This window comes from Mirounga angustirostris, unplaced genomic scaffold (assembly GCF_029215605.1).
Source record: "Mirounga angustirostris isolate CCGP_5_RB_7025 unplaced genomic scaffold, mMirAng1.0.hap1 SCAF_14, whole genome shotgun sequence".
Classification (NCBI taxonomy): Eukaryota; Metazoa; Chordata; class Mammalia; order Carnivora; family Phocidae; genus Mirounga; species Mirounga angustirostris.
This window is the reverse complement of record NW_026991722.1, coordinates 87,580,303-88,702,914: the sequence shown is the minus strand read 5'-3', so window position 1 is coordinate 88,702,914 and position 1,122,612 is coordinate 87,580,303. Positions and strand designations below refer to the sequence as shown.

Below are 1,122,612 nucleotides of genomic sequence, written 5' to 3'. Positions count from 1 at the left end.
GGGGAGGGGCAGAGGGAGAGGAAGAGAAAGAACCTTAAGCAGGCTCCACACCCACGCCTGAGCCCAAAGCAGGGCTCGATCCCACAACTGGGAGATCATGACCTGAGTCAAAATCAAGAATCCGATGTTTAACCGACTGAGGCACCTGGCGCCCAAGTAGGGCTCTTTCTCAAACACTTGGGTATAAATATTACAGTTGCTCATCACTGTTTAAGAAAGGATGCTCATAAGAACATACAGTTTGGGAATGGATACTTACACAGCAAGGCATTTAAAAAAAATATGTAGGTACAGCCTTCCTTACTGGTCATGAACGGTTAAGAATTTCCAATTTTGGGGCGCCTGGGTGGCTCAGCTGGTTAAGCAACTGCCTTCGGCTCAGGTCATGATCCTGGAGTTCCGGGATTGAGTCCCACATCGGGCTCCCTGCTCAGTGGGGAGTCTGCTTCTCCCTCTGATCCTCCCCCTCTCATGCTCTCTGTCTCCCATTCTCTCTCTCAGATAAATAAATAAAATCTTTTTTTTTTTAGATTTTATTTATTTCTTTGACAGAGAGAGACACAGAGAGAGAGGGAACGCAAGCAGGGGGAGTGGGAGAGGGAGAAGCAAGCTTCCCGCGGAGCAGGGAGCCCGATGTGGGGCTCAATCCCAGGACCCTGGGACCATGACCTGAGCCGAAGGCAGACGCTTAACGACTGAGCCAACCAGGTGCCCCAAGGGAGAGAATTTTAATGCCTCTTCTTAGCTGCTTTTTCCTCCATGCTCCTAAGCAGCTCTGTCTTGGAGCTGAGATCTTTACAGCTTCCCACAGGTCTGCGGCTGTCTGCTAACTCGGCCTCTGTCTCCGAGAGTCAGTTCTTAGAAGAAACCATAAAGGAGCAAGAAAGCCTTTTTGGCTGCACCCTTCTTAAGAATTGCTGAGTTTTATAAAATCATTCTTTTTCATCAGGAAACCCTCAAAGGCTTCTTAGAATCTTTTTTAGTGGTAAAACATTATAACGACAATATCGTATCATTAACATTTCTTAAAAGAAAATAAGTCACTTGTAATCCATCCACCTTGATATAATGATTCCCCAGGTTTTTGTTGGGATTTGGCCTCCTTTGTTTTTAAGGCCTTTTTTCTTTTTCCCCAAAGAGAGGTTTTAGCCCCCTGAAAAGCTGTCTTTAGACAGCTGAAAATCCTCCATTCTCCTAGCTGTTTGTCCTTTGAAGTCAAATCTGGTTTCATTTCTCCTCTGTACTGAATGGCTCTTTATGGATAGTCACAGGAGGGATCAGGCGGAGGCAGATATAGGCTGTCTTCTGCACGGGCCGGGAGTTGTCAGTTTCTACACACACGGCGGCCTGTTCAGGCACAACGTGAGTAAACACGAGCAAAGAGGGCGTCTGCAGGGCTGGACACCAGATATCTTTGTTTGTGGGGATTATGGGCTGTGTCTATATTTTCTTGTTTCTAATTGGTCATTTGGGTGATCCCTAATGTATCATGTTTGCAATTTAAAATAGAAGTTATTTTTAGGGGCGCCTGGGTGGATCTGTCAGTTAAGAGTCCACCTTCTGCTCAGGTCATGATCCCAGGGTCCTGGGTTGGTTGTGGAGCCTGCTTAAAAAAAAGAAAAAAGGAAAAAAACCCACATTCACCACTCCTAGGTATATACTCAAGAGAAGTGAAAACATACAACCACACAAAAACTTGCATGCAGCCTTGTTCATAATCCAAAAGTGGAAACAACCCAGTGCCCATCACTGGTGAATGGGTAAACATTTATGGTTTATCCATGCAATGGAATATTAGTCAGACAATAAAAAAGAATGAGGTCTTGATACATGCTACAATGTGGATGAGCCTCAAAAACAGGACGCTAAATGAAATAAACCAGTCACAAAAGACCACAGATTGTCGGATTCCATTGCCATGTAATGTCCAGAATAGGGAAATCTATAGAGGGTTAGTGATTGCCAAGGGCTGGGGAGAAGGAGCAGTTGGAGGGAAATGAGGAGTGACTGCTAATATGTATAGGATTTCTTTTGGGGACAATGAAAATATTCTAAATTTGATTGCAGTGATGGTTGCACAACTCTGAATATACTAAAGACCATCGACGTACGCTTTAAGATTTTATGTATTTATTTGACAGAAAGAGACACAGCGAGAGAGGGAACACAAGCAGGGGGAGTGGGAGAGAGAGAGAAGCAGGTTTCCTGCTGAGCAGGGGACTTGTACACTTTAAATAGCCCAATTGTATGATATGTAAATTATATTGCAATAAAGCTGCAATAAAACACACATTCAAACGGAACTTAAGATTTTAAAGGTGAAAAAAAAGTGTTCCTCAAGACTCTGAGGAAGGAAGATGGGCAGGGGTGGGAGGTGGAGGGAAAGGTCCAGCCACGGCTGACCTTCATGCCCCCCAGGAACACCATAGGACACCAGCTGGATGGTGGCTGGCAACCATCTGCAGTGAGCGAGATGGGTGTGGGCGACATGGGCCTTCTCTGGCCGAGCTCCCCGCGCAGAGAGTGAAGACTAGTGAGCCCACACTATAACCCACCGCCATAACTCATGACAGCGGTGGCCCAGGGGCTGTGGGAGCTCAGAGGAGGCCCCTAACTCAGCCGAGGCTGGCAAGGGAGGGGCATCTGAACTGAGGTTTGGCTGATGAGCGATGAGTGAGTCATCCAGGTGGACCATCTACATCACTGCAGATGGTCGCCAGCCACCAACCAGGGCAGTCCCAGGTTGTGGAAACACGGAGGAGGCCTGAGGGCAAGAGCAGGCTTAGACCCCCCCGTGGGAACCAAGGGCAGGGCAGTGTGGTGGGAACGGGGTTGGGGGAGGGCAGCAGAGGGACGGATGCCTGAGGGTCCCCAGGGCCAAGTGCTGGGTCCAGGCTGCTTGCCGAGGCCCAGTGAGCTGCTGTGAGAGTTAATTCGGGAGGGATATGGGGCTGGCCTCTGGTTTTGTAAGACCCCTCTGGCTGCACGGGCTGGAGGCTGGGAGACAGGTTGTTGCAGTGGCCTGGCTTGGATGATGGTGTCTGGAGCTGTGCACAGGGGCTGAAGGGTGATCCCCAGGTCCTAGAACCTGTGAATGTGAACTTTGGGGGACAAAGGGTCTTTGCAGATATAATTAAGGATTGTGAAATCAGCTCATCCTACATTACCTGGGTGGGCCCTAAATCCAATGACAAATATCCTAATAAGAGACACCCAGAGGAGAGACAGAGAAGAGGAGAAGGCCTCGGGAAGACAGAGGGATGCAGCCACAGGGTAACGAATGCCTGGAGCCCACCAGAGGCTGCAAGAGGCAAGGAGGTATCACCCCACCCCCCTCCCACCCCCTACCCCCCCAACCCCACCCAGAGCCTTGGGAGGGAGGGAGGCGCTGCCGACATCTTGACTTCAGACTTCTGGCTTCTAGAACTGTGAGAGAATACATTTCTGATGTCTTAAGTCACCCACTTTTTTTTTTTTAAACATTTTTTTTTTAAAGATTTTATTTATTTATTTGACAGAGAGACACAGAGAGAGAGGGAACACAAGCAGGGGGAGTGGGAGAGGGAGAAGCAGGCTTCCCATGGAGCAGGGAGCCCAATGCGGGGCTCGATCCCAGGACCCTGGGATCATGACCTGAGCCGAAGGCAGACGCTCAACGACTGAGCCACCCAGGCGCCCCTTAAGTCACCCACTTTGAGGTAATTTGTTACAGCAGGTCCTGGACCCCGATACAGGAGGTCACAATGGGGGATGGAGGGAAGTCACCAGAATCTAGAGATATTTTTAGGAGGTTGAAATAACCTTTCACACACCTCCTCTCCTGAATCCCCCAGCATAGCCTTTTACTCCAATGAGGCAATAATTTGGGCCTCATTCCTCCAACTGAGAGCTACGTCACTCACCTGTAAAAGGAGGTAGTTGGTGAGAGCCGCCCAGCCGCTGAGGCTCCGGGAGTGCGTAGGCCTGGCGCCTGCCACACCACAAGCATTCAGTGTGTGACCAGGTTAGAAAGTCCTGAAACCTTAGAGAGTATGTGAAATAGTATTTGGCTTTGCCAGTTTTCCCCGAGCCTCAGAACCTTCCCCTCTGGCCTCCTAGGCACTGAGTGGAGTAATGGCGTCACGGACGGAGTTATGGGTTGAATTGTGTCCCCCCAAAAGATGTTGTAGTCCAATTCCACGGAACCTGTGGATGGGACCTGATGCAGAAGTAGTCTTTGCAGAAGACCAAGTTAAGATGAGGTCACTAGGGTGGCCCTAATCCAACATGACCATGGCCTTATCAAAGGGGGAGTTCGGACACAGACAGGCATGCATAGCGGGGAGATGACGTGAAGACACAGGGAGGCCATCTTCGGGCCGGGGAACGCCTGAGGCCACCCGACGCCAGGAGAGAGCATGGAACCGATTCTCCCCCACGGCCCTCAGAAGGAACCAACCCTGCTGACACCTCAGTTTCAGTCTTCCGGCCTCCAGACTTGTGACACAATTAATTACGTTGTTTAAACGCCCAATTTGTGGTACTTTGTCCTGGCCGCCCCAGGGCACTGATGCCAGTGGGAATAAGAGGAGTCTCACTGTCAGGGGGAACCAGGCATTCCAGGGCCTGTGGGAATACCTGGGGGCCAGTGCCAACCCCCCAGCCCCCGACAGTCACCGACAAGGCCTGCGGCCAGGCTTGGCTGCCTCTCTGCTCCCCACCACCCCAGCAGGAGGGCACCAGACACTTCCAGGACAGAAGTCTGGGATGCATCTGGAAACCCTGGCAGAGGGGTTTCGAGTTCGGCCCCATTCCGGTCAGCGGGGGATCTGCCATCTGGATCCTGTTTGCTGTCCCCTGGCAGGGGAATGTGAGCAGAACTATGGAACGTGGTCAGGGAGGGGGTGGCTCCCTTTGTGGCCAGGGCTCCGGGTGGGGAGACAGCAGGCCTTGTAGTCGGGCCCTGGGCCCTGCCACTTACTTGCTGGTTCACCTCAGGCCACTCGCGGCACCTCCCCAGTCTTGGTTTTCTCGCCTGTAAAATAAGGACAATAGCAGAATTTACCTCCAGAGGTTGCTTCCAGGATTCAATGGGATAACGCGAATAGCAAGATGCTTGATGAAGGGAAACTTGAGATTTTTTTTTTATTATTCTTTAACAAAAATTGGGGTAAATATACAGAATATAAAATTTACCATTGTAACCATTTGTAAGTGGTTCAGGGGCTTTAACTATGCTCCCACTGTTGTGTTACCATGCCATGTGTCTCTAGAACTCTTTTGGTCTTGCAAGATTGAAACTGTGTCACCATTAAACGCTAACTCCTCATTCCCCCTTGCCACCCCCCAGCCCCCGGCCCCCATCATTCTTCTTTCTGTCTATGGATTTGACCATTCTAGGTATCAGTGGAAACATTGAGTATACAGTAAACATACAATCCTTTTTTTTTTTTTTAAAGATTTTATTTATTTATTTGACAGAGAGAGACACAGCGAGAGAGGGAACACAAGCAGGGGGAGTGGGAGAGGGAGAAGCAGGCTTCCTGCTGAAGGTCAGGACCCTGGGATCATGACCTGAGTGAAGGCAGACGCTTAACGACTGAGCCACCCAGGCGCCCCAAACATACAATCCTTTTGTGACTAACTTCACTTAGAATGTCCTCAAGGTTCACCCATGTTGTAGCATGTGTCAGCATTTCCGTTTGGCTTTTGGTTTTTCTTTTTTAATGAGAAAAATATTAGTGCTTTGTGCTGTGGCGGGCTCCTGGCCACCTTGGGTGGAGGCGCTGAGCAGCCCCTCTGCTTATATGGCTGAGGGACAAGCGGGTACTCTGATTCTGGAAGAAGCTTGCTTCCTCGACAGTGTTTGCTCTTGGGGCCGCCTGCACCCCTAACTCTCGTTTGGGGAGCTGGAAGGGGGCATTTTCTTAGGGATGCTGGAGCTCCTGACCTGTTTCCTTTTGAGTTTCTAAAGTTTCTAAAAGGAGGTCCTAGGGGGGTGCCTGGGTGGCTCAGTCAGCTAAGCATCTGCCTTCAGCTCAGGTCGTGATCTCAAGCCCCACATCGGGCTCCCTCCTCAGCAGGGAGTCTGCTTCTCCCTCTGCCTCTCCCCGCACTCATTCTCAATCTCTCACTCTCTCTCTCAAATAAATAAATAAAATCTTTAAAAAAAACAAAAAGGAGGTCCTAGGGTTCTGGGAAGCCACATGGGGCTGGAGCAGGGGTGGGGTGGGGTGATAACATGGCTGTGTGCTCGTGAAGCCTACGTGTATAAATTTGTGGAAACTAATAAGGGGGAGTGGCTAAAATGCTAGGGGGACCCAGTCTAATTTGGGGTGTCTCAGCCAGCATCTGAGAGGGGTCCTAGAAATCTTCCCTTCTGGGTTGCCTCTGAGTTCAAGTTCTGCCATAAATGCAGGCAGGCTGAACCCTGCCTGAGAGAACCCCCAAATTCCCAGACATAGGATGGAGCCCCTGGCCCCTGGGTCACTCTCAGCCTCACACATGGCCAGGCTTGCATTGCTTCCTCTGACGTCCAGCTCCCAGTGCCCAGCAGAGCCTTCCTCCCAGCACACAAGTGAGATGGAGTGGTTCTTGGAAGGGTGGTATACTCAAAAGGCCTTGGGGTCATCCTTCTGCACAGTGATCTTCAGCGTCTAGGGAGAAGGGGATGCAGTGGAAGATGGGGCTGAGCATGGGGCCTGGAGGTCAAACAGACCTGGGCCCCTCACAGGCCTGAGCGGGGCATCCGACCCACCTTCATCAGCTGTAGTCTCCTTACCTATAAACTGGAGATTGTATTAACCTGGCCTCCTGACAGGGCGGGCGAGGATTCAGTGGGATGAGGTACAACTGTGCCGGGAGCGTTAAGAGTAAACGGCCCTGTTACCATTAGGAGGGAAGACAGCTGCCCAGACTGAATGTGCATCGGGACACCCCCTGGAATGGTTTGGTTTTTTTTTTTTTTTTGGATGTGTCAGTTCACTTACTGGCCACTGGCCTCTTCTAGAAGTTGCACACAGATAAAAGGTCCCAGTTAATGAGGATTCTGGTTAAAGTTTTAAAATTCACAGCAAGCCCACTCCGCATAATAATGTATCAGCAACACAACAATCCTTTAATCTCGAAGGAATTAATTGCTGGGCCCAGAAATTCAGGGCACGCTGACAGAATCCTTAATTTCTTGAGCTGATGGTTTAAAAAAGCGACTGATTTTAGACTGGCTTCTCTCTACGCATCCGCGCAACTCCCACAGTTCTGACAAAGGGCGAGATTGTCTTGATGTCTTACTCAGTAAGAATCATGTATGTGGGGTCTGAATTAATGTCAGCTCTGATATTTGCCTGCTGGGTGGAACGTGGCGGACTGAATCCCTGGGAGAATCAATGCGGGCTCTGTGGCCCCGGGCATACCGGGCGCTGTGTGGGGAATGTCCTCACTCGCCCCACACACGTTTGCTGAGTGCCCACTCGGAGCCCAAGCTCAGGTTTGGTGTCGGCCATGCAGGAGCAAGCACGACCAGCCCAGAACACAGACCAGAGGCAAACCCATAGTCAGATAACCCTAACTGTACATCACGATAAGGAAAGAATGGCAGGGAGTGAGGCAGGGTATGTGTAGCAAGTAATAAAGACCTAATTTAGATGGCAGGGCTTAGGGGTGGGGGTGCAGGTCAGAGGAAAATCTTTGTAAGTTGACAGCTGAAGGATAAGGGGAATTAACTGGTGGAGAGGGAAGAGACTGCTGCCACTGGGCGAGGAGACACCCTGTGCAAAGGCCCTGAGGTAGGAATACTGTTCCGGGAGCTAGGAGCTATTTTCAAGGGGGCTTACAGGGACTGAGGAACATGGGACAAGAAAAGCAAAATCATGATCATCACCATCATCATCATCATCACAGATGAAAGTGAAATATCATAAATGCTTCATATGGGCTCATGTGCTCTGGGTGCTGTGCTATTCAGAGGAATCTGGATTCCATTTTGGCCCCCAAAAGACCATCCTTGGTGAATATCAAGAGGCAGGAGACAGTGAAGGGCACAGGCTTTGGGTCAGATGATGCGACTTTACCTCCTGATGCCCCTTTTAAGAGAGAAGAGAAGGCCTCCAACCCTCAGCACAGAAGCTGCTTTATTTAAAAAATGTATTATATCATATATCATATGACATTATTTTAAGCAGTGTTAATGAGGGTAAAATTGACTACAATAAACTGTACACACTTAGAGTGTACAATTTGATCAGATGTGACATATGTCTAAATCTGGAAAACCTTCCTCACAATCAAGATAATGAACCTATCCACCCCCCACATGCCCCCCGTGCCCCCCAAAGCTTCCTAGTGCTCTTTGTATTCCCTTCCTTCCCCCACCCTTCCCTGAACCCCAGGCAACCACTGATCTGCTTTCTGTCACTATAGATTATTTTGCATTTTCTAGGATTTTGTATAAATGGAATCATACTGTTTGTACTCTATTTTTTTTTTGGTCCAGCGTCTTTCACTCTACACAATTATTATAGGGTTCCTCCATTGAAATGTCCATCAAGAGTTCATTCCCGGGGCGCCTGCGTGGCTCAGTCGGTTAAGCGGCTGCCTTCGGCTCAGGTCATGATCCCAGGGTCCTGGGATCGAGTCCTGCATTGGGCTCCTTGCTCAGCAGAGAGCCTGCTTCTCCCTCTGCCTGCCTGCCACTCCCCCTGCTTATGCTCTCTCACTCTGTGTTAAATAAATAAAATCTTCAAAAAAAAAAAAAGAGTTCATTCCCTCTTGTTGCTAAAGCTATTCCGCAGCTTGCTTATCCATTCACCTGTTGATGATACAGATGGGGGTTTCCAGTTTGAGGCTCTCATGAATAAACCTGCTCTGAGCATTTACATACAAGTGTTTGTGTGGACATGACTTTTCATTTCCCTTGGGCAGAGAGACCCAGGAGTGGAATTGCTGGGTCATAGAGAAGGAGTATGTGAACTTGTAAAGAACCTGCCGAACTGTTTTCCAGAGCAGTTATAAAACAGTCTATACGAGAGTTACAGTTGCTCCTCATCCTCACCAACTGCTGGTATTGTCAGTCATTAATTTTAGCCATTCTAGGGGCATCTGGCTGGCTCAGTTGGTGGAGCATGTGACTCTTGATCTTGAGGTTGTGGGTTCAAGCCCCATGTTGGGTGCAGAGATTCTTTAAAAATAAAAATAAAAAATCTTGGGTGCTTCGGTGGCTCAGTCGGTTAAGCGTCTGCCTTCAGCTCAGGTCATGATCCCAGGGTGCTGGGATCGAGTCCCGCATTGGGCTCCCTGCTCCGTGGGAAGCCTGCTTCTCCCTCTCCCACTCCCCCTGCTTGTGTTCCCTCTCTCGCTGTCTCTCTCTCTGTCAAATAAATAAATAAAATCTTAAATAAATAAAAAATAAAAATAAAAAATCTTTAGGGGTGCCTGGGTGGCTTGGTCGGTTGAGTATCTGCCTTCTACTCAGGTCATGATCTCAGGGCCCTGGGATCGAGCCCTGCATCGGGCTCCCTGCTCAGTGGGGAGCCTGCTTCTCCCTCGGCCCTTCCCTTTGCCCCCCCACTTGTGCTCTCTCTCACTCTAATAAATAAATAAAATCTTTATAAATAAATAAATAAATAAATAAATAAATAAATAAATAAATAAATAAATAAATATCTTTAGGGGCGCCTGGGTGGCTCAGTCGTTAAGCGTCTGCCTTCGGCTCAGGTCATGATCCCAGGGTCCTGGGATCGAGCCCCACATCAGGCTCCCTGCTTGGCGGAGAACCTGCTTCTCCCTCTCCCACTCCCCCTGCTTGTGTTCCCTCTCTTGCTGTGTCTCTCTGTCAAATAAATAAAAAATCTTTAAAAATAAATAAATAAATAGATATCTTTAAATAAAAGTTAAAAAATTTTTTAGCTCATTCTGTGTGTAGTGGACTCATGTGGTTTTAATTTGCATTTTCCTAATGACTGATGATATTGAGGTCCTTTTCATGAGCTTATTTGCCATTAATAAATGGATGGGGTTTTTTTTGTTTTTTTATTTGTAAAACATTTTTTTTTTTAAGATTTTAAATTATTTATTTGAGACAGAGAGAATGAGAGACAGAGAGCATGAGAGGGAGGAGGGTCAGAGGGAGAAGCAGACTCCCTGCCGAGCAGGGAGCCCGATGCGGGACTCGATCCCGGGACTTCAGGATCATGACCTGAGACGAAGGCAGTCGCTTAACCAACTGAGCCACCCAGGCGCCCTATTTGTAAAACATTTGTTTACATTTTTTTGTCCCCCCCGACACACACACACTTTTTAACTGAGTTGTTTATTTCTGTGTTGTAGTGTTTTGAGAGTTTTTTATATGTTCTGGATACAAGTCTTTTATAAGATCTGTGATTTTCAAATATTTTCTTTTATTCTGTGACTTGTCTTTTCATTCTCTCAACATTGTCTTTCAAGAAGCAGATGTTCCCAATGTTGGTGAAGTTCAGTTTATTGAGATTTGATTGGTGGATTGTGTTTTTGGTGTCATATCTCAAAAATCTTTGCCTAACCCAAAGTTGCAAAGATTTTTTTCTCCGATGTTTTCTTCTAGAAGTTTTATAGTTTTAGGTTTTACATCTAGGTTTATGATCTATGTTTGAGTTAATTTTCATAGATAGTGCATGGTGTGGATCAAATTCTTTTAAAAATTGCATATGGATGTCTGTATTCATTTCCCAAGGATGCCAAGACAAATTACCACATACTTGGTGGCTTAAAACAGTAGAAATTTATTGTGTAACAGTTCTGAAGGTTAGAAGTCTGAAATCAAGGTGGTGCCAGAGCCATGCTTCTTCTGGGAACTCTATAGGAAAATCCATTCATCATGTCTTCTAGCCGCTGGTGGCTGCTCGGCATTCATTGGCTTGTGGCCACATCACTCCCAACTGTGCCTCTGAGTTCACACCATCTTCCCCTCGTGTGCCTGTCCTCTGTGTGTCCCTTATAAAAATACTTGTCATCGGGGCGCCTGGATGGCTCAGTTGGTTAAGCATCTGCCTTCGGCTCGGGTCATGATCCTGGAGTCCCAGAATCAAGTCTCGCATTGGGCTCCCTGCTCAGCGGGGAGTCTGCTTCTCCCTCTGCTCTTCACCCCACTCTCTCTTGCTCTCTCTCTCAAATAAATAAATAAAATCTTAAAAAAAAAATACTTGTCATCAGATGTAGGGCCCATGCGGATAATCCAGGATAATCTTCTCATTTCAAGACCCTTAACTTAATTTCATTTGCAAAGACCATTTTTCCCCCCAAATAAGTTAATATTCACAGGTTCCAGGAATTAGGATGCAGACATATCTTCCGAAAAGGGGTACCATTCAGCATACTATAATTGTTTCAGCACCATTTGTTGAAAGTATTACCCTTTCTCTACAAAAATGCCTTTGTACCTTTTAAAAAATCAATTGACCATATGCATATATGGGTCTTTTTCTGGACTCTTTGTTCTGTTCCATTAAGCTGCTTGTCTATTTTTATACCAATGCTACACTGTCTTAATTGCTATAGCTTTAAAATAAGTCTTACGACCAGGGATTTGAATCCTCCAACTTTGTTCTTTTTTTAAAAAAAAAAGTTATTTTGACTATTCTAAGGCATTTGCATTTCCATATAAATTTTATTTTATTTATTTTTTTTTTTTTTAAAGATTTTATTTATTTACTTGACACAGCAAGAGAGCACAAGCAGCGGGAGTGGCAGGCAGAGGCAGAGGGAGAAGCAGGCTCCCGGCTGAGCAGGGAGCCCGATGCAGGGCTCGATCCCAGGCCCCCGGGATAATGACCTGAGCTGAAGGCAGTTACTTAACCAACTGAGCCACCCAGGCGCCCCTCCATATTAATTTTAGAATCAGCTTGTTGATCTCTACAAAAAAGCATGTTGGGATTTTGACTAGGTTTATATTGAAATATATAGACTGATTTAGGGGGAACTGACATCTTGACAATATGGAGTCTTTCTTTTTTTTTTTTAATATTTTGTTTATTTGAGAGAGAGAATGAGATAGAGAGAGAGCATGAGAGGGGGGAGGGTCAGAGGGAGAAGCAGGCTCCCTGCCGAGCAGGGAGCCCGATGCGGGACTCGATCCCGGGACTCCAGGATCATGACCTGAGCCGAAGGCAGTCGCTCAACCAACTGAGCCACCCAGGCGCCCAATATGGAGTCTTTCAACCCATGGACATGGTATACCTCTCCACTTATTTAGACTTTTAAAATTTCTCACAAGAATATTCTGTACAATGTTTAACATTTTGATTTTTTTATCCCTAAATATTTCATATTTTATGCTATTGTAAATAGTATTTAAAATATTTTTAAAAGATTTTATTTATTTATTTTAGAAAGAGAGAGAGCACATGAACTCGAGTTGGGGGAGAGGCAGAAGGTGAGGGAGAGAATCTCAAGTAGATTCCCTGTGGAGTGTGGAGCCTGACATGAGGGCATTCAATCTCATGACCCTGAGATCATGACCTGAGCCAAAACCAAGAGTGGACGCTTAACTGACTGAGGCACCCAGGTGCCTCAATAGTATTTAAAAATTTTAAATTTCTGGGTGCCTGGGTGGCTCAGTTGGTTAAGCGACTGCCTTCAGCTCAGGTCATGATCCTGGAGTCCTGGGATCGAGTCCTGCATCGGGCTCCCTGCTTGGCGGGGAGTCTGCTTCTCCCTCTGACCCTCCCCCCTCTCATGTGCTCTCTCTCATTCTCTCTCTCTCAAATAAATAAAGTCTTAAAAAAAATTTTTTTTTAATTTCCAATTGTTTGTTGCTAGTAATACTATTATTTTTTATATGTTGATTTTGTATCTTGCATCCTTATAATATTCACTAGTTCCAGTAGCTTTTTTGTAAATTTCATCAGATCTTCAACATAAATATACACGTTATTTGTAAATAAAAGCAGTTTTTCTTCTTTCTCTCAAATACGGATGCCTTTTATTTCTTTTTCCTGCCTGATTATATTGGTTAGAACCTCCAGTACAGTGCTGAATAGAAGATGAGAGTAGATAGGCCTGTCTTGTTCATGATCTTAAGGGGAAAGTGTTCAGTGTTTTCCCATTAAAGATGATGCTGGCTGTGTGTTTTTTGTTTGTTTTGGTTTTGGTTTTTGCAGGTATCTTTTATTAGGTAAGAAAGTTCACTTCTATTCCTGGTTTGCTTAAAGTTTTTATCAGGAATAAATGTTTTTCAGCATTTATTGAAATGATCTTATAGTGTTTATTTTTAAGTCTGTTAATACGATAAATTACACTGACTGATTTTCCAATGTTAAAGCAACTTTGCATTCTTCAGAGAAATCCACATGGTTGTGATGTATTACTCTTTTTATAGATTATATATATTGATTATATATTCAGAGATGGCTTCTGGAATAGTGGTGTGAGGAGCTCTGTGGCCCCTCTCTCCAGAGAAACAACTATAATTGGTAAAATTTATTTGAAAAAAACCAACCATTTAAAATCTCTGAAAATGCCCCTAAGGGCATATAGCAAACAAAGAAACATTTATTCAAGAAAATCTACTAAATCTCAGAAGAGCAAGAGTCTGTAGCATTTGAGCAATGGCTCATTCCCTCCCTCCCCTACCCACCTCAACTCAGAAAGAATCGGCAAACTTTTGGATAGACAGATGGAGATTATGCAATCTGACGAACACAGAGAGAAAAGAATGCAGAGAGGTGCATAATGGGAGCCCCAGAGGAGAGGAGACAGGTAAAGGAGAAGAAAAACTATTTAGAGAAATAATGGCTGAAAACGTCCCCAGATTTGATGAAACATTAATTCACATATCCAAAAAGCTTAATGGACTCTAAGCAGGAAAAATGTGAATAGATCCACACCAAACACATCAGAGTAAAAATGTTCCAAGACAGAGAAATTCTTGACAGCAGAAAGAAAAATGAGTCATGATCTACAAGAGAGCCTCAATAAGACTAGCAGCTGACTTCTCATCAGAAACAATGCTAGAGGAGTGCCTTGGTGGCTCAGTCAGTTGAACGTCTGACTCTTGATTTCGGCTTGGGTCATGACCCTGGGGTCCTGGAATTGAGCCCAGCATCAGGTTCCAGGCTTGGTGGGGAGTCTGCTTGGGATTCTCTCTCTCCCTCTCCCTCTGCCTCTCCCCCATTCTCTTTCTTCCTCTCTCTGTCTCTAAAATAAATAAATAAATCTTCAAAAAAAAAAAGAAAGAAACAATACTTGAAGGCAAAGCAATGAAAGGAAAAATAAGTCAACCAAGAATCTTATATCCAGCAAAAACTATCTTTCAAAACTGAAGGTAGAATAAAGACATTCCCAGAAAAACAAGAACTGAGAGAATTTGCTACATATTAGTGGATTCAACTTGCCAAAACTGTGTTAAGTGTTTTTGTTTTGCTGTTCATGAGTGATATTGGACTACAATTTTTCTATTCTTATAATACCCTTGTCCAGTTTGGTATCAGGGAAATAATGGCCTCAGAATGAATTGGGAAATATGTCTTCTTATTCAGTTTTCTGGGAGTTTGTATAGAATTGGTATTATTTTTTCCTTAAATATTTGGTAGAATCCCAGGCCCAGAAGCCATTTAGACTTAAAGTTTTGTTTGTAGGAAGACTTTAACTACATATTCCAAGTCTTTAACAGATAGAGAGGTATTCTGGTTACTCTCAGTTCTTGAATCAACTTTGATAAATCATGTCTTTCAAGGAACTTGTCCATTTCATCTAAATTGCCAAGTCCATAAAGTTGTTCAAAATACTCCCTTTTTGTCTTTTAAATATCTGCAAAATCTATAATGATGTCACTTCTTTTTTTTTACTGGTCAATCTGGCTAGAGGCTAATCAATTTATTCTAATTCTCCAAGAACCAGATTTGGTTCAGTGATTTTCTCTACTGTTTTTCTGTTTTCCATTTATTTGATTTCCACTTTGATTTTTATGCCTTTTTTCTACTTACTTTGGGTCTCACTAATCTCACTAATCTCCTCCTCCTCCTTCTTCCTCTAGTTTCTTAAGGTGGAAGTTCTCTTCAGTTTTGTTTTGTTTTTTAATTCACTGAGATTTGTTTCATGGCCCAGAATATGGTCTGTCTTGGTAAATGTTCCATGTGCACTTGCAGAGATGTGTGTTCTGTGGCTGTTGGGTAGGGAGTTGTATAAAGGTCAATTAGGTTGAATGTGGAGAAACCCTGAGCCAGTCCAAGCAATGAAGAGAAGGTCAAGGGTTGTTACAGAGATTGCAGGAGTATTTCTCAGTCATGGTGAAGGTTCAGGCTGTGCAGGGATGGCCTGTCCAGGGCCTGTGGGCAAACACCTGCCTATGGCAAGGAGAGGTCCAGGAGGGAGGTGCAGGTTCAATGTCACCTTGGCCTTGGGCCTGACTACATTTTGGCTCCCATGGCTGCCTCCCTGATTGCCCCTGTCACAGGTCCTCTTACTGGGCTGGGCTGGTGCCCAAGTTTCAATTTCCACCCTCCTGAGGGCCCAGAGCCTTGACATGGTGACTGGGCTACTAATGAACCTCTGGCCACATAGTCACACTGGATTCTGTGCCCACTTGGGTGGGGTACAGGCACTGTATGTTTGTGTCCTGGCTTCTCTATTTCCAGAAGGGTGTCTGTCACACAGTCACAGTTCTATGACACAGCCACAGGAATATAGCTAAGGGGACACAACCCTGAGGAGGCCACATCTAGGGACACATCCACAGGGTCGGGGTGGGTTCTTGTAGCCAATCTCATGTCCTCCCTTCTGGACTTAGCAAAATACTCTCTGGGGTCCCAGGTGTCCTCAGAAGGTTCTCCTTGGATAATTGGATGTGCCTGTCACATGCATGTGTGTTTCTCAAGCTCCTGCTGCCCGGACCTCTGAGATTTCTGCACATCCCTATGTCTACTCCTTCTCCCTCACTTCTCACCACCTCTCCTCTGGGAAGGGCCTCCTCTTCTGGCCTGTTCCTGTCCATACTTGCCAGACAACCCCTTCTCCTCCCCCAGCTCAGCCAGCCCGCCCTAAAACCCACCTTGAGTCTCCCCCATTGGCTTGAGGAGTCCAGGGTGCAGAGTAGTGGGGCATCTCAGGAGGGCTGGCCCCCACCACAGGCATTACACACCATGCCCTGTGCAAGGACCCAGGGTGGGCCTGCTCATGATTCCTGAGGTCTCTGTGTGGACTCATTCGTGCCCTCAACCAGTACCAGGGGGCCTCTAATGTGTAGCTAGCGCTGGGACAGGCATGGGAATCCAGGGACCCTGCTCTCCTGGGGAGTCAAGCCAGCAACGCTCTCCATCTAGTGGCTCAGCCAGGAGACCTTGGCAGCATAGATAGGACACTGGTATCAGTCAGGGCCAGACTCTCAAAGGGCTAACTGCACAGGACTTAATGCAAGGCTATTACCAAAGTGTGGCAGGGACCCTTGGGCAGATGTCATGGGTGTGTGACCTGCATAGTCACACAGGACCCCAAGCTCAGAAGGGCCCTGCACTTGGTTTAATGTTCTGCTATCACTGTTTTGAAATTCTTCATGATTTTTGAATAAGGGCCCCTTATTTTAATGTCATACTGAGCCCTGCAGATTATGTAGCTGGTCCTGGGGCTCCAATGGGGATAGACAGATGCCCAGGGATGGCCTTATGGGGGACTGAGGGAGGGATGGCCTTAGTCTGCCAAAGAGGAGGTGGAGGAGTGGTCAGGTCAGAGGGAAGAGTGTGTCTGAGGGCCAGAGGAGAAAGAGTGTGGGCTGTACAAGGATTGAAGCTGGGCATAAGCTAGGGATGCTGGAGACCCCATCCTTGTAGCTATTGAGAAGATGAAGTGAGTCAGTGCTTTCAGGACATTTAACAGTGCCTGGAGCTTGATAGGTGCTGAGTAAGTGTTGACAATCATCATCATCATCATCATATCATTATTATTATTATTATTATTATTATTATTATTATTATTATTATTACTGAGGTTGGAGAGGCCAGTTGAGGCCAGTTCATGAAAGCCCTGGAAGCCCTGCTATCCCGGGAGCACTGGGAAGCCATGGAAGGCTTTAGGCAGGAAAGAGCTGGTCGGCCCTATGTTCAGGAAGGACCCCCCTGTGGGGGAGGGTGGAGAATAGGTGGGAGGAGGAAGACCACTGAGGATGCTGTTATGGCCACCCAGCAAGGGATGATTACAGCTTCACTTCATTGGTGGCAGAGGGATAAAAGGTAATAGAGGGGACTGGGAGACTGGTCAGGACAAGGCCCCTATTTCTGGGCCAACAGGAGTCCAAGGGCTGGACAGACATGAGTTCCACCTGTCGAATGCAGGCCCAGCTGCCTGGAGGGGTATGAGCTTCCTCCTGCAGGAAGGTGCAAGCAGAGGTAGAGGGCCACTTGCCCAGGATGCTACAGGGGTGCCTGCCCTGGGACAGATGGGCAGAATTTCTGGATTGTTATTTTAAATTACTTGGCCCTAGCATTTATACCTGGAACCAGAGGTAACTTAGGTAGGTCTGGTCTATAGATGGGGTGGTCCCAGGGTGCTATCTGAGGATCCCAAGGCTCTCTCACAAGCACTTACAGACGCACCCACCAAATGCACACTCCACCTGGCATCGTCCACCAACCTTGCTTTCTGCTTCTGCTGGGTGCTCCTGCTGCCCATAGTCCTGTGGCTGAAGTCGTCATGGGATTATAGTTCTCAGAGCTGGTGTCTGGCTAGGAGCTCCAGGAATGCTCAAATCCGCTTCCAGGGAGGTCCCCAGTTAGTGAAATGCACAAAGACATTGACAAAAAGGAAATCAATAGGAACTTGGTTCTGGGACACTCTCAGAAAAGCCTGCATTGCACTTTGATGTCACCGGGTGACAAGCCTTCTTTGGGATTAAACAACTGTGACCACTGATGCTGAGAAAGCCACACAAGAGTTTATGTGGCCTTCCAGATGATAAAACATATTGCAACCAGGGCTGAATTCCTGTGGGAACTTCCTCCTCCTGCCCCAGCATCTGTGGCTTGCTGTGCGCTGTTCTGATGAGAGAGCAAAGGGAGACTCACCTCTGGGGGTCCCACATGAGCTGAGAAAGTTGTGACCTGCCTCAAGTGAGTCAGAGGGTTCTGCTGAGCCCACTCTTTCTGTCTGAGGAGGGGTCATGAAGATGTCCCCTCTGTCCTTTGAAGTCACCACGAGCTGTGCCCACAGAGCTAGGCAATGCTGAGTTTCACCACTGTAGAGTCCTGTATTGCCTGGGTAAAGAAATCCCACCACCAGCAGAAGGCAGGAAGCAGAAACGAGTCATATCTACAAGCTGCTTAGCACAGTCTTGGGCAGAGAAGGAAAGAACGGTAAAAACCCTTTGACCTTGGTCTCCTGATTTCTGGAAAGTTCCATCTCACTGTGACTCAAAGAGTCAAGAAGGGATGGGCATCTGTAACTTTGGCAGGTTCTACAATGCATGTTATCATTAACTAAGCTAATGGTCAATTCCATAATGTGGACCTCTGGCAAACTGGGCAGAGTCCAAGACTCAGGCTCTAGGTCTAGGGGGCCTCCCCCATGCCTGTGGCCAACGCTGAATGGAAGGGGTGAGTGAGGGCAGCAGATGTGATAGGAGGAGCAGGGACACCCGGAAGGCCACTCAGGGTGCATGATCATAGGCTTCATAAAAGTCAAGTGCAGTTTCAGGTTCACAGCAAAACTGAAAGGAAGGTACAGAGATTTCCCATATACCCCCTGCCCCATCATCAACATGTATAGCCTTCCCCATAGTTACTATCCTGCAGAGTGGGACATTTGTTACAATCGATGAACCTATATTGACACATCATTATTCTCCAAAGTCCATAGTTCACATTAGGGTTCACTCTGGATGTGGTACATTCTGTGGTTTTGGGCAAATGTATAATGACATGTATTCACCATCATAATGTCATACAGAGTATTTTTACTGTCCTCTTTTCTCCGCCTATTCATTCCTCCTTCCCCCTAAACTCCTGGCAACCACTGATTTTTGCCGTCTCCATAGTTTTGCCTTGTTGAGAATGTCATAGAGTTGGAATCATACAGTATGTAGCCTTTTCAAATTGGCTCCTTTCACTTAGTAATATGCATTTAAGTTACCTCCACATCTTTTCATGGCTTGATAGCTTATTTCCTTTTTAGTGCTGAATAATATTCCACTGTCTGGGTACACCACAGTTTATCTATCCATTCACCTACTGAAGGATATCTTGGTTGTGTCCAAATTTTGACAATTATGAATAAAGCTGCTATAAATATCCATGTTCAGGGGTTTGTGTGGACATACGTTTTCAACTCCTTTTGGTAAATACCAAGGATAATGATTGCTAGATCATTCAGTAAGAGTATGTTTAATTTTGTAAGAAACCACCAAACTGTCTTCCAAAGTGGTTGTACCATTTTGCGTTCCCACCAGCAATGAATGAAAATTCCTATTGCTCCACATCCTCACCAGCATTTGGTGTTGTCAGTGTTCTGGATTTGGGTCATTCTAATAGGTGTGTAGTGCTATTTCACGGTTGTTTTAATTTGCATTTCTCTGAGGACCTAGAACGCGGAGCATTTTTTCAAATGCTCATTTGCAATTTGCATATCTTCTTTGGTGAGGTATATGTTAAGATCTTTGGGCCATTTTTTTTAAAAGATTTTATTTATTTATTTGACAGAGAGAGAGAGACAGCGAGAGCAGGAACACAAGCAGGGGGAGTGGGAGAGGGAGAAGCAGGCCTCCTGCCGAGCAGGGAGCCCGATGTGGGACTCGATCCCAGGACTCTGGGATCATGACCTGAGCCGAAGGCAGACGCTTAACAACTGAGCCACCCAGGTGCCCTCTTTGGGCCACTTTTTAAGCTTATTGTTGTTTTAAGAGTTCTTTGTATATTTTTGATAACAGTCCTTTATCAAATGTGTCTTTTGCAAATATTTTCCCCAGTCTGTAGCTTATCTTCTCATTCCCTTGATATTGTCTTTGCAGAGCAGAAGTTTTTAGTTGTTTTTTTTTTTTAAAGATTTTATTTATTTATTTGAGAGAGAGAGAATGAGAGAGAGAAAGCACATGAGAGGGGGGAGGGTCAGAGGGAGAAGCAGACTCCCCGCCGAGCAGGGAGCCCGATGTGGGACTCAATCCCAGGACTCCAGGATCATGACCTGAGCCGAAGGCAGTCGCTTAACCAACTGAGCCACCCAGGCGCCCAGAAGTTTTTAGTTTTAATGAAGCCTAGCCTATCAGTGACTTCTCTCATTCTGTCTTTGTTGTTGTTGTATCAAAAACAATCATCTCCATACATGGCCATGTAGATTTTCTCCTAAGTTATAGGAGTTTTATAGGTTTTTTTTAGTATGGTTTTTCATTTTACATTTAGATCTGTGACCCATTTTGACTTAATTTTTGTGAAGGGTATAAGATCTGTGTCTAGATTTTCTTAAAATGTGAATGTCCAGTTGTTCCAGCACCATTTGTTGAAAAGATTCTTTGCTCCATTGAGCCTTCACTCCTTTATCAAAGACCAGTTGATTATATTTATGGGAGTCTATTTCTGGGCCCTCTATTCTGTTCCGTTGATCTATTTGTCTACTCTTTCACCAATGCCACACTGTCTTGATTACTGTGGTTTTATAGTAAATATTGAGATTGGATAATGTCCGTTCTCCACTTTATTCTTCTTTTTCAATATTGTGTTGGCTATTCTGGGTCTTCTGCCTCTCCGTATAAACTTAAGAGTCAGTTTGTCCATATCCATAGAATAACTTGCTAAGATTTTGGTTGGGATTGCATTGGATCTATAGGTCAAGTTGGAAAGAACTGACATATTGACAATACTGAGTCTTCCTGTCCATGAACATTTATTTAGTTCTTCTTTGATATTGCTCATCAGAGTTTTGTGATTTTCTTCATGCAGATCTTATACATATTTTTTTAGACATATCTAAGTATTTCATTTTGGGGGTTGCTAATATAAATGGTATATATTTTTTAAATTTCAAATTCCACTGTCTATTTTTGGTATATAGGAAAAGGATTAACTTTTGCATATTAATCTTGTCCTGCAACATTCTTATAATCATTATTACTCCTGGGAGGTTTTTTTATTCATAGATAATCATCAGTAAACAAAGACAGTTTGATTTCTTCCCTCCCACTCTGAATACTTTTTATTTCCTTTTTTTTTTTTTTTTTTTAGATTTTATTTACTTATTTGAGAGAGAGCACAAATGGGGAGGAGGGGCAGAGAGAGAGGGAGAAGCAGGAAGCCTGATGCAGGGCTTGATCCCAGGACCCTGGGATCATGACCTGAGCCGAAGGCAGACACTTAACCAACTGAGCCACCCAGGCGCCCCACTTCCTTTTCTTGTCTTAATGCATTAGCTAGGAGAGACCATGTCTATTTTTAAAGCCACTGTATCCCTTGCACCCAGCACCATGCCAGGCATACAGTAGATGCTCAATAAATATTTATGGGAAAAAAATGAATCATTTGGTCACTCAGGGGCAGAAAGCCTAGGAGGAGAGTGTGTGCTGTGTGTGATTGCATGTATGTGCATGTATGTGTATATCACACATGCACTGTGTGGTATGTGTGTGTATGACAGTGTATGTGGGTGCACATGCTTACACATGCATGTGGGGTGTGTGTGTGAAGATAGAGAGAGTAGTGTGTGTGTGTATGAAAGATCTTCTAAGAGCGACCCTGACCACTAGTAAACTCAACCCAGTCATTGTTCTGGAATCAGACTAATTTGGAGAAGCAGCCCTTCCTCTTGGAGAGAAATGAAGAGGGACTGGAGCAAGGCAGCACCTTTCTCTGCCTCCTACTTTTTGTCCTCCCAAGACCAAAGCTCCTCATGACCTGGGAGGCGGTTGGGGAGAAGATGCTTCTTTCCCTCAGGACTCTCCAGAGGAGAGAAACACATCTTGCTACTTGGAGTCCAGTGTCTACCAGGGTTTTGTGGACATTTCTGTTGGTCCTTTCTTACATCACTGCTACTCAGCACAGAGTTCAGACATATCCAAGGGACAGCTGGGTTCAAATCCCAACTCTGTTATTTATTAGTTGTTTGATATTAAATAAACTTTTTTCCTCTGAGTAGGGGAAAGTGTTATTATGAACTCTGTTGTGATGATTAAATGAGATAAAGCAAGTAACCTGCTGTGGTACCCAGCATGATCCTCCCCTCCTGGCCACTAATGATCCCCACTTCCTGGTATTTATGCCCTCATGTGGTTGCCTCCCACACTGAATACAGCTGACCTCTGTGTCAAGGGGATATTGTGGAAATGATGGAGTGTGATTTCTGAGGCTACTTCATCTGTCTTAGAAAGATGGAAACTTCCATCTTCCTCTCTCTTGCATCACTAGCCAGCTACCATGTGTTGAGGAGCCCCACAGAGAGGTTCAAGTGGTGAGGAACTGAGGCCTCAGCAGTCAGCACCAACTTGCCAGCTACATGAGTGAGCCATCTTGGACATGGATCATCCAGCATCAGTCAAGCCTTCGGATGTGTGCCTCCCTACTTGACACCTTGATTATAACTTCATGGGAGACCCTAAGTCAGAACCACTTAGCTAAACTCTTCCTGAATCTTGACCCAGAGAAATGACAGATAAGAAATTGTCATTGTTTTAAGCCATTAAATTCTGGGACAATTTGTTACACAGCAGGGATAACCAATATGTACGTGGCACAGTGCCCGGCACAGTATGTGCTGAACAAATGATAGCAAGGTGTTATTACTAATCACTCCTCTTCTTTGTAACGAGGTTGAGCTCACTGTGCCAATTTCCTTCTCCCCTTAGGTGTGGCCTATTCTAGCTAATGCAATGGAGGGCTGCTCCCATCAGCTTGCCAGCAGTGCCGGAATCCTTCTTTGACTTCAAGAGGATCCCCACCACCACCATCCATAGCCATTTCCATTTTATTTCCTGCTCTTGTAATGTCTCCAACATCAGGACTATTTAAAAGAATGTACAGGCCTCCTTGAATGTCTGTATATGAAATAAAGACTTCTAAGATTTGGAGGAACCTCATGTCTCCCCCTCCCTCTCACTTTAATCTGATTTTTCCCTTACGGGCTCCTGGACTTCATTTACTCATCTGCCAGCCTCAACATTACACCTTTTTCAGAGCTCATCATTCTGTTTTTGAAAAATCTCTTACCAGCAAGCACCGGTTCCTCCCAATCTGGCTCCCTGAGCAAGTGGAATCTGAAACCAGTCCCTTCTGAATGTTTATCCCTGGGAACATTAAGGAGCAAGACACTCTGGAGCTGACCACCCCCACCTATCTTACCTCAGTTCCAGTTCCTGTTGCCTTGCTGTCCCATCAGGCTGGAGAGCAACCCATGCCTTGGGGGCAGAGTCATCTAGAACCATTGCTGCTATTTCTGGACATAGGGTTGGCTATATAATTTATGGTGACCAGTGCAAAATGAAAAGGTGGGGCTCCTTCTTTGAAAATTGTTAAGAATTTCAAGATGGCACCACAATGAGCTATCACCTCACACCTGTCACGGCCAAGATCAAAACCACAAGAAACAACAAATGTTGGTGAGGATGTAGAGAAAAAGGAACCCTTAGGCACTGTTGGTGGGAATGCAAGCTGATGCAGCCACCGTGGATCACAGTATGGAGGTTCCTCAAAAAATTAAAGATAGAATTACCATATGATCCAGCAATTACACTACTCAGTATTTACCCAAAGAATGAAAACACTAATTTGAAAAGATATATGCACCCCCATGTTTATTGCAGCATTATTCACAATAGCCAAATTATGGAAGTAATTTGAAGTGTATTGAAGTGTCCATCAATAGATGAATGAATAAAGAAGATGTGGTGTGTATGTGTGTATATGGAATATTATGTGTGTGTGTATATATATTATATATATATATGGAATATTATTCATCCGTAAAAAAGAATGAAATTTTGTCATTTGCAGCAACATGGATGGGGATTTAGAATGTATAATGCTAAGTGAAATAAGTCAGTCATAGAAAGACAAATACCATATTTCACTCATATGTGGAATTTAAGAAACAAAACAAACAAAATAAAAAAGAGACAAACCAAAAACCAGACCCTTAACTATAGAGAACACAGTGATGGCCACCAGAGGGGAGGTGGGTGGGGGGATGGGTGAAATAGGTGACGGGGAGTAAGAGTACGCTCACCAGGACAAGCACTGAGTAATGTATAGAATTGTTGAATCACTATACTGTATGCCTGAAACTAATATAACACTGAGTGTTAACTATATTGGAATCAAAATTTAAACAAATGAATGGGGGAAAAAATAAACTTGAGATTGTTCTGGGAAAAAAAAGAGAGAGAGAGAATTTCAAGATGGTGACAGCAGAGTCAAGCGTGGGCCCCTTCTGAACACAGGGCTCTCTGTGACTGCAGAAGTAGCACACCTGTGAAGCAGGCCCGGCTGGCACCACTCCCTGCGTCTTCGAATGCCCCAGTGCCCCTGTTTGCTTCCCTTCTCTCTTCTTTATTTGCACTTCCCAGTTTACATCCTCTTCTTTTCTGGAGAGCTGGTAAGGACTCCTGGCTTGGCCTCCTGATGTTTTCAGGGATATTGGGTTTCCGTCGACACTCATCTGGAAGATTCTGCGTCTTGCTCTGGCATAATCTTGTCCTTCTCCTGCCATGGCTGGACTGATATCAGGGACTTGAGCAATATGGGCTCAAATGCTTGACTGCAAATCAGGACCCTCTTCCCCTTCCATCTTTTCACTAGTGTTTCTCACACTGGGCCAGCCAACATCTCCAGCCTCACCCTTTGTTGCTCTTCCCATATGCTGAACAACACACACACTGGACTTTCCTCTGATCTGGAGATATTTCAGGCCCTGACATAACTATAAACTTTTTTTTTTTAAAGTAGGCTCCAGGCCCAAGGTGGGAGTTGAACTCATGACCTTGAGATCAAGAGTCACATGCTCTACCAACTGAGCCAGCCAGGCGCCCCATGACTATGAATGTTTGAATAGTGTGTCAGAGACAATGTCATAGATTTACCTACCAGCTTCATTTCCCATACCCCTCACCCACAGAAAGACTACATTTCCCAGAGGCCCTTGCATCCAGGTGAGCCCATGTGACTGGATATGGCCAATGGGATGTGGGAGGAAGTGAAGTACAGTGAAAGAGTACACTCCTAGGCCTCACCTGTAAAATTTCTTGGAGACCTTCTACCCCCCACTCCATTCCCTCACTTGTCTGTCATACAAGGGTGACCTGAATCCACAAGATGGTGGAGCTAAAGATGGAAGCAGTCCATGGATGACTTTGCACAAGCAAAAAACACCCTTAGATACTGCACCCTGCCCTCCTTTCAGACTGAGGGCCTAGGAAACATACCAGGAAGATCAGCTTTCTATCCATATTCGCAGTCCGGTTCTTGCCTCGGGCTCAATTTTTTCCAGGAAGCTCCATGCTGACTGTGGAGGCAAAGTCACAGTGTCATCTTGGGCATGAATTCCCCTGTGGGCCACAGTTCCCTCACTGGAAAGATGGAGGGGGCTGATCCTCTCAGTTCCCCTAGCCTCTCATGATGGGAATCTGACAACTGTGCCTCTCACTTTCTGTCTATACCCAAGGGGAGCCCTGACCATAATCTTTGTACCAAGCTGCCGCAGGTTAGCTCCTTAGCTCCTTTGAGCTGGGCACTGCTTCTGGAAGTCTGAAAAGTGGTCATTGTCATTTGTGTTTGTGAACACAAATGGACAAGGATGGGCGGATGTGACTTCGAAGTTGTAAAGCCCGGGGTTTCCGTCCCAGCTTTGCCTCCACACACAAGCTTGATGACTGTGGGCAAAGGACACATTTTATACGAAGAGAGTCTATTCAGTTAGGATTAAATGATGTCACTGACAGACTTTGTTTCTCTGAGACTCAATTTTCTCATCTGTAAAATGCGAATATGACCATACCCACCCCACGGGGTTGTTGGGAAGATCACATGAAATAATATGCTGTGTGTAAAGGTTAGCAGGGAGCCTGATCCTTAGGCATTTAATAAATGTCCACCACTGAGGTGACTTCAGCAAATGTTAGCCCCGTGGTGGGCCTCCCTCCTCCAGGCTCTGTGTGCACATCCACCACCAGGGGTCTCACCCAGTGTGGTTGGAATGCTGTGGATGCTCACTACCCTTCACCTAGAGCAGGTGCCAGGGGCTTTCTGGGGGTGGGTCCCTAGTGCCTAATTCAGAGTTTTAAAGATGTAGCCAGTCCTTTCCAGAGAGCATTTCAAGGCTTCAAACGCCCATCAAACACAAAGTTATAGCAGAAGCCCACATCAGCCACCCCTTCCCAACCTGCTGCAGCCCCTTTGGCAGAAGATCAGACACCCCAATTGCTGAGGATTAATTACTGCCTTGGCGCCCATCTGCTCAGGGAGAACTTGCAAGCATCTTTTTTCTCTTTCCAAAGGCATAAACATTTGTACTGCGAGTAGCCCAGGGGGGCTGGGGATGTTTATTTTGTACTTAACAAAGAGAAGGACCTTTTGGCTTGGGGGCCGAGCGTCCTGCTGAGCCTGGGGAGAAGGCTTTGGGAGGCCCCCTGCACCAGCAGGTGTCTCTGGGCTCACTCCCGCCTGATATAATTAGTTCCTTTTATAAGTGGGGAAAAAAAAGAGGATGCTCTTAAATAAAGATCTTCCTGTTGTGGGTTCTGTGGGGTCAAGGCCCAGAGGACTCACCTGCTGGCACAGTTAACAAATCGCAGATCTTCTAAGTGTCGCGGTGAGAGTGATTCCGAAGTTAATGACCAGGAGGGTGGCGTGGAAGCGGCGATTCAGGGCCGACCTTCTTCGGCAGCTCTCCGGTCTTACCACTGGGCGGCGCTGGCGAGCAAGGCTGCGCGGGGCACGCTCCCGCCGGGAAAGCGCGGCCGCGAAATGCAGGGTCTGGGGGCTGTGCAGAGGGGCGTCTCACTGGCACGCAGCCCTCCTGCGCCTTCCTCCCTGCGAGCTGGCCCCGGGGGATCAGCCTGACTGTTTGCCCACCTGGGGCCATGAGGGAAATAGGAGTACATCCAAATTCAGTATTTGTTCCTGACCTGAAGCAACAGATAAGGAAATCCACTCCAGGCATGAAGCCAGCCAGGGTATTTTCACCCCCACGGATAAGTCCCTGAGAAGGTGAAGGTCAGATACTTTTATAAAATAGGGCCACCTACTGAATGGATTGGGGAAAAACTAGCTCCTTAAAACAAGTCAGGAATTATTTTCTGAAGGGAAAACTGGCTTACATGGGCATTGTGTGTTTGGAGTTTGATAAATGGGGTTCTCAACCCCAAAGGCAGGGTGCACCTGAAGTGCTCTTGGTGGTCTCAGTGAGATCTGCTTTGAGAACCATGTGATTTAGCTTCCATTTGCAGGGTCAGGCCCACCGGCCAGGCCCTTGACATGTCGACTCCTTTGCCAGACCTTTGTTGGTAGGAGGATCATCACCCTAGTGTACTGATAAAAATCATTAGCATACCGGTGGCAGAGCTAAACATCTGACCTTTATTATTTTATGAAAGCTTCACAAAACCCTATGAAAAACCACTGTCATACCTATTTTACAGATGAGTAAACCGAGGTTGGAAAAGTAAAGTAACTTACATGAGATGTGGGAACTTGTGCCTGCAGGGCCCAAACTGAACCCAGGTCCCCATGAGTCTGGAGCTCATGGTTTTAATGTTCCTCCAATGAGGAATCGAGCCTTCCAAAGTGAAGCCAGGTCACTTGGTCAAGGTTACCTACACAGAGTATGACATCAAGCTCATGTCCTTTTCCCACCCTTGTGCTGCCACCCTCCTCAGCCCCAGCCTCAGGTGCCTGTCACCCCCACACACCCCGGCGTGTGTTTCTGGAGCAGAGAGTTCCAAAGCCGTGGGCCCAGGTTGCACATAACTGAGGCTGGAATGGAGAAATGGTGAAGAGCACCAGGGAAGGAAGTCAGTCTCCCTGAGCCTGATGGTCGGCTGGGAAGGCAGGGAGACTTAGAAAGTTAAACAAATTCTGTCTTCCCCTTTGCTAAGAGATTTGGATGGTAAATCCCAGCCAAGCAAGGCGGCATGCAAAACGGCCAGGCTTGCCCACCTCACAGGACGGAGAAGAAAGGCAATCCTGTAAGAGACTAGGGCTCCCTACGTGGGAAGGGGAAGTGATTTTAGCCAAGCATTTGGCTGTGAGTCCGGCTGATGGTTCCAATTCAACTTAGCAAAGGAGAAGAAGGAATTGCTGAGGGTGGCAAATTGGTTATAATTAAGAGAACCTGGGAGGCGCAAAACAATGTGAGGGCCACCAGCTGCCCTGGGTCTGAGGCCTCCATCCCCAGAGGAGCAGCTCAGGAAACCAGCCGTCCTCCCCTGCAGCGCAGAGCATTCGAGCAAAGATGAGGGAGGAAGGAGCCCCTCTGGGGCTCTCCCTTAGACTCCCAGGGCCCAGAGTGCTGCTATGCACAAGGGTCCCCCTTTCTGCTCCACCAGCCACTTTCCCTTCCCTTTCTCCACCATTTAAACTCAGCTGTCTCCAGCAAGCAAGTAGTTTTGGGGGTGGGTTCAAGTCCCAACTCCTGTGCTTCTTCAAGGAGGTATTTAGCCTCCCTGAGCCTCAGTGGCTTCATGTGACAAAGGTGGGCAATAACAGTGCCTAATCCGTACAGTTGTGAGCATGAAATCAGATGCGTGAAAAGCGCTCAGCATAGTGCAGGGGGCAGCAAATTACGGCCTGTGGGCTCACCACCTGTTTTGTAGGGCCCCCGAGCTAAGACTAGCTTTTATGTTTTTTAATTTTGGGGGGGAAATGAAAAGAAGAATATTTGGTGACATGTGAAAGTTATATACAATTCAAGTTTTGTGTCCATAAATTAGGTTTTATCAGAACACAAGGCTGCTTACTCGTGGGCCTCGGTGACCCTTCCCCACCCTCCCACCGATTCCCCACCCCTCTCACAACTGTGTGGACGGCTCCAGGCTGGGCCTTGATGGGATCCTTGAGGATCCCAGCGGATGGGCGGTGCTTCTGGCAAGCAGAGGCCTCCTAACCAGTGCAGGCAGAGTTGAGTAGTCAGAGTCCAGAGCCCCTGTGGCCTGCAAAGCCTAAAGTAGTGATTATTTAGCAGAAAAAGTTGCTGGACACTTAGTAAGTGATCAGGAAAGCGTACCCATGGTTATATTATTACTCTTGTTGTCTGTTCTCTTTTGGTCTAATTTTAACTTTTAGGTAACCTTGCTTATGGCTTAATGGAGAAATTCTAAACCTGAAGTCCACGGAAGGGTTTCTCGATGCGGTGGTGTTGGTGGGGGCATCCCTGGAATCTCCAGAATTTCTATGCAGATTTTTTGTAGGTGTGGGTCTTTGGGGGTGAAAGGGGGCTTGATAACATTCATCTGATTCTCAAAGGGGTCTGTGTCCTCAAATAGGTAAAGAAGTGTAGGTCTGATGCCTTCCCCACTACAGACAAACTGATCTGTACTGTCCTTGGGCTGTCTGGAGGTGACACTCACGATGGGGAGATACTTGGGGGCCACGGGGCCTCCCTCAGAGCCCATGCCCCTGCCTGGGTGGAAGAGGTGTGCAGTGCCACCAGGAGTAAGGTGCCCTGGCTTCAGAGCCAGCAGACGTGGGCTGAGTCCTGGCTCTGCCGTCCACTGGGTTGAGCCGCTTCTGGTTCACAGGCTGGGTTGTCCCAAAGATGAATTCCGTCTTGTCTGCCGAGTGCTAGGCACAGTGTCTGGCTATTATTATTATGATCATCACCATCATCATTATTCTTATCCTTGCACCCTGAAAAGCGCTTTCCCTGGCTCACCCCAGACCCATCAAAAAGCTGCCCCATATTGGGCCAAATAGGAGGATGGAATACCCCTTGAGTGCTCTTGATCTGACTTTATGTTTGGTGCTGGCAGCTAAGGCATGTTCATTGGACGGATTCACGCCACCAGTGTGCAAAGTAGCAGGCCCCTGTTAAGTGTTTAAAAGTTCGGTGGCCTCATTTGAACGGGGAAAATGGTCAACATTCCTAAGAGTGAAATTCGTGAAATCTGAAGCTCCTCAGTTGCAAAAGCCTTGGCTGTTTCAGTCCTTTCTGATTTTCCCCTGAGGAGTTACTCTGGACATGAAGCTTGCATCTGCTTTCCCCCTAAAATGCTTCTCTGTGGAGCCCCTCCCCGGCCCAGGCTTCCGCCGCTAGCAGGTTGATTCCGGAACCTGGTGACCGCCTTCGGGAGGAGGGCCACTGGTGTCCTTGCTGCCTGCCGGGCTGTCCTGGAGACGGGCCTCCTGGACGCGGGCCTCCTGGACACCGGCTGGTCCCCAGCCAGCCCAGTCCGGTGCCGCCTGCCCCCCGTTGCCAGGCAGAGTTCCATTCTACTGGGGCCTAGTGGCTCCAGACAACAGCTGGAGACCAGAAATGAGGACTTCCAGCTACAAGCAAATGTTGCTGCTTCTTGAGGTTGAAATATTCTATCCCCAAAGTGTCCCTTTCAGCCAAGCACAAACAATCCCCCATGGGGACCCGACCCCGCCACGGAGGAACAAAAGCTTCCCAGTTCTGAGTCCCAGAGACTGTCTGCAGTTTCAGGCACACACAGCCCAGTGGGGAGAGGAGACGATCATGTGACTTCCAAGCTGGGAGACAAGGTCACTCTTGTCCAGCCCATTTCATCTCCGCAGGAAGAAGGGCCTTTGATTGCCTGACAAAGGAGGAGGCTGATGCCGCCCTGGTGCTGGCTCCCGGTGGGCGGGTCGTCCAGTGTCCGCGTCTCTCAGGTTCGGAAGAACGACGGGATGAGGGCCCGGTCGCTCGTCCCCAAAGCCCCCTCGGATGGTCCTGCTCTAGGCAGGACAGTTGCACACTCCGGCTGCCTCCATTTTTCTGGTGCAGGCTGATCCGTCTCTAAGAAATTCACCAGCAAGGCCACTCCATTTGTTTGCCACCCGCCATCAAAAATATTGTCCTTCAGGAAAGAGCTTCCAGGAACAGAGAGAAGATCAACACTCAAGTGAAGCTGGCCTCTCTGGAGCCCTCGGACTGTGACAGCCGCGGTGCAGGCCCACGCCAGCAAGGGGCGGGGGGCGGACGGCAGGAAAGGAGGGCTCGGGCTCCGTGTCGGGGTAATGTGCCTTCTGGAGAAGGATCTGGAATACCTGCTGGGCTGCGCCTTGTATCCCCTGCCCCTCTCTGTCCTGAGCGATAGACTTTGCACTTGAATAACCAATACGCTGCCTGTGGCAAAGGAGGCAGCCAGCGGAACTTGCACAACTGTCTGCGTGTGGGCAGTTCGCTTCCCAAAGAGGAGGTGACTACTGACCCAGCTTCTCAGATTAAAATGGCTGTCAAACTTCAGTGAGCACTGGCATCATTCAGGAAGCTTCCCAGGGATTCTGACTCGGCAGGTCTCGGGTGGGACCCAGTGTCTGTGTCTCTCCAAATTTTGAACAAGCACATCAGGGATTCCAAGGCAAGTGATCCAGGCACGTTTTGAGAGACACGTCTGTGTGATGTTGTTGTGTTGGACTGGCTGGGGCAGGGGCCTTACCTGGCAAATCACCTCCTGAGCATTTGGAACTGGGGCTCCTAGAACCAGCAGCATGAGTGGGTGCCTGCACCAGTCGGGTCAGAAGCCTGGCATCTGGGGCTGCCACCGACCCCAGGACCGGCCCACGCTCCTCCTCACCTGCCTGAGTGTGTCCTCAGCAGCCTTCTGGAATGGCCTCACACACACCCCAGGATGTTGTCCGTGCCCACGTTTCCATGGACTGTGTCTCCCTGGGCCTGACCCTCCGTGGGTCTCAGGCTGCCTCCGTGTCCCAGAGGGCCCTCACTCGACAGACAGAACTCAGCATGTTTTCTCTCCCAACTAGTGCCATCCACAATCTTTACCTCAAAAACTGAACCTTCTCTCCTCCCCTCAGCCCCCAGTCAGAATCCTTGGGCATCATCTTTGTTCTTAACCACCCCCCCACCCCACCCCCGCCCCTTCATTCTAGAACAAGGAACAGCTGCCGTTTTCTGAAAACATACTACAGGTACCTCATCCCAATTCTATGAGGTACATACAGTAATTGTCCCCGGCTGACAGATGAGAAAGTAGGCACACAGGACTGGGTCACTCGCCCAAGGTCATGTGGTAAGTGGTGGGGCTGGGGTGTGAGCCGAAGGCCCTGGTCAATGGGTGTGGTGTGCTCTCCCCCGGGGCCTCCCCTCCCTCCACAGCCAGGCCCTCTGCATCTCTCGCTGGACCTGGGTATCTCCCGGCTCCTGATTCGCCTCCTCCCCCTCGGCCTTACCCCACTCCAACTGTTTTTCCTAACTCAAGTAGGAAATCGTTCTAAACTGGGAATCTGATGTCACTCCTCTGCCAAAACCCTTCAAAGGCTGCCTGTTTTACACTCCCTGGCCTCGGCGAATGAATAGTGGGAGCTGAGTCCCAGCAGGCCAGCTCCAGGTCTGTGCTCCCAACTACTACTCCCGGCTCCCCTCTGAGCCTGTCTCCTCATCGGCGAGACAGAGGTGACGGTACCCACCAGATGGTTGTTAGGGTGTGTGCGGCGCCTGGCAGGAGCCTGAAGCTCATAGGTGGAGCTGCTACCAGTGCTGTTAACAAGAAGGGGGTGGGGAAGAACGGGTTGCCCTGAATGGCAAGAAGAAATCCACATGGGATAATAATGACGCAAGCCCTTCAGATACATTTCTCACCTAATCCTCATAACCTTTTGAGGCATAGACACAAGGAGGGGAAGCTGAGGCTGAGAAGTGGGCTGATCCACTCAAGCTCAACTCAAACCTAGGTCTTTCTGAGCACAAAGCCCTTTCCTTTTCCCATGACCGGCCCCAGGTTCTGAGGTATTCACTTGGAATTCCAAGGGCTCAGATCTGACCTGCTGCTAAAGATCCACCGTGGGTCAAAGCTATGAGGAGACCTGAGGAAAGCTGGGGGCACTAACAGGAAAAACTGAGCAAACAGTGAGGCCTGGCATTTGCACGGACTTCAGAAGAGCGCACAGTCTGCCAGCATGCGACACCCCCCTCGTTGCAAGCGCCCCTATAAAAACGACATGCTGGGGCCCGTCGCTGTTTCTACAACAGTGAGAATATTTATTTTCTCCAGACAGTAAAAATAACATTTTTCTCTCTTTTGTAAAGTTAAGTACCATTACATTCCATTTTCTTAAATAACAAAATCCTAAAAATATATATTAAATTGTATACAGTGCGTCACACTTCATCTTATATTTTAAAATACATGATGTTTCTATTTTATTCTCAAAGTTGCATATTAAGAGCATATTTACAGATAAAGCCTTGTCATCCAAAGTCAAGATCCCTGTGGGAAGGTGAGTCTGGATGTGGGCAGGTCTTGATGCTGCGTGCACCCCAAGACGGCAGCTCCCTGTGCAGGAAAGGAAGGGCCCCCCACTATGTGCTCCTGAAGACACATCTTTTCTGAAGCAGATTTACCTCCGACTTTCCTCCACACCCCACTTCTGCCTTGTTGAGTATGTTTGACTTGGCAACACAGAAGCCTGTGTGATGGGCTCCCCTGGGGTCTGCATGCAGTGGGCTGAGGCTCCATCATCACCCCTGAGCTGTCCCACCTGAGGGGGGAGGCAGCTGCAGCTGGAAGCTTTGAGAAATACCCCATGCCAGGGCAGCTAGGCTGAGAGACCTGGCCAGGAGGTAGAACAGTGAGGAAGGTAAACAAAGACACCAGAGGAAACAATCAAAAAGTTAAAAGTTCCCAAGGTAGTAACAAAAGCAGACCTCAAACATCAAACAGGAGATCCAAAACCCAAGAGGGTGGCAGCTGACTGGGCTAGGGGATGGGGAGCGGGCCGGGCTCTGTGGGAGACGCGGGATGGCCTCATCAGACAAGGGAGACAGGATCTCGGAGGCCGTCCACTGCTAAGTGCTCGTGGAGATTAAGTGCCCAGGACGCATGGGGCTTGGTGATGGCCTATGTGCCCCGCTGGTGTCAGGCCACTCCTGGGCTGACAATGGGGCGAGTGGGTGCGGCTGCGTGGCTTTGCCCTGAGGGCCAGAACAGCTGTCCTTGCTAGTGCTTTGATCTTTGTGGGTTTCTGGCTGATTGCAGTCTTGAGCCAGAGCCCACACTTCAGAAGTTACAGCAGCCTGGTTACCTCGCTCACCCCCAGAGAGGCCTCAACCCTGTTCTGACAAGGGAGGGCGATGTGGAGGACACCTGGGCTTCAGGCCTACACCTCCTCTGTTCTGCAAGTGATTGGGCACTCGGGGAGGAACATGGGGCGCCACGTGCTTCCAGAGGGGCCAAGGACACTGTGAAACGCAGCTAAGACCACGTTCCCAGCTGGCTGCAGGCATTTACCTGGAGGCAACAAGATCAGCTGCCCGCAGCCCTCCCTTCCCTGGCGGCCTAGTGCTGAGAAGGCAGGGCCTGGATCCTGCAGAGAAGGAGTGAGGAGGGCACTCAGGCCCAGAAGCACCACCCACAGCCTCAGTTCCCTCTCTCACCTCCGGGCAAAGGCTTTGGGCAGGATATTTTCAAAGTGGCAGGCCACAGTGGCCCCCAAAGTCCCTCCCCTTCTTCTTTCCTAACCTGCTATGTGATCCGTGACGTCCTTTCTTGGGGGCATGCTTTCCAGCACCTTCAATCCTCACTTCTCTCTCAAGTGGTTTCTTAAAAGACCAAGTGCGGGCCTCCTACGGTGCTCCTGGGAGCACACCTCACCTCCTCTGGGACAATTATTCCTCAGGTGTTTACTTAGCCACAGGGGACCCTCTGTGGGGTGCTGCTGACAGGTTCCTACCGGAGCCGAGGTGTTTATGGAGGGTGGGCCTGGGACAATTTATGGCCTCTCCCCCAGCACTGTCCTGAGGCTGGTTTGGGTCTCCTGGGGCTGCTCCCTGGCCAGTAAGTTGATCCTGGTGGCAGTGGCTGTGCGAGGGCCAGCAGGAGGGAGGGCACTGGGGCGTCACCAGCACTTCCTGGGTCTCAGAACGGGCTGCTCCAGCTGCAGACGCAGACAACACCCTGGCTGTGTGAGGTGGGCAGGGTGGATGGGTGGACCCACGGGATGCCCCAAAGGCCAATGGCCGCAGGAAGCCCTAGGTGGCTGAACAACTGCCCCTCGGCCAGGCGACCCCCTCCCGGGGCTAAATTCCGCATTCCCTATGTGCTGTGAGTGGATCTATTCAGGGCACAGGGCCCTTTGTGACTGCACACACCTGACACTTGGTTCAGAGGAGATTCCACAACAGCCAGGAATAGCTTCGAGGGGAGACAGCACATGTCAGTGTATTTCCAGTCGTGTGGGACAGGCCTGTGTCTCCAGACCCAGGGGCCTGTGGACAGCTGCTCTGGGGTAATCAGCCTTTCCAGATCAAAGCGTGAAGGCAGCACCGAGCGGCTCTGTGCCCGCAGCAGGCCTCAGCCGGTAGCTGGGGCAGCGCCCCTGCCCTCCCGTGGACACACTGCCCCATTTCCCCCGTCCTGTGCCCCTGTGCCCCTCTGCTGGCCACCTCGCTGCATCTCCCCTGGATGCCGGGTGTCACCCCTCCCTGCTGGCCCCACACGGTCCTCTGCGTTTCTGGGAGCAGCCAGGCACACACAGGTTGCCGGCATGGCAGGACCCCAGGAAAGGCCGCAGCAGGCGGTCGCTGCGGGATTTCGGGAAGGTAGGCAAAGTGCTCCAAAGAGGGAACCTGTGAGGCCAGAGGCCCGAGGCCTGAGGCCCGGGTGCCTCTGGGAGAGTCGTGCCCTGACAAAGGCCCAGGACTGGCCTTCGGAGGCCCAGGCTGCTCTTCTCAGCTGCTGTTGACAAAGCCTACTTCCGGATGGCGGGGACTTCTAAGCTGGAGTCGGCTCTTCCTCCCGACCAGCAACCACGGGAGCTGCACCTCTCCATCTTGGGAGGCCTGTCGTCGAGGGTCTCCAGGTCCCAAAGCCCCCCTCTCAGTCCTCATGCCACTCTCCGCGACTCTCTTCCCGTCTGAAGGGCGGGGCAGTGTGGGGCTAGGGACCAGGGCCCTCTGAGCCATTCCAGACGGCACTCTGTCCCCATAACGAAGGAGCAGAGGGGACCGCAGAGCACACAGGCCACGGGGTGGTTTTTCATCTTTTAAAAATGAGCTCCGCCTGCAGGAGGGACTGCTGGTGCCCGTGTCTTACCTAAAGCTGCCTAAAGGCTAAGCCACAACATTTATACTCCCTGTTCTGAACAGAGAGTCAGAGAACCACGGGGGCCCGGCTCAGGTTCCACAGGACCACAGGCTGCACGGGGGCAAGGCCAGGCGATCCCACACAACGAGGAGTCACTGAGCACCTATAAAAGCTTTCTGGAAAGTCTGTTGTGTGAACAAATGAATGGATGTTTTATACGACCACTGCGGGCTTGCTCTGCGATCACCGAGCTATGGAAAGAAGCTATAGAAAGAAGCCCGTGTGTGGCAGGGGGCAGGCTTGATGTGATGGGGGACCAATTCCCAGGTTCTCCCGGGTTGGAGGAGGCCCACCTTCATCTAGCACCCAGGGAGCAAAGCCCCAGAGTCAGCACAGAGCAGGGGCCCTCTTTATGCTTTGGGGTGCTAATGCCCAGGAATACAGGACCAGGCCAACCCCCAAGAGAACCTCAGAAGCATCCCTGTTTAAAACCATAAAGAATGGGAGAAAGTGATCTGTGTGGACAAAACAGAAAATACGCAAGCAAGACTCAGCATATACTACACCTACCCACCACCCTACAGTGATCTAGAAGGTACCTGAGCCCAGTGCCAGACACGACCATCTCTGCCATCTCAGCCCCTCTGTCCTGACACCCCCATTCTAGATGAGAGAGAGAGAGAGAGAAGCAAAGGGAGGGCCCAGACCCTGGGACTTTGGGTCTCTCTCCTAAGTGCAGCGATGAAGCAGGGGGAGTCCAGGCTAGGCCTGCCCCCGCAGCAGGACGTCCCTTTCCAGCCCGTAGGACGGCGCTCCTGCAGAGACTGCCAGAGAGGCCGAGGGAGAGGCAGGGAGAGTCGGTCAGAGGAAGCCACGGGTCCCCAGTGGCCTTGAGCTCGGAGGGACCTCGTGTCCTGGGCTCGGAGGGGGCAGCTTTTAGTCACTCACAAGAGGATTACGGTCATCTGGTTGACTCTGACCCTTGAACTTCTTCTTAAAGATGGAAATTGAAGTAGAGGGCTTATAAAAAATGCTCCAGATTTCCCCCGACGTCCCGGGTTGATGACAATCCCTAAGGTCCCCTGAAGCAGGAACGCGATGGGATCTGTCGAGCAAAAACAACTTAATATATCAAGTCGGGTGCAACAAAGATCCCAAAACAACCTTCCGTCTCCTGAGATACCTGTACCTATGAACTGGGGCACTCAGTGAGGCGAGGCCTTGGGGAAGGCCTAACAGCTGCCTCTGGAGGTCTGAAGGGCTATTGTGGGAATGAAATGTGTCCGTGGGATGGGAACACGGTGGCATGGCTTCCAGCTCAGTATAACAAAGAACTTTCTAACTGGAAGAGTTATTCAAATCTGCAAGGGGCTGGCCTGAGAGATGAAGAGTTTTCAAATTCTTTTTTTTTTTTTTAGAGAAGAATTCTTTCTTTAAATGATATTTACCTGGAAGCCCCCCTGATTAAAACAAGATAAAGCCAAAGTCTCTCCTGTCTTACTGCCAACATGTGCCCCTGTCCCCCCATGGCAGGCCCCCCACCCCGGGGCTGCTTGGCAGGGAAGCTGCCGAGGGACCCCAATGTCACAGGGGAGTCAGACATGCGCTGTGGGGCCCTGGTATGCGGTGAGGTGCTGGGCCCTGCAGAAAGCGTCCAGCTCTCTTGCTGCATCTAAGAGGCTTTCCCAGGCCGTGTGAATCGTGACTTCAACATGTAGGTATATACACTGAAGCGCAAGGATGAGCTTGGTAAACACTAAAAAAAGACTGTTTCCACTGAAAAATGTAAAGTGCAGTGTAGACAGGCCTGTAAGGACAGCCTTCACAAAGCAGTGGCGGAGCCAGCATTTCACGTATGAAAAATTCTGCAGCAGAGGGCAAGTGAGAAGGTCCGGAAAATGGTGGATTTATAAGACACCAATGTTCAGGAAAGGCCTTGAAATACAGTGAGGCTGTCTATCAATTATAACTCTCCCTGCTCTTGGGACCCTGGGTGGCTCAGTTGGTTGGGCGACTGCCTTCGGCTCAGGTCATGATCCTGGAGTCCCGGGATCGAGTCCCATGTCGGGCTCCTTGCTCAGCAGGGGGTCTGCTTCTCCCTCTGATCCTCCCCCCTCTCATGTGCTCTCTCTCTCTCTCATTCTCTCTCTCAAATAAATAAATAAAATCTTAAAAAAAAAAAAAATAACTCTCTCTGCTCTCAAAGGAGCAGAGAGAGCCTGGACTGGGAGCCACAGGAAAGACAGAGTAGGGGTCCCGAAAAGATCAGAGCTTTTCTCCGGAAGTACACAAACAACAGGAGCATAAATAACTGCCTCTTTTCCTGGAAGACGGAACTGTGAAACCCGAGTAGCAAAGTAAGGGAAGGAAATATCGTTTTTCCATATCAGTCAGAATTGAAGGATGAAGCTTCTTAATTGTTTTTAAATAATTATTAAGCAATAGCTAATAAAATGTTAGGAACCTCTTCCTAAGAATGTTTCCCAATTTCTAGAAGGCATTAGTAATAAATAGGAATGGTAGTGTCTTAGAAATCTTTGCTCTAACGTGAAGATCTCTTTAAGGGGCCAGCACAAATCAAAAATTGGAAATGGTTGTTTTTTATGCCCAGACTGTTTCAATCCTCCTTGAAATCATATCCTGTGAGCCAGAAGCAAACACAATCCCTCAAACCTTGGTGAGATTTGTCCAGTTGTACATTTCACTCTACAGAGAATGAGGAATGCGTACTGCCTTATGTTGCCTAGGACTAAGGGCTTTGGCATCATGTTCTGATACGACAATTGTATCCAGAAAAATGAAGCACAGTAGAAAAGGAGTTCTGAGCCTTCCCCTCGTGGGATTGGGCAGCTTTCATACTCACTTGAATGTGACATGCAGAAGTATCTTTGCTACAATGGCTGTGACTGTAAGGATGAGGAGAGTTGCCAGGCCATACACTGTCCATCCTGCAAGTACAAAAGATAGGGTTTCTTGGACCTGTTGGAGCTCCGTTTTTAGGAGGTCTGTTGGAAGCCCCGAGTGACCACTGGCAGCTCAGAGACACAGGTCTGGCTGAGGAGCCCCCTGCAGGTGGGGGCAGCCACCAGACGCAGCTGAGAGCTGGGCGGGCAAGGAGCCCCAGGCCTTCTGACCACCTCGCCTTGCTCTAGAGCTCCCTCTTGGAGAGAAGCAGGCAGGGTGGTCCAAAGTGCATTCCACTTGGGAGGTGAAAGGAGTGGTATATATGATGTCTTTACCACTGGAATCACTGTGCAATCACAGATGAGTTACATAAACTCTTTGGGCCTCAGTTTCCCTATCCAAGGAATGAGACGTGTGACCCGTGAAATCCTACCAGGATATAAAAACAAGCAACGCAGAGCACGCAGTGGAAGGACTCTCCTTGCTGACCTAGGGTGGGCCCTGCAGGGTAAGACCCCTAGGCTAGATCTTCCCAGGCAGAAAAGAGAATATGGAAGCATGCAGCCAAGTTAGCCAGCTTCAACCACAGACCATTACCTCCTCTCTATCCCTCTCCCGCATGACTTTTCTTCTAGCCCGTCACTATCTGATCTGTTATTTTGCTTCTTGTCTTTCTCTTCCCACTTACAAGCCACAGGAGGGTAGGGATACTATTTGTTTGGTACCTTCTATAGTCCAGTGCCTACAATAGTACTTGGCACCCCTGAAGCACCGACATGTCTTCTGAATGAATGAATGCATGAATGAATGGAGCTCTTGTATATGCCAGTGAACTTAGGGAGATGCAACTTGGGAACTCTAGAAAGATATCCTCGAAGTGGGAAAACACTGGCTTGGCTGATTAATCACAACTTGCAAAAGGCACACGTGCTGGATCTTTGGAGGTGAGCACTTTCTCCTAAGGACTAAGGAATCAAGCTAATGAGAAAATGTCCCTCAAAGGCCAGGACAGTCACAGAGCCAGTACCCACAACCTGCCTGGGAAGACAGTTCCTTCTCTAACTGCCAAGAACACTGCCCTCAAGCCCCGTGGCTTCCACCCCCTTTTCTGGTGTCTGGAAACTGCTACCTGGGACGGTCTGGGGCGGGTGGCTGGGGCTGGTGGTGATGACGTAGAGGACTTTAGAGGACCGGGCTGCGCTGATGCTGAGGTTGGCCTGCTCTGTGATCACCTCGGCCAGCGTCTGGTTGGCAGCGGACCTCTCCTGCGGCGGCTCTTCCTTGACGGCTGGAAGATCAAAGAAATTAAGATGGGGGAGAGCTGATGGAGACAACAGAGAACTCTGGAGGAGGATGCACTGGCTAGGAAGAGAGGGCGTTTTTTGGATTCATTTCTGCGTGCAGTTCTTTCCACTGACCCCAAAGCAGAACCTGTCAGGCTCTGGCCCAGAAAGTGCCAGAAGAAGGGGCTGTCAACTTCTAACCATTTGACTAGTCTCTTTGAGGACACCTGAGCCTGCTTGCTTGCTCTCCTTGTGCCTTTTCAGTTATGGCGCCCTCTGCCCAGAATGCCTCCTTACTTCCTATCTATTGACCCAAATCCCACCTGTTCTCAAGACTGTCCCTCCCACCTACGGGAAGGCCTCCTCTCTCTGACTTCCTATAGCACATGCTGACTGAACTCTTCCCGAGGCCCTCGGCATCCGGGACAAAGACCAGGTCTCAGATGCCCCTGCTTCTCATGTGCTGGTGGAGAGATGTGCCTGGCACATGTGTGTGCACATCACAGGGACAGAGAGTGGGGCTTCATCTTAGGACAGTTGGGTTTTTTGAAGGTATATTGGGGTTTTTTTGTTGTTGTTATTTGTTTTCTTCTTTAAAGTTTCTTTTTTTAATGTAAGCTCTACACCTAACGTGCAGCTCTAACTCATGGCCCCGAGATGAAGAGTCACATGCTCTTCCAACCGAGCCAGCCAGGTGTCCCTTAGGAGGGTTCAAAGAAAGATGAGAAACTAGTCTTTTGGGATTGGTGGGGATATCAAGAGGCAGGAGAATGGACCAAATGACCTTTTTAAAGCCTTCTAATTCTATCAGTCTCAGCTCCTTCTTTCAGTTCTTCTTTCAGCCCTGCCATGACAACTGTCATCAGAACAACTAAAGTAGTGAAACTGACAGGTGTTGCCTCTTTTCTGTAAATATATGAAATGGGAGGTGGGAAAATCCGCAAGTTGAGTCAGTAGCTCCTGCCTTGCAGCCCCATCAAGACCCGCCCGAGGCCCGCAGGTCACCAGTGTGCCAGCGAAGCCCGAGGCGCAGCCTGGAGGGCCCCCCAGGAGGCTGCAAAGGGTTACCTTGGTATAAGACAGCAAATCCCTGGGCCTGATTGATGCGATCGGAGAAGAAGTACAAAATGACAAAATCCAGAGAGACGTTAAAGGACAGAGGCGGGCGGTTCCTCCCATTGAAACGGACCAGGACGCGGTGGGTATAGCCGTCCAGCAGCTCCACCATATCTGCAGAGTCCCTGATGTCAAACAAGGTGAAGCTGAAGCGGATGTGGGAGGCTCCTGGAACCCGGATGGTCCAGTAGCAGACCCTCCCTGTGGCGTAGGTGTCGGGAAAGTCAGGGGAATACACCACGGAGGTCATAGCCGAGTAGTTCCCTCCGCAGGCACCAACGAGAGCTGTGGAAGACAAAAGGACACTGGCCCTCAGCCTGGGGCTCGCTTTCAAACCGGTTACAAACAAAACTCTTCCTAACCAACATGATCCAGTTTGGGATATTGTTTTTCGTCTACAAAACCAGACTGTCTTATGTTTCAGGATCAAATCACAGAATGAATAGCTTAAACCCCGAACAAATGACTGTGGAAGCTTTTTTTTTTTTTGCCCAGGAGACCTTAGAATTAGCACGCAGGACGGTGGCTCAGCCTACATGGGGGTCAGGCTGGAGTCAGAGAGTCTGGGTTCGGGACCAGCTGGGCTATGTGATCCCAGGGGCTGCACTTCACTTCCAGAACTCCTGTCTCTCTTGGTTTGGAGGACGGAGAGGCCACCACCTGTTCCTGTATCACACAAATGCGTGAGGACAGATGAGATGAAGCACATGAAAACAGGGGCCTCTTTGCAGGGAGACACTTGCTGAGGTAAAGCCGTAAAAAGAGAAGGGCTTTACAGCTGCTCGGACATCCCTGGTACCTTAGGGGTGCAATGCTCACATGAGGGTCCCCACACACTCATCGAGCAGGAAACCCTGGCACAAGTGACTCTCTGCACAGGGGGAAACACTTGGTACTGATCACTCTGCACGAAGCACATTTGGTTTCTTTGGACTCCCCTTTTCCATTGGTGGGTTCTAGGAAGGGGATACAACCACTTCACTGTATCCTAATCAGTGAGGTGTAAACAAGATCCTGGAAATGAAAGTCCTTGAGAGGGACTGGGATTTAAAAGCTTCCCTTCGGTTTGCAGAAAGCAGTGAGAGAATGCTGCTTCTATCCGAACAACGAGAAGCAGCTCAAAACTCTTCTTGAACCCTTCAGAAGGCTGAAGTGTCAAGACAACCAAGAGGATTTAACTCTAAAAAGTAAGAAGCCCCTCTGAGGAGAGTCAGGCCGCACAAAGCGTTTCATCTTTAATAGAGCATGAGAGGAAGAGGTGGGCACCAAAAAAGCAAGTAAGAAGAAAGGAGCTAAGAGGCTGAGTGTGGGCTAGCCTCGCAGTCTAGAATGAGCAGGGGCCCCAGACACAGCAGGAATCTACACTCTCCTGCAAGCAGTTCTGTGCAGACCTCCACCCAGGGCCTGCAAGAATGACTGGGCTAGGGAAGGAGACCAAAGAGTACCCCTGGGGGGGGGGTGTATAGCTCAGTGGTAGAGCAGTTGACTGCAAAGAGTCCCCCTGGGTGGCACTCATACAGGACGGCCCCCCGGCTGTTGGGGGACAGGTGTGAAACACTGACTGCTTCCTGGACCTTCCTCTCAAAAGAGGTGAAAGCCTCAAGTGGCTGTGGGAGGAGCAGCAAACCCTCTTGCTCCCAGAGCCACTGGAGGGGTAGAAGCAAAATCTGTTTGCCTCTGTGGAGGGAGCAGGAGACTCTCTCCTTCCTGCCAAAGTAACCAGGCAGATCCACTGCTTCCAAGGGAAAAGCAGAGGCAAAAGCCATCAGCCCCTGATTGCCTTGAGCCCCCAGATCCTGCACCAATGCAAAGCAGAAGTCTGCTGCCCCCGAGGGAGGGGCAGGAAATTCTCTCCTTCTTGAGGACCACCACAGATATAAGGCAGGGTTTGACTGCTGGCGAGGGAGGGGGTGTGTGGGAATGCTGAAAAGGCCCCACCTCTGGGGCCCAGTAATGTCCTGTTTAAGACTGAGGATGAGGCAGGAGGCCCAAGAACCCCCCTCAGCTCACCAGGAGCACAGCACCAAGTAACAAGCAATAGTAGTCTACCATTGAGGTAGGGGAAAGAGTGCAAAGATCCCTTCTTTGGCAAAGGCACGTAGGAACTACTCAAAGCTGAGGGTGGAATAGAAACACTGGAAAAAAACAAAAAACCCCACTGGTATCCCAGGCTCCACACCAAGCACAAGGTAACAGCAGCCTATTGCTGGAAGAATTTGAAGCCTGATGTGCACCAATGGTAAAGACAGAGACAATATCCAAACCCAGCTCATCTGATAGAATGCCTCAGTCCCCACACTAAACAGTCCTGCCCATTTCCAGGTGTAAATTCTATTTACTCAGTCTGTACTGTTCTTCTACACACAGTGTATGGCAGCCAACAAAACATTATAACACACACATAAAACATGCAAGCAAGGAAGGAAAGAAGCAGCAAAAGAAAAAAAAAAGGACTCGTCATCAAGCGATAAGACAATCTGTAGGATCAGACTCAATAATGATGCAGATGTTAGAGCTATTAGACAAGGGCCACATGATTAATACAGTAAAGATCTACTGGAAAAGATGGACAACATGCCTGAACAGATTAGAAATTCCAACAGAGACATGTAAAGTTAAAAGAGTCAAATGTAAATGTTAGAAATAAAACAATATCAGAGGTGAAGAATTTCTTTGATGGGCTTATAGACAGACTACACACAGCTGAGGAAAGAGTCAATAAATTTGAAAATAGGTCAACAGAAATCATCTAAAATGAAGCAAAGAGAAAAAAAAAAAGAAGCGGGGAAAAAAAAAACTAAAAACAGAACAGATCATCCAGTAGCTGTGGGACAATATCAAATGATCTAACAACTGGAGTTCCAGAAAGAGAAGAAAAAGAGTAGGGGGCAGAAGAAATATTGGAAGAGATAATAGCTAAGAATGCTCCCAAGTCAATGAAAGGTGATCTAAGAATCTCGGCAAATAGTAAGCAAATAAATTTAAAAACAAAAATTAAAAAGCAAATAAAACAAAAAACATACCTAGACACATCATAGTCAAATGCTGAAAACCAACAATAAACATGAAATCCTGAAAGCAGGCAGAAGGGAAAAGATGATATACAGGGAACAAAGAGCAGACATCTCTAGAAACTGTGCAAGCCATAAGACAAAGGAGCATTTCTGAGATACTGAGAGAAAAAAAAACTTTCGGCATAGAATTCAATATCTGGCAAAAACATTCTTCTACAATGAAGGTGAAATAAGGCTTTCTCAAACAAAAACTGAGAGAAGATGGCAAATAAGAACATGAAAAGATGTTCAACATCACTGGTAATTATGGAAATGCAAATTAAAACCACAATGAGTTAGCACCATGCACCTGCTAGAATGGCTAACACTAAAAAGACACTCTACAAAGGGCAGGAGAGGATGCAGAGCAACTGGAAGTCTCACGTATTGTCTGTCAGAATGCAAAATGGGGTGGCCACTTTGGAAAACAGTTGACAGTGCCTTATGATGCCAAATACACACTTAGTGTATGACCCTGAAATCCTACTCCTAGGTATTTACTCAGGAGAAATGAAAGCACACATTCACACAAACACCTGTGCATACAGGTTAAGGGCAGCTTCGGAGCATCTTTATCATAGACAGACCAATGTTTATCAATGGATAAATGGATGAATAAATTGTGATATATTTGACAAAGACATGCTTCTTAGCACTAAAAAGGAGCTGTGGAAACAATCATGGGTGAATCTCAAAAGCATTACACGAACTGAAAGGAGCCAGAAACAAATTGTTAAGTACTATATGATTCCATTTATATGACATTCTTCAAAAGACAAAACTATACAGATGGAATACAGATTAGTGGTTGCTAAGGGCTGGGGGCCGAGAGAGGATTGACCACAGAGGGGACAAGAGATCTTTTTGAGGTAATGAAAATGTTCTGTATCTTGACTGTGTATGCATTTGTCAAATCTTGTTGGAGTGTTCAACTAGAAGGGTGATTTTTTATTTTATCTAAATTAGACCTCGATAAACCTAAATTTTTCAAAAAGGAAAGCTATAGAGAAAGATTCCCTAGGTAATCATCCTGACTTTCCCACATCCTAACTGTGAATTTGAACAAGATAATTTCAGTATACTTCAGTTTCCTCATCCATAAAATGAAAATAATAATAGTTTCTCCCTTATGGGATTTTACAAGAATTAAAAGAAGTTAATCTATGTAAACTGTTTAGGATAGGATCTGGCACGTAGTGTAAGCTCAGTAAGTATTAGCTATACTATTCTTTTTTTTAAGATTATTTATTTATTTATTTGACAGAGAGAGAGAGACAGCGAGAGAGGGAACACAAGCAGGGGGAGTGGGAGAGGGAGAAGCAGGCTTTCCAAGGAGCAGGGAACCCGATGCAAGGCTCAATCCCAGAACCTTGGGATCATGACCTGAGCCGAAGGCAGATGCTTAATGACTAAGGCCCTGCTATACTATTCTTATTATTTGTAAAGAATCAAGTGTCCAGGTTAAACTGATTATTTCAACAGCAAAGGCAGACCTTCAACTTAGAACTTTGAATTTCCAGATGCGTGCCATGCAGACAGAAGATTCAGTTCGGCAAGTCTGAGAGCAAACACATGACATCTATGATAGATTGTTAAAATTCAGTGATAATTCAACAGGAAACTTGAAATTTAGGAATATATGCAAGATCTTATTTTTGAAGGGGAGGTTAGCTTGCCACATACAACCTGGGCAGGTGGGGACTCTGAAGTAGCCCTGGGTAAAACCTCCGGTGGCAGAAAGCCAGTGTCCTGCCTTCTTTGATTTAGTACCTCTGTCCCGCCTCAATATTAGCTAAGTCAGTTTCTTCAGGAACAGACATCAGGCATCAGCAGGAACAGCCAGCCTCCCCCAGATGCAGCTGAGTGCTCTGCTTCTAGATGTGAACGATACTGGCATGTCTCAGGAAACAAACCTTAACCAAATGGGTCCCAGCCATGAATCAGATTCCACTGGACTGGCACCCAGAAAAGGAGAAGAGTATTACCGTATTTCATCAGTTTTAAGGGAAACATTTTAATCTTTCTGACTGCAATGTGTCTGTCCATCAATGCATGTTATTATTTAGTTGGAAGTATTTTTTTCCTCAGTGATACATACAATGATGTTGCCTCTCATGACTGATAGCATGTGGGTGTCTATGAAGTATAATTACTAATGCAATCCTAGAGGTCAGATTCTATTGGACTTTCAGCCCTCAATATTTTTTACCATTAATCTCTTCTTTTCCCACTAAAATATAAGTCCCATGAGGGAAGGATCTCCATCTGTGGGGCCTTGGGCAAGTTACCGAATTTTTATGAGCCTCTGTTTTCTCCTCAAATAAGGATAACAGTACCTGCTTCGCGGTATTATAATTAAGGGAAGGAATGCATGGAAAGTAAATAGCACAATGTCCTAAAAAATATATCTGCTCAACTAATGTTACAGAGTAAGGACCAATCCACACAACTCACTTCTTTCAGTGCCTAGACGCTGAAAGGGGCCCAAGAGGCCAGCCTGGGCAGTCTCTGTAACCTACTATTGGCTCCAGTCTCTCTGATCTTTTATTTGGTTCCGTTAATTCAATAAATTAAATTCTGGGGCAGCAGATGCTCTGAAGCTTCTGTCAGTGCTGCATTTATACACAGTACACAGCCTACTTCATATCCTCCTGGAGCTCACAAGAGCTTGCTGGAAAATGAGCCATATGGCCTATGACAAATTACTTGATGTGGCAATGATGACTGAGCAGACGGCTGCCTCCATAATCTCTCTGTGGAGGTGCAAATGCAGCCTGAGAGCCACTCGAGCTGAGGAGCCTGAGGCACCGTTCTGCAACAAGGAGCAGAGAACAGGAGGAACTCACTGACATCCTGACTGGGACCCAAGTTCCAGCCACACTGGTAGCAGAGCCTGATATTCTGGGGAACCATCACCTGGTCCCTTTCTCACCAACTAACTTTTCCAGTCTCTTCAAAGAGACATCTTTGTCCTCCCAAATTATGGGACAGTCTGTAGTCACCATCTGCAAGATGCTCGGCTTTATCCAATGGATCGTTAAGACTTCCATGAAGCAGTACTTACGCTATTTAGATGATTTTCCCCTCTGGCAGGGAAACCTCACAGATGATTTCTATAGGGCTGTACTTTGTACCTTTCTTTGCAGAGCTGAGGGGTGGGGGTTACTGGAGCAGGCTACCATCAGGGGCCTCTGCCAGTCAACACACACCAGGGCCTCTGGATACTGGAGCTTCTCCAAATGCCAACCTCCTCAGTTCCTGAAGGAAAGGAAGCCAGAAATTTCGGACAGCTTCTGGACGGCTGCAGAAGGGGCCAGTCTGATAATAATCAGAGCCACTGGGCCCACCCTGTTCACATGCTTTTAGAGCGTTAAACTGGACCCTTTATCATGACCTGTCTTATTATTCTTTTTTTTTTTTTTAAAGATTTTATTTATTTATTTGAGAGAGAGAGAATGAGAGAGAGTACATGAGAGGGGGGAGGGTCAGAGGGCGAAGCAGACTCCCTGCTGAGCAGGGAGCCCGATGCGGGACTCGATCCCGGGACTCCAGGATCATGACCTGAGCCGAAGGCAGTCGCTTAACCAACTGAGCCACCCAGGCGCCCGACCTGTCTTATTATTCTTAATAAAAGGGATTCTGGCTGCTGAAAACAGAAAAATAAAAATTGTGGCAAACCTGGGTTTGAGTTCTGTATTTGGCTCTTATTCACTTGGGCAAATTATTTTCTCTTCTGATCCACACACAGTTTTCTTATGCACAGGGCTGTTGCGAGTATTAAACAGCATAAAATAAACAAAAGCACCCGGCATCCAGGCTATAGCACAAAGCAAGCGGTCAACGGACGCAGTTATTTTCACTATAATTAATTCACCTCACTGCACCTTTGTGTGAGGCTGGTACTCTCTCCTAGATCTATTTCCAGTACCAAAGATGATGCTTGCTACAGGACTGACTTTAAAGCAAATTATTTCCATCTAACACCTCCGGCGTAGGCACTGCACTAAATAAAACATCATTTTATCTGCCACACAGCAGACACTCAATAAAAATGTGCTAAATGAATGATTAATATTTATTTTTTAACTGATATAAAATCCACCATTTTAACAATTTTAAAGGGTACAGTTCAGTGGTGTGTGTTATATTCTAATGCGTTCTAACCACTGACATCTGATTCCGGCACATTTTTATCACCCCAACAAGAAAACCCGTACCCTCCCCTTTCCTCAGCCCTTGGCGACCATTAATCTGTTACTTCCGTCTCTATGGATTTGCTTATTCTGGACATTTCCTATACATGGAATCATAAAATACATGGCCTGACGTGTCTGGTTCCTATCACTTAGCATCATGTTTTCAAGGTTCATCCATGTTGTAGCATGCATCAGTATTTCGTTCCTTTTTATGGCTGAATAATACTCCATTGTATGGCTATAACACATTTTGCCGATCCGTTCTTCGGTTGATGGACATTTGGGTTGGTGCCACTTTTGGGGCTATTGTGAACAGTGTTGCTGTGAATGTTCCTGTACAAGTTTTTGTGTGAACATATGTTTTCAACTCTCCTGGGTATATATCTAGGAGTGGAATTGCCAGGTCATAAGGTAATTCTGCTTCACATTGGAGAAACTGCCAGACTGTTTTCCAGAGCAGCTGTACCATTTAACATTTCTACTAGCAATGCATGAGGGATCCAGTTTCTCCATATGTTCACCAATATCTATTTTCTAGTAAAAAAAATTAACACTATGTTCTGTTTAAAGTAGAAAAACAGGTAGCGAACCCACACACCCTGCTTTTTTTTTTTCTTTACTGTCTAATCCCATTGTTTGTTGGCCGTGTGAGCCCTGGCAAGATATTTATCATGTGCTAGGACTCTCTTCTGTAAAATGAGAGTGATGATAATATAATTTGTATAGATTGATATTTTACATAAAAGCTTTAATACACACTAGGTACTCAATTGTTATTTCCTTTCTTTTCTTCACTTAGGAGTACACCAGGCAACTTGTAAGCTCCGTAAACATACTCTCCTGGGCTAGGATGTCAAGGCAGAGGATCTTTTAATAATGGACTTCGGAAGTGAAAACTTAAATAGAAGTGCAGGGTGTATTATTTGCCAACCATTCTTAAATGTTAGGCAAGTTTCAGGCTTTAGCTTTAACAGAGGTACTCACCTGAGTATTTGTCTTGACATAACGGGACGTATAGGGACCCACTGGTAGTCTCCGGTGGGCACACTCAATTAAAAAGACCAACAGTTGACCACCTGAGTTCTGCTTGCCAATCCTTCCCCTGTCCTCTGCCCAAACACACACTTCTGACGACGTCTAAGCCATAACCTGCGAAAGGCTCAGCTATAAACCTGGGATGACTTTACAGTCACCCTATATAGTAGCTGAATTGTGTCCTCCAAAGAAGACATGTTCCATGCCTGGTAGCTGTGAATGTGACCTTATTTGGAAATAGGGTCTTTACAGATGTAATCAAGTTAAATGAGGCCATACTAGATGAGAGTGGGCTCTAAATCCAATGACTAGTGTCCTTATAAGGAGATACAGAGAGACACAGAGGCACAGATGGACCGAGGGACAATGGCCATGTGAAGGAGGCCGAGATTGCAGTGATGCAGCTACAAGCCAAGGAATGCCAAGGACTGCCAGCAATGGCCAGAAGCTCGGAAGAGGCAAAGGGTTCTTCTCTGGAGCCTTCAGAAGGAGCATGGCCCTGACAACACCTCGATTCTGAACTTCCAGCCTCCCAAACTACGACAGAATAAATTTCTGTTGTTTTAATGCTCCCGGGTTGTGATCATTTGTTATGGCAGCCCTAGGAAACTAACACAGCATATGACATTTCTGCTCGAAACTGAGCCACTCGGTCAGGTTGAGATGTCAGGAGTAAATCTACTCTACCCCAATGACTAACAAAGACCTATGGAGTCTGTAGTATATTTTAGTAACCTCAAGTCTTTCCTTTTGTCTGTCTCACTTGTAACAATCTACTTTCTACCATTTCTACCAAAATCGGGTGCTACATTGGTAGTACGGCTCTCACAAAGTCTTACTACCACTGAGGGGATGTGGGGGGGGGGGTGGTTGTGAGGAGGGATCAGGTGGGCCAGTGGTTAGAACAAGGTGCGGGAGAGGTCCCGGCCCCAGATCCACAACGCAGAGTACTAACCACTATACGATCACAGCCCGGCCCAGATCCATACCCCATCCATAGCGCACCCTGCCCTAGCCAGCATCTCACAGATGTGCGGGGTCAGAGAGGAGGCTGGTGCGGGCACACTCAGTATCAGGCCTGGAAAGACAACTTGAAGCATATGGTCTCTTCCCAGCTGCAACACTGCTGCAACACCAAATGCCAAGGAAAACATTAAAGGGCTTGGAAATCAAACAATTAAAACAAGAGGACCTTAAGGCTAATACTGAACAGCCATATCGGTGTCTGTATTAAGTTGCAAAGGTCATCTTTTTTAGGTTGCCTAAGTGTCCTGTGACAGGCCTCATCTCTTCAGAGCACATGGCACAACTGTAATTAATTACTTGTTAAATGCCCGTCCTTCCTTCTAGAGGACAGGGGCTGAGTCGTCTTGGTCAGTGTTGTATCCCCAGGATCTGGTCAGGGCCTGGCCTGCCGGAGGTGCTTAATAAGTATGCCACATGAATGAATGAGTGAATGAATGAATGAAAGAGAGGAAGGCTGGTCAGGTTGTTTCTCTGCCACAGCGCTCCTGTGTCTTGGGCAGTAACGGGCACAGGGCATACTCACTGTCAAAGAGGATGATCCTGCCGTCGCCACCACAGGGCTGGGTGTGATCCCCGAAGCAGACACTGTTGCACTCGGTGCTGGCTGCCTCCCCGTACTTCCAGTAATCAGGATTGTTTCCACAGAAGCAAGCATAGCCCGACTCCATCCCAGCAAACTGTCACAGTAGAGCAACAGCACTTGGTAAGTGTCAGTCTGGGGTGCCAGCTGGCCTGAAGGAGCTTGGCAGGTCCCTCTTCCTGGGGTCTCTCCCTCGCTCCACTCCCTCGGCGCTCATTACACACTATCAGTAACTACGCTTCCCCTCCGTCGAGCATCCCTTTTACTGCCTGCGTCTCTACTGTAATTCAGTGAGTTTTAAGGCAGGTGTTGGGGGGAATCCACTAACTTGAAACATTAATAATAGCAGCTCAACATTTTATTGAATGTTTACTGTGTACCAGGTGGTAGGTGCTTTATGGCTAGTCCTCATCACAACCCCATTACAGGCCCCGTTAAAACTTTTCATTTTATTTATTACCATACGGTATGTAACTATTTGTACGGTGTATAGTTGTATACATTTCAACCCATGTGTAGATCTGTGCAACCACCACTACAATCAGGATACAGCACAGGCACATCGCCCCAATAACCGTCCTGTCCTGAACCTACTGCTTTAGAGTTCACCCTCCCATAAACAAACCTTGGCAACTACCTAACAGTTTGCTGTTACTATAGTTTTGTTTTTTCAAGAATATCACATGCTAGGGCGCCTGGGTGGCTCAGTCGGTTGGGCGACTGCCTTCGGCTCAGGTCATGATCCCAGGGTCCTGGGATTGAGTCCCACATCGGGCTCCCGGCTCGGTGGGGAGCCTGCTTCTCCCTCTGACCCTCTCCTCTCTCATGCTGTTTCTCTCTCGCTCGCTCTCCAATAAATAAATAAATAAAATCTTTAAAAAAAAAAAAGAATATCACATGCTATAAGACTGAATGTTTATGTTCCCCCAAAAGTCGTATGTTGAAATCTTAACTCCCAGTGAGATGGTATGTGGACGTGGAGCCTTTGGTAGGTGATTAGGGCAGGAGAGCAGAGCCCTCGTGAATGGGATTAGTGCTCTTATAGAAGAGACCCCAGAGAGCTCCCTAGGCCCTCTGTCACATTGAGGACACAGCAAGACGGTGATCTATGAACCAAGAGACAAGCTCTCACCAAACACCAAATCTGCCAACAACTTTGATCTTATACTTCTAGCCTCCAGAACTGTGAGAAATAAACGTTTATTGACCCAATCTATGGTAATTTTGTTACTGCAGCCAGAAAGGACGAAGACATCATATAAATGGAATCATATAGTATGTAACCTTTTGAGACTGGCTTTCCACTCAGTGCAATGTCTTAGAGATTCATCCAAAGTGGTGCATCACTCCTTTTTATGGCTGAGTAGTAAGACCACTGCATAGATATACCACTGTTTGTTAATCCTTTGGGTTGTTTCTAGTTATTCATGATTATGGATAGAGTTGATATAAACATTTGTGTGTAGTTTTATGTGAGCATAGCTTTCATTTCTCCAGAGTAAATACCTGGGAATGGGGATGCTGGGTTATATGGTAAGTTTATGGTTATAAGAAACCGCTTCTAGAGTGACTGTACCATTTTACATTTGCAACAATGTATGAGTCCCGGTTGCCCTATATCCTTGTCAACACATGTTATTGTCAGTATATTTTATTTTAGCCATTCTAAGAGGTGTGTAGTGGTATCTCATTGTGGGCTTCATTTGCATTACCCTAGTGGTTAATGACACTGAATGTCTTTTCATGTGCTTATTTGCCATCTGTATAGCCTCTTTGGTGAAGTATCAAGTAATTTGCCCATTTAAAAAAATTTTTTTAACTACTGAGTTTTTAGAGTTTTTGTATGCATTCTGCATATAAGTCCTTTGCTGCATAGGTGATTTGCAAATATTTTCTTCCAGGCTATGGCTTGTCTTTTCATCCTTTAAAAAATGTCTTTTACCAAGTAAAAGTTTTCAATTTTGGAGAAGTTCATTTACCAATTTTTTCTTTTATGGATCATGTTTTTGGTGTTACACCTAAGAACTTTCTGCCTAAACCCAGGTAAACCCCAGTCATGAAGATTTTCTCCCCTCTTCCTCTAAGAGTTTTATAGTTTTACATTTTAGTTAGACCTAAGATCCTTTTTGAGTTGAGCATGTAGTCTTTTGTATTTGACTTCTTTCAATTAGCATAATGTTTTGGTGATTCATCCATGTTGTTATGTGCATCAGTATGTCTTATTATATCTTCTTTCTGTTGCTGAGTAGTATTCAAAAGTATGGATATAGCACAATGTATTTATCTGTTCATCAGTTAATAGACACTGAGTTATTTACAGGTTGGGACTATTCTGAATAATGCCACTATGAACGCTTATGTACAAGTTTTTGTGTGAACATACGTTTTTAACTCTCTTAGGTGTATACATAGGAGCGGAATTGCTGGTTTATACGGTTATGTTTAACTTTTTGAGAAACTGCCAAACTGTTTTCCATAGCAGCTGCACTATTTTATATTTCCACCAGCAAAGTAGGAGGGTTCCATCTCCACATTTTCACCGATACTTGTTTTGCCTTTAAAAAAATTATTTTAGGGGTGCCCGGGTGGCTCAGTTGGTTAAGCGTCTGCCTTTGGCTCAGGTCATGATCCCAGGGTCCTGTGATCGAGCCCCATGTCGGGCTACCTGCTCAGCAGGAAGTCTGCTTCTCCCTCGCCTTCTGCCCCTCCCCCTGCTTGTGCTCTCTCTCTGTCAAATAAATAAGTAGAATCTTCAAAAAAAATTTTTTTAAACTATAGCCATTGGTTATTTATTGTGTGAGGTGATATCTCATTATGGTTTTGATTTGCATTTCCCTAAAGACTAATAATATGAGCATATTTCCATGTGCTTATTGGCCATTTGTATGCCTTCTATAGAGAAATGTCTATTCAACTCATTTGCCCATTTTTCAATTGAGTTGTCCTTTTATTGTCAAGTGTTAAGAGATCTTTATATATTCTGGACATTAAATCTTTTTACAGATGATTCACAAATATTTTCTCCTATTCTGAGAGTTGTTTTTTCATTTTCTTAATAGTGTCCCTAAATTTTGATGAAGTCCAATTTATTTTTTCTTTGGTTGTCTGTGCTTTTGTTATCATAACTAAAAAACCATTGCCTAATACCAAGGTCATGCGTATTTATACCTATGTTTCCTTCTAAGAGTTCCTTCTAATAGCTAAAACTAATTACATTTAGGTCTTTGGTTCATTTTTAGTTAATTTTTACATATAAAATGAGGTAGGAGTCCAAATTCATTCTTTTCTATGTGGATATCCAATTGTTCCAACACCATTTGTTGAAAAGACTCTTCTTTCCCCATTGAATGATTTTGGTACCCTTGTCAAAATCAACTGACCATAAATAAATGTATGGGCTTATTTCTGGACTCTAAATTTGATTTCATTGGCCTGTATATCCATCCTTATGCCAGTATCATAGCACTTTTTTCAGTAGTATAACTGAAAGTTAATTTTGGCTCATAGTGTGATGTAAGGACAGAGGTTCATTTTTCTTCACAAAGAGCTCCCATTTTTCTCCAGAACTATTTGTTGAAAGACCATCCTTTATCTCTGTTGAAAATCAACTGTCCATGTAAGTGCAGGTCTATTTCTGGACTCTCTATGGTTTCATTGATATCTATAGCAGGAGTTGAAAACCTTTTTCTTGGGCACCTGGGTGGCTCAGTCAGTTAAGCGACTGCCTTCGGCTCAGGTCATGATCCTGGAGTCCCGGGATCGAGTCCCGCATCGGGCTCCCTGCTCAGCGCGGGGTCTGCTTCTCCCTCTGACCCTCCCCCCTCTCATGCTCACTCTCTCTCTCATTCTCTCTCTCTCAAATAAATAAATAAATAAATCTTTAAAAAAGAAAAAGAAAAAGAAAACCTTTTTCTTTCTTAAAAAATCAGATAGTAAATATTTTTGGCTTTGAGGTTCATACCGTTTCTTGTCAACTACTCAACTTTGCTGTTGCAGCATGAAAAGCATAGACAATATGTAGGTGAATGCGTGTGGCTATGTTTCAGTAAAACTTTATTCGCTGAGTAGATGGGTAGAAAGATTTGGCCCACGTACCACTGTTTGCTAACTCCTGATCTATGCGACTATTCTTATGCCAATACCACTCTCTTGATTACTATAGCTTTAGAGAAAGTCTTGATGAGTCCTCCAAAGTTGATCTTTTTCAAAATTATTTCGGTTATTCTAGGTTCTCTGCCTTCCGTGTAAATTTTAGGATCAGCTTAATTATTAAAAAAAAAACTATCATTTTAATTTGGATTGAATTGAATTTATAAATCAATCTGGGGAAAACTGACAATTTTAACAACATTAAGTCTTCCAATCCATGAATAATGTCTGTATTTTTTTTTAAAGATTTATTTATTTTAGAGAGAAAGAGAAAGTGGTGGGGAGGGGCAGAAAGAGAGAGGGAGAGAGAATCTCCAGCAGACTCCCTGCTGAGTGAGGAGCCCAATGCAGGGCTCAATCCCCACGACCCTGAGATCATGACCTGAACCAAAGTCAAGAGTCAGACTCTTAACCAACTGAGCCACCCAGGTGCCCCACAATGTCAGTATTTCTATTTATTTAGATTTTCTTTAATTTTCTCTTGCAATGTTATGTAGTATTCGGTATATAGGTCTTTAATATCCTTTGTTAATTTTGAGATTTTTTTATGCTATTGTAAATGGAATTTAAAAATTTTATTTTCCATGGAACACTACATCAAAAACTAATGATGATTAAGATAACAATAAAAAAATTTTTTTTTAAATTATTTTCAAAAAAATTTTTTTTATTTTCCAATCGTTCACTGCTAGTACGTAGAAATGCAACTGATTTTTGTATATGACCTTATAACATGCAACCAAAGTGATGTTATGCTCTTGACAGGTTAGGTGGGATACAATGTCTAGTTTTCCTATGACTAGTGATACTAACTTTGATCACTTGAGTAAGGTAGTGTATGCTAGTTTTCTCCACTGTAGAATTCCCTTTATTGTATTTTGTGGGGCGATCTTTGAGGCTATATAAATATCCTGTTCCTCATGCAACTTTCACCCACTAGTAGAGGAGGTCATGGGATATTTACATATCTTGATATTTGTTCTCCAAATCAATTATCACTGATAGTTGCCAAATGGAGAATTTTCTAATTCCAACATTTCTTTTACATTTGTTAGTTGGCATTCTCCTATAAGAAAATGCCTTTCTTCTCCTCATTTATTTGTTCACTTATTTATTTATATCAGTGTGGATTTGTAGATTCTTATTTTATTCAATGGGGCATATTTATTGTTATCATTTTTTTATTTTTTATTTTTATTTTTATTTTTTTTAAAGATTTTATTTATTTATCTGACAGAGAGAGAGAGAGCACAAGCAGGGGGAGCAGCAGAGGGAGAGGGAGAAGCAGGCTTCCCGCTGAGCAGAGAACCTGATGTGGGGCTCGATCCTAGTACCCTGGGATCATGACCTGAGCCGAAGGCAGACACTTAACTATCTGAACCACCCAGGTGCCCCTATTGTTACCATTTTTTTGTTTTGAAGCTCAAATTATGTTAGAGTTGGCCAATGGAGCCCCTTCCAGTTGGTTCCTGTGTCCTTCTGACAAGCCCTCACCATTCCTTACTTTATTGTACAACATGCTTCAGGCTCCTCTTGCACTTTCTCAGGACCAGCTCTAGAATTGGCAATTTTCTCCAAGGAGCCCTAATTCTTATTTAATGAAGAACAGTATCTGGAAACCAAGATCTGAGCACTAAGTGTGCTCTGTGCAACCAGTGTGTCACTGTTCCCAGGTCCTCTCAGTGGACAGAGATAAGAAATACATATGTATATACAAACACACACACGGACCTACAAACATGTTTATATTTATTTCCGTATCTGTCTCTCTATATAGCAAAACCATACACTATACAAATAGCTTCAATGCCTGTCTGACACTATAGGTTTCATTTTGGTTTTCTCTGGCTCCCTTCTCCAACAGTGAGAAATCTGGCTCCCATTATCCTCAGTATATTTACTTATATGCTTTGCAAGCAACCAATTACTCCATCGTGTTGGGCCACCTGCCTCACAAAGCCCCTGACCTTGCCAGGCTACTCTCCTTGCTTGGGCCTGATTAATGGCTTTTTCACTGAATTATTAAGGAAGGACAAAAGAAAGGAAGGAAAAAGGAAGGAAGGAAGGATATAGCAAACAATAGCATTATTGAACCTTAACAGCCAAGGAGTGAACTGCAAATAGAGGAAAGGACAGAAAGAAAAGAAAGTATTTTGTCCAGGCTAGGGCCCCTAATGTAGCAAGGAAATAACCACGACCTTGGCCTATTCCCACATCCCCTGTGAAGCCAGAGATGTCCCTGCTTATAACATTCAAGGGCACAAGGAAATACATAATTCTGTCAGAGGTCAAAGAGGGATACAGATATTGGGCATTTTCCTCTTTTCTCTCCCCATCTTTAGACAAAAATGCTGTCTCACACTCCTGAATGCCAAGCCACACTCCTCCTTCAGTTCCTCCTTGGCAGAAAAATAGTTACATGGTTTGATAGGTTTAAAAAAAAAGTATATATATTTTTAAGTTATCTCGGCAGATTGCATTTACATCTTCATGGGGTGCCTGGGTGGCTCAGATTGTTAAGCATCTGCCTTTGGCTCAGGTCATGATCCCAGGGTCCTGGGATCGAGCCCCACGTCTGGCTCCTGGCTCCTGGCTCCTGGTTCGGCGGGGAGCCTGCTTCTTCCTTGCCCTCTGCCTCTCCCCTGCTCATGCTCTCTCTCTCTGTATCTCTCTGTATCTCTCTGTATCTCTCTTTCTCAAATGAATAAATAAAATCTTAAAAAAAAAAAATAGGGGTGCCTGGGTGGCTCAGTCATTAAGCGTCTGCCTTCGGCTCAGGTCATGATCCTAGGGTCCTGGGATCGAACCCCGCATAAGGCTCCCTGCTCAGCGGGAAGCCTGCTTCTCCTTTCCCACTCCCCCTGCTTGTGTTCCCTCTCTCGCTGTGTCCCTCTCTGTCAAGTAAATAAATAAAATCTTTAAAAAAAAAAACAAAACATCTTCATGCTTTTCTATAGATATTTGGCCATAGAATCATTACCTTGAACCTCTGACTCCGACAAAAACTGATGCAGGTTTGTATGGTAAGTTTGTTAGACGTTTTACTGGCGCCAGTTAGAGGAGGTGGGTTTCCATGATCCTTGTAGCAGCCAAGGTTTCCAGGCACTGGAGGAAAAAGAAAAACAAAAGAATTTCACAACATCTGGCTGTGAAACACCAAGAAGGAACAGCGATATGTGCCAGGTACTTTCATCTCAGCTACTATTTCTACTCCTAAGGTACACATAAATAACAAGCAACAAGCTTTAAAAATGGAAGTCTTAGTATCCTCTGGCAAATGCTGTGTTTCTGTTTTCTTCTGAAGAGTATGTGAGGCCCAAGGTCCACCTTTAACTAATCTGTTCAATATTGATAGAATTGAGCATTGAAGAGAACTAGGAATAATTTCCTCAAAATAGAGAAGCTGCAATATGTAAATTATGTTTCAGAGTCATTGGAGGGCAGGAAAAGCCCTTGGAAGCCCTTCATCCTATGCCTTGTGCCTCCCCTTGTTCTTCTTTTTTTTTAAGATTTATTTATTTTAGAGAGAGAGAGAGGGAGGGAGAAAGAGCGTGCGAGTGGAGAGGGAGAGGAAGAAGCAGACTCCCGCTGTGCACAGAGCCCGACGTGGGGCTTGATCCCACGACCCATGAGATCATGATCAGAGCTGAAACTAAGAGTTGGACCCTTAACCAACGGAGCCACCCAGGCACCCCTCCCCTTGTTCTTTAAAAAACTCCATTAGTGGGTTCTCCCAAGTGCTTTCAGGGAGTGTATTAGTTTCCTATAACTGCTGTAACAGATCACTACAAACCTAGTGGCTTAACATAGCGTAAATTCATTATCTTACAGTTCAGGAGTTCAGAAGTACTAAATGGATCATATGGGACTGAAATCAAGGGGTCAGCGGGGACTTGTTCCTTTTGGAGGCCTGGCAGGGGGTGGGGGGTGTTCCTTGCCTTTTCCATCTACTGGAAGGTGCCCCTGTTCCTCAGCTTGTGACCATACCATTCCAGCCTCTGTCTCCATCACGTCTCCTTCCCTCCCTCTGCTTCTAGCACCACATCACCTTCTCTGACTCTGATATTGGTTATAAGGTTATAAGGACCTGTGTGATGATATTGGGCCTGCCTGGATAATTCAGGATAATCAACCCATCTCAAAATCCTTAACTTGATCACATCTGCAAATCCCTTATGCTACTTAAGATAACATATTAAAAGATTCCAGGGATTACAACATAGACATTTCGGGAGGCCATTATTCAGCCTACCACGGTGAACATACTAGTGTTCCACAACCACACAATTGGATGGTTTGGTCTAGTAAAAAAAGCTGTATTTGAGAATAAAGAAACCTGAATAGATGTATTAACTGTGGTAGATAGCTTTCAAAGACGGCACTCAATGATCCCCACCTCCCGGTGTTCATGTCATGCCATTGTGGAATCCCCTCCTCTTGAGTGTAGATTGGATTAGTGACTTGCTTTTGACCAAGAGAATGTGACAAAGCTGATGGCATGTCACGTCTCTGATTAGGTCAGGAGACTATGACTTCTGTCTTGCTAGCAGACTCTCTACTGTCTTCTTGGCCTATGGACTTTGATAGAACAATACACTATGTCAGAGAGGCCATGTGGCAAGGAACTGAAGGTGCCCTTTGACCAATGTCTAGCAAGAAACCAAGACTTTCAGTTTTTGCAAAGACTTAATCCTACCAACAACTAAGTATATTTATATTCTTCCCCAGTGGAGCCTTCAGATGGGACCCCAGTCCTGGCAGACACTGCTATTGCAGGCTTGTAAAAAACCTGGAAGAGGACCCAGCTAAGCCATGTCCAGATTTCCTGACCCATAGAAACTAAAACAGTAAGTGTGTGTCATTTTTAGTAACTAAGGTCCAGGGTCATTTGTTGTACAGTAATGAATAGTTAATACATCTACATAATACATACTAAATACATGTTGAATGAAGGAATGAATTGATTGTAGGCCATGGACAAATCAAACTTTCTGGACCTGAGTTTTCCATCTGTGTTATTAATTTATGAATTACTCCACTATCAGATGAAGCCCTTTCCCCTACTTTCTCTGTTTGGCTTCTCAGTTTATGTAACTGAAGACATAATAAGACATGTATGAGGCTTGGTCCTAGAAGCACTTCTAGGACAGTTAAGAGTTATATGTTATCCAATTCCAAAGTGAGCCATACAAACTCTCAGAAAGCATTTTTTCTTTCTGTTTAAGACTAGAAAACTGAGCCTGCATGGCTCAGTCGTTAGGTGTCTGCCTTCGGCTCAGGTCATGATCTCAGGGTCCTGGGATCGAGCCCCACACCGGGCTCCCTGCTCGGCGGGAAGCCTGCTTCTCCCTCTCCCACTCCCCCTGCTTGTGTTCCCTCTCTCGCTGTGTCTCTCTCTGTCAAATAAATAAATAAAATCTTAAAAAAAAAAAAAAAAAGACTAGAAAACAGAGGGGCACTGGGTGGCTCAGTTGGTTAAGTGTCTGCCTTCAGCTTGGGTCATGATCCCAGGGTTCTGGGATCAAGCCCCACTTCAGCTTCCCTGCTCAGTGGGGAATCTGCTTCTCCCTCTCCGCTGCCTCTCCCCCAGCTTGTGGTCTCTCTCTCTCTCATTTGCTCACTCTAATAAATAAATAAAATCTTAAAAAAAAAAAAAAAAGACTAGGAAACAGGGGTGCCTGGCTGGCTCATTCAGTGGAACGTGTGACTCTTGATTTCGGGGTTGTGGGTTTGAGCCCCACGTTGGGTGTAGAGATTACTTAAAAATAGAATCTTAAAAAGGAAGACTAGAAAACAGCATGGTCCAGAGTTCAACAAACTTTATATCCACATTAGCCTGTTGGCATATAAAAATATATGTGTGTATCTGTGTGTATGTACACACTTTTAAATTTCTGCCACCATCTAATATCTAACCAGTTCCTGTTAAATTGGCAGGAAGTACCACTGCTAACCCAAAAAGTCACCCTTCCCCCTCCAGCCAAGTGGTTACCCTTCTCTCTTGCGTCACACATGGTTCAAATATAACAAATGTGGCTCACCACACAAATGTTAAAATGCATCTTTTGGAAACAAACCAAATCTCTATAGTGGCGAATGTAAACAGAAAAGCTCTAGGCAGTAGGAGGCTGGTGTTCAGTGGGAGCCTGGCTTGGGAATGGCTGGGTTTTAGAGTTTAAACAAATGCAGTGAGTTAAGCATCTCTAGTCAGGGGCATATCCTATAAGCCCAGTTTGTTAAACGGACCTTGCATATGGAAACCCTAGCCATGCATTCAATGGCTCTTAATAAGAACTACTTGATCGTCATCATCCTGGTCATTTACTCTGATTTTTGTCTCATTTATCCTATTATGATCAGAAGTAAGCATGTTATTATGTATTAGTTTATAGAGAGCCCAAGGCACATAATCATAAATGTTAAGATTAGACATAAACAAGGCTATGGGTTGCATTAATGCAGCTGGAACTTATAAGCTTTATTCACAATTTGGTGAGCAAATCCAGGCAGCTCATGTTCCAGTGGGATAGTGAGGGAGACCCCTGGAAGTCAGACCATACCATGCAGCAGCTCCATCTATCTGATTTCAATGGCCTGAGGTATCATGCCTGTCGTGCCCAAGTCAATCACTTGCCAGACACCAGTGAGTCTACCTCCCAAGAGACTGCAGACGTTTGTCCATGTCTCTGTCTCCACACTGCCACCTCCCCCGGTTAGGCCACCGTCTCCTCCCACTTAGACTACTGCATTGACCTATTCCATCTCCCTGTTTCTAGGTGCACCCTACTCTAATCTAATTAGTACACTGCAACCAGAATAATCTTTACTGTATATTCCAGGCAGAAGGAAGGGCAAGGGCAAAGGCCTAAGGCAAAAACAATGTTGGCCTTTGCAGGAACAAAAAGGAGTGAGGATGGGGCGCCTGGGTGGCTCAGTCGGTTAAGCATCTGCCTTCAGCTCAGGTCATGATCCCAGGGTCCTGGGATGGAGCCCCACGTCTGGCTCCCTGCTCAGCGGGGAGCCTGCTTTTCCCTCTCCCACTCCCCCTACTTGTGTTCCCTCTCTCGCTGTGTCTCTCTCTCTCAAATAAATAAATAAAATCTTAAAAAAAAAAAAAAAGAGTGAGGATGACCAATGAGAGAGAGAGGGAAAAATAATAGGAGCTGGAGGGGTAGGCAGGGGCCCTGCCTAAAAACCTTCAAAGCTCCTCAGGATGAAGTCCAGACTCTCTCACATGGTACACAAGGCCCTGCCTGATCTGTGCTGCTTGCTCCCCTCCCCCTTCAGCATGACTCCTCTCTCTATCCCTCAGCTCATGTTCTAGATGAAAGCCAAATTAAATTATAGTGTATTTGTGAGTTTCCCCATGGCACGTTGCTCTCTGGACTTTTACACATACTCTTTCCTTTGCCTGGAATTCCCTCTCCTGCTTAACACTGTAGCTTGAGCACTATTTCCCTGGGGAAGCACCCCCTGCCCCCCAAATAAGGTTATATGCCCCTGCTGTGTGGTCCTGTAGCAGCCTACGGTGCACTTGATTCTAAACACCTAGGGGCGCCTGGGTGGCTCAGTCGTTGGGCATCCGCCTTCGTCTCAGGTTATGATCCCAGGGTCGTGGGATCGAGCCCCGCATCGGGCTCCCTGCTCAGCGGGAAGCCTGCTTCTCCCTCTCCCACTCCCTCTGCTTGTGTTCCCTCTCTCGCCATCTCTCTCTCTGTGTCAAATAAATAAATAAAGTCTTTAAAAAAATAAATAAATAAACACCTGTTCTTATGTCTCTCTCCCCAATGAACCACGAATGACTTAAGGGTAGGACTGTATCTTCCACACACTATTGTATTCCCAGGGCCTGGTAAGCTCCCAGTTACAGAGCTGGTGCTCTAAAACTACACTCCAGATGCACAGGCATGTTCTGCACCACCAGCAGGAATCACGGAGGGAGTGGGTAAAGGTACCTCTTAGGCAGCAGTAGAGGGACAGAGCAGGGTGGAAGTAAAAGGCAGAGCCGACCTGCTAACAACAACCACTTAAAGCTAGTGACCGCTGGTTCTGACTCCTGCCTGCACACGGTCCTCTCTGGCTATTAGAGACACCATTCAAGGTAACTGAGTTTTCCAGAAAGGTTAACTTGGAAACTTAAAGTTTTATCCTCATCATTTTGGACAGAACCTTTCTAAAATGCATTAGCTATTTCTTTAAAAAAACAAAACACTTAACTCAATTTAACCTACTTTATTTTTTAATTTTTTAAAAAGATTTATTTATTTGAGAGAGAGCACAAGTGGGCAGAGGGGCAGAGAGAAAGGGGGAAGCAGGCTTCCTACTGAGCAGGGAGCCCAATGTAGGATTCGATCCCAGGACCCTGGGATCATGACCTGAGCCGAAGGCAGACGCTTAACCGACTGAGCCACCCAGGCGCCCCTCAGTTTCACCTACTTTAAATTTCTCTTGGTGGCCTGAGGTGATCAAATGTGCATCACCAAACGGCCCCAGCCTGGTGTGCTTTCTTACGTGCTTGTGTCTGACTTCATTAGTTAAGTCTGTCCCCTCGGTTATCGCCAAGGCTGCCGAACCCTCAGAACATCGGAACTAGAAGGAGTCTCAGGGAACATCTACTTCGTGCTACTTCTCTGTGTACCCTCTTCTTAATTTGCCACTACTTAGGTTTACAACAATACTGTTGCGCTTGTTAGAATTGTGTGAAAGACAGGAACAGATAGTTTCTAAAGGGGGGGGCCTCTAGGCTCCCCACTTTCCGGCATCCATGCTGAAGCTCAGGAGTTGTTTTTGCATGCTCCTCCCATCCCAGGACGCGGCAATACTCGTTCAGGAGCAGTGAGCATTCCTCAGCAATCCCAAACGTGAGCTCCTGTGTAGGACAGACCCCAGGGTGAATTCTGGCCCCGGCTTCATCAACAGTGGAATGAGGAGCAATAGGGTCTCAAAGGGTTCTTCAGAGAATTGAAATGAGATAATGTAAATAAAGTAAACACCACGAGGCCTGGCAGGATGATACGTGCCGAATAAACAGTGTTTATTCTCGTTACAGTTGACCCCTGAACAACGCGGGTTTGAACTGCACGTGTCTATAAATAATGTGGATTTTTTAGGATTGTACATGTATTTGGATAGGACTGTACAAGTATTTTCTCTTCCTTATGATTTTTCTTAATAACACTGTCTTTTCTCTAGCTTACTCTATTGTAAGAATGCAGTATATAATATGTGTAACATACAAAGTCTGCGTTAATTGACTGCTCATGTTACCGGTAAGGGTTCTGGTCAACAGCAGCCTATTAGTAGTTAAGTTTTTGGAAAGTCACAAGTTATGTGCAGATGTCTGATTGGGCAGGGGGTCAGTGTCCCTAACCCCTGTGTTGTTCAAGGGCCAACTGTATATATAAATAGGGCTTTCATCATTCACCACACAAACAGAAACAACTTGCAGTAATAGAAAACTAAAATAGCATTGAGTTAAAAGGCAGAATCAAAGGCAGCCACCTCAAAAAACTGGGTTTAATTCCAGATATTAAAACATTGATCTCTTACATCTGGTCAGCACACAGTACACTTTCACATAAGCATCTCACGTGGAAATCAAAGCCCTTTGAGGGAGGCGGGTTGGATGGGTTATTCTATGTGACAGGGAAGAAATCACGGTCTGGCGAGGTTAAGGGCCTTCCACGGGGGCAGAGAAGACGGAACCAGAGAGCACGAGCAAGCTCTGGGGGTGGCAGATTCTCACTTTGTGGTTTTGTTCCCTTTGCTCACAGGGCCGGTCTGGCGAACTGAATGGAAGTCAGATTAAAGACTGACTTCTCAAACACATCAGTCCCTCCACACTGTGTGTGCCACGAGGCCAGCCTCTGAGACAGTGGCCAGCCTCTGGGGGTGCCACTGCCCTCTGACTCGCGCTGGAAAGTGTGGCTCGAAGTCTCGCTGGAGAAGACACGTCATGTAGTCTTCAAAAGCATTACTGGCCAACTGAGTGCATTTCCAGACCGTGTCCCACCCTTTGCTCTTCCCAGAAGCAGGGAGGAAAAGTCAATTTGAAAAAGGATATTTGTTCTCAAATTCCTTTTTACTTTCAAGACCACTTTAAAGTCCTGTGGCTTGGTCATGCATTTTTCCTCTTACCAAAGAGGCTTCATCACTTTCAATTTTTAAAAAATCCTCTTAAAATACAAACAGGCCCCTTGTTTATCACAGTTGGTGCTTTAAAACACATGACAGTTAATTAGCAACATTCTCGTCAGATGTTCAGTGGTCTTGCCAGAGATAAAAGTTTTAGAGGTGGCTGAGGGGAGATGGTCCTCTATTCAGATTAATCCAGGAACTACTGTTCTTTTACCAACACAAGGAACATCTGGGAAGCACCCAGGCAGGCTGACTAGCCACCCTTTACATTTGGGTAGAACTGTGGCTTCACTGTGAAGGTGCTATGTATACCTCCATGGGGGTCTCTGTGGCCAACAACCCCTTTCTAGGGTCGCTTATTGCCCGTGGCACCTTCTCAGAGGATCAGCTGCTGGTTGGGAACAAGCCAAAGGACTTCATCCTCTGACTAACTTTTTTTTTTTTAAGATTTTATTTATTTATTTGACAGAGAGACACACAGCGAGAGAGGGAACACAAGCAGGGAGAGTGGGAGAGGGAGAAGCAGGCTTCCTGTGGAGCAGGGAGCCCGATGCGGGGCTCGATCCCAGGACCCCATGACCTGAGCTGAAGGCAGACGCTTAACAACTGAGCCACCCAGGCGCCCCCTCTGACTGACTTCTGTGAGCCCTCGAGATTCTCTCCCAGGAAGCTGGAATTGGGATTTCAGGTAATGAATTGAGAGTGCTAGACTTACAAGGTTCTGTCAAGTGGGGATTAAGGCAACCAGCCATATTTGGGCTACCTGAATTGAGGAGTGAGCTAATTCTTCTGGTCCACAAAGAGGAAGAAGCATGGATGTCATCCTGAGAGAGAGGCAGAGGTGGGAGACCATGTGGCCCCAGAGAGAGATGGCAAGAGTGGGTACTTTCTTCCCAAGTTCTTGGGACACAGGAATGGGGGTTCTGCAATATACTCCCAATGCCCTTCCAGTAAATTCTTTTCATTCAAGTTAACTTGAGTGAGTTCCATTCCTGGCAATCAAACAACTCCTGACAGGGACAGAAAGCATGCCCATTATGGCAAAAGCTCAATTTGAATACAAATCTTCAGATTGCAATTTATATAAGAAGTCCTGATTGTTACTATGTTTTCTATTCCAGTGCTCTGACCAGATCTGGGATATTTGTTTAAGAAACCAAAAGCAAAGTTCTTATCTTGCATTTTGGAAAACTTCCCTGGCTCTGCAGAACTCCTTTTATTTGTCTCATAAGTAAAATCTGCTTCTTCAGAAATGAAGAAATGAAATGCTGTGACTCTGCTTATTTTAAGTCATTTAACCTTGTGTTGAGACCATCTGTCGCCCATGAGACCTCATGCTGGTGTCTCAGTAGCTGATTTCTTCCCTCCATGGGAGCAAGAACTAAGCTCACATGAGATGATGCCACTGGTGTCCTATCAGAGGACCAATCCTTTCAAATACTTCCTTCAGAGAATCGATGGGTTAAGTGTAGACTCATCCATTCTCTCAGCCACGAGCCATGACCACAAGCACACTGCCCTCTGTCCTGTCCATCTGCAACTTCCATTCCAGATCTGGCAGCTGCCATCTTGGTCCAAGTCCTATCCCAATATGGCCCCACCATACTTCTTTAACTTTATTTCTAAACATCAGCTCTCCTTCGTCAGTCACACTGATTCTGCAAGCGGCACTACTCATGTCTGAGTCTCCTATGAGCTCGCCTATATAAATAAGTAAACACAGACTTTTCTTCCCCTGTGAAATTTTATCTTTAGGGGAAGGTAGTAAGAGTTCCTAAGGATCCTGACCCCCACATGGCCCTGACGTATCAGTGGTAGTTCTCTTTTGGTGGGAGTTCCTTCTCCGAAACTTTATTTCTGTTGATGTAATGTGGTAGACAGTCTCCAAAGGAGGCTCTAATAATCTTGCCCCTCCCCCTACATGTGGTTGCCACCTACTTTAAGAGTTGGCATAAATTTCCTTTGCCCTTGAATCTGGGCTGGCCTTGTGACTTGCTTTGATCAACAGAATGTGGTGGACTTCTGAGTTCATGCCTTAAGAGGACTGGCAGCTTCTGCTTCCTCTCTCTTGGAAGCCAGCCAGCCATCATATGAGTGGCCTGAGTACACTGTTGGAAAGAGCGGTCACCCAGGTAGAGGCCTGAAGTTGTCTTGGATGTCCTAGCCCCAGCAGAGCCCCCAGGGGAATGCAGCCACCTGACTGAGCCCAGATGAGAGTAGCAGAAGAACCGCTGAGCTGAAACTCGGCCAACCCACAGGAGCAAGAGAAATGATAAGCTGTTGTTGCCTTAGGCCACAAGGGTTTGGGGTGGCTTGTTATGCAGCAACAGACAACCGAAACACCTTACTCGACAAAAGGTCAGTCCAAGTTCAGGAGGAATGATACAGCTGTGTCTCTGGGAAGAAGAGCTCAGTTTGTTGACTTGAACTTTTGTTTTTCAGGGACACCACAAATATCCCAGGCAAGGAACCACAGAGTCATCTTTGACTCTTCCTGCTGTTTCATCTCTTATATATTCTACTTGTCATCAAGTTCTGTTTTCTTCCTAAATGTATCTTGGATTTAACCCTTCCTGTCTTATCTCACTGCTGCCATCACAGCTCAGACCCTGATCCCCTGGATTTAGAAATCTGCACCCATCCTCTCCTCTCCAGACTTCCTTCCTTGGATCCATCCTGTAAGTGGACCCTGGGCTCATCTTCTTAAACTAAGGCTTTCATTGTGTCAGTCCCCATCTAGCCAACTCTGGCTTTCGAGGTTTCGAGGCCTCACCTGGTCCCTCCCTGTCCACTTCTCTATGTGGGCAATGTGATCCCCAGCCCACACGCACAACAACCCCAGGCCCTTCTTCCAAGTCCCTGTCAGGCTGTTCCCTGACCTGGTATGTCCTGATCCATCCAGCCCCATCTGCCTTTCTCTGTAACGATGCCTCCAACCTCCACAACCTTACGGAGAGCCCTCTCATCTGCAAAAACTCACAGCACTCCACCTCCTAATTCAATCGTATTGAATGTATGTAACTGGTGGGCTGGTCTCCAATTTCCTCCCATGTTTATAAATCAGATTCCTAATTACATCATAAGATTGACGGTAGGGACTCTTTCTTACGTTTATGTATATTCCTTACTGACAAGCGCTAGTGTAAAGGTGTTCAGTGAAATCATCCTTGTTGATCTGAATGATTATACATTTTTAAGTTATTAGTATGACTTGCCCAACCGTGCTTTAGAAAATTTTGGAAATACAGTATATATCTGTCATTGAGGAAAATGGCCATTTGGTTCAGAAAGTCTTTTTTTTTCCTCATGGAAAATTAAATAATATCTACTGCCAAAAACAAAGAACAATCGAGTATCCGCCAGATCTGAGACCATAAAACTGCACTGTGAGAACGAATGCAGCGCCATACCAGGCCCCAGGGGAGCGGCCCCACAGCAGCTGAGGCACGCTACTGAGCCCTGTGGCTAGTCAGATAAAAAAGGAATGGACAGAAATAACACACAGGTTAGGAATAACCTATTCAGGAATTGCATGGCGGGAACATGCCAACAGCAGTCCATTCCCTGGGGAAAGCACAGGCCACCATAACACCTGCTAGAACTTTCATGCCCACCGTGTGCTGGACCCTGGACTTGGGGTTGTGTGTACTTTACCCATTGGATCTTCAAAAGAACCCTAGAAGGCACAAATGAGGAGACCACGGCTCAGAGGAGAATCATTTTGCTGAAAGCCACTAAACGATTAAGATTCAAACCTAAGGCAGTGTGACTCTAACGTCCACATTCCTTCCAGTAATTTGTGTTGTCTTCCTTACTGAAAGAGACATGATATCACATCATCAGGAGTATTTAATGAGCACCATTATCGCCTCCCCTGTGCTAGGTGTTGTGGGAGATTGTTACAACAGATGCCCTGGGGGGAGGGGAAGTCCCCCTAGATTCCATCAGTACCCTCCACAAATAAACATACCACCCATGTAAAAAGAGAGCAACTGCTCAGCAAATGCAGCCTCAAGAGGAATCCCCCTCTCCACCTTAAGTCCCTCCTTCACAGAAATTCCAGAGGCTACCCCTGCTCCTGTCTTTGAACAGCTTAGTCTGGTTGGGAAAACAAAACTACTCACATAAAGCCAGAATTAACAGTATGAAGCAGGATTCTGACATATGCTAATTTAAAGCTAATCTAAAAGGACTCGATGCAACAAAAACATTAAGTAATTGTAATGACCAGAGAGAAGAGGGGCAAAAAACAAGCCTGCATAATTTATATTATTAATGTTCATTTCAATAGTGCTTTGGCTATCAGCTGAAGTTTCGGGTTTCGTTTTAGCTGTGAAGTGTGAATGATGCACCCAGATGTGTCTTTTTTGAGGTGAACTTCAGCCCATTCAATGAAGACTCCATGTTCAGAGAGACCCCCCAGGCCTGGACAAGGCTGCTGATGCAGTGTTTCACACCAAGGGTTCAAGTCCGGGGAGCCCCTTCCCAGCTGAGAACAGCTGGGCTGGGAACACCCGCGGGGATGGCCCAACATCCTACAGAGCTGTTCTGCTGTGCAGCGAATGCTTCCTGGATACCATCGCAGCCTGCTGTCCTCCTGGGGCTCGGGATTTCCCAAATTCAAAGAAGACAAGAAAATGACTTAGAGCTAACAGCTTGAACTGCAGACCCTCTGTCGCCACTGACTTAATCCTTTGGTTTCCACAATGTCAATAAAGCACTCTTAATAATTCGGCATAGTATCGGAATTTCAAACTCTAATTCCCAAACAATCCACCAAGAAAATTCTCAAGAATGACCTCAGCAGTAGCCTGGATCCATCCCAGGGCCCCCGTTTTAAAGGAAATAAAGGAAATGGAGCTGTTCTCAAGAACTGGAGGGAGAGGGCACCGGTCTTGCCATGAAGAGCCCTAGATTCAAATCTGATTTGGCTCAGGGTGTAATCCTCATTGGATCACCTCACTACTCGAGCCTCATTGTCTCATCTAAACAATGGTGGGTGGGGAGTAGACACACCACCTGCTTCACAGCACTGCTGGAAAGGTTAAATGAGGTCACGTGAATGAATATAAGTGTTTTATACATGTCAGTACTCAATGATAGTTGAAATAAAAGCTAAAATATACTAAACATCAGGGCTGACATTAAAGTGCAGAAAGTGTTAACAGAGACAAAACATTTTCTGTAATTGAGAGACCGCCAAAGTGCCCTTGGCTTTTTACTCAAGCTCTGAACACAGCTTTAAAAACTCTTATTAGGGGTCACGATTGGAACCATATTTGTAAGGAACAACAAATCTGTTTTAACAAGGCCAGGGTGTCATTCAATTAAAAGGAACGTGAGCCAGTGAAGGCACCAAAAGCCCCATTCTGCAGGGGTGCCACGGCTGACATCCCCTTAGGACTCCTCTGTGTGAATCATGCAATCTCTGGAGAACTTCTCATGGGTTGAGAGGGAGAAACTTCACCCTAAATCCCTAACACGGAAGCCTGAGAAGCTATGAAGAAACATCTTCTGACACTCCACACTCTGCAGGCTCATCACCATCTGCCCAGGTCAAGTCCAAGCTCCATACCCAGACCACAAGACTGTTTCCCATTATCTGGTCCCACCTAATTCTTCTCAGACCTCACCTCTTGCCCTTTCTTCTTAAATTTCTATCTCGGCAACACTGATTTTGCCTGAGAATTCACGTGTGTGTGTGTGTGTGTGTGTGCGCGCGCGCGTGTGCACACTGTTCCTCCTACCCCCACTGCCTTCCCTACTCTACCCAACTCTAACATCTAGAACCTGGCTACCTCAAGTGTGGTCGTACAACTCCACGTCCCAGGGACTGGCTAGAACTGCAGTTTCTAGCCTACCCCAGAACTACTGAATCAGAATCTGCATTTTATTAAGATTCCTGTGATTATACCACTACTACATTTTCATAAGGAAACTTAAAGTTGGAGAAGCCCTGTTGCCAAGATCCCACCTCTTCCAGGAGCCCTCCTTGATAACCAGTAGCCCTGGCCTCCCACCATGCCAGGGCAGATGCCCCTCCTTCAGTGCTCCTAAACTTTTGCTCATCTCATTTATTACAGAGTATCTTGCATATGCTTATCATCTATGTGTCTGTCTTTGGCTCTAGTCTAGGGGCTCCCCAAGGCTGCAGACCACACCATTCTTGTGTCCCCTGTGCTGTACATGGTATGGTATATGATTGGAGCTTAAAAAATGTCATTTGTTCAGATCTGTACCTCTGAAACAAATAATGCAATATATGTTAAGAAAAAAAAAAGAAGAAGAAGAAGAAGAAGGTAGCAGGAGGGGAAGAATGAAGCGGGGGAAATCGGAGGGGTAGACGAACCATGAGAGACGATGGACTCTGAAAAACAAACTGAGGGTTCTGGGGGGGCGGGGGGTGGGAGGATGGGTTGGACTGGTGGTGGGTATTGAGGAGGGCACGTTCTGCATGGAGCACTGGGTGTTATGCACAAACAATGAATCATGGAACACTACATCTAAAACTAATGATGTAATGTATGGGGATTGACATAAGAATTAAAAAAAATGTCATTTGTCACAGCCAGTAATAAACTCCTTGTGATTTTCAACTTTAAATAACTTTTATAATTAGCTTTAACTTTAATAATTAATTTAAATAAGTTTTAATAACTTTAATTTAGACGTTAGTTTAATAACTAAAACTTTAATCACCAACTTTATTTATTTTTTTAGAGAGGGAGGGGAAGAGGGGCAGAGAGAGAGGGAGCGAGAGAATCCCAAGCAGGCTCCACACCCAGCACATAGCCTGACACGAGGCTCAATATCATGCCCCTGAGATCATGACCTGAGCCAAAATCAAGAGTCGGACACTTAAGTGACTGAACCACCCAGGTGCCCCTAATCACTAACTGTAATAACTAACTCAGATACCTGGGAGCTATGTGTAAATTATCTCAATTTAGGTTAATCAGGTTAATCATGTTATACATCTGAACCCAGATACTTCGAATGTTGTATTTACATATTTATTTTGAAATATTTAAAATATTATACAATTTTAAGATATCATAGAATTTATTTTTTATAATGGAAACTTTCAAATGTATACAAAAGCAGGAAGGAATAATGAGCCCGTTGTCATGCAGTAACAACAAATACCCACTTTTTTTTTTTTTTAAACCATTCTAGTTTCATCTATTTCCCTCATCTGACCCATTCACTCTTTGGAAGACTAGGTCATTTTAAAATAAATCCCAGACATATTATCATTTCAACCACGAATATTTCAGTATGTAAGTATAATTTCAAATGACTTAAAAAATTATTTGTATATATATCTCCACTGTGCCATTATTGTACCTAATAAAATTAACAGTGATTGCTTAATATAATCTAATAGTCTGTGTTCAAACTTCCCTATTTCAAAGATGAATTTGTATAGTTGAGTTTGTAGAAATCAGGTGAATGTTTTATAGCAAACAAAAAATAGCTCTCAGCAACGAGAAAGTAAATTTCTCATGCCCGTGGTTTCAGGCCCACATCGGCTATGTGAAGGAAATTATATTTGCCTTTAAATGCCATTTGCAGGTTCCCCTCCACCTCACAACTAGATTACTTAAGTTTTACAAAACTGCACCAAACTTTTATAAAGAATCTAGGTAAAACAGAACAAATCAAAAGCCATGCTGGGATGCCTGGGTGGCTCAGTCGGTTAAGAGGCTGCCTTCGGCCCAGGTCATGATCCCAGGGTCCTGGGATCGAGTCCCACATCAGGCTCCTTGCTCAGCAGGAAACCTGCTTCTCCCTCTCTCCCTCTGCTTGTGCTCTCTCTGTCAAATAAATAAAATCTTTAAAAAAAAAAAAGCCATGCTAAGGTCCATTCAAGCACATCCTTTGAAAGCAATGAAATAAATGGGAATTAGAATGGAGAGGATGATTATTTAACAAGAAAGAGATATGCAAAGAACAGCTATTAAGCCAAATAGTTTCCCCCTCAATAGGCAAACCAACAGGACTCAGAGTTGTAGAGGATGGGATCTAGAGGGATGATAACCTTGATGACTTTGAAATTTGCTTTTAATGATCTGTATTTCTCCTGTCCACAATAGGAACTTGGGGTTTCTGAGAAACATACTGGCCCATGTGGTTTGAAGACCAAATCCAATTACCTCAGAGTTATTCTCTTTTTAACGGTAAAGTTCTGATCCATGCTCCACAGGTCAAGAGCACAGTTCAAGTTTCTCTTTGCCCCCTGTTTGAATCATACTTCATTGTTGCCTCCCTGCTTGTCTTAGCTCTGTCCAAAACATGCCGATGGGCAGAGATTCCGGTCTCCACACAATGGCCCGCCATTCAACCACATTCTGCTTTGTCCCTAAACATCAACTCCCCCGGTTCCTGCTGGGTCTGTTATATTCAGATATGAACTTTCCAGGAATCTGATCATGTCACAGGCCTTTTCCTGTATGACAAGTTCAATGCTAATTATGAATAGTGGGCTTCACACAGAGGGTTAGTATTATTCATGAAAATTATGACTCCACATCCAGAAATACGACAAAATTGGCCTAAAATAGGCTGGCTGTATCTCCATCGAGTCCACTAGGCAATTACCAAGGCCTCTTGCTTCAAACAGTATAGGAGTTTTTCTTGACTACATTAATCAGACACACTAGGAGCACAATGTTCTGCCAGACTCTCAAGGTCTGAGGCTCAGCTAGATGGGGAGCCCTGCCCTGGTGCCCACAGGGTGAGCAGAAGGGTTTTCCAAAGAACCAAAGCCAGACTCTGTTCCTTCCCCTACACCCCCCAAACCAGGTACTCCCCAGTTCTCATTCCCAACCTCTGTATGTCTCCCTGCCCAGACCATTTCAATGCCAACTTCAGAAGCTTTGAGAAGCCTACTAAGGGGCCATAAGAAAAGGAAATGATATTTAATTTTCCTTTTTTGGAACAGTGAGGCACATCCTGCAAATATTAGGAATTAGAGGAGTACTAGATGGGTTGTACCATTTTCCAGTAATTCTCTCTTCTGGAACTTAGTTTCAGTGACCACATGAGTTGGCTCCCATTGGCCCAAATTATATTTTATGAATGCAAGTTGAGGATTATCTTTCCAAATAAAAGCGGCCAGATTGAAATCCCCTCTTTGCCATTCCTGAGAGAATGACATAGGCTAGTACTAAAAGACGATCTTTGTGTAGAACAAATGGACCGAGCAAAATCTGCTTTCCTCTCCCCCTGCCCCCTTTCTTCTTTACATAACTAGAGCCAAATGAGATGTTTTTCATTTTAAAAATTTGATTAAGCAGACTGAGCAAAAGCCCATTCTGCTGGTCTTTACTGTTTTCTCAATTTTGGGACTAAATCAAGGAATACTCGGGTTGGAAGGGGAGTGAAGCCAGGGCCTCACTACCAGGCCATGGTCTCATTTGGGAGTTTAACTTTCGGAACGTGAGCGGTGGGGCCTGCAGCACCCCTTCCCCATGAGGCAGCAGAATTCAGACTGCTGTGGCAGGCGTGAGTGAGAGGTCCCAGGTCCCCCACAAACCTCCATATCACACTACATACACAGCCTCTAGGGCTGAGGAGAGAGGAAGGTGGCAGGGCAAGGAGTGAGGGGAAATAATATGGTAAAAAACAATCCAGACAGAATTATTATGAATGAGCTGTCCTTTTCCTCAGCCTAGTAACTGAGAAAAAACCTGCTCCCTTGGCATATTTAAAAAGATATTACAGGGCGCCTGGGTGGCTGTTGGTTAAGTGTCCAATTCTTGATTTTGGCTCAGGTCATGATCTCAGGGTGGTTAGATCGAGCCTGCTTAAGTTTCTCTACCACTGCCTCTCCCACTCCTCTCTCTCAAAAAAGAAAGAAAAAGGGGCGCCTGGGCGGATCAGTCATTCAGCATCTGCCTTCAGCTCAGGTCATGATCCCAGGGTCCTGGGATCGAGCCCCACATCGGGCTCCTTGCTCCGTGGGAAGCCTGCTTCTCCCTCTCCCACTTCCCATGCTTGTGTTCCCGCTCTCGCTATCTCTCTGTCAAAAAAGAAATAAAATCTTTAAAAAAAAAAAAAGAAAGAAAGAAAGATCCTACGAACACTACATAAGTAAACCCCTTCCAGTACCATTCCAGTTTTGGTTTCTGTACTTTAAACCTTCCTACACTATTTTCTACCTTGTTTTCAAGTGTCTTCCTAAGAGTCCCTGCCACATTGCATATTCCCTGAGGGTCAGGGTACACTTCTGCCTTTGTACCTTGCACATAATAAACACTGAATATAGAAATGAATGAAGGAAACAGCTAGAAAACAGGCCTTGGAGTAAAAAGCTGAAGAAACTGGGCTTTTTAGTAGTAGAGAGGGATGAGGTACGAGTTATCACACAAAACAAGAGAACATCTTTATGCTGATATGAGGAAAAGGACTATCACATTGGCTTTGGAGGGGATCAATTAGATTTTTCCTGAATACCATTTTTCAGGGGAGATAGCGCATCAAATGCAAATAATAAGTAATGTCATAGTTTAGTTTTACTGTCTACAAAGGGATTCATCATTCACTCTAGACAATTCTCTCCCAAAAGCGTGAGGTAGTATTTTTTTTAAGATTTTATTTATTTATTTGACAGAGAGAGAGAGAGCACAAGCAGGGGCAGCAGCAGGTAGAGGGAGAGGGAGAAGCAGGCTCACCGAGCAGGGAAGCCCAATACGGGGCTTGATCACAGAACCCTGGGATCATGACCTGAGCCGAAGGCAGACGCTTAACGACTGAGCCACACAGGCGCCCCATGAGTGAGGTAGTTTTGTTTCCCTGGCCTGCTACTGAGCTCTTGCCATCTCTCTATCCATGAATGAATCAGCATGAGGAAATTAAGTAGAAGTAGAAATTCTGGGTGGGCTTATCCATCAAGGGAATGCAGGTCCTGAGGGAACCAGGCCCCCTATTTCTAAAAAGCCTCAACAAGAGAAGGGAAAATCCTCAGCCCAGGATTGCTTCTCCTTTCACCTGCTTCATGAAATCCACCTGCCTGAACAACCTGCCTTCCGGCAGTGGCCTTCCACTCTGTACCCTCGGTGCTCAGTGTCCTGAGACCTTTCAGGTGGCGCATTAGAGCCTTACTCTGACAAGCAGGAATCTCGCAGTACTTCCAGTAGACACCGTCCTCATGCTCCGCCACGTAGCACCAGGGGCTCACATCTCCATCTGGATTTCTGTCGGGGAAAGGACACACAAGTACCATTTCTGTCATGTTAAGTCAACTGGTTCATTGCTTTTCAGGTTTACCAAAAAGCATCAGCTTCTGTGTTATTTCTAATAATTGGTATGTATCTCAGTGCTGCCTCTTATGAAAAGAAAAATGAGGGGCGTCTGGCTGGCTCAGTCTGAAGAGCATGTGGCTCTGGACCTCAGTGTCCTAAGTTTAAGCCCTACGTCGGGTGTAGAGATTACTTTAAAAAAAAAAAAAAAAAATGGAGAAAAAAAATGGTAACACTACAAGAACAAACTCATGCACTCTGACATACACTTCAGAGTTTGGGGGCGGGGGCTCTGTGTGGTGAACAAAGCTGATATAATTTCACAAAGATTCATGACAGTCTAACCAGGACAATTAACCACAGAACAAATCATGCCAAGCAGCACTAGCACTTAAGTGTTGTCACACCCATGGCTGAGAGCACAGGTGCTCGCAATACTGTGGATAAGAATGTGAACGGGCCCAGGGGCGCCTGGGTGGCTCAGTCGGTCAAGCGTCTGACTTCAGCTCAGGTCATGATCCCCTGACCTCAGGGCATCGGAGCCTCAGCTGGCTCTGTGCTCAGTGGGGAGTCTGCTTCTCCCTCTCTCTCTCCCCCTCCCCCTGCCTGTGCTCTCTCTCTCTCTCTCTCATATAAATTAAAAAAAAAAAAAAATCTTTACATAAAAAAAAAGAATGCGAATGGATACACATGGTCAGGATGGCAATTTGGCAATTAGAGCCAAAGGCCCAAAACATATGCAAAACCCCTTTACCAGGCAATTTCTCCTTTAGTACTTTATTTTAAGCCAATCTCCGCTTACAAAGATGTTCACCACAGCATTTTTATAATACAAAAAAGTTATAAACAACACTTAAGGATTGGTTAAGTAAATATGTTATATCCATATAAGGGAATGATAAGCGGCTAGTAAAAATGCGGTGTAGAGACACATTAATTAATATAAAAAGATAACCACATGTCTTGTTAGGTTTTTTTTTTTTTTAAAGGTAGTTCAAAAACACGATGGGTGACACAATCCTATCATTTGAAAAGATGTATTCAGGCGAGGATACACATCAAACCCTTGAAAGTATCTCTGGAGAATGGGACTATCAGTAATTTATTTTTTCTTTTCTGCTTCTCTTTATTTTCCTACTTCTTCTACAATGAACACTGATTGTGTAATTTTTAAACAATAAAATAAAATTCACATAATACAGACTCCACTGACAAGCTTTCACCAGCATCAGGCTAGTTGGCACATGCTTGACAGAAATGGGTCCTATTCCTCCCTCAAAATACTAACTTCTCAGGGGCGCCTGGGTGGCTCAGTTGGTTAAGCGACTGCCTTCGGCTCAGGTCATGATCCTGGAGTCCCGGGATCGAGTCCCGCATCGGGCTCCCTGCTCGGCGGGGAGCCCGCTTCTCCCTCTGACCCTCCCCCATCTCGTGCTCTCTCTCTCTGTCTCATTCTCTCTCTCAAATAAATAAATAAAATCTTTAAAAAAAAAAAAACTAACTTCTCAGGAAATTCTGAAGAAAGCTAAGCCAAAGAGTTTCAGTCAGAACATGCAATCCTGTGATCCTGGTACCAACTTCTGATGCGGCAGTAATATTTTTTAAAGGTTTACTTCACATTTCTAAAATGCCCTCGAAGGTCTTTTCAAGTCAAGGGGCCGTCCTGCTGAAACAGACCCCAAAATGGCCAGGGCTACCACACACACAGAAAAGCCTTGCCTCCAAGCTCCCTTTCTTTCGACTCAAGACACTGGAAACCTGACACTCCAGTTGGGCCGGAAATGGGCATAAAGACCCTGCAGCGGGAGCTTTGGACCCACCCCTATGGGGCACGAGAGGGATAAGCCTATTGTGTGGCCCAGAAGATAAGCTCCCTGAAGCACAAAGGGTCCTTTCATTTTTCTGTGCCCAAAGGCAGGTGCCAGGCCAACTCTGTTCTTCCCTGTCCCTCTGCCTTCCCCTCCCATCCAGATCCCTCGAGCCTGGAGGAGTGCATTCCCGTCACTCGCCATCTCCCAGACATCTCCACTGCGATGGGTCTGGCACCCGAGCACAAGACAAACACGGTATCGGGTGTCAGCTGAGAAATCAAAGCAGGAGAACTTGTACAAAGCCCTTCTTTAAACAGCATTTCACTGTCATCTTCCTCCCTCTATTCAGCGTCCAGCTTTGATGTAGTATTTGGTAAAGACGTTAGGAAACAACTGTTTATTATCAGTGTCAAAACCATTCTGAAAGGCATGAGAATAGCTTAATAAAGAAGAAGCAAATGCATCTTGGATTTCGCAGCAGTGCTTAAAAAAAAAAAAAGCCTGGACTCGCTGATGTGATAATAATCAACATTTCGGCCTCCCTTTTTTCTGAAGCAGAAACTGGTAGTTCAGGTCTGGTACATTCCATCAAGTCAAAGGAGAGGCTGCTGCTGGCCAGGGCTGAGGAGGAAGGTGCCCCCCCCCCCCGCCACCGCCCCCAGCTCTCCCAGTGGAGAACCACCTGCATTTCTGGGAGCCTGGGTAGGGCTGGGTGCTAATCAATGAGAAAAGACTTTTTCATATAAATTAAAACTCTCTGGAAATTTAAAATTCACCTTAAAGTCAGACTTAAACCTAGGAGTTCTTCTGAGAAGTCGTGCTTGATAGAAAGCAACAGAATAATAGCACAAACTAGTAGCCCACACTCAAGAGACACTTTGGAATGAGAATATAAGTAACTATTGTAAAAACAAACAAAAAAACCTTCCAAACACTGGTTCTCTTCCTAAATATTCTTCCCAACCCAACCCAACTCTTTCTATGAGTAGCAAAAGGGAAGGAAATAAACCAGAAATGGAGTGGGGTTAATTTCCTTAATTATGCAAAAAAGGTTTTAAAATGAGTATGTGTAACTCTGAAAATAAAATGTAAAAGAATGACTTAACGAGCATGTGTAACTTTAACAATAAAATGCAAGAGACAGCAAAATGTGAAGTAACACAAATTGTTACCTCTGGGAAATGGGGCTTGCTGAGGATTTTAGGGGAAAAGATGTCAAAAGATGACCTTATTTAAGCAATATTTATCTGTAGTTTTTGAGAATTTTTTTTGGAAAAGCTTTTAACATTTTTATAATAACAACTAAAAAATAATCCAACAGCCACTGTGGGGGAATGGCCAGTTGGAACAAATTAGAACAGAGGTGATGGAAAGAGCTGTAGGCACAGGGATAACCTGGATGACAGGCATCCACAAGGGTCCTGGAGTGTTAGTAAAGGTACACAGGGAGAGCAGAAGGTGAACAGCGTGGCCCATGCAATGCAGGTATGAATATGTTGGCTCAGCAGGGTCGAGAGTGCCACAGCTGAGATTCCAACATACTGGTAGAACCAGGGACATAGCATGTGACTCAAAGTGTAGCTCAGTCAACACTTCTCCCTGTCCTGATGGCTCAAGAGGCTGCCTTTGCATCTGTCCTAATAATAACTAAATTCGACACAGTGCTGATCCATGAGTCACATTATCAGGATCTTGAGAAGAAATAGCTTAAATGTAGCTATAACCAAAAGTGCTTAGAATCTTTCTTTGCTCTTGTCCCTATAGACCAGTGATTCTTAACTTGTTTTGGATCACCTATAACTTTGAGAATCTGATCAAAGCCATGGATCATCTCTGTGGAAAATCTCTCTCTCTCTCTCTCATATAAATTAAAAAAAAAAATCTTTACATAAAAAAAAAGAATGCGAATGGATACACATGGTCAGGATGGCAATTTGGCAATTAGAGCCAAAGGACCTGAAACACCTTGGATCTCAGGTGAAGAGCCCCTGTCAGGGTCAGACAGGAGGTTAAGACCAAAGAAACACCTTATTCTATGGAGAGGAAGGACACAGCACAAATCTGATGGTTACAGCTGCTCTCAGAGCAAGGCTATCCTGGGCTGGCGGGAGGTGGGATAATGTAGGACAGCTTCCTTTGCTCAGAAGCAGAGGGCGGTTTGGGCCACAGATGGTGCTCTGCTTGACCACCACATTCACAGGAGCTTAAAAAGCTTTGCTATCTATCTAGTGTCCACTGGTGGCAGGGCCAACTAAGAAAGCCCTTCCCAAGAAACATGTAAGTGATCAGACAGGAAAGCAGAGCTCTGAAAACTTGTACCAAAGCAACCGGAGTTGAAAAGAGTGGAAGATTGTGTATGTGTATGTGTGTGGCAAGGTGTGGGAGGAAGATTTTTAAAATAGTAACAAGAAAGGCCTTCTGAGTTGGCTAAAAGAAGACAAAGAAGCTTCCTGTAGTTGTGAGCAAGGCTGGATGGGACTGGAAAAGAAGGCCAAAGATTTTTTTTTCTAAAACACTGTGTGGCCCCATCTTACCTGCAATAGTTATGCTCGCCTAGGCCCCCCTCCCCGTTGGGGTATTTCAGAGTGTTGTATGGATGCTGGAAAGTCTCGTTCCAGAACAGGCATGGCTTCCCTCCTTGTAGTGCTGTCCAGTTCTGCGTTCCCCTATAATCTGCACCATTGGCTGTGAAACATTCTAGGAGAAAGAAAAGACAGAGCAAGCTGATTTTCTGGCAACATCCACAGTCTCCTCCCTCTCTGGTTGATGTTTTGTTTGTTTCGTTTGGACCCAGCTGGAAATGGAGAGTGTCTTGCTAGATCCTGGACGCCAAGAAGTTAACATTGCTAGGGCTGAGTCAATCTGAAACGCAGTCCCCTTCAAATGCTAGGCTAGTCTTGGCACTAGCTTGTCTACAGGCACTTTCCAGACATTTTCCCCCTAAAGTGTATAGATCTCAACTCGGATATAAACAGGGAGCCAAAATGTACTGAAGCCCACGAAGGGAACCAGGAAACCCCCAAATCTGGGAATAGTTGGTAACAACCATCACAAGGAATTCTGGGTGCTCGGAGGGGGTCCCTGGTCTCGCCAGTGTCTCTGTGTGGTAACTAGAAGCAGGTCACCAGCTGTAAGTGAGCTCTCCCCTACAGTCTGAAAGGCTGCACTGACACTTGGATTTAATAAGACCATCGGATACAGCAACGCTTTGGAATCCCAATCACACAAGTCTGGGAATGACTCACATTCCCTGGTAATGAAGAACAGTCCTCCCCATGCCGTTTGAGATAGAGATGCAATGGAACAGACAGTCAAGAGGAGGGAGCAGGGGCCAAGTTGGCATTTTCTCTCACCTCTTTCCGAAATTCCTCCCTACAAGACACACTGAACATCGTCTCAGGTCCGTTTAATAAAATGACAAAATCCTTGCAGGTGCAACAATGTGCTTCTAAAATCTGCTTCTCAGACTCTGGGGGGATGGGAAATGAGGCTGATAGGATTTCCCCCCCACATATTGCATGCATTAAATTCACAGAGGTTCATGAGAAAGGCACAGTACAAAGAGTAATTTTTAAAAATTAGCTTACTTGAAACTGACAGAAATACTTCAAACACTTCTTGAAGATGTATCACTAGGAACCTGACGATCTGGGGGAGTAACACTGACATTCTCAGCTTGCTTGCTTTCCTTCCCCTGGCATGCACTGACCTCTAACTTCCGGTATGAAGGACTCTTAGCACTGTCTCCTGTTGCAGGGCATGTGCCTGCTCCAGCCTAAGCATGTGAACAACATGAATGCATCTACATTCTAGGAGCTACTTCTTTTAATATTTAAAATCTATCCACAGACCATCTCTCTTCCTGTACTCCCTTCCTCCCACTATCTGGGCCTTTTTTTAATCTGGAATAGCACGGTTCATGGTTTTATGGACAGCCAAAATAACCTGGAATTCCAGGCTGTACAGAACATCATAGCAATTTATCATGTTTGGTGTGACATTCATGTTTACAGTCAGTGCAACGACCAAACACTCTGCCTAGAGTGTGCATAAATACAAAAGGTCAAAGGTAATTCAAGGAGGCAGCTCAGTGTAGCATAAAATACACTGAACTGAGAAGCTAAGCTTTGGTTTCTTTTTTTTTTTTTCTTAAGATTTTATTTATTTATTTGACAGAGAGAGACAGCGAGAGAGGGAACACAAACAGGGGGAGCAGGAGAGGGAGAAGCAGGCTTCCTGCCGAGCAGGGAGCCCGATGTGGGGCTCAGTCCCAGGACCCTGGGATCATGACCTGAGCCAAAGGCAGACGCTTAACTGACTGAGCCACCCAGGTGCCCCTAAGCTTTGGTTTCTTGTGCTGGACCTACCGCTGGCTGTGCGACTGTGCAACCTTGGACGAATCACTCATCCACGGCACCACTAACGCTTACATGGTGTTTCACCATGTGCCAAGCTCTGCTCTAAATGCTTTACAAATATCAACTCCCCACCAACCTGGTGGGGAGGTCCCTCAATATCCCATTTTACAGATGGGGCAACTGGGGCACTCAACCACCCTCTCCAGTGCCTCTAATAGGACCTCTTCAGGTCATCCTTGCTTTCCCTGTCCTCTCCCTCACCACACTTTCCACTCATCAGCAAGTCCTGTTGACTTTCTTAAAATATATACCCTGAAACTGCCCTCTCCTCTTCATCTTGGGTGCCACTTTAGTCCCGTTCACCATCAGAGGACAGTATAGCCTCGTTCAGGACTCACAGCCTCCATTTCTGCGCTCAAAGTTCCCAGGAAAATGTGAGCGCTGGGAACAAAACCCACACCCTTCATCCTTGCCTGCTAAGCCCCAGGCCTTCCCTCTCACCGCACCCTGAGCTCTTCTCCTAGTCACTTGCCATGCTCCTGCCACACTGGTCTGCTTCTAATTCCATAAACACACCATGCTATTTCCTGCCCAAAATGTTCTTCCCCTAATATCTCCCAGTGCAGACTACATGTTACCACCTCAGAAAACCTATCCTTACCATCTCCACTCCTAGTTTTCTGCCTTTTGCCTGTTTGCTTCATAGCATTTATTATCACTAGAAATATATATGATCTGCTAGACAGGAAGAGTGTGTGTGTGTGTGTGTGTGTGTGTGTGTGTGTGTGTACCAAACCCTATCCTGACTCCAGGGATAGAGTGGGACCTGGAAACCTGTATTTCTAAAAATCTGCCTAGGTTAAGTAATTTGGCTTGGGAACCACTAGACTAGATGATTCTAAGAGCATCAAGCCAATCTTCTGCCAATTGCTAGAATTTTAATTGCTATGTGCTGATACATCTTTTTCTCCTACCACAAGTGGTTGAGGACTGGCCCAGGAGCCAGAAATGCCGGCCAACCAATGGAAGGCCTTAGCCATAGACAGCAATTTGCAGGACAGTGGGGTCAGTGTTCCCAGAGGCTCAGATGACTTGATTTGTAACACAAAAGAATGTGGTGGCCATCCACACCTGTCAGTCCTCGTGAATGGGGATGAGGAGGCATCTGAGAGAGGGAATGGCAAAATGCAGGCCTGTTTGCTTCAGTCTGCTTCTCCTGGACCCAAATCTTATTCTCAGTTGCATTAGGGAAACTGAGGCAGTGTACCACATTTTATGATTATTTTTTTAATGGATTTGCCCAGTGCATATCAATTGTGGAGAAAAACAAGAAAAACAAACTTGAACATTCTGGATCAAAGTGACGTGGGCATCTTGATTTCATCAGAATATCAGGGCAGGTAATGAGGCCCCCTCCTGCCTTTCTGTCTACTGCTATAAAACTGACATAAGCTCTGACTAGATAAACAAGAAATGGCTTAAACCAAGAAGAAATAAAATACCACACGGCCAGCTGTAGATTTAGGCATTCAGTGAAAGGGAACGAGCAAAGATGATCGATCTCATGTCTAGCACATCGTTAATTAATCCATTCAACAAATATGTATTCAGTACATACTATGTGTCTGGCACTGTTCACAGCACTGGGGCTACACTGGTGAACCCCGCAGTCACGGAGCTCCTAACAAACCGATCAAATTCTCATCAGGTAGTGAGGAACGCTGTACGGAAAAACGGACTAAGGGGATGGAGACTGAATGGTGGGGGTTCTTTTTTAGGGAGGGTGGGCCAGAAAAGGCCTGGAGAGGAGGAGGCATTTGAGCAGAGATGTGGTCAAAAGGAGGAAACAAAACCATGTAAACCACGTGGGGAGAGCGGTACTGGCAATGGGCACAGCAAATAGAAGACCCGTGTGGGGGGCGCCTGGGTGGCTCAGTTGGTTGGGCGACTGCCTTCGGCTCAGGTCATGATCCTGGGGTCCTGCTTCTCCCTCTCCTTCCCACTTGTGCTCTCTTGCTGTCTCTCTCTCAAATAAATAAATAAAATCTTAAAAAAAAAAAAAAAAAAGAAGACGACCCGTGTGGGCCCCAGTGTGCTTGGCAGGTTTGGGAACTAAAAGGCAGCTCCTCTAACCGGGATTAGGGTGAGTGGGTGGGAAGTGAAGAGGAGGGGGAGGAGAGAGGCAAGGCCAGGACATACAAGGTCTAGAGTATTATATAAATCAGATTTTGGCTTTTGTTCTAAGTGTGAGGGGAAGCCAGTGGAGGGTTCTGAGCAGAGAAATGACATGATCTGACTTATCTTTTAGAAAAACTGTCTAGCTGCTGGGTGGAGGAAGAACTCTGGAGGGGAGGAACTCCTCGGGGAGATTAGTCAGGTGGTTACAGCAGAAAGATGGGCTAGAAAGGGTGCCCTGGGCCAGGCTGGAGGCCAAAAGGTGGTGAGAAGTAACCACATTCTGGATGTGCTTTGAAGGCAGATCCAAAAGTATCTGCTGAGAGCAAGAGGAGTCGAGTATAGTACATGGGCCCGAGTGGAGACACCATTTACTACAGGGGGGAGGACACAAGAGGGACAGAGTACCTTGGGTGGAACCAGGGCTTGGCTGTGGATCGGTTAAGTCTGAGACACCTTTCAGAACACTGGGTGGAGATATACAGGAAGCAGATGGCTTGTTGAGCCTGGAGCTGAGGAAAGAGGCCGAGCGAGGCTGGAGCTAGAAATGTGCAGTAACGGCACAGATGCGTGGGGAGAACAGGAGTACTGCAGGTGGAGAGAGAAGACATCTGGGGCTGAGTCTGGGGGCCCTGCAACACTTCAGGCATAGAAGAGGAGGGCCTGGCACTGATGAGTGAGAAAGTGCGCCCTGGGAGGTGGGAGAAAAGCTACGAAAGTGTGTGCGTCTCAGAAGTCAAGGGAGAAGGTGTCCTGAGCAGGAAGGAAGAATAAACTGTGAACACCGAGGAAACTTCATTTCCTCATTTTCTCTGGCCAGATCCCAATTATCTCACAGAATTCATCTGTTTGACCCTCTCCATCAGAAAGCTCCGAATGTTTTGTTGTGGGGATTGAATGAAAACAGCCCTTACGTTAAACATAAGCCTGACAGAAATTTAGTAATTTCTTCGATGAGGCTGGCATCAAAGCACCCAGAGTACTAATTCCACCCTTCTAAGTTGGTAATTCCTTATCTTTCCCCCCATCACTAAAATCCTCCAAAGTATGGCATATGACATTTTTTTTTTTTTTAAGATTTTATTTATTTATTTGACAGAGAGAGAGACACAGCAAGAGAGGGAACACAAGCGGGGGGAGTGGGAGAGGGAGAAGCAGGCTCCCCGCAGAGCAGGGAGCCCGATGCGGGACTCGATCCCAGGACCCTGGGATCATGACCTGAGCCGAAGGCAGATGCTTAACCATCTGAGCCACCCTGGCGCCCCTATGACATTTATTTTTAAAACTGGAGATGCTAATTTTATTGAAATTCCCTTGCCGATAAGTGGAATCACATCAGGGTAATCAAATCCCTGGTTGAGAATCTTGAGCAAATGGTTTTGTGCCAACCAACATTTTCTGTAGGACCTGCTACCGTAAGAAGGCCTGGAGGTTAATTTCCATGGTAGTAAGATCTGTAGGTAAAGACTCCGCGTTTGGGTGAAAGCTCAATACTCCTTCACTGCTAATAAAAGCTAGCTGGAGCTTTCTCTCATAAGGCTATTATTGTTCGTTATGGTTAGAATTTCGAAGGGTTGGATATAAAGAAAAGACCTGATGCCATATATATTCTAAACTTTCATATTTATACCTTAAAATCCATAGGATCTCACATGTTCACAGGCTGTATGTAGAAGTATTTGAAGATTTCGATAATTTAGAGGCATGAGCTGTAGAAGACCTAGAAATACTTCCAAAAAATATTTTCTACATTACAATTCTCAAAGTCAGTTCACCTCTTGGACAATTGCTTGAAAAATAGGGACCCGCTCCCCAGACAAATACTACACAACATTTACAATTTCAGAAGTGCTCATGGAACCCCTTAAGCCCTTCTATGTAGCCCCAAGATCCATTAAGTCTAAGGACCCCCTAAATAAGTGATATCTACAGAATACACAGACACACACACATACACACAAAGAAATTTATAGGACTGAATATTTAATTTCAAGGGTTATGAAATAGTTTAAATCAAATACTTAAATAGTTAAATACTGTTCTGCACGAAAAGCTTTTAGCAGCAATGTGGTAGAGCATGGAAAGTGTAGTTAGGGGCTGGGCCCAGAGTTGGCCTGTGGTTTACAAGCTACAGGCACTCAGCTAACCTCTTTGAGCCTCAGTTTCCTCACTTGTAACATGGGGGATTAGGTTAACTACAGTTCAGGGCAACGGGAAGATTTGGAGGATGTGCAAGTAAAATGCCTAGCACACAGCAGGTGCCCAATAAATTATTACTATGTAATTATAATGTTTTTTAAATAGTCAAATTTATTATAAATCTGAGATCATCATGATCATATATTTCATTCTGGTCCATAAAAATAGTTATCTATAAAAGGCAATTATAACATGAACAGATAGGCATATCATCCTGTTTTAATTTTTTTTTTTTTAAGATTTTATTTATTTATTTGTCAGAGAGATAGAGAACGGCAGGCAGAAGCAGACTCCATGCTGAGCAGGGAGCGTGACATGGACTTGATCCCAGGACCCTGGGATCACGACCTAAGCTGAAGGCAGATGCTTAACCAACTGAGCCACCCAGGCGTCCCTACAATTCTGTTTAAAGTTATCAGGCCACCATCAGGATAGAAAATATATATGGTGTAAGCTCTGTGATGAATCCAAGCATTCAGTGAAAAAGGGGTGAGGAAAAAAAAAGGTTTAATGGAGCAAATAGATTTTTCTTAATCAAAATTTCAACTGTGTGATGAAACATCTTTGTTTATATGTTCTAATGAATCATAGAATCAATATCTGTACTTGGGGCATCCGACTCCTGGTTTGGCTCAGGTCATGATCTCAGGGTCATGAGATCGAGCCCCCAGTTGGCTCCAGGGAGTCTGCTGGAGATTCTCTCTCCCTCTACCCCACCCCCTGCTCGCACATGCAAGCACTCTCTCTCAAAGTAAATAAATAAATCTTTAAAAAGAAATGTTTGTATTTATTTTAAGTGAGGAAAATGCCAAGTTAATAGAATCCCAGGCAATTAACTCTGCCAGCTTGTACACGCACAGCATTTTTAAAGTTCACGTTTAAAACTTTTAATGAGATGTTCTCTTAAAATAATTAAAACAACATATATGAGACAGTGGTAGGAAAGCAGCAGTTAATCGAAAAGCCATTCTATTTCTTGACAAGATTTAATAAAGTTGAAGAATATGTTCTCAATGAGGCTCTGTAACTAGGTCATTCCTAATTACACTATTTGTCTGAAACCATACTATTGAGAAACAGAAAAATGTTCTCATACTGAGTCTAGAATATTCCTAGTTTTCTGGTGGAATTACTAGTTGGATCTCTAGCCACGATGTCTGTGACAGTCACTGTTTTTAATCAATCAAAGTTAAGTGTCCTATGTAGGACCACTCAGCATCTCTTGTGATTCTATGTTGGATGAATTCACTTGGTTTTGATCCAGTTTGGAATCAACGTGAATCAGTAAACACTAAATTCAATTATGGCATCTTAAAATAAGACAACAGAAAACATTTTCCAATGGGAATATCTTCTGTTCCTTTAAATATGTCTCTAAAATTTGGTAAGTGGGTAGAATTATAGAAATACAAGGCTTAGGTGGAAAAGGCTCCTTTTAATATCTAGAGGACAACACAATAGTGTTGTTAAATGTCTGCTCAGCACACCTCCTACTCTGCTGGGTTTCTGGTACAGATTGGTGTCCAGTGGGAACTTGTGGGTACATCTTCAAAGCTCCTGCTCCTGGGAAAAATGCCTTTTGCACACAGACACTCAAAAGCACAACAGGAATGCTTATTTCAGTTATGCGCAACCCTGAAGTAAAGAGTAAAGAGACACATGACTGTGGGAAGGCAGTTCCCAACATGGCTGAGGTAAGAGCAGTGATTCCCACAATCATTTAGACTTAGGTTATCGGATCTAGACTAGAGAGAGGATAATTTGGAGAAGGGGGTCCTCAGTATATATAGTATGTACAAGAAATCACTGGAATAAAGAGGAAAGGACATCAGATGTGGTTTGAGCAAATCACCTGGACACTTGGGGTCTGTTTCTTCACCTGTGAAACAATGGGGTTTGAGACAGATGGTCTCAGTGTCCCCTTACTCTAAACTCAAATTTCAAGATTATATCAAAATGGAACTGAAGTTCAAAAGTCCATGTGACTGGAGAGTACTGATGGCTCAAAATCTCTTCCAAGCTTAAAATTCTCTAATTTTGGGGTGCCTGGCTGGCTCGGTTGGTAGAGCATGTGACTCTGGATCTTGCAGTTGTGAGTTCAAGCCCCACGATGGGTGTAGAAATTACTTAAAAATAAAATCTTATAAATATACAATAAAATTCTCTAATTCTACATGTTTCTCTAATGGAAGTGACAATTCTATGGTAAAAAAAAAAAAAAAAAAACCTCACCTCCGATGTGGGCCCTGAATCCATCAAAGAGGTACTTAAGCACTCTTTTTGCTTAGAAAAGAAACCAAACAAACACATCTTCAACAAATAAATTACAAAGAAAAAAGAAAAAGAGGGGAATCTTATAGGTTAATAGAGACTCTTGTCACATCCCCTAAATATACCTTGCTTAAATCCCGAGTTAAACTGTAAAACAACCACTGAGACAACTGGGAGAATTTGAACACTGATTACTGACTGGATATTTAATAACATTAAGGAATTATTGTTAGTTTTTCTAAGCGTGATGATGGTAATGGTACTGTTACTATGTTTTTGAAAAGAGTTCTTATCATTTCGAAAGACATACTAAGATACTTATAGATGAGAAGATATATCTGAGATCTATTACAAAATAATCTAGTTGGGGAGATGAAGCGGTACAAATGAAATAATATTGGCCATCGTTGATCATCATGGAAGCTGGGAGATGGATACACGGGACTTCCTTACATTCTTCTATTTTTGCATGTAAATTTCCCATAATAAAAATTTGTTAAAGGATATCTTGAAAACATGCTGTTTTATAATTAATTTACCTTAGTTTCTTTTCAAAAACTATAAACAAACTCAATCAGCTGAAATTCAGTCATCTAAATTCAAGATAGACATTCACATATCATGTTCTTGGGCTATGTATTAACAGTTGAAATGACCACAGAACAAGCTGTACTTTTGCCCAAAGTAGAATTACCATAAAAAGAATCACTCTAATTTTTTTTAAAGGTATCAGTTTTTTCATTAAAAAATCTTTTAGGTCTTTCTTCTCATTCAAGGAAATAGTGTCCTTAAGAACAGTAATGGAAGAAAAGAAATATGCCTCTCAAAGTTACTTTACCTGAAGAATTTATATTTTTGGAAGGAGGTTTTGAGGTCTTCTATTTGAATCTCCAGTTTATTTATCTCTAGTAATAGATGAAATATTTAATTACTTAAAAGACTATTCCAAGAAAACTGAACGTACTGTAAGCATAAGACCAGAGGTTTAAGTTCAGAAGACCCATGAAAACATTTCAGAGAGGACTCCTTATTGTTATATAAAAATTTGAAAAACAACCCAGAATGCAGTGCTGTTTGGGTCCCAACCACTCTTTTCCCATCTGGCTCTCATCGTAAATATGCTCCACTCCTACCCAGGCGGACCCACTGGAAAACATGTCACGGTTGCCACTGTGAAGGACATGTGTTTCTGCCAGGAACAGTCACCATGAATACGCAGTAGTGCTTGAGGAATTTAAAGCAAGTATGCAGTGGTGCTTTAGGATATTAAAAAAAAAAACATACCATCATCAAATTGAAGACCAAAAGATAGCTTCTGAGAAAGAACCTAGCTCTATCACATATACAAAGATGAGGCCAAGCCTCGGTGAAAGAACGAACGGACACACTCAGACAGAGGTCGCCAGCTCAGAAGAACTTTAGTTTCATGAATTAACCATGGATTTTACTGCCAATGCCACCAGAACAGATTCTACTGCACTTTGGTGATGGCACCTTTCTTGATATAATATTTGAATACAAATGGGTCTACTTCAATCTTGAAATGAAATTTCACACCAGACATAGTTTTCACATGAGGCAACAGGAAGCTTCTGATGTTTTAAAGCTCAAAATCCAGTTCTCTGATGGCAGGAACTTAGTGCCTTACGAATCAACTCTAAAGGAAACAAAAACAAGACAAAAAGATGGAACACTATTTGAAAGGTGTCTAGAAGAGACAGCACTGCTGCAGAAACTGGGGGCTCTAAAACAAGTCCCACGGTACAGGCTGCCACAGCCTGGTCAGACTTGATCACCTTGAACTGTAACTGCTCAAGAAGCACCTGTCCCTGCTTCCACTAGCCCACGAGTTTCTCGAGCATCTCACTCATCTTTATATCTGCAGTAAGTACGGACCACTCAGAACGTGACTGGCAAATGTTAGCTGAATGAGGGAAGCAGGTATATGGGAGAACTGGTGTGAAAATGCATTACAGACATATTGAGTGCCCTGGTTCCCTCACCAACGGATGCCTCTAGGCTAGCAATCATGACTTACCTAGGAATGACCTGTGAGAATATGAGAAGTTCCAGAAAAGCAGGTAAATCACGTACTTGAAAATCAAATACTTGCTATTTAAACCAGAGGAATCTGCTATTAAAAGGAAATCTATGGTGAAGCCATTTGTAATAGGGAATAATCAACCCCCATTATAATGAAAATATACATTTTTTTATTCTGAGTTTGCTTTAAGCAAGAGGCACCTGGCACAAATCCACACACTGCCTCACCATCTCTTGACCAACCCTATTTCACGCTGTCTGAACCTCTCAATCAGTATAAAAGGAGATAAAACAAACTGATATAATCCAGCTTCTAGACAAGTTTCATCAGTATTGCCTGTGCCCTATTGTTAATTTCAGATAGCAAGAAAGTTCCCATATAATAGAGCCCTGGAGGGCAGCCAACACTCCACGGAAGCCAGGCTGTGGGCTATTTAGCTTCCCTTGGTTGATACGGGATGGCCAAATAATACAAGAATTCTTGAGTTGGGAACTGATTAGCAGGTCGACAGCATATCCCTAAAGTACATCTTTAAAGTAAAACCTAAAGCAACAAAGTTGTAGTCTTTTATGAATTGGCACAGGGATGAGTCCTAGTCAGAGATGCTGGGCATACAGTAGGCATATGATAGGCACTTGTTAGTTGGTCCCAAGATAAAAACATGATTCAAGTGACAAGTTTCAGACGTTCTGGCCAGGGAGACAGTTTTGGGCGGAAGGAAAGATTCAGTGTAGCACTAACTTATAAACAAAAACAAGCAAAAGCTGTCATGTCTAGCCAGCCAGAGCAATAAGGGTAGATGGTGACCACAGATTGATTTCATAGTCAAAGGTATAAAGTTTCACAGATCTAGAGTAGAGTTGCCAGATTTAGCAAATGAAAATATAGGATGTCAGTTAAATTTGAATGTCAGATAAACGACAAAAGCTCTTTTAAGCTAAGTATGCGTAAATACTCCATGAGACAGACTTAATACACACAAAAATTATTCATTATCTGACATTTGAATTTAACTGAATGTCCGGTATTTAATCTGGCAATCATACTCCAGGGAGGTAGAAACACGTTGACTCTCAAATGTCCTTATTCCACTTAGGTTTCCAAATCGCTGTCCACAGAAATGCTTACTTGGGAACTCAGATATGGATAATGAAGAATCTACATTCTTAAGAGTGAAACAAGATGTTGATCAGAGATGCCTTCTCCTAGGTCACGGCGATAGGAAGGAAAAAAGAATAATACAATTAGGATGGGGTTTCTCAACCGCGGCACTATTAACATTTGGAGCCAAACAGTTCATTGGTGGGGGGGAGCTGTCCTGTGCATTGAAAGATGTTCAGCAGTATCCCTGGCCCCTACCCGCTAGATGCCAGTAGAATATCCTACCCCCAACCGCACCCCACCCTGAGTTGTGACAATCAAAAATGTTTCCAGATAATAAGAGGCACCTGGGTGGCTCAGTTGGTTAAGTATCCCACTCATGATTTTGGCTCAGGCTCTGCACTCAGTGGGGAGTCTGCTTGGGATTCTCTCTCTCTCCCTTTCCCCCTCCCCCCCCTCACGATTTCTCCCTCACACTCTCTCTCTCTCAAATAAAATAAATAAAACTTTAGGGGAGCCTGGGTGGCTCAGTAAGTTAAGCACTTGACTCTTGATTTCAGCTCAGGTCAAGATCTCAGAATCGTTGAGACTGAGCCCGGAGTGGGGGCCCAGCGTGGAGCCTGCTCAAGATTCTCTCTCTCCCTCTGGCTCTTCCCTGCTCTCATTCTCTATTAAAAAAAAAAAAAAAAAGGTTTCCAGATATTGCCAAATGTCCCCTGGGGGCAAGATCTCCTCCAGATGAAACCACTGAATGAAATGAAATGGTCAAATAAACAGAAAGTGTCCTATCCATTAACAAGTGGTCACATAACAAAAGATTCTTCTCAAGGGAGAAATTCTCAGCTCACCCTGGGCCCCCTTAAGCCCGTAATAAGGATGAGAGGCCTACTCATTTCAGCTAAGACAATCAAAAACCCTTCATCTGCCACAAGCGCTAGAGAAGAATCTTTGGTGAGCCAAGCCAATGAAGCTCTGCATGGTTACGCACACATCATAGCAAGCAGGGCGTCGTACCCAGCCTTTGAAGACGGTCCTTTTAAGTTAACCTCCCTTCCAACTAAACTTTTTCCAAATCTCTTCCTGCCATTTGGAAGTTGAGTGATTCTCAGCTGAAAAGGCCTGTATATACGAGGTGCAGATGGCGGCAGTTACGGCCCTCACCAGATGCTGCAGTCTCTAATTTGATTGAAAGGATATAATTAGACAACAGAAACACTTTAATGAAAGAGCAAAACATGGAGGGAGGGAAGGATTGAAGGCCCTTAACTGATGCCAAAACACCCACCAGTAATAGAGGCTTTGAGTCTAGGGCAAGGAAAGGGGAAAGCCCCTTAAAAGGACTGTCCCCATCCTGTTTATTTCCCCATAGACATAGGAATAGGGATTTTATTATTGTAGATTTCCACTGTATTTTATGTGGGAACAATCTGATTAAAACCAGAAGAGTCTTCGGAAGAACATCAAAGAAAAACAAATATGGCTTCTGTGGTCATTATTAAAAATATTTTTACCAGCCCAATAATCTTCTTTGAAGATGAATTTTTATAGATTGAACAGCAGCAAGTAATTTACATACTATGATGGCATTGGTTAATGATCGCTACCACTGTAGAAGAGGACCACTTGGTCGCCATGTTTTCATGCAACTTTAGGCCACCGAGGAACATGGACAGCCATTTAACATACCTGTTTCGAAGGCATAAAGAAACCACGTAGAACTAGTCCTACATGCTGATGCTGCAACCATTTTGAATCATCTTTAAAAGTTGCTTATGCTGTTTTTACCATTTCCTAGCTTTCAGACTTTGAGTGTGAGTATACTGTTCTGGTTCTAACCAAGAATCTAACCAAACTGAAAGAAATCCAGCCCTCAAAGTCTAAAGTTGCTAATGTGGTGTGACACTCGGGTTTGGAAGCGGCTGCAGCCTCCTCAGCCCACCAGAAGCATGGCGTGCCCTTGTGGTAAATTGAACAATAAAAGTTTAATGCTTTGGCGACTTGCCAAGGATTAAATCAGTGGCAAGAGAAACTAGAAGCTGGGCCTAGCAGAGGGGCAGCCCCTAGAGGGTCCTGTTATAATTGGGAGGAATAACGGCAACCTTGCATGTTCGGTGGCCTAAAATCTTTTGTCTGCCAGGTATTTCGTAGCACCTAAGTTCATTTCTCTTCAAACTGTTGCAAGTCTGGGGTGCTTGGCTGGCTCAGTAGGTAGAGCATGCGACTCTTGATCTTGGGGTTGTAAGTTCAAGCTCCACGCTGGATGCAGAGGTTACTTAAAAATAAAATCATAAAAAATAAAATAAACTGTTGCAAGTCCAGGTTAGGGAGGTGTTTCCCTAGAAAGAAGACTAAAAGGGGGTGGGGTGGGGTGGGGGGTCAGGAAGCAGGGAATTTCCTTAGAGGAAAAGGCAAATTTCTGTAAGAGTGGTTATTTTTGAGAAGTATGGACACCCTTCTGACATTTCCACAATGGCCTCTTTACTATCTCTGTTCAGTCTGAATCCAGGATATCGTCTCAGAGGTGAGGTATGGGGAAGAAGCCACTGCAATCTTAAGAAGAAGCCACTGAAGACAACAGAGAGGGGAAAAACAGAGTGAACTAGGGCTGCTCCTCCTGGTCAAATACTTCCGGGTTCCAGCTGGACTCTCCAGGTCAAACTGCGTATGGAAGGAATGCCAGTCATTGTTCTGCCCCATTCGCGGGCTGCGCAGGGAGCCAGCCAGAAGCTAACCTGCCAAGTGGCATCAGGGGGCTTGAGATCTCATCTTAAAAACTCCACAGGGGCGCCTGGGTGGCTCACTTGGTTAAGCGACTGCCTTCGGCTCAGGTCATGATCCTGGAGTCCCGGGATCGAGTCCCGCATCGGGCTCCCTGCTCGGCAGGGAGTCTGCTTCTCCCTCTGACCCTCCTCCCTCTCATGCTCTCTGTCTCTCATTCTCTCTGTCTCAAATAAATAAATAAAATCTTTAAAAAAAAAAACTCCACAGGTACGGGGGCCTGGGTGGCCGAGCCGTTAAGCGCCTGTCTTCGGCTCAGGTCATGATCCCAGGGTCCTGGGATGGAGCCCCACATCGGGCTCCTTGCTCAGATGGAAGGCTGCTTCTCCCTCTCCCACTCCCCCTGCTTGTGTTCCCTCTCTCGCTGTGTCTCTCTGTCAAATAAATAAAATCTTTAAAAAAAAAAAAAAAAAAACTCCACAGGTAGTTTTCTAAGGGACACATTCATATCTTCCTCTGTTGTCCTTCTTCAGGAGGCAAAAACTCAGGCAAAGGCTACAGATCCAAACTTCCGGCCTCTCTCAAGTGTTTTGCATTAACTGTTCCACAGTACAAACACAATCAACTTGGTATGTTTGAATGCTTCATTTTGTTTTTTCAAAAATGTTTTAATTAAAACAAAATAATCAGCCATGCTAAGCACATTGTTGTTTTTTAAAGGCCACTTTAAAAATGACGACAGTACCATGGAAATAAAATTCAATTGTTTAGGAAAATGACAGAAGTTTGTTTTCTTCTTCTTCTTCTTTTTTATTTTTTTTTCCTGGCTGTTTTTCTGTGTCTCAGGCTGGTGCCACCTGCTGCCTGGGCTTCCCTCTGAGAAACGGATCTCTCAACCGTTTGCTCCAAGCAACATCTGCATAGTTGAACAAACCATGGGCCGGTTCCAAGGAAGACACTATTTTCTGTATGTTGCACACACTGAACCATACCGAATTTCTTTTTAAGGCATTTTTTAAAAGTATTATTAAAGATCCGGGGTGCCTGGGTGGCTCAGTTGGTTGAGCGACTGCCTTCGGCTCAGGTCATGATCCTGGAGTCCCGGGATCGAGTCCCGCATCGGGCTCCCTGCTCGGCGGGGAGCCTGCTTCTCCCTCTAACCCTCCCCCCTCTCATGTACTCTTTCTCTCTTTCTCACTCTCTCAAATAAATAAATAAATCTTTTTTAAAAAAAAAAGTATTATTAAAGATCCAAATGTACGTGCATGAACTTCCCCTCATGTATCTTTTTTAAGTAAAATATACATAAAATACACCATTTTAACCATTTTTCCTGTATGTCTCTTAAAAATAGTAAACAGCAAAATGTAAAGGGTTCATTTATTCACCAAAACCAGGTCTCCTTTTCACCTTTCCAGACCAGTGAACACTGGAAAAAAAATCAATACATATGGACCTAAAGCACACCTTGGCAAAGTATACCTCGGGCCCAATCTGACCTACTCCCTGGTTTTGTACAGCCCATGAGCTAAGAGTGGTTTTTTAAATTTTAAATGATTGAAAATAATCAAAAGAATAATATTTTGTGACATATGAAAATTATATGAAATTTTCAAATTTCAGTGTCCATAAAGTTTTATTAGAACATAGCCATGCTCATTCATTTATATTTGTCTCTGGTGCTTTTGCCTTACAAAGTCAGAGTAGAATAACTGCAACAGAGACAGTACAGAGCCTACAAAGCCCAAATTATTTACTGTCTGGCCTTTAAAAACATGTCTGTCGACACGTGACCTAGAGCCTCATTATAGGACCCCAAATTCTAAACTAAAGATGTTATATTGCCCATCACCAAAAATACCTAATCTGTATATTGTGAAGTTATTTCAAGCAATACATTTTATCTTCATCATTTATTGCTGTTGCTTCAACTATGCTAAATAGTGATATTATCAATAATATCTATATTAAGTACACCAACTTGCTGTTTATTAGTAGTGAGCCTAAATGGAACTTCTTTTTTGCTTTCAGATTTATAAAAGGTTTCACTGCATATCTCAAACATTTAAATAGATTTGTCTAGAGGCCAAAACAAATTTTCATAAAAACATCAGAGTTCTTTGATATCAGGTCAGTTTTGACAGTTTTTGTTTCTTAAAATACTCAAAGCATAAAAATAATGGGTCGACATAAAAGTATGAAAGCATGTCAGCTCACTTTACTCCTATCAGCCCCTGTGTTGCATTCAGGTAAACTAACATTAATGATGTCCCTAAGAGGGATAGGGCTCTCTACAGTAGGAAGCTCTCACTGTTCACCGAACTCGTGGGTTTTATGGCAAGACATACTGCTGGCTAACAGGATGAATGCTAGAGGAGGATTTAGAGGAGAATGAGCATCATAAAAGGTGTTCACAGCAAATGTAACCTGAGTTGAGAAGCTCTGTTGGGGCACACCTGACAGCACCCAAATGAAGTGAAAACCCAAGCAGGTAGCTTGCCTTAGGTGGAAAACTCAAATAGCACAATTCTACCCAGACTTCTCTGCTTTTCCTACCTCTAGGCTCTCCCCTACAGGTCAGTAAATTCCAGACGGGAGCCCACTTCAGAGAGCCCATCAGCCCTATGGCCCTGGCTGCCTTCCTCCTTGAAAAGGGAGTCTAGATTCCACTATCAACCTCTGCCTTCCTCCTTATCAGTTGTGAAGAAAGGGAGAGAATCTCAGGAAGAATGGAGAGGAGAAGGGAGATCATTTGGGGTTGGTTATACACTGTAATTAGAACTAGCATTGATGGGGAATGAGCTAACTGTTTTTATAAAGTCAGCATTCAAAAATGCAAACCACCAGTAATTTAAATATTACAAAATTGTGCAGACTATAAGTATTGAAATACTTTTTTCCATCCACAAAATTTTAGAGAAAATTACAGTATCAAAAAATGTAAAATGGTAAGTTTGGCATATCCACAAGGATTTAAAAAACTAGTAGACAGCCTTGGGACAGGATGTGATGCTTTAGACCATGTGGTATCTCCCTAAAACTGCTTCTGGAACTAAAAAGGAAAAGTCACTAAAGCCCTGGTGTACCTGGATGGTAGGAAAAATTGCTGGTGAGGCTTACTGAGGCAGGAACTTGGGCCACTTATCATAAATCATCTCACAATGGTTATTTATTTGTCCCTAACTCGGACTCCTAAATAAAAGTGCACCAAGGTTTGAAGTTCAAACTGCCTAAGAGCTGCTATATTTGACCCCTCCTAGCAAAGCAAAGGTGCCTGAGGAGAGGATGCCACCTTCTAACAAACATAAGCAGAGCTGGCTCACTTAACACTTTTTAACAAACACAAGCAGAGCTGGCTCACTTAACTACTACTCTGCCCTTTCCAGAAGGGGAACCAGTTGATTTCCACCCATACCTCTCTCTCCGTGGAGGACATTAAATCCTGACCACACAGATGGCAAAGTGGAGCTGAGGGGTTACTAGGTTACAGCTATGTTGACATATCCTGGCTCTCAGAAAGTTCCTCCTTCATTCCTCACATACAGCAAATAGCAGAAGTGATCAAACTTCTGTAGCAGTTTTTGTAGTAGTCCCCTTGAAAGCTGCCGATCACTCAGAAACCACTTCTTGAGCCTAAGGTTTACAGTACTTGGAGACCCCCTTCTACTGATCTAAAGCCAAGGTTTGCCTTTTACAGGGCTTAATCAGACTGGAAGCTCATAGCAATCTCAGGGCAAATGAGGTGTCTAGCACTTGGTGAACTGTGAAGCACTATAAAAAGTATTATTAAAATATGTTTATTGGCTGCCTTCTATATGTGGGTGTTACCTGCAGTATATCATTTTATCTTCACAACACCAGGTAAAGGGAGTTCTCGCTATCCCTCCTTTACCGATGAGGAAACTGAGGCTTAGAGAGCTGAGTCATGGCCCAAAATCACATAGTAAGTGACAACACCCAGTCCTATCATTTTCACTCATCCAAGCTGGTAAGTAAACAAAGCAACTCTTGAGTTTTCCTTCGGCAACAAAATCCTGTCTTTCCAACATCACAGTCTGCGACTTTGGGTGGAGAACCCTCAGCCGGTTTTCCTACTCCGGCAAACGGGTAATGAACCCTTCCCGTCCCTTTCACGAATGCCCAATTCTCAACACCCAAACAACCTGCAGAGAAATGTAACTGGGCCAGACAACGCCCTCGTGCCTGCTCTTCAACTTGGAAAAAGTTCTGCTGCAAAGAAGGGTGTGTATGGAAGCTAAGCAAAGTCCCAGCTTCCATCCTAGTCCAGGGCCCCACCTCAGGGAGACATGTCCTTGGCCTTGGCCTGGGGAGTGAGTGACCCTGTTTAAAGTGTAGGATTACCTGGGAAATGGGGCTCTGCATTGCGCTTTCGGGATAAGCACCCTAAGATCTGTAGGGGAGGCTTCCCATCACCCCTTCTTTTCCTCTCTCCAAGCAAGGCCCGCACCTGAGTTTTGGGAGGCTCAAAGCGGCCCGGGAGGTAAAGAGGAGTCCCGGCTGGATACAGCGGGTCGTCCGGCGACCCGGACCTGCCTCTTGCAGGGCGGGCAAGTCAACTCGACTCCTCGCAAGGCAGAAAGTAGTGTCGGGCAAGCGGACGCAGCCGGGAACGGGGCAGAGAGGCTGGTTGTCCGCTGCGCTCGCCTCCGCACCAGCTCCTGAGCCGGGAGGCGCGGGGCGCCGGGGCGTCGCCGTGGGGCTTGCGGAGGGGATCCTGGCCCCGGGGGAGTCCCTGAGGGGCTTGGGGAGGGGGTGTAGCGTCTCGAGGCGGGGTGCGTCGCTGAGAGACAGGGCAGGATCCCGGGAGGTGCTGGGGCAGAGGGGGCATCCCGGCCCGGGGGGAGTCGCTGAGAAACTTGGGCAGGGGGTCCTGGGTCCTCAGGCTGAGGAGACGACCCAGCCCAGGAGGCCTAGCTGAGGAGTTTGGCTAAGGGATCCCGGGAGTAGGTCCTGAGGCCAAGAGGGCGCCCGGCCCCGGGGGGCGTCACTGAGGGACTGAGGGGGAAGCCCCGGGTTCCGAGGCGGGGGACCGCCCCGGCCGGGGGGCGTCGCTGAGAGGCTGGGAGAAGGAGTCCCGGGAAGTAGGAGCTAGGTGGTTGGGCCCCCCAAGGCGGGCCGGCCCGCGTCGCCCCTCAGGCGAGCTCCGCGCAGGGCGGGCGCCGGGGCTCGCTCACTCACCGGGTCCGGGGCCGAGGCCGGGGCTGGGCGCGGGCCGGGCCGCCAGCGTGAGCGCGGCGGCAGAGAGCAGGGCGAGGCGGGCGGCGGGCGGCGCCATGGGCCGTCAGTGCGGGGCCCCGGGGCGCGGCCCGGGGGAGAGGGGGCAGCGCGGGGAGCCGGGGGCGGCCATGGGAGCGAGACGCGGGGCTCGGGCGTGGCCCCGCCCCGGCCCGCCCTCCCCAGCGCCGCCACCGCCCCGGCCGTGCGGGGCCCGCCCGGCTCAGCCCCGAGACCCGAGGGGCGGAGCCGACTGCGCACACCCTCCCCTCCCGGAGCGCGCGCCGCGCCTGCCACTCACGCTCCAGGCTCCGCCCACACGCCCTTCCACACCTGGGCCCGCCCCCACGGGGCACGTTATTGGTCCGACCGAGGGGCGGGACCAGCAGGTGAGGGGCGGGGTCCGGGGCTCCGCCTCCCAGTGCCCACGCGGAGCTTTGGCTAGGTTGGAGCAGGCCGGGCGCCCAGTGACCCTTGCTCCACCCTCGCTCAGGTCGTGACCCACAGCGCGGGCTCAACCGCAGCGGTAATAATCAGAACAGCAGTTTGCAAACCGCTTTTCCCTGCTTGGCTCAACGTAGTAGTTTAAAAAAGAGCGCTCTGGGGGCCCCTGGGTGGCTCAGTAGGTTAAGAGGCTGCCTTCAGCTCAGGTCATGATCCCAGGGTCCTGGGATCGAGCCCCGCATCAGGCTCCCTGCTCTGCGGGAAGCCTGCTTCTCCCTCTCACGCTCCCCGTGCTTGTATTCCCTCTCTCGCTGTCTCTCTCTCTATCAAATAAATAAATAAAATCTTTAGGAAAAAAAAAAAGTTCTTAAAAAAGAGCGCTCTGGAATCACTCTGTCCGGGTTCACATTCCACGCGGTCACCTGTAAGACCTTGAGTAGGTTTAAGAAAAAATAGCTCTCTTACCTCAGTTTCTTCATCTGTTAAATGGGGGCGTTGATAGCATACTCCCAAAGCAGTTGTACTAAATGAGGCAATGCATAGGAACTTTCACACGCGCACAGCAGGAGCTTAGTAAACGGTGAGTTCCTTCTACCATCCCAGTTCTTGCAGCCACAAAGGAGGCAGCATACTGAACCCTGGTTCCGAATCGTATCGCACATCCTTTGTCAACTGGGGCAAGTTTCCTGCTCTGTCTGAGCTTCCGTCGTCTGCAAAATGGGAATAATACAAGGCCGTCACAAGATTCGATGAGATAGAAGAAAGTAAAGCGCCCAGCATAGAGTCCGGAAGTGGACGGGGCAATGAAGCTTTCTTACAGACTGGGGTACTGAGGCCCAGAGAGCGCGTGACTGAAACTCTCGGGCCCCCGCCCCCAAGGTCTTCCCCGGCTGCACTCTGGGTCTGTCCCGGGCCTCCCTCCTCCCCCGCACTCCCCCAGGCAGAGGGGGTTTTCCTTCTGCTCCCGCCTAAAGCACCGCGGCGACGCCCCTCGGGGCAGGTCTGGGCGGCGCGCCGGCCGCTTTCAAGTCCCTGGTCCCGGGCTTGCAAGTGCGGGCCTGTGCCCTGCGCGGCGGCGGGAGCTTCTGCCCTCCTGTGCAGACTCGCCGCACCCAGAGCGGGGCTGGGGCGGTCCCTGCCCCGCGGGCTCCGCGGCCCGCCTTAGGTACGCGGACGTTGCGCCCCCTCGCCCACTCCCAGGGTCTGCTTCCCCACAACCTGCTCCCCAGCTGTTTCCAGGACCGGGCCCCAAAGGTGCAGATACCTCCCACGAGGCCTCTCAATCTTGGTCCCTCTCCACCCACAGGACCCAGAGCCACGGCAAGAAGAATCTTGTTCACTCATTGTTTTCACTGTCTCTTTCCTGAGCTCAGGGATCCTCTTGGGCTCCTTATTGGCTCAAGGGGACACCCCTCACCCAGTGCCCAGCCCCCCCCCCCATCCTCCACATCTCACCTGGTGTCTCCAACTCACCCTCTCCTCTCCACCATCTTGAACCCTTTCCACCTCCAAAACCACCTTCCTCCAGCAGGACCTGAGAACTCTTCACCTGTAACATGCGTCCTTGAAGGTGCAGGCAGGAGGAGCACCTTGAAGGAGAATGAAATGAGAACAGCAGGTGAAAACATCAGCCCAAAGCAGACACTCAATAAAGGCGAACCTTCCTCCATTCAACAACTATTCAGTGAGGAACATACCCAGAGCACCAATAAGACAAGCTGGTCCCTTCCTCCTAGAAATAATGTGAATTTCAGAGAGCAAAAAGTTCTACAGAGACAAGCAAATGATGTTGTTGGTGAATGGTCTGTGAATTGTTTTAAACAGAGTGCAGGGAAACATAGTAGCAAAGCAGGACACAGCTCTCTACAGTTTACAAGGTTCTTTGGCATCTCATCCTGGTATCTGAGGAGGAAATAGGAAGGCGCAGACAAGAGGTTCAAAATAGGGTTGATGTGGCCAAGTCTGGGGATTTATGCCTCCTGAGAGTAGCTTCAGCCTGTCCTGCCCCCCCGCAGGAAAACACTCCTGCTGAGTGGGTACCAGCCCCTCCCTTCGGTTGGTTCTCTTGGCCTTGTGTCCAACCAGAATCCAGAATGGGCTATGTAATTTGCAGGGCTGGGTGAGAAATTAAACTGGGGCCCCTTGTTCAAAATGATTAAGAATTTTAAGATGCCTATGACGGAGCGTTAAACCAAGTGTGGGGCCCTTTGGACTTGGGGGACGTGACGCAGGTTGCCCACCCCGCGAAGCTGGCTTGTACAACAGAACTCAGATACAGTGTTCAAGCCCCTCTCCCGCTGGCTGCTCTAAGGAACATCCCTCTGACCTTCCCTAGGCCTCCCTCCCCTCTCTGCTAGCTTAAAGCCCAGCACAGGAAACAGTGCACAGAGGCTAAAAATATAGCCTAGTGGGTCTAGGTCAGGGCACTTAACAGCTCAAGGTCTTTGCTCAGTTACGTGGTCCCGGCCCCTGGCAAGAAGAAGCCTAAGATATTCATTTCAATGCTTCACATGCCTCAGCCGCTTAGCGGATTTATTTCATGGAGAGAGTGAGGACATTGACTGCAGCCCCTGGGCCTCCAGGAAAATGTTGGTGTCTGTCTGTTTGCCTACTTATGCTCTGCCGTCAAGCCCTTCAATTCCTCCGAGGGCAGCAGGATTTGCCAAGAAGCTGGGAGAGCTCAGCTGGTGGAGTTTAGGGGATCCTGGTATCTTTGAAACTCCCGTTGGAATAATTTCTGCTCAAAAGGCACCATGTTGTGGAGAGAGCCCTGGGTAAGGAGCCCAATTCTAATAACAACGAGAGCAAACATTTACCGAGGACGTTGCTAAACTCTAGGCAGGGTATGGTGCTTGCCGTCACACTTCACACAATGCTTCCAGTAGCCCTAGAAGAAAGGCACCCTCACCACCTCCCTCATACGGAGAGGTTGAATGGCTTGCCCAAAGGTCACATAGTGGCGGAGCTGGGCTTTGAACCCAGGCGGTGGGACTCCAGGACTAGATTCCTACATTGGTGAATTGCCTACTTGTCCTTCTGGGGTTCTGGCAACAAATACTTACCGAGTGGTCCAGGGGCACGATTAGGGTGAGGCAAGTGAGGCATTCACGTCGGGCACACAACTTTAAGGGGCCCAAAAAACTCAGTAATCAAGATAAATAAATAAATATTATTTAATAAGTTGTAAAAATATACTAAATGTATTTCATAAACATTATTTCAATGCAATATCTTTAAGAAGATAAATTAGTGCCCTCCCGAAATTCATGCTGCACGAAATATCAAGAATCTTTAGCCTCTGGCTCGGCTCAGCACTATACTGTTACCGATCCTGTCTCAGATTTCTGAGTCAGAAAGCTAGTGATGGGAAACTCAAGAGAAGTAGTGGTTTGCTTGTTCTGATGGGGATAAGGGTAACGAAGGAATTTTGTTTTGAACGTAATCGATCAGAGGCATCCAGATGGCCCCGTCAGAGAACTGAGTCCGGTGGGAAGGGGTGCCAGGGTGAGCAGGGCACCCTTATTTCACATACTTGGCCCATGATAGGTGCACGTTCAGCACATGTGGTTTAAATCACTGGTCCTCTGAGTTTGCATCATGGTTCAGGAATCTTCTCTAATTCTCTCATCCAAAGTTTTTCTCTTCTTTCCTAAACCTTCTACATCACAAACCTCAGATACGTTCCCACATGGGTGTGGAAGTTTACTGCTTGGGTATTAAAATAAAAACATCTTCCAAGGAAATTAGAAACAACTAAATTCCACTAGAATTTGGGGATGGGGCATGAAGGGGGAAGACGAGAATAATTATGAATTGGCTCGATTTCCTCGTTATCAACGGACCTTCCAGAAGGAGAGTGGGAGCAAAGAGGAATCAAAGAGAAGAAAGGTAGTAGTCAAGGAAAGAAAGAAGAAGAAAGATTATAGGAGCTAAAAATATGGTGAGGAAAGCTTGGCCAGGCATCAAAGAAGGGCAGATGTGTTTCCAAATAGAAGTGGTGGTTTAGATATGTCAGGAAGTACAGCTCCAAACAATCGGTGGAAAATAAAGGCTATCTAGACTGAGCTCAGCGGAATAAAAAGGTTCATTGGAGAATCAAACTGAGGAATAGTCCTTTCAACTACACCGAAGCCCTGCTGCCTCAACCCCAGGTTCTCTGGACCAAGTGTTGGCACCAATGGTGGAAACTCTTGCCCCATAGTCTCGGGACCCTGGACCAAATAGAGTCTTTCTATCTTGACTTTATAATTCTGAACAATCTCTGTTAAAGACCAGTCACTTTCCTTAGTATATCCTCAGGTACCCTCTCTCCTTGCCATCTCAGGAAGCACGAGATATTCCGGGCAACTCCCACAACCAGAGGGAAATGTAGCTCCTGTAAATATAGCACTTCTGTGAGGTTGAGGTATCTGACAAATGTTTAGTGAAGGTGGATCCTGGGAAGAGAAATGTCATGCTACCCAAGTCAGATCAGAATCATTCCCCACTTCAAGAGGCTCATTGCTTGGCCTCATGAAGGACCCGAGATGAGGTTCATATCAAATGTTGAGTTATGTCACTCATACCGCGGGCAACAGGGGCTCAAGAAAGGGTCAGCTGAGCGAATGGGCCACAGTAATAATATTAATAAGAAAATTATTTATTGAGGCTTCCTGTGTGCCAGGAGCCATACCGAGGGCCTCCCATGCTTTGTCCCATTTCATCCTCACAGTGATCCTGGGGTTCGCACTGTTACTATCCCCATTTCACAGATGAGGAGAGTAAGGTTCAGAGATGTGAATTCACTTGCCCATCGAGAGATGGATCTGGGATGTCAACTCGGGCAGACCACCTCGTGAGCCCAGAGAAGATCTCATGTCAAGGATAGGACTAGAACTGGGCCCAGGGGTGGTATGTGGATGGGCTGACCAGATGAGAGGCAAAGCATCACAGTGATAGCTCTGAGTGGTGAAGAGCAAGGGTGGTGTAGACCTTGGTTGAGACCAGCCTTTGTTGGTTACTAGGCTTTGGGATCTGGGGCATGGTTCTCGAGCAACCTGTGCCTCAGTTTCTTCATCTGTAAAGTAGGGCTGGTGACAGTGCCCAAACTCATAAGACTGTTGGTGGCATTTCATGAGATGATGCTTGGGAAGTGCCTGGAACAGTGCCTGGCTTATGGCAAGCTTTTGATAAATTCAGATTTTACTGATGTAGGAGGAATAATAGCACAAGCCACGTTACCCTGGGTTAGTTCTAAGGAGCATGGGGGTTACCTACTGGGAGTGAGTTACACTGCAGGGGGAGGAGGCAGATTTTGATTGAAGTTAAGAGTGTGAACAGCTCTGTGCCGGAAGAGGGAGATTCAGCACGTTCCTCAGAGTCTGAGTGGTGTCACCTGGCCAGGCATTGAGTAAAGAAGGCCTAGGAAAGTAAATACAACAGATGAGTATCTGGAAAGAGGAGGTGTGGGAAGGCCAGCCTCGAGAGGAGAAACAGAAGAGCTACTCCCAGAATTCCTTTCTTGCCCGGGAGTTCCCTTCTGTCCCTGCCCACACAGGGCAAAGGCAGACAGTGGCCCAAGAGCCTGGTGCCACCCCTCCAGGATTCACCAGCTTTGAAAGGATGCTTGCCTGCCCAATCTCCAGACATGCGCAAGGCCTTCCCAGAGACAAACCCTTTTCCAGCACCCTGCTCTAAAACTGACCCACCTCTTGGGAGGTGAGGCCAGGGCTCCCCACTGAATGGGCCCCATTGTCTTCCCAAGCGTCTGTGGGTCCAGATGCCTTTGGCCTGGGGGTGGTTCCACCGTGGCCTGCGGTGCGGTCTGCCTGCAGACTTTGATTCACTCCTGGGACAACACTCAGAAAAATCAAACAGGCAACACATACGATTCCAGGAGCTCCTGCCAGCCTCATACTCTGTTTTTCCATCCCTTCCCTCTCCTCCCCCTCAGGAGGGAGCCTCCTTTGGCATTTTGTGTATAAAAACTCAAAACCACCAACAGGACGAGCACCTGATAAGGAGCGAGGCATTGCCCAAGAGTTACCAGGAAGAAGCGTCTTTGTTCCCGTTTCAAGCCCTTGACATTGCTAACAGCTCTAATTACTGAATTTGCCAGGGGATGTAAAATAAAACCGCATCCCAGAAACCATGTAGTCTCCCAGGGAGAGACATGTAGGGAGAGGTGCCCAGGGCGGCAGGAACGTGTTCTTTCATTTCTGGTCCCTAACCTTGGCAGCTATTCTGAGAATGTAACAGTACCTTCTTTATGTGCACGGACCCGAGAAGGCCACTTTTGCACATGTAAGGATCTATCTCACTACCTGCATCCACAACCACAGTCTGCATCTTTGACTCCCATTGTGTGCAAAGCAATGCTTCTTAAGAACGTTAGGACCTTCCTAATTCACCCAAGCCCTTCTGGAGGGAAATGAGCGCTTTGCCAGCTCCTGAGGCTGCAAGCACAACAAAATAGAACTTCTTCCAGCCTAATTTAACTATAAAATCTGATGATGTAACACCCACCCACCCCCACATCACAAACCAAAGTGACATCACAAATACTAGAGATCATGGTTCAAAACTGCCTGCGTGTGAGCCAAAAATCTAAACAAACTGCAATTTGCTCATACATGACTGAGGCAGAGAAAGACAGGTGACTAGAAATATTAAAACAAACCAAAGCAAAACAACAGCAACAATCAAAAAAAGCAAAAGAGAAAAAGGGAAAAGAAAATACATATTTCTTCCCCCTACTAAGCTAGCTAAAATAAAATTTAAGGCAACCGAAATAATGGTAAGGTGATTTTATTTTTTTTTATAGATGACATTTCTTAGAAGGCCAGGTCTCTTTAAGTGTGTGATTCTAATTCTATCCAAATTGTTCTCTTGTTCTTGGCTGGTCCCAGGAAACGGAGGTCTGCGTCACTTACGTTGAGCTTTTGCCTTTATGGGCCCCAGTATTTCCCTGTTGAGCAGCCTTTCTTGGCTCATGGTGGTCTGATTAGAAAGTGTGTTCAGGGTTTGGCAGAACTTTACGTGGTGTCATTTCTGTCTTGCAGCCTGGTCGAAGGGTGACTACAGCTCCAATAGGAATCACAAGTGATCCCATCCCCATTCCTTTCCTGCCACAGGTCCCTAAGCCTTGCAGCAGACAGGAATTGTCTTTGATTCCTTGTAAATGCTCCCTAAACCTCTGCTTCCAGCCCAAGCATGGCTATGTTCTTTGAGAGCCTGAATATCATCGTGACCTTGTTTCCTTACTTGGTACAAGATGCTCTGGTGAGCAGGAGAGCAGATGGATAGATTTCTGAGAGCTGCATAGAAGGAATGATGTGTAAAACATTGTTTGTATTAGGCCTTCTAGTCTCTGCTTGAGAACTGATCTCTCTTTTTTTTATTCCTTTTTCTCCCCTTGTAATTCTAGCATCCCATCTATGTGAGACGGGATCCCAGCCTCCCCACCTATGGGCTCCGTCAGTCTATCTTGCTGAACACCAGGCTTCAGGACTGCTATGTGGACTCACGGACCCTCACCAACATCTGGACGGCCAGGATGTGTGCAAAGCAGAACATCAATACCCCAGCACCCAGGACCACCTCTTCTTGGGAAGTTGTAAAGGATCCCTTAGTCGCCAGTTCGTTCTCCCTGATTAAGCTGGTGCTCAGGCGACAACTGAAGGATGAATGTTGCCCAGGACCAAGCAGGTTTGGAGAAGCAAAGCCCTCGAAGAGATTAAAGTCCAAGGACAATTTGGCAATAAGAGCCACGCCGCGGGGCAGGATAAGAAACTCCACTGGTTCCAAGGGCAGACGGCCAGTGGGGCAGCGCCCCGGCTCACCGAGGCTCAGGAAGCCGGCAGGAGGCATCAAGGTACCGGGGGTGGAGAAAACTTGATGGAGTGGGGACAGGGCAATGTAAGTGCGGGAACACTTAATGCTTAAGAGATTTATACAGGGGGAAGGAAACCCTAAAGTTAAAGACAGGATTGTGGAGGTGGGGCTGGGGGCAGCGGCACGATGTAATGGAGAGAGTACCCGATCTGGGCTCGTGCCGTCTACCCTCTGCCTAGTTCTCCAGGAGGATGGAGTGGCTTTCATAAACACTTGACGTGAAGGGAAAATAAGGGTGGGAAAGGCCCGGAGATGGGCGGTGCCCTTAGGCACACACACCCAAACACCGGAGGTGAGCCTCAGATCTTGCCATGAACTTCCACCTGGGGAACCTGACGTCTGGAGAGGTCCAGCACTCCACGGGGCCCGCAGAGCTCAGAGTGCCCCCTGGAGCTAGGCTGTCCCGCTCCAAGTCCCGGCTCTCACTGTAATTGAGGACACCCGGGGGCTTAGCCTCTTCGCTCTCTGTCATCTACAAAATGGGGAAAACGGCCTCACCCCCATAGGGTTGCATGAGGGTTGAGTTAATACAATGCACAAGGTTTTTTAACAGAACCTGGCGCAGAGGAAATGCCTAAGATCCTTCGTGGCATTCAGTAGAGGACACTGTGGTTAAGAACCTTCTCACTGTGCCGACTTGGGCCAAACAAATCCAGTTCCCTTGCCTTTAAACCGGTCTCCTGCTGGGGCACCTGGGTGGCTCAGTTGGTTAAGCGACTGCCTTCGGCTCAGGTCATGATCCTGGAGTCCCGGGATCGAGTCCCGCGTCGGGCTCCCTGCTCGGCAGGGAGTCTGCTTCTCCCTCTGACCCTCCCCCCACATGTACTCTCTCATTCTCGCTCTCTCAAATAAATAAATAAATAAATAAATCTTTAAAAAAATCCCAAAACAAAAAAATGGTCTCCTGCTGACCTTACAGGGTTATGGGGAATATATGAAGGAATTCAGGGAACCAGAACACGCTAGACAAATGGCGGTGGTGGCTGGAACCAAGACACTGGAACATAAATCCCAGATAATTATTCGGAGCTCCCTTCTCAAGTTTTAGCTTTGACTTCTCTGCTTTCTTCCTGGCTAGAGTAAAGAAAGTTCAAAGGAGAAAAAAGTAACCGTCCGCCAAGATCTTGAGAGCAGATATGCTGAACATGTGGCTGCCACCCAAGCCCGACCCGGGGACACTGGGACAGTGGCCTGGAAGGGCCAAGCGTTGCTTCCCGAAACCAGAAAGAGACAGCACTTGTCGGAGGACAAGCTAACCATCCACGGCCTCCCCGCAGAGGGTTACAGGGCTCTGTACCACTCGGTGGTTGAGCCAATGCTGTGGAATCCTTCCGGGTCCCCCAAGAGGTACAGCTTGGAGCTGGGCAAGGCCATCAAACAAAAGCTCTGGGAGGCTCTGTACAGCCGGGCTGCCACTCCTCAAGGGGCCCAGGACCCACTGCCTGGCCGGAAGCAGCTGGGGGTCCACGAGGAGCCTGTGCCCAAGAAATGGCCCAAATTAAAGAGTGAGAAATAGGAACGGGAGCTCACGGGGTTAGGATATTCTCTGCTAGATGTCTGAAAAATAAACACCACTTTGCACCTTCCACATAATCTCGGAGTGCTTTACAAATTAGTAACTGCCTCCCTGGGAAGTAAGACAAATGGGTACGAGATTCATTTCATACTGGTGGCCCTTCTCCACTCTCATGATTAGGTCATGTCGAGGGCTAAATGCTTGGGGGTCTTTTCCCTACGAGCCCCTTTCCTTAATAGGGGTTTGAGGGCCTCTCGGTCTTCCAAGGCAGGAAAAAGCCAGGCAGACGAAGTCAACGGCCCACGTTCCTCATTTTTAAAAAAGCGGACTATTGTTTCCCTCACAGCCTCCACATAGGGCTGAGCAGAAAAGCCACTACCGTCTCAAGGACATAATCCCACCCGCTCTCTGTAGCAGACGCTCTCTCAGGATAGCACCCCAGGCCCCAACAACACGAACTCTACTCTACCAGGGGAGGACATCCTCCAGACGCTTACGCGAACAAGGCGGAAGAGTTAAAGGCACTGCGTCGTGCAAACCTCTCCTTGGTGGGATCTGTAGACCTTTACCAAACAGAGCAATGACAACATGTAACACATACTTGATAAAATTGTATTTTTTTTTTTTTACAGTCATTTGTACAATTTGTTACAAAACCATAGAAGACTACAACTTGTTTGAAATCATTTTTGGTCGGCAAATATGTAAAATCTGTGTGCAATTATCATGTATTTACAGGGCCTCATGTTAGTCATTTTCAATGATTATTCCAACAATGTCACACTCTCAACATAAGACATGGCTTAAGATAAATATATTAGTAAATAAATATTCTGAGAACATATTTCCATAAATGAAATGTGCTGCTATACACATACAGAATATACATAAGTTGTTTTCTAGCCTTTAAAACATTTTAAAAAAATGGTAATGTTGGAGAAGGAGCCCTTAGACCATTTTATTACAAAATCTTTACAGCAAAGTCTTTACAAAATATCTTTTAAGTGCTATGGGAGAAATTAAAAAAAAAAACAACATTTCAAAATAGTGTCTTGTTAGACCAACACAATAGTTTATATAAAGAATAGAAAAAGGCAGGTCTGTTTAAAAAATAATACTCTGATTAGTAATTATTTTTTAGACCTCATTTTAAAAGCATTAGTCCTGCATGAGCTTTGAGTAGAAACTAGCAGCACATAAGGGGGGGGTCTGAGTGGTGGGACAGCAGATCGGGCTTTATAAAATGGCTTGGGTTTCAAGAGAGGTGGGAGAGATTGAGAGTCAGAGCCAGCATAAAGAGGTACCTTGTTGATCAGAACTCCCAAACCCCCATTTTTTAGCTGGTTCCAGTACTCTTCAGTTTACATGGCCATCCCATACCCAGGGCTGGGCCATGGGACCGGGCCTAACAGTCACAGTCCGGCTTGGGGGGTGGGGTGGGGTGGTGATTCTCAATGGAAAATGTGATGCTCCCAGTTTCCAAGGCTATAAGACCCCAACAGACCACTGACAGGCCCCTGACAAAGATACTGGTCCTCATTACCGGAGTCTTACAGCTTCAAAGAAGACATTTCTTTTGATTTGAACGGCGAGGCAAGAATATAGCTGGTTACTATATTCTGGTGACCTCCCTGTCTGGTGGGCCAACAGAAATTTAAGACAATGGCTGATATTTAAAGTTTTAACATTTTCATTTTTCTGCTTCTACTGCCCTGTAAACTACAAAAATGTGTTTCTTTTGCCATCTGTAATTATTGCTCTTTCAAATGAAAATTGGACACATTTATTTTAATAAGCCCCGTGGAAGCCACATTATCTACTCATCTATTTATTGCTTAAGGCCGTTGAGTAGTTTCCCAGACCAGGCTAAAGAAAGCCACTTTGGGGGGTATGGTTTCAGGCAAAGGAGAGAGAATACGCACTCAAAGGCATTAAAAACAAAGCAAAACAAACAAACAAAAAACACAAAACCACAAACAACAAAAATCTCAACATAAACTGCTTTTTTGCAGTTTATGTTAGAAGCCACCCCCCCCCCTCCCCGCACCCCTTCCCTAAAACCACGTAATGCAAGCTGTTGTCCTCAGCAGCTGCTACTCCTGGCCCGAGAAATAAAGGCGGCCCGGATCACATGTCGACAGCTTAGACGCTTCTCACACCCTCGCCAACAGGTGTGCTGGGCATAGACCCGGGGGGAGCAGCCCCCAGGGACTGCACCTCAGAGGCTGGAGGACAAATCTCACCGCACTGAGTTCCTAAATGGCAAATGGCTCGATCATTTGATGCTGGAATTTCTTTCAAAGCCTGGCTAGAAGTAGGTAAATTTCCTCAGCATAGACTGGGTTAAAAAAAAAAAAAAAAAAAGCAAAAAGGATTGGGATACAGTGCGATTCTCAGTCAAAAATATTCTCGTGTGGACCCTGGCCTGACTGGAGAGGGGTCATCACGTCTTTGATGGCAACCCTGGGTGGTCTCTATTTCCCCACTATGGGGGGGGGGGGCAAGGTGGTGAGGTTCCTGTTCTGCAAATGAGCATTTCAGATGACACTAAATGAGTAAGATGAGTAAAAGTGACCAGAGGAGTTAGTCAACACAAGGGCTAATGGGTTTATTTTCTTCTTAAAAAAACAAAAACAAAAACAGAACTTTCTTAAGAACAAGAAGTACATTGGACAAAAAGGATGACAATCCCTGATCTGAAATAGCTTTAAATAGATTCTCCCTTTTACAATGGAAACATCTTTTTAAAAAATGGTTTGGGTTTTAAAACTCTCCCTCCCTCTTGGAAACAAGAACAGCAAAAGGCTGGAAAAATATACAAAAGCCTACCCTTTGGGGCTAAACTATCTGATAGTCTCTTTCTCTGTCTCATGGAGAATCAATACGTAATAGTGCATTAGGTAGAAAGGATAGTAGACATTTGCAGGCGAGATGAGCAACTTCAGCCATGAGGCAGAGGGCTGAATAACCCTGAAGCGGTGCTTCCAGAGGGAAATGGGATGGGAAATGTATCATTCAGACGGAGCTCGGTGCTGACCCTGTGGGGTCCCCAGGAAGGCAGCCCAAGGACACCGGCTGCGCCCACACGGACCCATGGGCACAGACGCGCTCTAGCGCCCTCTGTCCCTTCTCTGGGTTACTGAGAGCACTTTCCACCCCCCAGACACTAAGGCCGCAAAACTACATTCCTCCTGGGTGTCTGTCCCCACACACCCCTTCAAACCACTTCTTCAGCCAGTGGTAGGAAGCCCGACTTCAGGATTGTGAACTCTGTCCTTTTACCCAAGACGATGACCCGAAGGAACAGACTGAGGAACACTGGGCTGAATCGTCCCTGTCACCCTGGGGCTTGCGTAGCGATGGCTTGTCCCAGCTCCTCAGAGCTGCAGACCTTCCGCCCTATCCCTAGCTGTTCCCGTCAGCTGCCCACACGGGTGGGCTGGAGAGGTACGGCTTCTGAGAAGACCCGAAACTTTGTACGTTGGGATTTGCCACAAGAAAGAAAGAGGCAGCATTGCATTGTTCCTCAGAGTTTGTACCCATATCAACTAGCTTTACTTCAAGTTTCTGGTTCATTTTCTAAGGCAGGTGTAGCCCTGAGCTTTTCAAAGGCCTGAGCTCCCTCCAGGGAGACAACAGTATCTACACATGATGTGGTTCAATTAATGCAGCAGTGATTTCTTTTTTTTTTTTTTTTTCAGCAAAAGTTGGCGGCTAGGGTTCTTTAAAATATATATTTAAATAACTTTTTACATTTACATATAATATCTTAAAAAACAAAGCACAGAACTCAATCCCACACACCTCAGAACCCCAAGCACACACACTTTACAAAACAGAATATACCATGTTATCAAAAGAGGCAAAAGACTCAGAGAATTTTGTCTGTTGGTTTGTTAATGGAGGGGTGGGGGCAGTTTGCCACAGGCGGCTCACATTTTGGGTTGAGAAGGAGGGCTCGCTTTATTACCACTTTTGTGTGTTTGTCAAAGCTAAAAAAAAAAAAAAATCTTTTTTTTTTTTTTTTTTTCTGAAGGAAGTCAGAGCTTGGGAGTCTCCATACAGTCCCCATTTCCACGGAAGATTCCTTCTGAGCTCAGGCTCCCGTGCCGCCGTCTGCTGGGGGAGATCTCTGTCCTAGAGAGAGAGACAAATCATCAAGGGGACAGAACTGGCACAACACACAGGGTCCAGGCAGGGGACTTGGGTGCCCATCCCCGGTGTTACAGGCTCTCAGGGAGTGACAGCTCACACCACCAGACGGACCGTGTATAGGGCAAAGGGCTGAAGCAAAGCTCCTTTGCTGAGAGATCCTCATGCTGTGCTGGGGGCGCGAGTGCCTCCCAGCCAGGCAGCCTCCCTCATCTGGAGGCACAGAGACTTCTGGAAGCCCTTAGGTAGCAGGAAAACACAACATCTGAAGATGAGCATCAGGTACTGCTGTAGACACTGGGAAGAACAGAGAAGAAGATCCCTTCCCAGAGCCCACAGACCTCAGAACCAAGTAGCCTCAGCCTGCCATAGCCTGGGAAGGGAAGAGAGGCTGTGATAGTGACCTGGGGCAGGGCTGGAGGGCGGGATTTCAGCGGAGAGCTGGAGAAGCGGCAGAGAAGTCTGGAAGCTGGGAAGAACTTGGCTTGTTGGGGGAACAGGGCAGAGGCCACAGAAGGCTCAAGTGGCAAGGAGGTGAGTGAAGCAGGAGGTGGTCCGAGGGGAAGGCAGGGGGCCGATCATACAGAATGGGGTGAGGGGTTTATATTTTTAAAATTTAGAGGTAATGGCAAGTCACTGAAGGGTTTTCCAGTGTAAAGACATAGATTTCAAAAAAGCCCCTCGTGGCTCCTGTGCAGACCAGAAGGCCACTGCCTTGGCCGCGGAGAGAGGAAACGGGCCTGCCTGAGGAGACAGCAGGTGGGGATGCAGGGGAGATAAATTAGGGATATACTCTGGAAGTGGAATGTGTCAAAGGTGCTGGAGTGTTTATTACTGACACAAAATGTTTGGAAACTTTAGAGCAACTTGATGAGGTTTGCTGAATGGAATGAAAATTCTGGACTTGGATTCTGCACGTCCTTTGCTAAGTTTCACTTTTCTGGGGATTCGATTTTCTGGACGAGGGGCAAAAAACAAGCCCACGTGGTCCTCACAGGCAGGATGAGAAGCCCAGGAGACTGGAGTATGGAGGGCGCGGCGGGCTCCAGGAGAGTGCCGGGTTTGAGCCCGAGCACCTGGGTGGGGAGCCTGGAGGAAGGTGGGGGGGACGGCACGCAGAAGGAGGAATCTGAGAGCGCTGCAGTGGAACGCAGAGCAGGGCCGGGGTGGGGACTAATGCTTTGGAAGTCATCAGGTGCAGATGGCATTTTTAAAGTCAGGGGCACAGAGGAAGTCACTGAGAAAACCACCTGCAGAAAGAGGAGGACCCCGACTCTGGCCTACTGTGCTCTCCTGCTCTCACCTGCAGCCTCGGTGGCGGGGGCGCTGGACTCCTGAGTGTCCTGGGGGGCCCCGGGAAAGCTGGCCCCGGAGGCCTCTGCACCCTCCGGAGGGCAGCCGGGCGGGAGCGGAGCCCTGGCCTGGCAGCAAAGAACCGGCTCTTCTTCCTGGCTGGCTCCCAGGCCTCGGTGGGGCCGCAGGGCATCCGGGCCCAGTGTCCCACCCCAGGGCCCGAGGCCATGGGTCCCTTGGCAGTCCGAGGGCAGGCCCAAGTCACAGTCCACATCCTCCGGAATGATGGGGATGCGCCGGCTCAGGTCCCGGGTCCCCGGGAGGCAGCCGGGCGGGGGCTCCTGGGCGAGCGTGTACTGCACGCTCACCGAGCAGTCCTCGGCGTAGCAGCCACTGCCCCCTCCGCTGGCACGGGCCACCTGCTTCTCTTCATAGAAGCAGCAGGGCAGGCCCTCGCGCTTCACCCCTTCTGTCCTGGGCAAACGGTCTGGGTGAAGGCCGTGCAGGCCCTGGGCGCTCCCCGGCTGCGCCTCCCCGCCCGTGGGGCCCAGGAACGACGTGCTGCCCCCCGCCACTGCGACGCTGGGCTCCAGTGTGGAGGGCTGGGGCTCGCAGCAGCAGGCACACGACAGCCCCTCGCGGGCCCCCTTCCAGGTCCTCCTGAGGTCTGGGGCAGCCCCGGGAGAAGCCTCGAGCCCCACTTCTGAGGTAGAGCTAGCGGGCCCCCTGTGCTCCAGGGAGGAGCTGCTGCTGTAGTTCATGTCCAGGCTGCAGGTGGACAGCTGGTCCCCCGAGGGCGAGGCAGGCGCGGGCCAGGGCTCTCCCCGCCCAGCACCTTGGCTGTGGGCCGCCGGGAGCTCCTCGGGCGGCCCCCGGGCCGAGCCGCCCGCGCCCCCCACCTCGCCGGCGCGACAGGGGCTCCGGCTGCGGTAGATGAAGGGGTCGTAGTCGCTGCTGAGGGAGCTGCGGAAGGTGGAGCAGCTCCCGTACACGCCCTGGTTGCTGACCTCGGTGCAGTCCAGCACGGAGTCGCTGGAGGAGCAGTGGCACTGGCCGGAGCTGCTGCTGCTGTCGCTGCCCGGGCAGTCGGCCAGGTAGCCGCTGCACGCCGAGCGGTGGCCGTGGTAGCAGCTGAAGCTCGACGCGCTGCCGCTCTCCAGGCGGGACGGCGGGGCCACGTGCACCACGGTGGGGAAGAGCAGGCCCCCGCCGCCGCCGCCGCCGCCCCCGCCCCCGCCGCCGCCGCCGCCGCTCGCGGGAAAGGCACGCGCCGGGCCCCTGGGAGCGAGGCTGGCCGGGGCCTGGCCCTCGGGCTCCGGGTAGCTGAGGCCCCGGAAGTAGTAGTGCTGGTACATGGTCTCGTACTGGGAGAAGCAAGCTGCCTTGGAGAAGCTGCGGCCGCTGAACTTGGGCCTGCGGAAGGGGTGGGCTGGGGAGTAGGCCCGGTGCTCCAGGCCGCAGCGGTGAGGGGCCAGGGCGGGGTCCAGGTGGAGGGGCGGGTAGCCGCGGATGTAGCTGGGGGTCTGCGGCGAATAGAGGCCCTGCTCCCCGTGCCGGTCCACGGTCAGCAGGGTGACGGGGTTCCCGTGGGAGTCCATGCTCGTGCGGGTGGGGTAGGCCGGGACGGCGTTGGTCCTGTGCACGCGGCCGGGGTAGTGCACCGGCAAGATCACCCTCTGCTGCCGGCTGCGCGCGAGGCTGCTGGTCTCCACGCACACGGCGCTCGGGTTTCCCTTTTGCTCTGGGGAGAGGCGGGGCGACAAAGTGAGCGGGGCTGGGGACGCTAGTGCTGCGGGCCGGAGGGGTAACCGAGGGCAGAGAGCGAAGCGGCGGGCTCGGTCACGGCCCACGTGCCCCGTCTCAGGACGCGGGCCCTTGCTGGGCCCTCACCAGACCTGGCCACCCCGCAGAGGCTGAGCCACCCCTCCGGCTGCGGGGCAGCCACACCTGAAAGGGCCCGTGTCCCGCCTCCCCTGGGCTCGGCCTGCCAAAGACGCCAAGGGAGCCTGCAGCCAGCAACAAGGACACCAAGATGAAAGGCACTTTCGCTCCCGGGAAAACAGCTCTCCGGAGTGCGGCCTGCAGCCCGGCCCCCTCATCCGGTAGGACCGGGACGCCGGACGACAACACAGCCCCGCCACCTGGCGCTCGTCTCTTGGGGCGCGGGAACGACCCTGCGGTGCTGGGCACCGGAGCGTCATCACGCTCGTTCCTGCCGAAGCGCCGGTGGGCCTCAGGCCTGCAGAGGCCGGCTGCCTTGCTCACGGTCAGGACGCCGGTTCTTGGGAGAGCCAGAATGTGACCTCGGGGCGACTCTGCGGGCCAGGCTCTCCTGAGGGTTTGGAGGCCGGGTGAACTCCAAAACCCAGGGCCCCCCACACCTCCAGGTCTGGAGGGCAACGCTCGCTCACCAGTCTGTAGCCTGTCCCCCACACCCGCTAGGCACTCGGCAGGGACAGCGACCCTGCCGCAACAACGGATGCAGGGGACAATTACCTATGATGTTGTGGCGACAGTGGGGGCAGGTGTGGTGCTGCAGCAGCCAGGGGTCCACGCACTTCCTGTGAAAGCGGTGAGTACAGGGGATAACCCGCAGCTCCTGGGAAGGGAGAGATGACACGCAGCCTGAAGGCGGGGCCCAGGCGGAGAGCAGTCCTGCCTCCAGCCCCGGATGCGCTTCTTCCTGAGGAGCCCAGCATGGCCGAGAAACCCTGTTCATCATGCCCGTACCAGCGGCTTCCTCCTCACCTGCCTCCCGGTCTCTAGCCACAGGTGGACACAATTCCCTGAGTCAGCACCCACGTGTGGCTTCTAGGGAGAAGCCCCAACCACAGTCCTCGGCGTCCAGGAAGGAAGCACACAGAAGCTGGCTCCTTTCTTGTTGCCAGAGGAAGGCATTCACACTCATGCCACACACAAGGGAAGACCAAAGCCGAGAGCTTCCGCAGCCCCGGGCGTGCGCAGACGAGGCTAGGTACCCCCCAAGACCTTATGTATCTCTGGGATGGTGGCTCCCTCCAGGCCTTGCAACTGGGGATGAGTAGAAAGGAAGATGCCCGGGACTTGGAAGAAAAAGCTCTCCTGTCCTCTCCTTTGCTTGATCGTGAATACTCACCTGAGGGAACATCGTTTATAACACAGCAGCCTATGTAGAGAGGAGGTGATGGAGTTTTCTGAGGCACAACCACCTCTGGAGTTCCTGAGCCAAAGCGCCCTCCCTCCCCCGACCAAGTGTGCTAGTGTTACTCTGTTTTTCCATTCTCTGACCAGCTCAATACAGTAATGCTCAGACTAATACCTAACGTTGTTCCTGACCGTCGGACAGTTCTACCTGTGTTTTCTTGTGTAACCTTCGTGATCACCTGAAGCGCATGTCAGTCTTGGGCCCATGTCCCAAGCGTAGGCACAGAGAATGAAGTCACTTGCCCGAGATCACAAAGCTAGAACCTGCCTGGGCCAGGACTGGAATACAGGCAGTCTGCACCTAAAGACCATTCAAGACTCTCTTAATTTAAAGGCCTCTGCAAAAACTCATTTTCACCCCATAGTCTACACGGGAGTGGAACGCTTTCATTAAAGGGGCATCGAATGCCTGCAACTGATTCTTGAGTGGTTTGCTCCCCACTCCCCAAAACGTGTGTGTATGCACGCCTCTGTCTGCGAGGAGACTGCGCAAACGCGGCACGATGTTAGCAAAGGGTGATGTGCGGGTGAATGACATGTCATTCACTGTATGACTGCTCCAGCTTTCCTGAAGGTCTGACATTTTCAGGATAAAAAGCTAGAAGAAAAAGGGGGGCCATCACATCCCCTGTCTCCTAAGGAAAAACACCCGCGTGCCACGCGGCTTTGCAGGAGAGGTTTGCTTCGAGTCAAGCGTCCGTTTTCAGAAGAGTGATTCTAAAGTTAAGTCAGTAAGTGTCAATGTTCTCAACACCAGACCTTTTCTGGCCTACCATATACTCCTGATCAACTTCTGAAATGACGTGGGTAGAGGTGGGCCCCCTGGAGAGAGTGTCTCCATGTTGAGGCCACTACTTCTCAGGGCGAGCAGCAGTTAGGATGTCCCCGGCCACCCCCGTGAGACCTGGGGCCCTGTCCTTCCAGGTCGTGGGCACCTCCGCTGACCTGTCCACCTCCTCCCCAGCCAGGACGGGCCCTGCGTCTGTCCGTACCTCCCCGTCGATGTACTTCTCCAGGCAGATGGCGCAGTCGGACGTGGAGCTGCTGCTGAGCGTGTCCAGCGCCCCACAACTCCCCTCCCGGCGCCCCTTGCTCTTGGAGTTGAACTTCCTGGTTTCCATCTTCTGTAGAGCTTGGATAGCCAGCCTGTTCATGGAATTCTGTGTGGCGGAACGTGGTCCAGGTTAGGGCCCGGGACGTACTAACTGGGAGTCACCCCTAGAGCCACGGGGACGGCCATAGCGCTCGTCCTCTATCGGACCAGAACAGGCTTCTGAGAGCACTGGACACTCAGACTGCCGCGGCACAGGTTTTCCAGACTCCTGAGGGTCATCAGTCTGGACCCAGGCTTCTCCCAAGTGGCAGTCCCAGCAGAGGTCGCCTTCAATTAGTTGGTCGGACTCTGCAAGACCCTGAGTTACTGGCCTGCTCGATGCCTCGGGTTCCTCTTTTTTTTTTTTTTTTTAAGATTTTATTTATTTATTTGACAGAGAAAGACACAGCGAGAGAGGGAACACAAACGGGGAGAGGGAGAAGCAGACTCCCTGCCGAGCAGGGAGCCCGATGCGGGACTCGATCCCGGGACTCCAGGATCATGACCTGAGCCGAAGGCAGTCGCTTAACCAACTGAGCCACCCAGGCGCCCTCGGGTTCCTCCTCTTTACCCTGAAGAAAGTTCCGAGGGCAAATGAGACAACGCGCCCGGGTGCCGGCCAAACGCAGCCACTGCTCTGTTGGGCTGGTGATGGTCACTCACTTGGCGAGCAGTGGGCGATCCTCTCGACAGATTGCCTATCGGCGTCCACTGTGTCTCCTGAGAGGTCACGCTACACGGGGCACGTCTAGATTCCCACCTACCCCCGCCATCAACTTCTGCCCCCAAACCTGCCCTCCTACGAGCACGGTGATGTGCCACTGGGGCACGAAAGGGGCTACTCTGTTTACTGGGAATCGTCCAGACAGCTTGGAAGATGCAGCTTCCGGCTCAGCAGGTCTGGGGTATGGCTTGAGGGTCTGCATTTCTACCAAGCTCCCAGGGGATACTGCCGGTGCCCGGGTCATATCTGAGGAGCAAGGCTCTAGGGCTCCGTGTGAACGCTGAGACATTTTGTGAGAAAACCCCCTAGCTGGAAGCCCTCCCAGTGCTCGGCCTTTGTGGTTCTGGCCCTTTTGGAACAGAGAAGACATAGGGTGATGAGCTTTGCTCTCATTTTCCTCCATCTCCGCCACGCCCAGGTCACCAGGACCAGGCTGTGGAGCTCGGGCCCCCACCCTGGTTTCCACGAGGGACAGGCGGCGGGGCACCTGCGCTGGTGGGCAGCTCCGAGGTATTACCTGACTGCGTCGCTGCTTCAGCTTGATTTTGACAAGGAGGATGAGGCAGACCAAGGAGACGACGACGAAGAACGCCAGGAAAATCCCCATGTCGAAGTACTCAGTGGGTTGCTGGAACAGAACACAGACACGATGAGTCACAGGTCTCTTCAGCCTGGGGATCGGCACACGGGTTGGGATAAGGTTGGGGCAACTCGGGTGTGTCCCTCCCCTCGTCTGCAGGCAACACCTGGGCTTCTGCTAACCTGCACACGTGCTGTGCTCTCCGGGCCCAGGCAGCCCCCCACGGTGTGGCTAGGGGGAGGCCTGCTGCAGTCTCGGCCGGGCCTCCTCTCGGCCAAGAGCCCACGCGTCAGAACGCCTAGCTCCCCATGGAAGAGCGCAAAGTTCGCTGTAACCGGCATGAGAGGCCCATCCAAATAAACACAAATATCATATTTATGGGACAAAGGAGTGAGTGTCATGTTTTGAGGGAACAGTGATTACTAACCATATAATTAATGGTGTACAACAACTCAGAAAATTGTATGCTGCTTCCACAAAGATCAGCTTCCACTACAATGAGTCACATTTACCAAAGCGCGCTTTTTTCCTTTAAAAAGAAGCCAGCGAAGGCGGTTCTTCTGCACATCCCTTCTACTCTGAGTTCTTATCTTTTCCTCGGGACACACTGCCTCCGAAAATCTTGAAGCCGTTTCATCTAGGACATGCGGGTAGCCAAGAGGAATAGAGTTTTGCTAATAGAATGCTGCGGGTATCTAGATATTTTGTGCGTGCAAAAGAATCATCCCATATGTGAATATTTGTGATATGGAAATAAACCACACATATATATAAAACCTGCCCCAGGTTCCCAGAACCTTCAGCCTGAGGTTTGGGCAGAAGATGCCAGTTAAGAGTCAATGGCCAGCAGTGTCCCTTTGACATGCTCAAGAGAAGCCTTCATCAACCACCTGCAAGGCATAAACTTCAATCCTAGTTGAAAGCTAAGTGTTCCAGATTCAAATATAAGTTAGGGGTTTTCAGTATGTGGGCTGCCGAAGCGAGCACTAAGTTAGGGGTTTTCAATAATGCAATTTACCCTCCGGGAAAAAGAAAGTACAGGCCTCTTTCTCTAGTCTGGGACAAATGGAAGGAGGGGGACACAGGAAGCCGGGTACTCCTTCCTTCAATCCTCCTCAGCCTTTCAGAGGGAGGCAGGACAGAAGAGAAAGAAGGACAGGAGGCTACCAAGAGGGAATGCCGGGTGGAAGAGACTAGAGACGCTTTAGCACAAAATCATCTATTTCTGGAAGGTCTTTTCGAATCCTCTCTAAAGGAACATGGGTGGGGGTTGCCTGGCTGGCTCAGTCAAACGTCTGGCTCTTGATTTTGGCTCAGGTCATGATCTCAGGATAGTGAGATCGAGCTCCGCATCAGGCTCTGCGCTCAGTGTGGAGTCTGCTTGAGACTCTCTCTCTCCCTCTGAGCCCCACCCCCCCATTCGTGCACACTCTCTGTCTCTCTCAAATCTTTAAAAAATAAAGAGACATGGGTAACATTTCTCCTTCGCCTCCAGCCTTACGTTTGATCTAAACTGTAGGAACCTAGGCTGTATCAGCATTTGACACAGAAAGAAGACAGGAACAAAAGCCCAAAGCCCAAAGGGAATAAAGGCACAGGGAGCAGCAGAGAGGGTGCCCGGCGAGGCTCACTCGAGGGGGCCGGTGCTGAATCCTCGCTCGAGCTACTTTCTGCTTGTTGACAATGTTCATCAGCTTGATGGCATCTGCACCCTTCACGTACACCACTGGCCTCTTGAGCGGGTCTTCTGAGCCCTGGTTTAGCTGAGGAAGAAAAGACGGTTCTGGTTAAAAGACACTCTTGCTTTAAGAAGCAAGAGAGACGGAGAGAGGCTGAAGGAAAAGAACAGCAAATGCCATTTGAAAATCCTCAAAGTCCTCAAGCGTTATAGCCTTGGAGCTTCTGAAGGACAAGGCGGAGAATGATGCTTGTTTTAGGACGGACTGGGCAGGCTGAAGGCCCAGAAGGGTCTTTGAAGATGCCCCCCAACCACCAACTTCCTGGCTCTTCATGCCTACTCAATACCCTTGCCTCGGAGTAGGAATGATGTCTAAACATGGGTTTCTAGCGTCAGCAGACAAGTGCCGAGCCCCGAGGCGAGGGGGATGCCCCTGTGACGAGCCCAGCTAACTAACAGTGCTTCTGTCGGGGGGATGGCCACGCCGCGTGCCCCACGCGGTTTACCTGGTCAATAGCTTCTGGGTTTTCCGACACATCAAAGATGACCGCAGTAGCTCCCCGCTGCACCGCCCGCTTGGCCTGGCAGAGTTAAAAAGAACAGGTTGGCACTCTTGGTCCTCTTACCTTGCCAAAGCTGGCCTTGGAAATCAGACCTGTATTCGAATGCAGAATCTGACAGTCACCAACTTCCAGGACTCTGGGCAAGTTACTAACTTCCCGAAGCCTCAACTTTCCCATCTGTAAGAAAAGGGACAATGCCGCCTACATTGTACGGCTAATCTGAGAACCAGACGAGTCAGAATAGGTGAAAATTAGGAACTGGGTACTCGATTAACCTCTGTCTCCCTGTCCGGCCAAACATTAAAAACACATCAACGACCTGCCCAGTCAGCACGAAGGTATTGGTTTCAGTATTTTCTGCTGTGAACACAGAGCCCCTGGCAACCCAAGTAAATGCCTTTGGTCCTTCTCTTGTGGTCCTTCTTCCTTCCCATGTCAGCCAGGACTGCAGTTAGAACAGCACACCAAATATTTCCAAAGGAATCTCAAAATGGTCAATTTTAATAACTGACATAAGCTGAAAACCTTTGGAGATGCTGTCAGCTATGAAAAAAAAATTGTAAATGGGGATTTAGAGCAGTTGGCTGACAAACCTGGCTACACATCAAAAACCACTTGGGAAGTTTGTAAAGCAGATTTCCTGGCTCAAACCACAGAGACTGATTCAGCAGGGCTGGAGGAAGGCCCAGGAAACGGAGTTCTGGAAGTTTTCTGAGGGATTCAGATGATTCAACCACTTGGGGAACTCTGGATCAGAGAGCTGAGATGAGGATGTTTTAGGAACAAATGTAAAGTGGTGGGATTCTGTTTTGAGGGAGGATTCTTTTCTATCCCAGCGAACCTTCTAATTTCATGTCCAGCTAAGCAGACAACAGGATGAAAGCTGTGGAAGCACAAGACATAAGACATAACCCTTGCTTTTAGGAACGTGAATTTTATTAGAGAAGTAAGATACCTCTAAGGTGGGGGATAAACAACAACAACAAAATAAAATGCCAAACCTCCTACAAGATGGGCAAATAATGGCTGGTGTTCAGAGATCAACTCTATGAGCCAGAATGCGTGACAAAGAATAAAATTTGAATTGAAGGCATTCCTACTGAGGAAATAATCACTACGGGGATACAGCATAAGAAGGCAACACTGAACCTAAGGAGATGTGAAAGCAGCTGGACCAATGGCTTCACAAGCCCACTAGAGGGCAGTCTTATCCCACAGCTTTTACCAGACCAGTCCCTGCACCGTGTACCAAAGACGCAGGACTGTGAAATCCTCCGGATACTGCAAAGTCCCCAGCAACTTAATGAGCCCGGGGAGCCCTGTGTGCTATGCTGCAGAAGCTGTCCTTCTTCCCCTGGGACTCTTTCTTGTTGAACTGAGACTCAATTTCAAGTCCCTTCTACCGCTTGTCCATCCCACCCCACTGCCTCACCAGCAAGCTGCAGTCGGGACTGACAAGTTGCCAACGGTAGGCAAGTCACTGAATCTGAGTCCCAGTCTCAGTTTCCCCACCTGTAAGAGGAGGAGGAAGCCAGTTATTACCACTAGGGTCCCTTCCAGTTCCCAATCTTGGCCACTCAATGGAGAGGCAGGGGACTGTCCAGAGCAATGAAGAAAGAGCCACAGTGGCCCTATCACCCACCTCCAGCAGGAGAGGACATGATGGCCCAGTGAGAAAGTTTGAGGCCAGGGGGTGTCACCTTGCTCCAAAAGGCTCTTAGGGGCACAGACCCCCTTGCCTGAAGCCAACAGTCCGTGGGCCCCAGAGTTAATAGGAAATAGGCGCTGTGTCTTCTACTCAGGTGAAACCGTAGTCTTCACAAATTTTCCCTAGATATAGAAGGGCCCCAAGGAACAGCACTGAAAACAGGTAATCAACAGGATCTCTTGTTCCTTTATTTGGCTTTCATTCCACCATCAAGCATATCAACCAGCACCTGAGGGAACTGTGCATTCAGATCCCTCCCAATCAGGAGCACTGAACACCTCCGGCTTTGATGCTGGTGCTCCTGGAGAGCCTGATGGCCCCCGATGAAAGGCAGGACCTGGGGTAGTGTGGTCTTCAGCCATGGGGCTGGTCACACTTCCAGGCTTCCCATGTCCAAAGGAACGTGGAGGTCTCAAGGATCTGGAGGTGACGCGTGACCCATCCGGGACAGGCACTTTTTAAAAGGCATTTTAAACAAAATCTAGGATGGTTGAAGGGTCTCTCCTGGTTTCTATAGTAAAAACAGCAGGCCAAGAATAAGGTGCTTAAAACCCATTTACCATCCCCATTTAACAGACTCATACACAACCAGACTAATACACAGGATCCAAGTACAAAAATTTTGTTTGAGAAAATGAGAATTCTCACAGTTGACTTACTTTAAAAATTAATGGAAGCTTCTATTAAAATAAGGTTGTTTTTCCTGTCCATACCAGGACTAGACAGGAGGGGAGTCAACCCAGGGTCCTGTTGAGAACTGGCCTGTCAGGAGCCAACCCAGGATTTAAAATAGGCCATGAAGAATCCAGATTTAGGAAATGACAAATTTATTATACTATTCCCAAAGCAAATTAAAAAACACAGAACACTACTTGGTCACACTTTCCCCCTCACCTCACATTTTCAGTTTAAAAATAGACGAGGCATATTCCTGAACCAATCTCCACATCTGAGATCATTTCATCATTTTACCTAGTCAAGCCTGGGCCCAAATCTTGTTTCTTTTTTTTTTTTTTTTCTTAAGTAGGCTCCACGCCCAGCGTGGAGCCCAACAAAGCGCTTGAACTCACAACTCTGAGATCAAGACCTGAGCTGAGATCAAGAGTCCAACGCTTAACCAACTGAGGCACCCAGGCGCCCTCCCCCCCCCACCCCTAAATACCGATTCAAAACAAATCTAAACCATAGATTGGGAGATTACATAGTTGGGAATTAGTGGTCTTGTGATCATCAGAAACCCTATCTTTACAAAGTCACAAAAGTCTCAAGATAAGGCTGTTTCAAAGAAAGAATGGAGGCCACCTGGGTGGCTCAGTTGGTTAAGCGACTGCCTTCGGCTCAGGTCGTGATCCTGGAGTCCCGGGATCGAGTCCCGCATCGGGCTCCCTGCTCGGCGGGGAGTCTGCTTCTCCCTCGGACCCTTTCACTTCTCATTCTCTCTCTCAAATAAATAAATAAAATCTTTTAAAAAATAAAAAATAAAAAAAAATAAAAAGAAAGAATGGAAAAAGACGCGGGCTGGGGGGGCGGGGGGGATGAGGCTAGATGAAGGTCACTGGTAAATTGGGCCACAGTCACGGAGGGCAGTTACCCTTGAACTGTGCACAGACTGGTGTAGAAAGAAGGGCATGAGAAGGGTGTGAAGAGCAGAAAACAGGTACGAAGTCTTGGGAAGGCCTCCTCAAAGCAGCCCAAGGCCCTGCCTGCCTTTCCTGCCCTCTGCATGCCCGCCCCCCAGCCTTCATCACCTCTGCTGCCTCAGTCAGGCAGGGGCAGGTGGGCAGGTCAACACCAGCCAGCAGGTGACTGGAAGCCCAGCAGTAGACTATGGAACAAAAGGTTGTCATGGTCCTTTATTCACCTTTCCAGGGCTGCAGGATCCAAGGCTAGCCAATGTCCATAGCCCGGACACGACTATCAAAAGTGCAAACATCTGCACACTTAGATTTCCCAAAGTAGAGAATTTCAAGCCCCAGGAGACAGGGTCCTACTGTGGTTGGCACTTACTTCAATGCAAGTCTCCTATGGTTATTCCATAAACGTTTATTCTATGGTCTGCGTGGGACCATACTCGTGGGTTGCTGCTCCCTGAACGTGGATGTGGTTTTCCCAGGAGGAAAGAGCTTCTATCCATATGTTTGAGTCTCGAATTTCCGGATGGGAATGAGGCATTCTGATGAGAATAGTCCCACCACCACCTTGTGGGTGGGAGAAGTCAAAACCTCCCGTTTGCTTTAGTTTCAATTAAATTCTGGAATTCCAATCAGGAACGGATCTGGGCTCTCCCCAGAGTGTGCAAGTTACACCCAGACTTGGTAACTCCCAGCAGCCCCCGGGGAATAGACTCCTTTTTCACCCTTGTTTATCTGTTGGTCTAGCGCTGCATGTGGTGGCCCCAGTGCCTAATATTTATTGCAGGAAATCTTTGACAGAATACCATCTTAATCGGAGATAACCCAAAAGATGACTAAAAGTCTCCTTTGTCCCCAACTCCTGACCATATGATAACCAAGGAAGTTGGATTGTTAGTGCTGATACGGGACCTGTGTCTTCAACCTCTTCTAGGAAGTTTTGACATATGGAGGCTCCAGACTTTTTTTTTTTTTCATTTTTGTTTTGTTTTTACACTTATCATAAGCTTCCAACAAGTCATTAAAAATTTCTTATAGACACCTTTAAGGCTGTGAAATATCCATTCACATACTCTATTCACTCATGTATTTTTGTTATTTGAACTATTCCAGTTTTTTATTATAATAATTAAGGCTACACTGAACAAATTGTGGCTTACCTTCCAATTTCCTTAGAAGGGAGGCCCAGGGCCAAAAAATATGAAGATAATCGTAAGAGTCATAATAAAATCCACTTAATGCCCCTCCTTATAAACCCACTCAACTCTTACCTGTAATGACAAAATAGGATGGCGCAGATATTACAAGACAAATTTGTCGACACATTTAACTTCTGGGTAAAGTGACCTGTGGTGAGCTGGCTAGGAGAAGGAAGTCCGTTTGAGAGTAACTCTTTGCATATGCTTCATATGCAGAAAGATACTCCAGTGTGAACTACCATGTGTTGATCATACCTACTGATTCTTCAAGGTCAAATTCATGTGCCTCCCCTCCCATAAGATTGACAAGTTCTTCTCTATAGCCTAAAGCAGCTCTTATCCCTCTCTGGGCCCGAGTATTTCTAAGGATTTCTCTTCCGCTGCTTACCACTTTCTATGATGCATTTTCCCCTCAACACCATCTTTCATGTTTTTGCTATTCATAAAAGGAAAATGTGCTTAATGTGAATACTTTTAAATAATTTAGAAATTGAAAGCAAAAATGAACTCACCTATTACCCCCTATAGCCTAGGCTTTATAACATTAACAGTGTGGTTTATATCTTTCCATGTTGTTTTTTTTAAATCCATATATTAGCAGGAATAAAATGCACATATACACTCACGTATCAAAATACACTTAAAAAACCACAAATAAATTGTGTGTATATACTATTCTGTACCTCCCTCACCTTAACTCAACAATTTACTCAACAATATTATATGCATTTATATTAAAAAAAAAAGTCATTCTTCTTACCAGCTACATATATCATTCCATTATATGGTTGTACCTGAGTTTAAGACTGTCTCCCTGACAGGCATTTAGCGGATTTCTACATTTTCTCTATTATAAACAGTACCATATTTATATTCTCATACTCACATCCTGGTGGCATCTATTATTAAATAAACAGCTCCAAGTGGTCCTGCCTAGTCCGAGGGCACAGACATTGTACATGTAAATGGCTGGCCTGGGTGCTGGGCTAACCTGCCCTCAGGGTCTCAAGGTACCAGGAGGTAGATCTTACTGACCAGTCTGTGGGCCCCATGAAGGCTAACAAAGCAGACTGCCTTGGGCATGGTCCATACTCAACAAATTAACATAGTAGGTGGGAACTGAGTTTAATTCTATCGGTAGTGCCATTTATTCACTTATTTGTTAACAGTAGTAATTCACCAGTTCCTGTGTGTGCAGGAGGCAGCAAGTGGTAGATCCCTGTCCTCATGGAGCACACATTCTGCAAGCAGTGCAGGCACAGCCCTCTCTGAAGAGGGCAGGGGAGTCACAAGGAATAGTCTGTGTGTTCCAAGGGCAAATGGCTAAGAAATGATGAATATGGGCTCAGTTATCTCACGTCTCTACTGCCGCTTTTCCCAAAGTATGCATCACAGGATGAGATTTTCTGGGTCAGCATCCTTGGAGAAATGCTGCATATTCTACAGTGACCTCTGACATCCGCAATGGTATGCTAGAGGCTCTTCTCTACCCAGGATCCCCCATTTTGGGGGATGCAAAATCCCTTTGCAACAACTCCTGTCAACGCCCTCCCTTCTCTGGAAGATGTTTTGGAACCCACTGATCCACGGTGTGTGGTATGCCAACGAGAGAGGACTATCAGCCCTTATTCATTGCCCTGCTCTAAGGTGCAAGTAGAAGGCTGAGGGATATGACAGAGATCTACATTTTGAGCTGGAAAACAAGTAGAGAAAACATGCACTGCAATCTACATGAGATGGCTATTGGTATGAAAACATTCAAATACATAGTTCAATTTGACAACTACTCAAGAGGTCCAACTGTGCCAGACATTCCAAGAAAGATACAATCGGGGACCTTCCAGAAGTGCCTGTCATGACACACTTACTACTGTCCTGGCAAAAGCGATCTTGCTTAGAAAGGAGCAGGATGAGGGCGTGGAGATCTCTTTTTACCCAAGAGAGTATTCACCTGCAGCTCTCCTTTGATACACTTACAGAGCAGTGTGACCTAAAGGGAACCACTACTGCGGAGAATCCAAAATGGCATCAGAGTCCCAGGGCTTGGTTCCTCTGACTTGGTGTCAGCGTTCTGCTTCAACTTGGATCCCCAAGTTCCTTCTGGGGCTATTTCCAAAGCAGAGCACACTGTCCTGGGGCCTCTGTGGGTCATTTCTTGCTCAGGCTGATATGGATGCATGGGGTCTTGCCGTGGGCCTACCCTTCATCCAGTCCTCACCCTCCTATAACCTAGGCTCACAGGGGCCAAGCCAAACCTTTGCCCTCACCCCTACACTCAACTGCTTACCAAGACTTGCTGATTTCATCTTCCAAATCCATCCATTGTTTTTCCACCCCCACTGCTGCCCCCCTGTCCAGGACACCCGACTTCTCACATGAGTCACAACAACATTTTCCCTTGGGGGTTCCCTAGCCCATCCCAGCAGCCCCCCAGGGTGGTGTCTACCCTGCAGCAGAGGGACCTTTCTAAATCACAGCTCTGACCTGCACCACTCTCCTCGAATAACGGTGCTGCTCCTAGAGTAAGCCGTGCCCTCCCCACTGCTTATGGCAAACTCCACACTCCCACCCCTGAGTCTAACGGGGCTGACCTTCTACTCGTTCTCTGATGGCCTGCATCCTTGCTGCGGAGCCACACACTACCTCCCCCACGCCCACTAGCCTTTCCCTCTTCTAACTCTGGTCGACTTAGGTGTTCCTCCCTCCACACTGGTACTGCCCGTGGCCTGCCCGTGCCCCACCATTGCAGCTCTTACGACCTCACACTGTCATTGTTTACTCAAAAGTGCCTCCTCACTAGAGGGCGGCCAGTGTGTCAGACTTCTTTCCTGCCGAATTCCCAGAATCCAGCAAAGGGCCTGGCACAGGGTAAATGGCCAAGAAATGTTTGTTGATTAACCCAAAAAGATCAGCTTTTGCCCTCGGGGTTAGCATCAAACACTTGCCCCCCCCCCCCCCCCCCCTACTCCAAGCACAGACTGTAGCTCGCTCCTGGCCACCTGATCGCCAGTTTCCTTTGACTTTTAAATTGAGGAAGGTCTGGTCTCTACCAGATCTTCTTGGAACTCAAGATTCTGCGCATTTGAGACTTTCAGGATTTGGCTTACGCAGGCACGGCGTCTGCTGCGGCCTTTGCGGATGGGCCTCCTATTGGTGGTTAGTTCTAATGCCGCCATTGTGGTCTCTGGGCAACCTCGACCCCAGCCACTACAAGTGGCTCTGCCTCCTCGTGGATCTTTATCAGGCCCCAGGCCTCCGTGTGAGCACATCTCTGATGTCAAAGCTCTTAGAAAACAAGCCCGTGCACCTGCAATGTTTGCTCCTTCCACTCTGCGGAGGAATGCAAGCTCCTTTTAGAACTCTGACCCAAGGCAAACTCTCACCAAATGACTACCCTTGGGCAAATCCACAGGAACAGATGGCACGAGATGCAGATTTTTACAGTTTCCTCCCATTATCACTCAGGGGACCTTGGGCTTTTCTTCAGCCTAAAAAGACGGGTGGAGCCTACGGAACACCTTGAAACCTGTGGAGACCATGGGGGCCTGTCTCGGGAAAGTGAGCGGATACCAGTCTGCCTTCCCCAGCTGGTGTGAAGACCAGAAGCTTGGCTTTCTGGGGGAACTGGTGGCAGAGTCCAAACTCCCGGCCTGAGAGCACATCCGCCTAAGGCTGGAGCCTCGGGCATATCATTGCCAGGAATGCAGGGTGCCAGGAACAAGCTCTGCGTCTGTCGCCACTGCCGCAGGGCCTGCTCTGTGGTCGGGGAGGGACAGGGACTGTGAGCGCGGATGGAGACCAACCAGCCAGTCCCCGAGACTGGCCACGCCTGACACCCACCCGTCTCTCTTGGCTGGGCCTGCTGTAGTCCAAACAGGCGCCACTCACTGGGTCCCTTTATGCTCTGCCCTCTGGAGGCCGCTGAGTGGATTCTAAACCCTCCCTCCTCACTTTTTCCTTTCCTCCTCCCCCGTGTTCTTCACTTAGTAGTGACCACCCAGGCACCAAGCTCTTGATCATTCTGATCAGCTGCCGTTCCCTGAAGCATGAGTCACTGCTCCGACAGGGGATACTCCTGCCAGGCAAGGGGGCTTGCAAGGCCGGTCTCACCAGCGCCCGGTTTTCCTACAGAAACCTTTCATTCCATAGGAAATGAGGTCACACACCAGAGCACATGGGTAACCGGTGAGAAAATGCTGGTGCCAAGAAGGGGGCGGGTGTCAGAAGTATTGAGGGAAACGACCCTAACACCCGCAAAACCACCAGACCAATCACCTGCTGCTCTGGGACAGGGTAGAGAGGAAGGGGTGCACCTAGCTTAAAAAATAACCTGCTTTCTTTAAAGCATATGCAACGTGAATGATTCTACCAAACCAAACCTGTAGAGCGTTGAGCTAATTTACTTTCATGATTTGGAGTCCCTGATTCACGGCCTGAAGATCGGCGCACAAAACGGCCCCACAGGGGCAAAGAGGGGCAGGGACGGGGGCGCCTGGGCAGCCACGCAGGCCCACTTTCCGGGAGTGGAAGAGGAGGGGGGCGGGGGGGCGGCGCAGCTCTGCCCGCTCCACCCGGCTCCTCGCTCCAGGGCTTGGCTGCAGCCCGGCCTGACCTTCCAGGTTTCGCTGGCAGGAGATCAAAGTGCCGAAACCACAAACACAGCTCAGAACTCCGAGGCCCCCGCGGCCTCCCCCCAGGGTCCCTCCTCCCTTTCCACCCTCCAGCTTCAACCCCGCCCCTCCCCTAGCCCTGCTTCTCCACGCCCTCCTTCAGGGTCCCTCCCTCTCCGCTTCCCCACGCACCCCCCGCTCCCGGTCCCTCTCCCCACCCAGTGGGGCCGGCCTCTGGGGGCGGGCTCCCATCCGGCCTTCGCTGACCCTACCCGGCCGGCCGCGCCCCTCCCCATCGGGTGAAGGTATTGCTCGCCATAATTAAAGTCATTAAGCCAAGGCTCCTGTCGGCTGCTGGTTCTGAGCTCCAGAACGAAGATGATGCATTTTAAGTCCTAGTTAAGATTATGCTGATCTATTTAGGAGGCATGTAGCAGCGAGAATTCAGCGGTTAAGTTAGTGGTTAAGGCTGCCTAAGTTTAAATAGTGTTATTTATTCTCAAAATATGTAGCAGCCCCACTTAATTTCTCCTAATTAAAGGAACCGACAGAAAAAGCTGGAGTCCGTGTCATGGCGCCATTGCACAGATTGGTACCCTTTTCACAATCAGAAAATACTGGGTTCAAACGGAAATGCATTTCCCCAGATCTTAATCTTAAACACAGACATTTAGACCAGTTCCAAGAAACACAATGATCCTCTTTGTTTTTAACACCTGACAAGGAGCACCCAAAACCCAGGAAGCCTGTCCACACCCTCCTTCCCATGGCCACTGCTGGGTGAAGGGATGTCATGGAAAAACGTCTGCAGTTGGGTTGTTTCGTGAGACGTCTCTGGCTGGCGGAGAAACTTTTGGAAGAACTTCTTAGCTGCTATCTTGGGTTGAGTTTTCAGAAGTCCCAATTCAGGGCCAAAGTCAGCAACTAGGAACTTTAAAAGGGACCACCCCCTTCTCTGCATAGGACAGGTTAACACTTGTTTAATAATTGAAACAAGTGTTAATTAGGTGGCATACTTGGGCTGCACAAGGAACAACAGTGTCTACAAAGTCTGAAGACCCTACAGCCTCCCTTCCGCCGTGAGAGGTGGAGGACAGACTCTCTGAGGGTTAGGGCTGAGCTCCAGGCCACTTCAGCCATCAGGCAGGGGAGACTCGGTTCTCACCCCTGGCCCCAAGGAGGAGGCAACCTGGGAGATTGAAAAAATACCCATGCCTGGGCCCCGCCCCTAGAGATGATGACTTCATCTCTGTGGAATGGAACCCTGGCAGCAATATTTTTCTAAAAGTTTCCCAGTTAGTCTTAAAATCCAGGTAGGGCTGAGAACCACTGAGCCCAAGCTGCAGGGAGCCTCTGGGATGACTTTTAGATGCACATCCTGGGACCTCTCCTGATTTGGTTGGACTGGTGAAGGTCCAGAAGCTTTCTCACCGGCACGGGGTCATGCTCACGGTGGGGCAAAGGAAAACTGTTTGACAATTCCTGCTTAGGTGGTAAACTGTTTGAAAAACCAAGATTATTCTGATTATATGCTTTTCTTATTTGTATTAGGAGGAAGAGAATCTGGATGAAAGAATTCTTGCATGTCTGAGGCAGGCTTGCTCCTAACATTTGTGGGGCTTGGAACAAGAGCCAACAAACCATGAAATAAATTATATGCTACCCTTCTATCTTTATGTACACCTCCATAAAGACTTGAAAGATCACGTTCAACTGAGATTTCTCTAACTCCCTCTGATGAGTGTTCCTCATCAGAATGTGTCATTGTGGGGAAAGCTGACTCCTGACCCACACGGCATTTTGAAGGGGCCTGTACACATGTGAGTAAACGCCCCGGCCTCGTGGCCAAGGTCTGTCTACTCTCCTTGGGGATAGGGATGTGCTCCCAGGGCAGTCTGCCCCCAGGAGGATGGTCCTGGAGAAGAGGTCTGGAAGCCAGCATTGGCTCATGCGGGGGGAATTCAGGATCCCGAGAATGGTTCAAAAGGGGGCTTCCCCTTGGACTCCTCACCTGGTGGCCAGAAGCTTCAGAAGCAGGGCCTTTCTGGCCTGGTCTCGGGGCAGTACTGGCCCAAAGCATCACACTCCAAGAAGGGAAAGGAAGCAAAGTACCTATTATGTACCGGGCAAGGCAGTAAGTGCTTTCAAATGGCCCACTGATTCTACAAAGCAACTCTGCAGTCAAGGGGCTGTTGACTCCCATTTTATAGCTGGAGGCTCAGAGGTTACCTCCCAAAGTCACGAAATAGCTGACATGTGACCTCATCTCTCATGTGACCTCATCTCTCTCGGTAATCCCAGGCTACTGAAATACTCTGGTTATGCTAGGAGTTTCCATAATCAAGTGTGATGGAGAAGTGGTGCACATATATCAACAGGAATGCTGAAACTCTGAGTATCCCATTAATAGCTTATGTATTGTACTTCCCAATCCCACAAGGAATTCCAGATAGCTCATATCCTAATCCATTTGGACTCCCTCATCTTTGAAACTCCAGTTACAAAATGTCATGCAGCTCCTATAGTCAACATAAAGAGTGGTGGCAGGGTGGAAAATTCTACCTTTACAGTTTCTTGCTTGAAAGCTCATGTTTGTTTTTGTCAGAGGGGCTATTTCATTCAAGGGAGTTACATCTACTGCCATTTTAGCCAATGCAAGTCCACAAACAATACAACTTTCACTCCGTATACTTCTTAAGGATCTACCAAGGTGGTTTCAGAATGGTCCCCCATGTGCCCTGTTGTGTCGTGTCCTTGAATCTGTGACTTTGTATTAGAATTTCAGAATGATACAGTTTCACTATCTCTTAACTTCATAGCACAATCATTTGTAATAGCAAGAGAACCAAATCTCTCCCTCTCTCAAGGGGCAGAGTCCCAAGGGCCCCCCCACCCTGCTCCCTCCTCAGTCATACTAGTCTTATCTGGGTGCAGTTTGATGATGCCCCCAGCCAAGGTGGCCTTGAGGACAAACACAGCCTGAAGGGGACCTGTGAATGGATGGGCCAACCCAGGTTCTTTTTAGCACTGCCAAGGGGCAAGGGGAGGGGGAGGCGCTGTCCCTTCATACAGCTTGGGCTGAAATCCTGGCTCACCTTGCAGGTGAGCAGACTTGACAGCCTTTCTGTGCTTCCATCTGTTCGATGGGGACAATGCTAATAGGTCGTATTCTCACAGTTGTTGAGAGATGTTAGAAGACTGGATGAGACCATGACTGGCACATGGTGAGTGCTTAGGCTCCATCTGCCTCCTTGGACAGGACACATCCGCTCTGTGTGTCTCTTCTGGGCACCTGGCCCGTCCCTTGACTGCTTACAAACAGGATTCTTCTCCTCTCCTGGGTGCCCTGCCTGGTCCTCCTGCAGGCCCAGTTCCCACACAGAGCAGCAGGCACTCAAGAGTCACGGTGACTCCGCCTTCTGAAGGGTTCTGGAAGCTGATGTGACTCTGCTGCATATCATACACACACAGGAACATCACAGTTCAGGGCAAGAAATGATGCCATGGCACGAAACAGCAGAAGGTGGTCAGTGGCTGTCAGCCCAGCCTGGAATGTCCTGGGGAGCTTTTCAAAATTACAGGGGCAGACCCCTCCCTAGAGACTGAGGGGCACTGGGCTGGAGGTGGACCTGGCCTGTAGGTTTGAAAGCTCTCTGGGTTGATTCTTAGGCACAGCCAAGATGGATAACCACAGAGACCAAGGCCCTAAGGAGGTCAGAGGAGAGGGTGGCAGACAGGGGGCTTCTTAACCCCAACTCATCATTCCCTGTTCCTCCCCACCCAGAACTGCCAGATTCCTTTCTCAGTTTCACTATTTGGTTTCTAGAAACCCACTTAGGCTATTTTAACTCCGACTTAAGGGAAGTCCTCGTTAAGAAGAAGACTGCACTTCAAGGCAATCCACAATTGAGCTTTTCGTGATTTCTGGCTGTGAGAATGATACCTCCCTCCCCCAAAGCAGAAGCCTGGGTCCTTCACAATCAAAGATCTTGGGGGCAGTGACTATCACAAGCATCCTTAGTCACCGGCCCCTAGATTGGCACCTGGAACCCAGAAGGCAGAAAATGCTGTGGGACACAGATGCTGGGGCGGGGGCTGTGGGCACAAGAGCAATTCTCTATCCTGTTGGGGGGGGCAAGCTTTTGGGGTTCACAGTAGAGGTCATCCTCCTGGCTCCCTGGGTCCAGGCCTTTGGCTTCTACTACACACGGGCCCTGGGGCCTCAGACAGGGGCCTCTACCCCCTGGCAGGACAGAGCAACAGAACGTAAGTTCCAAAAGTGTCTTCTGCGATAACAGAATGATACAAGTTCTGAAAGACGTGAATCCCAAGGACACCATTTTCAAGTTTAAGTCCCATTTTTCTTCACAAAACACATGCTTTCTTGAACTAAGCCCTCAAACACACTCTGAACAGAGTTAACCAAGTCACAGAACTTGGATGCCAATTGCCAACTAACATCCCCTTCTCTGCCAAGAAGTCCTGACAGCTTTTGCCATTAGGAATAATTCTAGTGACAGGGCCTGGGGGTGTGGTGGAGAAGACACACCAGATGTAGCAGTTGAGGTCATGGGTTCGGCTATAAAACATAACATGAGTTAAACCCAGAAAGGCCTCGTTTTAATGTCTAAATAAAAGACCGAGTCCTATAATCCTATGTCTATAGGCCAACAAGCTGAAGGCCATGTTAAAACTCCCATTTCTTCCAAATGCATTCCAGTATGATGCTCAACAGTCATCATGACGGAAGGGGCCGGAGAAAAGCTGACTAGGCACCAAGCTGGCCTTCCTCAGGCCAAGAAAGGACAAGAGATGAAGGGGAAAAATGCTCTTGGGCATCCCCACCAGGGGCTGCAGCTACTTCCTGCCCGTGGTTCGCAGTCCCATTCATGTCCCTCTGTTTGGGCTGCAGAGCAATATGGGGTGTGTGTGGGGGTGGAGGGGTGCGTCCTTGCCTGCGCAGAGCTTGCACTCTACTGACTTAGAGAAATGGAGCTAGACCATTTCCAGCAAGGGAAACAAATGAATCCAGAGCTCAACTGTGTGGATGCTCGAATCCAGTCTGGAACAGATGAGCTTGTCTTTGGCCATACCACCCTGAACGCGCCCGATCTCGTCTGGAGCTTGGGCGGGGGTTTTGTATGCTATGGTCAGGAAGGGCTTCATGGAGACTAAGCTGGCCAAATGAGGAAGAAGGGAAAGCTGGCCAGAAACTGGGCACATGAGGTGCTGGCTGAGGCTGAAGACCCTGCAGATGTGCTAAGCACCACGAAGGGAAGAGGTTCGCAAAAGGCGATGCTTGGTTCCATGGAGACTATGCATTACAGTCCACTCACAAGGCCACAGTATAAACACTGACCATCGTTTATTAACCAGTCTTTCTCTTGGTGGCAGTCAGCATTACCACAGGTTAGTTTCTGGGACACAACACAGCATTCACGCAAATCACTGACCAAAATTTCATCTTCTCTGGAAGGGGTTCCCTGACCTCTGCAAATAAGGTTCATTCAGGTGGCTATGTATTTCCAGGCAAAACAACTAATGTGACTGTCTTTCCTAGGGTTTATTAATGTAACACATATTTGTTGAACACCTATCATGATGGTACAATCATATGCTGAAAAGACCCATCCTAAAAGATCTAGTCCTTCTTCTCTAAAAGATCTAGTCCTTCTTCTCAAGGAGCAGGGGACCTGCATGCACAGCAAGAAATACTCCTTGAATGAAGGAAAAGAAAGAAGGAGGAAAAAGGGGCCTGCTGACAGGGTCCTCGTGTCTCCACTTTATGTCAGACCTCACTCATCACCCTGCATGCTGCCTCAGAACGCTCACTCAGCAAATGCTAGAACATCTACTCCATACGGATGCTCATATCCAACTACAAACATATGGGCAATTATTGTTTCAAGAAGGCAGATTAATTTTAAAGTATAGTTTGATAACCTTTAACAGTGCAGAAAATTGAAAAACCCAGTTAATGACTTTAAAAGGCCTTAAGATGAAAGAGACCAGAGGGACCAGGAGCCACAGAAGGTGGAGTTGGGCTGGATCACTTCCTTTGGTCAATAACAGGTCTATGACTGTGTCATTAAGAAAAGGACTTCTTGCAAAGGAACAGCTTAATCCCAGGAAAAGGAAAGAGTAAAAAGGTTACATTAAGGGAATCAGGGATAATCTCTATCAATTACCCAGAGCCTTTCCTGTTGGGGAAGTCTCAAAAGAAGAACAGGAAAAGAGCTGGGTCATGATCCAGGTGCTTACGCTTTGTTTTATGATCCAGGAGTTTGGCAGTCTGGTTTGTGGGTAAGTGGAGAGAGCTAAAACAGCAAGTGCTATGTAAACCACCCCCCACCTTGCCCCAAACAAGCAGATAGTTGGAGAACGTGCCAACATTCGCTCCACAGGCACCCAACCATGGCAGACACGGGGGACTGGCTGGCATCGTTCTGAGGCTAACCAAGTCCAACTGCGTACCCTCCGGGTGCCTGGGACATTTGAAAGGGCCAGTGAACCAAATCCAGAGACAGACTGAGCCTGCTTCCTGGCCCCAGAAGCCGATGAGGCCCATCTGAAGAGTCACTGCAGTCCTCATGCAGAGGGACAGAGGGGTCCTGTTAGGCAACAGTGACCTCGACTATGGTCCAGCTGAATCGATTAAGTGCCTCTCAGTCCTGGAACGGGATTAAAGAGCACCTAGTCCTACATCCTAGATTTGCAAAGGATATAGTGACTTCCCGAGGTCAGAGAATGCTGGCAGCAGGGGAGGGCGTTCTGCTCTGAGCCGACTGCATCCTGTCAACCCTGCCCCATACTTTTTTAGAGTCCATTAGGTTTTGTCATGTCCAAGCTTTTCTTTTGGGGAAAAATCAAAATTGAGGGGAATCCAATGGTAGTTTTCCAAAAATAACGGGAAGATATATTTAACTAGCACCCATTACTAAGAACATAAATATTTTGTGTATTATTTTAAGCAGTTGTTACTAGAACATTCCCGTACTGGGAGATCTGACGCCCAGTGCTTAAGGAGAGAATTGTTAAAACAACCGACCTGTGAAAGGAAGGAGGCTAACTATAATGGACTTGCTAGCAGACAGGTGTACATTAGTTTAAAAAGGAGGTGGAGTCTTGGAAAGAAGTGTACATTAAGATAATTTCAAATGTACCGACTGAGTTCACTATGAAAGTGAGTCCTTCTGCATGGTAACAGAAGGCCCCCAATGTTCCCTGCATATGTTGGGATTAGGACATTTGCATAACTCAAACTTCTTAAACATAGAGTTGCATGGAGTGCCCAGCCCCTGCCATCGTGCTGCTCACACCATCACGTACATAGCCCCCCACTGTTGTGATGGCATGAAGACAGGCTACATTAAGGTCTGATGATGGGCAGGGCCCAACCAAGACTCAGAAATACGGGGCTCCCTGAGCCCCCAACCCCACTTGGGTTCTAGCCTGGAGAGAAAGTGTGGCCAGGATCAGGGCCTGACAGTCAAGAGGACGTTAGGTTTGGGGGTCATGTTAACAGCTAACAGATGAAGTTACAGATTAACTCATCAACTAGCATTGGTTGGTTAATGTACAATTTGGTAGGTAACTTCAATAGTCCTGGCCCAAGTTCAGAGAAAAAAAAAAAAAGCAGTGTTCCCTTTTCTTATTTAAAATTTAGAAAGTGATAAAAAGGAATAAACTGCTACACGCAACCAACACAGGTAAATCTCAAAGCAATTATGCTGAGTGAATGAAGTGAGGTTAAGGAGTACATATCTGTATGATTTCATTCATATAAAACTACAAAATTCAAACAGATTAATCTCTAGTAGGTGAAAGCCAATAATGGTCATCTGGGGATTGGTGAGGAACAGAGGGGAGGGTTGGGAGGGGCTTCAAAGGGACATGAGGGAACTTTTTGGAATGACAGAAGGTTCATTGATTATGGTGATAGTTTCATGAGGGGTGTGGGTGTGGGTGTGTGTGAAAACATAAGTTATTCCTCTAATTTTTCTTTTTCTTTTTTTAAAGATTTTATTTATTTATTTGACAGAGAGACACACAGTGAGAGAGGGAACACAAGCAGGGAGAGTACGAGAGGGTGAAGCAGGTTTCCCGCGGAGCAGGGAGCCCGATGTGGGGCTCGATCCCAGGACCCGGGGATCATGACCTGAGCCGAAGGCAGACGCTTAACGACTGAGCCACCCAGGCGCTCCTCCTCTAATTTTTCTTAAAAGCAAAATTTGACACAAAGAACTCTTTATCATGTGATGCTGGAAATTTTAGCTAATATAGGTAAATTCTAAAGCCAGGCTAAAGAAAATCATCCAGGAGCGTCTGGGTGGCTCAGTGGGTTAAGCATCTGCCTTCCGCTCAGGTCATGATCCCAGGGTCCTGGGATTGAGCCCTGTGTGGGGCTCCCTGCTCAGTGGGAAGTCTGCTTTTCCCTCTCTCTCTGCCACTCCCCTTGTGTGCTCTCTCTCTCAAATAAATAAAATCTTAAAAAAAAATTATCCAGACTGAGCCAGATAATACCTCCTGGATCTGATGCTCTAAAACTGTCTTCAATATCCTAAAACAAATCCATTCTCGAAGCATCTGGGTGAATGGCGAAGGGAGAACAGTAGTACAGTGCCCACGTGGACTCTGGGAAGCAGGCAGATCCCAGGTCAGTACCCATGAGAGAATATTACCTCAACATAAAGATGATCGGGACTGTGTGGGGACTGGGCGGGGGGTGGGGGGTGCACGTGGGTGTCCCTGCACTTGCTACTGCTGCTCACAGTCGGGGAGCCAGTGGCCTGATGGTTTTGTTTTGTTTTTTTAATTCCTGGTTCCCTTACTAAACTGATGCCCTTAGGCAAGTCACTTCATCTCTGGTCCTCAGTTTCCTCATCTGTAGAACTGGGACAGTACTAGGACTTTGTCAGATTGTTGAAGGGATCAAATAGTTCATGGGTGTAAAGTGCTTGGCATAGTTTGGGCACAAGGTAGGCACCCATTATTGGCAGCCATGATGACTATTCATTGATCTAGACCTAGATGAGTAATGGCATGAAGAGGTGTTGATTGTTGCAAATCAGACAAAGCTGCTCTGAGGGAGGGAACTCACATCTGAGTTTTGAACTGGGCTATCAATGTCTTTACTAATTGCTTTAGCTTGATGTCATGAATATGAGTGTCACTGTTGTCCCCTGCACTTGGGCTCTCATTTGGAGCAGAACTGAAACAATTTCCTCTACAATTAGATAGGTCATCAGAGCTATGGCTCAGGGGAGAGTTACACGATTGAGCCCTAGTATCAAATAGCTCCTCCTGCCAAGCATTACAAGAAATTCATACCTGTCAGGGTAGACTGAAAAAATGGCCACAATACTTCTATTCAAGGGCTTATTTCGATGGCTCTTGAATCTGGGTTTGGTCATGTGATCTGCTTTGGCCACTGGTTCATTAGCAAACACACCATGCAGAGGCTTGGTAGGTGCCTCACGTGGGGCTGGCCCTCTTTTGCTGCTACAAACTCTTAGACTACCAGGTGAAGAAGCCCGGGCTAGCCTCTTGGGTGAGGAGAGACTACATGTCAAGAGGGCACAAATGTTCCAAGTGAGGCCCCAAGGAACCACCAGCAGATCAGAGATCAACCATGCTGGGTCAGCCCAGAAGAACCGCTCAGCTGATCCACAGAATCAAGAACAAATGAAAATGATTGCTGCTTTTAAGATACTAAGTTTCAGGGCAGTTTGTTATGCGGCAAAACCCAAACAATACACCTGTGCTAAATGAAAGCACCACAAGATCACACCACCTCACCTGGGCTGTCCTCTGTGCTGTTCCATGACCCTGTTGACATCGCTTTGTGCTCATGAGCCTGCTTCTCTTCTCTATATATTCAGGTTTGCTGACTCTTACAAGGTCTCTGCTTGCCTCTGGAAATTTCCAGACACTAATATCCTGTTTATATATATACCTCTCTCCTCAACTCCTCCTCAGTCTCTTGTATTGACTTTTCCCCTCTCCTCATCCCTTATTCCAAGTTTTCCTTGAAGTCATGTGCTGGCCCCTTTTCTCTTCCTAGTCCACACTCTCTTCCTAAACAAGCCCTTCCAGACTCTTGGTTTGAACCCACACTCCCACCTAATGGCTTCCCCCAAACTTCATCTCCAGCCCTGACCCTTTTCTTGAATTCCAGGGCTCCAACTCAGCACAACCAAAACCAGTCACCAAGTTTCTCTCAAACCCATGCCATTTGCCTCAGATTAATGGAGCTGCCATGGTGGGAGCCCCGACCCATCTTCTTCCCCTCTCCACACCCAGGTTGCTCAGTTCCATCTCCACAGTGGATCACTCTCAAGTAGGCCCTCTCCTTTCACCTCCCTGTCTCCACCCTTTCTTCCCATCCATCCTATACATAATCCCAAGAGTTATCTTCTTGCTCTTTTCCGAGTCAAGTCCCAACTCCTTACAATTGATGTTCGAGGCTCAACTTAGTTTGGACTAGGTCTACCTGGCCTACCTCCTCTCCCACTGTCTGCCTCCAAGCACCGTATGCTCAGGCACACAGTTGCGCATTTCTGAACAATTAAGACACACAAATAACCTCTTGCTTTAGGTTATGCCTTTTACCTTTATTGCTCTCCTGGACCCTTCTTTACCTCTCAAAGCCCTTCTCAAGCTCAAGGACCGGCCTAAAAGCCTCCTTTCTCTGCAAACACTTGCCCAATTTTTCCAGAACCATCTCTATACCACTGTAGCCTCCATGTGAGCCCCTCTTATGAACCTTCACTTCACTCACCCTGGTTGGTGGAATATAAGCATCCTGTTTTCATGTCCCTTAGGCCTAGATGGCTATATGTCCTGCCCCTAGCATGGCCAGGACAGCCCCGCTCTACACTTGTTTTCCCACCATAATGAATAATTATGGCATCCCCCCTTCCATTCTCAAACATGTCCTAGCTTGAATGACAAATAATATAGTTACCCTACATTGGTCTTACAGTGCTTGACACAAATCAGAGCCTTAAAAGTCTACTAATCCAACCCATCTTGGACCATTCTTCATAGTTATTGACTGTCAGAAAACACTGATCTGTGTTCACACTTGATTCATTCAACCTTCTACAGACAACCCTGATGGTATTCCCCTAAGCAGTTTAAGATCATACAACTGAGATCACAAACTGCCCACAGGGGCCGGGTATGAGACTGATGGCAATGGATATGCTGCCACAGTGTGAGGAAAACAGCAGAGTGGTGGGGTCTGTGGTAGATGAGATAGCGCACGCCTGTCTGATGGAAGCTTCCATACAACTCAGGCTACCTTCCCCAGAGGAGTGGGGCATCAGTATTGCCAGATCTTCTTTTTTTTTTCCCCCCCAAGATTTTATTTATTTATTTGAGAGAGAGAGAATGAGAGAGAGCAAGCACATGAGAGGGGGGAGGGTCAGAGGGAGAAGCAGACTCCCCGCCGAGCAGGGAGCCCGATGCGGGACTCGATCCCGGGACTCCAGGATCACGACCTGAGCCGAAGGCAGTCGCTTAACTAACTGAGCCACCCAGGCGCCCCTATTGCTAGATCTTCTGATTTTCTAAGAGAAGGTAGACATGTGGATTTTTAGATCTTCCAACTCAAGTGTTGGCAACGGATTTATACTTACAACACCGAGCAGGTGTACCCCGACTGGCCAATGGCTCACATCTTTGGCCTTCAGCAAACCCACAGATCTCTGCCTGGAAAACATCCCACCTTCAGGAATGGAAATAAAGGAGTGGGCTCCAGAGGTAGGCTAAGCCTGTCTCTGCCACTCATCAGCTTGGCCACAAAGATCATTTGTGGGGGCAAGTACCACTGTCTGGGTTTATTTAGAATACAGGGGTCAGACAACCTTTCTTTCTAGGTGTTAGTTTTCTTTCCCATTTCAAATCTCTTAAAGGAAAACGTGTGGCAGAGATGGCTTTACTGCCCCCCACTGGGCACAACCCCTAAGACGCTCTGGGGAGCTTCACATGGGAAGGAAGTTTCTCCAGCTAAAGTCAAGATGCTCTGATACAGCAGCTCACCCCAACCTAAGCCAGCACTCACTCAGCTGGGGCAAGTTCTTTAAATCAGAATATGTAAACATCTCATTTGAAACTCCCTGGTTAATCAGTAATCACTCTTAAATACTAAGAGGTCACTCTCATATTAAGGAACAAATACACTTCTGTTTCTATCACCTCTAACAGGTAATTTGCAAAAATCCCTAAATTCAAGCTCTATCTCAAGTCTCATTAAATTAACTCTTAAATTTAAGTCCCTTAAATTAACCTTCATTGAACAAGTGAAGGATGGCCTCATTCAGGCTTTTCCTACTGTTAATTATTCAGTGTTACCAAGACTTTACTTTGTAGAACAAACAAAGGAAGTAGGTTCTGGTATAACCTTTTATTTGCTAGAGCTCCCACCCCTTGCCCTAGCAAACCCTTGTTTTCTCATTCACTTTTTTCTAAAGAGAAAGTTCTCTAACGCATTACAACCTGTCTCCACATGTTTATCTTCCTTAGGTGGCCAAATACCAATTCACGGGCCCAAATGCACCTGTCATAGGCTGGGAGGACACTTCGTTGGTTTAGTCTCTGGATTTTCATGCAAACATGAGGTCAATGCACTGGGAAGCTCTGCATGAACTGTGACAATGACCTCTGCCAGTACAGAAACATCATTTAGTAATGATCAGTTGACCTCTTGCAACATTATTTAGTTCGGAGTATAAGATAGAACCCTTACCAGCCAAGCCAGTTTTAGTTTTAATCAGTTTTTTCCCCCTTTCCTTCCTTCCATTCTTAAAGCAACTGGAAGAGGGAAAAAATTCTGAAAGGAAGGATATCAACGAAAAGCAATACATCAAAATCTGATTGTGGGGGCGCCTGGGTGGCTCAGTCGTTGGGCGTCTGCCTTCGGCTCAGGTCATGATCCCGGAGTCCTGGGATCGAGCCCCACATCGGGCTCCGTGCTCAGCAGGAAGCCTGCTTCTCCCTCTCCCACTCCCCCTGCTTGTGTTCCCTCTCTCGCCGTGTCTCTCTCTGTCAAATAAATAAAATCTTAAAAAGAAAAAAAATCTGTGGTTACACTTTGGTCTTTCTTTCTTTCTCTTTTTCTTTTTTTTCTTCCAATTACACTTTGGATTTCTTAGGCTACAACTAAGCATTAAAAAAAACCACCAAATGGTAAATTTTAGGCAATTATTAGAATAAAGGTTTTGCATATACATCTTTTTACATCACACAGCAAACTACATAACTTTCAGAGGGTTTAAAAACATCTGTCACAAAATAGTCAAGTAGATAATATTTAACAAGACACCTAAAATAAGCACTTAACTTTCTGTAAGACTTGAGTGCCCCCACTTTATTACTTAACAGATAGGACTTATACGGTAGCAAAGTGCTGTCTGATGGTTGGAAAATGACAGGCAGAACAGGAAATGAGACAGCACACCTCATGCAGTAGATGTGCTGAAGACCAGACGATGAAGTCGGTAGATGCATGGAGGTAGGCACGTTCCAATGTGGTGAGGGGTGTGGGAATGTCTCCCCTCTTTTCTCCTAGGAACCTGGACTCTGGGCAGCCCACACAGAGAAAACGAGAGACTCCCCAACTCAGCCTCTTACTTGTGTTTATTGGTCTCAAGATGCACATCACAATCTGCAGCTAGCCTGGTGTGTGTGTGTGTGTGTGTGTGTGTGTGTGTCTACACCCTTGCTGGTTGCCTCTGCATCCCCTCTACTGACTGTGAGCCCCACAAGGCCACGTACCTGTCAGTGTCACCACTGTATCAACAGCATTTAGCACATGGGCCGGGATACAGGAGGTATATAATGAACATATTAGTGAATTCCAAAGATGTATTCTCTGTTCTTCTACACTGAGCTACAAAAGGGGGCCGCTTAGAGTCAAGCTCGTTGTATCCTTTCAGCATAGCTGGGAGCCTGGGGCATCTCTGCTTCTTGTCCAATGAGAGGGGTGCAGTAAGATGGTCTGGGAGCTCTCATCCCCAACCTGGGCAGTTCTGGGCAGCGCTGCTGAACTGCCCTTGGCTCAGGCATCCCAGATACATCAGCAATCACATCATCCCAGCCTGCCTTACAGCTCAAGCAGGCCAGGGGCTACTGCTCCTGGGGGAAATGGCTGAGGGCATGCAGAGCAGTAGCAAGTGACTTCAGATAACTGAGTAGCATCAAAGATGCTACTACTAGGGCGCCTGGGTGGCTCAGTTGGTTGAGCGACTGCCTTCGGCTCAGGTCATGATCCTGGAGTCCCGGGATCGAGTCCCACATCGGGCTCCCTGCTCGGCAGGGAGTCTGCTTCTCCCTCTGACCCTCCTCCCTCTCATGCTCTCTGTCTCTCATTCTCTCTGTCTCAAATAAATAAATAAAATCTTAAAAAAAAAAAAAAAGATGCTACTACTATTAATTGCCTTGTTCAAAAAAACAAAAACGGAGGATTTTTTTTTTTAAGATTTTATTTATTTATTTGAGAGAGAGAATGAGACAGAGAGAGAGAGCATGAGAGAGGGGAGGATCAGAGGGAGAAGCAGACTCCCCGCCGAGCAGGGAGTCCGATGCGGGACTCGATCCCGGGACTCCAGGATCATGACCTGAGCTGAAGGCAGTCGCTTAACCAACTGAGCCACCCAGGCGCCCCAAAAATGAAGGATATTAAAAAGACGGGGGGGCAGAATCCAAAAGCAAGAAAAAACTGGTAATAGAGTGACATTTCTCAGCTCTTCCTAGGGGCAAGATTTGGGCTAGGATCCTCACTGTTGTCACGGCACCACTTGGGGTGTCTGTATGACTTTACGGCAACATGAAAATGACCACAGAAGGAAAAATACACAGGAAAGATGTTTAGGGAACAAAAAATTAAGACTTTTGCACTGTCGGGCGCCTGGGTGGCTCAGTTGGTTAAGCGACTGCCTTCGGCTCAGGTCATGATCCTGGAGTCCCGCGTCGGGCTCCCTGCTCGGCAGGGAGTCTGCTTCTCCCTCTGACCCTCCCGACCCTCCCCCCTCTCATGTGCTCGCTCTCTCTCAAATAAATAAATAAAAAATCTTTAAAAAAAAAAAAAGACTTTTGCACTGTCTTTTTCAGAGCATGGAGAAATTCTTAGCATTATTAACAATGCTAGGCTGTCCTGGTAAAGACTACCACCAATATTCCACTATGCCCGTGGTTGCTTATGGAAGAGAATGGTGTGTGCTCTACCCCAGGCCCTCCAGGCCCAACACCACCCCCACATCCTCATGCTAATGTAGTAAAGAAGTATTGCCATACATCTAGTATTATTCAGTTTACTCTGTATCATCATGCTTATGGCCTACACAAGCAATCTAATAATCTGCAACAAATTTCAGTTCTTGACATCTGAGTCCCTCTTCAAACCCATGGTCATTACAAGTTCAGCAGGTTAATTGTTCTTTAGGTACAACTGCAAGGTGACACAGAAATATCAGCTCTCCCCCGCCCCCCTGCCCTTTCAGTTTGATACAGCTTTAAATTAGGTGTGAGTATAATGTGGCAAAGATTTTCCATAATGACAAGGGTAGAGTTGCTACCACATTCTGCCATTTAAGCACCATGCTTCCCAAAGAGCAACAGAATAAATCAAGGACATAATGGTAAGGTTTTCTTTTGTCTTATCTTTATAGAAGGACCGATGTGGCATCTAAAAACTCAGTTTTCTTTTTATTTCTCAGTCTACCTGTTTCCCAAGGACTGTAAGTAGTTTCTACAAACACCACTGAAAATTAAACCAAGAGGGAGAAGCTGGAACAGGGACAGTTACGAGCACTGAGGTCACAGCACTTCACGGCCCTTGTTTTGCCAGGCAGCAAACAGATCGGGCCATTTTTCTCCCAAGAGCTGCAGTGGCCTAACCACAAGCATAAAGCTGAAAAAGAAACATCTTGGGATTCCCTGAAACCTAACTTTAGACAGTAAGAGCAAGCTGAGGACTTCTGGGAAATAAATGCAGTGGACACATCCGTCCAGCACATGCCAACCAGGAATGGGTGGCTCTTCGGCAGCACCGGGCTCCCCACCAATGGGGGGGTGGCGGCGGCGGGTGGAGACTATTGGTTAGGAATCTGTCAGTCTGTCCTTATACCTACGCAGAAGCGGCACAACCCCCATCTGTAGGCTCAACTTCTATGTTCAAAGGACAGAACTGATGTGCACAGAAAAAATGAGGTGGCCCAGAGCGCGCTGGTCTGAAGTTAACTTGGGGCCCGGATGGAGTATGTGGGGTGGGCTGCGGCCACGTCTCTTCCCCTGAGACTCGGTGCATTCATCTTAGAGTATTGACCAGCTCACAGACTTGTGACTAGGAAAGAAGGCTCTTTGTGGACAAGCCCAGCCCGGGGCTCAGCATGGAGCAGCTGCTCAGGAGAAGCATCCTTCCTATATGTGACTCAAACATGTGTAATTTCCCCTCACAAATTTTTGAAGTCACTTGGGCACAAGCATCCTGTAACCAGAAGCGAACTTAACGACAAAGAAGCTAACAGCCCTCTGGTAATGCATAAAATACACGGGCACACAAAATTCTCACACACCTTTCCCACACTTACCAATGTGAAGGATGATGGGTCAAGGAACAACCATCCTGAAAGGCTGAAAAGGCCCTTCAGTCGTACTCATTTTTTTACCCAGAATTGTCTAAAACTGGTTCTATAATTTACTGACAGCCTGATACTCTGGACCCAGAGAATACTGTTCATTTGCCTTTGTAGGACCATTAAAAAGAGCGAGACCATCCGTTCTAAGCTGTTGAGGGGACTTGGGTGAGTCAATGACAGACCCGCAACAGAGCGAAACTAAACAGAACGGGTGCGTGCAGCTTCTCCAGATATGTGATACCTGTGCATATCTGGGGAACTAGCAGGTGATCGATTTGAAAAAAAGCACAGCCCCTCCACTTCACTGCCTAGATCAAACAGGCAAAGAATCATGTGGAAGGCTGAAGAGGTTAAGAAGGACCCGCCACCCATTTCAAATCTGACCTTGGCCTTGTGCCTCAGAGCTGCAGTTCTCCCTTAACTGCTTTACATTTTGTTCACACTTCTGTTCTCCTTTGGGACTTTAAGAAATTTCATGTGCAGTCTAAGCATGGATTTAAGTGTCTCACAGGGTTGGGGGTGGGGGCAGTATAAGATCCAACTTGGCCAAGAACTTCAAACGACCGGCCAATCCAGGTGACCCAGCCTCTCGGGCCCAGACCAAGCTCTTTGTTTTGGGTTGAGCTGGTGGCAGGGTCCCCCGGCTGTGGTGGGCCCACATTGTCGGCTTGTTGCTTCTTTCCCAAAAGAGGATCTTGTTACAAAGAGAAGCTGGAAATTTCTTTGCACACAAGCAGAGACAGGGCGGCCCTGCAAAGGCCCCAGGGTAAGGATTAAAGAAAAACAAAATAGAAACCCTTCCATCTCTAATTAGGGTCTTCATTTGCCAAAGTGCCATTCCCCAGCAGGAGGATTTACATTCAGGCCGTTGCTTGGAGTTACTTGGAAAACCTCTCCCAGCAGGTTGGTTCCTCGGTTCAGGCTCCTTTGAGCCAACAGTTTCTGGTTACTTGGAGTAGAGCTGCCTGCATATTGTTTTAACTGGCCTGGCTTCTGCAGCCAGCTTAGCTGTGTGAACAATCTCCCATTCAGAATCCAAAGATAAAAGCACAGTTTGGTTGAAAAATCTTTTTTCTTTTTTCCTTTTTTTTTTTTTTAACTTGGGAATTATAGGTTTTGGAGCTAGCATTATTTCTCTCATACACAAGAGTGTTTTTCCCCCCTCTGCCTTGGTTCTCCGCCAGCAAAGGCTGCATCCTGGAGTCCAGCCAGCCGCCAGCCCCCACTTCCTTGCCATTCACACCATGGGGCTGGTGGCGGCTGGCCATGGAGGCGGACAGGAGATCCCCATTTGCAAGAGGTTCATCACAGAAGAGTGTAGCCAGCTTGCTGGACCCCTGTGGCCAGCCTAGGGCACCTTCTGTGCAGTTCCTATCATTCTCTGTATCCACAACAGCACATCTTCTGACATATCAAGAGCCTGGCCCAAGAAGCAAGATTTCTCTTTCTTTCTGCAATTCTCAGGACAAGAGTAAATCACAAACCAATGGTGAGTAGTAAGATAGGTTTGTATAACCTTCTATGTGTAAAAAAAAAAAGGTTATGTGAAGATGAAGGAGCAAGCACAACAAAGAGAGGCACCAAAAGCAAAGGCAACAAAAGAAGAAGAAAAAAAACATAGAAAAAAGTGGATTTCATCAAGATTAAAAACTTTTGTTTTAATCAAAGGATACTATCAACAGAGTGAAAAGGGACACAAGAAATTCCAGGAGAAAGTGGTGTCTAAGCCCAGACCTGAAGGAGTGCCTCCCAGTTCTCTCCCCATGATGGCCTTGTCATGACTAAAATATCTACAAATCATATACTGGAGAAGGGGCTAACATCTAGAATATATAAAGAACCCCTATAACTCAACAACAACAAAAACAACTTGATTTAAAAAATGGGCAAAGGGCTTAAATGGTCCTCTGAAGATATATAAATACCCAATAAGCACATGAAAAGATGCTCAACATCATTAGTCATTAGGAATATGCAAATCAAACTGCAATGAGAAACCACCTCATACCCCTCTGAAGATGGCTATTAGTCCCATGTATGAGTCCCAGTTCACTAAAAATCCCCTTAAAAGAAAAAAAAAAAGATGGCTATTATTAAAACCAAAAATAAAACCAAAAAACAACCCTATCAGACAACAACAAGTGCTGACAGGATGGGGAGAAACTGAAATCCTTGTATATTGCCGGTGAGAATGTGAAATGGTGCAACTATTGTGGAAAATGGTATGGTGATTCCTCAAAGAATTAAGCATGGAATACCATAAGATCCAGCAATTCCATTTCTGGGTATATATCCAAAGGAACTGAAATTCTTGGGGTGCCTGGGTAACTCTTGGTTTCGGCTCAAATCATGATCTCATGGGTCATGGGACTGAGCCCAGTGTTGGCTCCAAGCTCAGCAGGGAGTCTGCTTGAGGACTCTCTCCCTCTGCCCTGCCCCTAACTCGTGCCCTCCCTCTAAAATAAATCTTAAAAAAAAGAGAGAGAGAGAAGAAAGTAGAGTCTTAAAGAGACATTTGTATGCCTGTGTCCATAATCACAACAGCCAACAGCTAAATGTCCACTGACAAATGAACACATAAACAAATGTGGTATATACATACAATGGATTATTATTCAACCACAAAAAGGAAGGAAATTCTGATACATGTTATAACCTAGATGAATCTTGAAGACATCATGCTAAATGGAAAGCTTAAAAAAGGACAAATTTTATATGATTCCAACTTATATGAGATACTTAGAGTAGTCAAATTCATAGAGACAGAAAGGAGAATGGTGGGTGTCGGGGCTGGGGGAGGGGGAATGGGGAGTATGCGTTTAATGACAGTTTTAGGTGGAGAAGATGAAAAGATTCAGGCGATGGATGGTGGCAATGGTTGCACAACAATGTGAATGTACTTAATGCCATAGATTTGTACACTTAAGGATGGTTCAAGCGGTAACTTTTGGTTATCTATACTGAACGGCAATTTAGAGTGGGGGGGTTGGATTCAGGATGAAAAGAATTCGCACACAGAGAAGGAAAACTGGAGTCCTGTTTATGTTTTATGTTGACTGGGCAAGTTCCACCAAGTACCACTTTAGCTCATTCCTGTAAAAATTCTCTTGGATTTTACATTTTAAGGTCCCTAATACACTAAGTTTTATCCCTCTCTTTTACTTAAATTGCCATAGAACAGCAATCTAGGACAACATCACAGAAATGTCCAAACTGGCAATCTATTTCTAGACCTAAGCACGTCCTGTTCCCTCCGCTGGGAACATGCTTCCCTCCCCTCCGCTGCACGCTCCTATTTTGCACACCTCTTGAAAGAGTCTCTGGAAATGCCTTCTCTGCCAAGGGGATCTTCTGCCTGATAAAACCAAGAGGCCCCATCAAGTCACTCTTTCTGACTGGCCCTGGGATACACCATGCATTACTTCTGCTCCTGCTGGCCCTGCTCCTCTAATTTCCCCCTCCATCCCTTCCTTATCCCAAGCCCATCCATTCTTGAAAGGTCAGTTTCATCTCTTTGGCGAAGGCTTCCTTGCAAACGCACTACTGGTCCAGACAGAATTCCAGGAGAAAGTGGTGTCTAAGCCCAGACCTGAAGGAGTGCCTCCCAGTTCTCTCCCCATGATGGCCTTGTCACGACTAAAAGGGTGGTTGGAGCACTGCAGACACTCCAGAGCTGCTTGCTGAACCTCAAGGGACCAGGGCAACCAGGGCAAAGAAGTGTTTGGTGGCTATAGTTTCGAAATATCAGGTAAATTCAACATCCCGTACCCATTTATACCTTAAACTACACACCCTAGCCCAAAAGCTGAATAAACCTTTTTGGTTAACAAAACAGATTAACTGGCCACCTATATTATCACTGCCACAGAACTCAACTGGAGGATCAATTGCGAGTGGTGAGAGACATCCAACTTCTTAATCCTTCTAGTAAAGCAGCCAACAAGAATAGTGGTTGGCATGACTGATGAAAAACCAATAACCTTCTTCTGAAGGTTACATTCAAGCCAAGGGTCATCACCAATGCACTCTTCACCTGCATGGGTCTCAGTGGTACCCAGTCCATCCCATGCCCCTCCCCCATTTAGCTCTGTCCTGAGGACACACAGAAAGAGAAAGGTACTCATTCTTTAAGCCTTGAAGAGCCACGTCCAAGTTAGACAGGCTTGACAATGGAGAGAAAGGGAACACAAAATACCCAAAAGGTTCAAGTGAATCTGGACCCCCAACCCCTCTTTCCTAGTTTCTTCAAGACACGTGCCTGACACCTAGAAGAGCCGAAGTAAATCATACCACTGTTAACTTCTTCATGTCAAGTCAGGGAAAGAATCTGGAGGAGTTAGCTCAGAACACGGAGTGAGGGAAGTCATCACCTCCACGGAGAGCACACATGATCAGCAACTCCAGACTCCACAGCCAGGCTCTGAATAGTCAAGGATCTTCAACTCCCACTAGTAAGAATACGATCTGGAGCATGGACTTTGCCCACCAAACGGGACATGGTGGTGATGACATTTTTTAATATAGAGAAATTGTGTCATCCTCATAGGCCCTTCCTCATTGAGCATAGACATGAGACAGGTACAATTTCAGATAGTTTTGTAAAAAAGGAAAGAAATAGGGTTTTTGTAGAAGGGCAAAATGAGCAAAAGAAAAAGAAGAGATATGACTAAAATATTACAAAAGGTAAATATTGGGGGGTACCTGGGGGGGCTCAGTCGGTTAAGCATCTGCCTTTGGCTCAGGTCATGATCCCAGGGTTCTGGGACCAAGTCCCACATCAGGCTCCCTGCTCGGGGTGGGGAGTGGGGGAGGCCTGCTTCTCCCTCTCCATCTGCTTGGCACTCTGCCTACTTGTGCTCTATCTGTCAAATAAATAAAATCTTAAAAAAAAAATTATAAAAAGGGTAAAGACTGATAGGAAACTTACAGTTCAAGAAACCTCTGATTTCCCACACATGCTCTCTGTAGTTCAGTAAGCCCAAGGCAGAAATGAACACCCTAAGCTCCAAGCAAGGGGGGCTGGCTTGGCATCTAAAATATAAGCTCTTCATGGGACACTGACCTTCTAATTCCAGCATCATCATGTAGCAGCCCCCCATGATCATGAAACCGCTGATCCTCTCCAATCAGATGTGAGAGGCTTCATTCCTCTGCACTATTCAATAAACCAGCAAAAACCAACTTCAAACCTGGTGGGCCACTGCTCAGGTATCTGTGGCCCAGGGGGAGTGAGCACAGACCCTGACTCCATTCTCTGCTGGCCCCAAAGACGCCGGGCTAGCTGAGAAAGTTCCACATGGTGTCCAGGTCCACCACCTGTCCCAATCCAAATCTTCCTCTTCTTTCCCTTCTCCCGTCCACAAAGAGGCTGCCTCTTCTCCTCTCGGAGGCTTAGGCTTTGCTCTTTTCTTTAATTTCAGAAAGAATCCCAAAACTCTTACCAACCTATAATCTCCGCATCCCATCAAAACCTCCAAGGGTGCATGTGAGACCCATGGGCCATGGTGCGTGCACATGCACACGCTCTGCTGAGGGGGATTTCTGTGAGGTAACACGGCCTCAGTCGGCAAAGGCAAGGTTTTCCTCCTGGCACGCAAGGGTCAGAGGCCTGGCTCGGAGGAGCCGCTCATTGTGTGGCCGCCTGGGGCAGGCAGCAGCAAGCGCTGGGAGGGGAAAGGTTCCCTTTTAAGCACATGGCGCTAAGAGCTTCCCAGTGACCATGGAAACAGGCGCAGTGGGTTCCCAGCCTGAGAACCAGGGAGAGCAGCCGTGATTCAAACACAAAACACACCCAGGGTCTGAAAAGCAGAGACAGGAGGGGCCGGGGTGAGGGGCGGGCAGCCCAGGCTGGCAGGAACTGAGCGGCTCCCTGGTAGGAAAATCTGGCCAATGAAGCTGAGCAGGTTCACGGGGTTTCCTTTTCATTCGAGGCTTTCTTCTCGCTCCCGTCACTGCCCCTCGGGTCCTATTCAGCACCTCATCAGATCAGTAGAGCCAGGCCTTTGGCTGGCCTGCTGGCGGCAGGGCCTGGAACCGGGAGGGAGGTGATCAAAGGAGCCGCCAATGCAGCCGCCACCCCCCTCCCTCCTCCCTGCCCGCCTGCTCGCCCTCCTCCTCGGATGAGGCCCTGCCAAGGTGATCCGGTGGAAGCCACTGGGGGACGGCAAGGGAGAGAGGCAGCTTTGCTGTCTGCCCTTCTGTTAGAAGAGACACAAAGCACAGCTTGACGGAGACACGCCACTAGCAGGTCAGAGCTCCCTCCTTCTGGGATGTCTCTGTTCTTAAACCAGGCAACGGGGAAGCCACCTAGACTGGCAGGCTCGGGCCGTACTTGGATGCCCAGATCCTGAAGCCAAAAGACTAGCGGCCCTGAGACATGCTGTGTCCGGCCCTCTTTCCACAGCTGCGGGCCTCCCAGGCCCAGAGGTGGATGAAGTTACACTGCGGCGGGTTTCTGAGATTCTGTGCCCCGTTTCTTCAGGGTTCCGATTTAAAAGGGGAGAAAAAGCTATCTGGGAATTTCTTCCGCCAGGAAGAGGAAGCGTTGTGATTTAGAATCTGTGGAGGAGGACAGATCTCCCACTTACTGATGAATATCTTTTCTCTCGGGTGGGACTGGATCAAAGTCCAAGTGTCCCATCTGGCACAGGGCCAGCCAGGACCAGCGACAGAAGTGAGCCCGCAAGGCGGCCTCCGGCCCTGACCAGTGTCTCTGGAGGAAGGCAGTGTTTGGACAGGCCTGTAATTTGAGAAGCCCATTAGGTGTGTTCTCCCTTTCTTACCTTTGTTGGGCTGCCAAAATATTTACTTGACTTCTTAACTCTAAATCTCTGAAACACACCTGCATTGCCTAAAACAGGCAATTTTCTTATTTTCTCTTATGCACGGAAGAGAGTCCAACCTAAGCGCAGACGGCAAGCGCGCAGAGGGATGAAGAGGGTGGGGGCCTGGTCAGAGATGCAGCTTTAAACAACACGACTGCTTCTGAACAGATGGGTGTATAGTGCATTTGTCTTTTGGGGTGGGGGGCAGCGGGTAGGGTGGAGTTTGTGGGGAAGCATGAACAGTTGAAAGCAATTCCACAGGTAATCCTTTTGCAAAACAAACTGATTCTATTTTGACCTTTAGGGAAGAGTCCATTTCCATGCCAAGGAAAAATTCTGTATGGTAGCCAACTACACTTATTTATTTATTTTTTTTATCGCACTCATGTTATAAAAGCCAACAGCACTGTACTACCAGCAGAAGGACTGAAGACCGTATGACAGGAAACATGCCGTGCTCAAACAACAAAGAGTATTTCAGATGATATGAATGACTCAGAATAACTGCGATTTTTTTTTTTTTTTTTTTTTGCCTTTTCTTGGTGCTTCTGGCATCATGAGAAAGAATTTAGGAAACCAGTCTCAGTTCCAGTAAGTGTGAAGCCACTGCATGACCATCTCCCCTTGCCACGTGCACCTGTCTATCAGCTCCCGGTCCTGCCAGGCACTCTCCGAAGCATGCACTTGCCAAGGCTGAGTGGCCTGAAGTCAGACCTTCCAGACGGGCTGTGGTTTCTGGGCAGAGCTCAAGAAAAGGTTGAGTTGCACTGCCCGTGGGTGCTGTTTTTGGGAGCACAGAATCCTGGTCGATGACCCTCCAAGGCACCTATGCCCCCTTCTGAGAACAAGAGCCCAGCCATTAGTTAGAGGAATGATTTTCAGTCTGGTGCTCATCAGCAGACCTGGGGGAGAAAAATTCTTTTGGAAACACTTGCTAGATATTGAACATTCTAAAACGGGCCCTTTGAGCTGTTATCTTTCCAAAGACACCAAAAAGTACAGCGGGGGTGGGAGTCTTACTGACAGCTATCACTCGCCTATATCCTTTCTGTCGCATTTCAAAAATGGCACCTCTCTTACCTTTATTTTGACAGACTGTCTTGTCTTCCCTACTTAGACCTGATGGCATATAATCTTAAAGCCATAAGAAATCAGGTCCCTAGGGCTGGTCAGCAGGAGCATTTGCATTCATGGGCACTTGCTAGGACTCTTCGGAAATGGCAGCCCAGTGTCTTCCAGAACCATTATTAGCTTTAAAAAAAAAAAAAAAAAGGGAAGGAGGCTGGGGGGCAGTAGCTCTGCTGTCTTTCCGTATTTTCAACCCAGCCATTCAGCTACTAAGCTGGAACTGAAGTTCTGACCACTGATATGCCTAGCGGTCTCTCATCCTCCTGCCATAGGATATGTGGAGACTGTTGTGGCTCAGATGTCCCAGGTGAAATCAAAGTATCCAGGAAAGCAGGACCACAACAGAGAGAGACCAATGCTTCCTGGCCCTCTGCTAACTTTAAGCTTCCATAGGGAAAGACAGAATAAATTCTTTATTACAAATCCTAGAAGGCCCTTAAGTATATGACCACATAGAACACCACAGTAAGGACATCTATGAGGTCTCAGTGAGACAAGGAGCCTTCCAATGGTATCTTAGATATTATACCAAAAGCACAAGAATCCAAAGAAAAAATGGATCAACTGGACTTCCATCAGAATTTAAAATTTGTGCACAGTAAAGACCACCATCAAGAAAGTAAAAAGAAAACTCAAGAGAATGGGAGAAAATATTTACAAATCATGTATCTGATAAGGGATGTGTATCTAGGATATATAAGGAACTCTTACAACTTAGTAGTAGATAAATCACCAATTTTTAAAAAATGGACAAAGGATCTGAATAGACACTTCTCCAGAGAAGATATACAAACTTTCAATAAGCACATGGTAAGACGCTCAACATCATTCCCCATCAGGGAAATTCAAGTCAAAACCACAATGAGATACTGCTTCATACCCACTAAGATGACTGTAATCAAAAAGACAGATAATAACAAGGCTTGGCTAGGATGTGGAGAAATCATACATTATATACATACAACGGTAATGTAGAATGTGTGGCCACTTTGGGAAACAGTCTGGCAGTTTCTCAAAAGGTTAAACATGGTTACCATATGACCCAGCAATTCCACTCTTAGTCATTTACCCTGAAGAAATGAAAACCTATGTCTACACAAACTCTGGCAAACAAATGGTCAGAAGAGTATTATTCTTAATAACCAAAATGTTAAAACAATCTAAATGTCCATTCACTGAAAAATAAGCAAGCAATAAACAACATACAATGGAATATTATTTGGCAATTTAAAAAATGATGTACTACGGGCACCTGGGTGGCTTAGTCAGTTGAGTGTCTGCCTTCGGCTTGGGTCATGATCCAAGGGTCCTGGGATCGCCCCGCTTGGGGCTCCCTGCTTAGCAGGGAGTCTGCTTCTCCCTCTCCCAATGCCCCTCCCCCCGCTTATATGCGCACTCTCTCTCAAATAAATAAATAAAGTCTTTTTTTAAAAAAATGACATACTGATGCATGCTGCAGCATGGAGGAACCCTGACAACAGAATGCTGAGTGAAAGACACTAGACACCAAAGACCACATATTGAATGGTTCCACTGGTAAGAAATGTCCAGAAGGAAAGGGAAATGACTGCAAAAGGGTAAGGGGTTTCTTTTGGGGATGATGAAAATCATATATTTGATAACAGACTTGTATCTATGATATACAAAGAATATGAAAATACTAAAATTGATGGCAGTGATGGTTGTGCAATTCTATGAATATACTAAAAACTGTACACTTAAAAAAAATGAATAAGCTTTCATGTGAGAACATGTGAGTAAAAACTATACACTTAAAAAAAATGAATAAGCTTTCACGTGAGATCATCATTTCTGTTCTGTTTCTGTATAGAGTCCATCTGAACGCGTATTTCCAGAACAGAACTGGAGAGAAAAGTTTTGGTGGTGAAACAATCTTGGGCAACCTGAAGTTGAAATAGGTTATGTATGTAGTTGGTTTTAACCACAGTGTACATTTCCTAATTAAAAATTCTGTGTGCACTGGGATGCCTGGCTGGCTCAGTCTGTAGAGCATGCAACTCCTGATCTCGGGATCCTGAGTCAAGCCCTGCGTTGGGTGTGGAGCTTACTTTAAAAAAAAAAAAAATTTTGTGTGAATGCTGGAATGGAGTGAAACATGGTTATGCCAATCATGACAATGAACACAAATTCTGAAAGCAACTCCCCAGGCTGATAGAGTTGGGGCAGGGATATGACGCACTGGGTAGGAGAGGATGAGAATTAATTAGGATTCCCTGGTCTGAAGAATAGCACAAACAGGCATCTGCTTTGTTGATTTACCAATGAATTCTTTCCAATGAGTTCACACAAGCATATTTCACATAGCTCTGGAAATAAGTTTTAAAACAACAAAAATGAAAACAGTATGGTACTGACCCAAAAAGGGATACAGAATTTATTCGACAGTAGATAATGCAGAATATGACCCTACTCTAGAATTCAGTAGCACAGAGTATATTACTTTTTTCAAGAAGGAAGATACATAAAATGAAGGAAATGACTTAAAAGGGGTTGGAAGAACTTTGAGAGACTCAGACACTTCCTGATATTAAACATCAAAATAAATTTTGAGTGATTTAAAGATCTAACCTTAAAAGGAAAATTGATCATAGAAAAAGTAGAAAAGGCAAAAATGACTCTAAGTTTGCAAGAGAGGAACAGAATAATTAAGTTTAGCAGCAAGAGAAGAAATCATTAAGGAATCACGATCATGTCAAATTTTTAAACTCCTGCATGCCAAGAAAGCTAAGCAAATAAAGATAAGAAAATAAAAGGGACAGTTAAGAAATACTCCAAATGACAAGGAATGAATATATCGCTATTAAAAAAAAAAAAAAATCGGGGTGGCTGGGTGGCTTGTCGGTTAAGTGTCTGCCTTCTGCTAGGGTCCTGATCCCAGGTCCTGGGATTGAGTCCCATATCGGGCTTCCTGCTCAACGGGGAGCCTGCTTCTTCCTCTTCCTCTCCCCCGCAGCCCCCTCATGCTCTCTCTCTCTCAAATAAATAAAATCTTACCAAAAAAAATCTACATTAATATTCATCCTTACAAATGAGCAAGGGACCAGAATAGAAAATTCACAAGACAGAAAAAAGAAAAAAAAAAAAAAAGAATTTTCACAAGACAGGAAATTTAATTAGTAGATGGGAAAAAAGCTTACTTAGAGTTTAATATTTGCCAATAATCAAGGACATGGCAATAAAAACAATAAAGTACTATTTTGATCTTTCAAATTACTAAAAAAATGTATTAATGATAATGGTCAATGTTATTAGCGTTGCTTATGTAAAAAATGATTCACTCTTTTTTTTGGTAGGGTAAACTGAGGAACTTTCCAGGAAAGCAATTTGTAACTGTTTGCATCAAGAGTCATAAAAAAATGTTCATATCCCTTGATCTGTAATCTCCTCCTCGAATATTACCATAAGGGAATAATTCAAAGAGATGGGGGAAAAAAAAAGCCAATCCTACATAAAGAAAGGTTTCAGTGTGGCTTATTTGTAAGGATTAAAAATAAAACAGAAGTGATTTAAATATTGAAGCCTGGGGGCACCTGGGTGGCTCAGCCGTTAAGCGTCTGCCTTTGGCTCAGGTCATGATCCCAGGGTCCTGGGATCGAGCACCACATTGGGCTCCCTCCTCCGTTGGAAGCCTGCTTCTCCCTCTCCCACTCCCCCTGCTTGTGTTCCTGCTCTCACTAACTCTCTCTTTGTCAAATAAATAAATAAATAAATAAATAAATAAATAAATAAATAAATAAATAAATAAATATTGAACCCTGGGGTAAATGGTCAAATAAATCATGGTATATTCTACTGTCACAGTAAGCAGCCATTAAAATGATAGGTTATGAAAATAATAGCAAATTGGTAAAATGACTGTTATTAAGTTCGAAAGGCCAAACAGTTGTGTGTACCTTCATAATAATTACATTAGAGGGGTGCCTGGATGGCTCAGTTGTTAAGCGTCTGCCTTCGGCTCCGGTCATGATCCCAGAGTCCTGGGATCGAGCCCCGCATCGGGCTCCCCGCTCTGCGGAAAGTCTGCTTCTCCCTCTCCCACTCCCCCTGCTTGTGTTCCCTCTCTTGCTGTGTCTCTCTCTGTCAAATAAATAAAATCTTTAAAACAATAACAATAGTAATAATAATTACATTAAAAATCAGGCTCAGAGAAGAACACTGGAAGGGCATAAACTAAAAGTGAGTACTTGTGTTAAAGGAGACAAAGTTTTTTTCCCCCCTTTTATTTTCAAATTCCCCATAATTAATTGTTTCATGCAACAAACATTTACTGACTGCCTACTCTATGTGCTTGGCACTAGTAATATAAAAATGGTGGTCAAAATTATTATACTGCTTACATACTTAAAAAAAAAAAGACAAAGGGACCAGAAAATTCTGTTAGTTTCAAAAATAGTAAAATAAATTAATGCTATAATTTTGGGTATACTTTTAAAATTAGGGGTTTATTGGGTATAATTCTTAAATTAGCTGTTAAGATTCTATCAATTGAAACTCTAAAAAAAAGGAAAAACGCTAAGAAAATAACTCACTTTTAAAAACCAAACTACTATGTTTTATAAAGAGATGAAAAAGAAAGCTTTTCAAGCTAAAGACTTTAAAATTGGGTTTCTGAAAATCAAGCCAAGGTAACAAAAGTTCCTTGCATATTTCACATTCTTTTCTCTGAGGTTCATTTAAGAGTTGATACATTTGTGAAAATCCATCAGCATTAGGTTAATGTGTAATAGTGAAGTCCCAGGGCCTTTATACATCCCAACAAACAGCCCCAGTTCTTCAGACTAACCAGATTTTTATTTTATCCCACAGTGCTTAGGACAGCTGGAATGTGTTGAAACTCTTATTATTTTTATAACTAGCAAAAATGATGCAGAATTTAAAGTATTTCAGTATCCCAAAGGAATTGTTTAGACTGCCTCCAACTTCAAACCGAACACAAGAAGCGTTAAGTCAGAACACACAACCCAATGTCTGATTTGGAAAACAAGAGCACCAGAAGAGAAATGGTACCTTTCATCAAATAAAACATAGTGCTTTTTGGAAAGAAAACAAACATAAAAGACAGATTAAGGAAAAGAAATTGCATTTGTCTGCAGCCTACAATGGTCTTGTCACCAAGATTAGCAGCCGGGATCTTGTCAACGTCCCCATTCCTCCTGCTTCTGCACCCAGTGGGGCATTCTCCTGCACAGGTGTGACGTAAGTGCTCTAAAATGTGCAATGGTCCAACCTGGTGTGCAGGTTTTCCAAGGGCTTGGTAGACAGAAAACCAGTTACATGCAACCACTATTGAGACAGCCCCCAAAATGTGAAATGCCCATGGCCATGGCCAGAAAACACTTTCAAGTGACTGACAGCCCACTGTTGCTTATTTGGGCTAACTTACACACGTGACCAGGCACGTGCAAGACCCCTCTGAGAACAGAGAGCAGATGGGACCTGGGGGCTTATCTCCAGGTATGAGAGATTCGGGTCACCCGACATGGGACTGGTATCAGACATATTACAATGACTTATTATGTTGGGTTCTAACTTTTTTATACTTCAAAATGGCCTCTCAAAGGTTGACAAGAACATTAGCTATTTTTGATGGGCTTTTCTGCTGGCCGGTAACACCACCTAGTTTCCTAGGACAGCCTCATTTGTGAGAGCCTGGTTCAACTGGAGGGGACAAGGGCCAGAAGGAGTGTCCACGAGCCAGGCTTCCCCCGGTCTGGGGAGGTGGGAAGCCTGTACTCCTCGGATTGGCAGACACATTATTTGTTCTATTCACTCAGTCTATCTTCAAAATTCCCTTAAGCCTCTCAGTGGATTTCAAATAATGGTTTTGTTAGCCTTTTATAGCTGAAAATGTCATGGATCTACTTAAAAAAAAAAAAAAAGGTATTGTGCTTAATATAGCCTTTTAACTAAGAGGTGCCTGGAAGATTTAGGTAGAGAAGAAAAGCATCAAAATAAGAGTTTGATTTTTACATCAGACATGTGACCTTAGAATAAAAGTTGGTATTCCCTGAGTTTTTCCTTTTTCCATTCATATCATGCCAATCTTTTCCTCCTGATCTGATTTCTTTTACTAAGTTCCTTTCCTGCTTTCCTTTTTAACCAAATATGGGAGGTATTTACCCAAGTGTTCCCTAAAATAAATCCGAAGAGCCTTCCAAACTTCCTCTCCAACAACAAACCCACCTCAGCTCACCTTAGAAAAAGGGCTTTCATCCGCTTGGTAGGAGCAAGTTTAGAGAAGGAAGGAAACTGATACTTGTGGGGAATTCACACATTCCAAAAACTTGACATACATCATTTTTTTAATCATCACAATGATCTTGACAGAGGGGGATATGAAGAAATGGAGGCAAAGAGAGATTTAACTGGCCCAAAGTTACCCAGCTACAACTGGAGTGGAAGAAGCACCATTTACACCTAGGCCATACAGCTTCAAGATCCGGGCTCTCTGCATTCCTCACGTGGAAGCCAAACATGCTCGAACACTGAACACGCATTTCACCAGAACATACCACAAAGGCTACCATGAACCTGTCATTATACTGGAAGGCAGTGGGGCAGGGAAGGAAAGGAAGGAGAAGTGGAATTTAAGGCCTTCGTAGGGAGAGAAAACCTGTCCGTCATAAGACAGGGTGTCTCATCTGGGACACTACTGACATTTGGGGCCAGATCATCTTTGTGGAGGGGGGGCTGTCCTGGGCATTGTAGGATGTTGAGCAGCATCCTTGGCTTCTACCACTAGATGCCAGTAGCACCCCCAACCCCTACCCAATCCCTCCTGGGAGGGCACATCTCCAGGTGAGAACCACTGCAATAAGAGGACTCAGATAACATGCTCTGAGAAGGTCTGACACAGGTTAAGTGTCCCCAAGCACAGGGTGCTCCCCAGGGATACCCTGGCAATGTGCTGTGGTCACAGTGCCCCATGCGCTTCCCTAACTGGAGGAGGCCAACGCCTGTAACCGGCCGCCTTCTCCCCTTTCCCACAGTGAGTCAGACCCCAGTCCCACCATCCCGCTGGAGACGGGAACCTCACACTCAAGAGTGCTAAGTGGGGCTTGGCCTATGGACCAGGGCACTCAGGTACCCAAGGAAATGCACGTCTGTGACCAAAAACCCCAACGAGAAAGGCAGGCTGAAGGATAAGACCCGCCCCCCAAGACACACACACACACACCCCTACAGGCTAAAATCCCAATGAGAAGGGCAGGCTGAAGGATAAGACGCCCCCCTGCCCCCGCAGTCTGATCCAAGTTCCCACACAGGCTGAAGGATAAGACCCCCCCAAGACAGACAGACAGACAGACAGACAGACAGACACACACACACACACACACACACACCCTTACAGGCTCTTAACTCTGCAGTCTGATCCAAGTTCCCACACGTTTTTGCCTTAAGCAAAGGCCCATCTAGTTAAGCCCTGTTATTGAAGGTCAAGGCGGAAGGTTATATCCCAATGCAAGTCTCAAAATAGTAAGATCTTTTTTACTTAAGTTCTTTAAATTCATTGTTCAGTTATTTTTTATTAAATATGGAAATCAGCAACCATCAGTTTTATTCAAATTATTTAAACTTCAGAACCAACACTCTTTTGACTCGCGTACTACAGAACATAATAATTTCATGACAACACGTTCACCTCTGTTCCTGCATCATCCTCAGTTTCTGCTCAGAGGGAAAGGAGAGGGAGAATTTCAAACAGGCTCCACACCAAACGCGGAGTCTAATGCGAGTCTGAATCCCACGACCCTGAGATCAAGCGCCCCTCTGCTAACCTTATAACAGGGCTTTTCCCTCAGCCAAGCTCTAGATGATATTACAATGGGGATGTCATGCTAGGTCAGTGCACTCAAATCTCTGATCTCCTCTTAGATTCTTAAAAATTAAGAACCCCAAAGAACTTCTGTTTCTGTGGGTTATATCTACTGATATTTACCGTATTAAGAATTAAAACCGAGAAATATTTATTTATTTTTAAGTAAACTTTACACCCAATGTGGGGCTCAAACTTACCACCCTGAGACCAAGAGTCACATGTTCTACCAACTAAGTCAGCCAGGTGCCCCAAAACTGAGAAATCCTTAAAACACAGAATATATGAGCACACGTTCCCTTAGCTGACAGAGCAATGAAGTCACCACATAAAACGATGCCTCTGGAGAATCTGTGATTCGGCAAGTGACATCTCAGTGTTATTATGAAAACAGCTCTGGTCTTGTGGGACCATCTGTGGGAATCCCTAAGGGTCCCCTGACCACATGGTGAGAACTGCCATGCTAGATCAACACCCATACCATGATTTTATCAGCTTTTTACCAAAGAACCCAGAGAAACAATGCCCAGAAAAGAAAAGCCCCCATGCAGAAAGGCTGGCCATTCATCATCATGGGGTGACGGTCCCCTTTCTGGCTTATTCCTCGTCCATTAAGCACCAACTACTGCCTATCACTGAATTATACATCAGGTTCTGCTTAATATTTGGTGAAGAAACTCAAACATCTTCGGATTGCAGTTAGTGTTATTTTCCTGCTTTCTGCTACGGCATGAAAAGAGAATACAAAGAAATCTGTTTTCTCCCGAATTCTCTATTGAGGGAGTCGCTCTTTGGAAGAAATCTTCCTGGGGGTAGCCTGATGTCCAAAGGGGGGGATCTAGTCTCCGTCCTCATTGCTCCTGAATCCTCTATAACCTGTCTTACAGGACGCGGGGTTTGCTTTCCCCCAGGACCCAGCAGAAGCGATCATCACTCACGGTGGGATTATGCGCCATCACTTCAGGAACCAAATGCTTCCTTTTTCTATACCCACTGCCATCAAACTTCATATATTGTAAAAAGCTTCAAGTAATACCACTTCTTCTTTACCATGGGAAAATATACATAACACAAAACTTACCATTTTAATTCTTCTTAAGGGTACAGTTCAGTGGCATTAAGTGCATTCACAGATTTGTGCAACCATCACCACTGTCCACCTCCAGAACTTTCTCATCTTCTTCCCGAAACTCTGTCCCCGGCGAACCCCCCATCCTCCCCTCTCAGCAGCCCCTGGCAACCATTGTTGACTATTTAAGTAACAGCAAAAGAAATGGGAGGGAGAGGATGGGTCACGAGGGCTTGTATTTTATTTAGTGTTTCCAGTCCTACCATGACCAGCACTTGACACGCACGGTCTCCTTTAGGGGCTGTTCCCACCGAGGACGTGGAAATGTGCCGAGGGGCCTAGGGACTGTTCCAGGTCACAAGGGTTAAAGGGTTGGAACTGGAGCTTCAATTCAAGTTAGTCTGATGTCTAAACCCAAGTCTTAACCATTAGAGGCTCCTTCTCCTCCCAACCACCCTGAGAAAATTAAGTCCCTTTGACTCTGCTTTCTAACTTTCCAGTCATTTTGGCTTCTAGGGTCTTTATTCATTCTTTGCGAAGCAGTTACCAAGACACTCTGGGGGCTGGATGTGGGTTGGCGGAGCGAACGTCAGGGTTCAATCCTCTGCCAACCTCTCCTTCTGTATCCTGCTGCCTACTGGGAGAGCCGGGATTATAGACCAGAGCAGTTTTCCACCCTGACACACACCATCGGCCACACTGCCTCTACATGTCACATTTGCCTAAACGCGACAACAGAAAAAGAGCAGATGAACAGACTGGGGAAATACGAAGGCAAACACGAGGTGTCCTCAGCAATGCCACTGGCTTGAATGTCACCAGACCACTGAAGAAAAGTGACGTCTGGGCACCACTCACTTCCCAGAAACACCCAACAGCGAAGAGTAACCTGATCCTTCCCTCTCCAACCAGCCTAGGGAATGAAGACTACACTCCTCAACCTGAAAGCCTCTTTCTTCCCCAACAACTTTCAATGCCCCTTGAAGAACTTCTTGCTTCCTTTCTTTCTGCCCTATTCCTGGAGCTTATTCCCCCATCTCTCCCAGACTCAGACAGCCCCTCTCTGTAAAACTCACCTGACCCCTCCACCCCAGAGATTCACCTCTCCTCACAATTAGTGTCTGTACCAGGGATCGGGCCTCAGCTCAGGGCAAGGAGAGGAACGAACTCTTCATAGTACACATGCGCCAGAGAAGTCCCCTCCCACTGGGGCCTCTCGGACTGACTCAGGATAAACTGAGGACATCACCCACCAGCTAATGATCCCATCTATGACTTGGTAACTACAACGGGGTAGCCCAGCACTGCCCCCCACCAGCTTTCTTCTGGAGAGCCTTCTTCCTCCCACTCCCCACACATGGCTGGGCAGGAAGCTAAGTTCTGTGTGTTCCCAGCCCTAGATCACAGCTGAAAGTGACCACCGGATCCAAGAGGGGCCAACAAATCCCTTTACTGGAATCCTTCAGGCTCGAAACCAAGAGAGTGTCAGGCCCAGATATAGGGGGGGGAGCTATGTATCCTACCAAGCAGGTGGAGAGAGAGGAAATAAAAGCAGATATACAGAAGACTCGGGGAGGGGCCACTGGCACTGAGCCCCAGAGTCGGGTGTTCTAGAACAGCAGCAGCACCTCTCATGGGTTCCCTGATGCCAGCCAGGAGTCTCAAGAGCAAATCCCCTTTTGGCTCAACACAGTTCAAGCTGGGTCTCTGTTAAGTGCAACCAACAGTCCTAACCAAGCCAGTGGCTACTAAAAAGCACCCGATTTTTATCTACAAACTAGTGAAGACAAAAGGGGGCAAGGGGAAGAAACTAACACAGATGAGGCAGGAGAACCGTCTTTATCTCAGATCTCAGGTCGGCTACTTGGCAGCTGTTTGATCTTAGGTTACACAGACAATGTCTCTGGGACTTGATTTCCTCGTTGTAAAATGGGAATCTGGACACGATCCCAGAGTCAGTCTGACAATGAGAGATGCTGCCTGGAAAGCTTCTAGTGCTCAGCGAGCACCCAACACATGACGGCTGCTTTTACGTTCCCGTCAGGCGTTTACCACGAGCCAGACTCTGTGGTAAGTTCTCCGCAAACATCTTGCGGGACTCCTGACGTGATGACAAGGGCAGCACCAGCCCCAAGGAGGGGCACAGGGGCCCCCGAACTGATGGGATTTTTCGGAGGTCACTCTGCCAGAGCTGGGTCTCAGTGACCTGAAATCCCCTGCCTTTCTTGTCTTTTCATGCATTTCCTCACACTGTCCTCCTAAGCACCAGAAAGAGCCAGTCCGCGCCTGTTGACCGGCCTTTCAAAACCCTCCCTAGGGCTCCACTCCAATGTGGGATGAGGGGGAGAAGAGGTTTATTCTGCCTCCATTTATGGAATCTGGGCCAGGCGGGCTTTGTTAGAAACTCCAGCACATCCTGTGTGTTCCTGCCATGAGACCCTCCATTACGTGGACGGGTCATAGGAACTGAAGCTAGTAAAGCCAACCTTCAAACTTCTTTCCTGTCCCGTAAGATGCTTAATAAACACTGTTTGAATTGAAGGGTTAAAATGCCCAGGACATAAACATAGATTCCTGCACTTTGGGGATGGTTTAAGACTCTTACTTTCAGTTAGCAAGCTCCTCAGAAATGTCAATTTTATTCTATTTTAATTTCTTAGCACTTAAACTGTCACAGGTAACCCAGTCTGCCTTTCAATGCTGCAAAGAGAATCTCCCCAAACTAGAATCTCAAGGGAAGATTTTAAATGACACAGAAGCTGAAAATATTGGAAGAGTAAAGAGGCCATAACAGCATCTTAACACGAAGTGAAAAAGAGAGGCCCAGAAAGCCAAGAGATTTGTTCCGCACTTCGTGTGATGCAGGGCCTGGCCTGGTGCCCTGGCTGGCTGTATCCCTGTGGGGGGCTCCCTCTCACCCCAACTCTGCCTCCCTAGCTGATCCTACTGTCTGCCCTGCCTCCTGCAGGATTGAAAAGATTATAAGGAGGGGGATCATAAATCATTTTTCTCTCATGAGTTATAGTGTTCCCTTCTGAGGAGTTCAAAAGCATTCAGTAATAAACCAAGGTGATGAGTTTATGTCTTTTGCTTTTAAAATGAAACTTTATTTGAACTCCTGGAGAGGCATTTACAGTTTTTTTAATTTAGGACATTCCTCTCTTGTTTCAACATTTTGCCCCATGGCATTTTCTGTGGGCGGGTAGGTGATGGGGGGGTAGGGGGCGGAGGAGGGAGAGGGGGTCTGTGTCTGGCCCAACACCCCCCCCCCCCGCCCCGCCGTTCTCCCACAGGCTTTTCCGAATGTCTGACAGAGTCCTCCCTTAGATGGTTTTCAGCAAGTCTCAACATCTATATGGAGGAGTCCCTCCTCCCACCCCCACACTGACTTGGCTACAGTTTCTTGCTTTTGTGCTTCTCTCCACTGCCCATCGTCTTCTCGCCATAGCCACCGAGAGCAAAGAAATGAGAGAAAAGCATGCTATCTGCAGGAGACAGAGCTGCCCACAAGGCTCACTTTGCGTTTCTTTATCCTAGTCTCTTGCTAGGGGCTCAAAAAAAAGGAAAGTGCAGTTAGCAAAGTTAATAAAATCAAAGCTGAAAACAATTACACTTTAAAATCAGAAAGGAAAAGAAAGAGGAAGGAAGGAAGGGAGAAAGAAAAAAGAAAGGGGGGAGAGAGAGATGCATGAGTCATCACACCTCTTGTACAGACCCAGGCTCTAAACAAACGTGGAACTGTCTTGCTTTGTCTGGCCCAAGGTTTTTGCTAATGATTTTATTCAGGTGTTAAGCCAAATTTCAGTAACTAACCACGTGTAACTAACCACTGCCTGGCCACCACAGAGCCTTTCCAAACAGAAACGTGGTGGGGGGAGAGGGCTGTTGCTTGCAAGCAGGTAGAACCACACGCTTAGCTTCTGCATTCAATAAATATTTGATGAATGAATAAACCCAAGAAGTACTTAATGATTTCAATATATGTCTAGGGTTTTTATTCCCCCTGGCTTTGCAAGCCAGCAGGCCAAACCATACAAAATTCTTCAAGTAAAACCACTACACGGTTGTTCCAGGTGGAGGAAGAAACAATTGGGTCCCTGGGAGCCCTGTTCCAACCCACTTATAGACACAACAGATGCAAAGGTGGAACTCCACTGGATGGGGGCAAAGCAAATTAGGCCAAGTTGCTGAGCCCTGCATAGCAGCAGCTTAAGTATAGGAGAAAATATTACTTGAGGAGTGTACTACCTACAAGGAAGGCAGTGTTCCTAACCTTTAGATGTAGCTGGCATTTCTCCTAGGTAAACACTAAAGTATTCTCAAAGGGGTCGCTGCTCTCCTAGCATCATTAAGCAGCTCTGGCCAACTATTTAAACGATGAAGTATCAGGGCCTGGGTCACCTAAAACACCTTGATTTGACTTCATAAACTGTAAACCAAACAGGTAATAATTCCTGGGTTGGTTCCCCCCCCCCCCCCCATAAAAGAGCAGGAGAACTTGACAAGCGCTCAGAAGCTTCAGAAGACAAGTGGGACATGAAAATCATAGATTAGACCCTTAACAGTCTCCTGGACCCAAAGTCTTTCAGGAGACTGGCTGGGACATCTTCAAGTCTGAGAAAGGCTCCCCGTCAAGCACCCTGCATCAAAACCACCTCTTCTCTTGCCTGGATCCCCAAGAGGTCAGGAACCAGGACTGTTTTTTCCCCAGCTGTCTGCCCATAGCTTCTGAGATTATTAAAAATAAATAAATAAATAAATAAATAATCCAGGCAATAACACTATCCTTAAGAGATACCGCCTTTTCTCCAACTAAAATTCTCATAGCTTTCTCCAAACCTTTCTCTTTAACAAATGATCCAGTTTAAAACAGATTGCCATCTGTCATATTTTAAGATCATTGATGGATAGTTTCCCAAAATAAATTTATTTCTATCTTAACACTGCAGCCAGAGATAATGCTGACCCCTCTTGGCTCACGAGTCTTTTTTAGTCCAAATGGGATGACAGCAACCAATGGCAGCAAACATTTTTTGAGAGCTTACTCTGCTGGCTGTTCGCATCTCATCTCACCTCCTAACCATCCTATGAGGTAAGTTCTAATATAGGACCATAATTGCTGTCTGCCATTCTGAAACCAAAAAAGCTCTAAAACCCAGAAGTTTTTCCATAACTTACTTGGCAGCAAAACTTAATGGACCTGAGCTCATTGAGAGGCAAAGCTACCCTGAACTAACATGAGGTGAGGCTGTTTAGATTTTAGTTATCCCACTTAATGTGAATATCTGTATAGTCTGCTACACAAATAGGAGTGTGTTTAATTACTGAGAATGGTCCCAGGCCTCCTGGGGGGGTCCCTTAATATAAAATATGCACAGCCTTAATACCTTTCTAAACTCCCCAAATCTCAGATTTCTGAAAGCTCTGTCCCCAAGGGCAGAAGGTATTGTGAATCTCTATTATAAGACACAGAGACTCCTTGAGGGGAAGTGACTTGCCTAGAGTCACAGAGTGACTCGAGATGGAGCCGACTCTGAGGCTGGCAGGCTCCATCAGAGTCCGAGCTCGGAGGCACCGTAGTGGGGCCTCCACAAGACATGGCTTAGTCCTCATCCTGCCCCATTCAGCTGGGAAAGAGTGCTGGGCCTGCATGGCTCTTCTCTGTAACCAACTGGGTGAGCCACTGATGAAATGGGAAAGCAGAGAATGCCAGTAAGAAGCGAAGCGATTCAGAGGGCCTGGCGCTTGCTTACCTTGCCCAGGACAGTGAGGCATGGTTTCGGGTCCAACTCTGGCTGTTCCAGCTTCACCACACCTACCCAGCCGTATTCATACAAGTCCTCTTCATCGTTGTTATTACACAAGCCCAGTGGGTGCATCTAGGAGACAAAGCAGGAAGAAAGCTTCAATATATAGGCCGCAGGTGTGCTTGACCCACACTGTAAGTGTCTCAGACTCAACAGTGAAAAGTCATCTCAAAACTTAAAATTAGGGATGCCCGGGTGGCTCCGTCAGTTAAGCGGCTGCCTTTGGCTCAGGTCATGATCCCAGGGTCCTGGGATCGAGGTCCGCAGCGGGCTCCTTGCTCAGCAAAAAGCCTGCTTCTCCCTCTCCCTCTGCCAACCCCCCGCCCCCCCCCCCCCACCGTGCTCGCTCTCTCTGTCAAATAAATAAAAGCTTAAAAAAAAAAAAATCTTAAAATTAAATGGGGGGGTAGATTTTACAGATGTTTTCTCACTGCCCTTTTTTTTTTAAGTTTATTTACTTATTTAAGTAATCTCTATATCGAATGTGGGGCACAAAACCCATGACCCCGAGATCAAGAGACGCATCCTCCTCTGAGCTGGCGGGGCACCCCACTTTCTCACTGCTTTCTAAGTGGTGCTCACCCGAGGTGGACACCAGCTGATGGGATGAAGGGCAAGAAAAATCACATAACTCCCATATAAATGCCTATCTAAATTCCTGTGAAATACCATGATATTTAGTAGCAATTACAGATGAAATTAGCTAGGTTAGTTATCCTAGACTATTTGGCTTCTAATCCTTAAAGACATATCTGTGGCAAGTTATGCAAGAGGACCTGGAAACACATTCAGGAATTTATGGAAAGACCAACGGACATACGGCAGAATCACCAGTATAATTAACAAGCTGTTTAAAAGGCCACCCCTGGCTACTGGGGAACAGGTGAAATTCTTTGAGGATTTTTTCAAAACGGGCAAAGCAGGAAATCAAAAATAGGAAGAAGAGCATCATCAAATTTTTGCTAGTAAAAGTGCAGTCAGTGGAAATGTAACAACAATCCTAAAGTCTGCACTCACAGCTCTATCACTGAGTCTTATCAGGCCCTTGAACCCCCAGTAACAATCTGGGAAGAGGAAATCCTCATAGATAAACTAACTGGTCAAGAAATTAACGAGTCTGGGCGCCTGGGTGGCTCAGTTGGTTAAGCGACTGCCTTCGGCTCAGGTCATGATCCTGGAGTCCCGGGATCGAGTCCCGCATCGGGCTCCCTGCTCGGCAGGGAGTCTGCTTCTCCCTCTGACCCTCCGCCTCTCATGCTCTCTCTATCTCATTCTCTCTCTCAAATAAATAAATAAAATCTTTAAAAAAAAAAAAAAAGAAATTAACGAGTCTAGCACAGTGCTAAACTCTTTACATAACTGGAAGAAATGTGTACAGACACAAGAGACCTAAGAACCCACTGTGGTTGACAGAATGATATCCTCCAAGGCTGGCCTCTAAAAGCTGGAAAAGACAAGAAACAGACTCTCCCTAGAGCCTCCAGGAGGAATGTCACCTACAGATCCATTTTCGACTTCTGACCTCCAATGCTAAGAGAATAAATTTGTGCCGCTTTAAGCCACTAAGTTCATGGTAACTTCTTAGAGCAGCAAATAGGAAACTGTTAAAACACTCTCTTTGTCCCCCACTCATTTTATAGATGAGAACAGAAGTTCAAGAGAAGTAGCTTTTCCAAGACAACAGAGCCAGCGAGTGGCCGCTCCCACAGGTGACCTGGCCCCCAGATTCACAGTCTGGCGCCTTCCCACTCCACTTGCTTAACTTTACCATTGTCCCTTCCTCCAAGAGCTAGTCATCTGACTGGGAGGGAAAGACCAAGTGATTAAATCTTTGGGAAAAAACGTTGCCAGCTCTAAATTCTGTGGTACTAGAGTTGCAACACAAATGTAGAGGGGGCAGCAAGAGTGGCTGGAATGTTCAGGGAAGCCCTGTGCAAGTGCTGAGCTGTGAGCTGAGCTTCAAGGAAGAGTCACATTGGTCAAGGAAAAGGAGAGAGAGCAGGCAGTGGTTCCAAGCCTGGGGAGGAGCAGCTAGAGGCTGGAGGGGGCAGAGGAGCAAGACCAGTCTGGTAAGTATGAAGGACCACAGTCTACATCGAGAAGGAGAGAGACAGGCTAAGACTAGAAAGGTGTTTCGACACCAAGACAATTACCACAGTTTCTTGGGTGGAAGAGTGCACAGTGGTGTGCCCAGCCTCGAGAGGCATCAAGAGTGGACGAGTGAAGGATGCAGCCCAAAGACGAGACAATCTTGGCAATTCAAAGGACCAACAGGAGGGGGTTGCACAAGCCCATGAGGCAGGTGGGCACAGGGTGCTACAAGGGGGTGGCCAGCAGCTCTCTCTAGGGGGTGAGGAATAATCCATCCCCTGTGAATTCCAATGCATGAGCCAGAGAGCCCCGGGATATCCAATTTTTGCCTGAGTCCTCAGGCTTGATGACCGTGCCCAAAGGACAAATGAAGATTCCGCCCCTGAAGAACCCAGGCCACTCTAACATGTTTGGTAGTTTATTAGATGATGAGATGAGCAGCCTGACATGCAGACCTCTGACTGGAGAGGAAATGGGTGAGAGTGATAAGCCAATTGTACCAGCAGCCTGTTATCTCCACCACCAGGAAGGGGCTCCCTGCCCAGCTCAAGTCGGCTCCCTGAAATCCCAGGCCCAATCATGGCAATGGCAAACACACTGCTGACCCTCTTCTGCAGTATTCCATGGGTATTTTTAACCCGGCCACATGACTTGAAGGTTTCCAGGTGGAGAGTTGCTTTTTGTTACTTACACACGAATGAGGTTTGGCCCATGAAAGAGAGCTACACTGGGGGAGCTGAGGTATGGTGCAGGTCTGAGACCTGGTATCTACGGTTCCACTGATAGGAGATTGTCCAGAATAGGCAAATTCATAGGAACAGAAAGCAGATTTGTGGTTGCTGGGGAGTGACTGCTTATTGGGTCCAGGGTTTCCTTTTGGGGTAACGAAAATGTTCTGGAATCAGAGGACGGTGAGGGATGCACATTGTGAATATACCAAATTCCTCTGAATTGTATACCTTAAAATGATTTAAATGGTGAATTTTATAGAAATTTCTCCAACAATAAAAAAGTTTTAAAAAAATGTCCCAAGAGTTTACTCAGATATGACTGCACTCAGCTAACGTGGGGATCCACAGGGGAGGCCAATGGGGTTGCCACCCTTCCAGAGCCTAAGCCAATTACAGCAGCCCTTCTGGAAACCATGTCTTGCAGGACACTGTCCCTGAGAGATTAAAAACAGGTTCTTGTAAAAGTGACTAACAGTGAAGAACACTCCATAAGGGATTCAGGATTTGCTTTTGGAAATTAAAGCTCTGCAGAGGCCTAAGGGTTTTCAACCTTTGCAAACACCAGGATTTCCAACCCTTTGATTATAGGCCTATTTGTGTATACTACAATCGTGCTACTTCATGGGGACACATTTAGAGAAATCCTAAGTTAGTTAGAACGCATATAATACGTGGATGAGAGAATAAACCTAAAGTCAATGAGATTCAGGAAAAGCTAAATGCCCTTAAATGCTGAACATCCACAACGCAAAGACTAAGGGGTATGGTGGAAAGAATGGAGGGATGGTCATAGGCAGCTAGAGAGAAGAGGTGGCCTGGGAGGGCCGGTGGGATGTGGGGAGAGGAAGAAAAGGAGGCTCAGGAACGGGAACCGAGAACAGCAGAAGCAGGAGATGCCCAAGCCTGGCCCTTTGCAGCCCTGGTGGAGAGGAAGCGGCCGTGACCAGACCGGAGGCTTATGCTGTGAAGGGGCCACATGCCAGGAGAGGCATGTCAAGAGTGCGTCCGCAGGCATGCAGAAATCTGAACTATGTAAGCCTCAAACACACCCGCTGGTCCGGGTCCCCTCGAGGCTGTCAGGCCTTGCGCCCTGGGCCATACGTCGTGCCAGGCGCTCTCTCCCTCCTCTGCGGTCACACCCTCCCGTTCTCTAAGACACCCCAATCAAATCTTTCACTGACACTGCGGGGACTGTTAGCTCCAAATGGCAACCCTGTCAAGGGTGTTGACTTCTGAACATGGATCAAAGACTTAAAAACTAAAAGGAATTTTTCGAAAGCGCCAGTGGGTGCAATCCGTTGGCGTGGGTTGTTTATTTCTTCGTGGAGGGTAAAGAGCCCACCAAAATCACATCTCAGAGGATTGAAAACCTACCTCGCTATCTCTGCCGCCTTCCCAACTCCACCCTCAGTGCTTTCTTTCCTGAGTTCTTTATTCCAGTTTACATTTTCAGGTGCCCAACTACTGGTCCTATGAATTCAACCTCAGCAATGTCTAAATATTGCATGATTGGGGTCTAAATACTGTACGACTGGGGTCTCTGTCAGCTCACCCCTGATGACAGTATCAGCTTCTGGAAATGCCTGCCACCCCAGGCCTCCAACCATTTATACCCTAGGGTTCTCTTTTCCCAAGGGCTCCAACTTACGAGCTCAGCAGCATGTTTTATAGGGAAGTACAAGTAGCCATAACATGAAAATGCTCATCTGTGAACTGACCTGTCTCAAAGGATGGAATATTCTAGGCAAAGGCATGAAACACAAACAAATATGCCACATCTGAGGGTTTTCTCATAATTAAGTATTTACTATGCTATCATGTTTATGTATTTTATTTACTCCTTATGGCAACCCCTTGCTAACTGTTGGAATAACAATTGTGACTAGACATTTTAAGTAAGTTGCAAACTAGAAGTGCAAATCAGCAGCTGATGCAGAATATAATGGAGCCCATAAAAGCCATATTAGTCAATAATAGGATTCCACTCAAAGCCAATCACAAACAATCTAGTGAAAGATTAAAGAAGAAATCCACAAGAGAGATGAACCACAGAGAATGATCAAAGAATTAAGATGGAACTTTGGAAAAAGTAAGGGAGTCCTCTAATATTTTGGAAAAATTACTTTTTTTTTAAATTAATTTATTTTTTTATAAGATTTTATTTATTTGCGAGAGAGAGAATGAGAGACAGAGAGCATGAGAGGGAGGAGGGTCAGAGGGAGAAGCAGACTCCCCGCTGAGCAGGGAGCCCGATGCGGGACTCGATCCCAGGACTCCAGGATCATGACCTGAGCCGAAGGCAGTCGCTTAACCAACTGAGCCACCCAGGCGCCCGAAAAATTACTTTTGATAATCCTGTTGCTGAAGTCAAACATAAGAGAAAGATGCTACATCCATACTCTCATACAGTTTTGCTGAAAATATCCCAACACTGCCCACATGGGATTCACTCTGCCTATAGCCAGAAATCAATACATAGCTGCAATTATAATTTAACTTGTTAAGTTAAAAAATAAACTACTATTTTCCATTTCATTTTTCAAGATGAAGCCCCAAACAATTTCTTTCCACTATTTACTAAGAAATACCAGATCCTGATTTAAAAAGATCCCAAAGTCCTGTGTCGGGTAACAATCATATATAGAGAATGCGGGAGTCCTACATATGAAATGCACATATTCTCCTGAAAATTCAGACAGACACTGCTTCCACACTCTCCCTCCAGACAGCCGTCACATAAAAACCAGGCTTGTTAATTCTTATGTGTTGACGCCAGCCAGTGACATATAGGTAGTGACTACATATAAAACCTGTGTCCCCTTCTGAATGCTAATCATTCAAGATTAATCTTAGATATACTTCAGTGAATGATGTCTGAGCATGTTAACTTTGAGCCTAATGTGGCACACGAGCATTTAAAAATTATAGGCATTTCTGAGTTTATTTTCTTTTTTAAAAAATGTATTTATTTTTAGAGAGGGGGGAGTGGCAGAGGGAGAGGGAGAGAGAATAAATCTCAAGCAGATGCCCCTGCTGAGTGCAGAGCCCGGACGTGGGGCTTGATCTCGAAACCCTGAGATCATGACAAGAGTCGGACACTTAACTGACTGAGACACCCAGGCGCCCCTCTGAGTTTATTTTCTTAAAATGTTTGGATGTGTGGGGTTTACCTGATCAGGTGCTTGAAATGTGGTAAGTTTTTGCCTTGATATTTTTAAGAAGGTTAAAAATGGCTGACTTGTGTGTAAGAACTCAGGGTCGTTACAAAGAACTGCTAATGAAAACATAAAGAAACAATCGAAAAGACTAGGAAACCCAGAGTGGAACTTGACCGAGACCCCACTGGGCGGAGAATACTGTAGAAAGGGAAGGATGGCCTGGAATGAAAAGACAAGCAAAATTCCTGGGACGGATCCACGGAAGAACAGTGCAAATAACCAACCAGCTACAATTAAAGCGTGAGACTATAAAAGAAAATGTGTCCTGTGTTATAAGTTTGGCCTCGTGCTATCAGAACAATAACTTTGGGATGCTCGATGTTCTTGCTTAAGTCAGATGAAGGAAAATGCCCAGTTAATCCTTTACACGAGGTCTGACATTATCACAAACATTGCATTATTATGGCTCTTGCTCTCTTACTCTTGGATCTTGTTCCAAGAGGTGTTTTGGGATGGAAAGAATGAGAGCTTCGGAATCAGGCAACCCTGTGTTTAAATCTCACTCCTGCCTCTTAGGAGGCACATCAACTTGGGCAGATGACTCAATTTCTATAAACCTCGATTTCCTCATCTGTAAAATGGGAACAATATCGTCTGCCTTAATAGGGTGCTAAAAGGATTAAAGGAGATAAAACATATAACCACAGTAACATAGGAGATACTCTGTCAGTAGAAAAGCCCTCACCTTCTTCACTTCCTCTAGACTTGTCATGTTTGCTCGAGCTTTATGTCTTTGCCTAGAATACTGTCCTTCGAGAGACCAGCTTCACTGCTACTCCTTCCATGCAGCTTTCTTGAATGCACCAATACAGATGGCTGCTTCCACCACCACGTCCCTAAATGCTTGGTTTGGTGCTTGCCACAGTTCTTTCAGCCTCCCCTCTAAGACAGGCACCTGCTTCTAGAAGGAGAGTCTTACAGGGTCCCCTTTAACCCCAACCAGAGCATTGTGCTCAACAGGTGCTCAATAAGTGACTGCTATAGGGGCACCTGGGTGGCTCAGTTGGTTAAGCATCCACCTTCGGCTCAGGTCATGATCCCAGGGTCCTGGGATCGAGACCCGCATCAGCCTCCTTGCTCAGCAGGCAGCCTGCTGCTCCCCCTGCTTGTACTCTCTTTGCTGTCTCTCTGACAAATAAATAAAATCTTAAAAAAAAAAAAAATAGGGCGCCTGGGTGGCTCAGTTGGTTGAGCAACTGCCTTTGGCTCAGGTCGTGATCCTGGAGTCCCGGGATCGAGTCCCGCATTGGGCTCCCTGCTCAGCGGGGAGTCTGCTTCTGCCTCTGACCCTCCCCCCTCTCATGTGCTCTCTCTCTCTCATTCTCTCTGTCTCAAATAAATAAATAAAAATCTTAAAAAAAAAAATAAACAACAGCTGGCAGAACAGCCTTTGGCTCGAGGTCGGCCTGATGCCATGCCTCATGCTTTGTTTTTGGTAAGCCACTTGGGTCTGTGCTCAACTAAGTGAGGGACTAGGGCAAACAGGTCAGGATTTAATCAAATGCTGCATGAACTTTAAACAACCTGGCTCTTTACAGTCACTGATTATGAGGTGACCAAAGACATCCTCAGGACAAAAAAGATTTATGGGCAATGGACAGGAGCAAAGCCTGTTCCTTCTTGGTTCTGCTGTGAGACCACAGCAGCTGAGCATGGCTAAGGCTTCCTACATACAGAGAACACACTTCTGCCCTTCACTCAGGCAGGCTCATTACAGCGCTTTATAAGGGCAGTGGAGGGGGAAGAAGAATAGAGGATGTGCCCCCTCCCCCCCAAAAAAGCAAAACCTCAAATTTTTCCAACCACATCTGATCTCAGAAGCCACTGTCAGCTCTAACAAAACGAGAATAAACCAAGCTCCAGCCAGGCATGGGCTCCAGGGCACGGGGAATCCAACAGAGAAGAGAAATGAAGAATGATGTCCCAGGATGACGGCCGTAACCAGTCTGCTGGGTGAGCAGTCCAGAGGGGAAGAGCTGCAGGAGAGCCTCCTCCCCGCAAAACGAAAATGAACAACAACCGGAGTCAGTACCCAATGGGCTTGACAGTACTGACAAGAGCTTTACAGTTCTGCATAAGAGAATGAAAAGTGATAATCATATAGCAAACTAAAGTAATGGTACACAGTGGGACAATTATTAACTCCAGAAAAAAATGTAAAAGTTACACCAGAACTATAAACCATAAACAGGGTATGGCCTGCATGGCCTGGATGAAAAGAGTGACGGCCATAATAATATAAACCCCGATCTAAACCATAATTGTGATGCAGCTCCATTGGAAAAATGTAGAGATGGGATGTGGGGGAAGGGGACAGGGGAAGGGAAGGGAAGGGAGGAGGGGACATAAGACAAAATCTTCACTTTCCATAGTAGGATGTAAAAAAAATTTTGTTTGTTTGTTTAATGGACTCAAACTATGAGGTACCAGTTATAAGCACATTATTTAGAAATAATTCACAGAATTTTAGAAATATTCACAGAGACAAATAGAAGAAACCACTAAATAATTGAAAATAGTTGCCCCTGGGAATAGCAATCAGGGATGCCAAAGGGTAGAACAGGGGAATGCTTTTTTTTTTTTTAAGATTTTTTATTTATTTATTTGACAGAGAGAGACACAGCGAGAGAGGGAATATAAGCAGGGGGAGTGGGAGAGGGAGAAACAGGCTTCCCGCTGAGCAGGGAGCCCGATGCGGGGCTCAATCCCAGGACCTGGAATCATGACCTGAGCCGAAGGCAGACTCTTAACGACTGAGCCACCCAGGTGCCCCGAGGAATGCTCTTTTTTATAGTAAGTCATGAAGTAGTCTTTGCCTTTTTATAAGCATATACATGCTTTATTTTGATTAAAACCTTTATGCATTGCTGGACAGAAGACCCTTCCTCCACGTGTCCCAGCAGATTCTATGGGTCCTGTGGGGAAGCATTCCATCAGACCAAAGAGGGACCCCAGATGCATCCTGCAGAGGACAGAGGGTCCTCGGAGGGAGACTCTGACTGGGACGGCTGCTCTGAGAGCCATCCAGGGCCTGGGCTGAGGATGGCTGGCAACAAAGCACAGGGATGACTCGGGGAGACATGGTGCAGAAAGAACCAGAAGGCTTCACCACCCCCACAACCAAAAATAACTCCCAGGGGGCACCACAGTGTGACGTGGATTTGGGTGTTATAGAGATGGCAGACACGATAACCAGGGTTATTGTTCTGAGAAGCCCCAATCTTCCCCCAGACACACAAAGATCCTATAACCTCTAGAAGAGGCGATGAATATCCTACTTGTGTTTCCAAATAAGGAGCTGTTAAAGCAAAAGGACTATCAACAAACAATGCCTATACCTGACTGTCATGGCTGCCGGATATCAAACATCTGGTTTTATGCTGAAATACGAAGATGGACCTTCTTCAAACTTCTCAGAGCCCGATGAGGTTGACTATCATGGTTTCCCTGTTTTGTTAATAGACAAACAATCTATGGGAACTTCAAAGCCAAAAGACCATGCCAGACAAGGTTAAATATCTGGAGGAAGAGAACTATGTTCCCTTGAGTACGAGACACCAAGCCAAGCTTTGAAACCAAGACCAGCTCTTTAAGAAGCTTTCAGTACAAAATCCTTGAGATATACTGGTGCACTTTCCACACGTCTGAAAGGACAAAACTGAAACCCGGGCTAGGGGTGCTCTTATCCAGGGTTACAATATCTCTCTACTCCCTCAAGTTTAAAATAACTTCAAAAGGGCTGCCTGCTTCTAAGTGGGTTACTGTTACACAGGAGCCAAATACTGAACTAAGAGCAGGAGAGACATTTCACTCTGTAATATTATCTCATCAAAAAAAATCCCTGGGGATTTAAAAGGGAAACTTCCTTCCTTTTGTCCTTTTGCCACTGCCAGCCAGGGTAGGGTGTCACTGTGGGACAGAGGTTTACCTGGAACAACAGCCCCTGGACCTTTTCTTAAAAGGTGTGGTGGCTAGAATCAAGACAGAATGTATGTGAGGGAATGGAAAAGGAGAGCCCCACCTGTTTTTCTCTTGAATCACAGGGATGATTTTTTTCTGTTCTCTGTGCAAAGAAAAAGAGAACTCTCTTTGCTTTTTGAACAAACCCAGTTTAAACCTTTTTTCTGGATCTAGGATCTAGAAGTACTTGAATATGGTAGCCACCCACCGCCGCCCCCCCCCCCCATGCCCATGTGGTCATAGCAATGGGGACAGAAACCTGTCCAGACACAGAAAGGAGCTGGCTATTGCTGTTTGCTGGAACTTTCCAACTGGGAACTGCCTGAGGATTAAACCAGCACTTCTCCGCTGAGGGCTCTGGCTTTTAGAACACTAAGCTGGAATCTCCTGCGGTGGGTGTCACTTTGTAGAGAAAAACCAAGAACAGCCTCTATTCTATCAGGTTCTCCTGTGCCAAAAGAACCACCAAGAAGTTGCTTGTAAGAAGCCGGGTGAGGCAACAAGTATTTCGAGTCCACCTTCTCACTTGAATATCCTGCATCCCCCTGGAACTTCCCTCTGTCAGAGAATTACGTTGAAACTTGGGTGTGGCTGTGTGTGTGTATCTCATGTCTGACTTTACCAACCTCCACTTAGAACTTCCATTTCCAATCTCAAATAGGTAAAGAGATGTTTCATAAGTTAAATTTTTTAAAAAGTATCCAAGAGACTACAGGAAAGCATTGAAAACATTAAGCAAAAGTTAATTCTACATCCATTCTTTCTGTTTGGTTTTAATGTTTTGGTTTTTTTTCCATTTTTTTTAAAAAAGATTTTATTTATTTATCTGACATAGACACAGTGAGAGAGGGAACGCAAGCAGGGGCAGAGGGAAAGGGAGAAGCAAGCTTCCCACGGAGCAGGGAGCCCAATGCGGGGCTCGATCCCAGGACCCTGAGATCATGACCTGAGCCGAAGACAGATGCTTAACTCACTGAGCCACCTAGGCGCCCCTCATTTTTTTTTTTTAAAGATTTTATTTATTTATTTGAGAGAGAATGAGAGAGAGCACATGAGAGGGGGGAGGGTCAGAGGGAGAAGCAGACTCCCTGCCGAGCAGGGAGCCCGATGCGGGACTCGATCCAGGGACTCCAGGATCATGACCTGAGCCGAAGGCAGTCGCTTAACCAACTGAGCCACCCAGGCGCCCCCCTCATTTTTTTTTTAAAGTAATCTGCACACCCAACATGGGGCTCGAACTCATGGCCCCAAGATCAGGAGTCACATGTTCTACTGACTGAGCCAGACAGGTACCCTCTATATCCATTCTTAAAGTAACTTGAAGTAACTCATCATATGGCTACCAGATGACAAGTTTTAATCTCTACCCAGAAATTCACTGACATAGTTTTACTTCAAATTGCAAGGCAATGTAATAAAGGACACTTGATTGGATTTTTTAAAGATTTATTTATTTGAGAGAGAGAGAGAACGGGGTGAGGAACAGGGAGGGACAGAGGGAGAGTCTTAAGCAAACTTCATGCTGAGTGTGGAGCCCGACGCAGGGCTTGATCTCACGACCCTGAGATCACAACCTGAGCAGAAACCAAGAGTTGGACACCCAACCAAATACACCCCCCAGGCGCCCCTTGTTCTTCTTTTTTTTTTTTTTTAAGATTTTATTTTTAAGTAATCTCTATACCCAACACAGGACTCAAATTCACAACCCCAAGATCAAGAGTCTCACACTCTACTGACTGAGCCAGCCAGGTGCCCCCCTGATTATTCTTATTATAAAAAGGTAAGGATTAGGTGCTTACACACAACAGAGTTACCGAATCAAGAGGAAAGATGGAGAGGAAGGAGTGAAAGTGTAATTCTCATTCTTCCAGATTGAAAAAGAATGCTAGAGGGGTGCCTGGCTGGCTCAGTTGGTAGAACGTGCAACTCTTGATCTCAGGGTCATCAGTTCAAGCCCCACGTTGGGCGTGGAACCTACTTAAATAAATAAATAGAATAGAATACTAGAAACAACAAATCATTAAGACTACATGACGTTGGTCTGAAACCAGAAGAATAAGACAAGTGGAAAAGAAATTCCAAAAACACATTTAAATTTTTCATAAGATCTTAATATGACACAAACCAGGAGTAACATCCGGCTCTATAAAGGAATCATTTAATAAATTCTGTTGGGCAGGTAGGTAGCAAGGTAGAGAAAAGTTCAATCTGACTATCATAAATTATTCTGAGAAATGATGAGGCAGCAGGAGTTGGGGCAATTCCTTTAGGACAATTAACAAGCTAGATGAGCAACAAAGTGGACAGAAAGAACAATGTATTCTTAAAACATCCCCATATGATCAGCAACAGAATAAAGATAAAACAGGAATGAAATGACAGAAGTTAAGGGATATACATAGTTCATAGTAAAGAAAAGAAAAACCACCAATCTCATTGCTGATTAATGCACAGCAAAATTAAAGTAAATCAATGCTAAACCCCACTGAGGGAGGGCTGTAGGGAAAGACACATGTAACCACGCCTGGCCACACTGTGGATTGGCTCAATCTGGGGGGTGGGAGGGGGGCAGCATCAGTCTAGTAATATGCAACAAAGCCCAAGCTCCTTAGGTCCTTTTCTCCCAGAATCCCCTTTTTAGAACAGATCCTGAGGATGTAATCTAAAACAAAGAAGAAACTTTACACAATGAAGTCTTAAAGCAGTCCTCTTCCAAACTGTGAAAACTTTGGAAAAAAACTGCACCCTTACGGACCATACTATATAATCAAGCAAAACAATGTGCATAATTTATGGGCAATTATGTAATCACAAGAAGATAACGATGAACAGAACATGGTATAAAAAGCACCATGTGTGAAATTTTAAGAAAAGTTTGTGTGTACAATGAAGCCTATTGAAAATACCACCTGCCCATGGGCAGACACTGAAAGCAAACAAAGAGTTTAAAAAGTTGGTGGGTTATTAGAGAGTAAGGACAGTGGGAGGTTTTCCTTGTTTGGATTCCGGTACAGTATTCATTTAAACCAACATCTGCTGAGCACTGCCCCTGTGTTGGGACACTGGGCAGGAAAAGGCAATTAAGATCTGGGCACTCCCTTGCTGTATTGTTGTTTGATCAGCAGTTTGAAAAAAAATTCTAAAATGTATATATTTACACGGACATAACAGGTGACTGAAATCCGAAGCTCACCAGGGCTTTTTCCTATACATCAGCTCTATGTGTAACACAGTTCCAGAGTAACACATGGCAGGGCTAGGTGGTAATGCATCCTCAAACAGATGTGCTGCTTTTCCATGACAACATGCCTCCAGTGGGCTGGCCCAGCACGACTGAGTGCGCTCTGGAAAAAGCTCTCTGTATGAGCTGGGAAGCCAGGCAGTGGGAGTGCGCACCAGCTACCAAGACAAGTACAGGCTGCCTACAAGTGCTCAGCAAGAGAACACAAGAGAAAGGTATTGTAAACCAGCTCGTAGGGTGAAATCAACAAGAAACACTGTTGTAGTCCGTCTACAAGTAGCAGTTTAGCTCTGATTGTCCTAGTACTTAGAGCTTGCTCAAGAGAACAGCTGATCACAGAAAAACTTCACGAAGTCACACCATAATAATCCCTTTCCTTTCTTCAACGCACACAAAACAGGTGGACAAAAACACTCAAAACAAAACCAAGGCTAAAAATCCTTTCACCACATGCCCAAAAATACACATCCCCAAATATTACAATAAAGTGCCAGTCGGGGGTGGGGGTGGGGTGGGGTGGGTTCTAAATAAAGACAGTAACTCCTGAGATTTGAGGAATTTCTTACAAGGAACCAGTGGACAGAATAAGCCCAGCTTGCTGTAATCTTGAGTAGTTTTCTGAATGCAAAGAAAGGCAGGTCTTTGAGAGGCAGGTTCATTACTTCCCAATCAAGATTCTAAGCTCAGTTTTATTCAGAAAGTCTCTTTAATTGGAAAAACATAGGAAGTAAAGTGGGAGGAATAATTCAACACTTGCCAAGCAACTGTTCTGAGAAGATTCTTTTTTTTTTTTTTAAAGATTTTATTTATTTATTCATGAGAGACAGAGAGAGAGAGAGGCAGAGGGAGAAGCAGGCTCCCAAGGAGCAGAGAGCCCGATGCGGGACTCGATCCCAGGACCCTGGGATCATGACCTGAGCCGAAGGCAGACACTTAACAACTGAGCCACCCAGGCGCCCTGTTCTGAGAAGATTCTTAACCCAGTTTTTGAGAGCAGGCAGGCCCTTCGGTGTCTAGCCTGGAGTGGAGCCTGTCATTCTATGCTGATGCCACCATGGAAGTGGAGTGTGGTGTTGGACACGGGCTTTAAGCCACTGGCCACGGTGGATCCCAGCGCTGCCACTTAACTTCTGTGTGGCCCTGGAAGAGTCACGTAACCTCTGAGCCTTGTTTCCCCATCTGAAGGCCAGTGTTGACCATGCCCACCATGTGTGTATACCTGAATACTAGATACAGGCCTGTGTGCCTGGCAAGTGGGAACTGGACCGAAAGACATGACATCAAAAGCACAAACAAGCAATCAAAGAGAGAGATCAACTGGACTTTCAACAAAATTAATACTATTTATACTGCAAAAGACACCATCAAGAACATAAGAAGACAACTCACAGGATGGAAGAAAACAAGTGCAGATCACATGTCTGAGAAGGGACTAGAACATAGAACTCTTACAACTCAAGAATAAAAAGACAAGTTATCCAATTAAAAAAAATGGGCAAGGATCTGAATAGATACTTCTCTCAAAAAGGAGATGCAAATGCCAAAAAGCACGTGAAAAGCTGCTCCACATCATTGGCCATCAAGGCAATGCAAATCAAAACCACAACGAGACACAACGTATCCACTAGGATGGCCGTAATAAGAAAGACAGATAAGAAAGACAGACAATAACAAGTGATGTCTAGGATGTGGAAAAATTAGAACTTTCCTACACTGCTGGGGAGAGGGTAAAATGGTAAAGCTGCTTTTGAAACAGTCTGGCAGTTCCTCAAACGATTACACATAGAGTTACCACCTAACCCCGCAATTCCACTCCTCGCTATATACCCACAAGAGATGAAAACCTAAGCCCACACAAAAACTTGCACATGAGTGTTTATAGTCACACTGTTTATAAGAGCCTAAAGGTGGAAATAACCCAAATGTCCATCAACAGATGAATGGGTAGGGGCGCCTGGGTGGCTCAGTTGTTAAGTGTCTGCCTTCGACTCAGGTCAGGATCCCAGGGTCCTGGGATCGAGCCCCGAATCGGGCTCCCTGCTCAGCGGGAAGCCTGCTTCTCTCTTATCCACTCCCCCTGCTTGTGCTCCCTCTTTCGCTGTCAAATAAATAAATAAAATATTAAAAAAAAAAAAAGATGAATGGGTAAACAAAATGTGGAGGAACCTTGAACACATCCTGCTGGGTGAGAGAAACCAGTCACAAAAGTCCACACCTTCTATTACTCTATTCATATGAAAAGTCCAGAATAGGGAAATCTGTAGAGACAGAAAATAGATTAGCTGCTGCTTAAGGCTTGAGGGTAAGGGGATGGGAGGACAGGGAGGCAGAAGCTAAAAAGTACAGGGTTTCTTTTGGAGATGATGGAAATGTTCTCAAACGGATTGTGGTGATGGTGTACAACAGTGCAAATATACTGAAAACCACTGAAATGTACACTTTCCACAGGTGAATTGTATGGTGTATGAATTCTATTTCAATAAAAGCTGTTATTAGGGGCGCCTGGGTGGCTCAGTTGGTTAAGCGACTGCCTTCGGCTCAGGTCATGATCCCAGGGTCCTGGGATCGAGCCCCGCATCTGGCTCCTTGCTCCACAGGAAGCCTGCTTCTCCCTCTCCCACTCCCCCTGCTTGTGTTCCCTCTCTCGCTGTCTCTCTCTTGCTCTCAAAAAATAAATAAAAATCTTAAAAAAAAAAAAAGCTGTTATTAAAGAATTATGCAAATAAAGGACAAGTCAAAAAAGGAAAAAAACGGTAGGGCAAGACTAATTATCATCAGTGGCACGGTGTGATGAGACCACAGCCCCAAGGCTCAGTTTCCTCATCCATAAAACAGGGGTGGAGCCTGCATCACCTGAGCAAGATGGAATGAGCCAACATATTTAATAAATCAGGATTCCAAGGTTGAGGGGTAAATTAGGGCATACTACCCAAGAAGAAAGGGCCCTAGCCAAGGGCCCAATGCCACCATGAACAGAGTAAAAACAGGAGGATCCCTGAAGGGCAGTGGGTGGAAAATGGAACCACCTCCATTCAACATCCCCAAGGCCATGTAATGAAGCAAGAAGCCCATCAAAGGAATGCATGAAAGCAGGACACCAGTGACAAATCCAGAGTGGGCAAGAACCCCCAGGGAGGGGAAGGGTGCCTTGGGTTCCCCGAGGACTCCCCAGCAAGACCCATAGGCTACAGAGTCACATCCCTGCTGCTCTGTAATTGCCCTGGTGAGTTTCCAAGCCAGGAAGAGCCACTTGATGAAAATCACCTGATTAAAATACTCCTGTGTAGTCTGTTAATAGCAGGGGAGGTGGGGATAGGGAGCATAGGAAACCACAGGCTCATGAGTTAAAAGCAATAAATTATATGCTGGGCTTTGCCACCCTGTATGACCTTGGGCAAGTCGCATAAGAGCCCCATTCTCTCTGATCCTGAGAGCAAGAGGAATGCCTGCCACTAGCCTTACCCCATGGGGGTTTGGGGAGGATTAATGAGATAATGTCTAAGCTGTGCTTCAGGCTCCTTGGAGACAGCCGCTATAGATCAGGCATTATTAGCACAAGCTAGGACAGTTTCTTGCCCATTCCTCACCTCATTAAGCTACCTATGCTTTTTTACATCTGCTATAAAAGTTCTTGCTCAAGGAAGAGTGGACTAGGAAGGTCATAACTCAGGCTGGTCTGCCCTTAGCCGATCTTGTTAAAGCACTCCCTAAACCCACACTCAGGGCACCTTGAAAGTTTAGCGAAGTGCTGGGCATTTGATACCAGAGATGGATGATTAAAAGGGCCCTCTGGACTTTTTGTTTCTAATCGAGATCCTTTGCTTTGTGTTACTACCTCCCAACCCCCAACATTCTAGGACACTAGGGGAATGACTGCCAGGTTAGCAAGGGGGGGCAGAGGGGACAGGCTCCTGGAGTCTTCCACTACTCAGTGCTTAGGTGTCTGACTGATGGACAGATTTTTGCAGTGTCTGATTTCAAGGCTACCAACTAAAGAAACCAGGTGGCTCTTCATTCACAATAAAGAAACCGATATTTATGGTATTTCTAAGTGAGGGCAAGGCTACGTTGCATGAGTGCCTATAATAGATACAAAAAAAAACTATACTTGATGTGGGTCTCCATCTTCAAGAGTCTTTATCCAGTTAGGTGAACTTGACATTTATTCCTAGAAAGTTCACTAGCCTTGGTATGTGACAGGAGAGAAGGCAAAGGGGACCCAGGTGCTTCAGGTCAAAGGAGGAGAGACTGTGCGCCTGTGGGCCAGACGGGAGAGGGGAACAGCTCAGTCATGCCTCTCTTGCCACATGGACCACAAAGGCCTGAACGCCTGCTATTCTTGATGAACAAGAGAGGACATGGGGAGTGGGGGGATGTGAGGTGCACTTCAAGGCCATCTCCCCTCACCTCCTGTCTCCCCTGGGAGGCTGTCATGAGACAGTGTCTCATCACCTCCTGGGTTCTGATGTGGATGAGATTCTTGCCCTGCCCCCCTCAGAAGAGCGATCATCGGCTCCTTCTGTTTCACTGTAGTACTTCTGTGGTGTGGGACAAAGACCACGGGGAACTGGCACCCTTGGCTACTTCCCTTTTGCTGTCTATGTAAGTGATATGTTGCTTGAATTTAAAAGTGGCTCGTTGTAAAAAAATTAATTAATTAAATTAAATAAAAGTGGCGCATTGTACCTTTACCCAATGAATCAGTCAGGCCTTGACCTTGTCTTGTGTGCTTGACAAGAGGGTGCACCTGACTCTCACTTTGCACCAGAGCTTTAGGTCAAGAGGACAGGGCTGCTTCCCAGGACTTGTCAAGAGAAGGCAGCAGGGTCCAGGGCAATAAAGCAAAGGCTGAGCCCCACACAGACCGAGGCCTCCCGAGTGAACTTCTTATCATGGATGAAATTCTTTCCACCTCCGTTTGTCATCCAGCATTAAGGATACCAATACTGACATTTTAAGTTTGTTGTGAAGATTAGAGAAAACATACATTAAACTTCCAGAGCAGTGGTCATAACATTGGCCGCTAACACGTGTCGTGTGCTTGCCATGTTCTGGGTTAGGCATGGTATACCAGTTGCATGGGTGTGAACTCATTTGATCCCAACAACCTCTGAGGCAGGTATTCTTAGTATTCTTGTTTTATAGATGAGGAACTCGTGTGTGGCTCCGTGCTCAACCGGGAGTCTGCTTGAAGCTTCTCTCCCTCTGCCCCTCCCCCTGATGGCTCTCTCTCTCTAGAATAGATAAATCTTTAAAAAAAAAAAAAGAAAGAAAAGAAAAAGAAAATACCAAATTCAGGGTGGTGGTCACTTTTCACAGGAAAGGAAAGGAAAATAGCTATTCTTAGGCGAATTTGCAAATGCCCAAGTATCAGATATATTACTGCTCTATCTGCCAATCCCTTGATTTCACAAGAAAGCTTGATGACTTTATTACATATCAATCCACCCACAGCATCCCCACAGTCTACCCACCCCATAAATCAGTGATCCTTCTAATATGTCTCCTCTCTACTTTTGGGTATTTTCCCACAGCATGGTTCCTACCTTTTCTAACTGAAGGGAAAAGATATAAAAAAGTAAATGTTTGAAATTCAACAGGGTTCCAAAAGGCAATCTGGCAGGTAGAAAACTACCAATCTCTATGGATTTTCCTAACCTGAAGAAAAAATGAATACATAAACACCAAGTTGTAAGTGCACGAACTTGGTCTAGCAACATGTTAATAGCAAAGAAATAGGTCACTTAAAACACACACACACACACACACACACACAACTGGAAGGTGGCCAAAGAATTAGGGAATATAACCAGGTATTCAGTCTGTTTGTCCGTACAGGGGAACAACCATACAATCTCTCCATCTCCGTCAGGATGCAGTTGACCCATAGCCAGAAGCTAGGGGACCACTCACAGCCCTGGCAAAAAAGATCATCCACCACAACAGAAGCCCCAGCAAGAGAGCCTTAACTTACACCTTAGCTTAAAGAACTAACTCCCGGTCCCTCGGAATCAGCTGAGCTGACTTAGCATCCTGAGGAGAGATGGACAGAGCACAGGCTCTGGGTCACAGCCTGACCTCGGTCTCTCTCAGCTGTGACCTTGAGCATGTCATTTAGCCCCTCTGAACCTCAAGGTTCTTCATCTATAAAACACAGGAAGAAACAGCCCAACTCGTAAATTTCTGATACTGTGTGTTACAGAGGGTGGCCGTTCAAACTCTGGTCCCTTCACCACTTGGTGAGACTAAATTTGGGATGTGTAAGAGCAAACCTTTTATTTATTTATTTTAAAGATTTTATTTATTTATTTGAGAGAGAGAAAGAGAGAGTGCACGCACATGAGCCCAAGTGGGGGTGGGGGCAGAGGGGGAGGGAGAAGCAGGCTCCCCGCTGAGAGGTGAGCCTGACCCGGGGCTCGATCCTAGGACCCCAGGATCAAGACCTGAGCTGAAGGCAGACGCTTAATCAACTGAGCCACCCAGGCACCCCAAGAGCAACCTTTTGACTGGGGCATAAACAATAACCCATTGCCTCAGTATTTAGAATTAAGGCTTGTGATGAAGTAAAGTAGAGCATTAGAACAAAGACTACCTTGGGCGCCTGGGTGGCTCAGTTGGTTAAGCGACTGCCTTCGGCTCAGGTCATGATCCTGGAGTCCTGGGATCGAGTTCCGCATCGGGCTCCCGGCTCGTCGGGGAGCCTGCTTTTCCCTCTGACCCTATCCTCTCTCATGCTGTTTCTCTCTCTCTCTCTCAAATAAATAAATAAATAAAATCTTAAAAAAAAAAAAAAAGGAACAAAGACTACCTTAAAATTGTTATTCCCTCATAGGTTATCTGTATTCTCTTTTTGGGTTGTTTTGGAGATTTCTGCTTTATCCCTGTTTGGCTATTTTGCGACGTGTGTGGGGGGCGATTTGTGGATTTATTTTAGTTCATCTTGTTAAGCAAAGCACTTTTCTGTGTGTTTTCAATCTGAAAACTCATGATTATTTTGCTTCTGTAAAGTTCTCAGGCTACATCTCTCTGAGTTCTTGTCTGCCATTGCCCCTACTCTCCTCCTCTAGAACACCTATCAGATCTGGGTTAGAGGTTCAGGGTCACCCAACTACTCTGTCAAAATATTTTTCGTCTTCCTCTACTGCATTCTGGGTAAAATCCTCAGCATATCTTCCATTCATTAATCCTATCTGCATCTTTGTGCAGTTTGGAGTTTCACTTATTAAGATTTACATTTCAATGCCCATTTTTCATTTCCAGCATTTGTACATTATTCTCTTTCTATCCACCTATTAATATTTCTTTTCTCCCAGTTGTGTTTCATATTTTCTTATAGCTGGAATTCCTTCTTTCATCTCTGGTAATTCAAAACATGCATTTTAAGGTCGTCGTCAGACTGCTCTATTTTCATTTAATCCTGAACAGATTAATCTCTCACTGTTGATCTTGTTGGCTATCTTTAGCAGAGTTCGTTTTCCTTAGATGTTTTGGAATTTTGGTTTGCAACCCATACAGCAGTCCATTGGATGGCGTGGGGTATGGTGGGAGTGAGGGGGTCTTCTCAGTACCACCCTCTCCCAAGGTTTTGTGGTTGGGGGAAGTTAGGGATCTCCCAGGAACCCTAAGCCTGGAAGAGGTCTTACATTGACAGACCAGGACCCCCAGGATATAATGATACTAGTAAGCTTCAGTCATCAGGCCTCCAGATGACCTTGGCCCAGGAGTAGGCTCAAGGTTGTATCTGTTTCGTCCCACCGCCCCAGGCTTCATCCTGAGCAGTAATTGTCTTGGATATTTTTAGCCTCCTTTCAAGCGGGAGCAGCCCAGCCCAGACCTTGGTTTTAAGAAGTGAGTCTGGCTCTGGTCCCCTCCCCACATGGGCTACTTTTAGTTCCTACTGTCCCACCAGAGTGGAATTCCTCACATCACCGCCTACTACCAGACTCACAGTGAGCAGGACTGAGGCTTCGGCATCAATCTTTGCTTTGTATTTCTGTTCTATTTCTTTTCATAGATATGTTTATCTTGTTTCTGAGCATAATTACATCTTTAATTTTCTTTTTATAGTTAGTGTTTGGAGCGATGGGGGTAAAGGGAAGGGATCCAAAATTAAATTTATACACTGCACAGAAGGCGATATTTAAAAGAAAGACTGAAAGAGGTAAAGGGGAGAGTCACGCCTGGGGGCAGGAAATTATCCCCGACAGAGGGAAAAGCAAGTGCAAAAAACCCGAGGCATGCCTGGCGTACCTGAAGAATAGCAAGGAGGCTAGTGTGGCTGGAACAGAGTGAGCTAAGGTGAATGGCAAGAGGTAGGAGAAGAGGGGAGAGGTTGCAGCAGGCTAAACCACAAAGGACTCCACAGGCCTTCACAAGTCAATGGTAAATTCTGAACAGAGCAGCAACATGGTCTGACTTATGCTTTAATAGGACTGTTGTACCTGCTACATTTGGGAAAAGATGGGATGGGGACTGTGGCAGGAAGTGGAAGGGTGGGTGAAAGGTGGTTAGGAGGCTCTCACAATGATCTGGAAGTTAAATGATGTTGGGCTGAAACAGGGCAGAAGTATGAGGGATAGAAAATGGCTGGCTTCTGAATATAATTTGAAGGCAGAGACAGTAGAACTGGTTGGTGAATTGGATGCAGGTCGGGGGGAGAAAGAGAGGCGTCAAGGATGACTCCAAGGAATAGAACAGCCATGACCTGAGATGAGGAAGAATGACAGAATAGGACTGTTTTGGAGGGAGTTCAGTTTTAACCACTAATATGAAGATTAAGCCCTCTTTCCTGACTACAAAGATAGAGAAATTACCATACAGCTCAAAAAAGACTGATGACTAGTATCCAGAATATATAAGGAACTCTTGGAACACAACAATTAAAAATGGGTAAAAGATTTGAATAGAGACTTCACAAAGAAGAAAGAGGGATGGCGAATAAGTCCATGAAAAGATGTTCACCACCACCAGTCATTAGAGAAATGCAAAATAAAACCACATTTACTGGTACACACCCACTAGAATGGCTAAAATTACAACACTAATAATACTGTGTTGGCAAGGATGTCAAGCAGTGGGCACTCTCATACACTGCTTTTGGGAATGCAAAGTGGCACGTCACTCTGGAAAACAGTTTGGCAGTTTCTTATATAGTAAAACACAGACCTACCAGCTGACCCAGCCATTCTACTAGATATTTACACACAAGAGAAACGGAAACATTTGTCCATGCACATCTTGTACTCAAATAGTCACAGCAACTTTATTTGTAATCGCCAAAAAATGGAAACAACCCGATGTCCATCAACAAGTAAATGAATAAATAAAATGGGGTGCATCCAAAGAATGGAATACTACTTGGCAACAAAAGCCCTGACACATGCTGCAAGATGGATGAACCTCCAAATCATCACGCTGAATAAAATAACCTAGAATTCCTCCCCTTCCCTCCCAAAAAGCTACATAATACATGTTTCCATTCATAATGGAATTCCAGAAAATGTAAACCCATCTACAGTGACAGAAAAGCAGGTCAGTGACTGTCTGGGGCTAACGTGGAAGAAGGGATGGAAAGCAGGGACAAGATACATAAAAACTCCCTGTATCTTTAAATGGTGAGTATTGTATGTAAATACATACAACAGCCTCAGTTAGTTGAAAGACCATCTTTTAATGCATAAATACATGATGACCTAGTGGACAGAGAAGGGACCTCTCTTTTGCTGATTCAAGTCTAGCTCAGAACTGGGCCATGAAAACCCAGTAAGAGACAACGCCTTTTCTTGACAGCTAGTAGGAAAGCGGTTCTTTTCCATGCTTTGTACACCCTAATCTTGGCAGAATAAAGACTAAACCCTGGAGCAGAGCCCTTTGGGTATCTTGCCTTCCAGTCAGAGTAGTGTACACACTCAGATATTCAAGAACCTTCTTTGGCTCACCCCTCCAAAGGATACTGTATAAGCCACTGCACATAAAACACCTTACCTCAATGCATCTCCCCGAAGAGCAGTACCTTACCTGTAACTCCACATTCAGGGTTTTATTCTTGCAAACTCACAGAACGCATACACCCAATTCCAGTCAGAGACCAGCAGCCGCAACAGAGAACATTCTTAAGGGCAGAGGCATCAACGCGGCAGCTCATTCCCTGTATGAGATCTTTGCTGCTGCTGTCCTCCACTTTGGGGCCTCCCCAAACACAGGCATATATCTCCATGCTGAAAATTCGTGGATTACCACTTGAGACCGGTGTTGTACGAAAGAACCTTCTACAGTGATGGCAATGTTCTATTTCCGCACTGACGATGTATGAGCCACGAGCCGCACGTGACCACTGAGCAGCTGAAACGTGTCTAGTGCAAACGGGGAACTGAATTTTAAGTTTTATTTAATTTTAATTTTAATTTAATCTGGCTAGTGATTACTCTCTTTAGACTCTGAAATCTAATACTCCCGTACAATCTCAAGAAAGAAAAAGAAAACAAAAGTTCAAACATCCTCTTACCCTGTCCTCCTCAAGTTATCTTAAAAGTATCTAGGACCAGCTTGAATCTAGAAGATAAAGAAACATGTTTGATGCTACCAGTTATAGGGAAAATGTTGTTTTATAAAGATTTTGTTTAAGTAGCACCATGCAGTGCAGAACAAAACAAAACACAGCAGGGAACCAGCAATGAAGGTGTTCTGGGGTCAGAGACCAGTGGGTGGCCAGGTGACACCGGGAATTTGAGATTGCACGGGTCAGAAACTCAGGCTGCCACTAATCTTGCTGTGTACTCTTGAGCAAATCACTTTTTCTCTCTGGACCTCAGTTTTTCAACAGTAAGCTGGATTGAACCACCTGCCCCATCTAATACACAGAGTTTTTAGAAAGGAAAAGAAAAGGCAAAGAATGCTAAAGAGTATCAAATGCTACTTAAAATAAAAGCAAGATGTCATCATCAACTCCCCTAAGTCCTGTGGAGGTCCTTATGCCCCTTTCCTGGCCCCACCCATTCTTCACGGTCCAGCTCTAGCCCTACTGCCTCCTTACATTCTCTTCAGAATCTGTCAGCTCACTACCACTGTCCCCACCTCTGAACACCGACCTGTGAATGCCTACTCCATTCAGACTCTTCTAAGCTGAACTGTTGCATTGTGTGTTCTCTCCCCAGTGGAGGCGGAGGGTCAATCACTGGCTCTGGATCAAATGAGTTCACGCATGTCAAAGGACAGACCTTTACGTTACGAAAAATAAATGGCAACATCATAAAGGGAGACAATGTGCTCACGTGAGCCACCAGGCAGAAGCCAAGGATGGAGCAGTCACCCACACTTAGAATGACTCTAACAGCCACAGAAGAATGAGCAGTTGGGAAATCCTAACCAAGGAACTGCAGGGGACCCCTCCAAGAGGGGGGGCAGAGCAAGCAAGAGCCTGGCAGGCAATGGCCTCTGCTACAGTCTGAATGTTTGTGTCCCTCCAGAATTCTTATGTTGTATTCCTAACCTCCAGAGATGACAGCATTAGTAGTAGGGCTTTTGGGGGTGCTTGGGTCATAAGAGTAGAACCCTCATGAACAGGATTAATGCCTTATGAAAGAGGCTCCACAGAGCTTCCTAGCCTCTTCTACCATGTGAGGACACAACCAGAAGTCCGCAACCCTGAAGACGCTCACCAGACGATGGTGGCACCCTGATCTTAAGACATCCAGTTCCAGAACTGTGAGAAATTGATTTCTGTTGTTTATAAGCTACCCAGGCTGTATTTTGTTATGCAGTATCCTAGCCAAGTCACCAAATTGTCTCTCTCTCTTTTTAAAGATTTTATTTATTTATTTGAGAGAAAGTGAGCAAGGGAAAGAGAGGAGCAAGGGGAGGGGCAGAGGGAGAGGGAGAAACAGACTCCCTGCTGGGCAGGGAGCCCGATGCAGAGCTCGATCCCAGGACCCTGGGATCCTGGGATTATGACCTAAGCCAAAGGCAGACACTTAACCGACTGAGCCACCCAGGTGCCCCCCAAATTGTCTCTTTTAAAAATATAGTCCCCACTGGAGCACCTGGGTGGCTCAGTCGCGGAGCGCCTGCCTTCAGCTCAGGTCATGGTCCCAGGGTCCTAGGATCGAGCCCCACATCGGGCGCCCTGCTCCATGGGAAGCCTGCTTCTCCCTCTCCCACTCCCCCTGCTTGTGTTCCTGCTCTCGCTATCTATCAAATAAATAAATAAAATCTTAAAAATAAAAATAAAAATATAGTCCCCATGGGGTGCTTGGGTGACTCAGACAGTTAAGCATCCAAATCTTGAACTCGGCTCAGTTCAAGCCCCACACGGGGCTCCATGCTGGGCATGGAGCCTACTTATAAATAAATAAATAAATAAATAAATAAATAAATAAATAAATAAATAAATAAATAAATAATAACCCCTATCAGTATGATCCAAGAGCTACAGAATTCAATAACCTTGAATTCAGGATAGCAACCCCAATCCCCAGCCCTTTTTAAGGTCAAAGTTCCAAGCTGTACTGTTGTTCATTAATTAATAGTGGCTCTCTGGCTTCAGCTTATTAGAAGCCCTGGAGCAGTGTTAAAAATGCAATCTAGGGCCCCCTAGGTGGCTCAGTCGGTCAAGTGTCTGCCTTCAACTTAGGTCATGATTTCAGGGTCCTGGGATCGAGCCCCACATCGGGCTCCCTCTTTGGTGGGGAGTCTTCTCTCTTTCTCTCTCTCTCCCTCTGCCCCTCCCCACTGCTCATTTTCTCTCTCAAATAAATAAATAAAATCTTTTAAAAAGTGCAGTCTAGTGGAGATCGACTTTGAAGGGACACGATGGAACTTTCTGGGGGTGATGGTTATGTTGTTTTTCATTTTCACAAAAAAGATAAGGTTGGATTATACAAGGGGACGCATTTATCAAAACCCATAGGATAATATACTTAAGATTTACATTTCACTCCATGTAAATTTTACCTCAAAGAGAAAATGCATAGTCCAATCACACACACAACCCCAATCAGAATATCTGGGACTGGGACACAGACTCTGGTTTTTTAACACGTTTTCCAGGTGATTCTGATGAAGGCGAACCTCTGAGAACACTATGAAAATTATTTGCCTAGACCAAAAATAAAAACAGATACAGACAAGGAATATACTCAAATTAGGATTCCCACTTTCTATCTACAATTGATTATATGACAGAAATCATAACTCTCAAGAAATGCTGGGAAGAACAGTATGAAATGGCCACTATTTGCCTATTTTTATTTACAGAAATGGCATTTGCCTACGGTTCTAATATTACTATGGTAATAAGATGCCATTATTTCTAGGTCTAAGCATGCCCCTTGGTGAATGGGTAACTTCTTAGCCATAGAAGAGCATAATCCTTTTGGAAAGAGGTCTACGCAGGCCAGAGATTTATCTCCATCCTGAACTGCACTGCTGCTCTTCCAAGAGAGGGAAAGGGGGCAGCAGCTAAGGGGTGCGGCCGTCAGGAGGCAAAGTGTTCATTCACCTGCCTGGTTCCACTTCCCATGTGGGGAGCCACGAGCTGCTGGACCAGAGGCTCATGTTAACTGAGCTTCCTTCTTCCTCCAAAAAGACCAGCCTGTATTTTCTTGTTTCTGGGCTCTAGTTTTGTTTTTTTTTTTTTCAACCAAACCAGAACTCTCATCCCAGTGGTTACAAGAGAAATTTGAGAAGCAACTCAGCCTTCCCTTGGGAAGGATGGTAGAGTGAGTACCAGAAGGTAATTTTCACAAGCGCCTGTGATCAGCGCGATACTGTGGACCAGAAAGCGGCACTCTCCCCAAGGGCTTCGCCTTCCCACGCGACTACGTTCTTGTCTGGTGATGAAGCCCGTGCTCACTTTGCCAAGCTCCCAGAGTACCATTTAGTCCTTGCTATAAGATCCAAGGACAGAATGTACCAGATACAATCCATCCAGTTTTGAACACAGTAACTTGTTTACCTTGAACTAAGAGAGAAGCCAAACTGGGAAATATGCCAAACGAAGGAAACTGGGTGAATCAATACCCAAGGAGGGTAGGAGAAGCAAATGGGCCAGTCACAAGCCTAAGGCTCCTCGTGTCCTTGCAAGCCCCCGTGGGCCACTTTTACATCCTCTGCCCAGTCAGTGGCGACCACTTCAGGGGGTACAGTCCTTACAACTTATCACACAGTCCCATCTGCTTCCCTGCTGTGAAGTGGGCAGGACAGAGATTACTGCCCCCACGCAGTGAGGAGGAGCCTGGGCTCAGGGGGTGACATACCCTAAGGAACACCGTGTCCGCTGGACCCACATTCAAACAAGCCACTCTGACTCCCCTCCTCCCACCACACCCCCCGACTTGTCAGTCTTAACCCACTGTGTCATATACCTTCCCCAAGAAGAAAAATAAATGACTTTTGGGCGCCTGGGTGGCTCAGTTGGTTGAGCGACTGCCTTCGGCTCAGGTCATGATCCTGGAGTCCCGGGACTGAGTCCCGCATCGGGCTCCCTGCTCGGCGGGGAGTCTGCTTCTCCCTCTGACCCTCCTCCCTCTCATGCTCTCTGTCTCTCATTCTCTCTCTCAAATAAATAAATAAAATCTTTAAAAAAAAAAAAAAAAAGAAAGAAAAATAAATGACTTTTTCCTCATTCTCTGGATTTCAGGGAGATAAAAGTAAAACCAACTGTTTTATCCATCTCCAAACGTATCAATCACTGGTTTATTGCCTGCCTTGGAGGCACTCAAACAGTTGCGGACAGGTCAACTGGTTATTACGTTTCATCGATGACAAAATTCACTGCAATGAATTGTAACCTCAGCTCTAATTAACAACTGGAGAGAAGAGCCATTTGCTTCTTAAGGCATCCTTCTTGACTGCCCCTCCTGCCACCAAAGTTCTCCATACTCCTAAACCGAGTATGACAAACTTGTTTGTTTCCCACCCCTAAACGTGACACAGTCTCAGGGGATGTGGTGTACAATCTCACTGATGCAGTGTGATGAATGGACAAGGTCTCAGAAAGAGTGAGCATTATTATCTAACCAGCCAGCCACTTCTAAGTTTCTAAACCTGTTTAATAAATTTACTGAGCACCCTCTGAGCGACATGCGCTGTGACCAGGGCTGTGAGTGACACAGTAAGGAGTCAGACCAAGGATCCCACCGTGGAATGGCTCTAGATGATAATCCTCAGCTTGGAATTTTGTAACTGTGAGTCTTATCTTGTAACCAGTGCTACGAAAGCACAATCTCAAAACTGCAGAGCCCCTCAACAAAGACAGAATTTGGAAAGCACTGTTCTGGCTCCAAAACAAAGCCTAGGGTTGTAATAAACCCAACGATGCTCCATGTTAATCTACGCTGCTCTAAAATTCTACTTCAAAATGCAGACAGCTTTAGACAAAAAGCCCTGTGGTCTGCACAATATGCACATTCCCTCCTCTAGACCTAATTCAAATCTACCTTCACAACAAATCAAGATGTGCTAGGAGGTGGGAAGTGGCCAGTCAAGGCTTCTGGTGCTCTAGGACCCCTGTGGCTAAAGACATTTTAGGGTGGAAAAAGGCCATGGCTATTGGGCCCTATTTTCCCTCCAGAACTGACCTAGCTTGATTCCCATGTCCCCTAAGACTACTTACACCCAAGGCCTAAAGCAACGGAGCCCCCACAGGATGCCATGCAATGCCCAAAGAGGTTCAAGAAGCAGGAACACCTTGCTTAGTTCCCAGCTCTCTCGCAGATAAAATTTAAGCGGGAATACGTGAAGTACTCCACACTAACCTCACATATTGCTTTGGGCAATTCAGTGGTTTTTTGCTCAGCTCAAGGTTCAAGAAGCTAGCAGGAAACTGTCAGACCAGGTGACTGAGGGAGGGATGCCTGCGTGGCTCAATGGCTAAGCGTTTGGCTCAGGTCATGGTCCCAGGGTCCTGGGACACCTCAAGGGGCTCCCTGATCAGTGGGAGCTTGCTTCTCCTTCTCCCTCTGCTCTGCCCCCCCCATGCTCCTTCTCTCTCAAATAAATAATATATAATAATAAATAAATAACATCTTTAAGAAAATTTAAAAACAATAAAGGACTGAGAGACAAGCTTCATAGACAAGCCTCTCTTCCTATAGGAGGAAAGGCATAACTAGTTTCCCCAAATTCTCCATTCTGCACTCTTGCTTACATAGAAAATACCAGCCCTGGAGGCGCCTGGGTGGCTCAGTCAGTTGAGCACCTGCCTTCAGCTCAGGTGATGATCCTGGGTATCAAGCCCCATATCGGGCTCCCTGCTCAGCGGGGAGCCTGCTTCTCCCTCCCCCTCTTCCCTCTGCTCATGCTCTAATAAATAAATCTTAAAAAAAAAAAAAAGAAAGAGGAAGGAAGGAAGGAAGGAAGAAAGAAAGAAAGAAAGAAAGAAAGAGAGAGAGAAAGAAAACACCAGCCCTGGAAAAGGGAAGGGAAGAAGAGTCCAGAGATGGCTTTGTTTCTAGGAAGTTGTGGTTTCATCCCATGCTAGAAGCTGCTGCTTAAAAAAAAGAAAAAAGAAAAAGAAATCAAGGAAATGGAAATAAAAGGCTGCTCAGAAAATATAAAAAGTGCCATCAGACACTTCCATCTACTAGGACAATCTATGATCCATAGGAATTAGCAAGAACTATCTACCACTCCTCCCCTTCTCTGTACCACATTCCAGTCCCGTCCCTTCTATGTCCGGGTAGGCCTCACACGTCAGTCTGCCAGCTCACTTCCATCCCAGAGAGCAGCCTGCAAAACACACACTTCCTCCCTGAAGGTGATGTTTGGCAGCCAGACATCCCTGTCTCCAGCCATCTCTGTGGTACTCAATACCAGCTCTAGCAGTGGACAGAGCTGCCTCCCGTCGGCCAGGTGGACCAATGTGCTCTTCCTCTCCTAGGGATGGAGAGAATCCTTTGTACCCCCATCCTGTCCAGCCTGTGGAACCTCGGCAGACTGTGCACAAGGCAAATGGAAGGAAGGCTTACTGCTGGGTTTTAAACCATGTTCAGTAACGGAAGCCTTTCTAAAAACCAACCCATAAGCAAAACTCCAATTTCTGAGATGGGCAAAAGCAGGGCCATGCTGGGTGAGGAGAATCTGAAGCTATTCCTTGTGGCTCTTTGCTCCTGGCAGGAGCCTCCAAGCTGTTCCACAGAACATGAGCTGAAAACCACGCTCATGACATTCATTCACGGCACTTGGTGCTGCCCAAAGCACAGGCCATGAGCCACTGCTGATCCACAGAAGATTCTGGGTGGCAGACAGGTGGACTTTTAAAAGCAACAGACATCTATTCATGTTATCATGAATTAGAGAAGATTACCAGCACAAACTCTTGCTACAGTTTCCTTTAAAAAATACCTTTCTCACCAAATCTAAGACACCATCAATCGTAATATCTTCTAGTGAACAAGAAAAAAATTAATCCAGGACATACCATGGATTTTAAGACATTCCAATTTCAGAGACGATATGATACCAAAAAAAGAAAGAAAATCCAAGGATCACCAAAATAAGTCACTTTCATTGGTTTTCAGAATTGTCACTTTAAAATATATATAACATAAATGACAAAATAGGTGGCACACGGACGTGGCAGAGATTGTAAACGTGTTAAAAGAAGGACTACATTATATAACATGAGCACACAGAGCACCAGGCCCTGTTCTAGGTCCTTTATATTACTGAACATATTTAATCTTTAAAACAACCCTGCTGCGTGGTCCCACATCATCCCATTTTCAAAGCAGTAAACTGCAGCATGATAAGGGTGGGTGACCTGCCCAATGTCACACGCCAGTAAGTGCCAAGGCAAGAATCCCAGCACAAGGCATGCGGATCCCAGCTCCCGGCTCTTAAGCCTCTCCAGGTAGGACGATGGGAAATAGCCAATATTCAACCACTTCTGACTTACAAAAATGGCAAGTTCACAGGATTCCAGACGTAGGTGCCATGTGTCAAATGTCTGATTATGGGAGGACACGTGACTAGCTGCAGAGAAATATCCTTTCCAGATAGAGTGGAACTTCGGTCACTGGTGGCACATCACTAACCTCAATCCCAAGTCCTGAAACTTGTGAAATATTTTAGAATGTTTATCTCAAGCCCCCCTCATCTTCTGCACTCAGATGCCAGCCTCCAGAATCAACGGAAGGACATGAATACTTGTAGGAGAAAGGTATAAAACAGAGAAATATAAGTACACTCTTCTAAACTTGAGGGCTGGCCCTCCAGCAAGTTTAAGGCAACCTTAAGAGACAACTAATAATTCTCCAGATTGATCTTTCACAGGCTGTGGCCTCGGCCCTGTCAAGCTGTGGCTGAGCTAGTGGCCGGAGAGCAAAGCCATAACCCAGAGTTGGCCAAATCCTCCTTCAGATGAATGACTGGGTTTAAGGACACAGAATATCAGGGGTTATGGCTGGGGTCCATTTCTAAAAACAATTTTGTATTAACTGACCCGAGAAGCAGGGACCTCCACCCACCAGGCCTTTCCTGCCGGCGGCACCAGTGTGCGGGTCCGCATACAGCCCCGCTCCAGCCGGCACCCTTCACACCCTGGGCTAATCCACGCACTCTTCAGATGAATGGGGCCCCTAAAGTTGTGCAACATGCTGGTCCTTCCTGCATGTATGCAGAGAAGCATCTCAGGTTTCTAATAACACTGGGCAAATGCCCAAAGAAGATCTGAAGTGAAGCAGAAACCAGATACATAGACCTGTGATCATCACAGAAGAAGGCAAGGAAAAAACCTGGATCTTATTTTAGGAAAATGCTACCTTATTCTGAAACTTAACTCAAAATGCCTACTCGTCAAGGACTCTGAGTGGGTTAACACTCCTGGTTCTGAGACCCAGCAGACTCGGACATAGGAACCTCGTTTCTGTTTATTTCTTGATAACTTCCAAATCTCATTCTTAGTACTAATTTATCCCCATGAACACCTAATCCCAAAGAAGTATGAAATACATACATTCTCAAACATGTCTTTTTTTTTTTTAAATGTCAAAGCTCAGCACCAGAAAAAGTTAACACAAGCCAGAGAAGATTATCTTCATAAACATTATGTTCTTAATAGAAGTAAACTGCTCTTTTCCCTTAAGCAAAATAGCACATAACTATGCACGCCTTTTGTTCTCAGTTTTCAAAATGTGAATGGGGACACTTTTCCGAAGTTGCGAGTATACAAAAGAACCAAACAAGATCGCAAAAAAATGTGGAAATGAAAAACTTCTCTCTGCTGAAAGGAACTGTTCTTTGTTGATAAAAGGGAGGTTCAAACATATTTTAAATATTTTTAAACAAAGGCCTAGCTGATGTCCCTTAATCCATCCATCCAGCTCAACTTTCTGTACAGGCAGCTGCTGCAGTCAAGCGCCCATCCAGAAGGGAGGGCCAGAGGCATTTCCTCAGCGTCCCACATTCCTGGGGGACACGGGACTTAGCAGAGTTAATAGCAATTTTCAACCTCCAATGCAAGTACAACAACATCTTCATAAAAGTTTTACAAGGACATCCTGGCAAGCACCAAACTACCACGAAGGGCAATGTTTTGGGGCCCCGAGCATTCCAGCAGCTCGCTTTTCTTGGCCACCTTTCCCAGCTGTGTGGTGCAAAGAGGCGGTCAGCTGGGAACCCACAGGAGGGTCCCATGGAGAAAGCACTTGGGAGAAAACAAAGCCAAACGTACCCGTGCTGGCTCAAGGCTCCTTGCGCCACAGGACAGGGGAGCAAGGGGAGGCCAGTTAGATTTCAACATCTCTAACCAATGCCGGGCAACAGGAATGAGCAGAAGCGATGGAAGCGGAGTCCGACACCATCGCCATCCATCCTTCTAGAAGACTCCACCCTCAACCTTGCGTTCCTCATTCATGGGAGCCTAAGGGAGCCTTGCTCTGAGCAGGCAGGGGCACAGGTACCTCGGGGAGAATATCCGTGGTACGACCTGAAGAACAAAGGTCCAAGGTGCATAACAGAACCACGGGGCCTTGAGAGAAGGCAGTCAGCCTTGGGGCCAATGTCAGTCTCCTAGCGCTGCCCTAACAAAGTACCACAGACTGGGTGGCTTAAACAACAGAAATTGACGGTCTCATGGTTCAGGAAGGCTAGAAGTTGGGGATCAAGGTGTCTGAGGGCTGAGGGAAAACCTGTTCCATGCCTCTCCACTGGCCTCTGGTGGGTTGTTGGCATCTTTGGCCTTCCTTGGTCTGTAGAATCTTCACCAGTATCACTGCCTCCCATCTGCACATGGCATCCTCCCTGTGTATGTGTCTGTGTCCAGATTTCCCCATTTTGTAAGGACACTGGTCATACCGGATCAGGACCCACATTAATCTCATTTTAACTTGATTACCTCTATAAAGACCTTATCGCCAAATAAGATCACATCCCCACCCCCCAGGTGCCAGGCGTTAGGACTTCCCATATAGGAATTTTGGAGGTGACACAATTCGACCTCTAAAAGGGCCCTTAGGAGAACTCCTGGTAGTTGAGAAAGGAAGGGCCCGACAAGGAGATATGAGCATTTTCATTCTTCAGCATCTCTTTCACAATAAATAACCACGGAAGCCGGAAGTCCATATCACAATGCAGGAGTAAGTTAAATGAGTAATTTTTTTTTTAAGTGGGTGGAAAGAGGTGGGAGAGAAACACAGGCAAGGCGCCATCACAGAGGGAAACAAAGAAAAATGATACATTCATAGAACATTTTGGCAGAGGCCTGCTGCCAATAGCTATATGGTAGACTCTCAGAGTCTGGCAAGGTATAAAAGAGGACGAGGCCCAAAATACATTAATGGCCCGGCTATGGCTTTAGATCGAGTCATAACTGGCTGGGAAATGGGGCTCACCTCACAATTCTGTGAACCGCTACGTTTGAGTCTCATGCCACTCGGTGAGGATTTACATGGCAAAGATCAGGTCATTGCCTGCCACTGGCCTGGGCCTGAACCAGACACCAGGCCAGGGTTTTCAGAGTGAGGAGCGTCCTGAGAAACAAACACATAGAGAAGGGCCCTCATGAGTCACTGGCTTTTCAAACTCAAAGCATGAAATAAGGAACACCACATTTGGCAAAGGTGGGTGATGAAGGGCAAAAAAAGAAAGGGAAGAAGAAAATGGGGGAAGCATTTTATTTTCAAAGGAGCTTCAACGGTAATGGCTTAGTGATTCTGAATATTGTTGAAGGCTGGGGGGGACATGATGCAATCACAGGTGTATAATACTCAAAATATATATATTGCCGCCATCACAATGCAGGTCTATGCTAACGTTCTCAGATAATAGAGAGGCAAGCGCCTGTAAAACTATTTCATCCCAATTTCCATTAAATGCCATCGAGGCCAGGGGTACTCAAAGTCCAGTCTGCAAGCCCCTGGGGAGATCTTTAAACCTTTTCAGAGACCTTATGAGGAGCAAAACTATTTTTGTAATAATACTAAGACACTGGGGCACCTGGGTGGCACAGTAGGTTAAGCATCCAACTCTTGATTTTGGCTCAGGTCATGATTTCAGGGTCGGGAGATCAAGCCCTGTGTCGGACTCCACGCTCAGTGGAGAGTTTGCTTGAGATTCTCTCTCCCTCTCCCTCTGCCCGCTTACACGCTCTCTAAAATAAATAAATACATCTTAAAAAAAAAGATACTAGGACATTATCTGCCTTTTAAAGTTGTGCCGACATTTGCCCTGATGGTGTGAAAGCCATGTGGGAAGAGCTGTTGCATGAATCAAAGCGGTGGTACCAAAACGCACTCTTGATTATTGTATACTTGTAATTAAAAAAAAAAAAAAGTTTCCTTACAAATGTTGAAGAACACTGATGAATTAATTAATAATTATTAATTTTTATTAGCTCTCAACTCCTAAGTACATGCTTTTTAATATTCTGGTGCAAAATGGGAAACAGGCATAAAGCACTTCTGCTGTATAGCAAAGTTAACAATGGCTGTCTCAAGAAAAATTACTCCTGTGATCGTGAGTTGCAAGCTAAACTAGCCATTTTTTATTAGAACAGCACTTTTACTTAAAAGACAACTGAAAAAGTATGGTTATATAGATGAGTACAGGGCAGACATTTTCTCAAAAATGAGTAAGTCTGTCGTTTCAAGGAAAACAACTCGTAGTATTTGCTGATAATAATAAAATTTGAACTTTCAAGCAAAATTAGGATTTTGAGAAATTTGTATCTATCACCATGAGCTTGAAAGAATTCCAATACTTAAAGACTCCCTAGCGAGATAGGTGAGATATTAGCAAATGCAATTTTTTAATACTGCATAATGAAATATGTCAGCATATGGAAGAGCTACAGGACTCAGTGAATCAGTATCTCCCAAATGACCAATGACCAATAATACAAAATCACTTCATTAGTAAAGTCCATTTAAAGTGCAAGAGAGGAGGGGCACCTGGGTGGCTCAGTCGTTAAGCGTCTGCCTTCGGCTCAGGTCATGATTCCAGGGTCCTGGGATCGAGTCCCACATCGGGCTCCCTGCTCGGCGGGAAGCCTGCTTCTCCCTCTCCCAGTCCCCCTGCTTGTGTTCCCTCTCTCGCTGTCTCTCTCTCTCTGTCAAATAAATAAGTAAAATCTTTAAAGTCCAAGAGAGGGGCGCCTGGGTGGCTCAGTCGGTTAAGCGTCTGTCTTCGGCCCAGGTCATGATCCCAGGGTCCTAGGATTGTGTCCCACATCGGGCTCCTTGCTCAGTGGGGAGCCTGCTTCTCCCTTTCCCTCTGACTGCCTGTCTGCCTGCCTACTTGTGATCTTTCTCTCTCTGTCAAATAGATAAATAAAATCTTAAAAAAAAAAAAGTTCAAGAGGGACCAGTCGATTTCAATGTAAAAGAATAAGAAGAGTTCACTGATACAGTTTCAGGTTCCACACTGACTAACTTTTAAGAAAGTTAGCTTCTGTTGGTTTGCTATGTTGAAATCACTAGTTTGAGTGTTGGACCCTATCTTTATTTGGAAATGTTCATGATTTGGGAAGAATGAGAAGAGTTAGAAGATGATGATGGTTCTATGAGCAGGTTGTCTTAAGGGTATCAGAGTGGTGGGAAAGGACTAACCTTTAAGGTTACTAACCTTAAAGAACTAAGGTAACTTAGTTCTTTAAGCAACTAACCTTTAAGAAAGTACCTCCTGTCAAGTTTTGATATAGTATCAAAGAATATCCAAAATTATCTTAAGAAGTTAATAAAATACTCCTCCCTTTTTTAACTACATATCTGTGCAAGGACAGATTTTCTTCATATACTTCAACCAAAGCATATCACAACAGACTGGGTGCAGAAGTAGATCTGAGAATCCAACTGTCTTCTATTAAGTCCGACATTAAAGAGATTTATAAAATTATAAAGTGAGGCCACTCTTTTCAACATACCACCCAAAACAGGACTGTTGTGCATACACATCTTAATTAATATGTAATACATTTATTCTTTTTAAAAATTAATTCAAAAGTTGGGGCACCTAGGTGGCTTGGTCAGTTAAGCATCTGACTCCTGGTTTTAGCTCAGGTCATGATCTCACGGGTCATGAGATCCAGCCCTGGGTCAGGCTTGGTGCTCAGCGGGGAGTCCGCTTGAGGACTCTCTCCCTCTGCCACTCCCCCCACTCTCATGCTTTCAAGCTCTTTCTCTCAAAAGTAAATAAATCTTTCCAAAAATCATAAAAATTAATTTAAAAATTAAATATCTTTAAAGATTTATTTACTTGTTTTAGAGAGAGAGAGGGAGAAAACACGAGTGGGGGAGGGGCAGAGGGAGCGAGAGAATCCACAAGCAGACTCTCCACAGAGTGCAGAGCCCAACATAATGCTAGATCCCAGGACCCCGAGATCACGACCTGAGCTGAAACCAAGAGTCATCCACTCAACCGACTGAGTCACCTAGGCACCCCATAAAAAGTATTTTTGAAGTTTTTGTTATCATTTCATGGCAAATATCAATAGATATAACCCACATAAAGAAAATCTCTTTGTGGTCCTGGGCGCCTAGGTGGCTCAGTTGGTTAAGCATCTGCCTTCGGCCCAGGTCGTGATCTCCCAGTCCTGGGATCGAGTCCTGCATCAGGCTCCCTACTCATCGAGGAGCCTGCTTCTTCTCCCTCTGGCCTTCAGCGCCCTGCTTGTGCTCTCTCTCTCGCCCTCTCTCAAATAAATAAATAAAACCTTTAACAAACCTTTAAAAAAAATCTCTTTGTGGTCCTTAATACTTTAAGAGCGTGAGGATTCTTACAATTCAACAATAAAAAGATGAACAATTCAATCTAAATGGATAAAGAATCTAAGTAGACATTTCTCCAAAGATATACGAATGCCCAATAAGCACATGGAAAGGTGTTCAACATCATTAGCCATCAGGGAAATGTAAATCAAAAACACAATAAGATACCACTTCACACCTACTAGGATGGCTATAATCACAAAGATAATAACAAGTATTGAAGAGAATGTGGAGAAACTGGAGCCTTCATACACTGCTGGTGAAAATGTAAAATGGTGCAGCTACTTTGGAAAACAGTCTGGCAGGCCCTCAACATGTGAAACATAGAGTTACCATATGACCCAACAATTCCCCAAAAGAAATGAAAACATGTCCACAAAAAGACTTGCACATGAATGTTAACAGCAGCATTATTCATAATAACCAGAGCAGAAACAACCCAAATGTCCATCAACTGATGAATGGATAAATAAAATGTATTATCCATATAATGTAATATTATTCAGTAATATACGGTTGATAACGGAGGACCAGCTGAAAGAAAATTCTATCTAGTTACCAGTGGATTCCCATACGTGCCTATTTAAAGGATTCAAAATAGAAAAGTGTTAAAAAAAAAAAAACCGAGCCCTCTGAAGGCAGCCAACCCTAATTTCACTATTCCCTCCCACAGGATGAGCCCAACAGAAGCTAGTTTTACCCACATTCCAGCATTGTGGAATGGCTTCTCAAAGCCTTCCCAGGAAATGACCACTGTATTTATCTTCCGCCCAGCCTATAGGTTTCCCAAGTAATTGGTGATAGTGAGCGCTGAGGAAGCAAAAGGCTTGTCAGCCCATGATTTCATTGCTACTTATCCACTAACTCAATCAATCTCCATGGTTCACATTCACCTCAGCAGACAGTACAGACAGTACAGACCTTTCTACCCTCAGCAGCCATCACTCTCTCCTGCCAAACACAAATGAAACCCACCCCTCAGTCCCCAAAATCCTCTCCCACCACTCTGATACCCTTAGACAACCTGCTCATAGAACCATCATCTTCTAACTCTTCTCATTCTTCCCAAATCATGAACATTTCCAAATAAAGATAGGGTCCAACACTCAAACTAGTGATTTCAACAGAGCAAACAGAAGGGTTCCCAAAGCGTACTGCCATTCATCCACCTCTGGCGAATGGGAGAGTGCCCTGATCCAAATACCAATGGCCATATATATAAGTCCTTTTGAGGTCAGGCATCATCATATCAAAAAGATGATACACTGTTTTATTGAGTTCCTGCTAAGGGATATAACTTCCTTTTGGATAAAACTGCAACTTCTTAAAGCCACAAAGCAATTTCTCCTACCCAAAGAGTGATGGTAGCATTAAACACACACATACAGGAGCGCCTGGGTGGCTCAGTCAGTTAAGCATCTGCCTTCAGCTCAGGTCATGATCCCGGGGTCCTGGGATCAAGGCCCACACGAGGCTCCTTGCTCAGCGGGGAGCCTGCTTCTTCCTCTGCCTGCCGCTCCCCCTGCTTGTGCTCTCTCTCTCTCTGACAACTAAATAAAATCTTTAAAAAAGAAAAGTTAACATACCCCAAAATCTCATTACTAGAGAAAAAATGGGGGGGGGTGTAGATTTCATTATAGTCTTTTTTCAATGCATGTCATACAACTTTTCGTAATTTTTCTATTTAAACAAAATTAGGATATGATATATTACATTATATTCTGCTTCTTTCACTTATGAGCATTTTTCCTTGACATTAAATACTCTCAAACAATTTTAATGTCTGCATAGTACTCAAGTATATGAACAAAAGTACTGTTGCTCAGTCAGCCTTTGATTGTTAAATATTCTCATTGTTGACAATTTTCTATCATAAATAACTTGTTAGTGAACATGCTCACACATAAATCTTGATATGCACCTCCAATTATTTTTTTAGGATAAATTCCTAGAAGAAAAACTGTTGAGTCAAGGAGTATAAATATTTTAAGGCTCTGGGGTGCCTGGGTGGCACAGTTGGTTGAGCGTCCGACTCTTGGTTTTGACTCAGGTCATGATCTTGGGGTCGTGGGAATGAGCCCTGTGTCAGGCTCTGCACTCAGCACAGAGTTTGCTTGAGATTCTCTCTCCCTCTCCCTCTGCCCCTCCTGCTTATGCTCTGTCTCTAAAACAAATAAAATCTTGAAAAAAAAATTTTTTAAACAAATATTTTAAGGCTCTTGATACATGTATGACTACAAATAACCCTTCCACCAGCAGTACATAAAAGTGTCTATTTTCTTGTACCTTTTTACTAAAAAGGTTGCTGATATTATTTTAGCCTTTGCCACTTGGGATAGGTTAAAAAAAAATGGCTGGTTTTTGTTTCGATCAAGGGTTCTTTCAGAATCCTTGCTGTCCCACAGCGTTGTCATTCCATCCTTATCCCCACCTCATCCAAGGCAAGTGCAGTGAGCGAAACAGAAATCCACACGCTAGCTATGCACAACACATCAGGAGCTGTCCATGCTGGATAGGGGCCACACATTGTGGGGGGATTTTGCTACTTTAAAGAAATAGAAAACTTGATGTTTTGGGGGGAAATAGTGGTGTGCAAATGTGTGGAGATTTAGGTAATCTGGCAATTCCCAGATCTTAGATTACGTCAGGAAGCAAGTTTAATGCCAACACACAAACGCTTGGGGGGCACACAGAAGAACAAATGGTCCTTCTCCCCTCCTGTGTGTGTTAATCACATTAGAATAAAAAGGAGAAATAAATCAAATAGCTTCAATAAGGAATCACTTCAGCATGTATTTCCAAATTATCCCACAACTAGCACCATCCTACAAACTTAAAACTGTTTTGATTCAGCACAAGTATCCCCTTCACATACAAACCACCCCCCCCAACCTCATATCCTGGAAAGGGAAAACATAGGCTGAGGGATGCTGGGAACCCTAAAAGAAATGTGCTAACAGCAGGCCCCTACCCCCAGCCTGGTAAATCTCTCATCTATAATCCAACATGAGAGACAACAGGCAAACAGCAAGAGGTCATCTTCAAAGAACCGGTTGCTACGGGAAGCAAGTGTAGAGGCAGCAAGCATGTCCCCATCAAAGTCCGGCAGCTGCAGAAGAACCACAAAGGTACAGCTCCCCTCCGAGCGGAGCAAGAATGGCAGGGAGGGGGGCCTCCGGGAGAGGGGGGACAGGAGGAGGAGGAAGGGAAGAGAAAAACATCAGACCGGCAGCAGCTGCCCAGTGGAACAGAAAACCTGGTAGTTTTCTGTTGTTCAACAAGGGGAAAAACAGGAGGGAAAAGGAATACAGAAAATAGCATTTCCTAAACTTGCCTTTTTAAGCGCTGGTCAAATCTTTTGGCACACCTGAGAGATGGTCAGATAAAGCCCACAGCTATGGAAAGAGAAACCCAGCCGTTAGTAATAAAATGGCAAGGACCAGCTTTCAGCACCATCTCAGTACAAATATGATCATCTTCTGGTAGAAAAATCTCCAAATATTTAGTCTACCATGCCTCCTTCCCAATAGGGCAACACCAACCATACAGAAGAGGGAACCTACCACTTGTCCATGGAATCTAAATAGGAGAATCCAAGGGGACCCCTTAATTTGAGTAGAAGCTGCCCTCATTTTTCCAGGTGAAAGACACAAGAGCTAATAGACTTCACAGCCCCTAATGGACATCTCAAATAGTCCCTTTTGCATTTGTGATCTCCAACCCCACGTGTAGCACCGGCCCTGGGAATCATACAGGACTCAAGGGAAAGAGACCGCTAGAGAATCAAGGCCCATTCCCTTACTCTGAAGACAGACCTTGGGACATTAAGAGACTTGCCCCAGGTCACCTAGCTTATCTAGAGCCCTGTCTCCCGCCTGTCCTAGCTTATCTAGAGCCCTGTCTCCCAACTCACAGGCCGAGGCTCCTTCCTCTGCTGGGCGACAACCATAAAGGCCTAGGGACAGGAAGTAGAGGGGCTAACAGCTTGGTCTTCATTCCTCACCAAGGCTCGGGCTGCTACCAGATGGCTTGGCACGCTCCATCAAAGCGCTGGGTCTCTCTTCTCTTCCAAAGAAGAGCCATCTGTCTGTCGGTTTCTGTGGGTCTTCACAGGAGTCAGGCCCCCAAGCAGGTGGACACACCTGTATTTCCTCCCTGGCTCACTCTCTCTGTATCACATAGCTCTGGTGAGAAAGTGCTCAGGCCCTCAAAGAAGGTACGGTTCGCTCAAAATGATTTCCTGAAACAGGTGAGAGGTTCTGTGGGGCTTGATGTGCACACACAAAAGGCTCAGGCACGAAGCTGTGTTGCAGAACCGTATCTCATGGGAGAGGCAAAGCTGAAACGGGACTTGCGCAATCTGTTTTTCTCAATGGATCTGTCTTCACCGTATTTTGCAGCTAGAAAATGTGCAGATGAAAACCAAAAATCAAACAAGATTTAAATGGCACTCTCGATAAGCCAAGACTTTCTCTGCACGTGTCCGCAGCCAAGGGGAAAGAGTAAACATGAAATTAAAAAAATAAAAATTAAAAACCCTCCTGAATTCAAATCAATAAAATATAAACTTGCACTCCTCCACACGTTATTGCCCCACAGCTAACAGACGAGTGAGTACACCGAAGCCGCCTGCTGGGCTCTCCTCATCCCACCGCCACCACCTCAAACTAAGCTTTTTTGCAGTGACAAGATTTCTGAGAACCCTACTTCTCCTTGTTCTGTTAGTGTCAGAGAAAAACAGAAGCGCGAGGACAGATGTACGCACTTATTTACTTGAAGACAGACTTCCTAAGGCCCTTCCGCTTCTATCACTAAAACACGTGAGAGAATTGAAGACAAAAAAAAAAAAGGAGGTAAAAAAAATTCATGAGGGTGATTCAACTGCCCAGAAAGGAACAACTGTCCATAAAATGAACAACCTCCGTGAAATAAATTTCTGTTGTATACCATCTTTATAATTTTTTTTTTCGGCTGAAACCATTAGAAGCTTCTGGCTGCAATGGTAAATTACGGAGGAGTGAAGTCACTGCTGGACGGTCTCCTTTCCAGTTCACAACTAGAGATTAAGTTTAAGAGACCCAACCCAACCCCCTTTCCATTGAATCAGACTTGCTCCTGCCCTCTGAGCCCTCAGAATCTGAAGGCCGAAGGCCAAGAGGAAGGCCTCCATGGCCCCAGGTCAGGGGCTGGCAGCCTCTGAAGGGGAGGGCAAGGGCTTCTGAATGACCAGATTAAGTCTGAATGGAAGAAGAACCTATGATTAAGTTTTCTGAATAGTTGGCTCTCTTAGGGGGAGCAAACTAAAGAAAGAAAGAGAGAGGGAGAAGAAAGGAAGGAAGGAAAGAGAAAGAAAAGAAAAAAGGAAAGGAAGGAAGGAAGGAAAGAAATAGAGAAAAAGACAAGAAAGAAAAAAAGGAAAGGAAAGGAGAAAGGCAGGCAGAGACCTAGTGTGGCTGTTACTGCCCCTCAGAAATGGGAACCCTACTCTTTGGATCTAAGAGAGTGGTATTTCACATACTCGATAGGTCAAGCCTACTTTCTGACCAATGTGTGGCATTCAGCTGATTTTCCAGGGAAAGGAAGAAAAAAAAGTAACATTGCCCTACGTCTTCTCCAGATTACTATTTAGACAGTTCAGGTTGACGTGGAACATGCTTTAACTACCAATCCCCCAGGACAAACGTAGAAACTTCTCCAAGTCATTACACAGCAGAGAAACGGGTCTTCCCTTTAACTCAGTCTCATCTTCAACCAAAACTTCTTTACGATATCATTCCAGCTTCACTGGCCCAGAATCCTTGCCAGAATGCTCTCCACCCCCAAGCATAAGTAGGGAAGGAAAAGAGCAAATAGCATTTTATCCAACCTGTGGCAGCCTGGTCAGAATTGTTCTGGCTACACAAGATGCAGGCCTGCTGAGGTTTTGTTCTGCTTTTCTAAGTGGGGGGAAAATATCAACATAAATCTTTCCTCCCAGTGAAAGAGCAGAAGATTTAAGTTAATTCATAACGCAGACTACTCATATATCACGATACAACTCATTAAAAATCTTGTTGAACAAAATGTTCAGTGACCCTTCTCTGTTAAAAACGCAAGTTTGGGTGTAAAAGGCTAATGTTTTAAAAATGCTGGGGGCGGGGGGGATGGTTGGGAGAGGCGAAAAGCTCTTCCAAAACCATAATGTTCAAGCTCGGCCCGTCTTGGCAAGTAGGACGCGAGTCCCTTCTCTAGCATCTGGTTCTGCAACTCATATTTAATGTGTTTCCATTAAACCGCAGGGGACACAAGGATGAAAAGCACAGATTCTGCCCTCCAGAGAGACTGTAGCTACACAGAGGACAGAAGGTGTGAACAGAATTAAATGTAGACGGTAGGGAGGGTTAAGTGCCAAGAGTGAAGCCCATCAAGAGAATGCTCTGAGTGAGAGGCAAAGATGGGGGCCTGAGGGGCTCCAGGAGGACTTCAGGATTTGGTCTTCAAAGATAAAAGATAAAGAAGACTGTGAGCTTTGGTTCCTTCCTCATTTCTACCTGGAACTGTCCAAGGATTTTGAAAGGCAAGCTTCCACCCAGCAACCCATGGGGCGGGCATGACCACATTTGTATTTATCAAGCTCATTAAATATGTAAAATACTTCATATATATTTATGCATTTGTGAAGCATACAAATAGCAGTTCTTAATGTATACTTGTTTAATCTTAACAACAGCCATAAAAAGGATTTTTTTAAGATACTCATAACGAAAACTCAGAGAGGTTAGAGGGTCACTCGGCTAACACGTAAGACACAGAATGTGAACTCAGGTCCGATTGCCAAGTCTGATGTTCTATTTCCATCTGCACTGCAAGAGTTCCAGGCACACATCCCCTCCTCCAGTGCATTTTTTTTTTTTAAGGCATCAAAAACCCACCAGTAACTTAAAACCTCCAGTGTAATACTTACCATATACTTATTTGTTTAAATGCATGTCTCCCCATCCAGACTGAGTTCCTTAAGGGCATCCTTCACCTTCATATTCTAGCACTGGGTATGGCACCTAGGAGAGCTGAACAAACAAGCAATGTTCACACTGAGCTGCGTGTCTCATGGCACCCAGAACCGCAGAGAGCCTGCTTCAGCTAGGAAGTCATCAAAGGGGTTTTGCTCGCTTAACCTAGCTGACCCTCAGCTTCCACAACTGTTAACAGGGATAATAAGAATACCTGTTTCATAAGGTTGTTTTGATAACTGTGTCAGATAATAAGTGCTAAATGCACGCCAGCGCCTGGAACATGCTCAGTCCTCCACAAAGGCGGGCAAATCATCTCTAACCTCAAACGGAAGATAAAAGGGAGGTATGCCAGACTTCACCTTTAATCTACTAGATTTAAAATCTGGAAACTGGTAAGATACTATTAAATTTTAAAAGGGTACAAAACCATGTGTGCTATCCATTAAAACACAGTGGGGCAGATCTAAATACACTGATATAGGAAAACTTTCAAGACATCATTTTTAAATGAAAAAGCATGTCCTGGAATAAGATATGTGCATGTATGCATATGTATGTGTGTGTAATTACATGCATACAAGCATCTAGAAAAATACTCTGAAATACAGAAGGAGTGGGGCAGGAGGGGAAGAGGTCTTTCACTTCTGTCACTGTGCAGTTCTGATATTTGAACCTTCTTACGAAAATACACATTTTCATTAAAAGTAGTAATAGTGTACAGTTTCATTCATATAATATACCAGTGTGGGTTCCTGAGTTGTGACAAATGTACCTTAATAAGTAAGATATTAACAATTAGAGAAAGTGGGTGCAGGATATATGGAAACTCTCTGTTCTACTGTTGCAACTTGTCTGTAAATCTAAAACTCTTCTAAAATAAAAAGGTTATTTTTTAAAGCAATGTGTAGCCCAGAACGATCTTTGCTCTTAAGAATATATCCATTTGGGGGTGCCTGGGTGGCTCAGTTGGTTGAGCAACTGACTCTTGATCTTGGCTCAGGTCTTGATCTCCCAGTTGGGAGTTCAAGCACCGTGTTGGGCTCCAGGCTGGGCGTGGAGCCTACTTAAGAAAAAAAAAGAAAGAAAGAAAGAAAGAAAAGAAAAGAGTATGTCCATATACATAATTATACATTCCTTACACTCTAGAGGGTTAACAATGGCTCCCACTGGTAGTACTGAAGATGATGCTCATTTCCTTATACCTTCTAGATCAGTGGTTCTCCAAGGGTGGTTACCAGATCAGCAGCAGCAGCATCTGGCAACTTGCTGGAAATGCAAATTCTCAGGCCCCACCCCAGAGCCTCTGAATCAGACACTGCAGAGGTGGGGTCAGAGGATGCTGATGCACACACAAGTTTGAGAGTGCTGTTCTAGATCATAGAAACTGGTTTTGTAACAGGTGACACTTTTATAGTCAAAACAACGGGACAATGAAACTTGGAAAGGGGGTCAGTGTGCTGATGGACGAAAAAGGATTTTCAGACCGGACACATGCCCTCATGTGGTACGTGCACTGGGATGCAGGCACAGGCCAGTCCCAACCCAAGCTGACCTATTCTGTCCATCCTCTGGCTCCCCAAGCCAGCTTCCGTGGGGGACTCTGGGATACCTTCAGAGACAAATCTCAGACAAACGAATCTGACATGGAGAGTCTTCTTTTTTAAAAAAAAAAACATTTTATTGGAAGGGAAAAGTTTGTTGGCGGCAGTTTATCATCTTCATCTTCAAATTTATGGCCTCCAGTCTCAATTTTACATTAATAGCACCAGCCAGGGCATGACAACTAATAGTTTAAGAGGTAAAGACTCATCTTCACAATGAAGAAAAAAAAAACTTAAACCTGTACGTAGTAGCAGTTCAGACGAATAAGGTGCCATGCTAGGTTACAAGTCCTGCCTTTGGAATGGCCCCTCATGTCCTTCCTTGATCCTCTTCCTTGGTCCAGGAGGATTTATAATCCCCAGCTGGCTTCCTCCCCTCTAAGTGCAGGACTTTGACCTTGTGTAGAAGACCCATGAGGTCTGCATTTCAGCTCTACTTTCAGAAGCACTCAAGGGGCCGCCTGTCTGCTGAATGAGCTCTATGAACACCACGGTAAAGAAGAGCTCAGAGAGCCAAGTCACCTTAAAAATTACTACCTCCTAGAGCCAAGGGGAGGAGGGGTAGGAGAGGAGCAAAACTAAACCAATCAGAAGTCCGCCACCCATGACCAAGGGGCTACTCTGGGCACCTTCCCGGGCCCAGGGAGTGGGGGTCACATTCCCAGTTGCCAAGCCCGCTACTCTGCCAGGGTGGCCAGAGTGGACCTCAGGATCCCAAGAGAGGGGCCAAGGCATCAGGGCCCACCGCTGACGTAGCCCCGGGCTGGGGGACAGCGTGTCATCAAGGCAGAAACTGCACAGGTAGGTGGGCATGACAGCCACAGAACCCAGGTGGGACAGTTAGAAACAAGAGATGGACCCTGCTAGAAAGACCACTGGGGGTCTCAGTCTGAGTCATGGCTTCGTCCGGTCAAGACTTGCAGCCAGAGGACAAGGAGAATGAAACTGGAGTGCAGACAGGAGACCGTTCTCCCAGATCGGGGACCCATGGCTCAAAGACTTTCACGTGACTTGGGAGCAGCAATGAGCAGGGACTGGCAATAAAGGCGCCACGGTGAATGAAAGCAGGGCTTTGGAATGACTGACGCACAGACACTTGTGCGGAAGAGAACAGAGTCTGGCTTCCTCAATTACCTCCGTGCCTTTGGTCTGCCCCCCCACACCCACCAAACTCCCGTCATACCAAGGGGTTCAGTGCACAGGAAATGGTGAAGGACAAAAAGTATAAGCAGTGCTTTAAAAAAAAATTTTTTTTAAGATTTTATTTGTTTATTTGTGAGAGAGCGTGAGTGCACACATGTGAGCACAAGTTGGGGGGGTACAGAGGGAGAGGAAGAGAAGCAGTCTCCCCGCTGAGTGGGGAGCCCACCTGCAGGGCCTGATCCCAGGACCCTGAGATCATGACCTGAGCCGAAATCAAGAGTCGGACACCTAACCAACTGGGCCGCCCAAGCGCCTATAAGCCGTGCTTCTTGAAGCAAAAAGATCAAATGGCCCCTTCCCTCCAAACCCATGGTGAGGTGGCTGGGAATTCAGGCAGGGTGGCCTCTTTGGAGACCCTAAGAGAATACTCTGCTTCTGGTGGAAGTAACCCTATATCAAGTTTAGGAAAATGGATTCTATCATAAGTCATAGCACTGGAACGAGAGAAAATCATTTTCTGTAGCCGAAGATTGGAATCCAACAAACCTTGGAGGAGATGGGAGGAAGGAGCAGGCTGACCTGGGGCACCCCTGTGTCAGGGGTGTTAGTGTGGGCACCTCAGCCATACTGGGGTTCAACAGGACCAGCCTCCAACGGTATGAAGACAGCACTTCTTTTTTTTTTTTAAAGATTTTATTTATTTGACAGAGAGAGACACAGCGAGAGAGGGAACACAAGCAGGGGGAGTGGGAGAGGGAGAAGCAGGCTTCCCGCTGAGCAGGGAGCCCGATGCGGGGCTCAATCCCAGGACCCTGGGATCATGACCTGAGCTGAAGGCAGACGCTTAACGACTGAGCCACCCAGGCGCCCCTGAAGACAGCAGTCTTATCCTCAAGAAGTGGTGCCAGGTGAGTATACTTCAAGGGAAGAACTCAGAATGAACAGAGATGAACCAAGGACACAGGCAGAGCACCCAAAACCCAAAGCCCCAGAAGAGCAAAACTAAGATCGAAGCAGAGTAATTGGAAACGGAAGTGACAGGGCTTTATTACATGGGATGCCGCAGACGTGAGCATCCTCCGTGCAGCCAGAGCAGATCATGTGAGTAGGGCTCTCACAGTGGCACCTTTAGGGATAAGGTCTGCACGCTCATGTCCGAGGTTGAAGGAATTGAGAGATTCCAAAATTCCATTCTAGAAGAGCCCAATTAGAACAACACAGGAAGAATCAAGAATCGTGACAGCCATATCCAGAAAGTGGGGCAATGCCTGAAGTTTATAGAAGGCCTGAAACCCAGGGGCTTAAGATAAGCACCACAAATGCCTAATCACATGCAGGAGTGTGTCCTGTTTCACCTAATCTGAATCATAAACCATAATGAGGTTTGGCTATGGTGCACCTAGTGTATCCTGCTCTATTCCGAGAAGCCCTGGATCAGCCAGTCTAGAAACAGGGTGCACAGATAAATGCACAGAAAAGACAAACCAGACACCTCGCTGGTCACAGGGGAATCTACAGGAAGAAGAGTACAGTGGGAGGACTTTTTTTTCATCTATATACTTTTTCACTGGTCAGACTTTAACGTGAAGGTCTTCTTGCATTATAGGAGTAATTCCTGGAAACAAATTCTTTTTTTAAACAACACTTAAGGCCAACAGTACAGAACGGGTGAGTGATAGCTATCAATGAATGGCTTTTGATGCCAAGTCTCAATGCACCTCATCAGCTCTTTTTCCAAAGGGTATTTGAGAGTAAGTAAGAGGCAGAGAGAAATGGCCACTCCAAAGCACTCTATATAGAAACAGGCTAAAATTTTATGGGGCCCTCTAGGCTGAGAAGCTATTAGATGCCACAGCTCCCAAGCAGCTAGGTAGCAAAGAAAGCACTCCAGGGAAGCTATTCAAGAGCCTCCAAGATCTTCCCATTTGTAAGTCTGAAAGTACTTTTGTTCTTCTCGGGGTTTAAGTTTCTGGGTCACCCAGCCTTTTGTTAATAACCAAATGAACACATCTGCAGTAGAGCAGTACCCTCCTTATTTGTCCCCCCAAATATGAGTGACCTGGAGAGCATTAATACCTCTGCTTTCTTAAGCAGAAAGCACTCGACTGTGTTTAATTGCACCTCGCCATCACTCCATCTCCACAAAGCGACTTCAGTGAATATCCCAAATAGGAGAAGAGGTACCATTCATTGTTACACAATAAAATAATTACTATTGCTTGCTCCCCCAATCCAGGTAACTGTGTGTGTGTATACGCGCACGCATGCACGTGCATGTGTGTTGGGGGGGTGGAAAGTGCTGACAGGAGGTTACCTAATATTATTTAGAAGGCAAACCCTATGTGCCCACAAGGCCAGTGTTTCTTTGGACATAATCAAAAATCTTCCTTTGTTGAGGCCTAATGTCTATTCTCATCCTGTCCCAGCATCTCCTCAGAGGAAAAACAAAGCTCAACTGCCAGAAAATGTTCCAAGTAATTGTTGATAACAGACAAGGGCAGAGGAAGCCCTCTGGTTAATATTTAAACATGGCAGGGGTAACATTAACTCCTTCATAGTTATGATGCCCATCAGATGACTCGGACATTTGCTCAATGGGCCCCCAGCTCGTCAGGAACACTGACTGCCTCACTCAGGCTCAGGAATGCTCTTTTTGAATTAACAGAATAACGCCTAAAACTCCTTTTACTTATCGTACTGCTTGAACTTGAATGGATTCATTTTTTAACAACTAGAATGTACAATTCCCCAATTTTTAGTAAATAGATTCCAATAATTTCTACAGAGATTAAGAGGAAGAAAGGAAAGATCAGGGTAGATTTAGGGTATAATTGAGAAGAATGCATTAATTGGGGGGGGTTAGATCATATTTTTTAAACTGCAAGCTATTAGAATACAGCTTTGCCGTGAGAAGAAAGTCTATATTCTAAACTGTCAGATGATGTACTTTGGAAGATTCAGCCACCATCACAGGGGGAAAACACACCCACAACACTTCATTCTAATAAACCTCGGCAATCTTTGTCTCCATATAGTTAAAAGTTTTCCTCTTTTATAAGGCAGAGGGAGGGACAGGAAGGAGGTTGGGGAAGAGAGGAGTGAAGGAACAGTGTATCTCAGAGAGGACACATATTGCAGATGCAGGCTGCAGAGCTCCTGATGAGCGGACAGATATTCGGCGACTTTCTTCCATGAGGGTTCCTTAAGGGGAACAAATCACAGCCAGTGACACCCAAGACAAGGATCTAAGGAAACACAGGGTCAGCCCTGCCTAGGCTTTAGGGGTTCCAGCTGCAAAAACCCCCTTTCTCTGTTCAGTCTTGCCTCTCAGCTGGTGTGACTGCAGGGCAGAGAAGCCTGGAGACAGATTACGAGTATGCTCACACGACGACCTGGTGTCACAAAGTGGCTACTACCCTTCAACCGGCCTGAGATTCTGTGCATGCCAATGGCGACCGGATCATCTGCAACACAGACATTCTGCATTCACTCCAAAGGCAGCAGGAATCAGGAAAAGCCAGGTCTCGGTGTGTCCCCTTCACACCTCCTGCCTTCTCTGACCACAGGAGTCTCACCTGTATTTTGCCATTTGACCAAAGCATAGCTGATTCCTCAACCACACATTCTCTTTCCATGTCTAGCTCTGTAGAACTGGGCCCCAAAAGTCCCCACGATTCCAGAATGACAATGTGCTGGGAGCTAGGTTCCCCAGTACAGTGTGGGCTCCGTGAGGGCAGGAATTTTTTACTTTTCCACTGCAGTATCCCTAGTGCCTAAGAGAGTGTCGGGCATGGATCGATTGATGGGGTTCCCTAACAACGCAGCAGCCTCCTTGATTATTTCCCTCTGTCAATTCCCACGCCAAAACACTAATGCTGGCCTAAGAGCAGAATGTGTGCAGTAATCCCAGGGTTTCCCTGATGCAAACTGCTACTCCATTTCAGTCTTCTTCAGGTCACACAAGAACTCACAAAGTAACACCTTCATCTACTGGGCCAATTCTGGCTTCCTTGGGGGGCGGCGAGGGAATAAGGGAAAAAAGCAACTGGATCAGCTCCATGTTACACAGGCCCAGTTTCTCTGGGCGGTCCACAACAAAGGGTCCTTCAAGGTAAGAACATCAGCGCCAGATATATCTAACCACTCAATGGCACAAGACTCTGGCAGACACCGGTCAACCTGCAGATGAAAGAATGCAAGCAGCATCCTGGCAAAAATAAAGAAAATGTCTTACTTTCCAGAAGACACTAAAATGTGCCACATTACTTCTCTCCCTCTAGGGTGGTGCAGTCCACAAATCACTTACTTTGCATACACACTGAAGCCGGGGTAAAGGCATGGTGCTGAGAACCCAGGCTGCCTCTTACACTTCAGCCAAGCCCCTGGTCCTCCCACCCTCTGCCCGGCCTGCTCTCTGGGTTCATCACTGAGAAGCCAGCAATCTCCATTCAAGTAAGACCTATGACAAGATCCAGCCATACCATATGCCTTCCCCATCAGCAGAATCCCAAAGCTGTTTCCACAGGAATGGGTATAAATTTGCACTAAGCAGAATACACTCCTCCATTTCCTGATCTGACCAAAAGCTCTCACAGTGAGGTTTAAGTGCTCTATGATCAAAGAGCAAGAGACAGCCAACACATCCTCAGAAGAGCAGATCCATTCTGGGGCTCAGCAATAGCTGGCTCATTAATAACATACCAGTGTCCCATGGAACATTTACATAGGCATGTCCTGTTATGTGAATGGGTGTGACCTGCAGGATAACCTGCCCAGTAGTTAAGATAAGCACTACTATCATTTCCACTTGACAAATGAGCAACCTGAGGTTTGGGGCCACTAAGAAGTCTGCCCCCGGATCCTCCAACTCCTAAAGCAACACACACTTAGAAAGCATACCACCTTCCTTTGGGAGCTTCTGCATGCACCTCAGAATAAAGTAGGGGTTATTAACAGACCTGCCCAATTAACCACTAACTGATGCCTGCTTCCACTGCAGACTCCTAGCCAGGAAACCACTGTCTAGGACATCCACACACCCCTGCTCCGACCAGCTAAGCTATATGTGTTTCTAGATCTGTTTCCGCCGACTCTATCTGCTCTAAGCATGTGACCAAACTAAATCTTAAATGATGTAAAGAAAAAAAATAGAGTTTTATCCTAGGAAAACTAAGTCAAATACTTTGGAAAAAAAGAGTAAATGAAGGCAAACGACTTTAAAAATGGCTAAGAACTAAATGCAACTTTTGAAGACTAGATGGGGGGGGAAAGAAGCAAAATTCTAGAACTCTCCTAATAGCTTTACAAGTTTTACACATCACTTAAAAAAAAAAAAAAACCTGTAAATTTTAAGTGATAGATCAAGGGTATGGCTACAGTAAGATTCTAAGGAGCACAAATGAGTGGTCCCATTCACAAAAGCCTGGGCTTGAATGTCCGCTTACAGGCTATAATTAAAACATAATTTTAAACTATCTTTCCTTTTTAATCATTCCCTGCTTCAACTTAACTGACCTTTTTCAATTACCCAAACATCTGCAGGTCCCAAAGTATCAGATAACAAGGTTCCCACTAAAATGTGAAAATCATGAAAGGCACACATTCAATTGTCATCCGCCAACTGATCTCAATCCCTTGGCCAATAACATCTAGAAATTTCTGAGCTCTCAAACTGGGACAGGGCTTACAATAATTTAACTGTCATTATAATAGGAAACCTCCCTCCAGAGGAACTAATCAGAAGCACAATCAACCTCAACTCAATAATTAACCCTAAAGAGTTTCTAGAGCAATGGTTCTTAACTAAGGGCAATTTGGGACTTCCCCTGCCTCATTCAACCAACGGACATTTGACAATGTTTGGAGACATTTGTAGTTGTCATAACTGAGAGGGAAATTTGCTACTGTCATCTGGTGGGCAGGGGCTTAGGCTGCTTGCTTAACATCCAAAAACGCACAGGCCAGCCCTCCACAACCAAGAATTACCCAGCTGCAAACGTCAACAGTGCCAAGATGGAGAAACCACCTAGGAAAAAGGAGTCCCAAGACCTACAGATGCTGTTCCATCTTCAAAAAAGTCGGCCTTTGAACAAACAAAAGGAAGAGCTGATTTCTTCCCTCTTGATTCAAACATTACTCAAAGGCCACTGGCTTCCTGGTATTCTTAATAATACTCCAAATCTCTCAGTAAGAATTTTCAAAGACCACAATTTTTGCTTATGTGGTAAAACAGCACAACAGTCTTGGTCATTTTTTTTTTCTTTCACATTCCATGATACCTCCAATTACCTCATGGATGGTTCTAAAAATGAACTAAAAAATCTGTCCAAAGCTTCATTTTTAAAGAACACCAGAAGGGATGGAAGAGTGACACTGGTCTGCTGTGGAAGTAGGATTGTGAGAGAAGCCTTTCCTTTCTGTTGCTTCTGGTTAAGCATCACACTATGTGCACCTACACAACATAACTATTTTAAAAGTTAAATACTATATTGGGGCACCTGGGTGGCTCAGTCAGTTAAGTGTCCAACTCTCGGATCGTGCGATTGAGCCCCAATTTGGGCTCCACGCTCAGTGGGGAACCTGCTTGAGATTCTCTGCCTCTCCCTCTCCTTCTGCCCCTCCCCCCTACTCGCGTGCATGCATTCCCTCTCTAAAATAAATAAATTAAATCTTTTTTTAAAAAAAAGTTAAATACGGGGCGCCTGGGTGGCTCAGTCGTTAAGCGTCTGCCTTCGGCTCAGGTCATGATCCCAGGGTCCTGGGATCGAGCCCCACATCGGGCTCCCTGCTCGGCAGGAAGCCTGCTTCTCCCTCTCCCACTCCCCCTGCTTGTGTTCCTGCTCTCACCGTCTCTCTCTCTCTGTCAAATAAATAAATAAAATCTTTAAAAAATAAAAAAATAAAAATAAATAAAAATTTTAAAAAGTTAAATACTATATAAGAATCTTGAATAGATCCTGGATTTTTAAAAGCCAGCTATTAAAGACATTTCTGAGACAATTACAATGTGAAATTTAAATGTGTCAAGTTGATAGATGTGATGATAGTACAGTGGTCAGGAGCATGTCCTCAGTCTTAGCAGATGTATGCTGGTGCACTGAGGGATAAAATGTCATGATACTGGCAATTTTATTTTATTTTTTTATTTTTTTTAAAGATTTTATTTTATTTATTTGACAGAGAGAGAGAGAGAGACAGCTAGAGAGGGAACACAAGCAGGGGGAGTGGGAGAGGGAGAAGCAGGTTTCCCGTGGAGCAGGGAGCCCGATGTGGGGCTCAATCCCAGGACCCTGGGATCATGACCCGAGCCAAAGGCAGACGCTTAACGACTGAGCCACCTAGGCATCCCGATACTGGCAATTTTAAAATGGTCAGCCAGGGCGCCTGGGTGGCTCAGTTGGTTAAGCGACTGCCTTCGGCTCAGGTCATGATCCTGGAGTCCCGGGATCGAGTCCCGCATCAGGCTCCCTGCTCAGTGGGGGGTCTGCTTCTCCCTCTAACCTTCCTCCCTCTCATGCTATCTCTCATTCTCGCTCTCAAATAAATAAAATCTTAAAAAAAAAAAAATATTAAAATGGTCAGCCAAAACAGAGAAATACATACACCCACACACACACACACACACACACAATGTGTGAGAGAGTACAAATTGAGCAATTGTTAACATATTGCCACACACTGACCTATTCATTCAACTTTTCTATGGGCTTAAAGACTTCAAAATAAAAGAGCTGTAGAAACAAAATACAGACCAAGATAAGGGGGTAGGGAGACAGGAATCAACTCACAATTGTCATCTGGTCATGAAGGTAGACTACACACACACACACACAAAAGGTCTCTAAACAGAATCAAACTGGAGATGGTGGTCTTAGCTTCATTGTTAACTGTGTCACTGCCTTCTACAGTGACAGCAAAATAGAACAGGCAGGACAGCCGCGTCAAAAGCACAGTCAGCCAATAGGCCCACGACACAACTCACATCACAGACCTCCTGGCACCCTGGAGACCATGGGAGTACTGCGAAGACAGGTTATTCTTCCAAACATACACACACCCACACACACACACAGAAACCTGTCTGAGCCCAAACTCCTTAAGCAGGGAAGGAACTAAAATATGATTGCCACTCAAGGAAGGAAGAGCTCACCTATTCTATGAAGAGAAAGAATCAGGTAAGAATCAGTTAAGTTTGGAGGCCTTGTCCATTTCCTGTTTACAACAATGAAGAAAATGCTTCTACTCCAAAAAGTTTTTATACACGGGACACCTGCCTGGCTCAGCAGGTAGAGCATGTGACTCGATCTCAGGGTTGTTGTGGAGTATACATACATATATACCTAATTAAAAACAAAAAGACTTTACACACATGAACTTAACAAGGGGATAAAAAGCAAAGCAAAAGAAGAGTCCATGGGAAGTGGGTTTAAGCGCAACAATTTGTGGTTCATCTCAACTTTGCAAAACCTATTTGTTTTACATAGAAGTCAATATAGGCTTCTGGGAATCCCTTGAGCAGATGTGCAAGTGAGAGCTAAAGCCAGTCTATGAAACGGTCAGAGTATCTATAAGCTAATTTTGCCAAATCCAGTGAAATTTCCCCCAAATCACAAGTTCATACTGGTATTTCAAGAAATATGACTTGTTGGGACGCCTGGGTAGCTCAGTCAGTTAAGCGTCCGACTCTTGGGGCGCCTGGGTGTCTCAGTTGGTTAAGTGGCTGCCTTCGGCTCGGGTCGTGATCCCAGGGTCCTCGGATCGAGCCCCGCATCGGGCTCCCTGCTCGGCGGGGAGCCTGCTTCTCCCTCTCCCTCTGCCTGCCTCTCTGCCTACTTGTTCTCTCTATCTCTCTGTCAAATAAATAAATAAAATCTTTAAAAAAAAAAAAAAAAGCGTCCGACTCTTGATTTTAGCTCAGGTCATGATCGCAGGGTTGGGGGATCAAGTCTGTGTCCGGCTCAGTGCTGAGCACAGAGTCTACTTGAGATCTGTCTCTCCCTCTCCCTCTGCTCCTATCCACCCCCACCCAGCTCCTGCTCTCTCTCTTTCTAAAATAAATAAATAAAATCTTAAAAAAAAAAAAAAGAAATATGACTTGTTTTATTGAGTTGGGAAAAAAGAAAAAACCCAAAACATAATACTGTTCAAACTACAGATTTTCCAAACCGGCTTGTTTAAAACATACCAGCAGTTTCACTTTACCAGCTACCTGCATACTCTACAGTGGCCCCCTTACTATACAAAATCCTACAGTCTCTGAACAAAATGGGCCATGTTCACTGCAGCCAGGTCACACTGCCAGAAGGCAAAGGAGGGACAAGATGAAGGAAGGGCAATGGGCTCTGCTCCAGGAAATAAGAGGGAGGAAGTCATTCAAACACAACAGGGTCTCTAAAGCAAACTCTGTACCCCAGGTGGTCCACTAGCCATGCAATCTCCTGAGTCCTCCCTTGAGTGCCTGATTAAGAAGCAAGATCCCAAGAGCTGTTCCCAACAGAGCGAAAGAGCCAGTGAGTGAGCTGGATCTAAATGTGATAGAAACAGAATAAAAAGGGAATCTCAAAAAACTGTCACATCCATCAAAACATCCTGAGTGCCTACCATGTGTAGGAAATACATGTGCTCGGGTTTCAAATATTAAAGACACATCAGCCACATGTACAGAGGACAGATACATGATACAGCAAGTATAGTAAAATATTAATGGTAGAATACAGGTGCTCAAAAAAAAAAAAAAGGAGTTTAGGTGTTCACTGTAAAATCCCTTCACTTTTCCTGTATGTCTGAAAATTTTCTTAATAAAATATAGGGGGGAGCATTTTTATAGAAAATGGGGGGAATCGAATATGTAATTTTTTTTAAAAAGGGGAAAATCTCCCAGTCTTGCCCTCAAGGAGCTTGCAGACAATTCAACATGCATGGACAGAGGCATCATGGGGCCAGCCAGGCCAGATAGTTTAGAATGACACCAGGTAATTTTTTTTTTTTTAAGATTTTATTTATTTATTTATTTGCAAGAGAGAATGAGAGACAGAGAGCACGAGACGGAGGAGGGTCAGAGGGAGAAGCAGACTCCCCGCCGAGCAGGGAGCCCGATGCGGGACTCGATCCCGGGACTCCAGGATCATGACCTGAGCCGAAGGCAGTCGCTTAACCGACTGAGCCACCCAGGCGCCCCACTGAGCCACCCAGGTGCCCCGACACCAGGTAATTTTTAGCTTGAGTAACAGACAAGAACCCAAGAGAAACAGATTTGGGGAGAAAAAAAAGAAACCTGGTTTTACACCTGTTGGGTTTGGTTGGGATGGCTGTAAGATGCCAAAGTAAACTTTAGTTACCATGACTTAGTCTGGTTAAGTGCCTCAGACCCCACTGATCCTGAACTCTGGTGCGGGGCTAACAAGCTGGCTCAGACTGGAGGGCTGTTCTGTCTGTGGCTGTTTGTCTGTAGTTCTTACTAAGTAAGAAAATGGAATATGGCTATGATCTTACTCAGGGAGGTATATATGGCACAGGGTTTCACCAGCGTGTATACGAAAAACTACTAAAGGAAGGGGCACCAGCTTAAGTTGGCTGATTTTCTGAATGTTCCCATGTCTGTGATTTTTTTTTTTTTTTAAGTAATCTCTACCCCCAACATGGGGCTCGAACTTACAACCCTGAGATCAAGAGCTGCATGCTCTACTGACTGAGCCAACCAGGTGCCCCATGCATATGTAATTTTTACAAAAGCTGGAGAATCTTCAGGTGAGGCATAACATTCAGCCATATTCTTGGGGAGCCCCCAGTCGGATGGCCCTACTCTCCAGTCTCACGCAAGCCCCTCACACCCACTGCACAAGGGATAGATGAGCTTCCTTCCTAGAGTCAGAGACAGGAATGACAAAAGGTAAGCCTACATACAGACAGACCCCTTGCCTACTTTTCGGTTGGTCTCCTCACCTGCTTCACCCAGGTGTGCTCTAAAGCCTGACTCCCCACCAGAGGATGCCGCTTTCGAAATCTTCGGAGGCTCACTTGGGAACAGACCCCACCACCCTAAGAAAATCGGCTGCTCTGAACAGAAGCAGTCTGCCTTTCACGGGAAACTCTGCAAGGCCATCTAGGAAAACACCAGCCACTTGCAGCATTCCTGCCCTACCGAGACCCATCAGCCCGGAGTGGAACCCTCCAGACGCCGCGTGCCCTCCGCAGCGCAGCGTACGCTTCACCTCTCCAAACAAACAGGGGTGTCTTTGTTTAAATTAAAAAAAAAAAAAAAAAAAGAACCTGTCTCACAAGCTACGATTACATCAGCAGAGCGCTCTCATTCTCTGCAGCAATCCGGGCGTCTGGGGCGCTTTGAAGCGCCGAGTGCGCGGCGCCCTTTGATCCTGCGATTCCCGCCCCGGGCAAAGCCGAACCCAGCGCGGCACCCACGCGGGGATCCACCGTCCACGACCGGATCGCCCGGCCGGAGCCCGCTCAGTCCCCCCACCAGCTCCAGGTCGACCAGTACCCAACCCCCAGACCAGGCTGCCCGTGCTGGGGCGCTCAAGTACACAATCACTTAGGTTGGGGAGGGGGGGAAGGGGGGCTGTCCCTTTGGAGGGGACACCCTTAACTTCACATTAACCTCTTGTGGGAGGAGCACTGGAATTACGTTTTTAAAGAAAAATCTATCTTTTAGAGTTACTGAAATCTTCATAGGAAAAAAAAATGATAGGGGCGCCTTTGCTTCAAAATACCAAGGGGGGGGGCGGTGAGGATGCAGATCAAAAGAGAGGGGCCAGGAGTTGACAACTTTCAAAGTGAGTGATGGTGACTGGGTGACAGGGACTGCAGAGGTACACCGCAGACGTGGTTCCCTCTACTTGTGAACACATGTAACATTTTCTATAATAAGAACTGAAAAAGAGGGGCCTGGGTGGCTCAGGTGGTTGGGCGTCTGCCTGCCACTCGGGTCATGATTTCCTGGCTCCCTGTTTAGCGGGGAGTCCGCTTCTCCCTGCTGCTCGTGCTCTCTCTCTCTTAAATGAATAAATAAAATCTTAAAAAAAAAAAAAAAAAGAATTGAAAAAGAAAGGAACTCTTTGCTATTTTTAAAGGTTTTACTCCTCACAGACTTTTAATTTATGAAGGAAAAAAAGCAGTTTGGCACTGGATGGGGTGAAGGAAGGGCACACTCCCTTTCCTACCGTGCCCCCCAGGCAGTACTGGACCTACCCAGACAGCCTGTGGCCCACAGAGCCACCTTCTCCAGTGCAATCTCTGCAGGGGCATCAAGTGTTACCCCAAGCTGGGGCTTCTTCATCATCTGGGGACCTCAAACCGGTTTAAGAGATACATGAATATTAGAGAGCCCATCTGTCCAGAAAAATACACACCCAGCTGAACCTGGAGGAAATATCAAACCCACCCAAAATCTGTTCCTCTCCGATTAGATAGGGCTGCTAGAGTAAGCATTCCAGGTTGCTTCATTTGGACAACTTCCCTCAGAGCTAGAGTCACTTGACCAGCCACTAGACTCCCAATGCCACCATGCGGGGCCATCATGGGGCATGCCACATCCCTGGGCTGCCTCACAAGGCCAATTTTGCTCCATACCGGCCCGGTGGCCTTGGGTAAGTCGCCTGTCCCCATATCTTAAAAACAGAGAGCTACTAACGGCAACCTTGTGATATCACCACCTCTTCTGCCACACATTTAACAGGGAAGTAAGAAATGGAAAAAAAAAAAAAGCCAAGCAGGATATGGTATGTGGGGACACAAACATGATTCCATCCACAGAGGCAGCTGAACAAGCCACATACAGATTGGGCACAAAAGAGTTAACTGGGAAAGAGACATGGTCCAGGACTGCTAGGTGTGTTCAAGGCCAGAAGGCAGAGGAAAGGATAGGGAGAGGGTACAGAGGGGAAAATAAATCCTTCCTGTGCAGGTGGATCCACCTTGGGGTGGGGGTCTTCCAGTGAAGACCAACAACCCACCTAAACCCTGCAGAGTTGAGGGCACGACCACAAAACCATAAAAGGGGTCAAGGAAACAAAATATATTATCATAACAGCTCAAAAGATTGGAGATGTTTTTAAGAGAAGAGCACAGTTGTAACAATGTGAGTAGAGATTCAAGAAATGAGTTGGGAGTTTTAAAAATACTGAAATAAAAACTTGAAAATAAAGGGCAGCTCACTAGGTAACAAAATATCAACAACAGCAGGTTTAAAATCCATGCATTTGTTAGCTTTCGTCTTGAAGGGGATCTAGGTCAGAAATCCCCACTATAGACTATTTCCCTGTAAGATCACACATAATTAGAAAAAATGTACACAAACTTCCAAATTCATTCAATTCCTGATTTAAAAGTACATTAATTCTGGCATAGCAACAGACCCTAACAAATCTGTTAAATCATTTCATTTTGGAAACTCATTTATCAAGTCTTTCGTTCCTATTCACAGAAAAATGGTAGGATTTCAGTCCCAGATCCTTTACATAGCATCCGACTTAGGCCCTATGAAGTACTGGTGGGCTACAAAGCAGTTCAGAAGGCATGCCTCTGACTTCAGTAGGCTCACAACCTAGTGAGGAGACAGACACACCTACAAATTAAACAACAACAACAAAAAACATATTATGAGAGCCAAATGAGTGACCAGACCAGGTTGTTTCAAGTTCAGAGGCAGCAGAGATAACTATGCGCTGCAACAGTCCAGGAGAGCTTCCTGAAGGCGGCAGCCTTGAAAGGTGGGCAGAATATAGGCAAAGACACAAATAAAGGCCAAAGCCTGTTTGAAGGAAGTGAGGGGTTCTACAGCAGGATACCAAATTGCAAAGATGTACTGGGAGCAAAATGCCAAGGGTTGTAGAATATTAGGGTAAACAGGGTTTAAATACATACATGCATACATACATGCAGGGCTTAGGCTCCATCCTATAAAGAATTAAAAAAAAAAAAAAAGGCTCTTAAGGATTTGTGAAGAGGAGTGTGACATCTGGCAGCCGAGCAGCAAAATGGGAGAGAGGGTGTGGGGCCCTAAGTGAAAAAGATCGCTGGGGGGTGGTGGGGGGCTTCCTGCTAAAAGAGAAATGAGGGGCGCCTGGGTGGCTCAGTCGTTAAGCGTCTGCCTTCGGCTCAGGTCATGATCCCGGGTCCTGGGATCGAGCCCCGCATCGGGCTCCCTGCTCTGTGGGAAGCCTGCTTCTCCCTCTCCCACTCCCTCTGCTTGTGTTCCCTCTCTCCCCTCTCTCCCTGTGTCTCTCTCTGTCAAATAAATAAATAAAATCTTAAAAAAAAAAAAATTACAAAAAAAAATAAAAGAGAAATGAGTGCCCCTTGATGAACTAGAGCAAACCATGTGCTCAGGCTACCGGTTGTGGTTTTTTGGGGGTGTGTGTGTGTGTGTGTGTGTGTGTGTGTGTGTGTGTGTTAACAAAGGGATGAAGATCAAAAGAAAACTATTTGCAAATGAGAACCCTCCTACTCCTCTGACTTGTCATTTCTATCCCTTTCATCTACCCTCCTGTTTGAAATTCAGGTGAAAAGGGGAGGCATGTGGCCAGTGGACTGCCACTCTGGCCCAGGGTCTGGCCCATGTGCAACTGGGGGCAAATCACTCAGGCTCTCCCAACTTGCTCCCTCCCTCCCCCCACTGGCTGAGGAAGGTCAAGGATGGGATGTTAAGTCCCTTGAAGTAAGTGCCAAGTCTGGATCCAGGCTGGGGAAAGACAAGCCTACAACTAAGGATTCCTAGAGGTGCCGGCTACCCATTGATCAACAACATACAGATCTTCAACTATAAGAAAGCCACCATCACAGAGCTCTTCAACCATCTTCCCTCCTTCCAGATGAGAGGGGAAAAAAGCATTTATATTATAAAGGCAACACAGAGAGCTCAAAATTATAAAAGTTCCTGGTCAGAAACCACAAGGCAAAAAGCATTTATGTTTATTTAAATATAACCAATCAGCCAAGAGTCAACTCATGAACATACTGTCACAATGAACAGCATTCCGTGTTCTGCTTCCTTCCCTGAAAACAGTTTCTCACCAGGTTTGAGGCACAGAAGTAAATATCATCTTCCATCACTTACTGTAACGTACAGCTCTTAAGGGTAAGAGGTCTATAATCAGCCTGATGGGGTCTGTGTGTCCATACCTGTATCAGCAAGTAGTGAGACCCTGGGTATGTCATTTCCCGTCTTCAAGCCTCCATTCCCTCATCTATAAAAGGGGGGCCACGGCACATCACAGCATAGGGCTGTTATGAGGAATAAAGGAGATCATTCATGTTGGGTTCTTCACATAATGCCTGGCACAAGTCAGCAATAAATGTTAACCATGGGATCTTTTAAATCTGTGGCCCTCACCCCTGGTCGAAGAGAGCTAGGGAGCAGTGGAACAGGATGTAAGAAATCCATATGATAAGGGCATTTCCAAGCGAAGAGGGACTGCAAACCTCAGTTCAGAAAGAACTTGTGTGGCCCCCTGTGTGGGGAGAACAGGTTGGCATTCTTCTGCAGAATATAACAGCTGCCTCTCCTCCCATCTCACCCCGACCCCTTCTCGGCTGCAAATACTCAAGGATTAAGAAGACATTCAAGCTTTGTTCCGTCTCATTTCTGCTCTGGCATTCTTCTCTTTGGCCCCTTTATCCCAAATGCCATTTCTGCTCAACAGCAAGCCCTACATTAGAGAAGTGTCTTGCACTTTCTCAAGGTGCCCCCAACCCTTTATTTCCACTGATCCTTACAACAAATTTATGGCACGAACAGCCCACCCCACTTTCCCAGGGAATCGAGGTTAAGAGAAGTCAGAGCATCATGCTGGGTCTCGGGAAGTCCCAAGTGTCAGAACTCAGAACGTCCCGCTGGAAAGCCCAGTGGTCCTCTGGGCTTGCTATGCTCTGATCTGGAATCAGCGGTGGGATCAAGGACAGCTTTCCTAGGCCAGCAGGGGGCAAGGAGCAGGGCTGGCCGCCTTAGGACCAAGTGGAAACACTGCAGCTTCACACATGGGGCGGGGGGGCGGGGGGGGTAACCACCCCCACCAGAGCAGCCCCAGGGAGCAGTGTGGTCAGAGGGATTCCTGCTGCCAAGCTGGGCCACAGCATTCGAACTCTCTCTCTTGTTGAGAAATACTCCTTTGGTGGAGACTTGAAACACAAACACACACATCCACAGAGAAAGCCAGCAGCGACCCAGGCTGGAAGCTGTGAGATCTGTGAGGAGAACCAACCAGCCCAGTGGGTTACAGAGAAGGCCAGTGGGGGGGTGGGGGTGGGGGTCAGGCCCACAGCAAGCTCCCTGGAAGAGAAGTGCATTCAAGCCCCACTCCAGGTTTCCTTCTTCACCAGGTTTTACCCTTCACCGCTTCTCCCAACACTTCAAAGGAAGTATTTTTGTACAGCCCAGGGAGGAGTGTAAACTGCCCGCCTGCTTCCAAAGCAGAGACATTAACCCTGAAAGGGCCGCTGGCCTCACAGGGGAAGGGGGAGGAGAACAAGGTCGTGGGGAGCTGAGCATGAGTCCCCACACTCAGCCAGGCCTGCCCTTTCAGCCCACACCAAGGGCAAGGCACTTAAACCACACTACAGAAAGGCAGGGCCTCAGTTCCTCTAAGCACGCAAACAGCTAGTTATAAATACCCTCCCAGGCTGGAGGTTCAAAGGATCCAGCAGTTAGCACTTCAATGGAAACTCCAGCTAACAGAACAGGCCTCTTTCTCGCTGTCCCTCCCTGAACCAAGCAAGGAACCGAAGGGCCCAAAGGCTAACACAACAAAACCTGCCACCCAAAAGTCTATCTCCTTCAGGCTTAGCAGCCCGGGGGCAGGGGTGGGAGTGGGGGTGGGGATGGGGGGCATTCTAGCCACTGAGCCCTTTCTAAACAGCTCCCTGAGGAGGGGGCTCCCCTTCCTATGTACCCTTCGTGGCAGACAAGGAAGTCTTCCCCAAGGGGCGGCGAAGGGAAGAATGAAGACCCCAGACTCTATCAGGACTTTTTATGAGCTTCTCCATACTCCTAGAATTCTTCACTCGACAGAGATTAATTGTATCCCAAATTCAGATTCAACATTCTTCGGTTACCTTGTTGAAATGTGAGGGATCCTTCCAGGTAAGAGTAAACGGACATTGCACAGGACACTCCCCTGCTCACCAGTGATCTAACTCAACAAATGTCCTTGCACAGACCACTGAAAACATAGCCACCTGGGGAGCTGGCAGTTAGAGCAGCATCTCTCAAGACCACACATACCTTGGTATCTTTGGGTTTTGTTTTTTTTTTTTTTAATCCTGAGCCACGCCACCTCAAAGGACTCTACTGGAGTCCTCCATGGACTCTACTGGAAACCCTGCGGCATGCCAGCAGGCCTCCGCCGGGTGAGGCCCCAGAAACACTCAGGTGGGGCTCAGCTCCTACCACCTGGCTGCAAGCTTCTGGGCAATGAGAGTGCGGCAGGCAGGTGGGTGTCTGCCCCGTCCCACTGGCAAGAGCATCCTGTAATTTACGGACACTGAAAAGTATGCTATAAATAGTTGGTGTTTTTAACGTTGTTGGGCCTCCAGAGCAGAGGGGCCTAACAGCTGTGTGGGGCCAGGGCTCTGGCCATCTCAGGCCTACAATTTGGAAATCCTGGGTGGTGTGGTCAAAGCATCTTCAGAGGGACTCCCGAGAGTGTCACCCGCTCTCTGGAGAGGAGAAAGTCTGTCCAAACTATCAGTCGGGATTTACACACCACAGTTTGGCAGAAAAGTGAACAGCGCTGAGGGGTCTCTTCATGGGAAGCTCCATAACTCAGCAGCAAAAGGGAAAACAGCCAGAGTCACCCCAAACCCCAAGTTGCCGTTTCTGCCACATTTAGGCCTCTGAGACACAACAGGACCCTCCTGATTAAGCAGGAAATGACCTGGAGGATTTGTTTACTCATTTGACAAACTTTTTTTTTTTAAACTTTGCTCTCCTAAGTGCTGAAAATACAGAGAACAAAACAGATAAGCCTTTTCGTCAATTTCTAGCACAGGAGATGGACAATAAAAAGGAAAACAATTTCCAAAAGTGAAGGGGGTGCCTTATAATTTTAAATCTAATTACACTACAGCATGACATAAGAGTGTATACCTAAAAGGAATTATATTCAAGTGACTGAGTTACTTCTAGGCTCTCCAGACAGTAATTACACTTCAAAAGAATAAATACATCTCTACATTCATTTGTTCTTTTGAAATAACTATCCCTGCTGGCTTTCCTAAAACTTGGGAAGTATGAGGAAGGGCAAAGAGTGGTAAATAAATTTAGACCCTGGGCACTTAACTCTAAACCGAAATGCCTGAGTCAGAAAAGACTTATGGTTAGCACCTCTTTCATGGGGGGGGGGGGGGGGGGGGCGCGGTTTGCACGTGGGTATTCATGTTTGTGTACACACGCACGTGTCAATGGTCACAATTAAAGACGAATTTATTAAAGTTGCAACTAAAACTTTACAGGCCTATTATTTAGCCTCTTAAAATTTTTCAGAAAATCATCAAAACCATTTGCTGGGGGAGATACTAGAATGAATTCTATCTGGGAATACTGGAAGCAGTTCAGATACTCTACTTTGTCTCTCCTGAACTGAAGCAAGTCCAGAAGACTCCAAGATGACAAGGGACCCCAAAACCATCTCATATGATGAACAGAAAGAACTACGGGTACTCAGCAAGGAGAAAACACATTTTATTGGTTTTGCTGGTAGATAGAGGGTGACAGAGGATAACCAGCTTCAAAGATGGGAAGGGCCATCATGTCTGAGGTGGCTCTATGTTATGGACTGAGATGTGTCACCCCAAAATTCATATGTTGAAGTCCTAGCCCCCAGGACCTCAAGAGTATGGCTATTTGGAGATAGGGTCTTTAAAGAGTGATTAAGGTAACAATGGAATACTACTCAGCCATCAAAAAAAAAAAAATGTAATCTCACCATTTGCAAAGACGTGGATGGAACTAGGGGGTATTATGCGAATCGAAATAAATCAGGAAAGACAATTACCATATGATCTCACTCATATGTGGAATTTAAGAAACAAAACAGAGGCTCATAGGGGAAAAGAGGAAAAAGTAAAACAAGACGAAATCAGAGGAGGAGACAAACCGTAAGAGACTCAATCATAGGACACAAACTGAGGGTTGCTGGGGAGGAGGAGGTAGAGGGATGGGGTAACTGAGGGATAGGCATTAAGGAGGGCACATGATGTAATGAGCACTGGGTGTTATATAAGACTGATGAATCAGATCTCTACCTCTGAAACTAATAATACATTATATGGTAATTTAAAAAGAAAGAAAAAAAAAATAGAGGTGATTAAGTTAAACAAGGTCATCAGGATGGGCCCTAATCTGACATGTGTCCTTATAAGAAGAGACAATTTGAACACAGACAGTTACAAAGGAAAGACCACATGAAGACACAGGGAGAAGACAGCCATCTATAAGCCTAAAAGGGAGGCCTCAGAAGAAACCAACCCTGCTGACACCTTGCCCTCGGACTTCTAACCTCCAGAACTGTGAAAAAATAAATTTCTGTTGTTTAAGCCAGCCAGTCTGTGGTACTTTGTTCTGGCAGCCCTAGGACACTAATAGGCTCTAGAAGGCAGAACTGGAAGCAAGGAGCATTAAGTCTACCTCAGCGAAGGAAGAATTTTCTGACAACAGCACCGTGCAAGAAAAGGATGGCTCCTTCAGGGGGCTGTGGATTGGGCTGAGAAGAGGTTGAGCCCCACCCTTAATTCAGCAGCAGAGCCTAGGATCTCATCAAAAGCTACTAAGCCAAAACACTGGATATTCTAGGCTAGGGAGATCTTAGCTGCTGACGATATCCATCAGGTAGGTTAACCCCAATTTAAAAAGTATGAAAGGAAAGAAAAGAAAGAAGAAAGAAAGAAAAGAAAGAAGGAAGGAAGGAAGGAAGGAAGGAAGGAAGGAAGGAAGAAAGAAAGAAAGAAAGAAAGAAAGAAAGGAAGGAAGGAAGAAAGGAAGAAAGAGAAAGGAAGGAAGGAAGGAAGAAAGAAAGAAAGAAAGAGAAAGAAGAGAAAGAAGAGAAAGAAAAGAAAGAAAAGAAAGAAAAGAAAGAAAGAAAGAAAAAGAAAAAAAAGCCCTAGGGGCGCCTGGGTGGCTCAGTCAGTTAAGCGACTGCCTTCGGCTCAGGTCATGATCTCAGGGTCCTGGGATGGAGCCCCACATCAGGCTCCTTGCTCAGCGGGGAGTCTGCTTCTCCCTCTGCCTGCAGCTTCCCCTGCTTGTGCTCTCAATTTCTCTGTCAAATAAATAAATAAAATCTTTAAAAAAAGGAAAAAAAAAAAACCCTAAGTCAACACTCCATGAAATATGACACATAGTTGGAAAAAAATTTAAATTCATCTCGGAGTCTCCCCTTAGCACCTCACAGTGGTACTATCTCAGTCCTGCTCACGTCACATTCTTCTTACAGGCAACTAGAGCCTCAAGAGCATATTCCATCTTTTGTGCATTAACCAAGGCAGAAAAACCTGAAAGATGCACATCCATTCAACTCAGCCTGACACCTGCAAGGCAGCAGGCATCCCAAACCTGACAGCCAAACTCACAGCCCCCGAGTCAGAGCTGGGGAGGACAGCCATCCCCAAACCCAGGATTTTAATACTGGCAGATCAGCCAGAGAGAGTTCTTCCAGAGGCTTAAACACACATTTCATCCAACTCTGGGGGGAGTTGAAGAGATTGTTACCTGTGAACATGTGTTAAAAACAGGGGCAAGCCTAATGAAAAGTCATTTAAGACTTCCCGATTGCCAGGGCATGCCTCTATCTTATCTTCCCACTGCTCATCAGGTCCCCATAGCTTGCTAAACGGCAACAGAGGCGCCCCCGCCCCCGCTGCCCCTCCACAAATGCCCAGAGGACAGGCTGCTTGGGGCTGGTGTTGGGCTTGCAAGGTATTTCTGCTTAACTCCATGAATCTCCTAACCCAGTAGCAACTGAATTCCTAAAAAAAAAAAAAAAAAAAAAAAGGCACTGTTACCAGGTGCCTGGGTGGCTCAGCTGGTTAAGCATCTGCCTTCAGCACAGGTCATGATCTCAGGGTCCTGGGATGGAGCCCCACCTCGGGCTCCCTGCTCAGCGGAGTGTCTGCTTCTCCTTCTCCCTCTGCCCCCAACCTCGTGCTCTCTCTTGCTGTCAAATAAATAAATAAAACCTTAAAAAAAAAAAAAAGCGACTGTTTCTTGGTTCTTTTATACTATTTTTTTTTTTAAAGATTTTATTTATTTATTTGACAGAGAGAACAAGTACACAGAGAGGCAGGCAGAGGGAGAGGGAGAAGCAGGCTCCCCGCTGAGCAGGGAGCCCAATGTGGGGCTCGATTCCAGGACCCTGGGATCATGACCCGAGCCGAAGGCAGCCGCTTAACCGACTGAGCCACCCAGGCGCCCCGTTTCTTTTATACTATTATACAACTCCCTACCCCTTCACCCAAATAGAGAGAGGACTACAAACCTGCTGAGCTAAAATGGAAAAAACAGTCCTGTCACAGGTAAAAGGCATATTGGCCATGGTGATGATGACAATATCCCAGGGCCCTGTGGGAAGTCGTAAATTAACATACTCTTAGCCTTCCATGCTCATCATCCAACGGGACACCAACTGGACCAGCACAGACCCTAACCAACCTAATACCAGCTGGCTGGAGTGGAATTTCCCCACCTCAAAGGTATTTGAGAAAAGGAGTCCTATGATCAAGTATATTTGAGAAATGCCAGATTGAATAGAGTTCATTTGGATTCCTTTTCAGCAGGATTTCTCAGAGCCATTAATTCACTACTGGGCCATCTAAATCTCCAAGAGGGAATAAACAGCATTCTCAAAGTCAGCTCACCACAGAACCCTTTCTAAAGCATTCTGTAGGGCTAGAGTTCTTCAGAAGACACCTTGAGAAAAGCTCATCATCTTGAGGCAAAAATCCAGAGAAATCTGCACTTGGTCTTAGAAATTGTATCTCTATTCTAATACAAGTGTGCCTGAGGTCCTAAAAATTCACAACTTTCCCAAGCCAAAATAAATCAAGCCACCCAGTAAAGGCTCAAATCAGCAAGAGCTGGAAAACTGTGTCTCTGAGCCTAGATAGTCTTTGTCAATCCCCAAAAGAACTGTCTTACTCGAACAACAACAAAGGCTAGGCAGCCTCAGCCTCCCTCCCCTGGAGTGTTTGCTCTGCACCTGACATCTTTCCTAGAGACAGAGAAGCAGTAATTGAGTGCTTTGGTTAAGAGGAGGGCTCCTTGATCCCCAGATGTAATCCAGCACAGCTAAGAGATAAGGATCAAGCCTTAAAAAAAAAAAAAAAAAAGTTACTTAAGCAGAAAGGAATAAAGGTCACAAGGGGCTGGAACTAGGAGAGGCAGGGAAGATGAAAACAGAAAATTGAACATTCTAAAGAAAATTCTGCCTGGCCCAGTTCATTTTGCACCTCTTGACCTAAATAAAAAAGCTGACGCGTGCTTTGGTCCTGGCTAGAGTAAGCAACGTTTCTGGAACAACTTCACCTTGGTTACATATTTCTACATTAAACATTCCAAAGTTGCTAAAGGCCTCCCAGGAGCATCTGCTCCTGTTTCTCCGGAGGGAGTCAGTTCCTGTGGAAAATGTTTGTTTAGTTTGATTACAACTTTGAAGAGGGGTAAGGATTCTGGCCCAGAAGAATTTAATGGCCGAGCCTTTCTCTTACATAATTTGTAAACAAACAGAGTTTATCCCAGTGTGGCTCATTTGGCTCAATGGCTGGATTTAGAAAAATATATTCCTCATTCATCTGGGAGAAGCCACAGTAAGGCCTGTCAATAACCAGAAAATTGCCCAAACCGGCCAGTCACTCTATTGCCTAATCCTAACAGACCTCGAAATCTCTCTTCTGAAACCGAGGACTGTCAACAGACAGAGCCCCAACTGAAGGGTTATGGGCAGAACCTGAAAAGCGGCTGAGGAATCACTCCCCAGAAGTTTCTGCACACTCGTGGTATATAATAAAATCCCTCGGGGAGCAGTAGGGGGAGGGGAAGGCCACAACAAGCAAATTTCCCCAAGGTGTCATGAATGGTTGAGTGTATGGGTGGAGAGCAATTTGTTACTAATAACAGTGAAAGGCCAAAGTTGGCATGTAATTTATTTATCTTTAATAAAGTGAATTCAAGGTTGTCACCGGAACGTTACTTACTCCCTTACATTCCAGGCTGCTCTAGGGATGGGAGAGCACAGCCTCGACGGAGCCCCCAGGCTGCTGTGATTATAAACCATGCTGCTGGAGAACACAGGGCCAAGCAGGTCCTGTCATCAAAAATCCGGTCGTACACATGGACATCATCTACCACGAGTGGCTGGAAGACCCCCTGGTCTCCATAATGAAAGGCAAACACCTTTGGCTGGCTTGCAGGGCCCCTCCCCCAGTCCATCCCCTACTGGCCTCTGAGGTTCCTTTCCCTCCCTGATTCTCCAGTTTGAGTGATTCCCCCCTTCCTGTTCCTGCCCCGCAGGAAGCCCCCAGGCATGCTGACCCTCCCCGCTGCCTCCAGGAATCTCACCCAGCCCCCACATCCAGTTTACAGATGTGGGGCTGAGACTCAGAGAAGCTGGCTCCTGATGGTCCCACTTAAGTGGCAGATCAGGGAGCCGGTCAGGTCTTCTGTCTCCCAGCCATGGCCTCACTCCTCACACTGCCACAAGCGCATTCCACACCAGGCCGCCTCCAGATCTACTAGAGAAAGCCCCATCGGATGCCACCGCAGCCTGGGTCTCAGCAAGGAATGCTTTCCCCCTCCCAGCAACTGCAGGCAGGGGTGAATCCAAGCCCAGCCCTCTTCAAATCCAGATGGAGGCCCAGCCCCAGGACGCTGCTGCTCAACATTTTTAGGGGCTTTCCCTCAACCCCCTGCACGTGGTACTCAGCCCATGTGCATTATAATGCCACCATCTCAGGGACACATTCCATCTCTCCCACCTGCCCATGAGCCCACCCCTACAGGAAGAAGCCAGCAGTGATTCTGTGGACACTATCCAGAAATTGTCATGCCCCACATCCATCAAAACGGAAAGAGGGCATTAAGCTTGGTCAAACACACCTTTAAATAACCAAAGCCTACTGCAGACTTCCTCGCCTTGATACCAAGAATACAGGAACATGACGGACCACAAAGAAGAGACTGGGATGGCTCAAATCCACAAGGGAGGAGAAAGCACAAAGTTATTTCATTTTGTTCCCTCAGTACCTTTCTGATCCAAAGTCTAATGGAGAAACTGAGGCTCCCAGATACAAACCAGATTTCACCAAATTCACTGTGTAAATGAGGAAAGTACATGGGGCAAAAAGAAGGTGACTTCTCCTTTTTACTAAACTACATTTCTAGGAACCTAAGCACATAGACCTGATTTGCATAATCATTCTATACCAGCAAGAGCATATTTTAGTTTGTCTTCTGAGAAAATTAGTACAGTGAAAACCATCCTGGTCTGAAGGCAGAGCCGGCGGTAGGGTTAGTTAGCAAACCCAACAGGAAGCCCCCAGGACAGGCCGATACTTAAAGGCAGTTGGCTCCTGGTCGCTGTCCATTCCCAGAGGGCAAGTTTCCACAAAGCGTTAAGATCAGGGAGAGCTTCAGAGCTTTGGAAAGGGATTCAAAAATCAAAAAGCATTCTTCAGACAAGTGTGCCTAAAAAGCCCAACGGAGCCACTTGGCCCTCGACTGGGAACCAGTGATCTCCACTAGACCATTAACTTCATCTCTGCTCCCTGCCCAGACAGATCTAATCACCAATTTTAAAAACCCAAACTGCAGTCACGGGTCCTATCACCGTATTATCAATGCAGGCTTTCCCTTTCTCGAGCAAAACAAATTGCATCCGACTGACCGCGCACCTAGCAATCCAGCTAAGCCTGGGGAAGGAGTGCAAAAGCAGAATGGATTTGCTCCCAATCCTACTTCTGATCGGGGGCGGGGCAGACACATCCCATAGAACATGGGGCAAACGGATGCTCCGTAAGCATTGTTGGAAAATGCAAACATCACCCCATACAGGCCCCAAGCGTACTAATTCAGCTGTCTCGGACTTACTTCTGCCCAAATTTCACTAGCTAGTGACAGCCCACTTACCCTCTCCAAAGCAGACTTGCACACTACCCAACACTACTTCAACATGTGCTCCCAGGTAGTACTAGCTCATCCAGAGAAAGGCCCGCCTGCACCATGGACCAGGGGACACAAGGATGCCACCAAGATGCCCCAAGGAAGGCAAGTAAACATAAGAAGCTTGTCCGGGGTTCTTAGGAAAGAAATCTGGCCTTCGATTAACTCTCAGTTAACTCTATGGAGCTGACCTGCAGCCAACGGCAATGGCATGCTGCCTTCTCTCTCTCTCTCTCTCTCTCTCTCTCTCTCTCTCGTTTACCCTTCTTCTGAACTATCCTTTCCATCAGTTATTGTTTTAGCTGACTATAAGCTACTTTTAATGTGAAGTTAAACATGCTACTTAAAAAAAGCATGGGTACCAAAGCCGAATATAAATGACCCACTCTAGTGGTGCTCGCAGAGCCAAATAAAAAATTAACATTATTTTCACGGTCCAAAAGTAGGTAAGGTAACATCTTAGCTTCCAATCAACAGTGTATTTAAAAAATACCCACTTCCCACCAAAAACTCACTAACTCAACAAGAAACACAAAAGTGACCTGAGATCTACCTTAGAAAAAGGCTTACCTGGGTTCCTAAGTATACAACCACAATAGCCAATGGGCTTTCATTGTATCTTTTGTTCATATGTAATTTTTGTTAAAATAACATATTTTGTAAAATATCTTATCAACCAATTCAACAAGTGCAAGTATGCTAACGTCCACTCTGGACCATGCACTAGGGACAGTTAAAAAGTTCTCCCACAAATCATCCCCACAGCTTGCAAAGGGGGGGGGGGATGGAGAATGGGGCTTAGGTTTCAAGACAGCCAATGATGGAGCAATGAAACTCTGCAGAGAAAAAACCTAGAGTGTCCGTAACCAAATCTGAACGTGGCACTGGGTTGGAAAACCAAATCAAAGCAAAATCTTATCAACAAATCCCCATGGAACCAGAGCACAGGAAGGCACGGACACCATCTGGGCACCGTGGGGAACAAAAGATCACCACCTGCTCCCACAGCAAGTCGCTCGCACATTCTCAGACCGTCATGTTCTCATGTACAAGAGACCAGAGAGATTGGGGGGAAATTAGGTAAGACTAAAATAATAGTTGAAGGCTAGCACAAAACCATGCCAGATAAACTGTCAAATCGAGTGTGGCTGTGCCATTTGGCATCTGGGGGTTTTATGTGAAAATGACTTCGGGAAATCTTTCTCCAGGTGGCAATTAACATTTTAGCTCAAATTCCCCCAAGGGAGAGGGAACTTTGGGGAGGGGGGTAGGGGAAGCAATCGGGTGTGACCCAAAGACTGCCGAGCACAGAGGAAGCCCTCGGTCCGGGTCTGCTGAATGAAAGAATGTAAAAACCCAAGCCGGAGCTGCCAAGTTTACCTAGCTTACCTGACCATCTCAGAGCTGGTTCCCCGGACTATCTTTCCTACAGGACTGTGAGGTCCTCGAGGGCGGCGATTCTACAGCAGCGACAGCGTCCAGCGCCAGCCCGTATGAAGCATTTACTGCGTACTCACATCTATTACCTCACTTAATCCTCACGCCCCTTTGGAGGTAGAGGTACAAGCTATACTGTCCCGTGTTAGAGATGAGGATACAGAGGTTCAGGGGGGTTGGGTGACCTGGCCAAGATCAAAGGCAGTAGGCCTGTCTAGCTCCGGGGCTGTGCTCTCCACCTGTGTCCCTTGAGTGGCAAGAGCCCGGTCAGCTCTGAACTCTCAGAACGCGACACACTGTAGATTTTAGCCTCAAGAGGTTTTCTTAGCTGTAAGGGGTTCATCGGATTCGCCAGCCTTACACTACCTTACAGTGAGGTTATAAACACACTCCTGAGCTCCAGGCCAGCTCTCCATTTGCTAGCTGGGCTAAGACCTCTCTGCACCTTGGTGTCCTCATTTCAAAGAAGAGGGGTGAAACCTCGTATTACTCAGAATCTTCCCAAGGATCGAGTGAGACACACGGCGCAAAGCCCCAAGGGCAGCATCTAACATGGCATTCGTTCGTTCTAATGTTTCACCAACCACCTATGTGACCGTCAGCCCTAAAAGCCTTCCATGTAGTAGGAGGCAGAGCTAGCCATGATGGCCGCGGTCATGGAAAGTTCCAGGCTCCTGTCTGACAGGCCCAGGTAAGTAACAGCAGCCGAGAGTTCAATAACTTGGATTGTTTCACAAGCAGAATGTTTACCCAGAGCCCAGGCGGGAGAATCCACCGTCCTCTGTTCTGTAATTTGTTTTGATTGGTACAAAGTTTTCTTTTCCTTTTTCTTAATGGTTTAACAAATCTGCATCGCAACTCTGTTTTTCCCATCCCTGAGACTGAAGTCTATGATTCTCTATTACTTTCAGCCAACAAGTCTAGCAGAGCCAAATGGAGCAAGCCTGCAAAGATCAGGAGAGAGTTCTGTCTCTCTGTACTCCCTGCCCCAGCTACGGCAGTATCTGCTGAAGTTACATTATAAATCATAACTTGCTGAGGCCCGGTCAACACGTGCAGACAGGGCAGGACATCACAGCCGGGTCATCCATTAAGAGACACCTCCACACACATTGCCCGGGTCTCCACACTGATCTGAAAGCTTTCACGGCAGCCAGAGAGCAGATTCCTGAGCCAAATCCGAAAAAAAACTCAGCCTCTAGAAAGTCAAGGGACGAACAGGAGTGCCTCAAGCAATCTCAAGCAGGCAGGATGATACGGAGAGGTGGCCTTTACCAAAGAAGCTGAAGGGTCAACCTTGTGTGAATGCAGCCCAAGAGCCTCGCCAAAGCTGCAAAGGAAACAAAAATAAACCAACAGGATAAAAGGAAGGCTGTTGCATGAGGAAGAACTTTTGCTCCAGTTTAAAAAAAAAGAGAGAGAGAGAGAAGAAAAGAAAAGAAAAAGAAAGCACACACTGAAATGATCTAAAGCTGCCTATAAATATCTGGGAACATCAAAGGCGGTCCTGTTAAATTAAAAATGCTGTCACACAGATAGGAACTGGCCTCTAGCACTGCCAGCTTCAACATGTGAGCCTGTGATCTGAGGAGTGAGGGCTCAGCTCCTCAAGAGATCTGATTCACTAAAGAAAAAAGTGAGTGAGCAGTTGAGTTTTAATAAGGGCATTAAATACCTGAGGAATGAGCTAATTAGGGTTTAACTCTTTCAAGATTGTCCGGGCTCTTAAGAACGGTGTAAAGTAAGCTCCCTCCAGAATCTAGTTAAATCGGCCTCAAAACCTGCAATGTAAAAGAAAAGTATTAAAATAGCACCTTAGGACTTCAAAGCTGATAAATCCCACCAGGTCCCCTCAGATCGCTGGCAGAGGCCAAGTGGAGAGAAAAGAGGAGGCTAACCCGGAACTGTTTTTCTGAGATGAGGTTAGGTTGCTTGTTTATATAGAGGCTTTTTTTTTTCTACTTGGACTAGGTAAGAGCAGGCTCACTTTCTAATACGAGATTCATCCTACCCTATGAGTGTGCCCTTTACCCGAGACACTCTGAGGGTGTTGAGTGGGAAGTCCTTCATCTACCGACTGTGCTCATTCGCTCGCGTGCCACACAAGACATTATGGCTGAGCCTCCCGAGACACGCTCAAGGTCACTCCAGGAAGTCACCCAATGTTCCCTGCACGCATTCTGGATCAGAATCCTCAGGAAACCAGGAAGAGTCCCCAGTTAGGAAAGTTCCATCAGGACAGCAGATCCTTTCAGGAGCAAGATTCTTGGGTCTTGACGTAAAAAGAATTGGAACCTCAGAGACAGCCGGAAGAAAAGCTCACCTGCACAAAAGGAGAAGGGGCATCTTTCCATCACCCAGTCTCAGGAATGTGAGAGAAGGGGGCAGACAGAGATGGAAACTACCTTCTCCATTCAAGGAGAGGAATGCACAGCCCAGTCTTGGCAGAGGGTGGTGGGGGAAGTTTAAAACACACACACACACACACACACAACCCCCACAATGCACTCCTATCATTCCCATTTTTAGAAAAAGTCAATGTGTCTAATTTGAGGGTTAAGATTAATAAAGTATTTGCTTTGGCATAATTGCACACTGATCAAACCAAGTGCTGAAGTCACTTGTGCTTGCCACAGGCCCCACATAATTAGGCCCCCAGAGCACAGCCTGAGCATATCACAACATTCCACGTGCCCTGGCCGGATCCAGAGGAGCACTCAACCACCCTGCTTTCCTTTAGAGCAGTCGTGCCCGTATGCAGGCCATGTGGCCTCAGCAACAACAGGCAGGCCGGCCTAGAAATCCAGCCTCCAATATAGAGGACTTGCAGCTCCCATGCATGCGTGTGTGCCCACATGCCCAAAACCGACAGAGCTCAGGGTCGGGCCAACGATCTGGCTGTAGGGCGCAGGGGTGAGCAGATGAAGCTACAGCAATGCGCACCTCCCAGGAAACAGAGGTCAAAGAGGGAAGTGGGGACCAGGGAGGAACGAGCCTCCTGAGCCTCTTGCACAATGCTTAAGGGCCCCCACCTGGGGAGAAGGGATACCATCTAAGTGGTAAGACACTGAGCATCTTAAGAAAAGATACCCGTGCTATGACTTCTTCTCAATGAGGAGCACTTCCGGATTTTTTAACCTTGATAAACTACCACTTTAGAATAAAAATGTTCAACCACAGGTAAGGAACATCATGAAACAACGTATATCATTTTCTTCATCATCATCCTCACCCTCACTAAACACCAACTGTGGGGCGCCTGGGTGGCTCAGTCGTTAAGCGTCTGCCTTCGGCTCAGGTCATGATCTCGGGGTCCTGGGATCGAGCCCCACATCGGGCTCCCTGCTCCGCGGGAAGCCTGCTTCTCCCTCTCCCACTCCCCCTGCTTGTGTTCCCTCTCTCGCTGTATCTCTCTCTGTCAAATAAATAAAATCTTAAAAAATAAAATAAAAAATAAAAAAATAAACACCAACTGTATGCTTTGAGTAGCTCATTTAATCCTCACAACTCTAGGAAAAATTTCTCTCCAATTTACAGATGAAGAAACTGAGATCCAGAGAGGTAAAGTTATGTTTCCACGGCAGATAACCGGGTTCAAACCCAAGGCAGTCTTTCCTACCAGCAAAGGAAATCCAGGGCCACTCCTTCTGCAAAATTTGTAACTTGCTTTAAGGAACCTGGCGAACCCTGCATGTTTACGTAGCAAAGCTAAAAACTGCTGCTCCTAACACCCCTGTCAATGGTCGATGACACGGAAGTGTTCTCCCAACTCCTCCCAAATGCAGCTGGCTCAAGGATGTCCCTGTAACACAGAACTAAGGAGAACTTATACCCAAAGCAGGTTACAGTCCAAAAATTAACTTGTAAGTTGGTTCTTAGGAATACATGTGTTATCTTCTCCCATAAAATGGTGGTGTCATTTCTGCTCCACAAAAAGCCTACCCATGCAATTACTGATGTACCCAAGGTTTGAGGACCCCACTCGAGTCAGCTCACCTCTTAAGAGCTAATGCAAAGCAGAAAAGCAGCCAGAGCAGAGGTCAAGGATCTGCATACTAAACTCCTTATGTCCCCTTGGTATCTTGTTGCATAATGTTACACACAATTCTAACAAACACGGTTCCCTGGTTTTCTAGGAACGAACGACAGAAATCAGAAGCAGCATCTAAGAATTACTGAGAGAGAAGCGAAGAAGAGGGAACAACTTCTACAAAGGTGCCACATCAGCTCCCAGGAAGACGGCCTCATGCACTGAACAACTCCAGGGGGTGCCCTTCATATCTGTGGTCACCCTGGATCCACCTGAGGGCCAATTTACAGCAAGTAGAAGTCACATATCTTGAGGAAGGAAAGCTCTTCCTAACTCACACAACGAGACCCCTCAGGCTGGAGTGGGGGAAACGTCACAAGATTGAGACACCAGCCCCGCCCTGAAGGAGGATCCAATCTAATGGAGAATCACACAGCTGACCCCAAGTCAGCAAGCAAAGACTAAATGTGTGGTCAGCCTCCCCTTCTAAAATAGTAAGTTTCCATTCAAAGGGGTGGGGGGGTTGCTTTTTCTGTTTTGAGCCTTGAAGGCAAGCCCCCCACAACATAAGACTGCTTGAGCTGATAAGCCTGTGAAGGTCCCAGCCTCCAGTAGCTCGGCACTCCTTCTGTCAAGAAATGCTAGGACAGCGGATGGTGCCGTGAGTCCCATCCTGCTCTGCCAGTCGGGGCCCCCATCTGGCTTACTAGACCTGATCAATTCCCTTCCTGACATTTCACTGCGTAACACCAAGCACCGCAGAATTAGTCATGCAGGGCACCATCTGCAAAGGGGCAAACAGCGTTCTAGTGTGGGGTACCAGCCTCGTCCTGTCCTAACTCAGCCTGCCAAAGCTTGAGACCTAGGCATCTGAAGGTCCCACCCCTGGGTGATGGCACCCACAACCTGGGTCTTTACTGAATATAGGAGAATAAGTAGGGGAGAGGATAGGCCTTCTCGGGATGGGGAGAAGAGGGGAATGAAGATAAAGAGCTGGGGGAGGGAGAGTCCCCCAACCATCCTCCCCCCCTCATTCTTCTTTTCCTCCCTCTCCTCTAATCAGCTATCATTAGGTTAGAGTTATCTGAGGGCAGGGGATGTTGGTGGTGCATGAGAGGAGGGGGTTGGTAATATTAGGAGATAGGAGGTTCCCTATTCACCCTGCAGCAAGTAGGAAAGACATCTGTACATGAGATATATAGAGATATAGATACAGATATATAACATATGACATATATGGCCTATAACATCCACAAGTTCGCAAGAGGAGGATGAAAACAGCCTTGCAAAAGTAAATTAAGAAAATTAATTAACGTTATCTAAGCATGTAGTAAGAATTCTAGAGTCTTCTACAGTATCTTCCTGCAGGGACACCTATGGGGAGTCATTTTACTTAGAACATTCAAAACCATTCTGCCCCCATCCCACTGCTGTTTCAGAGCCTCCCCCTTCCAAAAACAAGGTTGGCATGGCAACCCAAGCACCAGTCACCGTGGTCCCTAACCACATCCGGCAGGGCTTGGCATGCTGAGACGTGTGCCAACCCTGTTGTCTGTAGGGCACTCCTGGCCACAGTACACAGCAAGCTATAATCAGGGCAGAAACCAGCGCATTCGTATAGAACTTGACTCAACATAAATATTCATTAAATGGGAAAACCTATGGTGATGCAATGTTGAGATGGCAAATTTAAACACAAGGGTCAGGAAACGCAAAAAATTACCACTGCCACTGGAACTTGAAATCACCCACACACACATTTAATGCCACAAGCGAGTTTCTATGTGTCCCAGAGATTTAAACCTAATAACACCAAAAGTTCAAAACTACACATTAGCTGTTTGTTTAATTCCCTGGGATGGCATTTACTGATAGTCACGGGAACATTTCCAGAGCAGACATGCCATGAAGAGGCATGGAAGGAAACCCTCTAGTATAAGTGAAATAAAACACATTATGGACCCTAGAATCTTCCTGAAGGTCCCAGTGCCCAGATGATAGCCACTATTCCACAAAAACAGCAACGATAACCAAAAAATAATCTCAACATGCCAACATGTTTATAACCAAGCAATAATTGAATAATTCCCAGATGTTTATAGTAGGCCCCATAAAGAGTAGAAAATCAAATGTTTATGAAATTGAAATTTCTTCCACACGAAGCCTGCTGGCCTCTTTAGAACTACTACTGTAGTCCTTTAAAACTCTGCTTCCCACCCAGCACTTAAAACACAGGATTAAAGGGGCGCCAGGGTGGCTCAGTCGTTAGGCGTCTGCCTTTGGCTCAGGTCGTGATCCCAGGGTCCTGGGATCAAGCCCCGCATCGGGCTCCCCGCTCCGCGGGAGGTCTGCTTCTCCCTCTTCCACTCTCCCTGCTTGTGTTCCCTCTCTCGCTGTGTCTCTGTCAGGTGAGTGAATAAAATCTTTGAAAAAAACAAAACAAAACACAGGATTAAGGCCCATGCCAGAGCTTCCAAAGGCGGGCAGAAATGAGGTTAACAATATGGTACAAATTTAAGTAAAGACCCACATACAGTTGCTTCCGATGGGTCATACTGGAGCTACATAGAAGTTTTACTGTTCCTCAAAAGTACCTGTTTCCTAAGCATCACCAAAATATTAACCAAACTTAAATAAAACACACTCCCTAAAAGTCTATAGTCAGGCTGAGACAGTCTCTTCTCCAGCATGCTTTGGACACTGTACCCAGGCAGTCACACACCGGGCTGGAAGGAATTAGAGAGGACATCATCCCCTGGCCCACACCTCCTTTTCCAGACCTGGAGAGCAAGGGCAAGGTGAAATTACTGTGAGAGTCTGGTCCATCCCAAGTATTTGGAATAGCCCTAGGACACACCCATGTCTCCAAGTGGCTTGTGAATTGTTACAATCATAGAAAGTTCTCTCAAAAAAGCCCAGTCTTTTTCTGGCCACACTGATATCCCCATCACTAAGTATTATGATCTAGAAGAAGGATTTCAATTTGGTAAATATTTGACAGTTGTATTGCAAGGGATGAGTAAGACACAGTCCCTATCTACTGGGAGTTGTGATCTCGTGGGGAAAAGAAAACATGAACAAGGGAATAACTACAATGAGGAATTTAAGACCAGCTGCCAAGTGAAGGACAGAGCACTTTGGTTCAAAGGAACACACTGGTGGAATAGGAAACGCATGGTGGGAAGGACTGGACATGTGACCCCAGTGCAGGTGAGAGCCCTAGGAGAGAGAAAGGCGGGGTCGGGAATGTGGGGGCATAGAAACGTATTACAGTAGAAGAGCACCTGGAACGAGAGGCACAAAGGAAGGCCCAGGACCCACTCAGGGAACAAGGGTGGAACGCAAAGGACCCAGGTCTGCAGCCCAGAGGCTGGAATGCAAAGGACCCAGGTCTGCAGCCCAGAGGCAACAATGAGAGGGAGACTTCAGGCCCAGGTCCCCTGTGTGCTCAGCTAGGTAGTCAACAGTGGGACAGTACTGAAAGATTTTGATCAAGGTTGTGACGAGATCCAAGGTTACCAACCGCAAAATGAATCTGGTGGGGAGAGGAAGAACTGACTTGAAAAGCGAGAATTTGAGGCATGAAGAGGGAAGGTCGCGAAGGTCAGCAAGGAAAGAGGAAATCCAGCATCCTCTTGAGTGCACCATTTCCCTTTTGACTTGGCCACAGGCTACCTTGATTTCCATTTTGAAAAGGCTTTGCAAGTCAAGATTGCAACATCCTTTACATGCCATTGGCTATCTTACCACTGACTCCGGAATACTGAGGCACTTTCTGAAAAGATGAGAAACCTCTGGGTACCCTGTGTCATTTCTAAAAATTGCATAAAGGCGCCGAACACACGTGTCACATGCATTTAAGTAAAAGTGTACAGTTAGGTACAAAGAAAAGCAGTCTATGTCAAGTATGGGACAAACCTTGGCAACCAGGACAACCTGAACGGCAGTTGGCCTGCGGCAAAATCCAGGGAAGGCCAGTCCCAGCTGAGAGAAGAAATAAGATAATAATACAGGTGAAAGTACACTGGGGACCCTAACCCACCAGGCACATGGAAGATTTTCTGGAATTCAACCAGCGGAGTGGGATGCTGTCCAAGAAAGACGAGCACTGGGGAGCCCCAAGACCACACTTCTAATCACAGCTTCTCTTGTGACCAAAGGCTGGAGGCCCTTGCCCACAGTCCCCTCACTGTAAAAGGACAGCTGAGCCACAGCATTTTCAGGGCGCCCTCCAGCTCCAACAGGAACTCTAGAGGTCAAAAGAAACCAAGGAGCAAAAAGAGAAGAGGGGCAAAGATCTTCAAGAAGGCACAGCCTTGACATCACCCTTCGAGAAGAACACGAGAAAATGGAAGCCCCTGTACCAAAGCAAAAGGAGCACTCTGGTCCCACGGCCATTCAACCTTCCCCAGCAGTGTAATTAGAGGCTCATGGGGTCCACTGAGGCATCACCATCCTGCCACAGATGGGCATCAGACACGCTGCATGGTTGAGGAAAAGAAAGGAGGCTCACGGAGCACCACATAAATGCTTTCAGCTTTGGGGCGCCTGGGTGGCTCAGTCCGTTAAGCGTCTGCCTTTGGCTCAGGTCATGATCCCTGGATCCTGGGATCGAGCCCCGCATCAGGCTCCCAGCTCAGCAGGGAATCTGCTTCTCCCTCCGCTCCTCCCCCTGCTCGTGGTTCCCCCCCCCCCCCGTCAAATAAATAAAATCTTTAAAAAGAAAAAAACAAAACAGAACGCTTTCAGCTTCAGAACTTTCAGAGGAAGGATGGCAGACTCCAGTGCCCACAGGGGCCAGACGTGGGTAAATGTAATTCCCAGTGAGTGAAGTAAACCAAAGCAACGCAATAGAGGCTGGTGAACTGGAGGGCCCACGTCCCATCTGAAGGGCACAGTTGCCACTCCACGGGGGCAGGTGAGGCTGCGCAGAAAAGTGGACCCAATGTTGCCGGATCTTTTACTTTTGCAAGAAGAGCCACAGCCCTAGATTTTTATGTAAAATGTCTGGGTTTTTAGCAGGGATCAAAGAAAATACCACGAAGCGGTTTTCAGCCCTTGGTCCTGCTGTCTGAACAGCAGCCCTGGTGCTCTGGTGCTTGGCTCTACTTGATCTCCGCCCACCGCAAACTGACAGCACGGCTCCGAATGAGAGGACAGATGCATAGGGCCTTTCTGGACCCAGCCTGCCCGTACGCAGAGCGCCTGCTCTCTGCGAAAGCGGCACGGCACAGAACCGTGGCTGCAGAAGCAGCACCCAACTGGGCCACAATCTGCTGCCACAGGGTGTGCCGACAGCACAGTGGTGGCTTCCGTGAGCTCTTCTCTAGGCCCCTGAGCACAGCCATCTGCCTGGACAGCCGCCCTCTCCCTGCCCAGAACACACGGGCGGCCTGTTGCTCCGGAAGCGTGCTCAGATGCACCTACAAGGGAGGACCCACATACCACGTCGGGCACCTTCCCTTGGATGGAGACATCAGTCATAACTCAGACCCTCACGGGAGAGGAAAAAAGCCAGTATGTTACTACTCACTAGTAGAAATGCACTGACCTGCACATGGATGAAGTCGCCTTCCGGAGTTTTTTGTTAGAAACAGATACTAGCTGTTATGAGCAGGAATAGGTGGAAACTTGTATGCCAACCTGGTGGGGGGGTATAAACTAAAACCACTCTTCTGCAGAGCAATCGGACAACACAGAGCAGGAGCATTCAAAATGTTTATACTGCTTGACCCCATGGTTCTAATTCTAGAACTTTATCCTATGAAAATAATCAAGAAATGGAGAACAGCCATTCCTTAGAATAATGGAAAACAAGAGTATGTTACGCAGACACTAAAAAGGTTTCAGAGCGGTTAGCAACAGGAAAATACTCAAGGTGGACGAAGGGTTATAAGCACCAAGTAATACTTTCTCACATTTTCCTTTAGAATACCTCCAAGACGGGGCGCCTGGGTGGCTCAGTCATTGGGCGTCTGCCTTCGGCTCAGGTCATGATCCCGGGGTCCTGGGATCAAGTCCCACATCGGGCTCCCTGCTCCGCGGGAAGCCTGCTTCTCCCTCTCCCACTCCCCTCTGCTTGTGTTCCCTCTCTCGCTGTGTCTCTCTCTGTCAAATAAATAAATTAAATTAAATCTTTAAAAAAAAGTCTATAAAAAAAAAAGAATACCTCCAAGACTACAGGAAAATGAAAGGAAAGCTACACCAGAACACAAAAGGTTAACAGAGGTTCTCTTTAGGTCGTGGGATTCATTTTTTCATTCATACTTTTCTGTATCTCCCAAGTATTCTACAATAAACGTGTACTATTTTTACAATTAAAAAATAAGTTACAGGGGTGCCTGGCTGGCTCAGTCAGTACAGCAAGTGACTCTTGACCTCGGAGTTGTGAATTCGAGCCCCACACTGGGTGCAGAGATTACTTAAAAATAAAATCTTAAAAAAATAATAAGTTACAGATGATTTTTTTTTTTAAAGGAAGATTTTGGCCCTAACTAGAAGCAATGAAAAATGAATCTATCCTAACATTTTTGCCTTCTCTACCAAAATACATCAAGTCCTCAGGCAAGCAGGTCAGTGAGCTTTGGCTTTAGGTGACCCCTCAAGATGCTTACTTCAACTCTCAGCCTCAGTTTCCTCTGGGGCAAATTTCAACTGCCCAAATTTGTATGGGAGAAATCTCAGAAATAACATCTGAAAAGCACATGCTATATCATGGGTGCCGAAAAGGCTATATTTTTCTCTACACTGTATCCACAGGACAAACTCAATAAATGTCTGCTGACAAGTTACCATACTCAAATTCAAGTAAAAAATCAAATTTTAATCAAATTCTTACAGCACTGGGTAAGACCTTACACACACCCAACTGAGCATGACCTTTACTTACTTACTTACTTATTTATTTGGCTCCATGTCCAGCATGGAGCCCAAGGCAGGGCTTGAACTCACAACCCTGAGAGCAAGACCTGAGCTGAGATCAAGAGTCGGACACGTAACTGACTGAGCCACCCAGGCATCCCATTTTATTTATTCGTTTATTTATTTATAGAAAGTGGGGAGGAGCAGAGGGGGAGGGAGACAGAATCTTAAGCAGGCTCCATGCCCATGGGGCTTGATCTCACAACCTTGAGATGATGACCTGAGCTAAAATCAAGATGCAGACGCTCAACTGAATGAGCCACCCAGGAGCCCCCCACCCTTACATTTTTAAAATGCAGCAGCTTCACCACAGAAATCCCCATTCCCACATACATTTTTAAATCAAACTGTAGGATCCTCAAAGTCTATTTTCACCAAATCAAGTCTACACATTGAGTTTCTGAACAAACATATCACACTGGCTGCTGGAGAGAGAAGGGGGGATTAATACCAAGCCTTTTTTTTTTTAAATACCAAGTCTTAAAACACATCTTAAGGGTAATAAAAATAAAATGCTCTCCCTTGAACCACAAGAGGCCAGCTGACCTCATTCTCTTCACACTATCATGAGTCAACAGAGCTGCTAAAAGTCAAGACTTTAAAACATCTCATTCAGGCTACAAATGGAACAAAGAACCTCTACCCTTTACCTCCTCCCTATCCTGTTTGACAGGTATAAAAAGGCACGTCTCCACAAAGGGGTTATCAGCTTTAACCTCAAAGGTAGGTAAAAACTAGTCAGAAAAGGCCAGAAGGCTCAAATCCACATACTATGTCCTTACATACATGTTTCTTCAGAATGGGTTGCCCAGACCTAAACTTTGCACCCTGCAGCAGCTGGTCCCTCAGTCTCCTGTAGATGTGCCCTACTGTGGAAGACTTGTGGTCTGCATGCTGTCTGCTCCCTGTGGGCGGGGAGAGGGTCCTACTCATCCCCCACCTGCTACCTCACCTCACCTGGGGTCTGGTGGACAGAAGCTGTATTCTTCAGCACCTGCAGTGGGTTTTTACAGCCAGGAGGATGGAATGAGCAGGGAGAATCCACAGCTTTAGGTTCTTGCAATCTTTTAAATCAAACAGGGAACATGCAGTCTGTGCAAAGTCAGAAAGGTACTGAACCTAGGCTATGGTCTCTTTGGAGAAAGTGATGCAGACTTCGAAATGGCTCTAAAGTCAGCCACAGGAAGGAGGGACTTTCCCAAGAGCCAAAAAACAAGGGACGTGCCATTGAGTGACAGCTGTATACTTCAAGTCATTGGTCCCTCTTCCCAAACTTGGCAGATTGGCCCTTCGTGGGAAAAACAAGTTAGAATGAGAGAAGGACGGAAGGAAATAAATCTCTGTAAGCGTAGAGCGTCTTCTCAGTTGAAGTTACAGCCTCACTTCTTGGTCAGTGATCCTGGGTTATACCTGACTCCAAATTGCACCATCAATTCCCATCATCTCATCCCAAGCAGAAGCAAGCGCCAAGTGAAGCAGTCTTGTAAAAACAGAAATGGCTTAGAATCACACAGCCCTGGTTTTGAATCTTAGCCCTACCCCAGACGTGCTCAGTGATGTCGAAAGTAACTTCACTCTCGGAGCTTAGTCTCCTCATCTGAAAACCTGGGGCATGCTGTCTAGCTTGCCCATTAAATGTGAGCACAGCACCGTGCCCAGAGCCTGGCACACAGAAGCAGACCGGCACAGATATAGCAGCAGCTATCTTATAAAGCTCTGACAGAGGGAAAGACTGAGCAAGTCACAAAATCAAAATCAGAGGAGAAAAGCAACCATTTAGGGGTGCCTGGGTAGCCCAGTCGGTTAAGCATCTGCCTTCGGTTCGGGTCATGATTCCACGGTCCTTGGATGGAGCCCCGTGTTGGGCTCCCTGCTCAGCGGGAGTCTCTTGGTCCCTCTCCCTCTGCCCTTCCCCTCCCCCGAATTGTGTGCGCTCTCTCTCAAATAAATAATAAAAATTAAAAAAAAAAAAAGGAAAGAAAAGCAACCATTTAAACCCAAAGTACTACTTAAAAAGGCCTGGCTTTCCCCAATGATACACCTGATGCTGAAGCGTGCTTCTGCAGCTGCGCTCCCTGGCATGCTCAGCTGAAGCGCAGCCGAAAAGGACAGAAAGGCTCCAAGCCTGGGAGTCTGGAGACCCAAACAGTTATCAGGGTCATCTCTACTCACCACATGCCCTGAGCAAGGCACTTCACTTCTCTGGATCTCCTTATCTCACACATTAAAGGACTGAATCTGTTCTTCCGATTATCAAGATTGATTTAAATGTCATTTTTGTCATGAACTGTAAATCCACATTCTCCAGACTTGGGAAATGCCAACAGGAAGTAAAGTTTTCACATGGCACATACTTAGATTAATGAGGATTCTGAATACCAAACTTTGACTCATTTCTACGGACACCGGGGTTGGGCTGTAAACTATTCTTCGTGGGTTTCTGTCCATCCGTAATGGCTGTCCACATTAGAACTTTCTCAATACTCCGTGTTTTATCAAGTAAAGAACACCTACAGACCCTTACATTGCCAGGTATCCTGCCCCTTAACATGCACACACACAGGTTACTCTCATGCAATCTGCAGTTACAATACCAGTGGGTCCACCAGAACCAGAGAGAGGTCCATTCTTTCCATCTAATCAGGCAACTTTCTGGAAATATCAACCAAAAAGGAAAGATAATCCCAGAATATATTAGCCACGTCAAAGGAAGTTACTCAAGTCCCTTAAGACCCACTGCCTGTTTGATGTCCATTCTAAATCCATCATTCATGCACCAATTAAGTGTCTGATAAGTGGCAGACACAGGGGACCAGGGGATGGATCCAGGGATGAGTAAAAACAAACAGACCAATGCCCATGGGGCCACGGGCCACAAGAGAAGGTGTGAGGAGTTATTTTTAAGGCATTTCAACGTCGAAAGATGCTCCATTTCATTTTCCAGGAAATGATGAAAAGGAACACATTTACAGTCTACTCTCCCACATGCTGCATTCAGATTGCCACCTTTTTGCGCTAAATGCAAAAATTCTTTGAGGGACTATTTTCTCACTTCACCCAAGGATAATGCATTTAACTAGTACCAGATGGATGCCCAGGAGAGAAGTTAATTCATTATAGACAATGGATGTCTTGGGAACTAAGGGCTCAATTCCATGGGGAAACCCACTTGGGAAGGATTTTCATTTATCCATACACATGTCTGTCTCTATAGAGACTGTGGACTCCAAAAACCAGCAATACAGTGTCTGAAAATAGGGTTTTAATAAACCAGATGAACATGCCCAATGGAGACACAAAGACCTGTAGACTTCTCTACAACTCTTGCCAGCTGAGCCCCACATCACTCCAAATTCTTAGTAATGGACTCTTTGATGATGAGTATTAGATCAGTGCTTCTCTTTTTCCTCCTGGGGAGAAGGGGCAGGACAGAACCCCAAAAGAGGCAAAATTGTATCTTCTCAGGAAAACATAAGAGTACATCCACAAGTGCATTGTGTATATAACTGTGTATATAATTTCAAGGGTTCACAGGCCCTCCCTGGAAGTCTATGACCTTCAGGTTAAGAACCCCTATACTAGATTGCTAGAAATTAGACTCAAATTAATGCCCAAATCTAACCAGCCAAGTTCTACGTATTTGGCAAAAACAGAAGCAAAGGGGCCAGACAGACCTGGGTTTCGATCCAGGTTTTATCATCTGCTAGCTGGGTGAGGTTGGGGTAAATCAAATCGCCTTTCTCAGCCTCAGTTTCCTCATCTGTAAAATGGGTTAACAGTAGTTGCTAATTCCATGTTAAAGTCAGGAGGCGATGAGTAAAGACATAATGTGCTTGGCAGAGTGCCCTGTACACAATAAATGGAGGCCATCACCACCTTCCCTCTGGTCTGCAGATTCCACGCTTAAACCTCCCACTCCCATCTGCATCTCCATTCGGCGCTGCATTAACAGCTCCCATGGGATCTTAGAGAATAAGGCAGAAAATAAGGGCCCCTAAGAATTCATAAGGTCACAAAACACAGCCTTAATGTTTTCCCCCAAATCAAATGCTTGGTTTTAACCTATGAAGGCCCTTTGACAAGACAGTCAGCAATCTCTTTCTGTGTAAATCCAGATCAGCTGCCAACACACAATTGTTCTATGAGGCCAAGTCAATTTTTAGAGGCAGGCCTCTTAACTTAAAATGGAGATGAAAAGAAAAGGGTTTGATCAAATACCGAACTGCAGAAACACACTGACAGGGCAACAAGGCAGAAGAATTAGTTTCCTAAAATTATTCTCTGTGATGCCCTTAGTTAATATTGGATATTTAAGGATGTCACTCAGTCCTTCTAACCCACTACCCAGCTTCCCCCGACCCCTCATAGCTAAAGGCGCTGGCTTAGTTCTTAAATATTCTCAACTTTCCTCTGCTTTCAAGACCATTCAACACTTAACCGAGGATACAGAAAGGCCAATTTTAGAGCTACACAAAACCTATCATTCAGAGTCCTACAAATGAATTTCTCAAGCGTTTCTAAATATTTGACTTCAAGGGGGGGGGAATGCTTTTCCACTTTAAAACAATCTTTCATCTCTAGCAATGCAAATTTTCTTTGTTTGTTTAACCAATCCACATACCACTAGCCAGTGCTTAATCAGGCCTTTATTTAACATCACTAACCATGTGAGTTGTGCAGCCAAGTCTGAAAGTTTCAGATAATGATCTCATAATAGCAACAAATTGGTTCAAAGATGAAATATGTATCAATATGTCTAAGAACGCTTGAAAGTTCCACACTTCAGAATGACAGAACTGTAATTCCTCCAGCATTCACACTGTATGCCTGACACTCTTATGAGCAAATGGACTTCAGTGCTGCATGAATAAATAAGATAATATAATTAATTAATAGCATTTCATATCCACACAGTTTTCACTATTTCCACAGATGAAGATGTCAAAAAAGAAAAAAAAAATCTCTCTTCTTAACAGAGCACACTGGTGACCTTGGGGAAGTTATTTAAGCCTAAAATGCACAAGAAGAGAACCAAGAATCCTGGTGACTAATCCCAAGGTTTGAATTACTATCTCTCTCTGACACTCACACACACACACATACACACACACTCTCTCTCTCTCTGTCTTAACCAGGCCCCCCCTTCCCCTAATCCATGCAAATGACAAACAGGTACCCTAATTAGAAGTATCTGGGGCAAACCAGACTATGATAAGGTATCTCCCATCATTGTATATAATAGGGAGCGAGGAAAAACAGTAATACAAACCAATTTCCTATCTTAGAACTCTTAAAGAGACTCCCGAACAGGTCTTTTTCTCCCCTTAACCACGAACAACAGCACTATCGAACCCCACTGAAAATAAACAATGCTTCAGTGCCACTGTTTAGGTTTAGTTACAGGAAAATGAACTGCTCTGAAGACCATAAAATACTAAATAGCAAATCACACACGGTTATTTTAGGATAGTAAATAAAAGGAGGTTTGAAAAGTTCAACAAGGCACTTAGAAAACATGATTAATCTGAAGCTGAACACCAATTTGTTTCTTCTACCTTCTCATTTTTCATACAAAACGTTACATTCCCTCTCAGCGGTCCTGAGACACCAGCTTCCCTTACAAAAACATTTTTCAGGGCTGACAGGGGCCACACCAGTTACTGCAATCAGGCAGTACTGGAAGAACTAATAAAAGCATGCCAGCCTCTGTACACAGCCCTGAGAGCCACGCTGAGCTCGTCTCTGCACTTGAGAGGTTCAGCAAGTAGGCCCCCACAACAAAGTTATTAAATATATGGAGTGAGAACACCAAGAAATGACTATTCAGGCAGCTCAGATAAACTCACCAACACACTGTGCAGTTATAAAGGAATTAAGGACACCTATTAGTGATTGCTTAACAAGTCAACTTATTAAATACCATTTAAGTCATTTTTCTTTACTTAGCAACTGTTGACTTAATTGGGGGGGCACTAGGCTAATGGACTACAAAAGTTAGATAAGCACTTCAAAAAGATTCAGAAGAGAATAGATTCCTTCTGCCAAATTCATACATTCTCGCTCTACTTACAAGGATAAAATGGCTACAAATGGTGTGCTTAAACTGCTAATTTTGTATTAAATGGTGAACCCAAGATTATCTCCAAAGCCCAGCACTACCCATAATGGATAGCCCACCAGACAAACTACCGTGGACAAAGAGTCCAAGTTTAAAACACTGCAGATAAAAATCGCAAATTTCAAAAGTCTCCTTCAAAAAGTGAAGTGCCACGTTAAAACATCCTTTCTCTTAGAAGGCTGTAAGTCAAACATTTCTAAAGCCACCAGGGCACAGTGAAAGCCTCAAAGAGAAACAAGGAGTCACAAGGAGCAAGCTTTAAGATTCAAACTGTTCCTGAAAGCTGCCACTAAAATGTGTAGGAATCTTCAGCAGACCATCTTCTCTAAAGCTTACAAATTAAAGACCGTAATTATAACATGAGCAAGGAAAAAAGTCCAAAAGCCTTTAAATATGCAGTCACAGGACTCAAACATGTGTTACCCCTTCTATTCACCCTGCAGAAGTTTAAGATGGGGATAAGAGTCCTGTGAGGCAATGCTGCTGATTAATCGCCTGGCAGGGGTGCCTCCCCCAGCTTTGTAAGGACACACCTCTAAGGAGCCAAGCTGCACAGCTCCCTGTCCTATCCACGCAGGGCTTTGAGCACGCACCACGGGAGGGGAAAGGAAGAGGCTGCTATGCAATCATCCATACAGTTTCCTTCTCTTCATTCATAACTCATCCAAAGTAAAGCACACAAGGCCCCAAGCTTAGAGCCCTGCAGCCATCCCATCACCTCCAAAACGGCTCCAAATCAAGCCAACCATTTCATCGCCCGCATCCGAGGCATGCATATTAACCGCCGTAAGTGCGCTGGCAGTCTACTAACAAGTTGATAAAATCATAGCCAAGGAAGCGGGAAGGCATCTACCCAGCTCAGCAACCGCAGAGACTTCAGCTCAGTCCCTCCTCCAAAGTGCAGGCACGGCTTAAAAGCTCCCCTTCGCCAGCTCCCTTTGGAATGCAGACCTCTCTCATTGGGAGCAAGGTGGGGAGGCCCTGTCAGTGAGCGACCCTGTCTCCCGATTTCCAGAATTTCCAGGCCCTCCGCAGAAGTCCTTGGCCCAGGAGCGGGCAGGCAGTCTCCCTCCCACCCTCTGTAATCTGAGGCACGCAGCGAAGGCTGCCTTCTACGGCCACTCCAGGGCACTCGCGATCCCCACTCCTCGGCCAGCTCCCCCTGCTTCCTTGCCTGCTGCTGCTTGTCCAGAGCCCTGCAGGGGGGTCAGCGCCCAGGTGAAGCTGGCGGCAGGTTCCAGGAAAGAACCTAATGTTGTACAGCCGCAGACAAACCTGGCTAATCTCAAAAAGAACATGCAGGGATGGAAAGCAAAGCCTGTGACCTGAAACAAGCCACCCCATCCTTCATCACTCATCTTTCCAAAGTTGGCATTCAACAGGTAGTTCCAGGACTTCCACCTGAGGCAAACCGAAATGCCCAACCGGCCCAAGGGGGCCGGCCCAACGTGGGTATCCGGACCCGGGGTCCCCCTCCCGCCCCCCGGACCCACAGGAGGCCGAGCCCCCACGTGCACTCGCCCCCCGCTGCGGCGCGCTAGAGGCCACGTCCCGCCTGCCGGCCGGGGAGGGATGCCGCCGGCCTCCACGCCGCCCCTCCCGCCCGCCCGCCCGCCCGCCAGCCCGCGGCGGGGTCGGCGGGCGCAGCCCCCGGAGCCATCTTGTGGCGGCGGCGGCGCGGGGCCCGGGCGGCGGGCAGCTACCTGCACGATCTCGCCCTCCGCGCTGAGCGTGGCCCCGGCCCGCGAGAAGCGGCCCGTGAGGCCGGTGGTGTAGGTGGTGTAGTCGCCGCTCGGGCTCGACTCGAAGAGCACCACCTCCACAAACGCCGTCTCCTTGGCCCGCGCCGCGCCGGGCCCCGCGGCCGCCAGCAGCAGCCCGAGCAGCAGCGGCAGCGGCGGCGGCGGCGGCAGGCGGCGGCCGCGGGGGCCGCGGGGGCCGCGGGGGCGGCGGCGGAGGCGGCGGCGGCGGCGGCCCGGGGCCCCTGGGCGCCCGCCCGAGCGCGGCCTCATGGTCCTGCGGCGGGAGGGCGCGGAGGGCGGGCGCGGCCGGGCATAGTCGCGGGCCGGCGGAGGACCGAGCGCGGGCGGACGCCTCACAGCCCCATCGCGGCGGCGGCGGCGGCGGCTTTGTGGGTCGCAGGCTCGGCTCGGCTCCCCCGGCCGTCGCGCCGCGGCCCTTTCATCTGCTCCACGTGAGGGGTTATCCCCGCCCCGGCAACGTCGTGACCCGCTCTCCCCTCCCTCCCCGCACTCGACCGCCGCGGCTGCCGGGGGGGAGCGGGAAGGCGGGGCGGGCGCGGTGGGGGGCGGCCCGACGGCCGGGCACGCCCCCGATCTCGCCCCGCCCCTTCGTCCCAGTCCCGCCCCTCGCCCGCCACCGCCTGCGCTCCACCCCATTGTTCTCGCTCCGCCCACCGCCTACCTCTTGCTCCGCCCCATCGCCCTCGCTCCGCCCCCTCATCCTCGCTCCGCCCCCACGCTCTAGCTCCACCCCTTCATCCGCGCTCCGCCCCCGGCGGCAGACATTTCTCCTTACCGTTGCCAGAGTTCGGCGGGAACCCTGACAGCATCCTGCTGCCAGGCGACTGCGTTCTCTCTGGAGGCCCCACGCCTCCTGGTCCGGTGCGGTAGTTAGGGCCTTGTCCTTCCCGGCTCTGCGGCCCCAATCCATAGTTCCCAGGAGCCCGCACCAGGCTCTCCACCCTCACCCCCACCTCTAGGATCGAATGGAAAAAGCCCCCGCGGGTCAGAGCCGTTTGCAGCTCAGCCGTGCCGGGACGCGTTTGGTTCTTGCCCCGGTGTCGCTAAGATAGTTACTCAACTGGGGGGCGGAGTTGGGGGCCATTTAGCCATGGAATTCTGATGGAGTCCATCTTTCTGCAGCCCAAAGACTGTAACTCAAACACCCTCCAAGAGGGGTTCTGAAACTTTGAGTCTCTCCGTGTGCAGAAGGCCAGAGTATTCCAACACCATCAGTCTTTATGCACAGAATGATGGCTGCCAAATTAATGTACCAAATACGTGCTCCAGGGCCTAGGGGTCCCCAATCGTCCAGGAGATAAACTTTTCAAGTCCCCACCCCTCTTTGGAACATGCCTTTTCTGTCCTCGTCTAGTCCTATGAGAATCGAACCCTTCCTTCAAAATTGAGATTCAATTTCCACTTCCTCAGTGGACTTTTCCTTCTCTCAGCAAAATGGCTTTGTTCAGATATTCGCAAATATTTGGTTAGGATGATCTGCTTCTACTTGCTACCACACCCAAAATATTAAAAAGACAAAAAGAAAACTCAATGAGTATTGTCTTGGGTAAACAACTTACCAAGGTTACATTTTAGAATAGAAAAAATATTTTCAAAATGTGGAATAGAAAATACACTTGCAAAAATCCACGGATCTGCATTGCCACATTTGGACCACCCAGAGTTTCTGCTTAGGAGGGAGGCACCTGGGAAAGCAGAGCTCAGAGTACAGCTGCTTTGTAAGTTCCCTCAGAACCAAGCTGAACCAGTGCTGGCTGGGTCTGGGCAACATCAGTCCTGATATCTCCCCCTAGGTGGCACAGTCCAGTCATTAAGGGGGAAGTCAATTACTACAGCCCACCAATTGACACTTTGCAATATTTAAAATTCAAGGTCACCATCAACTGATGAACAAGTCAATAAAAACAATATATCCATACAATGGAATGAAGTACTGATACAGAGCTACAACATGAATGAACCTTGAGAACATTACCGTAGGTGAAAGAAGCCAGTCACAAAGGACCACATAGCATATGATTCCATTTATATGAAATGTCCAGAATAGGCAAATCTACAGAGACAGAAAGTAAATTAGTGGTTGCCAGAAGCTGGAGGGAGGCAGGAATGGGTAGTGACTGCTAATGGGTTTCTTTTGGGGGTAATGAAAATGTTCTGGAATTAGATAATGCTGATGGTTGCACAACTCTGTAAATATACTAAAACCTGATGAATTATACACTGTAAAATGATGAATTTAATGGTATGTCAATTATATCTCAATACAGTTGTTAAAAAATTTCAAAGCCATTAGTGGTATTTTCATGAAAACACACACACATATACCTACACACAGGATACTGTGTAAGGCTATTCTCTGCTCTTTTGAAGGCTTAGTTCAAATCTCACACCCTCGGAACCCAGGCTGCTCTATTTAAAATGTCAGTGTACCCCCTCTCCCCAAATCCCAATCTCCCTTGGCCTGCCCCCAGCTCTCCACCCCTGTGGCATTTATCACCTTCTAACATACTAAATGATTTGCTTACTTATTTCTGTCTCTCTTCCACACCCCACATACACACATGCCAGATAACAAACTCTATATTGGCAAGGATCTTGTCTTGATCACTGACTTAGGCCAAGGCTGCCTGGCCCAGAGTAGGCACTCGAGACATATTTGTTGCATGAATTAATGACTAAATGAATGAGTGATAAGCTCATCGTTTTGTATCCCTCCCATTTTTCAGACATTTGGGGCAGCTTGTTAACTAACAGCTGCTTAGGAGCACTGGACTTCATGGGACCAAAATAAATTCCGAATGTGGAGAAGAGCAACAGTCCTTCCCCTCAAGGACTGCAACAAAAACCTAGACAAGGGTCAAAAAAGAAACTGACTTCAATTTTTAAAGCTCTGTTTAAAGAAATACATGGTTAATAAAACACAGGTCTGCAACACAAAGGTAACACAATTCATCTCTCACCAGTTGTAAAACTGTTTAGAAACGGAGATACTTACTGAGTAATGTAATTTCACCAAAATCTGATGGGCAGTGAGGGGAGATAGGAAATAACTTCAAATAAGAGATAAGACCCATTGGCTAGGAGCAAGGACTGGATCGAGTGATAGGAATGAAGAGAAGTCAAACCCATTCATTATTTTTCATGGCACATCCCTAGTTAGGACATCCTGAGCGTAACTTATCTTGTTCTTTTCTCTACTGATCAGACGCAGCTCAGATGAAAATAACCAAGAACAGGTGCATCAGCATCAGTTAAAGCTGCCAGACCTTTGGCAAATCTCACTGACTTAGGCCAAAAACCGCACAAAGCTTTGGGAAATGTTCCACCATCAATGTTCTATTTATATGACCAAAGAGGGAAGTATAGGGATTTCAAATCTATAAACATATTCTTTAGTACCTAAAGAGACTATATCTGTGCTAAGTAAAAACAGACATGGATCTTCACCGCAGCGTTGTTTCTAATAGTAAAAGACAAGAAACAACCTACATGTCCATCAATAGGGAATTAGTTAAATAATGGTATACCCACTTAATATATAATAGGACTCGTATTCAATAGCCATTTAAAAAATAAACAAGCACTCTATGACCTTCTATGTGATGATCTTCGATATATACTGCTAAGTGAAAAAAATGTTCATATGGTATGTTACAGTGGAGGGGAGTGGGTAAGATTCATGAGGGTTTGCAAACATTAACTATGTGTGGAAGGAGACATAAGAAATGGATAAACAGTTGCCTCTGGAAAGGCATCTGGGTGACTGGGAAGCAGGGAAAGGAGGGAGACCTTTTTTCCCTGTCTACCCATTGTACCTATTGAATTAGCTCCATGTGCATATACTACCTAGTCAAAGGTAATAAAATAAAGAGACTAGCCAGCTAAATCCGTAGCTGATAACATTCATTTTCTATATGCAAACGAATTCATTCAATAAACTTTATTGAGCACCTAATATGTGGAATAAGAATAAGGGATTGGCCGAGAGTTATGGAAGATGCTAGCATTAGGGAAATCTAACACGGGACCTCTCCGTACTACTTTTGCAGCTTCTTCTTCTAATTATTTACAAATAAAAACTAAATTAAAAAAAAAGAAACTGGACGAGCCAATCCCTGTGGTCAAGGAGTTCCTTCCTTTCTTCTCTCCTTCCCTCCTTCCGCAAACATTTATTACTATACAGGACACAGAAATCATAAAGGGTGACAATAAAGTACTCTTTATTTTACAAAGAAATTCTAAGAGTTTGAATCTCGTCTTGCGTCTTTAAGGTGATTCAAATTTAAGACTTGCTAGCATTCTTCCCAAGTATTTATATCTATTTCTGGAAACTTTCATTTATTGTATTTAAACATCATATAATTCTCTTGAAAGGTACAATAGACGTTATACAGGCAAGTAGCGGCAGTTCTTTCAAAACTCTTAGAAGTGTCTCTTCTGCCTTTGAAGTTGTACCATCAATCTATGTCTACTTTGAGCCTTGAGGCAGAAGGCCAATCTGGGCCCCGATTCATCAGTGGTTTAAACCCTGCTTCAACCTGTCCCTGATTTGCAATGGCCACCCAACCAGGAGTCACAAACTCAAACAATGCTCCAGGGGCCATGCAGGGAATGTGACTGAGTGAGGTGGGCCAGGTGCAAGCAAAAATAACCAGCAATGAGATGGTAAATGGCAAAGGGGCCTCGGGCAGGAACACACTTGGGAGTGGTGGCCTAGGAACACATAGCCCGTCCAGAGGGCTATTACCACACATTGTTGCTCTGGGGAATGTGGGCCCAGGATTCACAGATCTTGTGATTTGTCCAAAGGAAGCAAAAAAAAAAAAAAAGATATATTTTTAGTGTCTCCTGGTTTTTAAAAGCTTTTTAAAAAATTGTATTGCTGTGTGGGGCCAAATAAACACATCTATAGGCCATTTTTTGGTCAAAAAGACACATAAGAGGAGTCTGACAAAGCAGATGCTGATTAGACCAGGTCATAAAACTATCATTTGTAGATTGTGAAGGCGGAGGAAGAGGAAAAAAATTCCCAGATCTGAGAAGTATAAATACTGCACTATATAAAGGAGACAGTTGTGTGTGTGGGCAGAACCTTAGGCCACAAGAGGCACCTGTCTTCAGGATGCAATATTTAACTGAAGTGGAAATGTAATCACATGCCTACTTGACCAAGGAAGTCTGTTAGTGGATGAGGGGTCATTGGAGCTTTGAAAGATAAGAAGGGTTGCATTGATTATACCTCTATTTGAAAATAAAGAAAAAAGGATTGAGAGAAAACACTAGAAGAAAATAATGACCAGTCACTTGCTTTTGTCCAACTGTATAGGACAGGGTGGCTTAGCACAGAGGTGAGTTAGCAGGAGAGAAGAGAGAGTTTGGGTGAGAATATAGAAAGGTACACTCCATTCACACTAGGTGGAAAGTAACACCCATTTGCAGGGAGATGGTATTGCACAAGAACATCTCTTCCTATGGGTAATCACCTCTTTCTGGCTCACCTCATCTCTCCCCGGCTGTCAATCACAGAGCTCAGCTCCCCGGCATATGTGGGCGTGTGACCCTGAGTAGCCAATCAAAGTACTCCATGCCCCTACCTACACTGATTGGCTCAGAAGTAGGCATGTGACCAAAGCCGGGCCAATCAGAGTCTTCCCTGAAGTTTGATCCATTGGAAAATGGGCGAGAGAAGGTCTGTCTTCTCCCGTGGGATCTCAAACCCCAAGGATTAGATAAATTTAAGCTGTTTGTGGCTGGTTTCCCCGACTACATAGGAAGTGCTGCTGCTGTAGAAGAGAAGTGGAGACAAGCCAAGAGGAGACAAATAAGAAGAGGGAGGACACTGGCTTCATCCTTTGAGCCCCTGGATCCACCCTTATAACAAAAGACTCCTGACAAATATAATAGTAAAGCTGACTAGTTCAATGACAGCTTCAGCGACAATAAGGAGTAGACACACACACCATAAAACCAAAGAAACTCTGAAATCGAAGCAGGTGAAGAAACCCAAATTTTGCTTAAAGCAATTGAGTCAAACATAGTTTTATCTTGAGATCTTCAGATCTTCCCCTGTTCCGACACACACACACACACACACAAAATTTTGCTAATCAAGAAAAAGGAGAAAGAGTCCTAAAACACAAGATCTCAAATAGAGACATGTTCAATATATTAAGTGAATGGATGGATGAATGAATGAATAAATACTCAGACTAGAGTTCCTTATCATTTCAATATGAGAATACTTAGGAGAAATAACTCTTTTTAAAATTCTTTTAAGAGATTTTATTTATTTACTTGAGAGAGAGAGATTGAGAGACAGAGAGAGAGCACAAGCAGGGGGAGGGGGAGAGGGAGAAGCAGACTGCCCGCTGATCAGGTAGCCCAACTCGGGGCTGGATCCCAGGACCCTGGGATCATGACCTGAGCTGAAGGCAGACCCTTAACCAACTAAGCCACCCAAGCACCCCAGGAGAAATAACTTTTATGGAGAAAACAACAAAACTGTTATCTCTAAATATGATGTCAAATTAGTAGAGGCCTTGCATTTTAACCGCCCCCCCAAAAAAAAAACAAAAAGTGGATGAAGTCCAAATTCTTTTTTTTTTTTTAAGATTTTATTTATTTATTTGACAGAGAGCTAGAGAGAGAGCACAAGTAGGCAGAGCGGCAGACAGAGGGGGAGGGAGAAGCAGGCTCTCTGCTGAGCAGGGAGCCCGACATGGGGCTCGATCCCAGGACCCTGGGATCATGACCTGAGCTGAAGGCAGCCGCTTAACCGACTGAGCCACCCAGGTGTCCTGAAGTCCAAATTCTGATCGATTTTGCCCAACTGTCTTCTGAAGGAGATGCCCCAGTTCCCACTCTGTATCATCAGTTCTTTGGCATCTTTCAAACTTCATTCTCGTTATAGTGTCATTTTGGGTTATTGCTGGAAGATAACTTAGAGATTATATAACATAGTTGTTGTTTGTATGACAGATGAGAAAATCAAGACCCAGAACCCTTGATCAATAAGAATTATACAGCACAAGATTCTCTAGCTGCCAATAGCTTCTCATTTATAAGCAGGTGCTGTCTAGGACAATAAACACTGGGCACAGATGCGATGTGGAAGAAAAGATAAGCTTTGGAAGCCACAGCCATGTCCCAAGGAGCTGACAATCCCTCCCCAAGAACAGCCATGAGAGTGGCCCTTCCACTCTTACATCTTTTCCTTGTTCTGGGCAGCTTCCCTGTTTCCATCTAAGATAAAAAAGAAAAATCAAGAAACAGGAACCAAAATGTGTGAAGGGGAGTAGGAGGTACAAGCTTCTAGTTATGAAATGTGTAAGTCACAGGGATGAAAGGTACAGCATAGGGAATATAGGTGATGGTATTTAAGATTTTATTTATTTTTTTGAGACAGGGAGAGAGACAGAGCATGAGTAGTGGGGAGGGTCAGAGGGAGAGGGAGAAGCAGACTCCCTGCTGAGCAAGGAGCCCAACGTGGGGCTCGATCCCAGGACCCTGAGATCATGACCTAAGCCAAAGGCAGACGTTTAACGACTGAGCCACCCAGACACCCTTAGCTGATGGTATTGTAATGGCCTTGTATGGTGACAGATGGTAGATACCCTTGTGAGCCTGACATAAGACAGAGAGTTGTTGAATCACTATGTGGTACACCCAAAACTAATGTAACACTGTGTGTCAACTATACTTCAATAAAAGAAAGAATAACCCAAAATGACACTATAACGAGAATGAAGTTTGAAAGATGCCAAAGAACTGATGATACAGAGTGGGAACTGGGGCATCTCCTTCAGAAGACAGTTGGGCAAAATCGATCAGAATTTGGACTTCAGGACACCTGGGTGGCTCAGTCGTTAAGCGTCTGCCTTCGGCTCAGGTCACCATCCCAGGGTCCTGGGATCGAGCCCCGCATCGGACTCCCTGCTCAGCGGGAAGCCTGCTTCTCCCTCTCCCACTCCCCCTGCTTGTGTTCCCTCTCTCGCTGTCTCTCTCTCTCTGTCAAATAAATAAATAAAATCTTTAAAAAAAAAAAAAAGAATTTGGACTTCAGGAGACCTGGGTGGCTCAGTCGGTTAAGTGGCTGCCTTCAGCTCAGGTCATGATCCCAGGGTCCTGGGATCGAGCCCCATGTCAGGCTCCCTGCTTGGCGGAGAGCCTGCTTCTCCCTCTCCCTCTGTCTGCCGCTCTGCCTACTTGTGCTCTCTCTCTAGCTCTCTGTCAAATAAATAAATAAAATCTTAAAAAAAAAAAGAATTTGGACTTCATCCACTTTTTGTTTTTTTTGGGGGGGGTTAAATTTGTTTTCTTATTTTTTCATCTGCTCTTTTGATCAAACAAGTTCACTCATATAAACTTATTCTTCAGTTATTGTTATGCCTGCATGCAAAGATTTTTTTTTTTTTTGGTTTTATTTATTTTTTTGAGAGAGAGCGAGTGAGAGAGAGAGAACATGAGCTGAGGTGGGGGACAGAGAGAGAAGCAGACTCCCCATTGAGCAGGGAGCTGGATGCAGGGCTCAATCCTGGCACTCCAGGATCATGACCTGAGCTGAAGTCAGATGCTTAACCAACTGAGCTCCCAGGTGCCCCCAAAGATTTATTTATAAGGGACCTTCATTTTAGCACTCTTCATAGAAGCCAAAGAATGGAAACAGCCTGCAACCACCAACAGAGCACAAGTTATATACAAGTCATATCATAGCCTAAATTTGCTTTAAAATATACACTGGGGGAGGGAGTGTGGGTGTGTGTAAAGATGAAACAAGATTAGCCAAATGTTGATAATTACTGAAGCTGGCTGTCAGAGACATAGAACTCCATTATACTGTTCTCTCTTTTGTATATGTTTGAAATTTTCCACGATAAAATGTTTAAGCATTTAAATTATGATATGGGGGTGCCTGGGTGGCTCAGTCAGTTAAGCATTTGACTCTTGATTTCAGTCAGGTCAAGATCTCAGGGTCATGAGACCAAGCCCCACACTGGGCCCCACACTGGGCGTGGAGCCTGCTTGGGATTCTCTCTCTCCCTCTCCCTCTGCCCCTCACCTGCTCACTAGTGCTCTCTCTTGAGGAAAAAGAATGAACTTCAAAGACTCACAACAATATGGAATGTACAGAAAACACTGTTATCAGAATTATGTGAGAAAAGAAAACTGGAAGTCTGGGATAGGAGAAAGACTAACGCTTTTCTCTCATGATAACAGAAATTCAACTCAAACTGCCTTAAGCAAAAAAGGGAATTCAATGATTCATACAACTGCAAGGTCCAGGGATAATTTTAGTTCCAGACATAGCTGGGTCCAAGCGCTCAACAGATGTTATCAGTTGTCTTCTCTCTCCAGCTCTTCACTTTGCTTTCCTCTGAGATGTCATTTTTCTTGTTTTCTGCACCTTGGCCCCTCTCTTCCAGGCTCATATTATCCATGAGGCCAACACTCCCAGGGAAGAGAGAGCTTCTTTCCTCTTGGCTGCAACCCAAGTCATGCGTTGGCTCTCATTGGCCAGAGTTGGTAGACACACCTCACTTAACCAATCACAATATCCAGGGGGATGGAATATGCTGATCGACTAGACCTTGCCCCTCTGCCCTTCTCTGGAGCGGGGAACGTGATCAGCCCTTTTTAACCACATGGACAGAGATTGGCTGATGACTGGTTTCCCTTATGAAGGGCTGAATGGATGCTGGGCAGGCAGAACCCACGAAAGAAAAACAGATGCAGTAGTTGCTTTCTCCTTGTCTGGCTCCCCGCCCCTGGGCGGACAGATGCTTCTCCCCCACCCCCCGCCCCGTTCCTGTCATACCTTAAGCAGATCTCTTAGAATTTGGGTCATGTTGCCCAACATTCATCCATTTCTGTGTCTGTTCACTCTTACAAACCATTCAACTCCTCGAGAACAAGGACCATGCCTTTCACTTAGGTAGGAAATCCCTGGCAAAATGCCTTCCATACAGTTGGAGCACGATAAATATTTGCTAAATGAATGAATGGCTCTTGAGCCTGTGCCAAAATAAAGTCCTGACGTTCAAGGCTTTTCCTGATGGGGCCCCAAACCATCCTTCCTGCCCCTTCTGTCCTTTCCATGGCCTGTAGGTGAGCAGCCACCTCGAACACGCCAGGCCTTTTCCCACCTTTAAGCCTTCATCTTGCTGTTCCCTTAGCCTGACCACCCTTCCCCAATGCCCCACGGGTTCATGAGGGGGGCGGGGGGATCTGGAAAGCTGGCCAATTAATTTTCTGATCACAAGACCTTGCAGTGGAGAATTCTGTAACAGAAACCCTTTAACTAGTCTGCACAGTTTCTTGACGCCATTTTGCTTAAAACTAGCCCCCACACACCCAAGACTACTCTAACAAAAGGACCCTGCCACTCTCCCTTGCTGTGCTTCGTTCTCTGGCTGAAAAAGTCAGAGCCAGGGTCCTAGTAAGTTGACAGGTGGTGCTAAAGCCGAGAGGACTGGGGAGGCTGTTTCCTACCATGTGAAATGATCGCAGCGACTCCTGTATTGAGCATTTATTATGCACCGGGCACTGTGCCTAGGGCTTTGTGCCTGTTTCCTCCTTTGATCCCCACATGGGGACAACAGTATCCCCATTTTATACGTGGGGAAGTGGAGAGGAAGTGGCTTGCCTGAGGTCACAGAAGTAATACATAATGAGGCCAGGATTGGACCCAGCTCTGATGCCAGAACCCTTGCTCTTATCCCCCAAACAGACGGAAGAATAAAATAAGTGTCCAGTAACAAGTAGAACTGGGAGACTCTGCAGTCCCAGAAAGAGAGAGACAAGGGGACAGTGGCTGCCTTCCCCGTGATGGCTTTGCTGGTCCTGCCCCCTGTTTTCTCGGAGGCCCAGCTCTGCTTACTGTCCTTAGGTTCCTAAACACACCCTGAATCCCAACAATTCATTCTCCTTTTTGCTCCATTTGTTTTCGTCCACTGCTGACAAGCTGTGTGGCTGAGCAGTTTCTCTCCCTCTCTGTGCTTGGGTTGCCCAGGTCTGGGAAATGTAGGCAATCCTCGCACTACTCAGAGGGTCAGCATGAGGATGAGGATGACGTGAAACGATCTGTGGGCCGTGGAGGGCACAGTGACAGGCCGGTGGACGCTCGTGATGGCTGTGAACTCTGGTTCCCCCCGCTCTGAGCCGAGGGCAGGTTCTGACTGTCTTTTACATCTGTGCTTACAGCGCCTGGCATTGGGACTCGCTCGCTCAGGAAATACTTGCATTGGCCTCGGGGAACCACTCCTGATAAGCGGGCCTTCTTACCTTCCATGAGGCTCCTGGTGCTGGAGATAGGGCCTACACTCCTGTTTGTTTCTTCAGTGAGTTAATAATTTACCTCCAGTGTTTAATTTTGTTTAAACAGACATGACCCCATTGGTGCTCCAGGCTCTGTTCCTGCCAAAGTGGCCCAGGGATCAAAGAAGCCCAAAGACACAGAGAGTCCTCCCACTGCCCTGTCCCAGAACTGTCCTTTAGCCTGCTGGCACCTACCCCTGCCTCGTTGCTCCCTTGACCTTATCCCTCCCCCCCCCCCCCCCCCCCCCCCGCTTTTAGTCATGCTCTGGTTAGCTTCTCTCTGCGGTTATTCTACCTGTCTTTGGTCCACTGCCATGGCTGACGTGTTGGCTCTCTCAGTGCCCAGTGCTCCTTGGGCCTCGCCAGGGTCCCTACTGCCTCTCTCCTCTGTAAGTGAGGTATCTCAAGGTGTCTGGAGTGGATTCATTCATTCTATTGAGGACTGGGAGCCAAGGGTCCTTCCAGTGTGGCCCTGTCGTTTACATTTATGGCTTCCATCTCCCTTCCTAGACCTAGGGGAATGGACTGGCCTCTTGGCCGAATGGGGACAGGCTTCATCCCACCAGCCACCTCATCTTCTCTGGCCCTCCGATCTAGGCTCCCCGTCCATCAGCTTTTCAGGCTCCGTTCTCCAGCTCTCTGCTTGTATTAATGTCCTAGGGCTGCCATCACAGACCGCTGCAAATTTGGTGGCTTCCAGTGGCAGCAGTATATTCTCTCACAGTTCCAGGAACCAGAAATCTGAAATCAGGGGGTCACCAGGACCATGCGCCCTCCAAAGACTCCAGGGGAGGATGCTTCCTTGACTCTCCTAGCTTCTGGTGGCTTCCAGAGTTCCCTGGCTTGCAGCTGCATCCCTCCAGTCTCTGCCTCCATCTTCACCCAGCCTTTTCTTCTCTCTGTATGTCTTTTCATCCTTGGTCTCTTATAAGGACACTTGTCATTGGATTTAGGGTCGCCCCAGGTAACTCAGGATGATCTCATCTTGAGATCCTTATCTTAGTTACCTTTGCAAAGACCCTTTTCCCAAATAAGGTCACATTTATAAAAATCCCAGGAGAGGGGCGCCTGGGTGGCTCAGTCATTAAGCGTCTGCCTTTGGCTCGGGTCATGATCCCAGGGTCCTGGGATCAAGCCCCACATCGGGCTCCCTGCTCGGCGGGAAGCCTGCTTCTCCCTCTCCTGCTCCCCCTGCTTGTGTTCCCTCTCCCGCTGTCTCTCTCTCTCTGTCAAATAAATAAATAAAATCTTAAAAAAAAAAAAATCCCAGGAGAGAGCACAGACAATCATTTCTCTGACATCAGCTGTAACGACATTTTTCTAGATATGTCTCCTGACACAAGGGAAACAAAAGCAAAAACAAACTATTGGAATTATATCAAAATTAAAATCTTCTGTACAGCAAAGGAACAATCAGCAAAACTAAAAGACAACCTACCAAATGGGAGAAGATATTTGCAAATGACATAACTGATAAAGTATTAGTATCCAAAATATATAAGGAACTTATACAACTCAATACCAAAAAAACCCAAATAATCTGATTAAAATGGGCAGAAGACATGAATAAACATTTCTCCAAAGATGTCTAAATGGCCAACAGACACATGAAAAGATGCTCAACATCACTCATCATCAAGAAAAGGCAAATCAAAACTACAATGAGACATCACCTCATACCTGTCAGAATGGCTAAAATAAAAAATGCAAGAAACAACAAATGTTGGCAAAGATATGGAAAAAAAGGAACCCTCATGCAGTGTTGGTGGGAATGCAAACTGGTGCAGTCACTTCAGAAAACAGTGTGGAGGTTCCTCAAAAAGTTAAAAATAGAGCTACCCTATGACCCAGTAATCACACTACTGGGTATTTACCCAAAGAATATGAAAACACTAATTCAAAAGGATATATGCACCCCTACATTTATTGCAGCATTATCTACAATAGCCAAATTATGGAAGTAACCCAAGTGTTCATCAATAAACAACGGATAAAGAAGATGTGGAATATAGATACAATGGGATATTACTCAGCCATTAAAAAGAATGAAGTCTTGGGCGCCTGGGTGGCTCAGTTGGTTAAGTGACTGCCTTCGGCTCAGGTCATGATCCTGAGTCCCGGGATCGAGTCCCCCATCGGGCTCCCTGCTCAGTGGGGGGGTCTGCTTCTCCCTCTGCCCTCTTCCCTCTCGTGCTCTCTGTCTCTCATTCTCTCTCTCTCAAATAAATAAATAAAATCTTTAAAAAAAAAAAAAGAATGAAGTCTTGCCATTTGCAACAATGTGGATGGATCTAGAGAGTATAAAGCTAAGTGAAATAAGTCAGTCAGAGAAAGACAAATACTATATGATTGCACTCATGTGGAATTTAAGAAACAAAAACAAATGAACAAAGGAAAAAAAAAGAGACAAACCAAAACACAAACTCCTAACTATCAAGAATAAACAGATGGTTACCAAAAGGGAGGAGGATAGGGGGATGGGTGAAACAGGTGAAGGGGAGTTAAGAGCACACTTAACTTTTTTTTTTTTTTTTTTTTTTTAAGAGTACATTTATCTTGGGACGCCTGGGTGGCTCAGTCGGTTAAGCAACTGCCTTCGGCTCAGGTCATGATCTTGGGGTCCTGGGATCAAGTCCCACATCAGGCTCCTTGCTCAGAGGAGAGCCTGTTTCTCCCTCTGCCTGCTCTGTCTGCTACCCCCCTGCTTGTGCTCTCTCTCTCTCTCTGACAAATAAATGAAAAAAATCTTAAAAAAAAAAAAAGTACACTTACCTTGATAAGCACTGACTAATGTATGGAATTGCTCAATCACTATATTGTCCACCTGAAACTAATATAACAGTGTATGTTAATTATGCTGGAATTAAAATAAAATTTTAAAAAATAAGATCACGTTTATAGATTCCAGGTGGATAGATCTTTGGAGGAGCTACTATTCAACCCAACACAACTAGGACTAACTGAGACCAGAAGACTACAGACATGCCAGGTAGGAAGAACAAAACCAGTAGAGGCTGGAGGTCATAGAGCCTGGCGGGTGTGGTCAGCACGCAGGAGAATGATGGGAGGGAGTTCGTACAATACTCAGTAGACTGAGGCAAGAAGACTGGAGCTTCTCCTTGTGGCCCTGGAAAGCCATGGGAGAGTTTTAAGGAGGGGGATGACATTAGTCAGTTGTCACTGGTTGCTGAACATCTGGTGAACAGACCACTTGTTATCCAAATAGGGGAAAGAGGGAGATCCCTGCATCACCACATACCCACAAATCAATTCCAACGATGTCAAATTCCTCACCCTGAAAAGCAAAACTTCAAAAGGTTTTGAAGAAAATAAAAGCAAATATTGTTTTGACTTCGGAGTAGGAAAAGATTTCTTTTTTTTTTTAAGATTATTTATTTATTTATTTGAGACAGAGAGAATGAGAGAGACAGAGAGCACATGAGACGGGGGAGGGTTAGAGGGAGAAGCAGACTCCCCGCCGAGCAGGGAGCCCGATGCGGGACTCGATCCCGGGACTCCAGGATCATGACCTGAGCCGAAGGCAGCCGCCCAACCAACTGAGCCACCCAGGCGCCCTAGGAAAAGATTTCTTAAACAAGTCACACCATAAAGGGAAAAAAAGACAAATCAAACTTTAAATCTTCTGTTACAAAAAAGGGGGGCGGTGCCTAGGTGGCTCAGTCGGTTAAGCATCCAACTCTTGATTTCAGCTCAGCTCATGATCTTGGGGTCGTGGGATCAAGCCCAGTGTCAGACTCCATGTTCGATGGGGAGTCTGCTTGAGATTCTCCCTCCCTCTCCTTCTCCCTCTGCCCCACCCCCACTCACACGTGTGCATGCGCGTGCTCGTTTTAAAAATAAATAAATCTTAAAAAAAAAAAGATACCAGGGGTACCTGACTGGCTCAGTCAGTAGAGCATGTGACTCTTGATCTCAGGGTTGTAAGTTTGAGCCCCACACTGGGTGTAGGGATTACTTAAAAATAAAATCTTCAAAAAAAGAAAAAGACACCATTTTAAGAAGGGAACATGAGCCACAGATGGGAAGAAGATTCTTGCAATGTGGAATCAACAAAAGATCAGTAGCAGGAATGCATAAAGAGCATCTATAAATAAATAGGATAAAGATAAACCTGATAGAAAAGTGGGTGAAACATAAGTTGGTAAGCCATAGAACAGGCGACCTGAACAATCAATAAATGTGTGGAGAAACTCACAAACAGGGAGGAGGGAGTTAAAACCACAGTGAGATGTGGCACCTGGGTGGCTCAGTAGGTTGTCATGGTCCCAATGTCCTGGGATCGAGCCCCACATCAGGCTTCCTGCTCAGTGGGGAGTCTGCTTCTCCCTCTCCCTTTGCCCCACCTCCCCTACTCATGCTCGCTCTCTCTCAAATGAATATTTTTTAAAATCTTAAAAAAAAAAAGACACTACAGCAAAGTGGCACACTTCTGAATCTAAGCTAGTTATCTCCAGTATTTGCTTAATAAATATTTTAATTTAAAAGCTTAACTCTTTTTTTTCTTAAGATTTTTAAAGTTATCTCTACACCCAATGTGGAGCTTGAAATTACAACCCCATGTCCAAGAGTTGCATGCTCCACCAACTGAACCAGTCAGGTGCCCCTAAAAAATTAATCCTTGAAAGTAAAGTTTCTGGGTCCTTGTCATGCCCATTATTTAGTAAACTTTTTATTGAAGGTTAATATACTTGCCAAGAAGTGCAAAAATCCTGAACGCACAGCTTGATTTCAAGTTTTACAAAATGAACACATCTGTGTAACCTGAGGCTAAATCAAGAAATAGAACATTATCCTGCCCCCGCCCCAGCAGCCCCCTTAATACCTATGCCCTACCTTACCTTCCCCCAGGAGTAACCAGCATTCTGCCTTTGCCACCCCAAATGACTTCTGTCTGCTTTTCAACTTAATACAAAAGGAATTAGATGGTATATAGTCTTTGAGGTGGCATTTTTTTAAGTAATCTCTACACCCGACGTGGGGCTCAAACTCATGACCCTGAGATCAAGAGTCACATGCTCTACCAACTGAGCCAGCCAGGCACCCAAGATGGAGCTTTTTTTTTTTTTTTTTTTTAAGATTTTACTTATTTACTTGAGAGAAGGGGGAGAGAGAGAGAGAGAGCAAGCATGAGTGGGGAGGGGACAATGGGAGAGTGGGAGAGACAGGCAGACTCCCCACCATGCAGGGAGCCTGATCCTAGGACCCTGAGATCATGACCTGAGCTGAAGGCGGAGGCTTAACTGACTGAGCCACCCAGGCGCCCCTGAGATGGCACTTTTAATTCAACATTATGGGAACGTCTGGTTGGCTCAGTCAATAAAGCATGTGACTCTTGATGTCTGGGTTGTAAGTTCGAGCCCCATGCATGTTTTTTGTTTTTTGTTTTTTTAATTTTTTTATTCTTATGTTAATCTCCATACATTACATCATTAGTTTTAGATGTAGTGTTCCATGATTCATTGTTTGTGCATAACACCCAGTGCTCCATGCAGAATGTGCCCTCCTCAAAACCCATCACCAGGCTAACCCATCCTCCCACCCCCCATGCATGTTTTTAAGGATTTTGATTCATATTGCCTCCGGGAAGTTGCTCTAATGTGTACATTCCTGCTAGCAATGCATAAGAGCTCCAAAATCTTGTGTTCCTTAACTGAGTGCAAGATGATAAAAATGTCCCCAGATGGTCCCTATAAAATTCCATATCATGTATCTTACATTGCCCTTTGCAATGTACTTTTAGCTATATGATCTCATTTGACCTTCCTAACCTTAGATAGGTAGATCAGGTATAATTACCCCATTTTACAAGTGGGAGGACTGAGGTTCTGTGATGTTTAGTAACTCAGCTTGTAAGGGTGAGGCCAAGAACAGAACCCAAGTCTGACTTCTAGTCCAGTAAAATGGTGAAGAGGATAGACACATTTTCTTGCACCTATTTTTTTTTAAGATTTTATTTATTTATTTATTTATTTATTTATTTATTTATTTATTTGAGAGAAAGAGAAAGAGTGGTGAGGGAGGGGCAGAGGGAGAGAGAGAGAGAAGCAGACTCCCTCCTGAGCAAGGAGCCAGATGCCGGACTCTATTCCAGGACCTGGAAATCATTACCTGAGCCGAAGGCAGACGCTTAACCATCTGAGCCACCCAGGCGCCCCATCTTGCACCCATTTTTAAGTGGATATGGCTCCATCATAGAATGGAGACATCTTCCAGGAATGAAGCCCAAATTAGTTCCAAATTTACTTGGAAGAACCAGATCTTTGTGCCTAAATGTAACACATTCTGCACCTGGATTTGAAAATTCCAAGCAAAGTTCTGAAGGTCAAGGGCAAAGCAATGATGAATACATGCTCTCCTACCTCTTTTTTTTTTTCCCTACCTCTTAATTGCTTTGGAACATGCCAACCAACCTCTCTACATAAGTAAAGGCTTTTTGCTAAGTCAGTGGGCTAAAGCATCACATTCTTCAACCCTTGCAAAGCATTATAATCACGTAAAGCAAAAAACTCTCGTGTCTCCACCCAGCGTACAAAGTCATTGAAATTTTGACCCAACCAACCCAGAACCAGCCTAAGTTGGTCAATGAAGAGAAGTCTGTGCTATTAAAACCCCATTATCATAAAATGCTGGCACTGGAAGGACCTTTAGAAATAATTTAAGGTCAACAGAGAGGGTAAAAACATTTCACCTCACAGGCCAACTCCTACCGGATATAGTATTGAAAAAAAATTCTGGGGGCGCCTGGGTGGCTCAGTTGGTTAAGCGACTGCCTTCGGCTCAGGTCATGATCCTGGAGTCCCAGGATCGAGTCCTGCATCGGGCTCCCTGATCGGCAGGGAGTCTGCTTCTCCCTCTGACCCTCCTCCCTCTCATGCTCTCTGTCTCTCATTCTCTCTCTCTCAAATAAATAAATAAAATCTTAAAAAAAAAAAAAAAAGAAAGAAAGAAAAAAAATTCTGAAGGGGCGCCTGGGTGGCTCAGTGAGTTAAGCATCTGCCTTCGGCTTGGGTCATGATCCCTGGGTCCTGGGATTGAGCCCCATACCTGCCAGACACAGGAGGTGGTGGGAAGGCATACGGGAAATGCATTTTCTATGTATAGGTCTCTTCTTCTCCTTTAACACGTAGAAACTGACAGGAGGGGAAGCCACCTGCCCAAGGTCACACCATGTGTCACTGGACGAGCTGGGACTTCGCTACAGGTGTCCTAGCGTTCAGACTCTATGCAGTAGAATTTCCCACCACATGGGGGGTTCTCGTCCAAACATCATAGCAAGACAGTATTACTCAACCATTCTCTTTTCCAAGGAAAATCTCTATCTATATCTCAGTTTTCCTCCTTCTGGGTGTCTATTTGCCATTCACAGACAATTTATTACTTAAATGCCATCTCTCCAACACATTCATGATCCATGACAGATAGAAAAGTGATGGATCCAAGATTTCATGGGTGATCCAGCTCTGTTCCCTTTGATGGAAGACCGAGTCTCTGACCAGCCATAGAAGGCTTAGATTTGCGGGCTTAGGGTTTCAGAAGAGGTCAGGGAACCAAAGAAGAGAGGAATCAATTTTCCGCATCAACCCCTTTATCAAATAGCAGGAACTGTAATAGCAGAATGCGTGCCAATGCTCTGGTTGGATTGCCCCCTGGTGGCAGAGACAAAAACAGCACACTAGGGGACTTGTGACATTTTCCAGCTGCAAAGTGATCTCAGAGATCTTAATTCAATCAAAACCCTTTATTTCAAGTTCTTATAAGGACACTAATCCTAACCGATTAGTAAGGAAGTTGAGGAAGGAAAGGGAATTGCCAGAACATATGGCAATGTAGTGGTGACGTCAAAACTAGAACCAAGTCCTAAATTTTATCTCCTGTATGCAGACCACTTAGAATGATAAATTAAGAAATAATTTTCTTAAAAGAAGTAATGACCCCGGGGTGCCTGAGTGACTCGGTCGGTTAAGCGTCTGCCTTTGGCTCAAGTCATGATCTCAGGGTCCTGGGATTAAGCCCCACATCAGGCTCCCTCCTCAGTGGAGAGCCTGCTTCTCCCTCTCCCTCTGCTGCTCCCCCAGCTTGTGCTCTCGCTCTCTCTCTCTGTGTCAAATAAATAAATAAATCTTTTTTTAAAAAAAGAAATAATGACCCAACATAGTACATGCTATAAAATACACAGCAAGGGGCACCTGGGTGGCTCAGTCGGTTAAGCATCTGCCTTCGGCTCAGGTCATGGTCCCAGGGTCCTGGGATTGAGCCCCGCATCAGGCTCCCTGCTCCGTGGGAAGCCTGCTTCTCCCTCTCCCACTTCCCTTGCTTGTGTTCCCTCTCTTGCTGTGTCTCTCTCTGTCAAATAAATAAAATCTTAAAAACACACACACACACACACACAGCAAAAGGCACATAACAAGTCTTCTAGAATGTAAATTATTTGAAGGCAGAAACTTTGGCTGATATGCTGAGTACCCGGAGGCTTAAGAAGGCATAATGACCATGGTGTCCCTTATCACTTATATTCCCATGTGCCAGACCCTGGGCTTAGTAGCACTTGGCAGTTCTGACCACAAGCCCATCCTCCTTCTTGCATTCATTCAACAAACACTCATGGAGCTCCTCCTCCTTGCTGGACACTGTTATTGGTGCTGGGGATGCCAAAGTAGCCAAAACAGAATCTCTACCCTCAGGGAGACTAGATTCCAAATGAGGGGAGATGAATGTTAAACAAGTCAATAACCAAATATGTTGGTGTCATGGACTGAGTGTTTGCGTCCCCCGCCCCATCCCACCCCAAATCCATACGTTGAAGCCCAAAGCCCCAGTGTGAGGTGCTTGGAGATAGCGCTTATAAGGGATTAATTAAGGTTAAATGAGGTCATAAAGGTGGGGCCCTAATCTGATAGGATTAGTATCCTTATAAGAAGAGACACCATCGAGCACTCACTTGCACTCTCTGTCCCCAAGTGCACAAAGAGTGAGTCTGTGTGAGTCCACAGTCAGAGAGAGCTCTCACCAGAAATCACATCAGCCAGAACCTTGATCTTGGACTTCCCAGTCTTCAGAACTGTGAGAAAGTAGCTCTCTCTTGTGTAAGCCTCTTCGTGTATGGCATTGTGCATGGCAACCCGAGCTAACAAGACAACTGAGTAGTCATAATTACTATGAAGAGAAATAAGGCAGGACTGGGGCATCAGGATAGTGGGAGGGGATACGGTATTTCCACTAAAGTGTTGCAGAAAATGTGCCAGGTTACAGCTCGAGGAATTTTACTTATATCATACTCAGGTAACATCCATTCAGATCAAGATCTGAAACATTTCCAGCATGCTCCTTCGTGCCCTGCCCCCCCATCAGTTCTCACCTAAGGGTAGCCATTATTCTGACTTCCATCAGTACAGATGAATTTGATCTGTTTCTGAGCTTTATAGTAGTGGAATCTGATAACATGTTGATGGACATTTGGGCTGTTTCCAGTTTGAGGCTATTATGAAGAAAGCTGCAGAGAACATTCTTGAACATGTCCTTTGGTAGACATAACATTCACTTCTGTTGGGTATATGCCCAGGAGTGGAATTGCTGGGTCACAGAGTATACATATATTTAGATTTAGTAACTACTGCCAAATATGTTTCCTAAGTGGTGGTATCGATATAATAAGAGAATTCTGGTTGTTCCTCATCAACGCTTTGTAAGTCAGTCTTTTGAGTTTTGGCCATTCTGGTTGAGTATGTCATGGTATCATATCTATCTATCTATTTATTTATTTATTTAAGATTTTTATTTTATTTTATTTTGACAGAGAGAGACACAGCGAGAGAGGGAACACAAGCAGGGGGAGTGGGAGAGGGAGAAGTAGGCTTCCCGTGGAGCAGGGAGCCCGATGCGGGGCTCAATCCCAGGACCCTGGGATCATGACCTGAGCCAAAGGCAGATGCTTAACGACTGAGCCACCCAGGCGCCCCAGAATCACTTTTGTTATGAATCTGGTGACCATCAACATGGGGGTCTGGATCCTGTGTTCCATGTGTTGGTATGTTTGCCCACCTTACCCCAGTACCACATTGTCTAATTTGCTGTAGCTTTTCAGAAAGTCTCAAAATCTGGCAGTGTCTGTCTTAGAGCTTTGTTCTTCTTTGATATTACATTGGCTATTCTGGGTCTTTTGCATCTCCACATAAATTTTAGGATCAGTTTGCCAATTCACACACACACACACACCCCACCCTGCTGGGATTTTGATTGGGATTATGTTGACCCTATAGATCAATTCGGGGAGAACTGGCAGAGAGGCAAGAGGCCATCTGCAATCTTTCTTTCAGGGAAGCAGGGAAAGACCCTGCTCCGTCAGGTTCAAGTTCCTCCCCACGTGCCCCTTTCCGTTTTCCTTCATCTGTAAGATTCCATTAATGCTACCTTTTCCCAGAAATACTGGTTTCCTCCTCTGAACTCCCACAGAAAGCTCTCCACATCGTATTACTATATCTCGTTATACCTGGTGGTCTGGAAGCCTCTAGAGAACAGGGAACCATATCACTCCTTTGAAAGTGGGTAGGGGAAGCAGCATAATAAAATGGGAAAGGTGTAGACTACCATATTCCAGTAGAACTTCTGTGATGATGGAAATGGGCTATATTTGCACTGTCCAATACTGTGGCCAGTAGCCAGGGATGGCCACTGAGTGCTTGAAATGTGGCCCGTGTGACTGAAGAACTGAATTTTTAATTTTCTTTAATTGTAATTAATTAAATTTCAATAGCCACGTATGGTTGGTGGCTACCCCCCTGGACAGCACGGGAATAGATTTTGGAGGAAGGCAATTGGCTCCCAGCTCTGCCCCTCATAAGCTGTCCCCAAGCCCTATCTATTCTACTTCCCAAAGGTGTGTCAGATCCATTGCCCCCTCCCCATCCCACTGCCACTCTTGCCTAGATCACTCAAGGCCCCAGCCTGGCTCAGAGGGTTCTTCAGCTGCCAAGATTTTTGAATCAAAAATCTGATGCTGTCCCTTCTCTACTGAAAATGCTTTAGTGCCCCCCACGGGCTAGAACTGCTTCTCAAACCTGGAGCTAATGACATATTTTGGGGGGGAGGGTTCCCTGAGTTCTCTCTATTTTTTTTTTTTTAATTTCAAACCACAGAGAAGTGGAAAGAACAGTATATATAGTTTTCACTTAGCACTGCAAATTATTGGGGCACCTGGGTGGGTCAGTCGGTTAAGCGTCTGCCTTTGGCTCAAGTCATGATCCCAGGGTCCTGGAATCAAGCCCCGCATTGGGCTCCCTGCTCAGCAGGGAGTCTGCTTCTCCCTCTCCCTCTACCTGCCTGTCTGCCTACTTGTGATCTCTCTATCTCTCTGTCAAATAAATAAATAAAATCTTAAAAAAAAAAAAAAGAACAGGAGATCATTAAAAAAATAATTGGAAATTATTAACCTTTTGCCCTATCTCTCTCTCTCTCTCTTTTTTAATTTAAATTTGAGTTAGTTAACATAGAGTGTATTATTAGTTTTCAGGGTTGTCCTATCTTTCTGTTTCACTTTTGCTGAGCCATTTAAAAGTAAGTGGCCAATATGAAAACATTTTACTCCCGTTTACTTAAAAATACATCTCTTAGGAAAAAGGATGTTTTCTTACATAACTACAATACCATGTCTAAGAGCATTTTAAGCATGTTTAAGAGTTTTGTTTTAATAATGTAAACAACTTAATGTAAACACATTCTGGATCATCCAAATGATATATATATTATCTATATATTACAGTATCACCACTCAAAGTTGGTGCCTGAATTAGTCAGGATAGGCTAGATTATGCCTCAGTAACAAACAGCTCCCAAACTCAGTGTCTTGTAACGATCAAAGTTTACCGCTATCTCATGCTATCTTTTATATGTTGGCTGATGCTTTGCTCCATGTCATTTGCCTCCAAATGCCAGGATGGTACCAAAGTAGCCCCTATTTGTTTTTTTGTTTTTTGGTTTTTTTTTATTTCTTTATTTGACAGAAAGAGAGCACAAGCAGGGGGAGAGGCAGAGGCAGAGGCAGAGGGAGAAGCAGACTCCCAGCTGAGCAGGGAGGCTGACATGGGGCTCGATCCCAGGACCCTGGAATCATGACCCGAGCCAAAGGCAGCCGCTTAACCGACTGAGCCACCCAGGCGCCCCCAAAGTAGCCCCTATTTGGAATACTGACTACCATGACAGAGGGAAATAGTTCTAAAAGATCTCACACCAGCCCTTAAATGCTCTGGCCCAGCTCACAACTCTGAGCCCATGGGTGCTCAGAAGTCAGAGAGGCAGAAATTTTAATAAGCATCACAATGCCCAAGTTTTTGTTGGTGTTTGTGATCATCATGGAGAGGAGATAGCACTACTTTAATTGTCACGCGCTAATTACAAAAGAATAAAGTTGGACTTGATGTTTAACATTTATATTTGCATCAAGTGAAGTCTGGTGCCATCCCCGCATGGTGTATAGTGGAGCGTTCCAGAGACTCCCTTCCCCTCCTCTCTCTCTCTTTCCCTTCTAGCACTGATACTACCGTGAATACAAGCACATCGTGCTCAGCATTTTACACAGATTATTTCATTTCTGTCTCCCTTTGAGATAGGTATTATCACCACCATTTTACTCTTGAGAAACTGTGGTTCATTCATCTAAAACTAATGATGTAATGTATGGGGATTAACATAAGAATAAAAAAAATTAATTAAAAAATTAAAAAAAAAAAAAGAAACTGTGGTTCAGAGATGTGAAGTTATTTGCCCAAAGTACACAGCTGGTAAGTGGTAGACCCTGTGGTCTACCACAGCAGGTGACTCCAGAGCCCACACTACTAAGACCAGATGTTGTAAATATTCACATGGAGAAAAGTTGTGGGCAAACAGAGCCAGCCTGACCCAAGTCCTATAAGTAAGGCAAACTCAAAGAACTGGGCCATTGCATTCAGTATCCTCTCCTTGTTTTGAGTGGTAATTAGTTTCAGCAAAACAACATCACCTGTCACATTAAATTGTGGACAACTGCAATTTTTATTTGTAAATACGGTTTTATGGTTCTGTAAGGAGTTTGTATCTAGTGTTATGCTTCCACATTACAATAAAAGTACTTTCAGTGAATACTGTGGTGGAGAGAGGGTCAGGGAGAAGGTTTTTTTTTTTTTTTTCCTCCTTTAGAAAGGTCCACTTGCACATTATTCAGGTTCAAGGAAAAGCCTCTGGGATAAAGCCCAAGTTCCTAAGCAAGGCTTCACAGAGTCTTTGTGATCTCGCCCCTGTACACATCTCCAGTCTCATCACCTCTATATTTCCTTCTCTCCAGTCTTCTAAACCACTTGTAGCTCCCCACCTTTCTTTCTCAAGCCGTGTAAAAGTCAGGAATCAGCTTGGCTCCATATAACAGAAAACCTAGCTTACAATGGCTTAACCAAATAGGGGTCTTATTCCTCTCATGTAATAAGAAGTCCAGAGGTGGGCAGCCTAGCCCTTGTAATGGTGGGTTCTTGATGCCAGCAGAGACCCCCCACTCCATCTATTATTCCTCATCCCCAGTGTGTGGGCTGTCAGCCTCAGGCTCATCCCCTCATGGTGCTCCATCTCCAGCACCTCCTCTACATTCCAGGCAAGGGCAAGGGCAAAGAGCAAAAGACATGCCAGCCAAGTCTACCCTCTTTTTAAAAAAATGTATCCAGGGGCGCCTAGGTGGCTCAGTTGTTAAGTGTCTGCCTTCGGCTCAGGTCATGATCCCAGGGTCCTGGGATCGAGCCCCACATCAGGCTCCCTGCTCCGCGGGAAGCCTGCTTCTCCCTCTCCCACTCCCCCTGCTTGTGTTCCTTCCCTCGCTGTGTCTCTGTCAAATGAATAACTAAAATTTAAAAAATAAAATAAAATAAAAATTAAAAAATGTATCCAAAACCCCTCTTAGCATCATCTGTTCACATCTCATTGGCAATATCTCTGTGATCTCTATCCCATGGCCCCTAAAAGTTCACTTACCTGCTGGTGGTGACCAGACATTTCTCTGGTGAAGCTGAGTGAATTAATAGGATTGCCACATCCTGGACAATGTCTGCTTCCACCACAAAAACTTCTGAAAATACAAATGTATCAGCTCATCTTCTCCAAGAACGAGACACCAGGATGGGATTAGATGGGCAAGAGATTTATGGGAGAAACACCTGTAGACAGTAAAGGGCCAGGACAAGAGAAGGCAGGGAGAGCCTTTAGACCTTGATATAGGTCTCACACCTGCGAAAGGAGGGTAAGGAAGGAGGATTGGATAAGAAGAGTCTCAGATGACTATCCAGTTTGGGTAAAGTTTCAGCCAGGCCAATGAGGAGTCCTTGAGCCAAAGTTGTGTGTTGTAAGGATCCCACGTCTCCTAGGAATGGGCAGCAGTACCCACACTCTGCTCGGTCATCAGCTGAGAAGCCTTGGTGCAAAAGCAAATGCAGGGTGATTCAGAGGGGCAGCACCTGGGTCTGCCAGTCAACCAGGCTCCCCCAGCAGAGGATCTAAGCGATGCACTTTCATGACCCCCATACAACATATTAGATTTTTGGATAAAAGGACCTCTAAAAAGCCACCCCTCACAATACCAACAGAAATAGGTCTGAAGTTCAAACACACATCCTGAATGTCCCGTGCTCTTCTCCCCCTCCACCTATTCCCCAGGATGGAAGAGGGAGTCACAATCATTGAGGGTCAAGTATCTGTCGGGATTGTTTTGTGTGCTTTTTGATCCCCATGTAGTCATTGAAGCAGGTATTGCCTCACTTACAGTAGGGTGGCCAAGCCTAGATGCCTAGGGGCAAGAATAAGCCAGTATCTGGGGTTTAGAGTTTCTGGGGTGGGAAGTGGGTTCTTCCAAGACTTACATAGTAAGGAATTGCATACGCACAGAAACGGGGGTGGTCCATATGCTGGGCAGGGGGAAAAAGGAAAGAAAGAGAAATGTCCCTTCTACTTTTTCTGATCTGGACCCTTCTGATCTGGGCAGTGCTGCAACTCTCTCCTTATGCCCCCCAAGAGAACTGGTCCATGTCCTTATTGTGGCCTCAGTCTTATCAGTGACGATTGCTTAGATTTATCTTCCTCTGTTTTAACTCCTCAGTTATGTGCATAGGGTCCTTGTCATTTCTCATTCTTTTGGCTCGGTGAGCACTGGAGATTCTGTGGTAAAGGAGATGGATACTATCCCTGCCCTACCTGAGCTTCTGGTCTGGTGGGGAAGACGACAGTGAGACAGGAAATGGGAAGTAGAGCGTCCCATGGGAGGGCACAGCAGGGGAATAAAACTGGGGCTGGGGGTAGAGGAATTATTTTAAAGCCCATGCTAGCTTTATAGCTATTGTAGCCGATGATAGCTATTGTTTTGAATGCCTGGCATGCTCTCCCCTGTCAGCTTGCCCTTTCCCACCTCCTGTGGTCCAGGCAAAGCTCTCATTCACAATGCTCTGTCCCTCTGCCACCACCATCCAGCTGAGCACTGAGCATGTGGATCTAGGCTGGCCCATCAGAACACCCATCCCCATAGCCACAGGGATTGGTTTAGGCCTGGGTACGGGAACCCAAGAGGGCCAGAGTCTTCCCTGAGCTGGGAGACAGGGACTTCTCTTCCTCTAAGATCATAAGTCATAAGGACAATATGGACTGGATCTGCTTGCCATTTTCCCAGACCACAGGGAAAAAGCCCTCTATGAATAGGCAAGAACGAGGCCAATGCACATAGAGAAGTAAATAAGGATGGGGTCAGCCATGGTGATATCTTTCAAGGGCCTGGAACCATTCCTGCCTGAAGTCCATGTCTAGAGTTTTAGTTAATGTGCATCATTAATGTTTTTTTTCCTTGTCTGTTTTTGTTTGTTTGTTTGTCTAAGCTAGCTTACGTAGAGTTCTGTCACTTGTTAACAGAATCATCCAGACTGATACGTTGAGCCTTTCATCCTGAATTTTTGCTGCTTAGCCCAAAGTAAGGGATCCATAAATACTTGTTAGATGGATAGAGGTTGTAGGTAGAGGTTGATATTTTTCTTCCTCCATCCTGTTTTTCACCTTTTGAAGCCTAGTAATTGAAATGCTCTGTGAAGGGGCACCTGGGTGGCTCAGTCAGTTAAGTGTCTGCCTTCGGCTCGGGTCATGATCTGGGGGTCCTGGGATCAAGCCCTACATTGGGCTCCTCACTCAGCAGGGAGTCTGCTCAAGGATTCTGTCTCTCCCTCTCCCTCTGCCCCTCACTGCTTATGCTCTCTCTCTCTCAAATAAATAAAATCTTAAAAAAAAAAAAAAAAAGAGGGGCACCCGGGTGGCTCAGTTGGTTAAGCGTCTGCCTTCAGCTCAGGTCATGATTCTAGGGTCCTGAGATCAAGTCCCACATCAGGCTCCTTGCTCAGGGGGAGTCTGCTTCTCCTTCTGCTTGCCGCTCCCCCCCTGCTTCTGCTCTCTCTCTGACAAATAAATAAATAAAATCTTTAAGAATAAATAAATAAATATTTAAAAAAGAAATGCTCTGTGGATAATTCCTGAATTCACTTTATTTTTTAAAAACACTTTATTACTTCTTTACTTTTGTTTCTAGCTTTACTGAGATATAACTGACATACAACATTGTGTAAGTTTAAGGTGTACATGTTGATTTGATACATACTTCATTTTTGATGTCTGAAAAAAACAACTATGGCTTTGTGGCAGCTTACAAGGGCATTTTCGTTAGGCACAGAGGGATCACCTTTAGTAACAAGTGAATTGGCTTTGCCCTAAAAAAAAAATTAAAAGATCCAAAATGTAGCCCCAAGATCTCTAACAATAAAGAGTACCATGACTGAGCACCTTTTGAGTCCAGATCTTGGTTTCTAATACCATTTTCCCAGAAGGAACCAGAGCCCCTTGGAGAAGGAACTGATTCTAGGACTGGAACAGGAAATATACAAATGAACCTGGAGCATCTTGTAGTGAGAGGGTAAGGAAGGGCCCAGCAACAATCGTACATTGATGGAGCTTTGTCAAAGGGACCCAGATCAAAATGATCAGAGCTGGAACGATTTGAACAATAAAATAAAGTAGTACTGTTAGATTATAGCCCAAAGTATAATGTAAATACCAATGACTCGATACTAATATGGTGATTGAATAAAGAAACAAGACAAATCTCCCATGCAGTAGAATTCCAAATAATATGTAGCTACCCTATCCTCAAGGAAGGTGTAACTCCTTCCTCCTTAGGTGTGGGCTGTGCATGGTGACGTCCTTCCAAAGAGTACAGTATGGAAAGGCAGGCAAAAAGAGAGTCTTAACAGTGGAGAAAGCTGACACGCACCACCTCAGCCAGGGAATCAAGGTCACCATCAACAGTGACATTAAGATGAGTCAAATCGGTGGTGCGTATCCTTGTTAGATTGTGATGAAAATGGCACTTTAGGGGTGCCTGGGTGGCTCAGTTGGTTAAGTGTCCGACTCTTGATTTCGGCTCAAGTCATGATCTTGGGGACGTGAGATCAAGCCCCACGTCAGGGGTCCGTGCTCAGCGGGGAGTCCGCTTGAGATTCTCTCTCTCCTTCTGCCCCTCCCCCTGCTCACATGCACACACTCTCTCTAAAATAAAATAAAATAAAATAAAATAAAATAAAATAAATAAAATCTTTAAAAAAAAAAAAGAAAGAAAATGGCACTTTACCTCTGTGGTCTTCCTCCTAAAAATTCATAACTCTGGTCTAATCATTAGAAAAAAATACCTGATCAGTACTCTTCAGAACAGTCAAAGTCTTCAAAAACAAAGAAAGTCTGAGAAACTGTCCCTGCCAAGAGGAGCCCAAGGAGACCCGACAACTAACTGTAATACAGTACCCCATATAGAATCCTAGAGCAGAAAAAGAACATTAGGGGGGGTGACTGGGTGGCTCAGTCGTTAAGCGTCTGCCTTCGGCTCAGGTCATGATCCCAGGGTCCTGGGATTAAGCCCCATATCGGGCTCTCTGCTTGGTGGGGAGCCAGCTTCTCCCTCTGCATCTGCCTCTCCCCCTGTTCATGCTCTCCCTCTGTATCTCTGTGTCTCAAATGAATAAATAAAAAATCTTCAAAAAAAAAATTAGGTAAAAACTAAGGAAATCTGAACAAAGTATGGACTTTGGTTATGGATAGTGGTTCATTAATGGCCAATGACTGACTAAGAGGGTGGGGTATAAAGCCCAGCTCCCTGGCCTCAGGGCAGGACAAACTCCACAGTGTAATAAATACCCCAGAGCTCCATTAATTGTAACAAAGTTACCATACTAATATAAGATGTTAATAAAGAGGAAAACTGGGTGTGGGCCGGGTGGGAACCATCTGTACTATATTTGCAATTTTTCTTTGTATATCTAAAATGTTCTAAAAAATTAAGCTTATTTTTTTTTAGTGTATCGTGATCAGAGTTAGCAACAAACACGAATAGAGTGCTGTGAAGCTCTCAGTCGTCACTGGCCTTAAGACCTCACCTTCCTTTCTTGAAGGCTAGTCGATTTGAAAAGGGGACCCACAAAAAGCAGAGAGCATGGGCTGACTGCTCAGGTGTTCTGTGAATAGGGGTAAGGGCCCAAAACAACCCCAGAGAAACGCAGACTAAAGAGAGTTCAACAGCTTCCTTTTATTCGAATGGAGGAGTTGAGTTCATTTAGAAAATACCTATCTTCTGTGGTAGCCCAGGCCAGCCGCGCTGCATGGAAACCTCTCGGGCAGTGAGAAGTAAGACACAGAAGTAACAGGGAACTGTGGCATAGCAAGGAGTTTTGAATTTATGTCAGACAGGCTCACCTCATGGCGGTTGACATACTCCCTCTTCCAGAATAAAAAGCTACAAATGACCTCCCCCTCCCCCCCAGCGTTCTAGATCCCTCTGCTGGGGCACATTCCTCATTCTCCTAGGAAAGCTGAGGACACGGGACTTCAGGTGTACCTCTCAGCACCAGGGCCAAGGGTACCTTCCATGTCAGGTATCCCTTTCACCACAGCTCTTTGGCAGGTTCTGTAGAAAAGCAAAAAGAAAGTAACTTCAACTGGGTCCAGGCCAGCTGCCTCACCAGTTCCCATACCTGTCCCAGCCTTTGGGGGCCTGGCCTAGCTCACGGTCTTGCCCATTATGGGTGGTCACACAAAACGGATGAGGGTAAGGGTGGCAAATGGTTTCAAGGGTGAGACACCCCTCCCGGCAGGAGCCCTGTGAGTGAGAACCACACAGTAAGTTGGAATCTGCCATCTGACACTATAAAGCCTTTTGCTTTTCATTTTATGATGCCATCTGTCACACAGATACTTTTAATCTTGATACAGTCGTATTAAGTTTTTTCCTCAAAGGCTTGCAGTTTTTGCATCTTATTTAAGAGATCCTTTCTACCCTGATGTGTTTTTTTTTTAAGATTTATTTATTGGGCGCCTGGGTGGCTCAGATGGTTAAGCGTCTGCCTTCGGCTCAGGTCATGATCCCAGGGTCCTGGGATCGAGTCCCACATCGGGCTCCCTGCTCCTTGGGAGCCTGCTTCTCCCTCTGCCTCTCTCTCTCTGTCTCTCATGAATAAATAAATAAAATCTTTAAAAAAAAAAAAGATTTATTTATTTATTTGAGAGAGAGAGTGCACGAGTGGGGATGGGGCAGAGGGAGAGGGAGAGAGAGAATCAGAGTATCTCAAGCAGACCCCCTTGCCAAGCGAGGATTCCCTATGCAGGGGCGGATCCCACGACCCCAAGATCACGACCAGAGCCGAAACCAAGAGTCAGATGCTTAACCAACTGAGCCACCCAGGCGCCCCCCATTTTTTCCCATTTAGACAGCTTTGATACATCTGAAATTCATTTATGGTCTTGTGTGACATAGGGATCCAATTCTTTTTTCCATCTGAATAATCTGCTGTCCCAGTGCCACCCCTTCACCACGGACCTGCTGATCTGGGCTGAGTCAGAGGGAGCCGGTCAGACTCGGCGGAAGCCTGTCCGAGCTGCTGCCCGCCTGGGTGCTAAATATTGGTCCTGCAGCACCTTAGAAGCTGCGTCGATGAAGGAAGATACCTCTTACAGCTTTTTTTTTTTTTTTTTTACTCTTTTGGATGTTTATTTACTTTAAGTCATCTCTATACCTGATGTGGGGCTCAAACTCACAATCCTGAGATCAAGAGTTGCATGCTCCCCCTATGAAGCACCAGCCAGGCACCCACCCCCCCACACACACCCTTACGGCTTTTAGAAAAGTTGCAACTTAAAACTGTAGGAACTTTGGGTGGGAGGGCGGGTTAGCCCGGTGATTGGGTATTAAAGAGGGCACGTTCTGCACGGAGCACCGGGTATTATGCGCAAACAGTGAATCATGGAACACTACATCTAAAACTAATGATGTAATGTATAGGGATTAACATAACAATAAAAAACCCTGTAGGAACTTTGGGGCGCCTGGGTAGCTCAGTCGTTAAGCGTCTGCCTTCGGCTCAGGTCATGATCCCAGGGTCCTGGGATCGAGCCCTGCATCGGGCTCCCTGCTCAGCGGGAAGCCTGCTTCTCCCTCTCCCACTCCCCCTGCTTGTGTTCCCTCTCTCCCTGTGTCTCTCTCTGTCAAATAAATAAATAAAATCTTTAAAAAAACAAAACAAAAACTGTAGGAACTTTCTAGGCAGCACGAAGAGTGGCACGCTGTCATTGCTCCAAATCCAGGCTTTAAAGTCGGACAGACAGCCTCAGATGCCACATTCCCTCCCAGCCATGTTCCTTCCTAGTGCTCTGTGACCGCTCCTTGGGAGCCCCTGCTCCAACCACATCCTCCCCTGCAGCTCTTCCCTGGCTGCCTCCCTCTGTGTCCCCTCCCCAAATCACCAAGGGGACAGGTGGGCCCTGGACAAAGGGAGCCCACTCTTGGGGACTTAAATTTCAGCTCCCCAGAAGCAAAGAGTGAGGCAGACGGGATTCTCCTGCAAGGGCTTGACGGAGGAAGGGCTCCAGGGGAGAAACCTGTAAAGAATCGAGGGAAGCTGGACAGAGCCGGAGAAGGAGCCAAGCAAATTGGAGCTTTCAGGAGAGGTCTAGCCGCAGCCTGATCCCCTGGGAGCTCTGGGGTATTTATTACACTGCAGAGTTTGTCCTGCCCTGAGGCCAGGGAGCTGGGCTTTATACCCCACCCTGTTAGTCAGTCATTGGCCGTGGGCCGAACTGGCGGTGTGTGTCACCTCCCAGGCATCTCCTGGCAGGGCAGCTCCCATTAGCTAAGAGAATCCTCCAAAGAAGGATGGAGCCATGAGCTTTTAGCAGCCAACACCCAGGGAAGCTGGAACATAGGTGCACTGGCCTATGAAGAGGACTGGGCAGGGCACCAAGAGCATCCACCACAGAGACCAAATCTCAGTATATGCTGCAATTCAGTGTGAATTATGAAGAAATAGTCTCAGCAGTGACTGAGGACGTGATGATGAGAAAAAATTAGTGAAAAATATGCACTTGGACAGATCATCACAAAGCTGTATCTGGGATTCATCTATTTTACTATGTGCTGCTCGTTACCTTTTACTGGATTAATTGAATTGTCCTTCGACTTTCTTTTTACTGATGACAAAAGAAATCTACGTTCACTGTAAATTATTCAGATGCTAAAGTAATTTATCTCTTAGAAAGTAACACTTCCGGGGCGCCTGGGTGGCTCAGTTGGTTAAGCATCTGCCTTTGGCTAAGGTCATGATCCCAGGGTCCTGGGATCGAGCCCCGCATCAGGCTCTCTGCTCAGAGGAGAGCCTGCTTCTCCCTCTCCCTCTCCTTCTGCCTGCTCCTCTACCTACTTGTGACCGCTCTCTCTGTCAAATAAATGAAATCTTTAAAAAAGAAAGAAAGAAAGTAAAACTTCCCTGTAATGTCATACAACCTCTCCCCATACCCTCATCCTGATAAAACCCCTGTGGTTTTTTTTTTAAGATTTTATTTATTTTTTATTTTTTTAAGAGAGGGAGAGAGAGGTAGGTGAGAGAGAATCTCAAGCAGACTCCACACCCAGCACAGAGCCCCACACAGGGCTTGATTTCACAACCCTGAGATCATGACCTGAGCCGAAATCAAGAGTCAAACACTTAGCTGAGAGGCACCCAGGTGCCCCTAAGATTCTACTTTTTTAAGTAATCTCTGCACCCAATGTGGGGCTTGAACTTACAATTCTGAGATCAAGAGTCACATGCTCTACTGACCGAGCCAGCCAGGCACCCCCTGATAACCACTGTTAAGAGTTGGAAATATATTACCTCCAGTATTAGCTATAGAAATCATTGTTTTGAAAGGTCTAGAAAGCAGAGGAGATCTCATTAAATATGATCCACTAAAAACCCTTAGCAAACATAGTTAATGGTAAGTTTGAAAGCTCGCTTTCTGAGATGGAGACAGAGATGCCTGCTTGCCTCACAAATATTCATCAACATCCTAAAGGCCCTAGGCCATGCAAGATGGCAATCATTAAGAAAAGTTTGGACAGAAAGAAGTAAAACTGCCATTATTCAATAGTGACATGATTGTGCAGAGAAAGCCAGATGAATCTAAAAATAAAGTATCAGAATAAATAAGTTACTCTAGCAAGTTTGTAGACACAGTCAAGATAAAAACACACTGTTACACACAGCACCGGGTATAAAATGAAATGTAAAAAAGCGCTTGTATGATGGCATCAAAAATTAAAATATCTAGGGCGCCTGGGTGGCTCAGTTGGTTAAGCGACTGCCTTCGGCTCAGGTCATGATCCTGGAGTCCCCGGATCGAGTCCCGCATCGGGTTCCCTGCTCAGCGGGGAGTCTGCTTCTCCCTCTGACCCTCTCCCCTCTCATGTACTCGCTCGCTCTCATTCTCTCTCTCTCTCAAATAAATAAATAAAATCTTAAAAAAAAAATTAAAATATCTAGAAATCAGTATAAAAAAATTTGTGCATGGGGGCGCCTGGCTGGCTCAGTGGTTGAGCATGCGACTCTTGATCTCAGGGTTGTGAGTTCAAGCCCCACATTGGGGGTAGAGACCACTTAAACATAAAATCTTAAAAAAAGGGCACCTGGGTGGCTCAGTTGGTTAAGCGACTGCCTTCGGCTCAGGTCATGATCCTGGAGTCCCGGGATCGAGTCCCGCATCGGGCTCCCTGCTCGGCGGGGAGTCTGCTTCTCCCTCTGACCCTCCTCCCTCTCATGCTCTCTGTCTCTCATTGTCTCTCTCCCAAATAAATAAAATCTTTAAAAAAAAAAAAAAAAAAAAAACTTAAAAAAAAAGAAAACTGTGCATGATCTCTATACAAAAACCCCCAACAAACCTTTAAAACATTATTGAGAAAAAGTGAAGGATTTTTGAGACACTGCTCAGGAATCTCATATTAAGCCTTTTTTTTTTTTTTAAAGATTTTATTTATTTTATTTGAGACAGAGAGAATGAGAGACAGAGAGCATGAGAGGGAGGAGGGTCAGAGGGAGAAGCAGACTCCCTGCCGGGCAGGGAGCCCGATGCGGGAATCGATCCAGGGACTCCAGGATCATGACCTGAGCCGAAGGCAGTCGCTCAACCAACTGAGCCACCCAGGTGCCCTCATATTAAGCCTTTTATGTAGGCCTATTTGGGTGGGTGAGTTTCTGTCCCTTCCCTAAGCTACCATCTTTCCATAAGCATTGAACAAATCAATAGCAATATTTACATGTCAGGAACAGCCAAAAATACATGACATGCACGCTTCCCTTTATCTTCAGAACAAGCCTGCCCATGGTTACTATCTCCATTGTAGAAGAGGAAACTGAGGGTCAGAGAGTTTAAATAACTTGCCCAAAGTCACCCAGACAGCAAATTCTAATCCAGGCCTATCTGACTCAGGAAACACTGCTCAGAATCACCATTCAATGGCTGGAAACTCAGTCTTCAGATTTACGGCGAGGCAATCCTTTGAAGTCGAAGGCTGTAGGAACATTTATAAAATTAATTTCAAAAATTCCATAAAGGAGCAAGGGTTGATCCTTATGCCAAAAACTCTAGGTGTGAGTTCACCATCTGGGGGGGGGGGGGGGGGGGCTATTGGCAAGACTGCCATCACTTGCGTGTGCAATGTGGGCATCTCGGCCACTAGGTGGCCCTGCAGCTCTTTGCGGCGCCATTCCACCCGCCGTAGCTGGTTTGCTCCTAGTGGCCAAACCACAAGAAAGCAGAGAAATGAGAAAAATAAGCACAATGTAGAGCATTTTTTGAGAAAAGATTAATGTACTAAATTTAAAAGGTCATTCTACATTCTGAGTGTTTCCTTCCTACTCTTTTGGGTGGTAATGGACGATTGTTCCTATCGTGAGGACCCACCCCACCCACCACCTTAAAAAAAAATCTTACTGAACTGTGAATTCTGAAAGTCTGGAATCAGTAAAGTACCAGCTTCCCATGAAAAACAGATCCAAGTCAAATATCTTGATGTGGTTGAAAGATTCCCAGCCCTCTGAGCAGCGTTTCTGGAAATAAACAAGCTAAAGTGCCTGCAAAAGTTAAATACAGTCATGCACATTGTATTTAGAAGCTCTTTTTTAAAAATTGATAGTGAAATGAAAAGATGTTGATAAAAGAGTCATGAAATCGAGGAAGCTCAGAGTCAGTAGGAATTTCCCCAGGGAAATACTGACATCAATTCTTAAATAGTTGGACGTCAGGAGGGTACAAACATATGGGAAGTCGGTTCTAGAGAAAGTAAAGCAAAAAGTCTTGCAGCCCATTGAAGGTCAAGGCACAATTTGAAGGGTTCAGGAAAAAGCTTAGACCTGCCACAGGGGACTGAAGATGTTTTGAAATGGAAGGGAGAGCAAGGCAGAGGAGGAATCCTGGGTGAATATAGTCTTTTGTTTTGCACCTAAAGCTGGTGAGTGTCCGGGGGTGCCTGGGTGGCTCAGTCGTTAAGCATCTGCCTTCGGCTCAGGTCATGATCCCGGGGTCCTGGGATCGAGCCCCGCATCGGGCTCCCTGCTTGGCGGGAAGCCTGCTTCTCCCTCTCCCACTCCCCCTGCTTGTGTTCCCTCTCGCTGTCTCTCTCTCTGTGTCAAATAAATTAAAAAAAAAAAAAAAAAAAAAAGATGGTGAGTGTCCGTGTCCCTGGCTGTGGCCAAAAGCGTCAGGGCCCCAGGGATGGGCGTAGAAGACCATCCAGTTATAGACACAGCCCTTTTTTGTTTTGTTGTGTTTTTTTTTTTCCTTCAGAACTGTTGAAATCTAAAACTCTCTGCTTGGTTTTTGCTTCCAGAAATCTTCACTCACTCCTGCTGCCCTCATCCGCCGTCCACTGCTGTTTCTTGGCATTGCTCGAAATTCTACCTCGGTGTTTCTTTGCCTAAGAATCTCAAGCCTACTCTGGACCAGTCACGGTTCTTACTGCTAGACATCTTGAATCTTCACAATAGGAATAATTTCTCCCACGTCACCAGTGAGGAGCCTGAGACAACAGACACATGTGGCAATTCTCTCAGCATGACATTTCCTCTCGGTTGTGTAGGTGGATCCTGGGTTCTGCCCAGGCCAGAGCTCCAGGGGTTGGGCTGAGGGTGGGATGGCCTGTAGCTGTGGGGAGTGGAGTGTCAGAAGAATTAGAACCTGAGCCTGGGTGAGGAAAATCAGGGAAGTCCCAAGTGTCAAGTTCTGGAAAGTAAGTGTTGGGCAAGAATCTAATGGGAAGCCAAAGCTGGGCATCTGAGAGCAAGCAAGTTGGGCCAACAAGTTTGGGAAGCAGTGATGTAAAGATTCCCAGAAATAGGGGCGCCTGGGTAGCTCAGTCATTAAGCATCTGCCTTCGGCTCAGGTCATGATCCCGGGGTCCTGGGATCGAGTCCCACATCGGGCTCCCCCCTCGGGGGGAAGCCTGCTTCTCCCTCTCCCACTCCCACGGCTTGTGTTCCTGCTCTCGCTAGCTCTGTCTCTGTCAAATGAATAAATAAAAAAATCTAAAAAAAATAAAGATTCCCAGAAATAAAGGGGTTGGAGAACAAGTGTTCTGGGGGTTGCCACTGGAATCCATAACCGCAGATGGTGAAGGGGTGGCAAGAAAAGAGGCCCCAGGCATTAGACACAGCTGGGAAGGTAGAGGAGAATGTCCTCTGCTAGGACAACTCTCTTCCAATTCTCCCATTTGTCTCCTCCCTCTAGGTGCTCTGAGCTCTAAAATTAACCCCGTGTTTCCTGAATAGCAAATGGGCATGTAAAAGAGTTCAATAGGTTCCAGGGTTCCATTTTTTAAAATACATTTAAGGGGCACCAGGCTGGCTCCCTAGAGCACACGACTCTTGATCTTGGGGTTGTGAGTTGGAGTCCCACGTTGGATGTAGAGATTAGTTCAAATATATTTAAAAACATGTGCATATAGCTTGTTTGTTTTTAGTCAAGGCAGATTTAAATGGCTTACAACAGGGGCACCTTGGTGGCTCAGTCAGTTAGGCGACCGACTCTTGATTTCAGTTCAGTTTATGATCTCAGGGTTGTGAGATTGAGCCCTGAGTTGAGCCCCACGTCAGGCACCATGCTCAGCCTGGAGTCCGCTTGGGATACTCTCTCCCTCTCCTTCCGCCCCTCCTCCCGCTGACACATGCACGCACTCTCTCTCTTTCTTAAATAAATAAATAAAATCATTAAAAGGCTTACAACAAAATCCAGGTTGCCTATCCTCTCCCTCCCCTCTCCCCAATTTTACCCCTCAGAGACAACTTCTTTGCTATTACTTCCTGTTATGTCACCTCCATTTTTCTTCTTTTTTTTTTTAAGATTTTATTTTTAAATAATCTCTACCCAATCTGAGGCTTGAACTCACAACCTCAAGATCAAGCATCTCATGCTTCACCACCGACTGAGCCACCCAGACGTCCCTAAAATAGAATCTTTAAAAAGAAAAACAGAAAAAAATTTATGTACAAGTTTTTGTGCAGACATGTTTTCGTTTCTCTTGGGTATATACCTAGGAGTGGAACTGCTGGGTCATATAGTAACTCTATGCCTCTTGGTTTGAGAAACTGTCAGGCTGTTTTCCAAAGCAGCTGCACCATTTTATTTTTTTTTTTTTTTTTTTTTTTTTTTTTTTTTTTTTTTTTTTTTTTTTTTTTTTTTTTTTTTTTTTTTTTTTTTTTTTTTTTTTAAAGATTTTATTTATTTATTTGAGAGAGAGAGAATGAGAAAGAGAGAACACATGAGAGGGGGGAGGGTCAGAGGGAGAAGCAGACCCCCTGCTGAGCAAGGAGCCCGATATGGGACTCGATCCCGGGACTCCAGGATCATGACCTGAGCCGAAGGCAGTCGCTTAACCAACTGAGCCACCCAGGCGCCCCAAGCTGCACCATTTTAAACACTGCACCTATTAGCAGTGTTGTGAGGGTTGGTTCCAATTTCTATCCTCATCAACACTTGTGATTATGTCTTTTTTATTCTAGCCTAGTGGGTGTGAAGTGGTTTCTCATTGTGCTTTTGATTTGCATTTCCCTAATGACTAATGATGCTGAGCATCTTTTCATGTGCTTTTTGGCCACTTGTATGTCCTCTTTGGAGAAACATTTACTCTTTACCTATTTTTAATTGGGTTATTTGTCTTTTTATTATTGAATTGTAATCATTTAGATAGTCTAAATACAAGTCCCTTATCAGATACAGATTTGCAAATGTTTTCTCCCATTCTGTGGGTTTGCAAGATACATTTTTTGAGTCCTCGAATTGTTGAAGAAATTCTTTACTCCGGGGTGCCTGGGTGGCTCAGTCGTTAAGCGTCTGCCCTCGGCTCAGGTCATGATCCCAGGGTCCTGGGATAGAGCCCTGCATTGGGCTCCCTGCTTGGCAGGAAGCCTGCTTCTCCCTATTCCACTCCCCCTGCTTGTGTTCCTGCTCTCACTATCTCTCTGTCCAAAATAATAATAATAATAATAATCTTAAAAAAAAAAATTCTTTATTCCATCCTGGCACTTGATTAGTGGGTTTGGCTGGTTCTCAAAGGTCTGGAGGCTGGAAAGTCCAAGGTCAAGGTTCTAGCCAATTCAGTTTCTGATGAGGGCTCTCCTCCTGGTTTGCACATACCTACTTTCTCATTGTGTGTTCTTATGACCTCTTTGTGCGTGGTGTCGGGGGCACAGAGGGAACAGTGAGTACTCTCTGGTGTCTGTTCTTATGAAGACACTAATTCTATTGGATCAGGGCCTCACCCTTAGGTCTCATTTCACCTTAATTACTTCCTCCAAATACAGTCACACTGAGGGTTAGGGCTTCAACATATGAATTTGGGGGGTGCACGGGGGACAAGCATTCAATTCATAACCGTCGTATACTAAAAATTATTTGTTGTTTGTTTGAAATTCAAATGTAACTGGACACCCTGCCTCTTACCGGGCAAACCCACTCACCCAGCCATGCTCTCTCTGCCCTTTTTTGTGCTAGGCCCCTGACATTGGCTCAGTCGGCCCTCACAACAGCATTGCTAGGGGATGTCATCCCTGCTTTTACCCCAGGAGGAAGTCATGCCTTGAGAGGTTAAGCAATTTGCCCAAAGTCACACAACTACCAAGCGGCCAAGGCAGATAGATGAGGCAAGAGTCTAACCAGGTAGGAAGCAAATCCAGAGCATCTGACTGCCAAACCAAGGCATGACAACACATTGTCATGGCTTGAGACCAGGCTCCTTTAGCCCAAAGTACATGAAGTTATCAGAAATAAAATTATGTAAAACAACAAACAAACAATGAAGTACCAGAAGATAGTTCTTCATAGTAATACATTTAAAAATGGGGAACCCCTGGGTGGCTTAGTAGGTTAAGCATCTGCCTTCAGCTCAGGTCATGATCCCGGGGTCTTGGGATCGAGTCCCACATTGGGCTCCTTGCTCAATGGGGAGCCTGCTTCTCCCTCTGCCTGCCGCTCTCCCTGCTTGTGCTCTATCTCTCTGACAAATAAATAAATAATAAAAATAATTAATTAATTAATTAAAAATAAAATAAAAAATAAAAATGGATGAATCAGCTCCAGGGAAACTTGACTCAGATACTGCCAGATCCTTTGCCTTTTTTTCCTCCTAGGATATTCACCTTTCCTTTTCTTTCTTTTTTTTTTTTTTTAATATTTTATTTATTTATTTGAGAGAGAGGAAGAGTGAGAGGGAGAAGCAGACTCCCTGCTGAGCAGACAGCCTGATGTGGGACTCGATCCCAGGACTCTGGGATCATGACCTGAGCCAAAGGCAGATGCTTAACCGACTGAGCCACCCAGGCACCCTCCTTTTCTTTTTCCACTTAAAATTTTTTTTCCATTTTTATTTTTTAAATGAGGTAAAATTAAATCAATAAAATGCACAGATCTTGGGGCACCGGGGTGGATCAGTCTGTTAAGCATCCGACTCTTGCTTTCAGCTCAGGTTATGATCTCAGAGTCACGAGATTGAGCCCAGTGTCAGGCTCCACGCTCAGTGGGGAATCTGCTTGAGATTCTCTCTCCCTCCTCCTCTGCCCCTCCCCCTGCTCTCTCACTCTCTAAATAAATAAATAAATAAAATCTTTTAAAAAATGCACAGATCTTAACTTACAATTTGACACTATGGGACAATTGTATATAGTCTGTAACCACTGCCCAAAACAAGATGGAGAATATTTTCCTCACCCCAGAAAGTTCCCTTGGGCTTCTTTCCTCCCCACCCCCATGGCAACCATTTTTCTGATTTCTATCACCATAGATTAGTTTAGCCTGTTCTTGATTTCATGTAAACAGATTCATACAGATTATACTCTTTTGTATCTGGCTCCTTTCACTTAACATAATGTTTTGTTTTTTATTTAGGTGAAATTCACATAGCCTAAAGTCTACAATTCGGTGGCATTCAGTACATTCACAATGTTGTGAAACAACCACCTCTATCTGGTTCCAAAACATTTTCATCGCTCCCCCAAGAGAAGACCCCATCGCCTTTCAGTAGTCACTCTGGTTTTTCCCCACCCCCAGCACTTGGCAACCACTAATCGGCTTTCTGTCTAACCTTTACTATCTATGGCTCATCAGTTCTCAACCGTCTGGTAAAATCCCACAAGTAGAGAGGAATTACAAAAAAAGGTCTCCAAAAACAGGGAGGAAGACAAAAACAACACTAGGTAAAGTAAAATTAAGCCTGATGATTAAGCCAAGAAGGACAACATTTCTCACGCCATGAAGATGAAGCCTACTCGTCATCTTGAGCAGAAGGTCCCAGCTAAAATCAGCCTTGAAGGTTTCTGCAGTGCTATCTACGCAAGCGGTGTTTATTTTCCTATGGACAAAGCACAATTCAGTGGCAATGTTGAAAGAGAAAAGCCCCACAGCTGGCTCCTTCTGCAAATGGCATTGACATAAAGACCAAAGTAAATGTTAGCAACCTGCGAACAGCAGCAGGTGTTTTAAATACAAGAATAGCAGCCACTGGGGAGAACTGTGACCACCTGCTAAGTAGCATCTACTCAGAATTCATTTGACAGTCAATAGGGATGATTTCTGACTTATGGGTGCACTTTACTATTGGTTTTTTGTGGAGTTTTTTGGGTAGTCTTTTCTTGCATTGCAGGGGATTTTTAGATAATTTCTGATGTTTTATAACTGGGTCCTTGCTCACCACCATATCCTTAGCACCTAATACCTAGGGTTATTCTTGGCACACAGTAGGTGAACAGTAAGACATTTTGGAATAAAGGAATGGTTAAATGAGTGAATTATCTGTCCTACCAACTATAAAAGTGGAATCATAAAATTACTGCATTTTAGACTCAGAGGAGAACTAGAGAGAAGGAAAACAAATAAATGACCTCCCACAAGGGACCATGCAAAGGGGTTTCTATACATTACCTTACTTAATCCTCAGAAATACCTTAAAAGGTATGATGCCAACTTTATAGATGACGATAACTGATGTTCACAGAAGCACCCTGCTATGTCCCAGAACAATGAGTCCAAGGTTTTCAGCTGGTCATTGAGGACACTCAGAGCCAAAGCAGTCAAGGGTCTTGGTCCACGTGACAGAGCTAGCCTTGTTAAGTGGCCTGCCTAGAATGTTCCTATGTCTGTCCTTAGCTGAAGGCCCGATATAATGATCCTTGGAGCAAAATGCCCACTTGTTGTTTAAGGCACAGAAAGTTTCGAAAGGCAGAGTTTTTGCTTGTTAAAAAATAGGGTGGGGGTGGGGGGAAGCGCAGCTTCTTGGGCAGATTTTAGGCAAATAAGCCCTTACTGGTTACACAAGGTGGATTCCTATCTCAGGAATCTCAGAGGATGGTTCTGGATGGGCAGCTGCAGGCAGGACACTGGGGAGGCCAACAGGCTTGGGGCTGGAGCATCAGGGATTTGCCAGTGGGTCCTGGCCAAGTCGCTGTTAGCCTTTCTGTGCCTCAGATAAGCAGCTGATTAGGGAGTGCCTCCCAAGTACTCCGCCAGAAAGGGCAAATTTGATCGATAATATTTACTCAGTGTAACCAAGTGGCTCAGGGGCACAAAAGTGCATATGATCTGGTCCCTGCTTCCTTCTCTGATAGGACAATCAACTATCCTGGTTTGCTGTGACTATCAATATATCCCACTAAACGTCCTGAGTTCTGGGAAACCGCTCAGTCCTGGACACACCAGGGCAATTGGCCACCTATGAGAGGTCTTGACAGGCAGAGGAAACCACACGAACAGTTATAATGAACACCATGGGTAGCATGTGATGCCGTGTCTAATGCAGAGATGCCACGAGACACGGGCAACCGTACCGTGCCAACCACGTCAGCACCTACAGCAAAAGGAAAAACCAACAGTAATGATCCTTCTTTATTTAAAAATACGATAGTTTGTGGGACGCTTGGCTGGCTCAGTTGGTAGAGCATGTGACTCTTAATCTCAGGGTCATGAGTTCAAGCCCCACGTTGGGCATGGAGCTTACTTTAAAAAAAAAAGGAAGGGCGCCTGCGTGGCTCAGTTGGTTAAGCGACTGCCTTCGGCTCAGGTCATGATCCCAGGGTCCTGGGATCGAGCCCCACATTGGGCTCCCTGCTCAGCGGGGAGCCTGCTTCTCCCTCTGACCCTCTCCGCTCTCATGCTGTTTCTCTCTCCCTCTCTATCTCGAATAAATAAATAAAATCTTTAAAAAAATTAAAATTAAAAATTAAAAAAAGAAAAATGTGAGGGAGCCTGGGTGGCTCAGTCGGTTAAGGGTCTGCCTTTCGGCTCAGGTCATGATCCCAGAGTCCTGGGATGGAGCCCCGTGTCAGGCTCCCTGCTAAGCTGGGAGTCTGCTTCTCCCTCTCCCTCTGCTGCTCCCCACTGCTCGTGCTCTCTCTCTCTCTCAAATAAATAAATCTTTAAAAAAAAGCTTTAAAAAATGTGATACTTTGTGTATCATAGATTATTTTGCATTTTTAGATTTTTAAAAATATTGCATCAAAATATTTGTCATCTTGATTACTGACTTTTGGGACACCTCCTTAAATTTTATACCCTAGGCAAATGCCTCTCTTGCCTCACTCTATGCCAACCTGCCAGGCAGCCCTAAATGTTAGCCCCATGCCTCCAATATCGTCTTTGAGACCTGGGACAAATGGCTTGGCTTCTCCATCTGAAGATCTTCACCTACACACAGAGGAGGGTGAACTACACAGCCCCTAGGGGCCCTTCCAGCTCCAAGTTCTGTGCCTTCATGATGAGGTGCTGGGGAACTGAGAGGAGCAGGGGACATTATCTAATGCTGGAGACAGTCAAGGAAGGGAAAGGGAAGTAACATTTCTGCTTGCCTACTATCAGAGAAACAGAATCAGTAGGACATTTTTACATATATCATAGATATGTGATATAAAGATATATATATCATATAGCATGTGTATATCTATGACATAATCACATATCATATATACCCACTACACATATGATATATGATCTACATATATGTGATTTATCTCAGGGAATTGGCTTGTATGATTGTGGGGCTGGCACGTTTGAAATTTTTGGCACAGACTGGCGGGCTGGAAACTTGGGGCAGGAGTCAACGCCACAATCCATAGGTGAAAGGTCTTCTACTTCAGAGATACCTTAGTTTTGCTTAAGGCTTTCCACTGATTGGATGAGGCCCACTCAGACGATCTCCTTTCGTAGATGTTAACTGTGTCTACAAAATACCTCCACAGCAACACCTGGATTACTGTTTAATAGAATACCTGGGTATTATAGTTTAGCTAAGTTGACTCAAAATTAATCATCACAAGAGGAGGAAATCACTCAGAAAAGTGATGTCAATTGTCCAAGATCATCCAGCAGATTGGTGTCAAGGTTGGGACTGAAAATATGCTATACGTGGACCCCAAAGTCCACATTCTCCCAGGAGTCTTGCTCTGTCTGGGCCTCCGGAGAATTTCCTGAAGCATCAGAGCAGATTCCTAATCCCTGCATGACACTGGTACTTCTCTGCCATAGTCATTTTTGTGTGTCTCCTCCTGGACTGGGGGTTCTTTGGGAAAAGGTCCATGTGTAAATATCTTTTTATGATCCACAGAACAAGTGAAAAGCCCCACCTCTGCCAAGCATTCAGTGAATATTTGCAGAATTAGAGGATCACTAATAATTCCCAACATGTTGTTTCCTATGCAGGAGCACGGAACTAAGCTTTAACTGTAAGATGTTAGCTATAACTTTTTTTTTTTTTTAAAGATTTTATTTATTTATTTGAGAGAGAGAGAATGAGAGACAGAGAGCATGAGAGGGAAGAGGGCAGAGGGAGAAGCAGACTCCTGCTGAGCAGGGAGCCCGATGTGGGACTCGATCCCGGGACTCCAGGATCATGACCTGAGCCGAAGGCAGTCGCCTAACCAACTGAGCCACCCAGGCGCCCCAAGATGTTAGCTATAACTTTCAAGAGTTTTTTAAAAATCTATTTGAGAGAGGGACACCTGGGTGGTTTAGTCGGTTAAGCATCTGCCTTTGGCTCAGGTCATGATCCCAGGGTCCTGGGATCGAGTCCAGCATCCGGCTCCTTGCTCAGCGGGAGGCCTGCTTCTCCCTCTGCCTGCCACTCCCCCTGCTTGTGTTCTCTCTCTCTCTGACAGATAAATAAAATCTTTAAAAAAAATTTTTATTTGGGAGAGAGAGAGAGCATGAGCAGGGGGGAGGAGCAGAGGGAGGGGGAGAAGCAGACTCCCCACTGAGCAGGGAGCCCAACAAAGGGCTCAATTCCAGGGCCCCTACATAACTATAACTTCTAACTTCTTCTTCTCCTCCTTCTCCTCCCCTTCTACCTCCACCTCCTCTTCCTCCTCCTTCTTCTAATTTGTTAACTTTTGCTTTAACTGAATTTCAATTTCTCCACCAAAACAAAATCAAAAGAAAGGACCCTTGTGGCCATGACACTATATTCTAGAATTCTGCTGAGCATTCTAACTTAAATGTCTTGACAACCCTATGGGGTGGGTTCTACTATGATTCTTAGATGCATAATAGGAAAATAGAGTCTCTGTAAAGTTAAGGACTTGTCTAGAGTCACAGAGTTTGTAACTGGATTCTACCCTCCCCCTGCCCGACTGCTGGGCTGCACTGCCCCGGTCAGATCCCTACAGCCAGACTGGACCTGACCTCATCAAGCTGAGTTTTTCTACCTCAAGCAGAGAAACAGAGAAGCACATGTGTGAATAATGGCAGCACCATGGGGCTCCTGGGTGGCTCAGTCGGTTAAGCATCTGCCTTCGGTTCAGGTCATGATCCCAGGGCTCTGGGATAGAGCCCCACATCAGGCTCCCTGCTCAGTGGGGAGTCTGCTTCTCCCTCTCCCTCTGCCTGCCACTCCCCCTGCTTGTGCTCTCTGACAAATAAATAAATAAAATCTTGGGGCGCCTGGGTGGCTCAGTTGGTTAAGCAACTGCCTTCGGCTCAGGTCATGATCCCAGGGTCCTGGGATCGAGTCCCACATCGGGCTCCCGGCTCAGTGGGGAGCCTGCTTCTCCCTCTGACCCTCTCCTCTCTCATGCCTGTTTCTCTCTCGCTTGCTCTCCAATAAAAAAATAAATAAAATCTTTAATAAATAAATAAATAAATAAATAAATAAATAAATAAATAAATAAATAAAATCTTAAAAAAAAAAAGAAAGTAATAATGGCAGCCCCAGGACCAGGGCTCTGGGCTCCCGGCTTCTGGCCCCTGGGCACATTCTCCTTGTTGTCTCTCCATGCAAGGCCTCACCGGGGCCCTGGCATGCCCTGCCTGGGCCTCCTGGGGCTATTTACCCCACTAGGCGTGGGTTCTGCCTGGCTTCCAGGCTATTGTTTGCACAGTAAATGTTAACCTTGGCCCCACCAGTCTACTCCCCAACCAAGGAATGGCAACAGAGACAGAAAGGAACGTTCTTTTGCTGGTTTCAGACACCTTGACTTCAGTTTTCAGTTTCTATCTAATAAAATGCACATCACCGAAAGTGGGGGTCACCTCGGAAGCCTCACGGCCTCCAAGCAGTGACCCAGGCCTGTGCAACCTCCAGGAATCGGGCAGTATCTGAAGTCACAGGGATCTTGGTTCAAATCCCAGTTCTCCCACCGAAAAATGGCATGACCTTGGGCCTCACCTCTCACCCTTCCTCCTCTGAGAAATGGAGCCAGTTCCTGCCCCGCAGGAATGAAAGACAGAAGGGATGCCAGTGCCTGGCACAGAACCCCATGCTCATCAGCCATCCGTCCTACTGTTGGCTTATTCCTCACGTCCTTGAGCTTGTTTCCTTGACAATAAAAGGAGCTTTTGCGTAAGGAGGACACAAACAAGGCTTGATGTCCGTAGCGACTCTGGTTTCCTATCACCTGGCTTCTTCCTGGAAAAAGGTTCTAAGAACTTCTAGAAGTAGAAAGTGAACAAACAAGGGAGATTTTAATCAGTAAAAACAGGTTCTTTCTCAGGGAGGCGGCTACCTACAGCTCCAAGCAAATCCACTCAATCAGTAACATTACCTCCCCTGATCGATTTCCAACAAGAGGTTCCTGTTCTGGAACCCGGATACGCAAACAAGGGCACTTTCGGGAAGGGAGGAAGAAGGCGGGGGGAAGGGTGTCCTCCAGATTGCGGATTTCATCAGCTGCCCACTCTCCCAGGAGAGCCCGCGGGACCTGTCCAGCCAGTGGCCGAGGCCAGAAGGCAAGCTGAACGTTTCAAAGTCCACGGGGCCTCACCCTCTTGATCTTTTCATTTAAGCGGGCCACATTTAAGAAATGCCAAGGAGGAAACAGTGGTGATTTATGGTTGCCAAGCCAAGTGGGGCACAGAGAAAAAAGCGGGATAAAATAGAAAAGGTCAGCTACCTCGCTGTGCAAAGCCAGGAGGCAGGCTATAGTCCCAGGAGACCTGAGCTCCCATGCCAACTCCTGACCCCAAGAGTTAGCCTCTCTCTAGGACTCAAAGGGAGAGTGATGAAAGTCACCCCCAAGTCCCTTCTGGCTGCTTTAGAGGAAGAGGCAGAGCAGGGACCAGGAGAGGGAGTGACTATAAAATTTAAAGCCCAAAAAGGGTAGGATGGGGATGGGGTGGTGAGAAACGCTCCCCCACATTCTCTCTCTCATATTCCTGCCTCCAGTTTTTTGGAGTTTTTTGTTTTGTTTTTAGGTTTTCAAATATACATATTTTAACACCCTGGGGGTAGGATGTCATTCACACCCACTGCAGAAGTAGAATAAGAAATTCAGGGAAGGGAAAAAAAGAAAGAAAGAAAGAAATCATGTATAAAGTATTTCCTTCCAATAAAGATGGCCCTCAATCAAAAAAAGAAAAAAAAGACATTCATGGAAGGAGAGGAAATTCTGACTAGCAGTTTCCTTTTTTTTAATTAATTAATTTTTTTAAAGATTTTTTAAAATTTATTTATTCATAAGAGAGAGAGAGAGAGGCAGAGGGAGAAGCAGGCTCCCCGCTGAGCAGGGAGCCTGATGCAGGACTCGATCCCAGGATCCTGGGATCATGACCTGAGCTGAAGGCAGACACTTAACCATCTGAGCCACCCAGGTGCCCCAGCAGTTTCCTTTTTGATCCTTTTGGCAAGTGTCATAGCTGAAGTCAGAGCTCAGAGACCTGGAATTGTGGACCACGAGGGAGAGCTAGCTGGGAGGCTGGAACGTTACTATGACCCTATGACCTGCCTCCAGTTTGAAAGAAGAGTTGTTGGTTAAATGAGAAATATTAAGGACATCTTCAAGAGTGCTGAGGATAAGGGGAGGGGAGAAGCAAGGGATGTCCCGGGAGAGTTAAAATAAGTACACGGAAATTCAGAAGGATCTTCTCATACACTTAGTTTTGAGCATATTAGCAGATTTTGTGTTAGTTTCAGATCTTTTTTAGCACCAGATGAACTACTACTGCTTTTCTCTCTCAGGGGTCAGGTGGCATCTAGCTTCTCTAGCAGGGAGAAGGGCCCAGGGTAAAAAAAAAAAAAAGCTAAATCTTGGGCAAACTCCTACTCATCCTTCAAAGCCCATGGAAACATCTCCTTTACGAAGCTCTTCCTTATGGCCCTTGCTCCTCAGTCCCACCACAGGGCTGATTGCAGTTATACTGCATTGGAATTACCTACTTACCTCTTTGCTCTCCCAGGTTCTGCTCCCTTGAGAGCAAGGTAAAGGTAACCCAGAGTCCCCGGGTTTCCAGGCAGTGGATCTGATCATGATGTTGCAAATAACAGTTTATTGTGTGTGGACACCCAGCTCCCAGAAACCAAGTAAAAATCATTGAATGCAAATGGTTGAACACAGGTATAGGGTGGAGATTTTCAGGAGAACCCCAAGTTGTTACAAAGGCAAATTGTTCTCTTCTTGCTGGAAACTGGGAGGAGGGGGAATACTTGGTTGATCAAGATGAGGGAGTCCCTTTAGAAAACTGTTGTCAATTTTTTCCCCCAAAATTTCAAGTAAAACTTAGAATCAGACAATCCACTTCCTGCAAGCCTGAACAATCCTGATTTTTCAAGACTGTGATGAAACACTTCAGTTGAGAAATCCAGAGCTGTACCCAGGACAGCTATCTTCTTTACTCCTTTATCTGTTCCAGAAGGTAAGAAAAAGTCAGACTCACAGACCCTTTGAGCTGTAAAGTCATCTGGTCCCCTGGAAGGTGAATCTAAAAGACCCCCTCGGGGCGCCTGGGTGGCTTAGTCAGTTGGGCATCTGCCTTCCGCTCGCTCAGGTCGTGGTCTCGGGGTCCTGGGATTGAGCCCTACCTTGGGCTCCCTGCTTGGTGGTGAGCCTGTTTCTCCCTCTCCCTCTGCCATTCCCCGGCTTGTGCTCTCTCGCTCTCGCTTTCAAATAAATAAAAACTTAAAATAATAATAATAATAATAAATAAAAGACCCCCTACCCCCTAGTATATATCTGTGGGGATCGGAGTTCATTCCTTCAGCCGCTGCACCTATCTCTGTACAGAGCTGCCCCCTGGGTGGGCTCAGAGACTGAATCTGTGTGCTCTGGTCACCTCCACAGCCTTCCCCGTGTGCCAAGGAGGGAGAGCTCACGAACAGGGGTTTGTTCCAGTTGCTACCACCTTCCTTTAGATATCAAGGCAGAGCTTCCTCAAGTGAAGTCAGAGGAGCTCAGTTTGGATGGGCTGCATTTGCTAAATGAAACAAGCTCCTTCCGGTGTTCTAGGCACTCCACTAGGTTGCTTTCATGCCCGTTCCTGCCTCTTCTAGTAAAAACAAACAACAACAACGGGGCGCCTGGGTAGCTCAGATGGTTAAGCGTCTGCCTTCGGCTTAGGTCATGATCCCAGGGTCCTGGGATCGAGCCCCGCATTGGGCTCCCTGCTCCGCAGGAAGCCTGCTTCTCCCTCCTCCACTCCCCCTGCTTGTGTTCCCTCTCTCGCTGTGTCTCTCTCTGTCATATAAAAACAAACAAACAAACAACAACAACAACAACAAAAGGAAGCTTTTGAAGAGCTTCCTGGCTTATTCCGGGTCATCCAGCAGAGCCAAGCGCTAACCGCCAGTGTATCCAGTTCTCTGGTGCAGGGCTGGGTCCCCCAGCACTCAGCTCCCCAAGAGGTTGCAGATTGCCACAGGTATAGACAATAAGAAGTATTTTTGGAAAAACATTGTAGGTCTTAAGGACTATAATAAACTCTATAATTCTGGAACTGTATGCTGGAAAATACGAGTCATTTGCAAACAGAAAATGTGTCTTGTACAAAACAATGGGGTCCCATTTTAACTAATGATTGTGTTTTGTACAAAACAATGGGGTCCCAGTTTAAACTTCCTCTTCGGGGCACCTGGGTGGCTCAGTCGGTTAAGCTTTGGCTCAGGTCATGATCTCTGGGTCCTAGGATCGAGCCCCCTGTTGGGCTCCTTGCTCAGTGGGGAGTCTGCTTCTCCCTCTCCCCTGCTCCTCCCCATGCTCTCTCTCTCAAAAAAATGAAAAAAAAATTTTTTAAAGATTTTGTTTATTTAACAGACAGCGAGAACAAGCAGGGGGAGCAGCAGGCTGAGGGAGAGGGAGAAGCAGGGCTCAATCCCAGGACCCTGGGATCATGACCTGATCCAAAGGTCCATGCTCAACCGACTGAGCCACTCAGGCACCCCAATAAAAATCTTAAAAAACAAAAACAAAAAAACTTCCTCTTCCCCAGACCACACAGCCTCGCCCCCCTGTTCTGTGCAGAACAGCCCCCACAGCCACCAACCCCCAGTTATGGCGTAAGCCAAACTCAACCCCAACCTCACCATGGGTCACGGGTCTGTGTGCTCAGCAAATGTTTGCAGCCCTCTGCTGGGAATGTTATCCCAGGTCACACTAACAGAGCAGATCATTGGCAGCCTGTCCTGGTCTGGTCCACCCAGGGGTCAAGTGGGCATTTTGTTCTCAGGGTGGGGGAGGGAGTAACTGGGGAAAACTCACCTGGTGTTCCTTGCTGGGATGTTTTTTCTGCTTTGTGGACTCTGTCCCTGCTTATGACCAGTGACCAAATTTTATACTTCAACATATATTTTAAAGACTTGGACGCTCATTTATTCTGCTTAGCCTTCTGGGACCTGTCAAATTTCTTGGCTACCAAATGCCAAAAGATGGAAGGAAGGATGAGATTAATAGTAGACTAGAGGGAATATGGGAATGCCAGGTGGGATTGGGGTGGATGGCCCGTGGTAACCATAACACTTCACACACATATAACATGCTTTCTCTGTGTCATGCACTGTGCTCAATACATTATCTTTTTCAATACTTGATTCTCGTTTTACTGACAAGGATACTGAGGCCCAGAGGGGTTAAGTAACTTGTCCAAGGTTATCTAATGAGTATGTGTTAGAGCTGAAAACATACCCTATGTCCATCCATTTCATATGCCAAGGTCCCCATTCCCCCCTCTGTCCCCCAGGCTGTAATGACCATTCTTATAGGGTCTAGAAATGGAAGATGGATGGCCTCTGTCCCGATGTTCTCTGAAGCAAACACAATTCTATTTCTTCTTCCTCTCTTAAAGCTTTTCTTTTCTCATATCCCCTTTATTCACCAAACCAGAGTTTCATCTATATTTTACCCAACTGGCTCCTGGAACCACATAAATCTTGGCTGTTTTCATGAAAGAAAAAAAAAAAAAAAGTTTATAAGAAAACAGAAATGGTACAGTTTGCTGTCTTTTCCCACATGAACATTAAATATATAAAGTCAGCTATAAATAAAAAAGAGGAATTGAAGGCTGAATCCAAAGACAACTTAAAGAACCTAACGTTTGAAATAAAGTACTTAAAGATCCTGGGGGTGGGGGGAAAGAGGGGCCTGAACTCACGACCCTGAGATCAAGACCTGAGCTGAGACCAAGTGTCAGACACTTAACCAACTGAGCCACCCAGGCAGGTTCCCCTTTATTCTTTTCTTTTCTTTTCTTTCTTTTTTTTTTTTTTTTTTTTTTTTTTTTTTTAATGTTGAGAACCCCTAGGGCATTCTCAGGAAATCCAGTCTCCTATGAGCCAGGTCATGTAAAAGCTCACAGCATTACCTAACAGACACCAAAGGGAGAGGGATTCCGTCGCTATTACTTTGGAGTCAAAGCCTCAGGATAAGTATGTGTATGGGAAGGTTGAACTTGAGTCAATTCAGTTCCTCAGATAAATGTCATTTGCTGAAATTAGTCATGAAACATTTTGCAAAAATAGGTTTACCACAGAGAAGCTAAGGAATAAAAAACAAGGCAGGATCCTGAAACAAGAAATGGACATTAAGGGAAAAACCGTTGAAATCCAAATAAAGTCTAGAGTTTAGTTAATGGCAAGGTGTCAGTGTTGGTTTCTTAGCTTTGAGAAATGTGCTATTGGTAATGGAAGCTGAAAACGTTAGGGGAACTGGCACCTGGGGGTGTATGGCGATTCTCTATACTGTCTTTGCATCTTTCCTATAAATTTAAAATTATGCCAAAACAAAAAGTTTATTTAAAAAAAAAAAAGATTTTTATTTATTTATTTGAGAGAGAGCACAAGGGGTATGGGGAAGGGGGGGCAGAAGGAGAGGGAGAAGCAGGCTGATGTGGGGCTCGATCTCAGGACCCTGGGATCATGACCTCAGCTGAAGGCAGATGCTTAACCCACTGAGCCACCCAGGTGTCCCCAAAAAGTTTATTTAAATTTTTTTTGAAACTAATGAATTGATATTTATTCTCCTAGTACTAATGAAGGGGGCCTGCAGCACTTAAACTCCTTTCAAGTCAGATAAAATTTGCTTCTCTTGCCGCCTTTGAACCTTGGTGTCAATAAAGGTACCGACAATGACAACGGAGCGTTTGGGCTTTCTTTAAAGAGACAAAACCAAATGCAGAGCCATTTACTGCTCTGGGTCAATGCCAAGTGAAAAAAAGAGGCATGTGATATCTTTGCACTTTTCAAATGAATCTTTTCCTTTTGTTGTCGTGTCCTTTAGCCCCTGTTGAATTTACTGGGCAAATGAACTGTAGCGTTTTGCAGAAGCCAAAGGAGTATTGAATTTCTTAGAACCTTAATACACAAAACGAAAGTCAGGAAGTGTTGCAGCTCTTCTCCAGAAAGGGTTGGGCAGCCACAGGATTGAAGGAAACATTCGTCAGCATGACCAGGAGGATTTCCTGTCCACATGCTCGGTGTCTCAACATTACTTAAACGGTTCGTAAATGTCCTGCTTTAAAAACATATTCATAGGGGCACCTGGGTGGCTCAGATGGTTAAGCGTCTGCCTTCAGCTCAGGTCATGATCCCAGGGTCCTGGGATGGAGCCCCACATCAGGTTCCTGGCTCAGCGGGGAGCCTGCTTCTCCCTCTCCATCTCCTTCTCTGTCTGCCCCTCCCCCTGCTCATGCTCTCTCTTTCTGTCTGTACTGTGTCTCAAATGAATAAATAAAATCTTAAAAAAAAAAACAAACATGTTCATAAAATTAAAAGTGCTAGGATCACCAGTCCTGGCAAACCAAAGGGCTTCATTTCTAGAGGGTAGGGAAGCCAGCCCTGTGTGTCCAGGATTGGTTTCTTAGTTGTAACAGATGCACCTTGATCGTGTAAAATGACAACGGGAGAGGAAACTGGAATTGGGGGAGGGGTGTACATAGCTCTCTCTGCAAGACTGAGATACAACTTTGATTTCATTAGGGAAACAAAAATACTATATAGAATTTTGCTCTTCACTCTTTCCCATATCATTAAGAGTCTTTTTTTTTCCCTTGTGAGAATAAAAAAAGTTGTCTTAGGACATTTGCTTTCCTTTCCCACTGTAGCTGGTGTTAGAACAAGAGTAATTAGTACTTTTCTGCTAGAATCTGCTTCTTGACTACAGCGTGGGAGTCTATAAAATATGATGCCAAGCAAAGCAAGGGGATACATGAGTCTTTAACAATGAGCATCAAAATCAAGGCATCAGAAAGCCAGATTTCCTGAATTCTATTCTAATTCTTCTCCTGAACCATTTTAAATCCATTTAGTCAATAAACAGGGGATTATAAAGATTAGCCAGATGCAGTCCTTGCCTTCAAGGAGCTTATGGTCTAACATGGAGATCCAGGCAGGTAAATTTCAACTGCCAAGTGTCACAAGTGTTTTGCTGGGAGGACTGCCCGCATGGGAACAAAGCAGGTGCAGAGTGGGGCTGTTTGGCACGAGTTTAGAGCAGTGGTGCTCAATGGGTGGGGAATAGATCCTGGCTCTCAGCAGGCATTGGTAATATCTGGAGACAATTTCAGTTGTCCTAACTGGGTGTGGCGGGGTGGGGGGGTTTGCTGCTGGCATCTAGTGGGTAGAAGCCTGAGATGCTGCTAAAATCCTACAATGCCCAAGACAGCTCCCCACAGCAAAAAACCTGTTCGGCCCCAAATGTCAATAATGCCAAGGTTGAGAAACTATGGATTAAACAAAGAGAGAAACATGCATTTCATTAGCACACTCAGGGGGAAAGCACATTCCAGGAAAAATTGTAGGCCTGGAGTGTGGGATGGACAGATAAATTGGGAAAGTAATCTACAGCCTTACGCTGATTATTTTGTCCTTTTGGACCTCAAATTTCCTGGCCACAAAATAGTGATGCTATAATGGTAAATGACTTATCTCCTTTCATGGTATCAGAAGAAAGTGCCACTGATAAAAATTATGTCCCTGGGACCCACCTACATCCAGCTGCCCTGCTCAAGCATACTTATTCCTCAGCTGGGCTAGTAACATATTCACAAGAAAAACAAGGACAGGGAGCCTGGGTGGCTCAGTCGGTTAAGCATCTGCCTCTGGCTCAGGTCATGATCCCTGGGATCGAGTTTGGCATCGGGCTCCCTGTTCAGTGGGGAGTCTGCTTCTCCCTCTATCCTTTCCCCCCCGTTCTTGATCTCTCTCTCTCTCTTTCTCAAATAAATAAATAAAATCTTAAAAAGAAAGAGAAACAAGGACAGTGTTTGGGAAATGTCACTTAGGGCAATATGGTGGGTAAAGTACCTGGATTGTGTTGTGTGGTGTGTAACAAGAACCTAGTCACCATGGTATTTCTATTTCTCACATAACTTGGGATTGGGAAGTAGGTAATCTAGAGCTAGGTTGGGGTTTAAGGGCCACTCCATGATGCCATCAGGAACCCAGACTCCTTCTGTCTTTCCTCTGATATCCTTAGCATGTGGCTTCCTTCCTCATGTTGCAAAATGACTGCTGCCTTCTCCATCTTTTGCCCTTTATCAGCATCCTGGGCAAGAGGAAGGGGTTAGGAGGAAAAGGGCAACACCCAAAATGCAGAAGGCATCCCAGTTGAGTCTCCCATTTAATAAATTTGCCTGGAGTCTTCTCTGCCTAGAACTGCCACTTATCCATTAGGCAGAATTGCATTACGTGGCTATCCATAGCTTCAAGGGAACTTGGAAGCTGAGTGTTTTCAGCCGGGCACCTTGAACACATCTTTTTTTTTTTTTAAAAAAAAGATTTTATTTATTCATTTGACACAGAGAGAGAGAGCAAGCAAGCAGAAGGAGCGGCAGGGGCAGAGGGAGAGGGAGAAGCAGGCTCCCCGCTGAGCAGGGAACCTGACCCAGGGCTAGATCCCCTCACCCCAAGATCATGACATGAGCCTAAGGCAGACACTTAACCGACTGAGCCACCCAGGCACCCCACATTTTTTTTTCTTAATAAGGAAGATTAAGTAGAATAGATGCTGTGTAGGTAACTAGAAGTATTGCCCTAGTGTCTTGAAATGAGCACATTCCAGGCTTTTGTAACGAGTCCAATATAGACCAACCTTATGTTGAATTCTGCTTTTAAAAAAATGGTATTATGGGGGCGCCTGGATGGCTCAGTCGGTTAAGCATCTGCCTTCAACTCAGGTCATGATCTTGGGGTCCTGGGATCGAGCCCTGAGTCGGGCTCCATCTCCCTCTGCCCCACCCCTCCCACTCATGCTCTCTCTCTGTCTCTCAAACAAATAAATAAAATCTTAAAAAAAAATAAAGCATATTGCAGACAACCTAACAGTTGAATAATCATTCAAAAAATATTTATTGAATGCTAGTACGTGCTCAGGACTATATTAAACACAGACAACCAAAGGAGATTAACATATGGCTTCTGCTTCCAATGAGCATGTTGAAATCCAGTTGGAAAAAACATACAACATAAACAAATGAAAAGTTGGGTAACAATAAAGAGTTAAATAACTATCTGAAATAGCAACATAAGAAAAACAGTAATTACTAATGCGGATGTAAAATGGTAAAACCAGTGTGGAAAACTGGCAGTCTCTCAAAAAGTTAAACATACACCTCCCACATGATCTCACAATTCTACTCCTAGGTATTTAGCCAAGAGAACTGAAAATACAAAGATTGCTTTCACACAAAGATCTGTGCACAAATGTTCACAGCAGCTTTATTCACGAAAGTCAAAACTTGGAAACAATTCCATTTCTAAACTTGCAACACAAGGAGTAAAATGGGATCAGTCATGGGGATGAAAGGTACAGCCTAGGGAATTGTAATAGTGCTGTATGGTGACAGGTGGGAGCTACACTTATGGGGAGCACAGCAGAACGTAGAGAATTGTCAATCACTATGTTGTACACCTAAAACTAATATAACATCGGGTGTCAACTGCACTTTAATTAAAAAAAAAAGTAAAATGGGATCAAAATCTAAAACATGTTCTTAGGGCACCTGGGTGGCTCAGTTGGTTAAGGGTCTGCCTTCGGAAAAAAAAAAAAAAAAGGGTCTGCCTTCGGCTCAGGTCATGATCCCAGGGTCCTGGGATCGAGCCCCGCGTTGGGCTCCCTGCTCCGCGGGAAGCCTACTTCTCCCTCTCCCACTCGCCTTGCTTGTGTTCCCTCTCTCACTGTCTCTCTCTGTTAGATAAATAAAATCTTTAAAAATAAATAAATAAATAAATAAATAAATAAAATCTTTAAAAAGGGGGTGGCTTTCATTGGCCAAGTCTGAGACAGTTTGAGAATCAAAATAAAAAATGTAGTAATAGATTTTTTTAACTTTTAATGATTTTTAAAGTAAAACAGGACTTTATGAGTTGATAATTACATGAATAAATAAATAGAAGGGAAAATTCCACTTCACAGTAGAATTCCAAGTAATAAATGCAAAAGTAATGATGGAATTAGGAAATCACTATTTGCTAATCATTATAGTAACAATTAATTTAGGCAAGAATCACCAATGGATCCTAAAACTGGTAGGTGAAAGTCTAATGAGAAACAGGATAGGTAGATATTTTAAAATATCTTTTTACAAAATACTTATTATTAATAAGTATAATACTTAATAATTAACTTCATAGTGGAGAAACTTAGCAGACACCATTTAAACCAATTGATAAAAGCTAATTATCACTAGTTACGGTACAAACTGACATCATGTGCCTCCTGATATGATGCGCTAAGAAGAACATAGCAACGTACTGTGGTATTGCTGTCCCAAATGCATAAATCATAAGGTAACATCAGACGAACCCAAACTGAGGGACCTTCTACAACTGTGATTGACTTGTATATTTCAAAAATGTCAAGGTCAAAAAAGGCAAGAAAAGACCAAGAAACTGTTCCCAATGAAAGGAGCTCCATAACAATTAAAATTAGTACAAATTTTATAAGATTTTTCAAAACAATATACATTCCAAGTTTTGGTATATAATTGTTAAACAGAGAGAGTAAAGTGATATTGGAACTATATCTTTGGAATCATGTATCAGTGGATTAATAGTACTTACTGCGAGAATGGGACAGGTTTTGGCATTAATTTTATTCCTTTTTTAATTTTTTCATTTCTAAAAAAGATGTCAGTGCCCCTCAAGACAATGTTCATTTAACTAAGCGTATGGGGAAGGAAAGCATTTTGTTATAACAATGTCCTTCAATTGTTTGTACATCTTTCAAGTTAGAAGCCAAGTCACATAATGATCTAATATCAAAAATTATTCTATTGAACTCTCAGCTGATAATTCAATTTTGTCTTCCATCAATTTTATTGAAAACAAAGAATTAGAACCAATGCAGTTGGAAAGGGATTTGATATTCACTGATGAGGGTCACTTCCTTTCTCAATACCATCACTAATAGCTAAACTGGCCTATTTGTTTGCTTACCCGGAGATTTTTCTTTTCTTTTTTTTTTAAATCGATCCCAGGACCCTGGGATTATGACCTGAGCCAAAGGCAGACGCTTAATGACTGAGCCACCCAGGTGCCCCAATTTTTCTTTTCCTCTATTTATTTATTTATTTTTAGAATATTTTATTTATTTGACAGAGGGAGAGACCGCGAGAGAGGGAACATGAGCAAGGGGAGTAGGAAAGGGAGAGGGGAGTGGGAAAGGGAGAAACAGGCTTCCCACTGAGCAGGGGGCCCAACGCAGGGCTCTATCCCAGGACACTGGGATCATGACCTGAGGCGAAGGCAGACACTTAACAACTGAGCCACCCAGGCGCCCCTCCTCTACTTTTTAAAAAAAGATTTTATTTTTAAGTAATCTCTACATCCAACGTGGGGCTCAAACTCACAAGCCTGAGATCAAGAGTCACATGCTCTTCCAACTGAGCCAGCCAGGTGCCCCCCATAGCACACTTTTATTCCCTTCCTTCTCTTTACCTGTGCCATCTCCCATATTGATATCATATAGACCAGCGTTGTCCAACAGAAACAGAATGCAAGCCACTTGTATAATTTAAAATGTTCCAGTAGCCAATTAAAAAGACACAAAACCAATTTCTAAAAAGCTTAGGTGTGCCTGGGTGGCTCAGTTGGTTAAGCATCTAACTCTTGATCTCAGCTCAGGTCTTGATCTCAGGGTCAGAGTTTAAGCCCCATGTTGCACTCCATGCTGGGCATGGAGCCTACTTAAAAATAAAATTAAAAAAAAATTTTTTTTAAAGATTTTATTTATTTATTTGACAGAGAGAGAGAGAGCGAGAGCAGGAACACAAGCAGAGGGAATGGGAGAGGGAGAAGCAGGCATCTTGCCGAGCAGGGAGCCCGATGCGGGACTCGATCCCAGGACCCTGGGATCATGACCTGAGCCGAAGGCAGACGCTTAACGACTGAACGACCCAGGCGCCCCCAAAATAAAATAAAAATTAAAAAAAAAAGCAGTTTAACTCAAAATATCAAACATACTTATCACTTCAACATATAATCAATGTAAAAAATGATCAACAAGATATTTTACATTCTCTCGTTTTTATACCAAGTCTTCAAATAGAGTGTGTATTTCACGTTTGCAGCACATTTTAATTCAGACTTAGCCACATTTCAGGTGCTCGATAACCACATGTGGTTAGCGGCTCCCACATGAGAGCAGTTTTTGAGTTTTAGTTTCAGATTATAACTGGGTTTTGTTTTGTTTTACATTGACATTTATTTTGACTTAATGCCTACAGCTTCTCATCACTGTTTCTTGCATTTCACAGTCTAAGAACTTTGTGTTTTATGGATCTCTTATCACAAGTCCCTAGTAAATGTTATGAAATATTAATGGCACCTGATGCAAGAATTATCAGATTACTCTTTTTTTTTTTTAAGATTTTATTTATTTATTTGAGACAGAGAGAATGAGAGAGACGGAGAGCACATGAGAGGGGGGAGGGTCAGAGGGAGAAGCAGGCTCCCTGCCGAGCAGGGAGCCCAAGGGAGCCCAATGCGCGGGACTCGATCCAGGGACTCCAGGATCATGACTATCAGATTACTCTTACAAAGAGGATATGAAACTGTTCAAAGGTTTGGAGTTGAGTGTTTGAGACTTCATGGATAGTAATCTGCATTGGGTCAAATTACTGTTTTTGAGGATGATTTTAAATGTTTACGGACAATAAAAACCTTGAAAACAAAGCTGGTGGTGTCAATTTCAACATTCCATTTCTACCTCATTAACCAACACCAAAATGCAATCCATCCACCTTTCTCCTCTGCCCCAGCATCTTGTACCTTCTCCACATGGTTACTCATGTAACACCCTGCTGGACTAACGGGGGCCTCATGGCATTTTCTTTTTATGCCTACATGATTTAAATTTTAGCTTCACTGGGACTTCTTACAAAGCGCCAGACATTCTCTTGGTGTTTACAAATGGTAACTTAATAAAAGGTTGCATGACAGTTACCTGGCTTTTCTCAGAACCTCTTATAGGTTTCTATAGAGGTGTAGGTCTCAACCAGCAGGCACTCCAAAGACCTCTCCCAAAGGTCTCAGAGGCCAGGAGTGAGTCTCCCATCGGGGGAGGCACATTAGGACCCGGATAGCGGGCGCCTGGGTGGCTCAGTTGGTTAAGCGACTGCCTTCGGCTCAGGTCATGATCCTGGAGTCCCGGGATCGAGTCCCGCATCGGGCTCCCTGCTCGGTAGGGAGTCTGCTTCTCCCTCTGACCTTCCCCCTTCTCATGTGCTCTCTCTTTCTCTCACTCTCTCAAATAAATGAATAAATAAAATCTTAAAAAAAAAAAAAAAAAAGGACCCGGATAGCTCCAGGATGATGAAACTTAGAAAGGAAGCTGGCTTCATTGTCCAGTGGAGTCTCTGATCACCCACCTGTTTTCCAGCCCCCTGAAGCTGCGTGCGCTCAGGACGCCCTCAGTTTTCAATAGTCGCTGATTTAGCTCTGCCAACTCGGAGGAAGAAAGTACGTGTGGGAGACTCATGGCCCACTCCTGGAAATAAGAGAAATTGTGCCCCTTCAAAGGGCCTGTGTATCAAGAGACGGAATTGATTTAGTTCCCTCCTCCCATCCTGTTTCCTCCCCACCAAAATATAACTGAAGAGCTAATCTGACTTAATGACATTGAAAAATTACCTAGAACCATTCTGTCTTTTCACTTTTTGCCCATTTCCAACCATCAGATAGGAGTTTTCCTAATCTTTGTGTCCCTGGAACCTAAGCACAGAGGAAGCAGTAACTACTTGTTAAAGAAAGTATCACTTTGTGATTCTAGGGAATTCCACATTTTGTAATTGGCTTCAAAAAAGGTGAACAGGCGGGGGGCTCATGGGATTGCTCCATTCTAATATCCACGTGCCTGAATTGCTCCCTAGCTGCCAGGAGGGCAGGAGCCTCGAAGTGCCCCGCGTGCCAGGGGGCTGAGGGTAGACCCCGGGACCCTCGTTTTAACACGTGAAATGGAAAAAGTATGCTCGTAGCAGACAATTTAGAAATGCAAATTAAAATTACATGTATTCCTACCACTCGGAGATCACAACGCCTCGGTTTATGAAACCCTCACTAAGAGCCAAGCCTAGTTTTAAAACGCGCGATTTCACTTCCTAAAGGCTCTTATTTCGCGGAATTTCTTTGCAGGCTTTTTTGTCATCCAAGGCCCGACTGGCTTGCTCTCTCTCTCTATCTCTCTCGACTTTCCGCTCCGCTCGGGGCCGATGTGGCGCCCGAGAGAAAATGTGGTCGGGCAGAGGTGACAACCATCTGTCAGTCTCGGTAAAAAGTCATCAGTCTGGAAATCTCTTCGTTTGGGATTAGACTCAGTCGTTCCGGGTGGAAATGCGTCAGCCTAGGGAATAAAACCCGTCCGAGGAGGAAACTCCGCCGGGTTCCAGACCCTTCCTGAGGAGCCGAGCTGTGCCCAGGCCCTCCAGGGCCCCCAGCCCCGGATCCCGCCGGTCTCCCCCTACCACGGCCCCTCCTGCCCGGGACGGCTGCCGCCACGCTGGACGCCCCGGCCCCACCCCCTCCGGGCTCGCCGGACCAATGGGCGCCGAGAGCGGCCACGCGTCACGCGGCGCTGGCCAATCACGGAAGGCCACGACCGTAGAAAGGCTGGGTGCGGCGGGGCCGGCCCGGTGGACGGCGGCAGCGCGCACTGGCGTAGACGTTCTCGGGCCATGGTGGTGGTGGCACCCGCGCAGAGCCCGGCCGCCGGGGCCCCCAAAGTGTTGCTTCTGTCCGGCAAGCCCGCCACCGCCGCCGCCGCCGCCGCCGCCGGAACCCCGGCCGGCCGGGCTCTGCCACTCATGGTGCCGGGCCCGCGAGGGGCTAGCCCGGAGGCGGCGAGCGGGGGCCCATCCCAGGCGCGCAAGCGACAGCGCCTCACGCACCTGAGCCCCGAGGAGAAGGCGCTGCGGAGGTGGGCGAGGGTCCGGGCGCGGACCCTGAGGGCGAAGGGCGAGGGGCTGGGACCCGGATCCGAAGCCGGGCGCTGAGCGCCTGCCGCGCTCGGGCGCCCTGGGCCTGGCGGGTAGGGTGCCAGCGTGGCGCGGGGCGGGGCAGGAAGTCGGGAGTCCCGGGCTGCCCGGGCCTTTGTTAAACCCCCTTCTTTTCTGTCTCATTAGAGCTGCGTAGAGCTGGGTGTTCGCGCACTTGGGTTCCAGGCCCTCTTGCTATGTGACCATAGACCTGTCATTCAGTTTTTCTGAATTTGGGCAGTGGCATGGACTCGATTGACCTACTTTTTTTTGGAGGGTCGTGGAGCCGAAATGACAGTTGTCGAGAGGGCTGTGAGCTCCGTGAGGCTCTTTAGTCAAACTTAGTCTCCGCGCCCTTAAAAATGGTATCTATTCATGAGGTTGTTGGAAAGATTGAGTGAGAAATGCCTAGTACCCAGTTCTCGTAAATGTTAGTTCTTTTGTGGTCTTGGTGCCTTTTGTGATTTAAGTGCCTCCTTGAGCAGACGCCGGGCCCAGCCTTCCGGGGACTGCCCAGGATGTCAGCTAGGGCGAAAGGCATCGGCCTCTCCTTTATTTGAATTATACGGGGGGAATAAAAATGGGAGGAGGAAATCTCCTATGATGCGAGATGAGTAGTATTTGTGTCCAGCGTCCTTGCTGTGGCCGGGATGCGACGGGGGTGTGGATGACGCAATATGGGAGAGAATGAAGCAGTTCTTCAAGCCAGATCCAGGAAAGGCTCTATTTTTTGTTCTGTTTTATTGAGGGGAGGAGCCTGGAGTGTATTTTACCTTAGTCTACCTTATACTGTAAATGAAAATGAAAGCACCAGCTGGCCAAGTTCTCAAATAAAGATATAAATAAGGTTTGAGATGACTTAGTGTATGTATGTCCCTTTTGTTCTCAGGAAACTGAAAAACAGAGTCGCAGCCCAGACTGCCAGAGACCGAAAGAAAGCTCGAATGAGTGAGCTGGAACAGCAAGTGGTAGATTTGGAGGAAGAGGTAAAAATACTTAAGGTCAAACTCTTATCTTTTATTTCTTGTATATCCTTCCTGGTGAATGTTCCTGTCTCTTTAGAATACAACTGGACAGTTAATTAAAAGTTAAGCTAAAAAAAAAAGTTAAATGAATCTAAATTAGGGTAGATAGATAGTTAAGTGATTAGGTGGTGAAACTTGATGAGAGCAGAACTGGTTGACCCCTGGCATTTGGTGCTAGATCTATCTCCAAGTTGGTGAATTACAACATTACAACGTTTATCGAGTTAGTACTAAGAAATTCGTAAAAGCAGATAGAAAATCATTGCTTAAACCTGAAACCCGTCCTGGCTTGGCCAAAAGTCCACTAACGGTTCCCTTCCCCTTCTAGGGCCCACTTACTACCTAATCTTAAATTGTTGCCAGCTACACATCTTGAATATATAAGGATTTCATATATATCCATACCTATATTTACACACATACATACACACACACTTAACATATTTTGATTTTATGGTCCACCATTACCACTTCTGTTACTAGTTCAAGATAGGAATTTTTTTTTTGCCATCATATCTAAATTAAAGCCACAAGTCACCCTTTGCTGAGGTCTATATTAGTAGTTGGAAGCATTGTTATTTGTGACCCCACGGCATGGCACTTGTTTTTCATAACTATGACCTTTCCTTTGAATACCTACTGTGAACCAATTGTATAAGCAGAGTTTTTCAAAAGGTCTAAGAGATAGGGGCACCTGGGTGGCTCAGTCATTAAGCGTCTGCCTGCCTTTGGCTCGGGTCATGATCCCAAGGTCCTGGGATCGAGCCCCACATCGGACTCCCTGCTCACAGCGGGAAGCCTGCTTCTCGCTCTCCCACTCCCCCTGCTTGTGTTCCCTCTCTTGCTGTGTCTTTCTCTGTCAAATAAATAAACAAAATCTTTAAAAAAAAAAAAAGGTCTAGGAGAAGGAAAGGAAACCAACTGTAGAACTGTAGTGATACTCATCAGCTAGATTCTTACGTGAAAGAACTGGGTGTTTCAATAGCTTCTTCTTGAACTTACTTCCAGAACCAAAAACTTTTGCTAGAAAATCAGCTTTTGCGAGAGAAAACCCATGGCCTTGTAGTTGAGAACCAGGAGTTAAGACAGCGCTTGGGGATGGATGCCCTGGTTACTGAAGAGGAGGCTGAGACCCAGACCAAGGTAGGTCATCTCATTTATCTGATGCCCTTTGTGAGAACTGCTTCTAAGTGACATGACACTTACTGATTTTTCAACTGTGTAGTGAATAGTACTAAATCCTAATAATTAAAGTAAGTTACACAGCTCTCTAAGAGCAAGTACTAACAAATATCGATAGCCAACAAGATGTACCATGTCAGTGTTAAGGAGAACCAGAAAAAGGGGCTTCTGGGTGGCTCAGATGGTTAAGCATCTGCCTGCGGCTCAGGTCATGATCCTCGGGTCCTGGGATCGAGCCCCACATCTGGCTCCTGGCTCAGCGGGGAGCCTGCTTCTTCCTCTGCCTCTCCCCCTGCTCATGCTGTCTCTATCTCTGTGTCTCGAATGAATAAATAAAATCTTTAAAAAAAAAAGAACCAGAAAAAGAGAGCCAGTCCAATTTAACAAAATGCTCCTAAAACTGTAGTAGTTCTTTGATGAATATGAATGAATAGGGACAGGATTTACTGTGATAGTGACACCCCTCTGATAGAAGGTGATTATGGGTTTTAATGCACAGACATGGTGAATTTATTGACAGCACTTAAGCGGTCTGAGATTGACAGTAGGGCAGTTCTACTCTGTGAAGCTAATGTTCAGAACAAACTTAAAAAAATTACTGTCCAAAAAGATTGGGGCCTAAATTCACTATGGAACTTTGTTAAGATTATTGGGGGGGCGCCTGGGTGGCTCAGTCGTTAAACGTCTGCCTTCGGCTCAGGTCATGATCCCAGGGTCCTGGGATCAAGCCCCGCATCGGGCTCCCTGCTCCACGGGAAGCCTGCTTCTCCCTCTCCCACTCCCCCGCTTGTGTTCCTGCTCTTGCTATCTCTCTCTCTCTGTCAAATAAATAAATAAAATTAAAAAAAAAAAAGATTATTAGGGGGGCACCTGGGTGGCTCAGTCCATTAAGCATCTGCCTTCGGCTCAGGTCATGATCTCACGGTCCTGGGATTGAGCCCTGCATCAGGCTCCCTGCTCAGGGGGGACCTGTTTCTCCCTCTCCTCCCTACTTGTGCTCTCTCTTGCTCTCTCTCAAATAAATGAATAAAATTTAAAAAATATATATTATTATGGAGGGACACCTGGCTGGCTCAGTTGCTGGAGCATGAGATTGTCAATCTCAGGCTTGTGAGTTCAAGCCCCACTTTGGGTGCAAAGATTACTTACAATAAAATCTTTTTTTTTTTTTTTTTTAAGATTTTATTTAGGGAGAGGGAGCGAGCACACATGTGAGCACAGTGGGGGGGGGGTGCAGAGGGAGAGGGAGGAGCAGACTCCCCACTGAGCAGGGAGCCTGATGTGGGGCTCAGTCCCAGAACCCTGAGATCATGACCTGAGCTGAAGGCAGATGCTTAAGCGACTGAGCCACCCAGGCGCCCCTAAAAGTAAAATCTTAAAAAAACAAAACATTATTATGGAGAATATCATTGAAGATATTATTTAAGAATATATCAGTCCTTCCTCAACCTTTGCTTGGGGCGTTTTCGTTGCATAGAAAATGACAGAAGTTAGTCTCCCTCTCTTTTCTCCTCTCTCTTGGGAGGACTCAATAAAATGGAAATAACGAAGGTAAGGGAAAGATTTCAGCTCTAAAGCATAGTTTTCTAGCTTTCTGGAAAGTTGAGAATCACAGCTGCCTGGTGAGCATTTCCTTGAGGACTCTGTAGTTTGAGCTGTTTATTGACATTGGTCTTTCTTCCCAGGGGAATGGAGCGAGGCCAGTGGCCGGGTCTGCTGAGTCCGCAGCACTCAGACTACGTGCACCTCTGCAGCAGGTGCAGGCCCAGTTGTCACCCCTCCAGAACATCTCCCCATGGATTCTGACAGCGTTGACTCTTCAGACTCTGAGGTAGGGGTTTTGGGGATTTAATAAAGCGCTGTATAACTAGTTAATTCTGTTTGATGTCTGACATTCCCAACCAGACAGAGGAGGGCAGGAGAGGTTAGTTTTGGCTGGGTTACAGGTGAACACCGACTGCTTCCCTATCTCCAGATGATTTAGGACATAGAGTGAGGTGTAGATAAATGGGTCTGTGGGTCTCCTGTTTTGATTAATTTACATTGTGGGACCTAATAGTAAGTATTCCAGGTAAATTCTCAGTACGTTCTGATGGTTGGATTCCATTTAACTTTTGCCTCTTGCAGTCTGATATCCTGTTGGGCATTCTGTTCAACTTGGATCCAGTCATGTTCTTCAGATGTCCTTCCCCAGAGTCTCCCAGCCTGGCGCAGCTCCCAGAAGTACACCCAGAAGGACCCAATTCCTTACCGGCCTCCCCTTCTCCATCACTGGGGACGTCATCAGCCAAGCTGGAAGCCATTAATGAACTGATTCGTTTTGACCACGTATATACCAAGCCCCTAGTCTTAGAGATACCCTCTGAGACAGAGAGCCAAGCTAATGTGGTAGTGAAAATTGAGGAAGCACCTTTCAGCCCCTCAGAGAAAGATCACCCTGAATTCACTGTCTCAGTGAAGGAAGAACTTGTAGAAGATGACTTCATTCCAGAGCTGGGCACCTCAGATCTACTTTCATCCAGCCACTGCCTGAAGCCATCTTCCTGTCTACTCGATGCTTATAGTGACTGTGGATATGAGGGCTCCCCTTCTCCCTTCAGCGACATGTCCTCTCTGCTTGGTGTAGACCATTCTTGGGAGGACACTTTTGCCAATGAACTCTTTCCCCAGCTGATTAGTGTCTAAGGAATGATCCAGTGCTGTTACCCTTTTCCTTGACCATTATACTGCCTGGAAGATAGCAGAGAAGCCTGTGCTTCATTTAAAAAAGCCAAAGTAGAGGGTGTACAGTCCTAGGGAATTACTCTAAAGTATTTGTTCAAACCGTATAGGTCACCCCAAGTATTGTCTTTTGTCATCCAGCAGTCCAAGGTACTCAGATATATTACTATAATCCAGAATTACAGTTTTTGAGGTTGTACCCTTATCTTAAGGGCAGTAGTTTGCCCTAAAATTCTTATGTAAGGGTCATTGGACAAGCGTCTTAGACATGGAATTTGTGAGTGGCCCTTTAACATTTCTTTTCCCTCTTCTTGGCAGCCCAGGCTTACCTCCAATTTTAGGTCCTTTAGTTTGCTTCTGCAAGCAGAGAACACCTACCTGAGGGGGCTCCTTTCCTTCATGTACAGTTGAAGTAAAGATCAAGAATCTTTTGTAAAACTATGGAAATTTACTATGTAAATGCTTGATGGAATCTTTCCCTGCTAGTGTAACTTTTGGAAGGTGCTTTCTCCATTTATTTAAGACTACCTGTGCAATTAAAAAGTGCAATGCAGTGTCTTTGTTCTTTGGTAACTGTTTTCTCTCTGGGTGTTTCACTGTTTGCCATGATAGTGATTTATCCAACTTCAGTGAGCATGCCACTTTTTAAAGGTTTTTCCCCCTTAGTTACTGCCTGCTTCAGTTTCAGGCTGCCATAAATGATATAATCTACTCTTTGAGCAGTTACTATTATTATTATTATTTTTTAAGATTTTATTTATCTATATGACACAGCGAGAGAGGGAACACAAGCAGGGGGAGTGGGAGAGGGAGAAGGCTTCCTGCTGAGCAGGGAGCCTGATGCGGGGCTTGATCCCAGGACTCCAGGATCGCGACCTGAGCCGAAGGCAGATGCTTAACGACTGAGCCACCCAGGTGCCCCGAGCAGTTACTATATTTCTGAGAGTTTCTTTAGCCTAACTGGCCAATACCACAGACTAGTAAATGGCAGAGCTAGAACGCTTAACCATTATTTTGCTATACCATTTTTTTTTTTTTAAAGATTTTATTTATTTGACAGAGACACAGCGAGAGAGAGGGAACACAAGCAGGGGGAGTGGGAGGAGAAGCAGGCTTCCTGCCGAGCAGGGAGCCCGATGTGGGGCTCGATCCCAGGACCCTGGGATCATGACCTGAGCCGAAGGCAGACGCTTAACGACTGAGCCACCCAGGCACCCCTTGCTATACCATCTTAAGGATGTGCCATTAAATATCAAGATTCTCTTGCCATTATAGGGATTAAGAACATTTTCTAGACTCAAACTCCCTGGGTTTAACTCTGCCACTGGTTTGCCAGGTAACCCTGGACATGTAATATCACTTCCTCACCGGTACAGGGGCATAATAACCTCTATAAAGGTTGCTAGAAGATTCAAAGAGATGATGCATTATAAGCTCTTGGCATACATACACTTATCAGGCACCATCCCAAGCACTCAAAAGTTAGCTCTTCCCATAATCCACTTTGGAGAGATTTTAATCTTACAGAATTATATATCCTCTAGAACTTGTTTCACAGAAGAATGAACTTGTTCAAGAAAAAATCTGACACATCAAGTATTATCCCAAAACTATAGAAATGATAACGTCATCATCCTCCATGTGCATCTTCTCCTTGGGAATCTTCTTACAAGATACTGAAGAACTTCCCTCATTTATAGAAAACATTTCACCTATACCAGGATTCTATGCCAGTATTAAGACTACTACTACAGAGGTCAGAGTGAATGATTATAGACAAAAGGTAGTATTCAAAAAATCCTGAGCAGCAAGACAAAGCAGTCTCTACTTTCAGCCAAGTACAAGGGAATGTTTGGTGTGACTGGAGGCACGTCCACTAGACAGCCTAAAATCCTTGGTCACTGAAGCCAGAGCTCAATCCTAGTTCTTGGCAATGCAAGCTTACTTAGGCTCAGTTTCTTTTTCCTTTTTTTTTTTTTTTTAATTTTTCTTCGTAATTCTCCACCCAACGTGGGGCTCAAACTCACAACCTGAGATCAAGAGTCTCATGGTCTTCTGAGCCAGCCAGGCACCCCTAAGGCTGCTTCTATAATGTAAATATATAGACAGCCTCCAGCTGTCCCCATGATTAAAAATTTGATCACCTGATTTTCTGTAACTGAAACTTAAGTGATGGGAATCTATTTAGGGATTATCTAAGCAAATGCAATCACAGATGCATTTTAGCCACTCTCCCTAATAGCGGAAGCATCTGGAGATTGAGGCGCAAATAATTTACATTCAATGACATCACATGAAAGAGGCAGCTGTACTAACAGGGATAACACACAGGACGTATATAACCTGTGTCGGTCATCGGGGTTTTCATTTCCTGCACAGATGGTGAAAATGACTAAACACTGCCCAGTCTTGAGAAAACACCTGGTATTTAAGGACATCTTTTTGAAACAAACTGGTCAGAAATAAAAATCAAGACCTTTTCCTGCAAAACCAAAGCAAGAGTTCTATTAAATGCAGAGGGTTGTCCATTAATCAAACAATCAGGTGACGAATGTCTGCACACCATTTCCCTAGGCCTTGTAACACCAATCTGTGTGTGCTTCCTTGCTTCTACTAGGTATACCCTGGAGCAGACACAGCAGGACAAAACTGTAGGCAAAAGGTAACGCTGCCTACTCCAAGAATATTTTATGGCATCAGTTAAATTCTAATATCCTAAGAATGAAATCTTTACTTCGTGACTTCTCAAATTCATTAAAGGACAGGAAAACTGGCTTGTTTACCCACTCATCAGTTGTTGAAAGACAATACCCTGGTCTTGCTGGAGCTGTAGTCTAAATGCATGCAATTCATATCAAAACGGACACTGGCAGAGTATCTGGACCAAATGGATATACACAAAGCTGTATTTTCTCAAGGAGTTTAATGTTAACACTGACTGAACCATACTTTGTTGTGCGTTATTTCAATGAAATCTAAACACTTTAGGGCGCCTGGGTGGCTCAGTCGGTTAAGCATCTGCCTTCGGCTCAGGTCATGATCCTGGGGTCCTGGGATGGAGTCCCACATTGGGCTGCCTGCTTCTCCCTCTCCCACTCCCGCTGCTTGTATTCCCTGTCTCTGTCAAATATATAAATAAAATCTTTAAATACATAAATAAATGACACTTTAGGTACTCTATGAAAACACTGTAAAACCACTGGTCAAGTAGGAAGAACACTGAAGCTGGTTAAGTTCGATTGCAATTCGAAATTGTCACTATCTACCTAGGCTTTAGTTTTCGAATCTGTAAAACAAAGAAATAAGATAGCTTTTAGGTGATTTCCAAATTTTGGCGAAAAACAATATCCTGAGTTTTCTGTAATTGCAACCCAAACTTGACTCCACCTGCCCACAAATCAGGACCCACATCAAGCCAAGGTTGTAAATATGCAGGCAATACTGCCACCCAGTGACCTGTCAACTCTTAAATAACCACATAACTGAACATTATGTAATTTCCCTTTTCCGTTTTTAGAGGTCCTAAGCCTTAAAAAAAAAAACAAAACTGAACGCTATAGACCATTTCCAACTCTATATTTAAACATTTTTGAAGACTGTCACTACTGTCATCTGAACAGTGGCGATCAATCACCACTGCCAAATAATGCTGTTGACTGACAGCAGCAAATTGAGTGGTAAGCATTCTGTGGGTTTTAGAACAGCAAAACAGTCTGCCTGTTTTGGAAACAGTGAATTCATTTACACAGCTTAACTTTAACCCAACATAATCATTTTCTCAAGATAAATTTAAGTCCCTCACTGATATGAATGCTTTTTCTAGATTTTTATTTGAGAGGGAGAGAATGAAGAGAAAGAGAGCATGAGATGGGGAGGGTGAGAGGGAGAAGCAGACTCCCCACCAAGCAGGGAGCCCGATGAGGGACCTGATTCCGGGACTCCAGGATCATGACCTGAGCCGAATGCAGTCGCTTAACAAACTGAGCCACCCAGGTGCCCGAATGCTGCTTTTTCTAAGATTTTTTATTTTTTGAGAAAGAGAGGTGCAGAGAGAGAAGCAGACTCCCCACTGAGCAGGGAAGCCTGATGCAAGGCCGGGTTTGATCCCTGGACTCCAGGATCATGACCTGAGCCAAAGGCAGATGCTCAACCGACTAAGCCATCCAGGCACCCATGAATGCTGCTTTAAATACAATTTAGAGGGGCGCCTGGGTGGCTCAGTTGTTGGGCGTCTGCCTTCGGCTCAGGTCATGATCCCAGGGTCCTGGGATCAAGCCCCGCATTGGGCTCCCTGCTCCGCGGGAAGCCTCCTTCTCCCTCTCACACTCCCCCTGCTTGTGTTCCCTCTCTCGCTGTGTCTCTGTCAAATAAATAAATAAAATCTTAAAAAAAATAATTGAATACAATTTAGAGGAAAGCAGAGGTTGCTGATTTTACTTATGTGAGGAATACAATTACCTCAAAGTCAAAACACTTAAGTTTTATTGAAAACAATAAAATACAGAAACATCAGATTCTCATTTTAAAGTAAAATTGACAGCATCTTCCAGAACCTTCCTAGTACTGCACCATTCTTGTCACTATTAACGAAAGTTTCAAATCGAAATAATTAATGAACCTGCTTACAATAAGCATTCTTCTCATGGTTCTAGCCCCCACTCTATTTTCCTAAATTTTACATTCGCACCTTTTCAAAGATGAGTAGCAGGTTTTTTGTTTCTGCTCTTTTTATGACTGATTAATATTTGTGAGAACTGGACTTTATATTAAAAAAAACTAAACCCACACACATCTTACTCAAACCCAGAGAAAATATACATTTGTTCATTAAAGCTCACCTGCTTTAGATAATTTTTCTCTTCACACATTAGCATAGTAAGCCAATGTTTGATCCATGCTTCAAAAGCTGTACAAAATGAAAAGACCTATTGATTCCCTAAGGAAACCTTAAGGCAAAAGCAAAAGCCTTACACTACAGAAGAAAAACAAAGCAGAGGCATGGAGACTGTGGGGACGGCTCAGATGAATAAGCACCACAAGGATGAAGAAAATTTCTGTACAAACATATGCAAAAAAGATAAAGTTTAAAAAGGAGCATTAAACATCCATTTTCCTGCAGAAATAATTAATCATGTCAGGTAATCTGACTCCTGAAACAAGTTGTTTGGATTTTAATTAACAGACTCTTCATTCTCTCCTATATTTTACCAGTGGTATCAGAGCCCTCTTCTGGAGCTCTTCCTCCTTTTCCTCATACAGACCTTTGATCAGAAGCCTGGCCCACAATTCCTACCGAAGACACTCTTTTAGTGTGTTTTGGGTCCTTCTTTGGAAAGTTGTCACCTCCCCTTCCGCCCTAACACCGGGACTAACTCCAAATTCTGGGCATTCACTTCATGTTTTTGAGTTATACCAGAACAAACTTCCTTTATCATGGTGATTTCTTTAAGGCTACAAACTTTGTAAGTTGGTCCCATTAAATAATGACTTTAAAGGCAGGAGTTCTTCAAATGGCATGAATCAAACACTTGCACATTTCAACAGAATACAGTTTACATTCATCTCTAAATCTGAGATTAAGAAACTATTAGCTGGTTTCCAACTGGTTTTAATACTGGTTTGAAGTTTGAATAATTTTACTGTGTAGATATTAAATATTGTTTAAATATTAAACATTAAATTTTTTCCTGACTATCCAGACAGAAATAGAGAAAGCAGGAACAACAGGCAAGGGAAGAAACAGTCCAATTAACAGACTTGTTACTTCTACGCCATCTGTAACAAGGGGAGGGATTTCAGCATGGGTTTCTAAGATGCCTGGGAGCTGGTTTCTAAAAAGTCACCTCTACTTGGCATAAGCCATTTTTTTCCTACACAAGGTATCTGATTCCTACAAAGGGGGAAGAAACCCAGAAAACAAAACAAAAAGAACTGGGGTGGTCTTCTGTTGTGTGATGTAAGGGCCAGTATTACACTCATTTAATAAGTTATAGTGGATATTCAGTAGCACTAAAGGAAGTGTTATTTTACTTGGCACTACTGAGTCCTTGCCACACAGAAGAGCCCTTCCTGAGAAATAAAAAACTTCAATCCTGGTTATCCCTAAAGGGCACCTTGAGCCTGGTTTAGTTCCTCAAGATGAAGATGTCCTGCTAGCAGGAAGCTATTCTCTATTAACTCTGAGGTTTACTGTGCAACAGCTAAAGCACCAGGCAAAGTGGCTAGTTCAGTAACTCTCAGTGTCACTTACCCATATGTTTTCAGTTAATTATCGTCATGTTTTCTACATTAACACTAAAAATACTCAACTTGCTAATATAGGTAAACCTTTTTAAAAAAATACCTGTCAGTGCTGGGCTTCGCACACTTGGCAGTTCTTGGGATTACTTAAGGGAGGCTTCTCCCATAGCCAATTTGCACATGGGTTACCTCACAATCACTTTTTAACAATCGCTCAAAGTTAATTAATTTGTAAACATTCCTGAATAACTGGGCTTATCAATTATGCAAGGGAAACCAAGGAGCAACAGTAGCACAAGGCAAAAAAGCCTCGAAGGAAAAACCTTTTCTTTGTATTTTCATTACATTTTCAGAGGCTAAGAAGTGAGCCACAATGCTACCAGCTATTTAATCAGTGCAGCTACACAGAATTGACAACATATAAGCTTCAGAGCCTCTGTTAAATCTTAGCAATAGTCTACACTACTGCTTTCCTCCCTCCTCTTCCCAATCATACATAATATGTCACCACTGTAAACGAGCTCCGATCTATAGACACAGTTCTGACTTGGCTGTCAGGATACAGTCATAGTAGGAGCATCCTTCTTTCTTAATGCATTGTTTCAAATTCAAGTGTCTGAATATTCGCCAACTATCTGAATGGTTTAGACAATGTGACTGATGACTTAAGTCACCCTTAGACACACAGCTTCCATACTTGCCTTTGCGGGCTGTAATTTCCATTTCCTTAATAAGCCCCGTGGAAAACTGTTTGAGACAAGCTTCCTTGGCAAAAAGTTGGATTCACGAAATGGCTACCCAAAATAAGAGTCCCACCCCAAATCACAGGTGGAGATATTATTACACCCGTTTCATAAAACTTTCAAGTCCCTATACTATACAAATACAAGTAGACTCACTACTAAACACATGAGCCTTCTAAAATTTGACAACTTTTAGCATAGAAACTGGTTTCTAGAGTTCCATCTCTTCTTCTGTGAAAGCAGCTGTCTCTAAACTATTGTAAACAGGCATCCCTGTTTGCCGAGGTTCCAAGAACAGTTCAGTTCTCCCAGGGAAAGCAGTGCCGGCAGCTGCATGCTTAGTTTGGCTCTCTCCCGTGTAGTTCTTAGCATTAGATGACGGCTTTGGCTTATCAGAAAGGAGTTCAGGGAGAGGTTTCCAGAGCACGAGCTCCATGGAAGGACGGCTCCTAAGACATAAAATGCAGATTTTTTTTTTTTTTTAAAGATTTTATTTATTTATTTGAGAGAGAGAGAATGAGAGAGAGAGAACACCTGAGAGGGGATAGGGTCAGAGGACGAAGCAGACAGGGAGCCCGATGCGGGACTCGATCCAGGGACTCCAGGATCATGACCTGAGCCGAAGGCAGTCGCTTAACCAACTGAGCCACCCAAGTGCCCCATAAAATACAGATTTTTATAAAAAATTCTAGGATATGGAAATAAAAGATACATGTCGAAAGCTAACGTTTGCTACCAGATATCTAGAATTAAGAACTGATGGCATCAAAATAGGAGATTTATGTGATCTAAATAGATCTTTAGAAAGGCCACTCAAATACATACAATTTTACAGCTCTACCCATATTTTTAGAGATTTAGAGAGAACACGCATGCGCACACATGGGGGGAGGGAGAGGAGCAGAGGGAGAGAAAGAGAGCAAGCGAGAATCCCAAGCAGACTCCCCGATGAGCATGGAGCAGGCCACAGGGCTCGATCCCAGGACCTTGAAATCATGACCAGAGCTGAAATCAAGAGTCGGATCCTTAACAAACTGAGCCATTCAGGTGCCTCTGTTCTGCACATATATTTAACCACACCAACTAGTTGTACTGATGCTGTGGTTAAAAGTAATACAGGGGATGGGGCGTCTGGGTGGCTCAGTCAGTTAAGCGGCTCTCTTCGGCTCGGGTCGTGATCCCAGAGTCCTGGGATCAAGCCCTGCGTCAGACTCCCTGCTCAGTAGAGAGTCTGCTTCTCCCTCTCCCTCTGCCTGCCTCTCTGCCTACTTGTGCTCTATCTGTCAAATAAATAAATAAAATCTTAAAAAAAAAAATAACAGAGGGGTGCCTGACTGGCTCAGTCAGTAGAGCACACAACTCTTGATCTTGGGGTTCTAAGTTCAAGCCCAATGTTGGGTGTAGAGATTACTCAAGATCTTTAAAATAAAAGCAATTAAAAACATCCAATGTAAAAAAAATAGAGGCCCTTGATTCAGTGTTATAAATTCCTTAAATTGTGGTTAATATGAGTAGGTATGGGCTACTACCCTGTACTAAACCTTTATAAATGAAAATGAAATACTGACCAAATACATTAAAAGTATCTCCGTATGCCTTTAGCTTAGTACAGCTATAAAGTAGAATGCTTTTTGCAGTAAGTCCAAAACATTATGGCCCCAATGCCTGCCTGCGCCTCAGTCCTCCTCCATCCAATGATGGCTTGATAGTTTCCGGGACCCAAAGGCAAGTTAGACAAAATAAACCACAATGAAGAGTACCCCCAAATGCTAGCTTTTGGAAAACTACCAAGAGCAGAAAGTGCGGGGCACCTGGGTGGCTCAGTCGTTAAAGTGTCTGCCTTCGGCTCGGGTCGTGATCCCAGGGTCCTGGGATCGAGCCCTGCGTCAGGCTCCCTGCTCCACGAGAGGCCTGCTTCTCCCTTTCCCACTCCCCCTGCTTGTGTTCCCTCTCTCACTGTGTCTCCGTCAAATAAATAAATAAATTCTTCAAAAAAAAAAAAAAAAGGCAGAAAGTGCTATTTTTTAGGCTGTAGGACAACATGGCCTGCTTACTCTTGGCTAAACTCTTTACCCACCCTCAGAGCTGGGTAGTTAAAATTATAAGCCCAAGCCAGGGGGCTAATGCAAAACTTCTGTGATCTAACATCAGCTGAACCCACTGTGGCCAAAGGCAGTAATTCTTCATCTACCTGGCATCACTGGGGCTGGTCTTCTCAGAGATTTTTTCAGATACCTGACATCTACCCTCACTGAGTATCAAATCTACCTACAGTCTTTTCTAGGCAAGACCCAAATAGCACTTTATAACCTGACTACTATTTTACACATGGATAATGACTGCTTCAGATCATGTAAGCTCAAGGACTATAAGAGTTACAGGGCTATTGGGGCACGTGGGCGGCTCAGTTGTTGAGCGTCTGTCTTCGGCTCGGGTCATGATCCCAGGCTCCTGGGGTCGAGCCCCACATCGGGCACTCTGCTCGGCGGGAAGCCTACTTCTCCCTCTCCCACTCCCCCTGCTTGTGTTCCCTCTCTTGCTGTGTCTCTCTCTGTCAAATAAATAAATAAAATCTTTAAAAAAAAAAAAATTACAGGGCTATCATTAGTTCTTATGTTAATAGCCCCACGCTGCTTCGTTTTTTAGGCTCTGATGTTTTTTGTTTTTTTTTTAAATATTTTATTTATTTATTTGAGAGAGAGAATGAGATAGAGCATGAGAGGAGGGAGGGTCAGAGGGAGCAGCAGACTCTCCGCTGAGCAGGGAGCCCAATGCAGGACTCGATCCCGGGACTCCAGGATCATGACCTGAGCCGAAGGCAGTCGCCTAACCAACTGAGCCACCCAAGTGCCCTTAGGCCCTGATGTTTACTTTCTAGTTTCCTCTTTTGTCCTCACACTATACTGTCACTACTCACTACTGTGAGTTTGTTCTCACTTGCTGTTCCTGTGTTTCTACTCCAATGATCTAGGAAATCAGGTACCTGAGCTCATTAAACTAGGCTTAACTTGGGGCCCCTGGGTGGCTCAGTCGTTAAGCGTCTTGCCTTCGGCTCAGGTCATGATCCCGGGGTCCTGGGATCGAGCCCCGCATCGGGCTCCCTGCTCTGCGGGAAGCCTGCTTCTCCCTCTCCCACTCCCCCTGCTTATGTTCCCCCTCTCGCTGTCAAATAAATAAAATATTTAAATAAATAAATAAACTAGGCTTAACTTAAGAGCAAAATGGCTTAGAGCTAAAGCCCTGAGGGGCTATCCACTATGAGATAAGAGTGTAGCCTTTGTGTTAACTATTTTGACTACTGGGAGATTTCTTTTGGTTTGATTTCTAAGTCTCAGTGGTGTTCCTGGATAACTGACAGGCCAGTAAACAAGAGCGTTTGAAATGTGGTTCCTATATCCTATGACAAGAATTTGGGAGAAAGGGCTCTCTTGCCAATCCTCCCAACCCCGATTATTAGACAATAGTGCATTTCAGGACTTCAAAAGAACTGGGGGTTAAGAAGGTAAGGCAGCCACTCCTGCATACTTCAAACTTCTTGCACAGCATTTTGCTCAACCCCAATGAACTAGGATAAAGGTCTGTATCCAACCTGAACTAAATACAAAACCCACTGTGCTTTCATTTCGCTGGTGATCAGGGGATGGAGAGATGACTAGCATAGGACGGGCTGTATCTGGAGACACTGGGTTTCTCAGTTGGTTAATCACCCAACTCTTGATTTTGACTCAGGTCCTTATCTCAGGATCCTGGGATCGAGCCCCACATCAGGCTCTGTGCTCAGCACAGAGTCTGCTTGTCCGTCTCCCTCTGTTCCCTCCTGCCACCCACCCGTGCGCTCTGTCTCTAAAAAATAAATTTTTAAAAATAAATAAATGGAAACCAGGAACCAACACTTACATGGACTCAATCATTTTCTTCGTAAAGACTTCGTCAAATTCCCTCTTCAAACCTGTTTTCATGGTATCAGAAAGAACAAGACTGGGGAGATGGTTAATATTTCTGTCAGCTTCCACTTCTTCATCTTCATCAATTAACCTAAATAAAAACAGCAGAAGCAAAGAGAGAAAAGTTAGTCGAGCTATTATTTATTCTATTAATTGGACGAAATTTAAAAACAAAATAAAAGCAGCAAGTGCTACAGGGAAAGATCAAGTAAAATATGAAGTTCTGAGTGAAAAACGTACGCACAGAAGAGTTACTCAACATTTCAGTCAACAGATGCAATCATATTTGAAGAACGTGTCCCTGAAAACTCCCATAAACCAAAAAATTAATATTCACAGATAGTAGGTGAAAATATTTAGCACAGTTCTGCGAGAAAAGTTTGACATTTAATGTGTCAACGTTGAGTTCTCGTGTTTTTCATAGTCTGAGAGGTTGAAGATCACTGTTGCCACCAAATGATGAATTAGACTGGCTTGAGAGAGGAGAGCGGTCACCTGGGATCCGCAATAAGCCAGCAATATACGATACCATTTACCTGTCCTCGATTTCTTGAAGCCTCCTTCGGGCAACTTCACACTGTGGTTCTCCGGTGGTCTGATCCATTTCTTCACAAATAGCATCTAACATGCCAGGTGCAGAGAGGCCACTAGTGCACGGATTTACCCCAAGACTCTCTACAGCCTGATGCGCACAAAGAATCCAGTCGTTAGGACCAGCACAGAGCCCTGCTTCAGTCAGCCTTTTCTTTCTTACTGGACAACTGAAAAAAAAAATTCAAGGAAAATTCAGTCATATAAATGAAATGTTTATCATCCCTTTCTCTAACCAAACTCTTATGTAAAAAAACAAAACAAAACAAAAACCTCTGATTTTTGACAGTGTGGGACTATAAGATGGAAAATCATGCTTTGCTTTTGTCATTCTGAGAGCTTCCTTGAGACGTTTTCTTCTACTGCTCTCTACCAAATTAGACTGCACCTGCAAGATTGTGCTTTTTCAGATTAGTGTTCAGTGTGGGAACTTAAAGTCATTCCTATTTATTTGGCTCTGGATAGGTCAAGTGGAAAGTAAAGAAAGCAAAACCACAAGCAGCAGTTCAGCACCAGCCATATTTTGTCCTAATTCTGCTTGCTCCATATGGGGAGGTGGTCGACAGGCACCCTATTTTCCCTTAGGGCAAAAGATAATGCTTCATCAGGTCTGTTCCAAGTAGTACAGGTTGCAGAGGATACTGCTTATTTCTTGGTCCTCTCTGAAATGTCAGAAGACTGTCATTTGGCTCTGAGTCCCCTACTAGTAATGGTGTAACATTTTTCTCCCACCTTGTAACATAAACCATTTTCACTTCCTAGAAAAATTTATATTACATAGAGCTCTTCGAGTTCATCAATTTTTTTGTTTTGCAGATTTGGAAACTAGGACCTACAAAAGCTAAAGTGCCTCCTCCTAAGTGTCACATAAGGTAGAGCTGCATGTTAGGTACCAGAAGCCAGAGCTCCAAAGTCCTAGCTCTATGTCATTTTCACTGAAACTTATGGCCTTCTTAGGGAAGTTCAACCATTCAAGCTCTTACCATGAACTAGTATTTGCATACACTGCAGTGTGCCCAGTTTAGCTGAAAATTGTATGAAGCTGGGCCTATTCTATTTAAGTACTTAGACCACATGTACTTTATTGCTTGGGCATCAGCAAGTGTAACCTCAAAAACAAACACAGCTCTGCAATTTAAAAAAAAAAAAAGTCAAAAAAATCATTAATGGCTACCACAGCTTACAAGTCTCTAAACTGAAGGTCAAAGGAAGTGGTATATATTTTACAAACAGAAATTTCTATTCATGTTAAGACTACAAAAAAAAAAAGAGAGAGACTACCAAAAAATCAACATTAAAGTCTCTGGCAATATAAAATCTGACAAATAATGATGCTCTCCTGAACCTAGACTTTTACTGGAATCGACAATTTTTTTTTAAATGTTTATTTATTTATTTGAGAGAGCGAGAATGAGAGAGAGAGAGAGTACATGAGAGGGGGGAGGGTTAGAGGGAGAAGCAGGCTCCTCGCCGAGCAGGGAGCCCGATGCGGGACTTGATCCAGGGACTCCAGGATCATGACCTGAGCCAAAGGCAGTCGCTCAACCAACTGAGCCACCCAGGCGCCCCAACAAATAATTTTTTTAAATCTTTAGTTTTTTGAGGTCTTTTTTGAGTATAGTTTTTTTTTTTTAAGATTTTATTTATTTATTTGCGAGAGACAGAGAGAGAGCGAGAGAGCGCAGGCACACGAGAGAGAGGGAGAAGCAGACTCCCCAATGAGTCTTTTTCATAGTCTGAGAGGTTGAAGGCAGCCCTTTTCTGAGTATAGTTGACATGCAATGTTACATTAGTTTCAGGTGTACAACATAGTGATTCTAGGGGCTCCTGGGTGGCTCAGTTGTTAAGCGTCTGCCTTCGGCTCTGGTCATGATCCCAAGGTCCTGGGATTAAGCCCCGCATCGAGCTCCCTGCTCTGCGGGAAGCCTGCTTCTCCCTCTCCCACTCCCCCTCCTTGTGTTCCCTCTCTCGCTGTGTCTCTGTCAAGTGAATAAATAAAATCTTTAAAAAAAAACAAACAAACAGGGCGCCTGGGTGGCTCAGTTGGTTAGGCGACTGCCTTTGGCTCAGGTCATGATCCTGGAGTCCCGGGATCGAGTCCCGCATCGGGCTCCTTGCTCAGCGGGGAGTCTGCTTCTCCCTCTGACCCTCCTCCCTCTCATGCTGTCTCTCATTCTCTGTCTCAAATAAGTAAATAAAATCTTAAACAAACAAACAAAAAAACAGTGATTCTACAACGCTCTATCTTATGCTATACAACTGTAGCTATAATCTAAATATATGGAACCCCTCACAAATTTGCATATTATCCTTGCACAGGGCCCATGCTAATCTTCTGTGTATCAGTCCAATTTTAGCCTCTGTGCTGCCAGAGTAAGCACAATAATATGTTTAGTTTACAACTGGTTTTAACTGATAAAAAAATATTAAGAATGTCTAGCTATACATCACATATTTCTGTAATATTTGGAAAGCAGGAGAAAAACTAGACACATAAAACCAGCTAAGAAAAAGCAGAATAAACCTAGAGGGGACAGGTAATTTCCTAGCACATCCAATAATTCAACTATGAAATGCAACTGAGTGTAAGAGCTGGGTTCTGATCTCTGACCTCCAACATGATTTGGACTATATTATTTCATGCCTGTAGTGCATTTTGCAAATAATCAGAGATCAATGATAATTAAGTTTCAAAGAAAATATGATATAAAAGACTTCAAAGTATAGATAAGAGCTATGGAAGTGGCAGGTGGGCAGCACACTTCTGGGCATTAGATATTCAAATGTCAAGTTCCTCATTCTCAGGGCCTCAATTTCTCCTTTAATCTAAATTAAAGGCAACTAATTTTTTTTTTTTTTTTAAAGTAAGCTCTACACCCAATGTGGGGCTTGAATTCACAACTGCCCCCACCCCAGATCAAGGATCCCATGCTCTACAGACTGAGCCAGCCAAGGACCCCAAAGGCGGGTTAAATTTTTAAGTCAACAGATTTTACACTTCAAACTTTTCACACTGGAACTCTTTATTCAATTCTCTCTCTCGTTTTTTTTTTTTTTTTTTTTTTTTTTTAATTTTGGGAAGAGAGAGAGCAAGCAAGCAGGGGGAGGGGCAGAGAGATTGAAGCTGACTCCCCTCTGCATGTGGAGACGCTGGACTTGATCTCATGACCCTGAGATAAGGACCTGAGCCAAAACCAGGTGTCACACGCTCAACAGACTGAGCCACCCAGGCATCCCTATTCAATTATCTCTTATAGTGTACTCCACAAGACAAAAGCAAAGAGATCCCTGTGTATCTGCAGCAATCCCAAGGCAATAACGAATATAAATATGGTCTGGTCTGGTGGTTTTTAAGCTAAGGTAACTTTCAAAGCTATTTAGCCTATGCATCAGCAAGGTTAGAAAATCCAGTTTCTGCTGGCCAAAAAACAAACAAGCAAAACATATGCAAAGTTAAAAGACGAATAACAAATTTGGGGAAACATAACACCCATAATAAAAGTACTGATTTCTTTAAGTAAAGATTTCTTATAGATGAACATGAAAAAGATCAATAAGCCAATAGAAAATGTGCAGAAACAGGAACAAGTCACACAAACACAAATGGATTAAATAGAAAGATGTTCAAATTAACTTTAATTTACAAAATATAAATTAAAATAGTGGTCTTAAAACCAAAAATGATCTAATTTTAACTATAAGATCCTTTTTTATTTTTATTTATTTTTAATTTTTTTAAAAGATTTTATTTATTTATTTATTTGAGAGAGAGAATGAGAGAGAGAGAGAGAGCATGAGAGGGGGAGGGTCAGAGGGAGAAGCAGACTCCCTGCCGAGCAGGGAGCCCGATGCGGGACTCGATCCAGGGACTCCAGGACCATGACCTGAGCCGAAGGCAGTCACTTAACCAACTGAGCCACCCAGGCGCCCTAACTATAAGATCCTATGCTTATACAATTCAATGAATAATTAGAAAACAAGCATCCATTAAAATAACATTCAAGTCGTAGACCACTGCCAACATCCCAAAATGGTACTTTATTTCCTTCTTCCTACAGGTAAACACTATGTTATAGTACTGTATATATTCTTGGGATGTTTCTTTCGCTCATATTATTCTCGAGACATATCCATGATGATAGATGTCATATTCCTTTTTCCCTTTTTGCTGAATAGAACTCCACTGTATGAATTTGTAATTTACTTCATCCATTTTATTACGGAGGGACATATAGGTTGTTTCTAGTTTTGAGCTATTATGAACAAGGATGCTATGAACTTTCTTGTATGTGTCTCTTGTTACAAGCGTGTACACACTCAAGAGGGGATCTGTTGGGTAATAGGGTATGTATGTCTTTAACTTGCTAGATAACGCCAAACTACTTCCCAAAGTGCTTGTACCGATTTACATTCTCATCCATAGTACTGCAGTAACTGATGCTCCAGTACCTGGTGGTAAAGTAACATATCTCACTGAGGCTTTACTAGGCATTTCCCTGAAGACTGATAAGGTCGAACGAACACCTTTCATTTGTTGGTCATTTGGATATCCTCTCTGAGGGATTCTTTCGCTCATTTTTCTATTAGACTGCCTGTCTATGAGATGTAATATTTAAACCTATGAGTGAAGTGAAAAAGTTTGAAAATACAGTTCTGGTGAGAAGATGGAGAAACAGGCATTTCCACTGTTAAAAGGAATATAAATTGGCAACAACTCTTCAAAATTTAAAATGCATGCAATTCACCATCTAGGAATCCATTAACCTACTTGCAAATATATACAAGGAACTTTAAAAAGAACAGGCATGGTAGATTTAATCCACAGTAAAAGCAAAAGATTAGACCTAATTTAGAAATCTATCAACAGGAGACTGGTTAATGATCTATACCTAGCCTTACAATACTATTCTACTCAATGTTGCAGAAGAAATTAGGTAGAACCCTATGTGCCCATACTCAACAAGCTACTGGAGAATAAAATGAAAAGATCAATGTGTTGCACAATGTGAAGAGTTACCTTCTTACAAATATAGAAAACCAGAGGTATATGCAGTTATAAAGTTTTTAGATTATCTTCCAAAGGAGAAACAGGAAACAGGTAACAGGGAGAAAAGGGGAGTATGCACTCTAAGACTTTACAATGTATATCCTTTCCCACACTTGAAATCCTTTTACTTTGTACATGTAATAATATTCACACGGATGAAAATTCAAACGTTACTAAGGATTACAGAGACAAAAGTTTCCCTCTGACATGCCAGCTACCCAGTTACTTCCCCTAATAGGCAACCACCGTTACCAGTTCCTTGTGCCTCCCTGCAGAGATACTTAATATTTCACCTTTTCTCTTAAAATAAGTAGTTGAGGATAGGCAACAGGTTAAGTGATCATAAAGTGAATAAATGGCACCTGAAACTTACTCATCATCCTCCTCCTCTCGCTTGTGTTTCTTTTTACAGCGAACTGACACACTGTTGAAACCAGAAAAAAAAAAAAAATCAGTCAATTGAGAAATTCACTGAGGCTGTGCTTTCGGCATCCACTCTCCCTTTCCCAATAATCTCGCCCATCCCACGAGTACCGGCTGTCCCTTTCCTTGCCGCCTGGGATTGGATATACAGATCACAAGGTCGCTCAGGTTGGGTGGTCCCGACAGAACTGTAAGTTGAAATCTCAACTTATTGTCAAGGGAGTGGGAAATAAATTTGGGGGGACGACATAGGGAAAACGTATCTGGGGCAGGCACTGTGCTAAGCACTTTACTTCCACGATCTCACCAGCAGGACCCATTTCTGTCCCACTTTGCGGATGAGACACCGAGTGTCCGCGAGGCACCAAAGTTCGCACCGGCGGCCGCGCCGAGGGGACGGCCAGGCTCCGATCGGCCCGGGTTCCAATCCCGGCCCGCCCTGGGTGAGCTCGGCAAAGTCTCCTCACTTCTCGGAGCAGCAGGCCGGCGGAGGTCAGACCCGGATTCCCGGGCTGTGCGGCCCCGGGCGACTTACAGTTAACGTCCCCGGCATCAGTTTCTCGCCTGCTATCTGGGAGCTCGGAAGCCCCCCACGGAGGGTCGTGAGGAGGATTAACGAGCCCGAGCTGCGCGCCCGCCCGCCCCGCGCCCGCCGGGCTCCTCACCGTCCGCGCGCCGCGCTCCCGCCGGGGCTGCTCGGGGCGGCGCGGAGTCCCGGCCGCGGAACCAGCTCGGCGCCGTCCGCTCCCGGGGGGAAGGCCCGGCCGAAGGCCGGCGGCGGCTGCAGGAAGTCCGGGCCGCCGCTCAGAGGGAGGCCGCTGAAGGGCCGGCCGAGCGCAGCCATGGCCGGGGAGACGAGGAGGCTGCGCCCGCGGCCCCGGCCACCCGCGTCCCCAGGCCTGGCAGCCGCGGCCACAGCGACTGCTGAGAGCTGCCCGCCTCTGATCCCGCGCTCGACCCCACGTCACGCCTTCTAGAACCCTCCACCCCGGGCCGCCCAGGGGCACGCCGGGATTTGTTGTGTGTAGAGAGTTGCTACCGCGAGGGATGCCGGGAGTTGCAGTTCCAGCGGACTACAACTGACATGGCTGCCTCAGCTTAGCCGGCTGGTGCTGGAGGATGCCTCTGGTGAGCTTTGAATGTGAAGTAAGTTCCAATCCTCACACCTCTGTACTTCAGTTTTCTCAACAGTAAAACCTGGTAATAATACCTATCTTCTTAGGATTGATGGGAGAAGTAAATGAATTAAAACCTGTGGATTCTGAGGCACCTGGCTGGCTCAGTAGATCATGCAACTTTTGATCTAGGCAGGGGGGCTGGTGAGTTCAAGCTCCACGGTGGGCATAGATCTTACTTTAGAAAACAAACAAACGTAGATCTCTTAGAACAGTGCTTGGCACATAACACATACTCATTAGACATCAGCTATTAATTCTTTCCATGTTTTAATATAAATGAAGTTGGTGTTGCCTTAGGGGGAACAAGTTGGAGGCTCTGTAAAAACCTGACTTCTGTGAGCGGTACTGGCAGGTCTTCCAGCCTCTGTCTAGCTCCAAAGACTGTCTTGCCAGAGGGGCTAGCACAGTTGGTCCACCCCAAATGATGTGGGAAACAAAGGCAAAAGAAAAATTAAATTCCCTTACTGATTACAGTCCATTGACAAGTCCTTGAAACAGGTAGAGTGACATTCCTCTAGGAACTCAGAGCTGCCTCAATGTTAATACTTTGCTAGGGGGAAAAGGCAATCTTAGCTTGACATTAGCCTGACCTCCAGGATCCTGAAAGGCTACTTTAACATATCGAAATTCCTTTGGAAACTTCCTTTATCTTTACCCCCCCCCAAGATACATGTTAGCAATCATCCTCCAAGCATGAGCCACCGATATACATCTAAAGGATCTCATGACTAAGGTTTTATTAGAAAGTGATAAATGACCTTTTCCTAACAATAGCTAGCCCCCTCAAGGTCCTGGAAAACTTGCTTCCAAAATTCCTTAGAGACTTACGCTATCCCTAACCCCCTTCCAACTTGAAAGTATATAATCGGCCACTCCTCATGACCCCAGTACAGCTCTTTCTGCCCAATTGGCTCCGAACCCCAACACTTTCCTGTATCACCATTTTTCCCATCCCAGAGAATGACACTATCATCCAGTCTGGTTGCTTTTGCCAAAGTCAATGCCTTTTAGCAAAACCCACCAAGAACACACCTATAATTGAACAAAGATTTACTGAGTGCTTACAGTGAGGTGTCTCAGTAAGGAGGTATTAGAAAAAGCTTCTTATAGAACTTGGGACTGTCTTAGGTGATTTGGGGGAAGGTTCAAGAAAGCAGGGCTTTGTCTGAAATTAATACTGTCAGGAAGGAGGGATAATTCTATGACTGGGTAACTTAGTTGATCTTTTCTAGAAGGTAGGAAGAATAAAGGGAAGCTAAACCTGTAATTGGTAAGGAAGCAAAGCCCTTCATATTAGCCAGGGGGATGTTTGGACAATTTTGTGGTTTGCACGATGTTCATTTTTATCTGTGTTCAGACATGATTATGAAGTGGTCTTGTTTTTATCTTGATCCATCGAAGTCCCTGTCTCAGTCCTTGTCTGATGTTGATATTCTGTGAAATTGTTTGACAGGAAGACACCAGAGCCTATCTGATAGCTAATACCAGGCTAGTTGTCAGAAGATGCTTTTCTCTTTCTAACCAAAAACCTAAGCATCATTATTGATGCCTCTTTTTCGTTCACCTCCATACTTAATCAGTCAGCAAATCCTATGGGCTTTACTTGTGAAATGCTTCTATATTCTCTTTAACTTTCTCCCTTTTTCATTGCCCTCATTATGGTCTAAGAAAAAAATGAACCTCTTTTGCCTAATGTGATATAATGGATCAGATTTAAGTTTTCTTAGTGGCATTTACAATCCAGTTTTGCCTTCATAAGGTAACACCCTACTTACTTCAACTGAATATAAAATATAGTCTCCTGGGTCATTTCTACAAATGGCCACCTCAGGGCGCCTGGGTGGCTCAGACGGTTGAGCGTCTGCCTTCGGCTCAGGTCATGATCCCAGGGTCCTGGGATCGAGTCCCGCATCGGGCTCCCTGCTCCTTGGGAGCCTGCTTCTCCCTCTGCTTCTCTCTCTCTCTATCTCTCATGAATAAATAAATAAACTCTTTAAAAAAACAAACAAACAAAAACAAATGGCCACCTCATTCTTCCCCTGAAAAAAAAATATCCTTCCAGATTATGTTATATACACATATAAATTTAAATGTATATTTATGAAAAGGGAATGTCAGGAATAATTTTCCTCTTTCCTTCAAGTCCCTCCAGCTGGACTGAGAATCAAATTGACATGAGACAGATTTACAAGAGAAAATCAAATTTAATTTTGTGCATACAGGAAATCCACATAGACAAAAGAAATTCCAAACATAATCAACAAGAGGCTTACAAGAGCTAAGGAGAGGGGTAGGGGTCAAGAATACAAAGAGGAAGACCATTAGCAGGAAAGTGAGATGTTTTTGGAAACAAAGGTTGCCTTATTATGAATATTAAGTTTCATAGGTAAAGAGGAATCTGTTAATGGCTCTGTTCCTGGTAAAGCGGGCAGTTGAGGGGGTGGTAAAGAACTTTTCTTGAATCTGCTGGGTTTTAATTGCTTTTAACTCAAAATAATGTTCATGCAAAAGTGGCCTGTCTTGTGGCAGCCTGCCATCGGCCCTTACAGTTATCATACTCTACATCATTCTGAAACTCCTTTCCACCTAATTGTATTTCTTGAATGCCTATCCAAATTCATCCTGTCATTCACAGTTCTGTACTAGTTGTATATCCCTTATCAGGCAGTGTACTAGATTTCTTTATTTACTAATTAAAAGATTTTATTTTGGGAGGGGAGAGAGCAAGCTCGAACAAGGGGGAGGGGCAGATGGAGAGGGAGAAGCAGACTCCCCCTGAGCAGGGAACTCTGATGTGGGGCTCTATTCAGGACCCTGGGATCATGACCTGAGCCAAAGGTGCTAAACTGACGGAGCCACCCAGGTGCCCCAGAATTAATAATCTATTAAGTACTGCCTATTTGCAGGTGCTCTTTACCCAAATTAAGTCAAGTATTCCTCACAATAATGCCATGAACTGGATGCTTTTCTTACCCCCCATTTTACTCATAAGAAAATTGAGGCAAGTTTCATCCCCAATTCCCTTATTTATAAATGAAGGGGTTCAATTGCAGGTCTGAGACCCTAGATCTTGTTCTAAACTGGTAGGCTTTGCTCCATCCCGTTGTATTTCCTGGCAGAAAGTGCTCTGGAAGAATAAGGGAAAGCCTCAGTAGAGTGTGTCTGAGAGAGACTGACTCCTTTTGGCTTCAGACCCTGGAAGCAAAGCAAAAGACTGAGGATTATTGTGCATTGTCTCCTACAGAAACCTGAGAAGAGCAGGTACAGAATTTGATGGTGGCCACCCAGAGCATCTCTTCTTTTCAGTTAACAGTCTAGGCCTGCCTCTAGGTGACTTCCAGTTAACCTCTCAGGCAATTGCTGGGTCAGACATAGACTTTTTTTAAAAAAGATTTTATTTATTTGACAGAGAGAGAGAGAGCACAAGTAGGGGGAGAGACAGGCAGAGGGAGAGGGAGAAGCAGGCTCCCCACTGAGCAGGGAGCCCGACGTGGGGCTCGATCCCAGAGCCCTGGGATCATGACCTGAGCCGAAGGTAGACGCTTAACAGAGCCACCCAGGTGCCCCCAGACATAAAGACCTTTAGACAATACTCTCCTGACTCAGTTCAACTGGTGGCTAATCTTATCTGTTATCTTTTTAAAAACAACAATATTTTTTGGTTATAAAACTAACACAGTCTAGTAGAAAATGATTGGAGGTGGTGATAAAAGTACACAGAAGCAAAAAAAAAAAAAAAAAAAGGCTTCATACCATCCCACAGGAAGCTCCATTATTTGAATATCCTTCTTGATGTAGTTTCGGAATGTTGGTGATGTTCGAAGCCAACGGCCAAGAAAGAATTCTTGAGATGTCTTCAGTGCAAAAAAGGTGATCTTATGAAAGCACGCGGAGGAAACCCACGGGAAGAAAGAGCTGCAGCACTGGGGTTGTGAGGAATGGCCGATTATATACTTGGGCATTGGGGCGGGTCTGGGGGGAGGTAAGGATTTAAGGAGGTGTCCAAAAGGACTTTCATATGCTAAAGAAGACCCTTGGGATGCTGGAGGCCTGGCTGTTGTCAAGCTAAGGTTGTTTTTGTCTGGAGCAAAGCATTAACATTAAGATAGTTGGGAGTTTCCTGGAAGAAATCCCACCCAGGAGGGGTAGGGGGGTAGTTGCAAGGTGTCAGCTTGTGCTTTGTCCTCAGCTTGCCTTCTGCTCCCTCATCACTTGTAGTCTTTTTTCTTATTTGTGTGTGTATGTGTGGGCACACGCGAGCTGTCTTGTGCAATTATAGACCCCAACAGTTATTTCTCATTGCACTTTCTTGAGGCATTGACAATTTACAACATTCCAAGTGCTCGTCCAGAAAAGCCCATATAGCAACTGAATGCCTAGAAGGCCACACCCCATACATCCCCTTCTGTGCCCTCGATGGTGGGCAGAACGCCCCAAACCCCAGCCATGATCACTCGCTATCTGCCTGTTCTCTTACATCCCCGAAGCTCTCGCTATAAAACTCTAGGTATCCGTCTTGCAGGGAGAGAGGTCAGTGGTTAAGGCTTGAGACGGCCACTTCCCCCCAAATAAATTTCTCCCTCCTTTCCCAACTCTTGTCTTTGAGTGATCAGGCTTCACTTGTTATGAGTTTATCTGAGTTTGTTTAGCAACAGTGTTGGCAAGCCAACCAGGAGCTATGCTTTTGATTTGTCCAGCCCCCATGGGATTTCCGGGGATGAAGCAGTTGGCTGGGCAGCACGCCAAGGGTCACCTGTTCATTTTCTGAGTTAGTGGCTATGATAGGTCATTCGGTAACATGTGCACATACACATCTGTGTGCTAGTGTATAATGATGAGGGGGCAGAAGGCAAGCTGAGGACAAAGCACAAGCTGACACCCTGCAACACCCCCCCCCCCCCAACCACTGTGGGATCTGTATGACATTCCTCAGGCATTCCTGGCTGCCCAAAACTAAGGGAAAGGAAAAACAAATGGTTAACTTATAGAAATTATAGTCCTATAGACAGGAGTCTCCCTCAGTTTACAAAATGTCTTAGTGATTTACAAGAAAAAAAAGCATTCTTATCAATAACCTAACTTTCAGAAGGAAACTCCCAACTGTCTTAAAGTTAATGTTTACTAGAAGGAAAAAATAACCTTAACTTGAAAGGGGAAAACAACCTTAACTTGACTATGGCAAGGCCTCCAATATCTTGTAGGTCCTTTCTAGCATACAGAAATTCTTTTGAAAACCTCCCTTTTTCCTTACCCCCACCTCCCAAGTATATGATCAGGCACCCCTCACAACCCTGGTGCTTCAGCTCTTTCTGTCCATGGGTCCTGTCCCCGTGCTTTAATAAAACCATCATTTTGCACCAAAGACGTCTCAAGAATTCTTTTTTTTTTTAAGAATTTTTTCTTGGCCGTCAGCTCCAGGCCTTACCCAACCAAACCTCACCTATATTCCAAAACATCATATAACACATACAAATCTCCTCATTTTCATATTTTACTCTCATAACTGTACCACATGTATATGTATTATTCTATATAAAGGTGATAAAACTAAAGCTTAGAGAGGATAAGTAATTTGTCTACCTAATTAATTGCCATCGGTTAATAGAATTTAGCAAGAGCGGCACCTGGGTGGCTCAGTCAGTTAAGTGTCGGCCCTCCACTAGGATTGTGATCTCAGGGTCCTGGGATACAGCCCCACGTCGGACTCCCTGCTCAGCGGGGAGTCTGCTTCTCTCTCTCCCTCTGTTCCTCCCTCTCTCTCTGCTCCTTCCCATGCTCAGGCTCTCTATCTCTCTCTCTTAAACAAATAAATAAAATCTTTTTTAAAAATAATAAAGATTTGGGGCGCCTGGATGGCTCAGTCGGTTAAACATCTGCCTTCGGCTCAGGTCATGATCCCAGGGTCCTGGGATGGAGCCCTGCATCGGGCTCCCTGCTCTGCGGGAAGCCTGCTTCTCCCTCTCCCTCTGCCTGCCTGCCTGCCTGTCTGCCTCTCTCTGTGTGTCAAATAAATTAATTAAAATAAAAAAATTAAATAAATAAATATTTTATTTTTTAACTAATCTCTCCACCCAACATGGGGCTTGAACTCACGACCCTGAGATCAAGAACCAGATGCTCCTCCAACTGAGCCAGCCAGGTGCCCCTCTTTTTGTTTTTTTCTTAAGATTTTTTTAAGTAATCTCTCCACCCAGGTGAGGCTCGAACTCACAACCCTGAGTTTAAAAAGTTGTACGCTTTACTGACTGAGCCAGCCAGGCGCCCCATATGAATGCTTTTGAAACAAACACGTTCAACATGTCAAGTGCAAAGAATGAATATTTGTGTTATTCCCTCTACCCCTACCCCCCACCAAATTCATTTGTTGAAATCCTAATCCTTATTGTAATGGTTATTAGAAGGTGGGGCCTATGGGATAGGGATTAGGGTCTATGGGAGGGTGGAGCCTCTATGAATGGGATTAATGCCCTTATGAAAGACTCAAGACAACTCCCTTGCCCCTTACACCAGGTGAGGACACCAGGCGAAAAGATGGCCATCTTTGAACTAGGAAGTGGGTTGTGTGAAAATCCGTAATGGGAAATCATAAAAAATGGAGTTGGGAGGTTTTGGCAGGGAGAGCTCTCATGCCCTAGCATTCACAGTCAGTTGCAGACTCAACAGGAAAAGAGGGACTTGGGGTGCACTTGGCACTTTTTATTTTGAAGGTTGTCACAGAAACAGAATCTGCTGGCACCTTAATCTCAGATTTCTCAGACTCCAGAACCATGAGAGACAAATTTCTGTTATTTATAGTATTTGTTATATAAAGCCTGACCAGACTAAGACACAAGGTTAAAGACGACAAAAGACCAAGAGAAGCAATTAACACTAGCAGAAAGCATTTACTGAGCATTTACTATACCAGACACTGTGCTAAGTGTGCTTACTTTTTGTCAGCATCACCACAACTCTGTATTATGGTGTCAATAGCACCACTTTGCAGAATAAGAGGCTAAGACTCAGAGAGGTGAGGGAAGTGTCTCAAGGTCTCACAGTATTGATGGTTTTAGATTTGGCTGATTCCAAAGCCAGGATCACTATCACTGCTTTCCATGAGCAAATGGAAACATTCTTTGCTGCTGAGCACCCACAGAATGCATATACGAGGGAAGATCTCTCTATTAGTCAAGGTTCTCCCAAAAAACAGAACCAATAAGATATATACATAAGAGGAAATCTATTATGGGAACTGAATCACACGGTTATGGAGACTGAGAAGTCCCAAAGCACTTCTGTTTGCCAGCTGGAGAACCCGAAAGTTGGTGATGTAATTCAGCTGGGTCCGAAGGCCTGTGAATTAGGGGGTTGATGGTGTAGCTCTCCACTGAGTTTGAAAGCCTGAGAACCAGGAGCATCTTTTTGTTCAAGGGCAGAAGAAGATGGATGTCGAAGCCGGAGCAGAGAGAAAGAGCCAATTCACCCTTCCTCTGCCTTTTTGTTCAGTTTCGGTCCTCAATGGATGGCATGATGCCCACTCACTTTGGAAGGCCATCTGCTTTACTCAGTTCACCTATCAAATGCTAATCTCTTCTGGAAACACCTTCACAGACATATTCAGAAACAACCTTTTACCAGCTATCTGGCCATCATTTAGGCTAGTCAAATTGACACAAAATCAACCATCACAATCCCTAAGGAATTAATGCTCCTACTTAAAAATGGCAGCACCCTCTCTTATCAAGGATGGAGTAAAAACTGCACAGTCAGATGGTACCACCAACATTACAAACGTGTGGCACCTTCTCAAAAGCAGCATTTGTTCCTAAATGTTGAGATCATAAAAGTATTTTTTTTTTTAAGATTTTATTTATTTATTTGAAGAGAGAGACACAGCCAGAGAGGGAACACAAGCAGGGGAAGTGGGAGAGGTAGAAGCAGGGTTCCCGCTGAGCAGGGAGCCCAACGGAAGCTCAATCCCAGGACTCTGGGATCATGACCCGAGCCGAAGGCAGACGCTTAATGACTAAGCCACCCAAGTGCCCCTAAATCATAAAAGTATTGAGATATCATGGTGACAAGTATGAAAAAACTGCATATGAGGATAATAAAGGGCTATAATATGTAAATAGGAAATACTGTTAGGTCATGGGAGTTTTTCATGATTACTTTAAAGCAAATCCCAGAATCATATTTTATCTATGAATGATTTGGTGTTTATCTCTAACAAATACTTAAAAAAAACCCAAACCCCACAATGCTATTATCACATCTAACAAAATTAATAATTTTTTAAAAGACTTTATTTGTCAGAGAGAGAGAGAGAGCGCACAAACAGGGGGAGCAGGAGAGGGACAAGCAGACTCCCCACTGAGCAAGGAGCCAGATGTGGAACTCCATCCCAGGACCCTGGGATCATGACCTGAGCCAAAGGCAGACGCTTAACTGACTAAGCCACCCAGGTGTCCCCAAACTTAAGAATTTTTTTTGAAGATTTTATTTATTTATTTGTCAGAGAGAGAGAGGGAGAGAGCACAAGCAGGGGGAGCGGCAGGCAGAGCGAGAGGGAGAAGCAGACTCCCTGCTGAGCAGGGAGATGTGGTCTTCAAACCCAGGACTCTGGGATCACGACCTGAGCTGAAGACAGATGCTTAACCAACTGAGCCACCCAGGCATCCCAATAATTTTTTTTTTTTTAAAGATTTTATTTATTTGACAGAGAGAGACAGTGAGAGCAGGAACACAAGCAGGGGGAGTGGGAGAGGGAGAAGCAGGCTTCCCGCAGAGCAGGGAGCCCGATGTGGGACTCGATCCCAGGACCCTGGGATCATGACCTGAGCCGAAGGCAGACGCTTAACAACTGAGCTACCCAGGCGCCCCCATCCCAATAATTTTTTAAAATCACCTAATCAGGGGCGTCTGGGTGGCTCAGTTGTTAGGCGTCTGCCTTCGGCTCAGGTCATAATCCCAGGGTCCTGGGATCGAGTCCCGCATCGGGCTCCCTCCTCGGAAGGGAGTCTGCTTCTCCCTCTGACCCTCCCCCCTCTCATGTGCTCTCTCTCTCATTCTCTCTGTCAAATAAATAAATAAAATCTTTAAAACAAAAAAACAAAAAAACAAACAAACAGGGGCGCCTGGGTGGCTCAGTCAGTTGAGCATCCGCCTTCAGCTCAGGTCATGATCCCAGGGTCCTGGGATCGAGCCCCGCATTGGGCTCTCTGCTCAGCAAGGAGTCTGCTTCTCCCTCTCCTCTCCCTGCTGCTCTGCCTACTTTTGCCTCTCTCTGTCAAATAAATAAATAAATAAACTTTAGAAAACAAACAACAAAACCCCCCCCCTTGGGTTTATTAATAAAGTTTTACCCAGAGTTGTTTTGCCTGCATAACACTGTGATATGGTCTACAGTTTTCCTTATATTATGTCTGCACAGACAGTATGATAGAATGTGTGTGTTGGCATTAGTCCACCCCAGGGCGGGTATGCTGCTTCTTAACCATGATACACACTCCTGGGGTAGCAAGGAAATTTAATCAAAGGCAATTCCTTGGGGTGCGTGGCTGGCTCCGTCAGTAAAGCATGTGACTTGTGATCTTGATCTCAGGGTCATGAGTTCAAGCCACACATTGGGCATTGAGCCTACTTAAAAAAAAAAAAAAGGCAACTCCTACAAGTGCTTCAGGTATCTTTCACTCTTCTGAATCCTAAATCCTAGAGGTTTCCACTCATTAATGTAATTGACATTAGAATGAGTTTTTCCATTGATAAGATGAGTGGTGTTTAAAATGTGTGGATTAGGGGCGCCTGGGTGGCTCAGTCAGTTAAGCATCTGCCTTCGGCTCAGGTCATGATCCCAGGGTCCTGGGATCGAGCCCCGCATCAGGCTCCCTTCTCCCTCTCCCACTCTTCCTGCTTGTGTTCCCTCTCTCCCTGTGTCCCCCTCTGTCAAATAAATAAATATAATCTTTAAAATAAAATAAAATGTATAGATTAAAAATAAATAAATAAAATAAAATGTGTGGATTAACTAGAATTAGTTTAGAGGTGTCTTCATCCTGGCATTAATAAAGTATAAAAGTCTGGTGAGCCCTTCACCCTTCCATACTCAAGATAGCATCCCAGGTTTTTTTTTTCTCAAAGATTTTATTTATTTGACAGAGAGAGAGAGAGCACAAGTAGGGGGAGCGGCAGGCAGAGGGAGAGGGAGAAGCAGGCTCCTCGCTGAGCAGGGACTCCGATGTGGGGCTCGATTCCAAGACCTTGGGATCATGACCTGAGCCGAAGGCAGACACTTAACCATTGAGCCTGGGTTTAATGTTTAATCAACAGATTAAACATATAGTTACCATATGACCCAGCAATTTTACTTCTAGGCATAGATCCAAGAAAAATGAAAATATATGTCCACACAAAAATGTGTACATACATACATACATTTATTTATTTGAAGTTTTTTTTTAAGATTTTTATTTATTTGACAGAGAGAGCACAAGCAGTGGGAGCGGCAGAGGGAGAGGGAGAAGCAGACTCCCCGCTGAGCAGGAGTTGGCATTAGTGCCAACTGGGCACTAATGGACGCTGGGATCATGACCCGAGCCTAAGGCAGATGCTTAACCGACTGACCCACCCAGGTATCCGTAAAGATTTTATTTTTAAGTAATGTCTACACCTAATGTGGGGCTCAAACCTACAATCCTGAGATCAAAAGTCACATGCTCTACCAATTGAGCCAGCCATGTTCCAAAAATGTGTACATTTTTAAAAAAGATTTTATTTATTTATTTGACAGAGAGAGAGAGAGAGCACAAGTAGGGGGAGCAGCAGAGGGAGAGGGAGAAGCAGGCTCCCCGCTGAGCAGGGAGCCCAGTGCAGGACTCAATCCCAGGACCCTGCGATCATGACCCGAGCTGAAGGCAGTCACCCAACCAACTGAGCCACCCAGGCGCCCCCAAAAATGTGTACATTGATGCTAAGGGAAAGAAGCCAGTCACAAAAGACCATTTATTGTATGGTTCTCTTTGTAAGAAATGTCCAGACTAGGCAAATCTACAGGTTAATATTGGCCTAGAGCAAGAGGTGGGGAGGAGAAGGGGAAGATAGAGAGGATTCTTAATGGTACAAGATTCCTTTTTGAGATGACAAAAATGTCCTGGTAGCAAGGTTATGGTAGAGTAGCTAACTTTGACCTACCCAGTATTCTTGGTGGTTTCTGACACCTACCAAAAGGAACCCAACAGCTATGTATGTGCAAGGTGGCTTAGGTCCATGTTGTAGTACAAACCACTTAGCCTGCTAGTGGTGTGTGCCATTCTTTTTTCTAACGTATGCTGGGAGGTTCTAGTGGTGTGTGCCTTTTTTTTCCTAACATATGCTAGCAGGGGTTGGTAACTATTGTGAATAAGAGATATATAGGGGTTATAGTGAGCTTTCCTCTACTTTTCTGAGAATCTGAAACTAAGGAAGCCAGACAGAATATAAAATATCATAATGATGAAAGCACACATACATAAAAACAGCAGAGAGAGAAATGATGGCTCCTGAGCCAATGCTTACAATATCATTGGTAGTTAGGACCACATTTTCTTTCTTTCTTTTTTCTTATTGTGGTAAGATATACATTACATGGGGCAGCTGGCTGGCTCAGTCAGTAGAGCATGCAGCTCTTGATCTCAGGGTTGTAAGTTTAAGCCCCATGTTGAGTATAGTGATTACTTAAAAATAAAATATTTTAAAAAATATACATTATACAGAATTTACCATTTAACCATTTAAAAAAAATATATTTTATTTGATAGGGAGAGAGAGAGAGCACAAGCTAAGGGAGGGGGTGGCAGAGGGAGAGGGAGAAGCAGGCTCCCTGCTGAGCAAGGAGCCCGATGAAGGGCTCCATGCAGGGATCCATCCCACGACCCCGGGATCATGGCCCGAGCTGAAGGCAGACACTTAACCGACTGAGCTACCCAGGCGCCCCAGTGGATTTTCAACCACATAGGGGTTTGTGCCTTCAGCTCAGGTCATGATCCCACAGTAATGGGATTGAGCCCCTCATCAGGCTCCCTGCTCGTGGGGAGCCAGCTTCTCCCTCTCCTCCCCGCTCGTGCTCTCTCACTCACTCTCTCTCCCTCAAATAAATAAATAAAATCTAAGAAAGAAAGAACGAAAGAAAGAAGAGAGAAAGAAAGAAAGAAAGAAAAGAAAAAGAAAATCCACATACAACTCCTGACTTTCCAAAAACTTAACTACTAATAGCCAACTGTTGACCAGCGGCCTTACCAATAACATTAACAGTTGATTAACACATATTTTGTATGCTATATGTATTTATTTTTATTTATTTATTTATTTATTTATTTATTTATTTATTTATTTATTTATTTTTAAAGATTTTATTTATTTATTTGAGACAGAGAAATGAGAGACAGAGAGCATGAGAGGGAGGAGGGTCAGAGGGAGAAGCAGACTCCCTGCCGAGCAGGGAGCCCGATGCGGGACTCGATCCCGGGACTCCAGAATCATGACCTGAGCCGAAGGCAGTCGCTTAACCAACTGAGCCACCCAGGCGCCCTGTATTTTTTTTTAAAGATTTTATTTATTTATTTGACAGAGAGAGACACAGCGAGAGAGGGAACACAAGCAGGGAGAAGCAGGCTTCCCGCCGAGCTGGGAGCCCGACGCGGGGCTCGATCCCCGGACCCTGGGATCATGACCTGAGCCGAAGGCAGATGCTTAACAACTGAGCCGCCCAGGCACCCCTATGCTATATGTATTATACACTGTATTCTTACAGTCAAGTAAGCTAGAGAGAAGAAAATGTTATTACGAAAATCATGTGGAAGAGAAAATCCATTTACAGTACTGAACCGTATCGAAAAATATCCATGCATAAATGGACCCTTACAGCTGAAACCTGTGTTGTTCAAGGGTCAATTGTATTGTTCCTCCTGACCTGGCTGCCTCTCTCTCAATCTCATCTCTGTCACTCTCCCACTTCCAGTGCAATAGGATTCTTCTTCACTTGCATGCCGCATCTCCTGCTTATCTATCTGAAAATGCCAAATGCCTTCAGGAAGCATCCATGATTCTGCCCCTAACCCCAGGTTGAGGCCAAGGGCCCTTGCTCTCAGCTCGCATCTCCTTCTGTGCTTCTATTAATATTTGCTGAGTGCAGTGGCAGGCTCTGTGCTAAGTACTGCATGTGCACTACTTTATATACTCTTCACTCCTGATGTCCCATTTATATGTCCTCATTGTTGAGGGTGGTGCTATGGCCATCCCTGTTTTACAGATAAGAAGACTGAAACTCAGACACTAAACTGCTCAAGGTCACACAGTGAGTAAGAGGAAGCACTAGATGGGAAACCTAGTTCTGTCTGATTGTGTGAAATCCGTAGTATCACAAATATAATTTGTAACCTGATTTCTTCTTTCCTTAGTCCAGTGGGTGAGCGCTCATTTTTTTTTTTTTTAACACTATACTGCTCTCATATCACCTCCTCTGTAAAGCCTATTCTGTACCTTCCCTTACCCCAGCTGAGTTAGGCGTTTCTTGCTTGGGGCTTCCATGGTCCTGGCAGCTCCAGGGAAATAGCCTGTTAAAATCTCAATTCCAACTCCTCTCATGAAAAAATCATGAGACTGTCAACACAGTCTCCATGGCAACTATTACCAGAGTGTAGTAGTGCTTCCTCCCCAGCTTTGAGATGGGGTACCTACTCCCATTTCCTTGAAGACCTCACCCCTCCCCAATACATCACCCCCCCCCACCATCATCCATGTGTTTGTTTCCTGCCTGAAGCCCTTAACCCTTGGAACTCTGGTGATATGTTTCTGATGATTCTTTTGCCTCTTGACAGCAACCCCTGGAAACGAAAAAATGGTGTGTTGTATTTTTTCATCTGGCCACCTCTGATATATTTCACGTGTCACAAAAAGTGACAGAATCAAAGAAATTCTTAGTCACAGTAAAGCTTTGCATCCAAGTCTGCTTCAGGCATTTGTCACCTGCTATTGAACGCGCTAGGGGGCATGACTGCTATCTTGACTCAGCAAAGCAGCATCTTTCTCTTTACCTGATGGCAGCCAGAGACAGGAAAAAGCCTGTCAGCAATGGGGGTGCCTTCCTCTCTGGTTATAGATTGTTATATAATTCCCTCTGCTATGATGGGAACTCCCCTTGGCTTCTGTGCAGGAACAAGTTAACCTAGCAGTCCTGAGATTGCGTATCCTTAGAAAAGCCTGCGGACAAGCTTGGCCCTTGGCTGGGAATTCAGATTTGGGGAGAGTTTACTTATTCCCAGAATTGATAAGACTGGCCCACTGTGCCTAAATTGTTTGCAGAAACAATGTAGTTTATGCTGAATACCTGTTTTCCTACTGGGAGTCTGGAATTGTGGCACACGCTAGGCAGAGAACTCATGTGACCAGTGCCCAAGAAGTAGTCTGGGTACTGAGTCTCTAATGAGCCTCCCTTACAGATTGTCACAGCTTGTCCTGGAGGGGGAATGAAGCGTGCCCTGTGTGACTCCCTGGGAGAGGACCCCTAAGACCTTGTACCTGGTTGCCATTGGACTTCATCCCATGTGCCTTTTCCCTTTGTTGAGTTACCTTTATATCCTTTCACTGTAATACATCATACCATGAGTAGGATGATATACCAAGTCCTGTGAGATTTCCTAGGGAGTCATTGCGTCTGGGGTGGGTCTTGGGGACACCTGACACAGCTTCTCTCTGCTTGTCTGGATTCTATTCCCCCTCTTCCCTGAAACCTTTTTTTTTTTTTTTTAAGATTTTATTTATTTATTTAACAGAGAGAGACACAGCGAGAGAGGGAACACAAGCAGGGGGAGTGGGAGAGGGAGAAGCAGGCTTCCCGCTGAGCAGGGAGCCCGATGCGGGGCTCGATCCCAGGACCCTGGGATCATGACCTGAGCCGAAGGCAGACGCTTAACCATCTGAGCCACCCAGGCGCCCCTTCCCTGAAACCTTCTTACCTGGTTATTACACCTGGGAGCGATCCCTCCCTATGCCCAGTGAAGCTGTATGTGCAAGCCTTGGAAAAAGGGACTTGGATCAAGTCCTGCCTCTGTTTGGCAAGATGCATGCCCTGGTAAATGGCCCCTGGTTACAAATTGTTTAATCTTCTTGGATGGTACTTAATTTGGTAGGTTCAGCCTCCCTAAGAGCATAGGCTTAGGTAGACCTGTGTTTGAATCCTAGCTCTTGACTCTTATCTTCTGGGAACTTGTTTCTTCATCTGTAAAGTGAGTTAAACTGGGTTTAATCTGGTGGATTCATGCAAAGTACTTCACATAGTAACTATGGAGCAAATGGGAACTTTTTTTCCCTGATTTTTTTTTTTTTTTAAGTAATCTCTACACCCAATGTGGGGCTTAAACTCATGACCCTGAGAGCAAGAGTGACAGGCTCCACCGACTGAGCCAGCCTGTCTCCCCAGCAAATGGGAACTTTTATTATTGTTTTGATTATTGGTATAAAATACCTCTCCCAAATAGACAGGATGCATCTAACTGTTCTGTGCATCTATCCCAGGGCTGAATGTTCGCTTACACAGAGTAGGTGCTTGAAACTCTGCTGAATGGGTAATGTTGACTCTGCTGTGAAAGACATGACTTTGTTGCCAAAGTAAAAATAATAAAATTAGTCATTATAATTTAATTTATTTTTATTATTTTTTTAAGATTTTATTTATTTATTTGACAGAGAGAGACATAGCGAGAGCAGGAACACAAGCAGGGGGAGTGGGAGAGGGAGAAGCAGGCTTCCCGCTGAGCAGGGAGCCCGATGTGGGACTCGATCCCAGGACCCTGGGATCATGACCTGAGCCGAAGGCAGACGCTTAATGACTGAGCCACCCAGGCGCCCAGTCATTATAATTTTAAAAATAACATTTGAGTGCTTACTATGTGCTATGTGTTGGGCTAAGCAATTTGCTTAATTTATTTCATTTGATCCTTACAACAACCCTGTGAAATACATTCTATTATCACCATGTTAAAGATGAGGAAATGAAGCTTAGCATAATTGTAGCCTCACACACATAGGTGGCAGAGCTGGGATTCAAATCCAGGTGTATCACTCAGGTCAGGCCCCCATAATAAAATACTGCAGACTGGGTGACTTAACAACAGAAGTCAATTTTCTCACGGTCTGGAGGCCGGAAATCCAAGATCAAGGTGCCAGCATGGTCAGTTTCAGTTTCCGGTGAGAAGTCACTTCCTGGTTGCCTTCCCTCTGGCTTTCTCACAAGATCTTTTTCCCTTGTGGGATGCCTGGGTGGCTCAGTCGGTTGAGCGTCTGCCTTTAGCTCAGGTCATGATCCCAGAGTCATGGGATCGAGTCCTGAAGCAGGCTCCTTGCCTGATTCTCCCTCTGCCTGCCACTCTCCAATTTTGCTCTCTGACAAATAAATAAAACCTTAAAAAAAAAAAAAAGATATTTTTCCCTCGTACATGAGTGTAGGGAGCAAGTGAGGGAGCTCCCTGGTGTCTTTTCTCATAAAGACACGAATCCTGTCTGATGGGAATCTTATATGACCTCATTTAACCTCAATTAATTTTTAGAGGCACCATCTCCAAATATAGCCCCACTGTGGGTTAGGGCTTCACCATACCATATGAATTTTCTGGGGGGTGGGGTGGGGGGAGACACATCCAATCCATAATACTGGGCCTTTCTGACAACAGAGTCTGAGAAGAAATAACCACAAATTAGTCAAAACCTCTTACTTGTTCTGATAAATTTTTTCTATATTGGGAATGATGTGGGGAGGGAGGTGAGGGCTCAGTTTGCTTCACTTGGTCAGAAACTTTAATTCAGGGATGCCTGGGTGGCTCAGTTGGTTAAGCATCTGCCTTCGGCTCAGGTCGGACTGAGCCCTGTATCAGTGCTCTCAGCTAAGCGGGAGCCTACTTCTCCCTCTCCCTGGCACTACCCCTGCTTGTGCTCTCTCACTCTCTCTCTCTCTGACAAATAAATAAAATCTTAAAAAAAAAAAAAGAAACTTTAATTCAAGGGTGCCTGGCTGGCTCATTCAGAAGAGCATGCAACTCTTGATCTTGGGGTCATGAGTTCCAGCCTCACATTGGGTGTAGAGATTACTTAAATAAACTTAAAAAAAAAAAAAGGAAAACCAAAAAACTCTAGTCCAAATAGGGCTGATAACCTTCCAGTTGTCTAGAAGCCTACCTCCTCATAGGGCTTTGACAGGGAACACTTGCAAGGGTTCCTGGATTTAGAAGTCCCGCTAAACTTGGACTTTTACCCTAACAGGGAAAGATTTTGGAAGAGTGAAGGAAAAACAAAAAAGAAAAAACAAAAGTCATTACACTTAGAAATAAAGTCTTTTTTATTTATTCCCTAAATCAGAAGTAGTTAGCTGGGAGGCCTAGTAGTCTTTCTAGCTGATGGCAGCAGGTAAGGGAAAAGTTTCTTTGAAGTTCCTCCAAAAATGTTTATCTGATTTCTTTTTGTGGTCAGATTGTTTTGGTCCCTGATCATCGTTCTGAAAAAGGAATGAAGATTGCAGAACTATTTCAAACACTACTTTCATCTCCTGTTTCTTTACAGAGGCACCCAATTTAATCAGGACATTTGCTTGCATTGTAATTGTTCACTTAAAGACTCCCTGTGTGTTTTTAGACAAGTAACTCATTCTCCTTGTAAAATGTAAGAGGGCTGGTGATTGTACTGATATTCCTAAATACCATTAAGCCAGACAGCTGCTGTGGTTAATTTGCCTTCAGAGGATCCATAAATCCTAAAATGTTAACAAACTGAGTAGAATAGGATCAGGATTCACAAGATATAAATTCTTAGACAAGGGTGAGGGAGGACGCAAAGGGGCTGCAATTTTAAGCTCTAGGAATTGAACCTTGGTTCAGAACTCTGATTTTTCAATTTAAACAACAAATTGAAGGAAACTCTTCAATTTCCAAGAGTTGTTATTTCTTTTCTTTTTTTTTTTTTAAAGATTTTATTTATTCATTTGAGAGAGAGAGACTGAGAGAGAGAGCACATGAGAGGGGGGAGGGTCAGGGGGAGAAGCAGACTCCCCGCTGAGCAGGGAGTCCGATGCGGGACTCGAGCCAGGGACTCCAGGATCATGACCTGAGCCGAAGGCAGTCGCTTAACCAACTGAGCCACCCAGGCGCCTCTATTTCTTGGAATTTCTGTCTTTTTCTTTTTCGTAATCTCTACACCCATCATGGCCCCACCAGACTAACTCCTGATAATATTACCTACATTTTTAAATGTAGGCCTAAGAAATCCTTAGGCAGCTTTGCATGGTTACTAAACTGAATGCCCTAAGACTATACTAACAAGGGCACTAGTGAAGGGCCGGCCATTAGAAAGAAGATATGGTTCTAGGGCAGAGGTTGGGAATCTCTGGGTCAAATCTAACCCACTGCTTGTTTTGTAAACAAAATGCTATCATGACAGAGTTGAGCAGTTATAACAGAGGCAGTATGGGCCACAAAGCCTAAAGCATTTACTATCTGGCCCTTTGCAGTAAAAGTTTGCCAACCCTTTCTCCAGAGCCTCAAGTTGGCCCCATCCCTACTTTTACTGGCCTAGATGGGGAGCATGCTGTATCAAGGATCACACAAAGAACTGAACACCCAAGCTCTGGCTACACTGTTTCCTCCCGCATGGTAAACTTTGCCATCCATTAATGCCTGAGCCACAGGTTTAACTAAGATGGTAAAAGCGGTGAATGCATCTCTAGTCTCAATTAACAGAAGCCAGAAAAGAAATATACAAGAACTTTATTTTTGAAACTTATTTTTTTGGAAACTTTTATACTAGTAATCGTTAGAGGGGAATCTTCTTTAACTTGATCTTTTCTTCTATATTTGAAAAGTATCTCATCTTTGTTAACATTTTCTTGGCTTTTTCCAAATCATCTGAAATAAACAGAGATGTTAAGGTGAGGCTTCATTTAAGCAAGAATAAAACTAACTCTATTGACCAAGGTAGCCAGTCTGAATCACAGATAAAGTTTTATTTTTTTATTTTATTTTTTTTAAGAATTTATTTATTTATTTGAGAGAGAGAATGAAAGAAAGAGAGCACAAGAGGGGGGAGGGTCAGAGGGAGAAGCAGACTCCCTGCCGAGCAGGGAGCCCGATGCGGGACTCGATCCCGGGACTCCAGGATCATGACCTGAGCCAAAGGCAGTCGCTTAACCAACTGAGCCACTCAGGCGCCCACAGATAAAGTTTTAAAATGAAAACTGTGCAGGGTGCCTGGATGGCTCAGTCATTAAACGTCTGCCTTCAGCTCAGGTCATGATCCCAGGGTCCTGGGATCGAGCCCTGCATCAGGCTCCCTGCTCCACGGGAAGCCTGCTTCTCCCTTTCCCATTCCCCCTGCTTGTGTTCCCTCTCTCACCATGTCTCTCTCTGTCAAATAAATAAAATCTTAAAAACAAAACAAAACAAACCTGTGAGATCTGTATTTGCATGTCTGTATATTTATGTATGTCTGATATGTATATTTCCCTATCTCCCGATGGTATTACCAAATTAATTTATAAAAATCCCTTAAAAGAGTTGTATCCTCCCTATGACCCAGCAATTGCACTACTGGGTATTTACCCCAAAGATACAAATGTAGTGATCCGAAGGGTCACCGCACCCCAATGTTTGTAGCAGCAATGTCCACAATAGCCAAACTATGGAAAGAGCTGAGATGTCCATCGACAGATGAATGGATAAAGAAGATGTGGTATATATATATAATGGAATAATACGTAGCCATCAAAAAAATGAAATCTTGCCATTTGCAATGACGTGGATGGAACTAGAGGGTATTATGCTAAGCGAAATAAGTCAATCAGAAAAAGAATTATCATATGATCTCACTGATATGCGGAATTTGAGAACCAAGGCAGAGAATCATAGAGGAGAGAAGAAAAAATGAAACAAGACGAAATCAGAGAGGGAGACAAACCATAAGAAACTCTTAATCTTAGGAAACAAACTGAGTGGGGAATGGGGTAACTGGGTGATGGACATTAGGGAGGGTATATGTTGTAATGAGCACTGGGTATTATATAAGACTGGTGAATCACAGACCCATACCCCTGAAACAAATAATACATTATATGTTAATTAATTGAATTTAAAGTAATTGAATTTATTTATTTTTATTCTTTTTAAAGATTTTATTTATTTGAGAGAGAGACAGAGATAGGGAGAGAGAGAGAATGAGAAGGGAGGAGAGGGAGAAGTAGGCTCCCTGCTGAGCAGGGAGCCCGATGTGGGGCTTGATCCCAGGACCCTAGGATCATGACCTGAGTCGAAGGCAAATGCTTAACCGACTGAGCCACCTAGGTGTCCCTGACAAACTTTATTTATAATGATAATTATGTTTTATAATATGCTGCCTAAAAATCATTTCCAAAATCTTTTTGGCAACTTGGAACCTTAGAGTCATGGTAAGCTAAGTTAAATAATAGATCTTTATTAAATATATATATAATTTCTAAATAAGATAAAGTGTTAAAACATTCACTATTAAGCAAAAGTTTAAGTTTATATACTTTTGGCTATTTATTTTTATATGGTACAGAGAAGCCAAGGATCTTGGGTCTCTCTTTTTTTTGATCTTGGATCTCTTAATAAACATGTCCTTGCCACATTAAAAAAAGTAATATTATAAAAAACATATACCTCTATAGCTTATGAGATGGTATATTCATAAAATTTGCTTATCTACTACAGAATACTGGTACATTATAGTTCTCAATTGTCTATTTCCTCATTTTCTCTGTAAAATAAAGTTTGCCAATGGTTAAAATTTATAATTAATATATAAAAAAATAAGACTACGAGTAACAAGATTGAAGGGAAACGACTTTGTATACAAAGAATGGAAGAAAAGTAGGATGTGTTTTTATATGAAAAGTATGTAAAGAATGAAGAGTGTTTTTCCTTTCAGATAAAAAGAGAGTAATTTTGTCCTAAAGTAGAATGTGAAAGAGGGAAAGAATGGAACAAAATATGAATGGATATTGAGTTGTAGAAGGTTTGTGGAAAAGGAATTTTATGTTGTGAGGTCAAAGCTGGCTAAGTGGATTTATATATATATATATTTGTTGTTTGTTTTTTGATTTTGTTTTTTTTAAAAGATTTTATTTATTTATTTGACAGAGAGATAGAGCCAGAGAACACAAGTGGTGGGAATGGCAGAGGGAGAGGGAGAAGCAGGGTTCCTGCAGAGCAGGAAGCCCGATGCGGGGCTCGATCCCGGGACCCTGAGATCATGACCTGAGCCGAAGGCAGACGCTTAATGGCTGAGCCACCCAGGCGCCCCTGATTTTGTTTTTTTTTAAAGATTTTATTTACTTATTTGACAGAGAGATAGAGCCAGAGAGCACAAGTGGTGGGAACAGCAGAGGGAGAGGGAGAAGCAGGCTCCCTGCTGAGCAGGGAGTTGGATGTGGGGCTCAATGTGGGGCTCCATCCCAGGACACTGGGATCATGACCTGAGCCAAAGGTAGACACTTAACTGACTGAGCTATCCAGGTGTGCCTATAGTTTTTTTTTTTTGGAAATGAACTTTATTTTTTAATTCTTTTTTTTTTTTTTAAGATTTTATTTATTTATTTGGCAGAGAGAGACACAGTGAGAGAGGGAACACAAGCAGGGGGAGTGGGAGAGGGAGAAGCAGGCTTCCCGTGGAGCAGGGAGCCCAATGCGGGGCTGGATCCCAGGACGCTGGGATCATGACCTGAGCGGAAGGCAGCTACTTAACCAACTGAGCCACCCAGGCGCCCCTACTTTTTAATTCTTAAAAAAGATTTTACTATTATTATTTTTTAAGTAATCTCTACACCCAATGTGGGGCTCGAACTCACAACCCTGAGACCAAGACTTGTACACTCCACTGACTGAGCCAGCCAGGCGCCTCTTGAAATGAACTTTAATCTCGGGCGCCTGGGTGGCTCAGTTGGTTGAGCGACTGCCTTCGGCTCAGGTCATTATCCCAGAGTCCTGGGATCGAGTCCCACATCGGGCTCCCAGCTCGGCGGGGGGCCTGCTTCTCCCTCTGACCCGCTCCCCTCTCATGCTGTCTCTCTCTCTCTCTCTCAAATAAATAAATAAAATCTTTAAAAAAAAAAAAAAAAAGAAATGAACTTTAATCTCAATAGTGTACTGACAAAACCAGAGTTTGGTTTTCTCTGTTAAAATGACAAAGTTTTGGGATGCCTGGGTGGCTCAGTCGGTTAAGCGTCTGCCTTCGGCTCAGGTCATGATCCCAGGGTCCTGGGATCGATGCCACATTGGGGTCCTTGCTCAGCGGGGAGCCTGCTTCTCCCCCTCCCTCTGCTGCTCCTCCTGCTTGTGCTCTTCTGCCCCACCCTCTCTCTCTCTCTCTCCCCCTCTCTCTCAAGTAAAATAAATAAAATCTTTTTTAAAAAATCAATTACTGGGCGCCTGGGTGGCTCAGTCGTTAAGCGTCTGCCTTTGGCTCAGGTCATGATCCCAGGGTTCTAGGATCGAGCCCCGCATCAGGGTCCCTCCTCGGCGGGAAGCCTGCTCTCCTTCTCCCACTCCCGCTGCTTGTGTTCCTGCTCTCGCTATCTCTGTCTCTGTTAAATAAATAAAATCTTAAAAAAAAAAAATCAATTACTCAAGGGGTGCCTGGGTGGCTCAGTTGGTTAAGCGACTGCCTTCGGCTCAGGTCATGATCCTGGAGTCCCAGGATTGAGTCCCGCATTGGGCTCCCTACTCAGGGAGCCTGCTTCTCCCTCTGATTCTCCCCCCTCTCATGTGCTCTCTCTCTCTCTCTCAAATAAATAAAAGCTTTAAAAAAAATCAATTACTTAAAAAAAACCCCAAAAAGGTCTGTATTGTTGATTACTATTCTTGTTGCATTCATGTGGATAATTAGGCCAACTTTAATGCAACTTAAGTTATTTTGTAAACAAAACTATTCTTACCTTGATAACCTTTGACTAAAAAGGGGATTGACTATAGATAGAAATTTTATGACAGTGGAAAAGTGTATCACACCTGGAATCTATCTTGAGGTTTTATTTTCTTCCTATAAACAAACTGGATCTTGCCATCTTACACATTTTGTCAGCCCTTGGCAAATTCTTTTTTTTTTCTTTTTTTGTTTTTAGCCCTTAGCAAATTCTTTTTTTTTTAAAGATTTTATTTATTTATTCATGAGAGACAGAGAGATTGAGAGAGAGGCAGAGGGAGAAGCAGGCTCCCAAGGAGCAGGGAGCCCGATGCAGGACTCGATCCCAGGACGCTGGGATCATGACCTGAGCCGAAGGCAGACGCTTAACCATCTGAGCCACCCAGGCGGCCTCCCTTAGCAAATTCTTAATTCTCCTAGTTTCCTTGAATATCTGGCTACAACTCTCCAAAGCGCTGTTCCCCATTTTTCTCCTTCCCTCCTGACTTGGCATCACTAAGAACTAAAACCTAATCCTTTTTGGGACTCAGGCTCTCTTGTGGTCGCCCTTTCCTCCAGGATCTGAAAACGCCCTGTAAGCTAAGGCCAGACAACTTGATATAAGCATCAAAGAACTCATCCCTACAAATCACGCGTGGGCAACCTTTGTGCCTGGACTTGCTGCCACTTGGGCTGCCCTAAAGGTCCACCAGAACTCCTGTGTCCTCCATGTTCTGCTCTGGGAAATAGCCATGGCTGTGATGTTCATGTCTATGCCATCACTACCAACAGTCCAACTATAAAATAAGAAATCTATCGGATTGTCACTGCCATCCTCACACCACCATGTAAAGATGCTTAAGAGTTCAGTGTCTTCTCAAGTGACTGCCCGCCCTCTGGACTCAGAAACTGGGTTTATACTGTTCCCACCATTAGCCTTTGTTTTCTTTTTGTTTCCATAGAGATGCTCCTCATTAAATGCCTGATTGCTCACGTCATCCAGCAAATATCCTCTTCTACCAAGTCTCAACAGATGGCTCAGCTAGTCCTTAATAAACAAAGGGTGATCGAATGAGAAATGGACTTACATTGTTCAGAGGAAAGAAGAATGTCTCTTCTTCCTGTTTCTTTCTTACTGTTTGTTGCAGCTAACACCAGAAGATAGGACCCCTGTCTCCCAGTGTCTGAGGGAGGGTAGAAGCCTAACTTTAATAAGCCCCAGTTAGCAAAACCAGATCAGTTTCACATGAAACCACCACCTTCCCTTTTTTGTAATTTTTCATTTCCCAGACTCTACTGAGACCATGCTCATTCCCCTCCCTACTCCCTCATTCTCCTTATTTTTTTTTTTAAAGATTTTATTTATTTATTTAAGAGAGAGAGAGAGAGAGAGAGACCATGAGCGGGGGGGCAGGGGTAGGGGGGGCGGAAGGGAGAGGGAGGAGCAGACTCCCCAATGAGCAGGGAGCCTGATGCTGGGCTCAGTCACAGAACCCTGGGATCATGACCTGAGCTGAAGGCAGATGCTTAACCAACTGAGCCACCCACGTGCCCTTCATTCTTTCTTTAAAACGCCCAGTAACCTTTGTATAATCAGGAGTTCAGTTCACACCAGACTCTTCCCTATTGCAATAGTTATTACTGATTAAAATCTATCCTTACCACTTTAAGTAGTATCTGGCTTTACCTTTGACAGCATACAAGCAGCTCTTTAGAGTCCCTGCTGTCAATTCTTCAGGTATATTCTTAGAAGTGGAATTGCTAGATCTTATGGTGATCCTATGTTTAATTCCTTGAGGAAATACCATAATGTTTTCCGTAGTGGCTGCACTATTTTACATCCCCGCCAACACAATGGTTTCAACTTCTCCAGACCCTCACCAATACTTGTTATTTTCTGAGTTTTCTAATACTAGCCATCTTAATCAGTATCTCGTTGTGGTTTTGATTTTCATTTGCCTAATGATTAGTGATGTTGCACATCTTTCCATAGTTGTTGACTATTTGTATATCTTCTTTGCATGTTCTATTTCTTAAGCTGGGCGGTGGGGACATGGGTGTTCCTTCTGTTTTTATTCCTTAAATTGTACTTAAATATTATTTATTCTTCTTAAAATCTACGAAAAAAAAAATCTACAAAAGTGCAGTAGGAGATGGGGGTGAGCCCTGGTGGAACACCTGAATAGTCAGTGGGTTGGGTTCATGGATTTCAGGCAGCCATATCAGCCTGTTAATCTGTATTTCCCTAACATATATTCAGAGACCCTTCCTCTGCCTCTGTGTCAGAATAGACTTCTACAGTCCTTGCAAACTGGATGGCACCCTGTATAAGCCTGTTCCCTCAGCACTAGCTGACTGGACTTGAGTGGACATCTGGCTCAAGCTGGGCCAACCAAATCCCCCCTCTTGGGAATCTAGAGTTGGGTCTAGGGGACTCTAGTCAGATGGTCAAAGTCCTTGCTCTTATAAGGTAATGGACCTAGGCGAACTAAGGAGTCACCGGTGGGGGAGGCCATTTTGGAGCACCGTACGCTAATGAGGAAGCGGATGGAACCGGCTTATAATGAGGAGAAGAGGATGGAATGAAACTGCCAGAGGCATCGAGTCCAGGACTGCAGTTTTGGTTTCAGACTGCTTTCCGGTTCCCAGGCTTTGCCCCAGAAGGGCTCATATAACACTGTATACTATAATCATCACAGGGACTTTCTCTTTGGATTTGGGGACATAGTCCTAATTCCTTATAATAACCTCTTTTTAGCTATAATAACCTCTTTTTAACTAGCTGGGCTAGCTTGAGTGGCCTTCGGCTTCCTGCAATCAAATGATCCTTCAGCCAAAGGGCCATTATTCCTTTATTTAAGGGGTGGCACAAGTCTGGGATGGAGAGAAAGACTGTTCTTACTTCAAAATAGCCAGAAATAGACTGAATCTCTTTGAGCTGAAAGCCAGGGGCAATGGGGACCAGGATGAACATTCCTATTTTGAAATTTGGGCACAGCTCTGCTGTGGGCTTCTCCTTCTGGGCTTGCAGAGGAAAGGGGTGTGCAGGCTTTACCAAATGTCGACTGTGCAGCCTTGCCCTCAGGATCTGCCTGTGTTGGCTTCAGCCTACATCCCGTACCTTAACTTCTACTTGCTAAAGAGGAACAGAAGCACTTTCATCTACTCTTTCACTGGCATATCACAGTTTTTGGCACACAGCTTATTTCTCTAGCAAGCTGTGAATCCTTGAAGGGAGAAATGTCCACTTGCCTATATTTTATAGCTCCCCATGTACTTATCATAGGATGGGTATAAAATAGCTATTTATTGAATTGATGGTTATACCTCAGTGCTTACAGTTTCTTTGCACATTTAAGAAAGTTAAGACATGAAGAAAGTACCTTGTTCAAAAGCTCTGCTCACATTGTCAGTCAATTCTTTCTGTTTAGCTGAAAGAGAAAATGACTATCTTAATCTTTCTATTTATATAGACTAACGATGTGAAGGTAACACTTGGTAGCTGGTTTCAACACAATACAACAGGGAGCTTAGATTCCAGGGTAAGGCCTCATAAGCCCTGTGTCCACATGTCCCATGATGGCAGCTCCTGTGTTTTGTTTTGTTTTAGATTTATTTATCTTTATTTGAGAGAGAGAGAGAGAGGGTGCACGCATGTGTGCGGGGGAGGGGCAGAGGGTGAGAGACAGAATCTCAAGCAGACTCCCCGCTGAGCACAGAGCCCGAATTGAGGCTCAATCCCGCAACCCTGAGATCATGACCTGAGCTGAAACCAAGAGTCGGACATTCAACCGACTGAGCCACCCAGGCTCCCCAGCAGCTCCTGTTTAGTGTAGCTGACCCTACTAACATTATGTTTTTCTACCTCTGAAAGGTCTGAGGGGCAATCACTAAGGCTTGTAAAACGGCTATACAATCATTTAAAAAAAAAAAAAAAAAGGACAAGGAAATGCTTTGATTGTCTCCACCAAGCAGTCTGACTTTTCCAGATTTCAGGTAGGAGAAAATTAGCAAACTGGGATTGCCTATGGGGAGGGCATTACAGTGTTTCAAACAACCACTTGCAAATTATACAGCCTCCCAGGAAAATGAAACACTTAGATCATATTGTACCATAAGAGAGAAGATGCCAGATAAGGTAAAGGAGCAGCTACCTGGTGTTTCTGTGTCCTCATTAGGAAATGAAGAGTTTTACTGTAAATGTGTTTTCCAGATATAAAAAGTATCAATCACTTATATGGTGCCTGCTTTCAAAGCACTTTCAAATATGTTATATCTCCTTTGTAGGCAGTTACAGGTATTGGGAGATGGCCCTAGTCATATGGTTGGTTGAGTGGAGGAGCTGGGAGCAGACCCCAAGTCTCCAGACTCCTAGACAGCTGTGGGAAACTAGTAACGTGGTGTTGACAAAAGAACACTGGACTAGGAGTCTAGGGGCTCAGGAGTTCTGCCCAGATCTAACTAGCTCTATGCCCTTGAATATTTGCTTACTTTGGGCCTTAGCACATGCTCATAGGGGAGGAAAATTAGGAATTAATCTAAATGAAGGTCAGTGACCTGTTTGAAACCAGACATTCACTATAGGGCTAGAATAACCCCCACCAGTGACTGGGCACCTGCTATGGGCCAGGCACTGTGTTATGTGTTTTACATGTTTTATTTGATTTAATTTAATCCTTGCAACAACCAGTATTAATGTTATCTCCATTTTACAGATGAGGAAACTGAGGCTTAGAGGGGTGAAGCTGCTTGTTCAAGGTTACATGTAAAGTCAATGGCAGTGTTGACACTGCACCCAAGACCTGCTCACAGCAGAGCGTCATGTTCCTCTGCCTTCCAAAGCTGTGCAGAGGGGGTTTATGACCGTAAGCCTTGAGGTCTTCTTCCAACACCACCCAGCCGAAAGGCTGTTGATACATCCCTGATAGACTCCCCCCCCACCATTTTATTGATTTTAGCTTCTTTTTTCATTATTTATTTACTCAATTAATATTTACTGAGCCCATGTTATATACACCATGGGCTGTATATACTACCTGGGCTGAGGATATGAGGGGACCAAAAAGCAGAAACAATTTCTGCCTCTGCAGAACTTCTAGTCTAAGGAGGGAGGGAGGGAGGTTGACATTGGTCAAATAATCTCATGTAGAACAGTAAGGTTTTAACTGTGATTAGTCCTGTAAGGGGGAGGTATCCACTGCCAAAAGGTACAGATAAAGAGGTTCTCTGAGGAAGTGATGATTGCCCTCAGATCTGGAAGAGGAAGAGTTCACTAGAGGAAGGAGGAGAAGAGGGTTTTAAGCAGAACAGCATGTGCAAAGGCCCTAGGGTAGAAAGGTGCCTGGTAGAGATGAAGAACTAGAAATGGCCTGTGTGGCTAGAGTGGAGGGGCAAATGGGAGGAAGCAGAGGTCAGACCATACAGGGCCTTGTATGCTTTACTAAAGACTTTGGTCTTTAACCTGAGAGCAGTGGGAAGCCACTTAAAGTTTTAAAGCAAAACCAAGTGTAATATGATTAGATTTGGGTTTCAAAAGATCTCATAAGTGACAGTATAGGAATATATTCGATTTAAGTATAGCTAGACCAGTCTGGAGCTACTGCAGTTGTCCAGGTGAGAAAGAATGGCAGTTTGGAACAGGGTGCTGGCAGTGAAGACAGACAGATTTGGGACATATTTAGAAGGTCAGCATTTCAAGATTTGGTGATGACTGTCTATGGGGGTAAGGGAGGACAAGTTGTTAAGAACGCCTCCTCAGTGTTTTGGACTTGTGCAACCGGATGGTGTCATTCACTTAGGGAACATCAGCAGAGGAATAGGTTGGTTTTTTTTTTTTTAGGAGGGAGGGGAGAGGCTCATGAATTCCATTTTGGACACGTTGAGTTGGAATATATAAACTCCATGAAGACACGGGTCTTTCTCGTTCACTGGTATCTTGCACAATGCTTGATACACAGCGGGCATGCCACAAATATTTGTGAAAGTACATATGTGCATACAATTGGAGCGAGAACTTGGAACTTCTTCTACATGGCATGGTTAATTTTATGTGTCGACTTGGTTGGGCTATGGTGCCCAATTATTTGGTCAAACGCTAGTCTAGATATTGCTGTGAAAGTATTTTGTAAATGTGATTTACAACCAGTTGACTTTAAGTAAAGATTAGCTTGGATAGGGCGCCTGGGTGGCTCAGTCATTAAGCATCTGCCTTCGGCTCAGGTCATGATCCCGGGGTCCTGGGATCGAGCCCCGCATTGGGCTCCCTGCTCAGTAGGAAGCCTGCTTCTCCCTCTCCCGCTCCCCCTGCTTGTGTTCCCTCTCTCGCTGTATCTCTCACTGTCAAATAAATAAAATCTTCAAAAAAAAAAAAAAAAAAAAAAGATTAGCTTGGATAATGTAGGCATAGAAGTCCTGCTTGAGTTTCCAGCCTCCTGGTCTGCCCAACATATTTTGGACTTGTTAGCCCTCACAATTCTGTGAGCCAATTCCTTAAAATAGGTTTCTCTCTTTCTCTCCCTCTCTCTCCATATATACATGTATATTATTGGTTCTGTTTGTCTGGAGAACCCTGCCTGATACAGTGTGAAATAAAGTGGAAAACAAAGTAATATGCGATTGGAAGTCAGTTTTTCAGTCTTTGCTCTGCAATGTGACCTTGGGCATTTCCATGAACTTCTAAGGCCTAATTATTCTTGTCAGAGACGATAATAACATCTAATGATGTCATGGGGTAGGAAGGAGGATTGCAATCTGCAAAATATTATTACATTCTTGGTTTAAGGCTGCCTTCCAGAAAGTTAGAGATGTTGCAAGTCTAACCTCCAGTCAAAATTGGTTTCAGTATAACCAAGAAAAAAAAATACTCCCTGAATCATTATGATGATCTATACGTAGCCTTTATATTCATTTCACCTAACCGTGGACATGTACTTGTAACAGCAATAAAATGCATTCAGTGGTATTTTATCTTTTACCTCTGACAATAGATTCAATCTCTTTCATGGCAGCTTCACTTTGAGCTTCTGCAAGGTTTTCACTGATTTCCATTATTTCCATGAGGAATTGCCTGTCCATTTCATCATCTGTCCCTTCAGGAATCTCTAATCCATGGAGCTTTAGCTATGGGACATAAAACAGAAAAAAGTAAGGTTGGTTGAAGAGACTGTGGCCAGAGTAATAAATCCTACTCATAGAACAGAATACGATTCATAAACAAAAAAACAAACAAAAAAACCTTGAAGTGTCTTTTTTTTTTTTTTTAAACCTTGAACTGTCTTAATAGTGAAAATGTGAAGGTAGGGTATGGGAAAGTTGGACAGAGACAGGAGTGCTGGGACGGGATTCCTCTCTGATACCTGGAACTGTGTTACCCCAGGGGAGTTGTTCCTCCACTTGGGAGACTGAACTAGATATTTGTAAAGGCTCTATTAAATCCTAAAATTCTAAGGTGCTAAACTCTTCCCTCCCCCACCAAAAAACCCCCAAAATACTCTTCCCTAAATGCTACCAAATGGTAAAAAAATAATGCACTCGGGCAAGTAAGATTTACAAATACTCAGAGAAAACTATTCTCATGCAGTATCATTGAGGCTAATTATCTTTGGGTCCCTAGACTAGCTCAGGTCTCAAGCACTCTTCTGCTGAATGCAGGGGAGCAGCTGTCCCACAGCCCAATGGATAGCATGTAGTCACGCACAGAGGGTTGGGAAATCACCTTACTAGGTATAGTCCCCTGCTCAGGGGAGCCAGAAGGGTCTTATAGGCATCATTCACCAGGGTTGAATGCTTCTCTGAGAAGTCCTTTTCAGTCTGTTAGTAGAGATGAAGATAATCTCATTACCATCCAAATCAGCCACATTACATTCACAAACTGTTTCATAAAATACTGATGGGCAGACAACTAAGGAAGTCTCCCAAGTAGAAGTGGTGTGGGATGAGATGTCTTTATTTTCAACTAATGTATTCTAATTCTTCTGGGAAGTCAGGTAAAAGCTGTGATTGCAGGGCAGGTTCAGGGTCTGCCAACTGGGGTCAGGCTGCCCCAGGGTGGAGCTGGTTGTTTAGCTCTATCTCTGATAATCACATCACCACAAGGCCACTGCCACCCACCCCATGTACACTAGTGTTTGGGTATGATTGGGGTGGCCAACAGGCTACCTGAGACCTCTGGCTGAAGAAATCAGGGTGGACAAGACGCTGTAGTTCCTGGTACCTAGTCTGGAGCTTTGCTGTGTCAACTCTGAAGGCACGGTTGCTGTAAGGAAATTGGGAGATAAAATTCATGCACCAAATATTTATAGATTTGTATACTATGGGCCTGGTTCCTGTTCTCATGGGGGTAAATGCAATATACACGTAGAGAGAGATAACTTCAAAAAGTGCTGTGAAGGAAAAGAGAACAGGGTCAGAGAAAGTGGTACATGTGGTGGACAAAGAGATGACATTTGAGCTGAGACCTGAATGATGATGAAAAATAATCAAAGATCAGAGAGAAAAGTCACCAAGAGGCAGAGGGAACATGCAAAGTCCCTGAGGTGCAAGCAAGTTTGGCATGCTTTCAGAACTTAAAGGATAGTGTCACAGCAGCACATCCTAAGTGCAGAGGGACTGGTAAGGGCCCATCCCAGAGTTAAGGGGAAGGACCATTCCTGAATCCCATTCTATCTTTCGAAGTCCCAGGTCCTTTCATCTTTGTCTTTCACTGTATTTTAACCCAGTTCCTTTCACTTTACGTTCCCGGAGCGTGCCCTGTCTTAACAGTTTAGCTCTGCCCAAATTTCATCACCTCTCCAAGCTCCACGTTCGGGGGAAAACAGGAAAAACAACCACTTTTCTGACTCTTTCCCTCCAGTTCTTATTTCTCCCTTAGACTCAGACCACAATATTAAGTTTTCCGGTGCTTTTACACCCTATTTTGTTTTTCTTTCTAGATTTATTTTATTATAAAAGGATGTAACTCAGGAACAACCACATGGAAAACAAGCATGAGGGAAAGGGCCGGGGAGCTTCCAAGCCCTCTCCAGGGGCACTACTCTCCCATCTCCACGTGTTCACAAACCGGGAAGCTCCTTCACTCCCTTATTTTGGGAGTACGCCTTTCTTAAAAGTCTCAATCCAACTTTAACCATTCTGACCCTATCCGTCTGCAGCGCCTAGCTGCTAAAATTGGGCCAATTTCGAGTTGGGCCAAAATCAGTCTTTCTGCAGCCGCTCCAGTACACTTCCCTCAGGCCCCGCCCCTCAGGTCTCCCTCTACAGAAGCCTCCCTCCTTCAGTTTCCCCTAAGTTCCTTCCCCGCCCCTCCAGTCCCTCCACCCTTCTCGTCTTCATTCCTCAGAGGCCCTATCTTCAGGTTCACCCCTCAATTTCCTCTCTCACTGGCCGCAATCCCACCCTCCGTGCTCCCAGGCCCCACCCCTATTTCTCTACGGCTCCGCCCACCGATCTAACCGGTCCTGCCTTCTCCTTCCCAAGCACTAGCGTCCCTACCCCCTGGCTCCTGAGCCTCTGACGTCTCTCTCGCCCCCGCGTGTTTCCCGAAATGGCCTCCCGTACCAGTCCATGAGGCTGAAGTAATCTCGAGTGGGGTCAGGTGGCTGCAGCGCGCGGCACTGTGGGCAGAAGAACCCATGCTCCCGCATGGGGCCCCCTGGGGCGCCGCAGTTCCAACACTGGGGCGAATTCCTTCCCGCCAGAGACGCAGCATTACAGCTTAGCGGTCTCCTTCCGAGCACCCCTGCCGGCCACAGCCCCGACACCCGGAGCAAGGCGCCAGTTCTCCCGCCCCACATCTGGCCGCGGCCTATCTCGCCGCGGTAGCCTGTCGGGGGGAAACCCGGAGAGAGCGGCCGACCAGAATACTGCTGCTGATTGGCTGGAGAGCTGACCCGGCGGGATCCTGGATTCTGAGTGTCCCGCTCCTCATTTTAAACTACAACTCCCAGCAAACATTGAGGCTACGTGTGGACGGCCACATCCGCCGCTCTTCATTGGTCCGGCGGCGACGCAGGGGTGATTTAATTGGCTGAGGGTGGAGTTTGTATGTGCTCGGTTAGCGCCACTCCGCTGGCTGCGACTGCTGTGAGTGTTTGGCTCCAGGTGGGCTCACGCGGTGAGTCGTGGTGGAGAACTTCTCTTGGGTGTTTGGGGGTTCGATTCCCGTGCCCAGGGTCTTAGTGCGCGCGGAATCTCCCGAATTTTCACTTTGTGTGGTTTTTAACCTCGGTCGGGGGGAGGAGAGGAGTGCGTGGGCGACTGTCTTCCTTTGTAGATGAACTTCGAGGTGAAGTTCACTTCCCCTGTTACTTACAAGCTGAAACTGGTCCAGACGTGCAGGGTAAGAAAGGACAAAGTTGTGTTCTTCAAAATCAGAGGGAAGTTGGTTTGTAAATAGTTAATGAATGTTAGTAATTATTACCATATTTTGGATTCAATTTCGAAAAAAACCTATTGAGAACCAGTTTTAGCAGCTAGGCGCTGCAGGAACTGGAGACACACTGACCTGTGTAGGAGGATGCCCTGCGAATGTACATAAGTAAGTGTGTGGGGTGGGGTGGCGAAGAGAGGGTAGGAGGGCACCAGTCCACCTTGGGACTCAGTTTCTCTGTTTGAAAAAAAAAAATTGTGTTGCTTTTGTAAAACCCTTTCCGGCTGTCGGATTCTTTGGGACTGGAATTCTGTTCTCCCAATTATCAAGCATTACTGGGGGAGGAACGTTCATGTATCATCTCATTTAATCCTAAAGATCTATTCAGTGAGGTGGTGATCTATCTGAAGGTCATGCAAAGGTTTGACTCAGGCATCTGACTCCAGACTTGTTTGCCCTAAAATTGTGGTTTCAACTGCCTCTAATCTTTCCATATACTTTCTCCTCCTCATGGCTGAGGCTAATGTGGTTTCAGTCTGCTGGACCCTTAATAAACGAGGATAGCAGCCACTTCTTGACAGTCTTTTGTCCGTTCTCAGAGTGGAGAAGTGTTGCTCAGAAAGCTATTAGAGGTTGCAACCTTGACTAAGGTAGTAGTATTAGAGCTGCAGGTCCTGGAGTGGCACACTCAGCTCGGGCATCACCTCCCTGGTGTGGTTTAAGAAAAAGTCATCAGGATCTTTTTATCTGGAAAGCTATATAAATACAGTCAGTGTGAGTAATGTTTACTGTGTTCTCCTGGAGGAAGAGCCTGAGTATGTGTATCTGGAGAGAAGAGAGAATGCACTCCCCTCCCCCCTTTTATAAAAAAATCATGTTAGGGGTTTAAAGTTAGGGATTGACAGTTACTTTGACTTTACTGTAGTTTCTGTTGTCAGAGTTTAACTGTCCATCAAATTAACTCTATAAAGTGAGGGTGGGAACCTGTTATGGTCTCCTGTGACTCAATTGTTTCTGTAGGATTCTGTTGGGCTGGAGGGCCATTTAGGATAAAAGGTGAGCCCCTATAGTTACTCAGCATCACAAAGGGCTAGGTGGAGTTGTTTAGAATAATCTTTGTGTTCTGCTTCATTAATAGCCTGGCCCTTAGTTAGGAGCCAGGGAATCTAGAGTGAACAAACAGGATGTGGTCTTCACCGTCCTGGGGCAGGCTTGGGGGAGGAGGGGTATCTGTGACATTTTATGTAAATGGTCACCCCTGGTGTGGTGCAGTGAATTAGTTTATAGTTTCTTTGCCCATCTTCTATCCCAAGCCACATGACCCTTCCCCTTTCTTGTTCCAAAACATGAAATTTAAGTGTAGTGTTGATTGTATTAATGAATACCTTTTAAGTTTCATTTCTAATTTTTTTTAAGATTTTATTTCTGTATTTGACAGAGAGCAAACAGGGGGAGCAACAGAGGGAGAGTGCTGAGCCGAAGGCAGACGCTTAACTGACTTAGCCACCCAGGCACCCCTCATTTCTAAGTTTTATTTTATTTTATTTATGTATTTATTTGATGGAGAGAGAGAGCGCGCGAGCAAGCACAAGCAGGGGGAGCAGCAGGCAGAGGGAGAGGGAGAAGCAGACTCCCACTGAGCAGGGAGCCCAACATGGGGCTCAGTCCCAGGACCCCGGGATCATGACCCAAGCTGAAGGCAGGTGCTTAATCGACCAAGCCACCCAGGCGCCCCACATTTCTAATTTTTAAAAAATTAGATGAATGAAAGCTGTTATGAAGTCTTCCTTCCCACCCCCAGATTAGTTCATTTCTTTTAACTTACTTATAACCTTTGAATAATTTTTTTCTTTTTCCTGTGGTTTGTGGCTGTCATACAAAAATTTATCCGGTGAAAGTGATATGATGAAAAGCGCAGCCCAGAGGAACTATAGATCAATCTAGACTTAGAATTTTAACTTTTGCAGAACATGCTTGCTCTGGATTTATTTTTTTTCCTGATGTAAATATGCCTATCCTTTACTTTTTTATTTTTTAGGAGAGATTGCCCTCGTGCGGGGGGGTGGGGGGAGGAGTGGGGGGGAGGTGGGTGGAGTGAGGGGGCAGAGGGAGAGGGAGAGAGAGAATCCCAAGCAGGCTCCACACCCAGCGCAGATCCTGGATGCCACGGGCCTCATTTCATCACCCTGAGATCATGACCCGAGCTGAAATCAAGAGTCGGACGCTTAACCGACTGAGCCACCCAGGCGCCCCTGCCCATTCTTCACTCTTGAACTTCAAGTCTTGCAAGTCTTGTTTCTTGAAACATAACCTTATTATCGGACCCTTATTTTTGAGGTCGCGATGTCTCGAGAGACGGATGGGAAGCGTCAGCAGTCCCATGGCAGTGGCTCCTGTACCCAGTCCCAAGGTGGCTTCTCGCAGTCTCAAGGCACCTCCTCCCAGACACACAGCTCCTCCTCACACTCTCCAGTCACGTCCAGCTCCACCAGCACAGCACCCACATCCAGCCAGTCCTCTCACTCCAGCTCGGGGACACTGAGCTCCTTAGACACAGTGTCCACCCAGGAACTCTGTTCTATTCCTGAGGACCAGGAACCCGAGGAGCCTGTTGCTGCCCCTTGGGCTCGGTTATGGGCCCTTCAGGATGGATTCCCCAATCTTGGTAAGACCCTTTGTTACATTGTGTAAAATTATAATTGTTCACAAAAATAGTTAGAGGAAGCAGTTGTAGCAGAAAGCTCAAGACACTTCTGGAATGATTCCGGAGTTTGAAGGTGATGAAAGATGGAACAAAGGAAGCAGTTTTGGGGAGTTTACTGACTCTTACCTGCTGTAGATCCCCCTTCATTTATTCTTCCAACAAATATTAATTGGGCATCTGTAATGTTCTGTCCATGGGCGCATCTGAAGAGAGCAGTAGATCTTTCCCTAGAAAAGTGCTGATTCATGCAAACTTGCAAACAGTTAATGGACTAATCACAGAAACCACCACTTAACCCCTGCTGTAGCAGCTTCAGAACATCCATTTTACAGTTTGAGAATAGGGAAGGCTATTTGTTGACTTATTATCTCAAAATAGCCAGCCTTGCGATTTAAATACATTCATCCTCTGTGACACGTCCTGATTCCAGTAGTAAGGCTTCGCTATAGGTATGTTTGAAATAGCGTTTTGATATAAAAAAATGACTAATGTATTATATGTACCTTATCACTCACTCTTTATTTCATGTCCAACTTTGATGACCTGAAAAAGAAACTAAAAGGTGGAGAAATAATATAGGAATTTTCATAGGTACGACTTTAAATTTAGAAGTAAGTATTTGAGGGGCGCCTGGGTGGCTCAGTCGTTAAGCGTCTGCCTTCTGCTCAGGTCATGATCCCAGGGTCCTGGGATCGAGCCCCACATCCGGCTTCCTGCTTGGTGGGAAGCCTGCTTCTCCCTCCCCCACTCCCCCTGCTTGTGTTCCTGCTCTCCCTATCTCTCTGTCTGTCAAATAAATAAATAAAATCTTAAAAAAAAAAATCTCTTAAAAAAAGAAGTATTTGAAGCTATTTTTTACTCACTTAAACCATCGTTTTAAGATAGGCTTAGGGCTTATATATGGTGAACGGGAAACATATGGTGAGAAAGGGTGAAGTGGGCTGCATCACTTTGAAAGTGGATAATGCTCAATAAATAGGATCTGTTATTATTAGTTACTGATTCACACCTGTTTTTTCTAAATGTTTTATAGGTTTAGCCCTTACATTGATTTGTTTTGCGTTGCTTTTTGTATATGGTATGAGGTAGAGGTCCCAATTCATTCTTTTGCATGTGAATATCCTAGTTTGAGCACTTTCTTTTCTTTTTTTTCTTTTTTTATTTTTTAAGATTTTATTTATTTATTTGAGACAGAGAGAATGAGATACAGAGAGTATGAGAGGGAGGAGGGTCAGAGGGAGAAGCAGACTCCCTGCCGAGCAGGGAGTCCGATGCGGGACTCGATCCCGGGACTCCAGGATCATGACCTGAGCCGAAGGCAGTCACTTAACCAACTGAGCCACCCAGGCGCCCAGTTGAGCACTTTCTTGAAGAGACTTTTTTTTTTTTTTTTTTAAAGATTTTATTTATTTGAGAGAGAGAGCATGAAGAAGGAGGCAGAGGGAGAGAGGCAGGAACAGACTCACTGCTGAGCAGGGAACCCGATGCAGGGCTCAACCCCAGGACCCTTGGGACCATGACCTGAGCTGCAGGCAGACACTTAACCGAATGAGCCACCCAGGTGCCCCCTGAAGAGACTCTTCTTTCTCTGTTGAATGGTCTTGGCACTCTTGTCAAAAATCATGTGGCCATAAATGTGAGGGTTTATTTCTAGACTTTTCAGTTCCGTTCTCTTGGTCTATGTGTCTGTCCTTTTATGCAAGTACCACAAAATCTTGATTGCTGTCGCTTTGTAGTGAGTTTTGAAATCCAGAGTGTGAGTCCTGATTTGTTCCTCTTTTTCAAGATTGTTTTGACAATTCTGAGTCCCTTACATTTCCATATGAATTTTAGGACGAGCTTATCAGTTCCTGCAAAGAAGGCAGCTTGGATTTTATTAGGGATTACATTGAATCTATAGATCAGTTTGGGGAGTATTGACATCTTTTTTTTTTTTTAAGATTTTATTTATAATAAATATAATAAAATAATAAAGTAAAAAAAAAAAGAGCACGGGGGGAGGATCAGAGGGAGAGGGACAAGCAAACTCTGCACTGACCATGGAGCCCGACGTGGGGCTTGATCCCATGACCCTGAGATCATGACCTGAGCTGAAACCAAGAGCAGGATGCCCAACTGACTGAGCCATCCAGGCACCCCTGAGTATTGACATCTTAATAATACTAAGTCTTCTGATCCATAAACATGGGATGTCTTTCCATTTATTTAGGTATTCTTTAATTTCTTTCATTTTCAGTATATAAGTCTTGGCATTTTATTTTTATTTTTTATTTTTTTTAAGATTTTATTTATTTATTTGACAGAGAAAGACAACAGTGAGAGAGGGAACACAAACGGGGAGTGGGAGAGGGAGAAGCAGACTCCCTGCCGAGCAGGGATCCCGATGCGGGACTCGATCCCGGAACTCCAGGATCATGACCTGAGCCGAAGGCAGTCGCTTAACCAACTGAGCCACCCAGGCGCCCCAAGTCTTGGCATTTTAAAAAATGTTTTCCTGGGGTGCCTGACTGGCTCCATCGGTAGAGCATGCGACTCTTGATCTTGGGATTGTGGGTTTGAGCTCCACATTGGATGTAGAGATTACTTAAAATCTTAAAAAAAATGTATTTCTGAGTATTCTTTAAATGTTTACTTACTGTTTAAAGTTTTATTTATTTAAATGATGTCTCTACTCCACATGGGGCTCAAACTCATGACCCCAAGATCAAGAGTTGCACTCTCTTCTGACTGAGCCAGCCAGGTGCCCCTCATTTTTTTAAGCTCTGTGCCCCTTGTGGGGTTTGAACTCATGACCCTGAGATCAAGAGTTGCATGATCTACTGACTGAGCCAGCCAGTCGCCCCATGTTTACTTATTTTTATTGTGGGAAAATCTATATAACAAAAAGTTTTGTCACTGTAACCATTAAGTAAACCATTACGTTCAGTGGCATTAACTACATTTACAAAATGTTGTGCAACTGTCTCCATTATCTATTTACAAAATTTTTCCTCTGGTAATTGTCCTCTCCCTGCGCCCCCCCCCCCCCAAGCTTTATATATAATCGACATACAACACTGTATAAATTTAAGGTGTACAGTGTATTAATTTGATAGTTATATATTGCAAAATGATTACTAGCGTAGTATTAAATTAACACTCTCATTATATCCCATAATTACCATTTCTTTTTTGTGGTGAGAACATTTAAGGGGTGCCTGGTGGCTCGGTTAAGTGGCTGCTTTTGGCTTAGGTCATGATCCCAGGGTTCCGGGATTGAGCACCACATTGGGCTCCTTGCTCACCAGGGAGTCTGCTTCTCCCTCTCCTGCCTGCCAGTCCACCTCCTTGTGCTCTCTTTCTCTGGCAAATAAATAAAAATAAAACTTAAAAAAAAAAGTATTAAAAGAACATTTAAGATCTATGCTCTTAGCTTTCAAGTGTATGATATAGTATTACTAACTATAATCACCACACTGTACGTTAGGCCACCAGAACTTATTTTCTTGTACTTGGAAGTTTGTACCCTATAACGAACATCTCCCCATTTTCCCACTCTCAAGCCCCTGATAACCACCACTCTCTATTTATATGAGTTCAGGTTTTTTATTATTTTTTATTTTTATTTATTTTTTATTATTTTTTAAAGATTTTATTTATTTGACAGAGACACAGCGAGAGAGGGAATAGAAGCAGGGGGAGAGGGAGAGGGAGAAGCAGGTTTCCCACGGAGCAGGGAGCCTGATGCAGGGCTCGATCCCAGGACCCTGGGATCATGACCTGAGCCAAAGGCAGACGCTTAACAACTGAGCCACCCAGGCTCCCCTTTTTATTATTTTTTAATTATTTATTTATTTATTTTTTTTTAAAAAGACTTTGTTTATTTGCCAGACAGAGCGAGAGAGAGAGAGAGAGCGCGCACAAGCAGGGAGCGTGGCAGGCAGAGGGAGAAGCAGACTCCCTGCTGAGCAGGGAGCCCAAGGCTGGACTCTATCCCAGGACCCTGGGATCATGACCTGAGCCGAAGGCAGACGCTTAACCCATTGAGCCTCCCGAGTTTAGGTTTTTTAGATTCCACATATAAGACATATAAGTGAGATTATACAGTATTTGTCTTTTTTTGACTTATTTCACTTATAATGCCTTCAAAGTCCATCTGTATTGTCATAATGGCAAGATTTCATGCTTTTTTTTTTAAAATGGCTGAATATATTCCATTGAGAGAGCGTGTGTGTGTATATACATATACATATATATACACATACACCGTATTTTCTTTGTCCATTCATTGTTGGACATTTAGGTTGCTTCTGTGTGTTGGCTTATTGTAAACAGTTATGCAGTGAACATGGGGGTACATATATCTTTACAAGTTAGTGTTTTGTTATCTTTGGATAAATACCCAGAAGTGGAATTGCTGGATCATACGGCAATTCTGTTTTTAATTTTTGGAGGAATCTCCATTCTGCATTCCATAATGGCTACACCAATTTACATTCCTGCCAGCCGTGAACCAGGGTACCTTTTACTCCACTTCCTGGCCAACACTTAGCAAATCTCGTCTTTTTTTTTTTAAGATTTTATTTATTTTTGCAAGAGAGAAAGCTTGTGCACGAGTGAGAGAGCACAAGCAGGGGGGAGGGGCAGAGGGAGAAGCAGACTCCCCACTGAGCAGGTAGCCTAGTGGTGGGGCTCAATCCCAGGACATGACCTGAACAGAAGGCAGATGCTTAACGACTGAGCCACCCAGGCGCCCCTCTTTTCCACTTTCTTGATGATGTTGTTTGACACAGTAATTTTAAACTTTAATTATGTCCAGTTTCTCTATTTTTTCTTTTGTCACTTAATGTTTTTATTTATGTATTTATTTTTAAAGATTTTATTTATTTATTTGAGAGTGAGAGCGAGAGTGAGAGCAAGTACACAAGCGGGAAGGAGTAGGGGGAGAGGGAGAAGCAGACTCCCTGCTGAGCAGGGACCGCCCCCCCCCCCATGTGGGGCTTGATCCCATGACCCAAGCTGAAGGCAGACGCTTAACCAACTGAGCCACCCCATTTGGATGTTTTCTTTAGAAAAATGTCTCTTCAGTTCCTCCGCCTATTTCTTAGATTGTTTACATTTTGCTCTTGAGTTGTGAGAGTTTTTAAATATTTTGGGTATTGACCCCTTCTCAGATACATGATTTGCAAATATTTTCTTCCAATTCTTAGGTTACCTTCTCATTTTGTTGATGAGGATGTGAGGGCGATCTGGCTGTGACATCTGTCACCCCATTGATCGCCAGGGTTGATTCGGCTGATCTGGCTGGCTAGGCGGGTGTCCCCTTCCTCCCTCACCGCTCTATGTGCGTCCCTCCCGAAGCTGCGCGCTCGGTCGAAGAGGACGACCTTCCCCGATAGAGGAGGACCGTTCTTCGGTCAAGGGTATACGAGTAGCTGCGCTCCCCTGCTAGAACCTCCAAACAAGCTCTCTCATTTTGTTGATGGTTTCTTTTGCTGCACAGAAGCTTTTTAGTGTGACATAATCCCACTTATTAATTTTTGCTTCTGTTGCTTTTTTTTTTAAGTAGGCTTCTTGGCCAATGTGGGGCTTGAACTCATGACCCTGAGATCAAGAGTCCAATGCTCTACTGACTGAGCCATCCAGGCATCCCTGTTGCTTGTACTTTGGGTGTCATATCCAAAAAATTGCCCCTAAGATCCATGTCAAGGAACTTTTCCCCTGTGTTTTCTTCTAGGATTTTATAGTTTCAGTTCTTTTTTTTAAGATTTTATTTATTTATTTGAGAGCGAGAATGAGAGAGAGAGAGCATGAGAGGGGGAGGGTCAGAGGGAGAAGCAAACTCCCTGCCGAGCAGGGAGCCCGATGCGGGACTCGATCCAGGGACTCCAGGATCATGACCTGAGCCAAAGGCAGTTGCTTAACCAACTGAGCCACCCAGGCGCCCCATAGTTTCAGTTCTTTTTAAGTCTTTAATCCATTTCAAGTTAATTTTTGTGAATGGTGTAAGATAGTCCAATTTCATTCTTCTGCATATGGTTATATGGTTCTCCCAACACTGTTTATTGAAGAAACTGTCTTTTCCCCATTGAATTCCTCTGGTAATTTCTAACCTACTTTTTGTGTCTATGAATTTATCTACTCTAGATACTTTATATAAATGGAATTGTAATATTTGTGCTTTTGTGTCTGGCTTCTTTGACTTAGCATAATTTATCTTATTTTATTTTATTTATTTTTTAAAGCTTTTTTAATTTATTTTTTGACAGAGAGACAGCGAGAGAGGGAACACAAGCAGGGGGAATGGGAGAGGGAGAAGTAGGCTTCCCGCTGAGCAGGGAACCTGACGTGGGACTTGATTCCAGGACCCTGGGATCATGACCTGAGCGAAGGCAGACGCTTAACGACTGAGCCACCCAGGCGCCCCTTATTTATTTTATTTTTAAAAAGATTTTATTTATTTATTTGAGTGAGAGAGTGAGAGAGAGAGAGAGAAGAAGGGAGAGGGAGAAACAGACTCCTGCTGAGCAGGGAGCCCAACGTGGGGCTCAATCCCAGGACATGAACTGAAGGCAGGTGCTTAACCGACTGAGTCACACAGGCACCCCTTAGCATAATATTTTTAAAGTTCATTCATTTTGTATTATATTATCAATTTTATTTCTTTTATGGTTGAATAGTAGTATTTCACTGCATGTATATATCACATTTTGTTTATCCATTCTTCTGTTGATGGACATTTGGATTATTTCTGTGTTTTGGCTGTTGTGACTAATGCTATGAATATTTGCATTCAAGTGTCTGCTTGAGTACCTATTTTCAATTTTTTTTGGTTTATATCTAGGAATGGAATTGCTGGATAATATGGTAATTCTATGTTTAATTTAAAAAAATTACTTCAATTTCAGTATAGTTAACATAGTGTTATATTAGTTTCAGGTGTACAATAAAGTGATTCAGCTATTGTATACCTTACCCAGTGCTTATAAGGATAAATGTACTCTTAATCCTCATCACCTATTTCACTCATCCCCCCACTCACCTCTCCTCTGGTCACCATCAGTTTGTTCTGTAGTTAAGAGTCTGTTTTTGGTTTGTTGGTTTTTTTCATTGTTGCGATGCCTCCAGCTTTGCTTTTATTATTTAAGATGGCTTTGGCTCTTCAGGGTCTTTTGTAGTTCAATGCAACTTTTAGGATTGTTTGTTCTAGCTCTGGGAAAACTGCTGTTGGTATTTTGATAGGGATTGCATTAAATGTGTAGATTGCTTTGGGTAATATAGAGATTTTAACAATATTTGCCCTTCCAATCCATAAGCATGGAATGTCTTTCCATTTCTTTGTGTCATCTTCATTTTCTTTCATCAATGTTCCATAGTTTGCAGAGTATAGGTCTTTAACCTCTTTGGTTAGGTTTATTCCTAAGTATCTTCTTGTTTTTGGTGCAATTGTAAATGAGATTGATTCCTTAATTTCTCTCTCTGCTACTTCAGTTTTGGTGAATAGAAATGTAACAGATTTCTGTACATTGATCATGTATCCTGTAACTATTGAATTTGTTTATCAGTTTAGTAGTTTTTTTGGATTTTCTATATATAGTATCATGTTACCTGGAAATAGTAAACGTTTTACTTCTTCCCTGCCAGTTTGGATGCCTTCTATTTCCTTTTTTTTTAAAGATTTTATTTATCTATTTGTCAAGAGAGAGGGAGAGAGAGACAGTGCAAATACAAGCAGGGAGAATGGTAGGCAGAGGGAGACCCTGCTGAGCAAGGAGCCCGATGCAGGACTCGATCCCAGGGTCCTGAGCTTAATAAGGCACCACTTAACTGACTGAGCCACCCAGGCGTCCCTGGATGCCTTTTATTTCTTTTTGCTGTCTGATTGCTGTGGTTAGGACTTCCAGTACTATGTTGAATAGAAGTGGTGAGAGTGGACATTCCTGTCTTGTTCCTGAACGTAGAGGAAAAGCTTTCAGCTTTTGCCCATTTAGGATGATAGTAGCTGTGGGTTTTCATATATGACCTTTATTATGTTGAGGTATTTTCCCTCTAAACCTATTTATTTTTTTTAAAGATTTTATTTATTTATTTGACAGAGAGAGACATAGCGAGAGAGGGAACACAAGGAGGGGGACTAGTAGAGTGAGAAGCAGGCTTCCCACGGAGCAGGGAGCCCGATGTAGGGCTCGATCCCAGGACTCTGGGATCATGACCTGAGCTGAAGGCAGACGCTTAACAACTGAGCCACCCAGGCACCCCTAAACCTATTTTGTTGAGGGTTTTTATCATGAACAGATGTTGTACTTTGTCACATGCTTTTTCTGCATCTATTGAAATGATCATATGGTTCTTATCCTTTCTTTTATTAATGTGATGCATCACCTTGCTTGATTTGCGAATATTGAGCCTCCCTTGCATCCCAGGAATAAATCGCACTTGATCGTGGTGAGTGATTATTTCAATGTATTGTTGGATTCAGTTTGCTAGTATTTTTTTTTTTTTTAAAGATTTTTATTTTTATTTATTTGAGACAGAATGAGAGACAGAGAGCATGAGAGGGAGGAGGGTCAGAGGGAGAAGCAGACTCCCTGCCGAGCAGGGAGCCTGATGCGGGACTCGATCCTGGGACTCCAGGATCATGACCTGAGCTGAAGGCAGTCGCTTCACCAACTGAGCCACCCAGGCTCCCAGTTTGCTAGTATTTTGTTGAGGATTTTTACATTTATGTTCATCAGGGGTATTGGCCTGTAGTTCTCTTTTTGTGGTGTTTTGTCTGGTTTTGGTATCAGGGTAATGTTGGCCTCATAGAGTGAATTTAGAGGCTTTCTTTCCTTTTCAATTTTTTGGAATAGTTTGAGAAGAATAGATACTAATCCTTCTTTAAATGTTTCGTAGAAGTTGGCCTGTGAAGCCATCTCGTCTTGGACTTTTGTTTATTAGGAGTTTTTTGATTACTGATTCAGTTTCTCCACTGATTATAGGTCTGTTCAAGCTTTTTATTTATTTTATTTTTTTATTTTATTTTTTTTAAAGATTTTATTTATTTGACAGAGAGAGAGCGAGAGCAGGAACACAAGCAGGGGGAGTGGGAGAGGGAGAAGCAGGCTTCCCGCTCAGCAGGGAGCCCGATGTGGGACTCGATCCCAGGACCCCGGGATCATGACCTGAGCCGAAGGCAGATGCTTAACGACTGAGCCACCCAGGCGCCCTGTTCAAGCTTTTTATTTCTTCTTGCTTCAGTTTTGGTAATTTATATGTTTCTATGAATTTATCCATTTCTTCTAGGTTGTCCATTTTGTTGACATACAGTGTTTCATAGTATTCTCTTATAATTGTTTGTATTTCCATGGTATTTGTTGTTATTTCTCTTTTCTCATTTATGACTTTATTTATTTGTGTCCTTTTTCTTCTTTTGGATAAGTCTGGCTACAGGTTTACCAATTTTATTTTTTCTTTTTTTTAGAGAGGGACGGGGTGGGGAGGGGTAGAGGGAGAGGAAGAGAGAGTTTTAAGCAGGCTCCAAGCCCAGCATGGAACCTGACACAGAGCTTGATCTCACAAACCCTGAGATCATGACCTGAGCCGAAATCAAGAGTTGGACGCTTAACTAACTGAGCCACCCAGGTGCCCCATTTTTTATTTAGTTTTTCAAAGAACCAGCCCCTGGTTTCCTTGATCTGTTCTATTGTTTTTTTAGTTTTTATGTCATTTATTTCTACTCTAATCTTTATTATTTCCTTCCTTCTCCTGGCTTTAGGCCTCATTTGTTTCTCTTTTTCTAGCTCTTTTATGTGTAAGGTTATATTGTTTGAGATTTTTCTTGCTTCTTGAGGTAAGCCTGTATTGTTATATTTCCAACTCTTAAGACTGATTTTGCTGCATAGGATGGAATGTTCTGAATATATCTGTTAGATCCATGTAGTCCAGTGTGTCATTCAAAGCTATTCTTTGGGGCGCCTGGGTTGCTCAGTTGGTTAAGCATCTGCCTTCGGCTTAGGTCATGATCCCAGGGTCCTGGGATCGAGTCCTGCTTGGGCTCCTTGCTGAGTGGGGAGCCTGCATCTCTCTCTGCCTGCTGCTTCCCCTGCTTGTGCTCTCTTTTTCTTTCTCTCTGACAAATAAAAAAAGATTTTAAGATTTTATTTATTTATTTTATTTATTTATTTGACAGAGCGAGACAGAGAGAGGGAACACAAGCAGGGAGAGTGGGAGAGGGAGAAGCAGGCCTCCCGCTGAGCAGGGAGCCTGATGTAGGGCTCGATCCCAGGACCCTGGGATCATGACCTGAGCTGAAGGCAGATGCTTAACAACTGAGCCACCCACATGCCCCCCAAAAAAGCTATTCTTGTTGATTTTCTGTTTGGAATGATCTTTCCATTGATGTAAGTGTGTACTGTTAAGTATGACTATTGATTACTTCCTTTATGTTTGTTTTTAGCTGCTTTATGTATTTGGGTGCTCCCATGTTCAGTGTATAAATATTTAGAATTGTTATATCGTCTCTCTTTTTTTTTTTAAAGATTTTATTTATTTATTTGCGCGAGAGAGAGCTGGGGGAGAGAGAGAGTGAGAGTATAACGAAGGGGAGCGGCAGGCAGAGGGAGAAGCAGGCTTCCTGCTGAGCAAGGAGACAGGTGTGGGACTCGATCCCAGGACCCTGGGATCATGACCTGAGCCGAAGGCAGACGCTTAACTGACTGAGCCACCTAGGCGTCCCTAGAATTGTTTTATCTTCTTGGATTGTTCCCTTTATGATTATGGTGTCCTTCTTTGTCTCTTGTTACAGTCTTTGTTTTAAAGTATTTTGTCTGATATGAGTATTGCTATCCTGGCTTTCTTTTCATTTCCATTTGCATGATAAATCTTTATCCCTTCACTTAAAAAAAAATTTTATTTATTCATTTGAGAGAGAGAGAGAGAGGAGAGAGGAGAGGGCCTATCAGCAAGCAGTGGGGTGGGGTGGGGGGGCAGCCGGGGAGGGAGAGGAAGAAGGAAAGAATTCCAGGCAGATTCCATGCTGAGCTCAGGGCAACATGGGGCTTGATCTCACAATCCTCCGATCATGACCTGAGTCAAGAGTTGGATGCAGGGCGCCTGGGTGGCTCAGATGGTTAAGCGTCTGCTTTCGCCTCAGGTCATGATCCCGGGGTCCTGGGATCGAGTCCCGCATTGGGCTCCCTGCTAGGTGGGGAGCCTGCTTCTCTCTGCCTCTGTGTCTCTCTCTCTCCTGTCTCTCATGAATAAATAAATAAAATCTTTAAAAAAAAAAAAAAAAGAGTTGGATGCTGAACTGATTCAGCCACCCAGCACCCCTCCATCCATTCACTTTCAATCTGCATGTGTCTTGAGGTCTGAAATGAGTTTGTTGTAGGCAGAATATAGATGGGTCTTCTTTTTTATCCATTTTATCACATAATGTCTTTTGATTGTTAACTCCATTTGCATTCTAAGTAATTATTGGTAGGTATGTACTTATGGCCATTTTTTACTTGTTTTAGACTTCATTTGTTTTCTTTTTCTAGCTCCTTTAGGTGTAAGGTTATATTTTTTATATGAGGTCTTTCTTGCTTCTTGAGGTAAGCCTCTATTGTTATATACTTCCTTCTTTTTATTGTTTTATGGTTTTTACAGTTGTTTTTGTAGTTCTCTTGTGTTCCATTTTTTCTTGTTCTTGTGGTTTGCTTTCTGTCTTTAGAAATAAAATGGATTCTTATGTCTTTGTTATTTGGATAACTTAACTGGTTTTTGATTTGTGGTTACCATTAGGTTTGTATATAACATCTTATTAATCTAGCAGTCTTTGTAAAATATTGGTTGCTTAAGTTTGATCCCATTCTTTTAGTCTTCTTCCTACCACATTTTAGATATATGGTGTCATACCCTTACATCCTTTTATTTTATGAATCCCCTGACTGATTTTTATAGATATACTTAATTTTACTGCTTTTGCACTTCTTACTTTTCTTACCGCTGTTCCATAGAAGTCTCTGTGTTTAATATTTTAAGGAACCACTAAACTTTCCACAGCAGCTGCACCATTCTATATTCCCACCATCAATATATGAAGGTTCCAATTTCTCCATGACTTATATGTGTCTTTTTATCTTTTTATTTTTATTTTTTCCTTAAGATTTTATTTATTTGAGAGAGAGAATGAGAGACAGAGAGCATGAGAGGGAAGAGGGTCAGAGGGAGAAGCAGACCCCTGCTGAGCAGGGACCCAGATGTGGAACTCGATCCTGGGACTCCAGGATCATGACCTGAGCCGAAGGCAGTCATTTAACCAACTGAGCCACCCAGGCGCCCTATATGTGTCTTTTTAATTAGAGTCATCCTGGTAGATGTGAAATTATATCTTGTTGTGGTTTTTATTTGCATTTTCCTGATGGCTAATGATAATTGAACACCTTTTTATGTGTTTATTGGCCATTTTTATATCTTTGAGGAAATGTCTATTCAAGAGCCTTTGATTTTTTTTTTTTTAAAGATTTTATTTATTTATTTGACAGAGAGAGACACAGCAAGAGAGGGAACACAAGCAGGGGGAGTGGGAGAGGGAGAAGAAGGCTTCCCCCAGAGCGGGGAGCCTGACGTGGGGCTTGATCCCAGGACCCCGGGACCATGACCCGAGCCGAAGGCAGATGCCCAACGATTGAGCCACCTGGGTACCCTGCCTTTGATATTTTTTAATTGGATTGTCTTTTTGTTACTGATTTGCGTTCTTTATGTATTTTAGATATAAATCCCCTATCAGATATATGTTTTGCAAATATTACTTCCATTCTTTGAGTTCTTTTTAACTTTTTTTTTTTTTTAAGATTTTATTTATTGTTAGCACGAGTACAAAGCGGGGGTAGGGACAGAGGGAAAGGGAGAAACAGACTTCCTGCTGAGCAGGGAGCCCAATGCAGGGCTGGATCCCAGGAACCTGAGATCATGACCTGAGCTGAAGGCAGATACTTAACTGATTGAGCCACCCAGGGCCCCTCTTTTTCACTTTCTTGATGATTTTGTTTGACACAGTAATTTTAAACTTTATGTCCGATTTCTCTATTTTTTCTTGTGTTTTTATTTTATTTTATTTTTATTTATTTATTTGACAGAGACACAGCGAGAGAGGGAACACAAGCGGGGGAGTGGGAGAGGGAGAAGCAGGTTTCCCGCCGAGCGGGGAGCCCGATGTGGGGCTCGATCCCAGGACCCTGAGATCATGACCTGAGCCGAAGGCGGACGCTTAACGACTGAGCCACCCAGGCGCCCCCTTTGTGTTTTTATTTTTAAAGATTTTATTTATTTATTTGACACAGAGAGATATAGCGAGAGAGGGAACACAAGCAGGGGGAGTGGGAGAGGGAGAAGCAGGCTTCCCGCCGAGCAGGGAGTCCAATGCGGGGCTCAATCCCAGGACCCTGGGACCATGACCTGAACCGAAGGCAGACGCCCAACGACTGAGCCACCCAGGCGCCCCTGCAAAGCTTCTTTACTGTTCTTTTTTCTTAGAGGTTTGTAGTTCTGGTTCCTATTACTATTAGCCTTTGATTCTGTTTGAATTGATTTTTGTATAGGACATGAGGTAAGGTTTTTAACTCTATTGTTTTTGTTTTTGGGTTTTTTTGTTTTTTTGTTTTTTTGTTTTTAAAGACTTTATTTACTTGAGAGACAGCGAGAGAGAGAGAGAGAGAGAGAGAGAGAGAGAGTGAGAGAGAGTGAGAGAGCGTGGGAGTGCACGAGCACTCGCCGGAGTAGGGAGGGAGGGGCAGAGGGAGAGGGAGAAGCAGGCTCCCTGCTGAACAGGGAGTCTGATGCGGGGCTCAGTCCCAGTACCCTGGGATTATGACCTGAGCCAAAGGCAGACGCCCAACTGACTGAGCCACCCAGGCGCCCCCAACTCTATTATTTTGAATGTGGATATCTTCTTGTCCTAGTACCTTTTGTTGAAAAGACTGTTCTTTTCCCAGTGAATTGTTTTGGCACCCTTTTTGAAAATGAATTGACTGTAAATGTGATTTATTTTTGGTCTCTTCATTCTTCTCTATTCATCTATATGTCTGTCCTTAATGGGAGTACTGTGCTGTCTTGATGGTAACTTTGGAGCAAGTTTTGAAATTGCAAAATGTAAGTCCTCTAACTTTGCACTTCATTTTCAAGATGATTTTGGCTATTCTGGGTCTGTGTATTTCCATAAGAATTTTAGTTTGAGCTTGTTAATTTCTGCAAAGAAGGCAGCTGGGATTTTGACAGGGATTGTGTAAATCAGCAGTTTGTGCATTTTGCCATGTTTATAGTAGTATTCCAATCCGTGAACATTTATATAGGTCTTTCAAATTCTTTTTTTTTTTTTAAGGTTTTATTTATTTATTTGACACAGAGAGAGAGAGAGCATGAGCAGGGGGAGTGGGAGAGGGAGGAGCAGGCTCCCGGCTGAGCAAGGAGCCTGATGCCAGGGTAGATCCCAGGACCCTGAAATGATGATCTAAGCCGAAATTAGGAGTTGGATGATTAACTGGCTAAGCCACCCAGGTGCCCCTACAGTATTCTTCTTAAAATCCTTTTTCTTTCTGTAAGGTTAGTAGTAATTGCTCCTCTTTGACACTCCCTTTGTCAGTCTAACTTTTTTTTTTTTATCAATTTGTTGATCTTTTCAAAGAACCAGCTTTCTAGGGTGCCTGGCTGGCTCAGTCAGTAGAGCATGTGACTTTTTTTTTTTTTTTTTTTGAGCATGGGACTCTTGATCTTTGGGTTGTGAGTTCAAGCCCCATGTTGGGTGTAGAGATTACTTAAAAACAAAAAATTTTTTTTTTTTTAAAGATTTTATTTATTTATTTGACAGAGAGAAACACAGCGAGAGAGGGAACACAAGCAGGGGGAGTGGGAGAGGGAGAAGCAGGCTTCCCACAGAGCAGGGAGCCCGATGCAGGGCTCGATCCCAGAACCGACCTGAGCCAAAGGCAGACGCTTAACGACTGAGCCACCCAGGTTCCCCAAAAACAAAATCTTAAAAAAAAAAAAAAAAAGAACCAGCTTTTGATTTGATTGATTTTCTTACCTTTCTGTTCTCCATTTCATTTGTTTCTGCTCTGATTTTTATCTTTTCCCTCAGCTTGTTTTAGATTTTATTTGCTTCTCTTTTCGGGTGTTTTATGGAAAGTTGGGTAATTGACCAAAAAAAAAAATTTTTTTTTAATAGATTTTATTTATTTGAGAGAGAGAGAGAGAGAGCACAAGAGGGGGTAGGGTCAGAGGGAGAAGCAGATTCCCTGCCGAGCAGGGAGCCCTATGTGGGACTTAATCCCGGGACTCTGGGATCATGACCTGAGCCTAAGGCAGCCGCCCAACCAACTGAGGCACCCAGGCGCCCTGACCAAAAATTTGTAACTTATACTTTTACAGCTGTAAATTTCCTTAAGTAATGCTCAGGCTGAATCCCATAAGTTTTAGTATATTGGGTTTTTTTTTTTTCATTTAATTCATTTCAAAGTATTTTCTAATTTTCCTTATCAGTTTTTTTCTTTGTCCCTTTGGTTTTTTAGGAGTGTGGTGTTTAGTTTCCATTTAAATGGGAATTTACTAAATTTCTTTGTTTTCAAGTTCCTAACTTCAGTACATTGTTGTTGGAGAACATACTTTGTATGGTTTGTGCACTTTTACATTCATTGAGGGGCTTTCTCGCTCCTAGCTTATGTTCTATTTTGGAGAGTATGTTTTATATGCATTTTAGAAGAATGTGTATTTTCTTTTTGTTGGGTGGAGCATTGGGACTATCTTATTTAAATTTCAAAATAATCCTATGAGAGAGTATTTTTATTCTGACCTCCATTTTACAGAATCAATCAATTGATTGATAAACTTGTCCACAGTCATAAAGCCTAGAGTTGGTAGAGCAGGATTTGAGCCTACAGCTTTGCAGACTTTGAACCTATGTTCTTTACTTGCCATTGAGAAACAGGTGAGTGTGGTGTTAGAAAGGTGATGAAATTAGTTAGCAAACAGAAGGGGACTGGAGCCTAAGGGAGGTTTGTTCCAGTTTGAGATGAGTGTGAGAGAAACTGGTGGAGAGAGAGATTAAAAATGCTTGAGTAGGGGTTCCTGGGTGGCTTAGTCGGTTAAGCATCTGCCTTAGACTCAGGTCATGATCCTGGGGTCCAGGGATCGAGCCTGGTGTCAGGCTCCATGCTCAGCTGGGAGTCTGTTTCTTCTCCCTGTCCCTCTGCCCCTCCCCCCACTCATGCTCTCTCTCAAATAATTAAATAAAATTAAAAAAAAATGCTTGAGTAGGAAGAAAATAAGGGTGAAAGTTTAGGTTTGTGGCTGGACCTGGAGAAGGGTGAGGATTCTGTAGTTAGAAAGACATGGGTTCAAGTCCTAGGTCTGTCCCTGTCTAGCTGTATCAGGCAAGTGATGCTACTTCTCTGAGCCTCACCATCCGTATCTGTACAATGGGGGGGAAACGTTAGAGCAAAGGTGAGGAAGGTAGGCTAAAGGTCAGGATTGAATGGGGATCAAAGGGAGAGTTGGGTTAACTTTTCCCAGATGGGTTTAATTTTTTGTCCGTGTTATAGGAGGGAGGACAGTGAGTTTGAACTTCAAAGACGTCTGGAATCCCTAGCAAAAGAAAATGACTTTCCTGAATTTTCAATTCCCTTGCCAAAACCAATGTATCTGTTGCTTTCCTCACATACTCTCACCTGCATCTCTTTCTTTTTTGCTGGGAAGATGGACCCATCCTTCCGTGGGTTCATACCCCACTAATTGCCTTACTGAGAACTTCTGGTCCCCTTGCCTCCTACCTTGGTCTCCTTGCCGTCCTCTACACGTCTGCTTGGGGGCTGTCCTGATGCGCAAAGGTCAGAGCAGGCTTTTCCGTAGTTGGCTGTTTCTTACACTCTCTGTCTACCATCCCTGGACTGTTAGTGCCTTGGTGAACTCTCTGTGCCCTTCTTTTTCCCAGCTGCTGCAGAAGTTCCTGGTCTCCAGTAGAAATACCATGGTTCAGGGGCGCCTCGGTGGCTCAGTGGTTAAGCAACTGCCTTCGGCTCAGGTCATGATCCCGGAGTCCTGGGATCGAGTCCCACATCGGGCTCCCTGCTCGGCAGGGAGTCTGCTCCTCCCTCTGACCCTCTCCCCTCTCATGCTTTCTCTCTCTTTCAAATAAATAAATAAAATCTTAAAAAAAAAAAAAAAATACCATGGTTCATTAATTCCTTCCCCTGTTAACAGATATTTATTGTTTCCAGTTTTTGCTCCTGCAAGCAAGACTCAGTGAACATACTTGGAGTTGTCTCCTTGGTCAATTGGCAGATGTCTGGGGGGTAGAGTCTGATTTGAATTGCTGGGTCATAGAGTAGGCATGGCTTTACTTTGTAATCATATTGTATATAGTGTCTACATATTCTTCTTTTCACTTTTTTCTTTTTCTCTTTTTTTTAAAGATTTATTTATTTAAGTGAGAGAGAGAGAGAGAGAGAGCACGAGTGAGAGGCGCAGAGGGAGAGGGAGAGAGAATCGCAAGTAGACTTTGCACTGAGCATGGAGCCTGAGATCAGGACCCGAGCCAAAACCAAGGGTCGTTTGCTTAACCAACTGCACCAGCCAGGCGCCCCTCCCTTTATTTTTTTGTATTAATTGTGATTCACAACATACTGCTTTCAACTGGCTTTTTATACTTAGCAATGTGTCTTAGACATCTTTCTGTCAGAATGTAAAGATCCTTATTCCTTTTTATAGCCATGTAAGATTTTTTTTAAATGGTTTATTTGAGAGAGAGAGAGCTCGTGCTCGCACACGGGTCGGGGAAGGGGCAGAGGGAGAGAAGCAGACTCCCCACTGAGTAGGGAGCCTGACATGGGGCTTGATCCCACTACCTGGAGACCAAGACCTAAGCCAAAATGAAGAGTTGGATGCTTAACCGGCTGAGCCATCCAGGTGCCCTGATATATAAGGTTTTTTGAATTAACCCCTTACTAATGGACATTTAAGATGTTTGTTAGTTTTTGCTCTAAGAATAATGCTATAGTAAATAACCTTTTTACCTTTGTTCTTATGTCCTTTCATAATACATATGTTTCTATCCATAGAATAAATTACTAGAAGTGGAATTTTTGGGCCAATATGTGTGTCTATATAATTTTTAAAAAATTGAGGTGAAATGCACATAACATAAAATTAAGCATTTGAAAGTGAACAGTTCAGTGGCTTCACTACCTTTTTCTAGTTCTGAAACATTTCCATTACTCCAAAATAAAATCCTCCACCCATGAAGCAGTTACTTCCCATTCTTCTCTCCTGCCCATGGCAATCAGCAATCCGTATTTCATTTCTATGGATTTAACTGTTCTGGACATTTCATATAAATGTAATCATCCAATTTGTGGTTTTTTGTATCTGGCTTCTTCTAATGTTTTCAAGGTTTATCCATGTTGTGGTATGTATGAGCTGTAGCATTTACTTATTTATTTATTTTTTGGTTGAATAGTATTCCATTATAGGGGCGCCTGGCTGGCTCAGTCAGTAGGGCATGCAACTCTTGATCTTATATCCATTATATATTCCATTATATGTAACTGCCACAATTTGTTTATCCATCCAGCAAGAGACATTTGGGTTGTTTCTTTCATTTGGTTATTGTGAATAGTGCGAGTCTGAACACTTGCGTACAAGGTTTCGTTTAGGGTACCTGTTTTCAGTTCTTTTGAGTATATAGTGAGTAGTGGAAATGCTGAGTCATAAGGGAGTTCTATGCTTAACTTTTTTTTTAAAGATTTTATTTATTAGAGAGAGAGAGGCCATGAGAAGGGAGGGGGTGAGAGGGAGAAGCAGACTCCCTGCTTCTCAATCCCGAGACTCTGGGATCATGACCTGAGCCCCCCAAGTGCCCTTATGTTTAACTTTTTGAGGATCGACAAACTTTTCCACAGTAGCTGTATCATTTTACATTCCCACCAGCAGTGTATGAGGGTACTGATTTCCTTGCATCCTTGCCAACACTTAACTGTTTCCGTTTTTTTTTTTTTTTTTTAAATTATAGCCATCTTCATCAGGGTGAAGTCATTGCAAATGTAATTTTGATGCATCTTGCCAAATTATCTTCCCTAGACTCCAAATTATATTTGGTGTATAAATTACATTCTTACTGGCAGTGTACAAGTAAGAGTAACAGTTTCTTCATGCCAACACAGTATTACAATATGTAACTCTTTGATTTTTTTTTTTAAGATTTATTTATCCATTTGAGAGAGAGAGAGCATGAGCAGGAGAGACAGAGATAGAGGGAGAGAGAATCTGAAGCAGATTCCACGCTGAGCACGGAAGCCTGACGTGGGGCTTGATCTCACAACCCCAAGACTACGACCTGAGCTGAAACCAAGAGTTGGAGGCCCAACCGACTGTGCCACCCAGGCACCCTTTCTTTGATTTTGGTTGATCTGATAGTTGAAACATGAAATCTTTATTATTATTAGTTTTTTAGGATTTTATTTATTTATTTGAGAGAGAGAGTACAAACAGGTGGGAGGGTCAGAGGGAGAGAGAAAAGCAGACCCTCGCTGAGCAGGGAGCCCGACATGAGGCTCAGTTCCAGCACCTTGGGATTATGACCTGAGCCGAAGGCAGATGCTTAACCGACTGAGCCACCCAGGTGCCCCTATATTACTGTTTTTTAAAGTTTCTTTCTTTTTTTTTTTTTAAATGTGTACGTGCTATGCATTTCTTCTATTTCATTTTTTAAAAGATTTTATTTTTAGGTAATCTCAACACCCAGCATGGGGCTTGAACTCACAACTCCGAGATCAAGAGTTGCATGCTCTGCCAACTGAGCCAGCCAGGCGGTTCTTGTTTTTAAAATTTCTTGTATTGAGTTACCTTGTCCATTTTTTCTTATGTTTGAGCTGTTTGTATTTATTTTTCTTGTAAATTGTCTCTTCATATCCTTTATCTAGTTTTTACTGGATTGTTTTTTTTTTTTTTAATTTGTAGTAACTTGAGACATATTACAGAAATTACTACTTTGTGATATGAATTGCTAATATTTTGACTGGTCTGTCTTTCTCTCAACATTCTACTTGCCCACTATATTCATGTCCTTGGTGCTGGAACTATATAACACAGGAGACCCAAGGCTAGCCTCCTGGAGTTTGTTGTAACGGGAGTGCAGGGAGACAATGTGTAAATAATAAAGATAACTTGCAGTTATGGTCCATTCTTAGTGGGCAACAAAGCAGGATGTCATTATGATAACGGGTGATGAGGTAGGAGTCTGCTTATATGGAAAGCTGAGTGGAAGATGATAATTTGAGTCCAGACACAAAGGCAAGATGGCAGTTCAAGTTGCTGGGAACAGAGAATGCAAAGGCCACCAGGGGGGTTGAACCCAGAATATTTGGGGCAGTGGAAGGCGCCAGTGGGACTGGGTAGAGTGATCAAGGGGAGCAGTACAAGGTGATGCTGGGAGGGAAGCAGGGGCCAGATCCTGAGCATCTGTCCTACCATGGGAAAGAGTACACATTTTATACTAAGTATGATGGGAAGCCTCAAGAGAGTAATAGGAAGTTATTAGATTATAAGTTTTTTTTTTTAAGATTTTATTTATTTGACAGAGCACAAGCAGAGGGAGAGAGAGGCAGAAGCAGGTTCCCTACTGAGCAAGGAGCCCGATATGGGACTCGATCCCAGGACCCTGGGATCATGACCTGGGCCGAAGGCAGCCGCTCAACTGACTGAGCCACCCAGGCGTCCCAGATTATAAGTGTTTTTTCAAATCATTAATAATTGCTTGAGAACTTTTTTTTTTTTTTAAGATTTTATTTATTTGACAGAGAGAGACACAGCAAGAGAGGGAACACAAGCAGGGGGAGTGGGAGAGGGAGAAGCAGGCTTCCCGCCGAGCAGGGAGCCCGATGCGGGGCTCAATCCCAGGACCCTGGGATCATGACCTGAGCCGAAGGCAGACACTTAATGACTGAGCCACCCAGGCGCCCCTTGCTTGAGAACTTTTAATGACTGCTTATTATTTCATAGTTATGTATAAACCACAAATTATTAAACTCATTGGAAAATTGTTTTTTTCTCCCCCCTTGTTTTTACTGCTATAAAATTCTGATAAAGATAGCTTGAAACTTGATTGCTTTCTTAGGTTATTTTCCTGCAGTTAAATTTTATGAGCAATTTTTAAAGGTGTTTGATGCATGAAATTCCACAGCACTCTGGGTGTATACTTTTGTGTTACAGAGTGTGTTAATGACAACTACTGGTTTGGGAGAGATAGAAGCTGTGAATACTGCTTTGATGAGCCACTGCTGAAAAGAACGGATAAATACCGGACTTATAGCAAGAAGCACTTCCGGATTTTCAGAGTAGGTGACAAATATCCGTATATTTGGGAGAACCGGTAATGTCATCACCACCCTGAGATATCTTAGCACTGTAACTCCCCACTGTTAAAACTTTGAAATAAAATGTTCTCTGTTTTAGGAAATGGGTCCTAAAAACTCTTACATCGCATACATAGAAGATCACAGTGGGAATGGAACCTTTGTAAATAGAGAGCTGGTAGGGAAAGGAAGACGCCTTCCTTTGAATAACAATTCTGAAATTGCACTTTCAGTATGGAGTAATAAAGGTAACATTACTATCTTCTGGTTACTGGATCGTTTTTTTCCTCTCCTATAAAGGGAAAACTGACATTGTGCCCTTGGCAGAGTATGGTTTGGATAAATAAAGTAAGAAGGTTAGTATTCAGGATCCAACGCAGCCCTAGGTGCATTTTTAAATATATATATATATATATTTTTTAAAGACTTTATTTATTTGTTTATTTGATAGAGACACAGTGAGAGAGGGAACACAAGCAGGGGGAGTGGGAGAGGGAGAAGCAGGCTTCCCGCAGAGCGGGAAGCCTGATGTGGGACTCGATCCCAGGACCCCGGGATCATGACCCCAGCCGAAGGCACACGCTTAATGACTGAGCCACCCAGGTGCCCCCCTAGGTGCATTTTTAAATGAATGGAAAATTTGGGGCGCCTGGGTGGCTCAGATGGTTAAGCGTCTGCCTTCGGCTTAGGTCATGATCCCAGGGTCCTGGGATGGAGCCCCGCATCGGGCTCCCTGCTCTGCAGGAAGCCTGCTTCTCCCTCCTCCACTCCCCCTGCTTGTGTTCCCTCTCTCGCTGTGTCTCTCTCTGTCATAAAAAAAAAAAAAAATAAAGCCAGAAGAACAGAAATATAATAAATTGTGATTCTGACAAACTTAAAAAATATTTAAAAAAAAATAAATGAATGGAAAATTTCTATCAAGGTAGATTTTCCAAGGTTTGATTGTTGGATTAGTTTTGTTTAAGGCTGTTTGCTGTCAGTGGAATGATTTTGCTTAAGATGGTTCTTCATTCACTGATGCAGTTTATACCACATCAATCTTTGGGGTCAGTGAGTTGTTTTAGGCCATGAATTCTTCTCCCTCCCTCCTTCCTTCTTCTCTTTTCCTTTCTCATTCTTCCCTTTCATCCCTTCTATTCCTTAATTGCTGCAAGTATCAATTGAACTTCGCCTACCTGCCAAGGATTAGGGTTTTTCAGGCAGAATCTCAGTTTAAAGCTTCTACCTTAAATACCACGTGGTTATCCTCAAAGTGTTGATGTTTATTGTCATCAGGCAACATTTTATAAGCAGCCACTCCTAAAACTTTACCAAAATCACATCCAAAACAAACAATTGTCATTCAGCACAGAAAGAATAAAAACAACCTGTAGAGTTTAATCTCACAGTGATTTTAAATCCTTGGACAAGAGGAATACTCTTGTTTCTTTGATTGAAAAGAAAATAAACCCACAGAACTTTACAAAACTATGTGAGAGTTGAATTGGAAGGATGTTATGTGTGTGCGTGTAACGCCTTAAAAATACAGATGCCCCCAGGTGCTGTGTCACAGCTCCTGGTCTACGAGTCCCAGGGATATAAAAAATCTTGCCTAGGTGATTCTCATACAGTCAGTCTTCAGACGGCCATCTGGGAATGATGGCGATCCTAGGCATCCTAAAGCACATTTTATGGTAGTTTTCCCTGTTGCTATTTTGTTTTCTATCTGATAATTATAGTCAGGGCAGCTGCATAGGGTCTTGCTGTTTGAGAGCCCCTGGTGGAGGTGACAGCCAGCTGCTGAAATTTGGCCTGTCTTACTTGACAAGCTCATGTGCCACCTTTTCCTAGTCGGTCTATCCAAGGGGCACCTTTTCTGCTTTGAACCGAGGTGTTATATGGGCTAAAGGTGGCCAGAATTGAAATAGGTCAGGCTGTCCCTCTGCAGATTGCATTCGGTTTATTGGCATTTTATTAGGCATTTGCTGTTTGTACTTTGACATGAAAATCCAGATTGTTTTGAAAGGGTGGACTGTCTGGCCACACCAATCCTGTAATCCCATACCTGGAGGATTTGCCAGTGCTCAGTAGAGCCTGCCTTTTTTAAGATGCGGGTATGGTTGCCTGTTTAAGTCCTCACTGCTCCACGTTGTCTAACGCTCAACCCAGCCTTCCCTGTGTACGTGACCTTGGCTTCTGTGGGCAACTGAGTTTGCAGCTCTTGAACTAGACCTTGACATCTGTGAGAAATAGCTCTCCAGGGCCCCTCAAATTCCCAGATACTGAGATGCCACTGGAACATCTAGGTTCATAAATATCTATAAGCATAGAGAAACAGTTGTATCTTGATTTGCTGGCAGATTTCATTCACTACACAGGTTTCTGTCTCATGTGGGCCAGCCTGAATGAAGCACACTCAGGTGGCTCAGATTTGTGCCAGAGACTAGAACTCTAGGTTACTCCAGGGAGGCTGAAACCTGTTGCCTGAAATATGAGAAACTCAAGGGTCTCAACAAATTTCACTCTTTCAAGATGATATGGGCAGTTGCAAATATACCATTCTTCTTTTTTTTTTTTTTTTTTTAAAGATTTTATTTATTTATTTGACAGAGAGAGACAGCGAGAGAGGGAACACAAGCAGGGGAGTGTGAGAGGGAGAAGCAGGCTTCCCGCGGAGCAGGGAGCCCGATGCGGGGCTCGATCCCAGGACCCTGGGATCATGACCTGAGCCGAAGGCAGACGCTTAACGACTGAGCCACCCAGGCACCCCTATACCATTCATTTTGTGGAGTTGAAATGTTGATAATTGATAATTGAAATGATTGATAATTGATAATTGATTGATAATTGAAATGTTGACAACCAAGGTTGTAGCCTTGGCCTACATGGATGGTTAAATTTTTAAATGAGTGGGGTTATTATTATTTTTTTTTGATACAGCCCAAATAATGAAGAAATAAGGGGATTTTTGGGAAAATGCTATTTATTTAACTTTCCAAGTAGGTTCAAGATGGTTTGCACTGTAGAATGCCAGACATGTAGAGGTATATAAATGGCAAAGAGAAGATAATACTTATCTTCTAGTATGATGGCCTGTGGTCTAATTTTATTGGGATGTTTATTTGCCTAGAACATTTTTTTCTAGGCTCAAGCTAATTGCTTTTTGGTTCTGGGCATATGCTGATCTGCATAGGTATTTTTTTTTTTTTTCCTGCTCAGGCAAGGACTAATGTTGCATGGGTATTTTATATTAGTTTCAATTGATAAATAATTCTGAGGCAAAGGAATAAGACTAGCATGTATGTATGGATTTCCTGCACTATAGTAAGATGATGCTGTGTATTTTTATGGAAGAATGAGATTTGACTGTCATTTTCCATGGGTTTCATAATATATGAATGAAAAATAATTTCATAATACTATGAAATTATTATTAGCCTGGCTAAATAATTCCTTTAGAGTTAGGTGTTAAGTATAATTAAAAATAATTGTGTTATATTACATATGCTTACTAAACTTTAAGACCACTTATCTTCTCTTTATTGAATGAATTAATGAGATTTATTTCTGCCCTTTTTCCCTTAGTTTTTGTATTTTTTGATCTGACTGTAGATGATCAGTCAGTTTATCCTAAGGAATTAAGAGACCAATACATCATGTCAAAAACTCTCGGAAGGTAAATTTTTTTTTGTTATTATGAAAATTGCCATTCATTTTTTTCTAAACACTTGTCATTGATTAGCTTCTTGTTCCTGGTTTTATAACATTCATTGACTTCATATTTGTACGGAACTTGTTAGGTGTGTTACTGATTTATTTGATAAATTAATTTTAAAAAGTTCTCATACCATACAGTTCACCCATAAGAAGTGTTTAATTTAATGATTTTTAATACATTCACAGTTGTGAAACCTTCACCACAATCAATTTTAGAACTTTTTTTTTTTTTTAAAGATTTTTATTTATTTGACAGAGACACAGTGAGAGAGGGAACACAAGCAGTGGGAATGGGAGAGGGAGAAGCAGGCTTCCCGCCGAGCAGGGAGCCCAATGCGGGGTTCGATCCCAGGACCCTGGGATCATGACCTGAGCCGAAGGCAGACGCTTAACGACTGAGCCACCCAGGTGCCCCTAGAACATTTTTATTATCTCCCAAAAAAGAAACAATGACTACATTTATGCCCGCTTAATTTGTGACATCTTGGGAAGTGAAATGAAACTGACCATTGAATCAGGGCAGAGTTCTCAAGATGTTTGGTTTCAGGACCCCTTACACTCTTCCTTCCTTCCTTAAAAGATCTTATTTATTTGAGAGAGAGAGAGAGAGAGCATGAGCAGGGGAGGGGCAGAGGGAGTGGGAGAAGCAGACATCCTGCTGAGTGGGGCGCCCCATGCAGGGCTCAGTCTAGGACCCTGAGATCATGACCTGAGCTGAAGTCAGACACTTAACAACTAAGCCACCCAGGCGCTCCAGGAGCCCTTACACTCTTAAAAATTACTGAGGATGCCAAAGAGCTTTTGTTCACATGGCTTAAATCTATTGATATTAACTGTATTAGAAATTCAAATGCAGACATTAATAATATTTGTTAATGCATTAAAAAACTCACTTATGGGGGTGCCTGGGTGGCTCAGATGGTTAAGCGTCTGCCTTCGGCTCAGGTCATGATCCCAGGGTCCTGGGATCGAGCCCCACATCGGGCTCCTGGCTCAGCAGGGAGCCTGCTTCTCCCTCTGCCTCTGCCTCTCCCCCTGCTCATGCTCTCTCTCTAACTCTGTGTCTCAAATGAATAAATAAAATCTTAAAAGAAAAAAAAAAAAAACTCACGTTAAAATAAATAATGTTTTTGGGGCGCCTGGGTGGCTCAGTTGGTTAAAGTGTCCAACTCTTGATTTCGGCCCAGGTTATGATCTCAGGGTTGTGGGATTGAGTACCCCTTCCCCCCCCAGTTGGGCTCCCCACTGAGTGGGGAGTCTGCTTGGGGTTCTTTCCCTCTGCCCTTCCCGCACATTCTCTCTCTCTCTCTCTCAAATAAAAAAAATCTTAAAAAAAAAGATAATGTTTTAGTGCAAAATAATTTTTTTTTTAAAGATTTTATTTATTTATTTGACAGAGACACAGCGAGAGAGGGAACACAAGCAGGGGGAGTGGGAGAGGGAGAAGCAGGCTTCCCGAGGAGCAGGGAGCCCGATGCGGGGCTTGATCCCAGGACCCTGGGATCATGACCTGAGCTGAAGGCAGATGCTTAACGACTGAGCTGAGCCACCCAGGTGCCCCGCAAAATAATTTTTTTAAAGATTTTATTTATTTGATAGTGTGCACAAGCAGGGGTAGCAGAAGAGGGAGAAGCAGGCTCCCCACTCAGCAGGGAGCCGGATGTGGGGCTCGATCCCAGGACATTGGGATCATGACCTGAGCCGAAGGCAGTTGCTTAACCAACTGAGACACCCAGGTGCCCAGCAAAATAATTATTTAAATAAAGATTAATAAGAAGAGAGGCATTGTTTCACATTTTTACAAATGTCTTTGATAATCTGCTTTACTAGAAAATGGCTAGATCCTGATATTTGCTGCTTTGTTCAGTCTGTTATATCACATGCCATATAGCTTCTGGAAAACTGTATGCTCATGAGAGAATGAGAATGAAAAAGGCAAATAATGTCTTAGTATTATTCTGCAAATAGTTTAGGCTTTGTGGACACCCTGCAAGCATCTTGAGGTCCCTTAGGGGTTGCCTAATCCTACTTTGAGAACCACTTCCTTAGGTTTTTATGTTTTATTTATTTAAGTAATCTGTATACCCGATATGGGGCTCTAACTCATGACCCCAAGATCAAGCAAGAGTCACATGCCCTCCCAACTGAGCCAGGCAGGCGCCTGAGAACCATTTCCTTAGGGACACCTTTACCACATTGCATCATGTCCTTCAATCTCCCACCCCTCCCCCACCCCAGAGGCCTTTAACATTTTTGGAAACATGAATGTAGAAATTAATAGAAGGAAATAATCACCTATATTCCTGCCACATAAAATCAAACACAATGTACTCTTTATGACCATCTATGGGAGATATTTTAGTTTATGGATATTAAATTCAGTAACTCACTCTGTTTTCATATTGGCATTGGTGCTTGGAAATTTACAGCCAGATCTGTGCCTGCCCTTAAGAAATATATGGGACTCTTATTTTTTCTAAGGGAAAATCCTCTAACTTTTGGCAGGTGACAGAATCTTAACTCAAATGAGTCAGAAAAGAAAAGAAACTTACTCTCGTAACAGGGGCACAGATGATTTCAGGTATGACTGGACCAGGTGGCCTTTAGGGCTTTATTTCAGTCTTTGAGTTCTGATTATCTGTGTGGCTTTACCTGTGGCTGGATTTAAAGGCTTCTACAGTGTTGTCAGGACTCTGACTCCATTTATTGGTTCAGCTACTATTGGTTGCCTATAGATTTGCTTTCTCTGTGTGGCAGGAAAGATGGCTTCCAGGAGCCCTACATTCATATCTTCTTCCTTGTAGAAACCACCACAGGTAGAACTGTTTCTCTCCCAGCATCAGCATTTGATTCCAGGGAGAACCTTGACTGGCTCAATTTTAGTTACATGTCCACCTCTTGGTACTATTACAGATATTCCACTAGAGCTACATCGACTCAGGGAAGATTTCTCAGGCAAAAGGTGACTTTATCAGAAGGGGAATTGGAAAGTGTTTTGAGCAGATTAAAAAAAAATAATAGTTATACGGACTGTTATCTCATACTGTATACAAAAATTAACTCAAAAGGAAAAAACTAGGGCCTCCTGGGTGGCTCAGTCGGTTAAGCGTCTGCCTTTGGCTCAGGTCATGATCAAGCCCCACCATCAGGCTCCCTGCTGAGCAGGGAGTCTGCTTTTCCCTCGGGCCCCTACCCATCTCATACTTGCTCGCTCTCTCACACTCATTCTCAAATAAATAAATAAAATCTTAAAAAAAAAAAAGGAAAAAACTAAATGTAAGAGATAAAGCTATTAAACTGTGAGAAGGAAACAGGGATAACTCCTTTTTTTTTTTTTTAAAGATTTTATTTATTTATTTACTTGAGAGAGAGAGAGAGAGAGAAACAGCATGAGAGGGGAGAGGGTCAGAGGGAGAAGCAGGCTCTCCGCAGAGCTGGGAGCCCGATGTGGGACTCGATCCCAGGACTCCGGGATCATGACCTGAGCCGAAGGCAGTCGCTTAACCAACTGAGCCACCCAGGCGCCCCACAGGGATAACTCTTCATGACATTGTATTTGGTGTTGGTTTCTTAAATATGGTACCAGAAGTACAAGCAGCAAAAGGGAAAAAAAAGGATAAATTAGACTTCATCAAATTTAAAAACTTTAGTGCATCTTGATATTATCAAGGGAGTGAAACACAACCCACAGAGAGAAAATACTTGCAAATAGTATATCTGATAAGGATCTAGTATTCAGAATAAAGAACAACAAAAGGAAAAACTATCCAATTTACAAATGGGCAAAGGATTTATTTATTTATTTTTTATTCATTCGCGACACAGAGATAGAGAGCATGAGCAGGGGGAGAAGCAGAGGGAGGGGGAGAAGCAGACTCCCTGCTGAGCGTCGGGAGCCTGATGTGGGGCTCGATCCCAGGACCCTGGGATCATGACCTGAGCTGAAGGCAGACGCTTAACCATCTGAGCCACCCACGCGCCCCTGGGCAAGGGATTTAAATAGACTTCTTGAAAGAAGATAAACAAATGACCAGCAACCACAGGAGAAGATGCTCAGCATCATTAGTCATTAGGGAAATGCAAATGAAAACCACAATGAGATACTACTTTGCAGCCACTAGGATGGCCATAATAAAGAAACAGAAAGTAACAAGTGTTTGTGAGGATGCAGAGAAATTGGAAACTCTTTGTACTACTGATGGGAATGAATGTAAAATGGTGTAGCCACTGTGGGAAATAGTTGATTGGTTTATCAAAAAGTTAAGCATAGAATTATCATATGACCCAGCAATTCCCCCTTGTAGGTATATAACCCCCCCAAGTTGAAAACAGGTATTCAAATAAAAACTTACGCATGAATGTTCATTTCAGCTCTATTCACAATAGCCAGAAGGTGGAAACAACCCACATTTCCATCAACAAATGAATAGATAAACAGATATATCTGTACAATGGGATATTATTTATATTTTTATTTTTTTATGTATTTTTTTTTTTTAAAGATTTTATTTGTCAGAGAGAGTACAAGCAGGGGGAAGCGGCACGCAGAGGGAGAAGCAGACTCCCCACTCTGTAAGGAGCCCAATGTGGGACTTAATCCCAGGACCCTGGGATCATGAACTTAGCCCAAGGCAGACACTTAACCAACTGAGCCACCCAGGTGTCCCACGATGGAATGTTATTTAGCTATAAAAAGGGATGAAATACTGATCCATGCTACAGCATGGCTGAACCTTGAGAACATGCTAAGTGAAAGAAGCCAGACACAAAGGGCCCCATATTGTGTGATTTCATTGATAAGAGATATTCAGAATAGGCAAATCCGTTGAGACAAAGTGGATGAGTGGTTGCCAGGGGCTGGTTGCAGCATAGAATGGGGATGGGGTTTCCATTTGGGCTGATGAAAAAATTCTGCAGCTAGACAGGGGTAATGGGTCCAGACACTGAGGATGTACTTAATGCCACTGAATTGTACATTTTGAAATGATTACAATGGTAAATTTTGTTATGTAGATACACAATATGCAATTAAAAAAATGTCTTGGCAAATCCATCATCCCATTCCAAAGTCACAATAGTTAATAGTCTACTTTGGGCATGTAATGAGTGATTGATACTTGAGTAGCCACTAACTTCAATTGACCCAAGCTTTGGAGAACAGAGCCCATCGAGTTATCTGTATTTTGGGTGGTATACTGGGTATTATTACTCCTCCTTAGAGTGTCCCAATTAATTGCAAATCTTTAATAAGAGTTTTTGCTGCAAGCAGGTTAGTTGCATAATACTTTTGTTTTTCTAGGTATTGTGATTTTATTTAGGGTGAAATTCATGGCATCAACTGCTTATGTAGTTCTTTTGAATAAGAAAGACCGTATCAATGAAAGTAATTCATTTTCAGATGCTATTTACTATAACTTGTGTCAGTCACTCATTTTTGTCTAGGGCTTTGTTCTACTTGATGTTTCTCTGACTCTAGGATAAATAATTTCTCTATTTGTTCTTAGTGTCTTTCTGAGAATTTCACACTCTGGGGTGCCAGTAAGACAAGTCTGTATCTCTCAGCTCAAAAAGTGGAATTTGGAGCTGACTCAGTGCTGTTGGATGGTCCACACTCACTTATGCCCTTGACATTTTAACTTTGGTGAGGTTTCACTGTGTTGTCTGAAAACAGGGACAATGGAAGGAGGATTGTGTGTGGACGGTGTTTAATTTGTAATGGTTGAGAGCAGCTCAGAAGTGATGGGTCTCATGATTAAAATCATTCTGATAATTGATCATTTTATGTTTCTCTCTGCAGCGGTGCCTGTGGTGAGGTGAAGCTAGCTTTTGAGAGGAAAACATGTAAGAAAGTAGCCATAAAAATCATCAGCAAAAGGAAGTTCGCTATTGGCTCTGAGACAGAGGCAGTAAGTACCTGTTTATGGATGCTCAGCTGTTTTTAACACTTCCTAATGTCCCCAGATAATTTGAGTGGTGATTTTCAGTGTCAGGAAGAATTCACTGTTCACATATGTGAATTTGTATTAAACAACATTGGAAAATTTTGAGTATTGGGGCTCCTGGGTGGCTCAGTCAGTTAAGCATCTGACTCTTGATTTCGGCTCAGGTCATGGTCTCAGGGTCGTGAGATTAAGCCCTGTGTTTGGTCTGCACTGCTCATGGACTTGCTTAAGAGTCTCTCTCTCAAGACATGTATCATATGATCTCACTGATATGAGGAATTCTTAATCCCAGGAAACAAACTGAGGGTTGCTGGAGTGGGGGGTGGGGTGGGAGGGATGGGGTGACTGGGTGATAGACACTGGGGAGGGTATGTGCTCTGGTAAGCGCTGTGAATTGTGCAAGACTATTGAATCTCACATCTGTACCTCTGAAACAAATAATGCAATATATGTTAAGAAAAAAAAAAAAGAAGAAGAAGGAGGTAGCGGGAGGGGAAGAATGAAGCGGGGGAAATCGGAGGGGTAGACAAACCATGAGAGATGATGGACTCTGAAAAACAAACTGAGGGTTCTAGAGGGAAGGGGGTGGGAGGATGGGTTAGCCTGGTGGTGGGTATTGAGGAGGGCACGTTCTGCATGGAGCACTGGGTGTTATGCACAAACAATGAATCATGGAACACTTCATCTAAAACTAATGATGTAATGTATGGGGATTAACATAAGAATAAAAAAAAAAAAGAGTCTCTCCCTCTGTGCTGCCCACCCCATCTCTCCCCCCCCCCCCCCCCGTTTTTTGAGTATATTCAACTAACCTAGAATTTACTTATCAATAGCTTGGTTCCAACGTAATAATACACCTAGCAGGAAGTGTTTTCTCGCCCCCCCCAAGTTGTTACTAGTTTTTACAGTACGTGAAAGGGAATTGGGGGGAAAAAAACCCAGCCATATCCCCACCACTGTAATTCCACAGCTGTTTCTAGTTTTCTTTTTCCTTGTGGTCCTTGTTCATACAGATTTGCATTTTTAGATGGTTGAAATCATATTGTATATACAATTTTGTATTCTGCTTTTCCCCATAAGCATTAATGCATAAACTTTCCCCTAATAGATGTTTTGTGATGATCGAGCTTCTCTTTCATGAACTTTATTATAATTTATTCACCCATTGCTCTCTTTGATCATTTGGAATAATTTCTAGTTCTTTGCCCCTCCCGATAATGAAACAGTGAATATCTTAGCATCTATAGATATTTAAAAATCTTAAATTATTTAATAGTCTCTGTATAGTAGCTATTCATTTTATCACATTTTCTCTAATACACATTTACTGCATTGGTGAAATGTATTGGTCTTTCAACACAGAACCCTACAAAGTAATGTAAAGTGAGATCTCTGATCACCTTTTCCTTTGTGGCCATCTGTTTCTGGCCATTATACTTTAACATTCTTTAAAGAGCTATTCCCCACCCCCCACCACGCCCCAAGGACAATGCCATTCTCACATGGCAAGAGCAGTTTCCTTTCTGTGTTCACTTTGTGGTGGATCCTTTTCCCCGTGATTCTGGATTTGTTTCCGGTTTTGAGGGGGAAGAAAATACCTACCAGATTCTTAATGACTTGGAGCAAATTTGTACTTCTTAATTTCATCTTTCAAATCAGATTGGACTCTTTAAGACCTCTCTATCATCAGAGTACAGCCTGACTTGGTAATGAGTTTAACAGCTTACAGAAAGAGGCAGGCTTTTAAAATTAAACATCTGGGTTTCTTAGCTGAAGTCCATTTTACATAAATATGTAATTCTATATCCTCTTCGCTTTGGAGGGTGTAGCCCGCGAGGCTGAGTAAGTCGATTCATCCTTTTGGAATTGCAGCGGAGAGCAGTTCCAGTCCCCTGATGCTTCCTCTCTTTGGTGTCTCAGTAAATATGTCAGCCTGCAGCAAATTGATACCTGTGTCTGCTCCATTATTAGAAATTTGGCTTGACATTTTCCTTTTCCAATTTAATTGAATACCTCTTGTCTGTGGTTTGTTTATTGTATCATTTTTATGAGTATAAACAATTCCACAGCCAGAGAGACAGAGCTTACAACCAATATTACATTGTATGTTAACTAACTGGAATTCCAATAAAAACTTAAAAAAAAAAAAAAAGGGAGACAGAGCTTACCAGGTAAGTGTGAGAACAGTGGAATCCCACTTGTTTCTGGCTGTGAGAACTGGAACAAGTGGCTTCCCTTCTCTGTGCCTCAGTTACCCCATCTGTGAAATGGGGATAATTATAGAACCCAGTTCACTTCAGGATTATGAGACTTCTGTGAGATGACTTTTTTACATAAAGAGGTTGGCATAGGGCCTGGTCATTTACTGAATGCTTACTATTTGCCAAGTACTTTGCAGGGTGATTTTTAGGTAACTGATTTAATTCTTTGACCTCTAAGCCTTGAATTGTCTGTATGGGTAGGGCTGGGTATGTGGAACTCAACGCAGCTTTTACTCAACTAAGTTGTAACTAAGCATTTTCTAAATATTGACTATTATTAACAGACTTTAATGTTTTTTTTATTTATCAAAGGATCCAGCTCCCAAGGTTGAAACAGAAATAGAAATTTTGAAAAAACTAAATCATGTAAGTATTGCTATAAAATATGATCGTATTTAAATCCATTTCTCTCAAAATATGGGGGGAATACAAAGTATTTCAGTTTAATAAAGCTAGTATTTTTTTTTTAATTTTTAAATTTTATTCTTATGTTAATCCCCATACATTTCATCATTAGTTTTAGATGAAGTGTTCCATGATTCATTGTTTGTGCACAACACCCAGTGCTCCATGCAGAATGTGCCCTCCTCAATACCCACCACCAGGCTAACCCATCCTCCCGCCCCCCTCCCCTCTAGAACCCTCAGTTTGTTTTTCAGAGTCTGTCGTCTCTCATGGTTCGTCTACCCCTCCGATTTCCCCCCCTTCATTCTTCCCCTCCCACTACCTTCTTCTTCTTCTTCTTTTTTTTTTTTCTTAACATATATTGCATTATTTGTTTCAGAGGTACAGATCTGAGATTCAACAGTCTTGCACAATTCACAGCGCTTACCAGAGCACACACCCTCCCCAGTGTCCATCACCCAGTCACCCCATCCCTCCCACCCCACCCCCCACTCCAACAACACTCAGTTTGAATAAAGCTAGTATTAACTTGGGTTCCTTAATTGTGTGTGTGTGTTTTGTGTATGTTTATGTGTGGGTACATATGTGTGGGTGTATGTATTTAGCTGGAAAGAGCTTTACCCTGAAATTCTGAGAGGACAATACTGTATATAAAGATTTCATGATTAAATAACTGTGATATTTTGTGAGTTTTTGACCAAAACATGTAAATTTTCTAAGTATTTTATCAACTGGTTATGTTTGGGAAGACAATGCTAATTTGGTAAATTTGGTTAAGTTATACCTGAAGTTTCAGTACCTCTGAATACCTTTTGATGGTGCTGATTTCCATTTATCTCAGTGGGTATAAATAGTTCCTATCTTTTGTCCAATGATGACTTTTTCTCACTGGAAAGTGAGTCTGTCTTTTAAGAGGTGAGAAGAGAAGTTAGAGTTGTGGACTGATCCCATCTTCCTTTTCATTGTTTTTTCTGTTTCTTCATTAAGTCATGAACCCCCTTGAAGTCATGAGCTAGGCTGGCACTGGAATTGAAACTTGCAGTTAGACCTCCAGTCTGTCCAGCTAAGGATGATCTTATTCTGGTTCTTTTTTTTTTTTTTTGAGGGGGGTAGGGGCAGAGGGGAGAGGGTAAGTGAGAATCTTAAGCAGGCTCCATGCCCAGTGAGGAGCCTGATGCTGGCATTTGATCCATAGCCCTGAGATCATGACCTGAGCCAAAATCAAGAGTGGGATGCTTAACCAGCTGAGCCATCCAGGCGCCTGGATCTTATTCTGGTTCTTAACCTCCAAGCAACGAAAAGATTTTCTTCTGCTTTCTCTCACCTCCTCAAATGCTCCAAACAACTAACAGAAATTAAGAGCAGGATCACCGCCATTGACACAGTAGTTAGAACCCAGTGGTTGGGTCTTGAACGCAGGAGAATCTGAGTAACCAGCATCCTGGCTTGGCATTCTTCTAATTCCCTTGCAACTTCTTCTTCTTCCTTGAATTAGCCTTTTTTCCCCCCAAGGGATCTGGAATCTCTTATTAAAGAGAGGAGCCCTCTAATTTTCTGGGGTGGGGTTGCTTGCTTCAAACATACTTGTAAGATAAACACTCCAAATCCTCAGGGAATTTTTCCTGATGTCAGAGGATCCCCAAACATAACATTTACACAAATCCAATGTCCACTGCAGTCGAGAGGAATTTAGAACCCTCAAAAAAGATCTCTGGCGATTTAGAAAGAAATTGCAAGATTTCTGGGCAATTTACAAGGGCATGTGGAAAGCTCTTGGAAATTAAATATGGGCTTATGAGTGCATTTGGGGGATAATGAGTAGAGCCTGATAGCCCAGCAGAGCCTGGCGCTTGGAGCCAGGCATTGATCCAATCAGTCGTCAGACACTTACTGTGCCAGCCTGTCTTCTAAGGCCCAGGCGGTGGTGAGCACAGATGGATTTGGCCGTCCCTCCCCTCCTATGGTTTCAGCCTAGTGGGGAGACAGACATGGGTTCCCAATCCCATCTCTCTTACCTCCTGGCTCTGAGAAGGTCATTTCACTTTTCAGAGCCTTTGTTTGCTCATCTGTGCAGTGGAAGCAATAAGGATACATACCTTAAAGGTTGGTATAGGAATTCGATGAGATGTGCTCACCAAGCTCTCTGTGTGGAGAACACGCTTGGGGAATGACAGTCATCTGTCATTCCCTAAACTGTTCCCTGTATGGTCTAAGTGGAGGGTGTAGGGTAGTAGCTTCTGGTTCACGAGAGACACCTTCAGCTATGATGCAGCCAATGAATGACCCTAGAGGTGGTGGCGCCTACAGGCTTTTGACTGCTGGGCACCTCCTCGTGCTGCACCAGCTCCCAGACCCATCTGTTCCCAGGTGGGTCCGGCCCTGCCGGATGAAGCCAGGCAGAACCAAACGGCTCTCATTTGTTCCTCTGATCTCCTGTTCCTTTTCCATGCGTGTCTTTTCTTCTGCTTCTCCTTTGATCACATGCGTAGAATCTAGAGAGTCAAATCTTTTTTTTTTTTTAAAGATTTTATTTATTTATTTGAGAGAGAGAATGAGAGAGAGAGAGCACATGAGAGGGGGGAGGGTCAGAGGGAGAAGCAGACCCCCCGCTGAGCAGGGAGCCCGATGCGGGACTCGATCCAGGGACTCCAGGATCATGACCTGAGCCGAAGGCAGTCGCTTAACCAACTGAGCCACCCAGGCACCCTAGAGAGTCAAATCTTGCTCAAAGGTTTATACACGGATTGTAACTCTGCAGCCCCCTAATCCTCCCCCACAAACATTTTAGAACTCTTTCATCTGTTTTTTTTTAAACCAGTGTATCTCCATGTTTCTACATAATTTGCATAAACTGCTGTCTCCTGGTTTATCACTTTTAGATAGCCTGTTGCCTTCCTGTTACAGTGTATGAGAATTTTAGTTCTCTTTTCCTCTTAACACTTTATACATACATTTAACACTACTATACATATCCAGTGTCTTCATTATTGTGACAATAACAAATGGTCACACAGAGCAAGTACATACTATGATCATAGGTAAGGAGTGGTGGAGCTGGTTTGCTCTCAGCCTTACTCCCATGATTATGTATGCCATGACCAAAATGGGGCTGGTAGGGGTGCCTGGGTGGCTCATTCGGTTAAGCGTCTGCCTTTGGCTCGGGTCATGATCCCAGGGTTCTGGGATTGAGCCCTATATCGGGCTCCCTGCTCAGCGAGGAGACTGCTCTCCCTTTCCCTCTGCCTGTCGCTCCCCCTGATCGTGCTCTCTCTCTCTCTCTCTGTCAAATAAATAAATAAAATCTTTAAAACCAAAACAAAACAAAATGGGGCTGGCAGAGTCTACCCTCAGTGGGTGGTGTTTCTATTATTGCTGTTGATTGTATTAATCTGGGCAGCATATGAATGTCTCCTGTTTGCTGGCTTCTCTGCTGAGTGTTGGTTCTAGAAAGATAACTGAGACTTGACCCATGAAGTGCCTGATGGAAGGAGACCCATGGTGGGTGTTAGTTTCCTTTTTCTGCCCTCCTGTAGCTCACAATCTGGTGGGGAGACAGGCATTGAAGATGCGGCATGAGGCAGCACGGATAAGAACCAATGCAGGGGGCTGTGGGTACATTCCGAGCGTTGCGTTTGAACTGGGGGCCTGATGCCGGAGGCCAGGTGTGTCCAGAGGCTGGATCACCAGGCAGGAGGGTGGCGAGCCAAGTGTGACATTGGGAAAGAACACAGGGAATCTAGGGCAGGCGGGGTATCTTGTGGTCTAGAGAGGAGGATGTACGCTAGTGTTAGGCTCTTCGGGTTCCTTAGGTGTCCTTCAGTACCTGTGTTCTGGGACAGTAAGGAGGAATGCTGGGAAGAGACTGGCCTTCCTTCCATGGTGCCATCCTTGTGTGTGAATCATGAACCCTCCCTCACCAACTTGGTGGGATGGAGGGTTTCTTGGATGTTTTCACTAAGGAGCCAGCTCAGTGCTGCCTTTTCTGCAGTATGAACTTCAAAGTGTCCTGAGGCAGGGGACCAAATGCCCGAGTTCTGCTCCTGTGGTTTTCCTCTTGGGGGAGCCTCTCACTACTTTTCCTCTTTTCCCTCTTAGCCTTGTATCATCAAGATTAAAGACTTTTTTGATGCCGAAGATTATTATATTGTTTTGGAATTGTAAGTAGTAAACTTTTCTATTTGTTTCTATTTAATTGCTTATAAACCACCAAAGAATCTAAGGCTGGGGTGCATTTTTCTCATCCTGGGGACCCTCATCATATGTATGTGTTGGTGGGGCTCTCAAAGTGTGCATGTGGGGTTAGTGTTGATTTTAAAATTCCTCCAGTGTTTCCAAAGGCACATGGATTAGAGGTTCCAGGCCCTGGGTCTGAGGCCTGAGTTTGAATCCCACTCTGCAGGTGACTCCCTGTGAGTTAGTTTACTTCATGTCTCTGAGTCTTATTTTCCTTGTGTTGTGGGGGTGGTAATAATGATACCCCCATGCGCAGAGTCATGAAGATTAAATACTATGAGGGATAGAAAGTGCCCAGCAGAGCCCCTGGCACACGTAGTTGCTCAAACACAGGTGGATATTAATTATTCTGAAACACGTGCCTGGGTGGATCTCTCTGCTCAGGATGGCAGTACTGGGTGGCGCCTGATTATCTTTTTGTTGCTGGTTTACTTGCTGGTCTATTTCAGTAACCACAAAGTCCTGTCTTCTGTGGTGTGGCCCAAACAATTTCCTGCCTCATCCCTGGCAGAGGCCTGTCTTGAGGCTCATTCCTACATAAATATGTAGTGTTTCTGGGAGCGGCTGTTGTCAGGCGGGGCTTTGCTCCTGAGTGGCCCACAGTGCCTAAGCAGGTTGGCCACCAAGATTTTATAGTAAACAGCCTCAGTCATAGTACTAGGAAAGATTGGACGACCCTTGGGATGCTTAAGGGTATATCTGTTGCTGTTTGGACCTACTTAAAACAGTTCAATAATAATACGATAATAGTCACTGAGACTAATGAAGTGCTTACTATGGGCCAGTTCCTGCTCTCAGCACTTCACATGGATTGACTCCTTCACCCTTCATGACAGTCATCCAGGTGACTTACAAGTTACTGATGGGTTACTGTGTTTAGCCCCACTTTACAGAAAAGGAAACTGAAATTCAGAGGGATTGAATAACCCTGCCAAGCAACCACATTGTGCCAACTGCCTTACCTACATTAATTATCTCTTAATTTTTACAACAGCCATCAAGGTGAAGGGGGGGAATTATCCCAATTTTTTGAGGCAGAAACAAGCTCAAAGAGGTGATATAACTTGCCCAAAGTCCCACAGCTGGGATGTGAGGGAACTGGGGTTCAGACCCCGCTTGCCTGGTTGCGAGCTTCTGCTTGCTGCTCTCGCCCAGCCACAGAATCCCCTGGGGTGTGTGATAAAAATGCAAACTCGTGGGCTCCACCTCCGGTCCACTGAGTCAGATTCTTAAAAGCTCCCAAGTGTGTCCGGTGCCCACTGCCCACTCCTTCCATCTTTTCCCTGTTCCTTCGTTTCCAGCGAGGGCCTCTTAACCGTGGAGAGGAGACTTGCTACTTCACTGCCCTTAGAAACGGGAGTCCTCTAGAGTGAATAAAAAAGGCAGCTCTTTGCTTGTCTGAAACAGTGTGTCTTGTTGGCGTTATTGTCTTCCGCCCAAGCCCCCTGCTTTGCCTGTGTCTTTCAGGATGGAAGGAGGAGAGCTCTTTGACAGGGTGGTGGGGAATAAGCGCCTGAAAGAAGCTACGTGCAAACTCTATTTTTACCAGATGCTCCTGGCTGTACAGGTAAAGGGTTCCTTCGGTTCCTTTGACGTCCTGCTTGTAGGTGAACTGCTCCCGAAGTCAGGCAGAAAGCGAGGGATGGTGCGTAGAACCCGGAGGGCACAGAGTCTGTCTTGGCAAAAACATCCCCCCCCGCTTTGACTCAGCCGGGAAAGCTTTTGCTGGGAAGCTTAAGCGACAGAAGAGGGGGAGTTACAGAAATAAACAGGGCCCCACTTGTCTTCTCTTTAACTTGGAGGTCTTTCTGAGGGGTACTGATCTCTACTTGGGCTTGAACCTTGTAGAAACCTCCCCCTTACTGGCTGGGGGTTGCGGGGGGGTTGCGGCAGGTGGGAGAGTAAGGCTGGCAAGGCGGGCTGGTTGTGACGGATCGCTCTCCCCGCCGCACAGTGACAGGTGGCCCCTTAGGTGCAGCATCCTGTGAACGGCGGCGGCGGGTGGGCAGGCACGTGCGCCGCCTTCTCTCTTCCGAGGAGCAGCTGGTCGGGTCGCACACTGCCTGCTTCCGAACATCACCTTTTCAAACCAAATTCAGCTGTAGCGAGTCCCCGCCAAGATTTCTTCCCTTGAAGACCTACTCCCCGCAGGAAACAGTGATTTGGAAGCAGCTCCCCTGTTGAGTGGGGGTTGAGGGAGATTTTCCTGGGGCTGATTCACCTGGGTTTGCCCTCCCTGGGGGCTTTGACAGGCCTTTCTCCTGTTAACAGTATTTTGGAGGAATTTTTTGCTCCTGGCCCAGAGGGGCATCCAGATGAGTTGAAGTCCATTAGCCCCTAACCAGTGCTTTACTCTCTTAATGATTTATTCTCTCCCAATGAGTTGAGTGCAGATCAGTGGATGTGGGAATTTTTTTCCCAAAGAAATGACTTGGTGTATAAAAATGATGAACACACAGACAAACATCAACATTGCATTTCAGACATAGAGATTGTGAAGATGAACTCAGTTTTTGTGTTGAGGAATACGTGAACTCTGGGTATTTAAACATAATTTACAATTAGGTACTTTACAGAGGCCTTTAAAAAATATTCTCAGGGAAAGAATAACCAAATACATTATTTTGATGGAACTTTTATGGTTTACTTTAATAAGGTCTCAAAATACTTTTATCACCCATTTACATTTTTTTTTAATTTTGTGAGAAAGAGAGAAAGAGGGAGAGAGAGAGAGCATGAGCATGAGTGGAGGGGGGGTGGTCAGAGGGAGAAGCAGACTCCCCTCTGAGCAAGGAGCCTGATGCAGGACTTGATCCCAGGACCCTGGGATCATGACCTGAGCAGAAGACAGACACTTAACTGACTGAGCCACCCAGGCTCAGTTTTTACTATTGATATTTTTACTATTTACATTTTTACTATTGAAATTGACACCTTATATTTCTGGCAATGTGAAGGGGTGTTTATTATTTTGAAGAGTGAAATAAATGGTCTATTGTCATAAGTGGCATTTTAATCTTTTTCTTTTCAAGATTTTTTTAAATCTTTTTTTTTAAAGATTTTATTTATTTATTTGAGAGAGAGAATGAGATAGAGAATGAGAGAGAGAGAGAGAGCACAAGGGGGGGAGCGGGAGAGGGAGAAGCAGACTCCCCGCTGAGCAGGGGAGCCCGACGTGGGACTCGATCCCAGGACTCCAGGATCATGACCTGAGCCGAAGGCAGTCACCCAACCAACTGAGCCACCCAGGTGCCCGATTTTTTTAAATCTTTAATCACACCAACGTGGGGCTCGAACTCACAACCCTGAGATCAAGAGTCGAATGCTTTACTGACTGAGCCAGCCAGGTGCCCCTAAAGATTTTCCTGAAAACAAATTTGTGGGGCACCTGGGTAGCTCTGTTGGTTAAGCGCCTGCCTTCAGCTCAGGTCATGGTCCCAGGGTTCTGGGATTGAGCCCTGCGTGGGAGTCTGCATGGGAGCAGGGAGTCTGCTCCTTCTCCCTCCTCCCCGCCCCCTGCTTGTGCTCTCTCTCACTTGCTCACTCTCTCAAATGAATAAATAAAATCTTAAAAGAAAAGAAAAATTTGTAAACTTTAAGCCCTTTACCCAGTAGTTTTCTATGATTTGGGGGAATGTGGTTGTGCGTAACCTGGCTTATGACTTCACCCAGCTATAAGGGTGTGTGTGTGTGTGTGTCTTTACTCACTTACCTACTCCATAAATCCAAGGGTCATGCCTCCCTTTCTGTGTAGTACCTTCACGAAAATGGTATTATACATCGGGACTTAAAGCCAGAGAATGTTCTACTCTCATCTCAAAAAGAGGACTGTCTTATAAAGGTAAGAAATTTATGTTCTCTATGTGGCCACTCCAGTAGATTTCTGTTCATAAACTTATAAAATTCATCAAGTAAAAAGTGGGAGCATAAAAAGGTAGAGAATTTGACCTTTCCACTATTAGCAGTTATTTTAGTGATCAGGCAGTATTGCTCTGATTCAGATTCTAATGAGCATTTATTGAGCTTCACTGTATACAAGCCACTTCTGTTCAGAGAGGAAGGAGGGATCTAGATGGATGAGAGAATCCCATCCCCTTTCTTCCCATGCTTTCTAAGGCAATGTGCTTCCCAAGCCTGGCTTCACTATAGAATCTCCTATTGATTAAAATAAATAAATAAATAAATCATGACACCCAGACTGCATCTCAGAATTTGCTGAAGGTATGAGTATTTTTTCCAAGCTCCTCAAACATTCCAGTGTTGAGATTGGTTGAGAAACTAGGGTCTAAGAAAAACTCTGGATAACTAATTAGGACCGTAGAGTCTGGGTTTGATAAGGGTTATAAACCTTTTGTAAGGTTACAGAGAACCACAGATAAGTTGGAGAGGAAACCTTGAGCTTCCTTGGCCTGGAAATTTTAATTTAAGCAAAATGAAATTTAACTTGCAGTGTTAATGTTAGAGATTCCAGATTAACAGCAGGCATGAACCATATAGGATAGGAACTGATCTAGCCTGCATGCCTTTTAGGACTCACAAGACTATATTAATCTTTTTTTTTTTTTTTTTAAAGATTTTATTTATTTGACAGAGAGAGACACAGTGAGAGAGGGAACACAAGCAGGGGAGTGGGAGAGGGAGAAGCAGACTTCTGGCGGAGCAGGGAACCTGATGCGGGGCTCAATCCCAGGACCCTGGCTGGGATCATGACCTGAGCTGAAGGCAGACGCTTAACGACTGAGCCACCCAGGCGCCCCAACTATGTTAATCTTTTTATTTTATGATACCATTAAAAATGATTCCCTTTTGTCCTTAATTTTAGATTACTGACTTTGGGCAGTCTAAGATATTGGGGGAGACCTCTCTCATGAGAACCTTATGTGGGACTCCCACCTACCTGGCTCCTGAGGTTCTTAATTCCTTTGGGACTGCTGGATATAACCGAGCTGTGGATTGCTGGAGTTTAGGAGTGATTCTTTTTATCTGGTAAGAAAAGTTTCATTGCTTCAGAGTCTGGTTGGAGATAATTAGGTGAAGTCAGAAACGTGTCCAGGTAGAGAGCTTGTGTTTACATTGGGTGATCTTTTTTGATCATTGATTTAAAGAATAATCTGTATGTCTGAATGCCGCTGAGAATATAATTTGATTTCTTTTCCTTTCTCTCTCTACCAACATTAAGCCTTAGTGGGTATCCACCTTTCTCTGAGCATAAGACTCAAGTGTCTTTGAAGGATCAGATCACCAGTGGAAAATTCAATTTCATTTCTGAAGTCTGGGCAGAGGTCTCAGAAAAGGGTATGGATATGAAAGGGTTAAGAATTTGTGGTTTGCTAAAATGTGTGTATGCTGTGGTGGAAATTTATTTTCACATTCTGTTACATTCCTCCTGTTCTTATTTTCTGTTGTTTGTTTTGCACCTTTTGAGGGGCAAAGGAAGTTAACATAGGCTCCAGAACCAGGGTGACCAAGGCTCATATTTTGGGTCTGCTACTCCTAGCTTTGTGACCTTAGGCAAATTACTTAACCTGTCTGAGTTACCCTTTCCTTTATATGTAAAGGGGGTACAGTAGACCCCTACCTTAAAGGTTTTTTGTGAGGGTAGTTGTAATCTAAGCAAGTGTCTGGTACCTAGTAAGTGTACAAAATAATAAGTAACTTTTTAGTACAAAGTCTCCTTTGGGTAAGCATGTAAGAGCTAAAGTAATTTCTTTGTGTTTTAGAATTTAAAAGTATAACTTTGTACTTCTCAAAAGGAAAAGTAGAAAAGGAAACTGTCAGGTCATATAACATAGATAGGATTCTGTTAAACCTTAGGATGTCAAACCTTAGAATGTCGAAGGAATAATATTGTTGCAATATAAAAGCCAGCCTCCACTTGTTGCTTGCTGTCAAGCTTTCTTTCTGCCAAGCCTGCAGTTCCAAGGAGCCTGTTGCTGGCTGAGAAACTCTCACTGTCAATGCATGGGTCTCGAGAGCCTTGGCCGAGAATCCTGAGCTTCCTAGAACTAGGTAGAAGTTCAGATTTAATTAGTTTGAACTTGAGTCCAGCAACGAGATGGGGAACAGGGAGCGTTGAAGAGGTGGTGATGTGTGAGCAAAGGGAGATGGGGGGCATTGTGGTCATTCCTGGTGTTCTCCGAGAGCTCTGAAGACAGACAGTGAGAGGGACTGCGGGGGAGGGGGTCCCTGCCCCCCACACCTGCTGACTTGCGATGACTTTAGCCTCTCTCTCTTTCTGGATGTTGGCCTGTCATCTGGCATGCTTTAATTTTGCTGACTTAATGTATCTACCCTTTCCACTATGATTTGATATTTGATTATCATTGTTTTAGCTCTGGACCTTGTTAAGAAGTTGTTGATAGTGGATCCAAAGGTGCGTTTTACGACAGAGGAAGCCCTAAGACACCCGTGGCTTCAGGTGGGTATGGGACAGTGCTTGCTGGCATAAACTATATAGGCAGCTCTTAGCTGTGCCTGAGGGATAAAGGAAGAAGTTGGAAACGTGGCCGCTTTGTTGAGACTGTTTAATGCACCTGCTTTAGAATGAGCTTAGGTGTCTCGGGTATGTTTCTGTGTGTATATGGTTCATGAGTGTAGGTGTGTCTTTGGGTACAACCTTTTCAACTTGTGGCTCCTGGGATCCCAGGACAGCTCACTTTATGGCCTGTCCTAGTCCCACTTGGGTTCCCCGAGTCTGCAGTTCGGCAGTGGTACTTTGAGAAGTGGTTCTAGCTCGGAACCTCCACCGCCACCCCCACCTGTGCTAGCCTCTTCCCTCAAACAGGTGGGATGGGCTGCATCCCAGCTGTCTTCAGCCTGAAGTCAGGGGAGCCGGGGAAGGAGGAGGAGGAGGGCAGCTTCTCTGGGGGAGGATCTGGTTATTTCTTAAGCCTATGTGATTGGGCATATAGGGTCCCACTTATTCTTGGTGAGTAAACATGCCATTAATGCACCTTTCAAGTCTGTATTATCTATGTGTCCCTGCCAGGGCATTGTGGCTGTTGTTGGATTATACCCTGACCTCATTCTAGCTGCCAGACTTGCAAGTCCTTTGTGGCTTTGCTGGACTGATCTTTGGTTTTAGAACTAGCTACAGCGTGGGGCAGGTTTTCTGATGGATGTCAGGCCTTCTGTTAAGTGCAGTTCCACTCAGTACAGCCATATCCCTTTTTGTTAATTTCCATTTGGTCTGTTTCCTGTGGGGATGGGGAACTTAACCAGCTAGCTTGAGCTAGAGGCTCAAGTACTCTGGGGATTACTAGCCCAGAAACTCATCCAGGCCGTCCAGTCTCAGTATTGTGCTCCTGGGACTCTGGGAAGACTGTCCCTATTCTTTCTCTCTTCCAGCCCTCCATACCTAACAGTTATGCTCAGGCCAGCTCAGGTTGAGAACAACAAATCCTTAAAAGAAAAAAAAAAAGTAGATATATTTGTTTGGGTTATTGCCCTGGAAACAGCAGTCTCCCCCCAGAAGAAATCTGTCAGATGATTTAGCACTTAATAGACCACACAGATTTAAAACAGCAGGACCCTGGAGAAAAGGAATTTGGAAACAAGGGTGCCTTTGCATGTGGGGATTTAATTTTGATGAAAAAGAAAAACATGCCTCTTGGCTCTTTTTATGTGCCCTAATAGGGAAACTCTTGGGGCCAGATGTGGACTTAGAGGAGCTGTGCTAGTCTTGGGGAAAAAAAAAATGGAGCTTGCCATTTAGGCCAGGGAACAGGGTTTGTAGCCGCCTGCAATTCACGAACGTGCGTAACCTATTTTTCTTGTTCTGTTTGTCTCAGAAGAAAACTGTTACTAACAACTGAGGAAAAGGTGAGGTTCAGTTCTGCCACAGTGGTCTCACTGGAATACTCTTGTCCACATTTTGTTTTTGCTGCAAAAGGTGGAATGAGCACAGTGAGGACAAGAATGCAGACACTGCCTGTGTTAATCATCTGCTAGTGATAGCTTAGGTTTTATTTTGGGGAATTTCAGTGTTTTTGAAGAAGCCAAATGGCTTTGTGGCTCTGGCCCTGGACTGAGTGTTTGGAATGTGAGTTCCAGTCTCTTTTGCTCTTAACAGTGTTCAGTTTGGGGAACATCCTTTTTTTGGGGGCGGGGGGAACATCCTTTATATCATCCTCTGACACCCCTATAACATCCACTCTTTGGCCTCATATTCACTTTCTGAAATCGAGAACTCTTTCCTGCTTGCTTTTGAGGCATTTTACAATTTAAATTTTTGAGTAGACTGTAGACATCTCCGAGAAAGGTGTTTGCAGATACACATTGCTACCTGTGGTATATAATGAGCTCCTTTTTCAATATTACTGCTAATTGATGCCTTGTTTTATTTTTTTAATTTATCATTTTTTAAAATATTTTATTATTTGAGAGAGAGAGCATGAGTGGGGTAGGAGCAGCCAGAGAGGGACAAGCAGACTCTGTGATGATCGTGGAGCCTGATGCGGGGCTCGATCTCATGACCCTGAGATCATGACCTGAGCCAAAATCAAGAGTCAGACGCTTTACCAACTGAACCACCCAGGCTTCCCGATGACTTGTTTTAAATATAGGCCTAAATAGGCTTGTGGGCAGTTCTGTCTGGCTGTCTTAAAGAGCTGCCATATGGCATGTTGCTGTGTGCTTTCATTTCTTTATGCGTTCATTCTTTCAGAGGACGGTTAATGAGCTCATGTGTCAACACTTAGGTACTGGGGATGCGAAGAAGAGTAAGATAAGTCCTTGCCTTGGGGAGCTGACAGTCTGGGTGGGTACAACCCCGACCATAGTCACAGCAGGGCAGTGGGATACACGCAGCAGTAGGGGTAGGTGTAGAGTATAGGGGGGATCCTCAGAATGAGATAGGGTCACAGTTCTTGGGTTTCAGGTATTCACAGGTTCACACAATATGAAGAGCTTCTAAAGGCTGAGTGGCCTGGGGATGACGTGGGTGTATTAGTTTGCTCGAGCTGCTATAACAAAATACCCCAGACGGGTTGGCTTAAACAATAGAAATTTATTTCCTCACAGTCCGGGAGGCTAGAAGACCCGATTTCAAGGTGTTGGCGCATTTGGTTTCTCCTGAGGCGTCTCTCCTTGCCTTCTCTCTGTCCTCACATGGTCTCTTCTCTGTACTCACATCCCTGGTGTCTCTTTCTCTTCTTCTGAGAACATCAGTCATATTGGATTGGAACCTCACCTTAATAGTCTCATTTTTACTTAATTGCCTCTTTAAAAGCCCTGTCTCCAAATAGTCATTGGGGATTACTATTTCAACATTTGAATTTCGGGGGCGGAGGTGGACACAGTTTAGTCACAATGGGGGACCGCATTTTTATTGTTGATTGAGTCCCTCTATATGGAGGCCCCTTTGCCTTTTACAGTGCCTGGCATCTAAGGCCGATCAGGAAGTAGTTGTTCACTGAGTGAATGAGAAAGGTGGGTGAGATGGATGGGCAGGATAGCAAGGAGGGCATTCCCGGTGGAGGTTGTGAGCAGGAATAGGAGGAAAGAGGGGAAGGAATTTTGAGAGTGGCATAGTGTAGGAAGTGAGATCCTAAGGGAGATTGTGGAGCAGAATCCAGATGAACGTGGTGCTCTCAGAATGGGCAGTGGGGCGCTACACCGAGTGATGCAATAAACTGTGTTGGAAGCAGGTGATTCAGCCACTAGATATAGAGCAGGTGAGTTAATTCTCAAGCAGTGCAATTTTTCTATACATACCAACTGCTGAATATTGGAGGCCTTCACTCCTATGCCCTATGTCCCCACCTACTGTGGTGCTCTTGGCTTAGTGGGAGGAATGGGAGGAGGTTGGGTGGGAAGGTACATGGGGCTTTAGAATCAGGCAGCTGTGGGTCTGTCTTGTGCACACGCTACTTTTGAGTGGCTGAGCTGGGCTTCCAGCTGGCCCCATCCTAGTCATGGGATGTTTCACCTTTCTGAAGGGGGGGAGAGCTGCACCAGGTTACTTTTCAGGATTCCTAGATGCAAATCCTTGAACCCTGCAGAAGTAACATTCATAGAGGTGGGAATTATCCTCATAGACATCTGGGCAGGAGTTCTCTATGCACATATGCACCCCCCCCTTCTCCCTCTAGCAGCACAAAACACCTGTAATGCTGTGGTCTGTTCATCTGTCTTCCTTTCTCATTAGCTCTGGGATATTGTGGGCTTCAGGTCCTTCTGGTGACTTGTGTAGTACTTGCTGGGAGAATTTTCTGGGGTGCTGGGTTGCTTTGTTAGGGTGGCCCTAGTAAATGGTCTTAGTGTTGGCATGGGGAGGGGACACCTCCTGGAAAGATCTGGGGAGCTTCATGGAGTCCGCTCTCAGGGGACTGAGCCAGTCCCAGCCTCTGGCTTCCTGATTACCCTTTCTCAGGATCTGGGATGCTGGTTCTGAAAGTCTGTTGACTGCTAACGTCTGTGGTTCTCTCTGACCCACTGAGGGCATGTGGGTTTGATTTAGCCAGTGTCAGCTGAGCATTGACTGCTGATTAGAGTGCTCCGGGAAGGCAGAGCTGAGGAGCGCATGGCCCATTACCTCCTGGAGCCTCAGCAAGACCCTGCCTTTTGGTGGACAGACTGGGTGTCCTTACCCACTTTTTTCTTTCCAGGGGCAACCCGGCCCTGTCTTTTTAGGAGCGTTCTTTCCTTCAGACACAGTCTACTTAGGTTTTCTTTCTTTCTTTTTTTTTTTTTTCATTTTTTCACAGGATGAGGACATGAAGAGAAAATTTCAGAATCTGCTTTTTGAAGAAAATAAGCCAACGGCTCTACCCCAAGTCCCGGCCCAGGTATTCCAGATGATGGTCGTTAAATGTAGGCTAAGTTTTAAAGAGCTCATGAGCAAGGAGAATGAGCTTGAAAGGTCTCTTTAGTAGCAATTGCTTAATATTTTTTTGGAATAATGTGGTAGATATTTTGTTTCAGCTCGATCTGCTCTAGCACCCTTAGAAGATTTAATAAGAAGAGTATGTTTGATGCATTAAAGAAGCATAGTCAGGGATTGTCATTCAAGAGGTCTCCTGCAAGGCAAAATTGGAAGACTGTATTAGAAGTTCAAATTTAAACTTGTTGAAAATTTATAATCTGGACAAGTGGTTGATTATTTATTGATTAATAATGTTATTCTTCCAAGGTTCTTTGTTAGGATTAGTTAATATCTCTTCATTCCTATCCTGCCTTCTTTTGATGAATAATACCCTCCTCCCCACTGTCCCCTCGAAACTTTATGAATGGGAAACAAAGACAAAAAAGATGGTCTTCCCACAAAAGAGCAAGATTTGGGGCTCCCAGCAAGAGGTATTGTAGTTCCTTTAAACTTCATAATTTAGGAGGAGAGTACAGAGAGGAGGGAGGGTGTTTATGCTGCTTGCTTTCAGTATCCATCAAGTGGTCAGAAGCCACAAGGGAGAGCAATGTCCGTTCAATAAGCATGTCTGAGTTCTGGGCAGGTGTGGTGGGGGTTCAGATGTCAAGGGGGACGACTCCTAATTCTTGGTACTAGAAGTTTCACATGAAATGCTCCAAATGTACTGGAAGTGTAGTGGGACACTTTGATAATCTTAAAGCCAGTGGTTTTCTTTGAGCATTTCTCCCTTTTTACTTCCAGCCTTCCACAAGTCAAAAGCGGCTTCTTGAAGGGGAAGCAGAGGATGCTGACACCACAAAGCGTCTGGCTGTGTGTGCTGCTGTGTCGTGAACTTTGGTTGAACACGAAAGAAACCTGCCTTCTTGAACCTGCTGCCATTTTCTTTAAATCTGTTTTTTATAGTTTATTTTAATTGGGGGGGTGGTTGCTTTTTCACAATCATCAATACACAATTCCAAACCTAGTGGAACCTGGGCTTTGGCTTCTGTTTGATGATGAGCTCTTTAGCGGCACACCTTTTTTGCGTATTTGCAGTTTTGTGCTTTTTGTCTGCTGTTCTGTGTTGGCTGGAACCAGGTGGGTATCCCTGGTCTCAGCCTGGGCAAGCTGCATACAAATTCGAAAGACCCTTTAGAAAGTTGGAGATTGGGGTGGTTTGTAGAGACTGGCTAGTCACCAAAGTCTTCATGAGATGGGAGGTACCTTGGTACCATATACCACAGGCCAGTTTTAAATTCTCACCTCACCTGCATAAAGGTACAGGTCCATCGTCACTGAAACCATAGGACCAAAACGGTTGTCAAATTTGAAATTTTCCTGGTTTTAGGAAGGATACGTGGCACATCAACTCTATTATTTGTAACACCCAGTAGAGTCCTAAAACTAAGCACTTAAATACTTTTGCAGCAAATATTCACAATAAAAGGGTTAGAGAAGACTATAAGTGCCTCATGTCAGTGCAGGTCACTTTTCTGTCAAAGGAGTTATGGATGACTCTCAGGTTTCAAAGCTGTTTGGATTTTGGAAATGCAAATGAGGCATGTGGGCATTTCATGTTGAGCCAACGACAACCAACGAAGCCCTGTATAAAGCCCTTCCCTTGGCTGATCTTGTCCAGTCCTCACAGTGATGCTATGGTATATAAGTCCTCTGACTGCCCTAATGTTGTAGGTGAGGAACCCAGGATGAAGGAATAAGTTGACTTGTCCAGTGTCACATAGCAAGTGGCAGAGATGGGACCCAACCCAGGTCTTCCTGATTCTAATATTCCTCATCTTCTCAGGCTCATATACAGTCAGACTCAGGAATGCTGACTCACGCTGACAAAACCACAAGAGACTGATATCTAAATCCTGAATGCCAGTGTGTTCAGTTATTGTGAGAGGGTACAGCCCCATGATCTGTGTAAGTTGGGACACCTTGGTGGCAAGAACAGAAGCTCATTTAGGTTACTTCATGATAAAGGGGATTTGTTTCAAGGTTAGATGTCTGGCCTGGGATCCATCAGGAACCCAGGCAGCTGTAATGCTTGGTTCCTCTTGTCTCTTTCTGACCCACTGATTTTGCTTCTATCTTTGGCTGGTTGAGAGTAGGCCACATTATAGCTCACTGGTCATGCCATGAGTTGAATGCCTTGGTTCTGATGCCACTGATGAGCCAGCCAGGGCCTCGGGGTACACAGCTGTTGCCGTGGGCAGTTGGGTGGTGGCTGGCAATTTCCTTTAGAAGGGTGTGCAAGCATTCTGAGGCTTGGCTGGCTTGGTGTGTGTGTGTGTGAGCAGGGGCTTGGTGGGGCTAGATGGGGATTTAAGTGGTTTGCATATTTAAAAGAATGAGGTGGAGATTGCCAAGTTAGATGGGTTTTTAGCTCATTTGAATATTTAATGTGAAGGCTGTGGTTTCTTAGGGCATTTTTCCCCTCTTGGGGCAGAGCCAACCAGCCCTTCTCCGTTTCCAGAGCACTTTATATTCGCTCCCTCTGATTATACCGACCATAGTAGATAGAATAATGGCTCCCAAAGATGACCTCATCCTCATCCCCAGAATATGGATATGTTCCTTTACGTGGCAAAAGAGACTTTGCAGATATGATTAAGGATCCTGAGATGGGTAGATTATCCTGTCTCTTCTGTGTGGCATTCTGGGACGGGTGTGTCATCACAGTGTTTGAGAGGGACACACACAGAAGGAGTCAGAGTTAGAATGGAGTGAGCCGCTTTGAAGAGGGAAGAAGGGGCCACAAGCCAAGGGATACAGGCGGCCATGAGAAGCTGAAAAAAGGCAAGGAAATGGATTCTCCCCCTCAGTCTCTCTCCTGAAGGGACTAGTCCTTTACACCTTGACTTTCACTAGTGGAAATGATTTCAGACTTCTGAACTACAAAACTATAAGAACAAATCTGTGTTAAGCCACCCAATTTGTGGTAATAGAGGCCATAGGAAACTAAGATGTCAGCTGCTTATTTGGGGCCATCCAGCATACACTTCTTCCTGACCTCACTCCAGTTTTCTTTTGAGGCAGTTCTTTTCCCTTATCCCATGAAGTTATGGAGGAAAGGGGGAGTTGGTAACGCTAAATGTCTGCCTGCCCCCCGACTATGAAGCTGAAGGGGTACAAGGTCTTCCTTCCCTGGTGGAGCTCCTCCCACTAGCCTCCTACCTGGAGGTGGGCCCAGGACTTCGAAAAAATGAGCAAATGGAGCTGGGATGGCAACATTAGTGGTAAAAACAATACTGTGCCAATCTGAGCTCTCTGCACTTCCTGACTTTGGCTTTGAAATTGCTGAACTTTTATGTCCTTATCTATAAAGTGGGTGCAGTAAGAGTAGCAGCCTCATATGGTGTTTGTGAGGATTGAATGGGGGAATGTCATTTAAAGTGCCTGGTGTGTGATAAGGATCTATCAGTGTTGCCTTCCATCCTTAAAGTGTGGGAGGATCACATATAAGTAGCCAAAGGGTGCCATGGAAAAATCTTGAGCAGGGACATAATATCCGTTCAGTTTCTGGGGTGGCGGGGGCACACACAAGTTTGGCAGATAATTGAGATGCCTTTGACCTAACGTGGGAAATGTCAGGACTAGGTGGATGGTGGGAGCAGAGGTGGAGGGGCATTTCCCAGTGCCTGAAGTAACTGCCACTCCTGTAGAACAGGCATGTTGTTCCATGGTTGACCTGCTGCATGCCTAGATAGGTGCAGTGGACACCTTTTATTTGGCCTATCCTCATCTGATGCCTCTTGTGATAACTGCATCACTTTTTCTGGGGGAGGTATCCCTCCTCCCACTCATCCTGGCCCCACCCCCTTTCTAGAGGGGCTCAGTATAGCCGGGTTTGGCCAATCTTGCTGTGATTGGCTCAAGTAGGGACTTCTGACCTAAATAATTGCAATGAAAGTCAGCCCTGAGACTGGCTGGAATTATTGGCAAACAGCTCCTGTTTTCCTGGTCAGATATGAGCTAGGTGCTGCCTGGGACACTGGAGAGCTTGCATGAGAAGTCATCGAAGAGAGAAAGGGAGCTGAAAGATTCAAGATTTGGGTCATTGAGCACCTGGATCCAGCTATGCCTGAAGTGAGCTACCACCCCAAGACTTTTCAGTTTGTTTCTTTTCTTACTCCAGGTTGAATTATTATTATTACTGTCACTAGTATCTGGAAAAGGTCAAATTAATAAATTCAACCATTTACAAACTCCGAGAGACCCTTGGAGATTTTTTTTTTCTTGTAGGGAAAAACATTCGCTGCTGTTGTTTTTCTGCCAACTTTAGGGTTTTCAGAGAGGTTTGGGGCAGAGAATGGAAAGGGAAGATGTGGGAAGTAACAGTCCTTACAGCCCCAAGGTTGAGTGAACCCCTCCCAGCTAATTATACCACAGAGTTTGGGAGCAGAGCCCCTTTCATTAAGCTTTTAGGAGTCTTGGAAGGAAAGGGCCAGAATTATACCAGTGAAGCCTGGAAAGTGTGGTGCTGCCAGGCGTGCTCAAGGAGGGACGTGCATCATCTGAGAGTTCCCCTCAACCCTGTGAGGTATTATTGCCACTTTCTCATTTGCTGATTTAGAAATCAAGGCTTTCTGCTTCAGTCAAGTGACCTATTAAAGGTTTCCCAGTTTGCAAGAGGTGGAGGCCAGACTTGAACTGAGATTTCCCTTCCCTAGAGCCTTTGGTTTTAACCAGTACACAAAACTACTTAGGTCTTGTCACCTGATAACCATTCAGTACTAGGAGCTGTGCTGACACCATCCTGATTGTTTGAGTCCTCCCAACATACCTTAGTTATCGGCCTTCCTGATTAAGGAGAAACAGGCCCCTAGAGACCTGACCTTAATCACGCAAAGGTTAGAGGAGATGTGGGACTCGACCTCAGGTTCTCCACTGAGTCTGGCTGTCCCAGGGACATGGGCATTCACTGTGCCACTTACTCTCGCGCACGTGCTTGCATACTTCCATGACGGGGATCTCATCACCTTAGTAGCGTTCTTCCCCGGCACTTCTTGGGGGTAATTCCCTCCCGGCTCAGACCCTCGCCGCAAGGCCGGCGTGACCTGTGAAGTATATGGGGCAATGTAGAGCAGTTGCCCAGGGGCCTGCCCGGGTGTCGTCTGCAGGGCGGCAGGCGGCAGGCGGCAGGCGGCGGCGCCAAGTCCAGAACGGCGAGCGCTCCAGCCAGGCCGGACGGGTGCGGAGGGGGTGGCCGCGACGCCGGGAACAGCGGCCGGCTCCGGAGGGCGCGAGGCGGGGCGCACGGGGAAGGGGCGCGGCGAGTGCGCGCTTGCGCGGTTGGGGGGACCCGCGGAGGCGCGCGGGGAGCTGGTGCGGCGAGTGCGCGCGTGCGCGGTTGTGGGGGGGTGGTGTGGGTTGCCGCGGCGGCGCGCGGTACGGCGGGAACATGGCGCGCGGGTCCGGCGCGCGCGCCTAGCTGGCGGGACCGTTAGCTCGAGGCGGACGCGGCCCGGGCCCCGCGGGGATGGAGCAGTCGCCGCCGCCGGCGCCCGAGCCAGCACCGGGGCCGACCCCGGCACGGAGCCGTAGGCGGCGGGAGCCCGAGTCGCCGCCGGCGCCAGCGCCGGTGAGTGCGTGAGGGGCGCGGGCCGGGAGACTTTCTTTGTGAAACTCCGTCGGTGCGAGCCGGGCCGGGCCTTGGAAGCTGACGAGCGGCCGCGAGGCGGAACCCGCCCCACCGTCCGGGTTCGAGCTGTCCTGCCTCGCGCCGCTCTGCGGCGGGATTCGGTCTGCCGCCAGCCCGGCTGGTTTCGGATAGAGTATGTGTGCGCGCGCGCGGGGGGGGTTGGGGGGGTATACAGTCGGCGCCTAATGAGCACCACGTCTCCACTGTTGCCTTCGCCTTAGCGGGGCGGCGGCTGCCCCGGCCCAGGGCCCACGGGAGAGGTAGACGGCAGCCGCTTGGAGGCAGGTGTCGGTGCTGCCCTGAGAGACTCAGGTGCAGACAGCCCCAGGTGGAATCACAGGGAGTAAGCTGTCGGTCCCTGGAAGGAACCAAGTCTGGCGGTGTCTCAGCACAGAGTGATTTGGGGATGCTTGACATCCACCCCAGCTTCGTAGTGTCTTTGGGGTATCGGTCAGGGTGAAGGATGCTGAGCAAAATGGACTTTGGAGGTGTGGCTCTCAGCGGATGAGATGGGATGGCCCTGAGGATTTGGCTCCCCAGACTGCCCAGGCATAGGAATAATCTGTAGCTTGATAAAAATGCTGGCGTCACAACTCTTCCCAGGCCACAGACTCAAACTCTCCAAGGCAGAGGACCAGATTTTGAATTTTTAACAAACTCTCAAGTTGTTATGATCAGGCAGATTCGACAGGCACTATTTTAGAGTAAGCTTCCAGCGATCAGGGACCTGTTCTGTTTATAGCTCACCATGGCATCCTGGTACCAGGCGCACTGCTTGGCACATGGTAGATGGTCATTCAGTATTTGTAAGAAGACTGAATAACTTAGAGAGTTTCCAAAATAGGAGCTCTTGAGACATTTTCAGGAGCTTTTGAGATTAATATCTCTGTGAGATTTACTGTAAAATGTGATTTTTTTCTCTCGTCCCAACTTCTGTGAGTGTTTATATTGCCATGTTTTCAGTATGTTCTAGGCAAAATCAGAGTATACATTGCTTAGTGTAAACCATCAACTATGTATACCCTAGCTAGGTTAAAAGTAATTATAAAACAAAACCTGAATTAAAAATGCATGCTTCTTTCTCTTCATTTGGGAACACTAGGCTTATAGGATTTTTTTCCTTCAAGGCAGGTAAATATTTACATTTTATCAAAGCAAATGCGAATTACTGTTTATTCAGAAAAGTTGGCAATTTGCTTAGACCTGAGTATTTGTAGTTTTTACGTAATATTTTGAAATTGAGATTTATGTTTAGTTCAGAGTCAGTGCTAAAATAGAATTGTTTGAAAGTTATTGATATTTCAGGGGCTGTTTTTTTCATGTTTTTTGAATTTCAAGAGTTGATTTCATTTCTGTTTTTTTTTGAGTGGAAAAATAAATATATAGAAAGACAAGACTTTAGAAGTTGAGATTGCATCTGAAGAAAAATAGAAAAATTAGATGTTTTATTCTGTGTGTCATTTTTGCAGTTTATTTGGATTTTTTTAAAATTCTTTTTTTTTAATTGAGATACCATTGACATATAACATTAGTTTCAGATCTAGGACATAATGATGTAATATTTGTATATATTGCAAAATGATCACAGCAATAAGTCTAGTTAACATCTGTCATCACATAATTAGTTTCTTTTCTTATGATGAAAACTTTTAAGATTTACTCTCTTAACAACTTTCAAATATACAATTCAGTATTATTAACTATAGTCACCGTGCAGTATATTACATTCCCCATCACTTTTTTAAGTATCTTAAAAAGAAAACAAAACAAACCCAGCTTTTTTGAGGTATAATTCACCTACTGTAAAATCAACCGTTTTGATGTACAATTTCATGGTTTATAGTGAATATTCACTATATGTCCAACATCACCATTATCTGCTCATCATATTTCAAAGAAATCCCATACACATTAACATTCCTTGTTCACTTTTCTCCCACCTGCTAGCAATAACCTACTTTCTGTCTGTACAAATTTCGCTATTCTGGACATTTCACATGATGTAATCTTACAATAAGTAGTCTGGCTTCTCACTTAGACCAATGATTTTTAAGGTTCATCCGTGTTGTAGCATGTATAAGTACTTCATTCCTTTTTCTTACTGGGTAATATTCCATTGAATGGATATACTACATTTTGTTTATCCATTGTTTAAAAAGATTTTATTTATTTATTTGAGACAGAGAGAACGAGAGAGAGAGAGCACATGAGAGGGGGGAGGGTCAGAGGGAGAAGCAGGCTCCCTGCCAAGCAGGGAGCCTGATGAGGGACTCGATCCAGGGACTCCAGGATCATGACCTGAGCTGAAAGCAGTCGCTTAACCAACTGAGCCACCCAGGCGCCCTCCAGCAGCAAATTATGAGGGTTCCAGTTTCTCTACATCCTTGCCAATACTTGTTATTGTCTTTTTTTCTTTTTTTTTTTTAACCTTAGCCATCCTAGTAGGTATAAAATGGTATCTCATTGCAATTTTGATTTACATTTCCTTGATGACTAATGATGTTGGGGATATTTTTTGGTGCTTATTGGCCATTTGTATATCTTCTTTGGAGAAATGTCTTAAAATCCTTTGTCCATTTTTTGGGTCCATTTTTTAATTGTTATTTGTCTTATATTGAGTTGTAGGAGTTATTTAAATATTCTGGATACTAAACCCTAGTCAGATATTTGATTCACAAATATTTTCTCCTGTATGTTGTCTTTCACTTTTTTGATAATGTACTTTGTTGCCAGAAAAAAAAAAATTTAATTGTGATGAAGTCCAATTTATCTGTTTTATCTTTTGTTGTTCATGCTTTTGGTGTCATAGCTAAGAATCCATTGCAAAATCCAAGGTCATGAAGATTTACCCCTATGCTCTCTTCTAAGAATTTTCTGTTTTTAGCCCTTATATTTAGGTTTTTGATCCATTTTGAGTTAATTTTTGTGTGTGGTGTCAGGTAGTGACCCAATTCATTCTTTTGCATGTAGTGATCCAGTTGTCCCAGCACTATATATTGAAAGGATTGTTTTTATCCCATTGAATGGTCTTTGCACCCTATTGAAACCCAGCTGACTATATGTTAGGTTTTACTTTTGGACTCTCAATTCTGTTCTATTGTCTATCCTTATGCCAGTACAAAACTATTTGATTTTGGTAGCTCTGTAATAGGTTTTGAAATTAAATGTATTTGTAACTTTGTTTTTTTTCAAGGCTGTTTTGGCTTTTCTCAGTCCCTTACATATGGATTTTACGATCAGTTTTTAAATTTTTGCCAAAAATTAGCTGGGATTTTTATAGAGACTGTGTTTAATCTGTCCTTTCAATGGTGTTTTGTAGTTTTCAGGTCCAAGTCTTGCACTTCTTTCAAAAATTTATTCCTAAGTATTATATTTTACGTGATGCTATTCTATATGGAACTGTTTTTGTTTTTGTTTTTTAATTTCATATTGTCATTGTTTATCACTAGTTCATTGCTAGTCTGTAGAAGAAAAATAGTTGAGTTTTGGATAAGTCTTTTAATCTCATCATTTAGTGGTAGTCTGTTCAAGTTTCTAGGTTTTGGCTCTTCTACTTACTAGTTGTAAGAGTTTTGACAATCTTCACTGTTATACATCACAGTGTTCCTGTATGTATAATGGAACGGTAATCTCCATCCCAAAGAACTGTTAAAGAAAATGTTGATAGATACTAAGAACAATGCCTTACATGTGGTGGGGATTTGATATTTGTTGTTTATCTTCTTCTGCTAAATAACTACATTTAAAAGCAGGCCAAAAAACAGAAAGCAAACAAAACACCAAACCCAAACAAACAAAATAAAAAAAACCCTGCAAACAAACCCCAAAGCATAGACAAACCCACCCTCCCCCAAACCCAAAACCCACAAAGAAAAGCCACAAGCAAAAACCTCAAACCTCTTCCTGTCTCTCTTACTTTTCTGTGATCTAAGACATCCCTGTGAGTGCTTGAAGAATAGTGAAAGAGTCTCTCACACCACACAGTTGTATTGTGAAGGCCTGCTAAATCTAGGCTACTACATAGGTATTCAACAGTGCATTTGTAAGTATTATTAAAAGTAATAAAAGTGTGGGGTGCCTGGATGGCTCAGTCAGTTAAGTGTCTGACTCTTAATTTTGGCTCTGGTCATGATCTCAGGGTCCTGAGATGGAGCCCCATGTCAGGATCCACACTCAGTATGGAGTCTGCTTGAGATTCTCTCTCTCCCTCTGTTGCCTCCTCCTCCTCTCTTTCTCTCTCTCATCTCTAAGAGAGGATATTTCAGTCTGAAAAACATTTATTATTTTAGTGGGATTTTTTTTTTTTTTTAATTAAGTAAGCTCTGTGCCCTGTGTGGGGCTTGAACTCATGGACCTGAGATCAAGAGTCACATGCTCTACTGACTGAGCCAGCCAGGTGCCCCTGACATGCATTATTTTAAATGATTAATAGTGTAAAAGTTACCTGTAGCAATCTGAAATGTGATTTGTTGAAATTCTAGTTGAGAAATAATTGATGATTTATAATGAGGATGTGGTACTATTTTGTGGATAAAGAACAGGATTGCTAAGAAATAGTAGGTGGTCCAAGTAACACAGAAAACCTGACTTTGTTGTCATTTTGCAAGAGTAAAAAAATAGGTTAGCTCTGACTGTTAAATAAGAGAAGGCATATTATTGTATGTGGCTTCCCATTCCATGATTATCCATTTGGCATTTCCATGCCATCATTGGCTAAGTTTGCCATAGTGGAAGTTCAAAAACTGCCATGCTAATGGTTCAACTTACTATAGACTTGGGTCAGCAATTGGTAGGAAAAATTTATTATTAATATTCATTGTACTTGTAGAATTGCATAAAGAATATCACTTTGATGAAGATGAAAATTACTAAGATTATTGTTCTCTAGCGTTAGTCATCATAAAAGGAAAAATCAAATTAACCTTGATAGTTATATTTTGCCAAATCATGCATATAGAAAGTCATTAGTGCTCATTTTTAGATTAGACACAAGAAAAAATAGTTTTTGAAAGATGAGGAGGAGAAAGTAATGATAGAATAGACTAAAAGAAAAATATGTATTGGAAAGTAATCGGCCAAATAAGTAGAAAGTGGAAATGAGAGGGGAGAAGAGGGTAATGGTTAGATTTAAAGGGCAAACATTCTAAAAAATATTGTTGGGATCTCTATGTAACTGGTCATTTTTCTTTCTTTTGAACTCCAGCATCAAGTAAAGTTGGAGTGGATTCAGTTCTTTGGGGTTGAGGTTTTTGTTTTGTTTTGTTTTTTGTTATTTTGTTTTAGCAGTTGGACTGAGCAGTTTAAGGAATGTAATTTTAAAATAAGAGTAAGTCTAATTTTGATATTCCATGTTCATGGACCAGAAGCCTTAACAGTATTTTTTTTTTTTAAGATTTTATTTATTTATTTGAAAGAGAGAATGAGAGACAGAAAACATGAGGGGGAGGAGGGTCAGAGGGAGAAGCAGACTCCCCGCTGAGCAGGGAGCCTGATGTGGGACTCGATCCTGGGACTCCAGGATCATGACCTGAGCCGAAGGCAGTCGCTTAACCGACTGAGCCACCCAGGCGCCCGACTTAACAGTATTAAAATGGAAATATTTCCCCAAGTGATGTGCAGATTAAGTGCATTCCCTATAAAAATCCCATCTGCCTTTTTTGCAGAAATCTACAAGGTGATCCTAAAATCCATGTGGAAGTATAGGGTACTCAGAATAGCCAAGACAATCTTGACAAAGAAGAACAAACTTAAAGGACTCACACTTCCCAATTAAAAAAAAAAATTATTTATTTGAGAGAGAGAGAGTGCACGTGCATGCGAGCTGGGGAGAGGGGCAAAGAGAAAGGGAGAGTCTTATGTAGATTCTATGCTGAGTGCAGAGCCCAATGCGGGGCTTGATTCCATAACCCTGAGAACACGACCTGAACTGAAACCAAGAGTCGGCTGCCCAACCAACTGTGCCACCTAGGTACCCACAGTTCCCAATTTTAAAATCTATAAAACTACAGTAATCAAGTCGGTGTGGTACTGGCATAAGAATAACATAGATCAATGGAACTGAGAGTCCAGAAATAAAACCTCACATTTATGTTGATTCTCAACAATGGTGTGAAGACCACTCAGTGGGGGAAAGAATGGTCTTTTCAACAAATGGTGCTGGAAAGGGCGCCTGGGTCACTCATGGTTAAGTGTCTGCCTTTGGCTCAGGTCATGATCTCAGGGTCCTAGGATCGAGCCCCACATTGGGCTCCCTGCTTGGCGGGGAACCTGCTTCTCTCTCTCCCTCTGCTGTTCCCCCTGCTTGTGCTCTCTTGCTCTCTCTGTCAAATAAATAAAATCTTAAAAAAACCAAAAAAACCCAACAAAAACAAAAACAAAGGAAAAAACAAATGGTGCTGGACAACTAGATTTCCGCATGCAAAAGAATGAATTTGAACCCCTACCTCACACCATACACAAAAATGAACGCAAAATGCATCAAAGACCCAAACATAAGAGCAAGAGCAATAAAACACTTTTTAGAAAACACAGGAGTAAATCTTTGTGACTTTGGGTTAGACAGTGATTTTTATTTTATTTCTTTATTTAAAGATTTTATTTGTTTGAGAGAGAGTGAGTGAGAGAGAGAAGGAGCAGGGAGAGGGGCAGAAACAGACTCCCCACTGAGCAGGGAGCTTGACATGGGGCTTGATCCCAGGACCCTGAAATCATGACCTGAGCTGAAGGCAGACCCTTAACCAACTAAGCCACCCAAGCAGCCCTATTTTATTTTTTTTTAAGTAATTTCTATGCCCAACATGGGACTTGAGGTCATGACCCAGAAATCAAGAGTTGCATGTTCTACCTAATGAGCCAGGCAGGTGCCCCATAGGTAGTGAATTCTTAAATATAATACCAAAAACACAAGTAACAAAAGAAAATAGATAAATTGGACTTAATTAAAATTAAACACTTAGTGTGTCAAAGGACAGCATCAAGAAAGTGAAAAGAGGTCTTCCAAAGGAGGCCTGCATGTTGCCACTAGAACCACTGCCATGTTTTTAGTGATCGCTGAGAATTCCAGCATATTTTGTGAGTACTCAACACCAGTATTGATGGGCGGTGGAAAATAGCCTTTGCCATCACTGCAATTAAGGGTGTGGGGCAAAGATATGTGGTATTGAGGAAAGCAGACATTGACCTCACCAAGGGGTCTGGAGAGCTCCTTGAGGGTGAGGTGGAATGTGTGATCACCATTATGCAGAATCCACACCAGTATAAGATCCCAGACTGGTTCTGGAACATAGAAAATGATGTGAAGGATAGAAAATACAGCTAGGTCCTGGCCAATGGTCTGGACAACAAACTTCATGAAGACTTAGGATGAAGAAGATTTGAGCCCACAGAGGACTGTGTCACTTCTGGGGACTTTGTGTCCCAGGCCAGCACACCAAGACCATAGGCCAATATGGCTGCACTGTGACTATGTCCAAGAAGAAATAAATCTGTAGGCCTTATCTGTTAATAAATAGTTTATACACGTATGGCTTCCTTGTTTTAAAAAAAAAATGAAGAAATCCCACATAATGGAAGAATATATTTGAAAATCATGATCTGACAATGGAGTTGTGTCAAGAATATATAAAGAACTCTATCCTCAATGGGGAAAAGCTGAGAGCCTTTCCCTTAAGATCAGGAACACGTCAAGGATGCCCACTCTTGCCACTGTTGTTCAACATAGTATTAGAAGTCCTAGCAACAGCAATCAGACAACAAAAAGAAATAAAAGGTATTCAAATTGGCAAAGAAGAAGTCAAACTCTCTCTTTTCTCAGACTACATGATACTTTATGTGGAAAACCCAAAAGACTCCACCCCCAAATTACTAGAACTCATACAGCAATTCAGTAATGTGGCAGGATACAAAATCAATGCACAGAAATCAGTTGCTTTCTTATACACTAACAACGCAACTGTAGAAAGAGAAATTAGAGAAACGATTCCATTTACAATAGCACCAAAAACCATAAGATACCTCGGAATAAACCTAACCAAAGAGGTAAAGGATCTATACTCTACGAACTACAAAACACTCATGAAAGAAATTGAAGAAGACACAAAAAGATGGAAAAATATTCCATGCTCATGGATCGGAAGAATAAACATTGTTAAAATGTCTATGCTACCCATAGCAATCTATACCTTCAATGCCATCCCAATCAAAATTCCAGTGACATTTTTCAAAGTGCTGGAATGAACAATCCTAAAATTTGTATGGAATCAGAAAAGACCCCGAATTGCCAAGGAAATGTTGAAAAAGAAAAACAAAGCTAGGGGCATCACGTTGCCTGATTTCAAGCTATATTACAAAGCTGTGATCACCAAGACAGCATGGTACTGGCACAAAAACAGACATATAGACCAGTGGAACAGAATAGAGAACCCAGATATGGACCCTCAACTCTATGGTCAAATAATCTTTGACAAAGCAGGCAAAAACATGTAATGGAAAAAAGACAGTCTCTTCAATAAATGGTGCTGGGAAAATTGGACAGCCACATGCAGAAGAATGAAATTCGACCATTCTCTAACACCATACACAAAGATAAACTCAAAATGGATGAAAGACCTCAGTGTGAGACAGGAATCCATCAAAATCCTAGAGGAGAACATAGGCAGTAACCTCTTTGACATTCCCCACAGCAACTTCTTTCAAGATACATCTCCAGAAGCTAGTGAAACAAAAGCAAAAATGAACTTTTGGGACTTCATCAAGATAAAAAGCTTCTGCACAGCAAAGGAGACAGTCAACAAAACAAAGAGTCAACCCACAGAATGGGAGAAGATATTTGCAAATGACACTACAGATAAAGGGCTGGTATCCAAGATCTATAAAGAACTTCTCAAACTCAACACCTAAAAAACAAATAATCGGGGCACCTGGGTGGCTCAGTCGTTAAGCGTCTGCCTTCGGTTCAGGTCATGATCCCAGGGTCCTGGGATCGAGCCCCACATCGGGCTCCCTGCTCTGCGGGAAGCCTGCTTCTCCCTCTCCCACTCCCCCTGCTTGTGTTCCTGCTCTCGCTATGTCTCTCTCTGTCAAATAAATAAATAAAATCTTTAAAAAAAACCAAAAACAAATAATCAAGTCAAAAAGTGGGCAGAAGAGATGAACAGACACTTCTCTGAAGAAGACATACAAATGGCTAACAGACACATGAAAAAATGTTCATCATCATTAGCCATCAGGGAAATCCAAATCAAAACCACATTGAGATACTCACACCAGTTAGAATGGCAAAAATGGACAGGGCAAGAAGCAACAAATGTTGGAGAGGTTGTGGAGAAAGGGGAACCCTCTTACACTGTTGGTGAATGCAAATTGGTACAGCCACTTTGGAAAACAGTGTGGAGGTTCCTCAAAAATTTAAAAATAGAGCTACCCTATGACCCAGCAATTGCACTACTGGGTATTTACCCCAAAGACACAGATATAGTGAAAAGAAGGGCCATATGCACCCCAATGTTCATAGCAGCAATGTCTGCAATAGCCAAACTGTGGAAAGAGCCAAGATGCCCTTCAACAGATGAATGGATAAAGAAGATGTGGTCCATATATACAATGGAATATTACTCAGCCATCAGAAAGGATGAATACCCAACTTTTGCATCAACATGGATGGGACTGGAGGAGATTATGCTAAGTGAAATAAGTCAAGCAGAGAAAGTCAATTATATGGTTTCACTTATTTGTGGAACATAAGGAATAGCATGGAGGACATTAGGAGAAGGAAGGGAAAAATGGGGAGGGGGGAATTGGAGGGAGAGATGAACCATGAGAGACTATGGACTCTGAGAAACAAACAGGGTTTTGGAGGGGAGGGGGGAGGGGGGATTGGTTAGCCTGGTGATGGGTATTAAGGAGGGCACGTACTGCATGGAGCACTGGGTATTATACAAAAACAGTGGATCATGGATCACCACATCAAAAACCAATGATGTATTTATTGTATGGTGACTAACATAACATAATAAAATTAAAAAATACATATATAAAGAACTCTAACAACTCATGATTAAAGAATAACCTAATTAAAAATGGACAAAGTATTTGAATAGACATTTCTCAAAGAATATGTACAAATGACCAATAAACACATGAAAAGGTATTAGTCATCAGGAAAATGCAAATCAAAACCAAAATGAGATACCACTTGACACCTACTAGAATGGCTTAAAAGTAAAAAAGATAATAATAAGTGTTGATAAGGATGTGGAGAAATTGGAGTCCTCACAACATTGCTGGTGAGAATGTAAAATGTACAGCCATTTAGGAAAACACTTTGACATTTCTTCAGAATGTTGAACATGAAGTGGCCATATGGCACGGTAATTCTACTCCTATGTATGTATCCAAGAGAAATGAAAGCATTTATCCACACAGAAACTTGTACATGAATGTTCATGGCAGCATTATTCATAATAGCCCCAACATGGAAACAACCCATAAGTGTATCAATGAACTGTTGAGTGGATAAACAAAATGTGTATTCATATAGTGGAATATTATTCAGCCATTTGAAAGGAAAAAGTATCAACACATGATACAGTACAGATGAACTTTGAAATCAAAAGTGAAAGAAGCCAGTCACAAAAGATCACATATTGTATGATTCCATTTATGTGAAATATTCAGGATAGGCAAATCCAAAGAGACAGTAAGTGGATTAGTATTTGCCAGGGACTTGGGGAGGAGTGGGGAATGACTGTTAATGGGTATGGGGCTTCTTTTGGGAGTGATAGAAATATTAGAATTGTGGTAATGGTTATAAAACTGTGAATAAATAAAAAACCACTGAGCTGCACACTTTAAAAGGATGAATTTTATGGTATGTGAAATATATCTATAGGCATAAAAAAAAATCAAGTAGAAAATAAAAAGAAAAGGGGCACCTGGCTGGCTCAGTTGGTGGAGCATGCAACTCTTGATCTCGGGATTGTGAGTTCAGGCCCCATGTTGGGCATGGAAACTTCTTTTTTTTTTTTCTTTTTCTTTTTTTTAATTTTTATTTTTTTAAAGATTTTATTTATTTATTCATGAGAGACAGAGAAAGAGAGGCAGAGGGAGAAGCAGGCTCCCAAGGAGCAGGGAGCCCGATGTGGGACTCGATCCCAGGACCCTGGGATCATGACCTGAGCCGAAGTCAGACGCTTAACCATCTGAGCCACCCAGGTGCCCGGGCATGGAACCTTCTTAAAAAAAAAAAAATGCTTAATCTTTTAAAATGCCATTAAAGATATTTTCCTAAAAGAAAAAACAGAGGTATTCTCCTATAGTCTTTATTTAACCCCTTTCCCATTTTTGTTTTCACTGATACATGGTAAAATGAGCAGGGTTATACTTGTCATCTAAGATGATCCTGTCATCTAAAACTGTCTTACGGAGTGACAAACTAAATCCAGAGGTAATAGTTAAAATAGAATGTATATGTATAAATAATTTCAGGCATATGGAAAAATAGATCGAACTAATAATAAGTCCATATATTCTCTCATTCTTTTGATTTAAATTATTAACACTTTGCAATAATTAGATGTATTTTGAGAAATAATTGAGATTTGTAGAATCTGTCTTTACATTATCTAAAATAAAATGTTCACTAAGCATTTATGTAGAAAACACTCTGAAATTAAGAGGGATGAGAAAGTTTCTGTGACTTAAATGTCACATGATCATGTTGGGATGTATGTCTGAACTTTCTTTGAAATAATCTGGCTTGTAAATGACATTTTTAAGTGTAAGTGTAAGCATTTTTAATGCAAGCACATTGACCCTCATGTGCTTATAAGATTACTGTGCCAAGTTGTAGAACAGAGGAAACCGTCAACTCCATAAGACTTTCCTGGTGACCTGTCCTCTGAGACTAGAAACTTAGTTTCCTGATACTTTGTTAGTGTAATTTGATATTGAGGAGTATATATATATATATATATATATATATATATATATATATATATTTAATAAGGCTAAGCACTTGGGTTGGGATAGTATCTTTTATTTTGGAGTTAACTGGTTACACATCTGGGTGTGTTCTCTCAGGAATTTGCATGTTACTAAAGTGATTTTGGAATTCGGGCACCTTTATTGGACATTTGGCCTTGTGTGTAGTTTCTTATCGGTAGGAAAAATGTATTACAGCAGGTTGCACAATTTCCTGAGACAGTACTAAAAACACTGCCACAATTCCTTTTGTTCTGCGTGTAATGTTTTTGTATTGAGTGCTCTCTTGGATCCTTATGGTTTTAGCTTATGTATTAACATCATTTTTGAAAGTTGTTCTGTCAAATAATGCTCTTGTTAAATTCAAGAGCTTCCTAATCTCCACAAAGATTTATGAAAACCATTTATAAAAATTGTTCAGGAAATTGGCCATAAATTCCAATTATATTAAAAAAGTAGAATTTCCAGGGCTCCTGGGTGGCTCAGTCAGTTAAGCATCTGCTTTTGGCTCAGGTCATGATCCCAGGGTCCTGGGATCGAGTCCTGCCTCGGGCTCCCTGCTTAGCAGGGTATCTGCCTCTCCCTTTCCCTCTGCCCCTCACTGCTCATGCACTCTCTCTCTCAAATAAATAAATAAATAAATAATCTTTAAAAAAAAAATTTCCATTAGGTGTATTTGGAAGAACCTTGTAAATTGTAGAGTAGTTGTATGGAGGCAGTGCTCCTTCCATAGTATAAGGGTCTATTGGTTTCAGATTATTATAGCTAATGTATTGTGCTTACTAGGTGTCAGACACTGTTCTAAGTCCTTTTTGTATATTAACTAATTTAGTACTCATAACTACCTCATGAATAACTGATGTTATTCCCATTTTACACATGAGGAAACTGAGGTACAGTGAGGTTATTAAGTAATTTGCTCAAGATCACATGGCTAGGAAGTTGAGTTATCCTGGACTGTGAGTTAGCATTCTTGCTCTAGAGTCTATGTTCTTAAACATTGTACTAGTCGGGTCTTTGATTTGAATGATCATTAAGCAAATAGTGATCAATTATAACTGTCTTTTGCTACTGAATGTTAGATTTATTGCAAGACAGTAATATAGGCAATTCTCTTGAATATCTTGTTAAAACCTAGTTTTTACTGTGAGGTTTAAGGTTATGTTGGCACAGTATTCTGGAATTTAAGTCTATAATGATAGAACAAAGGGATGAGTATTTGATACTATGTTTATTCTTAAATTTTATTATCTAGTAACTTTTTATCAGTCAAAAGTTAAAATTAACTACAAGGTAAATGGCTTAATTTTTTAAGTATTTGAGGTTACAAAACTGTTATTAAACTAATAATGTAGTGGGGCACCTGGGTGGCTCAGATGGTTAAGCGGCTGCCTTCAGCTCAGGTCATGATCTCAGGGTCCTGGGATCGAGTCCTGCATCAGTCTCCCTGCTTGGTGGGAAGCCTGCTTCTCCCTCTTCCACTCCCCCTGCTTTTGTTCCTTCTCTCGCTGTGTCTCTGTCAAATAAATAAATAAAATCTTTAAAAAAATAAATAAACTAATGATGTAGTAGCTGCCATAAATGTTCCTTGACTGAAGCATGGGAATTAAACCAGATAATGAAAAAAAGTAATAAGTGAAATGAGCCTATATAAAAACAATGATTTTTAGAATAGTAAAGGAATGATTCTAATTTCGTATATATCTCTGAAATAAGAACTGTAAAATAAAATCACAGCTTGTTTTTTTGTTTGTTTTTTGTTTTTTTTTGGTTTAGTTTCTTTTTTTTTTTTTTAAGATTTTATTTATTTTGACAGAGAGAGAGAGTGTACAAGCAGGCAGAGCAGCAGGCAGAGCTCCCCGCTGAGCAGGGAGCCTGATGCAGGGCTCGATCCCAGGACCCTGGGATCATGACCTGAGCTGAAGGCAGCTGTTTAACCAACTGAGCCACCCAGGCGCCCTCTTTTTTTTTTTTTTTTTATTATGGTCAGTTAGCCACTGTATAGTACATCATTAGTTTTTGATGTAGTGTTCAGTGATTCATTAGTTACGTATAACACCCAGTGCACATCACAACACATGCCTTCCTTAATACCCATCACCGTGTTACGCCCCCACCTCCCTCCCTTCTGAGACCTTCAGTTCATTTCCTGGGGTTCATAGTCTCTCATGGTTCATCTACCTCTCTGATTTCTCCCCCTTCAGATTTCCCTCTCCTCCCCTGTGGTCCTCTGCACTATTCCTTATGTTCTACATATGAGTGAATGAGTGAAATATGAGTAAGATAATTGTCTTCCTCTGCTTGATTTACTTAGCATAATCTCCTCCAGTTCCATCCATGTCGATGCAAATGGTGGGTATTCATCCTTTCTGATGGCTGAGTAATATTCCATTTTATATATGGACCATGTCTTCTTTATCCATTCATCTGTTGAAGGACATCTCTGCTCCTTCCACAGTTTGGCTATTGTGGACATTGCTGCTATGAACATTGGGGTGCATGTGCCCCTTATTTTCATTACTACCCAGCAATTGCGCTACTAGGCATTTATCCCAAAGATACAGATGTGTTGTTTGTTTTTTATTAGGTTGTCTCCATTTATTGTTGGTAAGTAAAGTCCTCATGAGTTACTATAGTGCCATTTTCCCCAGAAGTGTGCTGAGGGAGGGGACCCTAGAGTGCCCCAGAGATAGTTTATAGCAACAGTGCTTTGACCAAGAGCTGCTGGACACATTCCCTGGGGAAAAGGCAATTGCCCCTATTTCCTGGGGAAAAAAACTCCTCCTCTCTCATGGCCATCTCACTGGGGTGAGGGGCCATCAGTCCTGGGGGGGAAATAAGTCGGAGAGAACAGACAATAGTCAAGCGTGAGAAGACAGACTGGTGATGACCACATGCAGGAATGGGCCCATGCTCCCCCAGCCCTGGGGTGGTGTGGGAAAATCTAAATGAGGGGTCAGACTATACAGTGTGTTAAGCAGCCAGGAGAAAATCACTGCTTGTATCTTCCTTTTTTACTGTTGAGGAGGAATCAGTCTTTATAGTGCAAATTAAAAGTTGCTAAATAAAGACAAAGCATATTAATAATGTAAATCATTTGTTGATTCAGAATTTTAGCCTGAGGCTAGGTTTGTGAAACAAACAATTTCCTGAAATAAGTTTTTTTGTTGTTAAAAAATAGATTCTAGAAATTCTTCATTGGAGTATTCCTCACTTGAATTTCCTGTGAGGCTAAAATGTAGGTATTTACTTTAAATAAATAATAATTTTGAGCTTACTCTTCTTTTTTTTTTTTTTTTAAAGATTTTTATTTATTTATTTGATAGAGACAGCCAGAGAGGGAACACAAGCAGGGGGAGTGGGAGAGGGAGAAGCAGGCTTCCCGCTGAGCAGGGAGCCCGACACGGGCTCCATCCCAGGTCCCTGGGATCATGACCTGAGCCGAAGGCAGATGCTTAACGACTGAGCCACCCAGGCGCCCCTGAGCTTACTCTTCTTGAAATAGAGTTGAAATAGTTGAATGTCTGGAGACATTTTGCACTGCTATGTTTTAAGTCATGTCTATTTGTGAACTCAAAGCTACTTGGAGAAGATTTTTAAATAAAAAGACTTCTTTTTATCCTTTATGAGGTAGGTAAACAGGGTAGCGGGTATATAGCATATGATTACTCTTCTACTCTGGAGTACATATTTATTTCTTGTTGAAGTTGGAAGAGCTGAAATTAATTCATGTGTTTACTAGTTAAAATTTTTTCAAATGTGCTTGTTTTCCTACCATTGTCACAGCATTTTGATTGATTTTACAGAGGGAGTTGTGAAGTTTGTATTGATTTGGCTAAAATTTTTTTTAAAAATTTGAGAGAGAGCTTGAGTGCGTGAGCAGGGGGAGGGGCAGAGGGAGAGGAAGACAAGCAGACTCCCACTGAGTGAGGAGCCCAACACAGGGCTCAATTCCAGGACCCACAGATCACTACCTGAGCCGAAACCAAGAGTAGGACACCCAACCTACTAAGCCTCCCAGGTGCCCCAAATTTTGTTTCTTGTGTAGTATTTTATTACTTTTTGTACATAGTGACTTTAGATGCAGCAGGATTTTAACATTCGCTTTTCCTAATCCTGAATCCTCAGTCATGACACTAAATTATGTATAACAGTACGGCAAGAAAGTAAAAAAAATATATATTTATTATTATTATTTTTAAAGATTTTACTTATTTATTTGACACAGAGAGAGAGACAGAGAGCACAGTAGGGGGAGCGGCAGGCAGAGGGAGAGGGAGAAGCAGGCTCACTGAGCAGGGAGCCCAGTGCAGGACTCAATCCCACGACCCTGGGATCATGACCTGAGCCGAAGGCAGACGCTTAACGACTGAGCCACCCAGGCACCGTGAAAGTAAAAAATATTTTATTCAATTTACATTTGTACAAGGTTTGTATGTAGGACATGTATTTAGTTTTTAAAAATTTTACTTATTTATCTGAGAGAGAGAGAGAGCACAGATGGGGAGGGGCAGAGGGACAAGCAGACTCCTTGCTCAGCAGGGAGCCTGATGTGGGGCTCGATCCTAGCACCCCTGAGATCATGACCTGAGCTGAAGAGGGATGCTTAACTGACTGAGCCACCTAGGTGCCTGACATGTATTTAGTTTTAAAGATCAGGGACTCTTTATTTTATATTCTCACCCCAGGATATTTTTGAGCTTCAGTCTATAGAAATAATAATTTATACATATCTATCATGAATTAACTTACTTTTGATTTCTGAGTGTGACAATAGTGAAGGTAGTGGTTTTATTTTGCAGTGTGTAAGATTATTCCATTGCTTAATTTTCTGCCCATTTTATCCTTCATTGCTTGGGGTACCAGGAGTTTGTTGCCAGGTTGGATGTTCTCAGCAGAGAGTCTTGAAAAATACTCCACGTATGAGAAAATGATATTCTATCTAGCTACAAATCCAGATATGAACTTTAAAAAAGCATATAAGCAAGTTGTGTTCAAGCAGTGTTGTACTTCAAAGGTTGCCTTAACTTTAGAGAAAGTTGTGTATCATGGCATTTAGCATATGTAGTGGTCAAAAGCATAGGATCTGTACCTTATCTTCCCATCTATAAAGTGAGAATATTACCATTGCTTACTTCACAGGGCTTTTGTAAGATTAAATGAATTAATACATATATGCTATTTAAAACAGTTCCAGACATATAGTAAATGCTAAATCAATGTTAGGTGTGGTTTTTGTTATTGTTGTTATTACTATCTGATAGTTACTGATAATTACTATCGTTATTTTTACTCCTCAGGGTAGCAGGAGATCATTAAGTGGAGGATGCAGATTGACTTTTTTTTTTTTAAAGATTTTATTTATTTGAGAGAGAGCAAAGGTGAGAGAGATCAGAGAGGCAGAGGGAGAAGCCGACTTGCCGCTGAGCAGGGAGCCCGATGCGGGGCTCGATCCCAGGACCCCAGGATCACGACCTGAGCCGAAGGCAGACGCTAACGACTGAGCCACCCAGGCACTCCAGATTAATATTGATTTTGATGCCCTGCACAAAGTTGTACATTATTTTAAACAGTTTATGTGACCTTAGAACAGGAAGTATTTTGCCAGTTATCTTTTAGCTCCACATCTATCTTGTTTCTTCTGCTTTGTGATCCCGGGGGCTGGAACTCTGCAAGCCACCTGTCTGCCTGCTGCTCCCAGTGGCTGGCAGATTGGGGGCAGTAAAGGGCTGGAGGGACCGGGAGGGATTTTGCTCTTTCTTCTTGGCTTCCTGTGGCCTTCCTCTCTGCTGTTCCTGTGAGTACCACCCTAACAACCCTTCTTCATCCTGACAGCAGTAGTACCTTTCTGCAGTAGTTGCTGGATTCTTTTTGCAGTTTTTCTAACAATTGAGGACTGGTTTCATCAAGCTTTCTTCAGAGACCACTAATTCCAGCCAGCTAATGCCCCTCCTTAGGGGTCCCAGGCCCATGGCTTCTTTCCTCGGAAGTCAGAGACACCAGCACCAGCTGAGCAGTGCCTTCTCCCAGAAGTCTGACTTTAAGTGCCGTGGACCCCTCTTCTAAGCTTTTGTTAGTCAAGCCCTGGGCGTGATAGGTGCTTTCAGCAGTTACTATCTCTGTGATTCCTTAGAGTTCTCTTTTTTGCCCCTTCAGCCATTTACCTAGAAACTTCATATTCCTTAACAACTCTTATATTAAGTTCTCTGTCCAGATAACAGGTATGATTCCTGTCTTCTGACTGATCCTGACTGATCCAGATAGAGATGATAAGGACTAGTAGCCAACGTGGGTTTGCTTAGGAACTTGTCATTACCTTTTTTTTTTTTAAGTTTTTATTTATTTGAGAGAGAGAGCATGAGCGAGGGGTCGGGGGTTGTGGGAGGAGCAGAGGGAGAGGCAGAAGGAGACTCCCTCCTGCGCAGGGAGCCCGACGATGCTGGGCTGGATCCCAGGATTCTGAGATCATGACCTGAGCCGAAGGCAGATGCTTAACGACTGAGCCACCCAGGCGCCCCATATCTTGATATTCTTAAACAATTTTATGAAGTATCCCATGATAATTTTATGGACATGAATTTTATAGATTTAAAGTAATAAACTTGTTGAATTAGAGAATGATAGAGGTGATAAAAACCTGCAGGAAGTTTGTACCAAGACACAGGGCTCCATTTTTTAAATCTCGTCTCTTGCAATAATTGTTTCTTGGATGAAGGCATGAGAGTTTCACAAATATGTGAGATGGGTAGATACCACACTGAAACTCTTAGGATTCAAAGAGGTAGTGATATACCAGACAATAAGATGAGACCATGAAGGTATATATTCTGTAATTTTGAGGGCAGGGACCATGTCTACTTTCTTTTCTTTTTTTATGTCCAGTGCTTAGCATGGAGTATGTGTTCAATAAGTGAATATGTTGATAAATCAAGGCAAAATTAATTATAGGTGAGGTTTTCCATTTAGGTTCAAAAACATGAAAAAACCTTATTTATCAAGCATTTATGGGAAGAAGCTTTGGGTTGTCTATAAGGTCAACATGAACTATCTTCAATCGCTAAGAAGCTAATGAATGCAGTCTTAGTATTCATTAGGAAAATGGTGTTATAGTCTTAGAGAGCTGCTGTTGGTTTTCCTTTGGTCTGAGTTTGAGAATATCATCATTTCCCACTCCTCACCTAAAGATTTACTGGTCCACTGGGGATGGTTGAAGTGACAAATTTGTGATAACTTATTTTCTTAAAGTTTCAGCACACAACCATCTTAAACCACACATGCTATAGAAGCATATAGAAGATGTGGCAGTTGTGTATAATATATGAAGGCAGAACACTTAATATGTTTTAGGGCAGAAAACTCAGACCAAGTAAAAGTTCTCAGGAGGCAGATTTAGGCTAATGAAAGTATAACCGAACCAATATGAGTTTGCTCATTGGTAAGTCACAGAAATTATACCAGGTGAGTTGTCACACAAAGAAAGTTTACTTGCAGCAAATAAGGGGGTCACGGGGAATAGCTTCCAAAGCCATGACTCCCAGAATGAGAAAGAGAGGAAGAGAAAGACTGAATGGGTACCTTTTGTTTAGGATTAGGATGAACATTAAATAGGGAAGCCTTGTCATCCTGTATAGAGACAGGATAAGGTCACACATGTGCCATAAGTAAACATGACTATACATACATTGTATGTTATGTAAATGAGGCTTGTGATCCTCCTTGGACAGGGATTTTAGTATTATGATGAGGTAAGGTTAATTGCCATTCATTCCAGGAGTCACTCCACAGTCCATCTGGGCACAGGTGAATGTCAGGGGTTTAGCTCAACCAGTCTTGTGGTCTGGGCTGGTGGGAGGTCTTGTCAGGGCAGTTGCTGTCACCTGAGAGGTGGTTTTGGGTTTTGTTTGCCAGAGTTAAGAGGTAAGCCAGAAAGAAGAGCTTAAGGAAAAATGTAACACCAAGGTTAGTGAGTACAAGCAGGTGGGCAGTAAAGGTCAGGTCTTGGTATCTAGCTGGTGACAAAAGAAAAAACCTCTCTGGACAGCAAACAATAGGAAGTTGTATTTTCTGATGAGTGCTTGGAATGTAGGGTCTTCTGTGGTGTACCCTGAGGGTATATTTATATTTATTTATTTATATATTTATATGTATATTATACACTAGGGATCAAATGAGCAAATGGTAAAGATGCAGTCAGTATTTTTGCAATATTGAGATGCTTAACGTGGTGTCTCATCTAAATTGGAGGACCATTATGATCCCAGGGTCCTGGGATCCAGCCCCACACTGGGCTCCTGCTCTGCGGGAAGCCTGCTTCTCCCTCTCCCACACCCCCTGCTTGTGTTCCCTCTCTCGCTGTGTCTCTCTCTGTCAAATAAATAAATAAAATCTTTAAAAAAATAAATAAATTGGAGGACCATTCTGCTGGCTGACAGCGTTTTCCAAAGAAATATTTGTTTCAGTACTGGAACAAACGATAATCTCAATGTTTTGCAATTAAATCACAGCTAAGAAGATTTTGATCTGAAAAATTTTTAAGCGGACATCCACATAAACTATAGAAAAAAATCTCACAAATGATTCTATAAACTTTTAGTTCTGTGTAACATAAATTGCCATTGAATTTTCCAGGTCAGATTACTATGAAATATTCCTTTAAGTAACTAAATAAATCTAGATTATTAAGGTTTTTTGCATTTTGAAAGATGTCTGGCAAAAACAATAGAGGAGTTGATATCAAGACATTTCTGGTAACAATTGGATAACAGACTTGATTCTCTGTAGCCAGGACACTTCTACCAGATCACTGCTTCCTACTATTTTGTGGACTCCCAAGTGGAAGAGGACTTCAACTACCTCCATTTTGACCTCAGACTTTCTAATTGATAAGTTCTTCTTTCCAGCTTATCTCTTAACTCAGGAAAAAGACCCTGAGGGCAAAGCATCCCTGAGGGGAAAGGAAACTATCCCTGAGCCAGCAAGACCCTGCCTGATTGACTCCATGACAATGATTGACTTGACCTTCACTGCCTCCCTGCACAGACCCACCAAACTTTGTTCCACATTTTCCTTATATAAACCTGGAAGTATTTTTGGCACTTTGGAGACAGTCTTTGAGATGCTAGTCTCCTGTTTTGCTGGTGTTGTCCTCACTGAAATAAATTCTTTTCTTGTTTCACCACCGCTCGTCACTCTGCCTTTGGATTTTGTCAGACGCAAGTGGCCAAACCTGGTCTGTTTGGGATCCCTGAAGCCAGATGCTCCTGCACCCCCTCTATACAAGGGAGGTCCGTGGTCCGGATCACATGTATGCCAAGAATTACCTGTAGACAGAGTAAAAAAATAACTTGTTCATACATGCTTTTTTTTTTTTCAGATTTGTATAGATACTGTTAGATTCATAAAATATACATGTATTTAAAGGCAATACTGAATTCAGAGTAGCCTTTGCTATTTGTATTTTCTCAATTAGCTGTCTTAAAATGTACAGTTAGGAAATCAGAAAAAGGTTTTGATGCTTAAAAGTGAGTCCAGAGACTAGAAAGTATTGGCAGTGATTGATTTAGATCAGAGGTTGGCAAACTTTTTCTACAAAGGGCCTGATAGTAAATATTTTAGGCTTTATGGGCAGTGCAGTCTTTGTTCTAACTACTAAATTTTCCAACTGTAACACAAAAACAGCCTTAAGACAGTGTTTAAATAAATGGGTGTGGCTGTGTTCCAATAATACTTTATTTCCAAAGATAGGCAGCTGAAGTTTGCTGAGCCCTGATCTAGAGCTTGTTAAAGTGATTTCAAATTCTGAAAATTAACTGTATTTATTTATTATTTAAAGATTTTATTTGACACAGAGAGACACAGCGAGAGAGGGAACTCAAGCAGGGGGAGTGGGAGAGGGAGAAGCAGGCTTCCCGAAGAGCAGGGAGCCCGGTGTGGGGTTCGATCCCAGGACTCTGGGATCGTGACCTGAGCCAAAGGCAGATGCTTAACGACTGAGCCACCCAGGCACCCCTGAAAATTAACTTTAAAAAGATGGAGGTGAGAAGAGGGGTTGCACCTTAACCAGAACACTAGTCAGGTTGATGAGAACAAATTCAAAAGAAATGTGGATAAAATTAAATTTCCTGGGGCACCTGGGTGGCTCAGTCGTTAAGCGTCTGCCTTCGGCTCAGGTCATGTCCTGGGGTCCTGGGATCGAGCCCTGCATTGGGCTCCTTGCTCGTCGGGAAGCCTGCTTCTCCCTCTCCCACTCCCCCTGCTTGTGTTCCCTCTCTTGCTGTGTCTCTCTCTCTGTCAAATAAATAAATAAATAAAACCTTAAAAAAAAATTAAATTTCCTTACAATTTGCAACCCATTGACAAATATCTGAGACAGGTAGAGTATGACATTCCTCAAGGAATTCACAACTGCTTTAATGGTAATGCTTTGCTGGAGGCAAAAAACAACCCTAGCTTGACAATAGGCAGACCTGCAGGATCCTGTAAGCCTTCTTTAACCTATGAACATCCCTTTAGAAACTTCCTTTATGCCTACCCAACCCCACTTTAAAGTATATAATTGGGGCGCCTGGGTGGCTCGTTCGGTTGAGAGTCCAACTCTTGATCTCAGCTCAGGTTTTGATCTCAGGGTCCTGAGTTTGAGCTCCGTGTTGGGCTCTGCCCTGGGCGTGGAGCCTACTTAAAAAAATATAATCACTCCTCGCAATCACAGTGCAGCTCTTTCTGCCCACGCATCCTATCCCTGTGCCATTTTTTTTTTTTAGATTTTATTTATTTATTTGACAGTGAGGGCAGTGGCAGGCAGAGGGAGAGGGAGAAGCAGGCTCCCCACTGGGGGAGGAGCCTGATGTGGGGCTCGATTCCAGGACCCTAGGATAATGACCGGAGCCAAGACTGAGCCATTCAGGTGTGTGCGGAGCCAAGACTGAGCCATTCAGGTGTGTGCGCCACCCCCCTTTTTGCATGAAAATGTCTCAAGAATTCTTTCTTGGCTGTTCACTCCTGGCCCACATCCCATCAGGGTGATCAAGTACCTTTCCTGCCAACCATGACCCTTACATTGGTTTAAGATACGTCGCTTTGTAAGAGTACTGGTGACTGTGAAGTTTAGAGTCCTATACTTCTGTTCTTTGAGCTAGGTTTCATTCTCCTCTGACTGATGCTTAATACACGGAGAATTATATTTTCATTAATTATGCATTCTAGTTCTGGAGTGTTTATTTGTAGCACCTCTTCCTTCGAATTTTCTCATGGCAGGCTTCTTTTGATCTTACTTATTTCAATAAAAGATTGTTTCTTTTCCTTGATTCTAGTGTACTTCACTTTGGGACTGTCTGGAAAAATGTGAAAGACTTGAAATGGATTTGGAAAAACATTAGTGGGTGCCTTCAATGGAAAACTAGGTTGTCTGGAATGTGTTGTATCCTTCTGGGTTATCTGATTCTATGAAGTTTGCACCTTTCATTGTCTTTGAAGTACTTTATAGCGCTTTTCACTGCTGGAAATCCAAATTATTCTTTTTCATAGATATGCCAATGATTATTTCCAGGTGGAGGGACAATTGATTGCACTTTCTTCCTCCCCTTAAAAGGCCAGTATGTATCTATTTAGAAATTCATTTCAGCATTACTGATTGCCAGTACATGTGGGATATTTTGAATTCTCCTCTGAATTGATTGTAATATTTTACGGGGTCACTCAATTCATGAGTTAAGTAGTCTTTGATGTGTGTTCATTTCACATTTGTATGAGAGTCATGATTTTACCTTTACAAAAATGGATATTGTAACAGGAACAAGGTCGTTTAGTGGTTCTTATGCATTACTTCACCTCTCACAAAATACCTATCAAAAAAGAAGAGCATGAAAGTACCAGTAATTTCAGAGATAAGTTAAAACCTAAGGAATTTTTATTGTCATAATTGCTGAAAAATGCTCTTAAAATTTAATGGCATGACATAAATTATTTATGCTTACATGTTAAATGTTTAAGTTGCATGTATTTGTGACTTGGTTGAATTTGAAATTTTAATTAATTTTGACCTGTGTATTTTGATTATCTCTTGTTAAGAGTAAACAAGCCAAACTGTTTTTCACATTAGTCTTAAAAGAAGTGAGTTGGTGGTTAACCTAATAAAATGGTTATCGACTTATTTATAATCTCAAGTGAATAGAACAGTGTAGAAACAGTTATGAATATCAGATTTATATTTGTTAAAATTCAACTGAGTAGATGTGAAGATGTAATTGGCTTTACTTAATGATTCTTGAATGGAGTAGCATTCCATCTAGCAAGTAGATAGGAGCTCAGAATGGAGTGCTTCTATAGGCAGAAGGGGGCAGAAAAAGGAAGTTTCTAACAGAGTGGATTGTTTCAGGCAAGGTCACCTTCCTTTGAGGGAAGGGTGGGAGCCTGTCATGCAAATTACCAGTGCTGATCAGGTAGTTCCAGGTTGAGTTGTAAAGGTTACATCCCTGAGAGAGGCTGAAACTGCAGTTAGGTTAGATATTAATTCTTGGTTTGCTGTCATAGGGCAAGTGAACTCCACTTTGGGTCTCTCGTCCTTTTTTTTTTTTAAACAATTCATTGCTTTTGATCAGACTCACATTAACTAAGAGACCTAAAAATTTAAAGATTAAAAAAAAATTTTTTTTTTTAAAGATTTTATTCATTTATTTGTCAGAGAGAGAGAGAGAGCGCACAAGCAGGGGGAGTGGCAGGCAGAGGGAGAAGCAGACTCCCCATTGAGCAGGGATCCCGTTGCAGGACTCTACCCCAGGATTCTGGGATCATGACCTGAGCTGAAGGCAGACGCTTAACTGACTGAGCCACCCAGGCGTTCCCCCCCCCCCCCAATTTTTTTTTTTTTTTTTTTTTACTTATTTGAGAGAGAGAGAGAGAGTGCATGAGCGGGGGGGAGGGGCAGAAGCAGACTCCCCGCTGAGCAGGGAGCCCCATGTGGGACTCAATCCCAGGACCCTGGGATTGTGACCTGAGTTGAAGGCAGATGCTTAACCTACTGAGCCACCCAGGTGCCCCATGATAAAAATTTAAAGCATTAATGTTACTCCCACCTATTGTTCTGAAGTTCTTGAAGTTTTTGTTGATCCTTTGTGTGGTATATAGGTAATGACATTTTTTGCTTAATCTCTGTGATATTCACAGGACACAACTTCAGGTTCATATTTTTTAAAGTTGGTCATTCTCTTTGTTACTTTACTGATATTCCAGTCTTAGATCAATTGCTTGGTAGTAACTGTCATTAAACATGCATTTAAAGCCTAAAGAATACAGCATGCTAGGGAGACTATAATGACTATGATAAGCAGGATAATTCCCAATGTCTGGAGTTTACTTCTAAGCCATGGTCCCTAAGACCCAAACCAATCAAAATCAGGTAAGTCAAAGAAAGACCCCATTGAAGGAGTCACCTTTTTAAGCCAAGTGGCTTGCTCAGTGATCTTATGTAACTGAGTTTCAACTTTCCCATGGGTGTTAATCCAGGTGTAGCAGGTGGTGTTGGCTAGGGAAGAAGGGCCCTGCCAAAGGAAGCAAATCTTGAATCATGAATGCCTCCTGGTAATTCCCATTTGAATCTGTGGCTCAGTACTGGAAAGGTGACAGCCATGGAGGCCAGTAAAATTTTAAGGGTCTGTAGACCACACAGGCTTTTTTATTCTGGTTATCCTTGCCTATGCGTATGTCCCTTTCTTTGTATGGAGTCTGGACACAAAATTCCCCAAGTTTTTTTGTTTTTGTTTTTGTTGTGTTTTATTTTGTTTTGTTTTAGAAAGGGAGGGGGAGGGGCAGAGGGAGAGGAGAGAGAGAATCCCAAGCAGGCTGTACCCTCCAGTGCAGAGCCTGACTCAGGGCTGGATCTCATGACTCTGAGATCATGACCTGAGCTGAAATCAGGAGTCGGATGATTAACGGACTGAACAACCCAGGTAACCCAAGTTTAGGGTTGTTAACCAGAGACAGGGAATCAGACCAGGGGGTCTCTAGCATCATGGACAGATCTTTTTTTTTAAAGATTTTATTCATCTATCTGACAGAGAGCACAAGCGAGGGGAGCAGTAGAGGGAGAGGGAGAAGCATGTTCTCTGCTGAGCAGGGAGCCTGACCTGAGGCTTGATCCCAGGACCCTGGAACCATGACCTGACTGAAGGCAGAGGCTTAACCGACTGAACTACCTAGGTGCCCCCAGGTCAGAGTTTTTGATGAAAAATCCAGCATTTAAAATCCCTTAGCAATGGTCTGGGAGATGTGAATGGTGGCATTATCTTTCCAAGCCAATGCTAGATTAAAGGAAAGAAAGAGAAGAGAGGGGTTCATGTTAAAGTGTGGGTTTTGATGTAGCATTTTGGGAGCAGTTTACCTTGATGTCAACTTCTACTCTTTTTCATTAGTTTGATTTTGAGGTCTCCAGCTGGTATATTGGACCAGATAGATGTCAGGTGGAGACTTACTCAGCTGTGAGATATATACCCAAGATTCAAGTCTCTGAAGTTTGGCTGCCAACTGGATGGTGAGGAAGACCTGGGTATAGTCCCTTCCAAGGATATTCATAGGGAGTCTTTGTTCTTAGGGAGTCTAAATTAGAAGGGTGGAAGAAAGTTGGAAATGTTTGTTTGGAGAATTGTAGCCAGATATTTGAGGAAACTAGAATTCAGGATCTAGTCCAGTTATAGGTATAACGAAACCTCAAAGGCAGTTGATAGGATTAGAGGCTAATATAGACAAAGGTACACAAACATAATTTATCTTTGTACAATTACCCCCATTTTTTTTTTTTTTTACAGAAGATAATCACAGTAAAACTAATTTGTTTGCATCACACATGGCCTGATGATTTACATATATAGAGCAGGAAGAGTAATGGACCATATAAGCTCTTTTTAAGGCTGTTTTCCTGAGACTTTTTATCTCAGGTTGGACTCTTAAAAGCTTCTGAGGCCAGGAAGGCAAGCCAAAGACTCACCATCAGATTTTACCTGCAGCGCTATTCCAGTCAAAGCCTTGGCAGTATTTCCAATTGTGTCCTGTTATATGGAGAACAGACTTTTATTGAATTTATATAAAGAACTATATTGCTATGAAAAGAATATTCGAGTTTCTGAATTCTGGAGGGATTAGAGAGAAAAAGTAAATCTTTTATCTTTGTTTACAGAGGTGTACTTCACCAAATTGTGAGTCAGAGGTAGCTTAAGAATCTGGGGAAAAAAACCCAAAAACCCGAACAGTGATGTTCCAGACAAAAAGTCATAAAAAATTATAATATTCCTCCTTAGTTAATTCAGTCCCATGTAGATAATACTTGTTTTGCCTGAATCCAATTCAGTTTTATGATCTTAAAACAGTCAGAAACCTATACTTGTGAAAGTCCTTTCCATGAATATTGAAGATGAAACACTTGAAACTCTTTTGCAAAAACATCTGAGTAAAAGATTTAAAATGCCCATTGTTAAAGATCTGATGAGAGTTCCTTATAAGGGAATTGAAAAGGAAAGTTGGTTATTTCTGTGACATACAACATTTAAAAAAAACTGGAATCATGACCGATAACATTATATACCAGATTTCTAAGAATTTCATACAATTTCTAGCATACTTATAAGGTATATGTATACAAAGACAACATAAAGAAGGTTTAGAATTACTTATTATTTGATAATGCTTCCCATGTAATATAACATCAAATAGCCCTTTTAACATTTCCCTTCTTAAAGATTTAATTAATTTATTTGAGAGCAAGAGAGTAAGGAAGAGGAGTAGAGGGAGAGGGACAAGCAGACTCTGCACTGAGTGCAGAGCTCCATGCGGGTCCTGATCTCACCACCCTGAGGTCATGACCTAAGCTGAAATCAAGCGACGGACGCTTAACTGACTGAGCCACCCGGACACCTCTAACATTTCCCTTTTTAGAAGGAGAGAGAATAAAACTTTTGAGATGTTCCAGAGACCCTCTGAAAAATCCCAAAGTTAAAATGACTTCATTTAGGATTTGATTTGGAAGAAGTTTGTCAAAAATACCAAAGCTCCTAAAATACTTGGTGAAATAGGTCATTGTGAAACAACACCCAGTTACCCATTTAACCATAGTGACAATAAAAGATTTTGCAGGCAAATATAGAAAGGTAAATCATTGTAAAAAAACTAACCAACCAAAAACCAAAAAACCCCTTTAGCTCTTTTAGTAGAGAAGATTCAGCTTTCTTAAGTAATCAGATACCTGATAAAGTCAACAGAGGAAATTATTTTGCCAAAACACAGAATCTTTGTTTTCTAGGAAGATTATGTTAAAGAGAAACCTTTCATACTCTCTTATCAAGAGTGGACCAGGGGTGCCTGGGTGGTTCAGTTGGTTAAGCGACTGCCTTCAGCTCGCGTCATGATCCCAGGATCGAGCCCCACATTGGGCTCCCTGCTCAGCGAGGAGCCTGCTTCTCCCTCTCCCTCTGCCTCTCTCCCTGCTCATGCTTTCCCTCTCTCTCTCTGTATCTCTGTGTCTCAAATGAATAAAATAAAATCTTTAAAAAAATAAAAATAAAATAAATAAATAAATAAATAAATAAATAAATAAAATCTTTAAAAAAAAGAAAGAGTGGACCAGTAGTCCGAGAAAACTTTGTCCTTTTAACAGAAACCCGAATTCTTTTTTTAAAAAATTTTTTATTGTTATGTTAATCACCATGCATTACATCATTAGTTTTAGATGTAGTGTTCCATGATTCATTGTTTGTGCATAACACCCAGTGCTCCATGCAGAACGTGCGCTCTTTAATACCCATCACCAGGCTAACCCATCCTCCCACCCCCCTCCCCTCTAGAACTCTCAGTTTGTTTTTCAGAGTCCATCGTCTCTCATGTGGAGAAACCCGAATTCTAATTTTGCAGCTACATATATTTTTTTAAAGATTTAATTTATTTGACAGTGAGAGAGACAGCGAGAGAGAGAACACAAGCAGGGGGAATGGGAGAGGGTGAGCCATCCAGGCGCCCTTGCAGCTACTTACTTTTGATATTAAAGCTCATTTGCTTAATGAAATTTATTCTAATCTTAGCCAGTCATGACCATGCATAAAATTCTTTTCTGAAGATTCCATTTTGGGGTGCCTGGGTGGCTCAATTGGTTAAGCGTCTGCCTTTGGCTTAGGTCATGATCTTGGGGTCCTGGGATCGAGCCTTGCATCAGGCTCCTTGCTCAGCAGGGAGTCTGCTTCCCCCTCTCCCTTTGCCCCTCCCCCTACTCGTGCTCACTCACTTTCTCTCTGAAATAAATAAATAAAATCTTAAAAAAAGATTCCTTTTCTCCAAAGCTTAATGGCTTTAATTGCATATGTTGACATTTAAAATCCTAAAAAGCCCCAAATTTTTAATGAAAATAGAGAAGTAAACAATTATGAACTGTCTCTTATATTAGCATTCTGTGGATTGGAAATTATACTTTTTATAATTTCTAGAAATGCATGCTTTCTCATGGTGACTTTCTAACTATTACATAAAACATGTTTGCTAACAGATCTCTATTATCTCCTATATTTTGTTTTATATACACATATCTTAAACTTCACAAGTCATTTTGTTATAATAATAATTATTATTCCTTTCTTACTACATTTCCATGTTTCTATCTAAGATCATTTTCCTTCAGTATTTCTTTTAGTATTTCTTTTAGTGTAGGCTTGTTGTTGATGAATTTCCTCAGTTTTGGTTTGTTTGTACAAGTATTTATTTTACCTTTTTAAAAATTGAGATATAATTAACATATCATAAAATTCACTGTTTAAAAGTGTATAATTCAGTGTTTTTTTTAGTATATTCACAGCCATCACCATTAATTCCAGAACATTTCCATCACCTTCAAAAAAAGCCCCGTACTCATGGGGTCACCCATTTTCCCCTACCTCTAACCCTGTGGCAACCACTAATTTGCTTTCTATCTCAGTGGGTGTGCCTTTCATGGACATTTAACATAAATGAAATCATATAAGATGTGGCCTTTTGTGTCTGGCTTCTTTCCCTTAAAATAGTGTTTAAAGATTCACCCATGTTCTTATTTTTTTTTTAAAGATTTTATTTATTTGTCAGAGAGAGAGAGCATGCACGAGCAGGGGGAGCGGCAGGCAGAGGGAGAAGCAGGCTCCCAGCTGAGCAGGGAGCCCGATATGGGACTCCATCCCAGGACACTGGGATCATGACCTGAGCTGAAGGCAGATGCTTAACCAACTGAGCCACCCAGGTGTCCCTCATCCATGTTCTTATGTATATGAGTATATTATTCCTTTTTCTTGTTCCATTTTATGGCTGTGTCACGTTTTCTGTATTCATCAGTTGATGGACATTTGGGTTGTTTCCACTTTATAGCTTTTATAAATAATGCTTGTATAAACATTTGTGTACAAGTTGTTGTGTGGACACACATTTTCACTTCATTTGGGTAGATGCTTAGGAGTGGAATTGCTGGGTCATATGGTAATTGTGTTTTAACTTTTGAGGATGTGCCAAACCTGTTTGCCACAACAGCTTTACCATTTAAAATTCTACCAGCAATGTATGATGGTTCCTGTTTCAGCTTTGTTTTCGAATAATATTTTCTCTGGGTATAGAATTTTGGTTAGCTGCTATTTCATCTTCTATCATTTCTATTAAGCTTGAAGCTTTGTAGATAATGTGTCTTTCCCCCCTCCCCTGTCTCTTTGTTTTTGTTTTTTAGGAGTTTGTGATGTGTAGGTCTAGTTTTTTTTGTGATATTGTGGGGTTGGATGAAGTCCTTTTTTTTTTTTTAATTTTTTTTTTAAAGTTTTTATTTATTTATTTGACAGAGAGAAACACAGTGAGAGAGGGAACACAAGCAGGGGGAGTGGGAGAGGGAGAAGCAGACTTCCCGTGGAGCAGGGAGCCCGATGCGGGGCTCCATCCCAGTACTCTGGGATCATGACCTGAGCTGAAGGCAGATGCTTAACGACTGAGCCACCCAGGCGCCCGAAGTCCTTTTTTTTTTTGGATGAAGTTCTTAAAGCAGTTGGTTCAATATTCTATGAGTTGATGTCTTTCATCAGTTTGAGAAAATTCTTGGTCATGAGGTATTCAAATACTGCTTCTACTTCCCTTCTCTTTCTTCTTGGGATTTCAATTATATGTGTGCTAGACTACTTGGGCATGTTTCTTATTGTGTCTCTCTCTTTTTTTAAATTAAAAAAAAAATTTTTTTTTTTATTATGTTAGTCACCATACAGTACATCATTAGTTTTTGATGTAGTGTGCCATGATTCATTGTTTGCGTGTAACACGCGGTGCTCCATTTAATATGTGCCCTCCTTAATACCCATCAGCAGGCTAACCCATCCCCCTACCCCCCTCCCGTCTAAAACCCTCAGTTTGTTTCTCAGAGTCCATAGTCTCTCATGGTTCGTCTCCCCCTCCGATTTCCCTTCCTACTATCTTCTTCTTTTTTTTTTTTTTTAAAGATTTTATTTATTTATTTGACAGAGAGAGACATAGTGAGAGAGGGAACACAAGCAGGGGGGAGTAGGAGAGGGAGAAGCAGGCTTCCCTACGGAGCAGGGAGCCCTATGTGGGGCTCGATCCCAGGGTCCTGGGGTCACGACCTGAGCCAAAGGCAGACGCTTAACGACTGAGCCACCCAGGCGCCCCTCTTTTTTTTTCTTTTTCAACATATAATGTATTATTTGTTTCAGAGGTACAGGTCTGTGATTCATCAGTCATACACAATTCACAGCACTCACCATAGCACATACCCTCCCAATGTCCATCACCCAGCCATCCCATCCCTCCCACCCTCCACCATTCCAGCAACACTCAGTATGTTTCCTGAGATTAAGAATTCCTCATATCAGTGAGATCATACGATACTTGTCTTTCTCTGATTGACTTATTTCACTTAGCATAATACCCTCTAGTTCCATTTCAAATGGCAAGATTTCATTTTTTTGATGGCTGCATAATATTCCATTGTATATATATACCACATCTTTATCCATTCATCTGTGGATGGACATCTAGGCTCTTTCCATAGTTTGGCTATTGTGGACATTGATGCTATAAACATCGGAGTCCATGTACCCCTTCGGATCACTACGTTTGTATCTTTGGGGTAAATACCCAGTAGTGCAATTGCTGGGTCATAGGGTAGCTCTATTTTCAACTTTTTGAGGAATCTCCATACTGTTTTCCAGAGTGGCTGCACCAGCTTGCATTCCCACCAACAGTGTAGGAGGGTTCCCCTTTTACCGCATCCTCGCCAACATCTGTCGTTTCCTGATTTGTTAATTTTAGCCATTCTGACTGGTGTGAGGTGGTATCTCAATGAAGTTTTGATTTGGATTTCCCTGATGCCAAGTGATGCTGAGCAGTTTTTCATGTGTCTGTTGGCTATTTGGATGTGTTCTTTTGAAAAATGTCTGTTCATGTCTCTGCCCATTTCTTGATTGGATTATTTGTTCTTTGGGTGTTGAGTTTGATAAGTTCTTTATAGATTTTGGATACTAGCCCTTTATCTGATAATGTCATTTGCAAATATCTTCTCCCATTCTGTCGGTTGTTTTTTGGTTTTGTTAAGTGTTTCCTTTGCTGTGCAAAAGCTTTTTATCTTGATGAAGTTCCCATAGTTCATTTTTGCCCTTGCTTCCCTTGACTTTGGCGATGTCTCTAGGAAGAAGTTGCTGCGGCTGAGGTCGAAGAGGTTGCTGCCTGTGTTCTTCTCTAGGATTTTGATGGATTCCTGTTTCACATTTAGGTCTTTCATTCATTTTGAGTCTATTTTTGTGTGGTGTGAGGAAATGGGCCAGTTTCATTCTTTTGCATGTGGCTGTCCAATTTTCCCAACACCATTTGTTAAAGAGACTGTCTTTTTTCCATTGGACATTCTTTCCTGCCTTGTCTAAATTAGTTGACCATAGTGTTGAGGGTCCATTTCTGGGCTCTCTATTTTGTTCCATTGATCTATGTGTCTGTTTTTGTGCCAATACCATACTGTCTTAATGATTACAGCTTTGTAATAGAGTTTGAAGTCTGGAATTGTGATGCCACCGGCTTTACTTTTCTTTTTCAACATTCCTCTGGCTATTTGGGGACTTTTCTGGTTACATACAAATTTTAGGATGATTTGTTCCATTTCTTTGAAAAAAGTGTATGGTATTTTTTTTTTTTTAAAGATTATTTATTTATTTTACAGAGAGAGAGGACAAGTAGGCAGAGCAGTGGTCAGAGGGAGAGGGAAAAGCAGGCTTCCCGCTGATTGGGGAGCCTGATGCAGGGCTCGATCCCAGGACCCTGGGATCATGACCCGAGCCAAAGATAGACGCTTAACCAACTGAGCCACCCAGGTGCCCCAAGTGGATGGTATTTTGCTGGGATTGCATTAAATGTGTAGATTGCTCTAGGTAGCATTGACATCTTCACAATATTTGTTCTTCCAAGCCATGAGCATAGAACGTTTTCCCATTTCTTTGTGTCTTCCTCAGTTTCTTTCATGAGTATTCTATAGTTTTCTACAGATTCTTTGCCTCTTTGGTTAGATTTATTCCTAGGTATCTTATGGTTTTGGGTGCAATTGTAAATGGGATCGACTCCTTAATTTCTCTTTCTTCTGTCTTGTTGTTGGTGTATAGAAATGCAACTGATTTCCGTGCATTGATTTTTATCCTGCCACTTTACTGAATTCCTGTATGAGTTTTAGCAGTTTTGGGGTGGAGTCTTTTGGGGTTTCCACATAAAGTATCATATCATCTGCAAAAAGTGAGAGTTTGACTTCTTCTTTGCCGATTTGGATGCCTTTTATTTTATTTTTTTTGTTGTTGTCTGATTGCTGTGGCTAGGACTTCTAATACTATGTTTAATAGCAGTGGTGTATGGACATCCATGCCATGTTCCTGACCATAGGGGAAAAGCTCTGAGTTTTTCCCCTACTGAGTATGATATTCACTGTGGGTTTTTCATAGATGGCTTTTCTGATATCGAGGTATGTACCCTCTATCCCTACACTCTGAAGAGTTTTAATCAAGAATGGATGCTGTACTTTGTCAAATGCTTTTTCTGCATCTATTGAGAGGATCATATGGTTCTTGTTCTTTCTTTTATTAATGTATTGTATCACATTGATTGATTTGCTGATGTTGAACCACCCTTGCAATCCAGGAATAAATCCCATTTGGTCGTGGTGACTAATCCTTTTAATGTACTGTTGGATCCTATTGGCTAGTATTTTGGTGAGTATTTTTGCATCCATGTTCATCAGGGATATTGGTCTATAATTCTCCTTTTTGATGGGGTCTTTGTCTGGTTTTGGGATCAAGGTAATGCTGGCCTCATAAAACGAGTTTGGAAGTTTTCCTTCCATTTCTATTTTTTGGAATTGTTTCAGAAGAATAGGTATTAATTCTTCTTGAAATGTTTGGTAGAATTCCCCTGGGAAGCCATCTGGCCCTGGGCTTTTGTTTTTTGGGAGATTTTTGATGACTGCTTCAATTTCCTTAGTGGTTATAGGTCTGTTCAGGTTTTCTATTTCCTCCTCGTTCAGTTTTGGTAGTTGATACATCTCTAGGAATGCATCCATTTCTTCCAGGTTATCTAATTTGCTGGTGTAGAGTTGCTCATAATATGTTCTTAAAATTGTTTGTATTTCTTTGGTGTTGGTTGTGATCTCTCCTCTTTCGTTCATGATTTTATTAATTTGGGTCATTTCTCTTTTCTTTTTGATAAGTCCGGCCAGGGGTTTATCAATCTTGTTAATTCTTTCAAAGAACCAGCTCCTAGTTTCATTGATCTGTTCTACTGCTCTTTTTGTTTTTATTTCTTTGATTTCTGCTCTGATCTTTATTATTTCTCTTCTCTGGCTAGGTTTAGGCTTTATTTGCTGTTCTTTCTCCAGCTCCTTTAGGTGTAGGGTTAGGTTGTGTATTTGAGACCTTTTTTGTTTCTTGTGAAAGGCTTGTATTGCTATATACTTTCCTCTTAGGACCACCTTTGCTTTATCCCAAAGATTTTGAACATTGTGTTTTCATTTTCATTGGTTTCCATGAATGTTTTTAATTCTTCTTTAATTTCCTGGTTGACCCATTCATTCTTTAGTAGGATGCTCTTTAGCCTCCATGTATTTGAGTTCTTTCCAACTTTCGTCTTGTGATTGAGTTCTAGTTTCAAAGCATTGTGGTCTGAAAATAGGCAGAGAATGATCCCAATCTTTTGGTACCGGTTGAGACCTGATTTATGACCGAGGATGTGATCTATTCTGGAGAATGTTCCATGGGCACTAGAGAAGAATGTGTTTTCTGTTGCTTTGGGATGGAATGTCCTGAATGTATCTGTGAAGTCCATTTGGTCCAGTGTGTCATTTAAAGCCTTTATTTCCTTGTTGATCTTTTGCTTAGATGATCTGTCCATTTCAGTGAGGGGGGTGTTAAAGTCCCTTACTATTATTGTATTGTTGTCGATGTGTTTCTTTGATTTTGTTATTAATTGGTTTATATAATTGGCTGCTCCCATGTTAGGAGCATAGATATTTACAGTTGTTAGATCTTGTTGGATAGACCCTTTAAGTATGATATAGTGTCCTTCCTCATCTTTTATTATAGTCTTTGGTTTAAAATCCAATTTGTCTGCTATAAGGATTGCCACCCCAGCTTTCTTTTGATGTCCATTAGCATAGTAAATGGTTTTCCACCCCCTCACTTTCAATCTCGAGGTGTCTTTGGGTCTAAAATGAGTCTCTTGCAGGCATCATATTGATGGGTCTTGTTTTTTTATCCAGTCTGATACCCTGTGTCTTTTGGTTGGAGGATTTAGCACATTTACATTCAGGGTAACTATTGAAAGATATGAATTTAGTGCCATTGTACTGCCTGTAAGGTGACTGTTACTGTGTATTGTCTCTATTCCTTTCTGGTCTATGTTACTTTTAGACTCTCTCTTTGCTTAGAGGACCCCTTTCAGTATTTCTTGTATGGCTGGTTTGGTGTTCTCAAATTCTTTTAGTTTTTGTTTGTCCTGGAAGCTTTTTATCTCTCCTTCTATTTTCAGTGACAGCCTAGCTGGATATAGTATTCTTGGCTGCATATTTTTCTCGTTTGGTGTTCTGAGTATATCATGCCAGTCCTTTCTGGCCTGCCAGGTCTTTGGATAGGTCTGCTGCCGATCTAATGTTTCTACAGTTGTAGGTTACCGATCTATTGTCCCGAGCTGCTTTCAGGATTTTCTCTTTGTCTCTGAGACTTGTAAGTTTTACTATTAGATGTTGGGGTATTGACCTATTTTTATTGATTTTGAGGGGGGGTTCTCTGTGCCTCCTGGACTTTGATGTCTGTTTCCTTCCCCAAATTAGGGAAGTTCTTTGCTATAATTTGCTCCAGTATACCTTCTGCCCCTCTCTCTCTTTCTTCTTCTTCTGGGATCCCAATTATTCTAATATTGTTTCATCTTATGGTATCACTTACATCTCAAATTCTGCCCTCATCATCCCGCAGTTGTTTATCTTTTTCTCAGCTTCTTTATTTTCCATCATTTGGTCTTCTATATCACTCATTCTCTCTTCTGCTTCATTTATTCTAGCAGTTAGAACCTCCATTTTTTATTGCACCTCATTAATAGCCTTTTTGATTTTGACTTGGTTTCTTTTATTTCTCCAGGTGTTTCTGTAGTATCTTCCATGCTTTTTTCAAGCCCAGCTAGTATCTTTATAATTGTCATTCTTAAGTCTAGTTCTGACATCTCACTAATGTCTGTATTGATTAGGTCCCTGGCAGTTGGTACTGCCTCTTGTTCTTTTTTTTGATGTGAGTTTTTCTGTCTTGTCATTTTGTCCAGAGGAGAATAGATGAATGAGAGAACAAAATGGTAACAGGGTAACAACGACTCCAGAAAAATATACACTAAACAGATCAGAAGAAACCCGAAACTGGGGGGAAAAGAAAGGGAAAGAAAGAAAAAAAGAAAAGAATATGATCAAATATGATCAGGCTGGTGAATACATCAGTGCCACACACTAGATTTTGGGCATATTTTGGTCTGTTAGAAGAAACTGCCTCCCAAAATTTTAAAGAAAGAAAAACTTATGTTTGTACAAAAATAAGGGTAAAAACAATGAAGGGATGGAATATGAATGTAAAGATGAAAATTATAAAAGATTTTATAAAAGGAATTGATAAGTTGGTTGAAAGAAAGAAAAAAGAAATTAAAAAAAGAACAACAACAACAAAAAGAGTGGGGAGAGACTGTGATCAGGCAGGAGACTAGAACAAAGTCATACCCTAGAGATTTAGGGTATATTTTGGTCTGTTAGAAGAAACTGAATCCCAAAATTTTAAAGAGAGGACAACTTATATATATACAAAAAGTAAGGTTAACTACAATGAAGGGATAGAATATAACTCTAAAAATGAAAAAATAAAATATTTTTAAAAAAGGGTTTGATGGGGCACCTGGGTGGCTCAGTTGGTTAGGTGGACTGCCTTTGGCTCAGGTCATTTTCCTGGAGTCCTGGGATCAAGTCCCGCATCGGGCTCCCTCTTCTGCAGGGAGTCTGCTTCTCCCTCTGACCCTCCCCCCTCTCATGCTCTCTCTCTCTCTCTCATTCTCTTTCTCAAATAAAGAAAATCTTAAAAAAAGAGGATTGATAAGATGTTGGTTGAAAAAGGAAAAAGAAAAATTCAAGAAAAAATAGAAAAGGAAAAAAATAAAGAAAATTAAAAAAGTTAACTTTGAAAGACTAAAGCATCTTGGGAAAAAAGCCATGAATTCTATGTGCAGTATTCCACTATCGCTGGAGTTCTGCCGTTCTCATTGATCGGTAAACTTGGTCTTGGCTGGCTGTTCTTGCTGATCTTCTGGGGGAGGGGCCTGTTGCCGTGGTTCCCAAATGTCTTTGCCAGAGGCAGAATTGCCCCGCCCTTGCCGGGTCCAGGCTAGGTAATCTGCTCGGGTTTGCTTTCGGGAGCTTTTGTTCCCTGCAAGCTTTCCATTCAGCTTTGGAGGACGAGAGTGAAAATGGCGGCCTCCCAATCTCCGCCCCGGAGGAGCCGAGAACTCGGGCCCCGCTCCTCAGTGCGCCCCCAGAGAAAAGCCGCCAGTCACTCCCGTCTCCCCGGTCTCCGGCTGCACTCCGTGCTCACCCGGCCTGCGACCGCGCACCTCTATCTCTGGCACCCGACCCGGGTGGAGTCTCCAAACCCAGCAGATCCCTGCAGTGTGCTCCCGCACTGCTCCTCCCCGGGGAGGAAGGGGAGTCTCCCCGGATCTGCCGCTTGTTGGGTCCCTGCTGGAGGAGCAGGTGCCCGACTGGGCCGCGGATCACGGTTTATGGCCACCCCGAGCTGAGAGCCCGCGCCTCGGCTCCGCCTCTGCAGCCGGCTTCCCCGCTCCAATACCTGGGAGCTCTGCCGCACTCAGGCACCCCCGGTCTTTCTGTGACCCCGAGGGTCCCGAGACCACACTGTCCCGCGAGGGTTCCACCCCCCGGCTTAGCGACCGGAGTGACGTCCCTCAGTGGAGCCGACTTCTAAAAGTTCCGATTTTGTGCTCCGCTGCTCTGTCACTTGCTGGTAGCGGCTGACGGAGGCTCCCTGCCCCTGCTGTCTGTCTTCCCAAATATTGCCTGAGATTCACTTCTCTGCATGTCCTACCTTCCAGAAAGGGGTTGTTTCTGTTCAGAGAGTTGCTGCCATTCTTTTTTCCAATCTCCTGTTGAGTTTGTAGGTGTTCAGAATTCTTTGATACCTACCAAGCTGAATTCCTGGGAGCAGACAAAATTTAGGTCTCCTACTCCTCCGCCATCTTGCTCCTCCTCCTCTTATTGTGTCTCTTATGCACCCACTTTCTCCCGTCAACCCTTTCTTTTTGGGTAAATTTCATTTTGGGTATTTTCTATGGACTTTTTCTCCAGTTTATTAATCCTGCTCTTTGTTATGTCACATCTTATAAACCCATCTACAAAGTTGTTAATTTGAGGTATTATATAGTTTAGTTTTGGAATGCACATTGGATTCTTTATTATGTAGTTAATTTTCCAGTGAAATATTGTCTTATCTGTTTTGTTTTTATTTTTTATTTTTATTAAGATTTTATTTATTTATTTGGGAGAGAGAGAGCTAGCCTGAGCAGGGGAAGGCGCAGAGGGAGATAATTTCAAATAGACTCTGAGTGGAGCTCAGAGCCCAGTGTAGGGCTTGATCTCATGACCCAGAGATCACAACCTGAGCCAAAATCAAGAGTCAGATGTTCAACTGACTGAGCCACCCAGGCACCCCATTATCTATTTTGCTTTTAAAATACACAACTAATGTGTACCCTTTGCTTATCCATATGGGACCTTTGTGTAAATTCAAAAATGATCCTACTCTCTAGGTATAAGAATAGCTTGGTGAGTAGAGAGTGACTTTATAAGATTTAGAAAGTGGTAGCGCCAGGGCCGCTGGGTGGCTCAGTCGGTTAAGCATCTGTCTGCCTTTGGCTCAGGTCATGATCCTGGAGTCCAGGAGTCCCAGGGTGGAGGCCCACATCAGGCTCCCTGCTCAGCGGGGAGCCTGCTTCTCCCTCTGCCTGCCGCTCCCCCTACTTGTGTGCTCTCTCCCTCTCTCTGACAAATAAATAAATAAAATCTTAAAAAAAAAAGGTAAACAGATTCTACAACTATATATGTGCGCCCTGATACATAAAAGTAACCTATGCTCTGTTTTCAGAATTTTTTTTTCACATTTAAAAAATATATATAGGGAATATATACATATAATAAAGTATCAGACAGCACAAAATGGAAATATTGGTTACTTTCCTACTCCTACCTTCCAGTCTTCAAGCAACTCTCTTTTGAGGCAATTATTCTACTGGTTTATATATTGTTTCTGGCATAATTAACCCATGTGTAATTAAGCATGTAAGTGTGTGTATATGCATTACTTCCTTCCCCTTTTTTTTATGGAAGATAACATATTCTGTATCTCTTCTACAACTTGAGTTTTTCTATCTTTCCATATCAGTATATAAAATCTGCTTCATTCTTTTGGCTGGATTTGTAGTAGCAATTATATTGATCTATGAAAATTAATTTATCTGTTTTCCTGTTGTCTGACATTTAGGTTATTTCTAATCTCATGCTAATACAAATGATGTTACGAATATTTTTGTATATGAGACTTTGTTTACATACGTAGGTAAATGTATCTGAAGGGTAATTTACGTGAAGTGAAAAAATTTCTAGAATTCAAAGAATATGTATCTTTTATATTTTTGTAGCTATTCCTTCGTTTTTCTATAAAGAAATATCAGTTTCTAGTTCCATCAACAATGTATGAATGTAGTTTTTTCCTTATCCCTTTACTATGAAAGTGTACTGATAACTTTTTTTTCCATTAGAATGAGAGAAGAAAAATAATATCTTGAGGTTTAATTTTCTTTTAAAATAACTGAAGTCATAGGGCACCTGGTTGGCTCAGTTTGTAGAGCATGCAACTCTTGCTCTCAGGGTTGTGAGTTCAGACCCCATGTTGGGCATAGAGTTTACTTTAAAGAAAAAGTAACTGAAGTCACACATTTAAAAATGTGCTTAAAGGGGGCGCCTGGGTGGCTCAGTTGGTTAAGCATCTGCCTTCGGCTCAGGTCATGATCCTATGGTCCTGGGATCGAGCCCCTCACCGGGCTCCCTGCTCTGCGGGAAGCCTGCTTCTCCCTCTCCCAACCCCCCCCTTTGTGTTCCCTCTCTCTCTGTGTCTCTCTCTGTCAAATAAATAAATAAAATCTTAAAAAAAAAATGCTTAAAGGCTGTATGGATTTCCTTTCTTATGATCTGTCTGTGCATATCCTTTGTTCATTGTCCTATGTCCATTAGATTGTTTTTTTTCTTATTTGTACATTTTTATATAGTAAGAAAATTAGCCTTTTATTATGTGTTGCGAAGTTTTTTAAAATTGATTTGTCAATCATCTTTTTCCTTTTTTTAAATCTTTTTTTTCCATGTAGATATTTAAAATTTTTATGTTGTCAAATTTATTTTTGTTATGTCTGTAGGTTTTGTGTTGTACTTAGAAAGGCCTTCCTCTGGGGCTCCTGCGTGGGTCAGTCATTAAGCATCTGCCTTCGGCTCAGGTCGTGATCCCGGGGTCCTGGGATCGAGCCCCACATCGGGCTCCCTGCTCGGCGGGAGGCCTGCTTCTCTCTCTCCCACTCCCCCTGCTTCTGTTACCTCTCTTGCTGTGTCTCTCTCTGTCAAGTAAATAAAATCTTTAAAAAAAATAAAAAAAGAAAAGCCTTCCTCAGCTTATATGATGAAAAATTCTTTTGTGTTTCATTTTAATAATTTCATTATTTAAACATTTAATTCTTTGATTCATCTATAATTTTTTTATATAAAGGATGATAAGTATTTTTCTCTCTCATTTGAGTAATCAAAATTTATAACTGGTCTGGAACAATTATGGTTTGGTAATTGTATGTGGCTGAATATTTTGAGCCTATTTCATCTGTATATTTGAGCCTATTTTCATTTGTATGTTTTGAGCCTATTTCATCTGTATTGCCACTACCATTTCAAGATGAGTTGTCAGAGGTCAGAGAAAAATATCAACGATGTTAATATATGTTGACATCGATAAACTGTAAATAAGTGAAATATATGAGGAATGAAAGAATATCATAAGCAGTTTATCTAAGTGAATAGTGATTTAAAGTTTCATTTTATTTTTAAAAATCTCCATAAGTAGTACTATTCACTCCAGTTGTTTCTGAATTTAATATGGCCAGTTATTCCAAGTACTATATATTTATAAACTTAAAAAAATATTTTTAAATATAAATATATACTATATATTTATATATTTAAATATATGACATATACATATCTATATGTATATAAAATATATATATAAAAATACATAAAATATATATAAATATATAAAATATATATATATAAAAATATATATACATAATCTGAAAAATATATAAAATATATAAAATATATATTTTATAAATATATAAAATATATAAAAATATATATACATAATCTGAAAAATACATGCAAGAGTCTGTTCTCTCTGTCATGCTGAGTTTTTCAGTAGCTGAGAGGATAAAGAGGGACTAGATAAATTATATCCCTTTTTTTAACTATACAAAATGCTATTTATTAGCCTCCTAAGGACCACATTGTAGCTAGCTTAGTAGGAACAGGCAGATTTTGACAAATTAGAAGCTTCTGGACACTTACTAGAGTGCTCTTTTCTTTTAAATTTATGGACACTTGGTGGTGAGGATGATGTTAGAATTCTCTGGTATTTATAATCTTTCTGCACTTGCACTTTTCAGTGGTGTTTTACTTTGCTCCTAGAGGCTTTATTTAATAGTTTACATCAGAGGTTTTTTAACGATTTTATTTATTTATTTGAGAGAGAAAGAGAATGAACAGAGAAGAGGGAGAAGCAGACCCCTGCTGAGCAGGGAGCCCGATGCAGGACTTGATCCCAGGACCCTGGGATCATGACCTGAGCCGAAGGCAGCTTCTCACTCGACTGAGCCACCCAGGCACCCCCCCTGCTTTTTTTTTTAAGTAAGCTCTATGCCCAACATGGGGCTTAAACTTGTGACCCTGAGATCAAGAGTTGCATGCTCTACTGACTGAGCCAGCTAGGTGCCCCAGTTCATATCAGAGTTTTAAGCAGTTTCTTGTCTGTCAAGATACTCTACCAAAAAGATCCTTTGATCTTGTATGTGTGGTTTCTCCCCTCTCAGATTCACAGGTACAAAATAAAAGCTCTGAGAGCTCTTCCACTAAAGTAGAATCTTATTTATCTTTGTTCATCCAAGTATTCTGAGGACCTAAGGGCTCTTAGAGGAACATATTTTGGGAAATGTTACTGTATATGGAGGTAATAGAATGCAGAACTATTTATTTATTTATTCATTCATTCATTCATTCATTCATTCATTCATTCATTCATTCATTTAAGAGAGCACTAGTGGGGGGTGATAAGGGAAGGGCAGAGGGAGAGGGAGAATCAGACTCCCTGCTGAGCATGGAGCCTGACCGGAACTCCGTTCCAGGACCCTGAGATCATGACCTGCACTGAAGTCAAATGCTTACCTGAGACACCCAAGCACCCCAGAGCCCTTCTTTTGTTAATTTGATTCTTATCTATATTGGCAATGAACCAAAATTATTACTCTGACAAGTAGGAAATGCTCTAATAGTAGGAACATGTCTTTTTCACCTTTAGGCTACATTTGAACCTAACCATTTTACTTTTTAAGGCTGTTATTTGTATTTTTATGTCATACCCTTCAGTTTTCAAATACAAGATTGGCTTTCATAACTTATGGCTAGTACTGCCCTTATTTGGAGTCATGATGAGTATATTTTCCAAAATGAAATCAGTTTTATATATTGTCAGTATCTCATATGTTGGTTTGGTTACGTAGATAAAATAATTAAAAATCAAGACTCTTTAGGAAAATCCTTGTTATTTGCTAAATGTTACATTAGTCCATTCATTTTCAAGCAGTATGTTTCATGATCATAGTTTAAAACAACAACAAAAAACTAACCAGAATACATTCTTAGTTAGCCACTTCTAGTATCAGGGAGTTGAGGGATATAACTGGACACTGAGGGGTGTCTGGGTGACTCAGATGGTTGGGCGTTTGCCTTTGGCTTGGGTCATGATCTCTGGGTCCTGGGATCGAGCCCCGCATCGGGCTCCCTGCTTAGCAGGGAGTCAGCTTCTCCCTCTCCCTCTGCTGCTGCTCCCCTTGCTTGTGCTCTCTCTCTTAAATGAATAAAAAAAAAAACACAAAAAAACTGGACCCTGATATTTGAAATTTCTAGGATATTTTAATGTTTCAAACTGTCCTGGAAATCTAGGACATGATATCCCTGTAAACAGAGGAGAAATAGTGGCTGCCTATGTAGGAGATCAGCTCTGCCTTTCTTCCTCCTTTCTGTGGAATTTGTCCTTCTTAAAGCAAATGTCTCTTTGGGATTCTATTATTTTTCTAAGTATTGGTGTGTTACATATCAGATCTGTCCTCTTTTGAATGGAGGGATTAGACAGTCTTAAAGAAAGACATGGGGAAGCAAATTATACTTTTACACTTTTTGTTTTAATTTTACTCAGGACGAGCCTCATTAGAATTGTGAACTGTCTGTCTGGATACTGCTGTCTTAAGTTTCTTCTCTTGGGACTCTGATGCAGTTCATGATTTTCCTGTTTAAAAATGAGTAATGTTTGACTCATTCACTCCCTTTGGTTTTAAGGTCACTATTATTAAGTCATAGAAAACTTAATGATTTGGAAAAAATCAACATAAAAAACAGGTCTTAAATTGCCAAGATACAGTTTACAGCAGGTTTTTTTTTTCTTTTTGATTTCCAAAAACTGGCGTTTGTCTTTGAAATTCCATGGTAGTAGCCAAATTACCAAATTTGCCAGTCTAAAAAGATTCATTGATATATTAAATTTTTTTTTTTTAAAGTAGGCTCCGTGGCCAATGCAGAACCCAATGCAGGGCTTGAACTTACCACCCTGAGATTAAGACCTGAGCTGAGATCAAGAGTCAGATGCTTACCTGACTGAGCCACCCAGGTGCTCCTAAAATTTATGTTTTAAAAGTTTTGTTTTTATTTTTATTTTTTTCAATTTTAAAATTGGGCGCCTGGGTGGCTCAGTCAGTTAAGTGTCTGCCTTCAGCTCAGGTCATGATCCCAGGGTGCTGGGATCAAATCCCGCATCAGGCTCCCTGCTCAGTGGGGAGTCTGCTTCTCCCTCCCTCTCTACCCCTCCCCCCTGCTAGTGCGCGAACTCTCTCTCTCTCTAGCTCTCATGCTCTCTCTCTCTCAAATAAATAAAATCTTTAATAAAAAAAAGTGTAAAACTTATAGTCATTGCATAACATTAGGATAAGGGAAAATTTTAACAAAATAAAAATAAACCATAATTTTATATTCAGAGATAACTTAGCATAGTTAATATTTTGATCTTGTTTCTTTCATTTTTTAAGTGCAGCCGTCTTAATATGATTGAGATCATATTTTCTATTTTGCTTATATTTGTATTCTTTCCCTTAATATAACTTTTTGTATGTATGTATGTAATCTCTACACACAACATGGGGCTCGAACTTAGGACCCTGAGATCAAGAGTCTCATGCTCTATTGAGTGAGCCAGCCAGTTGCCCTCCCTTAGTATTAACTGTAAATTGCCAGGGAAAAAAGCCTGAGTTTTCTTTTGTATTCATTCATTCATTCACTTTCTCAATCAAAAAAATGTAAATACATATGTTTATAACCATATGTATATACAAAAACATACATATACATATATATGTATTCAAGGTAATATGTTGGCTGCTTCTTGGAAAGTTTATTGTCTTTCAGGATACAAAAGTTTTCTGTGTAAAGCAGACCATGAAGAATTTTCCTGTTCTCTTGAAGTTCAGAGAAGGAAACCCTCTGGATTATCTGACAAAGTTTCTTTGTTTGTAGATTCCTCTCTTTGGTGCTAAGACTCTTGGTCGGAGAAGTCCTGATGGACCATTGTTGAGCAAAGCTGAATTTGTTGAGAAGGTTCGTCAGAGTAACCAGGCCTGTCATGATGGAGATTTTCACACAGCTATTGTTCTGTACAATGAAGCCTTGGCTGTTGACCCTCAGAACTGCATCTTATACAGCAATAGATCTGCAGCCTATATGAAAATCCAGCAGTATGACAAGGCACTGGATGATGCAATCAAAGCTCGACTTCTCAATCCCAAATGGCCAAAGGTAGAAATTTCATTTACTTTCACAGATTCTTTTGTGCTGATTTCTTATTTTAATGTAACATTTTATTGAATTTGCAGTTATTAATATTTTAATAGTCTGTATATCAGTGAAGTGTAGAAGGGCCTCATTGAGCTGGTACACTAGTGAATGGCTTCCCTTTTTAATGCTTGGAAACTGCTGTCCATGTTCAAGTTTAATTCTTTTCCTGTATGTTTGGAATTTGTATTTTTTTTTTCCACTTAGCTTCTTGATAGGATACATTTTAGTCATTTGTATAGGTTTTGACATCTTCTTTTTGCACAGATGTTTCAGATAGAGATGATTTCTTTCTTTCAACTTAAAATAATTTTATTATTCCCTGTTAATGACTGCTTGTTTTCAGATGGTATTTAATCAGAGAAACTTATTTTTTCTAATACATCATTTTAATTATCTATGTTTCTTTGAATAGTTTAAGACTTGAGTTATCTTTGCTTTGTACAAACTTTGTTTTCAGTGTGCCTATTCACTGTCTAACCCCCAGTCTATTTTAGAAAATATTTCTTAAGATGTGCTGAAATGTTTGAGATATTTTTTTACTGAATCACAAAAGCATTTGATCCTGTTCTTGGCTTTCTGTTATGTTAACAAAAGTTGATGGATATTTGCTAGAGATTTTAAAAATATCCTTACTGTCTTATTAATGTCATGTCATATTAATTTACACTTCAACTCTGGTGGGTATTTTTGTCCTCATTCAGTGGAATTTCCAGTGTTGCTGCTGCCTCATGAATTGTTTGGTATTTTGTAATTCCCTAAAGGAGTTCTTTTGTAACTATAATTATTATAGATTAAACAAAGTGTTTAAAAAAATTGTTATATGACATCATTTGGGAGTTAGAATGCTGTTATCAAAGGACAGACCCAGGTTCAAATTCCTTCTCTCTCTCTTTTTTTTAAAGATTTTATTATTTATTTATTTATTTGAGAGAGAGAGAATGAGAGAGAGCACATGAGAGGGGGGAGGGTCAGAGGGAGAAGCAGACCCCCTGCCGAGCAGGGAGCCCGATGCGGGATTCGTTCCCGGGACTCCAGGATCATGACCTGAGCCGAAGGCAGTCGCTTAACCCACTGAGCCACCCAGGCGCCCTCCTTCTCTTTTGTTAATGACAGTATGGCTTTTGGTAAATTTCTTAACCTCTCTGGGGTGAAGATAAATGGGATAATAATACTTATCTTGTAAGGCTACTTAAGAGTCAGAGATAATATGTTACTTGTTCATAGTATGTGTTTGGTAGATAATAGCTTTGACTGTGACATTTTTATTAAAGGTACAAATCAATAAATTATTCTAGCAAGACTTGGCATGTGTCTTCTCTTTCTCATTTCCTTTTTCTTTTAAAGTCTGTATTGGTGCAATGAGCCTGATAAATAGCTTAATTTTCAAATTAAGCATCTCCATTCCTTCCTTTTTTGGATCTACTTATTTTATATTCTTCTTATATTTGTGAACACTTAAAAAAAAAGATTATTTCACAGAGGGCAAGTGAGAACAGCGGGGAGGGGCAGAGGGAGAGGGATAGAAGTCTTAAGCACACTCCTGACGTGGGGCTTGATCCCACAACTCTGAGATCACCACGTGAGCTGAAACCAAGAGTCCGCCGCTTAACCAGCTGCCACTTAGGTGCCCCCTATTTGTGAACACTTTTAAACTTTTATCCTTTTCTTTTTTCTGTGTCATTCCACTTTCTTTTGTCAATGTCTTGTGATTTAACTCACACAAAAATGGCTTTAAAAGGTGCACTTTTATGATTATAGATGAAAAATCAGCCTTTTAAGGTAACTTCTATCAAGGTTTAGTCTCTGATTTTTTTCCTTTTTTTTTTTTTTATTAAAGATTTTATTTATTTGACAGAGAGACACAGCGAGAGAGGGAACACAAGCAGGGGGAGTGGGAGAGGGAGAAGCAGGCTCCCTGTGGAGCAGGGAGCCCGGTACGGGGCTCGATCCGGGACGCTGGGATCATGATCTGAGCCAAAGGCAGATGCTTACTGAGCCACCCAGGCGCCCCTGATATTTTTCCTTTTGTGATAAGTGAAGTTGTATATTTACAGTTGCATTAATATTTTAGCTCCAGGGGCGCCCCTGATATTTTTCCTTTTATGATAAGTGAAGTTGTTGTATATTTACAGTTGCATTAATATTTTAGCTCCAGGGGTGCCTGGGGTGGCTCAGTCATTAAGCGTCTGCCTTCGGCTCAGGTCATGATCCCAGGGTCCTGGGATCAAGCCCCACATCGGGCTCCCTGCTCCACGGGAAGCCTGCTTTTCCCTCTCCCACTCCCTCTGCTCGTGTTCCCTCTCTTGTTGTCTCTCTCTGTCAAATAAATAAAATCTTAAAAAAAAAAAATTTAGCTCCATATTTGACTTTAAGCAAACTTAACAGGGGTATCTAGAATTATATAAAATATAAATTAGTTTTTATTATTGAGATTATGAACAGGTTTTCATATACAATGTGATTCATAATAAAATTATAAAGAAATTTCTACTGCTGCATAATTCTTTTTCATTTCAAAAAAACTTGATTTTATACTTATTTTGCTAGGAATATACTCACTCTGTAAAAGAAGGTTCACTTGTACTCTTTTGTTATAAAGATATGTCTTGATATTTTATCATTTCACTTTTCTTTTTCATTTTGACTTTTTTAACTTTTTCAGTATAATCCTTTTGCCTTTCTGAAGTGTTTCTCTGAAATGTCAGTATTGTCTAGTTTGATGAGGGAAAACATAAAACCCAATTTCTTTCTCTTCCAAACTGTCTCTGTGGTAGTTTTTTATGTAAACATCCAAGGGTTCCAGAGATTGGATAGAGAGTCTTTTATTTATGTGTATTTTGTCTGAATGAAAAATGATTTTGCTTTGATATGGGCTGCAAAAGAGGTATGAACAAAGCACTGTGAAAGCCTCCCAAAAACAATAAGCCCAGTCTTATTACTAAATTATGATACTTATCCCTGTCTCTTAGCTATTGTCTGTTTATGTTCATTCTTTTTGTGTCCTGTTTAAGAAATATTTATCTTACTCAGGGTTATAAAGTTTTTCTTAGGTTCTTTTCTAGAATTTTTATAGTTTTTTTTTTTTTAAAGATTTTATTTATTTATTTGACAGAGAGAGACACAGTGAGAGAGGGAACACAAGCAAGGGGAGTGGGAGAGGGAGAAGCAGGCTTCCCGCGGAGCAGGGAGCCCAATGCAGGGCTCGATCCCAGGACCCTGGGATCATGACCTGAACTGAAGGCAGATGCTTAACGACTGAGCCACCCAGGTGCCCCTAGAATTTTTATAGTTTTTTACCTTTATGTCTATGATTCTTTCAGGGTATGAGATAGAGGTCAAGATTTATTTATTTATTTTTCAGTATAGATAACCATGTTCCAGCAACATTTGTTGAAAAGACTGTCCTTTCCCCATTGAATTATCTTTGGTACCTTTGCCACAAACCATTTGACCATAAAAATATGGGGCTATTATTGGTCTCTATTTTGTTCCATTGATTTGTCTATCTGTCCTATGCCCTAACCACACTGTCTTGATTACTGTAGCTTTATTTTATGTCTTTTTTATTTTTAATTTTTTTTATTTTATGTCTTGACGTCAGGTATTGTGAGTCTTCCATCTTTGTTTTTCTTTTTCTAGTTTGTTTTTGTTATTCTCTCTGCATTTCAGGGTAAGTTATGAAATCAGCTTATCAATTTCTTCAAAAGCCAACTGGGAAATTAATGGGATTGCATTGAACTTTTAGAGCAATTTGGAGAGAATTGCCATTTTAACATTGTTCAGTCTTCTAATCCATGAACATGGTATATCTCTCCATTTATTTAGTACTCTTTTCATTTTCCTTCGCAACTTTTTATAGTTTTCAGTGTTCACTTCTTGCACAATTAAAAAAAATATTCCTAAATATTTTGCTTATTTAAAAAAATATTTTATTTACTTATTTTAGAGAGAGAGAGAGCACGTGCTTGTGCACGTATGTGCATGGAGTTGGGGAAGGGTAGAGGGGGAAGGACAGAGGGGGAGGGAGAAGGACAAGTGGACTCTGCCATGAGCATGGAGCCCCATGACCTAAGCTGAAACCAAGAGTTAGACACTTAACCTACTGAGGCACCCAGGTGCCCCGTAAGTATTTTGCTTTCTGATGCTATTATAAATTGATTTTAAATTTTTCTATTTTCTATTTTTTTATTGCTAGTCTACAGAAATATAATGTATTTTTGTACTTTGTTTCATGTGACAGTGTTGAATTCACTTTTAAGTTCTAGTGGCATTTTTTTGCAGATGCTTTAGGATTTTTTAGTACATGATTATATAATCTGTAAGTAATGACCGTTCTACTTCTTTCTTTCTTTGCATATGCTTTTTATTTCTTTCTCTTGTTCCATTGTACTGGTTAGGATATCCACTATAATTTTGAATAGAAATGGTGAGAGCCAACTTACTTTAGTCATTCCTGATCTTAGTGGGAAAGCTTTGAGCTTTTTATTGTTGAGGATGATGTCCTTAATCCAGTGGAGGATGTTCCCTTCAATTTCTATTATGACTGAGTGCTGAATTTTGTCAATTTTTTCCTTCATTTATTGAAATCATAATTTTTTTCTCAGTCTTTTAGTATTAAATTGATTTTGTTTTTGGATGTTAAGCCAACCTTGCATTCACAGGATAAATACCACTTAGTCATTATGTCTTATCCTTCTTATATATTGTTGGATATGATTTGCTATAATTTTGTTAAGTGTGTTTTTGTTTTTGTTTTTAAGGATTTTATTTATTTATTTGACAGAGAGACAGGAGGAGAACACAAGCAGGGGGAGCAGCAGATGGAGAGGGAGAAGCAGGTTTCCTGCTGAGCAGGGAGCCTGATGCGGGGCTTGATCCCAAGACCCTGGGATCATGACCTGAGCCGAAGACAGTCAGAGTTTATTTAATTAAATTAAATTATTTATTTGACAGAGAGAGAGGGTGCACAAGCAGGGGGAGCAGCAGGCAGAGGGAGAGGGAGAAATAGGTTCCCCACTGAGCACAGAGCCCCAGGTGGGGCTTGATTCCAGGACCCTGGAATCATGACATGAGCTGAAGGCAGATGCTTCACCAACTGAGCCACCCAGGCACCCAATTGTTAAAGAGTTTTTGCATCTACCTTTTTGAAGTATATTGATCTGTATTTTCATTTTTGATGATGTCTTTGTCTGGTTTTAGTATCAGAGTGATACTGGCCATATACAATGAGTTGTGAAGTGTTCTCTCTTCTTGTATTTTCTGGAAGAGTTTATGTTGGCAGGGGCACCTAGGTGGCTCAGTCGGTTAAGTGTCTGCCTTTGGCTTAGGTCATGATCCTGTGATCCTGGGATGACCCACGTCGGGCTCCCTGCTCTGCAGGGTCGTCTGTTTCTCCTTCTCCCTCTGCCCCCCCCTTGCTTGTGCTCTCTCTCTCTCTCGTTTTCTCTCTCTCTCAAGTAAATAAATAAAATCTTTAAAAAAAAAGAGTTTGTGTTGGATTGGTATTATTTCTTACTTAAGTATTCAGTAGAATTCACCAAGGAAGCTATCTTTACATGGAGTTTTCTTTGTGGAAAGGTTTTAATTATGAATTCAATTTCTTTGATTGATATAAGACCATTCAAATTTTCTAATTCTAATTAGATTAGTTTGGTATTTTGTTTCTTTCAGTAAATTTTTACGTTTAATTTGGGTTGCAAGTTTATTGGTATCAAGTTGTCAATAACATTCCCTTATTATCCTTTCAATTTTTGTGGGATCTTTAGTGATGTCCTTTCTTTCATTCCTGATATTGTTAATTTATGTCTTCTCTCTTTTGTCTCATTAGTCTGCTTAGAGATTTATCAATTTTTTTCATCTTTCTATTCAATCAGGTATTAGTTTCATTGATACTCAGTATTATTGTACATTTTCTCTTTCATCAATTTCTACTCTTTTTTTTTTTTTTTAAGATTTTATTTATTTATTTGACAGAGAGAGACAGCGAGAGAGGGAACACAAGCAGGGGGAGTGGGAGAGGGAGAAGCAGGCTTCCCGCTGAGCAGGGAGCCTGATGCGGGGCTCGATCCCAGGACTCTGGGATCATGACCTGAGCTGAAGGCAGATGCTTAATGACTGAGCTACCCAGTGCCCCTATGCAAGGTCCCTTTTTATCTGTGGTGGTAATTATTGTCCTAACATCTATTTTGTTTGATACTAATATAACCACTCCAACTTTCTTTTACTTACTCTTTGCATTATATATCATTTCTTATACCCATATATTTTCAACTTCCCTGGGACTTTAATATTTATCTCTTTTGTGGAAGAGATAAATAAATCTATTTCTCCTTCTCCCTCTGCCCTCCCCTTGCTTGTGCAAGGGTTCACTCTCCAGTGCTTGATATATTAGTATCAAACAAAATAGATGTTAGGACAATAATTACCACCACAGATACCACCAGTGTATAATTGCTTCTCGCCTTTTAAATAAATTTTGTCAGTCTCTGCCTTTTAATTGGAATCTTTGTCAATTACCATTTAATGTAATTATTGATGGTGTTGACTTTTTTCTGTACCATTTTTTTTCTTTGTATTCTCTGTTTTTGTTCCTCTGTTACTCATTTCCTATTGTTTATTGGGTTTTTTTGGACTACTTTTTGAGTTGATTTATTTTTTTCTCTTGAGAGTTTTTCATTGTTTTTGAATGTTGTTGATGTTGTTTGGTAGGTTTTTATCTTGGTTAGAATAGTATTGCATACTTTGTTTCTTGAATTGCAGCTCTAGTTTCAGTGCAGATATTTTGTCTTTATTTGAACTGCTTTAAATTTGTTCCATATCTGTATAACTCGAGGGTTAACTAAAGATGTAGGTAGACAGAATTTGAGTATCTTTTTTCTGGTTCTTTTCCTTCTGGAATTGCTTTCCTCCTTGCCCAAAGGCAGTGGTTCCTGTGCTTCAGTATTCTGATTTCCTCAGCCAGAAGGACAGTGTTCCTGTCACCCTGCTCACCACTCTGATTGGGAATTCACCTCACAGCTGTTTTCCTCCGAATCTGTCTGCTTTCTCTTCACTCTCCAGTGCTTTCAGGTAGGTCCTTTTTGTATTATATCTAGATTTTATAGTTGTTTTCTGTGTGGGAGTGGGTTCACTAGGATCTTGCTTAGTAGTTAGTGGAAGCAGAAGTGATGTCTTTCCAGTGATATAAGGTCTATGTTCAGTGGATCCCCAACAAAGTCATCTTGCCTCCTTAGACCCAGTGGCTTTCTTGATGTTTGGAGTTCTCTTTTTGGGGTCATTGTTCCCAGTTACTGGTCTCATTCATTTAGAGTATTTATCTCCTTTTCCTTTTTCATTCTTTGAATTGGTCAGTAAGTCTTCTGCATTCTTTCTTGAATGTAGTCCATATATATTTTATGCATTTTATTTCCACAGCCAGTATTACAGTCTAGGTTATTATAGTTTCATTCTTATTTTGTTGTGACATTTTTTATCGTAACAATGTTCTCATGAGAAACTCTGTTGTTCCATGTTTCCAAGTGACCTGATATTCAAGGCTCTGCACAAGTGGTCTCATTTGCCCCTTTATTTCTTGCTATTGTGCTGACAAACCTACTGTTCTTGTTGATCAAGTCTTTTCTTCTTTCTTCTTCCTTCCTTTTTATGCCAAGCTCTGTGCCTGGAGTTTTCTCCCTTGCTCTGTTATTTGGTAAAGTAAGCCTAGTTCAATTCTCACCTTTCCCTGAAAGCTACATTGAGCTTCTGTGAATATAACATTGTCTATTGTTAATTTCAATTAATTGCTTATATTGTTATATAGACGTTACTTGAATTTTATCTGAGTCTTAAACTAGCTTGAAAATTCCTTGAAAATTTGTCTTCTACTTATTTTATAGCCCAGACCTTGCTGGACCCCTTAAATTTTTAAATTTTTTTTCTATTTTTTAAAACCTTAGTGTCTAAATCAATGAGAGAATTAAGAGATTAATTGTACATTTCTTATTGAAGACTTCTATGGATGCAGACACCACAGACCATAAACTTATCCCTTGAACAGTTTAGAAGTTTTTGTTTGAAATTAGCCAAATTCCTCAATAGGTTTAGTCCACTTTTTTTTTTTTTTTAGAGATTTTATTTAGGGGCGCCTGGGTGGCTCAGTCATTAAGCGTCTGCCTTCGGCTCAGGTCATGATCCCATGGGATAGAGCCCCGCATTGAGCTGGGATCGAGCCCCGCATCGGGCTCCCTGCTTGGCGGGAAGCCTGCTTCTTCCTCTCCCACTCCCCCTGCTTGTGTTCACTCTCTCGCTGTGTCTCTCTCTGTCAAATAAATAAATAAAATCTTTAAAAATTTTATTTATTTATTTGAGAGGGAGACAGAGTGAGAGAGAGCACGAGTGGGTGGAGGGGCAAAGGGAGAAGTGGACTCTGCTGAGCAGGGAGCCCAATGAGGGACTCAATCCTTTGACTCCGGGATCATGACCTGGGTTGAAAGCAGACGCTTAACTGACTGAGCCACCCAGGCGCCCCATGTTTAGTCCACTTTTTAATCATTTGTGGAAGGAATCTAACATTTCTTTCAAATCTCTTACATTATAACCTTTCATGTGTTTAGTGAGATAGCACAGTGTAATGTAAATAGGACATACAGGCAGTTCTTGCTTTGCATGGTAACACATTACCATAGAAACAACTGTAGAAGCTGAAAAATCTTGCAGTGTGAACTTTGCAACGATTTTGACTATTCTGTGACCTTTAAAAGTTTTTGTCAAAACACTAAAAACTCTCTTACTGTGGATTATAAGTGTATAAGGAATGGAAAAATTATTAAAACTAATATTTACTTAGTACACTGTGATTTAAAATGTTAGAAACATTGAGAATTTGTTTTATTTTTCTGTAGAAAACTTATCTGTAGTTATTTGAACAGTGCTCGCTGTTTTCTTCTCATCTTATAACTTACAATACAGAGTATCTTTTCTATGCCTTGGCAAATTGTCATACTACTTTCTAGTTTGCATTGGCTTCTAAAATGTTAATCTTTATTGATTGAGCTTTCCTGTAGTTATTTTGCCAGCATCACGTTCTCTGGAACATGTCAGCCTTTTTGTCACTACTTTCCTCATTTATGTTGACAAGTTCATCCTCCCTAAGTTCTTCCAACTGGACCTCTTGAACAGTGGCTGTGTCAACTTTCCCATGGTCAGCTATTTCTTCTATAACTCCCTTTATGTTGGATTTGAATTTTACCTCCAGCATTATCACTCTTTATTTCTTCGCTGCACTCATTTTTATTCCTCAATTCCTTTTTTTAAAAAAGACATTTATTTATTTGAGAGAGAGAATGAGTGGGAGGGGCTGAGAGGAAGGCAGAGAGAGAATCTCAAGCAGACTCCATGGCGAGCTGGTAGCGGGCCTCAATATCAAGACCCTGAGATCATGACCTGAGCTGAAACCAAGAGTGGAACGCTTTACTGACTGGGCCACCTAGGTGCCCCTTTACTCCTCAATTCTTTTTCAAAAACCCATTTTTATAAAGTGACCACATAGGTTTCTCACTAGAAGATAAAGAGGCAACACAACTACCTTTTTGCTGTTTCTGTGTGAGCTGAAAACAGATGTGCAGTGGCCAATCACCACAGACTTTGAAACAAGTGATGTGATTGGTCAGTAATCAGGATGCATCTTTCTTAATTATATAGCAATTGTGGAGTGAAGAACCAGCAGCGGCATTTGCACTTTATGCATTTACTCACAGTTAATATACCATGCTAATTGCAATTTAAATTGCATTAGTAGGGATTTGGAGTCATTTAACTGTGGTAACTGACTGAAATTCATGTATATTGAAACAATATACATGTGAAGCAAGAACTGCTGGGTCTCTGGAGTTGGAGCTTGGGTTTTTCCTCCTTACATCTTGCTTTACCTCCATATGCCTCACTTTTCCCATTTGCAAGCTGGGTTAACATCACAAACCTTGAAGGGTTGTATTGAGGATTAAATACAATAACGTTAGGTGCTTAGGACAGCGTTTTTCACATATAGGTTATTAACATATTATGGTTATTAATGATGATCATTATCATCATGATGATATTTGTATGTAGACACACATAACTTTTAGTCAAACTACCCACATATCTTTTGAGCACTTTTCTTCTCTTTATAATAATCTCAGTAATCTCCTGAATACTTGCAGTTTCTGCTGATCATTTTTTAAATAGTGTGATGATGAAATGGATACAATATTCCATTAAGATCTATCTATTGCAGAGGGAAGAGGAAGAATTATTTTTTGCCAGATATAGAGGACATACGCTCTTTTGAATAACTTATCAGATCCTCTTGCTCTTTTTTAAGTGTGCTCTATTTCATTTATTTGATTTCATTTATTTGTTTTCAATAAATATCTAATAGGCATTTACTATAGGTAAGCATAGTTCTGCTACTGTCTTTAGTTGATTTGTCTTTTTTTAATTTAGCATATTAATCTTTTTTCATTGTTTTGGTATTCTACCTCTTTCCCATGATTAAAAAAAAAAAGAATGCATTGTTGATCTGTACTTGTATCTACTAGTTTTTGCTTTGTAACAAATCACTCCAAAACAGTGACTTGAAATAACAACCAACCATTTATTTAGCTCAAGATTCTGATGCCTGCTGAGTGGCTTTTCTGATCTGGACTGACTCAGCTGATTTCTGCTGGGCTTGCTCATGTGTTCAAGTTCAACTAGAGGTTTGCCTGATGGTTGGATCATCTAAGACTGTCTCACTCACATTCTGACACTTGGTATGCTGCTGGCTAGGAGAATAACAGCAACTGCGCCATGTGTCTCTTATCATCTTGCAGGTTTTCCTAGGCTTCTTCCCATGGCAATTGTAGGATTTCTACAACTGCAGGAGAGTGGAAGCAGCAATGCACAAGCATATTGTGAGTCTGATTGTACCACATATGCTATTATGCCATTGGCCAGGGTAAGTCACATGGCCAAGCCCAGAACCACCAAAGGAGGGGATTACCCAAGGACGTATATAGAAATGGAGGAATCTGTAGCCATCCTTATAATTTACCCCAGTATTCTTTGTCAGATCATATACACAGTGTGGTACATAATCATATACCCTCCTTCGTAGAACATATCCCTTTTCAGTTTTATCTATTTTATTTTAACTTTATACCCTTGATCTTTCTGGTTTGGAATTTTCTTGAATCACATCTATTCAGACATGTTATTTGTGAAGTAGTTTATATAATTTTAGTGTGAATTATGAGTTACAAAATAGTTATATTCTTTAAGGATTCCATAGGAAAAGAAACCCAAAGGAATGGTGGATTTTCATATGGTGTAACTATATAAAAACTATATAAGGGAAAGTTCCACAGGGGGACTTTCCCATTAATTGTAAAGCATACCATAAATATCTTCTCTTTCTGCATGAATTTAAAGCTCTTCTCATATTCTCATTCATTGATTATACTTGATGACAGAATCCTATTATCAAGTATAATACTTGATGAGAGAGTATTACACTTCGTCAGGTATTATACCTGATGACAGTTATATGTAAGAAAAAAATGTTAAGATATATCTTGGCCTCATGTTTCTTTTTGGTTTACCTATATCTTATTTATTTTTTAAAGATTTATTTATTTACTTATTTGTCAAAGGGAGAGAGAGAGAGAGCAAGAGCCCAAGCACAAGCAGGGGGAGGGGCAGGCAGAGGAAGAAGCAGACTTCTGCTGAGCAAGGAGCCCGATGTGGGACTTGATCCCAGGACTCTGGGATCATGACCTGAACTGAAGGCAGATGCTTAACCGACTGAGCCACCAGGCGCCCCTGTACGCACAATAATCTTATGTAGATATTATTATCCCAGCTTTACAAAAGTGAACATTTATACTTAGTGAGAGATTAAATAACATCCGGGTAATAGAAGAGTACAAGAGTTGGACTTTAGTCTTGTCTGATTCTAAAGAATTTTTCCTTAATCAGTATACTTACTATACTGTTTACCTAAACAAAGGAGTTCATCAATTAAGAAATCTTAAGAGTTCAGAATTCTCTTTCAAGTTTTAACACTGATATGTTCATATGATGTTGAGGAGACTATTCAATTTCAGTTTCCTATAATATAAACCAGAGTCTGACATCGCAATTTATTTGCCTTTGACTTATTATTACAAGTAAAGTGTTTTAAATGCCTTGGAGCTTTTTTTTAAAAAAATAAGTACATTGGAGCTTAATAACAGAAATGCATCAAAAATGTTTTTAAGCTAGATAATCTTAGTAGTGTGCCTTAATTACACACTTTTGGGAGTATATATATTTTTTATAATTTCAATTTTTTTTTTTTTTTAGTAAGAAATTTATTTGGGGGACCTGGGTGGCTCAGTCGGTTAAGCGTCTGCCTTTGGCTCAGGTCATGATCCCAGGGTCCTGGGATGGAGCCCTGCAGCCTGCTTCTCCCTTCCCCTCTGCTGCTCCCTCTGCTTGTGCTCTCTCTGTCAAATAAATAAAATCTTAAAAAAATAAATTTATTTATTGAATGTTTCTGCGTGCTAGGCAGTGTTCTTTTTTTAAGATTTATTTATTTTTTAGAGAGAGAGAGTGTGCAAGGAGTAGGGAGGGGCAGAAGGAGTGGGAGAGAGAGAATCTCAAGTTGACTCCCTGTTGAGTGTGGAGTCTGACACAGGGCTTGATCTCACAACTCTGAGCTCATGACCTGAGCTGAAATCAAGAGTCAGTCACCCAGCTGACTGAGCCACCCAGGTGCCCCATTGGCAGTCTTCTAAACCTCAGTGATTCAACCAAGAACTATGCAGAACAAAGTTACAACTAACATTCCAGTGGGGAGAAGCAGATAATAAAGTTTGAAAGTAATAAATGCTCTGAAGATAATTTCAGAGTAAAAGGATGGGAGAGTACTGAGAAAAAAGGGATGACAGGGTTATGGAAAAGAGTTTGTGGGAGATGATTTAGATGAGACTTGAAAGAACCAGAAGTGGGCAAAGTGCATTGTAGGCAGAATAAACAGCTAGTTTGAATGTGGCCAATTGAAGAAAACAGCACAAAGGCCAGTGGAGCACGGTGAGTGTGAGTGAGTGAGTGAGTGAGGGAAAAGGAGGTGGTTGGAGATAACTGTTGAGATGGGTGGTGGCCAGGTCATGCTGGGCCTTTTAAGCCATTATAAGGATGTAATATTTTATTCAGATACTCATGGGATGTCATTAGAAGATTTTAACTAGAAGGGTGACATACTTAATTTATGGTCAGTCTAGTTAAAGGTTATGCATATGGTTTTTTTTTTTTTAAGATTTTATTTATTTATTTGTCAGAGAGAGAGCACAAGCAGGGGGAGCGGCAGGCAGAGGGAGAAGCAGGCTTTCTGCTGAGCAGAGAGCCCGATGCGGGGCTCGATCCCAGGGCCCTGGGATCATGACCTGAGCTGAAAGCAGACGCTTAACGACTGAGCCACCCAGGTGCCCCTATGCATATGTTTATTTATTTATTTTTTACTTTTTTGTTTTTGTTTTTTAAAAAAATAGCTTTATTGAGATGTAATTCACATACTGTAAGATTCGCCCTTTTAACATTTACAATTTAGTGATTTTTCGTATATTCACGGAGTTGTGCAATCATCGCCATTATCTAATTTTAACCACCCCCCAAAACCCATACTCATTAACAGTCACTCCCCATTCGTCCTCCAACCCAGCTTCTGGAGGCCACTAATCCACTTTATTTTCTTTCTTTCTTTTTTTTATACACAAATTTAGAGACTTTAATGTCATACCCAAGAATTCCACTATATCCTGTGGGATATAGATAGCTAATTACAACTAATAAAATTTTAAGACTGGAAATAGTCCTTCGTATAGAACAGAATAATAATGGAAAGACTTTTGGAAATAACACCAACCCAAATTTATATTTTAAAATACTGGGGGCTTTGTTTTTGCTTATTTATATTTTTATGATTATTATATTTTCCTGGGAGACTGATCTTTTAATTATTATAGAATACCCTTCTTTGTCTTTAGTAACAATTTTGGTCCTAAAATCTATTTTGTCTGAAATTAATAGAGCCATTCCCTCTCTCTTTTGGTTACTGTTTGCATGATATCTCTTTTTCCATACTTTCTTTTTCAACCTGTTTATGTCTTGGAAGCTAGAGTGAGTGTTTTATAGACAGCATACAGTTGGGTCATTTTTTTTTAAATCCATTTTTCCAATCTTTGTCCTGTGTAGTATCCCAGTATAAGTCCATTTATATTTAACTGCTAATAATGTAACTGCTTTTTTGTTTGTTTTTTTAAAGATTTTATTTATTTATTTGACAGAGAGAGCGAGAGAGCACAAGCAGGGGGAGTGGCAGAGAGAGAGAGATGGAGAAGCAAGCTCCCCGCTGAGCAGGGAGCCCGATGTGGGGCTTGATCCCAGGACCATGGGACCGTGACCTGAGCTAAAGGCAGACGCTTAACCGACTGAGCCACCCACGTGCCCCTTGTTGCTTATTTTTTATGTCTTTTTTCTATATTTCTGTTATTTGATTTCTATATACCTTTTTCTGTTCTTTTATGCTAAGTAAATATTTTCTAGTGTACCATTTACATTCACTTGTTTCCTTTACTATATATTTTTTAGTTATTTTCTTGGTGTTTGCTCTAGAGATCATAATTAGCATCTAAATATATATCAACTTAATTTTAATTTTAATTTTTAAATGTTTTATTTATCCTTGGGTACATATGTGAAGAAGCAAAGTAGTCTCTGTTTCTTTGTTATTCAAGAAAGATTGCAAACAGACTGCAGACAAAAGTACATTTTCTGGTTGCCACTGTTTGATTGGTAGCTTTTTCTATTTGGTGTTGAAATGAATCTTTCTTCTTTTTTTTTTTTTTAAAGATTTTATTTATTTATTTGAGAGAGAGAGAATGAGAGACAGCACGAGAGGGAAGAGGGTCAGAGGGAGAAGCAGACCCCCCGCTGAGCAGGGAGCCTGATGTGGGACTCGATCCCGGGACTCCAGGATCATGACCTGAACCGAAGGCAGTCACTTAACCAACTGAGCCACCCAGGCGCCCCGAAATGAATCTTTCTTAAGCTCACGGGTCATTGTTTACTTATTTATGCATTTGGTTTTTATTTTATTATTGTTGATTGGAGATGAAAAATCAGTTTTTTACTGAAAGGAATTTTTCTCATAAATGTCAGCCTGAGGTAATGCTGAGTCCATAGCATCTCCTTGGGAACCAGGCTTTTGTGGGGTAGAACCAACTGCTTTAAGATGCGTGCTTTGTCCTTGGGAAATGATTCAGGAAGTCTGGCAAGAAGGGAAGTCTTGCTCTAAAGGAAATTCAGGAAATAGGAGCTCAATTATTTAAATTCTCAGATTTGTTTATCATAATTCATTTCAAGAATGTTCTAGTGACAAAGTTATAAACATATGATAAGTAACAAGTTTCCTTCCAGCTCCCAGATGGTACATATTTATCACTAAGGAATGTGAATGCATTGTTTTAAGTGAAGTGAAAGTTTTCTTGTCATTTATACTTGACAGTTGATTAAACTGTAGATATATGCTTTGTGGGTGCTAGTATTTAAAATATATTAGGACACCCTGTCTTTAAATGTTTCTGTTTGTCTTGGTTTCTGTAATAAAAGTTTGGTAGCATTTTTGTGTTAATGAAGAGAGTAGACTATCCTAGGGGTTTTCATAGTCACTTCATAAAAGTATTTTTCAGTATCTCAAAAAAAATTTCAGATTAGAAGTTATGGAAGCAATTCCAGAAACAATGGCCAAGAAATAGTTTCTCCAAAAAATATTTTTATTTTTATTTATTTATTTTTTTAATACTTTATTTATTTATTTGCCAGAGAGAGAGTGAGAAAGAGTATAAGCGGGGGCGGGGGGGGCGGCAGGCAGAGGGAGAAGCAGGCTCCCTGCTGAGCAAGGAGCCTTATGCAGGGCTCGATCCCAGGACCCTGGGATCATGACCTGAGCCAAAGGCAGACGCTTAACTGATTGAGCCACCCAGCAGTCCCCCCGAAATATTTTTAAATGATGAGATTGGTAGATGGCCAATATATGTAAATAAAATCAGTCTTTTTTTGGACATGAAGTATTACTGCTACCAAAATTAGGGCATGCTTTTTATATTTGTGTTACTATAGCAACCCTGGAAGTCATCGAATAAATCTAGTCATTGATTAAATTTAGTAATTTTTTCTTACAGGAAATTGGAAAATATTTCAGAAGTGTTGATTACACAGTTTCAGTTTTGAAGAGGGCTGTAAAAAGCATTATTTTTACAATATATTTTAAAAGATACCTGTAGATAACTTTCTAGAATATTTACCTTGTTGCCTTCATTTGCATTCTTTGAAAGGAGTACCTTCTAACTTAAGGGAAATATTTTTTCTTGCTAATTGAAGTCCAGTGAGGCTTTTAAGAACTGAAGTTATTATTGGGGTACCTGGGTGGTTAAGTTGATTAAGTGGCTGACTCTTGGCTTTGGCTCAGGTCATGGTCTCAGGGTTGTGAGATTGAGCCTCTCATCAGGCTCCGTGCTCAGTGGGGAGTCTGCTTGAGATTCTCTCTCTCTCCTTCTCCCTCTGCCCCTCCCCCTTCCCACACTCTCTAAACAAATTTAAAAAAAGAACTGAAGCGGGGCGCCTGGGTGGCTCAGTTGGTTAAGCGACTGCCTTCGGCTCAGGTCATGATCCTGGAATCCCTGGATCGAGTCCCGCATCGGGCTCCCCGCTCGGCAGGGAGTCTGCTTCTCCCTCTGACCCTCCCCCCTCTCATGTGCTTGCTCTCTCTCATTCTCTCTCTCTCAAATAAATAAATAAAATCTTTAAAAAAATAAAAAAAAGAACTGAAGTTATTATTGCTTCATGTGTTTACTAGTTTAGATAATTTTTGAGATGTACTATATTGTCAAAACATTTCATTTATTTTAATTTTTAACTTTTAATTTTGAAATAATATGTTTATTAGTTTAGATATTTCTTTTTTTTTTTTTAAGATTTATTTATTTTAGAGAGAGAGAGCACGCTTGAAACCGAGAGTCAGTTGCTTAACTGACTCCACTACCTAGGCGCCCCTAGATATTTCTTTTTAATTTTTTGTTTTGTTTTGTTTTTCGCGCGAGAGAGAATGAAAGAGCACGAGAGGGAGGAGGGTCAGAGGGAGAAGCAGACTCCCTGCTGAGCAGGGAGCCCGATGTGGGACTCGATCCTGGGACTCCAGGATCATGACCCGAGCCGAAGGCAGTCGCCCAACCAACTGAGCCACCCAGGCGCCCTAGATATTTCTTTTTAAATATGCTACACTGTATTGTCAGAGCAACTATAAATTTTATTTAAACATATGTTTTAATATTTTTAATTTTGAAATAATATGAAACATACAGAAAAGTTATGAGATTAGTTCAAAGTATTCCTGTATATCCTTCATCTGTACCCCCCAGTTGTTAACATTTTACCATATTTGGCTTGTAATTATCCCTTACCTATTATTATTATTGTTATTTTCTGAACCATTTGAGAGTAAGTTGTAGAAATGATGTCCCATCATCCCTAAATCCTTAGGTATATATTGGGAACACTCTAATATATAACCATAATAAAACCATTAAAATCAAGATATTAACATTGATGCAATGCTGCTATCCAATCCATAGACGCTAATCAAATTTCAGTCATTGCCTAACAATATCCTTTATAGACATCCTTTCCTTTTTGGTCCTGGATCACATACCTGGTAAGAAATATATTAGGAGTTTAGTTCAGATGGACTGTAGTATCAGGTCTGTACCACCTGCTCACATTATAAGTAATTTATTTGATTGGCTGGATTTTGACCACTTTTGAGTTCCTGATTGTTATTTCCTTGGTTTGTGCCCTGACCTTTGATCATAAAATAACATAATCCTGATCCTTCACTAGGGACTGTCAGTCAGCCTTTGCCCATACTACCTAACCTGCAGCTCACTGCTTCTAGTCTGGACTTTTTGCCTGACTATCTTGATCCTAGCAGCAATTCATCTCTCTTGTTTTGTATCCTTAGCATAATGTATAGAGGATAAGTAATATTTTTGTGCCTGTGAATATCATGGCAGGCCCTCATGTTGGGTGCCTGTTCTCTGTAGGAGTTAAGCGCAATATAAAACTGTTGGCATTTAGAATAATTTCATGTGTCACAGCCAGCATTATGACTATATAAAGCTGAATAGAGCTGCATACCTAGAAATCTGTGTGTGTGTGTGTGTGTGTGTGTATTATGTTCTGCTGTGAATCTTGGGGTAGGCAGAATGTTCTTTGGAATTATTTTGGATTATGCTCCTGCCTATAGCCTCCATAATCTTAGTCTGGTCACCTAACATACAGAAACTCCTCAGGTAGTTCATTATTTCCCAGGAGAGTAAACTAATGAAATCATAGCCTACCATTTGGGATCAATTGGCAACTCTTGGAATAGATATCATAGAATATTCACCGCTTGAGAATTAAATAGCTGATATTAGTATGATAGAGACTTGCATCAGTTTCTAAAAGTCAGAGGTCTATTTCCTATAATAAGGTTATTATGGTTGTAATCATTCAATGGATAAGCTTTAATGATATTTGAAAATAGGCATTTTGAGTTGGCCAGCTTCTAAATAATAGGTTTTCCGAGGAGCATTTAGATTAAAAGGTGGCATAAACTTTTTTTTTTAAAGATTATTTATTTATTTATTTGACAGAGAGAGACACAGTGAGAGAGGGAACACAAGCAGGGGGAGTGGGAGAGGGAGAAGCAGGCTTCCCGCTGAGCAGGGAGCCCAACGCGGGACTTGATCCCAGGACCCTGGGATCATGACCTGAGCCGAAGGCAGACGCTTAACAACTGAGCCACCCAGGCGCCCCGGTGGCATAAACTTTTGATTAAAAGTCTTAATTTTTCTTAATGATAAAAATAGTAAATTTAGGTTAAAGTCAATGTAGATAGGGAATTTGTGTTTATCGGAGAAACAGTGACTTGATTGATGTACAGTATATTGAGAAAGAAATATTTTCAGTGTAATTGACCTCTGGTGCATGCATAAGGAATCTTTTATAAATCCATATGACCATGCATTAAAAGCTGTGAATTTTTGAGTAAAATGCAAGTTGGATTTGGTTTTATGAATCTTCCAGCCTTGTGCGCCCTCTTGTGTTTAACTTACAGTTAACACTTAATTCTACATTCTGTGGCTTTCAGTAGTTTGATGGGTTGGGTTGATATACGTTCATTTTTGAAAAGATTAAAAATTTACAGGTATAATGATAAATATTCAATGCATATTACCAAATATTGTTATTATAAGAGGAAAGAACGTTAAGTGTTTCCCTCGTTCTGTTTCCTAAATTTTCACATACTAAACATTATATTTAATTAATGCATTTATTGAAGTATATGTTCTTGAACATAAATTATTTTGAAAAAGGCTTAGTATTATTTTTGGTGCGCCTGGGTGGCTCTGCTGGTTAAGCGTCTGCCCTTGGGTTCAGGTTGTGATCTCGGAGTCCTGGGATCAAGCCCCACATCGGGCTCTCTACTCAGTGGGGGAGTCTGCTTCTCTCTCTCTCTCTCTCTCAAATAAATAAATAAATAAAATCTTTAAAAAATTTTAATTATACTATTATTTTTACATGAAGATTTTGTGACTGTTGTAAGCTATGTTGGGTGGTCAAGATAGTAATAGTGTTTGGCACATTGGAGACCTTCAATAAATATTTGTTGAAAGGAAGAATGGAAATCTCATTAACTGGTGACTTGTGTTTTCTTATTGACTGAGAGAATTGAGTTTAGTTGGATAATCGCCAACTTGTTACATTCTGAAAGATAATTTGTTACTCTGGTTACAAAGACACCTGGAAAACAAGTGACTTTTGATCTTTGGGACCATATTTAATTGAAGTGTAGGACCTTTACACCTCATGGTACTTAATAATCATATTAAAATTTCAATCTGTAGCCTCCTTCTAATTGATACGGAACTAGGACTCCCTTTATCTTGAGTCTTTATGGACTGTATTACTTTGATTTTGTGGATCCCTCTAGAATCAGATCAACTTTGGTGCAGGTTTATGAGCCATTGTGTCAAATGATTATAGAAGTTAGCAAATAGTGTCATAAACAAAGCATCCTTTTAAATGGGGGAGGAATTAAAAAGGTGATTATAAAGAGTTTGTTACCAAAGGCTCAGAATTTGAGAATGCCTTGCCTGCCTACTAGATACTAATAAAACCCTCTTACATTTGATTTGTGTAGGCAATTAGAGGCTATTTTGGTACAATTTAGAGATGGAGATAAAGTACTTTGTATGGCTTTTTTTTATTATATTCTTAAATTTAATACATCTTAAATTTTAAAGAGTGAGATGTAGGATTCAAATCCCACATAGTTCTGTAACCATACAGTGTCACAGAGAAGTAGATTTGTTCTTGATTTTATGTTAATTGGTTATATACAGAATCTTGCCTGTGCTTGTGTCCTTGTAATTTTCATTCGACAAGGAATTCACTGATAGTTTTGCAATTTACCAAATCACTAATTAAAAAAAATTACTTTTGGAAAATTTACTTTATACATATAGTGTATGTTTCTAAAGATTTGCTGCTCCGTATCATAAACAACCACACACATAATTCTGTCCCTTCTTGTTCTTGTTACATGTAGTATGTAGATTGGTATTTTGATCTTTTAACTTTCATCTCACCATTAGCAGATTTAAGAGAGCTCATTTTCTATGCACCAAATAGAGGAAACTTTGCTTTCTCTTTCTATTCGGTCTACTCTATAAATTATTTGACAAATATTTAGTAAATTGTAGTTGCATACATAGCACCGTGTCAACCATTCTTTGGTTATAAGCAATACATTGTTTTGATTTATCTTTAGACAATTTATATATACGTAGAAGTGTTTACACCTTTCAGATTGCATTTACATATATTATTTCAGCTTTTTCCTTGTTTCAACCCTAGGAGGTCAGCATGGCAGGCATTTTAATCCTGTTTTTACAGAGATTGTGACTTGACTAAATGAACTGGTGTATGTGGAAGTTCCTTTTAACATATAAAAGGCTTAAAATATAAGAGAATTTTATTATTATTAGGCTATTCTCAAATTTCAGTCTAAGTCCAATATTTATTCTCCCTATGTATCCACTATGTGTTTTCCATATCATATGGACTAGTTGCCCTACTGCTAGTAGCCAGTAATTCTGCTTCTCTAGAATAATTTTGTCAGTAATCATGGTGGATTGGAAATAGTGTAAGTATGTATTACAGTATAATTCTCAGTCACTTCTTCTGTGTTCCTTTCTACATAGTGGAGGCAATTCTTAGCCCTTCTACTATCCACAGTTTGGTTTAAGAAATAGGGATGAAATTGTGTTTAAACAAAACCAAACTAAAACACCAACTCAAAAGTTTGTACACAGGGGCAGCTGGCTGGCTCAGTTGGTAGAGTACACGACTCTTGATCTCAGGGTCATGAGTTCAAGCCCCATGTTCAGGGTAGAGATTACTTAAAAATAAAATCTTAAAAAAAGAAAAAAAAGCTTGTGCACATAGTTTCTTTTAGAGGGGCTTGGGTACTGTACTATTATCAGTTAAAAAACTGGGAGCAACAGAGAAACATAAAATAGAATGGGGGTTACCCGTGGCTGGAGGGAGGGGGAAACAGAGTTTTTCAGTGGTTATGGAATTTTAGTTTTGCTAGATGAAAAAAGTTCTGGAGATTCATTGCACAACAGTGTGAATATACTCAACACTATTGAACTGTACACTTAAAAATAGCTAAGATGGTAGTTTTATGTGATGTGGTTTTTTAACCACAATAAAAAAACACATTAAAAAGGGTGAAAATCGTGAAGTTTAATGTCTCACATGTTCAGGAACCTACTACCTAGGATGAGATTATGATAATGTTTTCTCTGCAGTGACTATTTATGAAGTTAAATTTAACTGGATCTTGGTGTTATAGCTTGGTATTAGCCTTGAGGCTTCTGCAGCACCTCCATCATTTTAGGTGAAATATAAGCCCTTAATTTTTAAGCCTTTGCTGTATTTTGTTCAGTTAATATCTTGCTTCTAACCGTATGTTACCTTTTTCATTCTGGTTTCTCTGGTAAGAGGAAGAGATTTATTACGTTTAATGAGACTTCCTACTTTCACTCAGCAGCTTCTCTCCAGATGTCTGTCTGACACTCATCATGAGCTGTTTGGAGATATCTTAGGCTTTGCAAAATTCATAAGTAATTAGCATAAGATCCTAGTATAGTCATCTATAACGTACAGTAGTTGATGCAGGAGCTTTTCAATTTCTTCCAATAATGACTGTCAAAATCTCATTATTCTAGCGTCTATTAAAATATTAGTAGACACTGCTGTTTTATCCTTTAGTCTGAAGATTTAATTATAAAATAACTTTTCACTAAAAAGTAATTTATTAAAACAGAAAGGCTCCCTAACCAATAGCATAGTAATTTTCCTTTCTCAGTATTAATTTTCTTTTTAGTGGTACCTAATACTCAAGTGCAACAATTCAAATGGGCAAGTACATGTTATGGAGCCTTAAATAACTTCTCTTCTCACTTAGAGTAATATTCTTACCATGGCCCAAATAAGCCCTCATTTAGCTCCTGCCCACCTCTCTGATTTCATCTTTTATCCCTCACTCACTGGCCTACTTTAATCACCTTTTTTTTTTTTCCTGTTCCTTGAATATTTGCATTTTTTGCCCTTTTTGGACCTTTTGCATTTGCCACCTGGAATTGTCTTTTCCCCATATAATTATGGCTGGTTGTTCCTTACATTCAGATATCAGCTTGAATATTACTGCCTAATCTAATGTAACTACTTATCTATCTGTAGTCATATTGCCCTCTTTAATTTTCTCTATAACTGTTCTTAGTACCTGATAGTTTTGTTTTTTGTTTTTGTTTTTGTTTTGAACATCTGTCTTTGCCTCCTAGAATATATGCTCCATGAGAGTAAGGAGCTTGGCTCTCTTTTTTATCACTGTATCCCCCATGTCCAGATTGGTATCTGACTTGTAGTTAATGCTTGATAGTTGGACAAATGGCTGAGTGATTCATTGTTGTGCCTGGCTATGTTTTAGACACTGCAAAGTCCTGTGGAGGTTCAGAATTTAGTCACAGAGACTGGCAATTCAATAACTATAATGCAAAAGTATTAAGCCTTATAATAGAGGGATCTATAAAATGCTTTGGGGCCACTGATAAAAGAGTAACTAATTTCTCCTAGAGGTAGGTCATGGGGTATTAGAGATGCTTCATATTTCACATTAGATTATTCTGTGGCACTTTGCTGATTACTTACTGAATAGTTCTTGAATTTCTAATACTTCACTTAACCTTGCTATTTATTTTGCTGTAAAAAGATGGTGGTGATATTGACCTCAAGAACATTGTAAAGATTAATCGTTTAATGTTGGCTAAGTGCTTTGAAAATGCAAAATGCTGTATAAGCCCTGATGTTCTCAATCATATTAACAACCACTTTCTGTAATTAACTTTTATTATGTACTTTATTCCCAATTATTCAGATAGAAATACATATACTGTGTTTTTAAAAAAGAGGTTATTTAGGAAAGGCCTACTTATTATTTGACATGGACTTTTTGCATTGTGTTTTTAGTAGAAAATAATATCTGTATTTTCTGTTTACACCAATGGTTTCTCAGAAGAGTAGTAATGTACTGTAGCCCCCAGGAGGCAGTACTAGACCGAGAAGATTTTGTGCTTAGGCAAGCCAAAGTGCAGTGTGAGCTGTTAGTGATTAGTGACCTGATTTAACATGCAGAGGCTCCCTTTCTTATTGATCAGATAGTGAAGGTGTCAACAGATATTTTAATGTTCCTTTTCCCATAGTATTGTGTTATCTTGTGTTTAAGAGTTTTTCCTTCCTCAAAGAGAGGATCCTATCTATTTCAGTACTTGGGAGTGTAAAGATATCTAGAGATTATTATATACATGGGGTACCTTACTTTATACTATATTACACCATCCTATGCTGTATAATTGAGCCTTGAACAATGCAGAGGTTAAGGTTCCTGACCACCATGCAGTTAAAAATTGATGTATAATTCTTGACTCCCCCAGAACTTAATTGCTAATAGCCTACTGTTGATTGGAAGCTTTCCCAATAACATAAACAGTTGATTGACACATATTTTGTATGTTATATGTATTGTATAATGTATTTTTTTTAAAGATGTATTTATTTATCTTAGAGAGAGAGAGAGCACAAGCGGGAGGGGCAGAGGGAGAGGGAGAGAGAAACTCAGGCCGACTCTACGTTGAGTGCAGAGCCCCACATGGGGCTTGATCTCACCACCCCAAGATCACGACCTGAACTGAAACCAAGAGTCAGGTGCTCAACCGACTGTGCCATCCAGGCGCCCCTTGTATACTGTATTCTTACAATAAAGGAAGCTGGAGAAAAGAAAATGTTATTAAGAAAATCATCAGGAAGAGAAAATACATTTATTTATAGTACTGTACTTCAAAAAAATCTAGGTAGAGGTGGACCCGCACCTCTGGTTCAAAACCATCTTTTTCAAGGTTCAACTGTGTTACAGAATTTTTTCTAAAAGTTATGAATAGCTTGGAATTTTAATAAATTAAATCTTAAATTTATTTTGGCATTGAGTTTCAACTTTTCTTTCTGCCTTCAAGTGCTAAGGGAAAAGATGCACTTAAAACTCTTAGTTAACAGTGGCTTGCAGCTTGAGTGATTCTCAATCTAAGCACTTTTCCCCCCTAGATCTTAGAGGGCTTCATGTTTCATTATCTACTTGAAGAGCCCTACTCAGAGAATTAGAGTTAGCCATCTTCCAGGAATTAGGGTAGCAGCCATCAAAAAGAATATTATTCTTAGGGGCACCTGGCTGTTTCAGCTGGTAGAGCATGTAACTCTTGATCTCAGGGTTGTAGGTTCAAGCCCCACAGTGGGTGTAGGACAGTTTAGTGCCTGACACATAGTAAGTGCTCAACAAATATTGTAAATGAATATTGAATTCGTTAGACTTGAGATACTTTAAAGATAATTAGTGCAGAAACAGAAAGAGACCGTTTACAAGGGTTTTCTGTTATAGAAGGTATTTAGGAGTTGTTTTACACAATACAGTGTATCAGTAAAATTTTAGAAAATTCTCACTGGAGATACCTGTTTCAGAGCTTCTGGAAAGTACCAAAGGACACTTAAAACTGGTTTTATTTCTCTGTGACAAAGGTATGGATGCTTTGGTTAGGTAATATTTTTAGGAGGTGGTTTGGCACATTGTTTCATTAATTACTAATTTTTGGAAATTACATGTTGATGAGAACAAGCATTTTAACTAATTTCAATATAGGTGTTGAGGCTTGATTTTAATTATTTTGTACTAACTTTTTTTTTTTTTAATACTTCTGTATAAAAGGCATTATACATTCTATGGAGATAGGAAGATATTAATCCCCTCATCTTCCTTGTGTGGTACTCTATCCTTATACCTACACATGTATTTTCCTGACACTGATTTTAGAGTCAGCACATGTATAGTTTAGGCCATTCTGTCAACCCAGGTAGCTTAAACAGATTGGTAGCATAAGATACAGTTCTTCTGCTGTTCAGTTCTAGAGATACAGTCTTTGGCTAAAGCTTGATTGACTGCATTTTCACCTGCATATATACCCTCATTACTAATATCTGTACTAAAAGCTGCCCAGCTTTATGTTACATAGGTTGTATTTTGTACTTTTTGTTTTCTGTCATCTAAAATATGAGGAAATGCTTTTAAAAATATTTGAACTCTAACATAAGACTTAATTTTTATTAATTTGTTTGGGGCTCACTAACAGGTAAGTGCAAGGAATTTATTTTCCTCCATTGTAATTTTTAAGAATTGAGAAAGAACTTAAAAAACAACAACAACAAACTATTGGGGCACCTGGGTGCCTTAGTTAAGCATCAGACCTTGATTTCAGCTCAGGTCATTTTCTCAGGCTCATGAGATTGAGCCCCTCGTTGGGCTCCAGGCTCAGCAGGGAGTCTGCTTGGGATTCTTTCTCTTTCCCTCTGCTCCTCACCCCACTTGTGTGCACGTGCTTGCTCTCTCTCTCTCAAACAAATAAATAAATCTTAAAAAAAACCCCCAACTATTCAGTTTTAAAAGTTATCTAGAAATCCTGAATTCTTTGGGAGAGAAATGTTACCAGGTGGTAATGGCTTTGGTACCAGAAGATAGGGAAAATATTCTAATGCTTCATTTTCCTAGGTTCCTAGAATGTTTATTTGAGGTTAAAAGGTCCTGTAAACTGGTAATTTATATAATCCTCAATTTTGTTTTTTAAAGATTTTATTTTTAAATAATCTCTACACCCAATGTGGGGCTTGAACTTACAACCCCAAGATCAGGAGTTGCATGCTGTACCTCCTGAGGCAGCCCTATAATCCTCAATTTATTGTAATTCCCAGGTTGTACTTCTGACTAGTTCATACTTTCAGAGAATAAATGTGAAATTATCATTTTCACAGTAAGGTTAAAAAAAAGCTATAATTCTCTTTGGGGATAAGAACTAAGATTAGCTTATTAGCAATTAAAAAATAATGCTGGAAACTAAATGGTCTCTAAAATTCATTTTGTCTTTAAAGTTTTAGGCATAGCATCAATGTCTCTCATCACAAATTCCAGCACTTTATCTGTGCCTTAATTACAGCACTGTGGACTTTTTTATTTTTGTCTTTGTATCATTTAAGGGTAGTTGTTAAGTATAACAATGAATAAATGAGGAAAGTTCTCCCAAACTTGAGAAGCCTTGACCAATAGATGTTTTCCCTGTGAGTACAAAACTTCATTCCTGAGAAGTCATTCTTCCCCTCCTATGCCACTTCTCCTTACAGGTCAGAGGCTTGAGCAGGGACCATAGATAGAAAAAATTTCTGGGGCGCCTGGGTGGCTCAGTTGGTTAAGCGACTGCCTTCAGCTCAGGTCATGATCCTGGAGTCCCCGGATCGAGTCCCACATTGGGCTCCCTGCTCAGCAGGGGGTCTGCTTCTCCCTCTGCCCTCTTCCCTCTCATGCTCTCTGTCTCTCATTCTCTCTCTCTCAAATAAATAAATAAAATCTTAAAAAAAAAAAAAAAAGAAAAAATTTCTGGTTCTGTGGGGCCCATAGGGGCATAGAACAATAATTATGTGGGCATATAACTTTTAAATAATTAACTTAATTTTTGACCAGGTGCATATGCTTATAGAATGAAATTCAGGAAGCTTCAAAAGGGCACATAGTGAAAGATAAGTTTTCCTTCCATTCCTGTCCTCTAGCCATTCAGTTTTCTTCTCCAGAGGATATTGCTATTACTAGCTTGTTTCTATCCTTCCCAGGGTATTTGACAAATGGATAAATCTCTCAATATATATAATAATCTTTATGTATCTATATCTACATATGATTAGATACATCTATCTATCTATCTATCTATCTATCTATCTATCTATCTATCTATCTATCTATCTATCTATCTATCTCTATACCTAATCTGTATCTATGTGGTTGTTAACAGTTTGGGATTGGTAAGGAAAATGGAATATCTTATTTGGGAATTGGGATTTGGGAATTAGGGCTTACATGATGCTTAGAAGAAACTGGCGGAGTGAATGTCAGGGGAGTCACCTTGAAAAATCAGGAAAGCTTCTGCTAGCAGGTCAGGGAAGCAGACACTGAAGACCTTCAGGGTTCTCAAAAGCTGACTGGGAAACTGCCATAATTATCAAGCATCTTTGAGAATGTTTCTGTTGTGTGTCTTGGGCTGCAACAATAAAGTAAGTGATTCTCAAGCAAAAGCTGCTGTGCCCCAAAGCACATGAATCTGACATCTGCCTCCAGCCATTCCCAAAGAGTAATGGCTTCTTCTCTTTCCAGATCTCACACGCGTTCCTTTCACTGGCAAAATCTGACCCAGATCTATGTAGGAAGGAGTTTCTGGGAAATGTAAAGGCGTCTTAAAAGAGCGGATGTTGTCCTAAGTAACCCAGACAATGGCCAATAGATTTCAGCCTGGAAGAACTGCTGTGTTCCAAATGAGACTGTGATTCTTACCTGTACTTTAAGAAAGGGCTTGGAGGTTTTTGATAAAAAATTATAGGTTATACACAACAAAAAGACCACAAAAAAGGAGAATCAAGGGAGTGTAGTATCCTGAAAGCAAATGAAGGAAAAAATTTCCATAAGAATCCAGCAGCTAATTGTAAACAATGCTGTCATGAGGATAAAAGGGAGGAGGAAAAAGAAATATACTGAGTTTAAAATTGAAGAATAGTCATTAGTGAGATTCAAGAGTAGTTTTCGTGGATTATCCAGAGCAGAGATGTCTTTATAACTGTCAATAGCATTATCATAATCAGCCACATAAGTGAAGGAAAGTTTATCAAATCAACTTTCCCCACTTTACCATCTTCTAATGATATCTTCAGCTCCTTTTCTGCTATATTGTTTATATTATTAAGCATAAATACCCAAATGGAATGTAATACTCCTATAATTGTCAGAGTAAAATAGTGTTTACATAGAAATTACCTCTTAGCTCATGTATGTAAATTATCTTCACTGGAGTTAAGAAAAAAAACCTTTTTTTTTTTAAAGATTTATTTATTTGAGGAATGGGCAGAGGGAGAGTCTTTTCATTTTAAAGTTAAATTTTTTTTTTTTAAGATTTTTTATTTATTTATTTGACAGAGAGAGACACAGCGAGAGCAGGAACACAAGCAGGGGGAGTGGGAGAGGGAGAAGCAGGCTTCCTGCCGAGCAGGGAGCCCGATGCGGGGCTCGATCCCAGGACCCTGAGATCATGACCTGAGCCGAAGGCAGACGCTTAACGACTGAGCCACCCAGGCGCCCCTAGTTAAATTTTTTTTTATTTTAAACATTTTAAAATTTAAATTCAGTTAATTAACATATAATGTATTATTGGTTTCAGAGGTACAGGTCTGTGATTCATCAGTCTTATAAAACACTCAGTGCTTATTACATCACATGTGCTCCTTAATGTCCATCACCCAATTACCCCATCCCTCTACCCTCCTCCCCTCTAGCAACCCTCAGTTTGTTTCCTATGATTAAGAGTCTCTTATGGTTTGTCTCCTTCTCTGGTTTGTTGTTTTATTTTTTCCTCTCTTACCTTATGATTCTCTGTTTTGTTTCTTAAATTCCACATATCAGTGGGATCATCTGATAATCGTCTTTCTCTGATTGACTTATTTCACTTAGCATAATACCCTCTAGTTCCATCCATGTCATTGCAAATGGCAAGATTTTTTTTTGATGGCTGCATAATATTCCATTGTATGTATGTGTATGTGTACACACACACACACACCATATCTTCTTTATCCATTTATCTGTCAGTGGACATCTGGGCTTTTTCCATAGTTTGGCTGTTGTGGACATTGATGCTATAAACATTGGGGTGCAGGTGCCCCTTTGGATCACTACGTTTGTATCTTTGGGGTAAATACCCAGTAGGGCAATTGCTGGGTTATAAGATAGCTCTATTTTCAACTTTTTGAGGAACCTCCATACTGTTTTCCAGAGTGGATGCAACAGCTTGCATCCCCACCAATAGTGTAGGAGGGTTCCCCTTTCTCCGAATCCTCGCTAACATCTGTCATTTCCTGACTTGTTAATTTTAGCCATTCTGACTGGTGTGAGGTGGTAACTCATTGTGGTTTTGATTTGTATTTCCCTGATGCTGAGTGATGTTGAGCACTTTTCCATGTGTCTATTGGCCATTTGGATGTCTTCTTTCGAGAAATGTCTATTCACGTCTTCTGCCCATTTCTTGATTGGATTATTTGTTCTTTGGGTGTTGAGTTTGATAAGTTCTTTATAGATTTTGGATACTAGCCCTTTATCTGATATATTATTTGCAAATATCTTGGGGAGAGAGAGTTTTAAGCAGACTCTGCACTGAGTGAAGAGCCCCATGTGGGCTTGATCTCATGTCCCTGAGATTACAACCTGAGCTGGTCAGATGCTTAACTGACTGTGTCACTCAGGCGCCCCAAGAAAAATCTTTGCGTCATTTGTTTGTGGTCCATTATCATTACCAGGCTCGATAATAAAAAGTGTATAGACCAATATCAGTTAATGGTTTTGATAGCATACTTATCTATATAAGATGTAACCATTGGAGGAAACATAGTAAAGGGTACATGAGTCCTCTATATTATTTTTGCAAATTTCTCTGAATTATTTCAAAATTTTAAAAAAGTATGTGGACTTGGAATTGGAATCTCTTCTAACTAGCTGGGTCACCTTGGGAGTTTGCTTAACTTCTGTTAACCTCAGTTACCATATCTACAAAATGGGGTTGATGATAATATACCTAATATAAGGATCAAATAAGAGTTTTTCTGAAAATAGTTTGTAGATAGCAGAGCTCTATGTGAATCTGTTTTAAAATTGTATACTTTTTGGGGCGCTTCGGTGGCTCAGCCGGTTAAGTGTCTGACTTCAGCTCAGGTCATGATCTCAGGGTCCTGGGAATGAGCCCCATGTCAGGTTCTGCACTCAGCAGGGAGTTTGCTTGAGGATTCTCTCTCTCCCCCTCTGCCCCTCCCCCCGCTCACTCTCTGTCTCTCTCAAATAAATAAGTCTTTAAAAAAAATAGGGACGGTATGCGCTATGGTGAGCGCTGTGAATTGTGTAAGACTGATTAATCACAGATCTGTACCTCTGAAACAAATAATACATTATATGTTTAAAAAAAAAAAAAGATAGTAGGAAGGGAAAAATGAAGGGGGGGAATCGGAGGCGGAGACGAACCAGGAGAGACTATGGACTCTGAGAAACAAACTGAGGGATTTAGAGGGGAGGGGGATGGGGGGATGGGTTAGCCTGGTGATGGGTATTAAAGAGGGCACATTGTGCGTGGAGCACTGGGTATTACACGCAAACAATGAATCATGGAACACTACATCAAAAACTAATGATGTAATGTATGGTGATTAACATAACATAATAAAATAAAATTAAAAAAAAATAGGGATGCCTGGGTGGCTCAGTCAGTTAAGAGTCTGCCTTCTGCTCAGGTCATGATCCCAGGTTCCTTGCTCAGCAGGGAACCTGCTTCTCCCTCTGGCTGCCACTCCCCCTGCTTGTGCTCTCTTTCTCTTTCTCTCTCTGACAAATAAAATCTTTTTTAAAAAATGAAAAAATTGTATACTTCTTGCAATTAAGAATATTTTTACCTATTAGGGGTCATCTTGGTTTTTTTTTTATAGACCATTTCACAGATTCTTTAAAATCACTTTGAAGCTTTGAATTTTAATTCTACTTTCTAAAGTTATAATTCTTTGGGGCGCCTGGGTGGCTCAGTTGTTAAGCGTCTGCCTTCGGCTCAGGTCATGATCCCAGGGTCCTGGGATCGAGCCCCGCATCGGGCTCCCTGCTCAGCCAGGAAGCCTGCTTCTCCCTCTCCCACTCCCCCTGCTTGTGTTCCCTCTCTCGCTGTATCTCTCTCTGTCAAATAAATAAATAAAAATCTTAAAAAAAAAAACCCAAAACCCTTAAAGTTATAATTCTTTTAAACTTGGTTTTACCTGTCAACAATGAGTATACTCTCAATACTGTGTGCATGCAACATTTTGCAGTGGGGTATGGTCACTTTTGGATTAAATTCATATTTTTATTTTCTTAGGAACAACAACTTGAAATCATCATGTGCAAGACTTGCCGTTATTTGCAGGGCCAGTAGGTTTTATAATCTGTTTGTGAGGCTAGATTTAACAAAAAGAATCATGGCTCATGGCTCTTAGCGGTTGGGGTCCGTTATCATTCCTCAGCCACTAGCAGGCCACTGGCTTATGAATTTGGAGATTTTCATTCCACAAATGTTAATTGGGTACCTATTATATGTTGGATAACGTAGGCACTTGGGATACATCTGTGAATCAAAAGAAAAAGTTGCCATCAACTGGGACGGAGCTTTCTAATGGGACAAAAGAGAAATAAACAGTAATCAAAATAAATATATGGTACATTAAAAAAATGGTAAGTGCTATGGAAAAAAACTAATGTAAAGGTTGGGAGTAAGTGTAGATTTTACAAAAAAGGTAATATTTGAGCAAAGAGTTGAAGTGAGAAAGTTAAACGTGAAGGTATCTGGAGGAAGAGTAAGCAGAGGGAATAGCTAAAGCAAAGGCCCTTAGTCAGGAGGGTACTTGGCCCATTTGAAGAAAGAATTTCATATGGCTGGAGTGGAATGAACAGAGGGGAAATTAATAGGACATTCGGGGGACCAGATCATGTAGGTCATTTTAAGCCATTGTAAAACTTGGGCTTTTACTGGGGATATGTGGACCCATTAGAGGGTTTTAAACAGAGAAGTGATAATCTGACTTACCTTTTAAGAGTATTACTCTGGGGCGCCTGGGTGGCTCAGTTGGTTGAGCGACTGCCTTCGGCTCAGGTCATGATCCTGGAGTCCCTGGATCGAGTCCCGCATCGGGCTCCCTGCTCGGCAGGGAGTCTGCTTCTCCCTCTCCCACTCCCTGTTTGTGTTCCCTCTCTTGCTGTGTCTTTCTCTGTCAAATAAATAAAAATCTTTAAAAAAAACAAAAAGAGTATTACTCTGGCTGCTGTGTTAAGAATGGGTTGTGGGGGCTCAGAATCAGAGCACAAAGACCTGCTACTAGGCCACTGCAGTAATCCATGTGAGAGATGATGGTGATAGTGTGGATGTAGTGAGAAGTGGTCAGATTCTGGATTTATTTTGAAATAGTGCCAACAATATTTTTTGACAGTTTGGAGGAAGTCAAAGATGATTCCAAGGCATTTTGCCTGAGCAACTGGAAGGATTGTATTTACCATCACCTGACACGGAGAAGGTTGCGGTTGGAGTTGGAATGGGAAAAAGATCGGGAGTTCAGTTTTGAACATACTGAGTTTGAGATACCTAAAAGATACCCAAGTGAAATGTTGAGTAGGCAGTTAAATATGCAGGTTTGGAGTTTGAGAGAAGTGTGAACTGGTTTTGTGTTGAAAACCATGATACTGGATGGAATTACAGAGGAGAGTTATATGGAAAAGAGAGAAGTCTAAGGACTGAGTCTTGAGGTTGTTTTCCATTCCGAGGTCAGGGAGAAGACAAACAATGAGCAAAACAGTGATGAGCGATGCAGATAAACAAGAGAAGGTGGCATTTTGGAAGCATCATTGGGTCAATTGTCATTGAGCATGAGCACGATCCAGGTATATGAAAATGTGTATGACATCAAAAGATGCTTTGTGACTATCATTCCTGAATTTGGTAGGTTTAGTTTTAAGTGGGTGTGGAAATTAATGATAGCATATAGAAAATGTTCTAGAAATTTTTTTTTTAAATGACAAATTCTGTAATTATTTTGCAAAGGTTCATTGATCCTGTTAATTCACTGCATAAGCAAATATTTTGCATCACTGCTGGAAATTTGGGGAGTTCTTGCAGATTTATTCTAAATTTTTCATGGAGAAGATTACTGAGGCCCCATATAAGATTTAGAAATTGGAAGATGCCCGTGAGATCAAATAGGAAGTTATAGGAACCTTTTCAAGTTCTTTGTTATTTTTATAACTCAACTAGAGATAATTATAGGAAGTTGCCAAAACCCCCATAGACTTCATAAAACTGGACTTACATATAATAGTCCCTTTAGGGACAGTGTCATGAAGACTGTACAAGATTTTTTAGATAAACTAGAGGTTGAAAGATAGGGGACTGGTAGTTTTTTTTTTTTTTTTTTTAAAGATTTTATTTATTTATTTGACAGAGAGAGACACAGCGAGAGAGGGAACACAAGCAGGGGGAGTGGGAGAGGAAGAAGCAGGCTCCCCGCAGAGCAGGGAGCCCGATGCGGGACTCGATCCCAGGACTCTGGGATCATGACCTGAGCTGAAGGCAGTCGCTTAACCAACTGAGCCACCCAGGCGCCCGGGGACTGGTAGTTTTATCTTTTAGGAGTTAGAAACACTTAAAGTAAGGATTGGAAGGTCTTGTTTCAGAATATCTCAGTGCTAACTTTATTTTCCTCAAGGGGTAAAAGAGAATGAGAGCTAAGAAGGCTTGAGCATAGTATGTCCATAAGTTAAGGATGATGCTCAATGAAAGATGCATAGTTTTTTTTTTTTTCTCTAGGATCTGAAAATGTAAGATCAATTTTATAAATATACCTCAAATTATTTTTACATAAAAGTTATTTACTTAAGAGTTCTATTCTTTGGAACAGAATAATCAAAAGGCTATTTCATAATATGAATGAACAGGTTTTCAAGAACCCTAGCAGAAGTGTGCAGACCCTGGGTTTAGATACTCCCAGTCAATTTGTAAAGTTAAGAGTAAAGGTGCAAAAGTCCGTCCAAAATTGAAGCTCTTTCTGTGGTTCTGGGATTGAAGTTTGGCCTCGTACTATGTCTGCTAATAGGGGTTGAGGGTCTTCAAGTTCAAAAAAGTATTTCATTTTTTGTACTGTTGTGCTAATGTCAGATCTGCTGGTTGTGCTAGATGCTAGGGAAGCAAAGAGAAATGAACTTGGATCCTGCCTTGAAAGAACTAAGAATCAAGTTGGGGAGCTAGACCTAAAGATATGCCTTTTCCATTTCAAGTATTGTCATTTTAAAAAAGGTTTTTCCTACTATTCTACCATGTTAAACTCCGTGATTTTAAATTCCCTATATGTTAGTTCCAATATCTGGACTGATTCTGTTGACTGCATTGTCTCTTGACAGTGTGTTATCTTTTCTTCTTTGTGTGTCTCATGTTTTGGTTGAAAGCAGACATCTTGTGTAGAACAGTAGACACTTTAGTCACTATTATTTATGCCTGGAAATGGTGATGCTGCTTCTTTTGCTTGGCTTTTGTTGTAGGAGATGAGTTAGGTTAGTCAGAAGCTGAGCTGAGTTTGGGTTTTGTTGTTGTCCTTTTCCTCAGTCTACGCCATGCTTCGAATTCATCTAGTGTTTACATTGTGCTTAGTTGTGCTTAGGGTGAGGGTTGGTTTACCAGAGACTTTTTTTCAAAGTCTGATCCACCCTCAGTTTCCCTTTGTAGCAGAGGCGGCCTTTTTCCACATTCTTGCCTTTAGCCCAGCAGTGGATCTGCTATCATTGGTTACTCAGTGCCTCCTAACTTGGTACTAAGGGGCCAGGAGAAAGGGTGTTTTCTCTGTTCCTGGTTCATCCTCAGCCTTAGGCAGTTGCTGTGTTGGGACCCTTTTGGTGTTCCTGATTCAAGTTCTTTTGGAGGTGAGAGATGGGCTGGAGCTGGAACATTTCCTTGTCTCTTCCCCTGCCTCAGGTCTTTTCCGATCCCCTCTCCCAGTCAGCTTATGGCTTTTGTTCTGTTGGGTAGAAGGATTCGGATGGGGCTTCAGGCATTCCCTAGAGCAGCTATGGCTTCCCTCTCCTGGGCCTACACCACAAGGGAGGCCTACTTTGGTTTCTTACATTCCCCACACTTTCTCCCCAGCACCAGGTAAGGTCTCTGGAGAAGGATCGGTGAATGGGGGCAGACTTCTCTTGTTGTCTGGCTCCCAGGGGTTCTCCACTCTCATGCTAGCCCACATTTGGCTTTTAGCAATTTGTTAAAAAATTTAGCTGAGGGGCGCCTGGGTGGCTCAGTCATTAAGCGTCTGCCTTCAGCTTGGGTCATGATCCTAGGGTCCTGGCATTGAGCCTCGCATCGGGCTCCCTGCTTCTCCCTCTCCCACTCCCCCTGCTTGTGTTCCCTCTCCCGCTGTCTCTCTCTCTGTCAAATAAATAAATAAAATCTTTAAAAAAATAAATTTAGCTGAATTTTTTCTACAGGTGTGTAGCACCTGGTACGTACTCAAAGTAAGCAAGTGTTCGTCTCTTATTTCTCTTTGGAGGCATCTGTCTTTCCTTAGATTTCAGAGTAGTTGGTTGTCCTACAACCTTAACTCTAATGGTTTCTAGAAAAGTTATATTTGTTTAGATTATCTACTTTTTTCTTATTGTAAGTGTGGGAGCACCTCTGTTTCTGGCATTCTACATCCTAAATGGAAGCCAGGAATTATTTATGATGTTTAAAAAAATTTAACTTTGTTTCTGTCATAACCAAGCTTAAATTATAATTTAAAGATAAATTAGTTCTAGCGATTAATGACAGAAAGTATAGTGCTTCATTATTGACGTTTATAGCTTTATATGTATTTTTAATTATGTTAGGCTCTTAGTAACAGGTTTTATTTTATTTATTTATTTATTTTTATTTTTTAAAAGATTTTATTTATTTATTTGACACAGAGAGAGAGACAGCAAGAGAGGGAACACAAGCAGGGGGGGTGGGAGAGGGAGAAGCAGGCTTCCTGCTGAGCAGGGAGCCTGACGCAGGGCTCAATCCCAGGACCCTGGGATCATGACCTGAGCTGAAGGCAGACGCTTAACGACTGAGCCACCCAGGCGCCCCTTATAAGTACATATTTTTTTTCTACTTTAGGGAAAATCATTGATACTTTAGAAATTTGAAAAATAATTTAATGTTTGGGGCACCTAGATGGCTCAGTCAGTTAAGTGTCTGCCTTCAGCTCAGGTCGTGATCCCAGAGTCCTGGGATCCAGCCCTGTGTCAGACTCCCTGCCTGGTGGGGAGTTGCTTCTTACTCTGCCCCTTGCCCTCGCTCCTGTTCTCTCTCACATAAATAAATAAATAAATAAATAAATAAATAAATAAAATCTTTAAAAAATTTTGATGTTTATTTAAATTATGAGGACTCTTACATTTCAGAATTCAAGATAAGAGATCTGAAAAGTCTTTATAAAAAATTCAAATTATGGTACAAATGCATGGTTTTAGCATTATTAATTGTAAAATTATCAGTTAAACACAATTTCTTAGAGAGAGGAGGGAGAGAGAGAGAGAGCAAGCAGGGGAGGGGCAGAGGGAGAGAGAGAGAATCCTAAGCAGGCTCCATGCCCAGCACAGAGCCCAATTTTATGTTAAGTGTATTTACCACAACAAAAAAAGTTGGAAAACATATAGCTGAAAATTATACAAGTATCAAAAGAATTTTGATCTCACATAGGAAAACATTGGTTTAAGCCCTTACAGTATATGCTTTTAATGTGTCAGGCACTCAGCATTATTAGCTAAACAAGAATTGATGATAAAAAAGAAGTACCTTTTCTGGTCTCAGGCCCATTCCTCCCTTTTTCTCCATCAGGGCTAGGTCAGACCGTCATCTTGAAACTTTTACTCTTATCTTCTCACATGAGTTCTTGCCTCCTGCTTTACAGGAAAAATAGAGATTATCAGGTTTAATTTAATTTAATTTATTTTTTTAAAGATTTATTTACTTATTTTAGAGAGAGAGCATGAATGGGAGGGAGACAAAGGGAGAATCTCAAGCCGCGCCCCCCCCCCGCCGCCCCGCAACGTGGAGCCCAACACAGGGCTCCATCCGGGACCCTGAGATCATGCCTGAGCCAAAACCAAGAGTCAGACACTTAATTGACAGCACCATCCAGGCACCCTGAGATCCTTAGGTTTTAATTTCATCTATTTCCTGTCATTCCTAAACCTCTTGTAAAATAAACATACATACATTCACACTTACTGGATTTCTATCTTTCCATCTCAGAGGAAGCGATTTTCCTGTTCTCATCCAAAGTTAGTATCTCTTGTCTAGACTCTGTTTCTCCCTATCTTCTCCAGATGGGGCAAGCCCCATCAGTTATTCTATCACTCTTTTACATCTTTAATCTTTCCATAGATTCTTCACTGCTTCAGTCCTGCATTTCTCTCCTCATTTCTACATTGACCTTTAAGAGAATGAATTTTGGCCTGAAAAGACTCTAGTTTTGTAATTCCAGCCCTACCAAGTGTTCCTGGGCAAGTCAGCCGCTCTGAGTGAGGCTTAATTTCTTAATTTCTCTAAGATGAGGTTTATTACAAGTTTGTTTTGAGGATTAAGTAAAGGTAAATGGAGTAATCAGCATGAAGCTCCTTCTTTGAAATTCTAGCACATGATAGATTTCTCTATGATGTTTGTTCCTTACTTCCTTTCTTTCTTCCTTCTGAGCCAGACTTCTTTTTTTTTTTCCTTAAGATTTATTTATTTATTTTAGAGAGAGAGAGCACAAGAGTATTAGCAGGAGAAGGGGCAGAGGGAGAAGGAGAGAGAGAATCTCAAGCAGATGCCCCACTGAGTGCAGAGCCTGTGACTCGATCTCACGACCCTGAGATCATGACCTGAGCCAAAATCAAGAGTTGGATGCTTAACCGAGTGAGCCACCCAGGTGCTTCTGGAGGCAGATTTCTTGAAAGAGTGGTCTGAATTTGCAGTCTCTATTTCCACTGAAGTTTATAACTCCACTATTGTACTCTAACTTCTCATTCTGAGATTACCAGTGATCTCCTAATTGCCAAATCCAATGAGTACTTTTCAGACCTTCAACATTTTCTTTCCCTTCCCAGCCTCTAAAATGATACTCCCACAAAGCAGCCAGAAAACACTTTAGAAAATGTAAATCCAGGGGCGCCTGGGTGGCTCAGTTGGTTAAGCGACTGCCTTCGGCTCAGGTCATGATCCTGGAGTCCCTGGATTGAGTCCCGCATCAGGCTCCCTGCTAGGCAGGGAGTCTGTTTCTCCCTTTGACCCTCCCCCCTCTCTCTCATTCTCTCTCTCAAATAAATAAATAAAATCTTAAAAAAAAAAAAAGATGTAAATCCAACCTTTTAGTAACTCTCCATCATCTATGAGATAAATCGTGTCTGGTAGGAAAAGAAGCACTCTTGCTCTAGATTTGTGCTGTTTATGGTAGGTTACTAGTCATATGTGGCTATTTAAATTTAAATTCATTTGCAGCTGACTAAAATATAAAAAATCAGTTCCTCAGTCACACTAGCCACACATTTCAAGTGTTTAATAGCCACATGTAACTAACTGCTACCAAAGGCAGTTCAGATATAGAATATTCTCATTATCACATAAAGTTCTTCGGACAGCGCTGATCTAAATTCAAGATATATATATATTTTTAAAGATCTATTTATTTATTTGAGAGAGCGAGAATGAGAGAGAGTACATGAGAGGGGGAGGGTCAGAGGGAGAAGCAGGCTCCCCTCTGAGCAGGGACCCCGATGCGGGACTCGATCCCGGGACTCCAGGATCATGACCTGAACTGAAGGCAGTCGCTTAACCAACTGAGCCACCCAGGCACCCCAAGATATTTTTTAAAAAGGGGGACAGATGGGGCGCCTTTAAATAAATAAATAAATAAATCTTTTAAAAATAAATAAATAAATAAATAAATAAATCTTTAAAAAAAAGGGGGGGGGACAGATGGACATTATACCAGACCTAGCTGGGTTGGGCAAGAGGTGATGATGCTCAGGAGCTCACATTATTAACCTGCAGAGTCAAGGTTCTTGGGGAGAAGCTGGAGCTGCCTTGAAATGAGGAGTACTTTGAAAGATCAGCAGGAGTTGTGGTATCAGGAGGGGAGGAGCTACTTCTGTCATTATATTGAACTATGGTTGAAGAATAAAAGGAATCTCATTGATTAAATGATATATTTTTGAGGCGCGCCTGGGTGGCTCAGTCGCTAAGCGTCTGCCTTCGGCTCAGGTCATGATCCCGGGGTCCTGGGATCAAGCCCCGCATCAGGCTCCCTGCTCCGCGGGAAGCCTGCTTCTCCCTCTCCCACTCCCCCTGCTTGTGTTCCCTCTCTCGCTGTGTCTCTCTCTGTCAAATAAATAAAATCTTTAAAAAAAAAAAAGATACATTTTTGAGCATTTATCTCAAAGAAAAAAAGTATTTGCTTTTTTTTTTATTATGAGAAAATAATAAATTGATTGAAAAACAGAGTTTCTTGGGATTTTAACCTTTTGGTAAGTGTTACCTCAGACCTAACATTAACCCATCTGCTTTTTCGGCTTATAGGAAAATTTTACAAGTATAAATGCTTTTGCTAAGCTGAAAGAGATATTTTTCCCCTTCTATTCTGTAAATAGTTATCACTAGTCTTTAGATTTATTTTTTGTTCAGCTTATAGTTAAGAATGCTGTGATTGTTTTACTCCCATCTGCGTAAGTTATTAGTGCTGTGATTTTTTTAAGCTCCTGGATATTAACGTTTTAAGTTCCCAAACTTCCACAAGACAGGGTCCATACTAAAGGAGGCAGCTGTAAAATGCAGATGCTGACAAGCAGAAAAACAAAGAGATTTTCACAAGGAATTGTGGGTATTTAATGTAACTCTTTAGTTCACAGTTCAGTAAGACCATGTTGTTTCCATAGTACTATATTCTGTATTAACCTTCTGCTGTATTGCACAGCTAATTTTAAGGAAAAATGATGTGTTACATTCGTCATCTGCTTCCTATCCTGCATTTTAACTTTCAGTCCTCAGAAGGCAGGAATTCTATTGTCCCAGCACAATTTAATCTACCTAAAGTAGTTTTATCCACATTTGTATCTTTTATTTAATTATTGATGAGGAAACTTCAATTTGTATTTTTTCATGCTTATGAAATGTGAAAATGAATCACCGATTATAAGTGAAACTGACTCTTTATTTACACTTGCTCTATTTTCTCATTAAGTCCTTTTAAAAAATGAGTTTGTAAAGTCAGAATACCCCAATGCTATAGAGGAAGAAAGGGAGAGGAGGTGGTTGCATTGTGAGGGTGGATAAAGGGGCAGGCATAGAGATCACTAGGCAACAAGCTGTGAGAAATGTAGCATTTCTTATTTGTGTTGTCATGTAACTATGGAAGAACCACCATAGCGCCTAACCTGGTATTTCTTTTTAATCAAGTCCAGCTGTTGGTCATGTGACCACACTCTTTCCTTTGGGTATTTAGGGTGTGTTTTCTCCTTTCTTATACTATCTTACATGGCTCCCTACATATCACCTGGAATGTACTCATGTGTTCTAGGAGCCCCTGTTTAACTTTTCTTTACTTAGACTGATTCTTTATGAATCAGAGTAAAGTGTTCACCCCGAGTTGCATATAAAAACTTCAGAACAAAGAATGTGACTTGACCACATAAGTATTCCTTTTTTTTTTTTTTTTTTATGAATAGAGCTCTTGTTTTTAATTTGATGAGCAGGGAACTTTCCAGCTCTAACCCTCTCTTTACAATCTGTCTTTAATTTGTAAAAAAGATGCATTCCAATTTTTCAGACATAAAACTTTAATGGACTTTTTTGGATTCGCTAGTTCTCAGTCATGATGGGTTATCCTGAAATTCAACATATACCATTTCATGGATTTCAGTCTCCTTTTCTCATTTGCACATTTACTACTTTGATATTAAAAAATAATTAGATGTCATCTCACCTTAGTCCTCCTTAAATAATACACAGTTGTAACACAGTTAAAAAATACACTGTTTTTATAGAATGTTGTTACCAACCAGGTATTCCCTGAAAGAAATATGAAGCATTTTCAACATCTTGGATCTTTTAGTTCATTTAACTTATCCTCTGTGAGACATAATCTATGTGTATTTTTAAGGCTGCTCGGTGCTTAAGCATGGAACTTTTTTATTCTATATCTTCTTGGTGACACTAAGAAACATTTTTTCCTTTGTTTTCTGGGATATTTTTTTCCCCATCACTCCTTAATGTTATAGCAAATATTTAAGACATTGTAATTCTAAGTCTTAACACTAGATGAGCTTAGTCAATTCGTCATCCATTCTTAGCTGAGAAAAATGGGTAGTAATTATAGGTATGAATATTTGCTTTATGGGCCACAAAATTATTACAATAATATTGCTTTGTTTAAAAAAAACAAACCACATGTTATTTTGAGATAATAACATGGTATTTGCCAAAACATTCTAAATAACACACTCTTTTCAAAAGTTTACAAAACCATTAACTGTCTTTTAGGCCTTATATCAGATACATGAGGTGGCATATACCTCAGTGTGTTGTTTATGGTACATGATCTATTAATATGACTACGCCAAATAACATAGATACATAGGAAAAAAACCGTGTGATGAAAGGAAGAAGTATTCTTGCAGTAATATCTGTAGATAAAAATCACTGAATTCTGTTAGTGGTATCTTCCTCCTACCTTTGAAATTTCAGATTGTATGTACGTGTTTGATACTTACTCATGATTATTAGTTTCCTTAAATACTTTTAATAGTTATTTAGACCTTTCTCCACTAAATCACAACATATTATATATTTATTGTTTGGAATTTCCTGATATTACTTAATTTATTACCAAATTGCTATTTTGTGACATTCTAGGGTATGTCAGTTATCTCAAGGGATGATATGAAACTGTTAAAGTAAAATTAATTTAATTTTTTAAAAAGATTTTATTTGTTTAGGAAAGAGAGAGAGTGAACATGAGTTGGGGGCAGAGGCAGAGGGAGAGGGAGAAGCAGACTCCCTGCTAAGCAGGGAGCCCGATGTGGGGCTCGATCCCAGGACCCTGAGATCATGACCTGAGCTGAAGGCGGATGCTTAACCAACTGAGCCACCCTGGCACCCCTAGTTTATTTTATGTAAATATATTTTTAAAAATTATTTTTGAGGAAGACAGCTATTATAAAATCAAACAATGATAGTATTAGAATATTTGGTTTAAACAAATGCTAATTTTCATTAGTCCTAGAAGATATACAGTAGACTCTGAACAACACAGAGGTTAGGTGCACTGATCCCCCACCCTATGCAGTTGAAAATCCCAGTATAACTTTTCATTTCCCAAAAATGTAACTACTAATAGCCTACTGTTGACTGGAAGCCATGCTGATAACATAAGCAGTTGATTAACATATATTTTGTTTGCTATATGTATTATATACTGTATTCTTACAATAAAGTAAGCTAGAGAAAAGAAAATATTACTAAGAGAACATTAAGTATTTACAGTACCCTCTCTATTTACTAGACAAAATACGAATATAAGTGGACCCATTCAGTTCAAATCCATGTTATTCATGGAGTTAACTGTAGTTTGAAACTGCTGGGAATTTAGCTTCCTGAGACAGCCTTTGCAGTGCTTTTCAAATGAGATAGATAACTGAAACCTGAAGACCCAGTTGTTTTCTCCCAAAATGTCATATTTTATAAATTACCTTAGGAATTAATACCAGATTTGTCAAAGCAGGTAGAAATAATTATAATTCTATATTCAGCAGGAAGAATATTTCATTCTAGATCTTATATAGTATTTAGTATTACTGGTATTTGGTAAATATTTTTATGATTTCTCTAGTAAATGCTTAATTAAACTTAGCTGTGTTTGAAATTTGTGTAAAAATGACATTAGTTCTGGGGCGCCTGGGTGGCTCAGTCGGTTAAGCATCTGACTCTTGGTTTTGGCTCAGGTCATGATCTCAGGGTTGTGGGATCGATTGCGTTAGGCTCCGGACTCACCGGGAAGTCTGCTTGAGATTCCCTCCCTCTCCCTCTGCCTCTCCCCCTCCGTTCATGCCCTCTCTTCTCACTCTGTCTCTCTAAAAATAAAATAAATCTTTAAAAAAATGACATTAGTTCTAAGGGTATAGGTAAACTCATGGGACTCCTGGAAAAATCAATGTGGCATAAAGGCAATCTCTGTAGAGAAGTAAAGAGATACAGTAGTACCCCCTTATCTATGGGGGTTATGTTCCAAGACCCCCAGTGGATGCCTAAAACTGTGGATAGTAATGAACTCTATATATACTGTGTTTTTTCCTGTAAATACATACCTATGATGAAATTTAATTTATAAAATTGGCACAGCAAGATAAAATAGAACAATTATAATAATATACAGCAATAAAAGTTATATGAATGTGGTCTCTCTCAAAATATCTTACTGTACTCTTCTTTTTGTGATGATATGAGATGATAAATGCCAATGTGAAGAGGTGAGATGAGGTGAGGTGAATGATGTAGGCCTTGTGACTTATTGCTAGGCTACTATTGACCTTCTGATGATGTGTGGGAAGGAGTATCATTTGCTTCTGGGCTGCAGTTGACTGCAGATAACTGAAATAGTGGAAAGTGAGGTAGTGGATAAGGGGTGGACTACTGTAGTGCAAGATGGCCTAGTACCTTAAACAGAGAACAGATTGGTGGTTATTAGGTGAAGGGTGGGGGGTGAAGAAATGAGCGACGGTGGTCAAAATGTACAAACTTCATTTATAAGATAACTAAGTTCTGGAGGGGCGCCTGGGTGGCTCATTCGTTAAGCGTCTGCCTTTCGGCTCAGGTCATGATCTCTGGGTCCTGGGATCGAGACCCGCATCGGGCTCCCTGCTCAGTGGGAAGCCTGCTTCTCCCTCTCCCACTCCCCCTGCTTGTGTTCCCTCTCTCGCTGTGTCTCTCTCTGTCAAATAAATAAATAAAATCTTTAAAAAATATATAAGATAACTAAGTTCTGGAAATTTAATGCACAGCATGGTGACTGTAGTTAACAATACTGTATGGTATATTTGAAGGTTGCTGAGAAAGTAGATCTTCAAAGTTCTGTTTACAAGAAAAAAATGCAACTGTGAGGTGATGGATATTAACTAAACTTGTTGTGGTAATCATTTTGCAATATATACATATACCAAATCATTATATACCTTAAACTTACACAAAGTTATGTATCAATTATGTCTCAATAAAACTAGGAAAAAAAGTAAAAACATTCACTGAAAACTAGGGGACAAAGTGAAAAATTTTTTCCTCAGTGAAGATGGCATGGTACTTTAATAAGATTTGGAGAAGAATCACATTAAAAGACACAGCACTATAATGACAGAATTCTTCCAACCTATATAATTACCTATTATTTGATGGAGAAGGCATAACAAGTCAAAAACTATCTGCAGGTTGGACAGAGTATCCCTTTTCTGTGTTTCCTTATTACCCTGTATGTATCTTTATCACTGTCTTTGTGCTATAACACATTGAAATTATGTTTGCCTAGATATATATTTTAAAGAAATAAAGTAAAATACAAAGGTGTTTCAAAAAAATAATGAAAAACTGAAAGCAACCCGAACGCCTCTGTTAGGTAGATGGTCATGTAACTTCCAGTTTATCTGTTTGAGGGAATGTGCTGTGTTGGCCTGTCATCAGGCTGGTGGCAAGTTGGCCACGATAGTTGCAGATACAACAATCTCCAGAGGGTGAAAAGGAGCTCACTCTTCCTGTCTCTCCTTTACGAGTGTGAAAATCTTTCCTGAAAGTTCCCAGCTGACTTCCCCTTATTTCTCATAGCCTAGAATTGGGTTTCATGCCCAGGCATTGGCGAAGGTGATAGGATATAGGGTGATGAGGATTCGATGACAATTACTGCTACAAAATGTTAAAAGTGGTTTTATTTTTGTAGTGGGAATAATAGATGTATTTTATTACCTCATTGGTACTTTTTAAGAGTTTATAAGGTTGAGGGGCGCCTGGGTGGCTCAGTCAGTTAAGCAGCTGCCTTCGGCTTAGGTCATGATCCTGGAGTCCCAGGCTCGAGCCCTGCATCAGGCTTCCCACTCACTGGGGAGTCTGCTACTCCTTCTGACCCTCCCCCCTTCTTGTGCTCTCTCTCTCTCTCTCACTCTCTCTCTCAAATAAATAAAATATTTTTAAAAAGTTTATAAGGTTTAAAGATTTATTTATTTTTGAGAGAGAGAGAGCACACGCGCGAGAGGGGTAAGGGGCAGAGGGAGAGGGAAAAAGAAATCCAAGCAGACTCCCTGCTGAGTATGGAGCCCGATGCAGGGCTTGATCCCAGGACCCTGTGATCATGACCTGAGCCAAAATCAAGAGTTGGCCGCTTAACTGAGCCACCCAGGCGCCCTGAGTTTATAAGGTTTAAATACTGAAAAAATATTGCTTTAATCATCAGGTTAAAGTAGATACTAATTAAAATATTTATCTGTTGGTATATCTTTGTCTCCAAACCATTCAAGGGCAGGACAGTGGACTCTGACTTCTTTATCATGGTATCCCCAGTGCTTAATCCATGCCTGATGCATAAAAAGTTCTCAGCAGTTGCTGAACTGAATCAAGTATTTAATTAAAGTTAAAAAGAAACAAGCAATGAAGTAAAATTTTATTACTTTTAGGTACAGTTCACATTATGAACCACACTGTATTTAAATGCTAACAAATGAAATAATTAGTGAAAAAGTTATTCACAATAGGTTCACATTCATTGCAATACATTTTCCTCATCTTAATTTTTAATGTTGCTATTTTTTATAGGATTAATTTTTCTTTACTTTTTGTGAAATATTAAATAACTATATGTAAAATGGGTATGTATATCTTTGCTTTAATTATAAAGTGAACAGTTCGGGGCGCCTGGGTGGCTCAGTTGGTTAAGCGACTGCCTTCGGCTCAGGTCATGATCCCAGGGTCTTGGGATCGAGTCCCGCATCGGGCTCCCTGCTCTACGGGGAGCCTGCTTCTCCCTCTCCCACTCCCCCTGCTTGTGTTCCCTCTCTCGCTGTGTCTCTCTCTATCAAATAAATAAATAAAATCTTAAAAAAAAAAAAATAAAGTGAACAGTTCTGTAACCACCTCCAAAAAGAAATAAAACAATACCAGTACCTTACATAGCACCTGTATGCTCTTCCCTGAACATCTCACTCCCCCAACAAGGTAAACACTGTTCTGGTTTTTATAATAAATCATTCTCTTACTTTCCTTTATAGTTTTGCCATTTACCTATCCCTAAACAATATATTATCTAGTGTTGTTTGTTTTTAAAATGGTTTTTTTTTTTTAAAGATTTTATTTATTTGTGAGAGAGACAATGAGAGACAGAGAGCATGAGAGGGAGGAGGGTCAGAGGGAGAAGCAGACTCCCTGCCGAGCAGGGAGCCCGACGCGGGACTCGATCCTGGGACTCCAGGATCATGACCTGAGCCGAAGGCAGTCGCTTAACCAACTGAGCCACCCAGGCGCTCTTTAAAATGTTTTTAAATGGAATAATCTTAAAAAAAAAAAAAAAAAAAAAAAAAAAAAAAAAAAATAAATGGAATAATCTTTTAAGTATTCTTCTGCGACCTTTTTATTTAGGTCTTTGCCATGTCTTAATCATCCATTTTGATGAATGTAGGTGTAGCTTGTTCATTTTTACACCTTTATTCAATTCCATTGGCATAAACATACTCTAAGTTATTTATGTAATTCACTATTCATATTGTTTCAGATCTCCCTTCCTCATCCATCCGAAAATTCCCTTTGCTTATAACTTGTGTTGACTACTTGTTCTTGATTCCGTATCTTCTTCATTGTTCATTCATTCCCTCCTTTTGGTGGTGTACTTTCTTCAGTAGCTTCCTGACAATGAGTGGATGGGAGGTAAATTGGCTGAGACACTGCAGGTTCGAAGAACACCTTTTTCTTCCGCCTTCCCCTTGATATTTTGACTGCTTGTAGAATACTGGGTTAAAAGTAATTTTCCCTCAGGTTTTACTTGTCTTCTGCCTAGGTTGTCATTCTACCAGGCTTTCTCAATCTGAAGATATTCTGTATCCTTTCTTTGTCTGAAACCTGTTTATTCCGTACGGAAGTTTTAAAGCATTTTCTTTTTATTCATAGTATTATGAAATTTCTTGGTGATATATTTTATTTTAAGAATACTAGATTGGGGGGCGCCTGGGTGGCTCAGTTGGTTGAGCGACTGCCTTCGGCTCAGGTCATGATCCTGGAGTCCCGGGATCGAGTCCCACATCGGGCTCCCTGCTCAGTGGGGAGTCTGCTTCTCCCTCTGACCCTCCTCCCTCTCATGTTCTCTGTCTCTCATTCTCTCTCTCGCAAATAAATAAAATCTTAAAAAAAAAAAATAGAATACTAGATTGGGTCTATATAATTTGATGATCTCTTTTAACCTAGAAACTCATGTATCAATTCTGTTTTCCTTATTGTTGATTTCTACCTTAAAAAAATTTTTTTTACATTTTCTTTCTTGCACTTCTCTTTTATAGATATTGTACTTCCTAGACTCTCTACTTTGTCTTTTCTCTACGATTTTTGTCTTTTTGTAGGATATTTTCTGTTACATCTTCCAATTCTTTCACAAGTTTTTTGTTTCTGCTATCTTATTTCTAATTAAAAAAAAAAAGATTATTTATTTATTTTAGAGAGAGAGAGAACACAAAAACGGGAGGGGAGGAGAAGAGGGAGAGAATCTCAAGCAGACTCCCCACTGAGCATGGAGCCCCATGTGGGGCTCGATCTCACAACCCTGAGATCATGACCTGAGCCAAAACCAAGAGTAGGTTGCTTAACCCACTGAGCCACCCGGGTGCCCCCTTATTTCTAATTTCTAAGAACTTTTCCTTTGCTTTTCTTTTTTAAAACCTTTTTCTTTGTTTCATGGAGTAGTGTCTTACCTGAAGATATTTATGATAGTAATTTTGAATCTTGATTTGTTTTTGTGAAATGGAAACAAAGGAAAATAAAATGAAAAAAGGAAAATGAAATAAAAATTACTAAACATTGTTAACAAGATTGAAAATTTTGCATCTTACTCAAATACTCAAAGAAAATAGAGCTGCTTTCAATGTCCACAATAGCCAAACTGTGGAAAGAGCCAAGATGTCCATCGACAGATGAATGGATAAAGAAGATGTGGTATATATATACAATGGAATATTATGCAGCCATCAAAAGGAATGAGATCTTGCCATTTGCAACGACGTGGATGGAACTGGAGGGTATTATGTTGAGTGAAATAAGTCAAACAGAGAAAGACATGTATCATATGATCTCACTGATATGAGGAATTCTTAATCGCAGGAAACAAACTGAGTGTTGTTGGAGTGGGGGGTGGGGTGGGAGGGATGGGGGGACTGGGTGATAGACACTGGGGAGGGTATGTGCTCTGGTAAGCGCTGTGAATTGTGCAAGACTGTTGAATCTCAGATCTGTACCTCTGAAACAAATAATGCAATATATGTTAAGAAAAAAAAAAGAAGAAGAAGAAGAAGGTAGCGGGAGGGGAAGAATGAAGCGGGGGAAATCAGAGGGGTAGACGAACCATGAGAAACGATGGACTCTGAAAAACAAACAGGGTTCTAGAGGGGAGGGGGGTGGGAGGATGGGTTAGCCTGGTGGTGGGTATTTAGGAGGGCACATTCTGCATGGAGCACTGGGTATTGTGCACAAACAATGAATCATGGAACACTTCATCTAAAACTAATGTTGTAATGTAAGGGGATTAACATAAGAATAAAAAAATTAAAAAAAAAATAGAGCTGCTTTATTATTGGTAATAACTCTAATCTTTCTTGTAAGCATCTTAACCAGTTGGGTAGTGTTAGGCAAGGAGAGGGACAGGGTATTACACAGCTTGAGCTTGCCAATTAATCTTTCATTAGCTAATTCAGCTCCTTTTGGGTATATGCTGTCTTTCAGATACTCCCCTGCCTCTTTCTCCTGCTGTACTTCCAGATGCTGTTTAAGTGCTATGGGGATGCTTTAGGTGATTTTGTGAAGGTGGTAGAGTATCCTGGAATTCTGTACTGGTCATTGGTCTTCCCTAGAATCTGCCATGGATAGCTTCTCTAAGCTTGTCTTGGACTTATTTGACTGCTTAGATGGTTCTTCTGTCCTTTGGGAGTGATACTTCCAGAGCTTATGGAACTTCTGAATCCTGTCTATATATGTAAGTCATGGGAGCCAGGAGTATTACCTCAAGCTCATTTAGTTATTTCCTTCCTCTGCTAAGGTTCTGTTGTTCCTCCTTCCAGAACATATTGCCCCAGGATCATACTATGTGATGATGGTCTTCTCTCAGAGTTTCATGTGGGGAGGTTGGTAAAAGCCTCCAGCTACTTTTGATTTTTTCTTTGTTTACATACTAGGAATGGAAGGGGTTGGCCTTCTCTTTCCTTCTAATGTTTGGAAGGTCCTTTATTTCATTGCTCTTTCTTTTCTGAAGTAGTATTTTTCCCACCCTCTTGACTGGAGCTGCAGTGGCAGATGGGGTATAGGAAGAGAAATTTGCCAGTAAGGGAGAATTCAAAAATACTATCCCAATTATATTAATTAATTGTTCCATTATATAGCAGGAACAATTTTATCATCTCTTTTTAAAATGATTTCAGCACTTCTGAATTTTTTCATCTGTAATAGTAAATATACTTTTCCAACTCTGAATCAGTCATTCTTAGCCATGATTTGTGAGATGTATTCTCAAAACAGAATTTGAAATTAGTAAGCAGTTAGTAAGAGCTATTTTTATATTCTTATGGCATTTCCAGAAGTTGGCTGGGACGTGCAGATTCCATTTTAGCTGCTTTTTGTTTGGGAACTCTTGGATCAGATCCAGTTCTTTGAAAGATGGATTATGTGAATATATGTGTTTTAAGAGTATATCAAAATGTGTAATCAAGGAATATCTTTTGATAGTGTTATAGCACTTTAGGACTAGCCACTCCAAGAACTGCATATTATTAAATTCTACCAGTTATCATAAAATGTCCTCTTTGGTACATTTGGAGCAGTTTAATTTTTTAGGGAAATTTTGGTAAGTTAAAATTGTTCTTAATTTTCTTTTTCTAGAGACAGCATAGGCATATATTACCCAGGTATATTGTTTCTCTTGTCTTCCCAGCTGAAGTGAGTAATAGTTGTTCTCTGCTGTGGATTGTTAAATTGTCACCCTAGAGAACCATACTATATATGGATGAGCCTTATTGAATGTAGCAGAGATTTTTACCTTTGGTAGGAGTGGGTCATATTTCTCTTTGAGAGTCTAATGAAGGCTATTGATCATGTCCCTCCTGTACCTTCACCCCAAAATAGTACATAAACATATTTGTTTCTACTTTAGTTTTTTTGTACTGGAATAAATATAGTTTGTAGACCAGTGAGTGGTTCTCAAGATTGATAGCAGAGGTGGGGCAAGGTGAAATGAGTTTGGGGAGAGAGGGATCAGAATGATTTGAAATATTTTGAAATTTTTATACGTTCTCTTTGTTTCTTTGAGGTATTCTCATATTGCTTGAAGTATGACTAGCTGTTTAAGAATTCGCTGCTAGAGTGAGCCATTTTCTTCATGCATTGTGTAGTACTGTTCAGATGTTTAGAGTGTTGGGGTGGAAAAAGTATGGAAACACTATCTCAGACAAAAATTAAACAATTGTCTATAAGGCATTATGTTAATATCATTTTAATATAAAAACTAAAAACTTAGTGGTTACTTCCTTAAAAAATTGAAGTAAAACCAAATTTGGCAAATAAAATAATTAGGTCTGAATAGACCATTAAATCTATTTTGTGGAGTACTCTTGAAGTGGCATCTTGTAAGTTCTTTGACATTAATTTGATTTAAACTTTAGAGTTTTTAAAAAAATTATTTCAAAATTTTATACTTAAAAAAAAAAGGAGGTGAAATTGACATTAAATAAAAGTAACCATTTTAAGGTGAACAATTCAGTGGGATTTAGTACATTTGAAATATTGTGCATCTACCACCGCTATTTAGTTTTTCCAAAACATTTTTATCACCCCAAAAGGAAACTCCATACCTGTTAAGCAGTTGTTCTCCATTTTCCCTTCCCCTTAGCCCCTGTCAACTACATCTGCCTTATCACTGTGTATTTACCTGTTATGGAAATTTCATATAGATAGAATCATATAATACGCGATCTTTTCTGTGTGGTTTCTTTCTTTCTTTTTTTTTTTTTTTAAAGATTTTATTTATTTGACAGAGACACAGCGAGAGAGGAAACACAAGCATGAGGAGCAGGAGAGGGAGAAGCAGGCTTCCCGCGGAGCAGGGAGCCCGATGCGGGGCTCGATCCCAGGACCTCGGGATCATGACCTGAGCCGAAGGCAGACGCTTAACGACTGAGTCACCCAGGCACCCCTGTGTGGTTTCTTTCACTTAGCATAATGTTTTTGAAATTCATCAACTTTGTAGCATTTGCAGTACCACATTCCTTTTTATTCTGTAATAGTATTTCATTATATGTATACATTATAACTTTTTTTCTTTTTATGCTCTTTTTTAAAAAAATTTATTTAAATTCAATTTCGTTAACATATAGCATACTATTTAGTTTCAGGGGTAGAATTTAGTGATTCATCAGTGGCATATAACACCCAGTGCTCATTATATCAAATGCCCTCCTTAATGTCCGTTACCCAATTCCCCCATGCCCCACTTGCCCCCTCCAGCAACCCTCAGTTTGTTTCCTACAGTGAAGAGTCTCTTACGGTTTGCCTCCCTCTCTGTTTTTATCTTATTTTATTTTTCCTTCTCTTACCCTATGTTCATCTGTTTTGTTTCTTAAATTCCATATATGAGTGAAATCGTACGGTATTTGTCTCTCTCTGACTTACTTTGCTTAGCATAATACCCTCTAGTTCCATCCATGTTATTGAAATGGCAAGATTTCATTCTTTTTGATGGCTGAGTAATATTCCATTGTATATACATACCACATCTTCTTTATCCATTCATCTGTTGATGGACAGGCTTTTTCCATTTTTTGGCTGTTGTGGACATTGCTGCTATAAACGTTGGGGTGTGTGTGCCCCTTCAAATCACTATTTTTGTATCCTTTGGATAAATATCTAGTAGTGCAGTTGCTGGGTTGTAGGGTAGTTCTATTTTTAACTTTTTGAGGAACCTCCATACTGTTTTCCAGAGTGGCTGCACCAGTTTGCATTCCCACCAACACTGTAAGAGGGTTCCCCTTTCTCTGTATCCTTGCCAACATGTTATTTTCCTGAGTTGTTAATTTTAGCCATTCTGACCAGTGTGAGGTGGTATCTCATTTGGTTTTGATTTGTATTTCCCTGATGCCAAGTGATGTTGAGCATTTTTTCATATATGTTATAGTTTATTTGCTTATACATTGACGGACATTTGGGCTAGTTACATCTTTTGGTTATTGTGAATAGTGCTGCTGTGAACTTGTGTGTACATTCATTTGTTTGAGTACTGTTTTCACTTTTTTTTTTAAGTAATCTTTATGCCCAATGTGGGGCTTGAACTCAGAACCCTGAGATCAAGAGTCGCATGCTGTACTGACTGAGCTAGCCAAGTGCCCCTGTTTTCACTTTTTAAAAGTATATATCTAGGTGTGAATTGCTGGGAAAAGAAGAAAACTGTTGTTTCCTTTTACACTCACACTTTTATAATACCTCTGACACCGGATGTATGGGTTTTTCACAGCAAACAATTCTCTCATTCTTTGTGGACACTGACTGGATGTCCTACAGTTTAATTCAGTTCTGACCCTAGCCAACTGGAGTTGATGTAGACTCGACAAATTAAGGGATCAGTCCCATAAGACTGCTCTCCCCACTTCAGATACTAATTGCAAGTCCTAGGTTGTCACCTGAATTTCTTTTTTTTTTTTTAATTTTTTTATTATTATGTATCCCCATACATTACATCATTAGTTTTAGATGTAGTGTTCCATGATTCATTGTTTGTGCATAACACCCAGTGCTCCATGCAGAATGTGCCCTCCTCAATACCCATCACGAGGCTAACCCATCCTCCCAAACCCCTCCCCTCTAGAACCCTCAGTTTGTTTTTCAGAGTCCATCGTCTCTCATGGTTCGTCTTGTCACCTGAATTTCTGACCAAATGGCTATAAATTGGGGATTTTCACAAACCCCTCTGTGAGTTTGGTAATTTGCTGGAACAGCTCACAGAACTCAGGGAAGCACTTTATTTACTATAACCCCTTTATTATAAAGGATACAACTTAGGAACAGCCAAATGGAAGAAGATGCATAGGGCAAAGTATGTGGGAAGGGGCATAGAGCTTCCGTCTCTCTGGGCATGCAACTCTTCCAGCACCTCAATGTATTCACCAACCTGGAAGCTCTGTGAACCCCATCAGTTAAGGTTTTTTATGGAGGCTTCATTATGTAGACATGATTGATTGAAACATTGACCATTGGTGATTGAACTCAATCTTTGGCCCTTCTCCTATCCCCAGAAGTTGGGGGTGGGGCTGAAAGTTCCAGCCTTCAAATTACATGGTTGGTTCCTATGGCAAGCAATCCCCATCCTCCAGGAGCCACCTGTTAGCACCAACTCAGGTATAGATGTAAGCGGCTCATTATGAATAACAAAAGACCCTCCCTTCACTCCTGTCACTCAGGAAATTCCAAAAGTTCTAGGAGCTTTGTGCCAGAAACTGGGGATGAAGACTGTATATAAATATAAATATATTCTATGTTTAGCTTTTTGAGAAACTGCCAAACTGTTTTCCACAGCAGTTGGACTATTTTACATTCCTACGAGTTTATGAGGGCTCCCGTTTCCCTACAACCTCACCAGCACTTGTTATTCCCGTTTTTGTTGTTGTTATTTTTTAAATTATAGCCATCTTAGTGAATTGGTACCTCACTGTGGTTTTGGTTTGCATTTCCCTAATGACTAATGATATTGAGCATTTCCCACCACCCTGCCTGTTGTGCAAAAAGGTGTTTTTATTAAAGCATGAGAACAGGATCCCTGGGCAGAAAGAGCTGCCTGTTGAGCATCTTTTCATGTGCTTATCGGTAATTTGTATATCTTATTTTCATCAGTCTTTGGTTTTGATGCTAAGAATTGTTAAACACCTTGATTTACAAAGGTATGTAGTAGTAGCAAAGCAAACTTTCAACTCATACTTGCTTTGACAGAAATTACTTGCCTCACATCAAGGATCCCAGAAATTTCCAAGACTTGATTTACATATATGTTTTACGGTTTTCTCTGCCCTTTAGCAGGGGCACAGCATCATTAACAGTGTCTTCTTTGGGAAGAAATGGAAACAAACATTTCCCATTTAAGATCTTAGAGCAAAATTCTTTAAAAATATTTCTATAGGGGTGCCAGGTGGCTCAGTCAGTTAAGTGACTGCCTTTGGTTCAGTTTATGATCTTGGTGTCTTGGGATTCAGTCCCGAGTTGGGCTCCGTGCCCAGTGGGGAGGTTGCTTCTCCCTCAGCCCCTCCCCCCACTCATGCTCTCTCTGTCTCTTTCTCTCTCAAGTAAATAAATAAAATCTTTAAGAACTATTTCTATAGATTTCTATCAAATTTTTCCTTTTTTGTGATTGACAATTTTTTTGTTGGTTAATAGGTATTCGTTTTATTCTTATTACTGAAGTATAGTTGACATATAATGTTATATTAGTTTCTTTTCTTGAAACACTTGAACAGCCTTCCTCTGATGAAGTGATTGACTTTAATGTAAGAAGACAAGACTTCTCTTGGGCTTTTGGCAATCTTTGACACTAAGCTTTGTGTGCTGGTTGGTCAGCTATTGTTTCTTAAGCTTCAAACCTACCCTTTTATGCTCTCTGATCCTGGGGATGGGATTCTGCCAACTACTTTTTTTTTTGGCCAGCTGTTCCCTTCTTTCAGTGTAAGGTGCTAGAAGGAGACTGGGAGTCCAGAAGTAGGAGAATTTATATGCTCATTCTTATTTGCTTGCTTTTTTCTTTTCTTTCTTTCTTTCTTTTTTTTAAGATTTTATTTGAGAGAGAGAGCACAAGCAGGGAGAGTGGCAGGCAGAGGGAGAAGCAGGCTCCCCACTGAGCAGGGAGCCTGACATGGGACTCCATCCCAGGACTCTGGGATCATGACCTGAGCCGAAGGCAGATGCTTAACCAACTGAGCCACCCAGGTGCCCTGCTTGCTTTTTTCTTCCTTTTCTTTATTATTAAGTAATTACAAAACTAATATTTCCTGGTAGGGAAGAGCAGGGTAATATAAGAGCACACGGCAAAGGGACTAAGCATGATTCACCTAGTTGGGTGATTCAGGGAAAGCATCTCTTACGTGATATTTAAGATGAGACTTAAACAATGAGTATAGGTTAGCTGGTTGTGAGACACAGAGGATATGGAAGATCATTCCAGCCTCAGCATTGAGAGAGTGTGTAAACACAGTGGTTCCAGATGAGGCAAGAACTATATCACAGTGTGTTTTATAATTGATGTTAAATAGATTGGAATTTATCTAAAAGCCAGTGGGAAACCATTGAGGGGTTTTTAGCAGAGGAATGGCATTATATTCATTAATTACATACAGCATGTCAGATGTTGTTCTAAGCTTGGGGATACAGAGGTAACATGGCAAAGTTCCTGCCTTCTGGAATTTGCATTCTGATGCAGGCAGCAGATAGACAAATAAATATGTAGTATCATTTCAGTATCATTTCTTGATAAATGCTATAGAAGAAACAAAGTAAGGCAGGGAGATAGAAAATGAAGGAGAGGAAGTAATTTTAGGTAGGGTGATCAAGTACACCCTGAAGAGGTCATCCAAGAAGGTCTCTCTGAGTAGACATATGAGCAGACATATGAGCAGAGACCTGAATGAAGTGAGGAAGTGAGTCATATGAAGATCTGGGGAAAGAATCTCAGAAAGAGAAAACAGATGATGAAAAGTACTTGAGTGGGAATGAGCTTCCTATGTTGGAGGAACTACAAGAAGTTTATGAGTGAGAAGACAGGTTTGGTATGAGGTCAGAGAGATAGGCATGGCCGAAGTCCTTGCTCACAGGACTTTGTGAGCCATAATAAGAAGTTGGGTTATATTTTAAATATGTTTGAAAGCCACTGGAAAGTTTTGAGGGGAGCAATATGATTTATGTTGTGAAAAGGTCGCTCTGGCCGCTGGTAGAGTATAGAGTGTGAAGGGTGAGGCTAGAAGCAGGAAGGCCAATTAGGAGTCTCTTGTCACATTCTTGGAAAAAAATAATGACTTGGACTAGAGTGATAGCTGTCGAAGTGGTGAGAATAGTTTGATTTAGGATATATTTGGCATATAGAGTCAATAGGATTTGCTGAGGAGTTTGAATGTGGCTTGTAAGAGAAGGGAGGATGACTGCTAATTCCTTGGCCTCTGCAACTGGGTGAGTGCTGATGGCACTTCTGAGATGGGAGAGATTGAGGAAAAGTTGATGGCTTTTGGAGGGGAGTATTATAAAACCGAGAGTTCTGTTTTATTTTATTTTTATTTGTTTAAAGATTTTATTTATTTATTTGACAGAGAGCACAAGCAGGGGAAGTGGCAGGCAGAGGGAGAGGGAGAAGCAGGCTCCCCGAAGAGCAGGGGGAGCCTGATGCGGGACTCGATCCCAGGACCCTGGGATCATGACCTGAGCTGAAGGCAGTCGCTTAACCAACTGAGCCACCCAGGCACCCAAGAGTTCTATTTTAATTGGTTTAATTTTTTAAAATTCTGTTTAAATTTGAGATTCCTCTTAGATATCCAAGTGGCAATGACAAGTAGATATTTTGGCCCATGGGCAAGGTCAGTGCTCAAGCTATAAATTTGGTATTCATTAGCACATAGATGGTAATTAAAGTTATGATAAAATTTGACAAGATCCTTAGAGAATGTATATATATAAGAGAGAAGGTCTGAGGACTGAGCCTTGTGGCATTTTAACATTTAAGATTTGGGAGGAGATGGGCAGATCAGCAAAGAAGCCTGAGGAAGAGTAGCCAATGTAGTAAAAGAAAAACCTGGAGATGGGGCGCCTGGGTGGCTCAGTAGGTTAAGTGTCTGCCTTTGGCTCAGGATCGAGCCCCACATCGATCTCTCTGGTCAACGGGGAGTCTTCTCCCTCTGCCTCTCCCTCTGTGATCTCTCTTGCTTTTGCTCTCTCTCAAAGAAATAGATAAAATCTTAAAAAAAAAAAAAGAAAAACCTGGAGAATATGATATCCTAGAAGTTAGGTGAAGGAGGGGACTGACCCATTATGTCAAATACCGAGATAATAGGGGTGGCTGGGTGGCTCAGTCAGTTAAGCGTCTGCCTTCAGCTCAGGTCATGATCCCAGGGTTCTGGGATCGAGCCCCATGTCAGGCTCCCTGCTCAGTGGGGAGCCTGCTTCTCCCTCTCCCTCTGCCTGCTGCTCCCCCTGCTTGTGCTCTCTCTCTCTCAAATAAATAAATAAAATCTTAAAAAAAAATACCAAGTTATATCCTGAAGAAAGACCACTTTGATATAGTATGGATGATGGACTAAAGAGTGGCAAGATTAGAATTGGAGAAATAGAATGTTGTTGCACCTACCCAGAAGAGAAATGACAAATAGTGCCTTATTCTGGGGCAGTGGCAATTGGGATGGAAAGTTGTAGGCAAATTCAGGAGGCAGAGTAAAAAGACTTGATAATTGGGTATGGGGTGAGTGTTATGGGTCTTAGGCATAATATTTGAAAAGATTGAACTTTAAAAACTAAAGTATTTAGGGATACCTGACTGGCTCATTCGGTAGAGCATGGGACTTCTTGATATCATGGGTTGTGAGTTGAAGCCCTATGTTGGGTATCGAGACTTAAAAAAAGAAATCTTTAAAAAAGGGTAGCGGGAGGGGAAGAGTGAAGTGGGGGAAATCGGAGGGGTAGACGAACCATGAGAGACGGTGGACTCTGAAAAACAAACGGGGTTCTAGAGGGGAGGGGGTTGGGAGGATGGGTTAGCCTGGTGGTGGGTATTGAGGAGGGCACGTTCTGCATGGAGCACTGGGTGTTGTGCACAAACAATGAATCATGGAACACTTCATCTAAAACTAATGATGTAATGTATGGGGATTAACATAAGAATAAAAAAAATAAAAATAAAAAAGACAAAAAAAAAAGAAACAAGTTTTATCAGAATGTAAAAAAAAAAAAAAAAACCTAAAGTATTTAAAGAAGCAGACAAAAAACTGAAGTTACCACAGCTGGAGTACTTTTTGATACATTGGAGGCTGAGGTTTTAGTATTATTTGAACTGGTCAAGATTACACAAGTTTGGCTAAGTCAAACTATAGTTGGCTCTTGAACAACCTGGGTGTTGGGGCATTGACCCCTCACTGTGGTTGAAAATGCATGTGTAATTTTTGACTCCTCCCGTTACAATGTTACTGCGAATAGTCTGCTGTTGACTGGAAGTCTTACTGATAACATGAACAGTTGATTAACACATATTTTATATATTATATGTATTATATACTCTATTCTTACAGTAAGATAAGTTAGAGAAAATGTTATTAAGAAAATCGTAAGGTGGGGCGCCTGGGTGGCTCAGTTGGTTAAGCGACTGCCTTTGGCTCAGGTCATGATCCTGGAGTCCCGGGATCGAGTCCCACATTGGGCTCCCTGCTCAGCAGGGAGTCTGCTTCTCCCTCTGACCCTCACCCCTCTCATGCTCTCTCTCTCTCTCAAATAAATAAAATATTAAAAAAAAAAGAAAATCGTAAGGTAGAGAAAATACATTTACAGTCCTGTACTGTATTTATAAAAAAAAAATTGTGTATAAGTGGACCCATGTGATTCAAACACATGTTTTTCAAGGGTCAACTGCATTTAAAGACAGTTTAACCAATATTTTGGTTTAGGGCATATCAATTAATCTTTGCAGAAAAAGTATTTCTAAACATGTGGATAAGGTAAGATTGCTAGGGGCATGATCAACTCATGTAAACCATTTTTTAAGCAGTCAATTTTCAGCAGGCCCTCTATATAGCAACTCTATTTATTTATTTATTTATTTATTTATTTATTTATTTATTTATTTATTTATTTATTTTAAAGATTTTATTTATTTATTTGACAGAGAGAGAATGAGAGAGAAAGAGAGCATGAGAGGGGGGAGGGTCAGAGGGAGAAGCAGACTCCCTGCCGAGCAGGGAGCCCGATGCGGGACTCGATCCCGGGACTCCAGGATCATGACCTGAGCCGAAGGCAGTTGCTTAACCAACTGAGCCACCCAGGTGCCCATAGCAACTCTTTTTAAATGCACTGTGGACTTGGAAATAAATTGAAATTCTTCAGGAAAATTGTTACTCAGACTTTGCAATGTCTCTGACATGCTGTGTCCTCATTACATGCTAATGTCTACATTAATGACATCACATTAATGAGGTGCTATATGATTAAAATACTGCAAGGTTTTTGGGTTTTGGTGATAATCTAAATGTTACTATGCAAATGAACTCTAAATGATGAATTACTTATGGTCAATATTAAAATTAGTCCATGATAGGGGCTCCTGTGTAGCTCAGTGGGTTGAATGTCTGACTCTTGATTTTGGCTCAGGTCATGATCTCAGGGTCATGAGATTGAGCCCCACAGCGGGCTCCATGCTCAGTGGGGAGTCTGCTTGACATTCTTTCTCTCTTCCTCTGCCCCTCCCCTGCTTGTGTGCTCTCTCTTCCTCTCTAATAGATAAATAACTCTTAAAAAAAATGAGTCCATGATAGTTTCTCTTGAATTATTTATCTGGTAAAAGGTGAATGGGTAAGAAAAGTACTTGAGAACTTTCACTTCTGGAAGAATACTAGGCAGATTAGGTTAAAAAGACCTTTCACCGCAAATCATTGGATAATGCATTGCTGGATTTACAGGAATTAAGGGAAATCTTACAACATCTTTCAAATGCAAAGCAAAATAAAACAAAACAACAAAAACAACATCTCAACTAAACACTGTGAGCTGAAACAGGAACCGTAAAAGATAAACACACATGAAAGGTTACCCTGCAAGTAGATATCCATATCAGCACAGCAGTTAAGAGTCCAAGCTTTAGGCTGATGACAAGGTAAGAAAGCTGAATATGAGATTCCAGCTTTAAGCCAAGGACCATAAAGGGAGCTAAAGTGAGATTGATAGAGCCCCATGGTTCTTTGCACAAGCAAATACAAATTCTCTATGAAGGAAAATATTCTTGAGTTGTCCCCTAGGATTTTCTCAGATCAAGCAGATATGAAGGTCACAATCAAAGATCACCAAACATACAAGGAAACAAGTTGTTGTTAAGGAGTTGGCTGAGACTACAAGATTGAGACCCCTGAGGACTTCAGATATTGGAAGGATCAGGTATAGAATATTAAATAACTATGCATAAAATATTTGAAGAAATAAGAGATGGGTTTACAAAAATGAGCAAGCAACAAGAAATTATCAAATATGACCAGGAAAAGAACCAATTAGAATATCTAGAAGTGAAAAATGTTGTTGGAATAAAAACGTCAGTGTCTTGGTTAAACAGCAAATTAGACCCAGATAAAGAAAGAATTAATGAACTGGAAGATGGATTTGAAGATATCACAGAATGCAGCACAGAGACAAAAAAGTTGAATATATAATAGAGAGGTTAAGAAAAGTGGAATAAGAAAGGCTAATATAGGTCTGTTCAGAATTCCAGTAAGTGAGACTAGAAAATGCAGGAGAGACAATATTTGAAGAGTTAATGGCTGAGAATTTTCCAGTATTGTTGACTTGAATGTATAGATATAGGAAGCATGATATATACAAAGCAGAATAAATAAAAATACCTAAATCAATGTGTTTAGGTATAGATTGACATTCAGACCTTGAAAGACTTCAAGCAGCCCATGGAAAGGGTCAAATGGGGGAAGAGTTGAGGCCTCCTTCCAACAACTAGCATCAATTTGTGAGGCATATTACGTGAACTACCTTGGAAGTGGATTCTCTGGCCCTCGTCAAGGCTTCAGATGATTATTTTTTAACTGGAATTTTCCAAGATTATTGTATATTGTATCAGGTTTACGTTGGTGAAAGGCAGGTTGTGAGATGTGAGTTGGAGTGAACAGTTCTTTTTTTTTTTTTTAAAGATTTTATTTATTTATTTGACAGAGAGATAGAGAGCACAGATAGTTAGAGTGGCAGGCAGAGGGAGAGGGAGAAGCAGGCTCTCCGCTGAGCAGTGAGCCCAACACGGGGCTCGATTCCAGGGCCCTGGGATCATGACCTGAGCCAAAGGCAGACGCCCAACCGACTGAGCCACCCAGGTGCCCCTGGAGTGAACAGTTCTATTAGTTCCTTCTATTTAGGTAGCATAAATGTCTGGATTTCCCCACATTTCACCAGTGGCTCAGGCGGCCATAACATTCCACATTAGCAGATTATCGTTCTAATTGGCCAATAAAAATGTAGGACATCAGGGTGCCTGGGTGGCTCAGACGGTTAAGCATCTGCCTTCGGCTCAGGTCATGATCCCAGGGTCCTGGGATTGAGTCCCACATCGGTCTCCCTGCTGAGCGGGGAGCCTGCTTCTCCCTCTACCTTTGTCTGCCACTACCCCTGCTTGTACTCTCTCTCTCCTGTCAAATAAATAAAAAATCTTAAAAAAAAAAAGTAGAACATCTGATCTATTTTAAGTGCCTGATTACTGAATGCACCCAGGGTTGTCCTTTGAAATAACTTAAAATAACTCCATTAGGATTGTTGTGCTAGTTTTTTTTTTTTTTTTAAGATTTTATTTATTTATTTGAGAGAGAGAGAATGAGAGACAGAGAGTATGAGAGGGAGGAGGGTCAGAGGGAGAAGCAGACTCCCTGCCGAGCAGGGAGCCCGATGCAGGACTCGATCCCGGGACTCCAGGATCATGACCTGAGCCGAAGGCAGTCGCTTAACCAACTGAGCCACCCAGGCGCCCTGTTGTGCTAGTTTTTTATTTTTATTTTTTAGTGCTGGGAGTGGTAGGAAGAATTCTGTCAAGACTCATCAAATGCTCTTCTGAAGTGCAAGTCCATTACATCATTCCACTGATGTCATTATACAATAAAATAGAACTTACAGAACATGAGTACTTCTTAATGTTTCGTTCTTCTCTTTTTATGGTTTTTCACAGAGCAAAATAATTTTAGAGAGCATTTTTTATGTTAGCTTTGCCACCCTACAAATGAGAAAGGTGCACTCCTGATAGAAACAGGGCATGGAAGCTTGACTAATCATTAGCAGTGTTGGTTACAGGGAAAATATATTGCAGCTACAGTTGATTCCTGGACACTAAGTTATTTGAATAGGTATGTAGAGTTTTTGTGATTGATGAACTAAAACAGTTTTGCTTTAAAGAATTGTAGCTTGAATAAAAAATAATGAAACCATATTAATGTAGATAAACCTTAACTGACATTTTATACTTTTGAGGGGAAATAAGGTCTTAAGTTGCTTTGACTAAAATTTCAAAATGAATTGTAGTCATAATTCTGGCATTATGGCTCTCTGGCCCCGAGAAATTCTTTAAAAGAATTTACTGTCTACTTCTCTAAAATGTCAATAATATAATTTACCTCTTTTTTTCAGGGATATAGTGAGGAGTTACTCTTTGGAAATGGAAAAATGTTACCTGTTAAGTTGTTATATCTCATCACTAGAAAATATCTTTTCACTGAACAACTATAGAGAAGATGGTTGTCATTGATCTTAAGAATTTATCACATACCTCAATGCACTAAAAATTTTGGGAAATTAAAGCACAGATCTTACTTGTGAGCAAAAGTAACTTTAAAACTTTGGCTTATGAAATATAGAAGTGTGGAGATTTGGTGTATGATATAATTATTTATAGTTGTATTTTGTAGAACTAGTGAGGTCTGATCTTTAGATTGAGGAAAGGGTTAAAGGCCACGATTTCTATATTTTTCTCTTCCTGTTAGCAGTTCAAGCACATTTTTTGTTTTGCAAAAGTGTCTACTGTAATAAGCATATAATATAGCCCTTCATTTGAAGAGGTGTCTGAACTATAAAATACAGTTGTATATTTTTAGATTTAATGATGTTCTTATTCATTTATAATTGGCAAATATTTGATTACTTATTAACATACTAGGCACTGTGATGAAGGCAAAAGAATTAAGATACACTTGAAAACAAAAAGGGTAGACTCTAAATCCTTGGGGAATAGGACTGTTTCTTTTTATTTTTGTGTTCCTGGTACCTAGCAGAGGACCCAGCAACAGTAGACTTTTATTGAAGGTTAGTTGAATGAATAGATGAATGAGAAGGACTTGATGGTTTCCCTCAAGAAACTTAGAGCCCTTAGATATAATAAGATGACTATACAGAGAGCCATACTGAACAATAGACAATAATAAATATGTGCTAAATAATTAGAACTTAGAGGCATTACAATTTAGAGGAAACACTAAAATAATTTTCAAACATGGTATTTAGAGTGCCCTTATCAGAATTTATAGTTGTAAGGTCAGGCAAAGTCTTCTTGAAGGAAGTGGGACTTGAACCACCCTAAAGGATTGGTAGGATTTGGGTAGAATATGCGTGGCATCATAGGTGAGGAGAATATCATGGCTGATATGGAAATGAGAAAACACGTTTATGGGCCGATGAAAAAAATAACCTTATTGGAAAACATTAAACTATAGTAAGGTTGTATTGGTAAGTGGTATTTTGACAAGAGTTTAGATTCCATATGGCAGTTTTGCCATTTACCACCCAAACTGATCTGCTATTCTAGCCATATCCATCTGCCAGTAGCCTGCCTGGCCCACAGCCTCTCAGCTGTTTGCTCAGATGGTTTGACAGATGCATAGGTGGCAAGAAATGGTCTTGTTAGTAAAGCTGCCCATTATGAATGCTAGCAAACCAGCATGACTTCAAGCTTTATGACTAATATTTCATGGTGATCTTGAATAAAAAATATAACTTTAAATGGTGGTGGGATAGGCTGAGCTTGCCTCATTATTCAGAGGTTACCACTGTGGTATGATACCGGACTGGAAGGTCTCTGCTCACCACACACTCTACTTCCTCAACACCTTGAGATGCCAGAATCAAGTGATTATTTCTTTGTCCACCAATAAAACACATATCTTTAGAGAAGGGACCATGCTTAGCTTACAATGAATGCATTTCTCAGTCTTTTCCTAAGATCAGGATTTAATAGAAAGGTCAGTAGAAAGAGTATAAGTTCATTGAATGCTGGTGAAGTATGAAAAATAGTAAGGGAACACTGCAGGATAAGGGACAAAGGAGAGAAAAGAGGCTTTAAGAACCAATGACAAATTTTATCCACATTACAGTTTTGCTCAGACTTTCACCTGGAGATAATTACAAATTGGCATAATGTTATTATGGGTGTTTGTAGTGCATCAGTCAGAATTGAATGTAGTTACTGGATGGAACTGTACAGTATGGACTGGCAGTGAGAAAAATTGAGTTCTCATTCTATCCTTGCCTGTTAATTAGCTATATACTTTTTGAACAAAATTGTTGATTTTTCCTTATTGAGGAAACCAGATGATGAGAACCAAGTGAAGTAATCTTTGAGTTTTCTTTCAGTCCTAAAATTTATGAATCTCTGTGGGCAATAGAACAACATAGCTGGGAATGAAATTCATAGATACATATAATAAAACACCTAACAATTGCAATATGGGTAAAAATACTTAATTGGGGGATGTGTTTATGTTTCTAACAGAGTGAAGCTAACAGTTGTTCACAAGGTATGTACTTTTATGAGTCAGAAATATCTTTTTACTGTACTCAATTATTGGTTAGCTATATTTATATTTATATTGTATTTAAAAGTAATACAATTTATATGAGCTGTCCAAGTGCAAGCATTGTTGATTGATTTTAGCTTCTCAATTTTTATTCATCTAGTAGAAGTAGAATTAGTTTGCAAATGTCTGAACATTAAGATATAGTAACAATTTAATACTAAATACACCTTCCAACAGATACGTACTTATAAGATCTGTCTAGTTTAGTAGAGCCTCCAGAATGTTGGTCTGTGGTAGAATAAGTCTGGGATGCCCTGTCTATCTTTAGATACCTCTGGTCAAATCTTTAGGAAGATATTTTGATTGGGGATTGATAGCTGAAGGCACAAAGCCAAGTTTATTAATTCCTTATATTGGAGTGAGCCTCTGTCCTGCCTCAGAACAGAGTTCAGTCCCCAGACTTGCTTTGGGACCTACCTTATCCTTCCAAGATGATTGGGGACCAGGTGGATCCCTTATGGTGACCACAAATTGTACCCCTCTCCCTTGGTATAAATCAGTGTCAAGGACATGGTTGCTGAGGTGTGGAAAGAAAATCAAGTATCACTTGATAGAGCTTTTGTCCTTTGTTAGACAGTATTTAAGTAATAATAAAAAAAACTGGCACATTAGAATTATGTCACAAAATGATTTCAGAAGAGAGCAGCAGTGTTGGGTGATTAGAAAGAAATTAGAGACCTATCATACATAGTATTCTTGATGGAGTGATTGTAGTGGTAAAAAAACAAACTCTAATTAAAGATGTCCTCATTTAAACACTGGCTAAATATTAAATACTTTTTACTGTCCTTTGTTAAAACGCATATTTTTAGAGAATGATCCATGTTAAGCTCACTATGAATGATTTTCTCAATCTTTCCCCAAGACCAGGATTTAATAGAGAGATGAGTAGAAAGAACATAAGCTCTGGTTTTTCACAGTTTAATTTTTTTGAAAAGGTTTTATTTATTTGACAGAGTAGACACAGCAAGAGAGGGAACACAAGCAGGGGGAGTGGGAGAGGGAGAAGCAGGCTTCCTGCTGAGCAGGGAGCCCAATGCAGGGCTCGATCCCAGGACCCTGGGATCATGACCTGAGCTGAAGGCAGACGCTTAACGACTGAGCCACCCAGGCGCCCTGATTTTTTTTTTTTTTTGCTAGTGAAAGTTAAGTGATATGTATCTCTAGAATTATCTTACAATACTTTTAAAATTAATTAGAGAGAGAGAGAATGTAAGTGGGGGGCAGAGGGAGAGGGAGAAGCAGACTCCCTGCTGAGCAGGGAGCCCAGTGACGTCAGGACCCTGGGATCATGACCTGAGCTGAAGGCAGACACTTAGCCGACTAAGCCACCAGGTGCCCCACATCTTAAGATACTTTTTAAGCCTGCTTCTTCCTCTCGCTCTGTCTGCTGCTCCCCCTACTTGTGCTCACTCTCTCTCTCTGTTAAATAAATAAATAAAATCTTAAAAAAAGGATACTTTTTAAGATACTTAAAAAAAAAAGTAATTTCTACACCAAACATGGGGCTCAGACTCATGACCCCAAGGTCAAGAGGCACATGCTGTAATGACTGAGTCAGCCCGGCGCCCCTTATGCTACTTTTCTTTCATGTGCCTCAGCGTTGAAATGTCTTTAGGAATGTTGCATTATATCATAAGAGTCTGACTATGGAAGAAATGCAACCATATTACAGGGAGTAAATTTTTCATGACTATAGCCCATAGATGTTAAATAAAAAAATGATAGCTGCTTGGATTTGATTGTGCGTAAAGTTGTGACTTAGAGTACTAGATTCATAGACTAGAGGTGGAAAGACGACAGGACACTTAGTATGAGAGGCAGAAAATGTTTTGCATACTTTATAAGAGAGATGAGAATCTTGAGTATAGTTTTGCATCACTTATTAATGGTAGAACCACTTAGTTGAAGTGTAGAGGCTTTTACTATTTCACCTTCACTTACTCAGCTGGTGTATAGGAGGATGATGGTAATTAAATGAATCTTTGGCTGCATTTGTGCAGGGAAAAACTTACTTGGCAGTCCCGATCACGGGACAGCACAGCCATGGAAGATTGTAGCATAACTGGAACACACACACACACACACGGGGAAAGAAAGAGAGGGAGAAAGTGCCCCCCCCCAAAAGTGCCCATGTATTTGTACCATTTTACACCTCCACCAGCAATGTAGAGTTCCAGTTGCTTGACATCCTTGTCAACACATGGTGTGCTCAGTCTTGTTAATTTCAGCTCTTTGCATGGGTGTATCATGACATTTCATTGTGGTTTTCATTTGTTTTACCCTGATTACCAATGTTGGACATTTTTTCATGTGCTTACTGACCATTTGTGTATCTTTTATGAAGTGTCTCTTCAGTTTGTGTGTTTTTAATGGGTTGTTTATATTTTTGCTATTGGTTAGTAGGAATTCTCAATATTTTCTGAAATCTTTTCTTTTTTTTTTTTTTTTTTTAAAGATTTTATTTATTTATTTGAGAGAAAGAGTGAGAGAGAGAGTGAGCACGAGAGGGGGGAGCGGGAGAGGGAGAAGCAGACTCCCTGCTGAGCAGGGAGCCCGATGCGGGACTCGATCCCAGGACTCTAGGATCATGACCTGAGCTGAAGGCAGTCGCTTAACCAACTGAACCACCAGGTGCCCCGAAATCTTTTCTTAGATATATATATTGTGAATATTTATTCCTGGTCTGAAGCTTACTTTTTCATTTCTTTAATTGAGATACCTTACATATAACATTAAATTAGTTTGAGGTGTACAACATAATGATTTGACATTTGCATTTATTGTAAAATGATTACCATAGTAAGCCTAGTTAACATCCGTCATCACATATAGCTACAGACTTTTTTTTTTTTAAAGATTTTATTTATTTATCTGACAGAGAGAGAGTGAGCACAAGCAGGGGGAACAGCAGGCAGAGGGAGAGGGAGAAGCAGTCTCCCCGCTGAGCAGAGAGCCCGATGTGGGGCTCGATCCCAGGACCCTGAGCTGAAGGCAGACACTTAACTGACTGAGCCACCCAGGCGCCCCAAACTTTTTTCTTGTGATAAGAACTTTAAGATCTATTCTCTTTGTAACTTTAATTTTTTTTTTTTTTTTTTTTTATTTGCGAGAGAGAGAATGAGAGACAGAGAGCATGAGAGGGAGGAGGGTCAGAGGGAGAAGCAGACTCCCTGCCGAGCAGGGAGCCCGACGTGGGACTCGATCCTGGGACTCCAGGATCATGACCTGAGCCGAAGGCAGTCGCTTAACCAACTGAGCCACTCAGGCACCCCTCTTTGTAACTTTAAAGTGTACAATTCAGTATGATTAACTATAATCACCATGCTGTGTGTTATATCTCCATGATTTATTTATTTTATAACTGGATGTTTGTACCTTTTGACCATCTTCATCCATTTTGCCCCTCCCCCACCCCCATTCTCTGCCTCTGGTAACCACCAATCTGTTCTCTGTATCTATGAGTTTACTTTTTTACTTATTTATTTTTTATATTCCACATATAAGTGAGATCATTACAGTATTTGTCTTTCTCTGTTTGAATTATTTCACTTAGCATAATGCCCTCAAGGTCATCCGTGTTGTTACAAATGGTAAGATTTCCTTCCTTTTTATGGCTAAATAGTATTCCATTGTGTATGTGTATATATATATATATATACACATACACACACTACATTTTCTTTATACATTCATCCACTGATGGACACTTAGGTTGTTTCTATGTCTTGACTATCATATAATCCTGCAGCAAACATGGGGGTACATATATCTTTCAAGTTAAGTGTTCTCATTTCCTTCACTGAGGAAGCTTCTTCCATAGTGTTTACACCAATTTACATTTCCATCATCTGTTCTCTTTTTCTCACATCCTTGCCAAGCCCTAGTTTTCTTTTCTTTTTGGTAATAGACATTCATTGTGATTTTGATTTACATTCTCTGATGATTAGGGATGTTGAGTACCTTTTTGTGTACCTGTTGGTCGTCTGTATGGAAAAATGTCTCTTCAGCTCCTCTGCCGATTTTTTAATTGGATTGTTTGTTTGTTTTTGCTGTTAGCTTGTAGAAGTTCTTTTTTTTTTTTTTTTAGATTTTATTTATTTATTTATTTGTCAGAGAGAGAGAGAGAGCACAGCAGGGAGAATGGCAGGCAGAGAGAGAAGCAGGCTCCCCGCAGAGCAGAGAGCCTGATGTGGGACTTGATCCCAGGACCCTGGGATCATGACCTGAGCCAATGGCAGATGCCTAACTCACTGAGCCACCCAGGCATCCCAGCTTGTAGGAGTTCTTTACATATTCTGGATATCAACCCCTTAGCAGATATATGATTGGCAAATATTTTCTATTTGGTGGGTTGCCTTTTCATTTTGTTGTGTCCTTTGCTGTGCAGAACCTTTTTAGTTTGATATGATCCCACTTGTTTATTTTTGCTTTTGTTGCCTTTGCTTTTGGTGTCAAATCCAAAAAATCCTCATCAACACTGGTGTCAAGGAACTTGCTATCTATGTTTTCGTTTAGGATTTTTTTTGGTTTCAGGTCTTATGTTTAAGCATTTATATCCATTTTGAGTTGATTTTTGTATATGCTTCATTCTTTTGCATGTGACTATCCAGTTTTCCCAACATCATTTATTGAAGAAACTGTTCTTTACCCATTGTATATTCTTGGCTCCTTTATTTTAAGTTATGTGTGGATGTGACCATGTGTATGTAGGTTTATTTTTAGGCTCTTTACTCTGTTCCATTGACCTATGTATCTGTTTTTATGCCAGTACCATACTGTTTTGATTACTTTAGCCTTGCAGTATAATTTGAAATCAGGAAGTGTGAGGTCTCTAGCTTTGTTCTTCTTTCTCAAGATTCCTTTGGCTATTTGAGGTCTTTGGTGGTTCCATACAAATTTTAGGATTGTTTGTTCTATTTCTGTGAAAAATGCCATTGGAATTTTTAAAAAAGATTTATTTATTTTAGGGAGAGAGAACACAGTGGGAGGGGCAGAGAGAGAGGTAGAGAGAATCACAAGCAGGCTCCTCGTTGAGCAAAGAGCCCCATGTGGGGCTCAATCCCAGGACCCTGAGATCATGACCTGAGCTGAAACCAAGAGTCAGATGCTTAACTGACTGCACCACCCAGGTGCCCTTGCCATTGGAATTTTGATAGGGATTGCACTGAATCTGTAGATTGCTTTGGAGAGTATGGACATTTTAGCAATGTTCTTCCAATCCATAGGTATGGAATATGTTTTCATTGATTTGTGTTATTTTCACTTTTACTTTTTAATTTTCTTAACAATCTGTGGATGAAAATTTTAACATTCTGATAAGATCTAATTTATTAATATTTTCTATTATGGAGTATGTTTTTTGTGTACTATCTAAAAAATCTTTGCCCACCCTTAAGATTTTCTCCTATGTTTTCTTTTGTAAGTGTCACAGTTTTCACTTTTACATTTAAGTCTATGATCTACCTCAGGTCAATTTTTGTGTGTGGTACAAGGTAATGTTGACATTCATTTTATTCCCCATGGATTGCCTGGCACCTTTGTCAAAAATCAGTTGACTATATATATAGTATATTTCTGGATTTTCTATTATGTAGTACTGATATATTTTATCTATCCTTATGCACATACTGCACTATTTTAATTATGATAGATTTATAATAAGTCTTGAAATTAGGTAGAGTAAGCCCTCCAACTTTTTTCCCAATCAGTGTCCTAAATTTTAGATGAGATACTTGGTGAGACTATGAATTTAACTATTGTAATTCAGCAACCCAAACAATTAAATTGTGTGTTTGATTTTTAGCGAGATCTTCCCAAGGTCTATAAGAAATAAAAGATTCTTTTAGGGATGTCATAGAAGCTCAGACCATGACTTGAGCAGAGAGTCAACAGACTTGAGTTTGTCATTTTTCTCTCTGTAACCACTGAAGTGGACTTAGAAGAATTCATCCCACATCACAGTCCTTATAGTCATCAGAACTGTGAAGTACACCAAGGCACTTACTTCAATTGTTACTTTCTTATAAACGACTATAGGTGATATTTTGATTAACTGTGATGTTACTGCATGCCATGGGTTATTAGCATCCCCTTTTCCATTGTCAGGGAGTTCATACTTCCTTTAAACACAAGGACTCAGGGGTGCCTGGGTGGCTCAGTTGGTTAAGCATCCGCCTCTTGATTTCCTCTCAGGTCATAATCTCAGCACGATGAGATCGAGCCCTGTGTCAGGCTCTGCATTGGGTGTGTGGAGTCTGCTTAAGATTCTCTCTCTCCCTCTCCCTCTGCCCCTTCTCCCACCACCCCACCTTTCCTGCACTCATGCGCATGCTCTCTCTCTCTCTAAAAAAAAGAGAAAAAAAAGTAAACCCAAGGACCCAAACAGAACAATCCCAGAATCCTGTATTTAGAAGACTTTTTCCTGGGATCTCAGCCTGTAATAATCCTGTATCAGCCTGGGTCCAGTCAGGAGACAGTGATTTAAACATGGGAAGCTTAGTGTAAAGAATTACTAAACTCTGGTAAAAAGGTATCTATTAAGATTTAAGAGAACTCTCTAGAATACCCTGATGTTTAGGGAGAGTACCCAAGAAAGGAGAAACCTGGAAGGGTGTCCCTTCCTCAGGACTAGGGACCTTGTTGGAGAAGGTGTAGTTGTAGCCTATTGGATGGCAGAGGTTTCTGGTTTGCCTGGGCCAGATCTGGTCTGCAGTGTATAAGCAAGCATGAAGCAACTCTTGGGCACCAGCAAGCCTTACACTGGTCACCTCAGTCTGGTGACCAGTCACATGGCCATGCAGATGAAGAGTGGCGCCACTCATGCACGAGGCCTGGAGTACATGATGTCCACATTGGTAGGGATATGGCATTGGGTTGTAAGAACCTCCAGGGGAAGGAACAAGCAGGGGTTGAAGCATTATTGTGGGCAGGAGGCCTAGAGTGTGCAGCATCTGTGTTGAGAGGGCTACAGAAAAATAATCACCAGGCTGAGTCAGGAGCTATGAATTTGTTAGGGGACTGTATGTTCTTATTTATTTTTTAAAGACTTATTCGTTTATTAGAGAGAGAGTGAGTGCAGCAGGGAGGGGCAGAGGGAGAGGGAGAAAGAGTCTTAAGCAGGCTCTGCAATGGGCATGGAGCCCTATGCAGGGCTCAACCTCATGACTCCGAGATCAGACCTGAGCTGAAACCGAGAGTCCAACGCTTAACCAACTGCACCACCTAGGTGCCTGCCCCAGGGGGCTGTATGTTTTTAACACTTGGCTGGGGCAGAGTGCCACTAGATGTCCTCATACCACTGATCCCCAAGGCAGCAGCCAGAAAAAAAATCAGAACGGCTTCCTGCTCTGGTCCTCTAGTGCCCTCTACTAAGAAAGCTCAATATCAAGTTGACTGTAAGGGAGACTTCCATCCATTACTGCAAAGCAGGTATTGAAGGGTGAATTGAATGTGAGGCTGAGAGACAATAAAGTAATAACAGACAAATCCATCATCTAATTCCTCAGGTCAGTAAGATGCTTTCTGTTTGAGTCTTAGCTGCTCTGCACTGTGTGGACTGGGAATGTTCTCAGGCAAGAAGCTATATATATATTTTTATATATATTTATATATATATAAATACACACACATGCACACATATAATTCTTGCCAACTACAGTTCTCTTCTTTCAAGGGTTGACTCCTTTCCACCTTCTGCCTGATTGTGGTTGTTATTTTCCTTTAATAGTTATTTTTTAGTTAATCATTTATAACATTTATTTTGGGAGGGCCTATATAGCTTATTCTGCCATTACTGGAGGTGGAACCTACATTTTTATTATGGAAAGAAAAATTTAAAGATCTGAAAGATATTTGTTAGAATAATTATATCTAACATGTATTGAACATTCACCGTGAATGAAATGAAATATTTTATTTCAACCTCAATGCTAGGTAGTTATTATCTCTAGTAGTTTTTCAGATCAAGGATATTGAAGCTCAGAGAGGTCCTTATTTTACTAAGATCATATGACGCAGCTAGTATTTGAGTGCAAATGTGTTCTACTCCACAGTGCATGCCCAATACTTACAGATACAGGCATAAGCACATATTTGTTCATAGTGTTGGTATAACAAGTCAAAAAAGTGTTCAGTAGTGTTTTGGCTTGTGCATTAGGATTACAGGCTCGTAAGTGCAAAAATAGTGTGCCATCTCTTTTTTGTGATGAATTCTTATGTTACAGGGAGCATAGTAGATTCTCAGGTATTTGCTAAATTGGATTTATTTCAATCTAAAAAGCCATGCAAATAATTGTTAGTACTGTACTATGAAGTTATTAAGTAAAAAATACTTTTAGGTTTATAATAGGTCAGTTAATTCTTCTTAAATATGTGTTGGTTTCCAGATTTATTTTCATGTTCCCGTGAGTTTTTAATTAATATTCAGTATATAAGAATGAACTCTTTGTTATATTCATGACACCTGCACAGACTCCATTTGTAGTATTTATGTCCTCTTTGTTGGAAACCTTACGGAATATAGAATCAGAGTATTTAAATAAAATTATTTATAAAGGAAGAAATGCATTCTGTTATGTAAGTTATTTTTAAAAATGTTTCCGTTTCCCCAGAGCGATCCTACTTTTAATCATCCATTTAAAAAAATATGTGAATGTGTTTCTGCCTGTAAGATTTGTGCTAGAGAGTAACTAATAAAAACAAAATTTTGAATGAAAAAAAATTTTTTTTTAAGATTTTATTTATTTATTTGAGAGAGAGAGAATGAGAGAGAGCACCTGAGAGGGGGGAGGGTCAGAGGGAGAAGCGGGCTCCCTGCCGAGCAGGGAGCCTGATGTGGGACTCGATCCAGGGACTCCAGGATCATGACCTGAGCCGAAGGCAGTCGCTTAACCAACTGAGCCACCCAGGCGCCCCGAAAATATTTTTTTAAAGACCAGAATATTTTAGTTGTTGACCATTTTAAAGATACATTAAGTATAAAGAAAAATTACAAGTAATTTAAACTCCAGTAAGTCCAATAAACATTTTTTTCCATCTGATATGTCCTGAACACCTTTTTATGACTGTAGAAAGTTTTAAAAAATGTGACTTGGAATAATTAAATACTGTTTTATTATATGCAGGTATTATAATTTTATTATGATTTATTTATTTCACTATTTTTCTATTTGGGGTCTTGAAGGTAGCTTCTAGTTTTCAACATTAAAATAATAACATGCCCATGATTATTCCATAGTATAAATTCCCACAATTACAATTACAATTAAGGGGTGCTCTGATTTTTGTGGCCAATGAGATGTAATTCCAAATTATCCTCCAAAAAGCTTTTATTAATTTATATTTTCATCAGAATCATATGAGAATACTTATTTTCACCATGCCTTTGCCAATGCTGGAAGTTATAATTAAAAAAACACACACAAAACCTTCGTATTTTTGTGAGGTAAAAGAATGGTTTCTTTGTCAATTTGCATTTCTTTGATTCTTGTGAGGGTAATATTTTGCAGATATTTACTGACTACTATTAATTTTCTGAGGGTAAATTACTTATTCATGTTCATTCATCACTCCTCAAAAATGATTTTTTAAAATTTCAAACAGATTGAATTGAAAATAGTTTTTAATAAGGGTGAATTTTGATAAAACTGATTTATTCAGAATTTTTTTTCCCACTATTCCTCTTCCAGGTTTTCCTACTCTAAGTACTATTTTGCCTTTATGTAGATGAAAAGATGGCAAAGGAAAAGTGGGGAAAAGGGAGAAGGAGGGAACAAATGAGAGAATCAGTGTAAAACTCTTGGCATTTATTAACCACCTTAAAAAAATCCTTAGTATTGCCACTGTTGTTATTGTTATATTACCATTAAAATATACTTGTTTTCTATTGGATTTATTTAGGTTCCTACTTTTTAAGATTTTAGCTAGTTGGGTTCTTGCAGATCTGCTTCAGTTCACTGCTTTACTACATATAGATGTGACTCTGAACAAATTACCTAATCTATCTGAGCCTCAGTTTCTACCTCTCTAAAATAGAAATAACATTTATCTCATAGGTTTCCTGTGAGGGTTACATGTGGAAATGAAGTAATGTTTAGCTCAGTGCTGGCACATAGTAAGTGGTCAATTAATGCTTGTGTTTGAAAAGATATTCTTGAGGGGCTTCTGGGTGGCTCAGTCAGTTTAGCCTCTGACTCTTGGTTTTGGCTCAGATCGTGATCTCTGGGTTGTGAGATCGAACTCTGGGTGGGGCTCCATGCTCAATATGGAGTCTGCTTGAGATTTTCTTCCTCTCCCTCTACCCTACGCCTCCTTGTGCACTCTGTCTCTCTCTCTAAAATAAATAAATAAAATCTTAAAAAAAAAGATATTCTTGATTTAACAGGTTAAATCTCAACCATTATACATTTTCTTATTAAAAGGATCTTTCGTGGCGCCTGAGTGGTGCCTGGCTGGCTCAGTGGGTTAAGCGTCTGACTCTTGGTTTCGGCTCAGGTCATGAGATTGAGCCCCGCTTGGGGCTTCTAGCTCAGAATGGACCCTGCTGGAGATTCTCTCTCTTTCTTTCTGCCTCTCCCCTCTGCCCCTCTGCTTGCTTGCACTCTTTTTCTCTCTAAAATAAAAAAAAATAAATAAAAGGATCTTTCTGAAAGTTACTCTTCCACAAAAGAAGTAACTTTTTAGTAGAGGAGATTTCAGACAGTATGGTAGGTGGTAGGGGAAAGCTTTTTGAGTAAGGAGCATCTTTTGGTGAGGAGAAGGAAGCCTGAGGGAAGTAATTGTATTTTTGAAGAGAAAGAAGAATTCACAAATGCAGAGAAAAATTTTGTGTGAAAAGTCAGCTGTTCTTAAGCTTGAAGCCCTCACCTGAATTGCTGCCATGTTGTGATGCATTTTGAAGGTGCAAATATGTGCTCAACAATGACTGCATGGATTGATAGGAGAGGACAAAAAACTATTAAATAATGGCATCATTAGCTTTTTATTTTCCTAAAGCAGGTCCTTTAGGGAAGTGACTTACTAATGAAGCTAGAACGGCTGATTTATCTTAATCTAGGTTCTGATATAATAGGTTATGATTAGTCTCCATAGGTCCCTGCCACGTGGTATTGCAGGCTTAAAAGTTTTTATTGATAGTGGTTTCCAAAAGGCGTAGGGAGACTGCCATATAAATAATATTTGGCTGGTAATTCCCCTTCTCCAGGGACTCAGCAGGCTTCAAGATTTGATAAATTATAAGGAACTGAAACAAATGAAAAATGGAGGGGCAAAATCATCATTATCTCAGTCCTTGTTAAATAATTATTAATATGGTCTTCTGAATAATTGGTGTTGTATGGCTTTCAGTTAAAGGCAACTTGTCCAATTCTTTGTGATTTTGTTTGGCTTAAAAACTTACACTTTTATCTTGTTCCTTAGATTTCCAATTTGCTTGTAGTCATCAGCCAGCCTTTTTAATTCTCTACTTTTCTGATGAGAAAATTACAAAAAATGAAAACCATTGTTCGTTTTTCCTCACATTACTTAAATTATTACTTAACCTAGGATAAATTGCTTCAGTGCTTCTTAAATTTTTCTATCAAAGTATCCCTAAAGATAGAGTTTATTACTGCTTCTTGTGAAGTTTGTCCAGAGCTGGCTGATGTGAGTGGGTGAACTCTTTTTTACACTTAGTGATTCACATGAATTTTGTATTTTACTTATTCCATCTGTGGTTTGGTTTTCTTCTCCATCACTGACTCTTTGCCAAGTGGTTTCCATATCAGTTTGGGAAGTACAGAGTGTTGTTTCTGTCTTTTGGATAAAACCTAAATTAGACGGAGGGACTGCTGGAAGGTTATAGAGGATACTTTGCAAGGGCTTCATCTAGGAATTGCTTCAGATCATATTCAGGTTGGGTACCATTTTCTTGCTTCCTTTAGGTTTATGAGAAGAATACGGTCATTTCAACAATAGGCTTGGCATTGAACTGTGGCTCTGCTATTTTCTTTGCTAGCTGTGTGACCATGAATAAATCACCTAATCTTTCTTAGGGTTTGTGCCCTTGTTTATAAAATGGGAGTAATGGTGCAGCTGACTCATTGGGTTATTTCAAGGCTAGAGGAGACAACACATGTGAAATGCTGAGCACACCGAAGACTCTCAGATACTGACTTTTCCTCCTTGTCCCTAGCTGCCCTGAATTCCCTCTGAGAGCCTGAGAGAGCAGAACTAGAGCTCACTGAAGTGCCTGAAGGGTGGATCTCCGTGGCTGCCCAGGTTGAGTGTTGTTGATCTGTGCTATCTGGAAGAGTGTCTTTAGGGATCAGGCCAGCCCTATCCCAGTGGTGGTGGCAGTGATGGAGGTCGTGGAGTTTTTCTTTTTGAAGCGCTCACACCCTTTTTACTGAAAAATGTCTGTTAGTAATAGTAAACAGTTATCCTGGCTTTCAATAGTATGGAGCCAATCAAAGGGTGGAAAAAAAACCACACCAAGATTCAACTCTGAGGTCTCGTGGCAAACACAGTGGGAAGGCCTCCAGATTTTCGAGTTGCCAATCCTCATTAAGGTTATAGTGAGAACAGATCTTTGTAAATCTGTCGTGAGGTTAACTGAATTATTTATTTTAAAATTAATATCCTAAATACCTGAGAACAGGGATCTTTGGGCTCCTTTTAATGGCACTTACCAACTTCATATTGTACGTGCTTTGCTTTTGATATTCTTTTAGGCACTGGTGATACAACAGTGAAAAAACAGACTTAGAATCTGTGATTACAGAATTTTCACATTTATATACTAGTTGAGAAGACTGAAAATAAGTAAAATAATATGAATTGTGATAAATGCTGAGAGATAAGTACACAGTATTAAGGAATAATAAGAGAGACCTGATTTAGATAGGATAGTTAGGGAACCATTTCTGAGAAGATGACTTTTAATATGAGACCTGGAAGCTAAGAAGCATTTAGTTTTGTGAGGAGACTGGAGCATAAATTCTTTGAGGTAAGAGAAATTCTTTGTGTTCTGTGTACTGACAGAGGGGCTCCAGGTTGCAGTATAGTGCTTGAGGGGCAGAGTGGTAGGAGATGAAATTGGGCAGGTGGCAGGGGCCAGAACATGTAAAAGCTTTATTTTAAGAGCAGTAGGAAGCCATTTGATGGGTTTAATTAGAGGAGTGGCATGACCTGAATTGCATTTTTAAAAGATCACTCTAGAAGCTGGGAGGAGAATAGATTATAAGGGGGCCAAAAGTGGAAATGGGGAGGTATCTAAGTGAAATGTGGTGATATCTTGGACTTTGGTAGTAGCATTGAAGACAGAAAGAAGTGGAGGTATAGGAGATAAATTTTTGGAGAGGGCACTGATGGGACTTGCTAATGAAATGTGGTACAAGGAAAACAAAGAGGCAAAGATGACACCTGTCAGAATGGCTAAAACCAGAAGCACAAGAAGCAGCAAGTGTTGGTGAGGATGTGGAGAAAAAGGAACCCTTGTGCACTGTTGGTAGGAGTGCAAACTGGTGCAGCCACTGTGGAAAACAGTATGGAGGTTCCTCAAAAGATTAAAAATAGAACTACCCTATGATCCAGCAATTGCACTACTGGGTATTTACCCAAAGAATATAAAAATATTAATTCAAAGGGATACGTGTGCCCCAATGTTTATAAGCAGCATTATTTACAATAGCCAAATTATTGAAGCAATCCAAGTGTCCATGGATAGATGAGTGGATAAAGAAGATGTGGTATATATACATAATGGAATATTACTCAGCCATTAAAAAGAATGAAATCTTGCCATTTGCAACAACATGGATGGAGCTAGGAGACTATAATGCTAAGTGGAATAAGCCATTCAGAGAAAGACAAATACCATATGATTTCACCTACATGTGGAATTTAAGAAAGAAAACAGATGAACAAAGGAAAAAAGACAACCCAAGAAACAGACTCTTTTTTTTTAATATTTTATTTATTTATTTGAGAGAGAGAGTGAATGAGCATGAGCAGGGGTGAAGGGGGCAGAGGGAGAAGCAGACTCCCTGCTGAGCAGGGAGCCCAATGTGGCGCTTGATCCCAGGACTTTGGGATCATGGCCTGAGCCAAAGGCAGCAGTTTAACTGACTGAGCCACCCAGGTGCTCCAAGAAACACTCTTAACCATAGAGAGCAAACTGATGGTTACCAGAGGGGAGGTGACTAGGGGAATGGGTGAAATAGGTGATGGGGATTAAGGAGGGCACTTATCATGATGAGCATTGAGTAATGTATAGAGTTGTAGAATCACTATATTGTACACCTGAAACTAATCAAACACTATGTTAACTATATTGTAGTTAAAAATAAAAAACTTGGGGCTCCTGGGTGGCTCAGTCGTTAAGCGTCTGCCTTCGGCCCAGGTCATGATTCCAGGGTCCTGTGATCGAGCCCCGCATCAGGCTCCCTGCTCCGCAGGAAGCCTGCTTCTCCCTCTCCCACTCCCTCTGCTTGTGTTCCCTCTCACGTGGTCTCTCTCTCTGTCAAATAAATAAAATCTTGAAAAAAAAATAAATAGAAGACTTAATATTTTAAAAATACACACATATATGCTGAAAGAAATTTACAAAGTAAAAGTGGTCAATACCACATGGCAATAATAAAAAACCAAAAGGAAGGCAAAGATGACTTTGAGGTTTCTGTTTTTTGTAACTGTGGGGAGGGATAGACTAGGGCAGGAGAGGAATGAAATCAAAACTTCTGTTTAGGACATGTTAAATTTGAGACACCTTGGATGATATACTCAAGGAGAGATATCAAATAGGCAGTTGGATATTTGAATCTGTAGTTCAGAGAAGAGGTCAGGGCTGGAAATAAAAATTAGGACTTATCAGCATGTAAATGGTATTTAAAACCTTGGGATAGTATGAGATCACTACGGATCATGTGTAGTTTAAATAAGAGAAGAGGGCTTGGTACTGGATCCTGTGAATCTCCTGCATTTAGAGACTGAACTGAAGAGTCAGCAGAGGAGAGAAGAGAGGAAGCTGCCAGTGCAGTAAGAAGCATTAAGTGGGAGAGGGCAGTGTCATCGAAACTGAGAAAGACTCTTGTTTCAATAAAGGGTCACGGACAAATGTGTCAAAACCAAGGGAGAGGTTGAGTAAGATGATTTTAGAGAACTGACCATTACATTTGACAATATAAAGATATTGTTGGCTTTGGTAGGTGGTTTCAGGGGAATGGTGCTGCCAGACATTGTATTCATATGACAGGAAGAGTGAAGGGGGTTTTGAGAAAGTTGGGGTTAACCAAGTTGGAGGACAGTATTTTGGGGGAAGCATAGCTGTGAAGGGAAGCAGAGAAATGGATGATATTTAGTTTTTTACATGCCTAAATATTGTACCTGACTTCATCCCAAACCTGTGAAGGAGGCATCGTCTAAAGCTAAACGTCAAGAGTCAGCTATATGTGGGACTTGAACTTCTGTTTTACCCTTGTTTATCAGAATAATGATAAGTAATTCCTTCTGCTGCAATCCTTTCTGTTCAAATTATTCAGATTTTACTCTTACCCAAGGAGATATGATAATGATTTGTTATTTTAAACCCAACTGGATATTCAGTTCCTCTGTGCTTTTGTAGATTTTCTGTCTGCTTTCTCTATCAGCCATTAAAAGAGGTATTTGAAGTTTTCTACAATAAATGTGGCTGTTGGCTTTCCCCTTTTAGTTTAGTCAATTTTTACATTATATATTTTGATATGTTATTGGGTTGTATTAGTTACTCAGCTTTTGCAGCATAAAAAAACAACCTTAGCAATCTCTGTGGCATAGAACAATAAACATTTATTTTTTGCTTGTGGATCTGGGGTCGACTTTGTAGTTCTGCTTCAGGCTGCAGGTTGAGTTTAGTTCTACTTCATGTGTCAATTGTTTTACAGCCCCTGCTGAGGGGGTAAGCCTATTTGGGACATTCTCTTCTTATGATAGATCAGTGTGCAGACACATTTAAGGCCTCTGCTCATGTCATGCTGAGAATCCATTAGCTGATGCAGTAATGTGGCCAAGCCCAACATTAAAAAGAGTAGGGGAGAATACCTTTAGTGAGATGCAGAAAGAAGTGTATGTTTGTTGAATAATAACTCACTTTATCATATGAAAGTATGTAGATTTAGAATTATGATATTGTCTTGCTGGATTAACTTTTAAAATTATTACTGTGAAATGTCTCTATCTGTGGGAATGCCACTTTTGTTAATGTCTGATACTCATGTTGCTATGCCAGCCTTCATTTGATTTGTGTTATATCTTTTTCTATTCTTGTACTTGTGACTTTAAATATAAAGATACAGAAAGTATCTCTTGGGGTGTCTGGGTGGCTCAGTCAGTTGGGTATCTGACTCTTGATTTTGGCTCAGGTGATGAACTTGGGGTCATGAGGTTGAGCCCTACATCGGGTTCTGCACTCAGTGGGGAGTTTGCTTGGGATTCTCTCCTTCTTCTCCCTCTGCCCCTCCCCCATTCGTGCTCTCTCTAGCTCTCAAATAAATGAATAAATCTTAAAATAAAATGTCTCGTAAAGAGAAAGAGTTTGGCAGCGGGTTTGTCTCACTTTGTAGCTGTATGATTTGGGAAAAGTTTCATAACCACCTCTTTTGTGTAATAGGCATTATAAGAATGTCTCCCAAGACATTGTGAGGGTTAGTGATAAACTATGGAAAGCACCCAGCACTCCGTGGGGCACAGAATTAGCAGTTCAATGAATGATAGCCACAAAAGTTTTTGGAAAATAAAACACCTACATATATGCAGTAGAACTTAGTGATGATTTATAGTGGCAGGACTGCTATGGTAAGATGGGGCTCTTGTTAATTCTAAAATAGGTGTCATTGGGATGCCTGGGTGGTTCATTTGTTAAGCATCTGCCTTTGGCTCGGGTTATGATCTCAGGGTCCTGGGATCAAGTCCTGCATCGGGCTCCCTGCTCAGTGGGGAGTCTACTTCTCCCTTTGCCTCTGCCTGCCACCCCCCTGCTTGTGCTCTCTCTCTCTGTCAAATAAATAAATAAAATCTTAAAAAAAAAGGTGTGTCTCTTACAGGTCACATATTGGGTTTTATTCCATTTTTTTCCAGTAACAGTTATTGAGATATAATTCACATTTGATTATATCCTTTGAAAGTATATAATTCAGTAGTTTTTAGCATCTTCACATAGTTATGCATGCATCACCACTAATTCCAAGAACATTTTTATCATAGTAAAAAGAAAGTATAAGTATCCATTAGCAATCAGTACCCATTTTCCCTATCCCCTCGACCTCTCAGCCTCTGACAGCTATGAATCTACTTTCTGTCTCCATGGATTTGCCTATTCTGGATTTCATATAAATAGAATCATAAAGGGCACCTGGCTAGCTCAGTCAGTGGAGCCTGTGACTCTTGATATTGGGGTTGTGAGTTTGAGTCCCACATTGCTTATAGAGATTACTTGAAAAAATCTTTTAAAAAAATAGAATCATACAATACCTGGTCTTTTGTGCATGGCTTCATTCATTTAGATCATTTTTTAGGCTCATCTATGTCATAGCATGTATTAATATTTCATTCTTTTAAAAATATTTTTCTCTTATTCTTCCTCAGTTCATTATTTTCTATTGGCCTGCTTCTAGTTTATCAGTAGTCTGCTGTTAAATTCATCTCTTGAATCAAAATTTCAGTAGTTTTTCTGTTTGATTGCTTCCATTTTATATTTTTAGTATATTTTAATTCTCAGCTATAATTCTCAATCTTTTTTCAATATTTTCTATTTGTTTCTCCATTTCCTTAAACATATTAATCATGGTACTTTAAAAGTTTTTAATTGCTACTCTATTTTCTGAATCACCTGTGATTTTCTTATTTTTTCTCTTGGTTGTCTGCCTTGTCTTCTCTGGCATATCTGGTGAATTTTGATAGAGAGGTGGACATTGTGTATAGAGATGAGGTTTTCTTCTGGAGAGGTTCTGTTTCCTCTGCTAAGGTAGAGAGAGTGGGGCTGCTCACTTTAATCCAGTCAGATTGAGTTGAGGCTAGCCTTCTAGAACTTCCAACTGAGAGCTCTGTGTGTTTACCAGGGCTTCTTGCTCTGATGAGTTCTAAACTCTAATTCTTGTCTCTTTTTCCTGCTCTTTGAAGGCTTTTTGCTTAGCCTTTTGTCCTGCACTATTTGGCAAATGTCTTAAGGAGAAAGCTGGCTGCATGTCAGGTTTAGTTCTCTACCTCTCTCTTCTCTCTGGGATCGTGGCCCTTCAGGTTTCTAATTTTGTTTTACTAGCCCTAGGAGACAAGCAAAAGCTCTGCTTGTTTCTGTTTTCCAGAAGCAACCTTCTGTCTGGAGGGAAGCCTGGATGGATTCTCAGCCTCTTGACCTTTGCCCAGAATTAGCAATGTCCTCAGGGGGAGAGGGGCAGCTGAGTATTTGCTCACCTCTTTGTTCTTTTCTCCTTTCTGGAATCTTGGCTTCTCTAGTTTTAGTTGCTTTATCAGCTCTCTCTGATGTCTTTAAACAGTTTTAAAAAATATATTATTTGGGGGTGGCTGGTTGTCTCAGTCGGAGGAACACGTGATCTCTTGATCTCAGGGTTCTGAGTTTGAGCCTCACATTGAGTGTAGAGATTACTTAAATACATAAACTTAAAAATGTATATTATTTGGATTTTGGGGAATATTTTTGATGAGAGAATTGGTCTGTAACAAACTACTCCATTATACTTGAAATCAATGGTTTGACCTAACTGGATAATCTCACTCCTTTTGTTAATCAGTGTGTTGAGCGGTGTTGGTCAGAGAAACAAACTAACTTTTATAGTTTATTCATATCTATGCAGTTTACCACCAGTTATTCACTGTGAGGGGGTAAAATTTTGATATGAATTACTTCACACCTTGTAATTAGAGATTCATAAGATACGTGTATGAAACACTAGTTGGTGAAAAGCTTTTATATAATTAGAAAACATTTTGAAAGATTTAAATTCATTTGGTCTTTTCAACTTTGTGAGGATAAACCTTATCTTCTTTAATTTTCCAACTAAGAGTTGAGCTTGAAAAGACTATGACTTGCCTTCTATCTTTCATTTGTTGCTTTTGAGTAGAATTAGGTCTCAAACCCAGATCGTATGATCCCCAGTCCACATTTTTCCCACCTTCCCCCATTTGGAACTTGAGAAATTAGTTTTTATGTAAATCAATTTGTCTCATTGCCTAATAAAGAATTATAAAGTATTATAACTATAAAGTAGTGTATCACTTACAGATGTACTCAAAGGATACACTTTCTCTCTTTAATTTGTCCTAAATAGAACATGGGTTCACAAATAGTTCTGTGTTTTGCTTTAACTGTCAACACTTGAAAGTGATAAATTTTACTTCTGTCTGGTCTGTTTTTCTTCATCCTCTACTTCATAAAATGACCAAAGCAAAACTGAAGTGCCAGAAGAGAAATAAGGCCCTGAATAATCCATAGATAGAGGAGTTGTTTTCTTCTATTACTAATAGACCCAGATTACTATGAGGATCCCTGATTGTTAAAATATTTTGGTCAGTTGGGCGCCTGGTGGCTCAGTTGGTTAAGCGACTGCCTTCGGCTCAGGTCATGATCCTGGAGTTCCGGGATCGAGTCCCACATCAGGCTCCCTGCTTGGCAGGGAGTCTGCTTCTCCCTCTGACCTTCCTCCCTCTCATGCTCTCTGTCTCTCATTCTCTCTCTCTCAAATAAATAAATAAAATCTTTAAAAATATATATATATTTTGGTCAGCTTCCACTTATGCTCTTACCAATGGTTTGCTTCTTGTTACACTTTCCTCTTCTCTCTCTAATTAACTATCTTTGACTTGCTATTGTTCAGGGGACTAGATAACCAACGGTGTTCAAATTCTCTTAAAAAATAAGAGTACCGGGTGCCTGGGTAGCTCAGTCTGTTAAGCGTCTGCCTTCGGCCTGGGTCATGATCCTGGGGTCCTGGGATCGAGTCCCACATTGGGCTCCTGCTCAGCAGGGAGTCTTTTCCCTCTCCCTCTGCCTTACTTGTGCTCTCTCTTAGTTTCTCTCTCTCAAATAAATAAATAAAATCTTTTTTTTTTTAAGATTTTATTTATTTATTTATTTGACAGAGAGAGACACAGTGAGAGAGGGAACACAAGCAGGGGGAGTGGGAGAGGGAGAAGCAGGCTTCCCGCTGAGCAGGGAGCCCTTGTGGGGCTCGATCCCAGGACCCCAGGATCATGACCTGAGCCGAAGGCAGACACTTAATGACTGAGCCACCCAGATGCCCCAAATAAATAAAATCTTAAAAAAAAAATCAGAATACCATTTTAGGACATTAGAGGTTAGGTAGCTGGGGTGGCTTTTTAAAATTTTATGGATAGGGCACCTGGGTGGCTCAGATGGTTAAGTGTCTGCCTCCGACTCAGGTTATGATCCCAGGGTCCTGGCATCGAGTCCCGCATCGGGCTACCTGCTCAGTGGAGAGCCTGCTTCTCCCTCTGCCTCTCTCTCTCTCTGTGTCTCTTATGAATAAAATAAAATCTGTAAAAAAAAATAAAATTTTATAGATAATGAAATCGAGGTCCAGAGAAATTAAGTGCCTTGCCTAAAACACACAGCCAGGTGGTTTTAACAGTTAGGACGAGAAGAACTGAATCTTCTAATAGACTACAGTAGCCTGCCTGGTCTTTAATTTTTCTATCATTTTTATTTTTTAGGCCCTGAGGCTAGCAGCCTCTAATGAGTAAATCACATCTTTCCTGAATGTTAAAGACCTTTTTACTTCTTTCCTAATTGATAGATGAAGATTGCCAGACATTTTACTTCAACATCAGTTTGGTTTGTTTGTGTGTATGTGTTTACACTTATTTAATCTTACATACTAATTATCAAAAACTTACGTCTGTCATCTGTGATCTTAGAATAGTTATCTGTTAATATAAGCCAACCACTTAACATCTCAATTCACTGAAATCTGTGCTGAAACTCTATAGCAGTCTTCATTTTCATGAATCTGAAGTTTCCATGCTGAAGCAAGAAAAAACCAATGATAGGAATATTTGAAGATTTCTGCTGAAAGTTGCTGAGCATAATATATCTACTATTTATTCTCAACCTCTTGACCTTTGACCAGTATTAGCAATGCCCCCAGGGAAAGAGAGGCAGCAGAATATCTGTTATTTATAGTAGATATATTATAGATGCATAATAAATGTTTAAAAAAATCCTCTGTCTAAAAACTTCAGAAAAGAAAAATTGCTGAGTAGTTATTTTGAATGAGTTCACATTTAATATATTATGAAGTATTCAAGCAGTGTTGGGGAAGTAAAGAGTTTAAAGAATTTTCTTCCTAGTTTTAATTAGAATAGTCAGATTGTTGCCTTAATAAGTATTTAACAAATACATTTAAGAAATTTTTTTTAAAGATTTTATTTATTTGAGAGAGAGTGAGAGTGAGAGAAAGAGCAAGCATAAGCAGGGGGCGGAGGGGCAGAGGCAGAGGGAGAAGTTGACTCCCCGCTGAGCAGGGAGCCTGATGCAGGACTCCATCCCAGGACTCTGGGATCATGACCTGAGCCAAAGGCAGATGCTTAACCAACTGAGCCACCCAGGCACCCTATATTTAAGAAATTTAAATGACTTTATGAAGTTTTTTTAGTTAAGATGAACTGTGGAACTCTAGGCTAACCTGGCTATTGGGAAAGGAAAATCTTGAATTCTTAAAGTCTGATAGTTGAGACATTATATAGCTTAGGGGTATACAAGAGTTTTCTTACCACAAAGATAGGCTTGCCACTGACTTGTATACTGGACCTAACTGGAAGTTCACTAGCTAGGATTCGGTCTCCTCTAGGCTCTGCCTAGAGTTCTCTGTCTGTATTCCTTTTTGGGGTAGAGGGGAGGTGAGAGGGTGGGTACTTAACTATCTTTGGTGGAAATTTTTCTTTTTCTCTTTAGATTGGTAATTTTGCTGGGCATGCCATGTCTTCATTGAAGCTCTGCTTTGGCTATAGTTGGGCAAAAGCTGATTGGAAGATATTCTTTAGCCACTTATTTACACTTGATTGTTTTAATATTTAGGATCCATTAATTTTTACCTTTGGGAAGGCAATTTTATCTCTTGGTGTTAGGAGACTATTGTCCTCAAACACTGGACAACAAATATAATGAAAGAATTTTAGAAATGAACTGTATCTTGGACATCCAGTAAATACTGGGAGTTGGGGAGTAGCTTGAGTTGCTTATATTTTGACTGAACAATGAGTATATATCTTTTATTGTAGTTAATAGATTTATCTTTATTTGGCTGCCAAAGAATGCTAAAATTCTTGTTTTTTAAAGATTTTATTTATTTATTTGACAGAGAAAGAGAGAGAGAGAGCACAAGCAGGGGGAGTGGTAGCCAGAGGGAGAAGCAGGCTCCCCACTGAGCAGGGAGCCTGATGTGGGACTCCATCCCGGGACCCTGGGGTCATGACCTGAGCTGAAGTCACTTAACCGACTGAGCCACCCAGGCATCCCAAGAATGCTAGAAGAATTCTGCTTTTATTTTTTTACTTCCATATTACAGAAACAATAGTTCTAGTCCCAATCTTTTCTACTAACTAGTCCTCAGAGAATTGGAGCTTTATACTTTTATAGTCAGTCTCTTTCAGTTTGGTCAGTTTGGTATAGAGGAAAGCTTAAGAATCAGAAACACTTGGTTTGAAAACCTAGCTCTACCACTCACTAATTGCAATCCTGGGCAAGATATTTATGTCTGTGAGCCCAAGTTCCTCAACTATAAAATGGGTTGTAGTGAGTATTATCTACTTGCTATGGAGCAGGGAGTTGGAGTGAGTAGTATTAATAACATATGAAAACTATTCCATTATCCTGGAGCATGGCATGTATTTTACATTTTAATCATTGATTTTTCAGAACCATTCTTGTGTCTTACATTTCTAAATAGATTTTGGTTTTGAAATGCTTAATTCTTAAGAAGCATCACAGTGTCTAGCAGACATGCTCATGCCTCAGAAAATTCACAGCATTGCCATATTCGTTTACTCTTTATGTTAAAATATGGATAAAAAATCTCTTTTCCAAATCATATGAATTCACTGAAATTTTCTTACAAATGGAAATATGTTACCATCCACTTTTATAAAAAAGATGTAATAAGTTTGTTATATTAATACCTGACTTATTTTGTGATTTGCAAAATTTCAGGCCCCACTGCATATACTATGTAGAGTGGCTAACCTGTATCCCAGCCTCATTTGAGGAGCTCCAGATGAAGAGATGCTGAGGCCTTTGAACAAAGAGTGCTATATCTGAACTCTATCGCATTGCTCAAAGATTAGGTTTCTTGATATTTGCCTTAAAACCCTGAACAGTTTGTGCTAAGGGCTCTGCTGTTTGCTAAACTGCCTCGGTAACCAGCATGCCATGACGCAGGACCCCACCTGAAATCTTTCAGCAATATCTTTTTACTTTAGTTTTCTTATACTTAACACATGCGGTTGATTATTACAGACCAGTGGAAAAACAATAATTTTATGTGAGTAATGTTGCTTTTTCCTCCAATCTTTTCAGTGGTTTAAGAATAATTAAGAAAGGCCTTTAATACCTCTTTGAAAATAATAACCAAGGTTTTTAGCTATCTTGAAAGATCATAGAATCCATTATATAATCATTTAAAAATCTTTTAAGTGGGATGTTTAAATTAGAAAATCAGAAAATTATTGAAAGCTTTTCTTTGATAGAAAAGCTGCTTTGATTTTTATTTCATCATCATTAATTAAAAATATCGGTTACACGAATTATGATTTACAACTTGCATAGTAATTTTCATCTGTCTTCATAATAAAAATTCTCTCTGTAATCTCTTGCATAAAAAGACAGTAAACAACACCTGCCAGAGCACTGTCGCACTAAGAGTCATCAAGTGTGTATTCACTTCACTATGCAAAACAACAGTGAAAGAGTTAATAAAAGCTGAATACATTACAAGATTACAAAGGTTTTTATTTATTAGGGGATAGGGAGGGTATGGAATATATAGGATGAAACATTAATAACCTCTTCATTCTGCCGGACTGACCTGTTGCTTTGGAACTACTCTTTTAGCCCCACAGGGACTGTGAAACTGTGTTTTGGTGGTCTGTAGGAAAGGTTCAACTTGGCAAAGGTAGTGGTGAATGATGTCATTGAATGCATACCATATGTATTGAGAGTCAGTGAATGCTATTCTCACTGCCGTGCACAGGCATATGTAAGTGTTGGAATGGAAAAATCATTTTTAAGAAAATACAGAGAAGTAAAACAAGAATGTTCTGTCCTGAGCCTGATCAAATCACCGGTAGCTGCCAAGTACGAATACTCCATGTAAGGTTTTCTCTTCTTCATTCTCCAGCTTCCGGCCTTTTGTTGGCTCTGAAAGTAGTCCATTCTGAAGGCCTTATTCAGCATGTTCTTTCTATTGATATGATATGAACATCAAATGAAAGTTCCATTTTCTCCATTAAAGTAAAGCTGGGGGAGTATTTTAGTGTGCGTGGCTTGCAGCAGATGGAAATGATTAATTGATTCAGCTAACTTGCCAAATTGTTCTCCTTTTCCCAGTAGAGCTGGGTTATCTGAGAGATTCATACTGCTAATCATTGTTCCACTCATTAATATATCAGAAAGGATATAATTGTTGTGTTTTAATTATTCTCATTACTATTATTTAAGACATTATGCTCTAATGGTACATAATGGATATGTCAGATAAATAAAACAATTGATCCTTGTTAGGAATTTATAGCCTGTAAGATAGAAGAATACATGGAGATGCAAAAATGTGAATACTCAGTTATTTTATTCTTAAATTTTTATTAGCAAGTCATAGTGTCCTTAGTAAAAGTCCAGTGTCATTTTTCTTAAGCTTGAATATATGCCATCTTAAAATCTTAAACTCTTTTGTATTATATATAAAGAACACCTCATATAAGAAACAGTATGATTTTAATTATATAAAAACAAAAGCCATATTTGCCCATTATAGGGCATTAGATCATATAGTAAATATAAATAATAAAATAAAATGTATAACAGAATTTTAAAATTTTGATATATTTCCTTCTAGATTTTTTCTGTATATGTACACATACATATATACATAAACATAGGTGTGTGTATAGACGCAAGTGTATGTTTTAATTTTTATAAATTTCAGAAACCCTTTGAAATTAACATTTTCTTGACTATTTTTACTTAATAGTGTATCATGAGATTTTCTCATATCATTAAAATGTTTTTAGAAATTTCGTTTTTAGGGGCGCCTGGGTGGCTCAGTTGGTTAAGCAACTGCCTTTGGCTCAGGTCATGATCCTGGAGTCCCGGGATCGAGTCCCGCATCGGGCTCCCTGCTCGGCGGGGAGTCTGCTTCTCCCTCTGACCCTCCCCCGTCTCATGCTCTCTCTCTCATTCTCCCTCTCAAATAAATAAATAAAATTAAAAAAAAAGGGGGGGCGCCTGGGTGGCTCAGTTGGTTTATCGACTGCCTTCGGCTCAGGTCATGATCCTGGAGTCCCGGAATCGAGTCCTGCGTCGGGCTCCCTGCTCAGCAGGGAGTCTGCTTCTCCCTCTGACCCTCCTCCCTCTCATACTCTCTGTCTCAAATAAATAAATAAATCTTAAAAAAAAAAAAAAAAGAAATCTCGTTTTTAGAAAGAAATGGGTTTTTGTTTTAAAAAGGAAATGCTGCCTTTTGGACTAGAAAAAGTCAGTGTACCCTTCTATTTCAGTTTCTAAAATCCCACCCAAGGAAGCAGTGGGTGGGATTAAATAGTGAGGTGGCTGAAGCTGTGACTTGACACATTAACTCTCACTTTGGGCGTTTTCATTTTGTATCATGGCACAGTAGTCATGCAGGAGCTAGTATCTTCCTGACTTTGCATCAGAAATTCAAAGTGTGTACTGGTAAATAACCACTGCTTAGTAGTGCTGTTCAGAGCATGAGTATAAAGAAAAAATTTCCAGGTAAAAATATTGAAAAAAGAAGCGCAGTATGGAAAAGTACTCTTTTTCAGTTAAAAAGTTTTATTATGGAATATTTCAAACATATGCAGAAGTAGGGAGCATAGTATAATGAATCTATATAAAAATTTAAAAATTATCAACTCATAGACAATCTTATTTCACCTTTACATCACCCTACTCTTCCCACTGGATTTTCTTGAAGCAAATAACAGACATTATATGTATGTAATGTCTGTCTGTCTGTCTGTATGTCAGGAAAGCATTTTTTATTAAGAGCATGTTTTCCTTCAGAGCTGGGAATGGACAACCTCACAGGTTGATTGTTATAAAGTATGAGTCAGATATCAGAAAAAATGTTATGATGGAGAGAAACTGTTAAATCCATTTAGCAAACATTCACTGAATACTTATTATGTTGAAACACTGCACTAGGTGCTGAGGATACAGATTTTTTTTTTTTTTTATTTGAGAGAAAGAGCAAAAGCAGGGGGAGCATCAGGCAGATGGAGAGTGAGAAGCAGGCTCCCTGCTGAGCAAGGAGCCCGATGCGGGGCTCGATCCCAGGACCCTGGGATCATGACCTGAGCCGAAGGCAGACGCTTAATGACTGAGCCACCCAGGCGCCCCCAGATTTTTTTTTTTTAAGTAAGCTCTATACCCAATGAGGGGCTTGAACCGATGACCCTGAGATTGAGAGTCTCATACTCTACCAACTGAGCTAGCCAGACACCTCTGAGGGTACAGAATTAAAAGACATCGACTATGCCTTCAAAGAGTTCACTTTCTAGGAGAAGATACAGATAAACAGTGTATAATTATAATACAATATAGCAAGTGTTGAGTGTATATATATATACACACACACATGTGTATGTATAGCAACCTGTATGTGTGTATGTGTGTTTATATATGTATATGTGAGATGAGTATGTATGCATACACATACATACACATATACATACACACATATAGGCATATACATACACATTCACATATGTATAGGATACTATAGGAGTATCTAGGAGGAGTATGTAACTCAAGGTGTAAAATGATTACCCTTTGTGCATCTAGCTTTTGGTTGCTTACATACAATTTTTTTAAAGTTTTTTCATGAAGACAGTTACCAGAAAGAGATACCTGCATGAACAATTGTTTTGTATTTATTACACAGATGAGAGGGAAAATAGTTTTTTTCCTTTATCATATTCATGATCAGATCACTATAGAGCACAGGAAAATAAATGTATATTGTTTTAATGCCAGGTTTATATTAAGGATCAAAGTCCATAAATGTAGCAAATATAACAAATTATTGATTTACATGTGTCTATTGACTCAAGTATAGTTGTGAGTGAATTGGAGAAGCTCATCTTTCCACTATTGATCCACACTTTAACTGGTGTATTTGTTCATGAGGCTGGCTCCGTAGAAAATTCTTCTTTCTGAAGCATGAATTACAGTGGGCCTGCCAGGCTTTCATGTGAGATAGACAATTATTATGAAACTGGCAATTGTTAGATCAGTGCTTGGAATCTGTCACAGACTGCTACTGACTGGAACTAATGACTGCTTACTAATTTTTGTCAGATAGCTCCATTATTTATTAGCATCTTGATAATCTAAGATTTTTTAAGGACTTTAGTTAATACTGTTAAGATAGAGCTAAAGACAGCATTAGCTATAATGCAATGTGAAATATCATTGCTGAAAATAGTAATAGATTAACATTTTTATGCAACATTTTAAGGCTTAGTTTACCATAAATCCCAATAACTCAGTAAAGTAGCCTTTTCATTATCATCATTTCATAGATATGGAAACTGAAGCCAGTGATATTAAGTGACCTTTTCAAATTTACTTAGTAAGTTGTAAAGCTAGGGTTCAAACTCATTTATTTATCAACAAATACTCATTTTGAGTCTGCTTGTAAAAGGCACTGGGAATAAAGTTGTGAACACTCATGGCACTTACCTCCTAAGGGAGAGCCAGATATTAAACTAATCAATCACAGGATTAATTATTTAATTACAGTTGTGATTAATGATGTGAAGGAGTACAACGCAGGATGAGAGCGTACAACACAAAATGAGAGCATACAACCAAGAAGACCTGACCTAGTCTCGAATCCCCTGGAGAAATATTTTATCTGAATTCTGAAGAAAGTGGAGGAGCTGGGGGAGGTGTTCCAGGTAGAGGGAGCAGCATGGGCAGTAGTTCTGAAGGAGAAAGAGTGTTGTTATATTTAGAAACTGAAATTAGGCAAGTTGTTTGGAGCACAAAGAATGAGTGAAAAGATGTCTAATGAGGTAGGTGGGTTTGGGGTCCAAATCTAATGCTTTTTAGCAAGACAGTTCAATAAATTGCTTAGTGCCCATCATCCATGAGGCAGTGTGTGATGTGCCACAAGCCAGCCATGGACTTTTATGGGTATGTTTATGGTATTATATGGTCCATTTTTATTAATAACATATATAACCCAAACTGAGATATGTTTGCTTTTATCCTTCCTTTAAAGGATTAATCCCTTTCCTCTGACTTCTGTAAGAATTGAAGATAATCTGGAAGGATTTCTGCAATGACAGCCTTATTGTCACAATCTTGTAGGAAGCTCTTTAGAAGGACTTTTGGGTGCTGCCTTTACATTTTCTTTTGTAATTTCTTCAGAAAGGAATCTGCATGATTCCTGTTGTGTTGCCAGTCAGTAAGTGATACTTAGTAGTACTGAAATAAGTTGATGAGCATTTTCTGAGCTGCAACTCTCTCAGGTGCAGGGATAATGGGGGTTAGGCTACACTCAACAGATTCTGGTGCTCCGTTGCAGAAACAGCAGTTCCTCTCTAACTGATTGTTATCAGATGGATTTCCAAGGCTTTAGTTATACACCATCACCAAAAATAGTAATTCTATTCTGTTCCATTTAGGTAATATGTATGAGAGCACTATATTAACTATGTAAGTCTTAAAAAATTTGGTGAAAAAACATAATGCTTGTATAGATACTAGAGAAGTCTTTTTTTTTTAAATGTTGGTTTTTAGTATCTTTTTTTTTTTTTAAGATTTATATATTTGACAGAGAGAGAGAGATAGCGAGAACAAGAACACAAGTAGGGGGAGTGGGAGAGGGAGAAGCAGGCCTCCCGCTGAGCAGGGAGCCTGACGTGGGGCTTGATCCCAAGACCCTGGGATCATGACCTGAGCCAAAGGCAGATGCCCAACGACTGAGCCACCCAGGCGCCCCTAGAGAAAGCTTTTAGTAACAATCAGCTCTTCAACTTAAAACATCAGAACATACTATGAAACCGAAAACTTAATGGCATTTAAAAAATTCATTGCATGAAAAGAGAATAGATATAAAAAAGCAAAGAAGTAAGTGATTTCAAAAAAGTGTATTTTTCAGTATTGCATGGACCATGTAAAAAAGCAAAATGAATAGCGTAATGAAAAGACTCTTGGCTCATCTTACCTATTTGCATTATCATGAAAATAAGTTTTGAAATTTACTTGGGAAAGATTCTAATTCATTTTTTAAAAATCTGGATCAACAAATAGATTTATTAAAAATATTCAAAAACTTACATAAAAGTTCTTGAAGGAGAGCTTGTTAAGAAGTAGAATAGGAGGGGGGCCTGGGTGGCTCAGTTGGTTAAGCATCTGACTCTTGATCTCAGCTCAGGTCTTGTCTCAGGGTGGTGAGTTCAAGCTCTGAGTTGGGCTACATGCTGGGTATGGAGCCTACTTAAAAAAAAAAAAAGATGAAGAAGAAGTAGAAGAGGAAAAAATATATATTTCAAACTGACTTTTATCAGATCTGTAGTACAACTATTCTGAGGTTCAAAATTAGAAGCATCTACACAGAAGTGTACTATATAAGCTGTATGTGTTTTGAAGTAATGTCTTGGTCTTGTATATATTTTATATACCTTATTACATCAGTTAGAGCATTCTGCACTTAAAAAAAATTCCATCTTTCTATTCCCACTGCCACAGCCATGGTTATGACCCACATTAACTTAAAACTCCATTTTGTTTATATATAATATACACAGAGAAAAGTGCAAAATCATGAGTGTACAAGACTGAACATACCCATATAACCACCATTCAAATTGAAAAAATGAAATATTACCGATGTCTTAGAAGCACCTCCTTTTGCTCTTTCCCAGTCATTAACTGCCTCACTCAACTCTAAAGGTAACCACTGTCCTGATATCTAACATCATAGATTTTGACCCTTCTTTATTTTTTATTATTTTTTAAAGATTTTATTTTATTTTTTTAAGTAATCTCTATACCCAATGTGAGGCTCAAACTCACAACCCCAAGATCCAGAGTCGCATGCTCCACAGACTGAGCCAGCCAGGTGCCGCGACCCTCTTTTAAATGGAATCCAACCATACTCATTCATTAGTGGCTTCTGAGTGTTTTTGACTCCTTTAGCTCCTCAGTATGTTTATGAGATTGACTTACGTTACATATAACAGTTGTCTCTTCACTTTTATTGCTGTATATACAACAATTTACTTTTCCATTCTGTTGTTGTTGGGTATTTGGATTGTTTCTAGGTTTTGGTTATTATGAATAATGATGCTGTTATCATTTTATGTTTCTAGGAATTTATCCATTCTTTTAGAATATCCATTCTTTTATTCATTTGTCCAATTTGTTAGCATCTAACTGTTAATAGTAATTTATTATAATCCTTTTATTCTGCAGGATCAGTTGTAATGTCTTCTCTTTCATTTCTGATTGTAGTTTTTTGAGTCTTCTCTTTTTTCCTTAGTCTAAGAAAAAAGGGTTTGTCAGTTTTGTTGATCTTGACTATTTTGACTGAATTGACTCTTTTGTTGAATTTTTCTATTGTTTTTCCATTAGCTATTCATTTATTTATACTCTAATCTTTATTAATTTCCTTCTTTCTGCTAACATTGGGTTTAGTTCTTTTTTTTTTTTCTAGTTCCTTGAGTATAAAGTTAGGTTATTTATTTGAGACCTTTCTTATTTTATTTTTTATTTTTTAGATTTTATTTATTTATTTGAGAGAGAGAGAATGAGAGAGAGAGCACAAGAGTGGGGAGGGTCAGAGGGAGAAGCTTAGCAGGGAGCCTGATGCGGGACTCGACCCCAGGACTCCAGGATCATGACCTGAGCCAAAGGCAGTCGCCCAACCAACTGAGCCACCCAGGCACCCAAGACCTTTCTTATTTTTAAATTTAAATGTTTATGGCAGTAAACTTCTCTCTTAATACTACTTTCACAGCATCCCATATGTTTTGGTAGGTTGTATTTCATTTTCATTTTTTTAAAAATATATATATTTTTAAAGATTTTATTTATTTATTTGAGAGAGAGAGAATGAGAGAGAGCACATGAGAGGGGGGAGGGTCAGAGGGAGAAGCAGACTCCCTGCCAAGCAGGGAGCCCGATGCGGGACTCGATCCCGGGACTCCAGGATCATGACCTGAGCCGAAGGCAGTCACTTAACCAACTGAGCCACCCAGGCGCCCCCATTTTCATTTTTTAAGATATTTTCTAATTTCCTCGATGATTTCTCCTTTGACATATTACCATTCTTTTTAATTTTGGCCATTCTTTGGATGTGTAATGGTTTTGTTTTTTTTTTTTTTAAAAGATTTATTTATTTATTTTAGAGAGAAAGAGAAAGGGCATGCATGCACAAGAGGGGATGGGGCAGAGGGAGAGAATCTTGAAGCAGACTCCCCCCGAGTTTGGAGCCTGCCGCAGGGCTCTATCTCATGACCCATGAGATCATGACCTGAGCCAAAACCAAGAGTCGGATGCTCAACTGACTGAGCCACGCAGGCACCCCATGTAATGGTGTTTTATTGTGGTTTTTAATTTCCATTTCTCTGATGAATTAATAATGTTACACATCTTTTTCTTTGCTTATTGACTATATTTTTTTTTTAATTTTTATTTATTTATTTGAGAGAGAGAGAGAATGAGAGAGAATGAGAGAGAGAGAGCATGAGAGGGGGGAGGGTGAGAGGGAGAAGCAGACTCCGTGCTGAGCAGGGAGCCTGATGTGGGACTTGATCCCGGTACTCCAGGATCATGACCTGAGCTGAAGGCAGTCGCTTAACCAGCTGAGCCACCCAGGTGCCCTGCTTATTGACTATTAGTATATCTACTTATGTAAAGTATCTGTTCAAATTTTTTGCCCAGTTTTTAATTGGGTTGCTTTCTTCTTCTTAATGAGAAAGTATATATTCTGGATACAAATCCTTCTTCAGGTATATGCATTGAGATTATTTTTTCCTAGTCTGTAGATTGCATTTTGATTTTCTTAATGGCATTTTCAAAGAACGGAAGTTTTAAATTTTGGTGAAGTCTAATTTATGACATTTTTTATGATTCATGCTTTTTGTGTCATGTCTAGGAAATCTTTGTGTACTCAAAGATTGTGAATATCTTCTCCTAAAGTTTTATAGTTTTAGCTTTTATATCTGGTCTATGGTCAACTTTGAGTTAATTTTTATGTAGGTGTGAGGTAAGGTTTTGAGGTGTACTTTTTTTCTATATAGATACCAAGTTGTGAACGTAGAGTTAACTGAAAAACCATCTTTTTCATCATAGAATTAACTTGCTAATTTTGTTGAAAATGAGTTGACTGTATATACTTGGGTCTGTTTTCAGGATTTTTTATTCTGTTCCTTGATTTATACATGCATCATGACAATATCGTCACACTGTTTTGATTACTATCTCTTTATAGTCAATCTTAAAGTCAGGTAGTGAGTCCTCTGACTTTGTTCTTCTTTTTAAAAACTGTTTTGGGGGATGCCTGGGTGGCTCAGACGGTTAAGCATCTGCCTTCAGCTCAGGTCATGATCTCAGGGTCCTGGGATCGAGCCCCACATCGGGCTCTGTGCTCAGGAGGGAGCCTGCTTCTCCCTCTGCCTGCCTGTCTGCCTACTTGTGATCTCTCTCTCTCTCTCTCTGTCAAATAAATAAATAAAATCTTTAAAAAAAATAAAAATAAGGGGCGCCTGGGTGGCTCAGTTGGTTAAGCGACTGCCTTCGGCTTAGGTCATGATCCTGGAGTCCCTGGATCGAGTCCCGCATCGGGCTCTCTGCTCGGCAGGGAGCCTGCTTCTCCCTCTGACCCTCCCCCCTCTCATGTGCTCTCTCTCTCTCTCTCTCATTCTGTCTCAAATAAATAAATAAAAAAATCTTAAAAAAAAAAAAAACTGTTTTGGCCATTCTAGGTCCTTTGCATTTCTTTATAAGTTTTTGAATCAGCTTGTTAGGTTCTACAAAAAAAACTAGCTAGCATTTTAATTGGATTACATTGACTCTATAATTAAATTTGGTGAGAACTGACATCTTAACAATAGTGGATCTTTCAATCCATGAACATGGCACATACTCCATTTATACAGGTCTTCCTTAAGTTTTCATCAGCATGGCACTCCAGACTCTCCATGATCTGATTGCTGCTAAAATTTTCAGCTCCAATTCTTGCTACTGCTTGCTTTTAACTTGTTTTTCCATGTACAGTGAACTGTTCAGTTTCCTTCACACACCATGTCATTTTATGCTTTGAGATTCAGATGATTTCCTTGCCTGGAACACTTTACATATCACATCTTCATATGATTAATAACAGGCCTGGAGTCAGACAGCCTGGGTTTGAATCCATCTAAAGATTTTAATATAGTACCTGTCTCATGTTAGTTGCTCAATAAATGTTAGCTTTTATGATGCTTATATTTTCTGTGTCCACTAGATTGTGAACTCCTTGAGAATAAGGACCATTTTCATTCCTTTATTGGTATATCTAATGCCTAATACAATGCTTGGCATGTAGTAGATACTCTATAAATGTTTATTTTATCAGTTTTTACAGAAGTGTAGAAATAGACACTGAGGAATATTTTCTGATTTGTTCAAATTTCACAACAGGAAGAAATATACCTCTGGCCTCTGAGATTTTATCAAATAAGATACTCTGTTTTTTAGTATGGTACTGGCACAAAAACAGACACATAGATCAATGGAACAGAATAGAGAGCCCAGAAATAAACCCATGCTTATATGGTCAATTAATCTATGACAGAGGAGGCAAGAATATGCAATGGGGAAAAGACATTCCTTTCAACAAATGGTGCTGGGAAAATTGGACAGCTACATGAAAAAGAATGAAACTGGACCACTTTCTTATACCATACACAAAAATAGACTCAAAATGGACTAAATACTTAAATGTGAGATCTGAAACCATAAAACTCCCAGAAGGAAACATAGGCACCCAGTAATTTCTTTGACATAGGCCGTAGAAGCATTATTCTAAATAGGTCTTCTCAGGCAAGGGAAACAAAGGCAAAATTAAACTATTGAGAGCCACCAAAATAAAAAGCCTTGGCACAGTGAAAGAAACCATTAGCAAAATGACAAGGCAGCCTACTGAATGGGAGAAGATATTTGCAAATGATATATTTGATAAGGGATTAATATCTAAAATTTGTAAAGAACTTACACAATTCAACACAAAAAACCCCCAAATAATCCAACTAAAAATGGGCAGAGGACCTGAATAGACACTTTTCCAAAGAAGACACAGAAATGGCCAACAAACACATGAAAAGATGCTCAACATTGCTAATCATCAGGAAAATGCAAATTGAAACTATAATGAGATAACACCTTACACCTGTCAGAATGTCTAGAATCAAAAAGACAAGAAATAACAAGTGTTGGTGAGGATGTAGAGAAAAAGAAATCTTGGTGCAGCTTTGGTGGGAATGCAAAGTGGTGCAGCTACTCTGGAAAACAGTATGGATATTCTTCAAAAAATTAAAAATAGAACTACTCTACAATCCAGTAATTGCTCGACTGGGTATTTACCCAAAGAATATGAAAACACTAATTCAAAAGGATATATGCACCCCTATGTTTATTGCAGCATTATTTACAATAGCCAAGATATGGAAGCAACCCAAGTGTCCATCAATAGATGAATGGAAAAAGAAAATGTATATATACATATATATATATGGCTGAGTATTTAGTGTATACATACACATATATGTATATAGTGGTGTATATATACATATATGGTGGTATTAACCATAAAAAGAATGAGATCTTGCCATTTGCAACAGCATGGATGGACCTAAGAGGGTATAATGCTAAGTGAAGTAAGTCAGAGAAAGACAAATACTGTATGATTTCACTCATATGTGCAATTTAAGAAACAAAACAAATGGACAAACAAAAAACAAAGACTCTTAAATACAGAGAACAAACTGATGGTTTCCAGAGAGGAGGTGGGCAGGGGAGGGATGGGTGAAATAGACAAAGGGGATAAGAGTATACTTATTGTGATGTAATGTATAGAATTGTTGAATCATTATATTGTACACCTGAAACTAATATAACACTGTATGTTGATTATACTTTAATAAAAATAGATATCCTGTTTTTCAAGTTTGTAATCAAATTAAAGGCAAGTATAATGGAGTGATGGATGTGATTTTTATTCCAACACAGAGTGCAGTACCTCAAGTGATCTGTTTCTAGTTTCTCTTCCTCTTGTCTCATTTTGTGAAATTGTTAACTAAATCTTTATTTTATTCTTTATACAGCTTTATGAAACTCAAGTTACCAGGAATCATGTAGAAGATTGTTATTGCTAACAAATAGAAATTATTACTGCTAATGAAAATTATGGGATTATTGTGATAAGAAATTGTCTATTATAAATGTTGAGGTTTCTGCATATTGTAGACTTTAATGTAATTAGCTGTGTCCTAGCAAAATTATATAGTAATCAAAAGATAAAACTAATCTGAATATTAAGGATCAATTAGACCTACATTAGACTACTTCTACTGTCATCATTTTGTAATCATCTTCTGTTTGTAATGATGGATCCTTCTACAAGAAAAATATTTTTGAAAGATTATTACAGGTCTCTGAATTCTTAACTTTCTGTTTTATGAGCAGGCTTGAGAAAGCCATATGGACATAATGATTAAAATAAATGATCTTAACCACACTGACAGTGGCATTCTAACAGTAAAACATGTGAATGGATGATACCAAACCAAGTGCTAGAGCTGTCAGAGAGCTCATGGTAGTCTTTTTTTTTTTTTAAAGTAGACTCCATGCCCAGTATGGAGTCCAGCGTGGGGCTTGAACTCCCAACCCTGAGATCAGGATCTGGGCTGAGTTCAAGAATCACATACTTAACCGACTGAGCACCCAGGTGCCCCTCATGGTAGTCTTTTAGGTTAAGGTGGTGATGGTTCCTTCTTGGAGACTTCTCTCACTTTTGCAGGCTCTTCAGATGATTTAACATTAGCACATAGCATTAGCACAACATTAGCACAATTGAACAAATATTTATTTAGTACTTATTATTTATATTGTTTGGAAGGATGCTAGAATTAAAGTATATTATTATTATTTTTATCAGCTTCATTGAGATGTAATTAACAAAATTGTAAGATATTTGAAGTGTACATCCATAGCGATTTGATATATGTATACATTGTGAATGGGTTCCCTCCATTTAGTTAATGTATTTATCACTTCACATATTTATTTATTTTTGGTGAGAACATTTATATTCTACTCTCTTAGTGTCATCAACTATAGTCACTATGTTTTACATTAGATCCTCAGGTCCTACTTGTCGTATAGCTGAAAATTTGTGTCCTTTTACCACCTCTCCCTATTTCACCACCCCCTAACCCTTGGCAACCTCTCTTTTACTCTGTTTCTTTGAGTTTGACTTTCTTTTTTAATTTTATATATGTAGGTGATAATATGCAGAATTTGTCTTTCTCTGTCTGGCTTATTTCACTTAGCATAATTCCCTCAGGGTTTATTCCTTTTGTCACAAATGGTAGGATTTCCTTCTTTCTCATGGCTGAGTAATATTCCGTTGTATATATATACCACATCTTTTTTATTCATTCATCCCTTGATAGACACTTAGGTCTTTTCATATTTTGGCTATTGTGAATAATGCTGCAGTGAACATGGGAGTGGAGATGTCTCTTCAATATCCTGTTTTCACTTCCTTTGGATGTATACCCAGAAATGGGATTGTTGGATCATATGGTAGTTTAATTTTTAATTTTTTGAGGACCCTCCAAACTGTTTTCCATAGTAGCTGCACCAATTTACATTTCTATCAATAGCGTACAAGGGTTCCCTTTTTCCACATCCTCATCAACACTAGATATTATCTGTTGTCTTTTTGATAATAACCATATGAGCAGGTATAAAATGATATCTCTTGGTTTTGATTTATGTTTTCCTGATTAGTGATGTTCAGCACCTTTTCATGTACCTGTTGGCTATCCATATGTCATCTTTAGAAAAATGTCTATGTAGTTACTCTGCATATTTATTATTTTATTATTTTATTTTTAAAAGATTATTTGAGAGAGAGAGAGAGAGAGAATGAGTTGGGGGAGGGTCAGAGGGAGAGAATCTTCAAGCAGACTCCCTGCTGAGCACAGAGCCCAATGTGGGGCTCAGTCTCATGACCCATGAGATCATGACCTGAGGCAAAACCAAGAGTTGGATGCATAACTGACTGAGCCACCCAGGCACCCCTAGTTACTCTGCATATTTATATTGGATTTGTTCTTTGATTTTAGTTGTATGAGTTCTTTATATATTTTAGTTATTAATCCATTATCAGATACATGATTTGCAAATAAATTCTTATTCAATAGGTTGCCTTTTCATTTTTTAAAAAAGATATTTATGTATGTATGTATGTATGTATTTGACAGAGAGAGACACAGCAAGAGAGGGTACATAAGCAGGGGGAGTGGGAGAGGGAGAAGCAGGGGGAGTGTGAGAGGGAGAAGCAGGCTTCCTGCTGAGCAGGGAGCCCGATGTGGGGCTCGATCAGATCATGACCTGAGCCAAAGGCAGACGCTTATCCACTGAGCCACCCAGGCGCCCCTGGTTGCCTTTTCATTTTGTTGATGGTTTCCTTTGCTTTGAAGAAGACTTTTAGTTTGAGGCAGTTCCTAAGGGTGTGTGTGTGTGTGTGTGTGTGTGTATTTTCCAGTTCCAACAATATGTGTACTTAATATTTTCCAGCTTTATACATATAACATTGTGTAAGTTTAAGGTGTACAATGTGATGATTTGATATACACACATATTGTGAAATGATAAGATTTATTTTCAAAAATCATAGTGTTGGGCCCACTGGAATGGCTAAAATGAAAAAAACAAAGGCAGACAGTAACAAATATTCATGAAAATGTGGAAAAACCCAGATCCCTCATTACACTGCTCGTGAGATTATAAAATGGTACAGCCACTTTGGAAAATAGTTTGGCAGCTCCTCAAAATATTAGAGTTACCATATGACTCAGTGATTCTACTCTTAGTGATACACAAAGGGAATTGAAAACATGTTCACACAAAAACTTGTACAAGAATGTTTGTAGCAGCATTATTCATAAATCCAAAAATTAGAAACAACCTGAATATATAACTGATGATTGGGTAGAAAAAAATGTGATATAGCCATACAATAGAATATTATTCAGCCATAAAAAGGGATAAGGTATTGATAGATGCTACAACGTGAGTGAACTTGAAAACATTATTTTGAGTGGAAGAAACCAGACCATATATTGTATAATTTCACTTATATGAAATTATTACAATAGGCAAATCAGTAGAGACAGACAGTAAATTACTGGCTTCCAGGAGCATAGGGGGAGGCAGAAATGGGGAGTGACTGCTAATGGATATGGATCTCTTTTGGGGTGATGAAAATGTTCTAAAATTGATTATGGTGATGGATGTACAACACTGAGAATATACTGAAACCACTGAATTGTATACTTTAAAAGGATGAATTTTATGGTGTGTGGATTATATCTCGATAAAGTTGCTATTTCATGGTGCTGGGGCGCCTGGGTGGCTCAGTCATTAAGCGTCTGCCTTCGGGTCAGGTCATGACCCCTGGGTCCTGGGATCAAGCCCCGCATCAGGCTCTCTGCTCTGTGGGAGGCCTGCTTCTCCCTCTTCCACTCCCCCTGCTTGTGTTCTCTCTCTCGCTGTCTCTGTCAAGTAGATGAATAAAATCTTTAAAAAAAAAAAAAAAAATCATGGTGCTGGAATTTACCTAATAGGCTAATTTGGAATTGCAGTCTTAGGTTATCTTATCCATATACGCTGTCTCCTTAACTATATTTTAAGTTTTTTTTTAAGGAATTTGTGCTTTCTTAATTTCTAGGGCCAGCAGTCTCTCTCTGTATTATATTCTCTGTGTGTGTGTGTATGTGTGTTACACATAAAAAAACACACATATGTATCATATCTATGTATGATTTTATTTATTTGAGTTTTCTCTCTGTTTTTCTTAGTCTAGCTAAGGTTTTGTCAGTTTTGTTGATTTTTTCCAAAAATCAACTCCTAGTTTTGTTTTTCTATTGCTTTTCTGTTCTGTTTCATTTATTTATATTCTGACCTTTATTTGTTTCCTTCTACTAACTTTGGACTTAGTTTGTTCTTTCTCCAGTTCCTTGAGGTGTAAAATTAAGTTACTTATTTGAGATCTTTTTCCTTAATGTAGGTATTTATTACTTCAACTTTCCTCCTAGAACTGTTTTTGCAGCATCCCACAGGTTTTTGTATGTTGTATTTCCATTTTATTGTCTTTCAAGATTTTTTTAACTGTTTGACTTGACTACATGGAACTTAGCAATGACTGTGACAGGAGCAGATTCGGTGGGGTGATGGGGGTGAAAGCCTGTTTTCCATGGGTTTAAGAAATGATGGGAAGAGAAATTGGAGAGGTGAATATATATTATGAATTAGGTCCCCTAAATCTCCCTGGTTGTGTGAAATTTATATGAATATGTTTAGACACATGAGATATTCTAACGATTTTTTATTCTTGAAGAAATCTCTCTGGGGCCTTCTGATCTGCTTCAGTTTGTACTAGTTCCTCTACAGCTATTGTGTTGCATTAACCATTTACCATCAACTGAGGGAAACCTCTTATCCTCTCTTATGTTGATTCTTTATTTTTTGGATCCCATGTCATCTTCCCATCTGTATTGTTTTAGAGGTACACATTCTCTAACTGTTTCGTGAGAAATGAAACATGAAAAATGTTAAAGCCTTGCACGTGTTGCTAAAAATGTCTTTATTTTACTCTCACAGGAGATGAATAGTTTGGCTGGGTATAGTAAATTTGAAGTAATTGATTATTCAGCCCTTGTACTCTTTTGCTGTTGAAAATTCTAATGCAATTTAAAATCTTAATTTTTTTTTTAACGTGAAAACGTTCTTAGCTCTGAAAGCTTATAGAATAAACCTTCTTTGTCTTTAGTGTGTTCTAAGCAGCATTTGTTTTCTTCACTTGTGTGGGACACTTACTGGCTAAGTCCTAATAAAAAAACCCATGTACTTTAGTTCTGGGAAATTTCTTTGAATGATTTCTCTAAAGATTTCATTTTCATAGTTTTCTCTGTCTCTCTTCTTAAACTACTTTTATTCTGATATGTAATCTCTTAGCTCACCTTCTAATGATGTTTGCCTCTTGTTTTCCATGTCTCATGTTCCTGAATCTGTTTTTTGCAATATTTCTTCAGCTCTATAATCTAACTCTTCTGTTTAGCTTTTACATTTCTATCTTATTTTGTTATTTCTAAGAACTTTGTTCTCTGACTTTTCTTTTTTTCTAGTAGCCCATTCTTGTTTCATAAATGTAATATTTTCTCATTTCATGCAGTATCCTACACTTGATTGTTCCTGGTGTGAGACCCAATGTTTTAACCTCTCCTGAGGACAAATCTATGCCATCTTCTGCTGGGATAGAAGAAAGAAGCTCTTACATAGTTTGGAAAATAGATATCTGGGTGGCTGGGAATGTCTAACTGCTTTATGAACTTTTTACTAAAACTTTAGGTATATACAAGTAGAGAGAGAGAGTAGTTCCTATGTGCAGTTACTAATTCATGACCAATCTTTTTTTATCTGTTATTTTGAAGCAGTCTTAGACATCATTATTTCACTTAGAAATATTTCTATATGTATTTATAAAGGCAAAAGACATCTTTAAAAAACAAGGAACATAACACCATCATTACACATAAATATAATTAACAGTAATTTCTCATTATTGTCAGATAGTTTAATCATTGTTCAGCTTTTCCTCATTGTTTCATTAATGGTTCCCGTTTCCACCCCATAGCATGTTTGACTCATGATCTAAATTAAGATCTACATATTGCTTGCTACATCCTGTAAATTTCTTAATCTCTCCCCCCACCTTCAAATGTTCTTGCTCTCTTTCACTCTCTGGCTCTTTTGCTCTCTTGCTTTCTCTATCCGCTTGCAAATTACTTGTTGAAGAAACAGAGTCAGTTGTCATGTTGTTTTTTAGTCTGGACTTTGTTGATTATGTCCTTGTGGTATCTTTAACATGTTATGATGTCTCTTCTATTTCCTAAAAACTACAGCCTAATAGTTGGATTTAGATGCTTTGTTAGACTCACTATTACAATTGTGTGTGTGTGTGTGTGTGTGTATGTGTATGTATGCATTGTGGGGGCAAAACTACTTCTGCATTAGTGGGGCAAGACTACTGTTGCATACTTCTCTCATAAGGCACTAATGCCTTATTTTCTTTTTCGTGTTGTTAGCAGCCACTGATGATCATTGCCTGGATCCTTAAATTAATTTGGGGTTGCAAAATGAAGATACTCTAATTTTATTCCATCTGGGCATTTATTAGCTAGAAAACTTCTGTAAACCTATCTCCTGTACCTCCCAAATCAGTTATTTGGTTCCTGTAGATGTGGTTCCTATAGAAAGGCAGGATGAATGTTTCTTTCCCTCATTTTCCTACTTTCACAATGAATGAATGTGAATCAGTTCCTTCACATCCTCCAAAGGAGACTTGTAAATTTTTGCTGTTGTTGTTATTTCTCCTCCCGTTTCTCTTCCTCATCCTTTTTCTTCCTCCTCCTTCTCTTTTTCTTCCCCCTCCTCCTTCTTTCTCCTTCTTCTCTTCTTTCCCTTCCTTCTCCTCCTCCTCCTTCTCTTGTTTCATAAGGTGGAAGTTCTTGCAGTTTCTATTCCTGAGTGAGGACTGTAAAGAGCAGAGTAATGGACATAACAGGGAGAGCAGTGAAAACAACCTTGTTACTTAAAGCCACAGTGACTTGGGGCTTGTGTTGCTGTGGTGTAACCTAGCCTTTCTTTACTAACACACTGTGAATGTAGGCTTAGTTACTCAGAAAAATGTGGTCCTGTTTCCCCTATTTAGGCAGTTAAGAACAAAAAACTATAGATGACTGATTAAAAAAAATAGGGCTATTTTCAAATCAAGCTTCAGTTCATGAAGGATGAACTTTCAGGGTGAGATTTTGTAGGAATGTGTTCTTCACATCCTTGATAGATATGGTTAAATCATAGGAAACAAAAATAAAGCTTTAAATTCTGACCTTGTGGAAGGGTAATTATCTTTTAATGTAGAGATAAAATATTACTTTCTTTTTTTTAAGGAAAAGCAATATGCTTGGAAGTTTAAATCTGTTGTGTTGTTTTTGCTATCTCTCACTCATGGTGGCTTATTTCCTTAAATGGCTTATTTTATTTTATTTTTTAGAGAGAGAGAGAGGTGGGGGGAGGGCCTGGGGGAGAAGGAGAGAGAGAGAGAATCTTAAGCAGGTTCCACCCCCAGCACAGAGTTGGATGTGGGGCTTGATCTCACAACCCTGAGATTGTGACCTGAGCCAAAATCAAGAGTCAGATTAACTGATTTAGCCACCCAGGCTTAACCGACTGAGCCACCCAGGCATCCAGTTTAGTAATTTTAAAAAACATTTCATTAGTACATATTTATTTGAACTTAATCTGTGAAATTCCTAAGGGCCTAAATTGGGGATTATTTCAGGAAGGATTTGCATTTCTTTCTGTCACACCAAGGGTTCTGTAGACCTGAGACCACCTTAGCATTATCCAGGAGTCTTTGCTTAATTTCTGGGCAGAAGATTCTCATTCAGTTCATCCAGGTTTATTTCCTCCATGCCCCCTCTCTGTTTCAGTTCATTATTCTTTTCTCCCCCTTAAAGCTTTCCCTTACTTACTCATATGCAAGCTCAGAAATACATTTAAATATAATTTTATAGCTTATCCTGGGTCTAGTTGTGTAATAGAAGAGGAATCTTGTTTTATTTGCCACGAGCAAAAGTCCTAGAAAAGTCATTCTTAAGAATATTCAGAGACATCACATATACTTGTGGTGGACATTCATAAAATACTGTGTTCCATTGATAATAATGATACATTACATTCATATAATGCAGGTTTACCAAGAGTTTTCACATGTCTTATTTAGTCTCCATAGCAACAAAGTAAGGTTTTTACCTTAAAAACAAAAATAGGCATGTTTGTTATTAAAACTAGTCATTTTCAAGAATGAGCAATTGGTTTTATAAATCACAATCCAAGAAAGATATTTTGATACTAGTACTTATACCAAAGTATCTTATTTGTTGTATTAACTATTCCATGCAGCAACATGGACTATTCTTACAATGGATAAAGAAGAATATAAAACTGTATCTTTTATGATTATAATTATGTCAGTTACAATTCATATTACAATTACATAAGCATCAGAAATGGATGTGCCAAAAATAAAAACACTTGATTGAAGTCATTGGGATTGTGCAAATTTTATTCATTTTATTCTAGTGTTGTTCTTATGATTTTATACAGTTAATAAAAGACATTCAAAATCTATTCAAAGGGCATTAAGCTCCCAGTTTTTAAAAAAAATTTTTATTGTTATGTAAATCCCCATATATTACATCATTAGTTTTAGATGTAGTGTTTCATGATTCATTGTTTGTGCATAACACCCAGTGCTCCATGCAGAACGTGCCCTCCTCAATACCCATCACCAGGCTAACCCATCCTCCCAAACCCCTCCCCTCTAGAACCCTCAGTTTGTTTTTCAGAGTCCCTCATCTCTCATGGTTCGTCTACCCCTCCAATTTCCCCCCCTTCATTCTTCCCCTCCTACTACCTTCTTTTTTTTTTTCTCTTAACATATATTGCATTATTTGTTTCAGAGGTACAGATCTGGGATTCAACAGTCTTGTACAATTCACAGCGCTTACCAGAGCACATACCCTCCCCAGGGTCTATCACCCAGTCACCCCATCCCTCCCACCCCACCCCCCACTCCAGCAACCCTCAGTTTGTTTCCTGAGATTAAGAATTCCTCATATCAGTGAGGTCATATGATACATGTCTTTCTCTGTTTGACTTATTTCGCTCAGCATAATACCCTCCAGTTCCATCCACGTTGTTGCAAATGGCAAGCTTTCATTCCTTTTGATGGCTGCATAATATTCCATTGTATATATATACCACTTCTTCTTTATCCATTCATCTGTCAATGGACATCTTGGCTCTTTCCACAGTTTGGCTATTGTGGACATTGCTGCTATAAACATCGGGGTGCATGTACCCTTTCGGATCCCTACTTTTGTATCTTTGGGGTAAATACCCAGTAGTGCAGTTGCTGGATCATATGGTAGCTCTATTTTCAACTTTTTGAGGAACCTCCATACTGTTTTCCAGAGTGGCTGCACCAGCTTGCATTCCCACCAACAGTGTAGGAGGGTTCCCCTTTCTCCGCATCCCTGCCAACATCTGTCATTTCCTGACTTGTTAATTTTAGCCATTCTGACTGGTGTGAGGTGGTATCTCATTGAGGTTTTGTTTTGTATTTCCCTGATGCCGAGCGATATTGAGCACTTTTTCAAGTGTCTGTTGGCCATTTGGATGTCTTCTTTGGAAAAACGTCTGTTCATGTCTTCTGCCCATTTCTTGATTGGATCATTTGTTCTTTGGGTGTTGAGTTTGATGAATTCTTTATAGATTTTGGATACTAGCCCTTTATCTGATATGTCATTTGCAAATATCTTCTCCCATTCTGTCTGTTGTCTTTTGGTTTTGTTGACTGTTTGCTTTGCAAAAGCTTTTTATCTTGATGAAGTCCCAATAGTTCATTTTTGCCCTTGCTTCCCTTGCCTTTGGCAATGTTTCTAGGAAGAAGTTGCTTCGGCTGAGGTCGAAGAGGTTGCTGCCTGTGTTCTCCTTTAGGATTTTGATGGACTCCTGTCTCACATTGAGGTCTTTCAACCATTTGGAGTCTATTTTTGTGTGTGGTGTAAGGAAATGGTCCGGTTTCATTCTTCTGCATGTGGCTGTCCAATTTTCCCAACACTGTTTGTTGAAGAGACTGTCTTTTTCCCACTGGACATTCTTTCCTGCTTTGTCAAAGATGAGTTGACCATAGAGTTGAGGGTTGATTTCTGGGCTCTCTATTCTGTTCCATTGATCTATGTGTCTGTTTTTGTGCCAGTACCATACTGTCTTGATGGATGACAGCTTTGTAATAGAGCTGGAAGTCTGGAATTGTGATGCCGCCAACTTTGCTTTTCTTTTTCAACATTCCTCTGGCTATGCGGGTCTTTTCTGGTTCCATACAAATTTTAGGATGATTTGTTCCATTTCTTTGAAAAAAGTGGATGGTATTTTGATGGGGATTGCATTGAATGTGTAGATTGCTCTAGGTAACATTGACATCGTCACAATATTTGTTCTTCCAATCCATGAGCATGGCACGTTTTTCCATTTCTTTGTGTCTTCCTCAATTTCTTTCATGAGTATTTTATAGTTTTCTGAGTACAGATCCTTTGCCTCTTTGGTTAGATTGATTCCTAGGTATCTTATGGTTTTGGGTGCAATTTTAAATGGGATTGACTCCTTAATTTCTCTTTCTTCTGTCTTGTTGTTGGTGTATAGGAATGCCACTGACTTCTGTGCATTGATTTTATGTCCTGCCACTTGACTGAATTCCTGTATGAGTTCTAGCAGTTTTGGGGTGGAGTCTTTTGGGTTTTCCACATAAAGTATCATATCATCTGCAAAGAGTGAGAGTTTGACTTCTTCTTTGCCGATTTGGATGCCTTTGATTTCTTTTTGTTGTCTGATTGCTGTGGCTAGGACTTCCAATACTATGTTGAATAGCAGTGGTGATAGTGGACATCCCTGCCGCATTCCTGACCTTAGGGGGAAAGCTCTCAGTTTTTCCCCATTGAGAATGATATTCGCTGTAGGTTTTTCATAGATGGATTTTATGATATTGAGGTATGTACCCTCTATACCTATACTCTGAAGAGTTTTGATCAAGAGAGGATGCTGTACTTTGTCAGATGCTTTTTCTGCATCTATTGAGAGGATCATATGATTCTTGTTCCTTCTTTTGTTGATGTATTGTATCACATTGATTGATTTGTGGATGTTGAACCAACCTTGCAGCCCAGGGATAAATCCCACTTGGTCGTGGTGAATAATCCTTTTAATGTACTGTTGGATCCTATTGGCTAGTATTTTGGTGAGAATTTTTGCATCCATGTTCATCAGGGATATTGGTCTGTAATTCTCCTTTTTGATGGGGTCTTTGTCTGGTTTTGGGATCAAGGTAATGCTGGCCTCATAAAATGAGTTTGGGAGTTTTCCTTCCATTTCTATTTTTTGGAACAGTTTCACAAGAATAGGTATTAATTCTTGAAATGTTTGGTAGAATTCCCCTGGGAAGCCATCTGGCCCTGGGCTTTTGTTTTTGGGGAGATTTTTGATGACTGCTTCAATTTCCTTAGTGGTTATAGGTCTGTTCAGGTTTCTATTTCCTCCTGGTTCAGTTTTGGTAGTTGACACATCTCTAGGAATGCATCCATTTCTTCCAGGTTATCTAATTTGCTGGCATAGAGTTGCTCATAATATGTTCTTAAAATTGTTTGTATTTCTTTGGTGTTGGTTGTGATCTCTCCTCTTTCATTCATGATCTTGTTGATTTGGGTCATTTCTCTTTTCTTTTTGATAAGTCTGGCCAGGGGTTTATCAATCTTGTTAATTCTTTCAAAGAACCAGCTCCTAGTTTCGTTGATCTGTTCTACTGTTTTTTTAGTTTCTATTTCATTGATTTCTGCTCTGACCTTTATTATTTCTCTTCTCCTGCTGGGTTTAGGCTTTACTTGCTGTTCTTTCTCCAGCTCCTTTAGGTGTAGGGTTAGGTTGTGTACTTGAGACCTTTCTTGTTTCTTGAGAAAAGCTTATATTGCTATATACTTTCCTCTTAGGACTGCCTTTGCTGCATCCCAAAGATTTTGAATAGTTGTGTTTTCATTTTCATTGGTTTCCATGTATTTTTTTAATTCTTCTTTAATTTCCTGGTTGACCCATTCATTCTTCAGTAGGATGCTCTTTAGCCTCCATGTATTTGAGTTCTTTCTGACTTTCCTCTTGTGATTGAGTTCTAGTTTCAAAGCATTGTGGTCTGAAAATAGGCAGGGAATGATCCCAAATTTTTGGTACCGGTTGAGACCTGATTTATGACCTAGGATGTGATCTGTTTGGAGAATGTTCCATGGGCACTAGAGAAGAATGTGTATTCCATTGCTTTGGGATGGAATGTTCTGAATATGTCTGTGAAGTCCATTTGGTCCAGTGTGTCATTTAAAGTCTTTATTTCCTTGTTGATCTTTTGCTTAGACGATCTGTCCATTTCATTGAGGGGGGTGTTAAAGTCCCCCACTATTATTGTATTGTTGTCGATGTGTTTCTTTGCTTTTGTTATTAATTGCCTTATATAATTGGCTGCTCCCATGTTAGAATCTCCCAGTTTTTATTAAAGTATATATATTTGTACACAGAAAGAAGTCTAAGATGGATGAGTGTGTATTTATGTTTATTTATAGATCAAAGTATTAACCATTATTATCTCTGGGTGGTGGGATTTCAAGTGATTAAAAAATAATTCTTGGGCGCCTGGGTGGCTCAGTTGGTTAAGCAACTGCCTTCGGCTCAGGTCATGATCCTGGAGTCCCTGGATCGAGTCCCGCATCGGGCTCCCTGCTCGGCAGGGAGCCTGCTTCTGCCTCTGACCCTCTCCCCTCTCATGTGCTCTCTCTCTCTCATTCTCTCTGTCTCAAATAAATAAATAAAATCTTAAAAAAAAAAAAATTCTTAAAAAAATTCTTTTTTAAAAAAGATTTATTTATTTATTTTAGAGAGAGAGTGTGTGTGAGTAAGGGGAAGGGCAGAGGAAGAGAGAGAATCTCAAACATCTCAAGCAGACTCCCCACTAAGCATGGAGCCCCTTGCAGGGTTGGATCTCAGAACCCTGAGATCATGACCTGAGCCAAAACCAAGAGTTAGACGCTCAACCTACTGAGCCATCCAGGTGCCCCTTAAAAAATTATATTTTTATAATATTCAGTTTTTAAAAATAATTTATTAATTTCATCATTATGAAAAAGATAAAGGTATTTTCATTTTGGAAAATAAATGTCTTATGTGCTATAAAACCTAGGCTTTGATTTAAAATTTTATTTTTTAGTGGGGCTGAGGAAGAAAAGCTTATATCCAAAGGAAAAAGAAATTTATAACAAACCTTTGCATAAGTCTTACCTCTGTGGTTTAAGTACATAAAAATTGAAGACTAAATTTCTCAAGTAAATGTTGAGTAAGAGTCATTTGGCTTCGGAAGATCATATAGTATACTGAAATTTTTGAACATTTAACAGTAAATATGAAACATTTAAATAAATATTTGCCTGACTTGTGTACTTTATTAGAGGAATTGACCTTTACTAAGGTAAGAGCCAGGTAATTTATATACATGATATTTAATGTCACAATCATTTCACAATGACCCTACAGTGCTGGTGTATCCTTCATCTTGTATGTTTGCAAAAATTGAGAATCCAGAGATTAAATAAATGGAGCAAGGTCATTTAACTACAAGTGGACGAATCAGATTTTAAAACCAGTTCTGAAGGATTTGAAAGGCTTTGCTCTGTCCAGCATGGCCTCCCATGATGAGTGGACCCTTCCTGCTGTTTATCTTACTTGGTTTTGCTCTGTATTTATACCATTTTCATTTGGCACTTGGTTATTTCAACAAAGGGAGATATTGGAAAATACACATAAAAGTTGATTAGTTGTAATTCTCATAAGATTTGAGAGATCCCTCCCCCCACGACTTTTTTGGCAGTCTGCAAATGGTTAAACTTGATGAAATACTAATGAAGAATTACAGAGTTATTTGTTTGACTTTGCCACTTGGGACACTTGGCAAATGAGACAATTCATCTCAGTGCGCAGCTAGTCTCATTTCTTAAAGAAAATTAATTAATGCAGTTTGTCTTCCTCCCATATCTCTGATTATAGTCCTTTTATTATACCTTCACTTTCCTCCTTTACTTTTCTTCCCTGGAAATACCTGTTTTTCAAGGCTTTCTTGTTTCTTTCCACCTGATAAGTAAAAGCAATTTTCCTCAGTATGAGTGTATATTTATAATTTTAGAACACTTTAGACAAGACAAAGACATTTGTACAATATCCATAGGAAGAAAATTCCATACTAAAGAATTTCAAAGGCGTCAACCCCTCTTTTAAAGTGATTTAATCAATTTTATAATTGTCTTTATTACTCTTTGTCTTCTTTTTGGCAAAATGGGTTAGTATTGTGTATATTTTACCACGGTTGTCTTCCACCACAACAGCTCATTACTTAAATTTATTAACAATGTAATTTTGCTCATAATACCTTTATATTTCAAAAATAGTAATACCTATGATTTGGGGGCCATAATTTAGTGTTTTTTGAAGAAGAAGGAGTTGTTTTCTATAATTTTAACAGTTATAACCAGAAAGGCAATTTCTTTTCAGAAAATGGCTTGAGCAGTTTATTACTCAGTCTCTTTGAATATATTTTTTCTCTATTTTCACAGTGGACTTCTAATTTTAAAGGTACATGCTCATTTTCTTTCTCTTTTCATATTCATCTGAAAAACTGGGATTTCAGAAAATCTAGCATTTAAATCACTTTAACATTTTTTTTCACTCCACAGACCCAGCAAGGAATCAGTTTGAAAAAAAGTCAGATTGTTATCAATCATCTCCCATACCAGTGTTGTATAAAAAATTTTTAATCATGCTAATGAGAACATGGAGAATTGGCATGAATATATTTAAAGTCGACCGAATGAGAAAAGATATGGGAAAGAAAGGGTGGAAGTGAAGTCAATTAGGAATGAAGCAAGAACCTTGTGTTAAGATAGCAGTTTGTATTTTTATATTTAAAATTAAATAAATGCTGTATAAAAGTCACTGATACAGATTATTCTGGTTTTCAGATTATTTTATAATATATATAGGATATTGACTTACATATAATAAAAATGGAATGGAATGGCTTGATTCACTTATGATATGATACCAGTTTAACAATGGAAGGATTTTATTTTTCCTAAGATTTGGTACCCTTTCTAATTTTCTCATCAGACTAGGTTTTAGAATTATTGAATCATTTTATTCACTCACAACCTTTTAAAAAATGTTGACTCTATGTAAATTACAGAAATACTGTTCCATTATTTGCCTCTGTGATCGCTGATGTCTGGCAGTTGAAGGAATGGTAACCTTTAAAATGAAATAACCCTGTCATAATGTCATGGCAGAAAACTGACAGGATAGTAAAAATATACTGGACTTTGAGGGGCATTCTAGGGGGAGCAATTTACAGATATTTTTATTAGAGAGAGTTACAGATGCTATGCTATTCAGTATACTTCGTGTCAAGCTGAGGAGACAGATCAGACATACAAATCATGTTTGAGGATTCTAAGATAACCCAGAAGAGTGTAGATTTCAGAGAATAGTTGTGAGGTTGGTCTGCTGTTCTTTTCTCTTAACCTTTTGTTTCTTTACTTCTTTTGTTGTATACTTTCACTGGGTTATTTCAGTGCAAATCTACATAGTTTTGTCATTCAGGGTTCTTGGGGTTGGAGTTATGGAGGGTTTTCCTGTCTGACCTAGGCTATCATGAGTTTAATATCCATGGGAATGATCTTTGATAGAGGACCCAGGGAGCAGAGGAAGAGAATAATTATAGACTTAGACTTAGGGCTTGAGTATAGGGAACATTTTTGAAGTTGTCTACTCCTGAGGCTTCCAGGGAGGGATCAAGGGAGCTCCAAATATTAAAAATGACAAACCATGGGGTTTGCCTATTTTTACAAATAAGTTTGACATTTTGAAGTGCTGGAATCATAAAGCTTTTAATAAAACTTTTGGGTGATGACTGTAGCAGAGTTTTTGAAGAGCAAAGACAAACGGCTATTGCTTATCAGTCTTTATAGAATTGAATGATATATTATGAAAAAATATAACCTCATATTAACTTTGGTGAACAGCCCTGTTGTAAAGTGGTATATTTCATGTCACTTTTTGTGTGTGTAGCCAAACATTTCAGAATTTTTTCCACTTCTTCAGTACCCTGTTAAATTTCATATTGGATCATATACTTAATAGTAAGCTATAAACCCAGTTTCTCTCTCCAGTGATTATGAGTTAAGTTTATGTTGTATGGTTCTTTTATCCCTCAAAGATTCTTCTGGCATTGCTCTGGACCTCATAGCAGAGAAAACTATCCTAGAAGGTTACCTGTTCTGATATCAAATAATGATTAGGTAAGATTATCTCACAACTGTGATCTAAGTAAACTTTCAGCTTACTTAAGTTTAGAAGAAACTTAAGTTCTCTGAAGAGTCTTCAGTTCAAATGGGTAAAATGGCAAGCTCTTTTTTTTTTTTTTTTTTAAGATTTATCCATTTATTTTAGAGACAGAGAGCGAGAGAGAACAAAGGGAGGGGCAGAGGGAGAGAATCTCAAGCAGACTCCCAGAAAGCACAGAGCCTGACATGGGGTTCGATCCCAGGACCCTGAGATCATGACCTGAGCTGAAACCAAGAGTCAGATGCTCAACTAATTGAGCCACCCAGGCGCCTCCACAAACTCTTATAATACTCATCGAGCTGATACCAATACTTATTGTGTGGAGGAATGTCCAGGTTCACATTTCAGCTCTGGTACTTACTGTGTTATGTTGGGCAGTTATTTCAGCTCTTTTTGTTTAAATCCCACATGTGTAAAATGTGGATAATGATATTTCTTACCTCATAGAGTTGTTAAGAGTATCAAATGAGATAATACATAAAGCATTTAGAACAGAGCCTGGTATATACTACTCAATAAATGTTAATATAAAACCAATAATTAAGCATATATTTTTTAAAGATTTTATTTATTTATTTGAGAGAGAGAGAGAGAATGAGAGACAGAGAGCATGAGAGGGAGGAGGGTCAGAGGGAGAAGCAGACTCCCTGCCAAGCAGGGAGCCCGATGCGGGACTCGATCCCGGGACTCCAGGATTATGACCTGAGCCAAAGGCAGTCGCTTAACCAACTGAGCCACCCAGGCGCCCCAAATAAACATATTATAAGTATATAATTAAGTATATTTTAAACACCTTAGAACAAAATTTCCTTTATTGTTTCAGTCATTATTTTGTGAGTATGTATAGTATACAAAGTACTGACTGTAGAAATTCTCTGGAGATGGAAAGATAGATTTAGATATAGATTCTGCCTTGGTAGAGGATGGTTTATTTATTTATTTTTAAAGATTTTATTTATTTATTTAAGAGAGAGAGTGTGTACACACGTGGGGTGGAGGGCCAGAGGGAGAGGGAGAAGCAGACTCTGCGCTGAGTAGGGAGCCCGACGTGGGGCTTGATTCCAGGACCCCGGGATCATGACCTGAGCTGAAGGCAGATGCTTAACTGACTGAGCCACCCAGGCACCCCAACAGAGGATGGTTTAATAATAATTTTGACTTATAAAAAATTCTTTGTAGGTTTATTTGTTCATTTACTCATTTAGTAAATATTAAATGTATGCTGTGTGATAGGGTTTTTTTTTAAGGTATTTCGGATACAACAATAAATAAAATAAACCAGATTTCTGCTGTCAAATAACTTACATGTTTGTGAGAGGAAGCTAGTGATAAATACGCTAGAAAAATCATCCCAGATAGTGATAATGCTTTAAGAAAATAAAATGTTTGATGAGATAGTGATGTGGTCTCAGTGAAGATATATTTTAAACTGAGACCTGAATGACAAGAATGAACTAGCTGCATACAGATTTGTGGACAAAGCTTCCTAATAGAGAAAACAATGAGAGAGAAATAAATGACCTTGGTATACTTGAGGTACAGAAAGGTCAGTGAGAGCAAAGAGTTGTGATAGGCAGTGGTATCAGGGAGTTTGGTAGAGGCCAGGTCATGAGACTTTGCAGTAGGCTGTGGTAAGATGTTTGGATTTCATTTAAGTACAGTGGTAAGCCATTGAAGAGTTTTAAGCCTCAGAGTGCCATCATCTGATCAGTGCTTTAAAAAGATCACTGTGGTTGCTGTGCAGATTATAGGAGGTCAGTAAAGGAGACCAGTTAGGAGGCGAGTCTTATTGTAGTAGTTTGAGTGAGTGATAGTGAGAACCTGAACTAGGGAAGTCACAGTAGAGACAAGGACTTTGGTTGTAGAGCTGACAGGACAAGGTGGTAGTAGGATGGACATGGGCAGGAGAGAAAGGTAAGAATCAAGGATGAATCCTAAGTTTAACTTTGAGTGATCAGTTGGAGAGAGGTGCTATTTATGTAATAGGAAGACTGGAAGAGGTTCAGTATGGCAAGGAAAACATGAAATTGTGTCTTGTCCTTATTAAAGTTGAGATGCTCTGAAACATCTAACTGGAAATGTTTTGGATGCAATTGGGTATAGGAGTGTGTATCTTAGTAGAGAAGTTAAGGCTCAAGGTATAATTTGGAAGTCATAAGCACATAGATGATAAGAATCAGTGAAATCACCTGGGGACAGAGTGTAGGTGGAAAATATGTTAAGAACTAGTGTTCTACAATGGAGAATTTTGTTCTAAAAGATACACTGTTTGTGAAAAAAGAAAAATCAATTAAATAGTTAATAAGGGAGTTTGAGTTTAGATTGAAGAAATACCGGAGGCAAGTTTTAGATGAAGAAACATAAGAAAGTTGATTTGATTTTAGCCAGGATATTGGGTTTTGTTTACATCCTGGGTTTATTTATATTAAATAGAATATTACAAACTTTAGTAAAGAACGTTATCTTTAGTTATATTATTAAGATCTTTCACTATAATAGTGGACTTTGAATCATTCAATCCTATCTGAGTTAGAATCCCACTTTTACTATGTATATTTGTATGATCTTTAACATCTACTTTATCAAAATCTTGGTTTCTCATGTGTAAACTGGGAGTGAGGATACTTACCTATATTAGATATATATTTCTCTATATATTCATATACATGTATATGATAAATATTACATATATTTTGCCTAACTATACCAGGCATGTACTAGGCACTCAAAAGATAGCTTTATGATGTTCAGTGCTGAGCTAAAATTCTTTCTGTATATTACTACTCTTCAGTACACATTATCTTGATCTTAGGGTTCCTTAGCAATGTAGATGGTGATCCTGGTTTGGGGTATAAACTTCTGATTTCTTACTTCATCTGTATAAACTGGGGCTATTCTGTAAAGTCGGATTATGGATAGCCATTTTTTCACTCAACTAAATTGACTTAAAGGTAGCCAAGGCACTATGTCATTCCAGCATTATGTTTGGAGTTTTTTTAGCTACCTCTTAGAGGCTTCCAGGTGTACTATTTTTTTTTTTAAAGATTTTATTTATTTATTTGAGAGAGAGAGAGAATGAGAGAGAGCACATGAGAGGGGGGAGGGTCAGAGGGAGAAGCAGACTCCCTGCCGAGCAGGGAGCCCGATGCGGGACTCGATCCAGGGACTCCAGGACCATGACCTGAGCCGAAGGCAGTCGCTTAACCAACTGAGCCACCCAGGCGCCCAGCTGAGCCACCCAGGCACCCACCAGGTGTACTATTTAAAACATATTTCTTAAACTTTAGAACAGAAGGAACCCTAGACATCATTTCTCCCTCCCTCCCCTGCCATCACACTTTCTGAAAATTGAGATACAGTTAGGTTAGGTAACTGTCTTGCCCAAGGTAGCAGAGCAGGAAGTAGTATTGGGGCTCCTAACCCTTAGCCAAGTGTATTTGCCCCATATTTGGAGTTTAATACTTTATCTGAATTCATAATTTGCTAGTTACATTCTTTTGGAAATGGATGGTTTGCGATTATAGCGTCTTGACATTACACAACATTTAATTTGATGATTACCTCTAAACTGTAATCATATCAGAAATGTAGGTTTGTTGCCACAGGGCTACTAGTGATCAGCAGAATTCACCAGGTGGGTTTTATTTTTGTTGAACAAAATAAATAATAAGAATCTTTATATAAAGTTACCAGTCTGAATTAGCATTCAGAAAAAAGTCACAAAGGGAATATTATTCTAGCCAAAAAGATGAAAGTACTTTGAAAAAATGTCATATAAGCAATACCGTTTCATAAAAAATAATGTTTCACTGACTGTTGAGGTGTCTAAAAGTATTTAATGATCTCTGTTTCATGTGTTTATGTATCAGAGGCCTTTCTTAACCACTCTCTATAAAATAGTATCCTCCCATAACTCTCTCTGCTCTGCTCTACTTAATTTTTTCGTATCACTTACCATTATCTGATATGACATTTATATGTATATACATTTACATATATAATTAGTAATTAGTTTATGATTTTCCTTTCACACTAATATGTCAACTTCATGAGAACAAGGACTTTATCTAGTACATGGTTGGTGTTTAGAAATGCTTGTTTGGCTGTGGAAAACAGTTTGGCAGTTTCTCAAAAAGTTAAATGTATAATTACCATATGACCCCGCAATTTTACTCCTAGGAGTATACCCAAAAGAATTGAAAAGAAGTACTCAAATAAATATATATACGTCCATGTTTACAGAGCACTGTTACAGTAACCAGTACATCCATCCAATGGTCAAATGGACAAATTGTGGTCTATACATACAATGAAATCTTATGTAGCCATAAAAAGAAATGACAGTTTGACACATACTACAACATGAATGCACCTTAAAAACATTCTACTGAGTGAGAAAAGCTAGACAGAGAAGGTCCCATATTATATGACATTTATATGAAATGTCCAGAATAGGCAAATCCATAGAGACAGAATATACATTGATGGGGCTGAAGGACAGGGCTGAATGGAGAGAAACTGCTTAATGGGTGTGGGGTTTTACTTTGGAGAGATAGAAGTGTTTTGGACCTAGATAGAGGTGGTGGTTGCATGACATTGTAAATGTACTAGGTGCCACTGAATTGTTCGCTTTAAAGTGGTTAATTTTATGTTATATGAATTTTACCTCAATACATTATTTTTAAAAATGCTTGCTTGCTGAACAATCAGTGTGGTCAGTTTTGAGTGTTTGCTGTGCATAGGGTACTGTGTAAGACTACCAATTATTAGCTCTGGGATCTGAGCAAAATGGGAGAGTAGGAAGAAGCAATGATTAGACTAAAATTCTAGAGAAGTTTTTGATTTATATGGGAGAAGGAAAATACTTGATTGACATGGAGCACACATAGAGATAGTTCCTAAAACCTGATGTAACGTGAGGGACAGAGCAGAATAAGATTGGTGGTGCATAAAGAGTCTCTGTGACTGTGACGTTCACTTGTCAAATTCAGAAATGCTAATTCTTTGGCTCTTTCCTTCCCAAGAGACTGCCTGTATGACAGAGCTCATTTTACCTACCCTTCCTTACTTTATCCTTATTGTGGCTTCTACATTACAGCTGAACTCTTTCCAGCTTGGAGGTGCAGTGGAAGAATTGCAGCCCAAAACCATCCTTTAATTGGCTAGAAGTATCACTTTTGAGTGACATGATCTTTCTTCCTAGGAGAATGAAGGAGAACAGTACCAGGAAATTAATCCAAATTCTGTCTCAACATTTGAATCCAGTCATTTTACCCCCGCAGCTAGAAAAGCTTGCCCTTCTTCAAAATAGAACAAATTTCCTATTCCTATCTTTTCACTAAGTTTCATTCTGTAGCTTTGTTGGGCTCCACAGTGATTGTTTGTCACATGCAGACTTTCTGCATTTTGCTAATCAGAATCCAGATAGATTTGGATTATTGTAAGTTATAACTAAGTATCCAAGCTTGGTGTTTTCCATACTAAAGTATAGCCTTTTATATATGTTCTGTAGTCACAAAGTACCTTTTTCCCCTTAATTTCCCCATGTTCCCTTTCCTGTTTATATTCCCATGTGTTTAATTATTAGCAATGGTTTCCCTATTATAGGCATCTCTCAAAATGGGGGAATATCTAAGCAGTAAGCCCAGGGTTATTCTCAGATGTAGATTGTAACTGCTTTTCTATGGAAATTAATAATGAACAAAAATTTCTGTGGTATGTCACCTGTCATGTAAGTGACAGAAATAAAAGTTAAAAGGAAACATTTCATTCTTTTAAAAGTACCTGTCTCGAAATAGTTAGAATTTTATGTTGGGTAAATTTTATAGATGTAATGCAATATATAACAAAGAATAGAGTAACAGAGTAGCGTAGTTGTTAAGGACACAGGCTTTTGGAAACAGACCTGAACTTGCATCCTTTCTCTGCTATTTGCTGGCTATGTGACCTTGGAAAAACCATTTAACCTCAGTTTATCCATTTACAGAATGAGGATGATCAACCTATCTGGTGTGTCTTTAAAGCCCTTTAAAAAAATGGGATCTGACATGTCATCAGGGGTGATTATTCTCTTAAATGAATTTGAAAACACAGTAAGAAAATCTGCAAGGTAACTTCTCTTTTTTGCAGCTGTGAATACTACTGCATTCTCCCTTTCTTGGTTTGCTTTCTTCCCTAACTATTCTTGCCATTGTTTCACTTGATAGGAAACAGTCTTTTTTTTTTTAATGTTATGTTAATCACCATACATTACATCATAAGTTTTTGATGTAGTGTTCCATGATTCATTGTTTGCATATAACATCCAGTGCTCCATTCAATACATGCCCTCGTTAATACCATCACCAGGCTAACCCATCCCTCCAGCCCCCTCCCCTCTAGAACCCTCAGTTTGTTTCTCAGAGTGATAGGAAACAGTCTTAAAAACATAGAAAAGCATTAAAAGTAGGCTAATGTACAAACGAAATGCCTCTTCCTCCTCCAGAACCTCAGTTTTTGACTTGGTGCTTATGTATGTATGCAAATGAAGCTCCGAAGAACTGTGGAGAGGACCTAAATAAAACATTGGTTTACCAGTCATCAGATTGTTAGTGTGCTAGAGAAATGTGCCAGACTGCTTTTGACAGAACCAGAATGAAAGGCTTTTTAAACGGCATGCCAAATACTAATTAATTTTTTGAACATTTCAAGATTCCTACTGAGCTTATATTCCTAAGTCTTTCTGTAGAGTCTGTGACCTGGTATTATTGCCAGTAGGTTGATGGTGAGGTCACAAATGTTAAGATCTTAGTATTATAGAAAGATAGTTGGCATCAAACCTTGGGCTCTATGCAGAGCTTAGTTACATGAGAAACAAGTGTCTGAAAAACAAGAGAAAGGAAATTGTTGGATATGTTTGCAAGAATTTTCCCAACTCATTAAACAAATGCTTTTAGAATGAATGCTTGTAGCAGCACTCTTGTTTCTCATATATAGCCTTTGTGAGATTGCTGTGGTAATCATTGTGACTGACAGTGCACATCTGGAGACTTGTAAAATCTGCATATTGATAACCCCCATTTGGCTTTGCCTCATCTTCTGTAATATGAGCTTGCCGTTTGCCTTTTTATCTCCCTCAGGAAGGAGATGCTCAATCTGATAGGTAAAAATGATATCTTTTTATAGTTTTTTTAAAAATTTGTATATTATTCAGTAAATATTTAAGAAATATGAATGGGTTCATTTTAACAAAAGCTTGGAGGGGAAGAGAAGAAAGAAGATAAGACGAGAGACTGGAATGGGTGTGGAGAAAAAGGAGACAGGGAAGGGAGAGATAAATTGAGAACGGATGGCAGAATGGCAAAGATGAGGGAACTGGGAGTACTGGATATAAGAGTGGGGGAGATGATTATTTTGAGGGTAGTGTCAGAATTTATACACTTGTCATTTTAAGCTTTGAGAGTCAGATTATCACCTGTTACCTACTGTCCTTTGAAAATGTTTATTAAGTAATTTTGATTCACCAGCTTTAGTACTTACTTCATTAGAGGTTTCATTCCAAAAGGGGAAATCAGAGCAATCAGAGCAATTTCCTAGAATGGAAATTCTCTTAGATGCAACAAGCAGTGACTGGTGTAAAATCATATCAAGGTCAGATTTGTTATCCTCTTATGATTAGATAGATCTTTATAGTCCCAAAGAAAAAAAAAACACTTACTACCTTTTGCATGAGAGTTTATTGTGAATAAATACAATATATATGTGTTAGCACTGAAGGTCACCCTAATGGGGCTGTACTCACCCCTGATGCAAACGCTGGAAATGCAGTGGTTATTATGGAAAAAAGCAGCCTGCTTGTAGTTCATGACCTAAGCTAAAGTAGCTCTCCTCATTCCATCTACTGTTTGTATATTTTCAAGAAAGACAGTTTGTTTGGATCAGCTTGCTACTCTGCATTGAGTATCCCGTTTGGATGTAGTTCTGTGAAAACATCTCAGAGGTGTTTCTTCTCCCTTGTACTTAGCCCGTGTACATTGTCTTGACTTATGCATTTGAAACTCAGTTCAGGCAGCTGTGGTTTGAGTTCTTTCTTTCTTTTTTATTGTTACGTTAATCACCATACATTACATCATTAATTTTTGATGTAGTGTTCCATGATTCATTGTTTGTGCATAACACCCAGTGCTCCATGCAGAACGTGCCCTCTTTAATACCCATCACCAGGCTTGAGTTCTTTCTTTATCTTTTTGAGCGCCTACTTTCCTGCTTTGACCATAGAGTTGAGGGTCCATTTCTGGGCTCTCTGTTCTGTTCCATTGATCTATGTGTCTGTTTTTGTGCCAGTACCATACGGTCTTGATGATTACAGCTTTGTAATAGAGCTTGAAGTCTGGAATTGTGATGCTACCAGCTTTTCTTTTCTTTTTCAACATTCCTCTGGCTATTTGGGGTCTTTTCTGGGTCCATACAAATTTTAGGATTATTTGTTCCATTTCTGTGAAAAAAGTTGATGGTATTTTGATAGGGATTGCATTAAATGTGTAGATTGCTCTAGGTAACATAGACATTTTAACAATATTTGTTCTTCCAATCCATGAGCATGGCACGTTTTTCCATTTTTTTTGTGTCTTCCTCAATTTCTTTCATGAGGATTCTATAGTTTTCTGAGTACAGATTCTTTGCCTCTTTAGTTAGATTTATTCCTAGGTATCTTACAGTTTTGGGTGCAATTGTAAATGGGATTGACGCCTTAATTTCTCTTTCTTCTGTCTCATTGTTGGTGTATAGAAATGCCACTGATTTCTGTGCATTGATTTTATATCCTGCCACTTCACTGAATTCCTGTATGAGTTCTAACAGTTTTGGGGTGGAGTCTTTTGGGTTTTCCACATAAAGTATCATATCATCTGCAAAGAGTGAGAGTTTGACTTCTTCTTTGCAGATTCGGATGCCTTTGATTTCTTTTTGCTGTCTGATTGCTGTGGCTAGGACTTCCAGTACCATGTCAAGTGGCAGTGGTGATAGTGGACATCCCTGCTGTGTTCCTGACCTTAGGGGAAAAGCTCTCAGTTTTTAAGAGAGGGTCTGTTTTGGACAGGGTAGTGTAGGAAAGCCTCTCTGAGAAAGTAATATTTTAATTAAGGCCTCAGTGAGCTGTGGCAGAAGTAGTAGCAAGTGCAAAGGCCCTGAGGTTGGTTGGCTTAAATTAAAAAAAAACAACAACCCACTTTTAGGGCGCTTGTCTGGCTCAGTTGGTAGAGCATGTGACTCTTGATCTCGGGGTCATGAGTTTGAGCCCCACCTTGGATGTAAAGATTACTTAAAAATAAAACCCTTAAAAAAATAGAACCCCCCCTGCTTATAATAATGGGAAGATTCAAACATACAGAAAAGTACAGAGACAGTGTAATGAACTCTCATGTATTTCAATGATGAACCTTCCCACCCAACCCCCATATTATTTTGGTATCATATTACTTTCTAGACATCATATTGTTTTATCTAAGAATATTTCAGCATGGATCTAAAAGTAAGGCCTCTTTTTATTTATTTTTTAAAAATTTTAAAAAAATTTTTCAAAGCTCTCACAGGAGAGTGAGAGGGAGAAGCAGACTCCCCACTGAGCAGGGAGCCCGACTCAGGGCTTGATCCCAGGACCCTGAGAACATGACCTGAGCTGAAGGCAGACACTTAACTGACTGAGCCACCCAGGTGCCCCGATAAGGCCTCTTTTAAAAAAATATGACCAGAATATTATTATTATAACTAACTAGAAAAAATTTAACAATTTTTTTTTTTTTTAAGATTTTATTTATTTATTTGAGAGAGAGAGTGAGAGAGAGAAAGAGCACAAGAGGGGGGAGCGGGAGAGGGAGAAGCAGACTCCCTGCTGAGCAGGGAGCCCGATGCGGGACTTGATCCCGGGACTCCAGGATCATGACCTGAGCCGAAGGCAGTCGCTTATCCAACTGAGCCACCCAGGCGCCCCAACAATGTGTTTTTAATATCATCAAATATCTAATCAGTATTTAACTTCCATTTGTCTCATAAATGCTTTACCAATTATCTGTTGTCACAATTATGCAATATGACAACCACAAAACCTCAGAAGTAGACAAGAGTAAACACAATCTGTGGATCAGCTGGGTGGTTCTGTTGCTCTAAGCTGGGTTTGGAGGGACTCACTCATATCTCTCAGCTTTGGGTGCACTAGGAATTTTTGTTGACCTTGGTTGGTCTTTTTCACATATTTAAGGCCTTGACTGGGCTGATTTGATTCTACCCCACATATCTTTTCCTCCATTTGGCTGTTTTCATGATGAAAACAGGGGAGCAAGAGCAAAGCCTGATTGTTCAAGAGAGAAGGTGTGAATGAGTAAGTGTTCTTCAAGCCTCTGCTTGCCTCACCTTTGGTAACGTCCCGTTGGGCAAAAAAGCAAATCGGAGTGGGAGGGGACTATAAGGATGCAGGACAAAGGGGGTGAATTCAGGAAAGCCATTCAGTGTGTTTATTAATGCAATCAATCTAACACAAATGCTGTAAATGATTTTCTTTTGCATTTTGTATGAATCAGAATGCAAGTAAAGTCCACACATTGTGATTATTGCTATTTCTAGGTTCTTCTCCCTTCTCTTTTTTCCCTTGTATTTTATTCTTATTTTTAAAATATTTTATTTATTTATTGGACAGAGAGAGAGGGAGCAAGTGAGCACAAGCAGGGGGAACAGCAGAGGGAGAGGGAGAAGCAGGCTTCCCACTGAGCAGGAACCCTGACATGGGGCTCGATCCCAGGACCCTGGGATCATGGCCTGAGCCAAAGGCAGACACTTAACCGACTGAGCCACCCAGGCACTCCTGTATTTTATTTTTAAAAAGAGAATTTGGAATTTTTAATAAACACTGAGAAGGCCAATGTGATTGGAATGTAGTAACGAGGGATAGAAAAATAGGCAAAGTTTTGGAGGATATAGGCTAATTCATTCAGTGCCTTGTGGATCGTAGGAAGGAGCTTGAGTTTCAGTCTAAGAGCAGTTGGGAAACTATGCTGCGTTTGGAGCTGGGGGATGACATGATCTGATTTATATTTTGTTTTTGATAAATCCAAGGTACATTTATATGTAGTAAAATACACTGATGAGTTTTGACAAATGTGTGTACTCATATAACCACTATCCCAATCAAGATATCGATCATTTCCATTACCCCAGAAAGTGCCCTCTTGCCCCTTTGCAGTCTCTCCTTTTCCATTCTAGCAACCACCAATCTAACGTCTACATTAGAAGTCACAGATTAGGGACGCTTGGGTGGCTCAGTCGGTTAAGCGTCTGCCTTCGGCTCAGGTCATGATCCCAGGGTCCTGGGATTGAGTCCCGCATCGGGCTCCCTGCTCTGCGGGGAGCCTGCTTCTCCCTCTGCCTCTGTCTCTCTCTCCGTCTCTCATGAATAAATAAATAAGATCTAAAAAAAAAAAAAAGTCACAGATTAATTGTATCTGTTCCAGAATTTCATATCAATGGAACTATTTCTGATGTATTATTTTGTATCTGGCTCCTTTCACTCAAAATAATGTCTGTAACATTCAACTTTATTGTCTCAGGCATTAGCAATTCACTTATTTTTATTGCTGTGTAAGAGATAATGGTTTGACTATACTACAATTTCTTTATTCATCTGTTGATGGACATTTGAGTGGTTTCCAGTTTTTTGACTGTTATGAATAAAGTTGCTATAAATATTGTTACATAAACAAGTCCTTTGTAAATATGTTTCCATTTTTCTTGAGCAAATACTTAGGAGTGGAATTGTTGAATCATATGGTTTAGCGTTTTTCAATTTTATTTTTTATTTTTTTTTCATTTATTTATTGACACAGAGAGAGAGACCGCTAGAGAGGGAACACAAGCAGGGGGAGTGGTAGAGGGAGAAACCGGCTTCCTGCTGAGCAGGGAGCCCGATGCGGGGTTCGATCCCAGGACCCTGGGACCATGACCTGAGCCGAAGGCAGACGCTTAACGACTGAGCCACCCAGGTGCCCCTGTTTTTCAGTTTTATTGAAACTGCTTTTCAAAATTGTACCACCTTGTTACTAATCAAAGAAATGTAAATTAAGACCACAGTGAAATACTATGTTCACCTAATAGATGTATACAAGTGCCATTATAAAGCACCTGGCGGGCTCAGTCAGTAGAGCATGTGACTCTTGATCTCAGGGTTGTGAGTTTGAGCCCCATGTTCAGTATAGAGATTACTTGAAAATAAAAAAAATCTTAAAAAATAAGAAGTGCTATTGTAGAAGTGCCATAGTGGGGATGTTAACTGGTATAACTGATTTTGAAAACATTTCGGCAATATTTTGAAAGTTGAATTTTAAACTTTATACTCTACAACCCAGCATTTTCACTTCTAGATAGAGAAGCTCTTGTACAAGTGCACTGAGAGCTATGCATTAGCATTTTGAGAGTAACACTGTTTATGATAGAAAAAAACTGGAAACTATCCATGTCTGTTGACAGGATAAAGGATAAATTGTTTATATTCACACTTTACAATATTACACATTAGGGAAAATGAATGAACTATAATTATATGCATCATTGATAAAGTTAATAAACAAGCAAAACTAAATAATATTTTGTTCAGGCATAATGTGATAAAACTATGTCAAAAAAGGCAAGGAGATGATAAACACAGCATTAAGAGTATTTCCTCAGGCAGGAGGCAGGTAGAAGGAGTAGCGGAGGTAGACACAAGTTGTTGGTAATGTTCTGGTCTTGGATTGTTTTATAACTTAAATACAATCTTCAGTATATCTCTTGGTATATCAAATATTACATTTAAAGAGTTCATACAAATTAAACAATTACTCTGGCTTTTGTGTAGAAGAATAGATTGTAATGAGGCAAAAGAGGGACTGATTTCATTGAAAGCAGAATTTGTTGCAACTATTCCAGGAAAAAACTAGTTCATGCTTCTCCTTGGAAGGGAACACTGTATTTGATAGAAGCAGGGATCTTCTTTTGCATGGATCCTGTGTACTCATCTTTTTTGGTTTATTCTCTCATTTTGGCAGAGCATGCTCTCCAGTACCTTCCTAAAAAAGGGAGCATAAGAGATCTGTTTTACTCTCACAATTAATTTAATTCTAGCCTAGAAATTATTTTTCCTCAGAATGCTTATAACGTTGATTCATTGTTTTCTACTTGTGGCAACTGAGAAGTACAGTACTATTTGGATTCCTGATTCTTGGTATGAAAGCTGTTTTATTACCCCTCTCTCTTTACAAACTTACAAGATCTTTTCTTTATCCCTAGCATTCTACTGTTTCACAGCAATGTACCTTAACATAGACGTTTTGATTCTCTGTGTTCTGGTAAATGTTTTATTTTTTTTGAAGATTATTTATTTATTTATTTGACAGAGAGAGAGACAGCGAGAGAGGAAACGCAAGCATGGGGAGTGGGAGAGGGAGAAGCAGGCTTCCTGCTGAGCAGAGAGCCTGATGCGGGGCTCGATCCCAGGACCCTGGGATCATGACCTGAGCCGAAGGCAGACACTTAACGACTGAGCCACCCAGGCTCCTCTGTTCTGGTAAATGTTTTACAGAACTTAGAGGCATAGAGTTTGATAGTTTACCATACTACTTTTGTCCATTTTGTCTTCCTAGAATTTTTGTTACTGGGATTTTCAACCGCATGGACCCACCATTTAATTTTCTTACACTTTTTGTCTCCTAATTTCATTACTTTGTCATTTTGCTCTACTTTTGGGGACATCTCCTCTACCCTATCTTTCAGATCTTCTATTGAGGATTTAATTTTTTTAATCATATTTTTAATTTCAAAAATTCCTTTTTTGGGTACTGGCTGGCTCAGTTGGTAGAGCATGTGACTCTTAATCTCACAGTCATGAGTTCAAGCCCCATGCTGGGCATGGAGCCTACTTAAAAAAAAAATCTGTTCAGGGGTATCTGAGTGGCTCAGTTGGTTAAGTGTCTGCTTTGGGCTCAGGTCAGGATCTTGGGGGTCCTAGGATTGAGCCCCATGTTGGGCTCCCTATTCAGCGGGGAGCCTGCTTCTCCTTCCTCTACCCCTCCCCACTGCTTAGGCTCTCTCTCTCAAATAAATAAATAAATAAATAAATAAATAAATAAATAAATAAATAAATAAATAAATAAAATCTTTAAGTAAAATCTTAAAAAAAATCTGTTAAAAAATTCCTTCTTAAAAATATTGAGATATAGGGGCACTTGGGTGGCTCAGTCGTTAAGCGTCTGCCTTCGGCTCAGGTCATGATCCCAGGGTCCTGGGATCGAGCTCTGTGTTGGACTCCTTGCTCAGCGGGAAGCCTGCTTCTCCCACTCCCACTCCGCCTGCTTGTGTTCCCTCTCTTGCTGTGTCTGTCTCTGTCAAATAAATAAATAAAATATTTAAAAAAATATTGAGATATAATCCACGTACCATAAAATCCATTTAAAAAAATGTTCAATGAAGTGGTTTTGAGTTTACTCATGAGTTTGTGCTACCATCACCATAATCTAATCCAGAACATTTTCATCATTCCAAAACCCCTACTCATTTTTCATGTTTTTTTCTCCTAATTCCCCAACCCCTGGCAAAAGCTAATTTACTTTCTGCCTCTATGGATTTGCCTATCTGGACATTTCACGTAAGTGGAATCATATAATATGTGGCCTTTTATTTCTGGCCTCACTTAGCATAATGCTTTCAAGGTCGATTTGTGTTGTAGAATGTACCCCCCCCATGTTCTTGTTTTAGTATCCTCTGTTCTTGTTTCATTCAAGCAGTATTTTCTCTTACTGTCTTTGGGGGGTTGTTAATGATAAATATTTGAAATTTTTATCTAAGTACATATTCTCTATTTTTCCCAACTTATTTTTTTTTCTGTTTGTCTTGGTGTGTGCTTTTTATGTTCGATGTTTTCTAGAATATGTCTACCATCCTTTTTTTCTGCTTAGATTTAAGAGCGAGGTACAGTAAAACTTAATAGACTCTCTAAGCAAAGGGTGAGACTTATTTACTGCACTTTTCATCACATGGTGGTGATCTGGCTGAGCTGTGGAATTCTTTTGGGTCTTTTTTACCCCCTTTTGGGTCTAGATAGATCCTCTAGCACCAACTCTTCCATTTTTCTGCCTGAGGATTTATGTTTGGCTCTCTGTCAGTGTTCTGAGAGCCAAACATGTAAGTCTGCAATTCATCCACATGTTTTCACTACGGAATCCTGCAACCTTGCCTATTACCTCTCAGCCTGGAGACTTCTGTTTTCCTTTCTCCAGGCTTCAGCCGGAAGAGAGAACGGCAGTCATCTGGGAGTATAGCTGCTGCTTTTTTTTTTTTTTTTAAAGATTTTATTTATTTGACAGAGAGAGACACAGTGAGAGAGGGAACACAAGCAGGGGGGAGTGAGAGAGGGAGAAGCAGGCTTCCCGCTGAGCAGGGAGCCTGATGCGGGGCTCGATCCCAGGACCCTGGGATCATGACCTGAGCCGAAGGCAGATGCTTAATGACTAAGCCACCCAGGCGCCCCAGTATAGCTGCTTCTTAAACAGACTTTCAGCCTATCTTCCTGTTTCTAGCCTGTCTTCATCTCAGCTTCCCAAGGTACGTGGTGCTGCCACTTCCAGAGCCTGATGGAGATTCTGCAGTATAAATAGGGTTGCTTCACTGTTTTTCTCACTGGCTTAAATTTTGGTTCTGCTAAGTCAGTTACCACTGGTCCATCTGCTTTCTAGCTTTTAAAACTTTGCTGTTTTTGCTTCTCCTGATTTTTTTTTCATTGTGAGTTTATGCTATTTATAAAAACCTTTTATTGTCATTTCAGTGGAATTTTTAAAGAGAGGAGACTTAAATGCATGTGTTTAATTCACCATGTTCAACTCCTAGTAATTATTTTAACAGGGTATTAAGAAAATTGATTTCGCTTGCCAGGACTGCCATAACAAAGTATCACAGACTGGATGGCATAAACAGCACAAATTTATTTTCTCACAGTTCTGGAGTCTCGAAGTCTGAGATCAAGGTGTCAGCAGGGTTGGTTTGTTCTGAGACTTCTCTCCTTGGCTGGTAGATGGCTGTCTTCTCCTTCTATCTTCACCTGGTCTTTTCTCTGTACATATCTGGTCCTAATCTCCTGTTCTTAAAAGAACATATTGGATTGGGGCCAACCCATATGACCTCATTTTACCTTAATTACCTCTTTAAACATCCTACCTCCAAATAAAGTCATATTCTGAGATCCTAGGGGTTGGAACTTCAACATTCAGCCCATGACAACAATATTTTTGACATTTATTAAATGAATTGATTTTATTGTTTTCAATCTATATACCTTTTCATTTTCATTTCATTATAGTGTAAAGAAATCTTTTATGTTTATAGGAACAATTATGGGTCTTTTAAAAATTTTTTTGAGTTATACTTTCCTCAAATATAGTGAGATTGGTAATATTTTAGCTAAGGCTCTTTTGCCATTCTTTTCAAGGGTTAGAAACTCATGCAAAGCTTAAATAGAGTGTTTCTGGTGAGAAGTCTAAAGCTATTCTGATACTTTTTCTTCAGATACTCTAATATCTTCCTTTCTCTAGAAGCTCATGAGATTTTCAGTGCTCTGAAATTTCTTGATATGATGCCTTGATATAAGTGTATTTTTATTTATTGCATTGGGCACTTAGTAGGCTTTTTCAACCTTTTTCCTTTTCCTTTTCCTTTTCAACCAATTTTTCCTTTTTAAAATTAGATTATAGTCCACATACAATGTTACATTAGTTTCAGGTGTATAACATAGTGGTTCGACAAGTCTATACTTTATGCTATGCTCACCATCTTTGGAATTTTCTTGAATCTTTTTTTTTTTGGATGATTTTTCTCCCTCTGTTTTTCTTTATTCTCTTTTGCTGGAATATTTGTTATGCAGATGTTGACCCTTCTGGATTGGTCTTTGAATTTTTTCCCTATCTTTTCTCTTTTGATCTCAAATCCTTTTCCTTCCTTAGTTTTATCTTCCCATCTTCCTAGTGCGTCCTTAATTTTTATTATATATTTAATTTCCAGGAGTTCTTTTGGATTCTCTGAAGTGTTTTTTATTGTTATTTTTGTTTTAAGGTAACCTGTTCTTATTTCATGCTTGCACTTTCCCTGTTTATGCATTTGAGGATACACACACATATTTTCTTTTTGTCAAAATGTAATTTACAAACACAAAGGTATACAAAACAAGATGTATAATTTATCACTGAGCAAACACTTGTGAAACTACCATCCAGGACAAGTAATAGAATGCATTTCTTTTTTTAAATTTTTTTAAAAATTTAAATTCAATAGAATGCATTTCTCCTATTCTATCCTTTTTACCTCCCATCCCCCACAAGAATTGTTTCTCCACTGCTAGAGGCTCATAAACTTCACTGGTTAAAGAATAACTATATAAGACAGTCTTTACCATTATTCTTTATAAAGAGAATAGCAACCACTTAACCAAAGAAATGTCATTGTAATACAAAGAGAGTGATAGGGACATCAGGAAGAAAATCATCCAGGGTGGAGAATTGGAATGTGAAAGGTAGAAATGATGTTTGATGTAAATTAATAAAGAAATTAGATAAAAGTAGATGCTCTTTGTGTTTCTTAGTTGGTTAGAGTATGATAATGTATTTAGGGCTTTAATTAGCTATACAAGAAAAGCAGAATCTTTGAAGAAAGGTTTTTGTTTTTTTTTTAAAGATTTATTTATTTATTTGAGAGAGCGAATGAGAGAGAGCACATGAGAGAGGGGAGGGTCAGAGGGAGAAGCAGACTCCCTGCCGAGCAGGGAGCCCGATGCGGGACTCGATCCCGGGACTCCAGGATCATGACCTGAGCCAAAGGCAGTCGCTTAACCAACTGAGCCATCCAGGCGCCCTTTGAAGAAAGGTTTTTGACATTAACTTGTGTCATTCATTTATCAACCAATCATACATCATTTATTAAGCACTGAAGATTCAAAGATGCATTGAGCACAGTCACTGCCCTCCAGAGGGTCAAAGATGCTCTCTGACTTCAAATGGACCTTTCTTTAAAAGGTAGATCCTAATGAAGGTCAGAACATGAAGCATTAAGTTTTTGTCTGAGCAGAAGAGATGTATCTGAGACTGGCCTGGCAAGAGATTGGAATATTATGTTAATGTTCTCAGTATTCTTTCTCATCTTATACAGAATTGCACTTCACTGATTCCAAGGTTCAGTGGATTAGAGTAAAATCTTAAACCCAGGAAGATTAATTCAAATCCTGTATTAACCTATTTGATCATTTCACAGTATTAGTGGATAATTTGTAATTAGTGACAAGCATTTAGAGTTCACGAATAATCCTGTTTGGGTGATTGCTCCCTTGTTCTGACCTTCTATACTCTCTGTTGTTTCCAAGTGATAAATGGGCACTTTAGCTCTCCATTGTTTAGGATATTCTGTTTTTTCTTCACCAAATAATACAGTATCTTCCCAATTTATGTTAAGGATTCATCCCCGACCACCCCCTCCCTGCCCCAGGTCTTTTCTTTGGTCACAGAGTCCTTGCTAGGTAAGTATATCTTTATTTCCCATGATTTTAGCTGTAGTATTTAAACCCGGATTAGATTTCTGTTATGTTAGGATTTTGTTTTTCTGCATCACTAATCAAACAGTTTCTAGTGACATCTCGTCTTTTAATGTGAATTGAAGATTGAGGTACTAGGAATTCCAACGCTGTCATGATCTGTCCCATAAAGGTACTACAAGAAAAGAGAATACTTTTTTGGAAAGAGAGCTGTGCACACATATCATTAAAAAGGTAAATAAAAGACTGACAGACTAGTAATTATTCATAAAAGTACAACTTCCTAAGCTTTGAAACATGAAAAGATTGGTGAACCTATTTGTTTCTTTCTTTTCTTTTTTTTTTTTTTTAAAGATTTTATTTATTTATTCATTAGAGACAGAGAGAGAGAGGCAGAGGGAGAAGCAGGCTCCCAAGGAGCAGGGAGCCCGATGCGGGACTCGATCTCAGGACCCTGAGATCATGACCTGAGCCGAAGGCAGACGCTTAACCATCTGAGCCACCCAGGCACCCAACCTATTTGTTTCTTATTGTTGAGAATGGAAAATGGCTTCTTTTGTTCTACTGAGATCTAGTGATTCGTCTTGGGAGAATATGATTTCTGTACTAAGCTTTTAAGATAGTTATGATTTGTGAAGCACATTATGGTTTCTCTGTTGATCCACTAAATCTGTAGGCCTTGGGCTGATACCTGGGGAAAATATGCTCATATCATCTCTGCGTTTTATATCTCATTTTCTCTGGGTACCAGCTTCTCATGTACTGTTCCCTTCCTGCTAAAACCCCCTCTTTTTTTCATTGCTAGTATGCAGAGTTTTGCCACACCAACAACCAATTCTCTGATTCTCCAAACACCACCATAATTCTCCAGACCCTATAATTCATTTCCATTATGACACTGAGTACCCAGATTTAGCAGAAACTGGTTAAATAAGAGGTCCGTCTCACAAGACTGCCCCCACTTGAGATACAAGTTCCAATTTGCCACCTGTACTTCTGACCAACTGACTGTAAATCAGGGGTTACTATGACCCCTCCTCAGGTTCTATAATATGCTATAACAGCTCACACCACTCAGGGAAACACTTTATGGAAGAGATGAATAGGGCAAGATATAAGGGGGAGGGAAACAGAGCTTCCATGTCCTCTCTGGGCATGCCACCCTCCAGCACCTCACTGTGTTCACCAACCCAGAAGCTCTCAGAACCTCATTACTTGGGGTTCATAGGGAGGTTTCATTATGTAGGCATGAATGATTAAATCATCGGCCCTTAATGATACTCAACCTCTAGTCCCTTTTCCTTCTCTAGAGGCCAGAGGGTGGGGCTGAAAATTCCAGCCCTCTAAACATGCTTTGGTCTTTCTGGAGACCAGCCCACATGCACCACTCATCTCATTAACATATCAAAGACTAATACCACTCCAGAGATGCTGAGGATTTCAGGAACTGTATGCCAAGAACCCAGGACAAAGACCAAATACGTATTTCTTATTGTATCATAACCACCTTAGAATTTTCCTTTTTTAGATGCTGTTTTAGGTTCTAGTCTCTTTCAGTGTCCTTCTTGCAAACGTACCTTTTCTTTGTCCTATTTTTTAGGGCCAAATATAATAATACTTTGTTATATTATTTTGTTGGTAAATCCATGTTGATGTGTTCAGTTGATACATTTATATTGGGGAATTCCACTTTAAGGTAAAAATAGAGTTTCATTTTAAGGTAAGACATTCTAGAGATAATATCTAAAGCTATAAGGGTGACTATTGTGGTAGAAATCTGGGGCACTGTTTTTGGCCTTGTGGCAAATACATTTTTAATCTAGAGACCATGCATTATGATTCTTCTCAAATTATACTGCATAGCTTCTTATACTTTCACTTTATTGGGCTTGCTTTACATTTTAGCTAATACTCTGGTTAGCCTAAGTAAAATGTTGATATATTGTAATGAAATACTGGTATCTCATGGAACCTCATGGCAAGATGTGCAAGCTAGAACTTGAAGGAATGAAGTAAAAAGCAGTTAGGAACTCAGGCACCCACTTTCTCAGTCTCTCTGTCTAGGGCTACGTGGTCTCTGTATTAGTTTCCTGTAAACAAATTACCACACAGTTAGTGGCTTAAATAATAAATTTATTCTCTTTAAGTTGTGGAGGCTCAGAAGTCTGAGATCAGTTTCACTGGGCTCAGATCCAGGTGTCGTCAGGGTCATGTATTCCCTGGAGGCTGTAGGAGAGAATCTGTGTTCTTTGCCTTTTCCATCTTCTAGAGCTCCATTTCTTGCACTCCTTAGCTCATGTTCCCTTCCTTCCTCCATCTTCAAAGCAGCATGGCATCTTCATCACATTGTCATCTTCTTCTGTATTAACATCTCTCCACGCCTCTCTGTTATAAGAACACTTGTAATTATATTTAGGGCTTACCTGGATAATCCCCATCTCAGGATCCTAAGCTTGATCACATATGCAAAGTACTTTTTGCTATGTAAGGTAACATTCACAAGTTCTAGAGATTAGGACCTGGATATATTTGGGAGCTATTATTCATTTTACCAGTCTCATTGCTGCTCCTCAGTCTGCAGCTGTTCATGCTTCTCTCTTTTTCTGAAGACCAGTTTTCTCTCTTTGGCATATAGATACCAAGCATGTCTAATCCACATTGGCAGCCTTAGGTTCTGGGTTCACAAGAGAATGGTTCAGACTAATAGAATAGTAGATAATAGAATTGAGCATCAGTTCCAAATTCCTATAAGAGGTAATTTGAAGCCTAACTTGGTCAGATGTCCAACCCTGGTCCAGCTTCCCGTGGCCAGGTAGCAGATTCATGCAGAACAAGCATGGTTACAGACCCTCAATCATATTGAGAAGGTGTAATTCTCAAAGAAAGTTAAGTAGGGGGACCCAAATTGAGGTTGTTAAATTAGTCTTAACTAGAGACAGAATAAATACATGTTCTTAAAAATCGCAGTTGGAATGTTTTGCTTGTATCGAGAAGGATGACTCCAACAAGAAATGATAGAAAATAATTACTATCCCTTTGTTCTCAAAATCAAATGAGAGCCAATCCTACAACTGGGGCCCTCAACATAGCATCATAAGAGGTAAACTCTTATATGTGTGACACAAGTAGAGGATGAAAGAAATGATAATCCGAGTTTAGAAGAGGGATAGGACACATAGACTGAGAATCAGATAGTTGTGTGTCTTTCCTGTTTGTGTTTCCCCTGATATTGCTGTTTAAATAGCTTTTTCCATCATTCAAATAAATAGATTATGTGGGTCTTGGGATTTGCAACCTGAACAATAGTTGCAATTCCAATTTACATCTTGAACCTAAAGGTCCCCTCCCTTAACTGCTCCCACTGTTTGTAGACCAGCTGCAGATTTGCCATGGGGATCCATTCAGCTTCTTCTCAGAGAGGATTGTGTCTGTTTGCTCCAAAATCATGCTCACATTCTTTGAGGATGTTTTCCTTTTGGACACACAATTATATTTGCATAGCATCCTTACTCTGAACTTTGTTTCCCTAAAAGAAACCGATCTTTTCTGGGGTCTTTCAGATTTCTTTCATTTTAGGATATAAAAAAATTCCAAGCTTGTGAATGCTTGAGGCATGCCTTTCTTTTATATCTGCTTGTCATGTATCATTCCTAATATGACAGTTCCATACTGAAGACTAATTGATGATCCATTAATTGATGGTACTTGAGATAGAAGAAAATGACCATATACAACAGTATATTGTTAGTCTAGAAACAAATTGCTACCACAGCTGCCTCACTGAATAGGCCCACATGATGTGTCTGGTTGGAGCTAGATGCCAACAGATCAATAAGTACAGAGTTATAGTAATTGAAAATCAGTATTAAAATTTAACAAATAAAAGCCATGGTTTTGTAATTTTTATTGAATTTTCAAGAATTCCGGTTATTAGTGTGGATTATTCTTTAAAAGATGGAATAGGATTTATACTAGTAAAATATACAATTCCTGTTTTTTGGTAGGGGTGCTGATTTTTCACAAATAGATTAAAGTGCCCATTTTGAAAACTGTCTTCTGAATATGTTCTAAGTTAAAGTGATAGTTGCCTCTTCCCATGCCTCTAATATATTACTTAGCAAGGTTCAGCAAATGTTGGCCTAGGCATGTTGGATGTGAGAATGCTGATTATAGGATGTGGGGAGAAGTAAGAATAAAGGGGTGATTCTAGGAAACTAATGAAGAGTGAGGGGTGAGTACTGCCGAAGTCTGGGCACCCATAAAGTACAGAAGATGTGGGTGCTGACCCACGAGTATATGCAGAGTGCTAGTCTCTAAAACCATCTGGTTTAATGCATTTATATGAGCAAATTAGAGATGTAAATGTGGCCATGCAGGATTAATCACTCACTGTTCTGCTCTTTGCTAATCTTAGTGCCAAATCACATTTCACATTCTTTGTACTCTGTATGATTTCTTTAGATTTATTACTTTCGTTTGGTATACCATCTTTTATATAGCATTAATGCTCTGCAGTGGAATTTTTTTTGGTGTCTGTACCTGCAACACAGAGGAGGGAATCTCAAGGGGAAAGAAGAAACAGAGAGCCTCAAATCATCATTGTTTTCTTTTTTTTTTTCATTGCTCAAATGCTACCCAAAATCCTTAGTAAATTTACTGTTGCCTCTAGGTTAATAATCTGTTGGCATTCTCAATATAACCTTATATTTTCTGCCATTTTTCTTTCTCTGTCCCTTCCCCCAGCTTTATTGAGATATAATTGACATAGAACTTGGGGTAAGACACTTATATATTGCAAAATAATTACCACCATAGGGTTAGCAAACATCTTTATCATGTCACATAATAACCATCTCCCTCCCTCCCTCTCTCTCTCTCTCTCTTTTTGTGGTGAGAACATTTAAGATCTATTCTCTTAGCAACTTTCAAGTATACAATGCACTATTATTAACTAATCACTGTGCTGTACATTAGATCTCAAGAACTTATTCATATTAAGACTAGAAGCTTGTACTGTACATATGTCTAGTTGATTTTCTTCATGCCAAGAGTTGGGAGACTTTTGAGTGAGAAAATGTAAATTGACTTGCCTGAGGTCACAATTTAAGTCCTGGTGCTCAAAAACAGTGAAATGTGATCATCGCTGTGACAGAAATTGCCCGCTGTTCCCCAATATTCACTTCCTTTTCTTCTGTAGCAACAAACTCTGCAATTATTAGCTAGACTTTTGACCACCCAGAATAAAGGGTACATTTCTCAACCTTACAGCTAGGGTGTACTCCTAAAACTAAATTCTGGCCAGTGGGATGTAAAAAAAGTGTCAAGTACAATTTCTAGGACATATCTTTATAGGGAGGGATGTGCTTTTCTTCCTGTGTTTCTCCTTCCTACTGGCTGAAATGTGGATATGATGGCTGGTGCTTAAGTAGGTAGCTGGACTGTAGTTGAAAGCTGTGTGTTAAAAATGGGGATAAGCAAGAAAGGGGAATGGATCCTTGATAGTAGTGGAGATCGTTTATCAGCCTTGGCCTTCTCATCTCTGGACTTTGTCAATATCAGAGAAAATTAAACTTCTCTCTCAGTTAAGCTTCTGTTATTTTGAGTTATCTAGTACCTGCAGCTAAACCTAACCCTTAATAAAATAATCATCCCAAGATAAGACTTAATTTGTGCCTATAGTAAAGTTAGGGGAATTGACTATTTCTAGAATTTACACATTTTTAAAAATTAAAATCTGGCTTTTGGTTTTCATCTCATTACCTATATCTGAACTATAGTATTCCTGCAGTTTTCCCACATGTAGAATTCACCTTAATAATTGTGTTTCAGGAAGATAGCTAAAGAAAATAGTTTTCTTCCAAATGACAGAAACTACCTAAGTTGGTAACCAGAAAATGTAAATCCATGATGTTTTATAGTTCTGCTGATTATATATGATCACTGAACACAGAGGTGCAGAAATGCAGTAAGAAACTGAAGTTTTGGGAGAGTCTATAAAATAGAAAGCATCTGGTATGAAGTCTATAAAAGACCACAGTATCAGGTCAAGTTCTTTTGTGAGTTGAAATTTGGCTTAATATAAATGGCTTCCAAGTGGTATTGCTTCCTTCTGTTCTGGAAGAGAATATTAAAGCAGTGAAGAATGCTGTAGTTCAGTTAGGTGGATATAAAAATCCTGGTAGGGTCAACCCTGGTAAATATCATCTTTCCCAGTATTGAAAATGAAGTGATAACAGGGGGAGATAGTAGAAAAGGTGGAGATGTCATACAAGTCCTGATGCTGAGAGAGAAAGAGGATATTTTGTTTAAAATATTGTGCTAGGGGCGCCTGGGTGGCTCAGTTGTTGAGCAGCGTCTGCCTTCAGCTCAGGTCATGATCCCAGGATCCTGGGATCGAGTCCCGCGTTGGGCTCCCTGCTCAGCGGGAAGCCTGCTTCTCCCTCTCCCACTCCCCCTGCTTGTGTTCCTTCTCGCTTTGCCTCTCTCTGTCCAATAAATAAATTTAAAAAAATAAAAAAATAAAATACTATTCTAAAGAAGATACAAGTTTGAGACGTTTTTCCCTTCTGAAGTGAGCAAATGAAGACCAATAGGATCTTATATTCTAATTTAGTCTTTTTCAGAGATAGGAAGGAAAAGCCTTTCCTAAAGAAAACTGAAAACTAAGCATCATCAAGAGATTATAAAAGATAAGCATGTAATCAGGAAAATGAAGGTGCCGATAGGGTAAATTAGCATCTGGCTTCCTTACCAATTCTATGTACAAACATGACATGGTTTTTCTTTCTTCTACAATCACTTCTTCCAACCATGCTCTGCCAAATCCCTCTTTCTGGGCAGTTTCCAGATTCCATAACTTTCTTTGTGCTTTTGGGTATTAAAAAATTCATTCTGGTCCAATTTAAAACTCCAGTATTACATACAGTTTAAAGTTCTTCCCTTGTCCTTTCTCCAGAGCCAGTGGTCCAGGCTTCATCCAGAAAACTTTTCCCCCATCTCTTTTGGGTCTCCTATGAGAAACCTAATACATAGGGTTTCCCATGTATTAGAAGGAAGGAGATGGAAAAGGTTATATGTTTCTTTCACTTTACTGGTCAGTGGTAGTTCACTTACTGTTGATTGTTGCAGTTTCTTTGGTCAACGTTGGCAGGTGTCCAAATGCTAGTTCTCTTATGGAAGCATATGGATGAATATTTTGGAGGACCGTTTAGGAGCTTCCCCATTGCAGTTTCTTAATCTGAGAGACTAAGTTCCATTTCTCTCTCTTCCAGCCTCTCTAGTGGTATGCCCTAAAGCCTCCTGCTGCTAGAATCTTCTCACCCCTAGGTAGTCTCCAGGGGTGAGAAGCAGCAAGATGTCCCAAGCCGTCTTCTGTGGTATCTAAATTTTGGAAATTCTTGCATCTTTGCCATGCCAATGATGGAATTTTAAACTATTTCACTATTGCCCCCTTTCTGCTAGTTCTCTCAAATTATCAGGCCCCATCAATTATTCATTGACTAAGCCAGTTGTTCTTCAAATGTGGTGCCTAGACCAGCAGCATCAGCATCACCTGGAAATTTACTAGTCATGTAAATTCGTGGGCCTGATGGGGCCCACTAATCTGTGTTCTAAAATGCCTGAACAGCTGGTCTGATTATCCAAATGGGGACTGAGATGCCAGTCTTCTCTTACCATAGGTACTCTCAATCTTTATGATTAATTTTCTTGGAAGCCTCCAGCCCCACTTTGACTAGGTTTAGGGAGTGCCATATGACTCCCCAAGTCACTTCTTAGAATTTGTCATGTTGTTGTTGTTGTAGAGCCTGGAAAGGTAGGGGTGGGGAAAGCAGCAGCATGAGGATTATATTTGAGAGTATTAGCTTATGCTATATTATGCTGGCGTAACAGTGCCCAAATTTCAGTGGCTTACAAGTACAAAGGTTTAGTTCTTCCTCACATTGCATATTCTACATTGGCTACAGGTCAGTTGCAGGCCTGCTCCACAACTTTTTTCTTTCAGGACCCAGACTGGGCTCAGCCCTTATCTGAGACATGCTGGTGTCTCATAGCAGAGGAAAAGGAGGTGTGATGGAACCATGTGATAGTTCTTAAAATTCTGTACAGATGTGGCATATGTCACTTCTACTCCTATTCTGTTGGCCAAAGCTAGTCATATGGCCAAGCCTGACATCACTAGAGCAGGAATTTTACTCATATCAAAGGGAGGGATTTTGGATGTGAGGATGATCTGGCTGTGACATCTGTCACCCCTTCGATCACCAGGGTTGATTCAGCTGATCTTGTTGGCTAGGTGGTGTCCCCTCCCTCTCTCACAGCTCTGTGTGCGTCCCTCCCAAAGCTGCAAGCTTGGTTGAAGAGGATGACCTTCCCCCATAGAGGAGGACCATTCTTTGGTCAAGGGTATACAAGTAGCTGCATTCCCTTGCTAGAACCTTCAAACAAGCTCTCAAAGGGGGGAGATTCTTTTTGGATGGGCCAGGCAGAGAAGAGCAGTGAGTATTTTGAACAAATAATACAACCTATTACAGTTGCTGCATAAAATGTAGCTATTTGGGGCGCTTGGGTGGCTCAGTCGTTAGGCGTCTGTCTTCGGCTCAGGTCGTGGTCCCGGGGTCCTGGGATCGAGCCCCGCATCGGGCTCCCTGCTCAGCGGGAAGCCTGCTTCTCCCTCTCCCTCTCCCCTTGCTTGTGTTCCCTCTCTCGCTGTGTCTCTCTCTGTCAAATAAATAAATAAAAAATCTTTAAAAAAAATGTAGCTATTTATTATAAAAATATAGTTCCTACCTGCAAGAGATAACAGGAGAGGAAATACTAATAAATATGCAACAGTCAGAAAACAACTAATGCCACACAATATATGCTAAGTACAATTATGACATGGGTTTAGTGATGGCTATGATTGCAGTGACATGGCAGGATATGAGAAGGGCAACAGATTAAGCCATGGTCTGGATCAGGGTAAGCATAAGTGGTAGAAAGGACAAAGAAGAGACCACTGTTTACAGACTAGGGTAACCTGATTTTGTTTTTTTTTTTAAGATTTTATTTATTTATTTGAGAGAGAGAGAGAATGAAAGAGAGAGAGCACGAGAGGGGGGAGGGTCAGAGGGAGAAGCAGACTCCCTGCCGGGCAGGGAGCCCGATGCGGGACTCGATCCTGGGACTCCAGGATCATGACCTGAGCTGAAGGCAGTCGCCCAACCAGCTGAGCCACCCAGGTGCCTAGGGTAACTTGATTTAGAGTCAGGGACGATAGGGTTGGCAAAAGAGGGTAGGCCCAGATTATAGAGGACCTTAAAAAACAAGGGAAAAATTGGAGTTGATATCTGTTGGTGTCAGGATGTTTTTAAGATAGACTCAATAGAACCATTGTCCAATGGAAAGGGAGAGCTAGACTGAGAATTTATAATGCTATTTCTCACACTCATTAGCCATTTATCTTTGGATAAGTCAATGATCATTCATTCATTCAACGAAGTAAGCAATTGAATATTACTGCTTACTAGGCACCATTGCAGGTACTGGAGATATAAAGATGAAATGATAGAGATCCTGCTTTTAACAAAGTTTTAGGCAATTGGAAGATAACTATAGAAAACGCAATAATGACAGTGGGCAAGTAGGCCACAATGAGGAACAAGCCTGGAGTGTGCCAGATGTTCTTTAAGAGGCAGAACATAGGTAATCAGATCCTACCAATGGGTTAAGTTACTGTATTTTGAATATAAAATTTATATATATATATAAGTATATATATAAATATAAAATTTAAAATTAGAGGTAGCTCATGAGATGTTCTAGATAGTCCTTTGGGTGGAAAAGCAAGTTGCAAATCTGTATGTAAAGTATTATCTCATGTGAAATAAAAAAAAATGTATATGCATAGACAAGTTTAGTGGTGATGGGAAGGACGAGTTTAAAATTTTATTTTATACCCTGCTATCTGTTTGCGTTTTACCACAATATATTTTTTAACTTTTAACTTAAAATTAGTTAGATAAAAAAGTATCTCACTGTAATCAACCTTTACTTACCCATGACTTTATCTCTGGACTCAAATATCCTAATACTAATGCCTTCATGTTAATGTACTTCAACTCCCACCTGGCCTCTTTCATTTATTCTTTCATCTTGATAAAAGTAGTCTGCTTTACAGACTCACCAAATAGTTACTCTTTTGCTATAGATTCTGAAGTTCACTTCTATTATTTGTTTTGTTTTATTTTCAAATTTTTTATGGTGGTAAAATGTACATGTCATAACATTTGGCATCTTAAGCATTTTTAAAATGTGTATTTGTTTGTATTGAACCCTTTTTCTCAATGACCATGTTCTTCCATCTCCTCATTCTTCCTTTCTAGGATGAGCAACATTTCCTAAAAGGACAGGCTTGAAACTGGTAGTTACAGTCATGCCTGGAGTATTTGAGAATAGAGGACAATTTAGACAAGGAGACACATACCAAAGATCAGAGCCAGATAGTAGGTCAGGTGTCAAGGTCTTCTTGAGGGCAAGAACCAGGCATTGATTCAGATTTCTGGGTATTCAGAGACAAAGAAGAAAAAACTTGGATAAGGAGTGGGCACCAAGGAGTCAGGCCTCAGCTTTGGAGACTTACGACAAAGGCAATTGCATAATATGGAGCAGTAACAGTAACAAGAAAGAAGAGAGACTGCTAATGTATGCTTTCTGCGAAAAGCTGGATCTGCTCTTAGGGTATGGGTAGGCCTGGAGAGGGAGGCAGGAAGAGGGAGGCAGGTGGCACTTTGACCCTGTTTTGAGAGAAAGGTGAGAATAAGGCAGTTTCTGTCAGGTTCTATTCACCTTCTTTAGGCTTTCTATTAGGAAAAACAATAGTAACTTGAAGTAGGGATATAAAACTCCCAAATGAAACTATTTACCACTACTACCCCCTCTGTCAACACCCACACACATTACACACCCACACCCACCCACCCACCCACACACGCCCTTACCCCCTCTGTCAACACACACACACTCACACACACACACACACACACCCTTACCCCCTCTGTCAACACACACACACACACACACATACACACACCTGCAGCTAGGAGACCTTTTGGGCTTTGGATGTTGTGTTCAATATCTTTTACTGGGATGCATGAGACATTAATGAGCTGATAAAACCAGAATATGCTGTTATTATTCTGGTAAATATTTTAATACTACCTTTCAGAAACTGACTTTAAAAAAAGATTAAGCCTCTTATTTAGGAACATATCTTTTGATGTTTCTGTCTTTACCAAATCCTGGTTTGTATTAGAACTTCTATTTCAGGGGAGATTATCAAGAAAGTTATTGAAAACCAGGCTTAGATACATCTGGAATTTTTCAAACTGTCTCACCCATTTAAGAGTGGTTTTTAGATATAAATTTGAAATGAAGTCCATACTACCTTCAAGCTAAAATCTACTTTCATAGGTTTTGTATTTGTTAGGAATAATTTGTTACCTTGTTTAATTTATTTATTTTTATATCTCTAGAAATCCTTAAACACTGCTTTTTTATTCATTTAAATGTGCTTTATTATTATTTTGAATTGTATTCTAAGTTTTTTGAGGTAAAATGTTGAAACAGATTTTCATATAAAATTAAGCAAATATATGTACTGCAAACATACTTAATACCAAGAAAATCCAAATAAATTGACTAAGATACTAGAAAAAATGAGTTCAGTAAAATAAGTAACATTCCACTTAGCATTCCACCTAAGTTAGAAAATTTAGTGGAAAAAAAGAGGCACATTTATTAGAGCAAAAATTATTTAAGAATAATGTAAATAAGAACTATGTATGATTTTATGTAACAAAACAGTAAAAATATCAACTAACTTTTTCCTAAAATTTGACATGATTAATTTGAAATTTATGTGGAAGAATGAATAGGTTAGAATATCAAAGATTATTTTGATTATTTTGAAAAAGCTAGGGGTGCCTGAGTGGCTCAGTTCTTAAGCGTCTGCCTTCAGCTCAGGGTCCTGGGATCGAGCCCTGCATCGGGCTCCATGCTCTGCAGGAAGCCTGCTTCTCCCTTTCACACTCCCCCTGCTTGTGTTCCCTCTCTCACTGTGTCTCTCTCCGTCAAATAAATAAAATCTTAAAAAAAAGAAAAAGAAAAAGCTAATAAAAGCGGATTAATTTTACAATATAATAAAGCATACTTTTAAAAAAGCAATAATGAAAGCAGTATGATACTATTTGATTTGGTTATTATAACAATTTAAAACTCATCTACATAAGATAAGAAGCTAGAAATTTCTGTGGACAGCATGAGTTTTGGATTTTCAGAGATGCAGATTGTGATTTATTTGTTGTTAAGATACGACTGTGCTTCAGGAAGCAGAGGTTTGTTTTGTTTTATTTTGTTTTTAGGTTTCTTTTAAAGTTGGAACTGATTTTGATACTTAGAATAGTCCCTGCATTTTAGGATTAGAATTTTAAAATTTTATCTTTGAAGTTGGTGGTGCTAAAATTGGTGAGGATTATAAGAAACCACCTTTCCATCTGCTTTTTTTGTGGGGTTGAGGAAAGGTTTGTGCAAAGGTTTTTGTGAGAGTTTGTAGTCATGGATGAGAAATGTTAGGCTACTATATGTTGTTATAAAGATAAAGATAAGTTTCAACTTTATTTGGCCTTCTTAGCTTTGTTCTGTTTCAGTGGTTCTAATGTGTCTAAACAAGACTCCATATACAGCCATGGTGTTCTTGGTAGAGTGCTATGAAATAGTGACATCTTTTATTATACCTTTCAAATGCATATAGACAATGATAATTAGAAAATGATTCTGTGGTGTGTACTTATAATAAATTTGTATCATCGGCACATGTCTGTGAATAAAGTAGCCCGTTCAGCTAAGAATGTTGATTTGTGTTTTTAAGTTTTCATGCTAATGTTCATTTGCTGTTTGTTTATTTTTGTTGTCTGGTGCTAGAAGACAAAAGGTAGCTCATGCCAAAGACTTAAAAAATTTGTGACAGAAAAGTTTTTTAAGTACAGAGAATTATTTATTAATCTTCATGAATTGGAGAAAGCTGACCACATTTTTTAAATAACAGTTTTATTGCAATATAATTCACCTACCATAAAATTCACCCTTTTAAAAAAGTGTACAATTCAGCGATTTTTTCATATATTCACAAAATTGTATAGCCACTATCCAATTCCAGAACATTTTCATCGCGCCTAGAAGACCCTGTACCCATTAGCAGCCACTCCTCATTCCCCCCACCCCTCAGACCCCTGCAGTCACTAACCTACTTTCTGTCTTTCTAGATTTTCCTGCTCTGGATATTTCACATAAATGTAATCATACAATCAAATGTGGTCACTCTCATTTTTAGCAGCAGAACATCTGAATCCAAAAACATCAGCAATCTTACCAAAGCATATTTGAGCAAAATTTCAGCTTTATTGCTAGACTGAATTCCACATCCCAGGAAGTGGGGTGACTCACGAAAGTGCGCATTTGATGGTGAATTCATCAACCTAATGAAGGGAACATTTCAAGGAAATGCTCTTTTGTTTAGAATTATTGGTGTTACGAGAGGGAGGAATGCTTAGGAGAAATGTGAATAAGACAACCCTTTAAGGTATTAAATAAAAAAAGAAAATAATTAAAAATATTTGTACATTTTAGCTTAATCTCTACCCCTATTTTGGTAGTTTTTTGCTATTCAGTTTTTGCCATTTACAGTATAGAATAAACCCCAGCTGCTCACATGGAAGTTATCTTTTGCATTGTGTTCTATATGCAGAGTACGGCTAGTGATTGTGCTCGATGGTGTAATTGATAAGAGTTTTTGTAGGGATTGGATCTTCTGAATTACTTACCATGCAGGTCAGTTAGTAGCTGTCTTACATTCAGCAAAAAGGAAAATTCTTTAGGACCTTAATTCCTGTTGCTTAATTTGGTAATCAGAGTGCGCACCGTCTGACCTATTCATATACTTTTGAAATAAGAAGAAAAAGCCCTCTCATGTTTTTATATGGGTGGCCAGATAGACAGCACTTTTAAAAATTAGCATATGAATGTTTTGACTATCTTACTTAAGACAGCCTGTCAGTTTGGCAGCTTGGAGCCTGTTATTTCTGTGTCTTCTCTTTTTTCATTTTCATGTTTTGACAAATGAGATTGTACTTTTGACAAGTGATTTGTACTTCATCTAAGGATTTCAAAGTGTTTTTAATTTATTTATTAAACTATCTAAAGATCATTTTATCCATCCATTTTTGGGTAATGTGAGATTTTCCCTCATACAAATGAAAATAGAAAGTGATAGTATTGGAATTCCTTCAATAAAAAAAATTGGACAAAAAATGATTTTTCAGAATAATTATTTTCAGAAGCTTGTATTTCTTTTAATTGAACATCTTTAGACTTAGGCCAGGTGTAGTGCTGACTTAAGGGAAATGAACCCCTTTTTGAGTCTGAAATCCTTTCAGAACTGAGGGATTTTACAAGTATCCCTTGATAAATGAATAAATTCCATGCTGAAAATTTTACTGCAGAGGAAATTCTATGTGTTTTATCTTACCATGTAACTGACATTTAAATTGTCTCATTCATCCAACAGTCATTTAATGAGGACCTAGCATGTGCTGGGAACTCTTCTAAGTATTGGACTTTTATAATGGTGAACAATACAGATATACCACTCCATAGACCTTATAATCTGTTGGATGACACACAGATCAAATGAATAAATAATACAATTTCAAATTATAATATTGAAGAAAACAAAGTAATAGACTATATAGTAAATGTGGGGAGGGGAATTAATTTTGGTGAGGAGACCTCCTTGAGGGCTTGCTATTTGAAAAGAGAATTGAATACTGAGAAGGAAATACCTATTCTGGAGGAAGAGAATTCCAGGCAGATAGAACTGCAACCACCAAGGTCATGAAAGAAGCATAAGAAGGCGGGTCTGGCTGCAGCACAGTGAAGGGAAAGTATGGTAAGAGAAATGAGGGTGAAAGGTAGAAGCCAGATCATGTAGGGCCCTGTAGGCCATGGTAAAGGCTTTGTATTTTATTCCTTGTGCAAAGGGAGGCCTTAAGTGTTCTTTATTTTTATTTAATTTAATTAATTTATTTAAGTATGCTCCACACCCAGCGTGGAGCCCAATGCGGGCTTGAACTCGCTCATGACTCTGAGACCAAGACCTGAGCGGAGATCAAGAGTGGGACATTTAACTAACCATTTTTTTTTCTTCATGAAAGGCGCCCCCCCTTTCTTTTAAGATATAAATTTAAGTAATCTCTGCACGCAAAGTGGGGCTCAAACTTACAACCCCAAATCAAGAGGCTCATGCTCTGCCCACTGAGCCAGCCACCCACCCCCTTAAGTGGGTTTTAAACAGCGGAAATGCATAATCTGATTTACATTGTAAAAAGATCATTCTAAGGGTGCCTGGGTGGCTCACTTGGTTAGGCACCTGCCTTTGGCTCAGGTCATGATCCCAGGATCCTGGGATCGAGCCCTGTTTGGGGCTCCCTGCTCAGTGGGAGTGTGCTTCTCCCTCTACCCCTCTTTCTGCTTGTGCACTGTCTCTCAAATAAATAAAATCTTAAAAAAAAAAAATCATTCTGGCTACACGGAGAGACTGAATCACAGGAGGCAAAGTGGAAGCTATTGTAGTAGTCCAGGTGATATTAATGGCATAAAGAAGAAGCGGTAGAGGTGATGAGAAGTGGCAGAATTTGGATAAGAATTTGTAGGTAGAAAGTTGAGGACTTCCTAGTTAGATGTTGAGGGCAAGGCAAGGAGAGGAATCAAGGTAACTGTAAAGTTTTTGGAATGAAATCCTGGGTGAATAGAGATGCCATTAATTGAGATAAAATAGGAAGAAGGACCAGATTCTTGGGGGAACATGAAGAGTGTTGTTTGGGCTATATAAGTTTGAGATGTCTGTTGGACTTCTTAGTGGAGATGTTGAGTCGGCAGTCATTTCTACAAGTCTGGAGCTCAGTAGAGAGGTGGGTATTTGAGGCATATATATGGGTGCCGTCAATTAAGAGATGGTATTTAGAGGCTTAGGAGTGGCTGACATCTCTGAGGGAATAATTACAGGTGGACAAGAGGGCAAAAGACTGGGCCTTAGAATGTTCCACCTTATATACATGTTGGTTCATGTAAGAAAGATTTGTGTTTGAATATAAACAAAATCAAACGTCTCTGTGTGGGTCGGCCAGAGTTCTTAGTTGCAAGTAACAGAAAATAATTGCAACAGTTTAAATCAGAAGGTACCTGTATCTCAGCCATAATGGTGCCACAGGAGTCCTGGGTGCCAGAGCTGGAACCGTCATTGCTGGAGCTGGATGATGGAGGCCATGATGAGCTGGCTGGCACTGATGACCGTAGTAACTAGATGTTGCTGTGGCTACTGCCTGAGTAAATTCTGTCTTGTCACTGTTCTTCATGTCACTTGCTTTACGTTCGAAGTTCTGGCAAAGAATTGAGCCTAGGTATGTGTCTTCACCCTAGCTATCGGGTGGTGGGGTAAAGTAATCATCTGACCTTTTTGGTTTCTGTCATGAAAGATATTTCCTACATTCATCAAGACTTAGCAAATGGAGAGGGGCCTGGGTGGCTGAGTCAGTTAAGTGTCTGCCTTCTTCTCAGGTCATGATCCTGGGGTCCTGGGATCGAGTCCTGCGTCAGGCTCCCTGCTCTGTGGGGGGCCTGCTTCTCCCTCTCCCTCTCCGTCTGCCTGCTGCTCTCCCTGCTTATGTTCTCTCTCTCTGTCAAATAAATAAATAAAATATTAAAAAAAAAAAGACTTAGCTAATGGAGATGTGCCTGTGTGGCTGAGTCAGTTAAGCGGTCGACTCTTGATTTTGGCTCTGGTCATGATCTCAGGGTCCTGGGTTAAAGCCCTGTGCTGGGCTCCCTGCTTGGTGGGGAGTCTGCTTCAGGATTCTTTCTCTCTCTCTGCCCCTCTCTGCTCTCTCTCTTTCTCTCTCTGAAAAAAAAAAAAAAAAAAAAAAAAGACTTAGCTAATGGGGAAATTCCCCTCAAACAGGATGGGAGTACAGATATCGGGTAGTTCAGCAAACACCATAAAGAATTGTCAGTTTTGTGAATGTAATTTATTTGGTTGCTTCCAAATTCATAACTATAAAGTTAAACAAGTTATTAGAGGGCCTCCAAATGGACCTCAAGAATAATATTTCTACTTTCTCTTCTTCTTTTTTTTTTTTTTTAAAGATTTTATTTATTTATTTGACAGAGAGAGACACAGTGAGAGAGGGAACACAAGCAGGGGGAGTGGGAGAGGGAGAAGCAGGCTTCCCACAGAGCAGGGAGCCCGATGCGGGGCTCGATCCCAGGACCCCGGGATCATGACCTGAGCCAAAGGCAGACGCTTAACGACTGAGCCACCCAGGTGCCCCTGACTCTCTCTTCTCATAGCCTATTTCCTGTCCTAGGATTGAAAAGAGATTCATTTTCCCTATGTTTTTTTTTTTAACCATAGCTAGAGAAATATAGCCTCATTTGGTTAAAACACACAAGTAAATAAGCCCCAATTTCAAGCATCTTTTTTTTTATTATGTTAATCACCATACATTACATCATTAGTTTTTGATGTAGTGTTCCGTGAGTCATTGTTTGCGTATAACACCCAGTGCTCCATTCAGTACGTGCCCTCTTTAATACCCATCACTAGGCTAACCCATCTTTTTTTAAAAGAAAAACTTATATATGAAAACATACACACACACACACACAATTACTGCACTTGTACACTCAGGATTTCTTTAGGAAGGTTAATAAATCCAAAGGTGCATATTCTGACCACTTAATTTACTTCAGAGAAATTCTGTAAACTTTAGCTGAAGATAGCATATGCTAAAATTTCTCCCTGATTGAGAAATTATATAACAGCAAAATTACACGTGCTCTGTGGCGGTGGCTCCCTGGTAGAGAGAAGTAACAAGATTGTTACCCCAAATAGTATAGGTCATTCATCATATTTATATGAGAAAATTTGTAACACAGTCATAGTATTCTTATGATAGAAGATTAATTGCTTGCTAAAGAGAAAACAGGGCATTTCCAGGTTAGCACCTGTGTCCTTTAGTAAGTGTCATTGGAAAATGAATGCTGGGCTTTTTCATTGAGTGCTAGATTTCGTTGTCTTCCTTTAAAGAGTATTGAACTTTGTTCTGGCAGATAGTTAAATTACTTGTAAATTAAATATGCTTTTTTTTTTTAAATTTTATTTTATTATGTTAGTCACCATACAGTACATCATTAGTTTTTGATGTAGTGTTCCATGATTCATTGCTTACATATAACACCCAGTGCTCCATGCGATAAGTGCCCTCCTTAATACCCATCACTGGGCTAACCCATTCCCCCACCCCCCCTCCTCTAAAACCCTCAGTTTGTTTCTTGGAGTCCATAGTCTCTCATGGTTCATCTCTCCCTCCGATTTCCATCCCTTCCTTTTTCCCTTCCTTCTCATAATATCCTCCTCCATGCTATTCCTTCTTTCAAGGTTTGTTTTTAATAAGGTGAATTTTAGAGTATATAGTTGACCCTTGAAAAGGGCACGGGTTGGGGTGTTGACTCCTCCCTCCGTACAGTCGAAAATCCACATATAACTTCTGACTCCCCAAAAACCTATCTACTAATAGCCTAATTGACCAGAAGCAATATTGATAACATAAACAGTTGATTAACACATATTTTGTATGTTATATGTATTATATACTGTATTCTTATAATTACGCTAAAGAAAAAGAAATGTTAAGAAAATCATAAGAGAAAGTAAGTTTACAGTACTGTACTATATTTATTGAAAAAAAAATCTGTGTGTAAGTGAACCCATACAGTTCATATCTGTATAGATCAAGTCAACTATAGGTTAGGCTAGTTTACCCCTTCTGTAAAGACATGGCTTTTCTGAGATCTTTACCGAATGTCCTGGATGTTCCTTCGGCTCTGGCTGGTTGGAACTTAAAAGTCTTGCAGCCCTGGTGATCTCTGGCAGTTGTTCAGCTTATGGCTTCCCTTTGCTTCGCCTTGTGGAGTTTCACCCACCACTGGGCACCTTGGGACTCAGGCACAAACTCAAGGAGGACCCCTGTGAGGCTCAAGAACACCTTATCTGTGTAGCCCCCTTAGAGATCAGCTTCTCCATTTTCCTACCTTGAATGTTACAGCTGTTTTGTCCTCAAATTCTGATCTCCTCAACTCAGTAAGACCATTGTGTTCTGCTTAGGATCCCCTTCCTGCTCTGTGGTCCAGAAAGTGCCTCTAGGCAGAAAACCAGGGTGATCTGATCATAGGGCTCACCTCATTTGTTTTGCTTCTCTCGAGGTTCATAGTACTCTGCTGCCTGCTGTATGAAACAGTATGAAAATAGTATTTTTCCTATATTTTATCCAATATTCTACTTACGTCAGGAGAGTAAACCTGGTCTCAGTTGCTCTGTCATGAACAGAAGTAGAAGGCCCATTAGAAAAATGAGAATACCATTGAAACACAGTTCCTGGCAGTTTGTTGGCCTTAAAATAAAACCAGGACAAAATCCATGGTATGATGAAGAAAGAAAAAAAAAAATCAGATTAGCATAGTAAAACAACAACAACAACAATACTAAACATACAGCATTATGTATGGGATATATTATGTGTGTATAATTATATATATTAAGTATATACAATTTAATCCTCGCAGCAACCATGTTTAGGTAGGGGCTATTATCATCTCCATTTTACGGAGTTGGAGATTAAGGTACAGAAAAAGAGTAATCCAGGTCATACAGCTAGTATATGGTAGGTCTAAGGTTTGAATCAGGCAGTATTGGCCAAATAAACATTACTGCCTCAGATCCTCCACCTGTCTCTACTGGGCAGGGAATTGTGTTGTATTTAGGAGTATAACATTGATCCAGATTCAATTCTGTGTCTCTCTCTCTAGCTTCTTGCTACAAACTCTATCCCTGAGGGGATCTTTTTTTTTTTTTTTCACTGAAAGCTTTTTAATATCATCATTATGTGAATGAGCCCCAAATCTATAGCTATAGCTATAGATATAGATATAGATTCTTAATTCCAGACCATACCTCTACCTACCTACTCCACATTCCTGTGTATCTCTGATCACTACCTCAGACTTTGTCTCAAACTGAATTTAGTATCTACTTGTTCTTTCTGTGATCCATACTTCAGTGAGTGGGTGTCTCTTTTCTTAAAAAGATGATGAAACATTTTGAGATCCTACTCTTTCTGTCCCTTTCATGTAACAGGTTCTTAGAATCAGTTTTACTTATGGAATGTCTCTTAAGAAGGCCCTTTTTCTGTTTCTGCTACCCTAATTCAAGGCCTCTTCCTCTCTTATTGAGCTATTGCAACAGAAACTTATTGGCCTTCCTGTCTTTATTGTTCTCCCATTCTTTCTATCGCTCACAGTAATTCCAGAGTTAGTATAAAAATCTAATGGATTTGCCAATACCTTGATTAGAAAACCCTGTGCCTCTCATCATTATGTTCTAAGTCAGAAGTTAAGAATAAATCTTTAGAATCTGAGTTAAGTTTCCTTTTGACCACTTTCTAGTCATGATATTGGGAATTTACTTAACCCTTAGGCTTAATTTCCTCTTCTGTAAAATGGACATGATAATAGTTCCTCCTCATGAAGGTGTTAGGAAGAATCAACAAAATAAAATATATAAAATACTTTGCACATACTCAATAAATGATAGTTATTATTGTAAAGATAATATTATTTACAGCCATCTAACCTTAACTCCATCACACCTTGCCCTGCATTATAGGTCTCAGATCTATTGGATGACTTACTAATGTGGCCCACATTTTCATACTTCCATGTTTTGGCTCATGCTCTGTTTCTTCAATCTGAAATACTCCTCCCCAAATCCCTTCTCTACTTGTTGAAAGGATACTGTGCCACCTTTCCTGTAAAAGCTTTCTCATTTACCACAGTCAGAATTAATTGCTCACTAGGGCTTCCATAGTCTTTTTATTTTATTTTATTTTATTTATTTGACCGAGAGAGAGAGAGAGAGAACAAGCAGGGGGAACAGCAGAAGGAGAGGGAGAAGCAGGCTCCCCGCCATGCAGGGAGCCCACGTGGGGCTCGATCCCAGGACTCCGGGGACCGTGACCTGAGTCGAAGGCAGATGCTCAACCGACTGAGCCACCCAGGTGCCCCAGGGCTTCCATAGTCTTAATGAGACAATATACCATTAGTTACTCCATTCTTCTAGCACTTAGCTTGCGCTAAGAGCTTGAGATAGTAAGTGTTAGTTAGTTGCTATTGTTATTGTTATTTTTATTAGTTGTCTACCTGTCTTCTCCTTCAGCCTACACCGGACTGCTATCTCCTCAAGGGCAAAAATCATGTGATGCTTTTTTGTCTTCTTCCACGGGCTCTCTCGTACAGTCCTTTGTATATAATGAGTTTGTGAGTCAATGTGTGTTGGACTTAACGAGTTGGGCTTTTTTCTCTGACACTGCCTGATAGTGGAAAGAAGTGAGGTGGATAAGGTTAGGGGGAATCCTTTCTGGATGTTGTGGAACAGTTTCCCTCCTGAGGAATAGGACCATGGTCCTACCTCAGCTTGGCTGTTGTGGCAGAATTCTTACTGTAACAAGTTATTTTAGTTTTCTTTCTTTAGCAAAGCAAGGTCTTTATATTCTGAAAGCAACCAATTGTGTGAAATAATCACTAATGAGGCAAATTTTTTTTCCCTCAAATATACTTCTATTTTTGTCCCTTTACTTTCCGAACGCCTCTTTAGATACTTGATGCTTGAAAATAATTTGGTCTTTAGGAAAATTAATATATTTTCCAAATACTGTTTCACATTGAGTTGAATATTCTACTTATAAACACAATAAATATAAATAAGTATGAGGCTAGCTTTTTCAGGCATTTACCCTGTGATCAAAGACAGACATCATTCCTAAGGAAATCTTAAGAAAATTTACAACAATGAAAAAAGGTATGTTTTCTTCATTCATTTCCTCTTTCTTGCTTTTGTTCAGATTTGAATAGGCAAGTAGTTATTGAGGAAAATACTATTTTAATAAACTGTTTTACAATATCTGCTTTTAGAGAACTGATTTGTGAAGTACTATGTTAAAAAATAAAGCAGTTGTAAAAAATGCCTTTTAGTAGCTGTGGATCTGAGAAACTGTGTTCTTGCTGTTTGATACTGAATCTTTGAAACAATAAGCTAAATTATGACATTTTGAACTGTTAGCTTGGTAATTTTATATAAATAATTACTAATGGAGAAAGTATATTGGTATAGTAGTAATTCTATAATATTTCAGATATAATTACCGATTCAATTTGGATTCAGCAAAATAAAGACATAAAATAAATAAGGTGATTTAAGATAGTATCGGTATTTAAAGGCTTCTAGGTAATGGTCCTCTATTGAGTGGTACCTATTGAATGAAACCTGAAATACTCACCAGACAGCAGGGGAAGAAATGCCATACAAATAAGTGATCCAAAGAAAATACACCTAAATGGTTGAAAATGAGTGTAGAATCTTGGATCACTTTGAAGTTTTAGATTGAGTCTGTCTTTCCATAGAAACATAAATATAGGGGTGCCTGGGTGGCTCAATCGGTTGGGTGTCTGCCTTCGGCTTGGGTCATGATCTCAGGGCCCTGGGATGGAGCCCTCTGGCTCTCTGCTCAGTGGGGAGCCTGCTTCTCCCTTACCCTCTGCCTCTGCGTACCTGCCCCCCCACTTGAGCACTCCCACTCTCTCAAATAAATGAATAAAATCTTAAAAAAAAAAGAAACAAAAAAGAAAAATATATTTTCTCTGTCTTCTTTCCTGATATAGCTCACTGTTCTCAGATCCCCCTCTCCCCCAGTTTAAAGAACTTTGTCTTTTATTAAGTCCAACAAGGTCTAAGTATGGGAGATTACTCTTTAGTCCACAGACCATGCGTGGTGGTATGCATATGGATTCACAGATGCTTTCAGAAAACCACCCCCCAGATTAGGAACCATGTAGGTCCCTTAATTTACATATGGGAAAGTGAGGTCTTGAGTGGCTTAAGTCAGCAGTCACATTATGGCATGCAGATGGAATTTAGACCTACAGGCATGTTTTGTTTGGCCTGTTAGGATGCTTTAAAATTTTCAAGCAAACAGTTAAAAAATCAGGAAATTTTTAGCTTCTCATGAAAATTTAGAGTTTCTGGCAGTGTTAGACTGATATTCCTGCATGACATCAATTGAGAAAAGTCATGTCTCAGCTACCTCTTTTACATTATTCATGTATCTTCAGGTTTACAATACTCACAATTCCCTTTGTCTTCTCCCTGACTGTGTTTCACTTACTCATGTCACTTGCTTTGCCCTTCTGAAAACTTTTGTTGTGTCAGTAAATCAGAGGCAGAGTAGAAAATAGAAACTTTTCTCTTGACCCCTAAGCAATTGTAGATTTCCGCTTTCATCACCCAGGCATTGATTTATAAGCCTTGGGTTCTAGCCCTTTCATTGCCATTGACTTGCTGTGTGGCATTGAACAAGTTACTTAACCCCTCGGAAGTTTAGTTTTGGTATCTGTCAAATGGTCATGGTAAGCATTTTAATAGTTTACACAGTTTTAAAAAATTCAAAGGTTTATATAAAAAACAACCTTAGAATATTAATATTATAGGGTTAATATTTTGTTACATACTAGATTGCTTAAAAATGCTGCTTCACCCAAAAAATAAAAAAAACACTAATTCAAAGGGATACATGCACCCCTGTGTTTATATAGCAGCGTTATTTACAATAGCCAAATTATAGAAACAGTCCAACTGTCCATGGATAGATGAATGGAAAAAGAAGACTTGGTATCTTTATCTATCTATCTATCTATCATCTATCATGGAATATTACTCAGCCATAAAAAAGATTAAAATCTTGCCATTTGCAGTGACATGGGAGTCATGGAGCTAGAGAGTATAATGCTAAGTGAAATAAGTCAGAGTAAGACAAATACCATATGATTTCATCATGTGGAATTTAAGAAACAAAGCAAATGAGCAAAGAAAAAAAAGAAGAGAGAGAGACAAGCTAAGAAACTGACTCTTAAATACAGAGAACAAACTGATGGTTACCAGAGGGGAGGTGGGTGGGAGGATAAGTGAAATAGGTGATGGGGATTAAGGAGGGCACTTGTGATGAGCACCAGGTGACGTATGGAAGTGCTGAATCACTGTATTGTTCACCTGAAATTAATATAACACTGTAGGTTAACTATATTGGAATTAAAATAAAAAAAACAATGGAACTAGGTGACTGGGAAATTAATAGTAATGTCCAGTAGACAATTTAAATATATGTATTAAAAATGTAAAAATAAAAAAAGCCTGCCTCAGTTATGCCGTTGCCTACCATGAACATCGTGAGTGCTCTGCATTCTACAGGATATAGTCCAAATTTCTCTGCCTTACAATGTTCCCTATCATTTGGTCCCAACATACCTTGCCAAAATACCTTTTACTTTGTATGGAATGGAATGGACTTTTGACTCATTCACCATTCATCCCCTCACCCCCACCCCGCCCCATTCATTCTTTTTTCCCAGAATATTGAGCACTTCTGCTGTGCCAGGCACGATTTGGGGCACAGGGGATTACAAAGCTGAACAAGACAAAGTCTCTGCCTCTAACATTCTCACACTGAAGCCTTATATTTTAGAGAGGTCAATATGTGTATCTTGAATACATCTTACGTACGCTTGTCTTTTTTGTTCACACTGTTCTCCCTTTTTCTTTCATTGTTTCATTCAACAAGTATTCAAAGACTGCTTATTTTGTCAGGTATTTTTTCACGGGGTGTTGGTATTATAACAGAGCACAGTCCCCGCTCCCTTGGAATTTATGTTCTTATGAGATGAATAAGACATTAAGTAAACAAACAAAATATATGTCATAAGGGCTATGAAGTAAAATGTAGCAGAATAGGGAAGATAGAACATAACAGTGTGTGGGTCGGGCGCCTGGGTGGCTCAGTCGTTAAGCGTCTGCCTTCGGCTCAGGTCATGATCCTGGGGTCCCCGGATCAAGTCCCGCATCGGGCTCCCTGCTCGTTGGGAGGCCTGCTTCTTCCTTTCCCACTCCCCCTGCTTGTGTTCCTGCTCTCGCTCGCTCTCTCTGTCAAATAAATAAAGTCTTTAAAAAAAAAACAAAAACCAAAAAACAGTGTGTGGGTCATGGTGCTATTATTTTAGAAGGAATGGTGAGAGACAACCTTTCTAATATGATATTTGAACAAAGTCCTGAAGGAACTGAGGGAGAGCCGAGACGCTCTCTGGAGGAAGAGCGATTCAGATAGGGAGTGCAACAAATATATGCTTGATATGTTCTAGGGATAGTGAGGTGGCCAGTAGGGTAGGAGCTGAGAAAGGGAGCAGGAGAGGGGTAAGTGGGGAGTTCTGAAACGTGGAAGGGTCTAGATCCTGAAGGTCATTACTGAACGTGGTAGGCACCTTGGCTTTTGGCTCTAGAATGAGTTGTATCTCCTCTGAATTTTTACTTCACATTCCTTTGTGAAACCTTCCTTGACCATCACTGTTTACAATGATTTCTCCTTCTAACTCTTGGAACACCTACTGACTACATAACTCCTTTGTTGCTTAACTGACTAAGGCAATGCCTGATGGTCTTTTTATAGGTTTTCTGTTTTGTCCTAGCTTCTTTGTAATTTCCTGTAGCATAGAGACTTCGTCTTACATCATTCTATCCTAAATGTTACTCTGTACTTAGATGGTACTTAATATATGTTTGTTTGGTGGAGGCCCTGGCCTCAGATGTCAGCAGTAGGAACTTGAAAGTGATGTCTAAGAACGAAGCGATAGGACTTGGTGATAGAGGAATGTTAGAGGAATTCCTTAACATAGGGAATGATGTGAAGGTTTTGTTATCCTGGATGAATGACAGTGCTATGGACAGATAAAGGAAAGTTGGGAAGAGAAACTGATTTTGGGGTAGATTGCTGAATTTGGTTTGCAATTTATTGAACTTTCCGTGGTAGTACCAGGTTAAGCTGTGTGGAATGATTTGGATATGTCAGAACATATACAGAGTATTGGTGTTATTTGCTGGTATTATTTGCTGACTACTGTATGTAATTTCAAGAGCAGGGGCAGCCTCTTACTCATAATTCTAGTGCCTGGAACAAAGGCTGGCAAATAATAGGTGCTTAAGCCATAGACACTTCATAGTTTTACTGAAATGAGAGGTAGCTATGATGCACGTCATGAAAGGGTCATAGGCTCTGGAGTCGTGTTATTGTGGGTCTGAATACCAGCCCCACCACCTTCCATGTGTTGTGGTCTTGGTTGAGCACCTGACCCCTCTGAATCTCAGTGTCCTCGTCTGGCACATCAAACAATAAGACCTTCCTTGCAGGGCTTGAGATGGTGAATGTAGGCATAGGTCCTGGCAGAGAGAAGTGGTTTAAGAAGTAGTACCTATTCATTTAGCTATAATTGTTAATATTATAAAAAAGATAATGCTTTCACCATTGAATTTCAGACAGGCTTAGAAAAGATCTTACAAGTAATGTTTCAGAACTGTTTTAGGTATTTTAATAACATTTATAATCAGATATAGTTAGTGTTCAGTCTGCATATAATAGCCCACATCAGCCAATCCTGCCAATGTATCTAGAACTTGGAGAGTAATAAGTTAAACATTGTTGGAACTTGGACTCTTAGTACATCAGTTACTATTATTATGTACATTAGTATTCTAGTAGCTTACACCACCCATTATATTCCCATCTATCAAAATAGCCTCATGGTGGGATAGGAGTTGATAGACATGTTGGATGACAAATAATAGTGGAATTACATAGTATCTTGTGTTTGGACATTATCTCCTTAAATAAGATGGAATCATTTTACAGAAGACGAATGAAACAATCTCCATAGCAGTAGTTTATAATAATAAAATTAGTCCTAGATTAGAGAAGCAGAGTCTGTTCTTTTTTTAAATTAACATATAATGTATTTGTTTCAGGGGAGCAGAGTCTATTCTTGATTAATTTTTTTATCTTTTAAGATATCTGAAATCCTTTTTCTTCAAATCATACATTGAGATTTTGTCTTTTGGTCTGGAGTCCTTTTGCAATTCCTTTTTTCTCTTGATGTAACTCACAAATTCAAATATATCTTTTGAAATGGTTTCCTGATTTTGTAGGTCTCTCCTGGTTCTGATTCCTTAAGAGCTGTTAGATGCCTCTCAAACTGTATGCTTACTTTTTGCTTTGGAGCAGATGTCGTGGCACTAAGACCCAGAAACTCTGTGTGCTCTGTGTGGCTGGAGCTGGGCAGGCGGTGCTCACACTGAAGGGAAGGAAGTCATTAGTGCAGACTGAGCTGTGGAGTTGGGTTCTTGCAGGATTTCCTTCCAGCCTTTCCCCACTAAGGTTCTTGGGAATTAAAAAAAAAAAATCTAAACACACAAACCAAGTTTTCCTATTTACAGTGTTCAGGGAAGGTAGGCATTTCGGGAAGGGCAGATCCTTTCCCCAAGTTAGCCAAGAAGGAAGAAAAAAAACAGCGTAAAGAAGCTCTGATTACAGATCTTTGGAATTTTCTTTGCTAAATTTTACAAACGAGAAATACACCCAGAATTTTGGGAATTGCTCCAGGCTGCGCGTGAGGGTTTGATTGCTTGTCTAATCTTTTTTTGAGAAGAGGAGAATTCGCCAAAAGGGGTTTGGATGGCAGGAGCCCGGCTCGGTTTCTGCATCAGCTCTCGTCCTGAGTCTCTTCTCTGAGGGAGGGTCTCTGCAGCCGGCTTGGAGACCCCCTGCCGCAGGCTCCTTTTGCAGGCGCTGTCTGGGGGGTGGGGGTGGGGGTGTGTGTGGGGGGGAAATGCCCCGCTCTCGCAGGAGTACGCTGGTTGCTGCTGGGACTTCCTAGCCCGGTGGGAAGTGTGTTTGTGGTGTGGGGATACTTTTCATTGAACTGAAGGCGAAAAGACTGGACTCTCCTGGGCTTTTTCCCTTCGCAGTGAATATGGGAAAGAATTAGGGGGTGGGAGGGAGGCAGCATGACTTGCAGTCGCTGCTGCCCTGCATCTGCCCCCAGCCCCCAGCCAGCATCTTGATGTTCCACGTATCGGCTGTACAAATATGATGAAATGGCAGCCCCGGAAGAAGGTAAGTGTCCTGGAGTGGGGACGGGGCCCTGATGCCCGACCCAGGGAAGGGTGACTGGGGGCGGTTGCCCTCGGGTCCCTCCATCCCTTCCGTAGTTTGCTGGGCTGGCCGGACAGGCAGCTCTGTCCCTTTAGGGACTTGGCGCCAGTCCCTCAGGGACGAGTTACCAAGTCAAGTCTGCGTCCACTGCCCTCTTAAGTTTTTCCTTCTTCGTATGCCCGGACTCTCGGGGGTGACAGCTCAGAAACACCCATTTGCTTTGGAAGCCCCGTGAAGCCAGCGACACGATTAGCTTTGCAGGACCAAGCCAAGAGCTGCCAGAGTCCAAGGACTCGGTGGCGCCCTGTCTCTGGGGGGCCATTTGGGGCTGCACCCCCAACCCATTCCAGTGTCCCTGCAGGTGGGTTTTGTAGCACCTACTTCCCCAAGGGGTTAAGAGGTTGCGAGCCGCTGGCAGCTGCTTCCCAAGGGCCCCGCTGGGGGGCGAGCATCCCCAGCACAACCGCCCAGCAGCTGGTTCCCGGGCAGCTGGGCCGCGGGGCCTCCTGCCCCAGCGCCTGGGGCCGGGCCGGGCCTTCTGCCTGCGGGGCTCCAGGGCCGCCGCGTGGGTCGGCGCGAGTGCGTGCGCCGGCCATTGTGCACGGGTGTGTGTGTCTGTGCGTGTCAGCGTGCACGGGCGTGTGTGCATCGATCTTGGGGAAGAGGGGGAGGGGGCACTTTGCTTTTTGCGAGATTATTTCCTAATATGGCTCCTTTGTTGAGAACTCAAGAAAAAAAAAATCCAGTGGTTCTATCAAAATAAATTGCTATTGGTCCCAGAAATAACGTTTCTAAATGTGGGACTGGTCCCTGCCCCAGGACGCTCAGGGAGAAAGACAGCTTTCTTTAAGTTGTTGGCGGCTGAAGGTTTGGCTAGGGCTCCCTTTTGCTAACTTGCCTGACTGGCGCTGTTAGGTGAACCCAGTGGTTCACTGCATAGCAGGACCCCCCCCCCCTTCCACTTCAAATACCTCATTTGGCCATGGTTCTTATTGACATTCTTCTGAAGGAAAACACAGCGAACTGAATGTGCTGTGCCCCTCCCCAGCCTTGACCTGTCTGGGTTAGCAGCTGCCTGGTGTTTTACTTGAACTAGCTAAACTGACTCTTTCTTTGTGGCATGATGTGTGATACCATGTTTTACATCAGAGTTGAAATAGAAATCGTGTGTGAAATGATTCTCAGATATTGTGCGTTTGCTATATTGCTAGAGAATCTAACAACCCTTCTTTAGTATAGCCTGGTAAATTGAAAGGTTTTCTTTGATATTTGATTAATGCAGTTTTGATCTCTGATGCTAAGTCATTTCTTACCTCATCCTGAAGTCAGAATCTCTTTTATATTAGTTCTCATCATAGAGCTTCTTTCAGTGATATTGGTTCCATTTACTTTAGTTAAGAGATCCATGTATCTCGTCCCTCCAGTCCCTAACAAAAATTAGAGTCAGGTTGAGGAAAACCATGGAAGAAACCGTATAATTAAGCAATTTAAATAGATACTGTGTATTCCTAAAGTGCTCCCCCCTTTCTTGTCTATTTGTAAATTGCATATTTATGAGTACTTTTAAGATGTCTGCAAACTATACATTCATAAATGTCTGTTTTTTCTATTTTACCCAATATGCAGTAACCCATGTGGTTATGTCTGTGGAAACCCCTCTGGGTACTGGTATTGCTTGAACCACGGAAGTATTATTCTTGGCAGTCAGGTGGATTTCTGGACTCTGGAAGATTCTGTTTCAAGTGTTAGGATTCACTCTGCAGTATTTACTCACTCTGTGATGCTTAAATTGCTATACCAGAAGGTTGTGTTTATTCACTGTATTCATAATCCCAAACCATCATGTTATAAAGATCCAGATATAATTCTTCAGTGTTCATAGATGATTAAAAAATAAGCTGAGCCATCAAATACTGTATGATTATTTGGTGGTGGCTTGAGAACAATTCTTGCTTCTTCTACATTGGAAATGGAAGCTTCCTTGGATGATACTCAGTGTTCAAAACCGGTAAGGCACCAGTAAGTCTTTACAAAGATTAGGTTTATTTTCTTATTCTTGCAAGAATACTCTCATGATCGGATCATTGCCATGGTTTCTGCTAACACATTTGTAGTGGAACAGTCACATGCCATGTGTTTTGCCAAACTGTTTCATAAAAATCATTTACACTACAGATGAAAATTGATACTGCATTGATGTGATTTTAACAAAGCTAGGAAGACCATCTATAGAATGCTGGCTGCCCCAAAGAGCATTTGTCTATAGCTGGGCTTTATGACTAGAATTGGTTGGTAACTTGCTATCATGGGGTCCTGTCAGCCACCAGGGCTGGCTTTTATAAAATCTGGGTTAACTATAGAGAACAACCATAGGTTCTAGGTTTCTTTGTTTCTGAGCATGCAGCTGGGGTATATGATGGACGGGGAGCTTCTTAGTCCTCTTTGCTTGCTTGCTGAATTAAACTAAATACTAAAATTCAAGATGTGCACTATGAAATATTCAGTTAGGGTCTCCTAACTTTTCCCAAAGAAACCACCACAACATGATTAATCATGTTGCACCCTCAGAATTAGTGAGGAGCTTAGGAGCCAGTCTTCCAAAGCCTCCCACCAAGAGCCCTGTAATTACCCTAAAAAGTAAGATTCTGTGCAATTGTGATTGCATCATGGTAAGAATGGCATTTAATATCATGCAAATAGCAGCTGCCATTTTTAAAGCACCTGTGCTATGCCTGTAGGCATCTGTACTTACTCTATATGCATTCATTTAATTCTTAGCCAGTGTGGTGGTAGGTGTTAAAAGTTGCATTTTACAGATAAGGAAACAGGTTTAGAGAGGTACGATGACTTACCCAGAGTCACACAGCATGGCAGGGTCAGAGCTAGGATTGGACCAGCCCTTTCTTCAAGAGGTGTGTTTTTCACTGTTATACTTGAGAGCTTATCCAAGAAAGATAAAGCCTGACTGCTGAGGTGATCTCAGTATATAAGAAGGTTTGCCATAGCTTTGCTCCCGCATCTCTGGATACTGGACCAAGATGTTCTTCTTCCCCATCCTTCTTCTTGAAGAAACACGATCATTTTATCTATCTCTGACTTCTTGGAGCATTTAGAATTTATGCACTTTTAGGCTGATTGTCTTTTAAATTGATAGCAAACTTTAAAACAAATCTATTTGTGTATCCAGTCTCTCAATTACACTTCAGGCTCCTTGAGTTCAGGAACCATATCTCATAACTCTTTTTTTTGGTGCCAAGGATAGTGTAGTTGCTCAGTAAGGTGTTTTTTTTTTTTTTTTTTTTTTTTGGTAAGTAAGGATTCTCTCTCCTTTTAGAGAGAATCATAAGCAGGAGCCCAGCATGGAGCCCTATGTGGGGCTCAGTGTCACAACCTTGAGATCATGACCTGAGCCGAAATCAAGAGTTGGATGCCCAACTGACTAACCAACCCGGTCACCCCTCTCAATAAGTATTTGATGTAAAAGTAAATAAGAACTATTACTTCGTAAAACTTGTAGTTTTAGACTTTCTTATTCTGAGATAGTTGGAAGTTTAAATGTAAAAAGATTCAAAATATCTCAATTGATTCATAGATACTAGACTATAGTGGTTTATTAAAGAGTACCAGAATATATTGGCACTGAATTCTGGTCTTCCGTAGAGAATATTAGAAAGGGGACAGCCAGGGGCGCCTGGGTGGCTCAGTCGTTAAGCGTCTGCCTTCGGCTCGGGTCATGATCCTAGGGCCCTGGGATCGAGCCCTGCATCAGGCTCCCTGCTCCGCGGGAAGCCTGCTTCTCCCTCTCCCACTTCCCCTGCTTGTGTTCCCTCTCTCGCTGTGTCTGTCTCTGTCAAATAAATAAATAAATAAAATCTTAAAAAAAAAGAAAGGGGACAGGCATACTTTCCACAGGATATCTATGGCAGTCATTGTTAAGACACACTACCAGAATCCATGGACCAGACTCCTGATTCAGTGTCATGATCCTTTTATTAATGTAACCTTATTGGCCTGGCAAAATATACTTTCCCCTGTTTACACATTAAGAGGCTATCATGTAGCACATTATTTTTATCTTGTACTTGCAGAAATGATAGTAATTAAAATGCTCATCTCATAGAAACATGTTTGTTTACAATTCTGAAGTGATTTCTGCTCTTTAAAATCCAAGGATTAGTGTCAGATAACACTGTGTAAATAAGACTTCAGTCGAAACCTGCAGGAAAGCTGCTGCTGATTGGATTTTTTCATTGCTTATCTAATGTTATTTTACTGTTCACACATAAGAAAAGATCATTAATAGGAATATGTCCCATAAACTACATTAATTATGTCATTTGAGAATCATATGATGTATTTGTCTTGTTATACTTGTCACATTAATATAACGTGAATCTGGCTTCTTAAATGACTTCTCTGGTGGAGCTTCAATTAAAGAACTTGTTTGGAAGCTCACTTGTAAGGATTCCATCCTGTAAATTTGTGTCTTGGAATAGTTTATTACTTTTACGGAAGAGTGTATTTCAAATCCCTGTACTTTCTCTATGGTAAAGTATTTTGTTTCTGGATTAGAAAGCTAAGTCTCAAATTTTAACTTTACTAAATTACATACTTACCTGCCTGAATGCTATGCTATGCTAGTTATTATGATACTATTAATTTTGGACCACAGCTTCTATAATAGTATAAAATTAGACTTAAAAATAATCAGACATTGTGGACAAAAGTAATTATTAAATAATAATAATAATAATTATTATTATTATTATTTTTAGATTTTATTTATTTGAGAGAGAGAATGAGATAGAGAGCATGAGAGGGGCAGGGTCAGAGGGAGAAGCAGATTCCCTGCTGAGCAGGGAGTCCGATGCGGGACTCGATCCCGGGACTCCAGGATCATGACCTGAGCCGACGGCAGTCGCTTAACCAACTGAGCCACCCAGGTGCCCCAATTATTATTATTATTTTTTTTAAAGATTTTATTTATTTATTTGAGACAGAGAGAATGAGAGACAGAGAGCATGAGAGGGAGGAGAGTCAGAGGGAGAAGCAGACTCCCTGCAGAGCAGGGAGCCCGATGCGGGACTCGATCCAGGGACTCCAGGATCATGACCTGAGCCGAAGGCAGTCGCTTAACCAACTGAGCCACCCAGGCGCCCCAAGGTGCCCCAATTATTAAATAATTATTAAAGAGGGCATGTATTGAATGGAGCACTGGGTGTTATACGCAAACAATGAATCATGGAACACTGCATCAAAAACTAATGATGTAATGTATGGTGATTAACATAACATAATAAAATTTTAAAAAAGTAATTATAAAGAGAAGTCTCACAAATTTCATGATAAAGGTCTTTCTGCAAATCCGTTCTGTATACCATTCCCAGATCAGTGCAACCTAGAGACCCAGGTTTTAGTTTTGGCCCTTCCCATGACTTGTGTCCTTGGGCATGTCATTTAATCTTTCATATTTGACTCCCCACTGTTCTAGGTTAGCACCTCATTATCGCTTGATGGATCTATTGCAAATGGCATCCTAATGATTTTTCTTTTTCTAGTCTCTTTTTTTCCTCTGGTTTTTCCTTCTTACTCCTTTTAGAGTAATTGTTAACCTCCCCTCCCCACATCTGTTCACATTATTCACCTCCTTAAAACCCTACTGTGTCTTTCCATTGTCTCATAGAGTTCTTCAAAGTGGGTAAGCACACCTTGGGTTAGGGGTTGTGCAAGAACATGACTGGGTTATGGGGCAAATATGAGAACTTGTTTTAATGTATTTTTTAATTTAAAAGAATAAGAAATAGGGGCACCTGGGTGGCTCAGTCGTTGAGCGTCTGCCTTCGGCTCAGGTCATGATCCCAGGGTCCTGGGATCGAGCCCCGCATCGGGCTCCCTGCTCTGCGGGAAGCCTGCTTCTCCCTCTCCCACTCCCCCTGCTTGTGTTCCCCCTCTCACTGTGTCTCTCTCTGTCAAATAAATAAATAAAATCTTAAAAAAAAAGAATAAGAAATAAATTAAGTTTTACTGATCTTTCAGTATGGCTTGCCACTCGTGCCCTCATTTGTTCAGAGGCCACCAGGGGTTCGTAGTGGTGCCCACTCATTGTTCATGTCAATCATTTGTTCAACTTCAGTGTGCTGTGAGGTACTGTAGTTTCCATCATAAAAGATCTTGCCTTCGGGGGTTAATTTTATTAGAAGAAGAAGAAAAAAGAAAAATGTGGTGTAGATTGTGTAGTGATGAAGAGGATGGGCTCTGCAGCTAGACTGCCTAGGTTTGAAGTCCAGCTCAGCCACTTCGAAGCTGTGTAGCCATTACTTACCTTCTGTACTTCACATGTCTCCTCTACTCAATGTGAATGGCACCTAGCTCTTAGTGAGACTTAGAGGATACAATGTAAAATGTATACAAGGAGCGCCTCACACATAAAATGTGCTTACTACATGTTTCGTCTTGGCATGACTGTATCCTACAGTGAAGCTGGCCATGGCTCAGCAGGTGCCTGTGCTTTTGCATTTGCTCCTTCCTTGGCCTAGAATACCTTCTCCTTGTACGCTCTGTAGCTTGCCTTCCTTTGCCACTGGTCATAACCTTAAGAGCTAACTCAGTCTTCTCCTCCTTAGTGAATCCTTCTATAATTGCTGGGCATAGCTGGCTGCACCCTCCTTTGACCGTACTTGATGGGCTATAGTCATCCCTGTACTGTAACTGTCAGTGTGTCTGTCTCTACCAGTGTAAGGTGTTTTTTTTGTTTTTTTAAAGATTCTATTTATTTATTTGACAGAGAGAGACACAGCGGGAGAGGGAACACAAGCAGGGGGAGCGGGAGAGGGAGAAGCAGGCTTCCCGCAGAGCAGGGAGCCCGATGTGGGACTCAATCCCAGGACCCTGGGTTCATGACCGGAGCCGAAGGCAGATGCTTAACGACTGAGCCACCCAGGCGCCCCCCCAGTGTAAGGTTTTGAAGGCATAGGCACAGAGTAGGAATTGAATGAGTGAATCTTTGAAAAAATGTAATGCGTTTATTGAATAAGATGGTCAGTGATCTTCAACCAGTTGTCAAGATTCTCTGACTTGCCAGTTATTGGAGATGCTTAACTTGCAAGTTTATCTCTGCCCATTCTCACCCTCTTGAAACACCCTATGGACTATGAGTGAGGGTGATTTGTTAAAGGGGTAATCTTAACTATGCACCTATTAAAAATAAAGTCCCAGTGATGAGGTAGTGGTTGCACAATATTGTGAATGTACTGAGTGCAACTGTATCGTATACTTTAAAATGGTTAATTTTGTATAATATGAACTTCCCCTCGATTGAAAAAAAAGGGGAAAAAGTTAACAGTTATCTGTGACACATCTCATGACTGATCACCTGACATCAGTACAGCAGTACCATGGTTGTAAACCCCTGGAGTAAATCTTTATTTCCTTTAGCCTGAAATATTTTTGATTCTGTAAGCTTGGTAAGGAATGGTCATCTATAGAAAACTACTTCCAGGAACATTCGAGAAGCTGGGAATGGTTGATACACTTGATAAGAAGTGAAGGAAGTCAGCGATGAGAAAATCTGATTTGGCACCTTTAGTGTTCAGGAGCTAGCCAGTAAACATTGTGGTGTGAGAGGCTGCAGAGTTTAATTGGCCCAACCTCAAAAAAGGGCGCCAGCAGCCACCTTCATTTTGCTCATCAATTACAGCGATGACATGCTGTGGAAAACACCTGTGGAAGCAAGAGAAAACCTGAAATCCTGGCCGGCCCTGTCAGCTTTTGCTTCCACAATGAATTCATTAAATCATTAATAACAATGTATGTCTCAGCTTTAAGACTTTGCTTTTATTGATGTGTTAAAACCATGTAGTTTTATTGAAAGCTATAAAAATTATATCATTTAACTGACATTTTCAGGATTTACATGACTCTTTTGTCCTGAACTTTCTTGCTAGTCCCTCCCCTTTTAGGTGTTTGTAGCTAAAAGTATTCTCATTTGATTGAGCCCTTTGTTATTTATTGTGTTAGAATGTTGTCTTCGATGGACTCTGAAAAACAAACTGAGGGTTCTAGAGGGGAGGGGGGTGGGAGGATGGGTTAGCCTGGTGATGGGTATTGAGGAGGGCACGTTCTGCATGGAGCACTGGGTGTTATGCACAAACAATGAATCATGGAACACTACATCTAAAACTAATGATGTAATGTATGGGGATTAACATAACAATAAAAAATTAAAAAAAAAGAATGTTGTCTTCGTTATTTTGAGCATTCTGTGCTTTTAGCATATATTTTAAGAAAAAACCAGAAAATCGCGTCCTTTGGCTTATACCTTCTGTGTAATAAATTTAGCATTCTAGAAAAGGTACATGAAATAAGCTTGCTGACAATTGTCAGAGCTGCCCATCAGCTTTTTGCTTGTAGGTATCTCTCAGTTTGGATTATTAAAGGACTGAAATTTCTCTAGCTTGTTTCTGATTATGTAAGTAAATGTCCATTCATGAATGCACCCATATTTCTAGCATTATTTAATTTGTGGGTGATAATATTTTGGATTTATATCATGTCAGGGGACTGAGACTTGTAGAAGCACAGATTTTGAGGCAATTCTGAGTTAGAGAGCAGTTAACATTTGGAATAGAGTCAAAGTGGAGTTGGGAGCCAGGAGGTCATTGTGGGGACTCATTGTTTTTGGGTATGTACTCTCCCAATGTGCAATATACATAGACCTGAAACTAGAAAGATAATAGCTGGGGGTAGGGAAGGAAGAAACTCATAAGGAAACTTTGTTGCACACTCTGGGATAACTTTATTGTATCCTATGTTGGCATACCAACGCTGACTAGATTAGATAAACTTTCTTTTCCACTGACAAAAGATTCCTTATTTTAGTTTGTCCAAGGTAGGTGTTCCTGGTTTTAAGGAAAACCAAAATACAACATTTTGAATCTGAAAACAGACTGAATGCCAACTTGTTTTACGTAATTAAAAACCTAAGTGTCCATTATATTTATCTGGATCGCTACTTCACTGCTCTGACAATTAGTTGTTAAGCGTATTTCATGTTTTTAATATTTATAAATGAACATAACAAGTATGCATACACACATTTCAGCATTATGCTCAATTGTGGTATCTGTGAAAAACTATAGTGCTTAAGCCCAGACCTATGAGATCTTTTTGGAGCTATGTTTGTGGAGTTGAGATTGTCCGGCATAAATAAGATTGTTGTTTTTGAGGAGTAGAGAGAAGATGTCATAATAAATTATTATGGACTCATATTCATTTTGATTGGGTTTTGGGTCTTCATTATTTAATAATTAGCTTTTTTCCAATAGAGGGTGGGCTTGAGAAAGAAAAGATAAAATGCAAACCCTTTGTTTTACTTTTAATTTTGGTAAAGATTTTAGGTTGAGCTGTGCGAAATTGCTGATGTTTGACCATCTTTTACCTACAGAAATGGAAATTTATTATGGTTCAATTAATATTTGGGGGCTAGGAATGGTGGTGATAAATATTGAAATTAAGACTAAAATGTGTTTGGGGTATTAATTATGAATTAATTTCAAAGTCACTGTGGTTTCCATGAAAAATTGCTACAGTAATATTTAATTGATCTATGGTGTTCTTGTGAATTTCTTGTTAACTCAAACTTACTTCATTAACTGTTAAATTTCAATCATTTTTTGATGTGAAATTTTCTAAAATATCTTACACATTTTCTGCCTTCTTAAACAGAAGGTACTAAGTGTGATTTAAACTTATTTTGATTACTTAGGATATTATCACAAACATGAATTATTCTACTTTGCTATAGTATAGCAATACTACAGGAGCTTTTAAGGAATGTAGAATTATTTGTTCCTATACTGAATGACCCTAGATTGCTCTTTGTTTCTTTTAAAATACTTTTACGTCTTCTTTAGACAGTATTTTTCTTTCTTTATATTTTGTCCAAAGTAATGCTGCTGTCCTGTGCTTACCTCTTGTAGTTCTGTTGTGTGTATCTGTTTCCTGTCTGTGGTGGGTAGGAAACCCAGCTGAGTCTCAGCTTGTGATTAAGATGAAAGTAAGTACTTTGAATGAGGGTTCTCTTACGAGTGTGTGAACTCTAGAGTATGAACCGTGGCTTTCTATTTTGACTGCATAGAGGTTTTTTTTGCTTTGTTTTGTTTTTTTCATACTTTCTGGTTTTAGGCTATGTTTTAAATAGTTGAAGTGGTTAAATCAGTGACCTTTTGATAAGTGAGATATTTATTATTCTGTTGATTACCAAGAGGTAGATATGTTTGAGGATGCATGGTCACAGGAATTGAAAACATTTAAATGATTTGATAAATACCACTATAGTTTTTCTCTTCTCTGTCTTTGCTTTGGTGTATTTGGCTTGGCATTTTTAAAAATAACCTGTTCAGGGGCACCTGGGTGGCTCAGTCGTTAAGCGTCTGCCTTCGGCTCGGGTCATGATCCCAGGGTCCTGGGATCGAGCCCCGCATCGGGCTCTCTGCTTGGCCGGAAGCCTGCTTCTCCTTCTCTCACTCCCCCTGCTTGTGTTCCCTCTCTAGCTGTCTCTCTCTCTCTGTCAAATACATAAAATAATAAAATCTTTAATAATAAAAAAAATAACCTGTTCAGATATATACACACCGAAAAGATTATGTCAGAAGGAACTAACAGTAGTAGCTTATGTGAAGGGTAGAATTGCATATCCTAGGGAGTGTATATGATTGCCTTTGAGAGGAAACAGCCAAAGAATGTGGGATTTATTTAAACATTAATTAGTTACACATTAATTAATGAAAACATTATTTTTATAGTGACACAAACATTACTTATTTTAAACAGTTTTTTTGGTTTTAGCTTAGGCTCTTGCCAGAAGTATTTATGATACTGAGACTAAGACATTTTAGAAATGAAAGGACCCTAAGAAGCACTTAATGTTATAGATTAGGAAGCGGAGTACTAATCAGTAGGGTAAACTGGCACCCTCAGAATCATGTAGCTATTCTGAGGCTGGCTTAAGTCTGGGTATTCCAAGGAGAGACCATATCCACTGGACCGTACTGCTTCTACTTCTCTAGGAATTTGGAATAGGGTTGGGCTTGTTCGTAAAAAAAAAAAGACACATAGATGGCATAGTTCAAAGACACAAGAAATCTATTTGCTTTCAGATACCTCTTCTGTGACTTATTTTCCTAAAATTGTCCTTTTTGCTAATGCTTTAGAAATCCACAGTAAAATGCAAATATGGTGGTAACATTTGTTTGCTGTTTGTTAGTTTTGCTGTTACTTAGCAGACATTTAGGAATGGGATCTGTATAAATACTCTCTTGTCATAGCTGGTAGGGAGGGATTCATGAACCATGAGAACCTTCCTTAGTCACTGAGAGGCCTGGTTTGAGGTGGAGGAGGGTCACTTTGATGGAGACCATGAGTAGCCATGAAGCAGCACTAAGGGGGGTAGGAGTGCTGAAACACTGACTCTATCTTTGGCCCTCCATCTTATTCCTGCCCATGCAATGACCTGCCTGTGTTCCAGGCCCCTGGAAGTTAATGTATGTCTTGACTGGAATGCAGGAAGGCTTGTTCAGATCTTCCTTAAAAGTGGCACATAGAGGCTTCACTTTAGATAACTAGTAGAGATGCTCTGGTGCACAGATGGTGGCACTTGAGATAACTACCCCGGGACCTCACCACTGTGCCCTTAACTTTATAAAAGCTATTGCTGGAGGTCCAAACAGGGCAGAGAATAGCGGTGGAGGATGGGGCAGAGAATGGTTGTCTACCGCCTGGATCAGTCATCTGCCAGATACCCCCTGTCAGTAAGTTGCCCTGAATAAAACTCTTTCTAAGCGTATGGGATGGTTTACTTTAGTTTTGGTCTTAAAGTGCCTTCTTGGTCTAGAGAATACTGACCCTCTTCCACCTTCTAACAAGGGGTCTGTGATTTGGGAGGACAGGAGAATCAGTTGAGAGTGGAAATAGAGGATGTTGGCCACAAACTTCACATACTTCATAATTTCAAGGGAGGACCCGTTCTAGGTCAGAGTAGTTGATGCAAAAGGACCAAGAGTAAGGGGAGAAAAATTAATGACTATTATCAATAAAGATGAAATAATTTATCTGAAAAGTAAATTGTTTATGTAGGTTTACACAAATGTGAAGTAGACCTCACTGGTAAGTAAATCATACCAGGATGTACTTGTCTCTGTTCTAATTATTTCTGATGATAGCTATGGTTCTTGAGAAATTTTAATGAACCATATAAATGCTATCCCATTTATGGTGGTCACGAAACAAACAATTTAGAAGAACTGGGTTATTATGGAAACCAGTGTTTTCAGTAAATAACTGTAACTGTGGGTAAATTGTGTTAATTTGAACAGAACTCTTTTATTTTTTAAAGTGAATACATAACAGATCTTTGCATTGCATCATACTGACTTAAGAATGAATGAGAATGTAAAATTCTTAAAGCTAATTTTTAAATTATAAATTTATATCGGGCGCCTGGGTGGCTCAGTTGGTTAGGCGACTGCCTTCGGCTCAGGTCATGATCCCAGGGTCCTGGGATCGAGTCCCGCATCGGGCTCCCTGCTCTGCGGGAAGCCTGCTTCTCCCTCTCCCACTCCCCCTGCTTGTGTTCCCTCTCTCGCTCTGTCTCTGTCAAATAAATAAATAAAATCTTTAAAAAAAAATTATAAATTTATATAATTTAAATTATAAATCTGTAGACCATTCTGCTGACACTTAGAAGTTGATTAAAAGAGGATAAAAAGGTGGACAAAGTAACTCGATTTCTTCCTCTCTTAAAAATTTAAACAGAAAAATTCTAACTTTAAGAGATACAGTTAATGGGGCACCTGGGCGGCTCAGTCAGTTAAGCGTCTGCCTTCAGCTCAGGTCATGATCCCGGAGTTCTGGGATCGAGTCCCGCATCTGGCTCCCTGCTCGGCAGGGAGTCTGCTTCTCCCTTTGCTCTTTACCTCGCTGTATTCTCTTTCACACATACACTCTCTCTCTCAAATAAATAAATAAGATCTTTTTTTAAAAAAGAGAGAAACCTGGGCGCCTGGGTGGCTCAGTCGTTAAGCCTTTGGCTCAGGTCATGATCCCAGTGTCCTGGGATCGAGCCCCGCAACGGCCTCCCTGCTCAGTGGGAAGCCTGTTTCTCCCTCTCCCACTTGCCCTGCTTGTGCTCACTCTCTTGCTGTCTCTCTCTCTCTCTCTGTCAAATAAATAAATAAAATCTTTAAAAAAAAAAAAAGAAGAGAGATACCAGTTAAAGGAAAGATCTTCAATTATAGGTCACTGACTCTGTTATTATATACACAAGTATAATCAACACTTACATTGACCAAATCAGGGAAGATTAATTGGCACAGAGGTTATATAATCTCATCATGGATGAGTTTTAAACACTAATGTAAAAATGTACAAATTTTGGGTAAATAGAACCAGATATTTGTTCAGAGTTTAAAATGTCTATAATTTCTTAGTGGATTCTGTCACCATTTTAGAGACTATTTCAATGATACATGCTTTTAAATGAGAATAATTTTAAAAACCAGATTTCTTCTAAATGTTCAAATGATTAGACATTTATTAAAGCTGTTGGAGATGCAGATATGAATAAAATACATTTTCTCTGGAAAGGAGGATGAGGCCAGTGCACAAATACCTGAAGTGTGAGTGGCATATGTTAAGTATCACCAGAGAGAGTCAGTAAAAGGAGAGGTCACAGCTGAGTTGGTAAAAGAAGGGGAAGGGTTTGGAGTATGGAATAGGAGTTCATAGACCAAAAGAGTCTGCCTGGTGGAGTGACATTTCAACTAGACTTGGTGGGCTGATTTTTACCAGAAGGAGATGAGGAGGCCATTCCAGGCAGTGAGAATAATGGAGGGAAAGGCAAGCTGAGCATGTTTTTACAACATGGTAAGGAATCCCAGTTTGGCTGGAGGATAAGCTTCAAATGCCGGCTGAAATCCGGACAGTAATTGGCCCCAAAGATGGTGAAATTAAGTTTTCACATGCTTATTCTCCTCCTAATGCTTGGTGAGTAACTGGATTTTCTCACACATTCTTATTAAAGGAAAATGAAAAACCGAGTAGGTTGCAAATGATGGGATTTTATTTGGCTCTGCAAGGATTTTTATAAATACTACAGCAGCTGTTTATATGTTTTTCATGATTGCCCTATGCATATCAGAATGATTCTCTTCATTGTTTCTGCATAAGTCCACATTTGACTCAAGTTTATCTTTGAATGTTTGCCATTCTCATTTTGTTTGTACTCCCTTGGGTAGTATTAGTTACCTGATGATAGGAATATCATAAATTTGGAATTCCAAGCACTTCCAACTTCAGAATGTCATCTCTTTACTACACATATTATGTAGTACTGTTAAACAATCAGTTTGAAGTCTGTAGCACAACTCACAAAGCAACAATCTCTCCTGTATTTCCAAATAAAGTACTTGAAGGGAATGATATTTGCAGAATGTGCTATAGTGGTAAATTTAGAGAGTACAAGATAATTACTTGTAATTATGGCAATTTCTGTAAGGGAAATCATCTTAATTTGTTCCTACTAAGAAATAGAATCGCTCTACTCATAGCATTTGAATCTTTTTAGGAGATTAATGCTGTGTGCCTTCATTACTTTGAATGGACATTACAGCTTTTCACTACATCTGAAATTACCCCTTTAATTCACACTTCTGTTTGAATTTCTGTTAAATGCAGTCTTCACTTTAAAAAAAATCGTATTCCAGAGCTCTTGTTGGAGAGAACTTACACGTCCATCCTAAGCAAATTGTGAAAGAATAGTACATCTCTACTAGGAGAATAAACTCCCAAAGAAGCCCTAGTCTGGATGGTGAAAAGAGTCTTTAACTCATACTTGGAACATTCACCTGTCATGTTATTCCCTGAAGATTTTAAAATTTAGATGGCCTTGAGGCTGATGGGTAATTACTATGGCTTAAAAGGAATTCTGTGTCTCTGGGCATTTTTATGAAGACAGCATTCTGACTACTTTTTTTATTTTTAAGTATTTAATTATACCATCTGGGAAAGGTAACTTGTATGTAGTTAAGACAGAAAATTGGAGTGGGAAGAATGGGTTTATACCAGAATATAACAAATTGGAAAGAATATTGAAACAGAAATGATGGACATATGTCTCCACAGGTGACAAAGGTACTAAGTATGGAAAGCTAACTCATTGTTAGGCTGAGATTGTCTACAAAAATAAGTGATTTCAGTCTTGAGAGCTAGTGGGGTGGCTTAAACAATTCTGAGTTTTCAATTAACACCTATTTCTTCGCATTATACAGGAATTTCTGTTGGCTGCAGTGAGTTGAGACTGGTGACTCGGTGCTAAAATTTCTGTGTCCCCTGATGTCAGGTACAATACTTAGCAATCAGAAGCCATGCTTGAGTATAGCAGCTTTCAGATCGGATCAGGCGGAGCTGGTGAGAGGCGAGAGCCACAAGTGACTCAAGAACTGTTCTTTGATTTTGAAATGTCTTGCCCTTTCTACTAAGACCTAAGCTTGTAGTCAAGCTTGGGTTAATTGATTGAATAATTATTTCAATATGCATTTGTTGAGGGCCCATTATGTGCCAGATGCTGGCTATTCATTTCATAATGAGGAGGAAAAATGAGTAATGCTTAATGGTAGCTCCATTATCTCAAAATTTGGGATAGTTCAGTTTATCCTTATGAATGTTTGCTAAGTAAGTTAGTAATTACTGAATTTGAGAGAACCAACTAATTTACTAACTATAAGCACTTTAATAATTTATGAAGTGTTAGATGTTGGGAGTGCAGATTCAGATATAACATGATCCCCATTCTCAAGAAGCTTACAGTCTAGACAGGAAGTCAGAGGAGAAAATAAATTATTGCAATACAATATGATAACAATGGTACCACATATGGGGTGCTCTGGGAACATTGAAAAGCAGGACAAAGGAGGAGGAGGAGGTGACGTGAGCTAAGCATTGAACTATGTGTAGAAGTTATCTAGGTTAATAACCAGTGTATTTCTAGAAGACTTTAACACTTACTTTCATTTTTATTACAGTGATTTTCAAAAGTAAACTAAGTTTAAAAGGGTTCAGCACGTTCTGATTTCATTTATTATTTCCATGTTATATCATAGTTTGATTTTCTTTTAATACTTTTGGAAGATTAATGTGCATTTCCTATGTATTTACCTCCAATTAAATTAGTTTTCACAGTTGGATTCTTAATAAAATGAGTGCTACCTTGAGTCTGTCTTTTCTTTCCCTTTCTCCCTCCCTCCCTTTCTCTCTCCCTTTCTTTCTTTCTTCTTTCTTGTGACATAATGTCTTCCCTTTTTAAAAATACTTTAATATACAGACCTTTTGAATGTATTATACCCATATTAATTTTTTTCCTTAAATTTCTTTTTAATGAGGAAAGCTGTTCTCAAAGTATTTTTCACTAGATTCACTGAGGAGGAAAAAATTCTATGGTAAATAAATTTGGAATAAGTGTACACACTGTTTTCCTTTTGGAGATTCATTTGGCATATTGTGAGGGTTCTGAGAAGTCCTACAATTAAGAAAGAAAGGAAGGGAGGAGAGACTTCTTTACCTTTATTCAACAAAATCTTTCCTAAATACGACCTTTTGGGAATTGCTTTTTAAAAGATTTTTATATATTTAAAACATTTATTGAAGTATAGCTGACATACAATGTTGTATTAGTTTCAGGTGTACAACATAATGACCTGACAATTCCATACATTACTCAGTGCTCACCACAGTAAGCGTAGTTACCATCCATCACCATACGGTGCTATTATAATATTATTAACTATATTTCTTATGTTGTACATTTCATTTCTGTGACTTATTTATTTTATAACTGGAACTTTGTACTCTCAGTCCTCTTCCCCTATTTTACCCATACCCCCCAGGTCCTGACAGCTACCGTTAGTTTTCTGTATTCAAGTCCTTTTTTTTTTCTTTAAGTTTTATTTTTTACTTTAAAAATTTATTTAAGGGACGCCTGGGTGGCTCAGTCATTGAGCGTCTGCCTTCAGCTCAGGTCACAATCCCAGGGTCCTGGGATAGAGTCCCGTGTCGGGCTCCCTGCTCGGCGGGGAGCCTGCTGCTCCCTCTGCCTGCTGCTCCCCCTGCTTGTGTTCTCTCTCTCTCTCTGACAAATAAATAAATAATCTTAAAAAAAATTTATTAAAAAAAATTTTTAAGTAGAGTTGACACATAATGTTACATTAGTTTCAGGTGTACAGCATAGTGGTTTGACAAGTTTATACATTATGCTATGCTCACAAGTGTAGCTACCATCTGTCATGCTATTACAATATCATTGACTATCTTCCTGATGCTGTGACTTTTATTCCTGTGATTTATTTGTTTCACAAGTAGAAGCCTGTATCTCCCACTCCCTCATCCCCTTCCCTCTGGCAACCATCAGTTTGTTCTCTGTATTTATAGGTCTGATTCTGTTTTTTTTTAATTCATTTGTTTTGTTTTTAGATTCCATATATGAATGAAATCATAAGGTATTTGTCTTTCTCTGTCTGACTTATTTCACTTAGCATAATACCTTCTAGGTCCATCCATGTTGTTGCAAATGGCACAATCTCATTCTCTCTTACAGCTGCGTAATATTCCATTGTGTATATACACACATCTTCCTTATTCATTTGGCTATTAATGGACAGTTAGGTAGCTTGGCTGTTGTAAATAATGCTGCAGTAAACATAGGGGTGCATGCATCTTTTCAAATTAGTGTTTTCATTTTCTTTGGGTAAATATCCAGTAGTGAAATTATTGGATTATATGGTAATTCTATTTTTTTTTAAAGATTTTATTTATTTATTTGAGAGAGAGAATGAGATAGAGAGCATGAGAGTGGGGAGGGTCAGAGGGAGAAGCAGACTCCCTGTTGAGCAGGGAGCCCGATGTGGAACTCGATCCCGGGACTCCAGGATCATGACCTGAGCCGAAGGCAGTCACTTAACCAACTGAGCCACCCAGGTGCCCCGGTAATTCTATTTTTAATTTTTTGAGGAACTTCCATGCTGGTTTCTACAGTGGCTGTACCAATTTGCATCCCCACCAAAGGGTTCCTTTTCCTCCATATTCTTGCCAACACTTGTTACTTCTTGTCTTTTTGATTTTAGCCGTTCTGACAGGTATAAGGTGATACCTCATTGTGTTTTTGCTTTGCATTTTCCTGATGATTAGTGATGTTAAGCATCTTTTCATGTGTTTGTTGGCCAACTGTATGTCTTTGGGAAAATGTCTGTTCAGGTCCTCTGCCCCTTTTTTAATCTGATTTTTTTTGGTGTTGAGTTGTATAAGTTCTTTATATATTTTGGATATTAACCCTTTGTCAGATATATATTTGCAAATATCTTCTCCCATTCTGTAGGTTGCTTTATTGTTTTGTTGACAGTTTCCTTTGCTGTGCAAAAGCTTTTTTTTTTTTTTAATTTATTTATTTGACAGAGAACGAGCACAAGTAGGGGGAGCAGCAGAGGCAGAGGGAGAAGCAGGCTCCCCACTGAGCAGGGACCCTGATGCGGGACTAGATCCCAGGACTCCAGGATCATGACCTGAGCTGAAGGCAGATGCTTTAATGACTGAGCCACCCAGGCGCCCGTGCAAAAGCTTTTTATTTTGATGTAGTCCCAATAGTTTAATTTTGCTTTTGTTTCCCTTACCTTAGGAGACATGTCTAGAAATATGTTGCAATGGCCAGTGTAAGAGAAGTTACTGCTTGTGTTCTCTTCTAGGATTTTTATGGTTTTAGGTCTCACATTTAGGTCTTTACTCCATTTGAGTTTATTTTTGTTTATGGTGTTAGAAAGTGGTTCAGTTTCATTCTTTTGCATGTAGCTGTCTAGTTTTCCCAGCATTATTTATTAAAGAGACTGTCTTGGGAATTGCTTCCTTTCTTAATATATCTTTGTTTTTGGATTAGATAAAAGAATTCATACACATAATCAATATGGAAATATTCTTTTCTTATGGGCTGGAATTAATTAGAAGGAAATAAGAAAGAAGACAAAAGAAGGAAATAAAATGAAGATTATAGAAATAGAGGTGATAGAAAAATATTGGTAGCAGCAGAAAGGTTAAAAAAATTCTTGTAAAGGCTACAAAATGTTATTAAAATGTGACATAGTGAAATCCATTTATCAGGTTCCTGGATTTAACATTTCCCTAGAGATATGAAAATGTTGCTAAGTGCCAAAGTATTTTTCTCACATTTAATTTTTACAGTGCTTAAAACGTTTCCCTACTGTTTTTTCCTGAAAAATATTATGAGGGTTTCACTTTGTTATTAAAGGACGAAAATTTTTTAACAATGTAAAGTTAGATAAGAGAGCTGCTTAGTTCCCTTGGTGAATTTCACAATTGGGAAAACATTTTCTCCTTCCTGACTTTCTAAGGGCAGGTAAGTTTGAGGTGGTATGGAAAGAATCTCTTAAGTCTGATGCTGCTTATGATGGTGTGAAATGTAGTAATTAAGTCTTCAATAAAGGTATGAATTGTTCAGTTGTTTGGTTACTTTTTTTTTTTTTTTTGATGGAGTGCTTTTATTTTTTCGGAGCTCTACTGGATAAAAGGGCATTTCTGAACTTGATTAGGGGGAGATCAGGGAGGGCCATTGAGTCTGTCTACTCTTGCCAGATAGCTTAGATAAAGAACAGGAATTGAGTGGGTGGAGCATGCTCTAAGTCTTGTCAAAATATTCCAGTTAGCTCTTGCCTGATGTATAACCAAGTGGTCCCCTTCCATTAAAGCAACCTTAGAAAGTAGAAAGTAAGAGACCTGGAAATTGAAGAGACCTTGGGGTTAGAATTGACTATTTTAGAATTTAGAGATTCCTGGGGACAACCAACTAACAAGATGGATTCAGAAAACTGTATAAGTAGGACTTCTTATTTAATTAAATTAGTTAATAATGTTTTTTGCTTAGTTTTTTTTTTTTTTTTTTAACTTTGACATTTGAAGTCTTGTTGGAAATGTCATCAGCTGTACTGAAGAGAACCAAAGGAGGATTTTGTTGTTGTTTTCCTCCACTCCCCCTAGGTTAGGTCATTCATCGAACAAATATTTACCAAGTGCTTACTGAATTCTGATGAGGAAAGCAACCACCTCTTGGTGCTAGGAAGACAATGACAGCTACTCTCGAAGTGACAAAGTGACTCACCCCAGGGAAAGTGAGACTGAGGAGATATTGTTGGGCTTTGTTCGTGAGGAAGATTTTCCCTTACTCTGTCTCCATAGTCCCCCATTCCATCTCATCTTGATCAAATTGAACTCCTGCAGGGCCTCTCAAGCCCTCTTCTCTCTGAGATCCACCAAGTTGGAATTAATCCCTTCTTTCACTGCACTGTTTTATCCTTATTAGAGCAATTATTGCAGTTTGATCAATTGATCAATGAATTGATTGATTAGTTCATTCGTTCAACATGTATTTGTTAAACACAATGAACTGGCCATTCAACATATCAGAGGGGGGGGGCTGATGAGTAAGACTCTGTCTCTGTCTTCAGGGAGCTAATTGTGCATTGCTTATTTCTTGTCTATACGCTTACTCCCACTAGGTCTTAAACCTCTAAAGAGTAGTGATGGCTCTTACTCGTATCTTCTCCTGTGTGCCCAGCATAGCGCCTGACTATACAAGGCATTCAGCAAGTGCCTTTGAATATATTGAATTTGTTTTTGTTTCTGTCACACAGAACTGAAGATTCATGGATATTGCTCCATTATAGTTGAAATTTGTATAATAGGCTTATATTGGAGGAAACCAGAGCTCTGACAGCTTATATTAAGTGACACATCCAGCTGTATTTAGTAAGCCTATAACAGATGAATTCATATTTGATACTTTTTATGTTAATTTACAAGCCACTGAACTATTGTGCCTTACTTTAGCTTATTTTAAATAAACCGAATAACTGAAGAACTATGTTTTTGAAATATAATTTGTAGTAGAAACAAAGGGTTGGATCTTTGTTTATCCGCACAATGATTTAGTAAGCAATAAAGTCAGATGTCAAAAGGCTTTTAGGTCACTGCTTGAGTAGCATTGTGGTTTATTATTTACCTTTTGCCTACCACAAATGTTCTTCTAATCCAAGAGCCCAGAGTAAATGTTTGCTGAGAGTCTCTGCAATGCCTAAACAATGAAATATTCACATGCTTTAGTGGTAGCAAAATTGAATGGCAAACAGCTGCCAACAGCCATTCCTTACTGATCGAATCCAGGAGGTTTGTGAAAGGGGAACATATGGATAGGGGCTAACTGGAAATTAGCAAAGATCTAAATGTTTGACTAAATGTGGTTATAGTTTGGTATGGTAAAGCCCAGAGGTGAGAAATGACCTCGTATCAAAGCCAAGTGATGAGGAAGAACTTTACTGGAAACAGCTATGACACAACACAGAATTAGGTAGGAGATGCTTTTTCCTGGGATTATATTCAAAGGAAGTTGTTATCAGACATATACTATGGCCTGAATAAGGAAATAATAACTTCAAAATGACCTAAAAAGGCACAATTTCTGCCAGGGTATAGTTGGGAAGCATATATTACTATCTAATTATATTGCAGTGTTCTGAGTATTCTAATGAAAGTACATACTACAAATATGGGACCACTGAGAACAGAACCTTGAGGGAAATAGAGGAGGTTTCCCACCCTTGCAGAAGGTTTTGTTTCAGACAGAAACACCTATGCATCACCATAGGCAAAGGCAGGAAGATGTGAAACACTAGAACACATTTGTTTATTTATTTGTTTGTTTATTGTGGGAGTGTAAAACACGATGGGCAAGTAATTAGTAAGAGCTTAATTTCCTGTATTCCTTGATATAAATAGTACCAAAAAATGATAAATAATCAGGAAAATGTATTTCTTTGGGTCTTAGTCATATTTTCTTTCTTTCTTTTTTTTTTCCCCCTCTTTTGAGAGAGAGAGTGCACGCACACAGTAGGGGAGAGGCAGAGGGCGAGGGAGAGAATCTTAAGTAGGCTCTGTGCTGAGCGCCCAGCCTGACACTGGGCTCAATCTCAGGACCCCGAGAGCATGACCTACACCGAAATCAAGAGTTGGACACTTAACTGACTTAGTGATATGACCCTTAGTCATATTTTCCAGTGTTTAATGCAGCATCTGTTAAATGGATGCAAGGACGACCTTTCATTGCATCTTTTCATGTGCAGTTATTAGGTATTTTTTCAAGTTATTTCATAAGGTTACTTTTACAGGAGTTAAATATACTGAAGACCTGGCATTTCCAGATGTAACATTTAACATCCAAATTTAAATTGCTCTAGTGACCCCAAAGAGTGACAATTTGTGATCTTGATAAAGCACACAGTGGACCATGTGTCACCTGTGAGTTGCTTAGCTAATGAGAGAGCATTGCTGGCTACCCAGCAACCTCATAGGAAACCTCTTTATAAATATACCCACATTTGCATTACTGCTATTGTCCTCAGCCTCCTCCCTGCTATGTAGTGTCCTCCATCCTCTTCTTCCTCACGATGGCCTATGTACTCTCCAGTGGCCATCATCAGCACTTGGAAACCTTGCTCTTGTTTTGCACAGACAGGTAAGGTTAATGTCGCTACTAAAATGATGTAACTTAATGGACTTTAGAGTTTACTTGCATGGCAGGATATATTTTAATGGCATCATAAATTATTTTAGTCCAGTATTTATAGAACCATTGAGGGTCTGAAAAGGGTTATCTAAAAATTTCAGTCATATCTTAGTGAATTTTGCAGGGGAGTTGGAATGATCCAGAGATCTTTAGGAATATCAGGGATCTGTAGCAGTTTCAAGTTTTTGACTGTTAATCTGGAATCTTTTTCATCTCAGATACATGGTATGTAATAGCTGTATTTTCTTTATTAAAAAAACTGACCTGTGCTTTCAGTATTTTGAGTGAAGAAGTAGGTGACTGGAAATGAGCAAATGATAATACAAATAAGCAATTTGTATTATCCATCGATAGGAATTGTTAATGTTAACAATACATTTAAATATATGTATAATTGATGTTTTAAATAAAAATTAGACTTTTAGTGTTTATGAAATAAGGGCTTTCTGAGTTTTAAAATGCTTTTAAGCTTTTTATAGAGGCATGGATAAAACTTATTTAATGTTATTGAATGGCAAAAGGTGCAGACTAATAGAATTTAGAGATATATAAGGTTTTATTTTTTTCTTTTTCTTTTTTTTTTTTTAATTCTTATGTTAATCCCCATACATTACAACATTAGTTTTAGATGAAGTGTTCCATGATTCATTGTTTGTGCACAACACCCAGTGCTCCATGCAGAATGTGCCCTCCTCAATACCCACCACCAGGCTAACCCATCCTCCCACCCCCCTCCCCTCTAGAACCCTGTTTGTTTTTCAGAGTCCATCGTCTCTCATGGTTCGTCTACCCCTCCGATTTCCCCCGCTTCATTCTTCCCCTCCCGCTACCTTCTTCTTCTTCTTTTTTTTTTGTTTCTTAACATATATTGCATTATTTGTTTCAGAGGTACAGATTTGAGATTCAACAGTCTTGCACAATTCACAGCGCTTACCAGAGCACATACCCTCCCCAGTGTCTATCACCCAGTCCCCCCATCCCTCCCACCCCACCCCCCACTCCAACAACACTCAGTTTGTTTCCTGCGATTAAGAATTCCTCATATCAGTGAGATCATATGATACATGTCTTTCTCTGTTTGACTTATTTCACTCAACATAATACCCTCCAGTTCCATCCACGTCGTTGCAAATGGCAAGATCTCATTCCTTTTGATGGCTGCATAATATTCCATTGTAGATATATAAGGTTTTAAATCACAAGTGAAAAAATGTGTTTGTGGTGTTGAATTACATGGTTCCAAAAAAAGCTTTTGACCATTAACCTCTGAAACCCATCCGTATGTTTATCCATTTGTATATAACCCTCCCTCCCCTGCTTAATGCTCATCAAAGCCATTTAGTAGGAAGGCCATTCAGATATAAAGTGAGAAGAAGAGTGCTTTTTTTTCATGTTTTTGAGCTTTATGTTATTATTATTATTGTGTTGAATATAACATTTTGTGCTTTGTGGACTTAACAGAGATACTTCTGTTCATTTACTCTCCTCCTTTCCTCTTTAAAAATTCCAATGATTATTTTTAAGAGAAATACAACCGAAGATCATGACATCCCCAGTGAATCTGTTTAAAGGTTATATAGTAGACCACATTTCTTCCTTTTTTTTTTCTCCTTGACTATGTACTTATTATAGCTCTTCTTGATTTGCAATAGCAACTATAGGCATTTTGATAAATGCCTTAAACAAGTATATAATTTCATCAGTTCTTGTGTAAATGATATTTCTTCTTTAAGTAGATAATTAGCCATAAATTGATAATTATTGCTAATATATATGGAAAAAACATTCCAACCTCATTAGTCATTAGAGAAATATGCACCTCTTTTGGACTCCTATTTCTTTTGATGATGTGCTTATTTGTAATTTTCTTCAAAAAGTCAGTAAATTACTATGTAAAATGGAACCAAAACAATTCTTTTTAAAGGTTTCACTCTGTTATTTGTATTTTCCTAGATTGAGGGAAATCAATTTTCCAGGGCTGAAGCTTTGTTTAATTTTGAAAGACAAAGTATCTTTTTTTTTTTAAGATTTTATTTATCTGAGACAGAGAGAATGAGAGAGACAGAGAGCACATGAGAGGGGGGAAGGTCAGAGGGAGAAGCAGGCTCCCTGCTGAGCAGGGAGCCCGATGCGGGACTCGATCCAGGGACTCCAGGATCATGACCTGAGCCGAAGGCAGTCGCTTAACCAACTGAGCCACCCAGGCGCCCAAGACAAAGTATCTTTTAAGCATGCTTTTGGATATGTGCATATAAGGAACCGAATAGGATATGCCAAACTCCCTTTTCTATAGTTAGGTGATATAGGACAAAAGCAAGGAATAAAGTAGAAAGAAATACTTACAAATACATGGGAACCCCATTGGAGGTCATATAGCATCTTTACAGATTGCTTGTCAGGTAAACCAGATAGGTTGTGGCTTTTTCCTGAACGCCTTGTTACTGGTTAATAATAACACTAGCCTCTGCAGGTTGCAACTCTGTAGCAGAGTGAAGTTTTTCTTTTTCTTTTTTAATTTAATTAAATTAATTTATTTATTTGTCAGAGAGAGAGAGAGCACAAGCAGGGAGAGCAGGAGGCAGAGAAGGCAGAGGGGGAAGCAGACTTCCCGCTGAGCAGGGAGCCCAATGCAGGGGACCTGACCTGAGCTGAAGGCAGTTGCTTAACCGACTGAGCCACGCAGGCATCCTGAGTAAAGTCTTTCTTATGCCGTTTTAATGGTATGGAACTTTTTTTTTTTAAGATTTTATTTACTTATTTGAGAGAGAGAATGAGATAGAGAGAGAGCATAAGACGGGGGAGGGTCAGAGGGAGAAGCAGACTCCCTGCTGAGCAGGGAGCCCGATGCGGGACTCGATCCTGGGACTCCAGGATCATGACCTGAGCCGAAGGCAGTCGCTTAACCAACTGAGCCACCCAGGCGCCCCAATGGTATGGAACTTTTTATTTGGTCAGTCATAAATATGTATATTTGTGGGGTGAAATATGGCATTATGCATTTGAACATACATCAATTAATATAAAATATAACAAAAAGGAGGAAGACCTCTACTGTCTTTTCCAGGTATGACTCAGCTAAAATTGTGTTTTAATGTTGTATTTCTTGTTTTTTTGACTATGAAAACAGAATGAGAGTTGCTTTCTTTCAACTGCTTGGGGAGAAAAAAGAGATAGCTAGAAAGTCAGAGTTAAGGCATGGGCTTTTTCTTTCAGTCTCTCCCTCTCTTTTTTTAAGATGTTATTTATTTTTTAAAGTAATCTCTACACCCAATGTGGGGCTCCAACTTACAACCCCAAGATCAGGAGTTGCATGCTTTACCGACTGAGCCAGCCAGGTTCCCCTCTTTTTTTTTTTTTTTTTTTTAAAGATTTCATTTATTTATTTGACAGAGAGACAGTGAGAGAGGGAACACAAGCAGGGGGAGTGGGAGAGGGAGAAGCAGGCCTCCTGCTGAGCAGGTAGCTTGATGCGGGGCTCGATCCTGGGACCCTGGGATCATGACCCGAGCCGAAGGCAGTCATCTAACCAACTGAGCCACCCAGGTGCCCCATCCCCTCTATTTTTAAGTGTGATTTTGAGAATTACTACAGCTGCAGAGAAGAGAAACTACCAGGAAAGTACTAAACTTTCACCTGGGTTTGTATTTAGTAATTTTGAATTGCTATCAAAGTTAGAAAAATGAAATTGGTTTTTCAAATAGATACACTTGAACTTTTGTATTCTACTCATGCCTTTTTTTAAATTGCAATCCTTATTAGTTAATAGTGAATTAAAAATAGATTTTTAATATGGAGGGAGAGAAATAGGCATATTTATTACTCAAGATGAGCAGTTAGTCATCCAGCCAAAACCTTTCATCTGTCTTCTTTTACAATTAAAACAAAACCTATTAGTCCTGTCAATCAGTAGTCATCTGGGGTGATGACAAGGGCTGTATAAACACCAGTAGCAGCTGCCAGAGACTCAAAGATGACACTTTTCAGAATCAAGCTTACCTTATAGCCTTTCATGATAAGCTGGGTAACTTGAATTCTTAACTTCTGATAAACCTATAAATTAATATCCTGTAATTTGGATTTGGGGACATTTTCCTTTTACTTATAATCATCTGTAATTCTTCTCCTCGGAAATGCACTGAATCTCAGTCTCATTTTAGAACTGCTACTGGGAAAATGATTTTCTTAGCTCTCTGGATATTTATAATACTCAGAAGATGGGAAACAGAAACTGCAATTTTACACTGAGAGTGTGACCCTGAGATTTTATTTACAGTGAAGTAAACAGGTTGTTTTTTGTTTGTTTGTTTTTTGGTTTGTCATGGTCAATTTGCTCATAATTGAGTGCTCTAGTTTAACCAGAATGCTGACATACCATTGTTTTTTTATTTAGATTGTTGCTTTGCTATTTAAAACATCCATGTTTTCAACAAGAGTCCTAAGTCAGCCATGTTTCTTAATAATGCTGTCAGACAGTAAGAAAAGACTTAAGATCTCTTCTGGTTTGTGAGTTTAATTCAGTTAAACAAATATGTGTGGAATATCTGCTTTGAGGAAGGAATTAAATGCTGGAATAGATACAGAGATTCTCAATAGGTGTATCTTAATAGGTGAAGTTCCATCTGTTAAAGAAGTTAACTTCTTTTTTTTTTTTTTAAAGATTTTGTTTATTTATTTGAGAGAGAGAGAAAGCATGAAGTGGGGAGGGTCAGAGGGAGAAGCAGACTCCTTGCTGAGCAAGGAGCCCGATGCGGGACTCGATCCCGGGACTCCAGGATCATGACCTGAGCCGAAGGCAGTCGCTTAACCAACTGAGCCACCCAGGCGCCCAAGAAGTTAACTCTTTGACTACTGCAAACAAGCTAGTGTAATATAAGAAAGATTATAAGAAACCTATTATAAAGTATTATGGAACACAGGGGAGGAAACAAGTCCTGCCAGGGATCAGAGAGAAGACTCCTTGGAAGAAATAGCATTTTATTTTATTTTTTTAAAGATTTATTTATTTATTTGAGAGAGAGAGAGAGCGCATAAGTAGGCAGGGAGGCAGGCAGAGGGAGAGGGAGAAGCAGGCTCCCCACCGAGCAGGGAGCTCCATGTGGGACTCTGGGATCATGACCCGAGCCAAAAGCAGCTGCTTAATCAACTGAGCCACCCATGTGCCCCAAGAAATAGCATTTTAATCTGTCATGAAAAACGAGTAGAATTTCAACAAGTGAATATGGGGGGAGGGGTGAAAGTATTTTTAAAAATGATGTTCATTTTTCCAAGTAATGAGTTTGAAAGAGGGAAATGTTGATACAAGGAGGAACTGTGGCTTCAGATAGTCATATGGAATTCTTAGTTATGATTCTGAGTTTATTTAATAAGGGTTGTTTAGCTTTTTGGTTCTTTAAGAGAGACAAAATATCCAACAGAATGGTGATTCCTAAACTTGGCTGGTCATTATAATTATCTAGGCCTAAGAATCTTTTTTTTTTAAAGATGTTATTTATCTATTCGTAAGAGACAGAGAGGCAGAGGGAGAAGCAGGCTCCCCGCTGAGCAGGGAGCCCGATGCGGGACTCAATCCCAGGACCCTGGGATCATGACCTGAGCTGAAGGCAGATGCTTAACCATCTGAGCCACCCAGGCGCCCTCTAGGCCTAAGAATCTTAAAAACTACAGGTTTCTAGACTCTGCTCTTAGACCATCTGTCTCAGTAAGTCTTGGGTAGGGTTCAAGTTCAATACTTAAAGTTCTCTGTGATTCTGTCTAGCCAGGTTTGGAAGGTAGCCTTCCTCATGAGCTTTTATTGTTCACTAAAAATACAGTCGTCCTCCTTTCATTCCTCAGTTCTCAAATCAGAATAAAACAAATAGACATGTTTTATTTCATTCTATGCTTAGTTATTTGATCCTTGAAGTTTCAGTGTTCAAGTGGAATTAGAGTTTATTCTTAGCTTTAGGCACATAAGTGCTCAATAAATATTTGTTGAATAGGTAGAAATGTACTAAAAATTTTTAAGGTTGTATTGGAGAGTACTCCATAATAAATTCCTCTAAGGGACTCTACCTTTGTTTGGTCTGTTCTGTTTTTGACCGTAGTATGTAATGCTCTTAATTTTTGGAAAAGCCCTGCAGGTTCCTTGTGGCCCATGCTTTGAGTATTACTGATAACTAAGTTCCTATAACATTATGAAAGGCAGCTAGATAAAACAAGTCCTGTTGCTGAAAATTTCTTTAATGATAAGCCTCTTTTGTAACTTGCATTCTTACTTGTTTCTTCACTCAACCAAAAATCTGTTTTCTCTAGATTCTGAAAAGGGAATGTATGCTTATGAGTATTTTGAAGTTCTAAGCAGTTCAACTGCTATCATTGGGGGTTGAACTGTGCAGTATTATTTGATTTGTTATAGCTTCTTTATTCTACTTGCTCAGCATTTTCCTGGCAGTTAATTACACAGTGGCTTTAGGGTTCATTCCATAAGATGCTGAAGACACAGCTTCACTGAAGTCTGACACACTTTCCTCCTTGGTTACATAGCTAATGGCCACTCTGGGATAATTAGTGAGAAGAAACTCCAATGGCCCAATTACTGTCTTCTCAAGGTTTTCCCTCTTAATTCTTCTTTACTGAAATCTTGAGAGATTGCCTCTATTGTGCCTCCAGTTTTAAACACCTGTGTGCTGTTTAAAACTGGGTTTTCTTCGTTGCAGTCAGACAAAAGGTAAAAGATCTGTGTCTTAGTGTGTTGGGAGTACTGTAAAAAGTTGCTTGGATTTTAGAGAAACCATAGAGTAGTACCATTCAGAGCAGAGATAGCTAATATTTCCAAAGCCACAGTCATTCCTGGGTTAAGAGTCATACCAGCTGTCCTCATCTATGTAGTGAGAGGGCTTGAGGTTTCAGGCTCAGAACTGTTGGGTTTCCATAGCTTTTCCTGATATGTAGATTAGTAATCAAACATTGTGCCATTTTTCTGTCAGGCAGCTTGACTTGGGGTATTGTAACTTACTAATGTAATGAAAATGCATGTGCATATGCCTTGGTAATAAAACTATGTGAACATGTCTACCACAGTAGTAGGTAGATAGAATCTAAATCTTGTAAATTCCTGAGTCATCTAAGTCAGCCATATGTCGTCTGCCTTTTTGGAATTTCTTTCCAATATAGAACACAGTGAGTTCATTCTTTTTCCTAAGATTCATGTCAACATAAGGTACTTCTCATTGGAATTGTGAAGCAAATGTCTGTTTCTGAATTTTGTCCAACTGGGGAAAAAGTGATATGTTAAAAGAAACTGCTTTGAAAAATTGCTTTTCAGAAAGTTATTAATATTATGGCTATGCTATGGATATGCCATTTTCTATGAATGTGTCCTTTATATAGAGAGAAGGTGCTCAGTGAATATTTGTTGATTGAATTGATGTCATGACGTTTTATCATAGGAGTTCTAAATCTCACCTTTCACTGCAGTCTTCCTGTTTGGTTTGAATGTTCCCAGCCCTCTTTATGGAGCATGTTACTATCTCACCCGGCCTTTTGTTTCAGTGTTGTGTGCTGTGCTTTCCCAAATGGCTCATGAGGATTTGTAGGGGTAACTTAAAACCTTGGAGTGATGAAACTGGGCCAAAGCCATGTTACAGGAGCCTACCCTAACTTGTCATGTTTTATCAAAGCAGTAAGATTGATGGGCATAAGAAAAGAATATTCTAGGAGTGTAACAACAACAACAACAACAAGAAGTTCCATTTTGCAGCCTGGCAAATCTTCCTCTGGTTTGACTCCAGCAAAGTAAAAGTTCTTTGGGTGTAGAGGTCATGGAGTTTGTATTCGGTATGAAATGACCACATGATGTTCAAATAATTTCTCTCACCTCATATTGACACATGGAGGGGAATTGCCTGATGGGACTGTTTGGAATTCTGTAGGAAATTGTGATTCTACCAGTACGCTCTCAATTAATAAATATCTTTGCTGAGAGGAGATCTTTCAAAGGATAAAGGAAAAACAACCAATTGATCCAGAGAATATTAGGATCTAGTATGCTGAAATGAATGGAGCTAGAGTTGAAGAATAGGACTATTGAACAGACTCCTTATAACCACTGAGATTGGCTTCTCCAATGTGGTTATTTATTTATTTTTTTTAGAGTTGGCAGAGAGAGAGGGGGAAACAGAGAATCTTAAGCAGGCTCCACAACGAGTGCAGAGGCCTGCATGGGGCTCGATCTCACAACCCTGAGATCATGACCTCAAGTGAAATCAAGAGTTGGACGATTAACCAACTGAGCCACCCAGGCACCCCTCCGGTGTGGTTTTTGAAGTTCTGTATATGTGCACAAAGAAAAATCAGGCAATTTTTAGAGAGTCTTCTTTCATAGGGAGATATTTAGGAAAATTCATATCTTAATCTTAAAATGTTGGAGCTTCTTTAAAAGAAAGCTTTTAAGTCCTTTTCCTTACTCAAGGACTTTTCCAGAAACTATGCCTTTGTAAATATATACATTCTTAAATTTTTTATTGAAGTTTGCAAAGTGTAGGAAGTATATGCGTTTGGTATTTTAAAGATTTTTTTTGGAAATTATTTTGGCCCTTTTAATAAGTTGCATCATTATTTGGATTTTGCCCAGTTTAGAGGCTGAAGTTCCTGATAAAGCACTGAAGGAAGATTTACAACTGTAGTAGCATAAGCTTTTTTTCCAGTGATGTTATCCCTTTCCTTTCATTGAAATAGAAGTCAGCAAATTGAAGCTTGCTGGCATTTCTTCTGTGTCCTAGCTGTGTGCTCGTAGGCACATTATGTACCCATGCAGAGCCTCAGGCTTATCTGTAAAATTGGATAAGGAACCTTGCCTGTCTTAGAGGGCTGTTATGAGGGTCTCAAGGGATAATATATGTGAAAGCATTTGGGAAACTGTAAAGCAGTACATTATTATGATTTCTGTAAAAGGGAGCTTCAAATCCTATTTATTTACCTTGTGGTTGCTATGGTCTATTATAAGTAAATTTCTATTTAAGCTACTTTATATTAATTTTCAAATGTGATTTCCCCATAGTTCTAGACTCACGTTGAACATATGTTTCATTCTGATTGAATGGAGTGATAGATTTTTCCTTAAATGTGTACTATGTATATTACTTTTTCTAATAAAAATGGTAATTGCTTATCCGTATGACTCCAAAGGATAGGCTTCACTTTTCTGTAATTATTTCTTTGCTTAAAATTTTTCTTATTTATCTCAAGGGAATTCCATCTATCTGATATTATCTTATTTTTCTCTTGTCATTTAAGGAATGTGTTAATTAAACTCAGACCTGATACCAACCCTGGCACACGCAGCAGACCCTCCTCCCATTTGACATATTTTCCTTTATCATTTTCCTATGTGATCTCAGAGCCACTTTTCAATCCATCTGGCAGTGTTCATATTAGGCCAATTTTAATTAAGCTTGTGAATTAGACTCTAAGACCCTGTCTAAGTTATTTTACTGGAATACCATTTTAGATCATTGGCTTTGCCATAATTCAACATATTATGCCATTAAAATATTAAAAGTAAATCGATCAAGTCTGTCCAGTCTGATTACATGTTTTTTAAAAGTTGTAAATATTGTACTGATTATTGCTTATTACTCCATTTATTTCAAAGGAAGGTATTTCTTGACGTTTCTGTACAAAATAGGAAATTGTTTGAACCATACAGATTGGGAATTTATTGGGCAGAATTTAGCAGAATTTTACTCCACTTGTGCTTAGATCATTGCTTTTTCACCTTTCCTCCCTCAGGGACAGGCTTATATGCCTGTCCTGTCCTTGCTTCAATTCTTCCCCCTTCCCCCACTAATATAAATATTTGGACCGGTAACCTTGGCTTTTGAGACACTTGTTCCTTTTGCATCCTGTTTGTCTACATTGCTCCTTCATCTCCGAAGCACTTGCCTCTGGGTGGTTTGCCTCCTACAAGAATGCTTTTCCCATCATAGGCCAGCTCTGCTGCAGTTTTAAACTCAGAACCAACTTCTCAATCCTAACATAGTCTGACAACCACCATGTTCTCAGAACAGAACATGTTGGGCTCTTCCCACACTCTCCATCACCTTACATTATTTTAGAGGGGTGCTGTTAGCATCCCACATGTTTCAAATATTCCTTCCTGCAGGCACTCCCCAGTTACTGTCTGATCAACTTCAGATTTACTGTTCATCTCTAGAGAACGATGCTGCATCTGTGCAGGGTGTTTGTTTCTGAAAGGTCATTTCCTGGTGTGAATTCTAACCAAAGGAGATCAAGCCAGAGTGCAGTCTTTTTTCTCTTGTGTCCTTATTTTACTTAATTTACTTAAGTAAAATTAAGTCTCTATTCAGATGTGCTGCACAGAACAAAACTATTAGACGATGATGTGACATATTAATAATAGACAGACAGAAACAGGGAAAATAAGAACATTGAAGCTCATCCAAGCTTTGACACGTGTCTAGGTTTCATAGTGAATTAAATAGAGAATTGTTTCTGAGTTTGACTTAGTAGTTTATTTTCCTCCTCATTGCTTATAGTATCCTCTTCAAAGCTTAAGATAACGCAGATTTGCACCTCTGCTGGTTTTTATATCATTTGGCTATCCTTGTACTTTGCTTTTGAACAATCCAAAGCAAATAGCTCTTCTTCATTTGTTCTGCTGTAAATATCATCATAAGTGATAGAGACCACAGCTCATGGGGATGGTTGGGGAGGTTACCCAGTTTTGTTTTGAACCCTCAATCTTAATTCAGAATTTCTGAAAGCATAGATTTTTTTCTTTACCATCCTAAATGATTTTGACAAGGTATTTTGAAGTATAAGGCATTCCTTCTGTGTTGTACATTTAAAATAAGATTTCCTGTAACAAAATTGATTCTCCTTAACCCCTGTGGCCGCCTTCTAGGCTGCTTCTGGGATCATTGTAAGTACTAGAGTTCATTATAGCATTTAAGCTTTTATCTCCCAGTATTTCATGAAAATAAAATCCAGTTCACATTGTTTTTCAGTAATACATCAGATGCTTGGAAATAGTCTGATCTTAAAGAAGTCAGTTAAGCATGTTGGTACCTGGATTCTTCATAGAAGCTCTTCTGAATGTGCTTCTAGACATTAGAGATCTAAATAATGCAGCAAGTGAGATGATTTTTTAAAAAGCTGACAACGAGGGGTTTAGAGAAAATATTTTAAATGGAGAACGTTTGCCTACAACTCTTTTGCATGCCTGTCTACTTGCAGCCCCCCTGCCCCATTCCCTGTCCATTCGGTCACCAAGCATCATCATTCCTAAACACAGAAAGAGAAAGTAATATAGAAAAGCACAGTAAGTTTGAACACTGCGAAATCAGTAGAGGAGCAGTAGAGTAACAAACTTGAACTCTGAGAGCAGGCATTCAAGAAGTACATTTTGTCAGGTGGGGGAAGGACTGGGGTAGGGTATATCTGGCACAGAATTGTGAGACACCTTGCCTACCAGGTAGGTGGAGAAGATCACTGTGGTGGGATCTTAATGAGTTTGGTGGGAAGTTATAAGGCGGTGAGGCAGGGGAGACAGATTGGGTCATATTGTGAAGGCCTTGTATGCTAAGATAAGGACTTTGGTTTTGTTTAGGAGCCAGTGAGCATCCCAGATATATTTTGCAAACTGGTAAAGAACCATGCTCATCTTTTCTCACTGTTACTGTCTCTCTCTGGCTGCATGGTGGAAGATGAAGCGGAAAGGAGTAGCTATGGAGAAGGAGTAGCAGGAAGACCTGCTGACTCCTGAGGGATTCTGCAAGAGTTCTAATCAAGGCGTAACGAGGCTGGACTAAGATGTTGATTCTGACCATCTGGTACAGCGTTCATTCATCCTCTCCATGACAGATCTTCAGATGTCTGAAGGCAGGCTCATGTCTTTTATCAAGGCATGTTTTGGGGGGAACTTATGAAGTCCCAGCTTCTCTCTCCCCCTAGAACAGGGTAAAGAGTCCGTAGTGACTGGTCAACCCACTTGTGAACTTGCCTATCTTTTCTCATAACTTTTATGCAACTGTACTGTTCTTATAACTTTGAAATTACAATGCTTTAAAATATTTGTTTTGGAAACAACATCTGTGTGGGGGCTTTAGTTTAGAAAACTCCAGCAGGGTCTAGAACTTTTGGAGAGCAGGATCCTGGAGACTTGTGTGTTACAAGTCTGTTTGCCAGATCTCAGACTGGCCACAAAGAACTTTGGTTTTGATTGTTTCTCATATCTCTTATAAAGAAAATGTAAATGGCTCCAGCATTCCATTTGCTTCTGTTTGTGTTCTGCTCCCTAAAAGGAGATGTTGTAGCTGTCGTTCCTATAGTGTTTGGGACTGTTCTTTTTTTAAGGTACCACTTTTCGCTGCCTTTGTAACTATGGAGAGCATCAATAGTGAAGGCCACTAAACTGACATTGCAGCTGTTGCTGGGAAACTGATGCTTTCCTGCTGGTGTCATGTAATCCTGTGCCTTTTTGGAAAGGTTGTAGTTTTCGTTTAGCTGTCAGGGAACACGGTGCTATCTCATAAGCACTGCTTTCTGATGAACTCTTGCAGCAGAGACCCTGTTCTTTGTAGAACCTCTTTCTGAGGTTCTGAGGATGGATAAAAATGATCTTCTGAACCCAAATTCTTTTCAACACTGTGTTTTGGGAATGGACTATTGGAGGAAACTTGCTTTTAGATTACTAAATATGATTAACATGGCTGAACTGTGAGTGGTAACGCCTTCCCTTAAGAGTTGAATAACTCTGCAGTTGGTTTTCCTGGCTCCGGATAGCTAGGATCTGCAAGTGTGGTTGCCATTGACTGTAGAGCTGGATTTGAGAGAAAATTTTAAGGGTGGCAAAGCATCATAAAAATATAATACTACTTTTATCTACAATCTGTTAGAAGAATTTGATTTGGAGTTTTGCTGAATATAGTTTTGTTTTTTTTTTAAGATGTATTTATTTGAGAGAGAGAAGGGGGAGGAGCAGAGGGAGATAGAGCAGGAGATAGAGAATTTCTAGCCGACTCCCTGCTGAGCTCAGAGCCTGATTGCGGGGCTCCATCTCACAACCCTGAGATCATGACGTGAGCCGAAATCAGAAGTTGGATATTTAATTGATTGAGCCACCCTGGCATTCCTTGCTGAATGTGTTTAAAAAACTAATGCCTTCTGGACAGATTTTCATTAGAATGTTTTAGAATTTACCTGTAAAGCAAGAGACTTTAATTCATCACTTTTTTTTATAAACATGAAAGTAAAAGAAATGAGTAAAAGAGTAAAAATTAAGTCTTATACATAGCATACCCAGATTGCTGTTTTAGAAACAGCTGTTTAGATTATCTTTGTGTTTTGTTTTAATTCAATCCAAGGTGAGGAGAATTTTTAATGAAAAAAATTGTATACTGACTTTTATATTATTAAAGATGGAAATCTTTTCTTCTGAAAAGATTGGAAAAGGATTCTACCCTCTATATTCATTGTATTTGCTAGTTCACTAAATTACTACTTTTCTCTATTTTTTTAAAGATTTATTTATTTATTTATTTATTTATTTATTTATTTATTTATTTATTTGAGAGAGAGAGAGAACAAGCAGGCGGAGGGGCAGAGGGAGAGAGAATCCTAAAGCAGACTTCCTGCTGAGTGTGAGCCCGACACAGGGCTTGACCCCAGGACCCTGAGATCTTGACCTGAGCCAAAGTCAAGAGTCACCCACTTAACTGACTGAGCCACCCAGGCACCCCACTACTTTTCTCTATTTCTAGACATTTTATTTTTTTATCCTCATAAGGGTATCCTAAACTCTTCATTTAAACACTTCCCTGATTGTATCTCACCAAATACCAGTTTTGTTATCCTCATATTGCTTTAGCCTTTCTTGGGCTCCTCCCAACCTACTTGGCTATTCTCTCTTTGACCCCATTCTTTGTGAATCCCAGACATCATCTGTCAATTACTAAGGACTGCTTAGATGTCACAGTTTCCTCTTCTCTCTTACATTAATACAATCTATGTTACTTCTCACTCTGAAATGTTTACTAGAGCTCTATAATTTATTTTTATTATTTACCATGTTTATGATGAAGCATAAGTAACTTTAAGATGAGTATAGATAAACTGGAGTATGCTCAGAATAGCCACCACAGCCGAAACAGTGGATGACAAGGGTGGTTTTTAAACTATTTGAAATGAGAAATGACAGAAGGAAGTGGATATATTTAGTAGTAGGAAGGAGCCTATTGTACTGTCCTCAAGTATTGGAAGGATTATCATGCTGTGTTCCACATTTTCATAAAATGTGTGCAAGGGGTAACTTTTATGATATATGAATTACATCTTTAAAAGAATTGTGCAAGGACCAGTTTGTAGAAATGACAGGAACATGTTTTGGTTTATTTATTTCATATAAAGGAGAACTTTCGAAAGTTAGGCTGGTCTCAAGATATGGCATTCTCTCCCGCTGGAAGCAGTGAGTTTTCTATTACTGGAGGTGCTCAGTTATGTGCTATATGGCTGCTGTTGATGGGATCCAGGCATCAGGTAGGAGGCTGAATTAGATGACTTCTACATTGGATTTCTTTGATTCTGATAGATGTACTTTTCTCAGCTCTTTAATAATATAGGAGTCAGTAAACAATAGACATGATTATGAGAGTGACCTCTCTTTTAGTTTTAAAGATAGAACCATATTATTTAACAATTGTTATTTTTTCTTCCCATGATTATCACCAATTTTTCACAGCAGGAGAAGGGTGGAGTGAAACTCCCACATCTTGAAGGCGGATATTGTATAACATTGCAAGGAGGACAGGGAGGCAATGATAAGAGTCATAAATTGCAGCTGGAAGCTTGGAACTGATTCCTTTACCCTGCGGTAGCTCGGAAAGGATTCGGCTCCAAGTTTAATGAATAATGAAACATGATCTGAAGAAATTCTATGCAAGAATTACTTTGTTGCCTGGTTCTTAAGTGACTTGTAGTAACTGTATCTTCTGCTGTGCATGAGAAGCAGTTCGCCTCCTTCACCAACTCTTTTAGAGTGTGAAGTGATCAGGATTTGCTTGAAAAGCTCATTTTAATTATAGGCTAATTTCACACACGTTGGTGGCCTGTGGTCATTGCAGGGCAGATGTAGAAAAACATTGGCTTTAAGACTGAGCTTTTAAAATGAAAGTTGGGACTTTTTCCTCAAAGTATTTGCTGATTGTATGTATTATGAAATGAAACAGTACCTTGAGAATCATGGAATCTTCTTGGTGGAAGGGCCCTTAGAAGACACTTGATCAATCTCCTTATTCCGAGAAACTCAAACAACTCATTGGTAAATGGGACTGGCAAGTTGTGTGTTTGCCACATTCAGCAGTGATACTTTAGAAACTTATTTATTATTTTTTCATTATTTTTTATTGTTTTGCAACTTTAAGGAAGCTTGCTTGCTAGCATCTTGTTAACTAAGTCTACTCCAAAATATGTGTTTACAAAACAGGAAAAAGCAAAACAGGAGAAGGTATAACTGAGTTTATAGTAATTCTTCCACAATGTAACCAAAATATAAGAGGTTAGTAAACATTCACAAACATCTTTTCTGGAATATTATCATTGAACAGAACCAGCCTCTACTTGTCAGTCTAATAGTTAATTGAAACCCTGTGGCCTTAACTTCTGTATCTAACTCACTTCCCTTAGACAGGATGTTGACTCTGTGGCATTCAATTCAGTTTCTTGGGTTGTATACTTGGTATTGTGTTGGATCCAATAGAATGGCCCTTTGGTCATTAAGCACCAATAGAAGTGATTGGCTGTGTGAGAACTAGAAAAATGATGATAAGAAATTTGTCACCACGGTAATTCAGTCCTTGTATTCATTATATGTGCGAATCACAGTGCATATTATACTGCAGAAATACCTAAAGATGTTATTGTACCTTGTAACAACTAAATTTTTTTCTTTCTTGTAAAAGAAGATTAGAGCTAAAAAATTTAATCAGTGAAGCAGGTAAGTGGATTACTAGGCTATACCTACCTTGACCCTCAGCCTTATAGAGAATGAAAAGATATTCTGTTTTATCCAAACACCAAAACCTTGTATAAAACACAGAGTGTGTGGGTACGCATGTGTACATAGCAATTCTTTCATGTTCCCAAACCTTAGAGCCCAGGGAGCCTGGGCATGCTGGACAGGCACACCAGGGAAGGACCTTCATTCATAACAGCCGTGGAGAAATACTAGGCACAGCATACCATAAACCTTGGAAATGAACATTGCTGTGCTTATGTTTGCTTTTCTCCCTCCTGTTTTCTCCAGAAGTATTTTTTTTTTTTTAAGATTTTATTTATTTGACAGAGAGAGCACAAGCAGAGGGAGAGAGAGGGAGAAGCAGGTTCCCTGCTGAGCAAGGAGCCCGATGTGGGACTCGATCCCAGGACCCTGGGATCATGACTTGGGCCGAAGGCAGCCGCTTAACCGACTGAGCCACCCAGGCGTCCCTCTCCAGAAGTATTTTTATGCCAGGTCTAAGAAAAGACAAGATAGGCTAGAAGAGAACTCTTATTACTTTTCTTCCTAATTAGGCCAGAAAATAAGTTAAAATAAATGAATTTATAATAGTGTGCCATTTTTTTTGATGGATTTGCTCTCAATAGGCAAGTCGAAGGGCGCCTGGATGGCTCAGTAGTTAAGCGTCTGCCTTCGGCTCGGTCATGATCCCAGGGTCGTGGGATTGAGCCCCGCATCGGGCTCCCTGCTCTATGGGAAGCCTGCTTCTCCCTCTCCCACTCCCCCTGCTTGTGTTCCCTCTCTCACTGTCTCTCTCTCTCTCTCTCTGTCAAATAAATAAATAAATAAAATCTTAAAAAAAAAAAATAGGCAAGTCGATTCTCACCTATGAAGTACCAAAAGGATAGTACTTAACCAGTTGGTAAACATAAAATATGTTCCTTTGTAGTTGTTTTTAGCATATCTCCAACTTCCTTCAGGCAGACCACATACATACTTCAGCACAGGTTAGAATTTCTACGGCCTGTGCCTCCTCAGAGGGTCAAAACTCACCCTGTAAATATTCCTGTAAATTTGTGAATAGCGGGCGCCTGGGTGGCTCAGTTGGTTAAGCGACTGCCTTCGGCTCAGGTCATGGTCCCGGGGTCCTGGGATCGAGTCCCGCATCGGGCTCCCTGCTCTGCGGGGAGCCTGCTTCTCCCTCTCCCACTCCCCCTGCTTGTGTTCCCTCTCTCGCTGTGTCTCTCTCTGTCAAATAAATAAATAAAATCTTTAAAAAAAAAAAAAAATAAAAAAATAAAAAAAAATAAATTTGTGAATAGCTTTTCAAAGGTTTAAAGCATTTCCATGAATTAATAGGCTTAAAAAAACCCTCCTTTCCAACAGGAAGTGAAGCATTAGAATGGAACTCTGTTACGAATCCTGTTTCTTATCTAAGGGGAAGGGTCTAGTGGAGGCAGAGTGCAAACTCCCCCAGGTTAGCCAGAGGACTAGGGTTAGACCTTGGACCCCTGATGTTCTCAGTAGGTATTGTATATGACTTTGAAATTTAGAGACTTGTTTCTGAGCTAACGCATTTCTTCCTGTAATTAGATGTTTACTGGTACCAGGTTTTGAACTTTTAATGTAGCAGATGTTACCAAAGTTTCTGATTGTCTTTCTGGGTGTCTTTAGGATTGTTTTGCTGGATCCCAGTGGAAAATGCATTTCTAGGCCCACAAGGCTGTTCCTCTGCAACACAGCAGGGCCAGGCTCTTTCCCATCTGTCTCAATCATAGATTTCCCCCTGAAATTCAGGAAAACGTTTGCCGTGTTAAGTCATTAACAACTGTTTCAAAACAGTCTGATTTCTAACAGTTGGTGCATGTGGAGATACCTAATTGAAATAATTCCAGTCTCATTAATAAGATAAGTGTGTTTTCTAGTTGCTACGGGATTATTGCTATCAAATACAAAGGGTATGAGGCTTAGTTGAGTGAATTATGCTTGTATTCCAGTTCCTTTACCAATTTCATTGTGATTTAATAGTTTAAGTCCTTATTTTTTTTTTCTTACATTTTCATTTCAGTGGGTGGAAGGGGTAACTGGAGAAGTGTTATGCACAGGAATTCTGACAACAAACAGAGTACCTGTAAATCCTACAGGAGATTTAGGCACCCAGAGAAGTTCACAAATACTGAAATGCTGGCACACAGTGAAATAGCCTCTTGTCTGAACTATCGCTATCCCCATCTTTTCCACGGGTCCCTCCATTGAAATTGATTTCTTCCCTCTCTGAATTCCCAGAGTGCTTTCTCGATCTCCTTCTTCTACTTTATGCTGTAGCTATTTGTACACACATGTTATGTAAATACTTCTCTTTACAGGCAGCTTCTATGACTGACCACTCTCTGGTCTCCCATGGAGTCTAGTGCAGTGGCTCTAGATGGTTCACTCATTAATATTTGTTGAGTATAGAATATAGAAAGACATGACATTTGGGGCACCTGGGTGGCTTAGTTGGTTAAGTGTCTGCCTTTGGCTCAGGTCATGGTCTTGGGGTCCTGGGATCCAGCCCCATGTCGGGCTCCCTGCTCAGTGGGGAGTCTGCCTCTCCCTCTCCCTGTGCCCCTTCCTCCTGCTCATTCCCCCCTCTCTCAAATAAATAAATAAAATCTTTAAAAAATTAAAAGAATAAAAATAAAAACCCTGTGTGAAGACAGAATTCTTCATTAATCAGTGATAGCTCTGAGCTCTGCACAAAGTCTCCGGTCCTGGCAACACACACTATTAAATGGTAAACTAACAGGCAAACAGAAGAAACTGCACACATTTGAGAAGTATTAGGAAGTAAAATATTTGATCAAGCCCTGCTTTTATCAGTCAGGGGTCATTCCCAGCCCTGCATGACTCGGAAAATAAATTCTACAACTGCTGTCACACACTTTTCTGGCTGTTGGTAGTGATCATTATCATTCTCATCTCCCCAGACCCCATCTTCCTTAAAGCTCTGTCCTCCCTAGATAATTCTCATAAAATGAACATTAGGATTTTGGCAGCTAATGATAATACCACTGTTAATGCTGCCAGTAACAAGTCCTATAGGGACACTTGAGAAGACAGGAGAAAGAAAATCAGGGGTGAGTGTGAGAGAGGTGATAGGAAGAATGGAGAGAGGGAGGAAACTGGAGGTTAGGTGCTGGGAGGCAGGCAGTGAGTGAGAAGCTGTAGGGAGAACGGAATGGGATGACAGGTAGACCAGTGCCTTGGAGAGGGTAACAGGCTTCTGTAGAACAGTGGTCCACATCTGCCAACAACCTCATTTCCTTTTTGCATGTTTGTCTTAAAAACAATGCACATGTTCTGTTTTTTTCCCATCTTATTTATATTCAGGTTGTCTTTTTATTAGTGGTTGTGTGTCTTTTGCTTCTAGAGCCTGTCATTTTAGAAGCAAAGAAATCAAAAGCTAAGCCAGTCACATGAGGACGGAAGCTTTTTACTTCAGCTTTTTGGGCAGATGTTTCTTTACTTTAAAAAAAAAAAAAAAATCTGTCTTTCCAGTTGCCTTTCCAGCTCTGACTGACCTCCTCACCTGTGGCGTGAATGGCTGCAGAGATTGTTTTTATGACAAAATGAGACCCTTCACTGCTTTGAATCACACAAAACTGTTCACCGCTGTTGGCACGAAGCCAAGTAAAACCTGTCTTGTGCTCTCCTGTAGACTCTTACACTCTTGTTATATGTAAAGCAGAAGAAATAGGGCATTTGTGAAAGAGAGGATGCTATTTACTGTCAAGAGACAGCTTTGATTGGCTGCCAGGTATGCTGGGAATCAAAGAGACCCCTATTTAATACTTTTCCTGAAGCACTTGGGTAAGGTAGCTGGAGGAAGGGCAAAATGGGCCTTCATGGACACAGCTGACTCCGGACAGTGTCTGTACAAAGGGCCTAAAACAGGAGGTAACATGGACAAATGTTAGCCAAGCTTTGACTTTAGAATCCGGTGCCATGTTTAAACAAGGGATGAGGGTGATTGTCCACTTAATAAGTTGAAGAGTCACATGGAATCATTCTGTCCCTTCACTGCCATACCCTTTTTGGACTTTAGTATCACTAATATTATAAGGGGGTAACAGCTTTGTTCATAACCAAATAGTCTGCGAGTAAAACAAAACGTTTTGGGCCAGTTCTTTTTTCATGTGTCAGCCTCGTAGTACTTCATGTTGGGGATCTGGCGCCAGTAACAATACACAACTGGCCGGTAGCAAAGAGCAAAGACTTGTAATCTGTGTTCCTTCTGGTAAATTTGGCAAGAGTCCGTTGATAAACTTTTGTGTCTGTCTCTTGGTTTGCTTAATGAACAGATTGATGTGCAGTGAAGAGATACAAAATCACAGTATCTGTAACCTTTGAGACTGACTACTTCCATAGGTTAAATTACCTCCTAGAGACTGGGAGATTGTATAGAAGTTGTGTAGACCTCTTACTAGTCTGTGACCTGAAAATAATTAGAACATCTGAAATTTTGGTTGTAAGAGCATGATCTCCCCCAGAGATAAAACTTTTGAAATTCATTTCCAGTTTCGCAAATGGAACTAAAACAGAAGCATAGACAAAGTGGAGGAAAGTTGTCAACACTAATGATGATAATAGCTACCATTCACTGAATACCTCCTATGTGCTAGGCACTGTGCTGATATCATTACCTTCTTCACATCCTAACAATCCTGCAAGAGGATTTTAGAATGACTGTTTTACAGGGGAGGAAACCAAGTCTAAGACTGCCGACAATCCAGGAATTCATAAGTAGTGACCTGGGATTTGAATCTGGATCTGTCTGACACAGGTGTGCTACACAATTTCTAGGGTTGTGTGCCTTAAGAGGAAAAAAAATTACAGACAGGCCTACAAAGAAGTACTGCCAAAACTTCTAAGGCATAGAAGCCCAGGAAGGAGAGCTTTCAACACGTTATCAAAGATCACAAACCAGTAACACCTGATGATCAGAATGAATTATGGAGTGAGTTACTAACTAACACTCCGGAGTAATTTCAGGTAAAGGAAAGTACTAATAGCTCTTATTTTTGCATTTGTCACCACAGGATTTTTAATGACTTTCTATGTTTTAAAAATGACAGTGCTTGTAAGCCCGGTGTCCCCTGTCACCACGTTAGGCATTATTCAGTGCGGACACCAGGAACTTATTTTTCCTCCATCCATCTACCGCTGCTCCTGAAAACAGATGTTCCCCTAAGCCTACCCTCCCAGTGCTTCTTCTGACAAGTTCATGTAACGTGGTGGTATTGTGTTTCTCTTCCTACTCTACCATTTCAGGGGTCTAGCAGAAGACTTCAGTCTCCCGTGCATTAGTGTTTCTAGATAGATGTACTCATTGGGAGCCCATATTTAAGTGTAATTAGTATTGAAATCAGACTTTAAATTTGGACTAAGGGTAGAGGAATTTGACCAGTAAGCATATGGGTGGGAGATTTTGGCTTTTATGTAAAATAAGGGTCAATTAGAAAACCCTGTGTCTGAAACATGGCAGCTGGGAATTAAATGCACAGATCTTTTCCAATGAGTTGGTATTTAGGTTTGGCATCAAGGATCAGTAAATTAGTTGATTATGTCTGTGTTCTGCTGTGAGTCTAATGGGCTTAGTTTGTTTAGTGGATGACTGATCTTAGGAGACTTCAGCCTATTGATAATATTGTTTGGACTGGGTAAAGTGATAAGGTGGTGGTGGTGGCGGCTCTTCTTTTTGTCTTAAGGACATTTTATGATTTAAAGATCAACTGATATGCTAATAAAGAGAAAACAGTTTGATAATAATTATCTTGACATCAGGGATGTGTGACATCGCATGTGTGTTGCTCAGCAAGAGCTCACCACATTGGGGATTTCAACAAATACTTGGGAATGAATAAAGGAGTACAAATATATTTCTGAATTTGAATTCTCTCAATTTCTTTTAAGCACATTTAAAAGCTTTGGATTTTATTTTATTTTGGCCATATTACTTGAGTAATTGCTTAGTGAGCAGTCACGCTGTTGCTACTAATCTAAAGAGGTGCCTTTAGTGGAAGGGCCAATTGAGCCATTATATATTGGCTCCTCTCTTACTGGTTCCTCAACTGGCTATGATGTGCCTTTGAATTTTCCTTTTGTTTCCCGTTTTCTCTGGCTCTCTACCAACCTAACTTTCTGTTTCCTTTTTAGACTGTAAACTATTCTGCATTATCTTTCTTATCATACCTCCCTGATCCCCATTTTTCCTGCTCTTACTTCTACTATCTTCTTTCTCAACTCAAATATAAACAAGAATTAGAGAAGCTGAAACATTAATTTAAAATAAGAATAAAATATCTGCCTTGGGCGCCTGGGTGGCTCAGTCGGTTAAGCATCTGGCTTCGGCTCGGGTCATGATCCTGGAGTCCCAGGATCGAGTCCCGCGTCGGGCTCCCTGCTCGGCAGGGAGTCTGCTTCTCCCTCTGACTCTCCCCCTCTCAATGCTCTCTCTCTATCACTATCTCTCTCAATAAATAAATAAATAAATCTTTAAAAAAAATATCTGCCTTTTCAGTGTTTGAATATGTATGTGTATCTTTAAAAAAATTTCAGAGTCTAAGAGTTGAAGAAATTGGATCTCAATGGATTTCTCATGTGCACACACTTGTTTAAAATATAGGAGCCTGAAATAGTAATACTGGAAATATATTAGTTAAGTGGCCTGGGGAGTTGTCGCTGCTGCTGTTACCATCTGGGCTATACTAAATATTTTAAGCAATATTTACATTTTAAGTCACAAATTCATTTGGATCTTCTCGGTCATTCTGGATGATAGCGCCCCCAACATGAAGGTTCTGTTTTGTTTTGTTTTGTTGTTTCCGGCTGAGGACGAGTTGCTTTCTAACTCAGAAGTTTTTGCTTCGCATTAAACCCTCCATGTGTATGATAAGGAAGGGTTGCCAAGTATAAGGTGGTGGTGGGCCCGCTGCTGCTACTGCTGTCGCCGATGCGTAACTGTCTGTGTCCTGAGGCTCAGGGGAGGCGTCCTGGCACTTCCCGAGATGCTGAACAGAAAGATTTGAGCTGTGCAGATGGGCAGAGGGGAAGAAGGCAGGTCATACCTGGCTGGGGAGACACAGCTTAAAGTACATATTGGTTGATGATGATTACAGATTTGATACTAACTTGGACAAGCTGGGGTCCATGTGAGATCACTAAATTTGGTCTGGGCACTAGATGAGATGAAAACTTACTGAAATAGAAAAGTGAAGACTTAAAAAAAAATTAGGTTGCAGAAGAGTATGTGGAATATAATTTTTTTTTTCTGTGAAAACCATGTGTGTAAATATGTGTACAGGGGCCAAAGGGAAAGACCTACTAGGATATACATCAAGATGTTAACAGTGCTATCTCTGAATGATGGGGATGTGAAATGTTTATTTAAAATTGTTTTTGCTCATCGGCATTTTCTAACTTTCTATAGCGCATGTGCTTCTATTACTATTATAGAAGGCTATTTTGAAAATTGACTGTTGTAAAGGTTTCTAGTAGAATCTCCTTTTGGTTGTAGATGAGGATGGCTGTTCCTGGGGGGCCAGGTGAGGCAAGACGAGGGACTGAGGGCCTTGAGGGCTTAAGTACAGTCAGTGACTTTGATAATACAAAACATCAAGGATAAAAAAAACTTCCTATCTTCTAAGCGATAGTATTTAAGATAAATTTACTAACTTTTGTGATTATGAGAAATTTACCTCCCTAATTATGTTTTAGAGCGATAATAAAATTAGTTTCTATTATAAGATTATACACAGATTACAGTAGAAAGAGCTCAGAAATGAGCTGGCTGGCTGGGGAAGCCAGCCTGGGATTTAAATTTTACAGAGATAATGCCGAGTTCATGGTATTAAGAGTTTGGCAGAAATCCCCGGGAGTTAAGAAATTTCAAACAAAGGCTGACAGGAGACAGTTGGCTGGAAAATGAAAAAGTCTGGTAGAGTTGAAGTGCATCATATATTAGGATCATCAGCAATGCAATGAATTTTCATTGCCAAATCACTGAAGTTAGAAATTTCAAAAAACAAAACAAAAAACAACTGTTGGTTTCTTTAGTCCATGTTTAAGCTTAAAAAATCCCATTATTTTTGAACCAGCTACTGCAGTCCTGTTTTTCTAAATTGAAATAGGAAGAAGGATATAGAAATGATAAACTGTAAATTAGAAGAAATGATGGCAAGAGTCTGGAGATATTCAGGTGGTAGGGAAGTCATGTTTACCCTGAGAAAAATATTATGAAGCTGCACCTTACTTGAGAGGTTGGTTCCAAAGTCAGTACCTAAGGTGAAAACTAAAATAGTCAAAATGGGCTTTAAAAATTCCATGTTAATCAAAATCCTAAAGGAGAACACAGGCAGCAACCACTTCGACCTCAGCCGCAGCAACTTCTTCCTAGAAACATCGCCAAAGGCAAGGGAAGCAAGGGCAAAAATGAACTATTGGGACTTCATCAAGATAAAAAGCTTTTGCAAAGCAAAGGAAACAGTCAACAAAACCAAAAGACAACCGACAGAATGGGAGAAGATATTTGCAAATGACATATCAGATAAAGGGCTAGTATCCAAAATCTATAAAGAACTCATCAAACTCAACACCCAAAGAACAAATGATCCAATCAAGAAATGGGCAGAAGACATGAACAGACATTTTTCCAAAGAAGACATCCACATGGCCAACAGACACATGAAAAAGTGCTCAATATCACTCGGCATCAGGGAAATCCAAATCAAAACCTCAATGAGATACCACCTCACACCAGTCAGAATGGCTAAAATTAACAAGTCAGGAAACAACAGATGTTGGCAGGGATGCGGAGAAAGGGGAACCCTCCTACACTGTTGGTGGGAATGCAAGCTGGTGCAGCCACTCTGGAAAACAGTATGGAGGTTCCTCAAAAAGTTGAAAATAGAGCTACCGTGTGATCCAGCAATTGCACTACTGGGTATTTACCCCAAAGATACAAATGTAGGGATCCGAAAGGGTACGTGCACCCCGATGTTTATAGCAGCAATGTCCACAATAGCCAAACTGTGGAAAGAGCCAAGATGTCCATCGACAGATGAATGGATAAAGAAGATGTGGTATATATATACAATGGAATATTATGCAGCCATCAAAAGGAATGAAATCTTGCCATTTGCAATGACGTGGATGGAACTGGAGGGTGTTATGTTGAGCGAAATAAGTCAAACAGAGAAAGACATGTATCATTTGACCTCACTCATATGAGGAATTCTTGATCTCAGGAAACAAACTGAGGGTTGCTGGAGTGGGGGGTGGGGTGGGAGGGATGGGGTGACTGGGTGATAGACACTGGGAAGGGTATGTGCTCTGGTAAGCGCTGTGAATTGTGCAAGACTGTTGAATCTCAGATCTGTACCTCTGAAACAAATGATGCAATATATGTTAAGAAAAAAAAAAGGTAGCAGGAGGGGAAGAATGAAGTGGGGGAAATCGGAAGGGTAGACGAACCATGAGAGACGATGGACTCTGAAAAACAAAGTGAGGGTTCTAGAGGGGAGGGGTGTGGGAGGATGGGTTAGCCTGGTGATGGGTATTGAGGAGGGCACGTTCTGCATGGAGCACTGGGTGTTATGCACAAACAATGAATCATGGAACACTTCATTTAAAACTAATGATGTAATGTATGGGGATTAACATAACAATAAAAAAATTAAAAAAAAAAAGTCCATGTTAGAGGGGCACCTGGGTGGCTCAGTCGGTTAAGTGTCTGCCTTCGGCTCAGGTCATGATCCCAGGGACCTGGGATCGAGCTTTGTGTTGGGTTCCTCTCCCCACCCCTTCGTGTTCTTTCTTGCTAGCTCTCTTTCTCAAATAAATAAACTCTTAAAAAAAAATTCCATGTTAGAGATCAGTAAATTCAATACAGCAGATTTTTCCTTCAGTGTTAGTTAGAACAAAGCAACATTTCTTTGGTTGAGCCCCAGATATACTTGGCTTGCATTTATGGGCATGATGTTTAGGGAAAAGTAATGCTTTTGGAACCACCCACAGCATGGCGAAGTGTTCACACCATGAGAGGCTCATAGAAACTGAGGCTGAGGGGTGCCTGGGTGGCTCAGTCATTTGGGTGTCTGACTCTTGGTTTTGGCTCAGTTCGTGATCTCATGGATTGTGGGATTGAGCCCCACATCGGGCTCCGTGCTCAGTGGGGAGTCTGCTTGAAGGTTCTCTCCCTCTGCCCCTCCCCCCTCACTCAAATAAATAAATAAATCTTTAAAAAAAAAAAAAGAAACTGAGGCTGACTGAAGGGGGAGCACATTCATAACTTTCATCCCTTATTTGTGTTTACATTTATATTTCTTGCTCCTAAATCTTTCCTTTTCCCATCCCCCCATGTTCATTCTCTCTCCTTCTGCCTCCCTCTCTCCCTTTCCTCTCTCCAGTGCCTCCCTCCTCTGTCGTCTTTCTGTCCTGGTCCTCTCTCTCCGCAGCTCTCTAGAGCACACAGGTGGGGCAACTATAACCACTTGGGCTTCTTGGTACACTTATAAGCAAGAATCTTCTTTGATTTGAAATGGGGTGGGGACTGGTGTTCTAGCCTGAGAAGATTTATACTGTACCTTACATAACACTGATGTTTCTGGAGCCATTTAGTCCTGGGGCAACTAGTGTCATCTTGAAGATTGGGTCTGAACCCAGCTTTCAGGGCATCTGGTCCGGTCTTGGCACCTTTAAGATATTCGGGCTGTGTTCACAAATTCTGAGGATATGTGAGAGTCTAGGGATTAATTTTGAGGCACCTGAGACTTGGGATATACCCAGGGATCCTGGACTGAAAGCCCTCTGGAGTATTCAAGGAGTCTTTTCCAAAATGAAATTCATATGACCTGAATTTCCTTTGTACAGTCTAAGAGACTGTATTTTATAATAGAAAGAGCACTGAATGAAAGATGGGAAATTTGGTTCTCTACCACGACTTACTCGCCATGTTCTGAGGTCATTGTTTCTCAGCTTTTCATGTTCATGGCACATTTTCTAATAGAGTTTTGGGGACATAATTGAAAGGAATAAAGCAAAAATAGCACTAAAATCGACAACAATTCAGTGGAGTTTCAATCGGAGTATCACAGACTCTTGGAGCCTTTGAAAGCATCCTTGGTTGGTATATATTTATTTGGTCACTCAGCACTGTTTTTCTGCTAAAGCTGTTCGCTGCCTGACTGAGCTTCCTCACATAATTATGATGCAATAGTATTTGTGGTTTCATTAAACACACTCTTTGGCACTGGCTTTGTGGTGTGTTACTGCTCTCGCCTCTTATTCATAGCACGTCTGTACTCTGAATTTGTGCTCTCATCTATTAAGAGGGGTTAGAAGGCACTGTCTTACCTACCTCGGCTGTTGTGAGGATCAGTGAGCTATAAAGGATGCAGAAGTTTTATAAGACTTTTCTGAGGTTATGAAGGGCTATAGAACTGTGGGGATTTTTGTTAGACTTTTGTTTCTTCTCTGGTCTCTTTGCCTTACTAGACAGTCAGATTATTGGAACCAGGGACTGGGCTTTTTTTCTTTACTTTGTTCCCAGTATGTGGCTCAATGTTTGGCACATAAAAGTGAGTCAATAAATATTCATTAAATTGAAATCTAAAATTATTTTTATTCTTAATTTTGGATTGGTTTGCCACACAGCCAAGCTCCTCTGTGCAGAGTGGAATGAATGAGTAATGCAGAGACCCAGCTGTGGGCTGGTAGATCTAATCCCGTGCACAGAGGAACAAGGTGATGCTTTTTGGGTTGGAGGTGGAACAGGGGCAAAAAGATACAGATTTAGGTGCCCTCTTTTGAGAAGCATTCCTCCTAAATGTGGTCAGCTGGATGCTCGCATCACTGCTGTGTACAAGTGGAATACAGCATTTTGTTTAGTCTGGTTTGAAATGTTCTGAGTGGTTTTTATTATTATAGTATGTCTATTGGAGGCTCTTCCATGGCCTTATAGATTTCATTTTCTTTAATTGGGATGGGGAGGGAGAGAGAACAGCATTTACTTGGCATTCTTGCCTTTTAGAGCTGTGGGTTATTGATTCAGGGGCCTAGAATAGTAATGCTTGGAAGTAAAGGTTCCCATGGGAGCACCGATGTTAAAGGGCAAAGGGAAAATGATTAGAATTTAAATCTCCAGACTCCACTGAATTTGTGGCTTCATTAAAAAAGAGGGGGAGGAGGAAATGATCTGGGCCGGTGCTGTAGGCTTTGTTTAACACTTGCATCCACAAACTGATAACTCAGAATTACAGCCTTTACATGTTGAGCTATGTGGCCAAGTGTGAACAGCCAGGCAGTGGACACACTGCATTTACTACCAGACAGCATTTTGGGCCATGCTCAGTTAGGGCCAATCAATTCTAGAAAAATATCTCTTATTTTCTAAGGGAGAATGTAACCTTTGGCTTTGGCTTTCTTTGAGTTAGTGAAATCTTTTCCGCCCGTTTGTGGAACATGTAATCACCAAATTACACACATACTTTGCTCTTTGATGTGTCACTCTTTAGAAATTCTACTTCCCCCAAATCAGGTTTTCTTTTTAGACTATTTATCTGATACCTTGTATTGCTCCTTTAAATGGTACATTCCCTAGCTGGTCTATTAGCAGAAGAGAACAATGAGAAATAATGGGAAGAACATTAGACTATAATGACAAACAGGTTCTGCCACCAAACAACTGTGTGACCTTGGACAAATCACTTAACCTCTCTGAGCATCAATTCCTTTGTGTTTAAAGTGAGGGATGACTTCTGGGTTTCTTTGAACTTGGAGATTTTGTCATTCAATGAAATGTAGTCTAGTTAATCTTTCAACTTTCAGCTAATCAGAAAAATAATGTCTTTCTTTCTTTCTTTTTTTTTTTTTTAATGTATGCTTTCCTTGTAGAGACACCCCATAGTATTAGTGGTTAAGAGCATGGGCTCTGGATCTAGAAGGTCTGGGATGGAATCCTTGCTCTGCAATTTACTAGGTGATATTTGATCCTGGTTAGTTTTTTAATCTCTTTATTTCAGTTTCCTCACCTATAAAATGGTGATATTAATAATGCCCACTTCCTAAGATTGGTAAGGGTTAAATTAGGTCATACACTTATTACAGTGCCTGGTACTTAGCAAGTGTGACAATTAATTGGTTGTTTTCCTAATGACTTTGCTTCCTAATGATTCTACTTCAATAAATATTTAATGCAGCATGTATTTTCTTAGCACGTCCCAATAGGTGGAAAAGGCTGCCAAAATTGTTTGGAGTTGCAAGGGAATGTCATGTTGGTGTCAGAAATATGGAACACTTTCTAGGAAGAACACACATAACTAAGTATGGTCGCTAAATTCATATATGTAGTTCAGAAACCTGCAAAAAGTTCCTATCAGTGATATTTTCGTAGTGCTTCAATTTATTTCAGAAGCTGCTTTAAAATCCTTTTTTTCAGGCTCTAAAGAGTTGTGGTACTCAAGAATTAGTAGACCTGGGGCGCCTGGGTGGCTCAGTCGTTAAGCGTCTGCCTTCAGCTCAGGTCATGATCCCGGGGTCCTGGGATCGAGCCCCGCATCAGGCTCCCTGCTCCGCGGGAAGCCTTCTTCTCCCTCTCCCACTCCCCCTGCTTGTGTTCCCTCTCTCGCTGTGTCTCTCTCTGTCAAATAAATAAAATCTTAAAAAAAAAAAAGAATTCTCAGACCTGTAATTCTAACATTGTGACCTTAGACCAGTCACTTCCACACAATAGGATTAAATTTTCTCATGTGAAAATGAGGTGGCTGGAATATCTGATCTTTAAAGTACCTTCAGGTTGATATTTTAGAATTTAAGACCTAAGGGCATAACTCAAAGGTGGTTTTTTTTTTCTTTTTCTTTCTTTCTTTCTTTTTTTTTTTTTTTGGTCTGTATTAGCCATAGTTGTGAATATTTTTCAGATTCTAAGAAATATGAAACTTATCAGTGCTGATTTTGCCTGCTTTGATGAAAGATGAGCCACGGTTTGTATGCAAATGGTGATTAGGCCTTGAGTACGTGGTGTTTAAAAATGTTGCTTTTGTTTGATGATATTTTGTAATGTAAATAATTTGGTTGAGCAGCATATGTCAGTGATGACATAGCCCTACAAGGACATGGGGTTGTTTACACAAGGTTTATATAAATACACAATAACAATGAATATTGGGTTGTTGCTGTTTTACAAAGGAAAATGTTTTCTGGCACCACAACTGCCTCCCTGAAAAATAAAGGAGAAAGGAAGGAAGATGGATCTGCTTTATTAAAAAAAATATGTATGGTAGATATTTGTGTGTGTTAAAAACAAATCCTGTTGCAAAAAAAAACAAAAACAAAAACAAATCCTGTTGCTGTATCCATGAAAATATGCACATACACGTCTCTACATTGGGTTAAAGAAACATTGTCAGACCTGGCTGGGGATATAGTACACTGTACTTCTAATCTCCTAGTTTTTGAACTGAAACTCAAGTCCCTGCCTGGGGACTTGAAATTAAAAATTAAACTATGGAGGCTTTTGCTTAAAATGGTATGCTGGTTATTCATCTTGTTGACAATAAGTAGATCATTTAGGCTGGTTCACTAGGAGTCATAGTTACTGTTATAGCTCTAGTATGTTTCTGACTATTCTGAGAAAGAGAGAGACAAAATATCGAGCAGTGGGGGACAATATAATATCCTGAAGGCTGCACTATTGAAATGCCGTGTGTTCTACATGCTATAGGTTTCATGAAAACAAAGCAAGAGACCACCCTCATTAAGGAGATTGGGCAGTAGCCCAAGCAGCTGTGAAAGTGAATAGGAAACAGCCCCTGTTTGTCTCGGCTTTTCCATTCATTTTGTCCAGAAGTTTAGTGTCACCAAGCACAGAGGTCACATTGATTAGTGGGGTATGAGGCTCATACTGATACTGTTGCAGATGAGGTATTTTTATAACAGTAAGTTGAATTGTGTATCAGCTGAAGCTATTTTCATAGTGATTTTGGTGTGAGGAATAAAAATCTTAGCAGGGAAGGACTCCTTATGAGGGGCTGAGGGGTTTTAGGAACCCCAGAAGCTGGATTTTATATTTGAGATCATGGGAACAGTGGTAACATAAAATGTTTTTAGTTGTTTTCAAAATTAAATGCAATAAACTTTAAGTGTTATATCCAAGGCACTCTGCTAGTGACTTTGGATAAAAAGGCATTTTACTATAATATGATAGATGTACAGAATTGTACACTAAAAATAATAAGGCTTATGGGAAAAAATGAGGGTAGGTGTAGACTACTCAGAATCTCTGCAAGTTTGAACCACGGAACCAAAAAAAACACAACACAATAGCTTAACAGCCCAGGCAGGCAGCTCAGCATGGGTGGAAGTTGCCATAGATATTAAAAATGTACTAAAAAGAGAATTAAGAAAATGCTGACTTGCAGAAATGTGAGATAATGCATTTGAAAGTGGAGCCCTGAGCCAATGGGTTTGCCACTGAGGTAGGCACAGAAGGAAATAAGACTTGCCCTGAGATGAGAACTAGAAATTATCCCTCTCTTAGCCTTGTGTACAGGCATTCACTTTTCATTTTTCTTAAAATGGAGCAAAGGGCCATGTCTGTGTAACAGCCTAGCTGAAGCCATTTTATTTTTCCTTCTGAAGGTTATAATTCTAGTCTACTCTTCCAGCTCCTCTTGCCTAAGAGAAAAAAAAAAAATCACATATGAACCAATATGACTTCAGTATTCTATTGACATGAGCCAAGTGGTGCTTTAGAACCATGTGTTGTTGCAGAACAGACTATAAAAGAGCAAGAGATGCACTCTACCTACATGGAATTGATCATCTAGTTGAGAATATGAGAAGTAAAGTTAAATGATGAAAGTTTTAAAAATGGCTCAAGAAAATACTGCAAGAAATAACAAAAGCATAGTATATGATTATCAAATGATTAACGTTACGGGTTACTAGAGGGGAGAGGGGTGGGGGGTTGAAGTAGGTGGAGGGGATTAAAGAGTACAGGGCACTGAGTAAGGTATAGAATCGTTCGATCACTGTATTGTACACCTGAAACTAATATAACAATGTGTGTTAACTACACTGAAATTAAAATAAAAAACATAATAAAAAACTAATGCTTCTGAGGAGTTACATGATATTTAAGATTCTATAGCTATTGGATATTTGTGTTTTTTTTTCCTCCCTCATATTTCCTCCCTTTCAGCCCAAGGCATATTTTATTTTTTATTTATTTTTAAAGATTTATTTATCTATTTGAGAGAGAGAGAATGTGCACCTGTAGGGGCGGGGAGGGGCCGAGGGGGGGGGGAGAAGGAGAGAATCTCCAGCAGACTCCCCACTGAGTGCAGAGACCAGCACAGGGCTCGATCCCAGGACTCTGGGATCATGACCTGAGCCAAAATCAAGAGTCAGACAAGTCAGATGCTTAACTGACGGAGCCACCCAGGTGCTCCCACCCCAAGGCATATTTTGAAAAGCTCTCAATGAAGAGTACTTTATAGAATCATAGTATAGAAAGAATACTTGTATCTGACTCAGTACCCATTCAAAGATAGATATTTTAGGGATAGATCTTTAGCTCTCTCTTCTAGTGTTGAGTAACTTATGATGGTATAGTCAGTAAATTCAACAGTTTTTCTGAACGCAAAGTATTGCATAACACTGTGCTAATTGCTGAGTAAGGTGTGGTCCCTGCCCATCAAGAGGGAGTAGGAAAAGAGACATAAACAAAGTAACGTGAAAGTATAGGAGAGAGATAAATGCCAACTGATAAAACTGTGCATGTCTTCTTGAAAAAAATGGAATTGGAGTGCGGTTTACAAAGATTGCATGATTTTGGCAGACATACTGGAAGAGAAAAGTACTTTTGGCAGAGGTGGAGCAAAGAATACACATAGGAAAATGCTGAATGTGACAAGAAATAGTGAGTAGAGTTGTGGGTGGAGTAAAGTTTGCATGCAGGCTCATCGGTGGGGGTGTTTAGTAAAAGATAAAATTGGGAAAAGTAGATTGGAGCCAAATTGTGGAAGTCTTTGGATACCAGAACTCAAGAATTTGATTTATTCTATATGTAGTGGTAAGCCAGTTAAAGTTTTGAGCCAGGGAATACATGATCAGTGTTCAGAAAGGAAAGAAACCTCATGATAGTTGAGTGCCTACTATGTACATTGCTGCTGACATTATATGCTTTGTATTCTTACTTACTCCTCATAATAGTCCTGAAAAGTAGGTATTATGTGTATGGTGGAATTATATGGGAACTCTTTGTATCTTTTGCTCAGTCTTGCTGTGGACCTAAAACTGTTTTTAAAAATAAGGTTTATAAAAATTTTTTTTTTAAAGATTTTATTTATTTGAGAGAGAGAATGAGAGACAGCACAAGAGGGAAGAGGGTCAGAGGGAGAAGCAGACCCCCTGCTGAGCAGGGAGCCCGATGCGGGACTCGATCCCGGGACTCCAGGATCATGACCTGAGCCGAAGGCAGTCGCTTAACCAACTGAGCCACCCAGGCGCCCGGTTTATAAAATTTTTAAGAATAGGTTTTGTTCATGGTCCTTTGTAGAATGGTGATCCTAATATGGTAAAAAAAGGGTTAGATGCGTCCATGTACAATATGAACATAAGTGCACAGAAGAGCCTGGAAGAAAGCATGGTCAGTGGCTAACCAGGTTACCTCTGTGGAGGGAGTTGGAATTGGGGGTGGTATTGCTGAGGAACTAGCTCTTGTTACCTAAATACTTATCTATTATTTGAATTTTTACTAAAATGTATTCATGTGTTTACCTTTTTTAAACAATAAAGTTAAAAAAAAGTAGCAGACTGAAACCCTGGAATGATTTGTTCAAGGTCACATAGCTGGTAATTGACTGCTCAAGGAAAGTCTATACCTGTCTCATTTTTGAAGTCATCTTTCCACTTAAGAAGTGCACTAGAGAAGAGGTTGGATGCAGAAATGTAAGCCTGTTGCAGAAGATAGATGATGGGAAGCTGAACTAGCAGTGGTAACATAAACGGAGAGATGTAAAGAAGTGTTATGGATGGAGACTTCAAAGAACTTAAAAGATTAACGGGATGAGGGTAATAAGGGAGGGGAAGTATTGAAGATACCCATTTAACCAAGAGAATGTCTTTATTTGGTCACCAAATATTTAATGCACATTTATTATTTACCTGAAACTGGTTTAGGCAATGGGGTTTCAGCACTGAACAAAACAGTGTCCATGCTTTCATGGAGTTTATATTCTAGTGTGTTGGGGAGAGAGAGACTATGTAAATATGTTGGGATAGATGCAATTTTATCTTGGGTGGAGAGAGAGGCATTTCTGAAGAAGTGGTGTATAAACAGAGACCTGGAGGAAATAAAGGAAAAAAGCCATGTGGTTCTTGGGGAAAAAAAAAGACTGGTTCAGGCAGAGGGATCATCCAGGGTAAAGACCCACAGGAGGAAATATGCTTGTACTCATAGTATAGGATGGAGAACAGTTTGGTTGGACTGGAGAAACTGAAGGGCATAAGGGTAGAGGATGAGATCAAAGAGGTTGTTGAGGGGAGGGCAGATCATCAAGGGTTTGAGGGCCATAGTAAGGACTTTGGATTTTACTGTAATGGGAAGACATCAGAGGGCTTTTAGCAAAATAGTAACATGGTCAGACTAATGCTCAATAGAATCATCCTAGCTGCTATGTGGAGAATAATCTATATGGCGCAAGGGTCAGATCCCTGAGACCAATTGGGAGGCCCTTGTTTTAATGCAGGCAAGAGAAAATGATGGCTTGGGCCAAGGTGGTGGCAGTAGAGTGGTGGGAATTAGTTGGGCTCTGGATATTTTTTTTTTTTTGAAAGTAGGACTAATTAGGCTATGCTGAAGGATTTCATATGGGGTATGAGAGAAAGAAGGGAACTAAGTTATGTGGCCTGAGTTGCTGGTAGAATGGAGTTGCTATTTATTGAGCAGTGGGAAGAATGTAGACAAAAGAGGTTTTAGGTGAAGGGAGTTGGAATTAAGAGTTCAGTTTTTGATGCTTATTGGACATCAAAGTGGAGATTTGAGTACACATTTGAAATTTAATGAAGTTATAAATTTGAGAATTGTAGATTATGACTGGTCAGTTACCCTGAAATCACAAATTGTAAATAGAGATCATTGAGGGAATGTGGACAGTATGGAATTAACATGTCGCTACTGTGAGCAAAGGAAAGTGTCTCAATGTCTTTGATTTTCATCAAAGAAAGTGCATAAATAAAGCAAGAAACATAAATAAAGCAAGAGAAGATATCTGAGAGCCAAATACTGGGGACTGGCATATTTAGAAAAGAAGATCAGCAACCAGGATGGGAAACCAAGAATGAATGGCCAGTGCATGGGTGACTACGACTGTTCTTTCTGCATCCAATCTCATGTCTAATGCACTTCCTAACTGGAAAGGTGGGAGACTTGAGAAGAATGGAAGAGAATGGAGTCAGTTGAAGCCAAAAGAGAAAAATGTTTCAAGGGTGAGGAAGTGATAGGTCAAATAAGACTGAGAATTGATCAATGGATTTGACAGCATAGAGGTCATTGGTGATCTTGCTTAGAGAAGTTTTGGTGGGAAAGGTTCGAGAAAACAGGAGATGAAGTAGTGACCAAGAATAGATAACTTCCTTTATTTTGAAGCTCTGTTATGAGGTGCATACACATTTAAGATGATAATGTCTTTCTGATGAATTTGCCCTTTTGTAATTAGGAAGTGTCCCTCTTTGTGTCTGTCTCTATTCTTTGCATTGAAGACCACTTTGATATTAATGTGACCATTTGCTGTAGCCACTTGAAGGTCATTTGGTCTAGTTTGGCTCTCATATTCATTTGACAATTAATATTTTAAGTTGAAGGTATTTATTTGCACAGTGATATAGGTTTGGTCCAGAGTTGTACATTCTAGCTCTCCTGTTCATTTCCTCATTTACTTGTGTTGGATAGCTGATGAGCTTAGAAATAATTACCAAAGGTCAGGTCCAGAGATATCCTGTCAAAGAATCAAATCTGATCTGTTATCTATACTTTGAAGATGACACAGGTGAATATCATGTTTTCTGTGCCTCATTTATGTCAGAAACAGCTTTGGGCTTGAGGGAATACTCAGCTGACAATATGGAGAAGCAGCTCAGAGCTCTTGCCAAGTCTAATAGAGAGTAATAAAATGCCTTGGTACAGTTGTCATAATTGCTACTATGATACTGTAGATTAGTATATTCACTTTTGTATCTTGAGGGAAAATGCAGAGAATTTACTTTAATTTGACATTTGGTTCGTTTGGATGATGGTTTGCTTTATTTCTTTTGATAGCTTGGATCATCCCAGCAGTCACGTTCCTTCATGATTACTGCGCCCATCCCTTAATAAAGCTCATGTTGCTAGTTACAATAGAATAATTAAGTTCTGTTGGGTCTGGGCTGCTTCCATAATGCTTATCTTTTAGGAAATTTGAATTTGGGTCTGGCTGTCTACTGTTGTCCATTTTATTCTTTAGTACTTTCTATTCCAGTGCCTCCTGCCAGTACACGTCAGATATGTCTCAGACTAGTGTGAGGATTGAAGGGATACTTAGTTTTTAATCTAATCTATTGACGTATCAGAGAAATACATTTTGAAACATAAATAGAACATAATTTTTAAGGAAAAAATAGTCTTTAAATCTTGCAGTTTTCTTTGGCAGAGGAACAGTATTAACATCTGGTTACCAAACTGTGGTACCCTTAAGAGAATTGGAGGTGGTCCAATTTCCAATAAAATATTGGATTAAGTGACTTCACTTGAGTTTTTATTATTTTTAAGTATATTTTTAAACCTCTTTTCTCCCTGTAATTTGCAGTTTGCATTTACTTGCAAGCAGTGATTTTAGTTTACATGATGAGTCACTCTCTATACTAACATTTGTAGGATACCACAAAAAGTATCGTCAGAGTGAAAATGCCAGGTTACTAAAATGCTGCAGACAGGAAGGCACCATTTACTAATAAGGCAGCTCCATCCTTGAATCTTTGTGTTGGAAGGGAAGGAACTGATATCTTTGGGCACTGATCTTGTACCAGGAACTTTACATATTTTATCTCTTTTAGGTTTGCAGTAAGCCTTTAAAGTAGCCTCATTCATTCCTCACAACAATCTGCTGAATCAAGAAGGACAGATATTATAATTTCTGTTGCACTAGTTTGAAATCTTAGAGAGAGGTTTGTGAGTTGCCTAAGACCACATAGCCAATCGGTGGAGCTGGGACCAGACCCCAAATTCCTCATCCTTACTTTATTCCTTCCACTGGGTCTCCTGATACTTTTTTTTTTTTGAGACTGTTGTGGTAAGAGCTATGAGAAACTTGAGTGGTTCATTTTTCTAGTTAGTTCAGCTTTCTCACCTAATGTTCTCTCTTTCAACAACTGCAAATCTATTGCATGTATGTGCCTAATACCAAGTAAATACTGTCCCACCCTGCAGGAGTTCAGAATAGGATAGGTAAGCAGGCGTGGGACAAAGGCTAGCAGTGACATTTAACAGGTGTTGGTTTCTGAGGGCCCAGAGAAGTCATAATTCATGTAAACGTTCCCAGTGACATAGTGGAAAAGTTAGGAGTGGAGCACTCATCTGTAAAAATGGGGATAGTAGCACATTCTTTTTAGGCTTGTTGTGAGGATTAAATGGATTATCAGAGAACCCACGCATAAAGCATTTAGAGCAGTACCTGGCACAGAGTAGTTGATCAAGAAATTTAGCTTCAATGTTATGCTTTTTCTACTCCAGGACCCTGGGATCACCTGAGCCAAAATCAAGAGTCAGACAAGTCAGACGCCTAACCGACTGAGCCACCCAGGCGCTCCTACCCCAAGGCATATTTTGAAAATATTTGAAAAATATTTGAAAATATTTTTCTACTCCATAAAACTGCCTCTCCAGATTGGAGTGGATAAGAAGGTTGAGAATTCAAATACATCTATCTCATGGACAGAAACAGTAGAGGAAAAAACATGCTTTTTCTTATGGAAATTTAACCAAATTATTATTCTTTAGCAGAAGGGACTGATTATAAGTAATTGGATTTCATACAGCATACAGAATTACACAAACCAGTCCTTTTAAGCATGTGCCTTATTCTGAGCTCCTCCTACATTTCTTATATGCCTGGATCCCCACATTTGTTGGGTTGGTTTTGGGATTTGTTTTACTGTCACATGTGTCACAACTTTGGGAAGGGGGCATTTTTTATTTTGATATATGTAGATGATGATTTTTATGCTGTTCCAGCAGTGTTCGATGCCTTTATTCTCCTGTATACTCCTGTTTAAGACAAACAGACAAAACAAAATTGCTTCTCTTTCCTCTAAGTTAGACCTAAAATATGCTCACTTTGGACTTGATTCACGTATATTAACAGTGAAACTTTTAACTCTTCTCAGAAGTGGTGTATGCTAACAATGCTTTCTTCTTTTTTTTAAAAAAAACTTTTTATTTTGGAATAATTTTAGACTTACAGAAAAGTTGCAAAGAGAGAACAGTTTCTATATACTCTTCACATAGCTTTCTTTAATGTTAACATTTTGATTAGGCATAGTATAACTATCAAAACTAACAAATTAACATAGGTACAATATTATTAACTAAACTACAGCCCATACAAATTTCACCAGTTTTTCCACTAATGTCCTTGTCCTGCTCTAGGATACAATCCAGGATCCCACATTGCACTTAATTGTCCTACCTCTCCTTAAGTTGCCTCTACTATGTGGTTTGTCTTCCTTGTCTTGGTCAATCTTTAACATTTTTTTTTTATTCTTAGGTTAATCCCCATACATTACATCATTAGTTTTAGATGAAGTGTTCCATGATTCATTGTTAACATTTTTTTGTAGTGCAGTTCTGCTAATGATGAATTTTTTCAGCTTTAAAAAACTTTTTATTTATTTTTAATTGTGATAAAATACACATAACACAAAATTTACCATCCTAACCATTTTTCAGTGTCCAGTTCTGTAGTAAGTGCATTCACATTTTTGTGCAACCAATCTCCAGAACTCTTTTCATCTTGCAAAACTGAAACTGTGTACCCATTAAACAATAGTTCCGCATTCCTGCCTCCCCCCCGCCCTGTTCCTTGATAATCACCATTCTACTTTCTGTCTCTATGAATATGACTACTCTAGGTATCTCATATGAGTGGAATCACACCATATTTTTCTTTTTGTGACAGGTTTATGTCACTTAGCAAAATGTCCTCAAGGTTCATCTTTGTTGTAGCCTGTCCCGCGTATGTGTGTATCAGAGTTTCCTTTCTAAGGCAGAATAGTATTCCATTGTATGTATGAATTTACCACATTTTGTTTATTCCTTCATCTGTCAATAGAAACTTGGGCTGCTTCCCACCCTTTGGCTATTGTGAATAATGCTGCTGTGAACATTGGTGTACAAATATCTGTTTGAGTCCCTGCTTTCAGGGTTTTGGGGGTATATACCCAGAAGTGGAATTGCTGGGTCATATGGTAATCTATTTTTAATTTTTTGAGGAACTGTCGTACTGTTTTCCATGTTAGCTTATATATGTCTGAAAATATCTTTTTTTTTTTTGCTATGGTATCTGAAAGATATTTTCATGAAGTCTAGAAATTTCTTTCAAAGATTTAAAGATATCGCTCCACTTGTCTTTCTTGTATTGTTTCCAAAAGGAAGTTTGCTTTCATTCTTTGTTCTTTATTAATGTGTCTAAGAAAATTGATCATGATGTGCCTTGTAGTTTTTGTTAGTTTTTATTTTTAAAATAATAGTTTTGGGGTGCCTCTGTGGCTCAGTCAGTTAAGCGTCTGCCTTCGGCTCAGGGCATGATCCTAGGGTCTTGGTGAGTCCCGCATCAGGCTCCCTGCTCAGCGGGGAGTCTGCTTCTCCCTCTGCCTGCCACTCCCGCTGCTTGTGCTCTCTCTCTCTCTGACAAATGAACAAATAAAATCTTTAAAAAAAAATAAAATAAATAAAATAATAGTTTTTATTAAACCTGGAAAATATTTAGTTTTTATTTCCCAAATGTTTTTCTGCCCTCTTCTCTCTCTCTCTTCTATTTTGGAGACTCCCAATTGCACATAACTTAGGCTGCTTGAAGTTCACAGCTCACTGATGTTCTCTCGAAATGCTTTCTCTTTTCATTTTTGTTTTCAGTTGGTATGTCTTCAAATTTGCTTTCATTTTTCTTTTGTTTGCATCTACTGTTTTTTTAAAGATTTTGTTTTTAAGTAATCTGTACACCCAACGTGGGGCTCAAACTTACAACCCCGAGATCAAGAGTCACATGCTGTACTGACTGGGCCAGTCAGGCATCACTGGTTTGTGTCTTTTAAAAATATCTTCCAGGTCTCTCCTCGACATGATCATGTTTTTTTCTAGTTTCTTGAACATGTGGAATATTGTTATAATAACTCTTTTAATGTCCTTGTCTACTAATCTCATTTCTAGTTTGGTTTCTATTGATTTATCCTTCTCCTTGTTAAGGGTTGTATTTTCCTGCTTATTTGCTGGCCTGATAATTTTTGATTGGATGTCAGGCATGGTGAATTTTGTTGGATGCTAGGTACTCTTGTATTTACACAATATTTTAAAATTTTGTTGTGAAGCTTTGTTGTTGTAAATTACTTGGAGATAGTTTGACCCTTTTGAGGCTTACTTTTTAATGTTTGTTGGGTGGAACCAGAGCAGCCTTTAGTCCAGGCTAATTTTGCTCCACTCTTGAAGCAGTAGATACTTCATGTCCCCTGAATTGTGAGGTGTTTTTGTTTGTTTGCTTGTTTTTGTTTTGTTTCTTTTTCACTCGGGCTGGTGAGAAGAGTATTCCTGGCTTTCTGTGAGCTCCAGAGAGTGGTTCCACCTGCTTCTTTCTGGTGGTTCTTTCCCCAGCCTTGGAATTTTCTCAAACTGATGGGCTGATCAACTTTCAAATGAGGACTTGGGATGGGAGGACCCTCTGGAGATCTTCACAGTTTCTCTCAGTGCATCTCTTTCCTCTCCAGTATTCTGTGTGTGAATTCTATCCACCATAGCCTTTTGAGCTTCCTACGTGATTTTCTCAGCTGAGGGGGACGGCTGGTTTCTTGGCTTCACTTCACAGAGCTGCAGCCGAAAACTCCATGCAGTGAGCTTGGGCAGTCATAGGGCTTACCTCTTCCTTTGTCCTCTCTCAGGGATCATTGTCCTTTGCTGCCTCTTGTCTAGTGTCTGAAAACTGTCATTTCTTCTATATTTCCTTCCAGTTTTTCAGTGAAGTAATTAGGTAGATAGGTCTTGTCCCTATTATTCCCTCTTGCCTAGAGACAGAATTTAAGCAAGTTATTTAATCTCCTTATGTTCTTAGGGTACTCATCTATAAAATGAAGATAATATTTATGGATTTGTGAGGATTGAATAAGATAAATCACGTAAAGCACTTACTACAGTTCCTGGCCCAAACTAAGTACTCAGTGAATGTTAGTTATTATTATTGGCACCAAAGAGGGGAGAGAATGGCTTGAACTAGTCTGGGGAACTAGGATCATGAGCCAGTCCTTTTTTTTTTTTTTTAAGATTTTATTTATTTATTTGACACAGACACAGCGAGAGAGGGAACACAAGCAGGGGGAGAAGGAGAGGGAGAAGCAGGCCTCCCGCCGAGCAGGGAGCCTGATGCGGGGCTCGATCCCAGGACCCTGTGACCATGACCTGAGCTGAAGGCAGACGCCCAATGACTGAGCCACCCAGGCACCCCGAGCCAGTCCTTTTTATTCTGACTCACTTTCAACTGACTTACAAATATTAGAAAGCAAGAACTATTAGTGGAAATGTTTTTCTCCCTTCCCTTCCCCACCTACTCTTCCCTCCCCTATTTGTTTATTCATTTCTTTTTAACCAGGCCTAAAAATTCTTTTTTTTTGTATATTTATTTTATTTTATTTATAGTACATCGTTAGTTTTTGATGTAGAGTTCAACGATTCATTAGTTGCATATAAACCCCAGTGCTCATCACAACACGTGCCCTCCTTAATACCCATCTCTCGGCTACCCCATCCCCCCACCCCCTCCCTTCTGAAACCCTCAGTTTATTTCCTGGAGTCAAGAGTCTGTCACGATTCATCTCCCTCTCTGATTTCCCCCCCTTCAGTTTTCCCTCCCTTCCCCTGTGGTCCTCTGTGCTATTCCTTATGTTCCACATATGAGTGAAACTGTATGATAATTGTCTTTCTCTGCTTGACTTATTTCACTTAGCATCATGCCCTCCAGTTCCATCCTGTTGATGCAAATGTTGAGTATTTATCCTTTCTGATGGCTGAGTAATATTCCATTGTATATATGGACCACATCTTCTTTATCCATTCATCTGTCTTAATACCCTAATCAATGTAGAGGTAGTAACTTTCTCTGAAACCTCCCCCCCCCCCAAAGTCAGAATAGTATATAGCAAATAGGAACATATTCTATAGAGTCAGACTCAGATTGAAATCCTTGCTTCTCCTTTTACTAATCTGCAACATAGGTATTCTGCCTGCCTAGTCCTCAGTTGCCTCATTTGTAAAATGGGGCAACACCACATACTTTAGGTGGTTGTTGGGAGAATTAAATTAATGTGTATAAAACCCTTTAGCACAGTAGCTGTCACACAACTAGGACTTAGTAGATGGTAGATAAATGGTAGCTATTAGCTTTACTATTAGTAAAGTTCACACCAGAGATCTAAAATTGAAATAATCTTATCTAACTCCAACGTTGTAGGCAGTGGTTTCCTTTTAGTGGTCTTTTCTTTTTATTATACAACTTACCTAATAATATTTGAATTATCACTTTATAGTTCGCAGAATATATTTATATACATTATCTTGTTTGATGCTTGAATCTATATCTCTGTTTTCCAGTGAGGAACCTGAGACTCAGAGAAGATAAGCAATGAACTTAGGGCCAAACAGCTAGTAAATGATGGAGACACAACTAGATCAGTGATTACGAATTCCTGCTTGAGTGTTGTTTGCACTATCCATGTTGCTTCCTAGTGAAACATTTTACTTGTGTCTAGATTTGCATATTGTATCACCAACAATGGATGTTATATTCTATCAGGGCAAGGATCATGGAGAGTCTTACTGTTTTTATTTTGCTTAGTGGCCAGCATTCAATGTGTAGATATTATTTACATGATACCTATGAAAAGAAAAAACATAATTTTTCTTTTACTCTTTACTCCCCCCAAATGAGTGATTATTGAGAAATTAATACATATTTGTGTAGGACACTGTTAAATGGTAATTCTTTCTTCAAAATGTAGATGCGTAACTACACTCTTGAGAGATTTTCATTTTGAAAGCAAATATCTTCTATGTAGGTAAATGTATTGCATTTTCTTTTCAGGATAAAGCTTTTCTAGAATTACCTCAAATAGAACTGCTATTTGCCAATTTCATGGAAGTTACAGTAATTCCTTTAGTAGATTCCATTTATAGATCAAATGTCTATGACTAAATATAATTACTTACAGCTAAATCTGATCAAAGCAATAGGCTCAAAATAACTTATGTGGCATTTAAAGCAAAGAAAGGAGGCAGGATGTTTCAAATGATGGACCTTTCCAATTGTTCCTTTTGAAAAATTATTTTGAAAATGTCTGTATTCCTCCATGTTTGCTTTCAGAAACAAAACAAAACAATAAAGCACTTCAACTTTTATTTCATGGTTTTTGCCTACACTAGACTATCCTTACAGGGAGAGAATTTTCTTTGGGGCAGTTAATTATATGTTAATTATCATGGCCTATTTATGGTTTTGATTTCCTTCCCTGTACTTCCCTAGTATTAGAATAGTTGTATTCTTTTAAGGAGCCTATTTTGACCAGTTTTTGCTATTTTACCTATACTGTTTATAGATTTAGGCAGAAGATTGCTATCATTTTCAGAAACTAGTTTTGGTCAAATCCTCTTATAACTTAGTATAGTTATTTGGTGCTTATTTATTTCCTTAGCTCTTGGTTATATCCTTCATAATTATCTATAAAACAAGCTTTTAAAAAATATAAAACAGATTACTCTAGATGATAAATCTGCAGTCTGCGGTCCTTGCTCTCATAATTAAAATATCTAGTGAGTACAGATGTTAAACAGTGGTATTTTTGAAGATGTGGTTGGAATCTCTGGATTCGAGTGTTCTTCATCTTCTCTTCTGCAATGGAAGGATTCTGTCAATAGGCCTATAATGCCCTAAGATGCTAAGTGTCACTGTGTAAGTAAAGCAGCCTGAGCATTTAGGATTCTCTTGATTTGCTCGTCTTTTACAAAACACTGGATGCTTATAAGTGATTAAACCTTTGTCTACCATATGAAGGAAGGGCTTCATAAAGTATCTGAAGGAGTTAAAATGAAAGTCAGACTCCAAGGTGTCGTGTGTGTGTGTGTTTGGAGAAATAAGAATGAACTTGCCTTATATTTTCATCTTTCCTGCACAATACCTGACATTTAGTAGGCACTCAGTATGTATTATTTGAATAAATGAAAGAATCCAGTAAATAATGTAAGGTACTTCCAAATATAAAGTTATCTCTAGGGGTGAGCTCACCAATATCCAGTGTTCTCCTACTTTCTCTTTTACTTGCTCTTCATGCTAGTCTGCCCTGCTCTTGTGGTACTCTTTATCTCATTGTTGTATATTAGAAGAAAAGAGAGATTCAGTTAAATGCAAACTTCAGCTAGAAACAGACTGTTTTGGAAGGAACTTAGCTCACCCACATTTTACTGATGGAAGTATTTCTACGTTTGGAAATGGCTCTGTTCTCCTGTCCCCAGTGTTTGCTCCCATATAGCACAAATCTTATTGCTTTCCCACTTTAGACAGTTGCTAGCTGGGACATATTGGCAGGGGTGAGGGGTCATGGAGACTGACTGAAAGGGAGAAGGGAAAAGTCAGGAGGAGGAGAAGGAAAAATTGATCATCAACATCCAAGAGTCCCCATCCTGGCCCCTCTGTTAGGAACAGTTATTGTTTCTATCCAGTGCATAGAGCAAAGAGCATAATCTTGGAAAAATAGATACCAGTGTCTTATACTTACTTTCTTCCTTTAAAAAAAGTGATAAATAAGACAAAGAAAGAACAATAGGGAGGTGGGGGAGAGGAAGTGGTAGCTGGCAGAGGGTTCAGGGAATATGGCTGGGACTGTAGGGAGAGAAAAAACATTGCCATGTGGGTGAGTGAAATGCTGGAGTTTCAAAGCAGGAGTAATTTTACACTGAAAATCCTGTAATTATGTGCTTGGCTGTTTAATAAAAACATCCCGTGGTGAAATTACTATATATTTACTCTGTATCTGAAATGCAGAATATCTTAAAATACATGTGTCATCATGGAATAGGTGCTACATCTTAAATTTTTTAAAAAAGGAAATTAGATGTTTTTAATAGCAGCCGCTCAGATATTTTCCAACTATGAACGATCAATTCAGAGTTACCTGATTAAATCTGTCATTTGTCAGTCTTGAAGTTTCCCTGTTTTCTGAACTCTTGAAAGAAAATTTCTATGAACACAAATGGGTATATTATTAACTTCTGAGATGCGAACCTACTATGGAAAAAAAAGTGGTAGCAAAAATGGTTGGGTTGAATCTGTATGCCTGCGTGCAGGCTACCTGGCCTGAGAGTCAAGTTTATACTGGGTTTCTAAGGGGTGGCACCATGTGACTGCCTATAGAAACAGTCATTTCACTGTTTTCATGACAGTTAAAATGACCTTGAGTCAGTGGAGTTAACTGTAGTATTGCCCGAGTCACCTTAGGGTATTCTTAAAAACATAGATTCTGATTTGGTAGATCTGGGGCCTGCCCAGAGTTTCTGCCTTCTAACTCTCAGGTGGTGCTAATGCTTCTGGGCCAAGGACAGCACTGAATAGCAAGGGTTTATAGTGTTGTTTCACTATGTTACTCTCCTCCTCTTTGTAGTTCTGCCTTTCTTGATCTGTGTGTCTTTCCACCTCTGTCTCTCTCTGCTTCTGTTTCTCTGTGTATCTCTGCCTTATCTTTCTCTGCTTTCCCCTTCTCTGCTGTCCTCTTTATCTCCTCTAACAACCTGCCTCTCCGCTTATCTCCTCCTTCAGCCTACTCCTTCTCTTTCTCCCTCTCATGCATGTGTGCACCACACTCACAGAATCACACTGTAGGGCACAGTCATGCTCAGTGAAGAATGTTGACTAGTATTTAATGATGTTAATGACGTATTTCCCGTTTTGAGCCTAAGCCAAAGTCTTCTTTCTCCCTGTTCTCAGAGATAAGGAACAATGCCAAGGATGGGGTGTGGGGGTGCTGAATTTTTATTCACCATTGGGATTCTAGACATTGAGACATTTTAGAGGTGATCATGGTTGCCTCAAAAGTATTAGAAAAATGGAACACTACATCAAAAACTAATGATGTAATGTATGGTGATTAACATAACATAATAATAATAAAAAAGTAATTAAAAAAATGAAAATTAGAAAAAAAAAGTATTAGAAAAGCACATAAATCCCCCAGGCTGGTTTGGTCATTACAGAAGGCTACAGTGGTCATTCAGAATCCAGTAATCTTAGCTGATGAGCTGAATTCCTCCCCCTAATTTGATTACTACCCTTCAAGAAGTCGTACTTCTGGGCGCCTGGGTGGCTCAGTTGGTTAAGCAACTGCCTTCGGCTCAGGTCATGATCCTGGAGTTCCGGGATCGAGTCCCGCATCGGGCTCCCTGCTCGGCAGGGAGTCTGCTTCTCCCTCTCCCACTCCCCGTTTGTGTTCCCTCTCTCGCTGTGTCTTTCTCTGTCAAATGAATAAATAAAATCTTTAAAAAAAAAAAAAAAAAAAAGAAGTCGTACTTCTTGCAGCCATGCATCTATTTGCCCTCAAGATTTAGTCCAGAACAGCTAGCTAGTAATTTTGAACTAATTACTTAAACCCTGGGCATTGAGTTCCTCATCTGTAAAATATGAGTTTAACTAGATGGTCTCCAAGGCTCCTTTTAGCTATGACATGCTGTGATTTTTAAAGTCATTAGGTAAAAAACATTTCAAATATTGGCTGTTAGTTTGTTCAAATTCTTGTTTGGATCATTTTCTCATGAAAATATAAATTCCTGGGGCACCTGGGTGGCTCAGTCGGTTAAGCGGCTGACTTCAGCTCAGGTCATGATCTCATGGTCCTGCAATCGAGCCCTGCATTGGGCTCCCTGCTCAGCATGGAAATCTGCTTCTCCCTCTCCCTCTGCCCCTCCTCCCACTTGTGCTTTCTCTCTCTCTCTCTCTTACTCTCTCACTCACTCTCTCAAATAAATAAAATCTTAGAAAAAGAAAATATAAATTTCTTTGTCTGTAAAATAGGGCTAGACTTGTTACGTTCTGGGTTTAATTAAGATTAATCAATATATTTCATCTCTCAGTGATCTAGAGTAATGTAGGTAAAGGGTAATATAAGCAAAAAATCATTTTTATTTACTTTAGAATACACTGAATTCTAATTACAACAGAATTTTCTTCCCGATCGGTTTGCTTGGGCTGATATCGGGCATAGTTTGTATTTGTGAAGCTACCTGGAACTATCACTATCTGGACATAATATCTAACACTAGATAATCTGAAACCTAAGAAGCCCAGCTGAGTGTCTTTTACTTTTCAGATACTCTCTACTTATTATCACTAAACAGAAGGACAATTAATAACTTTTAGAAGATACCACTGTTTTTGGAAACATCTGTTATATTTTCTTTTGGTTTTGGTGGGGAAGAAATGAGGGTAAGGTAGAATGAGTAGGGCCTTGCCGAGCTGAGTTCTTTATGTATCTGAGTCTTTTCTTCTATAAATGGTCCCTATACATGTTAGATGCAGTACTCATATGCTGGTACTAGTTTGAATGTTCCTTGGATTTGGTATCTCAAAGTTTTATATATTGTATGTTTTCTATCAAATTATTTAATTATCAAGAAATTGTAGGTGATTATCTTCTGTCATAAGACTGTTGGTTTTTGTCACGATTTATGATTATAAATTCAGTGATAATGCAGATTAGGTTTGGATAGATGGAGGTTGGACGGAATGCAGAATAGTCTTTTTTTTTTTTTTTAAAGATTTTATTTATTTATTTGAGAGAGAGAGAATGAGAGACAAAGAGCATGAGAGGGAAGAGGGTCAGAGGGAGAAGCAGACCCCCGCTGAGCAGGGAGCCCGACATGGGACTCGATCCCGGGACTCCAGGATCATGACCCGAGCTGAAGGCAGTCGCCTAACCAACTGAGCCACCCAGGCGCCCTTTTTTTTTTTTTTTGACCGAGAGACAGTGAGAGAGGGAACACAAGCAGGGCGAGTGGGAGAGGGAGAAGCAGGCTTCCCGCCGAGCAGGGAGCCCGATGTGGGTCTCGATCCCAGGACCCTGGGATCGTGATCTGAGCCGAAGGCAGACCCTTAACGACTGAGCCACCCAGGAGCCCCTAGAATAGTCTTTATATAAAATGTTCATTTATCCCTCAAAACAGTACATCTTGCTTTAAAGAAATGCAGTACAAAGAAAGTCAGGGTTTAACTGAAGAGAATTTAGTGAGGGCACCATTTACAGAGGTTTGTGGAGGGTTAAGGTAACTGAAAAAGGATAGTGAGATATCTGGACCTGGTTTTCTGAGGAAGCCAGAGAGCTGGCATCAAAGAACAGCTGTGTGAGAGAAGCTGCAGCTGCAGAGGAATGAAGTCCCCGAAACAGTCATGTCAGGGCCAAGAGGGAGCTTAGGAGTTGCAGGAGAGGGATCAGGAATAAATACTCTGATACCTCTCTCCTCTTGCATTTTGATCTCCCATCAGGTGAGCCCCAAAGCCCGGGGTAAGACAACCATAGCTGTCATAGAGGTTGGCCTCCTAGTGCACAGAGGGAGCCACCAAGGCAGGGTATGGATAAGGGGGCAGGGGACAGCAGACAGAATTCTCAGCCCAGAAAAGGTACATTTTGATTTACAGATTGAATTCAGCCTCAAAGTAAAAGGAAGCACATCTGTGATTTCATCTCATGCTGACTATATATTCCTGTTAATCTTATGTATATATTTTTAATATCTGTCATTTAAACTTTTTACAAGTAATTTTCACTGTGCCTTGTGAATACCTTAAGAAGAAGGAGTTCAAAAAAAAAAGAAGGAGTTCTATATGAAACTGAAAGCCAAAATCAGCTTGTTCCGTAGATTTTATTTACTTCTGTAAATCTTTATTACACTCAGGAAAAGGAGACATGCTAGTTGGTCAAGTTGACATTTTCTTTTAAAGCTGATGAAAGATACTTTAAATTAAGCATGAACCTTTGAAGAACCTGCCAGTTCATTTTTAAAACATGACCAGTTCTCTGATGTACGTGGATTGTATTAAGAAAGGATTCTATTTTAGCACCTGATCTTTTCTTTTGAGTGATGTGTTATTAATCTAATTATAGTACTTGTTACAACTGATCACACAGAATGTAACCTTTTTCAAATGTGTCTGTAGTTGACATACCTTCATTATACAGCTTGGAGCTCCCCATCACCTACTACCTTTCTAGAGGTTTACAAGCCTAGTTTTATTTGTAACCCATTAGAGTCACAGGCAGTACTGTGAGATCCTATCCTTTGAATGAGCAAGTTCTGTCTTAACAACCACGAACAAAACAACAACAAAATGCTAACAACTTTTTAGTATATTCACAAACAAGTAAGTGCTGCAATCTGCCCTTAAATGTAGCCCTTTTATGTTCAAGATACGAGAGTTCTGTGGCCTTGCTAGTCTCGCTTGCACTATCTACTTAGAGGGAGCTACTCCTGATAAGTCATACCCCTGGCCTTGATGGTGAGGCCAGGTATCTTCCTGTCACCTTGGTTCATTTTTAGTCTCTGATCAGCATACTCTTGAGTATAATACTAGGCTAGTATTAACTTTTCAAATCTAAACTTTTAAGAAAAGAGCTGGGTGTTTTTGTTTTGGATTTTTTTGGTTTGTTTTTGGTTTTTAGTTTTGGTTTTGGGGTGTGTATGTGTGTGTGTGTGTGTTTGCAAAAGTGTTTTAGGATAGACAAAAGCAGTGGATGCTCTAAGTAGTGACTCCTTGAAAAGACAGACACCCTTGTAAGTCCTTGATTCACATCTAAAGTACAGTGACTTACTACTGTAGTTTGAGAGAATAACTTCAAGTGTATGCGCCCTAGCCAGGACATTATCTCATTCTGGAATGTTGGATCTCCTTTTCTCTTAATATTGTTTAATAGTTATCTTTTTTAGAGCATTTTTTTTAAAGCACATAGGTAGGTAGGAAAGCTGAAGTATTGAAGGGTATTATTTTGTTGGTATGTTTTTATAAAGTCTCCAAATGGGTGTTGTTAAAAATTTTAGTCTTCTCACTCTCTTAAATGTTTTTGCATATTCTTTCAGCACCACTCACTGTCCTGTGTATCAGTTTAAACGTGCATCTTGCTAGACAGCGCATTTACATGTTGTAGTGTACACATTCAAATGTGATTTCACAGTAATATTGCAGCATCCTGTTTCCATGATGGGATGGAAGCATTCTTTGTAGTTTTTCATCATTATAGTAAAAGAATTAAAAATAAGACTGTTGTGTATCACTAATCTTTTGCAGTCATGGAAGAAATAAGGAGTCACATAAATTGTTTGGGTAACTTAAGGAAAAACAAAATAAGGAAAAGCAGCTACTTTATAGGTAGCAGATTTCTTCTGGAGGTACCTGAAAAGTTTGGTCTCTACCAACTTGCATATTCCATCCTTGTCTACTTTATTCACTTTATCATATGTAACCTTGTCACAAATATGGAAAACTATCTGAAACTGCAAACCTCAGAGAGTGCCTTTTTGTGCTATCTCACTTATTTTTTTTAAGATTTTATTTATTTGGGAGAGAGAGCTGTACTGTCTCACTTAATTCAGTTCTCTTAAAGAAGAATGAAAGCAGGGTAGAAGCAAAATGATTATTAATACTTAAATGTGATCCTTTAATGCTTTTTATTTTATTTTATTTTTATTCGTTTTAGAGAGAGAGCAAGCTTGAGCGGGAGGGGCAAAGGGAGAGAGAATCTGAAGCAGACTCCATACAGAGCGTGGAGCCCAATGTGGGGCTTGATCTCATGACCCTGAGATCATGACCTGAGCTGAAACCAAGAGCCAGCTGCTTAACCGACTGTGCCACCCAGGCACCCTGTCCCCCCTTTAATGCTTTAAAAAAAAAAAACTTTACCAAGATATAATTGACATAAAATAAACTGCACATATTTAAACTGTACAGATTGATAAGTTTTAACATATGTGCATGCCCATGAAACCATTCTCACAATATTCACCATCCCCCAAAGGTTTCCTTCTGTGTGCCCTTTATAGTTCCTACCAGCAATGCCCTCTCCAGGCAACAGCCAGTAGCCTTTTTATAAATTAGGTTTATTTTCTAGATTTTTATAGAGGTGGAATCATAGTGTATATACTCTTGTGTCTGACTTCTGTCACCCAGCATAATCATTTTGAGATTTATTCATGTTGTTGCATATGTCAGTAGTTCATTCCTTTTTCTTATGGAGTAGTTCCCTTGTATGGATGCACCACAATGTATGTATCCATTTGCCTGTTAATGGACATTTGGGTGGTTTCCAGTTTTTGTATAAATAAGGTGCTATAAGAATTTGTGTACAAATCTTTGGGTATATATTTCATCTCCTCTTGCATAAATACTTAGGAGTAGAGTGGCTGGATCATTTAGTAGGTGTATGTTTAATTGTTTAAGAAGTTGCCAAACTTTTAAAAAATGGTTGCATCATTTTACATTCCCACTGTGAGTTTATGAGAGTGCTAGTTTCTCTGCATCCTCACCAACACTGGTATGTATGGCCAGTCTTTTAATTTTAGTCACTTTAATGGGTGTGTAATAGTAGTATCTCATTATGGCTTTAATATTCACTTTGGTAATGACTAATGATGTTGAACATTTTTTCTTGTGGTTATTTGCCATCCATACATCTTTGGTCAGCTAGTTTTTAAAAATTGGGTTGTCAGGATGCCTGGGTGGCTCAGTCGTTAAGCATCTGCCTTTGGCTCAGGTCATGATCCCAGGGTCCTGGGATCGAGCCCCGCATCGGGCTCCCTGCTCGGCGGGAAGCCTGCTTCTCCCTCTCCCACTCCCCTGCTCTCGCTGTCTCTCTCTCTGTCAAATAAATAAATAAAATCTTAAAAAAAAAAATTGGGTTGTTGGTTTTCTGATTGTTGAAATTTGAGAGTTCTTTTTACCTTGAATATAAGTCCTTTATCAGATATATGCTTTACAGATTTTGTTTGTCTCTGACTTATCTTTTTATTCCCCTAATTGTTTTTTGAGGAGCAACAGCTTTTAATTTTGATAAAGTCCATTTTTTCTTTTTTTGCACAACAAAGTCTTTACTTTCAAATGATTATCTGTACACCAAGTCATAACATGTATACAAGTTCTTGAATTCTATCATCTAATTGATTCAGAGAAACTAAAAGCAGCCCGAACAATATATAATAGTATTCGTTGTTCTACCCTTAGCCAGAAAGGACTATTTTAAGGCTGGCTACTGGCTTCACACAAGTTACAAATAACTACTACTTTTTCATAGATAAAGCCCCTGACGATGAAGTCCATTTTTTCAATTTGTTACCTTATGAATTGTGTTTTTGGTGTCATATGTAAGAAATCTTTGCTTACTCCAAATTCACAAAGATTTTCTCCTGTTTTCTTCTAGACATACTATAGTTTTATGTTTTATGTTTTGGTCTAAGGTTGATTTTTAGTTTTTTTTTTTTTTATATATATATGGTGTGAGGTATGGATCTACATTTTGGGGAGGGGGAGGGGTATATGGATATTCAGTTGTTTCAGCACTCTTTGTTGAAAAGTCTATCCTTTCTTCACTGCCTTGCTTTTGTCCTTTGTCTAAAAACAATGGATTTTTCTTATTGTGCCCTCTGCTTTTCTTCTACATTGTTCAACACTGTGAAAACAAAAGGAGAACAGATAAAGACCAGACTCTTTGGAAAATAAACAAGATGACTTAGCCATGGCCCCAATTCAACTCTCCTTGTTCATCTCCTACCATAACTAGCTCCTTCCCATCTCCCCCTGTTTTACTGTGTGGAATTGCTTTCAGTTCCCTGACTGTTGTCATTGGCTTTCATGCCTCTGTGCTTTCCCACAAGTTCTTCCCTCTGCCTGAGATACCCTTTTCTCAGTGAATCAATCAACTCCTTTGTTAAGTCCATCCAAATGCTTCTGAGAAACTTCCCATTGTCTAAGTTAACTTGCTCCCTCCTTTGTGCCACCGAAACACTGTGGACCTCTATTGAGTACTCTTTTTTAAGATTTATTTATTTATTTGAGAAAGAGAGAGAGCACGCACAAACATGCATGAGCACGCACAAGCAGGGGGAGGGGCAGAAGGAGAGGGGGAGAGAGAGAATCCCAAGCAGACTCCCTGCTGAGCACGGAGCCCAATGTGGGGCTCAATCTCAGGACCCTAAGATTATGACCCCAAGATCATGACCTGGGCCAAAATCAAGAGTGAGACATTCAACCCACTGAGCCACCCAGGCGCCCCTACTTACTACTTTCTATTGTCATTATCTGCATTAACTGTCTTTCTTAACAGACTGAGTTCAGAAGGAGATGTATTCAAGGATCATGGCTAAGTCATCTTTGTATCTCAATGGCTAGAACTCACTAAGTAAGAAAATGTTAAAAGAATGGGTGCTTGAAAGAAGGGAGAGGAAATTAGAAGTATTTTAAGAGAAAAACTTTCTGAGAAGAAAATACCTTGTATTTAGATTTGGTTTACCTTTGTGGGCAGAATGTCAAATAGGCTATAGGAAATCTTAGATAAGACTGCCTGTTTGTCCGTGAGTTTCTTTATTAACTTCACAGGCTTCTTGGATGAAATTTGGTATTGTGTCTTTACATAGTTAAATGCAGTTAGTAAATTATAGAGGAAATAACAAAAGACAGTAATCAAGAAATGTATGTTAAGAATGGTATTTTCTTTCTTTAAAAGATTTATTGAGAGAAAGAGAGAGCACAAGCAGGGGGAGCAGCAGAGAGAGAGGGAGAAGCAGGCTCCCTGCCGAGCAGGGAGCCTGATGTGGGACTCGATCCCAGGACCCTGGGACCCTGACCTGAGCCGAAGGCAGCCGCTTAACCGACTGAGCCACCCAGGCACCCTGAGAATGATATTTTCAACATATATACATGTAAAGGAAGAGGAAAGAAATTGTTGAATTAACAGCTGCTGAATTGTGACACATGCTGTTTTTTTTTGGGGGGGGTCAGGTTTACATGGTATTTAGCACTTAAATATGTGTAAATTGGTGTTTAATAAATATCTGATTGATATGTGCCATATTTTCTGTTACTGCTTTTCAGCTACTGTGGTGAATGACATTCGGTGCCACTGCCTTTTTGCACATAGTTTTAAAAAATTCTTAATCCTGATGAAAGGGATTTAATTAGAAATGTCTGTGGGATCTAATTTTGGTACTCATTTTCCCTTGTGTTACTCAGTGATGTTTGGCAAGATTTCTAAAGACTAATAAATACAAATTAAAGGAAGAAGTGATTAGAAGTAATACAAAGACAAATATGCGTGTGTACATGTTTTAATGTCAACACATTGATTTCATTTTTTTCTTGCTTATGAGACTGGACTTTACCAAACAGAACAAGATTTGTGTTCTTCTAGCATTTGCAGAAATAGTCTCCAAACAGAGGCCCTGAGCCCATTAGCACTAATGAAAAGAGTCACCCAAGGGAATAAGATGGATGTCTGGTGTTTGCATGTGGTAATTTCATGTATGTTTTTTGCTACAAATAATGTCCCAATGCTTGCTTCTATGTTTTCAGGTTCATGTGCCTTTTTTTCTGATAGCTAAGCTGTTAGGAATGACACTTATGTTTCATTACTGCCAATCATCTCATGACCTTATTTCCTAATTTTGAGTATCACCTAAATAAATGTATCCCAGCAGAGTTATTCGTGTATGCCGATGGTATTGAAAGAAAATAAATGTTTCTCAGTTTCAGATTTGATATTGATGTCTGAGAAGGATACCCTTGTACCCAGCTTTGAGAATGTTGGACTTTGGTTTATTTATATATTTATTTCTCAGATTTTTCTATTTTTTTATTTGAGAGAGAGGGGGAGAGAGAGAGCACAAGCAGGGGAGAGGGGCAGAAGGAGAGGGAGAAGCAGACTCCCTGCTGAGTAGGGAGCCTGATACGGGGCTCCGTCCCAGGACCCCGGGATCATGACTTGAGCTGAGGCAGACGCTTAACCGACTGAGCCACCCAGGTGCCCCTGGACTTTGTTTTGAAACAAAAAATTAGATGTGGCTCAGAGGGTTTTTAGGGCAGTGACACTACTCTGCAGGGTATTTTAATGGTGGATACATGTTGTCATACATTGCCTAAACCCATAGAATGTATAACACTAAGTGTAAGCCTTAATGTAAACTATGGACTTTGGGTGAGAGTGATGTGTTGATGTAGGTTTATCATTTGGAACAAATGTAGCACTCTGGGTGGGGATGTTGATAATGGGGGAAGCTAAATATGTGTGGGGGTATAGAGGAAATTTCTGTACCTTCCTCTCCATTTTGCTGGGAACCTGAAACTGTACTAAAAAAATAAAGTCTTAAAAAAACATACACACAAGGGGCGCCTGGGTGGCTCAGATAGTTAAGCGTCTGCCTTCGGCTCAGGTCATGATCCCAGAGTCCTGGGATCGAGTCCCGCATTGGGCTCCCTGCTCAGTGCAGAGCCTGCTTTTCCCTCTCCCTCTGCCATTCCCTCTGCTTGTGCTCTTCTGTCTATCTCTCTGTCAAATAAATAAATAAAATCTTTAAACACACACACACACACAAATAACATTTTTAAAAGCAACTGCCTTCCCAACGTATATTTTGCCAGTGTCTCAGAAAATCATAGTTTTAGATAAAAATATGATCCTAATTAGTATTTGCACCTAGCTTTATTGCAAGCTATCAAGGAGGAAGTTCCCATGATCATAATGTTCTGCCTAGGATCCCAGAGGAGGCTGCAGGCTCAGTTAAGCAGGTAGGATTCTGGCACATATGCTCTGTCTCCCTTCTCTGTTTGCATCTAAGCAGGCCCCTTTTAATCTGTTTTATATAGTGGATTTCTAGTTAAAATTTTGTTTGGAGAAAGATACTGGCTGCTTCAAGATGATACTGCTGCTGATAGAGGTGGGAGGGAGGAAGGAGGAGGAAGAGGAAGAGAGGAGGGAGGGAGAAGGAGGAGAAGGAGAAGTAAATGTTTTGGACTAGGGATTAGAGGTTTTAGAATCAGGCTTGATTGAACTAGTTCCATGTCATCTTGGGCAAATGACTTCTGGGCCTTGATTTTCTCTTCTGTAAGTGGGGGCAGAGAGGTTTAAAGTAGATGACCTCAAGGTATACAGTATCTCTACAATATCCTCTGTATTGCTCAGAATGGGGGCAACCTGAGCATATGTAGATCAGAACTCTGTGCTCTGGCTCTGCCAGTCTCATCCCCAGGCCAGATGGTCTCATGAAGAGCCATCAAAGCCTGACATTATGATAAGAGGCTACTCCAGTGTCTCAGAATTTCCCTCTGTAGGCTGGCCTGTTGTGATCCATAAACATAGCTTCTCCGTTTACCAGTATACATCTGCTTGACAGTTCACTGGTGGCTCATGGGCTTACCATGAGCCATGTTGTTTCTTGGGATCTGCCCATATACTACCTGTTATTTGGTAGGCAGGTGAATACCTCTGGATCCAGAAATGATTCCATCCCCCCACATGCCCTTCCCCACCAACGTCTTAGGCTCTAAGGACAAATCTGAAGCATATTCGGAAGCACTATTCTGTAACTCTAATAAAATGTGTCTCATATGTGGAAAAATGGATTATTTGGATTCTGGCTGGCAGCTCTTTTCCTTCAATCACTAAACCAAATTTGCTTGATCAATTCAAAATCACAGACAAAGGTTATTTGTATGGGTGAAGTATATGACTACAATCAAACAAACCATTTCTTTTCCAGTATGATCCTGGAGATAATGGAAGAGATTTCCTTTAAAAGTCTCTTAGACTCCTTTCCTTCACTTACTGTTTAATTTTACTCATTACAGTCCATATTCTAGAATTCAATCCATAGGCTCAAACCTGTTGATAGTTAAGACTATGCCAAAGTGTTTTTGCACCTGTAGCGGGTGTTCTTATTAATGAAATAATCTGATTATTAGAGTTATCATTATTGCTGTTTTAGGAATAGATTTTGTTATATAGTTCAATAATTTTCTAGAAGGCTAGAGGAACCAGGGTACTTCTCAGGTAAGATCCCATCCCATTTTACTTAGAGAGCTGAAGACAGGTGATGTGAAGGCCACACAGAAAAGGGGAGAGCAGAATAGTAAACAAGGACAGGGTCAAGAAGAAGAACCCATTGGGAACTGAATAGAAGCCATGGCGAGGAGGGTCAGGAATCATCATGGTCTTCATTCACTCACTGCGTGCCGCTCCTCCATTATAGGCCGGTGGGAACATGGGTATGTCAGGCTGGAGGCAGACAATTACTTCAAAATAATAAGTTCCTTGGCATGAAATGTTTCATCTACTGAGTAGTAGGATAAATTTTGTGATATATGAGGATATTATTGGCTTAGGACAAGGCTTTCTTTCCTAATTGGAGGTGCTTTGTGGGCTCACCATTAGCATACCAGCTGATTCCTCCTGTGTTGCACTGCAAATTGCTGATTAACTGCTTTTATGTATGCAGAGCTGACAAGTTGCCTCATTTAGAAACAAACAGTAGTGCTCTAAGGAACTAGTCAGAAGTTCAAACTGACATTTAGAAATTGTAAACCTACAGACTTCATGACAAGTAATGCTGTCAGTTTAAATTATAGCTTTTCTACCTAGAGATAGGATAAAAAGAGCTAGTAATATAGCCTGTGACCAGTGTATTAGAGAGAGATTCTGCTCTAGTGAGCTGAGAGATTGTGCTATTTGGATCTAACATTCAGTTGCACTTCTTTTTCCTTGGATATTTTCTGGGTGATCAGCCAGTGTGAAGGGTCACCAGTGCGAATGGTTGTAACAGATGCATATTAGTTCAACCAAAAAATGCTCTCTTCTTGCTTTCAGGGGAGACTTTTGAGTAACTGAATTAAGAAACAAATGAGTTGAGAGTTCAAGTCTCAAAATAAAGTACTTTATGTTAACATGAAGTTTAGCAACAATTTCACTATCTGGAAAGATTGAAGTCTGTGAAGTATGTGGAATGGTGGTAGGGAACAGTCAGGTTGAGGTAAATAGCTCCCTCCTTGATTTTGGTATCTCCTAGCCTAAGTACTTCCTGTCATCCCTTTTGTTACTGTCAGTCTGGCATTTTGATGAACTTTCTCCCAACTAAATCAAGGAATCAGCTCTCCTGTAGTGAAAGTATGTTGCATCCCAGAATAGCATGCTCTCATATGCTGGCTCTGTAGTCCTTTGTGACTTGCTGGTGATTGATGTATGTGTACAGGGTCCAAGATTGGTGAGTCAGGGTGCATATTGGATGGGGGGGTACATTGGGGTAAAAAACTAACTTTGCAGGTGTTACTTTTTCTTTTTTTAGATTACACGTTTATATAAAGCCATTGAATTCTAGAATGTTAAAAAATCAATTGAGTTTTCAAATCTAACTGGAATTGACAGAAATTTGACAGAAATAATTTCCAACTAATGATTAAACCAGTGGCTCATGTAAAGAAATGATCACTGTTCTCATCCCCTCCCATCTGCCCTTTGCTTAGGAAGCACATTACACTGGAAAGAACTTAGAGCCAGAAGGCGTGGGTTTAGCACCTTGGTTTTCCATGCCTTGGGCAATGCATTTCACTTCTGAGTGAGTTTTTTATCTGTTAAGTGAGGGTATCTATTCATCTCTATTTATAGGTTTATTGTGAGACAAAAATGAAATTGGAACTATTTCGCGGACTATGATGTTTTATGCAGATGTTAGGTGGTATTATGATTATCATTTAGCATAGCGAGGACCAGCTTCGTGGGCATGCAACCAATGTGGTTACCTAAGATCCCATGCTCGGAAGTAGGTCCTGTGCTTGGAATTTAATATGCTGTGATCATCGTCCTGGAATTCTGAATAATTGTATCTTTGAAATTGTATTTTGATGTGAGGTCAGATGGGCCAATAGTACATGTGCTGTGGGCGTGGTGCCTCAATGATCCAGTGTTTGGCCACCTCTCAGCTCCCTGGGGTGAATTCTTGACTGCCCACTTCTGCCCCTGCCCAGAGACTGCTGCCATCCTCCATTCCTGGCAGGAACTTGGGTATGGGCATAGGAGTGGATTTAGTGTGTACCCTACACACCAAGTTGTGGGTGGTTCCTAGGTCCCTGTGAGAATCTGCATTGTCCCATGAACATCCTCATGCCCCAATACTAAGTAGGAAATTTAAAAAAATACCATAACTTGTTTAGAGAGAGATGACAGAAAAAAGGGAAAAGCTCTTTTTCCTGCTTTTAAGCAAGATGGCCTACATTTTCATTTTGTACTGGCCTCCACAAATTAGGTGGCTGCCCCATAAAATATGTAACCAGGCCCAAGCAGAGTAATTTTCAAACTCTGCCCTTCGGGACCCTGCAGATTTCATTGAGCCCCTTCAAGGCCCTTATGGGGATAGGTAATAGAGACTTTGACAAGAGCAGTTTGGTAAGGGTGGACTAGGGAGTAGCCAGATAGGAGTAAACATAGGAGTGAGTGAAAGATGTATTTTGTAGACAGCAGTTGAAACAAACTTGTTCAAAAGATTGGCTTGGAGGAGTAGGGAGTAGTGGAAGATAAAAGAGAGGGAAGTGTTGCTTGTTTTTGTTTTTTTGTTTTGCCTTTTTTTTTTTAATAGAGAACTGAACATATGTAGATGTTAATAAAATAATTGAGAGGGAAAAGTTAAATATAATCATTTCCAAATATTTCCTGAAAATGTATTACATGGATTTTGCTGTACATTCTTGAACTGAGGTTCAAAAGTTTTCATTTTCCAAAGCATCAGAAGATGCTTTAGATTTTAGTCTTTATAACCAAATACAGGAGGGTCATGTGAACCCCCTTCATGTGGCTCAGGGCCATCCATATCTGGCTGTCTTTTCAGCTGTCATGGGCTAATGCTGGAGCAGAAGGCCACACAATCCGTTCTTCTTGACTCAATTGTACAGTAGGATGATCTTCTGCCCTTGCACACTGTGTTTGGGTGTGAGATCTGTTGGGCTTTTGAATACTCAGCCATGCAACATGCTGGGGGCGGCTGTCATATTGGCTCCTTCAGGTATCTGGGATAGCTTTTGGCAGTGACTACTATTCTTTGATTCCCTAGGCATTTGGAATTAATTGGCTCCTACTTGAATAGAATATTTATCAGATTTTAAAAGTAGTAAATAAGAGTATTGTGGATTACTGTATTTTTGTTTTTTTATCTGTAAAATGTAAGCAATTCTACCACCCAAATTGAGAGGATTAAATGAGATAAAATATGTAAAATGCTTAGTACAGTGTCTGGCACATGATTTGATGCTTGACAAATATTACTTTCCTTTCTCCTTCTTCCTCTTTTTTTTTTAATTAGATGTTGTGAGGATATGCCTTTCTTGATGCAGTAGAGATGGTCACAAAAATTATGTGCAAAATCATTTAAAAATTTTAAATTATGTGGGATGAAATTTCCATTGCAGGAAAGCTTTGTCTGATAATTCATTTTCCAAAGAGGAAAAAATTCTTTTGTAAAGAAAAATATCTCATTTGTTTATTAGAGTGTACATGCAAGCGGGGTGGGGGGAAGGGCAGAGGGCAAGGGAGAGAATCTTAAGCAGGCTTGAATGCCCAGTGCAGAACCCGACCCAGGGCTCAATCTCACCCTGAGATCATGACCTGAGCTGAAATCAAGAGTTGGTCGCTTAACCAAATGAGCTACCCAGGCCTCTCCAGTTTATTTTATTTTTTTATTTATTTTTAAAAGATTTTATTTATTTATTTGACAAAGAGAGACACACAGTGAGAGAGGGAACACAAGCAGGGGGAGTGGGGGAGGGAGAAGCAGGCTTCCTGCCGAGCAGGGAGCCCGATGTGGGACTCAATCCCAGGACCCTGGGACCATGACCTGAGCCGAAGGCAGATAGATGCTTAATGACTGAGCCACCCTGGCGCCCTCTCCAGTTTATTTTAAAAAAATATTTTCCTTTATAGCATTTATATAAGTAAAGGCAAGTAGATTATAACCTCTATGAATCTCCCTTATTTGTGAAGTTAGGATAATATTAATATATAACGTGGTGTTGTTATGAAGTTTATTTGAGCATGGTGGCTGGCATAATGTAAGCGTTTAATAAATATTAGCAATAATTATTATTTTATTTCAAGATTAAGGATTCTGTTTTTAAATACTTACACTCATATTTGTGATAGTAAAACAGTATTTTTCTTTATTCTTAAAGATGTTTAAGGTATGTTAGTATATATCAGTAACATTGGGAAGAGGCATGCTGTGAGTCACATGCCAGTTCTATTTATTTTTTGTGATAAAATATACATACCATAAAATTTGTCATTTGTACCACTTTTAAGTGTACAATTCATTGGCATTAGTACATTCACAGTTGTGTAGACATTGCCACTCTCCAGTTCCAGAATGTTTTCATCACCGCAAACAGAAACTTTGTACCCATTAAACACTAAATTGCCCATACCTCCTTCCCCTTGCCTCTGGTAACCTCTATTCTACTTTCTGTCTTTATGAATTTGCCTATTTCAAGGACGTCATATAATTGAGATCATGCAGTATTTGTCCTTTTATATCTGGCTTACTTCATTTAGCATAATTAAAATTTTTGTTCTCTATTTAGCATAATGTTTTTAAGCTTCAGCCATGATGTAGCATGTATCAGAATTTCATTTTCTTGTATGGCTGAATAATATTCTATTGTATGTGTATACCACATTTTGTTTATCCATTCATCTGTTGATGGACACTTGAGATATTTCTACCTGTTGGCAATTACTATGAATAATTCTGCTATGAGCATTGGCATACAAATATCTGAGTCCCTGCTTTCTATTTTTTGGCGGGTATATGCCTAGAATTGGAATCGCTGGATCATATGGTAACTCTATGTTTAACTTTTTGAAGAGCTGCCCAAGTGTTTTCCATAGTAGCACCATTTTACATTTCCACCTATAATTCACCAGATTCTACTTTCTTCGCATTTTCACCAACACTTTTTTCCTCCCATTTTTTGATATTACCAACACTAATGAGTGGGAAGTGGTATCTTATTGTGGTTTTGATTTTCCTAATAACTAATGACATTAAGCATCATCTCATGTGCTTCTTGGTCATTTTTATATCTTCTTTGGAGAAATGTCTATTCAAGTTTTCGACTTTTATATTGGGTTGTTGGTTTTTGTTATTGTTGATTATAAAAGTTCTTTATATATTCTGGATATTAATCCGTTATCAGATATTTGATTTGCAAATATTTTCTCCCATTTTGTAGGTTGTCTTTTCACTCTTGATAGTATCATTTGTTACATGAGTTTGATAATGTTTGTCAGTTTTTTTCTTTTGTTGTCTGTTCTTTTAGTGTTATAACCACAAAACCATTACCAAATATGGTGTCATGAAGCCCTACCCCTCTGTTTTCTTTTAAGAGTTGTATACTTTTAGCTCCTATGTTTAGGTCTTTGATCTATTTGAGTTAATTTTTGTATATGGAATAAGGTAAGGGTCCAGTTTTATTCTTCTGCATATGGATATACAGTTTTCCTGGCACCATTTGTTGAAAAGACTGTCCTTTCTGCATCAAATGGTCTTCTCACCTGTATTGAAAATCAATTGACCATATACGTGGATGTTTATTTCGGGGCTTTGTATTCTATTCCATTGGTCTATGTCTGTTGTTATGTCAGTATAATACTGTTTTGAATACTGTAGCTTGGTAGTTAGTTTTGAAATCCAAGTATGAGTCCTCCTTTGTTGTTCTTTTTCAAGATTATTTTGGCTATTTGGGAACCCTTGAGATTATGTATGAATTTTAGGATAGGTTTTTGTTCTATCTGCTTTTAATACATTCGTTCATTTACATTTTAAAGAGAGCAGATTGAAAAAATTTGTGAGTACTCCAAAAAATAAAGTCCTTTAGGCTTCCTGTAGTTGCCAATATATAAGGCGATACAAAATATACTAAATTGATCTATAAATTTAAAAAAGTCATACTCCAAGTGTACAGTGAGACTATTGTGTAATGAATTTGATCTTTATAACTTTTAGAGATGCCTTATTATTTTAAAGCTGTATCACTTTGGAGGCATTGTTATATAGTGGTTAAGAGTATGGAATCAAACATACCTTTGTTTGAATCCAGGCTCTGGCATTCACTAGTATGCCTGGGCAAGTGACTTCTCTTTGAGCTTCAGTTATCTCAACTGTAAAATGAAAATAATAATAGGGTTGGTATAAAAATTAAATATAATAACATACAAGGATTTGTAGTGCAAAGTCAGATACACTTTAATACTCAAATAGTTAAGATAGCTAAAAAAAATTTAGGCTTATGTGGTTTCTTTTTAATGGGGTTATCCTTTTGGGTAGATGTTTGATAATGGAAGAATGGGCAACTGATGATCTGTGTTCTGCCAGCTTTACCTCTAACAAGCTTGTATGATTGAAGATGATTCTGGGCTGAATCATTGTTTTGTTTTTTGTAAAATAAGGTCTCTTCCAGCTATAACTCTTCTGTTATGTCTTTCTCTTTATTTTTCTCTGTGTTCTCTTCTGGAACCCTTGTTAGAAGATGTATTCTGACCTATCTTATTCTGTCTTCCTTGCCTCAACTTCTTTTTCCTGTACTTACCTCCTTGTCTGTCCTGCATTTGGGGTGATTTCCTTGGGTTAATCTTCCTAGTCACTAATTATCAGCTATGTATTGTTCAGGCTACCTATTGAGGTCCTCTCCCCCAAATAAGGTCCACTCCTCCTTTTATTTCTAGAGTTTCTATTTGATTCTTTTTCAAATATGCCTAGTCATTTTTCATACTGTCCATTTTTACCTGTTACTTCCCTTATTTATCTTCTGTGACATTTCAAACACAGTTGTCTTGAAGTTTCTTTTACTCTGTTGAATGATACCTAACTCTCGTGGTGCAAATTCTGCCATCTACATCACTGCTCTGGGTGGTGGGTGAGGTTTTTTCCAGTCTGCATGGGCAGACCTTGGCTATTCTTGGTTTTATTTCAGGTAGTTCATGTCCACTGAGCAGCATTCATGAAAAGTGCCATCTGGGCACCTCTCACCAAGATGTCATCAGTGCACCCCTTGAGTGGCTGAAGCCCATGACTGATTCTAGTACTCACTCTTCCTGGGAGCTTTATTGCCTTTAGCTCCTCTCACCACTCTTGTCTTTATTTCCTTTGTTTCTAGCATTTGGGGGCATTCCCTTCCTTGGATATAAGCTTAGACATGTAGCCTAAGATTATTTTCATATGTTCTACCCACTCTGTGTCTTCAGATTGACAGCTGTCTTTCCACAGGAGTCCAGTATGCCATTTTTGCCATATTGGAAGCCTCTGGAGATATCTAGACATGTACATGTGTATTTCTCTAACAAGTCTTTAGAATCTTTCATTAAACATTTCTCCCCTTTTCAGCCCTGGTGTAAAACTTTATAGAGTTGGTACTCAGTAACTAGCTGTTGAATGAGTGAATGAATGAATGAGGTCTAAGGCATTGGTTTCCAGTTTTGAAGTATAATAGACTATTGGTGAAACTTTATTATTTTTTAAAAGATTATTTATTTATTTATTTGAGAGAGAGATTGAGAGAGAGAGAACATGAGAGGAGGGAGGGTCAGAGGGAGAAGCAGGCTCCCCGCTGAGCAGGGAGCCTGATGCGGGACTCGATCCTGGGACTCCAAGACCATAACCTGAGAGCTGAAGGCAGTCGCTTAACCGACTGAGCCACCCAGGTGCCCTACCACTGGTGAAACTTTAAACTTTATTGTTGCTTGTTTTTTTCAGGGTTTTTTTTATTCTCTTTTTAAATCAACTACATAACCTATTTTAGTTAAAGTGAACTGAATTAGAGGTGGGCTGTGGAAGGGAGAATTATCCAGAAACCAAAACACAGTAGAGTTCCAAACCCCATCAGGAATTAGTGATCCAAAGAGGGAGGTAAATATCAATAAGCCACTAAAAGATATTCTTAGACAGAATCAGTGAGAAGCCCCCGGGGACCCTTCTGAAAGGAAAGAGCAGTGTTATCAGCTCCCCCTGTACCAACCATTTGTGTTTTTTCATGAAATCCACCTCCTTATCTTTATAGGCAGACTTTGATAAAAGATTGCCAACTAAGTAGTGTGTTTTTTCTTGACTTCCAGAGCTGCTTTAATTTTCTCATAAATACCAAGATAATCTCACTTAAACTAAGTGCCTCCTTGCATCTCAGCAGAGCCTGTTTTTCTGCTCTTCAGCTCGAGGAGGGTTAATATTGGCTTTGAATGAACATCTGCTGGCCCCATATTGACACAGGAATAAATTATTCAGCATGTAGTATTTGGGAATTTAAAAGCTCCATGATGAATTCTACAAAACTAGATTATGTCTCTGACATTCTAGGGTTTCATTATTTTGTCTTCAATTATTCACAAAGGCTTTTCACCTCTCAGAGCATACACGGAATTCTTCAGATCAAGTGAGCCCAAGGCTGAAATGATGGAAGACTGTATTAAGACATGATGTTCTCCTTTTTGTTTGGTAGTATTTTTCTTTTTAGGTGGACTAAACAACCCCTTTTCTACACATATAAAATGGAGATCTATTTGTTATGAGAGTGAGTTCTTTTGTCTGCAGAGCACAGGTTGTTAGTACACACTCTGTGTGCAGTGTTACCAGCCCTTAACAGCTTTGGAGAAGTGTTTCTTGAAGATTGTAACAGTAATTCTCAAACTTTATTTACCGTAAAAAATTATCTGTTTCTTATATGTGCATAGAGTGGTGCTTTAAAATCTAAAGTTGAGCAAGGGCAGGGGGGTGGGGGGTGTCTCTTAAATACCCCTCAAATCATTTTTTGTTTCTCCACTATCAGTACATTAACTCTGGCCCTCTTTGTTTCTGATGGCATTGTTGTGATGGCTTCCCACTAACTCAGGGGTTCTTAAGTGTGTGTGTATGTGTGTGTAGGGGGGAGGGTCAGGACCCTTTAGCAGTCTGGTGGAGCCTCTGATTACAAAAAAGACTGATTATAGAAATACAGCTTCATCCAGGGAGTCCTGTCCAGCTCAAAGTGTGAAATATATTCTACTTTAACCTAATCTAGACTTCAAAAAATATTTCATCGAAGCTAAAACTTTCATTCTTGTGATTAACCCCAAAGCAAATTTTTGGAGTCTGAGCAAAACACATTAAACCATGAAAAAAACAACTTCTTCTTCTTTTTTTTTTTTTATGAACAGATAACTAATACTATTAGTACTTCAAAAAGCCTAGAAACTAAGAATAAAGACCCAGATTTTCTTAATATTAATTCATATACACAGTCCATTCAATTCCTAAAATTGCTAGTAAATCTGCTAGATGCACAGAATGTATAATAGGAAAATAAGTTAAAATAGCTATGAGAAAATTGTGCTTTATCTGGGATGTGGTTAATGTTTACTTGCCACTTGAGCACTGCTCTTACAGCTCTCTTTAGTTGCTATTTTACATACAGTGTGTGTAGGAAGGGACAAAGAAAGGTGAGAGATAATGGATCCCTTTCTCTCCAGTGCTTATGTCGCTCTCTGCTAATGAGTTAGATATGAAAAAAAGTACATTTACTTACTCTTTCAACCTTCTGGGTACATACTGGACAGGTATGCTAGTTTTGTACATGAGGATAACATTACTGTCTCATCTTCACTGTACTATAATGCTGGGTTAATTTTTAGAAGTGTCAAGTAGTCTGGGGGATTAAGGGAAATGCACTGTGATCATGTCATTCATCCACTTTTTTTTAAACCAGCTTGTTAGTGGAAAATTAATTCAGATCTTTTCTGGGTTACGTAGGAAATTATTTGTGTTCATATTTTGCCCCAAATACATAATGGCATGAATTATAATAATCGTATATGTTTGTATCTAACTGTTTACGGAACATTTTTTACTTATTTGATCCCATTTTGTCCTCACAGTAACTTGTGACACAGGTATGTCGGGATTATTTATCTCTGTTTCACGGAAGACGAAACTGAGGCCAAGCAAGGCTGTGACTTACCTAAGGTCACAGAGTAAGTAGATGGTAGAGCTGAGATGGGAACTCACGCCCTCTTGGCTCCTTTCTAGGGCTCTTTTCTGTAACTCCAGGCAGAGAAGGTTTGCTCTTTGCTTTCTCTGCAGTATCTTTTTGTACTACTCAGGCAGATGGATGGGCGTTTGTTCAGCCTTGGTAATGGACATGGATTATGTCCCCATCTGCTTGGTAGAAAATCAGTCACTATACTGAGCAATGTCCATTTAAAATATTAAATTGCATCAAAACTTATGACATTTAAAGTGCATTTACAATTTAGTTAAGATAACAATTTCAACTGTTTCTATGTAATTACAGAGGTTTTCAGTCACTTTAATTTAGCAGACTGGAAAAATATGACCTCTGGCTACATGGTCTTTTTACTTCATGAATGTGTGTGTGTGTGTGTGTGTGTGTGTGTATAACTGATGAACTTGGGGAGGTTTCATTACTTTCTGCTCTGCTTTTCCAAGGGCTCTAATTGTCTCTACTGCAACCCCCAAGCCTCTTCCTCTGGTCTGCTGACAGCAGTCAGGATTTCCACATGACATAGAGCAGCAGATTATTGATTTTGTTTTTTGTGTCCGGGCACTGTGTGTGTCACTTGAGGTGGTCTTGTGGGCATTTAGTTCATCAGTGATTATGCAGAGGGCCCACTTTAGCTTGAACTGGGAAGGAAATGTCAAACAGGAAAGGGCTGGGACAATTCTTTTAAGAGTGAACACCAGGGAATTTATACCAGAGAGAAACACTGAGCTGTCACTTCTCCTTCAGCGTTTCACTTTGATTTCCAGTTGGCATGTGTAAAGAGCCTGACATTTCGTTTCTCCATGTTCACTTGAGCAGGGAGTATGGGATCAGAAGACATCGATTGGTTAGCAGTAGTCTATAACTCTTAAATAGCATTCGATCATGAATGAAAGCTCCACATATTTGAAAGTCAGCCCCTAAATAACTGGGTGTATCTTCAGCCTGTGGACTTCTGTCCTGTTTTGGTTTAATCATGGGAAACTTGGTGTAGTTCTACTAGGCTTCACTGAAGCCTCACCGCCTCTCAAGTGAGAGCAAATTCCAAGAACGTAAGGAAATCTGTGTGGTTTATCTTGCCCTCAGATACCCTCAGAAGGCCTGCTAGGCTAGGCCTGTACCTAGTATCTTCTGGGAACCCCAGTGAGTCCTCAGTATCATGTCTTTCCCATGGCTCCTCAGCTGCATTGCCCCTTTCAAGGATGGGAGGCACATGAGAGGACTTGAGGGCTGCCATGCATGTGGGCAGAGGCTTGGCGTGCATCTACTGCTTTAGTTTTTTTGTTTTTTTACAAACTGAGACATGTATGAGTTTTGCAGTTGTCCGTGTCTAGGGCAGTCATGGTTGTTTTCTTCTGTGACTTTTACTTAAGGGGGGATTTTTCTCCTATCACAGCCCTCAAGCACTAGGTGGACTGTCTGAAACCAAGGTACAGGTTCTAGACTAACTTGGAACATTGGTAAGGCATGTGCCTGCCTCTTTCTTGCTGGCTTCATGCTTGAGTGGCAAGCCTGCTTTCAGTTTTGATTGGTTGATACCATTCTGATAGTTCTGAAGGGAGATGTCAAAACCCATTGCTCTAAGTACCTTTCTCAAAATGTGTGAGATGGTGTGGGTGCTGTTCTCCCTGCTGCCCTTCTCCGTGGGCCTCACCTGCCCCGAATGGGTTAAGAGTAAATGTGTTGATCTGGGGCATTAGGTGCTTTATGCATGTACATTGTTGCCGAGTAATATATTGATCACTGTATCTCAAGTTACCTGTGGTAAAACTCTTTTAGTGAAACCCTAGGGATGAAATATTAAATTGAATGGAGTGTGCTATAAATGGAGGACAGTGGTGAGTAAAAGGAACTGAAGGAGCATGGACTGAGAAAGGGTAGTGACTTTTAAGAGCATTTCCTTTAAAATCTTTAGTTTGTTTCCACCCTGATTACCTCACTGAATATTTTTGGGGTTTTTTGCTTGCTTGTTCTTGATTTTCCCATTTTTTGTTTTTATTTATTGTTATTGTTGTTTCTGTTTGGTTTAAGTTGGTTTCTTTGTTGTTGTGCTATGGCGGGATTACCCAAATGTTCTCCCTCGCTCCTACTCCATCTCCTCAGAACAGTGGATTGAACATCTTACTTTCATTGTACTCTCTCCCTCCTCCCCTTCCTCTAAATTATCTGCATTGTCTGTACATAGAAAATGTTGTATGTTACAGAGATTGGCCATCTATGAAGTATGTACCAAGGATGGCTGTTAGGTAATTTTCATAGCTACTCAAGGAGGTTTTTTTTTTTAAGATTTTTTTTTTTTATTTGACCAAGAGAGACACAGCGAGAGAGGGAACACAAGCAGGGGGAGTGGGAGAGGGAGAAGGAGAAGCAGGCTTCCCGTGGAGCAGGGAGCCCGATGCGGGTCTTGATCCCAGGATCCTGGGATCATGACCTGAGCCGAAGGCAGACGCTTAACGACTGAGCCACCCAGGTGCCCCAGGCTACTCAAGGAGTTTATGTCCACAAGTCCCACTCCTTGTCACCTGCAGGGGCTTTTGTCAGCCACCTCCCCTAACAGATGGTAGCTTTTGGATCTTTCCCTAATACACCATGGCCCATTGTCTACCAGCTTGAGTGCCATTCTCAAACTCTGGTGAGAGTTTGGAGCTGGTGTCACCCGTCCTGGCTTTTAGATGTTTCCAGTGAGCATAAAGTAGACCCAGTGTTTCAAATAAGAGCTGTTGGCTGGCACATGTCTTCAGCCCCAGCTATTCAAGTTGCTGTCCCTAATCCAGTGGGACACATTAGAATGAAATCAGTGTGAAACTTGGGTGCCCCATTTTGACAAGGTTGATAATGTCTGGTATAAAGAATGATAAACCATGAACTGACACTGGAAGAGTTAGACAGACCTGAGTCCCTGTCCCAGATCTGCCACCTATTACCTTATGCTCTGGGGTAATTTATTTCCCCTTCTGAACCTTCTGCTCTGAAGATGGGCCAAATCGTACCTATTTCACAGATTGTTGTAGAGATTAAATGATAACATATATAAAAAACATCCAGAGTAGTGAGTGCCTGACATTCAGTGTTTGTTTTCCTTTCTTCCACACAAACCATCCTTACCACCAACACCCACCTGAAGATTTAATAAGGTCTTACAGGTTTATAAGACAGAATGAGTGATTTGGTTTAGTTATATAGGAAATAATTTCTTGCCTGTGAATGCTGACTTTTTTTCTGAGAGGTTTTAACATTGAATGAATTCTCAATTATTTTAAATACTTCAATATAATTTTGTTTGAAGTGAAATGATGGACTGTGTAACTATTTAAGATCCCTTCAAGCCCTGGAGTTTTATGATTCTTTGTAGTTTTTGAAAAACTAATATAATATGCCTTTCTGGGTTTTAAGTTCTGATTTCTATGCAGTAAAAGTCTTTGAAAAAAAGAGGGAGCTTCATAAGAAATTTTTCTTGTTTATGTAACCGGAGCATTCATGTTTTTGTGATGATGTTTTCTTTTAAAAATAAAAACAACTAAAAATGAATTTCTTTGCCAAACTCTCAAAGTGGTTTTGCCTTGGGCTCTGTGAGCAAGCTCGGGCAGATCCATAGAAGGTCACTGCCAGCACCTCAGCTAACTCGGTGTCCTTAGCTCTCTAAGGAGAGTGGCGCTTGCGGGGAAACGGAACAGGAGGCCTGGGGAAGGGAGACAGTTCTGGACTTGAATATTCAATAGTCCCATGCACTGTATAAGGAGTTTTAGGGGGTGATTATTGGCATTGTGGCAACAGTTATTTTTCTTTCTTCCTCGTGAGCTTTTATTTGGGGGGGCTAGCTTTGGAAGTTCTGTTAACTAGCACTTTATTGGCTGTAGTATGACATATTCCTTTGTGGTTCCAAATATTTGTGGCTGTTGTGGGTTTTTCTTTTTAATTTCAGTTCCTGTAATATTAAGACCAGCTGGTTAAAGTTATTTATTTTGATACAGAAAGGTATTATGACTAAACCGTGCTAAATAAAACTTCAGTCAGGGAGGCGACATACTATAATGGGAAAGAGCAGAGGCTTTGAAAGTTAGATCTGAGTTTGAGTCCCAACTCAATTGGTAATAGAGTGTGTATGACGTAGGGCAAGGTGCCCAGCCTCCCAGAGGCTCCTATCCCTCACTTGAAAAAATAAATTACCAATTCTTATGTTTCAGGGTGGTTGCGAGCATTAATTTATGTAACATGTCCTATATGTAAAGGCCTACCCATGTTAGTACCTTTCTTTCTTACCCTTCCTCTTGCACTCCTTATTCGTAAAAGAATCCAACCTCTGATTTTCACAGCGCTAGAGCCTTACCAGATCCTCTGGAGATGAAAGGAGAGAAAAACCCTGCCTTCTTCCTCCTAATTAAGGTCGGGGAGACTCATTTTCCCACCCCTTTGGGAAACTTCCTTATCCCAATGGTGGGCTATATCTTATTTCATGCAGATTATAGAATTAGTATGATTATAAAATAGCTTTGATTGGAGCATAAATGGAGTGTCTGTGTGGTTTGTAATTATAATAATTCCAATCAGAAGAATGGATTTATTATTCTCAGTTATATTTCTTTTAAACGACTGTATTTTCCAGCATGTGAGAGACTCAGTCCTACAACTTCCTGAATGCTGTCAGACTCTTGGGTTTGGCAGGTAGTATCATGGTTCAGTACTAGCAACAAGGTATTTGTCGTTTGTTAATTTTTACACATATTTCCAAAATATCTTGATATCGGATTCTTTGTATCAGGGAGGAAAGCTGAAGAAATTTTGAGTTGAGATTATTTTAGAGACAACACGGTTGAATTTGCTGTTATGTTCTTGGTAATACTGCTTTAGGAGTATGTGTTTCATTCTCTCTGGTTAGTGGTTCTTCAAGATGCAGCTTAAAGGCACTTGTTTTGAACATGGTCTAATTTCTGAACTGTGAGACACCGCACTAGATTGCTGGACCAGCGATCCCAGGACGGGTATGTATGTGGTTAGCACATTCGTTCACAGGCACAGACCAGACGCCAAATGACTTGTAGAGCGACTAAGGCTGTTTAAAATAATAAGTGTTATTTGTTTCTATTGAATTTTATAATATTGCTAAAAAGTAATAGTGATATATGTGTGTGTATATATATGTATATATATATATATGGTTGTGTTCATATATAAACAATAGCATATATTTAATGTTGAAGTAAAGAATGCTTTTCTTCATCCTCTCTGTAAGCTCCCTAGGAAATTAAAAATACCAGAACACCAGGTTAATTTTAGTGTTTATGTAATTTTTTAAATAGGTAGAAGCTAGTTTTATATCAGCATTTGAAAGCTGTGGAACAGCCAGCTGTCCTGGTGTGCAGAATACATAACTCAGTGAAAATGTTGCTGCAAACAGACTGGGCTCCAGTAGATGTTTATAGATGTTTGCACGTGTTCCAAATTAAATTATATTCATCTCCGGTGCCACATTCTACAAATCTCACAAAAAAGACTTACCTGTGCTCCATAAAAGTAATCCTTTGGAATTCTTGAATTAAACTGAGGACATTGTTGCTCCTTTGTATAAGAAACTTTTAAAGACATACATGACTTTCCCATCCAGGTTTTCTGTCTGACCTCTATTGTATTATATTCTAAATTTAAACAACTTTGTGGATTGGATATTTGGGAGATGGATGACTGTGAAGGTAAATTTATAAATTTTGTATACATCATTTATAAGGTGTATTTTTTCATTATGTGTACGTTGTATGTACGTTCCCTTCTGCCACCAACTAGAGGTTGTCAGAGTGAAAACATTTCTTTTCATTTAACTTTTTTTTTTTTTTTTTTTTTGGTGAGAATAACCTGGTTCTCTAGTAGCAGAGACTGATGTGAATTAAAAGGTGTTTGGAATTTCCTCTTGTGGGTCTAATAAAAATTTTAGTCTAGCTCTGAATATGTGTATGTTAATTTCTCACACTTGTTTTAAAAGTGCTTTATAGTTTAAGCTGTTCTAGTTTCTCTTTATCTCTTAGCCTCTGTTATATAGTTATAACATGATCAGTAGTTTGCTATACAAATTAGACCTGCTTCGTGGATACATTTATTTGACAAAATTATGGTATGACTTCAGCTCTGAAATGTAAATTTGATTGGATCTGTATGAAAGATGAGTTTCTAATGCATGATTTTACATATATGTATGTGTATGTAATTTTATGCACACTTTTGTATGTATCATACATATACCCATAAAATCATGGGTCTTGTAAGTTAACTTCATCTTGCTTTTTGTTCACTTTTGTCTGTGAAGATTATATACCAAATGACTATTTTAAGCCAATTTAAGCCAAAACAAAAGGTTAGAGTAATTCCAAGTTTTATAAAATAATATATGTCTTATGTCTGAGTAGAAAAATATCGGCAGTATGTAAGCTAAAATCAAAGTGATCTCTGTGTGATAGGATTAAAGGATGAGTTTACTTTTATTGTGCTTTTATATTTTTCCCAAATTTTTTAGAATGAACACATATGAGAAAAATACAAATACTTTAAAATAAATGTAGTTCAAATCTCATTGAAACATCTTAAACTTATTCTTCCTTTTAGTTGAGAAATACATATTTATATTTGATTAATAATATGATAAATGTATTAGCATAAAGAACTTGAGTCCAAATTACAAACTTAACTGTAAAATAATTAAGTAATATTACCTTTTTATGTGACCATACATTAACATGTTAATTAAGCTCTGAGAATACATTTTTCTAACCTAGACCATATGTAGTAATTAGGAAGTTTAACACAAAAACAAAAGTTTTTAAGTTATGTCCAGAGTACAAATACGTACCAAAATTTGCTAACATGAAAATGTCTTTATGATATAGGCTGAGCTAGTTTAAATATTGGGGGGAAAAAAACCCATAAGAATCAGGAAGTCTGACAAATTTCAAAACAAACATGAAATTTACCCATGTTATTATGACTTTGCAATTAATTGAGCAGTTTTTTCCCTTGCTCTGTTGTTTTGATGTATTGGTCTCCAAATGCCCACAATTTTTGTTTTCATTTATCTTCAGTTCATCTTAATTAGCCAGTTGAACTAAGGCAATACTCTTGACCTTGGAGATAGATGTATCTTAGGATCATCAGGGCATTAGTTCTCCTAGGGATTGTTGTAGGCTTCTTGAAGATGCCGCATGTTGTACTTTTTGGAGACATTGAGGTATTTTCCCTTTCTGGTCATCTAGTTTAATTCAACATTTCAGAGTATGTTTAATACTGGAAAAAGTCATCAGAGCGATGAAAAATGTGGTATTTTCAAGGTATTCATTAACCTGTAAATTATTATTTTCTTTACTCTGGTCATTTTAGAGAGGACCTTGGATGCAGACCCTATTTATTAGAGACTCCTAGATGCATAAATCAATTTTGACATTTCCTTTGGTCTAATGATAATGTGACTTGTTAATAATTACTGTAGTAACTTCCAATTAATGAGAATTGTGACTTCAGATTAGGTTCCTTCTAATTAGTACTTTGTCATTTTACTTCATCAGAAAATGGTGTTTGCTGGTCTGGAATTAAGAAGAGAGTTCCATTTGGCAATAGGTGGTTCATTAACACATGGAAAGAAATAGACTGGCTCACACCCTTCTTTGCCAATTGCGAATGTTTTGTTAAAAGGAAAAGCTTGCCTTGCTTTGTGGGGGATGGTTGTGGCAGATTCCTTATACAAAACTCTTACACTGGGTTTTCTCTTTAGGAAGAAGGTGTTTGAAAAGGAGACATTGAAATGAAACCAAGTGTTATATAATCACAAGGCTCTAAATGATAGTGAATGTGGAGGGTTTTTTTTTTAAGATTTTTTATTTTGGGGGGAGGGAGAGGGGTCGGAGAGAGAAAGAGGATGGGCAGAGAGAGAAGGAGAGAAGCAGATTCCCTGCTGAGTACGGAACCCTACCTGGGGTTCATCTCAGGACCCTGAGCTCACTACCTGAGCCCAGATCATGACCTGAGCCAAAATCAAGAATCAGCCACCTACCCAACTGAGCCACCCAGGCATCCCGAATACGGAACTATTAAGAAGAAATTTGGAATGCCTCAGCAGTTAGCCACTGTATAAATAAAGATCTCATTTCATAGAATAGGATTTCAGAATGTTACAGTTTTAAAGAACCTTAAGAGATCACTTAACCCAACCCCTCACTTTAGAAATGATGGAATTGAGGCCCAGAGAAGGCAAGTAATTGAAATTAACATAGCTGGTCAGTAACAAGGTAAAACCAGCCCAAGGTTTCTTTAGTCCTTAAATGGTATTCTAGTTTACTACCATATATTGTTACGGTCTTAATTACTGTGCTCTCAGGAAGATTAATCTAGTCTAAATGTTTTGCAGGAAATGTGATTATGATTGAACTAGAGGCTAGAAAATATAGCAATTTATTTTCCTTTGGTTTGTCAAAAAATCTGGTACAAAATTATTGCCAGAGAACTTTAACTTCTTTCACCATAATTAAACAAAGTAAGTGATGAATAAGTATAAGGATTTTGAACTTTGGCATGTAAATACTTTTTGAATTAAATGCCATTTTGAATAAAGGAGCCCAAATATGTAATTTAAGAGATTTTCCTAGAAGTAGGTGTAGCTACTATAGAAGGGTGGATAGAGGCACCCAGTAGTCAGGTCAGAATTCAATGTTGGCAGAACAGTGAACATAACGTCGTTCATTTTCATGTAGAATTCACCCCCTAGCATCATAGGGCAAAGGGACATTCTTACCTCATCGCTTGAAGTGCTTTCTTTGCTGTTGCAGTGTGAGACAAATCTTGAAAGGATTGGGTTTTGAGTGGATACTGGTGTCTCCAGACTATTTTGATTTCAAGTACACTGTTATCTGTATACTAAGTTATATCTATTTATGTTGAAATCTAGAGGCCTTTACTCTCAGGGGAGGATGTGAGACAGCAGGAAGAGATCAACTTTCTAAGCCTCCCTTTTTGTTTTTATTACAAGGTGTTTTTACAGTTGTTACTTTTGTCCAGTTTTAAAGCAAACTATTCAGATTGTTTGAAATAACCATAAGAAAATTTGAATGATTTTCAAATAGCCTAAATTGAGCTCTTGTAATTTAAAATCGTTTTATTTTTGTTTGCATTGGCTGTGCTTTTTGCACTGAAATATTTCTTCAGGAAGGACCTCTTCTGATCTGTGGTCTCCCTGGCAAATGAAATCAGTGTAAGCTCTTGAATTTCAAATGCATGTTTTTTACATTTAAATTGCTGTCCTCTGCTATAGGAAGAGCTCATGAAAAGCATCTATAGTTCATAAGGCTGGACTCTTGCAGTGAAATTAGAGGCCATTAGAACTATTGGTCTTATTTCCAACTGAATTAGTTAACTGCCTGTTAAGGTTCAGAGCTTATTGACCAGTAGGCATTTATTACCCTGGCCATAATGACACAATGATTTCCATTAAATTCCAGAGTTTATGGAAATAAAAAAGAGATCTTGCGAAGAAAGTGGTTAGTGGTTGCATTTAATTATTAGGATTAATTAGGCATTTAAATGTAGATATAAAGTATGTTTTAAAACGAGTATTTCTCTTTCATTGCTCCAAGCCAATTGTGCTGAAGGGAATGAAGATTTTGTTGTTCTTTCTTAAAGTACTGCTGGTTCTCTTGTTTCACAAAGTGTATACCCTGAAATTGCTGAGCCATGTCTTTAGAGAGTACTTATCAATATTACAGGATATTTGGTAGTTTAACATTTGCCATTAATAATATTCGGGGTAATTTTGAAAATAATCAACATGGTTGGTATAGGATATTAAATGTGTTCATCTGGGAGCTTAAGAAAATGATGTCTTTTTTTCAAGGACTTTTAGTGTGAGAGTTTCAGAACCTGTGTTCCCATCACTTCTATATTTTTATTTAATTATGGTCACCATTTTATAATTAATAAGGATTCTTTATATAAGATATCAGCTAAATTAGGGGCTTTGCATATCATTTTTGAACTTGTAGTGGTTAAAAATGTATCTTAGGAGCTACTTAAAAGAACTTATTAAAAAATTAATGTATCCTGAAAGAAGGTAGAGAGAATGACAGATTATGAAGTAGAACCTAGTTTTTAAGCTTTTGGGATTCTATCCATTACATTAAAAATTGATATGGGATCTGAATATTCATCTCTAAGATCATTTGAAATGATAAGCTGCAGAATTAGAGCTACTTCTCTGTAGAAGGCTAATTTGCAAGTGTCAGCCAACATTCCTTTCAAACAACTTGAAATGGGTTTCTTAATTTGCTTTAGAAGTGTAGTTTCAGAAAGTTGATGCAACCAAGTACATTTGCATTTCCTTTAGACAGGATAAATCCACTTCATTGATATTAGTTTGGATAATTTTTCCCCAAGGGGCAGTGCATCTTTTTCAAACTCAGAGATCTAGGAGCCTTATGGGTAAAGCTTGCTAGGTTAAATTCGTATTTGTCCTGGCTGGGGAGCATGCTGAGCCACATAAAAGATGTAAATACGGATTTAGTCTTTCTGGATTTCAGCATCTAAGCAAAGGAAGGAGAGAACTGAGATTTTCAAAGACATTAAGCTCAAGGCATGAATTTGGAAACGGTCAGGATTGCAAATTTAAGAAAAGCAGCATGAGAGAAGGTGTGCTAGTGGAATGGAATTCTTTAGTTAATAGATATTTATTGATGGATAGACTGTATCTCTATGGTAGGTTGTATGTATATAGATAGGAATAAAAAATAACCCCTGCTTTTGAAGAACTCATTTTCCATTAATTTGTTCATTTGTTAATTTGTTTGTTCATTCAGTAGTCATTGGGTACCTACTCTGTGGAGATACAAAGATGAAAAGGCATTGTCTCTGCACTTCAAGAGCTTTCAGGGTGCCTGGGTGGCTCAGTTGGTTAAGCGACTGCCTTCTGCTCAGGTCATGATCCCGGGGTCCTGGGATCGAGTTCCGCATCAGGCTCCCCCTGCTCTGCGGGGAGCCTGCTTCTCCCTCTGCCTCTGCCTGCCACTTGCCCTGCTTGTGCACACTCTCTATCTCTCTGTCAAATAAATAAATAAAATCTTTTTAAAAATAAAAAATAAAAAATAAATAAAAAAAAAGAGCTTTCAGTCTGTGGGATATATTCCTGACATTCCCATTTGGGCATGGAAAAAGTGCTCCCTTATAAATGCTGTTTTAGAGGGTAGCTACGTGCTATAGGAGTGGAGACGTGGCTTCAGAGTTAGACAGTTCTGGGTTTGAATCTATGTTCTGTCGCTTACAACCTATTACCTTGGGCAAGTGACTTAACCTTTATCAGCTTCAGGACTCTTATCTTTAAAGAAAGGCATAATCTACCTTATGGGATTATTAAGACTAAATAACATTACTTATGTGAAAGTGCTTGCCATGTACGGACAAATATCAGTTCCATTTCTGATCCTTTCTATAATATTGCAGGTCCTGTGATCCACTGACATTTTGTATGAACTGGATGGTTAATATAACCATATTTTACAGCATAATTTGTTTATGGTAAAAATGCTTAAAACATTTTGAGCAACTGACTTGGAAGTGAACTTTTAGAAAACAGTTCCTTTGTATGTTGGGGAAGACCCATATTCAATTTTTTCATACACTTGTTTATACGTTGCTTTGAAATAATTCTTTTTTTTTTAAGGTTTTATTATAGAGAGTGCACATGTGCGCCTGTGTGCGCATGCAAGTCGGGGGAGGGGCGGAGGGAGAGAGAGAATCTCAAGCAGATGCCCCACTGGGAGCAGAGCCCAATATGGGGCTTGATCTCAGGACCTGAGCCGATTTCAAGAGTTGGACACTCAACCGACTGAGCCACCCAGGCGCCCTGAAACAATTCTTTATTCATCATGCAGTTTTTATATATCTCCCCACGTTGACTATATGCTTTCTGAAAACTGAGATTAATGATCTCTTCTTATATACCCCTGTAGCACTGAATTCATTTATACACAGTAGGTAGAGAACACATTTTTTATAAAAGGCTATACAGTTACAGAAAAAAAAATGCCAAAGATTAATTTAATTAAAAATATGAAATCATTTTGATTCTGCAGTTTAAGACTCATCAACAAATAGTAATAGAAAATGTTTCAGTCTAAAAGCTTTATAGAGAGCTTAAATGATAGCAATTCGCGATCTTCAGGAGAGATGCATCATTACATCATTGTTGCAGCAAAAGGTACCTGTCAAGTAGCACACCAGAATTATGTGGTGCAAGAGACCTTACCAGGTCAAAGAAGAGCATGAATTTGGAACTGTTTAGCCAATCGAGGCACCACTTGTCTGTGAATGTTACTATTTATGCACGATTACCAAAACCTAGGTTTATTAATAGAGTTATGCAGTTGCTTTTGGTGGTTGTGCTTGTTTTCAAATGATTTTGCAAAGTATAGATACTCCCAGTAAATAGGTATGTGATATTATATTGATTATATTTGATATGTATATTACATTGATATTATACCCGAATAAAATTTCCTAACATTTCTCCATCAAAATAATTTTTAAAGTTTCTAGTCATGTAGGAACTGCTATGCTATTCTGATGGCTCTTTTTGAAAGGGAATTCGTTTGTCCCATCTCTGCTGTTTCTTTTTTGGAATTGCTGCCATAATTTCAATAGGAATGCATCACCAAAAGGACTATTATGCTGATGAATGAAAGCTTCCTGTGCCTGTTGCCAGGCACTAAGTAGGCTCTAAGCAAACTGAAATTCATTGAATCTTAGCAGGGCTATTAAGAAAATAAGTGCAAATTGTCAGGAGAAGAGAGGTTTGTTCCTTAACATCATCACTTAACTCTTGGGTAAGAAATGTTAGGCAAGAAAGAGACTGTTTCAATTTGTCATCCTCCTGAGACCTCAAGATGTTATCTGTAGTGCTGAAATAAACCATTCCTTTCTATAAGCAGAGAAAATGAGAAAATGGTTTATGCCCAGATTGGTCCATTTAGTTAGGAGGACAGTCACATAAATAACTACCTAAGAAAACAAAAACAAAGAAAGAAAACGGGAAACCTGAATCCCTGGCATAAACCCTTTCAGTATTAAAGTGTCTGTAAATAGGATGTGCAAAACAGAACTGCCTGCTTCCAGCTGTAATGTGCTAAGGGGAAGGCACTGTGAACACTGACCTCTTCACCTAGTTTTTCCAACTATAAAAGCCATTTTCTTTTCTAAGGGGAGAGCTAGATTAGCTCATGTAGTTTTTTTGTTTGTTTGTTTGGTTTGTTTTAATAAACAGTTTACCTGGTTAGGTTCAGGGTATAAGCCCTGATCCATGTTTTATGGACTTTGGTTCCAATGCCTGTTAGGTTTTCAGAACCTTTGTAGTTCTTCTTTGTGTGTATCACCCATTGGCCAGTCTGAGAACTGGGTAGTAGTTTAGTTCTCAAAGCCTTTGGTATGCTATTTAGGGTCAGATCTAGAACACTTCTTTATGGGATTATTCTCAAAAGTTCCCTTCTATATCTGATCTCCCTGACACTTTCCAACTCTCTGGCTGCCCCCCTCCCTTTCCCATTCTCTAGCTGAAATTGGGACTTGAGTTTCCCTGCTTTGCCATGCATATCCCATAATTACCTCTATATGAGGAATCAAATAGTGAGAGGGAAGAGAGAAAGAAAAAAGCATTTGGACTCACCCTGTACTCTTGGGACGAGAGGAAAGGGTCCCTCAGAATTTGGGATGCCAGGCCAGCAACCACCTATTCCTATTACTTGCCTGGGGTGTTAGACTGGGAAGGAATGGAAAGAGGACTTAAAATACAGGATTTTCTCCACTCTTACCCTCAGGAGTCCTCCTTTTGCTTCTTTGACCAGAAGGAGGAGACTTTTCTTGGAGTGTTTTCTGTTTGAATCCAGTGAGTACTTCCTTATTTTGAGCTGCTTTTGAATCTGAGCCAGGTAATACCAGATGGAAAGGATAAATAAAACAGGAAACCCATTGCTGGTTTGGTACTACTTTGAATTCTGATCTCCTTCCTCAATTCATCTGCTACCATTTACTCTTCAGACTCCTCAGAGAGCTGTTCCATAAAGTCTTTCTAGGTCATAGTTGTATTCAGTGGGAAATACTAGATACTCCATCTTGCCTAGGAATGGAACCCCTTCTCCTTTGAAAAGATACAAAGTGTATTGTTGCATTTTTGTGCTGCTAAGTATTGAGAGGCAGACATTTTCCTTTTTCTTGTTTTTCGTTGTGGTAGGTGGCACCCTAACACACGTGTTCCAATGTGGAAAGATTACATAACATAGGAAGGGGAAAGATACAGGCAGCGAAGTTTATCATGTACAAAAACATGAGTGAAATATTTGTGCAAGCGTTTTGGGGACATATATTCTTACCTTGCAGCCCTGCTCTCACCACTTGCTCATGTCATCCTCTTCATGTCCCTCTCCCCAATACCTCCTCTCTTCTAGAGACTCCTTCTGCTAGCTAGCCATTGAAGCCATTGACAAAGGTTAGTTGTCAGTGGTTTAGGCAGTGCTTCTCAAATTTTGCTTTGCCAAACACCTGAAGTCAGAAGATAGGGACTCTTCCAGGAATTGGGGCTATAGGCAGAGTAGAGATGGGCATTTCCTTATGTTTTCTTAAAAAAAATTATGTGGGCTCTTCATTTTCTTCTGTAATTTCTCATATAAAAATAATTCCCCATTGACTGTAAAAAAGTACCACCATGGTATAGGATGTTGATAGTGGGGAAGGTCCTGAGTATGTCAGAACAATGGTTATAATGGGAATTCTTCATACTTTTCGTTCAGTTTTACAGTGAATCTAAAACTGCTCTAAAAATAAAGTTTATTAATTAAAAAAAAATTCTCTCCCAGAAACTTCAAATAAATTTGGTTTTTCAGGAGATATGTTGTGTCATTGTATAGCTTTGCCCTTCTCCATGGTGCAATGCTATGGACTCCCATTTAAGTTATAATTTTGAGAAAAACAAAGAGTTGATAGATCAGCAAGATCATGAAGTGAGTTACTAATAGTGGAATTTCATCTGCTCAAGGAAACCTTATGTAGAACTCCCCATCCCAATATATAGCACTTATGACAATAATTTCTTTTTTTTAAGATTTTATCTATTTGAGAGAGAAAGTGCATGAGTGGGAGGGGAGGGGCAGAGGGAGAGGGAGAGGGAGAAGCAGACTCCCCACTGAGCAGGGAGCCTGACCTGGGCTCAATCCCAGGACCCTGAGATCATGACCTGAGCTGAAGGCAGATGCTTAACCAACTGAACAACCTAGTCATCCTGAAATAATTTTTGATAGACTGCTTTCTGGAAAGAATGGATTCCCATTAATGGGGTATGGTTTAGGTATGACTACATTATGATAGGTGAGATGCCAATTGTTTTTTTTCAATGGTTAATGAGAATTCAGTCTCTTTTCATTCCCATACTGTTGGCTTCACTGTTTTCCCACAACCACCATTCTCTCTGGCCACCATTATTTTTTTTCCATTTTGCTTCTGGTCTTACCACATTCCGCAGGACCAGGCTATGTGTGTGAAGGCACACAAACTCTGTGTTCCAGGACTGGAGGAGGATTGGTAGGGCAGGGGCATAGAACTCATGCTAAAGCCAGATGATTTCTTGGAGAATGTTCAGGAAGTTCTCTGGTTTTCTTGTTGGCATGATTTTATACTCTTCCTATGCCCCACCCATATAGCGAAGGCACAAGATATGGAAAGTTCAGAACTATTGCTCTAGGGGACTTCAGACTTCTTTCACTGTTTATTTTTAAAGCTTAGAAGAGAAACTCCAGATGATGGTACACACATTATATAATCTGACATAAACATTAACATTGGGAATCCCTCCAGCGCTAGAAAATGACACCTACTTAGTTAACTCCTGGTTGTCATTTCATCTTTTCTTTAACTTCTTATCAGATTTCTAATTTCTTTTTAAAATATGGTTTTCCCATAATTTTTTTACCTTTTGATACAATTAGCTAAAAATTAATTTTGGGAAAAGGAATAACTGATATGATGTGAAACAGTCAGGACTGAGAGCAGATTAAATGGACCAAAAACCTATGTTGGGGAGAAAAACAGTTCACAGCTGCAGATTTGGTTAGAACATTATGTTTAGGCCATTTGGGCCTCTGACTCCGGGTTGCAAACTCAATAATGGTGTTTTCTAAAATAGCTTCCAATCTCTTGCATGTGCTTTCAGCATACAATAAGGAGGACTAGTAAAAAATACAAGTGTAGTTTTCTGGAGAGATGGGAATGATTACTCCCAGCTGAGCAGGTAAAACATATTGCTACATGAAGAATGTGCTCTTTGCTGATTCTTTATTTATTTTTATTTTTACTTTTAATATAAAGTGTCAGCATACAGAAGCAAGAGAAAATTCACTTGAAAATGTCAGAAAATAAAAGAAGCATAGCAAATTGTATTGCGGGTAAAAATTCATTTTAGCCAGCAAACAAACAAGCAAGGGCTGAGAAGCTTGCTGATGGCTCCTTTTGTTTCTCTTTGATTTAAAACCTCATGCCTGTAATCTAATTAACATCGAACTGAGTTGCAAGTACAGTGGCCTGTTTGGTTCAATAATAATACATTTTATGAAAGGTTAATGAAATGAATTTTTCCTCCATTCAATTCATTAAAAATTGTTCTACAATCAACGGTTGCTAATGGAATAGAGATTAAATATTCATGTTCATAAATTTTCTGTGTCATTTCTGATTTTCCTTCATTTCTGCCTCTATAGGTTGAATTTTGCAAGTACAAGAGTTCACAGACAAAAACCTTGATTTAGAGGTTAATTGCACGCCATTAATTCTTTTATCAAAGAGGTAGTGTGGATAGTGGAAAGAGAAGGAGTTTGGCAGTGGTTTGTCTCACTTTGTAGCTGTATGATTTGGGAAAAGTTTCATAACCACCTCTTTTGTGTAATAGGCATTATAAGAACGTCTCCCAAGACATTGTGAGGGTTAGTGATAAACTATGGAAAGCACCCAGCACTCCGTGGGGCACAGAGTTAGCAGTTCAATGAATGATAGCCGCAAAAGTTTTTGGAAAATAAAACACCTACATATATGCAGTAGAACTTAGTGATGATTTATAGTGGCAGGACTGCTATGGTAAGATGGGGCTCTTGTTAATTCTAAAATAGGTGTCAATAGGATGCCTGGGTGGTTCATTTGTTAAGCATCTGCCTTAGGCTCGGGTTATGATCTCAGCGTCCTGGGATCAAGTCCCTCATCGGGCTCCTTATTCAGCGGGGAGCCCGCTTCTCCCTCTGCCTGCCGCTCCCCCTACTTGTGCTCTCTCTCTCTGTCAAAAAAATAAATAAAATCTTAAAAAATATTTCAATATAGATAAATAAACAAACAAATGAACAAATAAGTAAATAAAATAGGTGTCAGGCTTGGGCCTTACAACCTTGTAAACCTTGTAATTCTCATAATCAGTGTGTCAGTATAAAGTCTCTGAGAGGAAAGAGGAAAGACTGTTTCATGTTTTTTTTTTAAAGATTTTATTTATTTATTTGACAGAGAGAGACACAGTGAGAGAGGAACACAAGCAGGGGGAGTGGGAGAGGGAGAAGCAGGCTTCCCGCTGAGCAGGGTAGCTTAATGACTGAGCCACCCAGGCGCCCCCTGTTTTCATGTTTCTACACAGAGATTTTTGGTCATCTGTTTTTTTTTTTTTTTTTTTTGGACTGTATTTTTGGTCATCTATTTTCTGCCACCTCCTTCTTCTTTTTCACCTGGGCCAGTGGACCTTATTTAAACTGCGTATGATGTTTTTCCCAGATAATGAATTTACTAGATAATTGAAACTTACCCAATCAACTGCCAAAGTGTAAACATTTTATTTATTTATTTTATTTTAAAAAATAAATACGTAATCTTTATATTTTTAAAGATTTATTTATTTGACAGAGAGAGACGCAGCAAGAGAGGGAACACAAGCAGGGGGAGTGGGAGAGGGAGAAGCAGGATTCCCACGGAGCAGGGAGCCTGAGGCGGGGCTCGATCCCAGGACCCTGGGATCATGACCTGAGCCGAAAGCAGATGCTTAACGACTGAGCCACCCAGATGCCCCAACATTTTTTTTATTAAAAAAAAATTTTTTTTAAGAGAGGAAAGAGGGAGCAGGGGGAGAGGGAGAGAGAGAGAGAATCTTAAGCAGACTCTGTACCCCAACACGGGGCTCAATCTCACGACCCTGAGATCATAACCTGAGTGGAAATCAAGAGTCAGCCACTCAACCGACTAAGCCACCCAGGCGCCCCTACTTTACAGACTTCTTAAACAGAAGGTGCCAAACATAAATTAACTATTTCCCTAGTCACTCAAGGTAGTCATTATGATCATTAATTTTTGTTTTGTGTATAATTTTTGTCAGTTCCTGGCCCACTTCACCAAAGGTGATTTCTGATCTACAAGCTAGTGAAGCAGATGAGCCACTTGATTAAACAGCAAATACCAAATAAGAGTAACAGTTAGTGAAACATTCAGTTCTGTTCAACTTTTTAAAAAGTGGCTACTCTGTGTTTTAAATTTCATATGTGTTATCAGGCAGCAAGCATTGTTACAACCCTTTGAGGTCATCATTATTCTCCTCTCTATAAGTGGAAATGGAACACGAAGTTTGGTGAAGTTAAGTGTCTTGGTCAAAGTCACACAGCTAGAAAGTAATCAGGACAGGATTCCAATGTCAGCCTTATGAGTCCTTTCTCTTTCACCACAGCTGCCTTGGGAGTAAGGCACATAGCTTTAGTTCAGAGCTTTGGTAGTAGTTATTTCTCTTAATATATCGCCTTTCAATTTCCAGTTTAGATTTGTCTTTGGTGGTCTGTTGTTAGAGGAAGACCAAATTTTAGAACTGCATTGTCCAATCTAGTAGCCACTAGCCACTCCTGGCTATTTAAATTTGAAGTAATTAAAATGAAATAAAATTTAAAATTTAGTTTCTTAGTCATGTTAGCCACATTTCAAGTGCTCAGTGGCCAAGTGTGACTGGCTAGAAGCTGCCATTATTAGAGAGTACATAGAGCAGTTCTATCATTGCAGAAAGTTCTGTTAATTTCTCCCTTTTTTGGACGCCTGGGTGGCTCAGTCATTAAGCGTCTGCCTTTGGCTCAGGCCATGGTCCCAGGGTCCTGGGATGGAGCCCCACGTCGGGCTCCCTGCTCAGCGGGAAGCCTGCTTCTCCCTCTCCCACTCCCCCTGCTTGTGTTCCCTCTCTTGCTGTGTCTCTCTCTCTCTCAAATAAATAAATAAAATATTAAAAAAAAAATTTCTCGGCTCTTTCCAGAGTTTGATTAACATAACATAATAATAAAAAAAAAATTTCTCCTTTTTTCTAAGTGAAGCATATGTAACAAAATATATAACAGAAATAATTTGCATGTTAAAAAAGAAAAAATAATTAGCATGTATGTGTCCATACAGGTGCCTATTTGATATAAGATGGTGAAAACTTATTGAGGGGGTGCCTGGGTGGCTCAGTTGGTTAAGCGTCAGACTCTTGGTTTCAGCTTGGGTCATGATCTCAGGGTCCTGGGATGGAGCCCCGTGTTGGGCTCTGGGCTCAGCACAGTCTGCTTATTCCTTTCCCTCCCACTCTGCTCCTCCCCCTCCTTATGCTCCCTCTCTCTCAGGTACAAATAAAATCTTTAAAATAAAAAAAAAAAAAGAAACAAAAACAACTTACTGAGGACATGGGTTCTGTGTCTTCATTTTTATGTATCACATTTTTATGTGACATGTATAATTTATAATATATAATAAATGTGATAGTAGGTAATTTGTATATATTTACATTGTGCTCATGTGCTTCATATATATTTTAAGTAATAGTCTTTTACTTTCCCATACAAAGCATTCCTGAAAGTCCAAATACATAAAATATCAAGAAGGAAAATATTAAATCAGAGATTGACATGTTCATTGAGTGGGAAGTGTTAATTCCTAGATAACTAAAAAACAAAATCTCAAATAATGCCTTTCCTTTTTAAGAATCATTTTTTCATATTCTCTAATTTTATTCTTTTCCATCACAACTGAGCATAGTTAGTTGTTCTGTGTACATCCAGTGATACTAAAGTTTTTCTGCCTTTGGCACCCTGTAATCATTTTCGTTTTGACTCAGTTGTGTTAAATTATAGATTAATACTGCTGCTTTTTAAAAACGAGAATTGGCGTTTCTATTTTCCCCATTTCTACTCATTTTTAAATAAAATAACAAGGGAAATAGAGTAAAATAGTTATGCAATTTATAAACCTTGTTGAAGAAGATGGCAATGATGTGGTAGCAGGTGGTATGATTGGCTAGCAGGTATATCACCATGTTATAGATGTATTTCTTCTTTAGAAAATGTAAAAATGTTCAAACAGTGAAAGACAGATTAGGAATATTAATGTATAACATGAGAAAGTACAGATTAATTGAAAGCAGAATACTCGTGAATGCTTGAACTAAGTAATAGATTGTACATGTAAGCAAACATGTTTAATTTAATGTAGCATTACATATTACATGTATTTATTCTATATTTTATGTCCTAAATATATACATGTGCCCATAAGCATAATAATTTACCTCATCACTCATTTGAGCTGTGGGAGAGTAAGATGTTATGTTATGGCCGAGTTTAGTAATGTTTTAGAATTGGAAACCAGAAATGGGATATTGAAAGTAAAGGCTTCCAGGTCCTTCACAGCTTCCAGGGGTGCTTGAAGGATGAAGAGCTTACTGTTTCCCACGTTTAGTCTTTGAGTGTTTGTACTTTAACCCTGTTTTAGTCCATCTGGACTGCTGTAACAAAATACCAAAGACCGAGTGGCTTAAACAACAAACATTTATTTCTTGTTGGGAAGTCCAAGATCAAGGTGTTGGCGGATTTAGTGTCTGGTAAGGACCCACTTCCTAGTGAATAGACAGACCATGTCTATGCCTTGCTGTGTCCTCACATGGCAGAAGGGGAGAGGGAGCTCTTGGGTCTCTTTTATGAGAGCACTGATCTCATTCATGGGGGCTTCACTCTTGTGACCTAATCATGTCCCTAAAACTCCACCTCCAGATATCATCACGGTGGGGATTAGGTTCAACATACTAATTTTGGAGGGATACAAACATTCAGTCCATTGCAAACGCTATGAGATGAAAAGAATGGCCACATAATAAAAAGCAAATACTAACAATTTCAACAACAGGCATAAATACTTTGGTCATTAGTTACATTTTTATTACTGCTGAAATATTACAAACCCTTACTATTAGTAAGCAGCTACTGCAGGTAGCAGTCAAGACATTTAGAGCTTTTTATATTCTTTCCCTCTGGACTGTGAGTAGCTTGAGGCTAAGAGTCCTGACTTTATTTGTGGTACACATCACAGTGCCTGGTGCTGTAGATTTTTTGGGAGTGTTAATGGAAGGAAGTATGGAAACTTATTCTTGTAACCAGTTGTATTTATATTATTTGTGAGGTTATTTAGTAGCATGTGTGGGTTATAATCATTGATGGTTCTTTGTGGTGATTGACTTTGCAACACTTGAAACTCTAGGCATCCCACCTTTAGTCCAGTGCATTCACTAACTCCCTTTAAATTTCTCTTCTTGGCTGAAGCTTCAGGTTAAAACCATTATTCTCAGGGTATAGGCGCTCTGAGCAGTGAATCCACATTGCCCTTCCTTCTCCATCTGCTGCATAACCTGTGGCTAGAATGTGGTGTATGTGAGGGGGTTGCTGAGGTTGGCTGGGCACCAAGTGTTCAACATTGCGCCATGGGTCCCCTTCCCTTGCTATACTACTTCTGCTCAATCCTTAAGGGTCAAAATTTGCCCCTTTCCTAGATGACATAGCTTCCTGTGAAATGGTAAGAGAAAAATTAGTAGCAGGAACCAGTAGGGGAGAAGCAGATAGGCTATAGCAGATCACATCAGTTCTCTTGAAGTTACGGTAAACAGCTGTGAATCTCAGCATATCTTGACCTCTTCTTGGAAAAGGCTGACAGAGGGTCCAGTGAGTGGCTGCTGAGTCTCCCAAGACCTGATAATTGTAATTGTTTTAGTCGGGTGGATCAGATTTTGTCTGGGAGCCTTAAAGCCATGAGTTCCCAGTTGCAAACACTCTTTTAGGGAGCAAGGGGAGGGGTGGATGAAGCAGTGATAGGAATCGAATCATATTATATTGAATAATAGACTATTTGAAATATTTCTTGGACTCCCCTTATATTCTGTTGGTCTGTAATTATGTATTATGATTCTTCTCTCAATCAAAATAGCTAATTTTATTGTGTATTTACTCTCTGTCAGGCACACTGTGCTAAATTCTTTTTATTCTATCACAGTAACCTACAGTCCATGTTTTATCATCATCAATTGAACTCCATAGTGGCATTTCTCTCACAAAAGTATAGATAACTAATATAGATAACTAATTTTTATTCAACAGCTATTTGTACATGCAATGAATATTGTATGGAAAAAGTTGGGGGAGTCCCAATCTATGAGTTTGGAACAGGGGGTTGTCAGAGTTTGAACTAATTATGCTTATGTCTTGACAGGTATACAACTCTTAAGCTTTTAATTGAGGAAATCTTATAAAGTTGAGTTGGGGGTTCTGGAGGGGCCTACGGGAGGACCAAGGGAAACCTTTGAGCCTTCTCTCCTATAGCTCTTTTCAAAATCTTCTGAAGAAAGGAAGCCAGGATTCCTTTCCTTGGCAGCATGGCCAAGTTGTACCTTTTCTCATCTCATTTCTGAGTGCCCTAAGAAAACAACAAAACATGCACACGCTTCTTGTGTAACTGCTGTGTAAACTTGAGACCCTAACTCACATTTAACACTGAACTTTGCCTACCTGGACAGAATAGATAAATCATACTTTTCAGTGATTTAATTGTCAAACAGGGAAAACAGTTGTTCTTTCAGTGAAGTAATGAATGATAAAGTTTTGTTTTAAATATACAAGAAATTATCAAAATTCATTGAGACTCTTATAAGATTTTTGGTGTTTTTTCCCCCAATTTTACTGAAGTGACAGCACTGTATTAGTTGAAGGGGTATAGCATGATTTGACTTACATGTATTGTAATTGTAATTGAAATGATTACTACAATAGATTTTTGTGTTTCTTAAAATATATACCTGAAATAAAAAACTAGACATTTTTTGTCTCTCTCCATAAATAATAATAATAATTTACAGATATTTGGCATATATATGTGTATATCTAAATATACTTTTTTTTAGTTTACATTTTCTAGAAATTCTATATTAAAGCTAAACTATAGTTATTTTTAGTTGGAGTGTGGTATATATTGCCTCTTGGATTATAGAAATCACCTAAAATGTGACATGAAAAAGGTAGTGACAAATGTCTACAAACACATTAAAGATTAAAACTGTGGCTGAGTCCATTGAAAGGAAGTGATTTTATGAATTAGTAATGAAAGTGCGTTTACAGGTTATTGTCTTACTAGGGTTTGAGTTTTAACAGCTGCTTGTAGTTTAAACTAATAGAAGTCTGAATAGCCCACAATTGAGTATTCATTCTGTTTATGGATTGTTTCTTAATAGAAACACTTAATAGTATTACCTATCCTAAATTACTTCAACAGAGAGTTATAAAAATGAAATAAGGTAAGTACATATGTTTTGTATACATGAAAAGTGCTCTCTCTCAGTGTATGTAATATAAAATTATAAAATTATGTATTAAGTTTATTGAGTGGCAGTTTTAGGAGTTGTTTGAAACTTCATTTAGATCCCATGAATACAATTTGTGACAATTTCAAAGTGTATTGGACTGAAAAAGTTAAATGTGTGTTATAAACATAAGATTATTTAAGTGAAACAGGAGACCAAGTATTTTAGAAGCAGATGTCATATAACCAGTGAGTGTATTAATGTCATTTTTGTGTATCATTTAATCAGGTACAAGGTCCTTTGCTAGTTATATGCTAGTAACATTTTGTTCATTTACTTCTTTTTACTCTGTGTGCCTGAAAACAAACTGCATATCTTAAGATTATTCTAAAATTTAAATATTTTATTAATTTTCTGGCCCTTTCTGCAATTAGCTGGAAGGAAGGATGTTTTCTTATAATCAGAATTGATAATACTAGTTTTTAAACTAATCCAATTAAAGAACACAAAGGACAATAATCTTATTTTGTTTCTGAGTGAAGCACACATGTTTTAGATAACAACTTTTAAATATTATGTCTGAAACACCACATTAAATATAACCATGTTATATTACTCATTATTAAAACTATCTTAATAACCATCACACATTGATTTTTTCCCTTTAATTATATAAAAGGGGAAAATTTGAAATAAATGGAATTTGAGTGTCTCTCATTTATCTTGTACCATACCAGATACTTTGGTGAGATATAGAAAAATCTCCAAACACCTGTCTTTGAGGAGTTTATGTTGTTAAAGATAGGATAAAAAATATTTTGAAAATCATTCAAAAAAAGCAATTTGTAAATAAATGCCAAAGAATGTGGTAGAATTAATGTTCTAGAAGTGAAAAGAGTGAAAGTTTTAAATATAATTTCCTTGAAGAAGGATGTTCACATTTTATGATGTTGGAAGAAATCAGAATTGATTTCAAACTGTTTACTAGGTTTTTGAACCAAGACAATCTCCATCTTAGGTCTGCTGACCAGTTGTTGTAATAAAGAATCACCATCAGCCTTCTGGGAGCATAGTGTATAAGTAAAACACGCATTATCTTTTCTTTATTTCCAGGCATACTTCCGACAGGGTGTTGCCCTCCAGTACCTCGGACGTCATGCCGATGCCCTGGCAGCTTTTGCCTCTGGACTGGCTCAGGACCCCAAGAGTCTCCAACTTCTGGTGGGGATGGTGGAAGCTGCCATGAAATCTCCCATGAGAGGTAAATATGATGAAAGTATTTGGTCTGACAGTAATTTAAAGTAGGACATTTCTAGCCTTTGAAGACTTTGGACTCAGCCACTGAAAACTGATAGGTTATCAAATTTGCCAAGATTGGATATTTTACACAAAGGAAGATCAAGAATCACTGCCAGTAGCTCATGTTAATCAGGTGGAATGGGATGGTGTTAAGGCCACTGGCCCAGAAGCTTATCGACTTGGATTATATATTTTTTTAATTTTTCATAAACTGTATGACTGTGTGTGAATGAATTAACTTCTCTGGATTTCAGGGTTATCTAAAGAATACTTTTTTTTTTAAAAAATAGTTTTAAGATTCTGTACCTCTAAATCACACCACCTCTAGAAATAAATTGATTTACTCAGTTGGACCAATATGCCATCAAGAAATAATCTAGATCTAGATCTAGAAATAATCAAAGAGAAGATATTAGACATTCTAATATTTCATAAAAGGAAATATGGATCTAACTGTAGGCTGTGTCTAACATTTTTCAGAGGAACATGAAAAGATTATGTTGAATTAAAAGGAAAGAGAAAAGACAGACACTAGTTTATATGGTTTTCTCCTGTTGTTACTTCTGTTTTATACAATTGGTATTCTGGAAGAACAATGGGTTGAAAATAGTATTGGCGGTTGGAAGGAGTTCTAAGGCCCAAAACCGATTGGCTTCACTTTGAAGAACATTGATTTTTGCGGCAGCCCTCAGACAGATTGGGCTGAAAGGATACACCAGGTACCATCTTTGCAGTAAATGGAGACACTCAGGCGGGTTGACATCAAATCGTAGACAGCTAACAATGTTCCATATTAATTAGATTCTGTCAAGCAGAACTTTGTTTTATCTCTGAAATGGTATGTTTTTGAATGAACCTAAAAAATTTGATGGCAGTATCATTAGACATTGTATCTAGTTTTGAAAATATTTGTGGCATTATATAGTTTTAATATATCGGCTAGTACAGTACTTGGCTCAAAATAAATGCTAAGTAAAAGTTTGGTGAACTAAATGGGACTCATATAGTCTCTGGGTGATTCATAGCTATAAAAAATATTTTCCTGGAAGTGGAAGGTTGCATGTTTTAGAGAAAAAGTGATAAGGAAATCTCTCCTCATGTGATTTTATAACCCCATACAAAGCTGAGTCTTTGCCTGTAGGAACCTAATGGCTTCTCCCACCGGGGGACCTGCTGTTAATAAACTCTGACTTAGAGCAGATGCGCTTTGGAGCTCCAGGGCTTGCGGGGGAAGTGGACAACAACAACGAAAATCAATCTGTCTCTCCTTGCCATTTTCTGGCATTTTCTCATTCTCTTCCTATACCCTTCTGCAAGCAATTTACATGGAACATTTTTTTTATGTAGTTCATGAAGATATCACTTCTTTATTCTGAGGTGTTTCTGCTGCTGCCTTAGAATCCTGGAGTGAATGTGTTGAGATCAGCAGAATCATACTTACCATTTTGCCTTTGAAGCAATTTGTTTAGATAAATGTAAGGAAGTCTTCCCTGCACTGCGAGAATCGCTCAGTGCTGCCCGTCCCCCTTAGGGTTTTCTGTGCCATGTTCTTTCCCATCTTACACTGAGTGACCTAAGGCTGACCCTGGGGAAAGCTGCATCTTACAGGTGCCTGGAGCGCTTCAATATTTTCTCCTCTTTCCTTAAGGCAATTTGATTTATCTCATTTATTTTTAGCATTGCCTTTACCACCATGTCTATTCCAGGTGGGTTTCTCTTAACATTTTATAGAGGCTTTTGCTTTGCACAGTGTTGTTCTAGGCATCATCTCACATTTTAATGACCTCTCTTTTTGTCATATGGTTGTAATTCACAAAACCTGTCATCATTTGCTGCCCATTTTTTACCCACTGTTTATTGTATCCTGTCTAGCTCTCTAAGTTCGTGCTGTTGTTGCGTTGCTGTGCAGTTTGGGTCACTTTACACACTTTACGTAGAGGTCTGATCTCTTGTTGTAGCAATTGTTTTTGTTTTGTAATCCTTCAATGCAACAGAGGAAGCTCCCTAGTCCAGGTACTTCTGTAAGGAAACAAAGCTCCAGTGATGTGCACAAGCATGCCTGTGGTTTGGCCTTCTGGGGAAGTTTCAAGATTTCATTTTTTTTTAAAGGTAGGGCCAATCCACATCAATATGTCCCTGTTCCCAAATAAATATGTTATATTTATCCATATTGAAACTTACCTGATTTTTTTATATTGTTGCTTATACTGCTAACTGAATTAAGTCTATTTACTTTAGTAAGTCATTACTTTTTGGTTTCACCCATGTTCACCAACCAAGATAGCAGTGCAACTACCTCTCCTGCAGATATATTTACATCCTTATATATACTGTATTTCCTTAAATCGCTAATGAAAGTATAAAAATAAATATAAATATAAAATGATACGCTTTTTCCTGTTATCCTTTTCCTGTTTTCCATTTCTCCTTTTCAGGTAGCCTTTCAGCAATTTCAGTTCATTGTATCTTATAAATGTTCATGCAAATTTGCATGGTAGAGCATAGTACCACTGCCAACCAAATTCAATAATATAATTACAAAGTGAGATTGAGTTTACCTTTTTTTCTTCCTCTAAAGAAGCCAGGGCTGCTTCTTGCTGAGGGTTCTCTTGTGTATATTTTCTCTCCTCCCGTTAATTTGGTAATCTAAAGACTATTACATTTATGGGCTATCACCTGTCGTGGTGTTTCTACCAGCTCCAGAGGATCCAGGGAAGCTAATTTTATGGAGTGCTGGTGGAAAATGGCTGTGGAATGTATAAGCTTTTCTCTCAGGGTCAAGTTGGGGCTCACCTTTTATTTGCCTAATTGCCACCCACCCTCGGAGAATTCTTTCCCTTTGATTTTCTTTTAGGTGGCAATCACTTCACAGGAGGCCTGTTTCTGAAATGTTCTGTTAGAAAAAGATTGGAATCTAATCCCAGGGCTGCCATTTGCTATTGCATCGACTGAGCAAGGTTGTTTCCTTTCTCTACACCTCAGTCCTTACCTGTAAGAGGGAAATGACAATATATACCTCCTAGTATTGTTTTGAGAATCTGCCGCTAGAAGGTATAAGCTGGCCCTTGCCGGCCACCTTCCCCGCTTCAGTGTGTTGCACTTCTCACTGAGGAGCACGTAGCAGCCATATTAATCCTGCTCTTGTATTTATGACAGGCACAGTGGCCTGGGTGTGGAATGAACACCGCACCGCCCGCGTGGTCCTCTTGTCTCAGGCCCCAGTGCCAGGGAAAGCTGCATTTCTCCTCAGTGTTGCTGTATTTTTATTTAAATGGTCTGGGAATTTTAGAAGTGATCTCTATCCTTTTGCTTCTTCCTCTGTGAAGTGAAGGGCCTGAAAATGTCCTGGCCACCTTTAGGAAATGGGTTAGGGCTTACAGTCTGCCTGTCTGTATACTGAGGTTTTGTTTTTTTTTTTTTTTGTCTTTCCCTTACTTTCTACTCACTCTGACTTCTGTATTTTCTACCTTTATTTCTATGGAAGGCCTTTGAATACTTTTGGAACGATATACAGACAAACCTGGGAAAATGTGAAATGGCTTAGACAAAGTGCTAAACATGTCAGTTGTTTTTCTTTTCCTTTCTTTTTTTTTTTTTTAAGATTTTATTTATTTGACAGAGAGAAATTGTGTGTGTGCGCACGTGCACACGCACGCGCGCGCGCGCACACACACACACACACACACACAAGCAGGGGAAACAGCAGAGAGGGAGGGAGAAGCAGGCTCCCCGCTGAGCAGGGAGCTCTATGCCAGACTGGATCCTAGGACCCTGAGATCGTGACCCAAGCCTCAGGCAGACGCTTAACGAACTGAGCCACCCAGGCACCCCATCTTTTCTTTTCTTTTTCTTTTTTTTGAGGAAGGTTAAGTTTTACTTTTTGTATAAACCCAAAGTTTTCTAATTGTGGTAAAATGTGTGTAACATAAAATTGACCATTTTAACCATTTTTAATTATACAATTCAATGACATTATGTACAATAACATTATCTACAGTGTTGTACAACCATCACCACCATCCATCTCCAGAACTTTCTCATTTTCCCAAATTGATACTCTGTCCCCATTAAATAATAATTCACCACTCCTCCTCCCCCTGGCTCATGGCAACTTCCATGCTATTTTCTGTCTCTGTGAATATAACTCCTCTAGGTACCTCATATAAGTGGAATCATGCAATAGTTGTCCTTTTGTGACAAGCCAAGTGGTATTTAATTTAATTGCCTCTTTAAGGAATTACCCTAAGAAAAGGGACGCCTTGGTGGCTCAGTCAGTTAAGCGTCTGCCTTCGGCTCAGGGATGGAGTCCCGCATCCGGCTCCTTGCTCGGCAGGAAGCCTACTTCTCCCTCTGCCTGCCGCTCCCCCTGCTTGTGCTCTCTCTCTCTGACAAATAAATAAATAAAATCTTTAAAAAAAATTTTCAAAAAAGGTGAACATTAAAATTAAGAGAATGTAATGAACCTCACCTCTAAATTTTGCTTTTTGGGAGTACTTTACCCTCATAATACTTTGCTTATTTTCTTACCTTTCATTAATTGCTGTTCTCTTTTTGGATCACTGTTTTGGAGATTTATTTCAGAATTGTTTCTGTCAAGCTCCTAGATTTGCAGTGCAATACTATATTTTTATGATGTATCCAAGAATAATTGGTAGTGGTATCACCAGGTTTTTAGGAAAATTGAAGCTTTTTAAATCGTGTGTATGGAAATGTTACAAGGGTACTGGAAGGCTCCAGGTTTTCATAGTGCCATAGACAAATTGAGATCTGTGAAAATGTTAATTACCTTGAAGGTGATCCATAGGAGACCACAAGTAGAGTATTATTCCTTTGGAATAAGGCATTGTGTCTGTTAAATGCATTTATTCCTCAAATTCTATAAATTTTTTTGTTCTATGTCTGAAATTTATTCTTTGTTCTCCATTTGTTTTGTCACTGAAAATTCAGGGCTTTGCTTCTAACTGGTTCTCCTGGCTTTTATCTCTCCTAAACCAATCCATGCTTTGCTTTCCTCCCAGAATGAGCTTTCTAAAATGTAAGTCTGATTGGTCATTCTCTTACTCATAATTCTATTTCCCCCATGGCTTATAGGATAGAGGCCAGCCTCCTAGTATAAGAGATCTTTCCTCCCTTTCATTCTCATCTCCAAGATACCCCCAACTAAAACAACCTGCAGTTCCTGGAAAACGCTGGTTTCTTATATCTTCAATTTCTCTTTAGATGTCACTTCCTCTGGAAAGCATTCCCAGACCTATGTGGGTAGAGTTAGCACTTTGCTCCTTTGGGGGCCCATAGCACATCCTACCAATGCTAAGAATTCTGGATTGAGAGTTGTATCATTATATTATATAATACTAAAAAAAATGCTGATGTTTAAATGATGACACAATTCTTTCTTGTCATTTAACTTTTTATTTTATATAAACTGAAAAGCTCTGTTGGACCCATTTAGACATAGAAGTGACAGATCACTGAGGCACCATTGTGTTCAGAGATATTAAATCCCAAATCCACGGATGTTAATATGTGAATAAATGTTTCTCAGAACTGATGAAATATAGTATATCTCTTAGCTGAGTGAGATTGTTTATTAATAGCCTCTACTATGTTCCTACAGGCTCTTCAAATGTCAGGAAATGTGACTTCGTTCATCTTAAATTCTTAAAGCTTATACATTTTGAAAGCACATAAGTGGTATTCAGTGAATGTTGCAGAGGCCCTCTACATTCTTACGGAGTTGGTTTAACATTGGCTATTTCATATATCATGCATAGTTTCTAGAAGGAAAAACATCTTTTTTTTTTTTATTCTTATGTCAATCCCCATACCTTAATTACATCACTAGTTTTAGATGAAGTGTTCCATGATTCATTGTTTGTGCACAACACCCAGTGCTCCATGCAGAATGTGCCCTCCTCTCAATACCCACCACCAGGCTAACCCATCCTCCCACCCCCCTCCCCTCTAGAACCCTCAGTTTGTTTTTCAGAGTCTGTCGTCTCTCATGGTTCGTCTACCACTCCGATTTCCCCCGCTTCATTCTTCCCCTCCCGCTACCTTCTTCTTCTTTTTTTTTTTTCTTAACATATATTGCATTATTTGTAGAAGGAAAAACATCTTAACAGCTACAGGCTGACAGATCTGTTTCACCTAGCCTGATAAAATCACAAAATTAGTCCCCTTTGCTAATAGTCTAAGTTTACTCTAGAATAGGAATTAGAGTAATAGAATAGTAGAGTTGGAAAGAATCTCAGAGATAGCTAATCTAGCCTTTATTTTTTATACACCAAAAAAAACCTTGTCCTACCACTTTTATTTATCACAAGCATGTATACCTACTAACTAGAGCTTCCGACTAATGAGTGTGGACCAATGAGACATAATTACAGCCCAAAGCAGAGAAATTTGGCATTAAAAATTTAAATTTACAGAAAGTGAAATGGACTTTTGTGAACATATCTGTGCACATATATCTGTCACATAGATGTACACACATGTGTACATATGTACATATGTATATGTTTATGCATACATGTACACAAGTATATTCAGACATAGGCATATCTATAACGTGTATAGATTTATGTAACCATCACCAGAATCACAATGTATACATTTGACAAAGTGAGGAGATTGAAGCTGTGTGGCTTTGAAATCCAGGTCCGTTTATCCTTCGCTGAGTATTTTCTCCATAATTCCACATCTGCTTCCTTCCTTATAATATTCTCTGGTCCCTTCAAGCTGGCCTATTCTCTATCATTCCATGTGCCTATCTTTTCCTGGCACCTTTGTTTAGGACAAAACTTCTGCCTAAAATACCCTCTACTCTCAGAGAAAGTAAAAGCAAAGACTTGTCTAAGTCCTACCTACCCTTTCTTCAAGAAATCAAGTTATATTTCCATGAACTGATTACCCTTAATAGTCACTCCCTTTTCCAGACTCTTATAACATGTATGTATATGAGCTTGCATTTAATTTATCTGTTAATGTATTTATAGTCTCTTTCCAATATACTGCAAATGGAAATTTGTTCTTTTACCTCTTGTTCCCTCAACTTCGTTTTTATTTAGTGAAAATTTGTACAATTGAAGATTTCTTTTCTATTCTTTCTTTTTTTTTGGTAGGGCATTTCCAGGTATTTTTCTCAGTCCTTGAATTGTGGCAGTGTTCTCTCTTCTTTCTAACATTATGTAGTTTTAGAGGCTCAATTAGAAGGCTCCTTTTTTGAACTTGGCCATGGTTGCTATGGTTAAAAAAAAAATCACCAGCTAAAGCATGGTATCTTTGTTGGCTATTAGTCATTTTGGGCTTTCCACATCTGAATGCTCTTCCTGTGTTTTGGGAATTCGCTATGTTCTACTTCTGCCTCCTGCCTTCCACTGTAAAAGCTGAAATCATCAGATCCTAATGTTCCCATCCTCCTTTGCAGCTAGGACCCACCTTTGAGTCAGGAGCTAAAGGTTCAAAGAAGAAAAGACCGCACAGAATTTGTTCTGGTGGTGTTGGTTGGCAGTCGTGGCATCTGTTTTCTAAAGGTGGCGTTCAGTGATGGCAGAGGCAGCATTGGAAGCTGTTGTGTCCTCTGTTTAGTTGCGACAGTCATGTTGCTTTCACTTATGGAGCTTTTGTAGCATGATTTTGACTGTGGGTCTGGAGGCCTGCTTTTTCGCCCTTGGCAGTAGCTCCTCAGTGCATTTCTTTTCTACTTATAACCAGCCAAGATTGGTTTCTTTTGTCAACAACTAAGAATTTTGCCTGGTACAGCAGCAGAGAGCCTGGCCTTAGAGCCCTGCAGTGGGTTCTTGTCTTGGCTCTGTCCCAAGCTGTCTGACCTTTGGTGAATCATTTCAACACTTAGATGCATCATTGCTAAAATGGGTATTTTAAAGGTCTTTTCAGCTCTAAAATTCTGTTATTTTTGCTTCTGCTAATTGTCTGGTGGGATGCTAATGGGATCATCATTGGCTGCCAAACCCATCAGCGGGTACCACCAAATTCAGCTCACATTGATTTCAGTATGGTACTGTTCTTTTCTATTCTAGTAATTCCTGGGTTCTTGTGCCTGTATTTAACCCTATTGGTTAGCTAGTGTTTACTGGTACTATGCACACTTGCATCTTGACAGGTGTAAAAATGTTCTTTGTTCTCTGTTTAGTGATCTGATTGAAGGGGAAAAATGCTTTAGGCATCAATAGGTTTCAAGGTTTCTGTGGTAATGTTGATTCAGAGAGCTCCTCAGTGTAGAGTTGAAATTCAAAGTCATAAATTGTAAAAATTACATTTTAATGCAGTACCGTTGGCTGAGATATTCAAGATTTAAAGAGACCAGGCTTTTAATAGTTTTTTTTACAGATGCACAGTGGAACAACTAATGTGAAACAGTTTTTCAGGAAAGCTAACAAATGCGTTGTAAGTGCCACATCATCGTAGTTATAGGCATTGGCTCTGCAATTGTCTTTAACAAAATGGGAGAAGGGGGAGGAGGCACTTAGAGGTCATCCATGTTCAAACCTAGCTTCAGGTGGAAAGAATCTCTTTGTGGCTTTCTGACCCCCCAGTCTGTGTCCTTTCCAGACACCACATGACAATAAAATGAGATCAACATTCATTTTGTCTTTTGTCTTACCTTAGTAAGTTCAGATGATTTTTTTCTTATGGTCTCATTTGTCACCCCAACAAAAACTGATAATACTTTTTTATGTGGTCATCCTGGTCTTAGAAGCAGCACTGGACGCTGGGTTGCAGTGAGGATGATGGGGCTTTTGTGGGGAGAGCTTCTTTTATTGCGTCTTCCAGGGAAAAGGTAGATGGAGTTTTATTAATCAGCCATTAAGATTCAGATTGCACGAACATTTATTCAACGCCAGATGTGTTAGGGACTATCACCTATGTGGCAATGGCAAGTTTTCAATTTAGTGCCCATATTGTGACAATTGCTATGGCATTATTGTAAAGCATTAACACTCTACAGCAGTCTTCCCGTTTAGCTGGGGAAATGTCTTAAAAATCAACACACATGGGACAATTCTAAAATAATTAAGGGCCAAATGGCAATACCTACTCCAAAAAATGCGGCCGAAGTTTAGATACGAAGAGTCAGGTGGGCTGGAGGGCCTGAGGATACCATACGGTGGAGTCTGAACTTGAGGGATGTGTTTATAAGATTGTGAGAAGACAGAGGGATGGAGGAGGGAGAACTGTTCAGGGAAAGTGGCGTGTCATATTCAAAGAAAGACCAGAAGAGAAGGTGTGTGTAGCTTACATATGTGCAGTAGGGAGAGGGAGATTACCTACCGGCTGAGGCTGGGGTTATGGAATTTTATGGATAAGTGGACCCTGGGGTTGGTGCTAGATTAAAGGTTGAAGAGTTTGTACTTGAAATGGCCCATAAAGAGGTATGATACACGTTTGTTTCTAGAGCATATTACAAAAGATTGTTTTGCATATCATCCTACATTCTCTTGTTTCCTTCTTTTTTTTCCCCCAGACTCCCTCGAGCCCACTTATCAGCAGCTTCAGAAAATGAAACTGGACAAGAGCCCCTTTGTGGTTGTGTCTGTGGTTGGGCAGGAACTCCTGACGGCTGGCCATCATGGGGCCTCTGTGGTTGTCTTAGAAGCCGCTCTCAAGATTGGCACCTGCAGCCTCAAACTGAGAGGTTCTGTTTTCTCTGCCCTGAGCAGTGCTTACTGGTCTCTTGGAAACACAGAGAAGAGTACCGGATACATGCAGCAGGACTTGGATGTAGCCAAGACCTTAGGTAGGGTTGCTTCTTTCTTTTATTTCAATACAGAAAGGAAATAAAGAAAGCTGATTAGCCTGACATGGATAGGAATAACATATGCAATGAGAAGTGAGTGTGTCTCACTAAAACGTTTTGTGTTTTAGAGTACTTAGGTCTTCAGCGCTTTTCTTATAAGAAGATACCAAGGCTCCCAAAGGGCCAAGATACGTGGATTAACATATTCATTGCCCTCTTCAGAGATTTGGGCTCACAGATTTAATATCCCAAATGATAGTATTGATGGGTGAATCTTTCATCTTAATTTTAATTTTTGCCTACCTTAGAATGCATCAGCATTTTTGTCAGAGGGAACAGTACAGTGCAGTGGTTAAGAGTGTGGCCTGTGGAGCCAGACGGCTGAGTTTAGGATCCTGGTTCTGCCCCTTACTAGCCATATGACCTTCTGCAAGTTGCCTCAACTCTCAGTGCTACCATTTCCTCATTTGTAAAGTAAGTGTGGCTTATGATTATGATCATTGTTACAGTGATTATTCAGTGACTTGCAGCATTGCAGTAAGAGAAGAGATACAGTAAATCTATCATCAGCACACTATTAAAGAAGCAACATATCATAGTGGGTTTAGTTAAATGACTGAATCAACAAGCTGATGGTTGTTCAGAACCAGAGGTCATTAGCAGAGCATTGAGGTGATTCATAGCAGCTGGTTTGTGTCAAGGTCTTTAACCTCTCATTTCCAGGATACCTATGTCCCTCAATGTAGTTGTATGTTATAACAACAGTAATGTCCAGAGCTTTAAGTTCTAGGACCATAACTTACTACACAGTCTTGTAGAAGAAGAAAATACTTTTCTAAAAGAAGGCAAATGAAATCTTAGCAAATCTGTGGTTCTTAAATTAAGATGGGCATTATAAATTATAATTAACACTATAACTTAAGAGAAATTTTATCTTTTTTTAAAATCCAACTCAGGTGACCAGACAGGAGAATGCCGAGCTCATGGGAATCTGGGCTCTGCATTCTTCTCCAAAGGAAATTATCGGGAGGCTCTCACTAACCACAGGCATCAGTTGGTGCTCGCCATGAAACTCAAGGATCGAGAGGTAGGAAGTTTACCTGCAGACCAAAAACTTTTTTTTTTTTGAAACATGGAGTCTTTTTTTGCTGTTCAACATGTTTTAGGTACCCTAAAATGTTACTTTTAGAAGTTGATAATCATTGCCTCTATCTTTAATCGACGATCAGGTGTTGAATGTCTACCACATATAGACCTTGGGGCTATAGAATTGAAAGACTTGGTCCCTGACCTCAGGATCTAACAGCTTGCATTGCTCAGCTGCATGGCTCTCATCCTATTCAAATATAAAAGGAGGAGACCTGTGTAAAATTAACAAAAAACTATATCTTCATGATATATCTTTTAAATTAAAGAAGCACACATTTGCTTTATTTGAGTTGGGGTATTACTACCCCAAGCTCTTCATGATATTTCTTTGGTGGATTTTTAACTCAGGTGGTAGAAGCATATTAAGTCTGATTGAGAGACATGAATTATAATGATAAAGAATATCATCCTATCTTTATTAGAGAAATGGAATGTTAATTCTAAGAGAGTTGATATCCAGTAGATGCAGCATGATGAGAGAGTGCTTGCAAAGTGGAGAAAGGGTGGGGTTTGGAGTGAAACAGACCCAGATTGGAATCCCTGGGGATAGTACTTTCTGGCTCTGGGATCTTAGGGAAATTATTACTTAGCTCCTCTTTGCCTCTGTTTTCTTACTTAGAAAATAATGATTGTATTTATTCCATACACAATTGTGATAGGATTTTAAATAATATATATGTGCCTAGAATGGTACTTGGAATTCCATAAATGGTAGCTTCTAATATAATATTATTAACAAGAAAGAGAAGGGTAATAGAAGCAATAGCAAATTTATGAATCAATCTATGTATTGGGAAATATATTTAGTTACATCTTAGAATTTCACTGTGGGACATTGTAGAGATTAATTTTATTATTTAAATGACCTAGCATCTTTGAGTCTCTAGAACATGGTCAGTCACTAGGAAGGAATTGGGGAAGAAAAAAACCTTTGTTTTAATGGTGTGCTGGAATCTCCCCTTGGGAAGGGGAGAGACTTCCATAAAGTCTCTCTCATCCTTGGGTGTCAGAAAAAAGCCTTTGAAAGCTGCCAAATATACCATTCAAGGGAGATCGACTTTAGGTGATTTTATTCTCAAGAGAGTTACCTGAATACTTTTCTCTTTGCCTATTTACTCTTAGTTTACAAACAATTCTTATAAGCCAGATGATCTGACTTCCTGATGTTAAGAGAATGAAAAGAGGGATCAAACTTCTAGACACAGGTATACTGATGGCATTAAGTGAGAGCCAGGTTTAAGAACTAAAACAGCTTACTTGTCTAGATAGGGCCATTTAGTGAAGACTCGGATGGCTATAAATATATCAAGAGCTGCATTTATACTCTATTTTCCTGACCTTTGGGATGCATATATATTAGCCCAATTACTGGATGGGGTAGAAAGACTTGTAATTAGGACATAGGATTATCATAGGTATTAAAAGGAGAAGTGAAAATTTTCTGCCTTCCTTATTCTTAATAGTGTAATTTTCTTTAGCCTGTGTTTTCTAGGTTTTATACACCTTTGCTGTACAATAAGTTGTTAAGAAATCATTGATTATAAGGATGGAAGGGACCTTGAGATAGTATTGGAACCAGTTCCCTCCCCAAATCTTCCCCTCCTGGAATTCCTGCCTGCCACAGATGCCCTGTCTCCCCCTCTGTTGGTCTCTGCTTAACCACCACTACAGTAGTTCACAAGCCTGCCTACTGGGAAACCCTCCTTATGTATAAGTAAGACTGATTTTACCCTTCTGGGACTAGATAGAGAATGTTCAGCTACCATAATTAATGGCCTGTGGCCTTTCCTTTTCCAAGTTAAAAATCCCATTAATTTTTTTTTCCACTAATTTTCTCTTCAAAGTTTCTCATTGTCAAAATTTGAGTAATTTTTACAATCCTCTTCTGCCCATTCCACTTTCACTGTTACCCATCCTGGTAGCTGGTTAGCCATAGGTTGGCCACCACAGAAGCCTTCTTTTGGGGTGTTTTGTCTAGCCCATGCTCCTGCTCTGTGTTGACATATTTATCTGATTTCTAGACTGACCTGTAGAATTTCTCCTTTCTCACTGTGTCTCTTCTGTTGTATTTGCCTCTGGAATCATAGGGTACTATTCATTTTCTTTTTCTTTCCTTTCCTTTTCTTTTTTTTAAAGATTTTATTTATTTGAGAGAGAGAATGAGATAGAGAGAGCATGAGAGGGGGGAGGGTCAGAGGGAGAAGCAGACTCCCCGCCGAGCAGGGAGCCCGATGTGGGACTCGATCCCGGGACTCCAGGATCATGACCTGAGCCGAAGGCAGTCGCTTAACCAACTGAGCCACCCAGGTGCCCTGGTATTATTCATTTTCTTGAGAATTTAATGTTGTTTTCTTACCTTTTCTCTTAATTTTTAAGGTTGTGTTTGAGTGCTGCTGCTTGTCTATCTGCATTTAGCTGGAAATCTTTATTCCCACATTCCTGAAACCAGCCAGTAGTTGTTAAGACTAGAGTTAATATTGGTCCAGAACTTACAGGAACATAGAAAATGCCCAAGGAGAACTATTGCAATAATATGTATTTCATTCAGTTTCAAAGTTTTAGTTGGCCAGTCTTCTGTGATGTAATTCAGGTAAGTGTGACGTCTGCTCGTTAAGCACCTAACGTGCATAGCACTGTGCTGAGGGTTCTGGGTCTAGGCAGTGGGTTGGGGTCACTCCCCTGGAGGGGCTTATGTCCTCTTTGAGACGGAACTTTAATATAACAAAAATATCAAAACAATGCTTGAGCAATAAATAATAAACATTCTCTTTAATCACTGACAAGATTCTCGAATTCCAGAAGAGAATGGTATAGACTTGTGGGAGTTTTGTGAAACAGGTGGAACTCAAGTTGGCCCCTGGGTGAGATGTAGGCTTCTAAATTTGGTTAGCATATCAGTCATGTGATCCCTTATATCACTCATGAGGGACGAGATAGTTCATACTGTTAGCAAAGATCAGATACTATTTTCTACCATCCTATTCATTATGGTCACAGGCTTAGTTTTTTTTTAAAGGTAATATTTATTAGTTTTATCCAGTTATATAAAAAATTCATTAAAATAACCAACCATGGGCGCCTGGGTGGCTCAGTCATTAAGCATCTGCCTTCGGCTCAGGTCATGATCCCAGGGTCCTGGGATCAAGCCCCGGTTGGGCTCCCTGCTCAGCAGAAGCCTGCTTCTCCCTCTCCCACTCCCCCGCTTGTGTTCCCTCTCTCGCTGCATCTCTCTCTGTCAAATAAATAAATAAAATCTTTAAAAAAAAAAAAAACAACCATAAGCCTACCATCCTTTTAATTTTTTGGGTATAATCTTTTGGTCATATATGTACAACAGACCTATCCAAACGAAAATTGAAATCCTATTGTGATACTTTTATAACTTGTTTTTTCATTAATATATTTTCACTTAAGTTTTATACATTTCTATATTTTATTAAATGTTCTGCTGAAAGTCTTATGGTTTGATTACAAATTATTTCATCTATACCCCTACTGTAATACATTTAGTTTGCTTCAAAATTTTTGGTATTATAAAATCTGGAAAAACATCTTTGTAAATAAATCTTTGAACATATCTCCCATCATTTCCTTTGGCTAAATTATTAAAAGTGGGCTTGCTTGGAAAAAACATATTAAGGCTTCTGATACTTACTGCTAAATAGCTCTCAGAAAGGCTGTATCTGTTTTTAGTCCTACCAGCAATGTATCAGATATTCCATTTCCCTGCACTGGCTAACACTAGGCAATTCTAAATAATTACTAAAATAAACTAAAATGTCAAATTGATAAGTAAAAAAGAAGTGATATCTTACTGTTTTACTTTGCATTTCTTTGATTGCTGTTGGGCTATTTTTTTTTTTTTTTTAAGATTTATGAGAGAGAGAGAGAGGTGGGGGAGGGGAAGAGGAAGAGGGAGAGAGAGAATCTCAAGCAGACTCCACACTAAGCGCAGAGCCCCATTCAGGGCTCGATCTCATGATCCTGAGATCATGACCTGAGCCGAAATCGAGAGTTGGATGCTTAACTAACTGAGCTACCCAGGCGCCCCAGGGCTGACTATTTTTAAAAATGTCTTTTATAAAGAGCTTTAATTCTCATCCTATTTTTTTCTGTTGTGATGTTGGTTATTTTATTTTTTATGTGTTTTTTTGTTTGTTTGTTTGTTTTTGATGTTGGTTATTTTGTACTGATTTGATCCTGGGCCTTGCTATATCAGCCCAGTGAGCTGTTGGGACAGTTCGTGCTCTAATGCAAAGTTTTAATTGTCGTTGCTTCATTATGCATTTTATATCTGCTATAAGTTTCATAACATTATTCTTTTGAAAAAAATGTCTAGGATATCCTTGTCTCCCCTCACTACCCCCAAATAAACTTTAAAATCATTTTGTCAAATTTTGGAAACTCTTGCATTGGTATTTTTGTTGGAATTTGCATATAATTATGGATAAATTGATGTCTTTTCAATAGTCGGTCTTCTATTCAGGAGCCTGATCTGTTCTTGCATTTCACTTTTTATGCCCTTTCGTGATCTACACTTTTAGGGAGAGTATTGATGGCATATAGGAAGGGTGTTTGTTTTACATGTTTTGCATGTTTTGACCATGTGAAAATTCTCTCATTGCTCATAATTTTTTGTTGATTCTTATGAATTTTCTTGTAATGGGAATTTTTTTGCAAATAATGATAGTTTTGTGAATTTGTTTCCTTATGTTATATTCCCACTTTTTTCCCCCTTAATTATTACACTGTTTAGAACTTTGAAAACTCTCCCCCAAAGTATCACTCTTCCTCTTGAGTACAAAAAGTTCAGAAAATGTACTTTTTATGATTATCCTATTCTTAACATTTTATCTGTGACCTCAAATTGTACCTTGGTTTCCGTTTTGCATTATTTTGATATTGAAATAAAATAATAGGAAACTGCCTTTTGAAATAAAAACTAACCACTGTGAATGCTGTGACTGTAAGAATAACAAGCTACATCTTTCTGCATTTTACATTTTTGACTCTAGTACCTTTTTTTTTTTTTAAAGATTTTATTTATTTATTTGAGAGAGAACACATGAGAGGGGATAGGGTCAGAGGGCAAAGCAGACTCCCTGCCGAGCAGGGAGCCCGATGCGGGACTCGATCCAGGGACTCCAGGATCATGACCTGAGCCGAAGGCAGTCGCCTAACCAACTGAGCCACCCAGGCGCCCGACTCTAGTACCTTTTAATATTTTCCCAAATAGTGACATAGCAGCCTGGAACCACTTTGTCCACTTACCTTAAAAAACAATAGGTTTTTCTTCTATACGATTACTCTCAGATACTTAATAGGGGAGGTGATACCTTCTCCACAGGAATTTTTCATTCTAACTAACCTATCTGCTTTAATGGTTTGAAAATTAATTTCAGGTGCCCACAGAGACCTTCTATGAGCCAGTATTAATTGTCAGAAGAGTGCATAAATTATGTTGTATTAGCGATGTTCTCTATTCAGGGAATCTGATATGCAAATCTGATGACTCTGAAGTTTTTTTTATCAGTCTGATTTCTTTCCTGAGCATCATATTTCTTTATCCAGTTGCCTCCTGGACACCCACCTTCGATTCCGTATGCCTAACTTAGCCCTCAGTCTGTGCCTGCATCTGCATTTGCTGTTTGTCCTCTTGTCCAAGCCACCTAAATCCCATGTTTGGCTTGTTACTGGGTTCTCTTTTTTCTGGCAATCTCTTTTCTGGCTCCTGCTTTCTGCTGTACCATCTTTTGCCTGGACCCTTGTAGAACTTCCCACACTTTCTAACATGTACTCTCTTCCAAGTAAAGAGGAGAGGGTGTCTACTACTTGGACCTATGAAGCAGCCTGAAGTTGCTGCCATAAGTAGGTGATTTCTTTCAAGTACAGTGCAGTGTGGATGAGAGTGTGAACTTAGATACTAGACAAACTTGAACTTTGGCTCCGCCGCTTATTACCATGTGATCCTGAAACTTATATAAACTCTTCTAAGTGTGGTGGACATGGGAGTTGTTTCCAGTTTTTGGCTGTTTTGAAAAAGCTGCTAATAAACATTCTTGTACATATCTTTTGGGAAATATCAGCACTTGTATCTGTTAAGCATTCGGTCCTGTATATGTTTAGATTTATTAGATTTTTACCAGCTTTCCAAAGTAGTTGCACCAAGTTATATCATCAGCAATGTAAGGGATTGTGAAGGCTTACTAGCAGATAAATAAAAAAGAACATGGAAACACAAATATCTGAGTAGATAATTCTGTAAGTGATTGTAATAGTAACTGCTTTGCTTATTGTTGTAAAGACTAAATGAGTTCATATAAAGTATATCCTTAGCACAGTGCCTGAGACACAATAAGAATTCAAACATGGTGCTACTGTGATTATTGGCATTACTGTTGTCACCATCATTTATATGATTCATATGCAGTTGCATATGCCTATGTAATATCAGAGCTTAATTCAGTGTAAAATTGTTTTCCCCCAGATAGTCAGGTAAACTGACTACGCTTGGAAAATGTGCTGTTTATTTGTTAGGTAAGTTTGTGTACCTCTTGTCACGCTGGAGAATGTAAATACTGTAATTTGTGAGATCTGTTTTAACTCTGCCCTGATTCTCGTTTCTTCTTGATTTGATCCATCACCTACAGAGATCTTTGAGTTCTCCCTTGAAGACTTAGTTCTGATCATGCAATTCTCCTGCTTCAGAGCCTTTGATAGCTTTCTCTTACCTTCAGAATAAAGTCCAAATCCCTTCATAATCTTTTCGCATCACTTTAACTACTCTGTATGGCATACACCTTATCATCTGTTCATACAAGCCTCCTTACCATACTTTGTTAAACATGCTTTATATTTTACCCTCTGTATCATTACTCGTTCTAGGCCCTCTGCATAGAAGACCCCATCTTTGACCCCTCGGCAAGGTTTTCCGTATTCAGGTTTCATTAAATCATCTCTGCATCATGAAAGCTCTCTTTTTCAATTTTTATCTTTTTTACCCATTATCATATAAATCTTGGTGGAGCCCAATTTACCAATCCCCCCCTTTTTTTAATGGTTAGTGCCTTTTGTGTTCTGTTTAAGAAAATGTTTGTGTATCCTAATGTCATGAAAATATTCTTCTATGAGCCTTTTGCATTTAGGTCTCCTGCCACTTGGAATTTACATTTGTGTTTGGTTTGGGGTAGGGATCAAAGTTCAGCTTTTCCCCTCATATGAATATCCAGTTGACCCAGTACTGAATATTCCACAAGACTGCACTGTGTGCTGCTTTTGTCTTAAGTCAGGTATGAGGTATATAAAGGACTCTCTTTTCTGTGCTGTTGATCCCTTTGTCTATCTTGATGCCAATAGCATATTGCCTAATTACTGCATCTTTTTAATAAGTCTGGAATTCTGATCATATACTTCTAGTAGCTTTGTTTTTCTTTGAGATTGCTTTGGGTATTCCAGGTTCTTTACATTTATATACATGTAAGTAAATGTATACATTTTAGAATTAGCTCATGGTTTCCCCATCCTTCACTCAAACATCCTGCTGGAATTTTGGTTGGGATAGCATTGAATCCATAAATATATTTGAATCTGATAGTCCATGAACTTGGTATATTTCTCCATTTATTTAGGCCTTGTAAAATCTATTTCAGCAATGTTTTATGGTTTTCAATGTAGAACTATCGCATATCTTTCTATAGTTTTATCCTTAGGTTTTAGGTGGGTGTGTGTGCATATATGCATGCTGTTGTAAATGGTATTTTATTATTTTTTTCTTTTAATTCACTAGTATTTTATTTATTTTTTAATTCTAGTGTAATTAACATACAGTGTTATATTAGTTTCAAGTGTACATATAGTGAATCAACAATTCTATACATTACTCAGCGCTCATCATGGTAAGTGTGCTCTTAATCCCCTTCACCAGTTTCACCCCCCCCCCCACCTTCCCTCTGGTAGCCACCAGTTTGTTCTCTATTGTCAGCGACATTTTAAAATTTCATTTTTTCCTGCTTCTCTTCCTTGACCCAGATATTCAGCAACCCTTGGAACAGGTTTATTTGCTCAGCCATTCATATGCCCATACTACTTTGTTTTTTATTCTTATATTTTTACCATTATATAAGTAATATGTGAGTTAGTTATTGATATAAAAGATTAAAACATTATTCTTTCCAGAAGTAACCCCTGTTACCAGTTTGAAGTATTTCCCTTCTAGACCTACAATACTGTCCACTGTGGTAGCCACTACTGCGTGTGGCTATTGAGCATTTGAAATGTGAATAGTTTGAATTGAGATGTACTGTAAATGTAAAATACACACTGACCTTTGAGGACTTGGAAAGAAAAAAAAACCCCAAATATCTCTTTACTAAGTTTTTATCTTGACTAAAATTTAATATGGGGCACCCGGGTGGCTCAGTCGTTAAGCGTCTGCCTTCGGCTCAGGTCATGATCCCAGAGTCCCGGGATCAAGCCCCGCATCGGGCTCCCTGCTCTGCGGGAAGCCCGCTTCTCCCTCTCCCACTCCCCTCTGCTTGTGTTCCCTCTCTCGTTGTGTCTCTCTCTGTCAAGTGAATGAATGAAATCTTTAAAAAATAATAATAATAATAAAATATAATAATATTTTTGATACATTGGATTAAATAAAATGTTATTAATTCCACTTTTCTTGTTTTGTATTTTTATGTGGTTACTAGAAAGTTTAAATTACTTATATTAGGCAGCATGGCTCTAGCCCATTTTCTCTTATGGTTTTCTTTTTCATGTGTGGGAATATGATACTGTTTTCCAAATGGTTTTTTCACTCAATAGTCTTAAACCTCTTTTCATGTTAGCACACGTAGATCAACCACATTTTTTTGAACTTCTATGTAGTGACAGTATTATGGTTGTACCATTCATCTGCTGAAGGAATGTTCAGGGAGATTTTTTCCCCCCCTTTTACAAGCATGGTTGCCATAAAAAAGACCTTGTACAAGTCACTTTGTATATATTAGGAGTAGAGTAGTGTCTAGCAAGTGGAATTGCTGGGTACACAGCTATTATACACATTTTAAATTAAAAGATTTTCCCAAATTGCACACCAAAAAGGTTGTTCTAAACCCATAAGCCCTTGATACTAATCTTTTAGTTTAGTGTTTTGTTTTTTTTTCAAATTGATTGGAAAAGCGTAGCCCCTAGTGATACCTCAGTTATGGTACTTACCGTTTGTAATAGTAGTCTTCTTCCCATTGTATAATTGGCAGCTTCTGGAGGGAAAGGAGAATAGCTTATTTATATTGATAATCTCATTCATGCCCTCATTCAACACATGTTTACTGCTTACTGTGTCCCAGATGCTCTAATGCCTTTGGGTATAAAGATAGATATGCCATTGTTCTTGCCCTCAAGGAGCTCAAGCATTCTGGCAGACCATCTGCAGTGTTCCAGTCCAGTGTCAATAAATGCTTATTAGCCTGGAGGAAAAACACTGAGGCTTATAGTAGATAAAGAGTCCTGTTATCTCCTTGGTTCTTATGAATGGTGGTCTTCATTTTGTTCAGAGCTGGAGAGGAAGACTTATGGAAGTCCAGTTGTAAATACCAAAGAAGTTTACTTTTCTTTTCTGCAGGTACTTTGTGTCAGTAACTAAAATCTAAAGTTTACAGTCCAAAGGATACTTTTTATATTCTGGTAATATCTACCATAGAAAAGATTTTTTTTTTAAAGATTTTATTTATTTATTTGACAGAGAGAGACACAGTGAGAGACGGAACACAAGCAGGGGGAGTGGGAGAGGGAGAAGCAGGCTTCCCGTCGAGCAGGGGGCCCGATGTGGGACTCGATCCCGGGACCCCGGGATCATGACCTGAGCCAAAGGCAGATGCTTAACGACTGAGTCACCCAGGCGCCCCTTTAGAAAAGATTTTTTAAAGTGAAATTTCATTCTTTGTGATTTTGAAGATTAAAGGTAAATTATAATCATTATTAACTTATGAACCTCTGGGTTCATAGGAATAGTTACTTCTCCCTCCCCGCCAAGGACTACTTGACTTTTTGAGAAAATTGATCCTTCTAGATTTCCTTTAGGATGTAGCTACAGGAAATTAATTAGACAATTTTTGATGACATCATCCCGACCACAGCACTTCTCTGAAAACAGTGCTATTTTCTTGGACCTTTTTGCACCATTTTCTACACTGTGTGTATGAGTATATTAGTATGAAGTCCACACAAAGATTTGGGGGGGGTGACACACACACACACACACACACAGAATGTAGTGAAATACTTATTCTACTACCAGTAGTACAGGAGAGTAGGTTAAAAGGTAAAAAGCATTCCATTTTAGCAGAGAACCATATCCTCTTAGGGAATATTAAGTTCAGGAGGGGAATGCTTGGCAACGTTTTCAGTGGTGTGTATCTTACAGGCTTTTAAGAAACAAATAAGATTCTTAAGCTGTAACTCTTCAAATCACTGAAGAGTTGGAAAGTAGACACTTGTGAAGAATGGAGATAGGACATCAATTTCTTGATTGTGCTCTTTGTACTTTGTATTATAAATTAGCTGAGCCAGAGCTTTTGAGCCTGTAATGAGTTATAAAAAAGCTCTTTTTCTCATACTGATAAAATAGTTATTGCCTCGAAAGAAATTGCACACCCAGTGAATATGTGTGTATGTATGTGTAATGTCTGATATGTTTGCAAATCATTCTGCCCTTAGCTGTTCCATTTTCCAACTAATTTTTTCAAATTCTACTTTATCATCACTTCACCCATTATATTTTTGAGTATCCTCTTCCAGCCATAGTGTTTTACAGTCTCTTCTACAGAGTAGAAGAAACCTCAGACTAGGAATGAGGAGATCTAAATTTGAATCCTGGTTTTGCTACTAGTGGCCATATATTATGGGCAGACCTTTCTGGAAGCCCAGTTCTTGCTGGCTCACCATCTGTAAACAGGAAGACCAGATAAGATGATGTTTTACTGTCCAGTGTAGTAGCCACAAATAGTTATATTAAATTAAATTAATTAGAATTAAGGTAAACAAGTCAATTGCCCAGTCACAGTAACCACATTTTAAGTGCTCAATAGCCTGTGTGTTTAGTGGCTACCATATCAGATATCATAGAAAAAAATTTCTGTTATCTAAAGTTTTATTGACTAGTGCAACTAAAGTTTTATGTAGCTCTAAACATTAATCAGAAGGCAAAAAGTGCATCAGTGTGAATCATAGACCACCTTCATTTTTCCATAGTACCTGCTATTTATACTAGAATCATCTGTATTTTCTAGTAGATATTACAGGGAAAGAGGGAGGAAGATTCTGCTTCAGATAATGGCAAAGTAGCTCAGCCACATATAACAACTGAGAACTTTGGGAAAAATATAAAACAAACAATTACATGGAGGTACTGGAGAGTGACCAAAAACTAGCAGAAATTGAAGGAGAATTAACACCTGGAGGAAGGGAATAACACTAGATGAATTTCCTGTTTTTTAAAAAATTTTAATTCCAGTGTATTTAAAATATAGTGTTATATTAGTTTCAAGTATACAATATAGTGATTCAACAATTCCGTATATTACTCAGTGCTCATCAAAATAAGTGCACTTTTAATCCCCTTCACCTGTTTAATGCATCCCCCCACCCACCAGTTTGCTCTCTATAGTTAAGAATCTGTTTTTGGTTTGTCTCTCTCTCTCCATTTCCTTTGTTCATTTGTTTCCTAAATTCCACATATGAGTGAACTCAAATGGTATTTGTCTTTCTCTGGCTTATTTCACTTAGCATTATACTCTCTAGATCCATCCATGTTGTTGCAAGTGGCAAGATTTCATTCTTTTTGTGGATGAGTAATATTCCATTGTATATGTATACCACATCTTCTTTATCTCTTCATCTATAGATAGACACTTGGGCTGCTTCCATAATTTGGCTATTGTAAGTAATAATTTCCTATTTTTAATGTCTTTATTGCCAGAGTGCCAGCACCATACCCCACAATGGTACTGAAATATATATAGAAACCTGTAGCCTTATTGGTTGTGGGATCAGAGGACCTAGTTGGCCTCACAACAGTAACCGGAAAGTAAGGAGGAAATCCTGGAAAGGAGATATCTACATAGAAAAGCCCCAGATTCTGTGTATAAATTCTTATCAAATCTCTGGGTAATTTCTGCAGTAAGCATATGAGGGCGGATTCCAAACAACTTGGCTAAGGCTGAAGGAGCTGGAGAGATTTCAGCTGCTCCTCACTTTAGGGCAGTTTTGTGTTTGAGTTTCTTAGGGTTAACTGCCTGCAAAAACAAAAAAGTTGATACTCTGTAGGGAAATATAACAAAGTCCTGAATGTGTACAATGTATCATTCACAATGTTCAGGATATATTCTAAAATTATTGGACATATGAAGAAACTGGAAAATGATTTATACTGAAGAGAAAAAAGGCATTCAGTGAGACCAACCCCAAGATGACCCAAAGGTTGGAATTAATAGGAATTTTTAAACAGTTATTATAACTATGTTCAAATCTGGAAAGTAAAATATGCTCATAATGAATAGATAGAAAATCTAGTAGAGGAATAGAACTACAAGAAAGTAAAGAAAGCAAAATGAAAATTTTAGCACCGAAAAGTACAATATCTGAAATGAAAACATTCCCTGAATGGATTGTTGTTTTTCTTTTTATTTAAGGGGGTGGGGGCAGGTAGGGCAGAGGCAGAGGGAGAGAGAGAGAGAATTCTAAGCAGGCTCCCTGCCCAGTGTGGAACCTGTGACTCAGGGCTCGATCCCACAACCCTGAGATCATGACCCAAGCTGAAATCAAGAGTTGGATACTTAGCTGATTGAGCCACCCAGCCGCCCTCACTGAATGGGTTTAATTGAATATTGGAGATGACAGAGAAGGAGGTATCAACTTGAAGATAGGTCAGTTGAAATGATCTAATCTGAAAATGAGAGAAAATAGATTGAAAAGAATTAACAGAACCTCAGTGTCTTGTTGGACAAAGGGTCTTAACATACACACACACACACACACACACACACATATGTTGCAGAAAGATAAAGAGAATAATGGGGGGAAAAACACTTGTAGAAATAGTGGCTAAAATTTCCCTAAATTTTGTAAAAATAAATTTACAGATTCTAAAAATTCAACTAACCTCAAACAGAATAAATACAAAGGAAGCTACATCTATGCAATTTATAGGGAAATGACTATAGGCCAATTATAAAGAAAAAAAATCTTGAAAGTAACCAGGGAAAGATGACCTATTACACAAAGAGGGACCAACTATACTAATGATGGCTGATTTCTTATGAGAAATAATAGAGTCCTGAAGACAAAACAAAATTTTCAAAATGATGAAAGGAAAACACACAAAACCCTGTCAGCCCAGAATTCAAGAATGAGCAAAAAGAATTTTCAAGAATGAAAGCAAAATAAAGATATTTAAAGAGAAGTGAAAACCAAGAAAAATATCAACAGACCTGCACTATAAGGAAGGTTGAGGGAGGATTTTCAGGCTGATGGGAAATGGTATAAAATGGAAACTCAAATCTTTAGGAAAAGAGGAATAGCACCACAAATAATAAATATGCCGGTAAATATAAAATACTGCTTTTACTTTTTTCCTAATAATTTAAAAAATATACATGTGGCTGTTGAAAGCAACAATTACAACATCAAATTGTAGGATATAAGGCATACATGGATGTTGCATATTTGATTCTCCTATGCTGGAAATGTGAATGGTAAAACCACTTTAGGAAAAGGTCTTGCAGTTTCTTTAAAATCTAAACATACACTGACCCTTTGGTCCACCAAGTCCACTCCCCAGAGAATGGAAAACATAAGTCTGCAAAAGGACTTGTACAAGAATGTTCATAGTGGTTTTATTCATAATAGCAAAATCTAAGAATAGCCCAAGTGTTTCTCAGTGGAAGCATGGATATATAACCCACCATATTGTTGTAAAACATATACAGCCATGTGGATGAATCTCAGAAACATGAGATTGTGTAAAAGAAGTAAAAAGCAGAAGAGAATGTGTTTTATGATTGCCTAAGCAACAAGTTCTAGAACAAGCAAAACTAATCTGTGGGGAAAACAGATCAGTGGTTGCCTTTGGGAGTCAAAGTAGGGGCGGGGATTGACTGAGAAGGGATGTGAATGAACTTTCTAGGTGAAGCACATTTAGTAAATTGTTAGTGATTGCAGAATCTTTATATTCTGATGAATATATATATATTCACCATATAATTCTTAAAACTTTCCTGTATCTTTGTAATTTCTCACCATAAGATATTAGAAAATTTAAAGAATAAAGGACTTGGTGGTGAAAGAGGGATAACCAGTAATTCTAGTGATCAGTCTCTTGGTGGGAGCTTACCCATGTGGAATACATTTCACTGGATGCTGCTATCTCTGCCGCCCCCCGTGCTAAGAAAACAAAACCTCACCACAATTCTCTGCTCCTTCCTGTCCCCTATACCCAACATATCCTGGAACAGCATTGCAGCAAAATATTCATATATGGTGCGACCAGGTTTAACTCAATGTCAGAAATCTATGAATTGCACAATAGCCTTATAGGGTAGTTTGGGTGGTACGAGTGGAAAGAGGGAGCAGGTCTGATCTCTGCTTTAGTGAAGGTGGGAGCGCTCACCTTGATTGCATGGCCAGTGGCCTTTTCTTATAGCGTTGGCTGTACGGATTCATCTCTTCCTTACTGAAAGGTGGTAGGATGGGGTAGAAAGTAAGATACAGGTCTCATGGAAGAAGTACTTTAGGCAGTTTATTAGAAATCACCAGAGCTAACCCTTTCATTTTATCCTAAGGAATGGGGAGCCTATAGAAATGAAGTGACTTACCCAAGATCAACAGTGAGTTGCTTCAATTTGTTATATTTAAGAATAGTTTTTCGGGCGCCTGGGTGGCTCAGTCGTTAAGCGTCTGCCTTCAGCTCAGGTCATGATCTCAGGGTCCTGGGATCGAGTCCCGCATCGGGCTCCTGGCTCGGCGGGAAGCCTGCTTCTCCCTCTCCCACTCCCCCTGCTTGTGTTCCTGCTCTCGCTATCTCTCTCTCTGTCAAATAAATAAATAAAATCTTTACAAAAAAAAAAGAATAGTTTTTCTTTTGTGATTAAATGTGGCACTTCTAAAGATCCTAAAGTAGTCAAATATTTTCTCTGTGATGACACAACCTGGAGAATGTTACCTGTGTCCTAGTTATCTAAAATGATGATCAATGATAATGAATTATGTGTATGTGATTAATGTTTACTATTTACCAAAAAATTCTTATTTTTTATACATTTTTTTCATGTTACTCTCACACAACCTAGAGCAAGGAATGGATTTTTATATAGGTTGATATACTTCAGTAATTTCCCAGAGAGACAGGTTCCCTGGGCTCTATACCAAAAGCCTCTTGCTTGATAATGCATATGGTACTATCATTAGGGACCATGAACTGAACCAAGAGTGAAGAAATTTGAGCACACAGGGTCAAAATTAAAGGACTCAGAAATAGAATCCGACATATTGGTGGTGGCAGCATGATTTCTGGACTAAGAGGAGTTTGAGGGCTGTTGTTCCTGAAGTCACTAATGACAGTCTGTAATGGGAAGACCCTGTTATTCTGGTACGATAAGTGGCACGCTGTTCAACAGAACAGCTGCTGGCTCTCTCTGTTTTTAACTTTGGACTTCTCTTTTTCTGGGGACCATGGAAACTTGGAGAAACTGAAGCAAATTCATAGTAGTATTCCTGCTATATAGATGAGAAAACCAAAGCTTGGGTGGTTTTTCTTTAGGCCACACTGCTAATAAGTACTAGAATCATGGTTTTGGAAAACAATATGAAACACATTCTGCTAGCTACTTGGAATAGGATTTTTTGGTACACATCATTAATCCTTGCTGAAATGAAATCCATCCTGTGTGCCCAGTTCTTAAAAAGATAATTTCCAAAACAAAAACAGCAACAAAAACCATAATTTCTTACAGTCCATTTTAATTTTTTAAGGACATCACTGAGGTTTGTTTAATTTTATGTCATTGTGGGTTAGAACAATTAAAATCTGATGAGAGTAGATTGTGAGAACAATGCCCTTCCCATCCACTGCTACAGATGATCCAAATTAGGAATCCTTTCTTATTTTCTATTTTAGTTCACTATCAAAAAGTCTGTTTTCAAAGCAGTAATCAGAATCTTTTATTCTCCCCGAATAAAAGCACTTTCCTCTAATTACCATAAAACACGTATGAATCTCAAAGTTCTTCTTTTCTACAGAGAAATCACATCCCAAAGAAATCACCATTGAATTGTTTATTGCTTCTCTTACTTAATCCACACTCTTCTGCAGACTCACTAACCAGGTGTACACTGGTTTCTAGAAGTCTTTGGGCCTTTCCTGGAAGATAGAGGTTAAGAGTGCCAAGAATTTTCTCAAAAAAAAAAAAAAAAAAAATTTTTTTTTTTTTTTACCATTAGTCCCTGATAATACTTGACTAATTAATTAGTTAATTAAACTGATTCTATTTAGAATTTGTCATAATTGGTTAAGCCTAAATGTTTACCTTTTAACTCTCTTTTAGGAGGTTTTACTAGGCAAACCAAGAGGCTAAAATGATTACAGGATGAAAAAAATTCTTAAAACAATAAGCATTCCCAGCTTGCATTCCCACCAACAGTGTAGAAGGGTTCCCCTTTCTCCGCAGTCCCGCCAACATCTGTCGTTTCCTGACTTGTTAATTTTAGCCATTCTGACTGGTGTGAGGTGGTATCTCATTGAGGTTTTGTTTTGTATTTCCCTGATGTCGAGTGATGTTGAACACTTTTTCATGTGTCTGTTGGCCATTTGGATGTCTTCTTTGCAGAAATGTCTATTCATGTCTTCTGCCCATTTCTTGATTGGATTATTTGTTCTTTGGGTGTTGAGTTTGATATGGATGGAATTAGAAGATATTATGCTAAGCAAAATAAATCAGAGAAAGACAATTATCATATGATCTCACTGATATGAGGTTTTGAGAAACAAGACAGAGGATCATAGGGGAAGGGAGGCAAAAATGAAACAAGACAAAACAAGAGAGGGAGACAAACCACAAGAGACTCTTAATCTCAGGAAACAAACTGAGGGTTGCTGGAGTGGAGGTGGGTAGGAGTGATGGGATGGCTGGATGATGGACACGGGGGAGGGTATATGCTATGGTGAGCGCTTATGAATTTTGTAAGACTGATGAATCACAGACCTGTACCCCTGAAACAAATAATACATTATGTGTTAATTTAAAAAAAGACAATAAGGGGAGCCTGGGTGGCTCAGTCATTGGGCATCTGCCTTTGGCTCAGGTCATGATCCCAGGGTTCTGGGATCGAGCCCCGCATTGGGCTCCCTGCTCAGCAGGAGGCTTGCGTCTCCCTCTCCCACTCCCCCTGCTTGTGTTCCTTCTCTCGTTGTGTCTCTCTCTGTCAAATAAATAAATAAAATCTTTAAAAAAAAAAAGACAGTAAACATTCTCAAATTCTCCAGAAATATTAGGCATATAAGGAATTAATTATGCTGATCGGAATTTATAAGCAGAATATGATTAGCATCACATAGACTTTGGCTGAGTCCTCACTCTGACACTTACCTAGTTGTGTGACTTTGAGTAAGTTACTTAAACTTTCAGCCTCAGTCTCCTAATCCATAAAATTGGGGTAATACGCAATAAAGTATTTAGCGCAGGGTTTCGCACATAACATGTGGTTGGTTGGTAAGTGTTGGCTGCTGTGGGAGTCACTGGCATTATTCTCCTTTAGCCATGAAAGCTATTAGAGCAGTTCTAGTTACTATCCATACTCGACAGTATCATACCTCTATTTATCTAATCAAATCTTAATTAACCCAGATTCATCTCTTTCCTGAATCCAAATCAGTGAGATGATGATTCTTTGATATATAATTTTACTCTATTACTTGGTCCCAGTGGTTTAGGCTAGCCAAGATTGGAATATTGATACATTTGAAATATCCGTGTACAAATAGTGGTGACAGCCCCTAGTTTGTTGATCTCTAAAACCGTCTCTAATGCCTGGCGCCTTCTGTATATCACTTAGTTTGTTGTACGCTGCTTCAAGTGGGGGATCAGAATCACTTGGCCAGCCTTTCTGAACCAAACATACCAGATCCCTCCTAACACCACATCTCCTGATTCAGTCTTCTCACCATCTCAGTATAATGGAGCAGAGTGGTAAACAGCATAGTTTGAAAAACAATTTTTTTGAAGAAACTTCCTTTTCTCCCACCTGACAGGTTAAAAACCTGTTATTTTCCACTAGTGCAGAATACCTTTACTTTCTCCAAAAAGCAAGTAGAGTGCCTTCTTTCAGCAAGGAGAGGTAGAAGAGGCCATTTTCACATAAGAACAGTTTTAAGTTCAAGTAGGAATATTTCTGTCAATGACTGTCTTTCCCAAGGCTCAGCAGAATCTGATAGGAGTTTTCCTTTACTGAATTACTGAAAGGGAAGAACATTCAGTAGCTGTAAAGCCTAAAGAAAAAAAATACCTGTAAACCCTGTGCTGGGTTTCTGGTTCCTAACATTGTCCAGTTTTAAAGCCACCTTCACTGCATATGAGATCCTATAAGAAAATGACTAGGAAAGAACAGCTGCCAAATCCAAAAGATGGCTTTATTAACAGTCTTTATCACAAATCATGTACTGGTTTTGTTTTAGGTAAACTCATGATGGTGGTGGGAATTTACTTTAAGGGCCCTCTCTTTGTTCCAAGTGAAATATGCGTGAGGTGAGAAAGGGCTTTGCTAAAGCTTTTACACCAGACTGATGGATTTTCTGAAAGTTGCCTTAGAAATGTAGAACTTCTTATAAAACTTACATCATAGAGCCTACCTAGTCCATTCTGTTTTAAAGTTCTTCTGCAAGTGATTGCTAGATTTCAGTCTATCACAAATGGACCCCTTACTGTAAGGTTCCAAGATATTGTATTTAATTTCTTGATCTATCCCTCTCAAATTACTCATCTCCTAATGCATTCTTACTAGCATCTTTCCTGCAATCCATATTGTTTTGAGGGGAGGGTTGCTCTTGGTAAATAATTACTTCCCTCTTGTCTTAGATTCTTTTCGTTTTGCTTATATTTAGTGTTGTTTCCTTATAGAAACAAACATCTTATGTGATCAAGTTTCTAGCTTGGCCCTCAGCAGCTTAGTCACTTTATATTCTGTAGATGAACTAAAAGCTTCATCTCCTATTTCTGAGATTATCTCATTCTTGATAGTCTTTTGAACCAAAAGAATGGGTAGTTGAAAGATATGTTAAACAGAGGAGAAAGGAGGAAACAAATTGTGTATGGACCATACACTGAATATGTGAAATGAATTTGCAGTTTGAGGACTGCAGTTAATGTGTGTATGTGTTTAAGTAAACTTTTATTGATATATCGTATACATTGAAAAATGCACAAATCATTTTTTAAAATGATTTTTCACATAGTGAACATACCTGTTTAACCTCCCTCAGATCGGGAACTAGAATGTTACCAGCAACCCAGTACCTTGGTTCTTGTCTCCTTCCAGTATTAACCACCCCAAAAGGATAACCACTATTCTGATTTATAATTGCCTAGGTTAGTTTTCCTGTTTTTGAAGTTTATACAGATGGGATTCATATAGTATATCTTCTTTTGTGCTTGGCTGCTTTGGCTCAGCCTTACGTTTGTTAGATTCATTATTGTTGATGCCTGTAGCAGTCGTTCATGTATTCTCATTTCTGTATAGTTTTCTATTATATAGATATATATACTATTCATTCATTTTGGTCATTTCTATTTTTCTTTTGAAAATTCTGTTTCAGTGTTATTGTTGATCCTTTGAAGGTGTCTTTCCCCCCCCTCTTCTGGCTTTTTCCTTTTGTCTTTGGTTTTCAGCACTTTTCCTATGATATTGCCTAGCTGTGGTTTGCTTTGTATTTCGTGACATTCACTGAGCTTCTTAAATTGTGACTTGAGTTTTCATCAGGATGCCAACATTGTCAGCTATCACGTCTTCAGATGTTGCTTCTATACTGCTTTTTCTGTCCTCCTGTTCTAGGACTCCACTTGCATGTAAGTTATACCTTTTCACCATGTTCCATTTGTATCTTATGCTTTCTGTTGTATTTTCCATCCATTTTATCTCCGTGTTTCAGTCTAGATGTTTTTTTCTCTCCTGTATTCTAGATCACAAATATTCTCTCTTTAGCTGTTTCTAACTTTCTGTTAAGCCTATCTATCCACATTCTTTTTTTAAAAAAAGATTTTACTTGTTTATTTATTTAGATGGGGCAGAGGGAGAGGGAGAGAATCTCAAGCAGACTCAGTGCTGAGTGCAGAGCCTGATGTGGGGCTTGATCTGATGGCCCTGAGGTCATGACCTGAGCTGAAATCAGGAGTCGGACACTTAACTGACTGAGCCACCCAGCCGCTCCTCTACCACATTCTTAATTTAGGTAATTTTATTTTTCCAGAATACCAGTTTGATTATTGTTTCATAGATTCTAGTTCTCTGTTGAAATTCTCCATATTATGACTTTTCATGAACATATTCATCACAATTAGTTTATTTATTTATTTATTTATTTTATTTATTTTTTAAAGATTTTATTTATTTATTTGAGAGAGAGAATGAGAGAGAGAGCACATGAGAGGGGGGAGGGTCAGAAGGAGAAGCAGACTCCCTGCCAAGCAGGGAGCTGGATGCGGGACTCGATCCCGGGACTCCAGGATCATGACCTGAGCCGAAGGCAGTCACTTAACCAACTGAGCCACCCAGGCGCCCAATTAGTTTATTTTTTTCAAGATTTTATTTATTTGATAGAGAGTACAAGTAGGCAGAGTGGCAGACAGAAGGGGGCAGGCAGAGGGAGAGGAGAAGTAGGCTCCCTGCTCAGCAGGGATGTGGGGCTCCATCCCAGGACCCTGGGATCATGACCTGAGCTGAAGGCAGACGCTTAACTGACTGGGCCACCCAGGTACCCTCGTCACAATTAGTTTAAATTTCATGTCTAATAATTCATGGGCTTGTTTCTATTTTCTTCCTTTTTTCTTTTTCTTTTTCTTCTATTTTCTCTTTTTCTCTTGGTCCTTTTTTGTTGTGCCTAGTTCATTTTGTTGTTATTGTTGAATGCTTGTCTTTGTGTATGAAAATATTAAGAAATCTCGATACTATCTTCTAGATCAAATTTCCTTTAATATCTGATAGGCATGCAGGGGAGGAGGAGATCTTAATGCAGCCAAGAATGAGTTATTTCAGAGCTGCGTTTCAGTCAGATCAATTTCTGATTCAACTTTATGTGTAGGCTTTACTCCTTCAACAGCCCCAACTGTAAATGTGAGGGGACTTACCAGGACCACCACCATGGTAGGAGCATTAATTTTTATCTTACCGGTACCATGGGAATGCCAGTAACATGGTTTACTGAAATTTCTCTCTACTTGTCTTCTCCTCCTGTAGGTGTAAGCTAGTTCTAAAATAGTGACTGTCTTGAGGATTAAGATGGCTCAGGCTCTTGGGCTCACTTTTCTATAATATTGGTCAAATCCTGACTTCCCTGGTTGCCCTCAACTTCAGGTTTTGTTTCTATAGTCCCATATGATTGCTGAAAGCTCTGCTCAGTTTCTGTGCTTCATAGTAGCCACTTTATGCTTGACCTCTCAACCTTTTTCCCATGACCCTTTCAAATTGGAAAATTTCTCTAGAGGATGTCAGGCTCACCTCAGTGAGTTTTCTGTTGTCTACAGTCTTGGTCACTTAAGTCTTGAATGCCTTGATACCACTACAGTACTTTCAAATGGATTTTTTTTAATCCAATTTTTTTCCAATTATTTTTTGCAAGTGAGTTCTGCTACAAACTAGTCTGTCATAGCTGGAAGTAGTTTATTACATACTTTTTCTAATGAATTTGGTTCCTCATGTTTGTTTATTCAGAATCACAGCTCTGGGATCATATAAGGATCTTAAAGACACCTTGACCTCATCTTGTAGTAGAGACAGCGAGGGCCCTATGATAGAAAGACCCACCCACCAAGGACACACAGCCCATTAATGGCCGTTCCCATATCAGGGACTCTCAGCTTCTAGTCCATTGGCTTTTACAGTGCATCACTGATAATGTAATATTTGTGACTTCTACTCACTTACTGAGGTCATAAACCATGTCTAACCAGCATTCTATAAAATCAACTCAACCTTGACCCAGTTGAATGATGATAGTGCTCTGATGGACTTTATATTATGAAAAAAGAGCTTATATTTTGAAGTTGTTATAACATTGTAAAACTGTGAGCACAGCCTTGAAGCTTATCTATGCTACGTAATACACCCACATTTAAAATTAAATTTTCCTCCTTTTGTTAGATTCTACATGTAAAATGATGGGGTTTTTTCAATCTAAAGAGGATAATTCATAAAGAACATCATGCTGTAGAAAAGTATTTATTAACTATAATAGCTTAGCTCTGAGGGTGTGCCAGAGAAGAATAAAATATATATGACCATGGAATCACATACAGAGGGTGCTAAACCAAAGAATATTGTCTGGGACCTCACAATTTACTTTCAGAATGTTTGGATAATCTTAAGTCTTATCTTTCAGTCATGTTGATACCTTCTCTTACAAAGGAAAACTTATTTGTAAATTCAGAGGATCCACTGTATAGTGAACAGAGCTGATTCTGGCTAAAGAGTTTGATCTGGTTTATGGATCCACAGAGGAGCCATTGACAGTTGCTTTACAGTAGCATAGCTTGATTATCTCGTTTCTCATGCTGCACAAGGAAGTTAGAGAGTAGCATCTGCGTTGCCTCAATTTACCTTTTAGTTTTTATGTTAGGAAGATGTTAGAAAACAGGTAATGGAAATATGTAAATAGAAAAAGACATTAATGGGGAATAAATATTGCTTAGTGTTTGACCTCTGTACATATAAAAGCTACTTTAAAGTGGTTTTTGTTTGTTTGTTTTATTTTTAAAATGACAGAGTCTAATTTGTACTTGATGACAGTCCGGGAAAGAATTCTAGTGTTGCTTTGGGCTCTCAGCTTTTCCAGACAAAGTACATTTGTTAGGAAATGTCTGATCCAGGGATTATTACTATTTAATAGTATTGCCAGAGTCATAATTTTATATGCTTGTGACTTTCCTCATCTCTCTCTGTTTTTTTTTCTTGTTTGTTTTGTTTTGTTTAGAATGAACGTAACCCCGAAGAGTAACATTTCCAACATTTGCTCTTTTTTAAATGCAGTTTTAGAACTCAGATGTTTCCCCAATGTGTCTCTTTTTTTGTCTTTTACCTTTTACTTTTTTTCACAAGAATTAAAATAATAATAAATGAAAATCGCTAAGGTGAGCAACAGGAGATAAATCAGTGATTCCTTTGTATCCAGGCCTGGGGACACACAAAAATTCTAGAAAGAGAATTTTAGAGATGGAAAGGACTTAGGGAGATCAGTGCTGGCACTTTTCTCATTTTATGGATGAAGAAACCGAGTTGCCTGGGTTGTCTGTGTAGCTAGCTGATGAGGAGTAGATTTGGAACTAGTCTGCAGGCTTTCTGATCCCCAGCTGTGTGTTCTTACCTTTGGTCCTACTTTTTCACCTGTGTTTTCTTCTAACTTAAAGTATGGATGCTTCTTTGGTATTTATCATTGTGCAGCTTGGACTTTATCTTGGGTTTTGCCCCGTTTTTCTGATGATAGAGATTGATTGGGGTGGTGCAAGTTAGGTCCAGCACTTTCACTTGTCACTTTCCTATGTGAGAGCTCTGCTTCTCTCAGTTATTAAAAAAGCTTTTAAGAAAAGCACATGGTTCTCCACCTGACCATTTCATAAATGTTTTTCTTTATTCCAGTAAATGATCCTTGAAAAATCACTCGACTTCTCCCAACTTTTTTCCTGATTAGCATAAATTAAGAGCCAATCTTTCCAAAGCTTACCTCCCAAAGTTACATGTAGAATGACATCGAGTAACTTGGGCATTTCTTCATGCAAGGTCTCATTCATATCATGAGCTGCTCTATTGTTTTACAAAAATCAGTATTGGTACATTGTGCAAGAAGTCAAAAACTCCTCCCCCAAGACAGTGTTGTTAAATGTAGCTAAATAGGTCTGGATAGAATGGGCAATGTGCAAAAATAACTTTAAAGAACAAAACTGGGAAGAGTGTTGAGAGACCACAAGGACTTGAAAGCAGAAATTAAAAGGAAAATGAAGAGAGCAAAGCAATGTGTTTCTCGTTGGGCAGAGTTCCCTTGAGGGACCCTATATTCAAATACTCTTTGACATTGCATTTGAGTTCTTAGCTTCCAAAGGCCACTGATACCACAGAGACCCAACAGTGTGTAATGGTTCCTTCATCTCGTGGGCCTCTAGACGCCTCCTGTTACAGACCCACGTTTAAAAATAGCAGGGAAATGAGAGAAAATCATAAACTCGCTATAATAAAATTAGTGCTTGCGTGAAAGACTATTGCCAGAGAACAGCTTTTAGAAGGCCCATGGCTGCCAGAAGGCCGCTGGGTGTTGGCAGTGTTCACGTATTCACTGGCCAGCATGTTAAGACCCAAATTAGGCATTTTATTAAAGATAGAGTGTCTTTTCTTTATGATCGTGAGTGTAAAGAGATTTTTTTTTTAAGTAATAGAAAATGGATCAGAAAAAGTGGATTGCCATAGTAAATAATTGTGTTACTTATTCTCACCAAAAAGAGAAGTAGAAATTAAATAATTTTGACTGAAGAAGCAATGTTACTGCTTTTCTCAAAAAGACTGATTAAGTGAAGGATGTCTAAGAGCTTATACCTAAGGAACTAGATGTCTAGGTAAGGAACACCACCACTGCTGACAAAAAGCTAATTCTTTATTAATCTGTAAAAGGAGAAAAAAAGTAAGACTTCGACATGAAGGTATGGTGAGGATCATTGCATTTCCCATTAAATGCATACTTGCAGAAGATCTGGAATTCTCATTACAACTTGAAAGGAAAACTGATTCTCTCTTAGAATCAGATATTTTCAAACTAGTATGTCACAGAGCCTGCTCTGGTTCAATGGTTCTTGCTACTAAGTATGCATTCCCGTGGCAACTGGCTTTCATTCCCACATATATCATTAACATAGATGAGTCTTGAAGTCAGTCTGCTTTCAAGGATGTGTTTCAGTGACCTGGATGAAAAGATTTTTACCCAACCTTATGAATCAGTCTTTTAAAAGGATTTTTCTTGGCATACACCCCACCCTGTCCCTGCTGTTGAACTTGTAGTACTCCTTTCCTGCGCCCACTGCAGGCAGTAGTCTGGATCAGGTTTCTCTGCAATATTCTTGTTTCTAGCAGCCTTGGAAAGAATGAGCTGGAGGGTTTCAGTACTAATACTGTTACAAGGGCCATTCGAGTGAGAACCTTGGTTAAATCTAAAAAGTTGGATCAGCATCCGAAGCTTTCATTTTAAGTAAACTCTTTGCTAGGGCTGCTGGGGCCAGACCATTAACTTGGTTCATATACTCCATTTGCTTTTAATCTCTTGAGTATACAGAGTATGCATCTCTATTATTTGTTTTTTTTTTTTAATTTTATTTTATTATGTTATATTAGTCACCATTCATTACATCATTAGTTTTAGATGTAGTGTTCCATGATTCATTGTGTATAACACCCAGTGCTCCATGCAGAACGTGCCCTCCTCAATACCCACCACCAGGTTAACCCATCCTCCCACCCCCTTCCCTCTAGAACCCTCAGTTTGTTTTTCAGAGTCCATCATCTCTCATGGTTTGTCTACCCCTCCGATTTCCCCCGCTTCATTCTTCCCCTCCCGCTACCTTCTTCTTCTTTTTTTTTTCTTAACATATATTGCATTATTTGTTTCAGAGGTACAGATCTGAGATTCAACAGTCTTGCACAATTCACAGTGCTTACCAGAGCACACACCCTCCCCAGTGTCCATCACCCAGTCACCCCATCCCTCCCACCCCACCCCCCACTCCAACAACACTCAGTTTGTTTCCTGCGATTAAGAATTCCTCATATCAGTGAGATCATATGATACATGTCTTTCTCTGATTGACTTATTTCGCTCAGCCTAACACCCTCCAGTTCCATCCACGTCGTACACATCTCCATTCTAAATGGACAAAAAAAAGAGCCTGTTCTTAATGGCACACTAGACTTTGACATGCCCGTTAGGCTTAAATAAGATAAAATACCTGATATTAAACTTCGAAAATGTCAGTAAAAGGATTTGACTAGAGCTGACCAGCTCTAGTCCCAAAGGACTTGATCCCTGTCCTGTACTATTATATTACATAGGAATGTGGGATATCAATCATTTTAGAGAGATTGCAAAGACAATTACTGAAACCTTGACAAAACATTTGAATTTAGAAACACTCTAATTGATGTTATTGGCTTATTAATATGGCCAGAGAATGCCCAGTTCTGATTATGTACTGCCCAGTTTAATTCATGTGTGGGGATTGGACAATAGGATCAATAGTGCTAGGTTAATTTATATGATGATCTTCCTCTGAAGAACTGAAAATATTTTATATGTCTTAGCACATTCAGTATTATGACTCTTAAGACATCCATGTTTTCTTCTCATTTTATTTTATTTCTCTTGGTTACAGAAAGAATTGGACATAGGTAAAGGATCACAAAAAAGCAATGACTTGGGTCCTCTTCCCACCAAATTTCAGAAACAGATATTTTGTCTTGCCTTGTTCCCATTTGCTAAGTGTGATTTGCCCTGGCACCTAGCTGTTTCAATGTCCTGCTTGGCTATTAAAAGGAATGAATTTCCCAGCTTATAAAGTTTCTTCTAGATTGATATGCCAAGATTAGACTCTCGATTACTAGAGAAGTCTTTCCAGGAAATAGGACTAGAAATCCAGCAGCTTTTTCTTCTCACTAGAAACTAATGTTTCTGTATAGTTAGGTAAATGGCTTCTTTCAAGCTATAGAATAAGGAATCAGAGAAACTAAAACAGGAAAGATACTGTAGGTCATTTAGCCCGTGTTTAGTATAATACCTTACTACTCCCCCACATGCATCTAGGAAGTCAATTACTATGCAAGACAATTTTCTCAAATGGATAGAATTTTACCAACTCAATATCCTTGATGCCTTCTGATTTTGAGTTTAAAAGTGTTATAATAGGAAAGGTCCCTTATTTGATGCAACTCTACATTAAAATCTGTTTATAAACACCTTAAGAACAGTGATTTCCCAAATCCTTGTTCAAATACACACAACTTGGGGCACCTGAGTGGCTTAATCGGTTAAGCATCTACCTTCGGCTCAGGTCATGATCCCGGGGTCCTGCGTCATTGGACTCCCTGCTCAGTGGGGAGTCTGCTTCTTCTTCTCCCACTGCCCCACTCCCCCTTCCCCGCTTCTGCATGCTCTCTCTCTCAAATAAATAAATCTTTAAAAAAGCAACATATACACACAACTCATATCATTGTTGAGTTGCTGTCATGTAGTCAGTCTGTGGAGTCTGGGCTTTTATAGGGTTAGTGAGTAAGTTCCACATGCTTAACAGTCATGTTGATCAGTTTTCTGTTGTTACAATAAGGCAGGATGATAAAAGAATACACATTTATTTTTCCTTGCATATCTCTGATCAGAGCTGGACTCAACAGAGCTTACTTACATGTCTACAGTCAGCTGAAGTCAGCTGACTAGTGAATAGGCAGCTTCTCCAGCCTCTCGCTCATATCTGAGACTTCCCCGAGGACAACGGAGTCAAACAGACTGTTTTCCACATGTCTCATCCTCCAGTGGATCACCCTGGGCATGCTCCTACTTATGGTGAAGGCAGAGTAACAAGTACTTGTCAAACTTCTGCTTATATCACATTTGCTAACATCTTATTGTCCTAAGCAAATGAACTTGACTTAGCCCATAGTCCAAACCACATCCTCAGTGGGAGGAGTGAAGAATTGGGGCTATCAGTGCAATCCCTCTACCACAGTGTGGTGGCTTCATTATCTCATCAGTGAGCACGACTGAAAATGATACACCCAGATTACAAATACCTTTATATGTATTGTTTCCAGTGATTCCTTTTGAGGAAGTAAGACACTTACTGTTCTTGTCCTCAGAAGGAAGAACAGGACAAAGGTTGACTAAAATCAGTTTACCTGGCACTTTCTTATTTTTTCCCATTTCATCCCCACAAAAAATCTACAAGAACTCTTAATAACTCTAATCATTATTGCTGTCTCTGAAATATTTGGGCTTCTTCACTTCTATCTGGGTGTGTTTGAAAGAATGTTGATTAGTGTTTTTTTTTTTAGATTATTTATTTATTTGAGAGAGAGAGAGAGAAAAGAGAGAGAGTGAGAGAGATTGGGGGGAGGAACAGAGGGAAAGGGAGAGAGAGAATCTCAAGCAGACTCCCTGCTGAGTGTGGAGCCCAACTCAGGGCTTGACCTCACAATCCATGAGATCATGACCTGAACTGAAATCAAGAGTTGGATGTTCAACCGACTGAGCCACCCAAGTGCCCCAGAATGTTGGTAAGTTTTTAAGGCTGTTTTCTACAGTAAGATTTTTATGATTCAGTGGTTACCACATAGTTTTTCTGAGTATATGACTCATTTACTATGTTATCTTGGCCAAATGACTTTGACCTTATGTTTCAACATTACTCTTTCTAATATTAGTCTTGTCCCTAGATTTCTAAGTATAAATAAGGTGGTATAGGTCATTCATTAGCAGCCTGGCATAAGAGATGATTTTTGAGTAGTGCTGCTGGTCATTTGGCAAAACTGTGACATAATAACATTAACTACCATTTACTGAGCCTCTCGTGTCCCGCAAGATACATGCGGTATCTTCTCTAATTTTTACAGTAAGCCACAGAAGTAGGCTTTGCAGATGTGGAGACTGAGGTGCCGTCTCAGAAGAAACATTTCAGCACTCGATCTGGTGCTCACCTCTTCTCATTTCTTCCTTCCACAAAGACTGACTGGGAGGGAGTGAATTAATGAGCACTGATAAGCCATTCGGAAAGCGGTAGTTAACTAGTTCCTCACATAGGCAGAAAAATCACAGAATGGATGCATCGTGTGCATGACCCCACAAAAGACATTTGCTTGAAATTACAATTGAGCAATCCATCAGTCTTACAGTTCCATTAATTGTATAATTTGTGTAAGTTGCTCATAAGAGTAATTTTTCAAAACTACATTTAAAAAAATTCTTAATTTCAGGAAACAAACTGAGGGTTGCTGGAGGGGTGAGGGGTGGGAGGGATGGGGTGGCTGGGTGCTGGACATTGGGGAGGGTATGTACTGTGGTGAGTGCTGTGAATTGTGTATGACTGATGAATCACAGACCTGTACCTCTGAAACAAATAATGCAATATATGTTAAGAAAAAAAAGAAGAAGAAGATAGCAGGAGGGGAAGAATGAAGGGGGGGAAATCGGAGGGAGAGACGAACCATGAGAGACTATGGACTCTGAGAAACAAACTGAGGGTTCTAGAGGGGAGGGAGTGGGGGGATGGGTTAGCCTGGTGATGGGTATTAAAGAGGGCACGTATTGAAAGGAGCACTGGGTGTTATACGCAAACAATCATGGAACACTACATAAAAAAAATTAATTAATTAAAAAAAGAAGAAAATAATAAACAAATTAAAAAAACACGGGCACAGTATACATAAATATATGTTCATCACTTTATTTCTTCCAGACTATTTGTGAAATATCTGTTGCAGATTCTATTTTACAAATACTGTACATTTACGTATTGTCTTTTTCCAAGGAGCTTACAGATAAAGTTTACCGTCTTGTTAAAATTGTCATTTTTGTAGGTAAAAAAAAAAAAAAAAGAATATTGGTAGTTTCGTGTGGTTTAATCTAATATTCAGGACTGTTACCTGTGAGGAAAAGTGAGGAATCACTCAGAAATCACTAGAATTATATCTTTATCCTAGACTTTGCCCTTAAATTTCAAAACCTTCTTTTAGGCTTCCTTCCCTACAACTCTGCCAGTGTGTGTCACACATATCCTCAGTTCATCAGCTTCCCTAAACTTCACTTTGTCCATTATAACCTTTATTCTGGAATTCTTCCAGACCACCTTCTCTGCTTGCCTGCCCTCCTCTTCCTGGCTTTTTCCAATCCTAATTCCTGATCTACCCCTGCCTGCCACCCTTATTTAGGCTCTGTAACTTGGCTCCCACCTTCTACCAACTATGTTCACTTGTCAACCACGTTGGACCTTTCATGGTCTCATGAGGGACTGACTTGTGGTAGTCATTCTCTGGTCCCATGAACTACTCTTCCCCTTGAGGAAAGCCCTGGTTCTTCATTGTCAGTTGGGGTTTGTGGGTTGACAGATTTGTCATATTTCCCTGCCCTGAGGAGAGAAAAATCAGATGTCCTTCAGACTAATATTTGGCCAATCTCTGCCTCAGGGCTTAACTGAGTGATTTGTATATGACATGACTCGTTGGGATTCTTAACAGATAATCTTAAGCTAGATCTGTCAGTCTAGGTCCCTTCATTAAGACTGATTTTACTTTATACATATTTTTTAACTTTAAAAGGAAAAAAATCTCATAGTTAATTGTATCAGAGATGAAGCTATAGAAATAGGCTGTTAGTTTATATTAAGTTTCAGTGACTAAGCGATATTGTGGGCATGTGAGTCTTATTTGAGATACTTTGATGTGAATAAAAGAAGATCAAAGAAACAAATTGGATAAAGAATATATTGCTTTGAAAAATATAACTTTAATTTAGCCTTGCTGCAATGTGGTAAACTCTATTTTTCTAGTTTAGTGGCTCAGAACTATTGTTTGTATAAATTCTAATTTACAAAGTCAGTAGCTGAGATAAACATTTGTGTCAGATGGCTACGGGTTATGTCAAATTCAAGTGGCTGCAGGGTTATGTTAGTTGTAATAGTTCAAGCTGTAGAATGACTCCTGTGTGACAAACATGCACCCCTGAGGGGTCCTTGCTCCGAATGATGACTTTGACTTTGATTTTTGCCTGGGATCACAGTATGCTGAGGGAGATTTTAGCCCTGGTTTTGCTTCCGAGTATTAGTGATTCCCTTCTCTTGGTCATTATTTCACTGTAGCAAGAGGGAGAAAGGATAGCTATCTAAAGCCTGAAGTTGTGTCATCTAGTTTTCGTAACAAATGCTGTTGACCCTATGTAATAGCGGTTTAGTTAAGAATCTTCGATTAAAATATTTCTGATACAGACACTTATTAGATCTCAAAGGACCTTAAAGATCATCTAGCCCCGTGTTCCCTAGACTGGGTTCTGAACTGGTTCTGGAAGATGTGAGAAGGTGTTCTCATGATAAAAGAGTTCTATGGACATAGTGAGTGGGTGATACCTAAGGTTAAAAAGTAAACTTAGTAGGCTTTTTCCAGCAGGAATTCTCAGAACTTTAAATATGTCAATACACTTGGTTAATCATAAAGGGATTACATAGGGAGGGATAATAAAGTAGGGAGGGTGACTTAAATTTATTTGAATTATTTTTATGTGGAACACCTGTTAACATCTACCAGAAGGATCCAGTTAAAATAGTAACTCAGAGTATGCCTCTTTGCTGCTCAAAACCACTAAAATAGGTTCCCATCTCACCGAATAGAAGCCAAGATTCTTACAGTGGCCTCCAAGACCCTTCAAGCCCAGATCTTTTGTTTCTCTCTAACCTCTCTTGCTTCTCCCTACCCTGGTTCATGCGCATTGGTCCTTCTCAGTGAGGCCTGCTCAGATCATCCTGTTGCCAGTATTCCCTATCCCTCTTCCTGCCCTATTTTTCTCCAGAGCATGTGATATCTTCTACTCTACTAACTCCATCATTGCATTATTTGATTTTTTTTGTTGTTGTCTGTTTCCTCCTACTTGAATGTCGTTCCAGGACAACAGAGTTTTTTGGTAGTACTTTGTGCTCTGTTGTATCCCCAGCATCTAGAATACTGCTTCACACAAAGTAGATTCTCAGGAACTATTTGTTGGATGAGCTAATTATCCTTGGGAGAAATCAAGAATCTAAATTAGGCTGATATCCTCAGGCTAAGAGAAAGGTATAGATTTTTACCACCTCCATCCCCAGCGGGCCAGGTAGGGGAGCAGAAGCCCAAACAGAGCAGAAGGATCCCCTCTGGGAAGTTCCTGTATGAGGACACAGGAGTCCTATTATGATCTTGCACAGTGAATGTGGTGACAGTTTCCTTCCCAGAACCAAGGGTGAGAAGGAGAAGTAGGAAATTAGGAATCATGCTTCGGAAATAGGAATAGGTGTTGGAGCTCATCTCACTGTTCTGCTCTCTCCTGTAATTACAACCAGTGTCACGTCAAAGGCCAGGGCAGCCCCCTGGCATGGCCTGAGAGTGAACCCTTAGTCTAGAGCAGAATTGGTCCCGAGTCCAGGAAATACTGGCCTATCATTCTTTAAGCACATACTAACAGGATGCCGAATCATGCCAAACAAGTTATACAAAGGCCAGATTAATTTGGGAGATGCTGTTTTTCCATTGATAGATTCTGTTGCTGCTATTGTTGTTTTGTCCTGCTTTGTTTTGGCAAAGCCTATTCATTTGGTTTCTGGATTTTGATAATTTCACCTTTTGTTTTCCAAATCCATCATGTTAAAATGAGTTCTTTTTTTTGTCCTTTAAAAAACACTGGAAGGCTAAGTTGGAGACTTACTTAGTACTATGATGATCATTCTATTTCTTGCCACAAAGAAATAGAGGTTTTATTTTTTAGCTGTCTGACTTGCTGGGATTCCTTTCTATCCTATATTTATCGAAAAGAAATAAGAAAGAAACTTTTAGCCCCATTCTTTTCCAGATGGATAAAATATACCAGTCTGTTCCATTCACTAAAAAAGAATGGATACAGTAGTGTCCTGGAGAGTTGGTCCAAAATTTGTTCCCTTTAATGCAAAATTTTATAGTTCAGAATCACAACTACTAGTTTTCCACTGCTTCCACTCCTGCCTCATAAAAAGAGAATTGTTCAGAGGTATGTTTATGTCCCACGAGATTATGCTTTAGGAAATGTGATTGCCCTAAACAAAGCACAGGCTCTGCTAGTTCCTAATAAATTATTACGTCTTCCACATCTGTTCCCATCTTTTCTCCGAAGCATTCATCTAAGAGAACACGGCATTAACTGAAAATACCCGAATTGTGGAAAGACATTTTTCTGATAAATGCATTGACAGTTGATCTGTTGTGATTAGAGGAAAACCTCACGAGTAGAGGGTTTGGGGCTGAAAACTGACTTTCTGCCTCGACTGCCAGACAGCTTCTCCTTCTGCCCTTTTCCCCTTTCCTTGCAATTTCCTCTGAGAGAAATCATGTGACCCTGTCACCACAGTTTTTAATGCCAAATATCTAAGTGTCTTTAAAATGCAGCACAACACTTTTAAAGGCAAATAGTGAAGTAGTTTCATCTGACATTTCCATTATAGCTGCTCTTAGTGGATTCTAGACATCATACATAAAGGTGGCTGGCTGGTTCTCTTTTAAAAAAAATCATGATGCAAACCCATTGAGCTGTCTTTTCATATTTGATGCTCCATCCATTGAACATGAAGCACATTTTTTTCTTAGAAATGTGATTTGATCTGAGGATATCTACAATAGTCTGGCCTAAATTTTTCTATCATTAGTCTTATATTTTAGAGATACAGCCATTTCTTCTAGTTTTGTGACATACCTAAGCATTTCTGAACTAACATCAATTACTTTGTTATCTCTAGTACTGAGTCCAAACTGAAAAAAACAAAATGTTAAATTGCCACCATTATTGCCATTACTGTCAAATTGTTGTTTTACGTAGAAATGAAAATTGTATTCTCAGACTTTGTAAATGCTTTATTTTTGCATCTGAAAACTTTTATTAAATTCATTTTTATTCATTCATTAAGTATTTAATGAACACCTACTGTGGGTTAAGAACAATGTATGATGATTGTGATACAGAAATGGACAAGATTCAGTCCCTGCCTTTGAAGAGTTCACAGTCCAGAAAGAAAGGCAGAAGGGTAAACAGGGAAATTACAATTACAGCAATAATAAATTGCTTCTAAAGAGCTATTGCATGTCCATGATATGTGCACATCTACCACATTTTACCAGTTGACTCCCCACCAATAATGGAAAACCAGATCATCTTCAGCTTCCTACCACCACAGCAGTGCTTTGAAGATTACCTTTGTATGTGTTCCTTTCTGAACCTGTATGAGAATTTCTTTGAAGCATATACTCAGAGGTGGAAGTGTGAGGTCGTAGGATATATGTATACTTGATTAACCAAAAACTGCCAGATTCTTCCCTGGAGTAGATGTATGAGTCTACATCCACAAATATGTCCCCATGTCCCACATCTCAATTGACACCTGGATTCTTCAACATTCTAATATTTGGTGACCTAACAAGAATAAAATGCTTCCTCATTGTTGTTTTAATTTGCATTTCTTTCATTACTAATGAATTTGAGCATCTACTGATATTCTTGTTAGCCTTTGAGTTTCCTCCTTTATAAATTGTTAGCCTTTTTGTTGTTGTTGTTATTGTTGTTGTTATTGTTGGGGTTGCTGTCATGTGAATTTGCAGGCATTTTTCACATGCCTTATGAAAGAGTTCAGGTCACTTACCAGGTTTAGACCTTGCAGATGTCTTATTGCCATATTTGTTGTGAGTGAGTTTGTGTAATTATTTGTATATTTTGCATTTTACCCTTACTTTATAAAAATGAGTGGGAAATTTAAATATAAAAGTACTAATACTAGCAAAAAGGATATGTAGGTCTCATAAACTAATACAGTTGAGGTAAAGATGGAAATTATTGACCCTTCCCCACATAGTATGTCTTTGTCCTCAACTTGACTGTTTGACTTCTCCTTTGAAATGAGGGTAAAGAATAAGACTGAAGAACATATGTAAAATGGTGAAAATGTATCTTTGAAGATCCCATCTAAGAGCTTGGATGTAACTATACAACAGGAACTTCCCTTAGAACATGAAATTCCATTGTTTGACCTGTGCACGTTCAACCTTTGTTCGCATTTTCAAGAACAAATTACCAATAGTAGGGCCCAGCTCTGAGAGACCAGTTACAAGAGTATTGCTAAATAGTGTTCACCACTTTAGGGCACCAACTAATTCCAACTAGAGTATATTTATAAAATTATATTTGGCTTCTGCTAATGAAGGTGGAAGATAGGAGGACTAAAAGAGTATGGAGAGCAAGTATTTTATTCTTTGGGGAAAATTTTGGGGACATTTTACTCAGTGGCTTTTAATTAATGTAAAGAAAAGAGGTAAGATTTCTATGACGGCAGTGGTGGTAAGAATCAGCTAAGACTTTCTATAAGATTTGCTTACAAAGCTTAGTAAAGTGAGTAAGTGATAATGTAGTTTTTCTTCTGTCTTTAACCCTTAGTTAACCTCTTTCTCCTCACCATCATCCTTATGAATATCTTCAAGTCTCTTCTATTTTAGAAAAAAAATTCCCTTGACCTTGTGTCCCTTTTTAGCTACTGTGCTATTTCTTACCACCAATGTGGGCCACATTTCTCAAAAACATAATCTATGGTTAGTATTGACACTTTCTGACTTTGTAGTCACTCTTTAAAAAAAAATCTCTTTAATCATGTTGAAATGTTTATTTTATAAGCTTTTCTAAACCAAACTCACTTCAGACAGGACAGGCTAGGTTATCCTGCAATCATAACCAACCCCCAAATCTTAGTGGTTTAGAACAACAAGGGTGTATTTTTTTTAATGCTATATGTTCTTTGCAGGTCATCAGAGAGTCTGCTCATTGTAGTCACTCAGACTGAAAGATCAGCCATCATCTTGAGCATCACTGGTTGCCACATGAGAGTGAAAAGTGGGCCTTACACTGGAACTAACACATGTTACTCACCTACAAGTGGGCTAAGAGGTGTAATATTACATGCCTAGAAGGCAAAGGGCTGGAAATATTTGGCATTAGCACTAATGAGAACCACAGTTAAATTATTTCACATTTCAGGGGTTCAGATTCTCAATTTATTGTGTCTTGTGACGTCCTCATGGAGATTGGCTTTCTTGTGTGGTCTGTTCCTTTTTCAAATCACTCCTGTATTAGGAGTGATTGTGGAAGAGTTCCTGCAGATTGGCTTTGCATTGGCTGTGCTGAAGAAACAAGGGTGTTTCCCTGGTCTAGAACTTGTTCTTTTTTTTTTTTTTTTTTTAAGTTTTATTTATTTATTTGACAGAGAGAGAGAGAGAGAGCACATAGGCAGGGGGAGCAGCAGAGGGAGAGGGAGAAACAGGCTTCCCTCTGAGCAGGGAGCCCAGCATGGGGCTCGATCTCAGGACCCTGGGATCATGACCTGAGCCGAAGGCAGATGCTCAACCGACTGAGCCACCCAGGCGCCCCTAGAACTTGTTCTTAATGTGGATTTCTTGGTTTGAGATTCCATACAATTTGGGAGGTTTAAATTCAGACTCAAGAGCTGTTCATCACATAGGCTTAGGGTTTTAATCTTTCACTTACTGGATGTGATGTTTGTATGCAACAAGACAGATGACAAGGTTTCTTGTGTCTTCCAGGGATAGGTTTTCTAGTCCCTCTCTCATGGAGTTGCTGGGTGAGGAGGACAAAGAGGAGGCCTTTCCAGGGTCCTTGCTTTGTACAAGGGTATCATTTCTGGTTCTCTGCCTTCTGGAAACCTGTGACCAGGTTTCCTCCTCCCTATTCGAGTATTCTTCCTCATTAGATGGCTCCTGGACCACCACTCTTATTGGCTCCCATATTTAATATTTTGGTCTTGAGTTCCCTCTGTTTCTAGCACCTGGGAGATTTTAACATGTGCTTATATCTGACATTTCTATGTGTTTTAATGGGAGGAGGTCCACACCCAGGTATCCGTGGATACTTTTTCAGCCTCTTAGCGTACCAGACATTTTTTGCACATTCAGCATTCCTGAATGTGCAGTCTGTTGGAGATATTCTCCTTCCTTGGCTTTTCTCTTCTGATTCTTTTAGCACTTTGAATTTTTTCAATTCCATTCTTAGGCTTTCCCAAAGATACTCACTCACCAAATGTTGATGTTCTTCAACTTCATTGTTCACTGTGTTTTTCTCTACATTCTCTCTTTGTATGATCCCATATATTTTCATCATCATAACTAATACCAAAAATGTATTTTCAGACTTACCTTTCCTTTCCTCATATACTCATTGGCCTCCCAGACGTACACAAACTGAGCTTATCTAAACCAGGGCTCATTACTTTCCCCTCAAAGTTCATTCTCTGCATGAATTTCTGATACCACTTACTGATGCCACTGTTTTCCTAGTCATTCAAACAGGAAACCTGGCCTCTTACCATAGGTTCTTCCTCTCTTTCTCCCTCAACTCCTCATCTAGCCAGATACCAGGAACTACTGTTTTAGCTCTTAGATATTTCCTCTCTATCCCTACTACCATACGGAGTTAAGGTCCTCATTATTCATTCATGTACTCATACACAAGTATATATAGGGTACCTACTATGTGCCAGGTATTGTGTGCTGAATGCTGAGGTCACAGTAGTGACTAATACAACAAAGTCCTTGCCCATAGAGCTTCCATTCGTATGCAGGATGTAGTGAACAAGTAAGTATATAATGTATAAGATGATGTTAGGGAGCAAGAAGTCATTGCATTGCAGGGACATTGTATTGTTACCTAGTGGTGATTTAGGTAACTTGCAGGTTTCGTGTTTTGGAATGTGAATAAAATCTGACTTGAAGATTCAATCTGTTATTAAAATAAGTTCCAGAAAATGCCGAACTATGACTATTTCTCTAAGTTTGAGATATGCAAAACATAAATTTACTTACAGTAGTTTGGAAGTCAAACTATTGTTTCCATTACATCATTGAAATGTGTTCCTCTAAAAAGTCGTTTGAGGGGTGCCTGGGTGGCTCAGTCATTAAGTGTCTGCCTTCGGCTCAGGTCATGATCCCAGGATCCTGGGATCAAGCCCCACATCGGGCTCCCTGCTCCGCGGGAAGCCTGCTTCTCCCTCTCCCACTCCCCCTGCTTGTGTTCCCTCTCTCGCTGTCTCTCTGTCAAATAAATAAATAAAGTCTAAAAAAAAAAAAAAGTCATTTGATTATATAGATATTTTATATGGTGGTTTTTTTCTTTAAGTTATTTTTAGAATATTTCCCAGAAGTAGAAATATATACTCCCTTCTCAGGAGTATTTAATTTTCTTTTCATTTAATATTTTGTTTTTCAGTTAATTCTCTGAAATATCTATGTAAACTTTTTGTAGGTGTCTTTAAAATGATGTGACTCTTTCAGAAAACCATAGCAACAACAAATGTATTTATGGATTGAGTGAGCACTAGAGTACCTAAAGCCTGTCTTAGCATTTAACAGGAAGGGTGTATATTTGGGTATCTTTATACACATTATGCTGTTCTTTGGCTTGCTACTGTTGGTGATGAATTGGTCTTGTTTCTAAAACAGCTATGTAACTAATAACTCCTGTTGGGGGAGGGGCGGGGGGCAGAACATTGATCGGGGCTTGCTGGGCAAGTTAATGACCATCACATCTGTCCCCATAGTCCGCTTCTGCCAGAGGATGGTGCCAGGTCTTTTGTGGCCTTTGAATACAAACCCGAGTCTTTCCCCTAATGTCCTCATCTTTCAAAGACTCCAGCAGTGCTAAATGGAGATGAACCTGGCAGTCTGAAATGAGGGAAAAAAAGATCCCAGCATCCAGCTTACTGCAAATGAACAGCTTCTCTCTGGTTTCAGCTGTTTCATTTAGATAAATGCTTCTAGGAAGATGAGACACCATTTGCATTTATGGGTTTAATCGTGGCAGTTAGAGCTTAACTATCTGGCTTCGGTTTTATAGAAATACCTACCATAATCCACCTCTACCCCTCCTTTCTTGATCTTACAGCCATTCTCAACTCAGACCTTTGCAAGAGCAGGTGTGGCAGGTTAAAAACGGTGATCAGAGACTTCCCAATCTTATTTCTCATAGTGATATACTGGACTTTTATTTTTGTTAGGGAGTTGTCGTGGATGTTAACCAATGGCTGTCACTACTCTTGGATAGTGGGACAGGAGTTGAAAATCTGTTGGAGTTGCCTTATCAATTGAGTTGGAGCAAAAGATAGCAGTGGAATCACTCCATATTGGCCCAGGGCTGTTTCGTAAAGAGTTGTAGCCTGTTATTCATATGCACAAGTTATGATACTGAATAATTTTGTGGCTATTTCTGAGTTGTGTCCTCACTGCATATAATACAGTTTAATTTCCTCTCCTAAAAAAAGTAACTGAGTGGAGAATGTCTTATAGCTAGCTGACGTGGCTAATAACCAATTGTCTTGGGGGTGTAGGATAAATGCTCATGGTCTTGGTATGTGTTTGTTTTGCTTTTAATCACATGAAATATGGAGGGGGGGAGGAAGGGTAGGAGGGGTTTTCTGGTTCAGAATATTTTTTAATGGATAATGGAATGGAAATAACCTATCTCGTAGCCCTTTTAATGTTTTAAAGCATACACTTTCTCATGTTTTCATATCTTTGGTTAGAATAAATATTACTGTTCCATACATTAGACTGTGAAACACAGCTCAAAATAGGTTAAAAAATTAAGATGGTTCAGTTAATTACTAATCATATGCCAGCATGTATTTGTGAATCACTTTACCTTCTAGTTGATAATTCATACATACTATATTTTTGTTTCTCCCAGCAGTGTCAGAGTCAGGTATGGAGTCCAGTTCTCATTTCCAGTTCTGTGGCTATTCTTCTAAACTTGGTGTTGGCCAACTTTTTCAGTAAAAGACCAGGTTTTTGGGGCCAGTTGCAACTATGCAGTTCTGCCATTGTAGCACAAAAACAACCAATGGGTGTGACTGTGTTCCAATTAAACTTTATTTACAAAAATAGGTGGTGGGTGGGATTTGGCCAACTCTTTGTCTAAACCAGTAGCTTCTAAACTTCGCCTTACTAAAGGGCCTTTTATGGTTCCCATCTGTTCATCTGTCCAGCCTCTCATGTTTTAAAAGTTGGACTTTTTTTTTTTTTTTAAAGATTTTATTTATTTGAGAGAGAGAGTAAGCATGATCAGGGAGGAGGAACAGAGAGAGAGGGAGAGGGAGAAGCAGACTCCCCACTGAGCAGGAAGCCTGACATAGGGCTCCATCCCAGGATCCCGAGATCATGACCTGAGCTGAAGGCAGATGCTTAACGGACTGAGCCACCCAGGCACCCCACAAATTCAGTATTGAATAATAATGAGTTCACTCTCCCAATTTTAAATTAATGCCCATCAAAACCTGTCATGGCCACATTTCTTAAAAGCTTTGACCACTGAGTCAGATATTGCCTTGTAATACTCACATTCCAGTTTCCTGTCAAGGGCACAGCCACCAAGATGATGTTTTGAAAATTAGAAAACTCAAGCCCTAGTCTAGTTGCCTACCTCCTTCCTTAGCTTCTGTAGTCTGTTACATGCCAACCACAGAAAGGGGCCCGCCCTGCCATCAGGTGGTGGGAATAATCTCCTGATGTCTGCATCTGTAGGCTTGTATCCCAGCCACTCTCTCAGTCACCAGGTAACCTCAAGCAGCTAACTTAACCCCCAAAATGCTTCCCAAGATAAGCCTCAGTATTGTTTGGGATGGTGGCATAATCATTTCCTTAGTGGGTAAGCATCTTTTTAGAATCATGTATCAAAATATAGAAGTGATTCAAAATCAAATACTAATATTTTTGTGTTAGGGAATATATACTTTGAAAATTTAAGAGAATTTGGCTTATTAGATTAATGGGTCAGCCTTGTGATTCTTAATATATGTATCTGAGTAATTGATTAGACTTAAGATTTTGAATTAGAACGCCTAAGTTTGTAAACAATATTGGAATATTAGAGAGCCCAAGAATTATCATATTTGAACATTTATTCATAAGAATTACCTACAGGGGTGCCTGGTGGCTTGGTCAGTTGACTGTCTTGGTTTTGGCTCAAGTCATGATCAGGGTCGTGAGATCGAGCCCTTTGGGATTATGCCCTTCTCCCTCTGCCCCTCCCTCCACTCTCACTCTCTCTCTCTCAAATAAGTGAGTAAGTAAATAAATAAATAAAATCTTTAAGACAAAAAGAATTACTTGCATTCTTTCTCTGTCAGATAACTAGAGAACTTCAAAAGAGAACTGAATATATTAAATTTATAAATGTAGTTTAAAGCATGTGAGTTTAAAACAGTGTCTCTTTAAATGTGAGAGTAGAAAGAGAATAATCAGAAAACTAAGCTTGAAATCTTAAGAGTGAAGCGGAGTTTTGAATTTTGAAATATAATAAATGAATAAATAAAACAAGGAATGCCTGTATAGTCTTTTCTGTGCATGTCCTCTAAGACATTGAAAAGAAAAACATCCCACTGAAATGATCAGGATGAATATCATCATGACTATACTGTGCTGATGGAATTGCAGGCACAGCAAAGAAATGTGACATTTTGGTTAGACTGCACACTTTACAGTTTCCTAGAGGCCTTTGAAATATTGAAAATGGTGTATGAATCTCAGGACTGTCTTCCAGGACCATGATTTGGCAGTTACTTACATTAGACACCTCTCTTATGTGTAGAATTCACTTCTTAGTTGAATGTTAATTGAAATGTTATATTTAAGTGGCTGAGAGTCCTCATTTTAATCACAACAAGAGGAGTGAAATCTCAAAGATGCTGCTCTGAGGAACAGTGAATTGGTCTCAACATGAAATAGTGAGTGAGTGGTTGGTCTTCAGGCCTGACCTCTGAGGTAATGTCTCAGAACTGAGTTTTCAATAAAATAGATAAAGAATTTTTATTAAGTTTCCTGAGCTGGAAACACATCCATCCTCTCATTTTGCTGGACAATGTGTTTACCATTAAGGGCCTGCCCGTCTCAGGGAGAGCTCAAGGCGGCCATGGAGGGCACACAACTCTGCCGCAGGGGGAAGTGAAGCTTGGCTGAATCCCAGTTGCATTACAAGTCCTGGTGGAGGTGCTGCCCTTTTGCCCTGTCCTTGGGAAATTCATCAGTTCTTCGAGCTACGAGAGATTACAAGACATTATCTCATTCAGACCTCTGACTCCAAGTAGGAATTCACTTAAATTATCTCTGGCAAAGGAGAATGTCTTCATGTACTACTTGTATAATTCAAAATTAATTTTGAAGATTGTATTTTTTAAAAAAAACTACCTGTGGGAGATTTTGTTCTACCTACTCCTAAGATCTGCAGGGATGGTGAGTCACCTTGCTACCCTTTGAGAAGTAGTGATGAGAAAGATAATTAGAGCTTACAGATACTGAACATTTTCTGTGTGCCAGATACTGAAGCAGAAGCTTTCTGTGCATTCACTTCTTTAATCCTCACAGCTACCCAGTGGGGCAGATACCGTTCTTGTCCTCATTTTACAAATGAGCAGGCTCAGGGTTAGAGCTCCCTAGTGGTGGAGTTGGGGTCTGAAACATGGGTTTGTCTCATTTCAAGAGCTGTGCTTTCAAATCTCGGTGTTACTCTCGCTCCCCCAGTTATGCTAGTTAGTTTGTCGTATTGTGTTTTTCTTCTGGGAATAGATATTAGCCTATATAAAGAATTCTATCATACAGTGCAAGTGGAAGAATTTGGGGCATTAAGGAATTAATATTATTCCTGCGGGTCCTCCCTATTATTAATTAACTTGTGCAGTATTTATGTTTGGAAGGACATAGTTACTCACATGGTAAGGCTGGTATAAAAGGAAAAACCGTTTGCATAGTTCTGTATGTCCTCCCTGTGCTAAATACCCCATACTGCTTTAAGTTTTTAGTTTTTTCTCACTATGTGGAAGAGTGGAGAAGCTAGACTAGTGAATTATCAATCCTTCATGAAATGAATTTGGAAACAAACCTGCAAGAGAACTTTGATGTGAAATAAGAGTGTGGACCTTTATTCTTGACCTCATGGATTAGAAGCCATATAGGTTTACAAGGTACTTTGGGCAGGATCCTCCCTTTCTCCCTAAGTAAACATCAATGGAGAGCACACGCTAGTGTGGCTTCCTTGGGTGTATATTATGAAGGACAGAGCAGGAGCCAGAAAGTGGGATCATATTCCAAGTCTTTCCTCTTTACTAGCTATTGAGCTGAAAAAAACAAAACAAAACAAAACAAAAAAACCCCACAAAAATATCCAAAAAACCCCTTCCTATTTATTTGAGTACTGTATATGGTGTAGGGTATATATAGGCTATCTTCACACTATTTTTGTAGTTGGCAGTGTTGAGAATTATGTTCTGTTTTAAATTCTGTTGTCCTCCTTAATTAAAGAGCACCTCTGGAATTAAGTCTCATTTTTTCCATGGCGAATGAGACCCCAAGAAAGGAGTAGATACGATTAAAGTAAATTCAACCCCCAGCCTGGCCCCTGGTTTCTAAGTTGGCTACAGTGAGAACTGTCAGGGAGATAGATGGGGGCTCTAAGGTTTCCTGGAGTTTTCAGCCATGTGTGGGCACCACATGTGGTGTGTTCAGTGAATACAAATACAAGAACACATGCTGTTTCCATTAGGGACACTCAGACCCCTCTCTGTCCCCAGCCTTACTACAGAGTTGAATGGGTCATTTATCATAGGCCACTTACTGATACTGACTGGCGCTCAGGCCCTGTTACAAGTAAGCAGCAAACAGTGTGACTTAGTTCTTTTAGAATGTTTATTATACAAGGCTATTATTTCTTAAGAATATCCAAGCTCATTTACAAAGAAACATTTTATTAGGTGCTTCTAGCAGGGGAAATGTATTTAAAATGCAAATCTGACCATGTGTCTACCTTGCTTCAACCTTTCAATGACTCATGATCATCAAAATCATTCAGGACCAGGTTCTGTCTTCTCTGCAGCCTCATCCCCTTTGTTACCTCTAGAAGGCTAAATTGCTGTTAGCTATCCACATGTATCAGACCGTTTTTGGCCTTCCCTTGACCTCTGCATCTTTGTGCCTTTTGTTGACAAGGCCTTTCTCCTCCTTGTGAAGGTATTCTCATATTTTAAGACTTAGATCAGATATCACTTCCCCCAGCAAGCCTTTCCTATTTCTCTTCCCCCAGCCCAGGTTTGGCATCCTCCTCCTCCGTTTGCTCAGAAAATGGGGAGATGGCATCTGTCATAGGGAGCTCTTCTCTCTCTGTATTGAAACAGTGTTTGTGTCCCTGTCTCCTGGTGCAAGCAGCCGGAAGGCTGTCTTGCATTCCTTTCCTCAGCCTGGCCCAGGGTCTGGAGCAACACAGAGGCAGCCTGCTAGTGATTCTTGAACTGAATTGAACTGCCTTGTAAGCACTCTGAGCTTCACTCAGGCATAGTCCCATATGATTCTCGTTATATCCCTTATCCCAGTGCCTTGCACACCCACATCATGAGAAAGTTCATACTGAAGAACTGGCCGGCAGTGTGACTCTTTCAATTTTCCTTGATTGAAGAGCCCAGACACACAAACTGTACAGTCTGTTTTCCTTTGCGAGGGTTGTCACCGGAGACGCTCTTTATTGAGTATTGTCTGTTGCGGGCCTTCGAGGTACCCAGCAGCCCTATCCCCTATTGTTTACAGTTGGCAAATAAGTAGTATTTTAGAAAGGGTGCCTCATATATTGATCGTAATCATTTTTCTGTTTTATTTGGCATAGCTGTCCAGAGTGGGACAGATCTTGTCCTCAGCGTGGGCTCTGGTAGAGTTTCTGATGGTTTCACTGTGTGTTTGCATTCTGTTTACTTTCAAGAAATGCATTTTTCTAACCAGGTGCTGGGATGCACACAGTGGTTGATTGGAGTATAGTGTATCCCTACCTTTTATTCTGTCTTACTATTTTTACTAGTTTGCTGTACTTGGTTGGCCTTCCCTCTCCTTACTCCTCCTCCAAGAGGCCACATAGCACAATGGGAGTAAGAGGAGCTTTGAAGGCTGGGATCTGGGGTGAGAGCCGAACTTACCACTTACTAGATTTTGATTGGCCTGTGGCTTAGCCCTTTTGAGCTTTAGTTTTCTTGTTTGAAAATGGGGATATTTCCTATGTCTTAGGTTGGTGTGAGGATTTAGTGAGTTAGATTTTTACATATAAAGTTGACAAATACTTGGTCACTGCAATCATTACCACATACAACTCTGCTAGGGTGTATGTGGGGTATAAAATACTGACACATGAGACAAGTAAGTAGTGATATAAGGCATTATATGCAAAGTGACAAGATTAGCTCCTTGAAGAATCATGAAATGTTAAAAATCAGGAAAGAGCCTTGGAGACTAGATAGTGCAATCCTTCCACCAAAGACAGGGTTTAAATTCCGACTATATCATTTATTAACTATATCACCTCAGATTCACTTCCTTATCTATAAAATAGAGAAATCATTAATATGTGTCCCTTTACTTTACAGAATTGGCCTAAGGATGAAATGATATCATTACTGTGTACTGATAAATGATAGTATAGGTATTACTATAATTGTTAATAACAGAAGGTTCATAATCTTCCTACTGCATTTTGGTTTTATATTAAAAATCGTTGGAAGTCTATGATTTTTTTCCCTGATCACGAAGCATGGAGAACTGTTAAAACAGTTATTCAGTTTTCATGTATCTGCTAAAGGAAATTTCTGCCTCTAAATGTTATCAAAACCCCAAAGGGAAGCTACTATTCCTGGCCATATGTGAACGTAAGCATGACTTCTGAAAAACAACTTTCCACAGTATAAAAATGAAGGTCTGGCCTGCTTTCTCTCTCTACATTCTGTTCTAGCAAGCTGTAAGGGCATCTGAATGATAACTGCTTTCTTTCTTAATACATAATGTCTCCACTTGAACTTATCTTGCTTCTAGGCATGACACAAGTAACATCAAGGCTGGGCACTCTCAGTAGACCTCCTCCTAGGTGTACGTGGATGGCCAGCTAGATCACTTTCACTTCACTGAGCTGTGAAATTGACACCAAATTGTGCCATTAGCTTGTTTCTGAAGGGTATGTTGTGCTGGATGTTCTCTTCTTGCTTGCACAGTACATGAAAAAAGATGACAAGATAAAAATGTCCCATAAATGAACATGAGTGAGGAAATTTAGATGTAATTTGTCGTGAATTAAAAACATTGAATAATGTATCAAGAGCCCCTGGAAGCAGAGGTGCTGAGAATTCAGAGCATGCAGTCAATACTTGGAGGGAAAAATGTAGAGCTTTAGGTTTCTCTTTAGAAGCTTTTTCAGATTTTTATTTGCCTTCTTTATACCCTGCTAGCAAGAGGACAGTCTTGCAATCAGTTAAGTCATTCAGTAGCACAGATCTGTCTGTTTCCTGACTTAGGTGTAGTGGTGTGTTTATGAGAGGCCTTTTCCTCTCCAGAGTTAAATCATTCTTTGCCTGCCTTTTGATTTAAAACACTGAGATAGATTATTTCTCAATAAAATCTTTCTCCTATACTTGAAAGGAGGCAAAGGTTAACTCTAAATGTAGGAGGAAGAGATGTCTTAGAGTGGATCCATATCATCCTTGTGAAAGCATTCTGCACGGTAAAGCAGTCGCTGGTCTCCATCTAGCCTTTGTGCTTTCCGTTTGCTTTTCTCCCAGCTATCCACTTAGCTCGAAATGTTAAAAATCAGGAAAGAGCCTTGGAGACTAGATAGTCCAATCTCTCTCACCCCCTCCAGGCTTTTCCCCTGCTTTATTTTCTCCTCACAACTTAGCACTATCTAACTTACTGCCATGTTTATTCCTTCTTGGTAAATACATATATTTCATACTTTGACATCTCTGAAATTGGGATGCATCTAATAATCAATGACATCTTAGATTCTAAAAAATAAATATGTATATTAGTTCATTTTCCTATTGTCTTTTTCTCACCTTTACGATATAAGCTCCATGAGGGCAGAGATTTCTCTTTATGGTGCACATTATGTATATCCAGTGCCTGTCACATGATGGGAGCTCAGTATTTGTTGAATGATTTGATAAACTGTCTAGGGTCAAGGGATTTGGGGGAAAAGCTCTTCTGCATTTATTCCTCTGTCCTTTTCTGAACCTCCCTTAGGCTACCTACTGTTCACCTTTATCTTAGCTTGCTTGTCTTGTCTGTATCAGAGGATACTCTCACTTTGCCTGGCCTCCACCCCGCTCCAGCTAGCTTGTGAGGTCATTAAAGTAGTGAGGTGGGTGTACAGAGATATCTGTTCCTTACTTCCTGTAATTCAAGCCTAAAACTCTAAGAATTTCCCTGCCAGTTCAGATCTTACTTTGCCTAGCTCTGTAGTTGTCTATAGTCTGTAGTCATGAGAGGAGCATCAAAGCTTGCCCTGTGTTGGGCAGGGCTTTTCAAATTCTGCGGCTAAGGATCAGTTTTAAATTAACAACCCATCACAGGGCTCCTGGCTGACTCAGTCAGTGGAGTGTGAGACTCTTGATCTTAGGGTTTGGGTTCAAGTCCCACACTGGGTGTAGAGATGACTGAAAAATAAAATCTTTAAAAAACAAAAACAATCCATCACAAATTGACATATTTGTAAAATACAAAAAAACAAAAACAAACCAAAAATGAAATAATTTTTTTAAAAGATTTTATTTATTTGAGAGAGAGCACAAAAGCACAAGTGGAGGGGGAGGGGCAGAGGGAGAGGGAGAAGCAGGCTCCCCCCTGAGCAGGGAGCCCGATGTGGGGCTCAATCCCAGGACCCTGGGATCAGGACCTGAGCTGAAGGCAGACGCTAATGGACTGAGCACCCCAAAATAAATTTTTTAAAAGATATATGAGCCATAATTTTTAAATTAGATTAAATAGGTATAATAACTATGTCAATTTGATAAAAAAATGTTTCTATACACTTACTCTCAATTTCTGTACATATCTCCTTGCAGACCAGTAACAAACAGTTTGCAGATCAGGGCCAGTCTATGAACCACAGCTTGAAAAGTTCTGTCTCAGGGCATGGTTGCCCAATTTTCTGTCTGTTCAGTTTTAGCATGCCCTCTAAAATTAATCTGTTATTATACTTCTGCCTTTACAGGTTATTAGTCTTAGGCATTAAGTAAAGTTGAAACTTATCGAAACTAGTCAGCACCAGTAATTGATTGGTTAATGGGAAAAGTCATTTAGAATAGAAACCATAATAAGGATATGTACGTATCCAGGCATATTATTTCAACTAAAACAAACATGAAAAAACATTGACCCAACAACTTTAAGGTGTAGAAACAAGGTCTTTTCTTTTAATTTAGGCCTTAGATTTCAGCAGACTTGTTCTTACATAAACCATATCCATTTACAATTTCAGTTTCTTCAAAAAGATGAAAGAACTGAGTGCATCATTTACAAAGAAATCTGAGTTCAGAACCTCTTTAGATTTTTATGATTTAAAAAAAATTGATATTTGACCTATATTGAAGTCACCATGAATTCATTGTCTTTGTAAAGAATTCAGTGTTGGGGTACCTGTCGGGGTTGTGAGTTCAAGCTCCATGTTGGGTGTGGAGATGACTTAAAAATAAAATCTTAAAACAAAATAAAGAATTCAGTGTTGTTTTTCAGGAAATAAGAGCTTTGTTTTTGTGCTCATAGTTCATCGGTTTACCTGCTATAATTCCTGTAACAAATAAATGTGACAAACTGATTTGGGAGCAGTCTTGGTAGACTCCAATAGGAGAAGTTCAAGGTGCCAGGGAATACTGGAGGGTAGACGGCAGTGGTGAGCTGTGACACTGGACAGCGTGTTCTCTGGAGGGAACAGAGAGCAGGGGATAATCTGTGTGTTGGTAGGAAGATCCCTAAAAATAGTTTCCGCTGTGCCATTTTATTAACGCTTCCTTTCTTCAAAGTACCACTTTTAAGCTTCTGATACTTCTAGTGTTCTGTTGAATGAATCTGTTTTCAGCCATCCTGTTTATAATTATAAATGCTTCATTCATATCCTTGCTTAGGTTTTTTATTTTTTTTACTTACAAAAGACCCTGGCCTTTTTATTTATAACCACGTGATACATCCCAGTCCTTTGATTGTTTTATTTACCTTTCTCTAGTTTCATGATCACTTTCTCACATTGTTATAACCCAACTACTTTAAGTCCTGTGTCTGAAACATGAGAGGAGAGGAAGCATATTTTTTGTAACTTTCTGTTTTTATAGAATTCCGAACTCACAAAAAAGTTGTAAGAGTAGTACAAAGAATACCCTTATCATGATGAGCACTGGGGAAGGTATAGAATTGTTGAATCACTACATTGTACACCTGAAACTAATATAACACTGCATGTTAATTATTCTGGAAAATTTTAAAAAACTCTTTAAAAAGAGAGAGTAGTACAAGGAAGTCTTATGTGCCCTGTACCCGGATTCAATCATTATTTTGACTTGCTTTATCGTGTTTTCTCTCTCTCCATATTTTTTTTATCTTGAATCTTTTTTTAAAAAAAAAGATTATTTTAGAGGAGAGAGGGTGTGTGCTTGTGTGAATTGGGGGAGGGGCAGAGGGAATTTTCAAGCGAGATGGGGCTCTATCTCAGGACCCATGAGATCATGACCTGAGCCAAAACCAAGAGTCAGATGCTTAACAGACTGAGCCACCCGGGCACCCCATCTTGAACCTTTTGAGAGCAAATTATGAAAACTTGCCTTTTACCCTTAAACTCTTCGATTTGTATTTATTGAGAATAAGGACTGACTTTTTCTTTTTCTTTCTTTCTTTCTTTCTTTCTTTCTTTCTTTCTTTCTTTCTTTCTTTCTTCTTTCTTTTTCTTACTTTCTTCTTTCTTTCTTTCTCTCTCTCTTTCTTTCTTTCTTTTCCTCCCTTCCTTCCTTCCTTTCATAACCATAGTGCAATTACCAAATTCAGGAAATTTATGTTGATTCAATACTATTATTAAATCCACAGCTCTTACTCAAATGTTGTCAGTTGTCCCAATAACGTCCTACCTGGTTGTTTCCTGGTCTAGGATCTCATCCAGGATTATACATTGCATTTAGTTTTCATGTCTCCTTAGTCCTCCTTTAATCTGAATAGTTCCTCAACCTTTCTTTGTCTTTCATGACCTTGACACTTTTGAAGAGTTTGGGCTATTTCTTTTGTAGAATTTCCTTCAATTTGGGTCTGTCTGATGTGTCCTCATGATTAGATTCCAGTTATGCATTTGGGGGACAGGAATCCCACAGAAGTGATGCTTACTTTTCTCAGTGTATCTTCTCAGGGGTCACATGGTTTTGAAGTGCCTCCTTCCTGGGCAGGTGAATTTTCATCACTTCTTTCAGGTGGGAGTCTGCCAGGTTTCTGTACTGTGCAGTTACTTTTTTCTTTTTAATTTCTAAGTAATTTGTGGGGATACATTTTGAGACTAGATTACATATATTTCCTGTTTATCCCTTCCATTTTTGTTAGTTGGCATTTTACCAGAAAGAAGAGCTTTCCCTTTTCTACCCTTTATTTATTCATTTATATCAGCAGGGTCTCATGGATTCTCATTTTATTTTTTATTTCGTTAAGTGGGTTAAAAAGCCGTTTCTATTTTTATTTAATTTGATTTGATGCTCAAGTTGTCCCAGACTTGGGGGCCCTTTTAAGCTGATTCCTATGTCCTTTTGACATTCTCCATTATTCTTTGAGCATTTCTTTACTTTCTGGTGTGACAAGATGTTTCAGGCTCATAATCTGCTTTCCCTGCCCAAGTGTCAGAATCAGCCATTTCCCCAACTATTCCTGGTTTCTTTTAGAGGGGAATGGTTTTTAGACATCAAGATCTCAAATACAGCTGTGCTCATTGCTAATGTGTTAACAATATTCCTCTCTGTAAACTAAGGTGGGGAAAAATAGTTGTATACATAATATCTCTATCTATGTCTCTTTATATCTTTGTGTGGATACAGATGTATCACAGATACACACATGCACATACATGTGTATATATACTTACACATAATATATACCTATATGCCTATAGCTATTTCTACATTTAACTGTACTAAAAATCATGTATTGAAAATCATGACGCCCTGCAGATACCTCCAATTCCAATCTAAACCATAACAGTGTTTGTTCTAGTCTTTCTTCTTTCCGTATTTGTAACCCCTTTATTCAGTAGTGAGAAACCTGACTTCTGTTATCCTCAATGTTGTTCTCAGTCCTTCCATATAAAAAATTTGTTTCAGAAGTACTAATTCACACCACTATGCAAAACAAAGTCCCTAACTGGAGTTCAATGTTTGTTTATGGCTGTTTTTGCCTTTGTCTGAGGATACATAATCAAAAGTTCAAGAGTTTGATTCACAAGTTCCTTGGGTTAGTTCCCATTCTTTAGTATAATTATATTATTCATCTGAAATACAGTTAGCTTCATTTATTTCTGTCATATAATGAATAGAGTTCAGAGATGCTAAAAATAAACATCCTACAATACATAGGACAGCCCCTCACAATATTATTTATCTCCAAATATTGATAGTGCCAAAAATGAGAAACCCTGGTATATAACCAGTGAGATGTGGTGAGGGCATGGGGTGAGGATAGGTCTCAGGAAGATTAACTTCTCCTTCAAGGCAATTACTTCAGGAAAGGGTCTCAGGCAAGGGGACACTAACCCTTGCGGGCTTAAGGTCCTCAGCATCATGAGAATATAGCTGCTATCTACATTCCTTTTTTTAAGGTCCCATTCCTTTTTCCTTGATCTTCCCTGTGAGAACCTGGTTGAGTTGCTGGAGGAGAAACCTGCATAAGGATGATAACCTCTCTATGTTGATATTCTCCAGGGGCTTTATGTTATTATGCTAGACCATACCAAGCCTTTAGCAGTTTGTTAAAAATTTTTAGTTTAGTTTTCTTATTGGCTTTATGATGTTTGACAGCATACATCTCAGGTAGCAAATGCTCAGGTCCTGTGTCTGAAGTTACCTGTCTCTACATTTTAGGTTAGTTCTCTGCCCTGTGACCTCTGTTGTCCATCAGTTCATGAAAAGACACTGATTTGTACTTTGTCCAGTTTTTTTCTTGCTTTAGGATGGAGTGATGCTCTTTCCAGTTTTCTACATTTTTAAGCTGAACTCGGAAGTCACTAGACACATTTTAACTTCTCAATAGCCACATGTGGCTGTTGGCTACCATGTTGAGCAGAAGAGATTATAGAATATTTCTTTCATTGTAGAAGGTTCTATTGGACAGCACTGTGTTAGATGGGAAATTGGAGAGACAACAAGGAAAAAAAAGAAAAATTCTCCTTTGGTCATAATGGAATAACTAGGAATGGGTTAGTCCTTCCACTGTAAAAAACTATAACTCTGGCCAATACCCATGAAAAAAACTGTTTTCAGACATTAAACAAATAGTGCAGGACTGTGATCCCTGAGAAAGAGGAAATAGAGAACTGAGTCTTAAATTACCCTAGTTCTACCTAGAGCCACTTAACAGGTTGTGCTGCAGGGAGTGCAACCCAAATGGCGCCCAATGGTCTCACTGAGTGGAAGAAAAATAGATCATAGTCTGTTGAGAGTCTGAAGTATCTGGAATTTGTGGAGCAGCAACAGGAAGGGGTGAAAAAAGAAACACTTTCAGAAATCAAGAGGACATGTGGATCTTCTGGGTCTATGGATGTGTACTAAGCTGTATTTGCATAAGGTTGGTTTCCATGAAGCCAGACAGAAATAACTCCTGGGACAAAAACAACTACTTGGGTGCTGTGTCGATCAACTACCAGAACTACCACAGGACCAGACTGGAAAGACCTTGTTGGACACCCATAGCATTTAGTAAAACCCTAAAAAGACCAGGAGTAGGACTAAACATCCCTGGTAAAGCCGTTGCTGGACGCATCCTGACAAACTTGAAAAGAAGTCTTGAAATAAACTAATCTGCGAATAAGTGATACACATGATGGAATTAACTGACAAGTACTTTACAACAGATATTATAAATATGTTCAAGGATTTCAAATTGATGGTTGCTAGAGGGGAATGGGATGGAGGAAATGGGAGGAATAGGTAAAGAGGATTTAAGAAGTATAAACTTCCAGTTATAAAATATACAAGTCATGGAGATGAAAAGTACAGCATAGGGAATATAGTCAATAATATTGTAATAACTTTGTATGGTGACAGAGGATAACTACACTTACCATGGTGAGCATTTCATACTGTGTATAACTGTCAAATCACTATGTTATACACCTGAAACTAATATAATATGTCAACTACACTTTAAAAATAAAAAAATAATAAATACATTCAAGGATTTAAAAGAGAACGTTTAATATAATGAAGAGAGAAATGGAAGCTATCAAAAAGAACCAAATGAAACTTCTAGATTGGGAGAATATAACATTAAAAATGAAAAATTACTGGATGGGCTTAATAACAGATTAGACACAGCTGAAGAAAAGATCAAAGAACCTAAAGGTGTAGAACAATAGAATCCATCCAAACTGAAGAAAAGGAAAAATGGCCAAGGAAGATGAATAGAGCCTCAGTGGTCCTTTGGATATTTTAAGTGTTCTATCACATGTGTAACTGAATTCCCAGAATAAGGCATACAAATATTGAAGAAATAATGACCAGGGAGTTTCCTAATAATATGAAAATTATACAATCAAGGAGCACAATGAACCCTGTCCATGCAGGATGAACATAAAGTAAACCCACACTGAGGCACACTACAATCAAACTGTTGAGAACACATGATAAAGAGAATGTCTGAAGTACATACTGGGGAACAAAGATGAAATGATTGCTGACTTCTCCTCAGAAGCAATACAAGCCAAAAAAACAACAGAATGACATCTTTGTAGTGTTAAAAGAAAAAAACAGTCACCCTTAGACTTCTTTAAGGAGTAATAATATACTTCAGAAGTGAAGATAAAATAAAGACATTTTCAGACAAACAAAAGCTGAAAATACTGTTGTCAGCAGATGTGCACTAGGTAACCATTAAAAGAAGCTTTTCAGGTAGAGGAAAATGATACCAAAGAGTACCTCCGGTCTACACAAAGGAAAGAGCTTAAAATGCAAATACGTGGATACATGTAAATGCCGTTTCCCCTCATATTTTCCATTTGTTTAAAGATAATTTACTGTGTAAAGCAGATATAATAGTAATGTGTTATGGGGCTTATAACATGTTGAAGTGGGCACCTGGGTGGCTCAGTTGGTTAAGCAACTGCCTTCGGCTCAGGTCATGATCCTGGAGTCCCGGGATTGAGTCCCGCATCGGGCTCCCTACTCAGCAGGGAGTCTGCTTCTCCCTCTGACCCTCCCCTCTCTCATGCTCTCTCTATCTCATTCTCTTTCTCTCAAATAAATAAATAAAATCTTTAAGAAAAAAAAAATACCATGTTGAAGTAAAACATATTACAATAATAGCTCAAAGGACACGAGGCTGTTGTAAAGTTCTTACATTATACATGAAGCAGTGTACTGTTATCTAAAGGTAGGTGGTAATAAGTTAAAGATGCATACTGTAAACCCTAGCAGCCTTTCTCAACTGGAGTTCCTCATTTCAACTACAGAACACAGAAAATGATCTGAGTGACTGTTGTTTCAATTCTCCTAAGGGTGGAATGTAATTAGTACCACTCTACTACGATGCATAGGAGAAGAGTTAAATCATTATATATAGTGGATACCTTAGGGCATTAGGACTTAATTCTGTCATAGAATCCCAGTTGAAGAGGGCTGTAAGAGCATCCGCTGAGAGAAAGAAAGCGAGAGAGGTACGGGGGTTAGGACAGAGGAGAGAGAACTAATAAACCAATAGAAGAGAAAAATGAAATCCTAAAAACTGCTCAGTTGATCCAGAAGAAGGCAGGATAAAAGGGTTAGGGGGAAAAGGAACAAAGGAGAGATGGAAGTTCCAGGTTTTAGTCAGTCATCCAAATTGTTAGAGCCACTTCCGGTTGCTTGAGCTCAGTGAGCTTCTATGAATAAATTTGTCCTTCATTATGTTCCTTTCACTGTAGCACCATTAAGATCAATTCTCAAATACAACCCTCGTGTTTCTGTTGATATGAACTACAAAATCTCATAATTCTGCTGGTGTTTGGTTCCTCCTCACAGGTCACCCCTGAAGCTGCCAGTACTTGAGACTAGTTAGTTATTGGCCTGGAACATTTCGTTGTTCTCAGTTGGAGGCGCTTTTGCCCCCCCTACCCCCTAGGGGACATTTGGCATATCCCATTTTAACCCTGGTGACAGGGTCACTAATACCTTTAAGTGTAGTCAGAGAAGAGAACCAGGCACCTGGGTGGCTCAGTTGATTAAGCGTCTGCCTTCGGCTCAGGTCATGATCCCAGGGTCCTGGGATTGAGCCCCACAGAAGCCCCCTGCTTCTCCCTCTCCCTGCTTGTGTTCCCTCTCTCACTCTCTCTCTCTGTCAAATAAATAAATAAAATCTTAAAAAAGAAATTAAAAAAAGAAAGCGAACCAATTCTAGATTCTTTTTCATTCTGTTACCTTAGAACTCCACTTCCAAGACCAATAGTTGTATCAGTCATGCAAGCAAATCCACTGTGAGTGTTAGGGGATAAAGGATTTAATATAGGAATTCGATCTTACACAAATGGGGGAGTAGCTAAGGAAATGAAAGTCCAGATGGGGGGTTTGGCGGATCAGCGGAAAAGTCACTAATCTTTCCTCCTCAAGCACTGGCACAGTGGACAAGCCGGAGCTTGCAAAGGAATCTCAGCAGCTGAGTGTGTTCAGCTGCTGAAGTGGGATCGTGAAGGGGAAGTTCATGGAGGGGTCTGTGGGGAAGCTGCTGCTTCTCTGTCACTACTCCTGGCATCTGGGGATGGGCTTGGGACTGCTGTTGGTCAGCGGTTAGGAAGAAAACCTGGATGTGGAGCAGCGGAGGAAGACACTACACGCTGGACTCTACTAGGCAGCTTTCTATCTGTTCACCCCCCGTCCCTGACCATGAAGGCTCTCTGAGAGTAAGAGCTGCTGGTTCACTTCCACCTCCCAAAGTTCTCCCACGTTCCTTTTGTGGCCTACTCTAACCTGAAGCCATACAAGGAAGGGGATTCTAGGAAATGTAGTTCCAAGCTTAACCAGATTAACAATGGAAAAATCATAGGTTTCGGCTTTTACATTTTTATCTGTGATCCATTTCGAGTTTATTCTTGTGTATGGTCTGAGGTATGGATCTGATTTTATCTTTTTCCGAAAACTTTTCCGTTTTCCCCATCAACATTTATTAAAAAGTCCACTTCTGTGTCAGTGCCTTGAGATTGTACTGTTATATTCTAAATTTCCTTATGTACTCTTATCCATCCTGACTTTGTATTGTGTTCTGTTGTTCACTTTGTCTGTCCAGATGCCACGACTACATTGTTTCATCCTAGAGACTTTTGGTGTCTCTTCATATCTGATAGGGCTAGTCTTCCTTTATAGCTTGAAAGCCCATATTTAAATGCCACTCTTACCTTACTTTAGTTAGAGCCTCATTTAAATCAGTGTTTCACCTTAAATATAAGGGATTATTAATGGAAAGGAGAATCCTGAGATTTAGAGACCACTGACTTTGTCACTGATTACCATGGAGTTTCTGTAGGGGAGAAGCTTCTTTCCTATAGGGAGTAAAGGCAGTAGACCAGATATCAAATGTTGCTTCCTTCCCTGGACTCTTGGTCTTGCTTATTTTAGAATGGAGAAAATAAAAAACCAATGAGATATCATGAGAATAACTGGAGGAACAGTAAAGTCTGGACGAAGAGAAAGTGATTCTGGGGACTGGTGGTGGCTTTGACATGACACCCTTTGTGACTATGGAAAAGTCTTCTTTGGGGTTTGACTTCCCATCTGCCATATGAGTGGACTAGCTAGATTAATCATCTCAGTCTATCCTTTTCTAATGTTTTTTGGCTGTGTATCAAAAAAGACTCAGGGAAGAAGCACTTGTGATACATATTAATTAGCCCTTTCCTTGAAGGTAAAGTAAAAGATCACAGCTTAAGTTGGAGTTTATCATTGGCTGATTGCCTATCAGTGAGCATATTTTAAGAGCTTATTATGTGTAAGTTCTCAACCCCACTGGAACAATTCAACATTGTAGCTCTAATTTAGAAGTAAAATACAGTGTCTTCCTAGTATGCCTTTTAGTGTTCGAGGATTTTATTTACCCCTTTGTTTCACTGGGTATGGATAAATACTTTAGGGGATCTCAGCCTCTCCCTAATTCTGTAAGGTCTTTAAGTTAGAAGATGAGGCTAGTATAATAGAAAGTTGAGTTTTGGGTCCTGGTGAATTCCCCTTTCCCTAACAATTTTAGCAAATTCCTACATTGTCATCTAGCCAGTGATGTATTCGGCTGTAGAATGCACATTAGTTATGGCTCCTTGTGCTCTTGTAACAAATACGATACATGGCTTTGAGAGGTGTAATGTAGTTCTGGTGAATTTTTAATGTCTGAAGGATAGTTGGAATACATATGTGCAACTAGGGAATCAATGCCTGGGTTGTTTTTTTATTATCATTTTATTTTTCACTATTTCACTAGTTATATAATAGACAAATATTCAAGACAAATATAATAGACAAATAACTTGGCAATATTCTAGAAGAGTGTGTAGATAGTACATTAATAAAAATGTGTGCATGGCATTGAGGTGTAAAGACATGTTCTTATGATGAAGGAAAATTAAAATAATTAAACTATGAGCATAATTATGTGATATATATGGTGTTATTTAAAAGCAGTGAAGTATGAAAAAATATCCAGAACTCAAATATAAATTGCTTGGGAGCACTTTAGATTACTCTTTCCGCCAATGTACTTGATTTTCTGCACAATTATCACTGGAAAAAAATCCAGAATTTTAATGCTTAAATAATATCATATTATTAATATTCATAATACAGTATAGGAAATATAAATAAAATTTAGATACAAACTTTAAGAAACTACATAAACAATATAATGTCATCAAAGGAACCCCAAATAAAAGAAAGGAAAAACATTTAGGCATAAATCTGACTAAATACATTAGTCAAATTATTGTATGTTCACACTACTTTTGTGTCCTAAGCCACATATAGGAATCAGTCTTAGCCCTACCACTCAGTTGACTATTTGATTACTATTTAATTACACTAAGTCTTGGTTTCTTCATTTATAAAATGAAGATTATACTCAAGTTTTTTTAGTTTCAAGAAAACAGGAATCTGTGAAAAGCACCTTAAGAGAACAGGAGTTTAGTATGAGGATTCGGATACCCTGGAAAAGAAACTCCATTAAGGACCACCAGCTTTGGCTGGCTTTATCCCATGCGCCCATTAGGGTCTCTCTCGAGGTCTCTGCTGCTCTCTGAGAGCTATTCTCTCATCACCTGGCCTCACCATGAGCGCTCCTGCCCCCAAAGCTGCCTCACCAGGCCTCTCTTTTTAGGTATCCTTTTCAGCTTTAGCTTCACTCTTAACTGCCTCATTCTCTTAATATTTATGAGTTTAAATTCCTGAAAATGTGTTAATCCAATGGGTTGGAACTCTTTTTTTTTCTTCCCCCCATTCCAGACGACAAACCAGGTCATTGGTCATCCAACTGACTGGCTGTCTTTCAGTCAGATGCCAATGCCGATTCGCTCAGCTATGATGGGTGGTTGAGATACTGTGGTACTCAACATGGCCAGCTGTGGCTCTCAGGGGCTGGGATGAAGAAGCAGTTTCCCTTAAAAAGGGTGTGTGGGCTAACATTCCCCATCATTGGATTGTCTGATGTAAGAAAATTTATACTTGACTTACATGGCTGTAGGTTCACACCTAAAAAAATTACCCATGGCTCCCAATTCCCTGCTGGATACTTTCTCAGCACTACTGAGAACTACTGGGCCCATAGGTACGTAAGTCTGGAATAAATATCTAAGCCTTGTACTAAATCAGAAAGAAAACTTCCTTTAAAATTTCAAGCCATTGATTGATATTTTAAATTCCATATAAATAAGTTAAACCATTATTCATTGTTTCTTTGCTATTATCAAAGCTGGAATTAATGTATGATTAGAAGGGTAAATGACCTAATGGTTGACTTCTTATATTCCTTAGAACAACAAATATCTTCCTTCCAGACATTTATTTTCACGGAGTTTCCTAATGGCCATGCCCAGGCTGTTAGAGCTGAGCTCCTGAAGGCTCTTGCTTAGCCTCTCCCCCATCAGCCATGTGTAAACTGCTAACATTCCACGACCCCCCACAGGACCTGTAAACCAAACAGAACTCCGAGCTGTTCCCAGCTGTGATCTACAGACACCAGCCCCTCTTGTATTGGGTTTATCTTGTGATTCTAGGAGTTAGAAGAGTTGTAGATACAAGCTGTGCATTTTGACCTCAGCAGGGATTTGGAATTAAAAATTAGAAATAGGCTCATTTCTGGCCTTGTGTTCAAAACCCAGACTCAGATACTGTGATTTTCTCTTTGAGTTTCCTTAGCTTCTGTATTAAAGCACTTATCATGTTATATGGGCATTTGTTTCACGTATCTGCCTCCTTCTATGGACATTTGGTTCCTCGAGTGCAGAGACAATGCTTAATTCATCCGTGCGTGCTCTTGCCCACCCCCCCCTCCTGCCAATAATATATGTGCTAGATTCTGTAGTCTGCATTGGTGCATGAACAGGTTTGAAAGAAAAGCTAGAGATACTAACTTTAGAACATACCTACCTAAATAAACGCAAGGATAGGGTTCAGCAATGTTATGTACTAATATTTATTATCGTTCATACCTGTAAAATACTTGAAACATATTTTACCAGTACAAGCTTCCCATGTAGTCATACACGTCTCTCTTACTTAAACACTTTTTTGCCTGAAACTCACACAAAAAATGAGTAATAAGGTTAGACTTCCTATTAGGTCACTTGGCTGAGGAGGATTAGAATCCTGGGATTGGAATGAATGAGAGCTCAATAGTTTACAGTTCTGGGAAACTTTTCCTGCCCATAAAATTTGGGTTCAACTCACTCTTAATGTTCAGACCCTTCCCAGCTGGCACGATAGGGTATACTTCCAAGGGAAAATGTCCCATTTTTGCTAAACCCCTCCTTGTCTCTGTCTGTGTCCCCAAATATTAGTGTAATATAAGAAAAGCCCATGGGTGACTCTGTCATGGCACGTGAAGGAGATGCTCTGGAGGAATCTCCTTTGAAGACTCCTGTGATATCCAGGTCTCACTTGAGGATAAGAAGATTGTTTTCTTTTCTAGGCCATGAAAAGACAAAGAACTTCGCCCTGATATGAAGGTGCAGTCTTCTGTTGCATTCACCTGGGAATGGATTGTAATAAGTCTTGTCTGGATCTCTTGAGTTAGATTTAATAACGTGCAGAAAGCTTCAGCAGGATCAATAAGCCTTTTACAGCCAGCAGAGCTCCATGCCTCTGCTGCTCAGCCCTGAGGAAGTCTGCCTCGGCTCAGCTGGAAAGGGCCTTTCCGGGGCCAGGGATATTTGCTTTCAGTCTTTGGCTGTCTCTCTTGTACGTCACACTGCCACTTGGGCTGATGTGACCATGGCAAGTAGAAAAAGAGCCTGCATTTTTCTTTGTCAGGATCTGTGACTTTTCACAGAAGTGACGCCAGTCGGTCGGCCGTTGGAGGATGCAGGCTACTGCCACCATGGCTTTTTCCATTCTTTAATTTCCAACTGGTGTCTGTCAGCTGGTGACCAGGCTGGAGAGCAGGTTCCCACTATTGGACTCTTCCGTCTGGAGCCCAGACACACTGTGTGTGTAGCCTATTTATTACCACATCATGAGGTAGTCATTAGCAATAGAATTTTGCCCTTTTTAAGATTTTTTTTTTAATTAAACATCTCAGAATGTTTTTTAGAACTGTAATTCTCAAAATCCTCTCATTGAAAACGGAAAACATCATCATGTGTATCTGGTAGAAGAGGAAATTTTTGAGAAGTTATGCAGTGTCTAACCCAGAGAGCTCAGAGTGAGACTTCAGAGTTACTGCTCTCCACCATGGTGATCATTCTTCAGTCCTGATTCTTACGCCTGCAGAAGGGAAGGGGCCGGTGGAGAACAAGTTTTCATGACTAGCAGCACTTAGGGACCTGCTTTTTGCCTTCCACCTTACTAATCTCGAACATTGTTTTGAGGACCCCTTGACTTTAATTACATAATCTCAAATAAATGTTTAGGGGAATAATAAAATAATGAATTGGTTGAATCTGGAGTATTCAAATGAGCTAGTTGGTTCCATATTTTATTTGTCTACATTAGAATAGAGCTACTAGGTTGAATGGAATAGTTTTAGAGTTGGCCTTTGCTGGGAATGTTGATTATTCATTATTAAAGCTGTCAAAGTTAATTATCTTCTTGATCCACTTGATCTCCCCTTATTTTACCTTGCTTAACTTAGTTTTTTAGTTTGTATTTTATTTTTTTTTAAGATTTTATTTATTTATTTGAGAGAGAGCGCGCGAGAGAGCGTGAGCCGGGGGGAGGGATAGAGGGAGAGGGAGAAGCAGACTCCCCTCTGAACAGGGAGCCCGATGTGGGACTCCATCTCAGGACCCTGAGATCATGATCTGAGCCTAAGGCAGACGCTTCACGGACTGACCACCCAGGTGCCTTTTAGTTTGTATTTTAAAGCAGACTATAGGGCTTATTTGTTTTTTGTGTGATTTTTAAAGGCAGTAGATAACTTATTCAAGAGATACAAGATTAGCTATCTTTTGCTTTGAAACTAACTTTATTATCTTATTGTGGGGTGTTTTTATTTTTAAATGATCTGGAAAATATTTTTATTCCATTTGTTGATTTAAATAAAAATTTAAACATAATTCCTACCAGGAAAGTGATCTTCACTGCCTTAGAGTGACTCTTGTCAGATCTGGGGTGTAGTCTGAGCATGTGTGATTTTTTATTTTTTATTTTGGTAAAACATAACAAAGTTTACTATTTTAACCATTTTTAGGTGCACAGGTCAGTGGCATTAAGTTCACTGACATGATTGTGCAATCATCATCACCATCCATCTCCAGAACTTTTTCTTCTTGCCAACTTAAACTATGTACCCTTTAAACACTAACTTCTCATTCTCCTCCCCACCACCCTCCCAGCACCGGATGACCACCAGTCTGCTTTCTTTTTCTATGAATATGACTGCTCTAGATATCTCTTATAAAGGAAACATGTATTTGTCCTTTGTGTCTGGCTTATTTCACATAGCATAATGTCTTCAAGATTCATCTGTGTAATTGCATGTAACAGAATTGCCTTCCTTTTTAAATCTGAATAATATTTTATTTTGGGTATATACCATGTTTTGTTTATCCATTCATCTGTAATGGACACTTGGGTTGCATCTACCTTTTGACTGTTGTAAATAATGCTGCTATGAACATGGCTATACAACTATCTGTTTGGGTTCCTTCTTTCAACTCTTTTGGGGAAATACCCTGAAGTGAAATTGCTGGTCATATGGTAGCCCTGTGTTTAATTTTTTGGGGACTCACCATACTGTTTTCCACAGCTGCTGCATTGTTTATATTACCACCAGCAGTGCATAAGGGTTCCAGTTTCTCCATGTCCTGACCAAAACCTTGTTCTTTTCTTTTTTTTTTTTTTTAAACATATAATAGCATCCTAATGGGTGTGAAGTGGTATCTCATGGTGATTTTTTAAAAAAATTTATTTATTAAGCAATCTCTACACCCAACATGGAGCTTGAACTCACAACCCCGAGATCAAGAGTCAAATGCTCCTTCAACCAAGCCATCCAGGTGCCCCTCATTATGATTTGGATTTGCATTTTTGATTAGTGATGTTGAATATCTTTTCAGGTACTTGTTGGCCATTTGTATAGCTTCTTTGGAGAACTGTCTATTCAAGTCCTTTGCCTGCTTTTTGATTTGAGTTGTTTGTTTTTTTATTGTTGAATTGCAGAAGTTCTTTGTATATTCTGGATGTTAATCCCTTATGAGGTATATTTAAAATTTTTTTTAAAGGATTATTTACTTATTTGAGAGAGAGAGCATGAGAGAGAGAATGAGCAAGCACAAGTGGGGGTGGGGGGTGAGGAGAAGGGCAGAGGGAGAGGGAGAAGCAGGCTCCCCTCTGACTCAGGGCTCAACCCCAGGACCCCAGGATCATGACCTGAGCCAAAGGCAGACGCTTAACCAACTGAGTCACCCAGGCATGCCCCCCCCCCATTATCAGGTGTATTATTTGCAAATATTCTCTCTCATTCTTTGCATTGTCTTTTCACTCCCTTGATAGTGTTCTTTATATAAAGTTTTTAATTTTGATGAGTTTCAGTTTTTCAGTTTGTTGCTTGTACTTTTGGTGTCATATTTAAGAAACCATTGCCAAATCCAAGGCCATGAAGATTTTCCCATATGTTTTCTTCTAAGAGTTTCATAGTTTTAGCTCTTTGATCTAGGTCTTTGATTAATTTGGAGTGAATTTTGAATATGGTGTAATGTAAGGGTCTAAATTTATTCCTTTGCATGTGCATATCCAGTTTTGTAGACTGTTTATTCAAAAGACTATTATCTGCCCCATTGAATGGTTTGGGCACTTTGATGGAAAATCTATTGATCATATATGTGAGAGTTTGCTTTGGGGCTGTTCTTTTCCTTTGGTCTATATATCTGTCTTTATGCTAGTACCACACTGTTTTTGATTACTCTATCATTCTAGTAAGTTTTGAAATTAGGAAGTATGAGTCTTCCAATTTTATTTTTCTTTTCTCAAGATTATTTTGGTTATTTAGTGTCCCTTGAGATTCCATATGAATTTTAGAATGGATTTTTTTCCTGCAAAAAATGCCATTGAAATTTTATAGGAATTGGATTGAATCTGCAGATCATTTTGAGTAGTATTGTCATCTTAAAAATATCAGGTCTTCTAATCCACGAACATGGGATGTCCTTCCATTTATTTTTGTCTTCTTTACATTTCCTACATCCATACTTTGTGGTTTTCAGTGTATTAGTCTTTTGTTTTCTTGGTTAAATTTATTTATTTATTCAGTTTATGTTTATCATTTTTAGTTATTATTTTTATTTTATTTTATAAATGGAATTGTTTTCTTGACTTTCTTTTCAGATTGTTCATTGTTAGTGTATAGTGTATAGTGAAGCAATTGGTTTGACCATGTATATTTTTGAAAAGCTTTTTAGGGACTTCTGATGCATGTCTTTGGTTAGGCACCCTGCTCCGAGACCTACTTAAACTCCCCAGTAGGAACTGCAGCTAGAAAATGGTTTAAGTCTCACATATTCCTGACTTATGACCTTGGACATTTTCTGACCATTAAAATGGAAATTATCCTATTGATCATAGAGGGTTGCTGTGAGGATTAAATGAGATAGCTGTATGTATTACTAGGAATTTAGTAAACCTTCAGTAATGAACAGCATTCATTATTGAATGAACAGCATTCATTCACTTTATTTATTTTAAAAAATTTTATTTCACTCTTATTCCTAAATAGATAATGCTTGAAGTGAGTTTAAAAGCCAAGTAGAAGTTAGGTGAAGGAAGGGTGTTTTAGCAGAAATAGCCCCACGTATGAGGTGTGAAACAGTTTGCCATGTTGGGTAGCTACATAGTGATGATGGAGACCATGGGCTTTGGAATTGAGTAGATTTGGATTCAAATTCCAACTTTTCTGCTTCTTCACTGTATGTTCCTGAGCCGGTCATTGAGCCTTTCTGATATGAATTAAAGAATTCAAGGGGGCCTGGGTGGCTCAGTTGGTTGAGCAACTGCCTTCGGCTCAGGTCATGATCCCAGGGTCCTGGGATCGAGCCCTGCATCGGGTTCCCTGCTTCTCGGGGAACCTGCTTCTCCCTCTCCCTCTGCCTGCCGCTCCCCCTGCTAGTGCTCTCTCTCTCTGTCAAATAAATAAATAAATTTTAAAAAAAAAGAATTAAAAATGGAAATTAGTATTTTTAACTGAATGAAAATATACCAAATTTTGCAGAATGCTGAAAAGCTGCACTTGGGGGACATTCATAGCATTAAGTGGCTATATTGTAAAAGGAGAAGGCTCTTAAATCAATGACTTCAGCTTCTACCTTAAGAAACTACAAAAGGAGGGTAAATTAAGCCCAAAGTAAATAGGAGAAAGGAAATAATAAAGATCAGAGCAGAAATCAATGAAATAGGGAAAGGGGAAAAATCCAGGACAGCAGTTAACTTTGAGAAAATCATTAAACTTATAAATCTGGCCAGACTGATAGGAAGAAACAGAAAAAACACAAATTACCAACATCAGGAATGAAATAATGAATACTGGTACAAATATTAAAAAGATAATAAGGGAATATTATGATTTATGCCAATTTATGCCAAAAAATCTGACAACTTAGGTGGATTGGACCAATTCCTTGAAAGATAAAAATTGCCAAAACTCACCCAAGAATAAATAGATGACCTAGATAGCCCTGTATTTACAATAGAAATAGAATTGATAAATTGGACTTCATCAAATAAAAACTTATGCTCTTTGAAAGACACTGTTGAGAGGATAAAAAGAAACACAATTTAAAAATTGGAAAAAGAGGGGCACCTGGGTGGCTCAGTCAGTTAAGTGTCTGACTTTGGCTCAGGTCGTGATCTTGGGGTCCTGGAATTGAGGTCCGTGTCAGGCTCCCCACTTGGTAGGGTGTCTGCTTGTCCCTCTCCCTCTGCCCCTCCTCTCCCCAGCTCGTGCTCTATCTCTCTGAAATAAATAAATAAAAATCTTTAAAAATTAAAAAAATAAATAAAAATTGGAAAAAGAGGTGAGTAGACACTTGATTGAAGAATGGTGAAGAATGGCAAAAACAATATAAAAAGATGCTTGATACCAGTAGTCTTCAGGGAAATGTAAATTTAAACCACAATGAACAACCCTACATACCTGTTAGAATGATATGTAAAGTTTTTGCTAAAGATGTGGAAGAACTGGAACTCCCATACACTGCTGCTGAGAATGTAACATTGTATTACCACTTTGGAAAACAGCTTGGCAGTTTCCTAAAAATTTAAACACTTACCGTACTACCCAGCCATTTCACTCCTATGTGTTTACCCTAGAGAAAAGAAAGCATATGCCCAAAGACTTGTATATGAGCATTCGTAACAGCTTTATATTTAATAAACAAAAAACTGGAAAAAAAAAAAAAACCAATGTCCGTCAACAGGCGAATGGATAAACAAATTGTGGTTATATCCAAACAATGGAATGCTTCTCATTAATAAAAAGGAACAAACTATCGATACATGCAACAACACAGATGAATGTCAAAACAGTTATGTTGAGTGAAGAAACCTCTCCCTGCCACCAAAGAGTACATACTATATGACTCCATTTGTATAAGACTCTAGAAAATGCAAGCTAATCTTTAGGCACAGAAAAATCAGTAGTTGCCTGGGAATGGAGGCAGGTAGGGGAGGGTCAAAGACTAGGGATTATGAAGGGGCAGGAGGAAGCTTTTGGGGAATATGGGATATGTTCACCATGTTGCCTATCCTGATGTATGCATATGTCAAAGCTTATCAAATTGTACACTTATTTCAAATATATGCTATTTATTTTATGTCAGTTACCTCAGTAAATAAATTGTATGCTATTTTGAATTACCCGTGCAATTCTACCCTTCTTCAGATCATTATACTTCCTTTTAATATATGTGTTATTGTTCATCCATGGTAGAAAAGTTAGTTTATCTCAATTTGAAGAGTTGATTGGAGACATTTCCCCCAGCAGGAGCAAGAATGAGTAACTTGGGATCATGGAATGAAAATTTGAGGAACTCTTGTTTTTCTCTGAGATATGGCATAACTGTAAGGTTTATTATGGGATCATCAATGGGCAGACTGTGTAGTTTAATGAGCATGGGGTTTGGGAGTAAAGATTTTGTGCTTTGCCATTTACTGATTCTTACTAACATTGGGTAAATTTGTTAACCTCTGAGCCATAGTTACACATTGCAAGATTGAGGACAAAGATTGTGAACATGTTTTAGTGAGGAATCAATAATTTTTAGCAAAGAAACCTCCTTAAACTAGTTTAAGCAAAAAAGGGAATGTAATCACATTATATATACATATATATATATATGTATATATATTTAGATAGAGAGAGAGAGAGGGAGAGAGAGAGAGATTGAGAGGTATCTAATGAATTCTAATGAATTCTGGGGCAGAAAGTTCAGCTGAAGCTCAGGAGGGACTAGAACCACTCTCATATTTGTCTCTCATCAGGAATTCCCTCCCTCCTTCCCTCCTTCCTTCCTTTTCAGTCTCTCCCTTCCTCCCTAGTTTAGAACCTTCTGTTTGTCTTTGCACATTGGCCAGGTACACAGCCATCCCGAACTGTGTGTTCTTGAACTAGCCCTACATCAGTTTCTAGTTCCGGAATTGATTGCTGGCTTCTAGTTTTCAGCAAAAACCCTCTATAGTCCCTGATGCCTAATGACAGATTCTCAGAAGAGATCAACTGACTGGCTCAGCTGAGTTCTGGGGTTCATCAAGGTATAATGAGCCATGGCTGGAAGGGTGGGGTCATGTAGCCTACTCACTGGGGCTTTGAGACCAGATTCTTGAGAAGGGCTGCATGAGACAGGCACACTGAATACTACATGTGGTATAGACCCTTGATACTTAATGGATCAGCAGCACCAGTATCACCTGGGAGCTGGTGAGAGATGCAGAATCCCCGGTCCTGCCCCAAACATTGCATTTTAACCTCCCGGGATGCATGTGCATACTAAAGAAGCACTGCTTAGTGGAGGACTTCTCCCCCTCAGCATTGATATATGGGGCTGGATCATTCTTTGTGGTGGAGGCTTTCCTGGGCTTTATAGGATGTTTAGTAGCACCCTTGACCTCTACCCGCTAGTTGCTAGTAGCAACCCCCACCCCCACCCCAGCTGACAACCAAACATGTTTTTAGACTTGCCAGATGTAGTCTACAGGAACCTTGTTGAGAACCACTGCTATAGAGGATTGAAAGAAATAACATGTAAAGTGTCTTATAAAATATTAATATCTGTATAAATATTAGTCAGTCTGATGGGATTTGACCACAAATGCCAAAGGCCATGTAAAAGAGTAGGTTTAATATCAGGATTTTGGTGAATTTTTTATTTCTTCCTAATATTAGTTTATGTAACATTCTTGTACACTTTACTGCATTAATTTAGAAAGCCATTCCTTTTCCTTTTACATTTTTCTAATATAGTGGTAAAATGTTTATTCACATAGATATCATGTACACATTAAATCTTAAAATTAGCCACTTGTTTAATTGTATTTGTTTTCTATAAAGTACCTCTTGCCATTTAACTGAGACCTTTTCAAATAAATCTCTTTGGGAAGTTCAAGCTCTAATCATTCAGGAAGTTCCACTGCTGTGGCCAACTGTAGAGAGGTAGAAAGAGATCAAATCCAGTTCACATAATTAAGTTCTAATGCACAGATGTTTGAAGCTCATGGAAATGGATTATAAAAGCCAAAATCATTATAATAGCTTTCCTTAAACTTTTAACAATGAACAGTGGAAATAAATATTTTCTCAATTTCAATGTTTTTTTGGAGAAGTAAGCCAAGTATGCTTTCCAAAGGGACTTGGTTGGCTTCACCTAATGTGGTTTAAAACTTCCTTTTTTACATCCTTAATTTCTTACTTATGCTACTATGTAAATTCTGTTTTTGGAGGAAAGAGTCTATTGTAATAGCATTGAGTAAGCTCTTAATGAATATCTGTGGAATGGAAAGAAGGAAGGACTGAAGAGCAAGCAGATATACATGATGGTACAGGAGATGCTGGTTCTGGCCAACTCTCCCCATGGAATGCACCTGCTGTGTTCAGTGTTGTGCTGAGAGCATCTTGACAGAAAGGCCTTCTAGTTCTTGAACATGTTCTCTCTACCAGTCCTACTCTAAGGACATATTAAGGAAATTAGTTCTTTTTTTTTTTTGGTCAGCATATCTAATGCTTGTTCCTCATTATGAATGGAGTTCTTTATTGTCGTAGGCCAAAGGGCCATTTTAAAACCTGGATCTATGCATATTTTAAAATAAAATGAAAGGATGTGTGCATAATTCTTATCCATTTCCAGGGTTTAATATCTATATTAAGAGGCCAAAAAAGGATCATGCAGATTAGCTGAGACCTTGTTTCCAGCCACTCCCGGTAGGGGTCATCTTGTACATTAACAATCAGATTTGAAGGATTCATTTCAACTTAATATCTTTCACTACAGAAAAGAATTAACTGACACTGCTGTGTATGTCTGAGGATGATGACTAGCCCTTTCCTCTCTTGTCCAAGTGAAGGTACATAGCTTCAGAACATTTGTAGTGCTGAACTCAATAGCCAGCCTCAGAAATAGTCATTGCTGTGTCTGTGATCCAACTTTGCCCTTGTACATTAGGTTTAGTCATTAAAATCTCACATGCAAGGGCAGAAGGAAGCCATTCTCACATGCAGAATGAATTCTGAAGAGGAAATGCTTTAATTGTAGCTTCATATGCTAAAGATACCAAGTGCCAAGGCTTATGTTTTTCTTGTCAGCAAAGGGAGAGGGACTTAAAATCACCTTCAGGTCATGTGGATTTTCTGGGTTACCCACAGTGGCAGTTGTGAACTACACTTGGGATTTTCTGTCTTTTGAAAACATGTGGGTGTTGTGTTCTGCTTTACTTCTCACATCTGGTGATCAGAGCTCAGGGTCAACAGGGGAAATGTCTGACTGTGCATGCAGATTTGCAGTTTGTCCATAAAAGATTTAGTGCTGTTTTTTCAGCCCACGATGTCAGGCTTCAACTGCATTAATGCTCATTAAATAGCAGCAGTTATGTGAACCCAGGCATACACGTAGAGCTGCCATCAATATTGCAAGAAGTAGGTGTGTAGCAGCAGCAGGATGACGGGGTGTTGGTGAGGGTGGGGGGAACAGAATTAGGCTCCTAACACAAGATCAATAAAGCATGATTTAATTGCTTCCTGGGTTTATTGTTTCAGTAACTTTTATTGAGTAACTGTGAGATGCCAGCCACCATTCCGGGTGTGAAAGATACAGAGTTGCATGGGTAGATATAGCCTTTTCCTTCTCATACCCCTAGTCTATTAGGAGGAAGATACACAGAGCAAACAATCATACCTTGGTAAATGCTACAGTAGTGATCCGGACAGTGGGCTCATTTCACAGAGAAAGTTGCATTTGAACTAGGTCCTGAAAGGTAAGTAAGAATTCCCCAGATGGAGATGGAGGAGAGAGGCACTCTGGGGGGTGGAGAGTAAACAAAGATAAGACTCAGAGGCATGCAAGTTCAAGCCACGTTCAGGACATGGCAGGCCATTCTAGTGGTTTCACTCTAAGGAGTGTCATCATGGAGGAGACAAGACTAGATGGGCAGACTGAGGCTGGATTTGGGCATTTATACCATACTATGGATTTAGACTCTACCCAGTGTCCTATAGAATGGCAAACTATCAGAACTGGTCTTCTCTTGCTTAGCTCCCAATTATCCATACCTTAGAGTTCAGCCTTACCTTAGTCCCTGGCCAAGTGAGTCACTGGAGCAAAGGTGGTTCTGGGTTAGTAGCCAACAGAATCTAGAATTAGTTTTGCTGCTCTAAACTGTGGTATGCCCAGATACTCACAAGTTCCCTGAACTCTGTAACTGAATCTTTACTGTATTCTTGTTCACCTGGTCCTTTGTGACTGGGCTTTTGTTTCCAAATTAGCTTTCCAGTTCCCAGAACTAGAGCTTGCTTCAGGCTTCTGCCTTCTCAGCTAGAGCCCAGACATTGGGTCTATCTCTTATGAGTCCTCCTCCTAGAGCCTAGGTTCTTCTTTCCGTATTCTAGCTGCTCGCTAGGATCCTGTTCCAACTGACAGCTTTCCTGAAGCTACACCACATTGTCACCCACTTATTGTGAGTGGCTGTTAATTCTTACAGTTGTATCCAACCCACCAAATCAGATTTTCTTATATAGCAGTACTATCTCAGTTCCCATCTGGATGTGTTGCATCTCTATGGATATAAATTTATATCGATAATAGGCCCATAACCTCTTTCCCCATAACTGTCAAGTTCATGATTAATTCTCACCCTAATCATGGCTCTTCTGAACTTCTTTCTATTCCCACTAGCCATGTTGCATGTTCCAATATATCTGTGGTACACATGCTCTTAACGTGGTCCCCATGATCCCTGGTTCCTGGTGTTCATGCCTTTGTGTGATCCTTTCCCCTTAAGTGTGGGAAGGACTTGTGACTTGCTTCTAACCAATAGGATATGGCAAAAGTGACAGGTTATACATGGCCATATGGATGTGATTATGTTATATAAGATTATAGCGCCCATCTTGCTGGAGTCTCTACCTTGCTGGCCATGAGGAACCAAGTAGCCATGTTGAGGATCCCCGTGTGGCAAAGAACTGCAGGTAGTCTTGAGTAGCTGAGGGCAGTCTCCACTGACAGCCAGCAAAAAATGGAAGCTCTCAATCCTGCAACTGCAAGGATTACAGGAATACTGCCAATGACTACGGGAACAGGAAAGCAGATCCTTCCCTCTGAACCTCCAAACTGTAATCAGGGTTTACAGCTTTTCAGAATACCCGGTGCCTGGACTCCTGAGTCAGAGAACTGTGAGATAACAAATGTGTGTTATTTTAAGTTTACTAAGCCTGGGGTAATTTTGTTATGCAGCAATAGATAACTAATACAGTGTCTCAGTGGAGCAAAACAAGATACAGCAATTAGAATATCTGTTCTGGTTAAATACTTGACATCTGGTAATTAGATGTGTAGTTGTGCTTTATTAAACATTTTTTCTCTCTCTCTCCTACTAACATTCCTAAGGAAATGGGAAATTTTTATTTTCTACAAGGAACTGGCTTGTCACTTTAATTGTCTCATTCCTGAAACAGGTGTCCTAGCTAAAGGACACCAGATGGGATCCAGCAGCTGGAGTAGGGAAAACTAAAAAAATCACAGAGATAATGTTGAGTGCAACCTTGTGTGTAGCAGAGAACAAAGAAGAAAAACAAATGAATTCTTAAAGATGTTCTTGAAAGTCTTGGGGAAGGTGTCAGTAGTGTCCAAAGTACAATAATACATGGTTCGGGATGAATATTTACCATCACTTTCGCAGTGAGACACTTTACAAATGTTCACTGGTGGAGAAAATAAACATTTGTCCAAAGCATTTTAAAATCTGTTTCAGAACAGATTAGATCTGTTATTTATATGTCATTCTTATAGTAATTTCCCCATTTATCCTTCGTGCTTCTGATCTTCAGTCATTTAACCTCTCTTGGCTTTAGCATAGATGCAAAAATGAAATCATCTCTATTTTATGTAGGGGAAAGAGAGTTAAAAATAACATTTTATGAGCACCAACTGAGTCCTCTGCTACCTGTTTCTCATCTCCTGTGATCTTCACAGCAGGTCTATGAAATGGAGTTATTTCTAAATCTTCATTTTGTTAAGTGAGCAAACTAAGGCCGGAGGGGTTAAGTACCGTGCCCCAGAGCATACAGCTAGTAAGTCTCAGAGACAGAACTTAAATCCTAATGACTTCAGTACTGTGTTTCCTTCTCAAAGTCTGATCTATGGACCCCCTGTGGTCCCTGAGCTCCTTTTAGGGAATGCATGATGTCAAAATTACTTTTCTAATGATACTAAGGTGTTATTCATGTTTCGGGTGGTGGTGGTGAGGTTTGTCTTGTTTTTACTGCACTGATGTTTGCACTCACCGTGAAAAAGCAATGGCGAGCAAAGCTGCTGGTGCCTTTGCATGAATCTGGGCGGCAGCACCAAGCTGTACTAGCAGTCATTACATTTTTCACCGCTATAAACTTGCAGTTAAAAGGGGGGAAAAGCCGGGGCGCCCGGGTGGCTCAGTTGGTTGAGCGACTGCCTTCGGCTCAGGTCATGATCCTGGAGTCCCGGGATCGAGTCCCGCATCAGGCTCCCTGCTCGGCGGGGAGTCTGCTTCTCCCTCTGACACTCCTCCCTCTCATGCTCTCTGTCTCTCATTCTCTCTCTCACAAATGAATCTTAAAAAAAAAAGGGGGGGGGAAGCCAATTTCACTTAAGAACATCCTCAATGAAGCAATAAGAAACATTAGTTTTATGGAAACTCGGTCCTTGAGTACATATCTTTTTAATATTCTGTGTGACCAAACGGGTGGTATGTATACATCACCTCTGCTGCACGCCAACCAAGGTACTGTGGTTGTCTCAGAAGAAAAGCACTTGTGCAGTTGTATCAGTTGTGAGCTGAGTGGCTGGGCTTTTTTGTTGTTGTTGTTGTTTTGTTTTTTTTATGGAACACATTTTTTACTTGAAAGAATGACTGACAGAAAAACCGTTTATCCAGACTTGAGTGGATGGAGAGATTTTATCAAAAACGAATGAGTGACAGGCAAGGGCAACAAAAGCTAAAATAAACAAATGGGATTACATCAAACTGAAAAGCTTTTGCACAGTGAAGGAAACTATCAACAGAACGAAAAGGCAACCTACTGCATGGGAGAAGATAATTACAAATCATTCTTCCAATAAAGGGTTAATTCCAAAATGTATAAAGAACTCACACCATTTAATATAAAAAAAACAAACAACCTGATTAAAAAATGGGCAAAGGACTTGAGTAGACATTTTTCCAAAGAAGATATACAGATGGCCAACAGGCACACCACTAACCATCAGGGAAATGCAGATCAAAACCACAATGAGATATCTCACCTCAAACCCCTCATATTGGCTATATATAATATATATAAAGCTAAAATAAACAAATGGGATTACATCAGACTGAAAAGCTTTGGCACAGTGAAGGAAACCATCAATAAAATAAAAAGGCAACCTACTGAATGAGAGAAGATATATGCAAATCATGCATCACACACACACACACACACACACAAGAATATTACTCAGCCATAAGAAAAGAATGAAATCTTGCCATTTATGACAACATGAATGGACCGGGGGGATATTATGCTAAGTGCAGTAAGTCAGACAAAGATAAATACTGTGTGATTTTGCTTACATATGGAATCTAAAAAACAAAATAAACGAACAAGACAAAATAGAAACAGACTCATAGAGGAAACAAATTGTTGGTTTCCAGAGGGGGAGGCATTGGAAAGCAGGCAGAATAGGTGAAGGGGATTAAGAGGTATGAACTTCCAGTTATAAATAAGTCATGGGGATATAATTTACAATATAGGAAATATAGTTAATAATATTATAAAAACTTCGTATGGCGACAGATGATAACTAGACCTACCATGGGGATCATTTTGTAATGATAAAAATAATGAATAACTATGATATACACCTGAAACTAATAGGATAGTGTATGTCAATTATACTTCAATTAAAACATGAATGAGTGAAAAACATGAATAAATGAACCTATCATTTTAAGAAAAATAGTATTTGTTGCCAATTCAAGTTTTCAAGGAAAACTTAGAATTTGGGGAAACTTGTATTCATCAATGTGACTATAAACTTGACTTCCCAATACTTTTTTTTCTGATGAGAGTGGTGGTGAGGCTTCCATATTGTATCATGAAATGTGTCAACATTTGGAAGATCTGCACACTCAATGAATGCTATTTTCCAAATAACCAGTGGATGATGTTGCAGATGAATAGGTAAGAGATCCATTCAAAGTGCAAGCTAGACCAGTGTATTTTAATGTAACAGAGTAGAGAAAATTTATTAATACAGTCTCAGATTCCACACTGTAGCTAACCTTTAAAAAATTCTCATTTGTCAAGTTTTTGTATAGTAGTACAGAATAATATCCAGTTACCCCTTTTCTACTTCCATATCTGTGTGAAGCTGGATTTTATATAGTTCAAGCCAAACAACATACTGCAACAGATTGAATACAGAAACAGATATGACAATCCAACTGTATTAAGCAAACCTTTAAGATTTTTTAAAAATATAAAATGATGCCACTCTGTGTTGTCCTGGTTTTTTAGAGAACCTCTTTACTTTTCATAAAAGTGTATTGTTTATATTAACCTATGATGGGTTTAATTATTATAAATTTAAATTTTATTATAATTTTAATTTCTCATATATTAAATATTGATATGGAAAAGGGATCCTGAGACCAAAAAGTATTTTTAGAACTGATGGTTTATACTGTGTTGTTTTCCTATACCTGCGTGTTTATTCTGAATGAAAATGAAATGTTATAAGCAGACCAACTTGATAAGGCACTTTAAAGATACATAGTCCCGTCACTAAAGATGATGAGCCTGTTTCACCTTTATTCTGTTAGCCTTGATTTTGCTGTTGAGAAAGAAATCTGATGATATTAGGAGATTATATTTAATTACCATTTTCCTCCATCACAACAATTTCTTTCTACTAAATAGAATCCATAAATTAGACATGACTTGGCTGAACTGATATAAATAAGTATGTAGTGAAACTCGTTTTATATTTATATCTGAATTTACTGTTAGGTCATTTGTAGATTTTTCTGGCAAGTTACACTCAGTTTTAATGGTGCAAAACTGTAGACTGTTTTACTGACGAGTTTATGTAGGTTGCAATCAAACTTGCCATTGAAATAATTCCTTAGCCTTGCAGTCTGGAAGCAATATAAATTGGGGTTGTTAATTATTCCCCTTTCTTGTATAGTAGAGTGATTCTTGGGACCACAGCTTTAGGACGATGTGTATCTTGGGTAGTCATTAACACTCAGCTTTTAGAGGCAATGAGTTCTCTGACTTGGACCATTTAATGACACCTAATGAATATGCTAGAACTGACTACAGCAAATCTCTTGCCTGTATCTGAGGGTTTCTCCACATTTGAGCTTAATGTTTTCATCACATGAAGTTTATTATTGAAATAATATTTACTGTCATCAACAGCTTTAGTGGACATCAGGATCAATAATGACTGTTATGTTGCTGGACCTTTGTGGAAGCTGCCAATATCCTTTCTTCCTCTGTGACTACCTCTTGCTTTGTTTTTTTAAACTTTCCCTTCTATGTAAATGAGGCCATGTAAGGCATATCGATTCTGCTCAGTAGGATTATGCATAGCAAAGATGACATAAACACAGTCTCTCCCTTACTACACCCCACTCTACAACCCATAACTCATGTGGTATCATATATCTCACTCCAAATACCTTATGGCTAAAGGAGAGTTAGACTCACTGAGTTTATGCAATGAAGGCTCAGTCCAAGTTCACCTCCTGTCCAAAGGCTTTCTGACTTTCTATCCACCCCCACTCACTTAACCCAGTCCAAATTGAATTGATCACTCCCTCCTTTGCCCTGACTATATGAACTTTTTTCCAAATCAGCAATGGTAATTACTGCACTTGTCATGTGCTGAGTCTCCATACTGCACTCTAAACTCTTCAGTGACAGGGACCATGTCTCATTCATTCATTCTGCAATGTCAAGTGCTCCCCTCTCTCTTTCAGTTGCTGTGCTAGGTGCTGAGGATGGAGCAGTGAGCCAAAGTGCCTGTCCTTTCAGAACTTAGACACGTGTAACTAAGCACCTAGCCCTATAGGGTCTGCTATAGAGTGAAGGCTTAACAAAAAATGTCTGTTGAATGGTATGATGCTTTTCATTCACTGTCTTTTCTGGTATTTAAGTTTTTAGTGAGTCAGAATTTAATGAGCTTGTAGTCCATGTAAGTCTGGATTTTTTCCTGTCTGATCAAGGTACCCTTTGTATAATAAGAGTAAGAAAAATTAATAAATATATGCTTTATATTTGTACTGTGCCTAATGATTAACAGATTCTTTCCATACTTCTTATTTTATTTGATTCTTATAGTATCCCTAAAATAAGTAGAGAAGATGTTGTTTTTTATTATGTTCAGTTAGCCACCATATAGTACATCATTAGTTTTTTTAAATTTTATTTTATTACATTATTTTAGTCACCATACAGTACATCATTAGTTTTTGATGTAGTGATCCATGATTCATTGTTTGCGTATAACACCCAGTGCTCCATTCAATACGTGCCCTCCTTAATACCCATCACTGGGCTAACCCATCCCCCCACCCCCTGCCCTCTAAAACCCTCAGTTTGTTTCTCAGAGTCCATAGTCTCTCATGGTTCGTCTCCCCCTCCAATTTTCCTCCCTTCATTTTTCCCTTCCTACTATCTTTTTTTTTTTTTTAACATATAATGTATTATTTGTTTCAGAGGTACAGGTCTGTGATTCATCAGTATTTTTTTTTAATATTTTATTTTATTTGAGAGAGAGAGAGCACAAGCAGGGTGAGGGGCAGAGGGAGAAGCAGATTCCCTGCCGAGCAGGGAGCCTGATGTGGGGCTCGATCCCAGGACCCTGGGATCATGACCTGAGCCGAAGGCAGACGCTTAACGACTGAGCCACCCAGGCGCCCCTGTGATTCATCAGTATTAACACAAATTACAGCGCTCACCATAGCACATACCCTCCCCAATGTCTATCACCCAGCCACCCCATCCCTCCCACCCCTCACCACTCCAGCATCCCTCAGTCTGTTTCCTGAGATTAAGCCTTCCTCATATCAGTGAGATCATACATCATTGGTTTTTGATGTAGTGTTCAGTGATTCATTAGTTGCATATAACATCCAGTGCTCATCACAACTCTTGCCCTCCTTAATACCCATCACCCAGCTACCCCATCCCCGCATCCCCCTCCCCTCTGAAACCCCCAGTTTATTTCCCAGAGTTGAGAGTCTCTCATGATTCATCTCCCTCTCTGATTTCCCCCCCTTCAGTTTTCCCTCCCTTCCCCTGTGGTCCTCCATGCTATTCCTTATGTTTCACATATGAGTGAAACCTAATGATAATTGTCCTTCTCTGCTTGACTTATTTGACTTAGCATAATGCCCTCCAGTTCCATCCATGTCGATGCAAATGGTGGGTATTCATCCTTTCTGATGGCTGAGGACTATTCCATTGTATATATGGACCACATGAGAAGGTGGTTTTATTCCCATTTTGTACATGGTCACTAGGATCCTGGTCTTCTGATTCAACCCCAGCATACCTGTGCTCACAAACATATCCTCACGTACACACTTGTGCATGCTTTAAGATCATTTTAGAGATTTGTCAACTTAAGATGGCCTTGCTTTTGTTACCTTAGAGATAAATTCCGTAGCGAGGCCACTGTTATAGGGAAGAAAATTGCCAAATAAGGTGACAAGGAACAACGAGGGCAGGGGAGACATTTTTCATAGCAAAACCCAGTTAATGTGACCCATCCTGAGAACCCCTGCCTTCCCTTGGTAGTGTGTGAAATGGTAGCACTGTGGTAGCCGCCACGCACGAGCTTGGTATTTCAGTGCTAGAAGCTACCACGTAGAGCATCTGGTCCCGTCTCCTTTTTTACAGCTAAGGAGGCTGAAGTGCAGGGAAGTGAAATGACCTCCCCAAAGTTTCTTAGCTAGGGTGGTGGTAGCCAGTCTGTAGGTCACTCGGCGTGAGCAGAGGAGACCCCAAGAGCCGTGGTCGCTCGACGTATGCGAAGTCTGAGTAACAAGACTGTGTCTGAGAAACCTTGTAATTCAACTGACCTGTTTTGAGTCAGTGGCTATAAAGTAATTTTCTTTGGCAGGTCCCAGATGATTCTAATGAACAATTGCTTTTCTGAATGGCGATTGACCCTCTAGTATGTAGAGGGAAGGCACCTTCAGGCTAAAATCTGAGCACACAATTTTCTGACAGAACTTCTCCCACAGGCTGAAATTGGTTTCAGGTCCGTCAAGTCTTAGAGGCAATTTCAGGTGTTTACTACAGCTTTTTCCATCTCTGAGGCTTGAAAAAATATTTTTTAAACTTTGTTTAGAGGTTAAACTACTGTATTTTAGAACCATGGATTGTTATAACTTGAATTCATAAGTTATTAACGTATGTAGAAAAAGACAAGTTAGCATTGTATAAGCGAGACTCTAGCTGCGACTGGTAAACTAGGGGAGGTCACAGGTAAGTGTGTGGCTGTTTTTATTCCTAGATTGCGAGAATCTTTGAACTTCAGGGTTTTCTGGCTGTGGCCCAAAGAAGTTAGAAATTGTGCAGACTCAGAGCTGGGACTTGCACCCGGTTCTTCCGATTCCTCTAGCGTGGTGCCCTTTCCATCACCCCACCCTGTCAGTGTGCAGCAGTTCCAGCAGTCTCTGCCATTTCTTTGTTTTAGCTACATATCATATGGACGAAGAGCGTAATGTTGTGGGGAGTTTTCATGAGGGCTGGCGAGGGAGGATGATGAGAGTCACAGTAAATTGCTATTAGATTTGACTAATACTAAGTTACTTTGTCTTTAGTCATTAAGAAATGAGGATTTGTAGATGTCAGCGCTTCTTGGAAAATCTGTGTGTCCTTTATTTATTTAGCAAATACTAAGCACCTTGCAGCATTTTAGGCAGGTTGCAGAATGGAGAGAAGAGATGACACATAGAACCACAGACCTCCTGTAAGTTCCAGATTTACTGTATCATGTACATAGGACTTGTAGAACCAAGGTGGCTATGAGGAGTAGTCAGAGGTGCAGCATAGTGTGTTTGTTGCCCCTTGGTTGCCTACAGGGTCCTCAGCTTCCTGAGACAATCCCCATGGAAGTCAAGTTTTACCACATTGAGTACCTCCTACTTTATAACCTTTTAAAAAACTATTATACTTTATCTGTTTTTTATTTTATTTATTTATTTATTTTAAAGATTTTATTTATTTATTTGACAGAGAGAGAGAGAGCACAAACGGGGTGGAGGGCAGGGGGAGAGGGAGAAGCAGACTCCCTGCCAAGCAGGGAGCCTGATGCGGGGCTCGATCCCAGGACCCTGGGATCATGACCTGAGCCGAAGGCAGACGCTTAACCGACTGAGCCACCCAGGTGCCCTGTGTTATTTATTTTAAACCGCTTTACTGATATGGTGGATTGACACAAAGCTGTACATGTTTAATGAATACAACGTGATGAGTCACACACATCCTTTTATTTTCAGGATTTCATCACTGTTCCAGAAGAGCTTACACTTATAGGATATGTGCTTCATTTAAGTATGTTTACAAACATAGGCTGCTCCTGGGTCCTCCACCAGGCTTAGTGTGAGCAGCGTCAACTCCTTCTTGAAGGAGAGAAAGTAGAGAACATCCCTGTGTGTCCTTGAACCCTGTCTCTGCCTTCAGCTTTCCAGTGTCTCTAAAGTCCACCCTTTGATGTTGATCTTGAGGGTTCTAGTGCTGAGTTTAGAAAAATCTCTTTCTTCTGTATACCTACTGTGTTCTAGGTACTGTGCTGTGGGTTTACATAGTTAAAAATCTACAAGGGTAGGTGTTGTTGGCCTCATTTTGTAGCCTGGATAAACTGAAACCCAGAGAGAGATAATTAACTTGCCCAAAGTCATGCATATTAAGTAGTATAGTAGAGCCAAGATTCATTTCCTCATCTTTTTGATTCCAAAGGTGGCCCCTTCCCCTTTTTACTCTGCCATACAGTCAAGGATAGTATTTCTAGGTCAGTGTTTTCTGAGTGTTTTGGTATTTCTCTACTGGAATGCTACAGTGGTTTTTAGGATGAGTTAACCCACAGTGATTATACTATGTCACAGCAGTAAAAGAAGTATTTATTGAAGGCCTATTTTTTGTGCCTCTTTTTACAGCTCCTCAGCCCCATGAAATCAAGTGGATCCTCTTCAAAGGGCTTAGTGGCTTGTTAGTTATTTGAATTCAGAATTTTCCCTTTAAAGGTACTACATTCAACTCATAGATAACCTCGGTAATAGATAATCCCCAAAAGGAACAATCTAAATATCATTTACATTTGGAGGATTGTCCCAAATTTACCTAATAACAGCTTATATTATCCAGTGTTGAAATGTTAGAATTAATTCTAACTAGAACTGACTAGTGCTTTCTCTCTTTGTCCTTCGAAGTTTTATTGCCTTTTCCCCTCCCCCTCTTCTGCCCAGAGTACAGACTTTTCCCCATTATCTGTAACAACATGAGTCAGTTGCACTTAAATTACTTTTGAGTGGCTGTTTCTTGCAATAGTACTGAGTAAAGTACTAATGAGGACGGCAAATAGAATATCGTGTGGCTCCCAGGGTAGAAATGTGTCAGTTTTCTTTTTCTGGCTTCCCCGTAGCCAAAATTCAGTGACTTTTCAAACCCCTGATGAGTAGACCCATCTCTTTTGGTTATGAAGCTCTAGTGCTATTTAAGGCAAAATGCAGCTCCCAGATCTTAAATGATTTAGCAGAGAAAATACTAATCAGAGCTCATCTACTGCAAGGGACATATTAACCAGATTTGTATATCAGCACAGTAGGCTAAATTTTCCTTTATGGCCTAATGTCTGAGCTATATGATAAGCTATGTTCTCTTGCACTGTCTCTGGACACTTAACTGCTGCTTGGGCTAGCACAAATACTGTAATTAGCATCTCATGTTATTAAAGTTGAAAGATGATTAGAAAGTGGACACATTTTGTTACTTCTCCATAGAATTAAACAATGAAAGATCTGGAGGTGCTATATGATCATAACTTGTATCAGAGCCCACAGTAAACAGATTTTATACAAAGAAATCTGAAGAGACTAGAGCATTTGTTCACCAAAACTTTGGGTTTTCCCATCCTTCTGTAAATGCATAGATTTATCATCTCTTACCAGTATGCGATCATGGGCTTTTGTATTTTAATTAGCATTTACTGCAGAATATCTCACAGCTGACCCAATTCATAATTAGAATAATCATGGGAGTAGATTTTGCAAGCTGGCTTCCAAGGGACTTAGGTGGAATTTTAAAGCAGTAATTTTTTGCTTTAGATCCTAGGTTAGAGAACCTCTCCCTTTCTCAATTTCCAGTAATGTTCCCCTCTTCTTTGACATCCCATGGCTATTTAGGGGTTTGTGCAGACAGAGTCTGTAGTAACTGTCTTGTACTCATCAGATACGTAAATCTTAGCATGCACCAGTAGGGGGTGGGGGGGAGGTGGATCAATGTTTTTCATGAAAATCAATGTGCTGCTTCTTCCAAGGGGTTATTTCCATTTAAGCCGGATCTCTAGTGGTGAAACAAATGATTCTGTGGCTTGTTAAAGGAATTCATGCATGGGTAAGGGAAGGGGATTTGGGCTTATGTGGGCTCCCCCCCTGCTCTAGGAAATCATACCTTCATTTCAGAGTTGGCCCTGCTCTCAAAAGTTTAACTTGCATATATCCCATCAAATGTTTTATTCTGTTGTTCATTTAACATCTTCATCATGGAAAATTCTCATTTAATTCATACCAGCCAAAGTCAACCATTCAACTCTCTGATATTTTCCTATGTTAATTTCAATCCCCTCAGTCCTTTGGAAGCCACTAGATGGAAGTGTCATTTTATGAAAATTTAATATCAACTTCACGCTGGAGTATGGGCATCCAGGCAGAATTATCATCAGGTGTAAATTCTGGTCTGGGCTTCAGGTGCACATGATCTTTTGTGGTCTTGTCACATGTATTAATTATTTTGCTGCACCACCTTGAACAGAGGTCCTGAGAAAAATGAATCTTAAAAATTTGAGGATACTTATAGGGGAGAAAAATCCAGATCTACAATGGAAAAGTAAATGAGGTTGGATAGAGTTGTGTGTGTGTGTGTGTGTGTGACCATACACATGTGTGCTTCTAGCGTCAAAGTAAAAGAACATCTCTTTATCTTCACTGTATTCATCTAAAACGTTTTTTTTCTTCTTGTCTTTTTTTTTATTCTTATGTTAATCCCCATACATTACATCATCAGTTTTAGATGTAGTGTTCCATGATTCATTGTTTGTGCATAACACCCAGTGCTCCATGCAGAATGTGCCCTCCTCAATACCCACCACCAGGCTAACCCATCCTCCCACCCCTTCCCCTCCAGAACCCTGTTTGTTTTTCAGAGTCTATCATCTCTCATGGTTCCTCTACCCCTCCGATTTCCCCCGCTTTATTCTTCCCCTCCCGCTACCTTCTTCTTCTTCTTTTTTTTTTCCTTAACATATATTGCATTATTTGTTTCAGAGGTACAGATCTGAGATTCAACAGTCTTGCACAATTCACAGCGCTTACCAGAGCACATACCCTCCCCAGTGTCTATCACCCAGTCACCCCATCCCTCCCACCCCACCCCCCACTCCAGCAACCCTCAGTTTGTTTCCTGAGATTAAGAATTCCTCATATCAGTGAGGTCATATGATACATGTCTTTCTCTGTTTGACTTATTTCGCTCAACATAATACCCTCCAGTTCCATGCATGTCGTTGCAAATGGCAAGATCTCATTCCTTTTGATGGCTGCATAATATCCCATGGTGTATATATACCACATCTTCTTTATCCATTCATTTGTCGATGGACATCTTGGCTCTTTCCACAGTTTGGTTATTGTGGACATTGCTGCTATAAACATCGGGGTGCACATACCCTTTCGGATCCCTACTTTTGTATCTTTGGGGTAAATACCCAGTAGTGCAATTGCTGGATCGTATGGTAGCTCTATTTTCAACTTTTTGAGGAACCTCCATACAGTTTTCCAGAGTGGCTGCACCAGCTTGCATTCCCACCAACAGTGTAGGAGGGTTCCCCTTTCTCCGCATCCCCGCCAACATCTGTCGTTTCCTGACTTGTTAATTTTAGCCATTCTGACTGGTGTGAGGTGGTATCTCATTGAGGTTTTGATTTGGATTTCCCTGATGCCGAGTGATATTGAACACTTTTTCATGTGTCTGTTGGTCATTTGGATGTCTTCTTTGGAAAAATGTCTGTTCATGTCTTCTGCCCATTTCTTGATTGGATTCTTTGTTCTTTGGGTGTTGAGTTTGATGAGTTCTTTATAGATTTTGGATACTAGCCCTTTATCTGATATGTCATTTGCAAATATCGCAACAACTCTCTGAACAGAAAAGCGACCACTTTCTGGAAGGTAGGACGTGCAGAGAAGTGAATCCGAGGTTGTCATCTAAAAGGTTTAAGCACTTTTTATTCCCTGTTTCAGTCCAAGAAGAAGCAAAGAAACATGAAAACACTATAGGTAATATTTCATAAGGACCCTTATGATAGACATAAGGCCAATAGTGAGTTGGTTGTATGGTCTTAGCTAAGATAATATTTTACCTGAAACATAATAGTTTTTGGCATTTGGTCTGAAATCAAGAGACTAAATAAGTAATAAACAGTTTTAAGAGGAGGGTAGGGGAAATGCAAATAATAAAGTAGTATTTATTGCTACCAAGAGTCTTCATCATTTAGACCCTTAATTTTCTTTGAAAAGAGCATAGGTACATAGTGGTGTTTTTCTTGTCTTCCCTGTAGTATATTTATAAGTATTTAATAGATTTTTATCACAATTAATAGCCCAAATAGATTGGGATTTTTTTCTGGGAGTTGAAAATACTAGAGGCTTAGGGCGTCTGGGTGGCTCAGTTGGTTAAGCGACTGCCTTCGGCTCAGGTCATGATCCTGGAGTCCCTGGATCAAGTCCCACATCGGGCTCCCTGCTTGGCAGGGAGTCTGCTTCGCCCTCTGACCCTCCCCCCTCTCATGTGGTTTCTCTTTCTCATTCTCTTTCTCTCAAATAAATAAATAAAATCTTCAAAAAAAAAAAAAAAAAGAAGGTACTAGAGGCTTAGGAATCTTGGGAAAGATTTTGTGTTTTTATGACTTACTGTTTGGCTGTGTCTCAGGGCATCCTGATTTTTCTTGTTCATTGTTCTTCTTGCCTCAAGCCTGGCTCTGTATGGCAGGTAGTACTCTCACAGAACGATGAGGCTCAGGCTAGTGTTTATTATGTTGGACACATGGAGTGGGAAGAGAATGGGTCTCAGAGTTAGACCTGGATTTGAATTATAGTTCTGCAATCTGGAAAATGGGGACAGTTCTACTTCTCTTTCAGGGTTAATATAAGAATAGAACCCCTGATGGTAGTGATTATTAATATCCCTCAGACAAAGATATTGAACCTATGTGGATATCAGAAGAAGCAGATTGGCCTATTCTAAGTGGCAGTTATGGTTTGTGTACTAGGTAATGTCCCATCACAGTGTACCAATGCTGAGTTCAATTCAGCACATTCTTTTTTTTAAGTAGGCTCCACACCCAGTGTCGAGCCCAACATGGCACTTGAACTCATGACCCTGAGATCAAGACCTGAGCTGAGATCAAGAGTCAGACGCTTAACTGACTGAACCACCCAGGCGCCCCTCAGTTCAGCACATTATTTTTTTTTTAAATGCTGGGTTTTTTTAAGGTTTTATTTATGTGAGAGAAAAAGAGAGAGCATGAGAGGGCGGAGGGGCAGAGGGAGAAGCAGACTCCCCACTGAGCAGGGAAGCCAGACGCAGGGCTCCATCCCAGGACCCTGGGATCATGACCTAAGCCGAACGCAGCCGCTTAACCAACTGAGCCACCCAGATGCCCAGTTCAGCACATTCTTAATGAGCATTTCTGAATCCTATGAGAAATGAGTAGGATGTCTTTCCCTACAGGAGCTTGCAGAGAATCAGGGCTACATAAGGCTAACTACCTGCTGAGCTCTGTGCAACAGGCACATGCTCTGGTGTTGAGAAGAGAGAGAAATTATTACCCCTGTTGGGGAGGGGAAAAGTCAGAATGGATTTTATGAAAGAGTTGGTAGTTGAGAGGAATCATGAAGAATGGATGAAGTTTTGAAGGCAGAGGTAGGTATGAGAAGTGGGATCAAGGGATTTAAAAAAGGCGATGAATAAACATTTTTCTTTCTTTTTTCTTTTTTTATGGAGCAATAACATAATCAGAAGAGCTTTTGAAGGTACAATATCAATCTTCTTGTGACGGGTGAGGGGCCGAGATGACATAAACAGCAGTGCTTTTGCTAATGTCACTGTTGAGCCTGGGTTTAGCATCTTTATTGGAAACGCAGATGAATGCTCATTCAATTTATGGATAACACAGAATTGTAGTAGGATGGGTTAATCCACAGGGGAGGTGGGCAGGAGAAGGGGCTAGGGGACAGGATTAGGCTTTAAAAGACTTCTGCCAGTTCGATTTCTGATGACAGTCATATAGAATGGCATTTAGTAGAGATCAAAGATTTAGCAGTTTAATTTGGCCATTAAAGTAAACAAGCCAAGCCCAGCTGGATAGGAGAATATATAAAAATTCACAAAGACTTGACCTGGAAATTATCACACCTCCTGTTATATGAGTTCAGTCAGGCCCTGGGGACCTTGGGGGCTATTCTAAGATGTAGGATTCCCGAACAAACAGGAGGAACTTCACAAGTTACAATAAAAATGGCTGCCATTTATCGAGTGTACACTATTTTATTGTGACAAATAATGGTTAACATTTATTAAATATTTGCTTAGTGCCAGGCCTAAGATAGGTACCATCTAATACCTCCCAATAGCTTTGCTAGGTAGCTCTTTATCCCCATTTTACAGATCAAGAGGCTGGAGCTCTGAAAGGTTCAATAACTTGCCTGAGGGCCTAAGTGAAAAAAGCCAGAGTGCCTACCTGGCCGCCCCAAAGTCCATGCTTGCCTCTCTTTACCATCTTGTGTTCCACTAAATAAGGCAAGCATGTGCAAGTAAGTGTGGGGAAGCATATCTGCAGAGGGATGTGTCCAATGTTACCATTGATATAAAATTTGAAAACATACAAAAACACTAACAATTTTTAGGGATTCATAATAACAATGATAGTACCAAATATGCTTGGAATGGTAGACGCCAGAGCCACGATAATGGTCACTCTGGAAAGGGAAGAAGGAGGTAAACTGTATCTGTAATGTTTATTTTCCTTAAAGAAAAGAGAAAAATCTGTGGCAAATATGGGAGAATGTTAAGACGAGTTAAAGCTGGGCCATAGGTATTCATTATATTATTTGTGTCATGCTTTTCTCTGGTTAAAAGTGTCAAAAAATGTAAAACAAAAAGAAAATCAGCCCTAAATTACCACATAGAAAGCTTTGGTGGCCCTGGCATTAGAAGGAGGGAAGAGATAGACTGCAGGCACCTCTGAGGTCCCTCTAGGACAGCTATAAAACTCGATGGTTCTTGGATGACCAAGGTCCCTGCTAGTGTGACATCTTCATAGCTTTATAAATCTAAGATCAGAATAATGATGCAAAGAAAATTCTACCTATCCTTGTTTCTCTCTTTTTTAAAAACCTGTTGAGTAATAAAGCAGGATTTCAGAGTTTCTGAATCTGTTTAGATGCGGTATGGTATTTTGAAAAGAGCCAGGGCTCTGTGAAGTCAGACTGACCCAGGTCTGAATCCCAGCCCAGCCACTTGACAACTGTGAGACTGAAGAGAAATTAGTAAACCTATCTGAGCCTCTGTTTTCTCTGTGAAATGAGGTTAAACACTATCTCATAGGATTGTCATGGGATGAGATGTTGCAGGATATCTAACATGACATGTGTAAAGAGTTGAGCACAGAATATGTGCTCATAGTAGGTTATTTCATTTGGATACGGAAGCTCTATTCAAACGCTAATTCCATTCAATTTTGTATCCTAAATATTTCTCATATCTGCTTGTATCTCTCTAATCCTAGGGCTATGACCCCTGTTCTGGCTACATTCATCTCTCACATGGGTTTGATAAACAGCCCCTTACCTGATCATTCTGTGCGACACTAGTTCCCAGTAGTCAGCTCTTTCGGAAACCCAAGTCAGACCACAGCCTTTCCCAGCTCATTTCAGCCTTTCATGCTCTGGTCTGAGCAACCCGCAAGCTGTCACTGCCATCCTATCTCACCTTCTTTCTCGCTGTTCTCACTTGCATCCAATGACTCACCCATACGGAGTTTTTTTCCAGTAACTTGAAAGTTCCATCCTCTTTCTTGCTTCTTGCTTCTTGTCTACCTACCCTGCACCTTGCCTTACCTCACCTTTTTAATTTTATTCATTCTTCAGGCTTTACTCCACACCCTCTTTTTAAAATTGAGGTATAAGGGCACCTGGGTGGCTCAGTTGGTTAAGCGTCCAACTCTTTTTTTTTTAATTTTTTATTGTTATGTTAATCACCATACATTACATCATAAGTTTTAGATGTAGTGTTCCATGATTCATTGTTTGTACATAACAACCAGTGCTCCATGCAGAATGTGCCCTCACCAGGCTAACTCATCCTCCCACCCCCTTCCCTCTAGAACCCTCAGTTTGTTTTTCAGAGTCCATCGTCTCTCATGGTTCGTCTACCCCTCCGATTTCCCCCACTTCATTCTTCCCCTCCTGCTACCTTCTTCTTCTTTTTTTTTTTCTTAACATATATTGCATTATTTGTTTCAGAGGTACAGATCTGGGATTCAACAGTCTTGCACAATTCACAGTACTTACCAGAGCATATACCCTACCCAGTGTCTATCACCCAGTCACCCCATCCCTCCCACCCCACCCCCCACTCCAACAACACTCAGTTTGTTTCCTGAGATTAAGAATTCCTCATATCAGTGAGGTCATATGATACATGTCTTTCTCTGTTTGACTTATTTCGCTCAGCATAATACCCTCCAGTTCCATCCACATCGTTGCAAATGGCAAGATCTCATTCCTTTTGATGGCTGCATAATATTCCATTGTATATATATACATCTTCTTTATCCATTCATCTGTCGATGGACATCTTGGTTCTTTCCACAGTTTGGCTATTGTGGACATTGCTGCTATAAACATTGGGGTGCACGTACCCCTTCGGATCCCTACATTTATATCTTTGGGGTAAATACCCAGTAGTGCAATTGCTGGATCGTATGGTAGCTCTATTTTCAACTTTTTGAGGAACCTCCATACTGTTTTCCAGAGTGGCTGCACCAGCTTGCATTCTCACCAACAGTGTAGGAGGAGGGTTCCCCTCTCTCCACATCCCTGCCAACATCTGTTGTTTCCTGACTTGTTAATTTTAGCCATTCTGACTGGTGTGAGGTGGTATCTCATTGAGGTTTTGATTTGGATTTCCCTGATGCCGAACGATGTTGAGCACTTTTTCATGTGTCTGTTGGTCATTTGGATGTCTTCTTTGGAAAAATGTCTGTTCATGTCTTCTGCCCATTTCTTGATTGGATTATTTGTTCTTTGGGTGTTGAATTTGGTAAGTTCTTTATAGATTTTGGATACTAGCCCTTTATCTGATATGTCATTTGCAAATATCTTCTCCCATTCTGTCAGTTGTCTTTTGGTTTTGTTGACTGTTTCTTTTGCTGTGCAAAAGCTTTTTATCTTGATGAAGTCCCAATAGTTCATTTTTGCCCTTGCTTCCCTTACCTTTGGTGATGTTTCTAGGAAGAAGTTGCTGCGGCTGAGGTCGAAGAGGTTGCTGCCTGTGTTCTCCTTTAGGATTTTGATGGACTCCTGTCTCACATTGAGGTCTTTCACCCATTTGGAGTCTATTTTTCTGTGTGGTGTAAGGAAATGGTCCACTTTCATTCTTCTGCATGTGGTTGTCCAATTTTCCCAACACCATTTGTTGAAGAGACTGTCTTTTTTCCATTGGACATTCTTTCCTGCTTTGTCAAAGATGAGTTGACCATAGAGTTGAGGGTCCATTTCTGGGCTCTCTGTTCTGTTCCATTGATCTATGTGTCTGTTTTTGTACCAGTACCATACTGTCTTGATGATGACCGCTTTCTAATAGAGCTGGAAGTCCAGAATTGTGATGCCGCCAGCTTTGCTTTTCTTTTTCAACATTCCTCTGGCTATGCGGGTCTTTTCTGGTTTCATACAAATTTTAGGATGATTTGTTCCATTTCTTTGAAAAAAGTGGATGGTATTTTGATGGGGATTGCATTGAATGTGTAGATTGCTCTAGGTAGCATTGACATCTTCACAATATTTGTTCTTCCAATCCATGAGCATGGAACGTTTTTCCATTTCTTTGTGTTTTCCTCAATTTCTTTCATGAGTATTTTGTAGTTTCCTGAGTACAGATCCTTTGCCTCTTTGGTTAGATTTATTCCTAGGTATCTAATGGTTTTGGGTGCAATTTTAAATGGGATCGACTCCTTAATTTCTCTTTCTTCTGTCTTGTTGGTGTATAGGAATGCCACTGATTTCTGTGCATTAATTTTATATCCTGCCACTTTACTGAATTCCTGTATGAGTTCTAGCAGTTTTGGGGTGGAGTCTTTTGGGTTTTCCACATAAAGTATCATATCATCTGCAAAGAGTGAGAGTTTGACTTCTTCTTTGCAGATTTGGATGCCTTTGATTTCTTTTTGTTGTCTGATTGCTGTGGCTAGGACTTCCAATACTATGTTGAATAGCAGTGGTGATAGTGGACATCCCTGCCACGTTCCTGACCTTAGGGGGAAAGCTCTCAGTTTTTCCCCATTGAGAATATATTCGCTGTAGTCTTTTCATAGATGGCTTTTATGATATTGAGGTATGTTCCCTCTATCCCTATACTCTGAAGAGTTTTGATCAAGAAAGGATGCTGTAGTTTGTCAAATGCTTTTTCTGCATCTATTGAGAGGATCATATGATTCTTGTTCTTTCTTTTGTTGATGTATTGTATCACGTTGATTGATTTGCGGATGTTGAACCAACCTTGCAGCCCAGGGATAAATCTCACTTGGTTGTGGTGAATAATCCTTTTAATGTACTGTTGGATCCTATTGGCTAGTATTTTGGTGAGAATTTTTGCATCCATGTTCATCAGGGATATTGGTCTGTAATTCTCCTTTTTGATGGGGTCTTTGTCTGGTTTTGGGATCAAGGTAATGCTGGCCTCATAAAATGAGTTTGGGAGTTTTCCTTCCATTTCTATTTTTTGGAACAGTTTCAGAAGAATAGGTATTAATTCTTCTTGAAATGTTTGGTAGAATTCCCCTGGGAAGCCATCTGGCCCTGGGCTTTTGTTTGTTGGGAGATTTTTGATGACTGCTTCAATTTCCTTCGTGGTTATAGGTCTGTTCAGGTTTTCTGTTTCTTCCTGGTTCAGTTTTGGTAGTTGATACATCTTTAGGAATGCATCCATTTCTTCCAGGTTATCTAATTTGCTGGCATAGAGTTGCTCATAATATGTTCTTACAATTGTTTGTATTTCTTTGGTGTTGGTTGTGATCTCTCCTCTTTCATTCATGATTTTGTTGATTTGGGTTATTTTTCTTTTTGATAAGTCTGGCCAGGGGTTTATCAATCTTGTTAATTCTTTCAAAGAACCAGCTCCTAGTTTCGTTGATCTGTTCTACTGTTCTTTTAGTTTCTATTTCATTCATTTCTGCTCTGATCTTTATTATTTCTCTTCTCCTGCTGGGTTTTGGCTTTATTTGCTGTTCTTTCTCCAGCTCCTTTAGGTGTAGGGTTAGGTTGTGTACTTGAGACCTTTCTTGTTTCTTGAGAAAGGGTTGTATTGCTATATACTTACCTCTTAGGACTGCCTTTGCTGCATCCCAAAGATTTTGAATAGTTGTGTTTTCATTTTCATTGGTTTCCATGAATTTTTTAAATTCTTCTTTAATTTCCTGGTCGACCCATTCATTCTTTAGTAGGATGCTCTTTAGCCTCCATGTATTTGAGTTCTTTCCAACTTTCCTCTTGTGATTGAGTTCTAGTTTCAAAGCATTGTGGTCTGAAAATAGGCAGGGAATGATCCCAAATTTTTGGTACCGGTTGAGACCTGATTTATGACCTAGGATGTGATCGATTCTGGAGAATGTTCCATGAGCACTAGAGAAGAATGTGTATTCTGTTAGGTTAAGCGTCCAACTCTTGATTTTGGCCCAGGTCATGATCTCAGGGTTGTGAGATCGAGTCCTGTGTCTGGTTCCGTGCCAGATTCTCTCTCTCCCAGGGTGCCTTGGGTGGCCCAGTGGGTTGAGTGTCTGACTATTGATTTGGCTCAGGTCATAATCCTAGGGTTGTGAGATTGAGCCCCGCATCGGGCTCTCCACTGGGAATGGAGTCTGCTTGAGAAACTCTCCATCTGCCCCCCGCTTTCTCTCTTTCTCAAATAAAATCTTTAAAAAATTCTCTCTCTCTGTAAAAAAAAATAATTAAATAAAAACAAAAAATAAAATTGAGATATAATTGACATATAACATTGGTTTCAGGTATACAACATAATAATTTGATATTTGTATGTATTGTGAAATGCTCACCACAATAAGTCTAGTTAACAACTGTCATCACACGTAGTTACAAAATTTTTTTCTTATGATGAAAACTTTTAAAAAATTTTTATTGTTATGTTAATCACCATACATTACATCATTAGTTTTTGATGTAGTGTTCCATGATTCATTGTTTGTGCATAACACCCAGTGCTCCATGCAGAATGTGCCCTCTTTAATACCTATCACCAGGCTAACCCATCCTCCCACCCCCCTCCCCTCTAGAACCCTCAATTTGTTTTTCAGAGTCCATAGTCTCTCATGGTTCATCTCCCCCTCTAATGTCCCGCCCTTCATTCTTCCCCTTCTGCTATCTTCTTTTTTTTTTTTTTTTCTTAACATATATTGTATTATTTGTTTCAGAGGTACAGATCTGGGATTCAGTAGTCTTGCACAATTCACAGCGCTCACCATAGCACATACCCTCCCCAATGTCCATCACCCAGCCACCCCATCCCTCCAACCCCACCCCCCACTCCAGCAACCCTCAGTTTGTTTCCTGAGATTAAGAATTCCTCATATCAGTGAGGTCATATGATACATGTCTTTCTTTGATTGACTTATTTCGCTTATGATGAGAACTTTTAAGATCTATTCTCCTAGCAACTTCCAAATGTGCAGTACAGTGTTACTAACTATAGTCACCGTGTTGTATATTACATCCCCATGACTTATTTATTTTATAACTGGAAGTTTGTACCTTTTGACCTCCTTGCCCATTTTGCCTCTCCATTCCCCTCCCTGCTTCTGGCAACCACCAGCCTGTTCTCTGTATCTATCTTTCCCACATATAAGTGAGATCATACATTATTTGTCTTTCTCTTTCTGACTTATTTCACTTAGCATAATGCCCTCAGGGTCCATTCATTTGTTGCAAATGACAAGATTTCCTTCTTTTTTATGGCTGAATAATATTCCTGTGTGTGGGGGCGCCTGGGTGGCTCAGATGGTTAAGCGTCTGCCTTCTGCTCAGGTCATGATCCTAGGGTCCTGGGATCGAGCCCCACATCGGGCTCCTGGCTAAGCGGGGAGCCTGCTTCTCCCTCTGCCTCTGCCTCTCCCCCTGCTCATGCTCTCTCTCTCTGTGTCTCAAATGAATAAATAAAATCTTTAAAAATATATATATATATTCCTGTGTGTGTGTGTGTGTGTGTGTGTAGCATAATTTTTTTATCCATTCATCTCTTGATAGACATGTAGGTTGTTTCCATATCTTAGCTATTGAAAATAACACTTGAAATTGAAAATAGCGTTGCATGTATCTTTCTTTTTGAGATAGTATTTTCATTTTCTTCAGATAAAACCCAGAATGGAATTACTGGATCATAAGGTAGGTCTGTTTTTTAGTTTTTTGAGGAACCTCTATACTGTTTTCCACAGTGGCCACACCAATTTACTTTCCCATCAGTAGTGCACCAGGGTTCCCCTTTCCTCTGCATCCTTGCCCACACTTGTTATTTCTCTCTCTCTCTCTCTTTGATAATAGCCATTCTAACAGGTGTGAGGTGATATCTCACTGAGGTTTTGATTTTCATTTCCCTGATGATTTGTGATGTTGAGCATCTTCTTGTGTACCTGTTGGCCCAGGCCTCATTTTAAATTTCAGTTTCTGGGTAGCGTTTGTTGATCCCTACTCAAGGTTACCTCTTGCTGTTTTCACCTCATCTCCTGCAGTTCCCTAGTCTTAATCAAACATTGTCTTGTAACTTCCTGTTTGAAGTCTGTGCTCTTGCTAGCCTTACACTCTTAATGAAAGCAGAGTTTATCATGGTCATTGTTATATTCCCAGCCTAGCTCACAGGTAATAGGTACTCAAAAATACTGGTTTGGTTGTTGGAATGGATGAATTTTGAGAGTGATCATATGCTGCTCCTGTACTTTCCTCACTGTGTGCCCTTGGTTGAAGGACCTGGCTGACCCTCAGTTTTCCAACCTTTGAAATGAGATAACACCATCCAACCCTAGTGTGTTGTGAGTTGCAAGTGAACCAATGTACATAAACTGCCTGGCACATAGTAGATGCTGAATGAAGTACTATTTTCCCTTCATAAATGGATAAGCCAGCAGATAGAGATTTTCCAAAAAAATATAATCATGTTTTTTAAAAATAAAAACATTACTTATTTATATAGTAATGCACAACCTAACTTTTCTACTTGTAAATCAAGTAGAGCAAGTCTCTGAGAACCTATTATGAGCTGCTTATCTCAGCAGAGTTTTTAATCTGTCTCCTACCTAGTGGCGGCCCTAGGCCATTTCCAGCCTTCTAACGAGCCACTCTGTTTATATTGCTCCTTAATTGTTAGTTGGAGATGGGAGTGTTCAAGACTACATTACTGGTTTGTTTGTTCCCCATTCTGGGCCCCTAACTGCCTCCTGTAGCTCTTAAGTTCTCAGAGGAGCTGTCTTCCTAGCCCCGCAATTCTAAACCCAGCTTGAAATTGTTCGCTCCCCGCCCTCGGTCTGATCTCTGTGGCTAGGATGTTGAACTGCCTTGTAAAGAGGAGCCAGGTACCAACACTGTCTCTGACCCCATTTGGTCCTAATTTATTCTTTCAGGACTGTTCTTTTTAATTCAGAGTTAGTAAGACTAGGATTTTTTAAAAAGCAAAACTTTTTTGAATTGTAAATTAGCGCACACTGCTGTAGAAAATTTAGAAAGCAATGATCAAAAAGACAAAAATGACGTCTCATCTCATTTTCCATCTGCAAGCACTGTTAACATTTCATATTTATTTTCAGTCTTTGTCATTTTCTTCAAAAATAAAGCTTCTTTAAAAATTTTCCAGATCAGTATTTATAAATAAATTATACAGAAACAACAAATGTCAACTATAGTTCTATGACTCAAAGATAATTACTATTAATATTTTTATTTCTGACTTCAAAAAAAAGTATATGGATATACTTGGATAGATTTTCATAGTAAATTTTTTAAACATTACAGGTAAAATGAACGTGTCTTTGGTTCTTACCACATCTCTCCCCGTCATCCTCCCAGACTTTTATCCATTCAGTGTGTACCTGCCTCAGGGGTGGGATGTGGGGTGAGGGTTGTTATTGGCATCTAGTACATAAAGGCCAGGGATGCAGCTAAACATCCTCCAAGGCCTACGACAGGTGCCCCCCACCCAGCAGAGAGCTATCCCATCCTAAATGGCAAGAGTGCCACTGTTGAGAAACCTTCTTCCAGACCTTGTTCTATGAACATGTGTGCACACACACACACAATTTAGTTTTATGCTTTTTAAATGTGTCATAATATTTTATTGTTCTACTTTGTGCTTCTGGCTCTTAACAGTATGCCTTTGAGATATCTCCAACTTAGTTTGTATAGTTCTACCTTCTTTCTTTTATGGATAGTATTCTGTAATATGGGTTTGCCATAGTTTATTTAATCAATCTCCTATATGATCATTTAGGCTATTTGTGATTGTTTTTATTATCGTTGTACTGATTTCTTTGTGTATATTTTTAGAAATATATTTAGAGAATATATTTAGAAATAGACTTGCTGGGTTGCTAGGTATTACTCTTGTTTATGGGAATATGTGAAAAAAACAGATTGTGATTTCAGCATATATACAATGTATTAATCCACTCTATTTGTTTAACATTATATCATGACTTGGACAGAGACTGAACTATTGGTTTACCAAATCTGTTTTCTCTTTTTTTTTGCACCCATGACTGGGTTACCTACCCCAGCTCCCTGTGCAGTTAGTAGCGGCCTGTGACCCAGTTCTAGATAATAGAATGTGAATGGAAGTGATTTTTGCTACTTCTAGGTCTGGCCCATAAAAAACTCCCAGCCATGATCATCCAGCTGCTAGATAGACATTAACACTGTGGGTAACTTTGGAAGCTCCAGTGACGGAGAAGGCAGAGCTGCTGGTGGCCGGGGTTTCTAAAGGCCCATGTGGACAGAGCCCCGCCTCCACCTCATTCTGCCTCCGCCGATCTGGCATCACCTTGGACTGTTTCGTGCGCAAGAAATAAACTACTTTTGTGCTAAGTCAGTAAAATTTTGGTGTTCATTACAGCAGGTAGCATTATTCTAATTAGTAGAATTTTGTTTGTTTCATTGAATGTTTTGAAAACATTTGAAATCACTGTATGGTACCTCACAATATGGTTGTGCCATAATTTATTTCCCCATTCTGTTATACTGAGCATTGAACATGTTTATAATTTTTTCTTATAATGTTGTGACAACTTACCTACAAAAATCTTCATCCAACTTTCTCATTATTTTGTTTGTACAGAGCAGTGGTTCTCAACTGGGAAAGCTGTTTACCACACCCCCGTCCCTCCACCCCCAGGGGACATTTGGCAATGTCTGGAGATGTGTTTGGTTGTCACAGCTTGGTGCAGTGGCAGTGGAGGGTGGGTTAGGGGGGAAACTACTGGCATACTGGCATCTAGTGGGTACAGGTCATGGCTACTTCTAAACATCCTATAAGGCACAGGACAGCCCCTCAGAGCAAAGAATTATCCAGCCCCAAATATCAACAGTGCCAAAGTTGAAAATTCCTGGTCTTGAGACTAGAAGTAAAATTACTGCCTCAAAGGACTTTTTCAGGATTTTTTATTTGTTCTGTCAAGTTGCTTTTGAGAAAATCTTCACCAGTATGTATTCCTACCAGCAGTGCACTTGAGTACTTACCTCACTCCGTTCTCACTGATGCAATGAGTTTTGTTTTATAATTTTTTTTGAAGATTTTTTTTTAAATTTATTTATTTGACAGAGAAATAGCACAAGTAGGCAGAGCGACAGGCAGAGGGAAAGGGACAAGCAGGCTCTCTGCTAAGCAGGGAGCCCGATGCGGGGCTCGATCCCAGAAGCCTGGGATCATTACCTGAGCCGAAGGCAGCCGTTACTTAACCGACTGAGCCACGCAGCCGCCCCTGTTTTATAATTTTTTTATACTTTGCTATTTGAAAGTTGAAGTAGAATCTTGTTTTCTTTTGTGTTCCCTTGATTACTAACAAAAAAGAATTTTTCCGTGTTTGGTTTTTTACATTCTGTTGGTGAATTGTATGTTCTTTCATTCTTTATTTATGGCAGATATTTTTTTCAGGTTTTTTTTTTTTTTTGCCATTTAATTTCCTTTATGATGTTTGCCATGTTTTGGACATAATGAAATGTGAATTTTTTATACAGTCACAGCTTTTGATTTTATTCTTTGGGATTTGTATTGTTTTAGACTTAGAAAGTCCTTCCCCAATCAGAGATTAAGTAGTCACCTAAATTTTCTTCTAGGTTTTTGTGTTCTTTTTTTTATGTTTAACCTTTTTTTATCTGTCTTATTTATTTTGAAGAACTGTCTATTTTTAACCAATTGTTTCATCTCCATTTTCTTGATAATCCTTTATTTCTCCATTAATCTTATAACCGGGATTTTTAAAGAAGCCTTTAGCATAATTTGAAAAGATAAACTTGGATTTAAATGTTTCTTATGATTAAAAATTTAATACAAATATGAACCATGGCCTTGAAGCAGGAAATGATGTGGATATTTAGAGAACAACAAATATGCCAGGAGGTCTGGGTTGTAAGGAGGGAGATAATAGTAAAAAAAAGTTTGAATCACATTGTGAAAATCATTACCTGCCAAGCCTAGGGGTTGGATTAGTATGCATTGGGAAGTCATCAAAGGTTTTTAAGCAACGGGATGGCATAATCAGAGCTATGCTTTAGGGAAATTAAGAGAGTAGTACTGGGGGGGGGGGGCGGGTAGAGGCTGGAGGACCTGTTAAGAGGCGGTTAAAGCAAATGCACTTGAGAGACAAAGGCCCAGAGTGGGAAGGGCCTAAGGTAAAAACAGAGGTCTCAAAAAGCAGATGCCCAAAGGAGCCAGGCAGAGCTGCAAATGAATGAAGTGTGTTTAGATGTGGGGAATGATAGAGTCTATGTGGAACTTGAAAATGCATACATACACTGTCTGATCCCCATAGCCACTATTCAGTTAGGGGGTTTTTCCTATGTGAGAATATGAGTTGATGTTGTCATATGTGTTTTTTGTAGTTGTTCATAGGGAAGTGGTAAACCTGGACGTTTATGTGACTTTTCCTAATTAAAATAACAACAACAACAACAACTCTGTGTGAAGCAAATAAAACATGTTTGCTGGCCACCGTGTGCTACATTATACATACCTCAGAGGTAGATTCAGTAGGATTTGCCCATCATTGAATATAGGAAAAGAAAGAGATTTAGAGAAATCAAGATAACTTCAGAGAAGGTGATATGGTCCAGCGATACATGGGGCAGCATGCTACAGCACAGCTCATTCTTGACCTGCAATGACCGGGCTTGAATCTCAGCACCACGACTTACTAGTTGGATGGCCTTGGTCAAGTCACTTCATCTCTCACCTGTGAAATGGGGATAATAGTTTCTCTCTTATAGGATTGTTCTGAAGGTGAAATGTGTTAATATATGTAAAATGTTTAGGCTAGTGTCTGGCACAGAGTACTTCGATACTAGGTGATAATTATTATTTTAAGTAGTTATTAGAGTAAGCACAGCAGTTAAGAGAATAGGTTGTAGACGCAGCTGGCTTGGGTTTGAATCTCTTAACATTCTTCAGCTGTGTGACCATTGGTACATTACTCCACCTCTTTATGTCTTGTCATTTTATAAAATGGGGAATAACAATACTTTTCTAATTTGTTACTTATAAAGGCGCCAGCACGATGGTCTAATAATAACTAGATTTGTTGAGTTCTTTTGAAACTACTTAGGTTTCTTAATGAGAATAGCAAAACTTAGTACTCCACCCAGTTAAGTAACTATGATTATGATGACTTTTTTTTTTTCTTTTAACATTTTCCCTTTGCCTTAGCTTCTTATCGCAAGACTCTATGGTTTAGGTTACAGATGGCGCTTGTATCAGAAGTTACTTTCCAGGCTCTCCATTCCCTTAAGTTGGCCCAACCGCTATCCTCTCTACTATCGCTCTGGTTCAGGCCCTTATAACTTCCACCAGACTTCATCACTCAACTTCTGTCTTCCTTGCCTCCAGTCATGCCCCTGCCACAGTTCATCTTTTACACCGCCCCAGTGATCTTCCTGTATTGCAAAACTAAAATTAATTACTTTAGTTTTTGTGGTTGCTATGGTTTTGTTTGCTTTTCTATGTGCCAGTCATTAACATGGGAATTTTTTAAAACGATTTTATTTATTTATTTGACAGAGAGCACAAGTAGAGCGGCAGGCAGAGGGAGAGCGAGAATTAAGTTCCTCGCTGAGCAGAGAGCCTGATTCAGGGCTCGTGAGTTGAGCTGAAGGCAGATGCCCAACCGACTGAGCCACCCAGCCATCCCTAACATAAGAATTTTTAACTGAACTATATATAAAACATTCTAGAGTGCCAAACAAATCAAGTAATCTGTACCTTTTATTTTTCTAGAGAAATCCTTATTGCAGGCTTTTGTGTCCTGCTCCAAGCTTGACTAGTTGTTCTGTATGGCCCCTTCACAGATGCTATTCTGAGACTTCCCTCCATGTGATCCTGAGAATTCCTTTTCCTCTTTCCTGTCTTGTAGCCTCTGTTTCCCGAATTGCATCTTCTTTTTTGGTTTACACCCATATGTTGCTGGAGCACATCCTCATTAGTTACTTAAGAAAAGACACATGATAGGGAAAGTTTTTACGACCTTAAATATCTCAAACTCTTTAGTCCTGCTTTCTACTTTGATGGATAATTTGGCTAGAAATAGAATTCTAGATTGAAATGCTATCCTCCCAGAGTTTTGACCATATTTGATCCATTCATTGTCTTTTAGCTTTCAATTGCCGTTGAGAAGCCAAATGCTACTGATTCCTAATTATTTGTGTATTAGCAGATCTTTCCCTCTGGAATATTTTGGGCTCTTTCTTTATTCCTATTGTCCTGAAATTTCATAGTGGATCTTTTCTCTTCTTCATTGTCTGGAATCTCATGTGATTAATTTCAGGGAAATTTTCTTTAATTTTTTTTTTATATAATTTATTCCTTTCCATTTTCTTTGTTCTCTACAGCTAGAACTTTGATTAGTCAGATGTTAGGTTTCTTGGGTTGATCCTCTAATGTGTTGTTTGCTGTTCTCTCTCTTTTCTATTTAATTGTTTTTAAAAATCCTACTTCCCGAAGTCATATTCCTCTTGAATTTGTTCTACTTCATGTGCTATTTTTTGCTGTCATTTAAAATATTGAACACTTCTCTCTTGTCCTCTTGTTCTTTTTGTGTGGTGTTCACAAGGTTCATAGCTGCAGGCTATTATTTGATGTCCCTGAAGACTTTATAATTTTTTGGAATTTTTTTCCCCTATCCTTTCATTGCATCTGTTCCCTCTTGAGCTCTTTGTTTGTTTGTTCATTTTGGTCACTGACTTTCAAATGAGAGATTTCCTCAAACGTCTAGTAATCTTTGGCTGACTGCTCATATTAGGAGTGAGGCACTAAAAACCAGTTAGAGCCTCTGTATGCTAGGGCGGGTCTTGTGCACAGAAAGATTTCAAGCAGGTTGAAAAGACCAGGAGGGGTGTTTTGGGGGTGGGTGGGTGGGGGAATCCCCTCATGTTTATATGTGCACATCTTTTTTTTGGACCAATTTCCTCAGAAACTTCTAATCTGCTGCCAGAATATATACATGTAGCCGCCAACCTAGTAGAAACTGAGCAGAGCAAAGGGCTTGTAATGTGGAGAGGGGTGCCCCGTGAGGAGAATCTCACCATTCAGACTGCAGACTTTCACTGATCTCCCTGTGTGTCAGTGTAGCATTTCAATTTTAACTTCATCTTGAAATGTCTGCAGAAAGTAGGCTTCCATCTTCCGCCAGATTGGGGGAGCAGATCTAGGCTCTAATTGCTTCTAATATAAGCTTATATCGCATCCTCTGTTTCAGCTCTAAATCCCTTCCCCTGAACTTGAGAAGCCTGAGTGCCTCAATTCCTGCTCCTTTCCAGCATTCTGCAGCTGGACTTGGCACTCCTCCTTGCAAGCCATTTGGTTTCCGCTCTTCCTGTCCTACTAAATCAGTTACCATTCATCCATCTGCTTTCCATCTCCCGAAATTTGGTGGATATCTCTCATCTGCTGGCATCTTTCTCAGTCTTTTTGTTTTTCTGGGCTTATAGCTTTTGAAAAAAATTTCTTTCACTGTTGTTTTACTGGGGTTTCTGACCAGAAGTTGAGAAACTTGGGGGTTTTCGTTTGCCCCAGGCACCCAGGGGTCTGTTGCACTTAATGCTTTCCTGTCTGTCTCCTAAGCTGTGAGTGACTCTACAGCAGATGCCTTGTCCCATTTATCTTTCTATTCCCAGGGCCTAGGACATAGTAAGCACTCAAATGTTTGTTGAGTGAATGAGTGAATAAATAAATTTTAGCTATTCTTTGTTAGTTTTGCAAAGCATTTGTGTTCTTGATGTTTCTGGAAGCACAGTGCCTCCAGTGCCAGTCTAGATTCTGCCATTGTGGCGAGGCCCATCCCCTTTGAACGCAGCTGTTATTCACAGTATGCTCAAGTTACTTAGAATTCCCAGTGGGCATTGTTATGCAGAGGATTTTATTAAGTATCCAATGATGAATATATCTCCCAGCCTCTTATTACCAGCCCCCTGAAGCACATCCTTGATGCCCCCAGCTGACTTAATCACCACATTGCTCTCAAGTACCCGCCGCATGTTTAATGCACTACTCTGGTTTTGCCTCTGATAGCACCCATGAGAAGTGTGAGGACCACTATTTATCTTGTTAGAGAGGAGACGTTGGAGGAAGCATCCCAGGGGGAAATGTAACTCACACTTGGCACATCTGGATTCTGCCGTGAAAGACTGGCAAATCCCTGACTGGAGCCAAGAGTGAGGCTGTGGATAGTGGCCCCTGTCTTGTATCACCAGCTCAACAAGTTTAATTTTGTTACAGTAAAAATTAGGCTAAAAAAAAAAAATGAAAGTTCTGTCTTTTTGACAACTCATCAAATGCAAATCAAGTTTCTGTGTTTCCTTTAAATTAAACTCAAGTCATCACACTTTGACATTAGTGAAAAATTATTTGTGATAGATTCATGTTTTAGTGTTAGTTTTTTTTTTTTTACTTCTTTCCATTTTTTAAATTTGCATTCCTTCTCCATGGAAAAGGTTCATCTTAACCCTTACTGTCACTTAATGACTCCTTTTCAGCATGTCTACCTGTTTTTCTTGGGTTCCAGGTACATAAGCATGGACCTGTAGAGTCACTTCCAGTAGAGGGGTCTTAGAACTTGGAAGCAGAACTTTATTTATCCTCTTGTTTTCTCCTTATTTCTTTCCTCTCTCTTCCTCTTCTGAGCCATTAAATTAAGTAAAATAAACTTTCCATGTAATCAGATATGATACAACATGTATTATGGGGAAAATGCGCTGCTACTTTCTTGGGGAGAAGCCAGAGCTAGAAAAGCGTGTATCCCACCCCCGTGTGGAAGGGGCATCATCAGAGGTGTCATCACTCACCACTCTACCTCTCCCTCCTGCTGCTTTTTCTCTTCACCGCTGACCCAGTCATTACCTCCCCTTTCAGCATTTACTAGGAGCAAGGTAAAGCAACCCATTCCTAATCCCAGACTTTTTTCAGAGAGAGGCTTCTGAGGTTTCCATAAAATGACACACTTTCCAGCAGTCTCTACTTAATACCATAAGACTTTGAATAGAACCTTCTGCAGATGGATGCTGCCATTCTAGGGGTTGGGCTAATTCTTCCTTCCTGTTCAGCTTCCAGCATACATACATTACTAAGGCACATTGAAATGGTCTTGCCTGAACTCACAGCCCAATATCACTGTTGAAAACCATCTCTGTCCCTAAATAGAGTAAACTTAAACCTGAATCAGAAGCTATCCTCTGAATGTCTGTAACTGCAGACATTTGGGAGCTGCTTTCTGGGATTTTTCAGGCATGCCAGACCCATTAACCAGTCCTAGACTTGGCACATTCCCTAACGTTTTCACTTTATATCTCAGCATTTATGTATAATCCTGAGGATAATATTAATCAAATAAAATACACCTCTTTAGACTCCTGAATAGGTTGGCAAACTTGAAACTCTAAAGGTAGTTTTTCTATCTAGGAGAGAGGGAATAAAAAATTGTAAGGTGCTGCTGCTACAGTGTAGTGGAATGGTTGCAGGTTTTTCTTCCTCGATCTTAATAAAATTTTGAGTCTGTATCTAGTTTGTGATACAGTTTGACAAAAGCCATTTTTATTAAATGTTGCAAATTAGAAACACCTGCCTGCTAAGCTATTCTAAGCACCTAATTGTAAACAGCAATAATAATGAGTCCTTTTCAGAGCAAGTGCCCTTGCCTTCCTCATTTTTTTGGTCTAGGATTTCTGGAGGAAATGGCGGTGTGATGGAAATATTCAGATTTGCAGTCAGATAGGCCTAGATTTAAATCCCAACCTTCCTGTTTATTAGTTATTTGACTTTGAACCAGTTGCTTAATGTTGTCTATTTCCTCATCTGCAAAATGAAGGTAAAAATTCCTACCTGTAGGTCCTGGTGGGGATTTGGGATTATGTAAATAAAGCACCTGATACATCATAATTCACTAACTCTAAGATGCACATTTTTTTCCACATTTTAGTATCTCTGAAATCAGGATGATCTTAAATTCAGTAAGTAAGCATACAGGCATTGTTTGGTTACAACATTGTTGTCCTTTTATCTGTGGTACATACTGTAAGTTGTTTCTTAAATTGATGGCAACTTTGAATTGACAAAATGTGGTATGCCTGGCTCTCAATGAATAGTTGTCATACTTACTATGGTGATCTATTTTTCCTAAGAAAGACTTTAATGATACCCAGAAAGAATCTGAATTTTACTAGCTTTCCTAGACTTTAATTTGGACTACGCTTATAATTATTCTTAGGAAAAATAGTATTATAACAAAAATAATAGTGACTCCTGCTTAGTCACTTTAATGTCTCATGCGAACAATGCAAAGGTAAAAGGGAGTAGATGTCATAAGACTTAGCAAGAATATGACTGACTGGATGAGGAGTAGCAGGTAGAAGTGCATATACACTTTGAGGGTAGAGTTTTCTTCTCTTATATCCTTGTGCAGACCCAAAGTCCCATGACTATCAATTTGGTTCTTCAAATGTTTGTTGAATGCCAGGTATTATGCTAGACTGTAAAGTTACAGAGATGAATAAGCTAACTCTTGGCTTCCAGAAACCCCAATCTAACCTGTCTCATGCCACGCTCCTTTTCTCTTCACCCATATCCTGTATCTTTTCCTATTGCTTTAAGTAGGAAATATATGAATCAACTCTTTTTGCTTTAGAACATATTTCCTTTGAAACTTTAGTACATTTTTTGGTATTCACTTTCATCCAAAAAAGCATACCACTGAAAAACAAGTATGAAAACTAACATGATGAAAAATTTGATCATACTTGTAATTAGAAATTTTATCTATCAGTGTAACCTATGTTTAATGTCAGTTTGTGTATTTTTATAGTAAGCTAATATTAAAAAATAAATTAGGATCTTAATTAAAATTTCGGTTTTCTTCAGGGAACGTATTGTGTTCCTTTTTAAGATCTTGGTGTGATGTCTTCTTTCTTTGGGGATTCCCAAAAAGGAATGTTATGTGCTTGCATACCCAAACAATTTTTGTGCCAAAGGAACAGTGACAAATGCAACACAAGGGAAATGACATTTTCAGGTTTTTTTAGTTAATATAATAAAAGAGGGGAAGGAAGGCACTAATTTAGTGCATTTAAGTTTTAAATAAATGTACAAGGGCGCCTGGGTGGCTCAGTTGGTTAAGCGACTGCCTTCGGCTCAGGTCATGATCCTAGAGTCCCTGGATCGAGTCCCGCATCGGGCTCCCTGCTCAGCAAGGAGCTTGCTTCTCCCTCTGACCCTCCCCCCTCTCATGTGCTCTCTCTCTCTCATTCTCTCTGTCTCAAATAAATAAATAAAATCTTTAAAAATAAATAAATAAATAAATGTACAAAACAGATTAAATGAACATAAACGTATGACTTTAAAATTACTTAATTTACTCAGTTTTATTGGTATTTAGCATCTATAATAACAGCCAGCAGTAACTGAATACTTGTTATGTGTCAGGCACAGTTCTAAGCTCTTTCAGTGTATGCTTATAACAGTCCCATGAGGCAGATATCGTTATCCCCACTTTATAGATAAGGAAACAAGGGCAGAGAGAGTAACTTCCTTAAGGGAACATAACCAGCAGAGTCAGTATTCCAATATAGGTAGTTCTAATCACTGTATTATCCTGGCATTGCTAAGTCCATTATTATTTAGGAGACAGAATCAGCAGCTGTTAGGAAGGTTATTAAAGTTTTTTTTTTTAATTAAAAAAATTTTTTCGGGGGGTGGGGGCAGGAGGAGAGGGAGAGAATCTTAAGCAGGCTCCGATCTCACAACTCTGAGATCATGACCTGAGCCGAAACCAAGAGTCGGAGGCTTAACCGACTAAGCCACGCAGGCACCCCAGTTACTAAAGTTTAATTAGTTTGCTGTTGAGGGGCGCCTGGATGGCTCAGTGGTTAAGCTTCGACTTGGTTTGGGCTCAGGTCATGATCTCAGGGTCATGAGATGGAGCCCTGCCTGGGTTCCACGCTCAGCAGTGGTGGGGGTGTTGGGGGGGTGTTGCTTCTGTGTCGCCCCCCCTCCCCGCTCACTCTCTCTCTCTCAAATAAATAAATCTTTAAAGAAAAAATAAAGTTTGCTGTTGAGTTTGTCACTGAATAGCTGGCTGGGATTTTAGAGAGAAGAGCACTATGTATTTAAAATATCTTACCAATCTCACCTGTTAACATTGCCACACAATTCTGAAGAGAATATTTATTATTTAAAATAAAACTGTCAGGAATTAACTCTGAGTGGATCTTGTATATAAATCATTGGCATTTAGGTAAAGATTATTAAATAAAAACTAGTGTAATTATAATTTCGGGAGTCTAATAAAGCTGGTCTTGGGGGGCTGCTGAATATGAGGGCCATAAGACAGGGAAAAGTGGTAACACTGAACTTTTGACTGGTTGGAAGAAATGGTGATAGCAGTCACTTCTTTTGTTTATCATGGAGTCACAAGAGTAAAGGGGACTTAGGAAGGGCAGTGAGGGCCTGAATTTGAGGTGACTGTGAGATGGTGTGGTGCAATTTGGCAAAGCAGAGTGAGGAGGTACCAACAGAGACCTGGCGACCTAGGCTGTAGTCCTGCCCTTGCTGGTTGTTTAGTGGGTTGATCTTTGGCCAAGGTACTTGACGTCTCTTGGCCTTAATTTCTACATCAAAAGACATTGAGGAGTTATATTGATGAGTGGTCTTCAAATTCTGCTCTAAAGAATCCTTCAGGGTGCCAGAGATTCTCTTAATGCTTGGGGAGAAGAGTACACCCTAGTCCAAGTTAACCTAAACAAGTACACTTTAATCACACAATCACATGTATTTGTAATTTGGTTTAAGCAGAGTTTGAAAACTGGTGGATTAGGTGATCTATAAGACCTCTCCCAGCTCTAAAATTTTCTGTCTCTTGTTCTAAAATCCAAGTTTGGAATCATCCAACAGGGACAGAAGTTGAATTTGCTGGAGTGAGCAGAGGTACAGAGAGCTGAGATTGTGGGTCATTTATTCTTGAACGGTTAGAAGACATGCATTTGAGAAGGTCTCAGCCTGTATGAAGGCTGTCACTGTATCCTTCACGGTGACAAGGCTGTACTGATACTCCTTCCTGGGTGGTAGCAGAAGTTCTCAGTTGTTTCTTCATTTTCTAACATATTTCCAGGACCCTTGGGGACTCCTTTCCACCCAGTTTAAAGATTTCTTGCTTAAATTGTTATCTGCTGGCCCCTGCAAATAAGCTGTCCTTTTCTTGGGCGTTCTTCCTTCTAAGAAATATCTCTTCTGCCTCTTGGGTATGTACTTGCACACATATGTGTTTTCTCTCTGTCTCTTTCTTCAAATTTCTCCATTATGTCCTGCCCAGCCAAAGCCAGATTTTATGATTCGGTGTACGTACTGTCTTCAGAGGGTGATTGACTACATTCCAACCCCCTGTAGAACAATGTTTTATAGCCTACTAAAAGTCAGGTTGGCTGGCAAGAGTAGAATGGAACAGTTTTGATTGCACTAAAACAGCATTATGGTAGAATATGTCTCCTAACTCAGGTCAAATTATTGCTTAAGAAACTTGAGTGGATTATGTCATTAAAAACTGATTTGAGATTAGGTTATCTATCACTCCCCCAAATAAAACTGCAGATGTAGGTGAAACTGAGGATGGGAAATCAGTTTCCAAAAATCATCTTAACTGATTATTTCAAGTAAGTGAGGGAATTTACCCCCAGTTAAATTCAGCACCCTAAAAGGACTACCAAGACTCCAGGATTTTTACATGGTCATCATTTTGTGGCCAAAGAGCTATGTAGAAGGGAGGCAGTTCTTCGTAAAAATCATCCTAGATGGTCAGCGTGGGGCTGCAGTGGAAGGTGTTCGGATGTGAAGGAGGGAGAGGAATCCTTACATAACCTGCGGGAGTGGTTAGGGGGTAACATATCTTTCCTCTGATGTCCGGCATCAACCTTAACCACTTGCAGTCCTTCGTGAGAAACAGCACGCACTCTTCGTTGGCTGCAACTTGGCAGTTCTGGCGCATAGCACAGATGCCTGTTGTATTGCCTCAAGTTTACATGGAGCATCAAGTTTAAAAAAAAATGAAATCATTATAAATTCTGGCAGTTTTTATGGTATAATTAAAATGTCTAACAGGATACCTCTGGGAAACTAAATGCAGTTTTACTATTTATAGAGCCAGCCGAGGTAGTGTTTCTTGCCAACTTTCATATCTTATGACCTATAAATTGCTCTTAATAGCTAATCTGTCATCTCAGCTTCTCATACAAGAAAGCTTGTTTCCTTATTAATCTGTTAATTTGCATCTGCAAAGGACATTTACAAATTCTTGGTTCGAAAACATTGCTGTATTAATGCTGGGCATTATAAATAATTTATCACCTGTGACAGCAACTCTTAGGTCTAGGTAATAGATCTTTCTGACGTTGTGTTATTCTTCCAACCCTAATATAATTTTGATAAAAATAATTATTATGAAAGCTTCTCTGGCCCCACAGTATTAGAAAAGGCTGACAGATTGCTGTGGAGAAGCTCTAACAATCACTAGCTGCTCTCTAAGCTCAGAGTAATAGATTCAAACCAATTCTTTCCACCATGGGATAGTATATAATAGAAAGAATTCAGATAGGCACAAATCACTCTTTTACCTTTTCAGAAACAACTGTGGGATAGTCCTCCCCAACCCTAGCTTTAGGCATTGGGACAAATTAGTTAGATTGATTATAAGAAAGCTGGCACCAATAATGGAGCATGAACAACACGAAAATGATTTAAGAATACTAAAGACCATATAATTACAACTTCCCTGTTTGTGGGGTATTTAAGTCTCTTTAGGTTGAGGCTGTGAGTTCACAATTCTTAGAGATCCCATTTCGGGAAGCTTCCTCCCTACCAAGAGCTTTAATATTTAAACGTTTTTTTGTGTGTGTTTTGTTGATTTGTTGTTTTCTCTATTTTAATCCAAAAAGGATTTGTGGGAAGAGGACACAAAACATAAATGGGAAGAAATCAGAGTAATGAGAGCATTAGGGATATATCATAAGGCTGAAGCCAGGGCAGAGTCTGCACATACTGTGGTATTCTATCTGCCTGTTAAAGGGAGGCTCTGCATCTCAAGCCATAAGCTTCCTGGTAATCCAACCAAAAAGGTAAATTTGACCACTTATAAGAATCACAATTTTTTTTTAAGCTAAACCCATAGCTGCTGCTTGGTAGAGCATTAAAATCTGAAAGAAATTTTTCCATTGCTCCTTATAAAGATTGGGTGATATCATGGACAATGTCCTCAATAATATAGATAATAATTTCTTTTGATTATTTTTGTCCAGTCGGTTTTGTGTGACTCAAGTAAGTAACTTTAGATATTCATGACTATCATTTAACTTCTACACAAACTTACTCTCTCAGCTCAGTTGCTGGTTAAGGGTAGATTTTCAAGCTACAGTACACTCATTAAGTAGAGAGTGTGTCATTTCAGACTGTAGGGAGTGTACAGACTCCACAGAACATGATTCAGTCTTCTGTTTCTGTAGGTTTATATGGGGGTGGCTATTAATTCCCTCTAAATAGGCCTGCACTTTGGGTAAAGTATTACCAGGTAGACAGTTGTCTCTGGGTTAGGGAAGCTTTTAAGGAATAGCTAAGTTCTGATTTTAGTACCTAATTCTTCTCAAATTTAGTTTTTCTATAAAAATGTCTAAAATTTCATCATCCATAAGCCTATGGTAATTGGTAAATGCCTAAAATTTAATCATCCAGAAACATGGTAATTTAAATAATTGAATGACTAGGTAGTGTTAACTATAACTATGATGACTGGAGCATGAAAATTAGTAATTTATGCTGAGTAGTGTGTTGATAAGGCTAGTCCAGGTTATGCTGCAATAACACTAAATCCCCAAAATCTCAGTGGCTTAAAACCACAAAGATTTATTTCTCATGCCCACTGTATATTCATTACATGTCAGCCGGGGCTCTGTGCCATTTTGCCAAGATTGTCGCTTGAAGTTGAATTCTGGTGAACAGTGTGCGGCAAAGAGAGAAGTGGTGAAGCATGCCCTGGTTCCTCACACGTCACCTGGATGTGATTACATTTATTGGCCAAAGAAGGTCACATTGCCACTCACACCTGACTTCATGCAGTCAGGAATGTGCAGTCTTACTTACTTGGAAGGAGAGAAGCTAGAATAGTCATGAAGAGCCCCAAAGATGACATTAAATATCATTAGTGCTTAAAATAGATCTTATTGTATTCTAACTAGTCATTATTTTAGTTAGGCATTGTGTTGTTGTTGGTACTACTGATCTCCCTTATTTTCATCTATTTCGTGGAAATACATGCAAGTACAGATCTGATCCTGTCAGCCCCCTGCTTAAACCTGTGACCCTTATTGCCCCCTGGGCAGCTGTAACTCCCTCAACAGAGACTAAACTCTGTGTAGTCAAATGAGCAGGAGAGCTGGGGTCTGACGTATGTGGATGTGAACCTGGCTTTGCATGTACTTTCAGACATGGCACTTTATCACTTGGAGTCTAGTTTTATCTCACAAATGTATATAAAAATAATAACACACGTAAAGTATTGTTATAGGGATCAAATGAAACAACAAACATGGAAAATGCTTTAGATTTTACAAATTGATGGACAAGCAGAACTTATCCAAACCTACCTTTCAGACTCCTAGCCACTACCCCTATTCCCAGGTCTGAATGGCTTCTCATCATCCTTCATGCTTTGCTCATGCTGTTCCCATTTCCAAGAATTACCTACTCCTCAAATGAGGAAAACTCCAATTTATTTATTTTTTTTAATTGATAGACTGCATTTTAAAAAAATTTTTTATTGTTATGTTAATCCCCATACATTACATCATTAGTTTTAGATGTAGTGTTCCATGATTCATTGTTTGTGCTCCATGCAGAACGTGCCCTCCTCAATACCCATCACCAGGCTAACCCATCCTCCCACCCCCCTCCCCTCTAGAACCCTCACTTTGTTTTTCAGAGTCCATCGTCTCTCGTGGTTCATCTACCCCTCCGATTTCCCCCCCTTCATTCTTCCCCTCCTGCTACATTCTTCTTCTTCTTCTTCTTTTTTTTCTTTCTTAACATATATTGCATTATTTGTTTCAGAGGTACAGATCTGAGATTCAACAGTCTTGCACAATTCACAGTGCTTACCAGAGCACATACCCTCCCCAGTGTCCATCACCCAGTCACCCCATCCCTTCCCCCCACCCCCCACTCCAGCAACCCTCAGTTTGTTTCCTGAGATCAAGAATTCCTCATATCAGTGAGGTCATATGATACATGTCTTTCTCTGTTTGACTTATTTCGCTCAGCATAATACCCTCCAGTTCCATCCACGTCATTGCAAATGGCAAGATCTCGTTCCTTTTGGTGGCTGCATAATATCCCATGGTGTATATATACCACATCTTCTTTATCCATTCATCTGTCGGTGGACATCTTGGCTCTTTCCACAGTTTGGTTATTGTGGACATTGCTGCTATAAACATCGGGGTGCACGTACCCTTTCGGATCCCTACTTTTGTATCTTTGGGGTAAATACCCAGTAGTGCAATTGCTGGATCATATGGTAGCTCTATTTTCAACTTTTTGAGGAACCTCCATACTGTTTTCCAGAGTGGCTGCACCAGCTTGCATTCCCACCAACAGTGTAGGAGGGTTCCCCTTTCTCCGCATCCCTGCCAACATCTGTCGTTTCCTGACTTGTTAATTTTAGCCATTCTGGTGTGAGGTGGTATCTCATTGAGGTTTTGATTTGGATTTCCCTGATGCCGAGCGTTGTTGAGCACTTTTTCATGTGTCTGTTGGCCATTTGGATGGATAGACTGCATTTTTTAAGAGCAGGTTTAGATTTACAGAAAATTGAGCAGATAGTACAGAGAGATGCCACATGCCCTCTTTCCTTCTCCACTTAGTTTCCCTCACTATTAACATTTTGTGTTAGTGTGATACATTTTGTTACAATTGACAAACCAATATTGATATACTGTTATTAGCTGAAATTCATAGTTTACATAGTTTACATTAGGGTTCACTGTCATGTGCAACCCATGGGTTTTGACAAATGCATGATGTCATGTGTCCACCATTTAAGTATCATGCAGAATAGTTTCACTGTCCTAAAAATCCCCTGTACTCCACTTATTTACCCTTTCCCTGCAACCACTGACTTTTCTGCTTTCTCTGTAGTTTTACCTTTTACAAAATGACAATAGTTGGGATCATACAGTATGTAGCTTTTTCAGACTGGCTTCTTTCATTGGCAATGTACAATTAAGCATTTCTGTATGTCTCTTTGTGGCTCCATCATTTCTTTTCAGCACTGAATAATATTCCACTGTAAGAATGTACCAGGGTTTAGGCATTCACCTATTGGAAGACATCTTGGTTGCTTCCAGTTTTAGCAATTATGAATTCATGTGCAGGTTTTTGTGTGGACATAGGTTTTAATTTCATTAGGGTAAATACATGGGAGCATGATTGCTGAATCATATAAGAATATGTTTAGTTTTGTAGGAAACTGCCCATCTGTCTTCCAAAGTGGCTGTCCCTGTGTGTATCCCCACCAACAAAGAAATGAGAGTTTCTGTTGCTCCACATCCTCACCAGCATTTGGTGTTGTCAGTTTTTTGGATTTTAGTTATTCTAATAGGTGTATAGTGCTATCTCATTGTTTTAATTTTCAATTCCCTGATGACATATGATGTGAAGCACCTTTTCATATGCTTATTTACCATCAGCATATTTTCTCTGGTAAGGTGTCTGCTCACATCTTTTGCCCATTTTAAAATTGGGCTGGGGAACCTGGATGGCTCAGTCAGTTAAGCGTCTGCCTTTGGCTAAGGTCATGATCCCAGGGTCCTGGGATCGAGCCCCATATCGGGCTCCCTGCTCAGCAGGAAGCCTGCTTCTCCCTCTCCCACTCCCCCTGCTTGTATTCCTTCTCTGTCTCTTTCTCTCTGTCAAATAAATACAATCTTTAAAAAAAATTTAAAAAATAAAATTAGGGTTTTTTTTTTATTGTTGAGCTTTAAGGTTTTTGTTTTCATGTTTTAGATACAAGTTTTTTATCAGATATGTGTTTTGCAAATATTTTCTCCCAGCCTGTGGCTTGTCTTTTCATTCTTTTAATAGTGTCTTTTGCAGAGCAGTTTTTAATTTAAATAAAGTCCAACTTACCAGTTTTTTTATGGGTCATGCCTTTAGTCTTATATCTAAAAACTCATTGGCAAGCCCTACATCCCATAGATTTTCTCTTCTGTTACCTTCTAGGAGTTTTATAGTTCTGTGTTTTACATTTAGGTCTGTGATGTATTTCAAGTCAACTTGTGTGAAAGATGTAAATTCTGAGTCTAGATTCACTTTTTTGCATGTGGATGTCCAGTTGTTCCAGCACCCTTTATTGAAAAGACTGTCCTTTCTGCATTGAATTACCTTTGCTTCTTTGTCAAAAATTAGTTGGCTATGTTTGTGTCAGTCTAGAGATTTTTCATGAATGAATGAACAAATGAACAAACCAACTAACAGACCCAAAACACTCCAATGTCCGTGTAAGCTTTGACCACTTGAAGTCAAGTGCTTTTCCCAACATTAGGTGTTGCATATTCCAATAATTCTAGACTGCTCCTGGGTAAAGGGTGAATTTTCTTATGCCTACATTTGCAGAAGAATACTATGAGTAATATGCTTCAGTACAGGAAGATAATTACATATCCTACCATCAGTGGAGCAAGCCTTTTGTATTGTCTTTTTAGTTCTGGTGACAACCTCTTGTTCTATTTTCTGGTCATTTTCTTTTTTAAAAAAAGATTTTATTTATTTATTTGTCAGAGAGAGAGAGAGCACAAGCATGGGGAGCAGCAAGCAGAGGGAGAAGCAGGGAGTTGGATGCAGGACTCCATCCCAGGACTGTGGGATCATGACCTGAGCCGGAGGCAGACGCTTAACCAACTAAGCCACCTAGGCGTCCCTTCTGGTCATTTTCTACATCTTTAAAATTTTTATTTAGTACTCACCACACTGGAAGGTATTAATAGTCCCATTTTATAGATGAGGAAACTGAGGCTCAAAGACGTCACATAACTTGTGCAGTATCACAGTTTGTCATTGAACCTGTGCATGCCTGATTTGAGATTCTGTCCCTATTCTTCTACATGCCTCTGCCTCTTGGGTTGTAAGTGGTGAACCCAGGACCTTGGGTTTGTGGGCACTGAACTGGCAGGGAATACAAAGTGCATGTGGATTTAGAAGAAAAACCATACTTCTGGTACTAGCTGGTATATTTCCCTTTTTAAAAAACTATCCGCAATTAGTCAACCAGCAGTTATATTGAATATTCTCTGCATATGGAGTTAATCCCCCCACAAAATATACCCTTATGAAAAATACATACAGTGGGGGGAGGGAACATGGTGAAGGAAAACATGTTTATATCTTTAATCATTAATGGTAGTGTTATCAATGTGGTTATAGTTTGGGTAATTTAAACTTTCTCTATTTTATGTCTCAAACTAAAAGTCCTTAAAGGTGATTTGGAAAGGTATGAGCAAATTTCCTTCTTTAGTTGCATGAAGCTGACTTGTCAGATGCAGTTCTTCTGCAAATATTCAGGTCACAGAGCAAAGGGTGATGACTCCTGTGTGCTAAGTCTGCAGCTGGATATCATGCTTTGGCAAGAACCGGAGTAATTTATATCCTGTAAAAAGAGAAAAGTATTGTCTTATCCCAAGCAGATAGTTTGTTAGCATAACTGTTCGTGTGCGTTTTAGTATTCAAATACAGATGTTCCAAAATGTTTCCACTGTGGGAAGCAGCTGCTGCTATTCTAGCACAAAAATCTCAAAGAGATTAATATACAAAGGCAGCAGTGAACCTTAGTGGCAAATGTAGCATCTGCTTGAGGTGGGGCCTGTGATTCCCCATAGATAGTGGGTCTTCAGATTCTCGTTAACAGCCTGAAACCATGTTTCAGATCTAAGCTTATTCTACAGGAACAGGAACAAAGACAAGTGATTAATTTGTAATTCACTTAGCTGATAAATATCATCACATGTTATTTGCCCAAGGGCTGTAAAACACTGGACTTCATTTCCTGTGGCAGCTGATAGGAATATAGTTGTTTGGTCATAGTGACTGATGGGTTCAGTTGCCATTACTAGCTTCTGCTAGGTAACAGAGCTTAGCCCAGCCAGCTTGCAGTCATAAGACATCCATCCACACCTCAGAGATGCATTCCCTGAGAACCTGATGGTTTATGCAGGACATGCAGATGCACTGCTTCATCTGATCCCATCCTCGCCCTGGGAAGTGTGTGTGCTGTCTTTATCAGTACAATTTACGTATAAAGGAAACACGGGTGAAGAAGTGGAGTGACTTATCAGGGCTATACAGCCAAGGCTTCTGACTCTAAATCCTGTTCCATTCTTATACTACATCTCTAATGTAGAGCTGCCTCTCTAATTTCAGAGGCTATGATGTGTGCTTCATAAATTCTGTTGTCTAGAGATGCTGGTTTCCAGGACACCTGCCATGAAGAGTCGCAGTGAGACAGCACTGTCTAGTAACTGGAGGGTGCCAGGAAACAGCGAATACAGTAGTCCTTCCCTCTTTTTTCCCACACCCCAGAGGGGAAATGCCCCAGCACTCCCTTTCCTTATGTTCAGAGAACTGCAGCAATTGAGCTCCTGTGTCTCCCTGGCATTTAGAGAAATGAAGAACCGAAGCAGAAGATCCCATGGCTGTCATTTGGAGTTGTCATAAACCAGAAGTCCCTAAGAACAGTGACGCCTGGGATGCTGTGCCTGCCCCAGGCCTTATAAATCCATCCCCTGCAGTGTTCAAGGGCTCATTGCCTCCAACCAGATCTATGGTTTGAAATTATCTAGTGAATTATTTATGGTTTATACATTTGACAGAGGCTCATGGCTGGAGTTTGAAAACACTCAATTCCTGGTGCACTACTGGGACCTAGAAATGTCTGTCTGGAAAACCAAGGCACAGGGAAGTTAAGTTTCTAAAGGCCCCAGAGTGGGTAAAGGGCAGTGCAGTATTGAATCAAGTGTGTCTGATTCTAAGTTACGCTAGCTCCGTGGTGAGAGATCTGTGTGACAACAAAGATTTGTGGGTGGGGTTTGTGTCCTGCTACTTAGCCAGGCGTGGGTGGAGAACCCCAGAGAGGAAGGTGGGAGGGCCAATTATAGAAGTAGGAGAAAGAGGCGGGGTCTCTGGGAAAAGGAGATTGTTGGGGAGGGGGAGGGGAATTGTGAGCGAGAGAAAGGCTTGTGTACGATGTGCTGATGTGCAGTTCTAACCTCTGGCCCCAGAGAGGCTCCTGAAGTGGGAACCGGAGACCAGTACATGTCCAAGTGGCGTGCTCTTTGATGACATCATTGTTGCTTCTGCCACAGTCACACTGATGCAGCACTCTGGCTTTTATGGACTCGTTTCTGCTCTTCTCTACTCAGAAAAAACAAAAAAGTAAATTTCTAAGTATTTAGTTCTTCTCTGTCTTCCTAAATCTTTTTGTTGAAACGTCTGTGAAATGATAGGAGCAACTTAAGGGGCGCCTGTGTGGCTCAGTCAGTTAAGCGTCAGACTCTTGATCATGGCTCAAGTCTCGATCTCAGGGTCGGGAGTTCAAGCCCTGCACTGGGCTCCATGCTGGGCATGAAGCCTACTTTTCCAAAGGGGGGGGGCAGGGCACCTGGGTGGCTCATTCGGTTAAGCAGCTGCCTTCAGTTCACGTTATGATCTCGGGGCCTGGGATCAAGCCTCGAGTTGGGCTCCCTGCTCAGCGGGGAGCCTGCTTCTCCCCCCCACCCCTCCCCCACTTGTGTGCTCTCTTTCTCTCAAATTAATAAATAAAATCTTTCAAAAAAATGCAACTTAAAATGATCTGGAGCCCTTTGCAAATACACAAGTTGCAAAACATCATAAAGATGGTCAGTGTTTCAGTTATTTTGATCAAGAACTGCTATTTTGTAGGCAAAGGAAATAGGGTAGTAAATCACTCACATCTATAAAATATTAATAAAAGTGTTCTGAAGTGCACAGACATAGAACACATCTCATAAAGAGATGCCCTTACCCCAGGTGGGACAGCCTTCCCTCATTGTTATTCCCCAGCCTGGAGGCCCTTGTGAAAATCACTTGCCTACCTGTGACAGAGCACACCCTTTGTTCTGCCAGGATCACATGCTTATGTTGGGAAGAGGGATCATCGTGAAGAAAAGGGGATACATGGCTAGAGCTGTAGGCGCAGTGTGAAGGTTGGAAAGGGTAGGGAAGCCTGCAACTTGTAGAATCAAAAGGTGGGTGGGGGATGGGTTAAACAGGTGATGGAGACTTGTGATGAGCACCTGCTGTTGTATGGAAGTATAGAATCACTAAATTCTACACCTGAAACTAATATTACACTGTATGTTAACTAACTGGAATTTGAATAAAAACTTAATTAACAAAACAAAACACAAAAGGAGGTTAGAAAAAGCCGAGGGTAGCGTCCCTTTTATGTCTCTGCAAAGGAGTTAAAAACTAGACTAGAATCTAAGACTAAATGCACTTGTGGAAGATTCCAGAACCCATGTAAGTCTTTTGTTAATTTTGGTGTCCCTGTTTGATTCACTATACCAACATACAGTCCTTTTCATTAAAACCTTTACGACAAAAAGGGCTCACATGCTTTTCTTTACACAAGAACTGTATGCATGGCAAGCATTGTGAGGGGACTAGGAAGACAGTGCTTCTCTCTGCACAGAGGCCAGGGTCAGAAGAGCCTCTAGGCAAGAGGAGTAAAGCTGGAAGAGCCTGGGTGGCTCAGTCAGTTAAACATCTACCTTCTGCTCAGGTCATGAGCCCCACATTGGGCTCCCTGCTCAGTGGGGAGTCTGCTTCCCCCTCCGCCCCTCCTGCTGCTTGTGTGTGCACGCACTCTCTCTCTCAAGTAAATAAAATCTTAAAAAAAAAAAAAAAAAAAAGGCTGAAGAGCCAAATGGGCCTGAAAACGGGTGGTGAGGCCCAGTGGGACCACCCCATTCAGAAGGGGTATAGATTGGAACCAACCATTGTTTTCCTCTGGGGTTTATCCAAATCTAAACCCTCCACAGTAATCGGCACAGATGAAGTCACATTGAGGGAACCCAGATAAGAGAACAGGAGCCAGCAGTCACAAAACTGTCCCAGTCAGGGTCCTGAGTCACAAAATTACCAATCATCATTCTAAACATCTCCCTTACCATTGATCTATCCATTTACTTTGGGAGAAAACACGCCTAGAGAAATGCCCTGGAGTGCAAAGACCGAACATGGATTTCTCATGAATTTCCTATGCTCTGTTATATGTAGTAATTAATTCTGGTTTTCTTCAACATTTTCTTATACTACAGAGGTTAATGGCTATTAACGGAGATATAGCATGATACTAGAAATGCCAACAAGTCTTTAAACTAAAATGAAGGTTATATGGAACACAGCCTGTTTCTACGAGACTAGATATTGAAAGTTACTGATTAAATTACCATTGTCTTTTTATTAGGAACTTGCTGTTTGGATGGGTTCTTTTTCCGTTCTGCACAGGTCTGTGAAACACTGATAGAAACACCAGTAGGTGCTGAGTTGGATGGTTACAGGCAAAGCCAAAGCCATTTTCTGATGCGCTTTCGTTTCTCTGCCTTATCCTTTCTCTCCCCAGGCAGCTTCATCAGCCCTGAGCAGTCTGGGCCACGTGTACACAGCCATTGGAGACTACCCCAATGCACTGGCCAGTCACAAACAGTGTGTGCTTCTTGCCAAGCAATCCAAAGACGAGCTTTCTGAGGCACGAGAACTGGGCAACATGGGAGCTGTGTACATTGCCATGGGTGACTTTGAGAATGCCGTGCAGTGCCATGAGCAGCATCTGAAGATAGCCAAGGGTCTGGGGAACAAGCGAGAAGAGGCCCGGGCCTACAGCAACCTGGGCAGTGCCTATCACTACAGGAGGAACTTTGACAAGGCTATGTCTTACCACAACTACGTGCTGGAGCTGGCGCAGGAACTAACGGAGAAGGCCATTGAGATGCGGGCCTACGCTGGCCTGGGCCACGCTGCCAGGTGCATGCAGGATCTGGAGCGGGCTAAACAGTACCACGAGCAGCAGCTGGGCATCGCTGAGGGTCTCAAGGACCGGGCTGCGGAGGGACGAGCGTCCTCCAACCTGGGTAAGGACAGGATGGCTTACAAGACTCAGGGTCAGCGCCCTGGGCCAGAAATAGCCGAGGGAGCCCACTGTCTTTTACAGGAATCTGTGTGTTTGTATTCAAAAGCATCTCTGCGTTGTGTGTGTTGTCTGTTTCCTTCAGATAGATTTCCTTGGAGCGTGCTTGCTCTAAATCACATGATCCTTCTGCCATCACAGTGCTGCAAGGATTAGGATTCTGAACTACTGGAAAAACAGAACACCCCAACCTTGTAATCTGTTTAGAGAGAAGAGCAACCAAATTTATCTAATTAGAGAGAAAGGGAATGAAATGAGGATATAAAAGCCATGTTTGGTGTAAATGAAAGAGAAGCTGCTAGGAAGTCATCAATGGAAGGGAATTTGAGAAGAATTTTGTTTAAAGGGATTTCTTTACTTGGTGACTTGAATGCCGCAGGAAGTGTATTTTTTCCTCAAAAGTATGTGTATTCACAAATGACACTGCTAGTTTTGGTATAAAGGCAAAATTCCTTTTTGGAAGATCTATTTAAATAAGCTAGATTTGCAGTCACTGTTTGATAGTACTTGGTTACAATGAAGATATTTATAAATTTGGGGGAATTTATAGGTAATGGTAAGAGACGATGAGTATTGGTCCCTGGCTACTTTTTAGAAGATGTTGTTATCTTGATTCTACTCGAACAGATGTGGGTACATAATGGAAGGAACAGATGTGTTTGGAAGTAGAAGCGGAACTCATCCCTGAGCCCCATTGTTTGTTCTGTGTCCACATGGACTCAGGACAGGGAGAGGACAAGGAGAAGGTAACCTCATTGGTATTAGTGTATGCTTCTTGGCTATTAGTAGCAGCAGAATATATAACTCAGCTCCCTTCTCTTATGTGACCTACAAAACTGAGGCACCCCCTTCTCCATTTATATAATTTTAGCACTACTCCTCCCTCCCCTCTACCCTCTGCTTATTGTAACCAGATGTTTCATGAATACAGTTGTTAGAAAAAGTCTGGCAAATCCCTGGAGATATCTCTGAAGATGGTATTGAGATCAGAATGACAGTCTAGAGAGTCTGATAAGAACCATAGAAATAAGCTCTTGGCATTATATATTCATTCAATAAATTACAAGTATTTATTGAATCATTACTATGTGCTGAATCCTGGAATAGTTGCCCTAAGGGATAGAGATTTAAGAAAAAAAATCTTTGCCCTCAAAGAGCTTATAATTTAGTTGGGAAAATGAGACTTACTACATAGGACAATAGTGGCCTCCCTGCAAGACAGTATTAGTGATGTGGTGTTGCCATGAAATTCCAAGAAGAGAGACCCTGAGAGCTGGGACTAGCCTGGAAAGCTTCTTGGAGGAGGCTAGACCCATTTAGACCTTGAAGAATAGGTGAGATTTGGCCAGGAATGAGGCGGCATTGATGGGGAGGGATATGTGAAGGAATGGGTTGGTGTATCTGAGGGATGGTGGCGTGAGTACCCTTCAGGACTGTGCTAGAAGATGGCAAATTAGTATGAAAACCAGGCAAGAGATATGCTAGCAGAAACTCTTGAAGGTTTTGAAATATAGGAGTAAGAAGATTGATCAGATATTTAAGGAAGACAAGTCCAACAGTGGCACGTAGGATAGATTGGAGGGCTTGGAACCTGGGAAGAAGACCATGCATATTGGACCGTTCAGATTTTCTTTATCATCTTGTGTCAGTTTTGATAAGTTGCATTTTCCAGAGACTTTGCTCATTTCATCTAAGTGTTGAATTTAGTGGCATAAAGTTATTTATAGTATTTTCTTACTTTCTTTTTAATGCTTATAGGATATCTAGTGACATCTTTCAATTTTGTTACTGGTAGTTTGTATTTTGTACCTGCAAACCACCCCACCCCCTGTTTCTGGATCATTCTACATAGAGATTTATCAGTTTTCTTGATCTTTTTAAAGACCAATTTTTGCTTTTGTTAATTTTTTTTTTATTGCTTGTCTCATTTCTATTTCACTTATTTCCAGTCTCATTTTTATCATTTTCTTCTTGCTACTTACTTTGGGTTCTCTTGCTAGCTTCTCAAAGTCAAACCTCAGGTCATTAATTTTAGACCTTTCTTCTTTCTAATACAAGCATTTGAAAATATAAAATTTTCTCCAAACACTGCTTTACCTGCATCCAATAATTTTTGGTGTATTATGTTTTTACCTTCACTGAGTTTGAAAACATTTTCTAAGATCGTCGTGATTTCTCTTTAACTCCTAGAAGGGTTACTTATTTTTAAATATTTTGGATTTTCCTAGATACATTATTGTTATCAAATTCTACTTTAATTTCACTGTGGTCAGAGAACATACTTTGTAGGACTTCATTGGATGTAATGTTTTACATATGTCAAGTCGAGGTAGTGGATGGTGCTGAATGTTCCAGTCCTTTTTGTCTGTTTTGATTTTTTTGTCTCTGTGTTTTGTCAATTGCCTAGAAGGAGGCTGTTAAATCTCCAACTATTATTGTGGACTTCTCTGTTACTCTGTTTACCTCTGTGAAACATGGTTTCATGAATTTTGAAACTCTGTCATTGGGCACATACTCATTTGTGATTTTGTCTTCCTGACAGATTGGTCCTTTTATCATTATGAAATGTTTCTTTTTTGTCATTGGTCATATCTTTTGTCTTGAAGTCTACTTTATACTCCTACCTTCTTTTTTTTTTTTTTTTTTTTAAGATTTTATTTATTTATTTGACAGAGAGAGTGAGAGAGGGAACACAAGCAGGGGGAGCGGGAGAGGGAGAAGCAGGCTTCCCGCCGAGCAGGGAGCCCGATGCGGGGCTCGATCCCAGGACCCCGGGATCATGACCTGAGCCGAAGGCAGACGCTTAACCATCTGAGCCACCCAGGCGCCCCACTCCTACCTTCTTATACTTACTGTTTGTGTAGTCCTTTGTTTTCACATCTCTTTACTTTCTGTCTCTCTGTGTCTTTATATTTAGCTTGTTAACTGCAGATAACATCTAGTTCATTTTGCTTTTTTATTGATTTTGACAATTATGGCCTTTTAATTAGAGAATTTCATCCATTTAACATGTAATTATTGGTGGTGGTGTATTTAGGTCTGTCATTTTACTGCTGGTTTTCTGTCTTTCCCTTTTATTTCATTTTCTATTCTTCCTTTCCTGCCATCTGTGGGTTAATTTAATCATATCGGTTTTATTTTAACTTGTCTACTTGCTTTTTAGTTCTACTTCTTTGCATTATATTTTAGTGGTTGCTCTAGGATTACATTATATTATCCTTAAATTTTCACAATCTACTTTGAGCTAATATCTTACCACTTCCTTTAAAATGTAAGTACCTTACAACTTTATAGGTCCATTTACTGCTCAGCAGCTAGTAGATGCTACACAGTGCACATGACGTTATGGCCAGAGTCCTCACCTTGAAATGGGGTCAGTCATGATTTCCGTTACTTAATTCCACTACTCCTCTGTACATACTGTTTGCTTTTCCTAAAACTGGGCTCTTCATCTTCTCTAATCTCACCACATTGGCTATGCTTTCTGGCTTTACTATATTTCCCCAAGCTATTTCTTCCACTTATAACATTTGTGTCCCTCTCTTGCTTGTCTAAAGTTTACCCATCTTTTTAGGATCATTCTCAATACTGTTCATGACTCGAAGCCTCTCCTGATAATAAGATAGATAAGCTTTTCTCTCATCTGAGCCCTAGGAACACTTTTAAAATTTCTCTTATTCTGTTTATATTCAATCATAAGTTTTGGTTATTTGTATACTGGTATAGTTACCTCTACTGGATTAGAACTCATTGGAAGTATGAACAACATTCTATCTGTAGTCTCTGTATCACTCAAGATAACCCCTTGCCACATAGTGGGTACGCAATAAATGCTTATATGGTTAGAGTGAATGAGTGCAAGCTTATCCCAAGATGTTGTGCCCAGATGATTGGAGGAATAGCAGTGCCTTTGGAAAGAAACATGAAGGCTGAGTGGAAGAACTAGTTTGGGGAAGCATGTGATGTGTGATTTTGTACATGTCCAATATGTATGTCTCTTACTGAATGTAACATGAGCAAATAGTACTGGAAACAGGTATCAAAAGGGCATCATCTCAATAACATCTGTAAGGTAAGGGCAGAAAGCCAGCCAGGGAGACTGAGTCAAGATCACAGACGGTGGAGGGGATCCAGGTAGAGACTGGGGAGAAGAGAGCTTCAGGATGTGGAGGGCCTATCACTTATGTCACAGAAGCCAAGGGGAATGACCTTTGAATCACTAAGAAGGTAAGAAGGTTTTGGTTTTTGGTTTTTGGTTTTTGGTTTTGTTTTGTTTTGTTTTTTTGGCAATAGAAGCTCTCTGTGCACATTTGAGGGGAAAGTGGATAGAACTCGTGGAACTAGAGAGGAGAAGGTAGAGGTGACTTGAAGTCGTTGTCCTTGGTGTTCAGCATGTACTGATATTTATTATCCACCTTTATTTGTTTTAAAATAAAACAAGTAGAAATGACTTAGACTCGTCAGATTTCTTATGAACAACAAAGAACACTCTAGCTGTTTTCTAAGCATGCGTCTTGTGAAAATAATGTTAATGTATATTTTGGCTTAGAAAATGTCCATCTTTCCTTTTATGCTCAAAACAACTGTAGTTGCATGACAGTATTTCTGTAGCCTCAGGTTTTTTGGTGGCCTTCTTTATGGTTCTGATTTAGGCAATTTGGAGTCAAATCTCAGACTGTAGAGTAGGTCACTGGAACAAAGCCTCAATTAAAGTCCTCAGTGATCATCACGGGTCTTCTTACTCACTGGGAACTAGGCACACTTGCCTCTTGTCTTACTGTGGGGTGAAATGCAATCAGGAAAGTGAGAAGGGAAACATTAGGATGGCTGGTTTCAGTTTTTCCTTCCTTCCTCCCTTCCTTCCTTCCTCCCTTCCTTCCTTCCTTCCTTCCTTCCTTCCTTCCTTCCTTCCTTCCTTCCTTCCTTCCTTCCTTCCTGATGAAGAGGACCTCTTAGTTTGTCACTATGCCCCTGGAATATATATAAAGGTGAACATATTTCAGAAGTCATTTGCCATATACAACAGTGCCAGGGCTGGCTTTGTTTCTAGTATTGGGTCAAATATGAGAGATAAGAAGTCCTTCCCACCAAATTCTGGGGTCAAATATCTAATAATCCATCTATGGAAACTAATTGAAATTTTAAAAATAACCGTTCCTCTTTAGTCACAAAGACATATCTAGAAAGTAGCTTATTTGAAAAAGAAAGGGAAATGGGACTAGTGTTCATTAATTCATTTGTTCATTTAATTGTTCATTCTTTTGTTCAACAGATATTTATTGAACGTTAGCTATGTGATAGGCACATTAGTGCCTACCTTTTAATGAGTAAAGCCAATGTAGCCCCTGCCCCTATGGAGCTTATGGTTTTTCATTTAACAAGTACATATTGAGAGCTGCTCTGTGCCACATTTATATTCACTTTCATATTTAATCCTCTCCACAAACCTATGAGGTCAGGAGTATTAATTAATTTTACATATGAGAAAATCACAGCCCAGGTAGGTTAAAAAACTTGATCCATTTAGTCTCAAGAGATCCATAGCATAAAAGACTCATTAAGATCCCATAAAATAATGCTTGGCCTCTTTTTTACCATGTTTTCCAACCATCCTGGGAGTCATGTGTTGGAGTAAAAGGTTGGTAGCAATTCTGGTGGGTGTACATCATTCTTACTCGCAGTGCAGCAAATGATAATCACCAGAAATGGTGATTTTCAGCTGTTCTAATTCTGAGATTTAAGGAGTACCACGTAAATAACTTTTATAAAAATTATATGTAAAAAATAAATTTTGGCAGTCTGAATCAGAAAGTTCTGAATTCCCAAGGAAAGGTGGAACAACACCATTACATATCGTCTCCATAATATATACACATATTGTACCTTAATTACATATTATTTCTGAATAAATTTTATGAATTAAATCATGACTGTGAACATATGTAGAGCTCAGTGTCCTAAAAAATCTTATAACAAATTTCTTCTGTCAGAGAAAAAATATCCTATAATATGGCAATCACTCTCTTTCATCTGTTTTTCACATTTCAATTTCTATATGTTGGAGAGAGATGGAGAGAAGCCTAGATTTATAGGTAAAATGTTTATAATAATTGTAGGTAGTAATTAATTTACACTAATTGAGTATTTTTCTTTGGAAAGCCATAGTGTGATTTATGGGACCGTATTCAAAATAACTGCTCAAGATGTCAAAGGGTCTATGCGACATCACTTAGAAGTTCTTGGTATAGCAGTGGGATTCCACCATATTTGTGATTTACAGTACTTGTTTGTCTTTCTAATAGCCCTGGGGAGTAAACTGTTATTATTCTTTTTCACCAATGAGGATCCAGAGAGTAATGAATGCTTGTGACTCACCCAAGATTATAGAGTAAGAGGCAGAGTTGAGGCTAGACTTCAGGTCTCTGATTTCTACGTTTCCACAGATCCTTCTGTGAGGGAACATTCCCACTAGAAGGGTGGACTCCAGTGGGAGCCATGCTAGGATTACCCAGCCTAGGGCTCCAAGCCAATGTTGCTTCCTCTTCTGCACACCCCTCCCCCCTTCATAGATAGGAAGATGGAAAAGAAGCACCACTAGAAGGGTTATGGGTCACCTTGAAGCTGTGGTCCCTGCTTGTGCCCACCGACAAAACAGCAGGTGTTCCTAGAGAAGTTTAGGCACCATCAGGATGGAAGAGCCCTTTCAAAACTCTTTCCCCAAAGAAGCTGGTGTCCGTTGGTTACTTGCACTGAGCTAGACACTTTGCAAACATTACTTCATTCTCACTACAAAGCTGTGTAGGAGACATAGAAGGAAGGGTGCTGGCTCAAATTCAGTTTATAAGAAGCAGTGGCAAGATCCAAACTTGAATCTGTGTGCTGTCTTCTAATACAGCCCATAGGCCCCCTCTAGGACCTACATATTTACTAAGCAGTTAGTTCTTCTGCTTGAGAAGCGTAGATGAGACTACACAGAGTCTAATAAAGTCCACGATATAGGAATTCAAAGCACACACCTCTGCTTTCCATTCAAAGAAGCTCCTATTAAGGGTCATGAAAAGGGGAAATATAAATACAAAAAAAATGTGACCCAGAGCTGGAAAATAGGTATTTCTAGACATCTAAAAGAAAGTAACAGGAATGTGCTTTCCCTGTTTGAAAAGAAAAATGAGAAATGGAGAACATCAACTGAAACAGGAGTTTTTCTGATCAAGCACCAGAAGATTCACAGAAAATGATTCAGACCCTCATTAAGGTTGTGACACGCACATCTTGTGCTGTGCCCCACACCTATCAGTGCCTAATAAATATTAATAATATTTACTCTCTACTTCAGGTCAAGATTTGTCACCCTGCTTGTCTAGACATTGCTATTTAAAAGGAGCTGTGATTTGCTTACAGATACAGTGCATCTGTAAACATGTGAGCGGAGGCAGACGGGGCGGTAAATCTTGGTCAGAGTCGCACTTTGGACTGTTGCAGAAGAGGCTGCAAAACTGTTGTTGGAATAATGAAGTGGATGCTTGCTGCCAGATTCCAGACTTCTGTCTCCAGCAGGCAGAGTCTAGCAGTAAATTAGCTTATGTTTCAGCTTGGCAGTTGGCACTTGGTTCATTTGTAGATGCTAATTGTAATCTGATGTTATCAGCAGCAGGTAATTGAAATGGGCTTGATGAATTACTTAATTTCTTTTAATAGCTGAGTCTTCGAGAACTGAATAAAGAAGATAAGGTGATCGGGAGGAAAATACAACAGCTCTATCTTTCTAATTAGTGCTTGGAGCTTTTTTCTTCTTTACACAAATGATTATGAACATGTGAGGCTGAATAGGTTTATGAGTCAAAAGCCCCCATGGGGGCATTTCCCATTAGGCACCCCGGTCCTGAGCATTGATAACACTTCTTTTAGGACTTCAGAAAGGAACACTTGATCCCTTTGAAGAACATTGATTTCTGAACACAGTTGTGTTTTCCCAGACTTAGGTGGGCACCGGCTGCCAGGAGTCCCGCCACTTTGGCCCCCATCCTACCTTCGGCCCCTGGCCCCTCTTCGGTGGCTGTGTTCCCTGAGCAGTGCTGCTGGCACCATGCGTGAGCAGGGGAGTCTTGCAATGATGGGAGGCATTGGCTCCTGCCACCCACACCTGGCGCCGGCACCTCCCACACCTGCTAAGTCTTTCCATCTGTAGCCGTTCCTTTGTATCCCTTTGCTGTGCCAGCACTGGCGGGTGCAGATGTGACCCTGGGTCCTGCCATCTGTGCTGGACGCTGCCTGCTGGACCTGTGCTATGTGACTGCGATGAGCTTTGGGGGTCTTTCTTCCAGAATCATTTGGCTCCGCTTTTAGTCGCATATTGGTTCCTTAAGGAATCCATCTGTTTTGGGGTGACTTTGGAGGAATTGACTTTTGATCAATTTTTTTTTCAGATAATTAAAATAACAGCAGAAAATGTAGAGCATTAGAATCCATTAGACTCCAGCCTCTTAGATGTTTGGAGATGATCGAGCAAGTGATTATTCAGATCACCTGTGCGGGTCTCCTGCATGGTGAGTTCTGTTTAAAGACTGCTTTTTGTTGGAGGTGAAGATCCCAGGTCTCTAAGCTACCAACATGACTGTGGCAGTGAATGCCTTTGCTGGTAAATGCATTGCAGGGATCCTGGTAATGTTCTACTTCTTGATCTGAATGCTAGTTCCGTGGCTGTGCTCACTTTGTCAAAATTTATTGAATTGTATGCTTAAGATTTTATACCTTTCTGACAATATGTTATACTTTAAAGGTTTCCTTTTAAAAACACATTGCACTCTGGGGGCAGAGTAGAATTGGAATGGTATGCCTTTCTTGATTCCATCCAGGCCTATGGCTTTCACCACCAGGCACCACCTTCCCAAACTCCTGCTTCCTACACAACCCCCTCCAGAGGCCCCAAATGGGTCTTTCTCCAAGTCTGTGATTTCAGGTTGTGTATTCCCTCGTTCTGAGAATGGCAACACAATCTCAGCGCCCAGGCCAGAAATCTCAAAGTTATCCTGAGATCCCTGCCTCCTTCCCTCACAGCCCAGACCTACTTGGTCAAAAGTCCTGATAATTCTGCCTCCCCACACAACTCATAAGGCATCTGCTGGACTGTGTTTTCAGCCTCCTGTCATCTCTTGCCTGGGTCATTACAGCAGTTTCCTCCATATTGGTCTCCCAGCTCCTCCTCCAGATTATTTTCCACATTGCTTCCATGGTAACCCTCTCAAAACCCCAACTGCTCAATGCCCAATCTTATCAAATCGTTTCTATACTTAAAACCCTACAGTGGTTCCCCATTAACTTCAGGATGGAGTCCAACATCCTTGGCCTGGTGTGAGATTTAAAAAAAAAACAAAAGCAAATAGGTGTATACACACACACACACACACACACACACACACCGCCAGCTCCTGGCACAGAGCTCCTAAAACCCTTTTAATTCCATAAGTGATAAGAACACTAGGAGCACCTTTGTTTTAATGAGACCACTCTGAGTGAACTGGATGGCTCCTGGATGGGAGCTAATCACCAGAAGGACCAAGCTTAGAAGGTTGGAGTTTTCAGCCCCACCTAGAGAGTAGGGAGGGGCTGGAAATGGAATTAATAATTGATCAAGGCTACTAAAGGAAGCCTCCATAAAATCCCAGTGGTAGGAGATTCAGAGAGCTTCCAGGTCAGTAAACACCTCCACTCTGGGAGGGTGATGCACTCCAACTCCAAGGGGACAGAAGTTCCTGGGCTTGGGACCTTCTCAGACCTCACCCTATGTATCTCTTCATCTGAGGGTTCATCTGTATTCTTTATCACATCCTTTAATAAACTGGTAAACGTGTTTCCCTGAATTCTTGCTCTAGCAAGTTAATGGAACCCGAGGAGGAGGTTATGGGAACTTCCAACCTGTAGCCGATTGGTCAGCAGCATGGGTGGGAACCTGACCTTGCAACTGGTGTCTCAAGTGGGGCCAGGGGGCAGTCTTGTGAGACTGAGCCCTTAACCTGTGACAGCTGATGCTGCCTCTGGGTCAGAATTTGTCAGCGACTTACTTGTTGTTGTGGGGAAACCCTCCACACACATACCTTTAGTGACCAAAAGTCAACTGTTCTGTAAAGGAGGCCCACAGGAGAGAAGCAACTGGGTTTTTCCTTATGTAGGGAAGGATAAAACTGACTTTTCCTGTTTACACCCAGCATATATGTTTTTCAACAGCTCTCAACATTCAAAAAATATTTATTGAGCACCTGCTCTGTGCCAGAATCTATGTCAGTGGCTATTGGGTAGACAAAACACGCATTTTAAGTGCTTGCAGGAAAAGTCTTAGTGATTTCAGAAAGTATTACGGGGGTGTAAATTTAATAGGGAGGTGGGTTGTTAGAAAACTTTTCTGTGAGGAACTGGGCCCGATTTATCTTACTGATGCCATTTTCTGCTATTCTCACCCCTCCCACTCATGGCTCTCCAAACCTCTGAGCACTTTCACTCCTCCATGGCTGTCCTCAGTGCCATTTCTTCTGCCCTATCTTTCTCCTTCTGTCAAGCCTGTGAAGTCTTACTTATTTGCTCATACTTCAACCAGATGTCATATTACCCTTAATTAAGCCTCCCAGCCTCTTCCAGGAAATTTGGTGTTCCCCTTATATTTTGTGCATGGTGCTTATTAAGTATTATCATTATTTACTAATAAGATCATAAATGCCAAGAATGGGCAAGATATGTATCTTAAATTTTTTGTGGCCTTGTTACCTAGTGCCCAATGCTTGGTCCGCAGTGTAATGTGTAATTTGAATGGATGAAGGATGATGAGAGCCAAGCACTATGGAAAATGCCTGGAATGAATAACTGGAGTCTAAAGTCCAAATACTTACCTCTTCCATATTTACTATGTTCATCCATTTGTGCCTTACCACTCACTGCCTTTAAGTTCACATAGCATTCCTTCTGCCTCTGATCCCATAGCCCAGGGAGACTAATCCTGGGGGAATAATGACAGTCTCCATGTATTTTATATTGGACCTTCACATTCTCATCGGTATAAATGATCTCTGAAACTCTTTACTGTTCTAAAAAGTTGAAATTCTATGATCTTTTCATGGAAAGACAATGTATATAGAAGCTGGAACCTGATTCCCAAAGCCTTTTAAATGAACCAAAAGTATAATCAACTTGAGAAATAGTGAAACCAGTAGGCAGTGATTAGGTTTTATGATACCCGTCTTAATTTCACTCCTTACAGTTAGTAGGAATATTGAATTGAACAGATTTTTCTCTTTCTTTTGCATAGTCCTTTGCCCGATAGCTAAATGAGACAGTCTGATTAGCAAGCTAACTAAATAATATATTAACCTTTTTGGATCTTTATCCAAGAAGTTTACAAAGCAGGGCTAAAATGAGGCCCATTGTGCAGGTTTGAAGAACCCTAATATTTATTACTTTGGGACAAGAAAATCACTAGAATAATCACACTGTTTCTTCTTTTAACTCCGTGAACTTAATAGTCTATTCTCTGCATTTAACATTTAGCCTTAGGAAACTGATCCTAGCTTCACTTTTTAGGTATTCAAATAACAGGTTCCATAGAGAATACATGAAAAGGCCTTTGTGATCTCTCCAGCACACCTTTGATGTAGCAGAGAAGTCATGATAACAAGAAAAGGAATGACATTTACGGAATGCCTCCAAGTGCGCTAGCACTAGACTTGGGGTAGCTTCTTATGCAGTGTTTTATTATTTCATTTAAAAATTCACAAAGCTGTGGCTTCTTATTCCCATTTAGAAATGAAAAACCTAAAGAACAGAGAGGTTGGTTGTGAAAGGCCCCAGAGCAAGTGTGTAGCAGAGCTGGGGTGTGAGCCCAGAGTGGTCTGAACCTAAGGTCAGTGCTCTTTTTTATATTCTGTCCCACTGCCTCTCGAAAGAGAATGCTCAAATTATTTAGGAAAGAGCTAAAACTCTAGCACTTTTAAGTGAGTAGGACAGTGTGACATTGTAATTGGAAAAAATGAAACGGAACATTTCTCTTTACCCAGGGCTCTTTTCACTCTCACTCATCCCCGTTTTATACTGGGCACACACAACACACCTATGGACTGAATGCAGGTCAGAAGCTTGGCTTTGCATATATCGCAACCTGAACTCTCCCCGATTTTCCAGCATGAAATCCACGAGAGGCTCAAGTGTTTAAGACTCTCTTCAGCATAATTAGTAATTTCATGGTGCCTTCAGAAAGTAGCTTTCACCAAGAACCATTTTCAGCATGTTGTTCCAGAAATTCTTTTAAGGCTCTCTCTGACACAGCAGAAAACACGTTTGCTGAATTGGATTAAAGCTGGAATGCAACTTTTAGTGGATATTGCTGACTCAGCCTGTCCCCACTTGACTTTAGAACAGCTTTGTTAGCTCCTGAATACACGCTCTCCGTTTTCAGTGGATTTCAAAAAGTGGTCCTTTCTGCCCTCCTTTGAAGGGTTAAGTTACTCAGGGAAGTGAATGCTTTCATTTTCTAGTAAAGATTACATTGGTGCCATTTAGAATGTTTCCAAGAGCAATTAAAAAGTGAAGTAAATGCTTTGTTGTTATGTGTCCAATGTGCTTGTAAAGCAAGCCCTCATCAGAACAGCCCCAGGGGCAAAAAAGAGTAATGGATTTGCGTTCTCCAGCCAGAATGTCAGAGTTGGCCACTTATTTCAAACAGCAGCATTCTGTAATTGCGTTTCTTTGATTCAGATGGAAGGTCCCATCAAATCCGTTATCTAACACCGAATAAGACAGCATGGCCCAGCTGTTGGAGTGCTCTGGAGGGAGATATAATATGCTCTGTGACTCAGTAAGCAGAAGGTAATGGACTAAAAGTTATCAAGCCCTTCACAACAAGGAGATCTGGAGTTTAACCAGAAATTTCAGACTGTCAACCTTAACAAAACAGATGGTGTTCTCCAGTTCCGCACCATCCGGCGAGCTGGCGTGTCTGCCTTGACAACTCCTGGTACTTCTTAAATGCCTGATGGAGAGACATCCTCTGTGTCATTAGTGAAGAACTTGCACTAGTTCATGTGTGACAAAGGGAATAAGAAGTCCCTGTGTGCTAAACCCTTTAGTGAACACTCTGATGATCTTTCTTCCCTACTCCTCTTCTGGCCTCTGATGCGATGACATTCTACATAAGAATCCTGTTGGACTCTTCTTTTTCCTTCTGCTGGTACCATAGAAACCACTCAGGTTGTGTGCCGATTTCTCCCTTTTAATCACTAAGATGTTCCGTTCCCAAATGGCTCATCCTCACTGCCAATGTCACGGGCTTTTACAGTATTGTGTAGCCAGGATGACTCCCTAACTTGTCGCTGGGACAGTCCCAGGCACCACCAGGATACAGGATATAGAGTCACCGTCCATCTAGCATGCTTATGAAAAACCCGACTGCTGGAGTCGGATGGCCTGGCTTTGGATCCCAGCTACGCCACTTATGGGCTTTGTGACCTTGGACAAGGTGCTCAGTTGTTCTCTGCATCGGTTTCTTCATCTGTTATTTGACCTCTTCATTTCTTTTCTTTTTCACTCCAGCTTTATTGAGATAGAATCGACACCTAACTGTTGTGTAAGTTTAAGGTAACAATGTGATTATTTGATAACAGGTATACCTTGTGAAATGCTTTACCACAATAGGGTTGGTAAGCACACCCTTCACCTCACATAATTATCATTTTGTTGATGTTATGGTGAGATCATTATGAAGGCCTACACTCATGGCAAGTTTCAAGCATACAGTATAGTGTGGTTGACTGTAGACATCATAGTGTGCATTAGATACCCAGACTTATTCTTATAACTGACCAAAATCTCTCCATTTCCCCCACTCCTCAGCCCCTGGCAATCACCATTATGCTCTGTTTCTATGAGTTTGATATTTCTGGACTCCACATATAAGTGAGATTATACAGTATTTGTCTTGCTCAGTATGTCATTTCACTTAGCTTAATGCTCTCAAGGTCCATTTATGTTGTTGTAAGTGGTAGGATTTCCTTCTTATTCCTCCTTTTTTATGATTAGCATTCCATTACAGACACACACACACACACACACACATACACATCCTTCAGCATTTATCTCTTTTTTTTTTGATAATAGCCATTCTAACAGGTGTGAGGTGGTATCTTATTGTGGTTTTGATTTGCATTTCCCTGATGATTGTGATATTAAGTACCTTTCCTGTATTCCTTGGCCATTTGTATGTCTTTGGAAAAATGTCTACCCAAGTCCTCTGTCCATTTTAAAATCAGACGGTTTTTTCTTTGCTGCTGAGGTATGTGAGTTCTTTATGTATTTTGGATATTATCCTCTTATCGGATATCTGGTTTGTGAATATTTTGTCCCATTCCATAGGTTGCCTTTTCATTTTGTTGACTTTTCCTTTTGCTGTGTGAGGCTTTTTAGGTTGATGTAGTACCGCTTGTTGATTCTTGCCGTTGTTATTTATATTTTTGGTATCATATCCGAAGTAATCATTGCCAAGACTGATGTCAAGGAGCTTTTCCCCAATGTTTTCTTCTAGGAATTTTATGGTTTCAGATTTTATATTTAAATCCTTAACCTATTCTCACTTAATTTGTGAGTAGTGTAAGATAGGAGGGATCCAATTTCATTCTTCCATGTGGATATTCAGTTTTCTCAACACTATTTATTGAAGAAACTATCCTTCCCCATCAAGTATTCTTGGTACCCTTGTCAAATATTAGTTGACCACATATGCATGGGTTTATTTCTGGGCTCTCAATTCTGTTCCATTGGTCTGTGTGTCCATTTTTATGACAATACCGTACTGTTATGATTGTTACAGTTCTGTAATGTGGTTTGAAATCAGAAAGTGTGATGCCACCAGCTGTGTTCTTTCTCAAGATTGCTTTGGCTATTCAGGGTTGGGGTTTTTTTTATGTGTGTGGTTCTTTATGAATTCTAGGGTCGCTTTTTTTTATTTCTGTGCAAAATACCATTTGAATTTTGATAGGAATTCTACTGACTCTATAGATGACTTTGGGTAGTATGGACATTTGAACAATAACAGCTCTTCTAATCAATGAATACACAATACCTTTCCATTTATTTGTGTCTTCTCCAATTTCTTCCTTTTTTTTTAAGATTTTTTTTTTTGAGAGGGGGAGGGGTTGGGAGAGGCAGAGGGAGAGGGAGAGTCCCAAGCAGCCTCCACGCTGAGCATGGAGCCTGACTCAGCCTGTGATCTCAGGACCCCGGGATCATGGCCTGAGCTGAAACCTCTTGGCACAGATGCTTGACTGACTGAGCCACCCAGGTGCCCCATCTTTTTTTTTTTTTTTAAGATAGTTCATTTTTAGTATGTAGAAATGCAACTGATTTTTATGTTGATTTTGTATCCTGAAACTTTACTGAATTCATTTATTAGGCCTAACAGTTTTTTGGATTTTCTGTATCCTGATCATGTCATCAGCAAACAGAGACAATTTTACTTCTTCCTTTCTGACTTGGATGCCTTTTATTGTTGATTGATTGATCGATTGCCTACTTGCTCTGGCTAGGATTTCTAGTACCATGTTGAATAGGAGTGGTGAGAGTGGGCACACTTGTCTTATTCCTGATCTCAGAGGGAAAGCTTTCAGTCTTTGACCATTGAGTATGATGTTAGCTGTGGGCTTGTCATTTCTGACCTTTATCATACTGAGGTATGTTCCTTCTATACCCAATTAGTTGAGAGTTTTTATCACAGAAGGATGTTGAATTTTGTTAAATGCTCTTTCTTCATTTACTGAGATGATCATATGATTTTTCTCTTTCATTATGTTAACATGATGCATTATATTTTTGATCTGCATATGTTGAATCATCTTTGAGATGATTCATCCCAGAAGTACACCCCACTTGATCATGGTGTATGATTCTTTTAATGCGCTGTTGGATTCAGGTTGCTAGTATTTTGTTGAGAATTTTTGCACATATGTTCATCAGGGATATTGGCCTATAGTTTTGTTTTCTTGTAGTATCCTTATCCAGCTTTGGTATCAGGGTAATGCTGACTATGTAAAATGAGTTTGGGAGTGTTCCCTCCTTTTCAGTTTTTTTGGAAGAGTTTGAGAAGAATTAGCATTAATTCTTCTTTAAATGTTTGATAGAGTTCATCCATGAAGCCACCTGGTTGGGGCTTTTCTTTACTGGGAGGTTTTTGATTACTGATTCAATTTCTTCTTATTCTGTTCAGATTTTGTATTACTTCATAATTCAGTCTTGGTAGGTTGTATGTTTCCCGGAATTTATCTGTTTATTCCAGGTTGCCAAATTTGTTGGCATATAAGTGTTCCTAATAGCCTCTTATGATCTTTTGTCTTTCTGTGGTATCAGTTGTGATGTCTCCTTTTCATTTAAAATTTTACTTATCTGGGTCCTCTCCCTTTTTTTCTTGATAAGTCTAGCTAAAGATTTGTCAATTTTCTTTATCTTTAAAAAAAAAAACTAGTTCTTAATTTCACTGATCTTTTTTATTGTTTTTCTATTCTCTATTTCTTTGATTTCTCCTCCGGTGGTCTTTGTTATCTCCTTCCTTTTGCTAACTTTGGGCTTAGTTTGTTCTTGTTTATCTAATTTGTTGACGTGTAGTTAGGTTATTTATTTGAGAGCTTTCTTTTTTCTTACATAGGCACTTACCACTATAAACTTCCTTCTTAGTGCTGTCTTTGCAAATTTCCATAAGTTATGGCTTGCATTTTCATTTGTTTCAAGATATTTTTTTAAATTTCTTCTTTGACCAGTGGTTGTGCAGGGATCTGTTAATTTTCACATATTTGTGAAATTCCCAGTTTCCTCCTGTGATTGATTTCTTAGTTTCATACCATTGTGGTCAGAAAAGATATTTGGTATAATTTCAATCTTAAAATTTGCTGAGACTTGTTTTCTGACCTAACACATGATCTATCCTGGAGAATGTCCCATGTGTGCTTGAGAAGAATGTGTTGTATTCTCCTGCTGTTGGAGGGAACGTTCTGTAGATGTCTGTTAAGCCCATTTGGTCTAATGTGTTATGTAAGTCCAATACTCCCTTATTGATTTCCGGTCTGGGTAATCTATTGTTGAAACTGAGGCATTGAAGTCCCTACTTTTATTGTATTGTTGTCTATTACTCCTTTCAAATGTTAGTATTTGCCTAATATGTTTAGGTGCTCCTATGTTGGATACATATATATTGATAGTTGTTATATCCATTTGATGAATAGACCTTTTTTATCATTATATAATGAGCCTCTTTGTCTTTTATTATAGTTTTTTTTTTACCTAGAAGTGTATTTTATGTGCTATAAGTCTATTTGGGTTTCCATTTGCTTGGCATAGCTTTTTCTGTCCCTTCACCTTAAGCCTCTCTGTGTCCTTGAGGCTGAAGTGAGTTTGTTATCGGCAGCCTATAGTTGGAACTTCTCTTTTTCTTTTTCACCCATTCAACCAGTCTAAGCTTTTTGATTGGAGACTTTAACCCATTTACCTATGAGTGTGTTCTCTCATGGCTACGCAGCCTTCCTCTGCTTGTGTGTGTGGCCATGGAGGCCAGGATGGGGGTCAGGCCAGGGTCATGCAGGTAGACGGCTAGAGGCATAGCCCTGCACATGCCTAGGGTGGTAGGGGTCAGCTGCAGGGGTGTAGGCTGGCTTCCTGTGCATTTCCCAGGCTCCACTGAGGGAGTGGGGAGGCAAACATGAATAGATTTGGGGTGAAAACCAGTGAAATCTGCAGGTGGCTGTGCTGGCCATTGGTCTCTTGAGTGGTGAAAGCACAGGAGCCTTCTACAGAGCAATTCACAGTGTGGCTGCATGGCTGATACTGGTAGCCCCTACTTTTCTTCCTTGCTCCTTGCCTTCTCTGTATGTCTCCCACTTTGCTGGTCTCTAGGTGGGGTTAAACTGAAGCAGAGACATCGTGTGGTACACCAGACGGCTGGGAAGCTAGTTGCTTACTCTGTTCTTTTTTTTCTCAGGAAAGGGAGAAAGTTCTAGTTGGAATGTTCCCTCTTGGCACTGAGCAATGCTGGTTTGGGGCATGGGATGATGCAGGCAAATTGAAGCTATTCTTTTCCTTTTTGTGTGATTATTCTCAAGTTTTTTGTCCACTGTGTCGCTGAAGTTTCTTAAGTGGACTCCAGAGCTCATCCAGAGCTGTTTTGTTCACAGACAGCCGCCTCATTGTTGATCTTTGTAGGGGACAGAGGCTGGGGTCTCCTACTCTGCCATCTTGGTGATGTCACTCCTACTTCTGATCTCTCTTATCTCTGACTGAAAAACTCTGTTGTCACTGGCTTGCATCCTTCTGACAAGAAACACTTCTCAAATGAAAGAGACCCATGGAAAAAATCCAAATCAAAACATTGACTAGGGAGAACTCACCCCAGATTCTAACGTTGCTGCCACTGCTCACTGATCTTTGGGGTAAGGCGATCAGCTTTGGATACCAAGAAAGGGAAAACTCAAGCAGGTGTGATAAGCTAACATCCTGTGAGTCAGAGATGGCTGGACTGGGAGTTCGACGTTTGAAGGCCCAGGCCAGAGCTCTGAGTCTTACCTTTCACAAACCACTTCTGCTTCTGGGCCTCAGTTTTCTGACATAAAAAAAAGGCCATGTATTTGTTCTTTCTAAGATGGTTATTAAGCTCAAAATGGAAATGTGACTGTGACAATGCTTTGATGACCATTAGGTACTAAACAAACAAGAGTCCCATCAATATGACTCTACTGAGAACCTTGAAGTTGATGTATTTTGTTTGTTTGTTCAGCTTTTCCCCTCCAAGATAAAGGTAATCCTGTGGGAGGAGCTTTAGGAGGGATATTTTCCTGTGAGGCCATAGGCAGTGATGGGCAGAGCTTGGTTTTGAAGTGAGATAAACCTGGGTCAACCCATTTCAGAGCACCTTTGGCAGCACTTCATCCTTCTGGCTGTCAGGTTCCATGCTGAGGTTCCATGCTGAGGAGGAGACACCACCTCTTCTAAGAAGCTTTCACAAAGCCACATCAGGGCTCTTCCACACCCTTGCAGTGCTCCGTGGTCGGCATCCCAGGCTGTCTCTCCCTTCAGGCTGCAAGCCCTTGGAGGAGCTGCAGGCTCCCCATCTGACGCATTTGTATTCCCCGTGCTGAGCTCTGTTTGCTCATCTTTGATGCCACGTGAATTGATGAGTAGTGCTTAGCACATAGCAAGCGCTCAGTAAATGGTACTGCTGTTGTTATGCTCTGAGAGATTTGTCTCTTTTAAAATAAGCTTACAGATGTCTCCACTCATCTCAATTAGCTGGATGTTAAAATGCAGACTTGGGTAAGGAATGACCATAGCACAGCAATTTTGGCTTCCCAGAAGGCTTTTACCAAAGAAAGACAACAATTGCCAGTTGTTTTGTAATGATGAACCCAGATTTTTAAAACTCTGACCAGTGATCTCAGATCATGGCGTTGAAAGAACTTGAGGGCATATCTGGTAGGTTTCTAAACCATCTTCCACTATGAAGCCTGAGAAAGCCACAGCTTGCTGGGATTCTCAGAGGGCAGGGAGACTGTGGTAGCCAGGAGACAGAGCAGCCTGAGTCTTGGAGTCAGACAGGACCGGCCTGGGTTTGAATCCTAGTTCTGCCGTTTATGAACGGGTGGCCTTGGGAAAGTTAGAGAAGGTCTTCCAACTTTAAATCCCTCATCTGCAAAATGAAAATAAGAATAGAACCTCCTGGGTGGGGGTCGGGGCACAGGGCCTGCGAGGATGAAATGAGACCGTGTAGGTGAAGTGCTTTGCACCGTGCCTGGCCCACAGTAGAGACTCAGGAAATCCTGGCTGCCATCATGCACTGAGACCCCCTTCTGCCTCGGGGCACTGCTGGCACCACTAGGCCTTTCCTTCTCTCTTCTGTACTCCCACTCCCTCCTCCCCCGAGTGATGTCAAGGCTCTGGGGAAATTTAAAGTAGTTCTTCTTTGTGGAAGGTTTGAAGATTCTTGATTGGAGCTAGTTCCTTTTGTGCTGTGGGATTTGCTAGAAGAAAAGTTTCCTTCTATGCTGGTGAAAAAATAACTTTCTTCCCTTATATGGTTTTAACTTGTACTGAGCCCCATTTTCCTGTTTTAACATTTCAGACCTTCTATGTGATCTTGAAAAGCATTTTTGTTTTCTTCTAAATATGTTCGGAATAATTGCAGAAGCAGTGGTGTGCTTGGAAAGTATATGCCTGATTCTTAGTCCATCTCTGTGCTAGGGCCTTCGCCCCCATCACCTTCCTTGTTCTCCCTCATTTATGGTGCACCTTGAAGAATGGAGTCATACTAAATGTTGTCAGATGACAGCAGTCCTGTTTAAGAAATGTGTTGACCTGTGCTTGTTCTCACACTCATTCTTTTGGGGACACACACACACACACACACACACACATTAGTGCTCTCCAACACAAAGTTATACTTAAAAAAAAAAAAAGAATGCTTGAAGTCAGATTAGCAGTGGTTACTAAGTATGATCTGTCTGGCTTTTCAGTTTTTTATTTCTAAAGTTTGAATGGTGTGTTCTCTTTGACCTTTTTGGACTCTAAGCACACAGGGTGGTTTTGTTATTCATGTGTCCATTTATCAATTTACCTGTATATTGACTTATTCATCTGTGTGCCCACCAAATAATTTTTGAATGCCTATCATGCTTGAGGCATCATTTATGCAAGATAAAACCCAGTGGGTTGGGTGTGAAGAGATGAAGGTTTTAGCTCCAGCTCTGCCATTCACTCAGTTTCCACAGAGAGGAGAAATGACCTGCTCCAGATTACATGGTGACAGAGTTTCTTCCTCTGATATTTTACAATATACCCCAACAGAAACTTTGACCACTGCTCAGGTGCCGTGGTTGAAGGACATTTCACACTCTTTGAGATTCCTAAAAAATGTACAGATGGCTCTGTTGTACATTTAAGCACTTTAATGTATGTCAACATTCACACTTTCCTCAAAAAGCTCACTTTATTCTGGGGAATCTCATGGTGGTGGTGTTTATGAATGACATTCTGCCCATCTTATCATTTTTGGCTTGTCTGATGGTTTCCCAAATGTTACATTTTCATTTTGTCAACGGTGGACAAGGAATGTCAGAAAAGTCCAATCCTGATTTTTCTTCTTTGCCTTTCCTTTGTTCTGTTTTTATGGCTCCAGTAACAGGAATTTTATTATAGCAGTTTGTGTCCTCAGCTCTTTTGCTGAGGCTCTGCATAATTTATGATCTAGATTCCAAAATGTTAGTGAATTGCTGCACCAGAAATAATGGAATGTGACAGCAATGGATTCCACATTCTTGGCCCAAATATTTGTGTCTGTGGTTTACAAGTCATTTCAGAGCATGATTGCTACATTGCTCAAGCTGTTACTGAGAATGAATTCTGACAAAGGAAGAGAATTTGGGTAATTATAAAAACACAAAATGGGTCTGTGCAACAGCATTCTGCTTATGGGTATCAGGAAGAAGAGCACGTCTCCCCCCCCCCCCCCCCAGCCTTCCCCCTCCACAGACATGCTTCACCCCTCGGGGGTGGGCCACATTGCTGACCATTGGGTATGGGATTCAGATCTCAGAGTACCCGTTGTGTTAAAGGTATACATGATTAGTGAATCAACATTTATTGGCCCCTTATCCTGTCTGAATAATGTAGGCATGTGCCCTAATGAATTACCCTTGGCGCCATCACTTTTCTTCTTCAAGGTTTATCTTCCTGGGGTGAATGCCTGATGAGATAGTGAATGATAAATCTCACAGAAGCCCAGATGACCCCAAAGCTCCATAATCTGTTTAATTCCTTTTCGCTGAAATGCATTTTTTATTAGGTATATTTTCCAACTCTTTCAGAAAGATCTGGAAACAGAGCCTACTTTAAATGCAAAATCATTTAAATGGACCAAAAACTGCAGTTACTTCAGAAGTACTAAAGAGACTGTTTTGGTGTAATAAATGCATCCCTTGCTCTCATGTTGATGTGGCTTTTGTTGGTGAGTCAGAAGAGGTTTAGTGGTTGTGGAATCAACTCTATGAAGAATCTGGGAGGTTTGTATGGTATTAAATTGTCCTTTGTATGGCAAAAATGAGATAAAAATCATCTCGCCAAATTCTTGGACTCTTCATGAAAAGAGTCCCGTATATTAATTATTGTTACCGAGTGGATAGAAAGACATAAATGCAGTGTGGACAAGCGCGTGCTGCTACCGTTGTAAGGGTGTCCTCCAATTTGTAGGACTGAGAGCTGCTCTTTACTAAGAGCTACTCTCATCTCTTAATAAAAACACTGATGCATTGTCTCCACACGCAGTTTGAACCTTTACTCTCTGATCATACCACACAGAATATGGACAGAACTATGAAGTAGGATGTATATATGAATGTACATAACCTCTTTCTTACTTCCAGTGAGATGTGACGAAGTGAGACTTAGCCTCCAGTGAGATGTGACAAAAAATGCAGGCACTTAGGATTTTTTATTCATTTATTTTGTCTTTAGTGAGCACCCTGTCTCGAGCACTATTGTAGGCATTGCAGATAAAGCAGTGAATAAAACAGAACCCCTGCTTAGCTTACACTCCAGTACAGGAGACATGGTTTTTAAATAAATACATACGTGCTATGAAGGAAAATAAAGCTGGGAGAGGGGGGAGAAAAGAACAGCAAGAGGATGGAGAGGAAAGAGGGGGTCAGGGTGCCAGCTGGGATATTTTAGGTGGTGAGGTCAAGGAAGGTCTCAGTGAGGAGGTGACAGTCGAGCCGAGACCTGAAGGAAGCCCAGAGTGTGCTTCAGAGTGAGCCAAACTTGGGTTCGAATTCCACTGTTGTACCTCACTTGCTGTTGGACCTCTCTGCTTGTGTGAATGTATTTGGTGTTTATCGATATTCTTCCTCCTCTTATTTATTTATTTATTTATTTATTTGACAGAGAGAGGCAAAGCGAGAAGGAACACAAGCAGGGGGAGTGGGAGAGGGAGAGGCAGGCTTCCCGTGGAGCAGGGAGCCCGACGCGGGGCTCGATCCCAGGACCCTGGGACCACGACCTGAGCTGAAGGCAGACGCTTAACGACTGAGCCACCCAGGCGCCCCTCTTCCTCCTCCTCTTCTTCCTCCTCCTCCTCTTTTTCTTTTTGCATTTAAAAATTAAATACAGTTTTATATTCTCTGACCATGCTGGTTAACCCAGAGTTTATAAAATTTACAGGAACTGTATTTTCCAAGTAAAAATTCAAGATTCAGTTATCTGATCTGAAAAATATACTTATTTCTGATTTATGGATTTATGTGCATAAATATCCAAGGGAGTTATAAAAATCAATTATACTTAGTTCTACATGTAATGAATCTTTTCCTTTATTGAGAGGAAAATTATATGAACTTGGCCATTTCTGGAAAGTTCTACCCTATGGATGGAAACCTTAATTACCTTAAATGCTCACAGTCCCATGAAACTCTTCTGGGGAGTCTAGAAGTCAATTTTAACAGATAGAGATCTTAACTTCTTGGAACTTCATGTGGGACAGTGGGTGGCATGAACATTGACCTAAGTGGGAAGTGACAGAAAAGTTCTACACTTAGAATTTCTAATGTGGTGTGTTCTAGAGACTGTGATCTGAGTGGGATTGATGTGGACAGCATTGCTGTCAGCTCACAGTAACGTTAAAAGCTTCTTTAGAGAAAGAGTCCACTGGGACCTTATTAGTTCTAGAGCCACTAGCTGCTCTGGGGAGAGATTCAGAAGCCCATCAGCCGCGAGGCTGTGTCTGTTTTACGTCAGGTTTCCTCTTGGGGAGCAATACAGCACACAGCTCTGTCCTGGCCAGACTTCTGGCCAAAGGAGCCCCTGAATCTGGAGCATTCAACTGTCATGGTCATCCGTATAATACTCTGTATTTGTACAGTGCTTTATGAATCACTTCATTTTGTCCCCATTAACAATCCTGTAGAAAGTCAGGGCAGACCCACTTGACCGGATGGGCAGGGAAATTACATGCCTGAGATCACCTAAGAAGCCAGGACTGTATCCAGATCCAAGCCCATGAGCAAGTTTCCCCTGGGCCGCCATGCTAGAGGGCCACCTTCCTTAGCGTGGGAGCTGCTGACCTGTGACAGATCAGATCCTTCTACAGAAATCATCTGGGTGGGTGATCCTGGTCATTAGTATGAGGTAAGGCAGGAGAGGAGAGAAAAGAGGTTTGGCTTGGGGCCTGAAGCCAGAGAACCATCTGGGGAGAGATGGCATCTAAAAGGAGAAAGAGACTTTCCTTGAACACTAGGACCACACACTTCAGAGCTAGAGAGGGACTGTGATGATTGTATAATCTAATCCCTTTAATGTTTAGAAAAGCAAAACAGAACAAAGCTAAATGACAGCTCAGAGAAGTTGAGGGATTTAAATCACAGAGCTGGTTCGTGGCCAAGCAGTATGAAAGCCTGGTGTTTCTAATGCCCAGGCAAATGGGTTTCTGTTTTGTTTTATTTTCCTTCCTTGTATCAGGCTTACTCTCCTTAATCTCTCTCCTGTAGTGGAAAGCCTTTGAATTTTTGACGGTTTCGTATTTCTAAAAGCAGTCCTGATTAAAATGTCTTTAATTGAAATAAGAACAGTGATTAAGACCAACCTGTCCTTGTTACTGCGGATTTATCCTCTTCAACATCCACTCCATGATTTGTGACTGGACCACAGAAGCGGAGCTCAGCGGGTCCTGGAGGCAGTTGCTCATTTCATGTAACCGTGTTTTATTTTCTCTTGTTTCACGTGTCACAGTGTGGTGTTCTTAGTTCTTTCACGTCTCCCTCCTTGAAGGCCTGGCACCAGGCCTCTTGAGTTTGGATTGTACCCACTGGCACAACATATGACCCTCGGAAGGCTTTCACGAAAGGTGTCTGTTTGGGTAGCTTTTTGACGACGCTGCATCTCTCTCAGTGCAGTGTCCCCTGCACCCTGTCGTCTTTCCCACCCCACTCTTCCCCCGCCCCAACTCAGGATGAAAGCAGTTGTTCTAGAATCCTAATCATTAGCAGGAAAATTTGGAGCCTCATGACTCGTGCTCATGTTTGTCTTTTTAAGTACCTGTGTTTTGAGAGCCAGTGGTCATTGTTATTCTTTGTTCATTTGAACTGCCCTCTGTTTTTGTTTGTATCTTTGAGTTCAGTTCAACGATACTGATTTCCTTTTAATGGAATAAAAGCCACCTCAGATCTTTCCTGCGTATTGAGTTATGTTTTGGTGTTCAGGAGAGGCAACGCCACCTAGTGATTAGGAGCTCAGGCTGGGGAGGGAGAGGGGCACAGGGTCTCTCCTGTCCTCCCCGTGGGGTTATCTGTAGGCCAGTTGTTTGGCCTGGATAAACCTCGGGATTTTCCCAGGCTATTAAAGCCAGAGCTGCGTTGACCACATCATTACAATTCTGAACAGCAATGTGTTCCTGGATTGTTTTCTTCTTCGATCATCCATGCAGATGGAGAGATGGGCTTCTGCCAGAGTGGGCATCTTGATGGTGATCCTGGGTAGGAGGAAAGATACAGAATCTCACACTTTCAGCCCTCTTATTTTATTAGTTATTAAAGCTTCCCTTTTGCAAATACTTGTAAACATTTGCTCAGTGTTTTTTAAAAATTTGTGGCAGAAAGAGATTTATTGGAACATTTGAAGATTTTTGGATCTCGTTTCCCAAGAGTCTAGCAGTTCATCCCTTTTCCTATTATTAAACATAAAAGAGGAGTTCTGACAGCTTTTTACAATATCTTGAGATTATAATAATGATTTCTGTGTCAGACATTTGTTTGCTTCAGAGTCTGGCTGGTTGATACTGTAGTTCATTCCACAGACTGAGTGAGAGAGTGTTTAGGAGTGTGGTGGTTTTAAAATACGTCCGCAAGTTCCCTGACATTCCTTCCCTCGAAAAGGCGAGTCTAATTCTCCTTCCCTTGAATGTGGGCCATTAGGGATGCCCTTCTAACCAATAGAATATGACAGAAGTGAGGCTATATGACTTCTGAGGCAAAGTCATAAAAAGGATACAGCTTCTGCGTGGCTCTCTCCCACTTGGGTCACTCACAATGGGGTGAGTCAATACCATGTTGCAGGAATGTTCAAGTTCATCTCCTCCTGGAGGAAAGTGGTATTCCTCCTTCAAATCAAGAGGGGCCGCCAGGGGGCGCCTGGGTGGCTCAGTCGTTAAGCGTCTGCCTTCGGCTCCGGTCATGATCCCAGGGTCCTGGGATCGAGCCCCGCATCGGGCTCCCTGCTCGGCAGGAAGCCTGCTTCTCCCTCTCCCACTCCCCCTGCTTGTGTTCCCTCTCTCGCTGTCTCTCTCTGTCAAATAAATAAATAAAATCTTTTTAAAAAAAAAAAAAAGAGGGGCCGCCAGGAGAACTACTCATCACCTCTGAGGTACCTGCAGGAATGGGAGTCATATTCTTCAAGCAGATGTCTGATTATGTAGTGAATTTGCTGTTCTGCTCTTTGTACCTTTCTGAGAGGGAGAGGAGAAAGCTGGAGATGGGCCAGTAGCAGAGAACTGGCACTCTCCTAGTTGGCGAGTCACACACACACACAGATTTCTGTGGACCAAAGGGTACACAAGTTAGCTTGAGACAACTCTCCAGAACCCCTCCCAAGAGGGCTTCTTTTGGCTGAGCAAATCCCAGCAGCATGAGACTGTGAGGTGTAACTCCATGCATGGTATCTGAAAGAGGGTTCCCACATCAGGGATTGTGCAATGGGTAGGTCTCTCCCCAGAGGCTCCCAAGAACTTACACAAGACTCCCAGAAATGGGGCCAGCATTTGAATGCCTGAACAAAGGGCAGCAATAGCCAAGATAGTACTAGTTAAGTAACGGTCACCTGTCCCTTTCTGTACCCTCCTAGCCCAACACACTGGAGTGAGGGAAGAGAGAAGTAGCTCTGTACTAGTCGTTTCCCAGTAGAACTTGGACAGACCTTTCTCTGTGTTGCTTATGGCTAAAGTGGCATGCCTGTTTCCCAGCTTCCCTGGCAAGGCTGGGTGACTGCTTCTAGCTAATAAAATATGAGGCCGTGGAAAACGCACATGTAGTTCCTCAGTGTCTGTTTTCCTGCCACAGCCGCTGAGGTGAGGGTGGGGGAGTGTGCAGCACAGAGCCTCCTGCTGACTCACCTTGGACATGCAGAGTGAGCAAGAAAGACATGTGGTGAACCTCTGAGACTGGAGTGTTCTTTGTGACAGCATAACCTAGCCTACCCTGATTAATACAAGCAGGGGCACGGAAACAGAATGCCCTCATGTTAGACTTTTCCCTGGACAGCTGGAGCTCAATTGAGAAGTCAAGTTTTGAATCCGAGGTCTCTGCAGCCTGCGTCCAGCTTTCGGGAGCAGCGCTGCCCTAGGCATGGGCCAGAGCCAGTCCATGCCCCCCGAGAAGACAAGGAGTCTCAGATATAGTTAAAAGGGTAATCGATTTTGGAATGATTTCTTCATTGTATTTATTCCACATATCTATTCTGTTTGTAAGGCTTTTTGATCTCTCTTTTGAAACGACTGATAACACTTAGAGTAGTAATATCAGCAGCTGTGCCATGTAAATGCCTGTATTTCCTCCCTTTCCCTTTCAAACCTGGCCTCCCCTCTTCACTTCTCTTCCCCTCAGCTTCTCCTTCCTCAAATCCCATTTACTTTCCAGCCACCCTCCATCTGGCTTCCCCCGCCCCACCTTTCTTCTAAATTTCTTTTGCTAAAGTGTCCAGGGCTCTTCTAAACGTCAGGTCTGCTGGCCTTTCCTTGAACTTCTCGCCCTGTCTGCCCCTCCTGACGCTCTTCCTGGGACTCCTCCTTCACTTGGCTTCTAGAGCTTCTCTTAGTCCTGGGGTTCGACTTTTCAACAACTCTGCTTAGCAGAAACTGGGAATATATCGTCAGGAGGGTAAATTTTTAAAATTTAGCTCATTAATGGGTTTAATAAACCATTGTACTTATTTTGTAAAGAATCCTTTTATAATGTGAATAAGCACTTTTTTTAGTTGTAAAAGGTAAATTTTTCTAATTATAGCTTTTTTTTTTAGGGAAATAATACTGGAAATCAAACACACACACACACACACACACACACTGAATAACATGAACTGATTCACTCTTAATTTCTCTTCATCCCAAGGCATTATGAAACTCTTCATTTTAAGACATTTCAGTTTCATTTGATTTGCTTTAGTCATTTATTGAGCTTCCCCTTGGTTGAGCACTGGGCACATTAATTCTTTATTCCAGAGGTGAAATGACTTGCTCAAGATTACACCACCAACTTCCATTTCTAGGAAAATGAAATAGACATACTTTTCCTATTTCTTCCACTAAGGAGGACTAAAAACTCTAGACATTACACGTAAAACAAACATGGGAAGACTCAGAAAGGTAGAGAGAAGAAGACAGATGAGCTAGGGACCTCAGGATCCAAGAAACAATATGATGGTGAGTTCCCTGGTCTCCTTTTTGCTTCATATTATCCCAGACTGGACAGTGCAGAAACCAGCAACCTGAAAACGCCAGTGGGTGCAGATGACCCCTCCCCCCAAAAAAAAGCCCTGAGAAAAGCTTCCTCTCCAGTCAAAAACTCCATCTACCAAGACAGAAAACTTTTAGACAGTCTGCTGTACTCCAGCCAAACACCACAGAAAGAATTGAGGCCCCACCCACATCAACAAAGGCTGAGTAGAGAGCCTGAACTTTCTGTCCTTGCCAGACTGTAACAGGGCACCCCAACTCACCTTCTGGGGTAGTGCCAAAGAAGACAAGTGAGAAGCCAGAAATTTTGTCCCTATCAGTGAAACTTCATCTCCCAACCCCCCATCTCTGTAACAGCAGAAGCCATGTGAGGAGCCTAGACCTCCACCCTCACCTCCACCTGGTGGTAGCCATGTATTCTTCCGTCCCCTTCCTGGGGTGGTGTCAAAGAAGACATAGAGAGTCGAGACTTTCATCACTAATCAGTGGTAATGAGGCCACTACTCCCTTGCACCCCCAAGTCCTTAGATAACACATGTTGAGCCTATACTTAAACCCTCACCCAGCAGTAACAAGGTACCCCTCCTATCTCTTCTCTGAAGGCTTACTGGAGAGTCAGGATAGTAACAAGGCCACCCCACTCTTATGGTATTAATAGAGGTCACGTGAGGAGTAGTAATGAGGTGACCCTATCCCTCCCAGCCAGGGTTATATCAGTGGTGGCCTAAACTTCCACGCTCACCCAGCAAATAAGAAATGCCTCTTCCATCCTTTCAAGTAAAACTAAAAATCCTGGATATGTAAAACAAACCACACTCAGAAAGGTAGAGAGAAGAGGGTAGACCAGCTAGGGGCCTCAGGGCTCAGAGAACAACATGGTAATGAACTCCATAGTAATGAGTTCCCTCAACAGAAGCTAAATGGAGAGACCTGGACTTCTACTCCAACCCGGCAGTGATAAGGTGGTACTCCCCTCTTGCCTATCAAGACACAAGATTGAAATAAGATTCAGAATCTTACAATATCCAAAAAGATGGGGTTTCAACTGAAACTCACTCATCATACCAAGAACCAGGAAGATGTCAGACTTAATGAGGAAAGACAACTAGTAGATGCTAACGCCAAGACAACACAGATGTTGGAATTATTTAACAAAGATTTTAAAGCAAACATCACAAAAATGCTTTAATGAGCAATTGTGAACATGCTTGAAACAAATGGAAAACATGAAGAGCCTCAGCAAATAAATAGAAGGTATAAAGAAGAACCAAATGGAAATTTTAGAACTAAAAAATACAGTGACTGAAATAAAAGCTCAACAGATGGGCTCTACAGCAGAATGGAGAGGACAAAGGAAAGAATCAATGAACTTGAAGATAGAACAATGGAAATTATCCAGTCTGAGCAATAGAGAAAATAGAGTGGGAAAAAAAAAAGAAAGAAAATAGACTAAAAAAAAAAAATGAATAGAGCCTCAGGGACATGTGGGACTATAACAAAAGATCTGACTTTTTTTTTTTTTTTTTTTAGTTTTTACCTAATTTCCTTTTTCTGCTCCAAGATCCCATTCAGGATACCAAATTGCATTTATTTGTCATGTCTCCTTAGGCTTCTCTAGCCTGTGACAGTTTCTCAGATTTTGCTTAATTTTTTTTTAATTTTTTTATTCTTATGTTAATCCCCTTACATTACAACATTAGTTTTAGATGAAGTGTTCCATGATTCATTGTTTGTGCACAACACCCAGTGCTCCATGCAGAATGTGCCCTCCTCAATACCCACCACCAGGCTAACCCATCCTCCCACCCCCCTCCCCTCTAGAACCCTGTTTGTTTTTCAGAGTCCATCGTCTCTCATGGTTCGTCTACCCCTCCGATTTCCCCCGCTTCATTCTTCCCCTCCCGCTACCTTCTTCTTCTTCTTCTTCTTCTTCTTTTTTTTTTTCCTTAACATATATTGCATTATTTGTTTCAGAGGTACAGATCTGAGATTCAACAGTCTTGCACAATTCACAGCGCTTACCAGAGCACATACACTCCCCAGTGTCTATCACCCAGTCCCCCCATCCCTCCCACCCCACTCCCCACTCCAACAACACTCAGTTTGTTTCCTGAGATTAAGAATTCCTCATATCAGTGAGATCATATGATACATGTCTTTCTCTGTTTGACTTATTTCACTCAACATAATCCCCTCCAGTTCCATCCACGTCGTTGCAAATGGCAAGATCTCATTCCTTTTGATGGCTGCATAATATTCCATTGTATATATATACCACATCTTCTTTATCCATTCATCTGTCGATGGACATCTTGGCTTTTTCCACAGTTTGGCTATTGTGGACATTGCTGCTATAAACATCGGGGTGCACGTACCCCTTCGGATCCCTACTTTTGTATCTTTGGGGTAAATACCCAGTAGTGCAATTGCTGGATCATATGGTAGCTCTATTTTCAACTTTTTGAGGAACCTCCATACAGTTTTCCAGAGTGGCTGCACCAAAAAGATCTGACATTTGTGTTATTTGAGTCCCAGAGGGCTAAAAAAGAATATGTAGAAATAGTAGCTGAAAATTTCCCCAAACCAGCAGGAAACATGATCCTACAGATTCAAGAAGCTGAACAAACTTCAATAGGACAAACCCTAAAAAATTTACACCAAGACTCAGAAAACTAAACACAAAGGAGAAAACCCTGAAACAACTAGAGGGAAACAACACATTCCCTATAGGGGAAAAAGAATTCAAATGACAATGAAATTATCGGAAACCATGGAGGCCAGAGGAAGTGGCACAACATTTTCAAATCCTGAGAGAAGAATTATTTCAACCCAGAATTCTGTAGCCAGTGAAAATGGAAATTGATACATTCTCAGTTGAAGGAAAACTAAGAATTTTTCCCTAGCAAACTTACTCTAGAAGAATGGCCAAAGGAAGTGCTCTTAACAGAAAGAAAATGCTAAAGGAAGGAATTTTATAACATTAGGAAGGAAGAACATGATAAAGGCAAAAATACAGGTAAATACAAAGGATTCTCCTATCAGCAAGAATACATATGGAAGAACTCAACAACACCATCAACTGACAGGATCTGACATTTATAGAACACTCCACTTGGCAACAGCAGAATACCTTCTTTTCAGGCACCTACAGATCATATAACAAGGTAGACCATATCCTGAGCCATAAAACAAACTGTAACAAATGTAAAATAATTGAAATCCGAGTATGTTCTCTGACCATAATGGAATCACACTAGAAATCAGTAACAGAATGGTAGAAAATCTCCAAACACTTGGAAACTAAACACACTCTTAAATGACAAATGGGTTAAAGAGAAAGTCTTAAGGAAAATGAAAAAAATACATAGAACTGAATGAAAATGAAGATACAACATGTCAGAATTTGTGGGAATCAACTAAAGTAGTGCTGAGAGGGAAATTTATAGCACTAAATACTTATATTAGACAAGAGGAAATATCACAAATCAATAACCTAAGCTTCCACCTGAAGAAACTAGAAAAAGAAAAGCAAAATAAACCCCAAGCAAGACAAGGAAGGAAATACAAAGGTAAGAGCAGAAATCAATGAAATTGAAAACAGAAAAACAATGGAGAAAAATCAGTAAAACTAAGAGCTGGTTCTTTGAAAAGATCGATAAAATTGGCAAACATGTAGCAACACTAACAAAGATAAATGGAAGGCACAGATTACTAATATTGGGAATGAAACAGGGAATATCATTATAGACCCTGCAAAACTCAAAAGGATAAGGAAATAGAGTGAACAACTCTACACCCATAAATTTGACAACTTCCATAAAATGGACTAATTCCTTGAAAAGTACAAGCTATGACAGCTTACCCCATGTGTACTAGATAATTTGAATAGTCTTTTAACTGCTAAGCAAATTGAATTCTTCATTAAAAGCTTCTCCAAAAAGAAATCTTTAAGCTTAGATGGTTTCACTGGAGATCTCTACCAAACATTTAAAGAAGAATTAACAGCAATGCTGCAATCTCTTCCAGAAAATGGAAAGGAGGGAACACTTCCCAGCTCATTCTATGAAGCCAATATTACCCTGATGCCAAAAGGAGGCAAAAACATTTTAAAAGTTATACGCACATACATACATGTATATACAGTGAACATAGATCCAGAATTTTTAACAAAATATCAGCCAGTAGAATTCAGCAACATACAGGGTCGCCTGGGTTGCGCAGTTGGTTAAGCATCTGACTCTTGATTTTGACTCAGGTTGTGATCTTAGGGTCCTGGGATCGAGCCCATGTTGGACCCTGCTCAGCAAGGAGTCTTCTTGGGATTCTCTCTCCCTCTCCCTCTGCCCCTCCTGCTTGTGCTCTTGCTCTCTCTCTCAAATAAAGAAAAAAAAAAAAAAGCAACATTTAAAAAGAATTATGTATTAAGAGATTTCAAAGCAAACATCACAAAAATGAATAACTACAGTGGACTTCAGTCTTGGCTGCATTTTAGAATTGCCTGGGGGGGCATTACGTAACACTGATGCCTACTCCCCTATGTTAGTGTGTTTGAGCTGCTATAACAAAATATCACAGAAATTTTGCAGCCTTGCAGAAATAGCCTATACACACTGTTTGTAGCCTATAAATAGAAATTTACTGCTCACAGTTCTAAAGGAAAGAAGTCTGAGATGAGGGGAAATCCTGGCTAGCTCAGTCGGTGGAGCATGTGACTCTTGTCTTGATCTCAGGATTGTGAGTTCAAGCCCCACGTTGGGTGTCTCTACACTTACTTAATTAAAAATAAAACCTTTAAAAAGAAAAAAGAAGAAGAAGAAGGGGCGCCTGGGTGGCTCAGTTGGTTAAGTGTCTGCCTTCGGCTCAGGTCATGATGCCAGGGTCCTGGGATTGAGTCCCAAGTTGGGCTCCCTGCCCAGCGGGGAGTCTGCTTCTCACTCTTCGCTGCTTCTGCTGTCTGCCTCTCAAATAAATACATAAAACCTTAAAAAAAAGAAAAGTCTGAGATGAGGGTGCCAGCATGGTTGGGTATGGTTGGGTGACCTCCTTCCAGGTCATGGCAGAAGGGACTAGGGATCTTGCTGGAGCCTCTTTTATAAGGCACTAATCCTATTCATGAGGGCCCCACCCGCATGAACTAATCATCTCCCAAAGGCCCCACTTACTAATACCGCCACCTTTGGGGGTCAGGGTTTCAGTATATGAATGTCACAGGAATACAAGCACTCAGACCATGGCACTCACCCTCAGAGGTTCTGATTTAATTGGTCTGGGGTCTGGACCTGGCACTGGGATTTTTAAAAGCCCCCCATATAATTCAAATGTGTACCCCAACGTTGAGACCCACTGGTTTACGTTGACAGGACCTCCATCGGGGTCGGCTCACCTGCCTCAGTTTGCTTGTTGCGCGGGTAGACTTGGAGATCACTGGCACTGAGCATGCCAGAATAGTGGCATAAATACCTAAAGCGTTTCATGCATTGTTAAACACAAAAACCGCACTGTGTTCAGGGAGAGAGAAATTGACTGGCCACTGAGATATGGACATATGTCTAAAGGCAGATAAACATATTCTGTTGTCTTTATGCACAGATCTCTTACTCCTTATACAGCCTGGCCCTCAGCTCTAAGCACCCTTATTTAAAATCTTGTGTGTAAGTCTGCAAACGTCTCAAGTATTAGGCACAGAAATGTTTAAAATAGCAAAATCCTAATCCTCTGTCTTTACATAAATATTTCATTCAGTCCTCACCTTCCCCTATTTCTCAAGTGAGCAAACTGAGGTTCAGAGAAAGTAAGCAATTTGTTGACTCAAAATAACGTCAAACAGCCCATGTGGTTTCCACACTTTCTAATAAGAAGGAGAGACTAACCCGGTAGAGTCAATCCCTGGGAATTCAGGTTAGTCCAACAAAGAGAGGTTCTGATGTGACCCAGACACTGAACTCTTAAGAATGAAGAAGATAAGGACATCTGCCTCACAGAGCTCACAGTCTTGAAAGGTAGACAAACGGATAGAGCAGCAAAGCCCAATAGATATTGTGGGCCACATTTGTAATTTAAATTTTTCTAGCAGCCACAATTTAAAAGGTAAGAAAAGCGAGATTACTTTTAATAATACATTTTATTTAATAATACATTAAAAATATTATCATTTCAGCATGTAATCAATATGAAAATTAATGTAGTTTACATTCTTTTTTTCATACCAAGTATTTTGAGAGAGAGCGAGCGTGTGTGCACGCAGGGCAGGGGGAGGGGGGCAGGCAGGGGAAAGGCAGAGGGAGAGAGAGAATCTCAAGCAGGCTCTACCCCCAGCATGGAGCTGGAGGCGGGGCTCCATGCTCATGACCCTGAGAACCTGACCTGAGCAGAAATCAAGAGTCTGCTGCTTAACCAACTGAGCCACCCAGACGCCCCCTGCATGTATTTTATATTATAGCACATTTCAATTCAGACTGGCCACATTTCTTTTTCTTTTTCTTTTCTTTTCTTTTTTTTTTTTTTAAGATTTTATGTATTTGAGAGAGAGAGTGAGAGGGAGCTGAGGGAGGGGCAGAGGTAGAGGGAGAAGCAGGCTCCCCACTGAGCAGGGAGCCAGACGTGGGGCTCGATCCCGGGACTCCAGGATCATGACCTGAGCCAAAGGCAGACACTTAACCAATTGAGCCACCCAGGTGCCCTCAGACTAGCCACATTTCAAGTGCTCAGTAGCCACATGTGGTCAGTGGCTACCGTGTTGGACAGGCATATCTAGGGAAACGCTGAGGAAAGCCTGTCTTTGTTGTTGAGGAGCAGGGGTTAGGGGAGGCTGGTGGTTTGTTGCTACCATTTTGTACTTTAAAAAGTAAAAAGTTACTTTAAAAGCCCCACATTGGGGTAGGTATAATGCTGTGTTCCTTAGGTTGTATCTCTACACTCAGTGAAATAATGCAACCATGCTTCTTAGAGACCCTCAGCTGTAAATGCTCTCATATATCAAAATTTCAGCAAAATGACTGATTCCAACTTTGACAGTGTTTCTCAACCCAGCCTAGAGAAAAGTTACCTGTGTCTCCCAGGCCTGGTGACCCACTGGTTCCTCCTGTCAATAATACATACTTTTAATAAGGCTCCACTCTGTAATGATTATAGTTATATCAAACTTTTTAAGAATCAATCTAAACAATAAGTGTTTTACTTTATTAGAATATTTTTGTAGGGGCGCCTGGGTGGCTCAGATGGTTCAGCGTCTGCCTTCAGCTCAGGTCATGATCCCAGGGTCCTGGGATTGAGCCCCACATCGGGCTCCTGGCTCAGCAAGGAGCCTGCTTCTCCCTCTCCCTCTGCCTCTCTCCCTGCTCATGCTTTCTCTCTCCCTCTCTGTATCTCTGTGTCTCAAATGAATAAATAAAATCTTTAAAAAAAATGATAAAAAAAAAAAGAATATTTTTGTAAACTGGCGAGATCACCAACTGTTCCATAGAACCCCCCCTTCTGGGAGATGTGGGTAAAGCTATCTTTCTGTGATGAAATAATTCGGGATTCTAGATCCCCCTCCAGGAAATTCATCCTGCAGATATTAGCATCTGAAAGACTCTGAGAAGTCCTGTATTAACTTTGTTTAATCCAGGGCTTCACACACAGCTGACCACAGAAGACACATGTGTCTCAAGACATCTGTTGGCATCTCATGGGGCACAGCTGCTCTGTGGAGCAAGGTATGGAAAACACAAAACTAGATTGATTACTTTGCTATGACCCTCTAATAGACATGATGGCAGCCCTCCCCACTAGAAGGGTAAAGCATAGAACCTTTCCTTTTTCAGTCTAAATTTACATACTACAGACACTAGAGAGTGACTCTTCAGGCCAACAGACCTCAAGAACTGCCATTATTTTTGTGGAAATACTGTCTTTGCACCTCCTTAGGCTGGAGTCCCTCTGTGTTTAAGGGAACTGTTGTAGGGAGTGGAACATGAAGAGGATATGGAACATAGATTAACCTCGAATACCATTAGGGGCTGGACCTGCTGCCCAACGCTGGGTTATAAAACACTGGAAACCCATAGTTCCCCATGGTCAAGCCAACTACAGTTACATTTGTGATTTTGATCCACCCACATGATATGTCCAGAGTCCAGCCTAATTAGATTAAATGATTTCATGATTAGATTTCATTGTATTAAGGAAAGGCCACTTGTTCTTTTTTTTTTTTAAGATTTTATTTATTTATTTGACACAGTGAGAGACCCAACGAGAGAGGGAACACAAGCAGGGGGAGTGGGAGAGGGAGAAGCAGCCTTCCTGGCTGAGCAGGGAGCCCGATACAGGGCTCGATCCCAGGACCCTGGGATCATGACCTGAGCCGAAGGCAGAAGCTTAACGACTGAACCACCCAGGCGCCCCAGGCCACTTGTTCTTTTTGGGGAACAAGGCTTGTCCTTCACTGGCCACACCTGGCACCATGTCGTTTAAGAACTGTTATCAGGATGGGTTTCATTACTTCTGAAACCGGGGGCCTCTGGTCAGTGTAGAAAATGCTCACATCTGCCTCTCCACAGAGCCAAACTCATTCTCTCTCTCCTTGCCTCTGCAATCCACTCTAGGACAAGGTATTCGCTCTTGTTTCGTGTGTTGCTTTCTGCCTCAGGGGTACAGTGTCTTTCAATAACAGAGAATACAGTGACTTTGCTGCTTTTTAATTTCCATTTCCCCAGACCCTTTAAGGATTGTAGATGAGGATGTGCAGTCTCTAAGCCCCAAGTGTGGTATTTTTTTTTTCACCTAATTTATGCAGATGCCTCATAAGAGAAAACTCATCCTTTTGTTTCTTATCCAGTTCTTTCTAATGAGCTATACATTTTAAAAATTTAACAGGTATGTTTAAAGCATTTGTGAATTACTTATAAATTCATTTGTATGCCGAATAAATTTCATTAATGATTTTTTTAAAAATCGCCGTTAAGCCAATTAACATGTCTTGTTAATGACTGGTGACAATCATTTTTTCAGACTGACCTTTATGAACTATTGCAGATAAGCACATATTAGAAAGAAATACGAATCCTCTTTTTGTCAACAAACACAGGGTTGATCTGTAGTATTGTGCATTACCAGTGTTCAAGGTGGGAGAGCATTTTTTACTCTTTTTTCCCCCCACTTAGAAGAGACTTGCGCCGCATCAGTGGTCCTCAGAGTGAGCACCTAGCAGCGCTTGGAGGCTTTGTGTATTGTTTGCAGGCATCTTCATTCCTATACAAACTCGCCTCTGTTGTGATCCTGCCTCCCCATTCAGACTGTGAGCAGGCACCTTGTGTTCATCATCTCTTATCCCTGATACCCACTGTGGCACTACAGTAAATGTTTGCTGAAAGAATGATAAAGGCAGTTTAGCAAATTATGTCCAGGCCGACAGAGATGAATAAATCAAGTTATTTTTCACTCTGGAGGGCTCTCAGGACCTGATCCTAAAGAGATGAGATAGGAAACAGGTACACACTAACAGTAACCAGCTGTTTGACTTTGAGTATGTTGCTCGCCTTCTTTGTACTTCAATTTCTCCATCTGGAAAATGAATGATTAATAACCTCGCATCCCTCCGAGTAATACTATAAAGATAAAGGGAAGAGAGAGATGAGAGCATAGTGAGCTCTTTGGAGGCAAGATCTATGTACCACTCAGTCCTCATAATTGCCACTGCTATTACTTCTCCAGGGTGTGCAATGTATTCATTTTACTTCTTTGAAGAACACGGAGGAGAGCTATCTGGAGTGGAGGGTTCATACTGGTGAGACATGGAAGATGAGGCTGGATAAGCATTTTAGAATCCATCCAGTTTAAAATCCATCTTTTCACGGGCGCCTGGGTGGCTCAGTCGTTAAGCGTCTGCCTTCAGCTCAGGTCATGATCCCAGGGTCCTGGGATCGAGCCCCGTATCGGGCTCCCTGCTCAGTCAGGAAGGCTGCTTCTCCCTCTCCCACTCCCCCTGCTTGTGTTCCCTCTCTCGCTGTGTCTCTCACTGTGTCAAATAAATAAATAAAATCTTAAAATAAAATAAAATCCATCTTTTCAGTATTGTGGAACCTGTGGGACTTTGTCCTAAAGAATTACCTTCCCCCACCCCAATCCCAAGTTGATGAAGCGAAAGCCTGAGACACCTGGAGACCCATGACTGGATCTCAGGTGAGCAATCAAGAGATGATTTAGAAGTCACTGGGCAGGGACACCTGGGTGGCTCAGTCGGTTAAGCGTCTGCCTTCGGCTCAGGTCATGATCCCAGGGTCTTGGGATCGAGCACCACATTGGGCTCCCTGCTCAGCAGGAAGCCTGCTTCTCCCTCTCCCACGTCCCCTGCTTATGTTCCTTCTCTCTCTTTGTCTCTCTCTGTCACATAAATACATAAAATCGTAAAAAAAAAAAAAAAGGAATCAGACTGCCTGGGTTCAAATCCCAGCTTGCTACTTTCTAGTTGTGTGACCTTGGGCAAATGCCTTAACCTCTTTGTGACTCATCTGTAATGTGAGGATAATTATAGCACTTAACTCATACGCTCCTGTGAGAATTACATTAACACATATAAAATACCTAGAACGGTGCCTGGCACATTGTACATTCTCAATAATTTTAGCTATTAAAATGGATATTACTATATACTGGGATTGAGCTAGACACTATCTTTATCATCCTTCTGTCATCTCACTATAGATCTGAGACCAGGATTTGGCCAGCCCCCAAGCACATGGAGGATGGGGCCAAATCCCACTGGAGCACAGACCATGTACTTTATTTATGAGTAGATATTAGATACAGCTTGCTTTATTTAAAGGTCAAACAGGAAAAAAAGTAGATATAAATGGAAAATTGCTCAGAATAAGGGAGAGGCAATGTTGATTCTCAGAAGGTAAGTGTACCTTTAAGAATTATTTACTGTAGGTACTAAGAGAACAGTTTATACAAGTTTGGCATCCTTAGTAGATGCAAAAAGACATGAAATAGAAGTAGGATATCATAAGGAGAATGCAGGCTGATGTGGAGGAAAAAAGGTCAGATGGAAAAGGAGATGGGTTATTAAAGAAAGAATTGCAAGGAACCTAACAATGCAAGATCTGCAGTAAAGGTAGAACTGAATGTTACTGATACAGTGGGAAACTGAGTCAGTGGTGTGGAAAATAAGCTCTGCTAGAATATAGAAGAAAAGAACAAAGAGATGAAGACAAGAATTAGGAGGTATTAGCATATAGGGCTTGAGGGTCTTCTTTTTCTCATCTTGCTCCCACTTTCAGTTGGTTGGCGTGTTGGAAGGTGGCTTCTGCTGCCAAGAGAAATTTGAACCTGCCGTGTTTCTGTCAACTGCCCTTCTTGGGCTCCTTGACCAATACCAGGAAATGTGTTTCTTTTGCCACATCCTTCACCTCTGATCGCAAATGGAATCTCTTGTCCAGTGTGATACCCCTGAAAGCCTTAACTGATGTTCTTCTGGCCCAGCACTTCCTAAGAATGGCTTAGTTACTTTTACATTGTGAAAATACTGTCAGAAGAGTTATTGAGGGTGCCCGGGTGGCTCAGATGGTTGGGCGTCTGCCTTCGGCTCAGGTCATGATCCTGGGGTCCTGGGATCGAGTCCCGCGTCGGGCTCCCTGCTGGGTGGGGAGCCTGCTTCTCCCTCTGCCTCTCTGACTCTCATGAATAAATAAATAAAACATTAAAAAAAAAAGTTATTGAACTGAAAATGTTCTTTTATTCTATAAAGCAGAGCTTAGAGAGCAACATAATGGCCATTTTCATTACCAAGAAACTTGAGAAATGATTGTCTACATCCTTTAAATCCATATTAAATGACCTAATGTTAAACAAAGACCATGGCAGATATCTGTCATCAAAATCCTTTTTATCATTATCTTCCTTTAAGGACCTGGTCTTGTTTTAATTATCTTTAAAAATCAGTACATGTAATGTGATCTCAATAATATAACCCAAACAGTCGACACCAACACAAAAACAGATTGTCAGGAACTGTGCTTGGGTGTTAGCAAAATGATTATTTCAGACAGTCACAAAGTAAGGTAGAGTTTTTCTGTATTTCACATTTTCTACATTGAATATGGTAATAGCAATCCTTTGGCAAAGAAACAGGAAATCTGATTTGAATGGCTTAAACAAATAGGGGCTTGTTTTTCGCACAAAACAGTAAATGTGAGGTATCTGACATTGGTTCAGAGGTTAAGGATGACAGGGCCTATTACTCTACAATTAACTCTTTTGGCCTTTTACTCATGCTAGTCCTTTATGCTTGTCCTTGTGGTCACATGGTGGTTGCTGAAGCTCCAGGCATCATGACTTGTTCAAATCAGCAGAAGCAGGACATGCTAAGCCAGCTGCTTCTGTATCCTTTTACTTATTTCAGAGAAGCAAAAGCTTTTTCTAAAATGCCAACACACTTCTGTTTTTGTCTGCTGACCACAATAGTGTCACTTGGCCAATCCTAACTGCAAGGGAGATTGGGAAGGTGAATATTTAGCTTTCCAGCCCCATAGCTAGAGGCAGCTAGGGAGAAAGGAGAGAGTTGAAAATGAGTGTTGGGTGAGCCCAACTTTGCTATCTTCCAGAAGCATTTTTTAACATGTATTATTTTTATAATTGAAAAATATTTTTGAGATTATTATATGCAAATTTGATCATTATAGAATCTCAATAATGTAAAAATATGCACACCAAAAAGACAAAAAGAAAACGACAGAAGCTTTAAAACTGTCTGCTCTGGATCTTGACACTAATAGTATTCTGCATTAATGTTCCTGTAAATAATCAGAGGGGGAGGATTAGGTGGTTCTTTTATTTATATGTACATGGAAGAAGTGGTTGGCCAGATAGACAGACGGGGACCCACCCCTTCCTGATGTAGCAGGGCTGAGATATGTCAAGAACTAACAAATGTTCTGGGAAGCCCAAGTTTCAGTGATTTCTACGGTTCCTCTTACCCTGTGAGTCTACAATTTGAATAAAAGAGGTAAATGGAGTTTCAGATTTAAAGCAGTTCACAAGAGATTTCTAGTAAGACGTGTTTAAATATCATCTCTGTGATATGCATGAGTGAGCTAGCCTCAGGAGCCTCTAATTTCCTAAGTAAATCCCTCTCAATTAAGCAGAACGGGAAGAAAAACTGAAAGCAGTAAATGGATCACAGTTTTAATCCTATCTTGCTCTTTTCCATGTTTTTGAAATTGCCCTCACCAAAAGCCCATGTACTAACAGAAAAATGAACAGAATATATGAATCACTTGTTTTGATAGCATTATGCTTAATCTAGCTAGAACACTTCACACAATCATAGAGTTTGAATTTTCTATCCAGTGTGAATTTTTAAAATGAAGCTTTTCAGACCCGATTGCCTTGGGAAAGCAGATTTTATAATTTGCTCTCCAGCCTGTCTGGAAAATCCATCTGTCTTTGCAATTGAATTTGCAAAGTGAAATCATTTTTGAAGGGCTGTTCTTTTGGCCGGCTCTTCTGCTACTCCTCCCTTTCCCTGTCTGTTTCCAGGGCTCCCTCTTGGTCTGGGCACACCATGCCATCCTCTCATCCTCTCTGGACCCGAGGGAATGATGCATCCCTGGGGGATGGGCTTTGTCCTCACCCCAGATTGCACAGCTGAATCCGGCCACCGTTGCTGCCTCAGACCCTCAGAGGGGCAAAGTCATTCGGGGGAAAGTGCTGGGCTGGCAGGCAGTGGGCTCAGGTGAGTTCAGGTCCTACCTCTGTAACTTCGTGACCCTGTGGCTTTTGTGAGTGTCTTCAAAAGCAGACCAGGCCACCCAGCTTTTGTCCTTTAGTCAAATAAATTAATGGAGGCCTGAGGACTTTGAAAACTGACAAGTGCCGTGAAGTGTTTCATTGAATTCTGCTCCACAATTCCACAAACATTTTTGGAAACATAGAGTTTTAGGTTACCTGAGGTATATCCAGTAGGCAGTTAGGTTTAAGAGACAGTGCTTAAGAGAGAAGTCTGAGCTGGAATTGCATATTTGGGAGTCACACAGTTGGGTTTTGGTGTCAGGTATTGAATGAGCTCACAAAGGAGAATTTTGTGTATGATTGTCATTTATTAGTGCTACTACTATTTTTATTATTTAGTAAGGGCCCCCTTCTCCCTTTTTAATTATCCTAATGAAATTGGGAGGAAGCCCATATATAGGTGTCTTTTATTTTTTATTTATTTATTTTTAATTTTTTAAGTAGGCTCCGTGCCCAGCATGGAGCCCAATGCAGAGCTTGAACTCATGACTCTGAGATCAAGACCTGAGCTGAGATCAAGAGTCGAGCACTTAACCAGCTGAACCACCCAGGGACCCCATTTTTAAAGGTTTTTTTTTAATAACTTTTTAAAAATTTTATTTATTTGACAGAGAAAGAGACAGCAAGAGAGGGAACACAAGCAGGGGGAGTGGGAGAGGGAGAAGCAGGCTTCCCATTGAGCAGGGAGCCCGATGTGGGGCTTGATCCCAGGACCCTGGGACCATGACCCAAGCCGAAGGCAGACGCTTAACGACTGAGCCACCTAGGTGCCCCTCATTTATCTTTTCAATGAATTACATTCCACGGGTAAGAAACTGGTGAAGGCAGTCAGTCAGTAAGCCAGATTTTAGAATTAAGGTTCCTAGTTTCATGGTGTTTTGCTTAAATTATTGGATACCAGCCAAAATACTTCCCAATTAATTAATTTTCATGATTTATTTTAACAGCTTCAGCTGGATGACAGGACAGAAATGAAGTTTTGTTGTTTTGTGGGGTTTTGTTTTTTAGATTATTAATTAGTGCCAGGGCGTAAAATCACCTCAGAATATTCAGTGTTTCTCAAGGTGGTCTACTGGCATTTGGGGATATGATGGTTCTTCATTGTGTGGGACTTTTCCCACATGGTGCAGGCTGTTGGGTACCCCTGGCCCCACCCACAGTCTGCCAGTGTGGGCTCCCAGATATTGTGACAACCAAAAATGCCCCACCTCATATTCAGATGTCCTTGGGGAGGGGGGAGTTTCCTCTCATACATGCACAGACTGAGACCCTTCAGGAAATGGGCCCTATTTTCATGTCACATGCAAAGCTTGGCTATAATATTCTCAGAGCCCATAATTTTGCCTCGTCCTTGGATGACATGAGCTGTTACCAAGTTCCCTTTGGTGTGCTCGCTTTGGAAATATGATGGCATCTAAGACTTAGAACGAATTACACTCTGTAGTAAAATAATGGTAGAGGGAGTGGCATATTTTGATTTTGTTATTTATAGTATCAAGGACTGTGGTAACTGAAGCTGTATGGAATAATCCCACCCCCTAGAAAATGGAGTATCACACCTTGTCATTCACTTGTATTTGATCTTCCTAGCTGTCATCTGAGATAGAGGAAAACTAGAGGCCAGGAAAAGTACTTACTTTCCTAAGAACATGAGACAGTGAAGTGGTAGAGCCAGGAATAGGGAGATTCCAGTTCTGGTCACAGTGCCTTTCCTCCATAAAGCACTGTCTCCAAGTTACTGGCACTTCTAGATTATTAAAGCTGGTAGAACAGGGCCCACAAAATGAACAGCAAAAAAGTGGAGAAATGGCAGGCTAAGGGGGTAGGCAGATTACTGAGGCGAAGTCAGCTGAACATACAACAGATGAAAGAGATTTTTGCTTGCTTGCTTGCTTGCCCTTAACTTGTTTCATTCCACAAAGGATTTTACTTGGCTTACCGTATCAAATGATGATACTATAGAAATACAAAACCAAGATCAGGGAAATACAAATAAAAGTAGGAAACCAAGGTCAGGGAAAAGAGCCCAAACATATAGCTGATAGAGGCTAACATGGTTGTTATATTAGAGTTTCATATTTAAATGAGAGCTTCCTTGTGGCCAGAGCAAAAAAAGAAACACATAATTCTTATTACCCAAAAGATGGGAGCATAGAATTCCTCAGGGGAAGGAAAGCTGAATTCTAAAAGAAATTTCTCAAGAGACATTTTATATATGGGATTATGGTAACCAAATGTATAGTGTAACTAAAATTTTAACAGCAAAAATTATAATAGATTTCAGGGTGCTTTTTCTAATAACAAACTTGAATCAAAAATCAACTAACTCTAGGGCATTAAGATGAAACCTCAATTCACTGAAGCCTGTTCAGTGTGGGTTCAAGTTCACTTGGTTCAAGTTGGTAGATTTTAGTGGTCTCACTTGATTCAGGGCTAGAATTCAGGACATCCAGAGGTGTGGGTGATTCAGAAGCCCCTCAGGAAACTTCTATTAATAGGTGTCTCTCCTCTGACACAGACTTTGTTAGGACAGTTGGAAATCGTAGGTTATGACAAGGGCTTAGAGGGTTGATACTGGATGGTACATCATGACAATGTACTAGGGTCTGGTACAGTAACAGCAGCCCACAAATCTTAGTGGTCCAAAACAAGAGAGTATTATATTCACACCCAGGCTACCACAGGTTCACGTAACACTCAAGATGCACCTCACTAATCCTGACCTCCCATGGCTCCATCTTCTGTAGCAACACCGTCTGGAACACATAGCTTCTGCAGTCAATCAGGCAGAGGAAGAGAGAGCATGGCATATTGTAGTCCAGCTCTGAAGTGCTTCTGTCTGGAAGGAACACAGCGCCTCTCCTCACATTCCACTGGGCAAAACAAGTCACTCGACCACGCCTGACTTCTCCTCAGTACGAAATACGCATCTGGTTGTAGAAGAGAACCAGAGCAGGGAACATTAGTAAAGTCTACCACAGATGGGGGAGGAAGGCAGTCCAAACCAAGCAAAGGGGATGAGAAAGTCAGGCATACAAGGCAGGGTGGGACTGAGTAGAAGGGCCAGAGGGGCTGCGTCTTGGCTGGGATAACGTGGGGAGCACGGGTCAGGGATGGCTGAGTTGGTGCTGGATCCACAAAGTTTGTCAATGCCATTTTAATTGGTCCACGCTTTACTTTGCTGGCCAGAGGGACTCAGAAGGTGTTCCCGGGAGGTGGGACTGGTCCAGTTTTTAGAGGCTCAGCTCAAGGGAGAAGCAGAAGCAGTTATCTCTGCATTTCAGGGATTCCACCCCAGACCTTGAAACAAAAGAAATGTTTGTTTCGTATTGAAACTAACTCCCTGTAACATTCTCTGCATTGTTAACTTATGAGGGTGCCTCCCTCTTCTTATTGTGATCCAGAATGAAAACCAGCCACACTCTGCCTTCTCCAAACAGTGACTAATGGCGGGGCTTGGCCAGGCAGGCCCAGCGTATTTTTCACTCTGCTCTGGGCTTCCCACCAAGTTTTCTCGCAGTGGCCTGGCCACAGCCGTTAGGGATGACTGTGCCTAGCACTTCCTACCTCGTCATCCATCTCCGGAACACCCCTCTCCAGCCACCTCCTTTTTAATAGGTTTAATTATTACTTCCCCTACTTCATGGCACAATTAATCTTCCCCACTGCCTCAGGATTTACAGCCGAACAGGCCCCGGGAATTTCTGAGCTATTCACCTGCAGTCTTGGTTTTTAACTCTCCAAGGGAACGAGGAAGTGGGGCCATGTATGAAAGCAGTAAAATAACTTGGCTCCAGCGAGCTCCAGGCTGGCTTCTTGTCACTGTCATTCAGCCCACACCTTTGGGACAGTGACAAGCGGGGGCTGCAGAGGAGCGACTGTGCCTCTACCCAGCCTAAGGAGAGCCTTGAGGGCCAGGGATCAAGCAAATAGGGCCTCTCTGTTTCTCTTCCAGCTGCATTTTATTTCCTCCAAGTTTGGTTATCAGAGGGATAAGTTCTGAGGTTCTAATGTGCAGCATGGTGGCTACAGTTAATAATACTTACGGTATACTTGAAATTTTCTAACAGAATAGATCTTAAGTATTCTCACCGCAAAAAGGGGTGATGGATGTGTTAATTATTGTGGCAGTCATTTCACAGTGAATATGTATATCAAATCATCATGTTATAGACTTTAAATATATACAGTTTTGTCAGTTATGCCTCAATAAAAGAGGGGGGAAGACAGGTAGTTTCTGGTGGAGTCTGTCTGCAGGAGGCAGAGATGGTGTGTGCAGGGAATTCCTTGGCCTTATTACAGTGGGCTCCTCAGGACTGAAACAGAAGGGGAGGGCAATCGGTATCTGGGACAGAAGTGCCAGTGAACTCTCAGTGTCACAGAAGACATCTCAAATTGCTGTTGAAGCAAAAGAAGATAACAGGCCCTTAACTTCACTTACCCTTTGGAGGAACAGAAAGAGCCTGGCGGGTCAGGTAGAAAAAGTGGACAGATGTAATTAAGATAAAGGGCAGCGGAAGAGACACGTGATGGGCCAAGAGTTCTCCAGAGGTGACACGCACACAAATGGTTACATCTGCCTCCTCCTCCTCCATTCCTACATCTCTTAGGATTTCTCGGTCGCTAATGTACGCTTCCCTGATCTAGATACAAATTTAGCCAGACCAGCAATCTGTCCTCATACAGCTGCCACAAGATTGGTTTGCCACAACATTAATATGCAAAGGCATGGCCACCTTTCACTAGAAGGCATTGCAGCTTCATTCCAGAAGGGAAACGGGTGAAAGAGCATGGATTCCTGGGTCAGAAGAACCTAGGGTCCAGTATCCGTTCTGCCACTTGGAGCTGTATGGGCTTGAGTGAGTTCTCGAACCGTCTGCATCTCTGAGACCACAGGAGTGATCTCACAGGATTGTTTTGAAGTGTGCATGAAATTAGCGAGTAGAGGGCCAGGCACCGGTTTTCAGGAAAAGCTTACCTACCAGGAAGATGCTTGTAGCTGAAATCACATGAGAAATAATTTTGGAATTATCTGCATTTAAAAATTTCTGTACCTTTGCTGTCCTCCACTGGCAAAAAGAATGAGCTTGTCTCTAGGCTCATAAATAGTAACCTGAAGATGAGATAAAACATCCAGTTGGTTGCATTTCTAACACAGAGCACTTAGCTCTCATGCCTTTGATTCCAGCCATCTGTTTACTAAGCAGGTCTGTCCCCTCCTCCCCACTCCAAGCCTTGGGATATTTTAGGTGCAATGTGGAAAAATTCTACGGGCAACTTGAGAGGGAGAGGATCTGGGGAACCTAAAGAGCTGGAATAACGGGTGCCCTGAAGAAACTGGGGCCACTCCTCCTGGTGAGGAGGAGGATTGGGAGGAGCAGCTGTGAATATGCAGCGCTCTTTCTGTGGAGCACGTTTTTCAGCTGTTTTCACCACCCCCTCCCACCCCGCCTGTTTGAGTGACCAAATATTATCCTGTCCTTTAAGAGCCTTTGAAATTAAAGGTAAAATTAAATGTGGTGACTATAAAGAAATCAAAGCAATGGAACAAGGCACTGTGTTGCTCTCAGTCCTCCCAAATTGGGGAAGGACATGGAGGCTGGTATACCTGTCCACGCTGGTGACCAGCTGATTTCTTTCTTTCCTGAGGTCCCACAGACAGAAAAATGAACTTAAATATCCGCATCAGGACTTAGCTATGAGGAAGTTTCCTGATCCAAAAGGGACTACAGAAGAATGTGCCGTACAGATCTCTCTGCATATCTTGATTATTTGATTTAATTTTCTATTATGGAAGTTCTCTCTGTCTCTCACACACACACACACACAAAAGGAATAGTATAATGAACCCCCCACATACTCATAACTCAGTTATCAGCATTTTGCTAAAAAAAAAAACTTTGCTAATCTTGTTTCATCTATTTTCATAAACACACCCACACCCACCCACTCATACACGCTCACTTTTCCACCCCGTTAGAGTGTTTTTTAAAAGCAAACCGTAGACACCATGTTGTTGCATCTGTAAATACTTCTGGGTGTATTTCTAACAGATGAGAACTTTTAGCACAGCTGCTGTCCCATGTCATACCTAGGAGACTAATACTAACAGTTCCTTTATGCCTCCTGCTTATCTTGGATGGGCTGGCACAGCTGAGGGCGTGTGGGTCAAGAGTGCCTCCCTCAGCTCTGCCACGACCTCACTTCCTCTCACTGGGCCTGGGCCACAGTCTGGCCTCTTCCAGCTCCCACAGCTCATGCCTCCTGAGAATGGCTGGGGCTTTGGCTAGGTGGGGCAGAAGCTAACCTGTTGGAAAGCAGCAGGAAAGAACAGAGGAGCTCTTAAAGCCCCATTTGGATCACGTACTATTAATAATCAGCAATAATATTTTCAGTAAACGAGAAGAACGCTTCCACTGTTGGCGGAGGTGCACCGAGGCCCTCCTTCCAGAGAATTCACAGAGAACACGCAGCCAGAAGTCTCTGCTGAAATGCTAAATGTTCTCATTTCAGTAGAAATTCTGCTCAGCGCATCTTGTTCACACCTTCCTTGGTCTTTGCTGGTAATGGTTAATAATAAAAAGCAAACTGTATTGAGCATTTACTATGTCCTGGGCACTTGTGGTGGCTCCTCATGAGCATGATCTCCTGGGCCCTCACAACAGCGTTTAAAGTAGGTGTTACTATTCCCAGGCAGGGACCATTCCTGTCCCCAAGGTGGAGGCCCACCGTGGTGATGTATAAATCCCCGTCCGTGTGTCCTTTCTCCGTACGGCCTTGTGGGAACTTGGCTTTGTGAGGATCTTCTGCCCCACTAATCTTCATTTAATCCCCCCTCCCTGCAGCATGTGTCACCTAGCACACCCCTGCTTACAGGCTCTCTGTAAGTCTTCATCTGAGTGACGGCCCTGGAAAATCAAGCTGTGGTCTCGAAAGGGAAGGAGGATCTGCAGATTATCTCCTCAGCATGTGCAGTCACTCTGCTGGCAGTTCTCAGGGCCGCTTTTATGTTGCCTCAACAAAGAGAACGGCTGCCAACAGTGTGTAATGTTCTGTTCAGAATTCTCCAGGCTGGCAGAGGCTGGGACAGTAGAGACACGGGGTGGATGAAAAAAAAAAATCCCCATCTCAGCCAGGCCCGTCGCCTTCTGCCCTTGCCTGTGTCCGGAAGTCTTTGTTTTGGAAAATCTTCCTGATTCTTTATAGAGCCTTGGAAGTGTCAGATGAGGAGGAAGGGGAGTGCACGGGCAAGCTGGCTGGGGGTCAGATCATTTTGCCGTCACCAGCAGGCAGTTTCTTTCACAACTCATGAACCCTGGGTAGCCATTATCATCCCAACTGCTCCCTATTAACTAGGCCAGACTCTGGAGGCCATAAGAGGAAACATGGAATTCCTTTTCCTTTCTGTCACTCTCTAAATACTGCTGGTACCATATTTGAATAGCATGCTAGAGGTTACAAAGCTTATTGATGTACACCATTATGTTTCTCATACCTTTTCTTTGAGATGGTATAACCTGACCTTAATAAGAAAAGAAAAACACCAAAAAAGTTTTCTGTTAGAAAAGAAAAGGAGGAGCGCCTGGGTGGCTCATTCGGTTAAGTGACTGACTCTTGATTTTGGCTCAGGTCATGATCTCAAGGTTGTGAGATCAAGCCCCCCCACCCTCGCTCCCCTGCACCGGGCTCTGTGCTGGTCGTGGAGTCTGCTTCCGATTTGCTCTCCCTCTGCCCCTCCCCTTCCCCTTCACCCCCCTGCTCATGCGTGTGCACTCTCCCTCTAAAAAAAAAAAAGAAAGAAAGAAAAGGAAAGAAAGAAAGCCTCAGAGACATAAAGTGACAATCTCAAAGGTACCCAGCTGAACGAGGTGGGAGCCAGGCTTGTAAAACAGAACTGCTGACTTAAAGTTCTGCGCTTCTCCATGATAGTGTGCCTTCCACATACTTAGCCAGTCTCCTCTTAGATGGTGTACAAGTGGTGAGGGCGGGGGGCTAGCAAGAGAGACCTGTGTCCTTGGTGGCAGGGAGCATGAAAGCTTACCTGAGCTTCCTCCACTGCCTTCTCTGAAGGGCTCACACTGCTTATTTCTTTTTAACATCATCCTGGAAACTAACTGATGATCATATTGGCTTAAAAAAAAAAACCCTTGCAAAGAAATCTAAAAGCTGTGAGGGAAAAACAAAATCAATGCAAAGGCATTGCTGTGGGAGAAAGTGCTCAGAGGGAGATGTGGGCACTCCTGCTGTTGCCCCCCCACCCCGCCACCCCGCCAAGCCCTGGCCCTGTTCCTAACTACAGACTCTTGTCTGGGCAGATATTTTCCCTCTCATTTTAGAAATGCAGAAAGTGAGGACAGAGGGAGCAAATGATTCATTTCCTTGAAGGATTCACGGAAATTTGAAATCTAAAAATTTTCTCTCTACATAAAAGCAGTTTAGGGATACAGGCCAAATTCAGGTCTTTAGAACTGAAATGTTTGTCACTAATAATTTTTCACCTCTAATGGGGTTCCAGGTGATGCTAAGGTATTGCCCCTTGTGTAACTTAGACTTTCTAACCTTGAGACAGGTTCTGCCTTCCTTCCAGCAAGGAGACCGGTGACATCTCCAGCCCAGGGCAGTGACCAGACCCAATCCCCAGGAATATTACTTTGCTTGTTAGATCAGAGTTTTAAAAATCCTTTCAGTAATTTTTAAACCAAATGCTATGCATTCCTTATAGAAAAAAAAAAAAACCCACTTAAAATACAGAGAAACAACATGAAAAAAACGGCAGTTCCACCACCCAAAGATTACTACGGTTAACATTTAAATAAATTCTTTGCTGTATGTAGACATATAAATGTAAGCATACATGTATATACACTCATTAATGTTTTCATTACAATGTACTGTTTTGTGACCATATATTCCATTAATATATTGTAATTTTTTCCATGTCAATATATCATCTTCCACTTCACCATTTTTTTAAATTAAATCATTTGTTCTAGGGCAAACTCAAAGGGTTTTTTTTTTTCCTACTTCACCATTTTTAATGACATTATGTTATTCCATTGTATAGAGGACCATTATTTACTTAGTTATTTTTAAATTATGCAATACTTTACTCCTATAAGAAAATACCCAGAATCATTACCATCGTTTGTGTACTCTCTGCTACCTTGAGGATCCCCTTTCCTGGAAGCATATAGTAATTTCAGTGAGTAATATTTGAATTCCAGGCTGCAGTTTATGGTGCACTTGCACATACGTGATTTCATTTGATCCTCACTACTGCCCTCTAAGATTGGCACCGAGATGATTCTTTTCCTCACTTTATAGACGAGCTGTGAAAAGCTCAGAGAGGCTAAATGATGTATCCAGTACCCTGAGTGGAGCTAACATCAAAAAGCTGGCTGGGCCCAGAGGTAGATGCAAGTCCTGTGATGGGGCAGACCTCCACCCCAGGCAGGGGAAGACACGGGGACAGAAGAGCAGCTCTTACATGTTCCTTTCTGCCCCCCTCGCTTCAGCGTTCATGATGTGTGCTGACATCATACGTTTCACGACCGGCTCCCTGATGACCCTGGCGTGCTCTCTGAGGGCAGACTTGCGTCTCCTTTGTCTGTCCCTGCTGCCCACCACGAGCCTTAGCAGTAAATCCTGGGGCAGCGCGGGAGTGAGTGAGTGAGCGAGTGAGTGAAAGTGTCACAGAGAGAGGCGAATTGTGGGGCCTGGATTTTGACAGCTTGCTTTCTCAGCATGTCTATTTTTAGTGCAGACTTTTAACAAGAACCCAGCTTGGTGTTTTTGCTTTTTGTACTTCTGAGGGTTTTTGGTCACCACTGCAAAGCTCACGCATTGATTCATGGAAAAGTATGTTCAAATCCAAGGGCAAGGAGGAACCTGTTTGCATACTAGCTTCTGTCCATCTTTTCCAGTGCCCCCCACCCCCGCCCCCGCTGGGATGAACCAGGTTCTCCTCAAAGGTGCCTCCCCAGTTACTTTGATGCTATCCCTTATTTGGAACTACTTTCTCTTTTTTTATATTGATGATATATGTCATTTTGAACTGCTTGTAGAAACAATAGCTTAGCTGCTAGAGCATAGTTTATGAGCGTTGTTTAAAGTGCTCTTATTATTGACTGTAAAAGCCGTAGAGCAGAATTCCAAGAAATTTTGGAAGAAAAAAATCATTCAAATCCCATCACCTTGCTAGGAGACAGTTTCTATTTTTGCATAATCCCCTCAAGGTCTTGTGCATGTGCACATGTTGAATTTCCTGGTTGTTGTCCCGGGGAGCATGCAGCATTGTTTTCTGCTTTTTTCCACTTATTGTAAAACCCTTTCCCCCCATTTTTTTTTTTTAAGATTTTTATTTATTTATTTGACAGAGAGAGACACAGCGAGAGAGGGAATACAAGCAGGGGGAGTGGGAGAGGGAGAAGCAGGCTTCCCGCTGAGCAGGGAGCCCGATGCGGGGCTTGATCCCAGGACCCTGGGATCATGACCTGAGCCGAAGGCAGATGCTTAACGACTGAGCCACCCGCTTAACGACTGAGCCACCCAGGCGCCCCTCCCCCCATTTTTCTACACAGACTTCATAATTATCTTTTAATGACTGCATAATCCTCTGTTGAGTTGATATACCAAAATGTACTACAGTCCCCCAGTGCTTGCCATTTAAGATGTTTCTGATTTCCCACTAATCTATAATGCTGCCAGTGAAGATTGCTGCGCGAATAGTCTTTTGCATGTGTCAGATGATTTCCTTAGAATATATTCCTCTGAGTAGGATTGCCAGGTCTGAGCAGGACCGTGTATGTGGTTCCTGTTGTCCTGCTTCTCCACAGGCTGTTCCTGTTTATGTCCGGCAGCCGATGTGTTTACCAATTTCAGGGCAACCTCATCAGTATAGGGTGCTGTTTAAATTTTTTGTTTGCTAATTTAGTTGAAGTAAAATGGTACTTTGGGGTTGCTTTATTTTGCATTTCTTTGATTATTAAAAGAAATTAGCCTTTTCCCCTGTGGTTACTTTTGTATTTCTTGGATATGAGTTGTCTGCTCACATTTACTGCTCTTTACCTACTTCAGTAAACTGGGGGTTTGATTTTAAATTTTTTTAAAAAAATCAGACCAAGTGAAATACTGGAAATCTTTATACATCATAGCTATTGGATTTTGTCATATATGTGTCACATATTTTCCAGTATTGGGTTTGCCTTTTAATTTTAGATACATATTTGAGTACAGAACTTCTTAATTTTGTAATCAAATCTGTCTGTGTTTTTTTCTGTTGCTTCAAAGCTTAGAAAGCTATTTCCCCTCCGGAGCGCTGATAAATATTTAATTCTACCTTCTGTTATTTTAAATTCTCTAATTCATCTGGATTGTGTTTGAGTATAAATTGAGTTGCAAATTACATTTTTTCCCCCAAACTGCTCATCAGTAATTCTAACCTTTTTCTTTCCTTTATTCTCTTTCTCAGGAATCATACACCAGATGAAAGGCGATTATGATACTGCTCTGAAACTCCACAAGACCCACCTGTGCATTGCTCAGGAGCTGAGTGACTATGCTGCCCAGGGCCGTGCCTATGGGAATATGGGCAACGCCTACAACGCTCTGGGCATGTACGACCAGGCCGTCAAATACCACCGGCAGGAGCTGCAGATCTCCATGGAAGTGAATGACCGTGCCTCACAGGCATCCACACACGGGAACCTGGCCGTGGCCTACCAGGCCCTGGGTGCCCATGACCGGGCCCTGCAACATTATCAGAACCACCTGAACATTGCTCGGGAGCTTCGTGACATCCAGAGTGAGGCCCGGGCCCTCAGCAACCTGGGCAACTTCCACTGCTCTCGGGGGGAGTATGTCCAGGCCGCCCCCTATTATGAACAGTACCTTCGGCTCGCTCCTGACCTTCAAGACATGGAAGGAGAAGGAAAGGTCTGCCACAATCTCGGCTATGCCCATTACTGTCTTGGAAATTACCAGGAGGCGGTGAAGTACTATGAGCAGGATCTGGCTCTGGCCAAAGACCTTCATGACAAATTGAGCCAGGCGAAAGCTTACTGCAACTTGGGCCTAGCATTCAAGGCTCTGCTGAACTTCAGCAAAGCTGAAGAGTGTCAGAAGTACCTACTGTCCCTAGCCCAGTCGCTGAATAATTCCCAGGCTAAATTTCGAGCCCTGGGGAACCTGGGTGATATATTCATCTGTAAAAAAGATATAAATGGTGCAATAAAATTCTATGAGCAGCAGCTGGGTTTGGCTCACCATGTCAAGGACAGAAGACTGGAAGCCAGTGCATATGCAGCCCTGGGCACGGCATACCGGATGATCCAGAAATACGACAAGGCCTTGGGTTATCACACGCAGGAGTTGGAGGTCTATCAGGAGCTGAGTGACTTGCCGGGGGAGTGCAGAGCTCACGGGCATCTGGCTGCGGTCTACATGGCCCTTGGGAAATATACAATGGCATTCAAGTGTTATGAAGAGCAGCTGGATCTGGGGCAGAAGCTGAAGGACCCCAGTCTGGAAGCCCAGGTCTACGGCAACATGGGGATCACAAAGATGAACATGAATGTCATGGAAGAAGCCATCGGCTACTTTGAGCAGCAGTTGGCCATGCTGCAGCAGCTAAGTGGAAACGAGTCTGTGCTTGACAGGGGCCGGGCCTACGGCAATCTGGGGGATTGCTATGAGGCCCTGGGTGACTACGAGGAAGCTATCAAGTACTACGAACAGTATTTATCTGTTGCCCAGAGCCTGAATCGCATGCAAGACCAAGCCAAGGCTTACCGGGGCCTAGGAAATGGACACAGGTAAAGACGACAGAGGACAGATGTGGTTGATCACGTGCACAAAGAGCATTTGTGGCCGTGTTGGCAACTTACTGTCTGCACGGTGGCTTGTTACCTACAAAGCATTTTCATACGTATCTTATTTGGCTCCCCCAGTGATTTTGTGAATTTAGCGGGGATATTATTACCCTTACGTTATGGAGGAAGAAGCTAAGCCCCAGAGGGGTTAGGTCGATGTCCAAGGTTACACAGCTTAAAAATGAAGGACAGCTGAGAGTCAAACCCAGGGCTGTCTGACCCCAAATGCAATGCTCTTTTGACCACCTCATAATGAGCAGGATAAAAGGGATAATGGGAACAGGAAAGGTGAATGCATCAATTCAACTGATGTTTTCTGAATGTCTCTCACATTATATGAACGTGTTTATTAATGCAACACCTATACCCACCAATTACGTGGATTCCCGTTTTGTTGCTTTTAGGGAAAGCCACCTGAAGTTGGCAGGAGTGAATAAATGTATACTATCATCATCATGCTAGGCACCTTGCAGAGATATCTTGCTTAATATTTATGGCAATCCTGTATTACTCTACACTTATTATGACCTGCTATGGGATGTGGGATTTACTATCATCCAGAAACAGAGGCTCAGGGAAAGGAATTCATGTGCCCCACACAACTGACTTGGTCTGCCGCCAAAATGCATGCTCTTCCCAGTCCTATCATGTCATCTCTTAGCAGCACAAAAAGACACACTGTTGGCCAAGGTGATGCTTTCCTTCTGAATGTGGGGAACCCAAGAAGGTGTCTGTGTCTGCAGAATTTACGGCCCTTCCAGATCAGCAGGGGATTAGGGCTCCTGGAGTGGAGGAAGGGCAAGGGTCAAACTAAATCATCACCCACAGAGTGCTCTGAGAAGCTCAGGGTGAAAGATTTATAGCCATTGTAAAGTGATTTCAAAAACATAGTCTAAGCAGTAGTGGAAATTGGGAGGCCCGAAGAACCAAACAGTTCACTTGCTATCATTGTGCCTATTAATATATTTTATGTTTCCTCTGGGGTGTATATCCCATTGAATCTCAAACTCTTGGGAGGGTCACTAAGGGATGACTTTTGAATTGCTTTCCAGATTATGAAATTCCCCTGCATCTCACTCTAAGGGCACATGATAGATTTTAGCTAGAAGAGGAGTTAAGAGCTTCTATAGTAAGTGACAGTGACAAATGCTTTTCATTTTCTCGGGGGCTTTAGCATGTCTGCACCTGCACAAAATAATATCATTGCTTTTCTGTCTACATCCCCACAGGGCAATGGGGAGCTTGCAGCAAGCCCTTGTGTGCTTTGAAAAGAGGCTCGTGGTCGCCCATGAGCTCGGTGAGGCCTTTAATAAAGCCCAGGCCTATGGAGAGCTAGGAAGTCTGCACAGCCAATTAGGGAATTACGAACAAGCCATTTCCTGCCTCGAACGCCAGCTGAACATCGCTAGAGAGATGAAAGACCGAGCTCTGGAAAGTGATGCGGCCTGTGGCCTCGGTGGCGTTTACCAGCAGATGGGGGAATATGATACAGCCCTGCAGTACCACCAGCTCGATCTGCAGATAGCAGAGGAAACCAACAACCCCACCTGCCAGGGCCGTGCCTATGGGAACCTGGGTCTGACGTATGAATCCCTGGGCACCTTTGAGAGGGCTGTGGTCTATCAGGAACAGCACTTGAGCATTGCTGCACAGATGAACGACTTGGTGGCCAAGACAGTGTCATATAGTAGCCTCGGAAGGACCCATCATGCCTTGCAGAACTATTCCCAGGCAGTCATGTACTTACAGGAAGGTAAGTGAAAAGGTCTGGGGTGGTCTCTCGGTAAACTCTGAGATCAAGTTCAGAGTCTCCTTGGAAGGAAGTATGCACAGTTTGAGAGTGGCCACCTCTGCCTGGAGTGAGGAGCTCAGAGGCCACATCATGAGTTCAACTCCAAAACCACAGTGTTCCTTAGTAGCACAAAGGCGTTCCCTCGTCCAGAATGTTTCCCGGCTTGTGTAACACTGGCAGCCAGCTGCCCAGGGAGCTGATACCCTCCTTGCTCTTCGGAGCCCTCGCCCTTCAGAGCGAACGACACTTTTCCCACACGAGAGGAATCAAGTGGGCGCCTGGGTGGCTCAGACGGTTAAGCGTCTGCCTTCGGCTCAGGTCATGATCCCAGGGTCCTGGGATCGAGTCCCACATCGGGCTCCCTGCTCCTTGGGAGCCTGCTTCTCCCTCTGCTTCTCTCTCTGTCTCTCATGAATAAATAAATATATTAAAAAAAAATCTTTAAAAAAAAACAAGAGGAATCAAGTAAGATTTAGTCGCATAAAATTTAAGGGCCCGAATCAGAGGAAAGCGCCCATCTGTCCCAAGCCCCATTGTACTTCCTGAAAATATCTAAACTATAACAAAACTATGAAGAAGTGCATTATGAGGTTGCAGCTGAGGTTTAATCCAGGCTGAGGGTCACTCAAGCAGTCGACCAGGGTTCCTTCCCAGTGCTTATTGCCCATAGTGCTTGAGCTGGTGCTATGGCAGTCTTGTTCCAGACAGGCCCAGAAAGTGCGGCTACCTCCCCTTCCTCCTCCTCCACTCCCCATCTTCCCCCCCGCTCCGCCCCCTCCGGCTCCTGTCCTCTGCTGTCAGGTTCTGTACAGCCACCTGAGCCAGTCCTTGGACGCTTCCTTCCTCAGGAAGCAGAAGTCCCAGAGCGGTGTGTTGATCCTCCACCCCTTTACACTTCTCTGGAAAGCACTTCCCCTCACAGGGGCACATGACATCCTCCTGTCCTGGCAGGGAAGAAGGGCAGATAGGATGTTCTTGGCTCACTAGTAAAAGGAAATAGTTGCTGATTTCCAAGCAAAAACTCCCATTTCCAGCTTCCAAGGGTCCATGCATGTCTGGTTTATTTAATTGGATTTTTTTTTTTTAAAGATTTTATTTATTTATTTGACAGAGAGAGAGACAGCAAGAGAGGGAACACAAGCAAGGGGAGTGTGAGAGCGAGAAGCAGGCTTCCCGCGGAGCAGGTAGCCTGATGTGGGGCTCGATCCCAGGACCCTGGGATCATGACCTGAGCCGAAGGCAGATGCTTAATGACTGAGCCACCCAGGCGCCCCTATTTAATTGGATTTCATTCTCACAGTAACCTTCAGAGGTGTATCTCTATTCCTGTCTGCGGCCAAATGACCTGAGGCTCAGAGAATACAGTGGCTTGGTCCTAACCATGTGGTCAGTTCGTGGTGGAGTGGGGACCAGCCCAAGTTTTCCAACCCCAGGAACCACACAAGACCCTGTGTGGAGTTGTTTCTAAGCACAGAGCAGGGTTGGAACGGTGATATATCCCCCATTACTCCTGAGCCCCAGCTGCGAAGCCAGGAGGGAGGGAAGCAGGAAGCAAAGGGGAGAATGGGCCCAGAGTTGGTGGTTTGCTGTCATCCTTTGTACAGACCAGGGATTGCTCTGGCCTGCAGGCTGAGAGATCACAGAGAGACTGGGAGCCACTTCCCAGACCTTATTTTGCTCCCACTCCGTGGGCGCTCTGCTTCCATGCATTAAATATGAGAGTTGGCTTTGGGTTTCCTGAAACTTGACTGTGGTAAAATTCCAACAGACTGGGGCGATTTTCAGTCGAATTTGTGAAAACTATTAAATTCAGACCCAGCATATGACAGCCTTTCAGCTGTGTTCTTTTGTACTTCCTGAAATATTGTTTCCATAAAGCAGCTGCTTTGCCTGAGACATTGTAACATAATTCTATATTTATGGAAAACTCTCAATTTCATTTTTACTGTTGTAATTTTAAGTCTCACAGAGATCTAAATTCCCATCATGGCATCTCCATGGTGTCTGTTCCATGGATGTGCTCCACCAGAGAGCCTGGTATGCCTCATGGGCCAGATTAGATGCCTATTCTTATGAGCTGTGACAGGTGCAGACACCTGGAAAGGCCCTTTCTGAGTTCTCTGAGTCAGGTCTGCAGCCTCTTGCATTGAGGGAACAGTTCAGCCAGAAACCACCTTGGTGCCCCCGCCCCCCGGCTTTCAGAGTGGGCTGTAGGTCAGCATCACCCTGCCCCAGGGCACTAGAATCTCATAGGTGGGGCCTGGTCTGGGATTTTTGTATAAGCTCTCCAGGTGATGTGTATAGACAACCATGGTCAAAGCCACTGGTCTCATCCAGCTTTTTCTCTTTTTGCAAATGAAGAAAAGGAGCCTGGATCCATTTAGTGACCTACATGGAGTTATATGCAACTAGTTTCTGGGAAACCAGGCTTCAGGGATGCTGGGTGGGTGGGTGGGTTAGATTCCTAAGAGGCAGAGGCAGATAAGAACAGATGGGACAGATACCGTGTCTGCCCGGTGGCTTTTAGCTCTTCATCGGAGAACCTCTGACTATGGGCTGGAGTGTGTCCTACATGCTGGGGATCCAGCAGGGAACAAAGTCCCTGCTCGCACAGAACTTACCTTTAGGGGGGCTACCTCAGTGGATTTTACTTCCAACTCATAGACCCAGATCTAGTAGGGATAGCTGCCTTCATGAATATTGTTAGTGTATTGAAGGTTAAAACAACTAGTATTCTCCTGGTTTTCACCCAAGCACCATCTTCTTCCATTTGTGTTCCTATTCTATGAGGTATTTTAACATGTGAATAATTTGCAAGTATTATTTTTGTTACCCAGTGACATGATTTAAACTTACAATGGTATTTCTGAGTTTTCTGAGTTAAGTGTGTTGTGAAATGCATAATATTTTATGAGCGTGAACCTGAATATCACTTTTACTATCCTCTCAACTGACTCAGTTTCTTTTCAGAAGTCAGAAATTGCATGGGCCCAGCATGCTCAGAGGCAGGCTCCCATCCACTCTAAATTAGATTTTAAAAAGGAAGTCGTTCCTTTGTGCGCACTTCTGCACAAGCTAACTCCTGTGTATAGAGAGCCAGATCATGAGGACAAAGTGATGCTGAGAACTGCTTAGTGGCCAGTACAATAAATGGTTGCCCTCAGATTTGGTTCTCCCAAAGCCCTGGAGGTTGCTGGTGTCCCGAAAGCCAGAAGCTTGCTGTAGGTAAGTGACCCAAACTGCAGGTGTCTGTCTGAAGGCCATTAGAATGAGGACAGTCTCATTTAAGGCTTTCAACTCATAATAGTACTTGTTCTGTATCCCTGCCGAGGCATATCAAAGTCTCAGCCTTAAAGGAAAAACAGATTGGACATGAAATGCATCAGTGGCATCAGTAACAGAAGGCAGGGTAAGATGGTGTGAGCATTCTGCTTTCGGGGGAACATCAGATGTGTCTCCCATCGACACTGATTGGATGCTATGTACATGAGATAGGAAAGAGTATTAGCTTGGCTTCTGTACTTGACTAGAACTGTCAGGAAAAGCTTTTGCCCACGAAGGAATTCGGTTAGATAAATTTATAGGCCAGGAGTTTTCATTTGCAGAGCTAGGGATTTCACAGCTGGGAGGACAGCCAGGTTAGGTTCCATTCACATTTCAGTGTTTCTGCCTGCCCTGCAAACCTGTTTCCTGCTGATAGCCATCACCTGAGCTCTTGCTGGGGCATCTTGGAGTATCCTGGAAAGGTCGCCACTAACACAGAATTTGAAGAGAATGCTTACTCTGCCTTGTCTGATTCTCCTCTTGTCCTGCATTTTATTTAGCTGTGTTAACATTCTTTATATACACCCCTGAGGCAGAATTACCCTCCAGGACTCCTTGGGTTGGGGGGGGGGGGTGTCTGTCTTCTGTGTGTCCTTAGCATTTGTCTGTCTGATTTCAGGCTTAAGGTTAGCTGAGCAACTGGGCCGAAGAGAAGATGAAGCCAAAATTCGACATGGTCTTGGCCTCTCCCTTTGGGCTAGTGGGAACCTGGAGGAGGCCCAACACCAGGTGAGCAGGAGAACCCCTGTTCCAAATGGATTTTGTTTCCAGAAGCATGAATGGCCTTGGCATTACTGTCCTAGTAGTGATGACATTCACTAGAAGGCACTAACCTCTACCCTTGGGTTGGCGTATGGGATCTTCAACCCAGAAGTGTTGAACCATAGTGAAGATTCCTGCTCACTTATATGATAGATTTCTCAATGATTTCTTTGGCATTCTTGTGTTATGTGCTACCATTCCTCATTAAACCTTAATATGAAATTACATACATTTTATGACAGAAGTAATTCAAGAATTCATAATGATTGGATTTAATGTCTTTATAGGTTTCTAGACATATCAGTAGATACTTCCCTCTCTCACCCCCACACACCCATACACACACACACAGAGTTCATGTTTCTGCATAGGCACCAATAGTTGAAGAGAAGCCCACTCTCATTCTGGCTCTGGAGACTGGGAAGATCCTAAAGCTGTGGTTCTTCTGTCAAGCTGAAGGAGTTGTGAGATGGTGTCATCCAAAATCCCACACTCAGCTGCTTAGGCAGGCAGTAATTACTGCTGAGGCATTGTGCGAGGCCAGAGGCCCAAGGACAGGTGAATCAAGGCTCCTGTGAGAGGTACTCACCGGAGCTGAGGAGGTGATGTGACTGAACTTGTGCCATGGCCTCCTGGAATGTGATGGTATTTTACTCCCCTTTTTAAACTATTAAAGGCAGTTTAAAGAATTCTTTAGTTCCTTGTTTTAAAAGTTGAAATTTATATTGCTATAGTGATTGGCAATTTTCAAGTACTGTCACTCACTGAATTTATTCCTCGAATGACCCCGTGAGTTAGAATGACAACCATCCCCTTTATAGAAAAGAAGAAACTGAGGCTCCAAATCTTGCCCAAGGTCACAGGTTGAATTGGTGGTAGAACTGGGGATACTAAGTCTCTAAGTCTCTTAGTCTTGGAATTCTGTTTTTTAAATCTGCATGAACTTAAAGTTGGATACAACTTCCAGCACAGAAATATTAGAGAAGAGTCTTGTGGAGAAGCCACCTAGAGCAGCAAGGCAGTGTCTCTGTAGGAATGCCGAGCCTCCGGTCCTGTGCGTGTCCCCGTGAGCAGGTGTGGCTGCGGGGGAGCTTGTCCGGGGAAGACCTGTCCCTGATCACTGTTGCGGAGGGCAGTGTTTGAGTCAGCTGAACTGCCTGCAAAAGGCCGACCTCCTCCTGAAAGGGTGGCTGCCTGCACCTCCTTCCCCCCACCCCAGCCTCGTCCATTTCCAGCCTGCCTGCCCCACACCCGCTCTCATTCCCGCCCTTGGGCTCCGTGAGGCAGGGGCGCTAAATTATGGTTGCTTGATGACAAAAGGAGAGGCTTTTTGTTTGTTTCCATCAAAATCAGCACTTGGTTGGATTAATAGCTGATTTTTTTTCCTTGCAACTTTCAGACTAGAAGTCCATAACCCTTTTCTTTTAGATCCCCTGATCTGAGCACATAAACTCTATTTTCCTGGGTGTGATCTGATATGATGCCTCTTCCAGTCCACAAGGACCTACCTGGAAATGAAGACTCATCCTTTTGAACCTCTTAAAAAAGTGTTTTTAGATTGGGGCACCAAGTTGGGTGTAGAAGTTGTCTCTGGTCAGTGCAGAAATGTCTCTGGTTTTTGGGGAATGAATGACGTTCTCTGTCCCCTACTTGCAGCTCTACAGGGCATCGGCCTTGTTTGAAACAATCCGACATGAGGCGCAGCTGAGCACAGACTACAAACTCTCCCTCTTTGACCTGCAGACTTCGTCCTACCAGGCCTTGCAGCGGGTGCTCGTCAGCCTGGGTGAGAGCGGCCGGGGTTCCCACTTCTTGCAAGCGCGCCTGCGTGTCTGAGTTGTTCCAGGGTTGCTGGGGCGGAATCTGATTCATTGTAACAACAGGCCATGAAGCCACGACTGCAATCCAGTCATCGGACATGTGTTCATTTATTCAACAAACATGTGCAGAGCACATACCAGGTGCTGTGTGCCTGTCCTGGGAATGAAAGGGAGGCCCGGTTCCTGACCTCCAGAAGCATTTAGCCTGGTGAAAGGCAGAAGTCAGTGAGTCCAGTACGGTGTGACTGGTGCTTGGGGTAAAAGAAACTCTGGTGCTGTGAAAACAAAGCGTTTTGGCAGGTGGACCCAGGAGCCGGAGAGGTGTCCTGGGGCTAGAGATGCTTGAGCCAGCCATTCCCCTCAGGTTCCCTCCCACCATTAATACCTGGAGAGAGTACCTGAGAAGATGCCTGGCCTCTTCCCTAATTCCTCTGCCCCAGAGATTTTTCGTTTGCTGTCTAGTAAATGTTTTTACTCTCTGGGTCTGCCCCTGGGCTGTGACCCAGTCCGCAATTGTTCTCCCAGGCCCCTGTGCTGCCTTGCCCTGGGGCTGCATGCCTTTCCCTCACCAGGGCCTCCGCTGTCCATCACCCTCTTCCAGCTGCCCTCCCCTCTGCCTCTTCTCAGGCCCGTCTGGCTCTGCAGGCCGTTTCCCCCAACCCAGAACTTGGGTGGAAGAGGTATTCACCAGAACTAACAATGTCTTTGAAGTTGGATGTTGAGGCCTTGTCAATAAGAACCTGTCCTTTGCTGTGTGTATCTGAATGCTCAGACTTCCTCCCTTGAAAAATGTATCTATTAAATGTGCTCAGTGCCTGAGATTACAATTTATTATCTATTATAATCACAGTGTTAAGGCTGCCTAACACTTTGGGGCCGATTTTCCAATGTGCACAGAAATCATCCCTGCTGTTCCAGTTAATAACTTAATAGGGTAAAGAGGACATTTGCATACACACATGTAAACCCCCACTTTCTACTGATACTGGAGCTGCAGGAAGCTAGGCATCCTTGAAGAGCTGTTGGAGCTGCAGCATCTTGTCTCCTGCCTCTGCCGACTCTCTTTGGACTCTAGTTGGAGCAAACCTTCCCTATCTATATTTGTGATGCAAGCAAATCCTCTGCATTGTATTCCTTCTGAACACTCTAAACAATCCTCACTTGAAAGTATGTTGCTTTATATTTTTGGTGCCCTCGTGTGTGTGCATTTAGCTTTTAAACTAGGTAACAGACTAGTCTCTTAGGGAAAGTGGGATCAGGAATTGGACTGAAAGACTGAGGAAAAGCTTTGAAAGAGAGACGCAGTTGCAAAGAACTAAAGACTTCAGAGGTTTAAACCCTTTGCCTGTGGGGACTGGAAGAGAAGAGAAGCGAATGTGTGGGAGCCTAGAATGGAATGAGGTCTCAGCCCTAACAAAGCATCACCTGTTATGTATGTGGTACTTTGAATAACCCATTCAGGCATCCTCATGTACAGCACCTCGGTTAATCTGTACAGTAGCCCTTTGAGATAGGCAGGGTGACTTTTAGGATCCTCCTTTTGAGCCAAGGTCAATGAGAAGGAATAGGACACACTCAGCAGAGGGACTGGCAGGTGTAAAGGCACAGAGGTATCACTTGGGGTGGGGTGTGCCTCACACTGTCTAGTGGGGCTGGACAGTGCGATGCATAGAGGGGCTGCATCAAAGAGAGAGAGAAAGACGGTCAGGAGCCGTGTCCTATAGGCTTATCTGCCAAGGCCAAGTCAGAATCAGGGTTGAGCAGGGAAGTGAGAGGGTAACCGGCATGCAAAGCATTAGGTCCAAATAGCTAAAGTGAATGGGGTCAGATGCCAGGAGGCCAGGGAGCAACTCAGGATGTGGATTGGAGAACGAGCAGGGCTGAGGACCATCCCCTGAACAAAGTTGGCTCTCTTGGGTATGGAGTCGATGGGGGAAAGCCCGATGGCTTAGGGTGGTGGGGGGACTCTGAAAATATGGGGTTTTATGAGTGGCATGGCGCTGTACCCATCATCTGAGGCAGGCGGTTGGTTGTGAGACGGAGACTGTGCCGCACAGAGGAGTGCAGAGACAGTGAGGTTTCTGCCCAGGATCTCTGTACCTGATGGCCCTCTGTGGATAAACACACTCCCCCAGGGACTCCTCACGTGTGGCTTTTGTTTCCTAGGCCATCATGATGAAGCCCTAGCTGTGGCAGAAAGAGGACGGACGCGGGCATTTGCTGATCTTCTGGTAGAACGACAAACAGGACAACAGGACTCCGACCCCTACTCCCCAGTCACTATTGATCAGATCTTAGAGATGGTTAATGGCCAGAGGGGACTAGTGCTTTACTATTCCCTGGCCGCAGGCTACCTGTATAGCTGGCTGCTTGCTCCTGGGGCAGGTAAGATCTCTCTCTATGGGAACTGGGCAATTAAGACACTAGACTGTGAAAGTCTAATGAATAGAGGTAGAAGAGGTGCATTACCTTAGATCAGACTAAGGAACTGGTGTCGGCTTTCAGCAAAACCTCAGCCACGGCGGATATTCTGTGGTGGGGCATTCAATTAATAAGACAACCCAGCTTTCTCATTCCCCCAAGAAATTGCTGCTCCTCGCTGGGAATGTGGAAGTATTTTTCAAGGAACATGAAGAGCAGGAGGATTAATTTCACCAGCAGCCCTATTTTTAGGCAGCTGTTGTTCATTAGCTAATAAAGCAATGACTGTTTAAGTCCTAATGAGTTCTTTCTAGATATGATTTAATAATTGTGACCCTTTGTCACGGTAAAGTTAGAGAGACTAAAATGATAATGACAACTCTTATCACAGTATATAAATGAAGTCTAATGCTTGAAATTTCCGAGTTTAGCAGAACCCATTTTTGACTTTTTTTTTTTAATTCTTATGTTAATCCCCATACATTACATCATTAGTTTTAGATGAAGTGTTCCATGATTCATTGTTTGTGCATAACACCCAGTGCTCCATGCAGAATGTGCCCTCCTCAATACCCACCACCAGGCTAACCCATCCTCCTACCCCCCTCCCCTCTAGAACCCTGTTTGTTTTTCAGAGTTCATCGTCTCTCATGTAGCAGAACCCATTTTAACCAGTTCTGTTGTAAATCTATTTCCGAAGTAAAAATCCCCTTTGATTAAATCGGCATTAAATGCTCAGGCTGTAACTGTTTCACTAAATACAGAACCACTAATTAGCTGTTAGGGCCATATTTTTTGCATAGTAAAATGCTGATGGCTTTACCATATTGGAGACACACCAGATCCAATTAGAGTATTGACTGGGGAAGTGGATCTTATAATTGGGAATCTTGAAGAATGGGCTTCTTGAATATCTGTAAGCCAATTTCAGAAAGTTCAACTGCCAGGGAGAATTGACAAGACTTTCTTGATTGTGTTTCTGTCCCTTTGATTTAAGAAAAAAAAAAAAATGATGGCTGGATGACAACTCTCAGATGCCTCTTGGGTTCTGAGCACTCACACCTGTACATTTGGTGGCTTGGCATGATTTTTTATAATCTTTTCCCTTTAATTCCTTGTTTTTTATGGGCTTTCCATAAAGAACATTCTTATCTCTGACCTTTTTGTGCTGAAGGTTTTAGTTGTGATGTTCATGGTGACTTGGTGAGTGTCAGCTGCAGTGGAATGAATCCCTGTGTATGCCCCGCCCCCCAGAGGGGCCTGATGCCTAGGAGGACATGGCTGATGATGGAGGTATCAAGCTCTTTCTGTCATTGTTATGTTTTGGGGACATGATTTGACAGGTGGTATGTCCAAATCCCTGTAATAATGAGCCATGTATAATAAGGCTCCCATTGTTTCTCTTTCCCGTCCTCTTTGCTCTTAATGAGACTCTGAAGCTTTCACTGGGGCTCTAATCCAATCAGAGAGGACCAGCCTTTTCCAGGGCTGACACACCTCATTACCATTTGAGAATATGTCCTATGTTTATTGCCAGAAAACCACTATGGATTGCTTCAGTTTCATACAGCCATAATTTTTTGCTCCTTTAATCCATTAATAATGGTTGGCCAGTTAGTCTTATTTAAAAATGGTTTGAAATATTTTTATCTGGCCTTTGTATGATGACGTATTTATTTTTGACTAGCTTTTGTGAAATAAAAGGTCTTTGAGTAACAGTTTCTACTTGGCTAGTTATATTTTTGTTCAGGATTTCAGTTTCTGGGGAGAATATACCTTGGCATGCTCATGCACCATTCGGGAAAGAAAACTTTCCCTAGTTGGTGCTTCTGAGAAGCATCTGTTTGGAAATACATATGAAGTAGTCATCATTCCATGAGCTTCTGAATATAGCGTCAAGAGCAGAAGCCTTATCTTGAACTCCCTGGTTTCAAGCACCAAACCTGAAGACGAAAGCTGTAGAAATGGGTACTGACCAAATTCTGGAAAGCCCCCTCGAGACCTCGGATTTCAGGATTTCTTCACACAGTTTGGGTGGCATGCTTGCCCAAGAGCGCAATCCCCTGTCTCCAGCCTTCCCTCCCACAGCCCCGGTCTTGCATAATGTTGGCCCTGCCTGTCTGGTTTCAGGAATTCTGAAGTTTCACGAACACTACCTGGGTGATAACGCGGCAGAAAACTCCAGTGACTTCCAGGCCAGCGGCAGCACGGCTCTTCCAACAGCCCCCAGCTCAGCCCTCGAGCAGCACATCGCCAGCGTGCGAGAGGCCCTGGGGGTGGAGTCTTACTACTCGAGGCAAGTAGTACACCGTTCCCAGTTCCATCTTCCGATACAACCTCTGTATCTGAAGGGGTGTTGGGTTTTTCCTCTCTTTCTTTTGTAAACATCCTATTTGAGCTAAATGGAAGAAATCTATGGAATTCGCACTCTTGTGTGAAGTCTGTTCACAGTTGCTGCGGGAGAAACAAATATGTGTCCCTGGAGGGCAGACCCCTTCGTGGGCTGTCTTTATTCTTTTTGGTAATTTCCTTTCAGATAGGGAAAGTTCTCCTCAGAGATGCGCGTTTTCTAAGGAGGGTTTGTTTGTAGGATGTTTAAACCTACACATGACTTTTGAATTTAACATACCAGCTAATTAAAACTGAGGTGATTTTGGGGTTATAAACCGATTAATAATGAGTTTGTTTGTACTACAGCCGAAGCCTGTTTGAGAGAGTAATTTAACACTAGTGACAGGATCTGTGCGTTGTGGGGCTGAGGTGAAGGAAGTTGACCTCCCAGCATCGAGAATAGAGAAGGGAAGTGCTTTTTGCAAAGATTGTAAAAGTTATATGCTTATGGGAACATTTTATCATGATTGACTATTTTACATACAGAAAATAATTTCCACAAGCACCCTGCTGCTGGGGAAAATGGAAAGAAGAGGGGGCCATAGAGTTGGGTGGTAGCCAGATTTTCAGGCATCTCAGCCCTCCATCCTGTGCTTAGTAAGTGTCAAGAAGATCTGTGTGTTGGAGAATCTTGTGTTAGCTGGTGTCAGGTCCCAGGGACATCTGCTTGTCTCTTGAATGATTTCATTTGCAATCATGGAAATCCTAAGACGTCACCGTAATTCTTTGGAGATGCTTATCCCAGACTCCCGAGTGTGTGTTGGTCAGTGCCAGCAGCTGGGTTGATCTTTGGGTGCTTATGAAGCTGGGGACAAGTTCTTAGATGAACTTGGATAATGTAATGTCAAGAGTGGAAGGTGCTGTCAGGTCTTCTAGCTGAACTCCTTTATTTAACAGAAGCCAGCACAGAATAAGACTGCTGACAGCCAAGTTCGTGTCAGAACTAGGTTCACAACAATAGAGATCTCACCCAGACTCCCAGGCCACTGCTTGTTCTGTTTTTAATTATCAAAATTAATATCATATTTGAGAAAATAGCCGAAGCATGTAAGAATGTCGTCTCTAGCTTCTGTGTGTATGAAGTATGAGCACGCTTCAGCCACATGCACACATCGTTGTCTTATTTCTTCTATGACTGCAGTGCATCCTGGAGCATCCCTTTCCTTAACCCTGGGTAGCAGTGTGCTGATTACAGGGGCTTGACAGTGTGGTAACCCCAAGAACTTGGAAATATGGCTATTCCCTGAAATGTAATTACAGGTGACCATAAAATCGGTTAGGCCAGGGGTGTACAAAGCTGCTTCAGCAACAGAATGGCACTGCAGCCAGTCGGATTCCACTGTAACCTGACCAGAGTTATTGCGTATCCAAAGTGAGTGTTAATGGGGCGCCTACGTGGCTCCGTTGTTAAATGTCTGCCTTCAGCTCAGGTCATGATCTCAGGGTCCTGGGATCGAGCCCTGCTCGGCAGGGAGTCTGCTTCTCCCTTTCCCTCTGCTGCTCCCCCTGTTTGTGCTCTTTCTCTCTCTCTCTCTCTGTCAAATAAATAAATTTTTAAAAAATTATTAAAAAAAAAAATGAAAACAACAAAGTGAGTGTTAAAAGGATGGTTGGCCAGCAGTAGAAACACAAAATGAGAGAGAGAGAGGAGGGCAGATTTGGCAGTGCTCGTTTCTGACACTGTCAAAGGGAAAGAGAATCTTGGCTAAGGGACTCGAAGTCCCATTGAAAGGCTGTTCCCACAGGAGATCTGCAGTCTTCATGCTCTCTTATCCTCCCCCCCTTCCCTCCCTTCCACAAATATTGGAACACCTGCTATGTACTATGTACACTAGAGATCAAGAGTAAGGTGGTGAATAAGGCAGACATGGCCCCTGTTCCCAGGGACCTGAAAGATCGGAAACAACAGAGCACATAAAACCTTTTAATTAAAATTGCCGTTGTGCTTAAAGGAAAATGCAAGGTGGATAAACATGTGTAAGTGGGGGTGGGGGATATTACAGGGGCTTTACGGTGTGGTGAAGGGGAGGGGATATTTGAGCTGAGCTCCGAAGGATGAGGAGAAATAGAGGAGATGAAGGCCACCCCAGGCAGTTGCACAAAGGCCTTCAGTAATCATGGTGGAGAAGACCCCTCAGGTCGTCCCCCTGCCTTCCCTTGTCAGGTCCTGTGCTTCTTGTCAAACCTTCTGATTATCATTTGATTTCTCCTGTAAGTCTACTTGCAAATAGAGAATAGTGCATAAGAAACTGGCATTCTGGTCTGTACAGCTCTGCTTGGTTAATGCGCTCAAAGAGCCTCTTTGCTCTTGTTAATGCTAATCGCATTAACATCCGATTTTCAAGTTTGTAAGACCACCAGTCCAGAGCTTTCTCTGAGATGAGATCATGAAGGGACGCAGGCGTGCAGGGCCGCCCATTTGAAACCCCTGCACGTGCACGCAGAGGTGGTTTCTGTACGCCACCTTGGTTACAGCACTCTGGTGGCCACACTTAGGTCATCTCCATCCAAACCAACCCTGATAGGCCTCAGCCTGCGTGAAAATATAGATTTTACTTGATCCCAATTTTCATGGATCTAGATTAAGATTCATCATAAGAAGGAAGGGGACTACCCTTTGACTCTTCCCAGTGCCTGCCCCCACCCCCCATCAGGCACTATGTTTAACTCCAAACACTTGTGCCTACGCAGCTATTTTATATGATACTGGAGCTTGAGTGATTTTGCTTCCAGGTGACTTTTGAATAGAAAACAAATGACTTTTGGGTTATAGTTCAGCTCTTCATCAATGGTAGGGAGAGAAGAGAGACTATAACTTGCTTAATTTGCCACATTAATTTTTTCCTCTCTGCTCTATACAGAAAGCTAGCAAGTTAGGATGAGTCCTTAGGGAGCTATCTCTAGGATGTTGGGTGGCTTGATGCTTAGCATGACTTTGTTGGGCTGCCCTTGGTAGCTTCGATACTCAGTTCAGACTGCCAGAAATAAGGTCTTTTCTGCTGCTTTGGACTAGTCTTATTAGAAATTTGTTCTTATTCTTTATTTAAACTCAAAATTGAACACTTCAGTGGCATGGTTTGAATTTACTAGAATGGAGTTTTGTGAGACTCTGGTTTCTGCCTCGTAGTTTCATGAAAACTGTATGAAAATTTCAATGACAGGTAAATTATTTTTCATCTATAAAACTTTAAAATATTTTTAAAGCCATAATGCTTATTAATAGTGAAGATACAGTGAATGAGCAGTCTCATACAGCAGGGATATAAAAAACCAATTTATATATAAAAGTAATTTGTCAGTAGTATCAAAAATCCTTAAATGTTCATGCCCTTTTACCTCCAAATTCTCATTTTGGAAATGGAGTAAGGAGGTATTCATAGGAATATTTATAATAGGTCTATATATTACAGAAAATTTTATTTATTTATTTGAGAGAGAGCAAGTGGGGAGGGAGGTGCAGAGGGAGAGGGAGAGAGAATCTTAAGCAGGCTCCATACTTAGCTTGGAGCCCTATGTGGGGCTTGACCTCATGACCCTGAGATCATAACCTGAGCTGAAATCAAGAGTCGATGTTTAACCGACTGAGACACCCCGGTGCCCCATTGTAGAAAATTTTAAAAACCTAAATGTCCACAATAATTGAATGTCAAATTATTTTATATCTATCCAATATAATATTACATTGTAATTAAAATTATTTTTAACAGAGAATTTTTCATCATATAGCCAAATGTTTATTACAAAATATTAAGTGAAAAAAATAGGATATAGAATTATTACATATAGTATAATGTAAAATATACAAAATATGGGTAGTATGAAAAGTAAGAAAAAAAATCCTTACAAGGAAATAGGCTATAGTGTTAGTGGTAATTATAAGTGGATGGTGGAATTACACATGCTTGGTATTTTATTCTTTCTACCACTCCTTATTTTCAGTTTTTTCACAATGGACATATATTACTTTTTAAATTAGAAATAAAGCCATGAATAAACAACTCTATCATGCAAAGGGAAAAAAGGAACCTTTCTGTAATTAGTTTACAGAGAATAAAATCCAAGTTTTGGAGCTTGGCACCATGATCTAGCTCTAGGAAGGCATTCTGGGTTTATTTTCCATCTTGTCTCTTGGTGAACACCATGCTCCAGCTACCATACCTTCTTCTCTTTTCTCTAAATGTACCCTGTGCTGCCTTCTCGTCTACTCTAGCTCAGGCATCTCTAACCTCTGAATCTGTAGGTGCAGCTGCCCACCAAATATCTGTGCATGGGAATCTTCTAGGAATCTCTAGTCTAAAATATCTAAATCCCAACTCTTGAATTTCCCCATTTCCCTCCTCAACCAGTCATTGTAATATACCCTACATTAACAGAATGAAGAACAAAATCCACATGATGATCTCAATAGATGCAGAAAAGACATTTGACAAAATTTAACACCTTTTTGTGATAAAACAACAACAACAACAACACCACTCAGCAAACTAGGAAAAGAAGGAAATTACCTCAACATAATAAAGGCCATGTATGAAAAGCTTGCAACTAATATCAGACTCAGTGGTGAAAACTGAAAGCTTTCCCTCTAAGATCAGGAACAAGGCAAGGGTACCCTCTCTTGTCACTTCTATTCAGCATAGTAGGAAGTCCTAACCACAGCAATTAGGCAAGAAAAAAAAAAAAGTCCTCCAAATTGCACAGGAAGAAATAAAATTATGTCTGTTCACAGGTGACATGATATTATATATAGAAAACCCTAAAGATTACACCCAAACCCTGTTAGAACTAATAAACAAATTTAGCAGAGTTGTAGGATACAAAATCAATACTCAAAAATCAGTTGTATATCTGTATACTAACGATGAATAATTCAAGAAGGAAATTAAGAAAACAATCCCATTTATAATAGCATCAAAAAGAATGAAATACTTAAGAATAAGTTAAACTCAGGAGGTGAAAGACTTGTATACTGAAAATTGCAATATATTGCTGGAAGAAATTAAAGAAGACAAATAAATGGAACGACATCCCATGTTCATGGATTGGAAGAACTAATATTGTTAAAATGTCCACACTACCCAAAGCAATCTATAGATTCAGTGTAATCCCTATCAAAATTCTGGTGGTATTTTTTACAGAAATAGGAAAAAAAATCCTAAATTCATACGGAATCTCAAAGGATCCCAAAAAGCTGGAGCAATTATGAGGAATCAAAACAAAGCCAAAGGCCACACACTTCCTAATTTCAAAACATCACAATGCTACAGTCATTAAAACAGTGAGGTACGGGCATAAAGACAGAGACACACAGGCTAATGGAATAAAATAGCCCAGAAATAAACCCTGACATGTAGGTCAAATAATCTTTGACAGGAATGCCAGGCTACATACTGGGGGAAAGGATAGTCTCTTTAACAAATGGTGCTGGGAAAACTGGATATCCACATGCCAAAGAATGAAGTTGGACCCTTGTCTTACACCATATATAAAAGTTAACTCGAGATTAAAAAAAAAAGTTAACTCGAAATGAATTAAAAACCCAAAACATAAGACCTGAAAGTATAAAACTCCTAGGAAAAGCTTCATGGCATTGGATTTGGCAAGGATTTCCTGAATATGACACCAGAAGCCCAGGTAACAAAAGCAAAATTATGCAAGTGGGACTACATCACATTTAGACTTTTGCAAGGCAAGGGAAACAGTCAACAGAGTAAAAAGTCAACCTATAGGATAGGAGAAAATATTTTCAGACCATATATCTGATAAGGGGCTAATATTTAGAATATGTAAAGAACTCCTAGAACCTAACAACAACAACAGCAACAAATAATCTGATTCGAAAATGGTCAAAGGACTTGAACAGACATTCTCCAGAGAAGATATACAGATGGCCAACAGGCACCAGAGAAGATGCTCAACATCACTAACCATCAGGGACATGCAAATCAAAACCACAAGGAGATGGATATCCCCTCACACTGGTTAAGATGGCCACTATCAAACAGACAGGACATAACAAGTGTTGGCAAAGATATGAAGCAGTGAGAACCCTTGTGTTCTGTTGGTGGGAATGTAAAATGTGGCAGCTACTATAGAAAACAGTATGGAGGTATGTTTTTTTACCACAAGAAGAAAAGGTATAAAAAATACATTTGAATCCGCCCACTCTGTCTCCACCACCACAAGCACAGTGCAGGTCCTCATCGTCTGTTCCCTGAACCACAGTTGCCAACTCATGTCTCGGCCTTGCAGTCCCCTTCCCTCAGAGTGACCTTTCACAGATGTATGTGGGACCATGCTTCCTTGTTCTCCCCATCCCAAAGCACCCCAAACTCATCACAAAGCATCCCCCTCAAAGGTTCTGATGTTTTGTAGATTTCACGGTCCTCATGGCAGGTGATCTCCCCTCTGCTCATTGAATGGCACCTCTGGCCCTTCGGCTTGACATGTCCCTGTGTGCCCCCGAGCCTCCTCTCACCACCCAGGCTATTCCAAGGGCTGTCTCACCCTAAAGTTTAGCTTGTGCCCTTCTTTCTCTCTGTAAAGTTCTGCCCACTGCCGTTGGGATGACTGGTTCAATCTCATCCTTCGAACTCCTGCTTCTGTGGTAACTCCTCAGAAAGGCCTTTCAGGAGCTTCATTGTTGGTTTTGTTCACCTCTGCTTACCCAGTGCCTGGGGTGGTCCTGCAACGTAGTCTATGCTTAATAAATGTTTAAGTGAGCAACTGGCTAACTCTCTGAGTGCATGAAGTACTTCTCCCTGCTGCCCAGAATTGCCCTACTTTTCCTACAGATATTCTAATCACCCATGAGAGCCCTGTTCAAATCCCACACTGTTTCCCTGAGGACCACGCAGAGACCCTAAGTCCATATCAGTTTTTGCTCCCCCTCTGAGGTGCCTAATAATAGTACTTACTCCATTCTTCCTCATTTCATAGTCGCTTGACTTGTGTGCCTTCCCAGGCAGATGACGATACCATGGGAAGCAGGTGCTGTGTCCTCTCTGAATGCTCAGTGCCTGGGCTGCAGTGAGATGTCCATAAATTTGAATTTCAGTCGCCAGAAGCTGTGCTGTGAGCACACTCTCTGTTCATGCTGGGCCGATTTACTGACTGTCTTTTTCTAGTGGATGTAAAATACACTGTGCCCCTAGAAATTGAGTCTCTGTGCCTTGGGGAGCACCTTCATTCAATTACCCACAGCCTGGCTATGGTGTCCTTGTTATTCTGCAGACCGTTTTTGCTTCCCTTAATGGCATCTTGCTGCTGAAAGGAAGTGCAGTGCTACAAAGGAGTTTCTGAAAATGGATTTAAAATAAAAGAACTGCTTTTATTAAGTGTTTAATAAGAACTTCCAGTCCCTTCCTTCCTCCCAGATCAAAAGAGGCGTAGATTGAAACCACTGTATCGAACATGAACCTCCCATAAGGGAGACGTTATGAATTTCAAAACACATCTTCAGTTTTTAATTCTGATATTTAGCTGGAATCTTGCCGTTTCCTGGGCACCTGGGACAATGCAGGGACACTTTGGCAATGCTAAGCTGACCGGTGAGGACACTAGTAGTTCTGGAAGGAGTGCTCTGAAGAGATTTTAAATAAATTGTAATCATAGGCTGCCCTTATAATAGGGGAAATATTCCTTCATTGTAATGAATATTAAACCTTGATAAATTACAGCTGTTATTTTTGTTTCTTTCGATGCTTTTCTATATTTCTAATTTTTTTTACAGCAGGTTATTTTTTAGTCCAGTGCATTTTCTGATTTCATGGATTAATTTAGGTTGTACCAATGTGTAAATGCTGATGACTTCAGTTAATTCTAGACTGATCACAAACGGTGACTGTTACATCTGACAGTGCCAAGTGCTCAAGATGTGGGCCCATGAGATACCTCATATGTGGCTGGTGAGAGAGTAGATGGGCACAACCACATCAGAAGACAGGTTAGCATTACCTTCTAAAGCTGAATATTCACTTAGTCTTTGACTCAGGTCTACACCATAGGTGTACTATGCAAGAGAGGCTCTTGTACATGAGCAAGAATTTTCGGAATTGCACTGTAAACAATAGCAAAATGCTGGAAACTCACATGCCATCAGTGAGAGAGTGGATGAGTAATAGTCCCAAAATGGAATCTTAAGCCACAAAGAGATGAACCACCGGGAACCCAAAGATGTGGCTAAATCTTGGAAATATAATCAGTGAATAAAAGCAGATCCTCAGATATTACCTATGGCATGAAGTCCTTTTAATAGAGTTAAAACAACTAAAATAAAAATATGGTTTTAGGAATATAGCTAGATGCAATAAAATTTGTACAGAAAGGACAGGCAGGGGACGATGGCTATGGGATTTGGGATGGGACTTTCCTCGGGCTGGGGAGGCAGGGATTGGGCTCCATGGGAGGTAACAAACGATAAGATGTATGTTATTCTCTGGCTTTTGTTTTGGTTAGTGGTTTTGTGAGCACTCATTAAATTATTAAAAAATTACTAAGTAAATCAATGAAAGCAGGCCATGCATGGATCAATGATGAAAGGGTGTCAGGAACCGAAGATTATGATTAATCCAATTCCAAAGAGAATTCCCCCACCTCCCAACAAGAAAAAATAAGGCAGAGTTTCTTAAACAAATTACAAAAGCAAGATTGTCTAGGACAAATTTAATCCATGTAAATGGACAATTGATAGATTGCTTTAAATTATTTGTATCTGTTCTTTTAAGAAGTACCCACGCACTGTCATTGTCATATTGTTGGCTTATTTTAAGTTACAGCTGACATTTGAAAGTTTTAAATTATCTTTATAATATTTTCTAATTCTGGCTTTTTGCTAATCAAGGCTGACCTCCCAATCAATCCAAACTAGTAAGTTTGTATTTTACAAATCAAATATTTTTTTCTTATCCCAAATCATTTCCAGAATTATGTGGAGTAAAAGAGGATATAATAATTGGGGGCATTTATTTGTTTCTTGAAACAAAGAGTTTCCCATTTCATTATAAATTAGGGTAGGTTCGTTCCCATTTTGAAAATATTTTATATGTGTGTAGTCAATCTGGGCCAGAGCTGGTTCTGAGCCTGGAGATATATGCATGAATAATAGCTGGAATTCTTGGCCTTAGAGTAGCTCACAGTGTGAAACATGCAACAAATGTGTAAATTATTAATCCACCATGTGCAAAATGTTATGATAAAGGTCTAAACAAAGAAGGCTGTGCCTCGCTCTGCCTACTTGGAGGTAAGGAGGTGGTTCAAGAGGCCTCCAGGGAGGTGACATTTGAGCTGGGCCCTGGAGAGTGAGGGGAGAAAAGTCACTGTGAGCAGAGGAATTCCTCCCCAGGTGAGGGTGTAGAGGAAGGAAAGGCCATGGCCTCCAGATAATGAATGATGGCTACAAGAGAAGATCCATCTGTCCTCTGCTGTAGAATTGTCCTCTGTGTCACAGCCACTCAGCTACTCTCTCCTGGGTTTCACCTCTTTCTTGCAAGATCTGAAGGTGGGCTCCCTTTCTGATGGGGTGGGTTTGCCTGTCTGGGTCTCTTATGTCCTGTCTTCTTGGGACATGGCTGGATTCCAAGAGGCAGAGGTGACTCACTCAGGCTCAGCTATCCATGTTTGAGAAGAAGATGATGCCAGGTTAGGGATTACATCACTGAAGAGACACAGCTGCAGAAGTGAGTGGAACGCACTGGAGACTCTGGTCTTATGCCCCTGATTTTGATTTAGATTCCTTCCAAAAGGCTGAGTACAAAATAAATTCAGAAAGTTGCATTCGGTAAGCTTCTTAGGGTATCAGCAGCTTAGCAAGAAGGATAAGTGTAGTTGGTCTTCTTGTCTGACTTCTGAAGTAGCTAAATTGAATCCCCTTTTGTAGGTCTCATGAACTCTTAAAAAGCAGAACTCTTGAAATTGCTGAGTTTCCCCTTATACACAGGAGGGCTAATCTGGTGAATGGTAGAATCCGCCTAAAGACAAAAAGCAGACAGCAGTGATGCAGGGAAAAGGGTCCTGTGCCTGTCGTTCAGCCTGTGTGGGGCCTGGAACTATGAACAGCCTGGGTTTCCCTGGGTTTCCCTGGGTTTCCCTGACATTGCTGTTCCCGGGCCCCAGAGCACCAGCCTGTTTGGTAGATGCCACGAAAACTTGGCAGAGGCACTATTAAACACCAGACATTTCTCCTTTTATCTCTTGTCTCCGATCCTTTGTTCCTGGTCCCAAAGCTTGGAATGGCATCCCTGCTAGAAGAAGGGCCAGAGGGAGAAGGAGCAGGACGAATGTATTGACCAATCCAGACCTTCAGCGCTTCCCTCTCAGTGTCCCATCAACTGTTGGCGGGCTGTTGCCATGACCAATTTCATAAAGATTCTTTGAATAATCAAATCTCAATATCCCTGACTTTGTATACCCTGCCCTTTGCCCTGGTGAAATTCCCTGACCTTTTTTTTCTGATTGATTCTGTGCAGCTTTATCTAACAATCGATATTTAAGACATTTAATATATAACTCTTGACTTACCTTGCTTTGGGAAAATGACCCCAGTATAGCCACCAAGTTCCTCTTTGAACTGGCTAAAATAGGCATTGTTTTTCATCCCATTTGTCCTTTTATGATTTGAGCACAGTGGTTAAGGAGGCACTGGAGGGGTGGCATTCTTAAAAGAGCCCATTTCACCTTGTCAGACCCACAGCTCACACTGTACAAGTCAGGTTTTCCTCCAGTAGTGTCACGAACACCTCAAGATTTCAGAGACTTGTAACCACAGACATGTATTTCTTGCTCTGGGGCTACCGATCAGCTGGGGTGGTTCTGCGTAGGCTGCCTGTTGGGCTTAGGTCCCTGTGTCTCATCTTTCTGTGACCAGTGGTGACCAGACAAGACTCTCCTCATAGCAGAAATCAGGATTGCAAAGGACCGAGAAAAACACACTTTTAAAGCCCTGCTCACCTCTTGTCCACTCATGTTCGGTTGGCTAAAGCCAGTCACGCATCAAGCCAAACATCAGTGGGGCAGGGAGTCCCATGGAGTGAATATGATCTGAAAAGTAACACAGCCTCCCTCTGCCCCTCACCCATGGAGACCTGGAGAGAGAGAGAGAAGGATGGTCCTTGCTCAGGCCTCAGGCTTCTGTTCTCTTCAGTGTCTGATGGTTGACCATATTTCTGCTTGTATCTCTCTCTCCTCAACATAGCACATACCCAGGTGGGGGAGGCTTTGCATGCACCCCTTCGTCTCCTTCCGTGGCTTCCCATCTTCCCCTAACTTACCCTTGGTTACTTTACTTTCCCTTGGAAACATAATCTTCCTTGAGGTCACATGTCTACGTCCCTGGCCCCGTGTCTCCCTTGGTTTCGAGGCTTGATCGTCCCCCTGGAATTCACCTCTAGCTCAGCACATGCACCATCAGACCTTTGCTCAGGAAGCTGCCCAGGCTGGCACACTGTTACTCCCAGTTTTTCCCATTTACTTTAAAGCCTCCATCTTTCCTCCCCAAGTTCCTTAGTTTTGAGGCCTTTGAATCATTTGTCCTTAAATTTCCCTTTCCTGTATTGCTGTTTATTTAATCAATCACTAAACTCAGTGTGATCCTACTCTCTACCTCTTTTTCTCCCCTCCTCTGGGCCAGGCTCTTAACCACAACATGCCACCATGACCAGCCTGACCTTCCTGCCCCCTTCTCCGCCCTTCAGTGCTTCTGCCCTCTGCGCCTGAGGACTTTTCTCAAAGCTCCGCTGTCATCCAAGCATTTCCACATACATCATAGCCCACAGAGAATGGCGGTGGCCGAGGAGTTCCTGCCGATGACGCTGGTGCTCAAGCTCCGTTGTCCCATACAGCCTTTCCCCCTCCATCTCCCAGTGTCAACTCTCTGTTCAGATAGGGACCACTTCTTTCCCCAGCCACCTCCAACCATGCATGTCCCCATGAGTGTGCATTTGCTTTCTGCTTCTGCCAGTGTGGGATCCCCTGGGGTTCTTTCCCCCCAGGGCATTGCTTTTCCTGCAGGCAGGAAGGGCTTACACAGGTGGGGAGAAGCTAAAATGCAGGGACAGAGGATGCTGCTGTGGAGCTGACCCCCCCCATGCCTCGCCCCTTTTTCTACCTCCCATCCAGGATTTTGAAAAGTCTGGGCACACAGTGCATAGAACTCTGAAGTATCCTTGTTGGTTAACTGGAATTAAATTGTATAAATTAGCTCAGTCCCAACAAGGGGGCGGGGGGTTGTCGCTGAATGCCATGTGGTCACATCTTATCTCTACATTACTAGCCCTTAGCAGTGTCTAGTACCTAAGAGGCCCTCCATGAGTATTCACTGGATGAGAGGGGGATTGGAAGAGGAAAAGAACACACTGTGGGGGGAACCTCCAAACTGGGCGGACACCTTCTCCTGACACACGGTCAATAGAGCATCATGACCGTAGCAAAGCATGACCCAAGTGATCGCGTGTGTTTCAGTCATTGCTCTGGCCTTTTCTTCCCACTCCCACCCCTGTGTAGCACCATGAAAGCAGGGCGTCATCCTGGACACTCAAAGAGGTGGACTTCCCCAGATCTGGTAGTTAATGCAGACCTTGAACTAACATCCACGTTACAAAACTTGACCCGTAGGCCAGCACATGAAATTCTTCTGATTCACAGTAACACATTAAACTCATTAAGGCTTCAAAAGTAATGAGATGTTCTTTCCTGGCTTTTGATAGACTTATGCTAATGCAGTGAGGAGTCAGTGCTAATAAGCCGGGAGAGGCAGAATTGATTTAAGGATCTGTCACTTCCAAAAACATACTGTCTGATGGAGACAAAGTTATCATTGTAAACTTGTCTTTTTCTTTATTCTTGTGCATGCTGCTCATCTCACTGCTAATTAGAAACATTGGGAGAGAACACTTCATTTTTCTGGCAGCCCTCACAAAAGCTTTCTGCTTTTAGGAAGGACTGAGTACCTTCCCATCACAGGACTTGGCTCATAGCTGTCTGACATTCATTCCCCTCCCTTGCCTCAACGTGCGGGCCTCCCACAAGCATGTTGCTGATGGCGGGGGGAGGGGGCTTCAGTCCATTTTCTGTGTCCTCACCTTCAATGTCACAGATGGATCAAGCCACAGTGGACGCTTCCACTTAAAGCCAGAAGTAGGATTGACCTATCCTTTCCATGAAAGGGCATAGCCATGGGATAACGTTCAGATCTTCCTGGAAGTTCACATATATACATCTATTAATTAGACCTGGTGAGGTTGAAACTGTATGCATCACATATTGATTATCACATCAAGGTTGGAGACAGCCTTTCTTGTGAAGATGGAGTAGGAAGACTGAGGGATAATGACACCGATTTCCTTACTGTAGCCATCCCCGGCAAACCATCTCTCCTTCTGGACTTGTTTCTTCGTGATGCTTTGGGTGCCACAATCCTGTCGACAACTTAGGAGATCTCTTTTGGGTTGTTGTCAAGTCTGGGTAGCTCTACTGCTGTGGGCTTCACTGCTTCCTTCTTGCTTGCCCCAATCACAGTGTTATTTATTGCGTGAGGTTCATTTTCTAACATCTTTCCCTCCCTACTGGACTCGAGAGCCATTGAGGGTGGGGATTGGGTCTGTCCACTTTACCATCAGGACACTACCTGGAATGTCACTGACCCTCAGGGAAATTAGTCATTGAATGACTAAAGAGATGGGCCCACCTTTCCTTTTTTCCATATAAACATGGAACACAAAAAACACAAAAAATAAATCCTTCATTACCCTAGATATTTCTTGAAATGAAAATAGTCCATATCAAGACATATCATGAAAGAAATAATTCAACAGTCCTTGAGAAGTTATGTATTTTCTGTTCAAACATTAAAGTAATCGTTTAATCTTACATACAATTCCCTGAACTCTTCCTAAGGGTGTTCCAAGGGTGGGCCTTCCAAGGGTGGGCTTCATAATTACATGAAAGCTAAAACTGGGAACGTTTCTGATCAATGCTATGTATGAGAAAAACCATTTCCAAAGAAGGGCACAGAAGGAGCAAACAGGGCTAACAGCAGAGTGAAAAGAAAAAGAACAAGAAGAGTGTGCGTACGTACAAACTTTCTTTCAATCAAGCATAAACTAATGTTTTACTGTATTTTTCTTCCTGTCTGCTTCCTCCTACTTTGGCTCAGTGTTGAGTGTTAAGCCCCAGAGATAAAAACTCGGCATAATTTATAATGGGTAAGGGCTTTGGATTACAGCATTTTTGAATGTTGGAAATGGCTAAATTTAAAAGAGATAGAGAATTGTAGTTGGAAGAAAGTTACAAGGAGGAAAAAAGTTGTTTGTCTAACTTGTCTTTGAAAATGAGTCAAACGGGCAAGAGAGTCCAGATTCTGTACAATATGAGTCATTTCGGTTTCCCATGATAGATAGGATTTTTCAGTAGATGGATACAACTTTGATTTCACCTTACACTATTAAATATTATTACTAAACCAAGGTGCAGAACATGCCTTGGTGGGTGCTCTGTAATGCCAAGTGAATGCTCTTTTAATTCCGACTCCCTATTAGGACCTCTCAGGTTGCAAAGAAGAGGGAAACGGCCTCTGTTGGCCATTTTCCATGTGTCAGACACAGGTGTATGAACTCATAGATGTTTTCAATATCCTCTGAGGCTGTGATTGTGGTCCCCATTGTACATATCAGGAAGCTGAAACTCAGAGCCTTTTAATGAATTGTCAAGGGTTCTCACAGCTAGTTAAATGCTGGAAACAGAATTCAAGGGTGGGCTTTAGAAAGGGCTTGTCAAAAACAATGAGTGCCAACACGCCTCCTGGGGCTCTAGAATTATATCTTTAAATGATTTTGTTCAGAAAATGTCTCATTCACTCTTTTACAGACTTTTGCTGTCCCTTGGGAGATTTTGGTAGACTTTTCTTCTCCCCTCTGGAAACCTCCACTGAGTCTCCAATACTGGGCATTCTCCAATCTCACTGGCCTTAGCAGTAAGATGGAAGCGAGAAAAATGTGGAAAAATAAACAAGATGAAAAAGTAGAAAAAGATTCTGTCACACTGCTGTCAAACACATCATTTAAATAATCTCACTATGGTGAATTTGAGAACAAGGAGAATGGTTTCTCATTGAGAAATAAAAATCCTTTGACTTGGAGAATATTTTCAAAAAATAAATCCTTCATTACCCTGGATATTTCTTGAAATGAAAATAGTCCATATCAAGACATATCATGAAAGAAATAATTCAACAGTCCTTGAGAAGTTATGTATTTTCTGTTCAAACATTAAAGTAATCGTTTAATCTTACATACAATTCCCTGAACTCTTCCTAAATAATTGCCTTGGTGATTTTAGCTCAACCTTGAAACAGACTTGGATCTGTTGTATATTTGACTTTATTTGAAAGAGAAAAGCAAGTTTAAAGAACTAGAGACTTCAGAGGTTTAAGCCCTTTACCTGTGGGGACTAGAAGAGAGGAGGGAAGCAAATGTGTGGGAGCTCAGGATGGAGTGAGGTATCAACTCGAACAGTAACAATGCCACCTGTTATGTACATGGTACTTTAGAGAACGTCTACCAGGCATCCTTATATATAGTGCCTGAGTTTACCTTCCCAGTAGCCCTTTGAGATGGGTAGGGTGACTCTTAGGACTCCTCCTTTCGAGAGAAGGACATTGAACCTCAAAGACTGACTTGTCCAAGGTCACACAGCTAAAGAATAAAGTCAGAACTTGAACCCAGGCCTCCAGCCTCCGTTCTCCTGCTCTTTCCGTCAAGCCGTTTGTCTCTCTCAAGAGGCAAGTATTTATTGTGGGTAAGCTCTCGCTAGATTTGCCAAGGCTCATGCAAAATCTTTGACTGTAATGGAGCTTTTCCTATGTTTGAGACGTGTGAGTGTTGCCTGGGGTTTGTAACAGTATTTATAGAAATGGAATTTGAGCTGTGATAATGAAGTTCTGAATTGTTTTCTGCGTAACACTAAGCTTTAAGAGGAGCTCAGTTTAAGTCAATGACATATGAGTAAACTGGTCTACTTGTACATAGGTTGGGCGTGTGGGTTCCGAGATAAATCTGAAGCTGCTTAAATCAAAGTGGAAGAGGAAAAAAAAGATAGAAAAGAAGGAAGTAAATAAGGTGTCAGTGTGATGTAGCTCTGTTTGCAAGAACAGCTGTGAAGTGTTTGGAATGAAGATAGTGTGGACAGTTTTAGAAGCAGTTTTCCAAGTAAGTTAGCCTTGTGTACAAATAGAGTTTGGAATCTTTTATCCATTTTTTCATTCAGCAGCTGTTTGCTGAATATCCCCATAATGCCAGTCACTGTTCTGGGCCTCAAGAATTTAGAGACAAGACTCATTTCCTGTCCTTGTGGAGCTCACAGACCAGCAGGTTTGTGGGTGTCACGAATAGAGACATCCAGAAGCACAGGTGTAAGTTTCACAAAGGTCTAGCTTTCATCTTATGCTGGGCACCAAGTTTACCTGCCCCCCATGTTTCCAAATCTGTTCTTGAAGTCGGAATTTTTAGTATTTCATATTAGAAGACATATTACCATCGGTCTGATTTATGATACACCTAATTAGTGAGACATTCATGCAGCAATCATTTGTCAAATGTATACAGTATGCCTGGTCCTCTGCTGGGTATTTGGGTTACAGGGACGAAATCAGTAGATTTCCTGCTGCGAGTCTAGTAGGAGAGAAACGATACACAGAATACCCAGTCCGGGTTCTGCTACTTACCAGCTGCATGACCTTTAGCAAACAATTTAATCTCATGGAGTTTTTATAATTATAAAATAATAATGCCAAAAAGCAGTAGGATAGAGCTGGGCACATAAGAGGCCTCCATGTAGTTGCCAATTATTGTAGTTGTCAATTATGAGAAAGGTAGGAGAGGTACACAGAGGTCAGAGAATCCACTTATGCCTCAGGGAGGGCTCAGTCAGGAGAGGCTTTCTGGAGGAGGTGGGCTTTTGTTTTTGTTTTTGTTTTTTTGTAATTGATCACTTACATTTAACACCTAGTGCTCATCATGATAAGTTCCCTCCTTAATACCCATCACCCATTTAGCCTATCCACCCCCCACCTCCCTTCATCAACCTGGAGGAGGTGTTGCTTGAGCTGAATCAGAGATGCAGTGGGTTTTTGCCATGCCAACACAGCAGCGTGAAACCCAAGTGGAGGGTGCAGCACAAGCCAAGGCATGCGATGGAAAGCTGCCATGCTTAAGGAGATGCCGGGAAGGCAGCACAGTTGAAATATAAAGTATAGGAGAACTTTGACCCAAACACCCCTTTATACAGGTGCAAGGGGGCCAGATGCTGTGTGGCCATGGAGTGTGGGGCTGGCCCTGCAGCCGGGGACCAGAGGTTTGCTTCTGAGAAAGACATGTGGTCCAAATTGTCCAGTGAGAACTCGAGATCAATTTGCCCTGTCTCCCTGAGGCTCCTGGATTAAACATTTTACATTGTCTATTGCCTTAGGGAAAAGAAGAGAACAATTTAAAAAGGCCTCCTGGACAGTAAAAAGCCATGTTGAGCCTTCAAGCAAGAAATATTGTGCATGCCAGTGGGGGAAGATTCCCTTTCTATTTCTAGAGAAAACTAGAAAATAATTTTCTAATATGGTCTAGCAAATCCTATAAGAGTCAGTCAAGTATAAAATATGTACATTTCCTAGTAATGTCTTTGTGTTGGCGGAAAATTACCTATCCAGGATAAACATTCAGGGGGACCAGCAAGGTTTTAGCTGTGCATAGTTTAAACCAAAATTCCTTCTCTTTAAACCCACCTGAAACAGGGCCTGACTCAGTGAGAGCCTATGATCTGACATGGTATCAGGGTCTCTTTCTATCCTATGTACCTTTGTCATGGTGTCAGTAAAATGAAAACAGTAAAAAGAAATGGTGTCCTTTTTCTGAAGGGCAGAGGAGGCCGTGACACTTGAGCTGTCTTACCATTCTACAGTAGCAGAGCTGTTAAAGGAGCTCGCAGGCCTTCAGCTTAGCCATAGAAGACATGTTTTCTTAAATTATTTTGGCCTTATAGGGTGTTTTTTTTTTTTAATGAAAAATGATCACAGCATGCCTGACCCTTGTTGGCCTGATAATTTTATGAAGAATAATAATGTTATTAAGGCAGAGCAGTCTGGAAAGAATGTCAGCTAACTTAGGTTAAAGATTCTCAGTGACCTCAGAGCACACACCAAGTCGGTGGAGAAAGAATTGAAAGCTAAAGACCTAGATTGTGAACTGTGGCGGAGTAACCAGTCCTTTCTTCGGCATCCACGGGTTTTCACTTCCTTCTTTGGAAGAAGCTCATCTCGGTGGGAAGTATAATTACCCTTGCATCTGCCACTTTGGGAGGAGAACGTGTGTCCATTCCTTTCACTGAAAGGAAATACCCTTGCGTGGTAAGAGTTCATCCTGGCTGGCCTTGTGAGGTTTAACAGCTGCCGCCAAGACTTTCTGCAAGGGGGGTGGCCTGGCTGGAATTCGAGAGGCACTGTTGGTTTCTGGATGTGATAGGGAAGGCCACACATTCCTGAGTATAATGTATCAAAATGATGCATTGATACACTGATCACTCTCTTGTATGCATCCCCTATTCATTCATTATTTACATTTTTATTTTCAATTTTGAATACGTGATACTTGCACATGGTACAAAATTCAAGGGTTCAAAACTGAACATGGTGAACAGTTTCCTGGGTACCTTTCCAGAGAAAAAGTCTCACCCACTTACTCTTGATGCATCCGTCTCCTTGCTTCTCGATGGCGGCCATAGTGTTTGACAATAGGTGTGGTAAAACTACTTTGCAGCCCTAGTTCTGAACATGGAGCTGATGTTGAAAATTTGAAGTTACTTGGGGGAGGGGTTTAATTAGGCCTGTTTAACAATAAAATATTGATTTTTACTTGATATTTTATAGCCATAAAGTATATTTATTCCATGTCTCATTTTACCCTTATGACAATCTAGAAAATAGATAAGAGGAGGTATTATCTTCATTTTACAGCTCATAAAACTGAGGTAAGGAGGAAGTAAGTGCCTTTCATTATGTCTTACAGCTAATCAGTGGCAGAATGAGACCAGAGATGTTCTATTGTTCCCCCTTGAGTTCCTACTTCTGTCCAGTCATGCAAGCCTGATGTGAGAGGGATTCTCCATTACCATTCATTTTGAGTCGTAAACAGACTCGCTTCTGATTTTAGACATACTTTTGTTTCTCGCCCAGAATAAAATATGGGAAGAAGCAATACCATGAGGGGTTATTAAAGATCTACCCCAAGAAAAATATCTTATTATAATCAACCTCTGAGCCCTTCTCTGTTCTAGGCATTGCACTGGGTGCAATTTTTTTTGCCATTTTTTGCCAGATAGGCTTGTGAGCTGGATGGTATTAACTCATTTTACAGTTGAGGAAACCAGGGCATGGAGAGATGAAGTAAACTGTCAATGGTTATACAACTTAAAAGTGGTAGAACTGGAGTTCAAATCCAGATCTGTGCCTATTTCTGCCAATCAGTGTTGCCTCCCCAGATTAGATGGCCAGAGCAGAAATGGTTATCATCTCTGTAATACAGATACTTTATTTATTTAAAGATCTGGCGAATATATCAGAGTCGTGGTTATTATTAGTTATTAAAAAGATGATAAAAAGTCATGTGCTAAACTCTGTTAAAAATACCGTAGAATAGGGGCGCCTGGGTGGCTCAGTTGGTTAGGCAACTGCCTTCGGCTCAGGTCATGATCCCGGAGTCCTGGGATCGAGTCCCGCATCGGGCTCCTGGCTCGTCAGAGAGCCTGCTTCTCCCTCTGACCCTATCCCCTCTCATGCTGTTTCTCTCTCTCTCTCAAATAAATAAATAAAATCTTAAAAAAAAAAAATACCATAGAATATTAAAGAAATAAAAGCTTACTTCCTGCTTTCAGGATGTTACCATCAAGTTGAAGGCACAGAAGTAGCACAAATAAGCTTCAGAACATAAATAACATGATCATAAAACCACACTCGGAAACATAGAATCAGAGAGGTTTGAAGTTAGAGAGGCCCGGGAGGTTACTTAGAGACTCCTTCCAAGCCTGAAGTCATTCTCTTTCCCCCAATTTGTGTGTCAGTGATACCACCAGCCTCCCAAGATACCAAGCCACAGACATGGAGTTCTAGTACATTCCTTCCACTCCTCCATCTCTAAGCTCCTGAGGAGCGGCCTTGCAGACTAAATTTAAGCGACCATCAGTATGGCACCCCCTCTCTCATCCACAGAAAAAGTAATAGGCCCACGTTGGTTCTTTTATATCTATCCCCAGCCCTGCCAAACATGCTTCTCCTGGTTCATATCCGGTCAAATCTGGGCTTAAAAAGGACATCAAACAGATTCCTGGGCCCCAGTCTCTGTGCAGTCCAGGACAACAAATTCCCCGCAGCCCCAAGGATGTCCTTAAACCACAGCTCTCCTGCCACTCCCCTGAACAAGGCTGTGGTGACTCATTTCTGGGTGGGTCCCCATTTCAGCTTTTACTCCACCTCCTCACATACTGGCTTCGAGTGCCTACCTCTTTGCTTTTGCTTGGGGTTATCTTCATTCAGATGCCTTCCCACCACACAGCCATGTGGTAGAAAGGCACCGGAATGTGTCATTTATGTCACTGGGGAGTTGGAATCACCAGCAGAGCAGATGGGCAAACTGTGATGGAAGCACCCCGTGGCATACTGTGCAGCAGTGGGTATTGTAATGGTTCTACTTCCGGTATTTCCCTGGCAAAATGAGCTCCTTCCAGGAAGTACACCCACAAAGAACAACTAAAATCTTGGGGAGAAATACCACCTACCGGAAGGTATTAGAGAGTGAACAGATGCAAGCAGATTCTGGAAGGGTGTCAAAACATGGAAGAAAGAAATGGCACAGAGTATGTTTCCCATTTTTTGGCTTTTAGACTAAGGTCAAACCACAGTCAGCAGCCACATTTGGCATTTAAAACTTCAACAGAACACTACAGCCATTCGGGCCTGAAGAATAAGATGACAGTGTTCAGGGCTACCACCGCCTGTGTAGAAACTCTGCCCAAATGTCTGGCTGACCCCTGAACTACAAAGGCAGGGGACAGATTCTAGCTAAAGACAGAACTAACCTGAGATTTGAATTGGCACTCAAGAGGCAGGTTTTTCCATCTGAATCCAATGAGGTTAATTGCCTACTTTATTAAAAAAAAACCCAAATCAATACTCTTTAGAGGAAAGTAACAAAATTCACATTGTAACTTTCACAGTGTCCTGGATACATTGAAAAATTACTTGACATACAAAGAACCAGGAAACTATGACTGAATTTTAAGAGAGAAAGACAGTCAACTGATACCAACTGAGATGACTCAGCTGTTGGAATTAGCAGACAAAGATTTCAAAGCATTTATAACTCACAATGAATGAAAATATAAGACAGAATAATATATAAATATATTAAAATATGTTATGTGTATTTCAAATATACATAAAGTAATGAAGTATATAAAATATAATTCAACAGAGAACTAGATACTTTGAAAAAGAACACAGTGAAAATTCTAAAACTGAAAAATATAATATCTAAAATTAAAAATTCACTGGATGAGCTTAACAACAGAATGGAATTGACAAAGGAAAGAGTGAACTTGAAGATAGATCAGTGGAAAGTATCTAATTTTAAGAGAGAGAAAAAAAGATTGGGGAAAAAAGAATAGTCTTATAAATCTGTGGGACAATATCAAAAGATCTCACATGCATGTAATTAGCATCCAAGAAAAAAAGGAAAATGAAAGAATAAAGTAAGAAAAATATTTGAAGAAAAGGTGACCAAGGGGCGCCTGGGTGGCTCAGTCGTTAAACGTCTGCCTTTGGCTCAGGTCATGATCCTAGGGTCCTGGGATCGAGCCCCGCATCGGGCTCCCTGCTCCGTGGGAAGCCTGCTTCTCCCTCTCCCACTCCCCCTGCTTGTGTTCCTTCTCTCGCTGTGTCTCTCTCTGTCAAATAAATAAATAAAATCTTTAAAAAAAAAAAAAGAAAAGAAAAGGTGACCAAAACATTCCCGAATCTGGTGAAGAACATACACTTAAAAATTCAAGAATCTCAGAAACCCCAAGCAAAATAAATAAGAAAAAAGCCATGCCTTGGTACATCATAAGCCATTTTTGTGAATCAGATAGAGAAAATTCTGAAAGCAGCCAGAGCAAATCAGCATTACTCAGAAGGGAACAGTGATTCAAGTGACATGGATTTCTCAACAGAGTTAAGGAGGGAGGGTGGAAGACATTGGAATGATGTCTTTAAAATGTTGAAAGAAGAAACTGTCAATCAAAAATTCTGTAAAGAGCAAAAGAATCTTTCAAGAATGAAGGCAAAATAAAGATGTTTTCAGATTAAAACAAAAAAAGCTGAGGGTATTGCTATCAGAATTTCTAAGCTGCAAGAAGTACTAAAAGAGGCTCGCCAGGTTGAAGGGAAATACTGGGTGGAAGCTTGTATCTTCAAGAAGAAATAAGGAACATCAGAAATGGGAAATAAATGGATAAAAACAAAACTAGTTTCCCCTTATTTTTTTAAAGCTTATATACAAGATGATATAAAACAAAAAAATCAGGGGCACTTGGGTGGCTCAGTGAGTTAAGCATCTGCCTTTGGCTCAGGTCATGATCCCAGAGTCCTGGGATCGAGCCCCGCATTAGGCTCCTTGCTCAGCAGGGAGCCTGCTTTTCCCTCTCCCCCCGCTCATGCTCTCTCTCACTATCTCTCTCTCTCTCACTATCTCTCTCTCAACTAAATAAATAAAATCTTTTTTAAAAAATCAGATCAGTGGGGGCGCCTGGGTGGCTCAGTTGGTTAGGTGACTGCCTTCAGCTCCGGTCATGGTCCCAGGGTCCTGGGATCGAGCCCTGCATCGGGCTCCCTGCTCGGTGGGAAGCCTGCTTCTCTCTTTCCTACTCCCCCTGCTTGTGTTCCCTCTCTCGCTGTGCTTCTACCTCTCTCTGTCAAATAAATAAATAAAATCTTTAAAAAAAAAAAAATCAGATCAGTGATGTTTGTAGCTGCACCACATATCCCAACCATATGATAAAAGCTGGAGGTGGTGTGAAATGGACCAATTGGTTGCAAGGTTTCTACTTTTCTACTTGAAATGATACTTTGAAAAGGATGTATGTCATAATCCCTAGAACCACTGCTTTAAAAAATAGAATTATGTATAGCTAAAAAGCCAATATAAATTAAAAAGGAATTCTGGAAAATATTCAAATAATCCAAAAGGAGGTAGGAAAGGAGGAAGAGGAGGAAAAATTCATAGAGAACAAACAGAAAATAGTAAAACAGTAGGACTTAAATCCAACATATTAGCACTTTAATTAAATATTAAGGAATTAAATACTCCAATTAAAGGAGAGATGTCAGAATGAATTTCTTTTAAAGCAGAACCAAAATATCTGCTATATTCAAGTAGATTGAAAGTAAATTCATGGAAGAAGATACACCATATTAACAGGAAGTATAAAGAAAGCTGGAGTGCCTTCAGTCAGATAAAACAGACCTCAGGACAGAGTGTTCAAAGATAAAGAGGAACATTTCTTAATGATAAAAGGAGTAATTCACCCAAAACACATAAAGAACATAAATGTATTTTTGCCTAATGACAATATTTCAAATTATATGAAGCAAAATTTGATAGAATTAAGGGGAGAAATAGACCTTTCTGTAATTGTATTTGGTGATTTTAACACCACGCTTTGTTGAGAGAACAGTTAGAATTTTTTTTAAAGATTTTGTTTTATTTATTTGTCAGAGAGCACAAGCAGGGGGAGTGGCAGGCAGAGGGAGAAGCAGGCTCCCTGCTGAGCTAGGAGCCCGATGTGGGACATTGAGGACTCGATCCCAGGACTCTAGGACCATGACTGAGCCAAAGGCAGACGCTTAACCGACTGAGCCACCCAGGCATCCCAAGAACAGTTAGAATTTGATAAAACATTTAGAAAAACAAAAACCAGTAAAACATAGATGATAGAAAAACACCATTAACCACCTTGACCTTATTATGTTTATGAAACACAACATCCCCAAACCAAAGAATACATATTCTTTTCAAGTGCCCATAGTACCTTCAACAAGATAGATCATAAAACAAATCTCAGTGAATTAAAAAATTATTGAAATACTGTAGAGTGTGTGTTCTAACCTCAGATATATGGAAATTAAACACACTTCTAAATAAGCCATAGGTCAAAGAAGAAAACAAAAGGGCAATTTAAAAATATTTCTAATAGGGCGCCTGGGTGGCTCAGATGGTTAAGCGTCTGCCTTCGGCTCAGGTCATGATCCCAGGGTCCTGGAATCCAGTCCCATGTTGGGCTCCCTGCTCAGCAGGGAGCCTGCTTCTCCCTCTGCCTCTCTCTCTGTCTTTTATGAATAAATAAATAAAATCTTTAAAAAAATATTTCTAATAAATGATAATGAAAACCAACATATCAAAATTTGTGATATGTAGCTAAACATAAATAGGGGGACATTTATAGCTTTAAGTGTTTATATTACAAATAGAGAAAGATGTAAAATCAGTGACCTAAGTTTACACCTAAAGAAGCTAGAGAAAGAAGAACACGGTAAACCCAGAGTGAAGTAGAAAGAAGGAAATGGTAGGGATAAAAGCAGAATCAATGAAAGAGAAAACAGAAAAACAACAGAGAAAAATCCACCAAGCCAGAAATTGCTTCTTTGAGAAGAACAAACAATTGATTAATCCCTAATGAGACTGGCTAAGAAAAGAAGAGACAGAGCATGAGTTAGGAATATAAGAGCTGAAAGAAACATTATTGCTTCAGGTCTTACGAACATTAAAAGGATAGGAGAATATTATGGACAACTTTATACCAATTAACATGACAACTAAAATGAAATGGAAAAATTCCTTGAAAAATGCATTCTATCAAAACTGATACTAGATGAGGGGTGCCTGGGTGGCCCAGTCAGTTGAGCATCCGACTTTTGGTTTTGGCTCAGGTCATTATCTCAGGGTCATGAGATTGAGCCCTCTGTTGGGCTCCACGCTCACTGGGGAGTCTGCTTCAGATTCTCTTTCCTATGCCCCTCCCCCTTCTCTCTAAAATAAATAAGTCTTTAAAAAAAAAAAGATTAAAAAACACACCAATCCTAGCTGAAACAAAATATGAATAGCCCTATATCTGTTAGAGAAATTTAACTAATTAAAAAACCAAAATTTTAACAACAGGGGCACCTGGATGACTCCATTGATTAAGTGTCCAACTCTTGATTTGGGCTCAGGTCATGATCTCAGGGTTATGAGATGGAGCCCAGTCTGTGCTCAGTGTGGAGTCTGCTTGAGATTCTCTTTCTCCCTCTGCCCCTCCCCCCCCTCAAAATAAATAAAATTAAAAAAAAAAAGTAAAAAGCCCTTTAACAACAAACTCACTTAAAGCCTGGGCAGTTTCATTGATTAATTCTATCAAATAGTTAAGAAAAAACCCACCATTTTATACAAATCCCTTCAGAAAATGGAAGAGAAAATGCTTTATCATTTGTACTATGGGACCAAAACCTGACAATAATATTAGAAAAAGAAGAAGATTACAGATGAATATCCCTCATGAACATAGGTGCAAAAATATATAGCAAAATATTAGCAAATTGAATCTAGCATGACCAATAGGGTTTATCCCAGCAATTCAAGGCTGGTTTAACATTCAAAAATCAGTCAATATACTTTACTATATTAACATATTGTTATTGATATTGATATATTGATATTGTTAAGATGATAATTCTTCCCAAATTATTTATTTATTTATTTATTTAAAAAATTTTTTTTTATTCTTATGTTAATCCCCATACATTACATCATTAGTTTTAGATGAAGTGTTCCATGATTCATTGTTTGTGCACAACACCCAGTGCTCCATGCAGAATGTGCCCCAATACCCACCACCAGGCCAACCCATCCTCCCACCCCCCTCCCCTCTAGAACCCTGTTTGTTTTTCAGAGTCCATCGTCTCTCATGGTTCATCTACCCCTCCAATTTCCCCCGCTTCATTCATCCCCTCCCGCTACCTTCTTCTTCTTCTTCTTCTTTTTTTTTTTTCCTTAACATATATTGCATTATTTGTTTCAGAGGTGCAGATCTGAGATTCAACAGTCTTGCACAATTCACAGCGCTTACCAGAGCACATACCCTCCCCAGTGTCTATCACCCAGTCACCCCATCCCTTCCACCCCACCCCCCACTCCAACAACACTCAGTTTGTTTCCTGCGATTAAGAATTCCTCATATCAGTGAGATCATATGATACATGTCTTTCTCTTTTTGACTTATTTCACTCAACATAATCCCCTCCAGTTCCATCCACGTCGTTGCAAATGGCAAGATCTCATTCCTTTTGATGGCTGCATAATATTCCATTGTATATATATACCACATCTTCTTTATCCATTCATCTGTCAATGGACATCTTGGCTCTTTCCACAGTTTGGCTATTGTGGACATTGCTGCTATAAACATCGGGGTGCACGTACCCCTTCGGATCCCTACTTTTGTATCTTTGGGGTAAATACCCAGTAGTGCAATTGCTGGATCATAGGGTAGCTCTATTTTCAACTTTTTGAGGAACCTCCATACAGTTTTCCAGAGTGGCTGCACCAGCTTGCATTCCCACCAACAGTGTAGGAGGGTTCCCCTTTCTCCGCATCCCCGCCAACATCTGTCATTTCCTGACTTGTTAATTTTAGCCATTCTGACTGGTGTGAGGTGGTATCTCACTGAGGTTTTGATTTGGATTTCCCTGATGCTGAGCGATATTGAGCACTTTTTCATGTGTCTGTTGGCCATTTGGATGTCTTCTTTGGAAAAATGTCTGTTCATGTCTTCTGCCCATTTCTTGATTGGATTCTTTGTTCTTTGGGTGTTGAGTTTGATGAGTTCTTTATAGATTTTGGATACTAGCCCTTTATCTGATATGTCATTTGCAAATATCTTCTCCCATTCTGTCGTTGTCTTTTGGTTTTGTTGACTGTTTCCTTTGCTTTGCAAAAGCTTTTTATCTTGATGAAGTCCCAATAGTTCATTTTTGCCCTTGCTTCCCTTGCCTTTGGCGATGTTTCTAGGAAGAAGTTGCTTCGGCTGAGGTCAAAGAGGTTGCTGCCTGTGTTCTCCTTTAGGATTTTGATGGACTCCTGTCTCACATTGAGGTCTTTCAACCATTTGGAGTCTATTTTTGTGTGTGGTGTAAGGAAATGGTCCAGTTTCATTCTTCTGCATGTGGCTATCCAATTTTCCCAACACCATTTGTTGAAGAGACTGTCTTTGTTCCATTGGACATTCTTTCCTGCTTTGTCGAAGATTAGTTGACCATAGAGTTGAGGGTCCATTTCTGGGCTCTCTATTCTGTTCCATTGATCTATGTGTCTGTTTTTGTGCCAGTACCATGCTGTCTTGATGATGACAGCTTTGTAATAAAGCTTGAAGTCCGTAATTGTGATGCCGCCGGCTTTGCTTTTCTTTTTCAATATTCCTCTGGCTATGCGGGGTCTTTTCTGGTTCCATACAAATTTTAGGATTATTTGTTCCATTTCTTTGAAAAAAGTGGATGGTATTTTGATGGGGATTGCATTGAATGTGTAGATTGCTCTAGGTAGCATTGACATCTTCACAATATTTGTTCTTCCAATCCATGAGCATGGCACGTTTTTCCATTTCTTTGTGTCTTCCTCAATTTCTTTCATGAGTATTTTATAGTTTTCTGAGTACAGATCCTTTGTCTCTTTGGTTAGATTTATTCCTAGGTATCTTATGGTTTTGGGTGCAATTTTAAATGGGATTGACTCCTTAATTTCTCTTTCTTCTGTCTTGTTGTTGGTGTATAGGAATGCCACTGACTTCTGTGCATTGATTTTATATCCTGCCACTTTACTGAATTCCTGTATGAGTTCTAGCAGTTTTGGGGTGGAGTCTTTTGGGTTTTCCACATAAAGTATCATATCATCTGCAAAGAGTGAAAGTTTGACTTCTTCTTTGCCAATTTGGATGCCTTTGATTTCTTTTTGTTGTCTGATTGCTGTGGCTAGGACTTCCAATACTATGTTGAATAGCAGTGGTGATAGTGGACATCCCTGCCACGTTCCTGACCTTAGGGGGAAAGCTCTCAGTTTTTCCCCATTGAGAATAATATTTGCTGTAGGTTTTTCATAGATGGCTTTTATGATATTGAGGTATGTACCCTCGATCCCTATACTCTGAAGAGTTTTGATCAAGAAAGGATGCTGTACTTTGTCAAAAGCTTTTTCTGCATCTATTGAGAGGATCATATGATTCTTGTTCTTTCTTTTGTTAATGTATTGTATCACATTGATTGATTTGCGGATGTTGAACCAACCTTGCAGCCCAGGGATAAATCCCACTTGGTCATGGTGAATAATCCTTTTAATGTACTGTTGGATCCTATTGGCTAGTATTTTGGTGAGAATTTTTGCATCCATGTTCATCAGGGATATTGGTCTGTAATTCTCCTTTTTGATGGGGTCTTTGTCTGGTTTTGGGATCAAGGTAATGCTGGCCTCATAAAATGAGTTTGGGAGTTTTCCTTCCGTTTCTATTTTTTGGAACAGTTTCAGAAGAATAGGTATTAATTCTTCTTGAAATGTTTGGTAGAATTCCCCTGGGAAGCCATCTGGCCCTGGGCTTTTGTTTGTTGGGAGATTTTTGATGACTGCTTCAATTTCCTTAGTGGTTATAGGTCTGTTCAGGTTTTCTATTTCATCCTGGTTCAGTTTTGGTAGTTGATACATCTCTAGGAATGCATCCATCTCTTCCACGTTATCTAATTTGCTGGCATAGAGTTGCTCATAATATGTTCTTATAATTGTTTGTATTTCTTTGGTGTTGGTTGTGATCTCTCCTCTTTCATTCATGATTTTGTTGATTTGGGTCATTTCTCTTCTCTTTTTGATAAGTCTGGCCAGGGGTTTATCAATCTTGTTAATTCTTTCAAAGAACCAGCTCCTAGTTTCGTTGATCTGTTCTACTGTTCTTTTAGTTTCTATTTCATTCATTTCTGCTCTGATCTTTATTATTTCTCTTCTCCTGCTGGGTTTAGGCTTTATTTGCTGTTGTTTCTCCAGCTCCTTTAGGTGTAGGGTTAGGTTGTGTACTTGAGACCTTTCTTGTTTCTTGAGAAAGGCTTGTATTGCTATATACTTTCCTCTTAGGACTGCCTTTGCTGCATCCCAAAGATTTTGAACAGTTGTGTTTTCATTTTCATTGGTTTGCATGTATTTTTTTAATTCTTCTTTAATTTCCTGGTTGACCCATTCATTCTTCAGTAGGATGCTCTTTAGCCTCCATGTATTTGAGTTCTTTCCGACTTTCCTCTTGTGATTGAGTTCTAGTTTCAAAGCATTGTGGTCTGAAAATAGGCAGGGAATGATCCCAATCTTTTGGTACCGGTTGAGACCTGATTTATGACCTAGGATGTGATCTATTCTGGAGAATGTTCCATGGGCACTAGAGAAGAATGTGTATTCCGTTGCTTTGGGGTGGAATGTTCTGAATATGTCTGTGAAGTCCATTTGGTCCAGTGTGTCATTTAAAGTCTTTATTTCCTTGTTGATCTTTTGCTTAGACGATCTGTCCATTTCAGTGAGGGGGATGTTAAAGTCCCCCACTATTATTGTATTGTTGTTGATGTGTTTCTTTGTTTTTGTTATTAATTGCCTTATATAATTGGCTGCTCCCATGTTAGGGGCATAGATATTTACAATTGTTAGATCTTCTTGTTGGATAGATCCTTTAAGTATGATGTAGTGTCCTTCCTCATCTCTTATTACATTCTTTGGTTTAAAATCTAATATGTCTGATATAAGGATTGCCACCCCAGATTTCTTTTGGTGTCCATTAGCATGGTAAATGGTTTTCCACCCCCTCACTTTCAATCTGGGGGTGTCTTTGGTTCTAAAATGAGTCTCTTGCAGACAGCATATCGATGGATCTTGTTTTTTAATCCAGTCTGTTAGCCTGTGTCTTTTGATTGGGGCATTTAGCCCATTTACATTCAGGGTAACTATTGAAAGATAGGAATTTAGTGCCATTGTATTGCCTGTAAGGTGACTGTTACCGTATATTGTCTGTGTTCCTTTCTGGTCTATGTTGCTTTTAGGGTCTCTCTTTGCTTAGAGGACCCCTTTCAAGATTTCCTGTAGGGCTGGTTTTGTGTTTGCAAATTCCTTTAGTTTTTGTTTGTCCTGGAAGCTTTTTATCTCTCCTTCAATTTTCAATGACAGCCTAGCTGGATAGAGTATTCTTGGCTGCATATTTTTCTCATTTAGGGCTCTGAATATATCCTGCCAGTCCTTTCTGGCCTGCCAGGTCTCTGTGGATAGGTCTGTTGCCAATCTAATGTTTCTACCCTTGTAGGTTACATATCTCTTCTCCCGAGCTGCTTTCAGGATTTTCTCTTTGTCTATGAGACTCGTAAGTTTTACTATTAGGTGTCGGGGAGTTGACCTATTTTTATTGATTTTGAGAGGGGTTCTCTGTGCTTCCTGGATTTTCATGCCTGTTTCTTTCCCCAAATTAGGGAAGTTCTCTGCTATAATTTGCTCCATTATACCTTCTGGCCCTCTCTCTCTTTCTTCTTCTTCTGGGATCCCAATTATTCTAATGTTGTTTTGTCTTATGGTATCACTTATCTCTCGAATTCTGCCCTCGTGGTCCAGTAGTTGTTTATCTCTCTTTTTCTCAGCTTCTTTATTTTCCATCATTTCATCTTCTATATTACTGATTCTCTCTTCTGCCTCATTTATTCTAGCAGTTAGCGCCCCCATTTTTTATTGCACCTCATTAATAGCCTTTTTGATTTCTACTTGGTTGGATTTTAGCTCTTTTACTTCTCCAGAAAGGGTTTCTCTAATAACTTCCGTATTTTTTTCAAGCCCAGCTAGTATCTTTAAAGTGATGATTCTGAACTCTAGATCTGACATCGTACTAATGTCCGTACTGAGTAGGTCCCTGGCAGTCGGTACTACCTCTTGTTCTTTTTGTTGAGGTGATTTTTTTCTGCCTTGTCATTTTGTGCAGAGGAGAATAGATTAATGAGAGAACAAAATGCTAGCAGAGTAACCACGTCCCCAGAAAATATACTCTAAACAAATCAGAAAAGACCTGAAGCAGTGGGATAAGAAAGGGAAAGAGAGAAAAAAGAAAAAAAAGAAAAAGATAAAGATAAAACCAAAAACAAACAAAACAAAACAACAACAACAAAAGAAAAACCAGAATGTGATCAAATATGATCTATATGGTATATAGATCAGTGCCACACACTAGATTTGGGGTGTATTTTGGTCTTTTAGAAGAAAGTGCCTCCCAAAATTTTAAAGAAAGAAAAACTTATATATGTACAAAAATAAGGGTTGATATGATGAAGGGATGGAATATGACCGTAAAAATGGAAATTATAAAAAATTTTATAAAAGGAATTGATAAGAAGTTGTTTGAAAAAAGAAAGAAGAGGATTTAAAAAAAGAAAAAAGAAAAAGAAAAAAAAAGGGAGAGGATGTGATCAGGCAGGGGAATAGAAAACACCATATACTAGAGATTTAGGGTATCTTTTGATCTGTTAGGAGAAACTATCTCAAAATTTTAAAGAGAGAACAACATATATATAAGCCAAAAATATGGGTAACTACTATGAAGGGATAGAATATGACTCTAAAAATGAAAAATATAAATGTTTTTTTTTTTTAAAAAGGGATTGATAAGATGTTGGTTGAAAAAGGGAAAAAGAAAAATTCAAAAAGAAATAAAAAGACAAAAAGACAGTTAAAAAAAATTAACTTTAAAAGACTAAAGAATCATGGTAAAAAAGCCGTGAATTCTATGTGCAGTAGTCCCCTAGCGCTGGAGTTCTGCCGTTCTCATTGATCGGTAAACTTGGTCTTGGCCGGCTGTTCTCGCTGATCTTCTGGGGAGGGGCCTGTTGCCGTGGTTTCCAAACGTCTCTGCCGGAGGCGGAATTGCCCCGCCCTTGCCCCCTCCCGGCTACATAATCTGCTCGGGTTTGCTCTCCGGGGCTTTTGTTCCCTGCGAGCTTTCGAGCTTTCCGTACAGCTTTGGAGGCGGAGAGTGAAAATGGCGGCCTCCCAATCTCCGCCCTGGAGGAGCCGAGAACTCAGGCCCCGCTCCTCAGTGCGCCCCCAGAGAAAAGCCGTCAGTCACTCCCGTCTCCCCAGTCTCTGGCCGCACTCCGTGCTCACCCGGCCTGTGACCGCGCGCCTCTATCTCTGGCACCCGACCCCGGGCGGAGTCTCCAAACCCAGCAGATCCCTGCGGTGCACTCCCGCGCGGCTCCCCCCGGGGGAGGAAGGGGAGTCTCCCCGGATCTGCCGCTTGTTGGGTCCCTGCTGCAGGAGCAGGGGCCCGACTGTGCCGCGGGTCACGGTTTATGGCCACCCCGAGCTGAGAGCCCGCGCCTGGCCTCCGCCTCTGCAGCCGGCTTCCCTGCTCCGATACCTGGGAGCTCTGCCGCCCTCAGGCACCCCCGGTCTTTCTGTGACCCCGAGGGTCCTAAGACCCCACTGTCCCGGAGGGTTCCACCCCCCGCTTAGCCACCAGAGTGACGTCCCTCAGCGGAGCAGACTTTTAAAAGTTCCGATTTTGTGCTCCGTGGTTCTATCACTTGCCAGAAGCGGCCGACGGAGGCCCCTCCCCCGCCGCCTATCCTCCCGAATATCGCCTCGGATTCACTTCTCCGCACGTCCTACCTTCCAGAAAGTGGTTGCTTTTCTGATGAGAGAGTTGTTGCTCTTCTTTTCTTCAATCTCCTGTTGAGTTTGTAGGTGTTCAGAATGGTTTGATCCCTATCCAGCTGAATTCCTGAGAGGAGACAAAATCCAGGTCTCCTACTCCTCCGCCATCTTGTGCCGCCCCCCCCAAATTATTTATTGATTCAACAGTATATCAATCATAATTCCCAAATTGATAAGCTGTTCTAAAATTTACATGGAAATGCAAAGGACCTGGAACAGAGGTTCATAAACCATGGCCTGCGGATCAGCCGTAGTTTTGTAAATAAACTTTTATTGGAACAAAGCCATACTCATTTGTTTACATGTCATCTACAGCTACTTTTACGCTGTAATAGCAGTGTTGAGTAGTTATGACAGATACCCTCTGCCCATCTTGCCCTCGATAAAAGTTTGCTGACCCTTGACCTAGAATACCCAAAGCAATATTGAAAAAAGTAAAGTAGAGAACTTAAATCTCCTGACTCCAAGATTCACTGTAGAGCTATAGTAATTAAGACAGTGTGGTGCATAAGAATTGACAAGAAGATTGGTAGTACAGAATAGACGGCCCAGAAGTAGACCTACAATTACATGGTCATTTGATTTTTGATGAAGTTGCCAAAGCAATCAATGGGGGAAAGAAAAGTCTTCAACAAATGGTGCTGGAACACATAGGTATCCCCATGGGAAAAAAAAATGAACCTCAACCCTTACCTCATACTAAACACAAAAATGAATTCAAGATGGATCATACACTTAAACATAATAGCTAAAACTATTAGAGGAAACCACAGGAGGGCATCTTCTTGACTTAGGGGTAGACAGGTCATAGAAAACAATAGGTACAAAAGAAAAAAAGTAGATGTTAGGTTTTATCACAACTTAAGTCCTAGAAAGACATCATGAAGAAAATGAATAATCAAGCCACAGATTATATATCTGACAAAAGACTGGTATACCCAGAATATGTAAAGAGCTCCTACAACTCAATAATAAAATGGCAAACAATCCAATTTAAAAATGGAGAAAGATTTGAACATACAGCTCATAAAGTTATGTGACCATGGCCATGTGCACATCAAAAAAAATATTTAACATCATGAGTCATCAAGGAAATGTAGTTTAAACCACAAGAAGATACCACTCCATTCCCACCAGAATGGATCAGATTTAAAAGACTGACAACACAGATGTTGATGAGACATCAGGAACACTCATGCATTATTGGAGTGACTATAAATATATATTCAGTCTGGGAAAAGTTCTCACAGTTTTTATGAAACCACACATAGACCTACCCTATGTGCCGGCAATTTCCCTCCTAGGTACTTATGCAAGGGAAATGAAAATATATGTTCACAAAAAGAATTCTACATGAATGTTATTAGCAGCGCTACTCATAACATCCTTCAACTAGAAACAGCTCAGGTGTCTGTGAACAGAAGAACAATTGGACAAACCAAAGAAACGGTGCTATAGTCATACAGTGTAGTCATACTCAGCAATGAAAAGCCACAAACTGCAGACACAACAGCAAGGCTGAATCTCAGAAATACTGTGCTGAATGAAAGCCTTACACAGAAGAGTATATACTGTGTGATTCCATTGATATGAAGTGTTAGAACAGGCTTAATTGCTCTATGGTGAAAAAAAATCAGAACAACGGTTGCCTCTGGGGTGGTGAGGGCAAAGATTAACTAGGAAGAATGATGAAGGAACTTTCTAGGGTGAAAATAATGTTCTGTATCTTGATAGGTTTGTGGACACAGTGCATACTTTTGTTAAAACTCACTGAATGTGCATTAAGATGTGTGCAGTTCATTGTATGTGACTATTTTTACTTTTTTTTTTTTAAGATTTTTAAAATTTTATTCATTTGAGACACAGAGATACAGAGAGAGAGAAAGCATGAGCAGGGAGAGAGGCAGAGGGAGAGGGAGAAGCAGGCTCCTCGCTGAGCCAGGAGCCCGATGTGGGACTTGATCCCAGGACCCTGGGATCATGACCTGAGCCAAAGGCAGACACTTAACCATCTGAGCCACCCAGGTACCCCTATTTTTACTTTTTTACTGTATATAAATTTTAAATTAAAAACTATAAACAAATGTTGTACTCTAGCTAGTAACATACCTTCTGAAGTATTTAGGGAAACTTTAACTGAAGTCCATAAATTTATTTTGAATTGCATCCAAAATAGAAAGTGAATTTATGAATGGAAAGAGAGAAATAGTTGGATAGATGTGCAATAAAGCAATTTTACTAAAATGTTAATGTTAGAATCTAGGCAGTAAGTATTTATTATAAAATTCTTTCAACTTTTATGTTTAATTTTCTCATAATAAAGTTTTTGGGAAAATATAGAGCTGCAGCATGGACGTATGGATCTTAAAAGTATGGAAAAATAAGATGAAATATGTAGTACATTGTCACTTACATGATTAAAATGCCTATGTCTAGATTTAGGTAGAAGTTCAGACAAAATGATATACAGTAAACACATTAGAACAGTTGCCAATGGGGAAAGGACAGTGAGTGGGATCTAGGGATAATGAGTTGGGTGCCAGATGGGTGTTGGGTAGAGAGGCCTTGTGTGGACAAGTGATGGTAATGGGGAGAGAGAGAGGGGGGAGGCAGATGGGTGGATGGAAAAATCATCAAACTTTGTCAAGTCTTAGTCTCACCAGTTCCTATGCCATTTTAGGCAAATTGTTTAACATTCTTCAGTCTCACTTTTCACATCTGTAAAATGGGCATTATGATCTCTACCTCACAGAGTTGTGAGCCTTAACACTAGAGAATGTCCAGGAAGTTCCTAGCACAGCCCTTAATCTCTGGCAGACATTCAGCAAAGGTCTAGTCTTCTTTTCTTTCCATTCCTCTAAATCCTTGGTGACCTTCAAGGGGCCTACCTTTTCTAACTCCACAAACACCATGCCTCTTTTTCGTGTTCTCCAAAGACCATCAGCACTTGCAACCCATTCTATTCTACCCCACTTTGTCTCACACATGTAGAGTTGCTTTGCATATATTTCCTTTATGTCTTCCGGTAACCATTACATAGCTTCTCGAGGGCTCAGAGTGTAGCTTGAGTGTCCCTCTGCCCACTGGGCACCCGGTTCTATCATGTGTAGTTATTCGTATGCCTCTCCCTTGACCGGCAGCTCCAGGAGGGCAAAGATGGTGTCTGTATAACTCTTTCCTTTGTCTCCAGGTGGAAAGGGCTCAGCCAATATTTGATGACTGACTGAATGAACGGAGATTACCTGTTTTTCAGTGCTCTTTTCACTCAGTACATTGATTTATCATTGCTTTTACCCACTGCCAGACTTGCTGAACTTGTCCAAACACACAGATGCAATGGTATGAGCCCAGCCCAGCCCTGCTACTGAATATCACTCCAGAAACACAGTGGACTCAAAGACATGGACCCTCTCTTTACTGTGGGTGCTCTTTCAGATTTTCTATTAAACTATTGATGACATTTTAAGCTGGAAGTCGGTCTTAGATTTTATGTAATTAAACCCTCAAATGCTAAAAGTTAGATGAAAGGATCTGGGTCTTCAAAGGCAATTGGGATTAGTCAGAGAGATGGCCTTCATAGAGGAGGTGTGTATTAGTCAGAGTTTATTGGTGGGGAGTGATGTGGGTTGTGTAAAGAGAGGGTGGAACATTCCGAGGGTATAGAGTGACATGAGCTGGGGATTGGTGATGGCAGCAGATACTTGACAGAGGGAGCCCACAGTGGGGTGTTGGCTGCTTACCAGGATTATCACATGACATAAAGGGGACAAGATGGTGAGTGCATGAGTTGGAAGCCATCAGCATCCCCTCTCTGCTCTGTTCTTTGCAACACCCTTATCTCATCCTTGATTTGGTCCTGACCTCCTTTTCCTTTTATCTGGGCCAAAGACAGGCTCAAACCCTGATTATAAAATGAAATCCAAATGACACACTTGGAACCCTATATTTCAGCCCGGAAATGTTGGTTTTGCGTTGTGTCTGGCGCAGAAAACAGCCAGCTGAAATGGTCTGACACCCAGGAGGGTCCTTTGACAACTGCCTCAGCCTGATATTTCCATGTCTTCAAATCAATCCAAACTACTCATTAGGAGGCCTTGTTTCGGCGAGCGGTCTGCTGCATGTGGGACCGCCCTAGGATTACCACAGCCTTCCCTTTGGTCCATCTCATCATTCCCTCTTCATTTCTGCCTTCACCACAGTCCTGAACCCTGGAAGACAGCTTATTTTCTCTTCAGGAGGGCCGGATATGCTTATATGCTTCTTCTCCCCCTAAAGGAGTCCCTATGTTATTTTCCTGACCCAGATCATCCCCTTTGACTGGGTAAATGTTCCAGGGGTTTGTTTAAGCCTTCATTTGGCTAACAAGCGTCAGATTACATTTACATTTAAAAGAAGAATTATTTAATGTATTCTGAAAACCTTAAAAGCAAAAATGTCCATCAGCAGGCATGACTCTTCACTCCAAATGATATCAGGGAGCACTTTCTTTGGGTAGAAACAGTTTTTCCAGAAGAGCTTGCTTCTTTTTTGCCCCAGGAGTTCTTGACCTGCCTTCCTTTTCTTCTCTCTAATCATTAAAAGGGAAAAAAATACATGTGTCTGCCCCAGCTTTGACTTTCCAGGATCCTGGGCCCCCGGAATATGTGCGGTCAAGGGCCGGTGATCTGTAAAACCCTTCAGGGTTAAGCAGGGAGAGACTATAGCGTAGGGTCTTAGGGATGCTGCTTAATGGGCAATAGCCTTTCTCCACTTAACACTGCTTCACAGTTTATGCAATAAAAATAGCTCTGGAGCGATCCAAACTGTTTGGATGCCCTCGCTCTTTGAATTGGGATTTTCTGATATTTCATCCCAAGCCTTAATGATGCAGGTTATTGCAATTTGTTGCTTCTCGTGGTACATGTAGTAAATCCTAGATTCAGAGGTGGTAATTCTCAACTCTATCCTATCTTGAATGGAAGCTACTTTTCTTACTTGATTTCTCAGCAGCCACTATTGAGTTATGCTTCTTTAAGGTTAAAAAAAAGAAAAAGCAGACCACTGGCACAATAATTTGGATCCATGTAGCTTCTGTGCAGGTGCCCAGTGGGAGAAGATAGGCCATCCTGATCTGGAGGGACGGTGGATAAAGCCTCTGCCTCACATGGCTCACTCAGTGGTTCTCAAGCCTGACACGACAGAAGCCATCTCCTTTCTTTGTGGCCAACATGCCGATACATCCTCCGAGCTACATAGGCAGTCTCTCTAGCACCAACAGCTTTTATTCCGGCTCCGACCCTGTTGTAAACCTAGAAACAAATATTTAGCTGGCTGTGGAGTGCCATCTACATGAGTGCTCTCCCTCTGGGGGTCTGCTGCACACACAGTGCCTGGCTGGTCCTTTCACGTCGCACAGGACATATAATATATTTACGTCTCGCGTAACCATAGAAACCTGTTGTGTCGGAGAAGACTTTATGATTTTGCTGCTCTCCGGAAAGAGATGAATAAAGCCACAGGGCAACCTGCCACCTCTTGTTTAGTTACTTTGTAATCGTTTAGCAATTAAGACTGCAGAACATATTTACTATAATTTTCACATCTGTAGACATTTTATAGAGTATTGAATATACATAAGGAAATAAAAGCACTTGAGATATTATTTTAGAAACCCATAGCCAACTCAATTTTTTTTTTTTGTATTACTTACACAATTTGTACTTCGTTAATTATTCTTGAAAATGGCTGGTCTTTTTTTTTTTTTTTCCTTTTCTCTGGTAAGGTTTCCTTTAGGGAATCCTTGGCATAAAGAATGCATAATTTTGTTATGCCGGCTGTACAAAAGGGCTGTAAGAACACCAGCTTGGGAGTTGGGAAGGTTTGGATGTAAAGCCCAGTTTAAATCTGAGCTCTTCCACTGAGTGACTGGGCTTCCTAGGGCAAGTGACTGAGTGTCGCAGAGCTTTTAACAAAATGCTCTATGAAATGGGAATAATAGTATCTATCTTGATGGATCATTGTGACGAAAGTGATAATGTAGGGAAAATACCAGGGGCATGATAGAGGGTCACTATGTGGCGCTGTTGTCATTTCTCTTATTCTTACCTTTCATTTCTTTAATCTAATGTGGAATGTACCACAAGTGTTTTCTGATGCTCACAAAAGCTTGTTTTGTGTAGCACATATATGGTACTTCATACTTATCAAAGGCTTTACAAATATTTATTAATTATAAAACCCCCAAGGGAGCAGAGGAATACAAATTCCATCTCTTTTCCAATTAATTCTGCACCTTTCCATTTGGCAAATACATGTGTTTCAGCGCTTTTAATAGAGCAAGTAACCCCCTTGGCTCTTTTGTCTATGCCTTGGATTGTTTAAAGGAATTATCCAGGATGTCATGGAAGCTCCGATTTGGCTGCTGGAAGACTTGGGCGACCCCTGCTGGCCAGCAGCAAAATCAGGAATGCCCACCAGCCACAGGCAGCATCTCACGCCCGGGCGCCGTGTAAATTAGCTGTGGACGGCGTGGACTATGGGCGGTAGGCTATAATCAGGGCTGCGAAGGCATGGAGTTTACTCTTATTGTTATTATTTGCTCTATTATTGTTATTTAAGTGGAGATATTAGAATGCAGGGGACGTTTCCCACCAGCTAATAACCATTTAAGTTGCATTTGGGGGCTTTCACGACTTGACAACAGCTTTTCAAAATCTCGAGCTGTTAAACCCCCTACCAGGTTAATGTGGCAGAAAAAGACAAGAACGACGCCAGCCAGCGGCTTTTTGTACAGTGCTGTACCGCGAGCATCTGGAATACAGAAGAGGAAACGGATCCTTTTAGAAAATCCAATTAGAGAGAGAAGGAAATATGCTTTGCTGAGAAGTGGGGGGTGGGGGGGTGGGGGTGCAGGTTCTTCCCCAGAGATAGAAGACTTCACTATTAACAAAGGAAAATCCCATGTTACTTTTACTGGTTTCTGAAAACCAGGGTTTCTGGGTATCTCCTCAGGAAAACACTGCTTGTGAACCAGGTAGCTGTTTCCGCCCAAAGTTCCATCCAAACAATAACAGATATAGGACTATTCAAAAACAGCACAGAGATGGGGCGATCCAAGACTTGCCATGATTCCTCCTAGAAGCATATGAGCCACTTTGCCCCTTGCCTCTTGTTTTTCCATTTTAATTAAACGGTCTTACAAGAGAGCTAGGGACTCGGGAGTGATTTTCGGAGTCATCCCTGGTTTGTAGGGACTACACCTCATGTGAAAAATAACTCGCCTCCTCGCAGCCTTCCTAGCACGTCGTCACACCTTGACTTGCTCTGTCAAGTGGTCTCGTTATCCACACCAAACAGACTCCGTTGTGTAGCTCCGGTGACATTATTTGTATAGACATTTCAAATGTGTGCATTCACCTAGATTTAGAGGATGGTAAGTAAAACCACCACACGGCCCTTCTTCTAGTTTTCCTCATTAAATGGATCACGTTGTATTGGAATATGCATTTTCATTATGATGTATCAGGGCCGATTGCATCTGTAATGACTCTGAGGGGCAACTCTCACAGCGTCCGTCCCACGTCCCACGGAGGGCTAGCTGCAGGACTCCCCTTACCAGCAGACACAATAGGAACTTGGCTGTAATATTCTCATTATCCTAAACCCTCATTTCTTTTTCATTTGTTAAAGGAGTCATTTGGCTTTTTAACGTAACTTGTGTTAATGCCCTCGTAGGAAACCAAAATCTTTAAATACTCTCTCTCTGACGGCTAGGAAAAGGTGTGCCCTGACTCCGCACTCTACCTTCGTGCTGCTCCAACCCCTCTCTGTATAAATGCTTCTGAATAATATGTAGTGTGTATGTCACATATGCAAATGTTCCTCCCAGAGACCTTCGTGGGTCTTAGTATTCAGGGGAAATGGACCTCATGGTGATCTTAAAGACCATTTTCCCTTATAATAGCCTGTCTTCCACAAGAACATAGAATCAAATGAAATTAAAAAGCATGCATAGCGTATGGGAGCTTCTGCTGCTGCTAAGAGGGCTGAGCTAATGGAACCACTTCTGTGAACTTTGGGCCTCTCAGTCCCTGATGGCCTTTAGAAAATGTGTCCCTGGGTCGGGCAGCTTCTGAGGCCCTGGAGGCTGGATTGGTATGTAGGAAGACATGGGCCTGAACTCTAGCTCACCTGGCTCCTGGGCCTACTTTTGCTGCTTATTAGCACTAGGGCCTTGGGCAAGTACCTGAAATTCAGAGTCTTTCGAAACATCTTTGACAAAGATAAGATCTACCTCCTAGCTATGCTACAAGGATTAACGCTAGCAGGGCCCTGGTGCTTGGCTATTTGCTTCAGCTGTTACTAGGAACATGTTTCAACTCTGTTGCCTTCTGGATTCGGAACCGAGGGCCTCACAGATGAGAATGGTTACCTTCTTTCAGACGCCCAGGAGAAGGGCCCAGAGCGCATCACCTGATAAGATGCTTCGTCTGCACGCACCCTCGCTTACCCTCCCACGACACACGCCTCACAAGACGCACACCCCAGATGAAGTGAAGCAGGGCCATTGTGAGCCCTCAGGCAGTCCCCCACCAGGGTGGGGAAAGGATAGCTAAGAGCCTGTTTTAGAAAGTGCCGTGGATTTGGGACCATTCTCCAAGGGCACAGGGTCCTCCAATGCTCCAGAAATTTCTCCCAAAATCCAACCCTGCTTTTAAAAAATCCTTCTATAACAGTCCCCCCTTTCTCTGGTCACCTCACAGGAAGAAAGTTCAAGATTCTAGGAAGGAAATTGAAGAAAGGCATTTTACAATTACGGTGAAGCCACCATTTACTTAAAAGGTGCACGTTTTGTTTTTCCAGTGACTGGTTTGGTTCTCTGGCGGGGGGCCTGAGGCGAACCTCGTGGTGGGGTGTTTTGCAGCAGCCCTGTTTTACGGTTGTATCACTGGTACCGTGCTGGGGCCTCCATGTCTCCAGGAGCCATGATGCATCCAGAGCAGCCCTCGGTAGGCCACCCAGCCTGTGCCAAGCGGGCCCTGCTCTAGGCCTTGTGAGGACCAGGCACATGTGAGAAAGGGCTCCTGTCTCTGTACCTGTCCATCCAGTGAAGGGGTAACCAGCTATGTGTCTGGAGTTTATGTCTGGAGCTCAGGAGTTGTTCACCTCAAGGTATGCTAAGGACTCACTCTGGAACAGAAGTGTTCAGAGGAAGTTTCTAGAAGAAAAGGCATCTGAGCTGGCTTTGAGAGAGAGGCATAATTTCCTCATGTGTAGGTGGGTCAGGGGTGATGTAGAGGGGAGTCCAGGTTGAGGGCATGGCCAAAGCAAAACAGAGATGGCGCACTGCAGGGTGGGTTCGTGAGAGGGAGAGTACACTGGTTTGGGTGGAGCGGGCCTGGCTCAGGCTGTGCTGGGCGAGAGACTGGAAGGGCGAACCGTGGTCCCCAACACCACGTTTCTGCATCCTGTCTTCTGGGCCAGCATCTGTGGCACTCATGCAGTTAACGCCTAATCTGGGAGCTGGTATTAGGAAGATTCGTCTGACAATATGTCTTTTATCTTTACGCCACCTCTGTCCTTTTGCTTTTGCTGTTTCCTCCCGGAAACACCCTACTCCATCACTCCCACCTGCCCCAACCGCAGATCATTCTTTGAGTCGTCTCAGGTACCACCACCTCATAAAGGGTCACCTCTCCTGCCCCGCAGCCCCCATGTCCTTCTGCCTCGGACCCTTTGCAGCTCCTGGCCTGGGGTGCGGTCACATTTGTCTGCCTTTCAGCCCCTTTTAGGCTGGGAGCTCCTGACGCCACAGACTCTTAAACTTTGTGGGATCTCTCCTAGCGGTCGCACTTTGCAGGCCCTCCAGTCCAGGAGGACTCGGGACTTTGTGTTTAGCTCCCTTGTCTTCACTTCTCAGAGACGAGGAGCCCAGTCACTGGTGGGTTTACCCAGGCAGAAAGAAGTCACCCACGCAGGCAAGTATCGCTGCTCGCCTCAGAGGCCTGCTGCTCAGGACCTCAGGACAGTGGCTCTGAGTGCGGACCCCCCTTTTGGGGAATGGAAGGAACAGAGCAGTTGGGCCGTCAATTTTGAGCAAAAGCTTGACTCTAGAAAATAATCCAGGAGGAGGACAAAGATGCCGAAAGGTGGTACTTTCCCGGACCAGAAGAGGAGACAGCCCAGAATATATTCTGGTTATCAAATAAATTGTGAGGCCACTTAAATTGTTCTCCCACTAACCGGAATGTGGCTGTATGCTGAAGCCGGGCTTTGTCCCATTATGGCCCAGGAAAGCAGGACACTCACCTGGCCTGCTTTGGGCTGGAAGCTGGCTGCAGGGGAGGGGGCAGGCCTGCCTCCTCCCCTGCTCACTCACTGCTCTCACAAGGGGTGGAAGGAGGACAGATGAGGGGACAGGGCCCTTGTTGCCTGGGTAGGTGGCTTTGAGAACTTCAAGTCTGGTAGATGGTTAAAGTGGAGTCTTGCTTCTTGTGGGCCCTTTATAGGCTCTTTAGAGGTAGCCTGCTGCTTGCTGGACCTGGGCGAATGCATCTCTCGTCCTCCATCATTCTTCTGCAGGCTCCCTAAGACACCTTCTCAGCCCTGGGCTTCCTGTGGTTCACCTCCTCTGGCCTCTCCAGGTGGCCTTGTTGGACAGAACCCGAGATGAGTCATGCCAGCCCTCCACTCCCTGCGGACCACATCTGGTTGCAGGAAACACTCTTGTAGCCCAGACCCCTGCAAACACAAGCAGTGCCAGCCACACCCCGCTCCCAGCTGAGCAGAGGCAAGGGTGGGACAGTGAGACCCCACTTGGCAACAGTCAGTCCCTCTCCCTCCTTCAGGGTGCCCATTTCCAAGCTCTCTGAGTGGCACCCCCATGAAAACATGCCCTCCAGGCTTGAGGTAAGAGAGGTGCCCTTCAATTCTTGCCCAAAATGGTGCTCTGGGGACTCATTGTATGGGGGTAACTCTTGCAAAGAACCCTCTTCTCCATTCTCCTCACTCCCTTCTCTCTGGGTCCTCTCTGGCCCTGGATCTGGCTGGGGCCCCGAGCGTCCTGGGATGCGTCCTCAGAGCCTTCTCCTGTGTGCATCTGTAGGTGTAGAGCGAAGGCAGGCCACCTGTCCCTTACGTGGCCGACACTTACTGCACCGGTACCTCAGGTACAAAGGTCTCGTTCTGACACGTCCCCTGTACACCCACATGTTCCGCACGCCCCCACCCGCATCCACGATCCGCATGCAGACAGTTGTCGTATGGGCCCCTCTCATCACACAAAGGGAGCAGCGTTCGCCTGGTGGGAGGACAGAGCGGCCTTTACGTTTTCAGCTGGTTACCTTTTGAACCAAATTAACGTTACCACAAGTATATTGTACTTCTGCTTTTGATGTTTTCACCAAGGAAAGCACACACTGCACCAAATATCGGTATGGCCGAAATATCGGAGAAGCGCTTGTCATAACACAATGGAAACGTCCAGCTGTGCAGTCTACCTTTTACAAAAGGCTTCACCTCTGCTCTCATTTGGCGCTCAGAGCAATCCTATGTAGTTGGGATGGCTCTCTTTCCTGAGCATATCTGGGCATGTGGGTATGTGTGGGTCTCATTCTCATACAACACACATGTGTATTCACAGAAATTCACACCTAGGTCTCCCAGATTGCAGGGCTTTGCGTCTTTCTACCACAACACATGTGTCCAGATGTGTCCAGCTGGACTTTACTGATGTGACAAGGCCAAACTGGTGGCAGAGAGTTCTAGAGTCCTGTTGTCCGGGGAGGAGGACTCTGTGGCCAACGCTTTCTGAGCAAAGATTTCAGAAATAAGAGACCAAGTAACGGGACCTTCCAACCAATTACCATCTTTCTGTCTCCTTGTACTCAGGCTGTTGAGCAGGCAGTAGTGAAACCTTCTCATATGTTTGATCACTGTGTTTACTGAGAGGAAGAAAAGCTGAGAAAAAAATCCTGTGTTCCTCCTCATAACACTTAAGTACACACTAGATAATTCCACGTCATGAGAGAAGCAGGGTATTCACAGAATGCTTCTGAGTTAAAATTGCACAACCATTCTGGGCACCAGACGCCAGGGGCTTTTTTGGTTTTGATTCAAATGACCCTCTTAAGAAGGCATTGCAGAAGAGGAATTTTATTACCAGTTGAACAACCATAGCACATATCAGAACGTATTGATTGTGTGTGCATGTGTGTGTGTGTGTGTGCGTGTGTAGATTCCTGGCAGGTAAATATAATCATTTGTCTTCTAAGCCACAAAAGGTTTGTTCTCTAAGTAGTAACTGTTAGATGATAGTGTGGCTTAATAATCTTGAGATGATACAGAGAAAAGCAATTTCTAGGGTAATAGATTGGAGAAGAACAAAATCTCGTTTCATCCAAAAATAAGCATTTCCAGAGAGACGAGGATATGATAGTGACTTTGGCTTTCTGATGAGAAACCATAACACCCACTGGGCAGTGCCAACACCAAGTGCTGGAAGGACCACACTGCTAGTGTTGGTTTGATCCAGTGGATGTGACATCAGAGTCTGTGCTTGCTGGACTACATCCCCTCTGGTTGGAAAGTCTGGAAAACGATATGAGTGGGCTCATAGGGAGGGGTTTTCTGAGGAGAATCACCTCCACAGTGTCCTTGGCCTCAGGGGTGATTCTAGCACGTTTCTACAGTGTGCAGCTCCCACTCTACCTACCACTGATGCTTGCTGGCCTACTTCCCATGCGCCCTACGAGTTTGAAGGGTGCCCGAACAACTTGGGCAGCTGTGGCGCCAGGTCTGCAGAAAGCCCACGGTCTCTCGGGTCACCTTTCAGCTCTCCCTCAGTCTCCCCCAACAGCAGGCCTCTCGAAAGTTTGCTTAAGGGGAGCCTGGGTGACTCAGTCGTTAAGCATCTGCCTTCAGCTCAGGTCATGATCCCAGGGTCCTGGGATCGAGCCGCACATTGGGCTCCTTGCCTCACCCTCTCCCTCTGCCCTTCCCCCACCCCACTTGTGTTCACTCTCTCTCTTTCTCTCTCTCTTAAATAAAATCTTTTAAAAAAAAGTTTGCTTAAACCAAAGAGGGGGGCTTATAATAAGGTTATAGGGATGAGGAGTCCCATGAAATCCAAGGCAAGCCTAGAACAGAAAAGCCTGAGCTTCATGGGGCAGGCTAGTTCTCATCACGGCTCAGCCACTTCCTTCACGTGCACCTCCTACTGCAGACATCCAGTTGCCATGAGAGATACAACATGCTCCTTGTTCCTGGTCCCGGAGTAGGAACATGGCCACTCTGAGCAGCCCCTGTGCTCACACACAGCCTGCAGAGCTAGCCACAGGAAGTTACTTTCTGATCTCCTGAAGTCCAGGGCATACATTTTGGGGCAGGGAATCTGATTGGCCTAGCTTAGGACAGGTGTTCACCTTGGTCCAATCAGCACTGGGGGGTCCTCAAGGATAAACTTGGCACCGGGAACTCGCCCCTGTGACCCTGTGGATCAGGGAGGCAGTTTCTAGAATAGAACCTTTATGGTCAGGGCAGATGCCCCAACACTGCCTACTTTACCATCGCCGTCCCTCCTCCTGATGGTATAGCCTGTTCTCCTGCTTAAAAGCCTCACATCTCTGCTCCTGGGTTCTTCTCTTCTAAGAGACAACACATGGAGCAGGATGCTTTTTTGCCAGCTTCCCCTTTCCTTGTTGTCCCTAAAATTAAGCCCAAGGCTCCTTTCATCTTAAAGGTTTGCTTATAATCTCTATGAAAACACAGACAGGATCTAGTGGGTAATTCACACGGGAAAGATTCCAAAGGTCTCAGAAATCTTGAGTTCTCAAAGTCCCACGTCTTAATTTCTGGGATTCTTGCTAAGTGGCTTCTGGGATAAATAGGTCTTTTCAGCGGTTGGCAGATGGCCAGGTAAAGCCCAGCAAATGCCCATATTACTAATTGTGCATCTTTTCATATCTCTGAGACCTTCAAATAAAGTAACTCTCGCTTCCTCAGGCTTTGTCAATTATAGAGAGGCCTTTGCTTTGAAAGAAGGGGCATTTTCCTGCCCCTAATGTGATTCCCTGGGGCTACTGGTGTAGGAGCTGTCTCCCCACCCCGTGCCCCAGAAACTGAAGATGGGGCTTCTCACCCACTGTTTCTGGCTTCAGGGCTGCAAGTGGCCGGTCTTTGGCAAGTAGCTGGTTATCAGTGCAAAAGAAGCCACGAGGTGGGGCCGGGGGAAGGAAAAAAGAATGAGTTAGCAAGGGGTGTTGAGATAAATGAAAGCGTGCCTGTGTGGAGCTTCAGTCGCAGCTCTCGGAGCAGTGACGGAGAGTGTGTACTTGGGGAGATCAGGAGGCCATACTTACAAATGAAAAGCCTCTCTGGAGCCTCTTGCCAAGCCCTGTCCTGAAAAGAGAATAAGCTCTGGCACGGCTCTGTGGCTCTTGATTCATGGACTCTTTCCATCTCTCTGGGGAGAGCCGCATGCGAACAGCGTTCTGGAGCCGGCCTCTGGTGATGGCATGATTTATATTCCCCGGAGTAGGTGGGGGCTGGGCTTCTCGCAGGGTCCCAGGAGCAGATGCTGGTGGGGCAGGTGGGCACCAGGAGGAAGCTGCTGCCCACCTGCTGGACTGTCCATCTCCCCTCTCAGCCCCTCTCTGGGATCCGGGCTGTCATCCACACTCAGGCCAGCTTATGCTGACTTTAACCTTTTGCCCTCATTGTTCTCTGTGACTGAGATGATCTAAACCTCAGCCGTCCACCCAGCTCCATGCAGGGGACTGGGGCGGGATCCAGCCGGGACTCTGGCTGGTGGGCAAGCGCCAGGTCAGGGGCCTGGAGCAAGAACAGAGGTCCAGGAGTAGAAGGGGCTAAGCCTGAGCCAGAAACCTTAGCCTCAAGAGCCACAGGAAAGGGGAGATAAGTGTGGTGATCAGGCCCAGGAGGCAGGACAGATAGGCAGGCCAAGGGTCCAAAGCTGGGTCAGCAGGACTGGAATGTGAGCAGAATGGGGAGGAAAGAGGTTTGGTGCCTCCCCAGCTTGCCAAAACTGGCAGCTGACTGCGTCAGGAGTGCCCTCCTCCGCTTGTCCCGCCTTGCCGCCTGGCTCACATCCTTCTTTCCCTCAAAGCTTTCAGGTTTCCCCTTTGCTGAACTGTGATGATTCGTTTTACCTGCAAAGCCGGCACTCTTCTCCTGTTCCTTCTGTCTCACATCATGGCCAGCGGAAGAGTGGCCAGAATCAGGCCATGAGTCCAAGTGCTCCAAGGGCTCGTGTACTCATTCATAGTCTCGTATTCAGTCTCTCTCTCTTCCTCTCTCTCTCCCATCACCTGCTGATCGTTCATTCGGTCTCTCTCAGTGTGTACACATAGATGTACACACAGCACCATGTCATCATTTATTTTTTGTGTTGCAGGGTAAGTGTGCCCATCCAGCATCTTCTTGGCACTTTTAAGGGGCAGAGGCTTGTCTTCATTAGGAATAATCCCAGCCCCAGCCACGGGCTTGGCTCACGCTAGTCACACAGTGAATGTGTTTGAGGGTTGGTCCACCTGATGACCAGATGGATGAATGTGTGGCACCAATGTTTATCTTACTTTTTTGAATCCCTCTTAGGATTTGGTAATAGTAGGATTTATTTTATTTTATTTTATTTTATTTTATTTTATTTTATTTTATTTAAGTGAGCATATAGTATGTATCAGCCAGGATCAAAGCAGCAATAAGAAACACACAGTAATTCGAACAGGGATAATTTAAGATAAGGAATTGTTAACTGGGGGGCCTCGGTTGGTTGGGCATCCGGCTCTTGGTTTTAGCTCAGGTCATGATCTCAGGACTGTGGGACTGGCCCTGCAGTGGGCTGCGCGATCGGCACAGAGTCCAGTTGAGTTTTTCTCTCCCTCCCCCTCTGCCCCTTCCCTTTGTGTTCTCTCTTTCTCTGGAAGAAAGGAAGGAAAAGAAAGAGAGAAAGAAGGAAGGAAGGAAGGAAGGAAGGAAGATCTTAAAAAAGAATTGTTAACTGTAACAGAGATTAGAGTAAAGAGGGATTGACTCGTGAAAGTATTCTAGAGTACATAGGAATCGCAGACATAAGAAGCAGTCAGTACCCTTGAGGACTGAGAAGGGTGAGGGTGCCCATGGAAGAGGGTCCCCACTCCCACTGAGCGCTGAGATGTGGATGTCTTTGGGGAAGGCACTGCCATGGCTCTCTCAGTGGCAGATAAGTTGCCGTGTACCACACCGGTGGAACTTGCTGGAAATGCACCCTCAGAATCTGCAAGAATACGCTCTCCAGGGTGCTGTGGAGAGGCTTTCCTAGGGAGACACCACTACAGAACCACCAGGGGACTTTGAGACCACGGGGGTGCTAGCTGCCGTGTACTGCAGAGGTGATGCTATGGAGAAAGCCCCACGCTGCGGGAACTGGGTCCTGGAGCGTCCCCGGGTGGTGCAAGGGCCGATGCTCGAGAACCGGCTTGCGCTGCTGGAGCCGCTCACCGGAGAAGCCAGCCAAGCAGCAGGAGCCAGGCCTGGGGGACGCTGCGTGTGCTCCAGGAGCCTGCTGAACAAGCACACCAGAAGCAGGACGGCAGAACCACTTCCTCCTGCCTGTCTCTCCGGGGCTCTCTGCTGCCGAAGCTCCAAACTGTGCCTGCTGGCAAAGGACAAATATGTAAAGGGCCGTGCGTGATCCAGTATGTTCCAGAATGACTATACCATTTCCTTCCCACCCACAGTAGAGGGGAGTTCCAGTTGCTCTGTCTTGCCAGCACCTGATATCGTCAGCATTTTAAAAATTTGAGCCATTCACATAGATGTGTACTGGTATCTTGGTCGTGGTTTTAATTCGCATTTAAGAGCTTATGGCTCATACTGAACATTTCTTCATGCACTTGTTTCTTATGTTGTGCCATTCTTACATTCTCTTTGGAGAAGTAACCGTTCAAGTCTTTTGCCCATTTTTTAAATTGAGTTGTATGTTTTTATACTGTTGAGTTTGAATGGTCTTTACATACATTCGGAATACAAGTCGTTTGACAGATATGTGGTTTGCAAATATTTTCTCTAGTCAGTAGCTTGTCCTCCTCTCTCAACAGTGTCTTTCACAGAGGAAAAGTTTAATTTTTCTGTCATCAGTTTTACCAGTTATTTTTTTATGGATCATGTTTTTGTAAAATGTCTAAGAAATCTGTCACTAACCTTAGGTCAGTTTTTCTCCTATATTTTCTTCTAAAAGTTTATAGTTTTACATTTTTATATTTAGATCTGTGATTCATTTTGAGTTAAGTTTTGTGTAAGGTACGAAGTTTAGGGCTCATTTACATGGCTCTTTTTTTTTTTTTTTGTATGTGGATACCCAGTTGTTCCCAAGCTATTTATTGAAGACTCTCCTTCCTCTATTAAATTATCTCAGCACCTTTGTCAAAAGTTAATTGGCTGTATTCAGGTGGCTCTATTTTGGGACTCTGTTCTGTTTCATGAACCTAATGTCTATCCTTTTACTATTACCACACTCTGATACTGTAGCTTTATAGTGAGTCTTAAAATCTGACAGTGTCATTCCTCCAACTAATTACACTTCTTCAAAATTGGTTTACCTGCTTTATTTCATTTGTCTTTTCATATAAATTTTAGAATCAGCTTCTCTATGGCTACAAAAGTGTCTTAAGATTTTGATTGGAATGTTGTTCAACTTACAGATCGGGAAAAATTGCTGTCTTTATTATACTGAGTTTTAAAACCCATGAACATGATATGTCTCTCCATTTATTTACATCTTTGATTTCTTTCATCAACATTTTGTGGTTTCAGCATAAAAAACTTGTATATATATTTCTTAGATTTATACCTAAGTATTTCATTTTGGGAGCCATTATAAAGGAGATAATTTTTTAAATTTCAGTTTGGAATTATTTGTTGCTAGTATGTAAAAATACCAACTTTTTGGCATTGCTTTTATATCCTGCAGCCTTGTAAAACTCAACAGCTCTAATAGTCTTTTTGTATTCCTTGGCATTTTCTACATAGACAATCATGTCTTTTCTGTATAGACACTTACTTTTCTTCCTTTCCAATCCATAGGCCTTTTATTTCCTCTCTTGCCTTTCTGCATTGATTAGGGCTTCCAGTACTGTATTGAATATGAGTGATGTGAGTTGACATACTTATCTCGTCCCTGAGGTAACAATGACATTAGCTGCAGACTTGTTGTAGCTGCTTTTTATCAGGTTGATGACATTCTCTTTTATATTACTCATTTGCAAGTTTTTACCATAAGTTGGTGTTGGATTTTGTCAGATGCTTCCCTGCATCAATTGATAAAAATGTGTATCTTTTTCTTTAGTCTATTAATGTGGATTATATTGACTGATTTTTTCAAATATTGAACAGGCCTTACATTCTTGGAATAGCCCTACTCCCCTTTGACTGTGGCGTATAATTATTTTTATATGTTGCTGAATTCTATTTGATGTTCTTTATTGATTAGTGTTAGGTCTATTTTCTATTTAATCTATGGAATATTGGTCTGCAGAGTTTCTTTCCTCATGTTATCTTTGTTAGCTTTTGGTATAGGGTAACATAGGCTTTATAAAATGAGCTGGGAAGTGTTCTTTCTTCTAGTTCCTGGAAGTGATTGTGAAGAGTTAGTATTATTTCTTCTTTAAATGTTTGATTGAATTTGCCATTGAAACCATCTAGACCTGGAGATGTCATTTTGGATGGTTTTCAACAATGAATAAAATTCATTAGTAGTTATAGGACTATTCAGGTTATCTATTTCCTTTTGAATGAGTTTTAGTAGTTTGCGGTTTCTGACCAATTGGTCCATTTCATCTAAGTTGTTGAATCCATATGTGTAGAGTTGTTTGTAATATTCCCTTATCCTTTTAATTTCTGTGGGGTCACTAGTTAGGTTTCCTCTTTCATTTCTGATATTGATAATTTTTGCCTTCTCTCTTTTATTCTTGGTTTGTCTGGGCAGAGGTTTATCAATTTTATTGATTTCCTTTAAAGAGAACCAACTTTTTGTTTCGTTGATTTTTTTTTTTAAAGATTTGTTTTACTCTTTTCAATTTCATTGATTTTTACTCTGTTATTTTATTTCCTCTGCTTATTTTGGTTTGTTTTACTCTTTTTTTTTCTAGTCTCTTTTTTTTTTTTTTAAGATTTTACTTATTTATTTGACAGAGAGAGACACAGCGAGAGAGGGAACACAAGCAGGGGGAGTGGGAGAGGGAGAAGCAGGCTTCCCACTGAGCAGGGAGCCCGATGCGGGGCTCGATCCCAGGACCCTGAGATCATGATCTGAGCTGAAGGCAGACACTTAATGACTGAGCCACCCAGGCGCCCCATTTTGTTTTCTAGTTTCTTAAAGTACAAGTTTAGATTATTAATGTCAGATCTTTTTACTAATATAAACATTTAATGCTATGAAGTTATCTCTAAGGCTTTATCTACATATATCCCACAAATTTTATGTTGTATTTTCAGTTTTGTTCAGTTCCAAGTATTTTTCTAATTTGCCTAAAGGCTTCTTCTCTGACAATTATTTAGAAGTCTTGTTTAGTTTCCAAGTTGTTGGAGATTTTCCTGTTACCTTTCTTTTCTCACTTTCAAATCTAATTCCATGGTGGGCAGAAGACATATTTTGCATGCTTTCAATTATTTTAAATTTGTTAAGATTTGTTTTATGACCCAGGGTATGTTGGGGAATGTTCCATATGCATTTGACAAGAATATGTATTATGTGTTTGTTGGGTTATCCTCAGTTGGTTGATGATGTTGTTCAATTCTTCTATATCTTCGTTGATTTTTTGTTTATCAGTTCTGTCAACTACTGAGAAAAGTGTGTGGAAGTCTCTGCCAGTCTATCCATTTCTTTCCGTTTTGCCAGTTTTTGCATCATGTATTTTGAAGCTCTGTTGGTAGGTGAAGACACACTTAGAATCATTTTATGTTTTTCGTGAATTGGATCTTTTATCATTGTGTAATGTTCCTCTTTATCCCTGGTAATTTTCTTTGCTCTGCAGTCTATTTTGATCTTAATATAACCACTCCAGCTTTGTTTTGAATAGTGTTCATATGGTATATCTTTTTGTATCCTTTTACTTTTAACTTATCTATATCATTGTATTCGAAGTGAGTTTCTTGCAGAAGCATTTAATTAGGTCATGTTTTTTTAATTCCATTCTGTCAATCTCTATATGTAGACCATTTACGTTTAATATAATTATTGATACATGTCGATTTTTGTATGCCATGTTAATATTTGTTTTGTTTGTTTCTCTGATTTACATTGCTCTGTTTCCCCTTCCTTCTTTTGGGCTACTTGAACTTTTTTTTGAACTCCATTTTAATGTATCTCTTATGTCTTTGACTATATCTCTTCTTACAGCTCTTTAATGATTACTCCAGAGATTATAATATACATACTTCTCATAGTCTGCAATCTACTTACTACTGATATTTTATTATTTCAAATGAAATATAGAAATCTTACCACCATGGGGTAACCTTTCCCTCTAGCCCCATCTTGCATTTGTCTTGTACACTATATCTACATACTTTAAAATTCCATCAGTGTTAGGAGAAGAATAGTCTATTCTATTTACTCAGACATTTAATCTTTGTTACTTTCCTTTCTTCCCTGGTGTGCCTAGTTTCCTTATGGTATCATTTCCCTTCTGTCTGAAGCAGTTCCTTTAGCAGTTATTTTAGTATAGGTCAGCCCTTAGTGACTTCTCTTAGATTTTGTATTAGTTATATATTACTGAATAACAAATTCCCCAAAATTTAGTGGCTTAAAACAATAAAAATTTATTATCCCACCATTTCTATGGGTCAGGAATCCTGGCATGGCTTAGTTTGGTCCTCTGCTTCAGAGTTTTTCTTGAGGCGGCAATCAAAGTATTAGTTATGGTTGAGGTCTTGTCTAAATGCTTCACTGGAGAAGAAATCACCTCCAAGCTCACATGATTATTGGCAGGATTTATTTCTTTTTAGCCTGTTGGACTGAGAGTCTCAGTTTCTTGCTGGCTGTTGACAGAGACTGCCCTGAATTACTTGCCACGTAGGCCTCCCCAACATGGCTGTTTACTTCATCAAGGTGTACCAGCCAAGAAGGCAATAGAAGCTACAGTAATCCAGACATTATAGTCTTATATACATAATCACAGAAGTGACATCCATTACTGTGCCATATTCTGTGGGTTAGAGGCAAGCCATAGGTCCTGTCCACCCTCAGGGAGGAGATAGATTACATAGGCATGAACAAGAGAGTATGTCTGTAATATCTGTTTGAGAGTATGTCTGTAATCTCAGGCTGCCAGTTTTCCTTCATCTAAGAATGTTTTTATTTCACCATCATTTATGAAGGATATTTTCACTGGACTGGAATTCTAGGTTGATCATTTTTTTTTCACACTTTAAAAATGTATTTCCATTTCCTTCTGTAATCTGCGATCTCTGATGAGAAATCCTCAGTTATTTGAATCATTATTTTCCCTATACACAGTGAATCTTTTATCTCTGGTTATTTTCAAGATTTTTTTCTTTATCTTTAGTTTTCTGCCATTTGAATATGATGCATCTGTTCATGGATTTCTTTGGGTTTATTCTGTTTGTGGTTCACTCAGCTTCTTGATCTGTAGATTTATGTCCGACACCAAATTTGGGAAATTTTCATTCATTATTCCTTCAATTTTTTTCTGTTCTACCCTCTTTCTCCTCTCATTCTTGGGCTCTGAATACATGAATGTTAGGTCTTTTGGTATAGAACCACAGGTCCTTCAGGTTTGTTCATTTACTTAAAACATTTTTTTCCTGTTAATCATACTGGATAATCTCTATTGCTCTTCTATCTTTAGGTACATTAATTTTCTTCTGTCATCTCCATTCTGCTATTGAGCCCATACTGTGAGTTTTTATTTCAGTTCTTTCTTTTTAGTTACAAATTTTTCATTTGCTCCTTCTTAATATGTTACGTTCTTTGCTAAGATCTTCTTTCTTGCCATCTTTTCAAGAGTCTTTACTTGTAGCATTTTTAAATAGTTGTTTTAAGGTCTTTGTCAGACAATTCCAACATTTGTGTCATCTTAGCATAATTCCAAAAAGCATCTGGTGATTGCCTTTTCCCAGGCAAGTTGAGATTTTCCTAGTTGTTTTTTATTTTTTGGATACTGAGTAATTTGGGATTATATCCTGGACATTTTGAATTATGTTATTATGTTAAACTCTGGGTCTTCTTTGACTCCTGTGGAGGACATTGATGTTTTTGTTGAGGTGAGCAATTGACCTGGTTAGGGTTCAGACCATAAGCTCTGACCAGCTTTCGGTGTAAGTTCTATTTTCAAAGTTCTTGCCATGCTACTCAAGTCCATCCCACAGGTGCATTATTCACTGGGGTTCAGGAACTGGGCCATCTTGTATTTAGGTTCTCATGGTCTTTAGGGTCAGATCTACATGTATGCAGCTTAGGGGTGAATCCAGGAACTTATAAACAACTTTATGTGCTCCCTTTTCTTTTTTCTTTTTTTTAAAGATTTTATTTATTTATTTGAGAGAGAGAATGAGACAGAGAGAGAGAGAGCATGGGGAGGGGAGGGTCAGAGGGAGAAGCAGACTCCCTGCTGAATAGGGAGTCCGATATGGGACTTGATCCTGGGACTTCAGGATCATGACCTGAGCCTAAGGCAGTCGCTTAACCAACTGAGCCACCTAGGCGCCCTGTGCTCCCTTTTCTGAACTCCTCCCTGTGTTCTCACCAGTATTTTTCAATTCCCCAGGGCTCTTCTTTTTGGTCCTGTCACCAAAAAGCTGGGGCTTTATTTACACCATCACCCACCCCCTTGCCGTACCTTTCCTGCAGTGACCATCACATCATGGACCAAGGGACATGGGGAGAAAGGAAGAGAAAAAGCAAAGGGAGTTACCCTGCCTTCATGGGGCTACATCTCCTCTGGTTAAGCCCAAAGTTTCCTTACCTTCAGTGTTTAAACTCCTTTTGACCTTCACTTTTGCTATCACTGCCAACTACCAACTCAGGATTGTTTGTGGCCTAGAACATGAGAACAGAGATGAGAGAATAAGAGAAATGGGGGCTTTTTCTCTTCTCTCTGAGTAAGAAATATAGGGCTCCTCCTGGAGCTTTGTCTGTTCGCTCTGATGCCCATTTCTGCATTTTGGGCTGCATGGAGAACTGTCTGAGGGATTCCAGAGGGGGAAAACATGAAGCTCACTACTGATTTGGTGGCACTTCAAATTCTGGTCTTCTTGCCCAGTTTGCCTGATATTATTTATTTTTCACACTTCTCACATAGCTGCTCCATGCAGTCCATCCGCATCCAGAGCTTAGAGTTATATCCAGCAGGAAGGATGGGGTGGAATGTACTTACTCCGTTTTACCTGGAGCCAGAACCCAGGATAGCAGGATATTTATAAAAAATACTTAGTAACATTTGTTGAGTGAACAAATGAATGAGACTTCAAACAGTTGGTCTTGACCTCTCCCCTGAGCCCCAGACCTGGATGCTTATAATCTCTAGGCCTTTGGGAAGGAAGTGTCTACATAACTGAATCAACATCTGCACACTTGGCATTGCCGACTAAACTTCTTGTCTGCATGCTCAGCATTTCCTAACTGAACCCCTTCCTCTTCCACCTAAGACCACCTTCTACTTTCAGTTTCTTGCTTTGCCACCAGTTGCCCATCTGCCATATTTTAACTGTTACTTGTCCCTTCAATGAGTTTCCCAAAGAGAAATACATTCTCCTTCTGGTAATATTTCTTCTGTCAGTTCCCACTTTTCCACTCTCAGCCTTGCCAGCCTAGTTCATATGTCTAGACTAATGGGATAGTTGGCCCAACCCCAGGACAAGCCAGAACCATGTTGGTGACAACAGAGAACAAGAAGTGGGGAGGAGGGGCGCCTGGGTGGCTCAGTTGTTAAGCATCTGCCTTCAGCTCAGGTCATGATCCCAGGGTCCTGGGATCGAGCCCTATATCAGGCTCCCTGATCAGCAAGGAACCTACTTCTCCCTCTCCCTCTGCTCCTCCCCCCTGCTCATGCTCTCCCTCTCTCTCTCTCTCTCTCTCTCAAATAAATAAATAAAATCTTAAAAAAAAAATGTGGGGAGGAATCAGGAAAGTGGGGTTATACGCAGCTAGTCTGTTTGTAGGGGAGACAAGGGACAGAGGCTTGGAGCAGAGGAGGGAGCCACTATCAAGATTTCAGAGCCCAGGGGTTTGTGGAAGACTTGCCTCACCTGGCATGTTGAGACCCAGGCACATTCATGTATTAGCACAACAGTAACTACCAAGAATGGGGCTTCTGGTAGGTGTGAGGGGCTGATCAGGCTTCAGTGAGCTTGACAGATGCTGGTAATAGCCACCCAGCCATCCCGCATTCTCCTCTCTGGACCAGTTGACTGTCTGCCAAAAAGCAGCCCTGAGCCTGTCACCCCATGTTCAGAGGCCTGGGCCAACAGTTCTCAACCCCCTTCCAAGTTCCAAGCCCTCCACCGTTATTCCTCCTCCTCTCCCACTCATACCCTCTACTCCAGCTCAACCGGGCTATTCCCTAGGCCCCAAAGGGCCCCCACACTAACTTCTCTCCACGCCTTTGCTCATCCTATTCCCTCTGCCTGGAAGCACCCCCGACCACCACCAAGTCTCCACCTATCAAAGTCGTATTCTTCAAGAGACCTCTCAGATACAGCAAGTTCCGGGAAAGCCTTTATGCCCTCCCTATCTTGGGTACAGGCCGGTGCCCTCCTTGCGTTCCTTAATCCATCTTAGCCAGCAGCCACTAGTCATACTAGCTCGTGAGTGCCTTGAAGGCAGGTGTAGTGTGACCCTCCCCTGTTTAGCCTCTGCAATCCTTGCTCATAGGTCCTGCTCCGTAATCATTGTGGAGTCAGGGCGAGTGGAATCAGACTAGGTAATGTGCCATCTCTAGGAAGTCTCTCAAAGACATGGATGTGGGGGTGGTGATCGTGATACAAAGGCACTCTTGGGATCCCTGCGGTAGAGATGAGGCTTGTTTTGTAAATGGAAGATTCCTTTGTCTGTGACATTGCCTGTTTGTTTTTCCCTTCAGTGTTAATACTCTGCAGGGTCAGAAAATAGGAAACAACCCCATTAAGCATGAGATTCTGAGGGCTCTGTCTACGGCTGACAGCAAGAGTGGGACTGCAAGATAATGGAGGCTGATACCGGTTCCAGCCAATTCTTCTCCCCTTTGCAAAGCGCTGAATGACAAGCAGATTTCTCAGCTCCAAGCAGGCAGTCGCATTCAGATGATAAATGTGTCCCTGGACAGAGGAGCTTGTTGAGTGATATTTACCAGGGTCTCTGTGAAGGGCCCTCACCCCCCCAGGAAGCATTTCAAACCTTCAGCTGCTCGCCTGTTCAGCTGCCGCCCGTGGGGCTGAGAGAGGAATTAAACCTCATCCCCTGCTCTCCAGCAGGATGGAAGCCATGGTGATTTGTAGAGGTGCTCAGATGTTTCCTGGTTTCTCTTGCTTCCTATACTCACCCCTTCCCCTACCTGGTCAAACCCCAGCTGGGTGAGACTCTGAAGTGTGACAAGCTTAGAGCCTTGGCGGGGTAGGGACAGGTGGGGAGATCGGTGCCAAAGACCTGGGTGCAGGCCTGGCTTTACCACTTGGTGCCCTTTGGCCACATTCCTTGGCTTCTCTAAACCTCAGTCTCCTCAGAAGTAAGATGGAGGCAGTAAGAGCTGCCTCACAGACAATAAAATAAAAATACTTTGCATATTATAAAATGCTCTCCAGCTTGTCATTCATTCATTCACCAACTTCTTGTGGCATACTTCCTGCGTGCCAGGCCCTGTGCTGGCTTCGAATTGCTGTTCTGTGTGGGCTGGGAAGAAAAGCAGGCTGATGGCTTTACCAGTGGTTAGCGTGGTTCTGGGGTGCAGGTGAGTAGCTGGCCAAGAAATCAGACCTCTGGGCTCTCTTAGAAGACTGCTCCACTTCTGACACCTTTAGGGCTTCAGCGCTTGGGAAACCTTCCCAGTGACTGGGCCTTTGCATGACCTTCTGTGAAGAACATGGCTGAGTCAGGGCTCTGGTGCCTAATTAGCAGGCATGTTAGTCTAGGTTCTCCAGAGAAATAGAACCAATGGGGCAGCAGTGTGCACGCGCGCGCTCACGCACACACACACACAGGCTTATTATGAGGAATTGGCTCACATGGTTAGGAAGGCTGAGAAGTCCCAAGATCCTCAGTTGGCAAGCTAGGGACCCAGGAGAGCCAATGGTGTAAGTTCCAGGCCGAGCCCAAGTCTGAAGGCAGGAGAAGACTGATGTTCCAGCTTGAAAACACTCAGGTAGAGATGGAATTCTCTCTTATTCAGCCTCTTTGTTCTGTTCAGAGAACAGATGGGGCTGTTGTGAGTGGATGGGGCCCACTCACATTGGGGAGGGCAGTTTGCTTTCCTCAGTCTTCAGATTCAGATGTTAATCTCATCCAGTAACACCCTCCAGATGTACGGAGAATAACGTTTGACCAAATGGCTGCCCCTCCCCCCCCACCCCGGGGGCCCCAGTCAAGGTGGCCCGTGACAGCAGGTTTGACATCCACACAGAGCATTCAAGTTTTTCAGGCAGCTTCTCACACTGTGTATCATTTGGCTCCGTAACAACCTAGTGAGGGGCTTATTCCCCTTCCTCCATGACCTTCTGATGTCCCAGGTTCGCCAGCCTGTCTGTCTGAAGCAGGTCATGTTCACGTTAAACCCACCTCTTGATGCACAGGGCCTTGTTCGCTCAGGGTGCCGGCAAGTCCTTCCCTCTCCAGAGCCCACTTCTTCAGCATTGAGTGGTTTGCGTGTTCAGTCCGTCGTCTTCCTCCGGGGCCCTGGTGCTCGCCACTCTCCCGCACTAGTTCTCAGTCAGCAGGAAACTGTAGACAGTCAGTGAGGGCTGAGAGCTGTCTGTGGCCTGGATGTCACTCAGCATTTCCGTGAAGTCTGAGCGTAACCAGCATGCTGGAGGGAGGCAGGGCCCTGCGCTGCTTGTGCCAGCCTCGGGGCATGGTGAAGTGTGGGGACAACTGGGAGGGGGGTGGCCACAGGTGGGCAGCGCCCCCTCGGACACTTCACCACCGCAGGGGTCCCCTTGGGCCACAAGTGCTTGGCTTTGACAGTTAACAAGCCTTTTGTCATTTTAATCATGCTGGTGAATCAAGGCACTCCTGGGTATTTCTGTTTATTTAAAACCCATTGTAGATGTTCTGTTACAGTCTGTCATCAGCGAAATATGAATTTATTAATCTGAAAATTGTAACATCCTCCTGGTGAGCTTGGAAAATGGGCTCTGGTCGGCAAGGCTTCTGCCCACATTTCAGACAGTGCTCTCTCTGCCTGGCACTGTGGCCACTCGTGGGCACATCTGTCTCCTTGTGTGGAAATTGCCTTTTAGGCCAGGTGTTCCCGAGGCCCAGCCTGGTGCCTGGCTCATGCTAGGGGCTTAGTTACCGTTTCTGGAACGGACCGAACCGGAACGTGCTCCCAGCTCTGCTCTGGGGAGAGCACCCAGTCAGCCCAGCACACACTGTTGAGCACCTACTATGTGTCATGGGTGAGACGCCGGGGTGTAACCCTGGTTCAGGCATAGCACCGACTGTAGGGGGCTCACAGCCGAGTGGGGGCGACCACCAGAAACCGCCAACAAGAGTGCCTCTTGAGAAGCACTAGCCGGAGGAGGGAGGAGGCTGCAGGGCCACCAGGGAGGGCGCAGGGGGGACGCCGGCCTCAGGGAGGCGCTCCATAGCAGGGGTCTGCTGGGCGGCGGGGGGGGGGGGGGGGGGGGGGGGTGGCGCGGGGAGGGGAGTGGCACCGGACCGCAGGGCAGACTGTCGTGGCTGAGCACTTCCTCTCTCCCACTGGCTCACTCTGTGGTTTCCCTTGCAGGGCCTGTGCCAGCAGTGAGACGGAGAGCGAAGCTGGAGACATCATGGACCAGCAGTTCGAAGAGATGAACAACAAGCTCAACTCTGTTACCGACCCGACTGGCTTTCTGCGGATGGTTCGCCGCAACAACCTCTTCAACAGGTGCGTGCAGGCTCCGGCTCCCAGGCCGGCTGTAGGATAACGTGCTTCCGGCTGGCGCTCCGTACAGCTGCTGGGGCCGCCGGCCAGGAATTTGCAGGAGTGTGACACTTCCACAGCCCCACGCTTATCGGGGCCTCGGCGCCATGGCAGCACCTCTGGGTTGAGAGAGAAAAGAGTGACGGGCTTGATGTGACCATCTGTGTTCGTCTGGGTTGGGAGGTCCAGGGGCCAGCTGGCCGCCTCTTCATGTAGCCCAAGAGCCGGCTTCCCAAACAGCAGGCAGAAGCCAGACAGAGCGCTTCTACCTACTCCTTTGCCCGCTTTGGTCAGCGACGTGTGGGCCAAACACCTGAGATTGAGGGAGGCCAGGGAGAGAAGGGGTGCCAGCCTTCCTGGAGGGAGGACTTGTCCAGACCCAAGCCCACCCATCCACCCTGAGACCCAGTCTCCCTATTACTTGACCAAATAAGCCTTCATGGCTTTAAGATGGGTCCAGGTTGAAATTGCCAACCAGTATCCCCCTATATCCTTTTATCAGGGGTGATAGCTGAGCGGTGTCCAGATAAAAGCGTGGCAGGCAGTTGGGGTTGAGGGGCACCTGTCCCGCTTTCATTGGGTTGCCTGGCCACAACCCGGAAGTCACATTTAGAACTTTCCAGAGAGATGTCCCAGATTCTCAGGTCCCTGCCACGGCCTTGACTTTTAAGGGCAGCAGGTGGAGCCTGGAACACAGGAGGGAAGTGACTGTGCTCTGGGTGGAGGCGGCCTCTGCCTGGCAGCCCTGCTCTGTGGGGCACACGGTGCCCTGTCTGCTCCCACTGCAGGCCCGTTTCCTCTCCTTATTGTGCTGTCTGGATGACAAATGTGTGTTTACTTTCCCAGGGCCAGGCTGAATGGGTGGGAGCCAGGGGCCAGGGATGTGGGAGTTGGCAGCTTGGCTGGAGGAGACTACAACTTCATGTTGGTTCATCTCCAGGTCCTCCTTCGTCTCCTCCGCTTCACACGTGTCCTGCATGGCTGTAGTTTCATGGGGGGACGTGGCCCGGTGGGGGGAGGCCCGGGCCTGGGATCGTGTCCTCCTCTGCCAGCATCTCGGCCTGTTGAGCAGGTGACTGTCGACTGCAGGAGCCGCCGGCGTGGTTGGGAACCACAGTGCGGGGGTGCTCAGGGTCTGACTGTGTTGCTTGCCGGCTGAGTGAGCTCTGTCAGCCTGTCTCCTCGTTGCTGAAATGGAAACAAGCTTCCTGGCTTGCAGTTTTCCCTTACCGTGGGGATTAAAGGGGCTTACGTATAAATAACACACGGACAGGATTCCTAATGCACAGAAGGCACTGCACACACAGCTTTCTACTGTTTTGAGTAGAGTGGGAAAGACAGTGCTAAGCTTGAATTCTTCAGGTAATGTGGGTGCATAAACTTGGGAATGCGAGGGGTGTTCACCACCTAGGGTGTGGCCTCACCTGCTCTTCTTCCGACCCCACCTCCTGTCTTTCACATGAGAGAAGGCCAAAGACAGGCCATGAGGCCTCCGTGGCCCTCCTGATCACAGGCCTGCCGGCAGGCAGTCAAACCCCTCCAGGGCTTTGAGCATATGGTAAGAAAAGGGTCAAAGCAGGTATGTCTGGGATCCTAGCTCATCATCCCTGGGTGGGAGCTGGTGTGACTTTCAGATCATGGAGCTGCTCCTTTTGGGAAAATGGCTTTCATCCTTCACATCTGCTCTGACGTAGGTCTGATGAGCACGGTACTATGGATTAATTGGTGGGTTCATTTAAACAATGCAATCTCAGCTGAGGACTGGGCCAGCCTCGGGGCTGGGTGGGGAGCCTGGGCCTCGCTGCCTCCTGCTCTGCACTTAGCTCCCTCAGCTGCATCTACAGACACTTCCAATCTTCACCTTCTAGAGGCTTCTGAGGGCAGACTGTATGGGGGAAACAGCCTGTGTTTCTTCAGCTTCAACACAGTGAGCCCATAAGGCCCCGGACAGTTTGCCATGCCGAGTGCTCTCTGCTGCTTCCCGATGAACCCAGGAAGGAGGTTCTGGCTTCCATCCGAGGGCAGCAGAGCTTCAGGAGGGACCACAGAGGCAAAGGTGTCCTCGTCAGCTAGCGGAGTGCAGGCCTGCATGTCGCAGCTGAGGGGTGCACGCGGGTGAGGGGCTGGAGACCTGCGCAGCAGCAGGTACCAGAGCTGACTGCAGGCCATGCCTGCCGGCTGCCCTGCCAGCCTGCGCCTTCCCACGTCCCCCGCACCCCCAGGGCTGCCAGGTGCACTGCCCTGCCCTGGGCTCCCAGGCCTCCCTCTCTGCCCCTTCCATGTCCAGCGACCTCCTCGAGGAGGTGAGCTGCCTTGTCCCTGACCGGCGATGGCTAAGAAGGGGCTTGTCTTCAGTCTCCCGCTATTGACTGAGGGCTTGCAGAGTTCTTTGGCCTTCTTGTTCCGGGGCGGCTTGCTGGACCAGTCTGGCAAGGAGGCTGCCACGGCTGGTGAGACCTGGCATTAGAGTCCTCTCTTGCCACTCCTGGCCTTGTTCTTTGTTCTGTCTTTGATTCGGAGGTCTCCACAACCACTGGTTTCCTTTTTGCCTGTGCACTGTGGTGGAAAACACATTTACACGAGCATAGGGCAGGTGCCGCTACTGAGGAAAAACAAGGACTTTTCCCTTGTTTAGCCCCCCTGGCCCGCATCCTGCAGAACGCTTCCAAGTCCTGCTGAGGGCTGGAGGGCCCGTGCCTGGGGGGGAGGGGGAGGAGGCGCTGTGCGCACGCACGGCTGAGCCTGGGGGCCGTCAGGTCACAATTGCTACAGGAGAGAGGAGAACAGGACGGCTTCGAACTGCATCCTGGATTCAGGGCCCCAGGGCGGTGCCACCGTCTTGATAGTGCCCCCATCCAGCATCAGTCAGGACCAGTATCTCAGAGAAATGTTCACGTCTCTGTTGCTACCGCTGACGCAGTATGCACGCTAGGCCTTGGTTTTTCCACATGTCCGGCTGTGTGTGTGACATGGTGTGCAGAGGGCCTTCCCTGTTGCCCAGAAATGAGTGGCTAGAGCCTACACAGAGGACAAAGAAGTGTTAAGTGTCCTCATTCTAAAGAGAGGTGCCACGAGGGGCCAGCGCCCTCCCTCAGGTCTCTGCCCCCTCTAGCACCCCAGCCACGCACCTGCCACGTCTCAAAGAAGACTGGTGGGGGAATTGGCAAGTGAGACTTGGGGCCTGGTGGGAGTCCCCCAAGAGAGGACAAGGTGTCACCATCCCGTGGAAAGCAGCCTCCCGTGACTGGGGGGCAGGTAGAGGAGAGCCTAAAGGAGGGCCCAGGCGAGAGTGGGCGGGCCACAGTGTGGCCTGCGTGTCCATGTCTAGTGTGGCTCCCGCGAGGGCCTTTCCGGATGGGTGCATCCCATGGGCTCAGCCACGTGCTGCTTCCACACCAGAGGGGCTGCTTCCCGGGCAGCGGGCCTCAGCAAGGAGAGTTACAGGACATGCAGGATGTGGCAGGACGGGGAGGCTGCCCCCCAGATCTGGTTGCCCCGTGTTGGGGATGGCAGGGGGAAGCTCCCGCAGGGCCCTCAGAAGTGCTTGCTCGCGTGAACCTCCAGGGAGTCGCACGGAGGGGCCTCGGCAGCTCCTGATTCCCTCCCCACCCCCGCCCCTCACCCTAGAGAGTCAGACCTAGGCAGCGGGGAGGGAGGAGGGCTCCAGAACCCGCCCTGCCCTCCAAATCCGTGAGCAAAAGCCTGGCCTTCAGGGGAGGCGAGACGGGATGAGGGGGGCATGGCAGAGGACACTGGGGACCACTTCTCCCCAGATTCCTGGAAGCATAGGGAAGAGCAGTGACTGCAGAGAAATAAAGCTGACCGCACAAGGTCAGCCCCGTCAGTCTGCCGGAAACCCCGCAAACCTGTGACCGTCTCTGCATTTGTGTCATGCGTGTGTCTGCATAGACGCATGGTTGTGGTTCTTTATAAACATCCAAATTGCACCTGCCCCTGGCGCCGCCCTGAAGCAGCCTGCACGAATGCCATGCACGTCCGCACTAGACCGGACGGCACCCTGGCCACGCCTGTGTTCATATGGCTAGGCAGTGTTCTGTGGTGTGGCACATAGTTGGGGGGGCCTTGCTCTGGGGCCAGGCAGACCTGGATTTGGGACCTTCCATTAGTGGGCGACCTTGAGCCTTTTATTATTTCATCTGGAAAATGGGGGTAATAATGGGAGTTATGAGGATGCCATCCATGTGGTGATGGATAAACAGTGTAGTAAGCAGTTTCTCTCCCCACCTGGGTCTGAGGTTTCTTTTCTCTTTTCTCTTAAGATTTATTTACTTTTCTGAGACAGAGTGTGTGTGCGAGCAGATAGAGAGGGAGAGAAAGAATCCTCAAGCAGGGTTCCCGCTGAGCAAGGAGCCCAATGCAGGGCTTGATCCCAGGACCCTGAGATCATGACCTGAGCCACCCAGGCGCCCCTAGGTCTAAGGTTTCTATGACACCAAAGCCCTTTTGAGGGGGTAGGTTCAGGAATCAGCTCTCTACCCCAGAACCTGATTGGATAGTTCGATGCTGCCTCCCCTTACAGCCTCTCTCTGGCCACCAAATACCAGAAAGACTTTGAATAAATGCAGAATGGTAACCCAGTTAAATGTCTGTTACAGCCACAGTCCTGGCCTTGAGCCTCAGGGTTCCTCGCTCAGCTTCTGGCTGCTCTCCTGCGAGCCCTGTCCTCTGCTCTTTGGTGGTGGCCATGTGGCTCTGGACCAGGACTCTGTCCTGCTCTCCTGATGGCACCAACAAGAAGGCTGAGCATTCTCCCCAGCTCTGAGCTGGGTCAGCCCACCTGCATCCCCCGCACAGGGGCAGTTCTGGGCAGGGGCCTTCCTGCCAACAGCTGTTCCTTCCACAGGTGGGTCCAGGCCCCAGGTCTCAGGCAGGAGCCCCTGTCCTGGCATCCGACTGATCAGTAGGTACACCAGCCAGCCCTCCTCAGGGCCCCTGCCTGTCCCAATGCACCACCTCGAGGCATCTGCCAGGTTAACACTCGTGCGCCACCCCTACCGCCCCACCCCCACCCCCTCTGTGCTTCTCTGAGGTACAGGTGTGATGATAGGAATGCTCTATCAGGAGTCACTTTAAATTCATGTCTGTTGAGTAGTGACAAGTTTATTCAGAATTGAAAAGGATTTCCCACAGGTTGCCCCTAACTATCAAGCTTACCAATACATATTATAAGGCACAAGATAATTTATAAATAATGTTTTGTTTATCACTTGTTTATTTATTCACTTTCTTGTTCCAGAACTTATTTAAGACAGTTGACCAAAACATACAAATGCCACCACATAAAAGAGAAATAAATGGATGAGAACATCAAGATAGAAGGAAAATAAAGGTAGAAGAGAGGGAATAAAATTTATATACGGAACATGTGCCGTTTAGCACCAGCCAAAGCAGAGAGGTCAGCCCAGCCGATGTCTGCCTGGCCCCAGCCCTGACCTGGACTTGCCAACTCACAGTCTACCTTTTAGCAAAGTCCTCAGCAGCTGAAGTGCTCCGTCTTTGCCTGAAGCCCACACCCCGTGCAGTTTCTAATGGGCACTGAGGCTGAGCCCGCCCCACTGCTCCTCCTGCGTTCCCCATAACCCTCCTGCGTTCCCCATAAACACTAGGCCACCTCCACCCCTGGTGATCTCTTCCCAAATGCAAGTCACTGCAGAGACCTGCCAGGTCACCCTGCAACATTTCTGGTCTCCATCCCTCTGTCTATTCCCACTGCCACGACCCTTCCTGGAGACTCACTGTTCCCTTGACATGGCCATTTAATGGGATCCTGGGAGCACGCTTGCAAGGTCCCTGACGCTCAGCAAAGTTCGTGGCCCGCGTCTCCCACCTTGTCAGCGCAGAGCTGGGCTTGGCCCCCCGCCGGCTGAGCCTCCATCGCCCACGCTGCTGTCCTCACCACCCACCTGGGCTGCAGGCCACCGGACTTCGCTGTCCCGCTCTGGCTGGGGCGCAGTTCTGATCAATCACCTTCTCGCTCGGGGGCCCGAGGTGAAGTGGCAGAGCTCGGTGTTCGAGTCCCCATGGCCTGGCCCCGCCACCATTCCCACTTCCCATTGCATTCTCCCTTACACTCTGTCCTAACCCGATGGGACCCTGGACCTGCCCTTTCCCTCCTCAGGGCCTTGGCTTGGGCGCAAGACACAGCAGAGAGGGCTTTTCCCTGGGGTCCGTCTCCAGCCGCCCCTTTCACAAACCCATCTTGGATTTCCCTAACTGGGAATACTTTTCTCCTTCTCTGAAATTCCCTGGCACTCTATCTGTCGAGAAAGGAGCCACCGCCTTTTGCCTTGCGTTTTAGTTACACGTGTCCGTGCCCTATCCTCTCCCAGGCTGCACCGTCCTCCAAGGCTGGATCACACCTGATTTCTCTCTGTGTCCCCCAGGGCACCTTGCCATGTGCCTTGTGTTGAGTGGGTGCAGGTACTTGTTGATTCATGAGGGAAGGGAGGGAGGGAGGGAGGGAGGAAGCAGGGAAGGAAGGAGGAAGGAAGGAAAGGCCTGCTGGCCAGGACTGAGACAGACATTAACAGCAATGGCAGTGATGATGATGATGATAGTGGTGAATGTCTATTGATTACTTTCTGAGAACCCAGCACCGTGTCAGGTGCTTTCCATGTATTATCTTAGCCAGTCCCATCAACAGCCATGAGGGGAATAATTGCAACCCTTTCTTACGGATTCGGGCCCTGAGACTTGTTGCCCAGGGTCACAGCTAGTCAGTGACAGAGCCAGGATTAGGATCCAGGTCTCCAAAGACAGTGCTCTGGCCCCCAGATCCCTACCCGTCTAACACCCCTGCCAAATGATCACAGCCTTTGCTTGAATCCCTCCAGTGACAGGGAGCTCACTACCTCACGAGGTGGTGTTTTCTGTCTCTGGACAACACTAATACAGCTTTGGAGGTTCTTTATGAGCCAGTTGGTGAGACTGTGCAGGCTTGTTGGGTGCAAGGGAGGCCAGATGTGTTTGACTCACAAATTATGTATAGGGGCAAGGCCCTGTGGAAGGGGGTTTTCCTGCACTGCTGGATATGCATTAGCTAGACAGGCCACCCCAGGATCATTGTTTCTTCTCTCCATCCCTGCATACATGATAAGCCTGTTCCCCACTGACTGCCTGGCTTGGACCATCTGTCCCAGCTTCTGTTACCTCCTGAGTCCGGAGGTAACACCCGCGCAAAACTGGGCTGCGCATCAGGTTTTCCCAAGGCAGCAATCTGCAGGTTTGGCCGTGGAGCCTCACGCACGTTACAGCAAGGAGCGGATGGCCACAGCAGAGCCCCGAGTGGGCAGAGGCTGTGACTTCTCTTGGTGGAGGTTTGTGCCACAGCCCTTCACCTTGGCCATGGACCTGCTGACAAGCCGAACGTTACAGGAGGGCCCAAGAGCAAGAGGCAAGAAGCCACGTGCAGCCCCACGTGCTCCTCAAGCTAAATTGCTGGAAAAGCAGGGATCCCTGCCTGATGCCACCCAGCTTCGTGGCTCTTCTCCCGAGGAGGGAGCCAGACCTGACAAACCGGGCACTTGGTAATTAAGGAGGTGAGCCGGCAGAAAGCGCCGATACCTTATTGAAGAAGTACTTAAAATGCGTCTGACAGCCTTCATCTCCCAGAGGAAACAACCCTTCGTGTGAGGATGTTCAGCAGAGAGTCACTGAATGGTATCAGAGTCCTTTTTAAATTGAACTGAGGCATCTCTGGCTACTTGAATATAACGGCTTTGCCAGTTAATCTTTCCACGGGTACCTTAAACCCCGGGTACTTGTTCAAATCTCCGGCCAGCTCCAATCCCTCAGAAGACTCGGTTCAGAGTTCGGAGCCCTGGAGGGCATTTTGAAGCATCCTGGGCAGGACTGAGGGCAGGGAGGAAGGAAGCAAAGGGCTCAGCTGTGCGGCGGGGGCTGCCCAAGAGCAGGGTTCGGCCGTGAGGAGGGAGACCCTGCTGACCAAGGTGGAGGGGCAAGAGAGGAGCAGAGGTGGGACTCCCTCAGGCCCAGGACCGGCAGCCTGGCTCAGCCCTGAGGCTGTGAGCGCAGAGGCTAAGCTGCCCGCCGCGGCCATTAGAAAGTGAAAATGTCCAATAAAGACACCCTGAGAAGGTGAGGAGCCGAGTCAGGAATACAGCTGAGAAGAGGCAGCCACATTTAGAGCGAGCTCCCCACTGTGGGGAGCAGCCGCCTCCCTTCCCCCCAGCACGGCCCTGACCAGGAGACGAGGTCCTGCTCACAGAGGGCCCCTGGAGACTGGTGGCCCGGGTAGTGTCTGCCATCCTGGGGGAGAGGGTGCACTCCAGATGAGGGTTCAGGGCCCAAGATCAAAACAGCACTAGGCTTCGGGCTCCCTGAACACAGCACCGCCCCCCCCTCCCCCGAGGCTGCAGGCTTCCTGTTGCCTGACTGTCCTGAGGGGCAGGGCCCTGCCCGACCTCATGGCCTGAGGGAAGCTTAATCCCTGCGTTCCTCTGTAACAGCGGAGGGGCTGGGCGTGCGGGGGGAGACCCGCCTTGTGTTGAGAATTCCCATGACCTATGCACGTCACAGCCTAGATCTAGCCCACCCCGGAAGATGTCCCACATGGGTGACTTCCGTCCCCCCTCCCTTCCCCTCCTTCCTGGTTGTCCTAAAGATGTCATGGCTGGGTGTGCCCCGCGGTGAGCGCTCCGGCTCAGCTCCAGAGCCCCACGCCCAGAGACACAGGAAGGCCCTGCGTGCCTGGAAGGGTAGGCCCCAGGAGAGAGGTGGGAAAAGAGAACACACTCCAAGGCTGTCTCAGCTCTCCTGCCTGCCTTCAAGCTTCAAGGCCACGTGTGTGCGCACACTTGATTGTAAGCTCCCGGAGGACAAGCACCAAGTCTCCCCCTTCACTAAGGAGTCTCTGCGGTCCGCAGGTGGGCTGCCAGGGCGGGGGGCGCCCGGTAAGCTGAACAGCCATTTTCTCCGGCACCCCAAGGAGCAGAGCCTCAGCAAAGCTAGTTCCTTCCTCCGGCAGATTGGGCCCTTGGCATTTTCATGCAGTGGCACCTTTCCTAGCTGCTCCCTGGTGCTCTGCCGGGGCTCCTGCCTCCTCCCCAGATCAGGGAGTCCTGTTCACAGTCTGCCAAGGTCTGCCCCTTGAAGGGCTGCTTGTCTCTGGGTCCAGGTGTGCGTAGGGGAAAGCCAAAGCCAGCCCGAACCTCTGGAGCTCTGGTTCCTCCCAGTGCTCTGGCTGTACTGAGCTCTGGGTCGCTGGCTCCTTTCTCCATGCCGCAGAGACGGGACAGAACCTCAAGGCCCCGTGGCTCTGGCCATGCCTGGAGTGGTCAGGTTTGAGCGGGGCTTCTTTGTAGTCTCTCCCGAGGGAGAGTCGGGCCCCTGCTCCCTTGTGTCCACCTGCTCGTTCTGCTCTCCATCTTTGAATGTGAAGGCATGAGAAACCAGCATGTGTGGGGTGGGGTGGGGTGCTTAGCGTGCTCAGCTGTGTGCACAGTGACCTAACCCCCCCTCCAACGGAGCCCTGATGGGAGGGGCGACTGGCGTGCTGCCCACGCGGGGCTGCAGTTTGGCTGGAGACTTGCAGGCGTGCAGTCCCCCACCGCCTCCCCTGGGCCTGGGCTGGCTCCCACCCGGCAGGCACACACACCCAGCCCAGACAGCCACAGCGCTGGCCGTGTCGGTGTGTGTGAGCCCGAGCGAGGCTGAGCACCCGGGGTCCTCTGCAGGCCCATCCCAGTTATAAATCACCCTGCTTGGGGAATAGATCTCTTCATCCCCGAAGGGAGATTCATGAGCAGCCAGTGCCGCCCAGGCCGCCTGGTGTTTGTCATCATTCCAGAGACATAAACTACACCGGATGCCTCTGCCCTTCTCCGTAGTGCTTCACATATCCCCTCCGGCTCTGCATTCCATTACTGCAGAGGCCGAGCAGCTTCCGCCCTACCTGCCGGCCTCCCTCCTCCCCGAATCCGGGCTTGCTCCCTCTCCTTCCCCTGCTACCACCCAGACAGCCATGCAGTGGAGAAAATGAATATTTCTCCAGAAGTAAATTAATAAAAATCATCTGAGGAATAAGCTAATAAAGACGGTGTGGTGTGAGAAAATCTCCGCCGAGAGCTAGGCTGTCAATTAGCCCCACGGGGTCCCTAGCAATAAATGGACAGGCCTTGAGGAAGGGGGCCAGTGCCACCTGCTGGCGCTGTGCGGTGGTGCAGCGGTGAATCCTGGCAGTCGGGTCGCTTCCAGAAAGCTGGAAGCAGAGCAGCTCCCCGGAGAGGCTGCCTACAGTCAGCTCCACCTGTATGGACCCAGCAGGGGGGAGGGCAGGGGTCGGAGGCAGGTGCAGGTAGGCAGGTCCTTCAGCGTGTCCTGAAGGCAGGGAGGGTGCGTGAAAACCCCTCCCGTGCCAGGTGGGAGGCCTGCCTGGCTCCTGCCCTGCTCTTTGGCCTTGTATGGCTCTCTTACTGTCTTGGAGCCTTAGTTCCTTATCTGTAAAGGAGGAACAGCCGCGCCTCGTAGGGCCCTGAGGGGGGAGTGTGGATACGGCAGGCCTGGCAGGGGCCTAGATGCGCCCCTCCTGTGGCTCACCCTCCTGCCACGTGTCAAGCGTCTGCACCTCTGTCAGTGCTCCCGTTCTGATAAGCGGAAGGCACCCTTCTCTGTCTTCGAGTCAGATTTCCAAGGCAGAGAGAAGCCAGCCAGGCTGAAAGTCCCCGCAGAAGGCGAAGCGGCGCAGTCACTGAGTTCCCACCGTGGAGGACCCCCAGCCCCCCCGTGGCCATTCCTTCACAGCGTGGTGGCTGCACCAGGAAGGAGGCAGGTGTGCCTGCAAGGAGGACAGCTGGGGCTCCTCATCCCACACACCTGTTCACACCTGTCACCCACTGCCTGCCAGGGCTCAGAGCCCAGGGGACCTGCTGTCATTTGGCTGTGACTCTGATCCTCTGCGAGGCGTGCGCCCATGGTGCCCGCTGTCCGGGGCAGATGACTTGAAAGCTGCGCTCACACAGGGCGCACAGGGGGGCTGCCGAGCTTCAGACTCTGGGGGCTGGGGCAGTGTCTGGCAGTCCGCACAGGGGTCAGAAGAGTCTCAACAGTTTCCTAGAGCAAGTAGACTTTTAATTTATTAAAATGAGAAGAGACCGGGTGCCTGGGGTGCTCAGTTGGTTAAGCATCTGCCTTTGGCTCAGGTCATGATCCCAGGGTCCTGGGATCAAGCCCTTTGTCAGGTTCTGCGTTCAACAGGGAGTCTGCTTGAGGATCCTCTCTCTTTCTCTCTGCCTCTCTCCCTGCTCACTCTCTCTCAAATAAATAAATAAAATCTTTAAAAAAAAAAAAAAAGCTGCAAGGGACTTGCAAGGACGTTAGTCCGACCCTTTCGTTTTACAAGCAAGGGCGAGAGGGGAGTAGAAGAATGACATGCTGGCCAGAGTCCCAGGGCCGGTAGGTGACAGGCAGCCAGGAGGTCCACTGCTGTGGGTAAGCATTCCCAGGCTCAGGGCTGAGGAGCTGACCGCTTGGCTGTTGCTGTTGTTGAATATCTTTATGCAGATGTCTAGGCAGACGTAGCCCAGTAAATAGCTGTGGTAGGTCACTGTCAGTGCAACACATGAAAGGGAGCCCGTGGGTTGCAGTCTGCACAGGGCGGCTGTGGCACCTAATGACCGGGAAGGGGCCACCGGCCACCCCAGCGGGACCAGGGTCCTGGCCCGAGACCCTCCCCGGGCCCGCACCTCGGGAGGGCCCTGGAGCCGCACGGATCCTCAGTGGCTCCTGGCCTTGGTTTGCTGCGCTCCAGCTCTCTCCCCCTGGGCCCGAGGTCCGGTGGCCAGGCCCGGCCAGGCGCCTGGGCTGCCCGTGCGGGCAAGCCGCCGCGGGAGATGTGGGAGGCCGCCGTGGAGGTGGGCTCAGCTGCCAGCCACTGATGCCTCTCGCTCAGGCAAAGGGAGCTGCATGGACTGACTACGACTTTGGATTATGGTTTCAGGTTGTTTGGTTTTTGTTTAAACACAAATGGAGTATTTTCTGGGCTTTTGTTTTTACTTTGAAAATGGCATCTGTAGGGATAGGTGCCCTCCCCTGAACAGAAGCACAGATCAGAGGCTTGATCCTGGGGCTTCCTGGCTGACCAGTGGGAGACGCCATGTGTTCAGGTCTAGGTGGGCCTGTCTGGGCTGGGCTGGCTGGGGTCAGGGCCCGGGAGCAGTTGCTCCAGAGATGGTTCATCTGTGACCTGCCAGAGCTCTCGAGGGACTAAGGTAAGAGTCTGAGAGACCGCACTCACACGGCGTCCAGGGGCGGAAATCAGCAGGTGTCGATGATGTGTGGGTGGGCTTGACAGTCGGCGAGAGAACGGGACAAAGTCAGGTGCCCACAGGCAGGGGCTTTAACTGAGGCTCAAACATGGGGCCTCACCCCTGGCAGGTTTGCGTGACCTGGGGTGCCCAGGTCCTGGCTCTTGAAGAGTCTGCACTACCTGGCCACAAATGCTCAGAGAGGGTGTCCCAGGAAACCTGCTCAGAGCAAACAGGTGCCTCGATCAACTGTCTGTTTACTGGCCCTGGTCAAAGGCATCTGACGGGTTCTCCATCAAGCTGTCCAGGGATGAGGGTGGGGTGTCACACGGCCTAATCACGGTTGGTCTGCGAAGCCCAGCCCTGGAGCCTAGTGGGAAAGTTCTCAGGGAAGGGTATAGATTGCAGACGGCCCTCTGATGGGGCCAGGGAAGGAATTAGCCTGGGGGAGGAGCTTCCTGTTCAGGCAAGCCTGATGCTTAAGGAGGTGCCCGGCCTCCCCACAGCACAATCCCAGAGCCCCAGGTCCACCTGGCATGCTTGTCTCCCACAGTCACCGCCCCAGGCACTCCAGTCTCTATCCCCCAACATCTGTGCCCTTCCCCACATTGTTTCCTCAACTTAGAATGGCCTTCTCCACCTTGTCCACGGGCAGGCTAACTCTGGATGATGGTGCCCACATCAAAAGGCCCTCTCCCAGAAAGCCCTCCGTTGGCTCTGCCTGACCAGTGGTTGGTCAGTGTCTTGTGACTTGGTGTCCCCAGACCTCTGCTGGAGCCATCCCCTTTCCTCACAGCCCGGTGCGAGGACCCCGCAGGCCTGCCCCATCGTGGGCAGGGCCACATATGGACTAGGTTAGTGTTGTTGGGCCCTTTAGATGCCTCTGGAACTTCATGGGTTTCAATAAAAAGACACCATGGCCTTCTGCGCTTGCACTCTGGAATTCCAGCCTGTGTGCCCCCCTCCTGCCCAGGCCTTTGTGTCACTCACTGTCCCATCAGCTGAGACTCCCAGTGACTTTCAGTGGGGGATTCTTTGCAGCCATTTCTCCATTCCTGATGCTTCGTGCCTGCGGACAGCATTTCCCCTTTGTGCAGGTGCAGAAAGCAAGGCCTAGAGCCCCAGGCTGGGATTAGCACCCAGCGGGTCTGCCCCCAGATACCTCCCCAGCCCTCTAGCTCCCTCCAGACATGTTCCTTCCCAGGCACTTTTTTGGCCACTTCCAGAAACCATGTTTGAGCACCTCACCGTGCCAGCAGTGTGCCCTGCTCAGGCCTCCGGGCTTCACCCAACCTGATGTCCTGTGCCCTTGGGACTCCACTCACCAGGGAGGAGTCAGACTGGCCCAGGATGAGGTGCAAAATGCTTGGTGTGAGTAGTATGCTTTGAGTCAGCTGGAAGGAATCCCCCATGCAGCTTGGATTATGCTGGTCTCTGGGGACCCCGGAGGGGAGCTTATGGGGGGCTGGGCTCTCTTTCTGCAGAAGAAGCTTTTAAGTTCCGAGCCTTGGGCTTTGTGGAGTGCCCCGCCAGTCACGGTGAGCACCTGTGGCCACAGCGTTGTCTGGGGACATGGCACTCCCTCTGGACACCTGCAGCTGGATTAATCAGACTCAGGTGCCTCCTGCAGGGTTACAAGCCCACCATCCAGGCAGACACCTGTCTAGGGGGTGGAAAGAGAGGCTCACGGGGAGAGGGAGCTGAGCGGTCCTGTCGCCACCTTGTCCCGATGACCCGATGGTGGTGCGGGCTCCCGGGGCTGTGAGCTCTGTCTGCCGAGGATGCGAGGGCACATAGGCCTGTGACAGACACTGTGTGTCCCGCCAAGCCTCTCCTCTGGAGAGCAGTTTGGTCCTCTCCTTCAGGGGAGTATTGCTCTTTGGGGCATGTTCTGTGGAATTCAGTGCGCCCCTCAATGTCACTCCAGGGAGATCTGTGCTTCACTGGCTCTGGTGGCAAAGTCACCCCACAGCCCCAGTCGCTTGCGGTGACACATTGCCTGAGCGGGCGGGACAGGCGCAGGCGCGAGCCGGCTCCAGGCCTCCAAGTCCTCTGCCCTTCCTTGTCTTGCAGGGGCTGTCGAGGGCGCTCCCGGCTTGGCTTGGCGGGCCGTGGAATTGAGGTCAAGGGGGGCGTTGCTGAGAATGCTGAGAAGAGTTGGGGGGAAGCCAGGGGGCAGAAACCATACCTGGAAAACACAAATAGATCTTCCCAATCCTTTGTTTAGATGGTCGCGGATCCTGGCCAGGCCCAGGAGGGAAAGCTGCCTTCTGGTCTTTTCTCAGGAAACACTGAAGCTCTGCCACCAGCAGCAGCCCGGAGTATTTACCAAAGCTTGGAGGCATCTTGTAGAAGACCTGGTCTTTCCCCTTAAGGGTCCTTGAGGATGCAGCAGAAACTCCAAAAATGGGCACAGTGTCTAAATCAAGGTTAAGAGACCACTGACGGTCCGGCAGTTGTGCAGAGAACGTCCCACTGTGCTGAAGCCACAGCGGCTGGGCTGCGGGGCAGGTTCAGAGGGACGGGTGGGAGGCAGCCTGGTCCCTTCATGGAAATGGGCATGTTTCCCTGCCTGTTGTCTCTTGTGCCCGCCTGTGCTGGGTGTCCTCTGTAGGCACCCAGGGCTGCCAGCGGGGCCTGGCAGGTAAACTGTGGCCAGGAAACACTCTTTCTTTTTCTTTTTTTACAAGATTTTATTTACTTATTTATTTGAGAGAGAGAGAGCAGGGGGAGGGGCAGAGGGAGAATCCCAAGCAGATTCCTCGTGAGCACGGAGCCTGACGCGGGGCTCAATCCCACCACCCTGCGATCGTGACCTGAGCCGAAACCAAGAGTTGGACGCACAACCAACTGAGCTGCCCCAGGCGCCCCAGAAACACTTTCTAAGGGAATGAATGTTCTTGTCCTGTGTTGGGAGTGTGAAACTCGGGGTCCTTGGGATCGAGAATGCCATCTGTACTGATAAAACCGCCTGGCAACACCCGAGCGGAAGCTAAAAAGCAAAGCCAAAGTCTGCAGGCACACTCGAGCAGACCCACTGTACAGGGGCTGCCGGGTCAGGAGGCCTGCAGGGCCTGGTGCGGCGCCAGGCCGCTGACCTGGGCCCCGGGTTGGGGCCGGCACACCCCTGGTCTGGGCTGGGCTCCTGCCCAGGGAGCAGTTGGCCTGGGGGCACTGTGCGCCCCAGCCGCCTGGGGGCTGCCGCTGATTCTCATGGTCCTCACGTTTGCCTGCACACAATCGCTTCACACAAGGATGTAATTAAATCCTTTGAACAGCACTTTGGGACATCTGATTATGCAGAAAAACTCCATAGAAATGTAAGCGGTTGTGGACAGCTGGTTTGCCCTGCGGTTTCTGTCAGTGCTCACTGTTCTGTGAAAATTACCTGAAAGGAAGGTGAGGAAGGCGAAGCCGGGAGGGAGGCCGGGCTGGGCCCTGCTGTGCGGCCTCCGACCTGCCTTTTCCAGGACCTGGAGTGCTCGGGAGTGAGCAGTGCGGCCCCGCCGGCCCCACCTGGGCCCTGCTGACTCCCTTGGCTCTTCTCTCCCCAGGAGCTGCCAGAGCATGACGAGCTTGGGCAGCAACACCATGTCGCCCATCAAGGACGGGACCTCCTCTCTGGCCAGGAGGCAGAGCTCATTCGCCAGGCCCCCGCTCCGTGCTCTGTACGACCTGCTCATAGCGCCCATGGAAGGGGTAAGTGCCCCCCCCAGCTCCACTGGGGCCCAGAGGCTTCGAGGCGTCAGGACACGTCGTTTCCCGCTCAGTGCCCACATGTGCCCCTTAGGTACAAAATGGGCTCCCGAGACAAGCGGGGCCTTTCCAGAACACACCTCTCTCTCCAGCTGCTCAGTCAGGGTCTGGAAGTGCATTCCTGGTTGGCTGCTGGTTAGTGGGTGAGGCCCCGGGTTCAAGCTGCCAGGTTGAAGCCTGGCGCTGCTCCTTTGCAGCCCGGCGGATCTGGCCTCCGCTGCGTCAGGGACCCTGTGAGGTGATGCCCTCCTCCCATCTTCTCATCAGACTTTGGGGCCGAGGGAGCCATGGGGCCGGGCCCATCTCCCCAGTTGTCAGCAGGAACCATGCCATCCACGTGGGCCCCCAGCAGATGGGAAGGGGACTGTGCCCACGGCTCTGCCTCGCCCTGCTGGGAAGGCTTCCCCATCTCCCACCTCTCATTCGGGGGTCACGCCAGGGCTGTGCTTTCTGCTGAGAACAGATCCCTCGGCCTCTGCCACTGTCAGGAGCCACAGACTCCATCACAGTGTCTGACGTCAAAGACCCCCTTTCATTTGGGATTTCTCAAGAAGGTTGAGAACGGGTGTCTGTGGCTCTGGACTTTGCACATCGTCCTTCCGTCCGGACATGGCACTCCCACTGGGTGGGGGAGACCAAAGGGCTCAGGGATCTTAGGAATCTGAACGGTGAGCCTGTCAGATGCCTTCTGTGTATCAGTCAGCTCTGGCTGCGGTAACAAAAGATCGTGAACTGGGCCGTTTAGACAACAGACATTTATTTCTCATGGCTCCGGAGGCGTGAAGTCCCGGGTGAGGGTGCCAGCATATTCAGCAGCTTGGCGAAGGCCCTCCTTCTGGCTGCACACAGACCCCTTCTCACCGCGTCCTCTCATGGGGTCGTGGGGGCTCTGGTCTCTTCCCCGTCTTCTCAGGGCGCTGACCCCATCATGGGGGTACTGTCCTCGTGACCTCATCTAAACCAAATTATCTCCCAAAGGCCCCACCTCCAAATACCATCCCACTGGGGATTAGGGCTTCAACATGTGGATTTGGGGGGACACCAGCATTCAGCCCATAGCAGACCCCAAGGAAAGAAAGCCCAGGTGCCTGCACTCATGGGGGCCTGGCTCTCAGGCGGGGAGGGCGTGACTGACGAGTCCTTGGAGAGCAGGCGGCAGGCCCGCGTGTCCTCGTGGCTGTCTGCAACCACGTGGGAGTTTTGTCTGTTGGGGTGGCCCCTCGGCGGCTCGCCCCTCCGCTTCAGCCAGCTGGCAGAGATGAAGTGCGTCCTCAGGAAACCCCACCTTGACAGCGATTCCTTCATCCCCTGGAAATGCACTGGTCAGCCAAGGATGTGCCAGCCTGCCCAGTATCGCTCAGGAGGCTGCCTGCCTGCCAGGCCCTGCAGACCTCCCTCGCTCAGGGAGGCTGGGGGTGGTGGGAAGCCCAGAGCTCCGGGGGCTGGCAGTCCGGACTTCCCTGGCTGGGTGACCTCGGCCAGCAGTTTCTCCTCCTCGAGTCCCTGTGTCCTCGTTAGAAAATGGGACGACATCGCAGAGCGTGTCAGGTCTGAGCAGGGTTGGGCTTCGAGGCGTGTGAGGAGCACGTAGGGCAGTGGCAGCGGCAGGAGGGGCCCTGGCGAGAGGGGCTGTTCGGACCCTCCATTTTTTCACTCACTCGGGCCTTCTGGGGCCCTTTGCACTTCCTCTTTTGTGTCCGGGTCCCAGATGACTTTCTCCATGAATGTGGAATGGGCTGGTGGGGCTGGCGAGGAGGGCCAGGGCGCAGAGGGCAGAGCTGGAGACGGGCTGGGAGCAGCGTGTCCTTGGAGGCTCAGGGCATCTGGAGCCGGCAAGCTCCTCATCTCTCTCTGGCTCGAGTGTCCCCTCCTCTTAGAAGCCTTCCTTGCCCTCTCCCCCCACCACTCTGCAGGCTTCCTCCCCCTCCCTGGCACTGGGTCCCCTCTATGCCCCATGTCTTTCATGGCACCCGCTACCTCACTGGACTCAGAACTTGGCTCTTGGCGTGCCTCACCTCCTGTCCCTTGCTGCCCACCCACGCTCCCTGAAGGCAAGCACCGTCCCTCATCTCTGCGGCCCCCAGCACCTGGCACGGGGCCTGGTACCTGCTGATACTCGGTGAAGTTTATGGGATGGTACGTGGTCCAAAGCTGGGGGGGCGGGGAGAGGCGGACCTCTCTCCCTCCATCCAGGGCTCCCCCCCTCGCACGGGGGGAGAAGCTGCTGCAGCCTCGAATCATCCTTGTCGGGGAGTCTACGGGTTTATAAAATCTGCGCTGTGTCTTTTCTCCCTGCGGACTTGCCCGTGACTTAAAGAGTAAAAATGTGCCAGTGGGAATAGTGGCGGCTCATGCCTAGACATCTGTGTCCCTCCAGGGCTCCTGGGCAGGGGAAGAGTGACGGCCCTAAACAAGGGAGAGCAGGGATGAAGTCAGCCTTCCTGAGGTGACCTGCCCAGGGAAGGGGGCGTCCCGCCACCAGCCTGGCTGCCGGCGCCCCAGAGCGCGCGGTTCGGGGGTGGCGCTGTAGGGACCAACGTCCAGAGCCCCGCGCGCCCACCCTCTGGGGTGCAGCCCTGTAGTCTGAAGGGAGCCCTGTAGTTGGAAAGCATGTCCTGAGTTCCTGAGAGTTCAGCTCTCCTCTCTTGTGACCGAGGTGTCCGAACACTGAACGAGCGTGGCTGCCTCACACGAGCCACAGAGCGAAAGCTCCCGAAGGCCGTTAAAGCTAGCGGTCAGGGCGCGAGCTTGTCCTTGGCTAGCTGAGGTGATCCGCTGTGTTTCAGTAAAAACGCCTGACGGGAAACTGTCACCCGTTCTTTCCACAAGCACTTGTGGGCGTGTGTGGGGTCCACACCGTCCTGGATGCAGAGGAGGCGGCAGAGTGTGTGGCCCCCCCATCTGATGCTCACAGATGGTGCTCAGGGAGGGGTGGGCTGCAGGGAGCACCCCCCCTCCCCCCCCCCATCAGCTGCCAGGCTGGAGGGGGAGGAGGCTGGGCCTTCCGCTGCCCAGACCAGCACCCCCGCCTGCTCCGGAGGCCACCAGAGGGCGACACGACACCACCCGCCCGCCCGCCCGCTCCCGGCGCTGTCAGCTGCCAGGCAAAGCCGGGCCCGTTCCCACATTTTCAGTGAAAATACAAATCAAAACCGAAAGTCCAAGCTTACGAATCCCTGACACTTCAAGACTAAAGCGATTAGCCTCTTCACGTGGGGCTTATAATTATTTGAACAAGTGCCTTTGTGTAGCCCCAGTCCTGTGGCTGAGGGACTAGGTCAGACAGTATGAAAAGTGGAACAGAAGAATATTTTACCATAGGCTTGCACCAGTATTTGATTTAATTTGGCTTCAGGGAACCACGGTCGTGGCTCTTTCCTGGAAGCACGCCGTCCTTTGCTGTCAGGATGGGGCGAGCCTGTCCGGCTGTCTTTGAGGAGGGCCCGGCCACGTCTGCATGTGACCCGTCAGCAGACATTAAGTCAAGTCCTGTCTGGTACCCACGGGAGAAAATGTCACCGAAGAAAAGTTGGAAGGGTTTCGAGTGAAAAGGACTGGGAACCTGTGTGCGTCCCTGGCCTTCATTTTTAATCACTTTAATAGAGTAAAGGACAGTAAGCCATGCCTCTGGGCCCTGCCTATGGTGAAGGGACAGACCTGGACCAGTCTTGGCCCGCGGCAGAATGGGTATCGCAAAGAAGTATGCCCCAGCAGCTGTGTTCCAGAAGATGCATCTGATGTGACGAGGCCCCCCAGGGCTGCTCTAGGGGAAGCCACTGGCCCACTCAGGTCCCGAATCACCCCCTCAGTTTGCAGACAGGGCTTCACCCAAAGCCAGAAGCTGCTCTGATGAAGGAGCCAGATGGAGAGTAGGAAATTGCCTAGGATTTGCATGAATTATTCTCCAGAGGTCCAGATTTGGGGACCTTTCAGGATCACTGGAGTTTGGATTCATTCTAGTTATAGTCCATCTTTACCATTATTTCCATTTATTGAAATGCCCTGTTTCCTACATTTACAGTCATAAAACTGTAGTTGTAGGACAGGTAGCAAGAGCAAATGACCTTGATCAGAAGGACAAGTATTCCTTGCCTACCTCTGCTCTGGATTAAGGTCACTGCCTGTTTACGTGGACTTGCCTGTTTCAGGACGCCCAGAAACTTACTTAAAACTTGCTGTTCGGGTTGGTTAGGTTGGTAAACTGCCTTCCTAAACCCTGGGGCTCTGGGAATTCGCTCCAGACCTCTCATCCACGCATGCAAGGCAGAGGCAGAGCTCAGCTCCAACTGGGTCCTGCCCTTAATTTCGGCTCTGGGGGAAAGGACTCTTGCAAAATCAAGTAGCCTGATAAACCAGCTCACCCCAGAACAGATGCCCCAGGAGACGAGACTGCCTACCTGGGTGCCTGTTTTCTAAACAGATGGAGGGTTTGGAGATGGCCAGGGAATAGTTGTCCCCAGAAACAATCAGACCTACACTCCACAGACTGTGGAGCAGAGGATAAGGCCCTGGAGACTGGCACGCTCGGGGCTGGTGGCACACTCGGGGCTGGCAGCCCCACCGCCAGCCCGTCTAACTGATTTCTGAGTGAGACATCTGTAGTGATATTCAAATGAGGACACACGTCACCCAAAGATAGACAGCAAGCCTTTCCAACTGATTAGGACAAGGAAAGATGGAGGCGAGAAGCTGCCCAGAGCAGCCAAACTGGCGGTGAGAGCGGCCTCCCGGCGGTGGGGGGGGTGAGAGGGGAGGGGCGCGGGGGGGGTCCCCCCAGGGTCAGCTCCACTAGGCTTGGGCTCTGCTCCAGTGGGTGTGTAACAGCCCCACCCGGCAGCTCCCTGCCCCCGGGGGTGCGTGGGCTCATTTTCCCTGGGGCAGCCAAGAAGCAGAGGGCCGTTGTTGCGCAGAGGCCCCCGCAGCTTGGGCAGACCCTCTGGCTGATGTGGCTGGAGCTGGACGTTCGTCACGTTCCTCCAGCACCTGAATTCCAAACCCCTCCCCTCCGTTGGTTCTTCAGGCAAACCAGTGGTTTGTTATTGGGATGGCCAAAGAATCTTGTCGAGTGGGTTGACCTTGACTCTTGCATTTCTGGTTGGATTTACAGGGTCTATGGTCTTTGTAGGTTTTAGTCGTGGTGTGAGGGTCAGTCCCCACAGTTCTGTGATATTTGCTGCAACTGTCTCCATCCATCTGTGATGCCAAGATCTCCCAGAAACATCACAGAAAAGGTTTCTCTACCTTAAAAAGTTCTGTTTGACCAGTTCACTCAATCACAAATGGGAGTCAGGAAAAAAATCCCAGGCCTGTAACCCAGCTCTGCAGTGGCCAGATGCCCACCAGTTCTTGCTTCTGGAATCCTTGTGGTAGACAGTAGAGTCCATTTTATCCCAAATCTAATCTGTCTGGAAACTCATGGACCCAGGAGCTTGCTCTCCCTCCCCCACTGTGATCAGGGATGTTTATTCCTTGGGCTGTGATGCTGTGACGCGGTGAGCGGCTTCCCGTGTCCTCTGGTGAAAACGAAGCTCGCTGCACATGGAGGGTGCAGGCTGATCCCTTGAGCCCTGGTGACCTGCGTGAGTATGTAGCTCTTAAGCCAGAAACCAGGACACGTGCAACGTCATGTTTTATATCAGTGCTTTCTGAATGGATTGGGGCCATTTGTCACCATGAGTATGTATAGGACCCCACTGAAAAAATGGTGATCGCATCTGAAGTCCCCACCAACCATACATTTGGGGTCTGTGGTGGTTGCCTGGGAGAGCTGCAGACTCAGAAACTGGACTTCAGGGTCACCGTTGGGTGGCAGACCTCACAGGTGTCAGGTGTCACGGACACTCAGTAAACAGCTGGTGGTTGATGGTGATGGTGACGTGAGGATGAGACAGATGGTGGTGACATTGGTCTCTCGAAGTCCCTGGGTTAAAGTTTGGAGCTGAATGTTCCAGAGGGGCCACTTACATGTTTTAGCTACATGCATGTTTATAAACACCAGAGGGAAAGGGGATGAATAGTACTGGAAATTGAGGCCCAGGAAAAAACAACATGCGGTTGAGCCTTGAACAACACGGGTCCTGTGTAATGTGGGGCGCCCGCCTTCTGTGCAGTAAAATATCCAAGTGGAACTTTTGACTCCCTCAAAACTTAACTACTAATAGCCTACTGTTGGCTCAGAAGGCTTATCAATAACAAGGAGTCGATTAACAGATTCTGTAAGTTACATGGATTATATACTGTAATCCTACAACAAGCGTAAGAAAAGAAAGTGGTATTAAGAAAATCACCAGGAAGAAAATATACATTTACAGTCCTGTCCTGTGTGTGTTGAAAAAACCCCACGTGTAAGTGGACCCATGCCATTCAAATCCGTGTTGCTCAAGGGTCAGCTATAAAAATTACAGGGCCTGTGTTGACCTTATTTCAAGAACCTGCAGACAGTTGTGAGTTCACACTTGACTGGTGTGTCCCGAGTGCCCACTGGGTGCCAGGCCCCACACTGCCATGGCCGGCTTTGACCTACAGGCCTGTGAGGTCGTGGATGTGCCCACGTTGTGGGCTCATGTGGGAGACAGAAACCACCGTAGGTCAACCAGGGGACATTTGACAGAGAGACTTATTCCCTGTGGCCAAACAGTCAGCTCTGAGGAAACTGTCTGGCTTTCTCGGGCTGAGGGAGTTTACCCAGGAAAGGATGGGCACCGGGAAAGGTATGTGGTTCAGCCCACTGGATAGCAGGGACATTTGCTGGTTTGGCCGGGCCGGACCTGGTCTCGAAGGCCACTCTGTACGGGGGCAGGAGGGCAGATGATCCGCTTCCGGTGGCAAGGGTGTGCAGAGAGAGTCTGGGCGCCTGCTGGGCAGGAGGCCTGCCGAGAGCACGGGGGCGCGGGCCCTGGCTCTCGTGTGGAAAGGGCTGAGGGAAGGGTATCAGCAGGGTACAGTCTGACAGGGTACAGTCGGACGGCTACAGTCTGGGCTCCGCTGCATGTTTACACACACACACACACACACAGACACACACACACACACCTGGGCCAGCAGGAAATCCTCTTCCCTTGGCATCGCCCTCCGCGCCGTCCACCGAGGAAGCTCAGCACCGAGCTCCCTCTACAGCAGCCCCCGCTGCAGGAATCCAGTCCCCGGGCAGGGATGACAGGGTATGGGGGGGCGGGGGGTGCAGCTGAGAGTCTGTAAAGTGACAACAGCCGCCCACACCCACCTGCAGGTGCCCACCGCCTGCCCCGGCTGAAGGAACAGCCCCTCCCCCTCTGCAAAGACTGGGCTTAGCTCGAGTCCTCTCGCTGCCGGGCCTCCCTGCTGGGGCACTCCGTGTCCCCGTTGCCATCCTGGGCCTGGAACGCCCTGGGACGGGCAGGGTCACCGGGGGAGTACACAGGTTTCAGCACCCCTGCCCTTGTTGTCTTGGTCTCCTTCAAGAGATCCATTTCTAGAAACTTCAGAGGTCCAGAAGTCTGAGTCTTTGCTGAAATTTGTTGGACTCTGTTAGTTGCTGGTGTGGGGCTGATGCTGAGCTCTTTTATGGCTCAAACCCAGGACTTAAGAAGCCAGCAAATACCCTTTCTAGACTGACAGATGGAGGCGCAGAGAAGCCTTTCCCTGAATTGTCTCTCCTTTTCTATCTAATAGATGACATGTAATCATCTGTTACATATCTCATTACAAGTGAGACATCATTTTATTTTCTATTTTCAAGTTCACATTAGATTATAGCTAATCTTTCAGTACAAGGGCAATGCTCGTGTATCCCGGAGGCAGAATTCAGAAGACCATTTCCAGGCCACCTTTTCCAGCATGTTCAATCCGTTTTCCTGCTGTCTTTTAACTAGAGCTGTCAGTCGGCTGTGCGGCCCGTCTGCCCGCCGGCCGGTGCTGCCGACGCTCACCTCCTTCCACGCTGCCAGGACTCGGCTCCCCCGTGGGGCCCTCGCCCAGGGCCGGGCACGGGGGCCAGCTCAGCCCCAGCCACGAGTCTCCATTCCGGGAGGACCCAGACCTCTGAATTGGGGTACTCCGTTCATTCAGAGAAAACTCTCCCCATCTCCAGGCTAGAATTCCAGAGCCTTCCCTCTCTTCACCACTGAGGTCACTCTTCACCACGTCCTGGCAAGTCTCCCTTCTCGCCGTGCATCTCTCCCAGTCTGAATTAGCATGCGCAGCCCCATCTCCTGTGAGGCAGGCTACCTCTGGTCACTTCGTTGGAGGTTTGTCCGTGGAGAATGCGTGGCAGTTGCTTACGGCCTGTAGGAGCCATGCTTTCCTGTCTGACCTTGGCCAGGGCCCTCCACAGTCTGGCTTCTGTATTTCTCCCCAGCCTTGTTCTCTGTTTACCCCACGGGCCTCGTCTGCCAGGCCAACGTCACACTGACTGGCCCTCGGAGAGATCAGAATTCCTCATCAGAGAAGACACCCGTGCTGCCTTCAGGGACAGGAACTCACGGGTCTTCAGGCTGATGCCCCAGATAAGGTCTTGCAGGCAGAGTCTGCAGAGTCCTTACAAAGACCCTACCAGTAATGCCTCTCTGAATGGCTTCCAGCCTCCCAATCACACCCCTACCCCAGCCGGCACTCCTCTGCTCGCCTTCTGTTCATGCGCATGGGTGCTCTTGTTTGCTGAGGACTTGCCCGAGAGTGGCGTGTGTCCCAGGGAAATCCGTGACCTGTGGGATGGCACCTGACAGAGACTTACTGGGGTTTGGGCCCTGGCAGGAGGAGTCCAGGGGAGGCCTGCAAGGGTGGGGCTGGCATCTTGTCCAACAAATGCCTGGTGACCCCGGATCAGCTGAGGATGGGTCTGATTGCACATGGCAGGTGGCCTGAGCCCCCACATTGCCCACCTGTCGGGCGGGAGGGCCCCTGCTGAGCAGTGAGTGGTCGTCACTGTTCTGGGGCTGCTGACCCGTCACCGAGGTCAGGGCACCATCAGCCCAGCACCTCTGGCCCACCTCCCAGGTCTGCTTGGCACACGGCAGCCACGGCAGCTGTGGGTGCACTGCCCTCCAGAGTGGCTTCCCAGGGCCGGGGGCAGGAGGGGGGACCTCGGTGTGGCCACGGTGGGGACTCCCACCAGGCCCAGGAGCTGACTGCGGGCACCCAGCCCTCCTACCTCCCTGTGCCGATCCAGAAATCCGCCACAGTGTGACACGCCCCACTTCCTCCTCCCTGGGTCGTGCAGTGATTCTTTTACCCCTTGTTGGGAAATAGCTCTTAAAGCAAACAACAACAAATTGGCCTGTTTTTATTTCGGCTTCCTTTAGATGCAGCTAGAATGTTTTTTAAAAAGACAAAGCCACAGGGGGGTTGTCCAGACTGAAGGGCCCGCCAGGCACGTGTCACTTTGGCTTAGCTGAGTGCCCTGTGCCGGGCCAGCCTCAGCCCAGCACCCACGGCAGCATGGCAGGCGGATCCGGTGTGCACATTCACTCCCGAGGAGCACGGCGGCGCCCCAGTGGCCACTGCGCCAGGTCGGCTGCGCCAGGAGCCTGGCCGTGACCGTCCCCCGAGCCAGGGCTGGGCTGTGCTCCCACGCAGTCTTCTCCCCCAGCAGGCTCCGGCCGCTGTTTCCTTCAGCGGCAGCAGCATCTGCTTGATCTCTGTTCCCGTTCAGCCCAGGGCCAGTCTGGGGGTCACAGTGTCACTGTCTCTCGGGAGAAGAGTCACACCTACGCTGCTCTTAGGGTTTCTGGACCAACGTAGCATCCCCTGGCCTGGCCCTCTGGGGGTCACCGTGACTCACAGGGCTCTTTCTGGGACAACTCCTTGCCTCCCGTAGACCTACTGGGGCTGGTCCTTGTCTTTGTGGGACATCCTGTTCCTTGACAGGTGACCAGGTCTCCCCCACCCCACCCCCGCCGTGCAGGCTTAAAGAGACGGGTCCCCAACCTCCTCCTCGGGCAGAAGCCCCCATTTGGTGATGCTCCTGTGGGCAGCGCCCCAAGCCACCCCACCCCCCGCCATGGGTGCCGTGGGCCTGCCGGCTGCTTTCCGGGCACATCTGGTTCGTGGCCCGGTAGCGGCCAGTGCGGGCAGGCCGCCGCCTGCTGGGCCCGGACTCAGGCGCCCCGTGCCTCCCTGCAGGGCCTGATGCACTCCAGTGGCCCCGTGGGCCGGCACCGGCAGCTGGTCCTGGTTCTGGAGGGGGAGCTCTACCTCATCCCTTTCGCCCTCCTGAAGGGAAGCTCCTCCAACGAGTACCTGTATGAGCGCTTCGCCCTCATCGCTGTCCCCTCCATCCGCTCCCTCAGCCCACAGTCCAAGGTAAGCCTCATGCTCGCTGCGGGTGCCCGGCTGTGCGGGCCTGGAGGACGGCCTTCCTGGCCAGACTGGGCTGCGCAGGCAGCGTGTGAGCTCTTCCCAATGTTCACCCTGGAGTTTGCAGTCAGGGAGGCTGCCTTTGGAGTAGATCTGTCCGAAGGTGAGGGGACAGCCTCCCCCCCCCCCCAACCCCTGACTGGTCTTTGCTATCTCCGGAAGACACAATCAGTGTCCTTTCTCTCAAAATGTCTTTGCCGTGACATCAGGGCTGTGAGCTCCTCGGGGGACTGGGTCAGGCTCGAGGCCAGGCCGAGTGTCTGAGGAAGCTGGTTTCCCCCGGCGCACGCTGCCCTCACGATGACCACCGGCTGGGCGCCGAGTGTGCCCCCAGCAGAGGGTCCCCGGGCAGGGATGGCAGACACGTAAGATTACTGTCAAGTGGAAAAGGGCCCCACAGGCCAATGAAAGAACTGAACACAAATGAGGTGGCTTTCAGGGGACAGACAGGAATTTGGGTCTCATTCAGCAAAAGAGTGTGAGTAGAAATGTCTGTGAAAATCGAGAGGGCGACGGTGGGCTGTCCACAGAATCAGAGGTCTCACCCCACAGCCCCCCTCGGCCTGCCCACCCGATTAGAGAGCCTTCCAGCCAACCCTGATCTTCTCCCCCTTCTCCAGACTCCTTCAGACCCTCATGGGCCCCGACCCGCCAGGCATGCACTTTGAGCACGCCCTCAGAGCCCCGCAGACCGCCAGGCAGAGCGGGGTCAGACAGGACTCCTCCCAGTGGGAGAAAATGGCTCATTCAGGAAGCCAAACCCTGGACCCTGGGTGTGGACGGCCCCCATGGGACCTGCTGTGGCTTCTGTTGACCGTGGTCATTGACATGGTTCAAACCAGGTCAGCGTCTGCCTCACAGGGCTTTGGAAATCTTAGTTTTGACTGTTTTCTGTGGCTGAATGGTAACTTTCTCATGGGACAGAGTCAGTTCAAAGTGAAAGAAATGATTTTCTCTGAGTTTCTGGCATGTCCGTGGCTGACTATGACTCCCAGATGCCAAGTGAGCTGGCCTCGTCGGATGCTGTCCCGCGCAGAGTGCCGCTCGCTGCACCTGCTACCAGAAGCACCCTGGGGGTCAGAGATGGCCCGTGTTAAGAACACTTCATGGCGACAACAGCAGCAAGCTGGCCAGCGAGTGGAAGAGCCCCGTCTCTTGACACACGCCCGGCAGGCGCCTCTCAAGCCCAGAGTTTGAGGCATCACTACCGTGAAGCCATCAGAAGGTTATTTTGAAATAATTTGATACTTGATGTTTCCCCAAAAGCATCAAAAGGCCTCGTTGCGGGGAAATCAGAACTTTGCTGGACTTCTCTATGCTGATTTTATAATTCGGTGGTGTTTTTCTTTGGCAGCACATAGAGCAGATGACAAGTATAATCTTTTCAGCACTTAGTGGCTGTACAGGGCTTAGGTCAGCCCTGTCTCCGCTGAGACTGACGAGCTTTTTGTCACCCCTCAGAGCCCCGACTCATCAGGAGTGGGTCGCCCCCGTTTGGGGGCCCGCAGGGAGGTCTGTGGGAGTGAGGCGCGTGGGGCAGGCCCAGCACCACCCACCCTCGCCTCCTGCTGCAGCGCCCCCCAGGGTTTGACAAACAGGAAGGGCCCTTCCTAAGATCCAGTGCTGCTTTTCCAGAGCTTGGCGTAGCAGCTGTGATTCTCAGTAGGACGAGCACCCGGGTGAAAGCGGTGTTGCAAATTCGAGCGAGCGAGGTCGTTGGGAGCACAGGTGTAGCCGAGCTGGACCGAGCCCTGTGCTCACGCAGCCGGTGTCTGACGGGCGGGGCGGTCTGCTTGTCTGTCGTCCCCTTCTAGTCTCACCTGAGGAAGAACCCGCCCACGTACTCCAGCTCCACGTCCATGGCGGCTGTTGTGGGCAACCCCAAGCTCCCGTCGGCAGTGATGGACAGGTGGCTGTGGGGGCCCATGCCGTCGGCCGAAGAGGAAGCGTACATGGTGTCAGAGCTGCTGGGCTGCCAGCCCCTGGTGGGCACCGTGGCCACCAAAGAACGGGTCATGAGTGCCCTGACCCAGGCCGAGTGCGTCCACTTTGCCACCCACATCTCTTGGAAACTGTCAGCCTTGGTCCTCACTCCCAGCGCCGACGGCAACCCTGCTGGCAGCAAGAGCTCCTTTGGCCACCCCTACACGATCCCCGAGTCCCTGCGCGTGCAAGACGACGCCAGCGACGGGGAGAGCATCTCGGACTGCCCGCCCCTGCAGGAGCTGCTGCTCACGGCCGCCGACGTCCTGGACCTGCGGCTTCCCGTGAAGCTGGTGGTCCTCGGCTCCTCGCAGGAGTCCAACAGCAAGGTCACGGCTGACGGCGTCATCGCGCTGACCCGGGCCTTCCTGGCTGCCGGCGCACAGTGTGTTCTCGTGTCTCTGTGGCCTGTGCCCGTGGCCGCTTCCAAGATGTTTCTCCATGCCTTCTACTCATCCCTGCTCAATGGCCTGAAAGCCAGCGCCGCCCTGGGGGAGGCCATGAAGGTGGTGCAGAGCAGCAAGGCCTTCTCACACCCCTCCAACTGGGCAGGTAGGAGCACGCACCGCTGGCCACCGCCTGCCAGAGGCCTCCAGGGCTCGGTCTTCACGGCCTCCCGGGTGGGGGTGGGGGGGGGAGGCCGGGCCACTGCGGGGAGGTGGCATGGGGTGGAGCAGGGGGACGCTTGTTTGCTGAGACTCTTGCCTTCTGCCAAGCCGGCCACTTATCGCTGTGGTATGAGGGTTTTTTTTAAGATTTTATTATTTATTTGAGAGAGGGAGCGTGAGCAGGGAGGGGCAGAGGGAGAGGGAGAAAGAATCCCAAGCAGACGCCCCACTGAGTGCGGAGCCCGACGCGGGGCTCGATCTCACCACCCTGAGATCACGACCTGAGCTGAGATCAAGAGTCAGACACTCAACCGACCGTGCCACCCAGGCGCCCCTAAAGTAGTCTTTTTGACGAAGGAGCAGCAGAACAGCCTGCCATCGGGGTAGGAGTGTAGACTTCTGGGACTAGAGTGTGCTGGTTGACCCATTTTATGGCGCCCTCACATGAAGTCCCGGGACAGTGGCGAAGAGCCACGTGGTGGAAAGTCCCTGGGTTCGGTCATGGGAACACTTGGGCTTGACCTAGTTCCATATCCGGGCTCTGTGAGCTGAGCAGGCTACTCGCCCTTCCTAAAGCTCGGCATCCTCACAGGCAGCAAGGGCTGGTAACTCGTTGGCCGTGTCTGCTGGTGCGTGTACTGCACGTGCTGGAGGGCCGACGGCGCCTGCCCTGAGTGGGCCTGCCACAGGGGCTCGCAGGTCTGGGAGGTGGGGCAGGGGCTGACCTGTGGGGCCTCCGGACAGCCCGCCGCCCTTACCCTTCCTCTCAAAATAAATGTGGCTGGCAGGTGCCGCTAGAGCTGCTGCCATTTCCCCCCGAGGCGGGGCCTCCGCACCCCCCCGCCGCCGGGCGCTGCCTGCCCCGTGCACGAGCCGCCGTGTTAGGAAATGGAAACATCTGTTTGCGTCACAAACACGGCACAGCTGCAGCGTTTGCCGGAAAGGGAGTCAATCAAAACCGAGCGGAACCCATCCCGTTTGCTCAGGCGGCTGACAGCGCCCGTGGGCGGCCGTCCGCTGAGGGCCGGGGCCTGGCCATGTCGCCAACCGCGCCCGCGGCCACGAGATGCGGCAGAGATGCGGGGGCTTCGTGCCCGCCAGCAGCACGTGAGCTCTGCTGCGTGCCCCCGTGCTCCCACTCGGCGTGGCGCTGGTCTGTGGGGCCCTGGCCGACAGGACGCCTGCCCCTCTCTGCGGGGCCCCCTCCCCGTCTTCCCAACATGTTCAGGGATGTGGCGCTTTTGTCCTTGTTTGAGCGACAGGCGATATACGAGTCACGGCTTACTGGAGATGGTGTTTAAGTCGTGCTGCCCCGCTCGCCTTAAAAACAGCCTAGGCTCACTCATGCTCTTGGAAAACCCCTTGTGGCCATTATTTGGGGGCAGCGTGGTTCCAGAGTTGCTTGGTGGCTTGAGGAGACTGCTGTCTGCCTTCCCCCGGCGCTGCCTTCGGGGGCGGGCCGGGATCCGGGCAGATGGGTGGGTCGTCCGCAGCCCAGGCTGCTTGCCCGTCCCCACAACCAGAGAGGCGCGCGCCCTCCCGCCCCGCATCCGCGGGCCCTGTCCCCAGGCATGTTCCAGACGGACACAGGTGCGTCTCCGGGGAAACAGGGCGGATCGTTCCTTGGGATGGTGGCCAAGCCTGGGAAGGGTCCTGGGGGAGTGGGGGGCAGCCCCTCTTCCTGTGCAGCGGGAGAACAGAGGCACTTTCCCGAGCTACTTCCCCGCAGAACCGAGCTCACCACTCACGGGCTGTGAAACGGCGTTAATTCTTAAAGGGGAGGGGACAGAAGGGCACGGGCGGGCCCCCCAGGGAGGGAGGCCTCTCGCAGGCCGTTCTGGGGAGCAGCCTTGCTGTGCAGGCCCCTCTTGGGGGCAGGGTGGCCGGGAGGCCTCAGGGAGTTGCGGGGGGTGGGGAACAGCCAGAGCTGCCCGGTGGAGGTGAGGGCAGGCTCCGAGATGCCCTCCTGTGTTCTCCGCAGGGCTCATGCTCATCGGCAGTGACGTGAAGCTGAACAGTCCCTCGTCGCTCATCGGCCAGGCCCTCACGGAGATCCTGCAGCACCCGGAGCGTGCCCGCGACGCCCTGCGAGTGCTGCTGCACCTGGTGAGCGGGGCCCGCTGCCCTCGAGAGCCACTGCAGGTGCCCGAGAGGGGGAGGCTCCGGCGGGCATGAGCCGGGGACGCTGTGCCCGCACGTCCACAGGTGGAGCTGGGCATGCGAGCAGTGTGGACGACGTGTGTCCTGGGGCCTACACTGCCGCTGCTCCTGGGCCGTGAAGCTTTGGGCAAGTCACCTGGCTCTCTGAGCTTCAGTCTTGTCCTCTGGAAGGCGGATAAAACTACTTTTTCCAGGTTATCGTGAGGCTCAGAGAAGAGGTGAGAGTAGCTGGCACTCAGGAGGGTCTTAGGGGCTGAGAAAGGATATTTTAAAGTCAGATGGCACCAGGCTTCCCCTAACTTTGGTTGGAGCAAGAGTCCAAAGCTGACGCAGTATTTGGCCAGTTCCAGCCTTGGCGGGACGGGGCCGAGGGTACAGACAGAGGCTTCACATCCTCATCCACACGTCAGAAGCTATAAATCAAGCCAAGCAGCAGGGACGGAAAACGTGTTGCACCCTTCCACTTTGATAACTGGGAAGGTAATTTCTAACAACTGAGGATCGTTAGCCTCCGTGGAGTGTTCTGCGCAATGCAGACCGGCCCAGCCTCAGGCTGGGGTCCACGTGGCATCCGCGCTCCTTCCAGACCCGATGCAAACAGCTGCCCTGCCCTGCCCTGCCCTGCCCTGCCCTGCCCTGCCCTGCCCCGGAGGACATGTCTGAGCTCCAGAGGGAGGACGTGGGGACGAATTCCACACAGGCTCTGGGAGCCGGCTGGAGGCCCCGGCTGGGCAGTTTAGTTTGGGGGCCGGGTTCCAGGGGGCACGTCCCCTCTGTGGGGCAAACTTGCTGCCCCCTGAGCCTGGGGCTCCGTGCACTCCTGGTGGTAGGTCAGTCCTGTGCATCTCTTAAGCTTGGGGTTCTGCCTGAAACCGGCGTGTGACTGAGTAGGAATGATGGCATCTGTCACCTGAGAACCCCGGGCAGCTCTTGGGCCAGACGTGAGGTGGCCCACGGCACCTGCTCCGGGGTAGCTGTGCTCACGCGCCTTGAGAAGCTGCCGAGACTCTCTTAACTGATTTTAACCTGTGCCTAGAAACTGCACAGAGCCATTCGGCTGCTCAATATTAGGACCCTTTCTGGTCCCTGTCACCCTAGAGTCCCCTCCTTCCTGGCTGCAGCTCCCAGGCGGCTTTTCTTAGAAAAGACCAGGCCCGTGGGGCAAAAGCCTCCTTCTAACTGCCCTGGGACCCCTTGACCCCAGTGGGCAGTGCATCTCCGAGGACCTTCAGCCCGATGGCAAGCCACCTGGCAGGTTGTCTGTCCTGCCCAGGACCACTCGTTTCCTCCCGCCTGTGAGGTCAGCCCCCAGCATCCCAGGTTGCACTGTAAGAGAAGTCTCAGGTGACACCCCGGTGACTCTTTGCCCCTCTAGCGATGGCCCATGCGCCCCAGGGCATGTGGCCTCCCAGGACGGCCTGAGATCTCCCCTAGAGAGAGAAACCGTGGGGAAGGCCCGAGGCCGCCAGAAGTGCCGTGGAATGTTCACGGGGGCGTTAACTTGGTGGTTCCTTGGGCAAATTCAGCCCATAGGTGCCAGGCACGGGTTTAGGCCCTGGCAGGTGGGAGGGGTACCTGAGGCGGAGGGGGAGGCGAAGGTTCCAGAGGCCACTCTGTGGCATGGAGGGTGAGTCAGGGGCCCCAGGAAGAAGGGCACCACCGGCCCCAGCCCTGGGATGGGTACCGCCCGTGTACGTGAGGGCTATGGGCCACGAGGGGGGTTCTGGAGGGCCTGAAGGTTTATTCTAGTGATGGGGAGCCATCCCGTGGTTTGGAGCAGGTGCTGGCCTGACAGTGGGTCTTAGTGTCTGGGGAGGAGAGCTTGGGGCGGGCGGCGTGGGCTAGGGAAGGGCCAGGATGCTTCTGAGTCTCCCAGCCTCGCAGGCACTGGGACAGTGACAGCCTTTCCCTCGGTCCCCTCCCTCATGAGCTGGGCCATTGCTCCAGGGTCCCGGTCGTCAGGCTGGGGCGTCCAGGTGGCAGCCCTGGCTTCACACCCGGGGCTGTGTATGTCCCAGGGGCGCCGGGAGAGAAACGGAGCCCGCCGCTGACTGGAGCGGCGCCTCACTGTCCCCCTCCCTTCCAGGTGGAGAAGTCCCTGCAGCGCATCCAGAACGGGCAGCGCAACGCCATGTACACATCCCAGCAGAGCGTGGAGAACAAAGTGGGTGGCATCCCCGGCTGGCAGGCCCTGCTCACCGCCGTGGGCTTCCGGCTGGACCCCCCCGCCAGCGGCCTGCCGGCAGCCGTCTTCTTCCCAACCTCCGACCCCGGCGACCGGCTCCAGCAGTGCAGCAGCGCCATCCAGTCCCTGCTGGGTGAGCACCAGGCGGGCGCCGAGGGGCTGGCCGGCAGCGTGGTGCCTGCGTCCCGGCGGCGGGGGGCTGGATCTCACAGCGGGGCAGGAGCGAGGAGCTGCCGACACACACCTCTCCTGCCTGGAGGAGAGCCGAAGCAGCAGGGCCTGCCTCCCCCCGGCTGCCACGGAGGAATGCTGGGCACATGGCAGCGCCTTCGTGCTCAGTCGGCAGCTCCGGATCCGCCAGAGCCGTGGGGCCAAACCCGGGGGCGGGCAGGCTGCGGGCACCCACGGCTGCCTTCTGTGCTTTGCTCCGAGGAGGCGATGCGGCCCGGGCCCGAGCCGGGCTCCTGGGGATGGGACCACACGCCTGGAGGACTGGCCTTTCTCTGGGACCCCTCTCTCCTTTCTCAAGTTACACAGAGACCCACACGCCACCGATGCGGAGTGTCTCAGGCTCTTCTCCTGGGGAGGCAGCGGGGCCGTGGGTACGGGGGCCCCTCTGGGTGACACCCGCCGCCTTCTTGCTTTAGGTCTGCCCAACCCTGCCCTCCAAGCCCTCTGCAAGCTCATCACTGCCTCAGAGACGGGCGAGCAGCTTATCAGCCGGGTGAGTTGAGCCAGGGTGGCTGAGCCCAGGCCTGAGCACTGGGCCGAGCTGGAGAGACAGGGTGATCTGGCCCTACCCAGGAATCTGCAAGTGACACGCTCTTGTTGCCTTCAGCCTCTGTGACTAGACGGGAAAGACGAGGGCTGGAGGCAAAACAGCCCCCCTGCCTCACGCGCACGTCCAGGGGGCAAGAGCCCATCCTCTCTGGGTGCTGAGAGCAGTAGGGCCTTCGGAGGCCTCTGTCAGCTGCAGTCTCAGGGCCTTTCCTGAACTCTCCATTCAGTGGCCTCCTGCACCTTGTCATCCCCGCCCCCACCAACTTTTTCCACCGACAAGTGGCTCTCACACTCAGCCAGCAGGTGTGGGCCTGGCCGGCTCCCCTGCAGAGTTCTGATGCTCATGCCCAGCTCAGAGGATGGCCCTGCCTGAAACAGACTAGCCACTGAGGCGCAGGAGTGGACAGAGAGTCAATTCTAATGCAAGATACTGCTTAGCAGGTTTCTCAAAACGTGCTTTCTTTTAAGGGAATGTAGGTCTAATTCAGGAATCCAGAGGATTCTCTCAGCATCACGCAGGCCCTTCCCAGCTTGACCTCAGAGCTCCCGCTCCTCCTACTGGCCAGTGAGGGTCTGGAACAAGGGGAAGGAGGGACACTGTGAACCCTGGGGTGACCGCTGTGTCGGGGAGGGCTTCTGGCTGGTATAGCAACCCTGAGGAGCACGGAACAATTCCCTCTGGTCGTCTCATAGTGTAATAACTTGAAAAAACAATACACCTCATTATTGTTGATCAGATTTCATTGTAAATGGAAATATTTCTGTGTGGAAACAAAGCTTGCTGTGTCTGGGATTAGCCTCTGAAAATACTGAGTGGTGCCTGGAACCTCCCACCTACCCGGGGTGGTTTCCACCCCAGATTTGGAACATAGCCCAATGACCTGGCCCCTTCTTGAGTTCCTGCTCATCTGGCAATGAGCGGGTTATGTCTCCTTGTGGACGAGAATCAGGAAGGCCCTTCTAGAACATGGCATATCAAGATATCCTGAACCCAGGAGGGCTGGAAGCCTGCGCTCTACAAAGAGAGGACGTTAGAATTACATTTGCAGGGCAAAGCTGAGTCCGAAAAGCCAGCTGCTTAATTTCTTACATCTGGCGGCATCACAGGGCCTTTTTGCCTACAGTCCCGCAGGGCCGCAGGCAGATGTCCCGGCTGCCCGTCGTCCCCACCCCCACCCCCGCCCGGGGCCGGCAGGTGCTGGGCTATTTCTTGAATCACTCTGGCACCCTGGCCCTCAGTGTCTAGAGTGGCCTCTCCGTGCCCTCTGTGCCCCCTGCCTGCCCCGCCTCTCTCCTGGCAAGGGAGGGAGGGCCTGGCTGCCCCTGACAGCGTCTGGCCTGGTGTGGCTGTTTCTCCTGCGTGTCCCTGCTGATTCTCGCTCCTCTCCCCTCCCAGTCGGAGCCGCCGCGGCGCTTCCTACAGCAGTCGTCAGCTCGTGTGCATAACAACCTGTGCTTGAGTCTAAACTCTCTTCTCTCTCTCTCTTTTTCTTTCTTTTCTTATAATCTGCTCGCCGAAGGCTGTTAAAAATATGGTTGGAATGGTGAGTACGACTTTAAGTAGCAACTGTTGTCAGGTGAGCCCCTCAACCCGCCCACCCCCTGCGTCCCCTGTGGTGCTCTGAGCTCGGGCGCACGTGCTGTCGCTCAGAGCCGCGTGCACGCGCCCCCCACGCGCTCCGGGCCGCCCGTGCGGCTGGCTGCCCCCTTCCTCTGCTCTGCCTCCCCCTTTCCTGCTCCACCCTTCTTGTGTTCTCGATTTGACCTCTCAAGTTCCACCAGAACAGCAGGGGCAGAAGTGACTTTGAGCGAGTGACACTGAGAACCCACCACACAGGGCCCCTGAGTAGACTCAGGGGACCCGACGTGCCCGGGGCCCTCGAAGGGGGTGTGTGGGTTCCTCCCTGAGCACTGCGGCTCGGGGACGGGACGCCGGGCTCCACTACACCATGTAACTCAAGAGCATCAAGGGACTCAGAAAAAAAGAGGGAGACGACCGGTCCTACAGCCCACCCCTCTTCTGGTCCCCGAGCCCCGCCACCAGTGTGTGCCAGGGAAGAGGCGAGGCCTCCCCTGCCCTGTGATACTCCTCCGGCCCCCCCCCCCCCCCCCCCGCCCCGAGCCTCCCGAGCAGAGACACGACAGCAGGCCTGAGGCACCGTAAAAGGGATTTGCAGTGTGATACACATTAAGGTCACCAGGGATGCCGGTAGCAGGTGACACAGGAGTAACGCGGGGACACATCCTAGGCGGGCCAGAGGGAAGGCGGCGCCGGGAAGGTGGCGCGCTCACGCTGTTCTCCTCGCTCAGCTCCACCAGGTGCTGGTCCAGCTGCAGGCCGGCGAGAAGGAGCAGGACTTCGCCTCGGCCCCCATCCAGGTCTCCATCAGCGTGCAGCTGTGGCGCCTCCCGGGCTGCCATGAATTCCTGGCGGCTCTAGGTAGGGCAGAGCGTCCTTAACTGCTTCCTGCAGTTCCCTTTTGGAAAACTCCGTCTCTTCTGGTTTTCTGTTGGGTGAAGCTGGTAGTGTCTCAGGGGCCTCGGTGTTTTCTTAGATATCACGGATAGATGGTGGACTCGGAGATTCCAGCACTTTAGCACACTTGACAGATGGCCCTCCTGCCTTGTTCCATTTCCCGACATTTTGGTTTCATCTCTCTCATTTCTAGTCCTCATCTTGATAGAAAGCTGCTAGATGCCAGCATTGTTGGGAGTCAAGCTATGATTAAAGCTAAGAAAACAAAGTCCTGGGCGCCTGGGTGGCTCAGTCGTTGGGTGTCTGCCTTCGGCTCGGGTCATGATCCCGGGGTCCTGGGATCGAGTCCCGCATCGGGCTCCCTGCTTGGCGGGAAGCCTGCTTCTCCCTCCCCCACTCCCCCTGCTTGTGCTCCCTCTCGGGCTGTGTTTCTCTCTGTCAGTCAAATAAATAAATAAATTCTTTAAAAAAAAAAAAAAGAAAACAAAGTCCTAAAATAACAGTTTCAAGGTCAGTCTCTGCCGTACTATTGAAACCAGGTCTGATTTGAAACCAGGGATCTAGAACTGCACGCACCAGGATCCTTGTTCATCCGGGACACTTACTTTTCCTTTTTTGACATCGTAACGTGGCTGAGGCAGCTCCTGGCATAATTGCTGCTTTCAGAGATGCATTTTTTGATAAAATGCCACAAGGGGCTGTGAGCTGCCCTCCTGTCCCACTTAAGTGCCGGTACGACTCGCCTGGGAGCCATTCACCACTTCCCAAGCTTTTCTCTGAACACCTGTTATGTGTCAGGCATTGTGCCAGGACGGGGGACGCAGCACCGAGCAGAGGACAAGCCCTGCCCTCTTAGAGTTTTCGGGTCTAGTAAGTACCTAATCTAAGGGGAGGAAGCCCCTCAGGTGAGGGGGTACCGTCATAGAGAGGAGCATCAGGGTCACGGTGATTGCTGGACGGGTGGGAGGCCGGGAGCTGGGGCAGACCAGGAGAGCCTGAGGGTGTCTTCAGGAAGAAAGATCCAGGCCGAGGGAAGAGCTGTCCATGAGCACAGGTATCAGGCCCACACGCTGGTGCGGGGCACAGGGGCAGAGGAGGGGCAAATCCTGTGGGTTCTTAAATTCAGAGAGTGGGGACTCTTTGGAGGATGACACAGCCTAAATTCACTATTAGGGGGACCAGTCGCCGTCCGACATGGCAGGGCAGCCAATCCTTCAAAAGGAATTTTCTTCTGCTTGTGAAATCTGGATTTCATTGCATTAGGCCTTTCTTCTAACCCATTTTGCAGATGACCTTTCCCAGCCCACCACAACTTAGGGCCGGTCCATTTGCTTTTGATGGGCGAACCCCCAAAGCCCCACAGGGACTCTGAATCCCTCTAAGTAGATGTTCTCACATCCTTTTATGATTTGAACTATGTGCTTGTTTCTGTTGGCTTAAAGCGTAGTCTTCTTGCCATAAACACAGTACATTTATATCTAGATAAACGTAGTCGGCAGCGATTGGACCAACAGACCCAAGAGGGATCTCTTTCCCTTCCAGAACGGGCTTTAGGGCTGACCTTGGGGCAGTGACAGGACACAGGTGAGGGAAGACGGAGCCAAGGCCTTTTTTTTTTTTTTTTGTAAAGGAAAAGCTGTGTTCCTCACGTAGGGCCTACACCTCCCTTCGGTGTGGGTGCGACAGAGGCAGCCCCCCCTCGCCTGTGAACTGGATATTTCCAGATGTGTCATTGGCTCTCCTGGTGTTGGGATGGTGGGTTATTTTCACTGACGGCCTCCACGTTTTCCAAATCCACTGATACTCAAGGGGTGAGTCAGTCTGCACATACTTATCCTTAAATCCCGTGGCCTGAGACGGGGGCGGGGGGAGGAAACGTGTCTGCAGGCCTGGCATTTGGAGAAGTGACCCCCTCACTCTTGAGGGCTCTGAGGCTCCTAGAAGTGCCCCCTTTCCAGCCCTCAGCACCCAGCAGGACCAACACAACCCGTCACCGCCGTTCTGTTGGCGTAACCGAGTCATCATTTAGTTAGAGAAACTAAAACGTTTATATTAGTTATTTGTTTTTAAATGCTGAGTTCTCTGAGACCTTCCTGTTGCTTTCAGGGAGAGTTTCTGCTTGAGGTCAGAGGGGAAAATATCCCATAGCAACGGGAAGGCTGAGGTAGCTGGTGGAGTGAACCAAATTCCCAGAGGAATGACAGCCTCAGACCAACACTAAACAGAGACACATTTCTCCTTTGGTGACGACTCTGTCAGGAACCGCACGGGCAGCGTCGGGCGTCACAGACCCTGTCACCAGAGCGCACGTGGGAGGGGGGAAGGGGTCCTGCCCCCTGGGCCGTCAGCACCAAGGGCTTCCACTGTTCCAGGCGAAGTGCACGCGTGCAGGGCCCAGGGCTCCTCCGGCCCTAAATCCCGTCTGCGGACACAGGCCGTGGCGTCGGCCTTCGGCGCCTTCCGCCTGGGCGCTGCCCAGGGCGACGGGTGCCGGGCGCTCTGCGGGCTCCTGGTCTCAGTGCGGCGGCCGCCGGCGGGCCGGCCTCCTGCGCTCGCGGCCCCTGCCCTCGGCCGGCCCGGCCCGAGCCTCGGCGGAACCGTGAGTGCCCGCACGGCCCGCGCAGGTGGCTCAGCCGAGAGGCCCGGTTCTCCGTGGGCAGAGCCCGCTCGTTTCTGAGCCCTCGGGGGCAGACGCTGGCCGTGTCTGGGGACACCGTCCGTGCCCTTGAGAAGCTTCCACCTTCCCAGGCACCAGCTTTAAATGTCGGAGCCCGCGCTGAGGGGAGTGGCCAGTTTTTGTCCTTCTCAGAGTCTGGGAAAGAATGGAGAAGGCAGCTCACCTTCCCGAGCTGTACCGGGAGCAGGAACGGAGCGGTGCTCCGGGAGCGGGAGGCAGGAGGTTCACAGGCCCCCGGGGCAGCCCGGGCCGGGCGCGGGGGGGGGGGGGGGGGGGGTTCCCGGGAGACGGGGGGGGGCAGCCCTGCGGCGCTCCTCCTCTCCAGGACAGGGACCCTTCCCCGTGGCCGCGGAGACCGACAGCCTTTGCTCCTCTAGGGTTCGATCTCTGTGAAGTGGGTCAGGAGGAGGTCATCCTGAAAACCGGCAAACAGGCCAACCGGCGAACCATGCACTTTGCCCTGCAGTCTCTGCTCGCGCTCTTCGGTAAGCGCCCCCCGCGCGCGCCCCCACGCGACAGGCGTCGGCACACATCTGGCTGCGTTTGGGGAAGGGGGAGAGAAACGGAAAGCATTTTGTGTGGCTGTGTTCGGGACCGTGCAAGAGCAGTGAACAAAAACCCCGCTCTGGCGAACTCACGACACGTGCGGTAGAGACGGGCTGCTGCCGAGGGCCGTGAAGACGCGCGGGGGAAGGGACGAGACAGGGTGGCAGCGGGCGACGAACTAGGGAGGAGCGGTGCCCCGTGGCTCAGGCCACAGGCAGTTTTCGGGGCGCCGGGGGCACGGCCGGCTGCCGCATGAAGACAGCGGGGGCCACGGTTCCAAGGCAGAACTCCCGCGACCCGCTGAAGGCTGTGAGTCAGACACAGAGGGCGGGTCAAAGGTGATCCCTTGTTTTGGGGAACAAAGACCAGAACGGGACTGCCTTTTGCTGAGACCTTGAAAGTGGCAGGAGGCGGGGGTTGAGTTCCACCCTGGACATGTTCCGTTCTGAAATCTCCATCAGACAAGCTCCCCCGACAGCTGGGTATGTGAGGCCGAGGTTCCGGGAGAGGCCAGCGCGGAGACGGAGAAGCGGTGCAGGCCCCGCAGGGGAGGGCGGTGTCCTCCTGCTGGCGGGGGGGGGGGGGGGGGCACAGGTCACAGGGATGAGCAGGGCCGGGAAGGCGTGGTCAGCGGGGGCCGGGGAGCCGACTGCAGACCTGAGCGGTGAACACTGGGCTTGGCAGCACGGCTGCCCCGGGACGTCTGGGGAGGGCAGAGGCCCGGGTGGAGCGGGTTGAGAGAAGGTGGGAGGACAGGCAGTGCGGACAGTGAGCGTAAGTGAGGGCGCGGAGCCGCTGAAACGTGGAGGGTGGCGGCTGTGGGTTTAGGCCGGGGTCGGAGCCCGAGGCCGACGTGGGGTCGGGTGAGATGAGAACGCGGTGGAGACGGCGTGGTAGGGGGCTGGGGCTGGGGCTGGCTGGGCCTGGAGTTCTCCCGAGTGTTCTGGGCCCTGCGTCACATTTACTCTCTCCAGCAGGACCGTGTGCTCGGGGGAGCATGAGATAAATGCAAGTCGTGCATGAGTAGCACTTGCACGGTTCCCACTAGCTTCTGTGCGTATGAGGATGCTTGCGATTTTGAAAGAATAAACCGTAGAGCATTCTAACCGCCCTCTGGGCACCTATGTTCTGTCTTAGATTCTACTGAGCTCCCCAAGCGCCTCAGCCTCGACAGCTCGTCCTCCCTGGAGTCTCTGGCCTCCGCCCAGTCTGTCTCCAACGCCCTGCCCTTGAGCTACCAGCACCCCCCCTTCTCCCCCACCGGCGCCGACAGCATCGCCTCGGACGCCATCTCCGTGTACAGCCTGAGCTCCATCGCCTCCTCCATGAGCTTTGTCTCCAAGCCCGAGGCTGGGTCGGAAGCGGGGGGTCCCCGCGGCCGGCAGGACTACGAGCGGTCCAAGAACGCCTACCCACAGCGATGCACCCTGCCGCGGGGCCAGCTGTCCCCCCAGGCCCGCCCTGCCGGCGGCAAAGACGAAGACGAATACGAGGGCTTTTCCATCATCAGCACGGAGCCTTTGGCGGCCTCCCAGGCAAACAGGCCGACGCGCCTCTCGCCAGACCACAAACAGCCCCGCGCGGGGCCGGCTGCGGGTGTGAAAGTGTCCGTAAGCTCCAAGGGCAGCGTCAGCACACCAAATTCTCCAGTTAAAGTGACTCTCATTCCCAGCCCAAACTCCCCCTTCCAGAAGGTGGGGAAGCTGGCCAGTTCGGACACAGGGGAGTCAGACCAGTCTAGCACAGAAACGGACAGTACCGTGAAATCCCAAGAAGAAAGCAACCCGAAGCTCGACCCGCAGGAGTTGGCGCAGAAGATTCTGGAGGAGACGCAGAGTCATCTCATGGCGGTGGAGCGCCTGCAGAGGGGCGGCGGCCAGGCCGGCAAGGGCAGCAGCCCGGAGGAGGGTGGCCCTGCGCCCCACAGCGCGGCCGTCTTCCGAGCGTCCGAAACCAGCGCGTTCAGCAGGCCGGCGCTCTCGCACCCCAGGAGCCAGCCGTCGCCGGTCCCCGCGAAACCAAAGCCCCCAGCCAGGAGCTCGTCCCTCCCCAAGGTGAGTTCAGGCTACAGCAGCCCCACGGCCTCCGAGGCGTCCGTCAAGGACAGCCCGAGCCGGCACAGTGGCCGCCCGTCGCCCGCCTCCGACTCCCAGACTTCCCTCCCCGACCAGCCTCTCTTCAAACTGAAGTACCCCAGCTCCCCGTACAGCGCCCACATCGCCAAGTCCCCCAGGAACGCGTCCCCGAGCTCGGGCCATCAGTCTCCGGCCGGGAGCGCGCCGTCCCCAGCCCTCTCCTACTCCTCGGCCGGCTCCGCGCGCTCCAGCCCCGCCGACGCCCCCGACGTGGACAGGCTGAAGATGGCGGCCATCGACGAGAAGGTGCAGGCCGTCCACAACCTCAAGATGTTCTGGCAGAGCGCGCCCCAGCCTCCCACGGGACCCATGAAAATATTCCGGGGCGCCCCCGGCACCATGACGTCCAAGAGGGACGTGCTCAGTCTGCTCAATCTGTCCCCGCGGCACACCAAGAAGGAGGAAGGCGTGGACAAGCTGGAGCTGAAGGAGCTGTCCCTGCAGCCGCCCGGAGAAGCGCCCCAGAAAGCCCCGCCCAACGGCCACTGGCGCACGGAGACCACGGCGCTGGGCGCGCTGCCCCTGCCCGCCGGGCCCCCCGCGCCCGCCCCCGCGCCCGCCCGCCCGCTGAGACTGCCTTCTGGAAACGGCTACAAGTTTCTGTCCTCTGGAAGATTTTTTCCTTCCTCCAAATGCTAAAGCGTCTTCTGTACCCGCGGACTCAGGGTGCAGCAGCCGCAGGGGGCCTCCCCGCTCGGCCGAGTGCTGTCACCCCACGCAACCGCCAGCCACCTCACGCTGGGCGCGCCCTGGGGGCGCGGGCCACCACGCACACGGCCGCTGGCGACTGTGGGCCACGCTCACCGGGAGCCAGGACTTCTGTGGGGTTGGCACGGGAGGCCCAGGCAGTTTTCTACACACTTCACCCAATGTTTACCTTGAACTCCCTGCTTGTCATCTTTGATGTGATTCCTCAAGAGGACTTTTTGTACAAAAACGGCCATGGTTCCGGGGTGGGGGAGAGGAAAGGGGGAGCACATATTTTGCTAAGAGGTAGATATGCAGTACCTTTTATACACAGAAATACAAAGAGGGCTTTTTTTTTAAGGCTTTCAGGTGCTGGTTGGGGGTGGGATATATAAAATCTAAGTTGAATTCTACATGGAAGGGTGATATTAGGCAAAAACAGAATGGTTTTTAAAATGCCAGTCATGTGTCACCAAACTGTAGCGATTTTGGTCTCCTGATCCGCGTCCCAGCACGGTAGCAATGCAATAATTCACGTTTCAGCAGCGCTGCCTTCCTGAACTTGGCTCTGCTCCATCGAGCTCTACAGATGCCTTGGGGCCCCACTGTCAGCCAAACTTGAATTTTCTTAAAAATTTTATGTAACTCTTCTCCAGGCATTTTAGAACTATGCAATTGTGATTTAAAATGCAACTTTGTGCTTTTAAAACATTACTGACCTTTTTTGTACGTGGATAAACTCGGTTTTATTATCAATAGTACTTTGCATTTATAGCTATTATTTTTAAAAGCTCAAATTTTTTAAAATGTCAGATTTTGAATAGTCATCAATAAGTAACTATCAAGTTTGGGGGGGAAAGGTTGAAATACTCCGTTTCCTTGTAAACATAAAAGAAAAAAAAAAAAATCCCACGGCTAACTCGACTTAACCAGAATGGAACTTACAGCTCCCATTCCCTTTAAGCAGCTGCTTCATTTTATTCTCTTCTCCCAACTCCAGGCCTCGAACACGTCTCCTCTCTAAATCTGTCCCCTGCTCCCAGGCCCCGGCGCCGCACGGCTGCGAGCCGCTCGGGCACCCTCACCTTTAGTGGGGACCAGCCCCCTCCCTCCCCACAGGACTTTCGTGTCCATGGCCCGAGAAACGGGGGGCTTTTGCGGGGATTGACATCCGAGTTATGGCTGGGCAGGGAAATAGATATTCCTGAAAGTGTTGTCCTGGACAAACGGGGGTGGACTTTTCCTCCAGCTGTGACCGTACACAGAAGTTACCAGCTGGGTGGAGACAAAAGGTAGTCTGGGTAGGGGTGAGCATTAACTTATAAAGGAATGAAATGCTAAAAATCCTATTAGTACTAAGTTTAGTGGGAGAATTGACATAAACTCTTTTTACATAATTCTAAAATGAAAACCTGACCACTCTGCCCACAAGGGGGTGTCCCACAGAGGTGGGCAGCCATGTGGCCCATACCACATGGAATAGACCGGCAAGGCCTGGCAGGAGACCTCCAAGTAGAGTCTTTAACTTTGGGTAGGATCTTACTTTCTAAACATACCCTGACCACTTGCCCTGTTCTTTGGTGTACCATGAAAAGAGGAAAGGAGAATATTTATTTGGCTATGTCATGGAGGTTTTTGCCTTTACCCCAGCATCCATGTTGGCGAAAGAAGAACTAAGGATGTCCCGTTCTAGCCCTGACCCCAACACTGGAAGACAAATCCTTTATAAAGAAGCAAGCACTTATGAGGTTCTTTATGTCAGTAGGGAACACATAAACCGTAATAAAGTACCAGAGTAGCAAATGAAAGCAAGTTTATAGCACTGTGCATTTAGATAGCAAAATCAGGTCCTCAGCAACAAAAATGAAACCTCAATTTCTGAATCCCTATGTAGATAGTTAGGCTGTCCCTTTCTCAGCATCTCAGCCTCTTTCCCAAGTGCCAAGGAGCCCTGGAGGACAGGCCTGGGGTCTGTGCCCCCCATGTGAGTGCACCCGTTTGTCCACCTCCGGTGCACGCTGCCACCCAGACCGCTCCCCACGGTTACCAAGCCAGCGAGGAGGACTCATGGACCCCAACCTGGTTTTAGTCCTAACTACATTGTTGTTTTAGGTTTCATGTTGGAAAACCAAACCAAATGGTGTGATTTTTTTTTTTTTTTTTTTTGGTCCTAGATAGAAGCTTTGATGAAGGAAAGCAAACATGACAAAAATGATAGGACCAACCTAAAAATCACCATAGAGTTGCCACTTCTTTATGTTTACTGTCAGTATTGGTGTTTTCTTTATGAGTGAAATGGATGTCAAATCAAAGTAACTTTTTCAGGCTCCTCCCCTGAAAAACGTATGCACTTAAAAATGATGTGAAACTGTATAAGTCACAGATTTCTTTGTACAGATCAGGGGTTGGCAGATGATGACCCACAGGCTAAATCTGGTCAGAGGCTTGGGTTTTCATAGCCATGAGATAGGAATGGCTTTGACACGTTTAAATAGTTCTGTAAGTACAGGCATCATATTCTTGATTTTGCCTCTTGGCCCACAAAGCCTAAAATACCTAATACCTGACCATTTAAGAAAAAGTTTGCTGACTCCTGGTATAGGGGACAGACAGTTAGAATGTTTTGTTTCTATAGTCTAGGGAAAGTGAGTGTCAAGTTGTGGATAAAACTGGCATGCTTGGGAACCCTGAGCCACGCGGAGAGAAGCAAATGACTCCTGCATAGTCCGTGGCTCTTCGCCCCATCTGGATGAGCCAATGGACGTGGGTAAAATTTACAAAAATATCTCTTCCTCACTATATGCAGATAGCATTGGATAGATTTCTTTTTCAGCTCAGGAAACTGGAATGCCCTGCCCCTGTGCCACTCCCATCGGATGCAGATACACTCAACACAAGCAATAAAATGTCCCTCTCCTAGAAACCTTGGTATGACCACAAAGTAAGGTAGTAGATCCTATCTTAATTGGTACCAGCGAACTACTCAACTACTTCACTGATTTCAATTAAATCAAAATGCCAAGACAAAATGAGCTCTTACTAAAACTTAACATTTTAGTCCACATCAGTGTGTAGTGAAACGAAAACGTTCTCACCTCCATCCCGTTTGAAATGTGTCATGGCCCACACGGATGCTCTCGGGGTCTCGGCAGGAGATGAGGTGCTGCACACGCCGTCCTTATCCTGCTCGTGCTATCCCACGAGCTATCGTGGATCTCAGCAGGTGGTCACTGTAGCAAGTCCCCCGAAAGGTGCCTGTCCCACTGCCTCCCATGATGACTTTGTTAGTTTCAGTTCAGTTTGGAAAAAATACCAGGCAATCCTCTGGTTGCTTTTAGTAAGTAGGCAAAAGGTGAAAACGGCATAATTTTCATCAAACATTTTGTTCTTTTACCTAAAATGATTGTATATGTGGTTTGTGGACTGGGCCCTTGTTTGTAACAGATCTTTCGAAGATGTTCCATGTAAGAACACAGGCGGTCCCCTCTCCCCTTCTCAGATGCCTTCCCCACTTGGCACTCACCCCCCTTGTATGCAGTGTTAGCCATCTTTGGCCTATGTGGACTTTTTTGTAAATTACAGTTTCCAGATGGCATTAAACTTTTTATATTACGAAATTTACCATGTAAAAAGAACTTCATATTTTTATTGAGATTGTTAAGGCACTTGGCCTTCCTTTGTGATTTCAGTGTCTATTAAAGCATGAGTTCCCTCGGTTTTAAGTGCTGTATCTGAATCACTTTCTGTACACATCCCACACTTTCTAGGTTTCTTTGCAGTACACAGAATGGCTGTGTGTCGCTAACGAGCAGTGAGTCAATCTGGAGTCTCATACGTACGCCGTAGCCTCAGTTTGCCAGGAGGAGAACCCAAGAGAGTGTGCACAGAGCCAACCTGCAGGCAGGCTTCTGCGGCTCTGAGGCACAGGGCACCTGGGCTGGGTGGTGAATTAGAAGACTGAATGCTTCTGATCTGTGATCATAGTTGGAGGACCAGAAAATCCACAGTTGTGTAAGCGTGCTGACAAAACCAGAGTTCATTACCAACAGATCCCTGTAACTAAAGAAACTTCCAAGGAAAGTATTCCGGAAAGAAGGAAAACAATCCTCTGTGTAAAAGTCTGAGAAGCATGAAGGACTAGTGGACAAATAAGTAAATGTGACTCTCTCTGTCAAATAAATAAATAAAATCCTTAAAACAACAACAACAACAAATACTGATTGTATAAAAACTAACATCCCAGGGCGCCTGGGTGGCTCAGTCGGCTAAGCGTCTGCCTTCGGCTCAGGTCATAGTCTCAGGGTCCTGGGATCGAGCCCACATCTGGCTCTGTGCTCAGTGGGGAGCCTGCTTCTCCCTTGCCCTCTGCCCCTCCCCTACCTGGGCTTTCTCTCAAATAAATGAAATCTTTAAAAAAAAAAACCCTAACATCTCGTTGGAATAGCAATAAAAAATTAAAATACTGGACAATAATATGTAAAACAAGGAAGTTAAAGTGTTATAGGTTGTTTAGGAAGAGAACAAAAATTATTTTTAGTGTAAGTTAAGTACATCAAAACACACAAATAGAAATAAAGGGTTATACCAAACTAATTAGTGGAGGGGAAAAAAACAGTTTTAAAAACTTGGTTGATCTAAAGGAATAGAAAAAAGAGGGAATAGCAACAGAAACCATTTTTTAAAAGCAGGACAAATATAGTATGAAAGAAAGAAGATTACTAGTAATTATAAATGTAATTGAACGAACTAAACAAAAAGAATGATGATGATGGTAACATGCCACATGTTCTTTAAAAAACGATATGCCTCTTTGGGGGGAGAAGAAAAATCAAACCTACCAAAGCATAAGGCCCAATGGTTGACAACAAAAGGATCAATAAAATAGACCATAAAAGGCACTAATAAAAACAAAGATCCAGGGGCGCCTGGGTGGCTCAGTTGGTTAGGCGACTGCCTTCGGCTCAGGTCATGATCCTGGAGTCCCTGGATCGAGTCCCGCATCGGGCTCCCTGCTCGGCAGGGGGTCTGCTTCTCCCTCTGATCCTCCCCCCTCTCATGTGCTCTCTCTCTCTCATTCTCTCTGTCTCAGATAAATAAATAAAATCTTTAAAAAAAAACAAAAAACAAAAAACAAAGATCCATTTTCTAATGTTAAAAAACCTTAGCCGAAGGGCAAAATTCTAAATTTGTATGCAGCTAATCATACAGTTTCAAAATTGATAAAAATTGGCAGAACTACAGGTTTGGAAGACTGCACTATTATTATTTAAAGATTTACTTACTTATTTTAGAGAGAGAGAGCAAATGGGGGGAGGGGCAGACAGAATTCTAAAGCAGGCTCCCTGCTGAGCGCAGAGCCCAACCTGGGGCTTGATCCCAGGACCCTGAGATCATGACCTGAGCCGAAATCAAGAGTTGGCCGCTTATCTGACTGAGCCACCCAGGCGCCCCAAGACTGTGCTTTTATAATGGGAGATCTCACCTTCTACTCTCAGAAATTGACAGATGAAGGATACAATGCAGTAAGCATACAGTAGATGTAAACAACTCAGCAAACAGGCTTGTGGAATGGAACTGCAGAGAACCTGGTCCCTGACAGGAACCTACATTCTTCCCAAGCACACCTGGAATATATTCTGGAAACAGATCCTGTACAGGCCACGGAGCAATCCTCCGCAAATATGGAGGAATCCATATCACAGAACAGTACAATTCAGTTAGCACTAATAACAAGGAAATAATGGAAGTTTCTAGTCACTTAGATGTTTTAAAATGCACTAAACAACATGAACCATAAAAATGCTCATAATAGAAATGAGAAAATACTATATATCTAAACTGATAGGTGCCTCCAAAGCCACCCTGGGTGTTTGTGGGTTTTCCTTTATTAACAACGAAAATGTTTCTTATTTGTTCAAGACTGGAAATTCGTGCAGTGGACCACAAACAATCTCATTTTCACCCAATAAAGTACAACCTATAATTTTATTTCTGCTTCCGTGCTTTCAGGAATATGTAAATTACAGGATAGCTTAAGAATAAAATTAATTTAACATCCCATAAAAATTAGTGGGATGCAGTTAAGTAGCATTGAAAAGAAAAACTTGTAGCCGAAAATGTTTATATTCACAGGTAGCATTCAAAATCTGTACATGCGTTAGCCCCAACCAGTAAGGAGGGGTGCCAAGCTAAGCAGCCTGAGCAATGATGTGCACGGTATATGTTAGGAAAGAATACCACCCATGAGCTAGGTGACCAACCCAAGAAATTATCAGAAGAATAAACCCAGAGAGAAAAGAAGAATGGGAGTAAGAACAGTAAGAAACTAAAAAGCAATATAGAAGGGCGCCTGGGTGGCTAGTTGGTTAAGCAACTGCCTTCAGCTCAGGTCATGATCCTGGAGTCCCGGGATCGAGTCCCGCATCGGGCTCCCTGCTGGGCAGGGAGTCTGCTTCTCCCTCTGACCCTTTTCCCTCTCGTGCTCTCTATCTCTCATTCTCTCTCTCTCAAATAAATAAATAAAAATCTTAAAAAATAAAAAAATAAAAAAAATAAAAAGCAATATAGAAGAAGATCAAGAAGGGCAAACCTTGCAAAAAAGATAAAATACTCTCATTTCTAGGGACTGATCAACTATGTGAACATGTATTTGTAGGAGAGGCAGAAAAAGAAAAAGAAAAAGTGGATATAGCTAAAAGTGCAGCACAGATTAAAAAAATAAAATACTGGGGGGGGCGCCTGGGTGGCTCAGTTGTTAAGCGTCTGCCTTCGGCTCAGGTCATGATCCCAGGGTCCTGGGATCGAGTCCCACATCGGGCTCCCTGCTCCTTGGGAGCCTGTTTCTCCCTCTGCTTCTCTCTGTCTCTGTCTCTGTCTCTCGTGAATAAATAAATAAAATCTTTAAAAAAAAAAAAAAAAGAACCTTTAAAAAATAAAATACTGGGACGCCTGGGTGGCTCAGTCGTTAAGCATCTGCCTTCGGCTCAGGTCATGATCCCAGGGTCTTGGGATCGAGTTCTGTATCGGGCTCCTTGCTCGGCAGGGAGCCTGCTTCTCTCTCTCCTCCTCCCCTTGCTTGTGTTCCCGCTCTTGCGCTCTCTCTGTCAAATAAATAAATATAAAATCTTAAAAAAAAACAAATAAAATCTTTTTTTTTTTTAATATTTTTTATTTATTTATTTGACAGAGACACAGCAAGAGCGGGAACACAAGCAGAGGGAGTGGGAGAGGGAGAAGCAGGCTTCCCGCGGAGCAGGGAGCCCGATGCGGGGCTCGATCCCAGGACCCTGGGATCATGACCTGAGCCGAAGGCAGAGGCTTAACGACTGAGCCACCCAGGCGCCCCATAAATAAAATCTTTAAAAAAAATAAAAATAAAATGAAATACTATGAACAATTTTGTGGCAATATACATGAAAATACAAAGTGGCACCTAATATGGTTCAGGCACACACACCTGGCTGAGATGTCTAGAAACATGGGGACCGACGAATGGGGACTGCAGGACGGCGGTGCCTTGCTGGGGACGGAAGCCATGGCTTCTGGTCAGAAGCAGTGAATACGAGGGGCTCCAGCTGCGCGGTGCCTGACCACACATCGCTGCTGGCTCCGAAGCGCGCGCTCCTTCACGAGGAATTTCAGAAGGAGCACAAAGTACTATTACCAACGGTACAACAATAAATCAGATTCTCTCAACTTTTAGGAAAAACATGAATAAAAGTTCTGGTGCAAGAAGGAAAAGAAAAAGAAATCAAAGGCCAGGAAACTAAAATGGCAATCACACACCCCCGTGCCTTTTACGTGACTCTTCCAAACCACACAGGCCCAGATGGTTTCCCCGTGTTCCAGCAACTCTCGGGGGCCAGAACATCTCTTACCTTTTCAAATTGTTTAAGAAAATATAAAAATAAGAAAAGCTATTTAAATCATTTCATAATGGTATTCTTAGTTCTCAGATCAACAACAGATTGTATAAGAAAAGAAAATGATAGGCCCATTTCATTTATGAATCCAGACATAAATATCCTAAATAAAATACTAGCCATTAAATCCCTGTGTTTTTAAAAGTAGGAAAACAAACTGAAAGTGGATCTTTGTATTAGTTACTGGAGCATGAGTCTTTGCTGATTGATGAACACATGCATGGTATTCCCAACAGGCCAGAGCTCTGAGCTAAGGGCATCTATAAACACTCTCACAAATGGACAACCAGTAACCATTAGACTATGGAGAACACGAGTATCCTGAGAACTGGAGAGGCTGGATTCTATGGTTCATATTGTAATTAGACAAGAAGCAAACCTATTATACTCCCCTTACAAGAACAATGAAATATGTACGTCAATGTAAAGGAAATTCTTTTTTTTTTTTTTAGGGCGGGGACAGGGGCAGAGGGAGAGGGCCAGAGAGAATCTTAAGCAGACTCCACACACACACTCTTAAGCAGACTCCACACACACACAGAGCCCAGTGTGGGGCTCAATCTCACGACCCTGAGATCATGACCTGAGCTGAAACCAAGAGTCGGATGCTTAACTGACTGAACCACCCAGGAGCCCCAGTATAAAGGGAATTCTCAGCAGTTCCACCATTTCTTAAGAACTATATCCTGTATTACTGTTGAAGTAGAAATTGACTTTAGTACAATGATCTATAGAGTAAATCTAAGCACTATATAAGGATTTATGAGCACAATAGTGTGGTCCCTATTACCTTAGGAAACACAATTTATGTTTTCTGTTACTGCTAAAAAATCTGCATATCCAATTGTGGAATATATGGCTTGTTAGATGCTTTCCTGGAAGGAGAGAATGGCCCTTAATGAAGATTTGGTGATGTGCTCAAGGACCTCAGCTGACAGCTAATCTAAAGCCAGGTACAAGCAGGCTGCTCGTGGCCACTGCAGCTGCTTCTCAATATTAGTATTCTAAAGCTTTATTCATAGTCGCTTTGTTTTGTTGTTTTTCACCTCAGAATTTCTGGGCATGGACTGCAGCCTAGTACCTTTCTCAGTTTAAAGCCTTTCTTACATGCACACTTACGGTCTCTAATAATACTAAATAATGGTGAACAGCAGGGAACTGACAGGCTAATGCTGCATCCACTCCAGCAAATGAGGTCGAAACATCTGGATCCAAACCCATTAAAGGGACAAGTTAGCATTAAGGAAACATTTTGCCTCTCAACTGAATTTGCATCCAATCTCAAGATATTTATTAATTTGTAGCAACTGTGCATTTGGGCTTCAGAGAATAATATTCTTAAATATATAAATATTTTCAATATATTTATATAAAATAAAATGTTTTAAAATTCTAAAATAGGGCACCTGGGTGACTCAGTCGTTAAGCATCTGCCTTCGGCTCAGGTCATGATCCCAGGGTCCTGGGATCGAGCCCCGCATCGGGCTCCCTGCTCTGCGGGAAGCCTGCTTCTCCCTCTCCCTCCCCACCCCCCGCTTGTGTTCCCTCTCTCGCTGTCTCTCTCTCTGTCAAATAAATAAATAAATAAAATCTTTAAAAAAAAATCCTAAAATAACTTTAAATCCCTGTGGCAGAACTCCAAAGTCTACCCTCTTCGCTAATTGGGACAGGTAAATGAATCTGAATTCTGATTTGCCTTGGCAGCATTTTGCCAAATGTCTAATTTTTTTTCATACATGGAGCTTTCTGAAGTACAGCAGTTTCTTTTTGAACGAAAAATGCAAAAGTAAATTAAAACTGATATGTAATTCAGAAAAAAAAGGGCAGTTCTTACTGATCATTTCAAAAGTCATTCATTCTACAAGTATTTGCGGAGGGTTTCTTATGATAAATAGAATGTAGCCAATAAAAAATAAACAGAAAGTTAAAAAAGATGTTTACAAGTCCATAAAATAAAGCTTGTGTGCTTCACTTAATTAGATACCACTCTCTCCTGGATCACACACAATTCAAATACCCCCTGAATAAAAATGTCCCCGCTGTCCTGGCCTGAGCAGGGCAACCGTGGGAGGTCAGAGCCTTAGGAGAAGTCCCTGCAATCAGATTCCTTTTCTCAGGAATTCAGTCCAGGCCTAGATCAGGTATTTGCAGTGACAGCTGCAAGGGGATGATGTAAACTGTGGTCCGTGGGGCCAAGATGGCCACATGCATGCAGCCAAGATTCACCGAGGTGCTAAAACTATGAATGAGCAGAGGAAGCCGGCGGTAGAGAAAGGAGAAAGGAACAGAAGCAAAGACACCTTGGAAGCACAGAAACTCCCTGAGGGAGCCACGTTCCAGGCCATACAGTTCCACGCAGTTCCTCCCAGTTGGGGTGACTTGAGTGGGACTTTTTTTCTTTTGATTTATAGCCATATCTCTGGATGTTTGAACTTATGGCATAATAAAAGTAGGAAGTGGAATGGGGAGGGAAGTTGTAGAGTAAGGCAAACTGACCAACTGAAGACAGAAGTGATAGTAAAGGAGTTAAGACGTGTATGAAATAGAAGAACACATATGGAAAAACAAATATGGAAGCCTGAGGTCATACAGTACTTCTCTTTGGTTCTGGACGTGTGGATATTAATAAATAATAGAATCAGTGAGAAGACAAGTCTCATGTACCTTCTTAAGACTCATGCTTGCCTGCCCCCATTATTGCTGGGGGAGAGCCATTGGGCCCCTCTCCCTGGCCAACAGCTCCACTAGCCAGACCCACTCTCACTTGCCTATCAACAACCAGTGTGTCAGTGATCCTCCCTTTCCCACACTGTCAGATTTCTCCTCACAGGTGAGTCATTCCTATCAGAACGTTAACATGCTGTAATCTCTCCAATTTAGCCCCATATCCCCATCCAGTGAACACACTATTTCTCTGCCCCTCTTTCAGAACCAAAAGCTTCCTACTTTTTGTCATTGTTGGTATCACAAATTCCACTCCTCCTCTTCTCTCTTGAACCACCCCCTTGAATCAAGACTTCACCCCCAGGACAGGATCAATAGCTACATCCATGTTGCAAAATCTGTAGTCAATTCTTAGTTCTTTGTAATGCGGTAGAAAGGCCACAGCATCACTCACAAGGTAGTCTTAAACGCTGAATCTGCATTTCATTAAGCTTTTAAATACATGTGTATCACTCTCAATTTACTGTAAATACACAGATTATTAGAATGTGTAACACAGGGTCATGAGAAAACGATGAGGCGAATCCAGGTGGGCCCACCTGACAGCCTTTCACTACATCTCCCTGAAATGAGGAAATCTGTGGTATCCAACACAGCAGCCACTAGACACATGTGGCTCTTGAGCAACTGGAACACGGTGTGACCGAGAATCTGAATTTTTATCGTATGTATAAACAAGCCAATATTATAAAGAAAAAGTAGAGGCTAGGGACTCTTCAAGAATAAAAGAATTTTAAGAGATACCACAACCGAATGTAAATACAATTGTATTTCTGTAAACTAGCAACAAACGTTGGAAAATAAAACCTGTTCTGCTTACCATTACGTCAGTCAACATAAAATAATCAGTTAAAACACGCTGCTCTGTCTAGTTAAAAGGGGCATAGTTTATGATATGTAAATTATACCTCAGTAAAGTTGATGAAAAAACACTTAGAGATAAACTTTAACAAAAGAGAAGACTTCTACATTGAAAACTACAAAACACTGCTGAGAAAAAGTAAGGCATAAATTGAGGGAGATACTATGTTCACGGATGAGATATTTAATAGAGTTAACATAATTGCAATCAAAGTATTGGCAGGAAAAAAATCTTAGCAGACTTTTTATCAGAAACTGACAAGTTACACCCAAAACTTATTTGGAAATGCAAAGAACCTAAAAAAGTCAAAACAAACTTGAAGATGTTGACTTCAAAATTTACTTTAAAGCTACAGTAAGACTGTGTCATTTTGGCATATAAACAAGTAGATGAGTGGACAGAGTCAGAAATACATGGAGAGAAAAGAGCCCGGACATACATGGTCAACTTATTTTCAGTAAAGTGTGCCAAGGTAATCCAATAGGGGAAAGAACAGTATTTTCAAAATATGGCACTGAAACAAATACATGTCATCTAGAAAAACAAACCCTCAACAATTACCTCAAACCATACTCAAAAATGAATTCAAAATGGATCATAAACCTAGACCCAGAATAATACAACTTTGTACATAGGAGAATATCTTTGATCCTGAGTCAGGCAAAGATTTCTTAAGACACAAAAAGCACTAATCATAAGAGAAAAAAGTTAATAAATTAGAATCTACCAAAATTAAAGCTTGCTTCTCTTTAAAAGATACCACTAAGAAAATAAAAAGGCAAGTGAAGCCTAGAAGATATTCATGAAAATTTTTTGTGGTAACTTTACCTGACAAAAGTCCTTTATCTGGGACCTTTTGCCTCAAGCAAAAAGGCAAAAGATTTGAACAGCACTTCACAAAGGAAGATATACAAATGGTCAACAAGCACATGAAAATGTGCTCAGAATCATTAGTCCTCTGGGAATGCAAACTACAACCAAAATGAAGAAACTCTTCCCACCTTTAGAATGGCTATATTAAAAAGATCAGCCACACCAAATGCTGGTGAGTCTGCAGAACAACCAGAACTCTCATACCTTGTTTGTGGGAGTGTAGAATGATACAACCACTTTGGGAAATTGTTCAGCAGTTTCTCATAAAACTTAACAGATACCCACCCAATCCCATGTCTAGGTATTTGCCCATGAGAAATGAAAAGAGATGCCCAAAACGAGACTGATACAATAATGTTCACAGTTGCTTTAATCATAGTAGCCCCCAAATGGAAGAAACCCAAGGGGCCATCAGTAGCTGAAAGGATAAACAAATTGTGATACAGTCATACAATGGAATACTCCATAACAATGAGGAGGACTGAACTGAGGTACACAACATGAGTGATTACCAGAAACATTAAGTTGAGCAAAAGTAGTCAAACATAAATGAGGTCATACTTAGATTCCATTTATATGAAGTCCTAGGATAGTCAAAACCAACTTATGGTGCTACAAATCGAAAGAGTGGTTGTCTCTGGGAGGAAAAGGGGATTGACTTGAAAGGGGCTAGACAAAACTTTCTCAGGTGATGGAATTCTTCTGTATCTTTTTTTTTTTTTTTTAAGATTTTATTTATTTATTTGACAGAGAGAGAGATAGTGAGAGCAGGAACACAAGCAGGGGGAGTGGGAGAGGGAGAAGCAGGCTTCCTGCCGAGCAGGGAGCCCGATGTGGGACTCGATCCCAGGACCCTGGGACCATGACCTGAGCCGAAGGCAGATGCCCAACGACTGAGCCACCCAGGCGCCCGGAATTCTTCTGTGTCTTGACTGCAGTGTTGATTACGTGAGTGTATACATTTGTCAAAACTCAACAAACTGTACCCTTAAAATGTATACATTTTATTGTGTGTAAATTATATAAAAAGCCCCAGAAGGGACTTGGGGAGGGTAGTTGGGTAGAAATTAACAGGCTGATTCTAACTTTTATATGGAAATCCAAAGGGGTCAAGAATATCCAAGGCAGTCTAGAAAAAGAACAAGGCTGGAGAAGTTCTGCTGCCAGAAATTAAGCTCTATTATAAAGCTATAATAATGAAGACAATGTGGGATTGGAGCAAATACAGACAGATGAGTGAAATACCACAGGAAGTCCAGAAACAGACCCACACACCTGATCTAGGACATAAATGACACTACAGATCGGTGGAGAGAGAATGGACTTTTCAATAAATGGAGCTGGGTCAATTGGGTATAAATTTTTCCAAAAAATCAATCTTGACCTCTATATACCACACACAAATATCAATTCTTGGTGGATTGTACCACCAAATATAAGAGGTCAAAGTAAAAGGCAGAAAATCCAAGGAAAACATTTAGAAGAAAACACAAGAGACTGTCTCCATGATCTGAAGGTAGGCATGTGTTTCTCAAACAGGATATAAAAAGTAGTAAGTATAAAGGAAATATTTGATAAATTGGACTATCAGTGATAGAAAGAACAAATTAAAGTGGTGTATGCATACAATGGAATACTACACGGTGACCATGTGTAACAACGGGGACGAGTATCTCAAATAAAATGTTGATCCAAAGAAGCCGGACAGAATACATGCCGTATATTTCCACTTATATAAAGTTCAAAAGCTAGCAAAGGGAATGTATGGTGTTAAAAGTTAGGATATCATTTACACTTGTGGTGGGAGTCAACTTGCTTGCTTGCTTAGTAAGAATTCATCACGGTGTACAATGATGATTTGTGTACTTTTCTGTATGTGTGTTATGCATCAACGTGTATAAAGTTAAAAACCAAACCAAACCAAACCACCTGATTTTCTCCCCGGGTCTTCTTCCCTCTGAAATCTTCTATATCTCAGTAAAATGGCAACCCTGTCCGGTTGTTAGGACAAAGTCAACGAGGCTGTGCTCAGCTTTTCCCTTTCTCTCACTCACCACACACAGTCCCCTGCAAACTGCCGGGCCCAACATCCCGCCCCCCACTGACTGCCCCCATCATCGCTCGCCTGGACTCCTGTAATGGTCTCCTCAGTGGTGTCTCACTTCAGCCAGAGACCCTCTTGCATGTGCCAAACACACTCCTACCCCAGCGCCTTTGCACTGATATCCACATGGCTGGCTCACTACCCCTCAGCTTTCTGCTCTGATGTCACTCCTCAGAGGCCTTCCCTGACAACTTTTTTAAAGTTTTTAATTCCAGTTGGTTAACACACAGTGTTCTTTTTCATGGATGAACACTATTCCGTTGTATATAGATTCCACATCTTCTTTATCCATTCATCAGCTGATGCACACTTGGGCTGCTTCCGTATCTTGCCTATTGCAGATAATGCTGCAGGAAACAACAGGTGTTGGCGAGGGTGCGGAGAAAGGGGAACCCACTTAGGCTGCTGGTGGGAATGCAAACTGGGCAGCCACTCTGGAAAACAGTGTGGAGGGTCCTCTGAAAGTTAAAAATAGAACTACCTAACGATCCAGCAATCACACTGCTGGGTATTTACCCAAAGAATACAACACTAATTTGAAGGGGGGTACATGCACCCCCATGTCTACAGCAGCGTTGTTCACAATTCCCTGATAATGTTTTAAACCTCCCTTGCAATCATGTTCAATCCCCTTTACTCCAGCTTTAGTTTTCATCTTCATTCTTATTATTACAGGGTAATATATTAAATGATAATTAGTTCATTGTCTGGTTTCTCCCTGTTGGAGTTACAAGTATCAAAAACTAGAATGAACCCTCTATGGTGTTGGATGGAAATTGGAACCAATGATATAAACTCATGGTTTACATCTACTGACTGATGTATCTATCAACTGATGAATCAATTAATTGAAAGACATATATATTCTCTAGTTCTGACTGGGAGGCTCGGCAGCAGCAACACCCTCAGAGGAATGAAAATACCTAACATTCAGATCTTGGCTTCTAAATACTATTCCTCCCTCAAAGAAACCAGAGCTCCTTGGAAAACGGCTGATTTCAGGCTGATTTTCAGAATGTTACACAGATGACAACTTTAGGCACTTCCACTGGCCAGATCAAGTACAATTGGAGTATCAAAACAAATAATGCTAGTAACAAATCATAATCCCTTAAATAAAATGGAAAGCTGAGTCTATACAAAAAGTACAAAAAATGAATAAATTGAAAGTTAATGAGGAATAAGATAGTTTCTATCTGTAGAAATATTGGGGAGTTTTTTGGCTTGTTTTTCTGTTTGTTGTTGTTGTTTTCTAAGATTTTCCATGTTACTCCTTACCATGCTTATGTTCTCCTCTACCTTGGAACATATGAAGTAGACTTATAATTGCTGTGTCAATGTCCTTGTTTCTTTAGTTCTATCATCTGTGCCATTTTTTGTCAGTTTTGAATGAGCCTTCTCCTCATTAAGGGTTTTATTTTCCTACTTTGCATCCCTGGTGATTACTGGTTAGATGCTAGACGTTGTAATTTCTATACTGTAGGTGCTGGGGCGGGGGGAGGGTTTTCTCTGTAAATATTTTTTGCACTTTGTTCTGGGACATCGTTAGGTTACTTGGAAACAGGTTTATCTTTTCAGGGCTTGCTTTTAATCTTCGTTAGGTTAGGACCAGAGCAGCCTATATTCCAAGGCTAATTCAGCAACACCACTGAGGTGATCATTTTGAGAACTCTATCCAGTGCCATGTATCTTGAGGTTTCTCCACTCTGGCTGTTGGGAATGTGAAGTATTTCTATTCCCATCCTTGTGAGCCCTACAAATGGTTCCGCCTGTTCATTATGGTGGTTCTATCCCCAGCCTCGTGTAGTTTCTCACAAACTTGTCAGGGACTTGAGAACTCTTTGCCTCTCTCCTCTCTGCTATTCTGTTCTGTGAATTCTAGCCACATTGACCTCCCAAAATTCTCAACCTCAACCCACAGAGACCACTAAGCTTGTATGGGTTCCCCTTTGCTGTGATGAGGTCTGGAAACTCTCTCTAGGCAAGCAGTTGGGGCAATCATGGGACTCACCTTATCTGAAGGGTCCATATCCAACACTGCCTAGCATCCAACGTCTCAAAACTACTGTTCCGCATATTCTGTTAGATTTCTGTTATTTTTTTAAGACTGCAGGGTAAATTTGGACCCTGTTATTCTGTCATGGCTAGAAAGTGGATGTGGAGAATGGGGTATTTACAGTGTTTCAAAGGACCTCTCCACAAAATATCTCCCAATTACAAAGAGAAAAAGAGTAACTTAACATAGAGAAGCCTGGCAGACATCATTCTAATGAAGTGACCAAAGCAAACATCATTAGAAATGGGACAAATTGGAATCGTGTGCCATTTTATAACAAGGTCCTCAACTGGATGCACTGAGAAGATCGCAGCTTTACTTCTGTGATATTTTTGCCAAACCCGAATCTAATCATGAGGCAACATCAGACAAACTCAAACTGAAAGACATTCAACAACACAACTGACCTGTGAACTGTGTAAACATTTTGGAAATTAACTGGTAATAACTATGAAAGATGTTTATAGCCTATGACTCAGCAATTTGACTCCTAAGTACATATTCTATAGAAACTGATCCATGTGCACAGGAAGAGACCTATTGGAACGTCCATTTAGTATTATTATAGCAGAACATGAAAATCAACTTAAATACCAAGAAGAGAATGATGAAATGCATAGCACTGGGAAAGAATGAACTAGAGCTACACATACCAACATGGGTAAATCCCATCAACGATGAGTAAAAATAATCTATTACAGACATGCATGGGAATTATGACAGCAGATTTACAGGGTGGGTATGGAGGAGGAAATATGATCTGGAATATGCCAGCAGTCTCAACTGTATTTATAATATTTCATTTCATAGGATAGAGGGTACACATGGGTTTTCATTATGTTATTCTCTTTAAGACTGAAACTTTCTTATTGAAAACTGTTGCTAATCTAAGTTGGAAACATTCCCATCCAAAGAGCTTAAAATAAAACATTCCTAAAATGGTTCCATTTATCATGGGTTTTCTGGAAAATGTACTCACAAGGAAGTTCAATGTAGGTACTATCAGATAACTTTCATCAGATTAACAATTCCCAAAACATCTGGCTAATTTTGACAGTTAGCAAGGTTATCAATTTAATTTGGAACCTGTCCAAGTTGATAAGTGTCCAGATTTGAATAACTGACAAAACTTTATTACAATTTGAAAGGCTGAGTGGGATGGCACTGATGAGTAGTAGTATATAGGACATTTGCCATGTGGATATAGATGGCTATACACATTCAACTTGATCAAAAAACATTAATTTAACAATCAAAAGTTGTATTTTTAATCAGGGATCGTGAACACACACCAGATGAGTGTACAGGATAAGGGAACATTCTGGAGTCTCAAGTTTCCTGGCAGAGGTAACAGGGTAGAGCTGTTTCTTTCCTAGCCTTTGGGCAAAAACAAACTGAGTGAGAAGTGAAAAATTCCTCTGGGCTGGCCATATAGGCTTAAGAATGGTTACTTTCACTGTAATCTTTTAAACACTTTTTTTTTAAATTTTTTTTTTTTTAAGATTTTATTTATTTGCGAGAGAGACAATGAGAGACAGAGAGCATGAGAAGGAGGAGGGTCAGAGGGAGAAGCGGGCTCCCTGCTGAGCAGAGAGCCCAACGCAGGACTCGATCCTGGGACTCCAGGATCATGACCTGAGCCGAAGGCAGTCACTTAACCAACTGAGCCACCCAGGCGCCCTCACTGTAATCTTTAAAAAAAAAAGAAAAAAGAAAAAAAAACAGTAAAAGTGGTTATATGTACAGATTCTGAAAATGCCAATGATTTCACAACTGAATAGATACCAGATTGCTTTCTGAGATCATCCCAATCCCCAACCCTCTATACCCCATTCCTACCGGGATCCTAACACACAGAGAACTCCTTTGTGGCTTTTCAAACTTTCAGAATTCACAGAAGGATGTTGCCATTTCCACAGAAGGATATGTTTTGGATGCATCATTCTGGCCACAAAACAGCATCTGGCAGTTAGCATATTCTTTTTGAAAAATAAGATGCAAACAATGGCTTTTTTATTTGAATATTGGCCATCAAAGAATTCTTTTGAAAGAAAACCCACATGCAATAAGATCTGCATAATGCCTTCCATAAATCGTGAAAGACCTGTTTTTATGTGTATATTAATTTGGATGTTCTTGTTAAATCACACATGCAGAAACACATATACATACTCTTCAACTTCCGAAAGATTTTGAGAAGCTGTAAATAAAAGCACAGAATATAATCCATCGACACAGAAGAGTCAAGTAATGAGGAGGGTGAAGGAAGAAAATGAGTTACACTAGAGGGTTTTCTCAGATGGTGGTCTGTGATCAGTCACACAAAGCTTCTTCCCAAGGGCTCCTCTAAGTTGGGATGGTGTAGAGAAGCAGACATAGCATGGTGCTCTTCTGAGAGACTGAGTCAACACTGGCAGAAAGTGGCAATACTCTCCGTGCTCAGGGATTTGGCTTGTGGCCCACACCCTGCTCCTTCTCGAGGCTTCCACCAGCAGCCCCAATAAGCAATGATCAAATGACTCCTCCATAAAAAAGGCCAGAGCTTTTAACATTGCTCAGTTACCTTTTCTTCATCTTTTTTTTTGCATGACTAATTTGGCTTTGGGAGGACTTCTAGAAAACATATCTGGGGAGTCCCTGCATCCTTGAGACAACAGACAAGTTGCTAAGTCAACAGACAAGTTGCTAAGACTTCGAGAGGAAGTCTTGCCACAGTCAAGTTTTGCTGGTCCCAGCAGCACACTAAGCACTGGACATTCGTCATGAGCTTGAGGATCAAAAGGTTACTGAACATTTCCCCCTTATTACTTTCTGGAGTTTCTATTCTGGCTTTTTCCTCTCTCCCTTGGTGTGCTCTGAACTCCAGGAAGAGGATTTTATGTTTATTGTAGAATGAACCGATAAAGGGAAATGGTGGAACTGGGAGGACTTTCTGTTAACGTGACTCATAAACTTTAATGGTTTATTACCCTGAAAGACACCCAATTACCACAGCTCTAATATCTTGCTAATCTTGTATTAAGTTTTTTTAAAGGGCAAAATGCCAATGAATAGTGTCTCCACTTTCAATTTTCTGAAAATTAAGCTGAACCTTAAAATGTTATCATAAAAGTAAAATGTTTAACTCATCAGATTAGAGTATGGTTAACATGTAAACATTTTCTTACTATTATTTTCCAGATTAGCTTAGTATTTCTCTTTTAACACATCGTATCATAGAACAATTTGCCAACAAGAACATTCGGCATGACTTAAGGAAACATCAAGATATTCTAAATTTTTTAATGTGAGAGGCACTCTGGATTTGCTGGTCCACAGGTGACATAAAGCAGAAATGTTACTTATACTTAAGTAGAGAATTTTTTCCTCAATGATCATGAAAAAGAAATAACACTGCCCTTTGAGATAATAACTGACTCTTTTTTGTCAAATCATGTTTATAAATGCATATGTAGAAAGATAAAATATAACCAAATCAACATGATGTTCCCTCAAGTCTGATTTTTGTCAACTAATTCTAAATCTGTAATTATGCCTAAAAACTGACAACAGAGAAGTATTTTTCTGTAAAACTTCTCTAGCACAACCAAGCACAGAGTAGTGGTTCCAGAGGTTGGATTTATCATAACTGAAGGAAATAAATTTGGCATTTCCCTCGATATTCCCTAAGGGTAAAGAATGAGAATCTAAATTTGGAATTATTTTTAGGTTACATTTTTAACACAGTAAACTGGCCCATAGAAGTGGTACCCTCTACTAATACCTAACAAAAATTGTTTCTCATTCTGAGGAAGATATTATCTTCAAACATTCCAAGTTTTGAGTTACAAGTATCCAGACCTGGGGCGCCTGGGTACTCAGTCGGTTAAGTCTGCCTTCGGCTCAGGTCATGATCCCAGGGTCCTGGGAAAGAGCCCTGCATTGGACTTCCTGCTCAGCGGGAAGCCTGCTTCTCCCTCTGCCCTTACCCTGGCTCATGTTTGTGCTCATACACTCTCTCTCTCCGAAATAAACATCTAGACCCCTTAAAGAAGAAAAACAAAAACACTTGCAGGTGGGAAAAGTTTCACTAAGCTTCTTCTGTCTTATCAAACTGGATGTCCTGAAACTAGGTTTCATTTTCCACTAAAGGTGGAACTTTGAGTGGCAGGAAATAGATTCTTATATATGCTCTTCTTAAGATTAACTGTAAAAAATAAATATATTTTCTATTTCAAAATAACAAAATTACAGAAGAGAAAGGGGAAATCACCCAAATCCTATTATCACTTAGATAAAACTTTTAACATTTGCTGAATGTCCTTCTAAGCATTTTTAATTGCGACAAAATATAAATAATATAATTTACCATTTTAATCACTTTAAGTATACAACTCTGAGGCATTAAGGACATGCACAATGTGGTGCAACTCTTACTACACATTTCTAGAGTTTTTTCTTCCTCTCAAAGAGAAATTCTGTATCCATTTGTTATGGGTTGAATTATGTCCCTCAAAAAGAGATGTTGAGGGGCTAGCCCCAGTACCCCAAAATGTGACCTTATTTGGAAATAGAGTTTTTACAGAGGTAATGAGGTCATCAAGGTGGGGGTGTAACTGGTATGGCTGGTGTCCTTAAAAGGGTAATTTGGACTAATACAGACATGCACGGAGGAATGATGACGTGAAGACACACAAGGAAATGCCATGCGAAGGAGGAAGACAGGAGTGATGCATCTACAAGTCAAGGAACACCAAAGAATGCCAGCAAACTACCAGGAGCTAGAAAGAAACAAGGAAGATTCACCTACAGGTTTCGGAGGGAGCATGGACTTGCTGACACCTTGATTTTGGACTTCCAGCCTCCAGAACAGAGACAATAAATGTCTGTTTTTTAAGCCAGTACCAGTTTATGGTACTCTGTTATGGCAGCCCTTGGAAATAAATACACCATTAAACAATAGTCTCCTTCCCCACTTCCCCAACCCCTGATAACATTTATTCTACTTGGTCACTATGAGTTTACTGTTCTAGGTACTTCATATAAGTGGAATTTTTTCTTTCTGTGTCTGGCTATTTCACTCAGCATGTTTTCAGTGTTCATCTATGTTGTAGAAAGAATCAGAATCTCATTCCTTTCTATGGGTGAATAATATTCCATTGTATGTATAGACCACAGATGAATGTTTATCTGTTCATCTGTTGACAGACACTGGGTTATTTCTACCTTGAAGCTACTGTGAATAATGCTGCTGTGAACACTGGATGACAACTATCTGTGTGAGCCCCTTCTTTCAATTCTTTTGGGTATATACCTAGGACTTGCTAGGTATAAAATCCAATTTATTATTCTTTTATGAATTGTGCTTTGGGGTCATATTTAAGAATCACTGCCTAATTGAAAGTCAAAAAGACTTTCTCCTACATTTTTTTTCTAGAAGTTTTATGGTTTTAGCTCTCACATTTAGGTCTATGAATGATTCATTTAATTGTAGTGTATGGTATTAGGTAAGGGTCTAGGTTCTAAGTTCTCTTCTTCTTTTTGTTTTTGTGTTGTTTTTGCATCTGAATATCCAACTGTTCCACCACCATATGCTGGAAAGATTAGCTTTTCCCCAGTGAATTGTTTTGTCAGCTTTGTTTAAAATACCACATGCTTCTGGCCTATGTGGAGTAATAGTGACCACATTTACCACCCCGCCTGAAACCAGGGAACAGACAAAATATATGAAACAATAGTTTTCAAGACCCTACACATTAGGCAACAGAGATCAGTGACCCTGAGAGACAGGAAACAAATGAAGTGAGCTCTCCAGTTGTCCTAGTTTATACTACCTTGGTAGTTTCCAGGACATGATACCGGTTGTAGAAAGCTAGTGGAGTTTGGGAAAACTCCAGGTGTAGGAAAAACAAGGTGACTAGCTTGTAGGGCAGAATACCAAAGAGGAGAAGGCTGCACAGAGAGACCTCTGGAGATCTGCGAACCACCCCCTTGAGCATTCAGCTGAGTAATGATCAGCACAAGCATGTGGAAGAAGCCACAAGAGGCCTGGGAGAGCACCATCTGACAGGATTAGACATAACAGTGCCCATACAGGATCAAGAACCGTGCCTGCTCTCTCCAGCCAGCCAGATTCACGATTCAGGAAACACCAGGTAAACAAGAGGGTCTTGCCTCAGTAGTGGGGCATTATTAGCTGGAAGCTGACCACTAATCTGGTCATGTGTAATGAGCCTCAAAAACAAATCCAAAAGGATCAAACGGTTTCCAGGTATTTAAACTGTGTCCCACAACAAAGCTCAAAATATGTCACTAATATAAAAATATTTAGCACCCAAAAAGGTAAACTTAATTATGGCATCCAACAAAAATGATCAGGCATGTGAAAAACCATGAAATTATGATCAACATTGAGAAGAAAATCATCCTTGTCTTTTTTCTGTTCAGTCTTTCATCATTAAATATGTTAACTGTAGATTTTTTTTAAGATGCCTTATCGTGTTGAAGAAATTCCCTCCCATTCCTAATTTGTTGAGTTTTTATCAAACTTGAGTGTTAGATTTTGTCAAATGATTTTTCTGTATCTAAGATGACCCTATTTTCCCCTAATTCTATTAACATGGTGACTCATGTTAATTGTTTAGTAACAACCTTGAGATATGATTCATACACCATGCAATTCACCCATGTAAAGTATACATTCAATAGTTGTTAGTATATTCAGAGTTGTGCAATCATTACCACAATTTTAGGACATTTTCATCACCCCCAAGAAAATCCTTATACCCATGACTATTCATTCCCCACTTTCCACAAGCCACCAACTGATATTCTGTTCCCATGGATTTGCCTGTTTTGGACCTTTCATATAAATGGAAGTATACAATTTGTGTTCTTTTGTGACTGGATTCTTTCATTTAGCATGTTTTCAAGACTCATCCATGGTATATCCATGTATCAGTACTTCATTCCTTTTTATTGCTAAATAATATTCAGTTGCATGGATATACCACATGTTATTTACCCATTCATCAGCTGACAGATATTTCCGTTACTTCCACTACTACGAATAATGATGGCATGAGCATTTATGGACAGGTTTTTTATGTGCACGTATGTTTTCATTTCTCTTGGGAATTATACCTAGGACTAGGACTGCTGGGTCACACAGCAACACTATGTTTACCATTTTGAAGAAATGTTGGGCTGTTTTTAAAAAGTGGCTGCACTGTTTCACATTCCCACCAGCAGTGGACAAGGTTCTGATTCCTCCACATCCTCACCACCACCTGCCACTGTCATTTTCCCTAGAGCCGTCCTAGTGGGAGGGAAGTGGCACTGTGGTTTTAATTTGCATTTCTCTGATGACTAATGACTGGGAGCATCTTTTCACGTTTATTAGCCATTTGTATATCTCTTTGAGAAATGTCTATTGAGATCCTTTGCTCATTTTTTAAAATTTGGATTGCCTTTTCATTATTGAAATGTGGGAGTACTTTATTCTAGATACAAACCCCTTATCAAATATGTAGTTTACAAACAGTTTCTCCAACTGTGTAGGGTTGTTGTCTTTCATTTTCTTCATGGTGCTTTCTGAAGCACAGATGTTTTGATTTACATGAAGTTCAGTGTATTTTTCTTTAATTGCTTGTGTGTTGGTATCATGTCTAAGAAACCACTACTTAATCCAAGGTCATGATGATTTTACGCCTGTGTTTTCTTCTAAGAGTCTGATAGTTTTAGCTAACATTTAGGTCTTTAATCCGTTTTCAGTTAGTTTTTGTATATAATGGGGGGTTTGAACTCATTCTTTATCCTTGTCTTGGTACCCCTGTCAAAAATCAATTGATCAACTGATATATGTGTTTATTTCTGAAGTCTCAATTATATTCCATAGGTCTATATGCCTATCTTTTTGGCAGTAACACACTGCTTTGATTATTGTAGCTTTGTACTAAGTTTTGAAATCAGGATATGCAAGTCCACCAACATTGTTCTTTTTCAGGATTGTTTTGGCTATTCTGGATCTCTTGAATTTCCACATGAGTTTTAGATCATCTTGCCAATTTCTGTAAAGCCGCCACTGATGGGATTGAATGGGATTGATTAAATCTGTGGATTGATTTCATAGTATTACTGTAAGTCTTCTGATCCATAAACATGACTGTCTTTTGTTAGAAGGCAGAGGAGGGGCATTAATGTATTGTCCAGAGAGAGAAGGCTTTAATCCTGAAAAAGGAAGCAAGCCACTCCATACCATTTACACATTTTATTCAAGGTAACGTGCTGGTGGGGGATCAGGCAGGCAGACGGATGATCCAGCCAGTACACAGCCATTTTCCACAGCTATTCTCTACCCAGTCTGGACCTTACTCCCCAGCTTTTAAGGAGTGAGGGGCATAGGGGTGAGGTCACAGGGTAGTTATTCAAAGTGGGGCCTTCTGTGCACCAGTCACTTCTACTAGTTACCTCAAGTGCTCCCTTCTGTGCATTACTTTAGGGACGATCAAACCAAACCTTCCCGCATTCCAGTCAGGACATACGTTAACCTTCATAGGGCCTGGAACATGTAGCCCCAAGGCAGGTCATTGCACGGGCATGAACAAGATGGAGGGCCAAAGATGGAGTCAGTGTTGTCAGCATTCCTACAGTCTTTCCATATATTTATGTCTTCTATAACTTTTATGTTTTGTACTTATAGAGTGTAAGTGTTGTGGGTTAAATTGTGTCCCCTCAAAAGATACTGAAGTTTTAACCCCCACTGCTTGTGATTGTGATTTTATTTAGAAACAGGGTCTTTGCAGATCTGAGTAAAGACCAGGTCATTAGGGTAGGCCCTAAATTCAGTATGACTGGTGTCTTTACAAAAGGGAAATTTGGACACAAAAACAGATACACAGAATACCTTGTGATCAGGGTGATACAGCAGGAGCCAAGGAATGCCAAAGAGTACTAGCAAACCATCAGAAGCTAAGAGGGGCATAAAACACATTTTCCCTCACAGCCCCCAGAAAGAACCAACCCTGCTGACCCTTTCATTTTGGACTTGTAGCCAACAGAACTGTGAGAAAATAAATTTCTGTTGTTTAATCCAACCAGTTTGTGGTGCTTTATTATGGCACTCCTGTCAAGCTAATACCATAAGTTTTGCACCTTTTTGGCTAACTTTATTGCTATTTTATTTTTTATTTTTTTGATGCTACTATAAATGTAATGAATTAGGTTCTTAATTTCATTATTGGTTTGTTCACTGAAAGTGAATTGCAATGTAACCGATTTTTGTATATTGATCTTGTATCCTGTAATCTTGTTGAGTTTGTTTATTTTTCAGTGTATTCCTTAGGACTTTTTTTTAAAAGATTTTATTTATTTGAGAGAGAGCGGACTTTTTAAAAAAAGATTTTATTTATTTGAGAGAGTGAGCACGAGCAGGGGAAGGGGTAGAGGGAGATGATGAGGGACAAGACTCCCCACTGAGCACAGAGCCCGTTGCAGGGCTTGATCCCAGGACCCTGAGATCATGACCTGAGCTGAAGTCAGATGCTTAGTTGACTGAGCCACCCAGGTGCTCCTCCTATGTACAAGACCATGATATCTGCAAATAAAGATAATCTTACTTCTTCCTTTCTAAAAGGAGGACTTTTATTTTTCTTGCTTAATTGTCCTGGCTAGAACCTCTAACACAATGTTAAGTAGAAGTGGGGAGAATAGACATTTTTGCCTTGTTTGTTGTCTTAGGGAGAAACCATTCAGTCTCTTACATTAAGTTTGGTTCTAGTTGTGGGTTTTTCTTAGGTGCCCTTTACCATGTTGAGGAAGTTCCCTTCTACTCCTAGTATCCTGTGTGATTTTTATCATCAAGGAGTGTTGAACTTTTTCAAATGTCTTTTCCGCATCTGCCGAAATGCTTTATTCTATTCATATGGAATGGTACATTAATTGATTTTTGGATGTTAAACCAACCTTGCATTCCTGCAATAACTCTCACTTGGTCTTGGTGTATAATACTTTTACATGTTGCTGGATTTGGTTTGCCAGCATTTTGTTGAGGATTTTTGCATCTGTATTTGAGATACTGGTCTGTGGTGTCAAAGTAACAAAGGCCTCACGGAACACATTATGAATTGTTCCCTTCCATTTTTTGGATGAGTTTGTGAAGAATTGATATTAATCCCTTTTTAAAGAAGACTTATTTATTAGAGAGAGCAAGCATGGGGGGAAGGAGTAGAGGGAGAGTGACAAGCAGACTCTGTGCTGAGCATGGCGCTCAATGCAGGGCCAATGTGGGCTCGATCCAAGGACTTCAAGATCATGACCTGAGCTGAAAAAGTTAGAAGCTCAACCAACTGAGCAACCCAGGCGCCCTGATATTAATCCTTTTTTAAGTGGTAGAATTCATCAGCAAAACCATCTGGGCTGAGGCTTTTCCTTGTTGGACATTTAAATACTAATTCAATTTCTTAACTTGATATACATATATTCAGAGTTCCTATTTCTCCTTCAGTCAGTTTTGGTAATTTGTGTGTAAGAACTTATCTATTCCATTGAAATTATCTAATTTCTGATGTTTAAGTTGTCCAATGTCCATTGTGAACTTAAAGAAATTCATAATATTCTCTTTCAGTTCCTTTTAGGGTTCATAATCATGTCTCCTCTTTCAGTCCTCATTTTGGTAATTTGTGTCTTGTCTTTTTTCTTGGTTAGTCTAGGAAAAGAATATTTAAAAATCTCCTCAGATAACTAATTTTTGTTTCCACTGGTTTTCTGTTTTTTCTATTTCATTGACTTCTGTATTTCCTTCTAGTTACATGAGATTGATTTGGTCTTCTGTGTCTAACTTCAAGTGGAAGTTTAGCTTATGAATTTTGGACTTTTCTAATGTGTTTGAAGCTATAACCTTCTAAGCGCTGCTTCTGCTGCATTTCATAATGTTTTCATGTTATGTATTCATTTTTAATTCAGTTCAAGATGTTTTATATCCCTTGTGATTTCTTTGACTCATGGATTTAAGTGTATTGTTTACTATCCAAGTATTCAAGGATTGCCCAAATTTCTTTCTATTGTTAATCTCTAATTATGTGTGGTTGAAGAATGTAACTTTTTGCTTTCTAATTCTCTTGCACCTAGTATATGATTTGAATAATTGCAACCCTTTAAGCTTGTTAACGATGCTCTATATGCACTTGCAAAGCATGTATATTCTGCCATTGCTGGGTGGAGAGTTCTATATATTTCAGTTAAACAAAGTTGGGATAATACTGCTCAAGTTTCCCATATCCTTACTGACTTCCTGTCTAGTTTTTTTAAATTAATTACTAAGAGTATTGAAATCTCCAGCTATAATTGTTGAATTTGTCTCTTCTTCCTTTGAATTTTGTCTATTTTTCCTTCATATATTTTAGTGCTGTTAGTAGATGCATTTATGATTTTTAAATCTATCTGAAGTTTTGTCTATCATTATGAAACCTCTCTCTCCATTATTTCTAGCAGTATTTTTAAAAGTCTATTTGCCTGATATTAATGTAGTTCCTCCAGCTCCTTTGTGGTTACTGTCCTCATGGCACACATTTTTCTATCCTTGTATATTCAAGCTATGTGTATCTTTGAATTTAAAGTCCTTTGTATATAGTATATATTTTGGATCTTGCAGTTTGACACCTTGTCTTTGGTTGGAGTACTTATTCCATTCATATTTAATGTAATTACTGATATGGCTAGATTTACATGTACCCATTTGTTATTCGTTTTCTATGACTCAACATTACCACTAAAAGATACAGAGACTCAACAGTATAAATGACCATAATTTACTTTATCAAATTCCCTATTTTGAGTTTTCAATTTTTCACTCTTATAAATGGTGTTAAGATATTAAACAACCTAGTATATATATTTCCTTGAAACGAATTTAAATGGAATTATTAGGTCAAAAATTTTGCACATTTTATATATGGGTATCTATTAGCAAACTGTTTTCCAAAGAAGCCTAATTCATTAATACTGCTACAAACAACCACTGAGGGTGCTTGAGAGAGCGAGCAAGCACGAGCAAGGGGAGGGGCAGAAGGAGAGAATCTCAAGCAGACTCCCCGCTGAGTGCAGAGTGTAATACGGGGCTCAGTCTCATGACCCATGAGATTATGACCTGAGCCAAAATCATGAGTTGGATGCTTAGCCAACTGACCCACCTAGGCACCCCGTCTATGTTTCAAATCTTAATCTTTGGCAATCTGATAGTATTTTATAATTTCCACCTCTTTATTAATGTACCTGATTTCTCCCTTTAAAATTTTATGATATGCTTCTAAGGGCCTAATCTATTCTAAAATTGTAAACATAAAAGCTCCATTTTCAAAAAAGTCCAGTTAATATACATGCTGAGGTGTTTAAAGGGGAAAGAACACTAATATCTGAAGTTTACTTTGAATTAAAAAATTTAGATAGAAGGATGACTACATGGATAGATATGTGATACAGCAAGAACACTAAAAGGTCAATGGTAGAGTCTAGGTTTAGGCATATGAGTGTTTGCTGTAAAATTCCTCCAACTTTTCTGCATGTTTGAGAATTTTCATAATAAAATGGTGGGGAGGGGCACCTGGGTGGCTCAGTTGGTTAAGCATCTGCCTTTGGCTCAGGTTGTGATCCTTGGGTCCTGGGATCAAGTCTTGTATCGGGCTCCCTGCTCCAGGGGGAGCCTGCTTCTCCTTCTGCCTCTCTCTCTCAATCATGGTCTCTGATGAATAAATAAAATCTTAGAAAAAATGGTGGGGAAAAACCAACACATGCTTCTGGTATTTTAGTGGCTTCTTCTTTTTTAATCCAATGCTCCTGAAAGAGATCCACACTGTTTTATGTACTGCAGTTTTATAGTACACTCCAGTATCTTACAGGGAAGGTCTTTTGCATGCCTCTTCTTCAAAAATTTCCAGGCTTTTTCTTCTCTTCTTGATGAACTTTTTTCTTTCTGGGGGGGGGGGGGGAGAGAGAGAGAGATGGGGGTGGGGGAGAGGGAGAAGGAGAGAGACTCAGACTCAAGCAAGCTCCACACCCAGTGCAGAGCTAACATGGGGCTCAAACTTAGAACCCTGAGATCATGACTGAGCCGAAATCAAGAGTGGATGCTTAACCCACGGAGCCACCCAGGTGCCCCTCTTCTTGATGAACTTTAAAATAAACTTATTAAACTAAAAATACCTTGTTTTTTCTTAAAATAAACTCTTAAACTTCCAAATAATACCATTGTGATTTGTGTTGGAATTGCATTATATACAAATATTATCTTAGGAAAGTGTTATAATACTGTTTTCCAATTTGTTTCTCCATTTATTCAAACGTTTCTCATTTCCTTTATTAAACTTTTGTAATTCTCTTCAAATATTGTTTCTTGTTAAATTTATTTTTCCTAGGTTATTATAGTTCTGCTGCTATTGTAAATGGGATCTTTTCTTGTATGATATTTTCTAAACTGTTCTGGTGTATAGAATAACTGGTAATTTTTTTTTTTTAATTTGCTTATATTTGGCTGTGTTACTGCTCTTCGAAGCAGTGCCCATAAAATATTTGGATTTTCAAAGTACCCATAAAATATTTGTGTTTAAATGATGCAATTTGATCTAAACAAGTGATAAGGGATAGAGGGAGATAACAGGAGGAGGAGGTAAGAGTTGTATCATAATATCAAGCTAATACTTAAGAATGTTTATGACAGGGGCTCGGTCATTAAGCGTCTGCCTTCGGCCCAGGTCATGATCCCGGGGTCCTGGGATCGAGCCCCGCATCAGCCTCCCTGCGCATTGGGCTCCCTGCTCGGCGGGAAGCCTGCTTCTCCCTCTCCCACTCCCCCTGCTTGTGTTCCTGCTGTCGCTATCTCTCTGTCAAATAAGTAAATGAAATCTTAAAAAAAAAAAAAAAAAGAATGTTTATGACAAGAAACTTTGCTTCATTAGAACACATGGGAGACTAGTCAGAGAAGTAAATAGTTATACACAAAAAGGGACACATTACTAAAAGCACTTTAATGAATATAATTGTGAATGCTTTTATAGACACTGTGAGAGCTATTAGTAATAACTGTATGATAGCGATTGCTGTTTTACTACACAATGTTATTTTGAGTATTTTAATCCTTCAAATGTAAAGCTGAAAATTCTAGTATTCAAAGTGTGAAGTATGCTATGTGCTTACTTAGGAAGAAAATAGATGTTTTCCTGTTGCGAATTTACACATTTAAGATAATTTTAATTTAAAAAATAAGTTTCTGATTAGTACTGAGCACTACTTTGGAGGGTTTTGTCGTTCTACTAGATGGGACAACTCAAAAGTTCATTTGGAAGTAAAAAAGGTAGAAATACGTAGAAAAACTCTGCTGAGAAGGAAAGAAGGAAAGAAGGAAAGAATGAAGGAACGGGGCGCTAGCCGTACCAAAAAATAAAAGCCTCAATTAAGAAAGTATGGTTCTGGTAAGCGCTGTGAATTGTGCAAGACTGTTGAATCTCAGATCTGTACCTCTGAAACAAATAATGCAATATATGTTAAGAAAAAAAAAAAGAAGAAGAAGAAGGTAGCGGGAGGGGAAGAATGAAGCGGGGGAAATCGGAGGGGTAGACGAACCATGAGAGATGATGGACTCTGAAAAAAAAACAGGGTTCTAGAGGGGAGGGGGCTGGGAGGATGGGTTAGCCTGGTGGTGGGTATTGAGGAGGGCACATTCTGCATGGAGCACTGGGTGTTATGCACAAACAATGAATCATGGAACACTTCATCTAAAACTAATGATGTAATGTATGGGGATTAACATAAGAATAAAAAAAAATAAAAAAGTAAAAAAAAAAAGAAAGTATGGTTCTAGCACATAATAGGCAGACAAATGAAACAAAACTGAAAGAACGGAGTTGGACTCTAGTACATGGAAAGTTAATACACAGTGCAGGTAGCAGTGCAAACCACTGGGGCAGAAACAGGCCATTCAGTAAACAGCATTAGGATAATACTCACTATTTAAAAAACTATACACCAGGGTTCCATATGAAATGAGAGGTAAATGGAAAAATACTTTGATAAAGACACTAGAAAAAATATGGCAAAGTTCTGTAATAACTCTAGACTGGGAAAGGCCTTTTTAACGAGACTCAAAATCCATAAACTATGAAGGATATTTAATCTTATAAAAACAAAAGAACTTCTATACAGGAAAAAATCTTGAGCAAACTCAAAACACAATAAACAAAGTGGGAAAAATATTTGTAACTCACATTGCAAAGGGCTAATCTCTCTAATATAGGAGACCAGCAACTTAATAGAAAACTAACCAAAGGATAAAACTGAAATAAGGTAATTTTGGTAAAAATCCAGAAACTTGGTAACACATTTTGTTGGCAAGGCTGAGGGGAAATAGTCCTACTCATGCAACAGTGGTAAGAGTGTAAATTGGTACAATCTGTCCTGGTGGCAATTTGCTAACACTACTCTTCAAAACTAAACATGTACCTTTCATTTTACCCAGCAATTCTATTTCTCGGAATTTTCCCTACTGATATACTGCATACATGTGAAGTGGTTTTGCCTTACAGTACTGTTTGTAATAGCAAGAGAAAGTTAAAAATCTTAATGTCCACCAGAAGGCGACCAGTTACATAATAAATTATGTACTCAATGGAATATACTCGAGGCTCTTCACAGAACTTCTAGGTCAGTGGATAAAATAAATGCACATGTATTTTTTTTTAGATAGTACCAAATTCCCCTACATGAGGGTTCTGCCATTACGCACCACCACCAGTTACGTGTGCATGCGCTTGTTTCTCCCCAGCATCTCCAACAGTCTTATAAAATTTTTAGATTTTTGCTAAGCTAGTAAGAAAGAAATGACATCATAGTGTGGTTTTGGTTGTTTTAAAATTCAAGGTTTTTTGAGGTAGAATTTACATACAATAATAACATTCACCTTTTTTGGTGTACAGTTGGAGGGGTTTTGATAAACATGGTCACGTAACCACCAACATAACCAAACTGTAGAACATTTTCATCACCCCAAACATTTCCCTCCTGTCCCATCCCACCACCCCTAGTCCCTGACAACCACGGATCTGATTTCCCAAATTTTTGCCTTTCCCAGAATGTCACAGAAACAGAATCACAGTATGTAGCCTTTCTGTCAGGCCTCTCTCACTCAGCATAATATCGGTATCAATAGCTTGTTCCTTTTTCTGTCGAGTAGTATTCTATTGTATCACAGATCGTGGTGTTGATTTGAACTTACTATGAGTTACTGTGAGTGGGGCTGAGCATCTTTTAAATACGTTCAAATGCCGTTTGACTCTCTTCCCTGTGAACCGGATGTTCAAGTTTCTGCCCAGTCTTTTACTTGGTTTCTGATCTCATTTTTTTTTACTTTTTTTTTTTTTTTTAAGATTTTATTTATTTATTTGAGAGAGAGAGAAAGAGTGAGAGAGAGAGCGCAAGAGGGGGTAGGGTTAGAGGGAGAACCAGACTCCCCGCCGAGCAGGGAGCTCGATGTGGGACTTGATCCCGGGACTCCGGGATCATGACCTGAGCGGAAGGCAGTCGCTTAACCAACTGAGCCACCCAGGCGCCCTCTGATCTCGTTTTTTGAGAGCTTCTTGTAGTTTAATGAGATTAGCCCCTGTAACGTAGGTTGCAAATACTATTTCCCAATTTGCTATTGACTTTATAGTATTTTTGGCATGCACATGCTCTTCAATTTTTATAGAGTCACAATTATCAACCTTTTCTTTTTTTTTTTTTTTAAAGATTTTATTTATTTATTTGACAGAGAGAGACACAGCGAGAGAGGGAACACAAGCAGGGGGAGTGGGAGAGGGAGAAGCAGGCTTCCCACTGAGCAGGGAGCCCAATGGGGGACTCGATCCCAGGACCCTGGGATCATGACCTGAGCCGAAGGCAGACGCTTAACGACTGAGCCACCCAGGCGCCCCTCAACCTTTTCTTTAATAGCTAGATTGAGCCAGAGTTAGAAACGCTTTTGACACTACCAGGTTATAAAGGAAAGTCATCCATTTTTTTCTTCCAGCTCTTATATGGTTTCATTTTTTACATTTTATCTCTGACCTATATGAACTTATTTTGGTGTGCAGTGTGAGGCTTAGATCCAATATTTTTTTCTCAAATTGTGATCCAGTGATCTCAACGCTACTTGTTAAAAATACAGTTTTGATTTGATTTGAGATGGCAACATCCATATACTAAATCTCCATGTTTATGGGTCTATTTTTGGAGTTTTTCTTCTGTCCCACCAATATGTCTATTCTGTTACCTCATCTCTTCTTGAATTGTAAAGGTTTTATGGTAAGTTTCAATATTTGGTAGGGCTAACCCACAGCCCACTCATTACCTTTCTTTTCCAGGGATTTCCTCACTATTTTTGCTTATTTTTCCATACGCATTTTATAAATAATCTGTTTCCTTGGAAAAAAAAAAACTTGTTAGTATTTTTACTAGGATTGTGCTTATTTTTTTTTTTTTTAAAGATTTTATTTATTTATCTGAGAGAGAGAATGAGAGAGAGCACATGAGAGGGGGGAGGGTCAGGGGCAGAAGCAGACTCCCTGCTGAGCAGGGAGCCCGATGTGGGACTCGATCCCAGGACTCCAGGATCATGACCTGAGCCGAAGGCAGTCGCTTAACCAACTGAGCCACCCAGGCGCCCGGATTGTGCTTATTTTTTAACATGGAGAGAAACTGACATCTTTGTGATACTAAAACATCCTTTTTAAGAACACACAATATCTTTCCATTTGTTCAAGTCTACATTTGTATATTTCAAGAATGTCATAAAGTTGTCTTCATATAACTTTTAAACATTTCATTAACTTCATTCCTCAGTAGTTTATTGTATTTATCATTGAAAATGAGAATTTTTCTTTCATTGGTCTAGGTGGTCATCACATTTATGAGAAGGTTATAGATTTTTGTGCATTAATTTGAAGAAAACATACTCTGAACTATATAACTTACAGTAATTTTATTTCAAATTAGATTAAAAATTGTTGAATTAATTCAAAAGCATTTTACCTTTGAAGTCAGCAAATTTAGAGTTTTCATCTTGTTCTCTGTAGAAAAGCATTTACATCACAAAATCACCCATAACAGCTGCACATTCTATTAATAATTCTAAGAAGAAGCTAAGGACAAAATAAACCTAAAAGAAAACTAGACATCTTTTCTTTAAGATGGTCTTTTGAGATTAAAATTAATATATAGAGAGAAGAATGCTTATATTATCACCTGTGTGAAGAAAGAACTTTAGAAGTAAGCATGTTAATATTGTCACTTTTAAAAAACATGCAGTGGACTTCAATTAGTGGAGAGAAAGAAGCAGTTAGTGTTTCTTCTGTGTGACAGAGATACTAATAAAAGTATCAAGATAAAAATCTTCTGCACAGCAAAGGAAATAGTCAACAAAACAAAGAGACAACCCACGGAATGGGAGAAGATATTTGCAAATGACACTACAGATAAAGGGCTGGTATCCAAGATCTATTAAGAACTTCTCATACTCAACACCCAAAAAACAAATAATCAAGTCAAAAAATGGGCAGAAGACATGAACAGACACTTCTCCAAAAAAGACATACAAATGGCTAACAGACACATGAAAAAAGGTTCAACATCATTAGCCATTAGCCATCAGGGAAATTCAAATCAAAACCTTACGCCAGTTAGAATGGCAAAATTTGACAAGAAACAACAAATGTTGGAGAGGTTGTGGAGAAAGGGGAACCCTCTTACACTGTTGGTGGGAATGCAAGTTGATACAGCCACTTTGGAAAACAGTGTGGAGGTTCCTCAAAAATTTAAAAATAGAGCTACCCTATGACCCAGCAATTGCACTACTGAGTATTTACCCCAAAGACACAGATGTAGTGAAAAGAAGGGCCATATGCACCCCAATGTTCATAGCAGCAATGTCCTCAATAGCCAAACTGTGGAAAGAGCCGAGATGCCCTTCCACAGATGAATGGATAAAGAAGATGTGGTCCATATATCCAATGGAATATTACTCAGCCATCAGAAAAGATGAATACCCAACTTTTACATCAACATGGATGGGGCTGGAGGAGATTATGCTAAGCGAAATAAGTCAAGCAGAGAAAGTCAATTATCATATAGTTTCACTTATTTGTGGAACATAAGGAATAGCATGGAGGACATTAGAAGAAGGAAGGGAAAAATGAAGGGGGGGAAATCAGAGGGGGAGATGAACCATGAGAGACTATGGACTCCAGAAATCAAACTGAGGGTTTTAGAGGGGAGGGGGTGCGGGGATGGGTGAGCCCGGTGATGGGTATTGCATGGAGCACTGGGTGTTATAAGCAAACAATGAATCATGGAACACTACATCAAAAACTAATGATGTACTGGGGCGCCTGGGTGGCTCAGTCGTTAAGCGTCTGCCTTCGGCTCAGGTCATGATCCCAGGGTCCTGGGATCGAGCCTCGCATCAGGCTCCCTGCTCGGCGGGAAGCCTGCTTCTCCCTCTCCCACTCCCCCTGCTTGTGTTCCCTCTCTCGCTGTGTCTCTCTCTGTCAAATAAATAAAATCTTTAAAAAAACCAAAAAACTAATGATGTACTGTATGGTGACTAACATAATTTAAAAAAAAGGTATTTGAATTAAGATCTGTCTTAAGCTGACACAGAACATTTAGATGTTATACTAACATTTAATGCAAAAACGGCTGTCAACCAGCCACAGAAACGAGGACTTAATTCCAATGGAAAATCACAACACATTTAATAGTAAAAGCATGTCATATAAGAAGTTCACTGTTGACATAAACAACAGCGATAATTTTACTATGTATCCATTTTTATATAGAACATGTTTTCATTGGCTATGATTTGGTATTATTATGAACAGTAAAAAATTGTATGGTTTTTATTTTTTTCTTTCCCCATCCTGTTTGTTTTTCACTTATAGGTATGCCATCAAGGTACTCTAGTGTTGCAGTGCAGGCTCAGTGATTATTGATTGCTTCCTAACCAGTTTAATTTAATAACAAATGTTTTAAAAACTTGTCACTTAAAAATACTATGTATCCTGGAATCTCTCTCTTGACACCGCTTAACCTTATGAGAAGTGAACTGTAAGAAAAATTAGAGAAACCAGAAAACTTTATTTATTATAAATGGCAAGGAAAGAACTCAGAAGTCACTGTGCTCCTCCAGTTTAGCGGAATATTCCCTCCAGCACCAAGTCTTATCTCTACTAGATAATATGTGAGAAGATTCTACACCAGTGAAAACAGAAAATGCAATTACATTTTATTGCAAGAAATTTGGAAAACGTATTTTTAACAAAGTTAGCTATTCAAAAGTGTTACCTTAGGCTGTCTCTTAATAGCTCCTTTTCACAAGTGTGAAATTTAATGAAGGCAACTGCACTTACAAGCAAGACCAAAATGGTATCTTAATTACTAGCTGCATTTTCTTAGGCAACAGGAGATTAGATGGAATGAGAAATTAGTTTTACAAATGGCATCATACATCTTTATGTTACACCCCCCTCCATCAAGTCACAGATGGTTATGTATCTGAAACTTCCTCATATTGTAGGCAATTTTCTTTTCCTTGGGCACACCCAAATCCATCACTGCTCTAAATTATATAGTATTTTGAATCATTTACAAGACTGAAGTGGTTTCTCATAATGATTTAACATTTACTGACCACAGGGAATGGACTTTTCCCTCCCTGGACTCTAGATGAATACGAAACTTAAGACCTGTTGAAACTTCTCGCCCTATAATGTTGCAGCATCCTCATGACATACAGTTCAGAGAAATAACTCAACTTGATCTAATGCTAATAAAGGGTTCCTGGTCCAATTACTACTGCCAAATCTCACAGCCAAAGCTTATGGTAAAGTCGTGGCTAATACTTTTGCCTATCATGTAATTCAGGTCTTAAAATAGGGACTCATGAGAGTCCATGTGAAACTGCTCTTCCCAAATGTCTGCAAAACTAAGTCATTAAAAAGAGCCCAGAGATTTTGCTTCTAATCATGGCCAAGTAACACCTACAGGAATAACAGTTCCACATATAACAATTATAAACTCTGGACAAAATTTATTTTTACAAATTACCTAAAAGCACTGGAGAGCAATCAAAAGAAAGGAAATTCTACAGTGGAGTGTTGAGCACTGGGGTGGATTTTGCATTTTCTACTGTGGGCAGACCTCAATCCATGCCATGCCAAGAGGCAAAAATGCAGATTTTTTTTTTTTTTTTTAAGATTTTATTTATTTGCGAGAGAGAGAATGAGAGACAGAGAAAAAATGCAGATTTAAAAAAAAAATCTATAGTCTTCCTTGTCCAAGAGGAAAGATTTCAGGGCAAATGCAGCAGCTGGTAAGGAAGAAAATGCTACAAAGGAGAGAACAAGAGAGGAGCATCCCCAAATTGTGTCATAAACACTGCCCAAGTCTCTGGCTAACCCCTGAAGCACACACATGAACAGCAGACTCCAACTAGCCCAAATAAGGTTAAAAGAACTGAACAAAATTTTGAGCTGCTCCACACTGTGGAGGAGATGAGTTTCCAGTTCCTGTTCAGCCAACCTAATGGACTAAATTAAAAAAAAAAAAAAAAAAAAAAAAATCCCAATACCTTTAGGAGGAATATAACAAAATCCAAAGTCTTTATACTGGCATCATTCACAAGGTCTAGGATACAATCTAAATGTACTTCACATAACTAGAAACAGGAAAATACAAGCCATACTTGGAGACATTCAATGGAGGCTGACCCTGACAGGACCCTGCATGTTGAAATTTACAAACAAGGAATTTAAAGTAGCTATTACAATTATGTTCAAGGACACAAGGAGAAAACACTTGTAAGGAATGAATAAATAAAGTCAGCAGAGAAGTGGACACTATATAAGAGGACTAAATGGACATTTTAGATTTGAAATTACAGTATCTAACAGAAAAAATTCCCTGGATGGTTTAATATCAGTTTGAGGATAATAGAAGGATATATGAACTTGAAGAGACATCAATAGAAACTAGATAAAATTTACAGGGAAAAAAATATTTTAAAAATGAATGGAGCTTTGGGGACTTGGGACAAAATGAAAAGGTAAAACTGGATTCCTAAAAGAAAGAAAAAAATCTGAATGAATGAATAATGGCCAAAAACTCACTCTATCGGGTAAAAGACATTAACTTGTAAGAAATTCAGAAAACCCCAAGATAAATACAAAGAAGAATATGCATAGGCACAGCCACAAGCAAAATGATGGAAACCAAAATTAAATAGAAAAATCTTGAATGTTTTCCAGAGGAAAACATCACATTACACATAAGGAAAGAATGAATGATTCAAAATCTCTGATTTCTTCTCAGAAACAGTAAAGGTGGGGAGAGGATCAAGATGGAAGAGTAGGAGAATCCTGAGCTGCCCTCCTCCCATGGACACACTAAGACTACAAGTCTTTACAGAGCAACTCTTTCTGAGGTCAGCCTGAAGACCGGCAGGACAGCTCTCCTGTAGCTAGAGATACAAAGGACACACTGAAACAGGTAGGAGGGGCAGCACAACGTCTACAGACCAGACACCGCTGGTGCAACAACCCACAGTGGCAGGGATACGACAGATACAAAAGTCTTCCCTGAAGAGTGAAGGGTTCAAGCCCCACATTGGGGACCCCTGTCCTCGGGACATGTACTGGAAAGACAAGCCCCCCATAACTTCTTGCTTTGAAAAATCAGTGGGTCTTAACTGTGGGAGTGCTGGAGGGCTACAGGAAACTAAGACTCTGCTCTTAAAGGGTCCTGCACAAATTCACTAGCTCCTAGACCTAGCACAGACCCAACAGTTTGTAAAGCACCTAAGTCGTATGTGAAGATTTATTAAGTTTAGGGCATGTGCAGATAGTACTGAGATCTGTAGGAACCTTCTCTGGAAACAAAAGTGCTGGTGAAAGCCATTTTTAATTTTTTTTAATTTATCTGAGAGAGAGAGAGAATGAGTGGGGGCGGGAGGGGCAGAGGGAGAAGGAGAAGCAGACTCCCTGCTGAGCAGGGAGCACAAGGCTTGATCCCAGGACCCAGAGATCATGACCTGAGCTGAAGGCAGACGCTCAACTGACTGAGCTACCCAGGTGCCCTGGTGAGAGCCATTTTTTTTTTTTTTTTTTTTACCCTCCTTCTACCTAGCTGTTCTAGCACTGGTGGGTGCCATTTCTGACACTTTCCATCCACCTTGCTAGACTGCTCTCCTGCCCTGGTGTTCACCTCTGGACCTGTCTGCACAACCCACCCACCCTAGCAGGTACCCCTCCAATGTGGTTCCCACCCTACTGGACACAGCAGGGAGCCTTGGATGGGACTCCTGCACCCCCAAAGTGGCTCTCACCCAGCACACAGCCACACCAGGGGCTAGCCCTGCAGCACACCCACAGTAGTGGAGTCGGAGCCTCTCAGCTGGCTGTGCCAGGAGCCAGCCCCACGCACCAGTGTGTGTGCAGCAGGTGCTGTTGGGCACTGCAGTCAGCATGCTGGGGCACCAGTCTCGCCCACCAGCATGTCTGCGACAGTCACAGCCCAGCCAACAGGATGGTGTACCCAGCCCGCACTAGGGCCACCCCTGGAGCACCTGGTTCTGGTGACCAGAGGAGTCATCCTTTTGGGCCCCACAGGACTCCTTCTCTATAGGGCCACTCCTTCAAAACCTGGAGATATAACTGACCTACCTACCAGACAGAAACACACACACAGAGTCGGACAGATGAGGAGGAGAGAGGAGGACACAGAGGAGACAAAGGAAGATGTTCCAAACAAACAGAAAAACAAGATTAAAAAACAACAAGAAACGACATGAACATAGATAAGCTATCTACCTGATAAGGATTTCAAAGTAACAGTTGTAAAGATGCCTACCAAACTCAGGAGAAGACTGGATGAATACAGTGAGAATTTCAAGAAAAAGAAAATATGGAAAAGAACCAATCAGAACTAAAGAATACAATAACTGAAATAAAAAACACATAGAATCAAATGCAGATTAGATGATACAGAAGAACTGATCAGCAGTCTGGAACACAGGATGGTGAAAATCAAGCTGAACAGCAAAAAGAAAAAAGAATTTTAAAAACTAAGAATAGTTAAAGGGATCTCTGGGACTACTAGATCAAGTGTACTAAAATTCACATTATTAACTTCTCACAGAAGAAGTGAGAGAAAAAGACAGAAAACTTATTTGAAGAAAAAGCTGAAAACTTCCCTGAACTCAGGAAGGAAACAGATACCAGGTCCAGGAAACAGAGCCCCAAACAAGATAAATGTAAAGAGGCCCACGCTGAGACACATAGAAATTAAAATGTCAAAAATTAAAGGCAGAGAATCTTAAAAGCAGCAAGAGAAAAGCAATTAGTTACACACAAGGGCACACCCATAAGACTATGAGATGACTTTTCAGCAGATACTTTGCAAGCCAAAAGGGAGTGGCAGGATACATTCAATGTACTAAAAAGGAAAAAACCTAAAACCAAGAATAATCTACCCAGCAAGATTATCTTTCAGAATTGAAGGAGAGATAAGGAGTTTCCTAGATGAAAAAAAGTTAAAGGAGTTCGTCACCTCTAAATGGCCTTACATGAAATGTTACAGGGGCTTCTTTAAGCAGAAAAGGCCGTAACTTGAAGTAAGAAAACTGTGAAAGAAAAAAATCTTGCTGGTAAAAGCAAACATATAACAGTACTGGATCAACCACTTATAGGGCTAGTATGAAAATTAAAAACCAAAGTAGTAAAAACAACTATAATAATTAACACACAAATAAAAAGATGTAAAATATGATGTCAAAAATACAAAGTGTCCACCCTTTGTGGCTAAAAATGTAGCACTTTTAGAATGTAGTTGAACTTAAGCAACCATCAAAAAATAGACTGCTATATACAGAGGGTGTTAGAGATGAACCTTATGGTAACCACAAACCAAAAACCTATAATACCTACACACAACACACACACACACACACATAGAGAGAAAGGAATCCAAACATAACACTAAATAAAGTCACCAAATCAGATGGAAAGAGAGCAAGAGAAGAAACAAAGAGCTACAAAAACAACCAGAAAACAACAAAATGTCAGTAAGTACATACCTATCAAAAATTAAATGTAAAAGGACTAAATGCTCCAATCAAAAGACACAGGGTGAGCAAACAGATAAAAAAACCAAGATTCATCCATATGCTCCCTGCAGAGCCTCACTTCAGACCTAAAGACACATACAAAGTGAAGAGATTAAAAGAGATATCCCATGCAAACAGAAATGAAAAGAAAGCTGCAGTAGCAATACTTATATTAGACTAAATAGACTTTAATACAAAGATTGTAACAAAAGAAAAAGAAGGGCATTACATCATGATAAAAAGATAAATCCAGTAAGAGGATATAATAATCGTATCTATGCACCAAAACAGGAGCATCTAAATACATAAAGCAAGTATTAACACTTATTAAAAAAAAAACCCTGACAGTAATACAATACTATGGGACTTTAACATCCCACTTACATCAATGGATAGATCATCCAAACAGAAAGTCAATAAGGAAACAATGGCCTTGAACAACATATCAGACCAGATAAATTGTATTGATCTACACAGAATAATCCACTCCCAAACAGCAGAATACACATTCTTTTCAATTGTACATGGAACATTCTCCAGGATAGATCACATGTTAGACACAAAAGAAGTCTCAATAAGTTTAAGTCATATCAATCATCTTTTCCAACAACAGTGTGAAACTAGAAATCAATTTCAAGAAAAAACATGAAAAACACAAATATGTGGAGGCTAAACATGCTACTAAACAACAGGTCAATAAAGAAATCAAAGAGGAAATTAAAAAAATACCCTGAGACAAATGAAAATGGAAACACCTTCCAAAATATATGAGATGTGGCAAAAGTAGTTCTAAGAGGGAATTTTAAAGCTATATAGGTCTAACTCAAGAAAAATGAAAAATATCAAATCTAATTTTACACCAAAGGGATGAGAAAAAGAAGAAACAAAGCCCAAAGTTAATAGAAGGAAGGAAATAATAAAGATCAGAATGGAAATAAATGAAATAGAGACTGAAAAAAAAAAATCAATCAAACTAAAGACTCCTTTGAAAAGATAAACAAATTTGATAATCTCTGGCTAAATTCCACCCCTCCTCTTGCTCCCCCTCCCCACAAAGAACCCAAATAAAATAAAAAATGAAAGAAAAGTTACAACTGACACCACAAAAATACAAAGGATTATAAGAGATTACTGGGGCTTCTGGGTGGCTCAGTTGTTAAGCATATGCCTTCGGCTCAGGTCATGATCCCAGGGTCCCAGGATCGAGCCCCGCAATGGGCTCCCTGCTCGGTAGGGAAGCCTGCTTCTCCTTCTCCCACTCCCCCGGCTTGTGTTCCCTCTCTTGCTGTCTCTCTGTCAAATAAATAAATAAAACTCTTTGAAAGAAAAAAAAAAAAGAGAGATTACTATGAATAATTATATGCCAACAAATTGGAAAGCCTAGAAAAAATGGATAAATTCCTTAGAAACCGGTAATCTTCTATGACTGAATCAGGAAGAAACAGAAAATCCGAACAGACTGATTACTAGCAATGAAATTGAATCAATAATCAAAAAACCCCCAACAAACAAACGTCCAGGATTATACAGCTTCAGGTGAATTCTACCTAGCATTTAAAGAATTTATACCAAAAAAATAAAGAGTTTATACCTATTTTTCTCAAACTATTTCAAAAAGTTGAAGAGGAAGGAACATTTCCAAATTCATTCTATAAGGCCGGCATTACCCTGATACCAAAACTAGCCAAAGAAACTACAAAAAAAGAAAATTATAGGCCAATATCCCTGGTAAGTATAGACAGATGCAAAATCCTCAAGAAAATACTAAAGGAATCCAACAATACATTTAAAGGATCATATGCCATGATCCAAGTGGCATTTATTCCAGGGATGCAAGAATGGTTCAATATTCACAAATCTATCAACATGATATACCACATTAACAAAATGAAGAATAAAAATCATATGATCACCTCAAAAGATGCAAAAAAAAAAAAAAGCATCTAACAAAATTTAACATTTACGTATGATAAAAACCCTCAACAAGGGGAGTATAGAGGAAACATACCTCAACATAATAAAAGCCATACATGACAAGCCCACAGCTAACATCAAACTTGACAGTAAATAGCTGAAAGCTTTTCCTCTAAGATGAGGAACAAGGATGCCTACTCTTCATTCAACAGTCAATCATGACTTTAATTCAACACAGTACTGGTAGTCCTGGCCCACAGCAATAAGAAATAAAAGACATCCAAATTGGTAAAGAAGAATTAAAACTGTCACTATTTACAGAAGACATGACATATATAGAAAACCCAAAAGATTCCATCAAGGAACTGTTAGAATGAATAAATTCAGTAAAGTTGCAGGATATAAAATCAATATACAAAAAAGCTGTTGTGTTTCTATAACTAATAATGAATTATCAGAAAGAGCAACTAAGAAAACAATACCATTTACAATTTACCAAAAAGATTAAAATACCCAGCAATAAATTTAACCAAGGAGGTGAAAGACCTGTATTCTGAAAATGAAAATGAAATGTTACCATGTAAGAGTATCAGAATGTACTTTAAAAATCAGAAAATGAAGGCTAAACAAAATCTGGCTATAATCCATTAACAAGAGCCACACTTAGAAGGTTGAAAGTCAGGGAACAGAAAACAATAACACTTGTAGGAAAAATTATATGGCATCTTGGATTTGCTCTAAAATATCTCCCAAAAGAAGTAACCTGGGGAGGGAGAGTGGATGAAACAAGAATGCCAAATTGATGATTGTTGAAGATGGGTGGACACATGAGAATTCATTACAGTAGTCCAACTTGGATATTACAAAATTGCTTTTGTAATAATAAACAAGTTTAAAAAGACACAGGAAAAGATATCCCAGGACAATACTAACCCAAAGCAATTTCGTATAGCTACAAGAGTATCAGAAGAAAGGTAAAAGCATTGCTAGAGGGGTATTATACATAATAAGAGCATCAATTCACGTGAAAGATGTAAAAGTTCTACTTTTTATGTACCTAATTATATGGCAAAAATATATGGAAAGAACTACCAGGAGAGGAAAAAAAATACATCAATCACTATATTGGGAAATTTTAACACATATCTTTCAGAAATTGTATCAAATACACACACACACCACTAAGGAGTTAGAAAATTTGAACACAAAGAATAAAGTTGGCCTAATAGTTCAAATACTGGAGAAAACAGGTTTTTCAAGAATAGTCACACATTTTATAAAATTGTCACATGCAGAGAGATCTTGGAAAATTTTTGATATATCAGCATATGTATCAGAGGAAAGACTGTTCAAATAAACTATGGCAAGATTGTTACCCATGTGAGGGAGAAAACATTGGATCCCTATACCTTACACCATACACAAAAAATAAGTCCAGGTAGATTAACAACCCAAATATAAAATGCTTTAAAACTTTTAGAATATCTTTATCATCTCTGGATAGATAAGTGTATTATTTTTGGAATAATATACTAATAGCTTAATCTACAATAATTCAGGATGGTGATTCTTTGGGTAGAAGGCAAGAAATAAGAGGGAGATGCAATCATACAAGTATACATGAGGGCTTCCACTTCACTGGCAATGATTTCTTCATTAGCTGGTAGGCACAAAGATATTCATTATATTATTCTTTATTATTCTTCATGCCAGAAGTATTTTACAAGGAATTTTTTTTTTTAAGATTTTTTAAAATTTATTTGAGAGAGAGAGAGAAACAGCATGAGAAGGGATAGGGTCAGAGGGAGAAACAGGCTCCCTGCCGAGCTGGGAGCCCGATGCGGGACTCCATCCCAGAATTCTGGGATCATGACCTGAGCCGAAGGCAGTCGCTTAACCAACTGAGCCACCCAGGCCCCTTTACAACGAATTCTTAAGAGTAAAACAAACACTTGTCTACACTATGCAATACATACTGTAACAGTTCAATCACGAGATTAAGGTGAAATGGATTAGATAGTATCTAGGTAAATGGAAAAGAAAACAATGTAAAAAAAAACTTAAAGGAAATCCTAGTTAGAAGATAGAGGAAGTAGGAGTAATTAAGAACATCTCTTCAGGGGCGCCTGGGTGGCTCGTTTGCATACTTAACTGACTAGTTAAGCATCTGACTCTTGATTTCTGTTCAGGTCATGATCTCAGGGTTGCAACAATAAGCCCCATGTGGGGCTCTGCACCTAGTATGGAGCCTGCTTAAGATTCTCTCCCCCTCTCCCTCTCCCCTCCCCCCACTTTCCCACCCCCAGGATCACACATGCTCTAAAATAAAATAAAATCTTTAAAAAATTAAAAATTAAAAAAAGAACATCTCTTCAGATATGGAGGCTAAGAGAAGGAGAAATCAAGTCTTTGAGTAGTTTTAATTTGATGTAACAAATTATACATTATTACCATGTTACTATATTATAAATAGGACTCAGGTACCATAAATGGTGCACCCAGAGTTTTCTTGGCTCCAAAGCCAGTATTTCCTTCCATCATAACATGCTGGCATTAACAGAAATGGTCCAGAGTGAAAGCTAGCACAAATGCACATATACGCATGATCATCAACTAGTCTTTTTTTTTCTTTTTGGGAGAGAGGGAGCATGAGCAGGAGGAGGGGCAGAGGGAGAAGCAGGCTTCCCGCTGAGCAAGGAACCCAATGCGGGGCTCAATCCCAGGACCCTGGGATCACGACCTGAGCCGAAGGCAGACGCTTAACGACTGAGCCACCCAGGCGCCCCTCAACTAGTCTTTAAAAGATGTCTGCAGGGGTGCCTGGGTGGCTCAGTCGGTTAAGCGTCCAACTCTTGGTTTCAACTCAGGTCATGATCTCAGGGTGGTGAGATGGAGCCTGCCTCAGCCTCTGTGCTGCTGAGCTTGGAGCCTCCTTGGGATTCTCTCCCTCTCCCTCTGCTCCTCTCCTGTGTTCGCGCTCTCTCAAAAAATAAAAAAAATAAAAGATGTTCGCATACAACAAAAATTATAGGTCTTTGAGCACAATAGTATTAGTTATCTCACTGGGATCTAGTTGCACAACCAGCCTCAACCAAATATTCACAAGATTTTGGAGGTAATTCAACCTAGCATAGTTCTGCAGAAAAAAATAAAACTTCGCAAGCTACAATTTTAAGTATCATTTGCCCCTGTTGTGAAGTACTACCTAAATCTCATAATACTACAAGTTATCTTAAGCCACATTAAGCAACATCCATTTCAATAATAATGAGTATTTCCTTCAATAAAATAGAGTGATCTGAATCCTTTTTCATGTACACTAGATGCTGCTGGTACTTACTGACATAGGGCCTCAGTAAGTGTCTCCTGGGTGGAACAATAAAAAAGAAAATGAACATATGCATGTAAAACCTTGTAACTGGTCTTCCCACCTTCATTCTAGCTCACTAAGATTTCCAGGTGATTTTTTTTTTTTTAAAGATTTTATTTATTTATTCATAAGAGACAAAGAGAGAGAGAAGCAGAGGGAGGAGCAAGCTCCCCGCTGAGCAGGGAGCCTGATGCGGGACTCTATCACAGGACCCTGGGATCATGACCTGAGCCGAAAGCAGACTCTTAACCATCTGAGCCACCCAGGCGCCCCCACTGGTACCACTCTTCTAAATTGGGAAAACCTGAAGCAGGTATTTCCGAGGCCCTTTAAAACTTTTAAAATTCAATCATTTTTAAAGTAGTATACCTGAAATATACACTTAAATAATATAGTAACAAAACTTCTGATTCCTTTAAAAATCATAAAAGTAATAAAACTGAAAACTAATAGAATTTGGTAGAAGAGAACTGTAAGCAGGATGCGAATGAAAAATATAAGTTCTTCAGTAGGAACCAGGATTTTCAGTATTGAGAAGATAAAAGATATAAAAGAGGTTAAAGACTCTATAGTCCTGGATTTGAATTAGTATGAATTAGTATAAATTCATAATGTACTTTATCTTCAAAAAGCCATTTTTATATTTATATAAAATAATTTGTGTGCTTGAAAATTTTATCACTTATACATAATACCTATTCATAACAAAATGTTAAATCATATTTAGAAGACGTACACATTTTATTTACATAATGATTATAATAAGTGTTCATGCTATATTTACATGATTTATATATTTACACATGATCTATGTATTTAAATGTACAAAGTCCTTCAGCTCTAGCTACCAAAAAGGCCAAAAAAAAAAACCAATTACCAACCCATTAGCCATGACTTACTTACCTAGCACAAGATTCTGCTCTAGAAATACTATTTGCCACTAAAAGAAATCAAAGTTTCTTGGTGAAATGGCACATTTCAGTCTGGGGCAGCAGAATATGTGCAAGATCAGTCTTTTCTTTTTTTTTTAAGATTTGATTTATTCATTTGAGAGAGCAAGAGAGACAGAGAGAGAGAGCCCGCACGCAAGAGCAGAGGGGAGAGGCAGAGGGAGAAGCAGACTCCCCACTGAGCCTGGAACCCCACTGGGGCTCGATCCCAGGACCCAGAGATCATGACCTGAGCTAAAGGCAGACACGTAACCATCTGAGCCACCCAGGCACCCCAAGATCAGTCTTTTCATGCTAGATCCTGTCATACCAGATACAAAGGAAATTATCCGACTATCAGGAACACTCAAAAGGACTCAGACAACTTGAAGAGGCTTGACTGGCCACAGATAGGACAGTGTGGACAACAATACAAATAGTATAGAAAGCAGTACTTCAAATCTGTTTAAATCTACACTAAAAAATAGTAATTGATTACTTTTAGAGGATGACAGAAAACAAATTCTCAGTTTGAAAACTGGTTTAAAAAATGGACAAAAATCAAAGGTTTATTCTGCCTTTCCTATAGAAATTGTGCCACTGGATGGCCAATTTCTCTTTATAGAAACATTCCAGCCAAGTCATCAAGAAATGATAGAATAAAAAAACAAAAACAAAAACACACACACCACTTGGCACTCCCTAATAAATTAATGGATCTAAGCATTTAGCAATAATGGTAATGACTACTATCACTACAAAAAGATAAAATGATGAAAGATGAAAGAACATACTACCACCTATGAATTTAAGTTTGCCAAAAATATTGCAACTGAACCTGGTCAACCCTATAGATCTGACAGCAACAAAATCCAGAGTGTGGGAAAGTCTACAGATCAAACCCAATTTCCGGAACAAATTGCATGGGGTTGGAGGGTAACAGGATAGGATTACATGTAGATTAAAAGAAGCAAATATTAACCAACAGAGTTTGGGGAATACTAAGGTGATCAAAACTATAAACAAAAGCAAAGAAGTAATTCCTAGAAAAGTCAAGAAGGGAAGAGGGAGTTGTAGCTGTAATATGAAGAGACTGGCAATGTTCTCTTTCTTAATCTGGCAGAGAGAACAAGTGTTGTTTTCTCTATAATTAATTGGTAATTTGTTTTATGTAAAATTTTTGTATCTGTACTATATTTTACAATTAAAAGTTTTTATTTTTTAATTTATTTTTATTTATTTATTTGAGACAGAGAGAATGAGAGACAGAGAGCATGAGAGGGAGGAGGGTCAGAGGGAGAAGCAGACTCCCCACTGAGCAGGGAGCCCGATGCGGGACTCGATCCTGGGACTCCAGGATCATGACCTGAGCCGAAGGCAGTCGCTTAACCAACTGAGCCACCTAGGCACCCCAATTAAGTTTTTAAAAAAATGTTTGAAAATATGTTCAAATAGTTTGGGGAAATGGGTACTCTCCTATACATTGCTGGTGGGAGCATAAACTGGTACAGTCTTTATGGAGGACTTTTAGGCAAAATCTGTAAAAATTACAAGTGCACATACCATTGACTTAATAATTCCAGTTTCCGGAATTTACCTTATGGTTACTACTCTATACATATGAAATGTAAAAGGCTATTTACTGCAGGACTCTTGTAATAGCAAACTACTGGATACAACCTAAGTGGTTACTGATAAGAGACCAGTTAGGAAATTATAGTGCACTATACAATGGAATCATGATATACCTACAAAAAACAATGAAGCAGCCCAAGGTGATCTACACATTCAATACAATCTCTATGAAGATACCAATGCAGAAATAGAAAAACCGATCCTAAAATTCATACAGAAGGATCCCAAATAGCTGAAACTATCTTGAAAAGGAACAGAGCTGGAGGACTCACACTTACTAATTTCAAAACTTACCACAAAGCTACAGTAATCAAAACAGCGTAGTACTAGCACAAAGGCAGACCTAGAGATAAATAGAATAGAGAGCCCAGAAATAAACCCTTGTATACATAGTCAGATGATTTTTGACAAGGGTACACTACCATTCAATGGGAAAAGGACAGTCTTTACAACAAATGTTACTGGGAAAACGGGATGTCCACATGCAAAGGAATGAAGTTGGACCCTACCTAACATCACCTACAACAATTAACTCAAAGTGGATCAAATACCTAAATGTAAGAGTTAAAACTTAACTATTAGAAGAAAACAGGGCAAAAGCCTCGTGACCTTGGATTTAGCAATGATTTCTTAGATATGACACCAAAGGCACAGGCAATAAAAGAAAAAACATTAAAGGGACATCGTGAAAATTAAAAAAATTTGTGCATCACAAGAGTTTCAATAAAGTAAAAACACAGCCCATAGATTAGGAGAAAATATTTCCAAATCTTCTATCTGATAAGGAATTAATATCCAGAATATACAGAGAACTCCTAAAACTCAACAGTAACAACAAAAAAAACCCCAATTTGAAAATAAAGGACTTGAGTAGACATTTCTCAAAAGATATTCAAATGGCCAATAAGCACATGGGAAGATGCTCAACATCACTGATTAGGGAAATGTCAATCAGAATTACAATGAGATACCACCTCATGCCCATTATGATGGCTACTATCAAAAAATCTGAAAATAAAAAGAGCTGGAGAGGATGTGAAGAAACTGGAATCCTTACGCACTATTGGTGGGAACATAGAATAGTACAGCAGCTATGAAAAACAGTATAGTGGCTCCTCAAAAAATTAAAAATAGAATTACCATATGATTTAGCAATTTCACTTCTAGATATGTAACCCAAAAGAATTGAAAACAGGGTCTCTAAGAGGTATTTGTACACTTGTTTTTGTAGTAGCATTATTCACGATAGCCAAAAGGTGTAAGCAACCCAAGTGTCCATCAACAGGAAGATGAATAAGCAAAACATAGTCTATATATACATATAAGGAATATTATTCAGCCTTAGAAAGGAAATTCTGATGCATGCTACAATATGAACGTGGAGGACATTATGCTAAGTGAAATAAACCCACCACAAAAGGACAAATACTGAATGATTCCATTTATATAATATTTACAGTAGTCAAAATCATAGAGACAGAAAGTAGAATGATGGTTGCCAGGGGCTAGGGAGAGGGGAGAATGGAGTTACTGTTTAATGGGAATGTAAGTTCCAGTTCTACAGGATGAAAAGAGCTATGGAGATGGATGCATGACATTATGAATGTATTTAACATTACCAAACTGTACACTTAAAAGTGGTTAAGATAATTTTATGTTATGTGTATTTTACAATAAAAAAATAAGTAAAGAAAAACTTATTTGAAATGGATTGTAGACCTAAACATAAAAGGTAAAACTTTTAAACTTCTAGAAAAAAACATAGTAAAGTCTTTGGGACTTTGGGGTAGGGTAGGCAAAGATGTCGTCAGCAGGACACAGAAAACATGAATCATAAAATAAAAAACTTGAAAACCTAGACTTCCTCAGAATTTAAAATTTCTGTTGTTTAAAATATACCAACAAAAAAATGAAAAAGGCAAGCAGGTGACTGGGACAAAATATTTGCAACATCTACATCTGAGAAAGGACTCATATCTAGAATATATAAAGAACTGTCATGACTCAATAATAAAAAGATAAACCAATTTAAAAATAGGCAAAGTTTTAAAAAATATTTATTTGAGAGAGAGGGAGAGAGAGCACGCACAAGTGGGGTGGGGAGAGGGAGAAGCAGGCTCCCCGCTGAGCAGGGAGCCCAACCTGAGGTCCTGGGATCAAGCCCCCGGGATCACAACCTGAGCTGAAGGCAGATGCTTGACCAGTTGAACCACCCAGGCGCCCCTAAAAATAGGCAAAAGATTTGAACAGATACTTCACAAAAGAAGATATACGAATGATCAATAAACACACGAAAAAGTGCTCACTGTCATTAGTGTTCAGGGGAACGCAAATTAAGCTACAATGAGATACCACAACATATCCATCCACTAGAATGGCTAAAATGTGTTAGTGGGGATGTAGAGGAACTACACTCATACACTGCTGGTGGGAATGTAAAATAGCACAACCACTCTGCAAATCAATTTGGCAGTTTCTCCTAGAGGTAAACATATACTTCCCTTATTATCCAAGAAAATCTTCCCCAGAGAAATGAAAACATATCTACAGAAATACTTTTTTAAAAAAGATTTATTTATTTGAGAAAGAGAGAGCAAGAGAGAGCACAAGTGGGGTGAAGGGCAGAAGGAGAAGTAGACTCCCTGCTGAGCAGGGAGCCTGATGCGGGACTCTGGGATCATGCCCTGAGCCGAAGGCAGACGCTTAACCAACTGAGCCACCCAGGCGCCCTTACAGAAAGACTTCTGCACAAATATTCATAGCAACTTTATTTATAATGGCCAAACACAGGAAAGAACTCAAAAGTCCATCAACAAATAAATGGATAAACAAAATCTGATATATCAGGTCCTGGGACTGAGCCCCATGTCAGGCTTCCTGCTCAGTGGGGAGTCAGCTTCTCCCTTTCCCTGTGCTCCCCCAACCCCTAGCTTGTGTGGTCTCTTGTTCATAAATAAATAAAATCTTTAAAAAAATCTGATAGATCTATATAGAGGAGTATCATTTCAGCTGTGCAAAGGAGTTAACTGCATGCAACAATACTGATGAATCTCAGAAACATTATGCTGGATGAAGCAAGCCAGATACAAAAAAGTACACACTATATGATTCGATGATATGATACTAAAAAAAAACAAAAACAAAAACAAAAACAAGTCTAATTTATAGTTACTGAAAGCAGTTCCAAGCATGCCTGGGCCTGGGAGTGTGGGTGACTGACAGGAAAGGGGCACATGGAAACCTTTTATAGAAATGGAGATGTCTTGCACCTTGATTGCTGTATTATCAAAGTATCTATTTGACATAACTCTTAAAACTGTATATTTAAAATGATGCATTTTACTGTATGTAAATTATAGCTTAGTACAGTTGTTTAACATTTTCTGCACATTATAAGACATAAACAAGATTTCTCCTTTATAAAATAGGGATAATAATAGTATCTATTTTACATGTGCTGTGATGAGTAAATAGTTTAGGGTTAAGTCATGCGAAACACACAGGGACTGGGATATAATATATATTCAAAAAAATGTTAGTGGGATAAAATTTTCTTAAAGATAAATAACTGCACAACAGAGTCATTATAAACCAGTGGTTTTCAATCAGGGGCAATTTTGCCCCCCAGGGGATACTCGGCACTGTCTGGAGAAATTTTTGATTGTCATGACTGGAGAGATGCTACTGGCATCTAGTGAATAGAGGCAAGGGATGCTGCTAAACATCCTACAAGACACAGAATAGTCTCCACAACAAAGTATAATCTAACCCAAAATGTCAGTACTGTAGAGACTGAGAAACCCTGCTACAAAGTGATATAACAATCCACAGATAGAAAATATGTATACAAAGTGCATATAATCAAAACAAAATTAAAAATCCAAAATGGCTATGTATATATTCTCCTATAAATCAAAAAGAGGAAAACAAAACCAATAGGAAAATGAGCAAATAAGAACATGGACAGTAAGCATGGAGATCCTGACACTGCGGGGAAATGCCAAGTGAATATGTGAGATAGCATTCTAAAACCAATAAAAGCGGCAAAAATGAAAAATTCTGACAATACCCAATGTTGGTGATGATACAGAACAGAAATCTATATTATACTCTGCAGATGAAAGGGTAAGTTACTATAGTCATTTATGCATACATACAGGAATATATGCATTCATATATGCATTCTTATTCATACATTAGGATGAACAGTGATTACAGATAGTAGCTACCTCTAGGAATGAAGGGAGACGGATGGGAGGAACTTAGTTATATATTAATTTAGTGTTCTGTTCTCTGAAAGCTAGATGCTTTCAAATGATTCCCATCCATCGAACACCTATTATGTATCAGGTAGTAAGAGAGAGGTTCTTTTCACACTTCATAACTTTTATTCCTCACAACAAATCTGTTATAGATATTCCTTGTAGAGATAGTGTCTCTGAGAGATTAAATAATTTACTCAAGGTACATAGGCAGCAAGTGGCTGAGCCTGGATTCAGGCCAAGGGTTTCCTACTGCAAAGCCCAATCCTATGTCCCCAAAGGTGGCAAAATATTATGGCCGATGCCCTAGGGTTTGACAAAATTAAAGCATTCTTGGGAATATTTCTAGTTTTCATAGAAATAGTCTCAACCAAGATAATTCTAGAATGGGAAGAAGGTAAAAATAGGATGGCAAAATGCAGAGTAAGCAAGACAATGTAAGCTATAGACTTCTCCCCCCGGAAAGATGGACATAAAATTATGTATTTCATTGGTTCACAAATTCCCTAACACCCACCAAAAAGCCTTTGGCTAAGAACGTCTGCTTTAGGAAAAAAAGAAAAAGGGGGGAAACTGAATTATAATATTTGAAAGACCGTCTGAATTTCTTTGACCAGAGTCGTACTTTATCAACTAGTGCGTAAGTGTTCCAAACATCGCTCATGGTCAGAAATCTTTTGATCTGCCTCAATAAATCTACCATTATTCTTACTATAATGACCTCTTTGCTCTAGAATGACAGAAATGAGATTGTTGATTATACAAGGCATGCAGAATTAGTTAAATGCAATTGCACATCTTGTGTGTAAAGTTACCTTTGTTGAGGGCTGAAAGTTAGAACAAAGAACAAGAAACATTAGGCTTAAAAGATGTTGGATTTTTTTCTATACCCAGAAACAATTACTAATAAGTTATATCCCATATTATGCCCATATTTGCAAAATGCACAAGATCTAACATCTTTAGTTTTAAAATAAGAACATGCCACACAATCCGTTAGTTTATTTTTTATTTGTAATGATCTTTTTCTTTGTATGTCCTCTTTTCTCATTTTGGGGTAATGGTTCATGTCTTTGCTGCTCTCTAGTCCTCTTCAATATTCCCTCATTCTCCCACTTTTATCTCCTAGGCAGATAGAAAGCACAATAACTAGATTTCATGTTTTCTACCAACCTAGCTAACTTTGAATTAGTATTTTTTCCCCCTCAATAAATATGTCTAAACTGGTTACTTTCTTAATTTATCCTTGTAGTTTGTATTCAATGTTTTATACTTTTCTTTTTTTGAGAGCACAAGAGGGGAGAAGAGAGGGAGAGGGAGAGAGAGAATCCCAAGCAGACTCCATGCTCAGCTCACGACCCTGAGATCATGACCTGAGCAAAATCAAGAGTCTGACACTTAACCAACTGAGCCACCCAGGTGCCCCAGAAACTTGGGTGTTTAAGATTTTATTTCCTTTAAGTAATCTCTACACCCAACGTGGGACTCGAACTCACAAACCTAAGATCGAGAGTCACATGCTGTACACTGAGCCAGCCAGGTGCTCCTGAATGTTTTAATATCAATCTTTGGATGGCAAAGGGAAACATTATCCACACTGTATAATGGTTCAGAGTTATGCTCCATCTAGCACAGTCTCTTTATTTTACAAACATTTGAGTACTAACTATGAGCAGCAACTGTGCTATGCAGACAGTGGAATTAACGAACACTTGTGGGAAAACTTCAAGAAAAGTTACACAACATCCTAAATTCTTCTTAATGATTGATAAAGCACGTCAACCACGAATTCATCCACGAAGTTTTTAAAGCTGTATTTTCACCCTGCATAACATTTTGGGAGAAATTATGACATAAAATGACTACTTACAAGTTTGACAATTAATATTACCTCCTTCGACCTTAAAAAATATCACACACACACACAGACATACTATTCAAATTTGTATTTTATTCTAAGTAACTTGTAGATTTTGACCATAACCACCTTCTTCCCATAATTGAGAACAATTATTTGTCATACATTGTCTGCATGCCCCAACTTCCTATTCATTTTTTTCTAAAAAAAAAACCCTCAGTGCAGTGGAAAGACCAGACTTTGAAGTTAAAACCCAGATTTGAAACCTGGTTCTGTAAACAAGCTGGCTGAATGACTTCTGCATAGGTCACTTTATTTGGCTCCCTGAACCTCATTTTCTTCCCTTTCTAAAACATGCTAAAATACCTATCTCATTGCCTTGCTCTCAGGATGAAATGAGATAAAGCATCTCCATTACCTAGCACAGTACCTGGCATATGATAGGTGCCCAATAGATGGAAGCTACTCCCAACTTCTAACATCCGGAAAGGGCACGTTTCCTTGAATGGTCGTCATTATAACTAGCAAAGTGCTTCACGCATCACAGAAATGATCCCCAGATACTGCCTTAGGAGGAAATCTCCAGCTTTTTGGTAAGTATCTCGTTTATATTACTTTTGAGGTGGCCCTAATTCCACTGGGTGTCTTCTAGTACCCGATACACCACACAGATTTATATCAAACATTTTTAATGTTTATTTTATTCTTCTGATAACCTTCC

At 42.5% G+C, this 1,122,612-nt stretch overlaps 8 protein-coding genes, 2 long non-coding RNA genes, 1 other non-coding gene and 1 pseudogene across 36 annotated transcripts; 5 read left to right on the top strand and 7 right to left on the bottom strand.

The window, feature by feature from the left end:
- Positions 1-33,040: 33,040 nt before the first annotated feature.
- KREMEN1 (kringle containing transmembrane protein 1) lies at positions 33,041-100,915 on the bottom strand. 2 transcript variants are annotated; one of them, XM_045887395.3, is made up of 9 exons: positions 100,705-100,915; positions 81,174-81,336; positions 76,692-76,783; positions 58,429-58,553; positions 51,243-51,396; positions 41,362-41,694; positions 40,137-40,298; positions 38,970-39,054; positions 33,041-37,211 (listed from the first exon to the last, which is right to left on the bottom strand). In XM_045887395.3, the coding sequence occupies exons 1-9, from the start codon at positions 100,799-100,801 to the stop codon at positions 37,043-37,045; spliced, it is 1,380 nt and encodes a 459-aa protein (XP_045743351.1). In that variant the 5' UTR covers positions 100,802-100,915; the 3' UTR covers positions 33,041-37,042. The 2 variants fall into 2 exon arrangements, with proteins under 2 accessions (XP_045743351.1, XP_045743352.1); XM_045887396.3 differs by having other exon boundaries at positions 40,140-40,298; positions 100,705-100,913.
- Positions 100,916-101,655: 740 nt separating this feature from the next.
- Positions 101,656-106,562, bottom strand: LOC135362457 (uncharacterized). The gene is made up of 3 exons (XR_010407198.1): positions 106,441-106,562; positions 102,658-102,773; positions 101,656-101,894 (listed from the first exon to the last, which is right to left on the bottom strand). It is a non-coding gene; the product is annotated as an uncharacterized LOC135362457 (long non-coding RNA).
- Positions 106,563-108,375: 1,813 nt separating this feature from the next.
- CUNH22orf31 (chromosome unknown C22orf31 homolog) lies at positions 108,376-110,572 on the top strand. The gene is made up of 3 exons (XM_045886463.1): positions 108,376-108,444; positions 108,590-109,036; positions 110,135-110,572. The coding sequence occupies exons 1-3, from the start codon at positions 108,376-108,378 to the stop codon at positions 110,570-110,572; spliced, it is 954 nt and encodes a 317-aa protein (XP_045742419.1).
- A 3,656-nt stretch (positions 110,573-114,228) lies between these two features.
- ZNRF3 (zinc and ring finger 3) lies at positions 114,229-265,388 on the bottom strand. 4 transcript variants are annotated; one of them, XM_064578605.1, is made up of 11 exons: positions 264,837-264,974; positions 216,676-216,778; positions 213,736-214,132; positions 172,238-172,363; positions 123,782-123,856; positions 123,229-123,360; positions 121,535-121,645; positions 120,193-120,360; positions 118,514-118,616; positions 116,028-117,758; positions 114,229-114,709 (listed from the first exon to the last, which is right to left on the bottom strand). In XM_064578605.1, exons 4-11 carry the CDS (start codon positions 172,361-172,363, stop codon positions 114,669-114,671), a joined length of 2,487 nt encoding a protein of 828 aa, XP_064434675.1. In that variant the 5' UTR covers positions 213,736-214,132; positions 216,676-216,778; positions 264,837-264,974; the 3' UTR covers positions 114,229-114,668. The 4 variants fall into 4 exon arrangements, with proteins under 4 accessions (XP_064434675.1, XP_064434674.1, XP_045743353.2 ...); XM_064578604.1 differs by lacking the exon at positions 213,736-214,132; XM_045887397.3 differs by lacking the exons at positions 213,736-214,132; positions 216,676-216,778 and having other exon boundaries at positions 264,837-265,388.
- Positions 265,389-294,820: 29,432 nt separating this feature from the next.
- Positions 294,821-350,166, bottom strand: CCDC117 (coiled-coil domain containing 117). Of its 4 annotated transcripts, none has more exons than XM_045887402.3 (5): positions 349,839-350,165; positions 349,124-349,174; positions 343,649-343,873; positions 343,066-343,203; positions 294,821-295,218 (listed from the first exon to the last, which is right to left on the bottom strand). In XM_045887402.3, the coding sequence occupies exons 1-5, from the start codon at positions 350,015-350,017 to the stop codon at positions 295,140-295,142; spliced, it is 672 nt and encodes a 223-aa protein (XP_045743358.1). In that variant the 5' UTR covers positions 350,018-350,165; the 3' UTR covers positions 294,821-295,139. The 4 variants fall into 4 exon arrangements, with proteins under 4 accessions (XP_045743358.1, XP_054366438.1, XP_045743357.1 ...); XM_054510463.2 differs by lacking the exon at positions 294,821-295,218 and adding an exon at positions 332,588-335,305; XM_045887401.3 differs by lacking the exon at positions 294,821-295,218 and adding an exon at positions 336,645-339,617 and having other exon boundaries at positions 349,839-350,163.
- Positions 307,047-326,456, bottom strand: LOC129046201 (uncharacterized). The gene is made up of 6 exons (XR_010407444.1): positions 325,918-326,456; positions 325,656-325,798; positions 316,055-316,204; positions 313,745-314,204; positions 311,755-312,017; positions 307,047-307,947 (listed from the first exon to the last, which is right to left on the bottom strand). It is a non-coding gene; the product is annotated as an uncharacterized LOC129046201 (long non-coding RNA).
- XBP1 (X-box binding protein 1) lies at positions 326,918-332,743 on the top strand. The gene is given in 6 exon segments (XM_045887399.3): positions 326,918-327,199; positions 328,147-328,243; positions 329,291-329,425; positions 331,150-331,209; positions 331,212-331,295; positions 331,592-332,743. Coding segments are annotated over 6 exon segments (1,176 nt in total). The 5' UTR covers positions 326,918-326,957; the 3' UTR covers positions 332,150-332,743.
- On the bottom strand, positions 345,978-346,084 carry LOC123853302 (U6 spliceosomal RNA). The gene has a single exon (XR_006793086.1). It is a non-coding gene; the product is annotated as a U6 spliceosomal RNA (small nuclear RNA).
- Positions 350,167-350,184: 18 nt separating the features above from the next.
- On the top strand, positions 350,185-436,038 carry CHEK2 (checkpoint kinase 2). 9 transcript variants are annotated; one of them, XM_064578591.1, is made up of 15 exons: positions 383,151-383,339; positions 385,963-386,290; positions 407,531-407,655; positions 407,774-407,921; positions 411,238-411,328; positions 417,167-417,275; positions 419,885-419,938; positions 424,073-424,134; positions 425,678-425,777; positions 427,965-428,051; positions 429,033-429,196; positions 429,390-429,505; positions 430,543-430,628; positions 434,917-434,997; positions 435,816-436,038. In XM_064578591.1, the coding sequence occupies exons 1-15, from the start codon at positions 383,301-383,303 to the stop codon at positions 435,903-435,905; spliced, it is 1,680 nt and encodes a 559-aa protein (XP_064434661.1). In that variant the 5' UTR covers positions 383,151-383,300; the 3' UTR covers positions 435,906-436,038. The 9 variants fall into 9 exon arrangements, with proteins under 9 accessions (XP_064434666.1, XP_064434668.1, XP_064434661.1 ...); XM_064578590.1 differs by having other exon boundaries at positions 383,151-383,357; XM_064578592.1 differs by having other exon boundaries at positions 383,151-383,370.
- On the bottom strand, positions 369,098-383,050 carry HSCB (HscB mitochondrial iron-sulfur cluster cochaperone). Of its 8 annotated transcripts, none has more exons than XM_064578599.1 (7): positions 382,749-383,050; positions 381,417-381,513; positions 380,979-381,068; positions 380,234-380,378; positions 376,643-376,690; positions 374,348-374,461; positions 369,098-369,250 (listed from the first exon to the last, which is right to left on the bottom strand). In XM_064578599.1, exons 1-7 carry the CDS (start codon positions 383,048-383,050, stop codon positions 369,159-369,161), a joined length of 888 nt encoding a protein of 295 aa, XP_064434669.1. In that variant the 3' UTR covers positions 369,098-369,158. The 8 variants fall into 8 exon arrangements, 7 of the variants coding, with proteins under 7 accessions (XP_064434669.1, XP_064434670.1, XP_045743359.1 ...); XM_064578600.1 differs by having other exon boundaries at positions 374,348-374,443; XM_045887403.3 differs by having other exon boundaries at positions 382,815-383,050.
- A 4,359-nt stretch (positions 436,039-440,397) lies between the features above and the next one.
- On the top strand, positions 440,398-1,069,945 carry TTC28 (tetratricopeptide repeat domain 28). Of its 4 annotated transcripts, XM_045887409.3 has the most exons (23): positions 440,398-440,640; positions 486,155-486,433; positions 764,958-765,105; positions 774,631-774,903; positions 775,860-775,990; positions 894,512-895,019; positions 948,814-950,155; positions 951,442-951,965; positions 955,948-956,057; positions 957,747-957,876; positions 960,077-960,295; positions 962,462-962,627; positions 1,023,438-1,023,578; positions 1,039,453-1,039,597; positions 1,049,753-1,049,932; positions 1,051,801-1,052,521; positions 1,054,559-1,054,683; positions 1,056,824-1,057,055; positions 1,057,570-1,057,646; positions 1,059,223-1,059,246; positions 1,060,013-1,060,142; positions 1,063,233-1,063,340; positions 1,064,539-1,069,945. In XM_045887409.3, the coding sequence occupies exons 1-23, from the start codon at positions 440,539-440,541 to the stop codon at positions 1,066,173-1,066,175; spliced, it is 7,452 nt and encodes a 2,483-aa protein (XP_045743365.1). In that variant the 5' UTR covers positions 440,398-440,538; the 3' UTR covers positions 1,066,176-1,069,945. The 4 variants fall into 4 exon arrangements, with proteins under 4 accessions (XP_045743365.1, XP_045743366.1, XP_064434659.1 ...); XM_045887410.3 differs by lacking the exon at positions 1,059,223-1,059,246; XM_064578589.1 differs by lacking the exons at positions 440,398-440,640; positions 486,155-486,433 and adding an exon at positions 492,771-493,540.
- Positions 447,173-450,450, top strand: LOC123853206 (small ribosomal subunit protein uS13-like; annotated as a pseudogene).
- Positions 1,069,946-1,122,612: the final 52,667 nt, after the last annotated feature.

What these genes read in the sequence shown, in the direction of transcription:
- KREMEN1 (XM_045887395.3), bottom strand. Translation starts at nt 100,801, where the DNA reads ATGGCGCCGCCCGCCGCCCGCCTCGCCCTGCTCTCTGCCGCCGCGCTC. An exon ending in CGAGATTCCTGCTTGTCAGA is followed by an intron (nt 58,554 to 76,691) that starts GTAAGGCTCTAA and finishes TTTTTCCTCCAG; the next exon opens with TGCCTGGAAACCTTGGCTGC. An exon ending in CAGGATCATCCTCTTTGACA is followed by an intron (nt 41,695 to 51,242) that starts GTGAGTATGCCC and finishes TGTCTTCCACAG; the next exon opens with CTCTCGTTGGTGCCTGCGGA.
- CUNH22orf31 (XM_045886463.1), top strand. Translation starts at nt 108,376, where the DNA reads ATGGCTATGTTCTTTGAGAGCCTGAATATCATCGTGACCTTGTTTCCT. An exon ending in ACTTGGTACAAGATGCTCTG is followed by an intron (nt 108,445 to 108,589) that starts GTGAGCAGGAGA and finishes TTGTAATTCTAG; the next exon opens with CATCCCATCTATGTGAGACG. An exon ending in AGCCGGCAGGAGGCATCAAG is followed by an intron (nt 109,037 to 110,134) that starts GTACCGGGGGTG and finishes CTTCCTGGCTAG; the next exon opens with AGTAAAGAAAGTTCAAAGGA.
- ZNRF3 (XM_045887397.3), bottom strand. Translation starts at nt 265,145, where the DNA reads ATGAGGCCGCGCTCGGGCGGGCGCCCAGGGGCCCCGGGCCGCCGCCGC. An exon ending in GCCTCACTGTCCTGGGCAAG is followed by an intron (nt 123,857 to 172,237) that starts GTAAGCAAGCGC and finishes TAACTCTGCCAG; the next exon opens with GCCAAGCGGGCGGTGCAGCG. An exon ending in CCCCGCCACCGAGGCTGCAG is followed by an intron (nt 114,710 to 116,027) that starts GTGAGAGCAGGA and finishes CTCTCTCTCTAG; the next exon opens with GACAGAGATCTCCCCCAGCA.
- CCDC117 (XM_045887401.3), bottom strand. Translation starts at nt 350,017, where the DNA reads ATGGCTGCGCTCGGCCGGCCCTTCAGCGGCCTCCCTCTGAGCGGCGGC. An exon ending in GGGAGCGCGGCGCGCGGACG is followed by an intron (nt 349,175 to 349,838) that starts GTGAGGAGCCCG and finishes TGGTTTCAACAG; the next exon opens with TGTGTCAGTTCGCTGTAAAA. An exon ending in AAGAAAATGATTGAGTCCAT is followed by an intron (nt 339,618 to 343,065) that starts GTAAGTGTTGGT and finishes TTTATGTCTTAG; the next exon opens with GAGCCGTCCTTCCATGGAGC.
- HSCB (XM_064578599.1), bottom strand. Translation starts at nt 383,050, where the DNA reads ATGTGGGGCGGGAGAACTGGCGCCTTGCTCCGGGTGTCGGGGCTGTGG. An exon ending in TCTTCAGCCAGAGGTCTCAG is followed by an intron (nt 381,069 to 381,416) that starts GTAGCCTGTTGG and finishes CTCTACTAACAG; the next exon opens with ACTGAAAAGGACTTCTCAGA. An exon ending in TGAGCAGGGGACTATACCTA is followed by an intron (nt 380,379 to 380,978) that starts GTAAGGTGATTT and finishes TATGTCCCATAG; the next exon opens with CTAAAGCTCCATGGATTAGA.
- CHEK2 (XM_064578590.1), top strand. Translation starts at nt 383,301, where the DNA reads ATGTGCTCGGTTAGCGCCACTCCGCTGGCTGCGACTGCTGTGAGTGTT. An exon ending in TTTTGAAAAAACTAAATCAT is followed by an intron (nt 419,939 to 424,072) that starts GTAAGTATTGCT and finishes TTTCCCTCTTAG; the next exon opens with CCTTGTATCATCAAGATTAA. An exon ending in GGAGTGATTCTTTTTATCTG is followed by an intron (nt 429,197 to 429,389) that starts GTAAGAAAAGTT and finishes ACCAACATTAAG; the next exon opens with CCTTAGTGGGTATCCACCTT.
- TTC28 (XM_045887409.3), top strand. Translation starts at nt 440,539, where the DNA reads ATGGAGCAGTCGCCGCCGCCGGCGCCCGAGCCAGCACCGGGGCCGACC. An exon ending in GGCCTAGGAAATGGACACAG is followed by an intron (nt 950,156 to 951,441) that starts GTAAAGACGACA and finishes ACATCCCCACAG; the next exon opens with GGCAATGGGGAGCTTGCAGC. An exon ending in GTCTCTGCTCGCGCTCTTCG is followed by an intron (nt 1,063,341 to 1,064,538) that starts GTAAGCGCCCCC and finishes GTTCTGTCTTAG; the next exon opens with ATTCTACTGAGCTCCCCAAG.